Here is a 972,500-nt window from a genome sequence, read left to right as displayed (position 1 = left end):
GAACAATCTAAATGTTACAGCAACAAGCGAAACAAAATTGTGTCTACACCAGCGACATCCCTGTCTTTCGTTTATCCACCACAGTGGGACTGCTTCAAATTCAAAGGGGTTTTATAATGACTGCCGGCTTCATCTTGGGTGCATCCGTTTCGAAAGCTAAATTGCAATGGCTTCTGAAGACGATGAGCAAAACAACAACAATGTGAAAGCAGGAGCCAACGTTTCGACAAGTGTACTTGTTTTTCTCATCGTCTTAAATTTCCATCTCCCGCCTTCCCCGTGTTTTCAATGGCTTCTGAAGGCAGACGTAAACTTGGGAGCCTTCTGAGAGAAAGCTGCTATCATTGCGTTAAATGGTAAGCGCTAACTGTAATGATGCATTCTAGTAAAAGTTTCCCGCTAGAGTGACGCAGTATTCTTGACTATGCAGGCGGCAATATGGAATCCTGTACTTGCACTGATTGTGAGGGCTTCAATTAAGAGAACGCCGTGAATGTGTACGAAACGCAGTAATTTTTATATATTCGTACAACTAGCTATTATGGTGCACTGAGGAATATGGAGTCGCACGATAGACGGTACACAGGTTGACCGTTTAAAACAGACTGATTAGCCATAAACAAACCAAATCCTGACCCATATAACATTTGGTTACAAAACGACGCTGGCACTGAGGCGCAAATAAGTTATACGTACGCAACAGTTGTGAGCAGTAAACGCATCACTTCAAAGATTTCGTGTTTCGCATTCCTCTCTGTAATGGCCTGTCAGATGTCGTGAGCGCCATCTATTTGTTGAGGCCTCCATGCCACTCGGACGCGAGGGCTAAAATATCTCTCTTTTGCAGGCCGCCGCACGACAAACCTCTCTCGAATCAACACACGCCTGCAGATCTAAGCCAGGGTGCGAAAGGCACCAGCATAGGTGCTAGTGAACACCAACGGGAGCAGCCCAGGGACAATGCAGCCGAGCATGCGGAAGATTTGTCATTGTATACCCCCGATGTTATCTTGTGTGAAGAGTATTCGCCTCGCCCTCGAGATTCGTCGGCAGCCGTTAATGTGAGTGCCACTAAATCGGATGGAGAAGTAGCTGGAGTACCAGAGGCGGACGCAGGCCCATCACACCGTGTCCCGAGCCTATTCGGTAGTCAGAAACAGACCAGCGGACCAGGGAAACCTAGTGCGGCAGCCACGTGTGTCGAGGAAGTTGACATGGTTGAGTCATTTCACGATGACAGCGACGATGACGCATCGGACGAGGAGGATCGACGCTCGAGAAAAGGTGACGACGAATACGAGGTCGAGGGGCATTTGCGTTCACCCTTGAGATGGGGTGCTCAGGCCATCGGGAGTCCCGCGAAATCCGTGCAAGCGCTGGAAATGATGTCCACCTCGTGCGCATGCGCCGAGCAGAAGCTCCGAGTAGCTGTTTATGAGCAGCTTTCCACCGTGCTAAGCATGGAGGCAAAGTTGCTGAGGGAACAGATGCGTAATGAGGTCCGCAGAGGCAGGCTTCTCGAAAACCAGATGAAGAAGGGCCCTCTGCGACAGAGTGATTGTGCACCAGTCGGTTGGACCGCCGCTCCAGCAACTGACACAAAGGCGTATGTGAAAGACAGTAAAGCGCAACACAGCAGCTCGGTGGCCACTCAATGAGATGCATGTGGAAAGAGTAGGCAGCTCTCGTTACCGCTGTTCGCGTATGACTGCTACGTGTGTGCGGCCATATGCCTCTAAGCTGGGTGACAAAAAAAAAAACGTTGAATAATAAAGTGTGGAGAATGTATGGTAAGACTTTCGTGGTCGCAAATTCTTTGTATAATGCCTAGAAAAATTCACGCAAAAATAAGTCTGTGCGTCACGGACACCATTCTTTGTTTTGTTTTTTGCAGGCCTATAAATAGCACACAATCGCAAGACATTTCTCGTTCAGCACGTGCCCCGGACAGATCATCGGAAAGCTAGCCACGATGGTGAAATGCGACCCGCCGCGGTTGCTCAGTGGCTGTGTCGTTGGGCTGCTGAGCACGAGGTCGCGGGATCAAATCCCGGCCACGGCGGCCGCATTTCGATATGGCGAAATGCGGAAACACCCGTGTACTTAGATTTAGGTGCGCGTTAAAGAACCCCAGGTGGTCGAAATTTCCGGAGTCCTTCCTACGGTGTGCCTCATAATCAGAAAGGTCCTTTGGCACGTAAAACCCCATAACTTTTTAATTGTGAGATGCGGAATTGCATTGTCCTGTGAATTATACGCAGTTTTCCCCGCCAATAGAGACGGAGATAAACGGGGTGGGAAAGGCAGGGAGGTTAACTGCAACAGATCCTGGTTTGTTTCCATGCACTTGGGATAGAGTAAGGGGAAATAAAAGACAGAAAAGAAAAAGCGGAGACAAAAAAGCAAATGCACGAAAAATAAATAGGGGAGGTTGGGAAAATCCGTGAGAACCACAGTCTCTTTAATAGGCCACCCGAACGCCAAAATTTCAAGAGTGCCTTGGCCGACTCATGGTGTGACGACTGCATAGGCCGGCGTTCCAGCACAGATCTGCTACGAAAGCGGCCGTTCATCAAGACGAGCCAGCGTGGTCGCGAGTGACTGCCGGTCTGCGCTGTATGGGGGACAAAGGCAAAGAACTTGTTCAATCGCTGCCTGGCTGCCGCAGTGGTCACACGCAGCACTATCTTCCCTTTTGATGCGGAAAGCAAAGAACTTTATTGTAAAAGCGACGCCAAGCCACAGTCGAAATATTTAAAGATCCTAACCGGCGGTGAAAAAGAACTACATGCTTCCACGTTCTCTTTTACTTGGCCTTATGTTTGTCCGAAAACAAGAGAAATAAATTGCGACGTGCGAGTGCATTAGCTGTTCTGGTTCTGTTCTGCATTTTCCACTGGCCTCCTCCCTCACACGCGGGCGTGCCTTACGCAAGCAAATACGGTATCTTGCTTTCCCCTCTGATCTGGCTCTTCCTATTTCGGATGAGCGATTGAGAATTGTTCATTCCGCGCAGCTTATGGGCTTGCTCGCATAATTTTCACTTTGGTTGCGGCAGGATTAATGAGCACGTGACAAGAACAGATTCAATTTGAATGCAGAACGCAGAGCACTGGTTCCTTTTTTCTATTTGTCCTCAACTAGTGGTTAACGTCTTTTACATTTTATGTATTCTGATTTATTCTTTCGGGCTACTCTATTCTTGGCCAATCCTCCATAAGGGTATGCGACTTTTCCACATAGTGACAATTAACCTACTCGGTCCTCGGAGCTCTGAACTCAACCTTTTACTTGTGATGACTTAGAATACCAGCTGTCAGCGCTTGCTGAGGGATTATTTTGTAACTATATGGCAAAATTCGCTTTAACGATGTTGAAATTGAGGTGACTAGCGCCAGGGCAACTCTAGCCCCGTATGCTACTAAAACACTTACAAGAATCCTGAAGAGGACTTGGCGGAGTAATTGCTGAATGCTAATCCGCTTGAATATTTGCCTACACGCGAAACAATATCTTTTACAACGTCGCGCTTCAAGAGGAAGCTATTAGCTCGGGTGCTCCTATCTAAATACACGTAAAAGGAGAATTCGTTTTTCTCGGTAACCACTGCACTAAATTTGACGAGATTTGTTGCATTTAAAAGAAGAACTTAAAATCTAGTGACTGTTGGTTTCGAATTTCTTATTTAGGTTGTGATATTTTAATTGAAAATTGGCGAGAATGTAACATTTTCAGAAAACGAAACTATCAAGTTTACAACTCTGTAACTCATCAACGAAAAATGATAACACAATTATGTGAAATGCATCCAATAGTACATCTAAAGCGGACAAAACTGATATGTTACACATGAACCTAAAAAAAATGTAATAACATGTAAATAAAGCTTTTGCACAACCCTTGTCTAAACAACGTAGCACGTTCACGTAAGATGTAAAATGATATATCGAATTTGTCCGCTTTCAATGATCTAATGGATGCCATTCACAGAACCGCGATATCTGGTCTTGATGCAGAGCTATGAATGCTTAAACTTCGTGTTTCTATTTCTTTTAAACTTTCGAATTTTCGAAAATTGCTTTTCACGATGGTTTTCGTTAAATGTCCATATCTTCGTTTTCGTTACTGTCTTCCGTATGATTTTCGTCCGATGCCTCTTCAATCCAGACTTGCCGTTGTTGTGCCTTCAAAAAATGGCACTTACCCATTGTGGGGGATGGGCCAAGAATCGGGTATAGTTGTACGTTCAGTTAATAGCGAATAATAAAACAGTCTATAAAAAGGTGTGACTGCGAGCAGTGAGTTTCGTGTAATCGAGCAGAGACCAGATAAATGGATGGTGAACTTTAAAAGAAGAGATAAGAAGGTCGATTGCAAAATGTTGTATTAGAGTATAATTTAGAATACATTTATAGGCCCTGTTGTTATTGCCGTTCTTCTTCAATATATGTACGGCTGCTGTCTCCGGATGAAGCAAATTCTCTTACTCTTCTCCTACTTTGACACGAGCCACGTGTTGAGGCAACAATGACAACAGCAACATATCGAATATGTTCGCGCTCCGCATGGCGCCGTTTACGTTATTCAGATCGCGGGAGAGTCCTGCTTTCGACGAGCCGTGCCAGTGACATCTCGTGTATATGTACAACGTTGTCCACAAACGGCCAGGATCTGACAAACCGTAAAGTGAGGAAAATGGTCAAACGTGAATCTAGCAGAGGGAGTAGCTGCACGCATCTCATAAACGACGCTATCGCATCCAAAACACTATGGGTGTAAGAAAGTTGTAAACGTGACTATATCGGTGGATTAACTGCACGTGACATGTACGACGCCTTTTTAGAGTACATATACTCTATGTGCTCCTAACAGTGCCTCCTTCGGAGGGGATAGTTGCACTACAGCACTCCAATTCCAAATGGAGTAACTGCGTTCCAGGAGGATACACATACACACTTTTGGAACATGAAAACACAATGCACGCAAAATGTACCAACATCTTTACTACGAGGCGCTCAAATGAGGGATCACCAGCAGTTTTTGCGCAGGCGCGAGTAAGAGCGGGCGAGAGAGAGAAAATCTGGGGCTTTTGCTCCTTGAATGTACGTCTGCCTAGGCACTACGGAGGAGGTTTCTTAGCGCGTGTTGTATGCGTTTGTCGCCTAGTCATGCCGGCATTGCGCTGTGCGGTCGAGTTTGTTAACGCTCCACCGCTGGCTGTCCACGCGATGAGGCAGTGGGCGCAGACGCCACATTTGGTGATCGCTATGTCTGAAGGGGCAAGGTTCTGACTGCTGTTGTATAAGTCGCGGGTCGCTTTTTTCGTCGCGACGATAGATTGGATTTTTTACGAGCACTGTTCCAGAGGAGGGCACATGTAACCGGCAAGCGGATGCCTCAGGATAGCTTAGTAGAACTTGTTGTTGGGCGAGTTGGTAGATATTAGCGAATATTGTTTAACTGCGCGAACAAACGAACCACAAAAACAGCGAGGGACAAGGACCCGTCCTTGTCCCTCGCTGTTTTTGTGGTTCGTTTGTTCGCGCAGTTAAACAATGCTCGCCTCAGGATAGCACCTGAGGTTGTAGTAAAGCAGGCAGCGCAAGACACGGTGTGGACAGGCAAAAGTTCCACCGGTTTAAAAGGAATTCGAAAAGCGTCATTCCCTACTTCCACACCCTATACCACCAGATCAAAAAGCTATAGCACAGCAGGTGGCAGCTGGTGTTATTTCTCACAGCTCTGAACAAGCTAGGACGGCTGTGCAGGCGTGTAGACGCAGGAAAACGCCATCCCTGCGAAGATGTGTGACGGTCACACCAGACAGTTTGTAGAGTGTTCAGTGGGCGTGGTTTACAATGTGTCCTTGCCTTGTTCTCGCTGCTACGTAGATGGACCGGGAGGTGTGCTTCTAAACGAGACTTGGTTAGCGGGAGTACAATTTACGATCAAGAGCGACAGCGTGATGTCCAGGTATGCGCTGCACGACGTGGCCAGGCGCTGGATTTTAAAAACAGCGCAGTGCTTAAGCCCTTTAAGGACCTTTACGTGCGTTTGTTGTTTCAAGCGCACGAAATTCTTTTAAAAGGCAATAATTGTCTTAGCGCACCGTCGATTAGCCTAACCAGAAAATAAGGCGCATATCTTAGAGGTTCTTAGAATGCATTATAACTATCAGAATGTGCCAGTGGCATATTGACAAGCAAAGTTTCTTTATTTATTTTTCTCCTGACCTTTTCTAATAATTTTATTCCATTCTTTACACACATCCTGCACCACGCTCCTTTTCATTATAGATAATTTTACGGTTGCTTTTGTTGTCTTTTTGGTGCTTATAGTGCTTTACATGCGTAGTCTGTTATTTTCCTTACGTGTTTTGTTTTCGTTGGTTTTGCTTTCTTGCTGTGTTATCATTATTTTTCCCCTTTTAGTTTCTTATATAGTTTCCAGCGTGCCGGCATGATAGTTGCAATTGGCGTTAGCTGCCGGCCGGACGTGGCTCCTGCTTGTTTTAGTGCTTTATAAACTAACAGCCTTAGTTGTTCTTGTGGAGGTTGGCTACTCCTTTTATGTTTTTTTTTTGCTTCCCGTTTGCTTTTTTGTATATTAAAGCGCTAGCATTAAGAGTGAAAAAAAGAGTGTATCTGTGTGAAGGTGTGAGAAACCGGTCACGTGATAGAAGCAGAGAAGGGACGGGAGAGCATAGAAGAGCGTGTATATGCGTGTGTATAGCTGCAACTAGGAAGGTAGCTGACGCTGCTCGCAGGCCACAGCTGGCAGGGGTCCTCTCTCTCTCGTTTGCGACCCGGCCATGGTTCCGAGTGCTATCGCTTCCCGGCCACAGTTTCGCATCCACGCGCGCGAAAGGGCGCGAAATGTGGAACCGCGGAAGTCGGTGGCACGCGGAATTAGCGTCAGGCTAACCAGTGGCGTATTGCTTCCAGTTCATCTGGCTACGCTGAAGCACGGACGCTGCCTTCGGTCCGCGGCGCGTTGCGGCCAAAGTACGCGGCCACTTTTCTTTCTTTTCCATTCCTTGTGCCACGCCGTGTTTTTGTCGCTCGACGCGCGGACCACGTTTGAAGAGTTCATCTCCCACGGCTCGTGCGATGACGCTTGTCAAAAGTGAGTACCTACTTTCTGGTTGTATTCCTAATTCGAAAAGCTGCCTTTTTTTTTTAGTTTCAGGTACACACACTAGGCCTCCGCTTCCAGCGCACTCCAGCAACGTCCCTGCGCCCTGCCGTGACCCAGACGGATGACGTTCATCGCCTGTCGTGCCGCGGCTGACCGTCTGTACACTTATGCTCCAGCCGCACAGCTACTGGTTTCCTGGCCAATGACGACACCTGCGCGACCCGCCCTGCAGTACGTCGACTGCGCGTAAGCAAATCCGAGTTCTTCTGGCCCGTGCCGTGGCATTGTGCTGACGAGCGCTTAACACAACGCCTCCTTGTCGTTTCAGTTCCCCAGCCTTTGCCATCAGTCTCGTACGGCGGATGTTCCTGCACCCTGACGTGTCCCAGAGGAACGACGTTCATCGCCTGTTGTCCCACGGCTGACCGTCTGTGCACTTCTCCTGCAGCCACACAGCTACTGGTTTCCTGGCCAATGAAGAACCCTGCAGTACGTCGACTGCGCGTATAGGTAAATCAGAATTCTTCCGACCCGTGCTGCTACGGTGTGCTGACGGCTAATTAAGTTGTTTTTTTTTCTTTTTTGTCGTTTCAGTCTGCAACCCTTGTATTGACATCCGCCTCCCCTGAAGATTTGTCCCGCATGCGTAGTAGGCCATGACGTCCAGTGCTCATCGTAGTGCGGCAAGCCTTGCTCACGAGACAGTTCGTCACATTGCTACGCCCGCTGACGTTGAGCTGTAGGAAAAGTCCCTCTCTGCCATTCTCTGTGCTGCCTCGATGACGCTGCACAACTACGGAGTCGTGACGCGAACCCCGATCACGACATCCCTGTGAGAGTTCTTTCCGTCCGGTAGCTGTATCATGGCCGTTCGATAAAGACTCGTATTCATAGCCCCTGACTCTTTGACGAGCATACAAAAACAGTTCCATGTAGCATGCTGGCTCATCTGTGGTACACTGCTCAGTCAATCTGTAGGTTGGTGCACGTTAATTCACATCGTGTGCTCTCATAATGGTACGCTGATGCTGGCTCGCATTGTGTGTGTGCGTGTGCGTGTGCGTGTGGTACGCGCGTGCGACTTCGATCACTTCATCTAGTTGTTGGCATATATTTAGTTGGGTGCGTTTCCAAAATCCTTCCAACTTTGGCTCGGGGAGTTCCCCTTAATTGAAGGGCGTCCAGTGGTCTGTGGCCCTTGCCTCGTCACCTTTTCTAATCTAAGGGGTCTCTGTTCGTATATTTTCTCTGTCCATATCTTCCTTGTTTATCAAGTTATTCGTAATGGCTAATGCGAAGCATCAGCGTACCGTTACAAAAAGCATACGGTGTGAAGTAAAGGCAATAACACATTTCCGCTAGCTTGTGAGCATCATTCGTATCCGAATATCCTTTGAAATAGTGCTGGCATGGCACCAAGCTTATATTCAAAAACCTGTCTGCACTCATTATTCATGTTAGCGCTAAAGCTGCGTACCACTACACAGCCAAGAAAAGCAGATCCTCGACCTCCCTTCAGCAAGATTGGACATTGATCGGACGCCACCACCGCACGTGGCTGCGATGTTAAGTCTTGATCACTGTTTCATCACCGTTACTTTTGTACTTCACTGTTCGCTGTCCTGTGTAAATTTACCTGCTTACATCCACTTGTACTTTTCTATAACATGTACTTGCTGTACAATATTCATTGGAAATTAATGATGACAATATGTACTTATTGAGGGATGGCTCGAAGGCCCATAATAGGCCTAATAATGGACTTAATAAAATGACGAAGGTGTTCTTCAGGAATATTTCCCATGTGTGAAGAACATTGTACAGTTGTAAACAGTTTGACTTTTTCTAATGCATATTCTTGTCAACTCGGCGTTCACTGGAGTTCTATGCGAATTGAAATAAAATTTTGGACATAGTTCCAGAGTCGATAATGCAGCTTCTGAAATGTCTTGCACTTGAAATGCCTCGAGAGATTTTCAGCTTACTTGCAGCATGCTAAAAAACGGAAGACACTTTGTCGAGACTAAAGTGTGAAACGGCGGAAGCCTGACATCATTGCCAATGGCGATTTGTTGCGTCAGAAACACCACGGAGGCACACAACTCGTACACGGTTATGTGAATGTTTGTTTATTCAATGCCTGCAACGTCGTTTACGCATATGTCTATCGTTTCGATGCCTTCCGAGTCCATTATTTCAAAGCTGTCATCTGGGAGGATGTCGGCTTGCAGCTCATGGCCGGTGAACTCCTTGAGCTTTAGTGGGTCCACATCCAGGATGGCTGCTTTGCAGCGCCGAACTGTTGCAGCGCCGTTTGTGGATCAGGAGGAGACGCGTCTTCTCTGGCAGTGTCGGGGTGTAGTTGGCCATCCTCATCATCCACTTCGCTCGATTGACTCGTACTTTCTCAGCTTGCCGCGCCAAGATGGCGGTCACGGCGCTTCCGAGCTTCATTTGCCTTGGTACCCGGAGATGCAGCGAGTCGCTTCAAACGCATTGCCTCTCTTGCGTTGGCCCGTCGTGCCCCTGGACTCTGTGGTGTCGGACGCGCCTCGCCGCCCTGATGCATGCGACGTATACGCTCAGCCTCTCTTGAGCGTCGCTTGCGCTCAGCGGCTGCCGCACGTCGCGTGTTGGGACACACTGGTTTGGCAAGACGAAGCATCCTTCCCACACGATACCTCAAAGTAAACTGCCGCCAGGGCCGCCGCACCACACCCAAGCATACGGTCGCCTTGCGACAGTGACGTCAGGCCACACAGCGCTCAATCGGGCGGCCACTTCAAGCGCCTGACGACAGTGACGTCAGGGCGCACCGTCGAACACACGGCCGCCATGCACTCGTGCCGATGTGATGAGTCATCCCAGTAGACGCCCAGTAGGTAGCATATTTCCATATTTCCAATTGCTAGTAGGTACAGCGGGACGTGGCACTTGCGTAGGCCACGGACATATGCGCGCATGCGCGAGTAAGAGCGGGTGCGAGAGAGGAAATGTGGGGCCTTTTGCTCCTTGAATATACGACTCTGCCTAGGCACTACGGAGGAATTTCTTAGAGCGTGTTATATGCGCTTGTACCTAGGCGCGCCTGCAGAAGTCGCGGGGCGTGGTAGTGCTGAACCGCAAGTTGGCGGCTCGACGCAATTATATTTACACAATCGTGTTGTTTGCTAATGAAAACAACATGTCACTATTTCGCATTATTGGCGGCGCCTCCAGGACACCAAAGCGGCAACGGGGACATCAAAGCTAGACATCAAAGCTGCGCGCGCCAGGAGAGTATAAGATCGGCTGTCCGCTATCGCGGACAGCCAATTTTTTATGCGAACACCCCCTGGCACGTTTCGGCCTCCGCAGCCCCAACCCACGGGCCACCCTGCTTCTAGCTTTGATCCCCCCGCTGCCGCTTGGGTGCCCCGGAGATCCTGCGCCGCTTACTTTAATTTAACCTCAGGTGCTCTTCCGAGGCCTCGGTTTGCCGGTTACATCTGCCCTCCTGGAGCAGTGCTTGTAAAAAATGCTGTCTATCTTCGCGACTAACAGAGTGACCCGCGACTTCTACAACACCAGTGAGAACCTTGCCGCTTCAGAGGCAGTGATCACCAAATGGGGCGTACGTGCCCACTCCCTCACCGCGCGGGCAGTCAGCGGCGGAGAGTAAACAAACTCGACCCCCTTCCGCCATGCCGGCACGCCTAGGGACAAACGCACGCTACACGCGCAAAGAATCTTCTCCACCGTAGTGCCTATAGGTAGACTCACATATTCAAGGAGCAAAGGCCCCCAGATTTTCTCTCTCGCACCCGCTCTTACTCGCGCCAGCGCAGAAACGTCGAACGCCGTCAAAAGCGCCACGCCCCGTTGTACCTACTAGCAAATGTAAAAGCGCACCCATGTAAGGCTTCTCCTAGTTCCTTCCTCCATGCCTTTACCATGCTAAGATACCCGTCTAGATACATATATGTGTAAATGAGTGAATTATTAAGTGGGCGTAAGAGTTGTGATGAGGGAGTGCGGTTTAGTGTGGATTGGCGTGAATGCAAGTTTCAGTGAATGTAAGCTACCGTAACTAAATGAGCAAGGATGAGCAGTGAGTATGAGCTGAAGTCGTTGTGCATGTGAGTGTCGGTGAGTTTGAACGGCCGTGTGCATAAATGTGATTAAGAACCTATGAGTAGACGAGTCTGAACACTTGGCTTCCGAGATTGGGCGGCGCGCGCTGTCTTTCCCAATCTCTGCGGATGTGTTGAATGTTCTAGAGGAGCGGAAAACACGCAACAACCCTGCCTGTGGGGCTGTTTTCTGCAGCTGCCTAGAGGCGGCGACACAAATTTATGCTTGGCAGCAGCTTGCATCTCACTATATCTCACTAAACAAGGACAACTTGGCATTTTTTTCTTGAGAATATGACAGTTAACTGTGCCGTGTATTAACTAGAATGATCTAGACCATAAAATTCTATATTTTTGATAAGTTTGAACGAAGAGAGAGCAGCGGCAAGCGCAAGGTTGATTTACAAATATTTTTAAGTGAATTATGCACGTTACGGCATAACACACACAGGTGTTCGGTAGCGTTAATACTGAAATTACTTTCTGAAATTAGTACGATTGAATAGCCGACTTGTGTGCAGCACGGCACACACTGAATAGTACTAAAGACTACGTTGCTTTCGGTAAATGTTTTGCGCCAAGGTATAGAGTATACCAGGGCGGTAAAGGACTTTTATGCGTTGCATATTGCAATCACTCAGTTCAGCCCTTGAGCGCGGCAGGGCAGCCACCATTGAGGGTATGAGCCATTGTTCATTGCTGCGCGTCTCATATGTGGGTCTATTCTCTTTTAAGTTTGCTGTGTTTGTTATTAGGTTGCTTCTATTTTTATGCGTTGCATATTGCAATCACTCAGTTCAGCCCTTGGGCGAAGGCCGGGCAGCCCTGTGATGGCCGCGTTGTTCTGCTAACAGCTTTCACCACCACCGGGCAGCCACCATTGACCTTTAGCGCAACCACGTGACGTGACGTCACGACAGCCGGAGGAAAAGCTGGGCCCCAACTCGCGCAATATGCAACGCATTCTTGGCTTAACCAAGCTAAGCCTGGTCATTTTATTTTTGCCCTACTGAATTACGAAACTGAACCAATGGACGGTTTGCAAAAATACTGTTGCGCATGCGCGAACACGGCTGTCACGAGCGCCCTCTACATGGTTAGGTACGAGGAGCAGACGAACAACCAACGCAGCTATAGCGCGCCTTGAGACGACGGTTTGTTGTGGTTTTGATCGCGGTATTTTCGTGAAAAGGACGGCTCGTTGTGTTGCGCATTGTGCACAAAGTGTTTCACTAGCAAACGGAGCACGAGTTTATTTCGGTTTCCGTCCGAGAAGAGCTATCCGGCGAGGAAAGCAGCATGGATAAGCGACGGCCGGAGATGCCATCACAGCACACAACTTGTTCGCTCCTCGCAGAGCCGGTTGTCATCGCGCTATTTGTTGCTGCTGAATTTTCACATGCCAGCGCTACGAGGTTATATCGGCCTGCAAGCTTCGAGACACCCTTAAACGCAGCAGCATGTTGCCGGAATAGGGAAAGTTCAAGATGGACGAGGACGGACAGCGCTTGCGAACGCGCCGTGGTGTCACTCAGTTGTCGCTGACATGTTATTATACTAAATATTATAAAGTGATGTCGAAAGTGCGCCTCATATGACAATCGGAGCCTAGTACTACGCCACTGAAGTGATCGAAACACACCAATCGAGGGCAGTTGGCGCGACCGACGGGCAGCGCGGAGCGACCACCGGGCGACGGAGTTCGGCTGGTTTGCTCTTTTCTACCGACGGTGTACAGATAGCCAAATGTATTTCTTATTTAGCCTTTTAATATTGATGCATGAGTTAAAGAGCTAGCAAAAAACTATGCGTTCACTTCCTAGCAGAAGGTTCTTCGTAACCGGCGACACCCACGGCCAGCGAGCGACGCCTACCGTCTTCATCGATGGCAATTAGGCGCGTCGTTTGAGATATTCCCGTATTTGCCGCGCGCGAAAAAAGGACCGTCGTAACAAGTCAAACAGCTCCGTGAAGCTTTGCTTTGTTCCAGATGGGCCATATTAGTAGGATAAACTCTCCTAAGCGGAACATCATGCTCGGCGCGCTGACTTTGTCGGCAGCCGCCGATCGCTCGAGACGGCAGGCCTAGCAGCCGGTTGTAGAAGCAGCAGCAGCTGACGGCGCTTGTAATGGAAACGGAGCGGGCTATAAAGTGTTTATTTTCGTGAGTATTTTAGCGTCTGGACGATTATGTCGCGGTTAAATGAACGCAGGGCTGGTTCTCTCTGTACTCCGTCGGCAGCCAATAGCAACTAAGGCTAGCCGCCTTGCACGGTGGTCGCTGCGCGCGGCCACTCAGCGAAACCAAGTGCGGACACTCGGCGACACATCGGCAGCGTGTTTCGACGACGCGCACTCTGCTCTTTGTTGAAGGAGTGTATTTCGCTCGCATCAGCAGCCCCAAATATACGATATTTTTAACGTGATCTTCCTTCAGTGCCGAGCCTCAATGAACCTGGAGAGTAGTGGTAGTTATATATAAAGCAGATATTGCCACACGCGATCAGTTTAAGTGGTACGCTTCGAGAAGTCGGAGGTCTATGACATGTACGGAAACTGGAACGGAGTGACGGCGTCTTCAATTATTTTTTGGCGCCATGAACACACGGGGTTGCCGCGGCAGAGGCCAGGCAGCAGCCGAGAAACGAAACTCGCTCTCTAACCACACACTCTCGCACGCAGAGCACTGCAGCTTTGCCTGTTGTGCGCCAGATGGCGCTCACTATTTTGCAAACCGTCAATTGAACTCTGGCCATACCGGCAGCGGTAGCGGCAGTAGCGGTATGGTGTACTGGATTAGGGTAGTGTGTCGTCCGGTGGCCAAAAAGCGCCTCCTTTTGCGATGACGGCCGGGAGTACTGGAACACGCCGATCTATTGCAGCGCCACCTGTCGCTGCAGCCTGGAGTCATTGCTGGCAAGATTAAAAATTATGGTGCAGGGCCTCCTGGATTGGCACTTAGGGATGTCGCGGAGGTCATGCATGTACGTGTGGAGCACGCCGATTGCTTGCTGTGGTTTTTCCTGCCGCGTTCGCACATCCTTTATGTGTACGGCAAGAGCTGGGTTTGCAAATGTACTTTGTGTGTGTGTGTGTGTGTGTGTGTGTGTGTGTGTGTGTGTGTGTGTGTGTGTGTGTGTGTGTGTGTGTGTGTGTGTGTGTGTGTGTGTGTGTGTGCGTGTGTGTGTGTGCGTGTGCGTGCGTGCGTGCGCGTGCGCGCCCACACGTACATTGAGGTTCTTGCATAACGATCACAACTCCGGGTTGCTACAGATCGGACACATTGAGAACATTAACTGTATTCTTGCCCTTCAGCGCCCTTTTACGAAGCGAAATACGATATATCTAGACGTTAGCGGCTGCAATCATCACAGAGCAGTATTATTTTTTTTCTTCAGTGAAACCTGGCGACCGCTTTTCTGGCTGATACAAAATGAAAGGAATCCCGTGTAACCGACCAGGCACAGTGAAGGTGCTCTTTCCACGATTTTCATCTTCTTGTCTTTCGAAATACTAAGAATATATACGTGCTTAAACCACGGAACGAACGGACGAGTGTTCGTCTTCTGCAACCGACACGCTGAGCCATTGGCTGAGCAGACGATAAAGAACACTGCATCATATACGTTCGGAACCGTGCAAGCATAGACGGTGTTTTTGATGTATCTTAACAATCTGTATTACTTATTTTCTGCAAATTATAAGAATTTGAGTTCTGTTGTCAGAGTGTTTTAGTTCATAAATGCAGAAAGTTTTGCGCAACGTGTTTAAATTTCGCGCGCTAGGCACGCCGATCGATTGCAGCGTCCTCTGGTGGCGTTATTGCAAAAGCGTCCTCGGTTCTTGCATTGTTTCTGCACTGCCCCATTCCATACACCATAGTAGCGGCGCATCATCGTCGTTACGTCACGCCCGGTTGTTCTGTTTTTCTTTCGGCGACGGCGAAGTCGACTAGAAACGTGCTCACTGGGCGCTCGCTGACGGGTACTGTGGTTCCCGAAGTTTGTCGGTAAGTGCACGCTTTGTGTCAGTTATCCATGCTCAGTGACTCATGTTAACCGTAGGTAGAAACGACATTTACGCGCATTGTTGTCATGCGAATAATCTCGTCGCATGGCCCGCGATCTGCGGCATAAGTGCTTGAATGAATATTCCCGCTGTCTGCCGGTGCCTTGTTCTAGAAAGTTCCCTCGACGGTTAACGCAAGACAACTAACCTGTGCACTGTTAATCGACAGTTTATTTACTGTACTTTAATTGGTATATATTTCGCCGCGATGAATATTCCGCGTGTTAGTAACGCCGCTGAAGGCGTCTCTGGGATTACTAGGTCGGCGGACAAGTGCTTGCGCATTGAATAGCGGAACGCCGAACTAATCTCGTGTCTCACGTCATTTGTGAATTTTTGAAAACTTGGTAGTTTCGTTTGCGCCATGGGTATGAAAGTACGGGCGTTTAATCGTGACTTCTGCAATTCTCATTTGCGTCTCTAGCTTGGACCATTGCGCGATCCGCGAGTCATGCCAAAAACCTTGCTGCAGTGCTACAACAAAGGGTGCCTCAAGAAATTCGACCCCGACGAAAATGCGCCTGGTGAGACGCTTGCAGTATTCACTGGCATCGAATAATACATCAACCCGTTCGTGTGTGTTAATACCATCACTGATTGAAACTGCTCTGACGTACTGCGATAGGTTGTAACGCCTACTGCCCTACTCGTGTTACAGTTGCCTTTTTTCGCACACTGTTGAAACTGATTTTCCTGACGCGTCTCTACCACCACAGATGCCTGCATAAATCATCCAGGAAAGCCCGTGTTTCACGATGCCTACAAGAGTTGGTCGTGCTGCAAAGCCAAGACCACAGATTTCACAGAATTTTTAAACATAAAGGTGAAGTGCTTTTGTATTTATATCAGTGTGCTAATTGCAGTGTTATGGGAGTGAAGGAAATTATTTATTTGTTATTGTAGTACTTTATTTATAACATCACATTTATGGCATACAAAATCTCATTATTTCTTAAAAGTAGCGATTATGCGAGTTGTGGACTGTTTAGCGTTCAGGATATTTCCTGGACTCATGCTTGCCCTTTCTGTTACGGATAAATCTTTGTTTATGAATCGTTCATCTGTATTTGTGGTCCTGTCATAGCCTTATACTTGGGTTCAGTGATCTGTGACCAGTCATAACCTTGTGGAAGTGACCAGGGTCCACAGGTCACTGCGACTGTCTGGTAGCCAAACAGCTGATGTTCAAGGAATACATTGAGCGATGTAGCATTGATGCACTTGCTTTTTGTATAAATTGTGTGGTTTTCTTTAATAAAGAGTATTTTGCTTTCAGGGTTGTGCTAAATCCTACCATCAAGACAAGAAACCACCAGAGTCTCCAAAACCAGAAAGGAAAATTGATCCTGAACTTGAGGCTCAACTTGAGGTAGTTTATTTTTCATAATGCCAACAATGCTGATAAGTACAGCTGTGTCATAGAGGTGAATTATTCTTGTAGCTTTTGTAACTAACCATTTTGTCTAAAGCACTTGTGACATTTACGTGATCATTTTAAAAGAGTAAATTGCAGAATCACGGTTCAAGCTAGTGAATAGTGAGAAGCATGGAAAAACAGACAAAGGACAACTACAGTGAGGCATTGCATACATTGTATTTGTTTCTTGTGGGCATCTCTTTTTACACTACTAATTATAGTAACATAGCTTGATGATGGGTCTTGTAGCATACAGTCGGCTGTATATATTCTTTCAATCTCAACATGATCTCTCACGTACTGAAGACATTTAATCTAGCATGTTTATCGGCTGTTTCTATCCAGGTGCTCCACTTCGCGTATCATAATATCCCAAGCCATTACCACTCTTCATGAGACCAATCACTTGTGTAGAACTTCTTTTGTTTAAATAAATACTTAAAGCAGTTAATGCTAATAACTCTGACAGGACATGTAAACAGACCATACTTTCCTGAACTGTCGCAGAGAACAATTATAATGCCTTGCAATTATTGCTTATATATTATATTTCTATAGGCTCGGCCATCAGCAATGTCATGCCACGTATACACTAGTATAGTCAGGCACAACCTAAGAAGGCAGGAGAGGCACAGCCAGATGACCAAAGCGCAGCGGCTGATTGCCTCTGCAACCAGAGAAATAGTCCCACTGACACAACTTGGCCCAGTTCAATGCGTGGGCACCGGCCGTCCAGCTCATAACAACAGACTAGAGTGCGCCCCTTTGATTGAGGGTCATGTGCATCTGCCTTTGAGGGGCAAACGCCGCTGCCTTCAAAAGTTGTACCCGACTGTAGTTAGACATCATGGGGCCATGTCAGCTACGGCATCGATTCTAGGAACACTAGAGGGGGGATATTGGTAGAATTCACGGAAACACCTTCTTCAGAAAGTGTAGCAACAGGAAGTGGACCTGGAAAAGCCCCAATGGAGAAACAAGAAGTGAAATAGACTTCATACTCTCTGCCTATGCCAGCATAGTACAGGATGTAGAAGGGTTAGGTAGGGTAAAGTGCAGGGTAAAGCTTGCGATCCTTTGTATGCAAAACTTCATGACTTCAAGTGTACCAGAGAACTGGAAAAATGCCGCCATTATACTAATCCACAAGAAGTGAGATGTTAAAAGAACTGAAAAATTATAGGATGTTAGTTTTCTTTCAGTATTGTATAAAATATTCGCCAAGATAATTTCCAATAGAATAAGGGCAACACTTGACATCAGTAAACCAAGAAAACAGGCTGGCTTCAGGATGGGATATTCTACAATGGATTACATCCATGTCATCAATCAGGTAATCGATAAATCTGCAGAGTGCAATCACTCTATATATGGCTTTCATAGATTATGAAAAGGCATCTGATTTAGTAGAGATACCAGCAGTCATAGAGGCATTACGTAATCAAGGAGTGCTGGAGGCATATGTGAATATCTTTGGAACTATCTGCAAAGATTCCACAGCCACCTTGATTCTTCACAAGTAGAAAGTTGCCTATCAAGAAAGGGGTCAGGCAAGGCCACACAATGTTTCCAGTGCTATTTACTGCACGCTTGGAAGTATTCAAGCTATTAAACTGGGAAAGCTTAGGAGTGAAGATCAACAGTGAAAATCACAGCAACCTTTGGTTTGCAGATGACATTGTCCTGTTCAGCAACACTGAAGACGAATTACAACAAATTGAGGACCTTAACAGAGAAAGTGTGAGAGTAGGGTTGAAGAATAATATGGAGAAGACAAAGATTATGTTCAATAGCCTGGCAAGGGACAGAACAAGAGTTCAAGATCACCAGTCAGCCTCTAGAGTCTGTGAAGGAGTTTGTTTATCTAGGTCAATTATTCACAGGGAGTCCTGATCGTGAGAAAGAAATTTACATGAGAATGAAAATGGGTTGGAGTGCGTATGGCAGGCATTGCCAGATCCTGACTGGGAGCTTACAGCTATCATTGAAAGCATACAATCACTCCATTGTACTGGTGCTAACATTTGGGACATAAATTTGGAGTTTGACAAGGGAGCTCAAGAACAAGTCGAGGACCACACAGAGTGATGGAACGAAAAATTTTAGGTGTAACCTTAACAGACAGGAAGAGAGTGGGGTGGATAAGAGAGCAAACGGGCAAAGCCAATATCCTAATTGACATTCAGAGAAAAAAAATGGAGCTGGGCAGGCCTTGTAATACTTAGGTGGACAGTTAGTTACAGAATAGGTGCCAAGAGAATGGAAGTGCAGTCAAGGGCGGCAGAAGGTTAGGTGGGGTGATGAAATTAGGGTGGGGTGATGAAATTAGGAAATTTGCAGGTTCAAGTTGGAATCAGTTGGTATAGGACAGGGTTAATTGGAGATCACAGGGAGAGGTTTTTATCCCGCAGCGCACATAAGAATAGACATGAATCCTGCATGCTAGCACCACCCATGTGCCCTCGGCCCATAGTTCCACATGGTGCAACTGACTTTTTTGGTGACGTTTCAGGCTGCCAAGCAGAAACCGCCACAGCGTGCACAGATAACTCCAATCATTAGACCTGATGAGAATGACCCACTTGTACGGCTACGAAGTTCTGTTGGGTCAAGCCTGACTCCTCTTCTGAGTAAACTTTCCCTGGAGAAAAAAGCTGATGTCCCCGAAACTGACGGTAAGCGTTTTTCACACACACACAGCACTTGGGAGGGATCATCAGAAGTGTGTATCTGTGTTCATTGTTGCATTGTTGAAGGAGTTCCTTGGTCATGGCATTCACACACACACAGCAACATGAGGCTTGTATCATCCTTCTTAACCCTTTTAGGGTCGATTCTTTTTATTGCAGATTTCAATTCTTTTGAGGGACCTATCTTGAAAAATATTTGGCGTAATTTTTCTAGGGTGACCGTAAAGTGAGAAAAAAATATTTTGCATTGGTATATATGTACTCTTTATTCATGAATAACAATTATAAAAAAAGAAATAAATTTATAAGAATTAAAAATTTGATCCATTTTTATAGTTCAAAGCTTAAAATATATGCACACAAGAATATTTAGCAAGTCTTAAATGTTCTTGCTCTTACACTAATATTTACGACCATAGCCTAATTGAGCTGTGTAGGTGAGCGCACCCAAGAAAAGTGTGGTTGTGTGTCTGTCAGAAAAGCAAAACGTATGACAAACTTGCACTGATCTTATAGCCAACCAGAGGCAATTAGATATTGCGAGTCCCCCCCCTCCCCAAAGAAAGAAAAGGAAATGCATGCACAGCGGTATCCTTCCTATGCTCAGCCTTGTGAGCACTAAATGAGTGAGAAACAGGCGGTGGCCCTTTGAGCAATTAGTAACGAGATAGCCATCAGTTTTGCAAGTAAGAAGCCGAAACGGCTCACGGAACAAAACCCAAACCGTCGCCCGCCTGCACACGTGCCAATTCGCGAGCGGTAGTATATAGACACACCGGAGCAAACCAGCTGCCTCCTTCCCCGCACACACACTTTTTTGTTTAAATGCCCCCTGCTAGAATAATCACATTATTTCCTAGAGGATGTTGAAAACGTGAGGTATAACATGTGATACCACAGGTATTGCAATGTTGAGCATTGCATGTTATGTATCCAGTCCATATTTCTTGTATGGTTTAAAAGACCCCTCACCAGGTCCCATAGCAAATTTTGGTTATACGCTGGAAGTCGTTACGTGCCCTCTAAGGAGCATTCAGCCGCAATTTATTAATAGCAGTGATAGAAATATTTCAGTGCCGTGAACCCATGATTTCAGGAGGTAAGTGCCACTGCCAAAAGACACTCTACTCTACTTGCCCTGTCTAGCCTCCGCAAGTGAAATTCCTTCCCTGTGTTCTCCCATACCAGACCACGAGGATCGTGTGACGCATACATCATGGTCCCCACCTTCGTTTTTTTTCCCTCGCTTTTTTGCTGCGCAGCGCACTTTCGCTGACAATGTCACGCGCAAGCTGTTGTGTTTGTCTTGTTTCGCGCAGCGCAGAATCCAGAGCATGCGATTGTGCGCGCTGTGCACAAGAACACCTGACTAGCAGTATAAGTCAGTGCTACACGAACACTGAGGCCGACACAAGTGGATCACGGAGCATGATCGTGCGCTGGAACACGATAGAAAATGATTATCGTTTTGGTGTTAGCGCGCATGACTGCAAGATGTGGGAACAAGCAGACGAAATGGAAATACATCTCTCTTGCTGCCGAGCGAAGTAAAACAAATACACACAGACATTTGGGTTGCGTGTTTTATTATTTCTCTAAGCCTTAATTCGTCTATCGATGCAATAGACTGCACAAACAATACATGTTGCCTTGAATAATTCTCGAAGTCACAAGTCACTAAGAGTGACGTCACAGCAAAGACACGTTTGTAGGCACACTAGCATGTATAGCTCATCCCACCGGCTTGAACTGCAGCACCCGTGAAGAGAAGGGCAAGCAGTGTTCGGTTTGAAATTTCAGCTCTCTGTGGCGCGTAGCAATGTAATACTTAGCGGACACAATCGTTAGCACGCATTGTATGCATGGCACTTGTCGGCTCAAAATGGCCAGACCTGGTTAGGGCCCCCCCCCCCCTTTTTTTTAACAATGTTTCACGACTTGTACAGTTGTAGCCAGTTATTTATAATGAGCAATTGAACTTCATTTGCTGGACCTGTCAGTTGCCCAATATGTATGTGAAGCCCATTAAGTGCAAAAGAGATTGAACATGTGGCACTACTGCTATTGCAGATTTCTAAGGTTTGATGAATGCAAAGGCTTCAGCAAAATTTTAATTTCCCTGCCCATTGAGAGTTACTTCAAGTGATCCATGCTTAACTTTCCAGCTGACAGTGTTGTGACAGTTGGCACATCGTGCAAGAATGCTGGCTGCCGGCAGGTGAGTTCCTTTCTGTAGTAGTAATGGCTGGCAGCAGTATTGACAATAGTGATGCCTAACGTTGCAGTAATGATGGGAAAGTGGAGTACACTGTGGTCTTGTCTCGCTAATACATATTTAAAGGTAGTGGCACTTCCTCTTGTTTTCTCTGCCAACCTCCCTCTCACCTGTTGCTGCTATTATTAAGTGAAGTCATCATGAAGTGGACCATTTCGCACCCCCTGATCAGCAGCTTCTGAAGGAAGGACACATCTATTTTCTTCCTTTCTCAAGAAAATGGGTGCATCAGCCAGTGAGGATGAAAGAACAAAATTCTGCTGCCTTCAGAGTACAGCACAGTTCACTTAATATGATGCTGTAGTACAGTACTCAGAATAAATTGCATCAATGTAGGGCTAACTAACATGCATACCTTCATTTGCGTTAGAAGGGCTCTCTAGTTCTATATTAGTTTCCCAGTCGCCTTTCGTTCTGTGGCCGTAGTACATCACATAACAGCTATCTTTGACAACAGTGAGCCAACGTTACTTGAAGATTGCACAGTGGAGAAAATGCCTTCATTTCAACAACGCATTACTAATGGTGGATAAGTCTCAAATGTCATCAATTGTAATTAACCGATTGCCTAATATTCACAGATTACAGTTGGAAATATTGTTTTGGGAGACTCAGTGAAACTGCAGAATCAAAGCTGATTAGTGACCAAGGTGCGTTGACTTTGCAGTCCTGAAAATGGATGACATTCTTGTTCCTCAAATTTCTCCTGGAACAACTTGGTGCTCCACACAGTCTTGTCCTTTGATGCTCAAGGAAGGCATCGTCGGAAAATATGTGAAATCACTGCACTTCTTTGCATGCCTGTGGCAAGACACCTTCATGCTGGTACCATTTATTGTAATGCTTTAACTGGACACAGCATTAGCAGTGACTGGCTTTCGTTCCACAGTTATAAAGTAATGCTGGCAGTCAACAAGGTAATCATAGACTAGTACCGGATTTCTAGGTTTCCTGAGTGTTGTCAGTGGACAAGTCACGGTGTAGTTGAGAACTTTGTGTGCAAATGTATGGACAAAAATAAAAGTGATATAACATCCTTGGGTTCTTGTCCCTGCTGTTTGTGCCTGTGCAATTCTTCACATGTAAATTCAACACACAAGACAGAATGTTGACATGATGAAGACAAACGCTTGTATTCATGCTTCTATTTCCCAATGTTCTGTCTTGCATATCGAAGTTGTGCTTTTTCCCAAGATATGCTGAACAAGCAAGGCCCTTGGGCTGCCCCTTTTGTCAGTAGTTTAACAAATATATTATGGCAGATGGGTGCATAATTGGCTCTGTTGACCATTGTGGTTTGTTTTATATTTTATAAAGTATGCGTTCAATGAAAAAAACACAAAAAAATCATGAAAGCGTTCCAGTAGTTTTATGCAGCGACATGCCTGCTGGCACAATTTAACTGTATTAGCTTCATGACCTTGCAAGACGTGTTGAAGCATTATTCTTTCTTTTAAAGAACTGTGCTATATGAATGGCACCTCCTGCTGTATTGGTATCTGGCCTAAATCAACTGTTTCCACAGCAAATATTAATATTTTGTGAAAGAAATGTAGCATGTTCCCTACACCTGCAAACGTTTCCAACACCTCTGGTGTCCTTAGCATTCAGTCATCGTCATGTTAAAAATTACTTCTGCCTGTTCCCTTTTCAGACATACCAAGGTGAACAAAGCAACCTGGACACATGCTTCTACCATGAAGGCTTTCCAATATTTCACGAGGGGCAAGTTTTTTTTTTTTCGTCTACCTTTGTATGCCGCTAAATTGTTCACTGGGTAAATTCAAATGTGAACATTAGTTTGCCACCTGTAATTATTTCACTTGTAGTTTAAAACCCCTGCTTTCTAAAAAAACTACAGGATGAAGTACTGGACTTGTTGCCAACGTAAGACATCAGACTTTGCCAACTTCCTGGAACAGCAAGGTTGCACATCAGGCAACCACTTGTGGATTAAAAAGGTGAGAGACTGAAGTCTTCTTTTGTAAGATAATAAATTTTAAATTATGGCATGTAAATTGCAACAACAGTAAGTGCAAGGACTTGCTTCTGCCCAGGAAGTTCTCGGTACAACGTTAAACGTTAACTTGCCCGGAAGCACAGAGCATGAACAGCTAAGAATCTCCCAAGTTTACGAAGTAGAGCTAGTTGAGTTAGGGTTCAGTTTGTTCAATACGGGTGCTGTGTTGCCCTCCTTGCTTTTATTTTATTTTTGTCCAGTCTATCATGCTATAGTTTCATAGGAAGCATATTAAAGGGAACTCCACTGCTAGTGTCTAAAGGAGCTGCAGATATGACAACTCAGCCATCATTGGAATGATGTGTTGTACACGGATTTGCCTAAACTTGCATCTTTCTGGCTCCATGCTGCTGTGCGACTTTGCAGGTTGACCATTTTCAGCAATGTATGTGTGCGGGACTTGTTGCCTAGCTGCATTTTCAAAAGAATGATTGCTTGGAAATTTACAAAGGTAAAGTGTAGTAAACAATGCCACAAGCACCGAGGTTAGACAAATTCATGTATTACCCACCATTCCTGCAGTAGCTGAACGATTAGTGCCACAGTTCCCTCTAGTGCTGTACTTACACCAATACAACACAAGTTCTTATAGAAATTTTCAGCTTCAGAACAAGTCTTGCATTATATTTGTGTTTGTGACACATATAATCGTAATATTGTTTATTTTTCAGAGACCGAAAGTCCCCTTTGCGTTATGATTGTGGTTGCATTGAGCACGCACAGTGATTTTTTATGGAAACTCCATTTCACACAGATAAGTTTGAACTTGCCCCTGTATGTACTGCCATTTACTGTGTACTGTACTGAAAAATGGCATGAGCAGCAGCACCGACGGCAGCACCTTGTGACAGTGATTTCGTGTCACACAATATTAGTAATACTGGTGTAGAGGCACAGTCTTCATTAATACCATTGTCCATTTTGTTTTCTTTATAAGAAGCAGTTGTTCAAGATAATAATGTTTGTATCGTAGTTAAATACAGCGTCGGAAGGTATTGCTACTAGTAGTGCTTCTCTCGCCCGTGTTTTTGTTTGTTTTTATAAGATGCTTAGGTGACCTTTCACCTTTGCAGAAAACTACAGAAGCACAGACGTCATGCCGTTACGACTGGTACCAGACAGGAAACTCGGTGGTAATCAGCATTTTTACCAAGATGCCCATACCTGATGAATCATGCGTGGAAGCGAACCAGGTCAAGTTGCACCTGCACATCACCTTCGGTGAAGACCGTGCTGTCTTCGACCAAGTGATGGTACTTCATGGAGTAAGTCATGAACATTTGCACCCTTTTTTTTTTTTTTGACTCACTTAAACTTTTGCACTGAAGGTATTGCTGGCGACAGGCAGTTGCGGGACAACTGGAACCAGTGACATTCTTGAAGATATTAACATCAATTTTCCGCAATACCACTGCACCCTAAAGTTTGTAGAGGCACCATACCTGAGCTGCACTTGTTTGAGATCATGTGTTACTGTACTTCATAACACTTGTCCCAAAGATAAGGTAGTTGTATTATCCGTTATGTAGAAATCGGATGTCAATTATCATTATATAAAAGAATACAAACATGTCATTGGCATGACTATATTATAATACTATTCACTTATGGGATTTTGTCCCAATGTTTACGCCACAGCTATGGAACCTGCTATGATAGAAGGCTGTAGATTAATTTTCACCACCTGAGGTTCTTAAAGGGACACTAGAGGCAAACAATGAGTCAATGTACACTGTTATGGCAAATTCAAGTGGTCTTTTGGAGTGCTCCAGAGCTAGTCATCATACTTTAATGGTCATAAAAAGGGCGCTCCGACTACATTCGGCTGGTTCTTTCAAATTAGTGAACTCTAACTTGGCGCGCTCAGAAATTCTCCCACCAACAATGTCGGAGCAATTGCGAAATCTGGCCAGTTTCCGCTCGTGCGAGCGCTATGCAGCTTCCATCGGCACACTTGTTGGTGTGGGCTCAGGCCGTTTAGGTGGTTTCATAATTGTGCTGTGCTTTGTGTGCCTCGTGTCGATGATGTTGATGCGACGACATTTATGTATGTTAGCAGCACCTTCTGTTCTTCTTTTGCATCTACTGTGTGTCGTGCTTTGGTTGCACGTTAAAAAACTCCAGGTAGTCAAAATTAATACGGATTCCCCACTATGACGCGCCTCGTAATAAGATTGTGGTTTTGGCACTTAGAGCCCCAGGATTTACTTAATTGGTTTTGAGTCTAGGGGCAAGCAGTGGCAGCATCTTATAATGCAGAAAACTTACTGTGCTGGCATAGGGCTTGTCTTGCAAGTAACGGTCACTTGTGGCCCACCATTATTTGTCGGGCTTTCGCTCTCGTGCGCTGGGATGCTATAATGCGGTGTAATGTGACAGCATTCACTCAGGCATCACCAAAAGTTCCCCTGGGCCCTTGCTTCGTTCCCTCTCACTGCTTCGGAAAGTGACCTACTGTTCAGGTGGCTTATGCTTTCCCCGACTCATATCTGGATGACTAGATCGACCACCCGAAATTACCGTGCAATGTTTCCTTTTGCTTTTTTTATTCTGAGAGATTACTATCCCATTGCAGAGAAAAGAGCAAGCTTGCTCTTTGCCAGCACTTGTGGAGGTCATTCTTTGTTACTATACCAGCTTCGTGTCAGAGGCCTGCACAGAGTGAGTGCCTAATAGCACCAGCAATGGTGGGGCCACAATAAGCTGTTCTAGTGTGGTGCAGCTCATGCTTTTTCCTTTTTACTTGGGCGAGGCCAAAATACATCCACTCAATACAAAAGTTAATGCATATTGCTTACTTTATGTGCACCTGCCAACCTGTAAACATTAAAGTTCATTAAATCCAGCGGACACAACACTCAGGTGGAGGAGGAATAGCACACACTTTAATGCAATTAGCATTGTTAGCTTATTTCAGCCACTTCATTTCTATCTTCTTTATGCCAGGTTCTCTTCAATGAAGAGAATCCTGTGACATTTTTCCCATGCTGGTGGATTTGAACTCGCGTCACACAAGTTTCTCAAGTACGGCAGCTCAGTGCCATGCCATGAATGCCCGCAGGCAGAAAGGAAATAATTATTAGTATAAGCACGCAGTGGAATGACACCGGTGCAATTGTGAGGGACGCCCAAAAGGAGGGGGACTTCATGCGCCTGTTGCTAGGCAGCGCAGCACGTCCAGAAGGAAACACAAGGGCTCGAAGACCGAGCCCCACTTTTTGGAGAACAGAATACGTTTCTCGTAAAATCTTATAACAAGTCCAAGTTCATAAACTTTATGAAAAATACGGGAAAGTTGGCAGGTATTGTGGCAACGGGAAGTTAATGCTACGTCATCAGAATGGCGTGGAGAGGCACTGCAAGAACATGGTTAAACTGGGCAAGCTCTTTCCCTGTGCATTGAAATGGACCACCATTAGCTTCTATATAATCTGTTTTATACTATATACTACCTATTTACAAATTGTATTGGACATGTCACATTATGGGAGCTGGTATTGGAATTTCATAGGTGACAGCACCAATCCTTTCCTAGATTTGCATTGTTTGTTGCTTAGCGATGCACTGTTGTCAGTAAATGTGCCGGTTCTGAGACTAAGTATATTGACCTATCACTTAGGCTTGCCTTAATAGTTGCCTTTAGTGTCCCTTAAATATGTGACCTTTATTTATTCCACCTTCCATCAGGATGCAGCAGCTATGGCCATATTGCTGACTAGAAAATGGCACTAGGAAAAACACTCACGAAAGCACTGCATGTCCTATTTTTTCTGTGCAACAGGTGATCGATGTGGAGAAAAGTTCGGTGCAGTACCTTGGGACCAAAGTAGAAGTGAACCTCAAGAAAAGGGACGCCGTCAGCTGGAGGCTTCTGACGCTTCCACCACCAAAGCCGCGGATTCAGGATGGCGATGGAGACATTGAAGATACATGAAACAAGCCTCTTGCCAGGCATGCTGCATTGCAGCAGTTCAGGCAGGGAGATGTTGAAACGTTTCATCTAACATTAAGGAATGGAACACCCTAATCAATGAGATGTGATTATCATTAAAGAGATTTGACTTTGTTCCACTTTCTCTCCACTCCCTAGCTTTCCTTCTAATCCTGCGAAGGGTAAGCAGTGGCCGCATGTACATCAGTTTCCGCAAGTGATATCAGTATTTAGTCACTTTGTGCACATGAGAGAATTTGACATATACATATTTTATTTTTTTCAAGCATTAAACATTTGTCATCAATTTCAAGTTTATACTGCCAAGTAATCGTAGCTATTTGCCTATCATCCTTGGTACTGCAATGTTAACAGTTAAGTGACAATATTTTAATACAAAGCTTCCAGAAAACCTGGATTCTAGGTGTAAAGTAGCAAGTGTGCAATTTCATGGAAAAGCCTGAAGCATCACTAGCAGCTTATATGTGTGGATGTGAAAAATCAAATCCAATTGTGGGTTTCATGTCCCCAAGTAACACTGCAACTACGAGAAAGGCCTTAGATGGGGGCTCGGTGAATTTTGACGTTGCAGTTTTGCATTCTGCACAGCAGCGATTTGAACCTGCAACTTCACACTCAGCAGAATGTTATAGCCTCTGCGCCAACGTCGCGGGTCGAATGCGAAAAGGTGCAAGATATTAACAAAGCAATGCATTATAACAATCTTTGCAGAACTGGCAGAAACAAAATTTTGCACAAGCAATTGCGGTGTGTTAGTGACTGAACAATCACAGGTGCCACTGTGTGGTGATGCATTCTGGTGTTTTAATCGTCCATCTGCATTCATATATGAGGGAATGCCGCTGCCAAAGCAGTTATCTACAAGTCCAACATTCCTTGTCTATTTGTGTACATATATTCATATATACAACGTCGGTTGCAATTCTTCGTAATGTAGCGACACGATTGGTGTAACCCGTACTGCAAGCCAGATGTCACATTTGACCCCTTTCTCTCGCAATTCGGTTGCCGTAGGACCTTGACACTATGTTCCAAGAGTCCATGTAACGGTCCATGCACATGGATATACATTTCTGAAAGGTCAAAGAGAAAAATGTATTAACCGTGAATTATGGCATAACATTACGTGCAGCTACTAAGTAGCACACATTATAGAGAGAGCTATGCAGGTTGCATGCTGATTTGAAAAACTGTCGAAAGATTCCCAGCTCCTTGGCTGTAGGTATTGCGAACATGGACAAGCATAACACTTTCTATAAAAACGATGAGACCCATTACTGTATTAAACCAGCTGCAAGGTCGACACCTTGCATCCCCACCAATTGGGGGCTTAGATGATGACGAGCCTAGTGTCCCTTTATATCGTCCCAACGCTCCCTTTGGGAGACTAGATGAGCCTTCAAAACATGGCACGTATGTGCACACAATGGGGCCAAGAATTTGGTGATTTAGACAAACAGATCATGTCTTCGAATGGAGAATTTAAAGGTAACTGGGAACGAACAAGTATCGTGCAACTGAGAAGTCGGACAAGATAAATGGATAATAACACAGACTCGTCACTGCGCGCTGCGTTTTCCTATTAATCTACGCCCTCAATAACAATGCGCATCTCAATATTTTTCGGAAGCAGAACGACGTTTCAACACCAACACACCTGTTCAGAGTTGTCCAAAGACGTTCCGGGCTTGGAAATGCACTTCTTAAAGCACTTCTCAGTCATTTTCTGAAACGAGATTCGGAGCTTAGCGGTCAGCGCGAGCTAAGACCACGCGCACCGCTCGAGATGACCTCTACAACGGCCGCCTCGCACGTGTCGCATGCGGCAGTGTTTAAAGGTTTCGGTCAACAACTGACGTATGTTACGAGCAAACAAGAATAAACACAAGCGAGTGTAGAAAAGTTTCAGCGAGTCTACGGCTAACAAAACGTGCTTCTGTCACAATACGCGCGCAGCCGGCACACACAGGTTAGTATGCGTCCGCTAATCGTCACCTGCAATAACTCCTGAGCATTTGCCACAGCGATTTGCTGCTTGACCTGGTCCATCAACTCCTCCTTCTGAGCCCCGGTAAGTTTTCCAGCCGGTAAGCCATCCATCGCAAGTGTCGTTGTCGAATAACAAGCGAGGGAGCTCTACGAAATCAGAAAAATTAACAACCACGTGATAAAAAACTACCCGGCTCCTCGCTAATTCCGCAAGAAAAGAAAAGCAAAAAAATGAGGTTACAAGCCAATCGCTGAGCCAATCCATGCCATGGCAAGTGTAGCCGCAAACCACTACCAAAACCGAAACCAAACAAAAACTAGTTTCAAAGTTCTACGTAAAAAACGTAAAAGCTAGAGCCCAAAAAGCGCTTTAAGTTAAATTTTATTTCTACCACTTGAAATTATGGGTTGTATACGTAATTAATTGATACAGCTGTGGCATTTTGGTTTTACCACACTGCGGCTTTGCTGAATCAGTCTCCTACACAAGCACGCGAAAACGCATCGTATGGAGGTTGCGATGAAGTCTGCTAGGACCCTCCAACTTATTTCTAAGTTAAATAGTTGCTGCTCAATCGCGCATCTGTCCGCGCCTTTAACTCATGTAAGTACCAAGTTTCGATGAGCGTTTTCCCGAGTTTGAAATATTAGCGTGGCATATTAGAAGTCGTATCGCTCGTAACGCCGACTCTTCGTGAAACCGCGGTGTAATACATTACAGTACAATCCGTGTTATGGCTTTCAGGTTCGCTACTGCGCTACCAACGCTGGAGAAAACACGACCAGCAATGATTCTCCGGATATCCTCCAGCTGCATTTGCGAGCAGATTCTAAAGTTCAGAAGATCAGTAAAGCCATGAAAGCATACTTGGAGCGAGCCAAGGCATACGGTAATATCGTTCTTTGATCAAAGAAAATGTTACCGAAGTTTCGAAGATGCTCACTTGGAAAACTAAAAGTGCGCTCTATATCTCAACCCGATCGCTATCCTGGAAACGGGCTTTTTGTGACGTCCTAGCGTGTCTTAATAATCTTCAGGTACAAACCTAAGGGATGTTGCGCGTTACCTTGTGGCGTTTTTCAGATAATTTTATAAAGAAAGAGCAACATGAGTTTGACCTTGGGAAACGGCATCTTGCAAACATGATGGGTGTTGATGCCGACGAAATGACGCAGGATGACATTGACGTGAGTTGCCCGTTATGCATACCCGCAATTCACAGATCTCAACTAACGTCAGTCAACTTCTTGTTTCTTTTAGAGAGCCATTCGGTATTTGATGCCTTCAGGCCTACATGAGCCCAAAGCTCGACCAATAATGAAGGTAAATGCGCTTGCCTTTTTCTGCGGTTTACATGTGAAAATACAAAAATATTATATTTATCGAAATCTCGATAATTTTCATTTCTAGCCTCCCGAAGACGTATTCCCAAGAGAAAAAGGTTAGTTGAAAAAATTCCTTGTTTCCGATTAGTGCGGTTTGTTGGTATTATGAAACTTGAAGCTTAGGGATAGTGCAGAAAATAATTTGCAAGCAAGCATTTTACAGCTTGGACACAGTGGGCCCTTTTTAGTATGGATGTGGAAGTCTGTAAACAACTCTAGTGCTGCATCTTTAACTGCTTGGGAGGTTAGCTCACAGAAATAGGTACTCGCAGTAAGGACAACTTTTTGGAAACTACAATTTTGGGTGCATTGTAATGTAGCACCACAGAAGCAAAGAACGCAATACTAAGGTTAGTGGCTTTATTTTGCACACTATGCTATTATGCCAAGGAGGAATAATTAAATTTGTTGTCATTATGTGTTGTACTGTGTATCTGTTGCGTCTCTACAGCCGTGGTTGGCTGCCGAAGATTTATTGAACTTGAGGAGCCAGGAACAGTCTAGCAAGCACTGGCGAGGTGTTCGATCTGTGAGGCGCACTCGTCTTAAAGGACCAGTGCCTTCAAATGCGCACTTCATTATTGTCGTCTTCTGGCGACATGTCAGTATCATGTAATTCAATTAAGTGTTTTTTTTTTATATTGTGTACAATTGGCTAAAGTACCCATGGCATTGAGCAGGGCATACGATATAAGGGAAAGAAAATGCAACTAAAAGCAGCGTAATTGCACAGACAGTGCTCTACATATATTCACCCATGTAGTATGAGACATGATCGCACAAAAGCTATGCAGCAGATTAAAATAGCATTCTTCAAACTCATGAGGTACACTCCTAATCATGTGATTGCGTGCACTGCCTATGTTAAGTTTATCATGCTGGCAGCTGTCCTATCAAGGAGGTCCAAAGGCAACTCTTACAATTTCATCCTTTCAGAAAATTTTCATATTTCTAATTGGATACAGCATGGAGCATCCATTTACTGCAGTGAAGCAGCCAGGATGTGTAGTACATGCCTAGGGGGCTTACACATTTCTCTCATTTTCATAGCATCAACTTGCAGAAATACTTTGCTGTTCAAACTATTGGATATTTTTTTTTATCACTAGCAATATACCTCAAGCGCCCGAATTGCTTCATGCAGCACTGTTTGAACACATCTTGTAATGTTGTGATGCCTTGCTTATGTGCAGCTGCGCAGTTCGACTATTCTGGAAGGCCGTTTCACTACCTCTTCTACACAACGAGGCCCCACTACTACGCCGTGTTGCATGTGAGAAATGAAATTAAATTCACAACTTTGTTTTATAATGCATGAATGATACCCCAGCCACACAAGACACTTTCAGTCTCTATTAAGCCTGATTGGGGTCGACTGTACCTATTGCAATCGGCTATCTTTCACGGGTTTTGTTAAGGAGCCATTCATAATCTAGAAATTCGATCCCAATCGGACTTGATCATGATTGACAGTGCCCCATGTTGTTGAGGTATAATGTTGGCACCCGTGATCTGCATTAATATGCTCTGAGCACCCTAAATGCCTCTATTTGTTCTACGTTGTGATTTTCAGAAATGTACACGCTAACATGTTACAGTAGTTTTCTGAAATTGTGCACTATTTTGCAGAGCTTTCACGAATTCTTTTAGTATTTGGTGATTTGCAACAAATGCCTAGCTGGTAACTGATAAAACAAGAAGCTGAGAACTGTACAAGTGATGGATATAAAACAATAAGCGTAATGCTAAAATATACCTTAGACGCAGTAAGGGTAAAAGCAGACTAATTTAGGCTGGTACTCTTGCAAATAAATATGCAGCCTTAGAACAGAGAGATGAAAATGACATAGAGGTAATGAATGAAACCGTAACAAGGCTGGCATAAAAAGCAGCAATTGAAGTGGAAGGTAAGGCACCAAGGTAACCAGTAGGTAAGCTCTCCCAAGTAACAAAGGACTTAATAAAGAAACAACAAAGAATGAAAATGTCCAATTCAAGAGATCAGATAGAATTCATGGAACTGTCAAAACTTATCAGCAAGTAGAAAATAAGGGATATGCGAAATTATAACATGAGAAAGACTGAGGAAGCAGTAAAAAATGAATGCAGCGTAAAGTCAGTGAGAAGGAAACTTAGCACAGGAAAAACCAAGATGTGTGCACTGATATATAAGCAGGGTAATATCATCGGCAATCTTGATGATATAGTAAAAGCAGCAGAAGAATTCAATACTGACCTGTACAGTACTCGGAGCAGCCACGATACCTACATTTGAAGTAGTAATGAACAGGTTACAGGTACTCCTTCTGTAACTGGCGATGAAGTTAGAAGGGCCTTGCAAGACATGAAATGGGGAAAAGCGGCAGGGGACGATGGAATAACAGTCAATATAATCGAAAATGGGAGAGGCATAATGCTTGAAAAACTGGCAGCCCTTTATACGAACTGTCTATCAACTTACAAATCCTATACAAATGGCAGAATGCCAACATTATACTAATCCACAAAAAGGGAGAAATTAAAGAATTGAAAAATTACAGACCCATTAGCTTAGTTCCAGTATTGTATAACTTATTTACAAAGATCATTTCTAATAGAATAAGGGCAACACTTCAGTTAACCAAGAGAACAGGCGGGCTTCAAGAAGGGATACTGTACAATAGATCACATCCATGTTTCCCGCCAGGTAATCGAGAAATATGCAGAGTACAATCAGCCTCTCTATATGGCTTTCATAGATTACCGAAAGGCATTTGATTCAGTAGAGATACCAGCAGCCATAGAGGCATTACGTCATCAAGGAGTACAGGAGGCTTACATAGATATACTGAAAAATATCTACAGAGATTCCATAGCTACGTTAAATCTCTATAAGAAAAGTAGGAAGATACCTATAAAGAAAGGTATCAGACAAGGAAACAATCTCTCCAATGCTATTAACTGGGTGCTAGGAAGAAGTATTCAAGCTATTAAACTGGCAAGGCTCAGGAGTTAGGATCAATGCCGAATATCTCAGCAACTTTTGCAGACAACATTCTCCTGTTCAGCAACAGGGGGCAAGTTACAACAAATGATTGAGTATCTTAACAGAGAGACTGTAAGAGTGGGACTGAAGATTAATATTCAGAAGACAAAGGTAATGATCAATAGCCGCGCAAGGGAAGAATAGTTCATCATCGCCAGTCAACCTCTAGAGTCTGTGAAGGAGTCTGTAAAGGACAGTTACTCACAGGCAACCCTGATCATGCGAGGGAAATTTGCAGAATAAATATTGGTTGGAGCGCATATGGATGATATTGTCAGCTCCTGACTGGAAGCTTACCATTATCATTGAAAAGAAAGGTGCACAATCAGTGCATTTTACCGGTGCTAATATATGGGGCAGAAAGTTGGAGACTGATAAAGAAGCTTCAGATCAAGTTGAGGACCACGTAAAGAGCGATGGAACAGAGAATGTTTGGAGTAACATTAAGAGACAGAGAGAAGTGTGGATCAGAGAGCAAACGGGAATAGCCGATATTCGAATTGGCATTAAGAGAAAAAAATGGGGCTGGGCAGGGGATGTAATGCATAGGTTAAATAACCAGTGGACCATTAGGGTTACAAAGTGGGCGCCAAGAGAAAGGAAGCGAAGTATGACAGAAGACTAGGTGGTGGGATGAAATTAGGAAATTCGCAGGTGCTAGTAGGAATTGGTTGGCGCAGGACAGGTGTAGTTGGGGATCGCAGGGAGAGGCCTTCATCCTGCAGTGGGCATAATTGGCTGGTGATGATTAAAAAATAGAATGATGGCACTGTGGATAAGGAAACAAATGTGGGTAGACGGTAGTAAATGCTAGTTGGGAATTAAAAGAAGAGGAGTTGAGGGCAGGCTATAGGATGTGTAGAATAGAAATTTAGTGTCAATTTAGCAGTAAATGCAAGAAAAATGTGTTAGGGCATTACATCGCACCTCTTTGAGATCCCGAACCCATGATTTAAACAGTGTTCACTGCATTGCAAAATGTTGTTTGGGAGCTCACTCAACACACTTTGTGGCTCTTTGAGGAGCGAAGTGCAACTGACAGTGGTGCGGAATAGAACACTGTCATTTGCACTATATATATTATATATACCTCAATCCTGTGACCGGCTTCCAGCACTTCAAACAAATGCACTTTTTTCCACTTTGACACTCGTAATGCTAAAGCATAAAAAAATTGAGAAGGGAAATGCTCTAGAGGGTGGTAAGAATTAGATGGAGCGGCAAGATTAAGGAATGTACATGTACAGGGTGAATTTAGATGATTAGGACACTGATAATTGGAGCTCTTCATGGAGGTTGCTGCTATTGCTGATGATTAGTAGCAAAACAACTTTGAGTTCTACGGAACATTTACAGGACAAGCTTTAAGGTGGTTTGGTACGCTTAAGATCGTAAACGGGAATACATGGCGCAATAACGACACAAGGACGAAGCAGGAACATGGGATGAGCGCTCGTCCCGTATTCCTGCTTCGTCGCTCGTCCCGTGTTCCTGCTTCGTCCTTGTGTCATTATTGCGCCATGTATTCCAGTTTACAATTGAACTACCAACATGCCCAAACATCTTCCCTGCTAACGCTTAAGATCTGTTAGTTGTTCAATAACAACCTGATTAAAGAATATGTTTTACAATTGCCTGCTAACCCTCTATTAACCCTCCACCTTGTGTTTTGCACAGTAGGTTAGAACGTGGGAAAACTATGAACAAACATCAGGCCTAAGGGTTTGACATAATAAAGGTTGAATAATAATGGCAGGCCAGTGACTTATGGCGACGGCTTAGTGGCTTTGACATTCTGCACCTGATCATGAGGTCATAAGTTTCATTCTCGGCCACGGTGCCCACATTTTGATGGGATCAAAATGCATAAACACTCATGTACCATGCATTGGGTGCACGTTGAAGAACTCCAGAAGGTCAAAGTTAATGAGCTGTCCACTACTGCTATTCTCATAACCTGCTGCATAGTTTTGTACATTAAACCCCACAATTTTGAATGGTAGACTAGTGCCAACCCTATTCTCAATTTTGCTGGACATCGATGTTTTCGAGAGTGGTCGTAAATTTAGGTTAAACATACATTGAAACCATTTGTCCTGGCAATCCTGGCAAAGTTTGAAATTCCAACTGTTCAAATATTGACAGACCTAGTTAATGCACATGATGAGTGGTTAATGTATCAGATATTTCTGACAAATTATAGTGCATAAACACGGCCATTATGTACCACCACAAGTCTTTTTTTTTTTGTCATTAAAGGATGCAGTCACTCATCTGGCAGAACTGAACCGCCTGGAAACCCGTATGATCAACAGAGGAGTGGCAGAACCAGCAGCTGAACAAAAGTTGTAAGTTTCTTAACCTATATTGGAGGGAGGGGGATGGGGGGGAGTTGTTGCCTGACTTTCAGTGCATGCAGCTACAAAACCCACGAATCTCCTTTGAAATGTGCCCCATATGTTCCAATATGCAATTAATGTTTATTTGTTGTTCAGTGCTAGCATCATCTTGGCACTAATTCTCCCTTTTTAGCCTGATTCTCTTCAACTCTTCTGGTTAGTACTCCTGATTTCATGGTAGCCACATGCTGCAGGGAGCTCCTAAAAATTGTGGTAATTTCATAAGTGAGGCCCAAGTATTACTTATGAAGTGCACTAGCATGTGAAGTCTGTTACAATACATGTACTAACACGAAGCACCTGGTAACACAAGCGCAGACTAATGGTAAGGATGAATTTGAATTGGGGCATGACAGGCACCATGACAGGCAGCATGCCATTCATTCTACATCACCCTGCTAGCTCATCTCATGTGCAGTTGTTGGTTGATAACATAACACTAGCTTATTTCCAACCCTCGTTTGGAGAACTGAAGTTCTTCATAAAACACACTGTTCGCTCCTGCATTAAAAGCTGCTTTAAGAATTTGGCAGAGGCACACTGTTTATATGTGGGAATGCGAAAGCATTAGAGTCTCTTTGGTGAAGTGCTTTCGATTGCTGTTTTCAACCTGCGTTGAAATTCTTTCAGCTGATTCGGTGTGTGCATGTGTTTGCATATACATTGGCCACAAACTGGCTCATTTTATACGCTCTTGAGGTGGGCTCCAGATACCATCGCAGTTGACACTGCACCAATGAAATTTGAAAAGCAAGTGACGTACAGGGGTCAGCATCCTCTTTTTATACACTCAAGATGTGTTGCCACCTCTTCCCCATTGGTCCTAGTGTTTGCACAATGAAGCATGCACTAGGACACACCTTTAGTCATCAAGGTGGCCGCGACATGATATGTGCAATGATGCACACACTAGGCATACCTTTAGTGAGCCAGAACCTCGGAGTGGCCATGGCATCATTGCAGAGTGCTCATCTCGCACCCCGAGGCCCGGGTTCAATTCCCTCCCAGACAGAAAGGTATCAAATTTCCTTTTCAAGGCCATTAATTTACTTTGTTTGCAGGAACGTCCCTGAGAAATCCAAGCAACAACAATCCAAACATTTTTGACATGTTCTTACTCTTTGCACCATTGGCTATTTTTGGTGCCATCGATCGGGCACGCTGCTGCCGCCAATGAATTTTCGCTTAATGGGGCATATAATGCGTTCGCATTAAGGCATCCATACGATGTGAAACGTCGTTTCGTCCTACTCGAAATATATACACTGAAGGAATATGAGTTAGCGGTCTGAAAGCATTTCTGGGTGTTTTTGCCTTGCAAGCATAGACTTCTAACAGCACTTTAAGCATTTTTCTCCCAGGAGTACTCGGTTATACCTCTATATCAAGAGAAAAACAACATGATGTTTTGTTGTAATTGTGTAATGACAAACTGTTGCTGTTCTACATACAAGTTTGTCAATATACAGGGTGGTCATTTTTATGTTTTCCAGAATTTTTGAAAGAGGCTTTTGCGGAAAGAATAAGTGAAACAACAGTGGCTTTTTACGGAAAGTTTGATGGCGCATATCTCCAAACTGGTGTTAATTTGAAAATTTATTGCAAATGAATACACCTTGCAAACTAACTGGCTACAATTTGTAAATTGTGATATGTGCTGTGAAGTAATTAATTAGGAAATGAATTAGTGGATTTTTTAATTAGTTGAATATGTGTTTAGATTTTTCATGCTAAGAATGTCCACTTCTATGAGTAATCCAGCTCAAGGACTGTAATTGTTATCTGCAACAAGCGATTCTTAATAATACCAGCAAGCTTAAAAATGATCACACCATGTAGTTCAGGAGAACCACAATAACAGTGCACAAGGTATTAAGTGCCATGCAGGAGATAGTCTGTGTAGAATTGTAGCAATTCATTGTTTGTGGCTTGCGCATGCTGTTGCATCACTTTCAATGATGCCCTGCATTTTCGAAAGAGAAAACGAATCGAGTACTTACTCTATTTTAGTGTGTACTTTCTTCCTACAAGATTTGCTAAAATGTGACACAAGCGCTAGATTCGAATAAAAACAAAAACTACCATAATGACAAGTTATCATCATTAGCATTAAAAGTTTCTTTAATCCTATCCAAGCCTTACTTGGAGCTGCAGTAAGTTTTTGCCCACTCTGCAAGTTCATTAGACTACAGTTTATTCTCGGCATTGCAGTGAGGCTGCCATGATCTGCAATGCTTTTAAAAAATCCACGTCTCAAATGCCATAGACAGCACTGAAAATGCAGTACTCTGGGCGGTTGACAGAGATTACGAAGCCTCCATCAGCAACAATCAGTGACACACAGTTTATTGTAGCTTCGATGCAATAACTTTTTTTTGCCACTTGAGAGGGAAGTGCCAGTATTATATCTCTCTTACCATGAAAAACTGGTAGGTGAGGAATAATGGGAATTGCATTTATAATTTCTCGAATTATGAAAAACATGGTGCATGTTACAATAGTGGGCATTGCATCTTTTCGTCTATGGCCATGAAAATCAGGTGTGCATTACAATCGACGGCGCTTTATCTCGAGTAAATACGGTAATTAACTTAGTTGTATTGGGCAGTGCAGGATGTTTGTACATAGCTGATGAATAACATGCGCACTTCACGTTGTGTCTGCTAGAAATGTTCAAGACAGCATCTGGCTTCCAAAGAAGGATCTTGAACTGCTGCTTCTGGAGACATTGAAAGATCTTCAGGTGATTTCTCACATCTTTCTAGTTTTCGCACCCTCCCCATCCATGTTTGGCCTGAAGTGTAGAGAAACCCTGACTTTGCTAGTTTCTTAGTGTTGGTTCTATTTTGAGCAATAACTAAGAGGTTGGTACCATATGAGCATACTATATATATGAGCATACTATATTGGTGAAAGCTTAAGAGTGCAAGAAACATACTCGCATAGACGCACATGCTCACACATACAAACACTGAAGGACCCCTCCCCTTCGCACAGTTTCATGTGTTTGAATTTGTGAGTGTGCGCATGTATGTTTGTGTGTCTTGAACTCTTCAGCTTTTGGTACAGCTTCAGCACATTGCTGCTCAACATCAGCACATTTTACTCTGTATCATGACGTTACAATAATGCCAATGATTTCATGTCTGCATTTATTGACCAACTCCACTTTCACATCAAATTTAAATATTTTCCAACCAACAAACTTGCTGTGTCATTCTTTTACATGTGAGAAACACGTGGTAGAGTTTCTCTAGCATTTAAAATACCGTATATTTACACAATTCTACCATACCACTGATTGTAGCATGCAGTTATATTATCGCCCAAATACAATACTAATGATAATAACAACTTGATGTGGATTCTACCGCGCACATCAAGTAACAAAACCTGAGCCGACGCGTATCATGCTGAAACGATGTTATGGAACATAAAAAGGCACACAGACACACACACAGCTGAATCTTAGTGGAAAGTGGCTGTCAGAGCCCAACAACACCCCCTTTTCGCTGTCTGCTGACCACAGAAAATCATCTTGAGTTCCACTTAGTGCATTAGAAATGCCGCAGTTCTGGAAGCTCATGCAACCATTTTCTGCGGGAAGGCATTCTACGCACCACGGACCGACCTTGCGATGTCTCCGAGCGTCACTTTCTTCAGACGACCTATTTGAGAGCAGTGTGGCTGACTACCTTGCATTGAGCTTTCTCTTTTTTTTTTTTAGTAAGAATTGTTTTTATTTTTTATATTGAGTAAAATTAGTTATGATCAAAACACACATGTAAATGTGAACGCACCTTTTATTTTAAAGATGTGCGTGTTAGAATCGCCCAAATATGGTAACATTAATGCACGGCTGCTTTGTATATACAATACAGTTGCCTGTTCGCAGTTGGACTATGGATGCTTTGTGCATGGCTCAGCTCGAAAGTGTGCGTTGGAGGCTCTTGACCCAGTGCATCATCTTGGACTGCACCTGTGTTCTGGCACTTTCCGAATGTCCCCCATGCTAAACTTGCAAGCAGAAACAAACCAGTTGCCTTTGGAACACAGAAGACTATTTCTTGGAAACACATACGTAATGAGGGTTTTGTCAGGCTCAACGCACCCTTGTAGAATACGATTTGCATGTCTGCGCTTTGTAACACATTTTAGCAGCAAACCAGTAGTCATTCCAACCTTTTTATCAGATACCAAAAACTAAACGCAGGCCTATGTCAGGAGATAGGCAAAAAAGCATTTTTACAGAATGAACCTTCTTTTGCTCCTTGGAAGGTGAAGCACGCCTAATGCGACTTCAGGTTAATGAAAAACAGGAAACACTCTTCACCAAGAGAGGCTTTACTAAGTGAATATTTTGAAATAGAATCGAAATATAATTTACACACGAAATATTTTACAGACGGATCAAAGAGCCATGATAAATGTAGGTGCTTCAGTCACATCAGATCATTTTGAAAGACAAATTAGACTTTCTAGTCATGCTACTGTGTTTACTGTAGAATTCTATGCCATCTTGTCAGCTCTTGAAGACACCCTGAAAAAATAAATTTTGCAATCTGTCATATTTAGTGACTCTTCGAACTCTCTTCAAGCTCTCACATCTAGGGGTACTGCCGAGAAATAATTTACTGAGAAAAATACAAAATCAATACGCCAAATGTCATAGCAGATGTTTAAACAACACTTTCTGCTGGGTTCCGAGTCATGTAGAAATCCCCTGTAACAACAAAGCAAATTTTATGGTGGCTAGCACCAAAGATCTCGAGCTATATGATGTCGGCCTACTTTGGCAGGATTATAAATGCACATTAAAAAGTGCAGTTGCAAAACACTGGCAGAAACTATGGGATCAGCAAGATCATAACAAGATTTATATGTAAAAGCTGTTTTGGAAGAATGGCGCAGTTTGCACCGCAGAGAAAGATTTCACGAGGTATAATCCTATGTTGCCTAAATTGGTCACACAAAGCTGACCCATAGTTACCTATCAAATAATAAACCACAACCAACATGCCAACACTGCAGTGAAGTTTTAAATGTGCTACACATTTTAATAACATGGTACCAGCTTAGAAAAATGGAGACAAGTATGTTTTAAATGCTTTTACGAGCAAAGAATTCCGTTTCATCCCATGCTTTTATTGAGCAATGAGGTGCTTGTGCCACATCAAGACATTTTGAAGTATATAAAGGCCACAGGCGTGCTACAGAAATTGTAGCGCATTTCATGCTTTTATACTTTTGCTTGGCTATCTACACAGACTTACCACATTTTAATAAATAAGGTACTTCTAAAAACATGTATTTGGCGCATTATAGCCTGTGCAGCTGCTGCACCATTAAAATCCTAAATCATCATCATCAGCAATGAGAGTCGACTATGTATCTAACCATTTTCCCTCCTACCTGGGGCACTGGGTAGCCTATAGTCGAATGGGTAGCGTACTGGGCCACTGTGCTGAGGGAACAAGGTTCAAAACCAACCATTGAACCAACTTGCGTCACTCAATATGTGGCAATGTGTATATATGTGCACCTCTTCAGCGAACTTCTTTCACCCAGAGAGAGAGAATAAACATTTTTATTAGGTAAATGCAGCTTTGGAGAGGGGTCCTCATTCCAGAATGCCTTGAGCTCGGGCCGCATCCTGGGCTCTCGCAATCAGCCGTTGCTGATCCTCGTGGTCGGAGTTGGCCAAGGCTCTCTCCCAAAGCTTGTTGGTGTGGTGAGGGTTCGGAGGATTTAATGGCACCACTCTGCAACGCCCTACTATCTGCCTGAGGGACCCGGGCTCTTCGCAGAAGCGGCATTGTGGAGAGAATTGTGTAGGGGCTATGAGGTGATTTCTGGTTGGGTGGGGTAATGTATTAACCTGTAGAGCTCGGAGGAATTGCCCCTGCTCTCTAGGTAGTGACTCATAGGTCCCTGTAGGTGCAGGGCTGGGTAGGCACTGCTGTTAATGAAACTCTTTGATGCCGACTTGCAGCAGTCTGTGTTGGTCACCAGTGAAGCTCTTTTATGCCAACTTTGGTCACTGGGTATGTGCCAGTATGTGTGTGGCACTTTTCAATGATGAAAAAGGTCCCTTAAGTCTCCCTGATGCTGAGCGAAATCGAACCCACATCACAAGAGTTCCTTAAGGACAGCAACCCGACGCTTTAGCAGGCTGTGCCACAAATTCACTGGATATGTGCCAGTTTTCAATGAACATCTTTCACACCAACACTAATGATGGCACTAGGTATGTGCTGTTCTTCAATGAACCTCTCGCCAACTTGGGTCGCTGCTTTCACACGCACTGGCACGCCATGCCTCATCACGGAGGCCATGTGCGGACTTCTCCGTAGCACCGCTAGATGGCGCAGCATGTTCAGAAAGAAGCGTGAGGAGGAGCCCGGCTGCTGCATGATGCACCTCTCAGTGTTTGCACGTATTGTCGTGTCATGCATTTCAAAGGTCATGTGCAGGCTTCACAGCTGCTCCGCTAGATTGAGTGTTCTTGTGAAGCATGAAAGAGGAGTCTTGTTGCAGTACACTCCTCATACATAACTCGTTTTGACGATGGCAATATGTTTTGTACCTATATTAATTCAATGCCAAATGCATTCATCGACAGTCATTGTGAGATGGCTTCTGCCAAATTTTTTTCATTGGTACATTACTTTGTGTGACGTTTCTCACGGAAAGTACACAACTTGCCTGCATGGCAGCTGCAAGTCTTGTTGCAACACACAGGGTATTAAACTGGAACTGAACCGGAAACCAGAAAAAAGAATTTTTGCTTTTACTCAAACAGGAACTGAGCCGGAATGCCACAGTTTCTTTATACTACAGAGCAGAATCAATAGGAGAAAATAATGGTTTTCGGTTCAGGTTGGTTACTTTTTCTGAAAATTTTCATCCATGCATTGCCTACACTTATGGGTCAGCTGCACTACTTCATTTGTACGTGCACACCATCTTTGTGTGATCTTAAAAGTAGCAGCACTGTTAGCATGATTTTCAGCATATTGCATCAGGGCATTGGCATAGCCAGAAAGTGGCATGCATGGCACGTGCACTCCTGCGAAATTTCTTTGTTGGTATGACCAGTTTCTGGTAAACCGAAACAAAAACCGGAACAAAAAAAGTTGATTCGACGCTCTACCAGCGTGGCAGTTAAGCAGCAAGATTTAATAGGTGTACTTGATCAGGTACAAATGTATCTGGTTGTGGGCAGTGCAACTCAACAGGGGATATAAGTACATTTGAGAGTAAAAGAACCCACTGCTCTTGTTTTCTTCATCCAAAGTCCATATTCTGTCTTTTTACTTATAACCAACACAACAAACTTAAATCAAGCTGAGCTCCTGTGTGTTACCTGTGCTTATGTAAATGCAAATGCTACTACATTTCACAGCAGTGTTTCTTTCTCTGCTTTCTTTTTCTTTCCCAGTATGAGTACTTCGTGAAGACCCTAGATCGATTAGTGGAACACCCCTACTCATCGCAAGCCAAAGAATTCATCATGCGTTACAGAAAACCGAGGATATCTACACTTGTTCGAGAGGAGATACCGCCGGTATGCACTTAGGTCCTGCACATATTTGTTATCAGTGTATTGAGGGTAGTTGGGATAAGTTTCTGAATAGGTTGGTAAGTATTATGTGTTGTATGTGGATGGTTCTGAAAGGTTAGCCAGGTTTAAGCCTAGCTTCAATATGTAGTCAAACCTTTGGTTAAAAAAAGCTTTTTCTCCCATTCGTTTGCCCAAGAATCTGTACTGTTCATCATTGTCAAGTTTGCAGCCACTACATTCTCGTAGTAAACTTTATAATTTATTCTCCAGACACTCTTCATAAGCTCAACTTGAGCATAGCTGCTTGAATGCAGTTGTGTGCACACCCATTGTTGACTCGTGTAGATAACCCTGGCTCATTCCACAGTGTTGAGTTTCCTGCCAGACCTTTTTCCCTGTTCTGTACTGCTCACTGCCTTTGGCGAGATTTCTGTGCAGGGATTGTTGCAGTCATCATCTTTGCACACCACGTCGCAAATTGTGGACCATTTGTCACGTGATATTGGCTTCTGAATGGAAATTTCAACACATTGTTGGAGATACCTTTCTTTACATTCAATTCTTTCTCTGTGTTTCGTGCTGAAGATGAAGTCATGTATTTGTGAATTCCACTACCATATAATGGACCCTGGACCTTCGTCAAACTGCTGCGACAGCTTCTTGCCAAGGTGTCCCTCCGGCCCACTTTGTTCTGGAAAATAAAATTTGAATCCCGAGCTGTTACAAGAATCTCACATGACATGTCTGCCAACTGGCTGCACTAGTGTTAACTGCATGTATGAACTTTGCCTAAATTTTGAGGCACAGGCCTTGCAGGCCACCCCAACAAACTTGCTATGCCTCCTTCCTCTTGAAGAAACAAAACTGTGGCTGCCCTTTTAGCAGGGAACCCTTGTGCGACTAGCTGAAGAACAAATTATGCTTTGAGGTGAAAAGGGACGTATGATAAATTTTCAATATAACGCAGTCATTGAGACAGGAAATGTACTTCATTATAAACATTATTTTGTAAAAAGAAAGGAATGGCTCCAAAAAAGTCATAGAAGGCTGGGATGTGCGCTCCAACTGGTGGGACCTTGCAAAAGTGTATACTGAAATACATCCATGGTTGATAATAGCGATGTGACAGAGTAGAAACTCTGCTGACACTTGTAAGCAGCAGCCTTGTCTATTGGTTAACATAACGTGATGCTGTTAGACCCAAATAAGGAGCGGCCACCACATGGCAGAGTGATCTTCTCGGCACTGTTTACCTCTCGAGTTTGATGGGAAATATTGAAAGGTCGCCGCGTAGGCTGCGCCATACTGTCCAGGGCAGATTTGCCAATTTGTATTCCTTAGTATGGGGCTACAGCACTCGAAATAATTCAGTATAAAATGCAAGCACTACAGTCTGGACCTCAAAAAAACTTTGAATAAAGCGAGGTTTTCGATAAAGTGTCCTATAATGGAAAACAGCGTAAGAAACAAGGACTGAGACAAACTGCATAAGTGCTCGTGTTATGTGTGTGTCAATTCTTGTTCCTCGCGCTGTTTTCCACAACGAAATGTAATATGAACTAGCCCAGTGTTTCAATCTTTTGCAGTTGGATTATGTAATTTCATTATAAAAGATTATTGTACATATGACGGATAAGTAGACATGTCCTCATTCTTGTGTTCAGTTGCTTTGTTCTTTCAGCGTGTAACAGTGTGCTGGCTGATTTCTTGCGAACCTCTTATAGCCTCATAGCAAAAGTGGAAAGTCTTAGGTCTCTGGTAGATGCTACTGAATAGTACATATAGATAAGGAGTTAAGACTAGATGGCTTGCTCTGATATTGTTGATATTTTGGAACAGTATTGCAGACAATAGTTTGTCAAGGTCACAGACTTATTTGGGTCGCACAATCTGTTACAATTGTGGGATTGGACCTGCAGCACAAAAACATGTAAGCTTTTGTGAGCTGATAATAGTTCTTTAAAAACTCTTTCTTTCCCCCAACACGCAGTTGCAATATGATGAAACTGGCAGGCCTTATGCCAAGGCTAGTGGTAAGTTCATCTGTATATTTGCTTCCTCATACAATGGCTTTTAGCTGAGGTTAGTGTCTGGGTTTTCATTAGCTTTATTCCCTCTCTGCAACCCCCCCCCCCCCCCCCCGCTCCCTTTTAAGGTGCCCGAAAGCATGCGAGAGCTGAAGTGACTGTCTGGGGCAATGGCACAGGAAAAGTGAACATCCATGGTCACGGCATCGAGTACTTCACTGATGTCACAGACAGGTTGGTCAGCATCTGCTTCTTGAGGCTTATTGACATCCAATCAAGTGCTATTATTTAACAGCAATTGCATTTTTTCAGTTTATTGCTTAATATAATGGTTATGCTTTTAGCAGTTATGAAATACAAAAGTGCTACATCACTGTGCTGTAGTAGACAGCCTGGTTTCATGCTCCGTGTAAGCTGACATTGCACAGCTGTTTGACCTCTGTGCTGAAGTGAACAGTGCACAGAAAATGCTTTTCTGCACATAACTAATTCCATGTGGCAAAGTACAGATGTATTTAGCTGTATGCGCTGTTCTAAAGAGCCTGCCCTTCTGTGATGGACACAAAATCATAACATCATATGCACTCCCCTGCTGTCATGTCAGGTCAGCATCATGCTCTTGAATAACTACGTTGCTTTACAGACGATGTACTGCTTTCGGTGATAATTGGGCACCTCCATTGCACGTAACATATATGGCATTGATGCCTCATTTCCTGGTTGTTTCTATCAATACATAGTGGATGCAGGTTACATGAAATTCCGATGAAATTTTTTATAAGCAAAACTAGACAATTTTGCTGGGTTTTCTACACTTTGAGCGACAAGGGTCATCAGATTATAAAAAACAATTTTCTTCTTTAGTTTTGATCAACAGATTTACTGTTGTGTATCTTCACCATGACACACTAAAACACTCACTTGTATGTTTGCGTAACGTTGTTCAGTCAAGGAGCAGCACTATAGTTTTTAAAGTGAAGCTTTCTATACCTCTTCCTTCAACTCTCTCACTGCTACTGCTGCTGTCCGGCACACCACGTTGGGGAGTGGTTCAGAGCGTCTGTACACATGACAGGAGCACGCGGCAGAGAGGAAAGCGCAAGAAACTCGTTTGCACCTTTGCACCACGACGAATATGAACAATGCCTTCTGGAGCTCCCTGGGCATCGCCACATTAGCCTCTTGACAGCTGTAATTATCCGTGACCTCCACAAAAGCATGACAGAAATTGCAGTGATTACCTTTCTAATAACATGCAAGTGCAAAGGGAAGCTAGATAGAACGGTAGAAAGGTGAGGGGGGAAAGGAGGCAGAGAATGGGTAGAAACAACGCATTGGCAAAACAAGTGAATAACAGCCTTGCTACTCATTGCTGTCATTTCCCATACAAGGGTTGCGAGGGATAGGGAAAAGGTGACGTGATAAGGTGAGGAAACGCTACTACTATAGACGTGACAGCAGCTGCAGGCAAATGGGTTAAATTTAAGTTCAAAATACAGTACAATAAGTTTCTGCTATTTCTGAAAAATTAAACACCATGCAAATTTGTCAAGCGGGCAACTTACGCAGGGCGTGCAGAAGCAGCGCCGCATTAGAGCACACCGTAGGGTCTAGGCAACACTACAGAAGCAGTCGCACATAAAATCAACACTTCTGTGCCTGCCGTAGTAGCTTTGTGGCTGTGGCATTGCTCGAAGTGGCAGGTTTGATCCTGACCCCAGCAGCCGCATTTGATGGGGGGCGAAATAAAAAAGCTCTCGTGCACTTATATTTAGGTACACATTGAGCAACAACACGGTGTCAAAATTAATGAGAATTAATAATAATATAATATATGGGGTTTTACGTGCCAAAACCACTTTCTGATTATGAGGCATGCCGTAGTGGGGGACTCCGGAAATTTTGACCACCCGGGGTTCTTTAACGTGCACCTAAATCTAAGTACACGGGTGTTTTCGCATTTCGCCCCCATCGAAATGCGGCCGCCGTGGCCGGGATTCGATCCCGCGACCTCGTGCTCAGCAGTCTAACACCATAGCCACTGAGCAACCGCGGCGGGTAAATCAGAATTAATCTGATTGTGGTATTGGGACGTACAGCCTCACAGTTCAATTAAAATTTAGTACTTCTGCCACGACACGGTGTGCCATGTGAGGCAATGAATATGCTCAACCCTCAGAGGTTATGAAGTATGGCACACAACAATGCCTCCCCTGTGTGTTCAGTGTACCATGCAGACAAACAGCATTTGTGCGCGCAAGGTAACATTTAACATCAACTAACCACTCTCGTGTTGGGCTAAACGTTGGAAGAAAGTGAACATTCGCCATCAACATCACTGGTAATTAGCATTGATCAAAGCAAACAGCACAGAAAACTTTGTTTACATTGATTCCCACAGTGTATGAGATCCGCATAAGTTTTAATCATATTTGCTAATTTCAGTTTTGGTCACTGCGTTGTGGAATCTTTTTATCTTACTAGAAACCAAGAGCATTAAGGAATATAATACAGTTAAACCTCAGTATAACTATTAGTTGTCATTCTGCTTTTCACACCCACTCCTGCGATAGCCTGATAAGGCTGCAATATGTATAAATAAAATTCATTATAAGAGAACATCATTATAATGAAATTCTCGATATAATTAAGTATTTATCTTTTTATAACTTGTCCAAAGCACACCTTGTCTTTATACACAATTTCAGTATAGCGAAATTCATTATCACCGCAAAGGAATACTGAGGCAATGACAGGCAACTTTCTTGGATGCAGAAGGTTAAATGGTCAGACTGAAAGTGGCTCTCAAATCATGCACCCCGCAACCAAGAGTGATAAAGTCGAATTATGGTAAGATCCTATTGCGTCCCGATAAGTGATAGGTGCCATCTTCCCGCACGAGCAAGGGGAAGGGGGGGGGGGGGGGCAGGGGCAGGTTGGTGCGTGTCACCTTTTTCCGGCATGACCATGGTTGTACATGGCTGAGCGCATATGCAGCCCGTGCACCCTGTTTTAGAGGTAATCTGCCGCATGTGCATAGGGTGGCTGCATCAAGATGGCGTGGCATCATGTGCACTCTCCACCCGCGTGTTTGTTTGCTGTGTAATATGAAGTTTCAGAGATGCGTTGAAGCGAGAGGCAGATGAAGCATTCGCTCCCCACGCCAGCACGTTTCATGATAGGGTCGTCCCGCAGCAGTCGATACTATCAGTGATGGGGGCAGAGTAGACACGAAAGCATGGATGGGGGGGGGGGCTTCTCTTCGAACCTGTGATGTGAGATACTATCGACAGGAAACCATATCTTTCGTCGCCGACTCTCAAATTGAACAAAATAATGTTTTTCTCATTCTAGTTTGCTTTTTCTGATTGCCCAATGATTCGGAAAGTTTTGAGGCCCTTTTCATGCAAGAAAAATCCATAGGCGACTGTAGTTATTTGCACAAAAGGTGCAATTTTAATATTACAAAATTGAAGTAAGTATAACAAAGCAGATTGCCTATTTTACTGACTTCGTCACATCGAGTTTTAACTGTACTTCCTAAGATGTGATGGCCTGCATGGGGTACTTCTGAAATTGGTTCCATTTATCAAGAGTTCCATTTACTGAGAGACAAAGCTGAATACAGTTGCATGAATACAAAACTAACCAACCATGAGGATAGTGTTCCATTTAAGCAATTTCCATTTATCAAGATTCCACTCTGCATGAATTTAAGAGTTTCATTAATTCTTGACTACATGTTGTCACACTCTGGCTTTTCTCGACCCTTTTGATCTTTTGTGGTTCTTTTTCAGGGAGCAGATAATGTTTCCGCTGCAGTTTACGGGACTCCTCATGAAAGTTGACATTGAGGCCACGCTCAACGACGCCGAAGGACCAACTGTCCGTGCAAATGCCATACGCCATGGACTGGCATTAGCCCTGCGCAGCTTCCTCTCTGAGCAGGAGGTGGAAAAGATGAGGCTGGGTGAGAGAAAGAATGGCTCTTGGCATGTGCGCAACAGTGCAATGTTTTGTAGCTTCTGCATACGTTTGTCAAAGTTTATTTTCTTAGAACAGCAGAAATATGAAATGAGCAACTTACAATAATTGAAGCTACTGACTTCCATAGTGTGCGTTTATAGTAAGCATGGTCGACAATTAATAAAACATGGCAATCTAAGCGCACAGTCACGGGTTCGTTCTGATTTGTGTGATGCTTCACTGCAAGTCATTTTAGTATGACTCAAGGGTTAGCTTGAGGGTAGCTTTTTTCTTTAGCTCAAGGAAGTGATGGATGAGACGTTACATGTGTGTGCTGCTTGTGAGTATTGATAATTTCCCGATACCTTGTTTGCACCTCACCATAGCACAGAATAAAGCAAAAGTCTCGCATCTGTTTTGTTGTGGTTCATTTATTGCAGACCTGTTGCTCTTTCTGGTTGTAGATTAAGGAGGAATACTGTTTAAATGCCTTCCTTTTTGGAAGCCTGCGAACTTGAGTCCCGCCTTGTGATTTACCATGCAGCTGGATTGCTCACAAGGGACCCTCGCCGTAGGGAGCGCAAAAAGCCAGGCCAAGAAGGCGCTCGTCGCAAGTACACTTGGTAGGTTGACAGAGCTGGTGCTTGCACATTGGTAGCAATATCTGTTGAAAACAAATCCCATTTCTTTGTACAGCAAAGAGCATTTTTGTAGGAGCAACTTGAAAGGAAGGTTTTGTGCTCACTGTTGCATTTGTTTTCATTTTAAGTATCACAGAAAGGTCACAGTTTTCATCGGCATCAATGAATAGAACATGTGGCAACATTGTTTTCTTTGCTTCCCTGTTTCATCTTGGATAAAAATCTCGCTATCAAAGAAGTGAGCTGCTGCAGAGATTTGAACCGGTATTAAAGTTTGTCGGCAACTAAAAGTTCGAATGAACCAGGCAGATAGCAATGCCAAGTGTCTTATTGAATGATGAAAAAAAAAATGCAAGCTTGCTGAAATGTTTGAGCCAAATCAGAGGAACGATAAAAGAAAAATATTCTCTTTAAGCTCGGACAAAGACACTCGCCACTGTAAGGAGCACTGATGCATTAATAATAACAAGTCAGTACGTGGTCCACAATACCTGCAGCACCATCGCCTAATAACTACTTTCATTATAAGCAAGGTCACAGGTGCGCTGTGATCCTGCTGGCGGTAGCTTACAGCAGGTGCTTACACATAGCTGGAGACGAGCTCCGCAACTCGAATTCTTTGGATTTGCTACAGTACCAATTGACTATCAGATTATGCGAACTCCAGCCATCCAGCAAAGATAGATGCGAGTTGTCATGTGCCTAAGCATGCTAAACTGCTTAGTGATTTTGTACACCGATGCATTGCATGTCCAATGCAGTGAATCAGTGTACAGCATCTCTGATAAAACAGGCTAATAGAAAGCGTTAGCTTGTCCATGTGTGTATTATCCTTCACAGAATATGAGGTTTCTAAAGACGGGGGTGGGGTGGGGGTGTCTTGGGTGCTAATGTTAACCAAGGAAATGACAGCGCTGTAGCGCACACAAAGGTCTTATTGGTCCTTTTATACAAGGATGCCAGCTAGCCAAAATACATATAAAGAATAGTTCTTTTATGAAGACAGGCTGAGGATGCTAGGGTGTTTGTCTCACCATGCAAGGATACCAAGAAAATAACCTTCACCCGTTCCAGACACCATTCAAGCTGTTAGTCTTCCCTGGTTCAGTTTACACGAATGGAACCATGTCCAAGTGATCATGTTTGCCCATAATAGTGCCGCTTTCCAATGCCTCTTCTGTTCCTCTTATGCTCACATTATCCTGCCGTCAGGCAGAATTTGCATCACAACAGTCGCCCCATCACTCGTTGTAGCTTGAAACTACAACCCCTACTCCCAATTGTCGTGCGTGTTATGCAGTTAAACCGAATGTTAGGAGATACAAGAGCATCATGGGGAAGACAAACATCAGGGTATTTGAGAGAGTTGAGCAACCCCGCAACGTTTATATAAGCGATTGCATTGGTGGCACATATCTACAACCTTTGTCCGCAAAGTTTCGGGACTGATTTATTTTCTTCTCTAGAAATGATTCCCCAAAACAAATGTTGGTGCGTATGTGTAGCGCCATCTTTTCGGGCTTACCTGAGCTATTTATGTTAATTGCTGTGACAGCTGCTAAATGGCACTACATGTAGAAAAATATGTTGTCACTAGTCGTCTACACATTCTACTGTGAGTGAATGTGGCGAGATAAATGTCCACCTCGAACATCATGTAAACATAAAATTCTGTGTGAAGCTTTTCAAGACATCCACACAGACGTATGAGCTCCTTCGTGACGCTTACGGCAACAGACATTATCGCGTGCGTGAGTTTTCGAGTGGCATAAGAGGTTCGTATCGGGGAGAACACAAGGCAGGGGTGCCCTGCAACCTCCCGGAATGAAAACAACCTGGCTCCGATCAGGGAGATCATACAGCAAGGCCGTACAATTACAGTCTGCATCCTATCGAATGCTCTCGACATTAGTAAAACAACATGCCCCCAAATTTTGCGTGAGAACTTGAGGAAACTAAAGCTGAATGCCAGACTTGTGCCGCACTCCCTCACACAGGACCAAAAGGACACGCAGACATCATTGAGCACTGATTTGCTCTCTGAGGCAGAGAAGGATGCTGCATTTGTCGACAGCATCATTGCTGAGGACGAAACATGGTGTTTTCAATACGATCCTCAAATAAAGAGGCAGAGCGCCGAATGGCGGTCCACAAGCTCTCCGGCGTCGAGAAAGGTGCGGCGACAGAAGACCAAAACAAAGACGATGCTGATAGTTTTTTTTTCGATGCCAGGGGTGTCATACACCATGAGTTCGTCCCACAAGGGCAGACGATGAATCGGGAGCTTTATATCCGCGTACTCCAACACATGCATGATGCACTGCGACGCCGTCACCCTGACTTATGGGCATCTGGACAATGGAGCCTCCTCCACGATGACGCAAGGCCACATACTGCTCTCAGCGTGACAACATTTCTCGCCAAGCACAGCATTACTGTACTTCCCGATCTGGCATAATACTCACCTGACCTCTCTCCATGCGAATTTTTACTGTTTCTTCGTGTGAAGAGAGCCCTAAAAGGCCGCTGGATGGGGAGCGTGGAGGCCATTCAAGATGGCACGACAAAGGAGCTGACAGGTGAAAAGGGGTGGGGGGGGGGCCTGCCAAAAGAAGCGTTTTCCAACTGTTTCCAAGACCTCAAGAAGCGTTGGAAGCTGTGTATAGACTATATGGAAGGGGTGCTGCACAAATTATTTCAATGTTAAACACATTTTTTTTAATGGACTCAGTCTCGGAACTTTACAGACAAAGGTTGTAGTTTAACCAAAGAATGGCACAAGGCTGTTATTGGAATGGCCTGCCATATTCTACTGAGCTGTTGGTAGAAAGTGCTGTTAGTGACATAATCATTTACATGCAGTTAGTTTTCGTATCCTTCCAGACGAAAACACCTGTGTTACATAAGAATGTTGCTGCCACATTGCTGTTGGAAAAAGTGTCACAAGATGTCATTAGTAGTGCTACTACTGCCATCCACGTCTCCGGTAACCCGGTATTCTGTTATGAGTAATATGTTTATGGACAACTTAAATCTCTCTATTATCGGTTTATCAGCAAGTACCACTCCTCAGATGCCCACACACCTGTTCCTGTTTACAGGTTGTTTTATTCACTATTTGTGCATTACATATTAGTGAAAATAGCACTTAAAGGCTATAAAATAAGCCATCAAACTTGTTCATTTGTTTATGACATTGGTAAACATGGTGCAACGTAACATACATTTGAACAATTATATTTTTTTTATTTTAGGTAGAATGGGCACCCGTTCATGTACATGGAATGTTCATGTACAAGCGTATACATGGGCATGTTTTTATTTGGTCACATGGTTAGGTAAGGTGAAGTAAAGTTCAGATAGATCATACAGTAGGCATGGTAGGGCTGGTATATGTGGCAGTATATATATTTGCTCAAGGCTCTGTTGATGGACAATGAGACATATTACATTGCATTTGAGATTTGATGAAATTGGTGCAAGCTATTTAATGAGACAGCTAGAGATTAGAAAAATGCCTTTTATGAAATGTTATTTGATAGCTTAGATTGTAATCTGTCCCTTTCTGACATTCTTTTATGATTCTTTTTTTCAGGCTTAAGCGGTAGTCAGCACGAAGAGAAGACATCAGAGTAGTTATGGTGATCATTAAATAAACATCAACTACAACCATTGTCATTCTGGCTATTCTTTTTCTTCTTTGCGAATAAAATTGTACAGTAGACTTCCATTAATTCGGCCCTTACGGAACCGACGAAATGGATCGAATTATCCAGCGGATTGAATTAAAGAAAAAAAAAACAGCTGGTTCACTTGGCAATATTTTCCAGATTCTAATTTGCCCCCAAATCATATGCGCACCCACTTTCTTTCGGTCATAAGCAGAAAATCAACGTAGAAATGACATTAATTGTTCTAAAGAAAGTGGAAATGTAACGCGCACCTTATCGGAAAAAAAAGTTTTGCACAACGGGTGGCCGATTTCCTAAAGTCAGCTTCGCCGCAATACATCCGTGGTACGCGGTAAAGCATACGAACGTCGTGCAGGTGGATTTGGTATCGTCCGAATGCACCACACAGGCAATTTTCGGCCCAATTTTCCTTTTAAAGGACGGCACATGTCTGAAGAAAAAAAAAGGCACATGTTAGAATCGGGTGAATACCGTAATTAGGCATTGTGAGCTACGATTATTGCTCGAAAATCTACCATTGGGAGGAGCTGGAAAAAAAAAAATCCCAGGCTACCTAAGCACTTCTTATGAGCTGTGAATGCGGAAGCATTGATGTCCACTTGAACGTCAATGAGCGGCCCTTCGAGTTTTGCGCTGCGAGGAATGTGCCATAGCGGTACGTTCTACCCGAGCCGGCAAGCAGCAGCAGCAGCCTGCGGGGCCAACGCCGCGTGTCAATGACGTCCTGCGCGACGGGAGACCGAGGAAGCAGCATCGGCCACCAAGGCCGGCAGGCGCGCGCAGCAACTGACGTGGCGTCGCAACCAATGGGACTTCAAGTGCCGTTTCGCTGCTACAGACTGTACAGACGCCGGCTTTTTTGCTCAATGGGCTATTTTACACTTTCGCATCAATATGCGTTTTCGACAGGAGATGGCGTGTGTTCAACACATTCACTGCCCCATAAGTTCCGCCGAGACAGACGCTGCCACTAAAGGGGTCGTTCAGACGCGTCAAGTTCGAATTATCCGGTGAAGACCAATTATAGGATCGAAATAAAAGTTTGGCGCCATAGAAATGCACGGACGCTGGCCAGGACCTTTGGCCAGGGTCGAATTAACCGAAAAAATGAATTAACCACAGTAGAATTAACGGAAGTCTGCTGTACTGCATTATTTTCTAAAGAATGAAAACATTCATCTTTTGCACCGCGCTCAAATTTACCGCCATAATGCTGCTTGATAGATTACCGCAGCGCTTGAGCTATGCCGTGGTAGTTGCAGCTTCATTAAATTAATGCGCTATATACCACCACTACATTTCTATAGACAGAATCGCGGAAAGTTAGCAATGAGTATCGCAGTGGAATAAAGATCCGGAAACGTATTGGCGATTGCGTTAGGCGGCGCCACACAACTCCTGGAAATAAACGAGCTTCCTAAATGTCAGCGGCAGAGCCCACAACAGCTGCGGAGGGTGGGTGTTGTCGAGAGACTGCGAAAGCGCGATCGTCGGAGTGCGCTTGCACCATCGCTAGATTCCTAGACATTTCCCAACCAATTATGCTTGGGATTCAGCTGTCCGGTACTGATAACACCCTGGCTAGCTGGAGAAACAGCTGCTGGCTGTAAATCTGGCACGACGAGTTGTTGCTGCTGGCTTGTGCTGTTGTGCTGCCAAGGTGCTGCGCGACGCTGGACGTCAAGTCGGCCAAGTTCCTTGGCACTCCGCTGCTAGTGATTGTTAGTCCGGGCGCCTTGCTGCCGAGTGAAGGTGCTAGCGACTGCACGAGCGCTGTGCACGCCGAAGTACTGAAAACGTAGAAAGCACTGCGCACTTCAATTGCTCAACACTCATCGCCCTCGCGCATCGTGCTGCCAGTCGAGGGGTCTGTGCGCCACTTCTTTGATTGCGCACCGACAACCCAGTTCGGGATCGACGGCCCTGCGGTATCAAACGGCAGAGAGAGAGAAGCTTAGGCCGGAAGCGGCGGGGATATGCTTCCATGGACTAAGCAGCAGTGTTGACTAAAACGTGGAGCGTGTGTGCGAAGCGAAAGCGGCGATCCGGCTTTCGTTTCGCCGTCGGAAGCACCCACTACGCTGTACGCGCGAGCGTCGCATGGGCTGGCGCGCTTACGTGCGAGTGCGCGCTCTTTCAGTGGTGTGCATCGCACAAGCTACTGGCGTATGTTGCTACTACAGCTGGTGCCATCGCTTGACCGATGACGTGCCTGCTTGACGGCCAGGCCGGTCGCCTTGGATGCTCTTGATCGGTATAGTGCACACCGGGGCCATTCGGCTGATGTCGGGTGCTGCGGACGTCTCGAGTTTCGCGATAAAGACCAGAACGAATTTCTAGGTGCAACTAGGGTCAGCTTTGCCCAGTGTGTGGTTCCGTCACTTGTGAAACTTTACCGGACCGCCGTCGCGCGCGTGCTGCGCGGTGGGTGTATCGAGGTGGAGTGGTGTTTGCGGCAGCCGCATTGGATCGCCGTAGGAGAGACGCACCTCCCTCGGGCTGCTGCACCCTGAGGCTGGTCCGCAGGTTGGTTTAGGCTGCTCATCGTCCGCGCTCGCACTTTTTCTTGTCTACTTGACGTGGTGCATTATCAGCCAACTTCTTCCCAGACGCGTCCCTTGCTCTTCGCATTAATTAACTGTGGCCAAACAGAAAGCACGTTTGTTTCTGCTAGCCTATATTTAAAGAAAAATAAAAAATCAACTACCTCACGTTAGTATACTCAAGTGAGGTCGAGCACTCGGGGTATTCTAGCCGTACTTTCACTACCATTTCTGACATCCACTAGCTGAACAGCTAGTGTATAATCAGTTTGAAAGAGAACCTTACCCGCGAAAGTACATCTTTCATGACTATACGAGGTGTGTTAATGTGGAAACATGATTGGGAGATACATACAAAGGTGCTTTTATGTCACTGCCCACATCTTTTGCATTAAAAAACAAGAGCTGCGTGGGAAAGAACGAGCCACTGTAGCATTGCCTGTGTGTGTCAACAATCTGTGTGAATAATTAGTAATCAGTTCGACAGTGCATATTATATGTGCATTTGAGCATGAAGCGAAATTAAAACTGGTGTTAAAATATTGTAATTGATTGAATAGCAAGTAGAGAACCATTACAACTTCTTCATCCATATATATACTTAGATGCCAAATTTGCTGTCGTTCCAATTGTTATGGTCAAATTCGAGATGTCTGTGAGGCAAGAATTTGCCCATGATAAATGTGTAGCCATTTGTATTTTATGTTACGCAGAAATACCATGTCTCGTAACGTGAGAATGAATAGTTAAATCTCTATGTAATGAAACCCAATTTGGTGCATGCAATCTTCAGTTTAACATGATTTTGATTAATTGACACTTATTTATTGATCCTAATGCATTGAAAATCTCAAAACAGCAAAGTGAACTCAACATATTGCACAAATAAAAAAACTTGGTGGGAAAATATGAGTAAAATATGGGCATGCTGAATGTCAGTTCATGTGGCTGATGCCATTAACTTAATTAAGAAGGTCTGCTGCTGTGATGAAAAAACACTAGGCAAGCTCAATGGGCTTGCTATGGTAAATACATACACAGGCAAAAATTGCATCTTTAATGGTTCTTGAATAAATGTAATGTTATTTTCAAGTGTATTGAGTGTTTTATTAGATTTGGCGAAGTAACTTTCAGGTCCCTTCGACTTCATTATGGCAAGGTTTAATTATAATCTGATGAGTTGCTCTAGTTCAGCACTGAGCACCAACAGGAAACTTCTCTCACTCACCAGTTATGAACTAATGCCATTCCATTGTCTCTTGTACCTGAAGTGCAGGGCAGAGACCAGTGGTGACAGCATTGTGCAGCTATCCTTTCTGCTTGATTTTGTGGCTTAGTACGAATTCAGCTTACTCCTAAGCTTTTGTACAAGCCGTGATAGGCAGATGTGAAGGGGTAGTCCAAATATCACATGCTGGCTGATGCCTTTCTGTATGACCGCAAATAAAAGGGAATGTTAATACATAGGACTAGAACTATTCTATGAGCTGAAACGGGACTGTCACAGTACTGCCAACTGTGAAACATTATTTCAGTGACTGATAAAGAATGCAGGAGAAGCTCCTCACCAAGGAGGGCGCTGAGTCTGATCTCCACATGTGCAGTGTGACTGGATATAGTCCCCTTGCATATCGCACAGGCACAAGGAGAATCTGCCCCTGTGGTTAAGCAACAAATAACATGACATTGTCATACACCACATACCTGTACAGCGAAGGTTGGCTGCTGCGGGGATGCTGGGAAAAACAGCTTGCCACGCAGATATGTGCACAGTAATATGGGGGGCTCTGAAAAGTTATTAGTAGAGGGATTATCCTGGCCTCTCTGTGCATCCATAGAGCCTCTTTTCCTTCCTTCTAAGAGTGCGAACAATACTATATATGTGGCACAGCTGAGAGAGTGCACCACTGAAGTTTGTGTTATACTGGTAGCACATGTGAAATTTTTTATTGCAATTTAGCCCTATTCGGATAGAATGTCGAAATTGTGGTTGACTCCCTTCCTCAGCCTTCACAATGGAGCCAGTCGCTATAGAGAAATTTGATCTCAGTCAGATTTATGCGATTGCCTGTGACATCACTATGAAACATTTTATGAAGGGACATCACTTGTGCCTTGCAAGCAAAACACTTCCCAACTCTTTCAAATTACGATCATTCACTGTCTGAGCAATGCAGAGATGGAAAAAGTGAAGAGATGGGCTAATTGGTTTTGGTTTAGTGATACAGAAACAACTGGCTTGGTGAAGGCACAGACATGTACCCAAGGGGAAGAATTGGACTTGGTGATTTGCTGGCTCATGTAAAGATGTTCCATTCAAGAGGCGTTTGCCACTACATGCATTACTTGAAGTTGGCTATAGACAGAGCCTAAGATTTGTTTAGCTGCTGACTATGTGTTTTTTCAACTGTTTGCTACTCCTGCAGGATGGGTGCACTAGTGAGCAGCTTCTTTCAGACGGGGGGACACTTGTTGTCACCAGGTGCGTCTGAGGGCACACGCCGAGTTGTCCTGGCATTGCTTGAGGAGATGCGCTCCAGAGAGGCATCTCACATCCACTGGTCATCAATAGAAAGTTATCTTGTGCAGATACCAAAGGTATGTTGGCACTGCTTAAGTACCAGAAACTTCATTAATGTACTTAGACGGAAATGTTACAACAGTGTCCATATGTGGAACTTGTGGGATTTCAGCATAAGCGTGCACGTAAAATCTGAACACTTCTCCACCCTTCTACGATGCTAATACTATGTAGCAGTAAAATTGCCAAAAGTTACCAAATATGAGATTTGTACAAAGGATAAATAAACTAGCAGTACAGCAGATAAAAGAATATTTTGAATCAGTTTTCACGTGATATGATAGTTCTATACCCCAAACACACACGGCTTTCCATTAACCAATCTCCATTTAAACTAACTATTAGACAAGATGGTGTTCTGAATCTGCTTCTTAAACTGAGTGAGAAGAAATGTCCTGATCCTGATCAAATTCCTAACACCTCTTTAAAGCGATACGCCGAGTGGTGCTCATTCTTTCTTTTCGATATTTATACTAAATCTCTAGAATTCGCAGATGTTCTGAGAGACTGGAAGCGGGCTAAGATAGTACCAATACACAAACAGGGTTTCAAACATGATGTCACCAATTACTGGCCCATCTCTTTGACAAGTACATGCTGCAAAATGCTGGAGCACATTTTAACAACACACCTAATGAAATGTGTGGCAGGAAATGACATTTTGGGTAAAAATCAGCATGATGACTGACGAGGGTACTTGACAGTTACTGTTCTCACTGAGGTTACACATGAAATCGGTGAATGTATTGATGGAAAGGGTCAAATAGATATTGTCTTTATCGATTTCCACAAAGCATTCGATAGAATATCCCACATAAAGCTGCTCATAAAGCTGTCTCGATTTCTAGGTAATGCTTGGCTATTAGAATGGATAGAGGCATATTTATCAGAAAGAAAACAATTTGTTTCATTAAATTCTGTTTTCAGTACCAATAAATCAGTTCAATCGGGTGTGCTGCAAAGGCCTGTTATAGGCCCTCTTCTTTTATCCACTTAAATTAGTGATATGGGCGCAGGTTTTTTCAACCCAAATAGCCATCAAACATTATGCAGCTGACACCATTGTATGACCTGAAATATGCATCCTTAATGACCAACAGGAACTTGGTAACCATTTACAAAAAGTCAGTCTCTGGTGTGGCGAGTGGCAAATGGAGCTGAAGGCATCAAAAACTGTTTGTATGCATTTGACGTATAAAAAAGATCTGTTAATTTTCCCTACAAGATCAACGGAGCAGAATTAGCGGAGGTTAGGGAAATTAAGTACCTAGGTATTCATTTCGCGTATGATTTGAACTTGTCAGTACATGTTGACAATGTTTGTAATTAGGCCATGCGTAAACTTTGGTCATTACGACGAAAACTTCACGACGCTACCCCAGAGGTAAAATCAGTGGCTTACCAAATTATTGTACTTCCTGTAATAATTTATCCAAGTCATGTGTGGAAGCCATGCACTCAAGAAAACATGTTAAAATGTGAGTGCGTGCCAAATAAGGCTTTGAGGTTTATCTTTAACACATATGCTAGGACCTAGTCCGTAAACCGAACTTGGAAGCAGAGCTGATCTAATGAATGTCAAGCAGAAAATGAAGTTTAACAGACTGACATTCTTTTTTCACATGTGAAGCGGGGACCATAAAGCAGACTTAGAAAAACACATCACAACAAAGTATCTTGGTAGGCACAGATGAAAGTATTCAAAACATATTAAACCGTTTAATTATAGAAGAGAATCATTCAAGCATTCGTTCTTGGTTCGAAGCATAGAGGATTGTAACAACTTGCCACAAGAGATAGTAGACTGTCCCGATTTAAAAGCTTTTGAAAAGGCAGTTACCAATTATTTGTAAACGGTCGAGAATATGTGTTATTGTTAGCTGTTTTCGGTTGCAGCTGTATGGCACATCACTTTTTTTTTTAGTTATAGCGATATACACATGTTAATCGTAACTCATGTGATTTATTGTTTTCATATATGTTTATATGTTGTTTCTTCCTATCCTGATTGCTTTCTATAGAATTCTATAAACATGTACTATGTTTAGTTTGTACGTGACAGCAATGTAGCCACAACTCCTGTCTTGGTATGTGCTAACCATATGAATAAATAAATAAATGAAGTATGCTGTCTGCATAATGTCAATCTAAAGCTTCTCTTTCTGTTTGTCATTCTGATGGCAGATGAGTGTGTAGTATTACCATACCTTTATCACACAAATTATTATGAAATTCTTTGATGACAACTGGTCAAATTTTCAGTGAAAAAAGCCGCCGGATCCCTTCGTAAGTTATGCAATGATATCAACCGACCAGTAGGTGTTATAAACAGCAGAAAGAGCTGTAGAACTGCATTACTTAGCCTGTGCTTGTTATTTTCGTCATGTCAAAATGGAAATGGAAGAGAAGGATGGATGAAATTAGAAAGCAAAAGTTAGAATGAAATAAGAAATTTGTAAATATTATGCACTGCTTAATCACATGAGTTTGTTCACAATTGCATTAGAAATAGAAATTTTATGCTCCTACCGCAATACTTTGAGTGTTGTGCGATACAGAAAGTGCTGGTTGATTGGCTCCCAGTGACAGTGACTGAGCATCGATAGCAAAGCAGTATTGAACTACACCGCACTTAGGTTACCATGCATGTGGTTACTGCAAATATGCACATCTCCATCTTAGGGTGAAAACATCTTGTCAGTGGTGGGTCCGGACAACTACAACCTACTTCAGCGTGCCATTGGCTTCAACTGTGTGGAGCTGGTGCGTTGGATCCTGGGACGAGGATGCGATGTAAACCGTGGTGTCTGCAGCCTGCCGCTTCATATTGCCGCCCTGCAAGGCAACGAAGAAATCGTTGAGCTGCTGCTAAAGCATGGCGCCCGTGTTGACACTGAGGCACGGATGTGCTTCCCAGGTCCACATAATCAAGTAAGCTCAGCTTCTCTTCTGAGAAGAAGAAACTGCTGTTGTGAGATAATTAGTATTCAGGAGAATTGTGAATTTTTGGTATTCGTGAGATGTACGAAACATTTTGGGCGTCATGAACACCACCAAAGTCCTTGCTAGGAGCAGAGATGGGAATAATGGCACAACAATTGAAAATGTGGCAAGAAGCGCTAGTGTGGCTTTGGGATATGACCATTTTATTAAATAATATGCCAGGTGAAATCATTTATATAAAACTAGCTGATCTGACTGGAATTCATTTTCAGTCGTTTACTGCCAATGAATACCAGCAAGAACGACAGCTGGCAGAAGCTGGTAATTTCACAATAATTCAATAATCCAAATTAGACTGTGATCCAATTGAACTGGTGAATTATTTTCATCTAGATAGCTATTATTTAGCTCACTTTACAGCAGACTCCTTTTAAATAGAACTCGAAGGATGGAAAATGTGTTCCGTTCATCAAAAGTTTCATTTAGATGTAGGACTCAAACATCACTAACAATAGTTTTAATTAAAATGCATTGATTCTATTATCCTATTGCAGCAAAAAAAATTGAAGTTATTGTTCTCTGCTTTGAGTATCGTGGCTTATTTTGCACAAGGTATGTGTTCATTCTTAAAAGCTTCTCCGAGAATTGTGCCATTCAACATAGTGCTGCAGACTGTCAACTGCATTTCTTTAAATCTCATCTGAAACAGTAATGCCCACTGAAAATCACTAGAAGAATGTTTTTTTTTGTCACAATAATAATAATAGCAAGTGGTAAGTGAAGCCCTTGTTCCCAACATTCAAGCAAGGGCAACTCTAGTGGTATTCCTGCTGCATGAAAGGACCAGCAGTGGCAATCTAGCTGTAAAGTCTTTCCATTTTGGTAGTGCCATCACCATCTTCAGGGATCACTTCCTTGCCTAGGTACAAAGAAACATGAAATCTATGATATGTCAACACCATGGAGAAGTTGTTGATGCCACGGCAGTGCCAGATGCCCAACGGATTTTATTTGCCTTACTGTTTAACATGACCATTGGATCCCGTTTCATATGGGGTATGATGATCGATGAGTTAGGGGGTCGTTTTGGTTCCAGTTCTTTGTAACTGGAGTTCACAAGAAGAATCTTTCCATTTAACCAAAGTTCATTAACATTGTGCTTATGGGTAGCCAACCAAACTTGGTACACTCATTCTATTTATCCAGCATTTCCATTCAAGCGAGTTCCGTTTAACTGGAGTCTACCACATTTATATTTTGCTATCAAAATTAAACATCAGACTACCTTTTTCTACCTTTTTTTTACTGCTTTTAGTATAATGTATAGGAAACCAGCTTGCTGTTTTCAGTGCTAATGCGTTATGAAGTGTAGCACCATTGGCTTGTACATGATGTTGTTGATCGCATTTATTGCCTCTTGTTTATTTCTTTGTATGCAGTCTGAATGTAGTTGTCTACTAGTTTTCATTTAGTTTCTTGTTGTGACTATGCACTGATTGACTATTCTTACTGGAGTGCTAGGTACTCTTACATGGAAGATTGGTCAGTTAGCTAGCCAGATGTGATATATATTAGAATTGGCATGTGAAATCGTTCTCTTGCTTTTATTCATTTTAATACCTATATTAAATGTGACCACATCTAAACATTTGGGGAATAATCAGACATGGAAAAATGTATATTTTTTTTAAGATGCTTTCCTAACTTCCTGAGTTCTTGCTATGTACTGAGATAAATTTTAAAACTCAACCCTGAGGCACGCTGAAGCCTCTGTCAAAAGACCGCAAGCTATTTTCTATTATGCAGCAGGATAAGCCTCGAGTGACTGTTTTGTCTTATGATGCTAATGGAGAAATACCTCTCGAGAAAAACATGGGATAGTGAGCGGTGTATTACTTAAGTCTGAGCCATGTTATGATTGAAAGGTTGCAAACTAATGGTATATTTCTTTTCATCTGTAGCTATCAACCTATAATGATGCCTGTGTTTCCTAAACAGACATCCATCCATTGCATTAGCAGTTACTGACAAAGCCTTGTGTTCATTCTCTGTCCCTCTGCATACCAGGTGTGCGAGCTTTGCAGTTCAGTGGGAGGCACTGGTCCGTCTTCTGACCGCTACTCTGAGCGCCTCCAATCTGCAGAGTACTATGCCATCGACGGAGACCATTCAGACATCTTAGAGCTCTTGTTGGCTCAAGGGGAAGACAGCTGGCTTCCCTGGCAGCAGAAGCGGCCCTTGCTGCATCTGGCTTGCGAGCGGGGTGCTTGGAATTGTGTCCGCTTTCTTGTTGCCGAACGCTCCGAGGAGCTCAATCAGTGCTATGATGAGTACTACCCCATCCACCAGGCTGCACTTCAGGTCTGCATTCTGTGATGTTTGCTTCATTCTTAGCCTCTTTCAAGCTTACTTCTTCAAGCCTTGAAGTGAATCCCTCCGATACTCTTGTTACATGAGCATTCTTAAAGGGACACTAAAGGAAAATACTAAATCGACGTGAAATGTTTAAATACCATTCCAGAAACCTTGCAACGCTTGTTTCGTTCTAAGAAAATACTTAGTTTACGAGAAAATTGCATGTGAAGGGTCCGGATACCTTTTTAAAAATTCAAATCTCCTGCCACCCTACCGGAGGAGTGGTGATGTTCCATATGCCATCACCACCCTTTGCTGCCATCAGTGAGTAAAACGGCGCCCGACAGACGGCGATACCGAGCCAAGACAGACCGGTGGATTCGCTGCTGCGGCTGCGTTTTGGTCAAGTGGAATAGACTGTTCGAGCATCCTGTGACACCACATGGAAGTTGAATTCTCTGCTACTTGCAGTTTGTGCGAGTTTCGCAGTCCAGCAAAATCAGCGCAGCACTATGCGATAACGAAACTACCGAAACGCAAAAGCCTTGGCGGTGCAGAGGCGAGCGAAACCAAAACCTTTCAACTGCCCGCGTCGTTCAAGGGTAATTTCAATTAGTTCGTTCTTTAAAAATTGAAATAGAACTGGACAAGTACCCTTTAATTTCATCTTATGATACAATACAAGAATGTTTTTTGCAATGAATGGTTCTCTACTATTGACAGAACTTAACTGAGGAGTGCTTTTGTCAACCGGCAAGTACATGAATGTCCCAGGGGAGTCTCTAATCATGTCCTGCATTTACCTCAATTTCTCTATTATTAAGGCTCTGTTCATGATAATATTGATGCCTTAGAGATTTATTTTATTTATTTTATTTTATTTAACAATGTCCTTACAGGCCTCATATGAGGCATTGGGTAAGGGGGGCGTTACAATAAGATTAACAGAGTATATAGAACATATAAAAGACATAATAGACATACATTATTAATTGACAGATTGTTGAGCACTAATCTATGACTTTAGCGTGACTTAATATTTGCCTTTAGTGTCCCTCCAGTATTGATACAGCTCCACTTGCTGTAGAGGGAATGATAGGAAGGTCAGCCAGTGTGCTCTACCTGCTAAAGGTGCCACAATGGCTGGATTGCAGTTGCCTTGGGTACTATATATTGCTGTTACCATGAACCTCATTTTACAGGTGTGGCACACTCAATTAGGTCAACAATAGTGATCACGTGGTTGCATCTTTACTGGCATTACATTTACAGTTATTGTTATTTATTATCTATCACAGTTGCTTCTCAATAGTCGTATTCTTAGCCGAAAACTATTTTTTAAGAGTTTGTGCTTAAGCATTGCAAATTGTGCTTCAGTAATAGTTCTCTTACAGACATAAGCTTCATAAAACACTGCTAGCCCGTTCAACTTGAGGCAAACACTTTTTTTTTTAAGCAACGATAAGGCCAAATTAATAGTTACAGGAGACCCACACCATGAAAAGCAAATCTCTGTATGAATGAGAATGGGCTAGAGCACATGAGGCTGACATTCTCCAGTCAGCGAACAACTGCTGATATTCTTGAAAAGCAAACAATTAATGCATCCTGCCAGTAATACACCATGTGGCCTCAACTCGGAATATACTAAAGAAATTTGAGAAGAAACTAAATGACATGCTAAAACGAACAAACCCCATAATAATAGGTGGTACAGTGGGAGACAGGGAGGCAGCAGTTTGAATAAGAGAGCAAATGCAGGTGAGCTGATACCCCAGTTGAGATTAAGTGATAAGTAAAGCTGGGCAGGTCATGCAAAGTATACAGAAATCAGTGTACTATGAAAGCAACAGAGTAGGTCTCAAGGGAAAGTAAATGCGGCCACTGACTGCAAAGGAATTAAGTTGGTGATTATAGTAAGAAGTCTGCAGGCATGAGATGCAGCCCGCTGACACATGGCTGTGGTAACTGAAGACCACTGGGTGAGACCCTCATTCAGCAATAGACGTGTAAAGAGGCTAATGATAGTGAAGACACAAGCAGACAGAAATGTGAAAATATGTCCTCCCACCTGGAAGCTTCCCCATGCTGACGGCAGTGCATGAATCATGTGCAAAAATGTGTTTCTTGGGTTGTCTACTGTGCTGCTGTTAGAGTGCTGTCATTGTGGTATTGTCCATGGCAGTCGATAAAGCACAGCACAATTTGGCTGTTACTGTCAGATCAAAGCTGCTGTGCCTATATGTTTCTGTGCCCTCAGGATCGTGAACATAATGTGCACAGTCTGTACACTTCAATATGGATCCTTCTCACAGTGGTTGCCATATTGAATGTGCGAGGGCTTCAATAAATCAAAACTGCCAGGCAGAATTACTTTGTTCAATCAACAGAAGTAATTGTCTTTGAGAAGGTTAGGGCTTCGCATGTCTCTTTTCGTACTGCTTCAAGTGCAGCCTCTTCTCGTCTCTCGAGCTCTGTCCAATTTTTTGCACGCTCTCTTGCACGCTCTCTTGCGCTCGTGCACTCTCTGAGCTCAAACTGAATTAAGGACCTCTGTGCCTGTCAGCCCTTGGACTACAACACTACCAATCAATGTGTCCAAGTCCATTCTGCCTAGTGTGACTTGCCGAGGCGCATGCCAAAGTTAAAGGAATCCTGAAATCCTGCCATCGTTTCAGTAATGCACAGTCTTCAGTGGAAGCACCCTTGACGAATAACAATTTGTTAGATTACTGTGTGACCATATGATGAGAAAAATAAAATAAAATTTAATATTGACACACTGCCTATCTCTGCTACATATTGAGTTTTAATTCTGAAACATGCAGCACCAATGGCCCTATATATTTGATATGCCAACCTCCCTTTAGCATATATGAGCTGTTGGCATCTACCATTTTTAAAGCTCTTCATTCACTTAATTGTCCAGTTTTGCGCAAGATAGACATGAGGCAAACAGTGCAGAGGCGGTTGGATATTGGCCACATTCTCGTATGCTGTTGCTCCTGATTGCTCACGTAAACGTGTTTTGTCTCACCAGGACAAGAAGTTTTTGGAGTTGCTGATACAGTGCGGAGCCGAAGTGAGTGCTCGTACGACAACTCAGCAGCTGACTGTGCTCCACGTGGTGCTTTTGCTGGGAAAGAAGTCTGCCGAGGAGACACTATCAGTGCTGAGGGCCTTGCAGGACCATGGCTGTCGAGAACTTCTCAACGAGCCCGACAGTCTGGGCAACACGCCCTTGCATGTGCTGATTGTGCGGTATGCGCTGGAGGAGTCGCGGCTAGGCTACCAGGAGCCCCGCCCGTGGACTAAGTGGGACATGCTTCATTTAGTGCGCTACCTCCTGCAGAGCGGTGCCGGGCCAAGCATCAACCGACCGGGCAACAGTGCATTGGCATGTGTTCTTCGCCACGTTCGTGACTGGGAGTTTCGCTACGAGCTGCTGGACATGCTCCTCCAAAACGGCGGCGATCCCAACTGTGTTGGCCGCGATGGGTCGGCGCCACTCATGGTGTGTCTGGTGCCTCTCATCAACAAGGACCCGCTGCATTCTCTTTCTCACAACAAAAAGGTGTTCTACCTCAACTCGGTGCGTCTGCTGTGTAGGTATGGAGCAAACCCCAACTGCAAGTCACGCAGCAACCTGACCCCCATGCATGTGCTGGTCTTCACAGCAAGCGAGTACATCACGCTGAACAGGGAGGATGACAAGCGCAGTGCGTTCACCTTCATCCGACAGCTGTTGACAGTACTTCTTCAGCATGGATTGGACCCTAATGCCCGTTTCTCACAGCGAATGCAGCACATCTTGCTCGCTTTGTTGGACTTGGTGCAAAATGCGAGGCTCGCTTCAGACTTGGAACATGTGCACGCACTAACACTTGCACTCCTTGTGCATGGTGCAGACCCAGATGTGCAAGTTAGCTCATCGGATCCAGTCATCTGTCACTCGCAGAGCTCAGTGTTCCTCAAGAAAGCCTCTAACCAGGTGAGGGTGAACCTTGGCTTGGTTAAAGGATGTGAACTGTATGTTATCACTATGGGAAGGCTACTACATAAGAAAAGCAATTGCTTTTTATTGCGCTGTGTACTGTACATTTGAACCCAAATATAATGAATACTATAAAGCAAGTTATGCTCTATATTGAATGCGCAAAACTTACTGTCCAATACTCATGTAAGATAACTCCTTGATAAAGAACTAGACATTGGATATGTCGAACTTGGGGCATCCACTGGCAGATGAGGCGCCACCTTTCCCGACACTTCACAACGCACTTTTGTGGCGGATGTTCTGTGCCAGTACTGGGCTGACATTGAAGAAAGTGGACTGGAGCAGGTCTGCACAATTATGCTCATCGAGAACACCATCCTTAGTGACACTGATAAACACTTCAAGGCACAGGCAAAAATTACTGCCTACTACACATAGTTTCGCTTTCAACAAATGGATTCCTTCCTTGCTTTCTTTCTGAACTGTGTACAAAAAATTCATATATAGAGAATGCATCACAAAAGTTCATTTACTTTCGTTATAGGCAAGTTTGGGTGTACCTAATTACCTGATATATCAACTATCTTTAGCACACAAGCCTGTTCATTATACCCGAGTTTGACTCTATTGGCTTGCAACCTGCTGCAATAGTTCAGTTACTATACCATTTTGCTGCTGAGCACGAGGTTGTAGGTTTGATTCCCGGCAGCAGAGGTCGAATTCTAAAAGGGGGTGAAATCCAGGAATGCACATGTGCTATAAGCAATGGCTGTGCATGAGCCCCTTAACTGGGGAATTGTTTCTCAAGATTTGACTATGCCTTGGGGAGTTTTTCTTTCAAGATGTTGTTCTAAATAAAGAAAATTGTTTTTGTAAGATTTTGATATTTAACAAATAACATTTATTTGACAGTTTTATGCTCCTTCTCACTTCATAAGCTTGTTTTCATGTACAAAGTCTTGAAGCACAGTGAGTTACCCAGGGCAACCTCACAATCCATTCCAGGATTTCCTTGCAAAACAAACCATGTTATTGCGACTCCACTGTCACACAATTCTTTGAAACTCACTGGTGTTGTGACTGGCTCTTCCAAGCCGTTCTTGTCTTCTCAATCACTACTTTCACTGTCAGAGTCGCTGTCCATCTCCAACAAATATTTTTGTCAGTCATCACTCTGCTCCAGCAGTGCTGCCATTCAAAGCTTTTCGTCTCTGTGCATGGAATCTGCATTTTGAAGTTTGGCACAATTCGCGCCAAAAGCAAGAGTTTCCACGCCCAGAAAGTCACACGCCTGTGGACGCGCTCCTTGTCACATGCTCCCCACTTTGCTGTCTGATGAATTGGTGGCCAGCCCCTTCAGTCTATCCAAGCAAAATGGCACCATCTGGAAAACAAACATCTCACCGCCACTCACATTTTTTTTAAGACATGGCACAATATATACTGCTTGATGAAAAATATGTTTCGTATGAATTGCACTTTTCAACACAGCGAGAGAGCCTTGTGTCTGTAGCTGCACATGTTCCCCATGGCATGGTCCCCAATTAAGGGGTTAAAGAGATCTAGATGGTCAATATTAATTTGAAGTCCTGCACTACGACACCTCTTTTAGCCATCGTGTTGCTTTGGGACTTACGTTCAACCCAATAATCAAACAGTCCACTTGCAACCGTAGAGCCTTCAGCAGCACTACATTGCTACCATCAGCTCTGTTATTTTACTATGTACTAAATTGTGATAGTGAGGCACCATGACTGTAGAAGTGAGACAGCATTTGTTACATACTGCAGGCAGCTTGGCTCATAGTTACTGTTTGAAAATGAAATTTAGAGCATGGAAAGTGATCGGTACTATATATTACATCAGGATCCCAAGTTGATTGCTTTCAGAGAGGCAATCTGTGTTGCCTGTTGACTGGATGGAGTAGCAAAACAATGTCTGCTAAAAGAAACTAGCAGGCATGTGCACTTTCTTATGTCTTGTAATTGTTGAGTGCATATCATAAAACAGCATGATCCTTCTTAAACTTTCTAAAAGACTCTAGAGCCCTCTCCGTACCTCGTAGAACACAAGCAGTAATAGCTGAGAGCCTGTCATGCTTAGACAATTAGCATCCTCCAAGACATGAATAACAGATGTGTAAAACTGTAGCACCCTCCCAAGACATCCATAGCAAGCATGTATGACATAAACTGATAGTTAAACCAAATAATTATCCTGTCTTTTTATTGGTGCTTTTAAATAAAAGGAGAAACTTGCAACATTTTATGATGCATGCCAGTAACACCAAATATTTACTATTCAGCTAAGAGCCCATAGCATTTGCTGTAATGCAGTTAAGTAGCTGCTGATTTGCAAGCTGCAAGTGTCCACACTGGAGCTATTGACAACAGATGCACTCACATTGCTATGAATACATCCCATTAGTAATGCATAGAAAAGTGACAGAATGCTACTTTAAAGCAGGTCTTATCAATTTTACCCCAGTGTGTCGTGTCCAGTGGATAAGAGTGATTGAATCAGTTCTTGGACTATAATGGGCTTTGTAGCTGATGGCTGGAGAACATTTGTCTACTTGGAAGTTTTTCAGCGTTCGCCTAAGTGTCAGTATGTGAGCGTTTTTGCATTCTGTCCCCATCAAAGTACAGCCATGGCTGCGAGAGATTGAACTATAATGCTTGATAGAACTATCGGCACAAGAACAGCATAGCAAATGAGCCATTGTAGCAGGTATATCTAGTGATAGTACTATCCCAGCGATAGTATTATATAGCAATATGAACCAGTAGGCAATTATGAATCATTAATTCGAACAAATATTTTCTCTGAGAGAACATGCATATGAGAATTCTCTGTGACATGTGAAGTATAAATTGAAAATGCTGTACTGAACCACCCATCAACAGCCAACAGTGTTCTACTTGTGTAATTTGGTGAATTTAAACCCATCATCATGTGCTATTTTGTAAATTTGCAAGTAATGTGCAACACTGTTCTGAAGTTACACCCTGGCTTAGTTTGTATACTTTGTTGGCACCTAGCTTGCAAGTGACACAATTGTATGGGATACACATGTGATGTAAGGCTGGAGAAAGATAAGTGAACTGTCTAAAAGGTTTGTTTTTGATGCTGATATCTTGGCAGCACCTTTTTTGACTAGTTAGTCCATCCTTATTTAGTACCTACATAAAATGGTTTTTCTGTGTATATAAGCTGCTATCAGTGCCCTATTTTCATTGGCAGCTCTCGATAATATAATGTGCCTGCTTTAAAATTGAAGTTCCCACTAAGGAAGAAGGGGGAAATAGAACACATGCCTGAGCAAGCAGCAAACATTTAGCATAGTCGGAAACCATGGATGCATGCATGTTATGACAGTTCCCGAGTGGATTAACCAAACAAAAAAATATTGACAGCAGTCACGCCTTTAGCACTTGTGTGAGAAAGTGTTCCACGTTTGTCACATGAAGCCTCAGTATTTCAAAGCATCATTTTGTCTCCTTGCAAAACAAGAAAAACAAAAGCTACCTTATTTTCTTTCTCTTACACTGTTGTCATCAGGTTCTGCACTACTACATCCATCAACTGAGCCGCAAGCACGACCTTCTTAACGACCCTGAGCAGCGGTTCGCCGACCTTATCCGACTGTTCTATTACACCATGGACCACCGCAAGCTCTACAGTTGCCTCAAGAGTTTTCTGGGCCAGCCGGTTGTGCTGCCTGCAGCGACCGCTGGTTGCATCACACAGCTGCTGAGGTCTATGTACAGCCAGCCACGCTCGCTCAAGCAGATTGCCCGGGTGGCCATACACCAGGCTCTGCGACACCAAGTTGCCACTCTGGTAGGGAAACTGTCACTCCCAGGACCTCTAAAGGAGTACTTGCTTCTCGACTGGACGCCTTAGAGCTAGCGCCCCTGCCAACTGATTGTCACACTGTTGCTGCGGCAAAGGTGTTGGGTCTTGTCTCCCTTTCTGTCTTCTCAGCATGAAATAATTGCAGTATGCAGAGACGAGGATAGTGGCAAGGATGTACAGACATGTGGGCAGGCACTGTGTGAGTGTCAACTGCACGGCTTTGTTTGTCCCTGTCTGTTTGCACTGCAACTCTTGTTTTGAGTGTGGTGCCAGATAATAGCCTGTGAAAGAGCAGTGTTGGATCTGCCACTTTCTATCTGGTCAAGCCTTCCCTTGCCCCCTAAACTTCTTTTCCATGCTTTTTTTTTTCTTTTTTGCTGGTGCAAGAAAGTTTGTAGTGCTTCGCTTACGGTATGTTTCGTTTTTGGTTGTGTTAAAGGGGTGCTGAAATGCTGCTGTCCTCTCTTGTTTGTTCATCAATGCTTGTTTCGGTGCTTCATACTCCTTCATCAGTTCTGTTGTGTACTATTGTGGACAAATGAAACGAAACACGAACAGCTTAGGCCTAACCAGAACACATTATTTAATTTCTGCTTTTTCCCCCACATAACATCGGCATAATTCTGCCTTTGAGCTTAGTTTGGGGTTTACGCTTTTGCAACCGGTTAAGTGGTGGCGAAAAATCTTTCTCTTGAGTTACAACTTGTAAGAGGTGTGTGGGCGAATGAAACAAAACACGAACAACTTAGGCCTAACAAGAACACGTCATTTAATTTCTGCTTTTCCCCCCACATAACATCGGCATAATTCTGTTTTTATGCTTAGTTTTGGGCTTTACACTATCTTTGGCAACCGGTTAAGTGGTGGTGCAAAACCTTACTCTTGAGTTACAACTTGTAAAAGGTGTTCTGCTGTAGTATATTTGGCACGTGCTCATTTTGTTTATATGTAACATTTTTCACCAGGCTAACATCACAATATGACAATATTTTCCTGTTTGCATCTCACTTGTCCACAATAGTATGTGGATGATTTCTGTTGCACTGTTTGACAAGGAGGCCAATGTTGGGTGTTTCTACTTGTACCAGAAAGCAGGGCACGATGAAAAGCATACCAACGACAGGGAAACAATGTGGTGGCATTGATGGCCGTACACCGCATCGTGCATGGATCAACTGAAAATTGAGCATGTTGGTAGGCATTCATGTTGCTCAAAAGCGGGCATGCGAACAAGGACACAGGTAGCAACAAAAAGGTGTTTGTGTTCTCCTTTGCGTTCCTTCTTTATCTGTGTTAGCAGCCTGCCTTTCAATAGCATGAATCATGCATGGGTTTGGCTTTCTCTGCCACCCAGTATAGTATGAACAATGATGGAGGCGCCAAATAACAAAAAAAAAAACTTCAGCTTTTATTACAAAGGCTGTTTAGGGCCCCTTTGAGGTTTTGATTTCGTGCAAAGCCTAAATTATTATATGCCGATATGTAATGTGAAAGTTGCTTGTCATTATAAAGATTTCAGGTTGAGAACCTTAAATACCTTTGCTTTTGTAAAGGCATTAAGCGACTGGCCATCATAGCACGTTCTCATGACGTTTCTCTTAGATTGTGGATTCTCGTTCTCTTTAAACATGCATTTTTACTTTATTGTTCAACCTAGATTCTAGTTATACTTCTTGTTCTACATTATTCATGGATAAGCACAGACAGGTTGCAGCTACAGGCAGCCCACATAACAGGTTAAGAACGGGGCACCCCGAGAACAATGCAGCATTATAAAGGGACTGAAATAGTGCAATATTGTAACAATATTGTATAGTAATATTGTAACACAAAAAAATGGAACTATCTGTAGAATTTCTTATGCATACAAAAAGCATTCTGAATATTTTTATCACATTTTTAACTCAAGTAAAAGCTAATCCTGCTACACAATATTACCATTAGCATTTTGACATGCCAGAGCTTGTGTTGCAGGTACTAATTAGTTAAAGTAATAATCAAGTGCTAAAAAGAATAGTACAGTGATTAGTATTGTGCTTACAAAATGAACAAAAACCATCCATGAAAAAAGATGAACACTACAAGTTAATTCAAATAAAGGAGAAAGAAATGGTGCACAAATTTAGCACATAGACATACGCAGCAAGGTCCTTTGAATAGCAGCATAAAGCAAAACTTTTGAATAATAATTTAGAAATAAGGACAGATTGCGCGAAAGAAAGAAAGCACACCATTAGTGAAAGGTATTGCTCAAGCATCGGGACATTGTGTTCTACACTGAATGTGAAGCTATGCAACTAAAGTTGTGGACAGTAGTGTAGGACATCTTCAATAATGAACTTTAGAAAAACTTCTACAGGGTACTTCCATGTGTAAAACCTCGACATAATGATCACAGATACAACAAACCTTAAAATGTTTCTCAGCGATATCAGCATGTAACGAATATAGGCTTATAACGAATATGGATATGACGAAGGTATTTTTGCATCAGATGCAATATTATTGTAATGAGGTTGGACCCCATTGTCCTTATATGTGTGCCTTTGTTTAGTCATCTAGGTTTTAGATGACACAATAGCCTGTACAGCAAAATGCAAATCTCCATCGTTTTCTCGCGGCAACGAATCTACTAACAGATGTCAACCAAAAAGTGTGTCATGCGCTCATTTGCATTGACTGTGATGTTGAATGAAACAGAAAATATTTTTTTTTTCTGTGTGATATGCAGGCCTTTAGCTAATTGTCCAAATAATGTGTTTAATTACATTGAGGGCAAAACCAAACATGGTTTGTGTTATTGCACAAAGAAGCCTCACATGCTCCTGTTGTTCATGGACTTCCACTGCAAATCATTTTGTTGTGCGGTAATATCGTTTACGCTTTACCTAGTCTGAAGCATCCCAATTAGCGCGCTCATTCTGACCATTCGATTTGAGACATATAGGTACTTAAACCAGGCTCTAGCTTATATGGCACCTGCTCTTCTGGAAGATCAAGACTTGTATTGTTAGTGCCGAAGATTCAGGTAGTTGGCGTTCACATTACTTCCTCTTTAGCATAAAAAGCAGGCTATAAAAGCAGGCTGTAAAAGTAGGCTTGGAAGAGTTGAAATACTAAGTTATTGTGTTCTTCTTCCTCACAGTACCGCATACAGTACAATACAATACAATACAATACGATCTTTATTGTGCATAAAGAAAACAAAGTACATATAGCAGGTCTACCAAAGCATTTGACTAAGTTGACTACATTTGACTACAATTGACAACATTTGACTAAATTTCATTGCAGAATCAGCCAAAATGAATTAACAAATAGCAATTTTTAGTCATATTATGTTTCTCAAGCTGTCAAACCTATCGTGGGGTGACTGCTTCATGGAAAATCCAACTCCTGTATTTGCAATGTCATATCTGAAGTTGGTCAGGTCATCACATTGGCTATGTACGCGTGCCACTCACTGCTTAATTGCTTGAATAAAAGGCGCAGTTGCATGATCTGATAGCAAGTGTACAGACACATCTGATGTGTTGTTGGCCATGCTTGATATGATCATTTCTGTACTAAACAATGGAGATGTCATGCAATGTTAGTTTGGTACAACTGCCAGAGTGTTTGCTGCAGTAGCCTAATTTGAGTGTGTTGAGTGAGTTACTGCACTTTGCAGTGAGTGTGTTGCACAGCTTACATGGAATGTTTTAGGGTCGGCACTAGTTGCTGGCATGTGAAATGCAGCTTACCTTTCCTGGTCATACACTTTTCTCACGTGGCCTGACTGCGACACTATTCTCTCTTAAAGTTCTCTCCAGAGCGAGCAAACTTGTCTTGGGCATGTTCACCTCAAGCACTGCATTTGATGTGTGTAGTTGTAAAGGAGCATTAAACGCAAACATTGACGGAATTTATACCTTTAAAATACCATCCCTATCCTAGGGACTACATGGCATATTTTATGCCAATAAATAACTTAGTTGCAGAGAAAGTTGCAGCTAAAGGCTTTCTTCGACAGCAGTTTGAATCAGATGCGTCAAGTTGTGCGGTGTGAACAGGAATCGCGTGCTGCACCAGCTGTCTAGGAAGTCTGGCACTTCCAAGCAGAGAGACATTCCTACAAATGGTGCCGACATAGAAATGCAACGAGGTAACATCAGCAAGTCCCTCTGTATGGGAATCCAGTAAAATTGGCTAAACTGTTTTCTGTTTCATGTTGAAATGTGATGCAGTTATTCTTGTTGTCAGTGCTTGACTACTGTTTAGCAATTACAAGCAGGGCTTTGGCACCGTATTTTTTAGTGATGCACCAATCCTACCCTACGCTTGCATCATTTTCTGGCTCACAAAAGCTTGGTTCTCAGTGTGATGGATAATTTCGACATTTTGGGCTAACACTCTAACACTTATAGCTTGTCTTATCAGTGCTTGCTCGGGAGGGTATGTCTCGAGCAGCCAGGAGTGCTGTAAACAAAGTGTTTACAGAGTGTTTGAAGTTCTATGTATCAAAGCAGCACTGGTGGCATGAGCTGGAAATTGAAACATGTGCGCAGCTGATGGTACCCCGTGCTGCGGACCCACAGACTACAGATCGTGGCAGTGATTCACGCCTGAAATAAAATGCACCATGGCAAGCATCAATGGATCTTAGGATGAAACTTGCCACTGCTTTGTCTAATGTGAAGTGCAAACTCTTCGTGTTTGACAGGCTGGCATGCTTTCTGCACAGTGCATCGACTGTTCCTTTCTCTTATTCTTCATTGTTGAAAGGCTTGCACTTCCGTGCATGCACATGTACACGTAACATGGCTAGTATGGCCTCAAATGTACGTCACACACTGCCGCAACTGTAAAACCTGATGGTTTGTATGTACATAACTTGCAGCATGCTCTGCTGGACAGTGTGAAAGTGTTGTGCCGATGAATAACATCGTAGTGTGAGCGTGTATACAGTGGTGTGCTGCATTCTCTTTGGTGTGGGAGAATCGCACTTGTGCCCTTCTTAGCAATTTTTCTTGCCATATAGGTGTGTTGAAAAGTTTTTTCAGCATGTGAACATTGCGAGTCCTGAAACTATTCCTTTGTGAAACTGTACATTGATACGTGAAATGATGGTGGGGTTGCCCAAACTGGATTTGGCGATGTTTCTATCAGTGTGTGCATGTTTTAGACACTTGTGTCGGGAAGAAAAAGCACTTTCTTGAACTTGCTTTTGAGTTTAATAATAATAGCACTGTTTTGCTTTTATACTGGGCTTTTGAACTCTGCCCATGTGAAGGAAAGTAGAGGCTTTGGACTTGTACGTTTCACAACTTTGATGTTGCACTTGCTCGTCAGTGTTACATGTCTTGGAATGTGCATTCGAGTTTGGGTGTAGTGTTTGGATTATGTTTTGTCTCGATCAAGTTTTTACTGTGGAGGTCCCTTTTCTTCATTTAATTTTGCATCGATGTAGCAGAGGAGTGTTTTGGAATACGAGCGCAATTTTGATACATTGTGGTCCCAAGCATGTGTAATAGCTGTTCTGCCTAGTTTGAGGGTTTGCGATGTTTGTGAGGGTTTGATGTTTGTGAATGTTGTGGATGAAACTGGCAATGCGGTTGTGTCTGTCAACTTCTTGTTATTATACATAGTTTATGCCCAGTGATTGTTGTGTGCTGTACAAATGTCATTCAGCAATGTTGTTTCACATAAGCTGCCAACAAGAGAGTGCCTGCTCAAAAAACAGCATAGAGGGTGCAAATGTAAACGTCACGAACGTGCACTTAATGTACTGCACATTTGCAGACGAGTGAAGTCACTTGTGTACTGTGTGGTTTCCTGTGTGGGTTCCTGTGTGGGAATATGCAGCAGTGACGTTAGCCCTTGAGGTGTTCTTTGCACTTCGGCTACAATACTGGTGGTAAAAAGAGTGGTCTGTTGAATGGAACAGTCTTGTTTTAAAGGGACACTAACGATAACAATTATTTGAGCTTAACCACCCTTCCATATTGCCAGAAGAAGCCAATCTTACTGTGAGAGGAGACTTGGTAAGCCAGAAAAGCTACAAAAACAAAATACAAGTGGCAGTGCCATTTCGAAGTTTCCACACTAGCTCACCGTGACATCGTGGACATTATCGGCTTATGCTTGAGCCTAGTAAAATTTTTATCAGTATGGATAGATAACATTGCATTCTAAACAACCAAAGACTGATGTTGAAATGTTCTAAAACATTTACTGCATAATGATGGTCCAGGTTATAGAAATTACTTTGAAATCCATAACGTCACACTAATGTACGAGCATTGGAAAATCAACTTAAAGTTATGGAAGTGTGGGCCTTTTATCTTCTAGTACGCAACATCTTGCTGCGAGATCAACGAGTTTTGAAGGAAGACATTATCTGTCTAAACTGATTTCGTGCTTTTCATTAGTGTTCCTTTAACTCTTGAAGTGTCCTTCTCATGTAAGCCATGGCACATGTGATAAAATGAATAGTTTGAGTACAGTAAGCACCTTTTAAAACTCATTCTGTTAATACAAATTTTCCAGATAATGTGATCAGATATGAGGGCTTGTGTTTAATTCCCACAAATTCTTGGCGCTGCTGTGAAGTTGAATGTCTGATAAGAGAAAGATTTCCAAATACAGATTTGCAGATAATTGCCAAGGAGCCAATCATCCTCTCTTGACCGATTTGTTTTAAGGCATAGTAGCTTGGCATACAAGCTTTTATTTCCCCCAGATAAAAGCTCTGCCATAAATAGCAATCAACTTTCGTATTACCAGACATTTCTAATAGGTGCTCTGTGCAAACAGCATTTTAAGCTCTTTGAACAGGCCTGTTCAAGCATCAGTGCTTGCAAAAAAAAAAAGGCCAAACATGCTTGATTAGCCTAAACCTAAAGAAGCCAAGGCCAGTATAAAGCAACATTTTTTTTTTATTTGATGCTCCAAAAGAACTGATTTTGGGAATAATTTAGATAGGCCAGTGGTTAAGTCTGAAATGGAAATACAGTAGGAATAAAATTGCTACATTATTCTGAGCTAGCTAAGATGATAGAATTGCTTAAAAAATTAACTGAGCTGATATTTCTTCTTAGCAAAAAATAAGATGAAAAATAACACTAGACATTCAGATTTGTACTGTTTGCTTAGATAGTTAAAAGAAAGAGTATACAGTAAGTGCAGTAATTGATCCACCGGGCTTTTTTTAATGTACCTAGGTATATAGAAGGCCTGAGAAAGCATGTAAACGTCTGAGGTTACACAGGTTATGCAGGTTAAAGTATCTGCGACAAGGTATTTCAGGCTATTGATATCAAATATGTACTGGGTAGCTGGAATTAAAAATTTAGGTTGCTATGCCATGGTCACAAAAGGCTAACTTTATCAAAATGTGGTTATCTTGAGAACAACAGCTGAGGAAATTTATCAGACTTTATTTTTTACTTTGGACAACCTTCTTAGATCACTGGGTGCTATATGGATAATCTAAAAATGATATAAGCTTCAAAAATCTATTTACAATAAGATGCATGGACAACAACTAAAATAAATTCTCTGGGGCCATACAACTCATCTTGCCAACTTATGTGAATTACTTTTCTGCTGCCTTTGCTTCAGGTGTATTTGCACAAGAAACTGCACTCATAATAATGCAGCTTGTTTGGTAAAACAGCAGATTTTAGCCTCGAAATCTGCGTGTTACAATGCGTAGTCTCTAGCTTGGCTCTTTGGGAACCGCTGGAAAAATTCTGCTGGGTATTTTGGAGAAGCTACCTGAATCTTCGACCGAGCACTCATATCAAACACTGGTTTTTCATTCCAAATCTGTCAGAAAAAAAACAATGTTCTGAGCTTGATCTCAGTGTAAAGTTGCCTCGTGTATCTGGCAAAAGCGATACGACAGTAAAGCACAGGAGACCAAACTGTCGTTGAGCTAGTTGATTCAGGAGCCGACCAGTGCAAAACAAAATTATCTGCTGGACTACAACCTGTTCTGGATTGATTTTTTTTTTTTTTCAACTCGAGTGTTCTGACAGAAATGTCATAGGCTTGCAAGTATCACTTGTAATGTAGGTGGAAGCATTTTTCAGTTTGCACGCCATGGACGTAGCTTGCATGTCGTTGACTACTGTGGGCCACGTTTAAAAGCACCTGCCTTTCGCTTGAAATGTTTGAAGTTCTGTTCAGGTTAATAAAACCTGAAAATATCAGCTCCTTTTTGTTTTGTGACCTAAATTGACATTTTCTTTTTAAAGGCTACCCTTTATGAAGGAAAGTATTTTACGATCATACTGGAGCTTTCAAGCTTCATAGACATGCCAGCAATTGTTGCGCACGTACGTTAGGAGAGCCACAAAGTTTTGTTATGCAGAGCGTTGGCCAAAGCTTGGCTGTCAAATAGGAAGTTGAAAACAAGATTCCGGTGATCAATACAAATCGGGTTCTTGGATGCATATGATGCTTACCACTTGTACATAGTTGTTATGTGACGTGCACGTGTTGAGAACACTGAAGTGTTTAAAGCACAGCAGAGAGTGTCTGCTGTATGCGTACATTTCACTGTGATTTTTCAGTGAGCAAACTGCCCAAATGCAACCATCAAGAATGCTGTGTAGGTGTTTGGAGTAGTAGTCAACATGTCTATAAATTAAAAAAAAAAATACTAATGATAAAAAAAAAAGTCTATCTCCTGCCTTGACTCGACAGCTTATAGTGCTGGCATTGTGAAATGGAATATATCTATACTTGTATACTGCGTGTTCCTTTGCTGGTATCTGTTGCAGAAGCTTTTTCTTTTTTTTGCTCACATATATAAAAACAATTGTAAACCAATTTATGCTTCCTTTTTTGTTTCTGATAGCAGTGAAAATATTAGTTTTTGCCTGAAATATATATATGTTACTTTTATCATAATCTAGGAATACTGGCATGTAGCCATGAAGGGCAGCATCAGTGACATCTACTTCATGACATTGTCTTCATCAAAGGTTAAACATATTGTCTAGTTTAATCAGTATGTTTTACACCGTATGTTGTACAGTATGTTTCATGTTCGTGCTGAATGGCTGTTCTTGGCAAGAAAAGGCAAAATATAGCTTTGGTAAGGCTACGTTTCTGGTGATAGCTATAAGCCAACATCTAAACAGAACAAACGTTGCATGCTACACACAATGCTTCAGCTGAGTCTCGCAAGATGTCACCAGCAGCACACCTGCTCATAGCTATATTATGGCTACACCTTTGTATTCCAGTAGTATGATAATTGTAACACATACATTCAAGCTGAAACTCTTTCATATGAAAGCACTTGTGCTTCTCAGAAGTACTAGTGACATTGAAAACCTGTGTGCTGGCTGTTTGGCATTGTGTATGATTGAATGTCTTACTGCGATAACATGCTAGTTTAAAAAATGTGCAGACAAGCTGCAATGATGCAAATAAATTTTGTTTGCAACAATTTGTGGTGTTTGCTGTCCATCGCATTTTTATTAAAATCTACTAGGGGTGTACGAATAATAACTTATGAGACAGATTCGAATACGAATCAAATAGTGCTATTAGCGAATTGAATATTGAATATTTTCCTAATAGGTTTTGAATAATGCACAGCCATTCTCACGAATAATTTAAAACAATTTTCACATCCTAGTATTCATAAAGTTAGCAAGCATCATTACATTGCATATTACGAAGTGTTGTTTATTAAAAATACAAATGGAACATTCGTAACAAATAAGCAATTCGTTCACTTACAAAGGACTCGTAGAATGCAAATGACTGCTGTATAGCCAATGAAGTTGGGCTCCCCAAGTGACATAGCCTGTTCCACTACTTAAGCTCTCGATGTTTTCTGCTTCAGCATGTCTGCAGAGACGAAATTTGTCGTACTTTTGCTCCAAATTTATGTTTCATTGCACACAGTCGATACTTTGAAATATACAACTATTAAAAAAACATTCATATTCATATTTACGAATGGTGATTATTTGATTTAAAGACCAAATCAAATACGACACTATTCAATTCGCTATTCTAATGTTTCAAATAATTGCACACCCCTAAAAATTTATGCTACAGCTCGAAGTATGTACAAGCATGAGGTCTGTGCAGATCTGAGAAAAAAAAAAAGCAGCTCCAGAGCACTTGTTGGAATCAAAACGAAGTGGTTAATGCTCTGTAATATAATTCAATTCATACAATAGCATTTTTGTAGGACAACATAGTAAGAGGATACTTGCTCGCCAATGTTTTTGGAGACTATAGCACTCGCCCACACTCATGCGTACCCGTACTCGTAAACACTCGCTCACCATTCGTAGTTACTTTCATTCATACTTACCAAAACCTTCTCATGCTGTGGTGTCCATTCACTGCCACTCACTTGCATGCATGATACTCACTTGCATACTTGTGCACTCATTCACTTGCACTCGCCAACAGTCAAGTCACGTTCGTACTAATGTCCGCTCAAAACTGCAGTCACTGATTTTCATTAGTACTTATGTTAACCAGCTCTCACTCCTCTTCATACACACATTCACTCAAACTCGGTGGCACTCACCCCAGTCCATACACATGTCCACTCACACCTTTGGTCCCTAACATACCATCTCACACCTGTGACAGGAGTGTAGACGAGCGAGTACGAGTCATACTCGTGAGTGAGTATGTCAACCTATGGCTTATTTTAATCCAATGCAACTTGTAATCTCATGCAATGTTTATGTATATACATCACACAGGTCTTTTCTTATTGTCAAATATTGTGTATGATTACGCACTGCGCCATCTGAAAGCTATGCCAAAATGCAAACTGCAGTTCATACATCACTCCCCATGCACATGCTGACGCAGATTCAGACGTGGACACAGAACATCACGAGGATCAAGGTGATATTAATTGAGCAAAGAATGGCGAGGAGACATATAAGCAGGGAAAACTGTAACATAGTATTTAAATACATGTAAGGTTTTTTTAGCCCTTACGTAACAGTGGCACTTACCTGGTGTCCCAAGAAAGGGGAAGACCCCCCTCTCCCCCCCCCCAAAAAAAACATTTTAAAAATCGGAGGCCACTTAAGCACTTTTTATAAGCTGTGAATGCAAAAGGATTAATGTCCATTTGAATGCCGTTGATCGGTCCTTGGAGTTATGAACTCCTCACGGGCAAGCAAGCACATTGAGATGCTTGGCGCATTTTGATTTTGCCTTACTAAAGTGCAGCTCTGCTCCGACAAGGCGCACTTGTGACGTGGCATCGCAGCCAATGAGAATTTACCTGCCACTTCATTGCTACAGATGACAGACGCCGGCTTTTTCACTCAATTGGCCATTTGACACATTTGCAGAAAAAAAAAAAGCAACAATACCATTGGAAATCAAACGCTCTTCTATTAAGGGTCTGTGTCTTTTAGAGGTACCTATGAGCCATAGGATCTATATATGAGTAATAGGAACTATGGATGAGATAGTTCAAGTGGCTGAGGAGTTCTATAGAGATTTATACAGTACCAGTAGCACCCACGACGATAATGTGAGAGAGAATAGTCTAGAGGAATTTGAAATACCACAAGTAACGCCGAAAGAAGTAAATGCCATGGGAGCTATGCAAAGGGGGAAGGCAGCTGGGGAGGATCAGGAAACAGCAGATTTGTTGAAGGATGGTGGGAACATTGTTCTAGAAAGACTGGCCACCCTATATACACAATGCCTCATGACCTCGAGCATACCGGAATCTTGGAAGAACGCTAACATAATCCAAATCCATAAGAAAGGGGACGCCAAAGACTAGAAAAAATTTAGACTGATCAGCTTACTGTCCGTTGCCTACAAAGTATTTACTAAGCTAATCGCAAATAGAATCAGGAACACCTTAGACTTCTGTCAACCAAAGGACCAGGCAGGATTCCTTAAAGGCTACTCAACAATAGACCATATTCACACTATCAATCAGGTGATAGAGAAATGTGCAGAATATAACCAATCCTTATATATAGCTTTCATTGATTACGAAAAAGCGTTTGATTCAGTCGAAACCTCAGCAGTCATTGAGGCATTACGGAATCGGGGTGTAGACGAGCCGTATGTAAAAATACTGAAGGGTATCTATAGTGGCTCCACAGCCACCGTAGTCCTCTATAAAGAAAGCAACAAAATCCCAATAAAGAAAGGCGTCAGGCAGGAAGATACGATCTCTCCAGTGCTATTCACAGCGTGTTTACAGGAGGTATTCAGAGACCTGGATTGGGAAGAATTAGGGATAAAAGTTGGAGAATACCTTAGTAACTTGCGATTCGCTGATGATATTGCCTTGCTTAGTAACTCAGGAGACCAATTGCAATGTATGCTCGCTAACCCGGAGAGGCAAAGCAGAAGGGTGGGTCTGAAAATTAATCTGCAGAAAACTAAAGTAATGTTTAACAGTTTTGGAAGAGGACAGCAGTTTACGATAGGTAGCGAGGCACTAGAAGTGGTAAGGGAATCCATCTACTTAGGGCAGGTAGTGACCACGGATCCAGATCATGAGACTGAAATAATCAGAAGAATAAAAATGGGCTGGGGTGCATTTGGCAGGCATTCTCAAATCATGAACAGCAGGTTGCCACTATCCCTCAAGAGAAAAGTGTATAACAGCTGTGTCTTACCAGTACACGCGTATGGGGCAGGAACCTGGAGGCATACGAAAAGGGTTCTGCTTAAATTGAGGACGACGCAACGATCTATGGAAAGAAGAATGATGGGTGTAATGTTAAGGGATAAGAAAAAAGCAGATTGGGTGAGGGAACAAACGCGGGTTAATGACATCTTAGTTTAAATCAAGAAAAAGAAATGGGCATGGGCAGGACATGTAATGAGGAGGGAAGATAACCGATGGTCATTAAGGGTTACGGACTGGATTCCAAGGGAAGGGAAGCGTAGCAGGGGGCGGCAGAAAGTTAGGTGGGCGGATGACATTAAGAAGTTTGCAGGGACAACATGGCCACAATTAGTACGTGACCGGGGTAGTTCAAGAAGTATGGGAGAGGCCTTTGGCCTGCAGTGAGCAGAACCAAGCTGATGATGATGATATGAGCCAACACAATACTTCAGGTTTTATGTAGTAATTTACTGTTACTGTTACTGCAAGGGTCCCAGAAAGCTGGAAGAATGAAAACATTACACTGATCCACAAAAAGGGAGACGTTAAAGAATTGAAAAATTATAGGCCCATTAACTTATTCCCGGTATTATATAAAATATTGACCAAAATAATCTCCAACAGAATAAGGGCAACACTGGACTTTAGTCAACCAAGAGAACAGGCTGGCTTCAGGACGGGATACTCTACAATGGATCACATCCATGTCATTAATCAGGTTATCGAGAAATCTGCAGAGCATAATAAGCCTCTCTATATGGCTTTTGTAGATTACGAAAAGGCATTTGATTCAGTAGAGATACCAACAGTCATAGCGGCATTACGTAATCAAGGAGTACAGAACGCTTGCGTAAATACCTTGGAAAATATCTACAGAGGTTCTACAGCTGCCTTAATTCTACACAAGAAAAGCAGGTAGATACCTATAAAAGGGGTCGGTCAGGGAGACACAATCTCTCCAATGCTATTCACTGCATGCTTGGAAGAAGTATTCAAGCTATTAAACTGGGAAGGCTTAGGAGTAAAGATCGACGGCGAATATCTCAGCAACCTTCGGTTTGCCTATGACATTCTTCTGTTCAGCAACAATGCAGGTGAATTGCAACAAATCATTGAGGGCCTTAACAGAGTGAAAGAGTGGGATTGAAAATTAATATGCAGAAGACAAAGATAATGATAAATAGCCGGGCAAAGGAACAAGAGTTCAGGATCGCCAGTCGGCCTGTAGAGTCTGTGAAGGAGTGTTTACCTAGGTCAATTAATCACAGGGAACCCTGATCATGAGAAGGAAATTCATACAAGAATAAAAATGGGTTGGGCTGCATACGGCATACATTGCCAGCTACCGACTGGAAGCTTACGATTATCATTGAAAAGGAAGGAGTACAATCAGTGCATTTTACCAGTGCTGACATATGGGGCAGACTTGGAGACTGACAAAGAAGCTTGAGACTAAGTTAAGGACTGCGCAAAGAGCGGTGGAATGAAGATTTTGGGCATAACGTTAAGAGACAGAAAGAGAGCGGTTTGGATCAGAGAGCAAACCGGTATAGATGGTATTCTAATTGACATCAAGAGAAAATGGAGCTGGGCATGTCACGTAACGCGTAGGTTAGATAACCGTTGGACAATTAGGGTTACAGAATGGGTACCAAGAGAAGGGAAACGCAATCGAAGACGACAGAAGACTAGATGGAGTGATGGAATTACGAAATTCGCGGGCACTAGTTGGAATTGGTTGGCGCAGGACAGGGGTAATTGGAGATCGCAGGGAAAGGCCTTTGTCCTGCAGTGGACATAAAACAGGCTGATGATGATTACTGTTTGAAAAGAGAGGTGAGCTTGATGCTTACCTCTCCAGTCTTTCTTTTTTATGCGAAGCATATTACTAGGGCTCAACGCAGCTCCTCAGGCGCGGCGGTGTCGCCTTCAATACCATGTGACACCGTGACGTCACGACAGAGGAGAAACGGGGCTCCAACTCGCGCCGTCGCTCGCGGCGTCGCGGCGGTATATAAGCAGTTGCGCTTGCCACTGCTAGGCACTCACGAGGTGAGATGCCTCCTGGAGACAGAGCTGCTCGTTGGAATGAGAAGCGAAGGTTGCGGCGTGCTACAGAGACTGTTTCTAGGTGGCTTTGCTACGGCGCAGCGACTACGCGTCCCGCATCAGACGCGGTGAGCGTCGAGCAACGCAGCGTTCGGCGCGACAACGAAATGTGTGCCTGAGCAAGCGCCGCACGCCTGAGCCGACGACACCGGCTTTCCTGCGACACGAGCTCCTTAACGCTGTCACGTTAAAATAAAGGCTAGTATGCTTCGCATTCTGGGCTTAACCTTAGCTAAGCCACGGCCATTTTTTTTTTTCAGGCAAGCCCATCTGCTCATATACGTTTGGTCATCGCTAAAATTGGCATCAGCATGAGAAGTTGATCAATTTATGCGCTGAAACAGTGCTTTTGGAAGAACTGATTGGACCTGGCTGAGCCAACATTGTAATGGGCCCTAGGCTTACCATTTGCTTTTTTTTTCGGGGGGGGGGAACTAATCTGCACATATCCACCGATTCATAGCGTAAATAAGCACCAGCATATACAGGAAATCGTACAGGAAACAACTTGATCGGTGGTTTCGGAAGGCACTCTACAAATCTGTGTATCATACTTGGGGTCGTCACGCAATAATTAAAATGCAGGGTAATAAGACTTTATTAGGGGAAAGAAAGTTGCCAGAGTTATTATAGACCAGGTGAACAGAATGTGTGTGGCTAGTCGCTCCCGACGTGCCTTTCATTTTTAAAATCTTGGCTCAAGTTACATGGAACACCCTGCATATTGGGTGTCCCGGCTAACTTTAACCGAAGTTTAAAATTATGTCAAAGAACTCTAGAAGGACACGGCCAAATGCATGTTGTTGACTATTGTGTAAAGCATGTCATGCCATTTTTTGTATTCTGCTTAAATGGATAATTAGTCAAGATTAATTAACCCAATTTGTAAGTATTACACTAGGGAAAAACTTCCTAAGAAATTGTAGGGTGCCCTAGGAAGCACAACTTCCTACCATGAATGCAGCGCTATAAAACATGCAGCATATAAAAGAACAGCACATTTAGCCTCGTGTGTTGCCTGGTCTGCTTATCGCTATCATGAACCGCCGTGAGGGAAGCATATCACTGGCATAACTTGCACAGCCAACGAGACTCTATTGCTGCCCCATTTCCCTGACGGTTTTTAAGCAGCTGCACACAAGGCCAGATGCACTGTTTGCTAAACACGGCGCATATATTTTAAGAGATTTCTGGTTAGATGTGCTGCAAATTTGAATTTCTGAAATGATTCGGTTTTTCTCCAAGTACACGGCACAAAAAATAATCAAATTTGTTTGCATACCTCAAATGTTTTCCAAAGCGCAGGTGAGGAGTCCACATTTGATAACGCAATGAAACTTGCTGAAGAATTTTAATAAACTTTACATGTTTTATTGCTGTCCATTTCCAACAGTCGAATTAACGGACACATCGGATGGACCTCTTCTGAATTAGGAATAAAAATACGCCCACAACAGTTTCAAAATTGTCTGAATTAACATTTTTAATGATTTGAGTTCACAAGATCACGACTTGGTGATACTTCACATGACGCAGTCATGTCAGCCTGAGCTGCCAGCATGCACATTATGCTCAAACTTGCACAAGGAAACATGCTGAACTTTGTAGAGCTTTACTATAAAAGAACGAAATGTATATCACAAAATTGTACAGTGAAACAAAAGTAAAGAACAGGTCTGCGTCACAGCATAATATGTCTCAATGAAGAACAAAGTGCCTTTGAAGAAAAAAAAAATATTATAAATGATGAAAGACCATTTTTTAAAGAAAATAACTAGCTGCTCAGTGCAGCTTTGAGAATCTGGGCAACGCTGGCCACATCCACGTCTTCTTTGGCTGCATGAAATAAACAAAGCCAAAAGTCAGGGACAGCAAATGAAAAAGTTTGTTAAAAATCAGACATGAGTTAGTGCACTTCTGTTACACCTGCAAGCTCTATAGAGCTGCACTCCTCACTGGTACATGAAGACTGGGCTGGAATTCTGACTTTGACCTTGTCGTGGAATGCCTACCAATAATGCAAGATAAAAAGTCATCACTTAAATTTATCTTCTTCATTGCCTCTTATAGCACCTATAGCAGTGTCTTACCATCCAGTTTCTAAGCTCAGACAGTTAAGTGGTGCTCCCTTTTCCATTACTACCTAAATCTAACTTTTGAATGCCCATACAGATTCAAATAACATGGCAGCTATGCCCTGACAGTTGCATTTTGGCATGGACCAAAACAGAACAGCATTACGCATATTGTGCGCAATATGCAAGTCTATACCGCTGCAAGAACACTGTACTGTAAAAACCGGACTATAGGTCGGACCGGAATATAGGTCGATTCCCCAACTAACGAATTCTAAAAATATATATATATATATATATATATATATATATATATATATATATATATTTTTTTTTTTTTCAATGGCAAAAGTACCGAAAGACACCCTTACCTTGAAACAAATGCGACTCATGCACAACAGTGACAGTATTTATTTAAATGCTGATCGCATGTGCACCCGGCCAATTTTTAACAGTATCACGCGACCATCGCCCCGCGTGCTTGTCAGCACCTTATTAACGGCGCTGAGCGGCGAAACAAACGAGATACGTGCATGTGTACACGTGCGCTTACTTTCGCTATTTCGTCGCTCCGTGCCGTGATGATAAGGTGCTGACAAACACGTGGGTCGACGGTCATGCGATACTGTTAAAAATTGGCCGGGTGTACAGTACGCAGAAGGGCACAAAGTGCGCAAGTGCTACTCCGAATCAGAGCCACGCATTTGATTAGAGTGGTCCGAACTAGATTTGTATGAAGAGTGCTTCTCGCTGCCCAGTCCAGAGGCGCGTGCGATCTCTACCGCTTTCAAACAGATGCATTCGGCTGTCACAGGCAGCAATCTTACACGCAGCTCCCGGACGAACTCTGCAACTTTGTCTTCCAGTTTTGCGGTTCGCTGCAGTCTGCCCACGAAATGACGTTTTCTGTTGGTTTGCTGCTTCTGTCTCCGCCAGTACCGAATGCTCTTTTCAGATACTCCAAATTCGCGCTGTGCCGCGAGGTTGCCGTGGGCTTCCGCGCACTCAACCGCTTTTTCTTGAACGCGACGGTGACTTGTCGTCGGCTTCTGCTCATTTTGAAACAAAATGTGAAAAAGCAACCTTTAACCAATATAACTTTGTGACAATGTAAATGCAAATTGGCAGTGCCACAATGTCGCCACGACGCGCTTGACGAATTTCTTTCTCTATGCTTGACGCGCTGCTGCTGATGACGAAGGCGCTTCTTTACTTCATCTGCCCATTGCTGCAAGACTTCTGCAGTTTTTCCGCCAATGTCCGGTATAAAAGACGAGGGTTGACTTTTCGCAATTGTTTTTTGAAAACAAGTTCGACCTATATTCCAGTTTTTACGGTAACCTATGATCAAGCTACTCATACTTCTAAAGCCACATTTATAGCACTTAGATACATTAACAGCATCCCAGTTAAACTGTCAATAAGTTTTACTACAGTCGAACCTTGTTACAACGTAGTTCGCATCCCACACAAAAATACCTTTGTTGTACTGGCTATCAGTTAGAAGCATATTATTTGTTACATACTGATATCGGCAAGAAACATTTAGATTTATTTCATTATATTAATTAATTTCTTATATTGAACATCCAGTCACTAAATGTGCTTTCATGGCCTTTGTTCAAACCCTAGTGCGTTTACTGGCAGGCTTCAATGGTGATGGAAGTATACACAAGCAAAAAGATAGGACGATGAAGGAACCAAAAGTTCACAATGTAGCCTGTGACAAAGTGCCATGGCTACCTTATACAAGACTGGATATTGAGAGAAGGTACGTTATTAATAAACAGTAGTGTTGAAGCAATTAGCATACTTAAAACCAGATTGAGAATTGTATATTACAACACATTACACGGCCAATGAGAAAGAGAATGCCTTCAGAAACAACACTCACCTGTGTCGTCTGTGATGTCTCTTTCAAGCTTAAGTTTGTCCTTCGCAATAGCTAGAATTCCTTCGTCAATGGTGTCCTTACTAATTAGTTTTATGATGAAAACCTCCCTGTAAAAATAAGGAAAGCATATGCCAGGTGAGAAAGCGATGCAGTAATATTGTACAACGAAGCTGCACTGGGGATTGAGCAGCAATATGTGGTGAAAAATTTAGACGTTAGCTTAAAGGAGAGCCAACACATATCTTCAGAGTTGTAGAAACTTTTTCACAGGCTTCTTGCACGATGTAAAAGGATTACACTTGGCAAGTATTAAAGTTGGAAAACGTAAAATACTATATTAAGTTGGTCCTAAGTTACTCTGTAAATGCCAGACCTGGCAGTATTGTGACATCAGAAATATGTGCTTACATGGTGTAGTAATAAGGCTAGGCAAGATGCCATTGGTCATAAACAAAAATAAACAAGAGGGCAGCATGTGTTTATTCTGGCTGAGCTCATGTGTGACAACTACAGTGATCGCATAAACGCCAGTGTATCATGGCATGATGTATCCACCTTTTGGATACTGAAACTGATTTCTAGACAATTATAGTAAATTACTTTTACCACTCCGATGCTTAGACCTGTGAGGTTTGGGCCAGTGGAACCAAGAAAGTAACGTCTATTCATTTATTTAGATGCTGAAGCAAGCAGAAATTAAAACTGTCATGCGCAATCCACAGTACATTTGAAGTGATAACTGCTTATAGAGTACGTTTGTGTACCTTGTGAATAAATGGCTCAAAGGCCTGCATATTCAATTTATCCCAACTGTATTTAGATTCAAGCTACACTAAATTCTTATTTTAAAAATTCATGCAATTTTATTAGACATGCAAGGATTTACACAACTTCCAATGCTGACACAAGTGCAAGAATGCATGCTATCCCTCGACAGTGCCTGAAGTAGGTCACCCTGAGGGATATTCAAAAGGAGACAAAGTGATCTGAATGAGCGTCGTTTGTCAAAACTGAAAGCATAACGAATGCCCCCCTTAGAAGGTGCCTGCCATGCGAGCTGTGTAGCTGGTTTCGGCCCCTTTTCTTTTTCGTCCTCTCCGCCACTGGTGACTGTGAGCACTCCCAACTTAAATCACGTGCCCCTGCTTCCGAGATTACAGCGGCGTCTGCTGCAATCCTGGATGCAGGGCCTGCCGGCTCTTGCCCGAGTGCCCGCCTGCCACGTAGTTAACACTTGCACCACAACTGTAAGTGATGATGATGATGCTTTTAGCATGCCCTTTGAAAAAGGGTGGAGAGAAATGGTCACCTAGCCTGCTTGATTTATTCAAATTTTACTACACTTATTGCGATCTAGCCTCTAACTTGATCTGAATTTGAACTTTCATATTTAAAACCACTATTCTACGTGTGCCATTACCTACGCTTGTAATGAATCTGGTTCTAACAATCATTCCCTGCTTTTTTCAACCACTACTCTAATCGTCTCTTACTTAACTGCTGACCAGTTAATCCTTCCATCTTCTTTGAATCCCAACGCTTCTGGAAGGTGGACACTCCCTGCGGATCTTCTAGGTGACTATCTTGGCCTTCCATTGCGATGTGCCCAGTCGTTTCCAGCCTTTTTTCGCAACACACACATGCCTCATCCTGTGGCTCATGTTTGCTCCGGTATGTTTTTGTCCTCAGGCAGACAGCTCGGGCCTCAAATAGCAAGGCACTGCACTTTACGTTATCATACAAATTTTTCCTCCCGATTGTTCCTTGTCGTTTTTGTAAATCTCCATGGTCGTCTTTGTTTCCATTCTTTTCATTAAATTTACCATCGCTGTTTCTCTCACTTTCTTTCTTAGGACTTCTGGTTGTCCACTTACACTTTCAACTACCCTGTTCTTTGCTATCAACTTTCTTGACCTCTTCCTCCATTCAGTGTCCACATTTTTGGGGTACAGATATTTGTGCACTTAGCACGCCATTTCTTTCCATACATGTTCCTCAGTCTTTTCTCAAAACTAATTTTGCTCTGCACTTCTCAGGCTTCAAAAGAAGCGCAACCTATGGCGCCTTGCAATGCCTCATTTGTGGTTTTATCGTGGGCCCCCAAAGCCAGTCAGTCCACCAAGCTCTGGTTAAACTCCAACCCGACAAGATTTCTGATTTAAAGCACAGAATTGCATTTTCAAACGATAGCGCTGGCACCATTACACTTTTCCAAATTCCCTGCACCACCTCGTGCTTAGAGTAGCCCCAAGGTGCCCTATGTTTCATTATTGCTGCATTCCGCTATCCTTTCATTTTCAGGTCATCTTGGTGGATGCATGAGTAGGTCTTCCTTTTGTTTATGTACATGTCCAGGTATTTATATTGCTTGACTATGGGTATCACTTAATCTGGAATCGATACCCCATCATTATCGTCTCTTCGCTAAAGATCGCAATTCCCTATTTCTCTGTGCTAAACATAAGGCCCAGATTTGTCGCTGCATTGCCACTTTTATTCTCAAGTCTCGGTAAATCCCTTGCATTGTCCACTAGTAGCACTATGTTGTCTGTATACATCATCCCAGGAACTTTTTGTTGCACCTTCTGCTGATTACGGATGCAGCATAGATCAAAACCTATTTGGCTGCTTTCCACTCATCTGTCTGTGCTCTTAACATAAGAGTGTGAACAATAATGAAGACAGAAGACATCCTTGCTTCAGTATCCAGTGAATTTCTACAATTTCATTGTATTTCCAGTCTACCCATGTGACTTGTACTTGGCTGTTCCTATATACATCTGCCTCAACAGCTCCATGAAAGCATCGTCTATGCCCTCGTGCTTGAGAATATCTCATAGCAATCACCTGTCTATGTTGTTGTAAGCTCCCTTCATACCTAGAAATGCTATCCATAAAGGTCTATTTTGAGCTATTTGTATCGCTGTGCACTGTGTTAGTACAAAGATATTATCCTTTATGCGTCTGCCTGGTCTGAACTCATTCTGTAATTTCCACAGTATATCATTTTTTTCCACCTACTTCGACAGCTCTCATTTTATGGCTTGCATCACCATTCTATATACCATCGATGTTATTTAACTAGCCTGCACAACAACATTATTGTAACTATTAAGCTAGCCTTGACCTTATCACATTTGCCTTGGTAGACGAGGTTCATATGCTTTCACGCCATCTAAATGAAATTTTCATTTTTAATTACCATATTTATTCAAATCTAGGCCAATAGTTTTTTTTTTTAAATAATCATATTCCAAACTCAAGGGTCGGCTTAGATTCGAGGATTAAAAAAGAACGTGCCAGTTTTTCATTGAAACTGCTAAATATGGTGCATAGCTAGCGCCATCTAGAAAAGTCAGTATTCCAGCCACTACTAGCCATGCCAGTAGCCAATCGTACACAAGAGAGGTCGCCATTTTGACCTGTGTCGTGTCGGCTGTATCGGTGTACGGCATGGTGTTATCGCGATGGCACCAAGCAGGAGATGCCACAACAGTGCCGCTTTCAAGTGAAAAGTTGTGATAGCCGCAGAGGCATCGTCGAACCTTCAAGCCGGGCAGGACTTCGGCGTCGACGAGAAAAATGTCCGTCACTGGAGGGGACAACGACAGCAGCTTTTTGCGTGCGCCGCAACAAGGATGGCATTTAGCGGACCAAAGAAAGGCTGTCACCACGAAGTGGAGACAGTTTTGGCCGACTTTGTTCGGATGCAGAGAACAGCTGCCCTTCCAGTGACAACAGAAGTGCTCCAAGCGAAAGCTAAGGAACTTTCGAGGGAGCGAGGCCTAATGCTAAAGAATTTCAAAGCCAGCCGGCGCTGGCTTCAGAAATTCATGAAGCACTTTGGCTTCAGCCTCCGACGTCGCACTTCAATCACCCAGAAGCTGCCAAGCGATATTGAAGAAAAGCTGATAGCTTTTCAGCGCTACGTGTTGCGAAAGAGAGAAGCGGCAGGCTACAACCTTCGGCAAATCGGCAACGCCCACCAGACAGCTGTGTATTTTGATATGCCAGTGGTGCACACTGTGAATGAAAAGGGTGCCAAGGAGGTGAAGCTGCGCTCTGCGGGCTACGAGAAGCAGCCCACAACTGTGATGCTGTGCTGCACAGCTGATGGACATAAACTCCCCCCTTATATGATATTTAAAAAGAAGACACTGCCTGCTCGAGAAACTTTCCAAAGAAATGTCATTGTGCGGGCAAATGAGAACGGGTGGATGACGGGTGTGATGGTGGAAGAGTGGGTTAAGATTGTGTGGCGACGGCGTCCAGGAGCCCTTTTGACAAAGAACTCGCTCCTTCTCCACGAGACTCTTACCGTGGGCACTTGACCTACAACGTGAAGGCTGCGCTCGCCCAAGCGAACACGGACCTCGCTGCCATACCGGGCGGCATGACGGGCCAGTTGCAGTCACTTATGTCTGCATCAACAAACCTTTCAAGGATCGTCTGTGGAAATATAACACGAACTGGCTGACTGACGAAGACCACATGCTAATGGCAACTGGCCGCATCAAACGTGCATCGCCATCGCAGCTGCCGGGCTGGGTAGCTGCAGCGTGGGACAACATCCCAGGTACTTTGATCGTGCGCGCCTTTAAAAAGTGCAGCATATTTAATGCGCTTGACTGTACCAAAGATAGTGCACTGTTTGAAGGTGACAGTGACAAGGAACACAGCGACGACGTTGAATGAGCTCTGCACATTCAGATTCAACAAATGCTGTTTGCATTTTGTAAATGCTGCCTTCGCTTTCTTTGTTCGGCCTACATTCGAGGTAATATATATATATATATATATATATATATATATATATATATATATATATATATATATATACAGTAAAACCTCGTTAAACCGTACCCGCTTAAACAGTAGTTTCGGTTTAAAAGTAGTAAAGTGAATTCCCCGACTCAGCGGCCATTGCACATAATGTATTTTGTATCCGCATAAACCGTACCAGCTTATAGCGTACGCATCGGTTAAAACGTAGCGTTTCCACTTTTCGTCGCGCAAACACGGCGGTGCGTCGTCTCCATCGGGCGGCCCGGCAGAACAACAAGCCTCAGAGATCGGTACTACGGCCTCCAAGCGCCCTGTGCGTTTGCATGTGAAGCCGCATCAACATCAACATCATTTCGACGCTGCATGGACGCCGTGCCAGAGAGCGTTTTGGCGTCGTGCAAGCGAGGACTCGAGTTATGCCGAAGCTAGGATAAAAAAGACGCCGGGTGCTCAGCATAGAAGAAAAATTAGACATCATCCGTGCTACCGAACGTGACACGAAGTCCGCGCTGGCCCGCGACATGGATCTGCTGTTGACTACAGTGTGTGGCATTTGGAATGCGAAGTTGCTCGGCAGCGCTGCTGCGACCGCGAAGAGATGTCGGCTACGAGGTTCAACTTTTCACCATCGTTGCCGCTGTTGTTGCCGAAGTGTCAACTAGCAACAGTGACGAGGACGACACGGAAAGCGACAGCACGGGCTATTCAGGCCCGACAGTGGCAGGAGCTGCGCGTTATGTCAGCCTCATGAATGCGATCGTCGCAAGAACAGGGGCGCGATAACGTAACTATTCCAAACGAAAGGTTTTCCGAACTCCGGCACCCGGCAATGAAAAAGGCGCCCCGGGACTTATGCAGCGCTACTGCGCGCGTGCACGGAGAATACGTAACGCCAACGAGGAATCTGCCATGCGAGTGTTTGCCGAGAGAAGGGGGGCTGGCTGAGAAGCTGGCACGCAGCTTCAGTAAGTTTGAGGCCGCTGTCGTCGTGCTAGGCCGCCGCGACATCAAACGAAAATAACACTTACGTCCCACGAAGTGAATAAATACTGCATGTTTTTTCCCCTTTCATCGCACTCTCTCTGAGTTCCGTTTTCGACAGGTAAGTGGGCGATCTCATGCTATTTCGCTTAAACAGTACTACCGTTTAGTACGTACTTTTTCCGAGCTCCGGCCGACTACGGTTTAACGAGGTTTCACTATATATATATATATATTGGCTTTGGACTTTAGGGGGTCGGCTTAGAATCGGGGTCAGCCTAGATTTGAGTAAATACGGTACTTGCTCTATGGAATTATTCAGTAGTACCTCGCCCTTTTGACCCAGCTGTACGATTAGCTGTATTATATATAAAGAGCTTGCGTGGTCATTGCATGAGACATGTTCATGTTTGCTTGTGTACGCAGTGGCACCATGCTTGTTAATTTAGTAAGTGAATGTTTAAAAGTTTATACGGCCAATAAAACTACCATGCTTACTTTTTGTATAGCTGTCTACTAATTTGCTATCGCAATCGATGCTTTGCCTTTCAGTCAAAACTGTGCCTTTTTTATTTATTGCAACTTCAGTGCATTAGGAGTAAATCTTTGCTTTTCCAAATGCGAGAAAGTTGAAATTCTGTATGAAAGAGTGAGGTGTGCGGCACTGTAAAGGATGTTTCTTTCTTTCTTTCTTTTTCTTTTTTTTTAGGTCAGGGCAAACAGGTGCACGTTATACAATTGAGGGCATTTTCCCCCCGCTTTTTTCTTTGCTCACAGAAAGAGGGTGCTTACAATAAAGGGTGCATTAGAATCCAGTAAATACGGTAGGTGCGTTATGACCACTGTCCTTATATCCTTTGCTCTAACAGTTATCGGCTGTCCAATGTCTCTAACGCGGTACATGGCACCTGCCTCTCCGTACTACAATGAGGGAAGATGTGCATTTGCTTCATCTTAGATACAAGTGTAAAAAGTAGGGCTGCTGGCCAATTCAATAAGAAATGGATATGACTGCTTCAGATTTGCATGCAAACCAAAGCGCAGGGTTATGTTGCTGCACAGCCTTGAATGCAGGCATTGACTCTTACTTGCTCTGGCCCAGCCGGTGGCAACGATCCTCCGCCTGCTTGTCATTGTAAGGGTTAAAATCTAGATCATGGATGATGACCACATTAGCAGACGTGAGGTTAATCCCAAGACCTCCCGCCCGTGTGGAGAGAAGGAAAGCCAGGATGCTGTCGTCCTCATTGTATTTGTCTATCAAGTCTTGCCTGCAATAACAGGAGCACAAGAAAGCGAATGAGTCAAGGAGTACCAATGCACGCACGGACATCACAGGTGAAAAAGAGTAAGACATGTCGAAAATAATGCGCACTGAAAGCAGACAGATGAGAGATTACACGGAAGCAGATGGCCCCATACACTAGTAGTAGTTACAACCAAAACCAAAACCCAATTTCGTAGTGTTATTAAGGGGGGACAAGGGTCTTAAAAAATTGAAGATACCGACAAAAATTCCTTTTTGGAAACCACTCGTTTCAGCATCTGCAATGCCTAACTTATGCTGCATCAAAACGATTTAGCTGAAAACACACTCTAGTGTAAAAAAAAAAAAATTATTTTGTCAGTGCGGACGGCAGAAACATGGGCATTCACGGAATCATCTTCAGTCTTTACTGCCGCTGAGCGCTGCAATCTTGGCATCGTTTGAAAGCTCAAAGTTCCCGCCTTTTCGTTCCTGCCTTCCTTGCCTACAATGGCTGCATAAAAAAAGCACAAACAAAGAAATCAGGGGCCAGTCTGACGAAGTTCACGTTGCAAGCGGCCCTGTTATTGGCTTATCATGGCAGCAAGCCGAGAGGCCTCTTACGATTGGCTGTTTCTATGGCAACAGTGCAATGACGCGACAGGCAGCCTGCTCGCCTGCTAGGCCTGCTTTAAAGTTGATATGCTGTTTCTTTGTTTATGACACCATGATTGCAAGCAGCAGTTATTAGACGCTTATTTTAAGAAGTTCACAACTGGACTTCTTCTGGACAGAAAGCAAGCGCAGCCATTATCTGATCATGCGGCGAGTACGTGCCGGTTATTGGACCGTAAAAGTCACCAACGCGTCATGCACTCCCATATCGCGTCGGCAGTTTTGCTATAGCACAGCAAAGCCCCGTGTCATAAAGTCATGGACTATGTGACGACACAGATGTCACAGGCATCCCGTTTTACTTGGCATGGTGTACCCGACCATAGACGGTGTCCCCAGCACTTGTTTCTGTGACTCTCCATGTAACCAAGAGTTCTTGTAGTCTAGACCGCGTTTTGAGACGAGGTAGCACATCTACAACGTCACCATTAGCAGACACAGTACATTCGCGGCTCTTAGAAATGTGAACGATATGCGACTGTGTTCGCGGCTTACATTTCGTGTTGAACAAGACGTGTGCGCATGCATGTACCGTCGATCGTGGGGAGTTTTGCGACATGGGTGCTGTTTTTACACTTTGAAAACGAAAACTGTGACATGAGCAGGGCATTTGCCCATAGTTATATAAAAACAAGAAAACTAATGGAGGTGCCTGATGTTTCCCTGAACCAATTTTAATAAATATGGTTCAGCAAAAGCTGAGCTTCATTCTAAAGGCATTCTCTTTATCACAGGCTCAATGGATAAAATTTCCAACATTTGCAAAAATGTGACTTTTCTCAAGCTTTGTTTTTGAGAAGTCCCTCTGCCTTCGGGAAGCTTTGAGGATGTTTCCATGAATGGATTTAAACAAACTTGGTATCATTCTTTTCAGTAACTACAGGCTAAAGCTTTCGTTTTCTTTTTTTTTTTGATGAACTTGATACACTTGTAATTAGGTTATATGCAAGCCAATTATTGCAAGGTGGTAATTTTTTATATCCAACTTCAAAAATTACTTTTCATCAAACATATAGCTGTATAAAATTTTAATAGCTTTAGCCTGTCTGCTGAACCTTTGAGAATAACTACATATTTCTTTAAAATGAGTTTTCAAATCATAAATTACTATAATGACGCATAAGAAATTACCTCATTGTAGTATGGCATTTTGTCATATCTTCCTTTCTAGATGACATATTTGAAATCTCCATTCAAGGATGCACCTGCTTGCCAAATTTAATCAGGATAAGTTAAACAAAAACAAATTTTTAAGACCCTTGTCCCCCTTTAGGCACATCTTTAAAATTCTGATCATCTTTGGCTAGAGAGAATATCAAGTAGGCATTGTGAAGTTGTGAAGTTTTTCACATGCTGCCGAACTTCACATGAAGCTTTAGATTTAAAGAAGATACACAGCATACTTTCATAGTGTCTGCTCAGCAAATAAGACAAAGGTACCCCAATCCCGAAAATGGCAGTGTTTACCTGTCGGCCACAGAAGTCGAGCCATCAAGACGCAGCCATTTGTGGCCCCTAATGTTGAGGTACACCTCAAGGATGTCCAGCATCATAGTAAACTGGCTGAATATTAGCACGCGATTGTTCTGGAGGGAACAATACACAGAAATGGAACAAGAATGTGAGACAGTTGTACAAGCCACAAGAGTAACCCCGAGAAAAATGTATTTATCGTGCACCTTCTCTTCTCACAAGACAGTTTAGCTTTTTCATACGGAAAAAAGTGGACTATCAGTATCTAAACCTTTTTGCTGGCTGAATGCAAAGCCTAACAACGAGGTGAATCCATGTAGGCACACATAGCATGCTGTCTTAGTGCTAAGACTGCACAATATAAAGAAGCAAGTTTATTTTGTAACAAGGCTCATGCAGAACTTAGTTGTAGAACAAGACACAAAGCATTTCGATCTCATTTGCAGATGTGAAAGAAAGAGAAACAAACTCACCTTCTCTTTATGTTCCTTTAGCAAGGAATCTAATGCTACAAACTTGCCCGAGTCAAGAATTTTGTCGTCATCAAGTCTGAACTCATGAAGGACCTGTGAAGTGTGGGAAAATCAGGAAAAAAATAAGTGTCTCATTTTTAGATGAGAGTGTAGGAAGAACAAGAGGCTCAGATAATGTGGTTAAATCACAATGTTCAATACAATTGTTGTTCTTTTGCAATATATTCATCAAGCATGTACGTTAACAAAAACAATAGTCCCATCATGCAATAATGGTGTGACACACTCAACAGACGACTGAGAAAAGACGCAAGATTTTCTCAACAAAGAGCACCTGTCTCACAGCAATAGCACCTCCTCTCAATGGCTTCAATCTAGACAAGCCAAATGTTGCAGCTGGTTCATTATACACAATTTCTTTTATATGAAACAATTCCACACAGAAAATCATATTAAGATTCACCACATATTGGCCCCAAAGTGAACCGGGTGGCTCAGAATGCAATTTCAGGAAGTCAGATGACTGCTATCCTTGTACAAGCAGTGACAAGGTGCAGTTCATATTATTGTGAAAAGTCCATCCATCTAAAGGTCCAGAGGCAGTAACGGTAATGAGGCAACAATAGACTGAAACATTCTAAGTGTGGGTTTGGGTTACTTGGTAACGCGTGGTAGCAAATAAACAGCGCTGGTTGTGCCATTTCCGGTATTCTCTTGCTCATGCTGCAACTTGTCCTCATTAAAAATTATATTATTGAGACTAGAGTGTACAGTATTCAAGCCCATCCAGCAAATGCAAACAGGTGAAAATGGCAGGTAAGATAACCAATGAGAAAAGTTTTCCTTACAGGAAACTTGGCACAGAGCATATGCAGCTCAAAGTCCGACATCACTTCCATGTCTTCGAATATTAAGTCGGGATTGGCATCAAAGTATGTTGGCTCCTGAGAAAATAGAAAGAACATAGCAACATATAGAAAAATCGAAGTCAACAAATATGTACACACAAGCATATGCAAGAAGTGTGCCGCATCCGATCATACACAAGGAATGAAGACTACAGGGCAAGCAATGTGCAGCTTCCTATAATCCAATGCTTCGGTGCTACTGTCCTGAGATTCAGCTTGTCTGTATACCTACACCCTTTATGGAATACAGTCAAACCTCAATATGACGAACACAGATTTAATGAAATTTTCCTTTTTATTTTTTTTTCCTAGTTTCCTTTCCCAATTTTATTTCCATTGAATACCATGGATATATTTTTTAGCTGCTACATAACAAAGTAATCTTGTAACACTGTTTCGATTTAATGAAGCTTTTGGCATGTACCGGGAACCTGTATGGCTGGCAAACTTAGCGAAAAACTAGAAAAATGTTGGCCAAAACAAAAGTTGTTTGCAAGCGTCCTTTCGCATGAAAAGTTTGAGCGGCATAAACATCATTGAATACCATGCACCATGCTGAAAACACAGCTGCGCCATTTGTCATGTTGGTAAACAACTCGTGGAGGCTGTGGGTATGCAACAGGTTGGAGTGTTCAGAGAAACACGAGCGCTGACGACAATTACTTAAACGCAAGGGGGTAAATGCGCGGTAGCGTTGTAAAGCATGCGGTAGGAGGGCACGTGCTTGAGAAGGAGCACGTTTTCTTCATATCGAATTATCAACACTTTATCAAGTGCTGTAGTTGTACAATAGGAAATTGGCAATAAACAAACAACAGCCGAACAAGGAACGTCTCTGGCGCCAATCATCCATCCAGGAGACTTGTTTCTGTCAGGACACTCCTTCCATAGAAACCGTGGAAAAGTTTTCTCTAAAAATCACTAGAGGGAACTCTAGCACTAGTGTCTGCAGAAGCTGCAAGCATGGCGATTCAGCCAGTAATGGGAATAATGGCAAGTATGTACAGTCGCTGACCAATTTTCCGGACCTTGCAAAGACCGTAAAATAGTCCGAAAAATGGTCCGAAAAATCTAACAGTCCGAAAAACTCATTCAGCCAAATAAATAAAATTTACTACGCTTAGAACAGCTAAAAAATATATATCTGATAATGTCCTGCCTCATACTGCACTTGGAAGCGATCAGATTTGCCTGGATATGCGCAAGAGTGAAGTTGTCTCTGTATACAGTCTTACAAGAGCGTCACTGTGTGTCACTCCCCCCCCCCCCCCCCCCCCCCCCCCAGAGCGTTTTGTCAGCCAAGAGCAGGCATGGCCTCCGAGACTAGGAGATGTTGACCCGCTCTTAATGAAAAGCGTGCACATCCAAATCTTGGAGGCTATAGAGCGGGCCAGTGGAAGCAAAGCCTGCCTAAGCCAGCGGAAAATCCAACATGGCGGCCTGCAAGATCGGGTAGCATGGCTCGGAACGAGCGATTTAGTCCGGAAAATCGAACTTTGGGGCCTAGATATCCAAAAGATCAGTCGAGAAAAGGCATTAGCTCCATGGGAACCCTGAGGGTGCATTTATAAAGTCCACAATATCCATCAAGTCCAAAAAAATCCATCAGCAACTGTACATGAATTTGCCTTAACGTCATCCTTCTGACTTCAAATGGCTTTGTGACTTTGCTAACTGATCACTTTCAACAAAACATACCAAACTGGTGCCCAAAACACATGGTGTCTACGATGCAGCCAGTGGTTCTGGCTGCAAAATTGCTTTTGACACATGCAGTTAACGAAAGCATAGTCTTCGAGATCTTTTTCTGTTATTCAGAGGCAACCATGGCTGCAGTGAGAATTTGGACGCCTGTTGCATCATAAATATCACCATTCTCGGTTAATATGCATGTGCGCGTTGTCTTGCTGCCTTCTGCATTTATAAAACTAGGCTTGCTTCAAATTTATGCCAATAAAGGTAGGTAAAGTATAGTGAACAAATCCACGAGAACACGTGAGGCCACAAGCAGAAAGATCAGACAAATTCATGCGATAACCATCATTCCTAACAAAACTCAACAATCGCAGAGCCAGAGCTCCCCCTAGTAATTTTAGCAGACAATTTTGTGGTCCAAACATCTTTTACTTAAATGATATTGCGCAACAAAAAAACCAACACGGACGTGAGAGAAGACGACACACCTAGCGCAAGCGTCTTCTTTCACGTCCGTGTCGTTTTTTTGTCGCGCAATATCATTTAAGTAATGGATTACCAACTTGCCCGGAATGCTGCTCCTAAACATCTTTCTTTCTAGGCAGAGATGTCCCTTATAAGACTACTTTTGATTCCTTCCAGTCTGCATTTTCTTGTTGCCCACTTCTTTTGTGTTGACGGGCAATAAATTAGAATTATTGTGGCACTCTAGCCGTTTCGATATAATGCGCTAAATGTGACAGAACTTAGCACAAATACTGCCATAGGCCAACAAACTACATGCACCATTTTTTATCACATGGTTAAAATTTGCACCAAGATATGTATGTGTGTCTCTACGTTCACACAACTTAACAGACCACATTATGGCAGCATAACATTTGCCTTTTCCCAACTGGTCGCGTGGTGGAAATATGCTTGATTGTGAAAATGATTCATGTAAGTTCTAGTAACAAGAGGCATTACCATGAAAAACTAATATGAAGTCTGTTAGAGACACTACCTTCAGCAGGACCCGGGACATCGTTTTCAGTTTCTCAAGGTCGTAGTGGTTGCGCAGAAGCAGTGGATGGTTTGAAGCTCGTCGTAATTTCATCAGCATTCCTGACTGACCCTCTTGAGTTTCCTTGAACTGCGGTAGCACCATATTTTTTTAAGAATGAACATCTCAATAAGTTCAGCATCTTGGCTATTATAGAAAACATGGTAAGTTTTGACAAGGAAGAAATACATGAACAAGAACACGAACAAGAACACAAACAAAAACAAGCGCCCCAGATGCACGCCAGAAAGTGTAACGGAGCTCAGGGGCGACAAAGTGCTACTACAGACAAATCCATTTACAACAGCGTTCAAGTTCCAAGAAAATCCCACTGTTATAACCGATAACTGTTATAACTGAGTTGCACGAAAAAAGTAGAAGGGACAAACATTCAAGGATTTTAATTATACACAAAGAAGTACTGCCAAACCCACTTACAGCATTACTGGTTTATCAATACTCTAATGTAACAAGGGCAGCTGCTGCATTGTGAACTGCTTACTACAACGGTTCCGTACTGCATTATTGGCTTCAACCATTAAATCTGGCTACTGGGTGTCAGTACCGAAATGTAAAGAAATGCGAAATCCAGGAAAACAAAAAAATGTATAAGCCGCTACGACACATTTTTTGATCCACGCAACCCACATGGCAAGCCTTCGTTGCCCTTCTTCCATTTTCCTTCCACACCTGCCATGTTGGCAAGTGGGTGAAATGGAGGCAGGAGAGAGGCACACAAGGCCAGCAATGTAATACAACAAAGGTGTGCGATTGATACATGTTGCATGGCACAAAGGCGTGTGTCACAAAGCAGCTTGCCTTTTTTTTTCCCCTAAGGCAATGTAACGATGAAGGTGTGCCGTGTACAGGGTGCGCTGCACAAAGACAGGCGTGACGAAGAGGCTCGGATTTTTTTTTTCTTCGAGGATTTGTTTTTTTCTTTTATGGGTGCACACCCACTAGGCAAATTTATTGTTATAACTAATAATAGTTCATGGGAGCATTGTAGTAAGTGGTTCATTTTATCATATAGCACCTACAAAACTTGACGGTGCATGGGTTGCTCTAATGTACAATATATTGTTAAAACCGGTATTGTTGCAAGCGAGTTTGACTGTAGTAGTACCCATAATACTTTGTGGGAAAGCAACAGTTCTATAGATGATTCAGACAACTTAACGTAAGTTACATTGCAATAATAGTAACTGATTCATACATTAAAGAAAAAGTAAAGCTTTAGGCTAACTTGAACCAAGATTATAGGACAAAAAGGTTTTGGGAGTCAAATTTCTTTCAGGCACTATAGAAAATAATTCATGTTAAGAAGGCTTTGTTAAAAGTAATCCCAGACATATTTATTTTATTGCATAATACAGGAGTTTATTCTTTTAAAAGAAATAGCATTATATGTACTAAAACTAGGGTACTGCTCCACCAGAACTGACATGACATCAAAACCAAGGAGTCATCACAATTAGGGCTCTGAGAAGAATGTGAAAAACAACATAATGGAAAATATTTCACACAATATAGTGTCGAGATATATAAACAAAGTGAGTTTCTATTTAGAGAAACACAAAACAGTTTTAAGAGCATGCCTTATACATCCTCATGCCCACAGGAAAGCTCACAGTAGCCCCAGGTTTGCATGATTGTCTTGCTATTTTGAAACAAGTCAATATAGAGAGTTGGAGTGATTGCTTTGGTAACAAAAGATGCAGAAAATTCTTCAATGTTCATGGTGAGTGCAGTATAGGCATTTGCACAGCGCTATGCACTCACCTCCTTTGAGAGTGCAGCCACCATGTTGACGTAGCAGGTCTGCTGATAAGGAGTCATGGTGCAGTATCGTTCTTCCTCATGTTTGACTGGAAGCTGTTGCAGCACATCCTGCTTCAGGCGCCGCAGAACAAACGGCCGCATGATCTTCTTGGCGTGCTCAATTCGGTCCCGCTCAAAGCCACTTTGCTCCTCCTCATTTTTCTGCAATCAGAGATAACACAACTGAAGTCGTTCAACCAGCTCTACCTTTGCAGCCACAACTCCTCAACTTTGACTAAGCTCCTTGTAACCCACCATCACATTTTTATAAAATCGAGAGCTGTCACCAACATTGACTACCACATATGCCAGGTGTCTTACTCCCCCCCCTTCTTTTTCCACCTGAAATGAATTTTTAAGATTTGTAAACTATATCATATCGTGATATTTCCACTTTTCAGGTAAAGTACGGAAATAGGCAAATATTACTTGCATGATAAACTACAATGCCTTATTAGCTAACTTACCATTCCACTATATTACCACACAGTTTACACTAAGACACATGCAAAAATTTCAGAACTTAAGGCCAGGAAGTAATAAATGCACTCATTTAGTGAAAATCCTAACATTAGCACCAATTTCAAGACCTCTATGGCAAAATATCTATCAGAACTTGAGCGATGGCTAGTCTGTGAAAAATCAATGCGAGTAATGAAGGGGCTGGTTGTCAGATACAGTCGAAAAACAGGAAAAACAAAAAGAAAGAAAAAAAAGTGCAGCCTGCCGCGTGCATAAAAAACGCTGTAATCCGCTGCAGCGCCACCAATTGGGGATTTTTTCTGGGATCGGCATAGAAAATGCGTGAGGAACACACTTCGAACACCGTTGCCCGAGGAAACCGACGCGTCCCGTCCCTGAGAGCATCTGCATCTGCCTTATTTTTGCATCTGCCTCAAAAATGCAGATGCAAAAAATCGCACAAAACGAGATGGAATGTGAAAATGTCAGACGCGATACCCGAGCAGGCACAAATTGCCGATGCATTGATGAGGTCCCGGGAATCGACACTCCTGCTTTCTGCGCCAACTTGGAATAATGTTTTACACCTGATTATTCTTGAAGACAAGGTCATTCTTGTCCCGAGACTTGTAATAAGCAGACAATACTTCAACATACACACTAAGAACTCTACAGAGTAGAATGCCAAACCTAGCAAGTAAGCATTAGCAGTGTGCCTGCTTCATTGCTTGTACAGTGAAAGCTCGTTAATTCGAACTTCAATAATTCGAATTTATGGATAATTCGAACTGTACGATTTGGTCCGGCCAAGCTCCACAGAAGTCTATGTATAAAAAAGTCCGTTAATTCGAACGCGAGAAGGTTCCCTCACGGATAATTCGAACTACGCTCGCCTGGCACACGGCCTACTGCCTACACACAAGGCTGTATTGCCTCCGAAACGGAGAGAACGGCGAGAGAAGGCAAAATCGGAAAAAAATCTAACCGACGCGGGGTCAGTCAGAAGGCAGCAGCGGCTGCCGCCTCTCCGTTCTACGTAACCTCCGAGACTTCTTGCACGTTGCGAATCTCTGAGGTTTTGAAAATCTTGTACAGCTGCTAATGTTGTGCGGAGATGGCACGGCAAGCGCCAAAACACAGTGAATCAAGTACGTCGCGGCTGCGTTCGCAATCAAGAACCAACGAATCAGGGCCTTCGCCACCTTCACATGTTCACCGTCTTTGTCTCGGCAGTCTTCATCGGTTGTGCACCTCTGTTTTCAGCTTAGGAGGTATCGGCCGTCGCGATTCATTGTTACGGTGTTAAGCCTCGGCTAACGTTCGTTTCGGTGGACATCGGTGGTGTGGCACAGTCGGACCCAGAGCTTCGACTTGAAGATGGGCACACGCCATCACTTTCTGACATGCCCTACTGCTTCCAAATCGCAGTGTACTGTTGCTCTCCTTCACTTTCGTTAGTTCGAACTTTCGTTAATTCGAACTGAAGCGGCTTCCCCTTGCGGTTCGAATTAACGAGCTTTTACTGTATAAGCAGCAGTGTGGAAAAGTGCAAGTGGGTCATGCTAAACAGTGATTATAGTTATTAGCAGGCAGCACAGTGTTGAATAAGGAAACTACAACTGCACCACTGTTCACAACAACATTGACATCGCAGTTAAAAATACAGTACAGTAGCCGACTGATTTTTCAGACTCCAAAAATTTGGACTTGATGGATTCCGGACTACACAAATGCACCATCACGGTTCCCTAGAGCTAATGCATTTTCGCGTCCAAATTTTCGGACAACATAAAGCCAGAAGTTTGATTTTCCAGCCAAAATTTGCCGCGATGGACCCGCGCTATGAGACAGGGAGGACGCCATGTTGAATCTTGAGCCACCTGACTAGCTTCAGATCGGACGTGAAGTGGTTTGGATCAGTATAGTAATTTGATTAGCAAGTATAGGAGGCATCTAAATACACGCGGCAATAGTGGCGCCTGTTGTAAGAAACGCCAATCTTAAAGGCCATGCTTTTGCCTATAGCCTATGGCGGAAGCGATTTTGAGAGCCGGAAACCAGTCATGCAAGGCCAGTTTTGGACACCACCTATGAACGTCAGGTGATGCTCATGATAACCACCATAATCATCAGTTTTGCCTTGGTGTCGTAGGTGGTGGTGTGCACTTTTCGACCAGCAGTGATCCGCCTGCTTTAATCCAGTACAATGCAATTGAAATCATCACCTGCCATCACTAGCTGCCATACAACATATCATCACTATTCCCGTGTGTTGCTGCCATTCATTCAGTGCAACGCTGACAGGTTCTCGATGTCATGGCCCCTGCTCTTCACCCGCCTCTACCGAATGTGTCGAAGAAGCAATTCAACCATGACGCTGGACAAGAAGGCCGCCATCGTCAGGCTTATCGAGCAAGGACTGGCCCAAGTTGACGTCACGAAGGAATTTAATATCTCCAAACAGACCTTGTCTGATTACATGAAAAACAAAGGAAAGATCTTGTCTGCAGTCGACCAGTCGCATTGCAAGACCATAAAAAATTACCAGAAAGGACAACATCTGAAGCTTGAAGAGGCCCTGCAGCTGTGGTTGAAAGGAGTGCTAGCAAAGAACCTCCCCATTTCGACCAACATGCTCAAGCAGAAAGCCGAGATGTTCACTTTAAAAATGGGCATTCAGGACTTCAAGTTCACTGACGGGTCGTCCGTGGGTTTAAGAAAAGGCACGGAGTCTCTTTCAAGAAAGTTTGCGGGGAGAGCGGTGCCGTGGATCAATCTGCTGCCATGGATTACCGGACGAGTAAGTTGAAGGCTCTGCTACAAGAGAATGCTCCTGCATACATTTTTATTTGTGACAAGACACGCCTATTCTTCAAAATGCTGCCGGACAGTTCACTTTCCTTTACTAATGAGGCCTGTGCTGGTGGGAAGCATAGTAAGGAGAGGGTAATTGTCATGGTCGGGGCAAATGCAGTTGGCACCGAGAAGTTGCCCCTTCTAGTGATAGGGAAGGCGAAAACCCCAGTTTGCTGTAAGGGTGTGAAGAACCTGCCTGTGTGGTACAGCAGCAATACAAAGGCCTGGATTACACAAAGCTTGTTCGAAGATTACATCCGTTGTCTACACCGGATGTTTGAGCACCAGAAGAGGCAAGTGGTAATAGCCGTAAACAACTGCGGGGCACACGGCGCCGTAAACAACCTGCAAGCTATTCGGCTCGAATTCTTGCCGCCGAATACAACGAGTGCGCTCCAGCCAATGCACCAAGGGGTCATTAAAAACCTCAAGGTGCACTACCGGGCCCATTTACTTGGCCGCACACACATTTGCTTCGACAACGGGAAGACTTACTCCGTTAACCTGTTCTCGGCACTTGGCATGCTAGCGGATGCCTGGAAGGCTGCTCAGCCTTCGACGACTGCCAATTGTTTTAGGTATAATGGATTTTGCAACTCTCAAGAGCCCATGACCTAAGAGGCAAACGGCACCGCTAAAGACATTGACACCGGCGTACAGCTGATTGCCGACTTGCGCGCAGTGAGATGGACCTTCCCCCTGTTGTTACTTCTCACGAGTTTGCCGCGACCGACAACAATAGAGTTGTGCGTGGAGCTTGCGGATGATGAGATTGTGTGCCAGGTTGCTGCACCGCTGCAAAGCGACTCGGACTCCGACTCCAACACCTCTGGCCGCCCGCAAACATCAACGCAAGACGTTGTTAACGCTCTAATATCGTCTAGTGTGTATGAAGAGAACATGACGCTTGCACAGATGTAAGCAGACGTTGTTACAAAAAGCAGGAATTTAAAACAAGGGACCATCCGCAACTTCTTCAGTCCAGTTTAACTGTAATAAAGTTCGGTTTTGCAACTCACGGATTTTTTGGACTGTTCTTTTATTCGGACTATTTTTCGGTCCCCTACAGGTGCGGAATATCGGTCGGCTACTGTAGAACCTCGTTGATATGTTCCATTACGTACATTTCCCCGGCGCCAACGTTCGCAACCGAGAACACAAAGTATGTCCCAATAGAGTTATGCTCATATTTTACTAGTTTATATGTTCCTAGAAAACACGATTTCTCGGCACAAATGTTCAGTACATTGCCAAACTGCGATTGTTTGATACGTTTTTCAAGCCAGTTGAGCCTATGAAAACAAGAAAATGCGTGAGGTGCATGAAATCGGTAACAGTATACAGCTGCCTGCCACGGCATATTCACCGCAATACTCGCCCATCCTTCTCACGTGAAAACACTGGCACACACTCAGTTTCTCATTTCGGTACCAGCAAATCTCCGGGGTCACTGCACGCAGAATTCACAGCAATCACTGCCAATCCTATTGCGATAAGCATCTTTGCCTATCTGTTTCACAGCACGCGGTGCCGTCTGAAGCGCAGCACACACTTTTATTGGCGATAACTGAAATGTACTGCCGTTCCGGAACCTGACTGCACACGTTTTGCAGTCACTAGATCCCATATAAACAAGAAAATGCGCGAGGCGCATGCACTCGGGAGCAGTATATAGTCGCCCATCTCACGTGAAAATGATGGTGCGTACAGTTTCTTATTCCGGTACCAGCAAATCTCTGCCCAGGTGCTTGCATGCTGCATTCACAGCTATTGCCACCAACCTAGTGTGATAAGCATCCTCACCTACCTGTTTTACAGCGCGTGGTGCGTAGTGCCCTTGGTAGCATACTGCACGCTTTTAGTAGGCGATAATCCAAACATACCACCATTGCCTGCTTCGACAGCATCCAGCATCGCCCACCAGCTCGATTTCGTTTCGGTTTCCCCATCACCCTCTTAAATTAACACGCAATAGGAAAACAATAAAATGCGTCTCAGGCCACCGGAGCAGCACCAGCTCGACACGCGTCAGCACTCTTAGGCTGCAACGATCAGCGCAACACTTTGCATCACGTAGATGTCAACGACCGTTTAGTACGTTAATTTTTTAAAGTTAATTCGGATTGTACGTTTTCCTAGTTACTACGTTTTTTCTTGCAAGTTTTTCCAAAACGTACTAACGAGGTTCGACTAACTTCTATGTGAATTAAGGGGGGACGCGGGTCTTGAAATCGCGAAAAATGGTCAAAAATGGCAATTTTCAAAAATTGCGTTTTTGAAGTCTTTAATGTCCCAACTATGCCTCTACAAAATATTATGGCTCAATTCCTACTCGAAGTATAAAAAAAACGGCAATTTAGAAACGTCGGTGAGCCGAAATTGAACGCCAAGCGCGAAGATTTGCTTCATTTTCAAGCTGCCGTAGCTCCGCGCGACGCGAACCGATCGGCGCCATCTTGGTCTCGTTTGAAAGCTGGTTTCCCGCTCTCTATTCTGGCGCCCCTCGGCACGCTGTAGACCCTCGTGCAGCGGAGCGATCGGCACCCCAAGCACCCGTTCTCAAGAGCGAAATCGTCGCGAGACAGCCGCTGATTGGGTGAAGCGGGCGCCTCCCCGAGGCGCAGCCCTCTGATTGGCCGTGACGCATGCTTCGCCTGCCGCGGCCCCGCGGCCGCGTTGTTCGACTCCTTCGCGTCGTCTGCTTTCGCCGGCGCGCACGTCATTTTTCGCATTCCTCTTGTATTTTTCGTTCTGCCTTTTTCTTTATCGTTCTTGTAGATATTTTGGCTATTGAGTCGCCTCTTTTAACCACGAATTTCTTGCTTTTGCGTGCCTGGTGTCTTTGTTCCGCGTGTCACGATGGCGCGAGACGCGCGCTTGAAAGCAAGCACGCGAAAAGCAGTCAGCAAAAAGAGGCGCGCATGGAATAAGAGCGCTACATCGTCGAGAACTACAGCTTCGGTAATGCCGCAAGCTGCTGTGGCATAGAGATATGGCTGTGGCCTTGGTGGATGCGGCTGGAGTGAGCTCGCCAACAACAGCTTCGCCGGTGGACGCGGCCGGACAGTCCCGATCGGTGTCAACTTCGGTGTTACCGCAAGTCTCTGCAGTGCCGGTGGATGCGCCTGGACTAAGCCCGTCGAAAATGCTAACTTTTGAAACGCTGCAAGTCGCTTCGGATTCCGTGTCGTCGGAAGCGGCCGAGCCGGCTGACCTAAGCCTAACGTCGACTTCGGCGTTTCCGAACGCCGCTTCGGTGCCGACGGACGCGGCTGAACCGAGCTCGCGTGCTCAACGCTTCGACGCGGTGTTTTGCGCGGAGTGCGCGGGGCGTGAAAAGTACGCAGACAATAAAACTTCATTGGCGAAGAAGTCCGCGACTTCCCGCAAGTTCGAGCTAATGAACGTCGGCGCAGCAAGTAAAGACGACTTTCTGAGCTTTTTTTTTTTTTTGCCAAGTACCAATGCAATACAGAGGTTTTCACAATCTTTACATGAACAGATTTCTTTGAGTTTGGTGTTATTGTGTTCAGTAATGACTGGGCTGCATGCTAAAGCATTAAATTTTTCCATGTGATAGGTAAACAAAAGTGGCAGAGTAAGCAAAACTTTGAATGCAATTTTCTCAGCTTTGCTTTTTTGATCAAATGCCTTTGCCTTACGGAACTTTTCATAATGTTTGCATCAACTGATTTTATTGAATTAGGTATCATTTTTTTCAGTAAAACCTCAACTACATCCTAAAGCTTTCCATTTTTCATTAAACCCATTAGACTAGCAATTAGGTCAGATGTAAGCTAATTACTCCCGCATTGTTTTTTTCTTCCTACTTTGTTATTCATTCATGACCTATATGATCACTTTTTAAAAATTTCTTTAGCTTTAGGATGTGCAATGGGCCCTTGGAAATGACAGCCATTCTTTGAAACTAGTTTTTCTAATTAAGAAATTATCATAACGGCCCGTAAGAAAAGACCTATGTGGGATGAATTATTTTGCAATATCTTCATTTATAGATGAGATATATAAAATCTGAATATATATTTGGGATCAGCATTCAAAGATATATCTGCATGCCAATTTTCAGGAAGATATGTTACGAAATAAAAAAAAAGTTTTCAAGACCCTCATCCCCCCTTAAGAACATCCAAAATTACTCACTATTTTTTACTTCAGGTGAGATTTGTAGACTCGCTTAAACTAAACTGAAAAGGGCATCTAGCACAAAGCATAAACCAATGCCTTTATGGGTCTGTTCGATTCGCCTGCACCACTGTGAACCAATTCACGGCGGTTCCCGAGACGTTCAGAAACTGTGCAGCTCGATTCCGCAGGTGCAGGCCCAGCGAAACACTCGAAACGAATTCAAAGGTGCAGACGCGGTGTAGGCGTTATGCTATGTCAGACTAATGTGCACGAAGTGCGCAAGTTTGAGAGGTCCTGAACTGCAGGTATGATCGGTTTCTGGGGCGTAAATATACACATCACGGTTGCGTAAACACATCAGACGTGCGTAAGCGCGGTTTTAACGGTCACGCCCGTGTGCTACGTCGTCTGCAACTCCGCTGCTTCGCACCTGTATGCCTGCATCAAGTCGCCAAGGACAGTGGAGCGGGTGCAGCAAAATCATGAACCAACCCTGCACCTTTCCTGCACCTTTTGAAACGAACGTCGTGGTTCTGCGGACGCCATTGCTGCACCGCTGAAACAAATGGCAGGGTGCAGCACCTCGCGAACTGGTTCAAGTGGTGCAGGTGAATCGAACGCACCCTATATTTGCATGTTTTCACATTGAACAAATGCCAACTTTGCAAGTGAACTGTCTCCCATCTTATGGCAGTCTGTAAGACACACGGTATTGCAGGGATCGCAACATCAATTTATGCACCTGAATGAACGCAGCCACATCAGTTCCTTAGTTTCTTGAAGTATTCACCCTTGTTGGAAGCACCATGTATGAAGCATTGTTTTCTGTATCAGAGTTGGTAACAGCTGATGCGTTTTTGATGAATGACCACACATGATGTCAAGATCAGGATTCCTCTAGTTCTCTTTCAATTCTCGAGCTAAAATTTGATGTGTTGCAAAATCGGGACAACAGGCTAGAAGAGATTAACTGTAACAAGTGGGACTCACAGAAGCTGCAGAAAACATGAGCTTGATTTGGTCCGCCTTCTTGCAAAACATGTTGGGCATGACGAATGTGAGCAGGGACATGAGTTCCACGAGGTTGTTCTGCAGTGGGGTCCCAGTAAGAAGAATTTTTCGCTTTGCCTGCAAGCAGAAAAGTGGGATGCAATCAAATATATGGTCTTATGTACTCAAATAAGTAGTCTTATCTCTTGAAGTGTGCTGCCATAATGCTTTGTTCCTACAAGGCTAACGCAAGACTCATACAGCTAAATGTTGCGAACGCAGAAAGTTTAACTGGCAGCAGTCGTCTGGTCATTCGAGTGGAGAAGGTGCACAAGCACTTTTTGTTTTGCACTGTTTTGCAGCAGAAAAGCTTTGTGAAAGCTGTCTCTTCCCTTGAAGCGACAAATTCAGCTGCCCAGAACAACTCACAGATTTAGGTTGGTTCTTATTTGACTGCTCTCAGCATGTTCACATGAACAACATACTGATTGTAAAGTAGGTAAACCATTAAAAGAAGTCTGCATAGAACCACCATTACCAGGCCATAATTAAGCTGTACATGCTTTCCTTCCTTTTCTATAATTTTATTTTTGCATAAAGGATATTACACAATGGAAGTGACCATCTACCAAGGTCTACCAAGCAAATTTTAAACTTTTTCCTCAAAACTGCAACTTCCATGCTTGAGTGCCTGCTTCGGACAGTGAAATTTTTTTAACAGACTCTCTTGTGTGCAGAGCAATGCTTAAATCTGACTGCAATATACAGCCAACATCCGAATTTTCGGTCTTCCTAGGAACTGCAACAACTTCTAAAATATGGGCAGTTTGAAAAAATGAATACGTCTTTTACTGCCCCCAAAGGTGCAAATTGCCACAGGCACGTCCGAAATAGCTCTGAGGGCCTTCCAGTACACTTATTAGGCATATCAGTGCTTGTACTGTGACAGGAGACAGCAAGTGCACGTGTGTAGAACTAAGAAATACACGCTGTATCCTGCGACAGTTGTCCCTTTCTATTCTTTCTATGCTTCACCGCAATACACCATGTATGCTGCAGTGTACTGCGGCAAAGCTGACTTTTGGGAACCGGCATTATGTGACGTGTTGTGCTTCCCATACTTCAAAGCTATCGGTGAGGATTTCGAAGGCGCAGTTGGCGCCATTTCTGACAGTGGCAAATTATTTCAACACGAAATGCGGAATCGAAAATCGGGAAGCTTGGCAGCGAACATCAAAACAGCTAGGCCTATAGTTGTCGCGGTGGATCAGCTTGCAAGAGCGTGGGTTCGAGGCTGTGAGATAATGAAAATGGAGGCAGTGGTGGCTTCGATTAATACTGTTTCAGAGCTGCAGCCAAGGCAAAAAAGTCCGTAAAATCGGAGGGCAAAGGGCATTTGTGTCCAAAACTTCAGAAGTTATCCATTGGCTCTGTGGGGTCTGCGGCGGTGCTGCGAACGCATCCAAATGATCAGGAACGTCCCACAAATCGGTTGTTGACAGTATTTCATTTTTAACCAATAACAGCAGAAGTAGTGAAGGTACAGGTGATGAAGCTGCACTCACACTGATCTTCATGAGGTTGGCATAGCGTTGTGATGCCATATTTTTGAGCATGTGGGCTTCATCAAAGATCACATAATGAAATGGTACTTTCTTGAAGAGGCTCCTGTCTTCTCCATTTCCAGAAATCATGTTGTACCTGTCTCGACAAGGCATAGAGAGAGAACAAGCCATCACCAATGAGGTGTGTCACCAGCGGCACTAAACAATGCACGAGAAAAGTAAAAAAGCAATCATACTACTGCCGACAGTCCTTTAATGCAGTCATCGGATTTTTAATGTTTCTGCATTTCAAGGCTTAAAAACTAGTTGGTGCAATAATATACCAATGAAGTATTCCATATTAGCAACAATCAAATTGATCACCACTGTGAAATATTTGGCACACACTCTTCGCATGACCATAATTCATTGATGCAACTGAAGTCACAGTTCTATTAATCTTGTTGCACTTCAGAACGTACTTGCATACATGATGAACTGGTCTCTTGTGAATAAATTGTGAAAAACGTTGCTACTCAATATCTGTGAATTTACGTGAACGAGGTAAGAAATAATAGCACATTTGCTTTCAATATACATAAGTACACAGTATGCAAAATCAATACAACATAAAGCCACAAAATACTCAACGTCTGAAAATATATGTGAAAGCTAAAAAACCAAGCGTCAGCCTCAACTTAGTGAAGGAGCAGTTAAAAGAACAGCTTAAAAAGCACAATGTACCCCGACATTAACTTCCCAGGGTGTCTACCAAGTTGACATTTTAAAATTCCCTGAGTTTTCTAGGTTTTCCCTGAGTGATTTTTTTAAGATTCCCTGAGTGACACGGAACTTTGTTTTATGCCAAGTTGGGCTGACACAATGTCGCCCGATGCTGTCACTCTCTAGTGAGCATGTTAAGAAAAATAGTAAGGAGTAATGTTTATTTTATTCAAAAAGAAAAGAGAAGGAAGGGGTCACTAAAATGCACTGCAAATAAGAATATCTTTAAAAAATAAGGTAAAACACATTGCAAATCAAGTAAACATTCTCAAATATGACTAAAAAGGAGATGTATCCAGAAGTAAATATTTTCAAATATGAGCTATTTCTATCAACTGATAGCAAGCTCATTGGTATGAAGCCTGAAATGTCACAAGTGATATTCTCTCTCAACAGCTGGTAAGTCAACTTCAACTGTCCTGACATACTTTCGGCCCGTGCACAATGCCTCAGTGTTGCGTTTCCCACTTTAAAGAGTTTATGTTGGTTTGTATGAGGGACACCTGCATCTTGGCGACAGCCAACACTGGTTTTTTGAGCTCAAGCTTCTTCAAAGAAACAGCAGCACGGTTCTTTTCCCATTCATTCCTTAATGCGTAGGTCTTTTCTGTGCTCATCCTCCTTTCGATGCGTGTTCGCCCCACGGACCATTTGTAACATCCTCTTGGTCAGTTGTACAGCCAACGTCCGATTTTTCGGACTCCTTAGGGCAAGCGAAAACGTCAGAAAAATCAGGCAGTTTAAAAAAAAAATTAATGCGTCTTTTATTGTTGGCTCAAATTGACACAGGCACATCAGAAAAAACTCTGACGGCCTGCCAGTGCACTTATTAGGCACATCGGTGCTTGTACTGTGACAGGAGATGCGGGTGCGCTCATGTATAATTAACGAATGCATACTGTATACGTGACAATTGCCCCTTCCCATGCTTGTCATGCTTCACCGAGTAACGCTGCTGTACCAAAACCAAAGCAAAGCTGACTTTCAGGAACCAATATTATGCAACGCATTGTGCTTTCCAAGCTTCGAAGCGATTGACGAGGACTACAAAGGCGGAGTCAGCGACATGGTCGACAGCAGCGCTTTCAATGAAAAACACGGGACAGAACGACAAGAGGCTTAATAGCAAACATCGAAGCCGCCAGGCCCAGCATTGCCGCAATGATGGCTGTGGCTGCCAGCGAATCTGCATGTGATAGTGCCGGTTCCTGGCGGCGAGGTAATCAAAATGGCGGCGATGGTGGCTGTGACTAATGCCGCTTCGGACCTGCGGTCATGGCAAAAAGTCCGTAAAATCATACTGCGAAGGGTTCTTGCGTCCGAAATTTCAGACGTTCTGATACGTTGACTCTATCGGGTACGTGGTGGTGACATGAAGCTGTCCGAATTATTGGGCATCTGGAAAATCAGTCGTTGACTTTGCGCTGGCAACTCCTCCAGCCCGCGACACGGCATCAAAGACAATTGGTTACGATTCCTTTGGATTACCTGAGCCAGCATTACCGCATCTTTCATTCCCTTTCAATAAAATTACAGCTGATAGAAGCACAAAGTCCCCCGAGTTTTCCCTAAGTGTTTCCAGACTATCCAAAATCCCTGAGAATTCCCCATTTTCCCGGTTGTTGGACACCCTGCATCCTGTTTAGCAAAATCTGACTAACATATCTTTTGAAAACTTTTCTAAATATTAGGTAAATAAAACTTGTGTAAAGTTTAAACCAAATGAGACTAACAAAGATGGTCCCCACATTCAAAGTAAGAATATAAAATTACACTACTACAGCCAACATTTTTCTTAAGTGGTTAAGATGCACTTACGTCGTAATAAGAACATTAAAGTTTCCCACTTCACCCCCAAGAATCTTGTACTTGAGCTCCCTTCGGTCCTTCTGGCTGCCATGATAGACAAGAATGTCGAGCGAGGGGCACCACAGCGTAAACTCTCTCATCCAGTTCTCTGTAAATGTGAAACATATCGAGAAGGTCCATAAGTTCAAGAAGCCCATAATGACAAGAAAAAAGTAGATAGGGCCACCAAAGCAGAAGCTTGGTGCCTCGTAGCAGCCTGAACAATACTAGGAGCAGCTCTTCCACTTAAATTTAGCGACCTGTTTTTGTGACATGTTGCTACAATTTGGGTTACCTATGGTAACCTAATGCCCAGCTCAAAGCCAGAGGGGACAGGAGCTTCCACTGATTGGTGGCAACTAGGCTCCTCTTCAGTGGTTCTTGAATTTTCTTGTCCAACAGTTTATATGTATGTGGTATGGGTGTACGAATATTCTAATGTTCGAACATTATCGAATATTATATTTTTAATATTTGTGTTTGATGCGATATATATTCGAAAATGTTTGAATATTCGGTTGGATACGAATATTTAAATCAAATCGACTATATTTCTGGCTGTGCGGGAACAAACGCGGTTATTAGCATTTGTTTCTATCTGATCTAAAACTACTGGGGCGATTTTGTGCTGAATTTCGTGACGATTTAGTGCTGCTAGCGAAATTCGCTTGCAAAGCACACTTACCCACTAGACGTCAGAACTTTGCGGGAAGCCAGCGTCTTAGTGGCAAGAGGCACGGGTTTGCAAACAAGGGTGCTTTCTTTTTTTCCTTTTCCATGTTTTCATTTTTTGTTCAGCGCCACCCCCACTTTTGAGACTATTGCTTGACGGCAACTGTGATGTGTGACAAATGGCACAGTGTCAAATGCCTACAAGTTTACAAGTGTTTGATGTAGTATAATAAGGAACAGGCTAGCAAGAGCAGCTAGTGATAATTACTGAATTTTCCAAGCTAACATGAGCCAAATACACAATGTTTTAGTAAAACGGCTTACTAGTCTAGTTTTTAACATTGACAATGCAATTGCAATGTTCCAACATAACAAATCAACCCAACTTGCTAATAAATGCATGTGCACTTCATTATTTGATATTCGATTTGACATTCGAAGCTAAGTATTCGTATTCGATTTGTATTCAAAAATTTTGATATTCGCACACCCCTAGTATGTGGTACAATTAGGGTTCCCTCTTAGTGTGTTCATGAATGCTGAATTTGTGATGAAAATTTTATCTGCCTGCCAAGTTTCAAGGCAATAAGGAATGAAACCCCTCGTTGTAAACACATTTCATCTGCTCTCTTGGCATCACTGCGAGAAAAAACATGCAACAGATTGCTTACCCATATGGAAGCAACATAACTGTAAAGATGCAGATAAAGGCTGCTTCACAAAATCACTCACTCACTCACTCACTCAATCAATCAATCAATAAAGTGGGTGAGTGATGTCAATGACTACTTGTTCATCATGCAGGTGAATGAGAACGTGCTGGTAGCAGCCTAACTGCACATTGCAATACAGAGAGAGAGTGTGAGAGAGAAAAGACTTCATTTCAGATCAGACTAAGACCTATAATACAGTAAAAACTAGTTGATTCAGATGTCATGGGAGTGAAAAAAATGTCCAGATTAAACAAATTAAAAATTATCAAGGGTATGAATAAAACAATAAACAAATGCTTACATCGATATGCTTTTATATACTGAATGAATCTGCAAATCCCCTTTTTATTTTACACAAAAGCAGTGCGGAAGCTGCAATTCTTGTGATCTTGTGACTGATTAGCGCTCGCAGCGGTGAAGGCCTCGTGACTTGCTTTGCAGCGCGGTGCGCGTCTTTATCTGAGACACAATTCTCACTACCGCGCGCACATCCCAATTATCTTTTCACAAGTGAACTGGTCTCCAACATATCATCTGTTCATCGTGATGTAGCCGGCGCTTTTCATCTTCAACAGCTTTGCACTGAGTCAGAACGAAACTATTTGCCGCAATCGCTATCAACACGATCATGGACAGCGACTTATGGTTCTGTGGGCATGCAGCCGATGCACGCACCGAGTCAAAACGAAACTACCATTTGTCACAACCACTGCGGACGAAACCATGCAATGCACGGCAGTAAACGCAAGCATGAAGGCCATAAAGGCACAAATATGGACAAAGTGCTACGCCGCTGCTGTCATTCACATACGATTTTTGCTGATGACTATGGTGATGCGCTCTGCCGCTTCACTGCAGTTGGACGCTAGTGCTGTTTTTGCTCTTTTGCGTTGCACATTTGCACCACTTCCTGCTTGGCGAGCTCCAAGAGTTGTCTGAATCGACCTATGTGCGGTCAAATACATCTGAAGTAACGAGAGTTTGATCACATTAAATAATGCACATAACTGCCAGGACCAGACGACAGGTCCGCATTATCCAAATTCCCAAATCAACGGGGGTCGAATTAATGTGGTTTTACTGTATTCCGTCTGCATATTCATCAACAGTAGTGAGAAAGCATTAGTGTGTAATCGATCAACCGATCAATCAATCAGTATTTACCACTGTGTGGACTATGAACAGCACACAAAATTATCTACAGCGGAGAGTAGGTCGAACAGCCTTTCCGTACCTAAAGTAGAAGAAGGCACTACGACCAGGTGTGGCGAGGCCTCCCCTTGCTGCTGCAGGTAGGCCAGGAATGCAATGGCCTGGATGGTCTTGCCCAGGCCCATTTCATCAGCAAGGATGCCATTCACTTCTTGTTTGTGCATGACTGCCAGCCAGTTGAGGCCAATGAGCTGATATGGGGAGAGATGTAAGCTGGAAAGGAGACAGTTCAAGGTCATAATCCATAATCTCCATGCATAGCTCACTTATTCCCTGCACAAGCTTAGATGAAGAGACATAGCAATGAGCAGTGACAAATGTGTTCATTTCCTCTGGCTATTAACTAGAGCAGTGTAAAGCGACAGCTTGCATCTATACGTCACAGAAAACCACCACATCTGCACGATTCTGACGCACGCACAAAACACGCCCAATTAAAAGAAAATAAAAGTGCATCTGAATGCAAGCTGCACCTAAATGTAACATGCGGTCAATTTATAAAAGAGAGATATACAAACACCCCCATATTCACAATCAAAAAACAAGACAGGCAGAATTCACCTTTTACAGAAGAGAAAGCTTTTTTAACATGAGCTTTCATAATGAAAGCAGCATGTCATTGTCGCCATTTATGCTTCACTGGCCACAGATACCAAGCACACAAGGCGGCATTCTTGAGCAATCACTTTAAACATGCTACTACTGTATCACTTTAATGAGATTTCACATGACTCTGCATGGACTTGTCAAAATATGGTGCTCGAAAGCCTTCCTGGCCCACTGCGCATATAGCGAGCTTGACACAGCCCCAGAAACGCTGCTGGCCATATGCGCTGATACGTCCGTTGTCGAGTCACACGAAGCCTTGCAAAAGTGGTAGTATCTTCGAAAGTGATCGTAGTCAAGCACAAAATAAACCCCCACATACTTTCAAGAAAGCACGCCCTGCTGCCATCTCATGATGGCAATGATGCTACATCTGACTGCTATGACAGTAGGCAGTTGCCAACATCACGAATGCAGTTTTGGCTTTGTATCCAAATGTAATGCACAGGCAGTTTTCGGACCAACTGTTCTTTTTTTTAAGAAAGGTGTGCATTAGTTTAGTGCCGATATGGTAATTAATCATTCATCGGTTGGCAGAAAAGAACCAGACATAATGAAGACGGACGAGGGGTCAAGTGTTAGCAGTATTCTAGCAAAGGATCTAAAGGCTGCGGGATTTCCAGTCACTTATTTAGATCAGCGAAGAAATCTATGTTGGTGACAGATAGATCTGGTGAAAAAGCCCCTGTCGCACCAATCAGTCCCAGACTAATTCTTGTCAACGGAGAAAAAGGCACTTGTTGCAAGTCAACCAGAATGCAAGATTACAAGATAGGGCTGGGACAGCGGAGAAAGCAGCTCTCGCTTGTAAACATCCAGTCAGCCATCTGGCGAAATGGCACAGGCCTGGCCAGCTGCTTCATTCATCTGCAGGTGGATTTGATGGTGGTTTGTGAATTTATACTCCATGCTTTGTGCAAAGACAAGTTTGCAGAGGAAGTGCACTGTCTACAGTAAAACCTCGTTAATACATAGTTAGCGAGAAACGTGGATGAGGTACACACTAAGAAATGTATGAATTAACCGACAATGGCAGACAAGCAGATATAGACTTTCTGGCCAAAGAGACGTTAATTTTCACTCAAACAAACATGCAGCTAAGTTTTATTTGTAAGCAGGCTGCACAAAAATTTGATTCTCACTTGCCACTGTGGCGGCCTTACAGCAATGACGGCATCCTCAAACTCAGAAATTCCGCGAGTCAGTTTTTCCATGAAGCCCCACCTTCCTGCAAACGCCCTCATGACACTCAACACACTAGCCATGTCGAATACGGAAGGGCCATCATCCACGTCGTCATGAATGACATTAAAACAATTCCACACTTATATTGTGAACAACTGTCTTGTTCAAAAGAGCTGAAAAACTTCCCCATGTCTTCGAAAGACATTGTTAGCTTCGCCTTTTTGGCATTAGCACCATGTGTACTGCACGTTTAGCACTGATTCTGCATGTTTATAATATGGTGGCGTAGGGTCTGACGAGATCGACTGATCATGACGTCACACAAAGCGGCTACCCATTACAGTTTCGGTACCTCGTTTATTGGTTATTCAAATTTGTCAATGAGTTTCTAAGTAAACTGAGCCACCCTACCGTTGACAGGACTGTCAATATCATTTGAAGAAAACAATATCCTAATATATTTAAGGAAACACCGAAGTAGCACTATAAGCATTGTGCCATTTGGTCATCATCATGCAGCCCAGTGTAATTATCAATCTTATCAAACTTGATCTGACCAGTAAAACACTTATCAACCCTTATAAGTTGTCACCAACCTTATTGGACAAAATATGACCCTTATCAGCCCTTATCAGTTCTCAACCTCATCGCAATCATCTGATCCTTATAAACCCTTATCTGAATAGCTTCAATAATTATAAGCCCTTATCACTCTTCAGCACCTTATCCATCTATGTTGAACCATTATTAACCATGATGAGACCCACATACCCCTCATCATTCCTTATCATACTTATCAACTGGCTGAATGCTTATCTGTCAATGTTGCACGACGTAAAATGCATGATCCCTCAGAGATCGGTGGCATTTCAGTCGGTAAAAGAATGTCCCAATGGAAGGCGCATCCTACGATCACCAAAATGCATAGGGGATGTGGAATGTTTGGCATGAAGTTTTTGCTAAGTCGAAATTTTCCTTATGTCTACAACATGCCAAGTCCTAGAGATTGGTTTTATTCCACCATCACTAAATTTTTCCACAAAGCTTTCACAGAAACTGTTGTTTGACATTTGTTTTGTACCGCTGGAACAACACATTCATATGATTCAGATATATTCAATATACCTTCTGCAAGCATGAGTGTTTATCCCAGTGGGAAAGACACTCAGCTTATAAATGTGGGGTCGTACGTTTGGAACTCCCCACTGCTGTTTCCCTTCCAAATTAATTTTTTTATACTTTAATTTCTTTATAGCGATTTGTCTTATGCAAGAGATGGACAGATGGGTTTTCTTGTTGGGTAGGATTAGAAATGCTTATGCATTTAATATTATTTCGTTGAGCTTCAGTTTAGGTGATAGACCCCATTGACCTATTGATGTTTCCCACTTCATACAGAAACACAAGATGCACTTCATGCTCTTACTGTCTATGAAAAGTTCATACGGTGGTGAACACATATTTTTTTAGCTCTTTATTATTTTGTATTATTCCCACAAGTGTTTGCAATTTACTGAGGCTCTTGATTTGATAAAGTAATTCTTTGGTCCCATCGACTTCGCTAAATCAAGATATAACTGTACTTAATGAGCCGTAGATAAGATGCACACTGGCAGCTCCATTCGTGGAATGAATCTCCATCCTAAACCAAACTATTATGGTATGAAAGGACGTAATCCCAAACACAACAGCTTGGTCTAAGCATAGCAAATATCATTCAGTCACACAGCTCATAATTTTTGTTATGCAGTTCCTTCAGGATGAGCATATGCGTCAGCCATTCCTTGACAACCACTCATGCAAAACTGTCTGGTGTACGAGATGACTCTACAAATTGCCAGAAAAAAAAAAAAGAGGATGAAAAAAGAAAACAAGATAAATAAATATGAATGGGCAACCTTTGGTTGAGCAGGGATGGTTGGGTCTTGATGTACTCGTCAAAGTCTTCACTCTCACCCCTCACAAGGCGTGACACAATTTCCTGCATCTGGTCTGAGATGCTCTGGCAGCGGGCCATCAGGCGATTGACCACACCACGTGTGTGAAGCAAATTCTTGGAACTGTTCAGCATAGTGGGCGTCAAGTTTTTGCAGGTTTCAAACTTATACACCTGGACAAAGAGAGTGAAAGTTTGCATTGGCAAATGCCGCTAGTTTAACAATGTGCTCCCAAACAAGGTAGCAATGAATTGTGAAATGCTGCCTTTATAATCAAAATGGCAGCAAGCTGGCGAGTTGATAGGTTAACATCAAAATCAAACAGCATGAAGCAAATAAAGGACAATTGACTGAGAGGACACATCTGCGTTGTCACTCTTGTGTCCTTTGTTTTGTACTGTCTTTAATCATTTTGGACAAACTCAGCTCACTCGCCCAAACTTCCTAATTTGTTAGTTGAATGTTTCCTACGAGAACAACTCGCTATGTCTCAAGGAATAAGCAGATGATAAAATTTTCAAATTATATTATTATTACTGGCTTAACACAAACACCGGATAACTTTTGTAGTATCTCCGCACCTCAAACAAATATAAGAAAAATCAAGAGTCAATCAGAGCTGACTTTGCAAAATCTGTAGCTGACCTTCAGAGCACGACTACAATGTCACAATCATGTGCTCTGCCAATGATGCTGTACAACCTAAGCATTATAGCACTGTGACTATACTATGCAGTGCTATCGGAATCACTACTGGGGGTGTATTCTGTAAGCGTCCATCTAGTGGACATGTCCATTTCGTCTGCTGTTGAAGTTCTGGTTGGCTCGGCTTAGGTATGTGTCAGAAGGAGACAGGTGTCCCCAGCCAATCAGCACTTAAGCAGCAGACAAAATGTACCCGCCCTTCCACTAGGTGGAAACTTACACAGTACCTCCTCTGGTCACACACATGCACATATAGCCAATTAGAATGTCGAAGAATGTTCTCAGGCAGCCCATCTGCTACAAGCACGCAAACAAATGTGCATTGTTCTTGAGTACAGGTCTTAAATTCAAACAAAATCAACTACTTGTATAAAACGGAGTATAGAGAACGAAATGCTGCAATACAAGAAAATAGTTAAATGTAGCAACGCTTAGACAATGGCGCATAATGTACAGCATTTTTTCTTTCCATGCAGGGATGCAAATGGTACTACTCTCCAAGCATGCGCAACTTCACAATGGCATACCAGAAAACACTAAAGCAGCAAATCATGGCAGCATTTATTTTCTATTTGCACTAGGATTTACGAAAAGGAGTATGGAACGTATGCTTACTATGCTACTTCAAGTACTAAAACATAATATGACCGAAGCAATGAAAACAGTGTGCTAAACATCGTCTTTCTAGACAAAACTTTATCACTGAGAGTAATATAACTCACCAGATTCTTCCATGTTTCATATGGTCTGTTCTCCAGAACAGCTTCTACCTTCTTCCGGCTGCAGCCAGGGATCGCAAGTAGTTCATTAAAAGAGGCATTGTCAAAGAACTCTGTGATAGCACGCTTGGTTTCTATCTTCGCAGGTGTGTCATTTGACTCTTCACCGCTGTTCTCACTGTCATCGGCTGAGCCATAGATGTCCTCATTACAATATTCTTCTTCATCACTGGCATCATCAATCTTTAGTGCTTTTGCTGGACGCTGCGCCACCTTCTTGTAGGAGCCTCGTGACTTGAGGTCGTTGAAGGCTTTAAATTTGGAAAGACCAGCACTTGAGCTCTTCACAGGTGACTCAGTTTTTGCAACACTTGAGCTCATTACAGGTGACTCAGTTATTGTAGCGCTCGAGCTCTTCACTGCTGACTCGGTTCTTGTAGCAACATATGTCTGCAGCTTGACCTGCGAATGTGGCAAGGAACAAGAACATCAATGTGCGAGGTCAAATAGACACTGCTTAGAATCAAAATGTTAAACTAGATAGGTATATATTTCACTTATGGAATGTTGGAAAAGTCAATCTTCGTATGATAGGTTTGGTAAACCCGGTGGAGCACAGAGACAAAGTACAGATGGCGACAACTGAAGTTCCCCCACCAGCTTCTTGCAAGGTCGACTCCAGCAACGTTCTATTGCTAGTTAAGTGTTCATCGATAAAAGATTACGTAGCACTTGACATCAACCTTTTAGAAACAACTTTTCATGTATACAGTCGCCGACCGATTTTCCGGACTCCAAAAATTCGGACATGCCCGATTATTCGGTCAGCTTCGCGGCACCGCCATTCTCCCCATAGACCATAATGTATAACTGCTGAAAGTTCGGACACCTTGCAACCCCTCGTCTGATTTTTCGGACACTCCTTGAGCCAACTCGGTCGAGAGAGAGAGGGAAGAAACTTTATTATAAAGTGAAAGGATTTATGTGGTTGGGGCCCTCAGTCCAGCGCCCCAATGGCTGTCGCTACCGCTCGTGCTCGTCGTATCAGGGCCAGCCAGACCAGTGATGGAGGATCGCCTCCCACTGCGCATATGTTGGTTGGGGGGATTGTAGAAGAGAGATATCCTTAGGGGGTTTTTGGCACTCAAACGTGACGTGGAACGTCATTGGTGGTGCACCGCAGCCTGGGCAGGTGGTGGGATATAAGGTTGGGGAGAGCTTGTTGAGAAGGAGGAAGTTTGGATATGAGTTGGTTTGAAGCCGTCTCAGGGATACGGCGTCATTCCGGGAGAAGGATTTGGGAGGAGGGTGATATTGCAAGCACCCTAGTCTGTAAAAGTCTAGAGTGTCCCGGTATGTGTTGGGCAAATTCTGGGAGGCTTGATATGGGTTGCTCGCCTCACTGCCAGGTGCCCGGCAGGTTAGCTCTCAGGCAGCCGCATGAGCGTGGTCACTGCCCGACAGTGAGGCATGAGCAGGTGTCCAAATCAGCCTGATGCGTGGTATTGAGGGATCTGGAATGGCGGGGAGCTTACATGTGCCGGTGAGAGCGCGATTGGCTTCCTGAGGGATATGACCCCTGAGGTATGCTCGACATGCGTCTTGTGAATCTGTAATGATGATGTGGTCGTGTTTTGGTGATCTTTTCATGTGACCAATGATGTGGTTGAAGGCGAGTGCTATGGCCAACGTCTCCCCTGTAAGCGTAGCCTCGGTTTGGACGCTACACGAGGTGACGATATTACCCTGATCGTCCGCCACCACCGACACTTGTCTTTCTTTGTTTCTGGTCGCAAGAGCATAGTGGGCAGCGTCGGTATAATAGACGGTGCCCTCCGGCTGGGCGTTGAGGAGTTTCCGAAGGTATCTAACACGTGCATCCCGGCGACCATTATGATGCTCTGGATGCATATTGCGCGGTATGGGCGCTATGGTGAGTAAGGTTTGGATGTTTGATGGGACTGGGACATGCCCTCGCATAGAGGGTGAATGCTGTGCATAGCCCAGCCGTGAGAGCAAATGCCTGCCTGTAGGGGTCAGTCTCAATCGCTCGAGTTGTGCCATTCTGTGTGCTTCGATGTGTTCCTCGATGGTATTGTGTACCCCGAGAGCAAGCAGTCGTTCCATGGAAGCATATACAGGAATTCCGAGTGCTTGTTTAACGGTTCTTCTAATAATTATGTTTATGCGGTTGGTCTGAGAGAGCGTCAGGTTGTGGTATGGGAGGTGATAGGTTAGCCGGCTGATAATGCATGCCTTGACCAACCGCAGCATATCCGCTTCCTCGAGTCCTGAGCGGCGGTTACTAACACGCCTCATCATACCGACGATTTGCTCGAACTGTCGACCAAGGAGATCTACCGTGAAGTGAGCTTTGGCATTGGATTGTAGGTGATAACCAAGGATTCGGATCCTTTGTGCAGTGGGAATTGGTATGCCTTGTATTTTCACTTCAATCACTGGAATTGACGTTTCATAGCTGCTTCGGGGTCGGATTAGTAATAGTTCTGATTTATTTGGGGCACATTCGAGGTCTCCAGTCGCGAGGTACGCCTGCACTATATCCACCGCCGTCTGTAGGCGGTGGATATCGTCAGCATATATCGAGTGGTATAGCCCCTCAACCTTCTCCAGTAACTGGGGTAGTCTCGCCATAGCTATGTTGAATAGCATCGGCGAGAGCACCGAACCCTGAGGTGTCCCCGCTCCGGTAACTTTAATGTCTGTTGACCGATGTGGGCCCATTCCCACTGTGGCTACACGATCCTTGAGAAAGGCTCGCACGTAATTGTACATACGGGAGCCACAGTGGGAGTGGGCCAGGTTCTGAAGGATCAGACCATGGGAAACATTATCGAAAGCTCCTTTTACATCAAGCGCCAAAAGAGCTCTCGTCTGAGCCCTGATGGGGGGGTCAACGAGTTCCTCTTTTATCTGAAGAAGAACATCGTGAGCGGACAAATGGGGGCGAAATCCAAACTGCGTGTGGGAGAAGAAATCTTGCATCTCCAAGAAAGGCTGGAGCCATTTTTTTACATACTGAAGCAGCTTTCCAATGCACGATGTCAGGGAAATTGGCCGTAAATTTTGGATCGACAGAGGTTTTCCGGGCTTGAGCATGAAAGCAATCTCGGCACGTCGCCATTCTAGAGGAAGAGTGCCGGCGTGCCAGTGCTGATTTTACATAGCACAGAGCGTTTCCAGGTCTTCATCCGGGAGATTTCGCAGTAGAGTATAACGTATCCCGTCCTCTCCGGGTGCGGTGTTCCTATGAATGTCTGCGAGTGCGGCTTTGATTTCTTGGGCAGTTATGTCAGTGCCTAGCGGGTCACTTTCTTCTCTATAAGGATAGTCCGAATAGCTTGGCTTAGAGCCACGGGAGAGATACCTTTATTCAAGGTCCTTCAGGAGCTGGTCTCCGTCTCCTCCGTACTGGTGAAGGAAAATTTGAAGCTGTCGGTTTTTATGGGATTTCGTGTTTCTCGGATTTATTAGCGACCGAAGGATTGCCCAGGTTCTCGCGGTGCCCAGCGTACCACTTAGCTTACCACAAAACGTTTGCCAGTTAGCACTGGTTAGCTGGTCTGCGTATTCCTGGGCTGCTCGCGTAATTTGAGATATTCTGTAGCGCAATTTTCGATTGAACTTTTGCCGCTTCCATCGCTTCGTGAGACCTCGGCGCGCGTCCCACAGATGTAGGAGATGCGGGTCAACCTCGGGGGTCTCTGTCGTCGTGGTTATGCGGCTAGTCTTTTTGTTTAGATCATTGCGTAAATCACTGAGCCAACTGGCATAATTTTTGGGGCTTTCATCTCCTGTGGCTCGATCCTTACGGATTTCGCGAATTTTGGTCCTATTTGTAATGCAAATTTTCTTTTCAGGGCGTTTGTAACTTGTGTGATTGATGCGGATGATAGAAATGTCGTGATCACTACCCAGCGTCTCGCCAGTGTTCAGCCACTCGCCCTGGACCCCCCTCGTGAAAGTGAGATCCGGGCAAGTGTCTCTCTCGACGCTATTTCCCTGGCGACTAGGCTGGGTATGATCTGTTATGAGGGTGAATCGGCGATTATGTGTGAGGGCCCAAAGCCGGGTGCCTTTTTGTGTGTTACTGCGATAGCCCCAGGCCACGTGTGCGGCATTGAAGTCACCGCACACTACGGACACCGGGCCCAACTTGATGAGTTCCAAGAGCAGATACTGAAAATTGTCCCATCGGGCCCGAGGTGCACTGTGTACATTTAAGATGTACAGGCTATTTTGTCTCGTGTCCGCGGGGACAACCTCAATGATTTGATGAGGGATATCTGACGTGAGAGTAGTATGGGTATAGGTGAGTTTCATGGACACAAGCGCGCACACTTTCACCACGTCCGAGCCCCTAATGGCCTCGTAGCCACTGAGAGTTACAAGGGTGGCGCCCTGCTCTTGGAGAAGTATGATGTCTGGCGGTTCTGACGATGCGGCAACGTACTGTTGCAACGAGCCCCGTTTAGATCGGTACCCCCTGCAATTCCATTGCCACATCGTCCGTCCCGCCGTTCTATTTTGCATTTGCATTGCAGGAGCCATCATTCTGTAGCTGGGCTGGGTGAACGTACGGGTGAGCGCGCTCACTTGTCGCTAGTGACGGCGCTGAAGTTGGTGTAGCGCGTGCGACTAGTGAGGATGAGGAGGATGATGATTTAGGGGGAAGGGGTTGTGCCGTGAGCTCTCTCACACTCTGCTTAAGTTCGTTAGTAATTTCATGTAGCATTGGTTTCAGCACGTTGGTTTGGAAGTCTACAAAGGCGGCTCGGATCATTTCCTTAACCTCCGTGAGAATGCTTTCTCGCATCTCCTGTACAGCTCGGTGCAATTCTCGTCAAAGCTCCTGCTGGAGGTCGCGGCACAATGCAGTTGTGGACTGGGAAGGGATCTTCGCGCGAGGCGCCTGGGATTGGGATTGGGTTTGTAGTAGGGACTGAGGTTCGGATGAGTGTGAGGGAGATTTGCGCAGTGAAGGTGGCGGGCTCTCCGCCCAACTTACCCCTTTAGGTCCGGCTGGCCCTTCGGGCGCTGCTAATGGTAGCTGTTGCGGTAGTGGTGGCGGCTTCTTCTTGGCCGGTGGTGGTGACGAGGGTGGCGGTGACGACGGTGGTGATGAGGATGATGGCGGTACCCGCTCGCGGTTCTTAGAACCCTCGCAGGGGCCTCGGCTCCGAGATCGTGACCGGGATCGGGACCGCGATCGGCTTCGTCGCTCTCTAGATTGGGCCAGAGGACGATACTGTTGCCGTTTTTGTTTCTCGAGTTCGTGGCGCACTCGTCGCTTGTTGGGTGGCTTTCGTGCCCGGCCCGGACAGCTGGGATCGGTTGTCGGATGATCCCCTTCGCACGTCAGGCACCGGGGCTGGCACTGGTGAGGTTCGGTGGTGGATGGGTTTTCAGTCCCACATGTCGTGCAGCGCTTGATGCTTGGCGTGGGGCACATGTCCGCACGGTGGCCCACTGTGAGGCATACGCTGCACACCTGGGCCCTCGGGGTGTGTATGTAGCATCGGTACTCGGCCCCATAATACCTAACGTAGCGCGGTACCTTGAGGCCAGCAAATGTTACGATGGCCGTGGTTGTTCGCCCCATCATGCGAGCATGGAGGATTTCCACCCCAGGTGCCAACAGGTGGTCTAAAAGTTCGGTTGATGTAGTCCCTGTGTCGGGACCCGTGATGACTCCTTTGCAGGAATTATCGGCGGAGGCGATGTATGTTGAGATGGGGTAGCGATGCGGGCCAAGTGCAAGCGATGTCATCTTGTAAAGGCTGATCGCTATTCTTTCACTTGGCGTGCTGATGAGGGCGATGTTTTGGGCACGTTGAACACGTAAGTGAAGTTCGTCGACCTCTTGTTCCTTGAGGCGCGCCTCGATGCCGACGGCGCGAGTCAGAGTGTGGCGAGGCCACTCACCGAATGTGAGACCGTTTCTCGGGCGCAGGATGACTTTAAAATGGTCAATGGGCAGAGGTGGGGGCCTCTGGGGTCGTCGTGGTACGGTTTGGTTGGAATGCTGCGTCTCTTGGCGGCAGGCTGCTGGGTCAGACTTAGCGTCGGCGCGGCGTCTCCGCCGGCCGCGAGCAGTGAGCCATGATCCATCCGCCGGGTCTTCTGGATATCCTTCTGTTGCTTGATCGTCGCCGTTGGTAGCTTCCACATCCATGATCGTGGTCAACGGGTTTTCGCGGTGTTGGACAAGGTCGGCTGTCCCTGGGCGCCGATCCTGACCTAGCTGAGGCTTAGCTCGAGCACTACGGCTCAGAGACGCCGCGAGCGTTCCTGCTGCATCGGTGGTGATCTTCAACTCGGTCGAGAGCACCACGCACCGACTCTGACCGGTGCATGTTTCGACTTGCTGAACGCCATTTTTGTTTTGAACGGAGCTTCCTTGCTGCACCACTAAGTGGCGCTACTGGAAATCCCCGCTCATCATCATCGTTTCTGCCTAGTTCGATAGAGTGGCTCTGCAGCAGTTCCGGTTTCAGCTTAGTAAGCCATGTCGAGACAATCCAGCAGCTGATATGTTTCTTCGCGCATGACGCTGCGAGCAGGCCGCGTTTTTTCGTTTGTGTGACTGGTGTCGGCACGGTGGCGTTTGCTTAATTTGCTGTGTCGAGGTTTCGGTGAACCAACGCGGCATACGGAAACATCGCGTCAAGTCTCTAATGGCGCCGACAGTGCCCGCGCAGACTGCGCTCGGGAATGCCGGCAAGCGGGTGCCGGGAGGCCTAAGATTTGTCGCCTCGCCTTCCGATGTGCTCCCTACCGACGCGGAAAATGTTCAGCCGAGACTTGCGCAGTGGTTGCATTGCGATTCCGGACACCGTCTCATTGACAGTTTCACAGGTGCTGACACTGCTGTACTGACATGCGCAGAACTCGACGACGGCGAGTTCATTCGTCAGGTTTCTGCTGCACCGCCGGACGATGACCGAGTCGGAAGTTGACGCACCATGTCCTACGCTGCCGTCGCATGCGGAGCGTGTACAAGCGGTGACTGTGCTTTCAGCCACCTATAGTGACCGTACGACCCTCTCCGAGATTCAGACTTATCTGATTGCGCGTAAACGGAACAGCGTGCAACGGCGCATTCACGATTTCTTCAAGCCTACTGCCGAGCCCGAATAAGTGCGTGGAAATAAAGGCTTTCATTTTTTTTTTCTTAATCTGCTTTTTCGGACACCTGTTTATTCGGACATTTCCGCAGTCCCCGTGAGGTCCGAATAAACGGTCGGCGACTGTAGTAAATCTGTGGGGTTACACTGATGTCATGGGTGATGTGCCTTGATTTCAAGAACAGACGTTTGCCCTTGGTTATCTCCCGTAAAATAAACATTTCCTTTAAAGCATCATACATCATTTTGCTAACATGCTACAAAAGAATATCAGATGGTGCTTTAAAGTATATTAGGCTTTTAAAGCACAAAACATGCAGGAAAGAAAGAGCTAGTACAGATAATGTGCAGCAGTCTCAGGGAATGTGGGTAAAGGCAATAGGTTGAGTGATTGGGCTGCAATTTGTTACCTAAATGTGCCAATAAGCTGCAACTTAATTCCAACCAGATCTTAGAGAGAATTCTCTAAGATCTGAGAATTCTGCACACCACTAGGGCTTAGGAGACATACCTTTGGTGTAACCTCCCTCTCCTCTCCACCATCAAAGTCCACGCCTTTGCTGCTAGATGAGGAAACTGTTTTATACCGCGCATTGCGATGTGGGCTGCAGGCCTTGCGGTTTGGTGGGTTTCTCACCAAGTAGAGACGAGCTTGAACGACGTTCCATTTAGATGCCACCAGAGCATCTTGGAGGTCCTGGATTACAGAGAAATTTGTGCTGCGCAAGATGACACCCATTCTGACAAACTAAAGGGCAATTCCGAATGAGTGCAACAGAGCTATAAAATCAGCCATAACACATTACAACATGTGGTCAGCATATATAACATATAAGGTCAGCTATAACAACATCCTTTCTTAAAGAGGTAATAGAAATTTGCTGTGTGCTGCATGCTGCAATGTAAAACTCGGAAGGACAAAGCCCAAACGCTGAAAAGTACTATTTAAATGCTGCTTAATGACAAAGAGAGCACAAATAAAGTCAAATAACTTGGTTTTTCTGTCACGCATGCAAATTTTTGTCCAAAGAAACCTTTGTGTTACATATTTCTTCCTTTTAGAGCCAGGCTAAGAAGTAAAAGCAGCAGGCAAATGTACATGCTATCGTGGCAGATAGAAGAAAGGAAAGAAGAGAGTCTACCAAGGACTGTCTTCTAATGCAACTGCTGAACTCCTGTAAACAGTGCGTCCCACATAACTTAAGCCAAACTTTAAAACTATGCAAATGACACGTAGCTGCACAAAACCAAGGTAATGTTGTTTTTCATCGCGTGGAGATACTCAGATTATTTTATTCATTCTGCCTAATTGCATAATCATTCTTAAATAATGAACTTCTCATATATTATAGATTAAATGTGTCAAAGAGTAAATTGTAGAGGAACATGAAAAACTCCTGACAGAGCTTTCTATTACTCAACATGTGCTGCATAAAAGTGTTTTTTCCAAGCGTGAAAGAAGCCAGCAAAGTGCTTCAAGCGGCCTGTCATGTGGCAATTTTGCATGTATTCGCAGGCTTCACACTCGTAGAAACACTTTCATGTAGAACGTATTGAGCAACAGAAAGCTGTATTGGGAGTTTTTCATGTTGCTCTATAATTGTCGCACTGACACTTTTCATCTAATTATAATATTTGAAAAGTTGATTAATCAAGACTAATTATGCAATTAGTTGGAATGAAAAAATAATTAATGTTATCTCCAAGCAATGGCAAACATTACCTTGGTTCTGTCCAGCTATGTGGGATTTGCATATTTTTTAAAAGTTTGGCTGAAGTTGTGTTGGCCACTCAGAAAAACGTAAATATATATATATTTTTTTCACTGTGTTCTAGGATATGTAGCATTGCCACCAGCAACCCTGACCTTTTATGATACTGGAAATATCAAGTATTCTCCTATAACAGCTCAACAATATGTGAACTGGCATAAATAAAATGTAGCCCATAAGATAAACAGAAAACTTGATCTTTTGTTTTATCTTCTTGACTATCAAGGCAAGGATAATGGCCCTCTCAAATCTTGATTAGCAATGTCTTCTAAGAAACTTAACTACTACAATGCATTGTCAAAAATAAATACCTTGTAGAACTATGTGGCTGCCTCAGCAATGAACAAGTAATATTAACATGACAGACCAGTAAATGAAAACCTGAATAATTCAAAATTGCAACTAATTCAATCAGAGATAAAAATATTTTATTGGCATGTGATCTTTCTGATGGCTTTTAAACTGCTCGATTTAAACAAGTCAATCACGAATTTCAGTTCACGCAAACTTTGGCTTTTGAGAGCAGAGTTATGCAGGTGTCAGATGGTGCTATCACATAGCAGTTGATAATTGCGATCTAATGTGGCCCTGTAACATTGGTACAATGTGGCTAAACACGGCTGGTTGAAGGATGTTCACAAGGCATGCAGGGTCGACATATGCTAGCGTTTAATAATCAGGCTGCGATGCATGGTGATTAAATGGCACAAATGACTGAACTTGAATTGGTAATACAGACTTGTTTAACCGGATTCATTGCACAAATGCTTGTCAGCGTAAGGTGGTGTGCACAATTATCTGTGGGTATAAGTAAAAGTTCTTTATTTAACCACGTTTTATTCAATTTCATTTATTTAGTGCTCTGTCAATCCATATGTATTTTGTAAGTTTGAAATAGTAAGTCAAGCATATCTTTTCCAGCTGTAAGCAAGCAAATGCAACATGCAGTTACCCACCATAATGTCGGCTCCACTGAACTCTTCGATGAGCTTCCTGAGACTTTTCTCCCTATCAGTCATGTACCTTGTGCACTCATCCTCCGAGTCCTTCTCACCACTGCTGTCATCCTCTATCCGGTTAGTTTTCTTTTTGGCATGAGAACCATGTTGCCCTGAGCTGCTGTTCCCTGCATCATCTTCAGAGCTGCTTGAGAGGACACGCTTTCGTTTAACTCCATTTGTTACTGCTGGACTTTCTTCTAAGTCAGCAGTTGAGCTGCTTGCTGCTATATCAGGAGACTCTTCAGCACTGTTGACAGCATGAAAAAGAAAAAAAAAAGATTGGGCGCAAAATCAAGCTCTATGTCAAATGCACAAAAACAATAAGCGTAACAATTTTTACAACCTGACTGACTGTAAGCAGCTGATTTTATGAAAAATCCGAGGTTTTAGACTCACACCTACAACACCATGACATGAAGTTCTGTTCAGATTCTCCATCGTATCGTTCAGCATGTAAAGCAGAAATAAAACTGGCATGTCCCAGCGAATGCATGCGGGGAAATTGGAAAACATTACTAAATACAGTGCAATGCCTTAAAAAATGATGAAATGATGGTAAGAAGGCAGTAAACAGCGTCGCTCTCTAGTAATGACTACTGCAAAAGACATCCGCGTTAAGTGGCAGCATTATTGCTCGATTCAGGGGCGTTATAGTTAACACGTTGTAATGACGGGATTCGCTATCACGTTAGCACACCTCAACGCATCAAAGAATGAATGAGTCGCGAGAGAAATAACAGACGGTTGACTCGGACAGAAGTATAACATCGCTCACCTTTTATCCAGACCAGACCGCTTCAATGCTGATTCTGGAGTCTCGGGGACGACAATATCATCTGCGCATCACAACATCAAATAGCTCTTAGATGCTAACACAGTTTTCGATATTGGGCGAGTCTTAGGTCGACAGACTAACCTTCGTTTCTCTCGGGAGAACCATGAACACCATGTCGCTCGTTCTGGCACTGGTCGCTCGACGACGAACACGGTTCCAAGCCGGGGCTTTGCTGCGCACATTTCTTTTGGAACCTAAACTGTCTAAGTGTATTCAACAAGCTCGGTGAGCCGGTGCCGTTAGCAACGATTGAATCAGACATGATGCGAAGTACCCCGGAAAGTAGATCGCATTCACGAACTCACAGATAGGTAGGTAGGTCACTACGTGTCAGCTCAGACTCCGTTGAATTGCACTTGACGCCGACAGACCTATATCACAGCAGCGGCGACAGCACCACACAACACTTACTAGCCCGGCGTGACAAGACAAACTTCACCCGCGAAACCTCGCACGTTGTCAATTCCGGCAGTGGTTGGACAAAGACAAAACAACCTTAACCTCAAGAAAGTCCTACGCAAACGAAAAGCTGTGCCCCGCTAGTATTCAGGGATCCTCACAGTGAACAGGAACTCGTTCGCTAACAGGAACATAATTCACACACTTATTCAAAGCTTGACAACCGCGGACCCGCGGTAGCCGCGGCTCAGCGCTCGGCTCGGACGGGCCTGAACGCAATCAGGCAGGTCGGGTCAAGCGTGGCGCTGGGGTCGCCGGCTCGTTGGCCGCGGGAATGAGAAAACTAGGCTTAACTTCTCATTTCCCGCTAATTGTCACGGCTTGAAAAGGCCATTTTCTTCACGTCAGTCCCCATGGAGTTACCGAGAGGGCGAAGCGAAATATGGCTTGTAAGGAGAACTACAATGACCCAGATCCGGTTTTCTTGTCGGTCGCGGAAGTGAAGAGTGCACGGAGCACCTCGACGGTTCGACCAACTGCTTGCTTTTGTGTGATCATAACGTTTTAATTTCTTTCAATATGTATTTTCGTTTACGACCACATGCCGCAATTCGTTGTTCTTTGGTATATGCAGCAAGTGTAGTCACAGTTTTTTTTTTTTACATGTTAACTAAATATGTCGTAAACCATGAGCCATACGAGTCCCACCAGGTGTTTCCACTCTCACGTTTTTCAAGTTTTTCAAAAGGCCGGCGTTCCAGCGACCCCATGCCAGCTTTCGAAACAGCATTAACGGCGCCCTAGGTGTCCCAGAATTTAGTTTCCAAATTGGTTAGGTGGACATTCCCGTGTACCGTTCAGGGACTTCAGCCGACAAATACGAAAGCAAAAACAAATAAACATAACAAATTCTATTAACCCGCTTCCCACTCGCACGGCTCTGGCCCCATTCAAATGCTTACATTTTAAACTAAAACCGACAAGTCAGATCTAACTTTTCGGATGAGTTTTTCAGAAAATTATCAACCAAATTTTGTTCTGCCAATCAAGCTTCACTGCATTACAACTGCGTTGGACAGGAAAGCAAAAGTTTGTAACACTATGTGATAACTAAATTTGTTACCATCTCCTGTTTCATGCCCGTTTTCTCTCCGTCGACTTGTAAGCACATGAACCGCTTACTGCAACGCGCGAGAACAGAAAGCTCGAACGAACGTGCGTGCGTCGCTCTCTTCTTCTTCAACTATGGCAAATCACGGGAAAACACGGGGAAAAAAGAAGAAAAAAAATGTCGTGGTTGAACGCAGTTAAACCAAGTTTGTCGAGCGATAGCACGGTTTTGCCTGCTTTGGGAAAGGCCACAGACGCTGCTCGGCGCGGCAGCAGCGGCGAGCGAATTGACCTTCATGCTGCGTCTCGGTTCAAGTACGCGAACTAAGGTCGAAAACGCAGCGCATTCAAAGCTGCCAGTAGTCGACGCACTTTGTACACATCGCAGACCGCGTTCAAGATAAGGGCGCCCACGCGGCGTACGCAGTAGCCGCCGCGATAGTGGCGAGGCTAAGTCCCAGTTTGACCTTGGCTGAGCTTGAAGGTCAGATTTACGGTACCTGGCGTTTTCGGGGTTTGTAGCTGCATGGAGTAGTAGAGCTATCACTCTAAAAGAAGTAAACTAGCTTATCATCTTCCAAAGACTTCAAATTCTTAGTGTGTTTATGTGTGTGTAAGAATTAGTATGATAATGTCCGACAGAATTTACGAAAATGTGACATGGGACTACATATAGTATGTGCGTACTCCAAGGGCGCTATAACGTAAAACTATTTCAAACTTTTTCTATTTCAAATCTGCAATCAGCCCACCACGATTGGTCAAAAACTTTTTTGGACCACCCCTACTTCAACTGTCTGTCACGCGACGTCACGAAAACCGCAATAGCTCGCCATCTGATTTGACGTGTACACAGTGATTATGCATAATTTGACTGCACAAAACAAAAATAGTTATTTCTGATTCGATGCCTTTTTGCCATTAGCCCTCGGCTATTGGTCAAAAGCTTTCGGGCTGCACCCACTTCACCTGCCTCTCACACAACGTCACAAAACCGCAATACCTTACCATGTCAAAGTGACGCGTATGCATTAAAGATGCATTAATATGCCAAACAAAACCGAATTTTCTTCGCAGGCTGCCCCGTTTGAAAGGAATAAAAGATGGCTGCCGCCGATCGCTCCTTTACTGCCTACTTGCCCCTGCCGGGAGCATGGGTTTATTTGCGTGTAATAAAGCTTTTTGCGCAGCTGTGTAATCTTTTCGAGAACTTTTGGCAAGTTTACGACCTCGTTCTGCCAATTCTTCTTTGCTCAGGTTCCGTTTTAGCCTCATTCATAAGCTTCCATCGCATGCTGCCGTGATTGTCTATGAGCCAGCGCAAGCTAAGTAAAAGAAAGCGGACCAATTGCAGACGCCGGCACCACCCTCTTCATACGGTTATCGATATACAGTGCAGTGGCTCGGCCCCATCGAATCCCTCTCCACTTAAGCGTGCTCCTCGCCTCCTGTCAGCCAATTAGATAAGACAAGCCGCTCAGTGCAGGCAATGTTATTCGTTTTTCAAGCAAACAAAAGTGACCTCCTATGAACGAGGAGAGCATTTGATTGGTCTATTCAGACAACCTTGCGGGTGACCACCCGATGCTTGCGCTGGTTACGCAAATTTGACGTCAGGAGATTGGAATAAAAACATATTGGAATAGTTTTACGTTATACGGCCCCAAGCTATGGCACTATAAGAACACACAGTTTCAAGAAGGCTGGGCAGCATACATCTAATTGCATCTTATCCCGCATGCAATTAGTGTGGGGAATCGTTGCACCTGGGGGTACAAACCTACAAATGCGCGCATGAGAATACGCATTGTGTCATATATAATATAAACAGGGTGAGGCGTTAGTATAGTATGCGACATTTAAAGCAAGGAAAATGAAAAGTGCAGTGCGGTAACTCTCTCACTACAAGGTCACCTCAACAGCACTGCACAGGGGAGGGGTGAGAGGAATAAAAGGAGAGAAGAGGAAGGAGGTCTCCCCAGATGAGCGGCAAGGCCACCCGCCCGATGTGTGGCATTTTGAACACAGCAGGCTGTACAGATTTGCACATATTCGCGGGCGTGCAGCAGCGGTCACCCGAGTGAAATATCGACGTATCATTTCTCACCTGCCTTTCGTCTGCAATATTTAATGGTGAACCGCTGATTGTAGCTGTCCACTTATTCATCTACCATCTTCGGGGCCCACAACAATAATAATTTTAAGAAGTTCTTCACTTGCTCAAATTTTAGAGCTTTAACGTGAAGCATGCACTCTAATGTGCTAGAGAAGCTGAACGTGTGACGATGGAGCACTGCTTTGTGCGTAGTTAATCTAAAATCAATACAGAGTTTACCGCTAAGGCGGCCCTCGTAGCCCACCAGTGCAACCTTTCCTACTAAATAAATAAAAAGCCATAGAGTTTAATTGGGCTTTTCAATGGAACCCAAATAATTCCGATTTGACATCATTTCAAGTCCAGTAGGCTCCAATTGAACATGATTAATGAAAGGTCTGATTGGTTCTAATTGGAGATCACTGCCACTCAAATTGGTAGTAAGACAGTTTCATTTCATTCCAACTGGACTTCACTGCATGGACTTGGTATGCCAAATGGTCTTCATTGGACCAAATTGGAAGTCATTGGCTCAGTAATCCCATGAAACAACAGTTCAGAATAATAGCATAATTCTAATGAGAGTCTTCAAATGAAAAAAAAATAAGAACTATATTGGTGCGATCAATGGAGAGAAGAACTTAGCATTTTGTGAGGTTAGAAATTTGCCTTGAAAGCTTACCAATTTCTCTTGCATTGGCATCACTTGGTCAACCAAATTTTGCTTACATATATAGCACCTGACATGTACCTCTCACAGTGAAGTGGCAAATGGTGGGTTGTTATATAAGGTTTACGGACATCAGTAAGCTTCTCGAACGGATATTCAAGCAGTATATCTATGTAGTATCAAGATTAAGCTCCATATTTTTTTTCATAGTGGTTCCAACGAGTAAAATCGAGAGACCATGGGTACAGTTGGATCCAAATGTGTCCAGGTGGGTGCAACTGCATTAAATAGACCAATTTGTTCAATTGGAAATCCCTATGTTTGTTTGTTTTTTGACTGGGCTAGAATAGTTTTCAAACATGGTAAATAAACTTGCTCAGATTGCTAGACATTAGTGCCATGATCATCAGAGCGAAATATCCCTCTGCATGCAAGAAGGGTCCCCACAATTTCACTCTAAAGGCTGCCTGCTTATTCCTTCAGCTTTTGAAAACCACTGCCACATCTCCACCCCACCAACCATTTTCCCACCCCCTTACTCATACTTGAGAGTAAACATGATAGTGACTTCATTTTTTTTTTTTTAATGTCACAAGTGCGCAGTGCCTTGGACAGCAGTGGAAAATCTCACTCATGGGGTGGCGGCACCATCTTGTGGCGGACGATAGCACGCATCACACTGACTAAGATATTCTTGTTTGTTTGATGGAAAAGTGAAAAGTGGGTCTGTGCAGTGCAGTAACTGTCACACAAAAGAAGGACACCTCAACAGGGCTGCGGTGGGGGCCAGGAAAAAAAGTAAGGTGAGGCAAGAAAGGGTAGTGGGGAGAAGGATGGTGCCACGTGATTTCGATGCCATGGCACAAGAAAGCACAGCACTATGATGGGTATTGTTTTTGTGTAAATGGCAGTGCAGTTTCCATTGCAGTTCGAATGGCAATGAGAATGGCAAAGCTACAAGGATGTGGCAACAGCTGCATATAATTGCAGATAACTCCATTTATACAAGATTTATACAAACGTTCATAACTCCATTCAAACAAAATCGTTTTGTTAAAAAATATTCTGGAGTGTTGCCATTTAATAGCAGACATGCCTGACACCATTCATAAGATGTGTTGCTGGGCCCATTTCAAGCCACATCACATTACCACCTGCCTTTTATTTGGTTGCTTTCATTTTGGCGATCCCTTTGCTGGCTTATATGTCACGTTGCACGGCAGGATGATTTCATTTGTTTAGCAAGGTGCTGACATGAAGTAGGCAGTCCACCTCACAAAGGCAGCCAACAGCCCCCTGCATCATGTGGGGAGGCTGTTGGAGGACACAGATGGTGCCTAGCATACCAAGTATAGTTTTCAGCAGTAGTGTTGGTCTTTGTAGACAAACTAACATAATGTCACAGCCACAGTGTACAGGGCTTCAGTTACCTTGAATGTGTTGCCATAGATCATGACATGAGGCTGACTAGTGCGTCTGTGAAGAGACGAGAACAGCTAGTGGACATTGCTGCAACATCACTCGCTAGCGGTGAAGGTGTACTACACTCGGCATGCATTTTGAATTGGTCACATTAAACGATGATGTAATTTTCGAGTTATTGAACAATGTAGGCTCCATACTGTTACTTTTACAGAATAAAGAAGAGTAAATGAAAATAAGCAGGAAAAGCACAACACAAATATTTGGCAACAGTATCCCCCGTAACATGTGCCTGATGTGCAACAGATTAATGTATGTGATGCACTTGCCGAGCGTCTGCTAGATGTTTGTTTCAAACTGGATAGCCCTAAGGTACATGCCCATTTCCAAAGCCACCAATGTTGTGGGATAATAAGCACATTGTTTTACTGCAATGTACTTTATGTGGCATTCAAAAGCTTCTTATATTATTTCAGATTGTTGAAATATCACCTGATGTGCATACCACATATACAAATGGGTTATAGACAGGTGCAGCCACAGCCTGGCCGAGTACTAATCAGAACCATTCAACTAGCTAGCTACTAAATTTTAATGATTAAATATTTAAGTTACTAAGTTTGGTGCATGTGTTTGTATTAGACATGAAATCTAATATCATATTTTCAGCTATTCATGTCCACTGTCCATGTGTGCACAGAAAAACAATCAGCCTGCATATGTGTAGACTTTAATGAATCACCTTTGGGAAGATGTCTGAACACACATATTTTGCTGCATAAAGGTTTACCATAAAGAAGTAAGAAACACTACAGTGGCTGCACATGCCTCAACCGTGTGCGCTCTCGTTCATCGGTCAAGCGTTGTTGCAGAGCAGTGGCATACAAAGATGCAGCCATGAGTACCTGGCTGGAGCTTTCTTTAATCTGGAAAAAAAAATGAACAAAGAATGGCAGCACAACCTAAAATGATAAGGTGAGGACCAGTTTGAAAAACAGCGACACAGCATAAAAGCAGAACTTTGATGCCACTATTTATCTACTTGGCTTTCACAATGACTTGTTATTGTCGCTCGTTGATACAATTTGGCACCATAACTGCCTGGTCATACTATAGTAACCTTGTGCAGAGCTTGAAGCCATGAAAGGAAGCAGCTCCCCCTGTTAACCATGGAATCGAGGTTCTTCAACAGTGGCACTTCATTTTTTTTTTTTACCTAGCTGGGCCTAAACAGGATGTTTATGTGAAATAGCCAGTGTTCCCTTACAGTGCACCTTAGTACAGTTGCATTGTTTACAGTACAGAAGTGTACAGGGGTATCAAAAAGAAATGTGAACGCCTGAGCATGCAGTCCGACAGTATTGCCACGCTCCCTACCTGCAGGTTTCAAAAACTATGTACGTGTGTAACATGTAACCCAAGAGCGTAGCCACACTATTGCCTAACCTTTCGAAACCGTGACTTGGAGAGTGCGGCATTGCTCTCGTATAGTATGCTCTGGCATTCACATTTATTTTCAATTCCTCTGTATGTTCACTTCCTTTAATAACACTTTTGGGTCCATTGTCTTGCTAACGGTGTTACTTTGGGATCGTTTTTACTATGATGACAGTCTGACACTGCTTATGACATAAAACACAGAATACAGCAATGCAGTAACTGCGTGCATTAGGTTGAAAGAAATGTTTCCACTAGAATTTCTTATTGTTACTGCTAATGTTTTACAAATCTGAGCTTACACACAACATTTAGACAACTATCGCGCAGATACCCGAAGAAACTATGGAGAAACTATATGGCCTGATCATTCAATGTACTAAATGCCTTTAGAAGTTTAGATGTACTGCAGCTACTATCATGTTCAATATAACCTGCAATGTGCGAGCCCTGGTCGCAGTGATGCTCAGAACAAAAAAGTGCAGAGGTTTTCACCATTCCAGAATGCCCATATCCCAGCGCTTTCCATAGTCCGCGCACGGAGCAGCGTGGACATTCTTAGCCCTTAGCACAATGTGCTTTGTCATGGCCGCACCACTGCTCTAGCTTTGTAACTATTCTCATTCTTTATTTTTTTTCCCTTCCTTTTTTTCTGGCGATGAACTGACAGCTGCTTAGCAGACCAGTGTATCACCGTCCCACGAAGAAAGCAGATGATAGAAAGCAGGGGGTATGCGCACTGCTGTAATGGCAGACCCTTCACTATTTTCTCGAGAGCATTACTCCGGCATCGGCTCGTGTGTTGCAGTTCATACTGAATGCGGTAGTGCTTGTATATATAGACAGCTACCATGTTGAAACATGAAGCTATGGAGCAGTTGCAAATTGTTTCTAGAGAGATACAGAGACACTGACAACAGTGATAGTACCTCAACAGCCACAAAATCACCAGGATTGATTTGCTTCTCCACTGAAGATGGCAGGTGTTCTGGCACGTGACCCGTGGGGAGTATAAATTCTTCATTGTTGCCTTTTCTACCAACCACGTCCTCTGGTGTTCGTTGGCTAGTCTGAAGAATGGTAACATCCAACCAACAAAGCGATTAGATCACATTTCGGAACACAAATTTGTGTGCTGTATTCTCCAAAAGGTTGTCTTTAGAAAAAGCAAGAACTTTTCATAAACAAACCTATGCTTGGAAAAAATTACACAAGGAACAATGAGAGTTCCATAAATAGAGCTGCCTTTAACATTCACTATTTTCAGTGAAAATATTCTGTGGAATGTTAAACCAAAAGGATGTTTACCTTCTATGGTAAGCCACTTTTTGTTTGTTTAAATTAACAAGTAAGACCAAGCCCAGTGCAGCAATGCAGACAAAGTGCCATTTCCAATATGAAGGGTAGAAAGCTGTCAAAGAAAGCAGTGCTTCAACAGCATTCTTACAGATATAGCAACCTTTACATTTGCTACACATCTCACTACCACTACTCATGTACACACTACACAGTGCAGCACTGTTCAGATATATGTATTTGCGAGGCACATGCTTTAGGGAAATTGCAGTGTTGTACAACACTCGACAACAGGATGTTACTCGAGGTAAAGTGCTTTTGGTTTTTGTACTGTTTTATTCTTTCATTCATCAGGAGTAGTTCTTTAGAGCCTTTCCACCAAAGCTGGAATTTCGGAAGCTAAAAGGTCAACTGCAAAGAAATATTGCACTGCATAAAGGCCTAGCTTCAGACAGCAGAAGTATAGAGTAGCCTTCGTGCAAAATTTTAAACTTGAAATGTGAGTGAATGTGTCATGAAAACTTGCAAAATAAAAATATTAAATACTGAAACTTAAAAAAGAATACCAATATAAAAGCACCACCATTACTGCTCGCCAGAAATAATGCAGAACCCTGAAGGTTGAGAAACAATGCAGCCCCTTGGCCTGACCTCCGAGGTTAGGCAGTGCCTATGGCATGCTTAAACCCTCAGAGGCGACGTGCAAGATTTGCATCAAATTCACTAACCACCAGGTGCAAGCAACATTTGCTTAGGTGTTACTTAAAGGCTGTTAATGAGAAAATGAGACAATTTTCTGCCCTGCAGCTCTGCCAAGATTGCTTCAATATTACTATTGCTACAACTCCTTTATGGTATTTTAAACCAAAGTGACATTTCACCGCAGTTAGCCTTTAAGTAAGACATAGAAAATACCCACCGCAGTCTTCCACGTTTCATGTGGCCTGTTTTCTTCAACAGCTTCAACCTTTGGTTGGCAGACAGAGATCGTAACTAGTTCATCTGAAGAAGCGTTGTCCAAGAAGCCCGTAATAATGTGTGGTTCAACCTTTACAGGTTTGCGATGTATTTCTTCATCACTTTCATCAGTGTCACTGGTCATACCGTGGACATCACCGTCAATCTGTTCTTCGTCGTCACTGACAACTTCAACCTTTATCGCATTCGCTGGCAGAAGCTCCACTGTCTTTTGTGAGTTACACAAATCAGTGTCGCTGGGAGCTTCGGGATTGGGCAGGCCACTAGTCGTGTTCTTCATTGGTGGTGCATTCCTTGTAATGACTGTTTCCTGCATTTTGATGTGAAAATGTGACAATAGACCAGTGCCAGATACACTAAATTTAGGTTTGAGACTGTATTGGCCCTGAGAGTGACACAGCTTAAACACGATTTCAGGTTTCACTGGCAACTATAAACTATCTTATCATAGTTATGATAGTTTTGTTTTAAACAGTTTTCCTTCTTTTTCATTACAAATGAAGTGTCCGCCTTTTCTATTTGCGTAAATTAAAAACCTTAATATTGTATTTTTAAACACTCACTCACTGGATGCATGGGAATGCTGCAATTAAGCAGCTTGCATCCAATGCTGTTTTCAGTAGCAAGTACAGCCTAATTATAGCTTTATTTTTGACTATGTGCACTTTATAGCAACATAATTCAGGTTTTGTATTTTATTTAACATTTTCTTCAGCTTTTTTTTTACTTCCTTAGAAATAGACAGATATTCAGCATTTAAATTGATGTCTGAGACTCTTTCCCAAATGTCCATTTTCAATACATTTAAAAAAGAACATTACCATTCACAAACTCCCAAAATACATGTTAGCTTCACGTAAAAACTACAAATCGTCCAGCGAACCATCCTGAACTAAAACTGCACAGCAAAATGTGAACAAATGGGAGGCACATAAACAACAGAGATGCATGCAGTTCTGTTTGCCTCTGCACTCATCTGTCATATATGTGGCTTCCATTCGTCCATATTTCATCATGAAGATTTTACGTGACACTGATATGAACCAAATGTCCCGATACAATGTTTTATTGCAGCACCGTTTGGCTGCCCATAAGCATTAGCATGAAAGCTTAGAACTAGAGGAAGAAGTGTGCCTGATTGTTGGTCACGCAAAAACAGACAATCGTTTACTTTGGTTGAAAGCTTAAAGCAAGCATCACTATTGTCTAGGATGACCACCGAGGGCAACTTGCTCACCACTGCTGCTTGGAGGACATACCTGAGGTGTCACCTCTCCCTCCTCTTCACTGTTGGAATCCACATCTCTGCTGCGAGACGAGGGAAAAATATTGAATTGTGCGTTGCGATATGGGTTAGGAGCCATCCGACGGGGTGGATTTTCCAGCAAATAGGCACGCGTCTCACAGACATCCCATTTACATGTCACCAAGGCATCTTGCAGAGCCTGAAACACATAGTAATTGACATTAGAGGGCACCATTTTTCACGCCACAGAAAGCCAATTCTTCACACCAATTCATATTTCCATACAATGCATAACGCCTGTGCGCTGGTGCTAAAATGAGACTTCTGCAACACACAGAAGAGTTTCATATATTATGAAACTGTGTGCACTCACTACAGAAAGACAACTCGGGGCTTTCATGTAAATTTTATCTGTAATAAATTTGACCAGAGACATGACTCCAAGTCCCAACTCTAGATCTTCAATCAACCAGTGGGATGCTTAAGTAATCAATTGTGTTGGCTGCAAACTGAACGCCTGAAACCATTTGTTCAGTTAACCGATACAAAACTGCTATGACCGTATCATGTGGTGTGCTGTACATGCATGTTGCTGCTTATCATGAACGCTTTGTTCTTTTACATTCGCCTGATGCACGGCATTTTGACTGCTTTATTAGCAATTCTTTGCGACTCGGTCGTTTGATTATTTTGCTCCATGTACAAGTTCTTTCTTTTATGTAAGTTCACCTACTCTGGTTGATCACTCTTTAGTGTACATACTCGCACTGTTACTGTGCTGCCTAGGAATGTTTACAAGTGCCAGTACATTTGTCAGTGACTCATTTTTACAATTAACACGACAGCTTGAAACCTAGAAATGCAGTTTCGCGACAGGGCAATATCAACCATGCATACGACTTCATACTGAACACTTTAGCAACAAGGATGTGTTCTACAGCTGTAAACAAAGACTAACAAAGCAGGCACTGATCTTAATTTTGGTACAGTCAGTGAGACGGACAACGGACAAGTAGGAGGAGGAACACAGGAACTGCTTTCCTGACAACCAGCACAGTGATGAGGACAAGGATGAAAAAAAGCTCTGAGCTTCCAATCAAGAATTATTCAACCATACATGCTTAGGTATGTATTGCAATGCACCCAGGGCATGTGCAATAGTACAACTGAGTGTAGAAGTAACAAGGAAAGAAAGAAGATACACAGACAAAAGGCAACAAAGAAAGTTTGTGTGTGTGTGGAAGCGGCACTCAAAGAACATTTCACGCATCAGCCCTGTCACTTAAGCCCTCCCCAAGAAACCCAGGTGCATTGCAATACATGCCCAAGTGCGCACGTTTGAAAAAAAAAGAAAAACACGATTGGAGGTTCAGTGCTTGCCCTTGCCTTGTTCGCATGTGTCGTCATGCTTGCACTGATTGTTGAGATACATGACCAACTCACCCAAACCTATGCCATTTCACCTACTGCATTTTGCTTTCAATGCAGCTCACAACGCCGTGATAACCCCCCAATCATCGTGCCTTACTTTATTTTCAATAAAGTTTTTACTCACTCACTCACGTGCAAGAGTAACGACCAATGCCCTGCCCATCTCTCGTCTCTAATTTTAAGGGAATACCCACAAATATTTTTTCGAATTGTAGATGCTTTATTACATGCTCTTAACATGTACAAAAATGACATTAGGCAAGTATGAAGGTTGGGAAACACTTGCAAGGTATTTTAATTTCATACTAAAGTTGGTCCCGAAATGATGGCCCTGGTGTCATCGAAATTATTGTGGTGTCACGACAACAAGCAAAACATTCTGATGTAATGTAACAATATGGCTAGACAGTATGACATGGCTCATAAAAGAATGAGTTACATGTGAATTTCTTCTCTCTGTGCCTGTCTATGGCAGCCACAGCAGTTGCAAGAATAAAGTGAGCCAGTGCATCATGACTTTAATGCATCTACTTCCTAGATACCAAAACCAAGACTGGTTCGTAGAAAGTATTAGAGCAAATTGTATTGAGCACTCTGAAGTTGGCCAAATTTTATTGATTTATTTGAGGGGGGCAGGGGGGCGGTAGGTAAGAGGACGTGGACCTTCACTTAACCTTAACACAAAACACATGACAAGTTCAAAATACCATGTCAGCATTCCTTTAACCTCCATTTTTATACAGGTAGCAAAGCTGTCACTGTTTCCAGGTGAGGATGTTCTTCAGGCATGCATGTATGCCTTAAAACTAGAATGAATGGTAACTATTCCATCAATAGATGCCCAATTGCAGTTTGAAAACTGCTGGGGGAGTGTCTGTTACTTTCGCTCACAACAGCACAAAGTAGTACAACTATCCATGCTGCTACATACCATAACATCAGCTCCTTTGAACTCTTCGATGATCTGCTTGAGACTTTTCTCTTTGTCAGTCATATACTTCGTGTCCTCATCATCTGAGCTGTCTTCATCACTGCTCTCTTTCTCTTCCTTGACAGTTCTTTTTAAGGCACTATGAGCAGGCTGTCCTGATCCTCTGGATGTTCCACTGCATTCTGAAAGCTTTCGCTTGACTCTGCTGGATGTTGATGAACTTTGTTTCAAGCCGACTTTCGAGCCACTTGGTTGTATGCCACGAGTCTTTTGTGCACTGCAGTCAATGTGCAAGAAAAAGAAAAGAAATTGGCATGCAATTATTTTTTTCATATCTATTAGGAATACAAAATAACGGTTTAACTTATAACCTGTGTTGAATGTATGGTTTTATGTATCTCATAAATTACAATGTGCGAATTATGTGGCTGTATTATTCTTGGAGTATTGATATTATACGAGAACGAGTTGCGTTTATCGTACTGCTTTATCATACAGTTATAATGAAACGTGTCCTTTCCGTCACTTTAGCAGCTCGCAAGCCCTCAGCAAGCGACCGTTCATGCAAGACAACAAGCAAACACGCTTCAAGAGAAAGTTGTCTACGCTAGCACGATGCTAATTCAAATAGGAGAGTACAACGTCGCTCGCCTTTTGACCAAGTCCCGGCCAGGTCTCTTCAGTGCCGATTCAGAAGTCCCGCCGGGGCTGGCAATATCATCTGCAAATCAACATACAGAGCCGCTCTTAAACGCACGCACAACAGTCGATATTCGTCGGTAGTTAAGCACCCAAAAGTTGACAGACTAACTTTCGTTTCGGCACAGCGCAGAAGGATGACCATGCATTTGATTTTGGCCCTCGTTGCTCTGTGATGGACATTGTTCGGAGGCAGGACTTTGCTGCGAACATCTCTTTCGTAACCTAAACTGCCTGAGCGTGCTCAACGGACTTGATGATCCGGTGCCGCTGCTGACGAGGGAATCGGACATGATGCGAAGTAACCGGGATATCAATCAAATCACATTCACGACGCTCAGAATGATGATCAACGGTAAACTTGGACGAAGAAGAGTTGAACTTGAAACCGCCAGTGCGATGCCATAGTCGGAGCTTCACCACAAGACACTAACATGAGCGTGACAACAGCAACAAGCGCACTCACTTGACTCGCGAAACCGCACTGTTGTAAGTACACACACAAACAACTTCAAAAGTCTCACATGCCACTTCCAGAAAAACTATCACAAAAGCGCTGACGTATCACAGTTGCAAGCTAAGCACGACCACTGGGACAGTAGAATCGTGATTCTGGCACTTGTTGAAATTGCAAGTCGACAAGCACGGACCCGCGGCTCAGCGTTAAACATTTTTGTTAGGCTTGAGCTCACAGATCGAGCTCGACTGGGCTCGCAACAGGCCAACAGGGTTAGAATAGAGGAGAGAACCAACACTCCTCCAGCGGGTCGAGCGTGGCACCGTGGCGCTGTGATCGTATGTGCATTGGTCTGATGTTGGACGTGATCATGGCCATGGTGGCCGTGCCAATCGTGCATGGTACACTGCAACCTGTTCAGTGCATTCGAATTCTTTCGTAAAAGTGATGCTCGGTACGTGCTCCATATATAACGTCCCGTTTCCCAACAACCTGGCACACTAACTCACGTGATTCTTTCAGTCTCCGTGGGCGCAAAATTATGGCGAGTGCCAATTTCCCACCATTGCCTGGACGTTGCTGATAAAAGAAATAAAATCATTCACTGTCATTGTAAACAAACAAGCAATGGTGCCCCCATTCCTTTTTTTTTCCCCGCTGACTTTGCAATGTGTTCGATACCTGTTCTTTCTTCATTCACTTATGGCGCGTCGGTCGAAGGCGGTGCATAGCCAGGATTTGAAAACGCAGTTCAGTTCGCCTAGTGGTGTGGCTTGGTTTTTTATGGTAGTCGCTAACTTTCGTTTCCCGGTGGTGTGGTCGTGTTGTGCTGTTGGCCTTTCAATTATTCTATTACCACGCTTACGTGTTTTGAACAATGTGACAGAAGTCTTAATCACATGAACAATAAATTGCCAATCACCTTATGTATAGCGGAATGCTTAATTGTACTTTCGTTCCCTTCAGCAACCCACAAATTGTAGTTATTCACATGCTTGTTATTGAACGGCAGACGGGCACTATACCGTAGTTTGTTCCTCAATCTATTCACTGTTTCGCATCTGTTCAGCTTGTATATCGTGGTTCGCGCTAAGAGTCATGTAGAGCGAAGGCCTACTAGCCCATTTCCATACTGTCGTGAAGTTTTTAAACTGCACTGCCCGACAGATGCGCAAACGAATGTAATACAAACACACATACATGCAGGCACATCACCGATTTGGTCTCACCAGAAAGCGAAGCTGTCGTAGAAGATGAAGTCGATGCTACGTTAGCGGCAGCTGCTGCTGCTGCTGCCAACTTTCTAGCCTTCCTGTCTCGGTCATATTTGCGTTTCTTCTCCAGTCGAGCTTCTCGCTCTTCATCTGTCTCTGTCGCTAATTTAGCGCGCCTCTTCTTCAGTGCTTTTTCCCGGCGAGCTATATCGGCAGGGTGATCAGACTCGGCCTGGCGCCTGCGGCGAAGTGTTGACGCGCTCACACCGACACGTGCTTCGCCCATGGCGAGACCGAGCGACCAAGTGCCGGCGAAGCAGCTGTTCAAGCCTCGCCTAATCACGTGGTACGCAGCGGCGAGGCTCGAGCAAGCGCAGCTGCGACGCTTCTCCGCAGCGGATCACGTGACGTGACGTCACAGTTTCACACTTGCGCACCAGCGGCTGAAGGTCAAACGCGCGCCGAGATTGACCTTGGGAGACCATAATTAGAACAAACCAACAAACATATCACATTCAATGTATTTGTGACTAACGCAGCTGAGGGTGAAGCTGCTGAAGCACTGAATGCCGTGGCCAGAATGGACTGAGGGAAATTGCTGGGAATCTAATTGTCCAAGTCTCGCAACAAATTGAAAGGACAAAATGTATTAGCCAACAAGTAGTTGCCTAAACAAGCGATTATAAGCATTCTTTGGCTCGGTTGTTTTTGCTTACTTGCTTTTCCTATATTATGGATGTCTACCCATTGATTTTCTGGTGCCAAAGAATGCTTATGCATTTGTAGATAATTCTTAGAATTTCTGCAGAATTTTTCTTCACATCTGCTTGAAACCAGTCTGTCGCATATCGAGCAAGACTAACCAAAAGGATAATCAATGAAGTTGCCATTCATGTACTTATCCCAAGCCACTTTGCGCTGCTCGACGTCTTGGCGAAGCTGAGCCCTGCGTTCTCGGTGTCGCCGTGTCCTTTTCTTGAATGGCTTGAGCTTACAATTCACTAAATGACGCCCTGCAACACCGTTGCTGATCAGCTGCTAAACGTCTCCTCTCTTCTTTCTTTTGCTCCTCCGTTTGTTCCTGCTTACTACCTACTTCCTGTTGCTCATCTTCCTTCTTGGGATGCCGATATTTCCGTATTAGTTCGGTGTCCTTAGGCTACTTGTCCGTTTCACCAACCTTACGTTTCTTTGGTGGCATTGAAGGAAGACGTCTCACCGCATCGAACCTCTTCAAAGCGATCGCATGCGATCGTAACTGAGCCCAGTGCTGTCAACCTCCAAAGCCAGTTTTCCCCTAACTTAGATGGAGAATTTCCCTAGATGTCCCTACACTCGTGCAAAATGTAGTTGTTCAGTTTGTGAATTTGATTTCTGTAAAGCAACAGAAATCAAATTTATGAACTAACAATGACAATGCAACAGAAGAGAAAAGACAGAAGTGTGCAACCAAGTTGTCAGAATTATAGAAAGGAAACCTGGTTTATTGGTTGTTATTCACCAAAAGAAATGCAAAAGTCAAGACATTTGGTCTTCCTGAATGGGTCAAGTCAGGAGTGCCCTGCTAGATTCACGACGGTTGGCAACAGTAGGTATACACCTATACCAGCATAGGAAGCAGTGCCAGTGTACACACAACAGTGTACAATGTGCCACGCTGACCCTACATTGGACAAATAATGCTTTCCCAATGTTGGTCTACATTGGTACTAGGCGTAGTGCATGTAAGCATGCACACAGAAGACAGATGGAATTACCATGAATAAGCTTTATTGAAGTGCCACTAGGAAGCCTGACCGCAGATTTTTGGAGTCATAAGCAGTGAGGAAGCTACAGCGACTACACATGTCTTAAGCGCACATGCTCCCGTTCTTCAGCCATATGTTGTCGCAGAGAAGTGGCATACAAAGGCACACCTTTGAGCACCTGGCTTGAGCAGTCTTGAATCTGAAAACAAATGAAGTGCACCACAAAGTAAATTACAAGTGAAGGACAGACTGTTGCATAAATAGCAGTGGCAGATATACATGACTCTTCCTGCTAAAATGCTTGCTCGTTCGCGCTAAAATTTTGTGCAGTGGCTGTAGCATTTTGTAGTTAGTTTTGTTTAAAACAAAGTTTACAGGCATTGTTTACCAGTTTGGTCAACAATAAATCCAAGTAAACATCGTCTGTAACTCAGGACATGACAATTTCACTCCAACAAACTGGTGGCATCATCTGTCATGGCTACAGTGAACATGGTATTTTGTCTGCTGACATTATGGATGGCATTAACATTATGTTGCAGCAGAATAAACAAAAATTTAGTGGCATTGCTGCAGACACACAATTCAGATTTATTGTAGGTAAAACTGGTAATGCCTGCAGATGTAGTGTATTAAACTAAAGTTACTGCAGAAAGCTACTTCTGTGCAAAATACAAGCACTAATGAGCAAGTGGGGTTTAGCAGGATGAGTCACACTACCTGGTGCTCCTATTTACGAATAACCAGTACAAGAAACTTCTAGGGAAATGTGCAAATGGCATCCCGCTTGCCGGTTGCCATCACAGATAGAATCTCTGATGACAGTGGGAGTACCTGAACGACTAGATAATCGCCTGGTTGAATCTGCTTCTTCACTGAAGATGATGGGTGTTCCGGGACAAGAATCTTTGGAAATACAACCCTAATGTTGTTGTCATTTCTGCCAACCATGTCTTCAGGCGAACGTCGGCTATCCTGTAGTAAAAAAAGGTGCGGAAATGGGGAGGGGGCATAAGTGAATTAACAAAAAATAAATACTGTATTGGCATGTAAATAACGCGACCACAAATATAATGCAAACACGAAATTTGGGTCTCTCTCTCTAAAAAAAAAATATTATACATGTCAAGAACTTGAATAGTGTAATGCGAGGCGCATTTTGAGGCTAGAAAATTTGAAGCAACAACAACAACGAAAGCAACACTCACATTATATTTGTGCTAATACAGTACCTGTGAACTGTGTACACTTCTAAATCTAAATGAGCAAAAGAGAGGAGGGGGAGAGGGGTGCATTTACTGCTTTAATTGATATAAAAAGCTGTTTAAGAATAGATATCTTCAAAACAACGCCTCCTGCATAACCTATTATTTTATTTAACAGGCAGGTAGTAAGTGTTTGTTAAACACTTGTAAGGCTGTCGTTGCTTACTGAGGCAAATAAGAGCATAATCTTTACTGTTTCACAGCAATACTACTGCACAAATCTGCTTTCAACAAATTAAAGTGCCTGTGTCACAAACATTGTAATACTATATATTTTTCCATTTTCTCCAGCTTTGATCTGTGATAATTAATCCAACATCAAGAACTCTAAGTAACAGCAGTGGAGGAACACTGTAAGAAATTAATTATAGCATTAATTGCAGCCGTTATTTTTCAATTTGACTGTTGGGACAGGGGAGCATAAAGCAATGTCAGGCTGTAGTTACAAGAGTGCTGCCACATGAATATGAGGCACTCAGGCAAGTGACAGGACATTCATGCACATGCAAGGTTTTTTACTATGTGCCTGTGTTTGTGAATGGTCTCACGCAAACCAGTGTAACTTAATGCTATTACGGAGGCTACCGCATCACAATGTTCGCATGTAGTTGCCGAAATCTGGCGGGCCCCACTACCATCAAAATTAAATATGTTTTACTCAATTGCTGAGCCTGATATGTGCTGATGGCATTAGTGAGAGCAAGAACAACAACTCAGAAATTTCATGTCACGACTCTTTCAGAAGTGGCCGTCGACAGCACTGATCCAAGATGCTTCTGGTGAGCGAGTTCTGAATTGCTCTTCGTCCACTAAGGAAAACTCATAACTGCAGGTGCTCAAAGTCTGTTGTTCTACAAAACTTCACATAAGGAATAAGCATACTAACTCCTTCCACAAGGACGAGCTGATATGTTGAAATTTGCTGCTCGAAGAGCTCTTTCGCACGACGACGAAAGCCGGATAACACTTCCGCAACTCTGCGTTTCTTGACATCAAGTGGGACATCATCTTCAAGGCGACGATGGGCATGCGTTTTCTGCAAAGTGGCAAGAGTGCAGAAGGTGCAAGTCAACCAGGTGCGACACAATATTTTATGTCCTTTTCTTAATTCAACACAGACTATTAAACTAGAAGAATAAATACTGTAATCGCAACAGATGACAGAGTGGAGCCAGTTTGCACAGCTCTTCACAAAATTACAAAATACACAATTCAATAATACGATCAGAAGCTCTCTTATGAGCGAAAACCTGTCCGAGATCTTTCGCTGGTATACAATGCGAGTGGTGGAATTGAAAAATAAATAATGAGAGAACACTGGAAAGATCTGTTTTGAAAACATTGGCTGTCAAGAAATGTTAATGTGTTTATAAAGTCAAACAGCACTGTATCGAATAAAACATCAAATGATCTTACTTGGAAAGCACGAAACCAAGCCTATACCAACCACCAGATACAGTACAAGTCTGCCATACTTCTATGTAAGGAATTACATGTAATCAATTACTTGTAATCAATTATTTTTCTGTCTTGTAATATAAAGATTACTTTGTTTACTCAGTAAAGTTCACTGCAATTCAATTACTTTTTTTGGTAACCAGTTAATTTATTGACGAAACAAATTGCTACAGGTGACAAACCTTTAACAGTTAGACTTGGTGGGAACTACAGTAGAATGCTGCCAGTCAGCAATTGACATCATCCAAAGGGACGAAAAAATGTATATGGGTTACCTTTTTCCCACAGTTAGGGCCCTGGAGCTGAGCCTCAATCACATAGATTTGACAGGCTTTCAGATCCGCACAGCTCCCTCGGAAGTCCGACCTCTCAGCTGTTCTCTTATAATAAGTTTCTCTCCCGCTTTTGGAATAACTTTTAAGCAGCTTCATAGGTGGTAAAAAATTCTGCTCCATTCTTATTCACTTAATGCAGTCTACAAATTCTGTGATAAAGAATGAGGTTTTTCACCGCAAATACACATGTTTCTATCTGTCCACTACATCAATCCTATACAACTATTCTTGCAATTTAAATTACATTGCAGATTTGACTGCCTTTTTGAGAGACGTGAATTACTGCTGGCTTTTGTTACAATCAGTAGTAAAAATGGCTAACTAGTGAGGCATGCAAACAGAAGGTCCACCAGATGTTGCTCGACAAATTGTAATGGTGCTTTTATGGCTCCATAGCGATGGGCACTCAGAATGTTGATGCCAGGGAACATGTATGCATGATGTTTATATTTTTAACTGGCCCTTCCTACTTACTTAATAGAATTAACAAATCTTATAGAAACTATATTGAATTAATATAGAATCTATACACACCCCATAAGAATTATATAGAAAAATTTGTAAATATTGGAATGACATACGGGACATTTCAATAAAGCTCATCGGGAGCGCCTTCCTCTAGCCCCAGCAACAATAAGCACTAGCTAGGGTTGTAATGAACACAGTGAAACAGTCAGGCCAGCTTATTTTATTTACTTTACCTGTGTAATGTTAATAAAAGGTTGAAGGAAAGTAACGTAAAAGTAATCAATTACATTTTAGTAATTGCTAAATTTTGTGGGTGAGTAATTGGTTACTGTAAACAATTACAGCTTTTAATGAGGTAATTTTATTTGTAATCAGTTAGTTTATTATGTAACCTGTACAAGTATGGCATCTGCAATATAAATCTATTCAAGACACAACAAACAATTCTTAGACAGTGCACATGACAACCAGCACTTCATAAAGATTTAGGGCCAACTGTCCACGTGATGACAAATTGCACGTTTACGCTCGTAATGCTTTGCTTTTTCTGTCATCTACGTACACCACATGCAACGTCATGTAAATTGGTTGATGAGAGCAACATACTATTGGGCAATCACATTTTACAAAGCACAATCTTAAAGTGAAGCTTTAAAAGTGTGTGTTCTGCTTTCCCTGAGGTTTAGTACCTATTCGTTCTTGTTGCCACGCCAAATATATTTGTGGATACAGTATCAACTCAAATGCCTCTACAGCAAATGCCTCTACAGTGAAATTACCTGTGTAGTGAAGCACTGATTAAGTCCCGGCAGAATTCCTATCTTTTCTTATGCATTATGAACACCTCTATAACAAAGACCACAACAACGAATTTGTCTGTACAAAGAAGAAATTCAGGAATCCCCAACAGCTGATTTCTTGCTTTACAATGAACGCACCGTATCGTTGCTGCCACTGCTCTCAGCAGACATCACCAAGGTGCACTCTTCGCTAAGGCCAATAGTAGCACTAGCGACGCAATTAAAGAGCGTGCCAATCTCGGAAGTAGTCCTGCTGCACTGCTCCAGGAATTGTTCAACTCATGTGCTGCTTCATTTCAGTGCATCAGCAGGTGCGATTGCTGACGAATACGCCACAGTTGATGAGAACATAATGATGTATGTAACCATTGCTGAAACCGGCAGGCAGAGTCTTCGAAGCTAGCTAGGGCAAAAAGGACGTAAATGTCAATGAAGGCAACAGTAATCAAGACCCTGTAAATGATCCAAGAATTTTGACACCAAGAGAAGGGGTAGTGGCACTTGACAATCTGCAGCTCTACTTTGCATAGCTCCTGTTGCACCGCAGAGCATGCCGTGAACCTGGCTGCAATAAGGTTGGGCTGCAGTAGCACATTCTGTCAGACAAAGTGTCCACAACAAAATTAGAAACTTTTTTCACTAAGTCTCTCCTGAATTCATGTGAAATTAGTTTTTTTCTTTCGTTGAATGTAATTTGCAGGCTCAAGTGCAAGCAGTAAGGTACGCAACCATTACAATGATGTTACCTGTATAACGAAGGATCTTTGAGGTCCTGAGCATATCCTTATAAAGGCGTTTGACTGTATAGACAACTTGGGCAACAGAGTGTGTACTGACGGTTGTCTTGCCGAGCACACAAATTGGATGCTAGACAAGCACAGTTTCCTTGCTGGATATACTTCACAATATATATATACAGACAACCTAGGCCCTTGGGTATGTGTTGGTCATTGTCTTGCTGAGTAGACAACTTGGGCCACTGGCTATCTGCCCGAATAGACAGACAGACAGACAGACAAGAAACTTTAATAGACAACTTCAATATATTAAAGTGAAGCTTCCTTTGCTTGTTTCCTGGGGTTTAGTTTTTCTTGCTGTTTCCTCGCCTAGTAGGCCCCGTGACCACTTAGTGCAGCTGCGCCTACTTGTGCATTGTCAGTGAAGGTTTAGCGGTGGGTGCATACTACGGCACTGAATTGCATTCTAACTACCATGGAAGTGGAATCCAAGAAGAGGCATCTCACCTCACTGAACAGGCATGTAAATGTTTTGCCGCAAAACACGTAAGTGTACTTGTGTGCAAACAAATTATGCAGTTCCAGAGCACGTGTTGGAATCTATGGGAACTTCAGGTGAACAACTTGTGTACTCAAGACACATCCAGGTGAAGGTGCCATTTCTTAAGCGTGCACACCAGTGTAAATTTGAACATCAATAAACTTGAGCACAAACATTACACAAAACTTTGCTTCACATACACTCTCACATGCCCATTGAACCTGAATTGAATTTTTTCCCGTGAGCTTTGTTCAAGGAAAGGACAATGAGCTTCTGTTAGTTTACAAACCGTGGTTACAAAAAAGAAAGCAAAAGATGGGCAATGCTGACAGCACGCATACTTCTCTGAGGCTGTAAGGGAATACATAGGCCACGCTGTATTGCACTTGGTCTACAAGGGACATGGTCTCCTCGTGGGCTTCCTCAGTCTCACCACAGAAGCCACATATGAAGTCACTAGACAAGGCCACATCTGAGGGAGAACAGGAAAGAGATACAGCATATGGTGGTGTGCTACAAAAGCCACCTGAGATGTTACTGTGCATAGAATTTTCAAGTATATCTGTTCGTGGTAGTGCTTTAGGGAGACTCAAATGTTGAGCTGGGGACATGAGTTGCACGATGAGGTATGTTTGCACAGATAATTTGCCTATAGCCAACTTAATTCTCTTTAGCAGTAAACATCCAAGCAGCTTTTGTTTCAGTGGTAGCAAACTAGGTTGCACTTTGGCAATAGAATATGACTTGGAGTATTACTAATTATTAATGATGTTTATAGTGTGTGTTAAAGATTGGGTAAATGTCTCACTCAAGGTGGACACCCAAATGTTTCACAGAAGCAGGGAAGCCATCAGCACACAGTGTTCGTAAGTACTCACCCTCTCGAAGACTAAGCAAGCACAATGCTGCTTGGCCTCCATGATCTGAGGAGAACCAGCATATTTAACATGACACGGATGTTTGGTCAAGGCTTGGAGCATATTAAACGGAATTGCAAGCTCTAGATTAATGATGTAGGCAGGTTTGATCACACTGTTTAGGTGCACATGGCAAGGCACAAATGAGTAAGGCACAGAGTAAAAAAAACATGTACAGTTAAACATTGATATAATGAACTTAATACAATAAAATTCTCGCTATAACGAAGCATTTAACTTTTCATAATCTCTTGTCCATAAAACACCATGTGTTTAGAACATCAATATAACAGTGTGTTTGCATGCAATTCCAATATAACGAAATTTCACTGCCGCCACAAAGGAATGCCGAGACAATAGATAGAAACTTCCCCAGATGCAGATGGTCAAATGATTTAATTACAAGTGCCTGCTTGAAAACGCACCTTTCAAATTGTATGCCATGCGACAAGAGCAATTGCTGAAGTGGAGCCGCATGCTGTTCTGTATAAAGTCCAAATGCGATAACATCCTACTGTGCCCTGTGCACTGTGTGCTTTAGGTGCGAGTGAAAGTCTGCGAGGGTGAGACGAGAAAGACGGTGGCTTCACGAGTGCTGCCTTCCCACGTCAGCATAGGGAAAGAGGGGGAGGGGAGCGAGCTTGACCAAGCATGCGCGAGGGGTCGTAGTGGGGGGTAAGTTGGTGCGCACCTTGATTTCTGGTGCGCACATCGGCTGTGGCTGCGCATGGTTGTAAGCACAGCTGAGAACATACGCAGCCGCGCACCTTGCTTTAGGGGTAAAGTGCTGCATGGGCAAAGAATGGGAGTGCCGAGACAGTGTGGCATCATGTAAGCTGTCTTCCCGCACGTTTAGTATTGGAAGTTGTGTGATCTCGAGTTTTGGTGACCACTTGGAGCGAGAGGCAGACAAATCATGTGCTCTCCATTGCTGGCACTTTTCACAACAGCGTCGTCTCAATGCAGGTGACGCTATCAGCCACGGAGGCGGAGTGCACGCAAAAGTGTGGCTGGCTTCGCTTAATTCATACCACCGATGTGAAGATATTATCGACGCGGCATGAAACCATATCATTCGTTGCCAACTGCCAAATTCATCAAAATGAATTGCTTTCTCATTTAAATTTGCTTTCTTCAATTGCCTGATAACTCTGAAAATTCTGCGGCCATTTTCGTTGTAAGAAAAATTGATTGGCTGCTATACTTATTTGCATAAAAAGGTCGAATTCCAATACAAAGAAATTTTGATATAACGAAGGACATTGCCAATTTTAGCAACATCGTTATATTGAGATTTAACTGTATAACAGTAGAAGTGCGTAGGTACATTGCATGTTTTCCCTTATTCTGTGCATCTTCTTCACTACACATTTACCATGTACATGTAATTTCCCACAAAAAACAAAACAATGCAAAATTGATTTTGCTGTAAAGGTGCATCTAGCAAAACCATCTTCTCCAAGCATAAATAGGTTGTATGCCTTACTTGGCAGAACGTCGCGTATCCGGTGCACGAGCTCCAGGTATGCTTCACGTGTGTAGCCTCGCCGCATGCGCTCAAGGATGGCATTGTTCCCACTTTGAGCAGGTAGGTGGATTTGTTTGCAGATGTTGTCCCGGTCTCTGATCACCTCCAGCACCTGTTCAAGGTCCACAACAAATATTAGAACAATTGGAAGTTGCACAAGTTATGAGGTCATATTTCAGAAATGATGCAAATGTCCCTAACTGACGGGTTGGTGCTGCCCTTGCTTGAGCAAGTGCAGAGAGTTTCTCCATTTTCTTTCTCTTTAGTGCTACAGTACAACATTTCGTATCATAGTTCGTGTTGTCCTTTCTGTCTCTCTTTTGCCAGCGTTTTCTTAGATCTGTATTTAGTACCATGGGCCATCTTAAAATTTGGCTGAGTTGCCCCGTAGTCATGAGTACCTCCAGGAAACAGAAGCACAATGTGAGTACTTGTCTGCAGCAGTAACTTGAACAATAGGCTTCACAAAGTTAACACACAGTCTTATGCTCACCTCATCTGGGAAATCTTTGGGGTGGGGTGAGGTGAAGCGAATACGCATCTCCTTGTCCACCTGTGAGACCTTGTCTAAAAGATCGGCAAACCGTAGCCCACCGACAGGCAACTTGTAGATGGTGCGGAAACCCCGACTCAAGATCTCTGGGCCATCCTTGCTATGTTCGATTAGAGCCAGGCTCTCAGCTGAAGTGTCCCGATAACTGTTGACATTCTGCCCCAGCAAGGTGACCTCTTTAACACCCTGGCACAGGACAAAAGAATGACAGTGTTACAAGTGCATGATTATCACAAGACTATTGAGATACGGTTTAATACACATAAAGTGTCATTCACATATGGCTGAATCAACTTTTTGGTTCAGATTCATAATCACAAGAAACCTACACTACTTGAACACATGATCTACACTTAACTCTCTTATATTAGACCCCTGTGAACTGAAATAGCTGAGTAACATTTCAGCTGACATCTGAAGTAGCAGCCTGGCATTGGCTTAGCATCAGGCACTCAGTATAGAAATAAACACTGACTTATTATGGCTCGAATGCTCTTGTACACTTTGAGGCACCTACTTGCCATTTACTCTGTTAACATGCAGCATTATTTCTGTGCAAAGCAATCAAGAATAACCCTGTAGCAGGATGCTCTGCAAGTATTTCGCAACACTATTCTAAATTAACCACATGTACTCTCAAACCACCAAGAGTGCATTAAGCGTGGTTTGAGAGTACATGTGGATAATTTAGAATAGTGTTGCCAAATGCTAAAGAACACGCAGATAAATGACCACTTGGCAGATCAATAGCTGAAAAGTTGAAAATTTACAGCCATATGCATGTGCAACTTGAAGAAACAAGAAACTATCAGCAGCCACTATTAAGATCTAAAGACAGAAGCTTTATAACTGCTGAATACACATGGGTGAACATATTCTTTCCAGTATCTATTTTATACAAATATTTAACCAAATTAGTGAATTATGATAATATTCCTCCTAGTGGTCTAGAGAAATTTGTTGAGGTACCACAGTACTGACCTGATCTGAGAGGGCTCTCACTTCATCTAAGATGCTCGCCAGTGGTCGACTTCGTTCTCGACCACGTGTGAATGGAACAATGCAATAGGAGCACATGTTGTTGCAGCCACGCATGATGGACCTGTAGACAAATTAGTTGTGAATAGTCAACTGAAACATTTGCAGGCACTTCCTTTTCTAGAATGCTTTTGTTGGGGTATGACAATGTATAAAAAGGGCAGTCAATGCAAGAAAAAGAACTAAAGCACAAAGCTAACAAAGGTTATTAATGCAAAGCACTAGTAAAAATGAGGTTTGTGAGAGTTTTATAAAAAATGCTGAGTTGTGACCTATGAGGTCATTAGGCTTAATAGCTAATAAGGTGAGCATGAAATGAAGATGAGGGCAAGGGAGAAGCTTGTCTAGTCTGGCAGGCACAATTAGCTATGTACTGACAAATTCTTGCCCAGACTGTCCAGTTACCTCGCTTGTCGTCATTTTCATATTAGGCTCAGTTTCTTAGCTACGAACATGTACCAATTTGCCCAACAATCTGTTTTACTAAGGCTAAAAGCACAGGTATGAAGGATTACACAACAAAGATGATATAAAGCACATATTAACCCTCTCAGCATCACTGACGTACCAGTGCGTTTCTGCATTTCAGCCCTGCCATATTCCTTTTCACATTCTTTTTGTCAAATAGGAATATGAGGACCACACCAAGAGAGTATTTGCCATTATCAGTGTCATTTTTTTCAATTTCTGCAGAACCAAACATACACTGTCTGTCGTATGTAGAAGAAGAAGGAAGTCGTGAGGGGACAATAAATAAAGACAATGTAGATGAATGAACGAATGCTTGATGTTTAATGGCGCAAGGGCCAGGCATGGCCAAAGAGCGCCATACTAGTGTTAGTGAGTTCACAGTGGACTGATGGGTTCTGTGAAGTTAATGTGACGTGGCTCTAAAAGGGCCTAAAGGAGTTGGTGTAAATTGCATAAAATCTATGCGTGACAAAATTATGGCAATGACAAATGACGTGTACTATGAACACTAAAATGCATTGAAAAAGAGTGATGCAATATACAAAATATGCGAGATGCTAAAATTGTCTAGAGCACTACTGCCTCATCAGAGCGCTTGAAACCCAAGGGCCTAGAGGCATGTGCTATACAAAGAAAACTATTGTAGCGGCATCCTCTGGAAAGAGGATGCGTTACAAAATTAATGGGCTTGTAACATGTAGCATGACATCTTTCAAGAAAGCCAGGACTGCTTTGGTTTTAAAAATCGGTTCTCCGCCAAGAAACATAGCTGGATGCAAAGGGACGCAATGGTGGTATGCAAAAGGAAAATGTTTCCTCCTGTCTCTTTCGGCTTCCCGGCACTCTAGGAAGACGTGGAGGATGGTCAGCCACGCCTACGAAGCGTCACCTCCGAAAAAACCTGGCACTGAAATGGTTCATAACACTGATAAACATGGGCTGTTTGTTTGCAGTGAATCTACAATCGCTGTGTGTTATAACTGACTTTTGTGCAGGCTGCATGTAAGTCTGCAAAACAAATGAATTCAGGTTAACTTTTGGTAGCCTTGCACAAAAAGAGAGATTGATTGACTGATCGATCAATTTGTGGGGTTTAACGTCCCAAAGCAACACTGGAGCTATGAGGAGCGCGATAGTGGATATATCAGGATTAATTGTGACCACCTAAGATTCTTAATGTGGCCCTAAATTTGTGCACAAGTGTTTCTGCATTTTCCCCCCATTGAAATGTGCACACTGTGGCCAAGAATCAAACTCCTGACCTATTTCTCAGCTACAGAATACCATAGCCACTTAGCCACCATGGGAGGTTGTCCCAAAAGACATATGCAGCCTCCAGTGCATGAATAATTAATATGAAGTCATGAAACAAGCACAGCAACGACTCCTGCTCTCCAAATGGCAGTATCGCAGTTTTTTCTGTGGTGTGACACTTGCCTAAGAATTTGGCGCAGCATGCTGCATTGGTGGCCAATTTAATCACAGATGCACGCAACAAAATGAACCATACCTCCTCGCAAAAGTATTTGGAGTGCGGAAGAAACCTTATACTATTACTTCATGACCTAATCAAGCATACTATCTAGTGCCTGCAATTAGGAGGTGCAACTGTAGTTTGCAGGCTATCTGCTTAAGCTGCAAATCTTTTTGGCTTCATTGCAACTTTCAGAACACCAAATCTATTGTATATAATGTACATAGTGAAACAAAACCTCTAGTTGCAGCTACTGCTCTACACACCAGTCATCACTGTGACCAGCAGCAGCATACGCTGGACTTCAAGGCACATTTTGCACCACAAATGAGCAGCACATGGACATGTGTTTATAAGTAGGAGGCACAAGCATTTGTTGTGGTCTCAAGAGCAGGTGAACTACTAGCAGTACAGTAACATGTCTCCATCACCGCTTGTATGTCTTGAATACCTCTGTGACAATGAAAGCACAGATTCTTCTAAGACTACTTCGACTTGTCTAGTCTGTTTTTTTGAATAGTTAAGCCAATAAGTATTTCAGTTTATCCTGTAGAGCATTTGTCAAAAGAAATGAAACCACAAGGAGCAGAAATGGTGTTGTAGTCTTGACTATGTTGTGCTACAGCTCTTAAGCTTCTGGTACTTTTTAAAAGCTGTGGTGGATGAGAAGAATAGTCCACCTCCGTTCCAGAGCCTTTCAGCAATGTATATGTGACAGGACACTGACTAAATGTCCAGAAGTCTGCTGTGGTCGCACATGCAGAGGCTTCACTTTTTTTTTTACAAGTGCTGTACATTCTGTGCTTTTATTTCTCTGCACCCTTCATGCTTTCACTGCATGCAAGCAAGAACCAAATGCTTCACTAACACTTCATCGGGAAGTACACGCAGAGATAGACTACTGGCTCCCAAAACAAAGGTGGTTAGTATGGTAGTTTTGGTAGGTCGGAGCGAGTTGCGACACTGTGAAGTGCGTTTTCTTGTAAAATGCTGCACATTGAAAGAGCACTAGCTCAGTGGAGTGTGTAGTATATTTCTTATCATTTGCAAAACTTCAAATGAAGTGTGGCTGTCCCTCAAAAGCCATTCAAGAGCATGCAATGCCTTCGGGCATTCAAGGTAATAATAAATGAAATGAAGTAAAATAAGATATGACTGTTTGGTTTTTAGAGACACTGAAAATGCACTCACACAAATGCAGACTTTGAGTTCTCATTAAGGCGAACAGGAACAACATCCGCATATGTTTCATCCAGAGACAGCTGAACATTTACTGGAAAAGGAAAACACAGTAGCACATGCTTACATTTAATGTCTCCTTGATTAAAGTACCAGCATACACCACAGAACTACTTCCATATTAACAAGAAGAAATAAGGAGCATACCCCCAACTTGTCCTGAACGGGCAAGGGCCAGGAGACGTGGCAGATCTCTGTAGCTGTCTGGGCCTGCAACTATGTCTACTGCCTTCTCTTTCTCTATAAGCTTCTCTTTAAGTCTCTCAGCCATGCAACCTGTAAAATAACCAGGACTCAACAAAGCAACAATATGCTGCTACTTGTAGGCTATGAGGGTAAAATAACACATTTTTGAAACAGTAATAAAACAAACCTGTGAGCAAATGTTACAATGATCACAAGATAAAAGGCAGTATGCAGGCTGGAAATTAGGGCTGTTTCTTTCTTGCACATTTTTTTTGGTACAGTAACAGGTTTAGACATAATACGAGAAATGAGAAGTGCAAGGTAATAAAATGCAGTGAATCCATGTACTCCGTTGTGCACTTTAACATGTTCACTGTTGCATAACATTACTACAGCCTTTTTGAGGTCTGAATAGTTGTGTGTCACCATTACCCACCAGTAGGGCACATGTCATAACCCTCAGGCATGTTATGACTCACTGGCTTGTTTGTGACTCACTGGCTTTAGCTTGCTACTGAAAGACGGGCATGCAAACGTGGACACAAGTAGAAATGAAAAGGACAACACATTTGTGTCGCCCTTTTAATTTTACTTGTGTCTGCGTCTGCACAACTGTAAGCTGAATCTCTATCAACTTGCCTAACTTTCAGTCATTCGAAGTACCTCTGCTTCTCTGTAACAACATAGAGATGCTGCCATCACATTTACAAGTGGAAGCAAGAAGAACTTTTCATCTGTGTTTATTATGGTGAAGCCTTCCTTGGCTCTTTCTACACTTTGGGTGGAGTTAGCTGGGCTGATCCCGGAGACTGTAATCAAAGGTGGTGACTTGATGGGCTAATCTTGATACCATTTCACAATAAGTGTAACTGCAAAGTCTTTAATGTGGTTTGTAGTACAGGCTGATACTGGAGCCAGCATGTCACAGCATTCACACACCTCAGACAAATAGATATAACCAATAAGTGCCCACAGCAGCATATCTCAGCAGGTTAACAGAGATGTTATCACTTGACTTCAACAATCGCCCTCCAACTATTTCTGCTGAATTACTTTTCACAAGCATGTTGCTTACGCACTACACAAAGGATTTGCATTATCACAGTGTACAGAGATAATAACTGTCGTGATCCACATCAGAGTGAATATGTTAACATTGAATAACTTTTCCAAATAGGATAGAATTAATATGATGAAGTAAGAACAAAACCAAAGTCTGGAAACACCCGGTCTTACAACATACATACATATCAGGAAAAAGAAGTAGTAGAAGAATTAGAAGAAGAATATTTGCAAAGTGTCAGTGAGAGAAAAACTGACAGTAGAAATATGTTCTTGCCTGCATGCACTAGCTTGGCGTAAATAAATATCACAGATTTCAGCCACTATAATGTCAATCTTCTAGAAAATGTTTTCCATGACAATTCACCCAAGATTCCAATTTGCAGGGGCCCATGCTTGTCAGCTTTGCGCAGCTTCTTCAGCATTTTGAGTTGATTGATCTTCGACCAGATCTTTCCTTCAGCGCCCTCTCGTATGGCACATGTCATGATGAGCACAACATCAGCCTGAAATGTGAAGAAAACTTTCATGGTCTGCTGGATGTTGACTTCATGTTGAAGTGGTATACCTCACTCGCAGAGTTGGTCCTTTCAAAGCCAGCGTCTTTCAACAGGGACCAGGCTACTTCAGTATCGTTAACATTCATCTGACACCCATATGTTTCGAAATGTACTGGAAAAGCAGAAAATGGATCCAATAACTATAATGAGCTTGAAGCACACATGCACAGTCATTTTTTTATAAATTAATAAAACCTTCTATCATGCATAAAAGCAAGTCTTGCTATATATATATATATATATATATATATATATATATATATATATATATATATATATATATACGCCTGTAGTTATATTAGCTTTCATCTGAAGGTGGGTGTGATGCCCTGCAATGAAGAATTAAATTAAATTTGCTTCTGGGATTTTACGTACCAAAACCACAATTTGGTCATGAGGCATGCCGCAGTGGGGGACTCCAGGTTAAATTTTCCCATCTGGGGTTCTTTTAACGTGCACCCGCTGTTCAATTCTAAAGAAAATGCGACTAATTGTGCTGCACAAACATGACATTAAAGGAGAACAAAGGGATGTCAAGGCAACATTAAAAGAGGATGTTAAGCATTTATTATTTCCTCTGGACATGCAGTTTCAACTACAGCATGGGTCACACAAAGTGCACGGAGTATTTTGTAAACAACAACAACAACAACAACAACAACAACAACAACAACAACAACAACAACAACAACAACAACAACAACAACAACAACAAAATAATAATAATAAAAAGAGCACATCCTAATTCAATTTTGAGATCAACATTGACATAGAATTTTGTTGATACTTCTTGTTTTTCGAAAGGACTAGTATTCGGGCTAGAGCAATTCTATTCCAAATGCTTTGGATGCAGTCAGCTACACGAGCTTGTTAAGAGACGTGCTCGGCTGGAGGCCGCTAATTTGTTACAGCATGTCGTCGGGGGAGCGGAAAGAGAGCGTGCAAGCGCTTTCTAGGCTCAGCTTTAATAAATTTAACGCAAACGCACTCAAGGGCACAGCCACTTTAGTGTCCATCTGCTCACCTTTCTTCCCTTTTGCCCGGACTTCATCGGCCGTAACGTAGGGATGTTGGAACTCTTCTGTTGAGCATGGTACTTTAGTTTCAGCAAGGCTGTTTGCAGAGTTAGCAATGAAATGCTCGAGCGAAGGACCTCGGGATATTCTCTGTTTAACACCGGGATCCAGCTCGCCCGAGGCAGAGTGACACAACCACCGACACATCGGAACGTTCCGCCGTAAGTGGCAAATCACTTTCGAGAGAAGCACTTTCTCTGACAACATCGTAAACGCGGATGTTGTTGCGAATTGGACTCAGGTCACGCAGGACATCAGCGGCATGTCGAGTATGGTTCATAGCAGTCGACTTTTCCTGAGCGCTGCCATATTGCTTTTGCTATGATGATGATGATAACTCCCGAAAGCTTGGCGTCTGCTAGACCCCAGACCACTCCGTGCCCCAGACCAACAATTCGCTGCTGCTTCGCGGCGAACGCTATTCGAAAACCACAAAACACTCAAAAAATATTTTGTGGTCTCTTGAATTTGTTTTAGATCCTGCTTAGCTTCGACGTGGGTGCACGTGGGTGACGCATGACACATATATGTGAAAGACCAACTCTCAAAAGGTACAAGCGTTGCTGGTTATGACGTTTACAAAGTTTTCTCCTAGTAGATTATTACGCTCCCAACACTGCTACTTTGCTGTGACTTCCATCGGAATTTCAGGACATCCACATTTATGCTTCTGCACCGGTCTATTCAACGGGCTTGCAATCTCGTGGCATCCGAGACTGCACCAGTGGCAATGTAATCTCGGAGACCACGCCCAGCTGCTAGTCCGCGCGGCGCGCCGTGGGGAGAAGTCGGAGGCAGATCTCGGAGGCCGAGAAAGACCAGTGTTGCTCGGCGGCGTACTGGATGCGAGGACGCGGGAACTTTGAACTGCCGTGGAGAACTAGCACCGATGTCTTCGGAGCGTAACAGCCAGGTATTTCTTAGTTTCGGAGACGAATCTAGTTCGTTATATCCGTTGGCGGGACAGCAATATCACTTCGTCAAATCGAGGTTTTAGATACATAGATCTTCCATGGGTATTTCAAGGGAAATTTCATTTACTTCGTTATATCCCGTTTCGTTATAACGAGGTCCGAGTGTAGTCGGAATTCGAAAATCCGAATATTTTTCGAATATTATTCGAATACTTTACGAGGTCGACTATACACGATCAAACATAAAATTGAAGCAATAATGCGATAACTTTCATCCCACTCACAGTGTTGAATCAGGTCACCATGTCGTCAATATTGTCAAGTAAACAACATCTTGCGTCACTCAAACATGCAGCCATATTTTTCGAGCTAAACACGACCATTCACATTAAAACTTTGGAGGACGCTTAAGCTTCGCTTTTAAGAGTGGAAGGCGATAGCATTCAAAGATTCCCTGAGTGCTTCTCAGGCTTCCCAACAACTGCAGCTTATGTAACCGTAATATTTACCACGAAATGCTGGCGGCGAACGCTATGCACGAAGGGGAGCTTTATGGTAGAAACACGGCCTCCTGCATGGGATGCAATGCGGTACGATGGATGGATGGATCGATGTTGTGAGCGTCCCCTTTGGAACGGGACGGTGGGTGCGATGCGGCGGAGGCAAGCGCCATTTGGAGGTGTTGCAAGGAACCGGGTGCGACGCTTTAAGGCCTTTGAAATTTGCGCGCGCCGGCACACGCATATGTCGGAGGCTATGGCCGCTCTATGAATGGTAGAAACGCTGGAAAAGGTGTTTGTGTTTTGAGCTTCCGCGTAACAGAATTATGCTTTCTCGTATAATCAAATTACAATCCAACGCTATCATGTCTGTTGATTGTAAGTCGTACCTTACGATTTTTCTAACGTATTGTACATTATAGAAATTCAGTTCAGTAACTTCATTGCGCTATGTGGAGGGCCTGCGTGGTTGGGTGTGCGTGGTTTGAGACGATTTCTGCTGAAACGACGGTCGACCTTGGATGCGGTACACCAACGCCGGATTTTCTGCCACGCGGTGCCCTTAACGCTATTGCGTTAAGGTGTTTAGACACGCCACTCGGCAGCGGGTATTGTTTGGTACTATGTAAAGATGCAGCTAGCACGTGTGTTCTCTCAGCGCATTAAATATGAATACGTCTCATTGCAACATGCTTTACACAATAGTGGCACCGGCTGCTGCGACCATCCGTACTACAGAAAAAGCTTTTTTTTTTTCGCTCTGCCATCAGCACAGACAGTACGCATTTCTCATTTGGTCGCGAAGGTATACACACATGGTAGTTGTCCAAGGAGGCTCTGCCTTTCTTAACTTTATGTGATAACGCATGACCCGTATACTCCGAAGAGCCCTAGCTAAGTTTGCAAACGAACTGTTTACGTAATTGTTCCTAAGGCTCCAGTTTGTGGTTTTATGAAGCCTTCTTTATAATGCTCCGTGTAATGACGGAAGCTTTATAATGATGTGAATACCAGGAGGTAAAAAAAGTGTTTTATATTAACCGTGAGAAGGATGTATATTATTCACAAAGTGTCGTGCTAATAAGGCAAAGGGAACTGAAAGTGCTCGAAGAAATAGTTTGCCATAGGCTGGAGTCGAACCCAAAACCTTCGCATTACGCGTGCGGTGCTCCACCAAATAAGCAGCGCGGCGGCCATCCTCCTGAAAGTTTCAATATGAATCGTATAGCAAGGAACTATTAGATTCCATCATTTGCTCCAGCCGGAATTGTCGAGTATTTGTTTCCGTTCTGATATAAGCGGTAACATTTATTAATGGTACCTACAGGCAGAAAGGTGGTTGCAAGCGGCGACTGTTTCCGATTGCTCTATTGATGTATACACGAGCGGTTGCGAAGTGAAAGCACTTCGTGAACGAACGCCTAGAGGAGACAGCTTCTATTCAATAATTCCCAGTCTTTCAATAATGTGTATAGCCTTTATAAAGCCTGTGAATTTGTAGTCGCGATAGATGAACAACAATCCATTTACCCATATCCATCACGTTCATACGCCTTAAAACCATGTGCGGTATATAATATTACACTTAGTTCCCTCAATGAAAACAACGATCTTCCTTTATCTGGTGACGTGATACCCGTTCGTTTCATTACAGTCCCCGTTACGGTGCGCCAGATACAATAACCTTCCAGTAATTTCTCGTATACAGGCTCCTCATGCAGCTTACTGGACGTATGGTTGTTAACGTCCTAGACGTAACCTTTATATTTTACTTTGTTTATAAATAATAAAATATATTCGATATCTTATTCTACATTCGAAGGGCACTTTTCTCGAATATTCCTATTCGATTCGAACATTTTGTTATTCGACCACACCCAGCTACCGGAAGACAAGACAAAGCGAACAGGGCTGTTTCACGGTCCTCAATTACAACGCCCCAAGAACAGAACGGCCCTTTCGTGAGATACTGCTCATCGCAGAGAACGAACGGAGTTGCACGTACGGACAAAAGATGAAAAAAAAAAGAAAATTGCGCAGATCCCGCGCACTGCAGGAATCAATGTTAGGCGAAGCAGTTTGCAGGTACCTGGCTATCTAGCATTGTTTGGGGTTCCGCAAAGCGATAGCAGGTGGACCAATCGCCTTTTGTAAATTGAGTGTGGGTCGCTAGAGTACGACAGCACCCCGACGATGAACAAGTTGGAGACGATCGTCGGAACAACGACATGATTTATACGCCGGTCGTTCGACGCGAGCCTACGACATGGTAATTGTAGGTTTCTACATAGGTTGTAGACGAGCGGTAGACGAGAGGAACGCAGATTGTGATGTAGTCAGTGACTATGTCTGTGGAATCACACGTCATGTGGTGTATGTGAAACAACGATGACATTTGTGCAGCGGCGAAGCGATGTTAAAGCGTGATTAACTCGGGTTATTAACGTCGCAGAATTTTTACGTAGCGTCCCACGAGGAAAGTACTACGGAAAGTAGGCCGGTCCACGTGATAGCGCATTCTCACACGGCGCCTCAGAGCACGAGCTGTCTTAAGGAAAGAATGTGAAGACGCGGCACAGAGCACGCGCGCCGAGAGTTTCATTGAGCTGACTGACTTTGAAACGAGAGAAGTACGCGAGTGCGATCGTGAATAAATCACGGTATTCACACCATGCTTGCACTACCAAAAAAAAAAAAAAGAAACACTACAAGTAGTTTTGAACCTAATTAAGTGGCAGCGACAGACAACTTATCAAGAGGTGGTACCAGACCGGTTGAAACTCTGTTAGGTCATACACGTCCTCCAAGTGACCAAGCATTTGAGCGCACTGAAATTTCGACGAAACAATGGGTTGAGCGATTCAGTACAGCATACGTGTCTTCCATATGCTATGTAGGGCAATTAGAAAAACAACATATCAAATGGTACGCCTTCTCCGTGGGGTGCAATCAAGTATCGGATGGAATGCTGATTGAAGATGAAGTCTTAAGAGTTCTGTGAAGCACATCCCGACAGAATGTTGCACTTTACAAATTATGACGCAATGCTCTATAGTTTCGTTATTGTGATTTATAGGTCATTTCTAGATAATTAATATGTGACGTGCCAGTTGGAGCTTGCACGTTTCTCGGATATCGTATTATACGTGAGGCAATGAATACCATGTAAGAAAAAAAGAAGATCGTGACGGCTGCTGTGCTTGACAGCAGAGGTTCCATTGCACCGTCGGACACGCATTACTTTCTTTTTATTAAGACGAGGCGAGACAGCACCCTACCTAACTAAGTACCTGCTGCAAAGTGCGAAGGATGAGACAAGGAAAGCCTCTTATTAAGAAGCTCTGCAACCAAGAAAAGGGCGCCCTTTGAACAGATTGAGCAGCAGTAGATGAAAGTGAGACGAAATGAACGAGTATGCAGACGAGCAAAACATTTTGTCGGGACGGACTCTCAGCCATGCAGCGAGAGCCCGGTGTTCACGACCGCCATCCCAGAGGGACCGGGAAGTCTCGAAAGCGTACGCAGGTCACGTATCTTAGGTTGACGTCAGGGGGATCCTGCCGGCCACTCTTTGGTGTAATTAAAGAGAAACTAAAAGTGCTTGTATGGCGGTCTGTATATAGCTGAATATGTCAGATGTTACCCCCGCGAGCAGCTGCACAAAAGTGCAGCTGCTCATCACTGTCCAGTAATGGGACAGGATGAGATAACCTAACATTGCGCGTAACCTGAAGAGAAAAGTTATATTAAATAATGGATTCAAAGTAATGGATAAATGTTTTAGGTTTTTAGGTTGCCTCATGTCCCGTCGGAGCGACCGCGCGTCCGTGTGCGTTGAAGCACGTGCTACTGGTGGTTGCGTTTCCAGAATGGAAAGCATGGCATCGTCATCTCGCAAGCTTGGTACACATTACTTTTGTGTCCTTCAGTGTCACGTCAACCTCTAAAACACGGAACGCTGACACCAGCCCGTGAAACTGCAAGGTCTCCTCGATTTTGCTGGACTTTCTGCACGTAGTTCACAAAAGTGTCGTGCAGGTGTTGTCAGTGCAAGTGCCGCAAGTGCAGCGCGACACTGTCGTCTGCAACAACCGGATTGCAACAACTCCTGACCTCGTGCACAGAGCTGAACTGACAGCGGAGCAAGTGCCAGCGTGCAAACAATTCGTGCACGAAAAGGCCTGCACGATGTCAAATCAAGTGCGGCAGTGCAAGTGGCGCACGCTGCACTCGCCAAATCGAGCGCCAGAGTGCAGCACTAGTGCACTATAGTGCCGGAAGTGCAGCCAAATCGAGGACACCCATGAGGAGGCCTAACGCTTTCCCCTTTCAAGAAGTGCGCTGCAGCACCAGCTGATGGAGGAACAATGTCGTGGTTAAGTGCACAATGCGGGTTTTTCAAAACGCTGTATTTGCGACAGCAGGCTCTGGCAGCAATCATGGGTGTTTTTTCGGAAATTCTATTCCCACTCTGCAAGCCTGTGAGGCGGTCTCGTGACAACTATAGCAGTTTAGACACTTGGAAATTGCACACTGTTTATCATTGAACACTTAGTTTATTCTATTTTCGTAAGCCTTTGCAAATCTTTGCACTAATAACTGGACGTAGTTGTTGCCAAAACGAAGATAACTTATCATTCTTTTAGATATGCCTTTTCTTAGTAGAATCGTTTCTGAACAACGTAAAATCGGAGTACGAGCTGGTTAACCCTTCCTTTCTGCTTCTCAAACGCGCAACGATGTTATAATCGCCGAACATAAATTTCTGTGATGCAGTTTCCTTCTTAAAATGCATGGGCATGGTGAAACATGCGGCCATATACTGTGTACAAAGCCATTGAAATTGGTTGCGCGAAACTTCGCAGCCATGTTACTGAGACATGACGAAAAAAAAAAAGGGAATCGTTTGCACATACCAAAAAATTAATGCCACTCAGCACGCCATGAATATTAGCGTGCTTCACATTGGAAAGGAATAAACAGTATACTCGTTTTTGTTTCGCACATTTCTAAGCTAGGCGGCTTCTGTTGCATTGCACTCGCGTATACATTAATCTCAATGTCGCGGAAGATCTTGCCGCTTGTGTGCGAAGCCCACTTAGCGTTTGTAATTGCGTCTTGCAACCACATTTTTTTAGCTGACGCCCTGAATGACAGGCACAGCAGATGCTCGCCTTTTTCGGTGGTCCCGCCGCGAAAAAAACGTGTTCTGCGTCGGACAGTTTCGGAAAGACGCAACCGTAGTCTACACATTGGTATTTCCCAATAAAACCACGCGTTGCTGTTTAACCTACAGCGCGAGCACCACGAGCAACAAGGGAGAGAGTATCGAGCCGCAATGTAAAGCAACAGCCGACGGAGGGCCGTGTACGACCACCGATGCGACATTTTTCCAACAAGGGGGCGCTTTTGGTAAGGCGCAGCAGCGCCGCCTGGCCGAGGTTGTTCAATCTACTCACTGTCCATAAATTGATATCGGAATTTTTTCATACGGGTTACCTATAATCTGCCTTTATTTCGTACGGACTTCAGTAATTGCGATGCGTGCGTTTACGCGACTGCGTACAGCGTTGCTGTTTTCTTAGTTTTCTTTTTCACTTTCAAATTTTCTTAATTTTTTTGTACGATTCTAATTTGTTTTAGGTACGGCCTCAAACGGCCCGAGTTCGAATCCTGGCGGGCTTGTAACAGGACACACTTGTATTTCTCGGATTTCTTCCCCGTAATTTCCTCATTAGAGCAAGGCGCCGTTAGTTCGACAATAATTATTCCAATTAAAATTTTCCAGCAGTTGCATTAATTGACGGAAAAAAAGTAATGCCCCACCATATATTTTGTGCGTCATGCAGAGAAGTCAGTGGCTCAATGTATAAGGGCATGCAAGTAGAATAGGCGCTGCGGAGACCCCGAATTTTCCCCAGATATTTGCGAAGTTGTTCTGTGAATATCATAGAACTCCAGCGGTCTTTCGTTGCAATGAGTAATGCACCCATTTACATGGTCCTAGAAAAGATTATCACCGCAGCATTTGAGCCTGGGTTTTGCAATGGGCATGATTAAGGACGCTTCTATAGAGCGAGCGCTTTTTTGAACGACACAAAGCTGGCGCTAACCACGACAGCAGGCCTGTCATGTGTCGAGCAATTAGGGGACGTCATATCCGACGCACTTTCGGCGGCGAAACGAGGGTGGTAAGCTTTGGAAGATGCCACAGACGAGACATTAACATAAAGCATTTCGCATTAAGCATGGAAGCGACAGTTTTTTCTGGTTGTAGTTTGGCGGAGACTAGCTCGCTGTAAACTCGATTACATGGATAGTGTTAGCGGCTCGTGGTCTGGTTTGCAGCCACTGTCTGGCACGGAGGGAATGGGTTTTAAGAAACAGAATATACGCGTTCCCTGCTCTGGACAGACCGTCAGCCTTCGCTAATGAGAGTTTGCAAACGACTGCTTTAAAAATGAGTTTAAAAACAATCATCCTCCAGAAGGCTTAAGCAAAAAAGAAAAAAATAAGAAACGAGAACGCATGGTAGGAAAAACTTTGTTATATATATATATATATATATATATGCGGTGACACACCGAGTAAGACTTTCGATAACCTTTTGGCTAAACATAGTATATAAACGAGCAAACTTTTCTTGCCACTCTTATAGTCCTAGTAGTGTAAGGGTCGCGTGAAAAGTTCATTCGCACCTAAACTTTTCTAACGCCGCATTTGGATCATCCGCGCAGACGTATACTCCGCCACGCAGCATCGTATGCAGTTTGAATCACTCCCACAGGAGAGATCTTTCTTGCAACACCGCTCTCGAGCGAAGCAACCGTTCCCAGAACCATCCCTCCTTGGTTTATTGCCGAATCACATCATCCTTCACGAACAATCATGGGGGGCATTACTCCCAACGTTCTGCGAAAGAATGCACGCATGCGCAATCAAGGTGCAGAGAAGGAACTTTACGCCAGTGATGTCAGTCAGTTTACCACACCTTAATGTATTAATTTCTTGTAGTGGTCCGGTGACTTGGGGGCACCTAGCTGCTAACAGGCCTGCTTCAGACAAACAGACAGGCAGCGGCAAAATCAGTACCGCGGAATCCCGAAAGGCGGAGGAAGTGTCATGAAATGAAAAAAAAAATGCAATCCAGCCGAATGTATAGTGCGAGACTATACAAGGAAACACCGTACGGGTTTCTCAAAAAGAAGCAGTCACAGTTGAGGAAAACTTCATCCCGGTCCGGGATTCGAGCCCGCGACCAACGTCTTTTGGAGGAGGTCGCTCTGCCATCTGAGCTAACGGTGGAAACTATAGCAGATCGCAGCGCGAGGTCGAATTAACTGACAAAACTCGAAGCACGGGGTCACTGAGTATACACTGAATCAGCTCTGCGGAACCCTGCAAGATAGAGGAAGTGGCATGAAAGGAAAAGAAAGAAAATGTCATCCACCCGAATGTAGCATGAAACTACAAGCCTTGCGATTGGCCTGAAGGAACACGTGGTCAGCTTTTTCTTATCAGTATTTGCATGAAACGGGCCTCCGCGCTTACATATAATTTCATTCTGATGTTATGCCGTGTGACAATCCAGCCGAATAAGAAAAATAATAATCCGCAACATTTTCAAGAGAGATCCTCCGCTCACCACCTGCGATAAATTACTGTTTTACCGCAAAGGAGTAAAACAAGACATTTAACTGATATTTAACTCCGTAAGCGCCACAGGTGTACTTTATTTATTTATTTATTTATTTATTTATTTATTTATTTATTTATTTATTTATTTATTTATTTTCAATAAACATTTTTGTATACCGTTCTCATTCTGGTAAACGTATACACCACTTCGGTCTTGCGTGCGGCATTCCCCAGGGAGCGAGCAAGGTTTCCTCGTCATATCAACGCACGCCATCGACTTTGCTTCCGATCCGTGCATACGTTCTTGTTCGCGGCTCCACGCAGCAGCCGCGACAACCTTGCGCTGCCGACCAAGAAGGATGGACGCAAAACGCAGTAGATAACAAGGACATTCTCAGCGCACACAAGTACCACGAGGACACGTATGCACACAGGACGCGGGAGGCTGTTCATCGATTTACGTATACACTTCGTGCATCCAGCGGAGCGCTGCGACGAGCACGCCACGTAAACAAGGACTATACGGCTCTCCGAAACTTCGTGAAACATAAGAACCCGACGAAGAGACGCGTCGCTGGAGAGTGGCGTGGGCGTGGTTTGCGGGCCACTCGCGATCGGAGAACGAAAAAAATAGAAAAATGCACACTTGCGAATTGGGAAGCACCGCGAATAATATCACCGTGTTTATGCTTCGAGCACATGCATAAACGGTATGTATATCGCGGAGTCTTGACAGTTATGCGAGTATAGTTCAAGAAGGAACATAATACCAGCTGCTTCGCCTCGGAAAATTTCTCACTTTTCAAAAAAGGCGGGAAGGCCGCGCGACGCGCCATCCATTTCATCACGTCTGCGCGCCAGCACGCGTTTGGGAACGGCGTCCTTTTTTTTTTTTTCTTTCGCTGCTTTGCAACCTGGCTACACTTGATATCCACGACGTCGGCAGTATATGCGACACTTCCGCGACTGGTTTACGCTGGGCCAGCAAACCGTGCAAACCGTGTGCCAGCAAACACACACACACACACACACACACACACACACACACACACACACACACACACACACACACACACACACACACACACACACACACACACGCACACACACACACTAAACTAACCTTACCTCATATACAATGTCACAAAAGGCACACGGTTCTCATGACATAACATGCCACGCACTATTAAAAGAGTTTTGCATGCCTAATTACAACTAATTGGCTCGATGATGCGGCAGAAACCACGCTGAAAACACAACAATGCCAAGAAGTTACACTGCATCCAAAAGGAAAGCAAAACAACTTCATGGAGAGCAGCTAGGCTTTCTTTGACGAATTGCGCACGCCGCAACCAGAAGGTTACTCCGGAAAGTTTGAGAGCGTTATTTAGGTTACTCAAGAACCGCAAAATTGAATCTAGAAATATCATGCACGTACCTCTGGCGGGATGTCTTGTGTATTTATGCACCACAGACTGTTTTAAAGTACTAATTTCTCGCTCTTTTACACTCGTTTATCTGAAGTTTGTCTCAGTTGCATTTGGCGATTACCTTTGCCGGCCAAAGTGGAAAACGTAAAAGAAAAAGAAAGTTTAGGCGGCTTGAAAGTTCTTTTTCTTTCTTTGTCTATAACTTCCAGGGTTTGGTGCAGCTAATATATATATATATATATATATATATATATATATATATATATATATATATTGCTACGGAGGAGCGAACGATAATGAGAAGACTGACGAAGCCGACAATCGCCGACAGTCGTGCGTACGGGCTCCATCTTGATCTTGTATGCCTGTCTTCTGCCCGTTGTATATATCTTGTAAACGTAGTGTCAGGCGTTTTTTCTCTCCGTAGTATTTTGGTGGAGATGTGGGGTATATGTATATATTCGGGGTATTGTGCGGGGATGCATTTTCGCCGTCATCTGACGTCATCCGACAAAGCGGTACGAAGCTGCAGCTTTTTAATGCCTTGTTCCTGGGTTTTGCAGGATATATAGCTTCCCTGTACTAGGAAACACCAGCAAAACGAACCTTGGCATAGTATGACAAGAGTGTACGACGAACATAAATGATCGGTCATGACATGAATATTACGACATGCGTGTCATGTAGGTCGTAAAAGAGCCCGCCTACGTCTTGGTGCTCTCATGGTCGTTTCGTTAACTTGGTAGATTTCCCGCGCTTTGCTTCGCATAACATCGATTCCCACAGGGCCTGGGATCTGCCGGCTTTTTGACCGACAGACAATTCTTCGCGATGACCAATAATTCGCCACGACTAATCACCAAACATGCCGTGGGGTGTTGCAAGGCGGTGTGTTGATTGAACTGGACACTAATCAACCTAGTGCTGGGGCCCTATAACGAAAAACTATTCCAAAATGTTTTTATTCCAATCTCCTGACATGAAATTTGCGTAACCACCGACGCAAGCATGGGGCGGTCACCCGCACGGTTGTCTGAACAGACCAATCAAACGCTTCCCTCGTTCATAGGAGATCACTTTTGCTTGCTTCAAAAACGAATAACATTGCCTATGCTTAGCGGCTTATCTTATCTAATTGGCTGACAAGGGGCGAGGAGCACGCTCAAGTTGATAGGGATTTGATGGGGCCGAGCCACTGCACTGAAAATCGATAACCGGACGAAGAGGGTGGTGCCGGCGTCTGCGATTTGTCCGCTTCACCTTATTTAACTCGCCGTGGCTGGTCGAAAATCGTGGCGGCATGCAACGGAAGCTTAAGAATGAAGCTAAAATGGATCCTCAGCAAAGAAGAGTTGGCAGAACGAGGTCGTAAACGTGCGGAAAGTGCTCGAAAACATTACGCGACCACGCAGAAAGCTTTATTATACGCAAGTAAACCCATGCTTTCGGTAGGTGCGAGTAGTCAGTGCCTAGGTGATCGGCGGCAGCCATCTTTTATTCCATTCGGAACGGGGCTGCCTGCGGCTATTCAGAAGAAAACTCAGTTTTGTTAGGCATATTAATGCATCTTTTACGCGTACAAGTCACTTTGACGCGGTGAGTTGTTGTGGTTTTGTGACGTCGCGTGACAGGCAGGTGAAGTGAGTGCAGCCCTAAAGCCTTTGACCAATAGCCGAGCGCTAATGGTGAAAAGGCGTCGAATCAGAAATAACTATTTTGCTTTTGTTCAGTCAAATCATGCATAATCAGTGCGCACACGTCACATGATATGGGTAGCTATCGCGGTTTTCGTGACGTCCCGTGACAGCCAGGCGAAGTGGGGTGGTCCAAAAAAGTTCTTAACCAATCGCGTATGTCGATAGTTGCTACGAGTCTAGAGGGTGACTGCAGAGTTAGTGGGACGGTGAAAACATGGAAGGCAGAGGTGGCGGAGGAAGCTGCCTTAGCACTGGCAATAGCCTCCACGGAAGCCAACATCATAGTAAGCGACTGCAAGACAGCAGTCAAGAACTATGCAAAAGGAAGAATCTCGCCGGAAGCACTCAGAATTTTAAACAACTTTCGTGAAGATCGGGACATTCACATTATATGGGCACCCGCACACTCCTCCCTTCCCGGGAACGAAATAGCGCACAACCTGGCTCGAGAACTGACAGGCCGAGCAGGTGACACGCAACAAATACTGGGAACGGAGAGAGACCGGATGACCAGCTTTAGCGAGATCACCAAACACTATAAATTGGGAAGGGCCCATTTCCCCCCGGCACACTCCTCGTTAAATAGACGGCAAGCGACGGCATGGCGCCTCTTACAAACAGATACATATCCGAACCCGGTGGCCTACCACCGCTACTACCCGGACCTTTACACGGATAGATGTAGATTCTGTGAAGAAAGGGTGGACCTACAACACATGGTATGGGCTTGTCCTCGTACACCCATACAGAATAAAATAATTAAAACCAGAGAGCAGTGGGAGACCGCGTTGCTCAGCTGTGCACCGGAAGACCAACGCAAGGCAATCCAGCAGGCCGAAGATGCCGCCAGGGCCCAAGGGCTCGAGGCCGTCATTTAGGTAGAGGCCTTAGTCTCAAATCTGCTGTGCACAAATAAAGTTTATTCCTCCTCCTCCTCCAATCGCGTAAGGCTGATTGCAGAATTGGAATAGAAAAGTTTGGAAGTTTTACGTTATAGCGCCCCTGGTTGATTTTGTTCGATGCTTGCCCAGCGCAATCCAAGTATCGAGCTATGCTGATGACATCTGGGAATCTGCCGTCACACCACTGCATGTACGAGAGAGGCTATGAAAGGCCGCTACGTTAACATCGTTGTACATGCGAAACAGAATTCAGAGCTGTCTTCAGAGTATTGCCGCCTTATTGCCCTCGCACGAAAAGGCAATGATGCCTTACTCTGGAAGTGTCAATGGGCAAGCAATTGCAAACTCGCAGAAATACAGCTTTTTAGGGGTAATTGTCAACCGGAACTTATCACGGAGCCTACTCGATTCATGCTCTAAAAAGGAGGTTAACTACAATAACACGCACCTTCCCAAATACATCGGCGGAAAGTCACGAGTGACATCGGTAGGGTCGGTGCTGCAGCTTTGTAATGCTTTGTTCCTGGGTTTTGCAAGATACGTAGCCTCCCTGTGCCAGGCAATACCAGCGAAACGAACCTGCGTGCGCTCCAGGAAATGCAGGCTTAAGCCTCCAGGAAACTGTCTCGGTGTTCTGAAGTGTGCCTCTACAGCGGGGACGATTGTCATAGCGCGAAATCGCCCAATACCAACGTACATAGCCACTGAAGCTACCAGGGAGCATATTCGACACGTTGCCTGGTGGCCTTCTCACCGTTCTGTCTCTTTAAATGCAGAAAGGCCTCACACAAGTGTCAGTCGTATAATTACTGCCACTCATACCCCTTTGCCATCCGACAATACGTGCCTGCAGTGCAAACATCGTCACCTTTGTGTATTTACAGACGTGCCGTATACGTCTCTGTGCGTACGTACACCCGGCCACAAAAGTTTACGGACCACGGCATCTCAGAAAACGTTTAATTCCAAAGCAGCCTGTACCAGTAGCCAGTAAAACTGTATAAGACAATGTTGTTAGCATATTATAGTCGAGGCCTGAAATGCAAATACCACGCTGCGTTGCGAGGTTGCCGAGATATTCAGCTTTTTCACAGATTCCATGGTCCGTAATATTTTGAGGCCGAGTGTACATCCCTCACCGCCATTCTTCCCTCGACAAGCATCATGCATATCGCTTTCATTTCATTCATTTCGGTTTTTATTTTCCAGAAGAAAATAGACATTTCTGGTAAGGGTGCCTGGGCAAAAGAGCTCTATTTTGACAGCTCGACTGGGCCCGGGCAACCTGGTGACGTCCTCGTGACATCACTGCATATACGTCACACGCTTTGCATCCGCCTCGTTTGCATGACGCTTACATCTGGGTATAACTTGTGAGCGTTGTAGTGCATAAACATAAAAATTGCATGGGATTAATGTTTGGACATTTGTGTGCGGGTGGGGAGGGGGATAAACATGGTTTGTTGGATTTCTTGAACTTACACGTTGCATGCGAAGAATGTAAACACAAATTCTGCGCATCATCGTAAGCTCCATGACATTTAATTACCAGCTTTACTAAAGCTTCGCTTCAGATAGATTCCAACATGTGCGTTGAATCTGCATATATTTATTTTTACTGAGGTTCATCAGACGTGTAAAAGAACACTCAGAAACGAAGCTTACATAATATGGATAAAAAAAAGAAGAGAGAGAGAGAGAGAGAAAAAGCGGAGGAAATGCTTTGAAAGAGCCCGCGGCACTAATGCTGAGGATAACGTCGGTTCAGGAGCGCCATCAACGTATTTTTGTTGGTTTTGAACTTGTCACTTTCAACGAGTTCATTCCAGAACAAAATAAAGGACAAGAAAAGCTATACGGATGTGGTGAAGCTTATTGAAGAGATAGTGCGGAAGCAAAGGCTGCGTGTCTGGAGATAAGAGAAACGGATGTTTCATACCCCCCCCCCCCCCCCCCCCCTGACAGCTTACATCCCGGCGAGTCACTGCCGATAAGATTTGCTCACCCTGAAATTGATCGCTCTGCTATCGCAGCCCTAATATCGTTCGAAATTAACTCTGTTTGGCTTCTGGTTTGTTTTAAAATTGCCGCACGCGGCAATTTTTCGCGTATTGACGGGCTTCTTTAACGCTCGGAAAAACACTTTTATGTAGCACGTATTGAGCAACAGAAAGCTGTATCGGGAGTTTTTCATGTTGGTCTACACTTTTCTCGTTGACACTTTTTATCTATTATAATATTTGAGATGTTGATTAACTAATTAAGAATAATTGTGTAATTAGGCAGAATGCAATAACATAGTCTGAGTACCTCGAAGTAACGGTAAACAAAATTACGGTAATTCTGTTAAGCTACGTGGCATTTGCATGTCTTTAAATCTTGGCGCATGACAGTTGGGTCATCCTGTATACTGATTTACCTGCGCACAAGCAACACCAGTTATAGAACCAATGTAAAGTTCTAGGGTTTTACGTGTCGGCAGAGGGGTAGGTATAGGTATTTATTGTTGTGACTGTTGCTTATAATATAGATATAGCTATTTATTGGTGTGAATTCATGTATTTTCATTTAACCCTATTGCCAATGCATTGTCACTACTACCAATTATTGCCCCCGGGGCCTCCGTCAAGATGTATGCTTACAGCTTTCTTGCCACTTCAACACAACCTTGTATGTGTGCTGTGAATAAAATTCGTTTGAATCGAATTGAATTAAAAAAAACCATGATATGATTATAAGGTACGCCGTAGTGGGGACTCGGGATTAATTTAGACCCCCTGGGGTTCTTTAATGTGCGTGCGCCCAATACACGATATTTTGACCACATGAGGTTCTCTAACGTGCACTCAATGAACCGTACACAGGCGTGCTTGCATTCCGCCCCCATCGAAATACAGCCGCCGCGGCCGGGATTCGATCCCGCCACCTCGTGCTTAGCAAGGCAACGCTAAAACCTATATGCAACCACGTCGGTTGTAGAACCAATGTATAACTTCAATCGTAATTTTGACCTCCGTTGCGTGAACACTTTTAAGTGGAAGTAAAGTAGGCGGGAAACTACTTACACGATGTACGCTCGTAGTTACAAGTATAGCAAGCACCGGCCAAAATGGAAGCCAGCCCACGTGAAGCAAGCCACGTCGTCGTCTTCATTTCGTGAATTAGCAATATATTGCCGATCAACCTCCCCCCCCCCCCTTCCCCTTCTCGCGAGTCGGTAGGTGCCTTTGAGGTTTCGTCATCTGCGGGTTTCACGTAGTACGACCCGCTGTCGCAGAAGGCGTGGCAACAGATGAAGGGTGGCACAGCTCATGACTATCGAAACGTGGACGACGACACGTGACAACGGAACAGAAGACGTGGCGGGACTTGCACCATCTGGTACGTTACGGCTATATTTCACGACCTAACATCACAAACGTATCTGCTTCTCCCTGGTGCAGATCATATCGCGCTGCGGCCACAGAGCAGAGTGCTTGATCGCAGCGCCCCCATCAGAACAAGGGAAAAACACACTCTTATGTAACACACATTGAGAAATAGAAAGCTGTATAGGGAGTTTTTCATGTTGCTTCGCAATTTTCTCCATGCCACTTTTCATCTAATTATAATATTTGAGAGTAGAACCAATGTAAAGTACGGGGTTTTACGTGTCAAAAGCACGGTAAAGCGGTTAATCAGACTATGCGTGTTAACGCAAGGGCTTCGCCATTGTTTGGATTCAGGGCAGATATATCTGCGTGGTTACGTCTGTGTTTCCCGCTGGAGAGGACGCATTTTCAAAATATGCGGTATCGAGACTTTACGAACATGCGGCGATAGAAGTGCCTGCGCATGTAGCGCACTGCGACGTTTCCTGTTTCTCGCAACGAGTGCGGTTTTGTTTATAGTAAACAACCTTAACTCGCCAAACCAGCCTCGGGCCTCGGACTTGTCCGGCTCGCTCACATGCCAAGCCTCTAATTACCCCAATTCCTCGGTTAAATACTTGCTTGAAGAAACGTATTATGTGCATGCTTTAATCTTATACGCTCAAGCTTCCGTATAATGCCGCCGCATAGTGAGGGGATGCAGCCACGCTTAGTCCTTGTATACGCTGCGCATTTGTTGAGGAGAGCCAGTCTGCAGTTTCTCACCGCTTCTGCAGTTAATATTATGTTAGCGCGCGCGCGCACGCACGCACGCACGCACACAAACACACACACACACACACACACACACACACACACACGCACGCACACACACACGCGCGCACACACGCGCGCACACACGCGCGCACACACGCGCGCGCACACACACACACACACGCACGCACACGCACGCACACACACACGCACTCCTCACATATATATTTAATGTGCACATTATTCATATGCTTCATAATCTCATCTGCACATACTCGTCTATATATATATATATATATATAAGGAGTACAAAAGCCATGCAACGTATGCAATCCCCGAAACAAATGAAAGCGACGACTAAATAAGATTAAGTGAACGTACAGGAATAAAACTTTACATGCATTAGAACGATATCATATGGAGCTCGAGACATGAGGAATAAAAGGCGATACGCACAAGCTTCATTATGGATCCATATACCAAACTCACCCAAATGTCAAACCTACCGCTGCTACTGGAGTTCGCGTGACAGGTGTACTGCGGCACTACCGATGACCTGCGGAGGATGGAGCTGGCAGTTCTCTTTAACAGTCAAGGGCATATGAACCAATGGCAGCAGTAAAATTACACGGTTTGTTGCTGCAAGTTGACGTTTCCCGACGGTCCCGTCATCGCTTTCCGGCAAGACACCTGTTTGACAGACTTTTGGTGGCTCCGTCGTCGTAGAACCAGTTTGCTGGACATTCACCGACGTGCATCGGTGCCCTACGATTTCCGATTCAATTAATAATTGATAAGAGTGAACAATTAATTAGAATAAATTATTTCATTATAATCAGTTACTTCATTATATTACTATAATGATTATTTCATTATAATCAGTGATATAAAAATAAATTGCTGGCATTCTTCATCCTCTCGTGATTGCCGATTTATGAGTATGATGAACCACTAGACTCTTGTCATATATGTAGAACTCGTGACAGAAGATTTCGATATATATAAAAAATGCTCTGTGCTCTTCTTAAGTTTCCTTCCTTTTACCGCTCAGACAGACCGAACGAAAACCAATTGTTATTAAAAAAATGCGGAATTCACACTAAATAGTATTGAGTAATGGAGCGGCTCTGGCAAAGCCGTCGGTGGTTTGGATTGCCAGGCCAAGCTCACCTGTGGCTACATTCGCAGTGCATGTCACGCGGTGCTACTTGACTGCGATCATCATCAGCGTTCAGTATGCGGTCAGAGCATGCACTGCACTCTTCTTTACTAGGCACTCTGCGCACTGATGCCCGATTTCCCGTTGACCAATACCTTCTAGGTAGCAGAGTGCATAATAACTTAGAGCACAGTGGCCGCTTCGCTGTTGTGTGCAATGTCTCTGAGAATTCCTTTCACCTCGGCCGAAACGCATGGCGCACCTCTTCGTTGAGCGTCCTCCAAAATGTCCAGCTCTCAACTTCTATACTTGCCTCGCGCCTACAGCATCATTAGAAAGTATCGCATTTTGGTGCGGTTCGTGCGTCTTCATTTTCTTGCCGTTACCCTGATTGACGATAGGCTCCCACAGAAATGCATCTCTCGTCTACCCCTTCCAGGTAAAAAAAAAAAAGTGTGCATGCGCGACACCAAACGACATGATGCATGACCAGCCACTTTCCAGGTAGCGTCAAGGAGGCGTGTCTTGCACGCTGGCGCGGATGGAGCGCAGATATTTCAGTCGGGGCCACGCAACTCTCAAGAGCCCGGCAGGCACTTCTTTGCCGTTTCGAGCAATTCAGAAAGATTGATGTTTCCCGGTGTCTAAGCGGATGCACGCGGTCGAGCTCAAGTATGCGTACGATGCCGCACACGTGCTATGCACTGTGCGTGTGTGACGTACGTGCACGAAAGTGCGCGCAAATAAGACGCACACGCATGCGAGCCTCCCCTCTCCTTCGTTTCGCAAACGTAAACATGCACTGCGAGCCACACAGACACACGTACAAAGTTAAAAAAAAGGAAAATCAAGCATGTGCAACGCACATCTTGGAATCTATGTGAGGCTGTTAAGCAAATGTTATAAGTTTGCCCACTTCATTTCTGTGTCTTTGATGCAAGGGAAACTCGTACGCGCACACATGTGTCTTCTTACGCGTACCCATGCTATATACGAAAGTGACACACACGAAGATAATATCAACGGGCTAGTTGGAGTTGGCACGATACTGTTTACGTGAGACTGTAACCTAATGCTTAAAGCATCGAGCTGTTGTGACGGGGAATCGAATTTAGATCCCCCCATCAGGCGTGTATTTAAATTTTTTTAAAGTGTGAGCTGTTCGGCGAGACAGCAGCATCAGCATCCAGCAGCAACGGTCAGGAAAGTCCGGGAGGATTCGTAAAGAAAGGTTATCCTTAAGAGTAAGGAGGCTAACAAGATGCGAGTATAATTCCTAAAGGCCTGGAGCTGCGACGTTTTTTTAGACTTTGTCATGTTAAAAAATCAAATTATGGGGTTTAACGTGCCAAAACCACTTTCTGGTTATGAGGCACGCCGTAGTGGAGGGCTCCGGAAATTTAGACCACCTGGGGTTCTTTAACGTGCAGCTAAATCTAAATACACGGCTGTTTTCGCCCCCATCGAAATGCGGCCGCCGTGGCCGGGATTCGATCGCGCGACCTCGTGCTCAGCAGCCCAACGCCATGGCCATTGAGCAACCACGGCGGGTTTTGTCATGTTCAATGCTATGTATCATCATAACCAAACAAAAATAAAAAGAGAAACGCGAGCGCGTACTGGTGCTGAATCTTCCTTGTGGGTATGGGTCGTGTTACTTGCGCATGAGCGCAGCAGTAGACACTGCTCGATGACGCAACGCTTGCAGTATTTCAGATCATAATCGATCAACAATCTCCCCACCGGAAAACTAACGTAATATAAGTTATATAAAGGATTGCCTCTTGGTCGAAGTCTTGTGGGGAAGTCGCGGTCCTCAAGTCCCGGACAGTACTCCCTCGGCGCTGTGTTGATCTTCCCCCCTCTTCCGCGGTGCACGACATCACGGGGCTAGTCCGAGATCCCCACGAGCTCCATAATCAAGGCGCTTTTCTTCAACCAGCTCCGCATAGTTTGACGTCAAGTTCACGCAACTGAACATCAAACCATACAAGTGTAAAAGCAGCACGAAGCCAATCTGCCGCATCGAGCACCGTGTTAATGAAAATAAGACAAAACAAAACGCAGTCGTAACAAGCAAACCCGCTTTTCCCCCTCGCTATTGATGACGCAGGTTGGTCGCGGTCGACGCGGTTGTTCTTCGCGGCTCACCGATTTGATGGCGCGCCATACTTCTTCCGGCCGAGAAATGGACGTGTTTGCTCCCGAAACTGGCCCCCACTTTGGTAGATGAAGAATAGGCTCCTATAGGGCCACGCAATGGGGCTCCTTGCGGGCGTCAATTACTTCGGAAACCTTCGGGAGACGTTCAACAATATCCCGCAGATCGTAAATTTCGTTCAACTCGCGGCCCACCGCAAGCAAAAAAAATATATCGCGCTGGGAACTTTCCCGCTATAAACTCTGGGGTGTGTACTGTACGATCGAGCAGACCGCGTGCGCGTCTTGGTTGACGCTCTCGCGCTGCGTCGTGACGTTAAAGTGCGCCAGGGAAAAAAAAAAAAAACGTCTAGGGAATGTGGTACGGTCGAACTTTGCGAAACTTCGCTCTTTCGCTCTTTGCGCAACTGCAAAGGGCGAAGAAAACCACAAAAGCATGGCTTGGGGTCGTTATGTTTGGTTCTTGGCTCGCGGCAAAAACTTGAACGCCGTCGTTTCCTTTGCTTGCACCAGCCAGATTATGATTTAATGCATCGATGTGTAGAACGCAAAAGCTATACTACACGCTGAACATTATATTCTAAATTATTCAGCCCACGCCTTCGCATGGATTCGTTTTCTTTTATTTCTCGGAGAATCCCCTGTCGCGCAAAATTTTGCAAACCACTGTTCGTACAGTATGTATATAAGGGTGGTATGGTTTGTCTGTCGTGCATGGCAGTGCAAACAGCTGACAACAGAAGAGGTTTCTTTCGTGCGGCTGGCGCCAAGCACTACAGCCGAGAAGACCAAAGCGCCACTTAGTGCCAAATACGAGTGAGTTTGCTCTATTAAATGATTCATTCAGTTCACGTGTATGATCTCTTTTTAACTTCCATTACCGCTGTGGTCTAATCTCGTTGAGCAAAATGAGCTACTCCTACTTCACTGGTCAGGCTCAGTTCCAACGAGAACGACAACTGCAACTGCACTTCAATTCAGAGTTGTTTATCTTAGGTTGTCACTCACGCCTTTTTTATCCCTTTTGAAGAAGGCCCGTGTGTCCCGTACCATAATCATATATGATCATATCGATTTATATGGGAACATGCACGTTTTAATACGGAATCCTGTATGATCCTAGTGACACGCGTATAAATTGTTTATGTTTTCGGTGACCGTTTTTACGAGTCAATCTCTGTTACAATGTTATCGCTCACCGCAACACGGGCCTTTTTGTACCGGGAGTTCCTGGAATGTCATCTCTGGTTCTATCCGTTGTATTTTGTCTCCAAACCTTGTATAATCAGATTGTATACGCGACACGAATTGTGTAGTACTTTCTGGAAGGCGCGCAGGCACCAACAATTACGCTGGAACCTACGACTAGTCACGTATAAAGGCCGACGCGCTTGACCCGCAGGTCAGACATTTCGACGATCGCCGACTTTGCTCGCCGCTACCATTGTGCTTGAGTGTTACTTGTTTTCGCTGGGCACAAGTTCGGCCAATGAAGAGCTAAATTCGTAACTCACAGTCTTTACATTGCGTCGTTCTTCGTCGTACAACGTGACAATACAGGATAAGGAATACAGGGCATATGGGGCATACGGGATTTTTTGCTAGGACACGAGTCAGCCTAGATGTGAACGTTGTGCTTGGAGGAAAAAACAAACAAAAACAATCATGTATATGTCACGCACCGTGGGAATCAGCGTAAAGATTCACGGGCTTGTATTAATACACTGCGCTGTAATAAAGATGCTCCACTGCATGCTCAATGAGCTTGGGCTTCGCGGCTAACCCTTTGTGCGGGTGCGCAAGAAGCATTGCGCTATTCGACTGGCATGAGGCCGTCATAAAGCGCAGCAGCCTCTAAGTCATGCCACCCAGAATCCGGCGAAGCGATGATTACCTGCCCACGTATACAGCCGTCGTAAATCCTTCCCCGGTCTGGTGCGGGAAAAACTCAGCAAGGGCTCCTGCTGGCGGGCTGCAGGTTATTTTTGCTCGTTGGCGTCGTTTGCGGGGCTTCGGGATGTAATCAATTTGATAAAATCGTTTGGCGATGGGAGAGGGCTAACGCTGCGACGTAGGCGAGATCACAAGAGACGGAGGGTGGTACGAATGATTGTCGGTCGGTCAACGAATGAATGAATGAATGAATGAATGAATGAATGAATGAATGAATGAATGAATGAATGAATGAATGAATGAATGAATGAATGAATGAATGAAGCAATCTGTTTCTCAACACCAAGGTTTCCTTCCCTGTATATCTTTTTCGTTTTTTCTAAGTTCTCTTTCTACTATAGGCAACTCCTAAGTGATTGTTTGGCACAACCGAGTTATCGACTGCAATTGTCATCTCGCCTGCAATACCACTTGTCGGCGCTCATTCTTGGAAAGCTTTACCACATCACGACGCGTGGCCCAAGCTTTTACTCTCTCTCCAGACCTCACATGTAACACCACTTTCAAAGGGGATTTATCCCCAGAATAGATGCCTCAACTGTCCGGATTACTCGGACAACATACATGCCATACGTAGGTTTGCGCGCAAGTCAAGCCCACAATACATCGCTTTATTACCATTAACTCTCTCGCAAATATTAAAGAATATCAGGACGCACTAAAATTTCCTCAAGTCAAAGTTAAATCAAGGCGAATGCCAAGACACAGGGTATGTACGAGAATGTCCCTGTCAAGCCTTCGCAAGCCAGGACAGTGCGAACAGCCATCGGACCGTGGACTCTTCCAGGTTGAGTCGTCACAGCCAGAGCCGTCCCGCAAGGAAGTGGCATAGATAAAGGACTCCCTTACCCGGCCCCCACCCCCATTATTCGATTTTGATACCCCTTAACCCTCTCTGTCTGTCAGCCCAGGATGGTTACAATATTGTCGGGTGAACTCTCTAATGACTGCAACAAGAAGAGGAGTCGCGTTGGTGACGAGCTCTGATTGGATAGCAGTGAATTAATCATGCAGGAAGATCCGAAAGAAAGAAACACTAAGAAGAGACGCAAACAGACACTCGCAAGCAGCGTGGCACGGTAATGAAAAGAGCTGCGGAGCATCACAGCCGGCCTGATTTCTCCGGAGTCTAATCCCTTATCCACAAACGAGCTCAGTGGCTTGAAATTCTTCCTCGACTACCCCCGAGTGTAGTACAGCTCGGCCGCCTCGCTGAAGGGGACGCAGCGCTCGAGTAACGCTTCTCGACAAATCCTGCATTCACGAGCTGCTCGAGAAACGCTCCTTCACTCCTGAACATCCCGCTGGAAGCGCCTGTTCGTCAAATTTCAGCTCAACCGTCGTGAAACAATAACAATCGTGGACACTGACCATGAAGCGACACGCCAGCTTTTCCCGATTGGTCACGCTCCATTTGCGCGCGCATTCGGAGGAAGCTCTTCGATCCTCTCTACCGTCATTTATATAGCTTGCTTCGATTCGCCGACTTCATTCGAAACACCTGCAAGCTTACAATAAATTTTCGTTTTCGTCTCCGTTCTAAAACACCCCGAACGAGCGCTCATGAAAAGGAATCAGGTCTAGGCGCCGCCACTCGTCTCCATCTCCGAGATCAGAAAGCGCATAGCAATCGGGGCCATGCAAACGACGCGGAGATATTTGAGATCGCCGAGGCAAAGCGAATTCTGTTCCGGCCATTTCATTTGCATGATGCGTGCACATGCCGTCCGCTGAAGCTATCGAGCTATATAGTACGCCCATCTCTATATGCTGACTATATATCTGCATGAAACGGGCCTGGATGCTTATATTTAATTTCATACTTAAGTTATGCCGTGTCGACCCCTCCCCCCATAAAAGATTGCGCTCATTTGCGTTCAGTTTTATTTATTATATTCCTCCTGTCTCGCACTCGTAACGCGTGACGAGACAGGAGGAATGCCGACTTGATAGCGGTCCCTGCTTTACTCGTCGTCATCCAGCAAATATTCGAGATTGATTCGTGGGTGGAAAGAGAGTCACCGTTATCCGCCACGTGCCGATGAATCGGTGTCTTTCGCGATAGGCACATTAGTGAATGTTTACAGTTGATAGATTTGGAGGCTATGTTCGCTATGTACACTGTCGCGCGCTACGCGCTATTGTTAGAAGAAAGAAAGAAAGACAGAAAGAAAGAAAGAAAGAAAGAAAGAAAGAAAGGAAGAAAGAAACAAACAAATAAATAAATAAATAAATAAATAAATAAATAAATAAATAAATAAATAAATAAATAAATAAATAAAGAAATAAATAAAGAAAGAAAGAAAGAAAGAAAGAAAGAAAGAAAGAAAGAAAGAAAGAAAGAAAGAAAGAAAGAAAGAAAGAAAGAAAGAAAGAAAGAAAGAAAGAAAGAAAGACAGACAGACAGACAGACAGACAGACAATGAGAGACAGAGGACGGAGGGAGACAGATATACGTATAGATAAATAGGGGGAGAGAGGGAGGGAGAAAGGGAGAGAGAGAGACGGAAATCCCTAAAGGAATCCGAGGTCTTAATCAGCTGTGAACTACGCTGACCAGTTTGCCAGTGTTGGGAAGACGAGCAAAGTGGGGCTTAGGTGGGCGCGGGTGGCCACCGGAACCATTTTGCTAGATACCGGGGGACGTCGCCAACGCATGTGCTGACTGGTGGTAGTATACCACTACTTTTCCGTAGGCCGACCGCTGCCGCGCTGGCTCAAAATTCTGTAGCCTTGCCAAGTTTCTAATAGCATAACCGGACCTATTTCGGACTGAACTGAAGCCCGAGCCCGGCCCGGGACCGTGTCAGAACTTGCTTAACCGGGCCCGGGCTTTTGGGTAAATCCGAGCACGCGCAGTGGTCTTGTACATTACTCATATAACGAATCAGCTTCGACTGTGTAGCCCCATCTGTACTACCCCTACAGTTGTGCGTGCCACTGGCCGGCTCCGTTCTCTACGGAATTACGCAGTGAAACAAAGAGTGCCTAAACATCCCCAGTGCAAGAAATATACGCGTCCGGGCGCGTAATTCTTTTTTTAAGGCGAAAGTCTTCTACCTGCGATGGTCTGGAAAACGCGGCGTGCGGTACAGAAAGTCACGTGAGCTCGCCTGGCTCCGACAAGGGGCTCGTGCCACTGCTTGCGCATTCGTCGTCGTCTTCTTCCCCATCTGGCTCCGATGCTGCTCATCATGCCAAAAAAAGAAGAGGCAAATTTAATTAAGATAGTGTTAATGCAGGCACTCGAGCCCGCGACTTTCGGTGGGAGTCGAACTCTCAAGCTTATGTGGAAGTCGAACTCCCGACCTTTGGTGTTAAGGCGAAGTTAATTAGGACACACTTAATTAGTACATAGTTAATTAAGGCTCTCGAACACCCACGACGTTTGGCGGGAGTCGCACCGTCGACCTTTGGTGGAAGTCGAAGCCGACACAGTTGGTGTTAATTAGGGCGAAGTTAATTAAGACGCAATTAAGGTAGTGTCAAATAAGGTGCTCCAACCCACCACCTTTGGTGGGAGAAAACAAATAGTAAGAAGTAACAACGCCTTCGAATGAGGATGTCAAGTGATTTAATGTATGTGTCGCGCGCGCAGGCTTTCGCCTTCATCCTCTTTGGCATATGCTCAAGTGACTGTCAATGTTTTTTGCAGACAGCGAAACGTTTTATATTCTTTTTTTCTTAACGTTTGGCGCGTCTGCTTGGTTGGTTTCCAGCCGAGTAGAATGGGCCGATTCCGGAGACAGTGCAGTCAAAACTGGGTTGGTCCCGGAGGCAGCGTATCTGCGGTCGCATGGCGGAGGTCACAGAGTCTTTCCGTCTCGCCACGGGCAGGCACGTAATCGCTGTGCTGGGAAATTCTGTGCAGAGGACGTATAGCGTTATAATTTTTAAGTATAACCGCTTTCCGAAAGCTTCGCCCCACATAGATTTCAACATGTGCGTTGCATCTGCATATTTATTTAATCCTATTAACATTCTTCGCCTACTTCAGGCATCTATCATCTATCTATCTATCTATCTATCTATCTATCTATCTATCTATCTATCTATCTATCTATCTATCTATCTATCTATCTATCTATCTATCTATCTATCTATCTATCTATCTATCTATCTATCTATCTATCTATCTATCTATCTATCTATCTATCTATCTATCTATCTATCTATCTATCTATCTATCTATCTATCTATCTATCTATCTATCTATCTATCTATCTATCTATCTATCTATCTATCTATCTATCTATCTATCTATCTATCTATCTATCTATCTATCTATCTATCTATCTATCTCTCTATCTATCTATCTATCTATCTATCTATCTATCTATCTATCTATCTATCTATCTATCTATCTATCTATCTATCTATCTATCTATCTATCTATCTATCTATCTATCTATCTATCTATCTATCTATCTATCTATCTATCTATCTATCTATCTATCTATCTCCGTCATTCCAGCTTCGTCATCTGACTTTCGTCATGCAGTCGTCGAGACGCCTTAACGCATCGTCGTTAAGCTTCGTCGTTCTATTCATGACGTCATTCCTCCTCCGTCATTCTAACGTCGTCACTGCGTAGTCATCCTTCCGTCATGATCACGGCCGACCTTGGCAAGCGAGTGCCATAGCAGCTTGGGACGATATCGGATACGGTGTACGTGCATGTAACCGAAGCAACAGAAGGCTCAGAGTGACCGCTACAGATTATAAATAAGCGTGTCTTCAGCAATGCGAATTGTCGCTACAATGCTTGAGTGCCAATTGCATTAACGTGGGTTCTTCCGGAATTCTTTAAAACGAAACGAAGCTAGACGCAGGCACTCTGCGCCCTGTCCTGCAAGATAAACAGAAGAGAAACTCTCAGCGGCAAATGCACGGAGTGAAATCAAATATGCTCATAGGAGGGAAGGTCCTGCGCAACGAGCAGCGATAATAAGACGGAGCGCAGACGACCTTTCATCCCATTGAAAATACGAGGAGGCAAAAAGGCGGACGCGGGGCAATGCCCAGCCTTGTGGTGAGCAGATAATGCGAGTCATATATCCACGCACAAACTTTTGCACAACGTATGTAACCAGAGTTTCACACAGACTTTCGTGACGTGGATGAACAAGTAACGTATAAAAAAAAGGGCTGTTGCAAATGCATTCTTTCGCAAGTTGCGATCGGAGAAGAGAGTCGTAGACTCTGTTCTTTTGTTCTCTCCCCATCGGGCGGACACGCAAAAGTAAAAAAAAAAGAAGGAAAATATAAAAAGCAAGCGTATCAGTGCGATCAATTTCCCCGCTTTTCAAAAGTCCCTTGACGCTGTATCGCTTTCTCACAGCACATATGCGACAATGTAACTGGTTTTTTTGAAGCAAGCACCGCAATCCCTACTCCGCTTTGTGCTCGCGTTTCTCTTGCTCCCTTTAGTGGAGCCTCCCTTCACGATTTCCTCAGCGGCATGCTAAACCAGCTTTGCATTTTTGTTTGTAACAACACAGAATGTAATAACGATTGGTTGGAATTCTCCGGTCGCTCAGTCGCAAAGAGAGAGAGAGAGAGAGAGAGAGAGAGAGAGAGAGAGAGAGAGAGAGAGGCTGTAGAGAGATATAGATAAATAGATAGATAAATAGATGTACGGACGGACAGATAGATGGACGGATGGATGGATGAATGGATGGGTGAATGGATGGATGGATGGATGGATGGATGGATGGATGGATGGATGGATGGATGGATGGATGGATGGATGGATGGATGGATGGATGGATGGATGGATGGATGAAAACGCTGGATAAAACGCCCATAATAAGCGCAGAGGCCCAGGAAGCGTCGCACGGCCTTCTTGTCCTTAAGCTTTGCGAATTTCGCGATGGCAGCAATTTCATCGGGATCTAATCTAACACCGTTATGACTGACCATATAACCCAAGATTTGTTGTTCTTCAAAGCTGAAGAGGCATTTGTCTGCTTTCAAAGTGAGCACAGCGCACCGTATGACTTGAAGAACGTAGAGGAGCCGTTTAAGATGTTTCTCGAATGTGGCTGCAAAAAGAATTACACCGTCCAAGTATAGCAAGCAAGTCTTCCATTTAAGGCCGGACAGGACAGTATCCGTTGGTATCTGAAACGTGGCAGAGGCTGAGCACAAAACGAAGGGTAGAACATTGAATTCGCACAGCCCATCTGGCGCCACGAAAGCAGTCGTCTCTCGATCACGCTCATCGACTTTGATTTGCCAGTGCCCACTTTTTAGATCCATCGATGAGGAGAAACGCGCATGCCGTATCCTGTCGAGAGAATCATCTATGCGTGACAGCGGATAAACGCCTTTCTTTGTAACACGGTTTAGCTTGCGATAATCAATACAAAACTGCCAGCTACCATGCTTCCTTTTTTACGAGCACCACTGGCGCTGCCCAAGGGCTTTTGACGGCTGGATTACATCATCCTCTAGCATTTTCTAGACCTGCTGTTGTATTGCCTCGCGTTCTTTCTGAGCCACGCGGCACGGATTTTGTCAAATGGGTTTTGCGGTCTTCCCCGTCATGGTGCGGTGCTTAGTCAGAGGCGTTTGGCCAATTTGAGACGTGGAGAAGAAACGATCCTTAAATTGGTCAAGCAGCGTGAGAAGCTTTTGTCTATCTTTCGGCGTCAAAATTGCACCAACGCCGACGACGGGTACATCTCGTCCCATACCAGCCATTGCTTCCTCTTGAGCAGCAAAACAGTGTTGAGCATTGCCGATTTCTTCAAGGTATGCTACCGCGGTGGCTTTGCTGATGTGCCGGCGTTCGTTGGCGAAATTTGGCAGCAGCACGTCGGCACGTCCCTCTGTTAAACTGATAGTGCCACGAGCGATGACAATACCTTGACACAGCCGAAGTGCCGTTATTTGGTCGGCTAATTCATCTTCGTTGTATACTGTGCACCGCAAATAACCGAACAAGGCTGCATGATAGAGGCGGTATAAAGACATCGTCGTCAGCGACACGTAAAGGTCTGCGCTGTGGTTCTGCACGCGATGGGTGACCGTCATGCAGAACCACAGCGGCGTTACGTATCTTATAACTACAGCGCCATATTACCGCAAGAAGTCCACGTCTAGTATGGGCTGTTTGCAACACTGAGGTAAAATGACTAAGGTAGCGACAAAAGCTATATTCCCGTTTTCGAGGCTTGCCGTACATTTGCATGTAGATTGTCATTGCATTGAGAGAACAACGTGGAAGGGACCTATAAGCTTGGTCGTTCGATCACACCTCATGCAAGCACGCATGTACGCAAACACGCACGTGCAAAGATACATAAACTCAAACATGTACGCAGGAACGCACCCATGTGCGTAGAGCAGCGCACACATTAAAAAGCGCCCATACCCGTGAATAGACATGCGCACGCACGCACGCACGCACATACACATACACATACACATACACACGCAAAAGGACAATTCTGAAGTGATAGCGCTGGAAGGTCCCAAAGTGTAGTGTCCCTCTATATCGTACGCAGGGACAATACGAAAGTGCCAGGAGTTCTCTGAGGAGCGTGTTGTTTGAGCGACTCTGTTGAGACGTTTTCCGTGTAGCCGCCAGGGTTGGTGGTCGATCCAGTGTGTATGGGATTCCATATGCAGCTCTGTCGATGCGCCCCGCACGCAAGGGAGCTCGCATGTTCGGCAGGCGCGGCAGCGTGCACGCGGATCGGGGTGAGAGATGTCGGAAGACGGCACCGACTGTTGGCATCAATGCGCTTGCGTCGCACACCGCGAGGCTTCGACGTGTGCGGACTGCCGGAGATGCCCGACGTTCTCTGCGTGGACGAACGGACTAAGCCGTGCTTTGTTATTCAGACGGAGATTACGTACACCCAAAAAAAACAGTTTGCGCGTTTTGAGAGTGTTTGATCTCTTATCGCTCCTTGCGTGCACTGCTGACATTTCAACGCGTTCCCGAGCACGACGCCCGACGTCTAGCGTGATGTGTGTGGAAAGCGATGGTATATATGGACATCCCTGTAGGCGCCTTATGTAAGTTTTAAGTTAACCTCCTTCTGTATTTGAGTTCTTTGCACACATCGATTATTTATATCCTGCGTACAACACTTAACTAAGGAAGTAAAGAAAGCCGGCAGATCCCACGCCATGTGGGAATCGATGCTATGCGAAGCAGTGTGCGGGGAGCCTACCAAGTTAATGAAACGACCATGACAGCAGTAACACGTAGGCGGCTGTTTCGTGACCTACACGACACGCATGTCATGACATTAATGTCATGATCTATTATTTATGCTCGTAATACACTTTTGTCATATTATGCCAATATTGGTACATAACAAGTTAATGAAATGATCATGAGGACGCTACGACGTAGGCGGCTAGATAGATACTGTCAAAGTGGCTAATGTTCGCAAAGAAACGCCTCGCATTTAACACTCCAATGTATATGGATAACCTATGTACAGGAAGTTCGGGAACTTATGATCACACATGGGCCAATAGTATATAAACAGCGCAAGGATTGTATGTACAGCTCATGCGCATTATGTACGCTTTCCATGGCCTATCCAAACAAAATTCTTCAGAGTTTGCAAGCGAAGAGTGTAGTAACGCTCACTGCTGCATTTTGTTGGCAAGCTTCTCCCCACGTTTCCTTATTTTCCCCCTTTTTTGGCAGACTGTGAGTTAAAGGAAACAGCGGGGATTGGGGGTGGATTTTCAAAGGTTCTTTGTGGTGTGGGCACTTTCGGAGAGGCATTCAGGGTTACCATACGAGCGGATAAATTGTACACTTGTAGGTATCCACGCAGGCGTGTATCCGAGAGGCCTGCTCCCTTTCGAGGTCTTTTTTGCATTCGAGGCACTATATTGTGGACGTCAACAATGTTGTTATATGACCAACAAAGAGCAAAACAGAAATGTTAACCAGGAGTTAACGTTTCAACAAGTGAACTTGTCTTGTCACAGCTTTGTCTTCGTTAAGTCTCTGAGGAAGACAAGTACTTTTGTCAAATCCCTGTCTCCGGCTAGGGGTTTTTTATGTTCGCCAACTACCAATTCCAGTCTCCGTCTTCCTGTGAACCTTGTGTGTTGCGCGAATCAAGCTGTGAAGAATTATCGCTCGACAAGAGCTGACAGAAAGTTTCTGTTCTAAGAGCAGGGGTCCTCGCGTTAAGGGTGCTAATTTGGGGCTGTTCGTTAGTCCCGTGGTAACAGAGCTGGACACATGAAAACGGCAAGGGAAACACATATAACTAACGTTATGGGATGAGGTTTATTGAAGTTGTGGAGAGGCAGCCAGGAACGCAGCGGCAGCAACAATTAGGAGCTCAGCTGTTAATGTTATTTCCTCAAAACGTCGTCAACAACAGCTGAAATTTTGTTGCTGTCGCAGCTGGATGGGCGAACTGTCTGCGAGACCCGCGATGACTTTCCAGCGTGCCGATCTTCTTCTTTACATTATAATATCGCATTACATATCACTGCTTGCATTGTAATATTGGACGAGTTTATGTTGAAGGCACAGAAATTCATTTTTTATGCGTCAACGAGAAGAAACGGTTCCCTTGATTTGCCGCTTATCAATAAGCGGTCGTTTAATCGGTAAACGTTTACTTCGTGCTGCCAAACATCATGTCCTCAATACAGCGCTAGTTATACGGTTTAGTTGGAGAACTTCATTGTTACGTTAGTCGCCTCTGCGACGACAGAAGGCTTGAAATTTTGCGGAACTGACTCCAGCGCAATTTTTATGATGAGGGTAATTGGAACTAAGTGTCTATTTATGCACTATTGAAGCTTGCGCTCGTTATTCGTGTGCCACTGAGAAGCCCTGAAAGCTATTTTATCATAGAAAATAAAATAAAATAAAATAAGTAGAGCACTGACGCGGGAAGCTATGTGAGCAGAGACAGAGTGATCATTATGTTTCACGAGAGGCTCTAATGGACAGCGCCGGCTTAATGAGGCGCACGCACAACGGCAACTGCAGCCGAATAAAGTATATAACTGTACTGATTCACTGCAGAGCGCCGGCCTTACCGCGAGCATAGTTCGGAGCAAATAGGCAGTGCTCAAACAATGGGGATGGGAAAAGAGAGAGAGAGAAAAAAAATCCTTCGCAAACACAGGCCGGAGTCTCGAGCGAGATGCGAGCGCTTAATTCGATTGCTCACGCTGCTGCCACTATACAATCACGCCTGAAGGAAAGCACACATTTCGGATGGGCACATATTTGCGTTCTGCACCTCTTTCCCGCCGTGTTGCCGGTGTCCCATCTTCTGGGACGAAGCAACAGCGCGTCGAGCGCTCGCGAGCATGCGACACAACGCAGCCAGACTGTTGTGGCATAGCGCCGTTCGTGTCACTGCTGGTGCTTACGGTATCGGCCTTAGCGGCAGTGCTATATAATGCTCATGCTTCGGGTGATTTTAGCTTTGCGCAGATGCTACCGATGCTTGCTATACCCGGGCCGCGTTAAAGAACTGACGGTGCTACTGCGATGAACACTGGGCGATCAAGAGACGTCTCACACTGACGCCAACCAGTACACTGACGACCACAGGGCTTACCTCCGTCACCCCGCCACGGTAGCACCGTGGCTATGGCGTTGCGCTGCTGAGCTTGAGGTCGCGGATTCGATCACGGACGTGGCAGCCGCATTTAAATGGGGGCGCAATGCAAAACTCGTGGCTCAATGGTAGCGCCTCCGTCTCACACTCCGGAGACCCTGGTTCGATTCCCACCCAGCCCATCTTGCAAGTTGTTTTTTATTCATGAAGTGCCTGCTGGGATTTATCGCTCACGGCCAACGCCGCCGACGCCGACGACACCGGCTTTTCTGCGACACGAGCTCCTTAACGCTGTCGCGTTAAAAACGCTCATGTACTGATATTTTAGCTCCATCTTAAAGAACCCTATAAAAGCGCAGCGAAGGATCAAAGAGCGAACGCTGAGCGCAGCGGAGAATGAAAGACGGCGGTAGCGAAGAGAGCGCGAAAAGGAAAGCGGAGGAGGAGGGCGCAGCGGAGCCATGAGGCGGAAAGCGAAGGAGGATGCTGTGGCGAAAGCGTGAGGAAAGAAGCGTAGCGCCGCGCAAGACAGACTCTGCGGCGACGATGGCTACGAGATGGCGCCAGAGTAGAGCGCGTCGTCGGTTCATCGATGACGCCACTGATACCATATGTGGAAACAAAGTGCTGCATGAGCGGAGGTCTGTCTGCAGCGGCTGTTGTGGATCGCGCCCACGCGTCACCTATACGCGCTGCCTGTCGTGGGCTCCCGATTAGCGAGGCAGTCGCGCCACACTTCGCTCCATTCGCAACGCGCCGCACGAGACAGACGGTCCGCGATTTCCAATATATCGCTAAATCAAAACATGTATAAAGCTGCGCTAAAATTTCGGGTCAGGGAGTATCGTAATCGTTGGTGAATCTTTAAATCTTTATTTGTCTCCGTCAAACCCTGACAAAGCCAAGTGATTTTGTCGGAAAGCTGGCTCCAATCTCAGAGGTCCCTAGTTCGATCACCGTAGGTAGCTTAAGTCTTCATCTTCTTCTGAACCTCTGTCGTGAGAGTACTACTGGACCGATTTAATTTATTCCCTTATCATAATATAAATATATTGGAAACATGTATAGAATATCACCAGATTCTTCACAGCGTTAAATTGTTAAATGAATGAGGGCTAATCATGTGAATGGATGTTCGCCGCTGAGATGGCGGTACTTTTGTGTATATTTCTGATGTAGTACGATCATAGAGGCAACGTATTGACGTCGTGCATTTTACCCAAGGGGCAAGCAACTTGGTTTGAAACTCGTGCTCACAGCAGACACAAGGGCTTGGAAATCGCAGCTGTTCGACCTGAGCATCGCATGTTTTATGGGCAAGTTCAGGATTTCAGAAGTTACGCCTTCTCATGCCTAGGTACGCTGTAGTAATGCGAGTTTACGAAAAATCGCCCATTCTTGTTAGGTCAAACCACGACCGGCTTTATTAGTAATAAAGCCGGTCGTGGGTCAAACTAACGCAGCCTTATTTGATGGTGTCACGTGTAATAGTAATTATTCGTTAAACCGTCCTTAATTATACCTAAATGAGCAGGGGTAATGAGTCTCTCAATTATTGCTGAAGGCCCTCATTGTTCAGCCGGCCAGATTCAGAGCGTCAAACAAAGCGTACGAGGAACATTTTTCTAGGACAGCGCCTTGCCGTACAAGGCTTATGTTTTTTCATGAGATGAAGGTATACCGGTGCTATCTACCGCGAAAAAAAAATATATTTTTTGTATTTTTCTTGCATCGTGTCGTGAGTAGGAAGATGATGAACGATTCCACGCGTCGCAAGCTCTCTGAAAGTTTGCCCGGACAACACCTGGGAGACATAGCACTTTTGCTTCCGTTCTCTTTAGGAGCGTATAATACCCACAGTCAGTGTTTGAAAAAAAAAATACGGGTTCTTACTGCGAACATTCCATCAGACAGCAGCTCGGGAAAGTCAAACACTGCCGAAGAAGCGCAGCGAAATGAACTCGCGTCGCGATACTCATTTGCGCGTTCCATCATTACGGTCACTACAAACAGGCAAATGCAGCGGAACCGGTTCACAGAATGCGAGCTATAGCAGAACACGCAGTACAGGAGACCCTAACGAGCTTCGCTGTTTGCTAAAAGCGCTTGGTTATAGCGAAGAACACAACGCGGATCCACATAATATGGATGCATGCTCGCATTAAAGAAGCAATTAATCAAGTTTCTTCGGAATGCATCTACCGACCAGAGCGAGGTATAGCGTACGTGGGGAAGAGCGAGGAGACGTGGGGCGAGTCTTGTGATGTCATATTGACTGGGGCGAAACATAAACGTACTGGAAGCAGCTGCTATCCCGTGAAGAAGTATAGGACAACAAAGAGAAATTAATGGCACAGCGAGCTCTGTTCATCAGACAGCAGGCCCATGTCTGTCGCCGTGCATGTCTACCGCAGATAGAGTTGCAGGACGCGGGAAGCAGGGAGTGGTCGTCTAATGACAACGCAAGCGAGGCAAGGCGTGCTTACAACGGCAAGCACGCACCCAGATAGACAAGCACGTAGCGCACACTCCTAGGCCCGAAAGAGTGCCTTTCATATTTGATACCTGATGAATGGAAAGCAATTACAACGATGCCGCCAACACCATCACGTCGTGGCTTGATTGGATTTGGTTTATTTGATGATACTGGAAACGCCGGCGACTTTCGTCGCCGCCTTTTTCCACAACGTTTTGTTGACGAGTATACAGAAGTTACGTGAAGAGATGACCTAACAAGGAAATACGTTGACACACATGCAACATATACAGTAACGAGCATCTAGCGTCAGCGAGCTTGAATCGATGAACAATCTGCCGGGTGTTATATTTTTTATTTTAATGTAGAACAGATTTTTAATATCGCCGGAAGCATTTAGCACAAATCTAATTATTGAGGCGGAGTACTCGAACAAGTAAAAATTATTTACACGGCAAATCAATACGCCTAATCACTTACTAAAACGATTTTACTAATAAACTTTTCAAGTAATTATTTTAGTGTACTGCAATACAAGAATTGAAGCCAGTGACTTTAGAAGGCACATCCACTTGGAACAACTTTCGAAACTAGCACTAGTTTTGAAATAAGGGCAGTCAAGCTTGCTATAAAAGAGCACTGTTCTACTTTTTTTAGCAAAACGTCTTTTTATGTTCTGAAACTCAAACATTACTGAAATATCAATGTATTTCGTCACAAACTTTGGTACCGTATATCTCGAAACAGACGTCATCCTCTGAATTTGTTCCAAGTGGACATGACTTTGAAAGATTCCGGTTACAATTTGTAGATTGCACTATATGGCGTAAAGTAATTAGTATAGAAGCAAGAGGATTGTTATGAGTCTAACATTCGCTTTCATTTGTTGTACAAATGATGCCTTCCTCTGAGAGTAATCTAGCTCAAGAATATAGAATTGTGCTGCATATGTCACGGGCGATTTTTAAAAGGTGCTGCTACCGGTAAATTAGAGCACCCCGTATTGTGGGCGCGACAAGATATTTGGTAGGATGTGCACATAGGCGATCAGGCAAAGGATACAAGCAATCGAAGAAAGCATTCAAATGCGACGGCAATTGTATACGGACACACGTGACACGTTCCCTGCCATTCTGCTGTCCCGCTATCCTATGCTGTCCCGCGCATGCGCGGCTCGTGAGCGCGAGGCTCGAGGGTCTCCAGAGACGTGCGTTTGTCTGCAAAAACGACGGAGCAAAGTGGGGGAACCGTCATTGGTCCGCTCAATCGGCTCGGGGGCGGAGCCAAGACGGCATTTTGTCTTTCCCTCCTGGCATGAGCGCGGTACGCACGCGCTCTGTACGCACACGAAAGCGCCGTTCCTCGCTGAGAAGGAGATTCTTGATGATGGGAAGGAAAGGTTGGGATAAAGTGCAGCGCAGTAACTGTCTCTCAGCAGAGGACACCTCAACCGCGCTGCACAGGGGGTAGGGAATGAAAGTAGAGGGAGAGAAAGTGCACCAGAAACAGCAGCACGCCGCAGACATGTGGTGGAGCTAAAGGCGGTCGGCGAGGCCGACAGCCTCGGCGAATGTCAGGAGCGCACGTAGTAGTGTCCTGTGTCGTGAAGAGCAGCCCGAGATGTGCAGGAGTTCAGTCACGGTGTCGCACGGCAGGCCGTGCCCACGGTAAACACGGGCAAGAGACGCGCGCGCGAGCGAGAAGTTGGGGCACTCACATAGCAGATGCTGGAGTGTCTCGATCGCGCCGCGGAGCTGCTTTGTGTATGCACTGGTGTGGAGAGCTGAGCGGACAGTAAACGTCAAGCTAATATTGTTATATACTATTTCACTGGGCGCTGACCAACGGTTTTCCCGTCGCTCTCATCTCGTGCACCATAGAGGTCCAGCGCCTCCAGCGCCACTGGCGGAGGTCTTCATCGCGCCAGCGTTATGAGACGCCTGGTAGCTGCCAGGGTGCTGTCTCTTCTGCATACGCTGCAGGAGTTGTCTTGCGTGCTGCTTCGCGCCGGCGTGTCGCACCCGCGTATATAGTTGGAACAACGTCCGAGGAATTCAAGCGTAACACTAAAACTTGCTATCGCTATCATAGTGCGTCGCCCTTCGGGCGAAACTGCCTTTTTTTTTTAGATTTTGCTGTGATGGCACCCATTTCCTTGTCACCGCAGTATGTTACTGGAGTACAGCTGTCAAAACTTCACTTCCGCCAGCATGGGCATATTCTTAGAGAACTTACGCAGAGAACGTATTTCTTGGAGCGCCAAGATCCAGCGTTATTTCACATAAACGCCGCTTCGTTTTGTCAGTGGCCCACATGTATGGGTGCAAAGTGCATGCATGCGCAACAAATAAATAACCTACAGATGATATCGGCAAAGTCGCGATGACTCGTACGAAAACGCGCTCAGCGCATTTCGGCGCGCCTTCGAAAATTTCGGGACTTTGCTCTTTGAATAAAAGGACATCAAAAGGAAATGGCTTCTTGTGCATAAGAGATCAGAAAAAAAGTTTTCTCGATAGGAACACTGCGTAAACACTCGACTATGTTATTCAAATACGCGTTCAGGCTGAGGAAAATGAATGCTGCGTACGCATAGGGAAGCGAATAGCAGTGGAAAAAGCGGCGAAAAGAAGCAACATGACGTGACCTCGTGGAACGCATATCCAGCCCAAAGCGCTGTCATTGGGGCACCCTGCTGCCGTGTTTGTGCAAAAATATTTGCGAACATGAAAAGATGAAGACAGGACAAACTGTAACAACTCGCAGAGGGATCAAGCACTTGCCAAATATTTTGCCTCCTGTACCATGGTCTCAGAGGTCCACATCATGATCTTTAGTGTGACAAAACCGATGTAAGAACCGGACACCATGTCAACATTCCTTTCGTTGCTACAAAACGAAACAAAAATGAAAAAAGAAAGAGAAAACGAGGAAGAGCATGTTGTTTGACTGCAGACCGGACTGAAGCATTTACGGCTGCGTTTTTTTTTCCCTGCCTTTCTTGTGTCGCAAGGTGTGCTCCTCTTGCGCAACGCAGAATTACGCAAAGCAACGTATACCGACCTTCAAATGCTAGCTACTGCCGATTCCTCGCTTCCGGTTGCTGTGTAACCGTTGTGCACTTGAAGCTGCTGCCACTGATGGCAAAACGTGGTCATCAATCACGGCGGGAGCAACATGAGAAAACGACCAAAGCAATACACCCGCAATATGCGGAAGAAATGACGTGCTCGCTAGACACTTGTTGAATGGTCATAAGATGGAGTGACCTTGAGAACCTACCATCGTTGCGGGGTGGTTTTACACGTTATCCGGGGCTACGCTGGCCTTTCGAAATCTGTTCGTAAGCCCGAGTGAGAAGTGCAAGTTCGTTGTTGCATGGGGTTCTATACGCGCTATCCTATCATGACTGGCTATGCTACATGATGAATACGTGGCGTTCCTCGTGGTAACGGACACAGGAGGCAGTAAGGTCACGTGGAAAGTACCGAACAGAGTAAGAATAGCGATGTGGGCGAGTTGGTTTAAGCTGATGGTGTAATTTCTGCACCGCGAAGCACTGAAATGCGCAAAAAAAGGGGAAAAAAGGACGAAGGAATAGCGAGAGAAGGACAAACAGGATCTTTGCGCTGCAGAAATTATGTGTAACAGAGCACTTTCGCTGTCATACGTGCCACGATTGTTCTGAATTGTCGCAACGTAATTTTACCACGAGGGGAATAAACCGAAAGTAAGGAACACTTATTAAATTCGAAAATTCCGCCGAACATTGTCCGACGTGCATTATTTACTTGCAAAGTGATGTCGCTGACACGAAATGCTCTCGTCCCATCCTATGATTTAAGGAGTAGTGACGAACGTTTAGTTCTGTGCGAAGGTTAGGCGTCAAGGTATGCAAGTCACTCGTGTGAGTTTCACAAATCAGGGCGTCTTCTTGAAACTACCATTACGCAGCCGCTTGGACACTTCAACGCAAAAGAGAGAGAGAGAGAAAAAAATAATGGACCGTGTGAACGTGCCATACAAATTAAAGATTACCAAGCTTCTTGATGTCATCTTTTCCGAGAGAAAACGGAACTTGATGTATACATGTCGTTCACTGACGCCAGCCATCGCTAAACCAAAACAGAAAGCGACAGACGCTCAAACGAAAGCATTGCAGTAAGCAGACGCAATGTTGCACAAGGACACTGTTCAGCCAACTGATACAGATGACAATATAGAACACGAGCCTAGTTACACGCGTTTGTATTATTTTGCCTTCCGCCTCAGTACAATAATTCTCGCTACTTTTGGTAGGTTTTGGTAGGTTTTTTGACGTTCTATTGAAAGGCCTATGCACGTTTATATATATGCTAACACTTTTAATTAACTATTGTCGTTACGGTGTTTGTACATCATGAATATAATAAAATCACAGAAAGTTCACAGGAAGGAAATGAATGTAAAATACGCGTTAGACTGGCCATAGGCTGGCCCAGTTAACTTGGGTAATTTTTGATCTAGCATTTTCACCTTTGTGTAGACACAAAACTGTGGGCGAATACTTGTCTTTGGTAAGGCGCTATGCTGTTACAGGACAGCATTTATAGATATCAGGGCGCAGTTTTGCGTAAAAAGTAGAAACTGAAAAAACAAAACATAATGGGGCTTGTGCAGAGTAAAACAGTTTTTCGCATACTAAATGCTTGCGCAAGACGGTGCATTAATATCCATGAGGTAACAGTCTCTTTTCTTCTCCCTTTCCTTTTTTGCGCCTACCCACGCACACTTACTACACAGTAGTTCGGAACAGAAAGCGCATTAGTGGGACGAAGCTAGAATTTTAATTAAAAGTGTGCGAATAAATGGTATATCACCAGGTATTAATTATTTACGCGGCGAAAACTTCGGCCAACTTTTCGTGCGTTCTGCTCCAAAATTAACCCCGACCTTTTCATTCGCTTTTTGAAAGCTCGCCGGCGAGTTTCCGAGCCCTATTGCATACCATACTGCTCTGCGAATGAGTGCAGCTTTACAGTCAAGCAAATCAATGACTGAGCGAGGTTTCAGACGATGCAATAAATTAAGGAGGTGCCAAACTTTAGTGAAAGCATGTTTGCTGTTTGTAGCGTTCGTCTACACTGGAATGTCGCGACGGCCTTAAGTGATTATGTGAAAAGGTTTTTGTCGATTCTGTCCATAGCCAACTCGCTCTTTAATTAATCTATATTCTGGCGTGGCCGTTCGTACATAAAGATGGCGCGTTACAGTGTCCCGGCGTAATTAGGCTCTCTCTCTCTCTCTCTCTCGCACACGCACACACACACACACACACACACACACACACGCGCGCGCACACACACACACACACACGCACACACACACACACACACACACACACACACACACACACACACACACACACACACACACACACACACACACACACACACACACACACACACACACACGCTTTGTTACCGCACACATATCTTTGTTTACCAGATAAGCGAATGAAATACCTAGTCAGATGGCGCGCCATAAAATGCTCATTTATGTGAGTACAGAATTTAGGTGACATGCGGACGTGTTTTCTTCGAAGGCAAAACGTACTGATTCAAACATACAACTACATCTGCCAGGCAAGCAACTTGTATTCGCTACTGCGTTTTCTGCGGGGAACGGTGGCTCGGTCAGCTCGCTAGCCCTGTGGTAATGGCGGCCCTGCTTGAACACAAAATTGATAGCTATGGCACTCTCATGCGTACAGCAATTGGGGAAAAAAAAAGACCACAATGCGGACCGAATTAGTTCAGTGCCAATACAGAACACGTTAAGGGAACTCATACGGAAAATTCCAAGTCCACATGGAGTGTCCGGTTTTCAGAAGTGCAGAAATGTGGCCAAGTACTGTCAGCGGCGGTAACGTGCGATTACAGGGAAGCATTTCCTATTCACAAGGCAGGAGATACCTGTTTCAGCTTGACTTTTGTAGCTTTGCACAATAGCGAGGTTCTTCTTCGTACTTCTATGGTGTATGTGCTTGCTATCGCCTGTATGTTTGAGTTTTTAAGTGGTCTATTGCGATCAGTGTAAGAAACCCGGACGGTTGTAAGCGGCGCAGCGTATGTGTCCCCTTACTTTGCCACGTGTTTTAGCCGAACACATGTCAGACAGACCAAACAGCCCAAGTCGCAACTCTTCTGAAATTGGAGACAAGCCGGCAGTCGTACAGACTGTCGACTACGTAGGCCCGGTATGGAATTTGTAGATCTGTAGTCGCTTTCTTTCATGATTGCGTAAGGAAGAACCAAAATAATCAGGTAAGTGAATGTCGCGCGCGCTGAGCAAATGGGTTCATCTAGTGAAAGGTTAGGTAAGCTAAACGGTGATTGTATACAGCATTTATACAAAAATAGACACTCAGGCTCGACAAAAAAAAAAAGATGTGAGAAAAGTAAGATTAATTCGTTGTATCTCGCTTCACTCTATCACTTTTTTCTTTATTACTCTACAGTTTATCTAGAAAGAGCGCGATAACGAAAACTATACATACAGCAAAATACTGACAGAAAAATGGGTGCATAACGATGGATTGGTCAAAAGAAACATTAGAGAGAGGCTTAAAATACTAAATAAAACAAATGAGAGTTAGAAGCGGCGGCTAAACGTTATTAAAAACAAGAAGGCAAAAACCAATTACTGGACCCCCTCAACTTTCACTGAGCGTTTGACATCACGAGAGAGTCCGGCGATTAAAAAAAAAGAAGAAGGGACCGAGCGGGGCGGAATTGTCGGTAGCCCAATTAATTCACCGCACCGAACAGGAAACGTTTGAAAATAAGAGAATACAGAAAGTTTTAGATGGCTATATCAGTTAGACCGAATTCGAGCCAATAACCAGGACATGTTGGAAACAAGCAAGAACCAGACCTATCCATAGCGTGGGGTCGTAGGATTGAACAAACTTGGATTTGTAAGTGGAATTTAAAAAGCCTGTCGAGAAGAGAGAGTTTTAAACGAGGCGTATCACTTTATTTCGATTTTTCGTCCTTAAGAATCCTATGAGCAGATGCGGGTGCCACGATAGCGGTGAGAAACGTTTCTTTTAATTTTTTTTTCTCGTTTCTGTTTTTTTTCTTCGCGCAGACGGTTCATCACTGTCACGAAGGAAGTGATAATGTTCGTCTTTTCTACCCCATCTCTTCCATCAAGCCTGCCCTGCAAAGAAAGACGCGTGGTTGTCTCGTGAAACAGCTTTAAGCAGAAGTATCGATCGAACGCAACCTTCGTTACTGGAAAATGCAGATTTCGCCTCTAAGCGGAAGTGCGTGACGTCGGCCGAAATATAGGAAGCGGAGGTGAATAAAACGAAAGAAAAAAAAGAGACATTCCCCGCAAATTTTCGCCCTTGCCATCACCTTAGCTGTGTTGCGGGAATTGGATCGATGCCGCTCGTGTGGCAGCGGCCAGCGGCGCCTCAGATCGCGCCTGTCGCGGTCACCCTCGTCCCCGCGGTCCGGACACCGGATTAGGAGTTTCTCGCAAATTAGGCCTCCCGCGCGGTTCGGGCTCCCCTTCATCGATCCTCCCGGCGCTTGTGCTTCACTGCCGTACCTCCCTTCAGCATCTTCGACTACCCGTTTCCTTCTTGCCGAATCGTGGACCCTTTCCTCCAAGTTGGTAGCAGTGTCTTGAGCTTTCGGTTTACTGTTATCATTTCTTTCTAGTTTGTAATCAATGCTCTTATGCTTTTACGTTGAATGTCAGTTTATGTTACCAAATGAGCTTCTGTGTAAAGATTGAAGTAGAAAATACGCCGTCCACCACCTTACTTTCTTCTACAACAGAAATGAACAAATAAACAACTTTAGAAAATGGGAGAATGAACAAGCGGTAATAAGGATACGCATAATGGGAGATGTGGATGCCACGAAGGAGAGTTTCGTGCACATCTAATTGCTGTCCACGTAGCTGGATAAATACGGGATGCCAAGTGCATTTGAGGGCTGGGTGTGACAAGAAACAACAACAGCAACAACAACCACAACAACGACAACAACGACGACGACGACGACGACGACGACGACGACGACGACGGCACAGTAACTTCCTTCGATTCACTTCCAAAAAAATGAAAGAAAAAGAAAGAAAAAGCTATAGGAAGAACTTGCACAGATAAATGCAAATGTCTTTCACAACACAGACAACATGCCCAGTTTCAAATAAGAAACAATAAAAGGTGAATGGAGGCAGCGAAATATGCACGACATATTCAATGTTGCATTTTTGGAGAGAGGACCCAAGTTTTTGTCTGTTCCTTTTCTTCCTTGCTGGCAAGCAACTGCATATGTTTATATTTCGTCTCGTCTGGTTGTCCCCCTAGTCTCTTCTCCTTCGGCCTCGTCTGGTCTTTTTGTTTCGGGAGACAGTAGTCGTACTCGAAATGGACCCTGACTGTTTATTAGCCCGTCCTCTTACCACCACGTATGCTTTGACGGTCCTTCTTTACGTAACTCCTTTTTTCCTGTTGCCTTTGGTGTCCCTCTGTTCTCGTGGCAAGAGCGAGGTCACGCCTCTGGCTTCTCTTGCTTGCTTGCTTGCTTGCTTGCTTGCTTGCTTGCTTGCTTGCTTGCTCGCTTTCTTGCTTGCTCCTCACTAGTTGCGCTTGCCCACTATAGGAGATTGGCCAAGAAGCCGGCGGTTAAAGGTTAAAGGGAAGGGAAGAGAGAAAGACCTAAACGGAAAAGTAAATCAGGGCGAAGTGTAACGTTCATGTTAGTTAAGAAACAGATTTACGAGGCAGATACAGAAATAAAACGACTTGTAATTATATATAAACACCATTTCTTTTTGTGCGATGGCACTAGAGTGCTTGGATTTTTGTTGTTATCTTTCTTTGTCGTTACCGTTTCCGCGTGTAGGCAGCAACCGCAGCGAAAGTAATTAGGGGCGTAAACAGGGAAAGTAAACAGGCGAATAGAAAGACGAAATGTTTTGATTCCCGCGTGCAGTTAGGGACGTTACATTGCGGTCAACTCTTTAAGAGACTACCTAATTAGTATTCAAAGCAAGAAAACTTTGAATGTTAATTCAATAAAATAAACGGATGTTAAAATGAGCAATGGCATTCCTTCATGCCAGTGGCGGGATTTAAACAAAACCTGTATAATTAAAGATATTTCACGCCAGTGACGTAGTAACATTGTCTACATTCTTGATATGGTTTTGCAGTAAGTAAGTGCTTTGTAAGCATTGCATATTAAGTATGCGTGATTATACCAGGATGACATGCAAATATTAATAAATGTGAAAATCACTATAAATATTTGTCATCTACATTCCGCAGCGGTTATCTGCATATATTGAAAAGAAATAGAGTGCTTCATTTGTTAACTATCCTTGAAAAATTATTGTAAAACTTTTTATGTTAATGGTAAGTTTGCTGATCTTTCTGAACCTGCTCTAATAATGTAGAATGCGCTGCCTTCAATAGCTGTTTTCAAGTTGCGTGTTTCATGTTTGGCACATAACTAGCCTTGGGCTATGGATGCTGCTTTTCTTTTAGTATCAACACACTTGTACGCAGATAGACATGAATTCAATTAAACTTGAAAGTACCATCGAGTTTACAGGGGAAAAAATATGTAGATCCTAGCGCAAACCTTGGACTCTCTGTGAATGGAAGCTTTCGTGAAGAGGTTACTTAAATGCCACAAAGATAGAATACGATGCGTACACATTGCCTTCATTGTAATCTACACAACGCGCAATCTCACACAATGTTAACGCTTAGACACCGTAGCGGTCGCAACTTAACTTTAATGGGATACAATCACTGGAAGAATGGCGAGGACAGCTACATGCTGAGAGGAGTACGACGTGAACGACTGGGGTAAAGTTGGCTATTATTTTTTTTCTTCCCCGTTTGATGCCTGCTGTTCTGTTACGCCGCTAATCGCACAAGGTTGGTGCGGTGGAGACCTCAACGAACGTAAGTGGCTTAAGAAGGCCTTCTTCGTGCCTCTTTTCTTGCCTCTTTTCTTTTTGCGTCCTGGGGAACCTTCTTCGCGGTCTTGAATTGCAGCGCTTTGCGCGCCCGACCTTGAGCGGCCTCGTTGCCTGCTGCGCGTATACGGGAAGACGATGGTACGGGATGGTATATCCGGCTTTCCTGAATAATTAACAACATGTAATGCACGTTGAATGCATTTGTCAAGGGGAAGCCGGCTGCTGAGCGCAAGTTGATGGGTTCAATTCCTGGCCACGTCTGCCGCATTTTGACGAAAACGAAATGAAAAAAAAACTAGTCTACTCAACTTTAGGTGCACTTCAAAGAATCCGACGTGACCGAAATTGACCCGGATTAGTTTTTCCAGAGCTTTGCTGGAATATGAGCACAATGCGGCATTGCATCCATTTATGTTTTCATTGAATATACTTTTTTACCTTAAGGCATACGGCTTCGAACTCGAAGAAGAAAAAAAAAGACATTATATGTGCGTGAGAGGGAATATGCTCGATAACTGCAGCAATTGTCTGTAAGTCGGTCGTCGTGAGGTAGCGCGGCAGAGCGATTCTCTCGAATGTCGGGCCACGTAATTCCTTAATTGTTTTCAATATTTTTTTTGCCACACATTGTGGCGAATATTACGGCGACGTCATGCGCTTACAATATCTCATCAGCCGCGGTTGTGGCTCAGGGGTTATGGCGTTGCGCTCCTAAGTTCAAGGCGGCGGATTCGGTCCCGTCCGCGGCGGCCGCATTTCGATGGCGGCGAAATACAAAAAACGCCCGTGTACCAGGCACTGGGTGCACGCCAAAAAACCACAGGTGATCGAAATTAATCCAGAGTTCCCCTCTATGCTTCCGTCGTTGACACGCTGGGCAAAGTTATCAACTGTGCTTCCGTCCGGACGACGAACCCAGAGGTGGCCGAGCAAGTGGCCATTGCACTCGCCATGCAAGACGGTCGGAGAGACAGGGTGTATAGCGATTCGAAAGCCGCCATCAAGGCATTCCAGAAAGGCCGGGTAGCCCGGCAGGTAGTTCAAATTCTGAAAGGCGCCAAACACGGCAACACCTCCATGCACTCGATCCTTTGGTTCCCTGCACACGTCGGGGCGATTGAGGGGGTTCCTCTGAACCTCAACGAGTCTGCCCACGAGGCTGCGCGTGGCTGTACCGACCGCGCTGCCCTCGGGTCGGGCGACTCTCTCCCCGGACACCGAGACGCTCCTCTCACACACAATGAAATAACTAAATTCTTCTACTTAGAGAGAAGGGTTTTCCCCCCGCCTCACTCCAAATTAAGCAGGCCGCAGGCGGTCACACTAAGACTTCTACAAACGAACTCGTACCCAAATCCGGCGTCCCTTAATAGCATGTATCCAGAGATTTATACGAATTGTTCTTGCGTGGCCTGTGGTGAGGTAGCTACGTTGCCTCATATGCTCTGGGAGTGCGGGTCGCTGGGCCCGAAGTTCACCAAGGAAGAGTGGGACGCCCTCCTGCGAAGTCCCGTCTTTGAGGATCAAATCCTGGCCGTCCAGCGCGCCCGCGATCGGGCCGGCAGACTAGATCTGTCAGTCCCGTCGTGGGATTAGCCAGGTGCGCGTTTTATCGCGTTTTGCTGGACCAAATAAAAGTTTATTCACTCACTCACTCACTCCCCTCTATGCGGCGTGCCTTATAATCAGAGGTTGGTTTTGCGCAGGGTAGTGGACCGGACTCTTGACTGGTTAACATCTCTGCCTTCCTTCTCTCTCTCTCTCTCTCTCTCTCTCTCTCTCTCTCTCTCTCTCTCTCTCTATATATATATATATATATATATATATATATATATATATATATATATATATATATATATATATATATATATATATATATATATATATATATATATATATATATATATATATATATATATATATATACATATATATATATATATATATATATATATATATATCTTGGAATGTAAAACTGCAGACTTGAAATCTTTACAATGTCTCATCAGATGGGGTATACGGTCACATGAATTCATGATGTGGATTCCATAATTAAAGGCAGGCCGTGGACTAGAGTTGCAGCCTAGTAGACTAGGCGAGAATGGGCACCGGCCAATCGTCATAGTGAATATGATATACACTATCACGGTGACTGAATTCGGTCATAGTGGCGTTAAAAAACAAACAAACTTAGCAATTGAATTTCAACCCCAAAATAGGGCAGATTTGAACGCCGTTATGCTTTCTACGTTAGTGCCACCGTTATATTTCGACAATTACCAATAACGTAATATTCTGTGAACAACGGTTACTAACAATTGGTCACATAATTTTCATAGATCAGTAACAAACGGTGGTGATGTCGAATATTTTTGAACGTTAGTTTACTAAAAGAAAGAAAGAAAGAGAATATATTTTCAATCTTGTTTTGCGAGTAAGACACAGAACTCCATTCGCTTAACCCTTTCCTGGCAACTTGGCAAGTAAAGCTTGTTTCTGCTCTTCCACGCAGTCACAATCGTCTTCATGCACATAAAAAAGAAAGAAAGAAAGAAAGAAAGAAAGAAAGAAAGAAAGAAAGAAAGAAAGAAAGAAAGAAAGAAAGAAAGAAAGAAAGAAAGAAAGAAAGAAAGAAAGAAAGAAAGAAAGAAAGAAAGAAAGGCACCAGCGTTTGAACGTGCCAGAAGGTTGAGCTCCCCGAAACTGATTTGCGTTACATGTAAACATTGGCGGGGAGGAACGGCGCCAGACGATCTGAGCTCCGTGCTTCTGAGTCATTGCATGTCTGCATCGGTGAACGGAAAACAGAAGACCTCCAGAAGTCGGAGGTCCAGGTGCGAGCTTGGTGGCAGCGAGAAAGGTGGCGCTCTCTGCCGTTTGGCGATAAAGGAAGCGAGCACTCCCGACCGACCGGCCTTCTAAACCCTCCTGTTCTGGCATTTACCCTCCCGTATGCTTCGTCGTGAACTCTTCTCCAACTGTTACAACCTTCTCCTCCTGTCGTTCACCCGCGAACCACTTCCTTTCCTGTTTCAGCCTCGACGCTTACCACCGGTTCCTTCCGGCTTAATCTCCATTCAGCGCCGACGGCTCCCGCGGAAACGCTCGTAATTAAAGATTCAACGGTGGCGAAGGCACGCCTTTCCGCAGAACTGCTTCAGCGAGCCGCAAAGGACTTCGCGAGAACTGCCGCGCCCTCTCTCGTCAGGCGGACGTGCGCTGTAGCTTGCGGGATTCTCGACGACCGTTCCGAGAACCGCGGTGAAGGAGGCTTACAGCTCGCCCTGCGTGGAAAGCTACGGAGGAACGCAGTATATGCTTCCGAGTCAAGTATTCCTGAGACGGCGAGGCGCGTCTTTAGGAGGCAGGCAGAGGACACTTTCTCTCCTTGCCGCAAATACGCAATGGATCACGACTTGCGTGCGCGATGCTGTCAATGATTTTGTTTACTAGCTGCGACAGAATGAGAAATTTGGCTGCTAAAGAACCTGGTGTCCATAATCAAAGTCGTGAACAACAACAACAACAACAACAACAACAACAACAACAACAACAACAACAACAACAACAACAACAACAACAACAACAACAACAACAACAACAACAACAACAACAACAACAACAACAACAACAACAACAACAACAACAACGACGACGACGACGATGACGACGACGACGACGACGACGACGACGACGACGACAACAACAACAACAACAACAACAACAACAACAAGTGGCATAATCAACGCATTTCATACGGGTTAATCAAAAATAACTGGTTGAAACATGCAAGACTGAATTTTCGCTTCTTTTTTCTTCTATTTGGAAATTAATCTGCGTTGAACTCCCAACTACTGCCATTTGATGCACAGCTCGTAGAACAGATACCTCGTGGGTTTCTCCTTTCCTTGCTGCTGCTTCACTTTTCTTTCTTTCTTTATTTATTTATTTAGTTACCTATATATTATTTATTTACTTCTTTATTTCTTTTTTGCTCCCTCGAGGAAGGAAGAAAGAGAGGAAGGAGCAAGGAAACGGGTCGTCTCTACAAAAAATAAAAGCCCGCTTTCCGAATTTTATGTATTTCATGGCAAACAAACAAGGAAACAAGCAAGCAAGCAAACAAACGACCCTGCCATGCTACGTTATTATTGCTTACGATCCGCCGCACTAGGTCTTCTTTTCTAGCCGTAAATATTTCCCGCTAACAAAATATTAATCGAGAACAACCGCAGAGTAAGCCCCGCGTCACAAAGAATGTCCTTCTTCACTGTCTGTTATCTGCTTTCTCTCTTCGCCCTATATTTTTTTACAAAGCTGAAAAGAAAACAGATTCCACAATATCGCCCAAAAATCTCGCGCGCGGACAGTAGTCGTGCGGCCGTATTCGTGTGCCTTCTAAAACTTGCGCTCCGATCCTTGTCGACAAAGACACGGTCAAAAAATTTCCTCAATCGTTTACGGAAGTCGGAGGCGCCTTGTCTTTCGCCTGCTCAAAAGAAATGAGTGGTAGCTCGCGCGACAGCGACCGTCTATAGATGTAAGGCGCTCGCAAACACGGCGATGTCACTGCTTGTAAAGCGGGCTTTGCCTTTCAAAGGGAGTTTTGCAGGAGAAGACGCTGAGAGGGCGGCATCTTGAGGACCGAGAAAAAAGATCGGGGAAAGAAGAAGAGACAAAAAGAAAAAGAAGAGAGAAAGAAAGGACGGAGTAAAAGAGAACCGGCGTAAAAGATGAGTTGATGCGACCGGAAGCGCTGATTGCGGATCCCTTTATAGAGCGAATGCGAGAGCTCCCTGCGTACCGTTAAGAGAGAGAGAGAGAGAGATAGAGAGAGAGAGAGGAAAGCAAAATCAAGAAACATGCCAAGCATCAACTAGGACGTTTATCAAAACGATGCGCCTTGTAGGGCTTGCAATGTCTCACAAGATAAAAACAAAAAAAGCATCCTACACACACAGCCAAAGAGAAACTCGCGTGTACTCGTAGCAGAGAAATAATGTTGCCACTCAGCAGCCTCTGCGTTAAGTTCAAGCAATTCAGATACCAACCGTGTGTGCAAGAGAAACTACGAACAGAGGCACATCTTTTAATCTTTAAGAACATGTTTCGGGCTGACAACTTTTCAGGGCGTTACAATGTTCAGATGGGAGGCCACATTCAAATAGCAATTTTGTTGCGTTAAGATTGATTCTTGTTTTTTTTAATTTTACATTTTGTGTATGCCCAAACATTCTTAAACATGTTTAAAAACGGGATCTTCCTTTCATTTTCAGTTTGGGAGTTACGGCCAGTTTCCCAAACCACATCCCCGTATTCCAAACCGAAACCACATTGCACTGGTTCTGAAAATCACTGCTATTTGCAAAAAGGACACAGCGCACAAAAAGACAAGGGCACGAGAGAGCGACACGCACACAACTCTGTGTGCCTTTCGTCATCTCGTGTCCTTGTATTTTTCGCGCTGTGTCCTTTTTATAAATGAATCACCGACAAGCCCAAGCTTCCACGCTAAGCCACTGCTATTTCTGTTATATAAACATTGCATAAAATATTTTTTTGCCGATTTTATGTTGTCTAGGACATTAACGGGCGTCTTATACTTTGTTGTGCAGTTGTATTCATTTAAGATCTCTAAAAACGGTCAAAAGGCCTCCACGGCCTCCATCTGTTGTTTTTGACATCGTTCACATAGTTTGAAATATTTCTTTACGTCTTTCTCAAAACAAGATATATATTGCTTTACCTCATTTACACAAACATCGATAAGTTTTTTCTGATTAAGTATAATGAAATGAAATTTAGCACACTCATTCCTGACATAGAAATGTGGGCAACGAACTAAGACATAAGAATCGATGCAATATTTCTTTTGAATTTACAGCTCTTTTTGCTAATAAATTTGGCACAAATGGGCAATTTTCTTCTCCTTGCTTAGTTTTTCAAAAATTACTTCCGTAAAATTTTGTCGCGTTAGATTTGTCTTATTTCATTGCAGAAGTCGCACACTTAGCTACATTAATTCCAACACTTTACAAAATTCAGCAAGTTGCGTAGCACTGCTGGCGCGACTACAACTTTTAACACATTTTTTACCTAACTCCTCCTCCTGCTCCTGCTCCTTAATAATAATAATAATAATAATAATAATAATAATAATAATAATAATAATAATAATAATAATAATAATAATAATAATAATAATAATAATAATAATAATAATAATAATGATAATAATAATAAACATATTTTGTGTCCACTGCAGGACGAAGGACTCTCCCTGCGATCTCCCATTACCGCTGTCCTGCACCAATCTATTCCAACTAGCACCTGCGAATTTCTTAATTTCATCACCCCATCTAGTCTTTGCCGTCCTCAACTGCGCTTCCCTTCTTTTGTAAAAATTAAAAAAAATTATTTGCAAAATTTCCTTCTTCTTCACAAGAATTATCTGCCAGAAAATAAAATGAAGCGTTTCACGCATTTCAAATAGTTGGGTAAGTTCAATACGACATGCTTGCTCAAGAAAAAGAGGTATTTAATGCTGAATATTGATTTAAAAAAAGGTTTTCTTGTGTGTGTGGCCGCCCACCTTCATTTATGGGTGAACCTTTTAACATAAGAAAGCGTCTAACGTCCTATAGCGGGAGGCAATCAAAGGGAAGTGACCTTTATTAGAGGTGACCTTTATTGGTGAGCGAGCGATTTCCGTAAAGCTAGCTGGAATCATTCGTGTCACGTAAGTCGCTTATAGTAGCCTCCTGCCTCTTTCTCTCTCTTTCACACACACACACACACACACACACACACACACACACACACACACACACACACACACACACACACGCACGCACGCACGCACGCACGCACGCACGCACGCACGCACGCACGCACGCACGCACGCACGCACGCACGCACGCACGCACGCACGCACGCACGCACGCACGCACGCACGCACGCACGCACGCACGCACGCACGCACGCACACACACACACACACACACACACACACACACACACACACACACACACACACACACACACACACACACACACACACACACACACACACACACACACACACACACACACACACACACACACACACACACACACACACACACACACACACACACACACACACACACACACACACACACACACGCGCGCGCGCGCACACACACACGCACACACACGCGCACACACACACACACACGCACACACACACGCGCACACACACACACACGCACACACACACACACACACACACGTGGACGTGAAAACATTCGAATAGAAGTATACTACTACGTGGTCATCAACATGCCTCACCAACATACACAACATGCCCATAACCCCGCTAGCTCTGCCCGGTGAGTTTCTTTCTTCACTTCAGCTTGATATATGTAGTATAAAAGACACAGTGAGCACAAGTTCACCTATCTCTTCCTCTCGTAAAAAAGAAATTATTAAAAAAAGGGTTCTCTCGGTCGGCCAGCAATTTCTTCACGGTGTTAGCGCTTTTGTCGTTGCGATAAAGGAATTAAGCTTATATTTTCATGGCATTTTCAGCGTTTCAGATCGCCGGCGTGCGTTCGGGGTTGTCGCATTCGAAGCGCGACGGAACATTAAAAAAATGGCTGTGGCTTAGCTAAGGTTAAGCCCAGGATGCGAAACATACTAGCCTTTATTTTAGTTGTTGAACCACTGTTTAGCCTGGTGAACTGCTGTTGCTTGGCTATATTAGGTTCGGCTAGACGAAGAAACAACTCATGCGTTACTCTGCTTCACCTTCAAGAGTGGAACGCGACAGCGTTCCCGTCGACCCGCCAGCGACTACGCGCCCCGCATTGGACGCGGTGAGCGTCGAGCAACGCAGCGTTCGGCGCGGCAACGAAATGTGCGCCTGAGCAAGCGACGCACGCCTGAGCCTTAGAAACAGCTCGTTTCTAAGGCAACAGCGCATTCACTAGAGGCGCTTTTGTACCGCTTTGAAGCATCGTACTCGTGGCTCAGTGGTAACGTCTCCGTCTCACACTCCGGAGACCCTGGTTCGATTCCCACCCAGCCCATCTTGCGAGAGTTGAGCGAGGCCGCGAGTGACGGCGCGAGTTGGAGCCCCGTTTCTCCTCTGTCGTGACGTCATGGTGTCACGTGGTATGGCATGGGGTCAAAGGTCATTGAAGGCGACACCGCCGCGCCTGAGGAGCTGGGTTGAGCTCTCGTAATATGCTTCGCATAAAAAATCTCAAACCACCTGGAACTTTCTGAAATTCCGCTCTATGTATATTACTGCATGACTTTGGTTCGCAGCATCGTGTAAGGATTCCTCCCTTTCGAGAGGCCAGTATAATAAATTTGAACGACGCCATCTCCAACTCGGGCAAAATCGTGCGGGGAAATTATAGGTGGCACTATCATACAAAGTATTCAAGCTTTTGAAGACTATGCGATAAATACATGTCGTTGAAAATATGAATGACGCCGACGCGAGTCCGCTGGGACCAAAACGATCGCAGAACCTTGTCATGTCAACGCGCAACGTGGCAAGTTTCCGCAAAGTCTGACGGAGCGGAGGCCCCGCCGAAATGCAGCGTGACCATTCTCCCCGCGTCGCTCAGTGTGCGGGTGAATCGACGCAGTAGCTTGCCGCATCGCTCTGAGCTTGGGCGCTGGTAAGTTAGTCGAAGAATTCATTGACCTCTCTTAGCTCGAATTTTATTGCTCAAATAGTATTTGAATTATGAATACTTGTATGCGAGGCAAGATTATCCACTTTTACTCTCGCACTGTTGGCTGCATCGGGTAAGACTCAGAAACTCGTTCAGAGAAAACTGACACGGGCATCTAGCACAGAAACAATGCGTTTTTATTACAAGTTTTCGCACTGAACAAACTCAAACTTGGCTGATTTTGTTCGTCTGTCCGGCGTCTTATTGCAGTCTGTAGATATGTCGGTATTTCAGAAGATGGCCACTTCAGTTTATGCACCTGAACGGATGCAGCCACAAGATTTTTTTGAAGTTTTCACTGGGAGCAACACACGCAAAGAGTTGTTTTCCGAGCTGTGGATGGCGAGAAACTGAAACGTTTCTTTCTGTCTGACCACACATTACGTCAAAATCAGGATTTCTGGAAGAGTACAAATGCACTTAGAGGACTTTCACATTGTCCAGCGCCTATTGTCGCTTTGCCTATGGGTGTTTCGACGAGCGATATTGTGTCTCTAGTGGTTGCAACGCCCGTACTGGCGTTCCTACTCAACGAGACGATTTATACGTGAAACGTTCCAGGGAACAACATGGTGCGAGTGGTGGTACCCTCTTAGGCAGGCACCTTTCATGCCCCCTTATTTATTATTTCTTCTATTATTTTTATTTATTTCTTTGTGTTCGGTGCAGTGAAGAGAGATAAGCGAATGTGCGCATGGCAAAATGCAATCGATCCATTCAGGCGACTGTCATGCTGAGATTTGTTGCGAGGTTGTTTGGTACGAGGACCCGTGATTTCAAAAGACAGCTCCTGAACTTTGACCAGTGGGGACTAGGACGCAAGCTTGGGCCTCTGCACCTTCCGCTCGACTGAGTTATAGACACAGCGTTCGTCTCGTCACCTGTACGTAGCTGCTTGTAAATATTTCTACAGAAAGCGTCGTTTTCTTCAAATTTAAAACATCTCTGACGTGCCACCTCGGATGGAACAAAGTAACAACGGCGGCGGCTATAAGTGGACACTACAGAAGGGGCACATAATTTATTTGCGGTAAACAAGAAAACAAGGCTGAACTGCGCCGATGCTCGGTTTGCTCGGTTTTTCCAAATGGAAGACGACCGCGAAGTCTGAATAAATTTCATTGCAATTAGCGCACATGTCATTATTTCTGTGTTTACAGGGCTTCGCACTCTTTGCAACATTTATATTTTTTTCCGCGCTACAATACACGCACTGCGGACAAAAAAATAAGCCTCGGCTGATCCAGTAGGCGTTGTACAGGACTCATCAGTTAGAGAGAAAGAGAGAGAGAGAGAGAAACGAAAAGCGCTAACTCTGTCCCGAGTGCGTCGACAAATCTCCGACGGTATATAGGCTCTCGTGCCGCGGGAATAAAAGCGGATCGCTTTTCGAGGCACGTCTGGAAACCTGGCCGGGCGATTATTTCCCGAGCCGAGTCGTCGGGATGGAGTCCCTCGTAAATCCTTCCTCGGGGAGCTACGTACGGTTCGAGGTGGGGGCCGAGAGCCCTTCTCTTGTACGCAGCTATACGCTTCCCAACCGTGACTTGCCCGGCAGCCCGGGCGTAACAGGAGTCCACTTTCGCGGGAGCGGATCAAAAAGAAGCCAGGCTGAAAAACTCGCGGCCGGAAAGGACGAAAGGCGAACAGGAAAAAGGAGGCTGACAAAAAAAAAAAATGGAGAAGGAAAGGTATAGAGACGAACCTAGGGACAATTGTAAAGGAATTAAAAAAAGGAAAGAAGAGTCAGCGGGGATAAAAAAAAGATGAGAGAGAGGGGGAATGAATGAAGTCAATGAGCAAAGTGAGCCATAATCTGTGAGAACGAGGAAAACAATTTGAGGAGGACACGGGCTAAAGAAAGTAAAAAAGAAGCAGTATGAAGGCAACGATGACGGCCATTTCAGAAGGAAGTCACAAACGGAAGAGTATTATGAAGAACGTGGAAAGAAACACAGAGACAAATTTTGTTGCACAAAGTTAAATAATGTCTTGGCAATCTTCACCGGAAAAGATAACGAGAATATTCGCCGCGCAGTGTTTCTTTCTGCAGTGCAGATCAGCGTCGCTTTCTTTGTCTGACGGGTGTCCCGATCGAACCACATAATTATTTCCTTCCTTTTTTTTCCCCTAAGATGTGGGCCATATCTTGATCGTGCAGCCAGTCGGACGTCGCTTCTTCGGCTCGATAACAACTTTTGAGGAAGAGCCGTTTGTACAACGAATATATTTATTAGAAGGGCTGGAACTTGGGTCTGTTTTGGGAAAGGGGTCAATAGAGACGGCACTCTACATCACTTGGTGGATGCCTGTTTATATAGGGCGAAGGACTGTAGCGGCGCAAGTTTTTATATGCGTTGCAACCCCTCAACGGCTTTTCACGTGCCGCCGTCCATGCCCTAATGTCCCAGGTGGGATACGCATGCGCGGCCGAGGACTTCCGGGCCGCGCACCGACGCAGTCACGTGACCTGCCGAAGTTGCGAGGAAGACCGCGTAGTACATAGGTGAGCTGAGAGAGCTGGTGCCTCGATGCGGCGCGGCCTTTCCGCGCGCCCAGTGTTTGAGGTCACGTGATTTGCTGAATTTCGGAAACGCGGAGCAGTGAAATAGTAAAGGAAGCGGCAGCATGGAACGTGCGCTTTGGGATAAACATACGCAAGCTCCCCGAGGCCGACGGTTGTCGTCACGCCAGCGCTGTGACAGATAGTGCTCGCGGTCATCGAAGACGAGCACTCTTGTGACATTATGCGTGTTTAGTTAGTGAGCCATTGTTTACTGCAATTCATACTTCCCATAGAAATACGAGCCTTGTTTTGTGTAATATTCTAGTACTTTCGTATAGCTGTCAGTACCTCGCCCTTCAGGCGAAAGTGCCATCTTTTTTAAAAGTAATTTCCTCTTCTTTGTGCCTCAGTGTAGGATAGCAGAACAGGTATTCTGCCCCGGTGGACCTCAGAGCCCTTCTTTTTACTTTCGTCTGCTTCCGAGGTGTGTGTAAGAAGGGTGAAAGAATTGATGTCATTATGGAGGTTTATAGAAGCTACTGCGATTTTCGTTCCTCCTAAAAGCCGAGCTTCTGGCAGTGTACAAAAAGAAATCAGGCCGAAACCATCCATGGTGATTATCAACGTAAGCAAATTGCCCGAACGAGCGCACGAACGAGCCAGCGAAACAAACAGACAGAGAGTTAGAGAGAGAGAATGTTCTTGCGAGCCCGACCGCTCACCGTCGACCACCGACCTACCACTGGCGGCTGACCGACCGTGAAAACGTCCGTAAGAGCCACGAAAAGCTATTCGCTTTAAAACCCTCGTATATAATATATATAGGTTAACAAAACCACCTTATTTCTGCAAGCGAAATAAGTCCAGTAACTTAGTTTTTTCCCGATTGTGTGTTGTTACCGAAATAGCTATCTGCGAATGTTTTCTGGCATTCTGGTATTCTCTCTCTCTCTCTCTCTCTCTCTCTCTCTATATATATATATATATATATATATATATATATATATATATATATATATATATATATATATATATATATATATATATATATATATTCTCTCTCTTTCTGTTCCGAGTGTAAACACCGACCGCACGATCGATATGAAAGAACTTGGAAACATCAAGGAGGAGCTTGCTTGTTCACGCGGTCCTTTCGCCGAAGCCTTCTTTTGAGGCTTCTGTTTGTGCCTTCATGCCGCTGGTACCGTGACGCAGCACACGCTACAGTGTGATGACATGGTCTGACAGCTTTGGCGGGCGAGCAATTTGGTCAAGTCGCCCGTAGGACAAGCAGGGCAAGCCGCCATCGGACGTGGTGCCTAAGCTGAATGGTCTTGAAGCCTTTTAGATAGAAAAAAGAAGCTCCTGTGGTCACTCACGATACTCTGGCTCTTTTGTGGCGCGAAACGACGCTTTCCGTTAGAAGGTTTAAGGGCTAAGGTTTGTTGTTCGGCGTGCGTACATTGCATTCAACCGAATACAGCACATGATATATGATATGATTTAGCTGCATAGGTCACTCAGTATATGTTTTCTTCAAACTGAAAGCGCAACTAAATTGATTAGTGATAACCACCGTCATCAACAAACGTTTGGTGACTTGGACAAAATCTGACGGTAGGTCTGAGCAATAATTTTTCATTAACACTTTTTTATGGGGTTTTACGTGCCAAAACAACTTTCTGATTATGAGGCACGCTGTAGTTTAGGACTCCGAAAATTTCGACCACCTGGGGTTCTTAAACGTGTACCCAAATCTAAGTACATGGGTGTTTTCGCATTTCGCTCCCATCGAAATGCAGCCGCCGTGGCCGGAATTCGATCCCGTGACCTTGTGCTCAGCAGCCCAACACCATAGCCACTGAGCAACCACGGCGGGTCATGAACACTTGGTACAGGTGTGCGAAAGATGACGATATACGTTTGAGTATGAACAAATACGAAACGAAAGGCCAGCGTTTGGGTCAGGGTTCACCATTTAGGCTTCCTCAGTGCCGCTTGGCCGCTGTAAGTACGCCGTACGTAGTCTTTCTAAACATATACTAATATTACCTTGTCTGTAACAATATGCTGAAAAGTAACGCACAATAGTCTGACTGGGAAATAATACTTTGCGAGTATCGTCCCACCCCGGAAGAAGTGAGCGAGCGAGTTTAATTATGCCCGTTATATAGTCACATGGGACTCGAAATGAGTAAAATGGAAACCTACAAGCACGATGAAGTTTAGGAAACACAGAAAAACGTCGTAGGAAACAAAGATGTTCAGGCTGCAGCCTGAACATCTGTGTGGTGGCGGTGTGCGGTGACAGTATTTGACTGTGATTGTATGTCTATGCTCCTTTCTTTCTTTATCTCTACTTTGCTATTACTTTACCTCCCCCTCCCCTCTATCCCCCACACAGGGCAGTAAACCGGATCTACCCATATGGTTAACCTCCCTGTCTTCCTCTCTCTCTCTCTCACTCTCTCTCTCTCTCTCTCTCTCTCTCTCTCACATGTGTTTCCTTTTCTTTTTTGAGGAAGGAAACCTTCTCATTGGAAGAGAAGTGCGTACCCTGGTCCGGGACGCGGTAAACCGTTTCTTCAAATACAGTTTCGTGCTTCTCGTCTGCGTTTGGTAGGTGAACAACACGCAAACCGCTAGCTTCGACGAGCTGAAGCTTTCGCTAGGGAGATTTCCTTCGCGGGTTTGCAAGGTATTCTGTCTTGTGCTTACATTTACGAAACGCGCGACCTTGAAATCACGCCTTACTCGGGACGACCTAGGAATTCAATAGAAGTTCCGGCAAGAAAATTGCGCTGTGCTATACGCTTTGTGCCTGCGAGCTCCAAAACAAAATCGCTGATAGATATTGATGTTGAAAGAAGTTTGTCTACGGACTGACGACGCGACGATGAGTGGACCTAATTGGCTAGTACATATACACAAGTTCTCAGTGATAGATAGATAGATAGATAGATAGATAGATAGATAGATAGATAGATAGATAGATAGATAGATAGATAGATAGATAGATAGATAGATAGATAGATAGATAGATAGATAGATAGATAGATAGATAGATAGATAGATAGATAGATAGATAGATAGATAGATAGATAGATAGATAGATAGATAGATAGATAGATAGATAGATAGATAGATAGATAGATAGATAGATAGATAGATAGATAGAGAGAGAGGTTATCTAATGATCCCTGGAGAGGTTTGCCTGAATGCACGCCTAGCATGCGACTGCACATAGGTATGATGAAAAATGAATTGATACGCACAGTGCACGACACAAATACGCAGCGTACACAAACCACACCACAACGCTAAAGAAACTATAGTACGTTACTGGTACCAGCGTAGGAAGATCGTGGTGGTTAAATGTTCCTTAGTTGCGCGAGATGCACAGGTAGAATTCTATCATAGGCCAAGTGAATGTCTATCTCAAGGGATGACGCTCTCAGATTAGTGTTCAGTGCGGACATCAAGGCTATTTTCTCTAATGTAGATAACCTGCCGCAAGCGCAGAGTAAGTGGACTATTCCTTCACGTGCGTGGCACGCAGGGCACCGTGGCGATATTATCCCTTTAATTTTAAATAGTAAATGTTCAGCGTATGTGCCGTTTAGCCGCAAGCGGTGTAGACATGCCAGATTCCACCTGCTCAGGCCACACGGCAATGCGAAACTCGCGCTTTAGATCTTAAAATGCGAGTAAGTTCGCGTTGCCGCTCCGAGTTAGACTAGGAACCACGTTGCGCGCGCCGTCTGGCGTGTTTGCCTCTGCATTCTGAGCTCGTCACCTACTATATAGTTAACGTGTTGTTTGACGGTCACCTTCACGTCTCAGAAAAAAGGCGACAGCTACGTTAGAAACTAGGGGCACTGGGTCACAGACAGTCCATAGCCTGTTACAAGACTTTAAAGGACACCCTATATTCTTGAGAAAAACGTATTTATTAGTATTGATAGTCCAAAGTATGAGTGACATGTCTGCGTAGATAAGTTAGGGTTTGTTGTTATGGTGTTGAACTTTTCCTGAATTATTTAGTTACTCTTTCTTTTAAACTAGCAAGTATACGTCTTAATATCAACTCGTAATAACGTGTTCTATTTGCTGACTTTGTTTTGGTTATAGCCGTTTTTAAGACACGTTTTCTTTTCATTCTCCACAAATGAAGGCGAGTATGCGGACATGAGCATGCTGCTTGCAACCTACGCCTCTAGACAGCGCTTACCTAAGTGTTACCTATTTAGAAACAATCGGGGATCACGTGATCGACGTCATAAACGTGCGCGCGGTGCTTACCTTCAGCATCTGCGCTCGTTTCGCTCACTCACTGAACTATTTCTGGAAACTCTCGGAACTATCTGTCGCAAGATGTCTTACAATATACCACTAACTCCGCAAGAGTGAGCACAACAAAACTGTATCACTCAATAACAAGTACATGCCTCGGCGAACTCGTGTAAAAAAGTAAAAGACTAAAAAACAAGCACACAGGAGAAGTGAATGATAGGCGTTAGGAAAAGGGGCTCCGAAGCAATACTATGGAAATGTTATGCGCGACAACGTGATGGAAAAGCGCGATGTGGCGCAAGCTACCTCACTTTGTTTCCTCTTTCAGTTCAAGACACGAAAAAAATAATAATAAGTTAGAAAAAGTGCGTATGGGAGAAACTACGAGACTTTAGACGTAGTACGGACACGTTGTGTATTCTAGGCTTTCTTTTTTTTTCCCGTGAGCATTTTGCATCTTACGCGAATCTTTCTGGGAGTGCGTAAGCTGAAGTGGCGACGTAAAGAAAGAAATAATAAAAAAAGAAAAATGTGTCTCTGCGTCGTTCTGTTATACGGAACACATCGTTTGCGCTAAACAAAAAAATGGTCCCGTGCGGACTAGTTCCCCGTTCGTTCTGCCTTCTTGCTGGAGTGAATTCTCATCAGCCGTCGTTGTTTTGTTTATGCAAGCAGGCTGTCGCGCTTGAACAACTTACGTAGTATTCACCGCTGTCGCTCCAAGACAGGCCTTCCTGGCAGAGCGCCTAGTTTAGTCTATGAAAGGAGACGCGAGCGGAGTGTTGCGGCCGCGGAACATGATAACAACCCTGAGAGTCTCACGCGTGAGTTAAGTCTTGAACAACGTCGGCTATGACGTCATACGTACAGAAATAGCTACGTTGAAAGCCGTACTGCTGGGATTCCATGTAGATGCGTAAGCGCTTTGTGGTTTCATTTCTTGGATAGACATTTTAACGTTGTTCTCACGTAGCGTATGTCATTGAAAGGAGGATAAAACTAAAATTGCGGAGTAACAATCGACAATGATTTCGGTCCAAGTAGCATGACCACATAAAGCAGAGTGCGTCAGTAGTTGACGACGAACCCTGAAACTGTGAGGGTGATATGCGCCGGACGAGTTACATGGTGGTGTAGGGTGAGGGTGATATGGGAAATGAAGCTGCGCAGGGTGACACGGGCTTGACAAGTTTCGAAGTAAGGGAAGCTCAGTCTAAACTTAATTTTGAAGAACGACTGGGGAATATCAAAGAAAGTAAATGGGTTGTGAGAGTGATCAGATATTTGTACAGGAGAAACATTGATTCACAGTGGAGGAAAAGAACAAGGAAGCTTACCAACGAGTATGCAATCGGTATGGTCAGCAACATGGCAGCAAAGAACGTCAAATGCAAAGTGAGAGAGGCTGCGACAATCTTATGGGTGGCGGCAATGGAAAAGAAACCGGCTATGAGTGACTACTTAAGAAGAAAAACGAAATCAGGAAAGAAACAATTTATGATAACTCATAGGGAGCTCTTTACTTTTCGAAGCGAGATCAGGATGCCTTAGAATGCGCATATATAAAGCGAGGTACACCAAAGACGAAGAAGCATGTGCTTGCTGCGGTAAAGCTAAAGAAGCGAGTGAACATGTTTTAGCAGAATTTGAATATATCTACCCAGCTGTCGGTTTAGGCTCCTCCGGCCTCTTTGAAGCCCTTGGCTTCAGGGATAGCAGGGGGAAAGTAAACATGTCTGCAATAGAAATTAGTAAGAGGCGATCGGAGGTGTGGTGGCAGAAAAGTAGGGAGAGCACAAACTACGGAGGCGTACAATAACAGAATTCCCAGTAATGGTTCAAAAAGTTTGATCCTGGCAATTCTTTGTGTTTGTGTGCTTTCTGAATAAGAACAAGAGCTTGGTGGCACCACCGACCAACCCGTTTCAAAGGAGACGCTCATAGCATGCAAACGTCCATCGATCCGTGGTGGCGCCATCTGTGCGGGGGAAAGAAAACAAAAGAACCAGAAAGCTCGCCTTCGCGCAGTTGCCGGGAAGCGGCAACTGTAGGCTATGAAGCAGGGAGTGACGTAACTTTGCTTTCGTATGTAAAAGAATAACCCGCCTGTATAGCAAGTGAATTGTGTTGCGACTCTGCTATGGGAAGACCTCGTACGTTGAAGACTCCTGAAGAACGGCGTGCATACGAGGCGCGGCGAATGTGTGGTTAAGTGCATTTGTCTTTTTTGTGGTTCACTCTTTGTTGCTGAGCAAGGCAAGTCGCAGGCTGTTGAAACGTCTTAGGCTAATGATTAGGTAAAGTACATATAAATGTAACCATGGTGAATAATTTCAAGCTACGCCGCAATAGGTGATCGTTCTAATTGTCCTTTACAGCTTGGCTGTCCAACCACCTTCACAGCATGCTTTGGATACAATTTTTTCTTCAACATTTTCTTTAATAAAAGATAATCCAGAGTTACAGAAATGAAATTCCTGATACATCATTTTTTTCTGTCATAAGTACTATTAGGTCATCCATATTTGTGCATATATAAACATTTTAAACTCCTTGTTTCAAGGCGCAACGGGCACATAGCGCGAATCAGTATCAACAAAACGAAGTCAGACAGGGACGATGTCGTCTTGATGTCGCTACTTCACGCCATACACCCTTGCTACATAAGCGAATGCCAACTATAGCCCAATCTACACTTTTCTAAAACTTTTGCCGTCCATGAAACGGCGCAAAACGCTGGAGCTTAGTGCGGTTTTCGACGTACCAATTCTCACGTAAAAGAACAAGAAATTAACCCTTTCGTCCGTCGCGTATCTTAGACCATAGTAACGCACCTGAAATTTGTACGTAACTCTGCGTGCAGCAACGTAGACTCCGAGCACTGGCGTCGCCAACTGGTGAGGCTGAATTCATCAAGTGCTCACTAAACCAAAACTGCAGCGGATACTCTCTACATACTTAACTGCTGATGTTGAAGGCACCGTCAGCAGCAGTCATTGCTGCATAGTGTCTTTTTTTTTGGTGCGAAAGCATCTAGTGGCAAGTTGAGCGAAGACAGCTGGCGTCTGTCATCTGTAGGAGCGAAATGGCGCCTAATTTCTCGTTGGCTTCGATGCTAGGGCACGAGTGAGCCTCGACGAAGCGGCACCTCGACCATGCTGCGATAGCGCGCCAGGTGTTGCGTGAGGCAAGAGGGCGTTGCCGCGACGCCACGTCACCCTCGCTCTCGCTCTCGGAAGACTGCAAAGGCTCCAATTGTCTCGACGTGCTCGCTTGCCCGTGAGGAGTCTACAACTGGAAGCATCTCTCAGCGGCGTTCAGCTGGACGTTAATGTTTTCGCATTCACAAGCCATAAGAAGTGTTTAGGTGTCCTCGAATTATTTTATTTTTTTCCTTGCTGAGTGGGCACACATGCAATACAAATACATTCCTAACATGTTGCGATAGAACAAAGCTTCACAAGTTGCCACTGCCGAGCGTTGCTGTCCTTCGCATACGATAATTTCTTATATACGTGTATTTAGTATACGATAATGGGGGTAAGGATATGAAATAACGCTCTGATGGCTCCCACAGTTCTAAAGGTCTCCATTATTTGTTGCTGCGGCGAACGTGATTGAGGTTAATCTGGTTTGCTACACAAATAGAGACAACGTTAAGAAAGAAAGAAAGAAAGAAAGAAAGAAAGAAAGAAAGAAAGAAAGAAAGAAAGAAAGAAAGAAAGAAAGAAAGAAAGAAAGAAAGAGAACTGTTTGCTCTTCAAGGTCCTCGAACCATCGAAGAGTCGGAGACAAAAGAAAACGCGCTCACGGGAGGAAAACCCGGAAACGTGGAAATAGTGGTGAGCTTCCTGCAAACAGTGATAAGGGCGCCGTCCTGCGATGGTCGGGAATGGCAGACCTTCGCCGCCCTTATTTACGCGTGCCGCTCGATTTGAGGTACAAAGAGGAAAAAAAACATAAACATAACGCTCCTTTTCAGGTCCGACGTCCCGAAAAGCTTTTGGGCGCCCGCATCCTCGCATCAAGTGCATCGCCGTCGCTTCACAGTCTAACCATCGCTTCACCTCGACGCACCGACGATCGATGCAACATCAGCGATCTCGAACGGGAATCGATGTACAACGCGGCGGATATCTATGGCCATATGGAGACGAGTGGTTTATCTTGCTTTGAAGAAGACCGCCTTAATATCTTTCATGGTACAGTGGCTGAGACTATAGGGATTCCGATAAAATTTACTAGAGATGATTGCTTCACACGGTTACTAGATAGATCCGCGAGTACTGCGCTTTGGGGGATAACGCGCCCGTCTCCTACTGCAAGCTAGCCAGCGCTACAGTGCCACGACCAGCTATGATCGCTGGGTGCACGACGAATATCATGGAGCACTGCTTTATTTCATACACCCCGTTGGCCTTACGGCGTGCATTTAATACACACTCTACGTCATTCCTTAAGAGGAAACTTTAGTTCGTATCCTCCTATCTGAATACATGTAAAAGGAGAATTCGTTTTTTCTCGGCAATCACTGCACCCAATTTGACGAGGTGTGTTGCATTTAAATGAAAAACAAAGAAATCTAATGAATGTTGCTTTCAAATTTCTTATTTAGGTAGTCAATTTATTATTAAAAATTGTCCAAAAACGAACATTTTCAGAAAACGAAACTATGAAGTTTACAACTCTCTAACTCAGCAACAAAATATGATACCACAATTATGTGAATTGCATCTAATAGCACATCTAAAGCGGACAATATTGATATGTTGCACATAAATGCTAAATAAATTTAGTAATGCGTCAATACAGCTTTTTCAGAGCCCTTGTACACAACGTCACAACTTCACGTAAGATATAAATTGACATATCCGCTTGACATATCGCATTGTCCGCTTTGAATGGTCTAATGGACTCCATTTACAGAACCGTGATATCTGCTCTCGAAGCAGAGCTATTATTTTTTAAACTTTGTGCTCCTACTTTTTTTCGAACTTTCATGGTTTTGAAAATTTCTTTACCAAAATTCAGGACCTTGATCGAAATTCCACTTCAACAGTCACTAGAATTTATCTTTCTCTCTCAAATGCAACACATTTCATTAGAATCGGTCCAGGGGTTATCTCAGAAAAGTGTTTTTCCGTTTTAAATGTATTTGAATAAGCCACGTCGGAGTTGGGCCCGAGCTAAAGCTTCCTCTTAGGGCCAGCCTTGCTCGAAAGAAAGAAAGAAAGAAAGAAAGAAAGAAAGAAAGAAAGAAAGAAAGAAAGAAAGAAAGAAAGAAAGAAAGAAAGAAAGAAAGAAAGAAAGAAAGGCATGATGATGGGCAGTACGTGGATTCTTCTAAACGTAATATAACGGCCTCAAACGACCCATAACATCCGTGATATCTGAGTGATCATGCGTCAGAGTTCTCTCTACAAATTTTTGAACATAACTTTATGTCTGAGACATTCCTCTAAGGGACCATAGGGGCAAGCGTCCTCCATTTACAAAGGACACGAAAGTGAAACACGATCTCAGTTTGGGAGGCAAATGTTGGAGCACAGTTCTCAGGCACCCGTTCCTGTGGCGAGCGTCGTCGTTGACCCTTGTAATTGAGTGAAAGAACAGAGCGAAAGGTGAAAGCGAACTCGGAGCGCAGCGGCAGATGAAAGGCGGCAATAGCGAAGAGAGCGTGAGGAGGAAAGCGGAGGAGGAGCGTATGGCGAAAGCGTGAGAAGAAAAGCGTAGTGTCGCGTAAGACGGGCTTTGCGGCGACGATGGCTACGAGATTGCGCCACAGTAGCACGCGTCGTCTGTACCACAAACAAAGCGCTGCCTGAGCAGACGTCTGTCTGTGGATGCTGTTGTGAATCGCGCCCACACGTGACCCTCGCGTTGCCTCTCGAGATCTCCCGATTAGCGAAGTAGTCGCGTCACACTTCCCTCCGTTTGCAACATGCCGCATGAAACAGATTGTTCGCGCCAGCCAGTATATCACGACATGAAAACACGTATAGAGCTGCGTTCAAATTTCTTAACATTGCAAACTGTGGACTTCTTTCTTCCTTTTCATTCCCTTTCTCCCTTCCACAGTGCAGGGTCACCTTCCAGGCTAAGCCTGATTAACCTCCCTGCCTTTTCCTTATGACTTCTCTCTCTCTCGCATTAGGAAGTACCTTAATCATCGGTACTTAATCATCGTTGGACAATCGCCCCTTTACAGAGGAAAAAGCTCTAGGACACTGGTCCAGACGGGCTTCGGCACTCAAGGCCTTAAGGGCTTTGCTGAAGTTTTATGCGAAGCATATTACGAGAGCTCCACCCAGCTCCTCAGGCGCGGCGGTGTCGCCTTCAATACCACGTGACACCGTGACGTCACGACAGAGGAGAAACGGGGCTCCAACTCGCGCCGTCGCTCGCGGCGTTATATAAGCAGCTGCGCTTGCCTCTGCTAGACACTCACGAGGTGAGATGCCTCCTGGAGACAGAGCTGCTCGTTGGAATGAGAAGCGAAGGTTGCGGCGTGCTACAGAGATTGATTTTCTAGGTGGCTTTGGCTCAACTCTTGCAAGATGGGCTGGGTGGGAATCGAACCAGGTTCTCCGGAGTGTGAGACGGAGACGCTACCACTGAGCCGCGAGTACGATGCTTCAAAGCGGTACAAAAGCGCCTCTAGTGAATGCGGTGTTGCCTTAGAAACGAGCTGTTTCTAAGGCTCAGGCGTGCGTCGCTTGCTCAGGCGCACATTTCGTTGCCGCACCGAACGCTGCGTTGCTCGACGCTCACCGCGTCCAATGCGGGGCGCGTAGTCGCTGCCCCGAAGCCCATTGTCTTACACCCCTTGGCGGGTCGACGGGAACGCTGTCGCGTTCCACTCTTGAAGGCGAAGCAGAGTAACGCATGAGTTGTTTCTTCGTCTAGCCGAACCAAATATAGCCAAGCAACAGCAGTTCACCAGGCTAAACAGTGGTTCAACAACTAAAATAAAGGCTAGTATGCTTCGCATCCTGGGCTTAACCTTAGCTAAGCCACAGCCATTTTTTTTCAAAGGCATTAGTTTACTTGGTTTGCAGGATCCTCCCTGAGAAATTTGACGTCAATTGGAGTATTTTTTGATGTGGTTCTACCCTTTGCCGTGTGTCATTTTCGCCACCATCATTCGGCCACGCCGCTGTTTTACGCTATCATTTTGGCGTAAAGGGGTATATAATGTTTTCGCATTAATAATTGTGGGCTGCACACCTATGTGCACTTCGTGAGAGCGCGCCGACACTACACGTAACATGAAGTCAACGGAGCGCGAAGCCAAGGAAACCATAATGAACGTTAACTGTCGTTTTATTTCGTGTTGTTATTAATAAATAACATAAAGAACATGCGCTGTCGGTGTTTTTTTTCCATTACATTTGTTTGTGGGCTGCCGTTCTCAAAATTCCAAGGAATAACAGTGTAAAGAATGAAAGACAAGGTATGCGCAAATTTGGTGGTGGAGAAGTGGTTGGGTATGCGTGGTTCGGAATTTGGTCTAAAATTCTAAAATTACTTAGTCAATGCCAAGGTGAACGCCGACGCCGGATTTTCTGCGACACGGGTTCCTGAACGCTGTCGCGATAAACTCGAGCCACTCGGTTCCCCTTCGCTCTACACGCAGCATCAGGTATTGTTGTGTGTTGTGCGAGCCTTGTCTGACATCCTTTTCTCTGCCCAAGCGTATACTCTTTATCTCATGCGTGGACTTGCAAGTCCACAGCTGGACCTCAAGGCGTTTTATGCGAAGCATATTACTAGAGCTCAACCCAGCTCCTCAGGCGCGGCGGTGTCACCTTCAATACCACGTGACACCGTGACGTCACGACAGAGGAGAAACGGGGCTCCAACTCGCGCCGTCGCTCGCGGCGTCGCGGCGGTATATAAGCAGCTGCGATTGCCTCTGCTAGACACTCACGAGGTGAGATGCCTCCTGGAGACAGAGCTGCTCGTTGGAATGAGAAGCGAAGGTTGCGGCGTGCTACAGAGACTGTTTCTAGGTGGCTTTGCTATGGCGCAGCGACTACGCGCCCCGCATCGGACGCGGTGAGCGTCGAGCAACGCAGCGTTCGGCGCGACAACGAAATGTGCGCCTGAGCAAGCGCCGCACGCCTGAGCCGACGCCGACGACACCGGCTTTTCTGCGACACGAGCTCCTTAACGCTGTCGCGTTAAAATAAAGGCTAGTATGCTTCGCATCCTGGGCTTAACCTTAGCTAAGCCACAGCCATTTTTTAAGGACGTGCGAATTGTGCGATCGCCTTTGAGTGTTGTAGCGCGTAGTATCGCGTTACTGCGTGAATTTCCTTTTTTTTCTCCTCTACTTCTTTCTCCTTTTATTCCCTTTACCCCTTTCCCCAGCACAGGGTAGCCAGCCGGTACTTACACTGGCTAACCTCCCTGTCTTTCCTCCTCTTTGTCTCTCTCTCTCTCTATCGGTGAATTTTTTCTTGAAGATCACCATATTCATTCATCTGGCTCGAAGGAAAGGTCGGCTATTAATGAAGGAAGTCAAGACCTCTCTCTCTCTCTCTCTCTCTCTCACACACACACACACACACACACACAAGCACGCACAGATAGATAGATAGATAGATAGATAGATAGATAGATAGATAGATAGATAGATAGATAGATAGATAGATAGATAGATAGATAGATAGATAGATAGATAGATAGATAGATAGATAGATAGATAGATAGATAGATAGATAGATTTTATCAAAAATAATCAGAATAATCGCTAATGGTCGGGGCCCCTAGTCCAGGGCTCCGCTGGCTCTTGCCCTCTTCTCAGCTCTCCAGATCAGCTTGAGCTGGTTGTCGAGGGCCGAGCTGGACAGCAGTGCCTTCCATTTCTCCCTCGTGGTGTTCGTGTCGGGGTCTTCTATGTTGCGTAGCGTGCACTCCCACGCAATGTGGTATGGGGTTGCTGTGGCCCCACACCACAGGCATTCGTCCCTGTCGACTGTGGTGTGTATATCTCGCGCTGGAAAATCTGCGGTGGTTTGTGTCTGTGACCACAGATTTCAATGCACGTTGTGCGCGTTTGGGCGCCTTTGGCGATGCAAGTGTTCCTGAAGCTTGCTACGAGACTTCATTTCAAGCCAAGTTGCACTAAAGAAAGGTAATCCGTGAATTGCAAAAGTAGATCGAAGCAGCATATGGTAGTCTCGTGCTCTTTCCAGTATCGGGAACATATTGCCAACTTGTGCCTTGAATCAAGCCGCTGCTGCATGACCCCTACTTCAATAGAGTTCCGAGTTATACACATGGCTCATCGACTCTAACCCACTGTACTGGCGCGGTGGTTATTCCGTCGACGTCAATATGCAAGAAGTTCAACATCAGCCACGTCACAACTTCGACAGGATCCGAACTTGTCAACCTCCGTAGCGCAGTGTTTGATACGCAAAAGCAGTGACCAAATCACTGAACTATAATCTGTGACTTGAAGACAGCCCTGCAATCACTCTTATCAGATCTGCGTTGCGGCTCACGTGAACAATTCATGGCAGAGATACGATTACACTACCATCACCCGGTGGAGAGGCCACGACATAGTATTTCAGTCGCTACCTGGGCACAGCGACCTGGGCACTGCAACATTACATGCAATGGGAGTGCCAACAAAGCTGCCCGCGAGGCACATGGAGAACGTGAAAGGACCTCGATACCATTGTCGAGAACGGATACAGCGCAGCACCTCATGATTCTTGCCCTCATTATCTCTCTAATGAAATGAAATACACCAGCGTTCACAAACCGGAGCCTACATGCCACGCACCCATATATGAGATTACAAAGTTTACCCGGTTTTACTCGACAGGAAGAAAACTTATTGATCCGTCTGCGACTACAAGTTTCTCTCACTAACGCCTACTCATTCCTAATTGGAATGGCGGAGTGTGCCAATTGCGGCACATATGGCGTACAAGAAACGGTGAAACATCACCTGTGTGATTGTCCAACGTACGACGATGAGACGATTGCACTTCGGGCAGCTTTAGGGCACTTAGATGTCAGGTTTTTCACAGAAGAGAAGGTCTTGGGATGGTGACCTCGTGCGTCTGCTATGTACAAAACCAGAAAATCGCGGCTGCGTTTTTCTATGCACCAGATTATGTCCGCTTGTGATTGACTCAGCGATAAACGCTTGATTCTGATTATATCAGTGCAAAGTGTGAACTTCTCTCTTCAGTCTCATCTTTCAATTTCCTTACCCCCTTCCCTAGCCTACCGGTCTGAGCCTAATTAACCTCTCTGCCATTCCGTTCTGACTTTTCTCTCTCCTTCTCTCCCTGTACAGGGTTACAGCTAGATACGTAATTGAACACCTGCTTGTGTACTATTTATTTATTTTTTACATTTATGTTGCCAGTCTTTCAGCGGTATCTCACAGTTCTGCACCGCAGATCTGTTGACGTTCCCTTGTGTCCCTAACTTACAAGGCTTCTGGAAGACTAGCTGTGATCACATCCGCCTCTGAATCAATACTGCGACAACTCGACAAGTACAGTTAATGGTTTCCTTACCATGGTGTGCAGCATCCAGTCACAAGAGTGGCGTGAAAAAATATTACATCTAACGAACTAAGAAATAATGTATTAAAAAGAAAATGAAATGTCTCGCTCGACAAAGGGCACCTGCGTTGTTAGACCTGCGCGTCACACATCACGGAGAGGCGGTCCTTCTTCTTCTTCCTCCTCTTTTTTTTTTTTACAATGGGCTCAACGAGATACTGTGATTAGCACTGGACGTGCCTGACTGTGTCAACAGTTTCAAGTGTGGTGTGTTCTGGGTGCGCCATTTCGTGCACCATCGACTTCCCCATGTCTTGGCCTGCTGAGCGAGCAGCTGGGATTACTTCTTATTGAATAACCTCTCTATTCTTCGCTCAACAGGGGTACCGGACACGCTGCGCGGGCTTTTTGTTTCAGGAAGGAGTTCGGTGCTCGCTAATGTTCGGTGGTCAACCGAAAACACGCCGCTGCCAATAAAACACAGACGTAAGTGAAAAGAAAGATGAACATTCTTCGAGGCTTCTGAATCCTTTTACGCCTACTCCCCCTCTCGAACCGAGCGCATTTCGGTCGAGCGCGTAGTAGTGACGCGGGAATAAACAAAAGAAATGTAACGAAACGTGCGAAGTGCTTCCGATGTCCTAAAATGCGCCAGCCTAATCCGATTTGGGCAAACTCTCGATACGCAGTCACTGCAGACGCGCTTTACGTTTCTGTGTTCCTGTTTTTCCCTGTTTTCCCTGTTTTTCTTCCCAGCCCACTTCATCCCACGTGCCGTCTGGCGACGCGAAAAGATCGGGAGCACTGCACGCTTCGCCGAGGGGCAACGAGCATAGCACTGAGAAGCCAGTTCTGTCACCCTGCTGGCATCAGGCGGTGTCTAGTGGTCATGGAAAGCCCGCGGCACAAACGTCACCGTCTAAGCATAGATTGCATTGCGCATCGGGCTCTTGTGTGTCTCTTGCTTGTACGCGAATATTGAACGCTCTTTATTTTATCGAAGGAAAAAACGTAGCAGCCTTTACGCCCTTTACTGATTAAAGATAACACATTTTGAAAAATACACATGAAGCCTAAATTGACATGGTCCGTGCCTTTTGGCCAGCATACTCCAGCAAACGTACGTGCGTGTTTCGTGTTGTCGAATACGTCCTTCCGTCCGTCCGTCCGTCCGACCGCCAAGAGAACAGAGGCTCTTTCAGTACATTCGAACGCTGTCGATCCAGATTTCCAAGCATTCAGCCCGCATTACGAGCAACACCTGCCAAATAGAGAAAGCGGGTACTCCTCTGTATAACCTCCGCCAGCAGCCAGAAATTCTTAAAATTTCAGCCAAAATTTGTTTGGAGCTTTTTAATGGCTTGGCTCCGCTTTCGAGTTGCCTTTCAATTGCTGCAATCGTGGCTTATCGGCTTTTGCAGCACAGACCCATAAAAAATACAGATGGCTAACTTATGTGACACTTGAAGACAGAATGTACCAGCCGTGCAACGAGTTCTACTTTGCTCAATGCCTAAACTAAGTGAAATGAATTTTCATTATATGTACAAGCGAACGAGATAACGGCTTACTGTAAGAGCTCCTGGCGAGTGTTAGCGGCAGCACCGGTGCAAGCGTTATCGTGTAGTACATCCGCGTTCTTTCAAAACAAGGATAGGGTGCTGTCGTTTTGGCCTCTACGTATTGTGATAAAATGTTCCAAAAGCCAGGGGAACTCATATTTCAACGTGTTGTTTTCGTTGTGTTGTTGTGTTTCAACGTGTTGTTTTGCTACGTATTACAGGCGGCGATGTACAAACACAGGTGGGTGTTCAACCAGGATTGAATAACACTGCTTTTTACAGCGAAGCCGTATATGGTTAGCCGATTTGTCCGTCCGTTCGTCTGCATGTCGCCTGTACGCCGAAAACTCCTCCGGCGCAACTCCATGCGCATGCGCGAAAAAAAGAGAAGAGAAAGAGAGGCGCGCGATTGGCTGCGCCAGTAGTGACGTCGTTGCTCTCTGTCGCAGCCGAGCGCGCGCAGCAGTTTCTCTCCGGCCCCGAAATGAGTGGGTCACGCGTCATACGTACTCCCGGGGAGTAGGCGCTTTCGATCAGCAACGCCGCGAGCAGAACCGAGAACGAGCTCGTCTAGGCCGTGCCGATGCTGCAGCCCGGGCGCAAGAACAGGCTCGTGCAGCCGAGCACAAGCAGCAACTGCGTACCGAGGATCCGGCAGCCTACCAAGGCGTCGTTCAGTGAACCGTCGGGATTAACCCAATGAGAAACACCGGGGCCGCAAGATTCAGCTTCACTGGTTAACCATCTGTAGGGAGAGCTTGGGCGGTGATTTTTTTTTAGTTTATATTAGAGCTTGTTAAACAACAAAATAAGAATCGTAACAGTTACAATTGCAATATGAACGTCCACGATGAGCGTTTATATTGTGTTGGCAAGGAAGAAAATAATGATTATTGTCTTTAGCGCTTCATCAGTCGCCGGTGAAGGAGCTATCGCCTTCTACGATTTTGATTTGGAAAGCAGGCCATCCCCATAGCTTGTCGGGCCACAAAGCTATGAAGGCACTATTACCTTTCTTGAGGGAGACTGACCTATGTGAATGTCTTTGACTCTCTCAGGCCCTCCGCGTGCTTGCGCGAGCTCATCGCGGCCTCTCTCCCCCTCCCCTCCCTCTCTCTATCTTATCTTTCTATTCCCTCTTTCCCACCCCACAAGTAAGGTAACCAACCAGACGCATTTCTGGTTAACATCCCTGCCTTCTCTCTTCCTTGCCTCCTCCTCCTCCTCCTCCTTATTTGCAAAGCGAAGTAGATGAAGAAGTGTTTGAAAAGCGTGTGCGTGCAAGCACTCGGGAACTTGTGATTTATAGGTGAGCGAGCGATGCCGAAACTTTTTCCAGCGCGACAATGCATGCGCCCGTAACTATATCACCATGCCGCGAAGTGTCCATCGTAAGAAACGCAGAGAAACTGAGTGGGCGTATTGGAGCCGTTTTAGTTCTTATTTCCGTCCTTTTTTTTTCCCATGGCGAGTTGCAGAATCGATTCGCTAGCGGCTTGGCCGTCGGCGAGTCGACAGTGGGAAACCATATACCGCTTGACGTCACTCAACTGACATAGAAAGAGAGAGAGAGAGAAAAAAAAGAGAAAGAGAAAAACTAACGAGTTCCAATTTTTTACAAAAGAGGCCGTAACATACAGTGCAGAGTTTGCAAGTATATGGAGCCCGTAAATTTTAAGCCGAACAATCTCATTTTCTGCCTTTCGAGATCTATGGAACACGAAAAAAAAAAAAGAGAGAACAACAGAAAAATGAAAAAGAAAGTCGTTCCTCTAGTTGCTCCCCTTTGAGCTTTGTTCTGGATTGTGTTGCGCAAACTTTCCGACGAGGCGCTTTTATACCGGCACAAAGACCAGCGTTGCAAAAAAAAAAAAAAGAGGCCATGGAAAGGCCGACGCTATTGTCACCGAAACTTCACAAACGAGAAAGATATAGCTACAAACTGAAACTGACAAACCTGAGGCAGGTCGACGACAAAGGATACCTGAAAGTCGCCTCCCCCACGCCACAATTTCTCGAATGAACATAGTTTCCCCTGAAAACTGCGGCTGGTCACGCTTGCAGGGCAAGCAGAAGGTCGCCGGTGTCGAAGTCCAATGACAGGATGACGTAAACGGGAGAAGACAGAACTATGATTTTTTTTTTATGGGGAAAATTTCAGCGCAAACGCGCATGACAACTACAAAGAAGAGACTAGACAAGCACTGGCGTTGACTAACAACTGCTTTATACTTCTTACACCAACGCACATAACACATACCCTTAACCACGCATGCGCGCTCATAACAAAGCATGAAAACACGAATGTTACACTAGAGCAAGTTATTGAAGACGCGTACACATGAAATTATATTAGACTGAGTATAGAGACAAGAAAGTTTCATTGACACAGTCATCATCTTTCTTTTCTTTATGTGGTAAGCTTCCTTAGCAAGAAAAACGCAGATGGCTGTATCAGTGACACTTCCTTGTCCCTATATTCAGCCGGATATAATTTTACTTTTACGCGTCTTCAGTAACTTGCTCTGGCGTAACATTCGCGTTTGCATGCTTCGTTATGTGCTCGCATGCGTGGTTAAGGGTACGTGCTATACGCGTTGGCGTAAGAAGAGTAAGGTAGTTGTCAGTCAGCGCCAGTGCTTGTCCAGCCCCTTCTTTGTGGTTGTCCGGCGCGTTTGCGCTGAATTTTTCACCTTAAGATACTACGTACCAACTATAGCCCCAACCTAAGCTTTTACTGACCTATGAGCCACGTGTAATAACGATGAACTCCTTGTGAGGCACTGCATCGTATTTACTTAGGTGTCTCACACCCGTCACGGTGACTCAGAGCGACTGGCGCTTTTACGATGACCACGGGGTCACATTTTGATAGCGGTAAATCTACCGTTATCAAAATTCGCTCGTGTATTTAAATTTAGGCTGCACGTTAGTGAAACCCATGCGTTAAAAAGTAACACGGACGCCTCCTATTGCCCACTCTAATGTCTTTCAGAGCACACATGTTGCGTTGAAACATTAAAATCACTCACTCACTCACTCACTCACTCACTCACTCACTCACTCACTCACTCACTCACTCACTCACTCACTCACTCACTCACTCACTCACTCACTCACTCACTCACTCACTCACTCACTCACTCACTCACTCACTCACTCACTCACTCACTCACTCACTCACTCAATCAATCAATCAATCAATCAATCAATCAATCAATCAATCAATCAATCCACAAAGAGAGGGAGAGAGAGAGCAATATCAAGTTCCTTCGGCTGCTTCGCTAGCAGTAGCTCGCCATCTACTCGTACTTCGTGCGCCGCGGCAGACCTGATTAAACTTGCGCTTTATTCGCCACACGAAGCAGACTCGAAATTATGGCGGACGAAATTAGTGCCCGCTTCATCAAGTACGAAAACGGGGTATGGAGATGGGCTTTGTACACCCCCGGAAAAAAAAGCAAATATTAAAGAAAAGAAAGAAGAAAACACACGTACACAGAAAGGAATGCAACCAACTGCGGTAGCCTGCTCAAACTAAACCGTATTTTTTCTGGGAAAAAACTCGAGAGCGAAAGAGAAAAACAAGCGTTACATGCGTTCTTCATAAACTAATGCGAGTTGTTGCTGGCTGAGCAAGAGCGAGAACACAGGGGGCGTTAGTTCGTGTTTCGTTGCTTATTCTGTGAACATCTTCTTTATCGTGAACTGCGACGGATTGTGTTGCTACACCACTCTGCTGCTCCGAGCGTTCCGGCGTTTTTCGCCAACTTTATGCTTCCGTTCGCTCGTCGAGCGTGTACGACGAATAGGCTCTCTAAACAGGAAGGCCGCAGCCATTCCCAATGATATGTCTCGACGCTGTTCAAGATAACGCGAAACTTTGCAGTGGAAAAGTCGAAAATAACGTGCAGAAGAAGCAGAAGCCCAAAAAGAAAAACTCCATGGAGACGCGCGTATTGAACGATGATACAGTTTCGTTTCGGAGAAACCAAATTCGGACGAGACGGGAAAATGTAAAAGCACGCTGTAGCTTATTCACAACGTTACATTTTCAGTCGGACGAGTTCGCGTGTGGGAACTTATTAGACGTCGAGGAACTTTGAATCGCATACGGAATGAAAAAAAAAATGCGCTTATTGGTGTTGCAACTGAAACACGAGGATGCGCTTGAGATTGAGCCGCAGACGTCCTAACGAAAAGAGACATGCTACGTAGAGGACACGTACGTGCTTGCACACGATTATGCCTTTGTTGGATATTGTCAGCTGCAGCATCCACATCATTCCCAGCGCATAACGATGCTATGATGAAAAATTAACCCGTAGGGGTTCTGAAACGCCATCTTTGCATTGTATTTTTTCCTTTTTGACGTGATCGGTGACTGCATTTTATTCAGTCTAACTTGTTTTCTGGCCAGATGGATTTCTGTCGAACGCTTGACTACTACAACGATGACATATTTGGTGCAGAAAGACAAGCTCAGGTGGAGAAATTGCCGTCCAGCTTTGTGAAGCTAACCCCGCCTGGAGCAAGCGTCACCACCAACATCGCCATGAATAACAGAGCGGGGTGAAAATATAGGCGAGCTGCAGTAGACACATTTCACGACACAGTGCCGGACATGACGCCCACCGACGAATTCAGGTAAAGCGAGCAAATGAAGTTTTTCGTCTGTCCAGCTGACTTGCTAGAATAGCAGCTTGGGCTTGTTGGTTTTCAATCCTGCTAGTAACAGCGCAAAATGTAGACAAGAGACGAGACAAGAAGACACCACAAGTCTTTCAACAACGTTTATTCCGAAAGAAACACGGCTTCTTATAGCCATTGCCCACACGTGTCGCAGTCACGTGATCGCACACCTTGCGAACGATGCACGTTTTCTTTTTTGCACTCAAGATAGTGGTTGCACATGCAACCACCAGCAGCGCTTGTGGTGTCTTCTTGTCTCGTCTCTTGTCTACATTTTGCGCTGTTACTAGCAGGCAGCTGACTTGTTCGTGAGCATGTGGTTCCGTACTATATCGTGAAATACAGATTGCACAAGACATGAAGCCTACCGGCCATTAGAATCAAGGAAAGCATGGTGCACATAAGTTCCTTTGTTCGTTTGAAATGCCATATAAATGACAACATAAAGGAAAAATTGAAGTGGACGAAAGAATAAGTTGCCGCAGGTAGATTTCGAATGCATGCGACCGGGCCCCAAAATAGCTGTCCTGTAAAAAAAAAAAACGAAATTAAGAAAGTTTATTCGTTTGACCGTAGACTGAAGAAAGCGTTTTGGACCGTTTAGCAAATGTCAAACAAAGGCGCTCAAATGCCACATGAAGAGCCAGTACAATGCCGTAATTATAAAAAAAAAAGATATCCGCCTGTCGTGCTTTTATGCGATCTTATATTTGTCACTCCTTGTTCGGCAGAAGCCAATCAGAAGCTTCGTTTAATTGGAAGCGTCGCTGGCGTTGGATGGTGTGCTACGGAGAACGAGATCACGGGGGAACTAATATGGCTGCCCTTCAGCTTTAGCTGGTTTCAACGGGACCACAATAAGGAATTGTTTGCGCCTCTTTCAACCCTAAAGCACAGAATGTTCGGAGGCTCCACAGACTCGCATTGACAGTTTCCTTGCATACCCCTGCACGCGCATGTATCGATCGGTAATGCGGAGAGCTTTAAAATGCCATGAATATTTTGTGGCCCGAAGGATGTAGCGTGCAATTGAGAGGTTCATTGTGTTCCGAAGTGCAGAGAGAGAGAGAGAGAGAGAGAGAGAGAGAGAGAGAGAGCTCTTCTCGCTGGATGCTTCAAGCTGGACGCTTATAGGTTGTAAAATATGCTGTCGTGTCAGGTAGTGGGAACCTCGCGTTTCGCACTATGTGCTCGCATGTGGTTCATGCAAACGTTCTCGAAAGGAAGCAATATTTTCGTAAAGAAACCGCAAGTCATAAAACATTTCCTTTTTCAAAACTTTAGGGGTAACTTCTGCCGAATGCACGCGACATTGAAGTGTTGTTCGAATGCTTCTCAAGTGAGCCATCGAGATGACAGTACACATAGTGTAAGCTGAGCTACTATGACGTTTTGCTGCTATGCACGGGATCACAAGCTCGACTCGCGGCCTCTGTGGCGGCACCCTACTTCAGGCGCCAGAAAAAATAAAAGTTAATGTTCTGAGAGTTTTTATGGATGTTCTATAACTCCAGGTAGTTAAAATGAATGCAGAGTCGTACGCCGTACGGCATTCCTCATAGAGGATGTGATGATGGGGGGCACTAATATTAGTCGATCAGAATCCTGCGCGATCTATCGGTGGCGTCAGTGTAATGTTAAACATGTATTTTGTGGCATCTAGAATTCAGTCCACTGTAATCAAACTTCGACATACTGAACATAAATTTGCTACTTTAAGTTGATGATGGAACGTGTATTCGCCTTTATCTTATAACGTTTAGCTTTTTTTAATTTGTTTTGCGTTGGTGCGTATCAGAGCACATGGGCTGCCAATCCGCCCTTTGCGATATTCTTGGCCGATACGTATTTCTCTCTATGAATGAAATATTGGTATTAACAGTATTAATCGCACTGACGCAGTTGGGATGTTCGTTATTTGCAAAGTCAATTTTTTCGTTCTTGCAATGGTGGGTGTCTTTTTTTTTCTGCACACCCCCGGTCGGTTTCCCTCAACGCAGTTTCTTTGGCTCTCCCACCGTGTAACCAGTCTATTATTCACCATTCCCGTTCTTTATATGCCGTAGGGTATGTGCTATTCACCATTTCTGCGCTCTACAGATGCGCTGTGGTACATTCTTTTATTGGGTGCCGCAGCCTACCTGACGTACTCGTACCGCCTGACTAACCCTCTCTCTATTTACGTTTACACACACCATTCCGCCCTTCTCTGTCGACGGTTCTGTCTTTCTCTCTCTCTCTCTCTCTCTCTCTCTCTCGCTATCGAAGGACCTCATTCGCATCCCTACCCCTCACTGTGTGTGTGCGTGTTATTTTTTTCCCTTTCTTACATGGCATCACCCTTGAAATTCGGTTCAGGCTTTCACGTGCCTCTACACGGGCGGCTAATGACGTCACTTTGTTACAGAGCGCCGATCTCAGCGTGTCGTCGCTCTTCTCTTCTGCCGCGGTCACTCACAGCTCCCCATAATGCGGTACAGGCATCCGGCCGCTATCTCTCGCCCGCGAGCCGCTGCTTGACGATAACAGCTACACGCACGGAGACGCCGGGAGGGCGTTGAGATTGATGTCCAGTCGTCCGCCACGCTGTCATGCACATTCCGCGGCGTCGCGTATCTCTCACGTCTTTGTCTCATATATTCACGCATTTTGCTTAGAAGGGGGTCCTGTTTTAACCAGTCAGTGAAGCCTTACCCCCCACCCCCCAACTCCTCCAGTTGCAGCTGTAAGTGAAGCTTGAAAAGAAGAATAGTAACTGTGTGTGTGTTCACGCTTCTTACCTTCTTCCGCCATGTTGGGATATAGACGGGCTTGTTAGCCCCTGTTTGTCGTCTCGTGAGGCGTCTCCACTAGTCTGCTGATGGTCGAAGAGTATTCTGTAAGCGTCCGCCTAGTGCGCATGGCCATTTCGTCTGCTGTTGAAGTTCTGATTGCCTGGGCTGGAGTACGGGGCGTGATAAGGAGACAAGCTTCTTCTACATACAGAATACCTCCCCCCCCAGTATCGAAGTTTCTTAGGTCATCTATCTATCTATCTATCTATCTATCTATCTATCTATCTATCTATCTATCTATCTATCTATCTATCTATCTATCTATCTATCTATCTATCTATCTATCTATCTATCTATCTATCTATCTATCTATCTATCTATCTATCTATCTATCTATCTATCTATCTATCTATCTATCTATGGGGATAGATAGATAGATAGATAGATAGATAGATAGATAGATAGATAGATAGATAGATAGATAGATAGATAGATAGATAGATAGATAGATAGATAGATAGATAGATAGATAGATAGATAGATAGATAGATAGATAGATAGATAGATAGATAGATAGATAGATAGATAGATAGATAGTGAATGCGGGCGGAAGGCACCACGCAGTAAAAGGCACTCGCACAAGTACTTCGTTTTCAAAAAGCACAAAAATACCTCCTCTGCCTTCGGGGCCAAAAATTTGTGGGGACGGTGTTGTAGTTACGCCTGTAACTGGACCATCCGTCTTAGTTTCTGTGCAACGTATTCAACATGATAGTTGTGATAGTGTGCGGTGATTGTAAATGGCTACGATCTTGCGTAAGTGCTCTCTCTCTCTCTCTCTCTCTCTGCCTTTCTTTTGACCTATTTGCTTCGCCATTTCACAGCGTGGGGTGGCCAACCATATTTTGCGTTCTGGTTAGACCTCCTTGTCTTTTCATCTTTCTTTCATATGTCTGTCTCTCGCCACAAACAACTACGAGTTCAGGTAGCACCGACGCAGTTGCGACACAGTGTTCAGCGGTCCATTTCCTCTGCACGCCTGCGCGGACGCGGCATCGATCGATTACGACGAAACCTGCACACCATCTAGAAAATATTTACATGACGCGCTGAATTTCGGGTTTCCATCTACTAGACTGCTGATGCGAATCTTGCTTTACCCTCTGCCTACCTTACTTTTTTTCTCCGTACACGGTAGCTATGTATTGCTGCCGAAGCAGGTTCGCGTACGGTTGGGCTTGGCCTTTTATAAACCGCCTACCTGCCTAGCAGGATTCGCTGAGCCGCTATAGGATTCGGGAATGTGCATTTAGGATTTTCTTGCTTCTCGAGTTGTTCGGTGAATCAGCTTTCCTCTCTTGACGTCATTGGTGCTTCGGTTGCTTGTAAACATAACCGATTTCCTTTGATCCATCCTGTAGCTTTTGCTACGAGTGATGCTTACGCGGACGTTCGCTTCAGATTTAAAAAAAAGTTTCGTGAGCGTTATGGACGTCACAAATCTTGCGCATGTGCGTGTATAGGACGCCTCTCTATAGCTGGGCTTAACTATTATTTTGTAATGTCCTATTATGTATGGTTAGTATGTATGCATGTGTCTGCTGGTGTTTTATTTGTTTTCCAATGCTGCTTTTTTGTGTGTATAGGAGAACGGCTGTGTTGATATCACAGCTGGACCTAGGGATAGCGAACTTCAAGGCAGGTTATCTGTCAACGTAAACAACAACAACCTTGTATTGAGGCACACTTCGTAACTGCGAATATTGTAGATCACCGAGGAACGCCGCGGTATTTAGAGTGCTATTTAGAGTGCTATTCGGAGTGCTATTTAGAGCGCCGTGGTATTAGAGTGCTAGCTGCGTGTCCGCAGCTAGCACTCTGATTTAGGAAACCTGGTAGTGATCACCGAGAGCGAGCATTTTGGTTCACCGCCGTATTACATTTCATTTATACCGGCACGCGGACGCCAGAAATCAAAACAGAAACAAGCAATCTTCACTTGTGATCGCCATATTTCAGACTTCATTGAAACATCTACGGTAGCTCAATGTGGCAGGACTGAAGGTGTTTCTTTCAAGGCCTGAAATAAATTCCGGCGTTTTAGGCGACGAAACCACGACCTGACTGCGAGACACGCCCTAGTGGGTGACTCCGGATTAATTTGAACCATCCGGGGTTCTTCAACGTGCACCTAAATCTAAGTACACGATCTTTTTTTTTTCTTTTCGTTACGCCCCCATCAAAATATGGCCGCCGCGGCTAGGATCGAACCCAGGACCTCGAGCTCAGCAGCGCAACGTCATAGTCACAGAGTATAACCATGGCGGGCCTTTTAGCGCCTGCACATTTTAAGCTGTCTAACCACATCGTGTTGATCGCTGCAAAACGACGTCGTCGCCGATTCTGTGCATCGCCGTGGCATGCTCAACGTTTTTTTTTTTTTACAGGCTTTATTTCCAGCCTTCAGCGCGCGTCAATGATTCCTTTCGCAACCGCACCTGCCATATATATGACAGACTAGTAAGCTAGTAGGCGTAGGAAGGAAGGAAGGAAAAAGTGGAGAAGGAAAGGTAGGGAGGTTAACCAGTTTAGCTTAACCGGTTTCCTACCCTACACATGGGAGAGGGATGGGGGAGATTAAAGATGGGGAAGGGGGAGAGGGAGAGAGAGCACATATCACAGCACACACACATCGTCCATTCGAGTCCATCAATCTGGCATGGTACGTGACATCACTAGCATTACGTAAGTGCTCCGGGAAGGTAATATAGAACTGATTTAAAAAAGAAGACTACTGCCTTAACTGCCCAGATCAACGTTAGATAAACGTCCAGATAAAACGGCGCCTTAAATTGAAATGTGAAAAAAAAAAGACGGCGTTTCAATTTGAGCACTCAAGTTCGCGTTAAGAAAGCAATTTCTTGCCATTTTCGCTTGTGAACCTCGGCCGATCCCGCCTTTCTGGGTATACGCGGCATATTTAAAAGGCAACACAAAAGAACAAATGAGAGAAGCCGTCGGACAGTTTGCGTAAACGTCGGACATCAGAGAGGGAAACACGAAGGGTCAGTCGGAGTGCACGACACTTGCATATAGCATCACCGTCAAGTGTGATGGCGACGGCGGGATCGCACTTTCGTCGGCTTGGCCCGAAATATGCGGGACACCACAGTGTGCGCGCCCCCGCAGCCTTCGCGTGCCCGTACATTGTTTTGCTCGCCGCTCTCTTGCCTGCATGGGACGTTCGGCTCCGAAGCACAATTTTCTCCTCGAGCGTGCTTCCCGTCGTCATCAGATCATTGCGAAAATCGAATTGCGCCACTCGGTGTTCTCCGCATATTTCTTAAATTTTTTGTTGTCTTTCCGCTATGAACTGCGGCTCTTTGTCCCCAGCATTGATCTTCGTTCGAGATGTGCAACGCGTCTTTTTTGAGATCAATCTTCTGTCAGAGGCTGCACGAACTTCTGTTGCGCAAGGACCCGTTGACTACACTCTCACGGATGATTCGATCGCTGTACCCCGCTATATATAGGGAGACTGTAGCTTAAAGAGAGCCGGCAGTGTTCTCTGACGCAGGCGCGTTCATTAGGTTGGTTAACGTTCACCGTAGCACACGAAGACTTCCTCCAATTACGCCACGCCGGCATCGAATAAGAAAAGCAGAAGAAACGACGCGCGTTGGGCCTACGGTGTGAACTCGATGTAGGAAACTTTCAAAGTCAAGCGCACAGCTAGAATCTCCAAAAGCTGATGCTCGAGCGGCAGCCTAAAGGAGAGGTAATCCGCGAAAGCGAACGTTGCACAAGAGAAGGAAAGAAAAAGCTGATTGTCTGGCGTACGTATTCAGACTAAGTGATACGAAGCGCACGGAAACGCCCGAAGCAGCCAGAGTATCAAACGTTTGCGTCATCGTTAATTCTGTCGGGACGGAGAGCGCGGAGTCATGATTATCCGCCCTTCGCCGTTCAAACATCGGCAATGACCTTTTGCAATTAAGAATGATCATTATAGGAACTCAGCAATGAACTGAAACACAGTCAATGCCCGTTTACTTCTCACAACCATTGCATCGGCAAAGCTAACGACGCTAGCGAGAGCAGTCACTAACTAATTGAAATATTTGAAACCGGTTTATGTGAAAACTGTTTTAAGCACACTAAGCGTTTAAAAAGATTGTTATTTAGTGTAGTTAGGGCATTCATTAACAAACGCGCTGACTTTCTTTTTATCACTGCGGTGCGGGAGGACGTTATGGAAAGTTTTTCTCTTGAATACACGCAGGCGAAGCGAGAAAATGACGCCGATGAAACGCTTTGGAACTAATGCAATTATTTCAAGTGTACGAAGCCAAATTATTTGATTAATCTAAGTAAATCCTAGTTAATAGGTACCCACTTAATAAGTAATTTTGGTTAAAATACAGTTGCGATGAATCCCACACACTCTCGCCATCAAGTATTGGTTGACCGCTTAAGCCGTAGTCACTCACTCACCGCATGCCAGACGGTTAGTGCGTAGTGCGAACTTCACTTTTCGGCGCGTACAAAGCCCGGAGTCGGGGAAATGTCGCGCGCGCTGAACCATAGATATAGTGAAATTGCGGCGCACGGACACGGGCATACACGGACAGCAGTTCCCAACCATAGTGACGTCAAAACATGGTGGTCATGACGTGTTTCCTGCTCCTATAGCTTCTGGCGCCTTCCACGTCGTTCGCGACGACGACGTGCGAGTTGGTGGCGGCCCTGCCGCCTCCGACGCGTCGCGTGCGTTTACGCGTGTTCTCAGAGAAGTGGGGCCTGACGGAAGAAACTGGCTCGCGGCCTTGCCGAGTTCGAGGATGCTGCCGTCGTTGGAAGGCCGCCACGGAGACAAGTGAAAAGCAATGATTTCTTTTGTGGCCTGCTCGCATATAATACTTGTGTTCGTGTGTGTTTGAGTGAGAATTAAGACATAGTCGTTATCTCGCCGGTAGGTCTGTAGCCACTCATCTGCCATTGTGGGTCAACAAGTACATCGCTTAGTGAGTTCTTGATCCGCGTTCCCCGCCAACGAAGTATTAACGAGGTTTTGCTTGTAAGTATGTTAGTGACAGGTTAAACTGCATTACTGATGTGTTTAAAGCAGCTATAGTCGGATACAACTTTAGAAAAAAAGGGGGCGTTTACTCCTCCGAGGCGGATGCATACGAGCATCCGCCAATGGGCGCGCACTCTGGACCGACGTCATGCGCCGGACGGCCGGTGACTTCGCCGCTTCGGTCATCTGGGCGGGGCCTCCCCTTTTTTCTAAAGTTGTATCCGACTATAATCTTCTCAGTCGTAAGCGCAACGTGGTGTTCGAAAACTTGCAGGACGCTTAAGCTTGGGCTTTAAGAGTGGAACGCCATAGCGTTCAAAGATCCCTGAGTGCTTCTCACGATCCCCGGCAACTGCAGCTTATGTAACCGTAATGTTTACCGGGAAACGCTGGCGGCGAACGCTATGCACGAAGTTGGCGAGCTTTCTGGTAGAAACGCGGCCTCTTGTGTGGGCCGGTCCCGGAGGTTGTGCACAGCCGCGCCAGAAAGATTTCATCATTTTTAGGTTTCTGTCGTTGTTTCACACTTGTAATAGTTAAGTCCCAGGAGATTTAACATTATCGGCACGCACTCTGTCGGTGTTTGGTTTCATGACATTCATTTGTGGGCTGTCATTCTCAACGTTCCGAAGAATAACTTTGTCAAGAATGCACGACAAGGTATGAGCAACCTTAGTGATAGAATGGCGTGGTATTATAACCCGCATATGTCTAATGTCATACTGCAAGGCGGGGCATTCACATACCCCTAAATATATGCGGCAGTTTTCGCTCACGAACAACTCCGCCGACACCGACAACGGATTTCCTGCGACACGGGGTACTTAGCGCCTATCGCGTTAAAATATACAATCAAATGCCTATTTTAGTGTAAATTACAAGAGAAAGTGTTTCCTGGTCTATGTTTGCTATACACCAAACTGTATCTCGCAAGTCTGGTATGTGCGCTTCTCACATGTATGTCCCAAAAGTGAAAACATTAGTTCTGTCGGCAAGTTCGAGACGTTTAGGGTAGTAAACGTTTTTTTTTTTGCTAAACTGCACGTATAACACGCAGAGTATGTGCTTCTTCGATTGCTTAATATAATCGTACATGCCATAAATTTTGTATTATAGTATGCACTGTAGCGCAGTCTGTCAAATGTGAAGTTCAGTGGGCACTTTCATGCCATTTTCGAGGCCTTTTGTCCGCTGCCCACGATATCATTGTCTTCTGATGTTGAAAATATAACTCAATTGAAGAGAGAGGACATATCAATGGAAGAACCATTATCAGGTTGCTTTTCAACTAAGAGAGTCTAATCGAAAAGTATATTTTATTGTCTGAAATTAGCAAGACATTTACCGCACGGTGTGGCATTGAATACCTACAGAACAATCAGTGTGTTTTCTCTACTGTTATTTGCCGTGTTAGACTACAAATTGAGCGCTGCTTTCCGGATCCGCTGGAGCAGCGGAATCCTGCGGTGTTGAAATCACTAACGAAAATATTTAACGATAGCTTGCAGTCGGGTATGTGCCTGAAACGCATGCGCGTCCACTGTGTCGATCGCCTAATGCACGCGTCCACGCTTCCGTCCATGAGCCCTGAAAACAGAGAGAGAGAAAAACAAATACCCCCCCTCCCCCCCCCCCCACAGAGAAAATGTTATCACAACAACAGCATTACTGAAGCCATCGTCGTTGCACCTATTCATGAAATCTCATTGCCTAAATAATGCGATTTGAGTGACGTATTTTTTATCTCACGGTAACGCCGTTATCATTTTCTCGCGCCGTTCACATTTTGTGAGCGTTGGCGTTTTCTCTGTTTAAATCTCAATGAATGACACGATGACTCTTAAGCGTTAGTAAGCTTTTATGTGCTTTTCTGTGGACTGAATCACTTCAATATGAACAGAGTCTACTCCTGCTTGTCATATGCCATGCGCATTACTCATAATTTCTATATATTTAAAGCTTTATGTAAGGTTTGTAGTATGTGTGCAGAGTGTACGTATCTCTTGCGCCATAAGAGAATCCAATCATCATCATCGTCAGGGCATAAGTGGTGTACTTCTGTCACTCTAAGCGATCGTAAAAACTTTCAATCAGTATTTCTAACTTTTTCCGTTGCTAATAATTTATTTCAGTTTACTTTTTTCAACAGCTGTCATTTCGAGATATAGCGCTCTATACTAGGGCGATGGGGGGGGGGGGGGGGACAACCTTTCCGCACTTTCGCAGTTAAGAAAAAACAACAAAGCTACAACAACAATTATTGACGTAGTTTCTTTAAGTGTCGACGACCTGAAGATCTTGGGTGACGTCATTGGCACAATGCCAGGGGCGCCCGTGGAAACGCAATGCAGTCTGCTCGCCGAGCACAATGCTCTTCGGGAGACTCACGCGTAAACGTGTACAGTGTAGCCAGGCTTGGAGCAAAGAGTGAAAGACTTCACGAAAAAAAAAAAACGTTTGGGCCTGTTGCCGGCAATTGCGGGAACTTACTCAACTGAATTAGACCCCTGCGCGCAGCACCCTCGGGAGTGCTTGGGCGTGGGAACGTGACCTGGTGCCTCATTTATCGGACGGCCCCATGACGGTCCATTCGTTCTAAACGCACCATCGGGAGGAAGGGCAGTACTGAGTTGGTTTGACAAAGCGTTTGCTCGTTTTCGTCTCAACTGCTTTCCGAAAGCGGTGAATGTAGCACAAGCAGCACACAGACGGGACATCGCACACAAAGCAACGTTTCCGTTTGGGCTTGTTAGTAAACCTCGTTAAACCTCGGGATTTCAAACAGCGCGACACAGGACACAGAAAAGGACCGCAGGACGGACCACTGTGTCATGTGGACTTTTTTTTTTGCGTGTCCTGTGTTGCACTGTATTCCACGCAACCACAGAATACAGACAACTACAGGGCACAAAGCTGTGTTCTTCTCTGTGTCCTGTGCCGCGTTGTTTGAAATTTCTGCTGTTTAACAGACTCACAGTGCAGTGTGGGTGTCCTGTTCCAGTGTGCTAATTGCGCTACGTTGAACGCTTTCGTCATCACGCAGCAACAATCACTAAAGCACAACACTGATCGACTGCGCTCCGTTTGTTTTTATACATTACGTAAGATCGGTGCCTAAAGTGGTCCTATATGAATGAGCTCTCACCTTGTGTCGCTTTTCGTTTATGAACGCTGCTATTTGATAGAGAGCTCCATGCGCTTAGTTCCTTCGGGCTACTTAGTTTGCTGACCAAAATCTACAGAGATTTTGGTCAGCAAACTGACCAAAATCTCTGTTTAAGGCCAAGGCGTGAGAGGGAACAGGTTGCTGTTACTGATCTTCAAAAAAGTTTGTGATAGTTTCAGAGTAATGTAGCCTATACAGGGAAAGCTTTAGAGCTTCCAATTTTGTATAAACTAGTCGTCGAAAGGAACAAGTGGCTTTCTGGAGGAAAAATGACTCGCACAACTGACATTTCAAAGAAAAAGGTGTACTACTGAGAAAAATCTTTACTGTTGAGATGATGCGCAACCATGCTGATCCAACCGGGCCCAGCCTGGTTAACCTAACTCACTTTCGCTAATCACTTTACTCTCTTTCTCTCTCTCTCCGCAAACTTGTTTGTTTACGTCCTGAATGATGCGGCTGACATTTGTAATCGCTGATGAATGCCATGAAGTTTCTATTCTGGCAGTTGCCTGTCGTGTCGGTTGACTATCATGGCTGCTGGCTGTCGTGAGTTTTGGATATCGTGGCTGTTGGCCACAGATTCAGATTTTGTTATAGTGAGTATTCGAAAATGCCAGGATCTCGACGAAGAATCTAGCTGAGATCATGGTTCGAAGTGAACCGCACTTTGCTGATACCTCTGCTGTAAAAGTTGCAGATGTTGATTTCCGAGGCTGCTCGTTGTATGTGAAGTCAGCTATCATGAATCCGGCTAATTTTCTGGTTGTCGTGGTTGCGACAGCATAGGCACTGTCAAGTTTCGAACTGCTGTGATGCAAGAGATCTTGGCCGTTGTTCCTGCCTCAGCTTCTGCGACGGGTGCGCGAAGTTCACGAAAAAGAATATGACGCAGTGAATTTCCGCTAGCTTCGTTTTTATAGCCAGAGGCGTAATTCGCCGTGCGACAGGAGCTAAGGCGACCTATAATAAGGGATGAGGTTAATTCTCCATCGACGACGGAAGGTTAAATATTACATCATCGTAAAATTGAAGCCTGCGCAGTTTAATTAAGCCGAGCAGAGGCCCTGTAAGGTGACAGGTATATTTTGTTGTGAATATTTATTGATAGACATGGCTAGCCAAACTGTGTGAGTGTTGCTAATAAGTTACGTTTTTAAATTTTCGGTGCCCTGTATAGCGCAATGTATAAATGAAGGTGCTAGATATCGGGAGAAAATTACACCTAAATGAAACTTACATCCGCTCAATAAAGTATGGGTCGTCACTAGAACGAAGTTTATTGAATAAAACTTTTAATGAGGTGGACATGTCTCGGGCAGCGTAACTTGATTATGCGAGGTCGTGTGGCCTTCTAGCAGAATTAGCCTGTCAGGAATAGCTACTTAATATGACGAGGATGAATTTTCAGAAACGCAGAGATATCGAGATGGCACAAGGCAGAAAAAAATTCGACGGAACGAACGCTGAGTTGGAAATGAATAAGTTAACTCAATTAAAAAAAGAGGATGTCATGTTGGTCTTTCATGTGGTAAGAATAGACGGTGAGCTAGGGATAAATAAAAAGCGTATACTTTATATCAAGAAAATAATAAGTAAACAGATTCTACATTCGCATTACTGCCCTCGGTGTTCAGAAAGCATTACTGCCCACCGTCTTTCGAGGTGAGCTGTTCTAAATAAGCAAGACAGAAGGGGTCTGTCTTAAATTTGTCAGACGTGGTCAGACTGCGGCAACAATATCCCAATTTCTCTTCTTCAAATATAAAGGCGATCCACAGACCCCACTAACATGCAGTCGCTACACTTACCCACCTAAGACCTCTACGTTCTGCACTGTGCTTGGATTGGCACATATTGTGGAAGACGATTATAATTTTGGTTTCCCCATTGTGGTTGTATACACTTTAGGACTCCTAAGTATACCTGAAAAGGTAATAATTTCCCGCAAACTACTTATTTTCGTGAACTGTACTGAATGCCTTCCTTACTATTCCTATAGTCGATATCTATATTTCCCTTTAGGTCTCCTTTTGTGTGCTTTGTTTTACTTTATTTTCAAGTAGACGCAGGCTTCAGACCTCATACCACACTTGACATGTTGAGCTCGGGCCGAGCATTTGCCAGCAGGCTAGGTTGCTCTGGAGCAAGCAATTAAAACTCCTCCTTATCTTCTTTCTCCCGAGTTTATACTTTTTGTTAGGCTTTCCTGAATTGGTGTAATAATTTGCGTAACATTAATCATTTTAAGTCTAAAAACGTCACTGATGTTCCCGGCGATGCTTTTAGAAATCAGGAATTCTACTTCGACCTCTCTTATATCAGGAATCCATCTTAGCGGAATGTCCTGTTTGCTCAAAAGAGCAAATACTTCACCCGTCTTTATAGCATCGCGAAGCCTGCGTCTCGGTTAAAGAAGTGATAACAATTGAGCAAAACTGATTATAATCAACCAGCGTATAGTTAAGCTTGCTACTCCTTATGGTTCTGCCGTTAACCTTGCCAACTTCAGCTTTCAACGACGGGATGTCCAGACCCACAGGTTCCTATAGCATAACGGGCATAGCCCAACCGGCTACCATGTACGACACACGAGAAGTTTAACTGTAAGCGCTACTATAGAAGAAAAAAAAACGCGCTTTTTTCATCTCTTTAGACTCGCAGCGTCCTGCCAGGCCGGGCAGCAAAGTAAGTTCATTCGAGAAAACATGGTACACGCTGGTTAATGCAGCGAAAGAGGCCTCGCCTTCCACGCGTGGGTCCGATGCAATGGTGTACGGAACTGATGGAGGCGCCCTGCTCGCAGTAAATGCACGCGAAGTGGCGTGGTCTCGGCACCAAGCGCAATATCTCGTTGAGAATCCCGTCGCTGTATTCACGATGCAAAGCTGCAAAAATATGCGCATACGCGCACAGGTCCGCTATTCTTTGGAGCCGAAGCGCGCGTCTAAAAGCCATTCCACGAATTTCCTCCAATATTTTCCCCATGACAACGCGTCGGCCAGTCCGCGGCATTCTGACTGATGCGCGTATACATTATTTGGGGATTGTGAAAGGGTGGTTCAGTCTTTACAACCTGTGGTTTACGAGGTGCGTAGAAAGGTAAATAAATAAATAAATAAATAAATAAATAAATAAATAAATAAATAAATAAATAAGAACTTGATGCACGGAAGAGACGATTGGTTGGCGGGTGCTATAGTGAACCAGCGGTGACTGACTCGCGGTTTTTGTGAACAATCTACTTGTGCCGATGAAATGTGGATTCATAATTTACTAGCTAGCGTTAGGAAGGCATCCAAGAAAGCACTCGTGCTTTTGTGGCATATTGGTTGCATCGCAGAGACAGGGACGCGTCAACTTCCTCTTAGTTTTATAGGACAGGTGAGGTTTGGCTCGGCGCCGTGGCTATCATCTGCGAGCTTCATCGCGCTCCTGAGTTACCAGGTCGCTTGGTCTCGCCACTTCCGCAAAAGCCAATTTAAGTGTCGCGCATGACTCATGCCTAACGTGTGTGGTCTTTTGCACGGCGCTTGCCCACCGATGTCACCTGCAAATCAAATTTCTAGTGTGTGGATTTCCGTTCTGCTTTGAGCGGCTCGTGAAAGAAAGACTTCCGGCCCGCAGAATCTGGCACCGACAGAACCTGGGCCAACGAGTATCCGACGTCGGAAAGAGGTGTGCATATGAAGGAGGCGCAAGCAGCATGCTTCGGGCTGACCTCGTTTTACTCGTGATGAAAATCTTGGCCTAACCCGGGCCGAGTCAACGGTAGAATTCGACTCTTACATCCATTTTATGGCGAGAATGCACTGACGTCCCGGAAGCCGCCATACTTTTGCATAGACAACACGTGGACAAGATGCGCTTTATCTCGATTCGCTTGCGCCAGTGGCAGAGTGGAAACTGCGATTAATAGGAACGACGAAATGGCGTGCGTGACGTCACGCGAATACTCCCTTAGAAGCTTGTGCCCATTCAGGCTGGTGACGATGTCAGGATAGTGGTATGAGGACGATGGAATGACGGCGAGGGCATTACGACAACCAATGCATGACGCCAATGCAACAACCACGATGGAATCACGAACAAGTGCACACACCATGCCGAAGCTGTTGGACAACTTGGGTCACTGGGTCGGCGTAAGAAAATAGATAGATAGATAGATAGATAGATAGATAGATAGATAGATAGATAGATAGATAGATAGATAGATAGATAGATAGATAGATAGATAGATAGATAGATAGATAGATAGATAGATAGATAGATAGATAGATTAGATAGATAGATTAGATAGATAGATAGATAGATAGATAGATAGATAGATAGATAGATAGATAGATAGATAGATAGATAGATAGATAGATAGATAGATAGATAGATAGATAGATAGATAGATAGATAGATAGATAGATAGATAGATAGATAGATAGATAGATAGATAGATAGAAAAAAGTCCGGCGGTGCCCATTCCACGATAACTGTAGACGGTAATGCGGTTAGTATCGGATCGATATAGCGACACAACGCATTGCCACCGCCGAAACAAGGTATAGGTGAGGCGTGTACTGGAGCGAGACTCCTCTTTTGCGCTTCCGTAAGAACACTAGGCGCCATCTAACGCCGTCGCCGTGAAGCCTGCGCGTGGGCTCCGAAATGCATGGCGCGCCGATGCGCACGCGAACGCAGAGAAACGCGTCATGCGGCAACCGGGCTTCTTTCTCGAATTGATTTCCGTGCACGCTGCAGCATCTAGCGGCACTGCCGAGAACTCCCCAGTGGTCTACGAGACGAGAAGCGTGGTGCGCCGGAGCCTCGAACGCTGAGGATCGTTTCCTCACTTGCCGCACATTAAGTGGCACATACTGACTGACCCAAGTTGGCGAGAGGTTCGTTGAAGAGCGGCACATACCCAATGCTTTCATGACGCAGCTCTCTAAAGCGTTGGCATGAAAGACGTTCTGTGAAAAACAGCACTTACCTGGTGCGTTTACCCGCGCTTAGTGGCTATGGTGCTGGGCTGCTAAGCACGAGGTCGCGGGATCGGATCCCGGCCACGGCGGCCGCATTTCGATGGGGGACAAAATGCGAAAACACCCTTGTACTTAGATTAGGTGCACGTTAAAGAATCCCAGACGGTAGAAATTTCCGGAGTCCCCCACTACGGCATGCCTCATAATCAGAAAGTGGTTTTGGCACGTAAAACCACATAATTTAATATAATTTACCCGGTGCGTTTGTGGCGCATCCTGCTAATGCGTTGGGTTGCTGTCCCTGAGGAATCCGCATGACTTCGACTCGATTCCGCTCAGCATCGGATAAATTTAGGCTACCTTTTTCTTCATAGTAGAGCGGCACGTTATTCAGTGGCACGTACCTAGCTACGCAAGTTGGCGTCAAATACGCTCATTGAAGATCGGCACACACCTTCTGGCACATACCCCGTAACCAAAGTTGGCATAAGAGAGGTTCATTGCAGACCAGCACAGACCGAGAGGCACACAGCCAGTACTCCAAGTCAGCGTCAAAGAAGTTTCTTCGAACAGTGGCGCCCACCTAGTCCTTCATCTACAGTGAACCATTTCGACGTGAAAGAGGTTCGTTGAAGAGCGTCGCATATGTGCACATGTGGCCACATATTCAGTGACCCAAGTGCGTCCGGTGGTTGGCTCCGAGCCCTTGGTATCTCAGCACAGCAGCCCAATGCGCTACGCATTCAACCACGCACTACACAGTGACGTATGTAAGCAGGGAAGACGATTAGTTAGACAGTTCCCGGAATTTGCGCAAAGTACCCTAAGAATGCTAACGCATAGAAAAAAAAAAGATAGAGGTTCACAAGAGTAGCCTTCTGTGTCCATTGCAAAAGCAACAAGGTTACTAAACGGGAAGGATCCGGCATACGGCTTCGATGGCAAGATCATGCATTGCTAGTAACTCGTATTGTTAATGAGCGACAGAGCAATTAAGCACTTCACCGAGTGAGCTTTCCGCAACGTTAATGTATAGTCCATTTCATCTAAACGCGAGTTAATACTATTTCTCTACGTACCGGCTGCTGTAAGAGCAGCGCGATTCGAGAAATTCACCGAGATGTCATGTTGGAAAGACGTTATTGTGATCGCCAGGTGTGTCCGGATTTCAACGCGTGCCCATTAGCCCATTGACGTCAGATGCTTCCGAACGATGAAAGCGTGAATTATGCCGCAGATATTACAGTAATCGGCGCGCGCAAATGCTCGTTACAGGCGTTACATTACGTTAGAAAACTGAAATTTTTTTCTTCATTTGCTGCACCTCGAAGGCTGTTGCCAAGCTTCAAACTGTTCAAGCGCTCGCGAAAACATTAAACGGGAGATAAACGTGCAGTGCCACCAGCACTCAATGTTTGAACATAAGACTCCAGGGGAGCTAACGACAGAGACATTTTTAAATTGCACCTCGTATAGCTATGCGCAGCTCACTGCCGAAGCGCACTTTTCATTGGGGCTTATATGCACCATTGCACTCGCAGATCAGCGATCGCAGAAGATCGGCCATTATATCTTTTTTTAAATTTTTTTTATTAGCAGACAATCTTTTGCGTCAGTTCGAGCGCGCAACGCTCTTTATGCGGCTCTTTCACGGGAGAAATACGATCGTTTCCGCCATAACGTTTGGCAATGCGGTGCGAAAGTGCCGGCTATTAAACATTTTGCCGCATACGGCGCTTATTACAAGAACAGTCAGCCTTTCTTTCTTTCTTTCTTTCTTTCTTTCTTTCTTTCTTTCTTTCTTTCTTTCTTTCTTTCTTTCTTTCTTTCTTTCTTTCTTTCTTTCTTTCTTTCTTTCTTTCTTTCTTTCTTTCTTTCTTTCTTTCTTTCTCTCTTTCTTTCTTTCTTTCTTTCTTTCGTTCGTTCTTTCTTTCTTTCTTTCATGCCAGAGAAGGCATGAACACTCGGATCGATTAAATAAATGACGGTATGAGCCAGACATATAAGCTTAGATGGCAATTTTTTTTTTTGCTGGAAGTATAGAGAACTCGCGAAGTACTAGATAAACAACAAAATTGTGCCCTGATCAATCTAATTAATGTGCAGCGCTCTGTCATTTCGCGTGATTGTCTTTCGCCTTCGTATTTTGCGTTTTTCCTTGCTTTTTTTTTTACAAAATGAATATTTTTGCACTTTTATGGGCTTGGAACTCTGCGTGACAATTATGGGCAATCCGTTTTTTTTTTCTTATTCAAGCTGCTCGGTTGTTTTACCTGGTCTGCTCTGTTTGTGTAATAAACTTGCGCTAAGGGTTTGGAATTTCTTCGAGCCACCTTAACCAAACGCCGTTTTCGTCTAGTCTCCGCCATCAACGCCGATTAGAAATCTGAACAGCATGATTACTGAGGCTCAAAAGCCAACAGATGGTTTGGGCGGGCCCTATAATTTCATCAGCCATGCGTTATCATATTTGCTATAAAATCATTTATTGAAAACTAGCATACTTAGACGGAACACAGCACACCACACTGAGGCCTGCGTATGGTGGAGCCCGATTAATCCAATTACACCTGTATAGCCAAATTTGCTATAATTTCACTGAAAAGTAAACTTGTCCATGTAAAACAGCGCGTAGACATTACTCGATGCCCACGAGAGCACACAACAGTTCTCGAGCCCCCTTTCTTGCTTTCCTACCCGAACCCGTTCACTCGCCATATCGGCCCAGCCTGAAACATTCAGCTCTCGTTCTGTGCTGCTTTCTCTATGCATCCAGTTCCCGTTCGCGCCTCGGCTATGCAGCAGGTGGTCCAGTTGTCCACCCTGATGCACGGCGCTTAGTTTTCCATAGCATGAGATCGAGGCTCTTAGTTCACAGCAATGACCAAGGATCTTCGGATTTAATTCGCTGCAGCGAAATCTCTAACTGGTGCGTCCACGTGCTCTAGCAGTGCACCGGTGGAGCTTACACTGGAATAGGTGGTGTCCAATTTCACCACCCGGCTTTCTCTGAATAACAGAACCATGTCTCGAAGGCTGCGCTTTTTTTCTGACTGCAACGCCAAAAGCGATTCGGGAGACAGAAACACATAATAAATGCAGTGGTTTTTTTTTTTTTTGACCTCGGCAGGATGTGGATTGTCTATAGACTTCGTCCGGTCTTGTGCCAAACGCATTTGTGACTTTTAATTTTCGACGTTCCTGAGGCTAATTTGTAATTTCATATTTATTATCGGGCAACTGTTTGATTCGTTTGATCTCTGGTCGCTCTGGCTCATGTGCTTTCAAAACAGGATTGAAATAAAAGCCGGTGTAGAAATAACCCAGCGCGGTGGCTCGGTGGCGGCTGAGTTTTGTTCCTGAATGCGACTTCAGCGGTTCGGTGCCCAGACGCGATGGCCGCACACTGGTGGGACCAAGTACAAAAAGTTGACAGTTACTCAAATACCCTTACGTGATTTGAATGGGAAAGCATAAAAAATTCTCTAGATAATTGGTGGGAAGAAGAAGAAGAAGGCGGCGAGTCAAGAAGCGTTCTTCAGTTCCCGCATTTTCCCAGCTTTTCTTGTATTTAATCGTCGCGAGCCAATGTTTATTTGTGCACATCTTTTCCGTGAAGTTGTAAGGACCACGTGGATACCCTTTTTGCCACAGTGAGTGACTTTTCACCATTTTACGGACATTCCTGTGCATCCGTCGGCGGCGTCTGACGAGCACTTCGGAGACCACGCCTTGGCCTCCGGGGTGGCTCAGTGACACTCGTCCGCTACCATCATGGAATACCAAGTACAGGGAGAAAATATTCGTCCGGAGGAAGTCACTCAAGAGCAGGGATGGCAAACCGCAGGTGCTAGAAGAGCTGGCGCCAAATCGCGGGAAGCTAACCCGAACGCCATGGCAACGCCTTTGGCTCCCCATAGCTACAAGTCTAGCGGCACAGCGCTGAAGACCAAGATCATTAGGGCGAGCCGAATGCCTGTTCTTCCCAAAGAAGACACGAAGATCGTTATTAGACCAAGAGGTGGGCTGAATATTTCCAAAATTGGAGCGGCCACGGTGGCTGACGCAATACTTGCAGCCTCCGGCATCAGCCAGCACGAGCTCACACAAGACACTCTGTGCCCGAACTTACAGCAAAACATCATGGTGGCCAGCACTCCCAGACGGGAGAATGCCGATTGATATGCCCGCATCAAGCAAATCCGAATCACGGGCAAGATTCACGAAATCTGCGCGTACGAGACAGCCCCGCACTCCACGTGCAAGGGGGTCATACGTGGCATACCGCTGCAAGACGACCCAGCGACGGTGGATGGCAAGATTGTTAACCCGAACAACCCTCTTGCACTAGCAGCCAAGAGAATTGCTCAGACTGGGACCATCATCATCGCCTTTGACGGGCAGCGGGTACCGAATTTTGTCAGGTACGGAACGCTCCTGATGAAATGTTCCCTATATCGAAAGCAAGTGGACGTATGCCACGCCTGCGGAAGACTCGGGCATCGCGCCGATGTATGTCCAACACCGAGCGACGTCATCTGTCGGGGATGCGGCCTGCCAAATCCCAATGAGCAGCATCAATGCACCCCAAAATGCAAGATCTGCGGTGGTCCGCACCTTACAGCCGGTAAAGAGTGTGCGCGCAGATTCAAGACGCCATACATTGTTCGCCGACGACGCTTCGAGCGTGCCAGGCAGCAAGAGCAGCTCCCCACGCCAGCACCAACAGCACCAACTGCACCATCCAGCACCAACCGTAGGGGCAGAAGACGCTTGCGCTCGAGAAGCCGCTCTACAAGCCGACGGGGCTCCAGAAGTCGCTCTACCTCGAGATCGCGACTTACATCGCCTTCTCCAGCGCGCTCCAGCTCCAGAAGCTGCTCTAAGTCCCGTACTGGGAGCGACTCCTCCAACAGCTCACGTTCGAAGACCCCCAACGGCGGTAAAGGCAAGTCCTCTCTAACGTGGGCCGATAGGGCCCTTGGCAACCAAACGCAGGCGTCCAACTCTCAAGACTCGCACGACCTGCGTCTCACGAATGAGCTCGAAGAGCTTAGGCGTGCCAATGATAGTCTTAGAAAGGAAAACGCTCTGTTCAAGCAGGAAATCAGTCGGCTAGCCGCCGAGATGGCGGAAATACGAAGATTGGCGCTCACACAGCCAGCTTCTCAGCCTGCCGCACGCTCTTCGGCCATGGACACAGTGGAGGCCCCTCCCAAGACGGTTGCAGTGAAGCGGCGTGCCCTGGATGACTCAAGGGGAGACGAGATGGTAGAACTCCTGTCTGACCTCAAGAACGCAATCTCCAACATACAGACAGGTCTCTCACACGTACAAGAAATGATCGCGCACCCTCAGCTGGGCCTGGTCGCCCTCAGCACTAGAATACTTAGGCTGGAGGGAACCAGCCACGGATCTTTGCCAAGCACATCTACAGCTCAAGTCCCAACGTTGCCCAGCGTCATTGCCTCACCGACGGAGGGTGCCATTATGAATGCGGCACTTTCGCAATTCATTCACAAGCCCAAACATGGATAACGTAACTAACGTCATAACAATGTGGCAGTGGAATTGCGCAGGGTTCGCCAGCAAACGGGCGACCCTGCGACAATACCTAAAAAGCGTAAAGGACAAACCCCAAGTAATCGCCTTGCAAGAAACGATCACATCATCACCTATCAAGCTCCCCGGTTTCCTTACGGTGGCTTCCACTGAAGGAGGAAGGGGGGTCGCTATCCTGGTCAGAAAAAAGTTCACGTGCCTTCAGCGAGACCTTGGTCCCGCGGACAATGGGATCGAGTACGTCATGGCCGAACTCCTTGTCGACCCCCCTACGCAGCGCTTAAGAAGAAACAGTATCTTCATACTGAATGTTTACTGCAGACCCAGCGTTCACAGAGCCAGGCCTAGTGGTATTCTCAAGAAGGCCGTGCATTTGGCTGGCTGTCAGCCTCTAATCGTCATGGGGGATTTTAATGCCCAGCATCAGGCGTGGGGCTATTGTACCAATACGAAGAAGGGTAGAGACATATGGGATGCGGCAGCGGAGGAAGATCTTACGCTGATAACCGATAAAGACTTTCCAACCAGGAGAGGGAACTCGGTATGCCGAGATACGACTCCGGATCTTACCTTTGTCAAGAACCTGGAAAACGTCAAGTGGACCAACACAGCCATGGACCTCGGTAGCGATCATTGCATCATCGAAGCTGTGATCAAGACTGCCCGCAACAAAACGAGGACCTTTAGGTTCACTGACTGGGACTTGTTCCGAGCCAACCGCTCCGAGCGCGTCCTTAACGATGATATGGACCTAGACTCTTGGTGCGACGAGATAAAGAAGGACGCGGCTAGAGCCACCATGGAGGTGACAACCGATCTGGAGGTGGACAGGATGGACAGTAGGCTGGCGCATCTTTTGGAAGCCAAGCAGGCACTGCTCGCGAGATGGAAGACTCAGCGCCATAACAGAAGACTACGCAAGAAAATCTCCGATATAAACAAGATGATAGAGGCTCATTGCAAGGTGCTATGCAAGCAGCAATGGGACGAGCTGTGCGACTCGGTGGAGGGCCAGCTCAAGAACGGTAAAAGCTGGGGTCTCCTTAAGCACCTACTGCACGATGGCAACACCAAGTCCAACCAGAAGAGAGCTTTGGCGAAAGCTGTCCATTTGGCCACCGACTCGACTCCAGATGAGGCAGTCATGGAGCACCTCATAGACAAGTACCTGGCGGCCACGGACGATCCGGTGCCCCCCCAGTTTCCCGAGTACGAAGGGCGTGACGTACCATCTATGGACGAGGATTTCACCGTGGCTGAGGTCAAGCGAGTTCTCGCATCCCTCAACGGCAGATCTGCCCCTGGGCCCGACGGGATCACCAACAAAATGCTCAAGCATCTCGACGACGCCTCAATCGAGTTTCTTACGCGCAAGATGAATGATATCTGGTGCAGCGGCCTCATTCCCAAGAGCTGGAAAACAGCCTACACAGTACTCATACCGAAGCCAGGTAAAGCGCCGAGCATCGACAATCTAAGGCCCATCTCCCTGACGTCGTGTGTTGGAAAGATGGCCGAGCACGCCATGCTTAACCGCCTTACTGACCATCTCGAGTCTAATGAATGCTATACACACAACATGATTGGCTTTCGGTCGGGGCTTTCGACTCAGGACGCCATGAGACTGATCAAGCACCAAATCATTGACTCTACCTCCGCCGACACTAAGGCAATTCTCGGCTTGGATCTGGAAAAGGCTTTTGACAACATATCGCACGCCTTTATTCTCAAGAGCCTGACAGAGTGTAACGTCGGCAAACGGGCGTACAATTTCGTGCGATCTTTCCTTTCCTCAAGGTCCACTAGACTGAAGATTGACGAGTTTTTGACCCACGAAATCCAGCTTGGTCCAAAGGGAGCACCTCAGGGGGCGGTGATCTCCCCGACGCTGTTCAACATCTCCCTTATCAACCTGTCGAGGGCCTTGAACAAAATCCCCAACATTAATCACACGATCTACGCGGATGACATCACCATCTGGTGCTCCAGTGGATGTGAAGGGCAGGTCGAGGGTGCTTTGCAAGAGGCCATCGATGTGACGGAGCGGTATCTAATCCCCACCGGGCTAAGGTGCTCGCCCGCTAAATCCGAGCTCTTGCTCTACAAGAAGAGGCCCAGAGGCGGTTCACACCGATCCTGGAAGCCAGCAGCAGAGAGCCACATTACATTATTCACCGGTAAGGGCTCCCCAGTACCGCGGGTAGACACTATCAGGGTCCTAGGAATGTTTATCGAGTCGAACGGGGCCAATGGAGCCGCCCTCAAACGCATTTGTTCCAAGACCGAAAGCGCCCTCGGCCTGATCCGAAGAATCGCCAATAGGTACTGCGGAATCAAGGAAGACAATCTGATCCGCATTATCCACGCCTTCGTGCTCTGCCACCTCGCTTATTCAGGGGCTATGCACAATTGGCTCGTATCGGAGCGCAACAAGATCAACGCCTTAATCAGAAGAGTCTTCAAGCTTGCCGTCGGCCTTCCCATGCGAACGCACACAAAAGACCTTCTCAATTTGGGAATTCACAACACGTTCGAAGAAATCGTTGAAGCCCAAGAATTTTCCCAGTTCGTCAGACTCTCCGGTACCCCAGCGGGCCGAGCCATACTTGGCAAGCTGGGGCGTAACCCCATGGTCGTCAGTCTCGACGCTGTGAAGCTGCCCAGCGACGTAAGGTCCAAAATTTACATACACCGGGTGCCACGAAATATGCATCCCACCTACAACGAAGGACGAAGGCGAGCCAGGGGTAAAGCTCTGCTCGCCAGTGCCCGCTTGAACAAGGACCGAACATGCTTCGTAGACGCTGCTTCCTACGTTCAAGAAGAGACCTTCTCCTCAGTGGTCATCGACTGTGATGCTAAAATCCTTAGCTGCGCTACCGTCCGCACTTCTAATTCCAGCGTTGCAGAGCAAGTTGCTATTGCTCTTGCATTGACGGACAGTGTACATGACACGATTTATTCGGATTCTAAGGCCGCTGTCAGGGCCTTTCAGATGGGAATGGTGGCTCCCCAGGCCCTACGTATCATCCAAAGTACCAAAGACATGAAACATCACTCTTTGGCCTGGTTCCCTGCGCACCTTGGGACCATTGAGGGTGCCTTGATCAACCCCAACGAGGAGGCGCACTCGGCTGCACGAGGTTTGACTGACCGTGCGCTGGGCAACGCGTCCTCTCCTGGGCGACCCGAGCCTCTCTGCTCGTACAACGAAATCTGCAAATACAATTATCTGTCAAGAAGAGTCCTACCTTCGCCGCACTCCTCGCTGTGCAGGGCCCAGGCAGTCACTCTCAGACTACTGCAAACAAGCACTTACCCGAGCCCCGCAGCGCTACACACAATGTACCCCGACCGGTTCCCAAGCCCGGATTGCCCTCTGTGTGGTGACTATGCGGACTTCGAACATGTCCTGTGGGGCTGCGCCTCTGCCGGTCCTCCTTTCACTCAAGAGGAAATGAAGAAGCTGATTAGGGCCCAGGATCAGACCTCTCAAACCCTGGCAGTCCAGAGGGCTCGCGACAGGGCCGTCAGGTTCCACCTGATGGTCCCCGAGTGGGCCTAGCCAGGTGGCGTGGCGTTTGCTTACGTCTCTAGTGGACAAAATAAAGTTGTTTCACTCACTCACTCACTCACTCTAGATAATTGGTTACGTCCACGATACGTGACGTCATACATTGTCGCGTGTCCTTCACAACGCTACTTTAATCCCCTTTAATCCACCCTGCTCTAATTTGTGCTAACCTTAATACACCTAAATCCACTTTAACTAACCTTTATTCACTTTACTTCACCCTAATTCACTTTACTCCTCGTTAAGTCACCTTCCTCTATCTTGTAACTTTAATTATGCATTACTACTAACATCATACAAGACGCTGATGACGTCACTGATGACCATCTTTGTTACCACTCGTTGTGGACGGCGCCGGCTTTTCTACCTCGTGGGACATGCAATGCTTTCGTATTTAAACACTCGCGTATAATCAAGCGTTCGTGTATTCAAATAGCACAGTCGCGCTTATAAAACGAAGAAGAAGAAGAAGAAGAAGAAGTAGAAGAAGAAGTAGAAGAAGAAGAAGAAGAAGAAGAAGAAGAAGAAGAAGAAGAAGAAGAAGAAGAAGAAGAGGGAGGAGGAGGAGGAGGAAGAAGAAGAAGAAACGCCGAGTTGTTTGTGTCCTCTGGAGTTTGCTCCCGCCTCTGCGCTGTGCATTCCGCTGTCGGCAAGATGCTCGCGCCATTGCGAAAGCCGGCAGATGTCGCAATCAGTGCAGCCGTCGTCGTTCCGTCTGGTCAATAACTGTCGCGGCACTCGAGGAGCCCTCGGGTGCCTGCGCCGTTACAACGTGTGCAAGTAGAGTGCTGCACGCGCGGTCTCGCAAGCTTCGTCCGCCTCACCTGCTCTCAGCGATGCCGACAGCGACTTTTGCCCATTATGTTACGTAAACAATTGTGCGTGTGAGAGAGAAGGGGCGAGAGCTTATTGAAGGTTGAAGATGCCAGCCCTGCGATATGCAGGGCTTGCTACTTTAAATGTGGTATTTGTATTGACAAGACGAGAACAATAAACTAAGCAAAAAAAAAGAAACTGAAGGAGTAAGCAAAAAATTACCAAGCAAAAAAAAAAAGAAACTGAAGGAGTAAGCAAAAAATTACCAGGCACAGATGGCAACACGTCAAGCAATGCCTATAAGACCCGATTGGCGTTAACAGAGGAACCTTTATGGCTCGGTTTGAGTCCACACTTCTATCACAGGGCTCTATTATTTACCGCAGGAGATCAATGGAAATCAATAGTCTGTATCTTCCTCGCATATTAAGCGAATTTTTTAACCGCGTGGTGGTATAGCCGTGGCAGTGACGCAGCACGTGTTCAATATCATCATCAGGAAGGTTGCACTCGGTGAACATGAGCTAACACAGTTCTGCAACCTTTCAAAGAGAGAGAGAGAGAGTAAGAGAGAGAGAGAGAAACTACTAGTGTAGGGATACACGAAGTCGCGACTGCTAAATGACACCCTCAACATTTTGTATTTAAAGTTTGTGTTTAAAGTAGTTCGCGTACGTCATAATAAGCGTGACGCGGTGAAGGCATACTAATCAAGGCAATGAGCGTAAGCGTAGATACTTGCCCTTCAGTGCAGCTACACGAAAATTAAGGTAAAGAATACATGCTTGCCTTTTAACGGAACATTTCTTGTCATTTCATAATTCAAACACAATTGCGGTTGTCCGCGCCTGCGGCTTTCGTAATCAGTGCGAGATGCTGTTTCTTGGGATTTCGAAAGAAACTTCATTCCAGTGGAAGTTGTTTTGAAAGCGGAAAAAAAAATGCGGCGTGTCGTAACCTTCTGCCTTTCTCAAACTGCTACACACGCGCTTGAAGAAATACCGCTTCATCTATGCCAGAGGGCGCAACAAACGATGCGATTTGCCTGCTGCACATGCTCACATCTCCGCTCGGCGCCAATATCGACAGCAGTCACGCAAAGTTGCATGCATACTAAAGCACTCTAAGAACGGACTTGGAGAAAGCAAATATATACGATGCAAAAATTGAAGGGATCCGGCACGATGGGAATTCACATGTAGAACACAGACCAGTGGCAAAAAAAAAGAAAAGAAGAAGAAAGAGAACGGACTGAAAACAAGCAGCAGATGGCTACTCAAGAGAATTACGGCTGCTCAATTTACTCGGACTTCTGATGCGCCAAAATTAGCACGTCTTATGTCGCGGCTTCCATGCCCGTACGCTGCGCAGGCGCTTTCATTGTCGTATACTGCATCATTAGCGTTTATGGGAGGTTGTTGGCGTAATCTAGTGATTTAGACTCAGCCGAGCCCTCGGGTGCAGAAGCATGTTTCATCCTAGCCCATCGAGCAGATGGCGCTCTCGTAGCACGCTCTAAACTGCTCGGCGTGCATTCGCTTGTGATAGAGGGCCATATTACGTTGTTGTTACATCCACAAAGCAGGCGTCAGCAATGACGTCATCTCTCATCGTCAAGCAGCTGGAATCTGCCCTCTGGCGTTCGTAAGTGCACTTCATAGCACGATTAGAAGAATACCGTCATCGCAAAGTGACGGCTGTCGCGTACAATTATAGAGAAGCATCAACGGCGCATGAGAGGCAGCTACGGACACAGCTCAACTGCTTAAAGCCTGCCTGCGCAGCAGGCGGGCTAAGATGATGATTAAATGAACACAGTACTTAGTGAGATGATGTATTGGACGCGAAAGACTGAACGAAAAAGTGGCGATAAAGAGATATGTAATATAATTCAGTGAGTTAAATAAAGAGTCTCTTTGTAAACAGGTGCGATTCGTTTACGTGTCAGGGGCAGTTTTCTTGGAGGTTCAACCTCCTCCACGGAAGGTATAGTATTGGCTCCCGGAGCTGCGATTTTCAATCAACGTGGAATCGGACCCTTATATGTGCTGTGCGGGTTTGCTCTTTTGATGAAAGCGCTCTATTTTCTCCCTTTTCCTCCTCACTTATCCAACTAATCAAATAAAATGGCTCAGGCTCCGTGTATTGCATATTGAAACGGGCTGTAGTGTGCCATGTTTTTGGCGCGTGCGTCCAACCTCGCCAAGAGGGAGAGAGCGAGAGACAGAGCGAGAGAGAGAAATGAGATGCGAAAGGCGGGAAGGTTAATAGGAAGGTTAATATCCAGTTTGCTACCCTGCACTAGAGAAGAGGCAAGGGGAACCAGACAGTTGAAAGCGAAAGCGAGGAAGTGAGGCACATGCATGGAAAAGCAAACATTTGAGCAAAGAATCAAGGGTGTTAAAGAGTTAAGAGTTTCCAGTTTGCTACCCTGGAAGAAAGGAACTAAAAAGAAGGAGGAAAAACAAGAAAAAAAAGCAACATTGATATAAGAAACACAAAAGAAGGAGAGGGCAAAGATAGATCCAGCAGGGCATAACTAAAGGAACAGGTGGCAAAGGGAGACTGCGTTGGCTGCGCAAAATAAACGAGCCAGGGCTGAGGCGGATTTGTCGGCACCCTAAAAAGAGCCCGAATCGATTTAGAAAGGCTGCTCTGTATGCGGGGCGTCGATGCAGTAGTCCTGTAGAGGGGATTTGTTGCGTTACTTAGCAGCGCCTGAAAAGAAAGATACCGAGTGCGGCGGTTGTGGTTAAGCTGAGAGAAAAGAGAAGAGGGCTTGGAGGTGAGCGCTTGCGAAGATGAGTCGCCGGTAATACTTTAGCTTTTTCGCGACACCAGTTAAACTATTGACCGTCTCGCCGAATGCACTAGCTGCGGGGTTAGGCGCAGCGCGCTTTGAATAAAATCCAGAATTGGAGATCTCTTACAACAACCTCCTCTACATTTTTGGACGATGTTGCCTTCCCTTTTTTTTTCGTCTAAATGCTTAATACATTCCGTTTCTTTTCAGTCGATCTAACATGTTATTCCTTCGTTATTAATGTATTTTTTTGTCTTTACAAACTGAACTCGATGTTTCTTTTTTTTTTAATTTCTGACTGAATTTAGTGTCGTAAATTTTTATCTGCTTTCCTATTTCTTCATGTCTTGCGACGGTTCCTGTTTTCAGACCTGACATCTGCTCCCTCGCGCCTTCTGGTTTTCCTTTCCTCAACCAATGCTCTTAATAGACTTAATGATACTTTCACCAATATGTCTATGGAGCTGCGCACGAAGAAATAAGTACTCCTCGAACGTTTAAACTAGTCAAGCTGTATCGTACCTGTACCTGTACCTGGAGGGAGGATTTCGAGTAAAGCGCCTTCCGACTGAAACAGCTAGTAACGATCACTCCTCCAGCGCGGCATGCGTGGTTCGCCTCATCGCTTTGCGCTTCTCCTTTGAGATGAAGATGAAAATCTTCGCCGCCAGACGTCTTTCAAGAGAGTGGAATTCGAGCTATTGCGACTCGGGTGTAAGATCGTCGTTCGCCTCACAGTCTAGACTGGGTGGGCAAGCCGATGCTTTTCTTTTTTTTTTTTGCGGGATCCAGTTTTCTTCCTTATTCCACGGTCTTTGTCGTGTCTCAGCAACGTGTCGGCTGGCAGCGGTTCCAAGCCCAGCAGGTTAAAGGCCTGCTTTCTGAAGCAACAAAAGGGTTTCTTTCAGATGTGTTAAAAAGAATGGTGTCGCATTAAGAACGTACTGCGTGTATTGCTCCTCCATCATCTGCCCCTGAAACCGACAAGAAAGAAAGAAAGACAAAAATCGTAAGAGCTTGCGTCTGCAGCGATTTTCATTCTTTCCGGAGTTGTCTAACCGAGGTTGCAGGAAGATAAATGCGGTGTTAGATGTGGGAATATTACATTTAAGAAAACGATTACCTGTATCGCTGCCTTTTCTGCGAGCTCGACGTTGAACTACTATAGTGAGAAAAAAAAAATCTAGCCATCGTCCCAACGAGGCGCCAGTACCTTGTTTCATAGAGCTAACTAACAAAACAAGACAGCGACACAGCAATGCGACGGTCGACAGTAACCGTACCCTTTCGAACCGGCACGATGGACTTTCACGACATTTCTTAGTGCAGTGTTGTCGACACCACGAAAGTCGAAATGGGCCTGCAATGGTGCTGCTTCCGTCGAAGCACGAGTAAACGTGCAAGCAAAACAAAAACGAAAAAAAAAAACAACTTGTATCCTTTGATGCAATGCGCACCTCTCGCAGGAAAGTAAGGACGCCGGCTTTCCAGTGGAAGGAAAGCACCTGCTAGCGGATTCAGTGGCACAACCGGTGCGTGAGTGCAGCGCACTGTACAACCTGCTCAGTGATCGCAAAGCAAAACACTACGGTTTTATGTGACTTTCCCTGCAGGTGGGCTGACCACCGGGGCGCCTCAGTAATTTGGCCGTGATTAAGGCCGATACAGGAGGAAGTCATCCGACGAGAACGGAGATAAGGCATTGCCTGTGGTTTGTTCCGCCTTGGGGATGTGCGTGTAACTGCGCAGGTAGAAAATAACTATAAGTCTTCGAGCGCAACTTGAAACTTTACGGCGCGAGAAATAAACGTACGGCATTCCAAATGTCGGGCCCGCGACTGAAAGTTTAAAAGAACGCTTCTGTGCGCCTGGAAAGCGCAGTGGAGTAGACGCTTGCTACGAGATGCGACCGTAAGTTGTAGCCGTTGTAAAGAGTGTGAGAGAACTGTTCGCACCTGCCTGAGCAAACTATACAAAAAAGAAATAAATAAATAAAACTTGGAGGACGCTTAAGCTTCGCCTTTAAGAGGCGAAGCTTAACATTGAAACATTAACACGATAACATTGAAAGATACCTGGCTGCATCTCACGCTGCCCGGCAACTGCAGCTTATGTAACCGTAAGTTTCACTGGGAAGCGCTGGTGGCGAACGCTACGCACAAAGGCGAGCTTTCTGCTAGAAATGCGCCCTCTTGCCTGGGCCGATCCCGGAGGTAGTGCACAGCCACACCAAAGAAATTACATAATTTTCAGGTTTCTGTTATTGTTTCGCACTTTTAATATTTAAGTCTGAGAAGATTTAACGTAAAAGGCATGCTCTATAAGTGTTTTATTTCCCGAAATTTGCTTGTGGGCTGTCATCCTCAAGATTCCAAGAAATAACATTGTCAAGAACGTAAGAGAAGGTACGAGCAACATTAGTGATAGAATGGTGTGGCAATATAACTTGCGCATACCGCATGTGATATAGCAAGGCGTGGCACACAGATATACTCTTTTTTTTTATCAGCTTTTCTAACACACATACACAGAGAATCGCACACTTATATAAGTAACCGTCTTTGCTGCAGGCGCTTCTGCCACACCTGCCATCTCTTGCTGTAAAAAAAGAACGTTTCAGTGCATGTACCTGCTATGTTAAAAAAAATAAAGAAGTCGCAGAATAAAAAGAGAAAGCCATGGCTTCAGGGAAGCGTGCTCGAAAAAAATTACACAGATATACCTAAATATATACGGCAATTTTCGCTCGCGGACAATGCCGCCGACGCCGACACTGGATTTTCTTCGACACGGGGCCCTTTACGCCATCGCGTTAAAGAGAATGTAAAAGAAAGTTAATGACACTGCTTTCGTACCGGGTTCTAATAGACGGCTCCGCACACGTCCTACCACGGAAAACGCGGCTGTAAGTTATTACTTATAAGCCGCTTTGCTGGAAAATGGCTACATTGGAGCGCAGTTTCAATGTGTACTAATGAGATACCGTGTTTCCTGACCGTGTTCATTTCCGCAATACATTAACGTTTGTTGCGAAATACTGCATCGTCCTTTCCTGCACTGAGGCCGCTCACACTGTAGAGAGTATATATAGCAAAACCGCCTCCTTTTATAACGGAGCGATAACAACGTGTGCATATTGCACACGTGGATGCTGGGATCTCAGTCAACCTACAAAGCTCGCTCTGAGCTATAGAAAAAAAAATGAACTATTCGCAAATATTTCGCCATGGTATCCATCCGCAGATGTGCGCCTGGGGAACATATAAAATGTGGCCAGAGAAAAGTTGCTTTACTCGAGCTGCGAGCGTAAGGCACAGCAGTCATGATTAAGGTTATTTCAAGCAGAATAAGGCTGCGCTGTGGGAGTGGGAAGACATGGTGCGAATTGCTTTGCCCAACATAAAGATTCAGCAGTGCTACCCCCCCCCCCCACCTTCCCCCCAAAAATGAATAAACAAAGAATAAAGCAAACACAATGCTCAGTGGCAACCCCTCTGACTTCTCGTTACGACAGCGATGCGTAGGTCACTTATACTTACGTTACGGAGTTTCAGGATCTGCTTCATATATCCCGCACAGGTACTGCAAGCAGGCGCAAGTACTTCATAATTCACTGTACAAAAGTTCCCCGTTGGCCCGTAATGGAGTCAGATGGGCTCGATCTTTCACAGTCTGCTTTTATTGCTGTGCTTGGCAGCACGGTGTTGCGTAATCGCAGCAAAGGCTACGGGAGCTGAATGCTAAGCTTGTTTTCAGCGATGGCCTCCGGGGTACCGAATAATTAACGTCAGAAGCAACGGCCATAGTATGTCTTAAGAGCCGCTCCTTCATCTGCAAAAGTGGACACTCGGGGAAGCATACGGCGATATTCTGGGCGAAAAAAAAAAAGCCAGAGGCGGCGCAAAAGCAAAAGGGTAACTTCATAAATCTTAAATGGGCTGTCACGGAAGCGCCTAAAGCCGTTATGTTCGCTACATGGCTGCAGTGTAGCATGATTTAGTGCTCAATCGCTAATCTTGTTGTGTGCTATTTTTCTGCCATATGTATTATTTTTCTCTAATTTTTCCGTCTTCGTCACTGCGCCTACCTGTTCTAATTCCAGCTGCCGAGAGTGAGGCAGATGCTTTGTGCGGAGCTGCATATTAAAAAGCGGTAGCCAATTTATTTCATAACTAGTGTGGCCGCACCATTTATCAACAGTCTCGGCTCCTCTTTGGTCACTTTCTTTTATCGGAAGGGTAACTTGGCGATGATGATGGCGGAACAGGCGTCGTCTTCTTTATGGGAACAATTTTCAACAGAAGACCTGTCAGGAACCTTCGCATAAATATGCACGGTAGCGTGCGCGCTACGTGATTAATGCCTCGTCTGTCGGTTCGGCACACAACTCACGATTGCGCAGAGTGCGAAAAACTGTCACTTCTGTTGCGCATGAAGTGCGCAAAGCTTGGATCGCAGATCACTCGTAAGGTGGCACATAAAAGGCAGAAACAGAGGGAGGCTAGAAAGTAACCGGCATTTTAGTACACAAGCATCGTCAAATTTGTGCACGCGGACCACGGGATAAATTAGAAGAGAATCCCGATGAAACGTTGTCACAATCAGGAATAGCTTCTGTGACATCATTGCTGCAGATGTTCGCAAAGTGTAGCTACGGCCGCGTTTCGATGAAGGCTTCCCAAAGGAAAAATAAGAAAAGTAAAACGCCCGTACACTCACATTGATAAGCAAGGGAAAGCAACCCAGATGTCCGGGAGTTTGTCTCGGAGCTCTCCGCTGTGGCGTCTTTGTTATCCTATACGCATTGCTCTGTTAGAACACTGCGCAGCGAAGGAATGCTTTCGACACGGAAATAACGAACAAATATATTGGACACACAAGTAGCGCAAGCTCTTTAACCACATTGTCTGAACAGTTGACAGTCTTCGCGTCATGTTTTCCTAATGTCTCTGCTCTTCACGTCTATGTCGAAAGCATTGCTTCGCAGCCCAGTGTTCGATCACGTCACAGAACCAACTGGCCAACTGCAACACACTGGCGCTTGGGCGGCTTTCCTAACTTGTTTCTTTTCTTTTTTTTTATTCACGCGAGAACGTGTTGTGCTCGAGATATCAGATAGCGCACGATTATTGAACGTCGTCGTTCCTTTGACAGGCATGGAGCCGTCGATCAGTTTGCAGGCGTGCTAGCAGATGATAAACGTAGTAGTTGTAGAAACTACCTCGTCATCGCAAGCGTATGGCGATGATCAGATGACCCATGCATAAATGTGTCCAGATGCAAGCACCAGGTACTATTCGACGACCGCCGACATCATTCGTTGCTGCAGAACGTTGTACCTTAGTTTAGAGGGCGTTCCTGACACTGTTCGAAGATAGCGAGCTTGGCTAAGTGCCAGGAACGCTGTCCGCGGAATACCATCCATGGGTATACTTCGATGCGTCCGGTGCCGCGTCACGCGAAATTTCGACAAAGTCATCGTATCCCCGAAATTGATCGCTCAAGAAGAGCGCCCCCTATTTATAGTTTGTTTCCAGTCTCTGCCTGGCCAGCCTCATAGAGTTTCTCACTACATTACCTAGAGGAAAATCTGGCGCTGCTGCGCTGTGGTATGCATGGGAATGCCGGTATATTGTGACTCCGGATCGGCATCGTTGTCGGAGAGACAGGACACCTTGAAGACGCGCTTGGCAAGCACCGTACCGTCTGTCGCAACGATTCATTTTCTACTAAAACAGAAAGTAAACGGCTGTTTTCGTTTTGTTATTACGCAAAAACATGTTTTGTTTAACTACGAGAACTTGTTATTGCGTGTACGATTATATGTTACGTAAGAAGTATCAGCGGGCCGCTAAAGTTGGAGGACAGACGACAAGGTTCGCGCTCGCTTTGACACAGTTTGTCGTCTGTTCTTGCTTTTCTTCGCTTGGTCATGCATTGTAGGTGAGTAAAGATGAATATGCTTGAATGGAAACATCTTATGAAGATTTTACTTTGAAAACGCGTTATTTGTGTAGCCATATCCACGTTTTAGACGAAGCCTCTTACAACACCAACCAACACAAACCTCGCAGACGCATATACCGTCATTCCCATGACGGCACGGTGCCCCCTTAAGAAACTCCCATAGACGGTGGCGCCAGATTTCCCTCTAGGTTATGATGAGAAACTCTATGGCCGGCCTACTTGCCCGCCTGCCTAGAATGTGCGATGTCGCGCCCATGTGACCATATATTATAATGGTGGTGAAAGTGGTTGTGTAATGCCGCAGGTGGATCTAGTCTGCCAGAACTTTGGGCCGGCATTTGTCCTTGACGAGTGTCGTCGTAGCTTATAGCAGTAAGTCTCACTACAAGTGGCCATCGAAATTCTCCGTTGTAAAAAGAGTAGATCGGCAGAAACCGTGCCACTCGCAGAGACGTGGAAAGATGCAGCATGTATAGGAAGCAAAAGACGCTCGTGTAAACGCACGAAAGTGTTCATAAACTCATCGGAATACCTAACCTGTGAATACATAAAAAAAATGCTTGCCTTTTCACTGCAGCAATGGGTGTTGTTGGGCCGCTTGATACAAATTCATTAAGTGCAACGAAAATCAAACATGTTTCAGTCTTTCTTCCTGCCTTTATTTTCATTTATAGTAGAATGGCATTGGAGCGGACGCTGCCACCTTCTCGCGAACTCCTCTATTGCGATGCACACGACGTCATACCCGTCCGCTGCGGTACTGTTGCCTATTGTGGCCTCTGAAATGCATGCAAAGACGCCCCTACTCTTATTGTGTGGCGCTAAGCCTCGCACAACTTACCCAACGCCGAACGCTGCGCGAAAGCGCAGTGATTAGCGCGTCCAGCCGTGGTAGCCATCGTAACGGAAGGGGCGGACGAACAGACACAACCCAGTTTCTAGGTCTAAGCTGCTGTCGCAGCAAAATACATGTAGATAACATGAGTGCGACAATCAATGGCCGTACCTCTATCCGTCTCTTCTTTCTTGTCCCGTTCACTTGTGCTGCATTTCAACTAGAGCCTTCCCTTGTGCCTGTGGGACAGAAATTGCGTAAACAGGAATAGATTGTCTCAGAAAGCCTGGCCAACGTTTCGATATGTGGACCAATCTTTGGCGTTCGATAGGTCCACCTATCTAAACGTTGGCCAGCCTTTCTGGGAGATTGTATACCTATTTGTGTAAAATCTATGACACAGTGTGCTACTCCATCTGTCTCTCCCCGACTTGACATTGGATTTTTTCTTGTGCCTGTGTTGTAAGGTGGTCAGTGATGACTCGCCCGCAAGCCTCATAGCAACACCAAAAATGAGTGTTAAATTAAGCTGAATTTTCAGATTTCCACTGTGAAATACCAGAAACGCCAGTCTTACCGTTTTTGGCTGTATCTGCTCGGAACCGGCGATGCGGTTCCCGTGAGAAATTCAATAAAGGATTCATATCCTTCCGTCATAACGAACACTATATAGCAGAGAAAGTTAATGTTACAGTTTCCTTTCGTTCCAGTGTGTTTCACGTGAATTCTGTAGTAATCTGGTTTTTCCTTTCTTCTTTTCTTTTTCGTGCATTTATTGCACAAGACTTCAAGTCTGACTGTTTTATTTTTGTTACATTGGAGTGTGGGTTTGCTATTCTTTCAGTACATATCTGTTCTAAATGACAATGAGTAGCCAGCGCTGCATAAAGGCGCCACCATCTCCTAAATATCGTGTAACAAAAAAAAGACAATTTTCATTGCCACATAACTACAGATAGAGTATTCAGCAAGTACATCACCAGATTACACTTATGTTGCTCTAGAGTGTCTTTTCAAAGGCGACTGATTGTATATTTATGTCAATGATAGATCGCCTGTTGATATGAACACTTTCTCCACTTAATTAATTAATTAATTAATTTCAAGCTGCCAGAATAACTTGATGCGGTTTGCTGTGTCGGGAAGTAAACATACAAACGCAATCAGATAGGACACGTCACAAGAAAATGTGGCATGTTTATTCGCCTTTTACGCAACCAACTTCTCTCAATTTACACCAGTTTCCTTAGGAGCGTGTTTATGTACAGTAGCGAACGAAGCACAAGAAAAATAGAGTGTATGTATATGCCTATGTACAAATATATACGCTATATTTACACCACACACCACGTAGACACTTTCTTTTTTTTTTTTCTCCAGTATGCGCGCTCACCCCACGACGTGCAATCTCCACACAGTATCCACAAGGAGAGCATACACACGGGAACACGGCTACTAGAAGACGAGATAATGCGAGATGACGCCGCTCCTGGTCGAGATTATGTACACTCACGCATGCGTGCACACATATATGGAGGACGCGTCTCCGCAGCGGGCGCAAGACAGCAATGCAACGGGCGCATCACTCTCGTGAGGTCACGTGCTAGAGGGGCGTGGAATAAATTCAGGCGCAGTCAGAGACGAGGCTCCAAAAAATTCAAACTCACTGGTGCACGACACGAGTAGGCGGGAAGCGCGGCAACCAGATGAAACTCGGCAAATGTGGCAAGCCTATTTATGAGTTCTGCATGCATGGTCACGCCTAGACCTTGAACGTAAGATCATCTGAACCAACAGCAGTAAACCAGAGTACACGAACGCTTGCATTTGCTGCAATGCGTGCTGGTATTTTTAGCGCCAGATCGAGGCTTTCTCGACATCGTGCACCGAATCTCGGCGAATGGCAGCAAATGGCAGCAATGGTGTAAAGAAGAGAAAATATGGAGAAAAGGAGAAGATACGCCATAGGGAACAGGTTGGGCAGTTACCGGTTCTTTTATCAGCGCATGTCAAGCGAACGCGCAGCCTGCGGGTACCATCAAGTGATAAGCATGCGTTCATTTCACTCTTATGATAAAGCAGTGCCTATAAACATAGATTGACATCCTGGATCGAAATTGATCCGGAGTACATCACTGTGGTGCTAATTATGCTAACTAGATTTGCTTTGATTAGCCTAGAGTGAGCAGGAAGACGGTTTCCTTTGTTTCTCTTTTCCTAGATTCCCTAGTCGCTGGAGCTCATTTCGTTTTTTTATGATCGTGATAAGCCGCCCTTCAGTAGCCTATTTTCCCCAAGATCTCACCGTGCAATGAACCGCAACAGGCAAACACCCGCGTCTTCTATTTATAGTTAAAATGCCGTGCTTTACCAAAATGCACAATTAAACTTTCCCGCAGCTGCACCCTCACTGATTTTCTCTCGGTTGCGTGCAACCGTAACTAGTCAGGTGAACCAACGTAATATCCCGGACAGCCGTCTATTGGCCGCCACTCACATGAGACGCATGCTCGCATTCATTTTCAGGTTGCTGTTTTTAAGGGATGACGAGCATCTTGGCTCTGACACAGAACGCAAATAAAAAGCGCACCTCCCTTCGCAGGAAATGTTTTCCGCTAGCGCAATGACATCTGTGCGAACCTCCCTCGGAGAGAATTGTGCGGTCACTTCACGTGCACAGCGAAATCATCTCGAACACGTGGAAAAAAGCGAGCGCACGTAGTTCGAGCGGCGTTATGTCATTCGGCAACATATTCAGCCCTAGGCATTGCGAACGGTTAAGCGGTAGCCACGGATAACGACTTAAGCGGCTTTCTTCCTATTCTTCTTTTCTTTTCTCAGAATAATCAAGATAGCGTAGAGAAGACCACTGGCGCTCGCTTTGACTGCATCGCCAACCAACGCCTGCCCCGGTCGAGAAGCCTGGCCGTCAATCAACGGACGTTTTCCGCGCACCGTTTTTTTTGTGTGTGTGGTCATTAAACCTTGCTACAATGGTGTCGAATAGACGCCTTCGAGAGTTTCTTGCCTCATTTAACGCGTAAAGGTTGTCTAATTATAGGATAGAGGAAAGCTTAGTGCAGCTGTTGCACTCGCGAGAGCTATAGACACAAGGCATTTTCTTTTCTCTCTTCAATACGCCGCTAGAAGGACGTTCTTATAACATGCTACGCACAACATTTTTCAAGGCGACTCGCGATATACGATGGCTGTAGAGGGACGACGGGAACGGGAAAATAGAGTGACATTACATGGGCGATGCAAGAGAGAGAGAGAGATCAAGAAAGAGAGAGGGAGAAAGAGTCGCGAATAGACAACTGTAATATCACATTGAGAGAGAGTGTGTTGAAGCGTCAAGCTGGCCTCATAAGTGTATATACTCCTCACACCGAACGCGACATCTCGATGCCTGGTGGTAAGAATAGAGAAAAGCAAAAAAAAATTAAAAAGAGAATAGACGAGGAAGAATGAAAAGAAAACGCAACTTTTGGTCATCGCACTACGTAAGAAACATGGAAAGATCCGATTCTCCTCGTGAACACTGGTGATAACGCCTTAGAATAAGCTGATAGTGGGCGCAGATGTCACTCATAATGATCGCGATTTTTTTTCTTTTTCTTGACCATGACATAAAAGTGACCGGAGTGAAATATTTGATGTGACATAAAAGAGCCGACAAAAGAATACTAGCTGGAAAGGAAAATGTGCGGCCCAAGTAGACGGCCAACGAAAGCTATGAACTTATCCCCATTAACAAAAATGGTCGAATTCGTGACTCCTATAGCAAAATCTCGACACGTTTAAGGGTACAGCGTAATATTTGACTTCAATGTTACGACGATGTAGTACGCAAGATATTGTGGCAAAAGTGAAGGCTTCCGTGGGTCGTTACGAAAAAGAAATCGCTGGGCTGTTTCTAGCGTATATTTTGCTCCGGATGGGCGACTTCGCGAATGAGTACGACGACGCAATTCCAGCTGCATCACATCACGGCACGTAGCCAAAGCGTCAGTGCTTCAGTGTCAGTAGCAACATATGAGAAGGATTTGTCGTCTGTCGGCTGCGCCATCTAGCCATATCCGCTCTGCGAAAACAGGTGTCTCGCATGACAAGTACTGACTTCCATTGCCACCGATGTAAAAGTGAAGAGCCGGTGGCGACGCGACTCTCGCATTCAGGAACCAGCTAACTGTGACGTCATACATTGTAGAGGCTACAGAACGAGGCTGAATATTTTTCGTTATTAAATAGGATTGAATTCTATTTTAGGAGAAAAATTTACGCAGCGAATCATTTTTGCATCGCAAGAAAAAAAAAAAAGGTGGAAATTCTCACGTAGCAAAATCTGTGACGTCACAGCGTAACGTCATCCCTGCCACAACTTGGGCGTCCGAAAAGTCAGAAAAGGAAACTTTGTTTCCAGCTGTGCATTTCTCACTGATAAGTAATCCCTTTCGGCCGAAGAAACGACGAACCGATTCCAATCAAGTAATCTTTAAACATAGCCTCATCAGTACCTAACCGCATGACCCCTTTGGGACACACCACATAGTTTACTTAGTCTTTCAACAAGCAGTTGCATAGCATCAAGAATGGAATGTGCGCGAGGATACGATAACAGAGAAACAAACAATGTGAGCGCTTCATCCGCTGCGTTGACGTGGCAAGCCCAATTCGTTACTCCCGACGTAGGTGGCACATGAATCCTAGCTTGAAAGTAGCGTTTACCGGTCACGCCTCATTAAACGTTTAGGCGCTCGTTAGAATCTGGCGCAACAGATCGGTACCTCTATGAATTTCAGTACATCTGAAATACGTCCGTTCATAAACATACAAACAAACACTAATTTGACACATTCAAAAACGCCGTGACTAGAACAAAGCGATCCTTGGAAGTGTGGAAGAGCGATTTCTTACACGAGGTTTGCTCGACGAGCACACGTGAGCTGACATAAAAATCGCACGTATTCACCTTGTGATGAGGAACGAAGTGAAACTGAAATTAATGTACGCAATGTTAAACTAATAGCCACGAACAGGCAGGCTAAGTGCGTGCCAGAAACATCTAGCATCGCCGGCGAAAATGTTACAGAGCTACCCGAGGACTGAATTTTGAATTCTTACGGAAGCCACTTGTCCTTCAGTACGCCATATTGCAGGAATGTAGATCACCGTTGGCAGTCACCCGCTGGCCTCTAGCTTTGCGATGAGGTGTGCGCGTTCGTGGCGTGCAGTCATCGTCTCCGAATACCTAAGCGAACGCTGGACACGTTCCTTCTGTGTGGCACAGGAATTCCTTTAAACGCACGACTAGCTAAGACCACCCATATTCCGGAGCCACGCCGCCGCTGAACATGCCCTTAAGAACGGCTAACGGTCAATTCTGGTAAGCGCAAATATTTCTTAAGAGTGCAGCACGTTTGCTGTGATTTCAAGGTTAATGAAACTGACTCGCGCAGAACTGATTTGCCACAAGAAGAGATCTTCAAACCCGCTTTAAGCTCTGAAGGCTGTTGAAAGCAAACAAGAGGAATAAAAAAATGAAAATAATAAAAATAACACATAAACCTCAGTTGCAGGTCACTATATATGTAGGTTCGTAAAAGTTCGACAAAGTACGTCACAATATGAATTATGAATGCGAATTACATCAGAAATGCTATGAATGACTTTCATTAGGATACAAGCACTCATTCGCCTTTCTCCTCAAATTAGTAATGTGTATACATTTATGGCCCATTCAAACCTCCCCCCCCCCCCTATTTTCTTCCCTTCACCTCCCCCTTCCTCCGGACGCCACTATATTACAGACGCCTCTTAGCGGCTCGCACATTCTCATCTTGTCATATAATTATTCACCTGTCAGAAGGCTTTAAATACAATAAACCTTTCAATACGCATTCTTCATGACTCCGTGTCACTCAGAACTTCGAAAACACTCCTAATCTTATTCTTAGGGAACACGACTTTGGCGTGCCGTAGGAGTTTGTGACGCATTTGGAGACAGAGTCCCGCGGGCGCACATTACAAGCCACGGCAAACATCTACCATGCTATCAATGATGGACTTTCAACAAAAACAATGACGATATAATGCCCCAGTGTGGCCATCCAACATCCTTACCAGCCTAGCGTTGCGCCACCCATCCCACAAATGAAAGATATATATAAAAAAAGAGAGGCCAGCGATCAGCAGAGATTTCTCAGAAAGTCAACAATCAATCTGTAATGGCAGCTCGGAAATGGAGATAATCGACAACCTGTTACGAGCGAGCAGACACGGTTAGCGTCGGTGATTGAACTTGAAGCACTCAATGAGAACGACCGCCCCGTCGTGGGCAATGACAGTTTGTCTATGCGAGACATCCGGCCAACATTTTCGCACACACAACACGAAAGAGTACAGCAACAAAAATGAAAGGACGCGGGAACAGAAAGGAAATGGAGCACAGGTAATCAGGCATCCCTGTAAACACGTCCAGGCACTGCAGCCAAAACTTCGTTGCGAAGTTCTCGGCGTTAGCTCTTTGTTTCTGTGTCTTGCGTTGCCCGCAGCGTCTTAGCGTAAGAGGATCCCACACGGCAGTATGATAAGAGAAAGGTCAGCGCGGCACAGTGCAGCCGCTGCGAAGGCTCACGCACGCGCGCATCCTCGCGCACTCGGCACCCGGCGACCTGTCGAGAGAGAGAGAAAAAGAAAAGATATCGGGGTTTGAGAATTTGCCGTTCTCGCAAGACCGCGTCCCCGAAGCAACGCTCCTGGCATTGGAGCGAGTTTACACGAGAACAAGTCAGAATAAGCGCAGCAACGCGTCTTTCGCATTTGTAACCACGGCGTTTTCGGAATGATGTAACTGCGAAAAACTGACATTCTTCTCAAGTTTAGAGCTACGCCTTAAACCTATTGCATAAGCGCACAAGACAGTGTACCATTTCAAGCTGCAAGCTTAGTCCGGAAAGCATTTGACACTTTCTTTTTATTGATGCGAAAGCGCCAAATGACTCAATGAGCGAAAAAGCCTGCGTCTGGCGTCTGTAGCAGCGAAACGGCACCTAAATTCCCATTGGGTGCGACGCCACGTCACGCTCGAGCAACTCGCTAACACGTACGACGTGGGTTCGAATCCGCCCACCACTAAATACATTTTTAGGGTCCCTTTATATTAATTGATTATATTGATAAAGATAGATTCATAGATAGACATACACACAGTGGCTGAAGTAGGCTAATAATACTAATTGCCCTAAAATAAACATGACAGGTAAGGCTCAGTCGCTGATGTCTCATTCTTATAACTCACGGTTGGCGCGTATGGGCTTCCGCAATTGAGCTTTATGCGCTGTAGTCGCTATTTGAATATTCTGAATGCTACAAAGACGGTATGTCGGCGAATTCTTTAGTTATTAAGCTAGTGTTTGCAGGCGAACAAGTGAAATCGTGGCTTAGGCGGCTCAGAAATTATGAGACGCCTTAGCAAGAAGCAAGACACACGGCACATACTTCGATATTCACGCTGTGTTATACTACAAGCGTGGGTTTTGAGTGTGACAGAGAGAGGGGCGACTCCGTTTTCAGTGACTGCCGAAGAAGCCTGCCGGGCGGCATGACGAGCATGCTACAGACTCCACATGAGGATTATACACAACCTTCTGCAACCTTTCGTGGCACGTTCAAGTAAATTGTGTGTAACCAAATTTTACTGTGCATCAGATGTGTCTTCCGCGCTCGCACTGTGTCGTATTTAGGCCTTCATGCGCGGTGAAATGCCAGACGTATTGCTAGGCAAAAGACTAGCAATAGTGAACTTTCATTTAAAACTGAGTGCCTTTCTACACGTTGCCACGTCGCTGTGAGTGCGCTGCTCTCTCAAGAGGCCTACTTTTTAAGTTACTTGTTCCTATACTTGATGTTTTGTTGCTCAAGCTTGTACGTTCATCGAACATGTGGTGGCTATATCGACACGGTGTTCACGTTGCACTGATCAGGTCATCAGTTTTACTTTTATAATCGACACGAGACACGAACTGCGCTTACCTAAAACGGAATGCATCTTGGGCTGTTGGTTACCTCTTCACGGAAGTCGTCTTACAACCATTCGAAGCCGGGGCCATTGCCGGCTTGTCCTGCGAAGAGTACAATCCCAACTTCACCTTGAAGTCGCTGATGCAGCCTGTGAACGAGGGTCTTCGCGTGGGGAACGGGTTGTAGTTCTCGCCCAGCGCACGCCTCGGTGAGGTCGGAGGGGTGACCCGCGTGTCGCCGACGTCACCGGAAAGAAATCTCTGTCGCCGAATCGACGGAAGCGACGTCGTCGTGGTCCCGTCGCCGCCGACCACACCCGAGCCACAAGACTGTCCTGGAGTCATCATGGTGGCGTCTGTGCTCAGTGACCGAGCGGTCTTAGGCCTAGCCGATTTCTCGCCGGAGTGAGCTCCCAGCGCCGTCGCTGAGCCCTCGGACGCACAGCGGGCACCTCGCGTCGTGGATGTCGCGTGAGCCAGACTCTCGAAGAACTTGGAGGCGTCGAACTTGAGCGAGGACTTGCGGGGTGCCCCCTCGGGAGACCGCGGATATCCGGAAGGCGCTTGCGCCGAGTCGTGGTCCCCGGAAGCCTCGTCCACGGCCGCTTTACTCTCGCTGTCGGCCACAGTGTGCACGCCGGAGTCCGGGGACACCTCCTGTCCCAGCAAAAATGCCGATCTTCGAAGTTCCTTGTTGGGAGACATTAGGTGCGAGCTCGAAGTGCTCGATTCGCTGTACTTAACACAGTCTTGGCTCACCTCATGGCTGGCTTCCTGGCTGGCTTCCTGGCTGGCTTCCTGACTGAGGTCCTCGTCGGCTTTCTCGAAGGTCATTTCGTTCAGCGTTGTGAGCGTGTTGCAGGTGAGTGAGGAGCCGCGTCGCTTCTCCCCGGGGAATATCGACTCTCGGCCTGACGACGACTCGTAGGGCAGCAGCCGGCTATCGATAGATTCCTGGCTGGCCCTGAACGAGCACGTCCTGTCGTCTCTCATTAAGCGAGGTCTGGGAGGTGCGCCGTCTCCGGCTGCTGCGTCGCCATCGTCAGCCTCTTCCGAGATGGACCTCTCGTAACGAAGTGACGCCTGTTGGTAGTCGGTGTCAGACGATCTCCAGCTGACGTCGTTAGACGTGTTCCTGCTGTCGTACTTGTAGTAGGACCATTTTCTCAGTTCTCGCGCGGAGACGCTGACCTCGCTACTCGCCGAACCCCGTTTGCTGGAGTCCCTGCGAAACCTGTCCAGTTCCGTTGAAGGCGAGTCGCCGCTCGTTTCGTCCGAGGTATTGGTGCGCTTCGGTGGCCACCGCGGCGGAGACCCTAGCGAGAGCTTCCTGTCCACGTCCTCTGAGGAGGACCTGTCAATGTTGGGCGAGAGCCGCTGCGTACCCAGTTCGTCAGTTCCTCGTCGGCTGGTGTTTCGCAGTGCCATTCGCTGAGCCTGCCGATCGGACAGCGCCGACTGGCTGAACTTTTTGGACAGCCTCTGGAACTCTTCGTCCGAGATTTTGCAGTTATTTGCACGTTCGTCAGATGGCTTCCGGCTACCGGTTTCCGACGGCGGTGGCGGACCGCTCGACGAGGACGTCGTTAGACAGGCGTCACTTGAAGATTTCCAGCTCGACGCCTCGGAGGACGTCCTAATGTTGTATTTGTCCGAACCGGAGAGCACCATGTTGGAGAACGTGTTTCTCGAGCTTTCTGTCTCCGAACTTAGGGAGTCGGGGGCGTGCTTTTGTGGACGTTCCTCTTCTAAAGAGCGCGACGAGTCATCTACCGCGGAAGACACCTCTGCTAAAGAACTGACAGTTTCCACCTTCGAGCAAGATTTCTCCTCCTCCTCTTCTTCTTCTGAAGACAAGCTGACCGACGAAGAGTTTCTTGAGCCGTCGCTCTCGTCATCCGGTTTGTAGGAACCGTCGTCGTCATCGTCTAGGCTTATCGGTTCCCGGTGCCTCACCAAGGCAGCGCGGGCGCCCGACTTTCTTGTAGCGGCCGTCGCAACAGGCTTAGACCCTTCGGCCAGACGTCGCGGAGGCTTCGGCTGCGCGCTCTCAGCGTCGTGACCATCGTGGCGACGCTTGGCCCGCCTGTCGCGGCATTCGTCCTCCTCGGAGGACGACGAAGATGACAACGAGCTGTCGGAAGTGTCGTCGTATGTTCCGTTCTTTAACCGGCGCGAGGGCTTCTTTTCCGGCATAGACGGCGGGACCTTCGAGTCGGCGTCGTTGACTTGCTTCTCGGCGCTTAACTTCCTGGCGGGAGGCGCTTCGTCGGGCGACGAAGACCTGTTGTTCTTGTCGTCGCAGAGTTCTGTGGACGAAGAACTCGAGCTACTGCTACTGTCGTCTCTCCCAGCCTTGAGCTTCTTGGCTTGGTCCCACGAGAGCGTTTCGACGGGGATTGGGTCCCTCGTGGTCACTCGAGGCGACGCCTTTCGCGCCGCCTTACACGCGGCGGCGGCTGAAGCGGAGCGGGCGCTGGCAACTGGCGAGCTCGAAGGCGATGTGCTCGATGTCGTCGAAACCGGCACGGCAAGACGAGGGGACACTCGTGTCGTAGTTGTGGCGCCACTCGCCTGTGTCGTCGTGTAGCTGGCCGGCAAGCCGCTGGGCACAGCGTGCGTCGGAGGCGGCGGCCGTGACCTGCGTACGATTGGCTTCTGGCCGGCCAGAAGGTTGTTTACGGGAACACCGGTCGATAGCCTATGGGGGCGCGTCGATGCGGGAGCCTGGAGGCTGCCTGTGAGCAAAGTAATAATATGACAAAATTAACATCCCATCGAAACTCAAGGCTGCTATAAACACTACAGACCGTAGCTCAATGTTTTGATGTTTGTGTCAGTGAAAGCCAATTAAAAGTTCACTACGGAGACACACGGTGCGTTGCACTGCCGAGTATACCAAGTGACGACCGCGAATAAAAAATCTGGCTTCAAATTGTTCGAGCACAGTAAGCTGGGAGAGTCAGTGGGATGGCATGGCACAAACCAGTGCCACAAACACACGAACCGAGAATTGTCTCCTGCGAAGTCTCGTCCTCTTTTCTTGGTCCGTGTGTTCGTCGCGCTGGTTTTCATGATTCCACAAACGAATCACGTTAGATGCCTGTTTTTGGGTTACGAAAACGGGTGTTCTGTGTTTCCAACATTGTACACAGTACACAGGTATACACAGTAGCCTCACCTACTAGCCAACCGACTTCTAGCCAAATTTTCTTGCAAAGCTAGTACAGTGTATACAGGGTTGCGAAAGCTACAAGCACCACGAAAAAAAGAAGACACAGATAGAAGGGCAGAGAAACAGACAGAACAAGCGCTGCAATCGTTCTGTCTATTTCTCTGCCCGTCTGTCTGTGTTTCATTTTTTTCCGCACTGCCTGTACCTTTCCCAACTATGAATACATACCAACTCACCCTAATTTTGGTAGTTTCGAATATAATGTATAAACATAAACCATGCAATACTGCGGAACCATTTACCCGACGCCATTGTTATCTTTGCTCTTAAGCCTAACGCTAAGCCTATGCAGAGTCCGGAATATTTCGCTGCACGTGTTCGAACGAAGGTTTTGCGCTCACTGCTGCACTGTTCTTGCTCACATTTTTTCAGAAGGATCGCATTTTGGTGTCGACTTCGTTTAACAAACACTTCCACGAATACTAGCCAGTTTTTTTTTCTTCTAAGAAACAAGTGCAAATTTGCCTGCACATATGGAGATGCGAGCTGCTGCCGGCAACGGCGCAAGCATAAACTTGTGTCGCCGCCCGCAGACAGCCGCAGAAAGCACTGTTTCAGGGAGGGCAGCCGCGTGTTCCAGGAGCGGGCAACACGCGGCAGCCCTGTCTGAAACGCTGATTTCTGCGGCTGCCGGCAGGTGGCGATACAAGTCTGTGCTAGGTAGGGTGCCTCGATGCGCGCGCCCCCGCTTAGGGTGAGGTCACCCTTTGAACCAGCCGGCGCCGCCTAAACCTGTTTTCGCGCGCTCCCTCCGCCATTGCGTTGCCCGCGTCGACTTCGCCGCGCTGCTGTGCGGGCGTCCTCGAAACGCTGCTGCGTTCGCGCGGCTTTCATCGGCGTAGAATGCCTGGATGTTGTGTTCCTCAGTGCTCCAACCATTCGAGAAATGGTTGGAGGATGTTCCATTTTCCAAGGGACCCAAAAAGGCGGCTTCTGTGGCTGGTGCGAGTCAAGCGTGACAAGTGGCAACCGACGAACTCCTCGTGTGTCTGCAGCGTAAGTGCCACATGTTGGTTCAGTGCTGTTTTTGTTGCGATTTATTTGTATTTTGTTGCGTTTGGGCAGCTAAGTGTCGTTCAATATTCTTCTTGCTCGGCTTAAAAAAGCTGCGTGAAACACTAAAACGAAGTAAATGAGTTTCACTACAGCGCGGTACAGGCCATTGTCTGCCGCTTGCTTGTTCGCATCCGAAATTGCACGACACGTGTCCGCTGGGGAATACGTACCACGCGTGCTTTCGCCGCTTCTTTTCATTCAAAGGTAATTGCCTTTACTAGGCGCTTGCCAGCGAATTGCGGTCTGGGCCCAAACATTGCATCAAGGCACAGAGCATGAGGACAAGCAAGGGCACATAAGCTGTGGCAATTACTGTGCAAATGGATGGTCCAGGAACCAATTTTGATTAATTCACTCACGATTTCTGAAGTTGTTTTTGACATGTGTGCGGCGTTGGGTAGCTTCCGCTGCCTATTAACCGGACGCTTCGTCCTACGACGCCGCATTATGTCAGTAAATGAGATTAACAGAGATCGTTGTTATGTGCAGATTGAGGCGCTCATTCGAGTAATTCGCCTGATATTTCGACTAATTTGTTCTTTGGCCTGTTAACCCGACGCTTCGTTCTGCGATGGCGGATTAAGTCAGTGAATGAGATAGACAGGATATGTTATGTGCAGATTGAGGCTCTCATTCGAGTAATTCGACTGATATTTGGACTACTGTGTTCTCTTGCGTGCTGCCTTCATTGTTTTCATTATCGAGCCGGAAATGCGCCGCTAATTTCAATATCAAATTCATCTGCAGGCTCATTTCGAAGCCAGCAGCTTCGAACAGAACCGCGCGGATGGGTGGAAGAAGCTCAAGCCTAATGCTGTACCAACGGTGTTCCCATTCAAAGGTGAGATGCCTCCTGACCCTGGTATTTGTTACCACGTTGCTTATCGGCTCATTATCTACATTTGAAAAAGTTATGTGAGGAAACGATTCATGCGCATACATATTAAATTTTCTGGCGCGCCTTCTATTCTGCTTTTAGTTAACACAATCTTAAATATATGTAATGGGCATTTTTTCTTATTTATCTGTTTCCAGAACTTCCTAAAGAGCGAAGGCCACCAAGGGAACGAAATGCACACGTGCCTGCATTATTCAGTGACGACGCAGCCGCACACAATTCTTCACGAGAAGTGAGAAACGTTCTTCCCTCAACTACGCAGGAATTTTCTCCCGCTGATTCTTCGTCAGACGGGGAGATAAATGAGAGATTGGCGGCTACGGAAACCAACAATGCTAATGGGCAACTTACTTCGACCCCCAGGGATGCACGGCTTCAAGAAACTGCAATAGTTACTGCGACCCAACCCCTCGATTCTGAGGCAGCTGAGCTTAGGAAGAAGATTGCAGATCTCACAGCAGCCAATAATAAGCTTAGACAACATCATAACGAATCTAAGAACACTGTCAAAAAACTACAGATGCAGGTACGCAAGCTGCAGAAAGAGGCAACTAATTTCTCACGAAATACGAAGTTTTTAAATGAAGACCAAATTCGTGCTCTTTCTCGGAACAACAATCATGGTAATTCGTGGTCAGCGCAAACAGTAAAGCAAGGTCTAAAAATTAAATTTGCTTGTGGAACCACCGGGTATGAAACACTCAGAAAGATTGGCTACCCTCTTCCATCCAGCAGAACGTTAGCAAGAAGAATTCAGGGCCTGAAGTTTCTGCCAGGTATCCTGCATGAAGTGATCGACGTCATGAGGTCGAAAGCAGAGGGAATGGAGGACGTGGAGAAAGACTGCGTTCTCTTTTTAGATGAAATGGAGATAGCACCCGGATTTGAACTCGACCGTGGCGAAGACGTGCTTCTGGGAGGAACGACGTTGCCCTCAAAGCCTGAAGAGCCAGCCAATCATGCTTTGGTGTTTATGCTAGGTGGGGTAAACCAGAGATGGAAGCAAGTGATAGCCTATGAATTCACTGGTAGGCACGTGGACGGCTCTGTACTCAAGGCATATGTCCTGGAAATAGTGCAGATATGCAGCCAGATTTCTCTAAGAGTCCGTGTTATCACATGTGACATGGGTGCAGCAAACCGCGCTATGTGGAGAGAATTTGGCTTTTCGAGCCACCGCCATTCGACAACTTCGTGCTCAATACCTCACCCAACCTTAAAAGGGAAGGAACTTTTTTTCATCTCGGACCCGGCACATGTCCTTAAGAACCTGAAAGGACAGCTTCTAAGCTCAAAAGTTTTCACACTCAGTGATACTACAGTAAGCAGGAACGGACTGACGGCCTCGAAGGTGAAATTGGAGCATGTACAGGCCGTCTTGGATTATGACGCAACCAACGAACTTAAGGTAGCACCAAATTTGTCAGAAACCCACATTAGTTGTGGGCACTTCACCAAAATGAAAGTAGGAGTCGCTGTCCAGCTCTTCCGTGAAGCCCCACCAGCTATTCGGTTCCTAATAAAAGAAGGAGTGATTGAGCCAGAGGCCGAAACAACAGCGTGGTTTATGGACCTCGTTTCTAGGTGGTATGCCCTCATGTCATCGCGTCATCCCACCATGGCGCTAAGCCGCAGGAACATTACTAAATATCATGCCGCCTTGGACACACTACGCACGGCAACAGACACCATCAGAGAACTGAAAATGGGCACTGGATCTCAGTGGAAGCCATCGCAAGCAGGGGTCCTAATTGCGACAACGGCTGTCCTTCGCCTTCAAGAAGTGCTTCTTGGCAGTGAAGGGTATGAATTCCTCCTCACGAGCAGGCTGTTGCAAGACTGCCTAGAAAACCTTTTTTCTGTGGTGCGGCTCATGAAGCCAGTGCCCACTGCGTATGACTTGAAGTGTGCACTCCGACTCGTCAGCGTCAGCCACTTTCTTCACACTCCGAGATCAACAAGCTACGAACTTGACGACCGCGAATACCTTGTCGATCTGCTTGCACATAGCAAGAAGGAATGTGCAGAAAGCGAAGTCGATGAAATCAACGACACGGAAATTCTGTTCATTGAAGAGCTCACGTCAACCGAGTGCCGCATCTTGTTTTACCTTGGCGGTTTTATTTTGAAAGGAATTTTGAAATCTATAACTTGTCCGCAGTGCAAGGCTGCTCTCCTTGGCAAGCCTGACGATCAGTATGCTTCCCTGACTGCACTCAAGGAATACGTCAGGGATGGGCAAAACCTCGTATATCCAAGCGCTGATGTCATGAAAACTTTAAAAAACTACGAGGAACATTTCACCGCTGTCAACTCATGGTGCACAGGCAAATTTTTCACCATGAAGTCGCCACTTCGTTCTCTGATAGCCTATCTCGAAGGCATAGACAAACCCTCAGTGAACACATGCATGGCTCACAAAGAACGAATAAGCAAAATGCTGACTGCTGCATATGCCAGAGTGAGGCTCCGAATTCATCTCCGACAAATTCCGAGCACTCATCCTAGTGGCCACGGAAGCAAGACTTGTGCAGGGGTCAGCCTTGCGTAAGCAAGCTGGAATCTGCAGTTCTGCGAGCCTTTTCCTTCAAAGTCTGAAGTCTGCATCTATATATATAGTGATCACAACTATTTTATCAATTACGGTCTATTTAACATAAATGTCGACTTTTAAAAAGTGCAATAATGTTCAGTGTTCACGTTCCCATTAAACACAAATCTCTAACTTTGTGTGTTTTCATAAGCACTGAATAAATGATTTCATGTTTGCTTGGGTAACAGCTTTTGTATTCATCTGGCTGTTACCAGACGAAAAGGGGACTTTATATTTTATTACCGTTGCTGATGCTGTTTCTTCAAAGCGTGCAGAACCAAGACGTTGTTGCATTGACCGCGTCGGCTGAATTTTCTTACCGATCAAATTCACTCACTTGCATTGGGACATCAGTGAGGTTTCCCATGCAATCCTGTTTACCGCGCCTCCGTTCACGAAGAAAAATGCCCATTCAGCCTTTTAACGCCCTCCGCATAACAGCGCGGGAGAAAGGGGGTTAGCCCCAGTCGCTGCCGAGCGTGAGATAGGGAGCCGGAAAGCGGAGGAGTCCGTTCTCCGCGAGAACGAGCATGCAGTGGGAGCGAGAATGGCGGCCGCCGTAGCAGACGACGCAGATGTCCTCACCCTAAGCGGGGGCGCGCGCATCGAGGCACCCTAGTGCTAGGACTGGCTATGCGGACGCCATTTTCCGTATAGACGAAGCCAGTTTTTCATTCTTGTCTTGAAAAACAGGCCAGTAATGATGCCAAGTGTTATACTAAACGAAGTCGACGCCAAGATGCGATCGCTATGCCAAATTTGAGCAAGAGCAGTGCAGCGGTGAGCGCAAAACCTCTTTTTCGAACACACGCAGCGAAATATTCAGGACCCTGTATATTGGATTAACTCAGTCACCTAGTTAACTAAGCTAGGAGTTAGGCCTAATCCTATGCTTAGGAAAAACTGGTGGGACTAGATTTACCTCCGCCCTTCTTGTACAACTGTATGTCCCCCATTACACGACGTTATAAGCAGGTTGCAGGAATAAGAGCGAGACAGACGAACATAATATGTAGAGAGGGATTACGAATTTCTACACGACTTTATCCAGTTGAATCCAGGTCCGAGTCCGGTGGTCTTTATGAACAGAATAAAAGCGCAAAAAGCAGAAGAAACTATTAAATTTGCTCACTTGTGAGAATGATGTGCGCTTGGCGTTGTCGCTGTCTGAGTCTCGAGTACTGTCTCTTGAGTGTCGAGATGTCCAGAGTCATCCGGCTCGGGTCCAAGGGGCTAGGCAGGGAAGCGTGGACGGCTCCCTGGCCTAGAATTTTTAGGACGAGACAAAGAAAGTGCATTGTGTACGCAATGAATTAAGAATCCGTACTTCGAACGAGCCTTTACGCTAGTGTATAGGCTTACGACAGCCAAGGTAAACTTTAATCTGCTTATCTCATTAATGTTAGGGTAGGTTTGCTCAATTTCAGTCGCAGTAAGCATGAAGATATATGGTAATATTTCCACCTACTCAATGAGACGAAGGTTGAGGATATAAATATGGCAGGTTTCCGATTCAGAAAACAACACACACGATATTTGTAATACGGTTTCTGCCGTACCGAAGTAGACAATATAGCCCTTAGCACGCGTTATTTTGGTGTCCGGAATGTACAATTTCGCTTGCACGCCCATATAAACACAACGTAGGCACAAAAAGACATATAACATGCGTAAGGTGCAATAACTTCATACAAAAACTACCATGCAGAAAGAAAGAGAGAAAAAAACTGAGCGCAATCATACAAAACTGTATGTCCAATCGTGATCTATACCATTATTCGCTGTCATTTTTTTTTTCACGTCGACGCGTCGTTTCACCACAGTTTTCACGACCTTCGCATTGCTTTCGGCTAAACTGGCGCGTCGCTCATCAGTTCCGTCGCACACGTCAGAGGCCGCTGCGCTGCTGGTACGTTGTTGCGTTCACGGTTCACGTTTGCGAAACCTGTACGTACGAATTAGGTGCGCGCCGTTCCTAGACAGCTTCGCTTGCTCACCTCTGTTCTTAGCCACGAGAAAGGCGTTCGAGATGCCGCAGAAGGCGGCCGCCACCATCATCTGGTGGTCCGAGTCCGCGTCGTTGTCCTCGTCGTCACCCAGGAAGAGCCAGAGCCCATGGCGGCTCGGCGCCGTCGGAGGCGGCAGGGGCCTGATGTTGTACGTGTAGCGGTCGCGCAACTCGGAGAGCTGCGGGATAGGCACCCTGGACACGTCGCAGATGGCCTGCAGAGGGCGACACCCGAAGTCCGACGGACGCGGGGCAAGCGCGGGCCAAGGCGTCACAGCGTCGGCGACACAGACCATTAGCGAAATGCGGTTGACGAACCCATGAATCGCGCCAAACCGTGCCCGTTTGCCAGGGGTTGACATTCGGAATTCGTCCCGACGGTCAGGAACGCGGAGCGGCGCAAGTCAAATTGCAACCCAGGGATGCGGCCAATGGCAGTTGGTGTTCGTTGAGAAGGTGTCGTGATCCGACAAAGGCAGGAAGGTCACCGTTCCGAGGATCCGCGAAGGATGGCAAGCCAAAGAACGAAAGGATAACGGGCAAGTCGTCACACACCGAGCAAGCGGATCCCCGATGCAGCAGTTGGGATGAGTTTTTACGGGGGCCGTCCGATGACGTGATGGCGAGGACATGGAAAGAGAGAGCAAAAGAAGAGGGAACGCGGATTAGTAGCCGAGACATCATTGCGTGTGCGCGTATATAGCTGCAGCAAGTAATCGTTAATATTTTAAATGTGTAGCGATATCCTAGCGTCACAATCTTCTTCACTTGTCCCATGTCAGGCTTTCTATAATAAACGCGCGCTGCACCTACATGCAGTGCACCTAACTGTATGGCCTATAATATAGTTCGTATGGCGCTCTCCGATTAAATCCTGTTTTCAAAGGTCAGAGCGTAGAGGTAACATCCAATCCATATAGTCTTCAGCAGCCCCAAAATTACGCGAGCTTCACATTTACAATGAGCTTTAAAATGTTGCACTTTTCAAGCTTCAGTATACACCTTTTTCGTGCATCGCGTACTTGCGTAGCCTCTAGATAATAAGCAGGAGTTGGCGAAGTTCACTGCAAGCAAAATCGGGTTCTCAGCCCTGTAGCTAGGTACCTAGTCCTACAAAGCTTATAAGCGTCTAGACGGGCAGTAAAGAAGATTAGCTTCGTAACGCTCTTCTCGTTAAACTGATTGATACGATCGTATGCGAGCACGCGAGAACTATAGGCGTCCAGAAATTTTACAAGCGCTTGTTAGGACATTTACATGATTTCGTACGTGGATTAGGTTATCAAATGCCACAGCGTCTGCATTACATCCGCTGATCACGTCTAGCTACATCAATCACTATACAAACTGTTTCTCATTAGATGTGGGAGGTTGGGGCCTGTAGGAGGCGCCAGTTACTTCTCTTCTTTAGCATGCTGAACATGCTGGACATGCTGGACGAGCGCTAAAGCGGAGTCAGTCTCACCACGATGAATTCGTGGGGGTCCTTGACGCCGAACTCGACCATCTCCCGGGTGAGTACGCCCATCACACTGTAGAACTCGTCCGCGCTTCCCACAGTCATGATGCGGCTGCCCGTACGAGACATGCAAGGAAAAGAGTAAAATGAAACAAAACTGGCGTCAAAGTCTGACTGAAAAGTTTCAACAAGCCATGCTTAAAAAAACCCTTCTGGAAGCAGATAAATGTTGCGCGCACCACTGTAATCGTTCAGTGAAAATATTAGTGACGGATGTACCTGTATTTTCCAGAATTTCGTCGTATGATATCGGTGATTTAATACGTCGGCGGTGAACTAGCAGTGAAGCCTGCCGTGGCAAAAATCGTCGAAATGACGTTACGTTATAGGAGCTAGCTTCGTCACTCACCAAATATATACTCCTACGAATCTCATTGTGTGTCTCTCTCTTTTTTTATTTATTTAGAGCTTTGCATCGCGATTACGAAAGAAACCTTCGCGATAGCACTCAAGGTTGGTATTCGTGTATTCTACATTTCTCAATAGTGTGATATACGAGGAGGATGGTAAAAACGAGCTCGATGACCTGTGCCAACATCAAGTTTAAAAGGGGTTGCTGCTACATGCCTTCTCTTTTCCTCATCATCGTCATCACCATCATCACCGAGGAGCGAGACGAGTCAGTAAACGATGCTCTAACGCGGTGTAACCTGCGGCTCATCTTCACTTGCTCACGTCGGCACCAGCCTGGATCTCTGTGCCACGCCATTCGGAAACAGATCATAGCGCAGGGATCTTAGCTGTCCACACTATCCTTCACGTCCAGATGTGGTTACACGGCGTTTGCTATTCGCGAAGGCGAAGAGAGGCAGGCGCGTAGAACACCGAAGCGGTGCAGCGAAGTGCATGTCGTGCGGTGAAGTGCTCACTCTGCGAGCCCCTCCCAGATGGTGATGGCGGTGCGCAGGAGCACCTCGTTTCCCTCCAGCAGGATGAGGTCCCACACGCGCACTACCAGCGAACGCGGAAGGCACGTGGTGAACAGCGTCAGGAACCACTGCATCGTGAACACGTTCGTCAGTGGGGGCTCGTAGTTCAGACCTGCGCAGGAGAAGGGCACGCGGCCACAGCGTGTTAGTTATGAGCATAGTTGGTCTCGTTGTTTTTTTATGCGTAAACATGTGTTCATGCGTGCCGCATGAGAGATATGACATAGGACGAAGAACATGCGAACAAAGCTCGTTAAGGGTCTCGAAATGTCCTGAACCTGAACCATCGAAGGTTCGGGAGTTGTCCCTATATATAGCGGAACATTTTAAGAGTATTACATGCCGATGTTTGACAACACACATGCACTGGGTAAACACAGGTCGGAAAAGAGCACAACAGTGTACTTTCTGGGGCTTCTTGAATACAAAAAAGCAGACAATCCATCAGTACTTCTCCTATCGAGCTCTCTTTCTCTCTCTCTCTCTCTGAAAAAAATAGAAAGAAAACTTCCTTGCTTGAGTAAGAAAGTTGCAAACAGGAATAAGGTGCCTTAGAGAGGCTTGCCAACACTTCGACAGGAAGGCCTATCTTCGTCATAGGACAGGTCCTCCTATCGAAACGTTGGCCAACCTTTCAGAGGCGCCTCATCCCTGTTTATAACATTTATACCATAGTGCGATAATCCGTCTTTGGGCCCCTTTTCTTATTTTGCTTGAGCAATAGGATGCGTGGAAAGCGTGGGTAATGGGTGAGCACGAGCGAGGTGTTCCCTAATTTCGCCGCAGATGACAGCACTTCAAGCATGCACTCTTTTTTGTCGTAAATCCAGTCGATGTCGAGCCCTCGTCTTGCGCACTTTGGGTCTCTGCTTTCTTGGCGTTGTTAACATGCGTCACAATTCCAGCAGTCAACTCGCCTAGCTTTCAGCAGATGTAGCGTAAACAAACGCATAAAGTGGCAGTCAACTATACATTTGTCTTGAAAAGTGAATTTGTGCAGCGAAAATAGACAGGACGACATAAAAGAACACAAGGGAACTAGACGGGCGCTACGTCACCCGTCTAATGTCGGTTGTGTACGTTACTGTTTTATAGGTTTGCGTTGCACAAACTCCGCTTTCAAGATCAATGTACCAGCCAGCCCTTGAATACCTTGGGCACAGAGTCCTAGCGAAGCTATAGCGTCCCGAAGACTTAGTAGAGCATCTGTCAAGACAAAGCAAGGTTCCAAATGCCTAGTGCATGACGCAGCCCAGGAAACCTATCATGTAAGGTCAAATTGGATTTTAAGTTCACTGTAAAGACCGGGAAACTCGTGCACGTTTGAATAACACGTTTCAAGTCTTAGCACACATTTAACACCCTGCTGAGTGGTGATTGCGTCTTGCGCAGTTCGTAAAAGAAGTCGATCGTGTAGGAAAAGTTTCTGCTTTATATTTAGATAGAACCACAGGCAAGCCTTCGGCTATCTGTTCGGTAAGTGCTTGTATTTTTCTGCATGCGACATGTGATAATAATAAGCGCAGCAAACAGCTATTCCTTCGACTGAGAACTCAGTGCGGTAGCAGTTGTGCCCAAATTCCCCAATGTCAACAATTCTGTGCAATATTCCTACAATACCGTCCGTGTCCCGAACTGTATGACACGATGACAAAACCACGAGAAAGACGACGGTATACGACGACGATGATGGCGGCGTGAAAAGAGATGAGGTAGACACGGTTGCAGCAATGACAACAGTGTGGGCACGACGACGGCACGATGGCGCACTTCACGACATATCGAAGCGGCCAGAGCGAACCTTATTCGTGCTACGAAGTGCTGTCACGGTAAAATTATGTGTATAATATTGGTATCCAATGCTGTGCCAACCGCGATTCGCGAATTCGTGAATTGAAACATGACGACGCGCGCCACACCGTAACCGAACGGACGCAAGCACGGACCAAACCCAATTCTGAATTCTTAACTGCAGTCGCAGTGTAAGAACCCTGTAGTCAAGTCAAACGGTGGCCCAGAACAGGAGCTCGATACTATATACTGACCGGCCTTGCTCTCCCCTGCCTGAAGCCTGTCGAGATGCGTGGCCAAGTTGCTGTGCCTCAAGCGGAGCAGCTCGCGAAACACGGCCATGTCGACGGACAGGCCGCGAAGGTTGTTGGCGAAGTATCCCTCCGGAAGCACGCCTTCCACCAGGTAGATCATCATCTGCAGAGATCGTCATCACTTCGTAGGAGTTTCAGCAGCCGCTTGAGTTGTGCCCGGTTTTATTTTTTTTTTCTTTCGTTCCCTTGCGTCTAACGCACCTTGAGCGCATCCTGGTCGCACCACTCCACCACCTCCAGGACGAAGGCGGCGAGCAGGTTGAAGCCCTGGCAGTAACCCACGGACTTGTTCCAGCGCGCGTACGCCAGCAGGACCCGCTTGAGTAGCGCCTGGTTCTGCTCCGCTTGTTCGCCGCTGAACAGGCTGCAACCCGTACGGTGGAGGTCCTGCACCGGGAAGATCAAGAAACTCGACACTTTGTCTAATTACTGCATCGCTTGCAAAATGAACTTTTTGTTTTCTTCTTATTTTCTAACGAATGTCTTTCCGAGGACTGCAGAGTTTCTTTTTTTTTTTAGAAACACGAATATTGCAGAACGTTTGGCTTATGTTAATGTGGACGCCAATACATAAATGTCTTTTGACCCGTCTAATACTTGGGCATGGTAAGACCCAGTGTCTCCTATGCTGACATAGACAGGGATAAACACGTGATAGCCCACACACACACACAGACACACTCTCTCTCACTCACTCACTCACTCACTCACTCACTCACTCACTCACTCACTCACTCACTCACTCACTCACTCACTCACTCACTCACTCACTCACTCACTCACTCACTCACTCACTCACTCACTCACCCTCTCTCTCTCTCTCCATATAGATATTTAGAAAATGTCGTCACGGCTTGTGGTCCGCAGGAATGTCAGCCGCGCTTTCGTGGCGCGTAACGCGCAGGTGGTGCTTTGCCATGGGTATCACCCAGCACCTGGAATAGCATGTCATTCGAACAGCCAGGCTAACACCTCCAGCATATCATTAAGGCTTGTATCTCTCTCTCCTATATTGAGGTTTAAGCCTTGGAGCATGCCTTCTTTATTGTTTATTATTTATTTTATTAATTTTTAAATGTTACTTTGTATATTCTTTTTTGGGGGGGGGGAGGGGGGAGGGGCTGGACGGTGCACAGGCACTCGGCACTGAGACACATGCTCGTTAAGGAGTATACGAAGCACTGTAAAGAGGCATTGGGTAGAGCGGAAGATCGCTCGCTTTATCCTCGAAGCAAATGTCCTGGCGTCCTGGCCTCGCAGCTCACCAGCCTAGAAAGTCACAGAAGATCGTCTACAGTACCCGAAGCCGACAGACTCGAGTGCCAAGCCGTAGACACGCTGCGCCTTGTCTAGAGGGCGTGATTAATCTGAAGTCCTGTCTTTGCGCTTTCTTTCAATCCCCGATCTTTATTTCTACGTATACGGTGGCAAAGAGAAGACAAATTCTAGGTATCTTCTGTGTATTTTCTTCCCTGTCTCCATCTTTTCCATACCCCCTAGTTGTCCTACACAAAATGGCCGACTTCTCATTTGCTGCACCAGTGAACCTGAGGGTCGCTTGAACACAGCAAGCTCGTCGTGAGGAACAGCCCGGAATGCTTTTCGGGAAGAGAGAGATCGCAATTGGTCGGAGAGGTGTTGTCACACGTCAACTAATGCAGGGTACCCTGGCGCGCAATAGCGTTTTTTTTTTCTTTTTTTTTTTGAAGGGCGGTGGGAGAAGGCACGGCACGTACAAGGTGCTACCCCCTGACTACGCCTCCGATGAGGAAGGGAGAGTGCAAAGAGGGTGGTGGCACCAAATCGTACGCTCAGACCACATTACTATTTCCAGGGCGACATCAGCCACCATGCGAGGGTCAAACGCTATCTGCGAAGAGATGCGCTAGCCGAATTTCACATACCTCCTCTTGCTAGAACGGGTTTAAAGCATGCGAACCGACGTGCGAAAAAAAAAATTGCTGAAGTCGTGTCACTTTTCCCAATCTGGACCGTGTAAGGCCATGGCCTCAATTACCGCCATTTTAGAGCTACAGGTGAGGCTTTAAACAACATGACTGCCCATACGAGGTAGATGGAAGCGCAACTTCTATCCTGCTAGTACAGAAATGTGCGCTGGATGGGGCTTCCCACCTTGACAATTTGCACGCCAAGGTTGTCGTCGTCCGGGTTGCAGCGTTCGTTGAAGCAGAACCGCGCCGTCGCCTCCCAGTCCAGGTCCCGACTCGCCAGGTAGCGCTCCGCCAGCGTCAGCCAGATCTGAACACGACGAAAAAAAAAAAAGAAAGAAAGACCAACGGTGCAAACTTCAGATTCCCGATTGAACGTGAATTTCGAACACGGCAGGTGTTGCTTATTCGAGTAATCCTTGTTGCTTCCTTTTGACGTACGCGACTCCCAATCTGTACGACACAGTGCTGGTTTATTACTGCATCTATGCTCAAGCATATGCCGGCATAAATAAAGAAAGCTTTAAAAAAGCAAGGTTCAATTCTGTTCAGTTTCGCAAACTTCAATGCAGGTGCGCCGCTTTTGTAAAGAAGTGCTCTGACGCGCGACCATTGGCTGAACACAAAGCACAGATCTCAAAAGAAAAAAAAAAGACAGAGAAAAAAAGAGCCCATTTCATGCATCCATTACAGTAATACATACCATTTACCCCACAGCATAGTGCTTATCGTCAGCCTAACACATATACACGTTTTCTAAAGTTTTAATACGTGAATGCTAGTATGATGACAGTTTTCGTTGAGAGATTTTCTTGAGAAATCCCAAATTTGTTAGTGAAGTAAAAAAAAAGACACGAAAGAAGAAAATATCAAGGAGTACGATACACCCACGAACAGCAGAGCACAAAGATTATCTCATCTAAGCGCTAAAAGCTCCGAAAGCACAGTTCAGTAACTATAGGATGGTCGATCATTACCCGGTATATTCAAGGAGTCCCCAAAGGGTTCTTCATATGCATATACGGACAACACCAATGCGAGATCCGCTCACTTATCAAATGAACCTTCGAAAGATAATGAGATACCGTTGCTCGACTTAATGCAGAAATTGTGCGGAGCTTAACGAGAAATAAATGAGAAATATTTAGGGTCAGCGGAAGGGGGCAAATAAAGAAGTGAAAATCGGTATGTTAGTAGGAGAAGAGGCAAAAATACGAGAGCAACATCATCAGAAGCAAAACGAGGCAAACACAAACAGACAGCACGAGTTTACTATAGTTTACGTGAAATGGAGATGGACGATCGCCTCTTTATTAGCCCGAATATACCAAAGGACGGGAGACCTAACTGAGCAAGGCAGGGGTGAGGAACGATTGACCAGGTTAGGTAATTCGGAGGCAGAGAGTGGAACGCAGTTGGTGCAAAAAAATAATAAGGAAGAAGAAGAAGGCGAACGGAGAACACTGCAGAAAGTCCTTTGACCCGGCCTGAGCATAATTCCTCCCACGACGATGATGTGGACGGTACGATCATCTGCAGTTTGAACAATGGTGCGTCAACTCATCGGCCTATTGTGTAGGCCGCGACCAGTTATTACGATTACATGGCCCGAGCAGAACCTGTCATGAGCACGCTCGCTATTGTGCCGACGACTGACTTGAGGAGTCCTTTTTTTCCCTGTCGTCGTCTCTTTTTTTTATTTTGCTTTTTTTTGGATGGTGTGACTATCACGGTAGCATGAAGGTTTGGAACGACGATTACGACGACGACGAAGTTAAGCACTAGCCTCGAGACCTCGAACACCAACGTGTTTTAATGATGAACGGTTCCAGTGCATGAAGCATTAAAAAAAAGAAAAAGAAATGGGAAGAAAATGAGAGAGAGAGAGAGAGAGAGAGAGAGAGAGAGAGAGAGAGAGAGAGAGAGAGAGAGAGAGAGAGAGATCGTAAATGAAGTATACGCATCACGTAAGACAACCTACGCAAACCCAACTCAAACAAGAAAATTTCGAGGTCGCTTAAGCTTCGTCTTTAATAGTGGAACGCGATAGCATTCAAAGACCCCTGACTGTTTTTCATGCTTCCCTGCAACTGCAGATTATGTAACCGTAGCGTTGACCGGGAAACGCTGGCGGGGAACGCTATGCACGAAAGCAAACTTTTTGGTAGAAACGCGGCCACTTGCGTGGGCCGATCTCCTATTGTTGTTTCGCACTTTTAATATTTCAGTCTGAGAAGAGCCAACATAAAAGATATGCGCCGGTGTTTTCTTTTTTCATTGCATTCGTTTGTAGGCTGCCGTTCTCGAACTTCTCAGGAATAACTTTGTAAAGAATGAAAGACAAGGTATGAGCAACTCCGGTGGTAAAAGAGTGGTTGTGCATGTCTGGTTAGGAATTTGGTTAGAAATTCTTTTTAGCAAAGCGACGTCCGACGCCGAACGCCGGTTCTGCGACACGGGGGCCCTTAACGCTGTCGCAATAATAAACGCTAGAGGTACAGTGCATACGAAGATACCACAGAGCTTACGAAAAGGGTTAACCGCCAGACACAGGGTAACCTTTCAGATGTTGCTATCCACTGGGCAACCTTCTTTCAAATGTAAGAAGGCGAAAAGAGAGGTCGCAAACATTGAAACATTCAAAAGGCTGCCTGGCCCCAACCAGCGCCTCCCATGGGGGAAATATTCTTTCACGCTCGGAGCATCTTGTCGGGCGTCATATCACTTGTTCACGCGCCTGGCACGCTATGTCAACGGAGACGCCGATAAATATTGTTCAAGGCAAGCTTGATACCCTTTAGGTTTCTTCCCGAAAGAAAGACAGAGCTAAACCAGAGAGAGAAAGGGAAGAAACCGCGAGATGTTGGCTTGAAAACGGTCACTGGCCCAATCCATTCAAGCGCCCCTTGGGCACACAATGTTGACTCCGGATACTGCGATGAAGGTCGTATATAAAACCAGCCGAAGGCGTATGCATTAAAAGGCGCGCCAGCGCGGTGAAATCATCCACATAAACCTTAATGCTCCCACCGCTTTCCACGTGCGCGGGCAGAAGAACCATCATGCCTGCCGCCCGACACGATATAACCACATCAGGGCAAACAGGTTCGCCGGCCTCCGCGTAGGTTGAGATGACCCATAAAACGCTCGGTAAGTGCAGGGACGAGAATGTAAGAGAGTCATCAAGAAGAAAAGAAACATTTCACTACGAAATCGACTTCTCCTAGCGGTATCGTAAAAGCTATGCAATGGCTTTACAAGCAGAATGCGTGAAATATATATATATATATATATATATATATATATATATATAGTCAAATCATGAGCAGCCAACAAACACTGACACCAAGGACAACATAGGGGAAATTACTTGTGCCTAATAAATGAGATAAAGAAACGATAGATTAATGGAAATTAAAGTGGATGAACAAACAACTTGCCGCAGGTGGGAACCGAACCCACAACCTTCGCATTTCGCGTGCGATGCTCTACCAATTAACCCACTTTCTTCTCGTTTATATATATATATATATATATATATATATATATATATATATATATATATATATATATATATATATATATATATATTTATATATATATATATATATATATATATATATATATATATATATATATATATATATATATATATGTAGTTCCCATAGGGGGACTCATTCATTTCGGCCGTCTGGGGATCCTTAAAGTGCACACAACGCACGGCACACGAGCATCCTCTTTTTGCAATTCTTCCCCATCGAATTACGACCGACGTTGCCAGAATTCGAACCCGCGACCTCGCGCTTAGCAGCGCAGCGCCATCACGGCGCATCCGCTCAGAGGTAAGAGCAGGTGTTGAAATTTTCCCTTGCTATATAATTTTGCAGTCTGCGACAAAGCTGAAAGAGGCGGCGAGAGGTTGATGCTCGAAGAAGCACTTCACATGGCCAGCTCTTGAGGCCCTACCGATTACTTTCGCATGCAGCACTAACTTCATTGATTATTTTCCCTTCACCGGCTTGGCGTTCCCTGCAGCATATATTCGAAGACGCGCAATGCGTGTGCTTATCAGAGCAAATATTGCGTTTGCGGAAGGGGGGGGGGGGGGGAGGCGGGAGAAACCCGATAGCCGCTGTCACGCTAAGTGACTCGGCTATGAAATCGAAAACGCCTGCACCAAAAGAATAAAAAGAAACAGAGAATAGAAGCTAGCCTTTCGTTTATAGCAGGTATTAGAATCATTGCAAAAACCCTAACTAAACCGGGCAGAACAAGTGCTGAAACTCAAACCGAGCAAACCAGCTTCAAGTGTCATCCGTTAAGAGAAAGGAGTACGGGTCCAATGTTGCTTTGCCTGAAAATTTCGTTCGGAAATATTATTCCGATAATCCACGCCTCGATGAAGAAACAATGTTCAAGAAACTCTGTCCCTCAGATATCAGAAACGAGGACGCGAGTTCCTCGATTAAATGGCGTCACACGCAGACCTTGCGAGTTCCTTCAGAAACGAGGCTGGAGTTCGCGTTCTTCTCTTACGTCCGTGTCTTTTTTTTTTGCGCAATAATACTTGAGTCGAGACACCAGAGGAAGCATTGCTTGTCCGCCCTGCCGTGATCCTTCCTTAATAATCGCGCATCGCTCCTTCCGCGTCGGCGTACGACGTTTGTCACTTCCAGGCGTCCCCGTGACTGGCGTACACGCGCACAGAACCGAAGCGTAGGCGTCAGAATGAATGGGCATCGCCCATATGTAAACACTTCCCCCGCAAAGCTCAACAGTGCTGTCGAGTGGGCAAACAGCGACGCCATAACCCAGAACTAACCGAAACCATGGCGAGAAACGCCTTTGGCCCAAGCTTTGTGCACCGGCGCACTTCGCTCCCCTAACCCGGTGCCTCGCAAATGCGATATTTACGAAGACCTTCCGAGAATGACCGTAATGCGTCGCAGACGGAATTCGGCGCTCACGGGAGACGTCGCGCGGAAAAGAGCACTCAGGCCGGCATCGGGATGATGCTTCGAAATGCAGCGACGCCTTATTTCGAAATCGGGAGGGGGGCTTCGGCGCACAGATTTACGGTGGTGCAGCTTAGCGAAAGCATTCCGAAGCGTTTTGTACTCGCGCTTACGACGGTGCAGCTGGAGCGTGAGGAGATTTTAGTGCCCTTAAGTCGTTGCGCCGCAAGCTTCTCGTCACATAGGAAAAAACGAAAGTATGGGCATGCTGTGAACTGGGTTCGCATATTGAGAAATACACGAAGCACTTATGTACCTTGCGCACACGTGGCAACGCGCAACTTGAAATACAAAAAATGCAAAAGTGCCACAAAAAGATGCAGACCTGAAATGGTCAGCAGTGATTTAACAAAGGAAGCGTCAGCCTGGAACCGATGTTTCGTCAAGGCGCCTGCGGTCTTATATTATTTAATTGAATTTGTTGTTTAATTTATATATTTATTTTATTACGAAACAAGAAACACAGGTGAAGTACAAATACACAATCAGAGGCACTCCATAAGTTCATAGGTGCAGTTAATGCGACGAATATAAGACTGTGTGCCGACTTACCTAATAGTAGGCATATAACATACTATTGACAACTACAACGTGGTGACTACGCTTTTTTATTCGTAGTTATGTTTTAGAGTCGCTTCCCTTCGTCGGAATAAACAAAAGCGCAAAATGTACCCAAATGTCAAACCGCATAAAAAGCTGCTATCTTCAATGGAGCAAAACTAAGAACAAAATCATACAATTTTCTTCAGAGTTACGAAGACTCAGAGGCTTCAGCGACCCAGGTCGCATTTCTCTTAGCGTTCGAGTGGCTTTTGCAAGCTACTACGGAACGCAAATTGAAAGCAACCGCTTTAATTTTTCTCCTGTGGAGCGTGCTTCACCCGTGATATTATATCATTGAGAAAAAGCAAACTTACGAGGAAGCTTTAGCTCGGGTGCTCCTATCTAAATACATGTAAAAGGAGAATTCGTTTTTCTCGACAACCACTGCACCAAACTTGACGGGGCTTGTTGCATTTAAAAGGAAATTCCAAAATGTAGTGATAGGTTGTTTCGAATTTTCGATTTAGGCGGTCAACTTTTTACTAAAAATTGGCAAAAAACGCAAACTTTCAGAAAACTAAACTATCAAGTTTACAACTCCGTAACACAGCAATGAAAAGTGATATCACAATTCTCTGAGTTGCATTTCATAGTACATCTAATGCGGACAAAATTGACATGTTAGACATGAATCTAAAGAATGTATAGTAATATGTAAATACAGCTTTCGCAGAACTCTTGTACACAACGTAACCAATTCGCGTAATATATAAATTAAGACATCGAATTTCTCCGCTTTGAATCTTCTAATAGCTGCCGTTTACAGAACTGCGATATCTATTTTTGACTGAGAGCTAAAAATTTGTAAACTTCGTGTTTCTCTTCTTTTCAAACTTTCGAATTTTCGAAAATTCTTTCAACAAAATTCAGGCCCTAAATAGAAATTCCGCTGCCCACAGTCACTATAACTTAACTCTCTGTCTCAAATGCAATAAATTCATTAAACTAGGCCCAGGGGCTATCTCAGAAAAGCGTATTTGCGTTTTACATGCATTTAAATAGGCCGCGTCGGAGTTAGGCCCGAGCGAAAGCTTCCTCTGAACAATTTACTGACCAAAAAGTTGACGGAGCCATGGCATTATGAAATAAAACGAAAATCGAACCAAATTGTTAATGCGAGGCAGCGATGAAGCTTAAGCGAAGCTCTGAAAGGCTAAATAATTTCTCCTACTACCACAACACTACATAAGCTTCCATCCGCAGCCCTGCCAAGCTGACATCCACCTTTCGGTTATGAAATGGAGAGTCTTTATTTTGCTTTGCGTTGACTGTCTAAAAGACTACACAGAAACACTGAAGGGAAAGCATGAAGCACTTTCAAGAACAACGGTAGCTGGCCGGATGAGCAAAGAAACGACGACAGCGACGAAGACAGAACGACTAACTCCATGACGAAGATGCCGATGAGTACGGTCATGATGACTGCGCAGAAACGATGGCTCCCGCGTAGCAGACTTGGTACTGAGGATTGCATGGGCACAAATTCGTTTTATTTCCCGACTTTAGTACTGCAAGAACATTATTTTAAAATATTCACAGATGAATAGCAGCTGTGCAGAACCTCTACATGAGATTTCTCACGTCCTCTGTTGCGGCCCCATGACGTCAGCTTTTATCGCCACCGCTGTACAGACTCTTAGATGAACGATAGCGTGCAGCCGACATAACACGAGGTAGAACCACAAAGTATGCATATACGTCAAATAGATCGGCATACTCCACTTAGGTTGTGTGGGCTGATCTGATAAAAGAAAGCCTTTCGTCAGAGATGTGGCCAAGCCACTGAAAAGAGGATTATCCGAAAGAAGTGTTTACGGATAAGTGTAAATAAAAGAGAACTGCTTCGTAAACACAATGGAGAACGTGAACCATGTATAAGATCTCATAAAGAAACTTTAGATGCACGTATAAAACTGCTATAGGAGTCCGGTATCCCATTAACGAAGCTTACCAAGAACAGAAGAGAACACATGAGTGTGAAAGCCGTAAAGATGTATCAAGAAAGCAATGAACAAGCACAGGTAGTCAATAAAAAGCAGCGTTAAGGAAAAGGGAGCGACATACAGCAGCTTCCGTCAGGAAAAAGTAAGAGCTCGAAACCAGTGTACAGTCGGGGGGAACGGCGGCAACCGCAAACAGGACGCGAACTGCACCATGATGTAGACACTCGTGGAGATATATACATATATATACCTTTGTGGGTAAAAAGAGGTAGAAAGGAACTGAACCGGCCAACAAACAAATGTTCACCCCCAGTTGCAAGACAAGACAGGCCTGAACGAACCGAGAGGCTATGCAGGGCACGTACCACCGCCGCGACGTCAACTCCAGAGACCTCCATTTTGCGCGCTTCCAATAGTATGTCTGCTTTGCTTACTATATATATATATATATATATATATATATATATATATATATATATATATATATATATATATATATATATATATATATATATATATATATAATGTGTGTGTGTGTGTGTGTGTGTGTGTGTGTGTGTGTGTGTGTGTGTGTGCACAGAGCAAGAGAAGAGAAGGGATTACATAACCGAATGGTCATCAAACGTGCCAGTGAAGCGGCAAAGAACTCTTCATGTCCTGCCCTTGAAACGACAGCGCCGTCTGTGGTGCTACGGAAAAACCAGAAACGCCAAACCATTTGGTCCTTTCGCCGTCACTATAAACGATGCGCGGTGCTCTTGTGGAAACTTCGGTCTCAGCGAACGCCCAGCCAGCGTGCCTCCTCCGAATCCTCCTATTGCTGCCAAAACTACTCACTTTCACCGGAGTACTTCAGCGATCGAGAAAGCGAGCGGACCTTAATTTACCGTTTGCTTAACTGCGGTTGCGTGCTGCCAGTGGTGCTGGGGAGAACCCTGAAAGGTCCGCGGAGACCCCATTTAGAAACATGGCACAGATAAACGTAGGCTAGTTAAATAGATTTGCGGCAGCGTTCCAGAAGGCTTTTGCAATACCTTTGTGCAAGCTTCTGTTCTCCAGATTTAGGTCAGGTGGAAAGGAAGGAATGTCGACGATATTAAACTACGCTTCTGACTCGGACTGCCTTTGATTTCGCGGGCGTCAGCGCCTCCATTTCTTATACTGAACATAGGCTCTGTAATACAGAACAAAACGTTACGGCGGATTGCAGAAATAATACATAGGTGTCGAGAGTTGTTCTAATTTGGAAGCTAAAACATCACAGCGCTGTACCCGTTAGTCCTCCAGCTCTACTTATGTTGCTCTATATAACCACCTCCGCGACAACCAACGTACTCAGTGCGATCCTTAACCTTCTATGAGCAAGTCAAGAAAATCTTTAGGGTTTTGAAAATTGAGAACTACTGCTGTTTAGTACACAAAACATCAAATTTGTCGCTCACACATGCAGCTGCCAATTATATCCTACCCTGTCCTCGCTCATATTGTGCAACGGATCAAACCGAAAGACCTTGCCAGATCATCAGAATAGAAATGCATTCTTGTTACTTTAACGACGCTGCTTCCATTTTACCGTCAGATCGATCCGAACAGCTAAACGTACTTTTGTTATTTTCTCACTGAAAGACGGAAGGAGGTACATAGCACTTGAGCTCTACGTAGACGATGGTCAGATTGGATGGCCGCGCGAATGGAGAGGTGAGGCTTGAAGTGCGAAGCGGGAAACGATATTTTTTTGCTAGGTCTACGAATGTAGCCCCGGCATACAGTGCCTATCCGACGCAGTACTGAGTGTCTACCCTGTACTGTTGATAAAAGTTCACCAGTGCAGTGAACAAGCGCAGAGTACTTACTCCATCGAAGAACGATTGTTCATTTCGGAATACTCACCGTCTCATGAGAACCATGCCACTCTCGTCCGAACCAACACGTCGGACTGTGATTGCAAGCTGTACGTTGATCTCGGGAAGAAAAAAAAATACTCGCACAGATTCCTCGCGAGGCTCTCAGTCGAAAGTGGCACGAACCGAAGGAAGCGAAGCGTCACTCCTGTCGGAAAATCGCTGAACGCCGTCAGCCAGATTCCGGAAATGAGTTTATTGCCAATCGTCGTCCGGCCTGCAGGACAGCAGCCGTGCACACGCACCACGGGGCGACTTCAATCAGCAAACGACGACGCTCTTCGGAGGACCATCTCTCTCGGGAACGCCGGTGTCCAATCACTCGAGGACCGCGGAGGACCCGAATCACGGAGGACGCGCGCCCCCCGTCGCGTCCTCCGTGATCTTTCTACACGGAAATGACGAGTTTAACTCAATCTAGCGGGAGTGGACGCCGGTCGCGTTCGCCTCCGCCCGCCGCGCGGATGTGTGTTTACAGCTTACTACCGTACTCAACCCCGCTGTTTCACGACATATACAACTTGCAAGCTTAGTATATATAGCTGCGAAACACTCTGAATGAGAACTATGGACTACAAACTCCAGAAACAACCGACAATATCAACAGATAAGCAATAACGAAAGAGCAAAGAATAGTATCCTATGGTAGTAACTGCGAAACGCTCTGAATGGACTACAAACTCCAGAAACAACCGACAATATCAACAGACAAGTAAGAACAAAAGAGCAAAAAAAAATAGTATCCTAATGTTCTTTAACGGTTACGAAACTCAAACTTCAACAGCCTACGGACACACAGAGGGCGCTTGTATGTGTGCGCTCGAGCGGCTTTTGGCAACGGAATACCACGCCAAAACAAGCAAACTATACCGTGAGTGCTAAGAAGTGTGCTTCGCCCCTGATATGAGAAAAGCTTGAGAGAATAAAAAAAAGCCAACAAATCACGAATAACGACTTCTTAAAGGATCGCGAACGGTCCGCTTGCCCACAACGTATACTGTCCAGTTTCTCGGTCCAGGCCCAAAGCTCACTAGAACGCAAAAGTGCCGACTCGCAAGAGTAAAAAAAAATAAATGAAATACGGCCTCACACATATATACGTCTCTGCAATCGCATAAACCGACCTACGCCCTTAAGAAAAATAAAGTGTGCAGACGTTCCCACGCACGCACATCAACGCGAAGCGTGGGCGACCTTCACGACGTGACTAACGACGCGACTAAAGAAACTAAAAGACGGAAGAGATGTGTCTTTATAAAAGCAGGAGCTTGACTGCCATGTCTAACCCCGAGCAAAATGCCACCGGCGCCCTCTTAAGGCATTCCCCACAGAATATAACGCTGCACTTTGAATGCATTCCGTGGAGAACATATCCGCGGCCAAATCCCTTATGTTCTTTTGAGGGCACGAGGCTTGCTAGTCGTTACGTTTAGCTTCTTCCCGACTACAGCCTAAGTGGAAGCAAAACGCTCCCTAATGGAACGAAGGCGATTTCGGGCCCGAAAATCCTTTGATCTGCGCTCACTCCACCGGATGTACCTGCGCTCGCTTCCGCGTGCGTACGCCTGACGCAAAGCGAATGCCTTAATAACGGATCACGCTGACAACTCCCGAGCCACCTTCGGGCGTGAGGGGTCTCTAAGTCTCCCCATAAATGCCACGTGCCGTTTTTACCACGGCGCAGGCAGTCTGCCGTAAGCCGCAGAAGTTTATCCCTTCTATTAAGCCTGTAACCACGCGCTGCCGTCATTCCGCGGTGTATTTCTTGCTGCGTCTAACTACAGGAACACGGCGCTTCGCAAATGGCAAAGCGTGCATGATGGAAGACTTGCCGAGCGCCCCGAGAAGATGGGCTGCTGGCGACAACGGCTATGAATCCTGCTTAGGGAGGCGCCATTTCCATCTGCAATATGTATAGGCGCGTGTAATAGGATAGAGTTCGCAAGCGAGATGGCGTAGATTACGTTCTCCCCGCCGTAAAGGCCACATTCACTGCTTATGACAAGTCGAGTCGTTCGGAGTGTTGGTTCCAATCTCTTGACGTCGCGACTGGACGACATAGAGTCCCAGACTTGCTTATATATATATATATATATATATATATATATATATATATATATATATATATATATATATATATATATATATATATATATATATATATATATATATATATATATATATATATAGTCATATAATGAGAAGCCAACAAACACTGACACCAAGTACAACATAGGGGAAATTGCATGTGCTTAATAAATGAAATAAAGTAATGATAAATTAATGGAAATTAAAGTGGATGAAAAAACAACTTGCCGCAGGTGGGAACCGAACCCACAACCTTCGCATGTCGCGTGCGATGCTCTACCAATTGAGCTACCGCGGCGGCGTTTCCCCATCCACTTTCTTGGGTATTTATGTGTACTAGTAGAACCCTGGGAGTGTTATATATATATATATATATATATATATATATATATTGCTACTAACATTCGCTTGCTCCGAGTTGCACTTCGCTCTTCGAGGAGGCAAGGTAGCAAGATGTATGTCGAATGAGCTCTCCTCAACAACGCTTTGCAATGAGCCAAACGCTGGTTTAAACCACAGATTCGGATCCTCAAAGAGGTGTGACGCAGTGCCAACGCATTTCTCTCACATTTACCGCTAAATCGCCGCAGATTTTTCTCTTTTCTTTTATGCGAAGCATACTAGCCGCACAACGGCACAACCACGCTCTTCCTTGCTGCGCCGCGCGCGGCCGCGTAGCTACCATATGACGTCATAACAGCTGCAAAAGCGGAGGCTCAACTCGTTCGCTCGCTTGCGGCCGCGTAGCTACATAGCCGGGTCTCAGCTCGTGCGCTCGCCTGCATGAGTTGTTTCTTCATCTAGCCGAACCAAATATAGCCCAGCAACAGCAGTTCACCAGGCTAAACAGTGGTTCAACAACTAAAATAAAGGCTAGTATGCTTCGCAACCTGGGCTTAACCTTAGCTAAGCCACAGCCATTTTTTTCTTCAGTAAACACGAATGTGGCGTGCTCTGGATGTGGGTGGAATGAGCTTGTGATAAGAGTAATACAGGCTCGGTCACGCAATCAACGGCCTCTGATTCACTTTCATTGCTTCTAAGCGGAAACATCGCCGAATAAACTTGCTCGCTTTCGTACATTGCCGTCGGCACGCCGCCTCAGCAGAAGCGAATGCGAATCAAGACAACGATGACGAACGCGGCTATAGATAAAGCGTATACTGCCCTGATACGTACGCTCTCTGAATGCGTACTATCGTGCCAGCTAACTGCACTGCTCGCAACATTTTCACCAATCGGCGGCTCTGTTGGCGCAACGACGGCACACGCCGCTTCGCTGAGGACCTCGCATTATAGATGAGATGATCTCGCAACTGAGCTAACAGGCCAGGTTCTTTCACTATAGAGTGCCTCGAGAGCTTGCCGAGCGCAGACAGAGAGCTTTAGACAGACACAGGAACGCTCGTGCTGTGCGCTGCATACAGATAGCGGACGGAGAGCGTGAGCTGATCAACAATGCGGTCGATAAGTAGCCGGACTTACAAATAGCCAGTGGAGATAAAGTGCTGCCTCTTAGATAATCTGCCTCGTGTATATATGCACGTGGAAGATTATTTCTTCGATTTGTGTTCAGGTATTGCGGGAATAAGAGGCAGCGAGAGCATGCGAACATCTGCCCAAATAGCTGACGGATTAAGAGGTTGTTCCAAATGTATAGCGCAGGCTTTTAAGGAAGCTAATCCGGTGTTTACGCTCATACCGTCCTAAATAGGCCGATTGCACGGTTGCAGGCACCTCACATAGGAAGACATAGGCAACGAAAAACGAACGCTAAAAAAAAAAACCTGCCTAATAATTGATAAACCCGTTTTACTTCAACTCGCGACAATTATCTCGAGAGTTATTTTCAAACTACTCGTGTTTACTCTCCACGCCATAGATTATGCGAGCCACATCGCCTCAGCCCCACCTCCCTCCCCCTCCCTCCCTGCCGCCACTTCTTCTTCTTCTTCTTCTTCTTCTTCTTCTTCTTCTTCTTAACTCGTTACGAAGCCTACCATTTGAAACTCATTCCGACTACAACAGAACGAATCCAGCAAAACGCCACTTGGGAGAATAAATAATATGACCTCTTAGAGGCACGATACCTTGCCGGGAACATTGCCTCGTTAAAACCGAAAGGTATACGCAAACATACTGAGTACACGTCATGTTTACGAGCTCTGCCTACCAGGGCATCGCACACAGTTCGTGCGCTAAGATATTTCTAAAACCAAAAACCAGCATTCGGCTGTCTGACAGAGAAGCACAACAAAAGAGTAACAGCTCAACCCGAAACAAAGGCAGCGGAGGCTTGACAAAACCGATTGTGCGTCCCACCTTCTCAGCCGCCGCGGTAACTTAGTGGCTGCGGAGTTGCACTGCTTAGCTCAAGGTCGCGGTTTTGGTGCCAACCACGGCGTCCGCTTTTCGGTGGGAACGAAACGCAAAAAACACGCGGATACTTAGATTTGGGTGGATCTTAAAGGACCTTACATGGTCAAAATTAACCCGGAGTCTCGCCCTTCCCCCACCTCCGTCCTAGGCGTGCGTCGTAACGATATCATTGTTTTGGCAGCCGAACATCCCAGAATATATATTTCTCGCCTCCGGTGTCCTTCGTTTTGGTTTCGTACAGTTACTCGTTCACCATGTACCACCACGCCCAGTTTAGTCTCGTAACTAGAACAGCACTTGTTTTTTCCAGGTATAACTCAACACGACCTTCTGCCAAGGGCTAACGCGCGACCCCACCCCTGGTCGAAATGTGTTCCATGCGGTTGTCGATTGAAGAGGGCTGCCCACGGTGCGCATTTAGATAAAGATTTAGATAAAGATTTAGATAAAGATTTAGATAAAGATTTAGATAAAGATTTAGATAAAGATTTAGATAAAGATTTAGATAAAGAGTTTGGTCTTCGCGCATCACGGAGGGTGCGCGTCCGGCGTCAGGCAAAACGGTGCGGAAAATAATTGGAAAATACGCGTAATGTATCTGCCGTTACGTAAGCTGGGGCTCCAAGAGCAAGTTCGCGGCATGCCACCAGAAAGCGCTGAGTTTGGACGACACACGGTTATTAGGCACGTAGATGTGCCCTACTTCAACCATTATTTGCGCAGTGCTTTCGAATAAGGAAATGATGCTAAAGAATTGGAAGTTATGTGTGGTGGCATCTGGTGGAAACACACACGAAACGACCACATTGCGCGGACGATTTGAATGCCTCATAATTACTTCTCCCTTACCACTCTTCGCTCGTGCTAGTAGGCACGTCTAGACAATTGAAACGCTCAACGATGCTTAGAAACTCGCGAAGGTGTCTAAATGTGCGGCTTAATGAATCCTCATCATCGCCACTATTTGCTCGTGGCACTTTGAGAGAAATTAAACGCTCATTTGCTGCCACCAATAACGTAACCCACAACAACTACCCGCAATGCGAGGGATGCGAGGAAATGCGAGGAAACACCAGTAATTACGAGCTTAAAGCGTCGGTTGGGCCTGGTAGGCACATGCTACTTCTTTACCCAGCCGGGAAAAATTTTGCGAGGCATCGCGTTTCGCACCGCAAGGACGTGCTCATTATACAGGGGTAATCGCGGCAACTCCAGAGCTTGTCCTCGATCTCAGAGCGTGGCCCACGGTTCTTCGTTCAGCAGCCCGGAACTAACTTTCTTTTTCTTTGCTGTTGTCGTTGGTTTGTTTTTACGAGCGCGGTTTGCGAGGCGGCCGGGAAGTTCATTGAGCCCCCCGGAAGCGCCCAGATGTATAGCGTCAGCTTTGCTGAACGCCGGAAAGAGCGGCGTTACACGCGATCGCCAACTCAACAAACTCGAGAGCATTCACGAAGGGGGTGCAGTTTTATCGTCGCCTATACTCAGCTCGCCTAGCTTTAACCGTGTGGACGGCTATAAACGGCGCCCCCAACATGACGTGAAACACTGGCGTCGCAGGCGAATTCGCGCGCGCACGCTCTGACGAGTATTCTTGTTACTAAACGCGCTATCAAGCGCACTGTTGCACTATGACGCGGTTCGACAAGATGAAACATTATGTTTATTAAATGAAGTGCATAAAGAAAGCGAGAAGGAGGAAGGCGGCCATGTTATAGTATATGCTTTATTCAATGTAATCTTACACTTTTTTGAAATCGTGACGGCGGATACAAAGTGATACACGTGAGGATTTCTCAGTCGTTAAACTTACGTATACGCGCAGCAATACTGTCGCTTCCTCTTGTGCAGCCATCTGGGCGCCGTCTCTTTACGCATCCGACGGTTGGCGCCACTTGTTTTTACCCGGTCCGAACCTTTCCTCCTAAAGATAGTTTCTACTTGATAGGACCTGGCCGGCCCCGTGTACAAGTATCTCCAATAACACACCTGTTGCAGCCAATTCGGGTTGAGAAAACTCTCTGCAGCAACCCATTTCGTTCGAGACAACACCACACTGTTGCCTAGAGCAGCAAACCAGTAGGCTTCGCAGCAAGGAAAGCTCACTTGTGCCAGAGGAAACAGCACGGTTGTAGGTCACACGAGCTCGAAACTTTTGCGTCTCGCGTGTCAACGCAGTTGCTCGCACGTGCAAACACTTCTGGCGCAGTATGCTTGTCACTTGAACATCACACCCTGCTGGTGAAGCAGCGCGCTGACACGGACACAGTGAAGACGCACAAGAAAAGACGACACTCGCTTCTTGTGTGTCTTATCCGTGTCCGTGTCAGTGCGCTGCTTCACCAGCAAGGTATGGTGATTATTCCCCAACTAGCCCAACTTTCCACATTACCGTCACTGGCACGCGGCGTCCGTCACAGGTCGGCGCCAGGTATAGCAGATGATCGGCACGAGACTCACCTTCTTTCGGAACTCTGCCGGAATGCCGTCGGGTAGCCGGACGACGATTTTCGTGGCGTCCATCCACTGGGCGAAGCCCGATTCGCCGCGCCCCGGCTCCAGGCTGAAGCGCATTCGGGTGTCCACGCCTGCGCAGTGTGGACGAAGCAGAAAAAAAAAGAGTGCCGTAAGTAAAGCTGCGGTTCACTACGGCATGACGATTTGACGATTATGATGACGGCATTAAATTATGATTATATTATGATGATGGCATTAAAGCGCAGCTAAATCAAAGTACGCAAGGGTCTCTCCAAATTGCCCCCATCGAATGAACTGTCGTGCCACTCTATCACTCCGAAGGGATTTAAGGTTGCCTGCGTAAGAAAAATTTCACAATTTCATTACGACACAACTTCACAATCTCATCACGACACGCTCTTATGCAAGATATCTACGGCAGGAATCGCAACAGTTTAGGATAAAAAATGAACGCGCTCAGGTCGACCGTAGCACACGTCCGAAATGAACACTAACGAGACGGAGTGCCGGATTCTGATTACATGCTTGCAGTCGGGTCGTTCCTTTCATCCGGACCCGTTTCAGCAAAGGACGCCTTTACAAACGTTTACTGTCCACGAGCACTTTCCGCGAACTCGGGCTGTACCGCAGAAATCAACATGCGTTTTTTTCTTTATTTTCTTTATTATTACTTTTTTTTGCCGCGCGAACGAATGTTTCCGTTCCGGCGTCCGTACAGATTCCCTTGATGCCCCCGCTATGGTGGCTGCTTTGCCCTCGCTCCGGAATTTTTCGTTCAAACGACAACTTGCAAACGCAGCTATCTCCGAGGGGAGTACTCCTCGCTTTCGCCATTGCCCGCCATTTCGAAAGAGCCGGAGAGAGGTACATTTGGAAATGGCCCATGTGGCATTCAAAGGGCCGCTCGGCGTCGTTCCGGAGTCGAAAACAGACATTCGTAAAAGGAACTATTTAAATATTTTTGTTTTCAGCTGGCGTGGGACCCGCGGGAGGAGCGAACGCGAACTGGTAAATAGACGCACGCACAGACGTGTTCGTGCAATGGCGGCAGAATGGAGGAGCGTTGCACCTTGAAAGGCTTCAATCAGCGTAGCAAGTACAACACAGCCGAAGGAACCTCACTGCAATCTGGTGTGTGTTTTTTTTTTTGCTGTTATATTGTGTGGTGTATAGCTACGTGCAAGCACGCGTATACGTGTGTACATGCGTTTGCTTTGTTGTTGTTGTTGTTGTCGTTGTTGTTGTCGTCGTCGTCGTCGTCCTCGTCGTCCTTGTTGTTGTTGTTGTTGTTGTTGTTGTTGTTGTTGTTGTTGTTGTTGTTGTTGTTGTTGTTGTTGTTGTTGTTGTTGTTGTTGTTGTTGTTGTTCGTGGGTCGCGGTTCATCGCTTTACAAGACGACTTGCAAATCCGATCTACTCCAGCGTATGACATAGACATTTATTTACACATTAACACACTGGAAATGTTCTTTAAGATGACCTCTCTTAAAACATCGTGTGCAGGGTGATCGCGGAGCTGTTCATCCATGTATCTCATTCAGACTTTCCTTTTTCTGTGTGTGTTTTCTAAATTCCCACATTCATTATTATGCGGTAGTTGAATAATTACTGCTACCTCTGTTTAAGTAGATGATCGAACCTGGGCACATAGCCGGTATTTACTCTTCCCTGACTTGAGAATGCCCGAAAAAAGCGGTGCAAATGTCAGAAGCGAAAGTAAGAGAAACCACACAGTGACATTGTTGCACTCGGAGAGCAGATTCTATTGGCTTCGTTAGGATTCGCATTTACTATAAATTTTTTATCTTATTCTAGAAACGTTTCGCTTCAATATATTACGCCTGGTTCTTCAGTTATATTTCCTCGCTTTTCAATCTCGTTTTGACATAGCACTTATAGATGAAAACATATAAGAAAATCAATGCACCTACCCTACAAAACAGTCAACACGACATCTACACCAATGAAAGAAAAAGAGACAGCAAGCAAAGGAAAGGCAGGCAGGTCAACCAAACGAGCATCCAGTTTGCTACCATACACTGAGGATAAGAAAAAGCGGTAATAGAAAGAGTAAAAAGTCATCTCCATAAAGTAAGCTGATGCATCCGTCATGTTCGCAGTCAAGACTCCACCAATTCAGTCTGCTCTACTCCTCCTCCTTTTGCACAGCTTATAATGCCCCACCTCTCCCATCCCCTTCTGGTCACTAATAACAAAGTATAGAACAATAAACCAGTGAGTCCGTCTTCATGCCGATGCACAGTGGGCGTAGCTACTTCTCCCAGGCGTGAGTTAGCGAGTGCGCGCATGAAATTGCAAATGTTGGCAACTGTTGTGTCGCCCGCCTCTCCGCAAACAATAGATAGATACTTCGACAATCGTAGGATGATAAGATGAGGTGACATGAAATACGTTCTAGCAAGAAAGCAAATTTCGTAAACGCTCCTAGACAGTCAATATAGGAAACAAAGAAAACAGCAACGCAACGGTCAATTCTGAGATAAAACACAGATCAATCGAAAAATACAACATAATTAAATAAATACACAACACATACTGGGGAGACTGATAAAAAAGGAAAGGCGGGGAGGTTAACAAGAATGGGAAATACCGTTTGCTACTCTACATTTTGATGTATTGCGATGTACTCTATGTCGGTTTCGCTGCTGCCTCGACAATGGGTGCTGGAAATAAACATTATTATTATTATTATTATTATTATTATTATTATTATTATTATTATTATTATTATTATTACTACTACCACTACTACTACTACTACTACTACTACTACTACTACTACTACTACTCCTACTACTACTACTACTACTACTACTACTACACTGGGTAAGGGTAAGGGGCAGGTAATGAGACAGGAACGTAGACAGAGAGAGAAAGGAAAGGAAGGACGTATTAAGTGTTAATACATAAATACATGGCATCACTTCGAGCGAAAAAATTATAAAGGCTTTCGGAGTTACTTGGCCCGCACGTTCGGCAAATGAACAGCAGGTCAGAAGCAGGCGCGGTCCGAGCCGAGAAACCGCGGCGCGCTCACTTTCGCGGCGAGGCCCGAGAAAAATGCGCGGTCTCGCCAAGGTGGCCGGTCGCGCTCCGACACGAAACAAAAGAGGGGCCGCCTGCGAATCGCTCTCGCCGCTTCCTAGTCGAGCGTGCCACCATTGCGAGCCCGTGCTTCGCCGTCTCAGATCACCTCCGGCGGCGCTTCGCCGTGAATCCTCCGGCCGGCCAGCGGGAAGGAGTAACAGGTTTTCCGTGCGAGGGGACATCGCACTAGCGCATGAAGAAGGACGCGGACAGGCACACGAAAAGACACACCGTACGCTAGACATCAATTGGCTCTTGATGTATAGCGTACGGTGTGGCTTTCTTTCGTGTTCCTGTCCGTGTCCTTTATCACGCGCTAGTGCAATGCCCCCTTGCATGAATAACCACCACGTAGCCTAGCTTTCGACCTTGAACAGGTTTCCCGGCGGAAGGCGGTGCATGACTGCCAGCGGCCTGTCTACGCTCGAGCCGCCCATCGCCGCAAGCCGCACCGCACGCGTGCGGTCGCGCGGGAAATTGCACGCATTCCCGCACTTGTGCACAAATTACCGCTTACAATGTGTACACAGTGTACGCCTTACACATTGTGAACCGAAATTTGTGCACAGGTGTACGATACGTGCAATCTCTCGCGCGCCCGCCGCACGCGTGCGGTGCGGCTTGCGGCGATGGGCGGCTCGAGCGTAGACAGGCGCGGCGTGATCTGTGTCCGTCTCCGCATGGCGCGTTTGCCGTCTCCGACGTGCTGTGGGGATTGATCAGTTCGATAAGACGCGCGGAGGCGAAAGTATGGCGGGATGAAGAAATTGAGTGCGGGCTAGCTAGGTGCGGGAAATTGGGAAGTGGGATGAAAAGAAAAAGAGCGAGAAAAAAAAAGGAGAGATAGAAATAAATAGCGCGGTCAATGTTCAGCGTCGCAGGACGAAAGCCCACGCGTCTAACACACCCCTAAGAAGCGCGGGGAGACAACCGCAAAGAAATACGAAAAAAAAAATTGGGTGGTGCGTATACGTCGTGCAGACGAACGTGGAGGGAAAATGCGTTCAACTAACGCACGTATTTCGAGGAAATATGCTTTCGCCGTGCAACGCGATCGTCGAGAGAGAAGGAACATTTCTGTTGCAGGAAAAATAAATACAATAAACAAAATTTCAGTCCAGGAAAGTGGCGGTGAAAAGTGCGAAGAGGAGGTGTTTCAGAAAGTGTGAGCATTTCCCCTTCTATATAAATAGTATGTTGTGTCATTTTCTGCATGATCGCCCTTTCTGTTCTCTTCATCCAACCACCCGTATCGCGTTTGTTCAGGGTTCTCGCCTTTTATTTTTTTCAAGATAGCACTCACAAACTCGTTGGAGGGCTAATTTATTACTTACTTTCGGCAAACTGTCCAGTTCACAATTTATGGCTTCATCTATATAGATGGTTTGAACATGGCGGTACCGACGTCCGCCGAACAAATACTTTTTGTTGTTTTTTTCTGACAGAAGGTTCGCAGTACTCAAAGGAGCCAGTGTGAACACTAAATGCATCCATGATTTATTACCGAAGTTAATAAAAATTTTGCTTGCTCGGATCGTTATGCCTGCAGTCGACGTCGCACGTTCGTTGTCCCAATGTGCACTGCCAGAGGAAGATAGAAAATATTGACCAGTCCAAAGCTCACGTCGGGGGATGTTTCATCAGTAATTACGGAACACCTAATCCGTAGCCACAAAACTGGCTCAGAGCACTGGCCCCGCGTGAAGATCACGATAAAAATCTCAGAAGAAAACAGCAGACTAATGCGGGAATCAAGCGCATTGTAAGCTTCCGGATCCAACATTAAACACTGGGTTAAGAAGAACTCTATCTTTAATAACGTTTTTTTTGTCTCTTCATGCACCATAGTTTCCAATTTACAAATAAGTTTCGAAAGTCACAGCGCTGTGTGCTTCAGAAGACGGCAGAAAAAACTTCAGAGTTATTGAGCTATGTTACTTTGTGTAGCTTTACGTTTCCCAAAAGGAGAGTTGGTGCACAGTAAACCTTCTCGCAGGCGACAAACTCTACGTGGCACTTTCAACGTGCAAATCAGGTGTCCATGCGTGCGTGCGTAGCTCACTTGCGGTGGCTATGTATAGTCTTCATTCATTGCATTTTTTTTTCAGCTTCTCGTTATCTCACCGCGGAAGAAGAATGGGAAGAGGCGCTCAAGAGCTCCAACCTCGCCGATCAGCTACGGGCCGCCCAGAAGGCCCGCGGCGCGACAGTTAGGCACGGCCTGCCAGTCCCGATGTGGGAGTGGCCCGAAGCGGCTCCTCCGTCGTAAGCAAGGGGGTTAAAGAAAAACTTTTTCGCCAACCTCCTTGGTCGTAAGGGGGTTTCGGCGTCACTCCTCAGCACCTGAATAAAGTTCATTGCCTGCCTGCCTGCCTGCCCTATGTAATGCCTGTCAAGGGGCTTTGGGGTATGCGAATTAAATAAAGAAAGTATCGCTGAACGCTGGCTTCTTTGCAGGTTGTTCCACATACAGGTTGTCCTACATACCTTGAGACAAAGCTTTAAAAATGAAAGGCTCGCCGGACGTGAGTTGAACCGAATGCATAATGTTGGCACTGCCCTAGAGTTACTCAGGCATTTTTTTTATTTTCCCCTTAACTAACGGATTAGTAACGTTTAATTAATCAACTTTTTAAGTATTGGCTGCCGACCCCAAGTGTGACACGCAAAGTTGTAGAGAATCTTGAGAAACCTCTCGATAAGTTAAAGTTTCCATGAAAATTCGTATGGTCAGATAATTGAAGTGAGAAAGGTTTGCAGTCACTGACCAAGTCAAACGAAAAGAAAGACGCTTTGGAACCCGTACGCATTCTTTGCTCACAATGAGGCGGACAAGACGAAGAGTGGCATATTAAAGCCTAAGTTTGTGACGTAATAACTGATTGTAGATGATTAGCATGCTCCCCTGCTACTCGGTTCATGGTCCCGGTTGTCGATTGGATGAAGGATGACTCAAGAAGAAGCCGCGTTGTCACATTTCGTTCTTTGGCTAAAATTGCCGCGTAGTCCCAATCAATGTGATGTCCGGACGTATGTGCATGCTCAGCAAGCGCACTAGAAGCAATATCTTCACTTCTGACGTCACGCTGGTGCTCCCTGAATTTATCGTGTTAACTGGCCAGTTTCGCCGATATAGACCTGGCTGCAACCGCCCGAGAACGAAATCTGATATTGTGATAAGCGCAATTGCACATCTGCTGTCAGACTGTAAGGCTTGCCAGTCAATGCAGATGCGGCATCGTGGAAAATATAGCTCACAAGTAATAAAAATATTTTAGTAAAGCTTCAATGAGCGATATTAGGGGCAATGAATAAAGGGAAAATCAGACATCCACCCGATCGTAGCAATTGCTACAAAGGAAACCCATACGGGTTCACCGCTGCCTGACGGCTCAGCATGTTGACTTGTCAAGGGAGAATTTGGGCGCTCGCAGGATAAATTCTGCATCTTGCAGATTCGGAATCCGGGCTGGTGGTAATCGTGTTGTCGACAAATTCGACTTCGCCCTGCCATCTGCTAGCCGCCTGGTTAGCTCAGATGGTAGAGCGGCTGCCCCGGAAAGGCGGTGGTCCCGGGTTCGAGTCCCGGACCAGGACGAATTTTTCTTCAACTTGAGGCTCTTCTTTCGAGGAACCCGTATGGGTTTCCTTTGTAGCAATTGCTACGATCGGGTGGATGTCTGATTTTCCCTTTATTCATTACTTCTCTCCACCTTGCGGGTTTCCGCAGAACTACTACGTCGATATTAGGGGCAATATTGCATTTGCAAAATTGAAACCCGAAAGTCATATGTTTCCCAACAACCTCAGATAAATCGTCGTAGGTACTACGATGTGCAGCTGTGAGCAGCCCTGAACCCAAACGAACATTGAGTAGCGTGTCAGTGACGCTGATATCCCCAACCTTTCAGAAAACGCCACCTGCCTGCCAGCTGCGCGGGCGCCAGTGCTACGGCAATTACGAGTTATCTTCATTCTGATCCATAGAGCCTTTCTTTATTTGCTGCTATTGGCAAACGTGATCATCCGAGCTGCGGTACCGACACAAGATTGGAAACAGAATAGAGCACGCTCCGCGTGTATTTCCGGCGTCACCGTGCAGAAAATGATAAGGCCACCATGAAGCCCGTGCCAGAAAAAGCTTGCGCTATTGTTGGTCTGCACTCGCAATGGAGAGGATAGAGAGATCAACATCACTCGTGCACTATTTCATATTTTTTTCGGTACTGCCGTATTAGGCCGCCTTCAGTGCAAAGTACTGCAGGCTCTAACATCTAAGACGATTTTTTTTAGAGAAGAAGTTTTTGTTGAGTTAATAATGCGACTTTGGGTCCTCAACTCCCACATTGAATAGTTTCCTCAATAATTGCTGAATAATCAGTTGATTATGATACCTTCATTAATTATCTGCAATATTTTGCAAGGTAATGAGTTTCTAGTGGTCGCAAACACACATAACTTGATAGAATATCGGGACCTATCCTCACAAAATCCACCTCTTCGTAAAATTATGTGTAGCGAAAACAAGACGCTGCATTTGTGACATGAAGTCAAACAACAACAACAAAATGATAAAGAGACGCTTATTTGGCATTAGGAGACAGTGTTCTTATTCAACCCCGCGAAACCGATACAAAGCTAATATAAACGATACAAAACTGATTAATGGAACACTGTATACAGGGTGTCCCAGCTAACCTTAGCCAGAGTTTAAAAACATGGGAATGCCACGTACCTGGACAGAGCCAAGCTACAGTGCTGTTTGCGGTCGCTTGGAGATACCCAAATTATTTTTTTATTCTGCCTAATTACATGATTAGTCCTAATTGATTAACCGACTTCTCAAGTATTATAAGTAGACTAAAAGTTCCAATGAGAAAATTGTACAGCAACATGAAAAACTCTCGATGCAGCTTTCTGTTGCTGAATACGTGCTACATGAAAGTGTTTTTCCGAAAGTGAAAGAAGCCCATCAAGGCATGCAAAATGCATCCAGAGGCCAGTCGCGCGGCGATCTTGCGTGCATTTACGGGCATCTTTCATGCTACGAAAAACACTTTCACGCTAGAAAAAACGCGCGCGCATGTGTGTCTCTGTGTGCGTGTGAAGCCCGTCGCTAGGCTGAACTCTCCAGATGCCAATTACGTTTTTGTCTCCCTCTCTCTTTCTCTCCAGTGCCGCACACGCAGACCGGCCATGTCTCTGCAACGAAATGCGTAAAGAGAGGGAGATCGTCAAGCATTCCCTTATTTCTGCCTCGCCAAGAATCGCGCGAACGAAAGCGAATGCATCGTTCTCGCGTGTTTCATGTTTTAAATATTCTTTCTTTTTGCAAACTGCGAGAGAATGGAATAAACTGCCGGAGAGAATGATAAGCGCGAGAGACTGCGAGCAGTTTCGGTCCCAACTTCAAGAATACTCTTCCTAGTTTGCTGGTGATTTCAGTTTTTGTTAGCCTATAGTGCTGTACTAAGTACCACAAGCTGCTGCACTAAGGGTCACGAATTGTTCTTAATATTGTTTGTGTTTACCTGATCATATGCACTGCTGTGTGTTTAGTGTTTGTTGTAGTACAGTATGTAATACGTTATTGTACTCATTCCTATCTTGGCCCTGTAAAGGGCTGATAGTATGTTCAAATAAATAAATAAAGAAATAAAGAATCGTTTGCACGCCATACACTCCGGGAACGCGTCTGCGCATCCCCAACCAGTTCCCTCCGCCTGCTCGCAGATGGGTCACTCTATAGCCCTCCAAGCACCGCGGAACGCACGTGCTAATCTCGCAGCCCCCCCGTGCGCACACGGCTGGGCGAAACGACAAATCCACCGGGCTGCACCTTCGCGCACCCCCACCGCACCCACCAGATCGATCGGGACACTCGTGTTAGCGCCCGGACAAACAGACCCCGGGGTCCGGTTGGATTACTCAGCCTCACCCGTTACACGACACGATGTCTTCGTTTTCGGCGTGCGTTATTCCCCTACCCGTGAACACGGAACAGCGTCCATCTAAAGCCCTGTCACTCGCTAACGTACCTGAACCATCATGTGCTACGCGCGAAGTAAAGCCTCAAATATTTTTTCCCATAAGTTATCTCTTAAAAAGGAAAACGTATGGAGTTAAGACGTAAGTAGTAAAAGGGTGAACGGATGATAGAGTGAATGGAGCTACTGGTAACGCCAATGAGTAACTACGAAAATTTGACCGGTATGCTCGCGTAATTTCGAACCACGATCCCCTAAAGCGGCTGCATACAGGAGCCACCGACACTGGTGAGTAAGCTGTTTTCCTTTTCTTACTATAGACACGAACCACAAAGAAAAAAATCAAAGACATGTTTAGTAAGCGTCCAGTCGGAAAACGTTGCATGTACCTAACCGGTTATATGCCCCTCCGAAAATAACATACGGCAGAACCCATCTCGCGATGACTGCTGACGGTAGTGCGCTTAACACTGTATCACTGTAGCGACACAACGTACAGCCAATGTCAATGCGTGTAATGTATGAGGCGCCCACTTCAGCGGGGCTGCTCTTTCGCGCTTCCCAAAGAACAATCGGCGCCATCTAGCGGGGCCGCCTCGAAGTCCGCGCGTGGCCTCTGAGACGCACGGCGTGCCGTTGCATGCGAGCGCTGAGAAACGCGTCATGCGGGAAGCCGGGCCCCTCTTTCGCGCTCATTTCTGGACACGCTGCGCCACCCAGTCGTACTGCGGATTAATACGCTCATAACTCATTAATACGTATTAATACGATAACGCATTAATACGATGCTTTGGTGCGCACAAAAACAAATGTCATCAATGCCGTACAGAAATTGGTTCACAATTTTATTACCTGACTGACAGGCCGACGGAGTGAGTGAGTGAGTGAGTGAGTGAGTGAGTGAGTGAGTGAGTGAGTGAGTGAGTGAGTGAGTGAGTGAGTGAGTGAGTGAGTGAGTGAGTGAGTGAGTGAGTGAGTGAGTGAGTGAGTGAGTGATCCATTCCTATCGAGCGAGTTGCCCCAGTGCTAGAGCACGTACCGCACATCAGTCATTTCCCGTTACTGACAACGGAAAATGGACGATGATTGCTTCCCCGATTTTCGCCCGTCTTCGTTGCTCTATGCAAGCGCTTAGACTCCGAAAAAACTTCCCTAAATAGAAGGCCCTGCTTTGAATCGTTCGCCGCGCGTCGCGTAATGACGTTCATGACTGAGAGATCCATCTTTATCGTCGCAACCGACGCCCGTCCGCGAAGAATCACGCTATGAACGCGCTGGCTGATGATGAGGGATGGCGATGAAGTGCAGCAAGACCAGCATTCTCGACTTAGGCGGAGACGGGCAATAAGGGCCGGAACAAAGGGAATAAAAGAGAGAGAGAGAAATAAACTTTATTTTGAGACCAGGCTTCTTGAGCCCAAAGGTGGGTGGCCTCCTCAGTCCAGGTAGCCATGGCTCGCTGCCGCCGCCCGAGCCCTGTTCACCAACCGCAGCTGGCTGTCAAGGTCTTGCGTCACCAGCAGAGCCTCCCACTGGTCTTTCGATTCTTCCTCCATATCCGCTTCTTCCTGGTTGTTATCGCTTGGTGGCGATGATGACGGTGGTACTTCGCGGTTATTTCTGCACTCCAGCACCATATGGCGCAAGGTGTTCGGCGTGTCCGGCGGGCAGAACTTGCAGTCTCGCCCGTAGATGCCCGGGTACATGGCGTGCAGCAGTGTTCCGTGTGGGTACGTTCCAGCCTGTAGTCTTCTCCAGGTTACCGCTTGGTCCCTACTCATCGTCTTATGCGCGGGCGGGTAGCGACGCCTCTGCTTCCTGTAGTGCGCCAAGATATCCGAGTACTTCTTGGATATGCGTTCTTCATCCTCTTCACAGTCGTCGGTACGCGTTCTCTGCGCGTCGGAGATGGCTCGGCGTGCATGATCTCGAGCCGCGGCGTGCGCCGCCTGGTTCCCCGTGAGAGACTCGTGCCCCGGTGTCCAGAGGATTTGTGCTGCTTCTATCTTGGTGGTGTTCAAGACCTGAAGCGCTGCCTTTCCAATCCTTCCGTTCATATACCTTCGGCATGCTTCTTGTGAGTCCGTCACCACGGTAACCATGGCCTTCTTGCACGTTGCGATGGCCAGGGCTATGCCCACCTCTTCCGCTGTGCTCGCGTCCTTGGCACGTATGGATGTGGCTGTAAGTTGTTCGCCCTTCTCGTCGACCACGCTGATTGCGAATCGGTCGTTGGTACTGTACGCAGCTGCATCTGTATATCTAACGTTTTCTTCTTTGCTGTTGGTGCGTTCGAGTATGCGCTTGAGCGCCTGTGTTCTCGCCTGTCTCCTTTCCTTGTCGTACTCGGGATGCATGTTTCTGGGAATGGTACATATGTGTAGCTTGTCTCTGATCTCGTGTGGGATACGCTGAGGTAGGTGCCTTTCATCCTCGACTTGGTAGCCCAGATCTTGCAGCAGGGCTCTTCCCGTCCTTGTCAGCTTTAGTCTCTCCAGTTGGTTGACGTTGTGCGCCTCCACGAGCTCTTCCCACGTGTTGTGGACTCCCATTTTGAGTAATTTCGCTGTGGACGTGGAGGGGGACAGACCCAAGGCAATTTTGTATGATTTTCTGATGAGGGCGTTTACTTTGTCTCGTTGACTGTTCTTCATGTCAACGTATGGGGTCCCGTACGTGACGATGCTCGTGAGCAGCGCTTGTATCATTTTCGTGCAGTCTTCTTCCTTGAGTCCGTGGCTTTTGCTCGTCACTCTTTTGATAAGGTGGGTTATTTGTTGCAGTGTTCTTTGAATTTTTTCCAACTCTGCTCCCCCGGCCCCGTCCTTTTGAATCAGGAGTCCGAGGATGCGGAGCGTCGTAACCTGCGGAATCATGATGCCTCCCACCTTTACTACCGGGTCTGGTATCTGCTGCGGTTGTCGGCCTCTTGTGCGTTTCCTTAGCACCAAGAGCTCCGATTTTTCAGGTGCGCACGTCAGTCCACATGCTTCCAGGTACTTTTCCGTAGTGTCAACCGCTTCTTGCAGAGCGTCTTGCTGTTGACCTGTCGACCCTCCCGTAGTCCAGATGGTGAGGTCGTCAGCATATATTGCGTGACCAATCCCTTCTATTTGCTTCAGTTGCTTGGGTAGTGTGCTCATCGCCAGATTGAATAGCATCGGCGAAATGACGGAGCCTTGTGGCGTTCCCTTTCGCGGTATGTCGAATTTCTCAGAGCGTAAGTTGCCTATCCCCACTGTGGCTGTACGTTCTTTCAGAAAAGCTTTGATGTAATTATATACTTTTTCACCGCAGTTATATACGTTGAGGTGCTGCAGTATGGCTTCGTGTGACACGTTGTCGAAAGCCCCTTTCACGTCAAGTGCGAGGATGGCTCTTTTGCTGTGCGTGTCCAGCTTGTCGATGACTTTTTCCTTGATTTGCAGCAACACGTCTTGCGCGGACAGGTGAGCTCGAAATCCGAACATAGTGCAAGACGTGTTGCTGCAAATCAAAGGGAATAAAAAGAAAGAAAAATACGGGAAGCAAACGAGAGTCACGTAGTCACCTAAGGCGAGAACACGAGCCGCGCAAAGCAGCCGGGTGCGAAGGCTTACGTCGTACAAGGCTCCCGCTAAGGCAAGGTGACACGAATACGCGATGGGCCTCCTATATAAACGTTCATGGTGAGCTTCCTTCCACGCTACAGAGCACCGCACGAAATTGCCACTGTATCTTGGTTTTTGGCAGGTGTCGCTAGAGCACGGTCGCTTCACCTAGGCATCGGCCCATAATAACGCGGCGTTGAGTGTGATTCATGAGACTATTCTTAAGGGGACGCGCACGCTACAACAAAGAAAATTTCACATTGAGGGACCTTGGCGCTATCGTGCGAGATTCTATATTCGAAACGCACCGTCTTTCGCTATAGGAAAGGGGCAGTGAATTCCGCTGACGAACCATGAGAAAACAGACGGCTTCTTTATTCAGGTAAGCTATCAAAATGTACTCTGACATCGAAGTGAACCAACCGCAAGCTGCAACGCCACCTACGGCGCCATTTTTGATGGTGGTACGGAACATCACCGCCTTAAGAACCGCGGTTATACCCGTTACTATATAGTTAGAGCTCTTAAGATATATTAGGGCGAATTTGTCGACGTTACCCGACCGCTGCAAACGAGTCGCGAATGTCAACCGTAATGATTGCAGAACAAAAGACAGTCCCAGCGCCGCTCAGCAATTAGGTTGCGTAATTCGACCGCCGAAAAGTAATGGAAAGCATGCTAACCCGCATGCAATACCGCGGTTTCTCGAAAAACACGTGACCTGGGAATTCGTTTTGCGGAAGTCCTTTTCTTTTTCCCCCCGATGATTGTTCTCCTTGCGCTTGCCTAACATTCGAGAAATGTCCGGTGCGCACACAACCAAGCGAAAAAAATTAATAACCATAGCCGGCTCGACGGAATAATCGGGTAAAGCGTTGCGCAACAACGCTTGACATTGAAATGCGGTGTTCTCATTACCCAGTGCAGCAGAAGCACCGCTTCCCGCAAGCGTTGTGTTGTCACGGACCGGTAAGTATAACGCTCCCTCGCGAAATGAATTTATCTCCGGAGAAAGAGTTGCGCAGCGGCGTTTACCGTGCAACCTGAGATAATATGCTTCGTTGGAGCCAAGCGTTTCCATCGCGAAAGTTCCGAACGTGAACGATTTGCAAACGATGACGGGCACGTTTTCCTTAATCGAAATGTCGCAATTGTAGCGCTGGTCGTGGAGGAAATTAGAAGTGAAAACGAATTATTAGAGTTCTTTGGCGCGCTATAACTTGGAACACTGCGCCTGTGGAAATAAAAGTTACCAGACATTATGATCTTGTCTGTAAACGCTACTTCTTGTTAGGCAAACGTAATAACTCTTCCTTGAAAAAAAAGAACAAGTATTTAGTTCATGTAAATAATGTTCTTACTCATTAAGCAAATATGTACTTGGTTGACCTGTATATGCATTTTTGTGTATTGGGCCAGCTACTCGCTACATAGGCTATTGGTTCAACTAGTTTTGTACGCATTCTTTGAATTGTTTAAATGCAACTGAATTTTTTATTGATTGATTGATTGATTGATTGATTGATTGATTGATTGATTGATTGATTGATTGATTGATTGATTGATTGATTGATTGATTGATTGATTGATTCGACGAGGTGAAAGGGTTCGGTGTTGTGATGCGCGACTTGCTGTGCGCTTTGGGGGCCTCGCGACAAAGAGTTACTACAGAAAATTTTCGCGCCGCGCTTTTTTCTAGTTTTTTTTTGTTATTTGTCTGCCGACGATTCCTAAGCGGCACTTGCGAAAAAAAAAATTTTTATTCTCCTTAGCGATCGACGCTACCGCTGCTGCTATAGTTACTGGCATAGAGTTGATGTCATTTGTTGACTAACGATCGAAAGCTCTGTCCCGGAAAGCGTTGCCAGAACTAATATCTGGTTTTATGCAAGCCTCTTTCAAATTCCACGTGCTTACGTAACACGCCTTAAAATCCGACCAGTACGACGGTGGCGCGCCTAATTGCGAGGACAAAGCCGCAACCGTCTCTAGTGGCTGCCGACCTCGTGCGCAACAGCCACTGTGCTCCCAGATTAATACCGATTAGTTGCGTCAGGTAAACATCTTACACGGTTTTGCCTTTTCTGAGAATCCCTGGCTACATTTGCTGTCTCTTTGTATCGCGTTTTTTTTTTCTTTTAGTAAAGACCAGGAGCGGCTCGCACGAACATTTAGTAACGAAAATAACAACGAATTGTGCGGACCACGCGTCGTCTATGGAACACTTAAGAACGCGTTCTTGAATTCGTTGTTATTTTCGTTGTTATTAATGTTCGTGCAAGCCGCACCTGATCTCGTTCTCACGTGACGCAGTAGGCATGAGACAGTTTTTTCACTCAGGCCGCGGGGATCCGGGAGCTCGCCCCACGTGTAAATCGCCGCGCAGCCGGTCAGCAGCGGGCGTCTGTCACGTGACACAAGCTTTGTGGACACGGACCCAGTTGTAGTCCAGCGTTCGGCCCGTGCACCTGTGACCCCTACCTTGACGAGTATCTGCGATCACTGGGGGTGTTCGATTAGCGCAATTTTGAAGTCGAGTACTAGTATTCGTGAAAAATTTCCTTCGAATGCGGAAAATTTTCGCGTTTCTAAGCTAACAGGAATGTAAAGGGCATGCGGAGTCCGTGTCGCAAAGAAACACAGTGAGATAAGAAGGCGGCTGTTATTAACATCACTTATTACAGTGGCACACTGACAGAGGACGTGGATGACGTGCACAATATTTGTTCTGTGTCATTATGCACAGTAACATAACATATTTTGGCGCAGCGGACAATAGAGGCCGTGATGTGGGTGACATTCTTTGTTGAAGACAGTGGTTGCCGCTCGGTTTCCAAGAAATGCTAGGCCCAAAACGAATGTGCCCTTGACCTTCCTCAACGCATATCCACAGGTGAGCTCCTCGCCATTAACCTGGCTGAAGCCTCCATTTTGTCCGAGGGACTTCTCGACAAAGGTCCAGCAAAAGTAAACCTACCAGCACCCTCACTCGGCTAAGATTATATGCTCACTTTAGGTGTCGAAGTGCTCCGATCACTAGCACCGAGCTGCGCCCAACGTTGTAAGTGTCACCCGCCGTGTTCCCTTCCTCCCTGTTGAAATAAGTGCAGTCTTTCTTCCGTCCTCGTTAACGGAAGACGCCTCGTACCTTCTGCGGCGTTGCGCGCCCTGGATGTTATGCCCGCTCCGTCAGCTTGCCCTTTGGCCGGCTTACCACATCACCACACCACTACAGCTAACTTGTGTTGACGCGGCTTCAGACATGTCCTAGCTTTAAGCAAGCTCCGTTTGATGTGCGGTCAGCTATTCTGAGGTCATTGGAGATACAGCAGCAGCAATTGTTGTAGCAGAACAACCTCATTTAAACGTTAATGTCAGCAGTGAATCATCGCGAAAGTCGTCTTTTCGAAGTGTATACGACCAGAGATATTCGATGATATTCGATGGCTCCTCTAACAGTCCAGAAAGTTGAATAGATTTCTACCAGCAGCATGCAGACTACAATGAACGGAAGTCCGACAAAGACTGTATAGTTATCGTGCGACTATTCTTGGTTTGACTAGCAAGATAATGGCATGAGTCTGGGCTGTTGGTTTGGAAATGCGAACCATGGCCCATGGCTTTTGGAGAAGATACATGAAGCTTACAAAACGATTTACATGACAAAAAATTTGCATGGCATGTCATTTTCTGGAGTCATTGTATATGTGTGTCACGAGATGCACATACGGTGCTCTTTTCGTTGAAGGAGAAAAAGAGAGTTATTATAACGTCGCGCACATCATTTAAATGGGATGCAAAAATGATGAGATTGCGCACACAATAAATTATTCATCTTAAACCGAAAGAACAAGTATGATCGTAAGCCGCGTAAATTCGGGGCATCCTTATTACAATTATGATCGTGAGCTTCCTAAAAGCTAGGCATTCTTATTCAAAAGGATGACTGAAAGCTGTTGAGCAGAAGTTAACTACTGGATGCAACAGCTCCGAAACTCACAGCATTCGTGGTTTCCCTGCAGACGGATCATTCAGAGCAGTTGACACTTGCATCTGTCTTCCTCACTGCAGAATCCAATAAGTGCTGTTATCCTTCATATTCGAACACAAACGAATGTACGACCACTATGAATAGCGAATTATTTAATCGAATACGAATCAAACAACAACGATCCTTTTCGATTCGTATAAGAAAAGCTCGAATAGTTCCAAACCCCTTTACTAATCACAAACCATCCCTTGAATTCTCGTCAGAGAGCACGACCAGCAAAACCCGGAACACCTGTACTGGGACAACAGGAGGTGCGAAGATGCCCGAGTGGCGATAGCAGAATAAACACGCGATGCCAATAAGGCGCGTCAACTGGTCGTTCCGAAAAGCACATCAAACGCGTCGACTGTGTTACAGAAAACGGTTAGGCTTTTGAACACGCTCAATGGATTGCCGGTCAGTATCCCTTTGGCGCTCAACACCAAGTGCTGTACACCGTAAGATTATTTTCTTCCGATATGCGTCCTGCCTAGAGGGCAGTCACGGCAATAGCAGGGGTGGGGTGTCATGCTAATAAATAACCAAGGGGAAATAACAAAAGAAAAGCAGAAAATACCGTTACACCATGCGGCTTCGTGAATACGAAAAGGACGCTGACATATAGCTCCACCTTCCATGACTTTTGACGAAATCATTTTATTAGTCGATGTTTACAGCGCTTTCGAGCTGTTCATTCCCTCTGCCCTTCCACCCGCTAACCTCATGGTCAACTCTGTTGGTTGAGCTGCTACCTCGGTACGCTGGTGGCATTACCAGCGCCGGTGTTACCAGAGTCCGAGGCGAGGATGATTTTTTTTTATTCTCACCTACGAAACTTTTGTTCTGATGAGCCAGTACGGGCACCCTTTTCCACCTACGTGTTACAATAAGGTCAATGGCAATGCTAAACAATAATTATTGCCAAAGCCCGTTCATGTGAAAACTTCGTTGTAATTAGTACCAATACAGAGGGAATTCCAATGTAAATCTAGCAAATGTCCTTTGTCAACAAATCATCAGTTATGTTTTCTTTTACTTCATTATTCATAATAGTGCAAATACAAAAATGGAGGGATAAAGGGGGGTTTGGGGGGGGGGGGGGGGGTGAGGTACGATGATTCATCTGGAGGATTTAAACAACAGGTACAAAAACAACTGTTCAGTCAGCAGCCTCTTCCTAAAGATGAGCATTTTGGAACACGTCGTCGGCGTTCCAGCTACCCCGCGATAAGGTCGAGCTCGCTTCAGTGGTAGCGATTGCACTCGGGTATTTTCCAGAAGAAGGGCGTTGATTGCCGACCTTCGGCGTCCGTTTCACACTTCCTAATTGAGGCCGACCTGATTGCGAACGGGATACCTTCAGAAAGCTATCGCAACGCAGCGCCCCTTGGAAAGAGTTCGGCCGCGCGAACGCATTGCGGTGACACCTGGCGTCAATAAAGACGCCCCGACGCTAATGACGTGCAAATGACCGCTAGAAGCCCAAAACGCCGCGCGACGGCGTCACTGCGACTTTCGGGGAAACGTTTCGTGGAACACGAGATACCGTGTGGCCAGGTCGAAAACACGATCAAGGATCGATACCTTCTTAGCGTTGGACTTTTCCTTTATCGGCCTTATAACTCGAAATCGCGGGACACTTGATTGCGCGGCAGGCTTTGACCTTTACGAAAAAAAAAAAGATAAATAATCTGCAAGAAATCCGAAGGCAACGCCCACATGTCCTTTCTCTTTACCGCAGAGCAATTTTCGTGCGTAATATATATCCGAGTACGAGCTTTCCAAAAAAAGAAGCGGTTTCTACGGAGACGTTACATTTGTTAAGACACGCTCACGCGATGCTCGATTGTGGAAAATTGTTTTCTAATACCTCGCATGAGCACAAGGACACGTGAGAACAAGGTCTGCAGTGACTCGCCAAGACAAACACGCTGACTACGACGAGAAAGTTCGCTATCAAGGGACAGAACCGCAGTTTTATGGCACGGCATTTCGATGGCGGAGGAACGCAGATATACGCAGTAGCGCCTGTGACGTGAGTCTGTGTGCCTAACGACAAGTCTTCCAGCACGCCCACTTAGGATAGAAACCAGTAATTCCCGCTGCGGCCTGTTCAGATAACGTGGTGAAAATAGAAAGCCTAAATTAAGTTCGTATACAATGGCACAAGGAGATTTGCGCGATGTTACTAAACGACAAAAAACAATAACAAAAAACAAAAAAAACAAAGGAATTGAAATGAGGGGCCGCAAGGCTTCCTTTTCTCGTCGATCGCGCGTGGCACTTGCTTGTTGCTACAGCCAGTTCTGTGCGCTAAGACGAATTTGGTTTAGTGAATGCGCGTCCTGCTGACTTCCGCTTTCTTTTCACAAAGCTCGCAATGAGTGAACGCTCTCTCAGCCATATTTCTCCCTCTTTTCGTCCTATTATGCCCTTCCTCCAGTGCAGGGTAGCAAACCGAATGTGCGTCTGGTTAACCTCCCTGCCTTTCTTTGCCTCTCTCTCTCTCCCCAAGAGAGGAAAACTTTTAACGAAACTTTCAACTAAGTTTATTGTGCCACTGCGTCAATGACGCAGTGGCACAATAAGCTTAGTTGAAAGTTTGCGCTTGGTGTGTCGTCTTCTTTCACGTCCGCGTCGTTTTTATGTCGCGCAATATCATTTAAGCAATGGATAACCAACTTGCCCGGAATGCTGCTCTCATTAAGAATGTAAACTTGAAAAAATTTCAATTTGTCACAAACGTGCAGTAATTTTCCTAAATTCTCACGCAGGTTCTTGTTTCCCGGAGCTGAGGACGTGCGCTAATTTAACTCATTCATCAATTTTGCATAACAAAAATGTACATCACAATTAAAGGTCAGTGTACCGAGAGTCTAATGAAACGAATTAAACTCGTTTCGCTCACCTATAGTTAACAACATTTGCTTGTGCAACGTTCCTTGGCAAAGCTATTCACTACCTAGCAAGGTCGTCGAAGTTTCGAGAGAAGTTAAACCAACTAATGCACCGCTCGTATGCCGTAGGACGATTCCTGTCGTATCCACGAAGAACTTCGAGAACACGACACACCCATGATAGCGCGACGGAATACAGGAAAAGACGTCTCCCACATCGATAACACCATTGATCCGCCAGCAGACAGAAATAGCAGTGCAGATGCTTGTCACCTAAAAAGAAGAAGACGAAAAAGGCGAACTCTCACTGGCCGAAAGAACGAGGCCGAAGTTAGCTACGAACATGCCTGAGAGCAAGGATGGACACTCACGACCGCAGTGTCTCCAACTCGGCCTAGCAGAGTGAATGCCACTGTCTTATTAGGCCCCGATGGAGTGCGACCATATATATTTAGCTTCGCCTTAGCTCCGGGCCAATAACATTACTGTAGCCTTTCCCTCGCTTGCGTAACAACACAATCCCACAGCACATTTTTTTCTCCCTTTCTTCTTTTCCTTCAAGCAAGGGTACGCACTACGGTCACCACCGTAGCTTAGTTGTTTGCGCCCTCCGCGTGGACGGAGCAAAGCAGTAAAAATGGGTGCCGTATAACGAAAGCAGGCAGGGGAACAGCCCAGCGCTGCGGGAAGCCGACTAAAACTGGAAACATAGATGGCGGGAACGTGACACCAAAGTTTCCGGCGTGCACTTCTGTACTCGGCTCCATCAGGTTTCGCTCGCTTTCATTGGCGCAGTGCTTCTACCCTCGTCCGGCTTTGGCTTTGTTGTTGTTTATCAGCTCCCAAAGTCGTTCTCTCCCTTATAGCGACTTGCGCTAATGTGAAAGCAGGGGCCGAAATCGCGCCTTTAGAAAGCACCGAATGGGCTTTTTCTAAAACAGACAGCCCTCGATCGCGCTTTAGAAGGGAGTGACCGTGCTTTCTCTTCCACCAAGAAGACCCATTAGAGTGTTTTTGTTTGTTTGTTTCTTTCTTTCTTTCTTTCTTTCTTTCTTTCTTTCTTTGCTTTCTGTTTCACGCCTCACTTTGGCCATGGCTATTGGCCGGTAAGCTAGCTGCACTGACCAATTTCTACATGTTCTTGCACCCGTCACGGACCAGGACCCCAATGACCTCACACTGTGAACGCCTGATTGACCCCTTAAAGTGGGCGCCAGCGCGGGTTCCTAGGCGCGTCAGCTGCCTTTAGAGTGAGAGCGCAGCCTCTCGACTCACTCGGCCATGCTTGGCAATTGCATAGCGTAGAAAACACTGGCTGCGTCTTTAAAGGAGAGCGCAGCAGAGACTGCGAGAATTGCGAAGTTCTTTGATCTTCCCGTTCGTCCGGTGTCTGCGTCCTCGCAAATGGCGAGAAGCATTTTCTGCCGATGTAGTAACCACACATGAAATCTGGTGGCACGACCTACCCTGTCAGTGCCAGGAGCCGCCTAACTGTAAGTCCAACAATGCTGCAGAAACGTTTTTTTTTGTCGTTGTTGTTGTTGTCCTAGCACGTCGTGATTTACAAGTACGGCAGTTACCTCGCCAACATGCTACCGGTACATATGCAGTTGTTGCGAACGATTAGGGCCTACCATAGAACTAGAACCAAGGCAAAAACAAGATCGTGTCCGTGTTTAAGATAATACAACAGAACACAGAGGAAAAGAATGTGCAACCGATGTGTCAGGCATTACAAAAAGAAAGAAAGAAAGAAAGAAAGAAAGAAAGAAAGAAAGAAAGAAAGAAAGAAAGAAAGAAAGAAAGAAAGAAAGAAAGAAAGAAAGAAAGAAAGAAAGAAAGAAAGAAAGAAGTTTGGTTTAGGTATTGTTATTCAAAAAGAGTCTAGACATTTGGTCATCTCGAGTGGACTTGGGACTCAGGATATTTACACAACACGGTTGGTAAACCTAGTTCCGAAATGAAACGAAGATTGAATTTCGCTTTCAATGAAATGCAGGATGCCGAGCGAACTCTACCACCAAAAAATGCAAGTTCTTCGACTCTCCAGGCGGGGTCGGTTGCTCTTACACGAGCACGTTACCCATAGTTCCATGCGTTGCCAGCAACGCAACGAAGGCTAGAGACTTCTCCCAATACTGGCATACCCGGCCAAAAATATAGTGCCTGATAGATGAAGAAAAGATACAGACATGCATCACGTAATTCGATGTGACGTTAGGTCTGATACTTTCTATGTTCCAAAATATGATGTAATTTATTACATGGAAGGGGTCGCAGGTCAGACCCTATATAACACTAACCGAGCCAAGTGAGACGCCTATAGCTACAACCCGTGGCCCCACAGTGCACGACTTGCGCTCGCCACCGAAAACATGGTACGTCGCATAACGGCAACACAAACGTGCACAATTTTAATACGTAACTCGACGCAGCCCAACATCCACAAGTTGTATTTATGATATTTGAAATAGTTATTCTGCAGTAGGCGTCACATATTCAAAACAAGCCGCGCTGCGATACAGCGCGTACTGAGACGTCTATGGCCGCACTGTACTTACGTAGCACGCCTCCCCCTCCCCCCCGTCCCCCGTATATAACGCAATGGTTATTGGCGCGGCGCTTATGGGCTCTGAGATGTACGATCAGACCATTACAGATGTCACCCTGACAAAGCCGCAAAGCATGAAAAAGATAATAAATGCCTATACGGTCGCAATAACGAGATACAGTTACGCATGAACGCATGAACGGAAGCGGTACGCATGAACGAAGCGCGAGCCAGTGGCGATGAGCGCCCCGTGAGCAAACGAGCACGTGATGACGAGCTTTGCGACACAGGAAGGATGTCTACAAGAGAATAATGTTGCGGCTCGTTTATGGCATGTAGCGTGTTGCGCATTACCGGGCACTCTTTCGGATAAGCGTGCGGTGGAAGGGATGGGTGGTCACCGCAGGGAGCGCTTGGTGTCACGTAAGCGGTACCAGTTCTCACTCGTCAGCGCATTCCAAAACACGCGCTCAGGCACCCGGCAATGCGATGTAGCCGTAAGAGAGAGAGAGCAAAGAAGAGGTAAAGACATGGAGCTTAACCAAGGACGTGCCCGGTTGGCTGCCCTACACTTGGGGAAGGAGAAAGAGGGAAGGATAGATGAGAAAAAAGAAAGATATGAGAAGTGCTAAAAAGACAGTCAGCGTACGTATACACTCGCAAAGGAATGTTCACTAGCAGTCACAAGCGTTCGAACGACGTAGCTACGAATGAAAAAAAGCACCAGAGTTGCGGAGTGAGGCCTTGAGTTGCATTCCCACTCCATTCCGGAGAGTGGAGATCCGCGCAATTCCACTCCTTTTTAACTCCTCATAATGGCGTGAGTCGGGACCATTCCCCGTCCTGGAGTGGGTGGCTGAGCTGATTCATTCCACTTCTCCTACTCCAGTAAATGAAACGCTTTCTCCGTAGCTGTTCACTATACTAGCCCTCCACTGCATGCACAGTAACAAAAAACATAATTTTGAAGCCTTCACTACATTTACAGATAATGTGACTTACTACTGTTTCCTCGCGTACACGCCATTATTCTGTCACTTTGACGACTGGTGCAATTTTTTCCAGCGCACCTCTCTTACGGCCTCCTGTTGCGCCTTCTAGATATTCGACAGCGTTGCGAAAAAAACCTGGCGCGCGTAACAAGTCACCGTGGACTCACGTAGGGTACAACAGCTTGTGACATCGTTTTTTATCTCCATCCGTGCGCCGTAGATCAAGCACGCTCTTGCTAAACCGAACCATTCTCGACAACTAAAATTTGCTATCTTTAAATGCACTTAAACATTTGGCACAGAAACGTATCCGGGTATTCAGAACTGTAGAATGAGTAACGTACTTTCTTGTTTATAATTACGTGGGCAGATGTATTAAACTATACGTAGATACTCAGACGGTATTGTGTAAAATTTTATAAATTGATTGGTAAAGTGTAATGTAGTCTAATGTTCAAATTTACCCGCTCTGTAGACGCGCTTCAAATCGACATTTAGTGTTTCAGGACTATGTTCTCATGCCATTCCACCTCCTTTCCGGAATCTCGAGCTCCCATTATCACTCCATCTGTCCCGACTGATCCATGATTCCATTCCCGCTCCATGTTGGGCGCTTGATAATTCGGATTCCTTCAGGAACCACTCGACAGCTGCGCAGCTCTGCACTATATCTTTTGAGCCCTACGTTAAGACTTTTTTCAGTTTCTTTAAATAGTCAGTTCAAATATTGAGAAGATTGCTCTCTTGCTTGCTTCGCACGACGCTGATTCGGGAATACGAAACCGAATTGCGAAAGCACAAGCAGCAATCTTCAATCTTTCATCCATGTCCATGGAATTACCAATACGACGCGTGTGGGTGTCTACGTGATTCTTTTTCTTCCGTTCAAAGAGCAAGCGTCTCGGTCTTTAGCGGGCTCGAAATTGCAGATTACGGCTCTAATCTAGAAGCAGCCACTTCTTTTCTTTTTTTTTTAAGTGGCATGCACACGCCATTACAATTTTAATGCTAAAGCAAACGTTGCGCCGTAAAAGAGAGTAAGTCGGGAAACAGATTATAGGAAAGGGGCACAACTTTTCCTGTCACTAGGTTTTCGTTAATCGGTGATCTGTCGCCACGCAACTAGTCCGCTTCGACTTCCGCCGGCGTCAGAAATGACAGCTCAGCGCTACGGTACAGGAGACGCGCTATCCGGCTTTTTTTTTTTTTTATGACAGACAGACGAGGAACAAGCCTCCGCAGCTTTGTCAGAATTCATAAAATACTAAAACCACTTTTCCCAACACACGCGAGTGCGTCGTAATCTCCGGACCCGTCTGCACACAAATTTAGTTTGCGTGAACATTGAAAAAAAAAGGAAGTCAATCAAGCATTCACAACAGCGTAATTATGAATGCATATGTGTTCGTGAACAACGCTGAATAATACACGGGAAAACGTTTAATGTGTTTAACGATTTGTGATATTATTTAAAAGTGAGTGAGTGAGTGAGTGAGTGAGTGAGTGAGTGAGTGAGTGAGTGAGTGAGTGAGTGAGTGAGTGAGTGAGTGAGTGAGTGAGTGAGTGAGTGAGTGAGTGAGTGAGTGAGTGAGTGAGTGAGTGAGTGAGTGAGTGAGTGAGTGAGTGAGTGAGTGAGTGAGTGAGTGAGTGAGTGAGTGAGTGAGTGAGTGAGTGAGTGAGTGAGTGAGTGAGTGAGTGAGTGAGTGAGTGAGTGAGTGAGTGAGTGAGTGAGTGAGTGAGTGAGTGAGTGAGTGAGTGAGTGAGTGAGTGAGTGAGTGAGTCAGTCGCCCTTTTTGCTGCCATTCGATACACCACAGCACCGAGAGTTGTATGTGCTACGCTCAACCAAAGTGACACCGAACAATGATTTTTAAATCAAACCCAAACTTTCAGATCACAATACAAAACAGCCCTAGTGCCGCGTTTTGGAAGGTAGGGACTTCAAATGCGCTTTAAGGCCAGCTCACCAACTCCCGCAAAGAATGCTACATCAGGGCGTCCTTCCCTCTTTCAGTTCTAGCCAGCAATCGCCCACGTCCTAAATCGCTCGGTTGTTATTCCCAGGAAATCTTCATGGTACATTAGACTTTATCAACGTCCGCGTACATCTTTTGTACCTCAAACGATGCAAAGTAAAAGCTCCTGTTTTATTTTCATTTTTTTTTATCGAGTCACTGCTGCTGCTTTTTTTTCCATGTCGTGCGTGTGTCCGCATTCGAGACAGGAAATGTCGTGAAAGGGCAGGACGAAGGCCGTGTGCCGGAATGGGCCCAGCCGTCACTCAGAGAGGCCGAGCGTCGACAGCTCGCAGAAACACAGCACGCTTTCCCGAAACGCCCTCCCCGGCTTGTTCGACCCGAAAAACCGAGCGATAGCCGAAACGGAGCAAGAAAAGTTTAAAGGAAAGAGAGTCGGTTAAACCTGATGCCGTTTCTCTGACAACGGCGCCACCATTCATTTTAGCAGGTGCAGCACAGCCACTCACTAAGAAATTTCAAACCCCTCCCAAAATCGAAGAATAAGTAAGCTAACTTGTTAGTTTGAGGTAGTATTTACGCCCAAACTAATTGGGCGTGTATTTTGGCATCTGAAAGTCGTCAAAGTGCCCTCCCCCCCCCCCCCTCCGAAAAAAGAAAAACTGCCTTCCGAACGGAATACATTCCGTTAATCTGAAAAATTTTGCAGATGTCGAAGGCAGTCTCTACACGTCGCCATAAAACTGTATCGCGATTCGCTCGTCGAATTGCGGTACATGCTGAGTCCGTGAAGAATGCGTCGAATGCAAAAAGGCCCTTTTGTGTTTCTTTTTTTCTTTCACGAACCACATAGCTCAATGAGACTTTGGACATGACTTTATTCAAGATATGCGTGTCGCCTCATCTTTAAGCCACTTTTACGGCGAAGCTGCATATGGCTCAGATCAGGGGTTTCGTGGCGTGTGCGAGCAGAAATTATCATCATAAGCAATGGCTCGAGCGTCGTCGTCGCGCTCGTGCCACTGCTCGCGCGTTCGTCGTCGTATTCGTCTTCTTCCACAGCTAGTTCCGTTGTGCTAAACACTATCATCGTCACCAATAGCTCTTTCGGGTGCGGCTGACGTCACGGCTCTATAGGTGAATGATGTAATTGATCTCAGTTTCGTTCCACCGGTGCCATGGGTAGGCCACGCGTCATCAGGACTACAGAAGAACAGTGCGCGTATGAAGTGCGATCGTCGACGGCGCACGCACCCTAATGCGGCGGCCGACGAGCATGCCCGCGAGGCTGCACGTAAGCGACTAGCGAGAACCTACGAAGCACACCGTGAGTCATAGAATGTAGCGAAGTTCCTTTGGCGTCAAGGAGTCAACGTAGATGAGTTGAAAGGCGCGAACGCGATGTTCCAAAGAGACTTCCTTGATCGTCATTTCGTCTCCACCTGCAACGTCTGTGACAGACCATGTATGGTTCGATAACGACCTCACTACGGTGGCTGCCGTGAGGCATGACGAGAAGCGGCAGCGTGCGTTGGAGGTGTTGACGCGGTGCTTCCCCTGCGAGTGTGTGTCGGACTTTCGCGTGTGGGGTACGTGTAGAGAGGGCAATAAATATGTTCGTAGCTTTGTTCAAAATTATTCGTCAGCATTGTGTCGTGCGCTAAACAGCCTCGATGGTCATCCACCTTCATAAAATGGAATGGCTCATGAATTTTTGTTGTTGTTTTCTGTACCAGCCATTCGGTACTGCGGCTGGATAATTTCTCGCACTACCATTCAAGCTATCATCTCTCTCTCTCTCTCTCTCTCTCTCTCTCTCTCTCTCTCTCTCTCTCTCTCTCATTCAGCTTTCTGATGCTCATGTCTCAAATAAAGCTGTGTCTACTGACCCGATGGACTGACCACCGAGTGCTGGAATGACCTCGAGGGACCCAGGGAAGTCACGGTCAATGATTCCATGGGTTGACTGCTGTCAAATGATCAGAAAGGTGAGGCCAGTCAAGCTGCTTAAGTTGGATCATTTAGATCGCCTTGCTCATTGCAAATTGTAGAGCGCGAGGTTATAACAATTAAAACTTTAAATTCCATCCGAAATGTTCCTCGCTGAAACTTGCGGCAAAGTCAGCGTTCAAGACATAAGCTGCTTTAACTATAAACCCTCAAAATGGATTAAATGTACACGAAAGTTTGTCATCGGCAATTAGCGGAATCGGGCGTTTACACAGAGCACTGCGGTATCACAAGCATATGTCCACAGGGACGCAACAACGATAATGATAACAGATGGACTGATTGGAAGTCACGCTAACCGTTACGCCAACAACACGACAACAGGATCAATCAGTATAAGTGAGGCAGTCAATAAATTGATTAAGTTTATTTTCGCAGTTCCTCGCGGGCGACGCGGTGAGAGTCATCGCAGAAATCAGCATACGCATTCACCGCCAGCACGAATGAGTCCCACCCACGCGTCCTCAATCAATACTACGCGGTCGCAACGACAGCGCAATAACGCGAGAACGAAGAAACAAGCCAGACAAACACATACAAAACGTTTCCCGTCGCGACGTCACTGTCGGTATAGGATGCGTGCACGGTGGTTATAAAGGTTACCAAGTCACAATTTGCTTTATATGCGCTCCGAAATAGAGACGCTCCAAAGAGTCGGCTATCAAGCAGAGGAAAACCGGCACGAATTATGGAGTGGGGGAGAATGTGGCAGTATACCATTATGGCGCAATGCCTCAACGTCGCCGATATCACCGGCACACGGGGACATAATCAAACAAGAAACGCTAGACTAGGCAGCGCTGTGGGAATGCCATCAGTCGGTGCGGTATAGCAGCGTTTTACCTGGCACTTCCCACGCACCGTGCCGAGTCCAAGGAGATCGATAGTAGGAACGAGATAAAACCCCCGAAGTAATTTGCTTTGTCTATGCGTATGTGCATCTGAAGAGCCAGCCCGTAAAGGTCGGAGGTTGTCCTCTAGTGAAACGGGAAAAACATCCCAACATGTCGGGCTCAGTGGAAGGAGCGAAAGACAGTCCCGCCGCCCAGCAGTGATCTCGAAAGGCGGAGGAGGTGCCGGCCCTCTGCGCGGCGTTTACAATCGAACACGCTATGTCCCGGCAGCTCGCGCGGTTCGTTAAGTTCCGCGAGACGCAAATGCGACATTTACGCTGTCATAGGCGCGAGTGCGTGGCAAATGAGCCCTTTGTCGAGTTCCCCAGCTCTCCGCATCGCGCTGTGTAAAGGCGGCCCACTATAGCGTGACTTGATGCGGCGACATTCATTCATTCATTCATTCATTCATTCATTCATTCATTCATTCATTCATTCATTCATTCATTCATTCAATAAATAAATAAGGTACTTATTTGTTAGTTAGTTAGTTAGTTAGTTAGTTAGTTAGTTAGTTAGTTAGCTAGTTAGCTAGTTAGTTAGTTAGTTAGTTAGTTAGTTAGTTAGTTAGTTAGTTAGTTAGTTAGTTAGTTAGTTAGTTAGTTAGTTAGTTAGTTAGTTAGTTAGTTAGTTAGTTAGTTAGTTAGTTAGTTAGTTAGTTAGTTCTCTTGGTCGGTCGGTCGGTCGGTCGTCGGTCATATTTTTTTTGTTCGGCTCTCTTCCACTCTATTTTTTCTATTCATGTCTCTACGCCCCCCCCCCCCCCCCATTCATGCCTCCTTCCATATACCTCCCTAACTAAAGAGCTAAACAAGACGAATAATCCGCTCGCAGCTGTAGAGTAGCATGTCGCTATTTCGCAATATTATGTTTCCTACTACTAGTAGAAATCCAGACACAAAAATATGAATAAAATAACCGGCGCGCAAAGCACACACGAAGGCGGCACCTCAGCGAACCTTTCTTGAATCAGCGGCGGAAGACAACGGCAACATTCAAAAAGGAAGGATACAGGACGGGCGCTGTCCCGCGTCAGTCCTTCTTTTTTAACTCTTGCCGTCATATTCTGCGCTCATTCAAGGAATGCATCAATTCCAACTCACCTGAAGCTTTCTACTTTACTTCACCGAGCCGCGCGTTGTGGCGACTACGATGTTGGTACCTGCGGGACCGAGCCGTTTCCCGCGTCACCACACCGGGCGCGTATACGGCCCGCGAAATGAACGCATTCACAAAACACCACGTCGACGCATGCAGATCTCGTGCCAAAATACGTCAGCCCTGCCGAGCGAGGCGAGAGCCGCTGCAGCGACCCATCGAGCGACGCCGCGAAAGGAAATACATGTTTCGGCTGAGGCGAATAGAGATCCTTGCGGCTGGATTCACATGTTTCACTAGAAGTGGAGATGTTCGCTACGCTTTTTGGTGCACTTTGTGTGTGTTAAGTTTTCGTTGCAGTACTTTTTTCTGGTTCGACGACAGGGGAAAACCCGAGAGAGGGGGGGGGGGGCGACGGAGTGGCAGGGAATAACAATGAGAGAGATGTTTGTGCAAATGCCTCAGGGGGGTGTACGCCATTGACAGTTTTCGTCCCCTCTTTCCCGTCCTCCACAGTAGGGTAGCCAGCCAGGTGCATTTCTGGTTAACATCCCTGCCTTCTCTCTTTATTTCCTCCTCCTCCTCGTCCCTCCTCCCCTCCATGTAATTTTCTTGAGAAATAAGGATGGTAGTAAGGGCGGTCAAACTCTGTTACAGCTCTGCTTTCACAAGGGCTCCACCATATTGCAGAGTCTTACCAGTAACGTAGCGTTTTGCAGATCATGGGAGTCCTGTAGGACCTCTAAACACTATAGTATTTCTTTTTTCAATTTTTGCAGAAACCAGAGGTACAAGAAAAACGGTAATCAGTCCAAGTCGCTCGTCTGAAGAGCCACCATTCATGGGCGTCACGGATTTATTTCAGTGTGCGAGTAGCACGATGTTGCTATACTGTGGGCTCCTCTGAAAGCAAGAACACGAACTTTAGCCGTCTGATGATAAACAGCTTTTTGTAAACATTAATGCGGAATCCTTAATTACGACGTGCGTCTTTCTTGACCTTTAAGATGCTTTGGGACGTAGAGCACTATCACTCGCAAAACATTACGTCCATACGTTCAGCGCATTACGTCAGCTACTTTTCGCTTCTTTGAAGACAACAGGAACCACCAATGTTCCCCGCACAAGTTGGCTAGCCGTTTCACGTTTTATACATTTCATTTATTTATTTATTTTTAGAATACGCATACGCATAACGTGACAAGGCCGAGATATTCCACACTGCCAGGCATGCAAGCTATATCACAGAGCCGTTTTAAATCGCATAATCAGAGCTGTTACGCCGCAAAGCGCTACGAAGTCGCGGAAGCGCAGCTCTCCGGCGTTTTAAGAAAGCCCCCGATATGAAGGGAGCAGTGTCTATATGCGCATATCTTTACGGCTTTGCATATCGCGGACAACTGGACGAACTCCCGCAAGAGGATTCCGGACGAAGCGCGCCGAAACCGCCGTGCTTCGCTTGTTTTCGCTTCTAACTGCGCCTCAGCAAGTTGCGTGCAGCAGCACCGAAGCTTGCTTGAGGAAACGACGAGTATTCCACGATCTACTGGCGTGACGCGCTGGTTCCGCGTTCGGAACTGCACGACCCGGTTAAACTGTCATCTAATCGCTCTCCACAACTCTGATAACACAATAATTCTCGGTTCTACGTCCGACGGAGAATTCCCGGCTCGTGGTCCCGGTTGACATCCACAACGAAGGCGCTAAGAGCGTGACTCTTTACTTTTTAGGGACACCAGCTTTGATGAGAGATCGCGACTTCGATGTGCGCTTCTTTTAATGTGTTTTCGTCTTGTAATCATCGAACTCACTTACGCCGCGCAGTATGGCCAACCGCAATCTTCAATGAGCTCGTCCAAGCATTCTCGTCCTCCACCTTATCCAGTCACTCTCTCAGTCTCTCCTCTTTCAGTGACGGCACTTCGTAACACGCGCAGAGCCCCGGATTGCATAGCGTTTCGCTGCTTCTAAACTGCAACAACTCCGACACGGCACGCGTACATGGAGAAGGCTACAGAGTGGTGGTAACGCGAAAGGCAAAGTACAGACGATGGGATAGTTCCGCATCTGGCTAAATATGCGCAATTTACCCATTATTATTATTATTATTATTATTATTATTATTATTATTATTATTATTATTATTATTATTATTATTATTATTATTATTATTATTATTATTATATACGGAAACATACAAGCACACAAAGGAAACAGGGAGAGAGCAAGCTGAAAACTGCCTCCGAGAGGGGCACTACACCTGCCTATACTTTCGGGAGGAGGGAATGAAAAGAGGAGACCCTTCATAAATGTTCATGGAGTACAAGCATCGGTTTTGCGTACCTTCATTAGCGTCGGCGTGCTAGTTTCCGCGTCAAAGTTGAGCAACAGCCACTTGTGTTTCCACGAGAACTAAAAGGTCGGTATAACGTAGCGATGCATTCCGCTCGATTCTATGCCGCTCTTGTCATCCATCGTTTACGTTCCGGGGGCGGAACATCGCTCTGACCATTGATGAAGCGCAAATACCGCGAGAAGGGATGGCATCAAGAAAGTCATCGCTGTATGTGTGTGTGTGTGTGTTTCCCAGGCAGTGCACACAACTGGTAAACAGGTTAAATTGTTCCTCGTGTTTTCCTATTCTCGGACCCAGGCGAACGCTCGCAATTCTGCCATCGGCAGCTCTCCTCCTTCAGCTCTGTTTTTCCAATCTTCGCGTGAGCGTGGATCTCGCCGCTTCTTCCCCGGTTCCTATTTTCCATTTTGTTTTGTGATCTTCTCAGTGAAGTCAGCCAGAATTGTACTACCTCTCTACATAACGCCGCGTCCACATGTGCGGGAGGTGGGCTGTGGCAACAGAAAGGAATCTGGGACGCCTGCAATAGCGACAGTTTGATAAGATAGGGCAAAGCCAGTCGCTTTTTTCAGAGTGCGCACACAGACGATACCCGCCATTTGCATCTTTCTTTCTTCTTTCTTTCTTTCTTTCTTTCTTTCTTTCTTTCTTTCTTTCTTTCTTTCTTCTTTCTTTCTTTCTTTCTTTCTTTCTTTCTTTCTTTCTTTCTTTCTTTCTTTCTTTCTTTCTTTCTTTCTTTCTTTGCAGATATTCAGGTGGCCAAACTAAAGCACGAGAAAACTGTTCCGGTTTCGCAAAAGCTGGCGCCAACGAATGATTACAAAAAAAAGAGAAGCGACGCCAGGCACGAAGAACACAGACGTAAAGGCCAGATTATAATTCGGCACGAACTCGTGCACATAGACGAACGCAAATGACGTTGCAGAAGTGGCACTGTCATTGGATTTTCTGCATTCTGCACACAATGTTTCAACGGGACATGGGCACACAAACATCGCCAGGTTATTCTGCTGCCCAGCAGAAAACAGCTTATACACTCGCATTTAGGGTGCTAACAAAACATATTGGCATCACCACTGATAGGCAGTTAAATACACAGCGTATTTAATGCTCGGTTCACTTAAATTAAATATCCTGCCATACGTATACGTCACCGCTGTTCGTCGAATCAACTTGAAGAACAGTCAGCCTCCGCGTCCTTAATTTACGCAGCATACACAGATTTCGGCACCATGGCGAGTAGGCATTTCATTCTCGCCAATGCGCGAAACCAAATTTTACTGAGCAATAAAGCCCTGCACGTACTCGGATGCCAACGCTTTCCGTTACTTTCTTTTAATGTTATTAAAACTTCTTGTTCTTCTCTCTCTCATTTCCTCGCCATTCAGCAACAATATACCTTGGGTACTAAATAGTAATAAATAAATAAATAAATAAATAAATAAATAGAAAGACGAGAAGCAGAAAATTGAAATACCAGCGGTAATCTACATGTATGCTCAAGAAATGACACAGAAACCAGGAGTTATAACCTGCTCGACGCAGCCGCCTGCTCACTCACTGCCTGATCTTATTGCAGTTGAGCGAGTCTCTCGGTCACTGTTAGAATGAAGAAGGAAGAAAAAATTTCGTTGTTGACGCTCCGGCTCAACCTTATACAGCTTCCACGGGGCCCGTATAGCGAAGCGACGTGGCAGACTTGTGCATATTGGAAACGAGAGGAACGAAACTACTCGAGCTACACTTGCCTCAACTGTACGAAGTTCAGCAAGCGGAAAGCCTGTCGCAGGCCACTAATATCGAGGCAGAGACCAGGCAAAGACGACGAGAAATCGCCTGTGTGGCTTCCCAAGAATTGACCTCTTGTTTGCACTTTTCGTCGTGCCCGTCGAGGGCCGCGTAACTATTACCAACACTAAACGGCCCTTCCAAAAGATTTTCAAAATGACAGCCACCTCTCTCTCTCTCTCTCTCTCTCTCTCTCTCTCTCTCTCTCTCTCTCTCTCTCTCTCTCTCTCTCTCTCTCTCTCTCTCTCTATCTATCTATCTATCTATCTATCTATCTGTCTGTCTGTCTGTCTGTCTGTCTGTCTGTCTATCTATCTATCTATCTATCTATCTATCTATCTATCTATCTGTCTACCTGTCTGTCTATCTATCTATCTATCTATCTATCTATCTATCTATCTATCTATCTATCTATCTATCTATCTATCTATCTATCTATCTATCTATCTATCTATCTATCTATCTATCTATCTATCTATCTATCTATCTATCTCGATCTCTCTCTCTTTCTCTCTCTCTCTAATAAAGCTACGCAAAGCTATCGAGGGCGTAGCTGGTTGCTTATAAACTAAAAACAAATTTATTAATATATTACAGCTCTAATGACGGACACTGCCACCAGCTTCGTGTGGTTGTTAAGCTCTTTCAAAACGCCCATTTGAAGTCCATTGTACTTGTCGTTATTTCTTTTATGGACTTTATAGCATCAAACTAGTGGTTCTTTTTTTTTTCTAATGTGGTTTTATACTTTTGCAACTTTGCGCGGCTTCTTTATTTAATGAAGATACTTTCTCGTAGTGTATGTTTCGTGCGCTGCCTCTCCGACTCCATCACACACTACGTCGGGCGCCAAAACCTAAGAATGCGGAGACGGGAAGTTATCAAAGGATCGATAATGTTATCAAAGGATCGATAATTGTATCAGACTGCTTCACGTGATATCCTGAGACTGAAACTCATCCTCTCACGCTTAACAGTGTAGCCACTATTCTTATCTCGCCCTCCAAACTATTTTTGTGTCGATTGATGCACTACTTTTCGAAGATACGAAGAATTCTGTGCCCAAAAAAAATTAATTAACATTTAGAATATAGCGAAACGAAGGAGAAGGAAAAGAGCACGCAAATCCCACGCGCTGGTGAAATCAACGTTATGCAAAGCATCTCTAGGAGGCTTGTTATCGAGTACCGTTCAGGGTTCTGCAAAGCGTTACCAGATCGATCAAAGCGTCTGTGTAAGCCGCGAAATTGTGTGTGTGGGACGACAGCAGCTAAAGGACAGCGAAGGCGACGATGATAGTATTGTGGCAACAACTAGACGACAGGTTTTTATGCGAAGCATATTACGAGGGCTCAACCCAGCTCCTCAGGCGCGGCGGTGACCATGAAATCACGTGACACCGTGACGTCACGACAGAGGAGAAGTGGCTTTGGCTCAACTCTTGCAAGACGGGCTGGGTGGGAATCGAACCAGGGTCTCCGGAGTGTGGGACGGAGACGCTACCACTGAGCCACGAGTACTTTTTTTTTTCTTTATTTCCTTGTCACAGAAATGCCATGCGAATACATTGTTAAAAGAGAATCAGCTTAGCTTATGCTGACTCTCTGAAATTAATATCGCTTGAATTTCGCCAACTCATCGAACAGCGGCAACCAATCGGGCGGTTCTTTCTGGGCTTTGTACACTTCACGCATGTAGACGACACTTTCAATAAAGTTTTCTCGTACAGAATGGGCATTCACATCAGCATGACATACCGACATTCTTGTGGACCATATACTATGGAGGCTCAGCAGCATAATAAGGTCATATGGAATATCGTTATTGCCTGTGTCTAAGTATCTGATACCACGTGGGGTTATTGGTAATGCTTTCTTTAATGTTCGTTGTAAGATGTCCCAATGAAAAAAGGGATCCCAACAATCAATGAAGACGTGATCGACAGTCTCTGGTTTTTTACACTTTATACAATCGGTGGTCCACGGCACATATATTCCCTTGTCGGCCAGCCAAGTCTTTACAGGCAAGGTATTTGTGTGGAGTTTGAAGAAGAATGATTTTACCGATGGTTTCACAGGCATTCTTTTGACCCAAAAGAAAGAAATTGTACCATGATATGATAGACTCATTAATGCCAGTTCCAATGTATAGGCTAGCATACTATGGAGGTTCAGGCGATGATGTCCTCAAACTGAGCCACGAGTACAACGCTTCAAAGCGGTACAAAAGCGCCTCTAGTGAATGCGGTGTTGCCTTAGAAACGCGCTGTTTCTAAGGCGTGCGTCTCTTGCTCAGGCGCACATTTCGTTGCCGCGCCGAACGCTGCTTTGCTCGACGCTCACCGCGTCCAATGCGGGACGCGTAGTCGCTGCCCTGTAGCCCATTGTCTTACACCCCTTGGCGGGTCGACGGGAACGCTGTCGCGTTCCACTCTTGAAGGCGAAGAAGTAATGCATGAGCTGTTTCTTCGTCTAGCCGAACCAAATATAGCCAAGCAACAGCAGTTCACCAGGCTAAACAGTGGTTCAACAACTAAAATAAAGGCTAGTATGCTTCGCATCCTGGGCTTAACCTTACCTAAGCCACAGCCATTTTTTTTTCTTTCTTTTTTTTTCTTTTTTTTGTGTGTGTGTTTTGGTAGAGAAATCTTGCAAACTTTCCGTTACGCCCGGTCGATGCCGTAGGCGGTACAATGCCGCACAGTGTCAGCGCAGCAATAGCTGCTACCGGGAAAGCGCTGTGGAATGTGGGCCGATCTCGAAGGCTGTGAAATCTGACACAGTGTCTCAAGAGAGAGAAGGAGGGAGGGAGGGAGGGAGGGAGGGAGGGAGGGAGGGAGGGAGGGAGGGAGGGAGGGAGGGTCTCAAAATTGCGACAAGGCAAGAATGAGAGAAATTGACGCTTTCTTGAAGGCGTGATGCACGCGCCAAAAGTACCCAAGAGTTAAATGACGTTGGCACGAGAGAAGTATGCGTACGACTGTGGCCTGGTGGTTAGAACATCGGCATGTGGCTCTGGAAGACTGACGTTCGATATTCGCCATCTCAGCAAGACCGACCAAAGGCAATCAACCACAACTGACCAACCAAAATCAAGAAGCGCAAATCCACAAACCAAAACTGCCTGCCCGGTATGAAAAAAAGTGTGTTTTACATTAAAAATAGAACGGAAGGGAGGGAGGTCAAGCGGGCGTACGTCCGCTTGAAAGAAAGAAAGAAAGAAAGAAAGAAAGAAGGAAAGAAAGAAAGAAAGAAAGAAAGAAAGAAAGAAAGAAAGAAAGGAAAGAAAGAAAGAAAGAAAGAAAGAAAGAAAGAAAGAAAGAAAGAAAGAAAGAAAGAAAGAAAGAAAGAAAGAAAGAAAGAAAGAAAGAACTGACCACGCGTTCAACAGGAGAGAGAGCGAGATACGAGCTTAATGATATGCTGGAGATGTTAGCCCTGACATGCTACTCCTGTTGCTGGGTGATTATTATGATATACAGAATGATAAACACTTAAACAGCCCCTACAGCCACACGCACACGCACATATATACACTATAGAGGTATTTGCATTGTTTCGCTAATGCTTGTGGCCCGCAAGAACAGCAACGCTTGCGTGGCTAGTAACGCGTAGGTGGTACTTTGCCGCGGGCAGAGAATGTGCGCAGTTCCAAACTTGTAGTACCGCTTTCAAAGACTGTCTCTGTAACGCGTAGCGGCAGCAATCGCACAGAACATGCTGCAGGTCTTCAGGGGCGTTACATTCAGATAACATCGGTGAGTCCACCAGTTGAATCGTGCACTTGAAAGCGATGCACATAGACGCAACAGTCGATCGATGAAGTATCTTCACCTGAGGAACTGCAACAATGTATGTGTCGCCCTCTGGGTCTATAAAAGATGTGGTCACGGTCCGAGGGCCTTTGTCACAGAAAATGATCTCGAGTAGAGGTGATAAAACGTGGTAAGGAGTCAAAATAGTAAATTCTGTACTGCACTGATGGCCAAACAAGGGCACCTCTTGATCCCGCAACGCAAGTAATCCTCATAGGAGGCCACAGTTAGGTGTGAAGAGGATTCTTGGCATGGATAAACGGTGATCACAATAACACGGAGTAGAATAAGTTGTCTGCGCACTTAAGACTTAGGGCGTAATGGCGTAAAATCAGAACTAAAATAAAAAAAGATCAACGAAAAAATAAAAGCAGACGCTTGTCGGAAACCTTACAGCGACCTACGGGATACGTCCTAAAGATAAACTGTGCGGAGGACGGGCATAAGCTGATTCGGAGCGCGCCTCGCCAGACCTCGACAAAGCGGGATGGACTATCGCAACAGGGCTCCTACGATGCCGCTACACTGTGAGCGCTCGACAAGCCGTAAAAAGAAGGACGAGCTTTTCTTTGTTTAGTTTCAGACACCTACGCACGATATCAGTGAGCAGCCGAAACACTGAGCTTCCCACATTAACTTCTACCCCATAGAGTGCGACGATGCCGAACTGAAAGCTAAGCAGGATAGTTTCTTCCGGACCACGTGACCTGTTTGCACGGTCGTCGTTGGGAGCGAAGTCCACTTTGATACACCCGCCGTGGTTGCTTGGTGGCAATGGTGTTGGGCTGCCAAGCACGAGGGCGCGGGATCAAATCCCGGCCCCAGCGGCCGAATTTCGATGGGGGCGAAATGCTAAAACAACCACGTACATAAATTTAGGTGCACATTAAAAAAACTGCAGGTGGTTCAGTTCAGTGCAGTTTTATTTCCAAGACCGCTTTGCTAGAGGTATCACATAAGGGGCAGGTACAGTTGATAATGCAACAGAAACACAGGTATTCAGAAAAGCTAAGAAAGCTACATTTTCGCAAGCGCACAAATACAGCAGAGATGATGCGTGAAAAAAGCTGGTTATTTTTCAGCCAACAAAGACACATTTTCGAAGAACGATGTCGGGCAAGTGATTTCAGCGCCGTGGTGGCCCAAATTTCCGGAGTCCTCCCCTACGGCATGCCTCATAATCAAAAAGGGGTTTTGGCACGTAAAACCCCATAATTTTATTTTAACGTAGGTATACATTCGATGAAGGGGAAAACTCTTCGTTAGCAGAAGACTGATGGCGAATACATTTGGGAAGAGTTGCACCAGTTTTCGCACCCACGACCCCACCAAACGCTGTTACTTAAACCGATCTACGCAATAATATGTGAACACCAGACGCCGTTTCGACACTCATCTATGTTATCTTCGCTAAGAGGCCAAGCCGAGTAATAGCGAAAATCACGGAGAATAATGGAACGCGTAAGGTCTGATGAAGCGTAAACACAGAGACCTCTTTTGAATGCAGCCTCATTTTGATACTATGATAATGTATCAACTGCACAGACCTTTCCGGCCCTGCAAACACTACTTTGCTTCCTCGTGAAGTTTCTTTAGACGCTGAACACGTCAACGCGTGGTAACCACGGGCATGGTTTGCAAGCGCAACGCGATGTAGATGAACGAGTCGGTAGCCGCACTTGGGGAAGTACGTACACCGAGCCTAGTATGGCGCTCATGACCTGCTGGTTTTTTCTCTTGGTGTTCGTACCGCATAACCATCTCACTTTCACCGCCGTTGTATAACTAGTACCTAAACTGTTGAAAGGCAACGCGCTCGAGAACTCATTAACGGCTTGTAATAGCTATGCCTCCATGTGGCTCTCAAAATGCACCTCTTCTACTCTGTAACAGTGTGCAGTACTAATTATCAAACTTTCTTAGTTAATTAATGGTGCTTTACGTTTGACAAATGAATAGTGATTCATTCCTTATTGAGCTGTCATCCCTTGAACAGCAATTTGTCATAGCGCGTCTTCTCCTAAAGCAGACTCGTTAAGCGGAGGAGCACGCTTCGCAGGGGCAAACGGATGCAATGCTATTTTCGGCAGGTGCCGGTTTAAGAAAATGAAATCACAAACAGAACTCATAACAACAGTTAAGCGATTGTGGCTGTAGGCCTGGCTCAATCCCGGTTACCATAGTCAAGTCTATGTGGTTCCACCGTTACAACTATGAGCCCGTCTCGCTTGCAGAAAATATAGGCAGTCAACTTTCTGTATCAAGGCACGCTATAGGACACACCAGATCAGTTTAGACTGATTAAATATTCTATCCAATCTTTTCTCCATAATTTTCGCAATAATATCTCAACTACTAGAAGTGAACATGGGAGTCAACGTTTCATTTCTTGAAATTAAAGGTGTTTCTCCGGCGCCGGCGCGTCAGTGTGACGTCACGAGAAGTCTTCAAAATCCATGACGACACTGAGGTGGTGCGAGAACTTGAAGGCGGGCGTCGCCACTTGCCTATTAGTATTGCATCCATTTTTAGCTCCCCAAGCCTCTTTTCACGGTAAGATAGAATGTATTCTGTGTTCTACACGAGTAGTTTACTAATAACGCTCAACCGAATTTCCATATAGTGTCCCTTCGATACAATTTCACAATGGCTATCTTTTTAACCTTCAAGCGCAGGGCAAAGTTCGGCAGGATTCGCGCGCTGCATTGATTATCGTCAGCGCTGTTGCGATGCATGCAGATCCGCAGTTACGCTATGCTATCATTATAGTTGATATTCCAATACACACTTCAGCTTTCAGAAAAAAAATAATTGTGGGGTTTTACGTGCCAAAGCCACGGACTGATCGTGAGGCACGTCGTAGTGGGGGACTCCAAAAATTTGTAGCACCTGGGGTTCCTTACCGTGCATCTAAACCCAAGTAACCCGCCGTGGTTACTTAGGGGCTATGGTGTAGGGCTGCTAAGCACGAGGTCGCGTGATCGAATCGAGGAAGCGGCGGCCGCATTTCGATCGGGTCAAAAGGCGAAAACGCCCATGTACTTAGATTTAGGTGCGCGTTCCGTAGTGCCCCACCGCTCGTGGCAGATCAGATCGTGGATTTGGCAGGTAAAACCTCATAATTTATTTTTTTAATTAAACCTAAGTACACTGGTGCTTGCGCCCCCATCGCCATGCAGCCGCCGTGGCCGGGTTTCGATCCCGCGACCTCGCGATCAGAAGCCCAACACCATAGCCACTGAGCAACGACGGCGGGTACCGCGTAGAAGTACTCTCGAGCCTGCGTTACCCGCGAATAAGCGCGTTTTGCTTTGCCAGGTTAGAGGGCACGAAAGGCTACGGGTATCCTCTTGCATGTCAAATTCTGATGCGAGACACAGACAAAACAATAACGAACAATGCCCTGAGAAGCATTCGTTCAGCCCAAGCGCCTCGCGATCGGCTAGTCCCACTACCGAACATAAACATTGACAGCAACATAAACACTGTTAGGTCCCATTAATAAGGCACACATATACACACACACGGAAAAAGAAACTTGCACTAAGTTATCAGACTCTGCGTTCTCGTGAGAAGGATTCGGGCAAACGGAGGGCATAATCAGATATTCTCGCACCTCGAGCCACGGTCAGGAAGGATTTTTCCACGCTTAATTCGATTGTGCAAGTCGTTCCCGCAATCTCTGCAACGGGCAGTCTGCCGCCCACTCCCAATGTCGCGTAACTGCGGGCCGCGGTCTGACATTTCCCGTCCAACCTTGTTCCCTCCTCCCCCCTCTTGGGTTTACTGGCAGCCTTTCTCTGTACCACCGGTTGCCTCATTTGTGCGTCCAGCCTGGGGACAAAGTCGCGCGCAGTGGCACCTTTATACGTCGGGCCATTGACGTCATTCGCAAAGCTCGGAGTTCGTCAAAACGTAAGAAGCTTACGGGAAGCGGGCAGGTTTTCGGTGCTTCTGTTTTCGGTGTGTCCGCCTTCACCGCCTCAGAACCTCACCGATCAGCTAGCCACGTGGCCTAAACAAGAAAAGTGCTCGGCCACCGCTACCGTTTCGACGACAACTGTCCACCACAGCAACGATGGCCGTACCCACCGATTGCGCAGCCTTCCCCACAGTTAGTTGCGGTCGATCGCGAGCTCGAGCAATGCTGCTCGCTGAAGCAAAAGATGAATGCAGAAACATTTTATTGTATGCTTAGGGATACGGTATAGCCCAAAAGGAAATGTGTCGACTCTGTGTGAGGCATTGTGCGATGGCTGTCGATTATAGCATAGTCGAGAGTCAGCGTACGTAACGTGGGCAGAAAACTAATATTTCGCAAAGGTCTAGAGCACAACTGTACCGGCATCTCCGCGTCAGTGCATCGCTAGGAAAGCCGACTTTTATGAAAGAGAAGAATACATTGAACGTTGTCCTATAAGAATCGAAACCTTACATTACCGTTTTGGATTCGCACGTGAGCTCCTTCCAATTACATGATAAACGAGAAGAAAGGGGTTTAACCGAGGGGCCTGATTTTTTATTAGTCATATCATAAGAAGCCAACAAACAATGACACCAAGGACAACATAGGGGAAATTACTTGTGCATAATAAATAAATTAAAGAAACCATAAATTATTGGAAATGAAAGTGGATGAAAAAACAACTTGCCGCGGGTGGGAAACCGAATCACAAATCCTCGCATTTCGCGTGCGATTCTCCACCAATTGAGCTACCGTGGCGCCGTTTCCCCATCCACTTTCTTGGGTATTTGTGTGTCCTAGCACAGCCCTGGAAGTGTTAGCCAGCGCCACCACTCACAGACCTTGGCGGCGGACGTGGAACGTCCTTTCTGCCGCAGGCGCCACGAGAACGTGATATTTTTGAGTGAAGCCAACTGGTCAATAAACCCACATATGCTACCTAAAGGCATCAATGTTGCCGTATTCAAGACCCTCGTTATGTAATAAACGAGAAGAAAGGGGTATAACCGAGGGGCCCGACTTTTTATCAGTGATATCATAAGAAGCCAACAAACACTGACACCAAGGACAATATAGGGGAAATTACCTTTCTTTATTTCATTTATTAAGCACAAGTGATTTCCCCTATGTTGTCCTTGGTGTCAGTGTTTGTTGGCTTCTTATGATATTCCAATCACATGGTCACTCATTGGTACGTTGGTAGCGTTCGCGACATCGACAGCGCTGTATGAAGCCATAAGCTGCCTTACGAAACTTCCACAGTCGCTCAGGCCACTCCTGTGCTTGTGTGGCAAATACCGAGGGGGGTGAAACCGACAAATGGATGCATTAAATGAAAGCAGCCAGAATGGCTATAAAATACAGCAAGAAATGGACATAATATATACAGGTCAAGTGAGTGAGTGAGTGAGTGAGTGAGTGAGTGAGTGAGTGAGTGAGTGAGTGAGTGAGTGAGTGAGTGAGTGAGTGAGTGAGTGAGTGAGTGAGTGAGTGAGTGAGTGAGTGAGTGAGTGAGTGAGTGAGTGAGTGAGTGAGTGAGTGAGTGAGCTAACTCTTAGTTAGTTAGTTAGTTAGTTAGTTAGTTAGTTAGTTAGTTAGTTAGTTAGTTAGTTAGTTAGTTAGTTAGTTAGTTAGTTAGTTAGTTAGTTAGTTAGTTAGTTAGTTGGGTGAATACCGTTGCGTGCGTGTGCGTATGCGTCGTTGTTGTCTTATTGTAAGTGTGTAGGCAAGAGTAGACGCAATCAACGTCGCGAATATTCGCGAACGGCGGTTGGACGTGCACGCAGTGCGTGTCAGAAACGAACCGAGACAGGCAACTCCGTCGTCGCCTCGTAAAGGCTGAGAGGAGATGAAATAGTGTCTCGTCAAAAAGGCTTTCCGACTTACATGTGTGCCATGCTCTGAATGTCGGCATGTTGTCGCCATGAAAAAGAAAGAAACAGCGATCTGCTCTTCCCCAACATAAAGCTGCATTCGACGGCTGTTGAGTGTCCTAGTGTCCTGATGCAACTGCTGCTGCCCTTCGCCCCCCCCCCCCACCCTCGCGCTCTAATTGCACCGCTGTCCAACAGATGGCGCGCTAGCTCACGCAAACTTCGTTCCTCATTTCTGTCTTCAGCGTCCAGCGTGCTGCAGTCAGTTCTGTAATGCATAGAGTTTCCTACAAAAATTACTAGAGGGAACTCTGGCGCTGCAGTCGTTGTCCTACCATGGGAATGATGGGAAGTACATGAATTTGTCTGATCTTCGTGCTTATGGATTCAAACGTTCTTGTGGCTTTGTATATTACGCTATATAAATCTTATTGTCGTACATTTCAGCGCAATCTTTATTCTTCGAAGTGCAGAAGACGCCGGGAACGCGTACAATTGCTATTAATTGCAACGATTAAGCTTGTCTATGTGCCCAAATCGAAACGCACCAAGCGTCTCAAAGCACCGGCATGCCCTCGACAAATTCATAAGTGCGTTTCATTCGCTTGTCGATACATGCATCCGTGGCTTAATGGTTTCAATATCAGGCTTCTGTACTAGAGTCCATGTGTTCGAATCCTGCCGTCGGGCAATTTTAATGATGTTTATTTAATTATTTATTACGCAATAAAATGTTCAAAAAGACGAGTTTACAAAGTCCCAAAGCCGTTTGAAGCCAAAAAGGACGAAGTTTAGGCAAATCCATGTACTTCCCATAATTCCCTTGCTGGGACAACCACTCCCATTGTAGCTCACGTAGACACTAGCGCCAGAGTTCCCTCTAGTAATTTTGTTGGAAACTCTATGCTGTAATGGATGATGTGCCTGGTTCGTCTTTGGCGTCATTTCCGGTGCCGTCGTCGGTACCTCATGCTGGGCCGTCTTCTGAAGCAGGTACTGGCCCATCCATACCACCGCCTAGGCGTCCAGCGAGACCGCGGAAGACAGGTGCGAAGAGAGCGCAAAGCAGCGCTGATGGCACAGAACGCCAGCGTTGTAGGCGACGCGCAGACGCCGAATCGCGTGGACGGGCAGCTGCGGCGAAACGCCAGAAGCGAAGCCTCGCTTTGCAAACCACGGATTCCATACTCGCAGCTGCATCAGCGATGTCAAGCATGTCAGCTGCCATTTCACTGATCACAGGGCCATGCAGCTGGGGCTGCGAGACAGGCAGCCTCCACAAGACAGCACCGACGATAGGGCCATCGAACGACCCACCGATATTCACGTCCGACAGAGTGATGTGCAGGTGTCTGCGCGGCATGACGTCGATACAGATATTGCTGACAGTAGGGGGTGTGTTCAATTAGGAATATTGCACGACAGTGCTGACTATGGAGGTACTCTAATGTTGAAGCTAATGTTCTTTTTTCCTGCATTTGCAAGATTCGGCAATAGAATTGCGACAGCAAAACGTTTCTCTGACTGCGTACATGTGTGTTAACCAACATGCCATCCACAACTGAAGTAAATTGCACCAAAAATATGATTTCTAATCAAAATTCAACGTAATCAAAATTAGCCTTGGCTACCGGCGTATAACTTGCACGCGTGGCCGCGACGCCGTTAGGAATGCGACGAAAGAAGCACATCAAAAATGAATGTCACTGTAAGTAAGTAGGCCAATCCTTCTATACAACGTTGTCGTTGACTGCGTGTATGTTTTGGTGAGAATGTTTAGGTTCCGTTTGTTGTTCCAATGCGAAATTCTGTAGAGAAAGGATCCGTTACCAAGCACATTTGTAGCGGTAGTATATGCATGTGGACAGAACGCCTGCTTCTCGAAAACCTTTACAAACGTCCCTTAGCACATTCGCTGAATCACTAGGAGCGTGACCACACTCTTTTTTCTAAGCACATATGCACTGTAATGATGTTCAAGTGGCAGTAGCCAGTGTTCAACAAACACCACTTACCATTCAGTTTGTTCCTTCTCCTTTGATTATATCGAGCGTGATGTATCGCACGCACGATACGTTGTATTGCAGCCACTGCATACACCCACCCGCATCGATACATACCACTGTTGTACGTACGCCTACCGGTGAAGAAATTTTCCTTTCAAACTCGGTAGCGCGACAGCGCGCGCCCTTTACGTTGGCAACATTGCGTCAGCAGTGAAAGCCAGCGATCATGAGAACTGGCGAAAGAGCCCAAGAGATCTATTCGATTGGTGTGCATACCACACACTTCCAGCAGTCGCGAGGTTTCCTGCAACACCAAACGACGCGCGTGCAAAAAAAAAGTATATCACAGCTGCTGCTCTGAAATGCTTCCGTCTCGCAATGAACAGGAAACTTTTATTGGGACTCCGACCACTCCTATACCGCGCACAACCGAAAGGACGAAATATGAGCAACGTGGGCGGACGGAAGGCACTGCCGAAAAAAAAAAAGACGGTGCAAGTAACACGTGCTGTCAAACTAGATTCCAACAAAGCACGGGGCGTGTCGTCTCGAAAGGTCAAGCTGAACGGTTAGTCGCGAGGCTGCTAAAAATAAGGCGAACTCGAGAAAACGCGCACCTTCACACACGGGCGCATTCTCCATCCTGCTTTGAAGTCTCTCGTTACGACTCTTTTCCATCTCGGTTCTCTGATTCTTTCTTTTTTCGTTATTTTCTTATTTCCCAAGGCTTTTAGAATGTAGCCTAATGCCCGTTGTACTGCGAAAGTGCGCTGTGGACTATTCAACATGTATGGGCCTATTTATTCTCAGACGCAAGCTCGCACCACACATTAGCCAAGAACGCGCAGGGACAACGCCGCGCGAAGTCGTAAAATACACGCGCGTTTCAGAGCCTCCGCATCTTTGCACAGGCCATTTGTTAACACGTGTCACCGCGCAAAACAATATCTTTCTTTTTTGTTTACTATTTCGTGCTTCTACATTAACTTGACTCCTCAGCCACTGTTCGTTCAAGACTCGAGAAGTTGCCGCTCTCAACGCTATAGCGCTTTGCACGTGCGTGCCGTGTATTAATTCAAGTAATTAATTCAACAGTGCGTGCAGATTATTGCTTTCAATCGTGTGCGCTGGCTGCAGAGCAATAAAGCGTGCCACAGTACGAAAGGCCCCATGACATTTTACGAGTGCGCGCGATTCCTTTATTAAAATGTGAGATTCCTATACAGAAAGCCGTTTTTCTTAACTAAGCCCTGCGTTAGAGTCAGAACTTCAGAGTGCGTGGTTTGTGCGCTTTCCAGCTTTTCTCGAAATCGGAACACCCATCGCACGTGAATTCTTTAGCGAATGCCCTGAGGTGAAGCTCCGCCGCCACAGCGGCGCCATGTCGTCTACTTCTGTGGCCATAAGTTTTTAATAGCGCCAGGATTTCGCGGCATCAGGAGGCTATACGAGCGGCTGGTGTTGCCTCATTTTGCAGAAGGCAGCTACAGGATTGAGGTACGGAAGCCAACTGCGCTCCGGGTACACGTACACTAGGAGAAAGAAGTCCACCGCGAGGCGTGGAGGCATGTTCGTAGACATAGATGATTGAAGGTAGCATTATAGGGTAGGAAAGACGAAATTTTCCTTTGTTAATGAAGAAACTTGTCAGGGGCTGATCACAGGTATATGTCTCTCTCTGCCTCCTCGCACACATTCCTATACACCCGGCAGCGTGTTATATGTTTAGGCCCGTTATGACCATCAGTGACATCGCATGTCCAATTCGGATTCCTACCTATAGAAACCGTGCATGCATGCATACATGACTTGTCGGATATCCGTGCGGTATTTAGGGGCAGAAGCAACACTTAGGAGCGACGAAGCCGACAGGTGGCATGCAATCGCCGTTAGAGAAACGCAAGCATTCCCACAACGTCCGCGAGCGTTTGCGCTTGCTGGAAGAGAAATTGCCATTGACTGCAACGACGCGATAGAGAGAGGCGGTGTCAGCCCCTATCCAATGAATTACGTTCTTCCTGAACTCCAAACAGCGAACGTAACCATAGACGAGGCAGCTGTCCGAGCGTTCTCTTCAACAAAGACACCACAAATTTCTGATAACCCTCCAAGTTCGTACTGTAGTTCTTTTAAAAAGCGAGAGCATCTTTTTGACTACCTTGCCCCACTTTAGTCTGTCTATGTGGCTTGGACACGATGAGAACTAAGAATTAAGAAAATTCACAGTGAAAGCTAGAACGTATACGTTATGTTGTTGTTGTTGTCGTCGTCGTCGTCGTCGTCGTCGTTGTTGTTGTTGTTGTTGTTGTTGTTGAGGTCCTTCGTCGTTATTTTACTTCCTTTCATTTAACAGCTAGAGAGAGAGAGAGAGATTCAAATGAGAGAAAGGCAGGGAGCTTAACCAGAGTTAAAACCTCCGGTTTGCTGCCCTGCATTAGGGGAAAGGAAAGGGGAAGTAAAGACGGAAGGAAGAGCGTGACAAAAATAAAAGCGTGAAAAAAAAACGAGAAGGGACAGAATGAGATCATTATAGTCTTTCTAATAGGCGAATGCCACGTAAAAAGGTCAACAAAGCCTTAACCGACGTTCGATGCGACGACAGTTCATGTCGTCATTCCAAGACTGACTGTTCTGAAAGTGGCCTGTCGTCAAGGCGTGCCAACACGGGCACTAGTGACAGCCGGTGAGCGCTGTATTGAGGACAGTGGCAAAGTACGTGTTCTATCGTCTCCTCGCCGCCGCAGTGACTGCAAGCCGCGCTGTCGTCCATACCGACTCGGGAAGGCGAAATATCTTGTGTAAGCGACACCAAGCCACAGTCGGCAAAGTACTGCTGTCTCGAGTCGAGACTGTCCAGATGGGGTCAAAGTCGAAGGGACGGGTCCAGTCGGTGTAGAAGTGCGTGCTTCAAGCTTGGTGTGTTCCATAAAGTTCTGATGTCTTTATTTGCAAGCACACGAATTTTCACAGCTAAACAGTACTGAGGGGTATAGTGGTTTCACGTGGGTGGGCATCGTTCATCGACGCTTCGCTGTCACTGCGCGCATGCGTGGTAAGTCGGGTGTGCTGACTATAAACAAACACGTAGCACGGCGTTTTAAGCGCATATGCTAATCACTGAGGGGTAATTGCTTCTTTTTGACGCGCAGGACATACTCAGAGTGCATTGCCTGTACCAACACTGCTGGCTTTTCAGCAAACGACATTACGCCTGCACGAACCTGTTTATATTTTATGTGCTGACAGCAAACAACAACGCTGGACCCCATCCAAGCGAGTCAAGCACCCGTAACCGTAGTCAACGCAAAAGGAGAAGATAAAACGGACGCGTCAACAGCGAGTGATGCAACACGAAGCAACATGCGAGAAGGCGAGAAAACGCCGAGAGATGGCGCCGTGGGGGCTGTGGTGGGTCAACGGACCCACACGTGCGGGTATAGAAGTAAATAAACAAAAATGCAAACACGATGTTCGGCCGAGCCCGAAAGAGCGTTTTGAATATTTCATGCCAAGTGGAGGGACGTACCAACGGCATCGCGCTGTCGTGACATTACGGTAGCTGCGCGATCTGTCAGCGCTTTTCTGATGCCGCACATTCTTTTTTTTTTTCTTTACTTGTTTCTCTTGGCTCTCTCGGTTAGCCTCTTTTCAGTGGTGAGCCTTCGCTCGCAGCCGTATTTCGCTTTCTGCTTCCTCGAGCGTGTTATCGAGTGGACGCGCACACATGACATCGTGTTCTCATCCTTTTCAATTTGAAGCCGCACCACAGTGAGTACAAGCGAGCGAGCGTAAGCCGGCTAAGAGCGATTTCTCGCCTCTTTATTTGGAGCTGCTTAAATGGATGACCAGGAGCAGGAACACGACTCCGCGGCTGCGCAGATACGAAATCGACAAATGTGGACAGGATCTGCAAGGAAGTCGCTCGTAGAATCAACTCCCCAAGCGGATAAGGTTAGAGAACAGCGAACGTCGAAGCGTCGTACTCGCGTTTTCTCAGTACAACGGCAAAGCATACGATTTAGAGTGAAAGAGAACAGATATCAGTACTATTCAATGTATTAGACGCTAGTTCAGCACCGCAAGAATCTACCAGCCTGTAGCGTTTGTTGATTGATTGATTCACTGATTAATTCATTCAATGACAGAGTGATAACTGACCGACCCCTCTTTAGTTGTAGACCGAGCGAGTCAGGGAACTAGGGAAAGAGAGGGCGGGCACGCACGCACTTACATCACGTATTATTTACGCGTGAGGCCCCGTACAAGGAGGCGGTACACAGCTGCACATGACGTCTTGCGGATCCAGTAGGCAAGTCAGTGGTTGGGTGAAGATTTCTAGGCCCAGCGAACAATAAGCAAGCAAATGAATGACGGAGCACACAAGCAAGCGATGAGAAAAACGCTGCCGCCTTGTAAATTACGGAAGAAAGTTCTGCTCGCAGCGTCCGTTTCCACGTGGTGGGCCCGGGAGACCTTCGCGCGAAATGAGTTTCCGGCAAGGATCGCCACCCCGCCGCGAGACCGCCAGCATGGACCCGCATGTCGAGCAACACTTTCTTCTTTTCTTTTCTCTTTTTCATTTCCGGGGTAATTTCGTGAAACCCTTTCATCATTCCGGCTCCCTTCCCTTTTCTCCGGCTCTGCGCGCCGCATGCCTTCCACGCGTCCACTGGCGCGCATTACCATAACGCACAGCGCCTACTATTATGGCGCCCACCCGTGCACCGCCACACTTATCTCGCGCATTCTATGCATATGCACGAGCCCCGCGGAACGTCGGCGTCTACATTAGGCGCGGCGCGCGAGGACTGAATACTGCAGCGCTTGGTTCGCATTTCCCGTTTCTTTGTCGACACCGATACCCCGCTGACTTTTATGTTCTTTCACGGCGACTCCTGTCGTAAGGGCTAGGCCAGTGAATTCTCGGCGCGGCCGCGCGTCGCAGTAGCTCCCGGTAACGATGATCGTGACGACGAGATTGAAGAGTCGAGACATAGCGCGCGTAGAGTAGACGTAGACGTAGCGTAGACGTAGCGCGCGAGACGTAGCGCGCGTAGTTTACGCTGTTCGCTGTTCTAGATCAAGCCCTGTTACCGGTGATTTGTTCAATGTCCCTTCCGCTTGTATAAAAACATTAACTACGTTACGTTTCGATGGCCGCACAGACAGGCCATCGCAGGAACAAGCCCGAAATTGAGATATTTCCATTCCTCCGAACTTAGCTAGAGCCTCTGCAGCCTCTACTAGAGTACCAAACGCTTAATTTTGTATAGCTTATATATCTCGCCCTGCTAGTGTTTCTGAGATGAAGAAATCATCGGACGTTCCTCACCTTTCATTATGTTAACGTATTTCTCGACCGTGCACACTTCACAAAATTTACCGCCAGCATGATGATGTACAATATTATCTTTTCATTCCTCGATCCCGGTTCGTTCTCACCTCGCACAGGCCACCCAATGAAAGGCTTAGTGCCACTGCGCACACGTGTTCCCGGCTCCTAGAGCCAAGGACAGGCGACGACTGAAACCACGTGCCGGCCGCCATCGTCTCCGTTACTGACCCTTACATGTTTAAAATCGGCCTTACTAAAAGCACTTGGGTTGCTTCGCATAATCCCCGTTATTGTATTATTTCATTGCGATATCAATTATACGGACACACTAAGCGCATTTTTGCCGTCGCCGTCGCCGTGATGCTCCGTATAATGTTCAAACACGATTACATAGTCGCCGCGCTCTGTACGCTGTATGTGCCAATGAAAGCTTGCGAGGGTCAACCGACGACCGCGGCTCAATTTCGCGCGCGCAAGGAAGGAAGGCGGGGCGGAATCGCGCCGTCTTCCGTCGCGCGCGAGGCACGGGGAGGAGGCGAAAGAGGGAGAGAGGGAGGGAGGGAGGGGGGACGTTCTACTTTGGCGCCTTTAGAGTTACTGTATATGCTACCGCAGGTAGCAGAGTTGCGCGTCTGTTTTATCACGCCGCTAGCGCCCCTATTGGCAGAGCGTCATCACGTGGTAGTCAAGCAACCGTGCATTGCGGAGAAGCAGATGCCCGGGCCAATTTTTGTATTTCCCGACGCCGCCGCTGCAGCGAACTGGATTGACACAAGTTATCGCCAGTCAAATTCAAAGCGAATCCGGTCGATCTTGGCGTTCGCTGTTCGCGTGCGCGCTAGCTGCGGAGAAACACAACGCGCGCAGCGCATCTCACAGTTGGTTCATCGCAGTGTCCGCACAGTCCCATCGGAATGATATAATGACCGGGTGCTCTGCTCCCGTCTGCACGAATCGCTCTGAAAGCGGAAAAGCTTTTTTTCGATCCCATTCAAACCCATGCACCACACTGCTTTCACAGAACTGTCATAAAAAAGCCAGCTCACATTTTCAGGATAATGCACTGCTTTGGTTGCTGTTTCTGAACATAAAAGAGGTTACACAACTAAGTAAAGATATTTCATCTACTGCTGCTTATGTGAAGCAGGATGCAAGAGGAATTAATGTCGTTATTTACCATTCGGTAAGGGCCTTTACTGTGTTTTGCATTATTACCCATATTGTAGCTATGTCAATCCTGTGAGAAAAAAACTTTCACTACACTCCCACCGAAGGTTACTTTTCGAATCCCTGCAGTGAAAAGGCACATAATGAAGTGGCACTTGAAGGTGTGGCTGATATCCAGTACCTGCTAGTAGGTGGGTACGTTTCTACAGCAAATTTAATGGGGTACCAGAGTCGAAATACTAATGGTTGGTCATTTATTCACCAGTAATATTTAAGACTGCCTACACGTTGAGAGCTTTGGCACATAAGCAGGTATGCCTATTGCAAAAGTCACTATCCAGTGTCCAGTGCAGCGCCGGATTATGGGCCCAGTGCCGCGCGCTGGATGCTGGGGTGCTGGGCAGGCGCGGCGTACTGGGAGGCACTGGGTACTGGTTCGAAAAACAGCTCTAGCGCGTTAAATACGCGGTGCCTGGACACCGTATATATATTTTTTGAGAACAGAAAGAAACAGAGAGCGTTTTGGCGCAATAAAAAAAACAAAAAAAGGCTCCGACCAGGATTCGAACGTCGCACCTGCAAATCCCAAGGCCGGTACCTTACCACTACGCCACGCCAGAAACCAAACATCGGCGCATGATTTTCTACGTCAAGGACCAAGAAGCAGTTTTAGTTTCACAGAGAGGTCTCGCTCAGTGATGGTAGATGCGCTATCGCCCAGCAACTAAAGCTCACGCCTGTACCACAAAGAAAATTTTGCTGTCCATATTCAGTAGCTTGCTCGGAAGTGCCACAACACCGATTTTCACTTGCGATTGGCATTTTAACTTCGAAAAAATTCCGAAATGAACCACCGACCCGGGACGCTGTATGGGCTGTTACTACCGATTTGGATAGCCGTTTGTTGTTCTTCACGCGAAGGATATGCAACATTTTCTTAGTTCAGTGGTGCCTTTCAGTCAACACGTCTGTCTATTCATATATCTTCGTCAGAGAAGCGCAGGCTAGGACTGTGATCCTTCGGCGACAGCACATATATACTTGTGTTCATGACGCGTCACATCGGCGCTCATCGCTACTTGTGCTGTTTGTGCACTCGTGCTACTTGTGTTTATTTAAGGACACTGATGCGAAAGCTGAAATATGGTGATTTATCATTGTTAGACTTCTTGATTCCTGAGCCTAAAAGCGCCGAGAGCGTGCAGATGGACTCGGCGGATACGCTTGGCATAAGCTTCGGTGGGGACTGATCTCGGCGTCTTTTCTTGACGATCTTATTCAGTCAGCTGTTTCGATGCACTTTGTTTGCGATTAGGCGGAAAAGTAGTCCACAAGCGATGCAAAAGCGCCCACGGTCGATCGACTATACGGTAGGCATGTCGCCTGCAAAAACAGAGTGCGGCTTCGCCACATAGATTTGGTTGCTTGCCAGGCAAGATGGCGGACCTACGCGCAACTCTGCTACCTGTGGTAGCATATACTGTAACTCTAGGCGCCTTCTGCTTACGGCGCCGCCCAGCGGCCGCCGTATCTTGCAAGCGATTTGCGACGTGGATAGCGTGCATGGATGGATGGAAACAACTTTATTTTAAATCCGACAAGGTTTAACGACCCGGGCTCAGGTCTCCCATCGGGGGACTTCGAGGCCGTGCCTCGTCGCCGCCTCTCGGGCCTGCTGGACAGCCCACTCTTGCGTTTCAAGGTTGGAGTTGCGTAGAGCGGCGGCTCACATCGACGCGAGAGCCTCCGGAGCTACGGCCATTTTAGATGATATAACACGACACTCCCACAACATGTGTGGGAGCGTGGTTCTAATTGCCTGACATAACTTAGAAAGAGCCCTCGGGTATTACGCGGAGAAGATGTGCCGCAATCGCGCCGGACTGGGGAGGGTTTGTGTCTGCAGTTGTCGCCAGACGACGTTTCAGTTTAGGGTGATGTGGGGTCAATACCCGCCTGCCTAGCTGGTAGTGCTTGGTGATGTCATTGTACCTGACGAAGCGTTCTCGCTTGTTTCGAACCAGAAGTTCCGTACTCGAAGAGGCGGTCTCCGACTCTGCGCGGCGGATCAGTTCTCGCGCATCGCTCACGCAGGCCTGATCTTCAAAGCGATCTGCGATCTGAACAAAGTGTGCGGCGTGCCGTTACCTTCGTATGCGCTGTGCTTTCCACGTTTAGTTCGCGTTGCAGCGAGAGACAGCACGAAGGTCAATTCGCTTGCTGCTGCTGCTGCCACGCTTCTTCACTTCGGCGTTCTGACAGCGAGTTTCCGCGGTCATCGAGCGAGATGTGTTCATGTTTACCTGCACGCACGTGACACCATGCTTGTTACGTTGGTTGGTAAGCGAATATTTGCAAGTTTATATGGCCGATAAAACTAATATCCTTACTTTGTACAACTGCCTACTAATTTGCTATCGCGATCGATGCATCGCCTTTCGGGCGACACTGCGAACTGTTTTTTTTTTTTTAGCCACTCCTCCATGTATTGCCGAACGGCACTGAGCGCGAGTAAGTGAAATTACAAATCGTGTACTGGAAATTATCATCCCGGAATTACGTATACCAATTATTTCGGCGCTCTAAACCACGCTTTCGCGAAGGTCTTTACGGTGTAGGCGCAATCCGCGCGCCCACTCCGCAGCAGCATGAAACCACTCGCGTCGTTCGCGCATGCAAACGGCAAATCCAATAAGAGGGGCACGAAGTTTCTCTGCACATTTATTCCGGCTTCTATATCTAGCAAAAGGAAAAAGAAGAGGCACGAAGCGCGCGTTTGCTGACCGCGCAAATCGGGAACACGGGTGTGCACCGCAGTTCTGCCTGGCTCTCTCGGCGAGTTCTCGAATGACTTCGCCCCTGGTTGCGCGGGCGAGATCACGACAGCCGAGCTAGGCGAACGCGGAGTTGCTTCGCCAGCGCTCGCGTGCGGAGCGCAGTACAAAGAAGGGAAAAATAATTTGAGACGAGACAGAAGGGCAGGCAGGTTCAGCCCGACGGCAGCAGCGGAAGACGGCAATGTTCTGCACCGCAGCCGCCTTCCGTAAATAAACGCCGGATCGCGTGCAGCTCGCCGCCTGATCGATTCATGGCCGAGGCCGGGGCGGAGGCGGCTCGGAAAGCATAAAGAAAAAGGCTGGGGACCCCGCGCCCCACGGACGCTGTCAGCGCTCCCGTTGCTGAGCTCGGATACGGTTTCGAGGCGGGGTCTCGGGGTCGTATCACGAACGGGCGATGCGATAGGCATTCCTTCGTTTGAGGGAAACGTCCAAAGGTCAGCTAGCTGAGACCCTAGAAGGAAAAAAAAGTCAAATTCGATTGTTCTCACTACGTTAGCAGCAACCCTGCCGTCTTCCTCTTATGTTCCGTTTGTTTTCTCTCTCTCGCACTCTCTGTTCTTCCATTTTTTTTTACGGAAACTGTTCCCTTTTGTTCAACTCGAGAAGAAAAAAGAAAGGGGGAAGGGGGACTACATAAACATTGAGTTGAACTGCATTGTGTTTCTTTCGCGACTGTTATAAACCTTATCCGTTAAACAACCGAAGTTAATTTACCCATAAGAATATCGTTATTTCGGCTAACAAAATAAACGGACAGAGTACAACAAAAGCACGCCGAATTGATTACATTAGCTTGGACGCAGTATAGGTGTTTTTTATCAAGAATATATCTTTTTTTCTAGGCAATAATGTTCTCACAATCACTGATAACGCGTGGTGACTCGTACTTTGTTTCAGGAGTGTGAATATGATATAATATATTGTAAAAAGGTGAGCACTACGTTTGTGTTTTTGCTAATGCACATAATGTACCATACAGTGCATAGTCCAATTTCATTCGGAGGTTTTACGTGCTAAAAAACCACGATATTGTAATGAGGAACGCCGCAGTTAGGGAACTTCGGATTAATTATCACCACGTCGGGTTCTCTACCGTGCACCTAAATACAAGTGCACGAGCCATTCTTGCATTTTGCCCCCAACAACGTTATAATTTTTTGCTGGCGCGGAATAATCGGCTGACGTCACAATTTGTGCAACAGTCGGAAGGAAGTCAGTATCCAATAATGTTCCGTATTTAAGACTTGCATTAAAATAATTCCACCCACGCCTATAAAACCGCTGAAGTGTCACCAGTCAGTGCTCAGACAAATGTCCAAAAAATGGGAATCGAGAGGCTAGCACTTTAGTTTCAAAATTTATATCACCGAGCGCGCGGAGACTTCAGGTAACGCCCTGGGTCCGTATTCACAAAATTACTCTTGCGTTCGATCTCTTTGTAAAAGCAGGTCTCAACCAATCGTGGTGTTGGATATATCAGAGAAAGTGGCCGGCCAATGGAAAACAGCTCTTACGAATGAAAAGTTTAGTGAATTCGGGCCATGATTATTAGTTTTCCAGATTGCCTTCTTCGCCCAGTTCTTGGGGAAAAAACTACGTAGCACACCAAAGTGATTCGTGGCAGATTTTTGGAACGAACATATTGAATTGATTCTATAGTGTCTGGAATCCTATAGCCTCGTCGACAGTTGTAGAAGGCGTGGCAATGCATTAGTTTATTAAGGTGTTAGTACTAAGCAATGTCTTTAGTTTGTTCCGCAAACTAAAGACGTTGCCACCACAGAATGTGGTTTTCCTTACGGACTGAAAGGCTGCGTTGCAGCAACTCTACCGCGGCCTACCATCCATCAAGTTCCAGCTCAAATCACTAGCCCTCGTGAAAGAACTCGGCAACAAAGGCTTCACAGTAAAGTTTCCGTGGATTCCCTCCAACAATGGTATTGCTGGCAACGAAAAAGCTGACGCTCTTGCATACGCAGCGCTCCATCATCCTTCCGAAGTATAGGCCCCAAAGAGTAATGAAGTTTTAATAATCTGACATTCGAAATAACTTTGTGTCACTTTGGGTTCCACCACATATGCCCTGCCCAACCAAAAGATTTGGTCAAGAGGAATCCTCACTTCTATATCGAATAAGGACAGTATCTGCTAGTACACAATCATGGTTATTTAAGACGGGGCGTATCACTTCTGCGAACTGTGCGGCACTCGACGAGAGAGGAGACATTGAACACTTTCTGTGGTCGTGCCCAAATTTCCGAGGGACGCTCTCCTGAAATACCTGCGACAAAGGTACTTTCCACACATGTGCCTGCAACATCTTGCGTACCCTGAAGTACCAGTTATAGCCCGCAAAGAAACTTCACGTCTCCTCGTCGAATTCTTAAGAGAGACTGGTCTGATGGACGCGTGGTGAAACACCACAATGATTTTACAAGAGATGCTCTGGCGCAGCGATTGCCGGCCTTGACCTCAAGTTCTAGCAACTCGCCTGCTGCTAGAACTCACCACCACCACCACCACGCTACTTCAGGACATTCCCATAGTACCGGGCATTCGCGATTCCACAAACCGACCTAAAATAATCATCTTAAACGATCGAAAATATTCATTTTAACGCGTTACCGCTGATTACTGCGCACTGCCCTGAATTTGGACTGCGGAGTGAGAACAATCATATTGTTTTGAATCATCTATATTTAGTAATTAAAGGCAGTCGCTGCTGAAGCACTTAGTATAATGGAATTCTCAGTTCTTTTCCATCTTACTTTTTTTCCTCGTTCCCTTTCATTTCTTCCTCACCCGTTTCCTTAACGCTCTCTCATTACTCCAGCAGCGTTATAAGATACAGAATAGTCGGCTGCTTGTACAGCCAACAGCCTTATTTCAAACAAATACTTCACTTTCTCTCTCTTCCTTGCGAATGAAAGCCCATTAGCTTGTTCGCTCTTGCTTTGCTAAAAGGCGGATGTGCTTCCAGCTTTTAAGGTGCCTTCAGGCAGGCCCAATTCAGAGCACTAAAGCGCGCACTTAATGGACTTACTCGAAGAAAGCCCCCTACCAACCCTCGAAGGATATCGATGTGTCGCGAAACGGCGCAAGCGGATTGCCCAGCGGCCACCAGCTCACCTACTACAAAGAAAAAAAAACACCCAGAGAAAGAGAGGAGGAGGAGGGAAAGAGATAAGAAGAAGGCAGGGAGGTTAACCAGAATCACGTCCGGTTGGCTACCCTACACAGGGGGAATGGGAAAGGGGGAAACAAAGATAACAGGGAGAGAGAGGAGGGAAGGAAATTGCAGTGAGTTCGATGACGTGTGTGGCCTTACAGAAATTGCATTGATAGTCACAAATGGTCGCACAAGCCCGTCGTCCTTAAGAAGCACAAAAGTGCCTTCACCGCTTTATGGGCCGACGGGCGATGGGGGCGGTGTTCCAGCAGCACCTGCACAGAAAGCGGCCGATTGTCCAGTTTTTGAAAAGCTTTGGCAAGTTCTTGTCTCTCAGGGGTGTATCGTGGACAGTGACACAGCAGGTGGTCGATGTTTTCTTCCGTGCCACAGACCTCACATGCTCCACTGTCAGTCACTCCAATTAATGTAGGGTATGCCTTTGTGAAGGCAACTCCTAACCAAAGGCGACAGAGAAGCGTAGTTTCACGTCGAGGAAGTCCGAATGGAGGCCGTAGTTGCAGGGAGGGGTTGAGTCGATGCAGTCGTGTAAGTCGTAAATTTGGCGAGTTCCACTCGGTCAGTGTGAGGTTGCGTGCCAGGTGTCGAAGCTGCCTAGCGGCGTCTGTCCTCGAAAGCGGAATTGGAACGCTCTGCTCTTCATGATGTGCTGTACGAGCAGCGTTATCGGCGGAATCATTGCCACTGATTCCACAATGACCAGGTACCCATTGAAAAACGACCTCGTGACCTTTTTGTTGGACATGATGGTAAAGTTTCGCGATTTCGTATGTCAGTTGGTCATGGCATCCGTGTCGGAGAACTGACTACGTGCACTGTAATGCCGGTTTTGAATCACAGAACACAGCCCATTTTCTAGCTCTTTCAGATTCAATGAATTCCAGTGCTCGACGCAGGGCCGTTAGTTCTGCCGCCGTTGAGGTCGTGACATGCGATGTCTTGAAGCGCAGTGTCATTCCTCGCGTTGGTACCACCACGGCACCACCGGAACTGCACGACGTAGTTGATCCATCGGTATAGATGTGCACGTGGTTGCTGTACTTTTCATGCAAAAGAAGTAAGGTTAACTGTTTTAGAGCAGAGGCCGGTAGATCTGTCTTCTTCAGTAGTCCTGGAATCATTAGATGTACTTGTGGACGGCTCAAACACCACGGAGGAAACGCTGGCTTGGCCGCAGGTGCGTACCCTGACGTAAACGACGCACGATGTGCACTGACAATGCCGCTAAATGTCGAGCAGGGCCTTGCAGCTGTGAGGCTCGCCAAGTGGTGCGAAGGGGTCCTGGCATTATGCCTGAGATGCATGCGCATTGTCTCAACGGTAATGTGCGTAGTGATTGGGTAGTCATGCGCAAGGGCAATGGTTTCAGCAGTTGACGCACTGCGTGGTAACGCAAGACATATCTTAAGGGCTTGGGCTTGAATACACTGTATCGCACGCAGGTTAGACTTGCAGGTGTTGGATATTGCAGGCAGGCTGTATCGCAGGAATCCAACGAACAACGCCATGTACAGCTGTAACATAGCGTGTACAGATACTCCCCAACTTTTTCCTGCAAGGAAGCTGAACAGGTGACAGATAGCAGTCAGCCGCTTTTTTACGTAATTGACGTGCGGAGTCCAAGACAGGTCTCTGTCAATTACGACTCCCAAGAATCTGTGACTTCTGCTGTATGGTATAAGTCGTCCGTTAATAGATACGCCGTAACCAGACATTGGCTTCCTCGTGAATGCCACCATTGCGCACTTTCCGCATGAAATTTCGAGTCCTTGTTCACGAAGGTAGCAAGATGTTATTGTGGCAGCCTTCTGAAGCCGAGCGCGAAGCTGTAGTCGTGTCACGCTTGATGTCCAAATGCAGATGTCGTCCGCATAGATGGAAAGGCGTACGGTGCTTGGCAGGTTGTCCACTAATCCACAGAGGGTGAGATTGAAAAGAGTCGGGCTAAGCACTCCGCCTTGAGGGACTCCTCGGCTGCCGTAATGCTCGGATGTCGGGCCATTTTCTGTGTCTACATAGAATGGTCTCCTCTGTAAGTAGCTGCACACCCACATATACATCTTACCACCAAGTCCGACGGCTTCTAACGTGCTAAGGATGGCTTCATGGGTGACATTATCATAAGCCCCTTTAACAGTCTAGAAACAGAGCAGCAGATAGTCGCTTACGGGCCTTTTGGTGTTGCACAAATGTTATCAAGTCAACAACGTTGTCTGTTGACGAACGGCCACGTCTGAAGCCGGACATAGCATCTGGGTAGATTTCATAGTACTCTAAGTACCATTGCAGACGTGTTAAAATCATTCTTTCCATTGTTTTTCCGACACAGCTGGCAAGTGCTATCGGACGGTATGAGGAAATGTCCAGGGGCGACTTGCCAGCTTTCAGAAGTGGAATGAGGCGAGTTGACTTCCATTCTTGCGGAACCATACCCGTCTGCCAGGAGTCGTTGTACAGGAGCAAGAGTGCCTTCCGAGCGTGGTCTCCTAGCTTACACAGGGCACGGTATGTAATGCCGTCAGGTCCTGGCGCTGAAGAACGCCTGCACAAAGCCAGCGCAGCGTCTAGTTCTTCCATAGAAAAAGGGCATTCCATGCGGGGATCACGTGAGAACGGTGGATGGTCGAGCATTCCCGTACCTGTTCTATCGGAATTTGCTTCGCCAGCAATCTTTCTGCAGAAGGATTCAGCGACATCAATATCTCTACATTGTAGATGGAGTGCCAGAGATTTGAACGGGTGACGCTGACCAACGGTTGTGCGAAGGCCACGAACAGTCCTCCATATAAGCGACAAAGGTTTTCGCGGATCCAGGGACTCGCAAAAGGATACCCATTGTCGCGAAGCCAGCTTGTTCATGTGACGCTGTATTTTCTTTTGTGTTCGTCTAGCCAATCTCAAATCATAATTTGACTTCGTGCGTCTATATCTTCGTTCCGCACGACGGCGAATCGCTCGAAGTTTCGCTAGTTCGATGTCGAAATCGGTGCGGGAAGAACTCTTCGAAAGCAAATGCGTGGTTGTCTGTATGGCATCCTTTATCGCGCCCTGTAGGTTATAGGAGGTGCCGTCACGACAAAAGTCTTCCATTATTATTTTGTATTTAGGCCAATCGGTGCACTGGACGGTTCTGGAAGACTTGGAGATAGTCAAACCTTCGATCTTCAAATAGGTGGGGATGTGGTCACTACCCCGCGTTTCTAAATCCGAAAACCAGTGCACTCTTCTCGAAAGCGAACGTGAAACGAAGGTAAGGTCCAAGCAGCTACTATACGCTGATCCACGCAGATAAGTAGGGCTTCCATCGTTTGACAGGCAAAATTCCAGTTCATAGGCAAAGGACACCAACGTTCTGCCTCTAGAGTTCACTTTGGAGCTTCCCCATAGGTAATGGTGGGCGTTAAAGTCCCCAGTGAGCAGCCACGGCTGTGGAGTCGATGTCAATATTCCCCGTAAGCGCTCACAATCTAGACGGCTTGTTGGAGATAAATAAGCTCCAAGAATTGTGAACGTTAGCTTTTCCTTCTTCACTGTTAAGCAAACGTGTTGATTTGCTTCGTCAGGAGGCACTGTGTGATGTACATAAGTCAAGTCACGGCGTATAAACACAACGACCTTGCTGCATTCTCCGTGGGCAGAGGACATAAAGCACTCATACCCGGACAGCCTGATGGGAGCTGACAGGTTGGGCTCGCAAATCACGATAATGGGGAATTGGTGCGTAAATACAAACTGCCTGAAGTCGGACATGCGTGACTTAAGCCCTCTGGCGTTCCACTGAAAGACAGATGCATTCTTGACCTCCTCTTGAAACGACGGCAATTTTCGGGCCGTGGTTTTACCCTAGAGTCGCAAGCACCGGACTCAAGGTGTCCAGCACCTGCAGTGCACTCTGTGCCGACGGGGTTTTCATGCTGCTCAGTAGAATGCGCATGGCGTCCATAAGTGACTTCAGCATCACTATGACTTGGCGATCCTCAGTCGTCGTCGCATCCTCGGTTCGTGAGGTCATTGAGGACGGCGCAATTTGATGTGACTCGGATGCAGGTTGTGCACGTGGAAGTGTTGGCCACTCTTCAGGAGGTACGAGTCTTGCCCCTTTCTTCGTTTTCGCAGTGTCTGTCTTTGTGGAAGTCGGCGTTGGTACGGTAGCCGCTTTGCCGGAAGATGATGGTGTATATCTTTCAGTCGATGTTACTCTTCGTGATGCTCTTCGATGGCGATGTCGTCGTCGCCTGATAGTAGTGGCAGCCTCTCTGTGTGTTGAATGGTCCCGTACCATACGTTTGAGCACTGCTCGCTCGTTCCTCACCCGCGGGCAATCATTGGATGAGGCCTCATGAGTACCATGGCAGTTAGGGCACTTCAACACAGTTGCGCGGCAGGCATCTGCTGAATGAGATTCAGCGCACCATGGGCACACGAGGTTATTCCTGCAGACACCTTTTACGTGTCCCATCTTGCAGCATTTGTAGCACTGCAGGGGCTTCGGTACGTATGGGCGGACTGGATGGCGGACGTGGCCAACTTTGACGTGTGAGGGAAGGCTGTCTCCCTCAAACCACAGCTTCAGGCATCGTGTGTTGCCAAGTCTTGTGATGTGCGTGATAAGAGTGCCTTCGGTAGTTGGCTTTATTAATATAGGGAAGTCGTCGGTTGGTATAGAAATATCGACATCATAAATGACGCCGACAGTGCCATTGCAGCCTGTAGGTATCATGGATCGAACTTGTACTTTGTCGATCTCCGTTACGAGCCGTAAGCTTTGCAGTGCACTACGGTGTAGAACATCTACTGCTAGGACATTCTTCCGTGAGAAACAAAAGAAAGCGGTAGGCAGGTGTGTTATGGCTCTCAACGCTGGATATAGTAACCACTATGCGAAGACGGGGGAGCGACGGGCAGAACGAGATCAATAAAAAAGAAAGAAAAAAGCGGAGACAATCAGGAGAAGGCGAGCCTGAAGATCTACGCTAGGTTCTGTGCCATATCTCCTGCATTTCCTTCGTAATGCCGGCGCCATTCTCTGCCGCAAAAAAAAAGAAAAGAAAAAGAGAAAGCTGCGGCAAGACAAGGAACAGGAACAACTGAGGAACGTAGGAGAAATTACCGTACTTCCCACTCTGCAGTCCGCAGTTTATCGCTCGCATGGCATGATTTCGACCGAATATGAAAAGACTGTCCTTATACTGTACTCGTCCACCTGCACATGCACGTGTCACAACTGCGCATTTATAAGTAGGCAACGGAATGCTGTTTTAATGCAACGAGTAGTATAGAGAGACTCTCTTCCTAATTTTTGTCCTTGTTTATATCACCGACGCGAACTTCTCGGCATTGTATTCAGCCGACTGAACATCGCCATCAGATGCAGAGAGAGGGAGAGAGATTATCCAACCGTGGCAGATGCAGGAACGAGGGTGGGAATAGCTGTATTTTCCGAAGTCCACTGGCCTCGCTTAGCGTTTGTGTGTACGTGAGGATCGCGCGCGAACATCTCCTTTTAAGGCGAAGCTATGCGGAGGAATTCCACAACATATTCTGTACGGTGGCGTCGACAACCTGTGGCCGGATTATGGGGTAGGCAAAGACGCATTGTACAAAGCACAGCCGACATAAATAAATATACTCGATACAGCAGATCGATTAAAAAAAAAACATTCGTCCAGTGCAGCGGAGACTACAGATTACTAATATCAGATATAGTGAAACACTTGAAAAGAACTCGGTACAGCGAATAAATTGCGCCGGATATATAGAAGCGCATTACGAAGTATTGGAAAAATTTCGGGCAGTAGCAGATTAGACTCCTACATAGAACTCCGGAGGGTGTTGAAACTCCCTTATACAGCCACGTTGTCTTTCACGTACGCGTTTCTCTAATTTGCAGGTATTTCCGAAGTCCCTTTTTTTTTATCTCCCTCTCTTTCTCTGCGTGTGCTTTCCTTCTTTGCCTTTCAGTCTCCCTTTAACGTTTCCCCATGGCAGGGCAGCAAACTGGATAACTAACTTCCTCCCTGCCTTTCGCATCTATATATATATATATATATATATATATATATATATATATATATTGCGAATCTGATGGCGACTACGTGCTTCACTTGGTGCACTTGATGTTGGCTGGCTTCTATGTTGGCCAGTGCTTGCTACCTTAGTAAGTAGACCCTGTAAATAGTTTTGCTACTGCGCTTGGACGTATATATATATATATATATATATATATATATATATATATATATATATATATATATATATATATATATATATTGTGGGGATCGCACGCGCATCCCGATATCTCCGGAGCGGCCACGCGGTTATCACGCGATAATCACGTGCTCGCTCGCGGAGGGTAGCGGGGAGAGGGCACCCCCGCCGCTCCCGCTACACTTCGCGCCTGGCCGCGACGCTGCAGCCAAGGCACCCCGTTCCCTCCTTTCCCTTTCTTGGAACTGGGGAGACTCCTCTCCGCCGCTCGGGTAGAAGCGCTATTCCCCCGACGCATTTTTGTCTCAGAGTGGAAGAGCTTGCGAAAGGCCGCATCTCAAATCCGCCGCTGAGACCGCCGCACGCCGTCCCCTGCGCCCGGCCTTTGTGTGCGACTCACCGCCCCAGGGCCCGAGCGCGGATCCACTTTTGGGTGAGCTGAACTCTTATCAGCCTCTTTTGTGGTTCCCACATTGTGCGGTTTGTTTCGCCCCAGACGTGCGGAATGCTCCGCCGCTGAGGTTTTGTGTTTTGTGTTGTATTTGTATGTGTTGTGGCTGTTGTTGTCTGTTGGAATCACTGTACTCTAAGGTTAATAAACACCTTAGGTTGAGACTCACCCTGTCCCCCCTGGCCTGAACCCGCCGTGGTCGCAACTCACTGCGAACCGCGGGTTAGGGGTCACAGCTCTGACTGCTAGGGCTGCTGCGAAAGTGCTAGGGAGCGACTGCCGCTCCGCCGGCGCTGTGCGATCCAGAGAAGGGTCAGGTGCGCACGCGCGAGCCTGAGTAATACCCCTATAATATATATATATATATATATATATATATATATATATATATATATATATATATATATATATATATATATATATATATATGAAGGCTGAATACGAACTAAACCCACCGCCACCAGAACCCGACTGCCAGTGCGCCTTCTCTTCCGGGGCACTTTCGCGTACACCTTTCGAAGGAAAGAAGTATCGGTGGTGGCGCGAAGGCGTACTCCGTAAAGCTACAGCGTCCCCAGGAGCCCCCGGGAAACGACTGGACCCGCGCGGGGGGGCGCTTTTCCCCACTCGGCGAACGACGGCCCCTTCGAGCGCTCGTCCACCACGGCGCGGGAGCGTTGACCCGTACGTCACTCGAGCGTGCGCGTGGGTGGCACCGCCTGTGTGCAGAGGGCGATCGACGAAGCGCTAAACGAATACACGGCGCTAAACGTGTACACGGCGGGCTGCCGCGTACACTTTAAGCTCCGTGACAACCGCGGTTGATGCTCTTAGGGAACGCGAAGGTTGCGCCAGGCGTAACCGGGGAAACGTGCGTGACGCTGTGGAGCTTTGCGCTTTCCCCAAGGGCCCAGCTCGCCCAGCGTCCCCTCTTGGGACGCAAGGCTCAGAATACATAATGCAGCCGCAGTTCCGTATACATTGTATTTAGTTTCGGCATCGCCCTACGTGTTTTACTGCGTTTCTCGTAACCGGCTTTAGAGTGGCGTGCGCCCGAACGCCGGCCAATAAAGATACGCTCTTACGAAAGAAAATTTTTTCTTTTTTTGAAGAACTGAGCCCAGGCGGCGCTTGCTTCGTCGCTAGAAGGAGTGCACTTAATTGCCTTTGCTTTAACACACATTTCCGTTCTCAAATAAGAATGGCGCTAACGAACAGGGACAAGATAGAAAACACGGACGAGCACAGACTAGCAGCAATGGTTTATTTAAAAAAAGAACCGCCAATCATATATCCTGGCATAAACACGTGTGTTACCTTAAAGATTAGTGCTTAAATAATCAATTTCTAGTTCGCGCAGACTAACTGATGGCCCCGCCACGCACACGTCACCTGCATACTTATGAATAAAGAATGTGTCAGCAATCTCTCTCGCTATCTTGTCTTTGTGCTTTGACAGCACCTTGGTTTAGAAGCACTAGCCATTGGGCGTGTTGTTAATACGTACATTTCCTTTATTTATTGTCGCTACGCTTTACCCTGACTCCTTTGCATCATAAGCATAAATCATGCGTTCCACTCGCAGGAGTTTTTTTAATGTTTTATAACTTATGTGTCCTGCGGTTCACAGTCATGGAAACGTATCGCCATAACAGCCAATGCTCTGTTCACTACCACGGCAGGTAGATTCTAATACTGCTGCAGCACTTAAAAGCACGAAACGGGGTTTGCTCTGTGCATCCGTCCGCACCTTTGCGCTGCAGCGGACGTCGTCGTGCCGGGATCCATGCATTGTTTATTAGCTACCATGACATTACGAATATCATACGCGTAATTTTACAGCGACAGTACTTATCAGCGCGAAGCGCGGTTCACTCTGTTCTGTCCGTTACACTGTGAAATGTGCCGTCGTGCCCGTCGTTAATACATCGTCGTCATGGATTGCTCTGTCGCGTCATCATTGTCGTCACTGACATCGCACCATGGTCTTTATGGCGCCGTCATCGTAGTCGTGCCTTCAACGTCTTGCCGTCTCTTGCCACAGTAGCCTTTGCATACAGTTCAGTGCATTTGCACAGGATTGAAGGTGAAAGAAAGAAGAGATAGAACAGGCATGGAGGTCAACCAGACGAGCGTCCTGTATTCTACCCTACGCTGGGGTAAGGGCGAATTGAAAGATGAGGAGAGAAGGAGCACTGCGCGAACGCGGGAGGATGCACAGGTGCACGGCAAACGGTCACTCAAACCGGTGCACTGCTGAAACTGCGCCAGAGAGGGAATAGCATTTTTGCGCCAGCGAAGAACGCGGCCATGACCCTAGTATTTCGGTTAGTATTTCAGGAATTGCAGCAGTTTTGTACAAAGTTTAGGAAACACGTTTGAGATAGTCGGTGCACCAGCTACTGTCACAGTAGATGAGTCCCCACGCGCAGGGATAGTTGAAGCTTGCTACTGCTTTCAAAACTCTCGGTTATACCTGAGAATGCATTGTGGCGCCGTAAAGCATTCCTCGGTGAACCCAAATGAGCAACGCCAAACGCATAGACTCTCCGAGAGACTTGATCGAACTGTGAAGAACGGCAGAGCTGATAAAATGGCATGGAAAGTGCCAAAGAAACAAACAAGGCTAAATATGAAGAACCTGCCGCGTGGGAAACGCACAATACAGATCCAAAGGCATCCTTCTGTACGAACGTACACCTCTTCGTTGTCTGGCCAAAGAAATTGAAGTGCCGTGCTATCCCTAGATATATACAGTGTATTCGAATGAACACTCCCATTGCTTTGCCTACTTGGAAATCGCAAAGATCGCAACGAGAAAAAGGGGACCTCCATTCACGCGATTGCCTCGAGAGAGATCGGCCACGCATCGGCAACTTTGACGACAGCCTAACCAACAACAAAAGAAAGAAAGAAAGAAAGAAAGAAAGAAAGAAAGAAAGAAAGAAAGAAAGAAAGAAAGAAAGAAAGAAAGAAAGAAAGAAAGAAAGAAAGAAAGAAAGAAAGAAAGTCGAGGCGAAAGTCAGTCTATTGAATGTTTTGTAGCGGACGAAAAGCTCTCGTGTTCGCTCGACTGTGGCACACTACAACGTCCCGTCCGGTATTCAACTGCATTGTGTGCCCATCGCCGTCGCAGAAGCAGCATACAGGGTCGTGTCGCCGTCCCACTGCGGCTGGCTCCCTCCGCTACCGACATTTTTGTGCGCCTTCAGGCCTGTCTATACAGGGACTACTTCTTGCACAAACTACAAATAACGCATTATTCACAGTGCTAACGAGTGAAATGCGTGCGATGACTTAAATCCTGCTCTGTGAGACTGGTCACGCTACGCTTTCTCACGAGCTACGCTGAAATCTGTTTTGAAATTTATGCAGCAGCTCCTTTAAGTTGCACCCTGCACTTGGACACTGGAGCAACGCTGGTAGTGCTTTGCCTGAAACGAAGGCTTTCTTTCTTTTCCTCATCGACGTGGGCGTCCACTAGGCGCTCTTGGTTCTTACTGTGTGTGCTTGTGTATGTTGCGTGCGCGTGTACTATGTGTAGCATGGTACATGTCTAAGGTCGATAAAAGAAATGCATGGTCAGTTGGCCTCGATACATTTGGCGGTTCTTCCGAAAACTTGTGCTCGCTATACAGCCAGACGGTAAAAGAAAACTGCATCTAGAAAAAAGAAAACGGATAAATTATGCCATTCCAAGAACGCAACATTACATCTTACAATAAAAAGTGAAAAAGTCGGCACAACAACCAACAAAGCTAACCAGCTACTTCAGGCAGACATGAATGCAACGGAAGTGCTGGATGAGGAGTTACTCTTTTCTTCTTTTCTTCCTTTCTTTTTTTTGTGTGTTTCTCCCAAATTTATATTTAGCTGTAGCCGGCATCGCCATTCGGACATCACTTCTAAAAAAATTAGGGGTGTGCGAATATTCGAAATTTCGAATACGAATCGAATATTTTCCTTATTCGAAGCGTATTCGATTCGAGAAATGCATATTCGTAAATTCCCGAATATTCGAGGATGGCCGAATAATGATCGAAACGGCGAATATTCGGACAGACTGTGAATAATTTAGCAATTAACGAATTATATGATTGCTCCACATTCTCCTAAGAACATGTTTATTCCCTGAGAGCTTCACATGATCCGCTCATTATCTGTATGCTCTGCATCAAGATGGCAAGTTGGGCCAGTTGGTGGGGTTCATAGTAAGGTTCGTTACAGCGCAACACAAAACAAGGACAAAAGAAGGTACCAATCGACGACACAGCGTTACAGCACTGTGATCTTAAGTGCTGTAACGAACTTACTATGAATACGCACGCTCTGTCCCAGTCAATCTGCATCAGGCCCGTGAGACATGATCAGTTTCGTTTTTTTTTTACCAAGGGCTCTTTCATAACAATATATGGTGTACTTTCGGGTTTTGTAAGTATGCGCAATAAAATATGCACATAGAAAATGTTACCTGGACCAATGTTGTCACAGTGCATAGAGAGCCTTTACTTTCTGAACATGTTGAGCAGTCAATTTTCCTTCGCGATAATCTGTAACAAGCGTTTACTTGACAGAGCATTATCTGCAATTACGTGAGTGCATTACCTAGAATGAGTGCCTCTTTAACCTGAAGCAACCTCGTAACATGCAATATTATTTTTAAAAGGGTAATAAAGCTATTGTTACCTCCGTTTTGCAATTTTTTAATACTACACATATATTCGATATTCGATTCGATATTCGAAGACAGTTTTCCGCCTTATTCGTATTCGATTCGTATTCGATAATTTCAATATTCGCACACCCCTAAAAAAAATGAATCAACGTGGGCAACGCGGTTTAAATCATGAATCCAGGACCTCAAAGAAGTGTGAAGTTGTGCTAACGTCTTTCTCGGGCATATGTCGCCGAATCGCTACTGGAATGTTTAAGGTGCAGTCGTTACAGCAGTGCGTGTATCGTGTAGAACAAATATCCGAAAACGTACTCTAGGATAGCGGAATTGCTGCGAAGGAAACGCAGGTACAGTAAAAGGAGCAAGAAGATTATATAGGAGAAGGACTGAGATAAGGAAATTTACAAGGTGAGTTGTGTTCGGCTGACGCTGTTGAACCGGAGCACTCGGAGGTTCCTCGGAAAATCCTTCGTCTTCCAGTGGATATAAATTATATGATGATTAGGAGAACCGTAACGACGACGACGACGACGAAGAAGAAGAAGGAGGAGGAGGAGGAGGAGGAGGAAGCAATGATGATAATTATGATTATAATAATGATTATTATTTTAATGATTGTATAATTATGAGCAGGAGGAGGACGCCCGTTAGCTGCGCTTATTGCCATCCATGTTCTCTTCCTCGAATGCCGTCAAACTGTTATAATGCGTCACGCCCGATCAAAAAGCGCATGCACGCACTCCGCTAAGGTTTCGGTTACAAACACGCAGGGCGAGCCGACAAGGCACAGCCGGGACGAACGTAGAAAAAGGCAATTTTTTTATGCATCCCGATACTCTGTTTTCCTCGACTAACGCGCGCGCACTTCTGTGTCGCGGAAGCGGTCGGCTATTCAATTCAAGACCGATAACATTTGCCGAAATTCACGACGCGATCGCTCGCAGAGCGCGCGCTGTATATACGCACAACCGAACAGCAGAAAAACGAGGACGACGGAGGAGGAGTAAGGCGATGCCTCAGACATTTGCCGTCGTCTGTCAGCAGTGTCTCTCGGGGTCTCGTGGAAAGGGGAAAAAGATAAAAATAAAGTGAGGCATGTGTCGGCCTGCACAAGTGAAGGCTGCGACGGCTTCAATAACAGTGTCTAGACAGGCGATGCTTTACTTCCGCGCTAGTCAAAACACCTCTCCGAATATTAATAATAACGACCCCTCACAATAGTGAATAACAGGCTATGATGTTCTGCTCTTGCGCGTGGGTTAGATTCCTTTTAACACTGGCGGCATTCTCCCGAAAGCGCAATGTAAAAAAAGCACTTGTCTAACAAGATTTCAGTGCACGGCAAAGAACGCCGGGCGGTGCAAGTTCATCCGATGTCTCCAGCTACGGCGTCAGTATAGACATTTGTTTTTGTAATTGTTACTAAGTCATAAGTGGAATAAACGGCGCTTTAAATTATATCTCACTGACGCGTAACAGAATGAGTGTAAGGCCGAGAGAACAAGCGCTTCACATTATGCTTCACATTGTGGAATAGGAAAGAGGTAGCAATGCTCATTTAGCATTGCAGGGGTTTGACTGTTCCTACGTATGTGTGTACTCGTATGCGTGTGTCCTTGCGGGCACACACCCACACACACACAAATGGATACGCATGCAATCGGCATATGCAAGAGACAAAATAAAAGCAAAGCTTTTTTCCGCTGGCGAGCAAGAAGCACTGTGCAAGCGGCCCTCTGGTCCCAAATAGTTTCACCCCAAAGCACTGGCCCAAAGCGACGCCAGAAAAAAGCAAGGAAAAAAAAAAGACGCAACAGAGTAAGCTAGGAAGCAAAGTGTTGCATAGCAAGTGAAGTGGCTGAGAAAAACATCAACAAAATTCTACGGAGAGACACTGTGCTTTTTCGCAAGAAGCTTCGCTTATCCGGTCTTTCGCGTAGGCAGGTCACGTGCCCTAGCGCCGCCATTAGCCCGACATCTATTTTTCGCGTCTCTGATTCGTTTGTCGCGCAGAGCCCCCGCACGGAGCGCTCTTGCAATTGACACCGCAGCGCTGGGAGAATACGTAAATGAAAAAAAAAATCTCTTGGCGGACGGAAACTAGCAACAAAGCAGACACGAATGTTGTTGTGTTTCCCCGCTTGTGCCGGTGCAGTGGCTTCCCGTAGGCACACGTGCCGCCTATCTCTTTTTCTTTTTTTTCTCCCACACTCTTCGCAGTGTCTGCGTGGCTGTGCGAATCTTTCGAACTGCCTAGCTGCTTCTTTCTTGCCAGCGTCCGCTGCCTTTTGCATCGTCTCGGATGTAAGCATATTTTCTTTTTTTCTAGCATTTTTTTTCAGTCATTGTTTCTATCTTTCTTTCTTCAGACTTGCTTATCTCTTCAACTCTATCTCCTTCTCTCCAGGTATTTGCTGCCTTATCTCGTTTCAGAACTTTTACTTCTTTCTTTCTTTCCTTTCTTTCGTATTTTCCATCTTCCCATCTTTTCTTTCTTTCATTCTTTTATTTTCAAATTTCCGAAAGAAGCATATCTATCTATCTATCTATCTATCTATCTATCTATCTATCTATCTATCTATCTATCTATCTATCTATCTATCTATCTATCTATCTATCTATCTATCTATCTATCTATCTATCTATCTATCTATCTATCTATCTATCTATCTATCTATCTATCTATTCCTTTCGTTTCAGAGCTAAGCATAATTCCCTTTTTTTTCATTCTATCTTTTCTCTCATAAACTATCAACAGCTAAGTCTGGAACGAACTGTGGCCCCGATGAAAAAGACCAGCCAGAGCGCGAAGAGCAACAGAATGAATATTATTCCGCAGTAGTCGAAATGCGTTTTGAATGCATCCTCGTCCTTGAGGGCGTCTGTGTGGCACTGCGAGTGGCATTGCCAGTGGCACGCTCCCTTTTCTTCCTTTTTTTTCTTTCCTTTCTGTTTCAAATGGTAATGAGCAGAGTCGTTTTCACTCCCAGTGCCACTGAGTGGCCTGCTTTTGAGAGCTGGGACACTTCTGGTTGCCGACCGAATACCAGTGCGTTTTTGAACGCTTCTTTTTCCTTTCTTTGTTACCCTCCCCAATCGCTTCCTGCATCCTCTCCCGGCTTGTTGCTCCTACTGTAAGAAAATGAAAATTATTTCGTCCCTTCTTCTTTTTTAAGAAGAAGTCGTGTGCGTTTGTTTGGCGCTTTTTAACAACACTGCAAATTCGGTCCGGCTAAACGCATCTCGTGCTGCACGAAGCATGCGTTTTGTTTGAATATCACATTCCTGAGGCCGGCCAAACTTTCACGTAGCCTGGACGGCAGCGTTGGTTTAAGTCAAAGTCACTCGTCGAAAACGAAAATTAGGAGCTACTGAACTTACAGAACTGATTAGCTCGTAGCCGACGGAAACGAAACAGACGACGTACAGATAATATTCATGGACGCCGGCAGCACGAAACTTACCCCTCGCAATGCCAAGCGCGAAGTGCAGCCGGGAGCGAAATCCTAAAGACCACGAGATCGGCAAAAACTTCTTCTCGCACAAGAATGCAACGCGGAGTTTTCTCAATGCACTACGTTGAACGAACGTAGGCTGTACGTCTTTTCATTTCAGCCTGCACGACTACAAGCTGGAGGAGAAAAAAAGAAGTTCCCTGCATCTGAAGTCTCTAGACATTTTCTTGTGACTGTGCAGCGGTGTAATCGATGCAACTGTGACTGTTTTCTTTCAGAAGACCGACTATCCCTCAAAACGCGCTCGAAAATGGGATGTGCATAGCGGTCTCTCTCTCTCTCTCTCTCTCTCTCTCTCTCTCTCTCTCTCTCTCTCTCTCTCTCTCCTAAATTCTGAAGAACCTGTAACGGAATTCACAAAGCTTTTTGTTCGTAAATGTTCTTTGCCATTGACCGATCGCCTCCGCTAATGATACGTCCAGCATCAGGATTGGCTGAAAATTTTCTCTTACGGACAATTAATGTAAGACCTCGGGTCTTTTTTTTTGTTGTTTTTTGTTTTTGTTTTTAGAACACCACCCCTTTCTCTTCACGATACATTCTCCGGAAGAGATTTTCTCCTTGTTTCGGGCTATTTTCGGGAGCCACTCGTGTCGCTTGTAGGCGGCGTCTCTACACATAGTCGACCCGCGCGCTGGCCTGAATTTATCCGGTCGCGCGGATCCGTGGAGTACGCGACCAGAGAACCGAGGCAGGGACAAGGGGGGGGGGGCGACGGCAAGGCCCACACTGTGAGAAGAGGCGGAGTTAATTTTGCGAGCGGCGTCTAATCCCGCGAGCCGTGATCTGCCGGGAAGGCGACTCCGGCAGTCTACACTGGCTTTCTTTTTCTTTTTTTATTTTTTTATTTTTTTTATCTTGGAGGCGCCGCTGGCCGCCGCATCGGCCAGATGAACGCCATCGATCCGCGCAGTCAGCTACGCATTTGAACTGCACTCACGCCCGGCTATGCAGACTTCCTTTTCTTGTCCTTTCAGATGCCCCGTAGCTTTTATATAAACACTTGTTCTCGCTCCAGATGAATCCAGCAGAAAGGGAGAGAAAGAGAGAGCGTTACTTCATGTAGTAACGTTGTAAGTCCTGAACTTTCGCGAAGCCAAGCCAAGGGCTTTCCTTCGCTCAAGGAAGGCGTCCGCTCGCGGAGGGGATTACAAACCCTCCTTTCATTTCGTGTATTTTTTTAAAGGCGGTAGCAGTTCTCCGCTAAGCTGAAGCGAAGAAAGAGAGAGAAGGGATGAGGGAGGAGGAGAAACTTTATTCAATAAGTCTCAATGTCAACAACTTTTGCGAAGCCAAGTCTTTGGAGCTCTGGCTGTCGCACAAACTCATTTGTGCGGTGTTGAAGCGCACTAGCTGGTCTTGGTGACCGTTTGTTTATTTCAATTAGCGCAACAGTACAAATCGCAGGCCAGTCCGAACCCTCAAGGACTTGGAAGGCTGCGTCTGGCAGACGGTAAAGAACCACTGTTTACATACTAACTAAAATTCAACACAGATTAGGATGCAACTATACAGTGGTAAAAAAAGAAAAAGAAAAGAAATAACGCCGAATATGAATTCATACCACGTCCGATCCAAAAGAAATAAGAATCATAACATGGCACACGTACAAGTGCTTTTTTCAAGCTGGAACTTCGATTTAACGCGAAAGGTGCTAGGGAGTAACTGATTGAAAACACTGAGGACATAATATCTATGCATACGTTTCGCATATCGCGGAAGGCAACGAGGCTTTTAGTAACTGTTTCTTTTTGCTATTCCCCTTTCCCTTACCCCCAGTGAAAGGTAGCAAACCAGATGCTCTTCTAGTTGACCTCCTTTTCTTTCCTCTCCGTGACCTCCCCCTCTCCCCCCTCTCTCTCTCGCTATCTATCTATCTATCTATCTATCTATCTATCTATCTATCTATCTATCTATCTATCTATCTATCTATCTATCTATCTATCTATCTATCTATCTATCTATCTATCTATCTATCTATCTTCGCTTCGCACGCACCGAGGGATTGCGTCATTTCCTCAAACACGCCAAAATTGGCTCCTATACAACCATTCATGATGCCGTCCGATCGGTCCAATGGTGCACGATTTGAGCGCGCGGCACGCCGGAAGAGCAACAAGAAACACTTCGCTGGTTTTTCGGGAGCATCAGCACTTTACTGGAGCAGCGGGTTTTGACAAAACAACTGCGTTACGCACCTGTGCACTCGTGTCTTAACGTTCTTGTGCACGTCATCATCGTTTACCCTTATTTCTTTCGCTCCCTTCTCTCGTTCCCTTGTGGTGAGTATAGAAGGCTAGCGATCTCTGGCCTAGGTTACCCTCCTCGCCCTTCCTGCAACGAATTATATTTCTGTTGCCGCTTTGTCGACGCCCACAGTTTTTAGCTCCCATATAGCACTGTCTAAAAAAAAGAAATAGGCGCCACAAATCAGGAGAGTGTGTAGGTACCGTAGCACTATAAATAACCGCCATTATAGTCGCAGGTACTTCCCTTAGACATACAATACATAAAGTTGGGTTATTTGGAAGCGTGACATTACAAAAATATATATATATTGTTTTTTCCGGCACTTAGTAGAAAAGAGGAAGGAGAGCCAAAGTATAGAACAAGCCAGTGTCTCTTCTCGTCTCTTTCTTTATATCCTTTTGTAGTCCTTCCTATATATTACTGAACGCTGAAAATATTTTACAAACGTTTCTTTTCTAGAGTTATTCTAGTTTCTCTATATGCTTTTCAACATACCGGACTCGTGTGAATTTGCAGCCTATAACGTGGTGGTGCGCTCGACGCTGCAGCCTTTACAGCGTGCGCGTCCTGTACGGACGCGAAAGCTTTTGTGTACTTTGATTTAGGCGCACGTAAAGAAAACCCAGGAAGTCCGGGCATCGAAGATAACACGGGGCTATCCGAGGCGGTGTCTATCACACGAAGTTCTGCCCCTAGACGCAGAACTTCGTGGAGTAAGACGTCATCACGTATTGTGATTTGGCGCTAGCAAATAGCAAATAGAGACACTTTGTTACAAACGTTGTGATAACATTTTTCTCTGCCAAGCGACGAGCAGTAGCAGGTGCCACGTAAGGGCACCGAGCTGCCATGCAGGGCCGTCAGTAAAAGTATGTCAAAAAAAAACTAATATTGCATGGAATCAATAAATAGCATGACGCTATTTCGCTTTATGAAAGCGTTAGCGAGCAGTCCTTGGCGAGCACGAAAAGGCAGTGCAGAAAACGAAATAGCATTCAAGCATTCTTTTTTTTTAATTACGCCTAAAGGCGGGGCCCACGCCGAACATACGCGGGCTTCCTGCAACGGTCCGCAGCACTCTTACAACTGAGCTGTTGTGCTGCTTGCTTACAAAGTCATGACCACTGTGCTTTCTTTGCAACCTGCATAACGTCACGTGACGATTCCTTCGCTAACACTGCAGCCGCTGGATTAGGAGTGCACGTGAGTATGGCTTCACGTGTTGGCGGATAGAATAAAACCTTCGGTCGGCATCTGGCGTGATCTCGGCGATCCCGGCAGGCTTAAGCTCATTACTAAACTTTTAAAGTGGGAGTTCGGAATTAGGTTAACGCAAAAGCGTCGGAACTTATTAACATCTGAAGCCAGCCTTCTTTTCTTTTGTAATTCTTGTTTTGTTTTTTGATGCGAGCGTTTTTGCGACAGCACCCACACGAGCCTTGGCCAGTGAGTTGATATGCCCGAGACTGATTCGCCAGAGGGTATACGGCTGAGCAGGGATGCGCACCTCGTATGCTAAAGCTCCCTTACGCAAATACTTCCCGACTTGGAAGCCGTTAAACGAAAATAAACAAAGTGCGTTTAGAACGAGCGACGCGCGGACTCTGGTTAACAAATTGACATCCGCCGAATCGACCCGATTGCCAATTTGAGAAGCTGCTTAAGTCAAGAAAGTTCCTCAAAGTCGACTGCAAACAGTCCCGCCTACAGTTTAAATAAACGCGGGCGTTCTGTCTAGGCCGCTCGATGTGGTTGGCATGCAAACGCGTCTCGGCGCGCAAATGTGGGCGGTGATGCAATCTGTCTTCCCGTTTCTGTGCATGGACCGTTGCTACGGGCTCTTCACTCGCGTCCGTCTGCACAGAGTCGTCGTCATTGTCAGTGTTGGTCGCAACACGTTCCATATATGTAAGCTCTCGTCGTGACGTATGGAGAGCTCATTCAACAAGCAGCCGTTGAGGAGCGCGCATATGCCTGTAACTTACACGAGTCTGCGGTGTAATGACTCTGGGGTGATCGGGTGTTTTGCTGAACCACCTATAGAGTCACTACACGATGTATAGTTAGGGGAACTGTGTGCTCCAGGTATACTCACGTCAACGGACGGGTCTTGCGATGCGTGCGCTGAGTGGCCCGCTAAGCCGCACTTCAATCATAAAGTTCCCCAACGTGAGGATCGGTCCAAGTCACACAAACCTGCTTAATCACCCAACGAATTGTTGGATTATATGCGGCCGTCACTCCATGCTACTGAGAAAGTACGAGCAGCTTAATACTAAATTAAATAAATCATGGGGTTTTACGTGCCAAAACCACTTCACGATTATGAGGCCCGCCGTAGTGGAGGACTCCGGAAATTTCGACCACCTGTGGTTCTTTAACGTGCACCTAAATCTAAGTACACGGGTGTTTTCGCATTTTGCCCCCAATCGAAATGCGGCCGTCGTGGCAGGGATTCGATCCCGCGACCTCGTGCTCAGCAGCCTAACACCATAGCCACTGAGCAACCACGGTGGGTCCACGAGCAGCTTGATCTTTCTGGAAATGCGCCGTCTGCGCTCGATGGTTTCTTATTCCCCAAAGGCCGTGCTTCCACTAGATATGAGGCTCACAAAGCTGTGCCGTAGCCCTCTTCGCAACAACGGGATTTGACTCTCGTATGCGCTGCTCGCACCCTGCATGATGTGATGTGTTGTAACGTGCCTTCCTCTTCCTTTTTCCCTATTTTTTTCTCTTACATCCCTCTTACCCTTACTTTATTGTCTTCCCTCAAAGAGGGCGGACGTGGAGTCCCTATCGGGAGACAATTGCTCTTTCTCAGGACATAATGGACGCTGCAGTGTCGCGGAAGCTGCGCATTCCATTTTCGTATACGATTCGCATTCTTCAAGGAGCGCGCCGACGTTTAACGAGGAATGCGCCCGCTTCCCTTTCTCTCAGTCAGATGTTTCCAAACTATATTTATTTCCCTCTGTTCCTTTGCGTGCGCTTTCCTTCCGTATCTTTCTGGCTTCCCTTAACCCTTCCCAATTGAGGGTAGCAAGCTGGATATTTTAGAAGTTGCCTGTTTGGGCCTGTTGGTAAGACATGAATGCAGCTTGCGTGTCTTAGCCTCTTCTATGTCCTCGCCTTGTGCGCAAATCTGCGCTCGTGTGTCTTAGCCTCTTCTCTGTCCTCGTCTTGTGAGCAAAAAGTTGCACTCATGGATATTTATCTTCCGGTTAACCTACCCGCCTTTCGCATCTATCTATCTATCTATCTATCTATCTATCTATCTATCTATCTATCTATCTATCTATCTATCTATCTATCTATCTATCTATCTATCTATCTATCTATCTATCTATCTATCTATCTATCTATCTATCTATCTATCTATCTATCTATCTATATGTATGTATGTATGTATGTATGTATGTATGTATGTATGTATGTATGTATGTATGTATGTATGTATGTATGTATGTATGTATGTATGTATGTATGTATGTATGTATGTATGTATGTATGCCCGTCTGTTTGTGTTTGTTTTACGCGGTTACCTGCAACGTATCAGTAACGTTTATACGGTTAATTGCAACGCGGTTTCGATAAGCTCGCAAGCACAAATGCTGTTCAATCCGCACAATGAAATGAAAGAGATGAAAAGCCCTCCGTGGCAGGTCGGTGATGATAGCGCATGCGGTGCTGAGCACGAGGTTGCGATAGAAACGTACTTGCATCCCGACGGAGGCGGAATGCAAGAATACTCGCCTACAGCGTGGATTCGGTGCACGTCGAAGAACTCCGGGAGGTAAAAATTAATCCGGCGCTCGGCATTACGACGTCCCTCATAGTCAACCCACTACCGTTAAACATGGCATTATATAGTTCCAATAAAAACGACTACAGCAAAAAGTTTCCCTACACACATTACTACAGAAGACTCTGGCAGTGGTGTCGACGGAAGCACCAAGCATATGGCACCTCAGCTAGCATGATAATAATTGGTATAGCACGTGGATTTGCCTAAATTTCGTCCTTCTGGCTTCAAACGGCTTTGTTGTTTTGCAAATTGTTCATTTCTAACGAAATATTGCGTTGTAGATGCGACACGTTGCATCAATCTTGCATGTGCGCTGATTCCCATTGCCTTTCGCGTTTTTAAATATAGGATTCCTTGGATGTTTATGCCGACAAATGTAGGTAAAGCGCCGAATCGAATGAATTCTAGACTTTTGATTATGATTTTAGAACCGCGACTTGTTTATGAGACACGCCTTACTGGCAGACTCCGGATTAATTTTGACCGGCTCGTGTTCTGTGACGTGCTCCCAGTGCACGGGACACGGGCGTTTTTGCATTTCGCTCCCATCGAAGTGCGGCCGCCGAGGCCGGAATTCGATCTCGCGAACTCGTGCTTAGCAATCCAACACCATAGCCAGAAAGCAACCACGGCGGGTCGAGGTAAAGCGCTGTAAACAAAGCCACAAGAAGGTATGAAAACACAAGTACGAATTGATAACATAAATTCATGTACTAACCAACAAGCCCACATTACATGAACGACCGCAGCGCCGAAGTTCCCCCTAGCAACTTAAGCAGAAAACTATGTTGCATTTACGAACGCTTATTCTTACCGTACGGGAATAGACCGACGTGTGGCACCTGTAGGTGCGAGGAAACCATAGAGCACCTATTCTGTATCTGTCCTCACTGCGACGTCCAACGCCTCTCTCTCCGGACTACATTAAACCGGCTGGACTCGAGACCACTCTCTGTGTCAAAGATACTCAGATCGCGGCCACATCCGTCATTGAGACAAAAGGCGATTCGTGTATTAGTGCAGTACCTGAAGTGCACAGGCCTGAAAGACCATTTATAGTAGTGGTTCTGTGCATCCTGCTGCAATATATATATGTGTGTGTATGTATGTATGTATGTATGTATGTATGTATGTATGTATGTATGTATGTATGTATGTATGTATGTATGTATGTATGTATGTATGTATGTACGTATGTATGTATGTACGTATGTATGTATGTATGTATGTATGTATGTATGTATGTATGTATGTATGTGTGTGTGTACGTGCGTGCGTGCGTGCGTGCGTGCGCACGCGCTCAAACCCGCACCGACGGAAACGCGGAGGCTCAGACGCGGCGTATTTGCATCCCGGCGCTCTTGAGCCTTCTTTAACCTCATTAGGCTGGCATTACCCGAAGCGCAAAGCATAGCTGCGTCGGCATTTTTTATTTCTTTTTTTCCAATCCGATTGGAGAGTCCGCTGCCGCACGACCGCTACTGCGCGACAAATGAGAATCTTGTCTTACTCCGGAAATAATGCACGCTGGAATCGCGGAAGATGAGCATTCCACTTTCGCAAGTCTCGCACTATTCAACAAGCTCGCCGTTGAATAACGAGAAATGGAGTGCTGCGTGCCGGTACCGAAATAAAAGGAACTAAACGGTAAAATCATCGGGCCCGTCGAGAAAAAAGAACGCGACGCGATTAGGAGCGCTTATACAGGACAAAGTTCAGGTATACGTCGGAACGTCGTTGTGGGGATAAAACGATGTTCACTTACGCAACAACGTGGAGACACTGCACGGCGTTGCAGTGTTCATTGCATAACGCGCTGCAGTGCTGACATAAGAAACCGAAGCTGTAAAGCCGCTGAATTTCGCTCTGACGAGCGTGTGAGATGATGGGAGCGAGGATAGTTTGGCTCCTACAGAGGGTGCGCGTAGCGCTAATCTGAGCTAGTGAATTATGGTTTTTTGAATAACACACCGTGAAACCACTTTTAAAAGTAGGCCAGCGCTTAGCACCACTCACCCTCAGTGTGCCCATGACATACTTAGAGAGACCATCTCTGACTGGAACCCTTTGGTGCGTGTGTCTCTGTGTGTGAACATTTTTAACCATTTCCTGTCTGTCGTCTTTCTAGCCTCTATCTCCCAACCCCAATGTAGGGTAGCAAACAGGAGACTAATATCTGGTTAACCTCCGTGCCTTTCCTCTGCATCTGTCTCTCTCTGCACAGAGAGTATGCTATAGCATACAATCTAAGTATGCGATAGCATGCTTAGATTGCGTGTGCCACGTGACAGCTAGTGCTTTGAGACCCTGTGTTTGAGTGCACTGCCTTCGAAATACATAATGCTATCGCATTAAAAAGACTTTTCCTAAACCTGCGCGAGCATTTAGCGAAACCTAATACCTTACAGGGGTTATAGCTTCTTGTTCTCGTAAGTCTTCCGTCGTGTTTCGCTCATTTCCTATACCTTTGTTTCTAAACGCCGTTACCAAAATCGCGGAAACGACGGTGAGGTGCTCGCACTACATAGAGATCCAACAACTATCGAGAGACTACGCAAGTTGTCCAACGTGGGTTAACTGTTCACAAGAAATGGAGGCCTGCAGCATTAATCGACCCTTCGCGGTCAGTTTACACACGCGTCGCAAGTGAGGTGTAATCACCATCAAGACTGCAGCAGGCAACCGTTACGCTTATACGCTGCAATAATTATTGGCTTGTTAGTTGTTTTTGATTCGTTACGCGTGCGTCAGTGAGCGTTATTCATCAATAACAGAGAGAAAGAGTGAAGGACACGGAGGTTAAGTATGGTTAACCAAACCCTACCTGTGGAAATACTAAATAGTTGACATGCGCGGCGCGTTACGAAGGAAAGAGAAAGTGATGATGATGTCGTTGATGAGTTTGGCGCTTATCCACTCACGGGGATTGGCCAAGAGTCGGGCAGACTTTGCTTATGTGTTCAAGAAATGGAGGTAAAATCTATAAAATCTATATAAGAAGGTCCATCTTTTTTTTTCTTCTTCTTCTTCTTCTTGTTCTTCTTCTCCTTCTTATCATTCTTTTTCTTCTTCTTCTACTTGTCGTTCTTCTTCTTCTTCTTCTTGTTCTTCTTCTCCTTCTTATCGTTCTTCTTCTTCTTCTTATAGTTCTTCTTCTTCTCCTTCTTTCTGCGTAGCCAACAACGCAAGACTACTATGTGTGTTCACCAAATAGCCCCGTTTACTGCACTGCTGAATGTGGAAAAAAAAGAAGGCAAAAAAGAAAAAAAATTATTAACAATAGTTTTTTCCACTGTAGGCACTGGTGTACTGTTGCGAGTATGCACGTATCGAACGTCTCGGAGGCAATTCAAAGGAGCCGACCCCGAAGCTAGCGACGCGAGGCGACAACGGACCGACGACTTTTCGAGGGGCCAGCAAGCGTGTATTAGCTAATCGATGTACTCCCGACTAAGAAGAAAGACTCACGCAACAACGCCTCGGTGTGCGCCGGCCGCTCCTTCGAGACGTGTACTTTGGCTCCAGCTGAAGGACGAGACAAAGCAAACGGTGGCAAAGTCAAATCTCCCTTCGTCGCGCCGATACGTTTGTCGCAAACGCGCGAGCGCCAATTAACCCGATTAATTGAAGCGCCAGAGGTGCGCCTCTGGTTAAGGCATACATGTATATATCTGTGCTCGTTCACTCGCGTCCACTTCTGCGCGGAGCCGCGTACAGTTCTCGTGTTAGTCATCTCCCTCTTGTTACCGGTCCTAATTCAACCTAATTTACGTACTTCGGCCGTGGCAATCTCCTTGCTCCTCCTCGCTCGCGGGCCAGCCCGAATTAATTAGCTCCTCGGTCGGTTCCGCCGAGGAAACTTCCTCCGCGAACCATAGCGTGCGGCCGAGCACTTAGGCATTATTGAAGGCAGTTCCGGAGATTGGTTCCCTGTCTTTCTCTTTACTCGCACCACGACGATGCTTGGGCAAAAACAGTTTCGTTTACTTATTTATGTTTTCCTTTTTTTTTCGGTGTCTTCCTTGAATGTCTTTCGGGGTGGTTGCTGTGGTAGTGTATTTGCGTTTTGATCATTTTCTCAGTTCGTGGGATCGGTCAGAAGGGGGCAATTATCAGTGTGTTCGGTAGCGCTTTTCTTTCTCTCTCTCTTATTTCTGGTGCTGCTTCAACGTCGACTGGAGACATGAAGAATTAAATAAATGGGCGAATAAACAGAGGAGACAATTTGCATATATTATTTGCACGGTCGCCACGGTTACTACCCAGCGTGCTAGCCTGCTGCGAGGCGCGCTATAAGAAGCATTTGCTAATTGCCGCACTCACGCCGCTTCCTCGTCAATTTAGTAAATCAGCCTGACGTGAGCTTCTCCCCACTACGCCACCTCAAGGTCAAGGGTATCACTGGATTGTACCACTCACTCAATCGTTCACTCACTCACTCACTCACTCACTCACTCACTCACTCACTCACTCACTCACTCACTCACTCACTCACTCACTCACTCACTCACTCATTCACTCACTCACTCACTCACTCACTCACTCACTCACTCACTCACTCACTCACTCACTCACTCACTCACTCACTCACCTTTAAGTAATATCACAAATCGTCAAACACATTAAACGTTTTCCCGTGTATTATTCAGCGTTGTTCATGAACACATATGCATTCATAATTACGCTTTTGTGAATACTTGATTGACTTTCTTTTTAAAGTTCGCACAAACTAAATTTGTATGCAGACGGGTCCGGAGATTACGACGCACTCGCGCGTGTTGTGAACAGTGGTTTTAGTATTTTATGAATTCTGACAAAGCTGTGGAGACTTGCTCCTCGTTTGTCCTTCATTAAAAAAAAAAAAACAGACGGTTAGCGCGCCCCGTGTGCCGCAGCGCTGAGCTGTCATTGCTGAGGCCGGCGGAAGTCGAAGCGGACTAGTTGCGTGGCGACAGATCACCGATTAACGGAAACCTAGTGACAGGAAAAGTTGTGCCCCTTTCCTATAATCTGTTTCCCGACTTACTCTCTTTTACGGCGCAACGTTTGCTTTAGCGTTAAAATTGTAATGCCGTGTGCATGCTGGTTTAAAAAAAAGAAAAGAAGTAGCTGCTTCTAGATTAGAGCCGTAATCTGTAAATTCACGCCATAAATGGTCCGCACTGCGACGGAGCGGACGCGTAGATGAAGCGATCTGTCGCAATCGCCACACATACCAGGAATTGACATGGATTAATTTGCCATTTGGCGTCGTTTAGGCCATTAAAGCATCCTTGAACTTCAGATAAGCAAATAACTGGGCCTAAGAAACACATTCGGAGTTGCTACCCCTCCCAATTTCTTTTTTTGTGACGCTGCAACACCAAACGGAAAGAAACGGACAGCAAACGCCGTGACATATGGTTGCACCGGATAAAGCTTGACGAACTTACTCGCACCATTAACACCTGACTTTGAGGGGCAAGCATTTCTGCAGACAAACGTTTGAAAGAAGCGTCGAATTAAGTGTCGTGTACCGTTGAAGCGAAATATTTGCGCAATTCACCGCAAATCGCAGCTATGACGCCGTTCTTTATTATTATTTTTTTTTCGAGATTTCCCGTATAGTGTTTTATTTTTACTCTGATATAAAACCAAGCGAGCGTTGTCATGTGATTCTCATTACGCCTGCCTTTCCTGCGCTAGAACACGGTATACATGCCAATCCACGTTGTCGTCTATCGGTGTGAAGCGTTTAGACAGCAAATAAGGCAAAATAAAGTCGCGGTTTATGAGGATACGTAGCAGTGTTTGATTAAAGGATCAAAGGGTTAAAGCCAGGTAAAGCAGCCTACGAGACACGGGTATCGGACTAGGTATATTGTGCTAATTTGACAGCGCCAGCTGCAACAACTATAACTTATTCTTCATTGCTGCAAGTAAAAAAAAAATCGCGAAGAGCTTCTGCGCGCTTTCCACAGCGCGTCGAGTAGCTAAGGGTAAGCAACGAGCAACCCGGTCGATGTCTTTGACAAACGCGAGATGCACGCCGGCCGGCAACGCGCAAGTTATTCAAGACATTAACAATGCATCTTGATTAAGCACAGCGCAGAGCAATTTATGACATACCTGTTATATTTTTATCAACGGGCACATAACTTGTCGGGAAGTTCGGAAAGGGTGGCGAGAAAGATAGCACTTGACCGTGTATGCGAGGGTGAGGGTAGTGCGCGAGGGTGAGACGACGATGGTGGCTCTCGCTTCGTGTGATCTGCTTCTCATATTACGATCCTACACACCTGTACAAATTTTTAGCGTGCATCATGGATGCAGCATTTCGTCTTTTAACCGAAGGTCCATTTGCAAGAATATGAACACGGTAACCGAAGTTACACAGCAATTTCCAGCAGATCATTAAACATGCATCTCTCTCTCTCTCTCTCTCTCTCTCTCTCTCTCTCTCTCTCTCTCTCTCGCACCTGTGCTGCTGCTGCCGGAGGGCACGTTGGACCAAATCTGGCGACAACAGCACAGTGACGCCGGCGCACGCTTCGGCGGTTGCGGTGCTTGCCAGGTTACAGCGACTTTAAATGCTGCATGCGAACGCGTGCTTACGGACAGCCCTCGTGGTCTGAAAATCCTGTTAGGAGGCTGTTACACGTGCATCGCACGTTAAAGCAGTCGTAGCTCTGAGAAAGTAGTTAGCGCGATTGGCATAGACTGTAAGACAGTTCTTGCTGAACCAGACGGCAGCAACTGCCGTCGGCGCCCGTCTCATGAAGAATGTAATGCCTCGTTTAGCCTCGTGCATGCGGACTCCTTCTAGCAAAACGCAAAAGGTTGCCCCAACCGCAGACGACAAAAATTTGCATTCATAATGAGCGCCGAGCAAGACCATTCGTTCAAGTGTTCCACGAAAGCAGGACAGTACAAATTAAAACTGAATTGTGCGCATCCATTATCTCCGACCTCATTAACTTCCCGACCATCTCCTCTTTTTTTTTTTTCACAGAAGAAAATAAGAGAACGAATATAGTACTTCAGTAACAGTTCCTTATTGCGGAAACAGACTACGAGAAAATTCCAGTTAATTCATGTTGTTAATCGTAGCCCGCCGTTGTACAACAGTGGGCAATTTCACGAACATCCTGTATATCATCTGCCTGCACAATACCATCCGCGTTATTTCTTTTATTTATTTTTCTTGCCCCGCTTGCATGTATATAGCTTGTCGGATGACGTTTTGGACAAAACTAAAGAAAAATACCGCTAATACGCAAATACGGGCAGCGAGCCGCCGCAAATAGGTGGTGAGCAAACACCTTTAACATTCCGTGACAGATTGGTTCCAGCGCCTGCAGCCGCAGCCGCGCATCGGTGTCCTGCGACTTTCAAATTTTTGATTCAGCTCTCTGTCAGGTCTCAGCTTTTTAAAACATCTCGCCAAAGCTTCTGCGTAATTAACTACCAAAACAAATAACACTGCACACGAAAAAAGAAAAGAAATCACAATCGCTGAATTCTTGTAGAATTATTATTGCGTTAGGAATCACAAGGACACTCCAAGTGCACTTCTGCCGTCGGCGTCATCGTCGCCGCCGTCGTTACGTTCCGTATTATGTTCAAGAGATAAGATAAGATAATAAGATAAGATAAGATAAGAAGATAAGATAAGAGAGATAAGATAAGATAAGATAGTTCCCACGCGCCGTATGCTGTATGTGCGAGTGAAAGTGTGCGAGGGTGAGTCGACGATGGTAGCTCAATCTCACGCGCAAAAGGGAGGAAAGTGGGGAGGAAGCGCGCCGTCTTTCGTCGCGCGCAATGCACCGCGGGGAGGGGGTAAGAGGGAGGGGGGGAGCGTTCTACGCCGGCTGTGGCTGCGTATGGCGCGGCCGCACGCCGACCCTACCTTGAAAGCGATCTGCGTTGGGGAGAGAGTGCGCCGAGCGCTGATAGCTTCGCGTGCGCTGTGTTCTCGCCGCTTAGTTCGCGTTGAAGCGAGAGGCAGCATGAAGGTCAATTCGCTCGCTGCTGCTGCCGCGTTACGTCACTTCCGCGTTTTGACAGCCAGCGTGCGCGGCCATCGAGTGAGACGTGGTCACGTTTTCTTGTGCGCGCGTGACACCCTGACCGTGCTTGTTAGCTTCGTTAGTAGGCGAGTGTACAGAAGTTTACACGGCCGATGAAACTGCTATCCCTACATCGCATAGCTGCCTAGCAAATTGCTATCACAATCGATGGTTCCCCTTTCGGGCGAAACTGCGACTTTTCTCACAAGAACCACTCAACCGCGCTAAGATACTGCAAATATAGCGATGTGATAATAACGACATCGACACCCCGCTGAGGACCCTAAATTTAGAAAGCGATAACTGACTTCCCTCCGCTGATAAGCCTTGCTGCTTCTTTTCCCTTTTTCGTCGTAAAACGCTGGGGGAGCTCTCATTTACCATAGTAGGCTGATTTAATGCATCCATCTAGCGACCATTTCAACGCCCAACGACCGACAGCGAAGCGACGAGGCAAGCGGTGCCTCCTTTGTTATCTTCATGCTCGTCCAGTAAGTGCAGAGCGTGCAGCAATTTTAGCGCAAGAATAATGAAAAACGTGAAAAAAAGGTCTAAGGTTCCAGCTTTCATGAGCGTGGGGCCAATGAGAGGCAATCAACGCGAAAGCACCACCGGCGGCAGCAGCAGCAGCCACGCCAATATTCTCCCTGTGTCCTCCTACACGCATCACCCCCAGAGGCAATCACCTTAACGAAGGCGAACCGCGGCACAAGAACCTCGGTGAATGCAGTCCTTAGATGGAATGCAGCCATGACCCGCCCTTCGCATGCGTGGGCACAATGATATGCTTCGGCGAGCTTGATCGGATCGAGTGCGCTCCAGCGAGGAACAGCGGGGTTGCCCTGATGCTCGCTGCATGCTGACTCCCACAGCATGGTCCCCGGAAATGCGATATTGTCGTCACGCGTAGATTGCTTAACTTGTGTACCGGTGACGGTTTCTTATCAGCTCGGCGCAAAGGGGACTTATACTGCATCGTAAATTTCTTTAATGTTGTCGCCAGGTGTACTATAGCGAAGAGGACTTGCCTGATCAGATTGCACGCGCGACGTGAACCCCACATTGCGTCCTGCGAAGAGCACTCGGTCGTAGCATTGCACACATATTGCATTGGGGCGAAATGGAAAAAAAAAGAAAAGAAACGCTCGTGTACTTCGATTTAGCTACACCTCAAAGAACCCCAGGCGGTCAAAATTATTCCTGCATCCCCACTACGGCACGCGTAGATATATATTGCAATCACAGAGCCCCCTTATTTTTCCTCGAAGTGCACAATAAACAACATTAAGGTGATAGTCAGGCTAAATCGCAGCTTCGCTGCAGCTTTAGATTTTGCGTACGCAAGGTTAAGGAGACCCGTAAAAACACCGGGCTCACAAAAGAACGCATAAAGGTACATAAAAGCACCCCGAAGGAGTGCAATATAACGCAAGGCGGGTGTGGCGCTTTGTTTACGCAAAGATCATTTTATGCACCCAAACCTCGCGTTCGCGTGCGCAAAATCTAAGGCTCTCCAAAGTCGTGAACAGTGCGCGGAGCTCAATGACTGCGCATTTCTTTATAGGAGAGGCGCCAATCCGAGGCATCTTTGCGGAATATTTATTCACTCTTTCGCTCTCTTTACCCGTTTGTTTATTTATGTGTCTGCGCAATGTCTCGCGGTATACCCTCGTTCGAACGAAAGCGTCCCTGCATATGTGAAATGTTATGTTGAAGCCGACCCTTGGTAAAGCTATCGCCGCATAACGCGCCCAATTCGCTTTACGATCGCCAGAGGCAACTGGTGTTTGCCGCACCGGTCCTTATTCTCCCGCGCGCAAGATGGCGTAACGCGTTGCAGACTTTCTGGCCGTTACTAGCACTGGTACAGCCTGGATCCAATCTAATTAGGTTACGCAAGCGCCTAAATGCGAGCAATTACGCTAAAACGAATGCTCAGAGAAGCACGAATAAGTGCCCGGCGACAAAGCACTGACCGGCTGCTACCCGACACCCCGTCGTCGTATAATATTCCCAGAACAGGGCCATGCACGAAGTTTGCGCGCGGTATTTCTTAATTTGCGTCGGTTTAGGGGCGCAGTAAACCTGACTGTTGCAAAAGGAGTTTACTAGCCCTCTCTTTGTTGTCCGACTACGCCTACACTACTCCGCCTCAGCAACACAGCGCAGAGCAGCCAAGGCTATTATTATTATTATTATTATTATTATTATTATTATTATTATTATTATTATTATTATTATTATTATTATTATTATTATTATTATTATTTATGAAAAGGTACAGAACACAAAGGAAACAGGAAAGGAGCACGCTGACAACTGCCACCAAGAGGGGCACAGCGCCTGCCTGCTCTTTCCACCACGTTAAGTTACTGGCATACACCACAGAACTAAAAAAAAAAAATTATGGGGTTTTACGTGCCAAAACCACTTTCTGATTATGAGGCACGCCGTAGTGGAGGACTCCGGAAATTTCGACCACCTGGGTTTCTCTAACGTGCACCTAAATCTAAGTACACGGGTGTTTTCGCATTTCGCCCCCATCGAAATGCGGCCGCCCTGGCCGGGATTCGATCCCACGACCTCGTGCTCAGCAACCCAACACCATAGCCACTAAGCAACCGCGGTGGGTCACCACAGAACTCTAAATGTCGTTTATACAGCCTCGACCCATCACTGAAACTTAAATTACCAGCAAACCTTTCACGACGTAACGCAACGCTGCTGTGTCGGTGTGGGTAGGAGTAGCATTCACCAACTTTTACAGCTATCGTATTGTAATGGCGGACTCACCAATGTGCGCTAAGTGAAAGTGTGAAGAGACCATCAGTCATTTTCTGTGACACTGTGCTCTCTTTGATAACCAACGTCAGACTCTCCAGTGTGCCCTTAATAGACTGGGTGACAGGTCATTTACAGAAGCAAAGATCTTGGGAGCCTGGCCTCACAGTTCATTACCTCAGAAAGCAGTTGGAGCACTTCTTCACTAGCTGAAGGCAACAGACTTGAGTGCCCGACTATAGACATCCTACACCTAACTTGGTGCATGTGAAAGTGCGGTATAGAATCATGTTTTCTCTCTCTCTCTCTCTCTCTCTCTCTCTCTCTTTCCCTCCCCATTTACCTGCCCACGTGTAGGGTAGCAAACTGGACTCAGTCTGGTTAATCTCCGTGCCTTTCCTTCTTCCCTTCCCTTCCTCTCTCTCTCCCCTCTCCCTCTCTGCTCTTTCGAGAGAAGGGAATGATAGGAAGCAAATACATAGGAAAGGCTAGGGCTCGCGTCAGCCAATCAGCAACGAGAGCCGGTTCTGTGTTCCAACGAAGGGAAGAAGGCTCGCTTGTTCTAAAACTGAGATTGAGCATTTCTACGCCTATTTGGTGCGACCCCGATCCCTGATGTTGCAAATGCGATGGTACAAGTCCGGGAACAAAAATTAAGGCATGACTTTTGTGTGACCGAGCTTCGGCTATTAACCAAGCTGCTGCTATTGATCAAGCCGTTGCTATTGACCAAACTATAGTTATTGACCAAGCTTTATTATGTGTTGGACAACGGGCATACTGAGCAATTATTGGATGAAAACAGTGCAAGGAACATGTAACACAACAAAAGCGCTTGTTATTGTAAGGTAAACTCGCAGTCACGTAGACATGTCTAGGGCAAGCCACCATGATGAACAAAAAGGTACGTCTTCCGAGTAATGACGTCACGGAAATGTGCACAGGACATTGTGTGGCGAATTTAATATCAGTTCCTTTTCATACAGGGGTGTTTGGTCGATGCCTATTTTACCTATCCTGGGTATAATAGACGCCTACATTCAGTCCGCATCGCACGAAGGGCGTTCAAAGGCTAACAATGGAGAAGCCCTTCTCCTGGCTTTTTTCTTGCTGACTGACGCAACCAGGAGCTTTTCTGCATTGCATCAAGAACCAATAGTTTTAAAGCGCAAGCTTTACTGGCCGCGAACTTGCGATTTCGCCGTGGCGGTGCTCCGAGGAGGCACATGACGTCACAACGCGCGCCTCGCCGCGGATATTTCTCTCTCTCTCTCGCTCCCTAGTCACTACTGCGCATGCGCCACTAGTAGCACCGAGCCGCAGGTGTTCCGCCGCTGCGCAACGCCGCGCCTTTCCGCCGACGCCGTTTGGTATGACGTCACACGCGTTCCTCGTCGTTGCGCTCGCCTCCGCTCGCTTCGCCAGCTGCGTCGCATGCCTGATAACATGTCGGAGAACTGAAAAGGAGAGCTCCCGTGTGCCGCAACCACAGTTGAGGGGGCAGTATGGACGGCGACAATTCTGATAAACAGGAGAAGGCCTGGAATCGACATCGGAACGAGATGAAGAGGAAACGAATCGCCCGGCAAACAGACGAACAGCGCACCGAACGACTGGCTAAACGCCGCAACATAGCTAGACAACCAGACTAACGTGGACTTGCAATCAAGATTAACCAAGGCTAACCATGTTATGCCTTACATTTCGCTACGTATATCTTGGCTTAGCCGAGTTAAGCCACTGCCAAGTTTTATATTTATGGCCAGTCATACTACCTCTACAGAGGTGTGCTAATTAATGGCTATGTTTTCAACGAAATTAGGCAACGAAACACCAGACGCTACATAAATTTAAATATTCTCGCTAAAACAAATGCATGCCTTTCGGCACATCCTTATTTTAATCTAGCGGGCGGCGTTCTATAGAAGCGTACGGCTATTCGTTTACATTGACAATCACTGTCAGATCTCCGCGCATTTTTTTTTTATATCTCAATCCCCATCGCAAAAAAGGAAAACACCAGCTTTTACGGTGCCTGCACTCCTCTGCCCATGCGGCGCGCAAGCGCTTTGCAAAGCACGACGCGGCGGAAAAAGAGCGACTCGGACGACACGTCACCGGGCTAAAACCTACTTGACGCGAACGTCAAGCGCACCGCGTGTCTCGACGAGACCGTCACTGCGTGCCTTCCCGGGGCATTAACGTCGTCGCGCAGTCGACAAAAGCGCTGCGCCGCCAACGAGTCGCCGCCGTTAAATGTCGTGCAGTGTGAGTGTTTCGCTTGGGCACGGCTGCACATTCCCAACTCGCAGCAGGTCGACAGCGACATGCCTGCGGCGCATTCGCAACGCATTCGCGACTCCTAGGAGCGTTTGAAACGCTCCGCCGATTTCCCTCGGCGCAGGGGAGGTGTGGCGAAGCAATTAGGGACAGATGCTCAATGTTCCCTGCGTTGCGTTTGACGCAGACGCATCGGCGACGGAACGCAGACGTTTGGTTCGGGCGTACGGTACCGTAACCGTTCGGTCGTTTGCTTATTCAGTGACTTCCTGTTTCGACTTGTCGTTTGATTCGCGTTCGCATTACATACCCTGCTGTCTTAAACGGCGCGCCGTTTGGTTTGGGGACAGTTTACCCTAACAGATGGTGCGCTTGCCTGTTCAGTGGGCTCGTGCTTCGGGCTGACGATTAGTTCCTGTCCACCCTGTATCCTCTGCAGCTTTCATGGTTTATCTCCGTTGGTTTAAAACGACAGTCCCCAATAGGGCGGTCGTGCCGAGTAGAATCTCAAGACAAGAAGGAATAATTCAACTGTGATTTTTTCTGATCCCCAAGAAATTTGTTTGTGTATAATTTGCAGCTTATAGGGATACTTTCAGGTTGGTGTGAAGTTTTCTTTTTATGATAAGAAATAGTATCGTCATGCCATTATGCAGAATTATTTCAGAATTATTTAAGAATTATGATCTTACGGTGCTTCTACTATAGTTGTGGTGTCTTCCACTGATGACGGTGTCAGAGAGAGAAAATTAAAGGCAAAGCCGTGGAGGTTAATCATAGCATATCTCCGGGTGGTCCAACCAGAGAAGGGAAAAAAGTGAGCACGAAAGATGAGCGAAAAGATAGATGATGACGATGGCATGCTTACAAGGGAGTGTAGGGGCCCTAAAGTGGAATTTCACAACGCGTCCCTCCTCTCCAACACCTAGAGAGAAATAACATTTTATTCAGTCACGTCTGTTTAGTCGCAGATATCTCACTTTTCCGCTCACCTACACCGTCTCCTTAACGATAAGACGGCTTTCTTCAGCTAAGCTTCTCCACTTCCAAGCCTGTCGAACCAAGTTGGAGTCATTAGAACCGAGGCGCTCTGGCGACGAAGTAAAAAGGGAAAAAAGGTCGTCAGAAAAAAAAAAACACGAGGACGGTTACTGCAGGTTATCGCTGCCGTCACGCCTTCTTGGGTCGATCGCGCGACGTTGAAAGTGCGCTCGTTTTCGCCTTTCCAACGCCTACGCAGAGGCGCGATACGCGTTTCGTAAGAACGAAACCTAAGATGGGACTTCTTGCCCGGGGGCGTCAGCCTCATTGAGTCGAGTCCGAGACGAGCGCGAAGGCAACAACGACCAAAAAGAAAGAGATGCTTTTAAGGTGCAGCACACGTTATCCGACCCAACGGGCCGAGAATCGAGCGAGCCGAGATGCCGACAGCAATTACCGGTCGCTGCAGCCGGCGACGAGTTACCTGAGAGCCACTCGGTGCGCGCTGGCCGATAAGAGGAGAGAGCATCCCCCCCCCCCCCCCCCCGTTAACGTGCACGGTCCTGCGGGCCAACGCGCTTCGTCGTGCCAATAATAATAGTCGAGCACTACGGCGCGTAAATGAATGCGAGCAACGTCGCGCGTGCTCGCCAAGGAACCGGGTGCCCATCAGCCTCGAAGAAAGCGGCGGAATGCGCCGCGATTGACATTTTATGTCTCTCGGGGAGACCTCGCACAACTATAGGCGCAAAAAAAAAAATATTTCCGCGTCTTCTACTCTAGTTTCTCGAGAAGGCTACACTTTTCTGAGCCACACGTCGATCGTCTTGAGCTCTAAGTCGCCCGTGGTAAATAAAAGACGCACGGTAGGACGTAACAGTTGAGCACCGTGCACATTGATCACGGTGACGTGAGAGAGAGAGAGTGAACTTTAACGAGTACCAGCAGTTCAGTCGGCTGGGCTCCCACGATGGGACGTCGAGGTCTTGCCTCTTCGCCGCTTCGTAGGCCTGCTGGGTCGCCCAGAGTTGGTCGTCGAGATGGGAGCTGCGCAGGGCGGCGTGCCATCTCGGCGACCTCACACCAATGTCACATCACCGTTATGGGAGTGCAAACATCAATACCAAGGCGGTGACGCGACATTGTTTTTCGCGCATGAGGCATCCGTAAACGTGTGCTAACAGTGGCACAGTCTTCCAGTAGGCACAATACACATATGCCGGTGCGAGCTTGGCCGTCTCAGACGTGTTATACGACAAACGTCGACGATGACGATGACTCCAGAAAGACACTACAAGCGAGTCACGAGCCCGTAATGCTGCCGCGGTCAACTACCTCTGTACATCGATTGTCTCACGCTAGAAAGAAAACAAGAGATGAAAGGCAGATAGGTTTGCAATAACACAAAGTATAGCTAGGCTACAAAGACTTTATTCTGCCCGCCCCTTCTCTTCGTTGTCTTCCTAATGTCCGCTCCGAACAACGACACCAACAACTTCTGCAGAACGGCCACGTACACTTCCCCTCTTCGAAGACTCATCCCGCCTGGTATGATACAAGAAAGCCGTTTCCAGTGGTTGCAAACTCTAGCCCACCGTCATTGTTGACGTTACCCACTCTCTTCAGTACACATTTTTTTCACTGCAGCTTGCACTACACGATACGGTCCCAAGTACAACTGCTTCGCATCAGGAAAACCTTTTCTCGCAAGCACTAAATCATTCACCTGTATACTGGGTATCCGTGCGTTGTGGCGACGGTCCAAATGTCTCTTCATGTCTTCACGGTATTGCTGTTAAGCTTCCGCAGTTTTTCGCTATCCTCACAATTGCAGGGGGTCAGCAATGCCAAGCTGTCGTTGAGGAGCAAGCGTCGGTGCCTTTCCAAACGCTGCGAAATATGTATATGACCGATCATGATGAGCAACGCCGGCCTTCAGGCAGCACTTCCGTCTGCCTTTAAAACCTATATACATGTAAATAAATTTTTCAACTCCTGTGTCTCTCTCGACCATGCCATTTCCAGAAATATGGGAGGGCGCCCATCGTGTCAAAACAATTCCTCGTTCCTTGGCCCATTCTTGCAAACGACGGCTTAAAAAAAGCTGGTCCGTCGACTGATGTCAGCACCTTCGTGTCATGGTAAAGTTTCGGTTTTCGAGGCACCATCGTTTCGGGGACGACGAGCCTTTAATCAGGGAACTTCAGTTCTTTGGTTCCCTCCCACAGTAAGGTTGCATTGCTATTCTCCTGATTTGTTGTTACCGCAAGTCTTGAGAGTGCGTCTGCATCCTTCAGGGATTCTCCGGGCCTGTCACGGACCACGAACACAAACTGGTGGAGTTTGCTCACCCGCCTCGCAATATTTCCTTGAGGTTAATGATATAAGTCAGGACCTGATGATTTGTAAAGAACGTGAAGCTTCTGCCGTCCAGGTAAGATCTAAGATGGCGTAAGTTCATTAGAAATACCAAAGTTTATTCCTCCGTGGTCGCGTAATTAAGTTGTGCTTTCGAAGACGTATAAAAGTAATATTCCACGACCTTTCTTTGCTGCATCCATGGAACCTCTGTATTCCTTTGAGACAGCACGGAACCCATGTCGTAATAGGAGGCGTCTGTGTTCAACTGGAAAGGCAACCTGGTCTGGAAGCGTCAGAATCGGATCTGTAGAAATGATGCCCACAGTGCTTCGACAAACAGCGTCACACTCTTGTGCCCACCAAAACGGCACATTCTTCTTGGTAATTTCTGTGAGTCACTTTGTCTTTGTCGCAAAATCTCTTATAGATTCCCTGCCGAGAAATACTCGCAAGTAGTGTAGTCTGACGTAGTACTGCGGAAAGCCGCAAGGTGGAGAGAAGTGCTGGAACCGATCCACCCGATCGTAGCAATTGCTACGATCGGGTGGATGTCTGATTTTCCCTTTATTTAAGTAGTGTAGTCATACAGCTTCTGCATTATGGAGATTCGTTCGACTGATTGCAGCCTGGTTGTCTTGGCTTGGCCACCAAACACTGTTGTACCGAGAAACACAACTTCTCTCTTGAAAAATTCACTTTTCTTGTCTTTAATATAGAGCTACTGCATCACTCAGTGGACTGAAGTACCCATAGAAAAATACACGGCTGCGACAATTTATAATAACACACAGTTGAACTAAGCTACGAAGTTAGTCATCTTGTTCTTGTGCTTGTGTTCAAACACTATCCCATACCCACAACGGGGAATCGGCCAAGAAGCAGGCGGTTTTAGGTGTTTTTATTAGGATTATAACAAAAACTCAACTTGTATAGCTGAGCGCGGGTTAAAGAAAGAGAAATTTGTCTTCATTCTACCCGTTCCTTCTGTTCGTCGTCTTCTTAGTGTATGCCCCTAAATTGTTCGGAACGGCCACTTACAAGGTTAACCATAATAACTGTCCGGTTTAATACTCTGTACTGGGAGATAAGATAATTAATGGCAGAAATGATTAGGAGTGAAGATGAGAAGATGTGAAGAGAAACTCCAAACAAGCACGATGATGGCAACTGACAGCTACAGTTTTTCATTAGGTCCCAACGTCCGGCAAAAGAACTAAAAGGGGTGAGAAATCCAAGCCGTCGAAACTGCCCTGTTCTTTCACCGCATACTGCCCTTAACCGCCAGCTTTTCAGCACTAAGATACCGCTGCCCAAGTTCTGTGAGCAGTTTTGAAGAGATACATTTTGTTATAGACGTCCGCTGTGCACGTCAGGTGACCTTCTGTCCGCCCTTAGCCATTTCACCGTCGTTAGCCCTGCGGGAGAATCCTTTATGCGTCACCTACGTCTTTCTAAACTACTTGCTTAGAGATTCTGTTCGTCTAATTTATCTCACTTACGTCAACGCGAAGATGTGCAAGGAGCAAGAAGTACGCTTAACTTATGAAGTCACTGACAGCGACGACGCGTTATCGCCAGGCACTGAATGATAACACATGATGCCACTGACAGGCTATGACACTATCGCCATGCGCTGAAGAAAGTGAAATAAACAAGGAATCTGACATTTGCTGGATAGCTGATAACGCAGCAAGCGAGCGAGGGAGCGCAAGCTGACCATTACTCCTCTCGGTGGACCTGCAGGCACTCTCATATGCCCGGGTTAAAACAGTACAGCGTGCGGAAGACGCCGTTGGCGTCATCTAGACTCGAACCGGATTCGCACAATCGCTGACATGTAATGACGTATTGCGAATGGAGAATTCGCCAAAATATATATATTTTCGTCACTGTATAAAACATTCCTTTCATATTTGTCCGTATGTCAACAAGCTGGCTTCCTGCGCCCTCCCCTCCCCTCTCTGTTCACTCCCCTCTCTCTACCCTGTCCCCTTTCACACATGTAGTATATCAAACTGGACAAAGGCTAGTTGGCACGTTTGCCTGACGGGCCGATTCCTTCGCCCTGACCAACCACAACAGCCAACGAGCCGACACCAGCACGCGCTGTGATGCCGTGATGTCTGGCCAAGTACCTCAGCCAATCATCCGTTGACATTGGGAAGCGCGAAGATTGGCAAACTCAGTTCCCGATTATGCGTTGCCCGATCGGGCCTCTGGGACACTGCACCGTTTTAGCGAGACGAAGTAAAACTACGACAGAACAAAACAAGAGTAGGGCAGGGGTGTGGGTACGATAGGTTATGGGAGCGCCCCCTCCTCAAAAATTTATAGCCGAGAACGTCGACGGCGACCCCTTATAAGCACGCCGCGACGACGCGGCTTGGCGTTAGCACATCAATCTCGGCGTAAACGCGAACGCCGCTTCTATGAATAGCCCTTATCGCGGAACAGCGTCTGTGCAAAACAAAGCACGGAAGAGAAGATAAAAAAAAGATTATAACCCACTGACGCTCCCCTTGTATTAGCACACGACAGCCGCTCCAATATGAAAGCGATGAAGCGCGTTATGAGCGGCTCGCGTAGAAGCAGTACCAAGAAAAAATAGACGGAGATCAAACGCCACTGCAGAGGGGAAAAAAATGAAAAACTTTCTGCGTCCCGCTAAAAAGACATCGTACGGGAGAGCGATGCACGAATCGAACACTGCGATCCCACGCTTCCAGTGGCAACCCACATGCCGAATAAATACTACAGAGGAGATAGAAGATGGGTGGAAAAGTAAACGAGGTTGTTGGCTACGAGTGGACGAGACTTTTCTAAAGCAAAACCTATAGTAATGCCCTCGCCCGATGATTCGTACAACGTAGCGCAAGCCTGGTGAATAAGCCAACGAAAGCGATGCAGACTCGGACGCCAGCCTGATTGGGCGTAGGCTGGTTGGTGTCCGTTTTCCAGCGATAGCAGTTACGTGGACACTCCAGGAGCGTTTCCTCTTTCGCCGTCGGCGTCGCCGTGATGTTTCGTATAAAGCCCAAGGGCGATAACATCGTCGCCGGGCGCAGTATGCGGTATGCGCGAGTGAAAGCTTGCGAGGGTGAGCCGACGATGGTCCCTCAATCTCGCGCGCGCAAGGGAGGAAAGTGAAGAGGAAGCGCGCCATCTTCGGTCGCGCGCAAGGCACCGGGCGAGAGGCACCGGGCGTTATACTCCGGTGGCAACTGCGTATGGCGCGGCCGTGCGGGCCCTATCCTGAAAGCGATCTGCGCAGAGGACAAAGTCTAGGGTGCGCCGCCGGCTCATAGCTTTCTGCGAGCTGTGCTCCTGCCGCTCAGTTTGCGTTGAAGCGACAGGCAGCACGAAGGTCTCTTCGCTCACTACTGCTGCCGCGCTTCCTCAGGCCAGCGTTTTGACAGCGAGCGTTCGCGGTAATCGAGTGAGATATGTTCATGATAGCCAGTGCGCACGTGAAACCATGCCTGTTAACTTAGTAAGCGAATGCTTAGAAGTTTACGTGGCCGACAGACCTGGGATCCTTACTTCGTATAGCGCTCTACTAATTTGCTATCACAATCGATGCTTCGTCTTTCGGGCTAAACTGCAACTTCTTTCTTCGTGAAGATGTAAAACTATAAGTTGGAAGTTCAACAGAGTGCACCCTATTTAAAACGCTACCAATTAGCGAATAAAATTTGACCGTTGTAATCGTACGTGGGCTTCTACAAAGCCACCCCAGTCTGTCTAATTACATCGTAGCACTGTTCACAGAGAAATCCCCCTACATGTCAACGTCAAATTACCGTAAGCATGTACATAGTATACGCATAGTACGCATAATACGCATTTCCAACGTGTTCGCATCAAACCACTCCGGTGTAGCTACAAATTAAGAGCCCTTAAGCTGTATTGATAGAATACCCGACCTCTAAGAATGATGACCTGGCTTCATTATCCGCATTAGAGCCGGCTTAGCTTCGTAACAAAGCTTATCTGCCACTTCACGCGGCCTTCGTCGCTGTTAGAGCCGTATGAAACGACCGCCCGAAGGTGCCATGACAGCAGCATTTCTTGACCTCCAATAAATTTTCGTCTTTTTTTTTCTTCAGTTTTCCTTTACTGCTAAGCAAATTAGAATTCGGTGAGCTCTCTATACCGAGAACACTTTGAATGATAATGCAAATTTCCCTCTGAGCGACGCGCGAATCCCGACAATGGGCCGCTAACAAAGCCGTACGCGCAGCGCCAACGCATCTACCCAGAGTGCAGGTCTTTACTATTGTTCTCACTCAGATGTGCCTTCTTCACATTTTTTTTTCGCAATGACATAGCGGCATTCTTCGTCGCGTTCTCGATAGAAGGGAGCAAAATACGGCATTTTGTCATTCTAAACTATACCAACATCGGAATGAAAGCTTGTCGGAAGTGTCTGAAAATCCCAGTGCCGCATAAAAGCAGAACGCCGAAATAAAACGCATAAGAGAGAGAGAGAGAGAGAGAGAGAGAGAGAGAGAGAGCGCGCGCAAGCGCTCTCGAGCGCTTCATCGTGAAACGTTTCGCAAGAAAACTTAGGCGACAAGGTGAAATCTGCGGAGCGGAACGGGCTTGAAAGGAGGATGATAGAAAAGCGCGCCTTTCAGATGGAAAAATTGGGAGAGGTTTGTCAGGACCCGCCGTCAGCGCGCGAGCGGCTTTGAAAGCTGAGACTTCCCGGCGATAGGCACGCGTCGGAGGGCCACCGCTGTCGTTGATTTGTCGCAGAGACGAAATCGGTCGCGCTTCTCACCCGTCCGCTCCTTTCTTTCCTTCCATCTTTCTTTCTTTGTTGCTTTCTTTATCGATTTCTTTCTTGTTTTCTTGCTCCTGGCAGCGTCTTCGGGCTCTGCGAACGCGTCATGACTAGTGCTGCGTTCTGGTTGATAGGTCGCAAAAAAAGTGACCTACCCTACTTTGCCACCTTCCAGCATTCGATCGGCAGCTTCAATAAAACGCAGCCGACTGCTTTGAAGAGGTGGAACGCAAGAAGTCGGCCATGCTGGGCACATGCGTTCTCGATTGTGTTAATTCAAGGTGCGCTCACTTGTCCATGCAGTGTTGCTCTACATTGACCTGGTCACTAGGTCAGTCCGTCAGTTATGCAGCGGACGGCAGTTGGTTAGCCCGTAGTATGTGGTCACGTCGGTCGGTCAACTCCACTTTTCCATGATTTCACCGGATGGTCGTTATTATTCGTTCGTTGCGCCAGTTGACTATTTTTCGTTCACAACATTATGTTAATTACTTTACTTTCTTTATAACTCGTTGCGCGACTATCAACATAGTTATAAAGCTTCATTTTGTCAGCTGCGTATACATGTGATGAGCAGTAGAGCTTGGCTGCGTAGGAAGCTCCAGAATGTGTAAGTGCCGCGGTATTGATCGCCCATTCCAAAGAGAGAGAGTGTGTGCATGTGTGTGCGTGTGTGTGCGTGTGTGAGTCTGTCTGTCTCAAACACGTTGTTTGAGAGACATAAAAAGAAAAGAATTTCAGTCTCATTTACCGGCTTTCCTAACGACCCTCTCCATCAGTGGATACGAATTCAGGTTGCTTAAGCCAATACATGCGCTCACTGTGGCCGCACCTATACCATAAATGTTTACAGCAAGCGATTGTGTTTCTCTATTGACTGATATTTCACCTGAACGCATGATAGGAAACGCCGACACTTGTACAAATGGCGCTGTCTATGTCATTTTACCTTGACAGTGAACAAGCAACAGCAAGACTCCAGCAGTGAAAAGGGTGAAAGGCAGGAGGACACGTGGGTAATGACGAAGGCAATAAGTATTTTCAGTGCACGAATGACGTTTGTACTCACAATTTGCAAATGTCGAAAAATGTCCACATTCCGCAAACGTCAACGAAGTCTTAGAAGGGAAAGAACTATTCCAGGGTTACGTTGTACGGACGCTTCTGCACACGTCAGTGCAAGGCGTTGTCAGCGACCTGAAAATGCGTCATCTACGCTACGAGGACGCCATTTCAGTCACATTTCCGAGACTAGGTGGCACCGCATTTGGCATTGGGGTTATAAGTGAGGTTGGGTTGAACATTACAGAACCTATACTGTGGGATAACACCGGATTTGGCAGCGAGGTTGAGTAAGGCATCACACAAAGCTATAACGCGGTAGAGACATCGGGGTTGGCATTGAGTTTGGTAGCGAAGTTGCCCCCTCAGTGTGTCTGCTGATATGACCATAAAGGTTTGCCGTCGATCACAGCATTGCATGGAGATAAACAGCAAAGTTCCAGAAAAAAAAACGATACCTCGCATCTACAGTCATCTATCTTCTCCCACAATTGTTATCGTCACGTTTTCTTTTCTTTTCTTTAGCTTCAAGTCGCCGTTCCAACGGTTCGACCCACAAACACGGCTCCGGTTACAGCTTGGTGTTTCCGCAGCAGTGACCTAGAGCTTAAAATAAGACCTTCCGTTATTTAAACATGAGTTAGCTTATTCCATTTGCCATCGCAGTGGCCACATTCCGCGGGGAGCGGAATCAAATAACGCTCGCGTACTTAGTCTTAGGTTACGCAGGGATAGGTAAGGTTAGAGTAGTATAGACTACGTAAGGCTAGGTTTGATAAGCCTCATAATAAATCCGTAAAACTTCACTTCCGACCGTATTACAAATCGTTTTATTTTCGAAGGCCAAACCGCACAGATTATGATCACCGTCACCGGCGTGTAACTGTGCGAGTTATGCATCATTCGGCTCACTGGCGCAAATTCATTATTTGAGAGTTCCCTCCATAAAGAATAATTTCATCGACCGACAGCACATTCGCGAGCCCCGCAACGCGTAGGCAACAGAGCTGTGGCTGCTTTATTCTCGTTAGGAGTCTAGTTAAACCACTTAGCGCCATTCTCAACCACGCGGTTTTATAATATCAAGGGCACCTAAACAGCACACAAGGGAAGACCCGGACAAAAAAAATAGAGAAAGATAAAACTGCACAGTCGCGACGCCTTTATTACTTCGTCTATCAATATGGCTCTTCGTATTTTCTTTATCTCATTCCAAGGACAGAAAAGAAGCGCCAGCGACGCGCAAAAATCAGGTGAGGCGCGTCTAAAGGGCAGCCAAACTGAATGCGAATGAGCTTGGGAAGAAACCAAAAGAAAGCGAGAAGAAATAAAAAAGACAGAGAGAAGTCGGTTCGCGAGACACGGGAGAAAATTTGATTCGCATCTCATTCGGGGTATCCAGGCCGGAAGAGATTTCTGGTCTCGTCGTCGTTGAAAAAGCCGACGGAGCGCGCGCGCGCATTAACCCTCGAAACGAGGGGAGAGAGGAAGAGAGGAGGAGATCCTGCCTTGATCTGCGAGGCCACGCCTCTACAAGGGAAAGGGGAGAGTGAGAGAGACAATATGGGAGGAGGAGGAGGCTCGCCTGAGCGCGCGGTACAGGTTTATGTATATATTACACGAACATATGGTCGAGGCACTGCGCCTGCTCGGTAGACATTATACTGCCTTTATTTTTGGCCCCAGTAGTGCACGCCGGCGGCGAATGTGGTTGGAATGTCACGGTATGCGCGTACAGAAAGAGCTGAGGAGAAAGAGGAAAGGATGTGCGCGGGACTGCGTGTGCGCTGGCAAAATGACCTTTTGTCAAATGAATAACGAAAAGTATACGCCCGGCTAGTGGGAAAAAAGAGCGCGTGCGGGCGTGTGTGTGTTTGTGCGCTCGCTCGCTTTCGGTGCGCCCAATGGGATGTTATAGCTTTATGTGCGTCTGCATTTTGACAAAATGAAACGAAACACTGCGGCGGTTAGCCTGACGGTTTGTTAGCCTGACCGGCGCGGAAAGGCGATCTACAGTTGCCGGTGCATATTTTCAGAGCTGAATTCCTTTCTTCTCTGGTCTGCGTTTCCCACAGGAATGCGGGGTCACTAATCTTGGCAAGTTTCTTTCTCTTAAGGAGTGAAAAAAGAAAAGGTAAACAGGCACTCAAGTTTCCTTACGTGCATTGAATGCGAAAACATTCTGAGTCTTCCGCGCGATACTTCTCACTTGGTCATGTGCTCGAATTGGACAAAGTCAATCTTGGGGGTGAGTCAAGTCAATTTTGGGAGCAGGTCATGTCGCTTCTGAACGTGAGTCAACTCAATTTTCGAATTGGGCAAATTCATATTTTTTTTTATCGAGGGCCAGGGGCGTCTGTCCGACACTGTGGCTGTTGACCATGGAATTTCGCAGTGCTAGCCACAGCAGGTCCAGCGTCGGGAACGTGACGTCATCACTTGGTCACGTGGGATTTCTCGCCATCAGATGTTAGGACCGGACGCTGACCGAATGTTCCCCTTCTTGTGGCGTGTAATGCTCTCGCATTAGTAATTATTTCCAATTCCACGCCTTCCATCCGGCCGAGCGCTGGATGGAAGGAGCGGGAACATGAAACTGAAGATGTCGATAGGACCCGCGCGATATCCATTTAGATCAGGAGACAGTGCACATCAAATGTGCACAGAATTTTTTCACAACTAGCAAAAACAGTACAGCGCTTCCCGAATTCCCCTCTTATTCATCGCTTACTTACGCCGGCTCTTCACAGCGAAACTACAGAAATACAAATTGTAGCAAGGAAGGATGAAGCTGCAGGGATTTTGAAACTCGATAAGAAAACCGCAAACTAATGAAACTCTTTCTAGGCATGCACCAAGGACAGTGTCAGCTGGAAACGAAGCCTGCACGGAATTCCAAATTGTTACAAAAAACCTTTACAGAGAAATTTTCTTATATTGAAGGTATTTTATGAATATTTTGCAAAAGAATAAAATCGCTGGCCGATGTTGAAATGTTCGCTGAGTACCCAAGCGTGACGAAATGTGATGACCATTAGATACTTTGAGAAGTCTTTTCACCGGTTGCTGCGGCGCCTGCACGCTCCAGCGAGGTTCGCCGTAAATTTGGCCATTAATTACCGGTTGATTTCGCAACGCATTCCTTAGAGCTCTTACGAGTCTCTACGCAAGATTTTTTGTTGTTGTTGTTCCTGCAAGCTTCGACGCGTCTTATCGTGTGCCAGTGGCGATTGACGCGAAACAACGGACCCGGAAGATGGAACTCGCCATTGAGTGTGTATAAGTTCCTAACAGGAGAAGCTTTCAAATATTGATTGATTGATTGATTGATTGATTGATTGATTGATTGATTGATTGATTGATTGATTGATTGATTGATTGATTGATTGATTGATTGATTGATTGATTGATTGATTGATTGATTGATTGATTGATTGATTGAGTTACTGATCACACCAGGAATTAACTGATGAGTCAAGTCGCGAATCGATTCATCAATCTACTGAAGTGCTCTGATTTAATTACAACCACTTCGGATTGTTTGACGCGCACCTCAATCGAAGTGCCACAATCGTTTTTTGCATTCTAACTCTGTCTGAACGCCGCCGTAGCCGGGAAGCGAAATAAAAAGAAATTAGCAGCGTGACTATAACTTGAACGGGTACGCAAGACCCTGGGCGTTTTGTCTTTCTGTTGGCCTAACTTCAGTCCAATTTATTTTATTTTTTTTAAATGATTGTATGTGGCAAATAGGACAATTCTAACTCTCGCGATGAATTACTCGATGAGGCGGCCGTCACTTCTACGAGAAACTAAAATGCGTAATTGAATAATCAACATAATTGCAAAACTCAACTATTTGATCAATTATTTACGCGCATATTGCCTGTTACGAATCGTAGCTGGTGTGTTCGCAAGGTGTACCCACTTCGAACGGATTCTCAGGACTACACCATATTCGGGATATTAATCTTCAATTTCTCCGACGAAATGTACTGGCGTTCCAGTTACTTTTGTGCTTCAATGCATGCAACAGCGTTTTCCTAAAGAACGTAAGCGGACCAAAGGTGCATTCTGCCGCAAGTCTGACGCCACATATTTTCGAAATCGGTGCCACCCTGATACTTCGCTCCAAGTCGATATGCCATGCGAACGCACAAGCTACGTTTCGTAGATTGAAATTAATTAAGCGGTAATTAATTAAAAGGTTAATTAGTGTAAAAAATAAATTTTGGGGTTTTACGTGTCAAAACTACTTTCTGATTATGAGGCACGCCGTAGCGGAGGGCTCCGGAAATTTAGACCACCTGGGCTTCTTTAACGTGCGCCTAAATCTAAGTACCACGGGTGTTTTCGCATTTCGCCCCCATCGAAATGCGGCCGCGGTGGCCGGGATTCCATCCCGCGACCTCGTGCTCAGCAGCCTAACACCATAGCCACTGAGCAACCACGGCGGGTGTTAATTAGTGTAAGTTTATGAATTATTCAATTAGGTACGTGTTTTGATTTCTCTTGTAAGTGACGACCGCTTCATGTAATAATATAGCTAAAGTATTAGACTTGTGCTATCTGCCACGGGCATTTTTTTTTTCAACTTTCCTGCAGCTAAAAAAGAAAGAAAGAAACACCCTATAGACAAGTTGCACTAATTAATTTTCGTCAAATTTTGCTTCCGTGATGTTACAGCGAAGCTGTATAAGGCTAGGACTTCATGCATATTTGTTCTCCGTGAACAAAAACTATATCATCAAAGGCTCATACCCACGTAAGCGTTCATGCTCCCGTAAGCAAGCAAAAAATGCAATGGCTCATAGCCCCGTAATGCAGAGGCTCCAAGCATTCAGCAAAGTGAAGCGAACAGTGCTTAGATTCTTTCTAATAACGCATACAACGTACAAAACAGCATGGCGAAAACCATCATCATCAGAGGTTCATACCCCCGTGAGCAATGGCTTATACCCTCGCAAGCAAGCAAAAACATGCAACGACTCATAGTCCCGTAAGGTTCATGGCTCCTCGCTTTGCGTGAATTAGCTGCGATAACGCTACCTCTGTTGTTGTTGTCGGTGATTTCAATGTGGATGTGGCGGTGCCGAAAAGGGAATGGTTTAAGCGTTCCGTGTTGCAGACATATTTCTTGCGATGCCACGCCGATCCGGCCCAACCGACCATCCAGCGGCGTACATGCATCGATTTGACTTTATCAAAGAATGTGATTGCAGTTGCGAGTGAAATAATGACCACCGATCAAGACAATAAATGAGTGTGCGTACCTTTTGTGACGATGACCACCCATCAAGACAATGAGTTCGTACCTTCGTTCAAAATTATGTGTCACCTCCTGGTCGTGTGCTAAACAGCTTCGCTGGTCAAGCCCCTTCACATAGTGGAATGGCTCATGACTTTTTCTCGAAAATTAAGTTCGATACTCTGAGGCAAGATTGCGACAGTTGATCGGTGAAAATTATCGTACGAATCAGAAAGCAGCTGAAGAGGGAGTTAGGTTTCCTTGCACATTTGTCTGCTACATTTAACTGAAATGCTAGGTAAGGTTACGTGATGTTAGGTTAGATGAAACATTTAAAAATACTCTACTTTCTTGTATATCTGCCACCAGGTTATCGGCCAATCCTCAATAGTGAATATGTGCGTTACGGCGACCTAACGGGCTACTGCTACTAACATTCGATAGGATGCCTCAGCGGCAGGCGAGCGCCGCATGTCGGCGTTCTGATGTTAAACTGTGATTCGCGCCACAACCATGCACTTACAAACACACAGCATGCGCCTCCTATCGTAAGCCACCTGCGGGCAGCGAGGGTGAAACGCTCCGTTTAGCACGACGCTGAGGCTCCTGGCGATCCGGGGCTGCGGATGCCCAGCAGTCAACGTCACGAACAGTGTGTTGCTTGTCGTGTTTCTAACGTGCGTCTGTCATCGCTTTAGGCTGCAGACGGCAAGTAGAAGGCATTAAACACTAACTCTCCCGCAAGTCGTTAAAACAGGTTTTTTTAAAAAGAGGCTTGTTTTCCTTTTCTCTTTTCTTCATTTTTGCTATCATCTAGCAATCGCGGATTCCTTTATGCTAGCGTAGAAAAAAAAAATTGTACACGCACCGGCGTTGACACAGTGTCTGAAAGTATCAACTTTTGTAACATAAGCAGTTTAACCCCAGCCACGTTCCGCATTGATCAACACCTAGGGAACAGAGTGAATGAAAAAAAGTGGAACAATAATAAAAAAGAAGCCAGCATGTTCTTTTCCAAAGCACTCGCACCACGCATCCCAAATTCCTGTTGCCACGGGTTACGAGGCCGCCGAATGCAACGCGGTATTTTATGCTTTCTTTTATTTATTTCCTATTTAGGCGACGACGGATGCGCGAAAACGATGCACAAAAGAATAATAACAGGAATTCAGTCCATGGCATATCTAAAGCAACGGGATAAAATAGGCGGAAAAATCGTTTCAATGCGCGTACGTGAAGTTTATGCTAAGGTTCGATAAAAGTAAGTTGTGTTAGAGGGAGGAGGGGAGAGGATATAAGACGATGTTTGCTGCATTTTCTGTGCAGGTTCCCTGTATGAAGTTATTATCACATATCAAACAAAACAGACAGACAGACAGACAGACAGACAGACAGACAGACAGACAGACAGACAGACAGACAGACAGACAGACAGACAGACAGACAGACAGACAGACAGACAAAAGGACTGATAGATAGATAGATAGATAGATAGATAGATAGATAGATAGATAGATAGATAGATAGATAGATAGATAGATAGATAGATAGATAGATAGATAGATAGATAGATAGATAGATAGATAGATAGACAGACAGACAGACAGACAGACAGACAGACAGACAGACAGACAGACAGACAGACAGACAGACAGACAGACAGACAGACAGACAGACAGACAGACAGATAGACAGACAGATAGACAGATAGACAGATAGATAGATAGATAGATAGATAGATAGATAGATAGATAGATAGATAGATAGATAGATAGATAGATAGATAGATAGATAGATAGATAGATAGATAGATAGATAGATAGATAGATAGATAGATAGATAGATAGATAGATAGATAGATAGATAGATAGATAGATAGATAGATAGATAGAACTGAGTTGAAGTCACAAGAATACGCTGTACATTAATAATGTAAATTCACCGTGCAACAAAGGGCCGCAGTTCGTTAACGCTTAGAGGATTAAACAAATAAAGCGCTGTACACGTAGTGCGGCGATTTCGCCTCTAATACCCGTGTCACACGGGCGTTTGGAAGGCCTTCCAACCGATAGTCAGTTGACTCAAAGGTCAAATTCGAGCTGCCACACGGGCCGTTTCGAAGGCCGTCGAGTCAATAGTCTATCGAGTCAACGGAGCACGTTACAACTCTATCGAAATCTCGACGGCCTTTGAGCAACGGAAGAGGAAACAGCGCGTACATGCCCTCTCATTCACAGTGTGCTCGTACTCACGGTTAGAAAAAAACATCAAACCAAAATGCTTTAAAAATACTATATATTAGTGTCATTAATTATTCAATAAAGTATTTTTGCCACTTGACATGTGCGAACACACAGCAAAACGGCGGCCGCATCGAGCGGCGAAGCGTTGCCGCAGTTTCGCTACTCAACAACTTGAAAACTAAACATATATGTATGGCGATGTATAAACAAATATTTGTGTATAAACAAACAAAAGAAATTATAGGGCTTTTAAGAGGTTTTAATGTTGTTTAACTTTTCGTGACATGAAAACGAAAATAAAGATCCGCAGCGCCGCACAATTTTGCGAGAAACGCCTGAACCGCTCAACGGCCTTTCAAAAGTGCCGTGTAGCAGCGCGACAACTCCTTTGAGTCGATAGAGTTGTGGCGTTTCGAAGGCCGTCGACTGGAAGGCCTTCCAAATGTGCTCGTGTGACACAGGTATAACACGTTATGTCAAGCGCTCTCGTAACGGACATTAATTACAGCTGTTAGTCAACAGAAACCTAGTCGTGGAAAATGGCTGCATAAGAGCCGGCTGGTCAAAATCAAGGTTTCAAAAAAATCAGCGCTATTAAATATAACATGGAAAAGGAACGACACCAAAGGGAATCAACGAATTCGGTCGAAAATCAAATTAAGCTAGGGTGTCTAGATTTTCGACAAAATTATTTTGTTTATTTATTTTAGATGCAGAAAAACGGGGAGGTAGGCTATGTCAGAGCCAGCTATCCCAAAATCCCAAACTCTTTACTCAAACACCAATCAGAAAATGAAAAGAACAAGAAAATATTGACAATCACGATACACACACGAACACAAGCGCACAAGGAATGTCTCTACGGGCATCAGCACCAAAACCACAGTCCAATAACGACAGGACGATCGCCCATTACACATTACATACAGTCATAAGGAGAACACGACCGCGAGATCAGCGTGTTGAAAAGTGTAAAGACAACACAGTTGTGTCAATTATAAGCAGCCTTTAGGATTAGCCGCCACTAAATATTCGCGAAGAGTCCTCACGGCACGACTATGCTAGTCATAGCATGATCACGGCCCTAGCGCTTTGCTCACTGTGGGAGGAAGTCTATCAATAAAGAGAGGGACAAGAAGTAAAGGCAGGGAGGTTAACGAAGGTCTGGCCTGGTTGGCTACCCTACACGTGGGGAAAGGGAGATAAAGATAAGAAGGAAAAAGCAGATTCAATGTGCGCGTACTCGCAGATGAAAGTTCACTCATGCTGAATGTTCGCTCACAAGCGCTCATCTAATCCGGTTGCCTTCACAAAGCGCATTATCACTTTGGGGGCACTATGCATACACTAGGTTTGCGCCAGGGTTCCAAAATCTTAGCTTCCAAGAACGGTCTGTCGTCTAAACAGCTAGACGTCTGTCAAGGATGTTCACGCAAGTGAACCCGCTGTTGGTCACATTGAGGAAATTCTATGATAATGTACCCCACTGAAGCGTCGGAGTTATCACGGGAAGTCCAAAATGCAGGGACGTTCTTCTCTTGCCGCGGCAGAAGGAGTGAGGCGTGCAGGCTATGTCTAAGCGTAGACGATGGAGGAGCGCCTAGAAACGAGCGGTCAATCTGTTGCTTCGGTGATGTGCAACTAAATCTAAGTACACGATCTTTTTTTTTTTTCGTTTCGCACCTGTCGAAATGCGGCCGATGCGGCCGGGAATCGAACCCACGGCATCATGCGGAACACCGTAGCCACCACGGGTTCAATAAAGCCGACATGGAACGGAAGCACGCAAAATTTATGCGCATGCGCAGCATTCTGCACGAAAAGCGAACACCACGTATAGCAGAGTTCGACGATAGACGAAAGCAATGAAAAAAAAAAGACATTTCAAGCGACCTGAAAGCAAAGGATATAAGGGCCTCTCAAAACTAGGATGGAATTGGGAGCATCGAAAGATCAAAGCAGCGTTAGAAAGAAGATAACGAAGCTACTGTCGACCGGGAAATCTCTAAGAGCGGTCGAAGCACGCCCCTATCTAGCGAGGCACGGAGCAGAACTCAAAAATGCCCACCACTGAAAAAAGCACGAACGGTTGGCAATTCGGCAACACTCCTGCGCTGCCAAGTACTCACTTGCTCCAAGCGTATCAGCAGGAGAACGACATCAAAACGCATCCACTATACCCCATGTCTCATGTATTATGTCTGTGTCTCAGTCTCGTGTGTTAAGCATCTATATTTGATTCCCGATCCGGAGTGCTTCTACAAAAAAGTAGAAACCGCGGTAGGCAGCGCATGACAGTCTTGCAGGGGTAGAATCCGAAGCGCAGTTATTACCGCCGAAAACCTTACAGAGGCGTGTTTTATTGGAGATAACATAGATGAAGCCAGAATCGTGTCGTAATGGAGAAGTTCACTTTCATTTAGACAACAACATTCAGTATATATACACCGTGAGTCAAAATGACGGAGACAACGTCGCAAAAGCGTAATATGAGTGAAACCTAAGCAAGATACAAAGGAGCTTACAATCTGTTTGTTGGAGAGAAGCCAGGAGGCAATGTATGCGCTGTATATTTCAAAATTTTCTCCGATGGCTGTAACGCAAGACCTTGGATGTTCAGCTAAGCGCCCACCAACGTGAGGAGTTTAAATGCCGAGATCTAACACATCTAAAACAAGATACAGAAAAGACGCCAAGTATTGATGCGAGTATAGTAGAGCAGGCCTCGCTAAGTGCACGGATGCCTCCAAATTCGCCAATGAAAAGTACTATATTAGGTGCATTTTGTGATGTGTAAAACGCAAGCCTTTACCGCGACATCGTTCCTTTATGTAAGCTGGTATAGAGGTATAAGTTTAAGTGGAGGACCAAATCTAAGGGTTCGAACTAACGCACTTGCATTCTGCAACTTATTTGTGTTTTGTACAGGTTATAAAGGCCAAAAAGTTAAGATGAAAATTACTTGAAATTAAACTATCCACTGATAGACATCAGCTAGACTGAAAGGTTGATTGAAAGCCCTAATAATTTATTGAATTACCGGAGTCCTCGATATACATATTCTGTTTCTAGACACCCTCTATATATAAATACATTCATTAACCGTGTATTACATTTGGCTCTCTAGAAAGGTTGGCGATGTTCATCGGCGAGATTTCTCCTTAAAACACCACTTTATTCATATCACAGAATTTGTAAGGCACGCCGAGGCTCTTGTTAGCACCCAGAAGGCTTTCGTGAGGACCTCAGGAAGTTATCGTCGCCTTAGCACGTTCCACTCATGCAAGCTCCTTTCTGAGAAAGCCCGACAACTCTGCTAGTTGACGAACTAAAACAATGCAGGAGTTCGACGCCTATTCGGAGGCCCTTACCTTACGATATTTTCGTTGAGTCCTTGAGGACTTTGATAGTACAACTCTCAGTCCCCGAACTTCACATTTCGTCGAAGAATATTTTTTTTTTTTGTCGTCAATTGTAGACACGTTCTCGATAATTGGTGCTGTGCCTTGCCCTAGATGCCTCCTTTCTTGTGAGTGTACCCATATTGGTTGGCGTTGTCTTCATAACTGAGTTCGATCAACCAACTCGCACAAGTTGACTATTTGTTGCATACCGCAATGCCCTTTATTACGCTCGACCTGCGAATTTCATTTGCAGAAGTTCAAGCACGCGCCCTATGCTTCTCTCAGCCGCCGCTCCCCAAACGCGGGAGAGCAATTTACGGCCTTCAATGCCGTAAATACGGAGAAGTCAGAGCGCCTTTGAAATGAGTTTCGCTTGCGACATGCCGCGCTTGGCCGGAACAATAACTGAGCAAGCGCACCGGCTCTCAGCCGTTTGTTCGTTCGTTTGTTTGTTTGTTTGTTTGTTTGTTTGTTTGTTTGTTTGTTTGTTTCAGAAACACCGTTTGGAATCATCGTCTCTCGGACAGCGTGCAAACAAGAAATGGAACCAAGTTGTACATAAAGAGAATAAAATTATTACATTTCTATAATAAAATATTCACAGTTGCTTCAGAGCTTTGCCACATAAGATTAATGTAAAACATTGTTGTTGTTGTTGTTGTTGTTGTTGTTGTTGTTGTTGTTGTTGTTGTTGTTGTTGTTGTTGTTGTTGTTGTTGTTGTTGTTGTTGTTGTTGTTGTTGTTGTTGTTGTTGTTTCCTGCTCATTTGATCTAATCTTAATCATCTGCACATGAAGCAGCAGGTCTTTCTTGCCCGCATAGCACGACCGATATCTTAAGTTACGCACTTGCTCGCTGTCACTATTCCATCAGCTGGCTCGACACCCTGGGCGCTGATATTGGACACTGAAATGAGACTGGTGCGCAGGCTTCTAAACGTTAAAATGGATTCGCACAACAAAAGAACAAAAAATTGCGCACTATATATTGCAATGCAATGAGGCCTCTTGTCATCACATTTCCAATGCCCTTTTTTTTTTCTCTCATGCGCACGATACAACGATGACGAGACAGGCACTGTCGAAGAGGAAATATATATATATATATATATATATATATATATATATATATATATATATATATATATATATATATATATATATATATATATATATATATATATATATATATATATATATATATATATATATATATATATATATATATATATATATATATATATATATATATATATATATGTATATCAAACCTGGGAGATTCAGACCTTAAGAGGCACTAAAATGCAACACTATATCAGTTCATACTGACAAAGTAGTGCTCAAAAGGGTCCATTTTCGTTCATGGAGAACTCAAAGAGGAAATGTTTCCGTGCTAAAATTTGCCGCCGAATCGTGAGCAGCGTCAGTTTTACCTCACGAAGTTCAAAGTAATTTCTCGTGTTTGGGTCGTTTCGGGGCAACAAAAAGTTGTGAAAAATCTTTCTAATCTGAGTATTTGGTTCGCTTGCAATGCAGCATTCGCTACCGATAAACGATTCAACCAGTCCCGAGTAGACGTTCTCAAAATTTGTGAGGTCACGACGAGCCGGTACGGAAACTTCAGGGTGGCGTCGCCACCGGTAAGTTACGTTCCTTGCCTCGTTTCTGGCTTGCCGAGCATCCTCTCTTGGCAAGAATGGCTGTTTTGCTATGGGAAATTTTTAGTTTTGGTTATACCTTCTTCAAAAGAAATCAATATAAGGTGTTTAACTAATTAATGAATTAATTATTTTCCCGTTCAATAAAGTGATTGATTGATTGATTGATTGATTTTCCTCCTATTTAGTCCTTGTTTAAAAGAGCATTAACAGACACTTTTGAAGCTTGCAAAAGGACAACACTTTGCACATGTGAAACGCATATCATATGTCATTATATATATATATATATATATATATATATATATATATATATATATATATATATATATATATATATAAAGGTAAATGTACACCTGGCGTCATCGACGTTACCGTGAGGTCATGACGTGGAGCAATATTTGCTGACGTCGTGCGGCAGCAAAGCTACGTGTGATGATGTGCATCATTAAAGAAAAAGGAAAAAATGAGCAAAAGTACGGCGCGCGTTCCTCTTAGCTGCGCTAATTGTGTGCGGCAACCGCAGCCAATGCATCGTGACGTCTTGGCGTGAACCGTATACATTACCTGCGCACTGAAACTGCAATTAGTTTGTTGAAACAAGTAGTACAGTGCATTACTTGAGGCGTTCTGCCGTTTTCCAGCATTTCTTTTTGATAGGAAAACACTTTTCTAGGAGCCACATCCTTAACGTTTAACAGCGATAAGGTCGCGATAACACAATCGTGATGGCTTATACCAGACACCATATTGCTAGTCCGATTAAGGACGGGAAGGGCCTATTCGCAAGAAGGTCTACAAAAACAGCCCCTTTCCTTCCCTTGTCGCGCTGGTTCTATTTTAAACTGATATAAATCATCAGCCATTATTAATTCTTTGAAACTGGTGGATAGAGCAATGGAGTTAGTAAGAAAATGTGTATTATTGACCCATCCCGCATCAGGCATATTAAGGTCACCACCGATAACGTAGTCATGGTTTTGGGACGGAAAGAAAATCAGAAAGCGAGGCAAAAGCATCTGGCTCTGTGAATGAAGGTGGGAAAGTAACATCCCCGCGCGCAGGACAATGTGTCCATCGCGTGGGATATTTGATTTGAAGTTGCTCGATGAAAGGCCCGGGCATATCAACCAAATAGAAGAACAATGTTTTGAGAGACAAAACGGTTTCCAAACAATGTGAACTAACGTCAAGCTCGTGGACTTTCTACTGATGCGTTAACTCCCAAGCACTATAAAGAGCTCCCCAGATTGCGCAGCTTCGTGTGGTGCGTGTGACTGACTTTGTCCCCAAAATATTGGTGAGCAGACAAACCCCCGTTTTTGTTTCGCGGACCATTCCGCAATTTTTTTTTTTCTCAGATGGGTTTCTCTCGCTTTCGCTCTCAAGTACTGCAGAACAACCACTGTCCACACAGTTAATGAGCCCCACAGATGGTGAACGCCGTTCGCCTCAATATTTCCCTTACACCCTGCAGCTGATTACATCCGCGTAACCAATAGTAACGCCCTTTGGTCACCTCCCCTTGCCCGAGCGAAACCAACGCGCACGCACGCGACAGCTTTCCCGTTGTAAACGCTCTTCCCTTTCTCTCTTTCTACGGTCACCCCCTCCCCCTCCGGAAACAGTTTTGTGCGTTGAGGACGACGTTGGCGCACAACAGCCTTCACAGCATCACCGAAACCACACTCACCGCCAGAAGACCTGTTGGCCGGAGTCTTCTTGCAGACGCTCTTCAGCGCCGACATGAGGAATCCGCTCATCGTCGAGGCCCGCGCAGTAAGATCCGACACTGGCTTGCTTTTCCTTCCTCCGCGGACGGCGGACGAGCAGGAACAGCTGCTACGGCGGCCTCAGCTGGCGACCGCCACCCCTGGCACTGCCCCCGAACGCCACTACTGCGCCGCGCTGTTGACCCCGCCGGAGCAAAGGCGCCCGCCCAGCCAGGCGCGCTTCAGCCCATCGGTGCCAACGGTCTCGGCCAAACGCTCGCGGCAAACAGAGGGACTCGCACTCTTCCGTAAGCCGGTTCGCCCGACCGGAGCCCGAAACACCGAACTGTTCTCGCTGCTTCCAGAACCGCGAAAGAACAGACGACAGCTTCAGCAGCGATTCGGGAGTTTGAAGGGGCCTCCGGGTAGGCCTAGCGGCGAGTACGGGTCTCTGACCGTCGTCTGCGACGACGCCGTTGCCACATGGAGAAAGCGGGCAGCAGCAGCAGCAGCAGCGCTACTTCGGGAGCGAGCCGCGAAGGCCCCACCTCCTATACGGCGGCACCCACGGCGGCCAGCAACACCCTGCGAGAACGCCGCCGCCGACGGCGCTGCTCCCCACCCGACGACGACAACGGCGACAACGACGGCAGACACCCGCTGCTTCCGGAAGCTACAGCGCCGCGAGGCGCGGCCGATTGCTGCGGCGTCATTTCCGTTCGCTGACGTCGTATCGACTTTTTTCGCTCCTCGCCATTCGCGTGCAACTCCTTCCCCCGTCTCATCACAACACCCACTCACCCTCCAGCATGCACGTCAGTCCCATACCTGTCCTTACCATATGCCCCCCCCCCCCCCCCCATTTCTTTTTTACCTCGATCTTCATTTGCCGTGCGCCGCTGCCCCTCCTCCTGATCCAGACACAAGATTGATCGGGAGCGTTGCGACCAGCTGAGGAAGTCGTAACGATTTTCGGGGCTAAAGTGGAAGCCAGACACGCGAGACTATGGTCTGGTAGATTTTGTTCCTTCTCTCTCGCTCTCTCTTTGTTATTCCGACTTCAGAGGTACGACCACACGGGTGCGGTTTGCTTGCTTGCGTGCACCTGTCCTGCATTGCTTGCTTGCCTGCTTGTTCTCATTTTTCTATCTTGAAGTCTTCGTTAGCTGCTTTCTTCGTAAGGGTGTCTGTACAAAGCATACTGCGACCTCAAACGGAAAGAACAGGAACGGCAAAACAACAAACACTAGCAAGCCAAACTTGTTTTGTCAGGACACACGTGACATGCAAGAAACTCGCCACTACCGAGGAGTAGTTTGCGTGTAATGCGCGCAGGATTTCAATCCGGATACCGATATCCATCAAAATTTTAAATTACTCATTGTAAACTTTCACTCTAAAATATATTCACTTGCTAACACGTTCAGAAATCTGTACAGCAACGGCCTTCCTCTCTCTCTCTCTCTCTCTCTCTCTCTCTCTCTCTCTCTCTCTCTCTCTCTCTCGTCTCCTTTTTTTTGTGAGGAAACAGACTTATTGTAATTCGAGGAGCTCAGTCATCATGCTGAGCTCATACATATGAGCTCATGCTGAGCTACATATATATATATATATATATATATATATATATATATATATATATATGTACCGCACTGCAACTAATAATCGATTTGCCAGATTGTTGCTTTGAGTCTTACACAAAGTTATTTCTACAATTATTTAAACAACGTGCTGCCTTAAATTAACTGTAGCTGCATAGAAGGAAATCGCGGTCATCCGATCCAAGGCAACAAACCAAGCCAGAGGCTTCTTCTTCTTTTTTCACACTCTCTGGCTATTCTCACTTTGTTATTGTTATCATTTATATTTTGTTACCTCAAATACCCTACTTGGGGTTTTCCGTGAAGTCTGACAGTGTTCTGAGCCAGCCTCGTTTGCCCATTTCTTGCTCATTTTGCGCCTGTGCGTCTTTCGGAAACGGGAGCCCAGCTCAACGCTAAAGGGGCACGGCGTCGTGTCAGCGGACATCACGCGAACAAACCCCAGTGTCAAAACCAGACCCGTTCGCGAGGCATAGAGGAGAGATGCTTTCATCTCTCGCACCCGCAATGGCCCACGCGGTTCCTAATTAGGCATGCCCCGCGCGCCCGAAAAAAAAGGGGCGCCTGACACGTTTCTCCGACAATGGAAGGACGGGGCTCCTTTGGCGACCGCAAAAGACAAGCTGCCCGCCTCCCTCCTCTGGACACACAGACACACTCTCTCTCTTTCCACCCCCCGGCCATTTGACGACGGCGGCTGTTTTCTTTTACGCCGGCGTGAAAGGCCGTGGCCAGGTGTCACGTCTCGCTAAATCTGCGTGCTAAATACCCGCTGCACCTGCTCCGTGCATTAATAACGCAGTAAGAGCGCGCTGCTTAACGCCGCCGCGTGACGAGTGACACGTGAGCCTCTAAAGATGTGCGCCTTGAAAGCGTGCTTCGCCTTCTAAATACTCTTTCAAGGGAGAAGCTGACTTTAAAACATTAAAAACACGGTGTTCTTAATGTTTTCTTTCATTCTTTATATATATATAGTTCTTATTTCTACTTGGTCTAATAGTCAAGATGTCTATTAAGGATTTGCAGGTAATCGTAACAGACGTCAAAATGAGATGCCTTAAGCAAAGTACACGTTCAGTGTTTACATTTATTTAGTTTTTCCTCAGACGAGAAAAAGCCCGCAACATGTGAAAAATATCACGTGACTACGCGCCCGCGATAGCCAGTGCCACGGATCAAACAGCCTCTGTGAGAAAACAAGCTGTTCGTCTGTTACTGGGTCGAGCGGCGACAATAAACAACACACGCTGGTGTTCTTTCCACGACACGTCAACAGATCCCGCAAATTATTGCGTACTAACGTCAATGAAACGCGCTGTCCTGAGCAGCAAGCCTGAGATGAACAGCTAAGTAACACGCGTTGCTGGGGTAGTCGGTTCATACTGAACGATTTCAAACCAATACACTCACGGCCACTTGCCGATTTCCTTGTCCATTTGCTTTATTGCGCTGGATGGCCATAAGGTTTACGGCCTGAAATCGTTTCCTGGTTGGCATCTCGGCTATTATAACAACAATAAAAAAGGTGCATGGTAGCCTGAGACAGCTCGCATATGCCGAAACCATCCAAGCTCATTATCTGTGTAAACAAATAGCTTTGTGACCGCGGCGAATTATCCGTGCAATTTTGCGGATCACCGAAATGCATCGGACGAACCAGAAAGTTCGCCAAGTTCGAAAAGAAAAGAAGAATCGTAGGAATACTGATTATATATCTTATAGACCATATTTTTTAGGCAAATGTATGTGTTACATAATGTGTAAAATAGTTTGATAATTACTTATTTAAAGAATTGTTAACAAAAGTAGGCCTCACACCAGCACTTACAACTTAACTTTAGCTCACCGTAACCGAAGAAATTTTGGCATTCACATGGAAAAGCCATTAACCTGTGCAACGAACAAAAGGCTAAAGAGTTCTGAAAAATCCTGGAAGCATAATGGTGAAATAATAAAAAAAAGAGATGTTGTTCTGACATATATATTTTGTTTTGAAATGAAGACATGTGAGTAGTTTTCGTACGAGTTTATTTTTGCGGTTTATTGCACGGCCAGCTATGTGAGAAATAAGCGTACAAAGTTCTCTTTTCATATATTTATTATAAAAAACAGTTAAGCTTCTTGGCATACAACAAAAAAGAAAAGACGACGGAAAGATGTTGTCATGATGCGCGCAAAGTTGCCATGTACAGATCATCAAAATCTTGCGAGTTCAAGGCGCTCCGCGAGCTTTGTCCGCGATAAACACGACGCCGACGACCGGTGAACATTTTTCTTTCCATAGTTTTGATGAGATCAACTCGGACTCTTTAGTTAACTCTGTACATTTGCCAGGACGGCGTTACGCCACAAGTTTGTGTTTTCACCTTGTCCGATTTCTTGCATTCCCTCTGTTTGCACTTCCATAATGTGATCCCCTTCTTGTCAATCGATGTTGAGATTTTGTGGACTCAACGCCACAACGCTGTTTGCCACTGCTTTGATTTCTGTTTTATAAAGTGTGTGTTTTTTAGCGTCTTAAGTTGCACTTGGCTTTGTTCATTTCTGGAACCGCGGCAACACCTCGACCTTTTAAATAAGACACGAACCAATTCGTTACATACAGGTTCCGAGAAAATCAGCCAAAAAAATTTGAAACAGCCACAGCACTCACAAGAAAAATTATGGGGAACTAATATTCACCACATTCGTAGCTTTTGTTCTCTTGGTTTTTGTTTTTTTCTCTAACTCTGCCCATGGTGCACCTCATTTTACTTTTATTTAGCGTGTTTGACAGGATCGGTACTGTAATGAGAGGCCTTCGCAATGAGCGCACGGGGAATCGTGAGACAAGTTTTGACTGTGAAAATGCCAGTTTTTTTTCTAACTGGTTTCAAAATATTCAAGAGCGAGCCTTTTGATACATCGCTGGAACGACCGAGAGCGTCAGATACAGCAAACTTGAGAGTCGGAAGCCTCACCTAAATGTCTTTGGTTGCTTTTTACCAATTCGTACTATTGAAACGTTCATTCACAGCAAGGTGACGTTTGACGGGATGCCAATATCGACGATTGTTTCCTTCCAGTGCAGAGCTTGACTCCAGAATACAGCAACGTCTTTATTCATTTTATTTTTATTATTTTTATTTTTTACAATGCAGTACGCATAGAATATGGATTCATTAAACATTTAAAAGCCAACGAAAAGTGTCAACAGACATATGAACAGAGACAAAATCGCGATAATCAAATGTTAAATGTGAAGAACACGTGTATTAAGTACGGCTTAGATATGTGCGCAAAATATTCACAATAACACGAACGTATATTAAACATTAATAACGAATAACCGCAAATTAAACAAAAATGCTATGCAACACATACACAACAAGACAGAAAGAGAGAGAGAGAAGAAGAAGAAGAAAATGCTTGCAGGCACGAAAATGCACGTGTAAAGTGCATATAAAACGAGCGTACTTCCGGTAGCGAGTACAGAGACCAAGAGACGCGGCTGAAATAAAGTCTCGTCCTCGCTGCTACATAATAGTTACTGAAAGGGCACTGGACATGCTGCGGCGTTTAAATTGAAATGGAAAACGCTCCGGAAAGAATTCAACGCCCAAAATCCGCGATCGCCTTGGGCAATGGCAACACAGCGCCGGACCAACAGAAAGGAGACCTACAACCATCTCCCAGCGCAGTCAATATCACTTTGCACGAGTATACAGCTACGGGGTGCGCGGACAGCATCGTTGGCCCAGCAGCCCCGTCGCAGAAACCGTTTCTTTCCATTACGGCCGCTATAGGCGCACTGTCACCTCAAGACTATGGAAAACAGGGCCGCCATCGGCGCTCTTCTTTGCCTTGAGCGGTATATAGCTTAGCCTTCGGACACCTGGAATCAATATTTCCTCCTACAGATGACATGCAGGAAGTGGTCTTTTCAATGGCATAACTCTCAGTGTTGCTGCTCCATTATGCATCTAAATCTTCAACTATGACAGAGTCTCGATCGCCTGAGAAAGGCGACATCTCTCTCTCTCTCTCTCTCTCTCTCTCTCTCTCTCTCTCTCTCTCTCTCTCTCTCTCTATCTATCTATCTATCTATCTATCTATCTATCTATCTATCTATCTATCTATCTATCTATCTATCTATCTATCTATCTATCTATCTGCAGTCAAAAAATGAAGCTAAGCAACCCGTCCTATAGGAGGGTTCGTTGTTGGGCTAGTTGGTGCTTACTTATTTACATACTGTAACGCGAAGGCACAACCTGTGTCTTCGTGTGTGTTTGTCATCCTTTTTCATATTTGCTTCCTTTTTTCTTTTTCTTGTTTTTGTTACTTCAGTAACGAATTTGGTACTTTTGTAAAGCCGGCTCCAACGTGGGCTATACCTTTCCATGTTTCGACGCATAAATGAAAATAAAAGGAAACCTAACCAAAGTATTTGCGCGCACGAATGAGGCCTATTTTTCAAGGACGAGATGGGGAGCACCAGACGATCGAAAGAAGGCATCCACATTTTAACGATCGCAATGACGATCAGGACCTACCAATGACGTCCAGGACCAATGACCAATGATAAGGACCTACCAATGACGTCCAGGACCAATGACCAATGATCAGGACCTACCAATGACGTCAGGACCTACCCCGACGACGATGACACGATGACGAATGCGGTGTGGCGGCAAGGGCGGTGGCAGCGTTTGTACGAAAGCGGCGTCATATAGTCACTACTGCTAGAGCTGAGATTCGGGCTAGTTGGTTAGTCATGTTCGTCAAATAACAGCCCGTAAGAAGCAAGGGACGACCGTAGAATAAATATACACAGCGCTGTGTGTGTCTCTTCTACGTTATCTTCCAAACATAATCTTCATATTTCGTTTAGCTTGCCCAAGATAATGATTTTAACGGTGCACGCTGACCGTTGCATCTGCTACAGCGTTACCATAAAATTCGGTTCCTCATCAGACATTGCTTGCGCAGTGAAACAGAAAACAAAAAGCAAAAGAGAGCGTGCGACTTGCTCACAACGACAGTTCCGAAAACCGCTGGCAGTAAACACAGTGTGCGTAACGGCAAAGGTATCATGTGTCTATGATCCAGAATTTATCGCAAATTCGTGGAAATGAGGCCGCTGTGAGAAATATGATATATTGCTAAGCAGTTTACGCCTAACCATATCGTTTGGCAGGCCTTCTCAGATCATGAACAGTAGGTTGCCATTATCCCTCAAGAGAAAAGTGTATAGCAGCTGTGTCTTACCAGTACCCACCTATGGGGCAGAAATCTGGAGGCTTACGAAAAGGATTCTACTTAAATTGAGGACGACGCAACGAGCTATGGAAAGAAGAATCATGGGTGTAACGTTAAGGGGGGATAAGAAGAGAGCAGATAGTGTGAGGGAACAAACGCGAGTTAATGCCATCATAGTCGAAATCAAGAAAAAGAAATGGGCATGGGCCGGGCATGTAATGAGGAGGGAAGATAGCCGATTGTCATTAAGGGTTACGGACTGGATTCCAAGGGAAGGGAAGCGTAGCAGGGGGCGGCAGAAAGTTACGAGGGCGGATGAGATTAAGAAGTTTGCAGGAACAACATGGCCACAATCAGCACATGACCGGGGTAGTTGGAGAAGTGTGGGAGAGGCCTTTGCCCTGCAGTGGGCGTAGCCAGGATGATGATGATGATGATATCGCTCTTGTCATAACTTAACGGTATGTTGCCATGGTTATGACAACGAACTATATTCCACTTCACGCTGGCACAAGTATATACATGCAAAAGCCCTCTCTCTGCTTATACGTATAGCGCTGCTTGCAACCGGTGCGGTCGCGCGCCCTGGTTTAAGCCGTTATAAAGTGTGACAGCGCGTCCAACTGCTACATTCGGTAGCGTGCCGCGGCACGAGCTTTGAAGTGGGCCTGGCGGCTCAGCGCTACTGAGAGCCTCGCAGCTATATTAGGCCCCCCAACTTCTTCGTAGCTCATTAAGCCTCGAACCTCGAGGCTGAAGCGTGAATCGTCGTTGGTTGAACGCTCTCGCTCGTGAACTCTTCCTCACCCACGAACCCGCAGCCTCAGCAGCTCAGCAAGCGCCGAGTTCGGACACACAGCGATTTGGTCGTAGCTCTATGTCAGCTTTCGGATACATTCTCGGTCGTACTTGACTTCACATAGGTCACTTCCTTTCTAATGCAAATTTGTTGCTGTATTGCGCATATTGGCTACCTTTCTTTCAGTACATTCGTCAGAAAATGAGTTTTAAAAAATAAATAAATAACAGTGTAACGACACACCGAAAGGCTGCTAGAAAGTGGACTTCACTGGGCGTTGGAGAACGTATTAACGAGTTCACGGCGTAAAAGAAGCACGCACGCTCACAGGCGTGCACACAGGCACGCACACACGCACATAGACCCTGCCTGTCTCTGCATGCTTTTGTGTTACGTTACGAAATTGTGAAGATGTGTCAATAAAGCCGAACGTCAACCCCCTCGCCAAGGTTATAGAAAACGGTTCACTTATAAAGTGCGTTCATAAACTTCATATTAATGGTACCTTAGTTTAGAAAAGGCGCACACGACAGAAACGAAAATGAGCGCACTCCTCTCTAGTTTTTGCGGAACATAAAAAATTTCGTTCTACACAGTATACCGCGTGACACCCCCAGGACATCCAAACAAGAATAGTAGCGTCCATAGGGAAAGTTGGTTAAAGCACGGCGGTGGTCACCGACAGTGCCCTAGCTTGACAGTCTCGAAGTGACCTGCCGCGGTGGCGGCCTATAGTGGCTGCGGCGCTGCGCAGCCATGCACGGGGCCGCAGGATCAAATACCGACCACGGCGGACACTGGAGCTACTGGAGAGCGAAAGATCCCGTGTGCACCGTACATTGGGTGCGCTCTAAAGAACCCCAGGTGGTCTCAAAATTTATCCGGAGTCCCCCACTATATGGCGTGCCTCATAACTAAATCGTGGTTTTGGCACGTCATACCCCAGAATTTAATTTACCCTAAATTTTTTTGTTAACACTCGCGAAATGACGCGGGCGATCTTAATGCGACCGAACGAGCAACGACAACGAAGAACGGAGTGGCCGACCGTCGCTCTATGTTGAAACACAATTTGGACGCCCAAGTGGACGCGCCAGTGCTTGCTGACCGGAATAACTGTCGAACAAGTAGCGCAGCAGGTTATAACGTGGGCGCGGGTTGAGACTAAACTACCACTCAAGCCTCATCGCTGAATCTCTGTTCCTCTTTCGTGGTGAAAATACGAACTTTGAAGAACGCCCCTCACCGTTCAGTATAATGATAGCACTTGCCGCAGCAAATTCCTGAAGCATGGAGTATGGAATGAACCCATTGCAGGGCACCTTATTGTGGAGATGTCGGTAACTGTAGCTGGCCGCAAAGTAAACGACCGCCACACGTACAAGGAGACAGAATTATTGGGAGACGCGAGAGTTGTGCTAGTCGCGTGCCTGTTTGTATCAGCGGTGATCGTTCACTTCGAACTAAGTTTAATGCAGAAAAGACTCAGAAACAGGCTAACAAGGGGTGCGACGGCCACCTGAGGTATAGTATGGGCAAATCAACTGTATAATCGGATTAATCCCACAGAACAGAAGGAACAAAGAAAGGTGGACTACAACAAGTCAACTAGGGTTGCTGTCAGAAGAAAGCACCGGAGGAGACATAAAATTTACGGTTACAAACAACATTAAGAAAACAGACAACGAAGCCAGAGAAAGCATTGGTGAAACTAATTGTTGTGTTTAATTTAAATGTGGTAAATTTAAAATAAATGTAAATAAAGAAAAAGGGAAACTAAAGTAGACGAAAAAACAAGTTGCCGCAAGGGGGGAGTTGCCAGCACTGCCACGTTTACATCTAGCACACATGCGCCTTATTTCCTTGCTATTTCTACAGTTCAGTTAAACACAACAATTATTTGTCCCGTGCTTTCCCTGGCTTCGTTGCATTTTTTCTTCGTGTGGTTTAACCAACACAAAGTCAAACCTCTGGGATCCCCTTATTCTTCTCGCGTATAAAACTAACAAGTACTACTCGGTAAATAATGTAACTGGAGGACATAAGTGAACTCGATCTATCGAAGACTCCTTGAGAATAAGGTTAAAGCATTAAAAAAATTGCAGAGTAAAGAAAAAAGTTCGGACCTTGCACCAAAATTTCATAGCGTAAACGCATCATGTATCGTCTTGTACCCCCGAAACCTCGTTCAATCCGCATTTTCGTTCTGGCTGCCAGTTACAATCGAAACACAAGCCTCCATGATTATTAAACAAACACGCACGCATACAGCTTGCAAGACTCTTATTCAGTTTCGTGACATGGATTGTTGTCTTATGGACTGCCAATAAGTGACATTACGTGCTGTGCCCTACATTAAATGCACACAAAGCCAACATACAGTAACAACAAGGAAAGCATAAGGAAAATTACATTACATAAGGAGGAACTCCGGTAGCTGCCATGCCTTCAGGTATAGCATACGAGGGTTTATTGGCCAGTTGCTCTGTCCCAAGTTCACACCACGTGACACCTTGTGGCGAATAGGATCTTCTACATTCGCGCCAAGGTCGTGAGCAGTGTGTTCAATGAGCCTGGTTGGTTCATCTTTAGAATAAAAACAGGAACAGCGCAACACAGGACAGCAAACAGGACACAGCGCTGTGTCCTGTTTACTCGCTCGTTCTGTGTTGCGCTGTTCCTGTTTTTATTCTTAAGGCCGTGAGCTCTGGCTCTGGCTAAAATCTAGTACGAATATATAAATACCCAAGAAAGTGGACGGGAAAGCGGTGCCACGGTAGGTCAATTGACAAGCGCATCGTGCGCGTAATGCGAAGACGTGGGTTCGTATCCCATCTGCGGCCAGTTGTATTTTCGTCAGCTTTTGTTTTCATTCATTTATAATTTCTATATTTCGCTCAAAGGGGCCCTGAACCACCTTTTATCGAAGTGGAGAAAGACATTTGATGTGAAGATAGGCAATTTCAGGACCACTCTGCCGCAAAAAGTACTTGAATGCGTTCAGCAGAAGCGGAGTTATCGGCAATCAAACACGGCCTCAGCTGTGCTCCCCTTCCTCCTCCAATGCCTTGCACTGCGAAGGCTACGGCGGAGACGTCACCGTGGCGCGCAGTTCAAGTTTCCGATTTGGTGCCTATGCCGCGCTGAACGTAAGCCAAACGCGGCTGTCCTCAGAGAGCCGCAGTGCGCTTAGCCGCTGGACCCGTGGCGGCACCTCGCGGCGGCCGCGGTGTAGCCGAGCGCAGCGACCAATAGCAGCCGCGTATTGGAGTGTGCTTTATGACGAAATAAAGCACACAGAAAAGAGTGAGGATCATGGGGTTTTTAAAACGAGAGCGTTTGAGAGAAAGGTGACTTCGCGCTCCGCTTGCGAGCTCCACGGATCGCGTACGACAGAACTTGGCCAGAGTCCTTCCACGTTTTTGGAAGGACTCTGGTTGGCCGAGATGCTCTGGTTGGCCGAGATGAAAAACGGAAGGACTCTGACTTGGCCGAGATGGTCACAGCAGCGTCTGCTACCCGCGGACTGTGTTACTTCACCAAGCCCGAGGGGTGGTTCAGGGCCCCTTTAAACAAACAAATGATTCCCTCTATGATTTCCTTATTCTAACTGTCTATTGGCTTTTTGTGTTTGTGGCTCACTAAAACCGGGTCCCTTTTCTCGTCTTCTCTACATTGCGATCCTTTCTTTTATTTATTGCTGCGGTGGTCTTGTCATTTTATGTGTATACAGGGAAAAACTTGTGCATGCTCTTTCACTCCGGTGTGATGGGCGACCATTCTGTAAGTACTGGTTTGTGCTTTCCGTGCACTCCTTGTGTGCTTGTGACGCGTGCATAATGGTTGTTGATATTTTTCTTCTTGCTTTTACTGTTTTTTATTGTTGCTTGAATAACGAATCCGGGATATTGGATAGCCGGCTCTAACGTATGTATAGCCTACCTTCCTATTTTATATATCTGAAGTAAGTAAATAAATAATTAAATAAATAAATAAATAAAATTACAACGAAACTTTTAAAAACACTATTTCGAGATATCATAAATGTGTACTGCTCAGATTTTTTAAAATTTGGTATTGTATAAAGCTTTGTAATGTGGATATTGTTTAACACTTATGCTCATCGTGTGTCCATGCGCTGTATGCATACACATTCTGTTATTGTTATTATGTTATTGTTAGTATCAGGTGCACTCGGACATTTCGTATTTACTTTTATCCTTTTTTTCTCCCACTCTTTTCTGGAATCTTTTAATCCCATTCCCCATCCCTATACAGAGTAGCATGCCAGCGGTTATATACGCGCCGGCAAAATTATCTGTTTTTCTAATAAAGAGCCCTCTCTCTCTCTCTCTCTCTCTCTCTCTCTGTTATTTCTGATTACACAAGAGTTCCATCGGTTACAAGCCATTTAACTATTTATTTATTTCAAGGATATATTTCTTGGTCCCTCTCATGCTGTTCGCGGAATCCTTCAGCCTGAGATCACTTCGAGAATGTTTCTGAAGAAATGAAACTGTATTCTTCTTTAACAAATGCTACACGCCATCATTTGGTGCTGACAAGAGGGCATAGATACGAGCATTACCAAGCGCTATGCAAAATTACATGAACGCAAAAAAAAAATGTGAAGAAGAAAGAAATACAACAGGCAAACACGACAAGCGATACAACCGCACTATAACGTCATCTTGCAAGCCCAGATTGTTCATCAAGTGTAGACATGTAGAATATATATATTTTGAATGCCAGTTACAGGGGATAAAGGTAGCTTATTCCAATTGTTTACACTAGACTAAGGAAGAAATATTTTAACATCTTAGTACTAGTGCCTCAAAGGGTTGACGACCATGCTTGAAGGTTTCTCGTTGAATCGCACCTTCAATGGCTCGAGGTGGCAGTCAGAATCAAGATGCGGTAATTTATTATTTCCAAGCTATAGGGGACAAATTTTACCCTGCGTACCTTTTCGCTCAAGTGAAAGCGTTTGAACACCGCGCTCTACCACAAAGTTATATTGTGCTGAGTCACTCACGTCTCTTGAGCGACACCGCCTGCAAGACAGCCGTGACGAGGTCGTAGTGGTGGCCCCTGCGGTTCAGCTGCCGGTCTCGCTGTCGCAGCAGCGTCACCAGCGTCGAGTTGAGTTTCACGATGACCTCCTGCAGTTGCTTCGCTATCCGACGGAGCTCTGACTCATCTGCAAACAGAGCGCAAACAATACTTTTTACATACTTTTTTCTTTAATTTATTTTCGAGAATGTATCGTAAGCTGCTGTTCATGACGTCATAATATCTACCATGTGTGCTCCAACACGTTATTATTTGCCTGGGCGCTTGATTCTAGCCGATTAGGGTGCGTTACTCTGGACGCTTCCGAATTTCGTCGCATTTCGCCATATTGTGAGCTCTGATTGGCCCACGCAGCTGCTGCGGCCTCTCTGATTGGCTCAAAACACCAACGTAACAGAATTTTGGAGCGTACACAATGGCATATATCCTGTATCAACTGTGACTATGCTCGGCTTGAACAAGTGTACTCCCTCATAACTTCAAAAGGCTGACCGCCAATCACGAGCTCTTGTTCATTCGCCAGACTAATGAACGTTAGTTTCTATCGTACAAAGCTTTAACGATACTTAATGCAGAAAGTTGGGCTAGTTTGTGTTGATGCATTTGCTGTGACATAGGCTGTCTAGAGCTCTTTCCTGTCCCAACTTTTTTTCCGTTAGTCTTGTTAGCGCGAGACCTATGTCTCAGCAAATTCTTTAACGGTACTTCTACGCTATGGTGGTTCAGGTCATCCATAATCTTTCGTAAGCCATACCTGGCGTTGCTGAACAAGAGATGACTTTCAGTAAATGTTTAAGTGCATGGAGTAAATGTAGAACACGCAGCTGGCAGAGTTAAAAATATGCTTAACAAAAACATTTATTCTTAATTTTAGATGTAAAATAAACTGGAGGGTATGCTGGGTTAGAGCCGGCTGTGCCAAAATCGCAAATTCGTTACTCAAGCAACAATAAAAAAAAGAATAACAAACAAGAGGAAAGTATCAACAGGCATTATACACACACAAACACGTCACAAATACACTAAGAGTGTCTCTGCGGACATCAGCACCAACACACAGTTCAGCACCTATGTAGAACGCTCACCCATCGCACAGTAGTTAAAAAGTCCACACACACACACATATATATATATATATATATATATATATATATATATATATATATATATATATATATATAACGAGAAGTAAGGGGGTTAAACCGAGGGGCGCGCTTTTTATTAGTCATATCATAAGAAGCCAACAAACACTGACACCAAGGACAACATAGGGGAAATTTACTTTTGCTTAATAAATAAAATAAAGAAACGATAAATTAATGGAAATTAAAGTGGATGAAAAAACAACTTGCCGCAGGTGGGAACCTGCTTCTTATGATATGACTAATAAAAATCGGGCCCCTCGGTTAACCCCCTTTCTTCTCGTTTACTACATAAAGAGGGTCTCGAATCCGGCAACATTGATGCCTTCAGGTAGCATGTGTGGGTCTATTGACCGGTTGCCTTCACCCAAAAAGATCACGTTCTCGTGACGCCTGTGGCAGAAACGATGTTCCACATCCGCCGCCAAAATCTATGAGTAATGGCGTTGGCTAACACTCCCAGGCTTCTACTAGGAAACATAAATACCCAAAAAAGTGGATGGGGAAACGGTGCCGCGGTAGCTCCATTGGTAGAGCATCGCACGCGAAATGTGAAGGTTGTGGGATCGTCCCCCGCTTGCGGCAAGTTGTTTTTTCATCCACTTTCATTTACATTAATTTATTGTTTCTTTATTGCATTAATTCAGCCCGAGTAATTTCCCCTATGTTTTCCTTGGTGTCAGTGTTTGTTGCCTTCTTATGATAGGACTAATTATGATATGAGCGCCTGTGACATCGACGACACAGGCGCTCTTTTGACAGCCAGTTTCGGTTTCAAGGAGCCTTCCAAGGGGAACTAATTGTTCACGTAGCTATGACATGAACACCGCTATTCAGAATTTGATCGTTGGGATAGGTAGTGTCGAGGAAGGGCCCCAAAGTACTAATTTTCTGTAGCCACCTATTGTTGATAATTAGAAAGTTGACTACCGTAACTTCGCTAATCACGCACGTAATTGCGGAAATTGATCCATATCTAGAGGCTGTCAATCCGTGCACTCGAATAGTAAACATAGCGTTATTACCGTGATTTATATTTTTCTCATTATAAAAATTTGGTAACAGACATGTTTTTTGCAGCAAGTTAAATCACACATAAAAGGAAGAACATAGAAGAAAACACGGGCAGCTTTTAGCATGCACCAACTAGGCCAACAAGCAATTTTGTTGTAAAAATTTCGTGCAGCTAAAAAAAAAACACCCTGTATAATATGTCAATTTTGTCCGTCTTTGAAAGTCCTAATTTTTTAGTGTGATTGGTTCAGTCACATGTAAACCATAATGTTCTTTTATTTTCTTTGGATGTTCGGCAGTTTTTATAATGATCGTGATCACCTAAGTAACGTGAAATCTGACTCCGACACACGATATATTTTAGCGTTCTCTTTTCAATGCCCCAAATCTCACCAAAATCAGCTCAGTCGATGCAAAAAAAGCAGAACCACTTCTCCGCTCCCGCGTAGGAGATACCGAGGTAAAGTTTCCTCTTACGAAACAAAGTTACTAAGGCAGGCTCGATCTGAAAACCAGATTTGACCCCACCGAGGGGCCAAAATAGGTTGCCCTGACAACGACTCGGCTGTCGAGGAAAACCATGTGAAGCCTCGCACGCGTGTACAGGGCAAGTGCAAAGCGTTTAGAGTATGCGGGCCGATTAGACTCTACGAGCCAAACATTTTGACAGAATTAGCCTGTCTAGTTGGCCTAATTATTGATATTGTTTATGACATATCCGTCCAAACAAATGGATTTTATGGAAACCGACTTGCGGCGCCAACTCGGCTCTTTCCTCATGGGTTCATGGAGTATACTGACATTAAAATTTTAGCTACAGCTTTTTTTTTTTGCTTTTTTAGATAGCCGTCGACACCATAATTACGTATCGAAGCTTCGATTCCTTGAGAGCGCCACAAATTGTTAACTGCAGCCACTTTTATGTGACCCCTTCAAAACGCAACCCAGCCAAGTGCAACCATGCCGCTATCTTGTGCGCGTTCGAAAAGCCGACGTTCGCGTGAGGCGAAACCGAACGTCAGCTTTTCGTACAAGTTTTCGTACGAGTTTGCGAGCACGATTCCGTGCTCGCAGCGTGCTGATTGCTTGCCTGCTGGGTGACGTAAGCAGAACGTCGCCTCGAGGGGCGCGGCTTTGCACTCGCTGCAGCTTCCAGAAATTTCGGTTTCGTGCGCTCAAATAGCCGGAATTCGTCGTGCCGCATTTCCGCGTGCAATCGCATTTTTCGAGATCCGAAGGTTGATATGGCTTGTGTGTATATATATATATATATATATATATATATATATATATATATATATATATATATATATATATATATATATATATTGCAGCTGATGGTGGTCTGCTCCGGACTACTGTCGGTTGCACTTCGCTTCTCGAAGTGGCAGGACGTGTGTCAAGTGAGCTCCTAAACAACACTTTGCAATGTGGTGAACACCTTAAATCATGGATCCAGAACCTCAAAGATGTGCGACGTAATGCTAACGCATGTCTCTCGAATTTACGGCTAAGCCATCGCTGAATTTGCGAGTGCCAGTGCAATTGACCAATCGCCATGCAGAGCAGGCGCGGCAATTTCAAAGTGATGCCGCACGCCTTTTGCTTTCACATCATTTCTGGCGCTCGAAGACACTGCCGACGGTGAGACTGACATATCTGTGATTACATGAGCGTAATTCATTAATTTAACTTAACATATAAATTTACTGTTCGTTTGAGGCAAACACTTAATTGTGCACGCGCAGACAAGCCGTTATATTAACCGAATGTGCGTACAGTACGGGTTTTCAGTTTGCGAGAACGCTCAGACTCTAAGAGCTGACGCAGGAAAGAGCCCGTAGCAACCAATGATGTGTGAAAACGCGTTCTCCTTTACAGTTCAGCTGCACTTGATACGAAATCAAGATTTTTTAGAGCAGCTGGCCAAGTGACCTCTCAGGCCGGAACAACAAAGCGAAGAAATGATAGTCTTCTAGTTTGTAGTTTTGCAGGACGATGAGAAAATAGCATGGTTTCCAGATATGCACCAGTACAACTGGTTTATGCATAGGCAGAACAACTCGAAAACCGCACAAATACCGCGGTTTCTTGTGCACGACTCATGATTGTGGAAGTCCTGCACAAAGTCATGCGAAGTTGCAAAAATTTTTACAAAAGGGCGTTCACATCAATGCAGGATCCAGAGTCGGCTATGTTCAGCGACGGAGATATATAAAGCGACGAAAAATAGCGAATTTATGATTTTCCTGTGAGCCTCAAGTGGTTTCATTCTCTGTGTAACGGTAGCGGTGTCGTCACGTAGCCGCAAGCCCTGACTATTTAAAATATGCAACCTGTTGACATTACGCATGAAAGGCTTGCCTCTTAAACGAGCAAATGCGGTATTCAAAAGTTCTCAATTGAGTGAGTGTAACGCGAACAACTATATGGTGGCGATCAGCGACAGGACCCGCGCAGAATATAAGCCGCATACTTCACCGCATATAAGCCGCACAACGAGAACGCGTCCACCCGGCGGCCGTTATTTCCAGACGAGCGTCCTGTCAGGCGTTCGCGTTGAGCAACGCTATTTTCCCGCGAACAGCCAATGAGGTCGCGTAAGGGAAATTTGATGATGGCTTCTTCATTGCTGCCCCTAAACCTAACGCAATAATGACAGTCGGGAGGACGCAGGCTGCCGGCTCAGCTCCCAACCGTTACCTGCAGCGTCGGCCAACGTCGGGCGTATGCGACCGGCGCTAGGAACGTGATCGTCATGGCCCTAGGCAGCTGGAACCGGTGCGGCGGGCGGCCGCCAATCTTCGAGTACTATGTCACCGAGTTTCCGCTGCCTGAGGAAGGAAACTTCAGGGCGATATGCAAAGTCTGCAACACCTCCATCAGCGCGTCCCGCCGAGCCACATCGAACCTGATATCGCACATGAAGGCGAGTCCCTCTGATGCGTGCAACGTTTGCCGGCCTGCCGGCGCAGCGCGGTCGTTCCTCGCCCCGTAGTTCGGCTAGGGAGCGTCGTTAAACAGCCGCTTGTATAAATAATGACATCATGGTCTCCCCCGGCGTCTGGCGCGCGCACCAGACATCTGGCAAGCTAGGCACCCGCCTTATCGTTTCTGGTAAGGTCCTGCTGACAATCGCCTACGCCGAACGAGCGCGGATGAGTCGAGCAGTTGCGGTTGTTGACGTAAACACGGGAGTTCCTGCCTCTGCGACGCAGTAGCTGCCGCGGTGGTCTTAATTAATTGATGCACCTTTGTCTCTATGCGTCTCGAATTTTGTATTTTTCTCTCCTGTCGCGCCCAGCCGCACGCGTCGTAATAGTTTGATAGTTTACTGCAGTTCGCTCGTCGTTAGCGCAGGGAAGTTTCCTTTGCGCACGTTGCGGGGAAGGTCTTCACTGCCTCCCCGTTGTGGGTGGCGCTTGATGGTTCTTTGATCTTGGTAACTGCGGGGAGGCAAACCTGTAAACGCGAGAGCCCGCATGTCTAGAAGAGGCTGGATAGTAATGTCTTCAAGGAAAAGGCACGTATCTCAGGGACGCTTGTAGGTGCAGTTGCGATCGACAGGCAGGCGTGCCGCGACATTTGGTGCTCCAATCGATAGTATAGTTTTAATTAGTTTTGCCTAATTATCCTGTCTGCTGGCGCAGCGCAGCAAATACCGCGTTAATTACGGAGCGGCGTAATTGAATCCGGCGCATGCAATTCACCGATCCCCGCCGCCCTCACGCTGTAAAGAAAATTAATTTACCTCGCAGTTCTTTTTCTTCCGCTACCGTCGCTTTTCATTCTTTGATTGTGCTCTTGGATTATTAAAATAAGATCATTTGGTGTGAAAACTGCCACACAAATCATAGGTTGCAATCACCACTGTAGCCTAACTGCATGCATATGCATTTAGGGAGCTTAGAACATTGTGCATTTGAATATTATTGATATTCGTGGCACAACAGCGCAATTTCAAGTTTGATCAAAGTTTGGCTGATCAAGTCCCATTGCTACCCTTCAATCTCATATATAGCCGATGCTGTCAAACTACATAAATGTACTTTTAGGCAGCTCATACATTTTGTATTTGAGTACGACTTTTAGTTGCTTTCTGCTACGTAACACCCGCACAATTACAGTTTTTATCAAAGCTTGACTGATTCTTCTATCCCTTCTATAAGACTCCTAGGCCCATATGCAACCAATGTTCCAGTTTTTTTTTCAATCGGTGTGCGATTTTCCTGACCACCAGTATCTAGGCAGTCTGTGTGCACTGTTCATTTTCTATCATGCTACTATTACCGCCATGTGCTTGTATGCATTGTGCATGCATGCTGCTATTATCATCAAACCACAAGAAGGAAAATAACCAAGAGTGAAGGCAGTGTACCAGTGTTTATAATAGCAGATGTTTCAGCAAAGTGTCAAGGGGCTGTCAACAGGCAAACAGCCTATGCATCTTGAAATTACTTTCGATTTCTCAAACTACACTGCTGCACAGTCTTCCTTGCAGATTGTGTTTCCTCTATCTGATCTCCTGAAATTGTGAGTGTTGCTTAAATGTATGACAGCACCACTTGATGCACACAATCACAATGTTGTCAACATATCCAACTGCCTTCTTGCAGGGATTTGTGGGGTGCTGGGTCTTGTGCAGTGACAGCTGCCTCTTTCTGCTTGGCTGCAGCTGGTGCTGCTTTCAAGCACTATGTAGGAAAATGATTGTGTAGCACCATGTGGCTACACACACCTTAGAAAGGACGGTGCCTGCGACTCCACGGCTCAACATATGCTGTTCAGCATGTCTGATGTTGCATAGGATGCCTAACTTCCAGATGCATAGCTGCGCTCCAACCTGTGCATTCTATAGGTCACAGACACACACCTATACATCCAAAGAGGGAAGTAACCATAAACTTGTGAAATGCTCATATTAAGGAAATAACTGCAACAAATTCCCGATTCCAGATATCTTTTGCTGTATGGTGACTGCAACGTGTCATCCCAATCATATCATGGCAGGCAGAGAATTCATGTGAATGAATACTGAAACAATTTACACTATGAAATAAGCAATCGTTTGCCACGATTAGTCAACCTTTATGTACTAAAGCAAAAAAGAACACCAGATAAAGTTAATGTGCCATCTTTACAACTTCTTGTCATGCAGCGCAAGCACCCTGGTGTGTATCATGACAATGGCAGCGCTGGCCGGATGATGGACGTGGCTAGCGTGCCCCAGCTGATGGGCAGCAGCGGAAGCAGTCAGCTGGGCTCAGTGCAGCAATACGTAGATCAGCGGCAGCAGCAAGTGACAGATGCACTGGTCAGCCTGCTGGCAGGCAGCCTGCTTGATCCAGGCATTGTGGACACGCGTGAGTTCCGACGCCTGCTGAGCCTGCTCGACTCGAGCTACGAGCCACCAACGGCATCGCAGCTGGTCTACGGGCTGCTGCCTGGCCGCCGCTGGGGACTGCAACAGCGTGCCATGCTGCTGCTGGAGACAGCACAGAGTGTTGCCCTTACACAGGTTTGGAATAGTTGTTTCTCTTGTGACACTACGAATCTCTAGCACATGGTGATGATAGTGGTGATGGCGATGATTCATTGTACAAGGAATAAACCGACCATGCAGGATAGGCAACAAATAGATTGGTAATATGATTCACAAAAATTCTCCCTTTGTTTCTTCTTTTTAACAATGACCTGCTGTCTGGCATGTTTCTTAAAAAGTAAAACAGATATGCCATTGGTAAGTGTCATCTGGTGAAGGGCAAGTTGAGTAAGTTCATAATGCTGTGCTCCCGCACTGCTGTATTTATTTAATGGACAACTATGCACCAATTGTTGCAAGTATGAAGGCAATGTTGCACCATCAGACCTCACTTGAGACAACGTACCACTACCAGTGCAGCAACCTAGCTCACCACTTCTTTGGAACACTAGGAGTACCACAGGCGCCTACCACCATAGCTTAGACAACACAAATTCCATAGCTTCAGCGTGTATAAACATTAATTCTGGTGAATGTGAAAAGATGTTAGTAGGAACGCAGGTGAATGCCTTGATGCTAATGCATTACAAAGGGAGTAATAAGTATGTAAAGTACTTTGTTTCAGTGCACAAAAAAGTTTAATGGTAGGTGGAGGTTACTCTCAGGGTGGCACTATGACACAATACCACCTCGCAGATAGCTTTTGGCTGTAGTCCAAATATTGCAGCTTGCGAACACAATCAATCTATCATCAAGTCCCGCCATTCATTGTTAGAGTCGCACAAAGTGGCAATGAGCACTTGGCATCATTGTGAAAGTATTAAAAGGCTCATTTGAACTCTTACGCACCTATATTACGACAACCAATTAAATCATAACACAGTGTGCATGTGTGTTATAAAGCAGGCTGATAATGGTCTAGATGTCACATTTATTTTGGAAGTTGACCAAGTCATCGCAGTGTAGACGCCAAGAAGAATTTCTCTGACAATCGGCCCTTCTGCTCGTGCTTCACCAACTCCAGACACTGCACTTCCAAGTAGTTAAGCTCTGTTTGTGCTACCCTAATGGGGCATACGAAATTTCTCTTTATTACCTGCAGTTGAACTGAAAAGGTGCATTTAAAAAGCACAGGAAGCTTTTAAGCACTTATAGCATGGTCAAATTGGAACAAAGTTAGAATTACTTTCACATCAACGGTGTGCTCAACTTATTGTGCAAGTGCATGCTCATTTAATATGCAGCCCTTAAAGGGGCCCTGAACCACCTTTTATCGAAGTGGAGAAAGACATTTGCAGTGAAGATGGGCTATTTCAGAACCACTTTGCCGCAAGAAGTACTTCGATGTGTTCAGCAGAAGTGGAATTATCGGCAATCAAACACGACCTCAGCTGTGCTCCCCTTCGTCCTTCAATGCCTTGCACTGCGAAGGCTACAGCGGAGACGTCACCGCGGCGCGCAGTTCAAATTTCCAATTTGGTGCCTATGCCGCGCTAAATGCAAGGCAAACGCGGCTGTCCTCAGAGAGCCGCAGTGCACTTAGCCACTGGACTCGTGATGGCACCTCGCGGCGGCTGCGGTGTAGCCGAGCACAGCAACCAATAGCAGCCGTGTTCTGGAATGTGTTTTATGACGAAATAGAGCACACAGAAAGGAGCGAGGATCATGTGGAATTTTCGAAATGAGAGCGTTTGAGAAAAAGGTGACTTCGCGCTCCACTTGCGAGCTCGACGAACCACGTACAACAGCAGAACTTGGCTGAGATGTTCACAACAGCGTATGTTACCCACGGACTATGTTATTTCACCAAGCCCAAGGGGTCGTTCAGGGCCCCCTTTAAGTGCCCGTTCCTGTGTTGTGCATCGGCATCCTCAGCGTAACCTAGCAAATGAGCACTGTGAAGGATGAAACAGCGAACATGGAGAACAGCAGGAGATGAAAGACGACAAAAGCGAAAAGACGAAAGCGAGAGTGTGAGATGAAAAGCGTAGTGTCGCGCAAAACGGGCTCTGTGGCGACAACCACTACAAGGTAGCACCAGAGTAGTGCATCGTCCTTTGTTTACCTATGATGCCATTAATAAGACATGCAGCGAGCGCTGCATGAGCAGAGCTCTGTCCGCGGCTGCTGCTGTGAATCGCACCGCACTTCACTCCATTTGCAGTGTGCCACCAAGACAGATTGACCATGCCATCCAAGCTACAAGCTACTCATAATGTTTTCTTCCTAATATAAACCATGTACCTATATAATCACAATGTAAAATATTTACATGCATAATCTTTTCACGTATAGAGCTGCACTCAAATTTCACATTAGGGAGTACAGTAATTGTCGGCGAATTTTTTGCTAAAATGAGCATAAGAGAAAAGTAGGGGTATGCAAATAGTAATCTTTCAAAGCATGTCAAATAGCAATAGCAGTTGCATTGAATTTCATTCAAGAATTAAGGGGCCCCTCACTAGGTCTGGCCATTTTGAGCTGACAACCGCAGTGCATGCAATGCGCACAGACAATCGTGTCTGCTAAGTATTATATCCCTAAGCGTTGCGGAAAGAGTTTAATTTTAAACCAAGTGCCGCTTGCCCTTCTCGTGGGCGCCGCACTTCCAGCTGGAGAATCTACGTATATCACGCAAGTGCATCTGTGTGCAAGGCAGTGCTGTGACTTTACTCATAGTGACTTTGAGAATGATTGAAGGCAACATCAGTTATTTGTTTAATCTGTTGCTTCAGTAGATGAATTAAAGTTTAGAGAAATAATAAAACACTCAACCCAAATGTCTGCATGTGTTTGTTTTACTTCGAGAAGAAAGACGATTAACCGAGGAGCCTGATATTTATTAATCATGAGAAGCTAACAAAGACACCAAGGAAACAAAGGGAAAATTACTTGTACTTACTAATTGAATTAAAGAAATGATAAATTAATGGCAATGAAAGTAGATGAAAAAACAACTTGCCGCAGGTGCGGGACGATCCCGTTACTTCGCATTGCGCATGCGATGCCCTAACCACATAATACCCAAGAAAGTGGATGGGGAAACCCCGCCGTAGTAGCTCAGTTGGTTAGAGCATCGCACACGTAATGCGAAGACGTGGGATCGTTCCCCACCTGCAGCTAGTTGTTTCTTCATCCACTTTCATTGCCATTAATGTATCATTACCTTAAATCATTTAGTAATTACAAGTAATTTCCCCTATGTTTCCTTATTGTCTTTGTTTGTTGGCTTCTCATGATTTGTTTTACTTCATACTGTAGCAAGATAGATGTACTTCCGTTTCGTCTTATTGTTCCCACGTCATGCAGTCGCATGCACAGAGAGAGAAACTGTGTCAATTTCTACTGTGTTCCAGTGCAGCAATCATGCTCTTTGATCCTTTCACACCTGCCTCATTGCTCGTGGTTGTGGCACTGATGAGGTGTTCTCATGCAGAGCGCACAAAATCGTCCGCTGTGCAAAACAAGACAAACGCAACAGCTCCTGCATGTGAGACCTTCACGGGAAGTTCACCACTCATCAAAAATGCATGAGAGAGAGAGAGAAAAGAAGGCAAAGCTTGTGACGTAGCCATCACGTGATCCTTCGGCTCCGGTTTGGGGAAAGCAGGGAAAGAATTTCGCTTGCATAGGCTAGATGGGGCAAGTGGAGAGAGTGTCTGTGTTGGTGGTGGCGCTCGCCTCCTGAAATCATGGGCTTGTGCCTCTTCGAAAGTTTCTTGTCTCTGCTATCAATGAATTAATTTAAAAAAATTATTGTCTTAGAACGTTCCTTAGAGGGCATGTTACAACTTCCAGCATATAACCAAAATTTCCTATGTGGCCTGGTGAAGGGCCCTTTAAGGGCTAAATGTTTGGAATTCTGAATGAGGAACTTGTAAGAAAACAATCCTCGTGGAAACAATGTTTCTTAACATCTATGCAGGCGCATGTAAGATATGTGGCAATGTTTATTGTGCAAAAGGGAATGAAAGTGTGCAAGTATGTTATACTGATGGCAGTTCTCTTTTCTCCGTGCACCTCTCTCAGGATGTCTGGCTCGGATCCACATCCTGCGTGAGTGTGTCGGCACACTTCATCCTCAACTGGCGTCTGCGCACCGTGTTCCTGGCCGGCCGCTACTTTGTGGACGCTGACCCTGCCGAGAGCGTGCAGCAGCTGATGGCCGAAGCACTGGCGCAGTACGGGCTGGGCGAGAAAGTGGCGCATGCGGCTGTGTACGCTGCGGCAGGTGTGGTCCGCAGCTTTCAGACGTGCCTCCCTGGTTTCTCGGCCTGCGAAGAAGGTGCTGCTTTGCCAGGGTCAGCAGGGACTCTGCCAGGGGCCAGCGACGGGGACTGGAGGCCTCTGCCAGGCAACTTGCTGAATCTGGACTCTAAGGACCTTGGGCCACTCTTTGTGGAAGGTTTGGGGTGCTTTGCAGAAGCACTGCAGTCTTGCGTGGCTGATGGCCTACTAGACGACCTTCACCTTGAGGCAGCGGTCAACAAGGTTGGTGGGCTGCAGACGTAGCCTTATTAAATTTTGACTGAGTGCACCTCTCCGCCACCCCTCCCTGCACATTTATTTAGTTATCCAGAAATATACCTTTATGTGAGCCGATGCCATCTTTTATTGTGCAGAATATGAAGATGGTGACAGATCATATCCTTGCAAAACATATATTGAGCTGGATTCACACTACAGACGTGATTGCAAACGGATCAGTCACAAGACATATGACGCACATTGGATCACTTCACAGCCATACTCTGTTTCAGTAGTTCCTTGCAGCGCAGTGGAAGCTACAGGCTTCTTCGGCCAATCAGGGAGACAAACAAATCAAATGTGCCCTTCCACACCCTGTTGTCTGCTAGCGGCGAGCACTGCAGCGCAGGTGGTGGCAGCATCTACTAAAATTGCAAATGCACAGCGAGATCAGTTGTGATAGTAGCGGTAGAAAATTTGTTCCATATTTGCTCCGACGTCGTAAAGGCGTGCCTCTTGAAGATATTTCAAAATACGGAGGAGGAGGAGGGTTGAAGGGACTAGCATAGAGTTAAGAAGGAGCACTCGGCCATTGTGTTGCCCCGGATGGTGGCGCCATCTCTTGATCCTTCTTGTAATATGAACTTGTACACGGTGCACTCGCTGACATCAGTAAGTGCAGCTGTTTTCTTAATCAGAGTTCATGCAGGTTTACGGCACTTTTTCTACACTGTTATATGCATGTTCAGCACCAACTTATTCATTCCTTTTGAGTAAAAGAGCAGCTTGGAACAATACCACACAAGCAAGTTGGTGGGTGCCATTTTCCAAAGGACAGAGCACTGACCAGGGGGGAGTCCTCTGCGATGTTGTGGCTGTGCCGACTACACATATAAATTTGGCTACTGTCAAATCATGTAATTGCTTGTACTTTTTAAATGCAAATTAATGTCTGTATGGCAGCGTAGCATGATTTTTGTTCTCTACGCATTTTCACTTGAACTATAGAACTCCATCTTCAGTATCATAGAGCCTCAATAACTATTTTATTAAAGAATGAAGCAAAACCGCGCAATAAACTGCCCTGCAGCCTGTAGAAAAGCTTCAAGGTGAACGCCTGCCAACAAGACCACTTGTCAAGGCCATTTAGTCGTGTAACAGGTCACTCGTGTACTTTAGTTGGCTACTGGCGTGGCAAGTAGCGGCCGCAATGCTAACTTTTCTAGAGGGAGCTACCATATTTATCAATTTCAATTAATAACTGGCTCATTCTTTTTTTAAATCCTTGAATTTAAGCCAACCACAGGGTTTCGAATGTCATCATTTGAAAAAAAAATAAACTATCAGCCTAGATTCTAATAAATACATTGTTTAATACATTTACTGGTGGAACCCAGCATTGTACTGATACTGCAAGCATGTGCAAGCCTACCATGTCACTTTTTTTTTCCATCGTAGCTTTCATTCTATAGCATATCTTTAAATAGAGAAGCAGTCACAATGCTCAGTTCAGTTTGCTTACTTTAGATTTCACACCTGCTCCTACACTAATTGCTAAAGCCCAGCTGCAATGTGGCTCTTTTGCAGTACCAGTTCTTAATGCCATGGAATTTCATGTACTGCAATGTTTATATCTCTTGAATTCATACACGTTTCCAGGTCAGTGGACTTGTTGAGTTGGCTCGAGGCCTGCCACAAGGGACTCTGGATTCAGTCCGCCAAGCGGTCGAGTCTGGCTGCTCCACTTGGCACGGACAGCTGCGGGTGGTTCGCGCCACTGCCGGGTCGCCCCTTGAGGTCTTGCAGGGAGCCGCACCTGCCCTGGGCTTCACACCTGATGACCTTGAAACTCTCCGGGAACTCTCCGAGCTCATGGAGCCTTTCGAAGAAGCCTTCCACCTCAGCCGTGGCGAAGGCCGTATCACAGCAAGTTACGTGGTGCCTTGCATCCGTGGGCTGCGTGCCCACCTCGAAGCAGCTCGGCCTTTCCGGCTGGTGTCGGCCGCAAGCCGCCTTGCCGCAGCCCTCACCACTCACCTATCCAAGTTCGAAGGGAGTGAGACCTTCGCACTGTGCTCCATGCTAGACCCACGATTCAAGCTTCGCTGGTGTGCACAGGAGGGGGAAGAGCGGCAGAGGTTCACAGCACTGCTGAGCACCAAAATCCAGGAGGCAGACGGTGACCGAGACACGACGTCGCCACCTGAGTGCGACGAGCCCCCGTGCGAGCGCCGCCAGAGCAAGTTGTTTCGCTACATGAGCCCAGGGGGAGGGTCCTCTGCCGAGGGTCCTCAGCACCAAGCTGCTCCCCAGTGCTGGGAGGTGAGCAGCTACCTGGCTACGCCGTGCTTGCCTGAGACGGGGTGCCCCCTTGACTTTTGGCGCCAACACCAGGGTCAGTACCCAAAGTTGGCCCAGCTGGCCTGCCGGCTCCTGAGTGTGCCTGCCACGGCGGCGCACATCCTCCGCATGTGCCGTGTGGGCGGCAAGGTAGCCAACCCTGCCGATTTTCGGCTTAACGGGGTCACATTCGAAAATCTCATGTTTGTTAAATGTAACCAGGGTCTCAGGTAGTTAGACCCATCATTGCTTTTTGAGTGCGCCATTGTTTAATCCAATGCATGCCAAGTATCCCAGTGGTGTCCAGCATCCATTTTATTAACTGCAGCCCAAGATCCAGTCATTGCTTCACAGTCCACTTGGTCTGCTTTCATTTAGGTGCTGAGCAAATGGGAGTAATTGAGCTTTGTCAACTGCGTAAGCCCAGTGGTTGGGCTTCATATGCAAGATAGAGGTGAAGGTTGTTTGTTTGTCACTGGGAAATGTGTTTTTATAGAATGCTGTGACACACCTGCGAGATTTTAAGAAGTGCAGCGTTTTGTCCCTTGTCTTTCAATGGGGCATTAAACTGAGGACTCCACATGTTACAAAGCTGCGTTTACAATGTGGTTAATTGGCCTGAACACACAATGTTACCAGAGCCTTCTGTGTCAGGTCCTGTGAGTTTTTCTAGGTGTCTTGGCAGTGCTGAAGTTTCTTTTCCCCAGCCATTTTATCCGACAGGAAATGACGTTGCTAATAACACTTTACTAGACAGCAGTATATGGCTCATCCAACGCTTATAATTTGTCTGATAGCATACCTGTATGCCTATGGCCTGGCCGCTATCACCTCTTCTAGTTTCTCATCTAGCAAGTCTTGAATTTTCCTACTCCTCCATGGTGTCTGGGCTTTCCTCACCAGTGCAACATGTATCTGGCACACTGGTATCTTTTGCAACTGTCACGCTTGATCCTTGTTTGTGGGCCCTATTCTTACCACTCGCAACCTGCGCCGAGTAGTAGCCATACACTGCTGTCGCAGTAAGTGTTGTAAGCAAGTAGCAAAGGAACTACTACACCGGGTGACAAACCAAGAATCGAGTACAAGCGCCTCCCACAAAATCGCACTATGCTTAATCGTTTATGCTTTTCCACACCAAAATATAGCTCACAAAAGACGCCAACGTTGGAAATACCGCATCTTCCGGAACAGTCTTCACCCAGTGTATAGCACATAAAAAAGCATAAAGGCATAAAGCATAAAGGCATGAAAAGGCCAAATTGGCCTTTTCAGGCCAATTTGAGCCAAATAAGAAGTTTATTTAGATAATCTGTGTCGCTGCATAGTCTGCAGGGACGAACTTCAACTGAAAATTGGATTTTTAGCTTGTCTGCAACCAGTATTGGGGGTGAGGACATGCCGTGGTGCTTGAAGGACTTGTAAAGTTGGATCACGTGTTGGAGTGTCTGATTCATTGCAATAGCTTTTTTTTTGCACCATACGACCGTAGAATTTCGGCTGGCCATACCAGCTTTGTGCAGCAGTGCTTGTTCTGTGTGAGAATGTCCGGTGTGTCTCTATGCTAGTTAGGGCCAGATTTTGCTCTACGTACTATTGCAGAAATAGAAAGCACGGTAGCTGCTACACAAGCTCTACGGTTGTTAAAACCCGGCTACAAACTTTAAAGTGTGCACGCACATGTACAAAATAGGAAATCCAACTTGCAAGTGCGAAGCAGTCGAATACGTCAAGCCAGATACACGTGTGCAACTAATGCAGCCAGTCATGCATGTGGCACAACATATCTCGTAAATTTACAGCCCTTAGTCGATTTGAACATGTCAAGGAATCTCGTAGATGTTCAGGATTTATTAGTATGCTTTATTTTGTTTTTTTTTACTTTCTCACAGAAAGCATGTGCACTCGCATCTATTGCAGTGTTCATGCTCTTTGGCCGTCTGCATGCCATGAAATGTGGCTCCATTGTTTGCATAACTCAGCGCTGCAAGTATCTTCATCATTATCATTATCGGACTGCATATAGGAGTCAAATCTAAAACCTGTCAGACTCACTCTCATCGGGACTGTCGGGACGAAACAAGTCAAGAATGTCAAATTGTCAAGCTCACAAATCCAAGCACTCAAAGGTAGCCACTTCCAGTATTGCTGGCAGCATTGATGGTGTTGATAAACTTTATTGAAAGGGGAAAGGGTAAAGAGGGACGTGGCTGAGGATTAGGGCTCAAGTAAGGCCCTGGGCCTGCTTGCAGTCATTCGCATATCACAAGCTGCCAATACGAACTGGAAAATCAGCTTGTGCATATCGACGATCATTGCGGAGCCGCTTTCGCTATATGATTTGACATGGATGAACTTGCAGGTGCAGGCTGGCCTCGTTTTCTTCAATGCACCTCCGATCTTTAAAAAAACATATTGTATAGCCTGCACTCATACATAGTCCTCACCCCCCACAAAATTTCAACTTTTATAAACTTGTATAGTCCGGAAAATACGGTAGTTCACCTCTGAGCTAAGGTAACTGGCTGCTGCAGCTACACAAATTTTCCTTGAGCTGGACAGTGGTGTATCTGCCATTGCATTTTTAGGTTGCCTGTGACCTTTTTTTCATAGGCATGCACATGGGACCGCACTCTTTTATTTAATGCTAAGTTTCTATGTGCACCGTATGACGGCATTTCATTGCTAATCACCCTTTGCGCTTTTCATGATTGCTATTTCATCATCATTGACGCTCTCTCTTGACAGTCAACAAGAGGGTACAAGTAGAGTCGCAAAGAGAAGTGACTGTAGCGACTGATGTTTGCTAAGGTTTCCTGGACTTCCAGAGAGATAGACAGGTCTCCTTCGTTAATTGTGTCTGTATTTAGGCTTCTGTGAATATTGTGTTATGGCTTTTACTTTGAAGAGGTGAGATGGGAGATGACCTGGTGAAAGAATCTCAAGTGCCACAAGCTTTTGCAGTGATGCGACAAGCACAGTGCTGTTATGAGCTTCCCTTATGAAACCGATGCCAAAGGCAACTGATGCAAGAAACAGAATGCATTCAATAGTACTGTGAAACGTGAAGGTTGCACCTTTTTATGCATGCAGCCTTTTCCGATGGCCAGTATTCAAGCCACATAGTGTGTGGTGTGCCATGTGGCACTCTTGTACATAGACAAATGTCGAGGACTCTGCTGCCCAGAAGACGTGTTGTGCTTCAGTCTTATGACAGCCACCAGGAAAATAACTTGATATACGAGTGTTTGTCGAGTGACAGCATGAATGAGTAAGATAAAATGCATTTGTGTCACCAACCTGTAATTTTTTGTGACCAGGGAGCATTGCCCTGACTTACTCCACTGACAAAAACAAAAATAAGATATCCTGGACCTGGTCCTTGTGCAACACTATAACATACCTCTATCAAATGCACATTTCAAGGACCATTGAAACCAAGGATGATAGAAATGTGCTTGGTCCATTAAAACCATTAGTGAGCTCGTGCAACGTAGCTGCTAGAGCTAATGGATTTTGCTACTCATTGGTTTCGGTGCCTTCTGGAGGTGTGCAGGTGATGGGAACACAGGAGTAGGCTGCCAGGTGGCTGTTGTCTGACTGCAGTTGTTAGACGGTATCAAAGATGCATCTCTTACTATTATCATGGCGTTTATCACATCCTGTACATAACACATCAGTACACGCATTGATCATCTCCAAGAAACTCTTTGAATGCACAGGTGTGCCATTTTTAAAATGAATTCTGTTGCTTGACCCCTTCAATCTGTGTGTGTGTGGTGTGACCGTGGTAGCGCATTGTGGAGCTGTACCAGCCTCTTTTTCTTCTAGCATCTCCAAATATATGTCAACTGTCTCTGAGAGATTTTAGTCTAGATGAATCGCTTTGCAACTAAAATCTATTTGCGGGATAGCCATGGAAAGCAAAGAAGGAAGCCTTGCCTGTTCAAAAGTGTTACCTGTCACTGCATGTGGGCTGCATCTATAGTTCCTCATAGCGCTTTCCATGATATGTCGGGTTCACTTCCTTTCCCTTCAGCAATTTGTGTTCCTGTTGTGTGCTTCCTCTGTCGAAATGTAAACACTATACATATATGCATTTCTCTCACTTGATAGATAAAAGGTGAGCATGCCAACTGTATAACACATTGTGTTTCATACCTTCTGTCTTTAGGGAATGGCTTGCTTCTTTGAAAAGCCAGGGGTCTCGAGATAAGGAAGCACTGGTACTCATTAGAGGCACAGGCTTCATTTTACAGCAGACTTCTGCACTCAGTATTGATTCCTGCCTCCATTTAGTTTGATTGCGAGTGTGTGAAGGCCAATTCCAGAGGGAGGCAGTACACTTGGCAGGGTTAAGGGGGGAGGGGGGCTAGGCACGAACATGTTTCCATTGCAGTTGGCCTTTCAAATTCAGAGCAGTACCGCAAGGTTGCCCATAAAGGTGGATGACACAGCACAAATCTACACTCCTGTTTCTATGCATGAGCTGAAAAGAAATTTGCCTTTCATGAATTACATTAAATTTCTTTAAAATTTACTGTTTTGAGAATACCCCTCTTTTTCCTTGATTTGTTTATGCCCGCATAGCTCTCACTCACTTGTTCAGAACAGTAAAAAAAAATGATCGCTTGTACTATTTTCTATTTTCTGAAAGAAAAAACTTTACTCCTAAGCAAAAGGAAGTAGCCTGATGCATCGGCTCTGAGCTCTGCAAGCTAGCTGCATTCACGCTAGAAAAACTAGTGCGCCGAGATTCATAGTCTCAGCCACCTGTGGTTGATGTCGACCTGTGCTTTTGTTTCCTATTACGACGCCCAAAAATAAGAACGACAGAAATGCCAAGAGTGGAAGGGAGGTACAAAAGACCCTTTGGATCCTCAGGACAAGTGCAATAATGCAGAACAAATGCCTGCACATGCCTGTGTAGATTGCATTTGATGGCAAAGAAAGGCAAACTAAACAGCAACTATTATTTGCCTTGACGCCTTGACAGGGAAAGAAAGTTTCGTTGTAGCCAGGACATTTTTAGAAATTCTTGGCGCCCTGATTTATCTTGCAAGGATTTCTTTTTTCTCTCAATCTTGCTCCAGTGGCTCCAGCAGTTGGCTGTTCTGTAGAGTCGCCTTGAGGTGTTTCGTCACCCATTTGCAGAAAACTCTCGCTGTTGACGCTGTGTCCACACAGGTGGCACGCATTTCAGTGGCAGCAAAATGCTAAATTAGGTGTCCAGTGTGATTGAGGGGTGTGACATTCTTTATACTGACACTGCGTCAAGGAGTCTACCCTCAACCAGTGCTCATTAACTTTCTTTTTGATCAAGATGACCGATTCCACCCATTTAAGCAGATTCTGGGATAATGACTTTCAACAGGTTACCTGTCAGATTCTTTGTGTACTTGTTTCGTTGTGAAGCCCTCCTTTAATATCCTGAATGCCTTGTTGGATGCCCTGGATGCCCTCTTTCTTTGAATGTCATTCCTCCTGTGTTCGAGGTGGTACCAAAGATATGAAAATGCCATTGCTTTGGCAGTAGTGCTTCAAGTGTGGATTTTTGCTGCCTTGTTGTTAGCTATATAAGATGGTTCTGAGCTGCAGGTTTTGTTGATATCAATTGCACTTAGGTCCAAATGCTAGGTGAACAGAGTGGTAGACAAGCATATCTTTAGTATACCAAGGTGAGAGTAAGAATATGTTATATTTTGTGGCAAGGTGCAAGCTTCTATGTGGTGGCAGCTAGCAAAGGAAGAGCAATATTGAGTGCAGAGGTTTAACTAGAATGGGAAAATTTTGCCAAGGAAGCAGAGACAACAAAATGGGAACATTCAAACAGAGATGCACACAAAAGAAAACTTGTGTTAAACAACACGGATTTGTTTTCAAACAAAAGGTCTGACTAGCAAATGCCTTGTGACTAGCACAACTTGTGATGGTTCTACTCTGTCCTTAATGTCTTGTATGGATTCTGCATTACAAAAACTACCATCTCATAAACCCTTCTTGATCATTGTGTCATGTACACTGCTGTTTTGTGTGTGTGACTCGTGACTGCCATCAGTGTAATTTGACAAAACAGCCAGTTTTGCTGCAAATGTTTACGTAGGAAGCAGTTTCAGTCAACCCCATTTTCAGCATAAGCGCTGACAATAATCAGCAGTCCCAGTGCTTAAAATGAGCAGGAAACAGAAATTCAAATTTTGTGAATACATTACAACAGTAAACCACAGGTTCTTGCTGTACATATTTGTTTTGGCCAAAGATGTAATCTTTTCCTCTCTTAGTTCAATTATTCATTGCATTAAGTTGGTTTGTTTAATCAACATACAACACGAAGAGAAGCAGAAAGGAAGTCCTTCGTGCTGTATATGCAGTAGCACTTATTTGCATCCTCCCACAACTTGGTTTCCACTTAAGCTAGTGACTGTGCATTGGCATCCACTGCTAATGACAAACATAATGTTTTAAAACTGTCTGCTACGAGCAGGACTAATATTTAGTATATCTCATTTTAAGGCATGGCCACTGGGTTTGCCCTTTCACAAATCACTTGCATTGCTACCTAACTAATCAATGTTTTTTTCTGTAATTTCTCACGCAACTGAACTGTCATACATGTGAGTTGCAGACATGCCTAGTTCTGCATAAATTTCACTATGCCAGAGAATGTGTCCTTCACTTGAATTGAGATTGAAAGTCATAGGCGTGATGCTTGTACAGTCTACACTTCTCATCACATACTTGGCCTTTTCTTTTTTGATAATTGCAAGGGACAACTGTAAAGGGTCTGTGTACAGTTCATATTTCTTTACACTTTCTCAGTGAGCCATTTGGACTTGTATCATACGTGATCATTTGTGGTTTCACAGTGGGCTTGGTTAAGTTCAGCAAGCACTGCATGGTGCTGCTGTCACATTTCATTCTCAGAGAAGCATTTCATGAACCATCAAGTTTTCTTTTAATGTGTTCATCCTGATTTGCATACCTATTGCCTACGTAATTGGCTGTGCGACCTGTAATACAGTGTGACTGCAGTTTAGAAGTACGACAACCTTTACTGTAATGCATGCATTGAGTGACATTACCCTAATTGTAAAGAAAGCTATTGCTTAAAAGTGAAGCTGCATTGCACCTTTGAAGCGCAGTTTAATTAATGCACTGCATTTATTTGTCGGTGTGTTTGACCTTGATTGATCACGCTTAATGCTCCCGCTGTTTTATCTGTGTGCTTTTTCCTTCTACATGTGTGTATGTCAGCAGGTGTTCAAGGAACACCAGTTTTATTTATTTATATTGTAAGCCATATACTCAGCACATGGTGATGACTAGCCTCTTGATTAGCAGCCCACAAGCCTTTTGTTGTGGGTTGCATGCGAGTTGTGTGCAGCTGAATAGTGTGTCTATTCCGAGCAGGCATTTGTGATCGAGTCCTTTGCTTTGCCAATGCACTTGAGTCTCTTGTACATTTTTTATATATACAACATGCAAAAGAGGACATGTCATTAGAGTCTGACTCTTGACAAATAAAAGAAGAAAATATTTGACTTCCAGTCTCCCTCAGTCTTGTAGTTTACGACATGTGTCTGGCACATTTGCATGCAATTTCTTTTGTTTTTTTCCAAGCCACCTCATCAAACTTTGCCACTATGCACAAGGCATAAAGGCTAAAGGTGCTCTTGACTGAGCTAGTGTCATTCATTTGCTATATTGCTTTCTTCAGTATAAAATTCAATGCTAAGATACATTTAATTAGACTTCTCGGCTAATTTGACCTGGTCAACGCCCATACATTCCTACTGGCCAAAAATTTCTTTTATTTCAATCCTGAAATAGGCCCTCATCGGATAAGTCAAATGGTCAGCGCACCTGAGAGTAGCCCCAATAGTGACACCAATATGTGGATTATACTGCCGCAGCATTCTATCACCAATGTTACTCATACCTTGTGTTACATTATTGACAAAGTTATTCCTCAGAATTTCAAGAATGACAGCCCACAAACAAACATCATGAGACACAACACCGACAACGCATGCCTTTTATGTTAAGTCTTCTCAGACTTAAATATCAAAAGTGTGAAACAATAACAGAAACCTGAAAATTATGTAATCTCTCTGGCACGGCTGTGCACTACCTCTGGGATCGGCCCATGTAAAAGGCTGCGTTTTTACCGGAGAGCTTGCTTTCCTGCATAGCATTCATCGGCAGTGTTTTCTAGTAAACATTTCAGCTACATAAGCTGCAGTTGCCAAGAAGCATGAGAAGCACTCGGGGATCTTTGAATGGTATCGCGTTTTACTCTTAAAGGCGGAGCTTAAGCGTTCTCTAAGCTTTTCTGCGTCCCAACATATCACTCCGTTGCGCACAAAAAGTCTTACCGAAGATCCCATTGTTGCTCCCCAATTTGAAACCCGCGCCAAAGCGGACGAGTTAACGTGATCACCACGTCACCTCCATCGGTACTGCTCTCTGTGAATCAGTGCTGACGTCACATGAGAGGTACCATACCAGTTTAAAGTAGGTAGCACCACTCCGATTTCTCACTCTCGTCATTTTCTCACTTTCGCTGCAAATGACGAATTCATTATTACAGAAGCGTAATCCTTTAATCTAGCTCTACATATTATTTTCCTTTGGCGACTTTCACACACTTTTTCACATTGGTAACATGGCTAATAAGGACCCACTTAAACTTCAATAGCGTCCCTGAGCTGTATTGAGATCTCGGAAGGATATATATGAATTTGTAAAGTGCTGAAAAACGCAGCCATAATGGGAAGACAGGACAAGCTTTGTTTTGAAGACGAGGTAGTCAGTTATATGGCACACAATAACATCATTATTTTTCATCATCTTCAAATTGAGAGTGATGACTTCTTCTGGTGGTGCTACTGTAAGACTGCGTAGAAAGTTAACATTGACTCATGCAGGTGAGAACGAGGTTTGCCGTGTACATGTAGCAATATATCTGACAACTAAAATTAGCCGCTTAAGTCATTCATATGGCCCTCGCGAATGCTGCAAACATGCAAGTGCAGAAAAAAATCTGCTGTACCAAAAAAATGCAAGCTCGCAAGCATGCTTTGTGAGTTTTGTTAGTTCCCATAGGCGAGATTTGACAATCACTTAAAGATAAGATTCACATTGCAGGGCACTTCACTACGATGTCTCTCATAGGTACGATCAATCAGTCAATTAAAATTTTGGTCTGCTCACAACTCAAGCTATATACTCGTGGTCATGGAGGAAGGAAAACAGGAAGGAGCATCGCCCAACCCGATTGAAGCCAAACCTGGTGGCCCAGCATGTGATCACCCATCTAAGTGCGCGGTTGCTTTTAGCGTTCCCGCTCTGCAGGCATAGCCATGGCAGGGCCGCCGAACAAGCGCGCACTGAATAAAAACTACTGACATATATCTACTGGGAACCAAGCGTCTCGGCCATAGGGTTTCTCACTACATTACCTAAAGGGAAATCTGGCGCTGCTGCGCTGTGGTATGCATGGGAATGCCGGTATATTGTGGATTCGGATTGGCACCGTTCTCGTAGAGACAGGACACCTTAAAGACGCGCTTGGCAAGTACCGTTCCGTCTGTCACGATGATTCATTTTCTACTAGAACAGCACGGTAAAAGCTGTTTTAGCTTTACTATTACGCGAAAACATGTTTTGTTCAACTATGAGAACTTGTTATTGTGCGTACGACTACATGTTACGTAAAAAGTATCAGCGGGCCGCTAAAGTTGGAAGACAGACGACAAGGTTCGCACTCGCTTTGAAACAGTTGGTCGTCTGTTCTTGCTTTTCTTCGCTTGGTCATGCATCGTGGGTGAGTAAAGATGTAATATGCGTGAATGGAAACATTTAATGAAGATTTTACTTTGAGAACGCGTTATTTGCGTAGCCATATCCACGTTTTAGATGAAGCCTCTTACAACACCAGCCAACACAAGCCTCGCAGACACATATACCGTCATTCCCATGACGGCACGGTGCCCCCTTAAGAAACTCCCATAGACGGTGGCGCCAGATTACCCTCTAGGTGTTATAGTGAGAAACTCTATGGTCTCGGCAAATCTCAATTCTTGCTCTGTGATCTCGACGCAAGAGGTCACGTGTTTGGCCACCACTGAGCAAATGTATTGGCTTCACGGAGCGTTTGCTTGCCAAGGATGGCTGGGTGACGTGATACTATCTCCTAACTTTTTTCATCCTCCATGCTCGTGGCCAAAGTCTACATATTCCTCGAGGCGTTTTCTGTCTACACGAAGGGAGAAGTGCTGAGTACTATACTTAGAAATAGTGAGCAGCGTTTTAATATTTTCTATTTTATTATTATTATTATTATTATTATTATTATTATTATTCGACAGCGTTCCGTAAGTTGTACACAAGAATTTGCTTTCGTCAACTCAAATACGTGTCGGTCATCTAGAATGGCATTTTTAGATCCAAATTGCAATATATGCCACAAGGCAATTAGCTGAAAGTTTAATTACTGAATTTCTGTTAATAAGTCGATTATGCATTTCAATTTCTTGTGCAAGTAATGTCCACCTCTTCAAGTATAGACCAGCTCATGGACTAGAATTGCGCTATCTGCCACAGACAATTCGTAAAAATTTTTTTAATTGCTCACTGAAACAACCGGTATATGGACCTGCTCTTGCTCCTTCAACGCCCCTTGCCGCCTTCGCTACGCTTCCGTTTGGAGCGGGCTCGCTCTCTGTCCTGCACTCTACTGTAATCTCCCTGGTGGAGAACCATGGTATCACGTAACGGGGGCTGTCCTGTGGCCTTGAGGCACCGGACGAGGCGATAACTAAAGATGTATCGCTTTCTCTCCCTCTCCAAAGGAAGCGTACACCTTTTCAACTGATGTCATAGTGTGCAGGCCTGCTATTCAGTGGGCGTTGCTCTACACAGAGAATGCATGCATGCATGCATGCATTTATTTATTTATTTATTTATTTATTTATTTATTTATTTATCAGCCACAGTTATTACACGTCGATGATGACTTGATGTCCTTGAACGCATCCTATGGGGAAGAAGGTGCCGCGCGCGCGGGGCGTAGAGGAAGGAAGGAAGGAAATCAACTCTATTCAAGGTCCTGCAGGCCACGAGAGCTTCGGGCTCTCATGGAGCGGGCGTCTCCCACGACGGAACCGGGAGGTTGAGTTTCCTGGCGGCGTCGTGGACCTGCTGGACGGCCCAGAGTTGGGGAGCGAGTTCTTCGCTCCGGATTGCTTCTTCAAGCTTGCGTTTGTCCGGTTCGGAGTTTATGTGATCTTTCGAGCACGGCCGTAGTAAATGATAGACGTTAAGGAGCGTATTACAATTGATGCAATAGGACTTGTCGTAGAGCTCAGGCATGTAGTGGTGCAGTCTGTTTTGCGTGGGGTAAACCAAGCGAATGCATTGCGTCATGCTCAGTTCACCGCTGACCCCCTTGCGGCGCTTCCGCTATTCGTCACTACAAAGCGACATTTACTTGTAGTACACCGCAGCGGCATTGCGACAGCATGCCGCGGGAAAATCGCAGTGAAGGAATGCAACGTTCGCGCATTATACTGAAGCAGCAAACTTTCAAGGCAGAAGAAGAAAAAGTAAAGCGGCGCCTACCGACGACACTTGTGCGGTTGCTCTCTTTTATACATTCCCGGTGAAAGAGCGGTCGAGACGTGAGCGTGGTGGCTGCAGCAGCTGCGCGCTGGCTGCAAGTTCGCGGCGCATTGAGCGACGACGTCCGCACCGCGAAGCGCCCATTGTCATGCGCTGAACAGTTGCGGTCGCATTTATGTGGTTTCGCCGACCTCATTCCCCCACCCCCGCAAGTATACTTCTCCGTTGGTCTTGGGTCTAGCGACTCGCGACTATAACGTGAAGCGGAGCACGAGGTCGTGGGTTCGATTGTGGTGCTCGGCGACTTCACTCCTATACGGCGCGCGGGGAGGGGAGGGGGTATTGAAAAAGAAAGCGCTCGTCTATTCAGATTTATGCGCACGTTAAAGCACCCCTGGAAGCCGAAATACACTTTTGCCACGAGCTATTACAAAGCCACAGAACACCTAGTCTCAAACCTTGTGCGCAGCTAGAACAAGTCTATCGCAACTGAGCACACTCGCGAGCGATCAGGCGGAAAATAAACAATCACATACCGCGCGCACCGGGGAGCCCTACATAGTCAGAAACAAGACAAGCCACCGCGTCAAAGTGTTTGCCAAATAAAGTACGAAGGGCGAAACACACTGATCCCGATTTAATTCATAATCGTGAAGTTCGGACAGCTTGGAATACATTTCTAGTGCCGCTTCTTAGTACAAGCACCGTACATACGCTGCTCGCGCCATTTATTTGTACAAGGCGTAATGAGCTCACAAAGCGCTTGCATATGTCTTCTGAAGCTGTGGCCAAAACTTCGTGTCGTTCACCCATGGTCATCGTCCACCGATATGCGCCGGAACTGAGGTTTGCTGAGCCGCACCGGACGTCATGCACATCCATTGCAAGGACGGAGGCAGCTGAGGCAAGCAATGGACGCGTCACCACGTGACCTTGCAAACATGGCGGCCACCACTGGATGCTGTCAAAATCCATGACGTCATGGTGAGCTGGTGAGGGAACTTCGGGACGAGGCCGCCACCAATCTGCGCCTTTCTTTTTCTCTCTCTTTTCTGGCTTAACAACTGTCCTCCCACGGTAATTAACAGTGGCCGTTTTGCTATTGCATACAAGCGTTATAAGTACTACTGCACTGATACGCACTAATGCAGTTTGCACATACGTGTGCACTAATACATTTTAAAGGAACAGTAAACCAGTTTACACTACGGCAGCATGTAATGGTAAAGTATTCTTTCAAAACTCTACATTCGTTGAATTCACTGTATAGACTGATTATAAGGAGACACAATGGAGGTCAAAGGCAGCGGCGTAAGATAATGGGACGTCGCGGATTCTGAATATTTTTTTTTTCATATTTGGGCTGCTGTGGCTCAAGAAATGTGCTGGAAACTTGCCGAGTTCAGTCTTCGGCTCTTTCGTAGTACATTGTAGTCCACGTTTGCCGATAATTACCTGGGCCGGAGCAGCCGCCGCCAGAGAATCCATGTGGCGTCACGACACGTCTTTCATTTCTTGCTCCTTTTTTGGCTTCACAAGCCTTTTATTACGGTAAGCGCGGCTTTCTTGGTATTATGGAAATGTAATTTACTTATACATAACTCAAACTATATTTAGAGCGTGATAATCACGCTGCATGAAATGACTTAAGCCAAACGCCGGTTGACGCCGTGGCTAAACTATGTCGCAAATATACTCTCTCTCTCTCTCTCTCTCTCTCTCTCTGTGTGTGTGTGTGTGTGTGTGTGTGTGTGTGTGTGTGTGTGTGTGTGTGTGTGTGTGTGTGTGTGTGTGTGTGTGTGTGTGTGTGTGTGTGTGTGTGTGTGTGTGTGTGTGTGTGTGTGTGTGTGTGTGTGTGTGTGTGTGTGTGTGTGTGTGTGTGTGTGTGTGTGTGTGTGTGTGTGTGTGTGTGTGTGTGTGTGTGTGTGTGTGTGTGTGTGTGTGTGTGTGTGTGTGTGTGTGTGTGTGTGTGTGTGTGTGTGTGTGTGTGTGTGTGTGTGTGTGTGTGTGTGTGTGTGTGTGTGTGTGTGTGTGTGTGTGTGTGTGTGTGTGTGTGTGTGTGTGTGTGTGTGTGTGTGTGTGTGTGTGTGTGTGTGTGTGTGTGTGTGTGTGTGTGTGTGTGTGTGTGTGTGTGTGTGTGTGTGTGTGTGTGTGTGTGTGTGTGTGTGTGTGTGTGTGTGTGTGTGTGTGTGTGTGTGTGTGTGTGTGTGTGTGTGTGTGTGTGTGTGTGTGTGTGTGTGTGTGTGTGTGTTTACTTGGGCCATATTGCAACGAAAGATATAGTGGAGAATGTCCACTGCAGCGCTCCGAACGACATTGCTCGGCTACAGCCATGGCATCCAATGATGGAGGCAGCAGGACGAAGAAAAACATCTCGAAGAGGAGGTGAACAAACATTTTCTTGTTGAAAATCAGCGGGCTCACACCACTCCAAAGGCACACACTGCTTCACTTAGCCAAGGTGGTCGTGCGTTAGGCAACATCTCGGAGTGCAGTAATGTGTGTGAGGTTTCAGCCCCCAAAATTTCTTTTCCAAGCTCCGCTCCAAATTTAGTGTCGACGAAAATTCACAGAGAGAACGGTTAGACCTACATGCAACATTAAATTAGTAGGAAATTATCAAAGTTGGGAGCTATACGGGCGCTGTAATGTAGAGCTATTCCGAACTGTTTGAATTCCATGTCTGCCATTGAACCTCCATGTTAGGCTAAAAATAAATTAAAAAACGTGCCACGCCCACCTCGTCTCTCTGTCACGCGACGTCACGACAGCCGCAAAAAGTCCCCATCCGATATGACGTATTCACGCTGATTATGCATGATTAGGCCGATCAAAAGATAGTTGTTTTTTTTATGATTCTACGCCTTTTTCGCCAAAAGCCCTCCCTTATTCTACATTTTTAGGATTGCACTCACTTCGCCTGTCTGTCATGTGACGCCACTAAACCGCGAAAACTGTCCACGTCAAAGTGACGTGTACGCACTAAAGTGGCATTAATATTATGCCGAGCAAAGGTGAAGTTTTTCTCGGAACAGCCGCAGGCTGCCCCGTTCCGAAAGGAATAGAAGATGGCTGCCCGCCGATCGCTATGGCACGTGCTGCTATACTCGAAGCTACCAGTGAGAATGTATTTGTTTGCATACAATAAAAAATATTGCGCGGTCGCATAACGTTGTCGAGTTCTTTCGGCTCATATGCGACATCGCTTCGCCAACTCTTCTTCGCCGAGGAGCCGTTTTAGAGGAATTTTTAACTCGCTATTTCACGCCGCCGCGATTTTCGACCAGCCACCGCAAGCTAAGCAAGGGGAAGCGGACCAGTCGCAGACGCCTGCACCACCCTCTTCATCCGGTTATCTGCTTTCACTGCGCTAGCTCGGCACCACCGAACCCTCTCCACTTCTTCACGCTAGTCGCCTCTTGTCAGCCAATTAGATAAGAAAAGCATGTCAAGGTAGCCAATGCTATTCACTTTGAAAGCAAACAAAAGTGATCTCCTATTAACACGAGGAAAGCGTTTGATTTGTGCTGCTCAAACAACGCAGCGGTTCACCGCCCGACGGTTGCATCAGCGGTTACGTAAATATTGACAATATTATGTCAAGAAAGTGTAATAAAATCAGAATGGAACAGTTTTACGTTACGCGGCCGCTGGGCAAGTTTTAAACGAATTCATTTGTCGCGGATGTTGGGCATACCAAGAGTGACGTACGATTCGTTGTGCCAAATTAGAAAACAGTCCGACTGTAATGACTGCGTATCGCATATCAGACGTTTTTATTTTACACAGAATTTCTTAAAATTTCGCATGGCCAACAGCACAATTGTACTTATCAAGCCGGATTAACTCGAAGAGGCGAACATTAATTCTACCATAATTCAAAATGCATAATCAAATAATCAGCAACATTTCACTAATAACGTTCTTAAATAATTACGGCACATATTGCAGCTTTCGAACTGTAGTCGGCCAGTTCGCAAGATGTGCTCACTTGAACTGAATTCTGAGAATGATACCAGTTTACAGATAATAATTTCCGTAGTGCGCGTCGAAATACATTGACGTTCAAGTTATTTTCGTGCTTTAATAAATAAAAAAAGCATTTCATTTAAAAAGTAAGCGAACAAATAGTGTATTTTTACTGCAAGCTTGAAGATGCATATCTCAAAACTGGTATCATCCTCCGAATTCGTTCAAAAATGATATCCCTTGCAAGAGCACCGGCTACACTTCGTAAATTGCGATATGCGCCGTCAAGTAACAGAAGCTTACTTCGTGAAGTTTGGTAATTTGGTTATTTGTGCATTTCGAATAATTGTGCAAATCCGCCTGTTCGGGTATAGTGCAGTACAAGAATTAGAATTCTGCTATCTGCAGCAGACAATTGTGAAATAATCTGTTCAATCTATAGAGAAAAGCAAACTGACAGAGTGGGCACTTCATGAGGAAACATGGTATAGGACTAACACGCGTATACAGTAAAAGCTCGTTAATTCGAACCGCAAGGGGAAGCCACTTCAGTTCGAATTAACGAAAGTTCGAACTAACGAAAGTGAAGGAGGGCAACAGTTTACTGCGATTTGGAAGCAGTAGGGCATGTCAGAAATTTGGCGTGTCAGAAAGTGATGGCGTGTGCCGCGGGCACACGCCATCTTCAAGTCGAAGCTCTGGGTCCGACTGTGCCACACCACCGATGTCCACTGAAACGAACGTTAGCCGAGGCTTAACACCATCACAATGAATCGCGACGGCCGATACCTCCTAAGCTGAAAACAGAGGTGCACAACCGATGAAGACTGCTGAGACAAAGACGCTGAACATGTGAATAAGGTGGCGAAGGCCCTGATTCGTTGGTTCTTGATTGCAAGCGCAGCTGCGACGTACTTGATTCGCTGTGTTTTGGAGCTTGCCGTGCCATCTCCGCACAACATTAGCAGCTGTACAAGATTTGGAAAGCCTCCGAGATTCGCAACGGGCAAGAAGTCTCGGAGGTTACGTAGAACGGAGAGGCGGCAGCCGCCGCTGCCTTCTGGCTGACCCCGCGTCGATTAGATTTTTTCCGATTTTGCCTTCTCTTGCCGTTCTCTCCGTTTCGGAGGCAATACAGCCTTGTGTGTAGGCAGTAGGCGCGTTTCTCTGGCCGTGCGCCAGGCGAGCGTAGTTCGAATTATCCGTGAGGGAACCTTCTCACGTTCGAATTAACGGACTTTTTTATACATAGACTTCTGTGGAGCTTGGCCGGACCAAATCGTATAGTTCGAATTATCCATAAATTCGAATTATTGAAGTTCGAATTAACGAGCTTTCACTGTATTAAATTTTAAGGTTGCAGCTAAAGTAGGCGCCGGAGGAAACTGTAAATTTGTGTCAGTTGTCGCTTTCAATGCTTGCCGGAAAATAAACGGTTGTCCTTTGCGAACTAAATGGTACATCGACATCAAACATTGTGTGAATAAACTGTGTGTTGGGAGTAAATTTTCAAAGTTGCAGGTGTGATGGAGTTGCCGTACAGGAAATATGCGAACTTTTCCTTCTGAACTTTTCAAACGCTCCTTCCAGGGGCGAAAAGCGCCAACCCGTCAATGAACGTTGTCATCAACATAATTGTTGCTGCAAGCAAAGGGGTCAATATTCATACTTGGAACTTTGCCCTCTGCGCTTAAAATGAACCGTAAAAAGTACATTTGTGTGTTCTGAAGTGTTGACTTGAGAACGTTGACTTGTGAACGCTTCCGTTTATTTTGAAAGGAACAGTAACAGCGATATTAAATAATAAAGAATTAACTAGACTCGCCCAGATATTGTGAAAATCTGTGACGTCACGCAGACGTGGTGCGGGAACTATCACCGCAAGGTCGCCAAGCGTCTTTTGAATCTACGCGCGCTTTATCTACTAATGCAGCTTAGTATTTATCTAGTTTCATTCGTACATACAAAGAAGCCGTTTACTAAAATTTCCCCTCAAGCAGCGTTTTATCTGCGGTAAGCCGTAGGGGTGCACTACAATCAGTTCAGTACGCGCAAAAATCGAAATCGTCTTCGTAATCGTAATCGTCATTATCATCACTGCTATCAAAGCGCTCCCGTCACGTCGTGCTTTCGTCGACACTGCCCCTTTTACGCGACGAAAGGAACCGACTTCAAAGAAACATAGAAGACGCAAGAACTCATCACACGTGTGCCCCACTAGCCGTTCTGTCGTCTGCACAGCGCTGCGGGACGGAAAGGCCCAGACGTGGAAGACAGAAAAGAACAGACTGCCCAAAGTTTGAGAGAGAAAGAGAGAGAGAACGGCGCGGCAAGCGTGAGTTTGTGCGAAGTGTGTATAGTATGTACACGCGTTTTCTTCACAGGCCTGGGCCTTTGGTGCGCCGCGTATTCGGCGCCTCTCTCAGTTCGCGGAAGACCCGCGCGCGGCACGCAACTCATCACCGGCATACACCGGCAGCTGCGCTAACACGAACGGCGCGCTCTCCCCTCTCGCTGACAGTGGGCAAATGAGATGACTCCCGACGGTGGCGGCGGACGTGCACGCTTCTTCAGGGGCCGCCGCGACGAGCTCGTGACACGGAGACAAGGCGGCGGTGGGTTGCCGCTTCAAGAAGTACAGACGTAGAAAGAGGAAAGAAGAAATACACTAAACGCGCTACTAGCTGCGCTAGCGGAACGACGAGGTCTCTTACGGGATGTCCACCGAGTGCTCAAGTATATGTTTTAGACTACGCTTTACCTCGTTGTAGTTTCTTTGTCTATAGGAATGGACATAGCGAATCCACAGACGAATAGCCATATAGGTATCTTTAGATTAGTTTGCCTTCGCATAGTTTCTGTTTGTTCTTTCACAGCCTGCATATAGTCTAGTACACGCGTAAAAATAAAGAAAGAAGGGAAGAAAGAAACTAAACGGGAGTGTTAATTCACCGGGCGTACGAGGAGGTGTATAATATGCCGCCATGCTTATCTGGGCGCGAAGCGAGGATGCCTGTTATAGTGAAGTCCATACACTGTAGATCCTGTTACTGCATTGCCTTACTGCAGTTTCTTTGTCCATGAAGAACGAACAAGAGTCCACAGACGAATATGCGCACCTAGACCTCGTGTAAAGTAATAAAATTTGCCTATGCCCGCATAGTTTCTTTATCTCATTACGCAGTCGGCATACAGTGTAGTGCAGGCCTAAAGGAGAAGAATCTAAACGCGGTGCAAACTGTTTTGGCGTACGAGCTGGTGGAACGAGCAGTTGTGCGCATGCACAGCCGGGCGCGATACGAGGACGTATTTTATACTACTTTTTTTTAATTACGTATTTCCCCTGCAGTGAGTGGGCGTACGCCCTCCAGCAGAGAACACTGCTGTGGGTGTTTTTACGCATACGGCCTCTTAAAGAAAGAACGTAGAAAGCCCAGTCACTACCCATAGACATTATGTAGACTAATTTGCCTTAATGTAATTTCTTTGTCATCAGAATGGACAGAAAGTGTGCAGACGACTACAGATAGACATCACGTAGACTACCTTACTCCTCTCCTTGCTCTCTATTTACCTTACCATGGTATCTTGTATTTAAGAACAGACGCCGAAAGTCCACAGACTATGCACAGACATCCTGTAGACTAGTAAGTTAATTTGCCTTCCTATAGTCGTTTTTCTTTCCTTTACGCAGCTAAATATACAGTGTGTTTAGGAAAATTAATTCAAAATTTCCTTAAAATGCGAGTAGAGCAGATGAGATATTCAAGTTTCTTGGGTATAGGCACAGCGCAAAGTAGGCAGTACGAACAGAAGAAGACAGACACGGCGCTTTTATCACAGCGGGATACGTTTCAAGATGACTCAGTGGTAACTTGAGAAAGTCGTAAAAATCAGACGAATTTCCAAAGAGACTCGGACGACCGAATATTATGCGAAATTCGAAGCGCCAGTTGTACAAAGAGTTAACTTATATACCTTCAAAAGGTTGACGCTGCCAGTTTGAACAAAGTAATGAATTCATTGCCACTTTCACTAGAAAACCTGAAGTTAACTGCCGCAGAACGCAACTTTCACGTACTGATAGCAGACGTCTACGAGCAATCTGAGTGTCTCGGCCTCACTTTCAGACGAGCATTAAATAATGAAAACCGCATATCCATAAGGACACTCGTTCATGCTTGTCCAACAGTGAAACTGAGTCGGAGACAGTCGCCTCACTCATAGGAGTCTGCTATATAGGAGCGTGGCAGTTGCGTTCTCTGGAAGATCAGATCGCCGTTTCTTCCGGTGAAAATGGCCGGAAATTCATGACTCCGTAGAAATTGGTAGGCTCGGGTTTTCGCAAGTGTGCACATTGTTATGGAGTGTTGGATTTCGGAGTCGGGCTTGTAGGACGATCGGAGGAACTTGGGGCGACAGGATTTATTTACATTACTTACAGTTTAGACAAGACATACATCGACAGTCTAGCATGGCTCCCAAATGGAGCCCGCGAGACGAAGCATACAGCAATCGAGCACACAGCTCACGAGTACATATCGAGCACGACGACGAGCACACTCTAGCAGCCGACATCGCTGCTTATAAGCACTCCGTTCGACGTCATCGTTCGACGTCATCGCAGACTACGCGCCTTTCTGGAGGAGGAGGGCTCACACACAGGTGCCGCACAGGTTTCAGTGCTCTCTCGAGGGCAGACGACCTTTGCAGCGCAGTCGTCGTGGTATCCATTGTCCTGCGTCCCCGTAGTCAGGTGGTCACGCCCGACCACAGCCGGCGCCGCTAAATTCCAGAGCTGCCCTTTTCCTGTAGTCGCCACGTGTGTCAGCAGACTGTGACGAATCCTGGGGCCCCCGTACCGCAAAGCACCCGGATGGATGGAAGGATGGATGTTATGAGCGTCCCCTTTGGAACGGGGCGGTGGGTTGCGCCACCAAGCTCTTGCTACTATACTGCCTAATATTCTACCTAGGTTAAACAATGAAAAAAGACAAAAAAAAAAACACCATGAACTACCACGCCCAAATTTTCTGATCCCCTATTGCGACCTGTGCTTTTGTACGTCTCCGTCTTATGTCGTTTCCCTACTTTTCTTCCACCAATCCTCCAGTCGCTTCTTACTAATGTCTATTGCGGACATGTTTGCTTTACCACTGCTCCCTCTGAACCCAAGGGCTTCAAGGAGGCTAGTGGTGCCTAAATCGACCGCTGGGTAGACGTCTTCACATTCTAATAAAACATGCTCCGTAGTTTCCCTAGCTTTACCACAGCAAGCACATGCTTCTTCTTCCTTCTTATATCTCGCTTTATATCTCGGGGAGCCTTCCCTTTTGCCAGGGAGGCTCCCCCTGCCGCAGAGAGACCATGACGACCCGGCAAATTAACCAACAATGCACGGGGCGCCAAACGTGACCAGCCCTGCTGTCGTCACCGATCCTCCAAACGCGGCGCATGGTCGGTTAGCGTTGTCGTCCTCGCTCGTTCTCTGAAGGGCGCCGCCACCGCGGGTCGGTCGAAGCACGTGCAGCGGGCTGAAATAGCTGGCACCTTGCCACCCCGGCCGGCCATTCCTAACAGGACCTAGTCGAACGACGGCATTAAAACCTCGTATAGGATCGATTGTCTAACTTTTTTTCAATTAAAACAGTTTTGTTCAGTTTTAGAACTGCCACAGAATTACTACCTCGAGTAACTTTAAGATGTATGGCGCCGTGGCAAACTCAATTCTGAGGAAATCGCTTAGTTGTCTGTCTGTCCTGTTTTAAAAGAATTTCGCATGCCATTTTTGAAACACCCTGCACGTATTATGTACATATAGAAACGATAGCTGTTGCAAAACGTGATCAAAACTCTACAGACTGTGCATGGGCAGTTTACGTACTCCCCTAAGCAAAAGTATACGGATTAGGGAAACCGCGAGAACGCAGAGTTTCTTCTCAGCCTTTGCCGTATACTATAACTTGAAATTGACAGTATTTCAAACTTGGTATTGCGAATTTCCCAGTGCACTCCCCAATTATTTCAGTTATTGCTTCCGACTTACAAATACATTCAGTTTTCCTTCTTTCTTTTTCTTCAGCATTGCCATTCGTTGGACAGGTTAGTAAATTGATTTGGAAAGCATATTTGGCGCCAGCGAACAAGGACAGAAGAAAGGTGTCGTCACCCTTCTGTCCTTGTTCTCTGGCGCTATATACATACGTTTTCCAAGCGTTTTTCTTCAGAAGCATGTGGTCCGTCAGTTTTGCTCAAAGGTCACCTATAACCTTTTAGGGACGCACGCATAGTCCATATCCGCAAGCTGCGAAGCTGCGATGCGTATGGTTTCAATGTCTGACCGCTTTGGCATGCCAACTAGCAGAATACTAAAGGCTCAACTCGCCGATGTGTTGCCCCTATATATATATATATATATATATATATATATATACACACACACATACACACATCTTATAAGCCTACAGCTCTTTCTTATAGAGTCTCGCCTTTTGTCATATGATATCTAGCGTTCTGCGTTTCTGGAAGTAATCCAATAAATTCCGAAAAACCTTTACCGGTAAAAAAAAAAATAACGAATCGGATTTATCAGAAAAGAGCGAACTTCGGGACCCTCGGTTGTGACTGTGACGTGACATGCATCCGCGGAAGGAAAAGCGATAATCTGTAGGTGTCCAGTATGACAATAAACAAGGTGCCTCGTTTAGTTCACAGGGAAGACCAGGGAAACATACTATGTAGTAATTTTCCAACGCATGAAAATAAGAAGTAAACGAGGGTTCGGTAGGATAGGAATAACTTTAATAAAGTGCCGGCAACCGACGGTTTAACGCGTCGTGACGCTGGCCAAGCGTCCGACCCGGGGTTATACCCTACTCATGCACTACCCCAGTTGGACCCGTTTGTAGTGGGTCATGAGGCGTAGTGATGTAATACATTGCAGCCACGATCGTTATCGCTCAATGTATGCTCTGCGCTTGTCAGCTCAAAATGACAAGACCTGGTGAGGGGCCCTTTAACAGATGCTGATGGGCTAGCAGTGCCCCACATTACACTTGACGTGCCCGGCATTTTTACCAAATGCAAACTCGGTGTGACGTAGCGTTCTAAATTAAATTATAGGGTTTTACGTGCCAAAACCACTTTCTGATTATGAGGCTCGCCGTAGTGGAGGACTCCGGAAATTTCGACCACCTGGGGTTCTTTAACGTGCACCTAAATCTAAGTACACGGGTGTTTTCGCATTTCGCCCCCATCGAAATGCGGCCACCGTGGCCAGGATTCGATACCGCGACCTCGTGCTGCAACCACGGCGGGTACGTAGCGTTCTCTCGGCACACTATAGTAAACATAGCGGATAGCGGCTGTAACGCTTTCGAACACTTGCTGAAGGAATTTTATTATTTTCTTTTATAGATACCACGATATTAATATACACGTGCACATTTAACTTGGCATGCACACCGGCGATAATGTCCCTTCAATGTTCACTAAATTTGATCTCGGTGGCACTGATAACGGATTTAGTACTCTATATCAAAGAACTATAAGTCCTACGCCGTTCATATAACATACTTATAACCTTATGGCATGCTTCCATACACGTGATTTACTGCCCATGCTATAAGTAATCGACTTTATTTCGAACTTCGTCTACACATCAGCCACAACCCGCTTCTTATTTGCACCGAAATAAATACAAAGTACCTCGCTTAGTTCACCGACGATACAGGTGAGACCTACGAACATCTTACGCCGGAAAATAGGAAGGAAACGAGGGTTCCGTAATTGTTTACAAAGATCATAATTAGGCCAGAGAAGTAAAGACTGCTGCACGGGAGAACCGTAACGTGGCCCCCATTTCCACCGAATGCGAACTCGGTGTCACGTAGAGCACTCATAGGACTCTGAAATACATTGCAGATAACGGCCGTATAACGCTTTTAAGCATTTGTTTAAAGATTCTTTTTTTGCAAAGCCCGTAGCTAACTGACGATCCGGAAACTGCCCTCTCATCACCCACAAGATGACCCTTCCATTCTAGAGCTCTAGAGCTGCTCTAGGGCTTCTAGAGCTCTAATCCCTCGAATTGTCGACCTTCTGGCAGGCTGAGTTTGTTTCAGCACATTCGGCAAACTACCCTACGCGGTTTATTTGTAAAATACGCATGTAAAGCTCTGGAACTCTTGTATAAGTAATGTTCTACAAAGGTTGCGATTAACTTATACAGTTTAAAAATTTTGCGTACATCAGCCACATTGTTTTTATTCTACAAACAACGCGTCTAATTTAATTCGCCGAGGAGAGCAGGAAAACCAACTATATAGGCGGACTGCGTGAAGCATAGAAGTAGGGAGATAACGCGTATTCACTGATTATTTTCAAGCAACATATATAAATTACGCACTCCACGCATTACATAGGTACTCGCCACTTATCAAAAATTCTTTTTTTTATTATGGAACTGCTGCCCCCTTTGCTTCTCCCAGAGCAGCGCCTCTAGCAGGTAAAAAACAATGTAACAATTTTAATTTAGCCCCTAGCTAATTTCTCCACACACTTCCGAAATTGCCTGCGCGCCACCCTTAATATGGTCCCCCCCTCCATTCCCATATTTCCTTTTTTTTTCTTCCTTTCACAATATAAACTCGGTGAATGGTCTACTCTCAGCACACTGTGAAAACATTCGTATAACGTTTTCAAGCGCTTCTACAGTAGGATACAACTTTAAAAAAAAGAACAGCAGTTGACAACCAAGGCACACTGGCCGCGTAGCGTTGTGTAGCGTTGTGTTAATCCGCTTATCAATCACAGAAGCAAACAAAGTCGTCATGCGACGTTTTCAAAATGGCGTCGTACTTGATACCTCCGGAGCGTCTGCTGTTCTTGAAGAGTCTTTTCATCGGCGGAAGCGATGAGGTGTGCAAGAGACATGGACAAAGTGTATGAAGTCTTCGCATTTCACTCTTCAAAAGTCCTCGGTATAGTTCATTTCATTGCTGAGCCCGTTTTACTCGTGAAACTTCACTGCCAACTGAAATGAAACTTAGTAATAAATAGTTGCAGCGAAGCAAGCGTTTTATTTCAGTTCAATAAAAAAATTAGGCTTTCGCAGTTCCGCTATGATAGACGAGTGAAAACGTATAAAATTAGGCGTTCATAACTTTATTTTTGTCGTTACCGCCCTATTTAGGTAACAGGAAAAGTTTGAAGTACGAACTATTTGCAGCCTCGCGGAGGTACAGTGGCTGGCGGTTCTAAGGGCGGGGTAGGGGGGCACTGCAGACTTAAGTTGTATCCGACTATAGTCGCACTAACAGCTTCGTTGTAAAAGTCAGCTATTTATAGAGGTCTTGTAGACTACTTGGTACTTTCTGCAAATCTTCTGCTTTTCGTATACACAACGTATGATCATTCTGTAAATAATAGTCGATTAAGCAGCAGAAGCCTTAAACCTGAAGAGTGTCTATATACTACTCCTCTGAATTTTGACCCTATGTGTACAGACTACACAGAAGGCACGCACAAATAGTTTGCAGACAATCTACATAATTTAATTAGCAGAATGCATACGCAGACTTTCCACTGTATTGAAGTGTAGATAAGAGAGGTGTACATGCTCACACGTGATCACTGCAGCGTTATGAAGCTGTGTGCCACCTAGCGTGTGAGTGAGTGAGTGAGTGAGTGAGTGAGTGAGTGAGTGAGTGAGTGAGTGAGTGAGTGAGTGAGTGAGTGAGTGAGTGAGTGAGTGAGTGAGTGAGTGAGTGAGTGAGTGAGTGAGTGAGTGAGTGAGTGAGTGAGTGAGTGAGTGAGTGAGTGAGTGAGTGAGTGAGTGAGTGAGTGAGTGAGTGAGTGAGTGAGTGAGTGAGTGAGTGAGTGAGTGAAATAACTTTATTTCGGTCCAGAGAAAACGCAGGGGAGACCCCGCGCCACCCGGCTAGTCCCACGTAGGGACCGCCAAGCCTAGCTTGACGGCCCGATCGCGGGCACTCTGGACGGCCAGGGTTTGGTCGTTGAGTTCGGGGCTGCCCAAGAGCGCAGCCCACCTATCCTCGCTGAAGGAGGAGCCGATGGCTTCACACTCCCACAACACGTGGTCCAATGTTGCCCTTAGTCCTCAGTGAGTGAAACAACTTTATTTGGACCACAATAGCTAGCGTGTCAAAATTTGTTCGCTTTCAGCACGATGCAGCATTAGGAGAGCATGCTTGCATGAAACGAGAATTAAGCGAAACGTTTACGACGTTTAGAAAATTAAACGGACGCTAGCTCTCGGCTGTGAGTTTCATTTTGAGCTGGACACGAAACGAATGAATCTGACGCTACTTCTCTGGCACGCCAATCCGGCTTACATTCGCTATTTCTAAAGAGGCCACGGTTAAGGGGGCCGCAGTAACGGATGATGAATTAACAGAACGGGAAAAAGGGGGGAGGTGGACATGGATTGCAGTAATCAGGTCGGCCGTCCTGCTGCGCCTGCAGGTCGAAGGCATCAAATAAACAGAAAAGTGAGTACACGTGCGAAGTGAGCGCGCAACAACTGTCACAACCTGTCACGCAAACTGGGTAGGCGTCTTCAAAAAGGGGCAAAAGCGAGCCGTTTAAAGCCGCCTACGCGTGCGCATGATTGGTCCCGTTTGGGCCTGCGTCCCTGAACTATTTTCCCTTTGAAACGCTTTCAGCACGAAAAGCGCGACACTCGTACGGTCACGCTTAGTAACGGATAGTACACGCAGAAACAGGGCGGTACACGAGCACACTTTCCAGCGGTGTGTGAATATTCCATACATTGAATATGGTAGTCAGATTCGTACACATAATTTAAGAGCTCATTTTTTATATATATATTCTGATCATTCGCTATGTGGTCGGGCATACAGGATTGCTGCCGTGAATACGGAACAGAGAGCATACATGCAAGTGGTGGCTCCCAATTGGTCCGGTGTGCGTGCGTTGTGAGGGGAAGCAGGCTTACAGGGGTTCTGCAGTAGTTTTCTCGGACATCAAGGAACCGCCTTTGCGCATAAATAATCCACGTCGATTCCATGGTTCTCGTGTGCTACAAACATCCATTTTCATCAGTGCAATATGGGGCAAGGGTCGTTCTGACCCTGGTGGTCCTCCATATGTCCAAACCTATAGGCCCGAATTATGCAAACATACCTTTCGCGCCCCTTCTCTTTCCCACCTGCCATTGGTCGCTTCCGTCCATTACGTCACAGGCGCGCTGTCCACGTTCACCGCGTCGTGAATATCTAGCACGACGTACGACCTCGTTATGCCTGACGAACAGTTTTGGTAGAGCTCATCATGAACACATTCCTAACGCGATGCCTGTAAATTGTAAGCGTGCTGAACTTATTAAAGCGAAGTTTCTTTGCCACCATTTAAACTCGAAAAAATGGCAAGAAAAGAAATTCCGCGTAAGTGCTCCTCTAAGCACACATGCGATGAACTCTGACGAGCTTCCATTGTGCAATTTAAGTAATGCTACAAAGTAACTATTAAAGATATAATTAGCAAAATCTGGCTATAGCTGCTTGGTTAATCGGCGACTATCATACATATATTCACGTCTGCCGTGCGTTGTCAACAAAAAGGCACGATTATTTACTACCGTTCCATTATCTCAAGAAAGATTGATCTTTCCATTAAAGGCACGTGGCATGCGACTACACGTGAACTTTATACGCGCGTACATTAGCGTGCAGCCCTTTTCTGCTGTCATATATATTGTGTACTATCGCAAATGGACTCAGGCGCGATCTCTCGCCCGCCTTACATTTTACGGGCTGCTCAGAATTTGCAATCGCAAATGGCGCCAGGTGTGGCGAAGGTTACCAGGCCGGCTTTGTTTGTCATCTCCCACTCTTTTTGTGGTCGAGCCTTTTTTGCTTCCAAAGCCTCGATATGTAAACGTGTTTATTATCAGGAGTAGGGATGTTCGTATATAGTGAAATTTGCTGATCGAATCAAATACGAATATTAAAAAAAATGTAGAGACCTTCGAATATGGAATCCTTAAACTGGACATATTTTTCTTTCATTTCTTGGAAAACTGAAACATGAAGTCTACGTGCCGAATGCTGTGCGAATATTCGAATGCTGTGCGGATATTCAAGTGCTGTCCGAATAATCGATATTTCGAATAGGAATCGCATATAGTTCGTGCTGTTCGATTCGAGAGTTCATACTTGGAAAATGTCGAATATATGTTATAACAGCACTCGCTGGAGTCTCGGAAAAAGGAAGACCGATGCAAACGCGAACTCTCTCCCTGCTTCAGGAAAGCTGCGGACTGCGGTGAGGCAAACAGAAGTTCCTCACCGAAAGCACGGGGCAGCCAAGAAGCTGTTTTGTTAACTGAACTGCGTTAGTAAATTGCCCTTCCACAGTACGAAAAAAAAAAAGTCACCCTTATCGCGAGAAGACGCTTGGTGAGCCAGCGTCTTGACGGGTAGCGACACCGCCTTGAAGTTCCCTCACGAACATGCCGTTACGTCACTGAATTTTGACGCCGTCTGTTCGGGCCTAGTTAAATTTTTGATCGGTAAGAATGTATTACACTGTTTTATAATAGAGCCAAACGCTGAACTTAGGGAGTTTCGAGAGCTTTTACTGAACCACAACATCCGAAATGCGAGAACTTGCTTTGCGATCCGTGACGTCACGCTGGCGTACCTATACGGCCTTGGGGTATCAACGTTAAATTCAATAATGAAACTTTGACCGCCATTTCTTTTAATATACCACTTATTACTTCGAAGTCAATGAAAGTATAGTTACTTAAGGCTGCTTTGTCAATCTAAACTGATTTAATGTTCCTCTTTATTGGGGATTCTAAGTAGCGAACGGTGGACGTTACATGCGTGCATCAAACAATACAAATACACTTTTCTTTTCTCTTTCTCGCTCTTACCTGTTTTTTTTTTTCCGAATAGGTTTGACGGAAGCTTTATATTTAACTTCATTGTAAAGTTGGCAAATTCTCGTTATTGCATCGGATATTCTAAGGTCGCTTTTCTTGAATATTCGTATTCTATTCGGAAATTTCGCAGTTCTGACACCGCTATACTTACGTTATTTGCTACATGGATTCAATGCCCTACACAACTGAAGAGAAAGAGAGAAAGGCAGCAAACTTTATCCTGAACATGTATCAGCATGTATTTCCTTCAAGCTGCCCTATATAATCGCTCGGTCGACCACTCGAGCTGGTCCGTCGGGTCGGAGACCGCCTCCCATGGCCGCCTCGCTGCCTCCCATGGCCGAGTGATGGGATGTGTTTCGGGTTGTGAGCTCTGGTGTGCCCGCGCATGCCCACACCACGTGGCAGAGCGTTGCGCATTCTTCGCAGCGTTGGGCATTTGTAAGAACATATAGAGAGACGAGGTACGAGCAACTATGGTGGTAGATGAGTGGTTAGGTATGCGTGATTGGGAACTCGGCTCAATATTATTATTGCCATAGGGACGTCCGACGCTGGACACAGACGCCAGTCGCCGACGCCAGACGCCGACACCGACATCGGATTTTCTGTGACCCGGGGCGCTTAACGCTGTAGCGTTAATACAGGCGCAGGGTGTATGACGTGCATGGTGCATGCGGACACGAGTGTGGATGTGCGTTTTGGTATGTTTGGTGTTTCTGCCACGCCATACGGCTCCCATCTCGCGTGAGAGCATTGTACGGCGTTGGTTCTTCGTGACATGCGTAGGTAATACATGCGGCGGTAATAATGAAGTGGCATAGGGCAGCATGTCGACCACATGCATGTAGAATGTCCCGTCCGTTGAAGGAGCCAAGTACTACAGCACTGCACGTCGGTTTAAAGACGTGCAATATGTATGCGGTTGGACAACGAAAAAGAAATGTTTTTATACAATCGAGACAACAAATTTATAGGCTAGCTGCTTAAATGGGAAGTATGGTTATTGACTAGGAGGTAGTGCAACGAATAAGTTGGTTCCCTGGGGAACTGATGTGCGCACACACACATATATATATACATATATATGTACTTATCGAGGTGTGCTATAGTCGAAGAGGGAGACATTACTTACACTGGAAGTCGAGATTGACTTATTAACAAAATTTTACTAATCTGCTTTTCAACTAGTTGCTTTACTGCACGTATTGCAATACACGAGTTGAAGCCAGTGATTTCACGGGGCATATCCACGTGGAGCGAATTTTGAAACTAACACCAAGTTTGAGAAAAGCGCAGGCAAGCTTGAGGTGAAAATGCACTGGTGTTCAACTTACTTTCTTTTTAACAAAACGTCTTTCTGTGCACTGAAGCTCAAAACTTGCTGGAACACCAATGCATTTCGTCGCAAACGTTGGAAACGCATATCTAGAAACTGTTTCATTCATAGAACTTATTACAAGTGGTTATGTCTTTCGAAGACGCCGGCTACAACTCCCAAATTGCAATATGTGCTCCACGTAAAGTAATTAGGTTAAACTTAATTAGTGAAAATTTGTTCATTAGTCAAATATCCATTTGCGCCTTTCGAGGTAATATCGTTTACCTCTAAGGATAATCTAGCTGATGTAGTATCATTGTGCTGTATGCCACGGGTGATTTCTAAAAATCGTGTTAACGATTAAAAGTAAAAGAAACGCCCCGTATATATATATATATATATATATATATATATATATATATATATATATATATATATATATATATATATATAACTCAATGGAGTTTTCGATACTCGCGCGCGCCTAAATGTTACACCGCTGCTATCAGAGTCAGCAACACTCAAGGAACATTTCCATGGCAAGCCTTTCTGGCATTCAAGAACTCAAATACGTTTTCCCCCACCTGTATTCACTGACGAGTTGTTTACTACCTTGACATTTGCCCTGCAGCTCTGCGATATGTAAAGAAAGAACGAAAGCAGAGTCTTGTAATGGCACGTAATGGTGTGTGTGTGTGAGAGAGAGAGAGAGAGAGAGAGAGAGATGGGAAAGGGATGGGATAGGTGCAGTTTACGAAGAGTCTACGAAGAGCTTACGAAGTGTTGCGACAAAGCGGGTAGTAGGGTAAATTCCTAAAAAAGAAAAAAAAAGAAATAAAGACTCATTTTCTGGATATTACTCCTTCATATTATCGAGTAGTGGACTACCGTAGCCTCCTTTGGAAATGAATTTGTCTCCATAGCTACTGTTATGACGAGTGCTAATAGAGTCAATGACAGTGCATTGGCACAAATGGGCAGGCTAGTGCAGGACGCTCGTGCGCAAACAGATACATGCACGAACATGCATGAACCGTCGCTGAAACTTGATACCAGGCCGTCTATGTCTGGTACCTGGACCACCGCAGTTGCTCGATGCATGACTACGGCATTCGGCTACGGGGGCACTAGGTCGCATGGTTCGACTCCCGAGCGTGGCGGCCGGCCGCGTTTCGACGGAATCGGTAAGCAAACGATACGCAAAAAACGCTCGTGTATGCGCTTTGGGTCCAACCTCGAGCGGTAAAAAAAAAAAAATTAATCCGGAATCCTCCGCAACGGCGTCTCCCAGAGCCCGTGCGCCGTTTCAGGATGTCAAATCAATCAATCAATCAATCAATCAATCAATCAATCAATCAATCAATCAATCAATCAAATTCTCTTCGTTATCACCATCACCCTTGATGACCCTCTTCAACCCTTCCTCTTAAGTAAAAGTATAAAGACCATGACCTTATTCCTTCAAGAAAAATTTTGCCATCTCGCTGTTATAGAGAAGACGCGCACATTTGCAGACATGGTTTTGTTGAAACGTCGGTCATTACATCTCGGTTTCTGCAACACGCTAAGCAACGTACGGGACGAGCTCTTGCTCACAGCCTCACGTACACAGACAGGCTGGCATGTTAGCAGTACCGCAGAGCAGCTATCCTTACAGAAATGATCGACGTCTTTTTAATCTTTTTTTTTTTCTATCCCTCTATACATTTCCTCCAACTCGGGTACGGGCGTCACGTGGTAGCATTCGCAACTGTGTGCCACCCGGATTCTCTCCATGCGCTCCCGCTGCATACGCTCCAACACCAAAGGGCCTTATTTATCACCCGAAGACCTGCGACAACCGCAACAAACGAATCGGTCGCAGCTGCGCAACAGCTAGCAACGATTTTCCCGGACATCGTCTGCGGCAGAAAGGCAAGCATGTATGCGAGACTGAGAAATGCCCCACTGACAGCACAAGCCGACGTGCGCAGCTTGCTACGCACACGCATACACGATACGAAAGTCTTGACAGGAGTGCGAGCCAAACCTCCTTGGCGCGAGCGCTCTGCGCAGACGGAGGGCAAGGCACGCCAACAGATTATTCGCGCCACATTTCCGGCGGAAGCCGGCCGCCTCGAAGTTGAGCAGACACGCGGTTTACAAAACACGGAAGGAAGTGCGCGCTGTAGACACCAGATTGCGGCTTATACGAGCCGCAAATTAAGTTCTATACTTCTTCGATGACGCATTTCATCCCCATCTGGCACAGACCATTCGCGGTTTGGTTGACCTCTGGGTGCAGACGACCGCGACAGAGCGAGCAATCAACCCTCGCGGCTGGCTCGTCTGTCCGCTTCGCTCAAAGCATAACCGTCACGGGAAGAGCAGACGCGCTGAAGCGTAAGCCACGGGGGAAGATGCTGATGCACCGCCACGTACCTTTGGCCGCGAGCTGCTGCCTCGAGTAGCACCTGACTTCGGCCCTGATGCTGGCCGCACTGAGGACCGAACAGTCGGTGGCGCAGGCGTCGCTGTCGGCGCTGAAGCGGCGCGCGGGCCTCTGCTTGTGGAGGCCCACGTTGATCTCGTCCAACAGTTCGTCCACGATCGACTGCGCTCGCGACAGCGGCGGTTTCCGCGGCGACGATTCGCCGTCGCACATCCTGCTGGCGTGGTCGTCGTCCCTGCCTGCCTGGCACCAACAGCCGCCGGCGAGGGGCCCCCGCGCGGACGACGCATCGAGCCGCGCGCGCAAGACGCGGCTCGCTCACTTCGAAGGCGACGTCGGGGTCGCCGTCGCAACCGCACACACGACGGCACCACTGCACACAGCGCGAGCGCTCGGGCCGAGCGAGATGGGCTCGCGCCACAACAGCAGTAACAACAGCAGCAGCAGCAGCGGCGGCGGCGGCGGCGGCAGCAGCAGGTGTTTCGATAGCGGGCGGTCGCGCGCGGCACCCCGGCTCCGGAAGGAACAAGGGGGCCCCAGCGGCAGGCAGTGCTGCCGCCGCGTCGTCGCAGCCGCTGGCGCTCTCACGTGTTTCAACCGCTGCTTGCGTGCGTCGTCGCGCGTTCCTTCGACTGTCCCTGCGCTCCGTGCGTAAGGCGTGCGCAGGCTATGGCTGTCCAGACGTCCAGACCGCGCTTGTTAAGGCTGACGGCCCTAGGAGCATGACTCCGCGAATAGGGCAGCTCCCATATGTACTCGCCACGTGTAGGGGTTCGCACACCCGCGCTGGCCGCGCGATCTTTCTAGCGCCGTGTGCATGCGTGTGTGTGTGGGCGGGCGTACGCTTTCAATTATGCTGCCAGCGAAGCCGACGGTGGCATACGTATGCGTATGCGCGTGCGATTATGGACGTAAGGAGCTGCGGCGCTGGGCGCGCCGCGCTGTGGTGGGCAAATTACACGTCGTCCAAGAGCAGCCGGCGTGAAGCGCGTGCAGACAAAGAAAGGCGTATGCGTGGCCGCGCTTATTCGTAAGCGCCCGTCTTTCTGTGTGGTGAGCGGCTCGCTCTGTCTTTCCGCTTCCCTTGCCCTCTTTATCCCGCCGTCTGCCCAGAGGTCTACTGCACCGCCTTCCGCGAACGCTTTTGTGAGGTGCCGCGCAACATCGCCTGCCGAACCGCAGTCGGCGCCTCCATTTTCCGTCCCCCCATACGTATAAACATCATTGTTAAAAACGTTTGCGCACAATAAGTGGCATCGTTAGAGATCACAACCGCCACTCCTTTTTTTTTTTTTATGACCGGTAGAGCCGAACCCGGTCACAGCTGGTGCATCTGAGAGACGGAAGGTGAAAAATGAAAGAGAAGGAAGGAAAAGGCACATAAACTGCGACACGAATTTGGGACGTGCATTCAGAACAGCAATTAATCACCCGTTGCCTTGTTTTTTTTTTTGTATAGTACTGTAAAATGTACACCTCTAACCAAGGCCCGCCGTACCCAGTATTTATTTTCAGGAGTGGTTTTACAGAGACAGCGGTGGCTACTTGAAATATTCGAGTATTCTTGCGACTGAATCAAACACCTCTCCCATGTAATACTTTAAACATAATATATATTTTAACATGTATATATTCCTTTCACTGTGCTTATCTATATACACCCTATTAGAATTTCTTTATGGAGAAGGACGACAGAATACCACCAAGATACTGTCCGCGCTATATGTCTGGATGGTTTCAGTCCACATAAACGGTAGAAGTGATGTGCTATATATATATATATATATATATATATTCGTTACTGTCAAAGGATGGTGAAGTTGTCAATTTGTAAGATATCAGTTGTACGCAGGACGCAAACGGTCGTTTATATGTATGGAATAAACGAACACACAGGACCGCCCTCCCGACGTGTGTCCGTCAAACCCGCCCGTTTGCCATTGCTTACTACGGACACGTTACTAGATAGGCAACTTTTGCATAAGCTGCCTTTCGGCGTTCCTCGGTAGTTGCATTGCTCGGGATTCAAACCACCTCATTGCACAAGCTTCATTATGTTCAAGCTCCTTCCCCCAAATAGTCATCCAGGAAGTGCCAGTGAAAGCACACCGCCAAGCGAAGAAGGGTCATCTGGAAGAGGCGCACACTGGCATATATATTATTCCGGACCAACCGTAGAAACCACCGATATACGAAAGGACCGGTATCATGCATATATGCGTATAAAGTGCTAACAATTGCGAATGATCTTCAAAGTTCAGGTACCAGTACAGTACACCTACCAACTACAACCTCATGAGTCTGCTGCCTTCTGCGTAGAAAAGTGGGCCATATGTGAGCAGCAAGGTAGTAGTACTTCTCTTTCCCCGTTGCATATTGTGCGGACGTTCAGTTCCTCGCGTCTCCGGACGTTCGTCTTCCCCGCACGGCTGTCTCTCCTAACGTTCGGCTTCCGCGTGCGACATACGCGCGATGCTGAAGTTCGTGTCGCAGTACGCAGCTGCGACGAACGGTGGCGCCAGTTTTCGAGATGCCAGCGCTACCTGACGGCGTGAATAACGCGGGGTCAAGTGAACCATAGTTATACCGTGGCGTAGAATATCGGGAACAGTATGCCAGTGTACGCTACACCGTGGTCAAGAGTGTCTTCCTTCCTCCTCTCTTGCCAGCGGTGTCAACCGTACGAATGCAGTTTTTGGAGTGAACTTCGGCTTTTGACGTCATTGTGACAATATCTAGGGATTATTAAATGATGAGCCAGTAGAAGGAAAGCGCAGTCGAGGACGGCATAAGACTAAGTGGGGTGATGAAATTAGTGGGGCGCTAGTTGGAATCGGTTGGCGCAGGACAGGGGTAATTGGAGATCGCAGGGAGAGGCTTTCGTCCTGCAGTGGGCATAAAGTAGGCTGATGATGATGCTGATTAAATGATGCTGATAGCTGTCCTCCAACGACGGATTTATGCACCTTGTACCGTATTTTGTAATTACACATTTCAATTTCTATTTTGCGCCCTTCGTCATTGCGTGGTTGGGACGGCATCGTTGTCGCTGGGCTAAAAATGGATCATTACCAGCCCGCATGTCGGTGCTCTTCGCGGAACACTCACGCGGAAGGCTTTCCGTTGGCAGATAGCGGCGGCGGTACGGGTGAACACGATCGCGTCCGTACGAATACCTCACATTGGCAAACTATCTGACTGACAACGTTGCTTGGTAAGACGAACACGCTGGCTTATTGCATACAGGAGGTGCAACTAAATGCCCATATTTTAACGCGAGAACGTTAAAGGCCCCGTGTCGAAGAAAATCCGGCGTCGGCGTCGTTTTGCAGAATATCATTTCGAACCACACAGGCCCTCCAAGTAGAGCAGTGAATTTACTGAATTGAATTTCTCAAGGTAAAGTACGTAAGAAAAATCGTAAAAGTACGGCTTACACACAACCTGTAGACACGATAGCATTGGATTGTAATTTGAATATACGAGAAACATAATTCTGCTACGCGGAAACTCAAAACACAAACCCATTTTCCAGCGTTTCTACCCTTCATAGAGTGGCTGTGACCTCTGAGATTTGCGCGCGCAAATCTCAAAGGCCACAAGGCAGCGCGCCCAGTTCCTTGCAACACCTTCAGATGGCGCTCGCCTTCGTGCATAGCGTTCGCCGCCAGCACTTCCCAGTAAAAATTACGGTTACATAAGCTACAGTAGACGGGAAGCGTGAGAAGCAGTCAGGCATCTTTGACTGCTGGTGAGCAGCTGAGCTTTACCCATGCTGCACTGTTGGTGTAGTTAAAAGCAGTGCCTACACACACGAAAGCGTGACACACAACCATGTTGATGCATATCCACATCTTTGACGCGTTCCACTCTTAAAAGGCAAAGCTTAAGCGTCCTCCAAATTTTTGTGTTTGCATTCGTCATCAGAAAGATAAGCACAGATAACACTGAAAGACAAGCAGGCTAATATCATCAGCAATCTCGAAAGTATAGTAAAAGCAGCGGAAGAATTCTATACTGAACTATCGAGTACCCAGAGGAGCCACGATAACGCCATTCGAAGCAGTAATGAAGAGGTAGCAGAGACTCCTATAACTAGCAATGAGGTTCGAAGGGTCTTGGAAGACATGAAACGGGGAAAAGCAGCAGAAGATGGAATAACAGACAATTTAATCAAAGATGGAGGAGACATAATGCTTGAAAAACTCGCGGGTCTCTATACGATCTATCGACTTCAAGGGTCCCAGAGAACTTGAACAATGCAAGCACTATACTAATCCACGAAAAGGGAGACGTTGAAAACTTATAGACCCATTAGCTTACTCCCAGTATTATATAAAATACTCACCAAAATAATTTCCAATAGAATAAGGGCAACACTAGACTTCAGTCAACCAAGGGAACAGGCTGGCTTCAGGAAGGGCTACCCCACACTGGATCACAGCCATGTAGTTATCAGGTAATCGAGAAATCCGCAGAGTAAAATCAGCCTCTCTATATGGTTTCATAGATTACTGAAATGCATTTGATTCAGTAGAGATACCAGCAGTCATAGAGGCATTACGTAATCAAGGAGTACAGGCCCCTTACGTAAATATCTTGAAAATTATCTACAGAGATTCCACAGCTACCTTAGTTCTCCACAAGTAGGAAGATACCTATGAAGAAAGTGGTCAGACAAGGTCCGATTCGCCCGTCCGTCGCCTGTACGGCGAAAACTCCTCTGGCGCAACCCCATGCGAATGCTCGAAAAAAAAAAAAACCAGAAAGGCACGCGATTGCCTGTGCCAGTAGTGACGTCGTTGCTTTCCATCGCAGCCGAACGGGTGCGCAGCAGTTCAGACTCCGACACTGGTAGGCGACGCGTCATACGTACTCCCGAGGAGCAGGCAGCTTTCGATCAGCAACGCCGCGAGCAGAACCGGGAAAGAGCTTGTCTCGTCCCGATGCTGCAGCCCGGGCACAACAGGCTCGTGCAGGCGAGCGCAAGCAGCAACTCCGTACCAAGGATTCGACAGCCTACCAAGCCGTCGTTTAATGAACCGTCGGGATTAACCCAGTGATAAACACCGGGGCCGCACGTTGCAGCTTCGCTGGTTGACCATCTGTACGAAGTGCTTGGGAGGGGATTTTTTGTTTTTCATTCTGGGTAACTTAAGAGGAGCCTGTTCCGAGGGCGCTGCTTTATGATGCGGGTGGGAGCGCAGTCACGAGGTATTCGCCATATTTCGCAGGATTTATCAACCGGAAAAAATTGGTACGCATACAGTACGTCGCTGAAAATAACAGTTAGATGTCCCTTGCCTGTGCCTACAAATGCCTAATTGACAGCTCGAAAAGCATGACAGTATGTCTCAAGTTAGATAATTACAACTACCTAATTAAATCTCAGAAAGGAAAAAAATTACTGGCAGCTACTCCGCTGTACTGGAAACAATGTGTGTTAGGTTTTCTACCGAGTAACACACTGCCTTTTTTTTTCTAAACCTTGGTGCACGACAGTTAATTGGGACACCCTGGATACACTTGGGACCTCTGCACGCAAAAGTGATTATGTTTACATCCCTAATAAATGTTGTAAATTATTAAAGGTTGCTCTTTAATGAGACGTTAGTTTTCTACCCTGGAAAGAGAAGGATGCCGAGACATATCACTCACGTGCATTTCACACGCCATTGATCAAAGACCCGGCCGAAGGGGTCACGAAAGTCAACAGGCTTTTTTTAGGGCCAAGAAAGCACACAAAGCATTTTGAAGCGAGGTGAATACAGCAAAATATTCTATATCTAGGCATTAAAAAAATTATGGTTTTATGTGCCAAAACCACTTTCCGATTATCAGGCACGTTGTAGCAGAGGACTCCGGATATTTAGACCATCTGGGGTTCTTTAACGTGCACTTAAATCCAAGTACACAGGAATTTCCGCATTTCGGCCCGATCGAAATGCTGCCACCGTGGCCGGGATTCGATACCACAACCTCGTGCTCAGCAGCACAACGCTATCTTTAGGCATACGCTATCCTACCTTTAGAAATTATCGTTACTTGGCTACCTCCTTCTCTTTAAAAATGTAATAACCTTTGTCGTGTGCATACGGTTAAATATATTGTGTATGTGCATGGTGTTTACAGTGGAAATTTAAAACTATGTTGAAGTGAGGAAATACAGATGAGGCAGCCGCCGCTAGAGCTTCTAATGCGCTTCTCCTATTATCAGAATTTGCAGAATTTAAGTATGAATTGAAATCCGTGCACGTCTGCACTAACAATGATGCAGTAAGCTATTAGCCACATTAAAATTTCAAGTGAAAAGATAAAGGCCAGCCAAAAGAACCATCAAATGTGGTTGACAAAACTGGCGATGACCCGTTATGTTGACCCCAATTTTCCTCGGGGGAGGACTCGGGCCCCGGAGCCGATATTGTTCTATTCAGCAACAATGCAGACGAATTACAACAAATAATTGAGGACCTTAACAGAAAGAGTGCAAGAGCAGGGTTGAAGATTAATATGCACAATACACAGATGATGAATAGCCAGTCAAGGGAACAAGAGTCCAGGATCGCCAGGTCAGCCTCTAGAGTCTGTGAAGTACATTTACCTAGGTCAATTACTCAGAAGGAACCCCGATTATGAGAAGGAAAATTGCAGAAAAATGGGTTGGAGCGCATACGGCAGATATTGACAGCTTCCGACTGGAAGCTTACCACTATCATTGAAAAGGGATGTGTTGGTGGATTTAACAGGTGCCGACATATAGGGAGAAACTTGGAGACAAAGCTTGAGAACAAATCAAGGACAGCGCAAGGAATGATGGGAGACTGCTAGGCATAACATTAAAACAAAAAGAGCAGTTTGGATCAGAGAGCAGATGGGTATAGCAGACATTCTAATTGGCATTAAGCGAAAAAAAAAAAAAAACGGAGCTGTGCAGGTCATGTAATGCATAGATTAGATAACCGGTGGGCCATTAGGGTTACAGAATGGGTGCCAAGGGAAGTGCAGTCAAGGATGGCAGAAGACTAGGTGGGGCAATGAAATAAGGAGATTTGCGGGTGCTGCTAGTTGGAATCGGTTGGCACAAGACAGGGTAATTGGAGATAGCACGAAAAGGCCTTCCTCCTGGAGCGGACGTAAAATAAGCTGATGATGATTCATCTGCTCTTAGATTCGTTGCCAAGAGAACTTGAGACTGCAGTCATAACGTTAAGTACCCTCGTTGCCTTGAAATAATTTTTATTGCGAGTTTCTCGTGGTACCGAACACAGTGCATGTTATACCGGACTATTCAGCAAAGTAGCATCAGACAAGCTTAATGCGAAGTCTGAACCAGCATATCCACTCATGACCACTTGGTCGCTCAACACACATCCAACATTTTTTCGCAGCAACCTGTCAAGGCAAACAACACTGAGTCTGCGAGATCACTGTCATCTTCTGGTATCTTGCGATGATGACAGCAAAGCCAATTGTAGAAGTGTGAGCACAATTTTGCCATGTCAGCACTATCGAGTGCTACTGCATCACAATATATGTTTTACAATTCCGTGCGCTGCTGTGTGCACACATCCTGCGTCAGCTAACGATGCAGCTCGCGTTAGCAGCCAACTATGGCTGACCATACAATTACGGACTAATATGGTGTGTTCCAATTTCGGCCAGCATAGAAGACACTCTACATAGACTGCTTCAAGGCCACGTAATGGAACGCGTTTTGAAGTCTAGAGACGCTTTTGAAATACAACGCCACCCTGCAGCGACAAGTTGAGAAAAGAGCACAATGTTTCTGTATTGAAGTCTTTGTGACTGCAAACCTATGAAAAACATGTGGCCTACATTACGGGCATAAGAAAGCCTTTGTTTTCTTGTGTGCAGACTACCTTCCTGTCGAGTTTCCAAGCGTCCTGCTCAGCTGCCATATTTCATGGACAGGAAAGTAGCCTGCATCATTCTAGAGTTCGATGTTGTCTTCGTTAAGCTGTCTACTTTGACATCTTCGAGAGAATTGCAATGAGAAGATGCCTGCTGTACGCTTAGCCATCTATGTTGCCATCTACAGAGAGTACTGGAACACAGTCATAGATTGGCCGAATTATTCGGAAGAGAAATTTCACATTATCCCATCTTTTGTGTTATCCTGTCCGCCACCCAGGCCAATTCATGTTTAAAATTTTTAATACGCAAGTGCACGAGTCATGAAGAGCTCACAAAATGGGACGATTTTGATACCTAAATGTCACCGATACTGCTTGCTGGAAGAGATGCATGACCAAGAAGAGGTGGCTCCTCGGCACGGGCTTTGAGATGCGGAATAAGCTCATGTGCCGTGCAGAATTTAAGAAGCGATGTGCCGGGGCTAACATTATACCCGCTAACAAAATTGCAGGCGTCTGCGGTCCTTGTTACAAGGCTGCTAAATAATTATGCTATTACAAGTCCTGCAGCCTTGCCAAAATTGTTTCAATGGCACACTCATAACTAATATCGCCAAAATGAAATGTTGCAGCTGAGCTTTACCCATGCTGCACTGTTGGTGTAGTTAAAAGCAGTGCCTACACACACGAAAGCGTGACACAGTAACAACCATGTTGATGTATATCCACTACAGCGAAGCCCTTGATCACCTTACGTTGCAGAATGGTCCAACTGAGCACAGTTGTTGCTAGGTGTTGCTTTACCTTGTTCTAACTTAGCTTAAATGCTTTCTTTTCCCCTCCAAGATCGCGCTTCAACTCAGATGAATTTAACAGAGCTACGCTACATTCCTTAATTCGTTTGCGTACTGCCCAATAAACTTTTCCCTTTTATCTTCAATTTTTCCCCCTCTCCTCTTCAAGCAGGTGAGCATGGCGTCCCTTCTAAGATGCACTTCCTGGCCAGCTTTGTATATGTGGAGTTTGTAATACGATAACGAGCACATTCAAAATCGTGTACTTTGTTACTTTCAACAGGACTTCCAGAGCATAGTTTCATACAATGATGTGAAGCACATGGCTTCGATCTTCATGCTTGGGGCTTCGTTTATTACGCTTTATCTAGACCTAATTTCCAAGCAACTCTTTTTTTTTAATGCAGAGGGTAACGACTCTGTAAGCATGCATAATCGCTTCCAACTGCAGTGGTTCCGCTTGTCCATGCGTTCATACCATTATGGTTTCAATATCGGGCTTCTGTGCTAGAGGTTCGGTGCATGAATCCTGCCGTCTGACAATTTTAATGCTTATTTACAACAGTACTTAAACCGCTCTGCTTGCAGCTCCACAGTAGGCACTAGCCCAAAGTCCGACCTACCACGAAAACGGCCAAAGGAGCCAAGCAGCATTGCAAAAGCAACTCTGGGTGCACCGAGTTACTTGCTTGCCTTTCATTTGCTGCATCTCCACGACAGGATTGGCAACATTTAACACACAAATGATGGTTAAAAATCTCCAGGTTGCCAATGTGACAACTTTCTGCTACAGCTAGTGCAAATGGAAACTTTTGCAACTAGTCTGGGCATTTTTTTGGCACTGCACGGCACAATTTCAAATGTCACGAGTTTGGGTCACAAATACGCAATCCTATCAAACAACGCAATTTGTGGTGCTGTCATACCCCTGCAATGAGCAGCAACAAAACAAGCGCTATTGGTTGGCTAAGCACTGAAACACAGCGGGAGTCATGGAGTTTACCTGGCTTGGCTAAAATTTTAGGCTTACTTCTTGGTGCAATGCTGACAGAGGCACACTTTGCAGCTGAAGCAACAAGGACAGCGAAAGGAAAATCCTTTCACACAAATAGTCTCTCCTGGAAGGCCATTAAGTGTTTTGCAAGAGACAGCACTACGCTCTTGGGTATACAAAATTGTTTGCCAAGAATACCATACGAGGGCTTATGATGCAAACACCAGGAAGCAGTAGAAAACGTGTATGCTGCCATGAGGGGCACTGGCCAAAACTCAGTGCCAAGTTTGAAGCCTAACTACAATGAAATTCTAGACCATATAAAAGGCCTAGTTCCAGACTGACGGAATAGAGGACAGCCATCGTGCGGAACTTCATATTTTGTTTCAGCATAACCTTTCTCTGCGGTGCTGTACCTTCACAAGGAAATGCAAGGAATATGGGGTTTTAAGTGTCAAAACCATGATTTGGTTTAGACCACCTGGGATTCTTTAACATGCTTTTGCATTTCAACCTCATTGCAATGCGGCCACCTTGGCCAGGATTAGATCTTGCAACTTTGTGCTTAGCAGGCCAACACAATCGCCACTCTAGCAACCATGGCAGGTGGATCAAGAACATCTTTAACTAAGGCTCAAAGATATTGCACGAGAAAAAGAAAAAATTGCAGCAAATGTGATGATGGGGTCCTAAATTACGAGACTATACTTTCTCTTGTAGTTCACTTTGGTTACAACTGCAATCCGTTAAATTTTTTTTTTTTTTTACAAAACAGACTAGAAAGCAGGAAGGAGTGAGGATGGAAAGCTTTTATTTTTATACTAATGACCATTACACCAATATAAAAATTCACACTGTGAAAAGGAGGAGGTCATTTCTTTCTCAGTATTTTTTTTTATAAATCAAAACAAAACAATGGGAAAGAAAGGACTTCGGAAAAACAGAAATGCCACTTTTTTTTTCTTCCCGCAGAAGTGTGCAAGGCGAAATATTTGTCAAATTTACACTGCAATGGGACAAATGACATGTTTAGGTGATAGGTTGTGGGGACCAGTGCTTTATAATTCCCACAAGGGATAGGCCAATGAAAAAAAGGAAACAAAACAACTTCCCAGCAACACTGCTTATAGTAGCTCTGCAGTACAACTAAATATGTGGACTCCCCAACGAGTCCTTGTACATGACAATGTCCCATGCTTGTCCTGGTTTGGTAGCAGGCACACCTGCCCGTCTCAAAGAGTTGTAACTCATGGAATGGAAAACCCTCCTTGCAGGTACTAGTGGAGCCACGCTTCCCAGTTCAGGGCTGCTGTAGCAACCGTAACCCCCCAAAAGCAAGAACAAGCCAATAGCATTGAATGTCACAACAGACCGATACCTTTAACATCTGCTGTAGACAATAGCTTACAAAAATAAGTAGCAAGCTAGATGCTCACTTGCCTATGTCCAGACAGGCTAATGCTACCAAACCAAAACCAAGTGGCCCAATTCTGCCTTTCCTTCCTTTATACCGTATATACTCGTGTAAGGGCCGCCCTCGTGTAAGGGCCGCACCCCAACTTTGAAAGCGGATATTTCGAAAAAAAAAAAACAAAAGTTCAAAATGTCCCGCCAGAAAAGTGTAGTTAGTTCATTTACAGCCAGATGGCGCTGCACGCTTTTCCGCTTTTATTCTACTTCCGCCGACGCGCCGACCACGCTGTTGACAGCGCGCCGCCATATTTGCCTTGTGCGGCCTCTTTGTTGGCATCGTTCCTAGCATCGTGTCGATACGTTGGCAGCGCGACTTCAGATCGGTGTCGTCGGTGTCACTTTGTTGGTTGTAGTGAACCCTGCAGAAGCCAGCGCACGTGACGGACGATGGGCCGGCATCTGAGATCATTCACTGCAGCATTTAAGCTGCAAGTGATTGACTATGCCGAGGAGCACGGGAAGCGGGAAGCTGGACGAAAGTACGACGTCGATGAGAAGCGCGTGCGTTACTGGATGAATCAGAAAGATGCCCTCGCCGCTACTAACAGGAGCCGAAAGGCGTTTCGCGGGAAAAAGTGCAAGTACCCGCAACTCGAAAGCGAGCTCGTCAACTACGTCGTCGACACACGAAGGGACGGCTACGCCGTATCGACTGACATGATACGCGTCAAAGCCCTCAGCATCGCTCGCCACATGGAAATACCCCCGGCACAATTCAAGGCAAGTCGGGGCTGGGCTACGCGGTTTATGAACCGTAACCAGCTTTCTATTCGGCGCCGAACGACGATTTGCCAAAAACTGCCGCGCGAGTACGAAGACCACGTCATTAAGTTTCATCGCTTCGTGAATGCTCTCAGGAGGGAGCATGAATACGACCTGTCCCAAATTGGGAATGCGGACCAGACACCTGTGTGGTTCGATGCACCGGAAAGCACCACAGTGGATTTAAAAGGTGCGAAAAGTGTGTCTGTGCGCACGACTGGTGCAGAACGCCAAAGGTGCACTGTGATGTTGTGCATCACGGCAGACGGCAGGAGGCTTCCGCCGTACGTCGTATTTAAAAGGAAGACTCTCCCAAAAGAGAAGTTCCCTCAGGGAATCGTCGTACGTGCGCAAGAGAAGGGCTGGATGTCCGAGGAACTGGTCGTTGACTGGATTAAGACCGTCTGGGCAAACAGACCTGGAGGGCTGTTACAACGGAAAGCCCTCCTTGTTTTGGACAGCTTTAGGGGCCACTTGACCGACCGCGTCAAGAACCGAGTTGCCGCAACTCGTACGGACTTGGCCGTCATTCCCGGTGGCCTGACGAGTGTGCTGCAGCCGCTCGACGTATGCGTCAACAGACCATTCAAAGTGGAATTTCGCCGATGTTACTCTGAATGGATGGCTGGAGGCGTCCACGAGAAGACCCCTACAGGACGGCTGAAGCGGGCGTCGCTCCAACAGGTGTGTGAATGGATTTTGAATGCGTGGCGTGCCATGTCAGTAGAAGTAGTTGCTAAAAGCTTCAAGGTAACGGGAATTTCGAACTCCATGAACGGCACCGAAGATGACCGTCTCTGGGAAGACGCGGACGCCGAGGCGAGCTCCTCCGAGAACGAGGACAGCGAAATGGAATCCGAATAAAAACATTTCTGGCATGTCATTTGTGACTCTTGCACTCTGCTACTGTTGCATAAACAGTACAGACCTTTGGCCTGTACTGCCTGTACTAAATCGGCCTGATTCGTGTAAGGGCCGCACCTAGCAAAATTTTCGAAGAAAAAGTGCGGCCCTTACACGAGTATATACGGTAATGGCAGAACAGAAAGAGCAACTTATTGACAAAGAGAAAAACAGTTAAAAAAAAAAAAAACGCTTAGACAAAGTTATGGAATTCTATGCACATGTGGTAAAAAAAGAGGGGAAAGAAAAACAAAACAAAGGAAACAACAAATGCTCTTTCTGGGACTCGAAGTCAGAGAAGAGAGGTCTGGCGGTGGTTGGTGGTGGTGGCGGTAGAGAAGGTAATGCATGCAGGTGTCACTTGTGTATTATGTGTGTAAATGTGTTTTCACACAGCGCGTATGCCCACCTCATCTTGCCCCCGCATCTGAGTAATATTGGTTGTGGTGTGTGTGTGTAGTGTCAGGCCCCCCTTCCCCACAGGGTGAAGAGATGAATGACTCAATGAATGAAGGCGGCAGGAGAGCGCTGTCTCCCCCTCCACGAGCCAGATGGCAGCACAGCTGTCCTCCCCTTTTGCCCCCTTCGACCCCCTGATGCGCACTTCCCAGGCTCAGTCGTCCCCGTCACCACCTTCCCCTTCCAGGTCCCCTGCAATAAAAATAGGAGAAAAATGAGGATTATTGGAAGGAAGATTATTGGAAGAAAATCTAGCCCATACAAGGAATTGAACCCAAGCCTGCAGCATGTTAAGTGAGCACCCATCCTCACCTTCACCCCCAGGATTCATACAGAACATTTGACTGAAAATTCAAGAATTCAAGGTTGCCAAAGGCTAAATTTCAAGAAGGGAAAAGAAACCTTATTCTCAGACGATCTATTCTGAAAATGATTTACGAGCATTTTTGCAAGTGGGATGGACGAACCAAACCACCCCTTATAGGCTGGTCGAACTCGCCTCGGCACTCGCTCGGCCCAACCTGCTGGCCTTACACGAGCTGATGAGCGAGTTTGCAAGGGCAATAATTGATATAACAAAGTAATGTATCTAAGGAGTCATTTCGGCTACTCTTCAACTTCGTTATAATGAAGTTGGAGTCTATTTCACCAGTCCCATGAAGCTGAATTATTAGAAGTGAATGCGTATGTGTACAGCACTTTTCACTGTCAGTGATTAAGAAGGAATTGCCAGTGCTACTTGTGTGGTGGCAGTTAAATTAGGAATGGTATCACTTACCACCGTCATCCTCCCCCTCGTCATCTTCATCGTCCTCATCTCCGTCACCTTCCTCTTCTACGACCACTACTGCATCCCCACCCTCCTCTTCATCACTGCAATACAGAAGCAACGATCAAACAGCCCCAAAGGCACAGCAGATTACAGGAAATGCCTGTGGAGGACAGGCAAGACAGCAAATGCAACCACATGCTTAATCATTTTCAAGTTTGATTTTTATACACAAAAATACTTCACATTCCCAGATGGCATGTGTAAAGTACATTATTCGAGCATCCTCTGAAAAGTTCCTGCAATTGAAGAGCTACAGGCATCTTGAGAATGAAGCATTTGAAGCAAGAGGAACACTCAATGCACAAATGTGTCAGGGAAAGTTGTGGGCAGCAGTCAAGACAATTAATGAAAGGAATGACTAAAAAGGCAGCAAGACGAGCTCCATAACAATCTAAGACATGCACTCACCTCTCGTCTTCATCACCCTCGAGTCCATTTTCGACTTCAATGTCTGGAACAAGGAAGTACTGAAGGGGGTTCGGCCACATATCGTCCTTGATCACCTGCACAGGATACACAACAATATTGGCATACCTGCGAACCTGCACCTTATCAATATCACAATTCACAGGGACCTTGAATGACATTAACCTATCTGTCACCCAAGTTTACCATATTTGACCTCTGTTGTGAACTTGTTTATGGCACTTGAGGTGGTGGCCAATGCATGGGTTGCTGAATTTCAGTCGTGATTGAGTACTGGGGCAGAATTGGGTGCCCAAAATTGATCGTCCGCCAAATACCCTCAATTCACGCACAACGGTTTCAATACCACCCAGTAGAATGGGCATGAGGAAATATTTGGCGTCCCTGTAATTGCCAAATGACACCCGTTTCCTAGGACAATCACTTTCAAAGATGCAATCACTCCCACAGGGGTTTGCATGGCACAGCATTGGACTCGTCTACAGGTACGTGTTCCAACAAACACTAGCAACGGCATGCTCGGCACTGCAGAAACTATCTTGCTTGAACACTGATTCGTCCAGTGCTGATGCATGTGAAATCTCACTTCCATTTTGCGGTGTGTTTCCTGCCTGTGCTGTCTACTCGCACCGAAATTCTCACAAAAGAAAATTGTTCTGCATTCCTCGTCGCTTTTCATGATTGCGACTTTTTACAGTAAATGACCAGGAGAAAGCACACTGCTGTGTCATCTGTCATAACCAACTCATGGTCTCAGTGTCTGAAAACACTGGTGAGCAGAAAAATGTGAATGTGTAACCTGGATAGTAGCAGCACATTCTGAGGACAGCACCATGGGACACAATCGAGGTAGCTGCCTAGGAGTATTTATACAGCATAAAAGCAAACCAGAACAGTGAGCCGTGGCACAGAGTGCTAGCTGCGGATTCACAAGTAAGCCAATGTTTCTACTGCAGCTGTTCACCTCCGTAAATCTCTGGGATGCAGATTTCTCGCCGAGCCGCAGATACTGCACTAGGTACGCAAAAACTTCCAAAAATGTTGGTTAAGACATGCAGACGTGCCCCGACGAGTTACTAACACAGGCAGCTGTAAACAAAATAGCAAGCACCATGAATGCCTACACTTGGGAAAGAATGAAGGGAGCATACCTCGGCAATGTCATCGGCAGACGCATCCCCGTGGTCGGTGAACCAGTTGAAGAAGGTGCGCGGCTGCTCGTGCGCCCTCTTGCGACTGCTCTTCATCTGCGACTGCCGCTGCTTGTGCCGCTTGGTCAAGTCCATGTCCTCCTTCCACTTGATTGGCGTAGACTGGGACGCTGGGTCCCCTAAAACCACACATTCAAAGGGTGAGCAGTTCACCATCGTCGGCCCATCCCCTTCCCATTTCGAAAGGGTCATAGGACTGGAGAAAAGTTTTAGTTTCATTCAGGGAGCTTTACATGCCAAAACCAGTCTGATTGAGGCGCTCTAGCAGTGCATTCTGACCAACTGAGGTCCTTTAACATGCACGCAATACTTGGTACGGTGTATTTGTGTTCCACCCTTGATCTCAACAATGCAACACCACGGCCACTGAGCTACCACAAGCGAGACTGGAAAAAAATAAGATGACTCGCTGACCAATTTACTCATGTTATTTTAAGGCATTAATTGCAAATGCAAACCATGTGTGTCAGGTAGACAAAGTGGGTGCAAACACAATAGCAATGGTTAGAGGAGCATTCCCAGTGTACAAAAATCTAACACTGCACTACTCAAATCATTCAGTATACGACTTGAATTGCACTATTACTATTCCAAATATTCAAGCCCCCGAAAATTCCTGCCGTCGGACGTTTATAGTCAGCCTCTCCACAGTACAGCCCTGTTATGCGGCAAAGCACAGAGGATGCATTGCAGTAAAGCACATTTGCCATGCAGTGAAGCCTATCAAAAAAAGTATAACGCATTCACTGTCATTGTGTCACTACTGGTGCTTATGGCTACCAGACACTATCAGCATAAATACCCGCACTGTACTGCCTCTTCATGCATCTGGACAACAGCCACCAGGTGGAAACCTTTGTCTGCCACTAATCTGGCTAAGTACTTAAAAACAATTTCAAAAGTACAAATTTAAACAAGGAGGAAGCTTGGCAGTGTTCTTAGGCCCTCACTCTAAACAGCTGTGTACCACCAGGATGATTCAATGGCAAATTAGGTTAAAACCCTGGCTTTGGAAGAAGCAAGAAAAATTTGAACGCCAAGGAACTAGTTTTCTTTTCCAACAGCGGCTCATGAAGAGGCTCAATCCCCACCAACACCGTGGAAAGACTGATAAGATCAACCTGAAGCAATTTTCACTTCCACAACAAGCACAGGTTGAAAGACATCTGCATGGTGAAATTTTAGGCCAATGAGTAGACCGGTTGTGTGTATGGTGGTGCGTGCATGGGGCCCATTTCTGGCTTGACTTGCAAAAAAAAGATACCCGCCAATACTGGACACTAGTGTGCGAGTAAGAAGCTCTTTTGGGTGTCTGAAGGAACTGTGACATGCAGGAGAGTATTGCTGCTCACCAAACATGTCGAGCTGATATCTTTCGTTATGGCAACATTAAATAAACTGCAGTTGTGATACTGTCAAGCAAAAGTGTTGCACTCAAGCATTTTGTTGACCACAAAGCATAATTTCCCTGTACTTAGTCTTACACACCTGTGGATGGTGAAAAAAAGTTAGATTTTTTTTTTGCACAAGCAATAGTACTCATATTTGATATTACTACATATTAAAAGTGATCTGCCTTACAGAGCACCGCCTATTACTGCTGGGGCTGCAGTACATTTCAGCACAACATAAAACAAAGGAAGTAACTTAGCCCATTTCTCCCAAACAGTGTTACGTACAACTGGCAACCTGTGCAAGGGAAAAATGCATTAAAAGAAATGCCACTAAGCCATTGCTGCTCTTTCCCCTATCATCAAACTGGTCTTACACACAAGAAATAAAGAAAATGACATCTAGTTACAAAAACTGATGGTAGCGCTAAAAAGGAACGGACACACGAAGAAAAAACGACACGACGACGAGTCGTCGTGTCGTTTTTTCTTCGTGTGTCCGTTCCTTTTTAGCGCTACCATCAGTTTTAAAGAATGCATCACCAACTAGCCCAGCACCAAGTTTTATTGTAGTTACAAAAGGTAAAAGTTACACAACCAATCCCAAAGCTTGCACAAAGGAATAGCAGTTACAATGGCACTCAGGATTTCATGCTCACTCCCTCACACATGTGACAATGTGTGTTAAAGTGCTTTACTATACCACCTACCACTGTGCTAAATGAGAAAATTTCTGCACGTGCTTTGTAAAACCCTGACAAGATAATGTGTCCAACAGGCATGTAGCAACACAAATGAGGATGAAGCACCAGCACAGGGTGCAATATCCAAGAGGATGGTTGCAAATATTTATGTGTGCAACACCATAAATAGAGCCAAGGCTATTGGCATTGGCACTGAGTGCTCTGGTTGCAACCGAAAATTACTCTGGCATTTCTTTGATTACCACTGCAGACACTTGCAAATTAGGGACATGACCATAATCGAAAATCATTGTTTGAAACACACATTCAGTTTGCATTGCTTTGCCTCACACGACTGGCCTAGGCTGCAGCAACGAGGCAAAACTGAACTCATACTGAACGTGTGTTTCAAACAACGATCTCCGATAGCGCCCAATGTCACTTGAACATATGATACTTGTGCACCTTAACCCTTTCCCCACAGAAAAAAAGGACATTTTCTTTCACTCAGATTGTAGAGCTTTTTTTTGCATAAAGCTGCACCATTATCTCACTTCAGTTGGGTTCCATTTATTTCACAAATTGCAGAAGAAAGGTTGAAGATTGCTTCACTGCATGGCCCTATTGTCTTGCAAGGAAGCCTTTTGCAGGGCTCGATACACTATGAAAAAGAGAATACGAAGAAAAGGCCTATGGGTGCAAAAACATGTACATGAATAGTGGCTACTTTTCCGCAGCTCCTAAAGTAGTTAGGCAGTCTTCGTACGGTAGGCGCAGCACAGAGGCCAACTCCACACTATTCAGACTCCCCAGATGAGAACATCTCCCTTTCCGTTTCCATGCAGAACTTTACAGAGCTGTTGTCTGATGAAGAGCCGTCAAAATACATTTACGTGAGCTTCGACTGCTTCGTTTAAAGGAGGCTACCATGCTATATGCAGGGCTGTCAGAGGCAGCAATATACTGAAAGGCGAGACAAATGGCAGTGTGGACATCTAGATGCAACAGGATGAGTGGTCATCATGCGTTACACTGGTGCAAATTTTATGACTATACTCATTAACGGGAGGTAAAAGGTTTGAGCACTGCCGATGTTATTAACATGCTCCAATCCACTAAGATTGGGGGTAGTGCTGATAGCACCTGAGAATAGCAAGGTTGGGCTTTGCTCTTGATGCTAGATAAGGCTTACTTAGGGCAAATGATCGCTTAGCTTAATTCTTGCAATTAATAAAGAAACCAGTGAAAAAATAAGCTTGTGCGCTGCTTGCCTGAAGAATAAAAATACCAACTCACACAGAAAACCATTCAATAACTACGAGAAGCCCGCTCCTGCAGAAATTGCAGCAGCCACTGCAAAATGAGAAATGGAGAGCAGGCAGATAGCGGGCAATGACATAATGAAAGGTGTTGGAAATTCACGCCGTTACATTGCTTTACGCTTTAGCAGCAGACTACACAAGCGCCAACGGAGTAAATTCACACAACCAAGTCCATTTTAAGTGTTCTCCATTATAAAAAAGGAACTCTGGGCTCATACCCTGTCAAACAAAACCTTACAATGCTGATGTGAACCAACTTACCAGAAGAACCAAGGTGGAACTCCTTGATGAGCACATCGTTCTCAAAGTAAGGATTCTCATCGAAGTAGAACTTGATCCTGTAGCCAGACTTGATGTCCTCAAACTCTTCCACCTCAAGCTTAGACAGGAAGTGCAAGCTCTCTTCCTCCTCTTCATCAAGGATGGCGGAGATCTGTGGATGGTTCACAAACTGCGCGTGCACAATGCTCCGTCAAGGAATCAACAGCAGTGCAGTCCACATACATGGGTGCCCAAGGCATCCTTAAGATCAAAAACGCAATGTGCCTGCCCATATGCTTTGAGTGGTGGTGCAGGATTCTGATGGCACCAGCAATGGATAGTGGACTTAATATTCAGCTACAACTGCCCCTAACATTGCAATTTTGCAAAGTAGTTGGAACATTTTTGACTGTTTCAATAACTGCAGCTTTTACCACTGTATAGTAAAAAGTACATACCAAAAATTCAAAATTTTAAGCCGTGTTCTTAGATAAGACGGTTCATGATTTGAATATTGTAACAGCGCTAACACATGCAGCCACAAAGTAACAAGGACGAGACACAAGCACTTGTGTCTTGTCCTTGCTACTTTGTGGATGCATGTGATAGCACTGTTACAATATTCGAATCAAGTATGCAACAACTCACACAGAAAGAAGTTTTAACAAACCTGTTCAGTAGGTGCCAAAAGCATTCAGATATTCACAAAAATAACCTATTCGGAAAGTACTGCGGTTGCAGAGAAAATGTTTGCTCTTTGAAGTTATTCCTGGGGAGTTGTCCTAAACCACTCTTGGTGTGCAATCCAAGCTTATTTTGTTTACATAACCTTTTGAATACCCTTTCTTTCACTCGTCTTTATCTTGCTCCTTTTAGTAGACGCATGAAAGTGCGTATCCTAGCATATCTTGCTTGGTCCATCCTGTCAGCACAGCATCACAAAACACACTTAGATCGACACTAAGGGGCCCAAACTTGCCTTTTGGCATTATTCCATCATCATAGAAATTGTATCATAAACATCTCCTTTCACTATGGATGCTCTAGCAAATGGTTTATGGGCACCTACAACAAATGAAGTATTCATGCAGAAAATATCACGACTATTATGACATCTGTGGGGTGTATATGGTACTGAAAACTTTGAAGCAACTGCAGAAATTTATATTTTTAACTATTTATACAAGACATTTATGCATTTTTAAATCAATAATAAAGCCAACACCACAGCTCGTCGTACAAACTTGTGTAGAGAGCTGTTGGGATGTAACAGGGAGGGGTACGTTTGGCACCGTCTTTAGTTTACCTTCCGGTGCACATCAGAAGATGTGCACTGTGTGCTTCCTCATGCTGCAACCTTCTTTGGCTGTGCCGTGGGAATGGCACGAATTCAAAAAACAATCCTACGCTCCTCTTCTGGCTATTCTGATGCTTACTTTCCATGTTGTGATGTCAACAGGGTTAAAAGCTGTCGGTTGGTCACTTGTCGAGGAACGACAGCACCAATATGGCAAGAGCCAACCGTGCTCCGAGAACAGAGGGTTACTTCGCCCACTGCGCACCACCAAGCCCTTTATGACGCTTTCATTTAGTCAGCCTTAAGTGGAAAGAAACTAAGGGTGCACAATGGAGGAGCCTTTCTTCTGGCGTGTGGATGCAAGCAGCAGCTTTCGCGTTCCCTGCAGTCGTGCAAGAGATGGGAGGCAAGTGTGCTGTGCTGGCTGCATGAACTTCAGCCCTCACCAACTGAACACAGTTTGAGCCAATGCCAATCGTGTTCAGCCGAGGTTAAGCCTATGTGTCACAGTCGCATAGTTCATGCATCTGCTGCTGGCGGACTCAAACAACTGACCTGAAGCTAATTAAGCCATCAGGATGAAGAAAGCTTGTTCCGTAGTTCCAATTTGGCCATACGTATTTGAAATAATTCATTTCGTACAGTGCACAGACAAAAAGTGAGATGCGACAACATGGAGCAGCATTGACATCGGTATGTTGGCATTTCCAACGGAAAACTGCCCGCAGCACGCCGCATATTGTCATGCCGATTCATTATTTGGCTTCCGAGGTGCACTGCTTGCCTCGTGTCCCAAATGGACAGCAAGCGTAGGCCCCTTCGATACAGCAGCGTAAACAATCACCTCGTGCAGCTGCCAACGGAGTCTATACTGGAATCGGCGTTTCCGCAAGAAAACTGTGACCTCTAAGTGAATGATCATACGTGCAAAGTCCTCATTTATGTCCACTTTACAGAACATATTGAGTGCATAAAGAGAATATGAAGAATGATAAGTAGGCAGCACAACGCTCCCATACTACAGTCTCCCACTCGTTTTCGAAGGTGCGTGGTCGCTCATATCAGCGCGATTCAGAGTGATGCAACGGTGCTTACATGCACAAAAAATCTGCCATGTTCGGACATTAACGTCAACGATGAGCGGCTACTATATCTCAAGCAAACGACGAGTGGTCGCTGCACCTGCCGATGTAAACAAATGCACCCTTCGGTGCTTTGAACTGTCAGCGGCGTTTTTTCGAGATACAAGTGCGGAAAGTCGTGCTTCACATCTTGCAGTGAGCATGTGAAGAGTTTCCCTGAAAAGGGTAGAACACCTGAAATAGCAAGCAGCACATTAAAATCAGTGGTTTGAGCTACCCTTGGTCTTCATGTTCAGCATCATATGTAGCACATGGGCGATGGATGGCTCATGTGGTGGCAGGCCGAAATGCAAATGGCAATGCATGGCTATCGAATTCGCCAGAATTATATCTGTCAATATTTGACAGATCCGAAGAGCTGGTGCAGCTGACATTGTCACCCGAATATCCAGTGCGGTCACGATTCAGCCGAGTGTCTGCTCTTTGCTGGCAGCTGGTGAGACCTGCATGCCTTGCGCGCTCTCCCCAGATGACACACACGAGATATCGCAAGAAGAGGTTCGCTCGGCTGCTTGGTCAGGTTTCGATTTTGTTTGTTGCTTATGTAAAATTATTTTCGAATTTGCAAAACAATTCTACTATGAGACCTGCGACAGGGGGGTCTCGCGAAACTAAGCATGGCATTACCTTGACATGGCCAAAAAAGTCGCTGGAGTTGCACTTTAAGGGAATCTGTCAGGGGGCACTAGATAAGTTAAAATACCCTACAACAAGGTAAGGGAACCTACCAAAAGCTCCGCATTTCATCACCAAACCCAAGAAAAAATATGTGGTTGAAGATGTACATTTGTTGCGGTGATAAGTAGGAACAGTTGTTTCATTGTGTAATTGCACATAAATGACAGCTGCTGGAAGACCTCTAGAGGTGGTACAAATGGCTACATATAAGCCAACTTGTTAGTGTTGTCTTATGTGTTAGCTACTCATTAACACTGCTGCCAAAGTCTACAAAGTTCGGGAGGGCTCGCAAAGAAAGGTTTGTGTAAGATGTTTTCCTATATTAAGAACCAGCAGCAGAAACAATTTACGAAGCAATATCAAGGCTCCAAGATCCTTTATGTGCATTGGCTTTGCCAGTGGGAGGAGCTTTCACAATGCTTTTCAAAACAGGGCTAGTATCTATCCACTCCACCATGGAAATCTACACATTAAGAGGTAAGCACAAGTCCTGCATATCTGAGAACACAGGTGAAAACCTTCCAGAAATTAAAAATTAATGCAAGTGTATTGCTGTGTGCATGTTTTGTTAGCAATTATGTAAATAAGAGATCAGCCAGTTTGTCTTTAGATAATTTACATGAGAAGAGCAAAAAACATCCATTGCTTACAAATAAATTATTTGATCAGGAATTCCATCAGTTCCAGCATAAATGTTACTTTGTCTTGTAATGGAGAGATATTGACTAAACAGCTTTTAGGAAAAGTTTGCATCTGCAGACTATACACTATCTGCAGCCCTTATCTTAAAGCTGCAAAATCATCTGCATCTTACACCCATTCTTAAAATTTACGTTTCTTAGGATTTTAGTCTGAATGTCCAGTCACAGTAATCCTACTTCGCTACTCCTGTCCTATATGTGATGATCACTATGTTTGTAATGAGTTTTCCATAAGCATTGAAAAATGCTCCGGCAACAGGCATAAAAAAATGTTACAAAAAATGAATAAATGCACTAGCTGGCAACTTGGAACCATTGACAAACACCGAATTTGAACACAATTGTTGCCCAAACTAACCAGCAGTAACATGTTATCACATATGACTACCACACGTTCATATATTACACCACCGTGAAATTGAGCAAGTCCACGCCTGCAGCGACTTAACATTCGCCTCCAACTGTTATAAAGGACGACCCATCACGTCAACTGAATGCCGAACGAGTTGAATTTCCCTGTCGAATTCGGCAGGTTTCGCGTATTAGTCGCAGTTCGCTCCAAAATTGGCTACTCCGATTAGCGCGTCTGGCAACATTGCGGCCAGACCACGCGCTCGTCACGAGTGCCCTCGCGACGTTCTCCACAATTCACCGCAACCGCTGCAGACACATCCTGCAGTTAGAGACTACGTGGCTGAATGCGCAAGAAATATCGAACAGCACAAGTACAGAAATAAAGGCAGTTCCGCCAAAGGCGTGAACAGACCATACCGTTAAATCGCGACACACAACGTGGACGAGACGGCATGCTAAGTACTTCACGGCGGTGAGCAGCGCATCCCGAACACGCGGTACCGCACACTACAGCAACCCGACATCGCGTTTTAGGCCGCCGCCATGGCGCGAAACAACAAACGCTGTACCTCCGGCGGCAGACAACAAATAAATAAAAAATGACTAAAAGATCGTTCAATTCGAAGGGTGGCACCGGTGAATAGAACGCAGAAGCGCGGCCCGCTCTTCTAGACAGCGTCAACCACCCCCTGCATCCCATCTCCAGACCTCGAAAATCGCATTACATTTCGTTGAGAAATCTGCTAAAGTGATTGGAACATGGATCGCGCTACACTGTGCTTACGCTACGTATACGCTTACGGCACGGAGAACATGCCAACACGTCGTTATTAGCAAGTGCGCAAAGCAATCCACGCTGCCAGCACACCAAAGCGTGCACCCCCCCGTACAAAAACATGGACGTCGCTGGCACGTTAGGCTTAGCGGCTGAAAACAAACGAATCCACCACGAAATATTCTCGACGAGCAGCAATGCTACGATTCCGCTGCGGAAAGAAGGTTTCCAGATCACCACAGACAACTAGAGAACGAACGGCTGCGCATTTTACTATCAGAAGCCGAACAATTTGAGTCCCCTTTCGCGTCTCGACGCCGGCTACCGGGCAGCGCAGGGCATTGGCGGGAAGACTGGTAACACGTTTCACGCAAATACAAGTTGGACTCGCAAACGATGAGCACTCCAACACCTCGTGCGCAACAAAAACACGCAGGCACGTTGCCGATAAAAACGACGTTCCCGACACCTTATTACTTAACCCCGCGCGCGAAAACGTGCATCGAACAAAGCATGTGCCAGCGCAGGCAGCGACCGGGTGCACCATATTAGGCTTACCACTCGAGCAAATCTCGCATGCAAAGTCACATTTACCAGGAAAGGATACGGCTGTCACCCAGAAATTCGGAATCTTCTTGATTAAGTCATTCCTCTTCTCGAAGAACGGTTTCCTCAACTTGTTGTACTTCTGTTCCACCTTCAAGATCTCCTCGCTGGCTTTCTCGTTGAGCGCGTCTATCTCATTCTGACAGGCGTCGATTTCTTCCAGCGCCTTCTGCGTCTCAGCGTCGTAATCCCTGCTCTCGTCGCCGTCGCCCGACGCCGCGGACCCTTCAGCTTTCTTCGCCTTCTTCGGTGCCGGCGCGCTGGTAGACATCGTGAACGGTGGCCCGCGTCTACGACAAATCACACAAATTCGGGCTCCACACTGCTCAGCTTCGACGAGTCTCGCAAGAGAAGACTGACTCCCCAGTGCGCATGCGTGAAGTCAAATCAGCCCCGTATGCAAGGCGTGTTCCCATTCGCTCCGCGGTCCGTCTAACGTGTAGTATCATTGGCTCGCTGGATAAACGTAGTGACGCCGTAGGTTGCATATTGCCACATTACAAAACGCGCGGCGATTTCGCGATTTTATGTGGTTTAAGGGTTACTCACAGAAGGTCCTCAATATTTCGCTGAAAGCCTCGCTTTTCAATTAATTATTGTGGAGCTGATTACTATCGTAAATTGTTTGTTATTTTTGCGCGCGACAACTCACCCGACATCATATTTTCCTCGTATTTCTACCTACCGCAAGATGCTTATATCTCGCGCAAGACATATGTTGTGAGCGTAATATTGTTTCTAGGGTGGGCAGAATGTTAAACCACGCAACTTGTCCACTTTACGTAGAACTGTGCGTTTGTCGTTCAATGTTGTGCCTCTGTACAAGCGACGCGACACAGGATGCGCTATCCGTCACGGACGGCTCGAGCGGAAGCCCTCAAAGCGGGTTGTGTTGTTGCAACGTTGGTTGTTGGCATTTGTTAGCGATATGGGCACAGACCGCGACACAGAGTGCCCGCTATCTTGCCTTGAAATTTTACTGCTACTCCAAGACTGTTATTTACGTAAAGCAAAAAAAAAAAATACCCTAACCTGAGAGACGTGAGCGCCCTCTGATGTAAACCATGTGCATACATGTTTTTGACGCATGCGTACTGGGGCAGACAAAACAGAAATCAACGTTGCCCGACGTTGCTGCTCTTCAGAAGAAATCATTTTGCATAGTACGCTGTGCGCGATTGGTCCTACGGCTGTCTAGCTTCGTCACGTGACTTTCAGCCGTTTGCATTGTCCAATGGTACGAGACGCGACGAAACCCGTTCGTGTTCCGTCCTGCTGGGAGCGTTTTGTAGTAGAGGCAGGCCACGCAAAATGGCTTCAAGCTGCGACAACGTCATCGAAGATCGTGTTAAACGCTGTGCCAACCGAGAAAACCCGACGTCCGAGCCATCGTTGGAGAAGACTGGCAACGCCAACCCGAGCGGCGGCAGCCATTTGAAAAAGCGAGAACAGCATAGCTGCCTGAATCTGCCTGGACTGCCCCCAAGCAAGGCGTACGGCGCCGACCTCGCCACGGACTCGTCGCTGTCTGAGAATGACGACGAAACTGACATTGTAGCACCTCACTCGTCTGAGTGCGACATGGAAAGCGCACAAGGTACCGTTCACGTCGGAGCCTTTAGGAGCTAGGCAATCGCGCAGGCGCCCTGGGACGGGACATCCGTGCACCCGTCTCCTGGGTGATCTTAGCCCTACAGGCGTGAAACAGTCCGCTCCAACCTTGGATAGTGTGCGAGCGACGGCTATTTCGCTAACGCCTATTCTATGATCTCAACAACCGCCCGGGCCAGGTTGCGTCCACGGCAGTAATATGTGCGCAGCCAAACGGGATTACGAACGCTCTCGTAGGATCGCGGCTTATTGTGTTGACCGAAGTCACGTTGGTGTTGTTATCGCTTCCTTTTTTATATATATTCATCGTTCGGGCGGTCGGGTCTTTAGACAAGCGCGTTTTGTCATGGACCACTTCGCCTACCGGTGCATCGTCTGTCGTGATTCCGGCTCCACGCCCGACGATGATCAAAAACACTATATGTATATTTTCAGTATTTTCATGGCCGAAGCCTTTTCCATGTTGTACTGTCTTGAGGACAAAAGTGCCGCTTACTCGCTCCGCCCACACGCCAGGTCGCGCTTTTCTCGAGAGGACTGGAAAAGGAGGAAGAAAAATTGTCCCACTCGGTCGGATCGGGGGCAGATGACAGCTTTCTAGATAAGGCGATCGATCCGTTTCCGAGCGTTGTCTCGTGAGGCGTCGAAATGCGGTCGGTTTCATATAGTGCCAATTTCACCTCGCAGCACCTTTTAGCTGTTTCGTCTTCTAAACACAGCTACGCTTCGTTGGATTCGAGGCGCGTCTACAGTCCCGTATGGTCTCGTCGCGATCATGGCACGCGGTCCGCAAACTCCCGCCGAAGCGAGGCGTCCTTTCAAATTCCGCGTTGCTATTTCGGAAACGTGCGCAGTGCGCCGTAAATTGAGACCCGGCCCTTTCCGTTGGCGCTGTAGATATGTTTCCGTGGATATCAATGGCGTGCTCCGCGCGCCTTGCCTCGAGAACTCAACTCGGGCGACAATTATCTTACTGTGTGTGTGTGCGATTTGTTGACTACGGCAGTAGTTTTGTCATAAAAGCGATTATGGTTGCATCAAAGTGCGACTGCTCGAAAAGGCTAGTGGTGTGCTCACTGACAACGTAATCTCAAGTCAAAATTTGGGTGGAAATAGAAAAAAGCAAAGGGCAGTATACTTCATCTTCCAACGAGCTTGTTGGGGATCCCTCAAGCAAGAAGGCTGCGAAGAATCGCTTGAATGTGCCTGAAGGCCTTTGTATAGCATACACAGAGAACCTTGTCATTTGACAGTTTGTGAATCGGAAGTGCTACCTTTAAAGGCATGATTCACTTGGCCTGTACTGCACCCCTGCCATTCTTCATGGGGTGTTTTGTGTAACAGATGGAATATAAACAAATAAAAAGGCCATTAAATTTGTCCTGGAAGTGGCAAATCATACTCATTATTTGATATGTGCAATTTCTAGTGCTTTTGTCTCAGTAGTTTGCTTACTTAGGATAGTGCTTGCTTGTCATATTGAGATATTTATATCTATTCATTGTCACAGCTCCATATTTTAAAATTAAATGGTGTTATGGTTAAGATGCATTGTTGTACCCTTGTTCCATGGGGCACTTCCGATCGTGATTGGTTCCCTTTCACAGCTTGTGTAAAGAAGCCAGTCGTGATCAAGAAGCTCAAATCAATATCAAAAGTGCTTGTGTGGTGCCGACATAATGGTATGCTAGATTTTGAGAAATGCTTCAAGATGAAGGTCCAGTCTTGTGGTTGTTTTACTGACAGGGACATTTAAAGCAACACATCAAACTGGCATCATCTTGCCCTTTAAAGTGCATAAGTTATGACAAAGTAAGGATAATGTCCATAGTGTGTGCTCCTGTTCCTGCTGGCAATACTACCCATGCACATTTTGACAAATTGGTTTCTTGACTCTTGCTCCGCAGGGAAAGAAACAGTTACACAGACCATGCCGTTAGCCGATTTGCCTTCGGTGCTTCAAGCTGCAGAAGTGGCCACCCATGTGTCTGCCGCCATCCCAAAGACATTGCAGTCTGCAAAAGGCTGTGAGGTGCGGCTAAATGGCACCACAACAGCGCAGCCTGCTCTTCTGCCCAGCAAAGATGCTGCGGCAATGCCGAACTGTGTGACTTTGGCAGTGCCAGAGCCTACCTCTGGGCCCCCATTAGCCGCAGCACCTGCAGTGGTGCCCATAACACCATTGCCCGCTTCTTTGCCGCAGCAAGCTGCTCCTCCCTCCACTTGTTCCTCTGCGCCTTGCTCGCAGACATCGGAGCCAACCTCCATTGAGGTGCTCGCTAAGGCCAAGAAGGATAGCGAGAAGAAGAAGCAGTCGACAAAGTCGGCCTCTTTGAAGTCTAGCTCCAAGCCTCACTCGTCAAACAATGGGGCCGCCTCGAAGTCGGAAAAAAGCCGGACAAAGTCTGAGTCTTCCGATCGCAAGGAGCGACGCAAGAAGCACAAGAACCACAAGGATGGTGAGCTGCACCGTTCGAAGTTGTCCAGTAGCTCCAAGGAGGGAAGGAAACACACTGAACCTCCAGACAAGAGGCTGAAGATTTCAAGCAATGCGGTAGCCAAGGTGAGCGTTGTGGCTTGTTTATACCTGTGCCATATGACTTAATTAACTGCCATTTTGAATGAGTGAGTGTCATTTGTGATTATTACATTTCGAAGGCTGCTACATGTAAAAATGCAGTGACACTCGAAGATGAATATGCTCGGCGAACATGTCTCACTCCATCTAGCTCCCTTAAACTGGTCGGTGTCTATACTGGCAGTTGCAGCATACAAAAGATTTTGTATTATTACAACTGTGTATGGTTTCATTTGACGAAAAGGAACTGCCGTGCAATGTGCAATCAAAGGTCAGTTTCACAGTGGTTGGCGCTATCTTGTCTGACGTGCAGTTGTCCTCTTGCCAGCATGCATTGGAGCAGATAAGAAAATTTTCCAGATGCGCACTAGTGCATACCTGCCAACCTGCGAACTTTAAAGTTCGTAAAATCTTTGTACACAACATCGAGGAGGGAGGGGAGTGTAGTTGCATGAAATGTGTTTTTCTTTAAGCTTGCTCTAAGCACCTGCCTTTTGAGGGATACATACACACATCATTAACACTCTTTTACCTTTAGACACAGCACGCAAGCAGCGGCCAACTTAGAACAGCAGAAACTGACAAGCAGCAAATTGTTCTTAGTTCACAGGGTCCTTAACAGCAAGTCTACTGCTGCCAATTTCGCCTGCTTCAGGAACTTGCTCGAAGCAAGTATCCCTCTGGCATCCTTTCACCTTTAAATTAACCCCCAAGGGAAAGTTCAGAGAATGATGAGCTAATGCTTTTTTGCGAGCAGAATTAATTTTTTCGTAAAATGTGACTTAACATTCATAAAGTTTTAAAACTAGCACAAATTCATAAACGTTACAAATAATTTGGGGGAGGATTGGCAGGTGTTGTCGTATTACCATAAAGCACTTCTCGTGAGCCTTTTTTTTTTTCTTCACAATGTAAAGAACAATAAAGCTTTTTGAAGTACTAATATTAATTTCGAGTGCTTTCTGTAGCACCTTAGCAACATTTATTCTTTTTTTCCCTGTGTAACATCAAGCTGAGAAAATGGCAATGGTTGAAGAGCGCTTACTCATTGCGACACAGATTTGCAAATCACATTGGCGTACCAATTCTGTCTTGCAAGCTCTTTGTGCATAGGCGACGGAAGTTTGTTATTTCTGTCCAGAAATGTTGCACAATGGTAGGGTGTGCTACCTCACCTTATGATTTACGCAGGCAGACTCCACTGTGCAAACCATTTGCTGCTTTTTCAGCAGGTTACTATCGGGTTTAGTTCCAGAGCATGCATAATTTAGGGCATAATCGTACACTGCTACAGTTGTAGATTCACCCTGATGTCATGCAGCCTGCTTTGTGTCGCTGTTTGAAGAAGCTACACATTTATGAAAAAGTCCAGGCAACTTTGTTGGCACTTCATCACTCTTTGTTGATTCGAACAGCAATCCTTGGAAATTTGCTGGAAACTTCACCACCTCTATTAAAGGAGCACTGACACACAATTTTGAAGTGGAGAAAACGCGTGACATTGATTTATGTGGGTACAAACACATAGTCTGCAAAATATCAGTGACAAGTATAGCTTAGAACATATTTAAAATCAATTTTAAGGTACGTGTGGGCAGCCAACCGCAACACTCGGCATCTCGCGACATGGACATAAAGGAAGGATTGTAAACAACCGAGAAAGTGCTACGTCACGAATTTTCGTTGGCTGTCATGCTGCTTGCATGTCCTCTTCTCTGTTGTTGCTTATAGTGGGACACTCTCCATGTCGTTACAACTGCCGAATTAAGGGCCAGTTTTTGTTGCGTCTGTAGATTTCCTGCACTATAAGCTTGACTGCGCTGCACGGACCACGAATGAATTGAGAGTACAGCACAATGTCGCCTATACACTGCATTGTTGACTTCTGCCGAACACATTCAGGGTTGAGAATAGTGATGCATTTTTTTCCCCACGATAGCCTGTTGAATACCATCCAGTCCACAACGTTCGATGCAGATTTGTCGTGTCTTACCACTGAACGTGGCCGACGCGAGTATCGTGAGGTTTGTCCTCGCTGTTGCTGGCCGCGATATCTGAGCCACTACTTTCTGGTGGGTTGAACCAGAAGTGATTGGCCACGTCTCATACGGTGGCGACTCGCCACCTGTAGCAAATTGTTGCCGCTGGACGAGGAAAATGACGTCGGCGATGGTGGCAAGAACATCAGAAACACGTGAAGACGTTGCAGATGAACTAGCAACACGAAGCTGGTGTGCGCGTCGGAGCATATGTCTGAGGTTTTTGCGATCGCATGCCTAGCTGTGCTTGCATTCCTTTTGTGGCCCATCTCATTGCTCTCTGAAGCTGAAGCTTGGACTGGTCGCCGCAAGCAAGGCTCCAAATAATTACCTGTTGCACTCTGAAGTCAGGTTTCATGCCGTGATTACTGGGCTATTAGCTACCTATTAAAGCAGAAAAAAAAAACAGATCGAAATTTTTCATGTCAGTACTCCTTCAACTGTGCCTGCTGAGAAAATTCATGCTTTCCAAATTTCTTGCCTGCGAGAAATTTTATGGGGAATGGGACAGCGGTGTTGCCACATCTTCCTGGCAGCTGCTTATTTATAAGCCCCCGGAGTGCTGCTGTTTTTGTGCGTGATTCCTACCCTCAGCCCAACATCCTTTTTTTGGCCATTTGGCGCCTTGGACACTAGTTGCTAATACTTCCCTTATCAGTATTGCTCCAGACATACGTTGTGCATCTTACTGCGGAGTACCGAGCTAAATATGTTGCTGAGAGAGAACCTCTACAAGGATAATGAAGTTGAACTTATGTTTGTTTGGGATAAGATTGAGTGAATGCTAAATAAGTTATTGTACCAGAATAAAGGTATGAGAGGAATTCTATGGGGAAGTTGAATCTCTTGAGAAATATCTTCTAGCATCTCAGCAAATGGTACTTCAAGAGTTGGGATGCATGTTTAAAATGACATTTTGTTGCAGTTGCCAGTTTCACGACCCTGTAGTATGACATACAGTAATATATACAGTGTAAATAAGATGAGAAAGGCCATTAGAGCTTGTGCTATTGGTATGAAAAACTGCTTCTAGCTTCCAAAATTTCAATGCACCCAAGTGTGTCGTCATATGTGTGTTAAAGCTTGTTTGTTTTGCTAAGTAATCTTTTTTTTTTTTGGTTAGCGTGTGGATATTGTCTTTGTGTAGTGGGCTTTACGAAAAAAGAATGGGGTGCTCTTTTATGCCCAGCTTCGTGATGTATTGATCTTTTTTTTTTCTTAGTTTCCAGCAAGCCCAGCTGTGGATTTGTTAGCTCTTCTCGCAAGAGCACAGCTGTGTTTTTGAACTGCTCCTGTTTTTATGCATTATAGTTGCATGCAGAACAGGACTGAGTGCCTTGCAACGCAAGATAACTAAGGTCTGCATCTGATTTTGATGCAGCAGAGCAATGTTTTTTTTTTTTTCACATTATGAAAGACTGAAATTCTGTGGGGTGGTAGACTTGTCTGCCCTGCAAGTGTGCGGGTGTCATATGTTGAAAGAACTGCAACCAGGGTTGCCAGGTCTGGCTACATTGCGCCGAATTGGCAACTCTTGAAGGCTCGTGGAGGGAAAATTTTTTGGTTGCCTTCATTTAAAATCATCATTTTTCTATAAGAACTACGGACAAACCAGACAAAATATTACAAATAAGTGGTATAATTTGCCTTACTACGCCTCTTATGACACACGCGATGTGAAACGACCATCCTCACTCTGTGTATTTGGTGTGAAGGACACAACCTCCACCTTGCAGCCAACGAAATTCATTGATAAGGAACATCTGGCTCATTCTATGTGATTTCTTCACTTATAGTTGGCTGCTCGGAAAATTAATAAGGTGAATACAAGTTTTATTACAGTTCCATGATGAATTTGAGTAAATGCATGTGAGAACATATCAATATATGACTATAAAAATGACTATAGCGCTTTCCTTAATTGATATGAAATCCTGGTATATGATGTTCCCTTGCAAAGTTGACGCATGGCACAGGGATACATTGACAAATGACTAGAGCGAGAATTGTGCACAGGACATATTCGCTGGTATTCGAGTTCAGTGACAACTACTTGCGTTTACTTGATCTTTTATACAGGGATAACAATTTCTTAATATGAATATGGTGCCACCAGTTTTAAGTTGGTCCCCAAAGTCATGTTTTAAATAAGTCTAAGAGCACTAAACATGACATTTCCAAGAGGAGCAGTTCATAATAAGCTACAGCAATGTTTTCTTCTTAAGTGATTGGCATTGTGGCAGCCTGGCAACAATTTTCTGGCTACGTTTCACTTTTTGAATCGGGCAACCCCGACTGCAACATAGAGCTAATGATTTTTTTACTATTCATTAGTGACAGTGGTGCTGCAATAGGTTGCAGGCTTCTTTATCCCATCTTGTGAACGGACGTGCTTTAGAAGTGCCTAGCTGGCCTTTGGCTTTACAGAATTCAGTAGAAAATCTAGCTACTCAGTTTAAAGGAACGTTAAAGAGAAATGCTAAGTTCAGACTGTATATTCCTTAATTTGTTATCTTTGTTGTAATTTTTTTCAATTCATTTCCAATTTGTACAAAAACTGAGGGTGGCAAGGGAAAAGCAGTGTTGAAGTACTGCTTGGCAAGCTTGCCTGCCCATTTTAGTCAGCAGCCTACACAGACAAATATAATCGACACATTTTTCAGTAAATACATAAGTTATACATCATTTACACAAAAGGATTTCATTCATTTTATTTACCTTAAGGACCCCACTAGGGCAGATTGCATAAGGGGGTATGTCTCATATAAAGAGAAAAAAATGGCCAGGCTTAGCTTGGTTAAGCCAAAAATGCGTTGCATATTGCGCGGTCTTTTTTTTTTTGAGGGCGAGGTATTGCTTGGCGGCACTCTATTTTCGCGTCACGCGCCGGCGCAGCGCCCCTAGTGGGAGGAGCGGGAGTCAGGTGGTGGCTGCGGCCGCGCGCGACCGCGCGAGTTGGGGCCCAGCTTTTCCTCTGGCTGCCGTGACGTCACGTCACGTGGTTGGTGGCTGCCCGGCCACGCCCAAGGGCTGAACTGAGTGATTGCAATATGCAACGCATAAAAGAAACTATTCATTTTTGAACATACTAGATAATTCTATACATCACTCACAGAGAAATGCATGCTTTATAACAAAAATAAAAATGATGTATCTGCAATATGTGCTGACAGAACACATTGGTTATCAAAGCTTGATTATTAAAGGAGAAAATTGAGGTGAAAGCCTTTCTAGTTTGTTTGTTTTACCCCCCCCCCCTCCCCTTTGAGCCAGAACGTCAGGGCCTGTACGTCAGGGTAATGTTGCAGATTTCAAGGTATTCTTTCCTATTTGTGGCATTGTGGTTCAGTTAAGTTTTTGAAGCTTGCTACTCTTTTAGAATACAATGTAGACCATCTTCAGTGATAAAGAATTAAATAGGCTAGAACAGACGCCATAAAAATCCATGATGTCATAGTAACCTGGTGTGGGAACTTGAAGGTGGCTTTGCCAACTGTCCGCCTTGTGTCTTTTCTGATATTTCAAGGTTCTGCTGACAATGAGAGTGGTTTTTTTTTTTTATTGTCGAAGCTGTAATTTTCTATTGCAGCTGAAACTATTTTTCTCATTAGTCTCCCTTTAAAACTTCATGTCTCAAGTTTGTGGCCCACAAGCTGCATGTAGCCTGCATAGTCACTGTGTATGGTCATTGGGCCATAAGTTACATGGCTTAACCTTTTCTCCCAAAAATACCCCTGCGCAGCTTAGCAGGTGCTGCATGTAGTGTTATGTTTAAGTCCACATCCTGTAACTATCCTTTCTTTTTTTTATTCCGGCCTTTTCGCCTTCCGCTATTGTCTTGTCCACTGCTGTGCTACCATTACTGCCAGGAATTGGCCGCATGAACTTTCATAGGACATGAAAACAAGAGCATTCTTTTGAAACGCCAGCCCTTCATTGTTATGAAATGCCAGCCCTTTGAGATTCCTGATCTGTGACAACAGTCTTGGGTTTGTGGTGCCATGTTAATCCAGGTTTCCTAATGTACTGTTACCCTTCCTTTCCACTACAGTCCTCTGGCCACAGCAGCAAGAAGGACCAGCTCCCACACAAGACGAAACCACCACCTCCCCCAGCTCCACCGCCAGCGGTAACACCTTCTGTCACTGCTGCGGTGGCACCGTATCCCCATTCACATCATCAGCCCCCGTCTTCAACCCCATCGTCGGCCTCATCCATGCTCACGTTCTCTCCGGTGAAGAGTACTGGAAGCGGGAGTGGAAGCAGTTGCAGTCGGTGCAGGCGCAAATGTGCTTCGCTGCGTAATGTGGGCATCCAGTGCAAAAAGGAACGTCACAGCAGCGGCCACTCGACTTCTTCGTCGTGTGCGGTCCGCAACACCCTTGGCCCTCCAGCTGTGGTGGTTGGTGCATGGTCCCTTGTCCCTCGGATGCCGGCTTCCCTGGAGTTTGGACACATGCGCTTGGGACGCTTTGTGCGCCGGGAAGTGCACCCCAATGGTGGAGGGGAAGTGCTGCACCTTTACTGGGACGAGATCTGCCAGCTTGAGCCAACTGACTTGATGCGATTGGCAGAGGATTTTCTCAAGGTGATTCTCTAACCCATTGCAGTGGCATACTTGCACGTACGGTCAACAGGGCAATACTAAATTGTTTTATGCTGTTAAAGTGTTCAAGGGTATGTGAATGCAGTAAAACCTCGTTAATTCAGAAAATCAGGTCATTCGGACTTGTCCTCTCATCCCGGCAGTCGTATGCATTACTTAATGCAGTCAAACTCTCGTTAATTAAGTTTTCGCCTACTTCAGGCGTATTGAGCCTGTCCGCCTGCCAGCCTGTGCGTGCGTGTGTGTGTGTGTGTGTGTGTGCGCGCACGCGCTACCGTTTTCCCGTCTACCTGCATCACTGGGTAGTCCGTAGTATAATGGTAAGTGCATTGGGCTGCTATGCTGAGGTAACTGGGTTTGAAACCAACCATTGGACCAACTTGCTGCTCTTCAACAAAGCTTTCATGCCAACAAGGGTCACTGTAGATGCAGGACTGGGTAGGCATCACTGTTCAACAAAGCCCTTTGATGCCAGCTTGGAGCACTGTGTTTGTGCCATTAGGTGTGTGCTGCCCTTCAATGAATGTCTTTGTCAACAACTTGAGCATCTAGGCGTGTGCCACTGGAAATGTGCTGCTCTACAGTGACGAAAAAGATCCCTTAAATTTATGCGATGCTGAATCGAATCGAACCCACATCAGAAGGGTTCCTCAACAACAGCCGATGCTTTAGCCGGCTGCGCCACAAATGAACTGGGTAGGTACCGCTTTTCAATGAACATCTTTCATGCCAACACTTTAGCAAGCTGTGCCATGAATGCACTGGGCACGTGCCGCTCTTCAATGAAACTTGTAAACTTGGGTCACCGAGCATATGCTACTGAGTGTGCTGCAAGCGAGTGAACGAATCTCAGCATATGCTGGCGCCAGTGCACACGTTTCTTGTCTCACAGGCCATGTGAGGACTTGGCAGTGCCACTGTATGTCGCAGCGTGTCAAGAAAGAAGTGCGCGAGAGGGGAGCGGTTGCTGAATGACTCATTTCTCAGCATTCGCACACGCTGGCACGCCATGCATTGTGGGGGCCATGGGCAGGCTTCGTGGCAGCGCCGGCACTAGATGGGACCAAATGTTCTTGGGGAAGTGCGAAAGAAGAATTACTGCCTACAATGATCATGAGATGTCTTCTGTCACCATTTTTCTACAATGAAAGCACCCTATAATCGCAGGAAGAAAAGTGGGATCACAAATGTTTCGTGTGAACTTTTCCCTGCATGAAACATTGCTGGGGAACAAAGTGATGTCATGCCAAGTTGCATTTGTGTAGGTCTTGTGTTACATTTTGCTAATGTGGCTGCCAATTAACTATTCTGCATTCTCTGTGCATACTGTTGATTGACAGACTTGCTTGGCACTTGGTTATTATGTGAAGGAACATGCCATGTACTCAGCTATCTGCAAGTTAAGCTGTTCGCTGCTGTATCATTGATCAGCACAACTAATGTGATTACCATTCCTTGGATACTTCAAGCATGTTTCGTTCTGCCGGTATCTGTCTAACCTCTTTTATAGCGCTGACGGATTATGGTGCATTTGGTAAAATTGAGAATGTGAGCTGTTCTAAATAAATGTTTTAAGCCTAAAGTAGACTCCTAGGTTATCATGCCGTGGTTCAGTCGAAGTCAGAGAACTGAACCCCAAACTACAGTGCCAGCAGCACAAAACTGGCTGCTGTTGGGAGGCTGAGATTATAGAAGCTTTCTTCATTGCATTCAAAAGTTTAGGTGCTGTGATGGGTGGGTGTATTAATGTAATTATTATTGAAGTCAATAATTGAGCTAGTTTGTATGCGTTCATTCTAAATACTAAGGGGCCTGTACATAAGGACCAAACAAAAAAAGTAGGAGACGACACAACACAATTATCATTCTCAGCCTACACTGTTATCATGACAACGTTATCACCCGTGGTCTTTATACTGAACATCACGGCGATGACGATGCCAAAATGCACCTGGAGTGTCCATATAATTGCTATTGCAAAAATGAGAAAAGTAGCTTTTTGTCCATGTTCATTTCCCTTTAATTTATTTCTACATATCAATTAAGAGAAAAAAAATAATTTTCTTTATGCTCTTCTTAGCTTCATATGGTTATGACTAACAAAAATTGGTCCCTCTGGTTCTTCTAGCCAGTGTTGGCAGTTTAGGAAGGTTTAGGCAGGCCCACTTTAGTGAATAGTTGCATGGTATTATCACCTGGCATGCCTTTTATTTAACAATGGACCCAATTATTGAATAAGAAGTGAAGATGAGGGCCTGTTGATGTTATTTTTTGAGAACTCAGCGTATGATTGAACAAAAAATGCTGCAAATTCCATCATAGTAACCCACTCCGTCTAATTACATTTACTGTAACGCATGGGATTGCCGTCACAGGACACCTGCAGCACTTGGAACTTAACGGAAATTGTATAGGTCGCTGGTTACTTGAACAGATGCCGTTTTGAGGATTCAGGTTAGGGCGCAGCTTAGGCTTGGCTTTTAGGCACCAAGTGAGAACAGCAGTTGTACAAGCAGCACTGTTGCAAAACACAGGCATTGATAGTTTTCTGCTGCCACTGCTATGTCAGTGAGCAAAATATCGCCCCCAAACGGATTTTGACACATTGTGTTGATTTTGTGAAAAACTTTTGGTGAACCCAAGTGTCTGTGGTGACATGTTCTGTCCTTTGAATTGTGAGAGAATGTGATCACAAATGTTCTTGTCATTAATGCAAGTAAAGTGTAGAAGCGGATGCTGGCATGAGTTGGTGCCTGATATGTAATATGAAGGCTGTAGAGATGAAAACTTTGTAATGTAAGAACTAAACTGCTCGAATGTTTTTTTTGTTATCATGCAGCTCTCTGTTATTGCCAGGACAAACTGCAGCGGCAATTGTTGCTAATTTTCTCCTCGTTGCAGTGAAACTAATGCCGAAAACACTCTCACACCTCCTCGAAAATTTGTTTCACCTTTCGGTCACCTCCTATTAGGAAAATCTGGTACTGTCCGCAGATATTAAAGTTCAGTAAATTACAGCTGATTAAACTGGAAAACAAAATAACATAGTGAAGCGGCGTGCAGTTTATGCGAAATTGTTATGCCATATACGACAGTATTGCACTAGCTAAAGTTCTCCAAATGGTCATATCCGCAGATGTTACAGTATGTCATAGTAAAAAAAAAAAAATCTCTTCCATAGTAGCACAATGCTACAAAGGAAACTCTTGCTTCATCTTGCAGATTTCTGCTGAGTTGATTTGCCACCATTTAAGTTTTTGCTGAAGCTTAACAAGCGACAAGAAGTAGCTTGGAGACGACTTCAGACAAACACCTGCCCCAACCCTGTAGCCTATCACCACTACTACCCGGACCAATACCCTAATACATCTAACCATTGTAAGAAAAAAGCGGATCTGTTCCATATTATGTGGTCGTGCCCAGCAGAAAATAACACAAATCACGAAATAAGTAATACTGAGCAGTGAGAGGCCGTGTTGCTCAGCTCCGACCCTGACCTGCAGGCCAAGGTCATCAAGAGAGCTGAAGAAGCTGCCCGGGCCCAGGGGCTCGTGGCTGTCTAACAAGGTCATCCGTCAATACCTTGTTTTCAAATAAAGTCTTTAGTCAGTCACTCACTTCTGCTGAAGGCTTGTGAATCTCATAGTGCCTAGTTTTCGTCAATATTTGTTTAAAATTTTTCTTTTCTAAATGAAACATTTACTGCTAAAATATCTAGAATATTCTAAACTTTGCTTTTCGGTGCGAGACATTTCATTCAAGACTGTTCAGCATTTAACTTCATCTTAAGGCTGCTGCGCATGTACGGTCATTCTGGAAGGAAATGTCAGTAAAGAAAAGAGATGGTGTACATTTCTTTTTCCACATAGGCCAGTGTTTCTGACACTGGCATGATTCATTCATTCAAAGATGCTTAGTTTTGGAGCTAGAGCACATTTAATGCTGCGTTATGCCATGGTCGCACATCACAGTCAAAGACCTTCCTGTTTCTGGTTCATTCTGACAGGATGCTGCTATCCTGCACTTTTTTTCTGACCAACGTTTCATTTGTGGATAAGTGCCAGCATGTGTAAACCACGGTATCTTGATTGGCTTGCTTCACCTCGCGGATTGTTGCTATCTTAGGCAAAGCTGTTTTGGCACACCCATACTTTGCGGTTGTGTGCTGCTTATCAAGAGCTCTTGTTGATAAGAATGGTAAACTACTCATATGAGATTGCATCCTACATAGGGTATGGTAGATGTGAGAAAAAGGCAGCCTGACTGAAGCCATAGTTCAACCTGTAATGGGGTTAGGCTGGAGTTCTAGCAGGTTTTTTTTACTACTGTTGATGTTAGCGTGCTTTGTTTCGAATACAGGCATTGCTTTGTCTCATAGGGTTGTCTGCCATGATAATGCTGTAAAATAATACTTATTATTTATCTACTTGTGCACTTGCTTATAGTGTGCTTTTGCTTATGAGAAACTATTGGGCTTAAGCATGAAAAATTCCATTCCACATCTGACCAGGTTCCTTTCCTATAAACTCTGTATGCGCTGGAAGGTGACAATAAATTGCATTGGCACAACTTGTAGCAGAGAGGTTTGATTCATATAAAACATAGAGAAGATCGGCATGAGGTTTACCTCTGGCTCCTAACACCTAATAGAAAACACATAAAATGTAATTGCAACAAATTGTAGTAGGAAAGCACATCACAAACACAAGTATTAGGTAGACAGATGCTCTTCCTAATGTAGGTTTTCTATTACTGCCACTTTTTTTGGGCAGGTTGACTTGTTCACCTGCACTTCTTAAATGTGACCTGCCTACATACAAACAATGTGCTAAATGCAATGCATTTGCTCACTTAGTAGACTCCATTACTTTCTTTTTTCTTACTCTTTCTGAACTTTCAAGGTATTTCTGAACTTTCAAGGTAATTGAAACTATTTGAGGGTGACAAACTTGAAATGTTATTAAACATTCTGTTGCTGTAGCTTGCATTCCCCATTGCAGATATTGTGAAGCAATTTGTTTTTCTCCTCCTCATGATTTATTTCTTTTTGCATTGCAGGAAACGTTCTATGAAGATCCACCAGGTGTGGCTCGCTACGTCATGGGCATTGTGCACGGGGCAGCGCAAGACATGCCCGATTTTGTCGACTACTTTGCCGAGCACCACCCCAACCAGGTGGTTAAGTGCGGTGTGCTGTGCCGCCATTCAGACATTGAGACCACTTCCATGGTCAAGTTTCAGGAAATGGTAAGGGCTGTTTAGTAAACATCATTTACATACTGCTGATCTCGCGTGTTTTTGTGTGTGTAGTAATAGACTGCTTTTAACCCTCTCAGGGTCGACTTTTTTTTTTGCCATATGCGACCGCCCAGGGTCGACTTTTTTTTATTGCAGATTTAAATTCTTCAGAGGGACCTATTTTGAAAAAAATTTACCGTATTTATTCAAGGGTGACCGTAAAGTGAGGAACAAATATTTCGCGTTGGTATATATGTACTGTTTATTCATGAATAACAACAATAAAAAATGGAAATAAACTTATAAGAATTAAGAATATGATGCATTATTATACACATAGTTGAAGACTTAGAAAATGCGCACACGAGAATGTTTCACGAGTCTCAAATGTTCCTGCTCTTAAACTAATATTTACGTTTATAGCGTAATCGACCTGTGTAGGTGAGCGCACTCAAGAAAACTGTATGGTTGTGTGCCCGTCAAAAAAGCAAAACCTGTGTCAAACTTCTGCTAACCTTCACCTTATCGCCAACCAGAGGCAATTAGTTTTCGTGAGTCTCAAAAAAAAAGAAGAGAAAAGGAAATGCATGCATAGCATGCATTTCCTGCATGCATTTCTGCATGCATCCTTCGCATACGCACCCCTGTGAGCAATAAAAAATCCAGAGTAGCAGGCGGTTTCCCTTTGAGCGATTAGTAACATGATAGGCAGCAGTTTTGCGAGTGCGAGAAGCCGAAATCGCCTGTAGAACAGAACCCAAATTAATCGCCGCTCGCCCGCTCGCATGCCAGTGCACGAGCGGTAGTATATAGACATGCAGGAGCAAACAAGGAACAAACCATGCAACGAAAACTGAGAGAGGGAGGTGCGAGAAAAAAAGTTCGTGTATTCCCACATAGTGGCAGCACATGCCAGGAAAGAAAAAGTTAGGAATTTGGCACGCCTTTTAAACATGCAGACGGCATTGTAAATACACGGCATCGAATATTTTGGACTCGTTTGTGACGCCGTATATTTACGTCATTGATTCGGAAAGGCTTAAGATGAACTTGAAGGGACCACGAAAATCCCTTTGTTTTAACAGAAGAGATTCACAAAACTCAAAAGCTGCTATTCCTTGTGTACCCAAAAACCCACACACAAAAAAAGTAGTAATACACTAAACAGCATTAAAACCAAAAGCCGAGAAGAAGACTGGGTTTTATTTTAATGGTTGACAGGTCACTAAACAAGACCTGTCCATGCTAACTTTTTTCTAAATTTCTAAAGTAACTGATTCATTGTAAAGAGCTTTCATTATTGCAGTACCAGTACCAGTTCATTTGTTATTCGCTGTTGTCTTTTACTAAGAATGTTTTTTCGTCTGAGTTGCACATAGGCAGAGCCGCAGAAACAGCTTAAAAAGGAGCACAATATTTCTTGGAACAGAAGTCAAGTGTGCTTTTGTTATTCTCCATGGAGCACATTATTGATGGCATGGCACAGAAAGGAAGTTGCAAAAGCACAGGCCGCAGAATGTTTTTGTCTAGCCACATCTGCTTAAAAGGCACTGATTCTTCCTTGTAAACTTGAGTACTGATTTGAAGCTCTGAACATGACTCACTAGAGCTTTCCATATCTAATTGTTTATTGAGATGAAGAATTGTCCAAAAACACCATGATTCCAACACTAAAAACGGCGTCGTTGCTGCCGCCACCATCTTTAAAACCCAGGGGAGCCAGTCATCCGTTTCATTTCCGCAACTGAACCTTCAAATAAACAATTTTCTGGGTTCGTGCCACTTCATAGCACATTATTCACACCAAAGTGACAAAACAATTGCCACTCGTCAGTGGCACTCAGTAGACTGAAGGAAATTCCTGGAGTGACACTCGCCACTGGCATATTTTGGAGGGAATGCCTGTATGAGTTGGACTTGTCCTTGGCATAGAAAGAGATAAAAGATTTTAAAAAAGGCATTTAGTGAATTTGCTCATGCAGTTAAATGAAGTCGGTAAAATCGGCACTTAACTTTGTTATATTGAAATTCAAACTTTATGGAAAGTATAGTCGCAGACCAATTCTTTTTTACACTGAAAGAGCAGTAAAATAAGTCAGAATAATCAGGGAGGCCGGATAAGCAAATTTCAATGACAAGAAGCCAGTTTTGTTGAACACTGTGAAGAGGACAAAGTCATCTTCATAAACCCATCATATACCTTCATTAATACCTGTCAATTGCCACAAAAAAGCTTAGCTTTAATAATGCATGGAAGCAAGATAACAACCTGAATTACGGCAGCTTTGTTCATGGCCGCTACATTTCCTGTTTTGCGACACCGTGCTCACATATGTCTGAAAAATCGAGCAAGATCTGGTATGGCATAGGAAGTTTTGGTTGCTGTTATGTGTTGGTTGAACTAAATATCTATAATTCCATTTGATCACAGAACACCTAGGTGGTATTAAAGGGTTGGTTGGCATACTCTTTCATGAGTACATTGATTTAGACTTGCTCCACACTTATTTCGCAGCCGTAGAATTGTTAGCGAGCATTAGTGAGTGGCAATGGGTTTGAGTATGAATGGGAGTGAACACCGGTTAACACGAGTACAAATTATATTCTGTTATTGTTGATTCTGAATGGACTTGAGCATGAACATGTGTGAGTGGGTGCAAGCAAGTGTGAATAGCAGTGACTGCGAACGTGAATGAATGCGCTTACACACGAGTGTGCGGGAGTACATAGCCTGCAAAAATATTGGTGAGTGGGTATGAGGGAGTAACCACTTAATACTCCTCACCTATAGGTAGCAGTGCCACGAGTAAGCAGCTCGAAAAATATAAACCTTTGTTGGTAGCTAGCACTTGTCTGTCATCTCTTTTGCTGTCTGTCTCTGCACTAAGATTTGTCCTGGTATAATCACACTTCATATGTCTTCATCTGATTGTTTCGTTCCTCACGTTCGTGTATGTCTCTCCTTAATGGTGCACCATTTGGCCAGGCAGAGGGCATTACCAATTTTGTTTCTTGCGTTGTTCCCCTCTGTGCATGCAGGTTGGGCGAACGTACAGTAGCGGCACATACCGAGCTGGCCCCCTGCATCAGTTGAGCCTGGTGGGCACTGTGCATGAGGAAGTGGGCGGCTACTTCCCCGAGTTCCTGGCAATACTTGAGAAGTGCCCTTTCCTGTACCTCACCATGCCCTGGGGTCCCCTGTCACGTGAGAAGCTGGCGTCACCGGAGGTGAGCAGGGAAATCATGATTAAGTCTTTGTTAGTCCCTTAGTATGTTGCTGTTTCTTATATATATTTCTTGCTTTCCTTTTCTCTGTAATCCTTGAGTTCTGAGAGTAAATGAAATGCAAACCTCCTCAGACAGTATTAATTTATTACTGCTCTGAAATTGAAAGCAAAGACTTCTTGTTCTGGAAGGATAACATTGATGCAGAATAAGCTTAGTGACACCATTTTGAGATCCTTGACGAAGTACTTGAACTTGAGTTAATCCTTATTAAGGACATCAGACATCCACCCTTTCGTAGCAATTGCTACAAAGGAAACCCATACGAGTTCCTCGAAAGAAAAGCCTCACAGTTGAAGAAAAATTCGTCAAGGTCTGGGACTCGAACCCGGGACCACCGCCTTTCCGGGGCAGCCGCTTTACCATCCTAGCTAACCAGGTGGCTAGCAGATGGCAGAGCGAAGTCGAATTTGTCAACAACTCGAAGCAAAGGCAAGAGTTTGACGTAATAGTTCTGTGGAAAAAAAGAACAGCTGCACATATGATAATTACTCAGCCTGGCAACTTTTTGTCTTCCACTTTTCTGGCTTAAAAAAAAATAAAGTATCGAAAGCTCTAGAAAGGCGACAGAATGTCACTACATAAAATAGCACTTCTCTTGTGCTCAAGTAGTAAATACCGCTATCTGGGCACCAGTGAGATGTAGGTGAGGGAAAACGGATTTATGGAGGCGTTCAGGCCTTCACTTGTATGTTTATGCAGGGATGTTCTGAACAAATTTTGGAGAACTCGAGAGTAATCCACTAGGTAGCTAGCCTGAGTTGCACATTTATGTGGGCTGCACACATAGGAAAGCTGCTTGCTATTACATAACCTTGATAAGACAACAGAGCTACTTTGCAAGAACTGTGTAGTACATACTTGCAAGAATTTCATGTTCAAACCACTGTTAAAATCAAAATTTTTATTGTTTTTTTTTTCTTGGAGCACTGTATATGCAATGCAGTGATTACAAATTACTGCATTATATCTGCTGCTGTGTGCTAACTAATTCAATATCTCAATGAAAAAAATTGGCATAAATCCACAAGGGGGGGGGGGGTAAATTCACCAAGTAGAAAGTTAGTATCCCCCTTGGTATATTGCAAGATTAAAAAGATTGCTTGCATGTTCCTTTGGAAGGAAATCTTCACAGTTATTTATTTATTTTATTAGAATTTTTTAACATAATTTGGTCAAGGGGTCGAACGTGGGAGAACAACTACACTGGGAGCTTTATGTGTTGCATTTGGAACCAGTAGTAAAGTATTTAGGCATGTTACTTCATAGGCACTTCACCTTGAACTACCATGTAGTGTTTGTGTGTGATCGATTAAGAGCAATCAATGCAGCTATGTACAACCTAAGGGGAAATACCCCGAGAGAATTGGTTGAGTCTTTGCTGACTTATGACATCACTTTATATGGGTCTTGTTCTGAACACAAAAAAGCAAGGCATAAATAAAACAATTAAAAGAATTGTGCGAACACTAGCTTATAGAAGCGACTTCCAGCAAGCAAACAGAAAAGAAATTTGCAGTACGCTGGGAATACTACAGGTGCACCAGCTTTTCTATCACACTGTACCGGCACAATACTATTTTAGAAGTTTACTTAAGACACCAGTTAACAAAGCAGTTTTCCTTAGAAAAACAGAGAAGTACTTTAAACTCCGCACACACCGCTTATGGCAGAAAAACACAAATCTTACATTCCATAAATTTTAATCAACTCGGTGACTTTTTTTTTTTTTTGCGTAATGTCAACACAAAGAGAAATGAGAAATTGGTGCATGACAACCCTTCTTAAAGATTGATCTTACTTACCAATTGCTATGTTACTCACATCTTTCTTTTTTCTTTATTTATTTTAGATTTTGATGAGCACTTGTGTGTTATGATTGGTAAATTAACATTAATTAAATTCTGGGGTGTTGCATGCCAAAATCACAATATGATTATGAGGCACACCATAGTAGGGGGACTTCAGATCAATTTTTACCACCTGGGGTTCTTTTCATAGGCTCCTACTGCACATTACATGAGTGTTCTTGCATTTCACTCCCATCGAAATGCAGCCTGGAATGGCAAACTGGAAATCCTTGAATAGCAACCTTAAATGGAAATCAACCAATGTTCATTCTTTAATGGGGTTTAATGTTCCTAAGCAATACTGGGGCTATGATAGATGCCATAGTGGAGAACTCTGGATTAATTTGGCCATCTGGGGGTTCGTTATTTGCGTAAATCTAAGACCACTTGAGCATACTTGCATTTCATACCCATATAAATGTGCTTGCCATGGATGGGCATTGAACCCGTGACTTCGTGCTTAACAGACTGCCTGCCTGAGTCTCCGTTCCGCTACCCTCTGTGCAGTGAATACGACCTATCCCGAGCCTCTGTTAGGTGATAAGGAGTTCACTGGGGAGAAGTACACTTGGTGAACTATCTATGAAAAGGGCATATTGATAGTTGAAGCAACATGTTGGTGCAGGTCATATGCACAGGCACTGTCTTAGTGAATTTTGCCAGTAAGTGGCAGAGCACTTGTGGTTGCTGGTTTCAAGCTAACCATCCCCATTTTTCCTGTTGCCCAGGAGAGTAATGACGGTCCCATCCTGTGGGTGCGACCTGGTGAGCAGCTGGTCCCCACAGCTGACGTGATACGATCGCCAAACAAACGTAACAGCGTGTCAGGGGCAGGAGCAAGGCGCAGGGATGAGCTGCGCAAGTTGCAGTACTTGCCTCGCGCCTCGGAGCCGCGCGAGATGCTCTTTGAGGATCGCACAAAGTGTCATGCGGACCATGTGGGACAGGGCTTTGAGAGACTCACCACTGCTGCTGTGGGTGTTCTCAAAGCCGTCCGTTGCAACACAGGGTGAGTGGGGTTGGGCCTTTCGTGGTTGCAAACTGCACTTGACTGTCTTGACACAAGCTAATTCGAAAAGGAGGGTGTGGGAGAAAGAAGTTCAAAACTGTGTAAAGCTTCTAGGCTATTTTTTATTGCTTTGGGCAGGGTAGATCTCGCATAATTAGTTGGAGGCTATTTTCTCAATGAATTGCCTTCGGGGTACGTTACTTTCAGCTCACTTTCGTTGGTTAAGCCACTGACCTGCTACTCCACTTATATGTTGTTTTGAGCATTTTGCCCGACAAATTGAAAGTATTTCAGAAACTGGCTGACTATTCTAAGAATGCAGGTGTGACGTTCGTCCCAGGAAAGCATTAGAGGCTCTCTTCCCCCTCGTTCTCGCTCTCTCTCGCGCACACATTCTTTTTAGAATAAAAGACTGGGTCATAAAATGAGTGGGCAAAAATAAGTGGTAGTGATGGATGTTATGTTGAAGTGGATTTTGGAACGAAAACTGTATTCTATGGGATGAGAACAAAAGCAGAACTTAATTCTAAACATTTTTTATTTTATTTTTACAACAGGGGGGAAACCAACCGCATCACCAAAGATGTAGTTGCATTCCATGCTGGAGACTTCAACCAGCTGGTGGAAAAGCTCCAGTTAGACCTTCACGAGCCGCCTGTTTCACAGGTGAGTAGTCATTGGAACTCTCTAGTTGCGTTATGCCACCACTTTTGAATATGCTCACGGCTGCGTTTATTTGCTGCTGATGCTTTTGCATTTCCCTTTGTGTTGAGGAGGTGTGTCTTTTTCTGGGTGTTTTTCTTTTGGTAGCCTGCCTTAATCTGGTTCTCCTTCGTAGTAATGGCAAATTACCATAGATATAAAACCGAAGTGTACAGCGTCTCACCATTTTGCCTTCCATGCTAAGCGGGGTTCTCCTACTGCTGAATGGCAAATGATGTGATTTTCAAAAAGCAAATATCGATGTACCTTTGAACGAAGCAGTTTCGTTCTGAGGCTTTGCTGTAATTTGGCGTTGTCATGGCCTAGCATGCAGCTAATTTTTGTGTTTTTATTAATTATTACAGTTATCAAATAATAGTTAAGGACAGCTGCAGGTTTTGCAAAGAACAAAAAGAATGTACTCACTCTCATTTGGTTCAATGCAGTGCGTACAGTGGGTCGAAGACGCCAAGCTTAACCAGCTACGCAGAGAAGGGATCCGGTATTCCCGCATCTCATTATGCGACAATGACATCTACTTTCTGCCGCGTAACATTGTGCACCAGTTCCGCACGGTGACAGCGGTGGCCAGCGTGGCCTGGCATGTGCGTCTGTGCCAGTACTATCCAGAGGAAAGCACGCCTCCACCCCCTGCCGCTCAGAGTCCCGAAGCTGTGACCGTCAAAAAAGAGGTCAAAGCTGAGGACTCGAAGCCTCGCAAGCGGGAAGCTGACTCAAAGCCGCCCAAGGAACCATCAGTCAAAAAGATTAAGCTGGAGCCAGGAAAGGCGCTCTCGGGCGAAAGAAAACCAGAGGAACTTGCTGCACCGGTGCATTCGTCGTCGTCAACGCAAAAGAAGCACAGTGGGGACAAGCACAAGGCACCCAAGGAGAAAAAGGAGAAGGCTAAGGAGCTTGATTGCAAGTCCTCCTCTTTTGAATCCAAAGCACAGCATCTGCAGAAGGTCCATTCATCGGCAGTGCACGGACCTAAGCAGCAGTCTCTGAAGGCGGCTGCCACGAAAGAACAGCAGGAGGTCAAAGATGAAGCAACACCTGAGAAGCCATTGGTTTTGCCAGCCAACCTTGATGGTCGAATAAAAGTAGAGCCTGCAGAGAATGATGCATCCGCTGGTGCTGGTGAGAACAGTCAGGCGCCGCCGCCGCCATCAATGTCTTGTGAGCCACCTGGTGCATCAAACCCTGAGACACCGGCGACTTCAGTGCCCACATGTGTGCGGGCAGTCGAAACATTCAGCGCAGGTGCCTCCTCTTCAGGCACTCTCTTGGTGACAACTGCTAGCCTGTCGGCACCCAAGATGAGTCCTGTTGTCGCATCGTCCAAAACTGGCAATTCTTCCGTTACAGTGGCTTTTCCTTCTGCTAAAAGTTCCCCTGCTGTACCTACTGTTGCTCCATCTATGAAAAATGATTCTACGGTACCTGCCGACATAATGTTGAATGACAAAACTATTTGTGTTATGCCTGTAGAAGTTGCACCGAAGGTTAATTCATCAGCAGCAGCAGCTGCTTTAAAAACCTCTTCTGTGGTGACTTCTGCCATCATTTCCAAAAGCAGTTCCACAACTACAAGTACAGTTTGTGCAAAAAGCAATTCCTTAACAACAGCTGCTGCCCTGCCTCTGAAAAGCAATACTGTGGCAAGTGCCGCCTCTTTAAAAGGTTTGTCCACAGGAGGCAGTGTTGCTTCTTCCAAGAGCAGCTCTGCAGCAGCCACTGCTGTTTCTTCAAAGTCAAGCACCATCACGGGCAGTGTAGTTTCCACTAAGAACAATACTGTGTCGAATCCAAGGTGCAGTTCTGTAATGACCATGGCACCTTCAAAATTGGTATCAGCATCAAAGATAAGTTCCACCATCAGTGCTACGACTCCCACAGGTAACAGCTCACTGGCTACTAACATCACAGCTTCAACGTCTAAAGCTGATACGATTGTCTCCACGGTAGCATCATCTTCCCCCAGAGGCAGCTGTATAACCACCACATCGACCTCGCTCACACACAGAAACAGTTCCTCATCATCCATGGCATTGACTCCAAGAAGCAGTGTGTCAGCGGGAGCTTCTCTTCAGAGCCCAAAAAGCAGCCATGTCAGCGCATCAGCCCTCCCAACTTCCAAAAGTAGTTCGTTCAACATGGCAGCAGTAGTCTCATCAGCCACGAAGGGCAGCAGTCCATCTGCTGCCTCTGTACATTCAGCATCGAAAATCAGTTCCAGCCTGGCCACTGTTGCACAGCATGTGATGCCTAAAATTGGCTCCCTTACATCTCCGTCATTCTCCAGGTTTGGTTCCACAGTTTCCACGGTCATTCATTCAGCCCCAAAAAGCAGTTCAATGGTTACATCATCTGCCATCTCGCCTCTAGAACTTCTGCTTCCTATCACAACAGCCACTACAACACCCAAGACATCGTCACCTGCAGTCTCTTCAATACCAGCCAGTAAAGCCATCTCTACGTCTCTTGCAACACGGCCCGTGTCAAGCTTGCTCACGTCATCCAGTGCACACAGACCCATGGTGGTAACGTCAGCTCCCCTGCCTCCTTCTAGACCATCATCCTCTTGCATGTCGAGATCTGCACTGTCATGCCATCGTTCCGCCACACCACCTCTTCCTAGGCCCATGCAACCAACCTCGCTCCCATCTTCTATTGTGCGGACCACAATGGCACCACATATGCCAATGGCCCATTTAAGAACAGCTCCCCCTTCGTTGTCACTGTCATCATCAGCTGCCCCCATCGGCCGCTACGAAGATTTCTCTAGGCATTTGGGGCCTCCGTCGAGCCCGATGTTCAGAGACATGCCCAAGCCGCCAGCATCTTTGCTGAGCCCGTCACTGCCGCCCATTGCGGCTCCAGTCATGGTACCATCAACCATGGCCCCAGTCACCCCTCAGTTGTTAGCTCCCGCAGTTGTGCCGCATCCTACAATTGTGGGACCCTTCAGAGAAGTCCCCGCCGCCTACCTGCCGTCCATGGCCCACCCGCCGCCACACTATGATGCAGCCACATTGAACTACCTGGCCATGCCCAGTGGTGCCCCTGTTGCATTCTCCGTGGCGCCTACCTACCCAGTTCCGCCGCAGATTGGCGTGCCAACCTACTGCCAACAGGTTGTGCATCCGCCTCCGGTCCCTGCAGCGGCAACTGAGCCAGACCAGGCGACGTTCGACGAATACGACGACCCGGGTACACCACTCATGGACGAAGAGCCCCTGCACGAATCACCGACGCCTCCCCCGTACGATTGCCACCAACCTTTGAGGGCTGAGGACAGTTCCAAGGTTGTCAGGACACTGGACCTGCGGTGAGACATTTCCTGGTGATGGTGTGCTCTTGCAGGTTGGTGGTCTCAGGTTGTCGTGTTGGGCACCAGCTCGCACTGTGGGCCATGCTGAACCGTGCCCATTGCAGTTGGGCTAAGCTTGACTGTTGCCCCAGCTCTTGTTCCCCTTGTGGTGGAAGCTACACGGTGCGGCTCTTCTTTGGGAGCAGTGAGTGAGCTAAGCACATGCATTGTCATCCAGTATCACTGGACTCATTAGAAACGCTGCGGTGAGGAGCACCTCTGCTCCAAATGTGCATTGACCTACCCCATGGAGGCTTCGTGCATCGTCGTCATCCCGCTCACGACATCCAGGTGTGACTGAAAACACCTGTAAAGCATGTGGCAAGGTGTTCATGAACTGCTGTTGTGGACGCTTGGATGACATCTCGATTGTCAGTTGCGTGTAAAACACCTTTGCTGCTAATGTAGAATTGAAGGCTCTCTTCTGTTTGTGTTGTGTCCTTGTGTAAGGGTTTGTTATTTTTTTCTTGTGTGTCATAGTAAGCCAGGCTTCAAGATCAAGCTACCCTTTATTGCCTTGTGCTTGAATCATGTCACAAAACTGCTGGTAGCACAAACCTCTGTACGCCTATTTCCCCACTTTTCTGGTCATATTTGTTTGTGGGTCAATATATATGTTTTTGTGCTTATTTGAAGCTTTCTTTTGTTGTGTTGCGGCAGTGCTTAAGCTTGACGTGTCTTCAGGCAGGTGTTAAATGCTGGTGAGCACTCTTCTGTATTTCACCACTTGACATGTTTTGATAAGGGTGGGCACATGCTGTGTGAGTGAACCACTGTTAACACGAATGAAAATCATTTATCTCCCATTTTAATTTATTTTACGTATACATTCAGTGGTCAGAAAGTTTACTCTGGCATACGTCTGGGCTTGAGCTCGACTGCATAGGCATGTTCTTTCCCCCCCCCCCCATATTTTTATTATTTAAGATTTAAGTATAAGCAAACAAAACAGCATCTCGAGAAGTGCATGGACTGACCACACTTTGCGTTAATTAAGAAAGCTTATTTATTATTGTTGTGTATGTACTTTTTTTTTACAGTTCAGAACTAGGGGCATGCCACAAATAATTCTTCTGTCTGCAAAGTTTCATAGGATTATAGTTCGTGAACAGAATGCCACATGTCTACTTGCATGGACTGTGAAATCACTGCTCTTTAACATGAAAGGCTATTGCGCTTCACATTGCATCGAAACATGCCGTAGTCTGTACTTACCACTACAGCGGCATTTTCAAGCTTGTGCTTCAGTCTCTGTTTGGATTGGGCCCGAATCTGCGCGACACTTCACCCGCTCCTTGTGCTTCCAGCAAGTATGCAGAGATGAGACTGAGTTGTTGCTACTGCTGCTGCTGCTGCTTGCTCTTATAATTTGCCTTTTCTTTTTTTTTCGGTGCAGAACACCTGAGTGAAGTTATTTGCATGACACATGCATGCTTCTTCATAGACAGAACATACCTCATAATGAGTGGTGCATGTGCTTGAACTGGTCGGAAGCAAATGCGCATGACTGAAGCAGTGTGGTATGTTGCCGTGCTGTTTTTTGGTGATTGACTGCACTAACACTTGCTATATGCCTCCCCGAATGCACCCCCCCCCCCCCCCACTCCCTTCAATGCAAAAGTAAAACTTTTGTTCACGCAGTACAGTTGTGATGAAATCGCACTGCATTGTTTTCCACTGACATGGGAGCTCAGACTCGCGAGAAAGACTGATTAGTGTCGTCTAATCTGGCTTTGCTTTTGAGGCTTTTTCACGTTTTCGCCTGAAGCTGTTGTCATTTATGCCCCATATGATTTACTGGTAATTGGAATTCTGCCGTGAAAGAGCTAATGACCTCTCTTTTTCTTCTTTTTTTTTAATATGAACCTGTTAAATACATGTTACATGTTGCAAGCGGGATTCTGTCTTGTTTGCCATGGTATACAAATGTGCTGGCTTGAGATTTTTTAAATGCTGGTGTTGTATATGACATTACAGCGTCATTACTTCTTTTTTGCGTGAGTGAGAGTGTGTATGTATGTGTGGGCTCTTGGATTCTGTAGCATATAAGGACTGGCCACATTAATCCCTTTCATGCCATGCTTTTAATCTAAATTGTTCCCCAAAACAGCCACTTTTCTTACTGTGGAATCCTTTACGAAAAACCAATGCAAACAATATTTAAAGTGTTTCTGTGCTCCAAATCTCAACCATTTATTGGAAAATTGAAGCTTAACAGCTTAACACCTCTATAGAAGGAAATCAAAGTGGGAAGTATATTTTTCAATAAAAATGAAAATTGCAAGAATATAAAAGTACGTATAGTTAGTGAGCCACGCCATAGCCTTCTAAATAACTTCTGTTCCTGCCGGATGACCACAATATGGCCATCGTCTATGGCAGCGTCATTTATGTAGCGTGAGAGTCCGCATTTTGAGGGTAGCGACAACCCTCACTAGGGGATAGGCAAACATGGTACAGCATTGCCGTAGAGCAGCAGCAGCAGACGACCATAGTTGTTTGCATTCTTCGCACAATAATGGCTTTGAGTGGCGCCTACGGACAGTTCAAGTCATAAGAGTTTCTCACTATGTTACTGAGAAGAAAACCTGGTGCTGCTGCGCTATGGTATGCCTGGGAATGCCGGTGTATTGCGACTCCGGACTGGCATCGTTCTCAGAGAGCCAGGTCACCTGAAGACGTGACTGCCAAGTACCGTTCCGTCTGTCACAATGACTCATTTTCTACTGAAACAGCATGTAAAAAGCTGCTTTAGCCTTAATGTTACACAAAAACAAGTTTTGTTTAGTTATGTGAACTTATTATTGCATGTACAATTATATGAAACATAGAAGTTATCAGCGGGCCACTAAAGTTGGAGGACAGATAAGATTCGCACTCGCTTTGGAAGAGTTTTTCGTCTGTTCTTGCGTTTCTTCGCTTGGTTATGCGTTGTAGGTGAGCAAACTTCACTGGAAGGTGTAATATGCGGGGATGAAAACGTTTTATGAATATTTTACTTTAAGGAAGCGTTATTTGTGTAGCCATATCCACGTTTAGACGAAGCCTCTTACAACACCAGCCAACACAAGCCTCGCAGACACATATACCGTCATTCCCATGACGGCACAGCGCCCCTTGGAAAACTCCCATAGATGGTGGTGCCAGATTTCCCTCTAGGTGTTGTAGTGAGAAACTCTATGGTTCAAATAGTCGCCCGAGTGGAATGGCCTAGCTGGAGACCCCAATGTAAGTGGTGATCCCCAGCAGAAGTTCCAACAGCGACTGCTTTTTATTGCTTCGCTAATAATTCTGCAAGCAGAAGTATGCTGCTGCTCTTTTATTGATGCACACGCTTTCTTTTGTCAGCAACGAGCACCATAGACGTAAAAGTGTGCTTGAGACCAGCCCACGTAATTGACACCACTGCCGTAGTTCCAACGATGGCCGCTTCCCATTGGTTCGTCGATCATCCGGCAGGCACAGAAGTCTAGGAGACTATGGCTGCGCTCGGCTTTGGCCGTCTTTTACTAGATGTGTGCAGACAAACCCAGCTTGTCCATGGCATGTGAGGGGTTAATGGCAGTGGGCATGTTATGTTGCAAGAAGTGGTATGCATGAAATAAGTCTATAAGTGATGTTACAATATCATTGTTACTTTAATTCTTATTTATTTATGCATTTTTTCTCTCTTACTGTTGGTTACTGCAAGAGATACCATCTTCAAGAATGTGGAAGCTTTTAGTTGCAAGAAATGGTACACTTGAGAAAAAGCTGTGCACACTTGTCTCTTAGTGCAAGAGGCACACCGCTGTAGAGTTTTTGCCTTAAGAATGTGCTGGAAATTCTTTTTTTTTTTTAGCTTTTGTTTACACATAGAGTTCTATGAATATTGCACACATGGTTCTGCTTTTTTACGTTTTTGTGTAAGCATACCATTCCACGACAAAAAGAAAAAAAATAGACAGATTCATGAAAGTTGTATATACATATTTGGCAAAAATTTTCAGAGCTTGCCAAAGACCGGAATTCCTGTATGGAAGAGGGGGTTTCATTAGAAATACTGCTGACATGTAGTAGGGCCTGATGATTCACCTCTGCATCATTTGTGCATAGCTAATGTGTTGAGTTGCTTGCACTGTTTGAATTATTGTCTCGTCTTTATTTGTGGTTGTGGACCATTGAGCTGAGGTGGGGTGATGTGAACCTCCATGATGGAGAGCGAGGAGGCAGCAGCGACTAATTTTCTTCTGTATATAGGCTGAAGGCACGGGGTGGCCTGTACTCGACTATTCTATAATGCCACTTGGAGGCATTGGACAATTGCGTCTTTGGAGACACTTAGCTTTGGAAGTTTTGTCTTGTCAAGAGGTTCTTGGAAAGATTGTGTGGAATGCACAAAATAGCTTGCAATGCTGGAGGGTTAGCAATTGCGGCAATTGGAATTGCTCTGGCTTGGATTCATTCTGCACTTTTGTGTGCAGTTAGCATTGTTGCACTCAAACCAGTGTCTTTGCCGAGTCCTAATGAATGAGTTGGCATCGCTTGTGGAACTACGAAACATGTTAACGTTGTAAGAGACCCTACCCCACCATTTTCTTTCTTTTAAAAAGTGGGCAGAATATTTTTTCAGTTTCATATCCCAGTGTTGCTCAGCATTTTTTGTTGAGGAAAAAAAAGGTTAGAGATGGTAAGTTGTGCCCGTGCAGTTTCAGCAGGCTTAGTAATGCAAGCATTCATGCTGTCCTCAGCTGCAGTTCTTGGCAAGGCTTTTGCAATAGTTGAGGACTGGCCAGTCCATGTCCCTGCTTGGTAGCTGAAGGACCTTAATTTCATTGCAAGCTTTCAAATTATGTAATTATTTCATATCTTTTGCTGCCATGTAAATAAAAAACACGTTCAGCATAACCTTGACATTGTATAACAATGCTGCTAAATGCTGGGGCATATGCATTTAACATGAAGGATTATACTGTGTAGCAAGTTGACAATGCACCATCCTGCTGTTTCGTAAAATGGCACCAGATCTACTGTCAGGAATAGTAGAAGAATCAGGCGGTAGTGGGTGTCATGCTTAATTGTGTTGTTGCTTGCTTATAGATTAAAAACTCTTAGCTGTTGAAGCTGGCTCTTATTGAGATTTAATTGTGCTGCTTCACTACTCTCACATCTCACACTTGCGCTAGCGTTCCAGCCAATTAAAAGGCTAGGTTGCCTTCTGTCCAAAAGCCAGTCCAGGCCACCCTGCGTGCTACTGTATTGCTGTACATAGTTGTAGAATGTCACACGATGCATGCGCTAATGTAATGGTCTCCCTCACGCTTTTCAGTGGACGTGCATTAGATTGCTGCAGGTGGCCCTCCTTGTTTTTCTCTGTTCACCCCTTAGTGAGGCACTTGCTGTCCAAACACACAAAAGCATACGTCTAAGTTATATCTCCTCGCATCATCTTGTTGGCGATGGTTCTTTGTGTTTGTTCCCTGTATCATACGGATGCACTGTAGATACACCCTTTTTTCACTGCAGCCACACACACACACACACTTTGGGGGACAGGCTGGTGACCAATAAAACACTGCTTCTTTACCACCCTTGGTTCTCGTAGGGCTCGTATTTTTTGCCAATTGTTGCCCATCTCGGGTAAGGAAAGGTGCTGACCACTTTTGTCATTAAGTACATTTTGAAGACGTCTTCCTTGGCGAGTTACCGCCACTTTTCCGTATCAGGTACGACTATTTCAAGCCTCTAGTCTCATTCGTGGCCTTATCCTGAACAGAAGTGCAGTCTAAAAATGTGACAAAACTGATAACTAATAGTTCTGCGGAAACCAGCAAGGTGGAGAGAATTAAGGGAATGTGAGACACTCCCAATAATAGCAACTGCTACAAAGGAAACCCATATGGGTTTCTGGAAAGAAAAGCGTCACAGTTCAAGGAAAATTCGTACCGGTCCAGGACGCGAACTCGGGACCACCTCCTTTTCGGGGGCAGCCGCCCTACCATCTGAGCTAACCAGGCGGCTAGCAGGGCAAAGTCGAATTTGTCAACTAGAAGCAAAGGCAAGGGTTTTACATAATAGTTCTGCGGAAACCTGCAAGGTGGATAGAAGTAATTATTTAAAGGAAAATGAGACATCCCTATATTAGTTACTTCTCTCCACCAAGCGGGTGGTACCAGTCCTGTTGAAATTGTTAGGTCATGCAGTTTGCATGACTTAAATATTTGCAGTTTAAATATTCGCACAATACAACGTCGACAGCAGCAGAACTTGCGGCTCTTCAAGGTGCACTCAAGTATGTGCTCCAGCAGCCACCAAATCGTTGGTCCATTTTCTGCGATTCCTAAGCAGCCCTACAAACTCTGCAGTTTGCCCTAAGTCACGGGTTACACGAGCAGCTAGTGTACGAAATAAGGCATGCTCATAGTCACGTGCTCGAGAAAGGCCACGACATTGGATTTCAATGGTTGCAAGCCACTGCAGAATTGTCGGCAATGACAGCGCAAATGAAGCTGCGCGTTCGGCTCTCCAAAAACGGCAGATTCCTATACCACTTTCAATAACTGACGCTGCATGACAACTTCACTTGCTCGCCACATCACACTTCTACGATGGAATTCAACGGATTTCACCAACTCGCAATTGCACTCTCTCAACCCTAACTTGCGACTTCGCCTGCCACCTGGACTCTCCCGCCGTGAAACAACTTTACTGTGTCACATATATGTGGTTGGGCGTCGCGTTTCTATTCATTCCTGATAGGAATGGCCAACAGTGCAGCGCAATGCGACTCTAGGGCCCCTTCTGTGTCACTGCCCATCCTTTGACGTCCAACGACGTACTTTACAAGTGAAACTCAACCTGCTAGTCAATAAAGCGGTCTCAGAAGAAAAGATCCTTGGACCATGCCCTATGCGTTCTTACATTCAAAAGGCCACGAAAGCCCTTCTGCATTTCTTAAAGGACACTGGATTGTATGAAAGCTTGTGACAGTATACAGATTCTTCTACGACTGACTTTATTTTTCTTATCTGTTCCCTTTCCCCCCTCCCCAAGTGTAAGGTAGCCAACCAGGCACATCCTTGGTTAACCTCCCTAGCTTTCCCTCTTCGTTTCTCTCTCTCTCTCTGTTAAGTCATACATGTCCTTACTGAACACACAGTATCCAGAGAACAATTGTATAAATATTTGAGATCAGTTATTTTCCCGTCTATCCTGTACAGGACTCCTACATTCTCCATTCTGCCAAGGCATAACGTGCTCCAGCGTGTCCGCAAGATGACTTTGTACTCATGTACAAAAACATTTTTATTTGGATTACACAGTGAATCGCTGCCTGTGAAAACTTGGTTGCACAAGAAAGGCATCCTTGTATATACCGTGAATTGTCACTTTTGCGATATACCCGAAGCTATAGAGCACTGCTTCATAACTTGTAAAGATGCAACATTATTTTGGGATGTGCTTCTAAGAACTCTTAAGAAACACCATTTTGAACCAGATACCACCCTGTACTTGATTGCACCCCACGGAGTAGACGTGCCATTTGATGTGTTTTTCCTAATAGGGCTACATAGTTTATGGAAGACAAGCATGCCGGACCGAAGCGCTCAACCCATTCATTCGTCGAAATTTCAGTACGCTCAAATGGTTAGTCACTTGAAGTACTGCAAAAGACTTGCGGTAGGTTGATTTCCTTCATTAGTGGTTCATACCGACTGTGTTTTTTTTTCTTTTTTTTTTAATGCGGAGGTAAATGCCTCGGGGCATACGGGGTATGAGATGGGGGTGAATAAGGATGATTCTCACTAGCGTTCTTTTTATTCTTTAGGTTTGACTAATTATTCTGCTAACTCATCCGATTCTTTACCAAACCCCCACAGTGTACTTCCACTGTGGGGGTTTGGTAAAGAATCGGATGAGTTAGCAGAGTAATTAGTCAAGCCTAAAAAAATAAAGAACGCTAGTGAGAAATTTTGAATAGATCAATAGAAAAGTGAAACAAGACAAATATTTAAGAATGTAACCCAGAAATTGCCACGATTGAGTTATAAACCTCTCAACAGCTGCACCGGCATCCCTACGTCAATGTGCTAGAGAGAAGGCTCCCAAAGACAGAATATCGGCATATGTCAACATTAAATCCAACGCAGTGAAATGGTCCTTCTAAAATATGTTTTTTTTTAATGATGAGAAATGGCGGCAAGATAAAGATTGTCTATCCTCTCATCATCACAAACTGAGCACAATGGGGGAGGGAACCAGACCAGATCTGTACAGATAACAGTTAAGGACATGTACTCGACATCGGATTTTAGTGAGCAGGACTTCTATTTTTTTCGAGTACGACAGAAATTTCTACTCCAAAGGAATAAGAAGTCTTGATAATGACTTACATTTGTTAATGATGGGTTCCGAGAGTCCTGCGTAACTGCACGCCTCCTGACCCTAACGACAAATGCTAACATTTGGCAGGAACCTTAATCCAATGTTTTTTCAATCAGTTTCGTTCGTGAACACAGGCGCCATTTCTTCGGCAGGCATCAATAACACAATTAGAGAACACAGTTGGGCTAGTTGGTGCATGCCTAATACAGACTTGAGACATCATTAACAAGTGAAAAAAAAAAAGGGTGGGGGGGCGACAGTGAGAAGCACACAGGCCAGAACGCTAGAATTCTGCGATTCTACTGTGCGCTTCTCGCTGTCGTCCGATGTTTCCTTCGTGCTAGTTAGTGATGGCGCAAGGCATCAGTAAACAACAGTTACTGTTGAAGAGCATGGCCTTAAAACTGAACGGCACCGTGCACTCAGCCTAAAATTATGTTCTATCATTCGAGCGGCCAACTATTGTTCATCAACAGAACGCGATGGCGGGCCCACTTATCCAAAATTTCGCCCCGTGAGCATGGCCGAATTCGTCGGTAATCTAGAGAAACTCTACTGTGAACGTGAATGACGTCAGCGGCAGTCTCTCACGATTTCCAAAAAGCTTGTCAAAGCAGCTGCTGGTAATACGGATAAAGTGCAGAAAATCGTCTTTCGCGCCGACAATGACGGGTTGTTGCGTAGGAATATGAATAAATAAATAAACTATCAATTTAATAATAATCCGACGCATTATGGCTCTCCGATGATTGCACGTACCAATGTCATGATGGTGTGTCCGCATGTAACGCAATCACCAGAAGCGTGTTTCTCCGCAGAAAGCCTCTTATTGTGGAGAAGCCATCTTCCACGAATATTTTTTTGGCGGGTCTTTCTCGCATCATTTGGCGATGTGCGCGAAATACTAGAATAAAAGGCATGTGTAGCATATACCTGATTAACTCAAGCATGCTAGGTGACTAATTGTCACCACCCAGTTTCAATGGAGATGCCAATAAATCATTATCATCATCGCCATTGTGCGCGCTTCTTGTTAGCGTTTACCGTTCAAACTATCATTTGTCATTTCATCATCTGTGTCAGAGGACCTTTAGTTTATCAGAAGCGTTTTAAGAAACTACAATAGGATGCAGTGCTTTAAATGAACCCTGTAGAAAGCACGCTTTATCGTCAGCGTGATTGTCTCTCCACTCACAATGCATAGACATCTAGCGCATCTCAGCCTGGAAAATCCTGCCACTTGCACGAGCATACGGCTCGGAGGCAAGTCCCCAAACTTGCGAGTTCTAAACTTCGCAGTTGAGGCAGACGGCAGTGAGGGTTTCAATAGTGCCATTCTTGGCCATCTTTTGCCCTGTCCTTACATTGTACGGTGACGTTTTGATGCATCTATACGCGTCGTACGTTGAAAACAGGTACCTTTACTCCAAGTTTATGTGTCCCACATGTCCAAGAAAGAGGCGCAGCTAATGCGAGTTCAAGCTTTTGGCATTTGGCACACTTAGTTAGTTATAAAGCGAACAGCCTTCTTTGGCTTTTTTGCCTGTTTTCGTGGCCGGTGACTGGTGGTCGGAGGTTGGACGTGCACCTCCGATACAAAGGGCATATTCTCTCGCGCCAGAGTGGCCTTGCACGTGCTCTTTGAGACCCAAGCTCTGTACATCTATACTACTGCTACACATGTGTTTGGTAAAGGTTCTGTCCTCCGCGGAATTGCGCAAGGACACAACACGTGTTACCTAAATATCTCCACTGCAACGAGTGTAAGTCGTCAAATTCACTATTCCTTTAATAAAGGGAACACGTCTAGAGAAGCCCCATTTGGCTATTCGCTTACATTGACATATTAATCGTCAATAGCTTCTGCACAAATATTTCTTTTTTCTTGAAGCACAGGCGACACAGAAATCGGTAAAAAAAATAATAAGGGAACCTTACTTAGTTCCTAATCTTTTCATACTGGGAACAGTACGAGGACGTATGCAAAGCAGCATGTTCTGAGGAGCTGACCACCAGCTGTCGCCTGTATAAGACTGCTCGCAGTGGCTCGTCTTGGGCATATAACCGGGGCTTTCGAGCCGGAGCAGAGACGGCTGCCAGCCGTAAAAGTGATTGAGTGAGAGAGAGACTTCTCTTGGCGCAAAGGGGAGAAGTGAGAGAGAGAGAGAGCAGGGGGCGAGAGGAGGCCGCGCTTGCGCGCGACTTCCGCCGCACCGAAAGAAGCCGGAGCCGGAGCCGTCAGTAGCCCAGGCCAAGCCCGCGACCGGCGCTCTGCGTGCAAACACACGCACACACCGCCAGCGCCGCCGTCTCTCCCGCCCGGCGCCGCAGAGAGCTCCGCACGTCGTCGATAACGCGCGCCGCGCATCGGCCGGGCTCACCGCCGCGCGGTTTCTTTTCCATCTTTGCTTGTGTTGGTGTGCGTACGAAGTTGTCGCACACGGCAGGCCCATGATTAACACCTTCTGGAATCTGTGCCGCGCCTGCCCTATACCGGCAGAGAGCAAGGTAAGCCGTAAAGAGCTCCCTTTTCTTCTTTTTCTTCACTGCCCGGTGGCGGGGGCGGCTGCACCGCGGTGCACCTAGGCCTAAAGGCGAAGTACGCCCGTCGGCAGCAGCAGTGCTCGGCGGTCGCTTCTGCTAGCACGCGCGTGGGAAGCGCGTTAGCGTTCGGGTTTCTTTTGCGGGCCCTGGCGACCGGAAAGACGCGGGCCGCTCTCTCGCGTGATTCATCGTGGTGTGAGCTCGCACAGTTGCTCTGGGAACCGCAACGTCGAGCGACACTCGTTTTCTATTTCGGCAAACCGAAGGCGCTGCAAACGTCAGTGCGCGCATTAGCGTGGCGCTCCCGTTTTCTTCGGGAGCAGCAACGGAGATTTGTAAACATCGCTCCACCACCGGCCGCTCTGGCGTTCGGTCGCTCTGAGGAGCTCCGTTTTTCTTCGGCACAGATTTTCACTTCGAGCGGACGCTGATATTGGAGGAAGAAATAGGCGGAACCGCCATGTTCACGTGGGTTTGTGGATTTCGCGCTTCACATAGTAGGCGCGGTCGCTGTAATCGCTCTCTCGTTTCTCTTGTAGCACTTGCTATCCGTACGAGTCTTACGCGTAATTGAATTACTGGGTTAAACAAAAAAAATGCCTTATGGGAAGGATCCCTAACCGTTAATCACGGCAAACCGGCGCAAGCTTAGATGTCTAGACGGCGCAGTGATTCTTGTGATTGTAATGAATGATACGTCTTTTAGTCACACCTGGCCGCAGTACTTGACGAACAAAGCTCTTCGCGACGCAATATGGGAGGATCGTGTTTGCTTTTCCCTATTTATTCCCTATCTTCTGCAATAACGCTAAAGCTCAGAACCTCAGATGGCGAGCAATAAAACTCTATATACATGATACTCGAGATCTTCATTCTTCTCGTTGGAGAGCCTTTTTCTCTCTTTTGCGAAAAACTTTTTTACCCTAGCGACTCTCTGCCTTCCTATTTAATCTGCAGGTGCGTTCGCTGGCGAACGCCTAGTTTCGTGATCGAATCAAGTTCACTGGATCGCGCTTCTCGGGCGACTTGTTCTTCAGCTAAAAGTTCGCTTCTCTTGAATTCATATATTGCCTTCAGGACTGTTTTTCACAGTAATCTTATTTATAAAGTAGGTAGCATGCGAATACTAACGTCTTCGGTTTGAAATTTGACTACTTTGTCTTAAGAAAAGAGGAAGGTTATTGACTCTCAAGAACAACAAAAGCAAACCAGCCGATCTTCATATTTCTTATATCGTGGTTTGACGGGCGAGCTTCTTTCTAAACTCCAATAAATTGTTGAAGGCTCTCGGATTATAGTCTCCCTCATTAGAGCTTACGTCGATCGCTAAGGGGTCGAGACGAAAAATCTGCAGTGGCGGGTCATGGTGCTCTTCCCCTAGCAGCTGCCATTGTAGGTTAGGTTGCGTTTCGTTAGTACGCAGTTCCAACCATTTGTCACGCATCATGAAAGAGACGTGCTCGCAGAGTTTAACGGACGTCTGCGTACATATATGCTTCCGAGCTGGCCTCGATCACGAGCCCTACCTGGGCGTTAACCCGAGAAATCGCATGCCCTTTTGTTCGGCGCAGCGCAATTGCATACAGAAGAGCCAATCTATATATACCTTTCATATGTCTGCGAACAGTGACCCGTCACTGAAACGAGGTCGTCATGCCGTGTGGCTGCGCATATGGGATTATACTTCGATTTACAAAGCCTCATTGTACGATTATAAAGGACAAAAAAAAAGAATTTCTTTTTGTTAATTGTCTTGATAGCCACATAAAACCGGATGGTCTCTCGACTTGAAGAAAATCGTAACATAACTTGGCGATTTGCGACAGTTCCTCTAGACATCGATGGATCGCTATTCAGGCGCTCTGACCACTTGCGTTGGTGCACGATTAATCATCCATGTATTCCGCGTGGCCTAGCTATGTGGAGGACGTGCTGTTTTATTTTTTTAATAATTTTATTGGCTGATCGATTAATGTGGGGATCATTACTTTAGAAAAAAGATGAGACTAAATAGCTGCTTGTTGGAAGCTGGCACCGTGTATCTGCGTTCATGGGCCTTTCTTGTGACTGAGGACAAAACTAAGCACATTGCAGGCGATGAAGCGCCCATTGTTGCTTTGAATTATTCGTCGGAGTCGTGCATTCTGCTGTCGCCTTTTGGTTCGGTGTAACAATATTTGTGTGTGTGTTCCCCGCGCTGCTAGCAAGGATCGGGTGTTCTGGGCCTACCAGTCATTTTCTAGACAGACGCGACTTCCACAAACGGAGTGACTGACTTGAGTTGCATTAGCGTTACGAACTGTATGCAGAGTAATAAACGCTTTCGAATTGATATCTCACGATTGGATTGCGCATAGTAAAGCTTGTCCTGCTATAGTTGCCGCCCGGTGGTTTCCGCACAGCTCAGGTCGCATTTTACTTTAGGTCTATAGCAGAACTATACACTCTCTGTTTACGGGACCCGATGGCATGCAAGCTCTGTTATGTTTTCTCTCTTATATATCGACGCCACTAGCTTCAACACACTCTTGCTAAACTGACACGGCACCGTAATGGCGGACTTGAATTTGGGCTCCAGAACGCACACGTGCTACAACACCGTGCTCGCGAAAATAGATAAACAGAGATAGAGAGAGAAAGAGAGAAATTTAATTGCTTCCTGTAGAGAGGATGGGAGGGAGTATACAAAGATCATGCTTTTGACAAATCAGAGAGACGTAGCTTTATGCGCCTGTATGCATGCGCGCGCGATGAATATGTGCCTTGACATGTTTGTTGCAAACTGGAGTCAAACTCGCAATGCCCACGTTCGGTCGGGAGAAGGCCGTATGTAAAGGTTTTCGTCGTGATTCGTTGCACGGTTAGAGAAAGGAAGACGCACTGCTTCGCCGAATCATACCCGCTGCGGTACAGTCCCGTGGCTATGGCGTTGCCCTACTGAGCTCCAAGTCGCTGGTTCGACCCCGCGACCGTGCATTTCCGCGGGGGGCGAAATGCAAAACCGTTCGTGCACTTGGTTTTAAGCGCACGTTACAGAACTCCAAGAGGAGGTCAAAAACATGAATTATTGACCCGCAGTACGGCCGTGCGCCTCGTAATCAAATTGTGGTTTTGACGCGCAAAAATCCCGGAAACCTTCTTAATTCAATTTTACCGATCCGCGACGCTGCGTGTATAGACAAAAAACGGAAGGGCGAGCGCCAAGCTGTTGGCGTTTCACCGCATTACGACGCGCTACCACTGCATGTGTGTACGGCGATCTATATAGTTTTAATGGTCTCGGCGGCGCGTGAGCTGGCAAGCATACGACGCACGCTGTGTGTGGTCGCGTAACGGTTCTTCCCTATAGGGAGTGTGCGTGCGTCGCATAACGGTTCTTCCCTATAGGGAGCCGTTGTTTGCCATATAGCGCTTGCTTCAGCAGGAACGTCTTCGTTCCTGCTTGTGTGTTTTTTTAACCGCGACAGCAGTTAAATCATCAAAAGCTTTAAGAGAACTTGTCATTGGCCTAGTTGGCAGGTATTATAAGTTTACCGCTGAAGAAAAAAAAATAATGCAGATAGAGCACACGTTCTTTATACCGAACCATACCCTATATTGACGTGACAGGCCTTCCAAGGAAAGCAACCATCTGAGCTCCTCCTTCCTGCACCGTGTTAAAGACATTTAGCGTTACCTTGGGATATGTGGTCGCGTATAGCTCACTGACAATGCGAAGTATAGATTGCTCTTCTACGGTGTCGAATGCCGCAATTAAATCTTTACGAGAGTAGGTGTGGGTTCGGCTCCATCGAACATTTGTGCGTCATGTGGAGATGTGAAATCACTGGAATATTTGCTCATCTTCTGCCGAATATATAATTCCGAAAGAAAGATGCACTTAGAACGACCCCTATCGCTTATATTGAGCTTCCTCTTTCACTGCCTAATATCTTATCTTTTGGTGCGAGGTCCCTTGGTAGTGCCCCAAAGGAAGTAGGCCAGATTGTGCGTGAATATATCGTTGCTATAAGGGAGGCTGTTAAAAGCCTTTTTCCACATTATTAACCTCATCATTACCCTCATTATGAACATGCGATTTGCATTTCTTATACTCGAGTGGCTTCCTCAAAAATTGACACCAACAAACTTAATTTTTTTTCGCTATTTATAGTAATCATTATTTAAATCTTGGTAATACAGACCATTAAGTCAGCGGGAAGGCAGAAATTCTGTTATGTTTCCATTGTGAACCTTGGACAATCTCTCCTCTTGGGTACGTGTCACGTGTTAAAGGAGGCAACAACAGCAACAATTTTTCACAATCTACGTGACGTGAAGCTTTCGTGAAGCCCCGGTCAAATGAACGCTGTGAAACCGTTCACCTCCTGAAACACATTTTTGCAGAGTAACCAATACGTGCCTGCCCGACAAACCAGCGAGACGCGGAGACCCCCCTCACGTGACCCACGCGATCCACGTGATCCACACGACCTCGGACATTATACTGCTTCGGGGATCGGTCCGCTTGCTATTACTCCAGGCTCCGGCATCAGTCCAATTTACTGTCGCGCTATTTCTGGGACCGGCCCATCTCACTCAGCATGCTCGGTATCGGGCTTAACAGTAATACTATAGAGCCTAGCTGGAACGCGGCCATCTTCGTTAGGGCAAGTTAGCTGTCTGGAAATGCCTGCTCGCGTAACTTCGCATATTCCAGCCGGTGACTTCAAAAGTAACACTCAATTTAAAGGGAGCGGACCAAACAGAGGCGCCAACACTAGGGTAAAAAGGCACAAAAAATAAAGGAATTATGCTTTTGAAGGCGTGCAGCTGCGACTCTGAGAATATTTAGATACCGTCTGCTGCTTCACTGATTGATTACGTAAGGAACAGAGCCTGCAAGCGACACATCTGTAGGGATAGTACCGACATAATTATATACGAGAGGATAGGATATCCTTCTTCGATGGCGGGAACCCACTGCGGGGGATTGGTCAAGATTTGGATGGTATTAGGAAGATGTTGGCATTACAAAAACTGGTAAAAGTGTAATGTGGAAACGGATAAAAATAATGTATGAAGAACTTAAGAGAACCGTCTTCAAACAACCATGAATTCCTCCACGGCTGAGCAGACATCCAAGTGAGGAGGCTTCTAGTGAAAGAACATTTAAAATGGAGAAATTTAAACCATGAAAGTTGCGTGAACGTTGGTTCTAAAATGTTCTTTCCTTAAAGCGGAAAAACGACGGCAGAATAAGGAAAAATGATCGATGATGTCATCTACTGCACAGAATGGGCACAGAGGGGAGGGTGCCAGACCAACCCTGTGTCGATAAAAGTTTAATAATGGTGTTCGACAGTGTAACCGGGTAAAAATTACCTCTTTTTTTCTGGTGTGAAAGGAATTCTTGTGCCAAGGGAATAATAGTAGGCGTCGATATTAGGAAAAATTTGCTATATACGAGTGCCTTCTTCTTATTCTGTGTTTCTATTTTAATTGTTAACACATTCTTTTAATCACCCATGGCATGTAGTACTATTTTACTTTTTGAGACAGATTAATCGCAGAGGTGGACATTATCCGCAAGATGAATCAAAATAAGTTTTCGACTAATTAACTCTGTTTCGCTACTTAACTTTGAACTAGTTACTTTAGGGCCCATATAGCGGATATACCCGCCGTGGTTGTTTATCGGCTTTGGTGTTGCGCTGCCAAGCACGAGGTCGCGGGATCAAATCCCGGCCATGGCGGCCGCATTTCGATGGGGGCGAAATGCAGTAACACCCGGGTGCTTAGATTTAGGTGCGCGTTAAGGACACCCACTACGGCGTGCCTCATATTCAGAGCGTGGTTTTTGGCTCGTAAAACCCCCATAATAAAATAATTAATGAGGGATATGTGAAATTCCGTAAGCAGGCTTTTCCCACGTACCTAGTCTGACCTAACCGCGATGGTGAACCTCGGGTTAGCATCGAACTTAGGATGCTTGCAGGTACCATTCCTGTTGCCTTACCTTTCTCGCACCATCCAAGCTTTGAAAATGCCTGTCTCGGTCTTAACAGTGATACTAGAGTCTAGCTGGAACGCGGCCATCTTGGTTAGGGCAAGTTAGCTGTGTGGGAATGCCTGCTTACGTAATTTCTCATATTCCAGCCGGTGACTTTAAAAGTAATACTCACTTTAAAAGGAATTCTAAGGAAGATACCAGTTTCGAGGTATGCGTTGTGAAAGTTTACGAAGAAATTCATTGGTGTTTCGGTAGTTTTTGAGCTTCAATGCATAAAAGTAAGGTTTGTTAAAAAAAAGGAAGGTAACTGGGACAACACTGCATTTTAACCACAAGTTTGTCAGTGCTTGTCTCAACACTGCTGCTAGCTTCGGAATTCGCTCCAAGTGGGTGTGCCTATAGTGAAACCACTGGCTTTAATTCTTATATTGCAATATCTGCGCAAAAGTAATTAGTTAAGAAGTTTATTAGCGAAATTTTGTTAAGCAGTCCAATATCCGTTTTGATTTCCAGCGTAAGTGATGTCCGCCTCTTCGAGTAATCCAGTTCATTCAGTAGATTCTGAGCGTAGGTTCTTAGAGAAGAGAAGAGGTTCTTAAAGGAAGTATGCGAAAACACGCAGATTTCGATATTTAAGATCTGTGGATTTAAAAGGAAGTGGCGCAACTGTACCATTTGCTTGACGAAGCTTACAAAATCGACCAGACGACTGAATTTTTTATTAGATCTTTCCTTAACGCACAAGCTAGTGTCGTCGGCAACTGTACGAAATATCACTAAGGCTACAAAAAAAAAATGCGAGCTGAATACTAAAGGACGACGACGACAACAACAACAACAACAAAATAAAGAAAGGAGAAAGAAAAATGCAGACGGTATTTCGAAACGAAATATTTCAAGGGTGTCACTGCGCTGTTGTTTCGTCTGCACACCACCGAGAATACATACAGATGTGACGGACTTGAGGCGTGTCTTCATTGTGGCTCCGATCGTGCGTTTATTTTATGCCGCACGATGCCCGCTGCATGTAATTAGGAATTCAAATGCGCCTCTTTTTAATTTTCATCTAAATCCACAAGTATAGGGAGAAATCACTTCAGTACCAGTAACGAAGGCACTGAGTGGCGTGAAATAGGCGCGCACCGAAAATACGACGACAGAGTGGCTTGTGTTTGCCGCCTTCAATGTATACACTAATGAACAACCTTAAATAAATGTGAACTGGCTGGGTGTTCTTTATAAAGGTTTGTTATTACTGCATAGAGCTAAACGCAAACCTTATTTCCTAGAACTACGAGCGGAAACAGCAGCAGGGCAAACTTTCAAATTAAAAGAAGGAAAGAAAGAAACCACAGCGCCGTGCGTTGATAAGTGTGACGTCGTGGTTTTGAAAGGTTTGCCTCATATTTGGGCCGTTTTACTGTGAGAACAGTTCTTGAAACATGCTAGTTCCAGTCCTTCATTTTTTTTTTTTTGGAGTGCAACGTTGCCCTTCTTTACCGACAAACAGATAACTGTTAACTCTAACAGCCGCTGTCAACGTTTGTGACGTCATTGCGAGCTTGTGCAGAAATTTCAGGTCGGTCTCACCACCCCTCTTTCGTTTTTATATGTTGTACACCTTTTCAAGCCTACTTTTATGGCATGAGCGGCCATTCTGGTATTTAAGCGGACGTAACTTACTAATGCAGCTCAACTTGATATTAATGCGACAGCAGCTGAAAGACGAAACTGAGGAAATGAGGTTGCTGTTGGCTTTGCATTCCGTACTTTACTTTAGGCCGCCGCCGTCGTCTTGTCGTCTTCAAGCCATCTGCTCACACTCAACTGCAGTACCACCCCTCCTCTCCACCGTGTGGCGAAGAAAAACGAAACTTTGCCCATGGCCGCCACTCGGCGTCGAACTAATGCCCCTGCGGCAATGAGCAGTTGCCAGGCGGGGGCGATAACCACCGCGATAACCCGCAGGTTTGAGGCTTTGAGCACGACAGAATGCGTTCCATATATCTATATAGTCAAGCCCTGCGCAGCCTAGTAGAGAAATGACCAGACGCTGAGCCTGAAGCCGTCCCGTCCGTACTCTCGTTTATCCCGTTCGTGTCTTTGTCCTAGGGTATATAAGCCCGCCGCCGCCGTCATTGCACGCTCAGCACAGGAAAGCGCAGGGAAGAGAAGCTAGGGAGCGAGGGAGGGGAAATGGGGAAAGAAAAAAAAAGGCGAGAACGGGAGGTGGGCGCCCTGTTTGTGCCGCGCAGCCTTTCCGCTCGACCGCGTCGCTCGATATGGCCGGCCAGAATCGAAAGGACCTCGGCCTGTCGATATGTGCGCACGGTCTGTGCGTGTGTACACGTTGGAATTTACCTTTGCGCGTCGTCCCTCCGTCTCCTGTCCCTCCTTTCCATGCCGCCCCTCTATACTCTCCAGACGACCGTGATAACGTCCTTGACGAGAGGCAGGGCAATGGCGCGACTGTGCTTCTGCTTTGGAGAAACAGACGATGTTTGCGTCGTCTGCTTCTTTTTTCTGTTCCGTTTCTACGATACGATTAAAGATGTTTTTCTGCTTATGTGTGAATCATGGGATCGGTGTTTGTTATGGAGGTTCGTGCCTCCAATATTAGAAGCGCAGGATACACAGAGAATGGAAATAAGCTAAATTAATCAGTTCAGGGAAATATGTTAACTGATTTTAGTATACTGATTTCTTTTCGACAACACGTGATTGAAGCAGTGGCGTCTAAAAAATAAACTAAATAAGCTAATTCGTAATCTTCAGTATAATTTAAAGCAAACTTTTCTCGTACGTACAAGTGGAAGTGTTTCATTGCCAAATATATTGTCCTTCAAACAAAAACTTACCTTTTCAATAATGGTAAAATCATAAATCAATAAAGTTAAGGTCCCGAGTTTTTTTTTTTTTCTTTCCCGCGCAACGTTTGCAGCTACCGCAACTGAGCTTTTGGTTTGTATAGATTGTCATGAAATCTCAAGCGAGGTTTGTTCAAGTTCATAACGCCGCAGTCAACACTTCGCCGTATTTTGCATTTTTTTTCCCTTTACATTACCCGCGAATGCGCCTCGATCGACCACTTTGCGACAGAACCGACATTTCACCGAGTGAGCCGGCGTGGCGGTTCATTGGATGTGGCGTGCTACCTCTGAACACGATGTTGCGCGTGTAGTTAGTTCCCGGCCTCTGCAGCCGCAGTTCCATTAGAGAGCGGGGAAAAGAAAGAAGAAACAAAAAGAAGACGCTCATACCCCAGATGTAGGTTATAAATCCAGATGGTCGAAACATGGCGTCGCTAATACAGACCGTGCATTGCTTGGAAAGGTTAAACGCCGCGAATCGAATCTCACATGCAGAGTATAGCTCTCACATAAAAGATTTAAAAAAAAGACGGTGCTTCTGTCAAAACGCGTATTAGTTAGCCCGCGACGTCTTTTGGTCGTTTCTTGCATCACGTCGCTTGCCCTCCGTCTATATGCTCTTGTGCTAGCCAGTCACGCGAATATTTCGCCTCGTTATTCAACAAACGTAGTGAGGGCGAGACAAAAAAATAATAACAAGAAAACAGCAACAAACAGAAGCAGCATGCGGCAGGGGATTGTCAGTAAGAGAGGCGCAGAGGGTGGGGGCGCGCAAATAAAGCTCCGCTTTCAAATGCATTGACCGTATGGGGTCAGATCGTTATGCGATGGCTGCACTATTCTTGGGACGCGTCAGTGTGGATCAGCGCTAACCTGCGGTGCGATTCCAGGCACCACGAATGACGTCACACAGAACAGGACCCAACCGCGGTTCGCATTTGGCCCGTGCCCCACAGTGGCAAAGAATGCACGAGAATTGTCGACTGCATGCACCTGTACATATAAATGTGCGGAAATATGCGTGTTGTTATTTCGTTTATTATCTATTTCGCCGAGGTTCAATGCTTTACGTTCCTGCCATATGTTCACTTCGTGGGAAAAGGACTGAGCGAACAATATGGAAATTAGTATGTCTCAGGAAGTCAAGGGCAGTCGCCAGTGATATTATCGAATAGGGATATCATTGCGATGACATCAGGAAACGTATTAAACTGTTCAGTTAGGAAAATTTTTTTTAGCTGAGCATTTCCTTCTTTACGAAAATAACAAATAAGTCAAATGGCGCACCTTGAGCATTTGCACTCACTTACGTCCAGGAATAATCAGACGTCGCTGCAATGCATTCGTAAATTGCAATGACAAACAAACGATATATAATCCTTAAAATGCGCAGTCACTGCAAAGCAAAGGGCCAATATAGCGATAAGAAGAAATGGAAAAAAGAAACGTCAAGGTTATGGTCGTTATACAGAGTCGCGAAAGTATAACATTACGTGATTCATATTTAGAAAAATTTCGAAGAACTTATTCCAGTGCCTGTTCATTTTTTTCGGAAACATCGAAACAGAGAAAGCTTACCATGCCTGCATGCCTAATGGGAGCATTATACGATAATACAGACTTAAGAAGGTTGATACAGCATGTTGACTCATAATGCATTTTCAAAGGTCACTGCATCCTAATAATTTCGGTTTTGCCATTTCACGTATATGCGAGGAAGCAAGTAGACTTTACGTTTTCTAAAATGTAACAAATTTATATAGAAAAAAAATTTGACCAACACTTTAGCTTACGTCAAAGAGGGCGAAGGCGAAGCCGGCGTGCTCAAGAGACATCCATTGCATTACTTGACATTCTTTTTCGAGTGCGTTGTTACTTCTTATTACTTGTTTTCTCCCACTAAAGGTCGTGCGTACGAGTGCCTTAATTAAACGTACCTTAATCAACTTCGCCCTAACTAACACGAAAGGTCGTTGGTTCGACTCCTACGAATGGGCGTGGGTTCGAGTGCCTTAATTAATTCTGTATTAATTAACTATGCCCTTTTTTCACAATTATCGGCGTCGATGTGGCATCGATGTGGCAGACGTGATGTGGAAGAAGATGAACGCTCGAGCAGTGGCACGAGCGCTCCGATTTTCTGTACCTCACAACGCGACCTTGAAACATAGAGATCCAAAGCTTTCGCCTTAAAAAGAATCTGCGTTTTCTGTTCAGAACGGCGTCATTAAACACCATGCATGCGTAATCTTTAACCTGCTATGCTATAGCACCGTCTTAACTTCTTTACAAAACACGGGCTGGCTGAAAAAAAAAATGGCATCGGAACTTAATCTGTTCAGTAAGGTCGCAACTGCCGCGTGCCCTTGTCCCGACACAACGGGTTTCCATTCTCGGATAATGCGAATGCTATACCACACGCCTCTCAACGACGCGATGGTCGTGAGCGACACCGATATCCGCTACGCGCGAAGTGCTTGCATCGTCCTGCGTTTCGGGGTCACGGGAATACGAGCCTCCCATTCGCGATTGCCCATTTTTTCTCTGACTTTCTAAAGAACCTTTCGAGGTGTACAGTCCCATTATTGTACGACGCGCAAAGCCTGCGAAAGACATTCTCCGCGCCATTTCGTCGACCGAGCGGCACGTATGGCTGGCGACGGGCCAAAAGTGTTTGCGCGACTCGATTTACACTCACGACTCACGACTCGATTTACACTCATTAAGAGGGGCCCGCGAAAGGCGTCCATTACAGTTCTTCGTCGTGAAAGCGATTACTTATGGGCCGCGTAGCATCGCTTTTCCTTACAGCAGCCCATGCCAAGTTTGTTTTGTGTCTTCTTGCGCCTGTATATGGATGTGCTTCCTTTGTTTGTTTTTTTTTAATCAGTCGTCGCGTTTACTCATAGACGAACGACATCGAGCGACGTCCCCGGTATCCCTCTTTTGTTTCTCTGGTGACGCCTATACGTCCGCGTTTCTATTTGTTCATGTTATTGATTTATTTTTTGGAATGGAATCAAATTATTACTGACACTCTCCCCACTTTGTTATAGGGAGAAAAATTCGTGCTCTGGGTCGTTACTTTTTTTTTTTTTGAGAAGGTCTGCCTTATGACAGAGTGCATATAAAAAAATAAAACATAAATATAAATGCAACCCCGCTTCGGGCAGGAAGTCCGGTAAGGGTAATGAGGGTCATCTTGCTACTACGTCTATCGTCGCTTACTTATGCGTATGTAACACTACCTGAAAACATCTGCGATGTGATATACCGTCCAAGCACCACCATAAAGAACATTAGGTGGCTATAGTAGGACATTATCGTAGCATTTTCTTTTTGTTCTCCTAGTCTTTATTCGTATATGCAGTAATCAAATGATCGATTGAGTTGCCTGCTCCTCAGACAAATCATGGCACTAAACTCATCGATCAAGTACTCCTTTCATGCGATATTTTATTTAAAACGGAACTTGCGAATAAAAAAAACGTTTTATCCTTCTTTCTTTGAACGAAATTATACTTTCAAAGAGAGTTTCACAGAGAAACGGAAGAAGAAAACACAAGAGGTGACGGAGAGAAAAGCTTTAGTTTCGGTTCAATATGTAAATTATGAATTAAACGAGCCGAAAGGTACCTTCGGAGCGGCATGGCTGTGCCAGCAGCCAACTGCTCGAGTTGCACGCCTTCGCCCTACACATCACGATCCTTATTTGACGCAGCGTAAACCACATTGATTAGATGTGAGTTAATATAGAAGAGGTGTACGCAGACTTGAACGATTCATTTAAAGTGTTGGCTGCCAACACTCGGCATCTGTAATACGTTGCACATCATTGCCGTACGCCAGACGGTTGAGAACGAAATTTACACGCATCCCAGTAGCTACATGACCGCACTAAATGACTAGCAACACCCGCGCGCGTTGAATAGGTGTACAAAAGGCTCAGCGACCACTTACCAAATTAAATATTTACTTCCTGGCTGACCTCTCTTTGTAACTTACCTAACACATTGCCATTCACATTGCCAGCAATCTATCCTGGAAAACTCACATTGATCACTTAACATCTAAGGCCACTTGCACACTGGGATACTTTCGTCGAAAATTTTCTCAAGCACCATCGTCACTAAAACTCTTATTGTACACAACTTACATTCGCCCACAACTAGAGTACGCGTCATCGGTATGGGACCCTGGTCATGACACCCTCATACAGTCTTTAGAGACAATACAGAATCGATCAGCCCGTTTCATTCTCACCAACTACCAAAGAACTGCGAGTGTCACTAACATGAAAGCTCTCCTTCACCTCCCGCTGTTATCAACCCGTAGAAAGCTATCTCGCATATGTCTTTTCCATAAAATATACTACCATAACACATATTTACGTTCTATCTTTGTCCAACCACCACCATACATTTCATCTCGCATACACCACCGCCAAAAGGTAAACATTCCGCACTGCAACACCGTCGGCTTTTCATATTCATTTCTTCCCCAAACGAGCAAAAATTGGAATAACTTACCCGCATTACTTACAAGCATTATTGACACCAATAACTTTAAAAGCACACTTCAAAGCTTCATGTTATAAATTATTGTTGCGTTTGCTTGTTCTGTATAATAACTGCTTCTATGTCATTGTTTTACATTTTGGCTTGTATTTTTATATCGTATGTTCTTTCCTTTCTTTATTTTGTTACACCATGTATTTTTGCCACGCTCACAAGTTTCTATTTACCATTCTTATTTTGTATACGATGTTTTTTGCCATGTTGTTTGCCTTCCTTCTTTATTTTGTGATTTGCCTCTGTACTTACTTACTTTGCCCCTCCCCTCTGCAATGTACAATTGTACCTTGAGGGTATGATAAATAAATAAATAAATAAATAAATAAATAAATAAATAAATAAATCATTATTTAGCAAGCAGGCTTTGCCGCACAACATTGCTGTAACAATGAAAGCCTGATTATGCGGCAAAGCTCGCCGTTGAGTTTCTTGCAGATGTAGAACTCTGCTTAGGCGAGGAATTGCTCAACTTTGCTTTATTCCATCGCAAACAACTGTTACCTCCGCTATACAGTAATGCTGCCCTGGGCTTGCTGTTTTAGTAGATGGTAAACAAAAAGCGACTAATGACGTCACAGGGTTGTAACGCACTAATTGGTTCGATAAGGTGTACAGCGCGCGTTAGGCGACGGATATATATACGACGAAGAAATAAGACACAACGCCATATCATGCGTGCTTATTGTGAACAATCTGCTCTGAGTGCACACTTTACACGTTAAGCAGAGTGATTGGCGGCTCTTATTATCTTCGTACAACTCTCTCCCATAAGCTATCTTCGTCTTATTGTCCCTAAGAGCGTTATTCAGGCAAGAAGAGACAAAGAAACGCATAAGAGCGGTCTGGATAATTTCTGGTGACAATGTATGCGTTTAAACTCAGGGAAAATTGGGTATACATTCCTGCTCGGGCGCTAAGGCAACAACATAATTATTCAAATTTTACGGCTTCTTTTTTATATATTGACGGAGACACAAAGTGTCGATCACACTGTTCGCTAGTGTAACACTAGCTCCAATTGCTTTCGTTTGCTTTCATGAGTTATGCATTGAAGAAGAACATTCGCTCCGAAATGTATTTTTATGCTTTTCTTCGTTTAGGTATCGCGAGTTCCGGGTTGTCGCTTTTTATTTATAGAAACATACGAAAGGAAAGAACAAGTGGACGGAATTACTCGTGACAGGCGGGCGCGCGCGCGTACGCTCGCACTGAAAACACGAATTATACCGTCGCGCGTCCCACTAAACACAATGGGCGGATACGTAGTCGACACAAAAACAAGGCCCGACGATGGCGTCTCATATTCGCGTAAATATATAATACGCGCACGACGCAGTCGAGAGAGCTCGCTTTTATTCCCGATATACTCGCTCACTCTTCCAGAACGACAAATCGTCAGCGTGAGAGCTTATAGAACCGGGGGAAAAAAATGAAGCAAAGAAACACGACAGGACGTAACAATATGGCTTCCGTACGTGTTTCCCTCTCTGCAGGCGACAGACGCACGCACAGGCGCAGCAGACGACAGACACATCACGACCGTCTGGCCTGAGTGCGCATGCGCCATAACCTCCGCAATCCTTTTTGCTGTCCAGACGGCACTCTGGAGCTGACGAACGACGTTGATGGGGGAGCAGCGGCGCTTTCACTTCCCTCCATAGGCTTCGTTCTGGCATGGTTCGGCATTTTTTTTTTCTGTTCTTATATTACCAGGACTCGCCGCCGCTCCTGCTGTTGTCTAGTGCTATTGCTTTCTATTTTCTTCGGCGGTCGCGTTGGCGGGAGTACTGCTCATTCGCCAGGAGCTAAGCGGAAAGAGCGCCTGAGATAGACGTAATGGCGTCTCTGCCAAGGAAAACGTCGCGTTGAAGGAAGAGTGAAGAACCCTTTCGTGCTCGAAGTTTGAGTGCTGCTGCTGGCCTGGACTGACTCCGGAATCTTGAGAACGCGAGCCCTTCGAAACGCGGCAGCCCAGTGCCAACTGCACGGGAGCCAGAGCTCGTAACTCGAAAGGCCCTTGGCCCTTCATTCGATTTTCCGCTTTGCTCCGAGACATGTCAGTCGTTTTACGGCGGAAGCGGAAACAATTTCGCTTGATGCACTTTGGTAATCCGGATGAGAGAAACGAATCGTGAATGCGGGAGTACGAGTAGGAACGGAATAATGCGCAAGAAACAGCAGAACACTTATATACAGTTAGATAGAAAGAAACTTGCACCACTTGCACGCAACTTCGTTTTTCAGTCTCTCCACCGTACTAAAGTGTAACTGTACTCCCTCATTTGCGGCCGCGCACTGATGTTCTCGTGCTGGCTCTTCGTGATGACTAGGATCAGGCAGCACAATAATGCTACTGACGATGACCTCAACGTGGTCGTCGTAACTGATAGCGTTTATTGGCACTTCTGAATGCTTGCAAAAATTTCCCCTTACGAATCACGCTTCCGACAAACAGACAGTCCATGTTCCAAGCTCTGATTCAATGAGAGACGACCGCAAGGGCACATCTCTTGTGATCACAAACTTAAGGCTTTGGCTGGCATACTTTCTTTAGGTTTACGATGTTTTTACTGGCGCATTCTGACGCCAATAACGAGAAACCAAAACGGAATCTTTTGAAGCCTCTGCAAAAACCCACGATATTACTTTTCGTAGCACAGACAGAAAGAATGCCACAATATGGCACCCAGATCGAGCTAACAGTCTTATTCGTGCCCGAAGACACAAAAAAATGCTTCCTTTGCGTTATGCGTTTAGCAGAACACTCGTTGTTCTTTCATGCTATTTGCACTTTATTGCCCATTATGCGGATGGACCGCATGCAAAGCTCAGTTGCAACAATAATATCTGCGTCGAGTTGAAAGGGTAACGCAAGTATATTGTGTAAGCGCGAAGGACCACCCCATTAGAGACAGCCGTATATATCTTCGTATTGTTTACATTGTACACGCATATATTTTTAAGGCATTACGTTTGCCTAAGTCGGCTTCTCCGCTGTAAGCGTCTGTATGAGGCAAAGCTCGCATTTCGCATTTTTTCTTTTTTTCATATAAGGCCTCATCTCACCCAAATCGCCGGACATTTAGAATAAAGTTTTCACTCACTCATATATGGTTACTGTTACCTATATAGAAAGCATATTTAATTGCCCCTTTTAGCAGATAACGTTACTACGACACTAGCAAGCGTTCTTACAAATGACGGAGTTATAAACAAATAAATAATTCAGTGGTCGATGTCTGAAGAACGTTCCTGGGAAATTCAGGTGTCCCCGTGGACCGAATACCAGTGGTTATAGTGAAATAAAAAAAAAACTGGAAGACTATTCTACCGCGATATACATGTACGGTTATGCCTACAGTATGAAATAGAACACCGCAGTAGCACTCAGCCATCGTGTTCGCGTCAGGTCGAATAAAACACATACTTACGAGGTATGTCCCATAAAAAGTTCATGCAATGAATCGGCAAAAAAACTGGAGAGGATGTAGAGGCGCCGCTTTTTCGCTCCGACTACTCGAAAGGACCCGGTTGACTTTTAGAACGAGCCGGACTGCTGGTATGAAAAGGCGGAATTTTATGCGTGTATCGACGAATGGCAATAACAAAAGATGAATGCGAAATAACTTGTGAAATTGGCCGAGGATTTTGTTGTTGCTAAAGGAATGTTGATAAAGGCCCATTGAAAAGATACACCCTAAAGGAAAGAACTGTCTTCAAGTGGGTCCAGCGTTTTTCAGGAGGGCCGAGAAGGCCCTAAGGACGATGTAAAATCAGGACGTGCTTGCCTCGTACGAATATGAAAGCATCGATCGTGTGCGCTCTTTTGTGCTAAGTGAACGCCGAATTATTGTTAGCATGATAGTGGAAGCACGTGGTGTAAGAAAGCCACCGAATTTTGACTGAAAATTTGTAAATTAGAAAGGGTTGCGCCAAGATGGCGCTGAAGCTGCTGAAATCATGAGCAAATGTTGCGACGAAAAGAATGTGGCATTGATTGGAAAACTACAGATTACAGCAATGAATTGTTGCAAGGGGTTGTCACAGTTTTCGTAACTTGGATTTACGCATACGAGATCGCGCTGAAGTCGCAGAGCGAGGAGTGTAAAAATAAAGGTGAGCGAAGCTCAAAAGAAGCGCGGAAGAATAGAGCAATAATCAGTCACGTTGATAACGTTTTTTGACTGCCGTGGAAGTTTGCATCACGAATTTGCACCTCAAGGTCAAACTGTCAATGCAGTTTTCTACGTGGAGGTCCTGAAGCGTCTGAGATATCTTGTGTGTCACGTGTGACCAAATATGTCGAAATAAGAGCACTGGATGCTGCACCACAATAATTACTTTAAGCACTCTGCATTCGATAGAGCGTGAGGTTTTGACACGCAATTTCATCACTGTCTTGGCCAACAATATCACTGACCAACACCGACCAACATCACACTTGGTCGTGCATCTTCGCTTCCTTTGCTTTTCGCTGTAGGCTGCGCAAAAACTACGCTTCTATGGCCTTTCGATCGTTGAGTATAGAGTGCGAATAAGTACAAAGTATTTTTGCAGTTGCAAAGCTTTGTGGACGTTCTCTTGTGTTTATGCTTGTAAGCACTGGCCTAGAAATAAATGTAGGTGTACTCTGTGCCCGTGTGCAGTACTGTATATACAGTTTCCCGCAACTCTGGGTGCACTACATACTTCAAGTAATGGATCTCGCGACTTTTGCAGGCAGAAGACGTATAATTCGATTTCACTGTAACCTTAAAGTAAACCTAATTCTTCAGCATTCTTACTAGAAGGCGAAGGACGTGGCAATGGCCTCTGACATCACAATTATTATGTAACATCTTATAAGATTTTTTTTTCAGGATAAGCAAGAAATTAATACATAGCGGAAAATAGAAAATGCACTTTGGGCGAAAACCGAAATCTCGTTACAACGCATACAGCGAGACGGGGGTGAGAGACACGAAAAACGAAGGTTCGCAAGAAGGTTATAGCGGGCAACCCAGCTTCCACTACAAGGCAACTATAGAAGTAAGACAGCATAATGGGGCCGTCTTCGCGCGGTCGGTCACATTCGAGAGCGCGCGTAATGGCGTCTTTTGTCAAAGTATCTCGCGCGCCATTATTCTACTCCAACACGGTTCCTGGCACGAATCCAGCGCATGTGCACTACAACTACATACATTGTACCTCTGCACACAACTACGCCCCGGTTGCTCGCTGACCGTATGCGCGTCCGTGTGTATACGACCGGGTATCGTACAACTCGCGCCGGTCTGTTTTGTTTCCGTCTCTAATTAATTGCCGCTTGCGCCATCGTGCTGAACCCAGCGATTGCTCAATGCGTGCTCAATACGCCGTCCATCGTTATGAAATAATGCATCTCCAGATTATTCATTTTGTGGGTTGGAGTTTGACCTCTGAAAGAGTGATGAGAGACAGAGTGAGTTCAGCTTTCGTGCATTGCATGCTTTACAAACTCGGGGGTAACTCGAGGTCATGCCAGCTTGCGTTGTGCAATGCGAACTGTTTTGACGGGGAGAGAAGAGCTAACGGAGGGGAAGTACAGAAATACGGCAACGTGAGTGAGTGAGTGAGTGAGTGAGTGAGTGAGTGAGTGAGTGAGTGAGTGAGTGAGTGAGTGAGTGAGTGAGTGAGTGAGTGAGTGAGTGAGTGAGTGAGTGAGTGAGTGAGTGAGTGAGTGAGTGAGTGAGTGAGTGAGTGAGTGAGTGAGTGAGTGAGTGAGTGAGTGAGCGGAGCGAGCGAGCGAGCGCTGCAATTGCGGTGCTTGTTTAGCTTTCTTTAAATGTCTACTTGTCCCAAGCATTTTTGGAAACAGCTCTAAAATGTTCCGAGGAAGTTGGCTATGGCATAAGACGTATTTTCTTCATGCGTGTTCGATAAAGCTAAGTTCGTGTGGCATCCTCATAAACACTACTTATTAGAATTGCCCAACTTACACTACGCTCCGCACAAATAAGAAATGGGGTAAAGGGAGCGGCACAGATATACGAGTTAACCAGCGACAAAAAGTAATTTCAGAGCTTACTTCAATTTATTACACGCTATACGGCTTCGTCGCGGCAGCGTTTGCCTATTCTAGCGCTTCCTGAAGCTCACCAAAACAAGTTAAGTATACCAGCCTCATAAACGGGCGTCAAGGTCACCGAGAAAAGCCCATCTAACTATCGCAAAATGTGCATGTAAGGCTTGGCGTAGGAGCTGTAAACTCTCATTTCAAAACACTACAGTAGAGTAGGCGAGCTGACACGTGACCTGATTTCGGAGTACATCGTGCCTTTACATCAGCATCGCCGGCAACGAAAGTTGTTTTTTTTTATTTTCTCTCATTAGCTTTCTATACGTTCTCATTTTCCAAGGGCACCTTAACGCGTTTTCCAGCTTTTGGCTGCTGCCATAGACGATCGTGCCGCCTGACCGACCTAACCAGCTAGATAGACCCCTTAAGACACTGAAACGTTGAAGCTTGTGCACCCTGGACACTCTAAGTTTACGAGGCCAGGCGTATCATGTATCTTCGTTGTGTTCTTCGCGAAGACAGGCGTGCCGTGTAGACCAGCAATAACAAGATGTAGGAACTCGAGGCGCAACTTTTTTTTGTTGTTGTTGTTCAGCTTGAGCCTACGCTTACCCCCGAAGACAGAGAGAGAGAGAGAGAGATTAATGAATTAACTAAATAAAGCTTTTACGGCAGAACAACAGAGGGAAGGGAAAGAAACGTCAGGAGGTCGACCAAACGCACGTCAGGTTTGCTACACTGCACGCTGGGAAGTTTCTTATGAGATAATCAGTAGAAAAAAAAAGAAGAAAAAGAGATGAGCGGCAATAAAACAATGCGCGCAAACGCGACGTTTTGTAGCGTTACAGTCGGTTTCATAGGCCTGTCGACTTCATAGGCAGTACGGCAACGTACGGCGGGGCTTCTTTGTGACTGTCCTCGATATACTTTACAAAGACAATCACTTGCAACCGCGATAGCGCGCTTTGACCAAAGACCTCTCATAGAGGAACTCATTTTCAGATACCGCCATCATAAGCCATCGCAGCAGAGGGCGACGAGGGCACTGTTGCGGTTCTTGAGGGCGACAGAACTGGACAGGCGACTGTAGCCTGAACAGATGTTGATAGTGTTACAAGTGTCAGTGTGCTGTGCGATGACAGTGTTCGGTGACAGTGACCGATTGTGATTGTGTGTCTGTGCTCCTTCCTTTCCTTATCTCTACTTTGTTTCCACCTTACCTCCCCCTCCCCTCTCTCCCCAGCGTAGGGTAGCCAACCGGATTTTTTTCTCTGGTTAACCTCCCTGCCTTTCCCCTTTCCTCTCTCTCTCTCTCTCTCTCTCTCTACGGCGGGGCGTGTTAAGATACCTAGGACGGGCGCTTCGTACCGCATGGACTGTATCTTGCTCATTCATTCATTCATTGTTCGCGCTAAGGCTTTGTTAGAGCTATAGGTACACGCTCCATCCTCCTTTTGACTGCGTGGTGTGTACGGACCTATTCTTGTTCCAGTGACCCCAATTTTCTCGCCAAATAAAGAAGAAATAAAAGGGGAGAGGGGGTCGAGATAAAAATACAGATAAGAAGCTGCTTACAGAGCACAAAATAATTCGCAGATTTTGCACTACTGGTGGTTGTTAAAAGCAGTTTCGGTGCGCATAGTAAAATGGCACATGTAGTTGAGAAATAGGTTGTGTAGTCGTTGTATTTGCAATATATATGTTATGTGTATGTTCGCCGCTGTGTATTGAAGAGTGCGCTGCGCGAAATTCGTATGCCCTGTATCCAGTATCCTATATGGTCCCATAGGATCCTGTATGAAAACCTGTATGTTCCCATGTAAACCCATAAGACCATATAAGATTCACGTGACCATATAGGATACTGAGCGTGTGAGTCTTTTCACAGAGGATTGTTTTGATATTTACATTGTCTTTTCTCCGGCAACTTATTTCGTTCTTCGCGTAGTTAGTTACGTTGCTTTGAAAGCGTCCGTGATTTGTAGCAGTCAAACTTTTCTCCCTTGGTCGCGTGGAGTATTCCAGTTTTAGTCAATGCAGTCTGCACGAGGTAAAACGCCGCACACCGTGGGCCAACCAAGAGACACGATGAGGATTTCCATAGCTGACATCAATAAGCAGCTGCGTGCCCGGCGGGGATCGACGCATCGGTGATATCGTCATTCTGCGGTGCTGCGACCTTTGACACGACCTTGCAAATGCCTTGGGGGAATTAAGCGAAAAACGCTGGGCGACGTCGATGATTGCAGTCACTACTCGGCTGCAGTCGGGCTAATTTAATCGATCCCTTCCAGCCGCTCGCGGAGGGCGAAAGCCCTGCCCTCCTCGTGAAAGGCCGCCGTAGCGTGCAGCTTGTATTATGCACGGCGCCCTTGCTGCGCGCCGGTGTCTTCGCCTCGCAGCGGTAGTGCACTGCGGCCAAGCACGGGCTTTGTATGTATGTGTGTGTATCAAGGAATTCAGCTCCGGCTGATCCATTCAGAGGTCGCAGGTTCTATATATACTCCGCATCAGGGGCTGGTACACTCGTATTGACGGCGGCGCGAATGCTGCTACGCGTCTGCGAGTGTATGCTTACTAAGGTGATTCTTATTACTAAAAGAACACAGCGGGTGGCTTGAGATTCCATCAACTTTGATAAGAACAAGAACAATAATTAACGGTTTTCGTGTTTTGAATAGATAGATAGATAGATAGATAGATAGATAGATAGATAGATAGATAGATAGATAGATAGATAGATAGATAGATAGATAGATAGATAGATAGATAGATAGATAGATAGATAGATAGATAGATAGATAGATAGATAGATAGATAGATAGATAGATAGATAGATAGATAGATAGATAGATAGATAGATAGATAGATGGAACAGACAGACAGACAGACAGACAGACAGATAGATAGATAGATAGATAGATGAAAGGCGGAGACTGACCAGCTCAGGAAGTCCCATTTTTTGTCCAACACTGAGAGATGGTGGAGGGGGAGCGATGAAGACTAGAAAATAACAGAGAAAAGATGCGGATTGCGAAAAAGATAAACAACGTGCGAGGGTGAGGGGGGGGGGGTCACCGCAAGTCGGTTAAACGTCAGTCAAAATGTTTGTATCGCTGTGAGGGGTTCTGTTGGTACAAGGGAAGACCCGAAAATTGAAAATACGGTATAATATTGTCTTTGTGAAAGTTACGTACCTTTATGTGCATTCAGAAGAACGCTTTTAACGCTCCAGAGGGTCCTGAAAAAGCGGTGAGTCGTGCGTGTAGAAATGACTGCACCTGGCAAGCTTTTGGGCAATCCGCGACTAAATCGTTTAGGCATTGCCATCTGCGGTGCGTTGACAAAAGCCGCTTCAGCTGCCGCTTTCTTCTGCCACAAGGAGAGAGGAAAAGAAGAAAAAAACTGCATAGAAGGCTCCCCTATTAAGCAATGGGAAGCCGGTCACGTGACACACACACACACACACACACACACACACACACACACACACACACACACACACACATATATATATATATATATATATATATATATATATATATATATATATATATATATATATATATATATATATATATGAACGAGAAGAAAGGGGGTTAACCGAGGGGCCCGATTTTTATTAGTCATATCATAAGAAGCCAACAAACACTGACACCAAGGACAACACAGGGGAAATTACTTGTGCTTAATAAATGAAATAAAGAAACGATAAACTAACGGAAATTAAAGTGGATGAAAAAACAACTTGCCGCAGGTGGGAACCGAACCCACAACCTTCGCATTTCGCGTGCGAAATTGGTAGAGCATCGCACGCGAAATGCGAAGGTTGTGGGTTCGGTTCCCACCTGCGGCAAGTTGTTTTTTCATCCACTTTAATTTTCGTTAGTTTATCGTTTCTTTATTTCATTTATTAAGCACAAGTAATTTTCTTTGTGTTGTCCTTGGTGTCAATGTTTGTTGGCTTCTTATGATATATATATGTATATATATGGGTGTTTGTTCATCCATTGCACGCTTGAGCACAGCACAATAACATTCGCGCAAGCGCCCAATCACTTGTCTTTTTTTATATTTCGCGGGATTTTGTTTTTTCTCGGCAAGAACAACCACGAAACTTTTACCGTAAAAAACGCTTGACTGCGAGGTTATTTTACACGCTCTAGAACTTTATTATTTATATATTAGAGATGCAAGCAATAAATAAACAGTTGACGAAATAAAAACAATAAATAATTCTTAGTGATGAACAATACTGATTGTAAGTACACCACAATACTACCGCTAATATGCAGTTGGTACGATTTCTACGAAGCTCTACTTTTTGTCGTTTTTTTTAAATATTGGTACGAGTGATCTGGGACACCCGGTATGGTAGCTGTAAATATTGCTCGCATATTTTTCCTTTTTTTATGTTTTGCCAACGCTAACGCGTTTAAACCGTCGTATACAATGTTTAACGCGGTATGTATGATCAGGGCTACCGTAATTATGTAGAGAGAGAGAGAGGAAGGAAAAAGTGGAGAAGGAAAGTCAGGGAGGTTAACCAAACTATTATGTAAATGTATCACGTAAATGTAATTATGTCAATGTGTAGAAGGTCGATGGGACAGACACAATGTTGCGCACGTATTGCGGCAGTCCGAGGGCTGGCGCGACAGCACAGATTGACAGAACCGCATTTGAGGCTCTCCCTTACAGCTTCATCTCTTGTCTCCTTCGGCGGTGAGCTTCTGTCCCGATGTCCTGCGAAACGAAAATCGCGGCTGTCCATGTGGGCGCGCGGTTCTTTCGCCTTGTGGGCGTGGGCGCGCGCGCGCTTCCGATGTGTTCGTGATTTCCCGCTTCGTTGGGCGCCGGCGCCACTTGTGCCTGTGCGCTGGCACGCCGATATAGGGATTCGCCCCGCTCACTTCTGCGTCATTGCCTGTTCGTGTAACGTGCTTATTATAGCATGAGAACCCGGGTCGCTTTCGCTTTTCTTTTTGCACTGCGTATTCTGCCCCGCGATGCCGAACAGTGCATGTATCACGGTTCGTGTGGTCAGCGCGCGCTTCACATTGCATTTGCGATTCCCTTACTTGTTGTTTGCATTTTCACGACTTCTATCTATCTATCTATCTATCTATCTATCTATCTATCTATCTATCTATCTATCTATCTATCTATCTATCTATCTATCTATCTATCTATCTATCTATCTATCTATCTATCTATCTATCTATCTATCTATCTATCTATCTATCTATCTATCTATCTATCTATCTATCTATCTATCTATCTATCTATCTATCTATCTATCTATCTATCTATCTATCTATCTATCTATCTATCTATCTATCTATCTATCTATCTATCTATCTATTATTTTAATTTTTTTTTAGGGGGGGGGGTCCTTTAACATTTAGCAAATACATGCTGTCAATGCAGGTGCGCGTCATGGGCCATTCACGCGAATGTCCTTATATGAACGCATTGTGGACTGGCCGAAGCAGCGGACAGTGCTCTTGCCGCAAATGCCGTTCCAAGACACAACAACGAAGCCCTCTGATTACACGTCTTTGACTTAATAGGGATAGTATAGCGGTTGCCTATAGCAGCATACAGTAAATCGCTATAGAGCTTTGCAATGGTTTGTCGGGTAGTTTCGCACTGGCTTTTCTCTTCGTGAAGACTAGTGAACAGGGGCGTCCTCCACCTTCGAAGGCCGCATTCGCGTGTTTTCTTCCGGTTATACACATAAGCCTGCGTCTCTTTCGTATATACGACGTTGCTGGAACAATGCCAGTTCCTTCACGGTCCGGACGCTCCGCGCGCACGCTATATTGACGCCGGCGCTTGTGTTCTTTCTTGTTCGCGCTGCACTGGAAAACAGTGCACTGAGAGGCGCGCATGCAACGTTACAATATAAGACAGCAAGGTTGTCCCTGTCGTCTCCAAGGCCGGAGGTTTGTCACTGTTATATATATGAGACTGTCGGTAAGCGGGACGAGTGAAACATGGAGTAGTACCGCTACCGGCGGAAGCCACTATACAGCGCTGCAGTGTACTATATACATAGAAGCGCGCACCGTATCAGACATAGGAAGATATGGGCTGCATGCCTCCTAGAAATTGGGAAGCTAATAAGGAGCATCACGTTGACGATCGTCTAACGCGGTCATAACAGTCCCTTCATTACAGCTGTCGATGTTTGTGCCGTTTTACTCGAATGACTGCAGCGCTGGTTTCGCGGTATTTTAGGGTTTTCCGAAGATACAACTATCGGCTATATATTACTGGTCGTTACTGGCGAAATGGTTGATTGCTCGAGAATCTGAAAACTACTGATAGAAGTTGGGGCATTTTCGACGGTATGAATGTTTAAGGGTGAAATTATCAGCTCGGATTTAGTGGTTTGAATGGTTCCATCACTTCTACTGCTCTTCGTGGAGCTGTGGCATTACGCTAATAAAAAGAGTGTACATACAAGTTTGCCGCGGTGGTAACTATATTGGTCCGTAATGAAGCGTAAACACGCTGTGTATTACAAATTGAAAGTACTCGCTGGGGACCTACGTTGGTGCATACTTGACATGGTAAGCAAGCACGAAAACACGCTTATGCTTATTACGTCACTACTATGCTCGCTTACACGCTTATTTGCGCTTGCGTATCTAGTATATCATGTATGTTATGACTTATGCGCGCGGTTGCTCTCATACATGTGGTATTCGCAATTCCGATGTGCAGTGTCGCCTCACGCCAGCTGATAACGCTTGTAAGCACGGCGGAAGGCTGTGAGATTTATTATCCGTGTTAACGCGAGCTTTGCTTGGACCCGAAACATACACAATTCTAGTATGCGCGTCACGCATCCTAATGCGGAAAAATGCAGCCCGACTTAATTGACGAGTGTTAATGTTTTATTTGTATACTCTCTGATTACAAAGTTCCGCGGTCATTGCACTAGCCGAGGACCCCAAAGCATTGTGAAAGCCAGCTTTGCATATATTAATAAAATACGTCAAAGTTTAACTTCGGAGGCATGGTATATGTTGGTGCCATGGAAAGGTTTCAACAACTCGGGAGCTATGAGAAGACATGCCTTTAGGAGTAGCAGACATGTCTGTGTTGGAGCTGTGTCTGCAGACACAGCTTGAAGCAAGCGCTAGTACGATGGAGAGTTGGTCGATATGAAGCGTATAGACACGGCATCTCCAGCTCCCCGGTGCCGAACACGGTGTGCGTTTTCGAGTCCTGTGACTCTTAACTATAGTACGTTTCACAGTTACTGTAACATACGTATATACGGGGACACTATTGCGTATATGCCTGCCAAAACTACACGTACGCTTGTCGGCGCGTGAAAGCTCGCGCCCGCGCGTCTGCGCATGCGCAGATGTTGCGGGACAGATCGTACGCGTCGAATCGCGGCGCAAGCACGCATATATTCTCCATGCAGACAAATATCGGTGTTTTGACTGCCTCACAAAAATACGAAATGTTGTATACCAAGGCGAAAATAGTGAACCGAGTGGGCGCGCGCTGACGCGCGCTGACGCGCATCGCGGCAAACGCAAGGCGCGCCGGCGCGAGCTGTCGCGCGCCGACAGGCGCACATGTAGTTTGGCTAAGCGCGCCCGTACGTCGCGTTTCGTATATGTGTCTATTTACGTTGCGACGCGGTTCCCATCGCACGCGTGTTTTTTTTTTTTCGACTGCGTTTGCTGCTTTAGCGGCTGTCTGTATACTCCGTCGCGCTTTTACGCAGTTGTATCATCTGCACGTTCCGGGCGCGCCACCTGAAATATACACTACCGTCATCGCCTGTAACATTTAGTTGACATTTCGCGTAGTACCCGTCGAAGTCCTTCTACACGGACGTCTCAGCAAAGGTCGGGCGACTCTTCTCGGTGGTGAAACTATAATTTAAAAGCAATTACCACGCCTATAGCGGCGTTGATCTCTATAGCGGGTCCCTAATTCTGACTTTCTTGCGCGGTCTCGCTTTAAGATGATATTTGTAAGTGCAGATTGCGCCACAAGCGATACGTCGAACTCGCGTTCGCAAAGCCACGCTCTGCGACTTATGAGGGAAGCAGGCGCATCGTTGCATCGATCGGTTACTTTACACCCAAGCAGAGATTTGCGTGTCCTTATAGCGTCATCCCCGTTGGCACGGGACTTTCACGCTCCTTATCGGTAAGCACTTCAGCGAGGACGCCAATCTAATTGGCTTTGCGCGCCGACGCCCTCCAAAACGTTCCCTATGCACCGACACCGCTGGGAGCGGATGGTCGGGCGGTCGCCCGGCGATGCTCTCGGGAGTCGACGCACGTTTAGGCGCGCGGGTCTGGACAGCAGGGGTGGGCTGCGGTGGAGTGAGGGGGGCCCTTTCTGTGGCCCTGTATACTCGTCTCCCGTTCATCGATGCCCGCGACGCTTCCCTCAGTCTCTCTCTCGGTCGAGAGCAATCGATGGCGGCAGCGTAGCGTGTCTCGAGCGAGCGTGCCGAGCACGCGTATTGTGGGACGCGTGGCCCCCGGCCTCCCTTCCCGTACTCGAGGCGCCGGCACGCATCGGGGCATCTCTCCGTGCGTGGAGGCAGGCGAGAACATAGAAATGGCCGCATTACACGGAAGGCAGCCACCTCCATCATCCTCCGTGGCAGCCACGGAAAAAGGTGAAAGTGCTGGCCGTGGAGAGAGAGAGAGAGAGAGAATTGTGGCTGTTCCGTGTCACTTCGTCCACTACCTCCTCCCCCCTCCGTGCGGCACGTTGGATGGGCACGTAATATGGGCGGTCTCAGATCGTCAGTTGACGGATTGGTTGAAGCGATAGTGCGTGCTGGCCGATTTGGTGAATCATCGTTTGCGTATGACAAGAGTGTACAAAATAACAAGTAGACCAGTGTTACAGAGTCTAGAATTTATACGTATATACGTACCACGTACAGCCACAGTCATTATATAATTAGCCCGAACACGCTTTGAACGCATTTTTATTCTACTGCGGGGTTGCTATAGTAATTTCCGGATGGGCTGTCTTGAATTTATCTTTTCAAAACACTTAAGGTTTGCTCCTCACAAACAGTGTTTGTGCAAGTTAAACCGCTAGAAATGTGTCTTCTGTATTCTCATGAAGCGTGACGGTCGCTGTACACATGACGATAGGAACCCGGCGGCCAACAAATTCTTCATTCTGTCTTGTACACAGGCAATCATACATACATACATACATACATACATACATACATACATACATACATACATACATACATACATACATACATACATACATACATACATACATACATACATACATACATACATACATACATACATACATACATACATACATACATACATACATACATACATACATACATACATACATACATACATACATACATACATACATAAAACTCAGGTGTTCTCGCTGTCACTGCACCCGCAGGTCGGACCCACATTTCATACTTTTCACGCAGAGCCGGATCGCACTCCACGTTTGGTACTAAACTAGTATCAACGCTATCACCGCTTAACTGGCGTCCGAGTGTAGCGGATGACGAGAGAGCGATGACGACGGCAAGTCGAGAAGAGTAGCAGGTTGCCGCATCTCGCTCTCGTGGCCCATACCTAATTAGTCGTGCCCCACCCCGCATAAATACAGGCTGCATTTTAATTGCCTCGAGTCCCGGAGGGGTTTGCTCGCGGGAACAGCAGATTTGCTGCTGCGATTACATTTGCAAGCAAATGGTGGTCAGGGAAACAATGACGAAATAGCGTGATCATTGAACGAATGTCGGCGTACTGTAACCATCAGCTATAACGTAGCCGTTTCGTCGCTTCATTGCCGTACTAATAACATGCTAGTGCCTGCGTCACGTACGCACGAGACCGTTCGTCCTATGGAGATAAAGACACACACACACACACACACACACACACACACACACACACACACACACACACACACACACACACACACACACACACACACACACACACACGCACACACACACACACAAACTAAACCATGTGTTGACGTGTGACGTCAGAACAACATTTAAGCGCTTCACTTTCATGACGTAGCAGCAACAAGACCAAGCGTATTTACATTATGATCGCCCTACTGTCCAGGCACACGAAACATTGACAACGCACATTCGTGTTGTCCTTCCCTTTGGCGCCTGTGCAACTATATAGGTCGCGGACCTAAGTTTTTATCTCCAGACAAATGTTTGTTCTTTAAATGCACATTTCTCAAACGATGCCTCTCTAAGAGCGTGCGAATAATATTAGATAACTTTCTACCAAGTGCAACGCATCCGCGACGTGCGACCGGACGCCACGATAGCTGCAGGTCCCTTTACTGATTACAGAATAGAGACCTTGTACAAATTTTAATCCTTGATCTTTTCTAACATGCAGCTTTTCTACTTCCCCCAGTTATCAGTGTCGTTTAGAATGTGCCGCTAGTAGCACTTTCCCTCGAGGTAGCGGTGTGATACCGGCGAAAAGCGGGCGACACCGTAGCTAGCTTTGTGACGAGGCCGGGGCTCCAAAGCATCGGGCCAGAGAGCAGAAGAGACGCTGACTCGGTCTGTTAGTGACGTTCCTCACAAACGCATTTGTTTTTTGGTCAAGCTTATTGTCCACGTCCTCACCGGTTGCGTTAGCGCTTCGTTTTTGTTCTTTCGGAGCGGGGTGCGAGGGTACCGTGCCGCGCTATTGAATGCATGCGTCGAGCACAGTGCTGGCGAGGCGGCCAGCGAGACACCGCATCGAGTGCACGACTGAAAAGAATATCGCACGCTCGAGATGACCTATCCAAGGTATGTGGAAATAATGCCGAGGGCTGTGAGAAGTAATCACGGATCGTTCCCCCTGTGCAACAATTACTCTCCCTTTGTCGCGCTTCCCCTCCTGCAGAGGCTGCTCTGCCTGCATAGCTTACGAGTGCTGGAACGAAGCCGAACCTATTACACTAAGGATGAAACAGAGATCACGTTCGTGTAAGAGGGAATGGGGGAGTGGAGAGTTGCGTGCGTCCCAGTGAGGTTAGTGATGGGTGTCCCGGACTTTCGAGGTATTTGTGGCCATGCATACAAACTCTGTCTTCACCTAGTTGCGAATCTGAAGCTGCCCAAACTATCCTCAGTCTGAGACACCTCGGGATACTGATGCGATAATAACATGACGGGCGTCTTGCCCCATGTCTTTCGTCGGCTAGCCTACGTGTATTTGTAGCTTGGCATGCCATTTGCTTTTTTTTTGCTTCCATTCTATGTGAAACGTCTGTTCATCAAAACAAATCAATCAAATAAAACTAATCGACAACTGTTATCAAACTACTTATAGCCTAAATGAGCATTCTATTTAACGTTCATTTGAAACGAGGGTGAATGCATCGTTACTATTCGTTGAGGTAGAGGTTAGGTCAGTTAACCGTGACTAGAATAAATAAATGACGACCGAGTTGATGAGAGGCGCATAAACCTTAATGTAGGAAAGCGGTGGAACGAAAACAGCAGTACGACGCCTTGAGACACGCAAGAAAACAACTCTGTCAGACTGACGCTCTCCAAGCAGGACACGGAAGTTATAAAGTTTGCTAGAACGCTTAAGTGCACGCAAGACATAAACGGGCGGAACTGTTTGTTTATTTGCAGAAACAAACAAAAAGTTCACACACGCGCACATACACACAAAGAGCAACTGCCGTTTAGTCATCGACTAAAATAACTGAAATTTGGGCGAGTTTGTAAGAATTCATGCTTGACTTGGCGCAAGAAACGAGAACACAAGAAGGAAAACCAGACACGACGAACGCTTTCCTTCTTGTGTCCTTGTTTATTGTGTTTTGATTCACGTATGTAGTCATTGACATAACGTGATTATTGTTATCTTTCGTTGTTGCGAAATAAAATGCGCCTGGCTCATGATTAAAATTCAAGGGGTCATATAAAAGATACGGCTGAAACTTCTTTAAAGGGGAATTATCGTGGTGCGAAGCGTTGTATAGTGGCTCCTTATTTGCGCGTTTTCGAGCGAAACATTCTTGCATAAATCTTCCGTTAGATTAGGGTAACGCCTCTAGCGCATGAACGGGGCGGAGTTTCGGACTTCGTTGCGGGTGATAATTTGGGGCCTCCCAAATTATCATATGATCCCGTTACTCGCCTTAAATGAACCCCTACTACACCGATAGCGCAGATTGGCTATTTTCAAACTCCTAAGCTTTTCGCTTCACACTTCTCACAAAACCAAGAAATTTGAGTTTTACTTCTAATTTAATTATTTAACTACTGCATATATCCTCATAATATTGGGATATTCCAGACATCATTAGGTGTGGTTTAGAATGTTAGAATTGTTTTGCCGGATTTGTAAGAGGAAGAATTATTCTTTAAAGTGAAACAAAGAATTGAAAATGACCTTGCGTAACCTTGCTAAGAGCTTTCTATAGTATAATGCTTCGCAATTAGAACAGTTTCGTTCATTAAGGAATGACAGTGATTTATTCTGGTGGACATACTAGCATTTAAAAAAGAAAAAGAAAAGACCATCTTCAATCAAGCCCTCTCCGGCCCCTGAAACCTACGTGTGTTTTTTCATTCTACTTTTGTACTTGTGCTTTATCGTATAATAAAGTTCTGCAGATACGCACATGTTGGAATCTACGTGAAACAAAGGGTTAGGGAAGAAGTTAATTAAATATATACAACTAACTGCGATACGTACAACTGTGTTTACTTTCATCCCATATGGCGATGCGTAATCACTTCATGTTTTCATTTACGCACAACAAAGGCCACAACTTCTGTCACATGCGATTTTAATGTGATTAGCATTCTTCGCCTACTTCAGGCGTTTTGAGCCTGCCTGCCCCCTATCTATAGAAGATCTATCTATCTATCTATCTATCTATCTATCTATCTATCTATCTATCTATCTATCTATCTATCTATCTATCTATCTATCTATCTATCTATCTATCTATCTATCTATCTATCTATCTATCTATCTATCTATCTATCTATCTATCTATCTATCTATCTATCTATCTATCTATCTATCTATCTATCTATCTATCTATCTATCTATCTATCTATCTATCTATCTATCTATCTATCTATCTATCTAAATACCTTAGTGTTCATTCCATGGTCGCCATTCCAGCTTCGTTGTGATTTGAGTTTCGTCACGCTGCCGTCGTCAAGCTTTCTACGCCGACCCAGTTTTGGCCCAAGTTGCCGTCATATATACACTAGTCTTCATTGCGCCGTGCTCATGGGCGACTTTGGCAAGCGGTTTACTCCGTTTATATCTAGTCTGAGAAGGGACACACACGAAGTGAAGTTGAACACGCGTCAAGAAATAACTGCTCTCGAAAAAAGGAAACGCCTGTTCACCGTTTATTCTCAGAAAGTACCCCTATATAACTGCACTGTCTTCTGGAAGCATCCTAACATACCTCGATACAAGTGACCAGGCCTGAACAGGGCTCGTAGAAGTATTCCCGCAAATGAAGGTGGAAATTGCGGCCGCTATTTCCGAGCAAACGCGGCGCCTGTGTGAGTTAATGCTGATTACCGCGCCAGCAATCTAACTAACCAAGCAAAGAGGGCAGGAGAGGGCGCAAGTCCGTTGTATACCAAAGAGAAAAGAGCATGGGCTGGCAAGAAGGGTCTGCCGTCTGGAAGTTTATCGATCGCGCAAGCGCTGTTCAGGGCTAAGCTGTTAACCGCACGTGCGCGTCTTTAGTTTTTGTCACTTTGCCAAATGTTAGTTACTACATATATCACAGCGGAAGGATAACTTGGTTTGTATACGCAATACTCACTCACTCACTCACTCACTCACTCACTCACTCACTCACTCACTCACTCACTCACTCACTCACTCACTCACTCACTCACTCACTCACTCACTCACTCACTCACTCACTCAAAACGTCAGTGACCTTGTATTTAATTTCACGGTAATTCCAATTCCATGCCTCGGTTCTCAGTAACAAACATTCATATTTACAAGTATATTGACCTATTGTCCCGTTACGTGTCAAATGCAACAATTAAATGTCATCAAGAGACACATAATAAAGGAGTGACACGCTTTTCTGTGCCAATTAACCTATATAGTTCTGCATGCTTATATCACGTAACCACCCACGAGTGCTACACGTACTCATGCCCGCCCCTGATGTAGACCTCACATAGATGCCTTTGGCACCTCACATCGAAGCCTTTGAGGCTAAATAAAGTAAGTAAACCAACTATAACTAACTTAGTAGCATTACCATTTTATTAAGGATGCAAGTATTGTTCCGAACGGCTTAGTGACTGACCGAGCCACAGAAGCGTCGAAAAGGTTTGATAGATGACGCTGTAGGAGTACAACTATAACGAAAGTGATCCGCACTATAACTCACGATGGTGCACATAGCGTTTACAATGCATATTCGCTCATAATTTTGACTGCAGCACTGGCCGTCGACAGTGGCACATTGAGCGAGCCAGATAATATAATGAGCGCGACATATATACCTTCGTAACTACAGTAGAATCGCGGCTCTTCACAAATTGATAGCATATTCCAAGCAATGGACGTAGCCCATTGCGGACGAGGACAACGGAATTTAAACGGCATACTTTCCTGCTCCAGTGGCTCTTTCAAATTGTACCGAAGGAACATATATAGACAACGTAGAAAATGTTGTAACTGTGCCAAGCTGAACCATTATACAAGAAAAAGAGACGGGGCCATGATGGCACCTTGAGGATTCTCGCCTCTCTTCACTCCTTTCGTTTAGCCTTTCTGTCATTTGAATCGACCCTCTAATACCCTTCCTTTATGCATGTCGTCTGCATCGAACCTCTAACACTCTTTTTGGTTTCATTTCTGAAACCGAGGCATTTCAAGTGATTGCGTTCCTCCGTCTTTTATTTTACCCCCTATTCCATGCTCGTCCACTTTTTATTTTACATTCAGTCATTCCATTAATTTAATCGTCTTTAGATTAAATTAATCGAGAACGAAACATTTTCTCAATTGAATTGGATCCGCGAGAATATTTTTGCCACTACTATATATACACATACATATCATTGGTTGGTCGTGCGAAGCATAACGCTTTTTGGCAGTCCCATCTGCACTTTGTATTTTTCGCCGTATTTTCGTTATGTAGCGTGAATATTTCGTCAACTGCACATGTCGTCGCATGTAAAAACGAAAAATAAGCGGAAGGATGTAAAATAAAGAAGATTTGAACTGCCTGACTCACTCACCGTCACTAGAGCAATGAAGGAAAAAATAAATAAATAAAGGTAGTCGAACGTGGAGTCCTGCTTGGAGGGATTCCACGTCTAAACTGATGCACGCTTGGCGACTGGGAGACTTGGGCAGGAGAAACCACACGGGTTTCTCTACGATGGAGAAACGCTTGCCTTCATGTCAAAATCGGTCGAGAACGAGCTACTTCTACACTTTAAAACTGGAGCAGCCTCACGCACAGTAGTAGGGTCGATGGGAAGAGTTCATAAGAACCGCCAGAAACCAAACAGGGTGCGGCTTGACTTGGGGCGCCATCTGTGAGATGAAAAATGAACTAACGGCGGCGCTAAGCTTCTGAGGGGAAGTGCTGACCGTGCGACCCTTTGCCGCCGACGGGTCTCCATATGGGACGCACGTTTTCTTGCTTTATTGCTCAAAATAATGGTCTCTCTCGGCCCTTAGAAAGTCGCCGCTTATTCGTCGTCGTCGTAGGGAGAGCCGGACCTGTCGTCGCCGCGTCGACAACAGCACCCGGTGAGACCAGCGCCAACGATCCGAGCGCGCGATGTTTCTTTTTTTCGCTCTGGAAGGCCCGTTTCCACGGCAGCGAAGGACGACGGCGAGTGAACGCGAGGGAGGAACAGTAGCAGAGAGTATCCGCTCCGTTTCGTAACATGTCGGCCGCCACGGCAGTCTCGTGAAAAAATCAACTGAGGGGAAGCTTGCTCTCGCTTGGCCCTCGCCGGCGTCAGGAATCGAAATGGTAACGTGAAAGCGCAGCAACTACCATGCGAGCGACACTTCAGTCAACGCGCGATGCCATGTCCCCGTTTTCCGTGTTTACGTCTCGCATGGTTCTGTTTTGCTTTGGCTACACGGCCGCACGGACGTCTAGTCCGGTTCGCATCACCTCCTCGCGCCCTGAAGAGTAGAGCACGCGAGTTCTAGGTATCATTTTCGGGACAGAAAGCGAGTTTTTCTCCCGGCGCCTCCGGGTAGACATCGTAGATACCGGTCTCTTCGTCGGGCGGATCTTGCGGCCTTGTTTTCTGATGAGCCGCTGAGTGAGTAGCAGACACGTCCGTCTGTGCATTAATTGCGTCCGGTCGGAGCGTGCGCGTTCCTTGCCGGAGAGTAGGCCAAGGTAAACGGCAGGCAGTTAAGCACGGCGAGACGTGTGCTACGTTGCTGTTCTTAGAGACGTGCTGAAATCGGTATAAACTGAAAGTAACGAATCGGATCGCGACGTAAAAACGCCGTTGTTGCATAACGCGGAATGTAGAATGTAACGGTCTTAAAAAGACACAATTAGTTGTAAAAGCACGATCGGTGCCCTTTACCGTGGAATCAGTGAAGTTTGATATCTGGGTTTCGTTCGAATTAATTTTCTCTAAAATGTGCGAGTTTGTGTATTTGGAGCACGTGCGCGCCCCCCCTTGTCCGTCATCATATTAGAGAGTGATGTGCCATTCATTGTCAAATAATAGAAAGGCTTATGAAATACATTCTTGGTGTTGTCGGCGAAACTACTTATTGCGATGCCCATAACATAGAAATGGATATGGAAAATGCATCTTGCAGTGCTCAAATGCAGCTCATGTTTACGTGTTAAGTGCAGTTGTAATGCTAGCAAAAAAAAAATGTAATATTATCTATTGGTTTGCTGTGTGTTCTGCATATCTCAGTATAGTTCTACGGAAAGTTGACTTTAAGCTGTTAAGAACAGTGGCAGCAGCAATTAGTTTTATTGCATAGTATACATGCACACATAACTGTATACAAACAAGGGTAACATTACTACTTGTACTACTGCTCTGTTTTAAGCTAGTGTGACTAAGATGGACATTGCAGCGATATCTCAATTACCATTTTTTTGTGCTTCATTAGCTGTTGCTGTCTGCCCCATTTTCTTAGGCCAGCATGGACATACCCATACGGCTTTATTCAAATAGCTTGATTTTATTTTCTTGGGGTCATCAAGCACAAAATTGAAACTTTTCTGGCATTGTATGCCATTGTATGAAAGGAGTCTGTTGTCGCTTTTACAATGTTGTGCTCATTTGGCAAATTTATTAAACTTCTCCCTCTGCACGAGGATGATTCAAGAGACGGTCAGTGCTGCATATGATCATAATCATTTAGATGAAGCTTCTAGGCAAGTGATCCAGTGCTGCTGGTAGAACTTTTGCTTGCAGTCATGTGACAGGCAGGATGATTTAAACAGTTTCACATTTATTGTGTTTAGTAGAAAACCTTAGTCCCTATGCATTCTACCAGTTGTCCCAGACTCTGCGAGACAGTTTGTCCCATGCCTACAATGCAAACAGTTTTATCAAGTGATGGAACATTAAGTATTCGTCACCAATTTCGCTATCCAGTGCAATCAACCTTTATAGATACTACATTTCTGCTCACAGGAAAATAAACAAAAGTTCTTAGCTGATATGATGCATTCTACACAAGTGGTGCCGATACTTGGCTATCGTGGATGAAGTGCTTGCAAGAAAGAGGTAGTTCACATTAACAGTGATTTAATCAATCAGTATTTTCTCACTTAATTAGATAACATAAATTGTTAGGGCTCTGCAATAGTTGCATTTTTCACCATCCCTTTAAACCATAGACTTGAATGCTGGTATCTACAGTTCCTATCAAAGAGGATGGAGTGAAGATTAAGTTCTTGGCAGTCTAAAAGTTTGATTTCTAATGGCTTCTGCCGATTATATTGATGGCAGCTCACATGCTCATGTCTACATTTTTTTACCATCGTGCACTTTTTAATATCCTGCACCCCCTTGCAGTCCTGCAGTGATGTAAATTGTATATTTTACAGGAACTACAAACTGGTCTACTTTTCACTCCGGCATGGTGATAAGGGCCTTATCCCACTCAAATGTATTCTTATGTACATATAAACCATATATCTTCTACGTCTGGTCTAGTAGAGCAGTACTACAGCAAATTTTCTACCTTCGTGCACTTGATAATCAAACTTCCATCATAATAGATGTGGTTGCGACACATAGCTGTGACAGCTGCTGCTCTGCGAAAATCCTAATTTACAACTACAACTTGCCAACTGTTCTCTTTTCCTTTTTTTTTCTCATCAATTTCAGTTGCACGCTGAGTACAAGAGGAGCTTTGCGTGGCAGCCGGGGCATCTAGAACCAGCAGGAAATGTTGTCGTGAAGCCGCCAGATGCAACTTGTGAGTCGGCCCTCATTTTTGCTTCGTTATCTCTACGATGTCTTAATGCATAGGAAGCATTCATGGCACTTTTGGCTTGAGGAATGTGCTGAGTTGTCCGCAAACCCCCAGAAGTGCTGTTTTTAAGTCTGAGCATTTTCTTAACTGCAGCCTAATTTACAGTCAGCACCGAGTATCGCCTTTACCGGCAGCTTGTTTGTACATTGGGGCTTGAAATATAAGCAAGTTGAGGTAGCAGCGTTGGCTTACGTTTATTTTGTCAGAGAGCACTCTGTTGACTGTGTGGAATGTTTCCGCTGTTGTTGCCCATCATGAAAGATTGCAGTAAGACACATTTACACCTCCTTGTTGCAATCGAGCAGCTGTTCGACAGCTGGCCAACACCTTTAATTTTGTAAATGTTGGTGTGATCCCTCATAATTTTTATTGAAGCATAACTTGTGTTCAGCTATAGTGAGAATCTGTCAAAACATTAAATCTGATATTGCCTGCGAAACAGAAGCCCAACAGCCGAGGGAAATTTTGTTGATGCTATCAATAAATAAAATTTTCCCATTTGAGTAAATTGTAGAGGACAAGAAAAGGTTCCACATTATCTTTATTCATTTATTGCTTGTGGTAGTCACTTATAAGTGAAACAAATCACACCATTTCTTTAATCCAATAATTCCAGCCTCAGTTCTGATTCATAAATCCTTAATATTTTGTCATGATGGTTAGGCTGCTGCTGTGGCTTTAGCCTCCTAAACCTGCCTTTTCTTCTTTAAGAGACGAGTCAGCTCTTGGTTGCAGTATTATAACTATAATTTGGCATAAAATATAATGGTCTGTGAAAAAATTCCTTTGGTAGAACTGTTTGTAAGAACCTTGTTATTAGCAAACGTAGCTGACTATCTGCAGAGAGCGTTTATGTATGCAAAGCTCTGTGAATTAAAGTTCAGCCCAGAGAACTAGCTGCACATTTTGTACCATAGAGAAGAGAGAGAGTGAAAAAAAAAAAGGAAAGAACACCAGAAGTTTACTCTAGCTAAGTCTTATGTATAATGCCATGCTTAAATGTCAGCCACTGCCCTTTCAGCACATTCTAGAAGCTCTTGCTAGAAATATGCTTCCTGCTTGAGTGCACACAAATGTCAGCATGATATTTATTTCTATCTCTCTTCCTCTTCAATTTATTTTTGGCTTTTTTCCTGCATGCAGTTGCTTTCTCTCCTTATGACGGCTGCATGACATTCACTGCATTCCTTTGGCTGAGAAATTTTCTGGCGTCACGCCTCAGCTGGCCCTGATGAGTTGAACTTGTCACTAAGGAAAAGGCCACGCTGGAACAGAATAGAGCTTTTGGAAAAGGAGTCAGTGCATGGATTGCCTTATACCAACAGACTGAAAGCGTTTTGTGTGTGTGTGTGTGTTCATGAAGTGGTCACTGAAAAACAAAGCAAAACAAAGGTCTTTATTACTGGCTACATATTGGCAAGAGAATGGGGATAAAGGGAGGGAAAGACAGGGAGATCAACTAGTGTATGTATTGGCATGCTAATCTGTGCTGCAGAAAGGGGTTAAACGAATAAAAGGTGATATAAGGATAAAAGGTATAAAAATAGTGGGAAAATGCAAGTAATAGTTATTGACAAAAGTGAAAGCATGTTATAGCATCATTGCACAGTGCAAGAACTGTTTACTAATGCTTAGTATTAATGATATTCTAAAATATATCTGCATTTAGCTCAAAGGAAGGACCAGGGTAACAGTTAGTAGTGAATAGCCAAATTGCTGCCAACAATTTGCAAATAACTTTTTGTTTCTGTAAACAAAGGTCGCAAAAGAATACAGCATATTTACAGAACTACTACACCTCATATGTGAGGCCTCAGCGCTACATTCTTACAAAACTTTAGCTACTCAGTGTCACACAAGAGCAGTCTTCATTAACGTGAGATATCTACCTTTCATAATGCGAGCTTTTGTTTTTCTCTTGCAAAATGTAATGTTCATTGTTAGCTAGAAAGCAAGCACAGGTAATTCAAGCTATAATAGCACAGCTGCAATTCAGGCTGGATTGCATCTGTCAGATGATTCGGTGAGAGTAGCTTTTGAAGCTGATTTCTGACCTACATTTTTTTTAAGCTGCCATGCTCAGCTTTAAGCAAGCCGGTCATCTATAGACTGAGTACTGAAACAAGTGCATATGAGATTCCAGCCTTGTGCAGGGCTCTCTGAAAGTGACAGCACTTCCATGGCAGTGACGCACGCATTCTCTTTGTTGCTGTTTTGTTTGCGGCTGCTCAATTGTTGCACGGCAGACGATGGGCTGCCATCAGTCACGCCTGGCTCGTTTGCTGGTGCCCCTCTTTCCGATGCCTGTCCGTTAGTCTGCATGAGACGTCGTTGGTGTGAGTGCCTCCCCTGTCTCGTCTCCCGCTGTGTGTTGCGCGCTTGGTTGCTTGAAGTTTTGTCGCCTAAAGTTGGATGTTTGAAGAAAGGGATGAATTTCCTCAGACAAGGTGTGTGCATACTGACTTATGCTTGTGGCTTGGTTGGCTTTGGATTTCCTCTTAACACTGGCTTTGGAATGTGATGTTGAGAATCGCTAATTGGACTTCTGTAGTGATAGAAGTGGTTATTGTTGTGATTCAAGTTTTCACAATAAATAATGGCTTAAATGGCTTATTAAGAAGTGTGTCTTCACCATTGTTTCTGCCTAGAATGTTCTTTTCAAAGGATAGGTGGCACTCACACTGTGTTGGTAATAAATTGTAACTAAAGTTTGCTGCTCCTTATGCAAAACAATGTGCGAGGTTGATTTGTGCATTGGAGTTAATGCTGAATATAGGAATTATCAGCCTTGGTGGGGTGTAAAGTAGCACTGTATGAAATTATTGTTTGTTATTTCAACTTGCTAATTAAGTATTATCAACACTTTCTTTCTGTTGTACATTCCTCAGTTGACCTTAATTCAATCATTATGGTATCCTCACAAAAGTAGATACCTCTGGGCATACCTTCTTGTTATTTTGCTTTGCCATGGCCCTCTCTTACACAAATGTTTTGAAGTTTTCATATGTGATTGACTTTCCACTAGACAAATTAGTCGTGCAGTGAGCAGTCTCATAATAGTTCTGATGTGCAGATTCGTGCTTGCATTATTTGTTTGTCTTCTGTTAATTTTTGCTAGCACAGTCTCTGCATTTAACTTCTAGGCTAATCTCGTCATAATGAATAATGTGTAAACCATAAGACACATAACTGCTGGTTTTAACTGAGGGATTTCTAACATGTGATCTTTTTGAGGTGCATGTACACATGACTGCCAAACTATTGTCCTCTGCTCTTTTACTTTTGCTTTGCTATATTCCTGTTTCCTTACTAGCCTTCCATTTCTCCTGAGAAATTAGTAAAAATTTTGAAATTTTTGTTAAGCTTCATTGTGTGCACCAATGGAGTTTTACATGCCAAAACCACGATTTGATTGTGAGGCACGCTGTAGTGGGAGGACTCCGCAAATTTGGACTACCTGGCCTTATTTAATGTGCACCTAAAGCGAAGTACATGGGGGTTTGCCGCATTTCGCCCCCATCGAAATGTGGCCACCGTGGCCGAGATTCAATCCTGCGACCTCGTGCGCAACAGCAACACTGAAAAACAGTTAGGTTACAAGAACGCGTTTGATTGCTTTCCATGCAGTATAATGAAACCATTCTAAGCCATTTGAGAAACATTTCTGTTCGAAAACAACAACACAGGACAATCTGATACATGATCACATCCCTGGCACTGCTGCAGCCATGCCAGCATTCCTTTCTGGCATACGACACACTTCTCCTACAATAATCCGACTTTTCAGTGTAGATCTGATTATAGTTGCCATAGGATATATGCCAATTATTTGAAATGTCATTATTTTTTTCGGAGCTTGTGATTCTGAGGTTTTATTTCAGCATGTAGAATTGTGGATGGGGCAACTGAAGGGGATAGACCCTCTTATGATGTTTAAACATGAAGGTCCCAAAAGACTTCCAGTATTGTCCTCTGGAACAGCCCCATAATTTAGAAGGTAGTGAAGAGAATGCAAGTTGCAGTAGGCCTGCAAATATATAGGACACACCAGCTGACACCAATTTGGCTATGCAGTTGAAACATTGTTTTATGAATTCATTTTAATCCAAAGTGCAAAATAAAGCTACATACATGAGCTTGATACAGAAGGCATCTTTCTTATGTTTGGCACTCTTTGGCTGTCATTGGCCCTTCCGCCAAAAGAAGAAACATATATCATCATCATCTCATGTCTGTATGCATCAAGAGCTTGTACTAGCAGCATAAGTTCAAATGCGAATAATTTTGAAACTACTCTGATGTGTTGTTCTATTGCCAGGTTCAGCTGCATTTGTAATGAAGGACTTAATTCAGATTCCAAAATGTACACTTGGATTATTCCATGCTTAGATGCTGGCTACAAAGTGATTACATGTCACAATTTCGTGTAATTGCACATAAGAGCAGTTCTGATCAATCATTTCACGTTTCACTTTATTCTCATGGTACATATAGTTCACTATGGTAGAAAGTACTTTTATTTTTTTCTCAGAAAACTACGGAGCCGGAAACATGCGAAGCTGTCTGGTGTCAAAAACACACTGCTGCTTTAGTGTAGACAAAAGGGATTTATAGCAAAATGTTCTGTAAGGGGCGTGCAATTCAACGTACTAAACCAGATGACCGGGCATGAACGCAGCACTGGAACCAACACTCACAAGGAAGAAGAAGCACCCGGAGGTAGCATATCGAACGAGCGACATCTTGGGCACCGACGGAAGTCACCACCAGGCGGCAGCGACAGGATCGGCGGACGCACTTCACCGTGACGACAACGACCACTGCTACAGGGCAAGGGTCAGTTGCCGCCTGTTACCTTCCTACTCTGTGAGCAACTTGGCAGTACCTGTCTGCCTTGCTGTGCACGCTCTGAAAGTTCATTGTACAAAGTAAACATGAAAAATTAGAGGTTCTTGTCCCATTGTTCATGTCACAATTAGGAATGCTTGCAAGGCTTACATATGTGGGTTCAATGGTACTCGTGAACAACTTTCTCTGGCAGTGAACGAAAAACTGCAACTACAAGTTTCTGTACGCGGGTCACTTTACGTCAAGTAGTCCTGCAGGATTTGACAACATCTTTGGTGTTTGGAACAGCGTAGCTTCATCATGCGACAGTTTCACATCTGCCCGAACATGAAAGAGAAAAATGGAAAAATAAGTCAAGTTAAGCATGCATTGGCATATTTTGTCTTACTTTACTGTTGTAAACAATATATTTGTCTTCTTTTTCCTAGCTTGAACTAGTGCATGTGATGTGGGAGTTTTTTCAGGAGCGCCCATACTTGTATGCACTTTGCCTCCGTGTCTTTCTCTTTATTGCCACAGAAGGTAGTCCACAAGTGTTAGGCTGCCCTTTTTGTTTTACTTGTGTTTAGACTTGTTACATTCACTCATCCATTTAAACATTAGTTTTTTTTCTGCTTGTTTGTTTGTTACATGCAGTGGTCTTATTGCATGCTATTGTGCTTGACATTATAAGGTACTAAATTAGTCTTCCATAGAGCTGCATGATTTTTTAGCAAGGTAAAAAAAAATATGTGACGTACACTGTAGTCTATTTTAGTTAGAATGCCCGAGTTTTTGTTCAAGACAGTGCAAGAGATTGCTGGCTATGTGCAAGAAAGCACCGAAAGAAGTCTGTAATGAAAAGAAAAAAGAAATGCTATTTTACAAGAAAGCATATTTTTTTATTTGAAAAAAAATGTTGTGCCGATAAGGCATATTTAGGGAAGCTGTAACGCTGGTTTGGTATTCAAGATTTAGTGATATTATCACAGAAACTTTGTGTTGCAATGATTAAGTAAATCAGCAATATAATTACAGAATGTGTTTGTACAATCAAGGGTTGCTGTTCATTTAAATCAGCAAGGTAATGATGTTCTATACATTGACAAATAAGCATGGCCTTGCAATGCACATCACGAGGCTGCGTGTTCGATCGGCACTGCTGAACCTGTGTTCTAATGTGCGCTGTATGCAAAAATGCTTGTGCACCATGCATTTGGTGCACATTAAGGAACCCCAGGTAAAAATTAGTCTAGTTCCACTCTCTGGGGTGCCTCGTGATCAGATTGCAGTTTTGGCATGTAAAACCCCAGAAATTGATTTTTGTGAGCATGGCCTTGCAGGATTTTTTTCCTTGCAGAGGTCTGCTGAGATCTTGGAAAAACGTATCTTTTTAGCTGACGCCTCCTTCCACTGTCTGACTTGTTTCCAACTACCACCAATATAAATTGAAGTGTAAACAAGTGAAAATAAACTACTGTACATGGTTAAATGTCCCCATTAGATTACGTTTGTGACATTGGCCATATCACGTAATTCCAGAACACTTAGTTTGTACTTTTGGAACTAGTAATAGCATATTTAGAAACTGGCTATGGGACAGTTACACACAACATTATGGACTATAATTGCATGCAGAAAACAATACAATTGTTCTTTCCTGTTCGTGTTGAATTTAGTACCGACAATATACAGGTATCGCGAAGCACCTTCATGTTGTCAGGCTTCATCGTGTAACGGTTCATTAGACAGGGCAGATGTATGCGTCGTTAAGAGGGTAGTCTGCATTGAATGCAGTGGACGTGCTTGGCCTCACAAAGTGCAAACAAGCGAGCCCATATAGTTCATTTGCTCCCCTTCATGAGATGTGGTAAAGGGGGAGGGGGGGAGGTGAATGTAATGAGTGGTAAAAGGAGAGTGAGTGATAAAGGGCAAGAATGAGAGAGGTAAGAAGACTTAATGTGAAGGCTGTAGGGACATAAGAAGTTAGGAAAGAGGAGGGCGGGGACTCGGGGCGTATTGGGTGCGTCAGCTCCCATCGGGCGTGTCTGCCTCCGAGGTCGTGCGCGGGCATCAGCGGCAGCCCACAGGGAGTCGACTGGCAGACAAGGGAAGGAAAGGTAGCGGTTTATCGCAGGGCAGGTGTTTCACTCCGCAGTTGACCTTTGTGCAAAAGAACACGCAAAAATGAAAAGCAGGGCTTGGCTTCCTTTTTTGGTGCACTTTTTCCTGTAAAGTTTTTCTTGTATCTGTGTGTGTGTGTGTGTGTGTGTGTGGGTGGGAGAGAGAGGGGGGGAGGGAGGAAGGGGTGGGCTTGAAGACGGACGGAAAAACCTTTTTCCTTTTTCTAAGTCCGCCTAAAACATAGCGCCTAGCATCTCTTGTTGCCCATTGTTTGGTAGTAATACATTTCAAGTATGGCTGGTATCCTGAAAGATCATTATGCAGCACAGCTCTCTTCTGCTATGGGGTTCTTTCTTCCCTATACGAAAAAAGAGGAGCGGAGAAATGAAGCTTCATTTTCTTCATCTTTTTCTCACTCTTCCTTCAGTAAGCTTCCGTACACACTGCTTCTTTTCTAAAAGAAAAAACTTTTTTTTTTCTTTTTGTTCTTGTGGCTATCACCCTCTCCAGTCTCTTTAGCGAAAGCTAATGGAGACACGGGGGGTTGGGAGCTGCTAAAAAATATATAAGAAAAGAGGAAGGGAGCAGCTGGTCTCTTTTTTTGTGCTGCTGTGGTAAGGGAGTTAACGTGACATAATGTGTTGGCTGAATCCACCACATTTATTATTAGGGTGGCTACGCATTTGGCTTTGACGTTGCCTGCCTTCTCCCCCCCCCCCCCTTTTTTCTTTTTCTTCGGTTGAACTCTAGGTATCGAAGGGAAAAGAGAGATGGGGGGTTACGGTGCGAGAATAATGAAAGACAGTCTACTTGAGGTTTTCGAAGTGGAGGGAACTCTCTTGCAGGGCTGCTCAGTGGGACGGTGAGGCTCTCTTTGTGCAGTTATAAACGTGGGTGCATACAGTGGTAGACGCTTAGGAAAGCACGCCGTCATCTCTGCAGACATGAGTATGTTGATCATGTGTGTAGTGTGCTTCACATGGGGACAGATAACCTGTATTGCTTACTATTACTGCAGGTGCTATGAACCCTGCAAAAAGCTTTATTGTTGGTTGATGACCTTTAGGGAAGAAGCAGTTATACTGTAGGTTGAAGTGCAGTCGTTATTTCGTCTTCGCTATGACCATCTTATTTTTAATGTGCATTAATGTTGTAAACTCACAGTGTTGATGTGTTGTGCTAAATGCAAGGAATGAACCACTTGAAGCTGCTTAGGATGTTGTTTGGCATGCAAAAGGTATTGCTGGACAAAGCTGTGTGTGTGTGTGCTTGTGTATGTGTGTGTGTGTTTGTGTGCTTTCAGTATTTTGCCCCTATTTTGTTGCCACTGTGTAAAAAATGGTGGGTTGGTGAGGCCAGCCTTGTGGTGAAAGCGCATTTGGACTGCACAGTGCATCAAGCGGTTTTACTTCTGGCTACCTTCTGATCTATAATTCATTCATTTATTCATTTATTTACTTTTGTGTGCCTCATTTGGTACATATTTAAATAGCTGCTTAGGGAAATTTTGAAGTCCCAAGCAGCTGTCACTATTATACATAGAAACAAAAGCACTTGTAATTTTTGCGTTGAAGGCCATCTGCAGCATGCATACAGCCCTTGTGTCATTCTGATGAGGGACATTGGCTTTGGCTTGGTTAGCTTTCTTCAACCTTGTGGCTGCAGCCACATCTGAGCAGAAGCACTTGCAGTGTGACTCATCGTTTTGCTTATGTTGTCTGTGCTGTGTAATACCCTAGTTGCACGGGCAGCTTAAGCGCGGTTAAACTTAACCGTAGTTAATTCTCTCAACCGTGGTTAACGCGAACCGTAGTCCACCAGAGTTACACGGGCTATCCGTTCACGGTTACTGATGACTCGCAACGAGATGTCATGCGTACAGGCTTCATTTTGAAAAAATTTCTTCGACATTTGATTACAGTAGTATAAAGATGGTATTTTTGAGCAAAACAATTGCCATATTCGAGTTTTAACGTGTAAGACTGCGTTTTGCACATGTAGGTTATTTATTTTTGGCACTCCTGCTCTCAGTTGTGAGGATGCCTGGTGGGCATACAAATATATAAAAAGTCAGAATTAAGGGTCACAAATGGGTAAATATAAAATAAAATGAAGTCTACTGAATGAAAAGGTAAAAAAAAATTCTTAATGAACAAATGAGTGTTTCAACTAAAAAAAAATTGATTGCATAATTAGAGGGCATACAACCTTACGCGAACGTAGTTTGGAACTGTATGCTTGCACTTACAAAAAAAAAGAATAAAAAAGGAAGAAAAGGCAGTGCTTTGAGGTGTTGAAGTATGTACACTGTGAATTCACATTGCACAAATAATCACAAAAAGTATTTGTTCAAAAATACTGAAGTTATACATTTAAGAGCAGCGCCATCAAGCTGTACAAGAAAGTGAGACGCGCACAAACACACAGCGTTTGGGTGTGTCTCAGTTGTCCAGTTTGATTGCGCTGTACTTAAAGTTTTAAATTTGTGCATAGTGGTCATCGCTGTTTAGAAGCACGCATTTCGACTACTTGAGCGCAGAGCGGCCAGATTATCTTCCCAAATGCGTATCAGTGCCTCAGTTGTCGTGTCAGGCCAAATGATATGCTTTCTGGTAAGCGTCAGCACTGCGCTCGGGAGAAGTACCATCGGCCATTTTGCCCGTTTCCGACACGTTGGTTACACTAAACTGAAGTTGCCAAGCTCGGTTGGTGGTCAACCGCGGTTGGCGGCCTAACCGCTGTTTCGCCTGTCGTGTAACCGCGCTAACCGCATTTAGCGATAACCACGGTTACCTTAACCGCAGTTAAGGTCACCCGTGTAACAGGGGTATAATACAGTGTTCTAGCTTCTTTCTTGGTGCACTAAAACAGAAAAGAAACTAGCCAATGTCGAGGCACAGTGAACTGATAACTTCATTGATTGGCGACCGACTGCAGACTTATCTCTGTAGTCTCTCTGTTTGTCTACATCCAGTCTATTTGCCAATATGTTTCTCATAGCCTCAGTTTGTTCAGTGAATTACAAGCATGTGGTTGGAAGCTTGACTCTCTTACCATCATCTTGTGCAGCCGGGGGAGCGTTCGAACAAATCCAAGGTGGGTTCCCGAAGCAGATCTGCAGACCCCAGCCTTGGCCGTGGCAGGCCTGTCATGGTACGTGCTTCCTGGTGTTCCAAGTTGATAGTGTAGGTTCAACATGCCTTACATATTATAAGTGGAACCTCTTTATTTCAAACTCCAAGGAGACTAGCTATGGACGCACCAGACTTTGGGCTTTGGCCATTGGTTTGTGTTTGCCCAGGAGGCAGATTGTGAGAGTGAGAAATTTTGTTTACAATAACCAATGCACAGTTCTAAGTGTTCGAATTTGTGGGAGTTTTACCCTATTGAAACACATGTGACTCTTCTGGGACCAGCTGATCAGTTTGAATTATCCATCAATTTAAATGAAATGATTTTAAATTACTGTGGTTTCACTGTACCAGTGTCATTTCTCAAGCTAATGACAGTAATGTAGCAATGATGCCAGGTGCTCTTTGGAAATTTTAGTGTATGCGTCCTGGATTGTGTGTCCATTTTATATGTGGTCATGGTTTGTTCCACGGGGACTGAAATGGCTTTTTCTTTTTTCTTTTCGTTTTGTGTGTGGGGTACTTGTAGCAAGTGTTGCATTCTTTTGTTCTTGTTTTTAATGAATTCAGTGCTATACATTTCTTCCAACTCTGTACTGTCTGTTCAGAATTGTAATTGTAAATGTAGAAAGAAGCACCACAAAATGGCTTCAGGAATGCATGACAGCCCAGCCATCATTCTTGTGCAAGTTAGAAGCAGTGGCCATCCTTGACGTAGTAGTTCTGTGGAAACCCGCAAGGTGGAGAGAAGTAATTAATAAAGGGAAAATCAACATCCACCCGTTCATAGCAATTGCTACAAAGGAAACCCATATGGGTTCCTCGAAAGAAAAGCCTCACAGCTGAAGAAAAATTCGTCCTGGTCTGGGACTCGAACCTGGGACCACTGCCTTTCCGGGGCAGCCGCTCTGCCATCTGAACTATCCAGACGGCTAGCAGATGGCAGGGCGAAGTCGAATTTGTCAACTACACTAAGCAAAGGCAAGTGTTTGACGTAGTAGTTCTGCGGTAAGCTCAGATGGCAGAGCGGCTGCCCCAGAAAGGCAGTGGTCCCGGGTTAGAGTCCGGACCAGGACGAATTTTTCTTCAACTGTGAGGCTTTCCTTTCGAGGCACCCGTATGGGTTTCCTCTGTAGCAATTGCTAAGAACGTTTAGATGTCCGATTTTCCCTTTATTAATTAGTGGTGATCTTTGCATCATGATGTTAATGAATGTGATTGTGGGCTTAGATTTCACAAATACTGCAAATTACCAGCATGAGTTTTGCTGGGTGAATGGCCTGAGTCACTGTTTAGGAGAGTGTTGCATTCAAGATAATTGTCAAAAGTGACAGATTATGAAGAAGCAAGAGAGTTAAACTTATCCATCTCCCATTTGAGCCTGCTTCTTAAGCTGCCCCCCCCCCCCCCCTCACACACACACACACTGCACTGCCTGATTTTGGAAGTTGTATTTAAAGAATTACTGCCATTTCCTGTTTCTTTATAGTGTTTTCAAATATGTTTGCCTTACAGGTGAAAGTTAAGCTACAAATTCTATGCAAGCAAATTTCCACACAGTAATCTGAGCCCATGAGAAATGTGGCTATAGCCATGCAGCTTACTTAGTAACCTTGTACCTTAGTAATTAAACACTGTAACGTTAAACATGTTGGACTTTTACTGTGAGCACCGTGTAAAACTGCTGTAGTGTTCCTCAGGGAAAAGAAGATTGTTCGTATTTGTGCTGCTGGCCACTCTTATAGGCTTTTTTCTGCTCACTAAATGCTTAGTAGTGAAATTACTGTCAAAATTGTGTGTACAAGTCAAGCAGAACTTCTGTTCCTCATCTCCAGTGAAACATAAGTAATCTTTATTTCCCTGTCATTTACACATCACCCTCGTTGACTCTCAGGAGCAAAGAAAGAAATGTATTCAATTTTTTTATCTAAAACGGTGTGCCTAACATAAAGTTGAATATAGTAACTTGAGTGGTGTCTGCATGAGGTGCAACATCAGTAATTTGTGTGCTCAGATTCTGTAACCATTTGTCTCATATTTGTGAATTTGTGTGCATGTGCCATAGAGTGTAGCACAGTCAGTAGACCTCTCCTCGAATGTCAGGCTGTATTACATGTTACCAAGTGGCTTTATTTTCTTCACCCATGCATCTAAGTACTCAATATCTTATAGATACACATCGTAAAGATTACATACAAGACAATGTACACAATTAGGACAAAGGCCCATCTAAAAGAACTGCTGGTTTCTAAACATTCATTGGTTCACAGTTCTGTACTTCGTGTTCTTGCAAATGGTCAGCATTAATGCCCATCTTTGAACCGCGACTTGCTTAAGTGTAATTTTATTGCGAACCATACCGTACTCCAGATCCTGTCAAACACATAGTCTGTCAAAGCAAGGAAAGGTCCACTGTCACAAGTGCCCCTTTACTGTGAGAAGCGCATAAGTTCTTTCTCATTACAAGCAGGGACAGTGTTTGTGCCTCACTCGAAAGCAAGTGGGAGCCTTTCCCTTACGTCACATTTTCAGAGCAAAGAAGAGTGTTGCGCGGAGGGCCCCATGAATGGGGGTTGTGATGGCGCCAGCCCAGAGGTAGGGGTGTGCTGTCACCAGCAGAACACAGCATGCGCGCTGTCATGGTCGGGGAAGGCTGGCTTTCTAACTGCTACTTGCTGCCTGCTTCCGAGTTGCCATTGAAAGGTCCAACGGGGACCTTGCCTACCGTAGCATAGCCAACTTGCTGCAGTGCGTACCTCTCAAGAAAAGCAGGAGAGAAAGGGCTTTTATTTGAGCGGGTTTCCTTATTTCAGTAAGCGGCCAAGTTGGCTCTTCATGATCGCCTGTTCAGGCCATTGTATTTGCTTGCAGCATTAGTGGCTATGCTACCAGGTGGCAGTGTTTTTTCACAAGCCTTCACTGACATTACCATCACAGCAGGAGCTACCTAAGTGGCAGGCTAAGGTGCAGAATATTTCACATACCCTAAGTTTTTTGCAGGGCACTTTTAAAGACTTAATGGTGTTTTCTGATGTGAACCATGCATTTTCATCATGTGCTCACTACATTCAATTGGACCAAGGTGTGCCATTATTTTCACTGGGAACCCAAGAATTCATTACAGTAAAAAGTTTCTGTTTTGATGGTAGCACATTAGGCTTTGTGGATGTGTCATAAAGTTGTATGAGATTCCTTCAATTAGGTAACTTTGGTTGTATGAAGCTTACTGTGCTGAATCATAATCAGGAGCTTGCCCCTCACTAACATGGGAGTTTCACTAACTTACCAATAAGCGCCATCTATCATCAGCATCACTGGGGTCAAGTCTAGCCACAAGGGTTCAGTGGATTGGCTTTGCTTTTTGCCTGGCTTGTGACAGGGGTGCCTGCAGCTGTATGAATGTGTTTGATAGAGAACTCTTTACAAGGTGCCTGGTTAGCATGCTCCAGGAGGTCCTCAAGTTCAAAAAAAGTTGCAGTTGATATTGCTGCCTGTCAGGACAGACACAACCATGTACCATGAGCATAAATTGGAATGCAAACAAGAAAACAACTAATCAGAACACCACTTATGTCTAATCACATTGGAGTGCGACAGGCTGCAATCACTCCACAGCCAATTTCTCATCATGGCGTACTCCCTGATTTTTGAAGCCTAAATTAAGGCATGGTTACAAATGGAGATGAACCTAGAAACGCCACAATAGACTCTAGTCATTTTTTACTTGTTTGCATTTCAAATTTATTCTGATAGTATGCACGTAGAGGCGTTCTTGCAATTTGTTACCATAAAATATTCACCTTTATCGTAGTACAGATTCATAAGGTTTATAACTCATTTTAAATACTAAGGTTCCTTGGCTTTATGGTGATAGCTCTAGTAGATTAATCTACAACGTGTACTGACGAGTGGATGTGATAGTTAAGTGCACAGAGCAATCCTGCGTTGTGAAGAAGAAATTAGAGACAATACAGTGAGTAACATGGGTGAGAATTATAGCCGGAATATCTGAAATGGAGAAGCAGAGATTACAGGTTTGGCTTATTTGATAAGATATCATCACAGGTAAAAACATGAAAAACAAACTTCTACTTGGAGCAGGCTTAGTTGATTTTATCTTCTTCATTGCACAAGGCTGTTCATTGTGCTGTCAATTGTTAACTTGCAGATATTACAGGGGTGGGAAAAATTGACCTACTACAGGACAGAATTAGGAGGGGGCAGCATTCTTCAGTGGGCTTAATCTAGCAGATATTAATGATGCTAAGGTAACGTTGGGAACTTGTCGTAACAGGCCACCTGGTAGGCACCCTGAAGCACTTGTATTGGTATCAGTGTACATATTTGTGAGAGCATATGCAACCCAGCCAAGTTTTATTTAATGTGTATGTGTTCTTGCCACTGGCAGAGCCACGGTGATGAGGCTCCTTGTAAGACAAGCGAGTACAGGGCTGCCTTTGCCTGGCCACCAAAGCCTTCTCTGCCTCCAGCCACCAGGGATGTCGTCGGTACGTCCCACGCCCTTCTGCTGTAATGTTAGATTGAAACATCGAGTTACAAGAAAACAAACGACAAAATAAGCGACATGAAAGATGTTGGCTAACTTCGATTTTCTTTACCTTCTGTAGTTGCTCTGACGGGATATAAATGTAGCTGTTTATTTAAAAATCAGATTTTTGTCATCAGAATGCAGTCTAGCCATTAGTGCTCTTTCAAATGTCAATATTCACTTACTGCTGTGAAGCAGGAAAATACAATTGTGTCAGCAAAGTGAGAGTACTGTAAGCTGAAAAAGAATAAAATCAGCAAACTTCATTATAATGATGCTGCATCTGACACAAAAATATCTTTGTTGTATCTGATATTTCACATAAGCATGTACTCAGTAAATGCTGAAATCGACGAGAAACATTTCAGATTTAGTTCATTGTGTCTGACAGTTTCAACTGTAATTGGTTGACAGACGTATTGCTATACTCATGGGCAACTTTCGTTGGCAATGAAGGGAAAGCTGCAGGGGCAGAGCTTCTGCACCTGTTACTGCGGCAACTAGTTCAGCAGCGTTTAAGAGTGATTCTAATTTCTTCGAACAGATTCTTTGTAAGCGTTGCTTCCACATGCGATGATTTCTCGTATGGCCAAATGCAGAAGCGAAAATCAGCATAATAAGCCAAACTTAACACTTATTGGTGCATTTTGTTTTATTTTTCTGTTGTAGCTAAGGTGCTTGTTTCCTTTCCTTCAGCCTAAACTAATGTATATGACAATGTGGGACTTTTTTCAGGAGCGCTCTCACTTGTGCATGTTATTCCCCTCGTTGCCACAGAGGTTGTCCGCGAGTAAATGGCTTGGTCAGATATGAACAGGGGGCGGGGGCTAGTGAGACATATAATAACATCTTTCAGCTCTTGCTGCATTGATGTAAGCAGATCTTTTGACAAGGATACATTTTCAACACTTGTCAGCTGTTAAAACAAATATTGGCACAGCATTTATTTTTTCTTGTTTAATTGTAAATTTGTTAGCTTGTTCTGTACGTAATTTTCCCTGCTGTTATATTGTTTCATATGCACAGATGGTCCACACCGAGCTGAGCCAACGGAGAGGTTGTTGCCTCGAGATGACACCTCCCATGAAGTCAAGTAAGCCTTCTGAAACTTTTAACAGTGCCCATTATATGGCACGTATCTCGGCCAACTGTGTCCATGTGTGTGCCAACGTGAATTCCTGTATACCGTGTCTGCATCATTAAGGTGCAAGGTTCTTTTTTATTGCCCTCCATTAGGCTTCTTCCACCAGTGCACGAACAACAGTTATTACTGTTAGCTGACTCTCTGAGAGGTTGCTGAGTAGCCTTGCACTGTTTTTCTGCTTTGTACGTACGAATGTCGTCAGGAGTATTTTTACATTTTTTAATGTGACGATGCACCCAAAAGCAGCAGGAATCTATAGAGGACACCCATTGTGCTCAGTGAGCAAGCTTTGCACTTGAAGAAAAATTCGTTCAGTGTAAGCCATCTTTTTTCTGTAGCTTGTAGCTTTTCTGTAGCTTGTGCTTCTTTAAGGTTGATGACCATTTCTTTCTTTCATGAAATTTCTTCCACCTTCGCAGTCTTCTGTAAAAGTTATTTATTTTACATTTTCTTAAGGAAGTGGGTAAATATTTCTCAAATAGTAGTGAAGTTAAAGTAGTGTATCTTTCATAATTCTACCGCTCCACCGATTTGAACGCACAGTTAGATTACCGCCCAAATATCCCCAAAAATAACTTGTTGCCGATTATACCGCACACATCAAGTAACAGAACCTGAGTCAGCGCATACTGCATTGAAATGATATTACTGAATATACACAGGCATACAGACACGTACGGTCCTCACGGAATGAAATGCGTCACTTCAGAGCTAACTAATGCGCATAGTTTCTTTTCCATCGGCTGCAGTTTGTGTCACGTCGACGTAAGTTTGGCATGTACACATAGACCAGAGTGTTTCACGTTTGGTGACCAGATTCTGAGCGATATGACATGGTATACTCGAGTACCGTATTTACTCACATAATGATCGCACTCGCGTAATGATCGCACCCCTGAATTTTGTCGTCAAAATTCGATTTTTTTTATTTCCCGTGTAATGATCGCACCCTGAACTTGCCGCAGCGATATGTCGTGTGCCAAGCCTAGCTAATAATGATCGCGCTTACCATCTGTCGAATGCTACGCGAACGACTCGTCTGCACGCACCAAACATGCTTAAGTAGATGCCTCATTTCATTACTTTCATCACTTTCCGCACTTCCATGGCAAAAAGAGGTACAACCAAACTTGCCTTTATTATGGGTAGGCTTTATAATGGTTGTAGTCAACAAAAACAAAAAAGGCACCTTTCGATTCTTTTCATCTGCACTCGTGAGCACGCAACAAACCGCGCGCGGCAATGATAGTAGCCACGTTTACACTGATACGTTAAAAGTGTACCCTATTCATACGCCAACGCTTGTAACACAGCTAAGATATTCGCCCACCCTTAGCGGAAACGTGCCGTGTTAGGATAGTAGTGAAAACAGATGCCGCAGTTTCCGCAGCACGCCGGCCATGGGTTTCTGTCACTGGCAGCTAAGCGCGCCCATCTGTTTCTGTCCCCTCTAAGTGCACATGGCTACGTTATTGCCGCAAACTTGCCGATATTAACTATATTATTCATCACTGACACGGAAGAAACTGGTTCAATGCACGTAATGTACTCACGAGAAGAAAAAAAAAGATCGCGTTCAACGCGTTCGGCTTGCTCCGCCGGCCGCCATTTTTGTTTTGGTGTCCCGCACCCGCATCCCGCAGCAAACGCGGGACGAAAAAAAAAAAATTTAATTCGTGTAATGATCGCACCCCTGAATTTGGGTCAATTTTTTCTGACAAAAAAGTGCGATCATTATGCGAGTAAATACGGTACTTTGCACATATGCAGGGTTATACTAAATGCTCCCTGTCGCATTTCATTCTGTGAGCGCTGTACACAGCTGAATTTTGGTGAGTAGTGGCTATTGGAGTCTGACGACATTTTCTTTTCGCTGTCTACGGACCACAGAAAGTCAGTTTCAGTTCCATTTAATGCATTAGAAGTGCCACACTTCTGAAGGCGTGCGCAACCATCGTCCGCGGAAGGGCATTCCGTGCGCTGTGGACCCACCTTGCAATGTCTCCGAGTGTCGCTTTCTTCAGACGACTCATTCAATGGCAGTGTGGCTAGCTACCTTGCATTGAACTTTTGTTTTAACACGACAGCGTTAAGGAGTTCATGTCGCAGAAAAGCCGGTGTTGGTGGCGTTGGCCGTGAGCGAAAAATCCTGGAAGGCAATTCATAAATGAAAACAAGTTGCAAGATGGGCTGGATGGGAATCGAACCAGGGTCTCCTGAGTGTGAGACGGAAACGCTACCACTCAGCCATGAGTTCGATGGTTCAAAGCGTGGCTTAAGCATCCTCCAATTTTTTGTAGTAAGAATCAGTTTCATTTTTGATTTTGGGTAGAATTACAATTGTAACATGCATGCAAATTTGAACGCACCTTTTATTTTTAAAAAAGTGCACGTTAAAATTGTGCAAATACACTAATACACAGTAGGCTCTGCTCAGGACAAATTCTGTGAAGTTTAATTCTCTGATAAGCTGAAAAGATCTGAGTGTTTTGTTTAGTTTTGCAGGAATTGAGCACACTTGGGACAATCTGAACTTGTAATATGAACCACAGAGTTTCAGTGTCTCCTAACGGGCGCCCTAATTAAATGGAGCCTGCTGTAATTAGCGAACATTTCCTGTTGTAGACTTTCAGCCTCTTGAAGGCATAGAACTTGCACCAGCTCTTATCCAGGCTGTTAATCTCACTAACCAGGTAGAAGTGTACTGAATGTAATGCTCAACAAAATGATCTGCCACTGTCACTTAATTAACTGTATTTGGTCTTCTCTATATAGAAAAACTACCAAGAGAACTGAGTACAAGGCAAAGTACAAGCCTTTCTCATCATACATGTACGTCGATGGCAGCTGGAAAAAGCCAAAGGCTACCGTAAGTGTACCAAAGCCTTTGTCTTACCATATGTGTTTAAGTTGGTAAAGTTGGCAACTTCCTGAATTCATTTCTCATTCAATTGACCACCAATGTTCCTAGTCATCGGGTAAGCAATTCATTTACATTAGCGCTGCCTTTTCCAATGAGCATTCTTGAAAGCACTTTGCATTCTTGAAGGTGTTTTCTATGGATGGAGTTATTGGCAAATGAATGCTGCTGCTTCCACTCTTCTGGGACCTTCTCCTTTTCATTGTTCAAACTGTGCTTGAAGCTGTGCCCACCATATGCTCTCTGTCATTGTGCTGAGCTTTCGTATCAGCATGGCCTCAAGATTATGTGACTTAGCCCTCCGTAGGACCACCTGATCTCTAAAGCCATGCCGTTGGCGCATTGGCATCACCTCCACCACCATATGCAGCACTGCTCTACCAGTGATGAGATTTGTTCTCATTTGTTTCTAAAGCCACTGCTCTGTCATGATTTCTTAAGACATCTGGTCGATGGCCATTGTGTTTAAAAGAGCATAACAATGCACACACAAAATGGCGGCAATTTTAGGCAGTTAAATGAAAGAGCAGGAAATCCTTTGAATGACGCTTTAGGCTCCATGCTACAACGTGAACGAATAATATTAGGCCCAGACCTCGATAGCAGTATTGTCTAGCAACCTTCTCGGTTTATTCACAATGTTCCAAAAGTGTTGCGCGGCGCCTGTGAGGTATGTTACTCCTATCAAGGCTCACATCTAGAGCGAGTTATGTAACTGTCATGTGTGCTACCATTTACAGACGCCTCCACATTTGTTCTCTTTATTGTTTTCAGACATCAGAGGCTCCTCCTGTGGTGGACCCAAACCAGTGGTACACAGAGGTGGTGGAGCGGCTGCACATGGCCGACGAATACCGCATCCGGTCACGTGCTGGTGCGCTGCAAACGGCGGGGGCAACTGCGTTACACGGGACAACACTGTGGGCCAAACTGGATTCCAGTGCCAGCCTCGCTGCCTTGGCTCTTGCTCACACGCCTAGGCAAGCTTGCCCCATTGATCATAATTATCGTCATCACAATCATGGGCCTAATTAACTCCACTTGCGCTACAAAGACCCTGCGCAGAGATATTCTAACCTCTTAGAATGGCCGAAAAATGTGTAAGTTGTTATGGACTTATGGTTTGAAACGGCAGGTGCCGAAAACACTTGGGTACAAGAGGAATGAAAAAGACTACACAAATGCTGGCTATTAACTGAAAGCTTGCAAAAAGATGGAAGAAGGAAGAAAACATGAGAAAAGCTATCTGTGCATGTTCTGAAGAAAGCCGCAACAACCCATCAGCTGTTTTGCCTGTGCCTTCTACGCCTGCCTTTTCAAACCATGAATAACCCCTTTTCCTCATCAATGAACACACTCTAAGCCTGCAAATTTCTTAATCTAACCATAGTGCCTTATTTCCTGCCACTGTCAAGTGCATTTTCCTTCCTTTTCATCTGTTCTGTTGCTCTAACAGATCAGTTTCCTGTTCTTTGCATTATAACTAAGGTACAGTAAAAATTTGCTAATTCACAACTCATTAATTCGAAGTTTCAGATAATTCGAAGTAGCCACCGCGGTCCGTCCAACAATGTATAAAAAGCAATATGTAACGCATCCCACAAATTCACTCTGAAATCCGCACTGCCACCGATAATTCAAACTACGCGCCATTATGGATGGGGAGAGTGCTAGTGCACGGGAGCACATTCGCGACGCTGGCGTTGCCTTGAGGGCCGTGCAGCTTTGCGTTTTCCATCAGCGGCGAGGACGATAACACCGTCACCACATGCTGTGTTCTTTGTGTACGAGCAAAAATGCGCGAAGGTGAGTCGGTGAACGTTGCTCAATCTCGCGTGCACGAGCGAGGAAGGCGGGGTGGAGCGCGCCCTCTCCTGTCGTGCACGAGGTACGGGGGTGAGGCGAGGGAGGGAGGGGGGGACGTTTTTCTCCGAGTGCTGCTGCTTACAGCGTGGCCATGCGGGTGCCATATCTTGAAAGTGATCTGCGACATGGCCAAATTGCGCGCCCGCGTGGGCCTGATCTTCAAAGCGATCTGCGATGTCTGCAGAGTGCGCATAGTGCCGGTAGCTTCATATGCGATGTGCTTTCCAAGTTTCATTTGCGTTGAAGCAAGAGCTGTACTAAGGTAAATTCGCTCACTGCTACTGCCGTGTTTCCTCACTCCTGACTCCAGCCTCTTTCAGCGAGTTTTCGCGGTCATCGAGCGAAATGTGTTCATGCTTACCTGTGCGCGCGTGACATCATGCTTGTTAATTTAGTTAGTAAGCGAACGTTTACAAGTTTATACGGCCAGTAAAACTACTATTCTTATTTGTATAGCTATGTACTAGTTTGCTATCACAATCGATGCTTCGCTTTTCGGGTGAAACTGCGAAATATTTTTCTCTCTGCACCCGTCAGCGTGACAAACGTGCGGATGGAGCAAGAGCCATTTCGATGTAGCGCACGCCGGACCGCGTTGGCCGTGCCCAGTTACTTTGGCTGCGCCAGTGCTTCGAAGTACCAATGTTATTGAAGCCAACGTGGCGTAGCGTACATGTGCGCGAGCTCATGCCACATCAGACTATATATGCGCTTTAATCCAGTGATTTTTTTTCTCTAACTTTCATTAGTTCGAATTTCGTACAATTAGAATTTTCGTAGTATCCCTGCAGAATTCGAATTAATGAGCTTTTACTTTACTTTGTTTTTGGATTCTGTGTTTATTTTCTTTTAATTTTGAGGGGCAAAAGTGAGGTGTTAACTTTCAAGAGGAATACTGGGGAGCAACAGGGGCTTTTTGTTGTCTTGCAGCCCATTTCGGGAACATGAAACAAACAATTAACACAGGCAATGATCTCCATTTTGACACAAACATTTTATTTAAACAAGCGAAATAACTCGCAGAAGTATATATTTACAGAGAGCTGTTCACAAGTTAGGTGACAGAGTTATTTATACAAATTCTCACTGGCCGCCATTATTTACTTTTAAAAGAAACCACATAAACAAAAGCAGCAAGTAGAAACATTCTTAATGATCCCTTGTTTACTTTATTCTGTGCACTTTATTTAACAATGGAAAAATAAAGCAAACATAGTGCATAAGGACATGCGTCATACTAAGTCGTATGATGCTTTTCCTTATCTTATAAGCTCGTGTTGATGTACATCATCATGTGCACTTTGAACAATGCTGTGCCCATCCTAGACCTGTCAAGCCTTTTGTCCTCTTCTGTTGTCATCCTGTTCTACTGCTTCACGCTATATGCCTTTGCAAAAAAATTGGTAGAGTACCAACTAGCCATTCTACCACCATTCTTTGAACATACCTTAGATGAGAAAATGTCCCTTTCGCATCGTGGCTACCATTTGCAATGCATAGTAATGTCAACGCTGTGATCGCTTTCTAGGACGTTACCCCCATTTACATGTGTGTAACGTGCAGATGCGATGTGATGTGTTGTCGTATTTCTGGAAACTCGGCTAATAAAAGGGCAACAAGCTATTGTTCGCTCAAGACCGGTAGGCGCTGAACTTACTATGTATCCCAGTTTTTCTTAAGTGTTTGTTAAAATTAAGTGTATGCTGTTAAACCTTTATATAACAAACTTCAATATGACAATATTTTCGATATAATAAAGTATTTAACCTTCTATAACTTTTTTCCCACTGAATCCTATGTATATATCGAACCTCAGTATGATGAAGTGTATTTATAAACGATTTCAGTATAACGAAATTTCACTGCCACTGCAAAGGAATACTTAGGAAAACTGGAAATTTCTATGGCGTAGATGATCAACTAGTTGAATTATGTGTGGCTACTTGCAAGCACACCTCTGAAATCATGTGCTACGTGACCGAGAGCAACCGCTGAAGCAGAGCAGCATCATGTTCCATGTAAAGTCCAAACGTGATGAGATCCTATCGCGCCCCGCATGCTGTATTCTTTGGGTTGTGAGTCAGAGCGTGGGACGGTGAGCCCCAAATATGTTGGCTTGATGAACGTCGTGTTCCTGTGCGAGCAAAGGGAAAGGAGAAGGGGGGAGCTCGCTCGCGGCAACGCAATCAAGTGCGTGCAAGGGAATGGCATGTTCATGTGTGTGTCCTCTTCTAGCTGGCGGCTGTGCGTGGCTGTCGGCATGGCTGAGCGCATACACAGCCCATTTGTCCTGTTTGAGAGGTAATCTGCCACGTGTGCAAGACTGGCCGAGCCAAGATGGCGTGGCATCATGTGCGCTGTCTTCCTGCGCCGCACATTTACTGCTGGAGGTTGCATAATCTCGAGTTTTGAAGATGTGTTGAAGTGAGAAGCAGACGAAGCATTCGAATTCGCTCTCCACTGCCGGCACTTTTCATGATAGCACCGTCCCACTGTGGACAACACTGTGCAAATCAACAGGAAGGGCCTACCCTCTTTCAAAAAGAAGGTGAAGAAGGGTGAAGTAGAAAGCTTCCACACAAACACTCTGCTTGCCTTGATATGGCGCAACAAGCATGAAGTCACTATGTTGACGTCAATGCATGGACCCCAGATGCAAGGTTCCGATAAGGTAGGCAGAGCGACTGGAGAAAAAAAGGAAAAAGCCTGCATGTGTACTTGAATACACAATGAAAATGGGACTCGTCGACAGGGTAGACATGCAGCTGAGCTTCAGTGAAAGCATCAGGAAAACTTTGAAGTGGAACAAGAAGTTATTTTTTCACCTGCTCGAAATGTCACTGCTGAACGCATTTATTCTCTACCGCGAGAGAACTGGCACCCCGGCAAAGCTTGCTGTGTTTAGAAAGAGAGTCGCGACTCAAATATTGGAGCAGTACTGAACCCAGATCCAACGACCAGGGCACGGAAGACGAACCACAGACAAACTGCTACGACTGACGTCGTGCCACTTCCCAGAGAAGGTGCCTCAAACCTCTGCCCAGGGCAGCCACACATAGAGATACTATGTGTGTGCCAACACAACTCGTTGCTCCAAGAGGAGAACAGACGTGCATTTTATGTGTGCAGACTGCGATAAGGCACTGTGCATAGGCCCACGTTTCAAGGAATACCACACTCTGAAATACTATCGAACATTTTGCAGTTCGGAGTGATGCTGACACCAAAATACTGTTCCTGATCCTTTTTTTACAATTTATTCCTGACTTTACACATTTTTTTCATTCAAAATCCACAATAAAGTAATTTGACCGCTGTGAAAGTTTTTCTCAAAAAAATTCGAACTCAAAGGGTTAAGAAAGATTCATTGCAGCAACTGTACAGTCAGCGTCACCCTTGGTACAGCAGGGGAATGGCTGTCTCTGGGGTGCTCCAGAGGCACACAGTGACGTCTAATGCTAGCTGCTGGGCATGTTTGCATTAGACGTCACTAGCTGGCTCCTGAGCACCCCGGAGGCTGCCATTCTCGCACTCTACACAAAGGTGATGGTGACTGTACATATTTGCATAAAATATTGAATTTCATTATAAAGAAATTTCAATATAACGAAGCAAATTGCCAATTTCACCGACTTCGTTATATCGAGGCTTAACTGTACCATATTGATGTTTGATTAATATGATTAATATGTTAATTCTTGACTACTTGCTCACACAAGGTGAGCAGTGTTTACTGGTTTTGTAGCATCTGCGTTTATTCTTACCTTTGGGTTGAACCCGATCATTAATCCTGTTAGATGTGGGCAAATCGGAAATCGTCTGGTTTATCTCTGAAACAGAAGAACCATAATTATAATGCATGGCTTGCACGACTCCACTTTGTTTTCTCGGTTTCAACTGAGATGTTTAAGGGAGCTTCATCTTTCTTGCTTTCTTCCTTTCTATTTATTCGAGACAATTTATGTAGAAATTATCTTGTGTGATGTGGAAAAAGGCACATAGTGCCTGACACGGCCATGCCACCCTTACAGCAGCATCACCGTGAAGCAGACGTAACACAGACACTTGTAAAAACATAAAAATCAATTCTAATGAATAAACACAATACAAGGCAAAAGCGTAGAATGATTTACAGCAATTAAACAGTCATAATGACTGATAGTATAAAAATAATTTGCAGATTAAATTGAAAAGAAATTTGAAGTACTATAATGAGAACAGAAAACAGCCGATTAATACTTTCATCAGATTACAATTTATTTGCCGTGCGCTCCAGCAAGAAAACATTCTTTCGTTATTTTCTTATATTGGCACATGGCAATTAGCATAATTATGTATTCATTTAGGTAAGCTTGATGCCTGCAAAATAAACACCTGATCACCACAATTTGTCCACGAATGCGGTGAACGAATTTGCGTGCCTCTCAACATAAGCAGCATGACTTTAACGTCAAAGTTTACAGTAAATTGCCACTTATTTGATTTCTGCTGATGAAAAGTGATCTATATAGTGCCTGTCTTTCTGTCTCAAAATTACCTCCATAATATGTTAACGTTACATCAGTACCATGTCATACTAAGTAGCACATAGCTGAAGGCATGCTAGGGCTCTGACTTTTGCAATTTTGCAGGCTAGGCTCTGCAAGGATGCCTCCCCGGGAACGACCTGCTCCAGCTTCTGTCCATCGATCTCAGTCTGCTAAGAGGAGAGAGAAGACAGATGCTGAGTAAGTGCAAATTTTGACATTTGCATTTGACATTTGAATCTTCATGCTTCTAACAAGCAAAGGCAACCCCATTTGCTTCAGACATTTGCCCATGCTGCCAGACTTACTCATGTTGCCAGAGTCTGGCAACCTATTTTAATGGGACCGACAAACAGCCAGCATGTGTTGAGATATTTTGATGGAAACAAAAAGATAATGATTTATATTAATATAATTGAGCATGCTGTTAGTGGATTAAGTAGGAAATATAATTTCAAGTTGGCACAGAAAGTTGCAGAAAACGGAATGTCACGTCACTGTCTGGTGAAAGCTTGTTACTAGAGCTGGATGCCAACCATGTAATCGCAGATTACTGTACATAAGTCAGCTGTTATTCAGTGCACTGTTATATGCACTGCAGTGTTACATGTACTGTTTAAAATTGCAGTCTTTGTACTATATAGGCATTTGCGCTTTGTTCTATGCATATTACGATCAAAGAAAAGTTAACACTTACAAGTGACGTTGCTTTTTGTGGCAACAAGGGGAACTGTGGAACCATGGCAAGTCATGGTGTTCCTTATTGTACGGTGACGCATCTGGTTGCTTTTGTATGCATGTAAGTTTGTGAGTGAGTACCTCGAATTCTGTGATCCCCCTGTGAGATATAAAATGCCATTGCATGGACATTGGCTTGATAAACAAAATATCAATTTCTTATAGCTAGGGCCACACTTGTCTGCTTCCCACCAATGCTGGCATAGAAATGCTATTGCGCTTGCCCATCTCTTAAGCTTTTGAACTTCTTAAGCATGATCACGGTTGTAGATCTAAAGTATACTGATACTGCAGGATTGTACACTCTGACTGGTAAACTTTCCATTGCACTAAAAGAAATGCTACCGTAAAAATTGGCTGCTGGTCCTTTTAACTCTTGGAGGGCCACATTTTTTTGAAAAATGCATTCCCCCAGGGTCACACTTTCTTATTGCAGAGGTTCTTCAGAGTGACTTCTTTCAAGAAAAACAAGGAAATTATATCTTATGTGATAATAAAACGAGAAAAAAGGTTTGATGTATGCAATTTTATTGGCCTCGTGTGCGACTGATGGCGGCGCATCAAACGGTGCTTCGCTGACACCAGCTAAGGGACTTGTCTTTGTCGCCTGCCATGTTCTGGCTAGAGTAGCTATGACTGTGCTGTGTGCTTACAAAGCATGGCATTCTCAAATTGCTGCCTATATATATATATATATATATATATATATATATATATATATATATATATATATATATATATATATGTGTGTGTGTGTGTGTGTGTGTGTGTGTGTGTGTGTGTGTGTGTGTGTGTTTTCGTGGGGTAATTTTATAAATGTGAGCATTAGAAGTCAAACAAACGTTATCTTTATTGCATCTTCCATATAACTAATGCCATCAAGGTCAAGGACAAAATCTCATGAATCAATCACAAAACATCACGCTGCGTTGAGTGTTGAAAGCTATGTGTACTGCAGAAAAGAAGAACTAAATGTCGTACAAATCTTTGCTCTGTATTGTGCATCATACTGAGTATGAATGGCTTTCTTGCGTAGGGCTGGCCGTACCACTGATACTTCCGAGAAGAAAAGCCCCACAAAAGCAGTGTCTCCAGTTAAGGCCGAAGGTACGTTTCAAATAGTGAGCTTATCGGTTTCCCTTTCTTTGACATTGTTGGTAGCATCACTGTTACATACCATGAGGTATCACAGACTGCCTGCTGTTCTTATCATGCATTGTCATATTCCTTGTGTCTTTAATTGTGGGTGTTTTCCTTGGATAAGTTCGTTTAACCACTTTTCCTTATTAAATAATAATTTCTTCCGCATGTCCCCGATGTTATCGCTTTTCTCGATAATGCCTCACCACCTATGAAGCCACCCAATTTGTCTTTCTTTTCTACTGAAATCAGTCTTGCAGTCTTACTGGTGTGACCCTTCTTTTTATTATTTGACCATACCTCATTATTCTTCCCTGTCCTACCTTGGCTGCTGTGTCCATAACATGATATTACAGCAGCCAGATAAAACTGTGCATCAGTGTATTTATTTGTAGTTCTTCCAACCTGATTTGCGTCTGCTGTTACCACTTTACGTGTCAGCAGGAAATCAACGCAAGGCTTCTTCAGCAGCCAAGACTGCTGCCGCAGCTCGGCAAAAACAGACGTCACCAAAAGCACCAGGTATGAAGCATTCGAGTCATTTGTTACAGTGCTGCTGGCGCGAACTTCAGTTTAGCAATAGTTTATGCAAGGTGTATTTTGATGGGAAACTTGCCGCATACTGGTGTCAGCATTACAGCACTCATTGATGGCATAAGCTGCGTATCCTGTGGGTGCTTTTTCACAAATACAAAGGCTGTAAAATAGGAAGTGCTGATAAAACAGGTACTGAAGGTATGATAACACCTTCTTTTAAGATGTGATAACCACTTTTGGCAGTGATTCTGTCCAGAACTATAGTTTGAAGTGCAATACTAAAGAGCAGTCACTTGGGTTTTGCTCTGCAGTAAAGCATGATGACGATGGAGCAAAGACACCCACTTCGTCACGAACCAGAGCTGCTTCGTCACCACCCCAAAGGCGCACACCATTGGCAGAGGCTGACAAGAAGGATGACAAAAAGACAGGCAAGTGCAGTAGGCAGAAAGAATAACAGCTTTATCTCATTGATAGAAGTTGTTCAAAATGTGAAATTGCTCTACAGAAACAGTATGGTGTACTTATTGTTCAACTGAGGACGTGTGTTCTCTCAGCCACACTGTCAAGGTTGGTCTTGGCAAATTATATACATGATTAGGCCATTGTTCAAGGCTTGCTTTATACAGATGAATAATTACTGATTGCCGGTGCATGGGAGGTGGGATGTAGTCGTGTGATGCATAGCTTGCAGTTCTTCCCAGTTTGGAAAAGGAGTTTACATCTGGACAGCCTTGACACTTCACTTGAAAGAAATAAAGGAATTACTTGCTCAGGGGCTTCAAGACCTCGGCGTCCACTACAAGAGAGTGCGGCACCTCCTGCTGCAAAACCTCGGGCTGTGGTCCGGCCAGCATCAGCTGCTGTCAATGAGCAAGACGGCAAGATCTGGCTCAAACCACAGGGCAAGCCAGAGGGTGAGGAAGCGGTCGGCAAGGAACACGAAGGGACAGGTAATACTTCCAAGGACAAAAACATGTGGTGCATGCGATTCTTGTAACATCTCCTTTGCATTCTTATTAAAGTCTGCTGCCATTTCAGTCCTTTGATCACTTGCTGATGTAGCTTCTATATTATTGCCAACACAGCCATTGAATTTTGCTGCAGTGTTCACAACTGTGACATTTCCTTAGATGCTGTATGTGTGCCTGTTGCCACAAAAGTTTTCAGAAGACAGAAGCCTGAGATAAATGCATTTTAACAATGGGTCCCCGGTTTAAAAACTGATGTTGTTATCGACAGCATATGTAAAATGCGACGACGGTCTCATCTGGGGCCAATGCAGGCAAGGCAGAGGATGCTGGCGGTGGTGAGGATGGTGTGCTAGTGCCCCCGGCAACGACACCGGCCGAGAGTGTGGAGGCAGCCACTCCCGGGTCTGGCTCGGAGCGCAAGTCGGATGCGGTGCGCCCCAGCAGCCTGCCACCCATGAATGGCTCCAGTGCCAGCTCTTCGGCCCTGGCTTCAGCCGACATGGCCAGTATGTGCAGTTTTGTCTTTCCGTGGCATTTCTTTAGCGTCAGCATGGCTTTTCCAGAGCTTTTCTATGGCTTTTCTGTAGCCTTTCTTGTGGGACTGTCTGATTTGTCACGTTAAGTCTGCAACCATCTTTTTGATCAGGTGCTGCAGTCTTAGAAAATGTGTTTTCACTGGTCAGTAAAGCCCACCTACATAGGAAGAACAGGAGAGTCATGAAAAGGCTGAGTATATATATTTTTTTAATCCACGTGTGTGACCAAGAATTGTAGATTGCACTCTGTAGCAATGTGTGCATATTGTGCAGTGCATCTAAATTCTAGGCCGCAAGAGAACTAAGCTTTTTTTGACGTTTTGAAAAACTTCTGTCAGCCACTGCTCCCAGCTTCTAGGACCAAGCAGATTGTTCTTGCCAGTGCAGAAGCAACCAATGTGTATTCCCTGCAACATTAAAATTAAGGTGCAAGTACTGAGCCTCTAATGATTATGTTTTGTGCCTCAGACAACTTTTCATTGAAATTTTGTTTCTTTTTTGCAATCTTCCTCCATTTGCTTAGTGCAGTGCCACGAAGATATGCACAGTTGTGCCATTGCGAGATGTACATTTATTTTAGTGTTTAGTGAAATGCCCCTGACGGAAGCTCCCAAACTATGACAGATCTAAGCAGTGTCAAGTGTAAGCTTAAATATGTATCATTTTACTGTGAAGAGGGCACTGACAGGTTATAGATGAGTATAGTATATGAGTGGCTTAAAAGAAAAAGCATTAATAAAGTGTGGTAACACCATCCTTAGCTCCTTGAGTATTGCATATTCATATACTAGTCAGACTCTGGCGTACTTCTGCTGGTGTGGTCATCAACTGCTAAGGCTTTATCGTACTGTATACATGCTGTGCTTTTTTTTTTTTTGAACAGTCAAGCTGTCTTGGCAATTTTTTTTATGTGAATGGCTATATCACATAGCCAGGGAATCGTCACTTAGATCTATTTTATCTTGCAATAGTGTGTTAAGACAGTAATTCATACGTAAAAATGGGAAAGAGAGTGACATGAAATTCTGGTTGATGTTCTGCTCCGAGACAAAGGTGTAGGCACGGAAGAAAAGTATAGAGGCTGCATAATTGCTTTGGCTAATCATGTCGAGTTAGGTACATGGCTCTGTCTCACGAATCCTTGAGTTACAAAAATGACACTGATGCTTTCTCAATGGCTTCTGTCAGGCCCATCGCCACTGCCAGAGCCCCAGTCTGGGCCCGTGCCGTTAACAACAGTCAAGTCACCAGAGGAGGTGACGGGGGTGAAGTCACCTGACCCTGAAACTTGGACGGTTCCTCTGGACACTGGCAGAGGCCTCGAGTGGACTGATGGCCAGTCACCAGCTGGTATGTGTAATTACTGTGGATGCTCATTTTAGTGTCGCAGTTTCCTAAGGATCTTTGTTTAAACCTTTCGTGCTTGAATGTACTTACTGCAGTTCTCATAACTGCAGTATATTTGCTATGTTTTCAGCATACCGTGAAACGTGTCGTATAACGAAGCCACATCTGACTTGAAAATATCTTCATCGTATATGATATTTGTTATAAGCATATATGTCTTATATGCTGATATCGGCCAGTCAGCATGTAACATTGTGGAATGGTATTTGACATTTACCGATCGCAACGCTAACCTTAAAGCCCACTTCGCACGACCATGAGACTGCAGTGACTGCTGTGCACTCATTGAAGTCCTTGTTGAGTGATTTTATTAATGATGAGGTACAAATGGACTCTGTGCAAAAGCAGATGAGCCAGTATGAATATGTGCTCTGCCACCATCTGTGCACTTGGACTGCGAATCGTGTGTAAATGTGCTTCACATGTCCATTACAATGCACCGTTTACTACCGATCATCATGTGTCGGCAATGAGTCGAAACAGGCACATGCCATTAAATTTGAATGCGGGATTCAGCTTGCGGAACATAATGAGACCACTCCCAATCACATGTAACCCTGCAAGCTAGTATGAAACGTGTTCATCATGGACCCACGAATTGCACAGCAATGAGTCTTGCACATTTATGCTGCGATGATATTTCCACTAGGAATACCAAAGTATGGATGTGGTGTGTGGTGGGGTTTTGGCAGATCCAAACTGTAATTGAAGAATCTGTCCATGTAGGGGTATGGGTCAGATTTATTTTGCCTGCTCGCTTAACCTTAAAATGGCACTTGTGGAAACCTCCGGTCGACAGAAAGATGAATCAAGCACCGCAGACCTCTGCAGTTCAGCGTCCCATGGCTGGAGCCTCTCAGTGAAAAGAATGAGTGTCATCCACACTCTCCTGTGCAATGCGTATTGGACAGGGATGCCTTTTGCTGTCACTATTACCACCCACCACACCATTCTTGGATGTTTGTGTTTATTCATAAACACAAGGAGTGATCAAAGAAGCATAGAGGTTGCCATTATACTAGCTGCACAATCATATTTCTCCAAGTTAAATCATTTATATATTGAACTACAATAGGATCTCATCGATACATTTCTCACAGGACCACAGCGAATGTATGAAGAGCCAGGAAAATTCAAGAGCCTAGTGATACAATACTAGATGAAAAGTCCATAACTCAGTATCATGCATATGCAACATACCAGCCATGATAAATGAGAATGTGCTATCGAAGGTATCTGGCACAGCGCAGAAAAACAGACACAAGAAGAAACAACAGAGGGACACGAGCGCTTGTGTTGTATCTGTGTTTTGCTGCACTATGCCGGATACCATTACACGATGACCAACCAACTAGCCCACATAGCCACCCTCGTGTTATCGAAGTCCCACTGTGTTTTTGCAACACTTGTATTCACTATGGTATCTACGTTTGGCTGCATGTGCATATGTAGCACATATTCACAGCTGATGAATTTTGTGGTTTTTCAGACCTGTGACGTCCCCCCCCCCCTTTTTTTTTGTCAAAAGCTTTTGCTTGCTCTTTAGGTTGAGCTAAATTTTCCGGCTGCAGTGGCCGCATTCCAGTGGGGGCAGAGTGCAAAATGCTTGTGTACCGTGCGTTAGGTGCACATTAAAGCACTCCAGGTGGTCAAAATTAATTTGGATCCCCTCCCAGTACAGTGTGCCTCGTAATCAGATTAAACAAGAAGAAGGGGGTTGAGCGAGGGGCCCGATTTTTATTAGCCATATCATAAGAAGCCAACAAACACGGTTTGTTGGCTTCTTATGATATCATAATCAGATTGTGGTTTTAGCATCTAAAATTGCACAACTTATTATTTTCTTCCTTTCAGCTTAGCTAAATTTCTTATTTCAAGTTGCAATGTTTCTGAAAATTAAGGGGCTATGGTGTAAAAAAAGTTTTACAGGTATAATTGCCGCTTTAATGCACTCTTTCAGCTTGTGCTGCTGAAGCCTTCACCCATGCTTTCCTCACCCAGGTGACTGGCCAGGGAAGGCTAAGAGCACTACTGCACCCATTATAGACACTGCCCCAAAGCCAACGCCTGCACCAAAAATGGAGTCTACCATTCCTGGTGAGTGCTCATTTCTCCCTTCTTTATCATTATTTTTTTTCCTCTGCTTGAGTATTCTGCTGCTGTTGTCTCGGTATGTCCAAGAGCACGCAGCCACTGTTGCCACTAGCATGCTCGGTAGCCACGATATCGGGCTCTCCTGAGGTTTAGCTTTTTTTTTTTTTTTTTTTGTGTGTGTGTGTGTGTGTGTGTGTGTGTGTGTGTGTGTGTGTGTGTGTGTGTGTGTGTGTTTTTGTGCGACAGTGGACTGTACTGTCCATGATTGAAAGCAGTATTCACATTTAGTGGCGACTGCTTGTGTTACAGAAGGCAAGGTGGACCCAATACCTAAGGCAGCACCTGAAGAATCCCCTCACAAGGCAGCTTCAGAGGATCCGGTCAAGCCGCAGCCGGCTGGTCAGGCGGGCGTCGATGTCCTCGACAAGGCCCGAAATCGCCTCGAAGAGTTCTGGGTCACGGGAAAGTGAGAGGGCGACACGTGCCGGGAAGCCTACCTCTGGGGGCACAGTTGCCTCACCACGGGGTGAGAGCACAATGAAAAGAATGCTTTGCGGCACAGCCATTGTGCACACAGGGAAGCCGGGTTTGGTTTCCAAGACGTGTTCTTGGGTAGCGTGCTTAGCCTAGCTTTGTCTTCCGTCAATTTCTCTCCAATCTTCCCCTTTCTTTGTGTGTGTGTGTTTTTTTTTTACTAGCTCTGCCTCACCACTAGGGCCATACATTCTAATCTTATCAAAATGGCAGGCACGTCACGCTGGTGGCACAGACATTACACTCTAGAAAAGGTTTAAAGCCATTGGAGGCATACCTTGGCCCCAAACAATAATCATCATCTGCCTTGCTTGTGTTTCCTTTCTTGAAAACTATGTGTCTCGCTGATAAAGCATGCTGTTAGTGACCTGAAAGTGCCGGGTACGCAGTGTAAAAAAAAGGAAAGGTACACAAGGTAGATGACAATTATTGTTTGAGAACAAGGTGTATCAAAGCATGCAGTTATGGACAGGAGCGAGTAAGGGGCAACCTGTGTATGTGATATGTACGTCCTATTGAAAGCTCCTGATGACCGCTGCTTATGTGAGCTCCTGTCAGGGGAGCAAATAGAAATATTGAGACAGATACCTTGTAGCTGCAGGTAAAACCACACAAAAAAGAAAGGAGAGGTCCAAGAGAGGAGGAAAAAGGAAGGTCAAGGGGACTGAGATGCGAGCTGACTTCGTTTCCAAGACATGGTTGTTGATGCTTTCATGCTGCTGTTCACTGTTCCGTTTTCTTGTACAGCAGTAGTTTCGTCACGAGTCACTCACTTCTTTCTCTACATGTGTGAAAGTGCCAGCTCGCATCATCGATCTCTCGCAATGCTGCATTTTGTTTGCGACCGTCTATGCTCTCGTCAAAACTCACTCACCGCCTTTCTGAAGTAAGACGGATGATTTCCTCTAGCACTGATTTCAGAAAAACTGACGTGGGTACATGGTTACATTGTCACTGTCGTGCACTCGCTGAAAGCAAAGTTACACTGCCCAGTTGAAAAGTCTGCAAGCTTGGTGCATTTTCATTAAGCTGCTCTGCGTGTTTTGCAAGAAGGCATAAAGTGCAAGAAAAAAAAGAAAATACCCTCAAACATTCATCCAGTTATCATTTCAAGCATTTTAAAATGTGATCAATTGGAACCTTGCATCGCCTTTTTCTTCATTTGTAGAAGGCAGCTGCATAAAATGCCCAGTTTTCATTGATAAACACATCTAGTCTCTCTTCATTGCTTCTTTTGTTTGTGCTGTGCTTAAAAGCTTCTCGCTCCATTTCTTTTTGTGCAAAAGTCTTGCACATATCTGTTCCTTACTCACAGCAACATGTGAAAGAGAGTGCACAATTTATGTCTGCAATGTAGCCTATAGTTTCTGTAGCATTAAGAGTGCTCATGAAACTCTTCTGGCTGTATTTATTAGTGGTTGTATGTTCTACATGTTATGTTAATCATCTTGTCAAATATGAAGCTTGGTCGAAGTGTCACTACATTAAGGTGCAGCTATTTAAATCGACTTGTATAAACGTGAACGCCGGTACAAGCTATCACTTGAATCCTCTTCTTTATAGTTAGTTAAGCAGAAAATTTGGCCCTTAACATAGTTAGCTTCTGGTTTAAATCACATAGAACCGTCGTGTATATTGGCACAGACGTGCCTGCTGACCTTTACAGCATATGGTTTCCTTAAGTTGGCACTACTACAGATAAAGTGCTGTTTGATGGTTGTCAAATTGATTCTACATCTAGAGTAGTATAAAATGGAGAGTTAATCTCAATACCATGTAGGTATACTTGCTACTGCTGTGGTAAAATGATGGGCTGTTGAGTTTTAGTATTCATTATAAATTATTCATTTAGTGCAACCAATATTTTGCTGTCCAAAATAGGAAAGGATCGTGTGGTGTCATCTATAGCTTTATACTTTATATTTGTCTTGAAAGCATACATTATATTGAAACAAGTTTTATGTGGATCTTACGTAGTAGTTTGCACTTCTCATTTATGAATTGCTGTTTTACATTGTTGAAGATGCTCCCTACTGTAATGTATTTAAGTGTATGTTACTTTTTGAGATAATTTTTTAGAACTTGGGTAATGTCTTGATTGTAGTGGCTATGGCATGATGTAACGCAGCCATTGAGCTTAGGACTGTGGTTTTATGTGCACAAACATTGGTTGATCCTTATTCTTTCTTTTTTTCTCCAAGATGATATGCAACTTCTCTGCTGATATTTTGGTGACTGTCATTAAGCCTGCACGTATATCGCTCTGTGCAGTCTGCTTATTGCAATATCTGCTAAGTCATAAACTGTAATAAGTTTAAAAAGGTACATCATTGCACATGGGTTGATCTTACACAGATTCAATGTGCTGCATAGTACACAAATCCTATTGCTACAGCAAACTAATTATTTATACATTGTGTCATAGTAACTGGGCTGCACTGTTTAAACATATAAATATCAACAATTTTCTGCTCTGTTACAAATTTGTATTCATGAATTTGTACAGAAAGAAACATGAGCAAGAATACATAGTCATTTATAATGCATATGTTGTTATCAACAGCTTTTTAGAAAAATGCTTTAATCTGTTAACAAATGCTTTGCTTTCTAACACAGCTGGAAATGGTTCTTGTGTACGAGCGCATTGACAGTACACATTGTGCAAATCCATATCCTAAGCTACTTGGGAACTTAGCCTGGCTCGGTGTGTTGTGCTGATAACAAGCAGTAGGTGAAACGTCAAGCAGGAACTGCTTTTGTTCTTACAGCTCCTGTCATTTGTATTTCTTCATGCATGCTTCAGATTTGCACCCGCTCAAACAAGAAGCTTGCGAGGGAGGGTCAATATCCTGCTGGCTTCTTCATTATAAGTTGAGGGCCACTATTTGTAAACATGTCTGGCAGTAAGGGTACATCAACGCTCAACGGTACGTAGGGTGCTTTCGCAGATATCTGTGAAGGAAGGAAGGATGGTAGCAAGTGATTGGAGGGTGGATTTAACCTGGCAGCAATGTTCCCCAGTTTATCACACAACCTCTCTTATCTGGTTTTGAAGGTTACATGCCCCTGACTTTTACAGTTCCTTGACACATCATAGATGTTTTGCATTCATTGTATTTTAATCCAGCTTAGCACAGTCATTGACATGGAGCTATGGAGTCTGTGTCTTATTCTACTTTGAAACTGCTCACTTGTTATTGTAAAAATGATTGGCTTTGGACGGGCAGTTCTTGCACACACGAGAGATTACTAGTGGACTACTCTGCTTGACTCAAGAACCCTGCACACAGTGCGCTTAGAGTCAGCCCGAAAATGAAGTGTGATCACAGTGCCCTGCGACAATTTGCTGAGCAAGTGCTACTAGGTTATTCCCAAGTCAAGCGACCAATGTGCAAGACAGCTTGCGATTTCAACTTGAATCACACCAATCTAATTTTGTCAACAATCTAGCATTGATGTTTATACGGCAAATGGTCGCCCGTGGTCCCGCTCGAGTTTCAGGTCTAGATGGCTGTACACAAATGTACGAGCAGTCCAACTGGCTGACCCTTCAGTCGGCATTTTGTTGTACGCAATGTCGTTGCATATGTACAAATTGTAAGGCGCACTCTTTCTCGGTCTCCTACTTACCATCGACGATGTACCAACGTCAATGTGTGTTGGATAGAACAATGCCAAAGAAAGAAAAAGAGTCCCCGTTTGACCATTTAGGTGTTACGTAAGACATGTTTGTCGGCGGGGCACTAAGTACATTTGAACTTGGAACCATTGCTAACGTAGCCCAAAGTTGTCATTTGCTGCTCTAACGTAGTAAGAGCATGCTCTTCTCATTAGAGCCAGAAGTCCTACTGCGAGGCTTTGTTTGTTTAGTAGTATAGTAGTCGGATTACAGTGTGTTTATTGTTCTATGATTATAGTTGGGTATACATGGTGTTTTATTATTTTGCTTGGATTAAATTTGTTGTCTTTTCAGAAATGAACTTTAGCTTAGATCCCACTCTTGAGAAAATGATGTTTGTTTTGAGTGTTTGTGCCCCATCCCCACCTCCCCACTCCAAATGTCCGGGTTATTGTGTTGAAACTGTAACACATAGGCATTCTTCTAGGTGAACACAAACCAAGTATATTAAATCAGTGTGTCTTAAAAATGAGATATTGAGGTGGCAGCTGTGAGTACTGGTCAGCAATGCAGAGGTCTCTATTTTTCTTGCTGAAGGAATGCAGGCCACGATAAGCTGCTCTATATGCGCCCTTTGTCTCTTGTTGTTTTACATGTAGATTTTCAGTATTTATCGTTTAGCTTATAAATACACCAAAGAAGCAAGGTATTACAGGGCACTTTTCCAAGCTAGCGTTTTTATTTGTGATACGATTATTTTTTCTGTCTCTAGTGGTATTATCAATTGTTGCAGTAACTTTATGTGTGGGTGGCCAGTGCATGTACTCTGGTGGTATTGTGGTTTTCCAACCTGTGTCGCTGCCTGTCAGAGTTGTGAGCTAATAGGAATATGAGATATTCTAGAAATTCTAGAATTCTAAATATTCTAGAAAACATTGTTGAACCTAGATTTATATTCAAATGTTTAGATCTTTATGCACGTAAGGCAGTATAAAACGAAAACAGCTGTGTTTATTGGACATGTTTCTCTAACAAGTGCTTGCTATGACCAGCAATTTTGCTAACAGCTTTTCGTAATGTCTAGCGTTAGAGTACATTAGAACTTCCACGCAGCTATTATCACATGATAAAGCTAGCTCTAAGGATTAGACTTGGCATAGCAAATTGTCACAGTGCTTAATGAAATATTCATGTAGCTAAAGCAATTTGAACACTATCGTGACGTACACTATCATGCGAAATTAACTGAAGAACAGCAGTTCCCTGGTTTTAAAGTTTCACATTGGGATGTGATAGTCACTGAAATTTTAGGATGTGCATTGTGTTTCAGCATCTACATGCCCTTAATAAGTTGCACTGTCCTCCTCAAATAAGTGTCCCGCATATTTTCTTTTTTCATGAATGAACAAAGCTGATAGAACGTGCCAAGGCGAGAAATAAATGAAAGGGAGGGGCACATTGCTCGCAGAGCATTCTGCCAAGGAATACGAGAGTTAATGGTGTTGAGGAGCGAATGGGTTTAGTTGTTTTGAGTGGATGTTAACAAACTGAGTGAGTGAGCTTGCAGAAGTGTGTCACATTGCCGTGTTAAGTAATTTTGGGTAGCAGTTGTAAGACCTATTGTCTGGCTCCATACATCTCTTTGTTTGCTGCTCGTGCGAGGAAGCACTCCGGCAGGTGTGCAATATTGCAGTAGACTCGCGATGATTCAAACTCCAGTTCTTCTCAATTATCAGTTGAATGAAGCAAAATCTAAAGATGTTAGTTGGCCTGCATTGTTTTCAATGCATTCCAAAGCCACCTTGTTCATCTCAAGTCAATGATTTCAATTGATGCAAACTTTCTGGCTTTGTGCATAGCAAAACAGCCAAAAACAGCAGATCAGAGAACATGTACGAATAACCACATGGCCATTTCACCACATAGGCTGCTGTTTATGTGGACAGTACGGTAGCACAAAGAAGTAACTCTACTGAGCCAGTTGCCTCGAATACAAGTTTGTTGTACTATATTGCACGTTTGTGTTGTGTTTCATTCATATTTCTGTTTCAGTCATGCATCTGTTTGAGCACAACTGGGAGTGAGACATCTACATTTGTATAACAAACCGTAATTCTGTTTTGGGCATGCTTCATTCAACTTCGGAAAGTCCAGTCCTTTGATAATTCAAATGAAAATCTGCTGTCCCTAAGAGTTTGGATATATGCGGGTTTACTATATTAGATATGTGAAAATTTTTTTCCATTGTTAGTGGTTAAATATATTGAGGCATTATTGGGAGATCTGTAGAGGTATGAGATTGCAGATTCTCCTGTAGGAGTTGATATTTTGTCGAGACCCATTTCTGTAAAGGTGTACAGAATCTCTTGATCAGTTGTTCTGTAGCAGGCACGTTCAAAGTGGAGTTGGTTCCTGGTAATCGCTGTTGCAGCCCTGGTAGTCTTGGTTGCTGTTTATGTGAGTGAGATGTGTTTTATGTGAGTGAGATGTGTGATACACTCTCCATTGTTGGAGAGTGTATCAGCTGTAACTGAGACCTCCTATCTGCCAAAATGGCAAAGCTCCAAACATGTGTTCATAAGGATATGCTTGACACAAGCTTTTTACATACAGATTGTCTTGCACATTTCAGTTTGCTAGCAAGTAACAGTGTTCCAAATTGTGCTGAAACTCGCCTGCTAAATGTATTTCATTGTCATAAGTATGCAGCTTTGATGTGTAATGCAAACCCACACAGCTTCCAAAATTATGCCTGCAAGAATATGTATAAGCCCTTAAAATAAATATAATTTAAGTTAAATATGATGCAGTTCCCTGCATAACAATGCAGACAGCTCACATGGAGTAGCAGGGAAAGCAATATTGCTTTTTGTGTAACCCAAAAATTTCGCTATTTTGTCACAGTTGTGCATATAGCATATTCAAACAAAGCAGTTGAAGGGTTATGTACAAACAGCTTTAGCATAGTTCCTATCACCAAGTAAGACAGTCGCACCAGTGTAAAAACTTTCACACTGGTATAAATTCCCTCTTTGTTTAGAATAACAACTGAAGCTGTTTTCAAAGAACCTCTAATGGTATATTAAGGTACTCGTCAAAATCTGGCTGAGGTTATATTGTCACAGTTTGGCACATTGACCAGTGCACATGTTTAATAAGCAATTCCTCAGATACCTCAATATCATGGACGCATTTAAGACACTGCTTGCTTTTGAAGTGTAGTAGCAGATATGCAAATTTTGTTTATATGCTCATACATTGAAAAATAAAGAAAACGTTTGATTGCAAGGTTAGGACAATGTTAAAAAATATAGTGCATGCCTCTTTGACGTCAAACAATCAGAATGAATGACAAGCTGAGCTGTTAACATTTTCTTGCCGGCATTTTTTTTTAGAACTCTGTGTGTACTGTTCACACAAAGCTACGTTCATACACTTTGACATAACAGCGAGATAAGTTGATGTGCTTGGCGCTGTGGGCTTGCAATCTGCATGCAAGTGTTACACAGGAGGCAGGCACCCTGTTCTTGCCACAAGCATGTCAATAGTTGGATTTTGTGCATTCTTCAGCTAGCATGAAATATATGTTAATTTTCTGTATGATAAAAGAATAAGCCTTTAGAAGACCTTGTGGAATCCCAATGGTTGCATAGTGGCATCCATATTCGTCTTTTTTGGTGGTGGTACATTGAGTCCCAAGCTAAATTGTTCTAAGCTGCGTGTAGTGTTGGGAGGCTTTACACTAAGCAAGCATAGTAGACTACACTGGAGGTACAGCTTTATCTTTTCCTGCTGAGAAATTCATCTTAGTGGTATAGTCGTAAATGCAAGTAGGGGTATGCGAATATCCGAAACTTAACGAATTAAATAATGTCCTATTTGATTAGGTCTTAAAATCGAATACACTATTCATAAATGGGAATACTTTTCAAATACTTCATAACGTCAGCTGTACCCAAATAAACAACATGTTGGAGCAAAAGGACGGTAAATTTTCATTCCCGCGGGCATAGTATAGACATAAAACATAACTTATGTCGTGGAGCAGGCTACGTCACTTAGGTAGCCATAATTTGCAGGCTCTACAGTGGTCAATCACACTCTATGAAAAACAATGTGCATGGGAAAAAAAAACAACACTTGTTTGCTCCCAAGGCTTCACTTGTGCTTTTAATACACAAAACTTTATAATGCACTATGTAATGACAGAAACTTGCTAAATTTAAGAATGCTGCTATGTTAACATTGTCTTATATTTTGATTACGGCTGTTTATTATTTGAAAAGTATTCAATATTCCATTTGAATTGTTTCTGGCAATATTCGATTTGTCGGTCTCAAAAATCACTATTCGCACACCCCTAAATACAAGTCACGATTGTCATACAAGCATCTCTACATGATCATTTGGTGCACTCAAGGTTTATCAATAAGCCTGTGAACCAGATTTGTACCCATCAGCCACATGTGGTTTATTCAAACGCTGCGGGAGCTACTAGTTCATCACACAAACCATTTTTGTCCATAGGGCATTTCATAAAAGTTACTGAACCTTAAAGAAAAGTTTTAGAAAAAGATTGTAATCCCAGCTTGTACGCACTGAAACAGAAAAAAAAAAACTTGCTGCTCTCTCTTTTAATGCACACACAGCTGATGCAACCTTGCAACTGAAAAATTTACATTAAAGAAAACAAATTGGCTCCAAATGTGCCCTTTGTTGCTTGTAATGTTAAAACGCTATTTGGTTCTTGCTGGCCTTGTTAAAGTAGCAGCATGTCCTCAATGTGCATTTGTGACTGCAATTTTCTGAAGTGCGAGTTGTGATATGTGGTCTAGTTGGGGAAATACTACGGGGGATGTTTGGAGCTTGAAGATGCGTTTAAATGTCGTGTTTGGATATCTAGTGGGTTGTGGGTTTCTTTGTGGTTATATTACATTTCCTGGCACAAGTGTCATCATATTTTTTGTATGTATGCACAGCTGTTATAGTATCAATAAAGAAAAAACTACTCAACATCTCTGGAGAGCTTATGCTTTTGGAGGGGGCGAGCTCTGTGCAGTAATAGACTAGAACGAGTTGTGTTCAGTATCTCTATTGCTTTACTGTCTGGTGCTGTGACAACCTTCTTTAGTAAGCAAACAACTTGCACTAGGAGCTTGCCATGGACTTTGTTCGAAACAACTGATCGGCTCTTTTTTGAGGGAATGAACGTACACTGTTTAATGGCAATATTTATCAAAGCGTGATTTACTGCCATAGCTCTGTGTGCAAATGACGTTTGATCACTCTTCTGCTTCTGGGGGAATAGTAAGCCCAGGCTGATTGATGTGATAAAACAGCAGTGTACTGCAAGTTCTAAGCAGGTGCAACACTGAAGTGCAAAGTACACATTAAAAACCACAGGAACTGTTGTACAATAGTTGAACCAACAATGCACTAGGTTTCCACCTACTCCCAACAGGCTCATCAGCCATCTTGATACAAGAAGGTGATACAAGAAGGAAAGTTCTTGAAGGAAATGGAGTGCCAGAAACGATGGAAAGTACGATTTGTTTGCACTAAACTCGGCTCAGACCAGTAAAGTTGGACAAGTGGCTGGCTGGCTGGCTTTCACTTTTCACTTTCTGTATAGCCTTCCCTGTTGTGTTGTATTTGAAGCTACCTCAACTATCGTAATTCATTGCATTTACACAACAGCTATGGCATTCCACAGCAAAGCACGTCCCCAGCTCACTACTCTGTCACCATATTCTGAGGCAGAAACGCCTGTGTGTGCACATTACAGCATCCATTAAAAGACTCTGTGCAGATGAAACTAATCCAGAGCCCTGCATTACAGCATCTATCGTTGTGTGCGAGTAGTGTTGGAAAGTGAAAATTAGCCACTTTTACTGATAGGTTGTCAAGCAGGCTTGTGCTGTAAGTGAAAGATCTTTTCCCATAAGTTTTCTGTTGATGTTAGTGTTGTGCTGCACCCTTGCATAAAATTTTTATGGTAGTACAGTGCATTAAGAGAGCTACAAGCGGTTGAAAATTATCCTTTTTCAAGTCTCATTGTTTTCCCGCAACTTGCATGCCATGTGGTGATGGCTCTGTGCACAATGTCATTTGGTGACATGAGTTTCGTCTGTTTCGTAGTTGGTTTGAACCTGCATGTTTTCCTCCATCCCAATTGAGTGTTCCTTGTTATTGTGATTAATGGCCTCAAAAACTAAGTTTAGGCATAATACATACTTCCATCTTTTACGCCATGCAGTTGCTGCAGTCACTCTGTGCACACACTTGTATGTAGTACAAGAGAAAAGAAATGGTGGTCCACTGGCATCTTTGAGAAACAAATATGAATAGTACAACATGGAAAGCCACAGTGCTACTTGTGCAAGCAAGCACTAGCTGTTTCTCCCACTAGAAGATGTCGTTGTGTATAATTCTTCAGTTCTTTTCTAAAGGACCAGAGCTGAAGTTTGTGCAGAATAACCCTGTAAAATATCAGGCACGTTGTTGGATTCAACAACCACAGATCCTGTGTGGTTGCAATAGCTCCCTGACTTTTTCTCGATTGTAAAAGAGTACTGACACATATTGTCAAAGTTGTAGGAACTTTAAAACACACATCTCATCAGTATCATCACACTTGGCGGGTGTGAATGTCGGGAAACAAAATAGTTTAATTTGATGCTAGGGTTGTCCCAAAACGCTGGACCTGGAGCCATAGAAATTATCGCGATACCATGACACAGGTATTTGGCGATGTCATGTAGCCATATAGCAAAGTATGATGATGTTGCTCATAAAAAAAAAAAGAATGCTGCATTACAGGAACAAAACCAGCTGCTGAACTGTGATGCCATGAAGCACCTGCCTAGTGTGTGCCAAAGCTAATACGTGTAACGAAAAGTACTATAGTTAGTTATGGTGTTTTGGTACTTTCAAATACTTTTCCTAAGGTTCCCTACAACTTTGCTTTATTTTTTTTTGAATGAGAAGTTGAAAATATTGTCAGTATTAAATGGGACAATTTTGCCCAATAAGCCATCTGTCTGTTCAACTTCATGCTTTGCCAACCTATCTGTAACAGTCTTTATGTGACAGCAGTTGTCGTTAATGCAAACGTAATCTATCTGGTGAGGCAAGTGATACAGCACAACATACCTGCAATATTGCAACTTTCTAAAGTTTTATTTGTAACATCAACGTAAAACACTCATCTTTATGAGAACTTGCAATCCTGCACACCATTAACATTACGCTGGCTGAACGTATAAAAAAAACCTGGCATGGATTCACATGATTCTATGTGCACATCTTTCTGGCAATAAAAATTAATTTACAGAAGTTTTTCTTTCTTTTTCCACGATGCAGCACGGTAGACGCTTGTCTCTACAGGCACTTTTTGCTGATACATCCAACTTAGTTGATGAATTTCTTGAACCAAAGGACAGTATTCACAAACATGTCTGCTTCTGCATTGACTTTGGATACTGAATGGTTGTCATCGTACGTGTACAGCCTGAAACGAAAGAAAAAAAAAAATACGTGTGAAAAGGCGGTGAGGCAATGAATAAACGACGTTAAAGTTATATTCTCCTCACAGGAGCACAATGTAATGAAGGAATGGATCGAACATTTGAACCTTGGAAAATTAGTGCATGGTTGAAAAGTTCACTAATCAAAGAAAAATCGCCCAACATAGAATAGTACAGTAGTCTTGCTTTAACAGCAACCTTGCACATTGCTTCATTCAAAACTGGCCGTTGCCTAAAGTGTTCACTCGAGCAGAAAACCTCACAAAAAAACATGCACCCCTGTGTAGAGATGAACAATGAACTGGTTAAGTGAACAAAATGCTGCAGTTCTTGACAAAGAACTCAAGGGCGCATACTGTATCGTGTCAGTGCAAGTACTTCAAAGGAGTGGAGACATCTACTTTACAGCTTTTCTTTTTTCTCGGAATCGGGGCGCACAATGCAAGTTATTCAACACAGCCATGGGATGCATTCTTGTACGTCATATTTGTTAATATGGTCAATTTGGAATGCATGATTTTTTACATGCCTGCCCTATGCGATCTTCTGACATCTGTCAGTTACTCTCGCTTCAAAGCTTGGGAAACGCAAAACACAGCATAAGGAAGTACTCTCGATAAATTACTGATCGTCTTGTAGATTATGCCTTATTGCAATTCAAATTCAGTAACTGAGTGCATAGAATTCTAAGAAAATGTCTGTTCACCTTCAAACGTTCTTGTAAGTGCACTTCATAAGTCCAGGGATCACAGGAATGTTGTAACACAAACACAACCAACAGTGGTGTGTTACATGCTGGCACACAAGAGTGAAAACTTACTGTGAACTGACTCCCTGGGCAAGAAGCGTTTTGTAGAACTTCATGCCTTGTGTCATTGGCACCCGCAGGTCATTCTTGCCCACCATGACCAAGGTTGGAACACGCACCTGTTGACAGAAAGCAGGTATTTGTCATGTACAAGGAATCTTCTCCCAGGCCATAGGGTGTAGCAGAATGCCTGTTCAGATAGGCTCAACATCTACTTGGGTATAATATTGGCACCGCTTCATGAATGTAGTCTAGCCAATGTGATGCAAAGACCGGTGTGATGTCATGTTATGCAATGTGAAAGTGGGACAACCTAGCCAGCCGCCACACGTGCACAACAAGGCAATAACTTTCTTGGCACCATCTGTCCCTAAAGCATCTTAATTTCTGAATAACAGAGCTTAAATTAGGTAAACACGTACTGCAATCTAACGAGAGCTTTTCGTCAGCACCAAATATTACTGCAGGCTAGCTATTCCATTGTGATGAAAAATTTTGCAGAAAGTGTGCCACCAAGCAGGAAAATCGCGAACATATGGAATGGCAGAGCTCAAGCGAAATTAGATGCCAATGAACAAAGTTCACAGGCAACTTGTCAAAGTATGCATGCCCGAACAGCAAAAGCTACAAAACGTAAAATCAAACAAATACTATGGCTTCTGCTGAGCCAAACATACCAGACATGCAGTGCAAATGCAGAAGTTGGACTTAAAATGTTTAGAAATTTGTTTCAGCTTAGTAAATGATTAGATATTCTTTTAATTGACCACAAGACCAATGCAATATCAAGTTTCGTAACGAGTTAAGTTGTGTTCTCTTGTTCTCTTACATAGTGTCCTTTTACTTGCTCTATTGAAATGGTTTGTTTTATGAAATAGCTTTACTCAAGCCAAGAACATTGCCTGCTCACTTCATAAGCTGACAAACTGCCTTCGCACTAGTTGGCGAACGCTTTGTGTTATAAAGCACGCTATCAATGCCTTGCCTCCTCTGTCCTTGTTCTTGAGGCAGCATACAAAGAATGCTATTTACAGTGAGGAATTCAGTGATGTTATAAAGTACAAGGAGTGAAAAAAAGCACCAAAGCTAATGCAGCCAATACTGAGCATATCTATCACCTAGGCACAAATGAGAGTAGTATCAAAAAAGGAAGAGACTGCACATGTTTATAGCAGGCCAGGATTAGACTGTAGAAGGTGGTATGTGTAACCTTGAAAGACTGGAAGTGGTCTGAATAGTAGCTCAAAGCTAGTCGGTGATATTCCAGTCAGAATTGGATTTAAACATACACACACGTGCAAAGCGTTTAGTGCGTATGACAGATTGTTAGCGTGAACCTTTATGAATTCAAGTAACAGTGAATATTGAGAAGTATAGTACAGTTGCAAGCCGGTGTAAAATGAGGTCGAGCAGCAACATCAAGAAATTCTCAAATACCGATTGGGCACGGCTGGTGCCCAATTACATTGGTAACTGGAAAACGGATAGCGAATAGGTCTTTGTTCCACAGTTAACCTAACAGGATTGGTCGTGGTGACGTCAAGGCACAGTATCCTGCTGTTACACCTGCGAGAGCTCTCCAAAAATCTGCAAGAACAGTGCTTACGTTTTTGACAAACTTCATGGGGGACTTGTTCCACATCTGCTCCAGCTGCTTGGGCTCCGGCACACAACTTGTTGTGTAGTCTGGGATTGCGGCACTCTCAACGCAACGCCTGCAAATGTTGTCAACAATGTGTAAAGAGATGGTGTCTATCTACTAGGATTACCACTAGGATTCTACTTCTAGTTGTTTTCTACTAGGATTACTGATTACTGCAGTCATTCAGCTACCGTGGAAATGAGTAGCGCGTGGATTTGTTCAATCTTTGTGTTGGTGATTTCAAATGTTCTTGTGGTTTCATTTGCTGCTCTTCAAGTGCCTTTATCAGCCTAAATTTGTAAGCAATCCTACACTCCATACACGGAAGGTGACGAGAGTCTTCGCATGTGCAGAATTATTGCAAATTGCAATATTATATTGAAAGTGAACAACATGCAAAGTCACAGCCGTGTGAAGCTAAAAGGACAGAGTTCAGGCAAATCCATGTACTAATCGTCATTCCCATGCAGTAAAAACTACCACACTTGCAACTCCCATAGACACAAGTGCCAGAGTTCCTTCCAGTAAATTTTGAAGGAAACTCATCGGGGACACTGATTGTCTGCTGCAGTGAAATCATCATAACTGAAGCCACATGCGACACAGAAATAGCTTTGTTATAACCGAATATTATTATAAACATACACACTGATATCACCGAAAAAAAAATTCCTGAATTTCATATTTACTCTACTATATCCATGTCTGACTACTTCCTATTGCTACAATTTCCTGCCTTTCAATGGCCAACTTTGGAGGTAAAAGTAATGCACAGAGCTGTGCATGTTCAACTTTTTCCTCTCCCTTAATAGTTTATGTTCTCATGAAAAAGCTCATATAGGAATGTGGTCCTCTTCCATATCTGAATATCGTGTGTTGACTAAAAAAAAACCTAAGTGAGCAAATGTTTCTTGGTTTCCGCAGAATGAAATCAATGAAAAAGATGTCGTACAAAATGTATTTATCTTATCGTACAAAGTTATGATATGAAATGTATGATAAGTTGAATTTGCAGTACTAGGATGGAACCTGTCATAAGAGAGCTAGTTAGCTAAACCGGAAACAAAAAGAGTGCTGCGACGAAGGTCAATCTGCCACGCTTGCTACACACTAACATGTAACTAGTTGATGCTTGTAAAAATTGTTTGCCAAGGTTTATGATAGGCCACTGATAGACCACTACAAAATCCACTCACCAGTCAGGAATGTCAGTTCCATCCATGGCTGTAACAGAAAAAAAAAAGACAAAGCAATGTATCACCCATACATGCACACACACACATTTCAGTTAATGGGCTTCAATTTCACAATACCAAATTGATCCTGAACTTACATGAAAGGTCCACAACAGGGTTTCGAACTGCACATGCCCTATAAAAGCTCTGCAAAGAAAATAAAGAGTGCAGTCTTAGATGCCAACATTTAGAGTTCAATGCGTGCTGCAACTTCTCGGTAAGCACGAGAGTAAGCAACCGTTATTGTTTAGCCCGAGACCACTGTGTGTCTTGCTAATCTGTAGGAGAAAACGCATACGATTGTGGCAGCGCTAGCCACAATATTGCATACATGTCGAATTGTGATAATTCGAACTAGGATTATTTGAAATTCTGGTTGTTCAAACAAACCTGCAAGAAATTTGTAGGCCGATTTTGCTCCATTCAGTTTTTTCCAACACCATTCATTACATTATGTCAGGAGCACAGACAAAAAAAAGATATTTTGACTAATGGCTTGACAAAGTCTGTGCCCTCAGTGGCATACAGCAGGGTGCAGCACTGACGTGCAAGCAAATTTGTAACCTTGCATACTGCTTATGAAAGCACAAGGCAATTAAGGTGTAATCCATTGTAAATAATAATAATAATAATCTCTCATAACAGTGGTTTTGATACATAGATGAAATGAAGTGTGATAGAACATGATTGCAGAAACTCTTAGTACAAGAAAAGCGTTAATTTGTGGAAGGCAACGTGATAATTTTGAATTAGCAAAGTGCATTTACATCAAAATCAGTTAAGTCAAACTTTTCTGCTTTCCAGGGGCAAAATAAGTAAGCACAATATAGCTGAGCAGAGGACATTCATATGGCATGAATAGGTGAAATAAGCCTACGTTTGACATCCAGCTGCTGGGTGATGTCTGGGCTGCCGATATTCAAGGTGCCACCATAAAATCACACCACAAAAGGTTGCCGCAAAAACAACCAGGTCGTTCGTATATTTGTATGACCACGAGTCATATAAGTGTTTGAAAGTGGCTCTGTGTTTAACGATGCATGTTTTAACTCATTATTCCTTTTTTAATCTTGTTTTAGTCTATTTCGCATAATTCAAACAAAATGTTGTAGTCCCTAGAAGCTTGAATAAATGCAAGTCAACTGTACAGAGAACAGAGACAGCCCGCTGTGATACATACCGGGAACTGGCCAATAGCATGGCATGCCAAGAAGCCTCCGTGAGAACCGCCAAATATGATCATCTTGTCTGGATTGATCTCATCTCGCTGAGCTGCCACTTCAGCCGCGCACTGTATGAAAATAATGCATGTGATGCACATGATGCCAGGAAATGTGTTTTACTCAGTGATGTACACAAACAGTCTCTGAGCACTTAAAAAAAGTGCTGCCACTTGTAATCATGAAGATGTCGATTTCACGTCGCAAGTCACATGGTGAAAGGAGCTGAGTGGCAGGCTCTAAAGTTACCTGAACATCAAATACGTCTTGCTGACCAATCTTTCCCAACAGCGATTGGAGATTGTCCTCTCCAAATCCCTTGGATCCTCTGTAATTCACTGTAAAAGAGAAGTGAACGTAATGATGCCGTAACCATCACCCGATTGAGATGGCCAGCCTTGTGGCCAAATTTCCACCATTTTATCTTTGGTTGAACAATAGCATTCCAGTAAATGAAATCCATGCAATGATGGGATTTTTAACCTAATGAATGTCACTATATAACAAAAACCTATAATACAAAGCTGCAAAAATCAAATTATGGAAGTGCACATCCCAGAGCAACATACGGATCATGAACAACACTGTAATTGAGGGCTCCAAATAAATTACGACCACTTTTTTTTTTAAGTACGCCTAGGCCTAAGTGCACAAGCTTTTTCGCATTCCACTCCTGATTTAATGTGACCGTGGTCTGGAATTGATTGATTGATTGATTGATTGACTGACTGACTGATTAATGCTCAGCAGCAAAACACCACAGCAATCAACCAGTTGCATAAGACAAACATATCTGCATACCACACATATTCGAATAGGGAGAACTCAAGCTAAAGTGTTCAAGCTAAAGGGTAGAGTTATTTATTACAATGTGCTGGCTAGTTACATTCCAAGTGCTGCATGTGACGTTTACACAAAACAGTCTGAGAAATATAACAGACATCTCCTTCCCACTTCATAATACTCTCTTCCCCTTAGTTTCACAGCCAGTTAAGTTGGGTAAGCGAGACCGTTTGGGCAATATTGACCGGTTCAGAGAGCAAAAGTTTTTTCAACAAGTCAAAACCATAATCCTTACATGAAGTCGTCTATGCTAGAGGTGTGCAAGCCACGAGGATACAATGCTTACAGATGCTGTTTGACCACGAAATGCGTTCATTTTTTTCATAGACTTGGGTTTCTTACCAAGCAGCACAGCAAATCCACACTTGACGAAGAGAATGGGGTAGAGGTCGAAGCCAGCATGAAAGGAGCTGTGAGGGCCACCTAAATTATGTAGCAAGAAGTTGAAACAAATATGAGAACATGCCAGAGCTCCCATTGTTTAAACCCATGAATTAAGCAATCAAAGGTTTTATAATAAAAGATATGAAGCAACTCCAGTAAAAGAATGTTAGCAAAATATCTGTTTCAGTGAAGCAGCATTAATTGACTAGAGTTGTAATAGGTCAGTGCTTCCCGAAAGTTATTCATACATTTGTGATGCCTAATACATGACATTCCAAGGGGAAGAAGAAAAAAAAATATACAGTGCACAGTGTACAGTGCATGTACATTGCATTAGAAGCAAAGAGAACTTTTTCGCAGAAAGAAGAAAATATGAGCAGTATAACAAACCTATGAAATAATCAAGCCATACCAAACTTGACACAGCGACAGCATGGGCTCAATTCATCGTTTTATGCAGAGGCGCACACAGGCACCAAGATCATTGTTCGCGACAAGCACAATTTTTCTTTTGCAAGTGGTGTGGTATCGGACATGAATACGTCAATACGCAGGGCATTCCATACAGTAAATGTTCTGAGGAAAAAAGAAAACTTAAAGCGATTTGTGCATGCAAAAACTGGAGTTGTCTTGTTGCAGTGATGACGCCTAGTTGGTCTAAATGATAGTAGCTGGAGATAGGGCAAAGGATAAACTGTGAGTCGTGCTTCCAGGGGCAGAAAATAAATTTTTGCCATGCTACCTTTCTTCGAGCTTCGAAGGTGGCAATATTACTTTTATTCATTAAGTAAGATGGGGAACCATGACGTCCATAACAATGAAATATTATATTATTAATTAAAAATTAAATTGATTGGTAAAAAATTAGTACTGAACTGCATTCTAAGGAAACCAAGTACTCGACCCACTAAGCTTTGAAAGCTTTCTCTGCACCAAAGTAGACGAAATATGAGGAGATACGTTGAAAGTTATGACACCACATTTATGTATCGGTACGGAGGATTCGGCACAAAGTTGAGGGAAAATCTGGGCTTCATTTTTTTGCATTAATAATCAACTGTTTCCTACCAAATTAATTCAAATAGTGTACTATTTCAAGAATACCAGCTTAAATTAATTTGGTGTTGCTCTTAAAGCAGTGTTCACAATGTGCAGAAATCCTTCTCTTCGCAGCGGGAGTGCGCATAACATGATGGCAGTGTCACGCCTTTCCAGGGCCAAGAGGCTGACAAAGACATTGTCAGGGGATGGAAAACGCTTTTCTGGGCTAATGCAGAACATTCCCTCTTTGCGGGAGAGACGGCAGGGGATCTTGCCAAGTAGGCTAGCAGCCTATCACAGTACTGAAATTGTCGCTGCCTTCGCAGGTGCTTGGTGACCTTGTTCGCTTCACAAGGACTGTTTTCAGTAGTACAAACACCTGCTGACATGTCGAAACTGCGACAAAGTGACTGGTTTTCATTTCACTCACTACAGCATACCTATGTGCATATGTGTTGAGAGTATAGGCAGCTAAAACCGTTTGAAACATTGATATCCTTCAACCTCCGCACCACAGCCGCGGAGCCCTGTGAACAGGGAAGCAGCACAAAACAGCATGACGGTTCGTGACGTCATGCCCACCTCCACATCATGGGCTACACCCCTTGTGAATACAGCTTTAGCATCCCTTTGAACTGCTGCAGTTCTCTTTTTTTTTAATTAATATAATGGAACCATGAAAAGCTGTTTGTCTGACAAGAAATTGGAATTCGGAGAATTTTCTGTCGTCATGTCCTTTATTGTTGAACTGCTTATGAAGTGGCCAATTTCGTTGGTGCACCAGTTTCAGTCGGCATGGAAAAATTTCAATCTTCATCCTGCAACTAGGTTCTGACCAAGCAGAAAATTTTAGACATGTGTTTCTGTTTCTTAAGCAAATATAAGAACAAGTACACTGCTAGTAGCTAGAACAACAAAGAAAGAAAAAAAAAACATACCATGGGGCCACACTATGAGAGGCAGGTCAGTCTCATTCTTTGGCGTCACAAGGGTAGCTTCAAATATCATATCTGCATTCAAAGCAGAAAACAGGTGACAATAACCTGCTGTCAGTGTCACTCAATATTGCAGCCAATAAATTGTTCTAGTTATAAAGCACGAAAGATGCACGTTAACTTCAGGAAACTTGCAGTTTTACAGTCCGAAAACAAATCGAAAATGAGGAAGTCATCACAGCACAAAAAGGACACACACAGAACAAAAGACAGTGCAGCACGGGACAGCGCTCGTGCTGTCCTGTCTTCAGTTTAATGTGTTCATCTTGCCTGTGATAAACTGGCTTCCTCAGGTATCAACTAACATGTCCAACAAGAAGCTCTGTTGAATTAACCCAAAAATGTAGGAGATACCACAGTGCTTGTCGTTGACATGCAGAATAGTGTGGGTTAGATTGCGATAGGCGACTGAACTCTGTAGTAGGCAACCTCAGGCTTTTGAGTGCACAGCAGACTCTAGCACATTCACTCTCAAAAGTATGCCGACAAAACTGTTAATGTTTATGGTATGAAAATAAGAGAAGGCAGAACTGCTAAATGAATGAATGTGAGCAATGCCAAAAACATTATAAGGGCATTTAATAAGAACTCGTAATACTGGTAATACTTATACACAGCAAAAGAGCCTTGCTTACAAAAGTTTGAATCCTAAGGTACGACAATGTACAGTTCGAGAAAGTCCAACTAGCCAGTGCAGAAGAACCCAGATCAATCTTCAGTTCAAGGATAAAGATAAGTGTAATGCGTAGCTCACTTGACTCATCTGGTGGTGAGAACTGCAGGATGTACCAGCTAATACCAGACACCTTGTTGTCGTCTGGTTCGATGGGTATCCATGTTTTCACATCATTATTTTCTGTGAGTGCACCCACAACCTGAGCAGAAAAATGAAGCAACAATAAGCCTGCATATCGAATAACAAAAAAATATTACTCGCATCAAGTCATTCCACCAAGCATAGAATAAAGTTGCTGACAGTTACAGCCACTGCCTTTCATAAATGTTGTTTCATAAGTGACCAGCACAGCCTTCTGTTTACCCTCTCTCAAAGTTTCTCCACAGAAATAAAATTTCACCATGTTCTTCCTGCTGGATGTGAAGTTATGTTATAAAAGAATGGCGGGCTATCTCATAAGTGAAGGTTGAACTGGTTTCTAGCAACAAATTAGAAGCAGATGGCAGCCACAGATCAAGGATTGGTGCTACTTAAAAACATGACCAAAGGTACATCAACTGAAGTTAACCCTTTAAGACCAGTTGCACCATCAACTAGGAATCTGGTTAAACTAAAATTACAACAGATGGCACGACAAAGCTTAACTGTCGGTGTTGCTCGCATTTGTCAAATTCAAGAACTTGTAATGCACTACGATTCGGAGGACTCTGGTGTTACTTATGAGGTGTCTCTAAGGGATAGTGACAAAGAGGCCATGTTGCCTGAGGAACTCTAATTATGAATTATAAGTGTTAACATGTCTTAATTCTTGCTTGAGTTTTCACATTAAGAAGTTTGCAAAAGGTTCAGCAACCTATAGCCAATATATAGCACTTGAACTTAGAGATTGTTAACAAGCTAGTTACACAGACATTGGCTTTGTTGCACTTTGGAGAAATCACTGACACACAAAGGTTGCATGGCTATAACAACAAGGTATGCACTGAAGAACTTTTCTGGTGGAATCAGGTAATGGAGTTTGTTTACTATTACATACAGTTCTTACAAAGTAAATAAATCCAAGCACCTACAGTGAGGCCTGGATGTGTACAACTCCATGTTTTAAATGCCCATTGCAATCCATAATTCTGAGATTTCTTTAGTTGACTATGGCAACTCACGGAAGGAAGTAAGTAGTTCGAGTGGTCCAAAAGATGAATGTGCCAAGTTTTAGTGTGTGTGTGGTTCTTTGTTTAGCCCATGCCAGCACAGCCAAGCAAGCACAGTCGAACGTCATCATAACAAAGTTGCAGTCTAACACAAAAATATGTTTGTTATACATACACCATATCTGCTACAAGCATATATTTGTTACAAGCATATAATTGTTACATGCTGATATTATATCATATTCCAAGATAGCAATGCCACAATAATGCCAGGTAATGAGCTGCATTACCACAATAGTTTATGTACCATGATATAGATGCCATGAACTATGAACCATGAACTATATGAACTATATGTACCATTAAATAGATGAAAAAAAAAATTTTTTTAGTCTAGTGCTGTAGTTCAGATTATAATGGTAGTATGGATAGCTTTGAGAATGGATAATTATTAGGGAAAAGCCTAGTTATCTAACAACTGCACCACCTGTTGCAAGTATTGTAATTTTTGATTTTAGGAAAACAGTCTCTCCGGTTTCAAGTCACACGAAAGGAGCTCAATGCACATCGCAGTTAGATCTCTTCAGCCACTACTAAATGTCAGTTACTACGTTTCACACTGCCGGCTGTGCAACAAGGGCATAGCCAAGAGGCTAGAAGTGACCTGCGTAGCAGCAAGGCACAAGACCCCCGAAAAACATTTCTGGCTATGCCACTACCATGCAAGTATGGTCACACAAAACAATTACAATAATTAAAAGGGAACACATTTGTGGGTGCCTGAGGCTTCGTAAAGCAGTCTATGTCGGCAGCTTTTTCCACTGGTCTCCAGCACGATGTATGTGCTTGATGTGATTATTATTATTATTATTATTATTACCAATGTCATCTTTTAATTAACCTGGCAGAACAATCTAACTCACCACATGGGGTGTAGAGTTGAGAGCAGAGAGACAAGCAACGACGAAGTTTTCCTTCACAGTCAGAACTTGCCAGCAACCAACGGTTTCATCTGCATATGATAGAGCACAGCTTTCAAGTGTACTTAGGACGATAAAAATTGCAAGAAGTTCCAAAGAAGAGAATCAGTGGCCCCTACCTTTGCTGAGCTTTGTGATGCTGCTGTATGTAAGGTTGATGCCAATAACCTCCTAAATGGAAAATAAAGCAAATGTCAGGAGAGACATCTAACTGCAACAGAATATCTCAATTGCTCTTGTATCAACTTTTTGTAGTCACAAAACAACACTTTATAAAGCAACTGCTATGGGCCCTTCTTGCCTTGTTTTAAGCAGGGCACAAGGCTGACAAATATCACAAAAGAGAGGGACACCAGAACAACAACAACAACAACAAAAATCCCATTCCTTCAGATCGTGTTCGATGTAGCTTGGAGTACGAGCCAAGTGCTTTACCTTCAAAATCATAACAGCTTCCTCAACACCTACATTCATTTGTATGATGTTTATGTACTACCTTAATCTGAACTTGTAAAGCTAGTCAGCAGGAAGACATTAGAACAAACGCAAGCATCATAAAAAGAAATGAGCATTTCCTGTCAGAATGGTTTGCATAAGAGTGCCAGTCTTCACATCTTTTTTTTTAGTTTAACAAACAAAGGCATCCTCAGGCTGGAACTCTGGCTTTTATTGAAATGTTGGTTCTGGTCTGGGGTTTTCCTTGTTTGCCCACTACTCATCACCAATCTTTCACCTTTCTGTTAGTCCTCTTTGTCTTCTTAACGTTCTCAATGAAGTGCGCAGGAAATTTCAGCCAAGTAGATGGCACTGAGGCCCATCCATGCAAATTGAATTGCTTGCTACACATAGCTTAAACCCAACAACTAGGTCAAAGTGAGATTCATTATGTATACTCTCAAGTGCAACAAGAAATATTACAGGCGGTGAAACCGCAGGACAAATGCCTACTTGCAAATGAAAAAAACTTCACTGAGACAGCTCTGCCTTATACGCATGAAAGTAATCGGACATAAAGGACAGATTGGAGGGCTAGTTGGTATGGCTTTATTTGCACAGTAGCGCAGAAGCACATGGTCTCACGTCTCTTAGACAATGGTTACCCGTTGCGTACATTGACCGCCGTGGCAGGCAGAATTCTAAAGGAGAGCAAGAACGAAATTTGCAATGCCACCAACCAGGTGACGCAGGTAAAAAAGAAATTAGGCGTTTTGCCCTACCCACACAAGATTAGTCACAATCTCAAAGAAGTTTGGGAAACATGTAGATGTAGATATCGCATTCTCTGCCCCTCTGAAGCCGTATAGTTTGTGCATGAGGGTAAATGCAGATGTGCGCAAGCCTCATGGGCGTGACAGGACCCACCGAAAACAGTTTGTTTCTAGTGTTGAAGGGGTGGTTTACTGCGTCCTGTTGGACTGTGGCAAAGAGTATGTGGGACAGACGGGCAGGTGTACCAATGAGTCATTATGCGAGCACAGGTATGACAGTGAAAAACTAGCCCTGCCCCATCAGGCCACCTAGCCGCGCATTGCACATGCTGAGGATGCAAGCCTCTGTTTTATCGTACTCATTCACTGGCCAGATCACCAGAGAAATAGTAGAAGCTGCAGAGATTTGGAATGGAGATTGTGTTAGTTGCCCGTCAGCCCCCTTAGTGCAGAAAGAAATGTTAATTTTTGTAGTGTTAGCTACCTGGTGTCAGTTGATAGTGTTTGTGTCTTCCTTCTCCCTTCTTTTTATGCGGTGATATATATTGAATGAGGTTTTATTAATAATAGACAAGATACAGTACAAGGGAATATTATACAGGAGGAGGCCCCGAGGTCAAAGACTGTAATGGGACCTCCTATAAAGCATATAAGTAAAAATATAAACAGTTGCAACAAATAATGTAAAATATTTAAAAAAATAGCAAACATAGTATTGGTTTAGGTTTGGCAGTATTAATACAAATGAGCTGCAGACATGCTAGTAAAAAAGTATAATAATTATTATTACATTTGACTAATTACAGAACTATAACACCATTATGAAAGTAAATGGATAATGAGACACAACCAAATGAACTTTTATTTGTGTAGTGTAACAAAATGTACATTTGGAAGGGAGAAAAGGAAAAAAAAAATGACTTAACCAAGTGGTTGCAGATGATAAAATGTGGCCTTTTAGTTCTCGTTTAAAATGAAATGATTTACATGACTTAAAGGGACACTAAAGTGAAAAATGATTTCTTCTGCATGAGTAAATTACCATTCTACAACACCAAAAACACCACTCTTACAACGATAAGATGTTTGGTAAGCCAGAAAAAGCTCAAAAACGAATTATGGGTGGCGACGCCTACTTGAGTTCCCGCACCTGGGGGCTGTGACATCTTGGATTTTGATGGCATCTTCTAGGGCCTACTAATTATATATAGCAGTACAGATTGACTACATTGTGTTCTTAAGGAACCAAATATTAAACATGGCAAGTTTCGGGAACCTTTATTCAGCCAATGCAGCCCAAATGCGAAAACATACTTTGGAATCCCTGACGTCACGCTGACGTACCGGCGCTGCGGTTTCGGCACGAAATTCAAATACTGATACTTGGACCTTCATTTTCTCATCTAATAATCAAACTATTTTTTTTAAATGACTGCCTGCAGGGTTCTCAAACAATGCTCCATTAGTCTAAACTGATTTATTGTTTCGCTTTAGTGTCCCTTTAATAGTCGAAGGTAGTAAATAGTACATCTGCTCCCATGCAATTAACACTCAGTTGTTAGTTTGTGCTGTGTCCCGTCTTTTTCTTTCGTCGTCCATGTGCTTTTGCACTACTGTGTAAATAATCAGACAAGTGGAGACAAAGCAAAAAAAGAAATTATGTTGATATTCAATCTTGATGAATGTTAACCAACTAGCATACTCATCCATCTTGCTGTCAAAGTGAGAAATCACATCTTCCAGCTGGTTATCACTGTTTTGGGCGGCAGTAAAGGAAAGCCCTTTCAGAGACCCTCTAGAAGTTTTTTCAAATTTTCCCTCATCTACAGCATCGCTAATGATGTGTGAATCCAGTGCAATGCTCACACAGTGCCCGATACTGTCACCAGGGGCGTAGCCAGGGGGGGGGCTTATGGGGCTTCAGCCCCCCCCGAAATTTTTTCGTGCTGTCCATGCACCGCCGACCAAAGTGACCTCCGGCGCCGGAAATAACTCTGGATTTTGTCTAGAATGTCTTTTTGACGCTCGAAAAGACATTTAACCGCGAAGATTGCAAACTCGGGCTGAATTTCGTGGCAACGCCCATACACCGGAAGTCACATAACGCCAAGCAGTCCCATCTGAGCACAAAGTTTCGAGGGCGCTTTGATGGTGAGCGGGCTCGCCGTGGCATCTCACTGAGGCCACGGAATCTGTGGAGCGCATGGATATCAATTGCGAAACTTTATGGGTATAAATCTCATAAGCTCTTGATGTGAAAGGTGCATTGACATTTCCAAAGTTGTGCTTTAGATTTTCAATTGCGGAACTTTGTGGGTTTAATGTTGTTATAAACATTGGACGCCAAATGTCTATTGACTTTTCTAAAGTCTTACATCATAACATACAACGAGACAAGCCAAATCAACACACTAGCAGACGAGTTGACAAACAGGCAGCGAGGTCCAATGAGACGAAGCGCTGGGGTGGTTCATTTGTGCCGTCATGTCACATAAAAAAATATAAACATTTTTTTTAACCTACGCCAGAACATCCATGTCAAGACACTCAAGCCAGCCAAAGTAAATACGTTCTTATTTATTTTTTCTACTTTGACTTTTATTCGCGAGGACACAATGAGCCTCTTCGATTTTTTTTTGTTCTCACTACCCTAACCGCGGGCTGCCAGAGCCAACCAGAGCGCATACGTTTTTCTCGTATGGCCCCGACCACCGTGCGGTACACTTTGGTGCGCGTTCGGTTTGCTCTGGCCGAGTGGATTTTCACCGGACAAAGTTTTGGACGTTTTCTGGCTAGCAGACGAGAAAAAAAAACAATGGTCGCTCGCCGCCGTCACTGTGGGGAGTCGAAGGATTGCACCGCATTCCTTGAGCGGAACCTTTCCGGAAAGTCTTCTTTCGCCCCTGTAGGATACTGAGCAGTATGCGTATGGTTCTCAGTGGACCAAGCATCTCATGTTTTCTTCGGTATTCCTTCCGTTGCCCCAATAGGTGCCGGAAGTAGGCATTAGATTCTGGCCAAGATACTTTCCTATGCGTTTCTTTTTCCTTTCGGGGCCTCCGCCTCACAAAAAAAAATACATTGTTGCGGCGCAGCGAATTGTCGCATGGTGAAAGTTCGATTTTGATACTTCTTTTGCAGAAAGTAATGGGCGACGGGACGCTTCAGTTGCCGGATACGTTTATTATATTATTGCGAAAGCAATTACATGGACACTCCAGGCGCATTCCTGCCATCTCCCTCATGTTTCGTATAAAGTCCAAGCGTGATAACATCGTGACCACGCGCTGCATGCTGTATGTGCGAGTGAAAGCGTAGGAGGGGAGGTGGAATGGGTGAGCCGACGATGGTGGCTCAGTCTTGTGTGCGCAAAGGAGAAAAGCGGGGAGCAAGCGCGCCGCCTTCCGTCGCGCGCAATACATCGGGGGAAGTGGATGGAATGGGGGCGGAATCTAGGATTCTGTGAATCTATGATTGTGCAACATGTTTATTTGCCTTGTTTGACACATTATATACAGTTACTTCTTTATTACAGTATTATGTACGCATTATACAGTTATTACAGTTATACAGTTATTAGACGCATTATATACAGTTAACTTATACAGTTACATACATAGACTCATTGGAGACTTATACGTATACTTAAATATCTTGTTGCGAGGTTTTGTGTATACATGCAGTGAACTTTGTTTCCAGTGACACTTTTTTGTCCTTTATCAAGCAGTATTTTCGCATTTGCATATCCCATTGTATCTTTGCATTTCTAATGTACGAGGGCGAGTCAAATGAAAGTGAGCCTACCCTAACCGCGCAATAATGGTTCGGTTCATTATCTGCGAGGCATGCGCGTAGGAGACCGGCATGTCTCATTTACAAAAGTGACACGCAGGTGTGAAGATAAATGTTCTTTAATGCTCTCATACACTGGGTTGAATATGGTTGCGTCACATAATGGACACTTCAAAAGTTGAACAACTCGGTGTCGCGAAGTTTTTGACAGCTGAAGGTGTTTCCAAAACAGAAATTAATCGCCATATGACCGCCGTGTACGTTGAACACTGCATTTCATTGACCACTGTGAACCGTTGGAGCAAACGGTTCAAAGGACGTTGCAAAGACATTCCAAGACCGGGCCAAAACCATCGTGCAATCACCCCCCACACAATTTCAAAGGTTCATGAGCTGCTGAAACAAGAACGGAGGATAAGCATCGATGAACTGGCAGACCATCCGAACATCAGTCACGGTTCGGTTCACGCCATAATTCATGAGCTTCTCGGCTATCGGCTCTTTGGTGCGCAATGGATCCCCAAGATTTTTATCCATCGCGAGAAGACGAAGAAGTTTCGCGCTGCCTTGACTCATCTGATCGGGTATCACAATGAGCATGGTGACTTCTTGTTTGCAACTGTGATCGGGTACGAACCTTGGTGCCACTACTACGAGCCTGAAACACGACGGCAAAGCTTACAGCGGAAACATTCGAATTTACCACGCCCAAAGAACGTAAAGGCCATCAGTTCCGCTGGAAAGGTGTTGTTGACTTTTTTTTTTCGATCGACAGGGTCCATTACTGATAGAATTTGCTAAATCTTGAGAGGCTATCAATTGTTTCCGTAATTGGGAAACGCCAAAACGGCAGCGTGTTGCAATCAAGAACGAACAACGTGGAAAATTGACGAATGGGGTCATCTTGCTCCACGACAATGCCTGTCCCCACGTCGCTTATGTGGTTAATACAAAACTGGCAAAGTTCAAGTGGGAAACGCTGCAACATCCGCCATACAGCTCAGACCTGTCACCTTGCGACTTCTACATTTTGGGGCAACCGAAAAAGCAGCTCAAGGGAACCAGATACAGACTTTTTGAAGCAGCAACCCAAGGAGTTTTGTAAGACGGGAATCACGAAACTCGTCAGTCAATAGGACAAATGTCTAAATTCTCATGAAGACTACTTTTAAATAAAGTACCCCGTTGTTGGCTCATTCATTTGACTTGCCTTCATACATCTTGCAGAACTCCTGCTTTTTATACGTGCTCTCTGTCGCGGCTATAACTTCGGTTCAATTACTCACGATACACGACAAGGGACAGCTACTCCTGCGTAATACAATGGAACAAACGACAGCGTCATTGAGATTTTTCACTGGCCATTGCATATATACAAGAATGTAAGCACGGTTCTTGAATGACAAAGTTTCATTAAGATATTTGTCCTCAACTTGTTCAGTTCATTGCCTTTTAATTTTTCATATCAGCGGCATGCACTGCTTTCCTGGTCTCGAACTGATATAGTTCTAAAGTTCGTGTGATATTTTCTTTACTTAATAAATAGACAAAAAACATGGAAGCATTGACGTCAGTTATGTTGGGCACAATTTTTGGCACATACGAGTATAATATTTTATGAAAAAAAATACATATTTTACTTGTATTTACAGAGCGTAGCTTTCAAGAATTCGTTTGCAGCATCTTTGGCAATGACAACGCAGTTATTATTCATGTATTTGATCCCTCGATAAATTGTTTAAGAGGAAGATTTAGCTCGGGCCCAATCCGACGCGGCCTATTCAAATACTTGTAAAACGCAGAAACGCTTTTCTGATATAATCCTGCTAATCGCTTTTATTGAAATTGGTTGCATTTGAGAGAGAAAGTTAAATCCTGGTGTCTGTTGGAAACAGAACTTCGATTTAGGGCCTGAATTTTGTTTAAAATATTTTGGAAAATTCGAAAGTTTGAAAAAATAGAAGCACGGCGTTTACAAACTAATAGCTATGCATGAAGAACAGATATTGTGGTTCTGTAAACGGCATTTATTATAACAGTCAAAGCGGACAAGTTTTCAGTGTCAATTTGTATCTTACGTTAATTGGCTACGTTGTGTACAAGGGTTCTGCAAAAGCCGTATTTCCACAATACTAAATTTTTTTGAGATTCATGTGTAACATATTTATTTTGTCCGCTGTAGATGTACTATTACATGCAATTCACAGCATTGTGATATCATTTTTCATTGTTGAGTCACGGAGTTTTAAACTTGATAGTTTCGTTTGCCGAAAATTTTCAATTTTGGCCAATTTTTAATAAATAATTGACCTCCTAAATTAAAAATTCGAAGCCAGTAGTGAATAGAATTAAACGTTTTCTTTTAAATGCCACAAACCTCAAATTTGCTGCAGGGAAAAACGTGCAGCTACATATATATATATATATATATATATATATATATATATATATATATATATATATATATATATATTGGGCCAGTGGCGTAGCCCCCCCCGAACGAAATTTCTGGCTACGCCACTGACTGTCACAGTCTTGTGAAGGTGAAAAACAAGAGATATGTACTGCCAAACGTGCGAGTTAAGAACTGAACTCTTAATTGGGCAATCTTGTGCTCAGAAAGTAGAGCAACGCTCGAATCAGAATGATAGCAGCGAGCATAGCCATCGGCTGTCAAATCTAACACTACAGGTCAAATGCATTCATTATTTATGCATGTTGCACTGCACATTACAGTGTAACCACTTCTGCTGATGTAACTTTGAGAATGTGCAACACTAATTGCAACACACTCAGTATGATGAGACGTCTCTTGTTGTGGAAAGGCTGACAACATTATAGAAATTTCTAGTACTGTAAGCACATTTTGTGCCAAGCAACAACTTGATAACTGTGATAATTTGGTAAAAAAAATAAACACTGGCAGAAAGTAAAATGGCGACACGTGGCGTGAACAAAAAATATGTTCGAGGCACTTGCCCATTTGCTATGCCAGCAAGTGGAAAGCACTACAGTGTTGCCGTCACCGATGAAGCAATTCTGTGGGAGCGCATCCAGGTACAGGCCAGGGAACTCGTTGCCTGCATGGAAGTAAGAATTAATCTTCAATCTCAAATTCAGCTTGCAACAAAAAAGACAAGGATAACGTATTGTTCCAGTTATTCTAACAGATATAAGATCCCACTTCGTACTAGGTTTTCCATGGATATTGAAAGCAGATGACTTAAGTGAGGCTCTCGATTATTTCACACCTGTAACTTTCTTGGTCAAAGCCAAAACAGTCTGGCTTCTGTAGCTAAAGGCAGTAGAAGAGAAAAGAGACATTAACAAAGTACTGAATAAATTAAATATGCATCCCTCAGATCTTGCTCTGAAGTGTCTTATGCTTAAGTACGTGGAAACTCATTTAATGAAAGTTTAGTGTGAGGCTACATCATACAAACTGTAACTTACACAAGTGTTGCAAAAAAAAAAAAGAAAGTGAAACATAATGTTTATTGCTGGACACTCACCTATTGGCGTACTAACCCTGTCGACTACAATCAACGTTTGCTTGGTCTCCCAGCAGCACTGAAATCAATTAGGCATGACATTAGCCATGCACTTGCAAGGCCAATCAATCACACATTTCATCATAATTATGATCATATCACCTTATCTAATCCCACCGCAGGATGAGAGCTTCTCCCAGATAGCTTGCACGACTGCTCTCCCACATGCACTGAACCCACCCTATGACTGCAAATTTCCTAATTCCACCACCAATTCTGCGCTACCTCGAATAATAACAATAATTATCATAGTTGTTATGAAAAACTACACACAACGAAGGACAAATGAAAGAAACCTGCACTTGCTTTGCTTCTTCACTCATTCCTCTTAATGTCAACTAGAATATTATCTACCAATGAATTATCTCAATTACACATTATTGATTCCTATGTCATCATTATACCCATTATAGATCACAGCCTTTACTTAATTCAACAAGCAGGAGCTGTGTTCTGAAATCACTACTTTCAGTGACAACTTTCACAAGACATAATGTGAATGGAACAATGCTGTAGGACAGATTGCCACACTTCCAAGCTCTTTTCATGCACCTTGAAAAATCAAGATAGAAAAACAGCACTGTCAGAAAGTGCCCATTCTACTAACTTCCTCTGTCAGAGTCACTTCTGCTGACTTAGTTATAATTGAAGCATGCTGTAAGCAACATTCCTGATAGTCAAAGCTGTGTGTCAGTATGTTTAAATGATTATTGAGCAGCTCATTTTGGATTAGACAGCTGTTGTTAGTATTGTGGTGTCATCAACACTGTAGAGTTGAAAATGAGATTATGGAGAATGCCATAACTGAAGCAGCCATTTTCTTATCTTTGGTCTCCAATAGTTTGAGATAGTAGTGACTTGCCATAATTTTGTTCTCTAAGCCTAATCTTAAGAGGCAATGATAACTGGAGTTGATATCTTGTGGCTATAAGTACACTCTGAAAGCAGTTCACACCTTTGAGGGCATATTTGTGTACCACAACAATAATCGTGATCTGTCTTGCGCGCCTTTCCTTTCTTTAACACTGCGTGCCTGGTACTACCAGGTCACGAACGACACGCACATTATCAGTACGACATAGCATTCTTTACAAGAAAGTAGTGAGCACAGAGTTTTCAGAAAAATAATCGCTAACAAGACAAATGACAATTATTGTTGTGGGACTGAGACATGCCCCAAAGGGTGTACACTGTTTTTAAAGTGTAGAGGGTGAATTAATGAACACAGAAACTGTTCCCAAGGGAATGCAGGTAGAATACCTGGGGGCACATTTGATCACTTAGCTCAGCTAACTACAATAGATTAATGGATGGGGAAAATCAGTAATAATTGCAGTGTTAATCAATTAACCAGAAAGACAATCATTCAAATGGCCTTGTAATAATGTTTCTAATGTTTTCACATTCAGCCATAATTACAGGAGATTAATGTCGCAAAATGTATCAGGAAATTGTGCCCTTCAACACTGACACGTGGGCACCATTGTCCGCTATTTTCACTGAGATGGGCTTCTCAGCATGATTGAGGAAAAGCAAAGAAATTGAAGAAAGCAATTGTTCAATAACATGGCCCCAGCATCACTTATCACAAGAAGCCTTACTGTAAGCAGAATGGACTGCTGGGCTAGCAGAAAATAGTTTATGCTGTAAAATACAGTGCGAAAATAGGACTATGATAGGAGCCCCTCTTGCTTCTTGTTTTCTTTTCTTCTGCCCTCGTCCTGTATTTGTGCTGTATTTTCAAGCATGAAGCCTAATTATTCATGCTTGACGACAGCATTCCCATCTCAACAGACGGTACCTACAGTTAACTCTATAAACAAAACATGTCTAAATGAAAGCCTGGAATGAATCACACTATGCATTTTATGCTAGTTAGTTTTCATTTCTTCTTGTAGTAACATCCTTTGGACAATCATGTTGCATCCTGATCTTAGGTTAAAGAGAATATTACTATAAGTTTCTTGAATGTACTCAGCATCGAATTCACTTCAATCTACCCACAGAATCATCCCACAGAATCATAAAAAGTAAAGAGTGCAGCACTGCAATGAGTAGGCGAAGTTACTTTCTTCTTTACCTGCCATTCAAGTGCACATGCTGCCCATTGCGAGAAAAAGAAAAAAATAATGCGAAGAAACGATGCAGCATTAAATTTCCTTATCTTTCTTTTCTAGGCTGCAATCGTGCTAACAATACTTTACGCTTTTAGGGTAATCATACATTGACAAAATACTTTTTACTTCACCTAAACAGTTTCAGGCAAGCAGGACAAATTTCTGTGTCCTTCAAGTTCCGTTCAAGCGTAGTCCACGGCACACTATAATTGTAACGCAGAATTCAACAGCAAAATACCTTGACCAGCTGGCAGGCTTGGAAGTGAGGCCCTCCAACCTCCGACTGCAAGTACACGAGCGTGTTGCCATCTGGGCTAAACCGTGGCGAGCAGATGCTCTTGTTCGTGTCGCCAATAGTGACTGAAAATCCACCGGAAAGAACGTTAGCCCCTCTGCCCATCGCTGAGATGAGTAAATTGTGGCTCGTTTAAACCTTTCACATGGTCCACATGCACTGCTGAAGGCTGGATACCGATGTCAAGATCGATTCCGCAAACCTAATAAAATTTTGCGAAGCCTTGCACAATGCGCACAGCAAGAGCTGAAAATATGCTTTTCACAAACTGCTTTCATGGACATCTTCAGCTGCGATTGCTTCACTTTTCAGTGTGTTTTTCTGGCATGAGCATTAGGATACAAAGTCTTCATGAAAGTACCAAAAGGCCTCTTTGATTTGGTTGCACTTTTTGAATCAGTTCTCAAGAGAAAAAGAAATGTGTGGTGCTGCATGAGTTCAGGTCATTCAAGCATAGCACGGCACCTGCCTGCCTCGTAGTTATTGCAAATCGAGGAGAAACGTGCGGAAACAAGTGAGCTCTTTCATCTGCTGCAGGCGGTTAGGTCTTTTAGATAAATAAGCACAAAGCAAAAGAACAAGTATTTTCTTTTCATTATTGCAATAATCGGTATGATGATAGAACTACATAGCATGAAAGGAATGGTGTCTGTAGATGCTATTTCTTGGTCAGAAAACACACTCCAAGAGAAAGCCATACTATCAAAAGCAATTTGGTGCATCACAAGTCTTTCTTAACGTGTCTTGACAATCATTCAGGCACCAAACTTCACATCTTTATGCCAGCTAGCGTAACTGTTGTGACCAAAACTGGGCAATACATACGTTTGTGCATCATGTAAATCAACTAGCGCTGTGCCATGTCGTCTGCTACCGAGATATTGCACAGCAGCTGCACTTCCAAAGTAGCAAGTGCAGGAGAACGGTGAACTTGTGCTGAACTGGCCTTGCATGAAGTAAAATGGAAGACGATGGTGCAGGTACGTGGCATGCACTGTACTGTCCTGTACTGTACTGTACTGTACTTTCAGCACTGAACTAGTGCTGAAAGTGCAGCCAAATCAAAGAGCTCTAATTATGACTACCCCCAGAGCACCAAGAAGCCCAAGGGACAAACATCAACATCCATGATCACTGGAGAGCCCATTGTATAGAAGAGGTCTCAGCTACACCGTAGGTTATGAGACATTCTAGCATAGACTGCATTTCTTTAGTGTTTGCAACATTCCAAAAAGCAAGGAACTTGACATTAGGCATTACAAAGAGCTTGCACTTCAATACAGCGTAAGTGCACTCCAGCAACACAGCAATTACGATGTTCTACACCTTGGAATGGCAAGCAAATCAAACATAATGTGTGCAGTGCTTACCGTAATTGTCTGTCTCAAATTCGTAGTAATACAAGCGAGATCTGCATAAAGAAGAAGCCATCAAAATATACTTTATGGTAAGACAGCAGGACATCAACAGTGCTGTCAAATTTTAGCTCACTTCTGCTCGTTCTCTACGGCTGACGAGAATAGTTGTTACTGGTATTTCTACCAATATAGCCGATGATGAGTGTGGTCACCATGTGGAAAAATATGTCCCAGTATGAATACATGATTGGTACACACTAAAGCCCCATTAATGTGTTTCTTAGGGGAGTAGAAAAAAAAAATCCATGATTTGGCGAAACGTAGCATCCAATAAAAGCTTGCGACAGCACTACAGATAAAGCAATGGACTATGCACTCTATTTGAAGTTGAATAAAAAGCAAACTAACTATTTAAAACCCGCTAAACAAAGCTCATCATTGCTGCTTGTTAGTTAGATTGAGCGCTAAACACTTTTTTGGAGATGTCGTATATCTGAATCACACTAAATAGAGCTTGCGATTTCCATCCAGTGCTTGTGTCAAATGTTCCATAATACAGTAAAACCTCGTTGAATCGTACCCGCTTATACAGCAGTTTCGTTTTAAAAATAGTACAGTCAAATCCCCGACACAGCGGCCACTGAACATAATGCGTTTTGTATCTGGATAAACCATACCAGCTTATTGCGTACGTATCGGTTAACACATAGCGTTTCCAATTTTCATCACATAATCACGGCAGTGCATCGTCTCCATCGGGCGGCCCGGCAGAACAACAAGCCTCAGAAATCAGAATGGCCTCCAAGCACTCTGTGCGTTTGCGCATGAAGCCAAATCAACATCATTTCAGTGCTGTGCCAGACAGCGTTGTGACATCGTGCAAGCTAGGACTCGTGTCATGCCGAAGCTCGGATAAAAAACGCTGGGTGCTCAGCATAGAAGAAAAATTGGACATTGTTCGTGCTATCGAACGTGACATGAAGAAGTCAGCGCTGGCATGTGACACGGATCTGCTGTTGACTACGGTGTGTGGCATTTGGAATGCAAAGTTGGTCGGCAGTACTGCAGCAACTGTGAAGAGATGTCGGCTACGAGGTTCGACTTTTCACCATCGTTGCCTCTATTGTTGCCGTAGTGTCGCCTAACAACAGTGATGAGGACAACACGGAAAGCGACAACACGGGCGATTCAGGCCCGACAGTGGCAAAAGATGCGTGTTACGACAGCCTCATGAATGCAATCGTCGTGACAAGAACAGCAACCCGCAATGAAAAAGGCGCCCCGCGACTTCTGCAGCGCTACTGTGCCTGTGCACACGAGAATTTGCAATGCCAACGAGGAATCTGCCATGCAGGTGTTTGCCGAGAAGAGGGGGCTGGCTGAAAAGCTGGCTCGCAGCTTTAGTAAGTTTGAGGCCGCTGTCGTCTCTGCTAGGCTGCCGCAGCATCAAGTGAAAATAGCACTTTTGTTTCGCGAAGTGAATAAATACTGCATGTTTTTGCCCTTTCATTGCACTCTCTCCGAGTTTCGTTTTTGACAGGTAAGTGGGCGATCTTATGCTATTTCGGTTAAGCAGTACTGCTGCTTAGGACATACTTTTTCCGAGCTATGGTTTAACGAGGTTTCACTGTAACAGCTCCTTCCAAGCACTCGCAGCTCCTTTTCGGTTGCTGCATAGCCGTGTACACTAATGTAAAAATGCAAGGTATTGAAGGTAACAACAGCGACAGATAATGTAAGTGTTGGTGGTGTGCTGTCATAGTTATTGGACGGAACAACCAAAAAGGGAAACATAAGAAACAGGAATCTAATACACACGACTCTATGGGAACTAAACAGGACTGATGCTTCAGACTGCAAGAACTGGGAAAACATAACAAACGAGACAGTATCAATAAGGTTCTGCTGTATCCGTCATCCTGCTTCTAGTTGCAGTTTTTGACTACAAACGCCAGCATTTGTCGATGTTAGTGGCACTGTAAGTAGACTTTCTCTTTATATAGCCTGCTTGAATTCTTGCATTGAAAACATCGTTGCCTGCGGGCTGCATTTCTGGAAAATTTGGGGGGAAATTGGTACAATTTTCATCATTTCCTGCAGTCTGGAAAGAGTTAAGGGCCAGTTCGCAAGTTACTTCAGGAAGAATGTGGCAGATGACAGTGGTTCAAAGGTCATTGCTGCTTAGTGCTCGCAAGAAGCTTATATGAAGACATGATGCGCATTTTAGCTTGTCTGTAATCTTCTTCCTGTTTATGGATTACTGGTTTACCAGAGCCATGGACAACAGTAGCAACACTGGAAGCGACATCTTGTGACACTTTGTCCCACTACAGTGTTTGAAACACTTTTGCATTGTGAAAGTGTTTTCGTCAAAGGAAAGTCACAAAATGACTGCATGCAGTATTATTAGCTTTGTCTGCTCTTTAGTTAAACATTGTATTACAAGATGTCCCTACCAGCTTTGTTGTTGAACACCCTACCAGTAACCTGATGTTCCGCAAATAGTAGTACAGTAAGCAACTCGCTAAAACTCTTTATTAACTGGGCTGCCGGTTTCAATTACGAGCATCACACTATACAACATTGCCTTGCATAATTTTGAGAAAGGGAAGAGCATGTAACAGCCATTGCAGTAAAAGTAACAGAGCCCCCTTGCTTGCGGTTGTTGCAGTAGATAAGCCCCAACTTCCAGGGGCTGCCCTCCCAGCCAACAAAGAGGATGCCCAGGTCTTCAGGAGCCCACACGGCCTGCCCTGGTGAGATGGTCTCGGGCATGTTGTCCAGCACATTGATGGCGCTGCTGTACACATTGATGGTGCACAGCACAGGCTGGTAGTGATCCACGTGACACTCACCCCAGGTGTCTCGGTACAAGAATTCCGTGCCCTGCAAAGAATAGGTGGTGATGCACCATCATCATAATTAGCATCGTAATTTCATTAACCTTGTCCTTGTGCATGAATGGTTTAGACATGTGAGCTGTGAATTTTAAACTTGTAATCTTGAAGCTTGCATGTGCGACTACTTGGGCTTACGCTCAACATTTGCACTATTTTCTAGTTGCACTGCTTGAGGTACATCCACATGACACAACATTACCTACTAAGTGTGGACCAAATGAGATGTGCCCCTGTGGCACTGAATCATGCCACTGGCAGTTTTTCAACAGTGCCCTTCTGCAAGTCATTAACATTCTGCAAAGAATAACTGGGAACCAGTGTGAAGAAAGGAAGCAAATGTTAACTTTAGAAATACCTCCACCATGCCCCCTCCCAGGACTGGACTGCAACATAACAAACTATGCAGAGCACAAGCAAAGCAGACTTGCGGTTGTTGCTACATGTGTTGTAAATTACAGAAATCATCATCGTCATCATCATCTGCCTGTTTTATGTCCACTGCAGGACGAAGGCCTCTCCCTGCAATCTCCAATTGCCCCTGTCCTGTGCCAACTGATTCCAACTGCCGCCCGCGAATTTCCCAATTTCATCGCTCCACCTAGTCTTCTGAAGTCCTAAACTGTGTTTCCCTTCTATTGGTATCCATTCTGTAACCATAATGGTCGAACGGTTGTCTAACCGGCGCATTACGTGACCTGCCCAGCTCCATTTTTTTCTCTTGATGTCAGTTAGAATATTGTCTATACCCGTTCGCTCTCTGATCCAAGCCACTCTCTTTCTGTCTCTTAACATTATGCCCAGCAATCTTCGTTCCATCGTGCTTTGTGCGGTCCTTAACTTGTTCTCAAGCTTCTTTGCCAGTCTCCAAGTTTCTGCCCCATACGTCAGCACTGCTAAAATGCACTGATTGTACACCTTTCTTTTCAATGATAATGGTAAGCTTCCAGTCAGGAGCTGACAATGTCTGCTGTATGCGATCCAACCCATTTTTATTCTTCTATGAAGTCCCTTCTCATGATCAGGGTTCCCTTTGGTTAATTGACCTAGGTAAACATACTCCTTTACAGGCTCTAGAGGCTGAGTGGCGAACCTGAACTCTTGTTCCTTTGCTTGGCTATTCAGAAATAGTTGTACTGAATATTGCATTGTTTTAGAAGATAGGTTAAATTGCTTCTGCCGGCTGAACCCCTGCATGAATTAAGCTCATAGTTCAAGGATTAGAAACCCATGCAACAACTTCTGTTTAAGGCTGAAACCTCCATACCTTCTCAACTTCTTTTTCAGTACGGCTGAAGTAGGATGCTCGCTTAGGCTGCTTCTTTTCAGCAACGTAGAGTAGCTGGTTCTCACTGTTGGACCATGAGAAGCTGCTGAAAGTTCCTGCACATGACAGTTACCAACGACAAAGCATGATCACAATGGCCATTTACATGAACTCTTCCCCAACACTGATAACCATTAACGATAGGTGTGTATAGACTGTGAGGTTTACAGGTAAAGAGGTGAATTGTGGCATCATTTCTCACAACACTGTGTAGAATAACTTAACTTTGCAGAAGCGATAGAAGGACAATGCAGTGACAGGAGCCTAAGCTTGCGCTCCTACCTCTTTACACAAGGCACCTTCGATGGCTCTGGCCACACACACTGTCTGGATTACATTAGCCGCTTAAAGCCAAGCACAGCTGTGGCTGAACAGGAAAGTATAGAACTTTCACGCTCGTAGTCTGATGCAGACACTGCTAAAGACTATAGCTGGCATTAGAGCCCTTGCTGCCAGGCTGAGTGGATCTCTGGAGTTTATTACAGGCTAGGATAGTCCATTTTACTTAGCTTTCCTGTCCAGTCAAAGCTGAAATTCATTGCACTGTCGAACCACAGCAGCAATACTCTTTCTCAAATGGTGTGGAACAAAGAATGATGCTAGAGCCAATGTTTCAACAAGGGGACCAGTCTTTGTCAGGACAGCAACTGCTCTAATACTCAAGTCTCCATCTTCCTGTGAGCTTTTGTAATTTCTAGCTATCGCATGTAGCACAAAGGGAACCACAAAAGTGAGCTTCTCCCCAAAAGGTTGATTATTGTGGAGAAGCTAACTGCACAGGTGTGAGCTATGTTCTCGTACGTGCAGACACACTTGAAGCTAAACAGACATTTGCATATGCTAGCTGTCAAGCCAAATGTTAATGTATTTCCAGAAGCTTTACTGAAGGTCATATATTGAAGTCCAGTGGGAATAACATTTTTAGCCACTCCAAAATACCCATTATTCTGGAAAAGCAAACTTGAAAAGAGCGTCTTAAATAGATGCAGACACACTGAATTTGTCTCATTAAATGCCCATATTTACGAACAGGTTCAGCCACACAGGTGTTAAAAGGCCTTCTTGCAACCGCCGAGTCCCAATGTGTGGTGACAACAACACTTTTTCAGCAGATTTACTCAGAAAGCCCAAATTTTAGGCTGTCTTCTCCACTTTGCAAAGGTCTACACCAGTGTTTGTACATCATATATGCATTTCAATGAATAAGCTCAATATAACGGTCAGTCAAAAATGTGTAGTGAGCTAGTGACTTACCACTTTCATGGACCTTGCCATGAGCATTCACAGCTTCCAAGTCAACTGAGTCCAGCTTCATATTCTGGTCCCAAAACTGAGCAAAAATGTTGTACAGTGAGATAACAATTGAGCAAAACAATCATACGAGAAGCAGCTGTCATAAAATGGTAAATGTGTCAAGTGCACTCTGCTTCCAGTCTGCAGAAAAGACCTTTAGTGCAGATCAGGGTTTGCAAACCTTCAGATGTCCAATTTGGAGATGACTTAGAGGTACCGAAACTCTCTGGTTAATGACAAAGGGAAAAATTGAAACCGAATTTTTAAGTTACTCAGTAAAGGTGATATGCAGCTGGCTAACACTCCAAGGTTTAATACAGATACACATATACACAAGAAAGTGGAGAGGGACGGGGGGGAAAGGGGCAGTCATTGTCGTAACCGAACTGGTAGAGCAATGCATGCCTCAGGTGGAGGTTGTGGGTCTGGCTCCCACACACAGCAAGTTGCCTTTTCTTCTGCTATCATTTCCCGTTTACAGTGACGCTGTCAGTCTCTCAGTGGTCGGCATTCGTCGAGTCCATCCGTGAGCAGAAATTATCATCGGCAATGGCCCATATCCCCGCTAAGCAAGCAAAAATGCAATGGCTCACCTCCTCATAATGCAGACGCTACAAGCACTCAGCAAAGTGAACAGTGCATGCATTCATTGGAATCACGCATACAATCTAAAAAACAGCGTATTTTTCAGTAAAAAACAAACTGAAAACAAGCGTCTATCATCATCAGCAATGGATCATACTCCTGTAAGCAAGCAAAAAATGAAATTACCCGTACCTTCGTAAGCAATGGCTCATATCCCCTTAAGCAAGCAAAAAAACAGAATGGCTCATACCTCCGTAAGGCAGAGGCTACAAACACTCGGCATGCTCACTTTTGTATGTAGTGTGTCACGCTATCTTTTGTATTTTGCCTAATTAGATAATTAGTCATTCATTAACCAACTTCTGAAGCAACAAAGTTAGGCAAAAAATTTCAATTAGACGGTTGTAGAGTGATTTGCAAAACATCCAGTTAGACAGTTTCTAACTTTCTATCTATTTAGTATTAGTGTTTTTCAGCTTACTGCCGATGCCTGTGAAAAAAAAAAAGATACCATGTGACATACCTGCTTGCGCGCCGTGATTGCAGCACTCCCAAACTGTCCGCGTACAAATGAACATGAGCGTGCTGCCGCTTAAAAGGCGACAGGGCAGTGACGAAGGCGTTGACTGTGCTATTTACGTCAGCGATGTGCTTCCCTCGCGGCGGTTCATGACAACGCAGCGGCAGCACACCCGGCTAAATGCTGTGTTCGTTTGTGCACGGAACACTTGGGAGCAGTGCAATCACGAGGCACAAGCGAGTATGTCACGCAGCGTTCTTTTGTATTTCGCGGGCATCCGCAGCAAGCTGAAAAACATTAATATTTAACAGATAGAAAGACAGAAACTGTTTATTCGGATGTTTTGCAAACCACTCTACAACTTTCCAATTGGAATTTTTTTTCTAGCTTTGTTGCTTCAGAAGTTGGTTAACTAATCTTGACTAATTATCTAATTAAGCAAAATACAAAAAAAAATGGCTGTGGCTTAGTTAAGGTTAAGTCCAGGATGCGAAGCGTACTAGCCTTTATTTTAGTTGTTGAACCACTGTTTAGCCTGGTGAACTGCTGTTGCTTGGCTATATTTGGTTCGGCTAGACGAAGAAACAACTCATGCAGGCGAGCGCACGAGCTGAGACCCGGCTATGTAGCTACGCGGCCGCAAGCGAGTGCACGAGTTGAGCCTCCGCTTTTGCAGCTGTAATGACGTCATATGGTAGCTACGCGGCCGCGCGCGGCGCAGCAAGGAAGAGCGTGGTTGTGCGGCTAGTATGCTTCGCATAAAAATGGCCAGGCTTAGCTTGGTTATGCCAAGAATGCATTGCATATTGCGCGAGTTGGGGCCCAGCTTTTCCTCCGGCTGTCGTGACGTCACGTCACGTGGTTGCGCTAAAGGTCAATGGTGGCTGCCCGGCCGCGCCCAAGGGCTGAACTGAGTGATTGCAATATGCAACGCATCAAAATAGAAGCAACTTAATAACAAACATAGCAAACTTAATAGAGAATAGAGCCACATATGAGACGCGCAGCAATGAACAATGGCTCATACCCTCAATGGTAGCTACGCGGCCGCGCGCAGCGCAGCAAGGAAGAGCGTGGTTGTGCGGCTAGTATGCTTCGCATAAAATAGCATGACACACTACATACAAAAGTGAGCAACATGCATTTGGTCGCGCCGTCTTAGAGTGCATTGGCATATTTTTGAACTCTGGCTAAAGTTAGCTGAAACACCCTGTATATGCTCCGTCTACAGAAAAACAAAAAAGAATGGAAATCTGTAGGAGGGTGCCCTAAGCAAAGCTTAATTACTTATAGTGACTCACACTGCGATCATTGTAATTGCAGTCGTAGAAATACTTTCCCACCGGGGCCGACTGCGCTAGCGGATAGTGCGGGATTAGCATAAATTTGTGCTTTAATTTTCTTACGAAAGCTCCTTTAAAATACCACACGTTCTACTGAGACTGTATTTTTCTTCACCTTACTGCCTACTCTTTCTGGCTCACCTATGTGTCTCCCTCCTTTCTAGTTTCCTCCTTCCGAGCTGCTTCTTTCAACTTCACTTCAAAAATGTGGATAATCGATTCTTGTATAAGTACCTATGCAGCTACACATGCAATGCGCACTGCACGTGGCTATGCATTTCTGTGCATACACTTGCAGAAAAACATGCATACGTATATCGCAACAGGTCTTCCTACAAGCTCAAGGTTAGGATTTCTTGGGCTTTATATGCACGTTTATTTCTGTAATGTTAATAAGGGCATCTGGGCTGAAGTGTTCTTTCCTTAAATAAAGAAAATAGCACACTCTCGTTTTTTCTGCATGTTAATACAAAATAAACGCATAAATATGCACTTTCAATGAGATGATGTGCTGAATTAGAAGTTGTGTATGCCCTCATTACTTTAGACATTTCAAAAAGAAATAAAGATAGTTAGTCATTAGCTATAGAACAAACCACATGCTGAAGCAAGCCATGAGGATAAAGTTGTGCTCCACTGCTTAAAATAAGAATGAAATGGGGGAGAGGGGGAGGAGCGTACTGGCAGGCCACCACCACCCTGGGTGCTGCAGACCCTATAGTGACGCCACTGATTGCTACACTCTTTCAACTGGTATTGAGAGTGCAGAAAAAGAATGAAACACAACATATTTTGGCCACATATGAGAACACACGTTTAAAATGCCTCTTCTACATACCAGGATAAAGCCACAATAAATCTTTGAGGTGAGAAACCCTGACTTATAAGATGTCCATTTGCAAGAACAGGAAATGTTATTTAGTGCCTTTTTGAGGGCTTATTCAGTGGCTATAGTGCAAGCCTCTGGTGAAATCTTGGCCTTCTGCTTTCCATCAAACTAAATTGTAAATTTTCTTGCGGGAAATAATTTATCTTTAAGGAATCACGTCACAAAAAACACTAATTTCTGGCTACTTTTGGGCTACTATGGATGCCAATTTGGCGATTTGTGTTTGGAGTCAGGTAACCTACTATAAAGTGCGTATGCAACAAGGCAACCTTTAAACAACAATATATATATAGATATATATATTCAGTTCAAAGTGACATAACATTTGAATGGTATGGCAAAGGTTTAACCCTGTCATGCCTATGTTATGCACAATCATTAAGCTTGCCTCAAATATAACAAAATACAAGACACAAACCTCCATCATCTGTTTGGGTTCTCCTTTCTTGGTGACTTTCCTCAAGACAGCCTTGTATGATCCAGACTGAGAAAATGCTGTTAAAATTCTGCAAGAAGGAAAAATAGAAGAAATCACATGAATGTCCAGACTGAATTTGCTGCAGTGAATGCCCTATATACAGCACTGGGGTCCTTTACACAACCAATAATCACTCACTCACTCACTCACTCACTCACTCACTCACTCACTCACTCACTAACTAACTAACTAACTAACTAACTAACTAACTAACTAACTAACTAACTCACTCACTCAATCAATCAATCAATCAAGTGGTTATTAATATTGTAACAAAAAAATCTGTCCCAGCTTGCACAAAGTCCTGACTGCAGAGCTCAGCTCAGCTCAAGCTTGTGTGAGCACTACACAGATATGTGAGGAGACACAGTATACGTTGAACAATTGATTAAAACAGAAAAGTATGAAAAGTAAAAAATATATGTGCTTACTATGGATACCTATTACCCTCATTGCGAATACTAAGTGTCTCACCCAAGAATTACTCTATAAAAGGAGAGGAGCCATCAACATTTCAAGTAGCAGGCTGTTTTCTACTGAGTCAATCCAATGCTAGTATAGCTAGCTTTGATAATCTGATAAGATCCAACGTATCCAGCATGACACGGCTCCTTTGAAAGAAGTCAACACTCACTCAGATGAACAGTCCTGAGGATGACCAACAGCCTGGAAGCATAGCTTGTTCTGCTCATCGAACAAGCCCAGGTGGTGGCGAGAGAAGCGGGCCTGTTCCCCCTGTTCCACATCGCGTACCTCCCACAGGGTGTGCAGAGTCAAGGACTGACCATCCTGGCCCAGTTGCACAAATGCATCTCGTGCCTCTGGTACTCTGGCTATCTCCCGGTACAGGCTCACTATGTTGCTCACCTGCACAGGGAAGCAAACACCGCAGTTCATTTGTGCCACTTCACAGGGTGCATAAGCCATTGTGCATAAAACAGCCAGAGGGAGGCTTGGGCAACAATGTTAAATGGCAGAGCTGAACTGCAACACTCTACTGTTATCACATGCATTGTTTGGTGTGTGTGTGAAATGCAGAGCTGGTATAATGTATTGTTTCTCTTTCAATATTGTTCCTCTTTGTACTTCGTCACTGGTCTGAACAATGCGCTCTGGCAATGATATCCTCAAAATTAGCTGGCCGTGATTGGTTAATGATAAGAAATAAATAAAATTGAGTGAAAGGAGTCCTTAGATCATATTGGCCCACCTTTAAAGGGAAGCCGAAGAGTTTTCCAGAAAAAATGAGTGAGGAGCTGTACGTAATGGTATTCAACCCTCCAAATTCGAATATTGCATCGAAATTGAGCGAAAGAAAGCGCAAACAGATTTAATTTCGACGAAAAGTGCAGCAGCAGGCTCGGGGCAGCTCGTGCACCTCGTTTCCGCCTGTGATTGGTTGGGTGCCTCGCGACGTCATGAGGCCGATGGCGCTGCTGAACACAGCGAAGCGATATACTGCGGTTGGTGAACCAGTATGATACATATATAAGCTATGGGCATCGGCATTGCATATTTGCCCTGTAATGTGTGAGTGGTTGACGCACATGATGGCACGACCAATGATCAAAAACAACTGGATTTATTAACTATGGTTACAGATTGCAGGATCAGCTCTCGGCAAGCGCGTCTTCCCACTACGAACGCTCATCGTCACGTGATATGTCTTTTCACGCCTCACTCACCAGTCCGGCCTCGGAAACTACGCCACTTCCATGGCAGAGGTAATTGGCGCCATCCATCGGGAGGGCGGAAAAGCAGCTCCACTTCCCTTGCACGGCCTCTTAGATCAGTGTGCATGGCACATGCCGATCCAAGACGCTGTGCCCTTTCACCCCTCCTTTCAACTCCTTTCCCCTTGCCCTCCCCAGCAACTGTTTCACTTTCGACTGTCCTCGCGCGCCGGCCCAGCACCAGCTTAGCCCGCTGCATGAAGTTTCATGTTTCGTTATCTGCTGTTATAGGGAAGCGTGTGCTGCTGTGCACTGATCGGCGGGGGCAGTTTCATCAGTTTCGTTGTCTTCGATAGCTGAGTGCTTGTGCTCCGCGATGTTTCACCAGTTTCACGACTCACACCGCTTGTGCATCGCGCAGTACGTGGTGCACGAATACCTCAAAAACAAGCCCTGCGAGGTTCTTCCCGGTGCCTACAGACAACAGGTGAGTGCGCAGACCCAAGGACATAAGACGCGTGTACACGAACACGGCCCTCTGCATGCGTGTGCTCCATGAGTCTCCGAATGTCCTTGCGCCTTGATTGTGCTACACTTCCCTCTTACCGGTAGAGAAAGCTGACAGATAGATGTTCCTCCTCATTGTCGCCTAGTCTATGACTTGTTTTCCTGTGCCAAGTCTCATTCTGTAACTTTACTAACTCGCCCAGCTTTCCATTCTGCCCTCAGTGCTTTTTCTGTGTGTCACCGTTCTACAAGCGTACTAACCGCTGAAAAATTACCGTTCATGTTTATGTATTATCTCAGTAATTGTCGATGGAAAATCCGTGCGAACAACCTTCATGTGTAGGCATAATACGCTTTTTTTTTCTGAAAAGCATGAGCATTGCAAATGTCGTATATGCAGACTTTTGCAGTTTGTGTTTACTACGGAGTGCCGGTAGGTATGACTTAGTGCCTTACGTGACGTAGTTTTACCGCTAAGCATTGCATTCGTGGTAAAAGAAAAGTGTTGTTGGCTCATTTCACCTGGTCTCTGATTGAAGAATAGACCTTTCTGCTAATGTTTTGTATGTGCTGCTGCAAAAGCTGACTGCCTTCTGCTCCTCCTTGCCACCGTTACTAAATTTGTGGCCAAGTGCAAGATAATGTGATAAAGTGTATTTCTGTTCTTAGTGCAATGTTAATTTTGTTCTGCCATGTCTGCTTTTTCATTTTGTTCAGTAGTAATGAACATGTCGCACATTTCATATACTTTTGTGCAGGTATGTAAGTAATTAATTTCCTTTTTTTTTTCTTATATCTGTCAACAAAAAAATCTTTGCTTTTTGTTGTATTTTTTTAGATATCTTGCGTGCCATTGTTTTTGCCATTGCCAGTGAATTTTCACTTTCTTTAGTTGTCATGACTATGTCATACACGTACGTTGTCCAGTTTTGTGCAATATCTTAGTGCATATATCAGAAGCTCGTCGACACTTGAGGACGTCTTGAGGACGTTATATAAAAATCTTGTTTTTTTAACATTGGTGTGTACATGAAATGGCCTGCGCGTTTTCTAGCGTTTCTTTCTTTTTTTTTGCTATTTCACTGCCTGTGAACTCTTGTTTAGTACTCATGTGTATGTCATGCAGCTTTCACTTTTGTTCATTTTTTGAGCGTGCTTATCACACCACATTATAAGAAAAAAAATTTTTCGGAAACGATGTCAGTACAGCAAGACCAAAGATCTGATGTGTTGGAAGTGAAATTTTTTTTTATGTCCCGGCATATGATGGTATAATATAAGTATGGGCAAGACTGCGTGCGTGCCAACACAGCCCACGGCGCACCACGCGCCAGCTCGCAAGCAATCCCAATGCGCGGCGTAGCACGCGATAAAAGAGAGAGAGAGAGAGAGAGAGAGAGAGGAACCGAGAATGCGCCGCGTACAGGCAAAAAAAAAAAAGTATGCGGCATGCGCGGCATGGGGGAAAGAGAGCGGAGCGTGTCGGCATAATAATAATTTTAAAACGCTAGGAAGAGGAGACGCCGCGCGGCTGCTGTTCCTGTTCCCATGACAACGTAAACAATCGTGTGCGCCGCCATTTTGTTAAAGCATCGCCCTCCTGTTAGGGCCGTAACTGAAGGGGACCTTGGCGCTAGCGTCGAAAGAGCGTCTGCTTCAAAACAGCCAATGACAGCCATGCGGAGATTCACCCCTGGGCGCCTGTCGCTTGCCGTACTTCTCCCGCTTGCCGACAGGTGCCGCTAGTCCCTCAGCTAACAAAAGCCATAATATATGAGATGCATCACATAATAAGAATTCGATTGCTATTTTTGAGGACAAAATTTCCGTAATACGCGTGAGTGCGTCGTAGAGAACGGAACGAACACAACCGAAAAATAAATCGGTTGTCCTCTTCCTCAAAAAAGAAAGAGAAAGCGGGCTAACGCCGCAATATGACCTCGCATAGTCACGCCGCACAACGTTTATCTATAATCGTTGATGCCGTATGCTTGGACCATGCGCTATATAGAACAAACATATCTGTAATCCAGCACCTACCACTACTTAGGACGCTGGCGCAGTTCGTAAACGGTCGCTTTGCTGGGCTTAATTCCCACTGTAAGTCATGCTGTTTAACCAAAACTATTTTATTAGTGGGTGGAAACCTCATCCACCGAACAAAGTAGTCACGCAATGTAATCTTCGGCTAACGGTTTGAAAGCTGTCAAAGTATAACAGCACAGCTCCTATCGTAGCAGAACGGTACCCACGCTGTTACGATCGTAGCGTATGTTTCATTGCTCCTTAACCGCAGCTTAGAACTAGAGGATAATACTGCAATAAGGTCACATAGGTGAATGGAACATTAAGAAATACACAATTGATCTCCGAGGCTGATTGTGAGCTCAAACACTCGCGCACATGTCGCGGTGCGTGCTCAGTCCGCCTCAACGCCAGCAGAAAGACCGGCCATAACGACTTAAACCACTTCAGTACGTCTCACAGAACCGTTTACCACGTATAGAAGACGCACGCCACACTAAACAGACCGCACGAGCGCGAAAACACACGCCAGAAACTACTGCCGAGCGTATACCCAGCTGCCATACTCGCCCAAGCCAGCATGCCGACTGCCCATAAATGACCGACGGCGCCCATAAAAAAACGGTGTATACCTTCTCACTCGTTTTACTAAAATATTTAGCACATGTTATTCAAACTCCCAGTGACAACAATGACATCCACAGGATGTCCTTGGGAAATCTTGAAAGGATATGCGGATATCCCTAGGACGTGCTAAGAAACTCCCGCGGACATCCCTCGCATATCTTTTTGGCCGCAGTTTCTGTATCCCACGGAGGTCCGCAGGAAATCCCTGTGGATTTTCATTGGCCTTGATGAGGACATTGGTCAAATATGAAATGTCCTATAGGATATTTACAGGACTTGAAGAGAACATATTCATCCTTTTTGTCGAGTGGTATGGGATGTCCATGGGAATTTTTACAGGACTCGACAAGGACATAGTTGTAAATGATTCTTGTAGACAAACAGGTATTCTTGCAGGCAGCTTGGATGCATTAAAGGCGCCCAAAGCTACCCAGGAAGACCAAGCAGTGTGAGCAGTTAAAAGGAAATAGAAATATTGTCGCCTTGCCTGCACAACTCTAACAATGGGTACAAATATGCCATGTCGGAAGGTTGCTTCAGTCACTAGAAATGCAAGAAAGTTGCATGCAAAACGTGGCAAACATGAGTACATAATTTTTGTAGCAGTCATAATTCTATTCATACGAGTGTAGTGTTGATAGAGTTTCAGTAAATTTCGAGGTATATATACCTCGCTGAACAGAGCTTCAACCTCAAATATAATTTTATTTTAGGAATTACAAAATTCTCAGTCAATATGACAGACACGCACACTAATCAAAAGCTCTGCACATAACTTGTGCATACCATGTGCACTTTCATTACGAGTAACTAGTCATTTTGTAAACTGCACAATGATATTTCCACACAAACACATTTCAAAACAGCATATTTATAACAATATTGTGAACAAAACTACCATCTCAAAAACTTACAGAAATAAAATTTTAAGAAAATATGTAAAGCTTTGGCATTCAAAAGGGGTACAAAGGTTATGCATACATCAGAAAGGCCATTTTTTTATTGGCAGTGATTGACATGCTTGTGATGTAAATAAATGCAATAACAGTTCACAAGAAGCGGAAAGGACTAGTTTCACACATTGCATGGACACTGTTTTCATGTCAAAAGCATCAGGCTAGCTGCTACAAAAAATTTATCTGACTAGGAGTGGGGCGCACACAGTAAAGAGAGGGTCGAAAGACAGGAATTTCTTTCTGGCTAGCAAAAGCAGACCAAAATCTGTGCACACCTTGTAACAGAAGGAAATTTCACGGCATTCGTAATATCAAAATGCGGCAGCTATATTGGTGCTTGTAATATGCCAAGATATAACATTCCTGACGTATTGCAAAAGCCTACCAGGAAATGTGCAAGAAAAGGACAACATCGAAAATACAATGCTAAAAACATGCCAACTGAATAAAAACTGAATTGAATGATCTGAATGAAAAACAATAATAGATACAATTACGAACTTAGCGACAAAGGACTTTCAAATGAGGCCTTTCAGCCAATGGCATCGACCAGTTCCGACAATGTCGCGATTAATCCTCTCGCATGAAATCGCAGGTGACTGCAAGTAGCTTGGTGGCGGTAAATGGGAATAATGCAAAATCTGGTCAACACCATTGATTGGAGGGTCTCCATAGAAGGGTATTTACCACTGCATTCCTGATCAGCATCCTGCATAAAAATAAAAAAGGCTTCACAGAAACACTTGCAAGAGCTGGTAGGCTTTTAGTATTCAGGTGAGGTACATTTGCTAGTTTGGGACAGCCATAAAACTTGAGAAACAAGCCGTAACCTGATCCGCTAATAGGAGAACAGGCTAAGGTGAAGTACAAGGGGATGGACACACATTATGCAGTAAAAAATAGTTTTACACTGCCAGTGCTCTTGGTAGTCTGTAAGGAACCACAAGACACCGCTGCAACACAAGGAAACAATTATGCAACAAAAATCAAAAGAAGCAGTTTACCCCATTTTAAAAGTAAACAATAATTACAAAATAATCAGTACGGACACACATTATGCAGTAAAAAATAGTTTTACACTGCCAGTGCTCTTGGTAGTCTGTAAGGAACCACAAGACACCGCTGCAACACAAGGAAACAATTATGCAACAAAAATCAAAAGAAGCAGTTTACCCCATTTTAAAAGTAAACAATAATTACAAAATAATCAGTACAATGTGGGGCACCCAAGAAAATGTGCAAAGCAAGATTGTTTGCAAGATACTGTCCACGACTAGTGGCATACAACATGGAAAATAGAGCTAAATTTACAGGTCAGAATCGTCATTGTCCGCTTCTATGTCCAGCAGCCTGTGGGACGTTTCCTCCATGATGCTTGCTTCTCCCAGGTCAGTTGGAAGTGCTGCTTCGTCATTGGTTCTGCAAGTTAACATCAACATCTCCATGAGGCTAGTGCTACAAGTATGTAGTTGTGATTTCCGCAAAGTAAATTTAAAATACAACCTTCGACTTCACATAATAATTATGTCATCCTGTTTTAAATCAGAGAATTTTTGCATTGTTTTCATTCCAATAACAATCCTGAAAGCTGCAAGACTCGCATTTGGCACAAGTCTTCACCATGAGTATACATGCCTGTGAACAATCATTGGCCAATGACATGCTGCCAATGATTTAAACCCTACCGGACATTTTTTTTTACATTTGCACCAAATTAGTCATTCTATACCTGTGCCACTATTTGTCAGGTGAAGAATAGATGGTATAGTGTATCAACTGTCACCTGTTCTGCTAATGGCTTGCGCCGACACTACTCTGTGCCTGAAGACAACGCAGTTGCCCCGCTCTCTTGGTGCTCGTTACACCTGAGCACTATGCAAGATTCCACACCGCGTCTCTAGACACATAATAAACGCACCCCCTACAACTGCAATGAATGAGCCTTACTAGCTGTAAACTGGACACATCATCATCACCATCAGCCTGACTATACCCACTGCCGGGCAAAGGCCTCTCCCATGTCTCTCCATTAACCCTGTCTTTTGCCAGCTGCACCCACCCTATGCCTGCGAACTTCTTAATTTCATCCGCTCATCTAACCTTCTGCCGCCTCCTGCTACGCTTGCTTTCTCTTGGGCACAGAGTCCCACAAAACAGAGGATAACACCTGACTCTCCGTTGTTTGTTAAAGCATTAATGGACTGGCAATGAAGAAAAGCAGGCAGTGATACTGGCACCTACAAGCTTTGGTGCCAGCTCACTAGATTTGTATCCATACCTGCCATTATCTGGGTGTTTAACAGCCTTGCGCTCCATTCTTTCTTTTGCATGTCGCAACCATGACTTTGTCACTTTCTCTATTTCAGCCACTGTTCCATCACAAGTAGTTCCGCTTGTTAGGACATCTGAAAAAATAAATACGCGCTTCAATTTACTGTTACATGACACCCTTCCTGCACAATGATAGCGAATGGCTTGAGAGCACCAGCTTGTTGTGGATATTACCTAAATCATACATAATTTCCACGTCATCCAATTTGTAGCATCAGGACAGAAAATACATTTTTGAAATTAGTACTAGCCTCATTTAACAATGATACATGGAAAAATAAGGCAGAAAAATCTTGTTTAAACTATATGCATGAAATTCCCGCACTACTATACAAGATTTATTTAGACACTGAGTGAAACAATCATATGATAGTCTGCACAGTTATTTGATACCTCAGGCGTCAGGGAAGACGAGCTAACAGATCACCGTGGTTTACCAAATAGCTGGCTACCTGGTAATAGCGAATAAACAAAGAATGCAATTTTGACCTTTGCACTGTCTTGTGAACCGCCACCAACATTCAGTCCTCCTTTTACCCGTCATGGTATGCGGGCAGAGGCAACTTATTCCTTCTTTTTGGCCCGCTTAAAGCTTTCATATTTTGTTTGCTATGCATTTGCTAAATGTTAAATAAGGTTATCTTTAATAATGCATGTCCTGTAAACTTAAGGCGCCCGTTTCTCACAAATAGAACTAGCAGTTTTCTATCAACCAGTAGTGTGTATAAAAACAGTGGTGCTGTACAGTCATTCTGAATTTATGACACCTTAGTAGTGACAAATTCTTTTACAAATCAACAAATTTATTACATGTATATGGTCATACCTAGCATCACTTCGCAGCATGCTGTCTCCCTGAAGTGGCGCTTGCCTTTTCCTCCTTGCCAACTGTAGTGCATAGCCACGTGATCAGAAAGCAGGTCCTTCAGGACCCTCCTCGTAGCATCTACGATGCCAGTTCCCCCAAGTTTCTTCCATCGTGTCTTCTGCAAAAAAAGTGCATCATAGTGAGTTAACGGAGTTAACAGACAATAAAAAGCCTGTCCAAGAAAAACACTACCAAGCACCCACTGACAAATCTATGTGCCAAGCCTTCCTTTAGTAAATTTCGATTACCCAAGTATTTCTATTATATAATATCTTGCCACACAAGCAGTTTCATTTCTCTAGTCAGATATGAAGTGGTTTTGGCTCTTGTGCTTACATAATGGCCAGAGCTTGATGCTATGCCATGCTAGCCACAGCTTTCTAGAGAAATACATTTCCTAAAATAGGAATGATGTCCAAGAGAACATATTCATGTCATCCAGTCATTCGTTTTTAATTTACAACTACTTCCTTCAGGAAAATTAAAACTGCAGGTGATAGGATGGAAAAAAAAATAAAAATTGCGAGTCGGGAGTGAATCACACTAATCAGCAAGAGCTGCATTACTGTAATAAGCAGCAAAGCTTGACTAAGTACCTGCACAAGCTGCAACAATGGTGCCGATGTTCTCTGTACTGACGTTCATATCTTGGAGGTAATGGGATTTGGTGCAATGGTTAACTGATGACTGTGACCAGTTTTGTGTTTCTGCAATTAACGACTGCACATTTATGTGACAGCATTTGAAAGTTGGCACAAAAGTGCTAATGAAATGCATTGATGAGACAACCTTGGCAATGCATTCTCTGCACCTTGCCTTTGATTTGGCAGCTTGCACAAGGTTTTGCCTCCAGACTTGGCAAAATTGCTTTTTCCAGCTTCAGTCATCGCTTTCTTCAGAGTACTATGCAGGTGTTTACCAAATGCATAGCTGTTACTATGCTTTTTTAGTACTTGAAAATCATGCATGTGCACAAAGCATCTCAAGAGCAACTTGGCAGCATATATGATGGCATTCCCTACCTAACAACGTTTGCATGATACACAAGGTACAGCCTGCATACATGGTGTGGTCACCCAATCAAAGAAATCAGCTGTGCATGGTCATGTAAGAAGTCAAAGCCAACAAAGGTAGTGCAAAATACAAGCGCTCTATATGCCCGTCTCATAATCTTTTCGTGCCACTTCCAGCCACAGACGCAATGCAGCAAGTGCTACAAGTAGCGCTGAGGACGAAGCCAAGTATGTAGCTTCCCCAAGCAGCTTTCGAAGTAATATTTTTCAACTAGTTAGAAGCTCTCCTCACACTCCCTCAGCAGACAGTAGCATGAAGAGTTGTACAGATGTGACCTCGCATGAACACCTTTTGAAAGCAAGCACCACGCAAACATAAATGCTCAGCACTGCCTTTTGCACATGGCATGCAGAATCATGTTATGCAACTAGGAAAGTGTAGTTACCAGTTGCTTTTTCATGGTTGCCGAACCTTTCAGCGAATCATCAAATTCCAAAAATGCGTCCAAGTTTTGCGGCACTTCTATGTCATCCACATCATCGTCCAGATTATTCATCCGTGATCTCACCCAGGATGTCAGGAAGTTCAATTGTGACGAATGTTCAAGCTGCCGGTACCGAATGCCATGAAGCAGTCTTAGAAGCTCTGGCTGTAGTGCACCTAGACATTGCAACAACACATTAATATCAGAAAGAAAAAGCTTCAAAATAACAGTTCAATTATCCTGAATATGTGTGCACACTTCTTGCAATGCCTGTCAAGCCCTTGTGATGCACTCTGCATTGATGTCCATAGAATACCACCTTTGGACATGCAATAAGTCCAAAACTAATATGCTAGCATTCAAATCAAATGAGCTTGCAATACTAACTTTGGTCACATTTTGGTGCTGGTGTCATGTCCTTCCTTCGCGTAGATTCTTTAGCAACCTACAAACAGAGGAAAACAATACCACTCTTCTGCACAGTCACCTCAACATACATGTAAAGATCATTACAAGCAATATTAGTAATGTTTATGGCTTTGCTGAGCAAAAAAAAAAATTGGGAATCAAAAGCAAAGCAAGCTTAACAGCCGCAGAGACTAGGAATGTTTCCCCATATGTTAGTAGTAGTGAGCCGGTTACTTTTTGAGAGAAAGGCATTAGGAGACAGCTCGTGCAATTAAGATAAGCCCACCCATGAAAATCAGTGAAAAAAGCAACTTTATTTTTATAGCTACACAGAACTGATGGCAATAAGGCATTAAAAAAAATCAGTTCTAAAAATTTCAGCACACTACACAGCAAATTTCACTTGCACAGAAAACGCATGCAATAAAAACTAGGGTAATATGTCATGTTTGAAATGGAAGGTTTGTCTGCAGTACTATTTGCACATGCACTTGAAGACAGAGGTTAATGAAACTACAAAAAGATGACACAGTTCCTAAAGAGTAACACATGCAGTCTATTGAATGCTTACATGCATTCAGTGGGTTAATTCTTAAACACTCCTATATTCATCAAAAGTACTTCATTGCACACTATAGTAGCCCACTGATTTATGCCTCTGGCTTTGCAACTGCCAAATATGGCACTACGTTGTAATTAGCAGTACAAACCTCGTTACTCTGGCTGCTGTGGCGCAATGTCCCAGCAGGAGCAGTGCAGTGACGAGGAGAGGCCTTGCTGCCTGCAGATTGTTGCATAAGAAATGTGTTCATGTTGACCTAAGAAGGTGCACTTAGGATGGCTTACCCTCCCAACCAAAGCACAGGAACAGACTAATATTAATTTCAACAAAGCACAGTGTTTTAATGGCATTTAGGCTTCGAACACAGTGCAGCCAAGGTTCACTAAATGAAAATTAAATGTTATTACCGGTAGCTGCTGAAATCTGGGTGAGTGGGCCCTTTCTTCTTTTCACTAAAGGTTGCTTCTTTGGCTGCTTTACCTGCAAGCAGACGGCTGTCAGATCATTTGCCCTATGTTGGTCAACTTGGTATACTTAACGAAAGTGAGACTAGGATGCAGTTTTCATTTATGCAAAATCAAGCACCTAGCTTGGCTCAGTGCAGCAGGCGAAAAAAAGAAGGGGGAATGAATAGTTGTATCAGAGGATGCATTATAGTGAATATAACACAGTAATATACACACCACAAACACGATCTGGTATGTCAGAGATCATGTAGCAACAATGTGAGAAAATACATTTAATGGCCGCGAGCAAATTATGGCAAGAATAAATGTGCATGGTTAACTGTTTTAAGGCTCAATGCAAGCAAATTCTGGTTGGTTTATGTTTTGGTTTATGGCGTTTAACGTCCCAAAGCAACTCAGGCTATGAGAGACGCCGTAGTGGAGGGTTCCGGAAATTTCGACCACCTGGAGTTCTTTAACGTGCACTGACATCGCACAGTACACGTGCACCTTGCGTTTTGCCTCTATAAAAACACGGCCTCCATGGTCGGGATCGAACGACTCAGTAGTCGAGTGCCGTAACCACTGAGCCACCGCAGCGGGGCTGCAAGCAAATTCTGGTCAATCCTATGCAGGTTATTGTAAACTGTGATTGAGAATGAAATGCCAGAAACAAGATAGTCATAAACTCAGATGACCTAAGTATTACACTGCTGCTGCCTTAATGACTGATGCGATGGTGCTCCTAAACAAGTTGCATTTAAAGACAAAGGTGAAAGATGAAAAGTTGCTAGCATATCAACGATGCATGAAACTTGTTTTGTCTGCTTTCAATAAGCCTGACGTCATGCAAGTAATGGTTCCAGACTGCCAAAGTATTATATATTGGTTGCATTAAGGACTGGCCTTATAATAACGTAAGATTTGCATTATTGAAGCTCACATACTCTTTAGGGAAAAAACATTTTTCCGCAAATACCCAGGTTTTTCTTGTAGTGGCTTTGGTTGCAACAGAGTACTACGCTTTTGAACATGACTTGTTAACAGTGAGTATATTACCAAAATAGTTTATTCAAAACCCTTGCTCAGTGTTGAGTGGTTAAAAGTATTAGGCCATGAAGTAAAACTTCTAATGAACGACATTACAGCATTTCAGTACAATTTGCATTTGAATGACCCCAGATGCAAATCAAAGCGAATGAAGTGTTTAGCTAGAGTGGTACCAAGGTAATGTAATATTATATAGTAGAGTTGTTCGCATACAGGTGAATTTGCAGGCCTCAGTGTATCTAGCCAAGCATCCTTTAAATCAGATATACTGAGCACACAGTTGCCCACAGGTGAATATGAAATGAAAAGACAGAGTGGAAAAAGAACACACCCACATAGCTGTCGAGGCACCGGCACTGCAAGGAAGAGACTCCTCTTGTGAATCTGCGCAAATAAATATTGCATAAATTAAAACAGGAGTTCAAATTTGGACCCTGAATTTATTATCCATGAAATGAAACAAACTTTGCCTGCTGCAGTGGCTCATGGATCTGGCTCTCAGCTACCCGTCCCTGTGTACTGTGCATTGTCAGTGCACATTAAACAACCCCAGACGGTTGAAACTTCATGGCAGCCATCCACTAGGGTGCCCATTTATCTCCTCTTTCTTTCACCCCCTTCTTCACAATTTCCCCATGACACAGTCTACATGCTTATGGTTTAGAATGCCAAGGCTTTAGACGGAATGTCCTAGGCAACAACCCAACTCAGCAATAATGAGTAGTGACCTTGTCTACAATATTTCCAGTTTTGAAGAAGTGGTTGATTAAAAAATTAACTTTAATTACAGGGTTCAGGAATAAAAAGTCAGGAAAATGTAGATCACACTGAGAAACAGCAATCTAAGCTGTTTCCAACCCAATACCATTGAGGCATGTCTTTTCTGACCTGAAAAAAATGTCCGCAAAATGCACTGCAGCTGCCAATGCCACTGTCAAGCAGCTGTTTTTGTATGCTGCAAACAGATGAGTAATGGGAACATTGTTAAAAATATTTTAACGCAACGCTTTTAATGTGATCCCCAACTTTGTATTCATGAAACCAAAGATGGGAAATTTAATTCATCCCGATTAATTTACTTTGCAATACATCTCCCTCTCAACAATTTTCAGTAGGTTGCCGTCACCTAGAACACGTCCTTTCTAAAACCTTGGTTCAGCTTAGTTGAACAGCTAGTGTGCAAAGGTTCACGCAATAATATATTGTGTGTACAAATCTATTACTACATTTTTACATTCTTTTAATTGCCTTAGCTGCACTGAAATTGCAGATCCTTACCACTTAGCAGTTCACAGGCTGCAAAAGGCATTCTGGGAGGTGTTGGTGGAGTTGGAAGACTGTATGGCTCAACAGACTCATCTGAGCTGCTATCGAACTGCCGCTTTTTCTTCCTCCTCCTTGGCTCGTCAGGGTCTGTATCCAAGTTTGACGTGAGCTCTGCTTTGGAGAGCTTATTTCTTGCTTCTTTATAATTATCTAGAAGAAAAAACAGATATCATTATTTATAAAAAAAGCAAACCTTAAAGTGCTGAACAAACTGGTACAAATTTCCTTAATAAAAATGCACAACTTACCATACATACCAAGAACCACACATGTGGTTTGAATCCATCCTGAACCTGGCTCAGTGCAGCTTCTCACCATCTCTTGCACATTTTTAGCCTTTTGTGGCCACATACACATTCCACCACGTATCCAGCTGCGTCGTACCACAGCAACAGCATCTCCTTCGTCAGGAAACTTGACAATGGCAAAATCTCCATCTTTGAAGAAAACAATAAACATTCTTTACAAATGATATGCGCTCAGTGGCAAGCGAAAGAAATTACACTGATAATTAAAGATGCATAGTAGTCTGATAGCAGTCATTCACATGAAAAGACCTTTCTGAACCAATGAAATGAATGCAATATGGAACAGGGTGTGAAAATTCAACATACAAGCAACTGCAAAAAAAATAGATTGTGCGGTGGTATATTTAACTAGAACAAGAAACAGAGCCTCGCTTAGGCAAAAGGGGAGAACTACTGGTTATGGTTGCCACATGACACTACAAACATTCACATAGCCTTTGCTGATTTCACACATCATTCCCTGCCCACTTGCTCAAGTCCGTGCAACCAAACTCATAATACAACCACTGTATTTTTAAACTACTTTAATTGCAGTCCAGCAACCCAATCATTTAGTTTCTGTTCGCTTCTTTTTTAATGAAAATAGCTAATCCTTTTACAAGCATAGTTTAGAGTAAGACAACCATATGTACATTATTTATTGGTATAGCAACTGTACAGGCTCACATATATGCCGGGAAAAAAAAAACAGCAAGGCATCCCTAGAAAATAATATTTGCCGATAAAAAAAAACAAGGTGTTGTGGAATAAAAACCAAAATTATCATAGAAAGAGGAAAGCCTAAACCCTATTTATAAGCTTCACTGCCAGGAGAGATTTGCGAGTATTACTGAACATGACTTCGCTGACTTATCTCCCAAAAAGAGGCATATCCAGAAAAGCAAACAATTCTAAGTGAAACACCAAGGCAACATTATTGAACATGTAAAAGAGGAAAAATGGCAAAACCATTGCCAAATGGAAGCTTCACACACTTGCACAATACTTCAGAAAATGGCCACACAGGAAGAGGAGAGGGGTTAGAGACAAAGAACACACTGAGAAGTGATGACAAGCAAGGGTAGTCATAAAGGTCACGTTTAACAGAAAACTTATGACCAACAAGAAGCACATCTCTAGAGTGATATTCCACCACAATGTTCACAACACCAATCAACCGCCATGCATAGCGAGTCGCGGTGCCGCGGTGATCTTATGCAGCTAAACAACACATGCATACATGTCATGCTCCTTTGGGACGAATACAACACGCCATACAGGACTAAGACTAAATAACGGCTCCATGGCCACCTTAGGTCCTGCGTGCAAAGGAGGCGTATGAACAAGATGTGAAAAATTACTTACCTTTGGACGTGCTCATGGCCACACCACCGCCGTTCGCTTCAAGGCGTCTTGCAATCGCGGCGCGCGTAGACAACGCAGACAAACTAAAAGCCCGCCAAAAGCCGGACACGCCGAAACACACGCAGCCCGCGCTGCCGAAAGGAACAAAGCGGCACACGGCAGGACCGCAGCACGTCAAATGCTTCATATATGCATCAGTTATAATTTGTTTTAACGTAGACATAAATGAAAAAAACGCATTTGTTTTTAAATTTGTGTCCAAGTATTTTTCAGCTTGGTATTTATTTTTATTTATTATCAACTGCCGACATCTGAGCGCGGCAAACTTCAAACTTCGAGGAAAAACCTATAAATAGAATGCGTTGCACACGTGCTGAACATGAGGTCGTGTTTAGATGCCAGATTGATCGAAAAGCAAAGAAACGACTCGAACACTCCCCTCAAGGCCGCAGTGTTTATTATATATCTGATGCGGCGAAAATATATTGGGCAGGTTATTTGAGAGACATGCATCCATGTAAAAGGCACCTGATATTAAAAGTGAACATATATCCAGGTAAAGGAAGCTACTGCGAGAGCAGGTCTTACAAAACTTTGCACAAAATTGCGCTAAGAATGCATATCAAGTAAGTGTTCGCATTATAACCCGAGCGGGATATCCAGGGGATATCGTGTCAGGACATCTAAAAGGAGGACTTCCCACGGACATCCTGCGGAAGTACGCAAATGAGCTGGGATATGCGGATACGATTCGGATATCCCTGGGAGCTGGTGTTGTCACTGGGCTCTCAGCACCACTCCAATCGGAAATGTTTCAAGGTGCATGTGACACATTTTAAATATCATTGCACTTTTTTTTTTGCTGTTTGTGCACAATCTTCGCATACACAGCTGTGTAAACAGCACCTGAAAAGGGCTAAAGGTTACTGTAAGGCATAAGATCATCATAATATCATGCGCATGACAAAAAGACGATGCCACCATGCGCATTTAATCTATTTATTTTCTTCTTTCTAGTGCACATGTAATACAAGCTTTTTCTAATTTTTAAGATCAAACGCCACGTTTTCTATCAGCCGGCAGCCAGAGGCTACAACATGAAGAAAGCAGCAAGCAGACGATTTCTGGAGTGAAGTTAAAGAATGTGAGGAATTTGGGCACTCGATATTACAAGCGGTGGTAGGTAAGAGTGGTGTTAAGTTTGCTTAGCTTAGGATGAAGTCAGCAGAACTGCGGTAAGAATACAGATATATATCAGAGTTGGAGAAAGGAAAAAAGATAAAGCTAAGGTGCTTGAAATGAAGCACCATCTGAGTGCATTTCATATTGTGTCTCTCAAAGAAGCAAAATGTTTTCACCTACGTCCATACTGTGTTGCAACTTCCTCGGGCACCAGCAGGTCGTCTCGATATGCGGCAACGCGGTTTATCTTTATGGTCGGCTCGCTATATTCGTATGACCGGTAACACGTAACGGAGGACACTGGGAGATAACGACGAACAGCTGATGTGGGCGCCGGCTCGAATAGCTGTGGCGTCGTCAGACTGAGCCGTGCGCCGTGCAATGCCTCGACAGTTCGAGAGCGCCTACCGTACGTATGATACAGGATGCAGCGCGTAACCAGAGCCGAATCGCACGGCATGTTTCTCCCCTGGCGGAACGAATTTCACCTCCCACAGGTGCAGTTCCGCCGCTTCCCTTCAATGTCGCGCCCGCGCTTGGCTCGCGCTGCGTGCGAAACGTCTGTTGTTTGTGACGGCGCCTTTTCGGATGACTGAAAATTATTATTGTGGTGTTAACTGCCACAACAGCAATGTAAACAAGAAATTGTTGATGCCGTCAGTGAAATCCTGCCGATTCACAAGAAAACGGCACGAAAAAAAAAAGCAGACGACAGAATTACTGCTGTGCGCCGAACGAAGTAAACAACTGGCAGGCGAAGCGATCTCTTTCATTGAACACTCGTGAGTGTATGACGGTTTTTACATGTAATCTACATGAATTTCATGATTACTGGGTATACAATCTTTTTATTCAAATAAAAACTTTCCGTTGTTAGACCAGCGCTTGTCCTTTCTGCTTTCTCGTGTTTCGTTTGTGTGTGCGCTGCTCAAGAATGGAAACCACCTCTGTTGCATGCGGAGAGATGTACACCCGCTAGTTGAATTTTACCCCGCATGCGGCGCTCTCCCGCCGGCGCGACAGCGCCGCTCGGCGGTGTTGTCTCAAAGAAAACGAGAGAAGTGACGCGCATAAGAGAGAGAGGGAGTCACTCGTTTATTTTAGCAAGTAAAGCTGTAAGAGGCTGTAAGATGCTATAAGGCTTCATCATTTGCGTTCGACAGGGCTTCCGGCGCAGAGGATTGGCCGAAGCACGATATCGGACGATATCGTTCCAAAGCGATCTATAGCAGTGCCGCGACGTGTTCACACACGTACCCGCAAAAGCTACAGCGGCAGATATAACATCAAAGCAGTATTTTTTGTTTATTATTCCTATATTTTGCTTGGCATCCAATTTTCATTTCGCGCGTTCTGTTAATCCGAATTCATCAAGCTGCGACAGCCGCCCGCTTTACAAATGCTATTTTGCAGCAAGGCCACGCATCCGGCCATGGAACGTTATGACCCTGCGAAAGGAACGACCAGCTGCATGTCGACTCAAACGTCTGGCCCGGGTAGTCGGGCGCGCAGTACGTACAGTGCACTACGCCGTAGACGCTTCGCGTGAGGCAATTATTCCGCGACCCGCTTTCCGGACCACATTATATTTTTCTTTATGTTTAACTTCGGAAAGCAATCTTCCTTTGATACAAGTCGTCATTGCGAATTCGCCTCGTTCGCCCGGCGAAATCGAAATGGAGCCGCGAGTAGCAGCTGTACGTCGCCATGCGGTGCAGCTGCACGGAATATCAACACTCCCCAATCACAGTAACATATATAGTATATAACGGGGGTCCGTACCGGAAAGATTCCTGTCCACTTTTCGTTTGCTAAACATTTTCTTCAAATGCGAGAATTAGGAGAGCGTGCTCAAGGCACGTGCGGACCTTTTTCCCTTTTTTGAAAGGCTTAGCGGTAGAGGGAACGCGTGACCGAAAGCCGAGTGAAGTGACCGAGGCGGTAATTACAAAGAAAGTGCAATTCACGCCTTACTTCAACACGTATATATATATATATATATATATATATATATATATATATATATATATATATATATATATATATAAGTATGGCAAGAAACTCTCGGACACAAAATATTGTCACGAGGAGACAACATAAAAAGGCGTATAAATAAAATATTTTATATGCACCAAGTGATCCTTCGTGCAATCAACATTTTCCAAAACTCTTAACAAAAAGAAACTACTAGATCGGCGACGGCTCAGAGCACCTGTGACGACGGCCTTCTAACTCGCAAGAAATGGAGACCGCGGCGGACGTGTGCAGTGGTCGCGAACATGCCACGACCAAGCAGATGCACATACACGCGCGTATATGTGCTCGTCTCGAGCGCAAATGGAACTTCACAAACTCGAATGAGAAAGAAAAAATAAAGCGAAACCCAAGACGAAATATGGTAAGACAGACAAGGGGGTAACAGGAGTGCGCTCAGCCAACACCTTCTATAATACTACAGGCAGTGGCGTAGCTAGGTCGTCTGGCACCCCGGGCCCATAGGTATTCTGTCACCCCCCCCCCCCCCGGGTGTAGCCGGCGGAAAGAGGGGTGTCTTTAGACGTATATGACACCTCCCCCCCCACTCTGGCCCCTTGCACCCGGGGCCCACTAGAGTCACTGGAAAAAAATTTTTTTCCAGTGACTCTAGGGCCCACGGCCCCCCCTGTTGCTACGCCACTGACTACAGGGTGTTGACTGAGCCGACCATGTTTGCTTGCCAGAGACTGAAGCTCCGGTATTCCATTTCTGGACAGCCTGTATATTGACAGAGCCTGTGTTCGGCCGACAATGCTTTGGTTACAGTGAGTAAGTTGGCTGCCCTTGACAAGCTCTACACTAAACAAAAACCCTCGTCCACAAGCCCATCTTTTTTATTATTATAATCAAAACACAAATGGGGAACGTCACATGACGTTCATGATATGAGCTGCTTCTCTTCGTGCGGCCGCTCCACAAGAAGCAGCGGCCGGAGTAGAACGCCCCTGCACCCGGCGGCGTTTTTACAATTGCTAGTAGGTACAGCGGAGCGTGGCGCTTTTCACGGCGCTCGACGTTTCTGCGCAGGCGCGAGTAAGAGCGGGTGCGAGAGAGAAAATCTGGGGGCCTTTGCTCCTTGAATATGTGACTCTGCCTAGGCACTACGGCGCCTCGTGCGCGACCGAAATCGCCTGCAAGATAGAGCCCGCGCGAACGCGCCATGCGCAGCAGCCATTGGAATATTCCCCCCTCTCCCCGGTGCATGCCTTGCGCGCGACGGATGACGGCGTGCTCCCTCCCCGCCTTCCTCCCTTGTGCGCGCGTGATTGAGCCACCATCGTCGTCTCACCCTCGCACTTTCACTCGCACGTACAGCATACGGCGCGCGGTGACTTTATGCGGAAAATCACGGCGACGACAGAAATGCGCCTGGAGCGTCCACATAATTTCTATCGCACTAAAACCTAATCTCTATTGAATGTAGAGTTCTGCACTTTATTCAGTAAAGAAGTGCAACAATGCCCTCAGTGTGCAGTGCCATAATGCACAAGAAGTGGCAAATCGGCTACAAGGTGAAATAAGTTAAGCTGATATCGAAAGCTGTTTGACACGTCCATGACGTGTGACCAGTGAAAGTGGAACCCCTTTCCTCAAATTGCTGGTTACAGCGGAGCTTTGCAGGACAGCCAACAAAAATAATTTTGTAACTGGTCAAATGTCACTTTTGCAGTAGAGCGAGAAAAAGAATGGGGAGGAAGATTAGATTTCCGTGAAGTGTCAACTACATATATTAATAAACAAAGAAACAACATACATCAAGTGACTCGATGCCCTGAAGCCTGAGGACGGTTGACATACGCTTGCGTGGCAGCTGCCCCTGCATGGCCTTCTGGTGCTTGCGTGAGGTCGAGTGGGACCGGATGTCACTCAGCTTGGCCGTGAAAGTGATTTTGCAGTTCTTGCAGAACGCTATGCAGGCATTCTCTGCCACAGGTGCCAGCCAGCCTGTTCCATATAGTGAGAAAGCAAGACACATTCTGAGTGCACGTTTTGAAAATAATCTTTGCCCAGTGCAGTGTGCAGATAGATGGTGCATTTTCACTCAGTTCATTACAGGTGTGAATGGAATCAAATATAAATCACAACTTGGTAGCATGCATATGTGCAAGTCAGGCAAACAGTTTCTTAACTCTTTCAGTGTTAGGTTTGTTTTAGAGATGACGCACCCTCAGCATTGTGTGTTTCTCTCGGATATTATAAACTGAACAGAACAGTGTACTTTCCGTAGTGCATGAATGAAAGAAGTTCGGCAGCATGTTGCACTCCTGTAACACGTGAAGGCAAAATTGTGCTGCACACTTGGTAATGCATGGTCTCGCATCATCGCATTGCTGCTTTCGCATTTCGGCTTCTTTGGCTCGTTTTCAAATCTTAGGTTCGAGTGCTCATATAGCGGAGTCAGACATGCACCAACGATGTTTCTCTTCGACTTTATGTTGCATCCTGTCAGCAGGGGATTGAAACATATGCTGTTCTGTGTGGGTTATGGGTGATGAATGTATGCACTGTTTGCTTCACTTTGCTGAGCACTTGTGCCCTCAGCCTTTTGGGGGAGGTATGACCCATTGCATGTTTTGCTTGCTTACGGGGGTATGAGCCCTTCAGAAGGTCACATGTTTTTTTTTTTTTTTACCACTTCCTGTTAAAACTTGGTTAAATTCGAGGGGTTGCTTTGTGCCGTGGTCAACAAACTGTCGGCTCTGTCCACGTGCCGAAACCATAGATCACTGCTTCATAGGCTGTAGGGACGCTGTATATTTTTGGGACATTCTCCAATGGACGCTTAAAAAGGCCATTGACATAACTCCATATTCAATTAGGTTTCTGCCGTTTAAGGTTACGGGTGGTCCTCCCTATGTATGACATGTTCATAGTACTTGGCTCATATAGCTTGTGGAGAAGTAGACTGTGTGATCGCAATGCCAAAAGCCCGCACTCTACAAAATCCTTCTTTCATGAAAGTGCTGCCTATGTAAGAAGTGTGTACGCTGTGCAGGACCCTCCGCCAGACTGGATGCACTTGTTGGATGTATGTGTGTGTTTGCCTGAGTTTTAAGTGTGCAGTTGTGTCAACGTTGTAATACACCTTCAGTTTTGTTTTCCATGTTATAAAAAAAATATATATGTCGTATGCATGACTCCAATGAATGTATGCACTGTACACCACTTTGCCGAGTGCTTGTAACCTCTGCATTACCATAGGGATGAGCCATTGCATTTTTTGCTTGCTTAGGGGGTTATGAGCCACTGATTATTATTATTATTATTATTATTATTATTATTATTATTATTATTATTGGACCAGACAATGAATTTTTTTGAAGACCATAAGGGCTATGAGCCACTTAATGAATGAATGTAGGGTTTTATTGGCGCAAGGGCCAGGTATGGCCAAAGAGCGCCAGGTCCGTGGTGATTAGTTCGCAATGTAGTTATGAGTTCTATGAAGTTGATGTGGCGTGGCTGTAAAGGGGCCTTAAAAAAATAGTCGTTCTAGAATGCGTAAAATCTATCTGTAATAAGATTATGTCGATGACAAATCACGTGTTCTATGAGCATTAAAATCCATCGTGAAAGAATGATGCAATATAAAAAATATGTGAGATGGTAAAATTACATATGTGAGATGGTAAAATTACCTGGAGCACTACTGCCTCACCAGAGCCCTTGAAACACAAGGGCTTAGAGGCATGTGCTATACGAAACAGCTATCACAGTGGCATCCTTTGAAGAGAGGAGACGCTGTGAACGTGTGGGGCTAATAACATGCAACACAACATCTTTCAGAAAACCTAGGACTGCGTTGGTATCAAAGAGCGGTTCTGGGCCAAGTGACACTACAGGATGAAGGGGGATGTGCTGCCGGTATGCTAGGGAACAATGTTTCTTTCTCTCAGATTCGGCTGCCCGACATTCCAGGAGGACGTGGAGGACGGTCAGCCTCTCCCTGCATCTACATGTTGGAGGATCATTTCCAGTGAGTAAAAAATTATGCGAGCCAAATGTGTGTCCTATTCTGAGACGACAAAATAGGACATCTGTTCGCCGTGATTTTGTTGCGTAGGGCCAAGAACCTAACTGTGGCTTTATCACATGCAGTTTGTTATTTATTTCTCCATCCTACATGCGTTGCCAGTGGTTTCGTAGTTTTCTTCTTAGGAAAGGCTTCAGGTCTGTTACAGGGACCGAAGCAGTTAGATCAAGTGCATGCAATGAAATTGATGTGGCCATCTGGTCCACTAGAATGTTACCCTCGATGCCCCTATGTCCAGGCATTCAGCATATAATCACATGTTGGTTAGATATATATGCTTTACACAGGATGGAATAGAGTTCAATAATTACCGGATTTTTGTGGTTACAGAATGACATCAAGACCTTCACAACACTAAGGGAGTCTGTATATATAACTGATCTCTGGAGTTTTGATTTCTTTATATGCTTTACAGCCGACAATAGTGCGTAGGGCTCAGCCGTAACGATACTAGTTTCCGGATGCAGTACATCGGATTCCGAGAAGAATGGACCGATGGCTGTATAGGACAACCCGTCGTGTGACTTCGATGCGTCTGTGTAGAACTCTGTGCAGGAGTGTTTGTACTGGAGTTCGCAGAAATGCATTTGGATTTCAATCTCTCGAGCGTGTTTTGTAACTTGCATGAAAGATATATCACAATGTATCAGCTGCCACTCCCAAGGAGGTAGCAGCTTGGCTGGATGCATTAGGCGAAGCTTGAGGAGTGGGACATGCATTTCATCACTAAGCTCACTCACACGCAGCGAGAAAGGCTGTCTTACGAAGGGACAATTGCAAAAGAAGTTAGCATATGTCATATTGTTAACGGTATTAAAACATGGATGTTGAGGGTTAGAGTGGACTTTCAGAAAATATGTTTGGCTGATGTATGTTCTCTGCAGATGAAGTGACCGCTCATTTGATTCTACATATAAACTTTCAATGGGACTTGTTCTGAAAGCGCCAGTGGCCAGTCGGATTCCTAGATGGTGGACCGGATCTAGCATCTTTAGTACGCTCGGGGCGGCAGAATGATAGATCACGGCACCGTAGTCCAACCGTGATCGAATTAGGCTCTTGTAAAGATTCATTAAACATTTCCTGTCGCTGCTCCATGTTGTGTGGGATAAAACTTTCAGTAAGTTCATTGTTCTTAAGCATTTGACCTTGAGATACTTTATGTGTGGAATAAAAGTTAGTTTAGAATCAAGTATGATGCCTGAGAACTTGTGTTCTTTGTTCACAGGTATTCACACGTATGTTCACAGGTTATATAGGCGCAGTATTGAATGAAACAAGCTTTAATCCTTAGAAACAAACATACTGTTAGATACGGCTGCTAATGCGCTGTTCTAGAATTCTTTTTTAAATTTTTGTTGCTCTTTTTGGGTTTTTATTTGCAACCCATCGCGAAGAGCTTCACGTGCATGCTCGCGCGAGCGAACGCTGTTGGAACGCGCCGAGTGATAACTTCTCTTCACCGAACTTCTTGCGTAGCTTCCACAGCGTTCACTGCTGTGTATGGAACGGAGTATAGAAGCGCGTTCGTGCTGTCGTTGTGCTGTCACAGTATTGAAGGTGCATGCGCAGCTCGCGTTCGCGGCGAGTACTGTACAAATTAGGCTGCAAAATGCGGCGAGGCCAAGTGGGCGCACAGTCACGCTCCGCTCAATCGACTCTGCCGAAGCAAGGCCACCGTTCTTCGCCCTGCGGAGTTCTTCGTTCCTGCCGAGCAGTACGCATACCAAACCGTGGTGCATACTCTGAACAGTAAACGCCAAGCTAAATTTATTCGACCCTTTCGATGGTCGCTGACAAATGCCCTTTTTTTTTTCTACACCACATTATTGCAGTCCACGCAGCGGATGTGCAAGTCAGTCAAAAAACACGACAGACCTGCTGACACAGTCCTTGTTAGGTAGTAGTTTATTCAACAAGATCAATGGGCAGCGGAGTATGTGCGCGGTAGCAGAAAGGCTTCACGCTGCCGAGCCGTGCTCCCTCAAGGGGTGCAGAAGATAGCGCCAACCTCTTCTTTCTCATGAACCACTTCTCTCGCTGCATTTTTTAAACGTTATTAGCACGCTAAGATGTCGTCCGCTTGTATTCCGCATATTAAAAGACCGCAACAATAGTGCAGACAGCGCACGAACGAACGGACGCCAACGCATAGAGCCATGGTGCACCGGTGCCACGCGGGGAAGGGCGCCACTGTGAATCCGCTATACATGACGGGGAAATGGACGGCGCCTGCAAACCGCTTTTGCGATGTCGCACGTAGCTAAATGTAGCGGATTCTCGAGCAGAGGCACGACGAGTGGAGGCTCCTTTGAAAGCAAACGCACGACGAACACACAAACGAGATGGCTGGCTTACCCCGAAAGGCCGGACATTCTTCCCACTCCTTGCGGTAACGTTGCTTGTACTTCGGGCCTTGTTTCATTACCCATTTGTCGGCTTCGGGCTTGTCATTCATGGTCAGCGTGCGGCCAGCGTAGCTACCGATGTCAATCAAATGAGGTAAGATGGGGCATGCACTAAAGTTTGCGAAACTTCCGAAAAATTTTGCAGCAGCCTTTTGATTGCTTGGCCGGTTGCGACTCACGCTATCCAAGCTTCGTTGAACGCTTGCGGCGTCTATTTTTGTTGACACTAGTTTCGTACAACTTTTCTGCGCGTCTCGCGCGTCGTTGGATCGCGTTGTTTCTACTAGGAGAGCGGTCAGCGCCTTCTGGTTTTCCTACGGGAACGTACTCGTGAAGTCGAGCTTGCAGCGGTTATAAACGTTGGCGTTTTTATAGCGTTTTTGCTCGGTTTGAAAATATTTTATCCAGTATCACTGTACGTGTTGCAAATCGTTGACACCAGACTGCGCGCAGGACGCCGGAGTAGTATCCATCCATAGTGTTGGTTGGTGTTGGTTTCGGTTCTTTTTATCGTGCCGCTTACGGAGGGTGTGCTGTACCAGCGTTGACTGTACCCGTGCTTGCACAAATGCGTTTCTAAATTTAAAAAAAAAATTGCAAAAGGTTTTTGTTGGCATACTCACGGTCAAGTTTGTTTCTCTAAATTCTTGGATGCCGAACTCGACTACCGTTGCCGCTCGCCGTACTTTGGTACCATACTCCGTGGAATTATTTTATGAAACTCTGCTCCGTGGTACCATAGTATTGACCGGTATCGACACCTCTGAGATTACGTAGTGCTAGTATGGTGCTAGTAGTACAAAGTCTGCAAGTGCTACCTGAAGTCACATATGCAATACGTTAAATGGCACATGGCAAGGCAAACGCACGTAGATAATACAAATAAAACTACAAATAAAGATGGCTATATTTAGCTGCAATTATTTTTGCTCTTTCTTGTGTTTGGCTACATTTGGCATACAATTTCTCTACCTTTGGGCTACGCCGTTTTGTTCGACCTGGCAACACTGCCTACCGCCGACTGTGAATTCTATCCTTCCTCCATGGCGGATTCCCTGTAGCAGTAGATAAATCCTCGACGTAACATTTAGATGTTTTCTGCACATCGGTAAGTTCCCTAAATTGCTGGCAGGTGTACGTGAGTATTTAGTGAATAAGGTGTTTGTGCTATAAACAGCCACACACGTTGCTAGGTGCTGTTTAATAGTGTTAAAAGTTGCCGGTGATGACAGCAATTGTAGCTTTCAGCAAATCGGTACACAAAACGGCTTCTACTGGCATCGTGCCACTTCGCACGCATCATGTCCATGTGATCATATCCTCGTAAGTGACCGCTTAAGAAGAGTTTTAAAGGTTGCACCCGCGCACCCGCGCATGTCTAAAACATAACTGGATTGTAAAAACAGTTTAGTCCTTCACAAAGGACGATATCAATCTTTACTTAACGTCAGCCTAATTAACATCATTCTTTGCTGACAAATGTAAATAATTATAATTTTGTAAAACTTCAGTAAGGCCATTCCTGCGAAGAAGAATCAGTTTTTGCAGGTACATTTGACTATCTCAGAAGCAGATGGGGTCGCTAATTGATGACTCGTAAGCAGAAGTACGAAGCCTCAAACGTCAGCCCATAACTACAAGGGAGTTGAAATAAGTGTTGTGCCTGCGTAACATGCGTATGGATGTGTTAACTGAGCAGCGCCTGCTTTCTTAGAATAGTGAGCCTAAGCAAGCGTATTTCAGTCCCGACAGAACGGAGGGAGCATTGCGGCCGTTGCAAGAAAAGACAGAATAGCCGCAGCACAGTCGTCGTCTCTTTTTTCTTTTAGATCTCCACGTCTGTTGTTCGCACTTGTATGCAACAATATATTTCGGCATTTTACTGCGGTAGCTAACTGTTGGAGAGAATGACCTCCATGTCAGGCAGAACAGAGTCCAAAGGAGCATTTCTTTCCTGTTTTGGTTTGACTGGATTGTCAGAGCACAGCAAATCAAACCCCCATTGCGCTTTGCAAAGTATTGTCTTGGCCATCTTCGAGAACTCTTGGAATAGGAAATTACCTGTCTACATACTTCGTTTTACGACGCAGCCTGTATTAACAGCCATTAGCCACCCACGCACAGGCTCGTTGCAACTATTCACCCGTTGTGATGTATCGTAGTGCATCATTTCTAACGTTTTCTGACCCTACCACTTCCTCAAGCAGATACAAATCGCAAACATTGTTTGTCAGTAGAGATCCATCTAAATAATTGGTACATAACCACTGGGGTAAATGTGCTTGCTTTGTGCACCTATTTAAACGCTCGGTCACCGTGCACTGTTAACTGTTCTACTACCCTTTGGCATTTAATAAAATAATGTGCTTTCACTAAGCTGCCAAAATGTGTTAGAAGTGATGTGATCATCACAGCCATATTGTGATGTGGGTGTTGAGAAGAGGAGGCAGATAAATAAGTGTGACATTTAGTCGCATGCATTGCAATAAAAAAAATTGGAAACAAAGAAAAAGATTGCGCCTACCATGCGAATGATACCTGTAACCATCATATGTTCCATGCATTGGTGTTCTGAATGAAGTAAATATTCAAATATCTCAGTGTTCAGCCTCACCTGCTTGAGGGCGTTAAAAGGCAGCAGCAGCAGCATTTGAGTAGCCCTGTTTGAGCAGCCCATGCATTTGAGTAGCCATATGTTGGTGCTTGCTGTTGGTATATTTGACTGGCAGCCTTACTGACGTAACATGTGAAGTAGTCAATATTGGCCCACTTGATATCATTGTCATTGTAGGTGCGCAGTGACATTACATTGCTGCAGTCTGTTTTGGTGCATTGACAGCATTTGTTGTGTGACCTCCTCAACTTGCCTTGTGCTTTTAACAAATATTTGCAAGTAATCAAAATGATGTGGATGGTAGAGGCCTATGTACATTAACACAAACTGAATGCTAACTTGTAATGCTGCAGCTGAGAGCACTGTGAAGAGTACAGACTTACCAACCTTAAAATTTGAAGGTAGTGCAGTTGATGCCAACAAATACTTAAGGTTAGTGAAAACTATGAGGGACGTACCAAAAGTAAATTTCGTCATTTATTTTCGCACTGAAACTTTATTGCCAAAAAAAAAAATACACCATGGCATCATGAACCATACACCTTGCGCTATTTTTCCACATAGTCGCCACCGACATTGATACATTTGTCGTAGCATGCAATCAGTTTGAGGAAACCACTCTGGTAAAACTCGGTGCTCTGCGATGCAAGGAATTGTCGTACAGCCTGCTCCACCTTAGCATTGTTCTGAAAGTTACGTCCCCAGAGTGCGGCTTTAAATGCAGGGAACAGATGCCCATTCATACCACATGACAGCAAGCACTTCCATTCGCGATCACATTGTCAGCACGTGTCTGTCTGCCACCGTGATTTGTACTCGAATAACTTCGGACACACCGGTCTGCTGTTACTCTCTCTTCTTTGGCACTGTGTGCATGTCATTCCTCCTCCGCTGCTGCTCCTTCCATTGTTGAACCAGCAATGGACGTGGATTCTCATAACAGTTGCTTGTTTCACCTGGTGCACCATCTTCTCTTTCAAAAAGAATTACAAAACTTACTTCAGAACATCGCTCATACTTATAAAAAACGTTTCTTTTTTTTAATTATGGAGTTTTACGTGCCAAAACCACATTCTGATTATGAGGCACGCCGTAGTGGAGGACTCCGGAAATTTCGAGCGCCTGGGGTTCTTTGACGTGCACCTAAATATAAGTACACGGGTGTTTTCGCATTTCGCCCCCATCAAAATGCGGTCACCATGGCCGGGATTCGATTCCGCGACCTCATGCTCAGCAGCCCAACATCATAGCCACCACTGAGCAACCACATACTCAAGATGTTGACATTATTTGTAAAGTTTCAAGACTTTATTCTGTAAAGCTGCTGTGAGTGGACATACTGCTTTCACACACCCATTTACTTTCACACATCCATTTAGAGCACGCACAGTTGACCTCAACCCATGTCATCAGCTGTCTGTGAAGCCCATGCTGGGCTGCAGGTTTGATTGCAGTGCATGTGACGACAAAGCCATGCCAAGGGAGCACTGGCAACAAATGTGACAAGAAAAAGCTGTGTGTTTTCACGCTTCTTCGTTCCACCAGTTCCCATAGTTCCCAGGAAGAAATAGCTGCTCTGTAGAAGTGCTAGAAATTCTGGTCTATAGATCTGCAAGCAGACAATTGGAAATGAAATTTATTGAATGCTAATGTAATGGCATCTGGAATTTTGGTTGCCATTATACACTGTTTCTCTGGAATGGGTGTTGCAGGTGCATTTAAATATTCAAGTGGGTCCAGAAAATTGAGGTCTTAAAAAACCATTTGGCAACTGTATTTTATTTGTGATCCGTTTGGATCGCTTTTGCCATTAACAGGATGCAAATAAAAAAAAATAGTAAAATTACAGGTGTTCTGACAATTGTTACCAAAATGTTAACATTGGGCTTTATGATACCATAAATGTTGGCAATTTGGAAGTGTATAAAAGAATAGTTTATGAGCAGTGTTTTCCCAGTTTGCCTCTACATGACAATTGGAAAGTACAAACTTTTGTTAGTGAATTGTGGGTGATATTAAATGTACCTACACTAAGTTTGTGACATTGTGACTCTGGTTTGCCAAACATTTTGCCCAATGTCTGCTCATTCAAGTGATGATTTTATGTGTGAAATATCAAAGAAACGGTCATTGAGAGCTGTTGTGTTGAGCAAAGCTTTAGCCATTTGCACGGTGTGTTGCTTGCTGCCAATTTTCCAACAAAGGAATAGTAAATCATGCACTTTCATTGTGCTGTGTGGCATTAAAAGGTTGAGTGAAACAGTGAGCAGCGTAGAATGTAGCTGCACAGACATCATAGCATTTGAAGCAGCAGCAATAATCACATGCTTCTGTTATGCCAACTTTACATTGCAGCGTTTTTTAAACAATTATGCCATTTCCACAGAAAGGAAAGCATGCTGTTTTCCCTATAGTGAATGTTTTTCTTGTCTCAGTGTCTCCAACCTTTTATTGCTAGAAGGCCTATAGTGCCAACCCATCGTACTGTAAGGAAGATCCGTGTCCTAACCCTGGCTAGCTGTTTCACTGCACATCCGCACTGGTCTCCTTCGTCTTCCTCCTTCTGATGTCGCCGCCAGTTTTGTAAGAGGGGATCACTTGCGGGAGTGACAACGGTTCCCACAATACAGTCTTTGCAGGTTTTGCTTTTGAGGCAGTACAGGCAATGAAGAACATTGTGTAACAGAAAGGCGTCGGATAAATTGGTACTGTGCTATAGTGATCATGTTGAAAGTCTGGCGGCATGCGCCCACATTTTAGTTTTGTTTCATTTGGTCTCCAAGTTGAATGGGTTTGGGCGTGAGAATTTTGAGATTTAATTGAATGCGAATTGAGTAGTGCCTGAAGAGAATCAAATGTTGAATGCTTTTTGAAAACCATAAATACCAGAATACTATAGGTTAACCATCCTCCGGCGTGACACATGTACCCTAATCCCCCCGCGCGTCTTCTCCCTTCCCCACCATCTTTCTCTGGTGGAGGAAGTCTCTCTCTGGAGACTTTGAGCAGGGGCGGCCTTTACACCAGCCATCACGTGTGCTTGGGGTCAACCATACAAAGACATTGTTCAGTGTCTTAAGTTGTCTGCTCTTGCGCCTGTGGTGGATGCCCGCCATCTACTTTGGACGTGCCCTGGGACAAAGACAGCATGCGAAAGTGTGCTCAAAAGTGTAAAACTGAACAGTGAACAAGCTGAAGACTATGAAAGAGGGGCTATGGACAACACATCTTACAAGTCGTTATTGTGGTATCTCCATGAAACGGCCCTGCACGCTCATATTTAGCTCCATATCACGTAGGCTACCTGGCAAACCAGGTGAAAAAGAAAAAGAAAAGCTATTTCCCCAAGCTTTAATTCTAAAAAAGGAAAAAAAGAAAAAGGCATAACCGGTAAAAATGACCTGTATATAAGACGGGAGTCGACTTTTTGCTACGGTCCTTTGTAAAAAAGTTTGACCTATATGCTGGTTTTTACGGTAGTAGTTGTTTTCAAAACCATTAGTGTGAGACCGTCTTCACATCCTAGTATTCATAACATAAGCAAGTTTCTGTTATTACGTTGTACATTATGAAGTGATGTTTATTAAAATCACAAATGAAACATTAGAAAAAAATAGGCAGCTTGTTCGCATACACAGTACTCTTTGGAGAGTGTGAATTATTGTGGTTTAATTGTTCAAATCTAGCTCCCCGAGTGACGTAGTGTGATCCACCATGTAACTTCTTGTGTTTTGCATTTATTGTGGCCACAGGGATGAAGGTTAGCATACCTTTGCAGCAATTTAATGTTTGACTGCCCACAGTTTATTATGTGAATTATTTAAAAATATTTGAAAAATATTCATGTTTATGAATAGTGACTATTTGATTCGAAAACCCAATGGAATAAAACATTGGATTCATTATTTGAAAGTTTTGAATATTAGCACACTACTACAATAGGGTGTAAATGCTGCTGATGTGGGTCCGATGATTTCTTTGCAGCTAAAGGGAATATACAATCTCTGCCCTTGAACCAGCCATGGGGGAGGCGACACAAGTCAGCTCACTGCCGCTGCCACCAATGCAGTATGTTGGCCTCTACACAGATGAAAACGTGCAGCGTGGACGAGCTCCATCACCACCTAGGCCACTGCATGAAGGTGTGTGCATAGCACGTGTTCCTTTTGAGTATGGAATACTCGTAAGCATTGTCAACCACATTTCTGTCAAACTGTAGTACAGTCTTGCCAAACAGGATCTGTTTTTAGCCCTGAGGTATTGAGCCAAACCAAAGAAAGTTTGTCAGCGTTGGTTGAGGTGGGAATTGAAATTTTGAATACTCTTGGTTCCAGTACTAGCTCTAACAACTATGCCACAAGTTAAGGATGGTGTTCTTGCGTTAAAACACCTCACAAACTTGACACTGCTCTCCTGAAAAAGAGGGGGCTAAGTACTACTGGGTAAGAGCCCTCTTCTGTAAAAGCCCCATCCGGCGACGTCCTTATCGCATGTCCCTAGCTGAGCACTAAGTCATGCAGTGTGCGGTTGACAAGAAGCTCACCAAAAATGTCATTGAACCTTCGTGTAGTCCCTGAGCATCACCTGTCATCCTATTAAAGAAGGATGGCAGCTGGCACTTCTGCATTGACTACCGTCGCTTGAACAAAATCACGTGTAAGGACGTCTACCCACTGCCACTGATTGATGACGCCTTCGACTGTCTTCATGGCTCTACCTACTTCTCATCCATCGAACCCTGCTCAGGATATTGGTAGATTTCTGTCGACGACCTGAACTGCGAGAAGACCACATTTGTTACACCCGACGGTCTTTCTCAATTCAATTACATGCCTTCTGGCTTATGTAATGCCCCCGCCACATTTAAAAGAATGATGAACTCTCTGCTTCGTGGCTTTAAATAGTTGACGTGGCTCTGTTGTATAGATGATGTAGTCGTTTTTTCACCAACATCTGAGAGCCATCTGACTCGCCTATCGGCAGTGTTTGGCGTTTTACAGTGAGCTGGCCTTCAGTTGAACTCTTCGAAGTGCAGCTTTGGTTGTCATGAAATTACTATCCTAGGCCACCATCTGAGTTCTCTTGGCATCCGACCTGATGTAGACAAAATTAGTGTCGTGAAACATTTCCCTGTGCTGCATTCGGCCAAAGATGGCTGGAGCTTTGTTGGCTTGTGAAAGACTGAGGAAGCCGTAAAAAATGGACGCAGCCTGAAATCAGTGAGAAGGAAAAAACCAAGATGTATGCACTGGAAGATAAGCAAAGTAATATCATCGGCAATCACGAAGGTATAGTAAAAGCAGCAGAATTCTATACTGATCTGTGGAGTACCCAGAGGAGCCACGATACCTCCATTCTAAGCAGTAATGAACAGGTTGCAGAGACTCCTCCTGTAACTAGCGATGAGGTCAGAAGGGCCTTGCAAGACATGAAGCAGTGAAAAGTGGCAGATGGAATAACAGTAGATTTAATCAAAGATGGAGGAGACAACGATTGGAGGATGGAGGAGACGACAACGGCTCTCTATATGAAGTGTATCGACTTCAAGGGTGTTGTGACAAAAGGGGCTTGTGACAAAAGTGATGACTATTAGAGCCCTAAAGAAAACAACAAAATTAGGGTTACATCATTTCGTGTGACACTTCAACAAAACTTGATTATTTGAATGGGACGAACAGGGCAAAGAGCTCGCAAGGAGAAGCTGAATGATTCACAGATGTTTAGTCCTGCTTTTTTCTTCTGTACTTTTGTTCTCAATTTCCTGGAACTTTGACATGATGGCAACGGGTACACATTTCCGTTACTGTAAAATTATTGCTCGTCTATTGCTGTGTTATCAGAAGCGAATGTATGGGACGGAATTTAGGACTGTGTTGCTCATAAATGCAAGCATTCACTTAATGAAGTGAAAATAGCAATAGCAGCTGCAGGCAGGCTTAATTGGCAGAATTGCATAGAAAACAAGCAAGCTAACATTCATTTGGGTAAAGTTTAGTATTCCACAGCTGTTTCCCATTCCTACTTGTCCACTTTCTCAACATTGCACATTATTGTTTCATTAAACAATAAAACAGATTGATTAATGAAACCCCCTTGTACATTTTTGTAATGAGTGACCACTGGCATGTTTTTAGTCATTGTGCTGCACACTTTTTTCTTTTAAAATCCTGTCAGCTAGTATCTGTCTTGCTGCTACCTTTCGCAGGCTACTCCATGTTTGGTGCTCCATTCCATGGGGATGAACCTGTCATTCGCCCTTTGGAAAGCCAAGGTATACGACGACTGTACCCACAGAACTACGAGCACAAGAAAGAGCTGAAGAAGCTCAACCACTCACTCCTTGTCAACTTCCTTGACATGATTGACATCTTGATACGGTGTCCTGACACTTCCAAGCGGCTAGAGAAGAAAGATGACATGAGCTTACTTTTCATCCACATGCAACACCTGATCAATGAGTACAGGCCTCATCAAGCCAGGGAGACCCTCCGAGTGTTGCTCGACATGCAGAGGCGGCAGCGGTTAGACACAGCACATAGATTCCACAAGCACTTGGACAAGGTTAGTGCCTGTCTGTGTTTCTTGTGTTGCTATGCGAATGCGTGCTGCTTAGGTATGCACACGCAGCACAGTGACATTTATGCTTTCTTGCAAGCCTCTTAAAGGGCCCCTAACCAGGTTTGGACTTTGCAAACAGACTAGCTTGGTGCTTGGGTCATGCACTGATGATCGTTTCTGGAAGGTATTGCACCGATGTGCACCATGAAAACAACTGAAAATTAGCATGGCAAACCGCATGCCCTTACTTTAAAAGGTTCCTCCCTTCTCGACAGAGAGGCGGCATCACACTTGAGGTGCTCTGTCTTTCGAAAATTTCGGTTATACGCTGGAAGTTGTTGCAGGCCCTCTACAGAGTGTGCTACCGCAATAATTTTTCATATTGGTTCATTAATAGCCAAGATAGAAATAGTATTTCAAGTGCCATGAACCAATGATTTCAGGAGGCAAGCGTCACGGCCAACAGACGCTCTACTTGCCCCCATCTAGCCTCCGCAAACTAAATTCCTTCTCTGCGTTCTTTCATACTGGAACCGGAGGATTGCATGGTGCATAGGTCATGGACCCCACCTTCATTTTCCTTTATACCTTGCTGCACAGCGCACTTCCACTGACGGTCTCGCATGCAAGCTGTTGTGTTTATCTTGTTTTGCGCAGCGCGCGATTTTGCACACTGTGCATTAGAACACCTGATGAGCTTTTTAAGTTGGTGCTACATGAACTCTGACGCATACACAAGAGGATCACAGAGCATGATCGTGCACTGGAACACGTAGAAAATTACATAGTTTCATTCTGTGTGTGCGCAGTTGAATGACATGGGAACAAGCAGACAAAACAGAAGTACCTCTCTGTTGCTGCTGTACAAAATAAAACAGACATGCAGACATTCGGTTTGTATGTTTTATTATTTCCCTAAACTTCAATTCGTCTTTTGAAGCAACAGATCAAACAAATAACTGCTGTTGCCTCGAATAATTCGCAAAGTCAAAAGTCACTAAGTGACATCATGGCACTGTGAACTATGTAGGTGCACTTGTGCGCTTGATGTCGACTCTCCAGTTGGGAGTGCAGCACCGATGTGGTGAATGGCGCAAGCCATTTGATTTGAAATTGGTGCATAGGTTGTAGGTTTGGTTGAAATTCTCCTCGTGGTGCATTTAGTTCAATTGGCGCTTGTAATTTCGAGCTACAGGTGTCTACAGGGAGTGAGCTGCTGTGGCTGCATGCTGGAGAAGATGCAAGTGCTGCATGTAACTTCATATATGGGCCACAGTCATCACAGTATTGAAAAGGAAAGCTGCACCAGAGAGAGGCGTGAGAATGCACTCCGCTCAAATCAGAAGTAGACAACACTTGTGCGACTGCATCAGGTTGTGGCCAAGGAGGCAGGACATAGACATGGCTGCATGGAATACACATTGATGGTGAATGATGCAGCTGGAGTGAGGGGAATGATTTAAAGGGACACTAAAGGTTAATATTAAGTCAACGTGGACTGTTGAAATACCATCCCAGAAACCTCGAAACGCTTGTATCGTACGAAGAAGAGACTTATTTTAAAAGAAAATGCATTCTGAAGCGTCCACGTACCTCTAGTGCAGTTCAAATCGCCCGCCCTCCGATCGAGGAGTGGTGACGTCATGATCTCATAGAGACGTTGCGCCGTCGGTGAGCAAAGCGGTGCCCGCACACGGCGCTATGGCTTTTCTGCGCATGCAAAGGCATGCACTTCCATGCTGATAGAGCAAACCACGGAGCAAGCTAGGCTCAAAGTACATATGAGGTGGCCATATTGAAATGCCAATGGTGATATGGTAACGCAGATTTATGGTCGTACTCGATTCTACCTCACACACAATTTTTGGGCCCATTTTATTGGGGAAAAAGTGCGCGTTAGATTCTAGTAAATACGATAACTAATGACTGAATATTCTGTTTGATCGGTGAATTCAGCACTGTAGTGAGTAGAAGAAAAAAGTTGTGGTGCAGCGTAATACAAGTTGGCTCTGTGTTGTATTCTGCCGTGACACTGATGATGCTAATGCGCAAGTACAATGAGCCTCCAAAATTGTGCGTGACCATATGACAGCATGCTTTGATTTCATAGCTGCATCGTGTTTGCTTTGTGCCCGCTCAGTACAACTTTACATGAGTGGCGCTGCTTGTGTTTGCAAACCATTTGAACTCTGTTTCTTCCTCTTTTATGTGTGCTACATAGGTACGCGAAGTCCTACAGAAAGCAGTGAGTGTCCTCCCTGAACAAGAGGCAACTAGCACCTGGCAACAGCCAATTCAGACCACAAGTGCAGCTGGAACCATTCAGGGGCAGCCACCTGCACAGGGACACTGTCTCAGCCAAGACCGTATTATGTGTGGAATAGTGGATGCTCTGTGACTACTATAGCTGGTACTGACTGCAATGAACACAAAAGACACTTGTGAGACAAAGTGAACGGTGCATAGAAGGCTTGAAGTCGAAGCACTGTGAAAACTGATCCAAAGTGCAGAAGAAGGTGTGAAAGTTGATCCTCTGTACAGTTAAAATAACATTCTGTGAGGGCAATCGCCTCTTCCAGGAGCGGTCAACACGCGGCAGCCCCCCCTGAAACACTTATTTCTGCAGCTGACGGCAGGCGGCAACACAAGTTTATGCTTGCACCGTCGCCAGCAGCATCTTGCATCCCCATAAGCGCAGGCAAATTTTCACTTTAATAACACTTTGCAATTAACTGCACCAAGTGTTATACTAGACGACATAGACTCCAAAATGTGATCTTTCTACAAAATTTGAGCAAGAACAGTGCAGCAGTGAAATATTCAGGACTGTGTATCTTTAACAGATCCTTTGATTTACTTTATTTTGCTTGATTCAGCAACTTGGTATGTACCAGTAGGGTGTGTGTCGGCTCTTGGCCAGCCTTCCAAAATTGCCATATCCCACTGTAATTGCTACGTAAAACTCTTCAAACAAAACAAAACCAGTCTTTGTAAAGCATAAATGTCACCAATAAACACAGATTCCGATATGTGTGTTGGAGTTGCTTAACTTCTTCTAAATCCTTTTTTTTTTCTGCATCTTTCCTGTTGTTCCAATAGCACATTTTAATAGGAGGATTTTCAGTTAGGCAGGTGTGGGACCTGTGTGTATATATGCAAGTGCATAGAATCAGTAGCAGCACAATGCACGCAATTCATAGTACCTACTCGGATACTGGTGCTCAGGCAGAACTCTAGCTACTGATTACTGCCATGTCAGCTGTTTAGGTGTAGTAGAGACTGAGCAGTATTCTATAGACAACAAATGCAAGACCGTTTCAATGCTTGTATCAGTGCAGGGCACACAGACTGGTCTAATGTGCTGCCATGCTTAATTTGAACACTCCTTTCATGGCCACTGGATTAAAAAAAGAAAAAGAAAATGAAGAAAAAAAAAAGGTGCAGCCTGCCGCATGCATCTAAAGTGCTGTCATCCGCCGCGGCACCACTAGTCGGGGACTGTTGTCTGGGAATGGCACAGATGATGTGTGAGGAACGCGCTTCGAACACCGTCACCCGTGGAAACCGACGCTTGCTGTCCCAGACAGCTAGCGCCATTCGGCCCAGCCAAGCGGCCGAGAATGCAACTACGACTGAGACATCTGCTCCCATTGCAGCCCACCTTATGTGGCAGGCCGCACTTTTTTTTTTTTTTTTTTAACCAGCGGCTGTGCTTCTGCATTGAAATTCATCCACGACAAGTCGGATACTGGAACTTCAAGCAGGAACTATAGGCTTGGTACTTTAATATCAATTGCAGCCAACGGTATTGCAAAGTCGTATCTTAGCATAATGTTGCCGTTCTGCCAGTATCACATCAGCCATGTGCCCCTTGTGTATGTGTGCTGTTGGTTAGCCATTTGACACTTGGCAAGGACCATAGCAGTAGAGCGGCAACGCCATGCTGGAAGGTTCCGTTGTGAACTTCCTCTTCCACCCACTGCCACTCTTCTTCCTAATCCTTCCTCTCTCTTTCACTGGCTCTTACTTCCTATAGGAAGTAGATACTTAATTTTGAACTTTTGATGAAGGTTCAGTTAGTTCAAGGCTCTATTCTGCTATACGTAGGTTGCTGTGGAGAGGTTGAAGTAGAGAATAGTATCTCGGCTACTCCAGTTCACTATGTTCTACAGCAAGAACTAAGGAAATAATTCAAATGAATAAAAGACAGTGGAGATAATCTTAATAAAGATAATGCTGCAGCGAAGAGTTTACTTTACATCCAACATCCGCTGTGCCTCTAAACAAAGATCTACACATTTTGTAATCTTTATCTATCAGTGTACGAGTCCCGCAAGAATGCAAGTGCTGGCTTCCCGCAGTGCCCGAACGTAAATCTTTGAAGATTTCTGAAGAACCTAGAGGGCATCCACGTTCATGATTGGACCGGTAGAAGCTGCTGTTCACGCAGGTGCGTCAGCGTGGCCTCTTTCGACACATCTGGCAGATGCCATTGCCACGGGATCTCCCCCTCGCTGCTGCAGAAATATGCCATTAAGTTGTCCCTAGTCTCTGAACCAGCTCCATCTGCGTCCTCCACATGCTTCGCCTCGAGGGGAAAATAGTGTGGCTCCTTCTCGTTTGCCTCTTCGACACTTTGCCGCCAGTGACCCGGAGCTACGTTGCCGACGCTGTCTTCCGTGTCTCTGTAGCCCTCCAGCTGGGGATGCAGATCAGTGAGAAAATTATGCAATATGCAGGCTGCCCTGATGACGTAGTCGGCGTTAATTGGCTGCAGGTGAACGGTTCGGAGCAGCACTCTCCAGCGGGCTGCTGTGAGTCCAAAAGCATTCTCTGCACATCTCCTGCGAAAATGTTGAAAATGGGTGAAGAGGAAGCAAAAAATGAACACAGCGTGGATTACTGACGGTGAAAGAGAGACAGAAATGTTAACTGAACAAAAATAAAATAAAGGCAACTCCTATTTGACTGCCTACACTATATCTGTTGTTTTAATTTTTGGCATGTATAAAAGCACGTTGTAGAAAGCGTTTTAGTGGCCAGTTTTTCTCTCTCTGAAACGTTCAGTCCCATAGCCCCAGTAAGGCAGATGTCTTGCTGACAAAATGCACACCCACCATCACTGCCTGGCACCATGATGTAATTTTGCACATTTACTTAAAGGACAGAAATTTGGCGGAGTTAAAGTTTCTTCATCATGAAAAAGGCATTCACAAATGCAGACAAAATAAGATTGGAACAAGCAGGTAAAAAAAAAATCTGGGCTTTTCCATGCCAAAACCACGATCTGATTATAAGGCACACCATAGTGGGGGGGGCTTTGGAATAATTTTGACCACCTGGGGTTCTTTAACATGCGCCTAAATCATAGTTCACAAACATTTCTGCATTTAATCCCCATTGAAATGCGGTTGCCATAGTCAAGATCGAACCTGCTACCTTGAGCTCGGCAGCGCAACACCATAGCCACTAAGCTCCCTTTGGATGAGTGGGACAAGCACTTATGACTGACATTACTCTTCTGTTTGCGCATGCTTTCACATATGAATTTAGTGGTATAGCTGTAGTCATCTGCAACATAGAAAGAGATTGTGATAAAGAAAACCAACGTAAAAGAAATTTGAACGTGTCAAAGCATCAACTGGGCTATATGGGACACTGTAAAGGGGAGCTTCAGTTAAACCTTGAATCATGTGTGTTCTCTAACCTGCACCTTAGCTTAATCTTAATGCGCAAACATTTTTATAGTCTGTCCCTATCAGTATGCAATCATGGCAACCAAGAACTGAAATCGGTGAGCTCATGTTCGGAAGCAGGAGGCTGTAGCCACAGAGTCAACGTGATAGGCTCATAACTGGGTCAAATATGTATGTAGGTTGCATGATTCAATTCAACGTTGTGCAGTTTCCTGTTCAGTTCAATGCTACAGGACAGCCTAATCGAAGTGTACATGCATGCTTGTGCATCGAAGAAAAAAACCCTAGTGTGAGGTCCACTCGGCAAGTAGCATGCCTGCCAATTACCACCCAACAGTAAATTAAGAATACCGTATGCCACATGGACACATGCTCAGGCTTATTAGGTGAGTTATGAATGCACATTTGTGAACACATCGGAAGATGCCTTGCCTCACTCGGTTCAGCCTGTAATTGAAGACTGCTCTCTCATTTTTAGCCTGTCCCGCCGGGAATGGTGTCACGAGGTTCCTTCGTAGTGGACAAGCCTCGTCACCGATGAAGGTGTAGGCAACGTTTTTTCCGTCGGAGCAGGGTAACGGTGCCGTCAAAGGAAGGTCTAGAGAGCCACCGAGAAGCACCTGGCCAAAGTCCGAACTTTCAAAGACGTCGCTATGCTGCTGACGGCTCTCGGCATAGACATCGATGAAGATGTACTTGCAGTTGCTGTCGACTGCAGCCACTAGCACCACGGAATAAGAACCCTGAAATGTGGAATGCGGGGCTAAGCAGCAGCATTAAAACAAGAAAGCAAAATTGACATGGTGTCCAAATTGTACCAATTTTCTCTTCCCTGGCTTGTTCACTAGCATAATCATGATCCCACGTGGTGTCTGTCAAATTACGCTCTTCAAGTTCTATGAGTGTACCTTTTCCTTGGGAGTTGGCAGGGGGAGGGGGGGGGGGGAGCGCATTCAGAAGCAACTCAGAGGCACACGTGATTTATGCCAAGCTACATAGCCATGTAGCATTTCTGTATAAATCAATCTTAAACTTGCATAGCATGCCTGTGCGTGCTATGTCCAAACATATGTCTCTTTGTCATTGCTCAACCACTAAATGGTGTCACACTTGAAGAACTTCAAAAATGCGTTACCCCCAGTTTTGGCCATTTCAAGAAGTACTCGAAAAATTGTCAACGCTAGCAAATGCTCCTTGTACACATGAAAACTGTCAGCAATGCCTGCAACATTTTTGCTATGTCACCTGGAATGTCACTGTGCTACATAGAAAAGACGGGGAATGCGGGAGATGGAAATTCAAGACGATGAGCAAAACTTGAACAAGGTGAATACAGGAGCCAACGTTTCGACAAGCGGACTTGTCTTCTTCAAGGCAAGTCCACTTGTCGAAACGTTGGCTCCTGCATTCATCTTGTTCACGTTTTGCCCACTGTGCTACATAGTATGTTTGCCATTTTTTCATGTTTTAAAATTATTTTACATTACACATTTTTAAAAATGGCTCGATGTACTGAATGGAGGGAGTGCAGCCATTATGCTCCCTTGGGATTGCAGGGGAGCATAACAACCCCTGGACTACAGTTCACGTAGTCCAGGGTCCAGAATTTTGAATGCAGATGGCGCGTGACCACTCTGTGCTCCGACAGGCATTGTAGGCCTTCTTTTACCACCTCGCCAGCACTTCGATTCTCTAGAGGCTGAGGATGACAGTTCTCACATCAACAGTGGTTTATGGCCCTTGGAAAGGCAAGGGGAGACCCACTATGCATGACGGGCAAGTGGCTTCACTCACATGCCAATCAAGCTCTAAGCTTTCAACACACAGGTTAGCCCATGCTTGGGGGCCATCCATGGGTCACTGGATAGCACAATAAAATAGCACTCTCTCAGGATGCATAACACCAACCAAACATTGCACTGTTTCCTTCTTTCAAACTGTAACACATGTCAGCTGGTGCATTGACACATTGCTTGTGTCAATGCATGTCATTAACACAATGTCAATGACATGTCAATGACATTATGTCAATTATCACTCCTTTTCCCATTGTTGCAATTTACATTATATTAAAGCTAAATGTTGTGACCACCAAGAAACAATATCTTGTTGTAGCATACAGACACTGCTTAAAATGTATACAACACCATTACCGAGTTTTCATGACAACTCGGCTCTCATCAAAATTTACACTAAGTTGATATGGACAGCCCCCAAGCATGGGCTTACAGCCTTCACCATAACTCGTTCCTCTCTTTCATCACAGAGCCTGGCTTGGATTCTATCGCAACAAAAAACTGTGAAAAAGACATGGACGAGCAAAGAAACAAACACGAGCGCTCATCCATGCCCACATCTTTGCTCGCCCACGTCTTTTTTGTGCAGTTTTCTGTCAAGATGGAACCATGCCAATTCGCCCAGCTCTCAGTTGGGATTCTATATTGCCAAAGGTGGAGCCGAAAGTATGCTTTGGGGGCCAAAATTTCCATAAAGAGATTTACAACACCACCACATCCAAGTTGACTGAAAATGGTTACCTGCTGTTCAACAATACTATCATGATATTATTGTGTGGGGCAGTGATGATGCAATTCAAGTGCAAGTCGTAGAGGTCACAGCCACTCTTGCCCACCTCAAACTTAATGAAGCATCTATTGTAAAGTTTTTCTCACAATTTCCGAAACTTTTCATGTTGGTGATTGCTCTCCTGGATGCACAAGTGCTCACCTGCACAAGTCCGTCACACAAACACCTCTTACCATATGCTATTTACCTTGTGGTTCATGTATCCAGCCCCTGAATGGCGTGGGGTGACGACTGTCACGTGCCTGCCATCAATGGCACCCAGACAGTTCGGAAACTGACAGCTCTTCTCAAAGTCATCAGCTATTTGAGACCAGTCTTCTTTGGTTGGCACCTGCAATTATTTGTGGCAATTGTGGTTCCCATCTCTGCCGAGATAAAAAAAAAGCAGCCTCGAGAAAGGGGCTGAGAGGAAAGGCGTCATTTTTGTAAAACGTACTGCGTGCAAAAAGTACAAACTAAATGAAAATAAAATAGAGTTGCGATGCACCAAAAACAAATTTTGCGCGATTGAAATTCAATGAAAGGCTTTATAAAAAATTTGATACACTTTTAACACCTCCAAGCTGCTGTTGCAAATAATTTGTTCGTAAGGCATGTTGGTGGCCTAAGAACACAGCAATACGTGGAAGTCTAGATGACAACAAAATTTATCATAGGGAATGAATTTCTTTGAGACAACTTACTTTTTTGCTATGTATAAATGCCTGACGGAGCACTCACGATGCATCTTATACTGCGTTGATTCAGGGAGAATTGGAAAGCCAGCAAATAGTGTGCCAGTGTGGGCGTCAAATTGGCAGCCAGTGCCGAAAGGTAGAAAACCGGTCATGCTGGTGGGAAAATTGCCAGCTGCCCACCCTAGCGTCAGTGCACTTATAGCAAATTTTGTACAGTGAGAAATGGCATTTTGCATTAGTAGCAGGAGCAGCAGGATTATGAGCAATGCCACTGCTTTTTACCAATGTTTTCGAAATGTTATACTACCCATTCAATTGTATGTTCAAGTGTCACAAAGTTGGGAAACAATGCAGGGATTCACAGGAAATGTAGCTTCTATACTCCACGTCGCCAACTTCGTACAGAGCACTAAGGCTAGGGCTACTGTTAGCCAATGAGTAAGAAGAGCCAGCAGTCTGTTCCAGAGAAGGCAAGAGATAGGGCTCGCCTATTGTGCCCTACTAATCCTTCCGTCACGAGGAGGGCAATCAGAGGTGGGCATACGAGACCCTTTTCTAGTTGTCTTTCCTGGATGGCTGATGCGGCCTGTAGCTTTCACTTTGTTGCACAGTTATTGAGGTGGAGCGCACACAACTGATACATGATAGAGAGAAAGGATAAGTGAAAGGCAAGGAGTTTAACCAGGACTGAGCCCGACTAGCTACCCTGCGCTGGGAAAAGAGGAGAAGACCGATAAAAAGAATGAGAAAGCGCAGCGTTATTTTTCCAGCGTAGTGAAATTCTCAGTGCTGCATCACAGGCGGCCCCTCAGTCCAGCTGCCTTCAGAAATCGTAGCAAAATCTTGGCCAATGAGAAAGGTCTTCCACCTAGTTGGTTTAGAGCAGCGCTTAGGGCAAGCCTTTTATTTTTAATGGACGGGCAGTAGCACAAACGGTGCTCTGCAGATTCTTTGTAATGCACAAGCACCTATATTAAGGAATACTCTATCACTTGTACTGTTGCCACTTCAGCTGCAGGCTGAATGATAGCACCCAAAAGAAACATGGAATATTAGTGTCTGAAATGCTCTTTAAAGCACCTCAATGTTTTAATCATCACAAGTCTGTTAGGGGGCGAAGTGTAATGGAAGTGAGTTCACAAGGCCTAAAAACATATTCGTCAAATGCATCTTTCGATTTCAGACGTTCAGTACACTAGGGCCATCACAAGTTAGCTGTAATGTAACTCAGTGTGTGGTATTCAAGACATGCACAGGCAGGAGTTCTAAAGCCTCCTGCTTGAGCTACATATATTTGCCATAAGACGACGAATGCTTTCTGCATTTAATGTGTGCAAGTCGCCACACAGCAGCTTTTCAATGCAGATCAGGGCTTCGTGTAATATGTGCATGCGCGATTGGCGGTCACTTTGAGTGTCACTTACCTTCATAAAACGGTGCTTCAGTTGCGTCCAGATCGCCCGGCAGGTGTCGTGAATGCTTTTCCGCGCAGTTTCGATCCCCACCAGATAAGCATTGGCGACGTCCCTGATGTCCTTGCCCGAGGCTAAGTAACTGGGAAACAAAGCGCGGAATCCTCGTAAATTAAAAGTTTTTTAGTCCTTGCAATTTGCAGCTAAACAATATTGCTGTAACCATTAAATTTACACTTCGCGCATGTGCCCTGTCCTGAACATAGTGGCAATCTCTGAAGTGTTTTGTACAGCTCTGGACAGCATGAGTGCATCACAACGGCATTTGAATACTTGGCTTGCACATGTGAATCTCACCAACCTCAACGTTATTGCAAGGCGCTCTCCTGGTTCCAGGGGCTCCCTGACAACATGTTGCCGCGTCAGGTCGTCCTCGACAAAGGACAGCAATATGTCGAATAGCCGCGGTGTCATGCGATACAATTTGAAGAACAGATCGTAATCTCCGTCACGAAGTCTGCGCATCTGCAATGTAAAGAACACGACTGTCAACAGTCAGAAAAGCAAATTCACAATATCTGCCTCCGCCTAAGGGTATGTTCATTAATTTCTAGCATGGCGACGCGCAAAATAATAATGATATTCACTGCGGTGTAGTAGAGACTCCTTTGTTTGCGCTCCAGAAACATAGGCTGGACCCAAACACGCCGCCTCTGTTGTTGCTGCTGTTTCCTTAGCAGCATTAAAAGGAGGAGCTTCTTCTTTAATAGCAGCAGCCGCCTCCTATTGGGGTCCATGGACAATCGCGTGGCGTACGGAACAACGCAAGCAGTTCAAACTGTGCACAATAACGAAGTTGCAGTATGTGATAGCTGGCTTATTGCACTGCAGCAGACGAGAACGGAAACTGTTGCTGTCGATGCTGCTGCCGACATGCAATTTGCTGTTGTTACGTGTGGGTGCTCAACCCTGCCCCAATGAATTATAAATCTTTGAACTGTCAATCTATATAAAGTTTATCAAAAAAAGCTTTGCATAAAATTTTCTTTTGTAATGATTGCGCGTGTCAAAGTTATCACGTAACTATCATGGACTGGCATCAAAGCGTTTTTGGTAGCTTTCGCTAGATAGCAGCATGGGTGGCACGGACACAAACGCGCCAATTTCGTGGGAGTGGCCCATGAGCGGGCCGCCACAGAATAATGAGCGAACTTCTAGTGCGACCTGAAGGACATGAAAAAAGTTTTTCATGCCATACAGAATACTAGAATATTCTAGTGCACTGTACAAAGGCTAGGGCCGTTAGAATTCGGGTTGCGGTGAGGATTCGAGAAGTTCAAGCGTTCCCGCCGGCCGCTCAGCTTTCAGGTTCTGCACGGTCACTTGAATGCGATAGTTCTCGGGTATTCTTTTAGTTCTGTGAGAGTATTGGCTAACTATTTAATTGCCTTATGATTCAAACCTGGTATAACTAAACTACGCGTAGTGAAAATGGTGTGCAATATGTTCGTTGTATCCAGTGGCGTAGCCAGAAATTTTGTTCGGGGGGGGCTACGCCACTGGCCCCATGTGGTGTGTGTGTATATATATATATATATATATATATATATATATATATATATATATATATATATATATATATATATATATATATATACACACACATGGGGCCAGTGGCGTAGCCAGAAATTTTGTTGTTGCATTTAAAAGCAAAAGCTTAATTCTAGTGACTACTGGTTTCAAATTTTTTGTTTAGGTGGTCAATTATTTATTAAAAATTGGCCAAATCGAAAATTTTCTGAAAACGAAACTATCAGGTTTAAAACTCCGTGACTCAACAATGAAAAATGATATCACAGTTCTGTGAATTGCATCTAATAGTACATCTACAGCGGACAAAATGGATATGTTACACATGAATCTCAAAAAAAAATTAGTATTGTGGAAATACGGCTTGTGCAGAATCCTTGTACACAACGTAACCAATTCACGTAAGATAAAAATTGACATAGCAAACTTGTCCGCTTTGACTGTTATAATAGATGCCGTTTACAGAACCGCAATGTCTGTTATTCATGCATAGCTATTAGTTTGTAAACGTCGTGCTTCTATATTTTCAAGCTTTCGAATTTTTCAAAATATTTTAAACAACATTCAGGCCCTAAATCGAAGTTTTGTTTCCAACAGAACTAGGATTTAACTTTCTCTCTCGAATGCAACGAATTTCAATAAAAGCGATTAGCAGGATTATCTAAGAAAAGGGTTTCTGCGTTTTACAAGTATTCGAATAGGCCGCGTCGGATTGGGCCCGAGCTAAAGCTTCCTCTTAAACAATTTGTCAAGGGATCAAATCCATGAATAATAACTGCATTGTCATTGCCAAAGATGCTGCAAACGAATTCTTGAACGCTACACACAGTCAAAACAATATGTATTTTTTCATAAAAGAATATACTCGTATGTGCCAAAAATATTGCCCAAAATAACTTATATCAATGCTTCCATATTTTTGTCTATTTAAGTAAAGAAAATATCACACGAACTTTAGAAGTATATCAGTTCGAAACCAGGAAAGCAGTGCATGCCACTGATATGAAAAATTAAAAGGCAATGAACTGGACAAGTTGAGGACAAATATGTTGATGAAACTTTGTCATTCAAGAACCATGCTTACATTCTTGTATATATGCAATGGCCAGTGAGAAATCTCAATGACGCTGTAATTTGTTTTAATGTATTACGCAGAAGCAGCTGCCACCGGTCGTGTATCGTGAGTAATTGCACCGAAATCAGTCGCAACAGAGGGCACGTACAAAAAGCAGGAATTCTGCAAGATATACGAGGGCAAGTCAAATGAATGTGAGCCAACAACGGGGTACTTCTTTTAAAAGTAGTCTTCATGAGAATTTAGACATTTGTCCCATTGACTAACGAGTCGCGTGATTCCCGTCTTATAAAACTCCTTGGGTTGCTGCTTCAAAAAGTCTGTATCTGGTTCCCTTGATCTGTTTTTTCGGTTGCCCCAAAATGTAGAAGTCGCAAGGTGACAGGTCTGAGCTGTATGGCGGACGCTGCAGCGTTTCCCACTTGAAATTTGCCAGTTTTGTATTAACCACATAAGCGACGTGGGGACAGGCATTGTCGTGGAACAAGATGACCCCATTCGTCAATTTTCCACGTTGTTCGTTCTTGATTGCGACACACTGCCGTTCTGGCGTTTCACAATATCGGAAACAATTGATAGCCTCTCAAGATTTAGCAAATTCTATCAGTAATAGACCCTGACGACCGAAAGAAAAGTCAATAACACCTTTCCAGCGGAAATGATGGCCTTTGCGTTCTTTGGGCGCGGTAAATTCGAATGTTTCCACTGTAAGCTTTGCCGTCGTGTTTCAGGCTCGTAGTAGTGGCACCAAGGTTCGTCCCCGATCACAATTAAAACATGAAGTCGTCATCCTCATTGTGATATCGGATCAGATGAGTCAAGGCAGCGCGAAACTTCTCCGTCTTCTCGCTATGGATCAAAATCTTGGGGATCCATTGCGCACCAAAGAGCCGATAACCGAGTAGCTCATGAATTAAGGCGTGAACCGAACCGTGACTGATGTTCAGACGGTCTGCCAGTTCATCGATGCTTATCCTCCGTTCTTGTTTCATCGGCTCATGAACCTTTGAAATTGTGTGGGGGGTGATTGCACGATGGTTTTGGCCCGGTCTTGGAATGTCTTTACAACGTCCTTTCAACCGTTTGCTCCAACGCTTCACAGTGGTCAATGAAATGCCGTGTTCAACGTAAACGGCAGCCATACGGCGATTAATTTCTGTTTCGGAAACACCTTTAGCTGTCAAAAACTTCGCGACACCGAGCTGTTCAACTTTTGAAGTGTCCATTATGTGACGCAACCATATTCAACCCAGTGTATGAGAGCATTAAAGAACATTTATCTTCACACCTGCGTGTCACTTTTGTAAATGAGACATGCCGTTCTCCTACGCGCATGCCTCGCAGATAATGAACCGAACCATTATTGCGCGGTTAGGGTGGGCGCACTTTCATTTGACTCGCCCTCGTACATTAGAAATCCAAAGATACAATGGGATATACAAATGTGAAAATACGGCTTGATAAAGGACAAAAAAGTGTCACTGGAAACATAGTTCACTGCATGTACAGTAAAAGCTCGTTAATTCGAACCGCAAGGGGAAGCCGCTTCAGTTCGAATTAACGAAAGTTCGAACTAACGAAAGTGGAGAGCAACAGTACACTGCGATTTGGAAGCAATAGGGCATGTCAGAAATTTGGCGAGTCAGAAAGTGATGGCGTGTGCCGCGGGCACACGCCATCTTCAAGTCGAAGCTCTGGGTCCGACTGTCCCACACCACCGATGTCCACCGAAAGGAACGTTAGCCGAGGCTTAACATCATCACAATGAATCGCGACGGCCGATACCTCCTAAGCTGAAAACAGAGATGCACAACCAATGAAGACTGCCGAGACAAAGACGCTGAACATGTGAAGGTGGCGAAGGCCCTGATTCGTTGGTTCTCGATTGCAAGCGCAGCTGCGACGTACTTGATTCGCTGTGTTTTGGCGCTTGCCGTGCCATCTCCGCACAACATTAGCAGCTGTACAAGATTTGCAAAGCCTCCGAGATTCGCAATGGGCAAGAAGTCTCGGAGGTTACGTAGAACGGAGAGGCGGCAGCCGCCGCTGCCTTCTGGGTGACCCCGCGTCGGTTAGATTTTTTTTCCGATTTTGCCTTCTCTCGCCGTTCTCTCCGTTTCGGAGGCAATACAGCCTTGTGTGTAGGCAGTAGGCGCGTTTCTCTGGCCGTGTGCCAGGCGAGCGTAGTTCGAATTATCCGTGAGGGAACCTTCTCGCGTTCGAATTAACGGACTTTTTTATACATAGACTTCTGTGGAGCTTGGCCGGACCAAATCGTACAGTTCGAATTATCCATAAATTCGGATTATTGAAGTTCGAATTAACGAGCTTTCACTGTATACACAAAACATCGCAACAAGATATTTAAGTATACGTATAAGTCTCCAATGAGTCTATGTATGTAAGAAAAAGTAACTGTATGTAATGCGTCAAACAAGGCAAATAAACATGTTGCACATTCATAGATTCACAGAATCCTAGATTCCGCCCCCATTCCATCCACTCCCCCCGATGTATTGCGCGCGATGGAAGGCGGCGCGCTTGCTCCCCGCTTTTCTCCTTTGCGCACACAAGACTGAGCCACCATCGTCGGCTCACCCATTCCACCTCCCCTCCTACTCTTTCACTCGCACATGCAGCCTGCAGCGCGTGGTCACGATTATATCACCCTTGGACTTTATACGAAACATGAGGGCGACGGCGACGGCAGGAATGCGCCTGGAGTGTCCATATAATTGCTTTCGCAATAATATAATAAACATATCCGGAAACTGAAGCGTCCCGTCGCCCATTACTTTCCGCAAAGAAGTATCAAAATCGAACTTTCACCATGCGACTATTCGCTGCGCCGCAACAATGTATTTTTTTTTCTGTGGGGCGGAGGCACCGAAATGAAGAAAAGAACGCATTGGAAGCTATGTTGGCCAGAATCCAATGCCTACATTGGGCACCTAATGGGGCTACGGAATTAATGCCGAAGAAAACATGAGACGCTTGGCCCACTGAGAACCATACGCATATTGCTTAGTATCCTACACCGGCGAAACAAGACTTTCCGGAAAGGTTGCGCTCAAGGAACGCGGTGCAATCCTTCGAGTCCCCACAGTGATGGCGGCGAGCGACCATTGTTTTTTTTTTTTTTTTCTCGTCTGCTAGCCAGAAAGCTTCCAAAACGCTGTCAGGTGAAAATCCACTCGGCCACAGCAAACCGAACGCCCACCGAAGTGCACCGCGCGGTGGTCGGGGCCATACGAGAAAAACATATGCGCTCTGGCTCGCTCTGGCAGCCCGCGGGTAGGGTAGCGAGAACAAAAAAAATTGAAGAGGCTCAATGTGTTCTCGGCGAATAAAAGTCAAAGTAGAAAAAAAATAAATAAGAGCGTAGTTACTTTGGCTGGCTTTAGTGTCTTGACATGGTTGTTCTGGCGTAGGTTAAAAAAGTGTTAATATTTTTTTATGTGACATGACGGCACAAATGAACCACCCCAACACATCGTCTCATTGGACCTCGCTGCGTGCTTTGTCAACTCGTCTGCTAGTGTGTTGATTTGGCTTGTCTCGTTGTATGTTCCGATGTAAGACTTTAGAAAAGTCAATGGACCTTTGGCGTCAAATGTTTATAACAACATTAAACCCACAAAGTTCCGCAATTGAAAATTTAAAGCACAACTTTGGAAATGTCAATGCACGTTTCACATCAAGAGCTTGTGAGATTTATACCCATAAAGTTTCGCAATTGATATCCATGCGCTCCATCGATTCCGTGGCCTCAGTGAGATGCCGCGGCGCACCCGCTCACCATCAAAGCGCCCTTGAAACATTGTGCTCGGATGGGACTGCTTGGCGTTATGTGACTGCCAGTGTATGGGCGTTGCCACGAAATCCAGCCCGAGTTCGCAATCTTCGCGGTTAAATTTCTTTTCGAGCGTCAAAAAGACATTCTAGACAAAATCCAGAGTGATTTCCGGCGCCGGGGGTCGCTTTGGTCGGCGGTGCATGGACAGCACGAAAAAATTTCGGGGGGGGCTGAAGCCCCATAAGCCCCCCCCCTGGCTACGCCCCTGGTTGTATCATAATATATGCGCGGCATGGAGGACCGTTAATTGAGTATTATTGCTGCATGCCAACCATTGCCGATTTATTAATTCACGAAGGACCTTAGATTCACTAAAATCCGCCGGCGCAACCTGTTTTTTTAAATATATTTATATACTTTTTAATATGTAACCAGCAACTTCAAGTGTTGCAGGCGTCAGCTGCCTGTCGCGACGATTTTTCATATGGTAATAGTCCAATATTTGCTGCTCGCGCACGGTGTATAAAAATAATATCCTCGGCAGCCCGTAAAGGGTTCTACAGTGGGCCTCAGCTACTTGCTTTCTTGCTTCTTCCCTTTGTTTTTTAAGTACCTCTTCCACCGTGCAGGTTAGTCAACGTACTTGACCTTTGCCATGGCTAATCTTCCTGCTTTTGCTTAGTTATTTTCCACCTACACGTCTGCGTTATGGCGTTCCGAAACTATGCATACGAACTTGCGCTGGTCTCTGCCAATGGAGCCCTCCCTTTGGTGGAATATCTGGTGTAGAAGAAGGAGGTATCCAGTGCGAGTATCCAGGTATCAAGCGAGTGGTGATGTCCTGCTTCCCAGCTGCCTTTTCCTGGGCCAGGCAAAGGGCGATTTGCCTTTATTATTATTATTTGTTGTTGTTGTAACCCCCTCTCCAGCGCATCGTCCAAAGCGCGGGAGAAGTTTCAGACAGTAGCCTCCAGGGTCATGACCTTTCTCCACTGTCCCCGCACGGTGACTGCTCGCAGCTGTATGGCTATTCGAACCCTACGTCCCCACATCTTTGGATAATGTCACATGAGAAAGAGTCTAAAACGCTGGAAAAATCCCCGTAATGTAACACCTCGGGCATCGAGGCGAAGTTACCGTCAGTAACCGTGCAGCACTGGCGTAGCTAGCTGCGGCTTATTTTGTCGGAACCTTAGCTTGAAATCTGATAGCCCCAATGAGAAAACTTCTGTAACGCGCCCGAGATTACCCTAAATAACGATTCAGCTGCAGGGTGCTCGCTAAGTAGTTGCGATTTGCTCTAACACTATAATCGCGATTTGTTCACCGAATTATGAGCTCCTGGTGTTAAAAATATGTATCCAAGCTGTAGGAAAGGAAAAGTGCATTGGATTCCAGTAGCGTAGCCAGAATTTCTTTTTTCCGAGGGGTTTAAGGTTTCAATGCTTGGTGCATAATAATAAAACTATTACCTTGAACAGGCCCTTGGTCTGCTTGAAGGCGTGTACTGCCCTATACTTGTCTGGGGCGGGCGTTCGAAGGATATGCGCCTTTGTTCATAGGCGGCGTGCCAGGCATGAAAGGGAGCAGGGCTGCGGCCGCCAAAATTTTTGGGGAAAAGGTGGGGGGCTGAAGCCTGTTCAGCCCCCAGCCACCGCCACCTCAACCCCTCGGTATACGCCAGTGTTGGATTCATACCGAAGAACCAAATCTGCCAATGACATGAATCATAAGCTGGATGATGGAATCTTGCATGTATTCTTACGTTCGTATGAAAAACAGATGTGCAGTTATGCTTTCGGCACTCGTTGGCTTTTTAATTGTTTGTTATCCAGTTTTTTTGTTAGCCTGTACGCATGCAGTATGTGTGATGGAACTTTTATGTCAAGTTGGGTAAAATGTCCTCCTTATGTCGATGTTTTCTACTTCGGGCTGTTTGTGTTGCGCTCCGCTGCACTGTATACATTGTCGCAGCCTCTGGGTCTTCGATGTATGTGTCATTTTTGTCAGTCTCAAAGTGCTTGCATGACCCGCATTATATCCGTTATCCGCGGCGCTGCACAAAACTAGCAAAGCAGTGTGTAATCTTCGGTTCCCCCTGCTGCTTTCCCGCGCATGAAAAAAAAGAGAAAAAAAAACCTTTTCTCCCCCTCTACTCCCTTCGTTTTTCTCGCTTTCTTTCCTTTTTACGGTGGTTCCTTTCACCCAAACTCAAGACCGCTCCCCGCGGTGCTCGGGTCTTAGGAAGTGAGGGAGAGAAGGGAGGAGGGTTCACGGATTGGCCATTTGTTTCCTTTGCGTTGGCCAGCTACAGCTGCAGCAGAGACCGTGATGGTGAGGGAAGATCATATGCGGGTTACCCAGGCGTGAAAGACGCGGCCTCGGGTTGCGCAGACACCGGGGGGGAGTTATCGGGCTTGGGCGTCAGGGGCCCGAACGGTGAAGGGAGAAAGTAAAAGGAAGTGCCTGCCGCGTCTTGTGTGCTTCTTTTTCCTTGTGACCTCCATCGCTTCCCCCGCTTTTTAGCCTGCGGTGGGGAGTTCTCTAACTGTGCCGTGGCTGCATCCATTGCCCTCGCTCTTCAGTTTGGTGCTTTGCTTTCGCGTTGGCTTCTTCTTGTTCCCAGTGGGGTAGCCCGTGTGAGTCATTTCTTCGCGTATCGCCGAGAGAAGACGTGAGGGAGCAAAGTATGTGCAAGACTGAGTGCACTTCTTCGGACAAGAAAGGGGATCAATTGTGTCCTCCTTTCTTTCCTTTTCAACTAGCTGCGCGGGGTCCCGCGCCAGTGTCTGTAAATACAAATAACCGTGGCGCCGTTATCGGTGCACCTGGTCTCGTTTGGCGCGGTGAGTCAGCTGTGATCTTTCCACGAGTCTCTGCCGTCGTCCCCGTCGCAGAGAGCGAACGTGTCTGGACGTGTTTGCGGCACGAACAGACTTGACTTGGATTGCCCGTTGTCTGCCGAATCCTCGTTGTGTAGCGGCTGTTGCAGTCGTTCTAACTGTTTGTTACGACATGACGGCCCTCTTAATCTTATATGTGTTTGAATTTCGCAAGTATTGCATACCGTTACGGAAGTACGGAAAGCTGAACGCTTGACGTGGGCACTGGGTTGGATATGTTGCGATCAGACGGGAGAGAGCGGGACATATAATGCAATTTTTACATGGCGCCAACATTTCCCTTTCTCGTAAAGAACCACTTCTCTAGCTCCAACCTCATTTCGAAGCCATTCTGATTCAGGTTTCCTCTTACGTTATGACGTTGTATTCTTCTTCGGCGTTTCCGCACTACGTGTCCCGATGCATTATTATTATTATTATTATTATTATTATTATTATTATTATTATTATTATTATTATTATTATTATTATTATTATTATTATTAACAACACGTCATATTAATAATAAGTGACATCCATGAGCTTGCACTCCGCTTCTTGTTAAAGAGTTCACCACCACCTCATTTATTGAGATTGCCTCGAAGGACGATAGACATTGGTCTTGAGCCTACATGGTGATGATTAACTATAGGCTTCTTTGCGATCAGGTTAAGTCATTCTTTGGGATCAGAGATATGTGTCAGGCTGGAGCCAACGTTTCGAGGAGAGGACTTGTCCGAAGCAGGGTAGCAACAGCAGTTACTGCCCAGTTCCTGGGCAAAATCACTCAAGTCCCCTTGTCGCGACGTTGGCTCGAGACGCTTTTTTATGAGTTCGTCGACAGGGGCTAGTTAATTGGTATGCCATGATGATGTAAGTTGTGCTTCTCAAGTAGTGCACAAGGGGAAAGGTCTGCGTAAAGGCCCTGCGTAAAGGTCTGTGCACGTTACGCAGACCAGACCAATAGTAACGTTGGACCAGACGTAGGTCATCGAGTCAGCTTAAGGCATCCCTTATTCTACCTATGTTGGGTCTCCATCACCCTGTGAACCTCTGTCTTGTGCAGATAGATGACAGTACGCTACCGAAGAAGAGGAAAAGAGAGATAATAATTTAAGTTAATCACAAAGGTCGCACGCAGAATGGAACCGATCGACTGACCTCTAGCCTGATCTGTCACCTGCACGATGTCTTTGACTGGAGAAGGAGGCTGTATAAATAAGTGCAATAATTATAGTTCTGAAACAAACAACCCTAGGGCAACAGACTGAACTTATATATATATATATATATATATATATATATATATATATATATATATATATAAACAAGATTAAAGATCGTGGAGAGAGAGTAGCGCTTAGCCTGGGCTAAAAGAGAGTGTCAGGAAACTCCGCCGCGGCGATTAATATATATGAAGAGAGAGAGAGAGCGACTGACCAAGCAGCTAGGAAACATTGACCACGTATGCGCCTCGCACGAATCACACGACGACATGCCCCTCTGTTTAGATTTTCTTTGCTTTTTATTATTCTTTAGCACTGTTTTCTGAAAGGGTTAAACGACTGCGCTGAATGTGTTACGCCTTCTTCGGTTGAGTCCTTTCGTTCCAGAAATATGTTCCATTATTTTGGTCCCCATGCCGTTTCCCGACGGGAGCGCAAAATGTAGCACTCTTAGATGCGCATGAGTAATGCAGCATGGCACACAACTTTCATGTAAAGGAGCACTAATCGTAATGGTTGAGACCGTTGCTGTTCGACAAAAGTACGCACCCCAAATGGCGTAACATGGAAGAGTACTACAGTGTCACGCAGAAATCTGACACCAGGCGCACTTCTCTCTCCCTCTCTCATTAACTTGCCGTCTGCGTGCCCCCCTCCAGATGCGCGAGCCTGCGAAGCCCGGCAGAGGAAACACGGCACGTCACGTAATGTAATAGCTGACGCCCTCCTCCCTCTCTTATTTTCATAATGCTCTTCTGCGCACGGTAACACAGAATGACCCCGTGGTCTCTTCCAAGCGATTCGAACAAATGACCCTTCCTCTCTCTCACTCCCAACTCCGGCTCTGCGTGCCCTTTCCCCTATATCGAGTGAAAAACCGAATGCGACGTGCGTTACCGCGTCCACTGCCTACCGGGGAAAGGGGGAGATGAGGGGAGGGGAGGGAGGGCATACAGTATATTACGATCGAGACATCGCCATCAGAGCCGGGTTCGCCAACTGTGCCACGTACGGCAGCTGATGGCATCTAAATTGAAACAGCGCGCACGGATCACGCTGGCGGAGAAGAGTGATGGGGATGTAAAGGGACAGAAGGCCGGAGCAGGGATGGCCATAGGTCTTTGCGCCATCACCGGAAACAGCCTTTGTCCACAGAACTCGTGCACGGAAAGAGAGAGAGGGGGTTGTGCTTAGCTGGCCGCTGGGGCGTGGAGTAGGAAGAGAGAGAGGAGCGAGGGGTCATCTAATAGAGCTGAGAGATGAGAGCGGTGCCTCGCTGTTCGCTTCGGTCGAAGTATAGAAGCGTGTTGTCGTCGTCGTCGCCGTCCATAAACAGGTTTTCCACTGCAGCGAAGATGCGACCCCCCTCCTTCTCCATGGCCTTGCTCTCCAGGCTGCTTTTGCTATATATTTTATTTTCAATCTCATTCCCGCCACTTCGGCCATTCGCTGCTCCCTGCATCGCTGCCGGGCCGGTAGTTGTTATTATACGTGCTGGTCGGTGGGTCGGCGTGAGTATGTGTACGAGTTCGCGTATAGAGTGAGGGGGATTATATATGATGGGGACCTCTGATCGGCCGTCGCTCCTTTTTATATTTCATTTCTTTCCTTGCTTTTCTTTCCTGGCTGAACACCTACACTGTGCGCGTGCGTATGTGTCGGCGCCGTCCGAATCGAAGACAAAAGCCGCAATAAATGTAATAAAAGACAGATAGTATGGAAGGGAAGCGCAGAGCGCCACGAAGAGATGGACGCAGAGAACAAGGTTAAAGATATAGAGGAGAGAGAGAGAGTGGAGCTTAGCCTGGGCTAAAAGAGAGTATCAGGAAACTCCGTGGCGAAAATGCTTGAAAAATGGGGAGGAAGCGAGGAACACGCGTAGTAATGGGAGAGAGAGATGCAAATGAAAGGAAGGCAGGGAGGTTAACCAGACTTAAAACGTCCGGTTTGCTACCCTGCACTAGGGGAAGGGAAAGGGGAAATAAAGAGGGAAAGAAGAGCGTGACAAAAATGAAAGCATGAGAAAAAAAATATGAGAAGGGACGAAATGGGGTCATTAGAGTCTTTCTAATAGGCCACTGTCACGTAGAAAAGTCAACAGAGCCTTGACCGACTTTTGCTGCGACGACAGTTCACGTCGGCATTCCAAAACTGGCTGTTCTGAAAGTGGCCTGTCGTCAAGGCGCGCCAACGCGGTCGCTAGTGACAGCCGGTGCGCGCTGTATCGAGGACAGTGGCAAAGCACGTGTTCGATAGTCTCTTCGCCGCCGCAGTGTCTGCAAGCCGCGCTGTCATCCATACCGACTCGGAAGGCGAAGGATCTTGTATAGGCGACACCAAGCCACAGTCGGCAAAGTACTGCTGTTTCGAGTCGAGAGAGTCTAGGCGGGGGTCGAAGTCGAAGGGATGGGTCCAGTCGGTGTAGACGTGTATGCTTTAGGCTGGGTGTGTTCCATAAAGTTTTTATGGCTTCATTTGCAAGCACACGAATTTTCTTTGCAGCGTCTGTTCTTGAGAATGGAATGGAGTCTTGTAAGCCCTCCTCGTGTGCAGATCGTGCTACTGCGTCGGCAAGTTCATTGCCCATTATGCCACAGTGGCTTGGAATCCACTGCAACGTGATGTCGTGTCCTTGCTCGACGAGGTGGCGAAGCAGCAGTCTGATTTCCATAACTAGTTGTTCGTGGGGTCCTCGGCGTAGGGCAGAAACCAAACAATGAAGAGCAGCCTTGGAGTCAGTGAACACGCTCCATTTCCTGGGTAGTTCTTCAGAAATTACACGAAGTGCACAACGAATAGCAGCAAGCTCCGCGGCAGTCGATGTAGTCTGGTGAGATAGTCGAATCTTAATTGTGGAAGGTTTTGCAGGAAAGATCACCGATCCTGCAGACCCATTCGCCGTGGTGGAAGCGTCAGTATAAAGATGATGATGCTCGTTGTAAGTCTCATACAGCAAGAGCAGTGAAAGCTGCTTGAGTGCTGGAGACGAGAGTTGGGCCTTTGTTCGTATTCCTGGTACCATTAGTCGAACATTTGCTCTAGCCAAGCACCATGGTGGAAACGGAACTTTCGCTGGAGCTGTATAACCTGATGGAAGGTATGCACGATAAGGCAGGACTGTTTCGCAAAAGGAAGCACGTGGTCGATCCTCTGGCAGTGAGGCTAGATGATGGGCAGGGGCTCGAGCAAGGTGTCTTACGTGTGCTCTGAGCGCTTCCATGACTATATGGGTCTTGGCTGGGAAATCGTGTGCAATGGCAATTGTTTCAGCCGTTGACGAACACCGCGGCAATCCAAGACACACTCTAAGTGCCTGGGCCTGGACGCTTTCGAGTGTGCGGATATTACTTCTGCAGGTGTTGGTCAGCACAGGCAAGCTGTATCGCAAGTACCCAAGAAAGAGCGTCCTGTACAGCTGCATCATTGCATGTACTGAAGTACCCCAGACATTTCCTCCAAGAAGCTTAAACACATTAGAGATATCTGTCAGGCGCTTCTTTAGGTAAGCCACATGAGGACTCCAGCAGAGGTCACGATCAATTATTACGCCTAAGAATCGGTGCGTCCTGACATAAGGTATGCTTTGGCCGTCGATAGAGACATCGTATGATCTCATTGGCGTAGTAATGGATTCAGTGTTCTGACGATGGCGGTAACGCTGAGGGGACGATTTCCCGCCGCGTCCGGCGCGGACCGAACCGCTAGAGATAAAACGCTGCTCTGGTCCACCTGTGGCTCATGCACGAACTTCGGGCAGCGTCACATTCGAGGAAGTTACACGCGTAGACTATGGGGCGCTGCGAAGCTATATAGCTCAGGCCGGTTAAAAGACTTGTTGAATGTATTCGTGCGGCTCGTGCTGGCCCTTTGGTATTTGCATCTTGTGCTCGTCTTCCGTTTGTTCATTCAACTCAACCACAATTACCTGTCAACCATATACGGCATATAAGGCATATATCCGTGGTCTCCTGTATTTCTTGACACAAATGTGTTTATCGGAATATCTGTTGTGTGTTTTATTTGTTCGTTTTCGTTTATGTTTTGCTAGGGGACGCATTGCTGAATCTGTACATCTTGAATAACCCTTTATATATAAAAGAGGTTTAAAGGGTTATCTGTCAACCATATACGGCATATAAGGCATATATTCGTGGTCTGCTGTATTTCTTGATGCAAATGTGTTTATCGAAATATCTGTTGTGTGTGTTATTTGTTTGTTTTCGTTTATCTTTTGCTAGGGGACGCATTGCTGAATCTGTATATCTCGAATAACCCTTTATATATAACAGAGGTTTAAATGGTTATCTGTTGTTTCGTAATGAGGCAAAATGACCGGGTGTCGTTTCATAGATACTTTACCGGCTAGCTCTACCGAATGGCACTGAGATTAAAAAAGAAAAAAAGGAAAGAAAGCGGTTACGGCCCTCTGTCTCTCACCTGATAATGTGCTGCGTCGATTAGAAGGTAGGGTAAAAATTGGGCATATGTTGAACGGCATCGCATTCATGTGTTTCAGATTACCTAACTTCTGAGGAGTTTCTTCTTTGAGCCACGAAATTAAATCCGAGGTTAGAATACCACCTTACAACTCGCGCGTGCACGCCGGACCCAACATTTGTCGCTTGTCGGGGACATTTTTTGTAATAAGTGTCTTTTCCACAACTCCCAAGTTGTCGCCATCAGAATGGGCCAAACTACCGGACGAAGAATTTGATGCCATCCATCCATCCATCCATCCATCCATCCATCCATCCATCCATCCATCCATCCATCCATCCATCCATCCATCCATCCATCCATCCATCCATCCATCCATCCATCCATCCGAATTAAGAATTTAGTTAATCCATTCATTAATACCAAAGCTTATCTCTTCAGGTACAACTATTCTTAGTATACTGCGTACGTATTTCGGATCGTCTGCATCTACCGACGACTACGATCTCATCGCGGGCATCCATTGAAGGCTGGCTTCGCGTCCCGCCAATCCATCTTCCGGAGGCGCCTGTACTCGAAGGACGAAGGAAGCTTCACTTCGAACTCACCTTTGTGCGCTTCGCCGGCGTTTCTGTCTTCGGTCTTTTCCGTGCCACTTAAAGGCTGCGCGTGCTTTTGAACGCGCGTCCCGCCTTGTGCGGACGAGTGCACGCGGGTTTCGAATTTGGAGCAGACGAGCGCATCAGATAAAAAAAAGGGGGGCGGGAGAAAGGTCGACGTCAACGCTGCGCCGTGGGGCATGCATGTGGCCGGAGGAAAGAACTTGCCGGACCGGCGAGAATCGGTCCCCAGCGTCGCCTGCAGGGTTCGCGTCTCTGCCTCGCGTACAGAAGGGGGAGGGGGGGGGGGCAGGGGGTCAGTGCATCGGGATGTACGCCGCACCCTATCGAGTCGTGCGAGGTGGCTTTTTGAAGGAGGAAGCACGCCGGTACATCGCATGCGTTGTCTGTGCGTGTATAAAGTCGTGCATTTACTCTTTTGTTCAACAAAGTAAAGAGATAAAAAAATTGAAGAAAGGAATAAACGCTCCAAACTGATAGACACTGGACGGAGTAAAGGCACAGTGACCTCTTTGAGAAGCAAACATTTCGCGTCATATTATAAGCTACAATGCGCGAGCAATCGCGAAGGAAACGTCCCACGGCATGGCACACAGCACCGAGACAGACGAAACGCGACGACGAAGCAAAGCGTCAAGCTATGACCCGCTATACGTTATAGCAGAATGTACTTTTAGATGCTACCTTCTTCGCGTGAGCGAATCGATCTTCTTACTGTAGACACTGTTGGATGCACAGTACGTATACATGTGACGTGATGTTGACACACCCGTCAGAAATTTGGGGCCGTTGAGTTGGGCTTTGTATATGTAAGTGTCGCTCGCACCTGCAATCTGTATATAGCGTCTTACGCCGCTTGTACTGATATAGCGTGCTTCAAGTTCGGCACAATACGCACGAACCCATCAAAGGACGCAGTAGGTTTCGTGATGGCCGCGTAGAGGGCATTTGATCGAACAGCAAGATTGTATTGCTCTAAGGCTATAAATATACTCCTGCAGAGCCGGCATTGGCTCTTTCCTTCCACATATAGTGCGCGTCCGCAGAGTGATTTCCCCTGAAAGCACCTGGCCGGACAGGTCACTGTGGTGCCAAGGAATCTGCTGACCTCCCCTTCCCTGCCATCTGCGGTGTTGCCGGTATATATATATATATATAGCTTGCAAACAGACAGTAAGTGTACTGACGCGTGTGGCGGTGTTTGAAGTTTCTTCTAATAACATTGAAAGAAACTTCCACGCAAATGGAGAGAGAGGGAAAGGAAGGAGATGAAAGGCAGGGAGGTCAACCAGACGAGCGTCCGGTTTGCTACCCTACACTGGGGGTAAGCGAAAGGTGGAATAGAAAGAGGAAGAGAGTGATGACTGAGTGCGCGTGCATGGGAGGATGCACAGGGGCACTGTAAGCGGTCTCTCGAACCGGTGCACTTCAGGTATACGGTAGGTATACTACGGTGCACGAATCGTTCTTTGTGCCAGTGGTGGATGTGGCCACGGTCCGAGTATCTTTGACTCAGAGTATCTTTGTCTCGAGTCCAGTCGGTTTAAAGTTGTTTGAAGAGAAAGGCGTTGTACGTCGTAGCGAGGACAGATACACAATTGGTGCTCGATGGTTTCCCCGCACATACAGCAGGAGTCGCACATCGGGCTCTCGGCCATTCCCGTACACGATTGGAGTAAGCGTTCGTGAGCGCCACTTCTAGTCACAAGCCGCACAGCAAGGTCGCGGCCGTATAGTTTTATACTGTAATCAGTATGAGCAATGGAGGGAAATAATAAAATTATAATAATAAGTACAAGGTTAGCAAATGTCATATAGCGCCGTCAAGCGTGCTGTCGCAGCCCTCACTTTAGAAACGCTCGTTTGTTCGTTCACGCTCGTTTGCGCAACTTACAATGTTCTGTATGCTTTATATGCTGGATAAGACTTCAACAAGAGGGAGCGATTTGCTGCGGTGACAAGTGACTGTGGCCCATCGCTTATGCAGGAGTCACGGAGCGATGAGGCTCCACGGGTTAAAGGGCGCGCGCAGTATATACCAGATAAATGCCAGCTGCGCTTCCGCCTTGAATGGAATTCCGCTACATGGGCCCGTCTTGCATTCTCTCACGCGTCCACACACGCACGAACGCACGCGCTTATATACTCTGCCGCCTACGCAATAGTAGGCCGGCGTGCCAGCCAAGCTCAGATAGGAAAAGAAAGACCAGTTTGTAGGTTCCTCCCCCCTCCCCTCCTCCCATTTCTTTCTGCGCGTTGTTCCTGCTGGCTCGCTTCTTCCCGCAAGCCCCTCTCGGAGAGCTCTCTCACGGGCGTGCCTGTGTTTGCCCAGATTGTCGCCCGTCTGTTTTGCCGGCGAGCACATGTAGAATAAAGAACCAACTTTGCAAGCACACACGCACGCACTCTCTCTCTCCTGGTAATGTAGTACGCGAGAGTTGTACACATTCTCCTCACCCGGAAATGCACGCCGAGAATCCGTGCGCTCCGTATGCCACCGCTCACTCATACCCACTATCTGCTCTTCATAGCGTACGTGTATGGTGTATGTCGTGCTTGCGCGTGTGCGTGCGTGCGTGCGTGCGTTACACGTTGCGCGCGGCTTGTCTCGGCGCTGCACTAAGCGGGCGGGGTTCGCGCAGTCAATCAGCGGGACTAACTCCGCGCAGGCGAGAGCGAAGAGGGAGCGCGTAGATAACGGGGGATCGAGTCACGTGCGAGACTGATAAGCGGCCGAGAGAGCCGGCCATTCATTGGCAGCGGCGGGCCGTTTGATCGACGGTGCGTGGAGGCACCCATTGATTCGTGCTGCAGGCGGATATGGGGAGTATACACTATAAAACGCGCGCTGTATACCAGTATATACAGCAGCAGCGAAGGCAGCGCACTGCCGTGTTTGCGACTTCATCTTTAAATTATGGGGTTTTACGTGCCAAAACCACTTTCTGATTATGAGGCACGCCGTAGTGGGAGACTCCGGAAATTTCGACCACCTGGGGTTCTTTAACGTGCACCTAAATCTAAGTACACGGGTGTTTTCGCATTTCGCCCCCATCGAAATGCGGCCGCCGTGGCCGGCATTCGATCCCGCGACCTCGTGCTCAGCAGCCCAACACCATAGCCACTGAGCAACCACGGCGGGTTTTGTGACTCCATCTTAGAATCGCAGAAGTTGGGCGGTGCTGTCACGTGTTCGCGCGCGACAACGTCGTTTAATCGGTCACGCGCACGCGTGAGCGCGCGTGCGAGAAAAGCGCAGCGTGCTCCTTTTACTTTTGTTCGCGAATGTAACCTGTATACCTGCGCCGCGCGCTTGCTTCGCTGCGGTCTCGGGAAGCCGATCGATTGCTCATTAGGGAGCTTTAGAAATAGAGGACCCAAAGTTAGCGTATCCGCCGTGCTGACAAATCAATAACCCAGGCGAAGTTTAAATTCTGCGGGTGCGCAGTATCGCTTACGGTATTTTTGAAACCCTTTAGTCTCACGCTGTATATGCATCCATTTATTATTGTGTTTTAGAAATAGATGGAGCAAGCGCGGCTTACGCACGGTAAATAGACTTCGGCATAATGCGCATACGCAAAAAAAGACAAAAAAAGAAGACTCTGCATGGGCATAATCCCCTTCTCCCCATTTTCTCCTTCCGTACAACAAGCACATACATTTTAATGCGACAGCATTAAGGGCTCCGTGTCTCCGAAAATCCGGTGTCGGCGTCGTAGCCGGCATTGGTCTGCTGTGAGTGCAAATTGTTGCATATATTTAGGCGTATGCATATGCCACGCCTTGTTATACGACATGCGGTATATGCGGGTTATATTGCCACACCATTCGATCACTAAAGTTGCTCATATACCTTGTCTTACATTCTCTACAAAGTTATTCCTCGGAATTTTGAGAATGGCAGCCTACAAACAAATGTCGTGCAACAAAAAAACCACCATGCATGCATGCTTTTTACGTTAAGTCTTCGCGGACTGAGATATTAAAGGTACAAAACAACAACAGAAACCTGAAGATGATGTAATTTTTTGGCGCGGCTGTGCACTATCTCCGGGATCAGCGCACGCAAAGCTCGCGTTTCTACAAGAAAGCTCGCCTTCGTGCATATATTATCATTTATTATCATAACCTAAAGGCCCAATGGGCATTACAGAGGGGGTGGGTACATTGTTTACAAACAATCAAAAACATTCAAGCCTTTCAGGAAAATAATAAGATAAAGAGGCAGAAAAACAGTAAATTCTATTCTATTCATTTCAAAAGGTGATCGGTTACAGCGGTCTTGAATGATGATGCATCGGCTAATGTGGGGATAGAAGAGGAAGGTGGCTCCTCTGGTAAGAGGTTCTTACACCATAAAAGAATGCAGGAACATGTCAGTACGACAACGAGGTACATGTAGCTACGCTACCGCTGTGATCGATACGGGATTATACGTACACTGACTGCGAAATGAGTGGCTGCTTTAGTGAGTGGTGATGGAACGCTTTGTGGAATAAACAAAGACTCGAGGCGTTGCGCCGAGTTTGAAGCTTATGAAGACTAAGCGACGACTTCATCTGCGAGGCACTGGCGGTACGCGAATAGTTCGACGCAGTAAAACGGGCTGATCGATTCTGAAGGGATTCTACGGATTGAATCAGAGTGCGGTGAGCCGGATCCCAAACTGCACACGCTTATTCGAGTTTCGGACGACCGAAAGTTTGCTAAAGCATTAATTTTTGGGCGCTGTGGAGCTTTTAAAATATTGCGTCGGAAGTAACCGAGAGTGCGATTTGCATTACTGATATGTATATAGTCAATGTATGCCATGACAAGTCATCAGATATGTAAACACCGAGGTATTTGTGCGCAGACATGCCCTCCAGTCTGATGCCATTAATTCTGTATTCTGAAGACATCGAGGTATTAGTGCTTCGCGAAAACAGGTTGTACTCGCAGTTACTGATGTTAAGGGTCATTAATCATTTACTGCTCCATTGAGAAACTTTGTTTAGGTCAGATTGAAGTACAAGTGCATCATTAGGGTTATTTATTTCGCGACAGATAACGCACTCATCTGCGAATAGATTTACAGTAGAGTTAATGTAATCTGGAAGATAATTTCGATAGATCAGGAATAGTAGTGAACATAAAACGGCACCTTGAGGTAAGCCAGATTAAACACAACAAGGAGAGGAAGCGTAATTATTAGCTATAGCATATTGACTGCGGTTAGATAAGAAGCATTCGATCCAATTGAGGATGTTCGGGTCATTATTCAAGGAGCTGTTTTTTCGTAGTAGTAGTTGATGAGGTACTTTACCAAAAGCCTTAGAAAAGTCAAGAAAAATACCATGAAGAAGAGAGCCTCGGTCTAGAGCTGCTGAGATGCGATGAGTAAATAACCGAAGCTGTGTTTCGCAGGAATATCTTTTCCGGAATCCATGCTTGCAGGAGGAAAAAAAGGCATTTGATTGAAGATATGAGATATAGCGTTCGCCGCTAGCATTTCCCGGTAAACATCACGGTTACATAAGCTGAAGTTGTCGGGAAGCTTGAGAAGCACGCGGGGATATTTGAATGATATCGCGTTCTGCTCTTAAAGGCGAATCTTAAGCGTCCTCGAAAATTTTTTTACGTCTTGTCAGATCCCCAATTTCTAAAGCTGTTTATTATTAGGGAGTTCACGAATAACGGAGCTTGGACTATTTTGGCTTGCTTACGTGCGATTAAGTACGCAAAAAGGCATACCGCACTCGCGCTTACGCTCACTATTTCTAAAATCATTTTAGGCAAACCTGCTTTTTCATGACATTCAGTTCATTGTCATGGTGCTATGAATCTAAGCTAGTAAAACGCAATATTTGTTTTCTCAAATTGACCTACTGTATGAAAAGTGTTTATTGACCTACTGTTCAATGAACGCTGAAACGGGTTTATCGGCCTACTGTTCTTTACTACAGTGCGGAAAGTGTCTGTCATTTGCTGCTTACGTAAGTGCGAAGCATAACTTTGTTATCGCTCATGATGTTCTGATGCATCAAATGCTTTTAAATGTGTAAGCATTTCTATGCCTACCCAAAGATATATTTGTCCGTCACGTAAGACAATGAATGGCTCATAGCCCCTTAAAGTTCCCCTCACCAGGGCCCACAGTAAACTTTGGTTATACGCTGGAAATTGTTGCGTGCCCTGTGCGGCAAAAAAAAAATTCAAATCGGCTCATTAATAGCCGAGATTGAAATATTTCAGTGCCGCGAACCCACGATTTCAGGAGGCGAGCTCCACTGCCAAGCGAGACCCTCTCTCCACTCGCCTCGTCCAGCCTCCGCAAACGAAATGTCTTCCCTGCGTTCTCCCATGCCGGACCTCGAGGACCGCGTGACGCATACGTCACAGGTGCCGCCTTCGTTTTCTTTTCTCGCTTTCTTGCGGGGCGGCGCACTTCCGCTGACGGCGTCGCGCGCGAGCTGTTGCGATTTGTCTCGTTTCGCGCAGTGCACGATTTTGCGCGCTGTGCACGAGGACACCTGACTGGCGGTATAAGTCAGTGCTACACGAATACTGAGGCAGACGCAAGCGGTTCATAGAGCATGATCCCGCGCTGGAACGGTAGAATATGACATAGTTTCGGTATCTGCGCGCGCGACTGCACGACGTGGCGACAAGCAGACGAAACGGAAGTACATCTCTTGCTGCGGTGCGAAGTAAAACGAGAACATGCAGACATTCGGCTTATGTATTTTATTGTTTCTCTAAGCTTTAATTCGTCTGTTCAAGCGACGTATTACACAAATAACATATGTTGCCTGGAATAATTCTCGAAGTCACGTGTCACCACGAGCGACGTCACAATGCAAACACGTGTACGTAGGAGCACTAACACGTGTACGTCATCCTCCTCTTTGGAGCACGCCGGCGGCGAGGAGAAGGGAAAACAGCGTTCGGTTTCAAATTTCAGATCTTTCCGCGGCGCGTATAGCGATGCAATACTTTGCAGACACGATCGTTATCACGCAATGTATGCTCTCCGCTTGTCAGCTCAATATGGCCGCACCTTGTGAGGGGCCTTTTGAGTAATGGCTCATACGTATACGCAAGGCAAGGCTACAAGCGGTCAGCAAAGTGATGCGAACAGTGCGGATATTCGTTGCAATCGCCCGTACAACACACAGAACAGGATGCTTTTGAATAAAGGACAAGCTCAAAACAAGCATCCGAACCACCAATAAAGCATTGCATACCCCACTCAGCAAATGTAGGGGCGCTTTGCAACAGCTTTGCTAAGTTAACCCCATTTCACCTTAATTAACACTAAAGGTCGTGGGTTCAGCTCCCATCGAAGGTCGAGGGCTCGAGTGCCTTAATTACCCGAATATTAATTAAATGTGTATAATTATATTCACCTCAGTGGTCGTGGTTTCGAGTGCCGTAATGAACTCTATTTTAATTAAACCTGCCCTATCATGTTCGCTATCGAAGATATCGAGCATGGTAAGGGAACGACCGATAAGGTTTGATAAGGGCTTGTATACTGGTCGGATCAAGTTCCATAACATTGATAATGACACCGGGCTGAGTGGAGATAAGCAACTGGCAGAATGCCTACGCATACTTTGGCAGAGGAGTTTCTGCGTGAATTTTTTGTGCAAGACATGTGTATCTGTTGCGAACCACAGATGCAGAAGCCTTTGTCAGGCGTATGAAGCGTCTCTTGCTTTTGTCCGTTTTATTGTATACGTATGCAAGAAATAAATATACTATACTACTACTACTACTACCACCACCACTACTACTACTACTACTACTACTACTACTACTACTACTACTACTACTACTACTACTACTACTACTACTACATATCTCTCGCCCAATCGCATTTCTGTTCCTTTTATTCAGAATACAGCTGCGGTGCTTCTCAAACAGTAGCGTGCGGCTGAGCCCAAGGCCGTTACATATATAATGTATACGGTTCAGTCACCTTTGGCGTGCGTCATTTCTATTTGGGATATTGCGAAACGTCCGTTATCGTGTATGGTCTGCCTGCAGGGAGCGATAAACGGCAGCGCTCCACTTAATCGACCGTTCTATCCGCTCCTTTTCTCCTCGCCCCTTCGCACTTCGCAGATGTCCTCGCTTTCTGCTATCGAAGTTTGCGTGTGTGTGGTGTCTGTCGCACGCTCCTTCGAATCTGCGCCATAGAAAGAACGCGTCTGTGCAGTTTTTTAGCGCCAAAACATGGGGGCAGTTGTGGCGCAGAGTTCGCGTGGAGGCGAGGTCATTTTCTTTTTTTTTTCTTTTATCCCCTGCTGCGTGGACGACGACTCGGAACGTTCATTTGCGAAACCTCGATGGGCCTTGTAGCTTCCCGCGGTCGACCTTTGGGCATGACCTGGCGATTAGCAACAAGATGCACAACAGCACTGACATACATAATGGAAGTCGCCAGTTGCGCAATTTGGCGTGGGCGAGACCGAATTCCCCAGCGGTGCGGTGGAAGTATAGCACCGTCGCAACAGTTTAGTGCAGTGCCGTGAAAGACGGGAGCGTGGAGGGTTTGGCGCGCTTGTCCGCATACCCTGCATGCAGAGTTCCGTCTCTGTATACCGTTTCGGTTTGTGCAGCGTTGGACCACGTATACGAAACTCCGCAAAGCATGTTTTTTAGCAGTGATGTGATATAAATATGTTAACGTCTATAAATACATAACACACTCAACTCTCGCAAATTTGACTCGGTTAATTCGATATTTCGCTTAATTCGAACGCACTAGATCAAAAGTTTCGGTTAGAAACCATGTATTGATATACAGAAAGAAAACTGGTTTATAATTCGGACGCGAAAGCATGCCGCCTCAATTATTTCGACTGCCACCAGCGTCCAATCATGCGTGTAGTGTTCACTGGAAGATTGAAAACAAAAGAAATTCTACAGAGGCCGCTACACGCTTCGCCAGGTGACGACAGCGGCAACATGTACTGCAGTAATGTTGACATCTAACGGTCTTGCTCTGTGCCCTGGGCGATGTCTCCTTTGAAAATTTTGTCAGTGCCGACGACATTGTTGACGTTTGTGGGCCACTGAGTGATGATTGCATGCATAGTTATTGCACTAGTGCATTGAAGTGGTCTGCCGACGACGGCAGACTACTTCGAGCAATAATGATTTGAATTTGTTCATTTTGCCATCATTTGTTAATTCGAACTTTCGGTTAACTCGACGAAACGTTGCGCTCCCGCAATGCTCGAATTAAGGGGAGTTGACCAGTACTCTAATTAAAGGAATTCCAGTGTGTCTCCCGTAGGGAAACGCGCGCACACATGACGCACTATTTGCACAGTATACGCAGAGGAAACACCATTAAAACTCGGCTTTCACCGATCTTGTTGTTAACTCTGCATTGAACGTACCCTTACTTAAACGCGCACTAGATTAGCTAGAAAAACAATATGAATATTTATTCTGGGATAAATTCTCAAAATGCTCCTTAATGAGGTATATACTTGGCACTATAGCCTCATCTATAGCGCTTAATAGAAGGAGAGAGAGAAAAACGTCCGTTTTCCCAGCAAAGCGTATCCAGCCGGTGTTTGCGCTGTCTAATTTCCCTGATTTTCTCTCTCCTTTAATGCGAGAGCATTACATGCTCCATTACGCGAAACTCCGGCGTTATAGTCGGCGGCGTGACTGAATGATGGTACCAAAAATGACCTACAGCGCAAAATGCAAGAAGACGTCAAAAAATGCTCGGAATGACGTCAACTTTCCCAGGGATGTCCCTGTAAGTGAAGTAAATTAATGGTTTTGAAAATAAAATTTGGTACATTTCGGTCTGGGTGGGAATCGAACCCGGACCTCCGGGGTACGGGATGAGCATGCTTCCCCCACGCCACGGTTATGCCTGACTGAAGTTGTGCGTTCTGCGTGCGTCACTGCACACGTCACGTCGCAGCCATCTGGCTGACTGAAGGCGGGGCCTAGTGCGTGCGTCGTTGGGCACGTGACGGTGGAGCCAATGGCGAGAAGGTGGCGCCACGCCACGAGGCTGTAAAGTGAGCGTATATTAAAAAAAACATTTATGTCCAATTGAACGGCACTGAGCGGCCCTTCGAGTTATCAACTCCTCGCGGGCAAGCGAGCGATTGAGACGCTTGGTGCGCTTTTGTTCGGCCTTATACCGAGGTGCAGTTAGAAAGGCAGGCGAGAACTTGCGCGGACAAGGCTTGATTCATCCAGAATGCAATGCAATCTTTATTTATCACTGAAAAAACGAAACAAACTCGAGTAGACGCTTCCAAAATCCGCCATGTCACTATGAGCCCGTGCAGGAACTTCGCGGTGGTGTCGCCATCGTCCTTTCCATATGACGCCTTTGCTGGCTCATTAAGCTCGCTCTGGCGCTGAGAATGGCTGTTTTGCTATTGCACGAGTAACCTATACGCATACTATAATACAACTTAATATTACTGTCCGGTTTCCCTCCAGTAACTGGGCAACAGGCTTACGCGATTCTTAGTTAAGAAGTACGGGGACGGGAAGTTGAACAGGCTTTTATAGCGTTCGGTGTGCAATTCGGCGGATCGTTAATTTCTTTGGAATGTGTATGCCGGAAGATCCACCTTTTCGTGAAAGTTTTTCGCATCGTATACGTGTCTGTGGGGTAAAGGGAAACTTATATCGCCTGCTGCGAATATCCATATACAGGGCAGCTGGCTCTCATACGCAGACGCTCAACCACGAGAAACCTCGGGGAGTTTAGCTGCACTTGGCAATAACAGAGAGCAATTAGATTTGACTGTGGTTGATACGAGCGCAATCTCTCGTTCTTACCAGCCGCGGCGGTGGCGCACTATGGCGTTCCGCAGCCGAGCACGAGGTCGACGGTCCGACTCCCGACCGCAGCTATAGCGGCTACGTTTCGATCATTGAAGCTAACTATAATTCATCAATTGATATTTCTTTCTTGCGTTAAATGCACCACTGATACGAGGCGCTGAACGGAATTATATAACAAGGTCCAGATGTTGCCTGCATGCTTGTGCGCGCGCGGCCGTCCATCCCGCCACCGCTTGTTAAGCAAGTTTTCTTTTTCTTTGCGCGCCTGCGTGCTGTAATGCACTCGGCCGTCGGAAGGCCAGACGTGCGAGAAGAGTGAAAAAGGAAGATTCGGGCCTTGATGGTAAGTGCGTGCGCGAGCACGTACACTAGGCGAATGCTAAGGTGTGTATATACTAGTACAGGCACGACGCGGCGGGATTTGCAAACGCTCGGGAACCGTTAACGGCGTCCCTCTCGACGCTCGAAACGCCGGGCGAGCGATGACGGATGAGCGTCGGCGGCCGCGCAATCCAAGCAGATGACCGGGTCGGAGCTCGCTTTCGGTCGGCGGACGCTGTTGCACCGCCGTGAAGACACGCGCATGCATGCATCTTAGCAAAAGTCCTCGGTTATCACGACTAAAATCAAGAGGTATGCGGTGAAAGGATGCCCTGAGGAATGTAAAAGAAAGAAAGAAGCGGCAAAAAAAAAAGAAGAAATGGCGAGGGACACTGTTGTTAACGGACACTGTTGTGTTCTGAACGTTCGACATTTATTACAAGCCGCGATGACTCTCTCTCGTCCACTGAATCTTGAACGTCGGGGCATATGCATAAGTGCAAATCGAAGCTGGGCTGTGCAGGAGGTGCAGGAACGAATAAGACTGCGCAGCAGACTAGTACGTAAATAATTACGCGTATATAATTAATTACTTGTAATCAATTGCATTTTAGGTAATTTTATAGTTTAACGATTATACTTTGCTTACCCGCGGTGATGCTCACTGTAATTCAATTACTTTTCCCAGTAACCAACTACATTTAACCAGTTACCTTAGCGACGAGACAATGCTGTGACAGGCGTCGCAGCTTTGCGAATTGAACGATTACTGTGTTTACCCGTGGCGACGCTCACTGTAATTCAATTACCTTTCGCAGTAACCAATCACACGTAACCAGTTACCTTAGTGACGAGACAATGTTGTGACAGGCGTCGCAGCTTTGGGAACATAAATCTGTTCAAAAGTATACAGTACAGTGCCCGATATTGCGTCGGGCGGGAGCCTCGCGGCTGCACATGTTCCGACAGGCGAACCCGAGGGCTCAGCATTTTTTTTTTCTTCGTTGAACCAGCGCTGGCATGTATCGACAGCGAAGGTCACTTAAGATGCTAATGGCAGGAAATTACATACGGACAATGTTTGGGGCTTTTCATTGGCCCAACCGCGGGAACACCTTCTCCAAGCCCAGGCAATGTAATGAAACGCGTTGCACTTCATAAAGAATCCACACGCTGAGTAACCATATAACCTTGTGTGCAAAATGCGCATTCGTTACAACATGAACCTATACCCCCAGAGAGAGAAAGAGAGAGAAGACAGGAAAGGCAGGGAGGTTAACCAGACGCACGTCCTGTTTGCTACCCTGCACTGGGGCAAGGGGGAATGGAGATAGATAGATAGATAGATAGATAGATAGATAGATAGATAGATAGATAGATAGATAGATAGATAGATAGATAGATAGATAGATAGATAGATAGATAGATAGATAGATAGCACATTGAGCGAACTGGCTAACCTCCCAGTCTTTCTGTCTTCTTTCTCCTCGGACCAGTTTTCAGCGTTAGATAGATAGATAGATAGATAGATAGATAGATAGATAGATAGATAGATAGATAGATAGATAGATAGATAGATAGATAGATAGATAGATAGATAGATAGATAGATAGATAGATAGATAGATAGATAGATAGATAGATAGATAGATAGATAGCACATTGAGCGAACTGGCTAACCTCCCAGTCTTTCTGTCTTATTCCTCCTCGGGCCAGTTTTCAGCGTCGCTGCTCGGATGTCCTCACAACAAAAACGAAGGAGGATGACTGACGATTTTTTAAAGCAAATATTAGTGCAGATAAGCAGGGTATAAAGGGCTGCAGAGGATGAACTGGAAGTTCCAGGCCAGCTCGTTCTGCTTACTGCATGCATAAGCAATGTTAATAAGACTTCAGGGTAAATTAACAGAGAAGCCATCGACTCAAAAGCAATCAATCGATTGCTGTTGAGTAATGCATCATATACTTTCGTGAGGTTGTATTTGGTAACTGTAATCAATAACATTTTTCAGTGAAGCAATTGTACTTGTAATTGGTCACATTTTTCTGTAACGTGTACACACGGACACTGCATTCAGACCTCGTTATAACGAAACGGGATATAACGAAACAATGTATATGACGAAATTCCCCTTGAACTCTCAATATAGATCCATAGTGCAGTGCATGCAAAAATGGATATAAAGAAGTAATGTATATAACGAATTAATTATTGCTCCCTCCTAAACTTCGCTATAACGAGATTTTACTGATATAGAACGTTATTATCGATATCTAAACAAAGGGCATGAATCTGGATTGAATCGCCTAAACTGCAGAACATGAAGACTGCGCGGAGCACATTGCACGTATACCAAAGTGGCAGCATATCTGCACTTGTATTTGTCCCGTCTTTCGAGGCAGGACCAACTAACCCAGATTCACGTCCTCTTTAATCCATCCTACATATTCGGCCACAGAAACAAAGGGACACCCGCATCAACTCACACGTAGAGGGAGAGAGTAAGAGGGAGAAGCATATACACTTTACCACGAACGCATGGCGTTAAAGGGGTGTTGTAAAGTTAGCTGGTAAGCACGCGCTGCTTGGTACCGAGAATGAATGCCGCCCGTCAAGCTTCTGCACGTGCTGGCAGGCCAATTTCTCTCGCGCTCGGAATACGTAAGAAGCCATTTTAGGTGCTCTTAACTGCTCCTGGCCGGCTGGGTGTATAGCGACGGCACGGCTGCCGCCACTGCTGCTATGTATAGCGCATGTATAGTGTACAGCTACACCGATTCTCCCGTTCTCGGGGGCAGTCCAGCGCGCGGTGTCCCATTGCGGCTCGGCGGCCTGCCATTATTATTATTCCGAGCACCGCTGCCGGAACGCCGCCGCACGTATACCAGGCTCGTACACACACTCCGCGGCGAGGCGAATATATACGCTTCTCCGTGAAACCTACACACGTGATCTGCGCGCCGCGCACATACGCTCACTGCGGGTCGTTTGTCGGCCGGTCGTTTCCTGTGACGCCGCGTAGAAAGCGAAGTGTGGGAGCGCGCCGGAAAACTGCGGTTTCTTTCTTTCTTTCTTTCTTACTTTCTTTCTCTTTTTGCGTTAGTTTTCCTTATTCAATTTGTCTTACCCTTTAAAAGCTGCTTATGTCCTCAGCGCGGAGTTACACCAAATGAAAAAGAAAGAAAAACCTTGTTTGCGAACTCCAGTGTTTTATCTGGACGTCCAATCGTACAGACTGCTTCTTCTTCGCGGCTGGGGTTTTACTAGTTGGCTGGTGCAGGGGAAAACGCCCCGATCGTGGCCTCGCTGCCACGTGCCGAACGGCGGGTAACGAAGGAACGCAATAGATGAACGAAGAGTGAAAGATAGAGAGACGAGCACAGAATGAATCTGCATGTTTTGAGCTACGGCACGAAAGGCGTGCATACTGATGTGCATCTGTCCGCGGTGCACGACCGGTCGTACTCATGTATGACCGGGCATACTGATGTAGTACATTTGTCGCGTTTGACCGTGTTTGTTGCGCTTATACGAAATCAGCTGTGCAGGATTTCAAATTGTTGGGCCGGCTCTTTAACGTGAATTTACAGCGTCGATATTCATACCAGGTCACTCTTTGCCGTAGTGTCACTATTGAATGCTAAATATATCCGACGGAGAGGCTTAGTGTACTGCGCATGTATCGTGAATGTTACATGCACGAATAGGACTGGAATAACATAGCGCTTTACCTTTCAGCGCCCAAATTTGCGTGCAGAGAAAAGGGGTAAAGTACATATGTGTACACCATCCCGTCAGTACACTCTACTTCTGAGACGGAACTTTTACGCCTCAACAGAACAGTAATAGCGTTAGTAAACAAGGTTATTAATCATTGTGCATTGATACTGTGAATAAAGCCTGGCTTCTATATTTGTTAAAGAAAGTGCCGCTTTGGGCACAATTGGAGTACTGATTACTCCTTCGCAAGGGTGTAATTACGCGATTTGATTTTCGGAGTCATTGTACTTCCCGGTGGAGTACGTTTATTTGAGTGAGCGTACGCTAGTGGAGTTAAAAAGCACTTGACTCTTTTTTCTTTTTTGTTGTTATGGTGCATAAAACGTGACTTCTCAGTGGAACCTAGAACAGCATCCTCCCCCCCCCCCCCCCCCCCGGTCAGACAGTCAGTTCAATTCCTGCCTGCTCACTGTTACCTACAGTGAAGTGCTCGACCAGAATAGAAAAAACAACAACATCAACATAGTACAAAATGATCAGCGTTTGAAGTACAACCGCAGTAAAAGAAAGGAATCCGCTTGTAGTGTGAGTGTTGCCGTACTAGTCCGCAACTGTGTCGAGTCGCAGGAAGGTTACTTGCTGGGCTAGTTGTTTCATCGCAACTTAAGTAATAGTGCGAAAAACAAGGAAGGGACGACAGTAGAGACCGAGTGAAAACAGCGTTCTTTTCGCTCGGTCTCTATCGTCGTCCTTTCCTTATTTTTTCGCGCTGTTGGTAAAGGCCGATCCACACGAGGGACCAAATTGCTCTTTTGGACCGCGGTCCGCGCATCACGTGATAGGACGTCACCAGTTCGTGCGTACCACCGTTGGCCCGCGCAAGACCGCGGCCCTCGCGGTCCAACAAATCGCCGAGGCTTTTCCCGCTTCCGTATTGGCGGCGGACCGCATGCAAACCGCAGCGATTTTGGCTTAGCCAACTAATGTTGTCCAGCAACAGAGTGTCTTCAGCCAAATCCAATATAGTTTTCGGCTCAGCAAAAGCCAGTCAAGCCAGTCGTTTCATGTCCGCCGTTCCGCCTACACGTGCGTGCAGCGGATATATTTTTTAAACACCGTGTCCTTTTGGAGTGACGAGGAGTTTTTTTTTTTTCATCTTGTATGCCTCGTTGAGCAGTTCCCGGCTTTGTGGGACTCGAGCCGGAATGATAACAATGATAACACTCTGGCCCAGAGTGTAGCTGGTTGGTCCGCTCTGCCGTCTGCTATGGCGGTCCGCCGTGTGGATGTGCTCTGCGCCGGACCGGACCGCGGCGCGCCGTAACGTCGCATCACGTGACCGATCGGCCCGCGGACTTGGTCCGTCGTGTGGATCGGCCTTAAGCTGTGTCGACTCGCACGTTCGCCTTTCAGAACTTTGGATCAGTGCGCGAATACAACGCGAAGCCGACGAAGACACCTCGGCGTCAGCTGGTCATGCGCCGAGTATTTCGTTTTCTTAGAGGCTGTTTGTGCTCTTGCTATAAGATCGTAACGATGTTGTGCGTTTTCAACTTTAACACGAATAGTGTTCCTCGGTTGCGTGCAATAATGCAAAGACGAAGTGAAGAAAAGAAATCGCGAAACACGAAGAGAGCGCAGAGTGTGCGTCGAACCTTACCGCGAAACGTGACGCATGCGCGCGCGTGACGTGTGCGAGCGTCAGCACACCGGCACGAGCTCGGTGCGTGCAACACGTGCACCGCAAGCAGGCAGCGAACGTCCGGACCTAAGCGGGCGACGAGTGACGCGTTTCCCATTTTCCCACGCTACAGTTCCGCCTTCTCCAGACGCGCAGCGGCGTTTGGGCGACAAAACGACTCGGAGAGCAAAAGTGCGCGCCCAGCGATTCCCCCCCGCCCCCTCTGGGACGATAAGGCCTCGCAAGCCGGGGGAGAAGAGACAACGGAGGCTGGTGCGGGGGGCACGGGGGCCCCCGCGTAGGGTGACATCGGTGTAACGATCCTTTCTGGCAGACAGAGAGCAACCCAGCACCGGTGGCGGCCAGAAACAGAATACCCCCAAAAGGGCGAGCGGTGGTCTCTCTCGAAACGCCAAAGACAAAAAGGAAGCCAGCGCGAACTTGGCTACCGCGCCACCAAAAAAGAAGCCGCGCACGGCGGAAACGGCTCGTTTCTCCCCCACCACTTCTGCTGTTGCTGCCGCCGCCGCTTCCCAAACTCTCCGGAAAGCTCAGGAGCGGAGCGAAGCCAACGTTGAGAAGTTGAGCGCCCCATAGCTGCTGCCGCACACACACATACGCACTCGCACACGAGCGACATAGTCACCGTCGAATCGCTGCGTGCTCACGCAACCTAGGCCGTGATGGTGTTTCATTCCCGTTTCTTTTTGTTTCTTCTCCGCGGCTTATAACCGCTGCTTTTCCGTACTGGCCTCCGCTGCTGCTGCTGCTCCGGTGTTCCGTCTCGCGCCGACGAGCGATCATTATAATACGCGAAAAAAAGCGGATCAAGCCCCCCCTCTGAGGAGGCAGGCAGGCGCAACACAATGCAGCAACACGACCAACAACACAAACGAAAGAGCAAAGAAAGAGGAGGTGTGCCTCGTTCCCTTCCTCCGCTCCGCTTTTCTGTGCCCTCTGTTGCTCCTCCTCCTCTCCATCACCTCCCGCCGAATAAAATGAAGCGAAAAACGAAAGCTTTTTCCGGTCGCGGAGAAGAAAATCGTGACGGGCTGCTGCAGCGGTGGCTGGGAGGGGAGACTCTCTGGGAGTGTGGAGCAGGTTGTCCGCCGCCGTGCCGGCAACCCTGCCTGGGCACGCACTCGCAAGAGGCGAACCGTCGTTGAGGGGCAAAGAACTCGACGGAGCGGCCGTACAACTCTGTGGCAGCACGATAAGTTATTGCGGATCGAGTGACGAGAAATGGCCGTTCCCCAAGTTTCAAAAGCTCAGCGATGAACTCGTGTGCGCACATCATTTATACAGTACTAATCCATGTTGATTAATGTATTCATAAATAACAAATTTTTAATTAACAACTAATATGACTTTACTGCCTTGACATTGAAATGTGTTCGACGGAGGATAAAAGCATTTAAATGATGAGTAATAATAACGAAGAAAAACGCGAGCGGCACAACATGCTAACATCATATATGAATGAAATCCATTGTCTCTGCGGCGTACGCACCATTTTCCGCAGAAAATAACAACGAAAAGCTTTTCCAGTGAAATATATGATTCAGTATATATATCTTTATCTGCCTCGTGCATTGCAGCGACCGCCTGGATATCCGAACTAGCTGAGCGCATTAGAAATACGTTATAGCGATTCTTCGTTATAAGGGTATATTGGCCATACCATGAAACAGTGGCTTTTGGAGTAGGCTCGCTTAGTTGCATTGAGAACAAAGTAGCAAGCGGCAAAAGGAAAAAAAAAATACTTGATCAAAAAGCATTGTATTGAGTTTATTGCTGTCCAACCGTACAAAGTCAAAGAAACGTTGCGACAAAGAAACACGTCATTGTTTTCAGGAATTCCGACGCTCCGCACCAACATCCATTACAACGGAAAGCGGTATCTCATGTGTGACCGCTATAGAAGCATCACTGTCCTAGTCTCATGTAAATGCATGGTTGCGTAAATAACAAGTTCGACACCGGAAGGCGCACCTGCGCCGCGCGCACAGTCGCTCCGAAACTGAAAGCACCTCTGGCGACTGCGCATGAGTCAGTGGGCGCCACCTTACGGCGAGCGACGGTAGTAGGGAGAAGATGGCGTATATCAACATTGCGGAATGGACACCGGAGCACGTCGCGGACTGGTTAAGAGGTAATTACTCATTAATTCATTCTGAAACTAGCTCTCTAACGTGACTTAAAGCATGCCGAATCGTCCTAGATGCGTAAACTTTCTATTGCATGCGCCTGGCCGTGAGAAATCGTCTCGTACTCGTCGCCGTCGAAGGGAGTTGACCAATGCTGGCTAGGTGATGGGATGTTCCCTAGCTGCGGAGGAATTCTTGATGCGGCCGAGTTATTTGCCTTATCGCTGTCTAAGGTCAGTGCGTCCTGAAAAGTTCAAACTTAAGGAAGGCTTTAAGCGGGAGTCGCCACGAACGACTAGACTTCGTATTACGCGAAGTCACGCGTGCTTCTAGCTGATAGAGTTAGCGTGAAATCGACCGTTTAAAGGGACGGCGGTTTGCTACACTGACGACGACGTTCTCGGGAAGCGCGCTTGTCAGTTGCATCGCCGCGTGAAAGGTTGCCGAAAGATTGCGTAATTATCTTCCAACACTTCGCTATTGCCCGTTTCTGTTTGTATTGACAGCTGACTGGAGAGCTCGTTTTCCCGACCGTAATGATAAGCGGTTCGCTTTGGTCGCTCCGGAACCGGTGCATTTAAAGCGCAGAATGAAAAGCTCGCGCACGGACCGAAGAGAAATCGATTTTGTCGCACGTGGCGGAACGGTGCGTCGCAGTGCTCGTCTTTGCTTCCGTTTTTGATCCATAGGAGCGAAACCAACGGGACTGCTTCACCACTGCATAAAGGACCGGAGCGAGTGAAACTTGTGTTGTTCCATGCATTCAGCTTGCCTGTCAAATGTTGTGCGCTGTTTATTTTCTGAGCGAAATCGGAGTTTGTGCTTCCACCTACTGGTTCTTATGCTGCTGTTTTCTTCTTTCGTCAGTTCGATGCTGCGCCGGCAAAAGACAATGCCAATTCGATTGTCGCGCGAAGTTAGCGCGGCTTCGGGTTCCCGCGCGGCACTGTGTTGCTCTTGGCTTTCGTATTTTCGTATGCGAGCCGTACGTCGTGCTTCTTTCTTTCTTTTTTTTTGTGTGACTCAGATGATTACGGTGGCGGTTGTTTCACGCCGCGATGACTCAAGGTCTACCGCCCGAGTCATACTGCGCGCTCATTAAGAGCGCGCGCCGCTTCCGTGGCTTACTGCGTGCCGTATCTTTTTTCCTTTTAACTCGTTTTCTCGTCGTGTGTTTCAGACAGGCGGTAAGAGGCGGTTTGTTAGTGCTTTGTTTTATGCGGCTGGGCCTCTCCTTCGCGCTACTTGCCAATAACGTTTCCTGCGACTTTTTTGTGGTCGAAGAAAGTATGGGAGAGAGTGCGTGTGAACACAGAGACCCTCCGGACGCCGTTCATTGTCGCCCTTGCTTTGCTCGTACGCACGTTAAGTGGTTGAGGAAAAGTGTCATTAAAGGATCTTGGGCAATACTGCCCGATGGGAACAAGCCGTGACCTAATTTGTACCCTGCAATTACTCGCATGATTGTTCTATGTTTTCATGGACGCGAGCCTAATCAGCTGTGCAGGTTATAAAAGCGGGTTGTGTTAGTCAGCCGATGAATCTCTGCCAATGTATGCCAATGCCGATCATTATGCCAATGTATGCAAATTGTTGGGGACTGTGTGGCACTGGCAGTGCATGAAAATTGCAAGTGACACTTGCAGACAACTGGTTTTTCGTTCTTAAGGTGATGCGTCTTCATCTATGTATGCTATGTAAATATATGCCAGAGGTGTACAGAACAGTACATCTTAGCGCATCAGTGCTTCTATGTATTTGGTGCTTATAAGCAAGTGCTCTTTGTGCTTTAAGGCTTCTTTTGCAGCAGTAGAACAGAATGGAAACAAATAAATAACTGTGTGTTGGAAGTAAGTTCATGTGCTGTATGTCATTGGATTTTTGACTGGTCTCCACTGAAAAGGGTAGTTACACATAAACCAAATGCTAATTCCTGCGATCTTATTAGGCTATTGGCCAGAGTATCCTCTGCTGCACAAGCTTACTTGTAACTCTTCAGTATTTTCATATTGACATCATTCTTTTTATTAAACGTTTTCATAAAGACAGTCAAACATTTCTGGAAGCACTGGAGTAGTAAAGGTAAAGAAGCTATCTCTCTGGAAAAATGGTTGTTTCTGGCAGTCTTCATCAAGAATGGTGTGACATTCACTAATAACTCTATCGATTGCTCAATATTCTTTAAAGGACACTAAAGAGAAAAATAATTTAATCTTTCATCTATATTAGTAAATTACCATCCTACAACACCAAAAACGCTGCTCTTGCCACGAAAACGGGCTTGGTAAGCTAGAAAAGGGTCAGAAAGGAAAAGCTAGGTGGCGATGCCTCCTTGAGACTCCCGCATCAGCTTGTTGCGACGTCATGGATTTTGGCGGTGTCTGCTAGGGGCCTGGTTAATTGTTTATTGGTAAAAATGAACTGTAGTGTGTTCTAACAGAGTCAAAGAGTCAACATAACAAGTTTCTGGAACTCTTACTGAGCCAACGCAGCCCTAATATGAAAACATGCTTTGAAATCTGGGATGTCACATTGATGTACCGACCCAGGAGTTCTGGCACGAAATAAATAAAATGGAACTTTCACCTTCATTTTCTTTTCTAATAATCAACCTATTACCATGGAATTAATTAAATTGCAATTTTCAAAGTATACTTTTAACAGTACAAACTAACTTAGTGCTTCTGTTCAGTGTCCCTTTAACATTGATCTTCTGGGACATGTAATAGTTGTGGAACTTCAGCCAAGAATTGCCGGCGCTCTATTGGCCCACTTCGTTTCACTTTTTGTTTGTGTCTGTTTTCACCAGATTATCACTGTTATCAAGTTGTTGCTTCCTGCAAAGTGTGCCTACAGTACCCAAAATCTCTTAAATGTTGCCAATTCTCTAGAAAAAGAAGCGTGTCTGATCATATTACATGTGCATCAGGAATAGTGTTTAACATTCTCAAATGTACACAAGCACGAGCGATTAATCTGAGACTAATGGTGAGACGTGTAAATAGCAGATGAATCTGACCCTTGGGATTAGATTCAGCGACCAATGACTGGGCTCATGGGCCTATTGTGACTTGAGTGTTGCTTGTCTTTCTGGGCACAAGTTGGCCCGATAAATGGATAGACTCTCAACTCTCGCTTTTTGCTCTGTCTGGTTCTTCACCGTCATTGCCACATGACAATATATCCAAATACAAGCATTGATTTTGAGACATCCATTCTTGAAATGTATGGCAAAATGTGTTTTTATTCCTTATAGTATTGCCATAAAGTGCATGAGGAAGGCCAATTAGGGAAATTTTAGGGGCTGCGAATTGCCTTCTGTTTAACACTACCATGTGGAGATGCCATGGGGCGGTGGATAATATTTTTTGTCGCTTTTCTGTGCTATTTTACAGCTATACTAATCCTACTTAATGATAAGAGATATTGCACCCAACAGCTGTTCCATAGTGAAAAAAACAAAACAACTCTGGAACATGGCTTGCGAGACCTGCTCAACAGTAACAGTGGTGTCACTTCTCAAACTTCCGTTGTATGTTTGAAGGGAAGAAGTGGGTCTGAACTGCTTAAAAAAATAGAGATCTATGGTTCACAACATGTATCAGTGCCACTGGAAAACCTGATATTTTAGCTGAGTTTTTTCGCCACTCTGTCCTTGTTTTACACATGCAGGCCTGGACGACATTATTATTCCATATGTGCACTTCTTCCTCAACAACAACATCGATGGCCACCACCTGCTCACCCTTGGTCCAGATGATCTCACTAGCCTCAACATTTCCAAGGTTGGCCACCAGGAACTTATCCTCGAGGCGGTTGACCAGCTACGTCAGCTGGTGAGTTGGTCATGGCTGCTGGAGGATAAAGAGTGAATGCGGGTAAATCTCTGGGCAAATGCGCTATTGCCAGCAAACATTTACAGATGGTGAGTCGTGGCTTGGTACTGCAAGAATTGATGACCTAGCTGCATGTTGTAAAGTGGCAAGGCAAAATGCTGCTCCTAATACCAGTGCCCATGTTGTCAGACCTGACCGAACAAAAGCAAATACAAGCAGGGTCAAGGACATGAAGTAGCAACAAATTAACAGTGTATGAGAACAAGAATAAAGTTTCACAAAGGGAAGTTTCTGCTTCTAATTTGACTCTTTATTTAGTGACACTAATCGCTAAGCAAGATTTTATTTGTCCTTCCCACCGTACTGTATATTTAAAAGAAATAACTTTTGCTTCTCAGGGCCGTTAGCTATTTTTGTATGGCTCCTACTGCTATACACAAATGAGATGGTGTCTTGTGCAAAGCTTGAAGTCATTGCGCTTCCACTAAAATGTGTGCTTGTCACTCATTAACATTGACTGGAAGTAACATATGTTTAAAAAGCTTCAGTTTGTCTGCACTTTTGGGAAAACTGACTGACCATTGACGCACACCAGGCTTAAGTAGTGGCATAACCATTAGCTGACATTCCGAGTGTGCGAACTCGGAGCACTCATGATTTGTCATCAACCACAATGAGAAATGGCAAATTTTGGGCCCAAAGCTCTATTTTGCCATGAGAGCTTATGGCCCTCAACAGAAAGCTCCAGGAAAAGATCATTTCATGAAAATTGTCACCACACTCTCAAACTTTAGGGACACAGGCACTTGGCAGGGATAATCTGAGCTATAATTGTTAGCCGGTAGCTGCTGAGAAGACAGTTGCTGCAAGACACACACTTGTGGTAATTAATTACGTGTGCAATGCTTGGGGGTAAACGTGACTCTTTCCCTTTGTCTGTGCATGCTAGTACCAGCCACTGGACTGTGCCTGTGCATAGCATGCCGCTTACTAATGTGATGTTAATTGTAGCAGAAGCAGGCGGACACAGGTGCGCGCCTCCTGTTAGTCAGTGTTTGCGTGGTATTATGGGAATAGTGCTTTGCATGGTGATTTAGAAAATGGCATTTAAAGCAGCTGACCACTTCTTGAGCCTGCTGACTGACAAACACTTCACCATTTTAACGCTGAAAAAGTAATTTTGTGGCAAGCAAAGCTTGAGAAGTTGCTAGTTTATCAGTTGTATGTAAATGTAAATGGGATGAGGTTAGTTATGGAGAGCTGTACTCGTTTGGCTTTCTCCACGTAAGAACGAAAAGCTTACACTCGGGAAGGTGCCTAGTAAACATTTCTTGCATTCTTTTACCATGTAATTGCCGTATCTCTGGGTTTTTATCATAAATGAAGTGTAGACCCTGCACTTATATGATACTTGTTTAAAGGGAAACAAATACCAGTCCAGAAACCTTGTGGCACTTGTTTTGTGCCAAGAAAATACTTGAAGAGAAACTCGTGTCTGAAGGGTCCGCACACCATTATTAGAGCAATTCAAATTGCCCGTCCCCAAGCGGTGATGACGTTGCATACGCCATCATTGTCGTCGGTAATAGTAACATCAGTCGAGTTCTTTTTTTTTTTCTAAAAATTGAATAAAATTGGACAAGTAGCATTTTCTGCTGTCTTATAATGCAATGCAATCATCTTTTTGTTACGAGTGGTTGAGTACTAGTGACAGAATTGTAATGAGGAGAGCCTACATGATCAGGCTAGTCGCGGGGAGTCTCAAATCGTGTCCTGAATGGACCCTAACTTCTTGATTACTAATGTTCTGTTCGTGATAGTATTGACACCTTAGATATTTTCGAGCATTAATCTACCACTCTAGCTTGACTTAATATCTGCCTTTAGTGTTCCTTTAACCTTATTATCTTTTTTGTCTCTGTCAGCTTGCTCATTCAGGTTATCGCTTGAAATACTGACTTGTCTGTTTTTATGCTGAAACATGCAGCACTACAAGCTGATCACGGAAAACCTGCAGTCACTGGCGCTGAAGCTTGGCTGCAGAGCACGCAGTGTCTACAATGACATCAAGCGCATGACAACCACAGACCAGGATAACTTCATAAATATTGCCACCAGCATCCTGGCTGATGTCTCAGAGGTGCTGCTTGCTGTCAAGTCATTCGTCTCATGGCTGGATAGGTGGGGACAGCACACGTCTTTCCTCTGCAATTGAAAGCGCCTTCTGTTCCTTACAGTAGTGAAATGTTCTTCTGTGAAACTTGCGTATTTCAATTAATTATTCCTCTAACAAATGGTAAAGTTGTGTCTCTGAAGATATCATGTAAAAGCAAAGGAGCATTCCGTTGCAGCTTTTATTGCCCACCAGGTAGTAAATTTGATGTGTCAGTCAGTGCATTAAGCTGTCATAATATGTGCATTCACTGGGCATGTTGCACTGGCATTGTCATGATCACTTCTAATAGGCAAGGAACTTGTCCCATAGAGTTGATGCGTACAGCTATTAATTACTGATGGTCGAAATCAGTGATTGCTATCACTTGTATGCATAACATTAACACAACTTCACGCTTAATACACAAGCTACATTGTCAAAAAAGTTGAGTCATCTTTGCAATGTTTAATAGTTACTCTTGTGCACTTTCTATTAGGGTTCTGACTTCTTCGTAAGTGTGCATGCTATGATACCCGAGCCGTGTTGAATGTTCAGTGAATAAGGCTCTTCTAACACATTTTAATAGTGCTCGGTCCTAGCGTCATGACTATTAAGGGAAGGTTACCTTCAAACAACATTTGAATGATGGCTAGTTGTTGCGCATCGGATCCACCAGTTACCTGATGCAAATGCCAAGACGTCCTTTAACCATTTCTTACTCATGGTTGTGACACGTGGAGCATTAGTTTCCTTCATAAGCGTCCATCTCATGTGTTGTGGAGCACAGCCCAGTGTTAAAGGAAATGTGTCCAGTGCAGATATTTGGCCCATTACAGATGGGTTGCTAGCAAAAGCAGTGTCAACGCACTGCACAGCCACATATTAGGGAATAACCACTGCCACATGCCGCAGGTCTCGGTGCTCGCATGCATGCTGCAGTGGGACGTATTAGTTGATTCCCCATACTCTTGACTTCCATTTAACACTGGACCACAGTATGTTTTCGGCAAAGTGGGTGTTCTTTGACACATGTACTGGTGCTTGTGCTTTCATCAAATGGGCTAGTCTGCACAGCCTCTGGCTTCTGGCTGCTTGCAGGGCACCTTTCGAAGGCCAGGAGCGTTACACCAACATCCGGCAGACAGTGCTCAAGCTTGGCATTGAGCTGGCATCCACAGCGCAGAGAGACCACTTTGCAGCCAAGCCCTATGCTGTCATACAGAGCAGTGTGAGTGTCGTTGTTAATATGTTGTTTAGTGGATGCCTATCCCTTCATTGTTTATGCAGATTCGCTGGACTGGCTAGCACTGTAGCTTGATTTAATGATTTTGCTTCATTTCTCTTGATTGAACTCAAGATATTTTCTTGACAGTAAGGGTAGACTTAGCCAAGCTTGGGGTAACAGAGGACAGTAGATAGGGAGTCTTATCAAGTCAGCAGCACATTCTGTGCACTCTTTATTGTGATTCTATCATGCCGAGTATATGTGCTGGAAGAAAGACAAAAAATTGTTTCAAAGTGATGTTGTTGAGATCTTGATGCTGGTTCCTTTTTTTCTGCGACTTAATTGGTATTTTTCAAGTGAAGCTTGTACATGCTAGCCTGCGCCAGCGATGCAACGCTAAATAAACGGCTGCTCTCAGAGCTGCACGCATGCACGGATTGCTATAAAACAACAACAACAAGCAATAGACCCATTGAAAGGAGAATTCTATGCCTTCGCGCTACTGGGACGTCATTCTCTCTGCCAATAGGAGTCGCGCTGTGCTGCTGCCATGCTGACGTTATTCTCTCCACGACTAGGAACTGTGTGTCTAGGTAACATGAGAGGAACAAGTGTTTCTTGCATCAGAACACCATCGGAGCTGCCATGTGTTGGCACGCATCGTGCGTTGGGTGGAAGAACAGGCGGCATTTGATGAACGCTGCCAGGAACTTGCTCGAGAACGGGCTCATGGTCGATGTGCAGACCGTGAGGGAAGGCGAAGTTGAGGCGTTACGAGCGAATCCTGAGCTTTGCTTGCACCCCTTTTTACAGTAGTGAAAGGGCGACAATTTTTTTTCGGTGAAACCCTTTGTGCATAATTTTGCTAAGAGGTTTGTATCTTTACTGAAACAAAATGCACCTGGTTATATATCTTCTTTTTTTTGCAAGGGTTCGCTCAAATTTGTTGGGACATTTTGATAGGTACTAGCTTTATACTAATTGGCTAGTTGGCTGTAGAGATGCTGGTGGTTTAGCAGTGGCCACTGTGAGAACTTGAGCACACTGACTTTGGCCATTCTGTATTAGGTGCATTACGTGTGACTGATAGGTACCAATGTCATAAAAGTTACGGCAGAACTCATCTCACCATGACTGTCGATAATAATGCGATTAGCATTCGAGCAATGTACCGACAAACCATATTTGCCTAGCAATGTTTATTTAACATCTGTAGGGGTCATCCTGAGACTTCTGTTGCTTTGGCTATATATGACATACTGTATTTACTCGCATAATGATCGCACTTTTTGTAAAAAAAATTACCGTAAACTTAGGGATGCAATCATTACATGGGTTAAATTTCCCGCGAAAAGAAAAATTTTTTCATCTCGCGTTTGCTGCGGGATGACAACAGGTCAACAAACAGGCGGCTGCTGCTGTAACAGTGCGGGACACCAAAACGAAAATGGCAACCGGCGAAGCAAGCCGAACGCGCCGAACGCGTTTCTTTTTCTTTTTGTGTGTACATTACGCGCATTGAAACAGTTTCTTTCGAATCAGTAATGAATAATATTGCTAATATCGGCAAGTCTGCGGCAATAACATAGCCATGTCCACTTTGAGGGGACAGAAACAGAGATGGGCGTGCTTAGCTGCCAGTGACATAGAAACACATGTCGGGTACGCTGCGGAAACTGCAGTGTTTGTCTTCACTACTATCCTAATACGGCTTGTTTTCACTAAGGGTGGCTGAATATCTTAGCATGTGTTACAAGCGTCGGCATATGAATAGCGTACACTTCTAACATATCAGTGTAAACGTGGTTACTATCGTTGCCGCTCGTGGTTTGTTGTGTGCCCACGAGTGCAGACGAGAAGAATCGAAAGGCGCCATTTTTGTTGTTGTTGACCACAACCATTATAAAGCCTTCAAATAATAAAACCAAGGCAAGTTTGGTTGTAGCTTTCTTTTTTCCTGGAAGTGTGGAAAGTGATGAAAGAAATAAAATGTGGCATCTGCTTCAGAATGTTTGGTGCATGCAGACCGCTTGGTATGTCTTGAAGAGTTGTTCGCATAGCATTCGACAGCGTTCGACAGATGGTAAGGGCGATCATCATTAGCTAGACTTAGCACATGACAAATCGCTGCAGCAAGTTGGGGGTGCGATAGTTACATGGGAAAAAAAAAAGAGTTGACAAAATTGAGGGGTGCGATCATTACGCGAATGCGATCATTATGTGAGTGCGATCATTGTCCAAGTAAATACGGTACTCCAATATCGTCCCGCATTGCCATAGCACTTGCTTGCCCGTGTCGCCCATGGGCATGGTGGCAGGATGACTGTATGACGCTGTTGCAGTGACGACAATGGATGACAAAGAAGGAATGACTTCATTGAAATGACAAAGGGGACATGACAATGACGGTGTCATGACAATAAGATGACGGTTTTTAAATGATGTTCATGGTATAATAACGACAACAACATGAAAGCAATGGGATGACAATGAGTGTATGATGTCGATGGTATGATGACGAACCTGGAATGAAAACGACGGCATGAACATGACGTCATGATGACGACGGTGTGAACATGGATGCATGATAGCAACTGTCTGAGGACGATGCAATGATGACCATGGCATGAAAACTGCAGCATAATCATGAATGAATGACGACGAAGGAATGACATCGATAGATTGACAAAGGAGGTATGACGACAGTGGGGTGACGTTACTGAAGTGACGATGGTCATAAATCGATAGCACGATGACGATGGTGTGATGATGGCGGCATGGCGAGAATTAACCCCTAGAGGGCCAATTTTTTTCGCCATATGCAACCTATTCCGAAAAAAATTCACCATAATATTTTTAGAGTCACCATAAAATGATAGAAAAATATTTTTCACACTTAACATGCATTGTTTATTCATGAACGCAGATGGACTTTCGTAATGTAGTAAGGGTAAAAAAAATATATGCACTGAAATAGATGTATTCACTGAAATAAATATATTGCAAACCACACACATTGCTACATGTGGAACTTGCACAACATTGGGAGTGGTTTACCATTCGTAGTTCCACATTTCTCTTGCTCACCAAAAGACTGCCTTTTCTTTGCTGCAGTGCTACAACCTGGCTGACATTTGTGATATCATCATTCAAGAGTGCCATGATTCCCTCATCATCCAACCTGCTTCCCTTGACGTAGCCACTGTCAAGAAGAAGACAGATGAAGAATGGGTATGTTTCACATTTCTGGGTGTTTAAGCTAACCTGCAGAATTCCTTCCGTTCCTTCCTGCAGTTTATTTTGAGTCTGTGTATATTTTTTTGTTGTCTTTTCTCACGGTACACAGAAGATTACTACAGGCATTTATTGTTGTGTCGTGTCTGTTTGTGCGGTTACTGTTAGACCTCTTATGTGCCCTCGTTGTGTCTCTATCGGGACATGATAATGTAGTTGAGCTAAAACATAAAGAACACGGATATAATGAAATATTGGATATAACAAAGTAAATCTAACATTCTTCTTGTCGATATCAGCATGAAATGAATATACGCTTACAACGAATATTGGATATAATGAAAGTATTTTAATGTCGGATGCGCATTTTTATGATGAGTTCTGCCTGCTTACAGTTCCTGAAAGCTTAAGTAAATAAATTAAATTTTTGTGTTTATGTGCCAAAACCACAATCTAATTATGAGGCACATCATAGTGGGGGACTCTGGATTAATCCTAACCATCTGTGGTGCTTTAATGTGACCTAAATTTAAGTGTATCAACATTCTTGCATTTTGCCCCCATTGAAGACTTCACTAGGGCCTAATGGGTGTCGGACTGATGTTTTCATGTTGCGTTGTAGTTATGTTGTGGTGCCCAAGATTCATGTTCGAGGCTGGGCCCACTGCTTTTGCACGGGAGGACATAAAACATATGGATCTGTGGTTTCACATTATTGTATTCCTGATTGGATGACAGTAGCTGTATCTTTTATTCTAGTCCTACAATAGTGGCAAACAATATGAAAGGGCTGTCACTTGTATGAGGGTTGCCACAGTGATTGGTTGTGCTCACACTGACAGATGTGACAGGTTCCTAACGTCTGTACTTATGCGCTTGTGTCACTGCAGATTGTGATGCAGTTGTTTCGTAATGCCGAGCTGGGCTTGTTTGTATTAAGCACACTTCATGTGTTCGTGACTTTAGGGCTTAGTTCGTGTGCAAGTTCAGTACACCAAGGTGATCAGGACTACCAGTGTGAACGGGTGTACTTTATGTTGCGCAGAACATTGAGAAGGTAGTGTGGACCAAATTTTGTTTTTCTCACTTGCATTCACAGGGCATGCAGATCAATTCGTCTTACTCGGGCATCCACGTGGTTGGCGGAGTTAAGTTTCAGAGCCCTAGCCATCGATGTGGCAAAGTGGATGTTGGCGATGAGATTGTTCAGATCAACTACCAGACGGTGGTATGCACATTTTTTGATTATGCTTGTTGCTGTGGTTGGCTGAGCACTTCTAGATAGAGCACTCTGTCTTAATGATTTATGCACTTGACCCATATCAAAGTCATATCAGAGTTAATTTCCTTTTGTTTGGCAACTGTTTACCAAGTGTTGAATCTGCATTCTTTTCTTTTTTTTTGTGATGGCCCACATTCTAGGTAGGATGGCAGCTGAAGCACCTGGTCTACATGCTTCAGGAGCATCCCACTGAAGTCTTGCTTACCCTGAAGAAAAGGCCACGGCACACAAATATCTTGGGGCAGGTCAGTACTGTGAAGCTTTGCTATCCTTCTTTATGCAGTGCTATTATATAATCTTATCGAGGTTTCTGATATGGGTTCCAGGGAATGCAAGGGTTATTCGTGCAATTTATTTTCATTCTGCAAGCACCCAAATTACTGCAAATGTGCTGCAGCAGAATGATGATTTGAGAGGCGTGTACAGTTCTCTTGGCTGGTCATTCTTGGATGTGAGCTCTTCTCTTGGGGGAGCACAATGGCTGCTGTTTTTTTTTTATCTGTTTCTCAGCACCTCTGTGAAGTACTGTGTGCCTTGTTTCTGATCATGCACAGGTAATAGTGTTGAGGCCATACAGGATACCACTAAAGAAGGTTACCTATGGAAAGGTGATGTGGCCAGAGAATGGTGTCCAGCCAGTAAACATTGAAGAAGTCTTTCCTGCCAAGACACAGCAAGAGCCTGCAAGCCCAAGGCAAGCAAAAGTTTGGGTCCTTTTGCCAATGCGATATATAAAATGCAGAAAATGCTCTTCAAGATAAACTCTGTTACAACACATTTTTCTGAACAACTAGCAATTGAGACATCTATATTCGATGTGCTTATCTTAAGCTGAGCTTTGGTGAGGTGAACAGATTTGCAAGGTCTATTCATGTTTGTCTCAAATAGTTTGTAGTAATAGTAATTTTTGTCTTAAAACATGGCTTGGCAATGGATTTGCACACTTGAGTTATAGTGCTCTTGAGTGCGCTTGTCAAAGCTCGCATATTGACCTCTTGAAACTTGCTTTGGGTGCTAGGCCTATGTGTGAACTTTATCCTCTGGCTTCTGGAGTGGGGAGCTGGATGTGAGTGGCAGGAAGCTGAACGACACCTATGCTTTCCCACAATTAGGGTGGTGCTGCGGGAGGTGGAAGACGACGATTCAGCTTTTCTGCCGGATGCAGCTGTGCAGAGTGCCACCTCGACAACAACTACCTCAGTCGCCGCGCCGTCATCCATCCGAGCTCAAGTATTCCCTCCACGATCACGGGCTGCCATTCATCGGCGAGCCACAGTCAGCGGTGCATCCCCTACAGTCACGAAGGCACCTGTCAGTTTGCAGGATTTAGTCGCTGGTGGAATCCCTGGTCTCTTTGGTGGTAGTTCGAAGAAGAAAGACACAGTGTTTCGTTCAGTTTCTCATGATCCTGGCTGTCATGGTGCTGGCGGGAAGTTGGCAGTGGCAGATGGTTCTTGTGTGGAAGAAGGGAACGAGCCTGAAACAAAGGGATCTGAGCATCAGCCAGAGAAAAAGCAGGAATCAGTGACAAGTGCTGCCAAAGATGCACCCACGATGTCCAAGGGCAGGACAGCATCAGACTCGGCAGTTGTCCCTCTAGTGGGAAGGTCCTTCGGAATGGCGGGAACACTTTCGTCACGCCTCAGAGAAGCCCGAGGCCTGACGACTGGGGGTAAGTCACTTTCAGTACGACCTTTGTGTGCAAAGCACAGTTGACTGTGTTTGGCGGTGAACTTGTGCTGTTTTCGCGCTGAATGCTAAAGCCTGTGTCTGGTATCTTAAGTGCACACGGATGTAACCTTAGAGGCTTTGTAAACCTTTAGGCCTATTACTAGCAGACAAGAATGTCTGACAAACTAAGGAAATAATAAATGGGGCACTTTCTGGAACGTGGAAATCTTATTTGCATGTCTTAATACCCTTGAGTGGGGAAGTTGGAGAGTTGATTTGGCAGGTACAGCTGCTAATTTGCACACTTATGCAAATAAAGTGATTGTACTGTGTACCGAAGTTGCTTTCTGAATGCACAAAGCAGCAATGCCCACTGGTCTGCACGACCATTAAAGGAACTGGCAACCTATTTTCATGGTACCCATAGTTTTCTTAGTGCTTTAGTGCTTTAAAACTTACTGGTCATAGTGTCTAATCAGAAGTGGTAACGTGGAAAACGCAGTGGAAAATTTTTTATCCGAATTTTTCTATCTGCAGTGAGTATGGAGTCATTCACTGGAAGCATGCTGAAAATGGTGATAGGTGAGCGCGATAGAGATTATGCGCTGGCATTAGTGCGAGGCAGACAATAAGTGTGGTCGTAGCTGTGACAAAGTATGATTTTCTTTATCAAGTCGATGTTCCTGCAATTCATGTTTTCAAAATTCTTAAAGTATTTCTGTGATAATAGCTACGTGTTTTTGTGGTTTCCTGCCCAACTGTTCTGGTTGTTAACCTGTCAAAATGAATCCAGTCGGATTGAAAACGAAATGACGCCTCAACACGTGATACGCAGCATAGCATGCTGCTGTAGCCACGCATGCGATTTTTATTTCCAAAGCATAGAATAATGCGCGAGTGTCTAACGAGATACCAAGTGCAATTTTAAGCTATAAATATGCTGAACTTTCAACTTATGTACAGTAATCTGATAGAATGCATCTGAAGTACCAAGATTTCACTGCCAGGCCTCACCACTTACTGGTTTTTGAGACTTTCTTTGCCAATTTAAAATTATAATTCCTACTTAAATCACGAACAGTGTGCTGGATTCTATCACTATAAATCATCATCATTTCATTTCCATCAATGTCTCAAATTCTGGCCAGTTGTCAGTCCCTTTAAGTAGAATGATTTCACCATGAGCTATCCCTATGAATCCACTGCTGCAGGGGCTACTTGCAGTTCTGTTTAGGTGAGCACATAGCAACAATGGTTGGGAATGTTTGTTTCCCAGTGTGGTAGATTTCCTTGCATTTTCATCTCTCCCCTCTTCTTTTTGCATGTTTGAAAAAGTAAGAAGAAATCAGCACCTCAATGTGCTCTTTTATGTGAGCTTTATGAAATGCAGTGAAAATGTCTGGTAAATTTCGTACTGTGGTTCCAGCCGAGGCACTATGACTCACGTTTTTCTAATACCTGTAGCTAGGTGTAGCTAGGTGTCCAATTCTGTGTCCAATTCTAGCTAGGTGACCAATACATGTAGCTAGGTGGCCAATTCTCTAGGCATCTGGGTAATGGCAGGAACGATCCACATGGCGAAATTGGTCTATCATTGGCTGCTTGTCTTTTCCTGTGTACCAGACCTGCCTCAAGTGTGATGTGGAGCACTGACCAGTGTGTACTTTTTCGTCCTGCAGAGTCGGCAAAGCATTCCACTGGACCTCCTGCGCCAGCCAGTGGAAGTCACGGTGTAGCTGATGTACGTTCAGAAGTTGGGAGCCAGTCGCCACGGGAGAGGAGGCTGTTCGGACCTGGCACGGGCAAGCGGTCGCCCATGGTCACACTCAAGGTTCCCAAGATAGAGGTTGGTGTACTCTTGACTCCTGAGATTATGCATGAAGTAAACCAACAGTTGGTAATACAAGATAGGATCCCATGGAAAGGAAATTAGTGTTCCTGCTATGCAGGTTGAAGCTAGTTTGCAGAAAGATGCAGCTTGTACAACATATTCCAAGATCAAGGCAATGCATATCTTTCGTTTGGTAATGTGCTGAATGAAGTGTATGAAAAGGAAGACTATATGATATGATGATGAGTATCTACGATATAGTACGTGCTTGTGGCAAACGTGTGTGCATGTGGTGTGAATGTCTTTCTTGGAAACATTGACATTTTGAGTTGCGCAGAACAATGACCACAAAAACGGAAATACACATCTGTGGCTCAGTGCCTTTATTTTATGCGTATTCTGATTGCGGTTGTCTTTTTTTCTAGACCTAAAATGTCTTTATGTGAGTGCGAATCTGCCTGGAAACAAGTTCTCATGTTGCCAAAAGACTTCTACCTCTGCAGCAGAACTGCAGCAAGTGACATTATTTGTTCTCTGTCCCCTGAACACACAGCGCATCAACATTGCTTGTCAGAACAATCCCGTTTGTCAACACGAAAATGAAGCCACTTGTAGTGGTTACAATATTGACACCTTTTCAACAATTGCCTGATGTGCGTTACTGTAGTAACCACTGGATTATTGTTTTATCTGGCATGCACGCAGAAAGGTTCATTGATCGATTGGTTGATTGACTGACCGGGTTTAATGGTCCAAAGTAACACTGTGGTTATGAGAGACACCATAGTGGCGAGATCTGGGATAGCTTTGACCACCTGAAGTTCTTTATTGCAAACCTCAAGCTCGGTACATGGGGGTTCTTGCTTTTTTGTCCCATTCAGAATGCAGCCACAGCGGTTGAGAGGTAAACCTGACGTCATGCTTGGCAACAGAATGCCATAGCGGTTGAGTCAACTGTGTTGACCAAGCATGAAGAGAGTGGCAGCACATACATACCTAGTTCTCATGGTTGCCCCTCATTGAAAAATGCTTGCTTTTAAGAGCAAGCAAGAGAAACGCATATGACTGCTGGCTTGTTTTCAGGATTTCTAACCTTGTTGTGCTAAGTAGAAGAGCAGAAGTTGATGTTGGGAAGGTTCAATTCGTTTGGAACACTCACATTGATATGTCGTGCAGGGGATGCTACCCGTGCCTGCATTGGGGTGGTATCTGACATGTCATTTTTTTGTGATTCTTGCAGGACCTGAAGCACAATCACCTTCACAGTAGGTCTAGCAAGGCCAAGGCTCATGAGCCACCTTCAAGTGCCCAGGCTAACTCTAGGTAGGCTTTTCATTCATTGTGTTATTGATGCTCTTGATGCTCATAGAAGACTTATTTAGTGTATGCATTCAGTATGATGTACTGTAGTCACGTTCAAGAAACTAAATCTGAATTTGGCTAATGAGTATGGTTTGTAGAACTTGCATCAGTTATCTGAAGCCAGAATAGGCTTGAAAGATTGTTTCATAATTATGTAAACCTGCAGCTTGTTAACTTAACATTGTTTTTGATTGGTAGTGTTTTACTAGACTGAAGTGCGTAAAATGTCCTGAACAGCTAAATATTAGAGAAATAGTGATGGGCTTTCTTGCCAACGGGACTACCCCTTGCTTGACAAGGGTTCTTGCATTTTTATTGGTCATGCCTCCTTGTTGGTCATAGTTTATTTTGCTTTATCTGGCAGGAAATGCAGCAAATAAAAGTGATTCTAGAGATGTCCGTCTTTGATCTACATTTCAATGCATATCATTCAGTATACTATAGGGAAATATTTCTATCTGTGCCTGTGATAGAGGTACAACACACGAGCTGTTATTTTGACGCACCATAGCTCAAGTGACAATTATGTAACTTGAAATGGTGTGCGAACTGGTACTTTTATTCTGTACGAATAGTTGAAGGTGTTATGTGGTGTTGCTGTAGGGGCTTGTTACTAAAGATGCTGAAAAAGTGAATATGGTGTTGAATTGCCAACTGTTGCAGTGATATATCATTGCCTTGTCGTAACTGGATTACACTGCAGTACATTTGTTTGATTGAAAGCACAAGTCTTGAATTGTGCTTTTCGTTGCAGTAGCAGTGATGCACCCAGTGCAAAGGTTGGTTTCGGTGCCAAGGAATCTCCCAAGAAGCCTCTTGCCCAGGTGAGTGGGACAACTTGCTTTGTTTCTCTTTTTCTTTCATTTTCAGATAGCGAAGTAACTGCTGTATTTTTGTCAGGCGGGCTTAACTGCATGAATTCAGTGATAATATAGGCACCCTTCAATATGAACTCTTAACTCTCTTTCATGCACACAAGCTTTTTCTATGAGAAAACTGCATGTTGCATGAAAAAAAAAAGGGGGGGGGGGGCAAGCAGATTATTAAGGAAACAGCATTGTCATTGGAGTGACTAAGGGTATTTGACGTGGTTTTCGCATGTGGGCCACTGTGCTAGAATGGTTCTCTGAGCTTCCCATGAAACTCTGGAAGACAGTTTTCATCTCCACAATCAGGACGCAATATTGTGACTTCGGAACAGCCATGCTGTTGTAATGATGAGTTAAAATTTTTTTTCAGTGCCTTCTAATGAATTAATTAATTACCTGTACACTCAGGTGCCTGACAGGTTATGTAGTCTTTTGTTGAGCTAGTAAAAAATGTTCTCACCATGGGCGTCAGAGCAGAGCTGCAAAATAACTGCTGTTAGAAATTAGGTGCAATAAAGTTAAAATGCAATGCAAATTGATTACAAGGAAGAAAAGGTTGGAAAAAGTTATAAACTAAGGGTCATCTGTGCTGAACACCGTAGTTCACATAGTTAAGATAAACAATCTAATAAGCTGAACATTTGTTCACCTTTTAAGCCAAGCCTGTCATAAGGTGAGCAGATTTTTAAGGTTCCTTCTAGTTTATCTCTAAGGGATCCTACTGACTGTATGAGCTAAATAATAAATGAAAACACAGAGCAGCCTTTGTGGCTGTTCTAGCAATTTTTGACACAAACATTGACAGATACTTGCCATTCTAAGGCTCCTGCACTCATTAGAGCTCGTTATGAACTTTGCGTGCATAAGACTGACTGGAATAAGGGAGTTCGCAACATTGAAGCTACTGCGTAGGGCTTGCTGCGATAACTGTACAGTGCAAGTAAGAGAATTTTTCTACAAATGACAGTCTTGCCTTTTGCTTTACTTGGAGCAAAGCTTGAAATATGGTGAATAAAAGAAATCTCTCCTGTTTGTATGTGGGAAATGGTTGCCATTCTCTATTCACCTAATCCAAGCTGTGGATTTTTGGTACTTTAAGTCGTATCTTGGTTGTGTATATTTCAAATTGGGGCTTTCATGGAATCAGACGTACTGTTGTTAACAGCGGCAACTTAGAGCAGTGAATTACAGTCACTTCTATTGACCTTTAATCCATTCGCACAGTTGCCCAAGACTTATTGTCCAGGTCAATCAGTCAGCTGTCTAAATGGAGCACTGTAGTACCAGAACACCAGTATATTGTTGTGCATAGTGGGGGACCGCAAGTTTCAAGAAAATATAGCACTCCTTTGCAAAGGGCATTTCCTCTGACGTCAGCCAGACAAGGCCCATTTTATTTAAAGACTTTGACCGTGAGCGTAAATGTAAACTTGAGATCTTTTTAGCAGAGCATATTTTCTGATATTAGCTACACTGTGGCTCACTTGGCGTATTTTTTTGCCAGTAAATCAGATTCCCTCCGTTCATGAAATTTCGTAATTGACCACACTAACACACGACATGGGTTCAGCCGAGTGACATGTTTGGTGCAATATTCCTTGCTTCGACGCAGTGCCGGTGGCCTGTGGCTAGCATGCGTAAGTGGCTGTAGCATGCCTCTCCTTGGGTGGCCTTCGTAGGCGATGCTTATGTACTTTCCAGTTGCGTGTTGGATGAGAATTACTTTGATCGCCCTGGTGTGGATGCTGTACGGTGTTTTGGCTTTGTTTCTTGTTTGGTTTTGCTTGGCTTGTAGATTTATTAGAGGATATGCGCATGCATAAAAATGGAATTTCTTTTCGGTATATGTAGACCTGTATGAAGAGATTAGAACTGTACGGCAAATGGCTATCATTGCTGTGCTCAATGCAATTCCTATCTATTTTCTGTTCATGCCTCAAAACCCTATCCTTCCTGCTGTTCGTGTCCTTGCCTTAGCAAGGACACGAAGGTGTCGTGCAGATGTCACCCTCTGCAGCCCTTCTTCTTTCGTTTGCTAATGCCGAATGAAGGCAGTCTGAATATAAGTTTGACACCTGTGAAGTTTGGGAGGGAAACAATGCCTTACAATATATCTGTGCTGAAGCACACGCATTGTGCAAGTTAAATCACTGGTTTTCTGCGTCACTCTTAGCTTTTAGCATACAATAGATCTTTCTTCTTTTGTCATCTGGCTGCATTCCCTTTTGTCCTGCTTAGCTGTTAACTACACTAAAAGTTTGTCTGGACCTATGTATCGCTTCCACTTTGCCATTGCTGGCTGAGGATTCCTGTCCACTTGCAGTAATAGTTTTTAAAAAAATTATGCAAATGCTGTTCACATTCAGCAGAATCATGCTCAGAAGTGTCTTTCATTTGGAGTAGTAGTGTGTGCGTGAACCATGCAGTAGCTTAAAGCATGCAGTGTAGCCTTAAGATTTATTTGCATAGTGGCCACATGGCTTTGTGATTCAGTTACACAGAGCAGGACATGCATGGAAAATTTATCTGACATTTGGGCACCTGTAAAGGGTCCCTAAAGCAGTCTTATGGAATTCATGTAATACCAGATTTTGTGCACATTTAAAATCCGGTCTCTATTCATGCTTCTTTTTTATTTGTTGGCTCAGCAAGAGCCATTTACTGTTGTGTGCCTTGCAAGTATGGTTAGGTTCCTACATATTGCTTGCTCACGCTTCATCTTCTTACGCACAATTGCCTCAGCTGTTGACTGTTTGTTCTATGTAAGCCAAACATGTTCTTAAGTCTACAAGTCAAGATAATTTCATTTATGGAAAAACAAATGGAGAACATTTATGGAGTCCTGTCTTGGAACTGCCCCCTTCATTTTGTGTGATTCATATCAGCCAGGTGAACTTACAACCTTACTTAGTTTTGCAAGGTTTTACAAAGCCTTTAGTACTATTAATAATTTCTTTACTTCTGGTAACTAAAGCTTATCCCTGACACTTCATTTTCTGTCGTGCATTCATGCTTCTTTATTTTGTAAATAAATTAATGAAGCATCTGCTGGAGTTATATAAGCATAAGAGGATTTCTCAAAGGCTGAGTAAGCCAGCCGTATAAATAGTTTGTATTTAAGGGCAAAGACAAGAGAAATGATGCTGTGCATATAGAGTTCAATGTTTGTCCTGCATCTTTGCTTGGGTCCTTGTCTTTAAGTTATAACTGTTCAGTGTGGTCAATACTCGTCCACATTTTCATCTTAATAGCAGAGTAACACAAGAAAAAGATTTCAGAGGTGTGGCATTTAGTAGAAGTTGCTTTGGTACAGATTCGAAAACTCTGGCATGGATAAGCCACACTTCGTAGCACGCGCAGAGGGCGTAACATTGATGAATGCAGAAAAAAATTTAATTTTCCAGTTGGTGTACATTTTTGCACATTACTTGGGGCTATATGCATAAGACTGAAAACAAAGGAACTACAAGTAACTTTGTGGTTGCGATGTGTGGGCTGAGTACTCTTGTGCCCGTGAACTTGATTTGTCTTGCTGAAGCAGTCTGTGCCGATTGCCAAGACAAGTTCTGTTTGCACTCATGGCGATACACTACATTGGAAGCACATGCATACATGTACGCACAGGTGTACAAGTAAACACACATGCGCACACGTCTACAGCTTTGTAAAAAGAAATGAAGCAGCTGCTTGTGTGTTTGTAGCTGGTTCCTGGATGTTTAGTCAACCTGCTGTTGCATCAGCTTTGCTCAGAAGCTCTGAGGAGGTAGGCAAAATTTATAGATCTTTTGAGCACCACAAGTTCTTTGACAACGGCACAATGTAGCCAAGATTCAGCGGCATTCATTCTTCAAGTAGCCTTGCGACGAAGGCTTCACACCAAGGATGACATGTTTGTAGAATTGGAAACAGTGCATGTCGTGCGTGTGTTTGTCTGCTTTTTTGTTTTTGTGTTTCAGCTTTCAAGTTATACTGGCAGGAAACAAGATATGTTTGGGAGATGTTCACAAAGCCTTTGTCACCCTATACAGTCGACTACCATTAATTCGACCTCAGATAATTTGACTTAATTTGAATGCATTGGAATGTCCCGGCAAGAAACCACACATTAGGCAATGAAAAAAAAACTCATTTAGTTTGAATGTGAAAGCATGCTGCTTTGGGTAATTTGACCTCCACTGATGCTCCCTCATGTGTGCAGTGGTTGCTAAAAGCTCGGAAACACAAAAAATTCAGCATACTTAAAAAAATTGTGCTTTCTGAAGTGATGACAGTAATGGTAGCAACCTGTCCTGCTGTAGTAGTAATTAGCTGTTTGTTTAACAAGGACAAAAATACTAAATAGCCAAATACAAACGAAGAGAAGGAAAAGAAATTAATTGCTGACCCAGCTGTAACGGTCTAGTGCAGATGGCTGACATGAACACATCCTGTAGTGATGATGACAATATGCACTGTGCCCTGGGTGATGTCTCTTCGAAGAATTTTGTCAGCCCCAGTGATAGTGTTGAGATCCGAGGGCCATTGATCAATAGCGACAGGTGCAGTTGTCATAATACTGTCCTAGAGAAGTCTGTCTATGATGACAGACTACCTCAAGCGATTAAAAAAAAAAATCAGTTCATTAGTTTGAGTGCTGTTTGTTCATTCAAACAAAACGCTTAGTCCCGTAAGGATCGAATTAACGGAAGTTAACTACACTGGGAAAAGAGAGAAAGGGACAGAAGGCTTATTTTCCATAACTTGTACGTGTTAGACAGCTCAGGGTTACAGTTCTAGCAGTCCACATCAATTGTTATGTTTGTTCACGTATATTCTCTTTTTCGTTCAGCTTCCTTGTGGCTAAATTGCTGGTCACTGTGTGTGTCGGGAAAGCTGTAGGCACATTGTGACTAGGTGCATGCAGCAGCTGGCTGTTCGTGTGATAGCTTGTGCTTGTCATTATATTTTTGTGCGTGTCTTCAAATGTGCAAGCATTTTTTTATATGTCTGTCTCGCTTGCAGTGTGTATTTTGTTGTGTTTGTTTTGTTCTGATTGCTTTCTTCTCGGAATGCTTCTTTGCTTCCTTGCTGTCCTTCCTTTCTTGGCTGTTTGGGTCACTGTGTTTTGTTTTACATAGATTTTTCTTTCTTTTTGCCTTTTTTTTTTACACTTGCCATTACAGCCTCCAGCCATGAACACAAAGACACAATGTTCAGAGAGCACACTAGGTGAGTGTGTTGATGGTTGGTACGAGCTGACTTTTTCAACCTTTTTTTTTTCTCTTTTCCTTTGCATTTTGGCTATCACTTTGGTACATAGCCACTTTTTGTAATATAGTCAAGAGTGTTTTTGGATAGCAAATCATTTTACAAAGCAGTTTAAAGACTTGCTCACAGGCACCTGACAGAACAGTGTTATTCTTCTAACAGTCAAGTGCACAGCCAACTTTATTCTTCATTCTGGGACTATCTTTGTGTTTATTGTTATTTGTTTCCCTGTGTGCGTTTTATGTGGGTTCAGTGTCTATGTGGGTACAGTGTCTACGTGTGTTTGTCGTGGTTGTTTACTAAGTGAATTCTGTGGTGACGTGCAACTGTCATTTCGTGACCTGGTACAAGAGAGTATATGTCTTGTGTAAACGTTGTGAACTGTACAATGTTATAACATGTGAATGTGTAGGTGTGTGTGAACATCCACATGCATGCATTGAAGGGAGCCAATGCACATTAATCAGAGTTGCTTTTGAAACTTGTGTGCAGTAAGTATGATTAAGGCTAGTGTTAAATTTTCATATTTTTAGCACTCAAGCTGTACTTATTTTAACAAGTTGTGAAAGTTAAGCGCATTTTAAGTTGAGGTTCAGATGTTCGTGATTATGGAGAAAATGGTGCGTACAAAAGCTGAGAAAGATATTAAATTGGATGAGATAATGTTGCCTCACACTTAAGCAGTGAATAAAGAAAGCAAAAAGCTGAAAAAGTACATGGGAAAAGAAGAAGCAGAGTGTGTATTTGACTGATTGTGCGTGCATTCTGTCATTTGGTCTCATGCAGCTCTGTTCTTTCTCTTTTAGCTGTTATAATACGAGGCGTAAAACACTCATGCCGTTAGGCTCTGAGGTTATCTACCACGACTGCCAAGACCACTGTGGTTATACTATTTGCACTATGACTGGAAATAATTAAAATAATAATATGAACGTAAGACACACACACACACACTTCCTTCCATCACTAGCTGTAAGCACTTCACAGGCACAAAAATCTCACTCATTGCTGCTCTTATTACTTTCCATGATGGTTGTTAGGCTTAGCCTAACTACCTGTATACTTGTACACACGCTTACGTCACTTCTGGACAGTTTCTTAAGCGTTCTTAGGCAAGTATTTTTGAATTTAAGTCACCTAATACTTACTAGTAAGGCACTAATATTAACTCTGCAGGTCTTGCAATACAAGTGATAGCCAGCATAAAGTGTTGCCCCACGTAAGCATTTAATCTGTCATTATAGTTGAGAGATTGTGGGCCGTGTTCACTGGCAAATCTTGAAGCAGTGCATGTCTGTTTAAATGTTTATATTGCAGTGCCTTTTTAGTTTAAAGACATTTCATTCTAAGTTCAGCATCTTAAGAGCCATGATGTCACTACTGCTATAGTGATTTCAGTGAACAAGCTTGCACACAAAGTTCTGTCATATCAGTGCCTTGCAAAATCAAGAAAGTGTGTTTCCTTTAGCTTGTTCCTCATCTATTGTACTTAGTATAAGTGAACCTTGTCAGCCATGAAAGTTTAGGTCCGTACTTTGTTTTGCAGTCAAATATCACATGATATGTGAAGTCAGTATTGAACTGGCTCCCAGCTTTATACGGAATGTGTGTTGCATTAGGTGCCCCTTAATCTAAAAGCTTATAAAACACATAGTCGAGAACTATGTTGCAATATGAAAAATGATAGTGTACCAATTCCCATGTGTTGCTGTGCTTTGCATCAGAGCATACACCCAATATTAAGACGGGGTGACTGGCTTTGTCCCAGTTCTGGCAATCTCTCTGAAATCACAAGTTTGTGACATACATTGTTGACATTTCTGGTTGCCTTGTGTGGTATGTTGCCTTGTTTTCGGGCAGAGAGATAAGGAAACATTCTGCAAGGACACACAGAGTCACATCTGTTAATTTCTTAAATGACCTGCAGATGTGCTCAGGAAACAAATTAAGAAAAAGAATAAAAATAACGAATGAAAAAAAAAACGCCCAGACCTTTCAGTCGCCTCAAGTAACAGCAGAAGCATACATAGCTTTATCAACCTTAGTTCTTAGTATTCTCTTCAATCGGTTGTGATATGTGGAGAGTAAAAACTTCCATTTATTATTTGTATTTTCTCCATTTTTTTCCTGTGCTTGGCCACAGTGTAATTCAATTCAAGTTAACAGACATGTTGTGGGCAGCAGAGCACAGCTGAGGGTTGGTGGGTCATCTTTCATTCTCTCGTCGTTTTATGTGCTGCGCCACCACTTCCAAAATGAGTTGGTATCATCCCGTGCCTTAAACACATTGAAGTAAAGTCATCGTCATGAAGTGCGTGCTCAGAACAAAGTGCCGTGTTCTTGAATGAGGCGTTGTGGCTAACTGTGGCTGCTGCCACTACGGCTGCTGCTATCGTCTGTCTGCAGGGAATCGCAGGGTGCCGTGCCCGGAGCTGGGGGTGGCCGAGTGCGAAGGGTGGCTCCTCCGGCGCTGGTGGGGGGGGCAGCAGCAGCAAGCAGCGCCCCTCCTAGCAGGGGGGAGGACGGCGGCGCCAGCGATGGCAGCCCTTCCTCCCTGGCGCCGCCGCTGGGTCCTCCTCCGGGGTCCCCAGCTCTTCCTCTACGCCACTCCCCAGGTGCGCCCCTCCTGTCTCCGTTGTCATGGTTCCTGTTCCGAACTGATGCTGTCATAATGGCAAAAGTTTCATGCTGTGTGTGCTGTATGTCAAGCAATGTCGCCTTCTTTTCTCACAGAAAAGAAATTCAGTTATGGGGCTCGACATCCCAAAGCAACTCGCAGGCTATGACAAGAGATGTTGCGGTGTGGGACTCTGGATAGGTTCTGACCACCCAGGGTTCTTTGGCAGGCACCCAAAGCACAGTACGGGAGGGTTTTGCATTCCGCCTCCATCGGAATAGTGCCGCAGCAACCGGAAATCAAACTTGTGAGCTTGTGCTTAGCAGCTGATTGTCATTACCTTTTGAGTCATTATAATGAATCGCTTGCCTTGCCAGTATTCTTCATGTTGGAGGTAAGACCTACCTTCAGTGATGCCTCAATGGCTTTAGGCACTCTGCTGTCAATCGTGAGGTCACAGGTTCGACTTCTGGCCACTGTAACTGCATTCCGGAGGGTACAGAATTGCTAAGACACTTGTGCACTGAGCGTTCAGAGCACACTAACCAGAGTCGTCTATTACGGGGTTTTCCACAGCTCAGCTGTAACCTGCGAATGCTAATGGCATCAAGAAACCAGCATCGCCTTTAAAAGAAAGCTTGCTAGAATGTTTGTTGAATTGTGCTTTGTGTCCTCCTGCTTTTTTGACAGTGTGCTGATTGCTTAACTTTTGCCACTTGGTTTCAGGACCAGAAAGCAGAATGCCTGCTGTATGTGCCTGGTTTTGTGGTGTCCCTTGCGCCCGACTGTAAATCTAAAAACTGGTAAGCACTCAGACTAAACTTCTTGGATAACTGGTGTCCTATGCTGTGTTGTCTATTGCTTCGCTGTATGACAGAAGCTAAGAAAGGCAAATCCATTCTTTTTTTTTATTTTGGTTGCCATATATGTCAAAGAAATCTTTTTACTTCATGTCCTGCACAAAAATGTTGGAAAGCACTTGCTGTTGGCCTGTAAGAAAACCAGCAGTGAATTGTGTTACAACTTTTTATTTTAAGGCAAAGTACTAGGCTGGAATACTGATTAGAGTAGCTTTGTCGGGATACTTTGGCATAGGGAGTTTGGCCAGATGGAAATAATTAGAAGCACTCTAGCAGTGGCTTATGACCTATTGATTGTTTGTTTCACATGTTATCTCTGTTCCTGAAGAGTGCCATGTTTTCTGTTTTCCTGTAGTGCCTTCAAGCTCTCCAACCGCGAAAATACTTTTTATTTTGCAACAGAGTCCCAAGCAGACACGTCAAGGTGAGTTTGGGCATTACTATGGTTATACTTTACTGCATATACTGCTCGCGTTCGCCAGCTGTAGAAATTTCGGCCTTATGCAAGATTTGTTCCAAGAAACCCTAAAACAACCTCCAAAATTTTTTTTGTTAAGGGGCATTTCTAATTCGTTGTCCAGGGTACATTCTCCTGCAAGAATTTTTTTAAATGTGCAGTTAAAGTTAAACTGCTGGTGATGTTGTTATTACAGTTATCAGCTTTAAACTACCTCCAAAGGAAAATTTCTGCATGAACTGGCAGTTATAATTGATTGTTTGAAGCTAGTTAAAAAAATACTCTTGAAAATGTGCAGATACAGTTTAACTACACGTGCTTGAAGCATTGGGGGATGAAAAGTGAAATGTGGCCTTGTGCTCTTACTTGTGCTGGTGCCTTGGGGATTACCTTCATACTAGTGTGTGCAGAGAACACAATAACGGAGAACATGTCTTACCTGTTCTTTATTTCCACCTTGAGGAGCTTGAAGTTTCAATAACACTTCAGAAGTGATGCACCCTCAATTTCATCCTTTCCAAAGTTGTTAGCGTTCACTTTTCTCAGCATGTGCCCATTGGATAAAGGCTGCCAGAAACGTAATGTATCAAAATGCCTTGATAACAACAAACATGTTTACATTTTTAGGGAACACAGTTTTATAAATATTGTAAGACTTGCAGTAAATTGTTTCTTTACAGATGCTACACAGTGTCTGCATTTGCTGTTTCTTTTTTATCCTCTACCTAGACCTGACTTTGACTTGGTTACTTTTGTCATTCCGAAGTGGATGTTTGTTCTCTTTTGTTTTCTCAGTGTCTGATATTCGACTAGTGTTACTTATGTCTGCATATGCATGGCTTTGATATTGCTCAGTTTATTTCAATGGAACTTCTAGATATGCTATATGCTGTGATGTGTGCCTATTAGGCTGATGCCACAAGATACATATTTTACCACGCATACAGGTGTAGAAATAGTTATCTGCGTTTGTATGTATTGTGATTGTGTGACTTTATTGCACATGTAGTATGTCCTTCTTTTTTCTGCATTTAACAAGCAAATAAATAAAGTAAATGTGTGCCTGGTTCAGCTCTCTGGTGGACAGTGTGTAGAAAATCAGAAAACTTGCAAGATGTTCACTGCTGAACACTGCTGATAACCCACTCTTGTTTTTCAGATGGTTAACAAAGCTTCAGCAGGCAGCCAAACTTTATCCGAACTACTCAGGTGAAGAGGCATTACTTTTTTTGCTACGCCTTATCTTAAAACATAAAGGCCAACTTCTGCAAAATTTTAGATTAGTAGTAGTTTCAGGTTTGTAGTTTGTGCTATCGAAACTACCTTGGCGATGCTGCAAGGGTGACATTTTTCTAACATTGCTATTAGAAGGGCATCAGATAGGGAGGGACAGAAAGAAGGGAGTTTAGCAACCTATGCAGAACATTCAAATGATAACTAATGAGATATTTCAGAAAAATGGATCCAGAGAAAAGGGCTGTGTAGTCGTGGATGGCAGAGGATCGTCAGGCTGAGTGATCAGATTTGGTTATCTATGGCTATGAAGAGGTGTGGTTTGGGCAACAGGATATCAGTAATTGGGGAAAACTGTTGTCTTGCATTTGGTTTAGACTATGATGATGATGATGATAATTTGATAATTTGCTTTGTTTTTACTGCTTTCCCCTTGCAATGCTAGGTCCATGCCTCTGGGCAAGTGATAGTGATGAAGACGCGCTGCTGGACAGCAAGATGTACAATCCAGCATCGTCATCCTCATCATTTTCTAGCCACAAAATCAGCCTAGCACCAGCACCTTTGGACAGGCCGAGACAGCCGTCTCCAAAGCCCATGCCCAGAACTATATTTCTGCGCTCAGCCATGGTGCCCCCACAGTTGACAGACAGGTCAGCCACTCTTTCTCCACGACGAACCACCGGTGAGCCACCAACGACGAGTGTATCAAATTCCTCACTGCCCAGAAATCGCGAGTCGTCCAAGTCCCCACCACCAGTGCTGTGCCCTTCGTCACTGGATTTGTCTTCAGAGTGCAGTGATGGCTCAACATGCAGTCTAACTGCGAAGCAGAGGTTATCAGGTGCCTGGGATAGATACAGTGATGCATTAGGTGTTGTGCAGCCTGCGAAACGAGATTTCAGTACTGCTAAGTCAAAGCCTCCATCGGGCCTTTATGTGAATGTTTCCTTCAAGCACAGCAGCAGCACCAAGGAACCGTCCACGCCGGCCTCCTCAGGCTTGCCCCCACCAAGTGAACAGATCCTCGGAGCCAACCCTGGCAATCCAGCCAGATTGCCGACCTTGGCGCCTTCGTCCCCAGCGCTGTCTCGTGCTGTGCAACGCCACCCGTCAGACTCCTCCAAGTTGTCGCGAAGCAAGACTGCGGACAGCTTTCCACAGATGCAGGCGCCAAAGGGTGAGACGCTGCTTGACCGAGAGTACAACAGGGTGTTTAAGAAATCGCCATCGGCGTCGTCCTCACCAGATCCTGCTGCTCTCTCGGATAGTCCAGCCACGTCCCCGGTGCCACTGCCAGTGCTCACTAATTCTCTTCTGCCACGATGTGCCACAAGCCAAGAGATAAAAGACCTCTACACAAATCGTCGAAATTCGTGGAGAGGCTCCCAGCAGGAGTTGATGATTCCACTTTCATCGGTAGGCAGTAGTGACCTCGGTTCTCCTCTAGAAGGGTGTGTGCAGTCACCGGACTACAGTTTTCGGGACTATGCATCACTCGATTACCCATCACAGAGGCCGGACGTCATTCCTTCTCAGTACCACCAGGGTCGGTCCAGACCGCCCCATCCTGAGGAGGCGGGCACTGACCCCTGGGTCCCCCGTAGTGCCCCGAGTCCATCACAAGGTGTTGAACGAACGCCGAGAAGTGGAGGTGAGAAGCTGTCGTCTTCGTCTTTCCTAAGAGCGGGTTCCACACCTGCATCAGCTTGTTGTCAAGTAGCGCCATCCCCCACACCAACCAAAACATCAAGTCGTTTCTTTCACTCGCCGAAGTTCCTCAAGAAGTTTGCCTCCTCGACACGTGAGGGCTTGTCCAACATCTTACGTTCGCCTCGGCTTGAGCGAAAGAAACTGACTGCAGAACGAGACATGTATGGGTCTCCTAAGCTTAGTCGCTCTGCTGGTGTCCGTCTACTGAAGTCGTCAGCATCAGCATCTGCAGTGTCGTCTTCACCTGCAGAGGTGAGTGCTGTGAATCACAGTGAATCATCGTGTGTGTGTGTGTGGCTTGAAAAAAGTGCCATCTGGTAGCTCTTTATAAAGTGTGCTGAGTAGTTACCACCTGTGAACATAGCACTTAGGATAATGTTTATAGTGACATGTTATTAATAGTTATTTTTCACACCCTTGAAAAAATAGTTGATACAAATTGTTTGAAAGCTCAAGACTAAGCGATGTTCTTTAAGGCTGTGCTTGCACTGAACTTTTGTGTGAGTTAACAGTATACATAGACTCTATGATCTAATAAATTAGTATGCTTCAGATGTGATGAAGCATTTTGCACATATTGCACTCTAACACCACCTTGGAGTAAGCCAGTGGAACAAGGTTGAGAATTAATGGTAGGGCCTGAATATTTCCTCCTACACTATTTTGTCGTGCAGGACGCTGATGTGTAGTTCAGATGACATCAAGTGGACACTTGAGGATCTACAAATGATGACTGACGTTGGGAGGACTCATGCATGCACTTCTGGTGATGTGTACCCATGTGTCGCCATAAATTGCCTAGAAAATCGGGGAATATGACTTCACAATGTAAACAGTATGGTTCACTGCATGTTACTTTATTGAAGTATTGTCTAAATATTTTTCGTGGCTCATAGACCACATTAAAATGCCATTGTGACAGCCAACCTGCAGAGGTGGAGTTTACTGGCCCAGCTGAGGCTGACCAAGCAAAAACTAGGCAGAAGACACCTGAAGGAAAGACTGGACAAGTGTATGGCAAGCACTACAGTACTTGTCCTTCTTTCCTTTCATGCAGTGTGTCTTGTTTGTTCTAGCTTACCTAATGTGAAGTTGAACTGATACTACATCCTGTGTATTCACATGCTTACCTACTCTTACTGATGCGAATCAGAGCCAGTCGTTCATTGTGATGATGCGACACTTTTCACATGTTTTCAGAGCATGAACAATTTTTGCGTGCAATGTTGCCACACCTCTGCATCTGCATGAAGGTGTAGTGGCAGCACGAACATGCAGATGAAGGTCGCCATTACTTCTAACAGTGCCCTTTAATCTGTGATCAACACCTGTATCTGGGAAAGGATACCTATTATTGACACCATTTATGCTTCCCCTACACCGCTAGGCAGGCATTTCAGTGTAATGTTGCAAAAGCACAAGTGACTGATAGGACACAAGAAGGGGCTAACATTTGATGACCACCAGTATACAGTGAGAGTAACCATGTTCCTGTTATTGCGGTGGGTGCTGGCTTTTGCAGGTCCCTGAAGAGTCATCGCCATCGCCGTTGACACACAAAAGTGGCAGTAGCAGCAGCCTGAACAGCAGCACTTCGGCGGGCAGCTTTGTCACGTCATCGTCGTCGTCACACTGCTACGCCGAAGTATTTGCACCACCTGGGTCAGCGCCTCTAGCAAGGCCGGAGACGCCGGAGACGCCACGTGCACGCCCAACCATGGGAGTGTCGATGCTTCGAGGCAAGCGGCGCACTTCATCGAGTGCAGCGGGATCTGAGGAGCGTTCTTTTTCACCCTGCTCATTTGCATCATCTGCCGGAGGGAGTGGCAGTGGCGCACCGTGGGCGCGGGATGATGGCAGTGTCTTTGGCGAGGAGACGTCACCTGGTGGTGGCGACGCTTTCCAGTTTGGGCACGGGACAGATGGGAGCCCCGAAAGTGGTGAGCAGCAGTGATGAAGTACAGGAATCTATTTACATGGCACAATCGATTTCTGTTAATTTTACCCTGATGGGACCGACAAAAGTGGTCGAATTGTTCAGCAGGTGAAGTTCAACAGTATGCAGAAAAAAGCGGCAAATACACCGCTGATTATGCATGCAGTATACGCCCAATTCTAACTTGCCCCCGAATCAAACGCGTGTTCGCTTTCTATGTGTCCAAAGTGTAAAAATGATGTAAAGTGAGATATTAAAGCTCTTAAACAATGTAGAAATCTAATGTGCACTGAGTTTTTTAGCAAGAAAAATGAACTAGAGTCTAGCATGTGTTGCACAATAGTGGCCGGGTTTTTTTAAGTCAGCTTTGCCGCAATACATTCATGTTATACGGTAGGTAAAGTATACAAATGCTGCAAAGGCGGTTTTGGTTTCATATCCTATTGCACAATTTTAGGCCCACTTGTTCTGGAAAAAAAAAGGTGCGTATTAGAATCGAGTAAATACTGTAAGCAGACATTGTGAGCTATGGTTATTACTTGAAAATCTTCCTAGGGCAGGTCAGAAATAGGGGTTTCTGACGGGAGATGACGTGTGTTCAACGCAGTTTTGGTCACCTAAGCTATTCCAAGGCTACCACTGCCACTATAGGTGCTGCTATTGGGGCCACCATAGTGTTCGGGCGAATGCGCACTGACTGGTCAGGTTCAAATTATGCAGTGAAGGCCAATTTTAGGATCAAAATAGTGAAAGTTTAAGCTAATAGAAATGCATGGTTGGTGGCCGGGACCTTTGGTTGAAATTGACTTCACCGAAGAAGCAAGATAACCATAGTTGAATGAATGGAAATTGACTGCATTACCACTTATGCAATGTGTTACTTTTGCCGATGACCGCTTTGACTGGATAGCCACTGTTATAAGGTTATTGCTTTTGCTCAAGATACGCATAGTGTATCTGAAACTTCATGGACATTGTCACCAAACTGACAGCAACATTAACTTATGCATTATATTCATTATTCATTATTTCTGCTAGTGTTTTCTTCTCCGTCACCATCACTACACCATGACAATGTGAGCAGTATCTTGGTCTGCTTGCCCTTTGACAATATAACCTAAATATACATAGGAAGAATATTTCACTGGAAGTTGAGCTTAACAGAAGGACACAGAGTATATGGTATTCTCTAGTTTAGTGGGTATTCATGGAAGTGATAAGGAGTGGCCATGTGGATGCTTATACATGAAACATTTCTGTATTTAGGCCGTTGTCATAACCACGGTAGCAGTTTTGTTACCATGGTTATTGAAAACCATCCGTGCTATGCGCATGCAAGTGGCACTTGTTGGGGATGGCGTTTCATTTGTTTGTATTTAAATATTTGTCAATTGAATAACCAATAATCATGTGAGCCAATTTCCGCAACTTCCGTTGAATCTGTCTCCAGTGAACGTCAGAAACTGATTTGCTTTTCAATAAGCACTACCTGGGAAAGCTCTACAGAGTCCCCTTAATGTTGGTTTAACTCTTTTGTTACTGTGACTATAGAAATTGATCAATTGATCGACATTTGTTCTACACATTGTTAAACATTTCCATTCGAATTGTTCTAGCAGCATAATGCACCTTCTGAAATAACAACTGTACTTTAACTATTTATCAGATTTGACGAGCTTTGACTGGAGTTATCTTTTAAACTAGCCTCTACTGCTCCTAGCACTTCAATAAATAGACACAAAATTTGCGCTTTGGATGACTCGGCAATGTAATTTTTAAATGACACCAGCCTTGAAGGCACAGAAGCATCTCCCAGGTTGTCAATTTTCCAATCCGACGTATAGACTATTTTAATATCTCATACAACGGTGTATTCTCATGATTGCATGTTATTTTGATATCTGTGTTTGACTAATGTCAAGTGCAACTTTATTTTCCCCACCATGGATTGCTTTTATGCATCACTGCTTCAACAGCGTATGTACAAATTATTACGAGCAATCCTTTCCATTCTGTGGGGTTCTCACTCACACAAGAGCACGCAGCCGATTTCAGACCAAATTTCAACCGAAACTTGGCTGGCTGTCTAATCTTTTACATTCGAACCCCACCTGCCCAAGTGCCCTTATTCATTGCTGTACAGTATTGTGCAACACTCCACATTACTGTACAGCACTTTGAAGGTACTGAACAAAGCATGTAGGGGCTCATGTGCCAGTTGAATGCAAACTAGACCACCGTTGTTGCACGAAAAAGCTGATTGAACACAATAATCGAGTATGAGAAGGCTTCTGCAGGCTCCCTGACCTGAAAACCATTGCTTCGCGAGCCTAAAGAATGCCATAAAAACAAACCAAGTGCCTGCTGCAGTGAGTAAAAAGAAATGCTCCCTGTACAGTAGGAACTTACCTGTTTTCACATTTGTGAAGCTACTGCATCTCTACTTAGTATAGGCGTCACTGTGGCTTGTATATGCCCGCAAATCTTCAGAATAATTCTTTTGCGTGATCTGAGTTACAAAAGTTGGGAACTAGAAACCAGGTGCATATTTTGTATATTTTATCTTCTTATCACTTTCAGTACTTATACTAAAAATAGTAAGTTATTACTTTCATGTGTGTTCTTCACGATGATTCTTTGAAGTTTCACATAAGAATTCTCAATAGTGGTCTGCGCAATTATTAATTCTATCAGGCTATAATTTTATATATCACAGTATACGTTCCGACTGCTATGTCCTGAAATAAGATTTTGAAAGATATAAGCACCGAAAATGAGCACGCTTCTAATGGTAGCAAACGAGTTGAGGTGTTACTAGAATAGGGTTTCAACAAGTGTAATCATTTGTTAGCTTAAGCAAGTACATTGATCTGGAATTTCGCACGGCATCACCACAAGTGTACTGTAATGGTGGTGTACACTAATAGCAACCTTCACTTAGAGAAGAAAATAAAAAGGAAACTAGAGATGGCACTTTGCTTGCTGTGCCTGCTTATTCATGTGATAATGTGCGTAGCTTGGTTGGCAATACAATATTATTAAATTTCACATAATTAATGCTCATGACAGCTTGAAAAGGTTTTCTATGTGAGAAGTTTGGATTAACACAAATTGACTGTACACCGACACAGTCATATTTTGCTGCTTTTCTTGGGGTCACTTGAAGGTGGCTTTTCGCTACAGCACTGCTTTTTTCTTTTCCCTCTTTCATTCCAGCTTTAGGAAGTGGGTCTGAAAGGGATTGACAAGTCCATTGGATCATAGTGGCATTTTAGGACGGAAGGAGACCTGCACTGAACCAAGACTCCCTTGCCAGTATTCTGTGTGTTTAGGCATTATCACATTTAATATGCACCACACTTTTACAAGATATTGCAACACGAAACCTTCCTCCCATTACATTTTCTTTTTCATCCATTGAAATTCTCCGCTCTTCTATAAGTAATATGTGTGGTTTTGTCGTGTTTGCCTGTTAGTGAGATTAGCTGTCTTCCCGCCATCAATTCTAGTGTCGTCTGTCAGTGATAAAGTTGTTGGATCTTGCAGGGCCAGTGGACTGCTGGTATCCAATGAGATACAACACAGTACATTAAAGCAGTGCCTCATACAATGATTAGTGCTTTTGATGGTTTTGTGCAAAACCAGTTTAGACACAATGTTGCACTGTTTGAAATTAATTTCTCTAACCTACTCAGTGTGGTGGTGGCATTGGAGGAACTGATAAATCATCGGTGGTACTAATGACATTTTACTCGCCAGTAGCAGCCTCTGAATCAAGCTTCACGTCAAAAGTAACTGACGAAGAAAATTTCTGGTGATCATCATCATTGTTCTTAAATAACTAAACATTATCGCGTAATAACAAACCGTTGACTGAAATCACCAGTGCCTGTATGTTCCTACCAGTCACTTAGGTTGTCAAGAGAATGAATGGTCAAGCACTATATACTGTTGTTTGTTGGGAGCAGCTGCTACTTTCAGATCAGTTGTAGTCCTTGCACAACAATTTCCTGCAAGTCATTCACAAGATCCTGCAAATCCTAAGCATTCCCAGCAAATTGTGTTGCCCCCCCTTTTTTGCACTGGTTAATGCACATACTCTTGTAGCAGGTGCTGACAGACCTTGATGAGAGCTTTCTGTTTCTTGTACCAAACTGGGTACCACAAGGTACACATACAATGCTCATTCAGAGGTGCTGATTAATGCAAGGTTGTGGTGTTTGGGCATGATGTAGTCTTGTGTACCATGCAATATTTAGGCCAGTGTGACGAGAAAGTGCCACGCTTGTATACAGTGCCATTCTTTCTTTTGGTTCCTCGCTGTCCTTGAGGCATTTTAAATGAGGTTGTGCGGCGCTTTTGTGATTGTTTAAACTATCTTTGATGCGCCTTGTCATGGGCAAAGTGGGAAATGTTTTGCTCTCCAGCATGCTGCAGAGCCTAGAAATGTTGAATGTCTGCGCAGTGAGCGCTGTTTTTAGTTGATTTTAAGCGAGTTGCCATGTCTCGTGTACTATAGCCTGTTTTCTGTCTTGTAATGTATTTGTGAGTGACAGACCTGCTTGATGGCTATGTTTTTAGATTAGTGTAGCCTGTCTCCCATGCGGCACTTCCATAGCGTATAGTATACAAACTGTGTCGTTCGCTAACTCTTCCTGGGCTTTAGTCACTCATTCCTTAAACCTGCTGTTGTAATCGCATGTGAGTGTGAGACTTCTGTTTTGCTGTCTTGCAATAGTTATCTCTGTAACTTCACGCCATTCTGAGAAGGCTTGTGTTTGAGCCAAGCTATCTTAAAAGCTGTCAGTATTTTCTGTGCTCTCTCATGACCCAATGCTGATCTGTAGTTCTTGTGCTTTCTCGCAGTGGTAGGGTTTAGTGTAATGGAGAGCATGTTGACGTAACTTTGACAATGCTGGACTTTTGGAAGTGTTCATGAACAAACTTTTTGACTATTGCTGTTCTTTGTAAAATGTTCCTGTTTTTTACACACAGCTTGCCATCTGACGGTGTTCCTTACTGAAAATCATCTACTCGAGAAAAAAAACCAGGGTTGTGCTCTAGCTGCACCAGCTATGTTTGCTATCAGTTGTGTGCTAGTTAAGGCATCTTAGATGAGCTTTGCGACTGCAGCCAAGTGATTGTGATGGAAACATGCCATGAAGCCCAGAGACATGGCATAGGCCAGTAGGCATTGTGTCTATTGGTGATGTGTGCAGAAGATATGCAGGATGTAGTAAGAGAGGCTAGTGCTGAATATAGTGGATGCTGTAGATCCTTGTTGATGCATTTAATTGAAAGAGGAATGACAAAGAAGAGATATACAGGAGAACTTAGGATTCAACTTGTATGATATGAAATAGGGTTCAGAGTTTCCTGCTGAGAATGTACAAACCATGAAGCCATATTAACTGAGAGTGCATCAACAAGGTTCTGCAGTGTTGAGCACTAACCTTATCTGGTCTTTCTCACACCATGCTCTCTGCGTGTCTGGAGTTGCTCTACTATTGCAGTGAAGATGTTTCACTGTCAGGCTTAACAACGTCTACAATTGTTAGCGTACTGTACACTTGACATTTTAAGCAATGACCTGTATGTTTCATGTGCTTTTAGTGTGCTTTTCTTTGAAATGAAAGTTTGATTTCTTGATTTGTATAGAAGAGTGTTATTCTTTGTGTTAAAGGTGGGAGAGGGTTTTGCCGTCATTCTGACTCAGGGGCCAACTTAAACATCTAATCAAACTTGACAATATTTTTCTTTGACTTCTATTGAACTTGCCCCAACTCTGTGTGGGCTGCCTTTTTAGGTGCCAGCTAGGAGTGAGTGCATCTTGTTTGATGCATGCAAGTTGTTGTGAACAGGTGTTTGTTATGGGCATTGCTCGCAAGAGAAACTTGTTGGTGAAAGGGTGTGCCTTTGTTTAACAGGCATCACTTGGAACTTGATGCACATTTTTGTACGTCTGCAAGTTGCCTGCAGTCATTGTAATAGTAGTGCTATGGAATGAAGTACTGAAAAGGCTTTTCAAAAAAGCATTGATATTTTGCACTGTTCATTAAGGCTCAGGTTTATAGCGAGGGTCCTGCTGTTCTAGCATGTCCTTGAGCAACTCAAAGCTATTCTTTGCCAGCTTCTGTCTTGGACTACTTGCCAGTCTGCTTTTGGTTTATTGTTTTGTAAGAACATCGATTCTGTGGATCTTCTGGCTTACTTTATACTACGCAATTTAGGTCACATGTGAAGCTTATGGTACATTTGATTGGTTCCTACCGTGCTTCAAGTTGGTTTGCAGCGATACAGAGGCCCCTTGTCGTTGGAGCCAGGGGGAAGCCTGCCTGAGCTGAATATTCAGCTGCTCCCTGAGCAGTAAGAGGAGGCACATGGCTGGAATTGTCACATCTCGGTTGCACTCCCAGCTCTTAAGTGAGAGCAACCTCGAGCACTCAGACTAAGAGCTAAGTCACACAAAAACATTTGTGGTTGCTTATTGAATGCTGCATAATTTCAAGCACACATTCTGTGTGTTGTGTATGTGTATATACCTATACATACATTACTGCTCTGAACTTAGTACTGGATTCTCCTTTGTTTATGATATTTTCACTCATAGGTCATAGACGTATTTCCTTGAAAAGAGTGTTGGTAATGCTGCCACAAAAATGCTGGAAGCTAGACGTGTCTTACTTAGAAAACTGTCAGTTCTCAGTTTAGAACACTACCAGCAGTGATCTTCTGACCTTGGTACCATTGTCATATTTAAAAAGTTAATTAACAACCTCGAAACCGAGCATTACAGCTCTTCTGCAGGCTGATGATGGAGAAGGGTAGAATTAAGCTTCACTGAAAAATGCCTCCAGTCCTGGGCTTAGATAATGATGAACGTGTGGCGACACACTCCGCGCATACTTCTGCGCACCCTCTGTCTTTTCATCTGGCCCTGCATCGCACAGCTGCACGCTGGACTGCATGGTCAATAAAACATAGCGCCACCGCCACGTCACCGCAGGTATGCGTCGCCAACGGTGGCTATAAAAACAGGCTGCCTGGCTAAGAAAGGGGGCCTTCTACCATCCGCTACCGTGACGAACGTAGCGTTGGTATGCCCGTCCGCTGACATCCTTCGCCGAATAAAGAAGCGTTACGTTTTTATGTTGGGATTCGTCCTTCGCTAGCCGCGAAATCCCACATCTGGTGACCCAGACGTGATGAACACGCAACCTTCTGATGTGGGATGTGGGATTTCGCGGCTAGCGAAGGACGAATCCCAACATAAAAACGTAACGCTTCTTTATTCGGCGAACGATGTCAGCGGACGGGCATACCAACGCTACGTTCGTCACAGTAGCGGATGGTAGAAGGCCCCCTTTCTTAGCCAGGCAGCCTGTTTTTATAGCCACCGTTGGTGACGTATACCTGCGGTGACGTGGCGGTGGCGCTATGTTTTATTGACCATGCAGTCCAGCGTGCAGCTGTGTGATGCAGGGCCAGATGATAAGACAGAGGGTGCGCAGAAGTATGCGCGGAGTGTGTCGCCGCAAACGCATACTATTAAGAGAGCCAGTATCAAGCTCAATGTTTTTGTATTCAAAGGTCTTTCTGAACCATGCCTAAAACCTTTTACAGCGAAGCTGTATATGCCTAGGCAAAACATTCGGGGGCCACAGAAACCCTACTGCAGGGGTATGAACCATTGCAGTGGTCTTGAGTGATGGACAGACAAATTTCTCGTTGGGTAGGCATAGAAATGCTTACACATGTAAAACATATACATTTATTTACGTATTATTGCAGGGAAGAGACACAGAGGGGGACGGGGTTAAGACAATTTCATGATGACATAGTTATCTCGCCGCAAACGTCTGGCGTGCCATTGGCTAGGCCGATACTGATTTTGTTTCTCTCTCACAGCAAAGTACACGCGCAGCAGTCTCTCCGACTTCGCTATAGGTTCGAAAATGTGTCCCTGTCTTTAATTAAACGAAATGTGCAGCCCTGATGTGTCACTTGGTAACTACGGTACATAACTGAGTGGTAAACACTATGATTAACGCATTACAAAACACAAATGCCTAACATAATTCAGAAAGACTTTGATGAACCCTCTGGATTAACACAATGAACCACTCATTACACACTTCCATGATGGTGATTATGCAAAGCTCAATTTGTGGCATTTCAAATAAAAGATGTGATAAACTCGAGCCAAACATGTGCGTAACCTCAATAAGAAACACAGAATTAACCAATAGTTGAGAAAGACTTTAATAAATCGTTGGAATTAACCCAGCAATAAACCTCGGGCCTGCACATTTCAGCTTCGCTGGGTTACTATCTGTATGGGTTGCATGGGCAGTAACCTTTTTTTTTTTGTGTGTGATTTGTGCTGTCAAAATCAGTTTCTCAATTTGCTCAAGGACATTCTAAACTGCTGGACCTTGATTATGCTTTTTTTGTCCAGATTATCTGAGCTATATATATGCCTTTCTGTACTATAGTGTTAGTGCACACAAATAACTTTGTTTGGTGTGCCATTGTTAGTTACCTGTTGATAACAACAGGTGATTTTGGGGTAGCGTAAACTGGGTACAGTCATTACATTTAGAAAACGAGGTTCTGGGGGAAAGAGTAGTATAGGTTTGGAAAGAATTGCTTCTTATAAAGAAGTTGTGGTATAGTTTGTGTTATCTTTTTCGATGCAACAGTCTTGTACAAATGTATATTTTTGTCCCCATACTGTACATAGGATTGTATACACAAGGTGCATATATTAAATATTTTATTCCGTGTTATGCTTCATAACAAGCAATGTGTTGGTGTGCGTGGTTATTGTCACAATTTGGTCTGTAATTCACATGTGGAAGTTGCGCAATGTGTGAACGTTGCAGTATATGCCGTCCAGCATGTCCACCCTTTTTTTGTCTTTGCTGCGCTTATAGTTTATGACCTCTAAGGAGCCTCAGACAGTCTCTTGCCATGAACCTAACACATTCGTTACTAAAACATGCATTCATTGGCAATGGTCACTTTGCTGACAAGCTTTTTCATTACATCAGCGTTATGGACCTTTATCACTTAAATGTGAGCATATAATGTATCATCTGCATGTCATGTCAACAATTCAGCCACTGAAACATGTAGCATATTAAAGCTTTAGATCACCAAGCTCTACACAGAATTTAACGAGATCTTGCTGATCATCATGACGCACCTCCTGTTAGACCTGGATGGCAGCTATGTCAAGGCCACGATGGCCGTTGGAGAGCCTTTCAGGGCAGCAGCCTCTTTGCATCAGGGCTCCAGATGTTCAGAATACAATATTGATGCATTTGGGTACATACATATGAAGGATGTGAATACGCAAGTGGCGGTAGGCACATGTTCGTAACACCTCTCGTAATAGAGTGTGAAGTTGACCGCCACGCTTGCTCTCTGCTCTTTCCAGGTGTTGTTCTCAAAACTGTGGTGAAAGCTTACTTGAATGCAATTTTTTTTTGTCGAGGGTGCAAGTTGTCGGTTGCACCTAAACAACAGACGAGTGCAACTTCTTGTCTTGAACCTCTCGGCCAGGCATTATTGCTCGGTTGGGAAAAAAAGAAAGAAAAAAAAAAACGTGAGAGAGAGAGAGAGAGAGAGAGAGAGAGAGAGAGAGAGAGAGAGAGAGAGAACTTGCATTTTGTTTAGTGGCAGCACTGATTCTGTTGGCAGAAGCCGGCGACGTTACTGATGGCGCCACGCCGCATTCGGCGCTAGCGCTCTCTATTCAATCTTGGGCAACTCTGAAAGAGCGGGTAGAGACTTGTGATATGGAACTGCTGTGGCAGTTACGTAGCAGAAACGAACTCCAGTGAGCTGTAAAAGAAGAGTGCTGGAGGGCGTTTTGTTGCTTTATTTGTCTTCTGCTACAAATGTTAGTCTCTGCGACAGCGGGGCTTTCAAGCCTCAGCATAAGCAGCTGGCGAGCCTCGTGGGACAGCGTCATGCTTTAAACACCATTGGTTTTGGGATTAAGGTTCATTTTTACTGCAGCAGCAGTTATTAGCTACCAACTTGGGTCTATTTGTTCGTCCGTCCTGGCGCATAAGTTGCAACGGTTGTGCTGGTGAAGCTCCGTGGCAACCGCTGCTCAGATTTTAAGGAAAATCCAGGAGTGGCGCTCAAGTCGATTGTTGTGTAAGCCTCCTGAATAACGAAGGGGACGAAGCAGTGGCGCGGTGCGCTGCAGCTGAACGAGAGGACGTAGCGTGGTATGTGTAGGTGAGTGTAAAGCTGGATGATGTAAGGGCGGGTTCCGAGCACTCGTTCTCTCTGCAGGATGTTCGGGACAAGAGAAGGTCACTGGCGAGCAGGGCGCAGAAATTTCATCGAATTTGGAAAGGTGAAAAAGATTTGCCCAATGCGCAGCATATGGGCTGAATTTTACAATCAATCAATCAATCAATCAATCAATCAATCAATCAATCAATCAATCAATCTTTTGTTGAATAATCAAGAAACACCTGCTGTCACAATAAAGTCCAAGGATTAGAAGAAATTGCTCAGTCAGCCAGTCGCTGGACTGACTGATTGGACTATCAGACCAGCCCAGTCCAGTGACTGACTGGACTGGACGAAAGTCTCAACGAATGCCTCTATTTGTTGTCGCAGAAAGGGGTCCAAAGATCTGTATAACCGTTTGTTTGAATCTGATTGTGTTTGTCAGGGTGTCTACCAATCTGGAAAACCTGGAATTGTCAGATAATTTCAACCCGGCTGAAAAAGTCGGGGGAATTGTCAGGCAATTTGTCAAAACCTTGGCCAGGTCACGGAAATTGACAGACGGAAATATATGTGAAGGTCGACGGAAACAATCTTAACCCTAGATCAAAGCTGATCAAAGTCGCCCCCTTGGATTCAACCACAATAAGCGGCGGAGCAAGAGTGTACGAAGATGGCAAGGGCCAACCTTTTTCTAGGCGCCGTTTTGGCCAATGTTTGCACATTCGTATCAAATAAATGAGGGACCAGACTAAAACTGCTATGACACGCGAGCAAGGTCCTTCCTCGAGGCCAGGAAAAAAAAAAAACAATCTGCTTTCCTTTCTTCATGCCTGCGGGACCTAGCTGTAAAATAGTTTTTGACCGCCCACTAAAAAAGAAATGAAAAGTATAGCGAAATCAGCAATCCAGGTTCGATCTAGGTTCAACCCATAGCTTGCACTCTATTTTTATGTCAGTAACGCCAGTGCCTGCATCGAAGCGCAGTTGAGCAGCCAGTTCTAATGCCGCCCACAACTTTCGTCACTAGCACGGTGATTTCTGAATGCTCTCCTCAGCTGCATGAGAACACACAGGTAATACACTTAGAATTGTAAGGGAAAACTTGGAAAACTCAGACAATTTGGAAAAAAGTAATTTGGTTGACACTCTGGTCTGTGCAGTGTAGATGAAGGGAATGTGTCCCTTAGGTCCTCTAATAGCATTTTCTCGTACTGTGGGCTTTTCTTTCTTGAAGTGAACGCCGGAACGTTGAAGTTTAGTAATGTCGACAAGTCGTAAAAAAGGGCAAGACGCGTTTGGAATTACGTCCTGCCTACCACCGTGCTGGTACAACTTATTTCGAAATGTTAGTCTCTGTGTCTTTCTAGATTTCGTTCTAGCAAAGCTTTCCGTATGTGAAGCAGGACCGGCGCCAGGGTTTTTCGGTTGGGAAGGGGGGAGGGGAGAGAAGGGCAGATCTTGATTATCGATTTTTGTTGGGTGTGCAGGAGGGCACTCAATCACGTGTCGGTAGGAGGTGGACGATTGGAAGGTGGGTTGCACGAAAAGATGTTGGTGTGCCTTTTGAGGCGACAGCACCCTGCCTACGTTTCCCCCGGAAGGGTGGCTTTACCTCGTTAAGGGTACTGACTCGGAGAAGACTGACTTACAGTGAAAGAGACGCTACGATGCACCAAGTTAAAATGTATTAAATAGTAGACATTTAGTCGAAATAGATATATCGCATATGGCCGTAGAAGATACCATTATTTTGTGAATAGAACGTTTGCGGTACTTTTCTCGACATGTTGAAATTTTCGCTCGAGATGTGGACTCTCATGTTGGTTTTCTTCGCTTCTAAAACTCTATCACCTTTTTTTTTTTTACTGAATTGCTACGTCTACTTTGCTGCATTGCTTCACAGTCAAGCTTAATACTTCTAATTCCGTACGTTTATTTTTGTGAATTTTAGTAAGAAATTATGTGTTACGGCAATTGTTCTAGAAATATGGCCTCTGCCTGCGTCACCACTTCTATGCTGGAGTGGATATCGCGTTTTAGTCGCTAGAATTAGGCACGGGATTCATCACGGGCAAGACTTCACAGGTGGCATCACAAGAAGCATCACTAAGCGACACAAACGGGACACGGGGTGCATCCCGCATGCACCAACATGCAGAGAAAAGTGTAGCGAGCCCCTACGATACCAAATAATACCGCACGTCAGAAAAAAAAGCATAAAAACGAGGGGCGCGCACACGCACGCACGCACGCACGTACAAAGCATGAAAACCTAATGATCAACATGTGCCGCCATGGTCTTTAGTGGCACTGGCTAACATTCCCAGTGTCAGATCCAGTTAAGTAACACAAATACCCCACAAAAAGGCATATGGGAGGACCGGCGCCGCGGTAGCTCGATCTATAGGTTCGATAATTCGACTTACACTTGCGGCAAGTTGTATTTATGTTCACTTTCAGTTATTATCCCCTTTCCCTTTGCTTCATTGTCCATTGGCTTCATATGTGGTTTTAATTAATAAAAGAACGAGCCTTTGACTTCCCCTATTATTCTACTCGCTCGTATAATAACGTAGTTCGTCTTACACTGACATATGGTGCTTGCAGCAAACTGCAGGGCCCTGTGTAGCGTATAAGTTCATAACGCATGCGGGTGATTTCGAAGCGTCGTTGGAACGTCTGCACTGCGCAGACGACAAGCGCCAGCTGTGGCCACACGGGGCAGTTCGTTAGTATTCCGCGGTTACTAGGGGCCAACCTTTGGAGAAATGTTGCGACATCGCTGCGTGTGGAGTCTCCCTGCGCGACGTTCGCGAATTGTCACGCGAGGCGACCACAGTTTATTCGCGCGTAATTTCCGCATTGTGATTGCCCCGACGCCAGAAGGCGGAATGACAGGTCAAGTTCTCGCAGCGTCTGGCCTCGACAAAGTATTAATTGAGGTCAACCTCGTGCGCAGCCACCGAAGTGCGCCTGTACGTACTTGCTTCGAAAGGAGTTGTATTCAGGTCACTTTCAGTCGCTTCCCTCGAGAAATTGATTTGTCTCTTTGGACTAGACCGTATATGGTTGTCATAAAAAAAAGGTAAGTGGGAAGGAAAGCAACGTTAGAGAGGGCTATTCCTGATTATGATTATTGTGATTATGATTTATGATTATGAGGCACGCCGTAGTGTGGAGGTGTCCGCATTAATATTGAGTACCTCACTTACTTTTAACGGGCACCGAAATCTAAGTACACAATCGTTTCCTTTTTGTATTTCACCTCCATCGAAATGCGACCACCGCGACCGCTACCAACCCAGGAACCTTGAGCCCAGCAGCGCGACGCCATAGTCACAAAGCTATGGCATCCCAAGACACAATGTCTTGGTTGTCACAACACGCACTGAAGAAACTAATTCTACGTCTCCCCCTGCCTCTTGCACATACACGCGCATGCATGCCCACACGCACACGCAGAGACGTACTGAGGGATAGAACGCAAATGTAAACAATACAAAAAGTGCAGCAGATCCAACGGGCCCTGTTGTAATCAATATACAGCGAACCTTACGCGGCAGTGTTCACGCGAACATTCTCATCAAGCTCAAGGATGACCCGAACGAGAAGCTCTGCAATGCACTGCACCTTTAAACACAACCAGCGTTACAAGGGTTGAAAGAGGCAAGCTGGCTTTCTGCGCCATTTGTTTGAGGTACCCGACCTCCCCTCGGAGGCGAAGATGTGGCGGTCCATGTGGTTGCCAGGTGGCGCAGCGAACGTGCAACGTGAGGCAATCTGCTGCGGCTCCCGTCTCATCGCTGCTCTCGGCGTCGCGGTCCCCTCCTCATTTACACGAGCGGCGAACGACTCGCATGCGCAGGCCGGCTTCCCCCCTCTACTACTGCTGCGGGCAAAGTAGTGTGAGTCATCGCTCCTAGATGGCGCCGCCGTCCCGCAGCAGAGTGTGACCTATTCGGGTAGACAGCAGCAGCAGGCGGCAGCCACGGTCAGCAAGAGAGGCGCATGGGGGTTCTCAGATTCGCTTTAAAATAAAGTTAATCAGATGAAGTGCACCTTATACATATCTGCCTTTAGTATCAGAATCTTATGTCTATTGTGCATAAAAACAACAGTATACTCTCACACACGAATATCATTCTTCAAGTTGTCCTGAAAGTAAACACTCAATTTAAGTAGAATAAGAAATACCGAGGACATCTAAGCACATCTTAATGAGTTGAGAATGCGAAAGCATTAATGCCCAATTGAACGCCGCTTAGCGGTCCTTCGAATTTTCCGCTGCGAGTAATGCACCACAGCGGTACGTGTTGCCGAGCCAGCAAGCGCTGAGCAGCCTGCGGTGCCAACGCCACATGCCAGCGACGTCCTGCGCGACGGGAGACCGAGGAAGCAGCAGCGGCTACCAAGGGCCGCAGGCGCGCTCAGCAGCTAAGCCCTGTGGGAGCGAGAGAGAAGGATTCGGACCGTGCGCAGGCTTCCGAAAGCGTGGATGACGTGGCGTTGCGGCCGATGCCCTCTCCCTTCACGTAACACCTGGCGCGGTAAGACAACAGCAGGCGCTCCCTTTCGCCCACTCTGCTCCGTCGAGGCGCGCTCGTAATGCGGCGTCACAGTTAATGCAACTTTAGGTACCGTTTCGCTGCTACAGACTGCAGACGCTGCTTTTTTTTTCGCTCAATGGGCCATTTGACGCTTTCGCATCAGCAATCTACAAATCGAATCAAATAACTTAGCTTGCTGTCTACAAGGAAATCGCGTAGGGATGTCGAAACAGATTTCTGTTTGGCGAGACGCGACGATGATCTTGAGGAATCTACAAATTAAATTAAATAAGTTAGTTTGCTGTCTACGAGGAGATCCCGTAGGGCTGTCGAAACAGATTCATGTTTGGCGAGACGCGACGATGATATTGAGGAGCGCGTCAATCCAAACTCTCACATTGTTATTGCGCATTGCAGGCACTAAATGGGGCAGCACATCGCATTCGCTGCTTGAAATTCATGTTGCTCTTCTTCGCTATAGACACGAAAACGACCGCACTCGCATCATTGTTTGCAGACAGCAGAGATGACGCGGGAACGTGACGCCTGCAGGAGCATGCCGCCCATGTTCCTGTAGGCCATAAAGCCACGTTTTATGGAGATTGCTCGCATGCGCTGTAGGCGTTTGTGATTTGCCCCTGTTTCACTGCAGATACTTTGTTTTACAGCGAAAGCTGCATAGGACTAACCTTCCATAGTTTCTTCAGCATCCGACAACAGAAACGGACTTAGCGATTTTTAACAAACCCACACGCAATGAGTTTCATTGTTTGCTTTGTGATGATGATGTTTGAGGTTTAATGGCGCAAGGGCCAGGTATGGCCAATGTTTGCTTTGTGTGTGATCACATACGGGTGCAGTGTGACGGCGAAGATGTCAAAATGCGGAACAGATTAGAAAGCTCGCCTTGAAAAATAGCGTGACGTTAATTATGCAAAAAAGAAGTGAGGCGTGCAGACAGGACACAAGAGTAGAGAAGTGGACAACACGAACGCCGCACAAGAGTAGAGAAGTGGACATAGTGGACATAAGTTTGCATAATGAATCCTTACCAACTAGCTCAGCTTTCTGTCGTGACGTTAAGTTTATCGCCGTATATAAGCAGGAGCGGTATCGGCGCTAAAAACAGCTGCGTTATCCGATGGGCTAGACACGTATAGTTCGTACACCCGAAGAACAACATGCGTACGAGGAGCGCCGGAGGGAACAGCAACGAGAATGTAAACGGCGCCGGCGCGAAACGACCACCGATGAAGAACGTTCCCGCGATGCTGAACGAAAACAACAATCGCGAGCCCGGGCACAATTCCACTCTGTGAAGATGGAATGGTAGCGAAAGCACTTTGCAGTTCGTTTGAGAGATTTGACTCTCCTCAGCTTTCGCAGCCATTTCATCTTCGCAGAGTGGAACGGTTATTTACTTTTTCTCCTTGTTTTCTCCCTGTTTTGCGTGTCCCTGGTTTTCTTGCTTGCGATATCTTTTGTTAGCCACTATAACGAACTTCGCAGAAAGCCTCAGCTGGAATTTTGTACCCTTTTCTGTCTTTTGTCGTCATTATCCCCGCTTCGCGCTGCAGATCTGTGCCGCACCCAAGGATTACTAACTAGCTTAATCTGCCACCTAGGCTAACCAATCAAGCGTCAAACGTGACATACCTAAACTGAAATCCTTTAGTCAGTATCGACAGATGCAACACGCGCATTTTTTGTCGCAGAGAGGAGCACCGGATCAACTGCCAGGTCCCAGTGTATGTTACTTTGTCCTAGGCAATTTCCTTACATCGAACAGTGTAGCAGGGCAAATTTCAAGCTACACAAGCAGAAACATGGCATATCGATACATCCACATGCAAACATAACGACCGAAGTGCGCTGTGTCTGAGGCGAGGAACGCATGCGATTGCTTGCCGCTGTAGCAACGACACATGTGTATGAGATGCCGAGTTCTCCTGGCGACGCTTCGAACGAGCGCAGACGTGTTGTCGGAGCTCGCAGGGGTTATACGCGTTCGACCCAATCATGCATGCCGACAAGCGATACCCGAGGCGTAGAGGTATGTACTTCGGAGCGCGGAAGTATTGCGGGTCGATATAGGATCGATTCCGTCGCACGGATATCGTCATGGATAGCACCGTTTCTCGTCTTCGACGGGGTACGGTGATCCTGCGGGGTCCACGTACTCAATTTTTTTTTCGACACGTTTTTCTCGTAAAAAAGAGAATATAAAAAAATCACTCATTCTCGTCTGGGCCTTACAAGTACATCACTGCGTCTGCGCTGCTCCTACGAGTGTGCGATCACGGTGTTCTATAGCCTTCGCTCCTTGCGATCTCTTATAGCTGTCGATGTCCTCTCTGTCACGCTCACTGTTCCGCCTGCTCCTCGTGCTTTTAATATGTTGCTGACACTCTATAGTTTTGCTGAATGATCTCGTCTGCTCCGTGAGTGGAACACATTAACATGTCCCGTATGCGGATAACACTTCACACTTCGAGCGCGAAGCGGCTGGTTGGGCACCGAGGAAGGCGTACAAGGGAACAAAAAAGGCTGTCATGCGCGGGCATACAGATTGTTAGCTAACGGTCATTAAACATTTTTGTTTGGCTGCGCATCAGGAAACCACAGTTGGGCAGTTCAGGGGCTGCGACTGACGAGCTGCTTGAGGACGCTTAGTATGTATAAAGTTGAATGCGGACGAAGAATGGAAAGGTGTACCCGTGGTGACGTCACTTCCGCCGAAATCGTTTCGCAAAAAGTAATTGGCACACCAAGAAACGCTAATAGCGTCATGAAAGAGCACTACGCACGCGGCACTACGCCTGTCCAAGCAGGGGCTCAGTAGTCACGAGCTTCAGAGGGCACCTCTTAGGCGCCCGTTCCCGTCTTGAGCGTTGACGTCCCTCGGCAAGCATGGGTGTCCCTCGTAACCGAACGAACGAGTGCAGCGAAGGATGAAAGAGCGAACGCGTAGCGCAGCGGAAGATGAATGACGGCGAGACGGAAGAGAGCGCGAGGAGGAGAGCGGAGGAGGAGAGTTCGATGAAAGGGCGAGGTGGAAAGCGGAGGAGGAGAGTCCGGTGAAAGGGTGAGGTGGAAAGCGGAGTGCCGCAGGAGACATGCTCAACGGCGGCGACCAGGCGTGCGCCGAGTGCTATGGAAACAAAGTGCTGGTGTAGGCTTCAGACCCAGTGCGCATGCGCTGTTTCGCATGCGCCGCCGCCGCTGGAGAATGCGCTCCGCGCTGGCCACGCGTTCCCGTGTTCACGCTTTCTTTCTGAACGATGAGCAACGCAACTGGTGGAAATGCTTCGTCTTCCACTGCTGCTAAACGAGCTGTCCGAGCAGAGGCTAGACCCTATCGTTCAGAATCAATTTTTTGGCACAATATATCGCGAATTCAAAACACCGAAACAGATGGGCTCAAAATTCGCATTAGGAAGTATCGTATCGTAATTGTAGGGGAATTTTTTTGACAATACTAAGTAACTACAGACTGCAAGCGCCTTATCCACATCGTCTTCTATTGCGTTTGCTGTCAAAGAGTCATCGACTAAAGCAACTCTAGCGTACCGGTGAAAGCTATTGAATTTCAGTCTTTACAAATTTCAGTTCCCTATTTGCAAAGGACAACTTTGACCTTCAGTGCCGGAAGTCAGAGCAGTAGAACCCCCATGGTTTCCTTTGGCTCCAGCGTCCAGCAGCTACGAGGTCGAATCATTGAAATCGTCTTTAGGGGATCGCAATAAATCTCCTTGCTCCCGGAAACGTCTCGCGTGTGACAGATGACATTGCCTTTTGATAAATGCACTCTCTTCAGAGAGGGTAAAACAATATTTCGGTCTTTCGGGCACGCGCAGTCATATTCAATGTATGGGTAGGCCTGCAATGACGTAGGCAATACTAGTAGGGAATGAAGTGGATGGTACTTTTGTATTTTCTACTTCATCTTGCTCCGGGTGGCTCTCCTTAGTTCTCTTCAGCCTTCGTTGATCTTGTATCGTACGCGGAGGAAAATATATAAGTTATCGGAGACAGGTCTTCTATAGCAAACAGAGACCGAGTCCAGGCCTATACGTCCCTATACGGCAGCCGTAGACTCTAGTCAACGCTTTCTTTAACCACGTGAGCACTTCTTCGTGTCGGATATACAACTACCGTAGACATAACAAGCACGATGTATGTCCTCTCCTTGCGCCGATGATGGAGGACAAGAATATCAACTGCGGAACGCAAGGGGAGAGAAAGAACGCAATGATCACCGAAGAGAACTCTTGCACGAAGGCGGCACATCGTGTCATTCATTTTTTTCTTTTCTTCTTTGTTATTTCTGCTTCCTTTTCCATGATGTCATCTGCTTCGTCGACCACCGAGCTCACACAACACCAGACCGGAGGCGCCCCAATCTTTCTTGTTTCATTTTTTTTTTCTGTGGCAGCAATCCTTTTCTTTTTTTCCTTTCATCTTGTCCTGCACACACTTGCATGTTACGTTTTATTTCCTGCAACCATTTTCCTTAATCTTGTGTCATCCTTGACTCGCCCTCCCATTTCGAGCCGCCACCCCCCTACCCCCCATGAACCCCACCGTCGCGCACAGTGCGGTCTCACATTGAATCGATTGATCTTCCACCTCAGTGGTGGTCGCTTCGACCTGCTACACCGAATGCACATTGCTGGCGTTGTCTTTTGCTCACCTTCATACTATGCGCATCCCGTATCTTTTCTTTATCACCCATTGTTTCTAGTCCTCGTGAATATCATCATGCCTCTCGTCTCTTAGATTTGTTTGTGGCTTCCGAACGCCTTTCCTTCACCCCCAGTTTTTCGATCGACACTGTGCCTTTTTCAACGCTTGTGAAACTTTGCGATATTTGTTGATCGTGAACAGTGACTCTTGTCCCTCTCTCTACTTATGTTTTACTCTTAAGCTTCGCTCTAACGAACTCACTGCCATTTTTTTCTTTGTTTGCTTTTTGCTTTGGGGATCTAACATTTCTGCTCAGGCTGAATGGAATCCGTGGTTGTCGTGGTCCGCTCAAAACCTCGCAGAGTTTCAGAAGTTAGGGATGTCGACGACTGAAATGACTTGGCGATTTACTGAGTGGTTACGAGCAGTAGTCGCTGCGCGTTGGGGACGAGCACAGACGACGAAGTGACAGGACATGTTCGGTGCTAGCTGTGCCACCTGTAAACCTAAACTTGCATTTCTTGTTACTGTCGTTACTTCTAGTTTAACAGCCGAACACGTTCACCATACGTTGTAAACACAGGATTATTATCTTTCTTTTGTACGCGCTTTTCTTGTGTGCTAGTCCTTGTGCTTTTTGCTACCCTTTGTCAGACTTGCACGTTTTGCTGCTGTACGATCTGCCAAACGATAACTTTTTTGTCACTTTTGTGTTCTCTAAGCAGAGCTCAGAACCACGTCGGCAATGATTTTAAATGCGTTTCATTAAGGCGTATGCTCTTTGGTAAGTTTCACCGCAGTAAAGACATATGCAAAAATAATACAGGCAAACAGACGCTTCATCACGACGTCTGAAATTGAAAAAACAAAAAACAAAAACAAAGCTGGCGCTGCACAACCGGGCTTAGTCAAGCAGCGCGTTTGTCACGTTCTCTTTTTTGATATAATCAAAATTTTGATTGATTGAGTGACTGATTGATTGAATAAATAGTTTGCTGAGTGGTTCATCAGTTAGCGACCAAGTGACCCGTAAGGGCTCCGAAACACATCTTTTGTTTCACCTTGACTTGATCAGTCACTACAATATTTTATACATAAAGACACCTGATCGGAGGAGCTTTCGTCGTACCGCTGCTGATTAACCTAAGAGTTAAATGAAAAAAAAAGATACTATGAGGTTTTACGTTCCAAAACCACGATCTGATTACGAGGCCCGCCGTGTGTGGAGGGACTCCGGAATAATTTGGACCACCACCTGGGGTTCCTGAACGTGCACCCAAATCTAAGTACACGGGAGTTTCTCGCATTTCGCCACCCCATCGAAATGCGGGCCGGCGTGGCCGAGACTTGATCCCGCGACCACCCTAGAAAGTTACCGCTGCAAATGTAGCGTTCGAAAAAGTGCCTGCTGGGATTTATCGCTCACGGCCAACGCCACCGACGCCGACACCGACGACACCGGCTTTTCTGTGACACGAGCTCCTTAACGCTGTCGCGTTAATAAAGGCGCCGATTTATAAAGTATACAGGCCTACTGCGTTCACACTTTGTACATACAGCAGACGCGGATGCCGTGTCTGTCGCCCAGCGTCGATCGACAAGGCGTCGCGCTGCTCCGCTGAACAGTGCTCCCCCGCTGAGACCGCAATTGTATCGGCGCCTCGTGAAATTGCGAACGAGAGCGCGTTCGCCTGCGACGGCACTTTCAAGGGCGCCCCGTCGAGTCCGCGCACGCCACTGCGCTAACGAGTCCGGCCTTGTTTGCGTCCGTCCCGCAGCTGAAAGCTTCCGTAAGCGAAATCTCGCTCGCCCCCGTCCGAACGCGTTATTAATCATTCGCGTGAATTAGCCCTGCGCAGTGTCGAAACTGCTTCGTTGGAAGTGCATCGCAATTAAGAAAAGCGGCGTCGCGCGCTGTCTTATTTCAGTCTGTGGAGGAAATATCGGTAGAACTTATATATAGGGGCTCGAGCAGTGGTATAGCACTTGGTGCTACTGCTACGCCACTATAATGTGGAAAATAATGAGGAAAAGCGAAATGAAAGTGGACGAAACTTGCCGTTGGTGGTATCCGGACCCACAACCTCCGCATTGCGTTGCGCTACCAATGGTGCTACGGCGACGGTTATCAATCCGGTCACTATCTTTGCTAGTTACGTGCACTAGATCGAGCCCTGGGAGCGTTAACCAGCGCTACTCAGTGTCATTGCGGGCGGACGTCGGAATATCCTTTCTTTCTTTTTTTCCCAAAGCCGGCACGTGGCCATTCTTAGATCTTTGTGGCACACGAGACATTTTCTTTACAATATGCTCGTTAACTTTGTCATCTGCTTCACACGGTATATATATATATATATATATATATATATATATATATATATATACATGGGTGTGTGTGTGTGTGTGTGTGTGTGTGTGTGTGTTTCTAGCAATTTCACGCTTTTCCATTGTTTCTTGGCAAGGGAAGTGATGAGTTGCAGTTTCGGCCAAGCTGACTGTCGAGTTTTGCAACTTCGCATTTATCTGACGGACGCCTATCATTTTTTTGGACGGCTGTGCCGAATTCTCCCTCTAAATCGCGGGCCATAACACGGGTATCGGCTACGTTCAACGCCATATGACTTTGAGCCAGAAGACAGCTCTTAAGACCATTCGCTTAAAAAAAAAGGAAGTTCAGTGGAAAACGAATACGAACGAAACAATGCAGAAATTATGACGAGCGGCGACAATTTAGAAGGCGATGACAGTGCACGGGGCCGAAACCAGCGAGACTGAGCGACACTGCCAAGAGCGAGAGGGCACCGATGAATGGAAGGTATCGCATTAGCATCAATTTGGGACGTGTCCTGCATGAACGTGTGGGCCCCGCCGCGCACGGCCCTATACTGGAGCGCGCATCTTCCTTCTTTCTTTCGAGGTCGTTAGTTCTCCCGCTGCGGGCTCCACGTATAGCCGGCAAAAGACGGTATTCAAGCAATTACGCAGCAGCAGTTGCAAGTGCGCTGCCGAGGTATTAATTTTCCGCGTTAAGTATGCACTCGTGATTTTCATTCTCGTTTTGGCTTCCCCTCGTCTAAATCCCAAGTCTGGGTCTAGTCTGTCCTTCTGCGCGGTTGTATGCTTATTTCTGTCTTTTTCTTCGTGTTCCTCGCGTCAAAGAGCGCTGTTCTTGGTCGTTGCTTTTCTTCTTCTTTGCAGCGCACGGCTTTGATTTTAATCGTAAAGCGCTCGTCAATTAATGGTTGGCGAAACGCCGCGCCGGTGCTTTTGTCTGCTCCATATTTCCTTCCATCCCTCACGGGTTTCTTACATTGGGTTTGAATAGAAGGCGAGCCCTCCCTCACGGGTTTCTTACATTGGGTTTGAATACAAGGCGAGCCCTTAACGTCGCCGCAGTGAGTTTTGGTTGCTTGTCCTTGCTTCTTTTCCATCCGAACGCGGACACGAAGGGCCGGGAAATAATGAATGTGTGCGGGGCCGAACGGCGTTACAAGGAACGAGAAGTTCTCAGCGATCATCATCGCTCATTTGCTGAGCAGTACGTAGGTTTTCTCTTGGCGCTTTTCTCGAAGAAAAGCTGCGTAGGCTTGACGCGTCTGTGCCTCTTTGCTCGCTGTGACGGAGAAGGCAGTGAGACTTTTCGATGCGAAAATGCGCATTCGTAATCGTGCGCGAGAAGTCTGCGCGCTGAAGGGGACAGTATACGATTAATGAAGTTACAGATAGCAGTGGCACTGCATGAGTCGCTATCGCAGTTACGTCAATTCAGTATAGATATACTGGCATCGGCACATGTTTTCCATATTCTTTGTCATTACGCTTCTCTTTCTTTCTCTCACACACATGGTCATGTGTGTGTGTGTGTGACGATATTTCCATGTCCACTGACCCTAATAAAGCTCTCTCTCTCTCTATGTCTCTCTCTCTTTTTTTTCTGTATTTTTTTTTTTTGCGCTAGCGCCACGTGCACTGCGTGTTTACCACGCGTTCTGCGTCTTTACATTACGTTACTGTAGGACCTGACGTCCTCGACTCATCATGACGTCACACTAAGCAGCTGTCCCTTTCGGTTTCGGTACCTCGTGTATTGGTTATTTAAAGTTATTGATGAGCTTGTAAGAAAATTGAACCACCCTACCAGCGACAGTACTGTCAATGCCATACGAGAGAGAGAGAGGGGGATAAAAGAGATGAGAAAGGCAGGGAGGTTAACCGGAAGATATCCAGTTTGCTACCCTGCACTGGGGAACGAGTAAGGGAAGACAGAAAGATCTTAAGAAAATGCCATTATTCTAATAGGGTTGAAAAAACTCCGGAGTTGTCCTTTAAATGATGACTTGAGACCTATTTGAGGATGGGGAACAATACACACCTACGCATTACGAACAGGACAGCAGTCTTCCTGGAATTTACGCTTATTCCGAAGTAAATAACCTGAGAAATCCCTTAGAAAAAGGAGCGTACCACTACAAACAGTGAATCTGAATTGTGTCACCTGAGTTTGTCTCCGCAAGGCATAAAAGCAAAGCGCCGCTACTACAGCGCCCCCACCCCCTCCCGAAAAACAAAGATAAATTAATAAAGCCAGCACGAATTCAGCTCGCGTTTTTCTCGCAGGCTAAAATCATTAAATTATGAACGTGCCGCTTCATAGTAGGGTTCGTCTCACTCCGGTGAGTCTGAAGGCACGAAGCTGCTTACTTCAACTATACGTGCAATGTAAAAAAAAAAGATCGGCAGAGACAAGACCTGATTGCGTGTGGGAGTGCGAAAGCATTATACCGTTTGTAGACCTCGGAACGCTATGAACGCGTTCATGTTATACACTCATGACGTGGTGCCACCTCTTCCGCATTGGCTGCGCACGTCACCTACCCAATGACGCACGTACTAGGCCACACGTTTAGTCAGCCAGCACCGTGGAACCTTAGACCTGCGATCGCTTATGACCAGCTGGTGCTCATATTATTGTAAGTAGTCCCTGTAAATACATAATTTCATTCATAGTAATAAATACAATGTAAAAAAAAAGAACCGCCGTGGCGTCCGGGAAGCGTGCTCGTCTCGCATTCGGGAGGCCCGGGTTCGAGTCCCACCCAGACCGAAATTTACCAAATTTTATTTTCAAAGCCATTAATTTGCTTTATTTACAGGGATATCCCTGAGAAGTTTGACGTCTAACACTAGAACTCTTTGCGCCGTCGGCCATTTTTGGTAACATATTTCTCTCACGCAGACTACGAGGGATTTTCGCTCAATGGGGCATACGATGCTTTCGCGTTAAAGAAACCAAGAATAGACTAAAAGACAGGGAGGTTAGCCAATTATCAGACCGGCTGGCTACCCTGTGCTGGAGGAAGGGGGTAAGAGAAATAAAGGATAATAGAAAAGAGATGTTACAAAGAAAAGAAAATAAGAGCAAAAAAAAATATCGGGAATAGTTACTTCTCTTCCGAGATGAAGAATTTTGTTTGACTATACATTCGCGGCTTCGACCCGATAGCCAGCTGAAAGCAGGCCACGTAGGCGAGCGGGGCAGCTCGGCTGTGTTTCGCGAAGCGATGACCTTCAAGCTCGCGAAAGCCAGAATGCGGAAGATCGGCAAGGTAAAAGAAGGAAATGTATTATAGAGGATCTAGGTGGATCGTGTGCATGCGAAAGTTTCTGATTCGCGAAGAAAGCGGAGAAGCGTCAGAGATGGAAGGAAATAAATAAAAACCAACGTAAAGGAAGCCGAGAGCAGGTTAAGAAAGTGCGGGCGTATCCAGATGGGCTTCGGTAGGGCGCAGGAATTTAAATTACCCGCCTCGACGAACACCCGGAACCAGCTCCCAGCTCGTGTTGGTGGGGAGGGCGAGTGTAGGATCTAACAGGGTCAGTGGTATACATGTCCCGCGCACTCACCTGAGTCGGCTTTAAGGCGAAGCTTTCAATACGAAACCACCCCGGATTGGTTGATTGAGGCTGCTGTTCTTAAAAAAGGATATTATTTCACAAACGATCGACATCTAGTAGCAGTTCGACACACTCTATAGCTATATGTATACGCGGCCTAGAAAGACGCGTGTCCGGTGCGCTCCAGTCGTCGCTTGCCGTACTCACTCGGCGTCAGCGCAGCTGCTCTGCCATCGTCGGTCGGGTGAGCCCTTCGCCCTCGTCACCCGTAAACTCCCCTCTTCCTCCGCGGAGAACAGTAGATCTCGGCCGGCCAGGCCACAGTGCACGTATAGATGTCCTGCCCGCAACAACAGGGAACACAACCCCTTTCACCTTGTCCCCGGTGGCCCTCTTACCAACTTCTCATCCCCATTCCCGCTTTCCCTACGGAGACCGCTTCCAGCGGATAGACATTAGTGACGTCGTTACTTTGGTGTAGCGCCTTTGCTTGCCTCGTTTTCGCGTTATATCCTAAGCTGCTATTCACACTCGTTTTCGTGAGCTTCATAATCAAAATCGTATTCTACAGCGTATCATCAAGTCTATAATGCAGCACAAAGGCATGTCCCCAAAATTTCCTATTACTCCTGTGCACCGCCTGCCGAATCTACACCTTGATTTCCTGCAAGTTTACCAATTCCACAGCTGCATAGACACCCGGTCACCTGCCGTTCCACGAATCGTGCGATCTCCCCAACTCCACTGCTTCTTAATCTCGATTACAATATTGTCTGTTTTTGTTTGAGCCTTCGTCTTTACCTACGTATTTCCTTGCCATCGCTAGCTGCGCGCTACCCGTTATTCCCTCTCTCTTAAACCCTACCCTCCCTTTTTCCCGCGTCTCCTCCTCTCTTCACATTCACTCTCCCCCGTTTTATTCCTCCACGACGTCCACGTCCGTTTCCTTTCCGCCGCACTCGTGCGCTACAGGAGAAGGAAGCGTCTTGGAAACACGGGCTTCTGTGGTCTCTCTGACAAGGTCCACACCACTTGAGAAGTGGTCGTGTCGCGAACGGCTACAACAAAGGAGAGAGAGAGAGAGAGAGAGAGAGAGAGAGAGAGAGAGAGAGAGAGAGAGAGAGAGAGAGAGAGAGATCCCGACGCGCGTGGTGGCGAACTCGGAGTCGCTCAACCGACGACGACGAGGACGGGAACGCGAGGGTCTCCGTCCAAGCCGAACCGTTTTCCGTTCCGCACTCCTATTTCCACCCTTTTTCTTTCCCTGCTCGGAAGACAAGCGTTATTCGAGTTTGTTTTCTTTTTTCCCCACCTCTGTCGGTCTCAGGGCAGCAATGCTCCGTGACGATGCCGGCCGCCGAGGCGTAACACACTCAGATCGAAAGGAGCAGTTGCTATCCGCCTCGGTGCTTGGAGGTCTTCCTGTGACGACACAGTTCGGTGGCTTTCTCGCGGTGAAAGGCACAAAAAGAGAGGAAACAAGGGGAAGAACGGAACAGGAAAGACGGCTGCGTGTAGTGGGAAAAGAAGTGGAAGGAGAGGGGGAAGAGGTTTACACAGACAGGGCCGGCTGAACGAATAACATCTTGTGACTGACACACACAAAAAAAGGAAAAATGTCCGAGAGGTACATTGACGAGATGCTTACTGCGAAAGGTGTGACATGGCTGCAGAAGCGCTCGTGCAAGAGACCCGCAAAATTGTCAAATTCCTCCTTAATCTGGCGTCCTCTTCACACCACAGCTATTGGCGATCGACGGACCACCCAACCCGACCGACCGACCGACCGACCGACCGACCGACCGACCGACCGACCGACCGACCGACCGACCGACCGACCGACCGACCGACCGACCGACCGACCGACCGACCGACCGACCGACCGACCGACCGACCGACCGACCGACCGACCGACCGACCGGAGTTTGCCGTTCGTCAGCTAAAAATACATGAATGTGTGTTTCGAGAGGTCGACAGCCCTGGTAAGTGTTGCAGACAGTGATCTGCAGCTCGTTCTGCTTGCACGTGCCTACCGCGAGATCCGTACCGTTCTCTCTTATCCACGTACCGGCATCTCACGCCGCGGTACAAGGTAGCAAATCGAATGCTGTTTTGGTTCACGTAGCTCCCTTTGTTTTCTCTCCTGCTTTAGCTATCACTTCTACGTTTACAGAATAGGGAGACGAGACACGGGAGCCAGACTGCTTTTAGTACTTGCGACGCTACCGGAGAGCTGTGCCTGAGTGCGTTCGTGCGCAACTCAATAAAGAGTGCCCGTCAAGCTTTGCTTCTGCACAGCAATAGGTCCTGCGAGAAAAAAGCCTTCTTCCGTCACTAACTTTATTTAAATACGACAGACTTTACTTTATAAACAAATATGTCGTTACTGGGATGTTGAAAGTATATAAAAACTATATATATATATTTAGAATATATGCAGGATGAGTCAGAATATTTAAGATGGCTGACCACCAACAACACTCAGCAGCCAGCGTCTTCGATATTCTTCTTCCTCTCTCTTCTTTCATCCTTCCGTAACAATATGTCTGCACGTGTGTAATGGAGAGCATTACTTGAGAGAGGTAAGCGTTGCTGAAAATAAATAAATAAGCAAATAAATAAATTTATTAGCTGCAGCGATTTCAGTAACCTGGCTCTTCAAGACGGGATGTAGCAGCTGGGGGATCACTATTCCAAGTGGGTAAAATGTACGCGCCACAGCGGGGCAAGTAACATCGTACCAAAAATGCGTTCGAAATACACTCCACCAGGTTGCTCGTAAACACTCTATTTGCACGTCACGGTGATGAATTATGGATTTCACTTCTCTTAAACCGCGTCAGATAAGTGGGGACATCTGCGTCTTTCTGCGAACAACAGTTATTAGCTAGGTAACGAACCGCTCGTCTGTTCATTCGCTTGTGTTAAACACACGAGCACGCTCTTATTTATGATGATGACGATGATCGCGAATACACATTAGCGCTATCTCGTGAAGGACTCGCTAACCGGTTGTGTCTTGGACGTCCTGCTTGCCAGTCAATGCACGGTGCTGCGGCCAGCGCGCGTCTGCTGCTGCATGCAGGCTCAATGCTTCTTCAGATCGCAGAGGAGCCTCTTGGCGTTGTCCAGAAGTTTCCAGGAGCTCTTCACGAGGCACAAGAGTTTTTCCAGGTGCGCCAGGGTAGAGATGGAGGAAGAGGAGGTGTCTTCTCAAGGTTACGTAGGAATCTCCCAACGCATCGATTACCTGGAGGTTAACAAAAGTGCTGCTTGCATTAACTGAGTTAGGGGAATCAGAGAGTCACTGGAGTGCTAGAATCTTTCTTTTGTTTTTGGTCGTGTAGTCGATCACCTCCCACATTCCACGACACCGATAACTTTCATTCACGAGCGCCTGTCGTCGTTTCGGTGCCCGATAAGCGAAATTCTCGCCCGCCCACGCTACGGGGTCGATCAGACACGAATGGAACGAAGTCGAGGGGCGAGGAGACGTTTCACGCAGCAGAAATCGATACGCATTGAAAGATAGGCAAACGCAGATGAGATCGAGGGGAGCGGACGGCTTTTATTTCAAGGCGGTGGTGGGAGTGGGTGTGGGGTAGCAGGGAAGAAGAATTCAGCAAATGGCGTTGAGAACTGCTGAGAACAAACAAACAAACAAACAAACAAACAAACAAACAAACAAACAAACAAACAAACAAACAAACAAACAAACAAACAAACAAACAAACAAACAAACAAACAAACAAACAAACAAACAAACAAACAAACAAACAAACAAACAAACAAACAAACAAGCAAACAAACAAACAAACAAGCAAACAAACAAGCAAACAAACAAACAAGCAAGCAAACAAACAAACTAATTCAAACAGACCTACCGGCTGAGAGACTTGCAAACAAAGAAACAGGTGAGAAAGGACAGACAAACGAAGCAAGGAATTAAAATAAAGCAGTCGCAGAAAGAACATATACACAGACAAACAATTAAGCAAGAAAGCAAGAAATGAATAAGAAATGAAACACGCAAGCAAACACGCATACCAACTAAAACAAACAAATGAATATAACTATAGAAGCAAACGAATCACCAGTAGCTCTGGTGTTTAGAGTGCACCTATACACAAGTTGCAGAAGAAACGAATTTAAATTTCAAGAGAAATGACTAAAGAGCCATTGCATTCCAACAACAACAACAACAACAACAACAACAACAACAACAACAACAACAACAACAGCAACAACAACAACAACAACAACAACAACAACAACAACAACAACAACAACAACAACAACAACAACAACAACATATTGCACCTGGGCAGTTAACTGACGGCAGCATTGTTTGACTCTGGGTAGTTCGGTTTCATGGAAAAGTTCCTGGCAAGCGATAAGCACTGAGGAAAAATAAAATACGACAAACACTTTTTTGACGCATGCGCTTAGAGCGGGCAGACATCGGTACGATAAGCAAAAAGAAATAATAGTAACTATTGTCTAGCGTTGGGTGTGTTCTTTGGAAGAAGATAAAAGGTAACCGTCATATGACCTTAAGTTAAACTGAATGTCACTGTATTGAGTCTCTAGGATTATTTGTACGTAATAGTTCTGTTGCGGGAATGCGAATGATGCTTATGTTATCTAACTTGCTTTCAACGACTTAAGATGAAAGGTGATGAAGTGAGACGGGGGATGTATTTCTTTTATAAATGTGTGACAGGATACTTTCTTCAAAGACGTGTCGGCAAAAATTACAACAGATTCGAAGAACAACGTTCTTCAATGCCCCTTTTTGCTTTCCTTTCATTTTTTTCACTTCATTTTCATTTCATTTCAGACCCAGTGGCTATGGTGTTGGGCTGCTGAGCACGAGGTCGCGGGATCGAATCCCGGCCACGGCGGCCGCATTTCGATGGGGGCGAAATGCGAAAACACCCGTGTGCTTAGATTTAGGTGCATGTTAAAGAACCCCAGGTGGTCAAAATTTCCGGAGTCCTCCACTACGGCGTGCCTCATAATCAGAAAGTGGTTTTGGCACGTAAAACCCCAAATAATATTATTATTATCATTTCAGACCATGCATTTATGTTCTACTCTCTTCAAATATATTGCTTGCTGTAGAGAAATTGACGTACTATGCACATAGGTTACTCAATTTGGTCAAGTTACACACCGAATAAAAGGTAAAAAGAATAAAACAAAAAAAAAACATATAAAATGGCGGCAATGAACGCATTGAGAGGCCGTCACCAGCACAGAACTCAACAAACAAAGACGTATGACAAACAGAGACACATCGCAGAGCGTATTTTGTCAAAGCGCTACTAGCGCGGCGAGCTTAGTCAACAGCCCTAAGCTGGCCGGCTCGGTACACATTTGGATGCAACGGTGACAGGAATTGGTCTGTATTTGTGATGTGTCTGTGACAATGGAGTTCTGGGCCGCGAACTTAGCCGATGACGCTGCTTTTCTTCTCATGTTATTTTTTAACGTAAGTATAGGCGAGTAGAGAAAGAGAGAGAAATAGAGAGAAAGATAGAGAGAGATATCGTGAGAAAGATTGCGATAGCCCTAGTTTGCGCACTCTAAGCTGTTGTTCTGCGATGGGGAAAGGGCTGGAAAAGAGAAACGAAAGAGAGATGGACTGTAATGACGGCCGAGCAAACACGCAGGAGCGGCAGAATTTAGTCTCTCTTCTAGAAAACATCAACGCCAGACAATTCTAGGAGGACCTTATTTTGAGCCCTTGCCACCAACTGTGGTGTGCTTAAGTAGCAGTACGGGCCATGCCATTTTTCCTCCACTACGCGGGGCTGAGTTAAGGCTTTACACGTCTGCTTTGTAGCCCTTCAAAACGATAATTAATTGTTGATTCATTCATTGAATCAATGATGAACTAAATCAATCAATCAATCGTTCATTTGACGTGTTCAGGAACAGGCGTATATAAAATCTGAATGTTGGCGCACGAAAATCAATCAATCAATCAATCAATCAATCAATCAATCAATCAATCAATCAATCAATCAATCAATCAATCAATCAATCAATCAATCAATCAATCAATCAATCAATCAATCAATCAATCAATCAATCAATCAATCAAATACTTTACAGCCTTCGTACAAGTACACTTAAAAACTAATACGCAAAACAAGATGTACAGAGAAGACAAGTGTGGTAGACAAAACAATGTGAGATTGGGAAACGGAAACAAATAGGGAATCAGAAAACGAGGCGGACGCAAAGTGGGACTAGTCATACAGCATGACTATATATATATATATATATATATATATATATATATATATATATATATATATATATATATATATATATATATATATATATATATATATATATACAAAACACGAGAAGTCAGCTTTAAGATGTGTCAATGCAATCAGATAATAATAATAATAATATTTGGGGTTTTACGTGCCAAAACCACTTTCTGATTATGAGGCACGCCGTAGTGGAGGACTCCGGAAATTTCGACCACCTGGGGTTCTTTAACGTGCACCTAAATCTAAGCACACGGGTGTTTTCGCATTTCGCCCCCATCGAAATGCGGCCGCCGTGGCCGGGATTCGATCCCGCGACCTCGTGCTCAGCAGCCCAACAAGCCACTGAGCAACCACGGCGGGTAATGCAATCAGAATACCTCTTACATACTTTTTGGAGTCGAGCCATACGACAGTTTCTAACGCAGCAAGGCCGCACAGAAAACGCAGAATGCTGCCCGGTATACTTTTGCGGCACGGAAAGTTGCGCACGATCAAGAAGCTTTGGACAATGTATAATGCCATGGACCACCTTATAGAGGAACATAAAGTCCGATTTTATACGTTAGAGGTGCGAATTGACGTATATTTGACAGAGCCGGACTATGTTCGGCAGAACGGCAAACGCGGTGCTTCAAAAAGATATCAATTTATTCTGGGCGCGTTCAACGAGATCAGAAATAAATCTGCTCGTTCCTCCCCGAACTAAAGAGGCATACTCCAATGGTGGAATGCACACAGTAGAATACAATTTCAGAAAGCCGACAGGAAAGAGAAAGACGTGCGATATACAACAAACGATACCAATAGCGCGAAAGGCACGTTGTTTCGCATATTTAGGGTGTTAAGACAAGCTTAGCGTTTTGTCTAAGTATACACCAAGATCTTTCGTTTCGTCGACCCTGGGCAATGCAGCAACTCGAAGGGTGTATTAAAATTGCCCATATTGTGTTTTTCCACGTATAACTGAATACCGCAGTGTTGGAAGCATTTAAGAGTAGCTTATCGTCTCTGCACCACTTTGAAAGTGAAAAAGAAAAGCCTTTTTGGAAATCAGGGAAGTCGTGAACACTGTTCACAGTCGTAAATAGAGCTCTTTAAGTTGCCATTACATAGAAAAAGTGAAGATTGGTTAATTGCTGATGAAATTTCAGTTGTGAGCCCTCTTTCAGTTGCGAAACAAGTAGCGAGCCCTTTATTCATTTGAGAGAGAGAGAGAAACTTTATTTACAAACGGCTCTTCGTATAAGATTCGCCATCGGCGCTAGAGTTCTGCTGGCCAAAAAGCTACGGCGTTGGTAGTAGCCGGCAATATAGATTTAGAGCGCTCTGCCCTAACAATTGTTTTTAATGATTGCAAACATATGATGCATAATTTCGTCGCTGGGAATGTTTGATACGACATTTCCGACGGCAGCGTCACGTGGTTATTGCGTCACGTAATTTCTTAACCGAAGCGCCGAAAATCGCCAGGCACTTGCAACCTTTAATATCTTCCTTTTGCGCATATATTGTTACGCGTGGAAAGACACAGATAACATACACTGTTTACACTACCCGCCGTGGTTGCTCAGTGTTTATGGTGTTGGGCTGCTGAGCACGAGGTCGCGGGATCGAATCCCGGCCACGGCGGCCGCATTTCGATGGGGGCGAAATGCGAAAACACCCGTGCGCTTAGATTTAGGTGCACGTTAAAGAACCCCAGGTGGTCAAAATTTCCGGAGTCCTCCATTACGGCGTGCCTCATAATCAGAAAGTGGTTTTGGCACGTAAAACCCCAAATATTATTATTACTATTTACACTGTATCTACAAGAGCAGTGCAGCCAGCGACCAAAATGGAAACCAGCTCGTGCCAAGCCCGGACGCTCGCCTTCGTCTTCACTTGCGTCATGTATCTTAAGCGTCTGTTGTATCGTAACAACATTAACCATTAATTAGCCATTAATCTGACGTATATATATGGGAGGACACCTTGAATAGCTCCGAGTCGGCAGTGCTTAATTCCGCGATGCCTGAAAGAAAATGTCGCAACGTTTGTTCAGAACCGGGGTTCGAACCGCAGACGTTGAAGTCTGCAGTAGAGCACGTACCAGAAGGGCTTCTGCAGGCTGTACTGTCGGGACAACAATCAAAATATGCTGAACCAGTTCGTGTGGCAGGTGCGGCAGTTAACTTCGTTTATTGAATTTCGCAATTACACTACGCGGCTTGTCTCGCATAGGGTCAACAAAAGCTTGCAAGAAAAGCCGGCCATCGGCCGTGTGAAACGATAAAACATTAGAATTTTATTTTTGTGCTTACACTACTACATTGCCAGTATACTGCAGACATAAACATTTTCTCACGCAGAGATGTTTTTTCACTCTCAACAACAACAAAAGAAATAATAAAGGAAAAGAGAAAGAAAGAAAGAGGAAGAGATGCCGTTTAATTGCTCAAAGGTGGCTTTCTGCTGGGCAAGCGCCATAGGTTGTTTCGGCCGTCTTTCATTAATGCAAAAATATGCTCGTTTATGCAAGTATAGTCTGGCGCCAATTTACAGGTAGTCCTAATAGCAGCTTGTTCCTAAATGCGTGCACTTAAAATTTGGAGTCAAGAAAAAAAGAAGCCTCTGACGCTCACCGGAAATCATGGCATTGTTCCTACCGGAAGTGTATGAACTTTGCGTTAGCGTGATGATGCGAGTGTGCGGCGTTTCGGTTCGCCTGGTACAAGGGACTCTTGCGCGAAGGAACATCACAACTTGATACCAGAAGCATACAGACCGCATAGGGATATGATAGTAGGCTTCCTTTGATAGTAGTAGGTTTTAATAGTAGGATATGATAGTAGGCTTCTTGCTTGATACCCATGGTAAGATGGCGTGTCGGTCGCTCTTGTCGCCAGGGCATGATGAAGTGGCCACTTCAAGGAAATTATCATGGAGATTCCACCTTATAGAGCTTTCTTAAGGGTATTCGTACCGTAGTTATGTGGCGCCAGTAATTCAGTTGATATCCTCATATATCGTTGACTCTTATTTGTTATAAACCCAGTGTCTTGCGGTTAAAGCTGAACAACAAACCGTCTTCTGTGTTTCTTATATCTTATGGTGGGTCTCGACGGCATGACCACCGAGCCAATATCATAATCTATACTGAAGAGCTTTTTGATGGCGAAAAATGTTCTACGGGGAAGGTTGTAGGATGACCTAAAATTGCCTGTCTCTGAATGTAGAACGGCGTGCCCCTAAAGTAAATAAATAAATAAATAAATAAATAAATAAATAAATAAATAAATAAATAAACAAATAAATAAATAAATAAATGAAATTGCACTGCGAAAAGTAAGTAATGCCAGGGGCATCTCTATTTCCCGTGACCTGTCGGCGCGTAGTGGAGTCGACCGACGGCATTACCACGACGTTTCTGGGCTTACACGTTTTCACCATTCCGCAGTACATTCAGTTTATTTTTCATTCCACGTGAGTTTTCTGATTACTATTCTAAAAGAATGCGGTCAACCCTGATTATTGTCCCAAGAAGAAGTGTACCACACTCGAGTCCTCTGCGCTTGACCGTCGCCAAGTGTATTGCCGAGAAAACAGGACCGAAGTAAGTCGAGAATAGCCCTTTCGCTACTCTACCCTATTGCACTCGCATCGCTTGCATTCATCTATCCACGCCCGGACGTCTTTCGGCTTCGAGGATTCACAGTTGCTCTACGTTGTTGTCAGTCCTGGCACGTCCGACGCGTCGCGGGTGTAGCCGCCGTTGCCCGTTTGCCAATCGCTTCCCTATTCCTCTCGAAAGCCCCCGCAGCTCCCATCGAGCCAAACCGACGCTGCCCTGACATAGTCAAAGTGGCGATCTCCTCCCACAACTCGGCGGACTGCGAATGCGCTTCCGACGCGCGGCAGAACGCGTTCACACTGTGCGAATCGGTTTCCGCTTCCGCGCTCCCCACTCACACACTCCTCTTACTCGTTCTACGTTCGTGCAGCCTCTCTGATTCGCTTTACGTTCCTAGTTTATTATTATTTTTTTTTTGCGCTGACGCTACAGTTCGCGGAACGGGAAGCGGCGAACAAAGGCGCAGTCTTTTCGCGATGCGGTCCGAAGCCTCTTAAAGAAGCGGAATAATGGGGACGGGTAAGACGAAGGCAAGAACGAAAAAAAAAAAAAGACAGTAGTACACCATGCGCTGGGCCGTTAGGCCCCCGGGCGTTATTTGGTCGTAGCCACAGAAGACAGCGTTTTAGTTACGACAAAGGAGGCTCCGGGAAAGTGTAATGGAAGCCGGTATTGAAACAGGAAGCGAGTAGCAACCGCCGAAATGGAATTAGCCACGAGAGGCTCAACAAAATTTCTAAACGCACAAGAAAAGAAAGAAAACGAAAGAAATAAACCGAGAAGAAACATGTGAATGCAAATACAACGTGGAGTCGGTCTGACAATTCCAACGCGCATATCACTGTCATAATATTTTTCCACGCTATCCTACGGGCGTTTTCGGTCTATAGGCAGGGATCTACTGGCGATAGCGCGTGTATGGAACTCTGTGGCGAGCTCGTGTGCGCTGGTTTAGTTTCCATGGTGTTTCCATGACAGCTAACACGCTGTCAGAACTAAAAAAAAAGAACCAGTGACTGAGTTATGCACAACTGGCTTGACCAACACTAAGCCGCTGCTCTCCATTCTGAATGCTTGTAAGCTGCTGCTTAAATTTACGCAAATGTGTTTTCACGGTTAAACAAAAGAAAGAAACAAGAAAATGAAACTCTGAAATTGTACGTTCCAACACCACGATTCGGTTATGACGCATACCGTAGTCTGTAGAGTAATGATTAATCTAGGCCACCTGTTTTTATGCGTTGCATATTGCAATCACTCAGTCCAGCCCTATGGCGCGGCCGCGCAGCCACCATTGAGGGTATGAGCCATTGTTCATTGCTGCGCGTCTCATATGCGGGTCAATTCTCTCTTAAGTTTGCTATGTTTGTTATTAAGTTGCTTCTATTGTTATGCGTTGCATATTGCAATCACTCAGTTCAGCCCTTGGGCGCGGCCGGGCAGCCACCATTGACCTTAAGCGCAACCACGTGACGTGACGTCATGACAGCCGGAGGAAGAGCTGGGCCCAAACTCGCGCAATATGCAATGCATTCTTGGCTTAACCAAGCTAAGCCTGGCCATTTTTTTTTTGCTAACGTGCACCTAAATCTAAGCACTCGAGTGTTCCTGCATTTCACCCTCATCGAAACGCGTCTGCCGCGGCCGAAGTCGAACCCGGGACCTCGAGCTCAGCAGCGCAACGCCATGAAGTTATAGCAGTGGCGGATTATTTCCACGACTCTGCAGGATGAAGTCGCCATTAATGCAGCTCCAGAGAGTATCTCCTCATTTCGCTTCGCTTTTGACATTGTTGCAGACGTTTCTTAGTTTGCTGCGTACCTATGCAATGCAAATGCGTAGTTGCTTCGAGTGACGGTAAAGGAGCGTAACAAGAAGCAAGAAAACGTAAGGTCACGTGCAGAAAGCCTGGCAGCAGCCGAACTACACGGCATCCTTCTACCGAAAGCAAAGTTGGCCGTTTTAGTTCCTTTTTTTCTTTCTTAAACAAAGATAAGTTCTTAAACCAACACATTCAATATTTTTTCTGATTCGCAGGTTAAGTGAACAGTTAGAAAGCTAACACTCCCCCCCCCCCTATTATGCAAATGCGGAACAGGGAGAAAACTATCCCCCCCCCCCCTAATATGCAAATGCAAATGCGCGTCGCGGTGACTGAGTGACTATGTCATGCTACTGCTGAGTACGAGGTCGCGAGTCCGACTCCTGCTCACAACCGTTATGCTACGATGCGATTGAAACAGAATGCAAGAAAAAAGAAGAAAAAGGCTCCTATATTGAGCTTTGAGCGTATACGTTAAAAGCAGTCGAGGCCAAGTTTAAGCCAGGGGCCTCAGCTGAGCCGTCCTTCATAGCTCGGGCCCTGTGTAAGGTTTTGGCGTTAAAAATCAATCAATCAATCAATCAATCAATCAATCAATCAATCAATCAATCAATCAATCAATCAATCAATCAATCAATCAAGTGGGCGTTTATAAGCAATAAAAAGTGAGACAAGATCCCGAATGCTAACAAAGTTGGCCAGGTTGGAACATCTGAAATTCACCGTGATCTCGTTACTGTCCTCAACCACGTTTTATACGTTGACCTGAGCAAATGCCGTAAATAGCACACCTCACCCCTCGCCTCTGCTACTCGGCTTCTTCCCGAATAATATGTGGCAGAACAGTAGCCACTTCTATACCCCTCCCTTTCCTTGCTCACAAGAAGAACGCGCAAATAACAGTAAAGGAGATCCAGAGTTGAAGTTTCCAGTCGTAAAGGCAGGTTTCGGTTCATTTTAAAGAAATAAAACAAAAGCACCAGATGCCGTTGGTATAACGCATTCATCAAAGCGCCAAGAACAGGCGCGATCGTTCATAGGAAACTGTCAAATGTGGCCCCGAAAAGGAAAAAGAAAGAAGAAGAAAAGCAGCTCTTTCTTCTTGATTTCTTATCACAGAAATGCCCAGGGCGAAGTCTAAAGAAACTTTCAACTCCAGTTCATGTCATCGTCAGGCAGGTGTCTCGCGCTCCCGTCTACGCAACCGTTACGAGCAGCCGAAGAACAAGAAAAATGAAAGAAAAGAAAGAGCGAGAGACTACGGACATTACGTTCTGCCTAGACGTGGACGGTGTTGCGGACGGAAAGAAAAGGAAAACGCAATCATTCCTGGCCTGTCAAACAAGCAGCGTGACTCGCGAAGTGTCTGTTTTTTTTTTGGACGGCCAACGTGTGCCGGACGGTGGCATAGACTTCCCTTCGGGGTTCATAGGAGACTACGTTTGCCGCTCGTGGATTGGATAGTCTCCAGATCGACTTGCGTTGCCTATCTCTTAGAGCTGCAAGCAAAGATGCGTCACATGTTTGCACGTATCGTTCTCTTCGGGATGATGTTTCCAACTCTCACGCCAACGGAGTGCCCTCAATCGCGGGTCTTTCTCTGTGCCATACCCCTCAAGGATGTATATATCACATGAGGTTTGGGGCGAGGAAAAAAAATAAGAGGCGAATTTGAAGTCTTTCCTACGTCGTCGATGGTTTGGGTTCAAGAGGTGTTTGCTTGTATACTCCACGAGAACAGGAAACCGCATAAGTAATCACAGGACTACTGCGTTTACTTTATTTTCTCTTACCGAGCTATTGGAGTTTGTTTTGGAAACTCCAGTGGCTGCAGCTTGCGCAAACAGACCGAAATTAGTCCTGGATGGAAAATAAAAAAAATGACGGTAGCCTTGTGTGGCTTTGCCGAATCACAACCCAATTTCCAGCGAAGCTGTTTATTTCGCGCTGTTTCAACAACAGCTTCAGCTGCGCGTAATTAAATCACATGCTTGAAAACGTTGCCGCGTATGACCGTTCACTTTGAAACCTTGTCCGCATATAACGCTTTCTAGCACTTGCTAAGAGATTTTAGCAAAGGCAGTAATTCATCAACAAACGATTTATTTCGCTAGAACACTAGCCATAGTGTACGGCGAAATTCTCTCGGAAGATTGGAAAACGTAGCAGAAAAAAGGGAACGTGAAAATTTTGAGCAATTGTTAAAATAATTTTTTTGTACGAAGGGTGTATTTCATCCACAGAGTTTAACTTGGGACTCAAACTTGCGATGGCGTTACCTCCAAGTTCGCTGGACGTGACGTTGATGGCATTTGCAGCTACGCAAGTGCGGCTGCGGCTAAACCTTGCGCCGCTTCCACAACACTTTCGTAACGCTCCGGAGCACTTGCATACGCAGTTTATTGCAAAGGCTTTAACTAAGCCGGCCGCTTTGAACTTTGCAAACACATTACCCGCAACCTTTCCCTTAATTTTGTCGAACATAAATAAGGTGGCTCGCAGAGTTCACCGAGGGTGCCCGAGAAACTAAGTACAATCGTCGAATCACGCGCGGAAACACGGAAAAACATTATCATTCGTTGATTATTTCCAACGCGTCTGCTGAAGCCAAAAACACGAAATTTTCGCTACACTCTACGCTTGACATTTCCCCTATATTCGCCAAATTCGAACTTGTTGTCTTATGAAATTGCTTTAGGGCTCTGGGAAACATTGCGGATGACGACAGTGTGACACTCTAAAACGCCTGAATAAGCGACTGTGTACACTGAGGGTAAGTGACATACATAGATTAGACATGTATCATTCAGCATTCACAACATGCTTCCTACTTCGCCTAAGCATGATGAACACCGTGCCTCGCATAGTTCACCGAGGAGACCGGTAAAACGCATCTACATGTCTTGTATAACGCATAACTATTGGGCGAGGAGGAGTACTAAGTGGCTCGTTGAAATGGCTCATACCCGAAAAAAGCGGCATATAGTCCAGTGAAGCAAAAAAATACCATCAGCAGGGATGGCTAATAGCCTCGTAAACAAGAAAAGTGAGAAATAGAGAAATAGGAGACAGGAAAGGCAGGGAGGTTAACCAGACGCACGTCCGGTTTGCTGCCCTCCACTGGGGGAAGGGGGTATGGGAATGAAGAGAGAGAGAGAGAGAGAGAGAGAGAAAGAGAGAGAGAGAGAGCACAGCTTCGCGCATATTTGAATGTTTGCATCGAGTCTACACACGGTTACCAAGACCTGCCGACTTGAGATGTTTCAACAACGTTTTCGTGGCTTTCTGTGCCATCGACACGTACGGCCAGGGTCCAAGGATCTTCATTTCCGAAAATTGTCTAGAGGCCAGCTGGTTCAATGCTGTCCGCAGAGCTTCACGCTCGACGTCGTACTGGGGACAGATACAAAGGATATGCTCAATAGTTTCTGTGGTTCACAAGAGTCGCACATGGGCGTATCCCCTTCGTAATTGCCACCCCGAGCCAGAGGCGGCACAATACTGTCGCCTGAGAGCTGGAAACTTTTGATGGCACTTGTAGCTTTAAGGATGGATCAAGCCTATAAAGATGACACTTCGGGACGTTGGGACAAGACCAGTATTTGTGTGTCATAGCTTTAGCAACGATAAGAAGCTTTCATGTAGCGTCGGTCCTGAATAAGCGGATGAGCAGACCGGGCGGCTTCGTCGGCGAGGTCATTGCCAACAATGCCGGTATGTCCGGTTAGCCGCTGAAATATAATTTCGAGCCCTTCAGCGATTGTTTGATGGTGATTTTCTCTTATTTCATATGTCAGCTGCTCGTGAGTCCTATGAAATAAGGCAAAATGCAGACTCTGAAGTACTGTCTTGGAGTCGCAAAAGATGACGTATTTCTGAGGTGTCTCTTGCAGGATGTATTTGACAGCAGCACGCAGGGCAGCAAGCTCTGCCGTAAACAAGCAAAGATGCAATGACTGAATGAAGAAACGAAAGAAAGAGCGAAAGGAAGAAAGAAAGATGGAGAAAAAGAGAGAGCGAAAGAAAGAACGGAGGAACCCTTAAATAGTGCAGTAGGTGCTCGCATGTGTCGTTGAAGGGCTCGACCTACAACGCCATACGTTTACTTCATCCTGCGGTTCGTTATGTCTTGCAAGAAGTCTGACTCCTCCGATCGCACAACTTAATGCATTACTGCGTGGGCAGCGGGCTTTCCCCTTCACGTGCTACAGGAGTGTAAGATGCTGCCGAACGTTTTTTAAAGCACACGATTAACCAACCCTTCAAACTTTCCGTACATGGCACCCACATAGGGGCTCCCATTTCCTGAGGATATAAAATCTCTGCTGTTTTCGGCCATGTCAGGCAAGAGGAGAAGCTTTTGAAGGCGATTTTACACACACACACACACACACACACACACACACACACACACACACACACACACACACACACACACACACACACACACACACACACACACACACACACACACACACACACGCACGCGCACGCACACGCACACGCACACGCACACACACACACGCACGCACGCACGCGCGCACACACACACACACACACACACACACACACACACACACACACACACACCCACACACACACACACACACACGCACACACACGTACTATTAAAAATGTGCCGGCATATTGCCCTATTTTTCGCCACATTTCTCGAAATATAAATTGTGTAGTTGGTTTCATAAAATCGTGAAAATTTACATATCGCGTTTTCGAGCGCTCCCAGTTTCCTTAACAGCTTCGATGTGAAAAATCCTGCTAGCGCGCATGCAGAATGAGCATAGAAAAGAACAAAAAAAAAAGGCAAGGGAAAAAAGGGGGAAGGGATATTATCACATTATCACAGCTAGCAGAAAACACGATGATAGCAGACGAACATTCCTTTTCAGAAGCGTAGAGTGACGTCAGTGCCAAAGTCACATGCTTCTTCGGTTACTTCTGTTCAAGCTTTGTTCGGTCACTTGTTTCCCGACGTGCGAAAAGAATGGAACAGACGATGCACCACGTCCGTCTCAAGGTATGGCGCCTTCTCTTGCCGCGAATGTCTTCATTCTCCGCCATTTGTTTGCTTTCTTGTTCTTTTGTCTCACGACTACGTCGATTTCCCTTCCCAAGGGTTCATCGCACTGGTGTGCTACCTGCAGGCATCGAAACAATTGATCTTCCACGGCGTACGCTACTCCGGCATACGTAAGTATGAGATGCGCACTCTTGAAATTGTGCCCTCGTTGTTTTCGCTGAATGTCTGTCACGTTATGCTGCTCTTGTAGATATCGATGTGTTACTGCGCTCGTCTCTGTTGCTTCGTGGTTCTTTGGTTTGTACCATTTCATTTTCTTGTTCTTATTGTTCATGCTATTGCTGGTGCCAGAAACTGATCGACATTTTGTGGACCACTGACGCTATCGTTTCCATGGCACTCCCAACAGCCGAAAACGTCTGCGCATTCTTCGATCGTTGCCGAGAGTATATTCATATTTGTTCGTCAAAAAAGCTTGCGATCACATTCTCCGGGGAGGACACGTCCATAGTTCTGCTTCTTTTTTCAAATGACTGCTAGGTTGTGCGCCTCGCCAGCCACTCAGAAAAAAAAAATGAAAAAGAGCGCATAATCCAACACGCTAGATCAAAGAGCTCACTCGAGAGAAACGTTATATTTCTTTTCATTTGCAGCGCGACGATGTTAGACTATATTCAGCTCGCGCAAATTGGAGGGTTCCGACATCGGTGCTTTCTAGGGCTATAACCGAGGCTAATGCGACCACAAGTTTTTTTTTTATTTCCGTTTCGTCGCCTTTTTTTTGTCATGGGCGCATATAAATACATGGATGTAGCTCACTTCTCCAAGCTATAATGTCGTTGCGCCTGAATGGTTGAGCATGTAGATGATAAGTGGTGCATCTGCAATATATTAGCGTAATGTATACATGCCTTACTTGTATCGCTATAGTACGCAGCTTCTGTGTTTTGCTTGCTGTTTTCTTTGTTTTTTTTTCCGAAGAGGCCCTCAGTGTATGCGAGAACGGTTCTAGATCGATGGTTGCATACTATAGTTTCGCGTATGCGAGCATGCACTGAGATAAACAATGCAAGATAGATGGGGCCGCGCTATGGTAGTTATGCGGCGTGGCATCGCCGCCTCTATTGATTGTAGAGCAGCGGCTAGCTTCGAAACGCCAATGTTTTGTTATCTTTAACTCTAGCTTCAGCAGTGTAGCTCTTCAGCCATCACATATGTTATGTCTGCACACACATTAGCATTCCTTATGAGCACTGGTGTGCGAACTACACCGTGGTGCATAATGCACTGTTCTTCTGAACAGAAGAACAGCAAACGTTAAAGAAAGCCTATATAACTCTTTCTTCGAACGCTGGCGAGCGTCGATGGTTTCTCGTCGGTCTCATTTCGTGCACCATCGACGCGTGAGGCATGCGACGCCGTTGGCAGTGCTCGTGATCAGGCCGGCTTTTCGAGACGCTTTCAGCGCGACGGCAACCCTAGCTATCGCATTCAACGACAGTTCTCTCGCTGCAAAACGTCAATCCACATGTGTTATATGTGTGACGTTTCACTTGCCGGAGTGCAGGTTTCGTGTTATCTCTCGCTTGCTTTATTTCTGTCTCAGATAATGCTTTGAAACCGCTGCAGCGGAAGGGCCACGAATTCTATCGACGCTCGAGAATTCGCTCCAGAAGTTGGCGAAAGCTATGCGCTCAAGACGTACGAAGCCGCGGAGGTCGCATTTCGGTGAAGACGAAATGCAAAATAAAAAAAAGCGCAAAATTACCGACGATTACGATACTCCTTAATGCGAAATCTGAGCGCAGCTGTAAACGTGTTTTAATTTCGCTATATAATGGCTGGCGCTTTAAATCTGTCTCGTGCGGCACGTTGCAAACGAAGCGAAGTGTAGCGCGACTGCCTCGCTAATCTGGAGACCGCGAGAGGCAGCGCGTGGGTGACGCGTGGGCGCCATTCACAGCAGCCGCCGCAGACAGACCTCCGCTCATGCAGCGCTTTGTTTCCATATATGGTATCGTCATAGGTGAACAGACGACGCGCGCTATTTTGGCGCCATCTCGTAGCCATCGTGGCTGCAGAGCCCGTCTTAGGCGGCACTATACGCTTCTCACGCATTCTCCATGCCCTCCTCCTCCGCTTTCCTCTTCGTGCTCTATTCGCTACCGCCGTCTTTCATCCGCGCTTCGCGTTCGCTCTTTCATCCTTGCTGCGCTCGTTCGCTCGGCTACGAGGACGCCGAGGGACAACGCCGACTTTCGCCGCACGAACGGCCGCCTGAAATCTGCGCTCTAAGATGTCCGCATAACTTCAATTTAGGTGCATGTTTAGTCCCCCACATCGTGGCTTTGGTCCGTGAAGCCCCAGAATTTGATTAAATTTAGGAGGTCGCCGATTATGCTCTGACATGTACCGACGGACACGCGGCACATAATTTCGCGCAGATACGACTCCCTGACACTGGGTGACGGGCAACGCAGGTATACGTGCAGTCTCACGCTCTCGCTACTGATTAGCATTGGCTGTTGCTGCTTTCGCTCTATCGAGGCTATGTATAATAGGCAGTTTCAGCTTTGCGTTACTATATACGGTTCGCTTCGTTTGTGTTTCACGCATTCAAGCAGTGCAGAGAAGTGTGTCGATTTCGCAGTTTCGACGAGCGCGTTTTCCGGAGGCGCTGCAAAACGATCAAACGATCTCGAATGGACGCACAGTCGTGCTCCGCTCAATTGTCTCGGCAGCGGAGCTAGCCAAGCGTCACGCATACTGGCGTGAGCGACTGTGTGCAAAAGGCGGATGGATAGACCGGTCCAAGCGGAGCGTACTGTACGCGCTTAGCTAAAACTCCCTAACGAAGCAGTTTCATTCAACTCCTCTTGGCACCATTCTCGGTCTCGACGAAATTGTGATCGAGTTTCGACGCCCTCTCCGTTGCTACTTTTCAAGCCGTTCCATCCCAGTCGGTGCATGTCGTCCCTCGCTAACAAGCGGTCACTCTCTGCGAGGGGGCGCCTTGATTATGACCGGCGTGCTGTTGTGTCTGTGGCGCGGGCCGGGGATCGATGGCCGGCTTCGGTATGTAAAGCACGGGCTGCAATCAGAGCAGCCGGCGTCAGCTGTTTATTTTCATTAGCCGCGCTCGTGGGCTGCCCAAGTTAATTCTCTCCAAAGACCGCACGGCTGCGTTCTGCTCCACGAATGACTTGGCGTGTTTCACCGAATGCCGTTGGGCGAAATGATATCACTTTGTTAAAGGCGATACGAGTGCGCTTTTTTTTTTAAGCTGTTCACATATGGTGGCCTGTTTATGGGAGAAGTTTTACAAGATTACGTACTTTATGTTTGCGCTTGGGTACATTGTAATCGTAACTACTCTTAGCCTAGATCAAATCAGGGTTCTCCGAATTCCGGGCCGATCGCTACTGACTTGGGAGCTACAAGTCAGTAGAAATTTATAGTATTCGACACATGTCGGGCCTAACAGCCAACACCGAGCTATCTGCATATATAGGTTACTAAGGCGAACAGCTTTCTTTAGATCTTTCGCTCGTCTTCACGGCGGTCGGACGTTAACCGCCCGTACAACGCCGCCTACGGAAAGGGCGCGTTCTCCTGCGCAACCGTGTTGCGGGATGCGTTATTCATCGCGCGTCCAACTACTGTACCTCTTTTAGACGCAGCTGCCGATGTGCGAGAGCTTTGACGCGTCTCAAGGTGTAGACGTCCTGGTGGAGTGCTCGCGAAGGTCAGTCTTCCACTCTTCCCGCCTCCCTCTCCTCTCGTGGCGGCTGTGGTAGAGGAGGAGGTAAGTCGACTCCCACGTCAGCGCTTACGCCTTTGGAGAAAACACACGTATGACGAAACAAATTGCATTTATAGCCGCCTGCACGACAGTTATAGATGTGCTGGTTAACGGCTCTGTACTCCACAGATTTTTGCAATGAAACAATACGCGCTACCTAAATATCGTCAACAGACCTCTCAAATCCTGGCAGTCCAGAGGGCCCGCGAGAGGGCCATCAGGTTTCACCTGATGGTCCCCGAGTGGGCCTAGCCAGGGTGACGTTGAGTTTACTCGCGTCTATTGTGGACCGAATAAGCTTCTCTCTCTCTCTCTCTCTCTCTCTCTCTCTCTCACTCACTCACTCACTGAAGCACATATACGCATTTGAGCGCATCATTTCTTTAATATAGCGAATGACTTTCTAGAAGCGTTCGGCTATTCGTTTATATTAACAATAATCATTGACGGTTCCTGTGCAATGCACCCTCCTCTGTAATTCAGTCCTTTGCAAAAAAAGGGAAAGCTAAATTTTTCACTTTTCTTCTCACCTAGCTTTCCGGCGCCTAGGGTTCTTCTCTTTTTCATTTTCCTTCTCACTTTCTTGAGCTCGCGTGTGCTTTCTTTCTCTTCCACCACTCTTTCGTCCATCATTTACCCCTCATGAAATGTCTCGGGACCTGGAGGTATAATAAATAGCCAATATATAAAGTAGTTTTATGGAAAGCCTGTAGCTAGGCTAGGGACTGTTCAGATATCGTTAAGATTTCTATGTAATTGCGCTTGGGCTTGTGATTCAAATTTAGCAACGGCGGTGACGTCAATTCTGTCACACTTTGACAGAAAATCGTCCGAGTCTCAGGTGAACTACACTTCTGCGTGAGTTTAGTAGGCCAATGCGTAGTTTCACATGATGCGCAATGACGCGTCTGTGACACGTGTGGGCAAAGGTATAAGAAGCCGTGTTTCTTTCAAATAAACGGTTGTTGAAAGTCAGCGCCTGTGGTGTCGCCTTCTCGTCTCGTGTCTCGTCTATACGTTTTGCGGCGTTTAATACCAGGATAGATAAGGTGTTCAGCACTGTTGACGCCAGCAGTGAGCCGCTGCTGCCTGAAGCTACGCGGGTGTGGCGCGGTACGAGAGATGACCTCTCATCGCGGCGCGGGCGTGTTCGGACCGTGAGAAATAGAGCACGTGCCGGCCTCGATAAACGCGTCCGCGCATACCGTAGTGCGCGAATCTGCTGAGCAACCCTGCCTGTGATGAAACTGTGCCGAGGTGCCGAGGGCGCATTCCGTTCGCGTGCTGCCGGATACCATCTGCTGTCTGACGAGGTATGTCCACCTCCTACCTTCCTTTCCCCTCGCCTACCCCCTAACCCTCGGTCGTGGTACGCTCCCGCCACATGCCCGACGTGGGCGCTCGAAGGGTCGACGGCCGCTCGGGGGGGAAAGGCCAGCAGCTGTTGGGGTTTCTGTGGTCGAGAAACCTATGCTGGCCATAACATACTCTTCTACAGGGAACATTCGCTGCAAGGCCATCCATGGGGAGAGAGAGAGAGAAAGAAAGAAAGAAAGAAAGAAAGAAAGAGATAGATAGAGAGAAAGAGAGAGAGAGAGAGAGAGAGAAAGAAAGAAAGAAAGAAAGAAAGAGATAGATAGATAGATAGAGAGAAAGAGAGAGAGAGAGAGAGAGAGAGAGAGAGAGAGAGAGAGAGAGAGAGAGAGAGAGAGAGAGAGAGAGAGAGAGAGAGAGAGTTTATTTACAGTAAAGGCAGAAAGGTCGGGCAGAGCCAAAGTGCTTTAGATTGCAACTTATGGCGCTCTCGCCGTGCGAAAGGAAAAACGGGAAAACGCAAGCGGTGATTGATCGTGGTGACAGAGAGACGGTTATGGGGGCGTAGAAAAAGAAAGGAAAGAAAAAAGAAAGAAAGGAAAAGAAGGCGTCAACTCGTCTGCTGCTGGAGTACCTCATCGTTCAAACGACCTCTGGTTGCATGCACATGACAGATTCTGTTTGGTCAGGACTGCAATCTACAGGATTGCTATGTACTCGCGCTGATTACGACATGGGCGTATCTCGGCGTAAACTTTTTTTTTGCTGAAGCTTGTCCGCTGTAGGGAATAAAGAGACCCGCAATGGCTTCAAAACGTATTAAATGCGAAGCATTTCTCGGCGAACGTTTGCCACTTCGACAGTATGCATTCAGCCGCCTACCTCTTGGTGCTCTTACGGTAGTTTCGTTAACTTGGTATGTACCGAAATTGGGATGGTATGACAAGAGTGTATGACGAACATAAATGATCGGTCACGACATGAATGTCATGATATGTGTGTCATGAGACAGCCACCTACGTCTTGGTGCTCTCATAGCCGTTTCGTTAACTTGCTAGGCTGCCCGCCCACTGCTTCGCCTAACATCGATTCTCACAGGGCGTGGGATTTGACAGTTATTTAAATTAATCAAGAGACCGGAATAATTTCAAGCGATGCGCGAGTACTAACTGGCAACCACAAGCTATTTCCAATGTTTCAAAGTTTCGAGAACAGTCCGGTGCGGCTGAGAAACAATAACCTTGTCATTGTTGTCTGCGCTTTACCTTTTATTTTCGTGTACTAACAGGCACGTTGACCTACCTTTGTAAAAATATCTGGAGATCAGTGGGTAATCTATACCCGAAATTATATGTGAGTGATGTGTACCGCGTGTGCCAGCGGGAGAGGGCCACCCTGGCGCACATCCCATGGGATTGCACCAAGTTCCCCGATGAAGCTTCGACAAGTACAACGATTCCGCCGCGACTCACGGCTGCGGCGGAATGCTACGACCACGACAGCCAAACCTGGGCCATCCAGCAGGTCTCGGCGGCTCTTGAAAGACAAAGGCCGAGCGAAACCGACGGAACGTTGCCCCTCAGGGCGACCGACCGCGGGAGTAACACGCGCTGGAGTTGAGTAGAGACCACCCGCTGAGAAGACGTCAGGGCCCGCGTCACGGCGCCATTTAGTCATGGTCTCGTTCTGCAGGCGACTACATGAAGTTGTTTCTCTCTCTCTGGAGAGCAGTGGTAGTATACCGAAACAATAAAGTGGTCGTCATTTCCAGTGTTACCATGATGTGACTCAATGACTCAAGGATTAGGTTTCGGCTAAGTAGCCGTCAGCGCGCACAATAGAAGAGATCAGCATGTGCTGTTCTTGGCCAGATAGAGGGTTTGCGCAACGTATGCATATATCCGGTATAGGCCTACTGTACTGGCCGTCATCCGAATTGTATCGCGTGTGCATATGAACGTGACCCGAATAGGATCTTGACAACTTGTGACGTTTATTGGCGCGAGGGCTAGATGTCACCACGGGGATCGAGAACATGACAGCAATTATTAACAGCAAGATGCAGTACATAAAAGAGACGTGATATGCCTGTTAAGAGGTATTCATTCGACAGCTGTAGAAGAGAATTCTCGCGCACAAACTTGCGCCTCTTACTAGACCGAGAGCATTTTCTTTCACAATTCTTGCCACTTACAAGACATTACAGCTACTTGGATCGCAGTCACCAAATCATCTACAGCAAGAGGCAAACGTACTTTCAAAACACTTTTTTAGTGGGCGCAAAGTTGGAAAAGCATTGGAAAATTCCAAGTGACCGTCTGGCCACAATCGCGAGTGACATTGTTGTCCATGTCTCGCGCCTCAAACCGTACCACGCGCGCCTCAAGCCGTGCCTCATTGCACCGGGACGGAGCGTCTGCCGCCGGCGGGCAATGACACGGGCGGCGATCCTGTGGTCGGTGCTTGGACGACGACGACAACGACGACGGTACCTGATGTGAACACGCGGCTAGCCCTACCATTGCTGCAGTGTTGGGAGCCTTGACTAGTAACCATATAATTTGCACGTTAATTTCTCACCGTAACAACATTATTCGGGTGGCAACATAAACAGACGTCAGTTAACCCTCCACTGCGACGTTGCCTTATTTATTTATCATTTCATTTTCCAATAATATATGTATTTTAGCATTAGCATTTGTTCATTTATTCTGTTTATTTTTTGCTGTATAGAGTGTATAACACATTTCGAACAACAACAACAACAACAACAACAACAACAACAACAACAACAACAACAACAACAACAACAACAACAACAACAACAACAACAACAACAACAACAACAACAACAACAACAACAACAACAACAACAACAACAACAACAACAACAACAACAACAACAACAACAACAACAACAACAACAACAACAACAACAACAACAACAACAACAACAACAACAACAACAACAACAACAACAACAACAACAACAACAACAACAACAACAACAACAACAACAACAACAACAACAACAACAACAACAACAACAACAACAACAACAACAACAACAACAACAACAACAACAACAACAACAACAACAACAACAACAACAACAACAACAACAACAACAACAACAACAACAACAACAACAACAACAACAACAACAACAACAACAACAACAACAACAACAACAACAACAACAACAACAACAACAACAACAACAACAACAACAACAACAACAACAACAACAACAACAACAACAACAACAACAACAACAACAACAACAACAACGACAACAACGACAACAACGACGACGACGACGACGACAAAACAGGGAAATAAGAGTAGAATTCTTTTGGGACACCGCATAACGGACAAGTTGTAGCGACATGACCGGGGGGACATAGTGGACAGCGAGACGGGAGTGTATCCGCCCGCAAGCTGCGCCACTCATCCCGAACGCTGCGCCATACTCTGTGACGCCGGGACGCGCCGCCGCCGATCGAAGCGAGGCTTCGAGAGATGGAACGGAGTCGTTCTCGGAGAGTAATTGCTATGGCATCGGAGATGAGGCGCCGCTCTTCATTGATTGGACGCGAGCAGATTGCACCGCGTAAGGAACTGACTGCGCCTGCACGACTGCATTGGAACACGTGTGATATCCATCGTCGCGGTTTCCCGCTTTACCCGTACGGAGCTATATTGATCAATATCGGAAATGAAGGGCGTTTGAGCGAAACCAGTGTTTCGAATCGTGCCATGACGTCGCCCACGCTGCCCGATCTCGAATGTTATGTTTATGCGTCTCCAGTAATCTAAGCTTGGACCACATATCGCGTGAAGTTGAAATCTACGCCGCCCTCTCATTTGTCTCGTTGTTACATTGAGCGAGGGGTAGGTGCTGCCGCCCGCGCGTTTCGTTAATTTTTCGCTATTTCAGCCGCAAGGCCTCCAAAAAGTAGTTAAAGCTTTTATTCTTTTTTTTTACGCCACTTAAATGGGAAGCATCCTCTATACGATTAAACTTTAAAAGCTCTGAGAGCTATGTCATTATGAACCTTTCCATTTATGAAAAGCTGTATGTGGCCGTCACTGTTTGAAATAAAACTATCTTCTGAATTAAGTCGCTGTATGCATCCTACGCGGACCTGAATTTGCCGCAATTAACCGAGAAGAACTTAGTAAATAAGATTATAACGCAAATTTGCAGCGCGGTGCGATAAATAACAGAAGGAAGACGGAGTGCGCGCGCACACAGCGCTGACTATGATCGCATTTATATTGTTCCCACATTTATTCGCTATTTCCAGTCACTTACAAAGCCCCAGCAGGCGAACTTCTCGGGGGTCGTCCTAGCACTAGGAGACGTTAAGCAGATTAAAAGCCATCTGCATTCGTGAAATGATAATGAACGTCGATGAGACTGATCTCTATTTAAGAAAAGGACAAGCATTTATAGATGCGCTGCAGTCTTTGAAGTGGTGCCATTCGCGCTTTAGTAATGCAGGGACAAGTTCGCGGCATTATTGCTCGTGCTACTCCCGCTTCTACGAATTGTTAAGAGCAAGCTTAGCTCGGGGTCTCCTGGCTAAATAACATGTGAACGGAGAAATATTGTTGTTCTCGGTAACCACTGCAGCGAATTCCATATGATTCGTCGAACTTGAAATAAAAAAAAGTAAAATCTAGTGGCCGTAGAGAAATAAAATTGCTAAATTTAGGCCGTCAATTTTTTTAGCAAAAATTGTTGAAAATCGCAAAACTTTACAAAAATGATACCATCATGTATACGACTCTGTAACTCAGCAACGAAATATATCACAGTTTCGTAAACTGTGTCAGAATTGACGTCTTATACACCGCTCTGGAGTATAGAAATAATAGGTGAGCAGGACTTTTGCAAAGCTTTCATGAATGTTGCACCATAATAACGTAAGCTATAATTTAATGTATCACATTTGTCCGCTTTAGTCGCTCTAACGGATGCATTTGACAGAGCCACAATATCTGGTTTTAGTGCATGGTTAGGGCATTGTAAACTTCGTGCTTTTTTTCTTAGTGAGTAAGCGTTCTTTGGCGAGTACCCTAGCGCTGTCACAGCACGACTGCATTGGAAGACGCATGATATCCATCGTCGCGGTTTCCCGCTTTATCCGTACGGAGCTATATTGATCAATATATGTCAATATCAATTACGTATTTTTGTGCCTTGTATCGGCACTAAAATACGTAATTTGCGAAGTGAAGACATTGAATCGTTATAACAGTAGATGGTTGGTAGCTTTAAAGTGTAAGGAACAATTTAAATCAACAAAATAAATAAATAGAGAGTACCCATTGAGATACGTAGGGCCCCTTAGAATTTGCACGGGGAACGACTGCACGACTGCATTGGAAGACGCATGATATCCATCGTCGCGGTTTCCCGCTTTATCCGTGCGGAGCTATATTGATCAATATATATCAATATCAATTACGTATTTTTGTGCCTTGTATCGGCACAAAAATACGTAATTTGCGAAGTGAAGACATTGAATCGTTATAACAGTAGATGGTTGGTAGCTTTAAAGTGTAAGGAACAATTTAAATCAACAAAATAAATAAATAGAGAGTACCCATACAGATACGTAGGGCCCCTTAGAATTTGCACGGGGAAGCTTAGAGTATCTATAGGGGTGGGCCAACTGAAATTTGAGGGTGCGCTAATTCAAAATGTTGATGTTGGCAAACTTGAAATGTGGGGTGGGCCAACTTAAACTAGGGTGTGAGCCAACTTGAAATTCTCGGACTAAAACTTAATGTTTGGGGGTCGGCCAACTTAACTTTAAGGGTGGGCCGACTTGAATATAGGCGATGGGCCAAATTAAATTTGGGAGTGGGCCAACTAGGAATGCGGGGGTGGGTCTACTTAAATTTGGGAATGGGACAAATTCAATTTTGGGGGTGGGCCAACTTAACCTTGGCGGTGGGCCAACTTGAGACTAGGGGGTGGGCCAAGTGAAATTTGAGGGTGGCCTAACTTGTAATTTGGACGTGGTCCAAATTAAGTTTATAGGTGGACAAAGTGAAGTTTGGGGGTTGGCCATCTTAATTTTGGGGGTGTGCTAGTACCTACACAACTCCAGTGGAGTTTCTGCATTCTTTTTGAAACTAAGTTTCAGTAATTCTTGTAAAACATTCCACGCCCTATATGAACAATTTGCTTCTCACATTCACTCGAATCTACCTTTGACTGTCAAATGCAACAACTTTCATACAAATCGGTCAAGGGGCTGTCTCACAAAAGCATTTCTGCGTTTTGCATGTATTTGAATAGTCGGCATATTTGAATGGTGGTGTATTTGAATAGGTGGAATAGGTCCCAGTTAAAGCTTCCCCTTAAGGTTGTTTAGCCGCTAAAAGAGTCGGTACGTGGTGAAGCACGCTTTACAAAAGTCTTAGTTCAGCAGTGGTTCAACCAGTTGAACCGGGAGCCATATACTAAAGAACTGCCCGAACGTCATACAGCAAAATTGGCCGTTTCGCTCGCAGGGCGAAGGCATTGAAAGTGATGACAAGGTTTAGCGTTGCGCTGAAGCTCCTTGGAGGGTGCTCACCAATAAGCGGCTGCGACATGTCGGCGTGACGTGGCACTTGAGACAACTGCTGCTGCGCGGCAGAAACAGCCCTGGCAGCGACCAGGCGCCTCAAAACGCTGGTGCGATGAGGCGGCACTTCTTTTACGAGAAATCGAAATGCTTAATTGAATAATTAACGAAAATGCACAAATTAGTTGTGGCACATACTTCAACCTACAAATTGTAGACGGTGAGTTTGCAAGGCATATTCACTTGTAAGAAATTCTGAGGATGGCACCGGCTTAGAGATATACGTCGTCAAACTTGCGGTAAAAATGCACTGTTGTCCCGCTTAGCTCTTGTTTATTTTTTTAGAAAAACGATGTTTTATGCATGAATCACAAAAGTAACTGGAACGCCAGTGCATTTCGTCGGACATTTTGAAAATTAATATATCGAAACTGAGGCAGTACTGAGAATTCGTTCCAGGTGGATACAGCTTGCGAGCTCACGGGCTACAATTCCTAAATTGCAATATGTACCGTAAAGGAATTCATTCGAATGATAATTACTTAATCTAATTTAATTATTTAGATGGGTATTATTGATTTTTCGTAGAAGTAAGGGCTGCCTCATCGAGTAATTTAGCTCAAGTGTTGGAATTTCCCTATCTTCCACAGGCAACTTTTATAAGTTTGGTGCAGTTAAAGTAAGAAAATCACCTGGTATGACTGCTGTAGCGTTCGCATAACTGGTGTCGCAATAAAACGAAGACACCGAAAACATCACGCACAAGACCGGCCCTGAATTAGCAATTCCAGCGCTCTCCCTTGTCGTCTCGTCTCCGCCCGTGTTTATTGCGCTGCCGCCTTTTCAAATATGCACCAACACGCCCCATTCGCCGCGCTATCAACTTCAGTTTTACTCTGATATCTTGCGCGTATAACGTCGAACACCACGTCTGTATTTCAGGTAAACTTTCAAAGTCTCGAACAGAGCACTGAGGTCACGGTTAAAATAAAAGGACAAACGAATTGACTAACGGGTGCGTAAGGAAAATGCGCGATGCTGGCGGCTTTAGGCGGTAAATGCCGAAGCTGGCTGAGCGCAGCTGAACCTAAACTGGCACAGCCAAAATAATCCAGGGCTCTCTCTCTTGCATTTTCTTTTTTGTCCTCTCTATGCAAGATCGCAGTCTTTCGCCTTTTCGTGCTCTCGGTGCGGGATCACGTTAGAGCACTAACGAGGTCAATGTAGAGATTTTTCTCTAGACGAGTATTTCAGCTTTATGGTTGATCCTTACATTTTTTTTTCTTGCCTTCTCTTTCCCTCGATAACGTCTCTGACAGCCGTAGAAGCCAGCGGCAACAGTCAATACTCAGCAATTCATTTCAGGTGCTTCGCCGTTCTCGTTCAGTTTTGTTTTCCCCGCACTCGCGCTTTCCCTTGATTCGTTCGTTCGCACCTATCTATTTTTTTTTCGTTGCCCTCCCACTTTCGGCTGTCTGTAACGTAGCGCATGCGAGGATGGTGGTCTGTGCCGATGTGCTCGGGATCGTTCAGGCTTCTGGATCTTTATTTTTTTTTTTGCGTTCGCTTTCCCGAATGAAGCCGTGCTTTGCTACTCCCTCCATTCCCCACTCCCTTCTTTTTCCTCTCTGTCCCTTCTCTCCCACTTTCCTGCGCGACACACGAAGACCGTCCATTACGTCGACTAGACTTGCAAATTGCTACTTGCCGTCCTCCAGACGTCAGAGGCCGGAGCGATCTTCCCCGTCAGGGATGCCCCCTCGTTCGCCGTGGGGAAACTTCGTGCCGCTTCCCGTATTCGCTGTTTCCCCTTTTCCCCCTATATGTTTCTAGTTACTTTTTTTTTGCGTGCTTCTCTACATCGCTGACGACAGCGCTGTGATGGCCCCTTTGTTGAGTGCTAGCGTTATGTTCTCTCTCAGTCCCCGCTGTTGCTGTGTTCCTGCGCTCGCTCTAGTTTATTGCACTTGCTCGCTCCTTCGTGGGCGTGCGAGATTCTATTTGAAAGCCGGCGTGTATGCGACCGTATTCCCGCACGTTCTGCCGACCGTGTTAACCCTCTGTCTGTCTGTGTCTTTCTGTTGCCTGTAGAAGTAAGAACGGAGCCACGTTCTTATTCGCCGAAATAATATTTTTCTTATTTCTTACGTTATGAAACTCTGCCACTGTTCTTTCTTTCTCGACGCTTACTTTCTTTCGTGAGCTTCAAAAAATTGGCGCCTGATATTTACGAACGAAATCGATGTTTTCTTTGCCCGCTTCAGTATCTGTGCGCCGGTGCGTCCGTTCCAACTGCGCGGGTGGATATGTTCTTAAAATTTTCACATGCCTATCTTTCAATACTCTACTACACAAAGAGTTTTAACGTGAGTCCTTGAGAGATAAATTTTGCAGGTCGCTGAAATGCAGTACAAGTGAGTTATGTTACGGCTTGTTTTGTTTGTTTGTTTATTTGTTTCTGGAGGTAATTGGACTGAAACAGTAAGAAAAGAGCGAGCATTAGTCGTCAGAATTTTACTCAGAAGGAAAAAGTACTTCGTCGCCGTAAGCGCGAAGGAGAAATTGAAATCACGTAACGGGGGGCCGCGTACGGCGTCGTTACATATTATTTTCTGTTTGCTTTTGACTCTCATACTTACAAGCAGTGAAGGAGTCTTCGCGTGTTAGTTTTGTCTTATATTTTGCATATCTAATTTTGCGCATCGCGCACTGCCAGATAATGGCTATTGTTATATCTCTCCCCCCCCCCTCATTAACACGCACGTACATCCTTTTATACGCGTGTCTTTTACAGCAGATATAATTCTAAAGAATGATATAATTACTAAATGGAGGAGTGGGTTGTTATGCTTTTAGCACGGTTTTATTCAAAAAGCTTTTCGGCGCAAACTTGGCGAGGACATAGAACACATGCTACGCATACATAGAACATAGACATAGAACACATGCTACACATACATACATAGACATATAGACATAGACATAGACATACATACGGACATAGAACACATGCTACACATACATACGGGCGACGACCTGCGATATGTGTTCTATGTCGTCGTCCATAGTTTGAGCTGCAAATTGCTATGAATATGCCCGCACAAACTAGCGCAAACATAGATTCTGATTTCGTTTGGCGCCATGAAGATAATTTCTTACAGCCACGTGTGATCTACCGACTGTTGAGTAACCGATATGCTTTGTAAAAGTTTGGCAGCGTTGTCCGTGTATATTTCATTTGACAGAGAGTCTATTAAACGGCAACGGATTAGCACCTTTGTTGCGTTTCTCGTTAAGGAGCTACCGTATCGTTGTGGTTACGTAATCGGCTGTGGCATCGAAGGTCCCGCGATCGAATCATGGAGACCTGAGTGGCTGGTGTTTGTTTTGCACAGCATTTGGGCGATAGTGACCGCGGATGGCAACGCCATTTTCGAGAATGGGAGGATCCCGGAACAGCTATCATTGAGAAAGAAATGTGTGTGTCACAGCGTTAATGTATCGCAGCGAAGGAAAAAAAAAGACTAGAAAAAAAGAGAGAGAGACGAGCAGAAAGCATGTTCTGTAGCTTGTTCGTCGTCTGCTGCCGACTCGTCTGCAGTTGGGCTATATTTTTCTGTGCTTTGATCGCTTTCGTTTCACTTCCCAATTGTCTTACGCCCTGGGGACAATTCGTCTGCATGAAGGCGAGCAGTTAATGACCTGTTCTCTCTACGCCTGCAGTTGCAGCTCGTTTGTCGGCGGACGCCTTTGTGCAAATGTAGCTCGCATTCTACGCACGCTTTTGTGGAGGGGGCGATTCAAATAGCGCACGCATCTGAAAGAGACATTTTGTCCTGAGCGCGACGAAAAATTTGTCATAGTTAGAAGGCGGAATAAGAACGAACATTTTTTTTTTACACACGCGGTGCGCTGAAATAACGTTTTCGGCCTACAACGCAGTTAAACGCTTCAGGAGACGATTGGTTAGCCCGGGGCTTTGCCAGTTTCCTTCACATTTAAATGACACGTAGACAGTCGCACGAAGCTTGCTTTGTCGAAGTGAATATGTTCGTTAGATGTAGCATATTGACGGATAAGATTGCATATAAAAAGTACTCGTTTGTTGAGCGAAAATTAAGCACTGTTATCGTAGAGAACCCAACTCCACTTGACTCCAACCAGAAGAAGCGGAACCGAGGTGGCTCGATTTTTAGTAACAGCCAAACGAAGCCGTCAGTGAAGTCGAGGAAAACCTGAGAAAATGGAACTGTTTTTGCATAAAACTCCAGGTTCTATTATACGACGTGGCAAACTCGTAATAAATGCCACATTCCTGATAAAAGAAAAGGGAACTATAGGTGGAAGAAAAAAAAAAATGTTGCCTATTATCAGAGTCCTTCAAAAGCATTGAAAGATTACTGACGGTAAAAATGTTTGTTCTTTCTTTCGTCTCTTTTTTGGTGATTAAGAATACAACATTTGTCCCAACTGTTCTTTCATCTATAACAAAACTGTAGTTTACAAAAAAGAAACCATCCTCCGTTTTACCCATGTTTTCCTCGTATTCATCGTCTGTTCTAACTTCGAAATGCACGTAATAACATCACAAACAAACACAGTAGGAATCACAGTTGAGCACGCCGCAACCGCACAGGCAGAAAGCAGCAATGACCACAGCTACTTCCTGTACATATTACTGGAAGGCCAGACCGAAAAGAACGTTACAGAACATACGAATGGGGTATGTTGGTATTTTATACTAAAATTCGACAGGCGCGAGCAGAGGAGGACAAAGATAGAAAAAGACAGGACGAAATAGTGTTACCTCCGACGATATTTTATTAAAACGAGGCGCGAATATGTATGCAGACTCACGCAGCTGACATCCGCTCAGGGGTCAGCCATCTCAAGGTTTGCATCAGATAGCGTTTAGAAGACGTTTTTCGAAAGACTACTTGTTTGCGGTGTCACGAAAACAATTGTATAAGGATCTTGTTGAAGTATTTATACCTACACCAGTGTATCGTTCTATGTATTACTTAGGGCCTGAACGAGATGTTTTCAAGCGAGTCAATAATATGCCTGTACGAGCTAACACAAAATCATTCTTTTTCAAACTGCATACCGGCACACTGCCTGTTAAGCCATGGCTAAGAAGCAAGGGCTTGTTTGTCCCATGGTCAGACAACTGTCTTATATGTAACAAGGAAGAAACTGTCGAACATATTTTTCTTGACTGCCACGATGCCCGCTTTCTTTGGGACATCCTGCAAAGAACATTAAAAAAGGAGCTTCCTATCACTGCGTTCGGAATAAGGTTTTTGCCATGTGCTGAACCTGACGGTGTGCCGGTGGACATGTTGATGCTATTGTGTATGCAAAGTGTGTGGCGAACTCGTATGGCTGTACGCAATGCTGATGTTGATGCAAGGCCAGCAATGTATTATTTTACCGAGAATGTTAATTATACAAGCGAAGTGTTGAAACTGCTAAGTGATCCGCCAAATTGGCTTTCAGTGTTGGACAGTTTGGCTTTGATGAAGCCATTTTAACATGACACGTCAGTCTTAGTAACGACTAGACGTTTTAACATTCGGTTTTATTTGACAATATTTGTATGTACTTGCCAAGCCGGTAATAAAGAAAAAAAAAAGGTTTGCATCAGATAAAATAAAAGAGAAAAAAATGGAAAAAAAGAACCTTATCAGATATCTAAATCGAAGGTGCGTTATTGAAGCAGCAAAAATTGCTCGGGTCGGTGACACGTGCGCTCTATAGCACGCATTCGATTGAGCTATCGGAGAACAGTTTTTTTAGCCACGCGCAGAGATGGGTTTAGAAGTGCGGAATCCCATGAGCTTCGCCACTCGTGGTTGTTTCCTGCCTCCTTATTGTCACATGCTTTTGTTTCTAAGCTGTTCTTCGTTTTTTATGTTATTTTTTGTTTCGTTTCTTTCATCTTACGTGAACCTTGAGATGGCTAATCCCCACGCATGTGCAAGCGTTAGCTTGCACATATATATTTCGCACCTCATATTAGCCCACCTCGAAAGGTCCACAAGACGACTCCAAAGAAGGCCACCCCATAGAAGGCCACCCCACAGAAGCACAAGAGCGGCCCTACTCACCACAGATCTACACCACAACTGAAACGTGGGAGGCCAAGCTTTCCTCTGATGACTTGGATGACCAGCGCAGTCTCGTCGTCCGGGACAAAGAGATAGCCCAAGCCAGAAGGTTCTTGGAATGAGGAATCCTACCACCTAGGGTGAACCACGTTCCGACTCGGATTCATCATCATCATCATCAGCCTGGTTACGCCCACTGCAGGGCAAAGGCCTCTCCCATACTTCTCCAACTACCCCTGTCATGTACTAATCGTGGCCATGTTGTCCCTGCAAACTTCTTAATCGCATCCGCCCACCCAACTTTCTGCCACCCCCTGCTACGCTTCCCTTCCCTTGGAATCCAGTCCGTAACCCTCAATGACCACCGGTTATGTTCCCTCCTCACTACATGCCCTGCCCATGCCCATTTCTTTTTCTTGATTTCAACTAAGATGTCATAAACTCGCGTTTGTTCCCTCACCCAATCTGCTCTTTTCTTATCCCTTAACGTTATACCCATCATTCGTCTTTCCATAGCTCGTTGCGTCGTCCTCGATTTAAGTAGAACCCTTTTCGTAAGCCTCCAGCTTCCTGCCCGTACTGGAGTACTGGTAAGACACAGCTGTTATACACTTTTCTCTTGAGGGATAATGGCAACCTGCTGTTCATGATTTGGGAATGCCTGCCAAACGCACCCCAGCCCATTCTTATTCTTCTGGTTATTTCAGTCTCATGATCTGGATCCGTGGTCACTACCTGCCCTAAGTAGATGTATTCTCTTACCACCTCCAGTGCCTCGCTACCTATCGTAAACTGCTGTTCTCTTCCGAGACTGTTAAACATTACGTTAGTTTTCTGCAGATTAATTTTTAGACTCACCCATTTGTTCTGCCTCTCCATGTCAGTGAGTATGCATTGCAATTGGTCCCCTGAGTTACTAAGCAAGGCAACATCATCAGCGAATCGCAAGTTACTAAGGTATTCTCCATTAACTCTTATTCCCAATTCTTCCCAATCCAGGTCTCTGAATACCTCCTGTAAACACGCTGTGAATAGCATGGGAGAGATCGTATCTCCCTGCCTGACGCCTTGCTTTATTGGGGTTTTGTTGATTTCTTTATGTAGGACTACGGTGGCTGTGGAGCCGCTATAGATATCTCGCTATGATTATCTCGGATAGCTCGGATATAGATATGACTCGGATTACTGTTTTAAAAAATAAAAGTTAATCTCGTTCTCTCTCTCTTATTACCAAAATCTTGTTTGAACGAACAGCGCGTCGTCCGGTCTTATTAATCTTTGTCCGTCGCTCACGCTGTTCAGCTTGAATATGAAAATAACGTGCCGTGCTTTCCAGCCGACGTGGTAAGCTTTGTTTTAGGGCAGGAGGGACGTACATACTCCCGAAGTTGATAAATTTCTCGGTAATTTTTCCCCCGGTGAAGTATTAACGTACGCGCGTCGAAATACCGATGCACGATTGCATTCTTTCTTTTTATTTAGTGACACAGATAAATTGGGAGATGTTTACACCAACAGATGACGCCGGCTATCCCATTTCACTTAAGTGACCCGAAAATGCATCACAAAAATGCACAAATCCAAACAGACATGTCACAAACACTACAAATGCAATGCAGATACATAAATCGTCATAAGACGCATGCCGCTTTACAAAATGACACGTTATGAGGGTCATAAATACTACAGGTACTGTGCAGATACACAAACTGCGTAAAATGCAGAAATGTGGGTTATATTTAGCCACTCACAAACAGCGTTGCTTAGCAACCTAAATGCAATATCTGTAAGCACACCCGTATCCCCGGCTATCTTATAAATGCGGTCGCCGAAGCCGGGCTTTCTTAGCGGGAAGACGACATAGCCATAGAGACAATGCACTGGGTGACACGAATTTCGGTGAAACGAAAGAAAATAATCACTACCACAAGAACGGGGCTCCCTATCGTCGTGGAAAGGATTCCAAGAACGGTTCGATGCCCAGGGAATAAAAAAAAAGAAAGAGAGAGAGACATCAGTCTATTAAAGATAAAAAAGGGCCTTGTAGACTTTTCGAGACAATTTCTTTCAAGGCGTGCCGCACGGTTTGGTTCCGCGTAATCGAATTTCGCGGCGCAGCTGATGGTAGGTAAGAGACAGAGAGAAGAATAAATGAAACCGATGTGTTCGATATTCTCCCGTGTGCGTACACCTAGAAACTCCGCATACATCTATCGCGGATCCGTTGAAAATTGTATACTCGCCCGCTGAGTGCATTAGGTCTCGGCCACCGGAAGAAACGATGGGCGTAGTGTCGGATTGCACATACAGTGTCCATAATATCGACCGCTTCGCGAAAGCCTTATCTGCGGTTCCTGTGTTCTAAATTCGGGGGAGGCGGAATAAAAAGCAATATTTTCATCACAATCGACCGCGTTCGATCCGGAGTTCTCGCATTTGAGGGGACAAATTTAAAATTTAGTGGCTGACGGCCACAAGCGAAGTACTCCTTACATAAATGCCAGGATTACTTGATGACTCTTCTGAGAACTTGTTCGCGGAACTTGCTAGGTCTGCCACTCAAGCGTCTTTCCGTTACACGAACAAACGTTATTGTTCTTCGGGTTATACTTATTTGGGTACTCTAACTTCGAAAGTTGTTTGAAAGCTTGAAAAGCCCGTAACTAGAGGAGCGAGGCGGTTACACAGCCAAGTCAGCTAAAACACTAACGTTTTGACCCTACGCGCACTGTACGAGAATACACGGGCCACGCAACCCGCCATTGCAGCCTTTTCAAGCTCCAGAGAAAAGTCTTGAAAGGAAACGCGACATGAGGGATTGTACACCAGATCAATGTTTAATTGTATAATAATTACGAGGACTCATTAGATTATACACATAGGAACATTCCATTACCTTGACTTTCTTTCGATATTATCTGGAGCTCCTTGAAATAAAAATTATGCAACTTTGTAAGACATCTATTGACATTATAATTCGCGTCTGAAGGCAAAACGTTAGATTCACAGCACTTGAGTAATTATGTAGGTGCAGCCCATTATTAGTGAATGCCCTCCCTCCACCTAATCACACTGTACCAAGCCGGATCAAAAGAATACGTATGCTGGCTTTAGAAACCGCGCACAATGCCCATGACAGCAAGCCAAGGTGCGAGCGCTAACTTCTCTCAGAAATGGCCAGGCCGACATGAAACTATGATATCGAGAGAGAGAGAGAGAGAGAGAGAGAGAGAGGACGTGTCCGGTAGGTTGCCTTACACTTAGGGTGGACAAAAGACCCGCCTTCAGTGTGAACAAGGCTCCCACGCGGGAGCCGGAACGTGTTTTGTTTCTTTAAAATGTTTATTTCTGTGATCTTTAACGGTGTTAGTTGCGCAACAGTGGTATGAGTATCCCCTACCAGACGAGTTTTAGTCAAACCGTAGATGTTGTGCAACTTCATCGGGCGTACGGCTAGCAATTCATCACCAGAATTCGTCGGTATTCATCTATTTTTTTTTCAAGCCGCTCTCCATTGTGAACAAAGCTCCCGTATGGGAGCCGAATCGTGTTCTTGTTTCTTTTAAACGTTTATTTCTGTAGTCGGTGTCCGTGTTCTTACGCAGCTGCACAGGGGAAGGGGAAAAGACAGATCAGAAAAAGGAAATACATAAAAAAATTAAGCGGCAATCAGTGAGAGCACACTAGGAGAGGAACCTTCGTTAACAGGCAGAAGCATTCGTATACAGTCCAGTCGCCTTCAAGAAGCGCAGTAGAGTTTCCTGACGTTAGGCGTTGGTCTATAGGCCCTCACCACCATCCCCGCTTTCTTTTTTAGCGCTTACCGTAGAGTTTCCTGCAATAACAATTAGACGTAACTGTAGCGTGTCCGCGCGAGCTGCGAGAATGACGGTTTAGCCAGCGTGAGAGCGATGGGCAATACGACATCAATTTGCCTAAAAATTTGTACTTCTGGCTTCAAGCGGCTTATTGACGTTGAGAATCGATCGTGTTAAAAAAATACTATTGCCTAACAAACACAAGTATTTGTAGAAGTATAATCAAAGCTAAGGGTTGGCTGTGCGGACGTGTGCGAACGCTTATACCGACAAGGACACGTGGACAGCCCGTCTCGTACGTCTCTTGTGGTTGTTGGGGGAAACTACATCACCCGATGTTCGAGTGTCCCGCTTCCTTTGCGCAGCGCACGCCGATGGTGATGGACCACCATCTTCTCGGCGTACGGCACTCGACGAATGCGTTTGTGCCCCAGCGGTAGCGCGTCTCGGCGCGATCAAGCACATCGCTCTCTCCGTTACTTTTCTAGAAGCAACTAACTTGGGATCACGTTTGTAGCTTATTTTTGTTTTTACATGACAAGACTTGAGACACCAGTTCTTCCATTTTAACGTTATTTTATTAGCGTGACGTTTCTTTTCCTTCTCAGGCAGTCGTTGAGCTCCTTCCGGTGGCAGCGGCTAGCTTGCTCCTCGCTTTTCCTTTCCTGTCAAGTGCACATGCGTTTTCGAAACAAATAATAATGATATTTGCGATAATTATGCATGCGCGCATAAACCTAATATCGCCGTTCTGCGTTTACGTTACTATGATTGGTGGGAAGTTCGGAAAGATAAAGCGCGATAAATGAAACCCTACGAACGTCTGAATTTAGAAACACGAAGATTAGACGAATGCACGTACTATATTTCATTCGTGTGGTAGCTTCACGCTTTCCTACAAAAGACACTAGAAAGAACTCTGGCGTTGCTTCTCGTTCAGGTATTATACGATAAGAAAAGATAAATGATGACTAGCACATAGATTTGTATGATCCTCGCGCTTATGCGGGAAAAACGTTCCTGTACCTGTATTTATTACGCTTGATATTCTTAAATTTCCGAGCAATCGTAGTTTTCTTAACCCATCAAGGCAATAATCTCTGTAAACATGCCTAATCATGACGAATTGCCGAATTCTTAACACAATACCCCGTTGGAAATTATCAATTTGCAAAGTCACATAGCCGCTCGAAGCCAGAAGGACGATGATTAAGGGAATCTATGCAGTACGCCTCCCGTCCTGGAGCAACGCAATAAACTATAGAAGGCAGCTTTACATCCGCGCAGCCAGCCTTGACAAGCGACCTCTTCGTGAAGTCATTCCCTTGGCTTTTTTCCTCCGAGCATCGACTTAATACGTGTCCTCTAAGACTCGGCGTATTGGCCGGGAATGTTTACTTCCTTGTAGTTCCTTAATCGATGCGACACTCGTTCGGGGCTGTCCTGCCGTAGCTTTGTCTGCAGAGCGGGTGCTCTTAAAACCTACCGCGCGCTCCGACGTGACAACCACGAGTTGGGCTGACACGCTTGGCTTCAATAGCGGTGCGCAATGCTCCCTCCCAATTATTTTCTTACTCCGTGCCCCTCGTTCGCATGCCGTGGGTGAAACGCCATCCTTACAGCTCCCGTCGACACTACAGCGCCAGAGTTCCCGCTGGCGGTAATTCTTGCAGCCGACTCTACGCCTGCCACATTTTTTCCCAAGCCTGGTTGCATCACTGCTGCAGTCCTGCGTCGCCAGTGCACCTCGCTTATCGGCGCTTCACTCCAGGCATATCGGCGGAAGCAGCGAGCTCAGTCGCTCCGCGCAACGGATGCGTGGCGCCGTAAATCTTCGCGAAACGCGGTTAGAGCAGTCGAAGAAAAAAACAACATATAAGTAAGCGTTCGCTCCCACAAAGCAGAGTGCGTCGCTCTTATCTTCAACTTTGACAAATGTAATTGCAAGCGTTGCGTGGCGGCTGTAGAGATTTGCGACCAGGAGAGAATACCGCAGTGAATTCTCGGACTCCGGCTTCGGCTATAGTGGTATACAGCCATGCGGCTGGTAACTTTGACGTGGCCGGCTCGGCTTGTGAACTGATTTGCGAAACGTTTCCCATGGGTTAACGCTGACGGACGCCACGCAGGCTGGTAAGCGCGCGCACGCTTTTAGTCAGCCCGGGAAGTTCTGCGTGGCGTCTAATTTAGAAAATTGCCGCTGATAATACACCGTGCCAGCACGCGTGGTGGCGGTGGTGCTATTGTGATCGATGGGCGGGCGGGCACGCGGTCGGCCCATAGGTCGGCAGTATAAGCAAACACTTACTCATAATCACTCACCGTTATTTCTTTCGGGCTTCCACTCACTCACGCTCACACTCACGCCCTACTCACACTCACAGGTAATCCCTCGCGTTCATACCTGCGTCTACTCACATTCGCCTGTATTCACTCACGTTTGCACTCACTCCTGCTCACCTTCACAGATACTCAGATTCGTACTCGCGTCCACTCACACTGACCGGCACTCACTCGCGTTCATGGTCACGCTTATTCGCAACTCACAGGTACTCACTCCGGTTCCGGTTAATACTCAAGGCTACTCACGCTCACAGGTACTCACGTTTTCACACACGCCTACTCATCCTCACGGGTACTCACTCACGTTCACGGTCGCGCGTACTCACACTCAACGTGCTCAAAACGTGCTACGTAAAAGTCTTTTTTTCGAGCGTGAAAGAAGCCCGCGAATACACGCAAAGTCCCTCGAGTGGCCAGTCGCGCGGCAATTTTGCGTGCATTTGCGGGCTTCTTTCACGCTCGGAAAAACACTTTTACGTAGCACGTTTTGAGCAACAGAAAGCTGCATGGGGAGATTTTCATGTCGCTCTACAATTTTCTCGTTGACACTTTTCATCTAATTATAAAATTGGAACAGTCAAATAATTAATTAGGACTAGTTATGTAATTAGGCAGAGTGAAAGAAAAATTGAGTGTCTACAAACGAAGGCAAACAACATTACTTTGGTTCTGCCCAGCTACGTGGCATTCGCATATTTTCAATGTTTGGCTTAAATTACCTGGGACACCCTGTATACATAAAAAGCGTGGACACAGAAACGAGGAAGAGGTGAATAATGTAGGCAACCAAGTGCAGGGTAAATAAATGAGTAAATAGACAACCGGGAGTCATAAAAAAAGAAAGTGAGAGAAACGGAGACAGTAAATTGGATGGGAAGAATCTAAACAAAAAGGACCGGGAGATTTACCAGAATGGAAAATCTGTACGATAATACAAAGGCCAGTGCTTTGCTATATGAGAATCGAGCTGGTTGCCCAGGGGCAAAACATACCGGAGCAAATATTCACAACAAGATGAGGCACATGTCTGATCCAGCGAAAATCCGAAGACCACACCCAGCACACCCTAACGTATTACGAAGGCAGCGAAACCTGTAGGTAACGTACACCGACCAGAAGCACTTAGATTTAAAGAGGGTGGAAGCGTCAACCGGTCAACTATCGAGATGAGCAAGATACGTTTGGAGCATAGGCGAAAAAAAAAAATGCAGTGAAGAGATTTGCAGGACCGGATGCGCTACAGGTAGCGATACAATATAGATATGGAAGTGTGAAGGAAGAAAAAAGAAACAATAAAAAGATTAAGGAGAAGTACACGAAATGCTAGAATGAGATGCATGTATAGCATACAGGTTAACTCAAGCAGGCTAGGCGACTATTTGTCACCGTCCCGTTTTGAAGGGATGTTAATAACTCGTCATCGTCATCATCATCGTCATCATCAGTTCCTGTGTGTTTTGAGCTGCTGCTCAAATAATGCTTATCCAAGTAGCCCTTCAAACCACGTTAGGTGAATGATTCGAGTATATGTAGTCCCAGATGAATATGAAAAAGGTGTGCTTTATAATTGTCTCGCATCCGCGGAACTCGTTACCTCCGTTACCGGTGCACCTGGAAATGAGTGAACGAGCATTGTTTAATAAGGGGAGCGACTTTTATTTCAAACGTTTCGATGAAGACTAACAAAAGAAGCTTTACCTCTAAAGGGTTCGGCTACCGGTGTGAGTACGACAATTTGACCAACCTTCCTTTCTTTGCTTCGGCTCGAAACCGATAGTTAGCTAAATGCTTCTTTGCTGAATTTCGTTCTTCAGTCGGATTTGGGCGGGTTAACTTTTGGAATGTGTCTGTCGTCGTAAGTCGGTGGCCTTCTGTTCGCACTTTTGACTTATCGATACACGCCACCAACGTTTAGGTTTGAAGAAAACGTTCCAAGAAACCATCGGGGAGCTACTGCCGCGAATAAGGCTTAAAAAAAATTACCATGGGGTTTTACATGCCGAAACCACAATTCTCCTGACTAGGGATTAATTTTGACCACCTGGGGTTCTTTAACGTGCTCCCAATGCACGGTACACGGGCGTTATTTGCATTTCGCCGCCATCTGAATGCGGCCGCCGCGGCCGGGATTCTATACCGCGCCTTAGCTATTACGCCACCATGGCGCATTAAGGTTTCAAAGGAGGCTTGTTATAGGTCATTTTCCACGTTCTTTGTGACGCGACTTACACAACATGAACGAATTACACAATGCAAAGGAAACGATATTTCGACGGTCGAGCTCACTGTAACCTTGCTGCAAGCATCACTGTCCCACGTTCGCTTCTTAGTGTCCCTTATCTACTTCCGTGTTGCTGCTAGGACAAAGAAACACGGACGCTGTGAAAATGGAAGTGATAGTAGCTCTGCATCGACTTGAAAAAAAGAAAAAGAAAAACTTGGAATGCCGCGTTAGTTCGCATAACCTTATATTGTATTACTGTTGTGCCGTCGGTGTGCGTGCGCGCTCCAGATTCTTCTCTGGCAGGCGCCAGTAAGCAGGGGGCAGCAAACAACGCTGCCGCTATTGGCGGGAGGCGGATCGCACTGACACGCAAGTTGTCCCGGCCGCCACGTCGCGCATCGTGCCACGGCGTTCCCCGCAAAGACACGAAGTAACCCTCGAGCAAATAGCCGAGCGCATGCATTGCATTCTTCGCCTCGCTTCTCTGTTCTTCCTCCGACGGCGTCTGTCAATGAAGACAGGAGAAAACAAAAGGAGGCGATGTCGCTAGACCTGTTCGCTTGCTTGCGTGCTGTTCGCTTGGCACGCCGCTCGCTTGGCATCGTTGTCGTTTTGGCTGCGTGGCCTTTGCGTTTCCATGTCGAATACAGGTCGTCTAGCTTGATCAATGTCGCCGGAAGCTGTATGCGCTAATTCTGTCCCCCGCCTGCCGTCGCGGCTGCGAAAGAAGGAGCGAAGGAAGCTGTCTCTGGGAAGGCGTTCCAGCCGTGACACGTGGCATGCGATCGAGCAGAATATAGATGGTTTTCGCGTGACGTCACGAACCCAGCTCGTCGTCCTGCTGGTACCCGAACGTTGCGGCCCCGGTGGCGTCAGTGCACCGTATTATCACGCGTGAATTGTTTAGATTTTTTTTATAGTGGCCGTTTTTCGCTGTATTATGCCTACTATCGATTTGTCGCTCGGCTCAGGACAAGCGTTTCTTGTTTACGTAGCTTAAAAATCAAATTCTGGGGTTTTACGTGCCGGAGCCACGATATCATGAGGCACGCCGTAGTGAGGGGGGGGGGGGGGGGGGGGGCTCGGATAAATTTTCTCCTCCTGTGGTTCTTTAACATGCAGCTAACGCACGGTGCGCGAGTGTTTTGCATACCGTCCCCATCAAAACACGGCCACTACACTTACACAGCTTCTCGCCGTGCTAGTATCCAAAGATGGCGTCAATGCAAACCAGCTATACTAATATTAAAGAAAGCCTTTCCGTGCGAAGGAAGAACCCATGTACTCGAGTCTCCCGGAACTGAGGGGTTTGTGCTAGACAAAATGTTGTAAACAGATCAGCCATTCCCGATTTTCAAGAACGCCGAGGGGTTAACATTTCTGGGCCTACCTGTTCGTGGTATGGCTATTAACACGCTCTGCTGCTGTTCGGTAAGACCAGTGTATTATAGCCATTGTTATTATCATTCCTCACGCGCGAAAAAGAAATATTGCTGATAGCCTCCGTTCTCCGAGGCGCCAATGCCACTGGGCAAAGCATTACTGAAGATGTCAAAATTCGACGCGAGAGCTAGCGCTTCTTTCAGTACTAGATATCGAAGTGCCCGAGGCGGTCTCAAAACTTTCAACTCAGCGAAGTGCCAGCGTCAGATAGCTCTAGAATGCTCTCATGCTTTTTTTAAAAATTCTTTTCTCTCTTTTTTTATTGGCAGTCAGCACAACAAGGGTACTCGGTGATAACGCCAGGCTCAGGCACGGGCCGAAAACGAAGAAAAGAAAACCATGACAGTTGATTTCTGACCTGTCAAAGCCGAATGTGGCTTGCGAAATGCCTTTTAAATGAAGCGGATGTCCAATACATGGCGTTCAACGGCTCATCATACCCTCGACGGGTGCCTGCCTGTGTGAAAAGAGCAAAAAGCCGAAGAGAAAGTTCTGTTTAGGATATTTTCCGCTGACATTTTTCCACACCGCAATCAACTGTGGTCCGGTTCACTTTGCAGAACTCGAAGCATTGCTCCTCCACAACAGGCGGCTGGCATGATGTTCGGCTTGCTGATCGTGTTTTCTCGGATGTGCCCTCCTGTTCAGTGCTAGTTGGAACAGGCTACTTGTCTCTGTTTTGTGGATATTTTTTAGCTAAATTTTTTGCAGGTAGAGCTGAGCATCCATAATGCGCGCCCGCCGTGAATGCGTATGTCATATTGTCATTCAAACAGCGAAAGACTGGATAGGAAACAGAAGGAAAGAAAAAAGAGAGAGAGAGACGTCTGTCATTGCTTTTTCAATCACCGTGGAGCGCCTCATACACAAACGAAGACGGTCAGGAATAGATGAATCAACAATTAAACCCTTGATTTTTCTTCTCGAAAAGGGATTGTTGGCGCACATCTGCGAGTGTTTAAACACTCCTACCGATATCGTGCAGAACTATGAAAGGCTTACTGCTCATAATGTTGCGCCAGCCTTTGCACCAATGCGCCGTAATACAGGCGAAATTGCAATTTATTTTATAGTGACTTAACCACACTAAAGTATTTAGAGGCGCCCGTGTTCTACGCCCGTGCTTTAATCAGCGCACGTGATTTGCGAAGCATGCGTCATGGATACATTGCCTCCATTGTTGTTCTGTCGACCAGTTATTTTCGTCCGTGATCGGGGCTTGTGCCCAAAGACCCACGTGGCGCCACGGTGTAGACATGGTGTAGACACGGTGTAGATACGGTGTAGACACGGCGCAGACACCCACACCCACACGGCACAGACACGTATCCATAGCTACATGCGCTGCTGCATACAAAATTGGTTTCACGCACGTTTACACAATTGGCCCCACTGTAATCGAATGATAGGTGATCCACAGTGGACTATAGGCAAAGAAAGGCCACAGAAATAAGATGCAACTTATTACTGTGCACGGCATGACACGACTATTAATTACGCAATGCAGAGAGGTATGCGAAAACGATGACCCATTGAACAAGAAGGAGTAGATAAAAAAAAAGATGGCACAAAGAAAGAAAATTGTGAACTTTAAGACCGGACGCATGCTGTGGCGCTTCCTTGTCCAAAACACTTTAGTTCAGATATCATGCAAGACCAACTAGCGAAGTAATCGAACGAGTGCCACGCGCCCAACATTCACCTTGGACGTACAGGGATAGTATCGATGGAGAGGATTCCTCTGTATTGCATATGGAGCGATGATGATGCGCATTCTTGTTTCGGCAGGCGCTAAGCTTGTTGCCGAAGCTCCCCAAAGAACAAAAAAAAAATAACAATGCAGCGTCACGCGCGTACAATCCTTCTCATTCGACGGCCCGTGCAACGTTAACGCTACTTCTGTCTTTTTTTTTGTTGGCATTTTCAGCTTTCGCCTGCTCGCTCGTTCGCTTTCCGGGTGGTTCCGACCAAAGGGCTCAAGGTAATGCATTGATCTACATCGCAGGCCGCATTCGCACGGATGCCCGCACAGGCAGCTCCTTCGTTGTTGTCGGAACTTTCGTTTCTTTCTTCTGTTTCCTTCAGCTCCTTTGCTCTCTTTCCACAAGCCCACCGCACCACTGTGATCCGACATCGAAACGATTGATCTTCTACCGCGCTGGCCGCTTCGATCTGCGATATATAATACGCGGTCCTGACATTCCGTTGTCTTTCATCATCTTTCTTTTTGCCGATCGGCCCTGTGAATACTTCTCGGGTTCTTCCTCCTTCTGTTGCCTCGTGCGATGCGTGCGACTTTGTACATTTCTGCTTCTGCTGCCTTCGCTGTTCATTTTGCACATCGGAGGGAACTTCCCAAAAGTTTCGCGACTTGTTCTCGAAATATACTTATTCTTGCTTATTGGATGCCATGAAAGAAGTGTTCGACGTGCCAGGGATGCCCTTCTTGTTTTCACGTTTAGCATTCGTTGTTTCTCTAAAGGACGCTTTTATATTCTTTCTCTCCAATGCGTTTCTCTATGTATTGGTGGGTTGTTCAGTCCAGGCGAGTGTGGCTTGGAGATTGCCATTGCAGGGTGCTCATGACCTCAAGGAGGTAGAAGCGTGGGGGCCGCAACGTGGTTTTGGGAATTTGTATGCGGTGGCAGACGACCGTGCGGTGAGTGCAGAGGGCACCGGCTTTTCCTGTTTCTTTTGGCTCCAGCAGCGTAAGCTTTCGTGTCATTTTTGGAACTCATTGCCAAGGGACTCAATGGCTACGGTGTTGTTTTGCCGAGCCAAAGGTAGCGGGTTTGGTTACTGGTCACGGCGGCCGCACATATACTGCGGCGAAACGCAAGAAAGTGATCGTGTACCTTAGGCACGCGTTGAAGAATCACAGGTGGAGAAAAATTAATCCGGGTGCCTTCCAATATTGTTGCTTTGATAACTCAGGTGGCATTTCGAGCACCCGGAGCTTCTTCTTTAGAACTTTTTTTTTATCCATATACACGTGAGCTTTTTGCATTCTGCCGTCATAATAGGGCGGCCACAGTGGCTGGGAATCGAACACACCCCCTTGTACCCGGAAGCAGAATGCCACAGCCATGCACTAAACTAACGCTGAGGGTACCATGTCTTCTATTCTCACTGACTGACTTTCTCAGGGAGTGACACCTGGACACAGGAGTCGATTCTGTTGCATAGGTTTACAGTTCTGAGTTGGGAAGTGTCGTTGAAGTTTCGCTGTCAAAGCGAACAATGAAGAAAGATGCGCAGAAACCTTTCGAGAATGATTATCAAAATGAAGCGACGGCTTCTTGGTAGACCTGCCGAAGTATGTGGCTGTAGACACGTTTTGCTTATCTCTATGAATGGTATGAAGACATATGAGTGCTGTGACGCTGCACTGGCTTTGAAATCGGCCCGCGTTACAAAGCACTTTAAAGCCCTTGCGAGGAGGCACGTATTGTGTAGCGCCTCCAGGATTAGCCCAGTTTACTCGGCCAGACAGCCGACCACGCAAGAGGGGGGGGGGGGGTGCCAACGAAAGCGTTACTTTAATACGTTAAAGTAGCAGAAAGAAATACAGAAACACCACCCTAGTCTACATCATCTTTCGTTGCCGGCAGAAGTGAGCAGTTCCCATTGAGTTAGGTATAATCTAACTAACATATTGGAGCAATGGGAGGCACAACTCGCCAACCTCAGACCCGAAGGTGCAGAGGGCTCTTCTGGATCACGTTCGGCTAGCGGTAGAAGCCAGTGGCGCCCTGGACTTGAGGCGCCACCCATCGAGCTCCTAATCTCTTATCCCCCTTTCCCCAATTCAATAAAGTTATTCTCTCTCTCTCTCTTTCTCTTGAACGGGTGGCACCATGAGCGTCATGCCTCTGGCGCCTCGTTCGACGTTCCAGTCTCCTCCGGCTGTTCTACATGCCCGCGCAATTGTGAACACGGCTTGGCGTCCGCTCTATGGAAGCTTTAATCGTTTAGCTCTCATTCCACGCGTGTCGTTCGGCTCGCGAGCGCCAGCTGCGCTCAAGGCTTTGTTTACCGCCGCACGACAGCTGGGTGCTTTAATGCTTCGCCGGCAACGACGGCGCGACTCAATGCGAGAGCACGATCCCGAATCATTGCGCCTAGCTGTGGTTATTGGTGTTCGCCTGACTCTCTCTCTCTCTCTCTCCTGCTCACATAATTTTATCCGCTCGAGTAAGGCGGTGTTGCAGCGTCGGGCAGCCTCGACAAATGCGGCGCCTAAACAGATTGGACCACTGTCGCAGCATTTTGCGTTCGTAGTGCTCGAAGTCGAATAGACAGGAGCTGCACTTGATTTTCTCGCAACTGGACGGGTCGTTAGCGTGGTTCAGTACGACCAAGCTGCCTTTGAAATCGTGCTGCGATTGTTTTAGAATACGAATGACTTTGACCGCAGGAGGTGTAGCCCTATAGCCTTGTGGTTTTGGCAGACAGGGAAATCTGAGGGACTCGATGTTGAGTAATAACAATCGCATGTAATAAACATCAGGGTAGAAGGCGGGAGGGGGTGGGTGGGGCGGTTTCAGGGAGCCACTAACTGTGTAGCCCCCTTGTGTTCGAGATCCTGAACGAGTTATTCACATTTCGAGTAACATTATTGATTACGAATGAACGAAACTTCTTTATCGTTATCAAAAATTACCGTAGAAAGCTCGCCGATTAGTTAATGACTTGTGATTTTAAAACGCGTGTGTAAGAATCATGGGCAACAGGGAGATGAAATCAACAACATAGTGTTTGGGTTGTAGTTTTTGTCTATGTTATGTCCATGTATTTTACGCCCGCATTTTAATATCGTCATAAAACAAAGTATACCTGCTGGCCGCGGAACTACGTTCATGAAGTGACCCTAGTTACAATTTCTTCTGTCTCGCAAAATGGTGGTCTTGCAAAATTATGTAGCAGTAGATGCACTGTCTCTTGCTTTAAGAGCTGTCTTTTGGGACAAAGAAAGCCAATAACGGGATAGGACGCAGTCGGACCTTTCAACTTCGATGACCCTGACCTTATCCTGAAAGAATGACCCACGTATCTGCTTAAAGCATGGCGACTGCACTTATGAAGACGCATTGTTATAGCGAGCTATTTTCGGTTTGGACACTCGTGACATGGGCTAATCTTTATTCTATTTTAATTTTAATATATTTTTTGTAGGCTGTAGTAGTTCCGTGTTTGTCCGCTCTCTACAAGGGTCTACTCCATCACAAGAGGAACAAACCTGCGACGCAGACCATGAATGAATGTTTAGTCATATTCAGCAAGAAATAAGATCATGTGCATAATTATAACCTTTGATAAATTGGGGGCCTTGCGGCGAAGTCTCGCTCTTTGGAAGTGCAGCAATTGTACGATTCCTAGGCACAAGGTGGAACAATAGAAACCAGTGATGCTTGCCATTGCTGACGTAGCTTCCCTTTGCTTCTGCACGCCGACACAGTCAAACTCCTGGGCCGAACTCTTGGTTTCATCATTTGCCATCACCATCGTTTCATTTTTAAATCAAAAGGGTCCCTTCTGTTATTAGCTCACTATATAAATATGCTGGTTTCCAGTATGGATGCCAATGAAATGATATACTAATTTTGACTATACCGCAATTTTTACATTCTGAACATTACGGTCACCCCTCGACAAGGAACCAAGTGGGTCTGAAACATCGGAATCTCTTCAACAGAAACGGTTTGGTTGCCACTCTCGCCGACATTTCTGTGCAGTGAACGCAAAAAAATGAGCACCTGTACGAACCTGAAACATGCATAGTTCACTCGTCTCTGCGCATGCGACACTAACGAAGGAAGGCACTTCATCTAAAGTAGGTATAAAGCAGCGAGATGGCGAAGTGACTGGGTATATATTTTTCTGGCGTTACAGGCTGTTTCCCAACCATAGGCAAACAAGTTGGCGGCTCCTAATTAATTCTTGTATCTTGCTCTCCAAAACCAAGATATCATTATGAGGCACGCGGCAGTGGTGTGCTCCCGGTTAATTTTGACCACTTGGAGTTGTGTAAAGTGCACGAAATTCGCACTAGATGGGCGTTTACACCTATCGTGACATCGTAGCCAGGGCAGGTACACCTATCGTGTACCTGCCCTGGCTACGATGTCCAACGCCTCTCCCTGCGGGCAACTTTACCCCGACTGGACTCGAGACCGTTCACCGAGTCAAGATACTCGGACCGTGGCCACACCCGTCACTGGCTCGAAAAGCGATTCGTGCACTAGTGCAATACTTGAAGGTCACCGGCTTAAGAGACCGTTTATAGTGTCCCTGTGTATAGTGTCCCCCCCCCCCCCCCCACACGCACTCAGTGCTTACTCTCCCCTTTTCCCTCTTTCTATTCCCCTTTCCCCCACCCCCTGTGTAGGGTAGCAAACCGGATGCTCTCCTGGTTGAACTCCCTGCCTTTCCTATCCTTGTCCTCTCTCTCTCTCTCTCTCTCTCTCTCTCTCTCTCTCAACAACGTGTAGCGTGTTTTTGACCTCCCCTTCAAGCCCGCTACGCGTAAACTTTTGGGGTGCATTGCTTCTGGACGCAGCTTCAGTGCTCACAGCGTCACGCCGGTGCGTGAGCCGTCGGCGTCTCTATATGAACGAGCTCGGCGTTTCTATGCCTCGAGGGGCTTCCGATAAGAGTTCGCCTCGTCACCTCCTAATGGAACCGAGATGCCGAGAGTCGCGGATGAAAATAAGAGAGGAGAACTAAGGGAAGATTGAACGCTCGTCGCGTCTTAAAGAGAGGAAGCGGGGGCGAAAGAAGCTTTTCCGCATCTTGAACTTTTCCTGTACTGGTGGCGTGCTTTGCGATTGGCTCATTTGTCGGCTTAGTTGCCAGCGTCGAGTCTTTTTTTCTTTTCGCACGCCAGCTTCTTGCTTTCCTCCACGCGTTACCGCGTCGTTACCTCAGATGTATTTTATACTTGCAACGAACTGCATTTTTCAGTTTTTTTTTACAGAAAAAAGGAACATAGTTATCTGGTCCAGCTCAGTAAATGATTTTCGCTGAAAGGAGCGAGGAAAAAAATTCTGCCAAATGATTTTTTTAATGTTGTGTATCCTTTGAACTTGTTTACAAACCCACTCCATTACCCAGACATCATAACCCAGAAGCGAAGCAGGAATACTATGACGACCGTCTAAGACCCTTTCCGCTTTGTCCCGCTCAAACGAGTATTTTATTATTTTTCAAAGCTTTTTATTCACCATACCCGTTAGTAGAGCCGCGCGACGCCTTGTTAAAGCCTGTCAACTCATTTGTTGTTTGCAAGTACAAGACAATCTCTAGCCTCGTGCTGAACGCTATATCAACGTAAAGGCAAAATAAGCAGGTCGTTGCGTTAGTGGCTTCTGCTCGCAGCTGCGTCGCATCTGCTGCCTTTTTCTCTTTTTTTTTCGAAGCAAAGCTCTTAGAATTGAAGGCGCCGTCATTACTGGCGTTTCGCTCCCTTTCTACGTTAAATGGCGGGAAGCAACTAGCGACAGTTATCGATGGCGTAAATTGTCGCCGCAGGGGTTGATATTTAACATAGCCGCTCTGGGTCTGGCCGTACTTGCAGGGGCTAATGCGTGCAGTAAACATGCATCTCGCAGCTTTGATCTCATATGAGCCCTGTGTACCATGACGATGTTTGTGCGGAAAGACATAGATGGATAGATAGACAGACAGACGGATAAATAGATGGAAAGACGGACAGATAGACGGATATACGGATAGATAGACGGATAGACGGATAGATGGATATATAGACAGATAGATAGACGGATAGATAGATGGTTATATAGATGGATAGATATATGGATGGATAGACGGATATATAGACGGATAGACGTATAGATAGACGAATAGACAGATAAATAGATGGACAGATAGATAGATAGATAGATAGATAGATAGATATATATATATATATAGATAGATAGATAGATAGATAGATAGATAGATAGATAGATAGATAGATAGATAGATGGATAGATGGATAGATGGATGGATGGATGGATGGATGGATGGATGGATGGATGGATGGATGGATGGATGGATGGATAGATGGATGGATAGATAGATAGATAGATAGATAGATAGATAGATAGATAGATAGATAGATAGATAGATAGATAGATAGATAGATAGATAGATAGATAGATAGATAGATAGATAGATAGATAGATAGATAGATGGATGGATGGATGGATGGATGGATGGATGGATGGATGGATGGATGGATGGATGGATGGATGGATGGATGGATGGATGGACGGACGGACGGACGGACGGACGGACGGACGGATGGATGGATAGATTTATGGATAGATGGATGGATTTATGGATAGATGGATGGATTTATGGATAGATGGATGGATTTATGGATAGATGGATGGATTTATGGATAGATGGATGGATTTATGGATAGATGGATGGATTTATGGATAGATGGATGGATTTATGGATAGATGGATTGATGGATAGATGGATGCATAAATGAATGGATGGGTAGATAGATGGATGGATAGATGTATAGATAGATAGGCGTATATATAGATGGATAGATAAATAGATGGATGGGTAGATAGATGGATAGATGGATAGATAATAGATGGATGGATAGATAGATGTATAGATAGATGGATAGATAGATAGATGGATGAATAGATGGATAGATAGATGGATAGATGGATGGATAGATGGATAGACGGATGGATAGATGAAGACACTACTGATGAGGGTGAAATGTAAAAACGCTTGCGTACTTTAATTTAGATGCACATTTAAGAACTCCACATGGTCAAAGTTAACCTGGAGTCCACCGCGGCGGACGTGCCTCATAATTAGATCGCGTTGTTCCGCAAGACCTCTCAATTTGTTTAAATTAATTTCGAGATAAAGGCTCTAACACTGAGAGCGCGTGGGGCTAGTCACGCCCACAACTGGTCGCTGAGGTCAGTCAAATTTAGTTATTGCAGTAAAGCTCACTTTGCTTCGTGAGCCTGCAATGCAAGAGGCCAGCAGATGAGACCGGTTAGATCCTAGGCTATTTTCCCAGCCAAAGATGCTAGGAGAAAGGAAGAATTCCGCGATGTTCACTGGTGTCGTTTGAAAGGCACTGAATATTTTAGAACTCTACGAAACATCTAGAACAATCAGCAGTCTGCATTGTGAACATCTCAGGAAGCACAACGCTGTATACAGAACACATGTACAAACCCTTGATTACTATGGATTCAGATGCAGGATGATTGACCTGTTTTCAAGAATCGTCGCAGCTCTGTAATAGTAACGCTGCAAACCTGTGCGTTTATTCCTGGCGTGGTCCCTTAGACTGCATTTTCTTTTTCGCTGTAGCGTAGTTGCGAAAGCGTGTTGACGCGACTTATTCTTTGGCTCAATTTTTGGCATTGTATGGTTGTAAGGAACTTATTTTACTCTGTTATTTGATCGACAGTGGCTACAAAATCTTCAATTTATGGTTGCGAAGTGTTGACAGTTCTGAATAATGGCTTTGAAACATTAGTCCTGAAAAAATATTACCAGTTCACCGACGATTACGATACTCCTCAATGCGAAATTTGAGCGTAGCTCTGTACGTGCTTTCATTTCACAATCTATTGAGGCAAAGAGTTTGAGGGAGACTTGTGGCAGAGTCGGCGATCGTCGGAAACCTGATCTGCGGGTCATGCGCGTCGGCTTTTACTCATGACTCGTCGAAGGTTCCAATGTAATCGCTGGTGCCGCGTGGCTTCCGGAAAGTATTACACAATTCGCGTAGCACATACAATCGAATTACAATGTAATCGCAAACTATAGCAGTCGAAGCAAACGTGAATGAGACGAAACCAAGCTAACCAAACAAGGGCGAGCGAGAGATGATGCGAGCAGACGATAGAACGAAACTAGCGGTCTGGCTAAGACCAGATACGAGTACGCATCGAGCGCTCGGGCGGGTCCGCATGACTCCAGTTTCCCCCGTGCACGTCACTGAAGGGGCCGCTCTCATTGGCTAACGCAGTTCGTGGCTCACGTCTTTCATCTCTCGCTCTGCGGTCGCTCTTTCATCTTTCGCTGTGCTCGTTCGCTTGGTTACGCTACCGACACTCGCCGCAGGAACGAGCGCCAAAGAGCTGCACTCTAAAAAAAAATATGCTTAATATTTGTGAAATTATAGCGTTTCAGGTGGTGGTGTAAGTTCCCACGGCTATTTTTGCTGTCTTCTATACTGATGTGCGAAAGCACAAGTCCATGCTATGCCTTTCCTCAACAATAGGTTGCTACACACTCCGCCTCTAACTTCATAGCTAACTCTTTCATTCTATCATGGTACGAATTTATCCCCTCTGTCTTTCAAATTTCTCTTTTACCTTTCATAGTGTGACGTCTTCATTAATGATAATGAACTTCTATATTTTTTTGAGAAACCTGTCCTTATTACCACCCTCGACATATTTTTTCTTGTAAAGCGTGCTCTGCCTTCATATTACTCAATGTTAGGTGAAGCACAAGTTAAAGGTAGCAGACGACGAAAAGTTAGGGGAACGCATTTTGAAAGCGGAGAAGTCAAGCAGAAATTTCCCTTGTTTCTTTTCGACCATGCTTCACAGGCGTTAACATGCAGAGACTCTAACCGGGTACCAAGCCTAGCTCTTGGCTTTAACAGTCGTTTTAGTTAGCCCATGACTTCGGCTCTGCGTATTTGCACTGTGACTGTTTGTCCTTTATATTTCTATGAGAGCTGCAGTTGTCTATGGTCTCTGTTCAATTATTTTTACACTGGCGTTTCGATACCGCTATCATAAAGACCGGTATGAACAGCACTGGAGCTCGTATGCTCGATCTATGTCAGCAGATCTGAAGCCACTATGTTAGTGGCAAGATGTGTCGTCGAGTCTCGTTGTAAGGCTCCTCTTGCATTTTGGCGCTCCGGAGGTTAGGTGACAAGCGTGCTACTACGGATGACAAGGAATATGCATGAAACGAACCACTCATGCAAAATGCGCGCGCACAGAAAAAATAAACGAGCTAGACTGCTCATCTCAATATCTGCCAATTTGGTGCACCGATAATTTCGAAATGTGCGGACAATGCGCGGAAATGTGCTCGCATTTGCCCCTTTTCTCCTAATCTAGGCTAACCAACAGGGCACGGTCAGGCTCAACGTCCCTATTTTGCTTTCACTTTCTCTCCCACTCGCTTTCCCCAAAAGCTGTACCGATAGTCAAGCGTGTGCTGAGGAATAGTTTTGTTTTATTAATGTCCCGTGTCTGTTTCCACTGGCTCCCGCTATACGAAAACCCTACCAAATGCACGAGAATTGCGAAAGTTAGTGGATGCGCTAAAGGGAGAAAAATAAAGTCTATGATGTCTGGCAAACTTGCAAATTTCCACTTTGAGTTGACCAGGCATCAAAGTGCTCTGTCCGTGCGTTCGCGAGTTTCTAATGTCGTGTGCATTTTTGTAAGTTTTTTGTTGTTGTTATATTAGCTGTTTTCCGTGTTGTTCTTGATTTGTGCTTTGAAGTTCTTGCAGCAGAGTCAGTTTCTTTTTTTTTGTCACGACTGTTTCATCACTGCATCAGTGATGTTTCACTGCTCACGAATGACGGCATGACTTTTTCACCTTTCGTTTCCTGATAATTACGTACGCCCGAGTGAATTATTTTGTTGCACTTGGTTAGGTCAAGAGGCACACCCTTTCCATGTACAATGTGCGGCTTTTCGTTTTAAGTTTTCATTAATTTTAATTGTTAGGCGCCTGTGATGACTTTGAAAAATTTTACTTTGTTTCGTTTGTCTTTCTCTCTTTGCAAGCTGTCGGTCTGTTACGAAGCTTCTCGTAATGTTAAATAGGCGCGAATTATTCTTTCAACATATCGAATAACGAATAGGATATGCCATTGCTTGATCTTGTTTTTGAACCAAATAACGGCTATTAAAAATTATAATTTTTTCTTGTTGTTTTAGAGCTGGTGCTGACACTGATTTGAATGGTTAACCAATTTCAAATAAATAAGAATTTCAAGTAAGTATACAAGCCGAATAGCGAATTGATTGACTGAAAATATAAATCTCGCCAGATTTAATGCAAAACTGTCTGAAAGACTTGCACCATATTAGAAACTTTCTGAAAGTTATTTGAAAGCTATCAAGTTTATTCATAACTGATTTGGTGGTATCATCGTTCCTATTACATTTGTAATAATAATAATATTTGGGGTTTTACGTGCCAAAACCACTTTCTGATTATGAGGCACGCCGTAGTGGAGGACTCCGGAAATTTTGACCACCTGGGGTTCTTTAACGTGCACCTAAATCTAAGCACACGGGTGTTTTCGCATTTCGCCCCCATCGAAATGCGGCCGCCGTGGCCGGGATTCGATCCCGCGACCTCGTGCTCAGCAGCCTAACACCATAGCCACTGAGCAACCACGGCGGGTCCTATTACATTTGTTGCCACTATGTTAAATAGTGTTTGATTAAGATTCGATGCCGTTTCAGAAAATGCGAGTTAGCACACCTCCACTAGTTAGGGCTCTATGAAATATGCATGTTATCCGCGTTTTCCTACAAGCATGCATAGACACTTTACCACGCTTTTGATATTTTTAAAACATGCTTTTTAAAACGCTTTACTCGTATTTCTCGCTTTGATTGCCCATGCATTACGGATCAAAGTGGCCTTGAACAGAAGCATAGCAGGAGCATAGGGTACCTATGCTCCTGCTATGCCGAAAAAATACAGGTGCCACGAGCGAAGCAGTGTAAAATTTCGCTGTATTGCGAAATTCTCTGTTCACGCAGAGCTCTTCAAAGCCTCAAGAGATGCGTTAGAAACGCAGCGCAGGATGGTAGCATTGACTCTCCGGAATGAATCTGAACAACGTTAAAAATGTTTCTTGCTAGAAATAAAAGAAAAAAAGAAAAAGAAGGAAGTATAGAATGTTTAATAGAGAAAACCGGGAATAAGAATGCGAACAGGAAAATCGATTGGGCCAACGTGCCTGAGAATATGCGCCTATGAAGTGGCGGTATGCAGTGCCTTGCTTTTGTACTGTTCGCTTTTCTTTTATTTGATTGCGGGAGAATGTTGCATGTGCGTGCGTTTGCAGGCACACGCGCTTGCGTTCACGTGACCCTGCGCGCTCCGAGGCAGCTCATCTTTAGAAAAGTGAAAATGCGTAAGCCGTCTGCTCTGCAAGCCGTCTGCTCACGTCTGCTGACTCGCGCGTTTGATGCAACTGCACAATATCGTGCACAATATATGCCCTTTGACCTTTGGGGAGAGAACGCGCAGCACGTATTTTTTTTCTTGTTTGCGACTACATAACCAGAAAGGTGAGAGCGAAATACTGCTTTAAAAGTGGGAGTTGTAGTGGAGTTGCTTTTACTCGTAGAGCGAGCTCTACAGAGCATGCAAGAACGTACAGCGCCAATCGCACGTCCCCCTCCTTTCTAACCGTATCTTAGACGTTGCCTGCACCTGGCCTTGGCCATTGTTCATTTCACGCATCGCGACAACCACGTTGTTCTCATGCTCAATATGTATTTTGTGGGCGACTCCCTTTTACAGGCGACCGCTCGGAATTGAAATCTACGGTTCTACGCGCCAAAACCACGATATGATTATGAGGCATGCCGTAGTGGGGGACTCCGGGTTAATTTTTACCGCTTGGGGTTCTTTAACGTGCACCCAATGCACGGTACGTGGGTACCGCTCGGAACGCCGAAAGTGGGACGAACGCGCACCCTCGTTCGTTCCGCTGGTGGACCAATGATACGCTACGTCCCACGTATCGCTGGTGCAGTGATTCCCGCTGGTGCACCAATGATACGCTACGTCCCACGTATCGCTGGTGCAGTGACGGCCCATAGAAATGATTTCTCCTTTCCCATGTATTTAGATGGGAGCCCTCGAGCTAAAGCTTCCCCCAAAGGACAAAGTTATGAAGCAAATGCATGGTAACAAAGCGAAAGTTTAGGACTCAGCAGCTCATTAAACAATCGCTAAGAAAATGTCGCAATTTCGTAAATTGTACCGAATAGAGCGCCAAAAATGGGAAAATCCGGCTTGTAGACATTGACGTAATATTCGCTGAGATATTATGAATGTCACTTTCGAAAAAAAAAGTAACACAACCGAACTACTAAATCCACGTAAGGTGCTATTTATTGCCGAGTTTTAGCACGTGCGCTAGCAGCATTTTAGAGAGCAAGAGTAGTTGCATTTGTTGCGGAGTTCTCAAGTTGCACGCTTACAACTACATAATCATTAGTTTGCGATTTTGCTAACTCAGAACTCAAGAACTCTGCAAACATTATTTTTGCGAGTTTGAAAGTTTCAGGGTTTTCGTTAGCTTTCATTTATATTTGACAGCAAGCATACTTAAATATCTCACAACGACCAAGGATTTAGTGAAATAAGTCAATAGAACGTCATTTTCTTTTTTGGTTAGATGCGACAAGATCGATTAAAATCGATTTTGGTGTGTGGAGACACGCCCTCCCCTCTTCCAACTCTTCTCTTCCTCTCTATTCTCGAAACGTGCCGACAGTTTGCACGAACTTGCTGAAATCGACTTCATCTTCTTTATTGTGTCGCGTTGCGTGCAATAATGCATCGCGCTTTTGTATCACTTTACCCTCGTTTACACCGACACGACAAGCTAGATTGATGATGCGATGTGCTACTGTCGATTCCGTGGAGATGGCGCTGGTGATCTAGGCGCAGTGGCGCGTGAAATAAAATGAGCTTGACGAAATGCACTACTGGAGCGTAAGAAAGGAGACACACTTCGGCTCTGGAGATAAAGACTGTGTCGGAACCCAGCGCTTTGACTCGGAGGCACACGCGACGTAGGAGCATGCGCACTGGCAGGAATGCCATTCTGATCGCCTGAGGTGTGTTTTACACTTTGTTGTATTACCTGTGTCAGTTTATTTCCGCTGCTATAAATAGTTAAGCTGCAGGAAACCGTTTTTTACGTGTAAGTAACGCCTGAAACATAAATAAGTGTCTGTAAATGAAATTAACGTGACGTAACGCAAAGGCACGCCCGATTCGACAACTTTCTGAGTTGTGGTTATGGCCGAATGGCAAGAGGCACAGATGTAAGATTTGTAATGAAGACAGCCGAAGGACTGAAGATATGAGTTATTAATTTTTTTTGAATGGCGTGAGGCAATACTAACTGGCGTAATTTGGCGATAAGAATGATATTCAAGTTTCATATTTCAATATTCACATTTTCGTCTCGTCAACAGAGAGTGGTCGTCATGGGCAAACTGGTACAAGGGTATACAAGTAAGATAATACAGAGATTCAAGCGTTCGAATAAATGAAGCGTACATTTTTAAGCAGGTGTAACAATTCTACTTGGTGTATGTAAGTCTCGGAGGTGGAGTAATCGAAGACCAGGCAAAGGCAAAGCTGGTTTTAGAAGCTACGCGGGAGTAGACGTGGGGCCATGTCAAATAGTTCAGCGAACGCTATAGTGAAGATGAATCTCGTGCGAAAGCAGTGAGGCGAGCTGCGAGGACGCCACTTGCAAGTTGACAGCTCATCGCGGTAAATGGCTAAAAGCTCTCATCAGTCACGATGACTTCCCTAGCTTCTCATAAAAGTTTGCATCTATCTGCCGTGGTTGTAATGAGTGCGTTTCAGCCTCCTCACATTCAGTCTGTGACGCTGCACTGTAATCAAACAGGCTATACAGCGAAAATTGCGAAGCACGGCATGTTTTCTGCTTCGCGTCACTGCGTTTATTTCCCGTCGCGGAGCTGAAGTGCCGAAATAAGAACCGAAATGCATTATTCACGTTTGTGTCTTCAAGTTATAATGATTCGGAATGCCCCTCAGCTCTAAGTGCAATGAAGACATAGCGCGGCGCAGTTAAAGAAAAGAACGAGAAACCCCACCGACGTCGCACCAAAGATACGCCTGAAATACGTTCCACGCGGTCGCCGCCTCCAGACAACTAAATTTTCTGATCAGCCGCCAACACGACGCATATCGATCGCTGTAGCAATCAAATATGCATATGAGCCTCACGCAACGCTCACTACACGCGCGACGCCAAACCCAAGTGGCGATCTAAAGAAAAAAAGAAAAGGGAGATCCGGAAGAAAAGAAATCGCGGTTTGAAGAAACGACGAAAAAAAAAACAGCGTTGTCTTTGATCGCACGTACGCCTATGCAAACGCGTCTGCACAGAGTGGAGCACTGCACCGCATATTGAGGAAGAACTGACAAAAAAGAAAAATGAGGACGAAGAGAGAGAGAGAGAGAGAGAGAGAGAGAGAGAGAGCGTCGAGGAAACAGCTGAAGCCGAGATGGCCGAGCCTATTGGCAAAGAAACGCCGAGGCGGCACTTTTTTTTTTCTTCTCGTTGGCCCGCTGTTACTCCACTCACGAAACGGCACGGTGGCTGCGGCACCTCATCTTCTAAAACGCAATCTCTAGCCTGACCGAGTCTCTCCTCCCATAATACTTTCAGATTGGAAAGCCAATCTCCTTCCTCGCAACTTACCCTTGAACACCGGCGGCGCGCGCCGACATACACCGCTGCCTCTATGTTGCCACTCCCGCCGTCGTAACACGCATTCCGAAACGCTTTGCTGGCGGCGAATTTTTTTTTTGCCCTGCTTGTTACTCGAACGGCCCCCCATCCCAATTGTTAGCGGAAACGAAAGAGGCAGGCACTTCTCGCTTGTGTTCCTACTTGCAACCCCGCGCATTCAGCTGCGCCGCGACAGTGTTTCCGTGAAGAGGCAAATATTCTCGTTCTTACGACGCTTTGTTTATGCTGCGTGCGCAGATGCTGCTGTTGCGACGGCTTTGTAAATGGGTGGTATAGTGTTCGGTCGAGCAGAGTGCGGTCCGTTTCCTTCGCGACCTGCATGCCAAATGGAGGCGTCAGTCTTTTGAGGCCAAATTGGTTCCCTCCACCTCACTCTCTCTCTCTCTCGTGCAAATATAGTTGAACAAATGGTCTCTTTTTTTTTTCTCCGCCGGGTGACTCTTTACACCCTTGCTTTCGCTTTGAGCGAAGACGGACAAAGGGAAAAATGGAGAGAGTTCGGTAGAATTTTTCTGGTATATCTATAAGCGCCGTATTGTTCGAAGCAGAACAGGCGGTGAGAAGTTACGTTAAGCACACTCAGCAGTGCCTGCTACTCGTGAAATCGGGAGCTACTAAAGAGCTCGCAAGACTCCTAAAGTGTGAGGGCCGAGGGAGAGAGTTGATCACAAGTGCAGAAGTGGGGAGGTATTTTTTTAAACACAAAGAAGTTGAATGAATGGCTTCAGCAAAAAGAAAAAAGGAATGTAGTTTATGGGCGTCTGTTTTTGGCCGGAATACTTCATTTGTCTTCAAGCCCGTACAAGTTCAATTACTCTTCGACATTATTGGTTCACAAAGTGGCAAATATGACGCTTCAGGCAGACATGGTACATTTATGAGATATTGCTGCACTGACTTAAGTTGCGCTCCTATTAATACTGAAATACTAATGACTTTTTTTTTCTTGATAACATAAGATGACTCTGTACGCAACTCAGAGAGAGAGAGCGAGAGAGAGAGAGAAACAGAAGACATAAGGAAAAGGCAGGGAGGTTAACCGGTGTTTGATCCGCACCGATGGCACCGGCTGTTGGAATCTCAGCGCTGCCACTGGCTGTTGGAACCTCAGTGCTGACACCCGTTGTTGCAACCGGACCGTTGGCGCCCGTTGTTGCAAATGGGTCGCAAGCCCCAAGGGTAGCGTTGGCCTGGCGGCCTGGGGCACACTGGAAGCATCCGAAGGTCCCAGCAAAGCATGAGGCGACTGCTAACAGAACAACTTGTTTATTCTAGCATCGCAAAGAGCGGGCGGTCAGGTCGACCGAAGTAGAGAGACGGCAGAGCACGTTACTCAACAGAAGAAATCGGAGCCTCTCTCCTGGCGTCCGGGGGCAGCTGCTCTTATACTCTTGGCGTCGCGGGCAAGAAGGAAGGTCACGGGACGACACCACGTGACAGCGGCGACAGACGGACTGAGAGACACGTTGGGACAAGGAGGTGACGCATCAGCCGGGCCGGCGCCGGTCAGACCTCCTCGCTTCACACTGGGGGAGCTCCTCTCCCCGGCCGCCGCGCTTTGACAAGCGTGGGCACACACACACACACGCACACACAAAGACACGTGGCACTGAACATGCCGGGACGCGCTCGGCGGGGATGCGTCGCGGCCGCTCCGAACGGGCCAAAATGTCCGCCGCTTTGAAAGAAGCCCCGACGTCCGTTGCATCCGCGCCGGCCATATCGCGCGTCGTAGGCGAAACGTAACAGACCGCCCCGCCGGGGGAGGGAGATCCCGATGGTCAGGGGACTGCATCCGCTGTCCGGAGGGATGTCGCTCGATGATGCTCATAACCGAAGTCGGTCGTCCCTCGGCGTTTCTTGAGCGCAGCGCACCGAGAAGGGCTCGTTCTCACGTTCAGGTTCACACAGGACACTGCAAAGTGACTTCAGGAGAGTTGCCATTTTTGTTCTCTTTACCCAGCAAGCGTTAGAACTGCGCCGAAACTCAGCCGCTCAGTCAGCAAGCATGGCACAACCCTCACTAAGCCATGCCAGGCTCTTTCCCCTTTTTTTACTACTGCCTAGGTCCTTACAGTAGTCTAGCAGCACTCAGAACGCGTCCACAAATCGGAAAATTGCACTAGAAAGCACATCATCACTTTGAAACACTACACAAAAGCAATATGTTAAAAATCCTGCCTCAGGAAGAAAAACATCAATAACAAACAATTTTGAGGCTGATTCCCACGTTAGGGGCTTCGGCTTAAGCCATCGGCGTTACCGTTGAGACTCCCCTTTTTGTAACGCACCTCAAAGGAATATTGTTGCAAAGCGAGGCTCCAGCGCAGGAGACGGCCATTTGTGAAAGAGATAGTCTGCAGTCATTGGAGAGGGCAGTGATCCGTTTCGAAGCATGCGAAGCGGAGATCGCAGCGAGCGACTGTACACTAGCTCAGCTGGCGAAAACCCCGTAGCCGCATGCGGCGCGGTCCGTAATGCAAACATCACCCCAGGCAGACACAGCTCCCAGTCAGTTTGTTGTTCAAACCACAATGCTCTCAACACGCGCTTCATGACGGAGTGGAGCTTCTCAACGGAATTCGACTGGGGGTGGTGCACTGAGCTGTGTAACAGCTTTACCCCGCACCTTTTGAGAAAGGCTGTCGTCAAAGCGCTAGTAAACGCTGTGCCCTGATCTGATTGGATTTCCGCAGGAAAACCAACTCGCGCAAATATGGACAGTAGTGCATTGACTATCTCAACTGAGCTGAGTTCTTTAAGCGGCACTGCTTCAGGGAACTTTGTCGCTGGGCAGATCACAGTCAAAATGTGTCTGTACCCCGTGGCTGTTACCGGCAGAGGTCCCACTGTATCAATAACGAGCCGTCTAAAAGGCTCCGTAATGATAGGTACCAACTTCAACGGCGCCCTCGATTTGTCCCCTGGTTTGCCCACCCGCTGACAGGTGTCGCATGTCTTCACAAAGTGGTCTGCGTCCCGAAAACACCCTGGCCAATAGTACTCTTGCAAGAGACGGTCCTTAGTTTTCTTAACTCCTAGGTGTCCGGACCACGAACCTCCATGCGACAAGCGCAACAGATCCTGACGATAGCATTGAGGCACGATCAGCTGATCGAACTCCACTCCCCTGCGGTCTAGATACTTCCGGTACAGGACCCCACCTCTTTCCACAAAGCGAGCATTTTAACGCGATAGCGTTAAGGAGCTCGTGTCGCAGAAAAGCCGGTGTCGTCGGCGTCGGGTGTCGGCGTCGGCGTCTGCGGTGTTGACCGTGAGCGATAAATAACGGCAGGCACTTCATAAATAAAAAATTGGAGGACGCTTAAGCTTCGCCTTCAAGAGTGGAACGCGATAGCGTTCCCGTCGACCCGCCAATGGGTGTAAGACAATGGGCTACAGGGCAGCCATCACTTACGAGGCGCCCCGCATCAGACGCGGTGAGCGTCGAGCCATATGGTCGAGCAACGCGGCGTTCGGCGCAGCAACGAAACGTGCGCCTGAGCAAGCGGAGCGAACCAAAGAACTCGGTATCCCGGAGGGGAAAATGATGCACGCCAGCCAAACGCCGTGATCGGCACGGGCAGAGAGATAGAGAGATAGTGATCTAAAGAAAGGAAGGACGCTTGATTCTACAGAGGGAGCAAGGCGAAGCGTTGTCAGGGGAGAAAGTCCGAGCCGCGACAGCTCCAATGCGCGCGTGGCGCGCCATCTGTCGGGGCAGCGCCGTACATGGAGAGGAGGGGGTCTTGTGTGTGTGCCGCAAGATGGCTCTCCGTGTGCGGAAAGCGCAGAAGAAATGCAGCGAAACGCACTTCGCTACTCGTGTAATTGCGACTTCTGTAAGTTACATGTTCATAATTACCGATATACACCACAGTATAACTTTCCACGGCTCGTTTCGAAGGCAACACCGCATTCACTAGAGGCGCGTTTGTACCTTTTGGAAGCATCGAAATCGTGGCTGAGTGGTAGCGTCTCCGTCTCACACTCCGGAGACCCTGGTTCGATTCCCACCCAGCCGATCTTGGAAGTTGCTTTTTATTTATGGAGTGCCTGCCGTGATTTATCGCTCACGGTCAACGCCGCAAAACGCCGACACCGACGCCGACAACACCGGCTTTTCTGCGACACGAGCTCCTTAACGCTATCGCGTTAAAAGCAACTTCCAAGATGGGCTGGGTGGGAATCGAACCAGGGTCTCCGGAGTGTGAGACGGAGACGCTACCACTCAGCCATGAGTTTGATGCTTCCAAGCGGTACAAACGCGCCTCTAGTGAATGCGGTGTTGCCTTCGAAACGAGCCGTGGAAAGTTATACTGCGGTGTATATCGGTAATTATGAACATGTAACTTACAGAAGTCGCAATTACACGAGTAGCGAAGTGCGTTTCCGTTGCATTCCTTCTGCGCTTTCCGCACACGCAGAGCCATCTTGCGGCAAACACAGAAGACCCCCTCCGCTCCATGTACGGCGCTGCCCCGACAGATGGCGCGCCACGCGCGCATTGGAGCCATTTGGAGCTGTGCGAGGCGGGTCGCGGCGCGGACTCTCTCACCCCTGACAACGCTTCGCCTTGCACCCTCTGCAGAATCAAGCGCCCTTCCTTTCTTTAGATCGCTATCTGTATATCTCTCTGCCCGTGCCGATCACGACGTTTGGCTGGCGTGCATCATTTCCCCCTCCGAGATACCGAGTTCTTTGGTTCGTTCCGCTTGCTCAGGCCATAGTTATAGGAGGCGTTGCTCAGGCGCACGTTTCGTTGCTGCGCCGAACGCCCGACCATATGGCTCGACGCTCACCGCGTCCGATGCGCGGCGCCTCGTAAGTGATGGCTGCCCTGTAGCCCATTGTCTTACACCCCTTGGCGGGTCGACGGGAACGCTGTCGCGTTCCACTCTTGAAGGCGAAGCTTAAGCGTCCTCCAATTTTTTCTTGGCGATACCTTCCTTGACAATGCAGCGTATGTTTTCTAGGCTGCCATCCTTCTTTTGCTCGGCTATCAATGCCGACCGGCTGACTTTTAGCAACCTATTAAGTCCGTCTGACGTAGGCGCGATGAGCAAATCTGCAGTTATCTCTTCTAACTTTCCCGCATCGGGCATTTCTTCTCCAGTATCTGGTGCGTTTAACGCTACAGACTCAGTTTTATTCAGCTCGGGCGTGATCTGAATATCAGCTTGCTGCGCCTCTGACCCTTTCTCATCGTTCGACAACGTCGGCCCCGCAACTACCGCCTTTGCAGCGAGCTCCCGAACCTTCGATCTGGTTAAGGCCTGAACGCTAGCCTCACCAAACAAAAGCCCCTTCTCGCGCAGGAGGTGATCGGACCTGTTCGAAAATAGGTACGGGTACTGGGGGGGCAGCATAGATGACACTGCCGCCTCCGTCTCAAGTGCTCCGAAAGGACCTTCAATGAGCACTTTTGCTACGGGCAGACACACGCTATGAGCTTCCACGGCTTGCTTGATCCATGCGCACTCGCCCGTGAACATATCGGGTTCTACGTAAGAAGGGTGAACTACATCCATCGTAGCTGCGGAATCGCGAAGCACTCGGCACTCCTTCCCGTTCACGAGGAGGTCTCGCATGTAAGGCTCGAGAAGCTTCATGTTCTCGTCAGTGCTGCATAATGACAAAAACACTACTTTTGTTTTTGTTTCCGGACACTGCGCCGAAAAGTGACCCGGCTTCTGGCACGTATAACACACGCGCGCTTGCCTCGCCTCGAACCGCTTTCTGCGTTCGGCTTCGGCTGCCGCCGTCTCCTTACGTTCGGTCGGAATGCTTTCACTCGCATCCGCACTACGTGTGTCCCCCTTTGCTCTCATGGGCGTGAACTTCGGCCTCTCAAACTTGGAGCCAAATTCACCCTTTTGACCATCCTTAGCTCCGCGAGCCCGACGCGTCACAAACTCTTCGGCTAGCTCAGCGGCTCTAGCCACCGTACTAACGTCTGGCCTATCGAAGACCCAGTACCGCACGTTCTCAGGTAACCGACTATAAAACTGTTCTAGCCCGAAACACTGCAGAACTTTCTCGTGGTCACCAAACGCTTTCTCTTCTTTGAGCCACTCCTGCATGTTTGACATTAGCCTGTAGGCAAACTCTGTATATGACTCACTTTTGCCCTTCTCATTTTCTCGAAACTTCCGACGGAACGCCTCCGCTGACAGCCTGTACTTTTTTAGCAGACTCGATTTCACTTTGTCGAAATCCTCTGCCTCCTCTCTCTCCAAGCGAGCGACTACGTCGGCCGCCTCGCCGGGTAACAAAGTGAGCAAGCGCTGTGGCCACGTTTCCCGAGAGAACCCCTGCTTCTCGCACGTTCGCTCAAAGTTAACCAGGAACAAACCAATGTCCTCTCCAAGCTTAAACGGCCGCATCAGGTCAGTCATTTTAAACAATACTCGTTCTCCTGCACCGTGTGCCTGACTTCCATTACGAGCGCGTTCCATCTCCACCTCGAGACGCTTCATTTCCAAAGCGTGTTGACGGTCGCGCTCTTCTTTTTCTTTCTCTTTTCGTTCTTTTCGTTCAAGCTCATCTTTTTGCTCTTTAAGTTCGCGCTCCTGTCTTTTTGCAGTCTCCCTCTCCTCAATGGTCTCAAGGCATTCCGACAGCTCGTCATCCTCAGCTCCTAACTCAAGAATAGCCCTTAGCAGTTCTGGTTTTCTGAGTTTGTCTGAGACATCCAGACCCAACTCTCTTGCAAGCTCCAACAATTTCGGTTTGCGCAACGACTTCAAATCCATGGCTGCTCTGAATGCTGCTTTCTCTACTGCCTACTATTGTCTTGCCGCAAACTAACCCGGCAGCAACGACAACCACAATTACCAGCTCTGTTTCTGACACTAACAAAAGCCTGGCAAAACTCAGAAGAAGAAAGTCCCGCACTCACCAAACCTCGCAGCCAAGAATTCAGCGCAGTCGTTCCGCTGCAGGCAACCAGTCATCACACAGGGCTCGTTGCACTGCTCCGGATGGTCGTTGTGCTGCTCAGCATACAGTCAACCGCATATCTTCGCTGCTGGCCTCCGTTGTCGCGATCTCACCGCTGGCAACCAGATGTTTGATCCGCACCGATGGCACCGGCTGTTGGAATTTCAGCGCTGCCACCGGCTGTTGGAACCTCAGTGCTGACACCCGTTGTTGCAACCGGACCGTTGGCGCCCGTTGTTGCAAATGGGTCGCAAGCCCCAAGGGTAGCGTTGGCCTGGCGGCCTGGGGCACACTGGAAGCATCCGAAGGTCCCAGCAAAGCATGAGGCGACTGCTAACAGAACAACTTGTTTATTCTAGCATCGCAAAGAGCGGGCGGTCAGGTCGACCGAAGTAGAGAGACGGGAGAGCACGTTACTCAACAGAAGAAATCGGAGCCTCTCTCCTGGCGTCCGGGGGCAGCTGCTCTTATACTCTTGGCGTCGCGGGCAAGAAGGAAGGTCACGGGACGACACCACGTGACAGCGGCGACAGACGGACTGAGAGACACGTTGGGACAAGGAGGTGACGCACCAGCCGGGCCGGCGCCGGTCAGACCTCCTCGCTTCACACTGGGGGAGCTCCTCTCCCCGGCCGCCGCGCTTTGACAAGCGTGGGCACACACACACACACGCACACACAAAGACACGTGGCACTGAACATGCCGGGACGCGCTCGGCGGGGATGCGTCGCGGCCGCTCCGAACGGGCCAAAATGTCCGCCGCTTTGAAAGAAGCCCCGACGTCCGTTGCATCCGCGCCGGCCATATCGCGCGTCGTAGGCGAAACGTAACACCGGGCTGAGCCCAGTAGACTACCCTGCACTAGCGAAGGGGAAAAGCTACAGCATTCAGTCAAAAAAAGAAAAAAAAGCAGCAGCAAGAAAATTCTGGTTGCAAAATTTTGACTGAGTTTTTTGGCCATTTTACTAGCCAAAGAAGGGTAAAAGGAAAGCATACGCTGCTACAAAAAGTCTTGTTCCTGTTGCAGGTACTGTGTGTTTGTAACAATTACTATGCACTCGTTTGAGGAAGAGCTGCTGAGTCAGCATGCAGGATAGTTGATCACACGGATGCTAGCCTAAGTTTTATGTACGTGGATATCACTAAAAAATAGTAAATATGAATGAGCGGCTGCTGCGGATCACGTACGTTTCCCATTATTTCACAGCTTTCACACGACAAGTAGAAAGTGCATTTAACCTTAATATCATCTACACGTGTTTGCTGTCTAATCCGCAAGGCCCTTCTTGCTGCCTATAGTTTTTCGTTCTCAGAGGGACACAGTAGAGACACAGGTGGGTAATATAGTGCCGTAATACGTGCCTTCATTCATATTCATTCGTATTCAGTCATTCGAGAAACAAACTTTGACACGCAAAATTTGACAATGGTCACGCGTACGTTATTTTTGTTTTGGAGGGCGACGTTCTCCGTCGAATAATCACTGCTATCCAGGCATAGTCAAGTTTGCACTCCAGTTGTGTTTTATAAAGCTAGCGATTCAGGTTGGCTAAACAAAAATTACGTTCTATATAACAAAAAGTATGATTAGCATTACTAGATGTGGGGTCGACATGAGCTTGACAGGAAAGGTCATCGGAAATAGAAATGCCAAGGTATCTGTCGGTAATTAGTCACATCATTAAGAGAATAGGTGCACGTATGACGTGAGAAATTGGGTAACTCTCCATGACCTAAATTTATTAATGTTATGTTTCATTGATCAAATCTTGCAACGTGCATTACCCAGATCTATTTGAAGTGTTGGGTGATCTGTACCCGGTAATACTTCGTGACGAGCTACGCGGTCGTCAGCAAACAGTTTTCTAGAAGAACAAACTTTATGAGGTTAGGTCGTTAATGCAAATGAGCAAGAACAAGATTGTTAACCTGACCTCTAACCATGGACAAAACGGCGCTGCTACTACCGAGTTCAACACGTATGTCTGCATATGCCATGCAGTGAAGCCCTCTTGGCGCTGTCCCCTCTCCGAACTTCCCGAAAGGCTTTCTACAGCACATATTGGAGGTTCCGCATCCTCCCACCGCATTTGGTCTCTCTTTCCCTTCTTTACGCATTCGTGGCGAGGGGAAAAAAAGCATCACTGCACATTTCATCGCGAACGCAATGGTTCAGGGAGCAGCAAATCTCGCGGACAACCACTGGAACAAAGAAAAACAAAGTGGTGAATGCAGCAGCGGTAGGAAATTGTTTTCCAGCTGGACTCCGCCGCGATCGTGGTCTTCGCTTTCCATGCTGCAATATTTTTTTTCTCTTGGAAGCGAACCCCGAACGCGGGGGCCTCTTGTGTTCGGCGCACTGCCCTCTCCTTGCTTCGCCTCATAGCGTCGCAGTCGTCTACCTCAAAGGCCCGCGCCCCTATGGTCGCCTGGTCGCAGCATCTGTCCATGGCACTTATATTTGCTCCTCGTATTTATGACCCACACCGCCTGTTCCATATTGCTGTGCGCTCCGCTGTAATTATTGTCGTTTCTGTTTTATGGCTAAGTGCAGTGGCGTAGCCAGAAATATTGTTCGGAGGTTGGGGGGAGGTAAGGGGGAGGGGGGGAGGGGGGCCGCACGTTATAGCTCGGGCTCCTCCTTATAAAATTTGTCGAGGGATCAGATACATGAATAATGGCTGCATTGTGAATTACCAAAGATGCTGCAAACAAATTCTTGAACGCTACGCACTGTCAAGACAAGTAACATATGTATTTTTAAATAAAAGTATGTATTCGTATGTCCCCAAAATTAAGGCAAAAGTAACTGATATCAATGCTTACATGTTTTTTGTCTATTTAATAAGTAAAGAAAATATCACACAAACGTTAGAGCTATATCAATTCGTAACCAACAAAGCAGTGCATGCCGCTGATATGAAAAACGTAAAGGCCATGAAATGAACAAGTTGAGGACACATATTTTATTGAAACTTTGTGTTTCAAGAACTTTGTTCGCATTTTTGTATCTATTGACACGTGTACTTGTCTTTATCGGGCGACAAGTTTTGCCGCCGAACAAATGTTATCGCACAGCGCGGGACGCGCCTACATGTATCCGAAGTTTCTGGAAAGTTATCGATGCTTCTATCTGCTGTCTGTTGTCGCCGAACGTTGTGTTATCTGATTTCATCGCTTGACACGAATGGTGTAGAACATTTTAGAAGGCATGCGGGTCCCAACGTTTAATCTGGAACATTCGATGATTGCTGTATAAAAGCCGACGCGCTTGACCCGCTGATCAGATTTTCGACGATCGCCGACCGTGTTCGCCGCTATCGTTGTGCTATAAGTGTAGCCTGTTTTGTGGGCAACCCGCCGTGGTTGCTCAGTGGCTATGGTGTTAGGCTGCTGAGCACGAGGTCGCGGGATCGAATCCCGGCCACGGCGGCCGCATTTCGATGGGGGCCAAATGCGAAAACACCCGTGTACTTAGATTTAGGTGCACGTTAAAGAACCCCAGGTGGTCAAAATTTCCGGAGTCCCCTACTACGGCGTGCCTCATAATCATAAAGTGGTTTTGGCACGTAAAACCCCATATATTATTATTATTATGTTTTGTGGGCACAGGTTCGCCCAATAAAAGTTAGTTTTGTCTATCACAGTATTGCTACTGTGTTCTTAACGTCACCACCACGTGACATCTGGTGGAGGTGCTTTTGGTCCATGTACCGGACGCCCCCGACAAGCCGTGATCCAAGCCCGGAACGCAAAGACAACACCAACGCAGTCCGGACCATCGAGCAAGCCGCCGTCTTCAACAACTGCCCCCGGAGCACGGACTTTTGCCTGAGACGACCAGAAAGATTGCCACCAAGTCCACCCCAATGGCAGCCCCGGCATCGCCCATCGTGCTACAGTAGCCCAGGGAGCCTCCGACGTTCCGTGGTTCAATTTCGAGGACCCGGAAGGCTGGCTTGAGACGTACGAGAGAGTCGCTACGTTTAACAACTGGAACAGCGACGACAAACTGCGATATGTCTTCTTCGCATTGGAAGACGCGGCCAGGACGTGGTTCAAGAACCGAGAAGCCACCCTAACGACATGGGAACTTTTCCGAAGCGGCTTCCTGAAGACATTCGCAAGCGTTGTACGCCGAGAACGAGCCCAAGCGCTATTGGAAACCCGGGTGCAGCTACCTAATGAGACAACCGCGATCTACGCGGAAGAAATGAGCCGTCTCTTCCGCCACGCCGACCCTGAAATGCCCGAGGAGAAGAAAGTCCGCCTGCTGATGCGTGGTGTGAAGGAGGAACTTTTTGCCGGAATGGTACGAAGCCCACCGAAGACCGTCGACGAGTTTCTTCACGAGGCCACCAGCATCGAGAAGACACTCGAGATGCGAAACCGGCAATTCGACCGCCGCACGACCTCGACAAACTACGCCGGAGTTCAGTCACTGGCCGCCGACGACCTACGCGAGACTATCCGAGCTGTCGTGCGGGAGGAGCTACAAAAGCTGTTCCCGTCATCACAGCCTCAAGTGGCTTCGATTGCCGACGCCGTGCGTGAGGAACTCCAACAACAACATGGAGTAGCCCCTGAATCGCCGCAGCGTGAGCCGCAAGCGATGACCTACGCCGCCGTCGCACGCCGTCAAGGACCCCCTCCGCGACCACGCCAGGGCCCTGTCACGCCACAGTTTCGTCGTCCGCCGCCGCCGCCGCCAGCACGACCACCCGTCGCCCAGCGCACCTACGCGAGGAAGACGGACATCTGGCGTGCTCCTGACCACCGCCCGCTCTGCTACCACTGCGGAGAAGCGGGTCACGTCTACCGACGATGTCCGTACCGGGAGATGGGACTGCGAGGTTTCGCCGTCAACGCGCCGCGTCCACAGCTTGGCGAGCGCCCACGTGACATCGCCGATTACCTCGCCGCTACTCAGTGGAGCTCTCGACGGCCGTCCCGTTCGCCATCACCAGGCCGCTACCTGTCGCCGCAGCGCCGACCATACACTGGCCCAGCCCGGGGCCGGTCAGCGAGCCCATATCCGGAAAACTAAAAGCAGCAACCGATGGAGGTTGTTGTGCCATTACCACAAGCCCGGATTCCGAATCTGCAAGATGCGGAATCTATCCTGCGAGCGCCATAATTCTCCCTTCACAAGACAAGATGCTGCGCCGTCGTGCGGGAGAAGCCTCGGCGAGCAGCGTGTTTTGACGTGTCCGCGTGTGCCCGACAGCCCGGCGCCGCACCTCCCTTGCCTGGAGGTCACCGCGCGCGCGAACTTTGAACCGGGTGGCCAGCGCGGTCGCTGGTTGGACCCCTCGGACGACCGTCGTGTGCTGACTTTGTATTGGGCCGTTTGAGTGACAATGGGCCTCGGGGATTATAAAAGCAGCGACACGCCGCTCGAAAACAGGATCTGCCGACCCCACCGGGAGAGAGTGTCGCTCCCGACTGGGGTGAGATGTGTAACGCGTTTTCGCCGGACGTCGTCGTGCGAGAACAGTCGCGTTTGTTGTGAGCACTCGGCCCCAGTGCCGACCCGTTCATGTCCTGTATGATAACCTGTATATAATGTATAAAGTCCCTTTTGTTATTCTCATCGACGCCAGGCTCGGAGTCATCGCTACCAACGCTCTGTCACGAAACGGGTGACGAGCGCTACGGGACCACAAAGCCGAAATCGTGGTGCAGCGGTACAAGTTCGTAACACTGGATGGCAGCTACGGGATTGACCGGCATCAGCTACCTCGGCGCGGTGAGTGCCTGAAGTTTACCTCTAACACCAGACTTTCTCTGACACAGGTTATAGTAGCTTAGGGAAGGATTTGGTGTTGCATTGTGATAACCTTGTGTGTTTCAAGCCTAGTAAGAGTGTTTTGAAAACCAGGGGATGCTGAGGGGGTAAACAGGGCAGTGTGTGAAATACTTGCATATGTCTTACTAGTAGGGTTATAGTAGCGTACGGCAGGTATATTCAAAAAGGGTAAACAGCAGGAGGACAGTGTGAACGATGGAGAAGTACAAGGTGAAGGAACTTCTCGAAATTTGTGAGGAGTTGGGCATTGAGTTGGGCTCAACCAAAAGAAAGAATGCGATCCTTGAGGTCATGAGGACTGGGGACGTAACGGCTGAGGAAGCCGCTGAGGCCTTGGCGGGTATCAATGAACGTCGCGAAGAGGAGGAAAGGAGAGAACAGCAACGTCGCGAGGAGGAAAAGGAGGAAAGGAGAGAGATTCGTGAGCACGAGCTTAAAATGAAAGAGTTGGAGAACCGAAATAACTCGCCGGCGCCTAGTCTCACTTCTAATGTTCCCAGAATACGCGATCAACTTCCACCCTTTGTCGTCGGAGAGGATATGGCCAAATACCTCGTGAAATTTGAGCACGTGTGCGAACGGAACAGCATTGAGCGATCCCTCTGGGCACAGAATCTGTTAGCGTTGCTTCCTGGGGAGGCATCAGACGTAATAACTTGCTTATCGAAAGAGGCGTTTGAGAGCTACAGTGATGTGAAGGAAGCGCTACTGCGGAAGTACAAATTGTCGCCCGAAGCTTTCCGGCAGAGGTTCCGGTATGCAAAAAAGGGTAAGGAGTCGAATGTTGACTTCGCGTTTCGTCTAAAAGCCGACCTGGTGGAATGGCTGAAGGGCGAAGAGGTTTACGACGACCGCGACAAAATTGTCGAATGCATCGCGTTGGAGCAGTTCTACCGTTGCATTGATGAGGATGTCCGGCTCTGGCTGCAAGATAGGCTAAAGGAGGTTAAGCTAAACAAGGCAGCAGAGTTAGCGGAAGAGTATTACACCCGCCGCAGCTTGCACAGCAAGGCAGTGCGCGTAGAAAAAGCTGATAGAAGAGATGGGTTTTCCGGGAAGTCCGACGAACGGAAGCAAATCACGCGTCGCGAGTTTCGGAAAGATGAGTCTCTTACCAAAGAAACTGTAAGGGAAGGACAGAATGCATCTCAGAATGCTAACGATGGTCCCAAGCAGCGAAATGATACGACGCGTTCTTTTGAAAAACGGAAGCCGTTAACTTGCTACAATTGCAAAAAGCAAGGGCACATCGCAGCGAGCTGCCCAGAGAAAATTGCTTTTGCGACAATACGGGAAACTAACAAAAACATACGACTATTGGAGCCATATATGCGGGAAATTAAGGTAAACGGCAAGAAGTGCCGAGCACTTCGAGACTCTGCAGCAACTATGGACGTTGTCCACCCGTCTTTCGTCTCCTCGAGTGATTTTACGGGAGAGTGCGCTTGGATACGGCAAGTGGCCGAGGAGGAGAGTGTCTGTTTACCGATCGCAACGGTTACCATTGAAGGAGAGTTTGGGAAACTTAACACAGAAGCCGCTGTGTCTGCCGCCCTCCCGGAGCACTTTCCCTACCTCTTCTCAAATAGCTCGGAGCAGCTGCTGAAGGATCAGGGCAAATCATTCTTTGCCGACGTGGCGTACATGGCCCTCACGCGATCCAAAGCGCGCCAGCTGTCGAGGGAACTTGACTTTGAGTCGGTGAGCGAACAGCGGTGCGGCACACGGACTGATCAGGGTAACTTGAGTGGCGAGCAGGCACCGGAGAGGCAGAGCTCGGAGGCTGGCCTGGTCGAGCGTGTCCTGGAAGTGACTGGGAGTGACGCGTCCCGTGCTAGCCGCGATAAGGACACGACGCCGCCGTTAGGCGACGCAGGATCCCTACTCGCTCCGGTTTCCGCCAGCTGGCAGGAGCTGGCTGCAGTTGAAAGAGAAACTCTGGTTCGTGAGCAAAAGGAAGATTGTTCAATAGCCGATCTGATGAAGAGCGTCAAACTGGGAGTGAAAAAAAAGAGGGTTTCATTTTACGAGGAATCTGGCTTATTGTACCGCCGCTATACAGATAAGCAGGGTCGCAAATATGAACAGCTTCTGATTCCTCGGAAATATCGCCGACAGTTACTGGAACTCGCGCACGAAAATGCGTGGGCAGGGCATCTTGGCTTGAAAAAGACCAAGGCTAGAATGGCTCAGGAGTTTTATTGGCCGTATTGTTGGAAGGATGTCGAACAATTCGTGCGCTCTTGCGACACCTGCCAGAGAATCGGCAAATCCACTGACAAGTGGAAGGCACCGATGAAGTTGGTGCCAGTCATATCCGAACCTTTTCGGCGACTAGTAATCGATATTGTAGGCCCTCTGCCAGAATCAACGAACGGTTGTAGGTATGTTCTGACCGCCCTGTGTGTCGCGACCAAGTTCCCCGAGGCAGTACCTCTTAAGGAGCTAAATTCCTCCCAGGTCGTGGACGCTCTGCTCTCAATGTTCGCACGCGTCGGGTTCCCTTCCGAGATTCAGTGCGACAATGGCAGCGTCTTTACCAGCTGCCTAACTTCTACTTTTTTGGAAAGATGCGGCATTAAAGTAGTGCACAGTTCCATCTATCACCCGCAATCTAACCCAGTAGAGCGGATGCACTCGGTGCTGAAGCGAATATTGAGAGCCCTGTGCTTTGAGCGTCACTGTGACTGGGAGGCCTGCATTCCCGCCGCTATGTTCGCCCTGAGATCGGCTCCCCATGAGAGCACCGGCTTTAGCCCCGCGGAGCTTGTATATGGCCGGAGCCTAAGAACTCCGTTGCGCATGCTGCGAGAGTCTTGGGAAGGCAGTGACGACGACCCAAATGTAGTCTCGTACGTCCTCGACCTCCTCCAGAGGCTCGGGAAAACCAAAGATCTTGTAGAAAGCCACATGAAGTCGGCGAAAACCTTGTCAAAAGAATACTACAAGTCAGCAAAAAAACGCACCTTCGAAGAAGGTAGCCAAGTGATGTTGCTGCGACCGTCGAAAAAAAACAAGCTCGAGGTTCATTGGGAGGGGCCCGCAAAGGTTGTAACTAAGCTTTCCGATACCAACTACGAAGTTAAATTAGGGAAGCGGCCCAACAAAATTTACCACAGTAACTTGATGAAACCCTACATTCAGCGTCGCGCGATTATAAGCATGACGATAAATGCTGACGATGAGGAAGGGGCCGAAATCCTGACGACGGCTGACATGAAGGGATGTGGTATAGAGCTAATGGTGGAACAGCTGACGTTGGAAGCGCGTCTAAGTGCCGCCCAAAAGGAGGATTTAAAGGGAATCGTTTCAGAGTTTAGGGAGGTTTTTTCGAGCCGTCCCGGAAGAACAACGGTCCTAGAGCATGACATCGAGTTAACCTCTGATCAACCGATCCGCAGTAAACCGTACCGTTGTTCGCCCGTGCAGAAAAAATCATGGCTGAGGAGATTCAGCACATGCGTGACTTGGGGGTTATAGTACCAAGTGAGAGCGACTACACGTCGCCCTTGATACTAGTCCAGGCTCCAGGAAAAGATCCGAGGCCATGTGTCGATTATCGGCGTCTGAACGCGATAACCCGAGATCAGACATATCCTATACCGAACCTGGAAGAAAGGGTAGAGACAGTGTCGAAGGCAAATTATATCTCTACCCTGGATCTCGTGAGAGGCTATTGGCAAGTACCCCTTACGGAACGGGCTAGCCGCTATGCCGCCTTCGTTTCCCCGCTTGGAACATTCCGGCCACTCATGTTGAGCTTCGGCCTCAAAAACGCGCCGTATTGTTTCTCTAGCCTGATGGACAGAGTGCTTAATGGTTTAGGCGAGTTCGCATTGCCATACCTCGATGATGTTGCCATATTTTCGGACACTTGGGAATCACATCTGGAGCACTTGCGAGTCGTGTTGAGCCGGTTGAAAGAGGCAGGTCTTACTGTGAAACCAGCTAAATGTCACCTAGGTTGCGGTGAAGTGACTTATTTGGGCCATGTCGTGGGGCGCGGCCGGCGTAGACCGTCCGACATCAAAGTAGCTGCTATTTTGAACTATCCCCGGCCAACCACGAAGACGGATATACGGGCCTTTTTAGGTTTAGCTGGATATTACCAACACTATGTGAGAGACTACTCTGACCTTGCCAGCCCGCTAACCGACGCACTTCAGAAGTCGGAGCCCGTTAAGGTGACGTGGGACTCCAAGAAAGACAATGCGTTCGAAATGCTGAAGCGAGCATTAAGCCATAAGCCGGTTCTGACTGCACCAGACTTTTCGAAAGGTTTCATCATTCAATGCGACGCGAGTGATCGCGGCATGGGAGCAGTACTATGCCAGGAAGATGCTAGTGGTCATGAACGACCAATTTTGTATTTAAGTCGCAAACTAAGTTGTAGGGAAGAGGCATACAGCACCTCTGAGAAAGAGTGCGCCTGCGTTGTGTGGGCCGTTCAGAAGCTGGCTTGTTATGTCTCCGGTTCTAAGTTTGTTGTGGAAACAGACCATTGCCCTCTAACTTGGTTAAGTAGCATGTCCTCTAAAAGCGGCCGTTTGCTGAGATGGAGCATGACCCTACAGCAGCACAGCCTCGTTGTCCGTTATAAGAAGGGAAGGTTGAACGCGAACGCTGATGCTCTAAGTCGTGCATTCTAGGCCTCGCTTCTTTCAGTGGCCTACTCGTTCCTGCTCGTTGCTTACCTTCTCTTACTTCGCGACGACCTGTCCTGTTCACAGGGAGATCGGGGCAAAAATGAATGACCTCATTTGCTTCCTCAGTAGTATGTTTTCGGTCCAAGCGATTTCAAGGGGACCATTCTATTTGTAATTATTATTACTGATTAATAATTGTTTCTATTTTGTTGTGTTGATGATTTGAAAACTGATTGTTTAAGCCTTGTATGCTAGATCGTACACCTGCCTCTTGTTGCAGCGGGAGAAAAAAGGGGAAAACAATTTAGTTAGGTTGATTTGAATTATGGCCTTGTCTGGTGTTTGACGGGAGACAGAGGGCACTTGTTCGTGTTGGGTGTTGCCTTTTGCCGGTCGGTTTTGCAAGCTGCAGAACGACCAAGCGGGACCAGTGGCGAGAAGCAAGGTCTTAGGAACGACCCGAGCGGAGCTGGTCAAGGTGCCTTGGCGACGACGTGGTGAGCAGAGCTCCTGTCCTGGCGAGTCGGACCTGGGCACGTGATGTTCCCTGGCGTCCCGACACTGGACGTGAACTTGGACGAGCCTGACGAACGTGCGCGCCTGGCATCCGAGCCACGTGGAGGCAGCTCGTCTTCCCGGCGCCTTATCTGAGGGCGGGGATGCTGTTGTGCCATTACCACAAGCCCGGATTCCGAATCTGCAAGATGCGGAATCTATCCTGCGAGCGCCATAATTCTCCCTTCACAAGACAAGATGCTGCGCCGTCGTGCGGGAGAAGCCTCGGCGAGCAGCGTGTTTTGACGTGTCCGCGTGTGCCCGACAGCCCGGCGCCGCACCTCCCTTGCCTGGAGGTCACCGCGCGCGCGAACTTTGAACCGGGTGGCCAGCGCGGTCGCTGGTTGGACCCCTCGGACGACCGTCGTGTGCTGACTTTGTATTGGGCCGTTTGAGTGACAATGGGCCTCGGGGATTATAAAAGCAGCGACACGCCGCTCGAAAACAGGATCTGCCGACCCCACCGGGAGAGAGTGTCGCTCCCGACTGGGGTGAGATGTGTAACGCGTTTTCGCCGGACGTCGTCGTGCGAGAACAGTCGCGTTTGTTGTGAGCACTCGGCCCCAGTGCCGACCCGTTCATGTCCTGTATGATAACCTGTATATAATGTATAAAGTCCCTTTTGTTATTCTCATCGACGCCAGGCTCGGAGTCATCGCTACCAACGCTCTGTCACGAAACGGGTGACGAGCGCTACGGGACCACAAAGCCGAAATCGTGGTGCAGCGGTACAAGTTCGTAACAAGGTGCGGTTGCTGTTCGTCGAACTGACGAAGATCCTCCGCCGCCGACGAAGACGACGACGAAACGATCTCGACGACATAACAACGACACGCCGCCGTCCCGACGAAGTCAGGAAGGCAAGACTACACCGACGAACGACGACTTGACGACGCGACGTTCCAACTTCAGTTCAACACGACGCAGCCGTGATCCGACGCCACGACCTAACTGCAACGCCAGACAAAGAACCACCGACCTCGACGTGCTTCTCGACGGCCACGCAGTCACTGCCTTAGTCGACACAGGGGCTGATTACTCCGTCATGAGTGGACACATCGCCGCCCAGTTGAAGAAAGTTAAGACTACGTGGGAAGGCCCTCAAATTCGAACCGCTGGAGGACAGCTCATCACGCCGTCTGGAGTCTGCACGTCAAGAATTACCGTTCATGACCGGACTTACCCTGCCACCTTCGTTATCCTCCAACAGTGTTCACGAGACGTCATTCTCGGCATGGACTTCCTGAACCAACACGGCGCAATCATCGACCTGAAGTCGAAGTCAATAACGCCGTCGGAAGATCAAGCAATACCGCCGGAGAGCCCTCGTAGTCACCACGCCTTGAGGGTGCTCGAAGATCAAGTTAGCATCCCACCTCGCTCCAGCATTGTCATTTCGGTCGGCCCCGAAACACCCGTTGACGTAGAAGGCGTCATCGAAGGCGACCAACGTCTACTACTCGACAGTGAAATTTGCGTCGCAAGAGGGATCGCTCGACTGCACGGAGGAAACACGAAGGTGTTGCTGACAAACTTCAGCCAGGAGTTCAAGCACATCAACAAGGGCACGACGATCGCATACATCGAGGAATTTCAGGAAACCAGCGATGCGTTTGTCCTCTCGGATTCTGTTGCATCTACCCCGACGACCGTAGTTCCCGAGCCAGACTTCGACATAAATCCAAGTCTCCCCGCGATTAAGAAGCAACAGCTCAGAAGTCTGCTTCGACGATACAAAGGCTGCTTTTCGACGTCATCGAGGATTCGACAAACATCAGTCGCAAAGCATCGCATAATAACCGAAGAGTGCGCTCGACCACTCCGCCAGAGCCCTTACCGAGTTTCGACGCGAGAACGCGAAGCTATAAGACAACAAGTCGACGAAATGCTGCGCGACGACATCATCCAGCCGTCGAAAAGCCCGTGGGCGTCTCCAGTTGTTTTAGTGAAGAAAAAGGACGGAACCCTACGTTTCTGCGTCGATTATCGTCGATTGAACAAAATCACGACGAAAGACGTATACCCCCTCCCACGGATAGACGACGCATTGGATCGGCTCTGCAATGCTAAATACTTCTCATCGATGGACCTCAAGTCTGGCTACTGGCAAATAGAGGTCGACGAAAGGGATCGCGAAAAGACCGCCTTCATCACGCCAGACGGCCTCTACGAGTTCAAGGTTATGCCATTCGGACTGTGTTCGGCACCTGCAACGTTCCAGCGCGTCATGGACACAGTATTAGCAGGACTGAAGTGGCAGACCTGTCGCGTTTACTTGGATGACGTCGTCGTCTTCGCCGGGAATTTCGACGATCACCTCAAGCGGCTTGCGACAGTACTAGAAGCCATCAAGTCGTCAGGGCTTACTCTGAAGCCGGAGAAATGCCGCTTCGCTTACGATGAGCTTCTGTTCCTAGGCCACGTAATCAGCAAATCTGGTGTCCGTCCAGACCCGCAAAAGACAGCTGCAATCGCACAGTTCCCGCAACCCATCAACAAGAAGGCAGTGCGTAGGTTTCTTGGCATGTGTGCCTAGTATAGGCGCTTTGTCAAGGACTTTTCACGCATCGCGGAGCCGCTAACACATCTAACGAAATGTGATGTCGAGTTCAAGTGGGAAACACCGCAGTCCGACGCATTTGAAGAACTCAAACGACGCATGCAGTCGCCGCCGGTACTTGCGCACTTCGACGAGTACGCCGATACAGAAATCCATACTGACGCCAGTAGCCTAGGCCTCGGTGCCGTTCTAGTCCAGAGGAGAAACGGAGTCGAACAGGTGATAGCTTACGCTAGCCGGTCGCTGTCAAAAGCGGAAGGCAACTATTCTACGACCGAAAAGGAATGCCTCGCCATCGTTTGGGCTACAGCTAAATTTCGCCCTTATCTTTATGGCAGGCCATTCAAAGTCGTCAGTGACCATCACGCGTTGTGTTGGCTAGCGAATATAAAGGATCCTTCAGGACGACTCGCGCGGTGGAGCCTCAGACTACAAGAATACGACATCACTGTCACCTACAAGTCCGGACGAAAACACTCCGATGCCGATTGCCTATCACGCGCCCCCATTGACCCGCCGCCGCAAGACGACGAGAATGACGACGCCTTCCTGGGAATGATAAGCGCGGAAGACTTCGCTGCACAGCAACGGGCAGACGCGGAGCTAAAAGGCCTCGTCGAATATTTGGAAGGGCACACCGACGTTGTCCCCAGGGCATTTAAGCGCGGATTATCTTCCTTCACGCTTCAAAACAATCTACTCGTGAAGAAGAACTTCTCCCCAGTCCGCGCCAACCACCTTCTTGTTGTCCCGTCAGGACTTCGTCCAGAAGTATTGCACGCCCTACATGACGATCCGACCGCTGGACACCTAGGATTTTCCCGGACACTATCAAGGATACAAGAAAAGTATTATTGGCCGCACCTGACCGCCGACGTCGCCCGTTATGTCAGAACATGCCGAGACTGTCAGCGACGCAAGACACCGCCGACAAGGCCAGCCGGATTACTACATCCAATCGAGCCTCCTTGCCGACCATTCCAGCAGATCGGGATGGACTTGTTGGGACCCTTTCCGACGTCAACAACCGGAAATAAGTGGATCATCGTGGCGACGGACTACCTCACCCGCTTCGCTGAAACTAAAGCACTGCCGAAAGGTAGCGCAGCCGAAGTGGCGAAATTCTTTGTCGAAAACATCCTGCTGCGACATGGTGCCCCAGAAGTCCTCATCACCGACAGAGGAACGGCCTTTACAGCGGAGCTCACCCAAGCCATTCTGAACTACAGTCAGACAAGGCACAGGAGGACAACGGCCTACCACCCGCAGACGAATGGTCTTACGGAGCGGCTGAATAAGACCCTCGCCGACATGCTAGCGATGTACGTGGACGTCGAACACAAGACGTGGGATGCGGTCCTGCCGTACGTAACATTCGCTTACAACACGGCGGTGCAAGAAACAACACAGATCACGCCGTTTAAGCTGGTTTACGGCAGGAATCCGACGACGACGCTCGACGCCATGCTGCCCCACGTCACTGACGAGGAAAATCTCGACGTCGCTCGCTATCTCTAGCGCGCCGAAGAAGCCCGACAGCTCGCCCGCCTGCGGATCAAGAACCAGCAGAGGACCGACAGCCGACACTACAACCTCCGACGACGCTTTGTCGAGTACCAGCCCGGTGACCGTGTTTGGGTTTGGACCCCTATACGCCGACGAGGACTGAGCGAGAAGCTTTTGCGTCGCTATTTTGGACCGTACAAGATCATCCGACGTATTGGTGCACTGGACTACGAGGTCGTGCCAGACGGCATTTCGCTGTCACAGCGGCGCCGCTCACGACCTGAAATTGTCCACGTTGTGCGGCTCAAGCCGTACCACCAGCGTTGACGAACTTTGGCACTTCGCGTAACTGACCTTTGGACTTTATTTCTTTTCGTTCTTTTGTTACTTATGTTTAATAAGTGTCCCTTTGTGTTTCGCTCTCTTTGTAGCATCGGGACGATGCTTTTTAAGAGGGGAGTATTGACACGTGTACTTGTCTTTATCGGGCGACAAGTTTTGCCGCCGAACAAATGTTATCGCACAGCGCGGGACGCGCCTACATGTATCCGAAGTTTCTGGAAAGTTATCGATGCTTCTATCTGCTGTCTGTTGTCGCCGAACGTTGTGTTATCTGATTTCATCGCTTGACACGAATGGTGTAGAACATTTTAGAAGGCATGCAGGTCCCAACGTTTAATCTGGAACATTCGATGATTGCTGTATAAAAGCCGACGCGCTTGACCCGCTGATCAGATTTTCGACGATCGCCGACCGTGTTCGCCGCTATCGTTGTGCTATAAGTGTAGCCTGTTTTGTGGGCACAGGTTCGCCCAATAAAAGTTAGTTTTGTCTATCACAGTATTGCTACTGTGTTCTTAACGTCCCCACCACGTGACAATATGACACCGCCAAGGAAAAATCTCAATGACGCTGTTCTACATTACAATGTATTGCGCAGGAGCAGCTGTCACCGGTCATGTATTGTAATTTAAGCGAAATTATAATCGCAACAGATAGCACATACATAAAGCAGCAGTTCTGCAATATATACAATATAAATGCAAAGATATAATGGAATGTACATATGTCAAGATACAGCTTGATAAAGGGCAAAAAAGTGTCACTGGAAACAAAGTTCACTGCATGTATTCAGAAAACCTCGCAACAAGATATTTAAATATACGTATAAGTCTCCAATAAATCTACGTATCCAAAAAATTTCACTGTATATAAAGCGTGAAACAAGGAAATAAACATGTTGCGCAATCACAGATTCCCATATCACGGCATCCTAAGCCTCCCCCCGCCCTCCCTCTCCCACTCTCTCCAACGTATTGCGCGCGACGGAAGGCAGCACCCTTCCTTCCCACTTTTCTCCCTGGCGCACACAAGACTGAGCCACCACCGTCGGCTCCCCCTGCCCCCTCCCCCTCTCCCCCCTTTCCTGCGGTTTAACTCGCACATACAGCATGCGGAGCGCGGTGACGATGTTATCGCCCTTGGACTTCATTAGGAAGATGACGGCGACGGCAGCAATGCACCTGGATTGTCCATATAATTGTTAACGTCATAATATAGTAAGAGTATCCGGCAACTGAGGAGACCCGTGGTCTTTTACTCTCCGCAAAAGAAGAAGTAACAAAATCGAACTTTCACCATGCGACAATTCACTGCCCTGCAACAATGTCTTTTTTTTTTCGGCGCGGGCACCGAAAGGAAAAAAAAATACACACACAATGAAATATCACCGCGGAATCTACGAGTGGGCCACATTCGAATGCCTACATTGGGTGCCTGATGTGGCTACCCAATGAATATTGAAGAAAACGTGAGGTGCTTGAACTACAGAGAACCATACGCATACTGCTCGGTATCCTTCACCGGCGAGACAAAACACTTTCCGGAGAGGTTGCGACAACACCGAAGTGAAGGTGATGCCCTCAAGTGAACGCGTTGCAATCCGTCGAGTCGCCACAGTGATGGCGGCGAGAGACCTTTGTTTCCTTTTCTCGTCTGCTAGCCAGAAAGCGTCCAGCACTCTGCCAGGCCAAAATCCACTTGGCCAGAGAAAAACGAATGCGCACCGAAGTGCGCTGTGTGGTTGTCAGGGCATCACGAGAAAAACTCATGCGCTCTGGCTGACTCTGGCAGCCCGCGGGCAGCGAGAACAAGAAAATAGAAGAGGCTTAATGTGGTCCTCGGGAACAGAAGTAAAAGTAGAAAAAATAAATAAGAACGTAGTTACCTTTGCTGGCATTTGTGTCTTGACATGGATGCTTTGGTGCAGGTGAAGAAAATGTTGATGTTCCTTTCTGTGGCACGACAGCACAAATGAACCCCCACAACGATTCGTCTCGTTGGACCGCGCCACAGAACACCAACTTGCTTTGTGCTGTGTCAACTTTTTTGATAGTGTGTTGATTTGGCTTGTCTCGTTGTATGGTACGATGCTCGACTTTGGAAAAGTCAATGCACCTTTGGCACCAAATATTTATAACAAGATTAAACCGCCAACGTTCCGGAACTGAAAATCTAAAGCACGACTTTGGAAATATCAATGCACCGTTCGCATCAAAACTTTATAAGAACTTTATACCCATAAAGTTTCGAAATTGAAATCCATGCGCTCCGTAGGTTCCGCGGCCGCCGCCAGATGCCACGACGAGCCTGCTCTCTATCAAAACGCCCTTGAAACTTTGTGATTGGTGCGGCTCCTTGCGTTATGTGACTCCAGGTGCATGGCCCCAAAATCCAACCTGAATTCGCAATGTACGCGCCGAAATGTCTTTTCGAGCGTGAAATAGACTTTCTAGACAAAATCCCGAATGATTTCCGGCACCAGGGGTTGTTTTGGTCGGTGGTGTATGACAGCACAAAAAAACTTCGAGTGGTGGGGAGGGGGGGCTGAAGCTCCACCGCATAGCGGGGTACTCCTGATTAATTTTTACCATCTGGGGTTCTTAAACGTGCCCCCATATCTAAGCTATCTAAGTGCACGAGCGTTTTTCAATTTGTCGCCATCGAAGTGCGGCCACCGCAGCCGCAATCGAGCCCACGACTTCGAGCTCAGCATTGCGGCGCCATAGCCACGGGGCGACCGCGGCGCGTACGTAACTAAGATAAGCAAGCACTGCCGGCAAGGCCGCAGTATCAACGGCAGCAGCCTTACCCTGTGCCGAGCGCGTTGAGAGCGAACGCATCGCACGCTGGCTGTAGTTTAAGTCACCGAAGCTAACTGCGAGCAAACAAAATGCTTGTCACGCAGTGAACGCAGCTCGCCCTTCTGTCTTCATACCGAGCAAGCCTCGTGTTGTTCACATTTATTCTCGCAGAGATGAGCCCTCTTGTGCGTCGTTGCGAGTGTGAGAATGCATGCGCGTGCGCGGCGTTTCTTTGCGGGTTAGAGGCACTGACATTAGAGAGACTAGCGCGTTGCAGGCAGTAATTGGCTCATTTGTAGGCCTCCGCGTCCTGGGCCGCTCGTAATGCAATAACCTGTTACGCTGGCTCCATGTGGCGGCGGATGTTGGCGGCTTCTGTTCTGTATCCTTTTCTTCTTCTTCTGCTTTCTTTGTTAGACCCATAAACGTGACCAGGCTACTGCTTGTGCCTGGAAGCAGCAATAAAGAATGCTGAACCTGGCCTACGGTTTTCGTAATTTGGGTGTTTTTCATTGCCTAGAACAAACGTAACGGGTCATGCGTAACGCAAATTGTGGGACAGCAACTTCTCCTGAAACAAAAGCAAGAAATAAGTTAGTATATATTTGAGTCAGTGTTTATTCGCAGCCTTAGGGTTAAAAGAAGAGTTCGAAAAAGATCGAAAAAGAAGTAGAGATTCTTTAATAGCGAGGTGAAAGGATTAACTGTGGCGCATCACACTCGCGTGCACACAAACACGCACGCATGCCTTTTATACAAACTACCAGCATAGTGCGATGATGCTGCACATACACACAGTATAAGCCTCGTCGTCATCCATCTTTTTTTCATGCCTGATTCCGCTTTCACATGCTATGCGCCTGGATGACATCTAAGTAGATCAAAACCGCAACTGAAGGTTTAACGTCCAACGCCAGGACGCTATCGTCCTGCGGAGGTTTCGACACCACCGCTCCATCCGGACTGGAACTTTAGATGTGATTTGTGCATTTGTGCACGCGAAGAGACATCAAAGGGCCGCTCTCAAATAGTAGGACGTGCCGCCGAACCGGTTGCTCGTACAAACCTCATGCGGAAAGTGAGGGAGAGAGAGAGAGAGAGAGAGGAAGGGAGGGAGGGAGGGAGGGAGGGAGGGAGGGAGGGAAGGAGAGGGAGAGAACGGCTTAAGGAATCCGACCGCCGTTGAACCGCGCTTGCCAATCGACCGTGGATCTAGTGCAATAACGTTCCGCGCTGTCGTCGCTCGCTGAAAACATTTGGTTTTCGCATCGCTGCTTATTGGGAGCTTTCGCGCAGTTTCTCCCGCTTGCTCCGTGTCTGCGCGCGAGAGTCATCGATCTCGGACTCCAGGAGTAGACGTAGTGTCCCGATCGTGGGGAAACGAACCCTGTCACTGCTCCAATGCTACGTATTTCCTTCCTTTAACGACGTCAAGCGTGCGAAGCCGCGAGCGAAGAAACTGCGACTACGAGAAATGTTTCATTCTGCTCATTCGGATGCCCACTTCTTATTCCTAGATATCGAAAGTTTTTTTCGGCTTTCTTGCTGTTCTTTTGAAGCTTTCCATCGGGAAGGGAGGAAAATAAGCAAGGAAAGGTAGAGAGGTCAACCAGACGCGTGCGAAAGATAGGCCTGGAAATGCTGAGGACCTTGGCAAAACAATCGATCATCCTTGAAAGCTTCGTGTTTCTCAGGCGAAAAACCTGTGCCAGAATAATTCGATTCTCTCATTTTTTTCACGTTTCGTCTGCAGTTCCGAGTGGAACTGTGCCTATGTTATCGCCACGACCTGCCCGCTGTGGGCGTTGGATGAGAAGAATGAAATAAAATCGAGTGATGTGAAAGAAAAAAGAGAACGAGCACTGAAAGAGCACTGAAAGAGCACTGAAAGAGAAAAAAAGAGCACTGTACACACTCCGCTACTTACTAAGTGGGGTTAGTTAGCATTGTGTGGGCCGGCTTCTGTCGTTGCACCATCTATAGTGTATCATCAGCGGTGGTGCCGAAAAAAATCGTGCGCGACAGTTTTCCTCTAACCAGAGGGCTGACTCCCGACGGCCCCCATATAAATTACGCCCTTTTTCTTCTCCCTTTGCCGACCGCCTTCATTTCCCGTCTATTCACAACTTCGTGCCGCTCGTTCACTGCGAAGCAGCACCCACTGAGTACGTTCCGCGTGAGTGCAATGCACTACAATCGAGAGTAGAGCCACTCTTTCCAAAATGATCTTTCTTTGTGACCACATTTCCACTCGCTTACTGCTGTGGAGGAAAAATAAAGGAGAGAGATGTTAGTCCAGGCGCAATCTGAAAGGAAAACGGAAGAGCCGGCTAGCTGCCCGTACGCGCCACCGCCGATGTGACATCCGGGGCTTTGTGAACAGAGAACCAATTGCGACACGTCGCTTTCTCTTCCACTCTTCATTTCACGCGTGCCTGAGCGGTGACGAATATGAGAAATGACGCGTCTTGTTCTGTTACAGGGGATCTAGATAAGCCGTGTCAGATTGACTGTGCGCTAAGAGAAGACACTAATACTCCGACCCGCCGCCCGTTTCGCCAAAGAACGCATTGGAAGCACTAAGATGATTACGCGTCAGCTGAACAGATTCGGGTGGAACTGGCGCGTTGAAGGGAAAGCGTTTACTTCCAGCGATGGCTCGCCGCAGGGTTTCATTGGCGTATCTAAATTGGCTTGGTTACGCTGTGAAATACGAGGTCGCCGGTGCAACGTGCTTGTTCATAGGTAAAAACAAATCGTTCTCCCCCTGAGCTAAGTTCAGTGCATGGCGTGCGACAAGCAAGCAAGCAGTTGTACCTTGGAGGAATGAATGAACAAAGCCTTTATTTTAAGAAATGGGATGGCTCTAGGCCGCTGATGGGGATTAGGAGGGAAGGGAATGTGGGTACCCAGACTGTTGGCTGAAACACTTCTTCATCTCAGTCTGCGATCTTCCGCTTTATGCAGGCTCAGGTGCATGTTCAGTTCCGCCGCTCTCACATGGGCTGATCGACCCCTTCTACACTACTCGAAACAGGCCACTTTGTCTGCCATATGTCGCTGTGGCTTTCTGTGTTTCAGGGTTAGTTTGCATTGCAATTCCTAGTGTTCTAATGTCTCCGTGTAGTAGATGCTGAATGTTGGATCTCCCTTGTGAAAAAGCTGCACAGCTCCAAATGAGGTGTTGCAAGCCTGCTCTGCATGACTCCTGGCAATGTGTACATCGGGTGTAAGTATTCGCAATCGTAGCTTGTCTGGGTTGGTACCATTTCTCAAGTATCTAAAAAAAAAGTTGAGTCTAGCATACGCTAAAGAAGATGAAGGCGGAAGCGTGCGCGCTCGCGAGACATTCATTAAATTGCTTCGCATTCTCATTCGAATGCGTTGCTACTTCCTATTAATTGTCTTCTCCCATCAAAGGTCGTGGGTTCGAGTGACTTAATCACCTATATCTTAATTAACCATGTCTTAACTACAGCTTAGCTAACACCAAGGTTTGTGGGTTCGACCATCAATGGTGTCACCATCAATTTTGGCGCCATTGAATTTTGGTGCCACGAAAAGTCGAAGATTCGACTCCCACCAAAGGTCGTGGAGTCGAATGCCTTAGGTAAGTTTGCCTTAATTAACACCAAAGGTCGTGTTTTCGACCCCCACCAATGGTCTTGGGTACGACCGTCGACGGGGGCACCACCAATTTTTGGTGCCATTGAATTTTGGTCCCACGAAAGGTCGAGGATTCGACTCCCACCAGAGGTCGTGGCATCGAGTGCCTTAGTTAACTTTGCCTTAACGAACACCAAAGGTCCTAAGATTCGAGTGTCTTAATTAACTATATCTTAATTACTGTACATTAATTAACTTCACCTTAAGTAACCCCAGCGGTTGTGGGTTCGAGTGTCCTAATTAATTCTATGTTAATTAACTTCAGATAAGTAACACTTAAGTTCATGGGTTTGACCATCAATGGTGACACCATCAATTTTGGTGCCATTGAAATTTGGTCCCACCAAAGGTCGAGGATTCGACTTCCACCAAAGGTCGTGGGGTGGAGTGCCTTAGTTAACTTTGCTCTAATGAACACCAAAGGTCGAGATTTCAACTCCCACCAATGGTAGTGAGTTCGGCCATCAATGGTGCCACCCGTCAATTTTGGTGCTGCCGAATGTTTGTGCCATAACGCCGGGCGACGAATTTTTCGATAACGCCGGACAACGGATTTTTCGACCCATGAGCCACTTAAATCTTTAACCTTAAAAGGGGGGGGGGGGGCACGTAGCAAATGCTGGCAGAATTGAGCTAGCGCTAATTGTCGAAGTATGCGATAACATTCTTATGAGTTTGAGAGGTATATATTTTTACGTAGGTACAACGAAGTCAGGTCTAACGCATATGCTGGATTCTGTATGAAGCGAAGCTTTCGTAATGTGGTTATTTGAATATGGCGCAATACTGTTTGTCTTATGCACTACATTTTGCAGTATAGCAATTACTGGACCCAGCACAGCTTGACAGCTGCCCAGTTTACTATTCCTGTATCTCAAGGATCGGCCCACGTCTCCCGTCAGATACCTGCAAAGTGGGTGAAGTCCACCTATAACGCAATGCCTCTATGACCGACCCACGTTTTATATTAAACATATGGCGCACAATCTCCAGAATTGGCCCACGTGTTTAGGCCAGGCGATGATAGCTCCAAATTAGGTGAATTCCGCGTAAAATGCCATCGCGTTAGAAAGTGCATGGACCGAGTCAATGACCTGTGACCTGCTATAGCTGACCTCTCTTTGAGTGCTCAAGCGCACTCGGCCTGACCTTCCAGCTTTCCCTTCAAGTCGAGGCCATTCATACAGCGGCCACTCGATCAAGCACCTGTCTGACCGTACGTCGCAGCCGCTCCCGGACAGCGCCAAGGCAAGACTGGAGAAGGAGTAAAAAATGAGGCACGCGGAAAAGTTGGTCATATATTTTCGGTTTTTGTCGCGCGTCTTGCGCTGTTGACTCCTAAGTGGTGCGAATAGAATTTTTGAGCAGTTGGTGTCTTAAACTGCAGGTTCGTGAAACGGTAGCTTGAAATACACTTATGTGCATTTCAAGATCACACACACACACGCACACATATAAGATCACAGAGACACACCAGATGAGACAGAGACACGTTGCAAGTGTAGCAATAGTGTATTCAGTTCAGGGAACAGGGCTCCGCTTTTTTCGCGCTACAGTTCAAGATGCACAGTTTCGTAGCGTTATTACTTAATCTGCTTACGCTAGCCTGGCGTTGAGTTTTGCCTTAAAGGGAACGTTTCCATGCAACTTTTCACCGCGTGGAAAGATAGCAGCTAACGCATAAGTCAGCTCGAGTTGTGGACAGATGTCGAGCTTATGATATACGGCCGCGTACGCAGCCCTATGGGAGCCTAATTTCCTTTATCCACGCGAAAGGTCCCGAATCGTTCATCTTTCTTTTACCATTGACATCTTTGCGACTCAGTCATCCATTATCGCCGATTGTTTCAACTCTCGGCCACAGACTTCCACCAACGCGCTCCCTATTGCTTGACCCGCGAGGTAAACGCGTAATAAATACGCGCGTCTTGCCGCCTCACGTGGAACATGTGTTCCACTTATAGCCGGCGGCGGCAGAGGAAGCCGGCGCTGGCGTTGTCACACTCGACACTGGCGACCATGCACTTTCGTTTAGTCCTCGGCGCCTAGAGCGGGTTGGAAAGAGGGAAATAGAGAGGCAACGGTGGCACGGGGTTGGGCGGGTAGCAAGCAAAGAGCGATGGTGCACTGCACAAAGCGTGCATCTGGGCATCTGAGCGCCAAGTGGCAATCTGGGCTCGATCCGTTTTCGTTAGCGTTCAGAGGAGGCGAACCTCAGGCTAGCCGCCGGGGCTTAGGGCGCCGCGACGACCACTGGCGGGCCATTGAAAAGTTTGCGTACGGCGCCCCATCGTTAATCTTCCGCGATGGAAAGAGAGAGAGAGAGAGAGGGAGAGAGGGAGAGAGAGAGAGCTTACGAGCGAGCGGCATGCATGACATGAAGTGCACGAACAACAACGGTGCAACGGCGATCAATCAGCGTTTACCAGACAAATTTTCTTTCGTAGCGAATTGGCTGTATTTAAACGTTTGGAAGCCCTTTTGGAAGCGATAGCGATTGCAGGGGTGCGTTTCGTGGGTTCTGCTAAGGTATCCCGTTCACTTTACGCGATTGTAGTAGAGCAAGCGAAAAAAAAAAAAAACTCAGCCAGTGCGCACGGCATCACGCGCGTTGTAAAAATTCAGGAAGAATGTTTTGGGAAACATTACTTGAAAATGTCGTAGCTTGCAATTTGTTTGAGCCCGATATGAGCTCGATATATTGCCAAATTTCAGCTTGCGCATCTGTATCGCACGAACTGTACAGTCTGTACAGGGGTACGTTCATCTAGGTCAATTACTCACAGGGGACCTTTATCATGGGAAGGAAATTTACAAAAGAATAAAGATGAGTTGGACTGCATACGGAAGGTAGTATTAAATCCTGACTCGGAGCCTACCACTGTCGTTGAAAAAGAAAAGTGCGCAATCATTGCTTTCTACCGGTGCTAACATATAGGGCAGAAACTTGGGGGCTAACAAAAAAGCTCGAGAACAAGTTAGGGAGCGCGCAAAGAGCGATGGAGCGAAAAATGTAAGACATAACGTTAGGAGATAGGGAGAGAGCGGTATGGATCAGAGAGCGAACGGGGATAGCCGGTATTCTAGTTGACATTAGGAAAAAAAAATGGAGCTGGGCAACCCATGTAATGCGCAGGGTAGATAACCGGTGCACCATTAGAGTTACAGAATGGGTATCAAGGGAAGGGAAAAACAGTCGAGGACGGTAGAAAACTAGGTAACGTGATGAAATTTGGAAATTTGCCGGCGTGAGCTGGAATCACCTAGCGCAAGGAGGGGGTAATTAGAGATCGTGGGGAGATACCTTCGTTTTGCAGTGGACATAAACATAGACTGATGATGATTATGATGATGATGATGATGATGCTTCCGGCTATGTTGGCACATCATCACATATGCTGTTGAGATAAGCGCTTTTCTAAAATAGATGTCACTTTATTTTCACTTTGCAGTGATTGTTCTTCGGGAGACGTGAAATGCAGAATTAACATTGGACGACCAAGCAGCGGCAGTCGTCGGATAGCGGTACGACGGAGTCGGGATAGAGGGTGGTGGATCACTCACTCACTCACTCACTCACTCACTCACTCACTCACTCACTCACTCACTCACTCACTCACTCACTCACTCACTCACTCACTCACTCACTCACTCACTCACTCACTCACTCACTCACTCACTCACTCACTCACTCACTCACTCACTCACTCACTCACTCACTCACTCACTCACTCACTCACTCACTCACTCACTCACTCACTCACTCACTCACTCACTCACTCACTCACTCACTCACTCACTCACTCACTCTCACTCACTCACTCACTCACTCACTCACTCACTCACTCACTCACTCACTCACTCACTCACTCACTCACTCACTCACTCACTCACTCACTCACTCACTCACTCACTCACTCACTCACTCACTCACTCACTCACTCACTCAATCAATCAATCAATCAATCAATCAATCAATCAATCGGATGGAACCTTGATTACTCACTTTATTGTAGAGCTTGCCTTCGTATCCCGAACAGAATCATTTCTCAAATCAAACCAAAACGAAAAAAGAAGAAGAAAAAACTCACTAGGATGGGCGAGAAACAACAGACGACTTCCCATAGAGAACAAACCAAAGCTGTCATTTCAGCCACCTGTTGGCGCCCGAGGGAAATGACCAACTGTTTTGACCGAGCCTTCCTAAGCGCCGGCCTTTTCTCAGACAACGCCGGGCCCGCTGCCCGCACATTTTTCACTTTCGTCTTTCTCCAATTCGGTTTCTCCCCCCCCCTCCCCCCTTTTTCTTTTGTCTTTCGTGCCCATGTTTGCTAGCGGTGCCTGCTTGTAACGACCATTCCAACATCAACTCCGCTCGCAACGTCGGCGGGTAACGAGCACCACGTGCTCTGCCAAAGGGACGCGGCGAGAAACGCTCTTATTATTTTTTACGTTTTTCTTTGCGTCCAACGTCCCGTATCCTTGCGTTCGCAGCATAGACCCGACTCCGTGCCTTGGGCGCTGTCGGTAGCCCCGGCGCGACCGGTCTATACCCCCTTTCGAACCCCGGCACGTTCCGGCCATCGTTCGCGGGGGCCGCTGTGTTTGCCGATCGCCTTTCCCGCTCTTCCTCCAACACGTGACCCACCCCCGCAGCCAACAGTGCGATGCGGGTTCGTTTTGTTCGGCGGTGGCGCGGCGCTGACCGCCGCGCTGGGCTGGAATGCGTTACCCGATGTGGGACATCGAAAACGTGCGCTTTGTGCAAATCGGTCCCCCCCCTTTTTGTTGAGACGTTTTTCCAGCTGCCCTTTCGTTCTCACGCGCGCTTAGGTACTTGTTAGGTTCTTCACTTCTCTTGTCGTCCGCGCTTAGTTTGTATTGCCCCTGCTGTCTCGTCCTGTTGGAAAAGTAAGAAAGTAACAAGCGTAACCTCTAAGACATTGGTTGAGAAATTATGCGCGGTTATAGTAGGCCTCGAAAGCTTATGGACCGCGGTATGTGAGAAAGCGTCGAATTTACGAGCGGTTTTTAACGGCAGCCAGCAAAACCATGCTGTGCCACGGTTCTTGCATATGCCAGTAGGGACTGTGGAATTTTGCAACAGGCTCCTTTCTCAGGCTGCGGAAACATTAAGCTTTTTTTCTCACATACGCTGGTCCGTAACCTTTGACACCGACCGCACACAATAAGAGCAAAGTTGTTCTGATGAGAGCTAGCGCATTGGAACACTACGTAATACGGATTTCAGGGCCGTATTACTTTTGCAGAAAGCAGACTCGGCGGCTCACGAAAGACTTACATTTAAGAGCCACAGCTTTTGCTGCCTCTTCTTTCCCATCCTATTTTGCACTCCGTCCCACTGGAATCACTTAATAGCTTTTGCCTATTAACTCACTAAACGTGTAGCCTGCTTTGGATAAAGTTCCAGTGAAATGAAATGATTGGCTTTTTGGTGCAAGAGATGTGATAGGGAACACTGCAAGGAATATGATGATAGGAGAAAAGAGCTACACGAATTGAAGACAAATACAGGGGGCCACACTTCGGGACCTTGGGAGAAGACCAGTATTTGTGGGTCATAGCTTTAGCAACAATATGAAGCTGTCCTGCAGCGTCGGTTCTTGATAAGGGGATTGGAACTGGTCGGGCATCCATGGTCAGATCTATCCTTAAAGCTACAAAAGCCATAAAAAGATTTCCCACTCTGAGGCGACAGTATTGTGCCGCCTCTGGCTCGGGGTGGCATTTGCGAAGGCCAACTCGTTCCGCATTGGAGTGGGGGATACGCCCATGTGCGACTCTTGCGGAACCATAGAAACGATTGAACGTATCCTATGTGTCTGTCCCCAGTACGACGTCGAGCGCGAAGTTCAGCACTGAACCAGCTGGACTCTGGACCATTTTCCGTAATGAAGATCATTGGACCCTTGGCCGTTCGCGCCAATGGCACAGAAGGCCACGAAAGCGCTCTTGAAATACCTCAAGTCGACAGGTCTTGGGAACCGCGTGTAGACTCAGTGCGAACCTTCCACTGTGCGCGAAACTCTGCTCTCTCTCTCTCTCTCTCTTCATCCTCCTACCCCCCTTCCCCCAGTGCAGGGTAGCAAACCGGACGTGCATCTGCTTAACCTCCCTGCCTTTCCTGTCCCTCCCTCCCTCCCTCCCTCCCTCCCTCCCTCCCTCCCTCCCTCCCTCCCTCCCTCTCTTTCTCTCCCCTCTCTCTCTGGGGTCAAACAAATGATGAAATTCGCGCCCGCTTCAACAACCCCCTTCCCCTCCCAGCAACTCCACAATCGATGCCTGCTTTACGCCTGAATGGAAAGTGCTGGAAAAAGCCAAGGGCAAAGTGCATAGGTCGAGGCGTCGGGGCATTCCTGCGCGCGTAGAGGTGAAGTTGCTGCGTGTCGGTAGCAAGGCACGCGTGGTGTTCGGGATCCGTGGCAGCGACGTGTTGACGCACCGCCGCACGCTGTGGAAGGAACTGGGTAAGCTCAGCACGGCAGGCCCTAACGCGAGGGCGTTGCGCGTTCCGACCACTCGGGCGCATCGAAGCGATGCGCTAGCTGGCGCGTACCGTCAGCTTCAGGTGCGCGCAGGAATTGCGGATCAATAAAGTCGATGATTTCGCCGCACGTATCGCTTTCGCAGAAAAGTGAGCACGCGCTTCTGCGCTCGCATTCTCCCCCCAACCCCAGCCCCCCTGCACCCGCCCCGTCCCCACCCGAAGGGTGTATCTACGCACTCTCGTATACGTGCATGTCGTCAGAGCGGCACTAAATCACGGTGAATCCGAACTGCGGTCTCGTCGCGGCTGACGCTTTCTCCGTCTGGTCCACGTGGCCTGGTTTAAGCAGGTGCACTGAATTAAGGGTCCCTTTCTCGACCAATACAGGAAGCGCCTTGTCCTGTCTGTATTCCTTCTCTTGTGTCGTCACTATTGGCGCTTCGCCTTTTGAAAGCTATGCACCAACTGGCCCCACAACGTGTTTTACTGCAATACCTTTCCCACCACGTGGCCTAGAAGCTCGGTACATTGACGTCATGCCAGTGGGCCTTTTTCGGCGACGATGTCGACTCATGCAATTTCGTCGCCTCTATACAGTTGAGGGAGCCCACGGCTGCAACACAGAACGTCTAAGTATGACCGCATTTTTACACAGGTGGCACTGACGTACCATGTGCCGTTAGCAATAGAAACATGCCCATCAACGAGAACAGCAATGCAGAGCCTAGGCAAAGTATATTGATAACGATTTTCTGTGGTTTCTTTGCAGAACGTAGAAGGGATTCATGTGTAAGCAAGACGCGCGCACGAAGCGCGGGGAGCGTTAGCAAGGTGGTGGCAACAACTTTATTGAAATTCTGCTCAGTGATGTTCTGGCAGGCCCGAGTCCTAGGATGGCCCCTCACGAGGAGCGACCCTTTCGGCCCAGGCAACGAGGGCTTTTTGTACTTTTACGTCCGGCGTTCTGAGCAGCTCTTCCCACGTCTGTTGTGAGGGAGCTGGCAGGAGCGACCTGGGAGGGGGTAAGCCCTCGCACCCCCAAAGAATGTGATTTTGGGTAGCCAATGTTTGATTTGTGCAATTTTGACATATTGGGTTCCATTGCCCGTTGGTAATTATGGCTAGCCAATGTGGACTGGGGAACGATTTAGTTTGGATTCGACGCAGGATCTAGGCTTGCGCTCGCGTGAGGCTTGCGTTTGGAGGCGGGTAGATTCGCCTTTTTTGCTTGTAATAGTTTGTTATTTCGTGGTATGTCGTCGGTGCCTCATCCATGGGATCCGAGTCTGAGGGGCACATCTCCCGGTTGATTAGACCTCGGGCTACCCAGTGCGCCTCCTCATTCCCTTGATTCCCCGAATGGGCAGGGACCCATACGAGTTCAACAGTGTTTTCATTATTACAGTCCCGTAGGACTCGCGCTGCACAGACGCCCATGCTGCCTCTCGAAAAGTTGACTATTGCCCTTTTGGAGTCGCTTACAATAGTTTGCACGGAGGGACTCATGATGGCCAAAGCAATGGCAGTCTCTTCCACTTCCACGGTGGACGCTGTTTTTATGGTCGCGGCGTTGAGGATACTTCCCTCTCCGGTCACGACGCTCACTACGTAAGTTTGGTGATTTTCCTTTGCCGCATCGACATAAGCGGTGTGCTGGTTGCTTTGGTACCTTTCTTGAAGGGCCTTGGCTCTGGCAGACCGCCTCTTGTCGTGTCTCCCAGAGAGCATGTTCTTGGGTAACGGTTTTATAACCAAACGCCTTTTGACCGCACCGAGTAATGTTGTTCTTCCTGCTGAATTCATAACGGGATTCAGCCCGAGTTTACTTAGAATAACCCTGCCAGTTGCGGTGCGGGAGAGTCGTTCACGTTGGGCTGTTTTATGGGCCTCCACGAGTTCGTCTAGGGTATTGTATATACCTAGCTCAAGTAATCGTTCAGTGTTCGCATACCTCGGGAGACCAAGGGCAGGTTTATGAGCTGTGCGAATGACGCTGTTAACTTTTTCCTTGTCAGAAAGGCGTAGGTGGTAGTAAGGGAAGGAATACACGACGCGACTGATCAAGAAAGCCTGCGTCAAATGGCAGATATCAGCCTCCTTCATACGGTGGTGTCGTGTGGCTACTCGTCTGATTAGGCCACATATTTGGCGGGCTGTCGTCCGTAATCGGGCAATCGCCTCAGAATTATGGGTGTTATGTTGAATTAACATTTCCCAGGACTCTTATAGTCAGTACGGGCGGAACTGGGCCGTCTTCCATATTGACTCGTATAGGGGAGGTGGTGTCCCTTTCGGTGGGGTGCTTGGTTGATTTATCACGGATGACGAGAAGCTCCGATTTTGTCGGCGAGCACGCTAGACCATTCTGTCGCACAAAATTTTGTACGGTATCCGCGGCCGCTTGTAATGCTTCCGTGATTTCTCCATCGGAACCGCTATTTGTCCAGATGGTGATATCATCGGCATAGATGGAGTGTTTGATATGCGGGATCCTTTCCAGTAATAGAGGCAGGTTTCGCATGGTCACATTGAAAAGGAAGGGGGAGAGGACCGCACCCTGAAGGGTGCCCCTTGTACCTAATTGAAATTGTTCGCTTTTAATGTCCCCAAAATGTATTTCTGCAGTGCGATCCTTGAGATAGCTTGTAACATAGCTATAAGTACGCTTCCCGACATTCATTTGGGCTAGATTTGTGAGTATTGAAGCATGTGACACATTGTCGAACGCTTTACACACGTCCAGCCCTAGAATTGTACGGGTTAGCAAAGGGGAGAGAAATCAACGAATAAACGTACGCGCAAGGACGTGCATTGCGACAAACGCAGCCGTATGGGAAAGATGACGCGCGCGCTTAGCGTTCAAACCGCTCCAGGGACACCATCACGCAACTTTCAGCGATGCTTGGCGGCAGCCATTGAGTGGAGCAAGCGGCACCGGTTTTCACCAAGTATAGCACGCCGCGCAAACACGTGCACGAAAAGGCAAAAGGGCGACAATACAACGCAGCGACTTGTTTCCCTGTAAAGGTTTGGGTAGGAACATTTCGACGTGTGTTACAATTCTCGGCAGCATTGGAACTTCTCTACGTTGGCGGCTAGAAAGGCAGCTTTGGTTTCAAGTATTGGAATGCGTTTGAGAATGCGACAAAGAAAAAAACATATACAAGAAAAACAAATACCAACGCTATTTTTAAGTACTTCGCGAGTTAGAACACACGGAAAGCACAACGGGGTTTACCTTAAGCGCAGAAAGAAGCCTGGTTAGGCCTTTTTGAGCCCACACGGACTTTCCACCGAACTCTCAGGCAGCCTGCTCAACCTCCATTTTGTTTGAACAGGAAAGTAGACTTCGATGACTTCGATGCTGTTCTCGCGAAGTTCTCATCTTTGCAGGCTCCGTCAAAGTTGGAACGACGCTTAGTGTGGCCGCTGTCCACTTTTGCTACCTATTTAGCCATCTACGGCGAATACTGGAACACAGCCCCAGTCAGGGGTCGGGTGCCTAGTGGCCTTAATGCATAGAAAAATGATCGCGTCGGCGGATTAATGGGGCTGCTTGCGTACCATGGGGGGTGTTCAGAGGTTCCATGATAAGTGGAAACGTCGTATGCGTGATCAGAACTCTCAGTCATTCAGAAGAGGGGCGAATAAGCATTCGCGAATGTTTCTTTCAATGGGAATATTTATACGCCGGAATGATGTCCCGCGTTTGGGAACTCTGGATGAAAGTCGCAGCAGCAGTGAAAGGTTAAAAGAGCAAAGTCACTAGTGCGCTGTAAGTTTGCAGTATTTTAGCAAAGACGATTCGAATGCGTGTTTACGGACGGCAAGACGCGTTGACTTCGACCTTTTGTGGGGCGTTGGTAACTTGCACCTGCCTACACCTGAGGAACGGTTTCCGGGATAAGCTGTCGAACGCATGTTTTTTTCACTCGTCAGAGTTCAAGTGCCCAAAATAGTAAAACAAACATGCATCGACTATCATCGTGAAATATGATGTTAATGGTCGTGAGGATTAAACACACGGATATCAGAGTTTGAAGATAGCTGTTACTTTATTGGCCTATTCATGCGCGTGTGTGAAAATTGATGACCGATTAGCTTGTGACGCTCGTGGGCGCATGAATTTGTCTGAGCGATCGCGAGACGCCTTCGACTTGGTCTGAACTGGCGGCTACCGGGTCTTGGAGCAATGGTTTGAGCGGCTCGACAAGCGTTGGAAGTGCTTCCCGAAAAAAAAAAAAAAGGAGTTGAGAATTGTAGCGGTGACTGAAGAAACGGTATTGCTTAACTTTGTTCGTGAGTTATGTAACCTTTAGTGGCGTGCCTGTGTTGTCACACTGCCTCACACGTTGTCTTGTACTGTACAAACTCTGCTACATGCTTGTCAATTAGATTTTCCTGCCTTATTATCTGCAAGACAGCCGGCGAAGGCTGGTTGTCGAATAGCGTAGATCCTGGCACCTGGTTTTCATCAGTGTCTTTTCTTGCTCGGAGGTGCGAAGTCCTTGCGGAAGCAGAAACTTGGTGGAGTGCCAGCTAAGGGGCTTCTAAGTAACTTACAGAGACGTTAAAGAGACAAATAAGTCGAGCTGCATTATCATATTACGCCTCTGTGATGTTAACCATTTCGGTATCAATTTTTTCAGCATTAGGCTTATTTTTGGCTCTGCAGAAATGAAAGAAAAAGTAATAACAGTAACACGGATAATGGCAAATGTTTTCTTGGTGGGTTCTTCATGCACATTCCTATTTGATGAAAGGAATGCCAAAAGAAACATAGTGGAACAGAAATACGGAAGCATACAGGTGCGTCAGTAACGCCGAAAGGGCTAACAAAGCCCGTTTTCACTGGGACAGGAGAAATTCTAAGCCAGGAAAGATGTAAAAACAAAAGACGAGTGGAGTCGCCACCGTGAAGTTCCAGCTCCAACTCGCAGTAGTGGCGTCATGACTCTTGACGACGTCTGCCCGGGCCTGTATATAAAGGTGTATCGATAAGGATGGACTACATCAAATTCTAAATGATCCAAGTCTGAACGTTGTAAGTTTAAACAGCTCTTGCTGAACCCTAACGGTCCACATACGAGAATAATACATTGAAATCTGTGGCGTCACCTTGACGTAAACCGGCACTGGGGTTCCATCCCAAAATTCAAGATACAGAACTGGGGCCTTTATTTTCTCTTGTAGTAATCAACCAATTGCGACGCAATTCACTAATATAGACGGCAACACCGTGGCGGCTTGAGCTAGTCGGTACATGCTGATGTGAAGCGCTGGTGTGTGTTCCCCTTCTTGTCCTTCGTCTTTTCGTGCTGTTCCCCAGTAGAGTTCATTAATATAGAGTTTGGAAAGTATACTTTATCAGTTCAAGCTGGTTTCGTGTTTCCCTTTAGTATATCGCTTCAAGGTTTTCTTTATTATTCTTTCTTCAAAGAAAGAAGTGAAAGAAACGAACACACAAGCACAAACTCTTGTACGCGTTGGTTCACGCGTCCTGAGCGCAGGCTTCAGTGCATGCTTCCGCGTTTGTCTCCAGTGTGTCGTCTTCCAAGGCGAGCTGGCCTGTTTGTGAGCGAGTGAGCGAAGGCTTTGGGAGTGCAAACTGTTCGGATGGGTGGATCGATGAGGAGGTAACGGAAGTGGGAACGTAGTGGATGGTAAAAGGGCCGGCGACGTTCGATAAATAATTAATTCACGTGGTGGGTGGCCTTTGAGGGTGATTAGCGCTCATTAACGCCTGTCTTCTACCCGCGTGTCGAAGCGCCGGCAACTGGGTCTGCGCTGCCTCTTCCTCGAAGTTCTACCTCGACTTGACTTTACACCTTGGTTTCGGTTTGCCGCTTTTGTTTCGTATGACCCGATAAATGTTCCTCGCTCACATGCTTTGACAGGAGAAGGATAAACAAAAGACAGAAAAACGTCGTGTGGGTAAGTTTAAAAGATAAGCTAGCATTAATCTCAATCGCTGTAGCAAGTATTATCCACACCTTGTTGACCTTGGAGTCCATCGCAGTACATGACGTTGCAATCACTATTTTTCGGTTTAAAAACGTATTGACAGTTGACAGAAGGGGAAAGAATGGAAGAAACAGGCTGGCTACTGCATAGAAAGCTGCATTAACGACGACGCGAAGTGGACGCCCTCCACTGAATCGGTTCGGTGGAGGAGCGAGGACAGCGTTCTCCCCTCCGCTGCTGCGTGAGCGCTGTGCCCGCGCATAATACATATTAATGAAACTGCCAATTGTTATTTAAATTTTACGTGCGTCCTTGTTTGCCTCTCCATGCTCTTACTACTTATTATCGCAGATATGTTTGTGACGTTTCCTCTTTTCGCTCCGTCGAAATTTTAATGCCCCGCAATTCGCTTTCAGTCTCTGTTTCGACAATGTCTTGTCTCGCCACGAGCAATTTGGAAGCGTTTGCGCATACCGTGGCTCTCGGACACATCGTCAAGGGGCAGCTGTGCATTTTAAAGTCTGTGACGCCTTGGTCCCGTATGTTGAAAGGGAAACAGAAATTGACCCATGATGAAGAATCTCGAACGTAAACCGCTTTCCCTGCCTGACGGCCACAAAGGCAGGCGAGGCCTTGTAGACCAATGGGGAACCGTTCCAACATCCCATGCAATTGCACGACGGCAAAATTTTAAGGACTCTCAGTAGAGAGCACAGAGTAAGAGCACTGTTCTATAATTTCTCGTGTGGTGTAACTCCATTAAGGCTTTGCTCTGCTTTGAATGAAGAATTACTTCACCCTGGCTAAACGGAGAAGCACTAATACAAGAATAATTTCCAACTATTCAATTAGTTCGAAGGTGTACTGGAGTACCCAGGCCTTCGTAGAGACTTCATTGTGTCCGTCCAGAATATGTTCGAACACAGAAACCTGGATATTATAAACTGTCTTAAAGCAAGAGAGCACGGGGATATTGCCGAACACACAAGGCTCACTCCCTGACCTGCGAAGAGGTGTATCAACACCGAAACAAGTTATACATCCTGTGCGACATGTTTCACCTCATGCTACAGAAAGCACACATATCCTCTTTGTTATTAAGATATGACTGCGTTATTTGGTTTGTAACACTTTTTTATTCTACAGCGTTTCATTCTCGAATGGTTCGGAGTCCTGTCATGTTACTAAAGTGAGCTGAACACCCCCACAACGTATATTAACAATGCGACAGCATAATGGGCGGGTTTCACTCCCTTTGAATGCGTCACCTTCCTCTCAAAGTGCCTGCTGTCTCGAGGGGTGAATGTGAGGCACCGGCACGTAACGCACACACCAGACGTTTAAAAGAGCGACTTTGGCACGGGAGAAGCCCGCGGGTGATCGAGGCCTAAGGGTTAGAGCATTGGGCTGCTGTCTCTGTAGGACGGAGGTTCGATCCCACCATAGGTCACGCATTTTTTTTACAGCATCATAGGAGAGGCCTTCACCAACCTTGGATGTATCTAACAAAAAAACTTGGCGTGTGTTGAGGGTACGCCAGGGCATTACCGTATGCACGAAATCGCAAGTCCAAGAGATGCGAGATGTATAAAGAGTCACCTTGACAAACGAGAGTGCGCAAGGTGGCCCATGACACATGCGCGCTCAGCTGTGGAGACGTCACAATCCTCCCAATTTATCGCAAGCCAGAACTTAGAACCGCGATCTGCGGTACTAAGTTCTGGCCTAGTTTTAAACTGATGCTAACTTCCGATTTTTTTTCGAAGTCGCATTTCGCTGGCGAGCATCACTCCTCCTTGTAATGTTATTCAATGACATCAAGAAACCTTTAAAACAAATCCAGAGTTCGTACTAAAAAAAAAGTCATATCAGATATCAAAAGTCAAATATAATAATCAAGAGTATCGCGCTATCTATTTACTACGTACTGAAATCAGGTGAAATGTAGCTCTCTTACAAACAACAAAATTTGACTGTGGCACACCTGGCCCTCCTCCTAGTCCGGGCCGACAGATGGCATAAAGTCTATTCCCAAGAAATTCCTGCTCATTTCGCTCACTTAACGCGAGAAATGAATTCAAAAGCACTGTTGCGATATTTCTTGTTTTGTTTCCTTCCCTTCTGCGTTCACGGACCATCTCTCTCTCTCCCTCCCTCTCCCCTCTCTCCTCGAACTGAATCACCCTTCTCCACTACTTCCTCAGTGACCGAGTCTGTCACATCGTGCGCCACACACGCCAGCCGAGAGTCGCCGCCGACACCGAGATATCCACAGGTTGTCCTGCCCCCTGTCGGCCACTAATTGGCGCCCTGTCAGCGAGGCGAGGTCGATATGGCCTGCGGTCGCGGAGGACTCGAATCGGCGGGCGTGAAGGCGAACGGAACCGCCCCTCCACTTCTTCACGGCTTTTTGCTTCTGTCTTCGTTCTTCTCGCGCTGTTGTCGTGCGGCTGCGCTCTTGCTTTCCTCGAACTGGGCCCGAGACTTCCATTTGCCCGTTCTGCTTGTTATTGTCTCGCCTGAGCTCGTCTCACACCTATAGCTTCTTTCTCTCCGTCCGCAGATCGAGGCTGTTGTTCTTCTTCGTCCGTCTTCGCGCCTCCCCTGATCCCTCGCAGAGGAGAGCCTCCGGGAGCAATTTGGCTGCTAACCCCTTTCGGCGCTGTGTCTGGCTTTCGATTTAACGCGAGTGTCGGGGTGAAGACGACTCCGTCCGTGAAGCGAACAATGCGATCGATGCGGTCGTGGCTGTGTGCTCAGAGAATGGGGTGATCTCTGATGGCTTCGCCTTGTGCGTTTCAGAATTGAAGAAGGATTCTTTGCGGCTGCCATCTGTAAATGTATTTCGTCCACGTTGGGATTAGTACATACACCCGGGAGCAAAAGTGTACGGACCACAAGATCGCCAAAAAAAAAAAGACTGGACGTAATTCGTGAGTCACACGCACGAACGCGTGTACAGGCAAGCTTGTAATGCCGAGTTTGGACTATAGTTTTCACTTTCAAGTTACATCCTTAGGCGGAGAAAAAAAAAATATGGCGTTATCGCGGAATTCGTGGTCCGTATACGCTTGCTCTATAGGGAGTACGTAAAATAAAGTATAGCTGATTACACTGAGAAACGGGAAAAATAATTGGCTGTATTGCATTAAAAATGCTACCGAGACAAATGCGTCTTTGTCTTTTCCACATTGAAGTCGTCGGTTACATTTACCACCTTTTCAGCGATTAACACAATTTTTTAACTCCGCGAAATGGTGGCTAGATTTTGTAGTCTTGTGACGTTTTCTTATGCAACGCCAGCTAATGACTGAATTAGGTAAACGTCTCTTGCGGCCGTCGGTAAAAGATCATCTGGCTTTGCGAGTCGAACGTTTGCAACAAATCTTGCAATCTGACGCCACACGATTGTTGCATATGAAAATTTACTTGTGGAAGAGAAGCATGCATAGGCAAGCCGACTTCTGCTAAATAAGTAATAATAGGTTAACGATATATCTATATATTTACTCGCGTTTCAAATAGTTTTTTTGCAAAGCAACTCCACAGCTGGTTGTGCAGGCCGAATGTAGTAAAAGGCCATGAGCGTTCTATTCCAACAGCAGGTCCTCAAACAAGAAAACTCCAAAACATAAAAAAAATGCTTGAAAGAACTTTGGCAGCTTTTCCTACGCAGATATTTGAAAAAGAAAGTCAAGAGCACTAGCGGTTAGAGGCAGATAAGTCTATCGACGTTTCTCTTACTGCCTTCGCTTCACTATACTCGCAATGGCTGCTGCAAGCGCGCAAGGTGTTACAGTAGACGAAAGGGAATGATAGATGTACAAACGTAAATAACTAACTAGAATATCACGGCACTTGACCTATCCGAGAGAAGCGTAACTTTCGAAACGGCTTTCGTAATGGCGAAGGTATTTCGGATGGCGCCTTTAAACACAGACAGCGTTTTAGCAGAACGGATAGAGAAAGACAGAGGGAGAAAAAAATGATGGGTCATTCCACGGGCTGTGATGGTGGAGGACCAGCGAAGCTGTTTAGCACATGACACAGAGGTAGTGACAAAGGATTTTGAACAGAGGTACGAACATGTTTATTGTCCTGGACAGTGGTCATTGGGATGATAGAAATGCTCACACATTGTCGTATCACCTCTGTTATTAAATGCGTTCGTCACGTAAGACAATGAATGGCTCATACCCCCTTAAGCAATAGTTCACAACACTGTAAAAAAAACAAAAAAAACAGCGTGGCCTCTCCGTTACGACGACAGAAGAGAAAAATCGCCAGTCCGTGAAGTTCCAGTCCGTGAAGATGGTCGAACAGCGAAGCTAGGTTAGTTACACTGAGTGTTACGCCATGTAAGTAAAACTTCCCAAGCAGTCTATATAGTAAATCTTTTGTTTCGCCATTGTTCCACCTCATTTTCACTTTTGCTGGGTTCGCTTGCTGAGTATGCTTTAGGACTACTTTTCTTTTTGCGGTTCCATCAGTGTTTGTTTTTTTATGCGCGTGAGGCAGGCATTACGACGACGAGCCCGTTCACGAGCCAACCTCATTGACGCTCATGTTAGGCAGCTTCTTCCTCAGGAGTATACGCACTACTCGTGGTCTTCCCATAGTTGTAGCTGTGATGGAATGTGCGGAACCACTAATCCAAAGCTCCGTATATTGGGCGCAAGGCCCACCACTCGAGATGCGGGCACTGCAATTGTTTTAACGATTGGTTGGATTGGTTTGACGATTGACGTCTTTGTGTTTCTCAGTGAGGTTACACACACGTTCGGCTGCGACAGAGAGAACGACGTCAATGACGGTATGCCCGCAGTCCGCCGTTGTCGCTTGTATTCGATGTCTCGAGTTTGCTCGGTGGTGTGGTCAGCAGCAACCGCCCGGCGTTGCCGCTTGCGATTGGTCAAAATTAAACCGCTTCAAAATCAAATCCCTCCGTCACGTAAGACAATGAATGGCTCATGCCCCCTCAAGCAGTGGATCATACTCCCGTAAACGCGGCCTCCCCAATACGGCGACAGAAGAGAAGTTCTATGTTGGAATGACGAGTGACAATGGAGCCAGCTGTGGAAGAAGATGATGCTCGAGCCATTGGTGATGACGATAGTTTTAGCGAAGTCCGACAACAACGGCACAGGGTCAGCATAAACAACTTTGCTGTAAAATGAAATTACACGCTGGAATGATGAGCGGCAACGAAGCCAGCCGCGGAAGAAGACGATGGCGTTCGATCCGTTCATGATGATGATAGTTATTGCTGTTGAAGATGATGACGATAGTTACCTCTCGCGTATGAATGGGTCGTACCCCTTTAAGAAATGAGCGGCAATGGGGCAGCTGTGGAAGGAGACGACGACGACGAACGCATGAGCTAGTTCGCGGGTTATGATTATGCTGTGAATTAATTATTGCTTAACTCTTTCCCAAGTGGACTCTTGAATATAGTTAACTGTTCACTACAATATACATGAATAACTACGTCTTGGAAAATTGCAAAAATCGTGCTTTTACTTGAAGATCAATACCTGGGATATATCTCGGACAACATTCGGCCAATTGCCCTTGCTTCGAATCTAGTCAAAATTGTAGAAAGAGTAATCCATGTCCGGCTCAATGACTTCTCTTCTTCTTATGGTATTCTTAGCTCAAGAAAAATAGGATTTAGGCCTCAGTGTTCCACATCGTTAGCTTACGTTCATTTAGAAATCCGCATTCGACTCGCAACAGCCACAACAGCATCCGACTCCCAACAGCCACAAGTTGTTTTTGTTCTGGGGATGTTATCGAAACTTCAAGTTCGTCTGCCGATTTCTCCAAAATCTAATTCGTTCAAGGTAAAACTGATCTTTGATGATATTTTTCCAAAACACACAAAATTTCTTCCCGCGCGCATACTTGAAGGTCTCCTTCAAGATCATCTTAATCAATTTCCGTCTCCCGTCATAATTTCACTCGCCGTGGTTCCTTGGTAGCTATGGCTGCTAAGCTCGAGATCGCGGGATCGAATCTCGGCCAGGGCGGCCGCATTTCGACGGGGGCGAAATGCCAAAACACCCATGTACTTAGATTTAGGTGCATGTTAAAGAACCCCAGGTGGCCCAAACTTCCTTTTTACCTTAATAGATCTGATCTGTCAGCAACTAACCTCTGCTCTTTTTGTAATGAACCAGAAACTATAGACCATTTCTTTCTGTCTTGCCGCCGCTTATCCTGCTTTCGCAAAATGTTCCTCATATTTCAAACTAGAAAACTAGGTTTAGCACTTACAACACCAGACATTCTGTCTATTGGTGCCTGTCAATCAGGCACAAGCCATGGTTCGATGATTAGTGCTCTGCACAAGTTCACTGAAGCATCCGGAAGGTTACGCTGATAGGGTACCGACCATGGGACATTTAATTTTATGGTTATTACTTTTCTTGAGCTTTTCAGTTTAATTTTCTTTTTTTTTGTCTAGTTGATGTATAGGTACTCTCAAAGTCAGGTAATTGCCAAATGATTCGTTCTAAATGTTCGCCTTTAACCCTTCTGGTATGTGTTGGGTGTTCATTTCAATCTATCCAGTGTGGCCAATCGCCCTCGTAGGCGCGAGCCATGTCGTCAGGCAGCAGCAACAACAACTACTCCCTCATGAATGCATGGATACCTTCTGATTGGAAACTCGTAAAAATAATCCCCCTGCTTAAAAAGCAAGGAGAAGGAATGAATGTAGATAATATAAGGTAAATCGCATTAACTTCGAATGTTATAAAATCAGTAGAAAGGGTATTGCACATTGGTATCATGAAATTTTAAAATGATAATACATTATTAGCCCATGTCCGAATGAATTTAGACCGTGATGCTCGATATGGTGCGCACAGGTGGATTTAGAGGGACGCATTAAGCTTGCTCGACAGAAGCGGCAGTACGCAGCTTTAATGACCCTTGAATTTAGCGAAAGCATACCACATCGCAGAGCATGTCCTACTCCTTAACGCGTTAAATAGCATGAGTTTTCCTCCATATACTATAAATCGGGTGTATGAATTTTTAAGGGATAGGAAACTTTATTGTTTTTAACGTGGCTTGTTGATGCAAAAATATAATCAAGAGGAGTTCTCCAGGGATCTGTCTTTTCTCTTATTTCGTTTAACGTTTTATTAAGCTCAATTCCATTGTGCAACACCGTACAAGTATATGTCTATGCAAAAGACGACACAACATTCTTTGCGTCTGCGAGGGATATTCACTCATTACAAAAAACATGGCAGTCATACTTAGCAACGCTTGAAGCTTGGATTGCAGATATTCGAATGTCGCTTAATTTCAACAAAAGTTGCTTGGTTGTGTTTCCATTGAATGTAACTCTTGATTTCTCTCTCCAATATCGTCAGAAAATAATTCCGCAAGTTGATTTTATCAAAGATCTAGGTGTAATATATGACGCAAAACTAAGCTTGCGAAACCACGTTGATCATGTTAAATCTATGGCAGCACGTGCTGTTGGCATGATAAGCAGACTAGGCCGGCATCGCGCTGGGCTACTAAAGGATACTCTAATGATAATTTATCGCCTGTATGTTCGACCGATACTGGAATTTGGGTGCCTGCTATTCTCTGGTGGGCCAACATGCAAAATTAACCCCCCGGTTCTAGCACGGGAGCCCCTCCGGAATTCTCTTGATTTACCCGAAATTTGTAGCTAACAATGTTTTATATCAAGAAGCACGACTGCCTACTCTTGCCTGCTGATTCGGCATTCTAACAGTAAATCCGCATTCAAACACTTATGAGTCTTCTTTGGGACGATCACAATTTGTATTTATTAGTGAAATGAAGGCATTTTTCGATGGGAATTGGTCCTGCTTGCATAGACCTCAGGTTTTGTTCATATAAGCTGAGCTAAATCCACTAAACGTTATTGTACGCGAGATCATTTGTCCAGACAACCCCTTGCCTAATATAAAAATTGAATTTGATGACATATTTCTATCAGATACCAAGCTCCTGCCCACTACATATTTAAATGGCACGCTACAAGTTCATTTAACGCAGTTGGGAATAGATATTGTGATCGCGGCTGATACATCAATACGTGAGGAGAAAGCGGGTGTGGGTATCTTCTCCGAGTCACTGGCCCGGTCATATGCGTTGCGTCTTCCGGATTTCGCGCCCATATTTCTGGCTGAGCTATCAGCCTTTATCTTAGCTCTTCGAAAACTTTCCTTCAAGAGCCCGAGGTCGCGGGATCAAATCCCGGCGACGGCGGCCGCATTTCGATGGAGACGAAATGCAAAAACACCCGTGTGCTTAGATTTAGGTGCACGTTAAAGAACCCCAGGTGGTCAAAATTTCCCGAGTCTTCCACTACGGCGTGCCTCATAACCAGAATATGGTTTTGGCACGTAAAACCCATAATTAAATTAATTAATTAACTTCCTTCAAATTATTCAACAGTGGTTATACTGACTGATTCATCGGTAGTACGCACATCACTACCTTCATGTTTAGACACTACTGTAGCCAATACATTTACATCATTTACCCCGCCAAATTTAAGTCAGGTGCGATTGGTATGGGTTCCATGTCATCGTGGTATATTATTAAATGAAATGGCAGACAAATTTGCGCGGATGTCTCTTGGTGGACCAGTTATGTCCGGTATGTCTATTTCGGCTTATGTCACTGTGGCTAGGTTTAGAAATTTGTTTCTTTTCCAAGATTCTACGAAACTGAACATCCAAACGTCGGAATGTAACCACTTGTTGTCCTTTTCATGGGACAATAAACGGTGTCCCACGCGTAAATTAGATATCTCCATAACAAAATTACGATGCCGCATCCCACCACTAATTTTTTTACTTGTAAAGGTCTGGTTTGGCACCGTCCCCTCTGTGTACTACCTGCCAGGTACTCGAAAACATTGATACTTTCTAAAAGGATGTCGTTGATTTAGAAATCAGAGGAAGAAATGAGCATTTCCATTCCGAAAATGGGGTATTTCTTTAACTACTCAAAACATTTTCTCCGTTGGGGCTTCTACATTGGGTTTTAGCGACAGGAACATCTGCGTGGCAATTTGCGACAATCTTTGCATTTGCAGGATGGAATGAAACAGTTTGGCGATGGGTTCTGATATATCCTCTTCCCGATTGCGTCGCTGAGAGGCTCTGTAGACGTGCGCTCGAGCCGAAACATGGGCCTCAATATTTCCCGCGAGGGATTTGCGACCGGTGCTTCGGGTGATCGTGGCTGTTTTCGGCAGGGGTAGACCTTCGTAGGGTAGAAATGTCTATACGTGGGATACTACCTTTAGCGCAACTACTGCGAGCCACTTGTGAGTCGGTGAGCCCGGCGACCTGATCTCTGCCACGGTTTGGCCCAATGGCCATCGCGGTGACCGCCTCTTCAGCACCGGTCGTGGCTATACAGGATACTGTCGCCGCTGCGATCTGCCTAAGGTTTTGGTTCACGACGATTTAGTCGAAAGAGTCTAAAGCGTCAGAATTGTCACTGTTTTCCTGCGAATTTATTGTTCTTATACGTCAGAATGATATGTGCCATCTGTAATTGTCGTTACAAATCCTCATTTTTTACACACACGCGACGCCACGCCAACATGGAAGTCGTCGTGGATGGGACGCCCATCACCCCCGAAGACCTCGCAGATAAAGGATGGCGCACGCTGCAGCGCGACAAACGTACCCAATGCACGTCGGCGACAAGTTCGCCCCGCGAGAAGGCGAGCAGGGCCGGAGTCGTTGTTAGGCCTAACCCGGCGCGACGTCCCAAGCACCCGAGGGAGCCCCCTATCCCTCCGCACTACTTCAAAGTGGTGTTGCGAATCAGCGGTGGTTTTAATGTGTCCGGACAACGCCCATCAGCCGTCATGGAGGCATTGTGTGTTTCCACGGGACTGTCAAAGCAAGCTTGCGGCAAGGACATGGTACGTTTGGACGCTGTCGGCAACTTCGTTGTCGTGGGTACCGAGGATGGGGACCGAGCCGACAGTTACGCGAAGCTATCGACGCTAAAGGTGGGAAGTCAAACCTATCCGATTAATGCTTACTTCCCAACTGAAGATCAAGGGAAGGGCATTATTCGCCAAATTCCTCCGCACCACACCCAACAGCAAATTCAGGAGAATCTTACCGAGAGCGGCATGAATCCCGACATAGTGGGGTTCCGCCGTCTAGGCGAGTCCGAAACCGTCCTGCTGGTCTTCAGGAGACAGGAAGTTCCTCATTACGTCATGTACGGCGGGGCATGGCACCGATGCAATTTATTTCGGCGCAGAGTACAAGCCTGCTTGATTTGCTACCAGACCGGGCATCGAGAAGACGTCTGTCCGAATCGAGGCACGACCAAGAAGTGTAGAGAATGCGGAGCACCCGACACGACCGACGGGCACGAGTGCACGCCACATTGTCTATTGTGCGGCAAGAGCCACGTCACGGGAAGCCGGGAGTGCCGGAAGAAGTTTGAGACCCCTTTCATCATCCGCCAGCGCCGACGCCAGCGCCGCGATCGGCAGGCTCGAGAGCGGGAAGAGCAGCTTCATCCACCGCAGCCGGTCTAGGGAGAGGCGCTCGTCGTCAGTCTCCTTCGCGGACGGGGAGTCGACCGGTGACGGCGGCACCACGGCCGGAAGACGTCGGTCAAGCAGCCGGGGTCGGAGCCGGAGCCGAGGTCGGAGCCGGAGCCGCAGCGGCCGGTCGAGATCGCGGAGCGCCTCGAGGCAGCAGCCGGGGAGCCAAGCCAACCGTGGAGGCTGGGGCCAACAGCAGCATCAGCAACGAAACCAACAAGGAGCCCAATCACAGGTGACGTCCCAAAGAAACTGGGCCAGCGTAGTGGCAGGGAGGGGGAGCGAGGTGCATCCCGAAATAGTTACACTTGACACAGTTAAGAGTCTACAGCAAACCATCCAAAACATGCAGACAAAGATCGCACAACAGGATACAAAGATCCGCGCCTACGAGAGGGGTTGCTTCCCACAACCAGTGGACAGGGACCGACACCCTAGCACGGCAACTAGCGCCCTATCAGTTCCCTCACCGACTTCGGTGCCTATTAGCATACCAACAACTACCGAAAGTGAAGAGTCCGATATGGACTCCCAGGGTCCACCGAACAAACGAAAAGCCAGCCTCATTCACAGGACTCCCACTACAGCCCCAATTGAGGACGCAGACCTAATGAAACGCGTAGAGCAACACGTTGAACGCGCGGTAAAGGCGGCCATGGACGCCATCCTTCCTGCGATTTTTGAACGCTTCCAGCAGTTAGAGAACCGCATGACGGCACTCGAACAGAACCACAACACGCTAGCCGCACAGGTCGCACAAATCGCACAATACATCCCAAAATTAGCGCCCGTCCAGCCGGAGCAGACTCTCCCTCACCCCGCGGTCGTTCCTCAGGTGGCACCCGTCAGCGCAGCGGCGGTCCTCCGCCCATCCCGCCTGGACCTGGCCGTCCACACACTCCCCAACAATCAACATGGCTGTAACAACCAATAGCACCTATCACGTTTGGCAGTGGAACTGCCGCGGATTCAAAAAGAAGAAGGCTAACCTTCACCAGCATGTTAATAACACGGCACAGCAAGAATCATACAAACCTGATATCATAGCGTTACAAGAAGTCAACATGGAAGCCGGCCTCTCCTCTTACAGGGCTTTCCATTGCCGTAACAACTCCAAGAAAGTCACTACGCTCGTTCGCCGAGAACAGGTGACGGCGATCCACGACATCGAAACTTCTCCCCCCTCGGGCATCCCCCACGTTTTCGTGGAGATCATCCCAACGCGCACGTCAGATCCCAGCCTATTCATCCTCAACGTATACGTCGCCCCGCATGCAGACCCGAAGCTCGATGCGATTTTTCGCTCGGCCCTCAAAGTCAGCCGCGACTGCCCCCTGCTCATCGTTGGGGACTTCAACGCCGGTCATACTCTGTGGGGATACCTGGGCGACACCCGCAAGGGTAGACATCTAGCAGAAGCCGCGCAAGAGCTGGGCCTCACGCTAATCAACGATACTACCACCCGCACCAGAATCGGCAGGCGAGGTCAGGTAGACACTAACCCTGACCTGACGTTCGTCGTCCACTCGCAAGACTACGCATGGACGAACACCGGCGAAACTCTGGGAAGCGACCACTGCATCCTTCACACGGAAATCTATGCACGCGGCAAGCGTCGGCGGCAGCATCGCTTCTCGGTTACTAACTGGGACAAATTCCGCGAGTCCAGAAGAATGCGAGCCAATGAGGGGTCCATCGCCAATATCTCATCCTGGACGAGCCAACTGCTGGCCGACGTGGAAGAGCATACGGAACATCTTGACCCGGAGGACGCCCCGGAAACCACCAACGTCGACAGCAGGCTGCTCCACATGTGGCAGGCAAGATCGAGCATGCTCCGGCGTTGGCAAAAGCAGGGGAAAGATAACCAAGCCCTAAAAGAAAGAATCACTCGACTCGACGCAGAGATCTCCGATCACGCGACCGAGGTCACCCGGCAGCAATGGTACCAAATATGTGATCGCATGAGGGGACGCCTCAGCTCAGCCCGGACGTGGCACCTCCTACGCCACCTCCTGGATCCGGACACCACCAGGGTCGAAGGCAGAAGAAACATGGCCAAGTTAATCCACAGGCATTCTCAGGACCCGGGGACGTTCCTGGCAGAGATGCGAGACAAGTACATCGGCCCGCAACTCAAGACACCGTTACCTGCGGCCTACCAGTGCCGGCCGAACGCGCACATAGACGAAGACATTACGTTCGCTGAGGTGTCGGCAGCCGCCTACAAGCTGCGGACGAACTCGGCGCCGGGTTCGGACCGCGTTACCAACAAGATGCTACGCAACCTGGACGAGGCCGCAATGGAGCAGCTCACAGAGTTCATGAACGAATGCTGGAAGACGGGCGCCATCCCGGAAGAGTGGAAGACGTCAACGATCGTCTTTATACCAAAACCAGGCAAACCACTCAATGCGGACAACCTCAGGCCGATTTCACTGACATCATGCGTCGGCAAACTGATGGAGCACGTGGTCCTAGACCGTCTCAATGAACACGTAGAAGATGGGGACGAGTTACCCCACTCTATGTTTGGTTTCAGGCCACACCTGTCCTCCCAAGATGTGCTCGTTCAGGTAAAAAGGCAGGTGATGCAACCCGAAAGTCCGGCGGACGCTCGCCGATTCCGGTGCCTCCTGGGCCTCGACCTGAAGAAGGCCTTCGACAATGTCGCCCACGCAGCGGTGCTCGAGGGCCTGACCCAACTGGGTGTCGGAAACCGTGCGTACCAATACGTCCGAGACTTTCTCACCGACCGGAAGTGCCGGATCAAAGTCGGCGAACATGAAACTGAATTTATAGAGCTGGGGAGTCGAGGCACGCCGCAGGGATCAGTCATCTCCCCTTTTCTCTTTAACGCGGCGATGCGCGGGCTCCCGGAACTGCTGTGCTCTATCCCTGGGCTTCACCACAGCCTTTACGCTGACGACGTGACGTTATGGGCAGCGGCGGATGATCCACAAGCTCTTCAAGAGATCATGCAACGCGGCATCGACGTCGTACAAGCTTATGCGGAGTCAAGGGGCCTGATGTGCTCACCGGAAAAATCCAAATACCTCCTGATCAAGCCCAGCAGGAGTAGCTGTCCCAGGGGATTACCACGGAGAAGGCGCTTCCTTGAGCTTAAAGTCGGAGAACTTACCATCCCGGAGCGCCCCAGTATCAAAATATTGGGGCTAGACTTTCAGAACACGCTGCGCTGCGGGCTCATGTTAAAGAAACTCCAGAGGGCGACCAACTACACACTACAGCTCATTCGCCGGGTGGCTAATCGGCACCACGGCATGGGCGAGGGCGATCTGCTTCGACTTGTGCAGGCATACATAACCAGCAGAACCATGTACTCGACACCATATGTCAAACTCGCAGTCACAGATTTAGCCAAATTAAACACCATGATCCGACGAAGCACAAAGGCAGCCTTGGGCCTTCCGGACCACGCGGCCACCGCAAGGCTAGAGGCTTTAGGCATGCATAACACGATCGAGGAGCTCTTGGACGCTCACCACACAGCCCAAGTCCGTCGTCTCTCGCTAACCCCGGCTGGCCGCACAGTCCTCCGGAAGCTCAGTCTCGAGGCTATCCCCGAAATTACAGAGTACGTTACGATTCCGCGAAAGGTGAGGGGACATATTTATGCCCCACCTCTACCCCGCAACATGGACCCCGAGTTCCATCAGGGCCGTCGGCAGGCCCGTAGTGAAGCCATTTGGCGACGCTATGGCTCGCAAGATGGAGTGGTCTACACAGACGCAGCCAGACACCCTCGCGGCGACCTCATGACTGCGGTGGTAGCTGATCACAACGGAGGACTGCTAGAACGTACAACAATCACGGCTGGCCGAGTGGTGGAAGCGGAGGAAACCGCGATTGCCATGGCCATGCATGCGGACGCAAATACCGTCATCAGCGACAGCAAGCAGGCCATCGGCAATTTCGTCCGTGGTAGAATTTGCAAACAGGCGTACCATGTCCTCACACGACGCCCCCTAAGCGGCTTGAAAACCCTCGTGTGGACCCCCGCTCACGCGGCTGTGCCCGGCAACGCGTCGGCTCACAGTTTGGCTCGAGATCTCGCGCGCCGAGCCTCGTCCGCGGATGCGGACGGCGTGAATGAGGAGGAGACACACGAGGAACCCTGCGAGACTTATTATGAAATAGCCCATCGGTATCGCTTGAGGCGTCGCGCGCTCCCACCACCGGCCAAGCAACTCGACAAAACGCAAGCGGTCGCGTTTCGGCGACTTCAGACAAATACATACCCACACCCAAAATACATTAACAAAATCACAGGGGGCAGGGAAAGCGACAAATGTAGGCTCTGTTCAGAAACAGGAACACTCACACACATAATGTGGGAATGCACCTCGCTCCCGTTCTCTCATCCCCCCGTCAGCAGCGAGACTGACTGGACAGCCTGGCTCAGTTCCGGGGACGTCGACCGACAATTGGAACTGGTGGACTGGGCGGAAAAGGCCAAGCAGGCCCAGGGCCTTACTTGAGCCCTAACGCTCAGCCACGTCCCTCTTTACCCTTCCCCCTTTCAATAAAGTTTATCACCACCACCACCTACACACACAAAATAAGTACATGTTCTAGGACGGCGGCAGAAAATCTCTGACATGAAATTGAGGAGGATGGGTTAGCTTAATAGGTTAGATTGCCGCGGAAGTTTGTTGAGAGAAAAAAGAAGGAAAGTTGACGGTGAGAAGTTAAAATATGAATAGAGAGAGAGAGAGAGCGAGAGAGAGAGAGAGAGAGAGAGAGAGAGAGAGAGAGAGAGAGAGAGAGAGAGAGAGAGAGAGAGAGAGAGAGAGAGAGAGAGAGACGAAAGGCAACAAGAGAAAGGCAACAAGAGCGGGGAAAGGGGACAAAGGGACGAAAGGAAAGACAGGAAAAAAAGAAAGAAAGGAAAAGGAAGGGAAGATCTATAGAGAGAACTGTAGTTTCACGGGTGCACTTGACGGTGCACACACCCCGTAAAATATGAAATAGCGCACTAGGCGATGCATCTTAAGAAGGACGTCCCTTAGCAAGGGACATGGTGATCAGGCGGGGATCGTATGTCTGATCTAAATTCGTTGGGAACTGCCGTCAACGCAACGCTTGCCGTAGTGGGCTCAAAGAAATGCGCCAGCACGGCGACATTCCCTCGAATTGCGCGCCTCGGGGTATAGATTCTTGTCCCTTCTTTCGCCTGGACAGGTTTTAATATTATCGTACCTTCTTTGGTGGTTCCAGCACGAGCCCCGATCAGATCCATCTAAAGTTTTCCGGGCAGGAATGAAAAAAAAAAAGCACGATCAACGGGCAAACACGACATCCGCTGAGGTTCTGTCTCTTTAGAATTGGCCAGCAGGAAAACTTGCGTTTCGTATGGTCACGCAACGGAGGAGTGGGCAAACAAAGCCGAGACAAGCCGCGGATGGAGGAAGTAAGAAAAAAGCATCGTTTCTTGGTCATTGAATTGGACTGCGAACAAGAGAAAGAGAATCAGCCTTGTGCACTGTTGCACATGAGTCAATTTTGGAGACAGAAAGATTTGCCGTAAGGCATACGGGGAATAAAGAAAGTAAAATAGAAGCTTTCAACTCTGCATCGTGCAGGAACTGCGGAAGTCTCACGGCAAGCTTATTGCCAGTCACCCAACGGTCATAGTTTTCAGGTAGGCCTGACTTCAGTATAGTCTTAATTCGTATCGCCTGCGTTCCAGGGCACATTCAAAGCAGGTTTCGGGAACCTGAAGTTGCCATAGGAGCCTAGTCTAGAGTCATTTACATGCACCACACAGGTGAAAGTACTTAGTTCTTACCAACGAAGAAGCTGTTTATATATATATATATATATATATATATATATATATATATATATATATATATATATATATATATATATATATATATATATATATATATATATATATATATATATATATATATTGCCACGACAAACTTGGTGACATTCAAGTTGTGCGCCCTTTGCATTGGGCACAGTGCACGCCGTACAGTGATGATGATGTTAATCAATAACAGGCAGCGATCTTCGTGGCACGGGCAGCCAGTTGGACCCGGCTCGCATGCGCCACGCGCACGAGGTGTCACGCGAGAAGAGGAAGACGTTTTTCGAGCCCAGTTTGGGAACGCGACTGCCGCGGATTCCTGCCGGACCGCAGTGACTTTTACTTGTGGGCACAAGTTCGCCTTTAATAAATACCCTTATTTTATTAACATCGTTACATTTCTGGTGGAGGTGCGGGGTATGAGTCGAAGCCCCACGAACGAAAGTCAGCGTAGCTCCGACAACCCACGAGTCCATCCCGTTGAACTGACACCTGTACACCAGCGGACCAGCCGCCGTCTTCGAGGTGACTCGCCCGAATTCGGCCCTCTTCTCTTCTTGCCAAGAGAAACTCCCACAACGGACGCCGCCACAATGACTACCCAGGTAACACCGGCACAGCTAGTCGTAAGCCAACCTCGCAAGCCGCCAACATTCCATGGTGACTCGTTCGAAGACGTGGAAGATTGGTTGGAACTGTTCGAGAGAGTGGCGAGCTTTAATGAATGGAATGAGAGACAGAAGCTCCGTAACGTCTATTTCGCGTTGGAAGACTTCGCAAAAACGTGGTTTGAAAACCACGAACCCTCTTTGACCTCTTGGGAGGAATTTCGACGACAACTGCTAGCAACGTACGCCAGCACGGATCGTAAAGAAAAGGCTGAAATCGCACTTCAAGCCAGGAATCAGCTCACAAACGAGAACGTGGCGATGTACATCGAGGACATGTCCCGCCTGTTCAAGCGTGCTGATCCCACCATGAGTGAAGATAAGAAGCTGCGCCATCTCATGCGTGGGGTAAAGCAGGAACTCTTCGCAGTTCTCGTCCGCAACCCACCGCGCACGGTTGCCGAGTTCAGGTGTGAAGCAACGACCATCGAAAAGACGCTGGAACAGCGGGCTCGGCAATACAACCGTGAGGCAAGCTGCGCACCTGTCCATGTCTTCCCTGGAGGCCTGCCAAATGACCTGGAAGCCCTGCGGGAGCTTGTCAGGTCAGTGATCAGGGAAGAGCTCAACAAGTTTCAGACACCTCAGGCTCCAGCTGCACTATCTATCGTCGACGTTGTCCGGGACGAACTCAGGAACGTCATACGGGATCCAGAGCGTGAGCCACAGCCGACGCGGCGCATCCCAACGTACGCCGACGTACTCAGGCAACCTGCGGTACACAGTAGTGGAGCAGTTGCGACGACCGTTCCCTACCAGTCGACAGTACAAAGTGCACCTCGTCTACTGGAACCACCGGCTGCCTATCAGCCTTTAGCACGTAGTGCACCTCGCTTTGTGGAACAAAGGCCCCGGAAAAGTGACGTCTGGCGTGACCACGAGCGTAGGCCTCTGTGCTTCCACTGCAGAGAAGCGGGTCACCTGTATAGGTTCTGCCCGTACCGTCAAGTTGGGTTAAGGGGTTTTCCCTTAAGCGCACCATGCCCCCGAAACGGTGAAAGGCCAGCGGAGATCGAAGAATACCTGTCGACGCGCCAAAGCCCCGTTACTCTTCGCCAACGTCAACCACGATCACCGTCACCCATGCGCTACCGATCGCCTAGCCCACGCGCGTCTCCAAGATTGCCTAGGCGTCGTTCACCAAGCCCACACCAGGAAAACTGAAGCAAGCGACCTGTGGAGGTGAGGCCGCTGATAACCAAAGTTACGAAGATCCTCCAACGCGATTCCAGTGCGGTGACGAGATAATTCCAGTCTACAGGTGCAGGAACGAAACGATTACGTCAGATTTGCGGTTGATAATAGACGGATGCGAGCTGAATGCCTTAGTCGACACCGGCGCTGATTATTCGGTAGTAAGCTTCAAGATGGCGAAGCGCCTTAAAAAAGTTGTGACGAAGTGGACTGGTCCGCAGATACGGACGGCAGGCGGCCATCTTATTACGCCCCTTGGCCGATGCACCGCAAGACTTACGATAAAAGGCTTCACTTACGTTTCTGACTTTATTGTACTGCCAGAATGTTCGCGGGAACTTATATTGGGAATGGATTTTCTACAAGCTAACGGTGCCATAATTAACCTACGTAGGTCCAGTGTATCTTTCTCGACAAAACAAGCTATACCTGTGGAAGAATCGGAGGAGCGACGTCTCGCTGCACTGCGCGTCGTTGACGATGACGTAACTGTGCCGCCACGCTGCAGTATAATGGTTCTTGTGGAGAATGAAAGATTTTCCGACCGCGAAGGCATAGCCGATGGAAACATCGAGCTCCTTTTCAACAAAGGTATTTGCGTGGCTCGGGGCCTTGTTCAGTTAAGCGATGGCCGTGCAAATGTCGCACTTACAAATTTCGGTAATGAATTCCAACACATCGCACAAGGAACAGCTATTGCCTATTTCCACGAGTTCTGTGAAGCGACCGAATTATGCAGCCTAACTACGTCAACTGCCCTGACAGGAACCTGCAGTGTCGACAGATCCATTACCGTCAACCCGAGACTCCCTGAAGCCCAAAAGAAACAGATATATGCCCTGATAAAGGATTTTTCTGACTGCTTCTCCACGTCCTCGAAGGTACGGCGCACGTCTGTTGCGAAGCACAGAATCATAACAGAGGACGCCACAAGACCGGTATGCCAGCACCCGTATCGAGTGTCACCAAAAGAAAGGGAGATCATCAAGAAGCAAGTAGAGGAGATGCTTTCAGATGACGTTATTCAGCCTTCCAGCAGTCCACGGGCGTCTCCGGTAGTGCTGGTTAAGAAAAAAGATAACACACTTCGATTCTGCGTCGACTACCGTAAGCTGAACAGCGTAACCAAGCGGGATGTGTACCCCCTTCCGCGTATCGACGATACGTTAGATCGGCTCCGATGTGCAAAGTTTTTCTCCTCCCTGGACCTCAAGAGTGGATATTGGCAAATAGAGGTGGATGAACGGGACCGTGAAAAGACAGCATTCGTGACCCCTGATGGCCTTTACGAATTTAAAGCACTTCCATTCGGCCTTTGTTCCGCACCCGCAACGTTCCAGCGAATGATGGACTCTGTGCTTGCAGGATTGAAATGGCAGTCATGCTTAGTGTATTTGGATGATGTGGTCGTATTTTCCACCACATTTGACCAACATCTAGAGCGCCTGCGACTAGTATTAGAAGCTATTCGAGCAGCAGACTTGACAATTAAGCCGGAAAAATGTCAATTCGGCTTCGATGAACTTCGGTTTCTCGGACACGTCATCAGTGCTGAAGGCGTTCGACCAGATCCCGAAAAGACAGCAGCTGTTGCGAGGTTCCCGACACCCACGGACAAAAAGTCAGTGCGACGTTTCTTGGGTTTATGCGCATACTACAGAAGATTTGTGGAAAACTTTTCAAACATCGCTGAGCCCTTTACAATACTGACAAGAGAAGATCAACCTTTCATGTGGAAAAGCGAACAACAAGACGCCTTTGACGAGTTACGGAAACGCCTGCAAGCTTCTCCAATCCTTGCCCATTTTGATGAGACAGCCGACACTGAGGTCCATACCGATGCGAGTAACGTCGGCCTCGGTGCCATACTAGTGCAGTGGAATAACGGCCAGGAGAAAGTAATTGCTTATGCCAGCCGTAAGCTCTCGAAAGCAGAGACAAACTACTCCGCAACCGAGAAAGAGTGCCTTGCAGTCATTTGGGCAATATGTAAATTTCGGCCCTACCTATATGGTAGACCATTCAGAGCAGTCAGCGATCACCATTCGCTTTGCTGGCTGGCGAATCTCAAGGATCCATCCGGACGACTAGCAAGATGGAGCCTTAGGCTTCAAGAGTATGACATTACTGTCGTATACCGATCGGGGAGGAAACACAGCGATGCCGACTGCTTGTCACGCGCACCCGTTGAGACAACTGTGTCAGAAGAAGAGGATTTCCCGTTCCTTAGCATTGTTGACACTTCACAAATTGCTCAACAACAACGAGATGACCCGGAATTGCTTCCGCTTATACAGCGCCTGGAGGGACTGGACGTTCAACTGCCGCGTATTTTCTCTAGGGGGCTATCCTCGTTCTGTCTGCGAGGAAGTGTCCTCTACAAGAGAAACTTCGAGAACAGCGAGACAAAGTTTTTACTTGTCATACCCACATCTATGCGAGAAGAAGTTTTGCATGCATGTCACGATGAGCCGACGTCTGGACACATGGGCGTGAGCCGTACAGTCGCCAGGATTCGTCTGAAATATTACTGGCCCAAGTTATTAGCATCAGTGCAGCACTACGTCAAGACTTGTCGCGAGTGTCAAAGGCGCAAGACTCCATCCGTAAAACCGGCCGGCCTCCTCCAGCCAATAGATCCACCAAACGCCCCATTCCAACAAGTCGGTATAGACCTCCTTGGACCCTTCCCAACATCATCTTTAGGCAAAAAGTGGATAGTTGTGGCCACGGACTATCTGACCCGTTACGCAGAAACTGATTCCCTGTACAATGCAACGGCTGTCGAAGTTGCAAAATTCTTTGTCCACAATATCGTGCTCAGGCATGGCGCTCCCACAGTTGTTATTACCGATCGTGGAACGGCCTTTACTGCGGACCTAATGAAGTGCTTGTTGCAAATGACACATACTGATCACAGGAAAACTACTGCGTACCACCCTCAGACAAACGGTTTAACTGAACGCCTTAACAGAACACTGACCGACATGCTTTCGATGTATGTCGACGTTGAACATAGGCTGTGGGACGAAATTTTGCCATACATCACCTTCGCATATAATACGGCCGTTCAGGAAACAACACGAGTCACCCCGTTTGAACTTGTATTCGGCCGAGCAGTAACCACAACTTTGGATGCTATGTTGCCGTTAGAGGCAGAAACCCATAACTCATCTGACCTAGATGATTTCTTGCAACGAGCCGAGGAGGCACGACAGATGGCAAGGTACCGAATACGCCGCCAACAACGCATCGACTCCAGCCGGTACAACCAGCGCCGTAGTGAAGCTCACTACCAGCCCGGTGACAAGGTGTGGGTATGGACCCCAGTGCGCCGCCGTGGACTGTCTGAAAAGCTTCTGTGCCGATACTTCGGCCCTTACGAAATACTTCGTCGTATAAGCGATATCACTTACGAAGTGAAATCCGCTGGACACGAGAGCCCAAGACGGCGCAACTCCACGGAAGTTGTGCATGTTGTCCGCATGAAACCCTACGAGGAGAGGTCATGAACAACAACAACAACAAAAAAAGTGAGAGCCCACAGGAACCCCTACTTCGTCTCACGCATCGGGCCGATGCGGCAAGGAGGGGGATAATGCCACGACAAACTTGGTGACATTCAAGTTGTGCGCCCTTTGCATTGGGCACAGTGCACGCCGTACAGTGATGATGATGTTAATCAATAACAGGCAGCGATCTTCGTGGCACGGGCAGCCAGTTGGACCCGGCTCGCATGCGCCACGCGCACGAGGTGTCACGCGAGAAGAGGAAGACGTTTTTCGAGCCCAGTTTGGGAACGCGACTGCCGCGGATTCCTGCCGGACCGCAGTGACTTTTACTTGTGGGCACAAGTTCGCCTTTGATAAATACCCTTATTTTATTAACATCGTTAGAATATATATATATATATATATATATATATATATATATATATATATATATATATATATATATATATATATATATAGCCCGACCTTTGTAGTACTATCAAAAGACAGCACAGGGCAAATTAACTACAGTTCGTAATTGAATTGAAGAAACGGTAAGTAAATGGAAATGAATGTGGATGAAAAAGAACTACTGGCCACAGCTGGGATAAAAACTCCCGTATTCGCATTACGCGGGCGCTGCTCTTACCAATATCGCTACTGCTGGTGCCGTTTTCTCATACAATTTCTGGGGTACTCATGTTCATCTGCCACATCTAACCCTCATATGATAGATAGATAGATAGATAGATAGATAGATAGATAGATAGATAGATAGATAGATAGATAGATAGATAGATAGATAGATAGATAGATAGATAGATAGATAGATAGATAGATAGATAGATAGATAGATAGATAGATAGATAGATAGATAGATAGATAGATAGATGCATGCATGCATGCATGCATGCCCGGTCACTATGATTGCTCAGAAGCTTCGGTGGCAGGGCACATCGCATGATGCGACGTGCACTTTAGTTTTCATTGCATCACTCCAGCACTCTCGCTGAACGTGCACTTGGCCGTTACATACCGCGCACATGATGCACGGACGTAGGGGCGATGCATCGATCTTTCTTGCCCGTTCTGTTCACGCGGGGACGTGCGCATACCGCGGGGCTCTTTTCTCTCTTCCGTTCGTCGTCTTATTCCATTCTCGTCGTAGACGCCACCCCGCCCTCCCACAAGCCCACCGGGCGTGCCAGCGCCATCTGACATCGAAGCGATTGATCTTCCACCGCGTGGACCTTCCTTCGATCTGCGACGTAAAATGCACATTCCTTACGTTTCCTCTCGTCTCTTCCTTTCCTTTTGCGTTAATTTGTGTGTGTGTGTTTTTTTTTGTTCTCGTTGCTATCGTTGGGCCATACAGACTTCGTGTTCTTCGATCTCTCACGTACCGGGACTACGCTAGGCTCGCTGCTGCACCTTTTCTTTTTTTTTTCTTTTTCGAGACGCAGATGCGGTTTGCTCGTTTTCCCAAAGTTCTCGACGTTTCTGTTCCTCGACGCATGCCTCGGCGGTGGGCTTCCCCACTTTGCCGAGAAGTGTCGCATATCAGCTAAGGGGCACGCAGCGCTGCTCCTTTCGGGGCCGTGTTTCTCCGAAGACGACGGCGTGTGTTATTTTAACCCGGCGTGGGTTCGCGCCGAGTCTGATATTTTTCTTTCTCCGACTCGACGCGCTCAGAGAGTAATTCCCCCGACTTGACTGCGACTGTTTCGTCCTTCGGCGTCGTCGTCGTGGTGATCCCGGCATATAATAAGCGGGCCGAAAGCCTCCCGCGCGAAAATTCAAGCACTTTGCAACAGTGCCATTCTAGGAAATTATTACGTAGCTCCGGGATAACATTTGACTCCCTTCGCAAATGAGCGCGGGCATGATGGTCCATAGACTAGCCACCAAAGCTGCCCGCCCTTTGTTGCTTGATTTGTCCACACGCCGGTTGAGACGGTAGCATGTTAAGACAGTGTGCCGTGTCGAGGCGTCTACTGGCTTCCAGAGACACGTGAAGATGCCTAAAATCACTTTTATGGGAAGTGGGTCATCAGTATACCCCGTAGGGGCGTCTGCGTCAGCAGCAGGCTTTTGGTGTGTTGCGACACCCAGTCCCCGAACACACGAGGGTTGGCCCCTACCGCCTTCTCCTTTCCTCTCTCTTCATCTTTTTCTCCCCACACCCCTTTGCTCGTGCAGTGCTGTTGAGGTGTCCTCCTGTGAGAGACCATTACGGCACTGCACCTATCTCCTCCATTCTCTTTAAGATCACTTCACACACACATATCAGTATATGCAGCATCACTATTGCTATATTGATACATTTTAGACATTTACGTTACGCCAGCACAAAGATTTCACTACACTCCATCTTAATTCTGATTGGAAGTCTTATCGTGTTGCTGTGCTATTCTCGTGCTTCAAGTGTTGTATAGCTATGGAATGCGAAATAGCTCGCTCCCGAGCTTTGGATAATCTGGGCCCGTGTTCCCAAAAAAGCCTCTTGTGCTAGATTTGTACGTAAGAAATTCCGGCCATTCCTAATACTGAAGATATTATCGGCAAAGGCTGATATATTGCCATTGCCATCGATATATTCTCATTGCCACTGGCAAAGCCAATGGCAAAGAGCACTTACGAACGCGTGAAGCCTTGTGAATTTGGCCCCTGAACTTTAGGAACTTTCTTTCGCCCTTTCATTGTTCGATATACATAAATAACTCAGCGGTTGCATCATCTCATCCTTTCATAGAAAAAGCCGGACACACCTCAGCGTTCCGTCCTTCCCACCTGCGAGATAATTGCGAGGCTACGGTGCTGCAATCCGCCCGCGCTGTAAGTAATAGGGGATGATGCATGCAATCACAAATTCGCACTGCAGGGAGTGCCATTAAATCCAGATTTCGGCAGCTCCGACCACCGCGTGGGCTGGAGGCATATTCAAATCTTGTCAGTAACGCTCGTTCCACTCGCTATAGCTTTCTGCAGTTCCGCGACAGCTCGCCGAGTCGACTTTTTCTCGTCTGCGTTTCTCTCTCTAGTATATATACGTCTGTGTGTGAAGCTACACGCACAAAACGCAATGTAAAGCCTTCACTGGAACTGTCGCTGTCTGGCCCGGTATAGCTCGGAGGCCTTAATTAGGCGGGCTTTGGTTCGGGCCGGTCCCAGCTGGCCGCGTGATCCGGCGTATGAAGACCGTGCCAACTCGACTAGTGACCGTTTCCTAACGCTGCGTTCAGAGAGTGGGCTGGGAGTCTCAAGGCTCACCGGCGAGGTGCCCTAGTTGCCTAGGTGACAGTTTGCCATGTGCTGCCTTCTTCGCTAACGTCACGCTCCTGGAAAGAACTCCTCGGCCTTCTTGTCCCTTTCCTGTCGCGGAGGGTTCGTTCGAGGGAGGACTAAGGTGTCAAGGTGCGCGTATGTGAAACACGCTATATACGAGACGTGTTTTGTTTATTACGCATCGGTGTGAGGCTGCTCTTTTGGCTTTCAATGAATGCGAGGAAAATGAGTGGTGAGAGCTGCTCTTTTTATCCGAAGTCATCGAAACGTTAAACGAAGAAGAAAAGAGTGCAAAGAAAAATAAATTCGCATGTGAACGACGTAACGCGAAATCGAACGATCTGAGAAAGGAGCACAAGGGTTGCTGCCGATATAACTTGCCCGAAATTAGTGGTAGCGCACTCACAGGGGCAACAGCTTCTTTTTATTGAAGCATTCATAGCAGCTTCAGTTTAACATGAATGTTTGCAGAATGATGTTCATTTGTGCAGAAGTGCTTTTTAATTTATACGTTTTTCCTGTAGTCACTTGACCCTCCTAGTTAAAAAGTTACGCTGATGTTTCGCTGCTTGGTTCTTGCAATCTTTACATCGCAAAACATGCTAGATCTCCGCGAAATATCTCAGACCAATCAGTCATACAGATGATGTTTTTCTGATTTCTAATTTGTTTTTCAATCGTGTTTTGTTGTTAAAAGCCGTACCATTGAAATGAAACTGCATCTGTCTCATACTTTCGGGAACGCTCTGCATAACTTCTTAGGATCGAGCGAGGAATGATGGAGAAGGCTGGAAGCTTTTGCCAATAAATCACCGCTTGTTTCCTGTTAATTCGTTCCAAAAAGTCAGCCTGATTGCCTGGAATTTCGGCGTACGTTAACGTATTTGTTCCTCTTGGAAAAGAGTGGGGCAAAAAAGTTGTGGCATTTTGAAATAAATCGCCTTCTTTCACAATAAAGCCTGCTGGTAGACATTAGGCGCACGGATGCGAGAATTTTCGGTCCAGAACAAACAATGGACATCCGCGTTCAGTAAACCGTTCGCAAACAGAGTATGTTGCCATCTCTCCCTGAATAAAGCCTGCCGGAGCGGAAAATCTTTTGTGCCATGAATCACTTACTCTTTCTTTATATGTAAACTGGGGCAGAGATTGGTGATCGATGGGAGAGGCCTTCATCCCTCAATGGACATGAATGCAATGATGATGATAATATAAAACGCTGCACACTAGAACATATAGTTAAAAGCCTCGCTGCTGTGGTTATTTCGATTTCTTGGTGGTTGCTCCTTGAAATATTAGGATATAGTTTAGTAAACTGGGCCTACGACTGATATCGCATAAGTAACCATTCGTGATTTTAATGGTCGCAGTTGCTTGTTTCTTTGAACCGGCTGTCCCGTTAGTGCAAAGTGATCACTAGCAATACCGTTAAAACATTCTGAAGTCGTTAAAAGGTAAATAGAAATTGCTCATTTCAATCTTGACCCTATATCGCTCACGTATATGCTGATATTGTCTAGAGCTATGTGTAATACTAAAATAGAAAGAAAGAAAAAAAGAAAGAAAGAAAGAAAGAAAGAAGGAAAGAAAGAAAGAAAGAAAGAAAGAAACTCGGAGAAAGAAACTGCAACGTAATGAAAGGAGCGAAACGAAAAATACTCAATATTTCCCTTCTTTTCTTCTGACATCCACATTGACTTGAGCTCTCAGTAGACGGATATTTGGAAAGCTGAACTAGTACCGCGTTGCTCAATTCGTGCGCATGATATAAATCGCATACTTTCTTCTCGGGCTGTTTCACGTATTCGTAGGTTTGTTTCAATGAACCCAATGGATTTTCTATGCTTCGATGTAGTACTCAGGCGCAATGTGGTGTTGCTTACGGAGAGGCGGGATTCGGGGCCGCTTGTACCGGAGCTGCCCACTGCAAGTTGACGCCTCATATCGTATGATGCTTCAATGTGGCGTGTGACATATTGCACCCTTCGCTCCAATCTCTTGTTTACTCGCATTTGACAGGATACTGTTGAATGTAAGTGATGTCATACTCTCCTTCCCATTTAGTGTTTCTTGCGCTTTGGACGTGAGAAAAATATTTCTTTTGTGCTTTCCTTATTCTATACTCCATTTTATACATCTGTGCAACGCTGTGGAAGCTACGCAAGTAGTGCGGTCTCCAAATTTTATCACTCCGCGCGTTCCGTCTGTTCTTCGCTGGGCGCCAGCGACGTCTGCTCGCCCGAGCATGCACGTGAGGCTGCCGCGACGGGATGCAAATAAAAAAGAACGAAAAGCAAATTGATATAAAACGACATGTTAGCAACCGAATGGGCGCATGGTTTGTCTGCTTCTAAGGGTGAATTCTTGTTTTCATTCAGAACTGACCTTACATAAAGAAAATTTTCACAAATACCGACCAGAAAACACCAAACTGTTTCTAAGTGTGAATGCGTCCACAGCAAAAAGTATCTCTAGCCTCCACAGTGTTGCATCTGATGTATGAAACGGAGTATAGTTCGCCCTTCCCTCTGTTCTGTGCTACGCTGTTGGGCAAAGGAATGCATACATTTCTTTCGACGATGGCGTCCCGTTTTGCTCCGCAATCCGTCTATCAAGAAGTCGAAAGTAGCCACCAAGTGTCACTCCTGCCCAAAAAATACGAATCCGTGGCGGCGCGAACAGATGTTGCAGAAATAAATTCTCTCGGCCTGTACTTCGCCCAGCTTTGAAGAGTGCCTGCTGCAACATTGCTTCCTTTCCTCTACCTTCAATCGCCAAGCTTCAGCGGCCGACGACGTCATTTCCAGATTCTTGATAAGAGTACATATGCACACATTTATGCGTGCACTCAAAATCTGTTGGGTTGTTCCACTGTATTCATCTGTACAGACTCGCAATACACTGAGGCAGAAGGAGGCGAAGAAATGCCTAGTGACGTGTGATGCCCGCATATGCAAATAACTCGTTAGCGTGAGCGATGAATGCGGTTTCGAGTTCGGCGCCGCAGAGAGTCGCATTATTTTCCGTGACGATGGAAGGCTTCGAAGCCACTTACGAAATTGTTTCAGGAGATTGGTTTGGCCGTATACGAGTCTCATTGTATTCGCGTCCCTTACGAAGCGCTACTCGCTGATCATTGGACCTCGGGCAGCCTGGTTCACTTGAAGAAACGGCGAAACTCGTGCACTGTAGAGCTATGGAACGCTGCAATCAACTTGTAAATTTGCACAGCGTTAAAAAAAAAAAGATCACGAGTCGTCATGCCGGAGTGCTTAGCGTCTTGACTTGGTTTCGCCTACCATGTACGAACCACATCTGGATAAAGCAAGCATAACTCAGATTCTCAAAATAATGTACCTTCTGAGTTGCAAATAAGGAATAAATGTGTTCAATAAATAAATAAATAAATAAATAAATAAATAAATAAATAAATAAATAAATAAATAAATAAATAAATAAATCTAGGAATGCTTCATGGTTCAGACCCACTCGGACTTGCTCGGGTTTTCTAGATTCGAATACTCACTATCACGTGTGTTAAGTGAATTTCAGTGAGTGTAGACATGCTTGAGTCTGTCGCTTTCCAAAAAGTCGCTGCCTCTTAGCTCTAACGCAGGCACGCACGCACGCTTCAGTGGCGATTGTCTGCAGAGAGAATTGCTACGTATCGCCGTCAGACGTTCCTGGGAAGCACAAAAGCTATTGTTGGCTGGTTCGACATGTGGCCTGAAACGAGTTACTGGCCCCACAATTGACCTGCAGTAATTCAAGCGCACAAGGCGCTTTGTCTCCGTGCTCTTCTCAAAGCCCTTTATTGTCCCTCCCAGTAGCGCATATCAGTTAGTACATTCATGAGAGCCAATAACCTGCGAGTTGGCTCTCGTCAAGTCTATCACAGCAACCAGCGACATAAATTATTTGGGCAAGGTTTCCAAATAGGGAACAAAAAGCAACGAAAGTGGATTCACAACTTTGGCTGACCAGGATGGCCACACACTTGTTTCAGCGTGGCGAAAGGGTATAGCTCGCAGGGCGAGATTTCAGCCCCACGGCTGGTGACCACTATCTACAATGTAGCCGTCGCCATAAACCGCCACACTGCTGTCGTATTTAGCGCGCGTGCGGGTGGAACAAATTTATGACTTTTAATCCTGGATCTTTGTGAGGTACAGTTAAGCCACTGTGTTGTCGAGGCTGTAGCCGACTGCGTTAAAAACGTGGTTAAGGTACACTGAACATCAGCAGTACCTGTCGCGCTTTTTTGAATAAACTGATTTCTTACTCTGCTCAGCATCATTAGTAATAGCATAACACATAAGCAGGCAAGGAGCTCTAAGCCTTACTGTCTTTAGAGGTTGTCGTGTTGGACACACCTTTTCTTGTTCCGTTAAAAGACATGTTTTTTTGCCGCAATTGAACATTCACAAAAAGGAAGACACATAAAGACAACACGGCCGCCCGTGTTGTCTTTATGTGTATTCCTTTTGTGAGTGTTCAATTGCGGCAAAAACATGTCTTTCAGCAAGCACCAACTAGGCCAACAATCAGTTCTGTTGCAACATTGTTCCGTTAGAATGCAAATAGGCTATAACTGCAATGAGAGGGATGAGAAAATAAAATAAAAAGAGACCAAAACAACGTAAACCGCGACGTACGTTGCAGGACGTTGATACTTAGCATCACCATACTGGACAAGTACTTTGTTTTTATTGCAGCAGAGCGCACTCCGAAGCTTCGTTTGGCGCTGCTTCAACCTTGATACTTCGATGTTGTCGCAGCAGCATCTCCCTCCCATTTTTTCTACAAGCCTTCCTCCGACACTTTGCGTATGGTGTGGAAGCTTGCTTAGAGTGTAGTTTGCGTACAGTGCGAACTGGCATGCGAAACTGGACAGTGGTTCGTCACTAAGTTATTCTTTGAATTCATTGCACATTTCACAGGGCCCTATAACCCATGAGAAAACGCCTTACGCATTTATGTGTACATCCCGCTATAATATGGACGGTGAAGAATGAAAGGATTTTACTTTTTTTAAATTAAAGGGCCCCTGAAACGGTTCGGACAAATTTTGTAGGCGCATAGGGTACAGCTTAAGTAGAACATTCGCACCACAATTTAAGTGAAGCGTTACGTATTAATGGAGTTACAAGCGATTAGAAGTTACCCTCCTCCCTAGCCATGCCTTTCCTCCTCAACTCGCTCGCCGAGCGAGCGGCGCTAAGCTCCTCCTTCACTGGTCCTGCGTCACGATGCGACGTCACATCGTCCACTTCCGGTTGTTGGAGCACGCCTCCTCCCGCGCGAGACCTCTCCGCTGGCCGCTTGGCCGTCGACCCAGAGCCATCGAAGCAGCGTGCGTTGCGAGCATTCCGTCGTAGCGCCGAAGGTGGCCGGTATTCCGGTAACCACAAGCAAGCTGGTCATTTCGGCAAATGACTGGAGGCATAAACTCAAGCTGATGAAGCAACTTCAGAGTAGACGTACGTGAGCAGCCTGATCGGTCTGCACTGTCCATACACTTGTTGGCGCAGCGCTTAACCAGTCAAACGAAGGGCTAATATTGCTCTAACCAAGTGTAAAACATTTTAAACATTTATAAGAACAACGTGTTGATGATTACACTCCTGCAAAAAATACACACCAGCAGCAAAGAACAATGCACTTCGTTGCTGCTACTGTGTATGGTTGAGCTCTGTGCCACCAGGTGGCTGCACCGTGCAGACCATTCACATTTACCTTTCTGCTCATCTCATGGCTCATCCCGGCGCAGTCAAGCGGCCAGACCCTGTCCCCTTGCGCTTGTGTTTGCCCTAATACCGGACTTGCGAAACGCTATTGCGTTAGTAATCTTCCGCTGTAAAGTGACGGCCACAAACGCGCAAATCTTGGCGCCTATCGGATAGCCGCAGTCCGATGCGCAGCAGCCAGTTCGCTCGTATGCTGCCTGGCAGAGAGACACGATTTCGCAACTTCACATATTTCCAGTCGCTACGTCTGCAGCCCACAACGCAACAAGGGTGATTCATCGTGCTCACGAAAAGACTGATCGACACTGACGGCGGAGCTCTCGTCAAAGACTGCGCACGTTGTAACACAAGCAGACGACACTTGCTGTGTGCCGGAAGTGCTCAAGTGTACTAAAAAACTATTCTTGTGTATTCTCTTTAAGTTGTTTTCTCTTTACAAAAACAAAGTAACTAACATTCCAACTATTACGAGCATCATTTGTTCACCATAAAGTTGGAAAAATTATCGACCACGCGCCCTCGTCAGCCAATCAGATAGCTCGCCCATGTGATGTCATATGGGTTATTTGCATCATATGGGTAGGGGCGGCTTAAAATTCCGCCGAGCAGTGCGCTGCGATCGACAGCGATGTGCATTTTTAAAACCTTATAATAAATTACACGCTTTACGCAGAGCACTTAGATGTGTCAATTAATGATCAGAAGGACCTACTCTAACGACTCAGTACGTTTGTAGAAAATCGCCAAAATCGTTTCAGGGTCCCTTTAAAATATTTCAGTGTTTTGACAGGGTTCTAACTAGCCTCTTGCGGTAGAGACGAGCTGTGGTCCTGAAGCTATTGTAGTTGTAGTCCCCCAAATCTTGTAGCCCACCGCATCTATATATCTTCGGGCCCTATCTGGGTAAGTTCAGCAATTTTTCAGCCGTGTCTTTAGGAGTTACTAAGACACGTAATTGGGTGGTATCTCCACTGTTGTAATGTGCGAATCTGTACAGTCATGCTCATATAGTAAGCGCAATAAGGCATAGTAAGGTTGCTTTTATTGAAAATGTTCTATTTATAATAAACGGGTACTATTTTCCCGTTTGGTTATGAGGGGTAAGAGCGAAGATTTGGATGAAATTTCACGGAAAAGGACATCTTCAATAGTTACTCTAGGAAGTAGTATATGATTCTCTCTCTGTGCTGTGGCTTTCATCTTCGCCTTGTCTACTGCGTGGCAAGGAAGGCTTAAAAAACAAATGAAAGAGGAGGAAAGGAGAAATAAGGCACATGTCAACGAGAGGCAAGAAAGTCTCTCTGATCCTGGACTGGTTCAAGAAAGTCTCTGTTTGAGCAGAATTCGTACTTTAGACTAGGAGGTATTTTTGTGAAGGCATTACTTTCCGAAGGTATGACTACTACTTATCAGCCGAAGTGTCACTCCCACTTTTGATAGATTCAGCGTTGCCAAAAGTGTGTCGTGATGCACGCCTTGGTATCGGGCGATAAGGTTTACACTCAGGGCCAGTTTCTTGACCTGCGCCATGCGTTACGATTTCAACGGTATCTTTCCTTCCGTGACGTGTGAAAACGGGCGGACAGAAGGTCCTTATCTTCGTCCAATGTCGTGTATATTTGCAGAAAAAGTGCTTGTTGCGATGAATATGCGTTTGTTGTTCAGTTCTTGCAAGTTCGAAGGCCCGACAACTTTTATATTTTTTCGCTTACCTTTGTTTCGTTTCATTTTGTTTTCTTTCGATCTCCGCTGAAGTTTAACGCTTGACAAGTGACCTGCGTAATTCTGTAGGGATACCTTTTATGAAGGTTACGTTTGTGCTTTGTCTGTCGTCCAAGTGCGAAAGCCGTCGTCGAGTATTTTGGTCGAGGAAGGCGCCTTCACACTTCAAGGCTTCCCGATAAGAGCTCGCCTTGGCCTTATCCAATGGATTCGACGGGCAGAGGCCGACGGTGAGATATAAACAACCAGAAGTAGAAGGAAGATGGAACAGTGTTGACTCCCATGGGGGCGACCTCGCTGCGAAGGTGGTCTTGTGAATTCACTCGTTTCTCAAGACCCCTCGCAAGCTTCGTTTTTCTTGAAACGCACTTCGCTTCGGTTCCTTCAACTTGCTGACAACATCTTGCTGTAGAAATTGCATTCATACTGAGATTATGCTACGTTCTAACTAAAAATCTTCCCTAAACTGGAAACCTTCCACCACGACAAGAAAGAAATACTAAATAAATAGTTCTTGACATAGTGTACAACTTGTCAAGCGTAGTTTATCTAATCTTCCGTCGGTGGTAAGATATAGGAGACGTCCTAATTATGAAATGACACCAGAGGTTGTGTGGTAGCGAGTGAAGCATGCTAGATTTTATGCCACGGAATTTGTGAAAAGAACCAATAAATAAAATGACATTATATATATCGAAATGCATCTACAAAATTTGCTGTAGCACATCAAAATCACGGTATTGGTAACCTATAATACTAATCCTTTACAAGCCCTACAAGCGCCGACGTAACAATGTTCTTTTTCTGTCCCAGCAATAGATAACAATAGCAATAACGTTGGGCTACTCTTCATATTATTCACGAAAGTGATAACGCTCACTTGGTAGGACCAATACATTAGTATGTTCCGTGGTGGGCGGCACTCAATAACCAAGCATCAAAAATTTTTAAGTTTGAGTTTATTTATGTAGTGCCGTTTTGGATTTCTTGTAATGGGTACATGCTTTCCAACTCTTCCATGAGATTCTCATCGGCTTCATGAAAATAAATATTACTGTTTGGCGCAGCTGAGAATGACGTTAAAATAATCTGGATTCAATCTCGGCTCTAAAGTAAATCATTAGCCAGCTGCCTCATGTAAAGTTACCTTCACCGTTCAATACTAATGTCAATGGCGAAAAACGCTTTACAGGGTAGTGTGACCAGCCGCCCTGCGTAAAGATACCTTCACCGTTCAATGATGATGACAATGACAAAGAACGCTTTACAGAATGATGTGGCCAGCCCCCCGTTCAAATCTACTTTTACAGTTCAATGATGATGTCAATGCAAAGAAGGCTTTACAGGGTGATGTGGCGAGCCGCCCAGCGTAAAGCTACCTTCACCATTCAATGATAATGTCAATGGGGAAGAACGCTTTACAAAATGATGTGGCGAGCCGCCCCGTGTAAATCTGCCTTCGCCGTTCAATGATAATGCCAACGGAGAAGAACGCTTTACAAAATAATGTGCCGAGCCACCTCGTGTAAAGCTACCTTCACCGTTGAATAATAATATTAATGGTGAAGAACGCTTTACAGGATAACGTAACCAGATGCCCCGGGCATGAAGCTTTCAATGATGATGTCAATGGCGAAGAACGCTTTACAGAATGATGGGGCCAGCCGCCCGTATAGAGCTAGATTCACAGTTCAATAATAATATCAATGGCAAAGAATACTTTACAGGATGATGTGCAGAACATTTTACTTTTAAGAACAAGGGACAACGCAATCTTCCAACCCCGAAGTGCGCATATAATTTACGGAGAAAAAGAAAAATCCAGAATTAGATCACCTGGAAGCATTTGAGTTCAGCAGCAGATCTTGGATCTAACTTGCAAATTACTAATTATGTTTTTACCTAGTTGCCTTACGTCACATATTGCACTTTACCGACTGTAGATCGTGAGATTGCAGGGCGTATACACTTGAATAGTATTCTGTGGACGTCATGGTTTCAGAAGTATGCACCATACAACTTGCTGTAAGCATGCACTGCGGTTTCACTTACCTATTCTAAATTCTCCTAAATACTATACGCGAATTCGTACCACAAATTGAATAATGGAGGTGTATTAATATATTTTATATGGGTTTTTCACTCTTCTGTAATACAAAGAAGATCTGCCTTGTCATGAGCACAGGCTCCGCAAGCCAGAAAAGAAAAAAAAGGCAAGAAGAAAAAACAGCTTGTGGTGCCAACAATGAGCGCGAAATACGTTACGCCACACTGCTGTGATCTGCCCCGCAGGTCATGTGTCGATTTAAAGAAGGAAAAATGTTGGCTTGCATTTCTTGCTAAGGGACTGCAAGCATAGTTTGCAAACAACACTCCACCTTTTTTCCTCGCTCAGCCTCACGAGGAAGTTAAAAATACCGTGCTCCAACTATTTGCTTCTATTTTTGTTTCAAAGCGGAGCTTTCTTTGCTTTGTTGACCGTGGTTGTTGCTGTATCGCCGAATGGCTTCCAGGCAGGAAAGCACACTTATAACGAATCAGCTTATATACCAGGTGTTTCTGAGAAGACCTTTAATCGCCTGTGGCAAATAGCATAATTCTAGTCCTTGAGCTGGTCTACGCGAAAATGCGGACACTAACTTGCAAATTACTAATTACGTTTTTAACTAGTTGCCTTACGTCACATATTGCACTTTACCGACTGTAGATCGTGAGATTGCAGGGCGTATGCACTTGAATAGTATTCTGTGGACGTCATGGTTTCAGAAGTATGCACCATACAACTTGCTGTAAGTATGCATTGCGGTTTCACTTACCTATTCTTTAACAAAACACCGTTTTAATGCATTGAAGCACAAAGGGAACTGGGCCTCAATGCATTTCATTGCAAAATTCAGGAATAGATATCTCGAAACTGGCTCATGCTCACAATTGGTTCCAATTGGATGTATCTGGCCTTGCGAACTTCCAGGCTGCAATTTGTAAAATGCAGTATGTGTCAGAAAGTAATTGAATAAAAATTATATTGACACGTGTACGTATATTTATCGGGCGACAACGTTTCGCCGCCTAACAAATCTTATCGCACAGCACGGGACGCGTTTGCATGTATCCGAAGTTTCTGGAAAGTTATCGATGCTTCTATCCGCAGTCCGTTGTCGCCGAACCTTGTGTTATCTGATTTATTCGCCTGACGCGCATGGTGTAGAACTTTGTGGAAGGCATGCGGGTCCCGCCGATTAGTCTGGAAAATTCGATGACTACTGTATAAAAGCCGACGCGCATGACCCGCTGATCAGATTTTCGACGATCGCCGACTGTGTTCGCCGCTATCGTTGTGCTTTAAGTGTAGCCTGTTTTGTGGGCACAGGTCCGCCCAATAAAAGCCAGTGTTGTCTTTCACAGTACTGCTACTGTGTTCTTTCTTCACCGTCACTACCACGTGACAATATTTTTGAATTTTCTGTAATTAGCCGATTATGCCTGGCGATTTCTCCGTCCAAATAATGCCCGCATATATGGGCATTTCAGCTCAAGCATTTAATTTGATTTAGCTATTAGACACGGATGATTTTTACAGATTACTGAAAGCCTTCGCAGAAACACCCGGTATAGTCATCTGCGCTACTTTACATATATAGTGATGGACGGCGCTGTTCTCTACGAAATTACGCAATTGAAGAACAAGCCGGAAAAGGTATCCTTACTGCAGAAAATATTTGTCTTCAAGAGCACAAATTTTTATTCAAAGTGAAGTTTTCTATACGTCCTCGCTTGGTGGTTTGAGCGTTTGCTCGGTCGGTTTCTCTACGAGTAAAGTGTACCTGACGGATAAAGTAAACTGGACGGATCTCGGAAGCAGTGCAATCCGTGGTTGCGTGGGCCCCATGGTGGAGGTCTCCGCGTCTTGTAGTCTTGTCAGGCAGCCACGTCATCGTTATGCTGCAAGAAAGCGGTGCAGACGATGACATTTAATTAACCGCGTTGCAAAAGCTTCGCTTCCCATAGATTCCAAACATGAGCCTTGGATCGCATATTTCTTTTTTCATGTGAATCAAGAAGATTTATTTTTGTTATTTAGAATAAAATTCACCGAACAAAGAGCCCCTAATTAGCCCACACAAAAAGGAAACGGCGCAGCAGGATTCAAATGCTTTGAACCTCTCCGCCCGATTCCCTAACTAGACGTACACTCAACCTGCCTAAACTGGTTAAATGTTTCTCTTTGGCTCACACAAGCATTAAAATTTCGTAACATTTCAGAACACTTCATCTGCGTGGAAGATCGGCCGCAGTGGCCGCTAAACCAAATTTTAGTTTTTTTCTTTTTGTCCCAAACGGCCACTTCCAGCTCTCAAATTACTTTCAGCGCTTGGTCGCTTTATTTGAGCTCGTCGTCCACTTTCTAGTTTTTCAGATATGCTATAAAGCACCATGTTGATTTTGGCTCTCAGCATCCAAGCTCTTACGCTCACGCCCAATTCACAAAATGGGATAGAACGCGTGTACGCTTCGATAAACGCAGAGTTACCCATTAAAAAAAGAGACAAAAAGCAACTGCAGAGCCGAGCCTGCCCTTTGCCGATGACGAGCCAGTGCTGTGAGCCGTATAAAAACCTTGGAAAGGAAGTGAAGGTGGGAGCTGTCCATTAAAGTCGAACAGTCTTGCAAAGTGCTACTTAGCGTTAACCTGACTTCAAATGCTGGCGTTCAGTAACCTTGCCGGTCGTCGAGAGAGGCCCTGTTTCAACTGAGCGCATTTTTGTCCACTCCCACTTCCTGTTTTTTAGAATATTCCTCAGTACCTACCATTTCATGCGAACTTATTTCCTCGTCATTGGCGTCGTAAAGTTGCCGTTTTACCCCGGCTTATCAGCGAGGTCTTCTAGCGGAGTTCATTATCTTCACCGCACGAGTAAATAACTGCGTTTGTTAGCTTTTTTCTTCGTTGGCGTAATGCACGCGTAACTTTACTTGTATAGCGGAATGTAGGAGACAATTTTTTCACGTTAAGCGTCGAAACTGGGGAAAAAGAAACTGAATAAAAAATAACAAAAGAAAAAGAAAGAACTGCAGTGTAAGCTGGAGAAATAAACAAATCATATGGGCATGAAATTAAGCGTATGGAGCATGCTCACATGAAGTAGTTTACGTTCTCTATGGGTTGGCAATAAACAGTAGTTTGTTTTTGTGTTTAGATCCTTGTTTCGATCACCCGCCGTGGTTGCTTAGTGGCTTTGGTGTTGGGCTGCTAAGCACGATGTGGCGGGATTGAATCCCGGCCACGGCGGCCACATTTCGATGGGAGCGAAATAAGAAAACACCCGTTTACTTAGATTTAGGTGCACGTTAAAGAACTTCAGGTGGTCCAAATTTCCTGAGTCACCCACTACGGCGTGCCTCATAACCCGAAAATGGTTTTGGCACGTAAAACCCGGTTCTTCCTTGTTTGGATCGTTTTACTTTCTTTACTAACCCCGGGTATGTTTGCTGCAGTTAGCGCCTTTTCGTTTCCTTTAATAAAATAAGGTTATTGGACTTATGTGTGCTCTCAGCCTTGTGCATGTTCTACTGGCAGGAGCTCAAAATGATTTTCATTATTACTATTCCATACAGTATAAAAAAAAAACTGTGATGTGTGAATCAGGGGCATTACAGTTGCATTTGAGACATTCTCGCATGTACTAGATGTCGCTATACTTGCTCTCCGGTAATGATCACATCCGTGGGGCCACGACGAGAATAAATTAATCAGAGCGAAAGTAAGCACCGGAATGGTTTTTGAATCACAGGTTTCTCTTCGGATGACTCACGCTCCAACCAACTGTCCCATTACGACATCATTTTTTAATGCTTTATTTCATATAGTATACAAAAAATTTGATAAGAAGAATTGGGGGAACCGAGCGGCTCAGTTTTTAGCACTATTTAATGACTATATGAAGTCACCAAGCAGTGATGGCCCACGACAACATAAAATATTTACCCCACTTTTCTTTTTTTGGCAAGCTTACAGGTAAAGTCTATATTTCCTTCTTTAGAGCATAACGTTTTCCAAATGATGTAAAATGCAACTTCGGTGTAAATCGAATAGATGAGAAATTTTAAGACATTCAGCACGCCTTCACGGGCCCTGAGCTTAAGATCCTAATATCCTCCACGAGTCTCGGAGGCCGCACATTACTGGCGAGCGCACCCCAATGCCACAAACCATCAAGTAAAAAATTTGTGGTGAGAAGCCTCAAGTTGGCAGATATTCGCTCGGTCCTTCGCCTTATATAGCGAAGGGCCCACCACGACGTTGATATATAAGGGGACGTGGCCTCGCAACAAAGGGTTCAAAACGTAATAGCCTCTCATCGCTCGATGGGGCCTCTCTTCCTTGCCTCTCTCTCTCTCTTTCCCCCCTCACTTCTTTTCTTCTTTTGTCCCTTATAACGGAACATCCAAGAGTGTGATCTGAGCCTTTTTGTTCACAAAGGCTTTTCAAGTAACCGTCTTTCTTTACTTACATCGCGCCGTTGTTCTCTCTTCGGTTCTTGTGTTCCTACTATAGGTTCGCGGCCTTAGTGCGACTGCCTCTGGCTTTGCCCTTGATCTCGCATTGTCCTCGAGATGGCAAATAAACCCCGCAAGAAAAACTGGCCCGCTGTTCCATCGTCCGAACTAAAAAGGGGAAGCTCATTCCTGGCTACCAAGCGAATCGTGTATCTGCTGCTCTATTCTTTCGGTCGTGTTAGTACAGCAGGAGAGGCATTAGTAATGAGACCACTGTGGAGTTGAGGCGAAAAGACTGCTGTGCTTCGGGCCAGTCTCGTCCGCTGGATAGTGTTACTTGGTCTCTTCCATCTAGACATTGTATCTGTGTGGCGTCGAGTAAGCTGCAGTATGCTGCCTTTCTTTTTCTTACTTGTAATTGTTGCGGGACAAAATTTGCTTGATATTTTAGAAATGTTGCTTCAAGTCTTTAGGCCTTTGGTTCAGACGGTTCAGACGTCACCGATTCGAACGCAGAATTCTAAGGTGCAGAAACTTTCAGTAGGCAAATACTCGAATGATTTGAGTCAAGCGTATTGGGCGAAAAAGAATAAGACTAGCATAAATAACATAGGAATGTCCTTATGTATTTCTTTAATTTTGTCTGCGGAAAAAAAAAGAAGGCTGCAAAATTTAAGAAACGTAGTTACGACTCTTACAACTGTAATTTAGAACAAAGGAAGATACATGTTAAATGTTTTCAGCCAATAATTATGGAGCAGGCAGACAAACAGACAGACAAAAACAGACAAAATTTGCAAATGATACGTGCATCTAAAACATACCGCTATTTTGTGATTATGCCTTTAGCGAGAATCACGCAAACAATAGCTATTAATTACGGGCAAGCACCCAACTCGTACGCTCTAATTGCGCTATAATTACAAATTACCCAGACCCCGATATGCCTTGACTTTGTGGTGCAGTTACAGGGGCCTAAACTTGGTCCTAATTTTCTTAAAATTCGACGATTTGGATTTTTTGAGAGCGCGGTCATGTAGCAATAAAATGAAGGAACACCATTTTAAGGACACAGGAAAAACCTTAATAAAGTTTTCCATTCATCCATCTATCCATCCATCCATCTCACTTGAGAACAAACAATGAAAATCTGACTTTCTACTGTCACTAGAATTTGAGCGATTATAAATCTGAAACGTTTCGACTAATGTGTCGAGCAATTGCTGTAAGAGGCCTTCTGCGTTTAATAGCATCGTTTTACCTGCACCGACGAGTTACAGCAGGGCATTAGAACTCCACGTTTGTCTGTGAAGTGGAATTCTATAACGGCTCATTCTTCTCTATCATTTTGTTTCTTTTTTTTTGATAAACTATTTTCTTTAGGTATAGCTCTAGCAGGCAAAGGAGCATCTATGAGCAAAACTGTTGAGACCAGGGTAGAAGAAAACAGAATGAAGTAAACAGATTTCTAAGCACAAAGCGTAGAAAAAAACTTAATATTGCGTCAGAATAGGTAGTTGTTGGGCTAGTTGACTCAACACTTAGCAAAAGGAGAGCGCAGAAGTGTTGTGAAAAAAAGAAATAAAATAGACCAGACAGGAAAGACACCGGAAAGAAAGGAAAGATAGGAAAATACCCTGGTGTCTTTTATTATTGCGGTTCGGAACTTGCAAATATACGAAAGGAGTGGAGAAATGCTAACTCGATTTTGTCAATGCAGTTAAGCATGCATGGATGGTTTTTCGCATGGAATGTTAAGATATTGCTAAGACGCCACTGGATGCAAAAAAATTAAACCTAAGTAGTAGTGGTAGTATTCATGATGATCACAATATCGATGTAGAAAAATTGCTGGTTGCTCACTTAACACGGTCATGAAGTAATGCACTGATGGAATAACATCTTAAGGATACAGGAAGCTGGCTTGTGCCTTCTGTTTGCGGTGCTTGTTCGCCGTGGTGAAATGTGTTCCTACGAACGTTACGTAAACAAGTTCTACTACGCTTATTAACAGGCAGTAGTCCATGCTGCTGAAAAATGGCGAGCACTGTCCACACAGAGGGAGACCAGTCCATCGTTTACCCAGCGACATCGTGCTCTTGGTGGTGGCTTCTTTTCTTTTGACGAAGGCTGTACGCATATATGCCGGCGCGTGCGTTACACATTGTGAAGGACTTCGCGGCGAAAATTAGTTTTCGCCTCGCAAGATAATTTAGCGGGAAGAAAAATTTGCGACGACGATGCGAATAATGCGGGCGAAAAAAAGAAAGCATCCAACCGGGATGAATGAAATTAGGGGGACGAAATGAGGCCAGTCCTCGGAAGGCCGAACAATGGAACACCACGTCTTTCAACGAGGAGGAAATGAGGATGATACAGAGGAAGAAAGCGAAGATAAAAAAAAGGAGAGCTCTAGAGAGGAGTAAAGAGACAGATTAAAAAGAGAAGAAAGAGGCACAATGCCAACGAATGGCTAAACACGTCGACGAGTACACACCGAGTAAACCGACGAAGGGGGAGGCGGCGACGACAGCGCGGTCATGAATGCCACGTCTCGCATTAACATTAATTTCCGCCGTTTTTCCTTCTGCTGGAGTCTGAGGGCAGTTAGGGAGAGGGTTGCGCAGAAAAGAAGCAGAAGCAGAGGCAGTAATACCAGCACAAAACAAGTTACGAAAAGGCGGCGGAAGCGGAGATGACGTTACGAAAGTGAAGCCGGAGAAGCCATCTTACCATGGGAACATTGTTTCATGTAATGGAAGCTGCAGCTGACCTCAGCAAGTCAGGAACTTGACCTTTCGAGTGCACATTTCATTGTGCAACTGCGGTGTCGTCTACTCGGTCTTGAACGCCGTTCTGAGCACAGGACGGGGCACAGTTCCGAGCATATTCTTGAGCACAGTCTCACGCGCTGTCACGGTTGCCAGAGCGTGACCTTATTGCCACTGCTCTGCATCCACGCAGGTAATGTCGTGACGGAGTGTAGTATGCAGCATAAACTGGAGTCCGGCTGGACACGAGTCCTTATTGTTGGGGATTTCACGCAAGGAGTTGAACTTGGCAAACATTACTCCCTGCCGACAAGTTCACCTTTCCGACGAAATTGTTTTGTCGACCAGGGAGTTCTTGCCCAATTATTTTTTTTATTGAGTCCATATATTATAAGAACAACGCGGATCAGGCTTTGCGCAAACTCACAGCGGTGCAGTACTCTTTTGTTTCCCGCATGAACATGCTTGTACACGACTCCGCTCGTATTTCTTGTGATTGTGGTTTGACCTTATTGACTGAAACAAATGAAAATAGGCGGGGAAAGTCGACCACCGAAGAACCGGCCCTGCATATAATAACGAAGGAAAAAGAAACGCACAAGCGAGAGATACGCAAACATGAAATCACCCCCGTCCCCCCTTTTCCTTTCCCTGTACACACGCACGGAGGCTTGCGCACACACACAAAAGACAAACATCTCGGCAAACGCCAGCAGTGCCGCTTTCAAGATTCTTTTTACAACCTCTTTGCATACGCAGGACGTGCTTTTTATTCCGCGTCCTAGTTTTTCCTTCCCCGAGGAAACCGCGCTTTGTGCTAGGAGCAGTCGACGCCAGGAGCAAAAGGACGTGTATGCGACAACGCACCAACAGCTAAAGCTAAGCCATTCACCCATGTATACATCACTTGCCCCCCTCAACGCTTTTCGTTGCGCCCGCTTCCTTCACCTCTGTGCGGAGATTACTTTTCCTTATCGCCGTCCGCGTACCATGCCTGATTTGTTTGCGTTTGTTTAAGCCATGGCGCCCGGCGATTAATTATGCGCGTAAAGCAGTTAACGCTTACTTCTCTCTTTTGTAGCGTGCGACAATCTCACTCTTACGTCTGCATAGTAAATTGCGCCTAGATTTTTTTTAACGGTCTTCTTGTTAGAGCGTCGTGTTTCTTTTTTTCCTTCGGACAAATTTTGGAAAAGTGTGCCCAGGAATAACGAATTCGTGTGCTGGGAAGCCATAATGGGTAACAGGAACCTCGCGAGAGATTTCATCGCCCGTTCATTACAAAAGTTGCGGTTGCTTTACTTATTGCTGCGAGTAACTTTAGTGGCCACTCTTGCTCGCTTTGTTAGAAATGAAAATTTCTCCGCGTTTGAAGCAGAAGCCCCACGTTGGACTCAACTGCATTTTCACTTTCCCTATTCAACGTACTGCAGGAGGTACGAGAAATCTTCTCATTAGGCGAGCGTAGAACTGATTTGAATAACACTTTTTTATTTTTGAAATGATGATAATACCTTGATGATTGCCGGAGGAAAACTTTGATTTAGGCTCTCGAGTTCATCGCGAAGACTGGCTAAAGCGGCAGGAGCACTGACAGAGCACTGAAAACCAATAAAGGAGCGGTATATTATACCTCTGGTATTCTCCATGATACAAATTCTTTCGGCGCGCGTTCATTGGTTCAGCCAATGGGAATGCTTACGACGGAAGGCATACGAAACCCTATCATTGCGTAACTTTCAGATGGCATATAGCTCACCACTGAATGGACGAGATTTCGTTCGCTGCAGTCTTAATTTCTTTCCATTTCGGTTTCAGCGATAAATGGCAAAAAATTTTGCAACATTTCTCGCTTACCTAAATGAAACGGCGTTCCAAGTAAAACTCCAAAATATATGGAACGGCGTTCCGTATAATCGAATGACTTAATTTTTAAATGCGCAAAACAATAAATACGTGAAACTGTGTTCCAGCGAACTAGCCCCTTTTATCCGGAACAATGTGTCACGTGTCTGTACCTAATATGCGGAACATTGTTTCACACATCTCTACCTCCAAAAATATGAGGCGATGCTCCGCTATTGTAACCGCGCTATTTTCGTAGCTGGGCCTAATCTTCAGGCGAGCTGGTTTAGCGAGAGAGAGATAGAGAGAGAGAGAGAGAGAGAGAGAGAGAGAGAGAGAGAGAGAGAGAGAGAGAGAGAGAGGCTCTTTAAGGAAAACGGGAGAATTCCCAGCATGTTGCTCTGCGCGAATATGATGATAAATGAAACGGCGCACTCGAGAACATCTGACACTCGACGCACTCATACAACACTACAAACAATACTGAAACCAATGTCTCTCAGGAAAGTTAGGAGCGGCTTCGTAGCGCGGGGACCCAAAGGCGGCACTGTAGTTCGCCTGCCAAGTACACGTTGTAACTCGAGGTGTGAACCCTGAGATGCTACATTTATCGCGCTCGCTAGGACGCTCCCTGGGAGTGAAAACAGATTGCAATTGCAGACTACGTGTGCGCGAAGTCTCTCGCACTACGCACGCTGGGCGCAGTGGCGATCTATGCCCGCGTAGTTTTTACCCGCCAAGCCGTTGTAGCACCCAATGACGTGCGACCTGTCTCATCACGCAAGCTGATATAGCGATGTGACCGCCGCAACGCAAGTCCGCAACAGAGGCTAACATTTGTTTTAGTATTTTTCGAACGTACACGATGTCTAGAAGAAGAAATCTAGAAGAATCATCTAGAAGAAGAAGAATCTAGAAGAATCATCTAGAAGAAGAAATCGCAATCACCACTTAGTGTTTTAGTTATTTTTTTTTCTCTCTTCTGCAAGAGCAACTGTGTGAAGACCAGTGTGTTATTCTATAAATGAAAGCGTCCATGTTTTTCTATGCTAACTCCTTGTTTGCTCAGTGTTTGCTCACACTGTACTTCTTGATGACCATATGCCCACTCCTGTAATAATCCCAAACGGGATTGACAGTATTGTGAAATAAATAAATAAATAAATAAAACGACGTTGAGTGTGGTTACGATGTCCCTTACCTGGCCGAAGGTAGTCTTAGGTATTTTGAAACGAATCAAAATGACGATATGGATGAGATGGATGAGTTGGCAGCTTATCGTACATTAAGCCTAAAATTATCGCAGATACCGACGACAAAAAAGCGAGGTGAACATGAATTGTGCAGCTCATACAGTCAACGTCTCTTGCATTACTTATTATTATTATTATTATTATTATAACTTATTATTATAACTTATGTCACTTTTAACTCGTAAAGCTGTTGAAGACGCCACCGGGAGTGTTTGGTGATGATGGAGGAGGTGCTGAAGTGGTCTGAGAGATGTCACTTCATCTTAAATGAAAATAATAAACACTGTCCAAAGTCTTTAAAAAATGGCAAACCACTAACTAAGAAAGTCTGTGGATCACGAAGAGAAAAAAAAAAACAGTTCTAGAACTACAAGAACTACAGGAGCACGGGCAGGTAATGTGAACACAGAGGAAAATAAAAATGCGTTGGAGCTACTGTTAGCAAGTAATTTACGAATTCACTGTCTAAAATAAAAAAAAAACCTCGTGCAGCCTTCAGGGTTAATCTCTGCTTGTTTGGCACGACCGGGGTCAACGCCCTTTTTCGCACAGAGAACGGACTCGTACCAATGGAGTGATCAGATGACTGTGAAAGATCTCTCACTGCTACTCATGCTGTGGGGACTCAGCGAGACAGTACTCAACGGAACCTTCCATTGCCGTGCAGTGACGGAGTCCTTGCCTGCCTCTAACGTACTGCAGTGGAATTCATCATTATACGAGAAAGTTCAATCGCGAACAAGGCACGTATTCAAGTGCGGCGATCCCGTCAGCTGTAGCTTTTTTCAACAATGAGTACTTTTGGAAAGAAACAAATATATTAGGGTCTTACTAAACTATCGGGGCCGACTCCCCTATTATACATATTCTTTGAATAACGCAACTTGTACAGTATGTTGTATGTTTGACTTTGGTATATGTTGTTATGTGTCTGGCTGTGTAGACGTGAACTGAAGTTATGTGCGTGTTTTCGGACTGTCTTGTATAATTTCGCTCGCTTACGGGGCTGTGAATCTCTCTAGTGTTCTTTTACTTTTTTCTGTTGTTTAGAAAGAGAGAGAGAAAGACAGAGAGATAGAAAGGCAAATGGCAGCCGGGAGGTTAAACCAAGAATGTTTCGAGTTGGTTACCCTGTACCAAGAATTCAAAAAGGAAAGCCAACAAAAACAAATTCAGTGCCGTTCTATTCTGAGAAGGTGGTTGGCCAGCGAGGCTGCTTATGTGAGCCCCTCAATGGCGAACTGTCCATTGCTGTCCGTCAAACGCCGCATGAACGCAAACGGAATGCGAGGCGCGACTACTCGCTCCTCCAGGATGTTGAGCCTCGGAAGATTATGAGGCACCGGGGGTGATACATGCTCATTTATTGTTGCAAAACGCGGCGCGACACCTTTTACCAACGAATCCCGGCACGTAGAACGGACACGCGCCTCACCACACTCCGAGGGCAAACACTACTTCACCGTAGCCAAGGCGATCGTGCGTTGGTCGACGTCCTGCAGTGCAGTAATGCTTGTGAGGTCAATCGAAAACCACAAGCGGTCATACACAACACAGGCCACAGAAAACTGGTTCCCCACAAACGCCCTTTAAAAGTCGGCCATTGTTCCGGTGAAACGTTCCAAGTTTGCGGGATCGGGGCCACATGCACGGTTCGCATTTCTTTCCGCCTCACGATCTTGGCGGGCAGAACGCTTATGGGACCGCCACCACGGGAGAGCGCGAGGAAAGGAAAGAAGATACGCGAGTGCTTGGAACCCCGACAGAGAGAGGGTGGTCCCAACGTAGAACTGGCCGACGCAGGTCAAAGTGTAAACATGTACGCGGTCAGTGTGCAGTTCTTGTAAAATCATAATGTGACCTGTTTCGAGGCAAGCGATCTTTCTTCGCGATTCCTGATATGTTGAGGCATATTTCAGGTTTTTGCAGGCTCTACAAGGTGAGGATAGTTTTGCTGCAGGCACATAGTTCGATAGTAACGAGGTTCGCATGGCAGCAATTATACGATTGAAAATTGTGTGTCGCCTTCCTGCACGTAAAAAAGCAGGATGGTAAGATGGTTCTTACCAGCTTATTCTTACCAGCTGTTCTTATCAGCTTAATAACTGAAACGGGTGGTACTTGGACCTAAGATATCAAACTTATTGTAGCAAGTTGGCGTAGTGCTTAGATCCTATTTCAACTCCGCCGCAGGTCGGCTCGGTATCGCAGTATCAGTTGCACTAGCTGAACTGGTACGTGTACTTTACGTGCCTTCCTGCACGTAAAGAAGCAGGATGGTAAGATGGCAGAGAACTTTCGAAATGTTCATGCTACTTGACTGTCGCCAGTGCTTATAATATTTTTCTTGTGCTTTTTACTTTTGCTTGCCCTTCGGAATGGAGTATATGGCGCCAATAATGGTACCATACTCTCCGTTAATATCATAGTAATAAAATAAAAGGATAGCTTGTAGGATGGACATTACGCCGAAAAAGAAGTAAGCACGGACAGTCGTGTCTGTATGTTTGAGCCCATGTATTAGGGCCTACAAATTTGTGTAAGTTAGTCGTTCAACCAACTTCGTCATCCGAGAAAACGAGGCGACGTTGAAAAGTCGCTAGTTAACGAATAACTTCCGTCAAGTAAGCGATCAAGAAGATAGGCGGAGAGGCAGGTAGATCTGCACGAAACTAGGCTGTTTGTGTTGTCATTTGTTGTTGCACTTGCGCCCCTGTTTTCTATGCCTATCTTCTTTTTTTTCGAAACCCGAATCCTCACCAATTCGTCCAGCAGGCAGGCGAAGACGAAAAAAAGGTATGCATGCAGAACGCACAAAGGAGTGAAATACGACTGAAAAAGTCTGAGAGAGACGACCGAGTTTCGCTTCAACGAGCGCATAATGGAACAAGAAAATGCGGGAAGAAAGCGCCTAAAAACGAAAAAAAAGAAGACAAAACGAGATGAAAAGAAAGAAAGAAAGAAAGAAAGAAAGAAAGAAACAAAGAAACAAACAAACAAACAAACAAACAAACAAACAAACCAGTAGCTAACCAAATAAATAACGCAAGAAACCTGAGAAAGGAAAAAAAAAAAGACAGGGCGACAGAGGACGAGACAGGTGTTGGAACAACCTAGCGCATTTCACTACAGCACGTGGCATCTGCCGCAATACGCGGCGCTGGAATTTGCATTGCCAAGGCGCTGAAAGAAACTGGGTGATCGGGTTTGGCGGTGCAGAGGCAAGCTCCCAGTAACGTCTACAGCACGGCTGGCTATCCAGCGTGTCGTCATTCCGCATGTTGCTGTACTGTTTCTCTTGTACGCAGCTCTCATATTGCCATGACGCTTTATCGGAACTGAAAACTTGGCGAATCGGTTCATGCTCGTGCGAGGAAGAAAGCCCGAACAGATGTAGAAAGGAAAGATGAGCTGATGAACATGTAATTCATTATCCCTAGAAATAAAATCATCACACAATGTTAATTACATTTCCAGCGCACACCAAGAAACGTATCGTTGGGGAATTCAGCGACTTATTCAAATTTTATATTTAACCGTCAGTATGCAATTTTTAAGAGCATGGTAATAGGTAGATTATGGCTATACTTAAGTCAACAAATTGAGTTATGTTTATTATGTCAAATTGAACACTAATGTTATGGTTTGTTGTTTATCTGCTTGTTCTCGTGCTTCTGTTTGATTAATTATAACATCGCTATTATCGTATGTACTTAATTATTTTCTTAGATATGACCAGCTTGACTAAATTACATTATTTATATTATATTTCTCCCATGTTCACCCTTCTATTACTGATTGCTTTCTTTCTATGATTACCCTATTTATGCAATCATAGGAGGTCCCCCTTGCAAAATCTTTATTTAATTTTGAGACCTCCTGCAGCAGTAATATTCCTTTTACCATGTAACTCCAACAACATAACATGGATATTTTCTCGCTAATTTCTGTTAAAAAATCGTGAGTCATTCCACCTTGTGAAAGTGGTTCACCAGCGAAGATCTTTAGCACGACACGGACGTGACACATAATTTTGAACAAAGGTAAAAACTCATTTATTGTCTCGATGGGTGGTCATTACTTTACTCACAGCTGCAATCACATTCTTCGATAATTTCAAATCAATGCAGCTGCGCCGCTGGGGGGTCGGTTGGGCCGGATCGGTGTGACATCGTAAGGAATATGTCTGCAACACGGAACGCGTAAACCCCTCCCTTTTCGGTACCGACCCATCCACATTGAAATCACCGACAACAGGGGTAGTGTTATTGCAGCTAATTCACACGAACTGAGTAGCCATGAGCCTTACGGGACTATGAGTCATTACATTTCTTGTCTGCTTACGGGGGTATGAGCCATTGCTCACGGGGGTATGAGCCATTGATAATGACATGCTCTTCTGTATGTTGTATGCGTGATTTGAAAGAGTTTAAGCACTGTTCGCTTCACTTAGCTGAATGTCTGCCTGCCTTACGCGGCTATGAGCCATTGCATGCTTTGCTTGCTTACAGGAGCTTGCAGGCTTACGGGGGTATGAGCCACTGATGATGATAGTTTTTGTTCACGGAGAACAAAAATCCATGGAACCCTAGCCATATACAGCTTCGCTGTAAAAAGCACGTAATTAATAAATCATACAACCAAGCCGATGTGCCAGCGTGCGTGCGTTGACACCATAATATCTTTGGTTAACACCATAATAGCTAAATGGCTTCAATCATGGTGGTAACTCAGTGGTTGTGGCGTTGTGCTCTATACAATAATGAACACCTAGAGTAACTGATAAAATGTTGGGAAGTCTCGCAAATGCCGTATAAATGGAGGTATTTTTTCACGTAAATATCGAAAGTTCCCTTAGTGACCTCGTTTATTTCCCATTCAAATTATCTTTACCCGTGAATTTATAGCTGATGCGGTATTATGTAATATACTATTGTACATATTGGACATATGCTTCTGTTTCTTTATTTATTATATACTGCAAACCTTTCAGAGGTTCACGTAGGAGTGAACGAACCTGCAGGAGGCCTATATAAGTCATCAGAACATTTGTTCTACATGTCGCCAAGTACGTGCTCGTATTCAGCATAAAGTATTTATGTGCAAGCTTGATATATCACACATGTTCATGTGCGCTTCATATAGTAAAAGTGTGCTGTTCTGTCGCGCGTTTAGTGTGATGCTTATTTTTTATGGGAGAGCGATGCCTCGTCAAGGACTGTCGCCTTTTCGAAGGTAAATTTCCCTATGATCGTACATGCGACAGGTGGCTACTAAGGTATGTAATTACGCCTAACAGCTACCGCTTGACAAAAAGAACAGAATACGCCCCCCCCCCCCCCAAAAAAAAGTAAAAGAACGGGAAGCTTCCCCATCTCCCTGTGGAAAACACGGTGCCGGGCCGCGCGCAATCTCGCGCAAGCCTATTCCAGCTCGCGCGACAAGGAAGGAAGCACTCCACCGTAAAGCGTCGCCAAAGTAAACGCAAGGAGAGAGACAGATTTAAAACTACGCCCGTAACAAGGAAGGCGCACGGAGGCAGAAGCGGAAGCTATCGGGAAACCTTGGCGAGGATGAGCCGAATGCGAAACGCGGCGGTGCATTTTTTATTATATATATATATACATATTTTTTGCTGGCGCGAGTCACGAGCTCCGTCAACCGACACAGCCAGCGACCGGCATTCTCATCTTGTAAACTCCATTCTCTGCACGACCGCATCCTCTGGCATCTGATTGGAAAGCAAGTTCAGTTTTACAACACCCTCCCGCCCCGCATCCTCTGTACCATACGGGCTGCTTCCGCGATACGAATGGACGCATGCTGCTGCCTCCTAACGCAATTCGAAACGCTTCGCTACTCGCGTTCATCTTCTTCTCGGCCTATTTAGTAGTTTTCCGCGACTCGCATACGTATGTACACAAGAAGGAGAAACTAAGTTTTGTTTTTTTTGTTCCCCCTCCCTTCTCTTATCTCATTGACGCGCCGCCGACACTTTTGTCCCGACGCGTTGGCTTGTTTGCGCGCAAAAGCGATTAAGCTTCGAGTTAGGTTCGCGTTGTACGCTCAGAGGGATTTTCTAAGGCCGTTAGTGCTGGATGACGACGTTACGATTTGCGTCGGTCGCACTGCAGCGGCGACCGTATTTTGTACGTGCGATCAGTTACTTCTTCTTCTTCTTTTTTTGTTGGCGCTATCTAAGTTGTTTGATATTACCCCGAAGAAGAGAGTGCGTGCTAGGCAACTCTGTTATTTACCCGGGGTCAACGCTTGCTCAACGTCATCCGCATATTACGTCCCTCTGACGCCTGGCCGTAAAAGCGAGCGCCGCTAAAACAAATGAAAGATTGGCTCTAACGGCTTAAACACTCGACATTCTCTTCGGAATAGCATGAGAGACGAAATAGAAGGAAAAAAAATAAGCGGAATAAATGTTCACCTTTGGAAACGGTGCTCCGTATTCCTGTGAAAAAAAGAAAGAAAAAGTAAATAAAGAGTGGTAAACTGCAGAAGAGGTAGCCCATCGAATGTAGGGCAATCCTTTGCTTCGAGAGGCAGATGCGCTGATATCAAACAGCGTATTTGCAGTAGAATGCTTTCGAAAAAGTGAGAGATAATCAACGTTTCAAAATTCCAAGACACAAATGTTTATACTATGGAAGAGCAGAGAACTCTGCGTAGACATAAAAAAAGAAAAAAAGGACAACAACAAAAACAATCGAAGCATTCTTTTTCTTAAAACTGCTTTGTCGTAGTAGGAAAGTTCCACTATTTAATGCACATAGATCGCAAGAAATGGCCCCCCTGAACCAGAAATTGGAGAAAATCGTGTCGGCTTCCTTTATTTTTTTTTATGTAAAGTGCCGCAAGACGCACGAGAACAGTATGCTTTCACCGTATTTACCTACTAAAAATTATTCAGCTAATATGGAAATTATGCATTCGTCTACTCCTCGTCCTTGTTGCTTTAGGCATTCTCCTGTCGTTGTTCAATATCTATTGCCTTTCTAAATTTTGAAGAATTGATATTTTTTGAAATCCGCGAAGGCACTTAATTTTGTGCACATGCGTAATTATTGCTAGTTGTTACAGTTATACCACGTGATATTTTGCGAAATATGACCATTCTGCAAAGTCAGGAAGTCGCTACAAGCCAGAATAACGGTTATTTGGCATATACATGTATTGCAGCGCACAATTCTCGCACTGCCTTGGAGGCAAAGATTTTCTGGCAGTAATCTTTGTAAAAAGACTCCTGGTTTCCACCGACGTATCCTGATTGTGAAAGGCCATGCGGGATGTCTTAGAGTAGCCTCGATGGCACAAACGTTGTTTTAGTTGAGCCGAAATGGGGATGAACTTGAAATGGGGACAAGCGAGCTCGTGCATTGTCGTGCTTGGTAATGTATACAATAGCCCACTTATGTGACATGCGGCCGTTTATGTACATATCTTCTGAAATCTAGGTGGTTGCTGAGAGTGTAGCATAGCTAACTTTGTCATAGCACGAGAAAACAATGTCGATCTCATTCTATGCAAGACAAGGATTAAAGTTATTTTACCCCTGTGATTTGTCCTCCTACGTACTTGGTATGTGCTTGAAGTTACCTTTTCTTTTCCCTTTCACTTTCGCGCCTTTGCTTTATTTCTGCTCTATTCTTTCCGTCTTTAATTCCCCCCTTACCCTTCCCGCAGGGCAGGGTAGCAAACTAGAAGCCCTTCCGGTTAGTCTTCCTGCCCTTCCAATGTCATTTTTCTCCCTCTCTCTGTTTGCCTCTAACATTTCCATGGCGTAAACCATCAGCTAGTATACCTCAGCTACGCCCGCGGGTCTACAGTTTTGAGTCTTTGCGTAAGTCTTAGCAACCCGGACGAAACTCCTCAGTATAGGGAAGGTTGTGGTGTGAAGCAACAGGGGCTCAGATAAAAGAGATGAGCAAGGGCGAAGTAGTCGGAGACCTGCCTTTTTCTAAAGGGATTATGGGGATTCTTGAAGGCACCATCTCCATGTTCTCGCGTTGGAAAGCTCACACTGATCCTTGGTGTTTAAAGAAGCATCACATTTACTTTCACTCCCTCCAGAAACCACTGTGTGGAGGTGGCAAGGAAAGGAGAGGTTCGAAAGATTACGTCCGCGGGACGGTGAAAGTCTCGCAGACAGTGCAGCAGCTATTGACGAGGGAATACTGGAATCATGTGAAAATATCAATTCGGGGAGGACGCTTAGCGATACGAGGCAGACACGTCTCGGAGGGTAACAAGGAGGAAAAAAATGATTCCTGCAGTACCCATCTCACGACGACTCTCGACCGTAATGCGAACAGCACTCAAACAATGTAGTGACACAACGTCACCGCCGACACGCGTCATGTATGAAGCGTTCGCCGCAGCGAGACTCCTCTCTCGCGCGTCCCTCTGGATACGCGGCGCCATCTCGTGGCATCGCCGCGAAGTCGTTTGCGTGGCCTCCGAGATAAGTTGCACTGGTGCCACGCCGGTGCGCGTGACCTGTGTACTGCAGCCGCGCTCCTCGCTCGTGCTTTCTTATCGATACGCTGTGCCATCTAGCGGCGTTTGCGCGAAGCCTTTACGTGGCCTTCGAAATGCCTGGTGCGCTGGTACGCGCGAACGCTAAGAAACGCGTCACGTATGAAGCGCGCACTGCAGCCGAGTTCCTCGCTCGCGCTTCCCCCTGGACTTGCCACGTCATCTCGCGGCGCTGTCAAGACGTCCACGCGCGGCGAGCAAGTACATGCAAATGGAGATAATTGTTTCTTCGCTTCCCGCATACCTCGTTGCACGTACCCACCGACCCAAGTCGTCGTAAAAAAGGTTCACAGCAGAGCGGCACATACCCAGTGCATTCGAGGCGCAGCTGACTAAAGCGTCGGGCGACTATGCTCGAGGAACCCGTGCGACGTGGTTTAGATTTCTTCCAGCACGGGACAAATGTCAAAGGTTGTCTCTTTTTTTTTTAATTGACGAGGTCAGGCAAAACAGTTGAATGTCCAGATTTTCGCAGAGAAAGAACTGAAAACTGCGGGAAGTAGCCCAGGAATGCTAATCGCGTTAAAGCGAAAATGACACACAGGCAAATCTCCAGAAAGGCATACAAATGTAAGAAGGTAATTCAGAAGGTACGGTTTAAATTTCGCGACTGTCACTGCCTCTTCTTCTTTCTTTTTTACTTCGGAAATCTACCTTTTGGCATAATACAAAGATAGGTTTATACCTACATGGACATGGCTGTTTCGCGCAGAAAATCTAGTAGAAAATCGTAGTAGGGTTCGTGAATCCACTTTTTTAGATAGGGAGGGGACCCTGGGTGAAGGCTTGTGGCACGGAGGTGGCGAAACACATCGTCGCGCTCTTACGATAACGGCTTCGCAAAAATTGGAGGACTCTTAAGCTTCGTCTTCAAGAGTGGTACGCGACAGCGTTCCCATCGATCCGCCAAGGGGTATAAGACAATGTGCTACGGCACAGCGATCACTTACGAGGCGCCCCGCATCGGACTTAGCGCCCACCTATCACGCGGTGAGCGTCGAGCAACGCAGCGTTCGGCGCGGCAACGAAACGTGCGCCTGAGCAAACGGAACGAACCAAAGAACTCGGTGTCTCGGAGGGGAAACGATCTACGCCAGCCAAACGTCGTGATCGGCACGGGCAGAGAGATAGATAGATAGTAATCTAAAGAAAGGAACGGCGCTTGATTCTGCAACCGTGAGCACGGCGAAGCGTCGTCAGGGGAGAGGGAGTCGGGACCGCGACGCGCCTGGCACCGGTCCCAATGCGCGCGCGGCGCGCCTCCTGTCGGGGCAGCGCCGTACATTGAGAGGAGGGGGTCTTCTGTGTTTGCCGCAAGATCGCTCTGCGTGTGCGGTAAGCGCAGAAGAGATGTAGCGGAAACGTACTTCGCTACTCGTGTAATTGCGACTTCTGTAAGTTACATGCACATAATTACCGATATACATCGCAGTATAACTTTCTACGGCACGTTTCTGATGGAACACCGCATTCACTAGAAGCTCTTTTGTACCGCTTTCAAGCATCGAACTCGTGGCTGAGTGGTAGCGTCTCCGTCTCACACTCCGGAGACCCTAGTTCGATTCCCACCAAGCCAATCTTGGAAGTTGCTTTTTATTTATGAAGCGCCTGCCGTGATTTATCGCTCAGGGCCAACGCCGCGCACGCCGACACCGACGCCGACGACACCGGCTTTTCTGCGACACGAGCTCCTTAACGCTATCGCGTTAAAACGGACACGAACAACTTATTATGGGCCCTTTCTTTCCCAGTTGAATCACGGCTGCGGCACAGCGTTATCGTACAAGATAGCGTGACTGCGTCGCTCGAGGAGTTGTTGGACGAGGGACGGCGGCTCTTGCAGTATGTTGCGCGACTGAAGTGAACTCGTGGCGTTGGCGTTGGACCGGGTCCCATGAATAGCCCTTGGCCACTCGAACTAACACATCCGACCTGACCAATCCGTTCTCCTTTTCCTGCTTTCCGCTTCTACTTGTTACTATCAACGTGACATCTTCTTAACTTAAGCCCATCTGTGACCGAGACACCGCCCACCTCGTGCCTCGTTCATGGGCTCGTGCGCTAGCTTCAAGACAGACAGAGGGACGGAAGGACAGAGGGACGGACGGACAGACGGACAGAGGGACAGGCAGACAGAGGGACGGACGGATGGACGGACGGATTTGTTGCTATGCTTTGTCCGCACCACCTTACTTGCTTTGATGGTGCGTGTGTCTAATCAACCGTATCCTATCGCTTTGTAGTGCCACCCCGCTAGGTCCAAGATCACTATCACCATCCATACCGATGTGGTCTATCACGCAGATCACTTTGGCGAAGATCATGTTTTGGCGAAGTTATGAGACACGACGAGATCCGTATTGCTGGATAAGCAGTGACAGTCGATTCTCGCCGCAAGGACGAGGTTGACTTGAGGAGAGATAGCGAGGTATTGGCCGTTTAAGATATGTTGATGCAGTTAATCTGTCGGAGCATAGGCTGTCGGATAATAGGTGAAATTAATAAAGAAAAGCTCTTAAGGAGCTCAAAGAAGATTAAGAATAACAAAAATCAAGGAAATCGGAAGTGGCGTACATAAAAAGAAAATAAGAAGAAAAAGACAGCAGAAAGAATTAAATATACTATTAAGGCGAGGGAGGAACAAGAAGAAATAAGAAGAGAAGAAGAATAAATGAAAAAGAAAATGAAGGAGGAGAAGTAACATGAAGAAAAAGGTGAAAAACAAGAATACAAAGAACAAAGAAAAAAAAAGAAAAAAAAAAGAAAAAGGCAAGTAGAGTTGACCTTTGAATTGAAGCAAGTTTCACCGTTGGTGAACATTGGTCAGCCGTGGAAATGCGATATATCAACAGTTATAACTAAAGTTGTCTGGTAACACTCCGCGCATGAGCTGACGGGTCTTTCTTCATCGCATAAAAAAAATTCTTAGCCAATTTCCAAAGCAACGTAAAACCGTTTCGAACTTCAAAGCCATCGAAAGCGAATGGAAACAGTTCATCCTGTCTCAGGTGGCTGTGCACGCCTCACCATATTTAGCTTACAGTTCTCACCCGAGGGTGAAAAACAAGAAAGCACTCTGCTTTGGAGCATATATGTTTCAGTGCGCCCGGCTACCTGATGGCTGCTTTCTTCTCTTTTCTCGCAATTCAGTCGGCGCGGGTTACATTTTCTGCTGCACTTCTTGTCTACACGGTGGCAAAAAAAAAAAAAATATACTGCGGCAAATTCCAGCCGCACCGGTTCGGGAAGAAGCGAATGTCGGGAACAAAGGGTCCCGCCAAAGGGAATAAGAGGAATCCGGTTCGCCGTGGCAGGAAATTGTTTTCCATCTGGCGCCGCCAGCGTAGCCTCATTCCTTGCTTTCGACACGTGTTTTTTACTCGGTAGAGGACTGCACAATGTGTTCTTTTTTGTCACTGCGCATCGGCGTACTTTGGGCTCAGATTTTGGGTGTAGCAACAGCCGTATCTCCACCGCGGGCTTACAATCCCACGGCGTGGCCGCAACATCTGCCTCCGTCACCGTATGCTTCTTTATTGCATGTCTACGTCGCTTTCGTCCTGTTTTCTTTTGTCCTAGATCCTGCTCAATCGCTGGCTCTGTTCTTTTTTTGCCTGTCTTGTAATAGACCTTATGCTATGTTCAGACTACGTTCGTAAGGCACCGATTTTTCGTAACATGCGTAAGCGGAAGCGCAACAAGCGTATGCGTCTAGTTCAGACTGCGAACGTAAAGGTATCAACGTGCGCAATTCACGCAGAAATCGTGGGTGAGAGTGTTAAAGGGTCGGCAACATTTACGACTGTGATATTACGACCGTTGCGACACAGCCAATGACCGATAAGCTTTCAGTTTTCAACAACCGGTGACGACACTTCCGTCCTCCCGTCTGCAGACAGCTCCGGGCGCGGGAAGTGCAATTCCGCCATTCCGTGCGCACGATTAGATTGGCTGTGTTCGTGAAAATTTGTGCAGTGCGCCTTGCGGGACTGTTTTAAGTTCATCTGGTTTATCCGCCGAGGAAATCGATGGCCGCAGATGCTTGCTCCGAACTTCGATGAGTGGTCTCACTAGGTTTTCAAGGAAGCGGAACTGCTGGGGCGACATGCGCATGAAGTTATGAAACATCACAGCGTCACCAACTCGGAGCTTGGCGAAAAGGTTGTGAAAATCGCCGTCCACGGCCCTGTCGAGAAATACTTGCCGCTCCCAAACCCGTCTGCGTCGCCTTCGTCGTCTTTGTGCGATTGAATACATGACTATAAGTTTGTTTTGAGCGTGAATTTCTTCGATCTCGGCCAGCGCTCGCATGTTGACAGGAGCCACATTGGACCGCTGGTGACGTCGATTCTGCAGCTCCAAATTTGATTGGCCTGTTGTAAAAGCCGTAATTTACGCAGAGGTAAATGTGAACAAAGGTGCCGGCTTAACTGCCGTAACTTTTTTTACAGCCGTTACGTTCGATACGCCGAAAAAGCTGTTACGCGCGTTACGACCGTAGTGTGAACATAGCTTCAGACGAGCCTGGTGCAATGATATTAGGTTTCTGAAGTTTCTGAAGAACAGCTAGTGTGTATGGTGGCAGTAT

At 45.5% G+C, this 972,500-nt stretch overlaps 19 protein-coding genes, 2 long non-coding RNA genes, 2 other non-coding genes and 1 pseudogene across 46 annotated transcripts in view; 15 read left to right on the top strand and 9 right to left on the bottom strand.

The window, feature by feature from the left end:
* The window catches only part of LOC135921277 (uncharacterized), an 8,760-nt gene extending 6,966 nt beyond the window's left edge, over window positions 1-1,794 (top strand). Inside the window, exon 3 of the mRNA XM_065455601.2 lies at window positions 848-1,794. Coding sequence (XP_065311673.2) covers window positions 848-1,658 — 811 coding nt within the window. The 3' untranslated portion in view covers window positions 1,659-1,794. The remainder of the gene's footprint in view (window positions 1-847) is intronic.
* Window positions 1,795-6,805: 5,011 nt separating this feature from the next.
* LOC135921253 (uncharacterized) lies at window positions 6,806-9,060 on the top strand. 2 transcript variants are annotated; one of them, XR_011514949.1, is made up of 4 exons: window positions 6,806-7,125; window positions 7,183-7,383; window positions 7,466-7,641; window positions 7,732-9,060. It is a non-coding gene; the product is annotated as an uncharacterized lncRNA (long non-coding RNA). The 2 variants fall into 2 exon arrangements; XR_010570505.2 differs by having other exon boundaries at window positions 7,466-7,647.
* Window positions 9,061-15,133: 6,073 nt separating this feature from the next.
* mora (CHORD-like protein) lies at window positions 15,134-27,790 on the top strand. Its single transcript, XM_065455608.2, has 10 exons — window positions 15,134-15,258; window positions 15,742-15,841; window positions 16,034-16,140; window positions 16,594-16,686; window positions 19,247-19,409; window positions 21,590-21,642; window positions 23,354-23,424; window positions 23,561-23,660; window positions 24,793-24,984; window positions 27,501-27,790. The coding sequence occupies exons 2-10, from the start codon at window positions 15,769-15,771 to the stop codon at window positions 27,651-27,653; spliced, it is 1,005 nt and encodes a 334-aa protein (XP_065311680.2). The 5' UTR covers window positions 15,134-15,258; window positions 15,742-15,768; the 3' UTR covers window positions 27,654-27,790.
* A 665-nt stretch (window positions 27,791-28,455) lies between these two features.
* Window positions 28,456-29,889, bottom strand: LOC135921284 (mitochondrial import inner membrane translocase subunit Tim13-B). Its single transcript, XM_065455609.2, has 3 exons — window positions 29,667-29,889; window positions 29,329-29,397; window positions 28,456-28,744 (listed from the first exon to the last, which is right to left on the bottom strand). The coding sequence occupies exons 1-3, from the start codon at window positions 29,769-29,771 to the stop codon at window positions 28,646-28,648; spliced, it is 273 nt and encodes a 90-aa protein (XP_065311681.1). The 5' UTR covers window positions 29,772-29,889; the 3' UTR covers window positions 28,456-28,645.
* Window positions 29,473-54,346, top strand: mRpS9 (mitochondrial ribosomal protein S9). 2 transcript variants are annotated; one of them, XM_065455606.2, is made up of 15 exons: window positions 29,473-29,640; window positions 29,696-29,742; window positions 30,406-30,550; window positions 30,745-30,848; window positions 30,922-30,984; window positions 31,072-31,102; window positions 32,240-32,319; window positions 36,331-36,419; window positions 39,138-39,213; window positions 43,912-44,037; window positions 46,025-46,067; window positions 46,190-46,295; window positions 49,859-50,031; window positions 50,572-50,650; window positions 54,264-54,346. In XM_065455606.2, the coding sequence occupies exons 3-15, from the start codon at window positions 30,517-30,519 to the stop codon at window positions 54,274-54,276; spliced, it is 1,017 nt and encodes a 338-aa protein (XP_065311678.2). In that variant the 5' UTR covers window positions 29,473-29,640; window positions 29,696-29,742; window positions 30,406-30,516; the 3' UTR covers window positions 54,277-54,346. The 2 variants fall into 2 exon arrangements, with proteins under 2 accessions (XP_065311678.2, XP_065311677.2); XM_065455605.2 differs by lacking the exons at window positions 29,473-29,640; window positions 29,696-29,742 and adding an exon at window positions 30,098-30,264.
* Window positions 54,347-55,783: 1,437 nt separating this feature from the next.
* LOC135921270 (ankyrin-3) lies at window positions 55,784-82,077 on the top strand. The gene is made up of 6 exons (XM_065455584.2): window positions 55,784-56,886; window positions 59,330-59,501; window positions 62,167-62,415; window positions 64,495-64,788; window positions 67,823-68,773; window positions 72,341-82,077. The coding sequence occupies exons 2-6, from the start codon at window positions 59,331-59,333 to the stop codon at window positions 72,683-72,685; spliced, it is 2,010 nt and encodes a 669-aa protein (XP_065311656.2). The 5' UTR covers window positions 55,784-56,886; window position 59,330; the 3' UTR covers window positions 72,686-82,077.
* Window positions 82,078-88,825: 6,748 nt separating this feature from the next.
* Window positions 88,826-139,131, bottom strand: Etl1 (SWI/SNF-related, matrix-associated actin-dependent regulator of chromatin, subfamily a, containing DEAD/H box 1). 3 transcript variants are annotated; one of them, XM_070538946.1, is made up of 19 exons: window positions 139,093-139,131; window positions 137,652-137,742; window positions 137,511-137,571; window positions 136,691-136,982; window positions 134,474-134,659; window positions 126,818-127,276; window positions 125,352-125,563; window positions 121,685-121,875; window positions 119,036-119,174; window positions 116,456-116,591; window positions 114,891-115,028; window positions 106,398-106,598; window positions 104,577-104,705; window positions 101,819-101,914; window positions 100,971-101,063; window positions 100,492-100,610; window positions 98,192-98,374; window positions 91,338-91,444; window positions 88,826-89,204 (listed from the first exon to the last, which is right to left on the bottom strand). In XM_070538946.1, the coding sequence occupies exons 1-19, from the start codon at window positions 139,105-139,107 to the stop codon at window positions 89,143-89,145; spliced, it is 2,910 nt and encodes a 969-aa protein (XP_070395047.1). In that variant the 5' UTR covers window positions 139,108-139,131; the 3' UTR covers window positions 88,826-89,142. The 3 variants fall into 3 exon arrangements, with proteins under 3 accessions (XP_070395047.1, XP_070395046.1, XP_070395045.1); XM_070538945.1 differs by lacking the exon at window positions 139,093-139,131 and having other exon boundaries at window positions 137,652-138,478; XM_070538944.1 differs by lacking the exons at window positions 134,474-134,659; window positions 136,691-136,982; window positions 137,511-137,571; window positions 137,652-137,742; window positions 139,093-139,131 and adding an exon at window positions 131,844-133,205.
* LOC139060090 (tigger transposable element-derived protein 4-like) lies at window positions 109,567-110,744 on the top strand (annotated as a pseudogene).
* Window positions 139,132-143,979: 4,848 nt separating the features above from the next.
* Window positions 143,980-153,298, bottom strand: LOC139060108 (SWI/SNF-related matrix-associated actin-dependent regulator of chromatin subfamily A containing DEAD/H box 1A-like). Of its 3 annotated transcripts, XM_070538942.1 has the most exons (8): window positions 152,423-152,452; window positions 152,251-152,320; window positions 151,237-151,306; window positions 150,586-150,862; window positions 148,237-148,422; window positions 146,919-147,287; window positions 145,633-145,773; window positions 143,980-144,192 (listed from the first exon to the last, which is right to left on the bottom strand). In XM_070538942.1, the coding sequence occupies exons 1-8, from the start codon at window positions 152,435-152,437 to the stop codon at window positions 144,076-144,078; spliced, it is 1,245 nt and encodes a 414-aa protein (XP_070395043.1). In that variant the 5' UTR covers window positions 152,438-152,452; the 3' UTR covers window positions 143,980-144,075. The 3 variants fall into 3 exon arrangements, with proteins under 3 accessions (XP_070395043.1, XP_070395041.1, XP_070395042.1); XM_070538940.1 differs by lacking the exons at window positions 152,251-152,320; window positions 152,423-152,452 and adding an exon at window positions 152,971-153,298; XM_070538941.1 differs by lacking the exons at window positions 152,251-152,320; window positions 152,423-152,452 and adding an exon at window positions 151,397-152,197.
* Window positions 153,299-154,703: 1,405 nt separating this feature from the next.
* Window positions 154,704-281,909, bottom strand: LOC139060107 (mitochondrial tRNA methylthiotransferase CDK5RAP1-like). 2 transcript variants are annotated; one of them, XM_070538939.1, is made up of 12 exons: window positions 281,713-281,909; window positions 169,344-169,447; window positions 169,143-169,281; window positions 167,675-167,803; window positions 167,480-167,561; window positions 164,287-164,407; window positions 163,246-163,491; window positions 162,711-162,864; window positions 160,649-160,779; window positions 156,855-157,004; window positions 155,538-155,678; window positions 154,704-154,902 (listed from the first exon to the last, which is right to left on the bottom strand). In XM_070538939.1, the coding sequence occupies exons 2-12, from the start codon at window positions 169,419-169,421 to the stop codon at window positions 154,795-154,797; spliced, it is 1,479 nt and encodes a 492-aa protein (XP_070395040.1). In that variant the 5' UTR covers window positions 169,422-169,447; window positions 281,713-281,909; the 3' UTR covers window positions 154,704-154,794. The 2 variants fall into 2 exon arrangements, with proteins under 2 accessions (XP_070395040.1, XP_070395039.1); XM_070538938.1 differs by lacking the exon at window positions 281,713-281,909 and adding an exon at window positions 170,360-170,735.
* Window positions 281,910-289,580: 7,671 nt separating this feature from the next.
* On the bottom strand, window positions 289,581-500,175 carry LOC139060106 (platelet binding protein GspB-like). Of its 4 annotated transcripts, XM_070538936.1 has the most exons (13): window positions 498,870-500,175; window positions 452,123-452,287; window positions 324,495-324,622; window positions 308,293-308,418; window positions 306,361-306,546; window positions 306,100-306,262; window positions 303,995-304,166; window positions 303,072-303,177; window positions 301,596-301,821; window positions 300,731-300,862; window positions 292,576-294,554; window positions 291,830-292,473; window positions 289,581-290,469 (listed from the first exon to the last, which is right to left on the bottom strand). In XM_070538936.1, exons 1-12 carry the CDS (start codon window positions 499,090-499,092, stop codon window positions 291,859-291,861), a joined length of 4,221 nt encoding a protein of 1,406 aa, XP_070395037.1. In that variant the 5' UTR covers window positions 499,093-500,175; the 3' UTR covers window positions 289,581-290,469; window positions 291,830-291,858. The 4 variants fall into 4 exon arrangements, with proteins under 4 accessions (XP_070395037.1, XP_070395036.1, XP_070395034.1 ...); XM_070538935.1 differs by having other exon boundaries at window positions 291,830-294,554; window positions 303,075-303,177; XM_070538933.1 differs by having other exon boundaries at window positions 291,830-294,554; window positions 498,870-500,174.
* Window positions 331,143-331,217, top strand: TRNAS-GGA (transfer RNA serine (anticodon GGA)). Its single transcript has one exon. It is a non-coding gene; the product is annotated as a tRNA-Ser (tRNA).
* Window positions 350,791-354,565, top strand: LOC139060588 (uncharacterized). Its single transcript, XR_011514948.1, has 3 exons — window positions 350,791-350,969; window positions 351,490-351,630; window positions 354,423-354,565. It is a non-coding gene; the product is annotated as an uncharacterized lncRNA (long non-coding RNA).
* On the top strand, window positions 456,694-474,146 carry LOC139060105 (zinc finger BED domain-containing protein 4-like). The gene is made up of 4 exons (XM_070538932.1): window positions 456,694-457,245; window positions 459,475-459,834; window positions 463,828-464,289; window positions 465,925-474,146. Exons 1-4 carry the CDS (start codon window positions 457,075-457,077, stop codon window positions 466,837-466,839), a joined length of 1,908 nt encoding a protein of 635 aa, XP_070395033.1. The 5' UTR covers window positions 456,694-457,074; the 3' UTR covers window positions 466,840-474,146.
* On the top strand, window positions 462,848-462,920 carry TRNAT-CGU (transfer RNA threonine (anticodon CGU)). Its single transcript has one exon. It is a non-coding gene; the product is annotated as a tRNA-Thr (tRNA).
* A 9,160-nt stretch (window positions 500,176-509,335) lies between the features above and the next one.
* Window positions 509,336-524,212, bottom strand: Set (NAP domain-containing protein SET). Its single transcript, XM_070538931.1, has 6 exons — window positions 523,819-524,212; window positions 518,265-518,454; window positions 514,548-514,726; window positions 513,379-513,473; window positions 512,917-513,011; window positions 509,336-512,330 (listed from the first exon to the last, which is right to left on the bottom strand). Exons 1-6 carry the CDS (start codon window positions 524,086-524,088, stop codon window positions 512,293-512,295), a joined length of 867 nt encoding a protein of 288 aa, XP_070395032.1. The 5' UTR covers window positions 524,089-524,212; the 3' UTR covers window positions 509,336-512,292.
* Window positions 524,213-524,953: 741 nt separating this feature from the next.
* LOC139060102 (uncharacterized) lies at window positions 524,954-555,210 on the top strand. Its single transcript, XM_070538930.1, has 8 exons — window positions 524,954-525,414; window positions 527,336-527,991; window positions 534,097-534,633; window positions 539,710-539,898; window positions 542,929-543,117; window positions 545,753-546,033; window positions 546,591-546,699; window positions 547,182-555,210. Exons 1-8 carry the CDS (start codon window positions 525,129-525,131, stop codon window positions 550,068-550,070), a joined length of 5,136 nt encoding a protein of 1,711 aa, XP_070395031.1. The 5' UTR covers window positions 524,954-525,128; the 3' UTR covers window positions 550,071-555,210.
* A 5,607-nt stretch (window positions 555,211-560,817) lies between these two features.
* LOC139060098 (neurofilament heavy polypeptide) lies at window positions 560,818-640,694 on the top strand. Of its 4 annotated transcripts, none has more exons than XM_070538918.1 (18): window positions 560,818-560,980; window positions 598,866-598,956; window positions 603,692-603,849; window positions 609,034-609,117; window positions 611,628-611,690; window positions 613,504-613,603; window positions 614,671-614,737; window positions 617,564-617,657; window positions 618,483-618,688; window positions 624,206-624,301; window positions 625,875-625,945; window positions 626,420-626,500; window positions 626,827-626,946; window positions 627,292-627,468; window positions 627,801-627,995; window positions 629,214-629,375; window positions 631,434-631,529; window positions 631,836-640,694. In XM_070538918.1, exons 1-18 carry the CDS (start codon window positions 560,924-560,926, stop codon window positions 631,994-631,996), a joined length of 2,079 nt encoding a protein of 692 aa, XP_070395019.1. In that variant the 5' UTR covers window positions 560,818-560,923; the 3' UTR covers window positions 631,997-640,694. The 4 variants fall into 4 exon arrangements, with proteins under 4 accessions (XP_070395019.1, XP_070395020.1, XP_070395022.1 ...); XM_070538919.1 differs by having other exon boundaries at window positions 560,821-560,980; window positions 626,423-626,500; XM_070538920.1 differs by lacking the exon at window positions 560,818-560,980 and adding an exon at window positions 596,296-596,512.
* A 2,138-nt stretch (window positions 640,695-642,832) lies between these two features.
* Window positions 642,833-701,503, bottom strand: LOC139060097 (acylamino-acid-releasing enzyme-like). 2 transcript variants are annotated; one of them, XM_070538916.1, is made up of 23 exons: window positions 701,370-701,503; window positions 696,732-696,922; window positions 676,465-676,697; window positions 675,771-675,858; window positions 671,977-672,052; window positions 670,663-670,778; window positions 669,155-669,384; window positions 666,511-666,551; window positions 665,084-665,205; window positions 662,690-662,747; window positions 662,157-662,257; window positions 654,297-654,348; window positions 654,121-654,209; window positions 652,128-652,248; window positions 651,317-651,388; window positions 649,296-649,376; window positions 648,360-648,448; window positions 648,071-648,181; window positions 646,989-647,037; window positions 646,852-646,879; window positions 645,620-645,728; window positions 644,026-644,132; window positions 642,833-643,189 (listed from the first exon to the last, which is right to left on the bottom strand). In XM_070538916.1, the coding sequence occupies exons 1-23, from the start codon at window positions 701,467-701,469 to the stop codon at window positions 643,090-643,092; spliced, it is 2,364 nt and encodes a 787-aa protein (XP_070395017.1). In that variant the 5' UTR covers window positions 701,470-701,503; the 3' UTR covers window positions 642,833-643,089. The 2 variants fall into 2 exon arrangements, with proteins under 2 accessions (XP_070395017.1, XP_070395018.1); XM_070538917.1 differs by lacking the exons at window positions 696,732-696,922; window positions 701,370-701,503 and adding an exon at window positions 693,122-693,398.
* On the bottom strand, window positions 681,370-691,904 carry LOC139060100 (uncharacterized). 2 transcript variants are annotated; one of them, XM_070538926.1, is made up of 11 exons: window positions 691,760-691,904; window positions 690,356-690,544; window positions 690,060-690,257; window positions 689,113-689,165; window positions 687,693-687,765; window positions 687,434-687,504; window positions 686,703-686,760; window positions 686,277-686,491; window positions 684,776-684,935; window positions 683,897-684,023; window positions 681,370-683,037 (listed from the first exon to the last, which is right to left on the bottom strand). In XM_070538926.1, the coding sequence occupies exons 1-11, from the start codon at window positions 691,773-691,775 to the stop codon at window positions 682,926-682,928; spliced, it is 1,272 nt and encodes a 423-aa protein (XP_070395027.1). In that variant the 5' UTR covers window positions 691,776-691,904; the 3' UTR covers window positions 681,370-682,925. The 2 variants fall into 2 exon arrangements, with proteins under 2 accessions (XP_070395027.1, XP_070395026.1); XM_070538925.1 differs by lacking the exon at window positions 691,760-691,904 and having other exon boundaries at window positions 690,356-691,749.
* MED7 (mediator complex subunit 7) lies at window positions 701,264-713,624 on the top strand. 3 transcript variants are annotated; one of them, XM_070538929.1, is made up of 4 exons: window positions 701,264-701,403; window positions 708,018-708,175; window positions 710,239-710,594; window positions 712,813-713,624. In XM_070538929.1, exons 2-4 carry the CDS (start codon window positions 708,055-708,057, stop codon window positions 712,987-712,989), a joined length of 654 nt encoding a protein of 217 aa, XP_070395030.1. In that variant the 5' UTR covers window positions 701,264-701,403; window positions 708,018-708,054; the 3' UTR covers window positions 712,990-713,624. The 3 variants fall into 3 exon arrangements, with proteins under 3 accessions (XP_070395030.1, XP_070395028.1, XP_070395029.1); XM_070538927.1 differs by having other exon boundaries at window positions 701,373-701,513; XM_070538928.1 differs by lacking the exon at window positions 701,264-701,403 and adding an exon at window positions 702,385-702,527.
* A 1,188-nt stretch (window positions 713,625-714,812) lies between these two features.
* Window positions 714,813-721,891, bottom strand: LOC139060099 (uncharacterized). 2 transcript variants are annotated; one of them, XM_070538923.1, is made up of 6 exons: window positions 721,610-721,890; window positions 721,324-721,487; window positions 720,975-721,104; window positions 719,061-719,204; window positions 716,720-717,030; window positions 714,813-715,435 (listed from the first exon to the last, which is right to left on the bottom strand). In XM_070538923.1, exons 1-6 carry the CDS (start codon window positions 721,757-721,759, stop codon window positions 715,006-715,008), a joined length of 1,329 nt encoding a protein of 442 aa, XP_070395024.1. In that variant the 5' UTR covers window positions 721,760-721,890; the 3' UTR covers window positions 714,813-715,005. The 2 variants fall into 2 exon arrangements, with proteins under 2 accessions (XP_070395024.1, XP_070395025.1); XM_070538924.1 differs by having other exon boundaries at window positions 715,217-715,435; window positions 716,725-717,030; window positions 721,610-721,891.
* Window positions 721,892-755,132: 33,241 nt separating this feature from the next.
* Window positions 755,133-792,730, top strand: cnk (connector enhancer of ksr). Of its 4 annotated transcripts, none has more exons than XM_070538914.1 (20): window positions 755,133-755,283; window positions 758,951-759,114; window positions 761,102-761,295; window positions 762,368-762,497; window positions 765,609-765,725; window positions 766,828-766,956; window positions 767,151-767,255; window positions 767,565-767,704; window positions 768,123-768,682; window positions 770,361-770,527; window positions 771,753-771,835; window positions 772,629-772,698; window positions 777,906-777,951; window positions 780,397-780,605; window positions 781,334-781,410; window positions 781,823-781,891; window positions 783,084-783,133; window positions 783,603-785,122; window positions 786,393-786,810; window positions 790,023-792,730. In XM_070538914.1, exons 1-20 carry the CDS (start codon window positions 755,226-755,228, stop codon window positions 790,049-790,051), a joined length of 4,335 nt encoding a protein of 1,444 aa, XP_070395015.1. In that variant the 5' UTR covers window positions 755,133-755,225; the 3' UTR covers window positions 790,052-792,730. The 4 variants fall into 4 exon arrangements, with proteins under 4 accessions (XP_070395015.1, XP_070395013.1, XP_070395012.1 ...); XM_070538912.1 differs by having other exon boundaries at window positions 762,344-762,497; window positions 772,632-772,698; XM_070538911.1 differs by having other exon boundaries at window positions 762,344-762,497.
* Window positions 792,731-828,823: 36,093 nt separating this feature from the next.
* The window catches only part of LOC139060093 (glutamate receptor ionotropic, kainate 2), a 636,178-nt gene continuing 492,501 nt past the window's right edge, over window positions 828,824-972,500 (top strand). Inside the window, exons 1-3 of one of the 3 annotated variants that reach the window (XM_070538906.1) lie at window positions 828,824-828,948; window positions 829,047-829,121; window positions 905,454-905,526. The gene's annotated coding sequence lies outside the window, so the exon portion shown is untranslated. Of the gene's footprint in view, window positions 828,949-829,046; window positions 829,122-905,453; window positions 905,527-947,149; window positions 947,229-972,500 lie in introns of those variants that run through there. The other 2 variants (XM_070538904.1, XM_070538907.1) reach the window with 2 other exon arrangements.

Source organism: Dermacentor albipictus, chromosome 5 (genome assembly GCF_038994185.2).
Source record: "Dermacentor albipictus isolate Rhodes 1998 colony chromosome 5, USDA_Dalb.pri_finalv2, whole genome shotgun sequence".
Classification (NCBI taxonomy): domain Eukaryota; kingdom Metazoa; phylum Arthropoda; class Arachnida; order Ixodida; family Ixodidae; genus Dermacentor; species Dermacentor albipictus.
The sequence above is the reverse complement of the archived record's forward strand: the minus strand, read 5'-3'. Positions and strand labels throughout refer to the sequence as shown.

Coding starts and splice junctions, on each gene's coding strand:
- mora (XM_065455608.2), top strand. CDS start 15,769: ATGCCAAAAACCTTGCTGCAGTGCTACAACAAAGGGTGCCTCAAGAAA. Junction 19,410..21,589: donor TGATGTCCCCGAAACTGACG/GTAAGCGTTTTT, acceptor TTAACTTTCCAG/CTGACAGTGTTGTGACAGTT. Junction 24,985..27,500: donor AAGTGATGGTACTTCATGGA/GTAAGTCATGAA, acceptor TCTGTGCAACAG/GTGATCGATGTGGAGAAAAG.
- LOC135921284 (XM_065455609.2), bottom strand. CDS start 29,771: ATGGATGGCTTACCGGCTGGAAAACTTACCGGGGCTCAGAAGGAGGAG. Junction 29,398..29,666: donor ATGCTCAGGAGTTATTGCAG/GTGACGATTAGC, acceptor ATCTCGTTTCAG/AAAATGACTGAGAAGTGCTT. Junction 28,745..29,328: donor CTTTGGACAACTCTGAACAG/GTGTGTTGGTGT, acceptor TTGACCTTTCAG/AAATGTATATCCATGTGCAT.
- mRpS9 (XM_065455605.2), top strand. CDS start 30,169: ATGGAGGTTGCGATGAAGTCTGCTAGGACCCTCCAACTTATTTCTAAG. Junction 31,103..32,239: donor CGTATTCCCAAGAGAAAAAG/GTTAGTTGAAAA, acceptor GCTTATGTGCAG/CTGCGCAGTTCGACTATTCT. Junction 50,032..50,571: donor GGTGGAAAAGATGAGGCTGG/GTGAGAGAAAGA, acceptor TTTACCATGCAG/CTGGATTGCTCACAAGGGAC.
- LOC135921270 (XM_065455584.2), top strand. CDS start 59,331: ATGGGTGCACTAGTGAGCAGCTTCTTTCAGACGGGGGGACACTTGTTG. Junction 59,502..62,166: donor ATCTTGTGCAGATACCAAAG/GTATGTTGGCAC, acceptor TCTCCATCTTAG/GGTGAAAACATCTTGTCAGT. Junction 68,774..72,340: donor TCAAGAAAGCCTCTAACCAG/GTGAGGGTGAAC, acceptor TGTTGTCATCAG/GTTCTGCACTACTACATCCA.
- Etl1 (XM_070538944.1), bottom strand. CDS start 133,010: ATGGATGTGGAAGCTACCAACGGCGACGATCAAGCAACAGAAGGATAT. Junction 125,564..126,817: donor ATGAAACATGGAAGAATCTG/GTGAGTTATATT, acceptor CTCTTTGTCCAG/GTGTATAAGTTTGAAACCTG. Junction 98,375..100,491: donor TCGACTTCTGTGGCCGACAG/GTAAACACTGCC, acceptor CTGTTATTGCAG/GCAAGACTTGATAGACAAAT.
- LOC139060108 (XM_070538940.1), bottom strand. CDS start 153,241: ATGGGCGAAGCACGTGTCGGTGTGAGCGCGTCAACACTTCGCCGCAGG. Junction 147,288..148,236: donor AGGGAGAGGTGACACCTCAG/GTATGTCCTCCA, acceptor ATCAAAATGCAG/GAAACAGTCATTACAAGGAA. Junction 145,774..146,918: donor ATGAAACGTGGAAGACTGCG/GTGGGTATTTTC, acceptor ACCATTCTTCAG/ACTAGCCAACGAACACCAGA.
- LOC139060107 (XM_070538938.1), bottom strand. CDS start 170,618: ATGTTGTCAGAGAAAGTGCTTCTCTCGAAAGTGATTTGCCACTTACGG. Junction 169,448..170,359: donor CCGGGCAAAAGGGAAGAAAG/GTGAGCAGATGG, acceptor CTGCTTTTCCAG/TACATTTCGAAACATATGGG. Junction 155,679..156,854: donor AGCTCGTCCTTGTGGAAGGA/GTTAGTATGCTT, acceptor TTTTTACTACAG/GATAGCCGACGTTCGCCTGA.
- LOC139060105 (XM_070538932.1), top strand. CDS start 457,075: ATGGCCCTAGGCAGCTGGAACCGGTGCGGCGGGCGGCCGCCAATCTTC. Junction 457,246..459,474: donor ACCTGATATCGCACATGAAG/GCGAGTCCCTCT, acceptor CTTGTCATGCAG/CGCAAGCACCCTGGTGTGTA. Junction 459,835..463,827: donor AGAGTGTTGCCCTTACACAG/GTTTGGAATAGT, acceptor CACCTCTCTCAG/GATGTCTGGCTCGGATCCAC.
- LOC139060106 (XM_070538933.1), bottom strand. CDS start 499,092: ATGTGCGACGGCGAATCGTCGCCGCGGAAACCGCCGCTGTCGCGAGCG. Junction 306,263..306,360: donor GCGACCAGGATGCGCTCAAG/GTGCGTTAGACG, acceptor CGATCTCTGCAG/ATGATGATCTACCTGGTGGA. Junction 294,555..300,730: donor AGCGCACATCATTCTCACAA/GTGAGCAAATTT, acceptor CTTTGCTCACAG/GCAGCCTCCAGGCTCCCGCA.
- Set (XM_070538931.1), bottom strand. CDS start 524,088: ATGTCTACCAGCGCGCCGGCACCGAAGAAGGCGAAGAAAGCTGAAGGG. Junction 513,012..513,378: donor GAGGGTGATGAAGACGAGAG/GTGAGTGCATGT, acceptor TCTGTATTGCAG/TGATGAAGAGGAGGGTGGGG. Junction 512,331..512,916: donor CGAGGGGGAGGATGACGGTG/GTAAGTGATACC, acceptor TTTTTATTGCAG/GGGACCTGGAAGGGGAAGGT.
- LOC139060102 (XM_070538930.1), top strand. CDS start 525,129: ATGGCTTCAAGCTGCGACAACGTCATCGAAGATCGTGTTAAACGCTGT. Junction 539,899..542,928: donor TGGTCAAGTTTCAGGAAATG/GTAAGGGCTGTT, acceptor CTGTGCATGCAG/GTTGGGCGAACGTACAGTAG. Junction 546,034..546,590: donor GCCGTCCGTTGCAACACAGG/GTGAGTGGGGTT, acceptor TTTTTACAACAG/GGGGGAAACCAACCGCATCA.
- LOC139060098 (XM_070538918.1), top strand. CDS start 560,924: ATGATTAACACCTTCTGGAATCTGTGCCGCGCCTGCCCTATACCGGCA. Junction 609,118..611,627: donor GCCGTGGCAGGCCTGTCATG/GTACGTGCTTCC, acceptor TCACATTTTCAG/AGCAAAGAAGAGTGTTGCGC. Junction 614,738..617,563: donor GACACCTCCCATGAAGTCAA/GTAAGCCTTCTG, acceptor TTCTCTATATAG/AAAAACTACCAAGAGAACTG.
- LOC139060100 (XM_070538925.1), bottom strand. CDS start 690,566: ATGTTTATTGTTTTCTTCAAAGATGGAGATTTTGCCATTGTCAAGTTT. Junction 690,258..690,355: donor TGTGGTTCTTGGTATGTATG/GTAAGTTGTGCA, acceptor TTTTTCTTCTAG/ATAATTATAAAGAAGCAAGA. Junction 686,492..686,702: donor AGCACCAAAATGTGACCAAA/GTTAGTATTGCA, acceptor TGCAATGTCTAG/GTGCACTACAGCCAGAGCTT.
- LOC139060097 (XM_070538916.1), bottom strand. CDS start 701,469: ATGAATGACAAGCCCGAAGCCGACAAATGGGTAATGAAACAAGGCCCG. Junction 669,385..670,662: donor CTGAAAAAGAAGTTGAGAAG/GTATGGAGGTTT, acceptor TATTCTTTGCAG/GGCACGGAATTCTTGTACCG. Junction 651,389..652,127: donor CTCACCACCAGATGAGTCAA/GTGAGCTACGCA, acceptor CTTTGAATGCAG/ATATGATATTTGAAGCTACC.
- MED7 (XM_070538929.1), top strand. CDS start 708,055: ATGGGGGAGGCGACACAAGTCAGCTCACTGCCGCTGCCACCAATGCAG. Junction 708,176..710,238: donor ACCTAGGCCACTGCATGAAG/GTGTGTGCATAG, acceptor TACCTTTCGCAG/GCTACTCCATGTTTGGTGCT. Junction 710,595..712,812: donor TCCACAAGCACTTGGACAAG/GTTAGTGCCTGT, acceptor TGTGCTACATAG/GTACGCGAAGTCCTACAGAA.
- LOC139060099 (XM_070538923.1), bottom strand. CDS start 721,759: ATGGACCCCAATAGGAGGCGGCTGCTGCTATTAAAGAAGAAGCTCCTC. Junction 719,205..720,974: donor TGAAGCACCGTTTTATGAAG/GTAAGTGACACT, acceptor AAATAATTGCAG/GTGCCAACCAAAGAAGACTG. Junction 715,436..716,719: donor TACAGGCTGAACCGAGTGAG/GCAAGGCATCTT, acceptor ACATTTTCGCAG/GAGATGTGCAGAGAATGCTT.
- cnk (XM_070538911.1), top strand. CDS start 755,226: ATGGCGTATATCAACATTGCGGAATGGACACCGGAGCACGTCGCGGAC. Junction 780,606..781,333: donor TCCTCTACGCCACTCCCCAG/GTGCGCCCCTCC, acceptor ACTTGGTTTCAG/GACCAGAAAGCAGAATGCCT. Junction 785,123..786,392: donor TGTCGTCTTCACCTGCAGAG/GTGAGTGCTGTG, acceptor TGGCTTTTGCAG/GTCCCTGAAGAGTCATCGCC.